General features: G+C 43.7%; 5 protein-coding genes and 1 long non-coding RNA gene across 12 annotated transcripts in view; 3 read left to right on the forward strand and 3 right to left on the reverse strand.

The window, feature by feature from the left end:
• Positions 1-49,758: 49,758 nt before the first annotated feature.
• On the reverse strand, positions 49,759-87,135 carry LOC147101755 (uncharacterized). 3 transcript variants are annotated; one of them, XM_085965656.1, is made up of 7 exons: positions 86,866-87,135; positions 80,976-81,028; positions 78,976-79,157; positions 76,469-76,611; positions 75,797-75,967; positions 72,188-72,392; positions 49,759-52,865 (listed from the first exon to the last, which is right to left on the reverse strand). In XM_085965656.1, the coding sequence occupies exons 2-7, from the start codon at positions 81,024-81,026 to the stop codon at positions 52,244-52,246; spliced, it is 1,374 nt and encodes a 457-aa protein (XP_085821782.1). In that variant the 5' UTR covers positions 81,027-81,028; positions 86,866-87,135; the 3' UTR covers positions 49,759-52,243. The 3 variants fall into 3 exon arrangements, with proteins under 3 accessions (XP_085821782.1, XP_085821781.1, XP_085821780.1); XM_085965655.1 differs by lacking the exon at positions 86,866-87,135 and adding an exon at positions 86,762-86,859; XM_085965654.1 differs by lacking the exon at positions 80,976-81,028.
• A 218,819-nt stretch (positions 87,136-305,954) lies between these two features.
• Positions 305,955-364,547, forward strand: LOC147101756 (uncharacterized). Its single transcript, XR_015073350.1, has 2 exons — positions 305,955-306,040; positions 360,377-364,547. It is a non-coding gene; the product is annotated as an uncharacterized LOC147101756 (long non-coding RNA).
• Positions 364,548-378,894: 14,347 nt separating this feature from the next.
• olfml2a (olfactomedin-like 2A) lies at positions 378,895-448,160 on the reverse strand. 2 transcript variants are annotated; one of them, XM_085965657.1, is made up of 8 exons: positions 447,722-448,160; positions 426,770-427,033; positions 423,681-423,788; positions 420,449-420,628; positions 417,643-417,916; positions 383,621-383,863; positions 382,587-382,772; positions 378,895-381,399 (listed from the first exon to the last, which is right to left on the reverse strand). In XM_085965657.1, exons 1-8 carry the CDS (start codon positions 447,803-447,805, stop codon positions 380,798-380,800), a joined length of 1,941 nt encoding a protein of 646 aa, XP_085821783.1. In that variant the 5' UTR covers positions 447,806-448,160; the 3' UTR covers positions 378,895-380,797. The 2 variants fall into 2 exon arrangements, with proteins under 2 accessions (XP_085821783.1, XP_085821784.1); XM_085965658.1 differs by lacking the exon at positions 447,722-448,160 and adding an exon at positions 447,396-447,490.
• Positions 448,161-464,549: 16,389 nt separating this feature from the next.
• On the forward strand, positions 464,550-860,158 carry LOC147101758 (nuclear receptor subfamily 6 group A member 1). Of its 4 annotated transcripts, none has more exons than XM_085965661.1 (11): positions 464,550-464,829; positions 536,291-536,335; positions 568,934-568,990; positions 753,938-754,168; positions 797,513-797,568; positions 808,365-808,522; positions 820,501-820,728; positions 824,383-824,637; positions 832,959-833,080; positions 846,830-846,982; positions 850,083-860,158. In XM_085965661.1, exons 1-11 carry the CDS (start codon positions 464,763-464,765, stop codon positions 850,142-850,144), a joined length of 1,434 nt encoding a protein of 477 aa, XP_085821787.1. In that variant the 5' UTR covers positions 464,550-464,762; the 3' UTR covers positions 850,145-860,158. The 4 variants fall into 4 exon arrangements, with proteins under 4 accessions (XP_085821787.1, XP_085821786.1, XP_085821785.1 ...); XM_085965660.1 differs by having other exon boundaries at positions 820,504-820,728; positions 849,093-860,158; XM_085965659.1 differs by having other exon boundaries at positions 464,551-464,829; positions 849,093-860,158.
• An 80,253-nt stretch (positions 860,159-940,411) lies between these two features.
• On the forward strand, positions 940,412-1,050,130 carry LOC147101759 (nuclear receptor subfamily 5 group A member 2-like). The gene is made up of 7 exons (XM_085965663.1): positions 940,412-940,619; positions 950,001-950,119; positions 950,483-950,624; positions 966,594-967,237; positions 1,024,155-1,024,274; positions 1,032,388-1,032,535; positions 1,048,919-1,050,130. Exons 1-7 carry the CDS (start codon positions 940,556-940,558, stop codon positions 1,049,164-1,049,166), a joined length of 1,485 nt encoding a protein of 494 aa, XP_085821789.1. The 5' UTR covers positions 940,412-940,555; the 3' UTR covers positions 1,049,167-1,050,130.
• Positions 1,050,131-1,057,413: 7,283 nt separating this feature from the next.
• adgrd2 (adhesion G protein-coupled receptor D2) overlaps positions 1,057,414-1,153,433 on the reverse strand; it is a 201,041-nt gene continuing 105,021 nt past the window's right edge. The window contains exons 21-26 of the mRNA XM_085965664.1: positions 1,132,634-1,132,675; positions 1,131,176-1,131,229; positions 1,107,165-1,107,315; positions 1,100,937-1,101,016; positions 1,076,359-1,076,389; positions 1,057,414-1,058,822 (exon numbers count right to left, since the gene is read on the reverse strand). Coding sequence (XP_085821790.1) covers positions 1,058,815-1,058,822; positions 1,076,359-1,076,389; positions 1,100,937-1,101,016; positions 1,107,165-1,107,315; positions 1,131,176-1,131,229; positions 1,132,634-1,132,675 — 366 coding nt within the window. The 3' untranslated portion in view covers positions 1,057,414-1,058,814. The remainder of the gene's footprint in view (positions 1,058,823-1,076,358; positions 1,076,390-1,100,936; positions 1,101,017-1,107,164; positions 1,107,316-1,131,175; positions 1,131,230-1,132,633; positions 1,132,676-1,153,433) is intronic.

The following is a 1,153,433-nucleotide window of genomic DNA, read 5'->3' on the forward strand; positions in this document are numbered from 1 at the left end:
AAGTTAGCATGCAGATACAGCAAGTTATTAGGAAGGCAAATGGAATGTTGGCCTTTATTGCAAAGGGAATGGAGTATAAAAGTAGGGAAATCCTGTTACAACTGCACAGGGCATTGGTGAAACCACACCTGGAGTACTGCGTACAGTTTTGGTCTCCTTATTTAAGGAAGGATATACTTGTATTGGAGGCAGTTCAGAGAAGGTTTGAGGTTGATTCCGGAGATGAAGGGGTTGTCTTATGAAGAAAGGTTGAGCAGGTTGATCCTATATTCATTGGAGTTTAGAAGAATGAGAGGGGATCTTATTGAAACATACAAGGTTCTGAAGGGGTTTGACAGGGTAGATGCTGAGAGGATGTTTCCCCTCGTGGGGGAATCTAGAACTAGGGGGCATAATTTCAGAATAAGTGGTCGCCCATTTAAATCAGAAATGAGGAGGAATTTCTTCTCTGAGGGTCGTGAACCTTTGGAATTCTCTTCCCCACAGAGCTGTGGAGGCTGGGTCATTGAATATATTTAAGGTGGAGATAGACAGATTTTTGAATGGTAAGGGAGTCGAGGGTTATGGGGAGCGGGCAGGGAAGTGGAGTTGAGGCCATGATCTTATTGAATGGCGGAGCAGGCTCGAGGGGCCAAATGACCTACTCCTGCTCTTATGTCTTATGTTATGTTCTTATGGTCAAAGTTGAAAGGCCTTGGAACTCTGCACAGAGTGGGATTGAATGGAGTAGACTTGAACAGTGTGTTTTATTTGGGAATTTGGAAACAGTGGGAATTTTGGAGAGGAGGGGAAGGAGTTGTTGCTTTTTGCCTACACTACTTGTGCTTTGTGTTATAGGTAGATATTTAATTTCAATCCCCATAACTTAATCTAGATCAAGGAAGTAGTCAAGAACCTACACTGCAAACTGAGTTACCGAATTACAAATTTAATTCAATTTAATTAAATTAAACAAGGCCATATAGGGATGGCAGTGCAGGTGGTGTGCCGCAACTGCAGCATGTGGGAGTTTGTGGAGAGCATTGTGATCCCGGACAACCACGTTTGCAGTAAGTGCCTGCATGCTGAGGAACTTCAGCTCAGAGTTTTTGTGCTGGAGTCTGAGCTGCAGACATTGCAGGGCATCAGGGAGGGGGTGGGTTACCTGGACACTTTGATCCAGGAGACAGTCACACCCCTTAGACAATAGACAGGGCTTTAAGCTAATGAAGGGTATATAAATGCAAGTCTTTCAAGTTTTTTTTCAAATTGAAAAGATTGGCGAAAGTAAATGCGAGTCCCTTACAGGCTGAGACAGGAGAAATTATAATGGGGAATAAGGAAATGGCAGAGAAATTAAACAAATACTTTGTGTCTGTCTTCACGGAAGAAGATGCAAAAAACTTCCTGGAAATAATGGAGAACCAAGGGTCTAATGAGAATGAGGAACTGAAAGAAATTAGTATTAGTAAAAAAATAGTAATGGAGAAATTAATGGGACTGAAAGCTGATAAATCCTCTAGACCTACATCCTAGGGTTTTTGAAACATAGACATAGAAAACATAGAAGATAGGAGCAGGAGTAGGCCATTTGGCCCCTCGAGCCTGCTCCACCATTCAATGAGATCATGGCTGATCATTCAAATTCAGTACCCTGTCCCTGCCTTCTCTCCATATCCCTTGATCCCTTTAGCCTTAAGAAATATATCTAACTCCTTCTTGAATATATTTAATGAATTGGCCTCTACTGCCTTCTGTGGTAGAGAATTCCACAGGTTCACCACTCTCTGGGTGAAGAAATTCCTCCTCATCTCTGTCCTAAATGGCTTACCCCTTATCCTTAGACTGTGACCCCTGATTCTGGACTCCCCGGCCATCGGGAACATCCTTCCTGCATCTAGTCTGTCCAGTCCTGTTAGAATTTTATAAGTTTCAATGAGATCCCCTCTAATTCTTAACTCCAGCGAGTATAAGCCCAATCGACCCAATCTCTCCTCATATGTCATTCCTGCCATCCCAGGTATCAGCCTGGTGAATCTTCGCTGCACTCCTTCCTCAGATAAGGTGACCAAAACTGCACACAATACTCAAGGTGTGGTCTCACCAAGGCCCTGTACAACTGCAGCAAGACTGTTCCTGTACTCGAACCCTCTCGCTACAAAGGCCAACATACCATTTGCCTTCTTAACAGCCTGCTGCACCTGCATGCTTACCTTCAGCGACTGGTGCACAAGGACACCCAGGTCTTGTTGCACTTCCCCTTCTCCCAATCTATTACCATTCAGGTAATAATCTGCCTTCCTGTTTTTGACACCAAAGTGGATAACCTCGCATTTATCCATGTTATATTGCACCAAAGAGGTGGCTATAGAGATAGTGGATGCATTGGTTGTCATTTTCCAAAATTCCATAGATTCTAGAATGGTTCCCACGGATTGGAAGGTAGCAAATGTAACCCCACTATTTAAAAAAGGAGGGAGAGAGAAAACTGGGAACTACAGACCAGTTAGCCTGACATAGTTGGGAAAATGCTAGAATATATTATTAAAGTCGTGTTAACAGGGCACTTAGGAAATAATAATCGGATTGGGCAGAGTCAACACGGATTTATGAAAGGGAAATTGTGTTTGACAAATCTGTTAGAGTTGTTTGAGGTTGTAACTAGCAGAATAGATAAGGAGGAACCAGTGGATGTGGTGTATTTGGATTTTCAGAAGGCATTCGATAAGGTGCCACACAAGAGGTTATTAAACAAAATTAGGGCTCCTGGGATTGGGAGTAATATACTGGCATGGATTGAGGATTGGTTAACAGACAGAAAAGAGAGTAGGAATAAATGGGTCATTTTTGGCTTGGCAGGCTGTAACTAGTGGGGTACCGCAAGGATCAGTGCTTGGGCCTCAGCTAGGCTCAGTCGTTGAGTATATTCAAGACAAAGATCGATAGATGTTTGAATATTAAGGGAATCAAGGGATGTGGAGATGAGATGAGGTAGAAGATCAGCAGGAAAGTGGAGATGAGGTAGAAGATCAGCCACGATCTTATTGAATGGCAGAGCAGGCTCAAAGGGCCAAATGGCCTACTCCTGCTTCTATTTCTTATGTTCTTAACTCAATCTTCAATCGTTGCAAAACATCCTCTTTACACATCATCTCCCCCTCTCCCACCCTGCACCATCAATACCAATGTCTCCTAATTTAAACTAGAAGTTTAAACCATTGCAGCATCTCTTGACCTGTACTTAGAAATGTATAGATGTACTTGTGTCAGCATAGAGAGACATGTTTTGTGACAGGAACTATTTCAAATGATAACATTTCAATGTTGTGTCCTTTTATTTAGACTGTAAAGATCCCAGGACTCTGGGATTTTTTTAAATGGACGCCATGGAAATATTTCTGCCAAGTTTCTTTTGTCCTTGGCTTGAGAACCTGCGGGCATTAAATATTAATGATAAATTCAAATGGTTTTCTGTTAACTGCATTCTGGAAGGGATTTCTGTTTGTGTGTGTAAGAATGTGCAGTAAAATAGAATATATATTATGTGTTTGTCAGCACTTTTCAACTCTGAATGTGTAATAAAGCTGATAAACCCCAAGGCACGGCACACGCCTGTAGTGTAGAAAGCTGGCCTCATGCTAATGTGATGTCAGATCATCTGCATGAAATTGTGTTGCCCTTGCCATGTAGTGCATGATATCAGGCGTCAGCAGCTCTTAAAAGGCTGCTGGTAACCACTAAAGCTGTCCTACTGAAGAGGGAAAGAAATGGATGCAGTAAGCACACATGGCCGAGTAGCACCATTTTAATAATGTAGCTTTGGGGAAAGTGCTAGAGGAGATGCTACGAAGAAGGGCGGTCCTTTTTGAAGCTGAGGGCCAACCTTCAGTGAAGGGCAGCCCCAGTCGCAGAAAGAGTCAATGCTGCTTTACCTGTGCATTTAACCTGGGAGCAGGTGGGGATCACATTTGCTTGGACGCAGGGAGGCTGCCAAGATAAGGTCTGTTTACATTTCTCTCAATTTTTGTAATGTTGCTCTACAAGGTGTCCACACAGTACTTTAGCAGAGTGACATTTAAATTAAGTGTCCCACATTAGTGTGGTCACCTCCTGCTGTGAGAAAATAGGACTTGACCCAAGATAATTTGACCAATTACTGACATTTTACAAAAGATGCGGCATGTAGACATTTATAAGTTACAAATGAAACTTTGGGAAAATATCAAAGATAGGGATCAAGTCAACTAGCCTTTCCCGTGAGAGAGTACATTACACACCAATATCAGGAACAAGGGAGTGAGTTACAGGCACAGATGTAATGTAGTCGGCACTGAGCAACTCCCTTTGTGAAAGCAGAAATACACTTTTTAAATACACTTTTATTGTTTTGATAATGAAAATCTCTCTTGCAGAGCCTGCTGCTATTTATTTACTGCGTCCATGTGTGTGGCTTTAGGGATGCAGGTAAAAAAAGAGATCACAGATTTAACAATCTTCTTAGGCAGTCCCTCGGAACCAAGGATGACCTGCTTCCACACTAAAAATGAGTTCTCAGGTGACTGATGAGTCCAATGCGGGACCTACAGTCACTGTCACAGGTGGGACAGACGGTGGTTGAAGGGGCGGGTGGGTGGGGTGCTTGGGCTGATGTGCGCGCCTTGCGCTGTTTGCGCTTGGCTTCCGCTTGCTCCCGGCGAAGACACTCGAGGTGTTCGGCGCCTTCCCGGATGCTTCTCCTCCACTTTTTGCGGTCTTGGGCCAGGGATTCCCAGGTGTCGGTGGGGATGTTACACTTTTTCAAGGAGGCTTTGAGGGTGTCCTTGAAGCGTTTCCTCTGCCCACCTGGGGCTCTCTTGCTGTGCCAGAGCTTGTTTTGGGAGTCTCCTATCAGGCATGCAGACGATGTGGCCCATCCATCGGAGCTGATTGAGCGTGGTCAAAGCTTCGATGCTGGGGATGTTAGCCTGAGCAAGAATACTGACGGTGCGCCTATCCTGCCAATGGATTTGCAGGATCTTGCGGAGGCAGTGTTGGTGGTACCTCTCCAGTAGCAAGGCTGTGACTTGCTGCTGCAGTGTTATAACATTTCAATTAAATGCATTAGGAATAGTTTGTTTCTTTTCTGCACATCTTGTTCTAGCTACTACTGCTGTCATTTGCAATTTGAACTTGAGTTCCTCTCCTTGCTCTGTTAAAGATACTTGCCAAAAGTCAGCGCTTCACGTTCACAGCCCATGATTTACAGCGCTGTGTGCTGAGAGCAACCCGTGCTTTACTGTTTCTGGCCGTTCTTGGTAAGAAGTTGTCCCAAAATTTGTTAGTGCTCCTGTATTCCACTCACTGTGTATTAATTCCTGATGGTACATGTAGGCCTGCTGTATTACATTTACTACATATTACCGTCTGATGATAAATTAGGGTTGTCAACCCTCCCTGGATTGTCCAGGAGTCTCCCGGAATGGATGTTTGGTCTCCCAGGCACTGCTGCAAGTAACCCGGGAGAAACAACTTAGAAATTGAGGTTTGCGCCTGTGCACTTTCATTTCTCATGGGTCAAAACGGGCCCAAACTACCGCCAGGCAACGCACAGTAGTAATGAATTCAATTAATCGATATCGAGCTCCAAACAGGATTCTCTCTGGCCCGATCTCAATACGATCCGTTCCACGATTTTGGGGCTTAATGGCAGGTGTCCCTAACCAGAATGCACTGGGTACTAGAATACGCCCTATCCATTTTAGAGGACACCTGCATGCAGCCGCAGAAAGGGACTCCTTGTTGAAGAAACATGCACCTCACCAGTGCAGCAAGTTTGTTAATTTATTGATCACACTGACAACTTCACAAAACATACAGCCAGTGTTGACTAAAATGCAACATTGGGCTGCCAACTTGTTATAATTATGGTGGACAGAGCATATTTAAGAAACATCACAGACTTCACAGGACACAAGCTTGTATGTATGGTGAAGTTAGTGAGATTTTCTTCCTTCAACAGCCATTCTGTTGACAGATGAATAAGTAGTTAGTTGAAACCTTGTATATCAAAAAATCCATTGAATGCGCTGAATATATTTATAATTTAATGTGATAGGAAAGAGAATTTCAAAATTGTAGGGAAGCATTTAAATTTACTCTTGGAGAAAGATGGTAAAGGTTTTCTTCAAGGGATTGCTCATGGTTTCAATGGGCAAATTAGCAGCTATTCGGGAAAGGTCAGTCTGTTGTTCTTCGTGCTGTGATATTTGAATGATAAAGCTGCCAGTCTATTTCCTGAACCCTCTCTGATGCCACTTTGAGAGAGGTCGGTGTGAGAGAGAAAACCTCCCCAAATCGTTGAAAGTGCCGTTCTGTCGAAATTTGATTATCAATTTACTGGAACGCTTTCCACTTTTAGAAATCGGGATGATAATCTTGCCACTTTTATTTTAATAACGAATACAAAGCAACCTTCAGTTTCTGCTGGGTGAGCTTGGTCTAGACTATAGGATGCCTTCAGCCTTACCAGCAGAAATCTGGCCAACCAGACGTCTGCTGCAATAACACTCATTTTGTACTTCTCCAGTGGTTTGCTGGCCACATAACTATTAAAGTAACGGCCAAGAATGTTAATCCTGCTCTGAGTATCAGGAAATAAATTTAGCTCAGCATTAACTGACAGCAATGGTTGTCTGCTTTTGAAATCCAATTTTATTATCTCCGATGCTAGACCCCAAGTTCTGCAAATTCTATGCATCGTTTACTTGTGTGCCACTTCTCTTCCAGAAATTCCCACCTTGAAGAAGTTCTGCTCTTCTCTCCGACGGGATTTCCGTTTGCTTCTTTTACCTTGTTCAAAACCGGTTACATCTCCGATCATTTTCCAGTTCTGACGAAAAGTTATCAACCTGAAACGTCTGTTTTTTCTCTCGCCACAGATGCTGCCTGACCTGATGAGTATTTCCAGCATTTTCTGTTTTTAGTTCAGATTTCCAGCATCTGCAGCTTTTTGCTTTTGATCTATTTGTGTGGCTTGCATTAGAAACTGTTGCGCGATAATACAATAACATTTGCAAGCCGCCGGAAGATGTTGGGTGATTGGGTGTCAGGTGACTGGATGTCACATGATCAAACTTCCAGGAATACGCCAAGCCAGAGTTGGCAACCCCATGGAAAATGCAGGTCTGTTGTGTTACACTCACAGGGGTAGATCTTGACTTTGTGCAATAATGTAAAATGGGTGATAGCGAGTGGGCAGCCCGTTTTACATCTCTCCTGAATTTATTCCAGTTGACTTCAGTGTCCAAATAAAATTCGAGTGAGATGTAAAACAGGCTGCTGACTCGCTATCGCCTATTTTACACTATCGCACAAGATCTACCTACCCCATTGTGTACTCCTTTCTGATGGTGCAAAACTGAAAAGTCAACTGTGACTTGTTACTTTAAGGTATCTGTAATCATTCCAGAATACATTATTTTTGCCTTCAAAAGATGAATTGTAGTCAACTCCAAATGTTGGAAAATGTACCAAAAAACTGTCAAAATCAAAATTTCCTGATAAACAAACCTTGGTCTGTAGTGCTTACAATCCATTTCACATCTTTCTAGATTCACCGCTACAAAAATGTACTCTTGATACTTAAGTTTTTTTCCTACAAAGTAAGTGATGGATGTATTGGGTATAACGGCAGCGTAAGTTACAACAACCCCGCTGCAGTCTCAGCATAACCACTTGTTTTTTTCACATCGTGAGCTTCGGTTTGCACAGAAAAAAGGAAGGGCCCGAGTCACAGTGAAAATCCTAATGTAATAAATGTAATTGATCGAGTCATAAAGCAGTGGCCCTGGTCAGAGACCGGAGTTCAGGACTGTTGGTGATTTATTCCTTGTTATGCATCATCAGCTTTTTTGGGGGGGCGGGGGGAGCTGTTGTCAGTTTTGTTGAAGCTGTTCATCAACTTTTATGAGTTTTCCAAGTTAGTGGATATGCGGCAAGCCTGATCCTGTCTCCACCCAATGTCCACAGCAGTCACAGGATCACGAGCAGAAACCGTGGCTGATGTTTATTCCTCTTGCTAACTAAGGGACGTTGAAGCTCGTTGTAGCACATCCTGGCTGAGACCAGATATTAAACACAGATTAGCGATTAAACCTGGGGCCTACCTGCTTTGTGTGGTTCATATTGTGATTGGGCCACTGAGCCTTTGGTGAAGCACTAAAGTGTAACTAAATGTCGTTCTAATAAAAATTAGACAAAACATCACAAAAGAACAATCGGCTAAAGAAAGAGAACTGCAGAAAAAAATTGGATCAGAGAAAAGGCCCACATGCATTCTTTGCCACATTGAGTAATTCAAAGCTTCTTGCCTGTTGCTATATTCCTTCTTTACGAATAATAGGGATTTACTGTCTTAAGTATAGTAATGCGGTTGTTAGTCAATATTACACGGTTGCCTTGGTGCACAATGCCTCTAGGAACCATCGTTGTTCATGGGGGAGGAATCTGATGCACTTCTAATCTGTGGTATGTTGGCAGCAAGAGAAAACTTTAATGCCATCAGTCTGAGTTGGATTTGAACCCTGGTCCTAGATGTGATTGCTAATCCACAACTGTTGGGTGTTTTGTTAACATGGGCCTCCAGCTAGGTGCCTGGGACTCTGTAGCATTGTGCTGCTGTAGTTATTCTGCAATACACTGAATTTGGTTCACTTGAGATGATGTGATATTAATATTAGCTCAAAGGTTTATGCTGCAGATAAAGTAGGGTTTAAACATAATGGCCCGGAATTTGTGGTCAGCGCGAAGCAAAGGCGTTCGCCGCTGGCCCCAAAGTATGCATCGCACAAAGATCTCGCGATCTCTGTGGCGAGAATTTCGGCTTTTCCGACGTGTAATTGAAATCAACGCAAGTTAATGGGGATTCCCAGCGAAGAGCTGCTGTGACGTCAACAAGCTGTCTAAGCAGCCAATCAAAACGCAGAATTCTCACAGACCGCGAACCAGGAAGTGAAGAAGCTTCTTTGATTCTAACTTTTTTTAAATGTTAGAGGGAGCAAAACCAAGATTGGGGCTCTCACGTGGGGAAAAGGCAAACCTGAAATAAAGAAAAAACAAACTTTTAAAAAAATGTAAGTTTCTTAAAAATTTTAATCTTTATTAAATTGGATAAATTTGACAGTCCACAATATTAAAATTAGTTTATCAGGGCCATAACCTTTATTTAGCAGTCAACACGCTGTTAAAACCCCAGTTACTCCTAATCCGAAAGGGCCTGACTTTTAATGGGATATTTAACAGCGGTATTACTGTGGAAAAGCCCAAGTTTGTCAGTTTCCATGATTTGACAGATTACACTGATTGCTGGCTCTGTGGGGGGCGGGACACAGTGCAGCCTGTGGAGGAGCAATGAATGACAGACCGCAACTTCAAGTTTTCCGCGTTAGGTTGCGCATGTGCTAAATCCTGAAGTTGCGGTCAGTTTCAAAGGCAAAATGACGACGACCACTGCCAGTTCGCCGTCATCAGGACCGCAAATTCCGGGCCAATAGATTTGGTGTTGAAAAAGGAGTCTGCTGCCTTGATTGGCTAAGTTAATGGCAATAAGGCTTGCATACAAGGGCCTGTTGTAACTTAGTCAGGAGGCCCAACCTAAGGAGTAAGGGTATATAAGAACATCAGAACAGAAGTTGGCCATTCAGCCCCTCGAGCCTGCTCCGCCGTTCAGTGAGATCATGGCTGATCTACGACCTAATTCCATGTACCCGCCTTTGGCCCACATCCCTTAATACCTTTGGTTAACAAAAAGCCATCAATCTCCAATTTAAAATTAACAATTGATCTAGCATCAATTGCCCTTTGCAGTTCCCCTTGTGTGTAGAAGTGTTTCCTAATTTCACCCCTGAAAGGTCTGGCTCTAATTTTTCGACTATGCCACCTAGCCCTAGAATCCCCAACCAGTGGAACTAGTTTCTCTCTATCTACCCTATCTGTTCCCCTTAATATCTTGAACTTCGATCAGATCACCCCTTAACCTTCTAAATTCTCGGGAATACAATCCTAATTTGTGTAATCTCTCCTCATAACTTAACCCTTGAAGTCCGGGTATCATTCTGGTAAACCTACGCTGCACTCCCTCCAAGGCCAATATATCCTTCCTAAAGTGTGATACCCAGAAACGCTCACAGTACTCCAGGTGTGGTCTAACCAGGGTTTTGTACAGCTGCAGCATAACTTCTACCCCCTTGTATTCTAGTCCTCTAGATATAAAGGCCAGCATCCCATTAACCTTTTTGATTATTTTCTGTAGCTTTTCATGTCATTTTAATGGCCTATGTACCTGGAACCCCAAGTCTCTTTGGACCTCCACTGTTTTTTGCCTTTCACCATTTAGAAAGTGTAGTGTATGTGCCTTTAAGAGCCCCCTGTGTACTGTAATGCCGATAATGGCCACTCGGGCTATATAAGCCTGTATATTGTGTTGTATCAGTTAGTTCCCCTCCAGACTTTGTTCAGTAAACACCTGTAAAACCAACTCCTGTCTTCAGTGTCTCTATTAACACATGGACACAACAGTGGCGACGAATTGGAAACGGACTTACCTGCAATTCGGCAGCACCTCAAGGACATCGATTCCTCTGGCGGCCAAAGTCAAGGAAAATCAAGTAAAGGAAAAAGCTGTGGTTTCACCAGCTGGCCGAGCTGGTGGCAGGTACTGCAATAATCCTTCCTGGGCATTGGGCTGGGCTCCAGCGGCTAGCTCTGCAGCTAGGCCAAGCAGCGAAGGCAGAGGCAAGCAGTAACAGATGGGGAGGGAGCACTCGGGAGACGGCCGGCGCTGCAAGCAGGTCGGCGTTCAGACCTAGCAGAGAGAGTCCAGCGGGAACGAGCCTCCACCTGTAAACAAATAAATAAAAAGAAGGGAAACCCGCGGGAAACAGCATTGTCATCGGCAGCAGTGGCGGGGAAGCGCCATATCTTTTCTGCAGCAAAGAAAGAAAAGCGCGGGAAGCGCCATTTTTTTCTAGGATGCCTAAGTCTGGCAATATTGATGCTTTTGATAACGAGATAGAGGATTGGACCACATATGTGGAAAGAGTGGAGATATATTGCACCGCAAATGGAATAGAAAATGAAAAAAAAAGCGTCAGTACTTCTAAATTTAATGTGCGCAAAGACATACGGGCTGTTACGAAACTTAATCACTCCAGCCAAACCAAAGGACAAGAATTTTATAGAAATTGTTGATACCCTACAGGAGCACTTAAGCCCAACACTGGTGCTGATAGCGGAACGATTCAAATTCTTCAAGAAAAATCAACACAAGAATGAAAATAACGCTGATTACCTCACCAAATTAAGAAAGCTATCAAAGCACTGCCAATTCGGGGCAGGACTAGCAGATTATCTTCGAGACAAATTCATCTGCGGTCTCCTAAGTGAAGGAACACAGAAAAGGCTGCTTTCTGAAAAAGATTTAACACTGGACAAGGCTTTCAGTATGGCTGTATCATATGAAGCAGCCGCAAGAGGAGCTGCAGAGATACAACAAAAGACACAGGACTTTGGCACCCATGAAATGACACAGGGTTTCGAGAGATGTTATCGCTGCGGCAGATCCACCCATGACCAGAGGGACTGCTGGTTCAAGGACAAAGCATGCAGGCAATGCGGAAAGATTGGACACATTGCACGGGTATGCCGATCTGGACAAAAAAAATCCACGGACAGGAAAAAAAAATCAATAAAGAAAAGTACAGAAAGGTACAAATGATGATGGACAGTAGCTCCGAAGACCAGAAGAGCGATAGCGACTCCGAAAACAAGAGACTAAGCTGTCTCAAATTACATAATGTAATTGCTAAAGAAGATTACCAGACCATTTGGGTTACCCTCACAATAGCAGGGTCCCCAGTTAAAATGGAGCTAGATACAGGATCAGCTCTGACCGTCATATATCGACGGGATTACGAGCGTCTATTTCCGCATATACCTTTAAAAGACACATCCATTATCTTGAAAACATATACGGGGCAGAAAGTATACCCCAAAGGAAAAATAAGGGTGCCTGTTGTATACAACGGCAAGGAAATACAAAAGTTGTATTTATACGTTCTACAAGATGGTGGTCCACCGCTGTTGGGACGTGAATGGATCAGGAAAATACGTTTAGACTGGCACTCCATTCAGGCACTGACGGTGACCAGTAAGGAAAAAAACGATGATGACGTCATACCTGAACGATTAAAAGACATCTTGGCCAACGCCAAAGAAGTGTTTCAAGAGAAACTAGGAACCTTGAAAGGCATCACCGCCTCAGTAAAAGTGGAAGGTGCGGCAATTCCCAAGTTTTTTAAGGCAAGACCGGTGCCATACGCAATTCGTCCAGCAGTCGAGGCAGAGCTGGAGAATTTGGAAAAGGCAGGCGTATTATCCAAAATAGATTGGAGCGAGTGGGCAACACCCATCGTCCCAGTCATGAAGAAAGCGTTGAATAATGATAAATCTGAAGAACAGAGAAAAATTCGCATCTGTGGAGACTTCAAGGTGACTGTAAACCCGGTCCTTCACACGGTACAGTATCCTCTTCCGAGGATAGAAGATATTTTCACCTCACTATCCGGAGGGAAACGTTTCACCAAAATTGACTTGGCACAGGCATATCTACAGATGGAGGTTGAAGAAGCCTCTAAAAAATATCTCACGATAAATACACACAAAGGTCTGTACCAGTACAATCGACTGGTTTTCGGAGTAGCATCCGCTCCAGCTATCTGGCAAAGAGCTATGGAGCAAGTCCTCCAAGGGATTCCGGGGACTCAATGCTACCTAGACGACATCCTTGTAACAGGAGAAAATGACAACGAGCACCTTGCCAATTTGGAGCAGGTGCTCACTAGGCTGAGAGAACGGGGCCTACGAGCAAATTGCCCCAAGTGCGAATTTTTCCAGAATCAAATATCATATTGTGGCCACATAATTAATAAGGAAGGGTTGCATAAGTCACCTGAAAAAATTGAAGCGGTCATAAAAGCCCCAGCACCTGAAAATGTTTCACAATTAAGGTCGTTCCTGGGATTAATAAATTACTATCATAAATTTTTACCGAACTTATCAACTCTTCTGCACCCTCTTAATGAACTGCTACAAACAGGAGTAATTTGGAAATGGAGCGAAGACTGTAAACGTGCCTTCCATAAATGCAAAGACTTAATCACGTCCAAAGAAGTTTTGGCTCATTACAACCCATCACTGCCAATCAGACTGGCGTGCGATGCATCCCCTTATGGCGTAGGAGCAGTATTATCGCATAAATTCCCTGATGGCTCGGAATGGCCTATAGCTTTTGCGTCACGCTCATTGAACTCAGCTGAGCATAACTATGCCCAAATCGACAGGGAAGCACTCAGCCTGGTATGGGGAGTGAAGAAATTCAACCATTACCTACACGGACAAAAATTTACCTTATTGACTGACCATCAACCCCTCATCTCCATATTCAACCCTAAAAAGGGTGTTCCCATTATGACAGCGCAAAGGCTACAGAGGTGGTCCCTTTTTCTAGGAGCACACCAATATAACATAGAATACAAAGGATCAAAACAGCATGGGAATGCTGATGGGTTATCGCGCCTACCGTTGCCAACGGTAGAAGAAGCACCTACCGTAGACCCAGTGGAGATTTTTCACTCTACCATAGTCGAATGTCTACCAGTAACAAATTCTGCCATTGAAAGGGAAACTAGAAATGACCCGACTCTCTCACGAGTCTATGATTTAACAGTGAAGGGATGGCCAGCACATGGCGAACCACTGTTGCCAGCATTCTCGCAAAGAAGAGAACAGCTGTCAGTGTGCCGAGGAACCTTGATGTGTGGATCCAGAGTGGTGATTCCACCCAAACTCCAGGATAAAGTGCTAAAGGAGCTTCACGAGGGGCATCTGGGTGGAGTGAAAATGAAGAACCTAGCCAGGGCGTTTGTATGGTGGCCAGGTATCGATGGAGACATCGAAGAAATGACCAAGAGCTGCCTAGGATGCCAGAAGGTCCAAAACGCTCCACCACAAGCCCCTCTACATCCATGGGAGTGGCCCTCATCTCCCTGGCAAAGGGTACACATCGACTTTGCTGGTCCATTTATGGACTCAATGTTCTTAATCGCGGTTGATGCACACTCCAAGTGGCCGGAGGTAATAAAGATGTCCTCCACCACCACGGAAAAAACCATCACAGTATTAAGGACCATATTTGCCAGGAATGGGCTGCCTGAACAGATCTGTTCTGATAATGGACCACAATTTGTGTCCGAAGAATTCAGGAAGTTCTTAAAAAACAATGGGGTTAAGCACTACACGTCCGCCCCATACCATCCCGCCATCAATGGATTGGCTGAAAGGTTTGTCCAGACCTTCAAGAAGGCCATAAAGGCCATGGGTAATGAAGGCATAAAACTTCAGCACGGTGGCATAGTGGTTAGCACTGTTGCCTCACAGCACCAGGGACCCGGGTTCGAATCCGGCCTCGGGTGACTGTCTGTGTGGAGTTTGCACATTCTCCCCGTGTTTGCGTGGGTTTCCTCCGGGTGCTCCGATTTCCTCCCACAGTCCAAAGATGTGCGGGTTAGGTTGATTGGCTATGATAAATTGACCCTTAGTGTTAGGGGGATTAAATACGTGGGGATAGGGTGGGATATGTGTTGGTGTAGGGGTTACGGGGATTGGGTGGGATATGTGTCGGTGCAGGCTTGATGGGCCGAAATGGCCTCTATCTGCACTGTGGGGTTTCTGTGATTCTGTGATTCTGTGAAGGTGGATAACTTCTTGTTTGCATACAAGGATGCAACACATATGGTTACAAACCAAACTCCCGCCATGATGTTCTTCAATAGAAGCCTAAGATGCCGGCTGGATTTGATCAAGCCAACCATCAGAAGGGACGTGGAGAACCGACAATTTCAAGGCATGAATGAAAGGCCAACTAGAACCTTCCAGATAGGTCAACAAGTTTTGGCCCGGGACTACCGTACCGAGAAATGGCAGCCTGGAACTATCTGCACACGACTAGGACCGCTGATGTATACCGTGGACATCGGAGAAAGCATAATAAGGCGCCATGCTGACCAAATCATAGAGTCATCCGAAAAGGGACAACCTACACCACAACTCTATACGCCTAATGATGAAGTAGAGATACCCATATCTACCTCCGATCCGGTGATACTGGAACCCGATGAACCCGACACTGGCATTCAAGCCGAATCAGCCTTGCCAAAAGAACCTACTACACCACCAGAAACTACTACACCACCGAGGCGTTATCCGGACCGAGTCAGGAAGCCTCCAGAGAGACTGACTTATAAGAACATAACATAAGAAATAGGAGCAGGAGTAGGCCAATCGGCCCCTCGAGCCTGCTCCGCCATTCAATAAGATCATGGCTGATCTGATCCTAACCGCCAATCTACTATCACTGAACCATCTCCTGAATCTAACAGAATTAGACACATGAAATAGGAGCAGGAGCAGGCTACATGGCCCCTGGGCCCGCTCCGCTACCCACAGGGCCATGACCGATCCGAACCTAGACTCATGTCCAAATTCCTGCCCGTTCCCCATAACCCTTTATTCCCTTTACTTCTAGGAAACTGTCTATTTCTGTTTTAAATTTATGTAATGATGTAGCTTCTACAGCTTTTTGGGGCAGCATATTCCATGGACCTACCACCCTCTGAGTGAAGTAGTTCCTCCTCATCTCAGTTTTGAAAGAGCAGCCCCTTATTCTAAAACTATGCCCCCTAGTTCTAGTTTCACCCATCATCGGGAACATCCTCCCCGCATCCACCCGATCCAACCCCTTCACAATCTTATATGTTTCAATAAGATCGCCTCTCATTCTTCTGAACTCCAATGAGTAGAGTCCCAATCTACTCAACCTCTCCTCATATGACCACCCCCTCATCCCCGGGATTAACCGAGTGAACCTTCTTTGTACTGACTCGAGAGCAAGTATGTCTTTTCTTAAGTATGGACACCAAAACTGTATGCGGTATTCCAGGTGCGGTCTCACCAATACCTTGTACAACTGAAGCAATACCTCCCTATTTTTATATTCTATCCCCCTAGCAATGAAAGCCAACATTCCATTGGCCTTCTTAATCACTTGCTGCACCTGCATACTAACCTTTTGAGTTTCGTGCACCAGGACCCCCAGATCCCTTTGTACTTCAGTACTTTCCAGTTTCTTGCCATTAAGATAATAACTTGCTCTACGATTTTTCCTGCCAAAGTGCATAACCTCACACTTTCCAGTATTGTATTCCATCTGCCAAATCTCTGCCCACTTACTTAGCCTGTCTATGTCCCCTTGCAGGTTTTTTATGTCCTCTTCACTCATTACTTTCCTTCCCATCTTAGTATCATCTGCAAACTTTGATATGTTACACTCGGTCCCCTCCTCCAAATCGTTAATATAGATTGTAAAGAGTTGGGGACCCAGCACTGACCCCTGTGGAACACCACTAGTTACTGATTGCCAGTCCGAGAATGAACCATTTATCCCAACTCTCTGCTTTCTGTTAGATAGCCAATCCTCTATCCATGCCAGAATATTACACCCAATCCCGTGATTTTTTATCTTAAGCAATAATCTTTTGTGTGGCACCTTGTCAAATGCCTTTTGGAAGTCTAAATACACTACGTCCACTGGTTCCCCTTTATCCACCCTATATGTTACTTCCTCAAAGAACTCCAGCAAATTTGTCAAACATGACTTCCCCTTCATAAAACCATGCTGACTTTGTCCTATTAAATTATGATTATCCAAATGTCCTGTTACTGTCTCCTTAATAATGGACTCCAATATTTTACCTACCACAGATGTTAGGCTAACCGGTCTATAGTTTCCAGCCTTCTGTCTACTGCCCTTTTTTAAATAAGGGCGTTACATTAGCAGTTTTCCAGTCTGCCGGGACCTTTGGTGATTCCAGGGAGTTTTGGAAAATTATTACCAATGCATCCACAATCCCTACCGCCACTTCCCTCAAGACCCTAGGATGTAAGCCATCAGGTCCAGGTGATTTATCTGCCTTGAGTCCCATTATTTTACCGAGTACCACTTCCTTAGTGATTTTGATCGTGTTTAGCTCCTCCCCCACTATAGCCGCCCCCTGTTTGTCCAGTGTTGGGATATTCTTAGTGTCTTCTACTGTAAAGACTGATACAAAATATTCATTCAGTGTTTTTGCCATCTCCATATTTCCCACCATTAATTTCCCGGTCTCATCCTCTAAGGGACCAACATTTACTTTAGCCACCCTTTTTCTTTTTATATAAGTATAAAAACTCTTACTTATAATTAATTAACTACAGCAATGTGTAGATTATTTTTCTTGTAACATGTAATTAATGATTACTTAAAATACTATGTACTGGTTGGCTAAAAGGGGAGGAATTGTAGTGTATGTGCCTTTAAGAGCCCCCTGTGTACTGTAATGCCGGTAATGGCCACTCGGGCTATATAAGCCTGTATATTGTGTTGTATCAGTTAGTTCCCCTCCAGACTTTGTTCAGTAACCACCTGTAAAACCAACTCCTGTCTTCAGTGTCTCTATTAGCACACGAACACAACAGAAAGTACCCTGTTCTATCCTTTTTAGGTCCAAAGTGGATGACCTCACATTTGCCTACATTGAAATCCATTTGCCACAGTTTTGCCCAATCACTTAATCTGTCAATATCCCTTTGAAATTTTATGCTTTCAACTAAACTGCCTAGAATCCCACCTATCTTTGTGTCATCGGCAAATTTGGATATTTGACTTTCTATGCCATCATCTAAGTCGTTAATAAATACTGTGAATAGTTGAGGCCCCAACACAGATCTCTGCGGGACACAACTAGTCACATCCTGCCAATTTGAATACCTACCCATTATCCCTACTGCCTGTCTCCTGCTGCTCAGCTAATTTCCTAACCAGGTCAATAATTTGCCCTCAATTCCGTGGGCTTCTACCTTAGTTAACAGTCTCTTATGTGGGAAGTTATGCCTTCTGGAAGTCCATATAAATAACATCCATAGACACTCCCTGTCCACTACTTTAGTCATCTCTTCAAAAAATTCAATCAGGTTTGTCAGGCATGACCTACCTTTCACAAATCCATGCTGGCTCTCTGATCAACTGAAAATTTTCGAGGTGTTCATTCACCCGATCCTTAATTATAGACTCTAGCAATTTCCTGGCAACAGATGTTAGGTTAACTGGTCTATAATTCCCTGGTTTCCCTCTCTCACCATTCTTAAATAGCGGAGTGACAAGCGCAATTTTCCAATCTAAAGGGATGGTTCCTGAATCGAGAGAACTTTGGAAGATTATAGTTAGGGCATCTGCAATGTGCTCACCTACTTCCTGGGGATTTGTCACTCTTTAGTGTCATTATTTTCTTCATTATTGTTATTTTACTTACATTAATTTTATTGAGCCCCTGTCCCTGATTCAATATTAGTTTCCTTGGGAATCCTGGCATGCTATCCTCTTCCTCTACTGTAAATACTGATGCAAAGTAATTATTCAACATGTCCGCCATTTCATTATTATCGTTACCACTTTCAGTTTTTAAAGGGCCAACATTGCTCTTGACTACCCTCTTTTTCCTAATATAATTGTAAAAAATAATTGTTGATTTTGATATCCCTTGCAAGTTTCCTTTCATACTCCCTTTTTGTAGTTCTTACTATCTGTTTTGTGACCCTTTGCTGTTCTTTGTATCTTTCCCATTTGCCAGTATCTGCGCTATTTTTTGCATTTTTGTATGCTTTTTCTTTTAGTTTGATGCTGTCCCTTACCTCTTTAGTTGTCCATGGCTTTTTTTTGGCAAGTAGATCTCTTGCCCTTCACGGGTATAAACTGGTTCTGTATCACCTTAAATTATTTTTTGTACATCTTCCACTGATCATCTGTCATTTTACCCATTAACAGATTTGCCCAGTTTACTGTGGACAGTCTCTGTCTCATCCCTTTGAAGTCGGCCTTCTCTTTTATACCTTTAAGTTGGTAAGTCCTATTGAATAGTGGTGTGATATTATCATATATATCCAGGCAGGGTCTTCATAACTAATAAGAAATTTAATTAATTATATAGAATGGAGCAGGTGATGTGTTACTGTTGCGAGATGTGGGAGCCGGTGAACCCCATTGAGGCTCACGGTGATTACATCTGCGACAAGTGTTTGCTGCTAGAGGAACTCAAGTTCCATGTTATGGAGCTTGAGACTGAGCTTCAGACACTGCGACACATCAGGGAGGGGGAGAAGTTCCTGGACTCTATGTTTCAGGAGATGGTCACACCTATGAAGTTAATTACTGCAGATGTAGTCCGTGGTCAGGGACAGCACGGTGTGACTACGAGTGAGGAAGGTACAGGGATCCAGGATGTAGTGTTGAAGGAGACGCAGCCCTTGTTCTTGTCCAGCAGGATCGAGGTTCTTACTCCCTGTGAGGACGGGAGCAGGGACTGCAGGGAGGATGAGCAACCTGGCCACAGCACCGTGGTACAGGGGGCCATTCAAGTGGAGGGAGTAAAAAGAAATGTTGTAGTGGTAGGGGATAGTATCATTAGGGGGATAGATAGGGTTCTCTGCAGTCAAGAGCGGGAGTCCCGAAGGCTGTGTTGCCTGCCTGGTGTGAGGGTTAAGGACATCTCTTCTGGGCTGGAAAGAAACTTGGAGTGGGAGGGGGAGGATCCAGTTGTCGTGGTCCATGTTGGTACAAACGACGTAGATAGGACAAGGAAGACGGTTCTGTTAAAGGAGTATGAGCAGCTAGGGGTCAAATTAAAAAACAGAACCTCAAGGGTAATAACCTCTGGGTTAATACCTGAGCCACGAGCGAATTTGGCTAGGATAAATAAAATTAAAGAGTTAAATGCGTGGCTCAAAGACTGGTGTGGGAGAAATGGGTTTTGCTTCTTGGGACACTGGCACCAGTACTGGGACAGGAGGGAGCTGTTCTGTTGGGACGGACTCCACTTGGCCAGTGCTGGGACTAGAGTCCTGGCGAATCATATAACTAGGGCTGTAGAGAGGGCTTTAAACTAATTAGTGGGGGGGAGGTTTCTAGAGAGCAAATAATAGAAATGACAACAGAGAAGGTCATAGACTTAGGTCGCAGTGGGGGAATTAAAAAACAGAATGTGTCAGAAGGTATGGAGTAGAAAGTAAAGTACTAAAAAGGGAAAAAACAGGAACTAAGTGTTACAAAACATATTTGAAAGTTCTTTATCTGAATGCACGTAGCATTCGTAACAAAATGAATGAGTTAACGGCACAAATAATGACATATGGGTATGATCTTGTGGCCATTACAGAAACATGGCTGCAGGGTGACCATGACTGGGAATTAAACATACCAGGTTATTTAACAATCAGGAAGGACAGGCAGGAAGGGAGAGGAGGTGGGGTGGCTATGTTAATAAAGGAAGGAATCACTATAATACAGAGAAACGATATTGGGTCAAAGGAGCAGGATAGTGAAACAGTTTGGGTGGAGATAAGGAATAATAAGGGGAAAAAAAACACTAGTGGGTGTAGTCTATAGGCCTCCGAACAGTTGCAACTCTGTTGGACGGAGTATTAATCAGGAAATAGTTGAGGCTTGTAATAAGGGAACAGCTATAATTATGGGGGATTTTAATTATCATATTAACTGGACAAATCAAATTGGGCAGAGCAGCCTTGAGGATGAGTTCATTGAGTGTATTAGGGATGGGTTTCTTGAGCAGTATGTAACTGAACCGACCAGGGGGCAAGCAACCTTAGATTTGGTCCTGTGTAATGAGACAGGATTAATTAAAAATGTCCTAGTAAAGGATCCCCTTGGAATGAGTGACCATAACATGGTTGAGTTCCATATTCAATTAGAGGGTGAGAAGGTTGGATCTCAAACAAGCGTGCTGAGCCTGAATAAAGGAGACTATGAAGGTATGAGAGCGGAATTAATTAGAGTGGACTGGGAAAATAGATTAAAGGGTAAGACGGTACATGATCAGTGGTGTACATTTAAGGAGTTATTTTACAACTTCCAAAAAATATATATTCCACTGAGGAAAAAAGGGTGTAAAAGAAAAGATAGACATCCGTGGCTAAGTAAAGTAATTAAGGATAGTATCCGACTAAAAACAAGGGCATATAAGGTAGCCAAATCTAGTGGGAGGATGGAAGATTGGGAAGTCTTTAAAAGACAGCAAAAAATAACTAAAAGATTGATTAAGAAAGGGAAGATAGATTATGAAAGTAAATTAGCAAAAAATATAAAAACAGATAGCAAAAGTTTCTATAGTTGTATAAAAAGAAAAAGGGTGGCTAAAGTAAATGTTGGTCCCTTAGAGGATGAGACCGGGAAATTAATGGTGGGAAACATGGAGATGGCAAAAACACTGAACAATTATTTTGTATCAGTCTTTACAGTAGAGGACACTAAGAATATCCCAACACTGGACAAACAGGGGGCTCTAGGGGGGGAGGAACTAAATACGATTAAAATCACTAAGGAAGTGGTACTTGGTAAAATAATGGGACTCAAGGCGGATAAATCCCCTGGACCTGATGGCTTGCATCCTAGGGTCTTGAGGGAAGTGGCGGTAGGGATTGTGGATGCATTGGTAATAATTTTCCAAAACTCACTGGACTCAGCAAAGGTCCCGGCAGATTGGAAAACTGCTAATGTAACACCCTTATTTAAAAAGGGTAGTAGGCAGAAGGCTGGAAACTATAGACCTGTTAGCCTAACATCTGTGGTTGGTAAAATGTTAGAGTCCATTATTAAGGAGACAGTAACGGGACATTTGGATAAACATAATTTAATAGGACAAACTCAGCATGGTTTCATGAAGGGGAAGTCATGTTTGACAAATTTGCTTGAGTTCTTTGAGGAAGTAACATACAGGGTGGATAAAGGGGAACCAGTGGACGTAGTGTATTTAGACTTCCAAAAGGCATTTGACAAGGTGCCACACAAAAGATTATTGCTCAAGATAAAAAATCACGGGATTGGGGGTAATATTCTCGCGTGGGTGGAGGATTGGCTCTCGAACAGAAAGCAGAGAGTTGGGATAAATGGTTCGTTCTCAGATTGGCAACCAGTAACTAGTGGTGTTCCGCAGGGGTCAGTGCTGGGTCCCCAACTCTTTACAATCTATATTAACGATTTGGAGGAGGGGACCGAGTGTAACATATCAAAGTTTGCAGATGATACAAAGATGGGACGGAAAGTAGTGAGTGAGGAGGTCATAAAAAACCTGCAAAGGGACATAGACAGGCTAAGTAAGTGGGCAGAGATTTGGCAGATGGAATACAATACTGGAAAGTGTGAGGTTATGCACTTTGGCAGGAAAAATCATAGAGCAAGTTATTATCTTAATGGCAAGAAACTGGAAAGTACTGTAGTACAAAGGGATCTGGGGGTCCTGGTGCACGAAACTCAAAAAGTTAGTATGCAGGTGCAGCAAGTGATTAAGAAGGCCAATGGAATGTTGGCTTTTATTGCTAGGGGGATGGAATATAAAAACAGGGAGGTATTGCTGCAGTTGTACAAGGTATTGGTGAGACCGCACCTGGAATACTGCATACAGTTTTGGTGTCCATACTTAAGAAAAGACATACTTGCTCTCGAGTCAGTACAAAGAAGGTTCACTCGGTTAATCCCGGGGATGAGGGGGTGGTCATATGAGGAGAGGTTGAGTAGATTGGCACTCTACTCATTGGAGTTCAGAAGAATGAGAGGCGATCTTATTGAAACATATAAGATTGTGAAGGGGCTTGATCGGGTGGATGCGGTGAGGATGTTCCCAATGATGGGTGAAACTAGAACTAGGGGGCATAATCTTAAAATAAGGGGCTGCTCATTCAAAACTGAGATGAGGAGAAACTTCTTCACTCAGAGGGTGGTAGGTTTGTGGAATTTGCTGCCCCAGAAAGCTGTGGAAGCTACATCATTAAATAAATTTAAAACAGAAATAGATAGTTTCCTAGAAGTAAAGGGAATTAAGGGTTACGGGGAGCGGGCAGGAAATTGGACATGAGTCTAGGTTCGGATCGGTCATGGCCCTGTGGGTAGTGGAGTGGGCCCAGGGGCCGTGTAGCCTTGTTCTGCTCCTACTGTGTTCTAATTCTGTGTTAGATTTCAGGAGATGGTTTTATTCCTGTTCCTGGCTGGGGTGGAGATCGCCTTTACAGAAGGTAAGTACTGTAGAAAATATAGGGACAGAGTGATCTCCTGGAAGAATTTCGATCGCCTAGATGGGTCGGAGAGGAATTTCCCAGATTTTTTTCTCCCAAATTGGCCATTGGGTCTTTATCTGGTTTTTTGCCTCTCCCAGGAGATCACATGGGTTCAGGTGGATGCAGAGTGATAGAAGATTTGAGGTTAGGATCAGATCAGCCATGATCTTATTGAATGGTGGAGCAGGCTCGAGGGGCCGATTGGCCTACTCCTGCTCCTATTTCTTATGTTCTTATGTTACCCAAATCTAGAATCTTAGTAGCTGTTTCGAATTTCTCCATTGCATTAGAAGCTTGTGTAAGTAACATAGAAGATAGGAGGAGGAGCAGGCCATTCGGCCCCTCGAGCCTGCTCCGCCATTCAATGAGATCATGGCTGATCATCCAAATTCAGTACCCTGTCCCTGCCTTCTCCCCATATCCCTTGATCCCTTTATCCATAAGAAATATATCTAACTCCTTCTTGAATATATTTAATGAATTGGCCTCAACTGCCTTCTGTGGTAGAGAATTCCACAGGTTCACCACTCTTTGGGTGAAGAAATTCCTCCTCATCTCTGTCCTACATGGCTTACCCCTTATCTTTAGACTGTGACCCCTGGTTCTGGACTCCCCCACCATCGGGAACATCCTTCCTGTATCTAGTCTGTCCAGTCCTGTTACAATTTTATAAGTTTCAATGAGATCCCCTCTCATTGTTCTAAACTCCAGCGAGTATAAGCCCAATCGACCCAATCTCTCCTCATATGTCATTCCTGCCATCCCAGGTATCAGTCTGGTGAATCTTCGCTGCACTCCCTCCATGGCAAGAACATCCTTCCTCAGATAAGGTGACCAAAACTGCACACAATACTCAAGGTGTGGTCTCACCAAGGCCCTGTACAACTGCAGCAAGACTTCCTTGTTCCTGTACTCAAACCCTCTCGCTACGCATGCTTACCTTCAGCGACTGGTACACAAGGACACCCAGGTCTCATTGCACTTTCCCTTCTCCTAATCTATTGCTATTCAAATAATAATCTGCCTTCCTGTTTTTGCCACCAAAGTGGATAACCTCGCATTTATCCACATTGGGCAGATGCATGGCAGATGCAGTATAATCACCCAACCTGTCCAAATCATACTGGAGTTTCTCGGCATCCTCCTCACAGCGCACACGCCCACCCAGCTTTATGTCGTCTGTGAACTGAAAATAATACTCATTTAAGTCCTTTTTCTCTATTTATATTAAATACTCAGCATCAAATTTACCTATTTTATGGATATGGTGATGAGGTCTGGTCTGTACATTAGTTTGTCAGTAAAAAGCAGTGGCAATAACTTCATTGAATATATCTTTCTGAGATTTAATAATTTTCTAATTTATTTTTGGTGCATAATGTCTTTCACTCTCTGCTTATTTACTGAAAAGTGACTTGTGATGGATAACTGCTGATTTATGTGGTAAGTGAAACCCCCCCTCTCATTGTTACTCAATACCTGCTATTAGTTCTCCTGTTACCTTGGTCTGAGGGTAGTAACATTTTTCCTCCCAAATGAATAATTTAGTTTGCCATTAAATAGCCAAAGGAGCTTCTCTGGATAATCTGCTAGTCATTAACTGATTGATAAACTGCCAGTTTTCTTACAAAAGTAAGTCCTAACTAGGAGGGAATGAGTCATATGTATAACAGATGAGCGCAACACGAGAAACTCCCATCAAGCAAAATAAACTCATTTGTAATCTGTGGTTACCAACCCAGCTGTATGTCCTGTGCCTAATGGGAATAATTCAAGAATCTGATCCTTTTGAGATTCTTACTTTATAGGAACATTGTGCTATATATAGGGACTATGAGTTGTAGGACTGACATCATTGCAGAATGACACTGATAAACTTTTCTCAATGTTTTGATAAAGAACAAATTGTGATTGCATTCATTTTAAAATCTAAACTAAACACTTGAGTCAATTTGTCAAAGGGGAAAAAGTTCTTTTTTTTTGTCCTTCTGAAACAGAAATGTCACACTTGCCTATTTTTTTTCAGTCATTAAATGTTTCCAGATGAGGTATAACATTGACACAAGTGTACATAGGCGTAAATTGTGCTATAATTGCTGACATCCACATTCATACAGCTAACAAAAATAATGATTTTGTTCCCTCCCTTCTTTTCTATTCATTGCCTCAAGCCCTCTGATTTCGGATTCTGCCAAGCCCCTACTCAATCTTTCTCCAGTTGTCCTTTATGGTTGCCTCAGTCTGTGTTCATGCCGATGGCTTGTTAAGTATCAATATTTATGGCCAAGGAACTTCCTGATGGCCCATGTCATTCTCTGAAGTGTGCTGAAACGGAGTTTTATTTTTACTGCACGTCCGTTGAGTAGGAAAGATTGTTATACGCTTCACACATGTATCCAAAGATTAAGCAGGATTTCTAAAAATGCCTTTTTCAATGTAATCACCTCACCGGACAGGTTTGGGTGGAACAGCAGTTTTTTTTTTAACCGCATTATTTGACCCTTGTCATTTACTTTCAGAGCTTAAAGCATGTATTCCTTGTGTAGTTGATTAAGATCCCAGCAGAGTTTGACTCTTGGCTCTGTAATATAATAGCCTTTTGAATATATGATAGTGTAGGTAGGTGGTCTGTCCATGGACTGGAGAGGATTAGTTTGTTCTTGCAGTCTGCAGACTTCAGCAAAATTTTAAGTGTTTCCTTATTCAGCCTCTGAAATCTATTTATGCCAAAGTATGTCATATTGTTGATGTTACTGCCTGCCTTTGGAGCCAGATCAACTGCACAGGACAAAAGGAGGGAAATATACTTTAAAACAAAAAAAATCAGCATTTTTGAATGGGTCAATTGGATGGACCTCTTAGGCTGTATTATAGAGTCCGGAGCCAGAAGCTGCACTTCAGTAGAAAGAACACACAAAAAAGCTATTTGCTAATAGAATTGTCCACAAAAAACAAGGACTCTTTTTATTAGGCTAAGAACTTTTGTATTAAGTTCTAAATTTTCAGGTCTTCAAAATGTTTCTTCCTTTTGTTTAAATGAAGAAGGTACTTAGCCGATGTGGAACTTGTATTTATCAACCAATGGAAAGTATCACATGGCACTACTTTAAATGTCCAATTTGTTATGTAGGAGCTACCACATAGGTTAATATACATTGGCAATTCCCACATCAACTATCCATAGTGAGGTAAAGTTACGTATTTTAAATTCAAACATATCTCCTATTTTTTTGGAATGTACGTTGGGCTGGATTTTGCTGCAGAAATAGTGGTGAGGCTAACAGCACTCACCGTTATTTAGGTGGAAATTAGACAGCAACTTCTGGTGGCTGCACTCGCGCAGTTAAATGCAGAAATATGGAAGTTTCTGTTTGAGATGCGACGTTCCTCCAAAAGCTTCCTAAAAACGGTATCTCGCCATCTGGCTCCCCATTCAAATACATTGAACGGCATGCAGTTGTTGTACTTGCCTCGTAGATATGAAGTAAACTCTCCAGAAAAAGTTAGGACTTGCCCATTCCAGTGTAAGTATCCTTTTAGCAGTGTGGTAAGTCTTAATTTAATTAGAAGGTGCTTTTCAGATAGCGTTAAACTAACGCACCTTCTCCCTGCTCAGGTGGATGTAAAATATCACATGATACTAGTTGAAGAAGAATAAGAGGTTCTTCTGGCCAACATCCTCAACAAATATCACCAAAAACAGATTAACTGGTTATTCATCTCGTTTGTTCTGGGTGCAGAATGACTACTGCAAGGCAATCCATTGGCTATGAAGTGCTTTGGGATGCTGTGAGGTTGTGACAAGGTACAGGAAACTTTTTATTCGGCACCAACGGGACCGGTGTGGTGCCGGTTTATCAAAAAGTCCGGATTACACAGAGGTGTAGTAAAAGGCAGGAGAGCCCCGTACACAACAACATATCCAGGCTTCCCTGTTGCTTAGCAACAGGTGCAGAACCCAGGCCACAAGATCGAGGCGTCCCTGTTAAAAGTGTAACTCCTGGAGACTTACCCTCCTGGAGAACCCTGCAAAAAAAAACGTAAGTTCCATGCGCACGCGCTGTCTCTCCGGGTGAAAAAGTTTTTCCTCAAATCCCCTCTAAACCTCCTGCCTCTTACCTTGAAACTATGCCCCCTCGTTATTGACCCCTCTACTAAGGGGAAAGGTTCCTTTCTATCTACCCTATCCATGCCCCTCATAATTTTGTACACCTCAATCAGGTCCCCCCTCAGCCTTCTCTGCTCTAAGGAAAACAACCCCAGCCTGTCCAGTCTCTTCATAGCTGAAGCGCTTCAGCCCAGGTAACATCCTGGTGAATCTCCTCTGCACCTCTCCAAAGCAATCACATCCTTCCTATAGTGTGGTGACCAGAACTGCACAGAGTATTCCAGCTGTGGCCTAACTAACGTTTTGTACAGATCCATCATAACCTCCCTGCTCTTATATTCAATGCCTCGGCTAATGAAGGCAAGTATCCCATATGCCTTTTTAACCACCTTATCTACCTGTCCTGCTGCCTTCAGGGATCTATGTACATGCACACCAAGGTCCCTCTGATCCTCTGTTCTTCCTAGGGTCCCACCATTCATTGAGTATTCCCTTGCCTTGTTTGTCCTCCCAAAATGCATCACCTCACACTTTTCCAGGTTAAATTCCATTTGCCACTGTTCTGCCCATCTAACCATCCCGTCTATCGTCCTGTAGCCTGAGGCTTCCCTCCTCGCTATTTACCACTTCACCAATTTTTGTGTCATCTGCGAACTTACTGATCATACCTCCTACGTTCATATCTAAATCATTAATGTACACTACAAACAGCAAAGGACCCAGCACCAATCCCTGCGGTACACCACTGGACACAGGCTTCCAGTCACAAAAACAACCTTCGACCATCACCCTCTGCCTCCTGCCACTAAGCCAATTTTGGATCCAATGTGCCAAATTGCCCTGGATCCCATGGGCTCTTACCTTCTTGACCAGTCTCCCATGTGGGACTTTGTCAAATGCCATACTGAAGTCCATGTAGACTACATCAACTGCACTACCCTCATCCACACACCTAGTCACCCCCTCGAAAAATTCAATCAAATTGGTTAGACATGATCTTCCCCTGACAAAGCCATGCTGACTATCCCTGATTAATCCCTGCTTCTCCAACTGGAGACTAATTCTGTCCCTCAGAATTTTTTCCAATAATTTCCCTACCACTGATGTTAGGCTCACTGGCCTGTAATTCCCTGGTTTATCCCTACTACCCTTCTTGAACAATGGTACTAAGTTAGCTGTCCTCCAGTCCTCTGGCACCTCCTCTGTGGCCAGAGAGGTTCTGAAAATTTGTGTCAGAGCCCCTGCAATCTCCTCCCTTGCCTCACACAGCAGCCTGGGATACCACCCCATCAGGGCCTGAGATTTATCCACTTTTAAGCCCGCTAAAACCGCTAGTACCTCCTCCCTCTCAATACTAATTTGTTCAAGTATATCACAATCCTCCTGCCTGATTTCTATGCCTACATCACCCTTCTCCATAGTGAACACAGATGCAAAATATTCATTTAAAACCTCACCTACATCTTCTGGCTCTACACACAGATTGTCACTTTGGTCCCTAATGGGCCCTACTCTTTCCCTGGTTATCCTCTGTTCTATGTAACTTGCCAATACTAAACCGATATTGTTCCTAATTGTAAGACTGTTCCACGTTAATAAGTATATGATGTTCATAGATTTTACTTTATGCCTGTGACTAAGACAGACACTGACTAAGTCCAGTAATTGCTTTGAATTTTTTGCCAGTCCAAAGTCTGTGACGATTTAAATTTAAATTTATTTATTATTCCTGGCACAGACATGATGGGCCGAAGAGCACAGAAAGTGGCCATATCATTCTATGATTCTATGATTTTAACGAACATCACACTGTTCAAACAGGGATGTGAAGTATCAGGACCACTTGCGGTGGATCCTTCCAGGTACTTTCATTGCAGTCAATTAAAAGCAGTTTTGTTAAACTTTTGTATGTCAATCCATTAAAATACCTGTACTGGCAAAAGCTCCAGAGGGGAGAGGAGGAGACTTTTTTTACACATGTGAGTTGATATGATCTAGAATGCACTGACTAAAAGGGTGGTGGAAGCAGGTTCAATAGTAACTTTCAAAAGGGAATTGGATATATTCTTGAAAAGGAAAGAAAATGCAGGTCTATGGGGGGAAAAAGCAGGGGAGCGGGACTGATTGGATAGCTCTTTCAAAAAGCCGGCACAGGCCCGATGGGCTGAATAGCCTCGTTCTGTGCTCGATGATTCTATTAACTCTAATTGAACTGGAGAACTTGGGACAATGTTCAGGTCACATCACATTATATGTAAAGATGAATGTTCCCCCCCTAAGCTGCGGGGCGCGCGGCCGCACACCGATCGGGAGGTCCTGCGCAGGCACGGGAAAAAAAATTAGAGAGAATATTGGTAAAGATTATGAGCGCTCTCATCTCGGGTGGTTTATGGAGTCCTCATGATAGAAAACTAGTTCCGAATTTGACAGATATTTAAAGCTACCTATTCCTAGCTTGGGTGGGGACATGGCCATTTCCCTCTCTTTATGGAGGATAAATTGTAATGAGCAATGGAATTTACATGCACTGAGGGCTGATGTGTAAAATGTGTATAGAATTGATTGAACACGGTTCATGGTTCTCAAGTTTTGCAAGTCAGAGCTGCCGTAACCAGCATTTTGTTGGCCTTAATTGTTTTCTTGCTCAAGTGAGAGCGTGGAAGAGGAAAAACATCTTTTAAGACTGTTTGTAGATTTAATGAAAAGTAATTGTTCATTGTCTCTCATACTTTTAGGGGTAGGCTTAAGGTTCTAAAATCCTTTCTGAACACCGTAGAAAATATATCGCTGAATAATTTCACACTACATTTTTACCACAGGAGGCAACACTTTTTCTGGCTGACATTTGTGCATCTTTCAAACCAATGTGCAGTTTATTAATACCGTGGAGCTTATCGCAGGATTCACTCAGTTTGGCCAAAGCTCAAGTATTTTCCTCTGCACGTCCAGGAATCAGCTGTTCAAGGTTCGCTTACTACATATGTATTCTATACCTTTTTATAGAACTGAAATTAAGCAGTTTTATTTCTATTAAGGTTTGTTAGCAGGTCCTCTGGGATCCTGCATATAGAAGGCAGAATACGCTGGTGGGGCCTCTGACTCGATGAATTTTGTTTACTCTGGCTGCAATAGCTGGTGTAGAGAATGCTGGTTTGAAACTAGGCCAGGAATGGTGCTTGGATGTCAAGTAGCGATAATTCTTTCTTTTTGCACTTGGACCCCAATGAAAACTTAAATCGGCTTCCAGATTTACCAGTGGATTCATTTTTATTCTTGAAACATTGGTTTATAAGCTTGTAGTGAACTCTTTATTTTTTTTCTCTCTCCCACCATTCTGTTACATAGCACGCTGAAGCAAGGATCCAGTATCTCACCTTGTTGATGAGCAACACTCCTTCCCTTACAAGTACATCTTGAAACATGGATGGATGCTTCTGCTTGGCTGTAGAGTTTAAACAGGCCCCAAGTAGGGAATAGTTCCACAAACATATACATGCCTGAGCTGGGAGCAGTGACAGCTGGGTTTACACAACATACAGTCCAAAAATTTAATCTGTCATAATTCAATTGAAGCCAGCAGTCAACAGTGGATCCGCAACAAATCACAGCATAACGCAGCAGAAAATGGCTGTGAAGCCTGAGAATGACGGAAGCCCATTGGGATATACGGTGGAGCCAGCAGAACGTAGGCATTTTACATTTTCTGTTATTAATCCATGCCACCTGGCAATCTCTGTAGGAAAATGGGAAAATTCTGCAGATGATTCAGAAGCTATGGAATTCCAAAATTCCAAAAGCTCTGGCTTTGTGCATGGCCTGTGATTCTGAGATCTCTGTACTGGCTCTTCCTCACTGAGTTTGAATATTTCATTCTGCACAAGATGGTAGGGGTGAGAAAGTGCCCTTCAGCCCAGTAGCCTGCCTTGTTTTTAATTCTCTACTACATCGGTGGCGAGCTCACATCCCTCTGTTCTGTGTTGAGCCTGGAAACACTGCTATTTCCCTCGACTTCCACCGTGACTGGCATAACCTCAACACAATTCCAGCCCTTGCTAATTAAATAATATTGGGCCATTTTAATCTAGTTAAAGCCATCCATCATCTAAAACCAAATTCAAATTTAATGCTAATTTGGGAATCTCATTAAGATGGGATTGTAACGGCCACAGGAATTTCTGTTTTTATTTGCAGCTGCCAGCTGTATCTCTGGGATGTCTGTGAGATTTCCTTTGCTCTGTGGCAAAGCAAGTATGCAGGCAGCCTACACAAATGGCTGGCAACATTGCAATTATGTTCATCAACTTACTCAGTATGACTCCCTGAGTTAAGAAATAGGAGCAGGAGTAGGCTATTTGGCCCTTTGAGCCTGCTCCGCCATTCATCAAGATCATGGCTGATCTTCTACCTCAGCTCCACCTTCCCGCACTGTCCTTATATCCCTTAATTCCCTTCGTTCCCAAAAATTTATCGACCTCTGTCTTGAATATACTCAACAGCTGAGCATCTACAGCCCTCTGAGGTAGAGAATTCCAAAGATTCACAACTCTTTGAGTGAAGAAATTTCTCCTCATCTCAGTCCTAAATGGCCAACCCCTTATTCTGTGACTGTGACCTCGTGTTCTAGATTCCCTAGCCAGGGGAAACATTTTCCCAGCATTAAATGGCTTTGAATAATTTCAACCCGTGTCTGGCTGGCTAAAATACAAGCCTTTGTCTGTTTACATGGGTTCCACCACAATGCTACTTTTGTGAATACATTTTGATAGCTAATTTCTTCTGTTATTGGGTATCGAGCGAGTTGAACTGGGGACGTGTAAAAACCAGGGATAAGCGAGAACTTTCCTGGGCCATTAGCTCACTATTTACTGTGTATGTCTTCTCAGATATTGCTTATTGTATCTTAAAGGAGATTGCTACAGCAAACAAAAGACACCCTTACAATCCAGGCACGTACTTAGGGTCTTCAGTCATTTATTCTCTAATGTGGAGGGATGAATAGGAACTCTTAAGAAATAATCATAGAAATGCCCATCAGAGACTGTTTTTAAAAACCTGTTGAAAGGAGCTTAAGAATTATGGACGATAGCAAAATACTGCGGATGCTGGAAATCCAAAGTAACAACAGAAAACGCTGGAAAAACTCAGCAGGCCAGGCAACATCCACGGATGTTGCCTGGCCTGCTGAGTTTTTCCAGCGATTTCTGTTGTTAAGAATTATGGAGTCTGCCTTTGCTTTTAAAGGTTCAACCCAGCTTGTATATAAAGTATAAATTGAACTTGAACTGTTAGTATAGAAACATAGAAGATAGGAGCAGGAGTAGGCCATTCGGCCCTTCGAGCCTGCTCCGCCATTCAACGAGATCATGGCTGATCATCCAAACCCTAGCACCCGGTCCCTACACCGACAGCCATCCCACCCAAGCCCTATCCCCGTAACCCCACGTATTTAATCCCCCCTAACACTAAGGGCCAATTTTTATCATGGCCAATCAACCTAACCCGCACATCTTTGGACTGTGGGAGGAAACCGGAGCACCCGGAGGAAACCCACGCAAACACGGGGAGAATGTGCAAACTCCACACAGACAGTCACCCGAGGCCGGATTTGAACCCGGGTCCCTGGCGCTGTGAGGCAACAGTGCTAACCACTATGCCACCGTGCTACCGAAAGTATAGTATCACTTTCTTTCTGCTCCTCCTATATTATTTCAATCTAACTAAGTAGCTTTACCTTGTATACAGTGATCTACTGGTATGGAATTTTCTGCTATCTTTGATTACTGCAGAACATGGTGTGCATCTCCATTAAGCGATTTACTTCTGAGTTAACCGCTAACCCATACATGGCAGAGAATTAAAAAAGCAAGTTTGGTTCATGAGAGTTGGTCTGCTTATAGAAACTGTAGTCCATCCATCAACACAAGAAACTGCCCAGGCTGAAATGAGGGCATTAGTGACACATAGGCCAGAATTTTCCTTACCTCGGTGGGTCCGGTGTGGCCGGTGTCCGTGGCACATCCCGACCCTGCTGCTGGCTCTAGCCCGCTGTACAGAATTAACTTACCTTAATGGGGCCTATTAAGCCTGCCCAGCGCGTTACCTGGCCCAATTAGATGGAGCGGGTCTGGTGACGTCATTCATGACGCATTTTAAGCTGGGATCCTTAAAGGGACCATGGCCACATTAAATTTTTGAGTTTAATATAACATAGTGGGTGTTGAATCTTTACTCTACAATCATATAATAAAAGTTGTATGTGAGTGACAAAGAAATATTTAAATAAAATTATTAAGTAATATGACTCCATCTACAAATACGATCAAGGACATAATTATAAAAATACATTAATTGTGAAGTTATTGGTGCTTTAGTCACAAATCTATAGACTTTTGTATCAGTAACTGGTACAAATAAAAGTGTGTGTGTGTATATAAGTAATACATAAAATTATGTATTACAATTAAGTGTAATTGCAAAGGGATGGATTTACAATCTTATGCAAGTTCGGTGGAACAGCTGCGGAATCCCTGACAAACAGTGTAAGTGGTGCTTACAATATGTTTCTGGGATTTCTGCAGCTCTTCCGTTGAAGTTAACAATGGACAAGTGAGAGAACCGCTGCAGAAATTCATCCTAAAGTCTCAGACTGAAAAATTAAATTAGTCATATTCAAGGACTGAAAGCAAACTGAACCAGTGGAATGAGTGATGAGAATAAAATGTTACGGTTGATGACTTGATTTAATGTGTAACTGGACAATCGCAGTATACTATGAGGAAAAACCTGACCAGAAACAACATAAAAATTAATTTAAATGGTATGTGTCATTTTTTTTATAGTGCACTTCAATTCACTGCAATTACTGTTCAGTTGGAAGGCAACAGCCGAGAATGGCCAGTGAAAAATTAACATTTACCAGTAACTTTTCAAGTAGTACAGAATCTGCATCAGTCTGTTAGCTAATGTAATCAACATGTTTTTATTTTGGTTTGTTTTCCATGCTGTCAAGTAATCAGCTGGAGCAATGGCCACGGAAATCACGCCTCAGGTTGACAGATGTGGTTCCCAAGCTGTCCAAGTCCCGTGGCCATGCAGGGAAATTTAACAAAAAGTAGGGGGAAAAAGGTTCTTAAGTGCCTGTAAAGTATCTCAATGATTTCAATTGGGCCCCCTGCGGCTGTAGGTCGGGTCGGCTCCACGCTGACAAATGCGCCTGTGGGAAAGACGAGTGGGAGCGTGTTGACAGTGGGTTCCTGACCCACTGTCAGAAAAAACAACTTTCCCGACCCGCCACCAATCTCGCCCGCTACCACCACGGAAAATTCAGCCCATAGTGTGGGAGGTGGAATTTCGACACTGGCGAAGATAGGCTACTTTTCTATTGGTTGATGTTGAAATATGTTGTCACGGTAACACAGGAAGAAGTCCTTTATTGCTTTTGATGTGTCAATTTGGCCTCTTCAAATGTTTCATATTGTCACTGGGTCTAAAAAGGAGAAACAGACTGATACTGGGAATTTTCTCGGGGGTCTTCCGATCAGCTAACGTAACTTTGGTAGAAACGGCATTTTTTGCAATTTATCTGGGGTTACTGCCAAAGTTACGGCTCTCTATTGCCCTCACCACAATAAGTGTATGCCAATGCAGGTGCATGCACACATCCTTGACCTGTTTCTGGCTAGGGCAGAGATCATCTCGTGCAAGAGGTAGAATCATAGAATCTAACAGCACAGAAGGAGGCCATACGGCCCATTGTGCCTGTGCCTGCTCTTTGAAAGAGCTGACCAATTTAGTCCCACATCCCAGATTTCTCCCCATAACCCTGCAAATTAGCTCTCTTCAAATACATGTCCAATTGCCTTTTGAAAGTTCCTGTGGAATCTGATTCCACCACCCTTTCAGGTAGTGTGTTCCAGATCATCATAACCCTCTGAGTAAAATCATTTCTCCTCTAATTCTTTTGCCAATTATTTTAAATCTAGGCAGGTACCCTGTAATGTAAATTAGGGTCATTGTGATCTCCTGGACTAGCTTTGATCGCCTAAAGGGGTGGGAGAGGAATTTTCCAGATATTTTCCCCATAATTGTTTATGGGTGTTTATCTGTTTTTTGCCTCACCTAGGAGATGAAATGGTTCCGAATAGGTAGGGCGTGTCTGTATCATGATGCATAAGGCAGTAATTTTTCTTGTCCTCATCCTGTTTTGAACTTTGTGCTTGTACCAAAAAATAGATCATATTCACACCATTGCCCCATTATAAAGAGAGTGAAGTAAAGTGCTGTACACTGAACTTGTGTTTTCCACTAAGTGGCTAGAAATAGTTCTCAGCAGTGCAGTGGATAGATTTCTCTAAATGATGTATATTTGAGGAATATTTTGAGCTCGTTAATGTTGAGGCAATGGAAATGTGTTCCTGGATCACATTTAGACTTTACTTGCACACTTCATATTTTCTAAACAGTATTGCTTTGACAGTTTTTACAGAGCTGTAATTTTTCTTGGGGTGCCCACAAGAGTGGAAACATGCCAAGAAAAGTATGGAAACAATTAAATTATATATTGCTAAGTAGTTAAAATAAATAACTGACACCTGTCTGACTGATGCACCTCATTAACACACAACTGCCACTCCCACAATGGGGCCTCTGCATTTAAAATTGCTGGTTTCATGTTGCCTGACTCTCCCGATGAAGGACGCACAATATACTTCCACACCTGTGATCTTCCAGTTTTTACATCAATACAATCTGTTAATGAGATGGGCACATTCTTCTATTTGGTCCCCCCCTTGCAACTTACATGACATCAGTTTATTTAGTGGCTTTCTAGGTTTGCTTATTTTTCATCCCTTTTTTTTTGGATCTGCGAAATAGAATTCCAGGATGGCATGGTGGTGCCGAATAGTTCATGCCAATGACCCCCCTTACATGGTGCTCCCTGATGGGTGGCACAAAAAATCAGGGGACGTGATCCTGATCCAGTCTGTTGCACCTCCTGTTAGGCTGTCGTAGACTGCAGAGGCAGAGGGCTTTATCATTAACCTGCTCTCTCACCAAGGATAGTGCATGGCATCGGAGTAATCTGAGGAAAATAAAATACCTCCTTTTTTTAAAAAACAAAAATCATTTGCACAGAAATGGAAATACTGACTGATGCTAAAACTTCAAGAGTGTATAGGACGTACAGAAATATAGCTTTAAATAATTTAGTGATCCATTCATTTTTGCAAGTTACATTAGGTTTTTGTTCTGCTTTTAACTAGAGGTAAAGATCCCAGCATGTGGAGTGAAATGGCCTGCAAAAATGAAGGACTAGGTAAATGAGTGTAAAAGAAAGACTTGCATTTCTATAGCACCTTTCATGACCTCAGGACGTCTCCAAGCGCTTTACAGCCAATGAAGTTCTTTTTGGAGTATACTCACTGTTGTAATGTAGGAAACGTGGCAGCCAATTTGTGCACAGCATGCTCCCAGAAACAGTAATGTGATAATGACAAGACAATTTGTTTTTAGTGATGTTGATTTGAGGGATAAATATCGGCCAGGACACCAGGGATAACTCCCCTGCTCCTCTTTGAAATAGTACCATGGGATCTTTTATGTCCACCTGAAAGAGAGCAGACAGGGCCTCAGTTTAACATCTCATCCGAAAGACTGCATCTCCAACGGTGCAGCACTCCCTCAGCCACTGCACTGGAGTGTCAGCCTAGATTTTTGTGCTCAAGTCTTTGGAGTGGGGTTTGAATTCACAACCTTTTGAGGGTGCTGAGCCACAGCTGGCCCCAACATTGAAAGTAACTCGGAATAGCCTTCCACACACTGAATGGAATGGCTGAAAAGAAATCTAAATGGACACTGTAGTTATAAGTTCCTTATTAAAAACAAAATGCATACAGATCCCTCAAGTCCAGTTTATTAAAAAATCTATTAGAATGGATTGACCTTGGTAACTAAACACACATGTCCTACTAAATCTGCTCTATTTGTAGTTTAGAAGGAGTTATATGCCATAAATGTGGTCTAAGGCATTTTTAATTAAAACAAGCACTGCAGTTCTTCCCCTTAGCAATTCTCCAGAAGCAGGAGCCATTCTTAAAGCAAGTTTATAGATCTGGAGTTTCTAAATAAAATGCTGTTTTAGCATCATGTGAATTGTATGATGGAATAGCCTAGGTGTATGGGTTGGAGATTCCAACATAGCAGCCCAGGCAAAGATAGAAATAAGAAAATATATATTTTTTAGATAGTTTCTTCTTTCTTTGACTTTTAATACTTTTAAGATAAAATGTCAATGACACTGACCCAAAAACGCTGCACAGAGTAAAAAAAAACTATATATATAACAGTCTCCTTCATGTTCTAAACTGGTTGCTAAGAGATCTGAAATGGCAGCCTGGGATGTTACTCCCTTCTGTTTTCTCTGCAGGGAACTCCGCACTGCCTGCCAGTGGCGGGACTGTGGGGTTGGAGTCGGGTGGTGGGAAAGAGAAGATAAATTATTTGCCAGCTTGTCCTCTTGATTTGACAATTTTAAAATAAGAGTTAATGATACTATAGGTCATAGAATTGAAGTTTTTATACATGTTAACATTCCAGTTTCTTTTGTGTGGTATATTTTAGCTAGCATTTTCCTGCTGTTTACTGTTATTTCAGTCTAAACTTTCCTTTGAAGTGTTCAATAGTTTATAGCAGTCACTTCTGTTCAATTTTTTTTCTTGGCAGAGCCAATGTCTGTTAAAAGCAGTGTCTATGTTAGTCCTTGTACAAGTCACATTGCACATAGTTATATTTTAATATAAAACACCAGCTTTAACAGTTCCTGGCCCACTTGTGAGATGGAGTTGTTACTCACTTAAGCAATCAGATACTGATGATGTGATACATCCCTTCTGGGTAATATATGGTGAATGCATTCCACATGTGTATGGATGCAAGCAGGTAGAGCAGATAGATTTGGGGACAGGAGGAAGAACAATTGAGAAATTAAGCAGTATTTCTGGATATGTTTGAAACCACTCTAGATTTAATGTAGTCTGTTAAATCCTCCACTTTTGTTCCTTACAATGTCCTTTATTGCTAATTGAGTGAGTCCATATTGATGATTCCAAGGTGTGCTTATAAGCTAAAAAGATTATTGCAAACCTGTTTTGTGCTTCTCAATTAATGCTAATAATTAGTATTTAGTGCTGTCAGACTCTCGTGCTTTGTGGATATGACCAGGTTTACCTTTTGCAGATTTTAAAGAATTTTGGGTGGGAGGATGTTTTTGGTGTCATTATGTTTTAAAACAGTATTTATTTTAACGAAAATAAAGCACTTGCATTTGTATAGCACCTTTCATGACCTCCGAGTGTCCCAGAGAGCTTTACAGCCAATGTAACTACTTCTGAAGTGTAGTCACTGTCGTAATGTAGGAAACATAACGTTGGAGCCAAATTGCACACAGTGAGGTTCCACAACAGCAATGAAATAAATGACCAGATCATCTGTTTTATGTTTTGGTTGAGGGATAAGAACATAAGAAATAGGAGCAGGAGTAGGCCAATCGTCCCCTCGAGCCTGCTCTGCCATTCAATAACATCATGGCTGATCTGATCCTAACCGCCAATCTACTATCACAGAACCATCTCCTGAATCGAACAGAATTAGACACACGAAATAGGATCAGGCTACACGGGCCCTGGGCCCGCTCCGCTACCCACAGGGCCATGTCCAATCCGAACCTAGACTCATGTCCAAATTCCTGCCCGCTCCCCGTAACCCTTAATTCCCTTTACTTCTAGGAAACTGTCTATTTCTGTTTTAAATTTATGTAATGATGTAGCTTCTACAGCTTTTTGGGGCAGCATATTCCATGGACCTACCACCCCCTGAGTGAAGTAGTTCCTCCTCATCTCAGTTTTGAAAGAGCAGCCCCTTATTCTAAGACTATGCCCCCTAGTTCTAGTTTCACCCATCATCGGGAACATCCTCCCCGCATCCACCCGATCCAACCCCTTCACAATCTTATATGTTTCAATAAGATCGCCTCTCATTCTTCTGAACTCCAATGAGTAGAGTCCCAATCTACTCAACCTCTCCTCATATGTCCATCCCCTCATCCCCGGGATTAACCGAGTGAACCTTCTTTGTACTGACTCGAGAACAAGTATGTCTTTTCTTAAGTATGGACACCAAAACTGTATGCAGTATTCCAGGTGCGGTCTCACCAATACCTTGTACAACTGAAGCAATACCTCTCTATTTCTATATTCTATCCCCCTAGCAATGAAAGCCAACATTCCATTGGCCTTCTTAATCACTTGCTGCACCTGCATACTAACCTTTTGAGTTTCGTGCACCAGGACCCCCAGATCCCTTTGTACTTCAGTACTTTCCAGTTTCTTGCCATTAAGATAATAACTTGCTCTACGATTTTTCCTGCCAAAGTGCATAACCTCACACTTTCCAGTATTGTATTCCATCTGCCAAATCTCTGCCCACTTACTTAGCCTGTCTATGTCCTCTTGCAGGTTTTTTATGTCCTCCTCACTCACTACTTTCCCTCCCATCTTAGTATCATCTGCAAACTTTGATATGTTACACTCGGTCCCCTCCTCCAAATCGTTAATATAGATTGTAAAGAGTTGGGGACCCAGCACTGACCCCTGCGGAACACCACTAGTTACTGATTGCCAGTCTGAGAATGAACCATTTATCCCAACTCTCTGCCTTCTGTTAGATAGCCAATCCTCTATCCATGCCAGAATATTACCCCAATCCCGTGATTTTTTATCTTAAGCAATAATCTTTTGTGTGGCACCTTGTCAAATGCCTTTTGGAAGTCTAAATACACTACATCCACTGGTTCCCCTTTATCCACCCTATGTTACTTCCTCAAAGAACTCCAGCAAATTTGCCAAACATGACTTCCCCTTCATAAAACCATGCTGACTTTGTCCTATTAAATTATGATTATCCAAATGTCCTGTTACAGTCTCCTTAATAATGGACTCCAAAATTTTACCTACCACAGATGTTAGGCTAACCGGTCTATAGTTTCCAGCCTTCTGTCTACTGCCCTTTTTAAATAAGGGTGTTACATTCGCAGTTTTCCAGTCTGCCGGGACCTTTGAGTCCAGGGATTTTTGGAAAATTATTACCAATGCATCCACAATCCCTACCGCCACTTCCCTCAAGACCCTAGGATGTAAGCCATCAGGTCCAGGTGATTTATCCGCCTTGAGTCCCATTATTTTACCGAGTACCACTTCCTTAGTGATTTTGATTGTGTTTAGCTCCTCCCCCCCTATAGCCCCTTGTTTGTCCAGTGTTGGGATATTTTTAGTGTCCTCTACTGTAAAGACTGATACAAAATATTCATTCAGTGTTTTTGCCATCTCCATATTTCCCACCATTAATTTCCCGGTCTCATCCTCTAAGGGACCAACATTTACTTTAGCCACCCTTTTTCTTTTTATATAACTATAAAAACTCTTACTATCTGTTTTTATATTTTTTGCTAATTTACTTTCATAATCTATCTTCCCTTTCTTAATCAATCTTTTTGTTATTTTTTGCTGTCTTTTAAAGTTTTCCCAATCCTCTATCCTCCCACTAGATTTGGCTACCTTATATGCCCTTGTTTTTAGTCAAATACTATCCTTAATTTCTTTACTTAGCCACAGATGGCTGTCTTTTCATTTACACCCTTTTCTTCTCAGTGGAATATATATTTTTTGGAAGTTGTAAAATAACTCCTTAAATGTACACCACTGATCATGTATCGTCTTACCCTTTAATCTATTTTCCCAATCCACTCTACTCAATTCCGCTCATACCTTCATAGTCTCCTTTATTCAAGCTTAGCACGCTTGTTTGAGATCCAACCTTCTCACCCTCTAATTGAATATGGAATTCAACCATGTTATGGTCACTCATTCCAAGGGGATCCTTTACTAGGACATTTTTAATTAATCCTGTCTCGTTACACAGGACCAGATCTAAGGTTGCTTGCCCCCTGGTCGGTTCAGTTACATACTGCTCAAGAAACCCATCCCTAATACACTCAATGAACTCATCCTCAAGGCAGCCCTGCCCAATTTGATTTGTCCAATTAATATGATAGTTAAATCCCGCATAATTATAGATGTTCCCTTATTACAAGCCTCAACTATTTCCTGATTGATACTCCGTCCAACAGAGTTGCAACTGTTCGGAGGCCTATAGACTACGCCCACTAGTGTTTTTTCCCCCTTATTATTCCTTACCTCCACCCAAACTGTTTCATTATCCTGATCTTTTGACCCAATATCATTTCTCTGTATTACAGTGATTCCTTCCTTTATTAACATAGCCACCCCACCTCCCCTTCCTTCCTGATCGTTAAATAACCTGGTATGTTTAATTCCCAGGCATTGTCACCCTGCAGCCATGTTTCTGTAATGGCCACAAAATCATACCCATATGTAGTTATTTGTGCCATTAACTCGTCTATTTTGTTACGAATGCTACGTGCATTCAGATAGAGAACTTTCAAATATGTTTTGTGACACTTAGTTCCTGCTTTTGCCCTTTTTATTACTTTACCTTTTACTCCATACCTTCTGCCCCTTCCTGACACGCTCTGGTTTTTAATTTCCCCACTGCTACCTAAGTCTATGACCTTCTCTGTTGTCATTTTTATTATTTGCTCTCTAGGAACCTCCCCCCCACTAGTTAGTTTAAAGTCCTGTACAGCCCTAGTTATATGATCCGCCAGGACTCTTGTCCCAGCACTGGCCAAGTGAAGCCCATCCCAATGGAACAGCTCCCTCCTGCCCCAGTACTGGTGCCAGTGTCCCAGGAAGCAAAACCCATTTCTCCCACACCAGTCTTTGAGCCATGCATTTAACTCTCCAGTTTTATTTGTCCTAGCCAAATTCACTCGTGGCTCAGGTAATAATCCAGAGATTATTACCCTTGAGGTTCTGTTTTTTAATTTGACCCCTAGCTGCTCATGCTCCTTTAACAGAACCGGCTTCCTAGTCCTATCTACTTCGTTTGTACCAACATGGACCACGACAACTGGATCCACCCCCTCCCACTGCAAGTTTCTTTCTAGCCCAGAGGAGATGTCCTTAACCCTGGCACCGGGTAGGCAACACAGCCTTCGGGACTCTCGCTCTCGGCTGCAGAGAACTCTATCTATCCCCCTAATAATACTATCCCCTACCACTACAACATTTCTATTTACTCCCCCCTCTTGAATGGCCCCCCATTCCACGGTGCTGTGGCCAGGTTGCTCATCCTCCCTGCAGTCCCTGCTCCTGTCCCCACAGGCAGTAAGAACCTCGAACCTGTTGGACAAGAGCAAGGGCTGCGGCTCCTCCAGCTCTACCTCCTGGATCCCCGTACCTGCCTCACTCATAGTCACACCGTCCTGTCCCTGTCCATGGGCTACATCTGAATTAATTAACTTCATAAGTGTGACCACCTCCTGATACACAGAGTCCAGGTACTTCTCCCCCTCCCTGATGTGTCGCAGTGTCTGAAGCTCAGACTCCAGCTCATCAACACGGAGCTGGAGTTCCTGTAGCAGCAGACACTTGTCACAGACGTAATCACCGTGAGCCTCAATGGGGTCCACCGGCTCCCACATCTCGCAACAGTAACACATCACCTGCTCCATTCTATGTAATTAATTAATTTTTTTATTGTTAGTTATGGACACCCTCTGCCCGATTTTAGATGTTAGTATCCCCTTTAATTAATTGGATTTAAATTAAATCAATCCCTCTAATTACACCAGTTAAATGGTTTACCAACAGTCACTCTGCACCAGAAAGGCCTTATTAACTACAACCCACAGAGTTAAAGCTTGAAAAGAGCACCTAACACCCCACTTACCCTAACTCAAACTTACCCAAACTCACAGCACTCTTTGATGACTTGCACTCAGTGCTTGCTCGCACTAGGACTGGTCTTTTTATACTGTTTGTTTGTTTACAGCCAAATGAGTCACCCCTGCTGATTGGTTAGAAAACTGGTTTCCACTGCCTGCTGTGCCAATTTACTCCTACTGCTGTGTAACCTTGTTTTACTCTTCTTAAACCAACAGAATCCCAAATATTTAACTTTTCCCCTTTACTTATACTGCTCAAGTAATCTTATCAAGAATGATTTAAAGAGAAATAACAATTTAAGAACTCTCACTCTTACCCAAACTCACAGCACTCTCTGCAGACTCGCAGGACATGTTGGTTCAGGACACCGGGAGAACTCCCCTGCCTTTCTCCAAATTGTGCCATGGGATCTTTTAAAACAACCTGAGAGGGCAGACAGGGCATCGGTTTAATGTCTCATCTGAAAGACTGCACCTCCGACAGTGCTGCACTCCCTCAGTACTGCACTGGAGTGTCAGCCTAGATTTTGTGCTCAAGTCTCTGGAGTGAGATTTGAACCCACAACCTTCTGATTCAAAGGCAAGAGTGCTACCACTGAGCCATGACTGACACCTCAAACTATTACTATGCTAATTCTGCCTAAAACATTACTATGCTAATACATAGCAGAAAAATCTGATAGGCAAACTTCATGTATGAATGCTTAACACATTCATACTACATTCCTGTGTGCGATATTTTTACACAGGTGTTAATCTGTTTAAAAATAAATGGGTTAATATGTGTAAAAATAGAAAACACTAGAAAGTTTTAATTATGATGTAGCTTTTCTACTTGTAATTTCCAAAAGACGTTATTTCAATTAATTCAACTTCAAGAATATCTCGCTGCTTCACATCCTTATATCTGGGCCTGATCATTGTAATCACACCCTTGGGGGGAAAAAAATCCAAAATATAAGCTTGCCCACATTTGTATTTTTGAAATCATCATTTTTATTCCAAAAATAATGTGAACTGAAACCATCAGTGGGCTTGTAATTGACTCTTTTATAATCACCCTAATAAAAAACTTATGAAAATCAGGTTTGCAGATGTTGCATGAATGAATTTGCATGCATAACTTGAAAGCTAGAAAGATATTTCAATTCCCGAAAGGAATTTACTCTATGCTGAATGTTTTAGTACCATAGAAGTTTACAGTACAGAAGGAGGACTTTTGGCTCATTGTAGCTGTGCTGTCTCTTTGCTAGAATAATTTTAAAACTAATCCTATGTGCTCTCTTCCCATAGCCTTCTATCTTCCTCTGTTTTGAATATTTATTAAATTAACCCCCGAAAGATCCAATGGGCTCTGCCTCAGTCACTCCTTGTCATGGTCCAACAAACCACTATATAAAGACATTTCTCCTAACCTCTCTCCCCACTCACTCTCTTAGTGATGTCTCCTCAATTGACTTAGCATCAACTGCCATTTGCAGAAGAGTTCCAAACTTCTACCACCCTTTGTGTGCAGAAGTGTTTCCTAACTTCACCCCTGAAAGGTCTGGCTCTAATTTTTAGGCAATGTCTCCTAGTCCTAGACTCCCCAACCAGTGGAAGCAGTTTCTCTCTATCTACTCTATCAGTTCCTCTTAATACAGTAAACTCTTGTTTAAACGGCACTTAATCATCCGGAATACTTTAATAACCGGCAAAGTAGATATACAGAAAACAACACCTTAATAACCGGTAATGTTGCCGAGTCCGAGTCTCCCGCGGTGGCCGAGTTGGTCAGTGGTGATGGTGAGTGGAAAAGCAGCACCGTGGGGGTAGTTTTCCAAACCGCCACTACTCGGCATCTTGGCGCTGCTGGTAGTCTCTTCCAATCCGCCATTTTTCTGTGTTTACATTGTGTCTCTCCATCGTTATCGTGGATTATCTCCCCCATCTTGCATTATGGAATTCCAAAAAGTTAGTCAAAGCAAAAGGAAGAGAGTGGTGTTAACTTTAAAACAGAAAATCGAGATATGCCAAAGACTAGAAAGGGGAGAGAAGTGTATGAACATTATTAATGAATTCAAAATCGGTTCGGCAACAATCTACGACATCAAATCGCAGAAGGATAAGCTGCTCAAGTTTTATTCAAACTCGGAGACATCTAAGAGTGTAGAGAAACGGCGTACGCTTCGTAAGTCTAAGCTTGAAGAGCTGGATACCGTGCTTTATGAGTGGTTTTCTCTTGAGCGTTCAGAGGGTGTTCCGCTTTCCGGACCCATGCTAATCGAGAAAGCGAAGGATTTCTACGCAAAGATGGAGCTCAATGACAAGTGTGCTTTCTCCGAGGGATGGCTAACGTGCTTCAAGTTACGGCATGGGATACGACGACTCGATATTTCCGGGGAGAAGAAATCAGCTGATCACGACGCTGCCAAAGAATACTGCGATTATTTCAATCGGATTGTGCAGCAACATGATTTGTCGCCAGAACAGATATACAATGCTGATGAAACTAGCTTATTTTGGAGATTTTTGCCAGAATCAACACTTGCTAGGGTTAGTGAGGCTAGTGCTTCAGGTTACAAGAAAAATAAAGATCATGTAACCGTGCTAACATGTGCGAACGCTGCTGGATCACACCAGGTTAAACTTCTTGTCATTGGGAAGTATAAAAATCCCCGTGCATTTAAAAATATGAGGCACTTACCTGTTGAGTATAAAGCTCAAAGAAATGCTTGGATGGATAAGGAAATATTTTTGTATTGGATCCATCATATTTTTGTTCCATCTGTGAGGGAACATTTCTGTAAAATAGGGAAACCTGAAGATAACAAATGCATTTTATTGCTTGATAATTGTAGAGCCCATCCGCATGAATCAGAGTTGGTTTTGGGAAATATTTTCACCATTTATTTGCCAGCAAATGTAACTTCTCTCATACAACCCATGGACCAGGGCATTATCCAAAATCTCAAGTGTCATTACAAGAAAGACTTCCTACGTAAACTGGTAAATCAAGATGACAAAATTCAAGCATTTCAGAAGAAATACAATCTTAAAGATGCCATCTTTAATGTTGCATGTTTGTGGAACTTGGTGAAAGGGCAAACTTTGAGGCAAGCTTGCCGCAAATTGTGGCCTTCTATAATGTTTGCCGAAGGTGGTTCTTCAGATGAGGAATTTAATGGGTATAATGTTCGTCCCAAGAAGAGTACAATAATGGAAATGGCTGGCATGGTGAAAAATGTAGGCCCAGCAAACCCTCTGCGTAACCTCAGTGAAAATGATATTGAGCAGTGGGTTGATGCAGATAGAGAAGTTGGCGTTGTGCATGTGCTAAGTGATGATGAAATAATTGAGACTGTTTTGAATCCAAAGAAAGAAAAGGAAAGTGAGATGGAAAGTGAAGAGGATGAGATTTATGAAGAGAAGAAGATTTCTTGGGCTAAAGCTGCAGATGGATTTGCTTTAATCCTCCAATTTGCTGAAAGGCAGCCTTGCTACTCTGCCCAAGAAGTTATGCAACTCCATATTTTGCATTCTACCTTTCTACAAAAAAGGCAAGAGTCCACTAAGCAAGCAACCATCCGGGATATGTTTAAGAAAGCTTCCAAAAGAGTTGAAGCAGTGGAAGTGCCTGATGAATCTGTTGAGGTGGAAGTGCCTGATGAAACTGCCCAGTTAAAAGTGGATGATGAATCTGTTGAGGTGGAAGTGCATGATCCTGATGACCTAGCTGGCATGGATATTCCTAATGAACCAGCTGACTTGGAATAAGTGTACAGTGAACTACAGTGTACAGTAGTTTATAAGTTTAGTGTTAAGTAATTTAAGAGTAATGGATTACCCTCAACTGGTGGTACTATACTTCATCAAGCATCTTCTACCATACATTTAATGGAACATTCTGTAGGTGAGTACCCAATTATACAGTACATTTCTTGATTTTTTTATTTTTGTTTGTGTTAAAAATTGCCTTGGTAGGTATCTCTCTGTTATCCAGAATTTTTCATCAACCGGCACCATCCTGGTCCCGTAGGTGCCAGATACGAAAGAGTTTACTGTTTCTTGAAAACTTTGATCAAATCACCCCTTAACCTTCTAAATTCCAAGGAATACAACCCCAGTTTGTGTAATCTCTCCTCTTAACATAACCCTTGGAGTCCAGGTATCATTCTGGTAAATCTACGCTGCACTCCCTCCAAGGCCACTATATTCCTCCTAAGGTGTGGTGCCCAGAACAGAAACAGTACTCCAGGTGTGGTCTAACCAGGGCTTTGTATAGCTGTAGCATAACTTCTACCCCAATGGCCCAGAAATTCATGTCGGGGGCTTCCCGCGGGTGCAAGCCCCCAACCTACACTTATATTGCGCGCCGACAGTTGAGACCTGGGCCTGCGTGGATTTCCTGTCTGTGGCCCGGTCCAGCTCCCGGCGCGCTGTGCTTGCGTGATCCAGCGGCGTACTTAGTGCGATGCGTCGGCTGGGATCACGTGAGCACTGGGCAACCAATCGGAGGAGGGAAAAGTCCATTCATGAGTTTGACATAAGACCTGTCAAACTCATGAAAACTCCGGGTGCCCAAAACAGTACATAACCTTAAAATAATTTTTTTTAAAACATCACACTATTTAAATCAACTATAAATAACATTAAATAACCATTTTAAACAATAATTTAAATTTTTGAAAAAAATAATTATATAAAAAATCGGAGCTAAAAATACACTTGCCTTACTGTAAAGTATTTAAAAGTAATAAACCTGTGGAAAAAATGTTCTAATTTTAATTAATTGACCACTTACCTTTTAAAATGAAGTCCTTACGTCTGCTTTTTTAATGTGTAAAAAATGGAGGCCTTCACGCACGGGCAATCCTGTCAAAAAAAAGGAAGTTCAACGTGCTCGCGCTGCCTCATACGTCGCACGCGTTTCACCTCTTAACCCCTGCTTTCAGGGGACCGGAAGTGTCGTTTTCCCGCGCATGCGCTGTGCATGCAAGAAACCGGCACTTCCATCGGGTCCACGCGTGAGTACCCCATGCGTACTCACGCGTCGGGACCCGAATTACTGGGCCCTTGTATTTTAATCCTCTAGATATAAAGGCCAGCGTTTAATTAGCCTTTTTGATTATTTTCTGTACCTGTCCATGACATTTAAACGATCTATGTACATGGACCCCTAAGTCTCTTAGGTTTGCCTCTAATTCTTTGAAAGTTCTTATTTTAGTAAGTAGAGCTGCATTTCTTAAATTGTAATGGAATAATTCTTAATTATATACTTTGAAGTAGGGAAGGAGGATCAGCTGCGTCAGGAAATCAATTCCCTGATTTATATAAATCCTAAATCAATTTGTATTGAAGTATCATGAAGAGGAATTAAGCTATATTAAAACTACATAAAATAAAAACAACTTCATAGGAGAAAATAAATCATATCACAGCTGTATCAGTAGTGAAGTAGTAACATTTGGGGCATTCTGTTAGAATCAGAAGCAAAGGCAGTTTCAGGAACAAGTTATCTTCAACTTATGATGAACACCCTTTTTAATTGCCTAGTAGGACTGTAGTACCTGTGAATATTGACTCCCTACAACAGCAGTTCTTTAAAAATGATTTCAAATCTATCCCTAGTGACTGCTCAGTAAGTAAATGGACTTCCATGTGGCAGAGAGCCTCAAAGACGAGGAAGGTGCCAGGTTTGAACCCTGGTCTTTGCTGAATTGACTGATCTCAGTTAGGTGGTGGTAGTAAGTGCTGGGCCTCCATGCCCTTGGGTCCAATCTATTTTGCTTATTAAAACAAAAAGTAAATTATATGTTGCTTGAAGAAGAGGACTATTAAAGGCATGTTGAGTGAGAAGGAGAGTGGATTACACTAAATGGCTCATGTGGAGAAAAACACTTGTGCAGACATGATGGGCTGAATGGTCTGTTTCAGTACTCTTAACATTCTACAATAACTTTAATAAAAAGTTGAGGTGAAAAAAATTATATTATTTGAAGTTTTACTTATTTCATTATTAATAAAAATGTATATAGCATTTTAATGAGTCAGTTTAATATGCCTTGTGGAATAGCATGCTTTTATACAGAACTTCAAAGTACGTCTCAAATAAATAGGACATCTTGACCATAGAACACAGGACTAAATCACTTGCATCACTCAAGTTTAAAAATAGTAAAATTCTGAAGGATGAAAATAAAATGCAAAATACACAGAATACAAAGAAAGGTTGACGACTAATCCCCAGACATTTTTTAACAATTCACATCTATTGATTATTTAAATTGATTTTTTGAGAAATGGGTTTAGACAAGGACTGCATATTGTACAAATGCATTTTTAACAAAAAGGAGTATGAAATGCAGAGTGACAGTTCAGTACCATTTTGGAATCTCCCTTCTGTGCTTATTATTGTACATTATTCTCATACACAGAAATATTTAGTAATGGGCTTTAAAACAACCAGATCAGAGGTTGGCAAAATATTAATATCCTTCTTTAATTCTTGTATCCTTTTGTGCAGACATCATATAAATGAGACGAGACTGTCTGGAGAATAGCTGGCTAAAATATGCTGAGAAGCTTAAGGAGCCATTGCTTTCCTGCAGGCATCTCGCATGTTTCTTTCATGCACATTTGTTCATAGTTATTTATTCTGCCTTGGTCTGCGCCTGAATAAATGCATAGAAGTTGTAGAAGATTACCCATACATTTGGAGCATGCTATATGAATAATAGGTTGTATTTCAACTCTTTATTACTATTTTACTACTTTATTCCAAATGCATCACTGTATTTACGGTTAGATGTATAAGAATAATTCCCACAAATCACAGTGATGACAAGGTCATTGTTGAGTTCACAGGACAAAGCTTTGTTGAAGAGCTGTTTCTGACCTCTATGTTGCCATTTTCCTGTTTTGAATATTACATATACAAATTGTTTTGTCTAACTTTACAGATTACAGTAATCAGAACAGGACTAACCATCAATTAATACAACCCTGTCCCCAAATAATGCAGTGAAGCAGATAAATATGTACAATGCAACATAACAAATAACAGTCACAAGTGTCACGCTTTGCTATTTTCAACTAAAACGTTGGGGTTAACTAACCTACTAATGAAATATAGTGTGTCTCTGCATTTGTTATATTCTATTTTATAATTCCATTGGGCACACTACTGAGAATATTATATTGTATTATAATTGTGAATATAATTATTATGAACTCAGTCTAAAGACTGTTCGGTTACCTAATCTGACCCCATTAATCCATAGTAACTGCATTCAGGAGAGTGTAGTACATAGCTTTGATATATAGCTGTCTATTGAATAACTGAACTTGCAATGCTGCATAGTTCACTGTCCTCATGAAAAGAAAATAGTGGACCCTATATGCAGAATAACATGGTTGTGAATGACTAAAATATGAATAATTTATAGTTAAGTCCACATGAGCTCAAAAACAAAGAGTGCAGCTCAAGCTACTTCATGGATGTCTTCTGGACTTGGGGTTAAATAATCTTGTTGTATCGTCATAGTTCTTTACTTTTAGGTTGCCTCAAAAATTGACAATTGCCTTGCAGTTAAAGGTGTTGGTCATTTTGCTAATAGGATTCATTAACGGCAGAATATGATCATATGTTTTCTTGGGAGTATAATAAGGGAATTTACAGTCCCCCCAAAGAAAAATTACCATAATTAATAGCCGGGCATATATTTTACATTAGAATTTCTACGTTAATTTTCACTCCGTTTCTTCAAATTAAACTAGATAGAAATCATTCATTCAGAATGATTTGCTTTAAATTTCTGAAACTGGCAATAGGCTGGTTGTACAATGCACTGTTCAAAGAAACAGTAGGATATATGCCTCTGATCTTCACACCAGCTGTATTAGAGCCAAGTATCGAGATCAATTCTTGGCTAAAGGGAGGTATGTCAACTTGAGCTCATTTTTCACACCTCCTAGTGGTTGATATGGGTGATATTGGCAGAGTCTCAAAGGCAGGTTTTCCACCTGCAATGGAATGGTCTATCAGCCAGGAAACCCTAAGGAGGGAGCAGAAAATAGAGCATGTGGTGAGAATTTGACGCAAACGTTTTTCAGGAGAGTCTGTTAGTAGGATCGAAAATGGAAAAACTGTTTCCCCAAAAATGCTTCAACCACCAGATTATTCATTGTTAGAAGAGTAATTTAAAGCTCATCAAAATATCCATATTTCTAATAAAAAATTGTAATTAAAAATAAATCTAGAAAAGACTAGTGCTAGTTCAATTCTGAACAAATTTTTGGATACGTGCCAATTTCATCTGTGCACCAAAGTATGATGCAGTACGAGTACCAACTATCACCTGCTAAAGATATTCATATAGTACTTTGGATCAAATCTGGGATGTTTCTTATAGCTCACTTCATAAACCACCTGATAAATGATCAAAATATTACTGTATATTTGTAAATGTTTGGATGCTTTGAAACTGATATTAATTATTCCTGTAGTGACATCAAAGACTGCAGACATCCGCAATATGTAACAAGTAATTTCCCACTTGATAAGCTGTCGAATCCATTCCATATTTGGTTCCAATAATCTTAACTTAAAAAATATCCTCACTGCATAACCATGCTAACATAGAATCATACGGCACGGGAGACCATTCGGCCCACCGTGCCTGTGCCAGCTCTTTGAAAGAACTATCCAATTACTGTAGTCCCACTCCCCTGCTCTTTCTCCAGAGCCCTGCAAATTTTTCCTTTTCAAGGACATATCAATTCCTTTTTGAAAGTTACTATCGAGTCTACTTCCAGCACCCTTGCAGGCAGGGCATTCCAGTTCATTAAAACTCGCTGCATAAAAGAATTTTTCCTGAACCCGCAACTAGTTCTTTTGTCAATTATCTTAAACCTGTATTCTCTGGTTTCTGACCCTCCTACCGGTGGAAACAGTTTCTCCTTTTTATTTACTATCAAAACCCTTCATAATTTTGAATATCCTTATTAAGTCTCCCCTTAACCGTTTATACTAGCCAATGATCAGCTTTTTAAGTTGGCAGTCACTACTGCTTGACATGTGGTGGCTTATATCGGGCCATTTGTACCCTGGAAAGGCATTGTTTTTGCTGAATGTTCTGTGGTCTGCCCAAGAAGTTAACTTGGTCATTGACATTGACAACAGAGTGTTTTGGTCTGCATGAACTGAATCCAAAGGTCTTTGTTTTTTCTTTGTCATTCTCTGTGTCAGTAACAAAAGTAGGATTCTCATTGGTATTGGACTGTGAGTTGTTGGTGTGTGCATTCTCCTGCAGTCTGTAGGCATCGTCCAGTTCAGCTTCCAAGTCATATATGGTTAAATCAGCCACTGGATGGTTGATGCAATTGTGCTTTAACGGTTGTGTTTGGCTTAGACTGTTTTGGGGATCCTCCAATGTTTCAGAATTTATTTTTTGTTCTATAAAAAAAACAGTAATAGCAGTAGCAGGAATACTTTTCTTTGCACTTGTTGCTCTTCTCTGAATCTGATCTTTGAATCCACTACCAGGCCGAGATGCCCAGGCAGAATCTTTGATCCTACTGTCTTTCTTATCTTGTTTTTTTTTAGTATTTTTATATTTCTGTTTTCTCTTTAAATCTCCATTGGATACTTCAGAGTTCTGTGAAACATCTTCTTCAGATGGTTTCCTATGAGAGAATTTAAAACAAAGATTTCTCAAATGACAATGCCAGCTTTTTCACCATTCATTCTGTTGCTAACAATTTTCATTTACACTAACAACTTTATAAACATATGCTCCTGGAAAATACACGACATTTTAACATATAATGTTCCACAGACATTTTTGAAGGGGTGATAGCTTAATGTGTTAATGAATTGTATGGTGTGGTACTCAGCCATACATATTACAAAGGCCTCGGATTTAATTTCTGGTGTGTGCTGAGTTAAGCTGATCTTCATCAGAGTGAAGATGGGAGGAGTGTGGGCATGATAATTGGCCACACACCCGTGAGCTTGAGAAGGGGCAGAATGGAGAGCCATCAATTCTGCTTCTGATTGCTATTAAATGCCCCCACCCTCTCCACTACTAAAATGCTTATGTGAATTTTAGAACAGGAACAGGCTCAGCTGTGATGGCCTATAGAGTCAAATAGCCCATCAACACTGTGTCCTAGTTCACGTGAAAAGTAGTCACTTTGGTAAAGTACTATGGCACTGCCAGTACCACTGAAACTGTTTCCCAGCATGAATCTTTCTTTCTCTTCAGATGAGATGTGACAAAAATGATGCAATTTTTGTTCAGGTTTTGTTTTGATGGCTGCCTCGTTAAAACTCGATCATCGTGTATAAGGATTTTAACAACCGGTAGTAGTGAAACTATACCCCAGTACGAGTCTTTCAGGAGAGGGGGGTAAGGGGAGAAAACTGGAGAAGGCAAAAAAAAAACTAAATTAGTAAATGTTTTACCAATCGTGCTAAATCTAATCATTTTATGATAATGGAGTTCTGTATTATGAATCTTTCTTGACTGGATTATTAAACACAAATAAAGTGTGCTTTATTTTAATTGGTTTATTGTTGTGTTTTTAAAGTGTATTTGATTATCTCTGTTAAATGTATATTTTTGTACATGAATCTGCCACATTACTCTCAGTAGATATACACAAAGCAAGAACCACTGCACTAACAAGAATGTGACATCACTCTAACATAGCGCTCCCAGCTCCCTGTTGTGCACATCTTTACAAGTATCCATGTTATGTGGTTATGCTAACTTTTTGTCTTGTAAACAACCTACTGGAGGAATGTGTTGCATTTGGACGAACACTACACTCTCAATCCAGAAGGTCAAAATCCTAGTGTTGACGATCATTTGAACTCTGGCATCTTCACCAGTTTTCATTCAGGTCACTAATGGAAACATTTCATCATGGTAACATAATCCTGTTACTCAGGAATGTGTAGGAGAAAAAGGGGAGAAATGGACATGGTCAGTCCTTCGCTTCCACCCCCACCGAGAGTGTTCAATGTTTTATTGAAGGATCAGGGAGTAATATTAATTGTGGTCATGGTTAAGCCTTCAGCTTAGACTGTTCTATGAGACTAACAAAAGGGAGGAAGCACAGTAACAGTAGAGACCTTAACAGAGAAATTTATGTTAAAAATATATATTTTAGCATGACCTATCCCATAAATGTATATATTTGGGACAGGGAGGAGCTGTACTGCTGGGACAGGCTCCACCGGAACCGGAATGGGACCAGTTTCCTAGTGAAAAGGGTAAATAGGGTTGTAGATAGGACTTTAAATTAGTAAGACAGGTTGTGGGGGGGGGATGGATTTAGTCAGACCAAGGTAAAGAATAAGGCTAACATAATCGGTCAGGGAACAGATACAGTTATAGAATACAAGTATAAAAGGACTTAAAAATGAAGTGAGGGGAACAATTAATAAAAGCAAATTAAATTGCCTGTACAGCTGGAACCAATGTTAAGTCACAATTTACATTCATGATTTGGACTCGGGAATCGGAAGTACAATTTCAAAATTTGCAGATGACACCAAATTGGGAGGTGTAGTTAATACAAAGCAAGAACGTGACAAAATACAGGAAGACATTAATAAGCTTGCAAAATGGGCGAGTAATTGGTAAATTAATTTCAAAATAGATAAGTGTGGGGTGGTGCATTTTGGTGGGAAGAATAAGGAGGTCATATACTGCTTGGATACGAAGAGTCTGAATGGGATAGAGGAGCAAACATATTGAGAGGCACAGATAGACAAATCACTAAAAGTAGTGACGAAGGTTAATAAGGACATAAAAAAAGTAAACCAAACACTTGGGTTCAATTCTAGAGGGACAGAACTGAAAAGCAGAGGAGTTATGTTAAACTTGTAGAGAACCTTGGTTAAACCATACTTGGAATACTGTACAAAGTTCTGGTCTCTATTATAACAAGGATATAGAGGCATCGGAGAAGGTGCAAAAAAGATCCAAAAGGATGATACCAGAACCGAGAAAGATATTCTTATCAGGAAAGGATGAACAGGCTGGGCTCTTTTCTCTAGAAAAGGCTGAGGCATGACCTGATAGAGGTCTCTGAGATAATGAAAGAGTTTGATAGGGTTACCACTTGTGGGGAAAACTAGAGGCCATAAATATAAGATAGTCACTAATAAATCCAAGAGGGAATTCAGGAGAAACTTCATTACCTAAAGAGTGGCACGATGTGAAACGCGCTACCATAAGGAGTAGTTGAGGCAAATGGCATAGATGCATTTAAGGGTAAGCTAGATAAGCACAAGGGAGAAAGGAATAGAAGGATATGCTGATAAGGTTAGATGAAGTAGGGTGGGAGAAGGCTCGTGTGGAGCATAAATGCCAGCATAGACCAGTTGGCTCGAATGGCCTGTTTCTGCACTGTGCACTCGATATAAAAAAGACTTGGATTTATACAGCACCTTTCACAACCACCAGATGTCCCAAAGCGTTTTACAGCCAATGAAGTACTTTTGAAGTGTAGTCAATGTTGTAATGTAGGAAACGCAGCAGCCAATTTGCACTTGGCAAGCTCCCACAAACAGCAATGTGGTAATGACCAGATGATCTGCTTTTGTTATGTTGATTGAGGGATAAATATTGGCCAGGACACCGGGGATAACTCCCCTGCTCTTCTTCAATCTTTTATGTCCACCAGAGAGAGCAGACGGGGCCTTGGTTGAACGTCTCATCCGAAAGACGGCACCTCCAACAGTGCAGCACTCCCTCAGTACTGCACTGGAGTGTCAGCCTAGATTTCTGTGCTTAAGTCTCTGGAGTGAGACTTGAACCCACAACCTTCTGACTCAGAGACAAGGGTGCTACCAACTGAACCACAGTTGACACATTTTGTGGTGTATTATCAAACTAAATACTCCTAAATCTATTGTATAAGTCTGAGTAGTGGGCATACCCTTAATTAATCCAGTTATGGTTTATAATAATCACAGAAATTAGTCTTTTTAATTAGATTGCTTAAATTGGAAATGGGATTTTAACGTGTTTATCAGAATCTATTGTGAATTTGGCTTGTTGAAAGTAAATTCCATGAATCAAAAAAATTGTCTGTTATCTGCATTTTTGGTTTCATTGATTGCATTCCTATTCGGCGATCATCATTATTTTGTGGCCACTGTTACTTTTATACTATCTTAACACATTTGTACATATCATAATATTGTCTCTATACCTGTATGTAATTATTGTTGAGTAAATTAAATGTTTTTTGTAAATAAATTACAAAAAACAGTCATGTTTAATTAAGTTGACACTGAACAATTTTGTTCATTATTGTGCAATTTATAATTGCACTTTTTCTGTCTGATCTTTGTATATGCAGTTTTAATTGACACTGCCTTCTCACACTAGTTGCTAATATGACGCATTTACATTATCTGTACTGTATTGGATTTAAAGAAATGCTAAACAAATCTCAATTCAGTTTGAAAAATAGCTAAAGGAAAACTTCAGATTCCAACTGCCTTCTCTGCAACCAGACGATTCCTATAATGTCTACTTCTGGCACCAATTCATTTTTAACATTTCAAAATGATTGTTTCCCCATTGAATGTTAAGAGCTATTTTCTGCTTTGCCGAGTTCATTTGTAGGCTTTTGTGCCCTGATACTGCTGATGAAATTGGTGGTTAAAATGAAATAGGACTTTTATTCTCTTGGAGTTTATTACGTTGAGTTTATTATGTTTTAAAAAAAGTAATAAGGGCATGTAATTTGTGGTCAACGGCGAAGCAAAGGTGTTTGCCACTGGCCCCGAAGAAAGCTGCCCACAAAGATCTCACGATCTCTGGCGAGAAGCTTGGCTTTTTCGACGTGCAATTGAGATCAGTGCAGTGTAGTGGGAATTCCATAGCGCGAGCTCCTGTGATATCAACAAGCTGTCTAATTAGCCAATCACAATGCAGAATTCTCAGACAGGGAACCAGGAAGTGAAGAAGCTCCTTTCATTCTGACTTTTAAAAAATATTATAGAGAGCAAAACAAACATTGGGGCTCTCACATGGGGAAAAGGTAAACATGAAATAAATATGAACAAACTTTTAAAAATATATAATTTTTTGAAGTTTCTTAAATTGTAATTTTTATTATAATGCAGAAATTTGACACTCCACAAAATTAAAATCAGTTTTTCAGGGCCATAACATTTGTTTAGCACTCAATATGCTGTTAAAAACCCCAGTTACACCTAATCCAACAAGGTCTAACTTCTAATGAGGTATTTAACAGCGATATTACCACGGAAAAGCCGACGTTTTCGTCAGTTTCACTGATTTCACTGATTGCTGGCTATGGGGATGGGGGGGGTCACTGCTCCCTGTAGCCAGTTTTGGAGCAGTGAATGCCTGACCGCAACTTCAGGATTTCCGTGTTAGGATGCGCAGGCGCTAAATCCTGAAGTTGCGGTCAGTTTTAAAGGGGTGATAACGGCGAACACTGTTTGTTTGCTGATACTACCCACTGCAAATTCTGAGCCATTATGATTTACGGATTGTCGATGGTTATCCTGCACTGCTGCAAATGTTTTAAATAAAGCTCACAGAAATTTATTTTTATTTTTCTGTCATATTGCTGGGTGAAACTGCATCACAATCTTTCAAGAAGTTGTTGTTGATCTCTCCAAAGCAGTAAATGGGGAATATTCACTTTGAAACAGTTTTTGCTGTTAAAGATGCATTTTAGTGCCAGGAAATGGATATTGGAGAGGATGAATAGCAAAATTGCTTGGAGCCTGGAATTTCCTTTTTAAAAAAAACACCGCAGAATTGTACATTGCACTTATGGTAATTGCATCTAGAAAACCACCAGTAACTGGTTTGCATTCAAGTCATAAATCTTCCATGGTTTGTGCCAGTAGTGAGGCATTAACCCTTTGAATAGAAAATTACATTCTCAACTTATGGCACAGCAATCTTTCTTAAATGTATGATGTGCCAACGCATGTTTTTCAGTTGAAGATAAAAGTTTGGGGTTGCAGGTTTTTGGTGTAACTGACGCTGTACAAGTAGCCCTCTGCCCTTAGACTCTCAATATTATAAGACTGTTGAGTTTTACAGGTTACATTTCTGCATTATGGGGCAATCACGATTATACACTTCAATATAATACACAAATATCATAGGACTGCATTTTATGCTCTCTTCAGCAAAATTGCAAAGCAAGGGACTAAGATTGATTTATAGGCAGATAATTTGTAGATGTTATTCTCCTTCTACCCTCCTGCTCCTACAATCACATCTGCATATTCAAAATCAGTGTTTAGGACCCCTTCACCTCTCTCTTGTTCAATGATATCACATTTTCCTGGGGAAAGAGTGCAGTAAAGTGAGGGCAGTTCAGCAGCACTTCAGGAAAATTGAAGATGATGTAAATATTGAATTGCTCCAGTATGTTTTATATATACAGACAATTCTGGAGAATTTCAAGAGAGTTTTGTGGAAAGATTGCCATTTAGAAACTGCAAAACAGTAATTTTGTAGATCAATTGTGGCAGATCAGCATTTCCTCTTTTCCACTAATGTATGTCTTTTATAGTCCTCCTCATTATTCGCCAAACCCCTTACTTTTGTGTTGTTTGCAAATTTGGATATTGTGTTCCCTTTGCCCAAGTCTAAATCATCTATATATACCGAGAACAAAAGTGAACCCAGCACTGACACCGGGATATATCACTTCCAACCTTTATCCAATCTGAGCAACACGCATTCACCCTAACCATTTGTTTTCCTTCGATCAACCAACTTTCTTTCTGTGCTGCTACATTTCCTCTTGCATCATATGCCTGAATTTTTGTAATAAGTTTCTTGTGAACCACCTTATCACACACCTTCTGAAGATCTATATAGATCACATTTACTGCATACTCTTTATCTATCCAGGCTAGGATACAATAGGGCCTGGTGACTTATCCATCTTGAGTTCTACTATTTTTTTTCAGAGCCAATTCCTTTTCTACAGTTGCATATCCTCCTCTGGTCCACCTACATATCTCACTTCCACCATCATTTGTAAAGACTGACTTAAAATATTTATTTAATATACCTCTGTCATACCTTCATCCTCTACCATTAGATTTCCCCTATTGTCCTTGAATGGACCTACCCTGTATATAACTATTTTACTTTAAAATCTTATTTAAAAAACTTATTATTTGCTTCTAATATTATCCACTAGCCTTGTTCATGTTCCTTTTTAGTCCATCTAATCTCCCCATACACCTCTCCACTTTTTATATTTACTCATAATTTTCTTTAGCATTGTCAGCCCAAGTTTTGTCATAGGCTCCCTTTTTAAATTTCAGTTTAGTTTTCATTTTTCTATTTATCTACAGACTTTATCCTTAGTTTCACCCCTTTTATCCTAATAAGAATATATCTATCCAACTAATATTTGAAGATTCTCCACTGCTGATAAATTGTCCCGATTGCTAACTTTTCTGCCAGTTAAATTGGGTCAGATCTCCTCTTATCACACCAAACGTTGCCTTTTTTATGATCTAGCACCTTTGACTATTCATTATCCTTTGCTATTTTTTACATTTAACTTACTCAATTGTGATTTTTATTTCTCAATTGGGAGATCAGATGTCTGTGCAGCAAACCAATGTTTGGCCTCCATTAAAAACACTGGAAATCTCACTACCAGAGTTGTGCCGTATCACAGCAAATGTTTTCTGTTAGCTGAAAGGTACTTTACCAACATCTAGAAAACAAAATAAAAATGCTGTTTGGTATTGTCTGGTAGTGGATTCTCTCCAATACTTTAAAATATAATTCTCTCTTTATAAATATCTGGTATTCATCTTTGTGGATAATTTCCCTTGGGTGTATCTTCACTCACTAAGTACTGTAAAGTGTGAGTGTAACAACTGTTACATTTATGTAAGCTGCCAAAAATTGCCTGACTAATCTCTAACACTCTAGACCATGATTAGGAATGCTGCATGTAACTGTTACAATGTCTCATTTGCAACTCTGTCCTTTTCTGAGCAGCCATTCTATAAACAGTTCAGTTCTGTTGAACAGAAGGGATATTGTCCATTAAATACTAATTTCTCATCATCAAGTCGCAGAGTCCAAAATATCAGATTACATGCAGAATTCATGTCTGGCTTTCACCGTTGTCAAGAGAAGACTAAAGATATTATTTTAACTATACATTTTTTTGTTTCCATTGGGTTTATAAACTTTTTAAATTCCAATTGTTAATAAAGCTTTTCACTCTGGAGAAGAGTGTTCAGTATTATTCCAGACTTTAAGGAACTTTTAAGTTGTGAAGATCTTGAGTGACAAAACGTATTGAAGAAAAGACTGAGGGCAGATATGATGCAGGTCTTTAAATTTTATGAAAGATATAGATAAGATTGAAGTAATCAACCTATATAGAGCTTAGATAATCAGCATAGGCATAGAGGACCCAAATACAAAATACACAAATTTGACTAAAGTTAGGAATTAGTAAAAACTGCTTTTTCCCACACTCTGGTGGATCTGTGGAACAGTCTTCCAGCGATTTAGAATCAATTGACAGATTTAAAAGGGCGACCTTGCTACCTCTGACAAGACCATCTCCAACCACTTCCTTGTATCACTCACCACCCACATCACTTTACAATTCCACTTCCTTCTGCATCCATCCCTGGAAAAAAAGCTTCTCCCCAAGGGAATTACAACTGCACTTTCAACTACCTAGCCTTTGCCTTCCAATCGTCACTATACTTCTGCATCTTTTGATCAGGTCAACCACTCCCTTATCTTTGGTGTCCTTGTATTATGAAAATCCTTTGCTCTCTCCCATCCAGTCATTCCCCTGGTATGGTCCCCAACTTCCTTTGAAGACCAAGGGGCACTTTCTTGAGCGTAATTGGTTTACCCAGCCATCATCTGATCTGGCTGGAGCATATCATTTCTCCACTACCAACCGTCCCCTTAAACCCCTCTCCCCTGCCCCGTACCCTCACTTCCAACAACTGCAAGGACCTCATGGACTTCATCACTAAGATTGAGACCATCCATTCAGCTGCCGCTGCTGCTTCCCACTCCCCTCCCCCCCCACCCTGCCCACCAAGTCAAACCTCTACCCTGCCCTAGCCCTGAACCCATATCTCTTTTTACTTTTTCTCCCATCCATCTCTCATGTCCTCTCCAAGCTAATACTGTCCATGCAATTCACTTTCTGTTCCCTTGACCCCATTAAACTGCTGACCACTCAACTTCCTTTCCTGGTCCCTATGCTAGCTGACAAGGCACTATCCTCAGGCACTGACCCTTCCTTTCAGAACCTCCTTCATTACCCCCCTTCCTCAAAAAAACCTTGCCTCAACCTCTCTGTCCTTGCAATCTACCACCTCATCAGACATAGGATTACATAGGATATACAGCACAGAAACAGGCCATTCAGCCCAACCAGTCCATGTCGGCATTTATGCTCCACTCAAGCCTCCTCCCGTCTTTCCTCATCTAAATCTATCAGCGTAAGCCTCTATTCCCTTCTCCCTCATATGCTTCTTCAGCCTCCCCTTAAATGCATCAATACTGTTCGCTTCAACCACTCCCTGTGGTAGCGAGTTCCACATTCTCACCACTCTTTGGGTAAAGAAGTTTCTTCTGAATTCCCTATTGGATTTCTTGGTGACTATCTTATATTGATGGCCTCTAGTTATGCTCTTCCCAACAAGTGGAAACATTCGCTCTCTATCCACTCCATTAAAACATTTCATAATTTTAAAGACCTCTAATAGGTCACCCCTCAGTCTTTTTTCAAGAGAAAAGAGACCCAGCCTGTTCATCCTTTCCTGATATGTATACCCTCGCATTTCTGTTATCATCCTTGTAAATCTTCTCTGCATCCTCTCCAGTGCCTCTATATCCTTTTTATAATATGGCGACCAGAACTGTATGCAGGGACTGTAGGTCCCGCATTGGACTCAGTCACCTGAGAACTCATTTTTAATGCGGAAGCAAGTCATCCTCGGTTCCGAGGGACTGCCTAAGAAGAAGACTCTAAGTGTGGCCTAACCAAGGTTTGATACAGGTTTAGCATAACTTCCCTACTTTTCAATTCTATCCTTCTAGAAATAAACCCTAGTGCTTGGTTTGCTTTTTTTATGGCCTTGCTAACCTGTGGCACAACTTTTAGTGATTTGCGTATTTGTACTCCGAGATCCCTTTGTTCCTCTACCCCACCTAGACTCGCAGCCTCCAAGTGATAAGTGACCTCCCTATTCTTCCTACCAAAATGTAATACCTCACATTTATTTGTGTTGAACTTCATTTGCCAATTATTTGCTCATTCTGCAAGTTTATTAATGTCCTCCTGTAATTTGTTGCAGTCACCCTCAGCATTGACTACCCCCCCAATTTGATATCATCCGCAAATTTAGAAATTGTTTTTGATTCCGAAGTCTAAATCGTTAATGTAAATTGTGAACAGCAGAGGTCCCAGCACTGATCCTTGTGGAACACCACTACCCACCTTCTGCCACTGTAAATAGCTACCCTTTACTCCTAATCTCTGCTTTCTGTCTTGAAGCCAGCTAGCAATCTGTTCTGCTACTTGTCCCCTGACTCCGCATTCTCTGACCTTATTCATTAGTCTATTATGGGGTACCATATTGAAGGCCTTTTGAAAATCTAGATAAATTACATCTACTGCATTACCATTGTCTATTCTCTGTTACCTCTTCAAAAAATTCAATAGGTTGGTCAAGCAAGATTTTACCTTTTGAAATTCATGCGAACTAGTCATTATTATACTTTTTGTTTCTAAATGTTCTTCTATTCTCTCCTTTAGTAGGGATTCCATTATTTTTCCTACCATCGATGTTAAGCTGACTGGTCTATAATTCCCTGGACATGTTCTATTCCCCTTCTTAAATATAGGTATTATATTTGCTGTCTGCCAGTCCTCTGGCACTACACCTTTTTCTAATGAATTATTAAATATGTGTAGTAATGCCTCTGTTATCTCTTCCCTAGATTCTTTTAAAATGCGTGGATGCAATCCATCCGGACCAGGGTTTTTATCCTCTTTTGAGTTTGATTAGTTTATTTAATATATCCCCTTTTTTTATTTTAAATGCACTTATCACATTACTCATATCATCCAATGTCATGTCCACCTATTCTATCTCCCTGGTAAATACCGAAACAAAATAATTTAATATTTCTGTCATCTCCCTATGGTATGTCAATACCTGTGGTATTGTCCTGTCTATCCCTTCATGGCCCTATTCCCATCCAAACCTTTTTTTTATTGATGTGCCTTTAAAATATTTTACTATTTTGTTTTATCTTCCATGATAATTTAATTTCATAGTTCCTCTTTGCCTTCCTAATTGTTTTTTTTTACTTCTCTCCTAATCCCTTCATATTCTCTCTTATCATGCACTCCTCTGCTGTGTATGTACTTCTCAATTGTTGTCTTATGTCTTTATTCATCAATGGAGTCTCATTAGTGTTTAGTTTGTTCTTTCCTTTTAGCGGAATATATTTTTCCTGCACTCTCTTCAACGCCGTTTTAAATGTTTCCCATTGTCGTTCTACATCGTTGCCCATCTTATCTTTCCAAGTTCCATTCTCAGCCCCTCAAAATCAGCTTTTCTTCAATCTATTAACCTGTTTTTTGTCATACTTATGTCCTTCTCTATTATCATCTTAAAGTGTATTATATTATGGTCACTATTGCCTATATATTCCCCTACTTTTACTTCTCTTATCTGCTCTGGCTCATTCCCCATAACTAGATCCAATAGCGAATTCTCCCTTATTGGGCTTTTTACATATTGGGTTAGAAAGGAGTCCTGTAGACATTATAGGAACTCCATTCCCTTATCCCCTTTACCTACCTCTTCTGTCCAATTAATATCAGGGTAGTTGAAATCCCCCATGATTATTATTCTATGTTTTTTACTCATTTCTCTAATTTGTTTGTACATTTCTTCCTCCACCTCCCTTCCACTATTAGGTGGGCTGTAGATTACGCCTATTATTATCTTTTATCGCTATCCATATGGATTCTATTTTTGTCTTGCTGATATCTACGTCCCTTTTTTCCACTGCCATTGTTATCCCTAATATGTACAGCTACTCCACCTCCCCCTTTCCCCCTCTATCTTTTCTAAATATGTTATACCCTGCAATGTTTAATTTTCAGTCCTGATTTTTCTGTAGCCATGTCTCAGTGATCTCTACTATGTCTGATTCCTCCCAATGCATGATTGCCTCCAGCTCCCCATTTTATTACGGACACTGTGTGCATTGCTGTACAGACAGTTTAAGTCATTTTTAATAGGATTTCCTCTTATTTTATGTTTAACCATCTTTTTAGACTTCTGTTCTATAACTTTATTTGCCCCCTTGCCATCAATGTCCTCCCTTACTTTATTCTTTCCTATGCTCACTTTTCCTGCTTTGTTTATATTTAGGCTGCTTATGTTTCTTGTAGATTCCTCCCCCACTTCTTACTAGTTTAAAGCCTTTGCCACCTCCCTATTTACCCTTTCCGCTAGGACACGAGTCCCATCCTGGTTCAGGTGGAGTCTGTCCCATGGTGCCAGTGTCCCATGAAAAGGAACCCCTCTTTCCCACACCAGCCCTTTAGCCACGTGTTAATTCTCCTGATCTGTCTGCTTCTATGCCAATTTGTTGTTTGGGCAATAATCCAGAGATTATTACCCTAGAGCTCCTGCTTTTTAAGGCGAGCAGGTAAGGGTCAGGCAAGGGGTTAATACATACGAACATAGGAGCAGGAGTAGGCCACTCGGCCCATCAAGCCTGCTCCGCCATTCAATAAGATCATGGCTGATCTGATTACTCCACATTCCTGCCTACCCCCAATAACTTTTCACCCCCTTGCTTACCAAGAATCTATCTACCTCTGCCTTAAAAATATTCAAAGACTCTACTTCCACCGCCCTCTGAGGAAGAGAGTTCCAAAGACTCTCGACCCTCTGAGAAAAAAATTCTCCTCATCTCTGTCTTAAATGGGCGACCCCTTATTTTTAAACAGTGACCCCTAGTTCTAGATTCTCTCACAAGAGGAAACATCCTCTCCACATCCACCCTGTCCAGACCCCTCAGGATCTTATATGTTTCAATCAAGTCACCTCTTACTCTTCTAAGCTCCAGCAGATACAAGCCTAGCCTGTCCAACCTTTCCTCATAAGACAACCCGCCCATTCCAGGTATTAGTCTAGTAAACCTTCTCTGAACTGCTTCCAGCGTATTTACATCCTTCCTTAAATAAGGAGACCAATACTGTACACAGTACTCCAGATGTGGTCTCACCAATGCCCTGTATAACTGAAGCATAACCTCCCTACTTTTGTATTCAATTCCCCTCGCAATAAACAATAACATTCTATTAGCTTTCCTAATTACTTGCTGTACCTGCATAGTAACCTTTTGTGATTCTTGCACTAGGACACCCAGATCCCTCTGCATCTCAGAGCTCTGCAATTTCTCACCATTTAGATAATATGCTTCTTTTTTATTCTTCCTGCCAAAATGGACAACTTCACATTTTCCCACATTATACTCCATTTGCCAGATCTTTGCCCACTCACTTAACCTATCTATATCCCTTTGTAGCCTCCTCATGTCCTCTTCACAATTTACTTTTCTATCTTTGTGTCATCAGCAAATTTAGCAACCATACCTTCAGTTCCTTCATCCAAGTCATTTATATAAATTGTAAAAAGTTGAGGCCCCAGCACTGATCCCTGTGGCACACCACTCGTTACATCTTGCCAATCAGAAAATGACCCATTTATGCCTACTCTCTGTTTCCTGTTAGCTAGCCAATCTTCTATCCATCCATGCCAATATGTTGCCCCCTACACCATGAGCTGTATAGCACCCAGCTCCACCCTGCCATATTCCCATTCGCCTATATTTTAATAACGGCATATCATCGCAGCGATGAAGCGAGAGTTTCATGAATAACATGTAAATCGGGGTCCTATGGTGCAATTAGGACCTGATATTATCTTAACTGCAGCTACACGGGAAACACGAAAGTCGGCATTATCACCCAGGGGGACCCTGGTGAGATTGGATCGGCACTGTTCAGTATGCCAGATGTAAAGCTGCAACATTCTCGGGCGCTTTTTCAGTTCATTGTGGGCTGTGACCTTGTAGTTAGTGTTGTGCTTTTGTGGAATTGAAGGACTTTTTGCTAAGAAGTCAGAAAAACTAGCAGCACTCTGTTGGAGTGAGGAGGGGGAGGAAGAAGCAGGAGCGTCAGGAGGGCCTCCTAGCAGACAGCAGCTATGGGGACATGTGCAGAGTATACAGACCAAGGATCGGATTCCTTGACCTGTCTGAGAAGCAGTGCATCAGGAGGCTGAGATTGTCAAGGCAGGTAGCCTCTGCAGCCTCCTGGAAGAAGACTTGCTGCTGCTGGACCGGGGAGCCATATCATGCCAGTGGCAGTGAAAGTAACCTCAACTTTTACACCACTGGAACCTTCCAGGTTGCCATGGGGAACCTCTCGAGGGCCATCAGTCAGCCACCCACAAGTGCATCAGGTAGGTTACAAATGCTCGATTTGCCAAGGACAGCCGAAACATTTCATTTGGAACTGATGACAGCAGTCAGACCAAGACAGCCTTGGGTTTCGCAGCTGTAGCTGGCTTTCCACAAGTGCAGGGTGCGACTGACTGCACACATGTAGTCATCAAGGCACCTTGTGACTAGCCAGGATCTTTTGTTAACCAGAAGGGCTTCCACTCAATATATGTATAGCTTGTATGTATTCACAAGAAGGGGTTCATGCAAGTATGTGCCTGCTATCCAGGAAGGTGCCATGATGCCTTCATTTTAAGGCAATCCAATATCCCCCCACAATATTCCAATCTGGGAGCAATCTTAAAGGATCTCTGCTTGGGAACAAGGGATACCCCCTTCTACCATGGCTGATGACACCCCTTCAAAACTCCACCACTCCAGAGAAAAACAGATATACAGCAGGCACATCACCACAAGGTGAGTCATTGAGCAGGCTATCAGGATGCTTCAGTTAAGGTTCAGGTGCCTTGCTAGGACTAGGGGGCTCCCTGCAATATTTGCCAGCCAGAGCATCAAGAATCATTGTGGTAGGCTGCGTCCTCCATAACAGAGCTCAACAGAGAGGACTGGTGGTGCAGGAGGAAGAAGGCCAGCATGATTTATTATCTGATGAGAGGAGGGTGAAAAGCACGTTGGAAGACACGAAGAAGAGCATGAGGAACATCTTGTGGCCCGAGATGCAAGGGATCCAATGATAGCTCATTTAGTGCTTCATTTAGACACACCTTTCTCCTCCCAGTCTTTTGTGACCAGACCCCCTTGCACTAACAGTCCTGCAACCTTCACAGCATAGTTTATGAAGACTCTATTTCATCACCTTAAAATCATTAAACCAACTGCCACATCAAGGACATAATGACAAGGCAGACACCAGAATTTGCCCTGAAAACATTATGTACAACAAAGTGATAAAAGTTTAAAAGGTTTTAATGTGCACAAGAAATTAAACACCCGTGTCAATCCTCAGTGCTCTTTTTAATAGATGGTTTCCTAGGTCTACCACTTCTATGAGGTGTAACCCCAGTGGCTTGAGCAGAGCTGGTGGAAGACTGATGTGAATCTACTTAAGATGCTCAGGGCCAAGGACCTCCGAGTGTTGGAGCCTGTGAGGGCCTGATTACAGACTGCTGCTCCTTGACACAAGGGCACAATCTGGTTCAGCTGGATTTCAGACACCATGTCGGGCACTGTTTGAGGGAGTAGCGACGGAGGAGACATGCTGACATCCTGAGAGAGGTTGACACATACTACCCCCATATCACTAACCTTCCTCCCATGGGGCTGTGCTTCATCCATCCTACTGGTTTACGGGAGAGCAGACTGGAGAAGATGTCACGCTTTGGACGCCCGATCTACTCCATCCACCAGCCTCTCTAAGGTGGAACAGCCTTTTAAGACTCTATCAAGTTTGAAAAGGCTGGTGACTCCTGTTGTGAGGGCCCAGCTGCAGTGTTCCTGGAGGTGGCCACACGCTCCAGGGTAGATTGCAGTGGAAAACCCCAGCAATAGCACCCCACACATGGTGGAAGTGGATGTCTCCATCCTCCCTGCCAGTGGAGAACGTGCCTGGCAAGGCTGCCAATACCTCACACATTTGTTGTGCCTCCAGTATTTTCCTTTTCAAGGCTGAACCCCAGAGCTCTGCACCTCTGTCCGGCTGAGCAGACCTTGGAGAGGACGGCACCCTTCTTAGCTGTCCCTGCCACCACTATCTGCTCCTGCTCACATGCTGTGAGACTGATCAGATGCCGGACCATCTACCTCACTAACAAGCCCACTCGATATGCCAGTCTCTGTGCTGGTGATTGCAATTGATGCAGCGTTTGACGGTATGTCCTCAGGAGGGATGAGTTCCTCTGAGGAGCCTTCTTCCTCTGTAGGCAACGGGTCGTGTTCTTCATGTAAAGGACCTGGAGGAGAGAAGAATGGGTGAAGAGTTAGTAATGGTAATAAAAAATGTAAATTAGCACATGAAACACTTCACCATACTGGTTGAGGTGTTGAAGTTGACTGAAGGTACAGTTGGTTGTGGGAAATGAAGGGGTTTAAGGTTAAATGAGTCATTCTGCTCAGTCGAGCTGCCAACCTCACCATCGCCAATGTTTGCCTATGTTACATAGGCCGCTTATCTCCACCGCCTCCATCTCCGCTGGGGTCACATTCGCGTGGTCCTTCACTGGTCCTGGCTCTCTCCCTACTTTGTGCACTCTCCATCTGCAAAAAGGGTAGGACAGTGTTATGAGTGGCTAGTTAGGATGTGTGCTTCTTCTGGATGTAGTGCATAAGGTGAAGAGAAAAATCAGGAAGCGGTTATGGGAGTGGGGATGTTTGCAGTAAGTGGTTACAGTGTGAATTGAGAATGTTTGCCAGGAGGGGCAGGTTGAGAAACTTAGAGGTTAGATAAGGATGGCATTAGTGGCAGCAGTGAAAAGAGGAAGCAGGAGTATTTTTTAGGTGTGAGGAAGATAGGTGGTACAGTGTGCCTTTGTGATTGTTGGTGAAGGTTAGTATGAATAGTGTCTGTGGGACAAGAGGGAGTAAAGCAGGTGTATTGCAAGAGATGGGTAAAGAAGAACCTTTACTGACCGTTCCTGACCGAGTGAGGTCATTAAATTGTTTTCGATGCTGGATCCAGGTCCTCAGCGTCAGACTCCTGCAGCTGACTTCCTGTGCCACCTCAACCCAGGCCTTCTTAGTGGCAGCACCAGGTTTCTGTTTCCCACTTGATGGGAATAACACATCTCTTCTGACCCTCACTGCAGCTAGCATCATCTCCAGGGAGGCATTGGACAATCTGGGGACCACCATACCTCTTTTAGCAGCCATATAGAGACTTTCCACCAGTGATTTACGATTCCTCAGATTTGAGCCCTGACTGTATGCAGCCTCCCTTGAAGAGGTGCACTGACGCTGGAAATAGTGGCCAGGACTCCCACTGGAAATTACGTGATGTGAGCGGGACACCCACAGATGCGTCAACTATCTTACCAACAGAAGACTTACCGGAAACCCAGAAGACTTATGGAAATGCGGCCTGGCCATTAAAATCAGCCAGATTGCCACGTCTCCCGAACTTACAGGCCCATCGCCCACTTCTGTCATTGCACGCTCTGTTCCCGTTCCCCATTTAAAATCGGGCCACATGCATCGGACAGATTAATTTATTTAGTCACACCTGATTAATCTGATAAAAGCAAGTAAATACCCAACAGAAATTGTCTGCAACTGTATACAAATAGATTTAACATACGTAACCATGCAGAATGTTTGACCAAAAACTTCAAAAATGTTATTTGCCATTTAAACTGGTCTTGAGTATCAGAACGGAAATATACTCTGTCTTCAACAACAAAACTGATCACATACATGCAATCAATTGAACATTGTCCTCAACACATACATCACTGCCTATACACTATAGAACAGTATCTTACACTCTGATTTGCATCTTGTTTTTGATCACGTTACTGGATTCAATGAATCAAAGTGTATAGGTTTTGTTTATAATTTGGAATCTAACAAAACTGGTCCGATTAACATTGTGACTGCATTTTGTCATAATTAAATGCAGCATCAAAGGTCATATTAAATCAGTCAATCTATGTATGCCATATTGGTGCTGCTGTAATTAACAAGGGATGATTCAGATATGGGACCCCCACTCACCAGCAACTATTGAACACTGAATGCCCGGGCTTAACAGGTGTCCCTTGCATCAAGTGTTTAGCTGCTGCAAATGCAGGAAATATATTGGCAGATGTATTTCCCTCATTTACATTTCTTTTACATAAGCACTCCCAGAGGCTGTAGGCACTGCTGCTGGTGGTAATTTATATGTGGTAGTTCAAAATGTAACAATTAGAATTCACAATATGTAGATCAATGAGATATGTTTGAACTTTGACACTCATTCAATTTTGTTTGAGATATTTCAATGCATTAGTAAGCATTATGCAAATATAGGGTTACTACTTCAACAGGAAGTTTGTTTTTAATCTAGGCTTTTAAGCTGGACTTTCAAAACTAAATATCTTTGTCTATACAATCTGTAAAGGTGTCTTTTCCTGTATGGGCAGCACAATTTTCCATTTGTACCAATGTGGTGTACCACCAAATGTATAAGCAGTGGATGCATATCCTCAATATATACCATAATAAAATGTAATAGAAGAGATACTTCCAGTAATAGAATATCATGTAGAAAATAAAACATTGTTATAAACGTGGAATACGCTCATCAGTGAGTTTAAAAAGTTACCCTGGTGAGCAAGGTTAAAGAAAGCTATCATCATGGCAAGTACAGTACAATATGTACCTATGTCCCATGATGAATTATTTCAGTGCAAAGTTAACAAGGCCATAAAAAAGCTAACAAAACACTGGCGTTCATTTCTAGAGGGATAGAAGTGAAAAGCAGCAAAGTTATGTTAAACTTGTATAGATGTTAGACCACACTTGGAGCACTGTGAACAGTTCTGGTATCCATATTATAAAAAAGAAAAACATGCACTGGAGAAGATGCAAAAAAGATTACTAGAATAATCCCAGAACTGAGAGGTTATACCCATCAGGAAAGATTGAACAGGCTAGGGCTCTTTTCTGTAGAAAAGATAAGACTGAAGGGTGACCTGATAGAGGTCCTTAAGATAATGAAAGGGTTTGATTGGGTAGACATAGAGATGTTTCCACTTGTGGGGGAGACCAGAACTAGGGGCCATAAATATAAGATAGTCACTAATAAATTCAATATGAAATTCAGTAGAAACTTCTTTACCCAGAGAATGGTTAGAATGTGGAACTTGCTACCAGAAAGAATAGTTAAGGCGAATAGCATAGATGCATTTATGGGGACGCTAGATAAACACATGAGAGAGAATAGAATAGAAGGATATGGTGATGGGGTTAGATGATGAAGGGTGGGATGAGGCTTGGGTGGAGCATAAGCACCAGCATCAACCTGTTGGGCCGAATGGCCTGTTTCTGTGCTGTAAATATTATGTAATGCTGAGGGAGTGCTGCACTGTCGGAGATGTCATCTTTTGAATGAGACGTTAAAGTGAGGCTTTGTCTGTCCTGTCAGATGGACATAAAAGATCCCATGGCAGTATTCGAAGAGCAGGGGAGTACGCTCAGCTTCCAGACCCACATTTCCAACCAACATTACTAAAACAGATTATCTGGTCATTTATCCTATTAAAGTTTGTGGGAACTAGCTGTTTGCAAGTTAGCTGCTGTATTACCTACATTACAACAGTGACTACACTTAAAGTACTTAATTGGCTGTGAAGCACTTTGGGACATTCTGGGGGCATGAAGGGCATGATATAAATACAAGTTCTTCTTTTATTTGCAAAAAATACTTGTCTAATATAACATAATAGGATTTACCATGCAGTTGTGAACTCCTCTTCTTGAATGTCATGGGTAGGCAGGTAAAGGTGAAGTGTTTCACGGACATTTACTTCAGTCTGCTGAAATTCTGAATCAAGGGACCCAGATGAAGCAGCTGTTTCACAGGGTGTCTCCACTACGACAACGTCTTTCCTTGAAAGATGGTCTTCAGCATCATTGTTAGTAATTATATTATCTTCGCCTATTAAAAATTGAACCAAAATATCAATTTTGGTCTACACTCATAGAACTATAGATTCTTCCTTCATGTAGGAAAAGAGGATGAAGGATTATATTAGACATCCAAGCGGGAGTTGTGCTGTAAACCATTGGCGATCAAACAGGAAGTATCTAATTCATTAGTTCTACCTATTCCGTCATAATAAATGAGGCTGATTTCTAGATCTGCATTTTCAGGACTACCCCATTCAGATTTCAAGAGTTGAGGGTCGTCAATCCTAGAGTATGTTTTTTCAATTGGTGAAAAGAGTCAATTTCCAAATGGTCATCATAGGAACAGGAGTGCATTCAGCCCCTCAAGTCTGTTCCACCATTCAAGCAGATTATGGCTGATTTGTACACACCTCCATTCACTGCCTTTGATCCATATTCCCCGACACCATTACCTAATAATCTGTCGATCTCCAGCTTGAAAATTTTAGTTCACCCAGCATCCACAGCCTTTTGGGGGTGAGAATTTCACACTTTCACTATCTTTTGTGTATCAAATTGCTTCCTGATTTCACTCCTGAATGAAGTGCTAATTTGAAGATTGTGCCCCCTTATTCTATAATGCTCCACCCAACACCTAAATTATAGCACCCCTCAACTTTCTAAACTCAAGGGAATACAAACCAAATTTATGCAACCCGACTTCATAATTTGACCCTTTAAGCCCTGCTATCATTCTGGTAAACCTGCGCACTACCCCCTCCAAGGCCAGTATATTCTCTCTAAGGTGCAGTGCCCAGAACTGAACTCAATATTCCAGATGTACCATTTTTTCCAACTTCTTAGTAGTTTATTTCCAATTTTCTCCTCTCCTGAAGGCATGTCTTGCTGTGATAGTGTTGCAGGTGCTGTCAGCTCTCTGGTATCTTGCTCTAGTGGCCATTCTTCATATGTGAGACTATATAGTGAATGTCAACAGGCTATTAAATCATGAGACGTATCAGTTAAGCCTGATTTAGTCCTCACCCAATGGCCACATGTCCACTTTCCAGCTGGGGTCACTGGATAGCAAACAGGAACAGAAACTGTGGCGTTACCACCAATATTCCCTTTAAGCCACAGAGTACCTGCGCAGCTGGCTCACTGGCTTTTAAATGGAAAAACCGCACATATGCGAAATTTTGAATGGGCTGTGCAGCCCGTTAAAGGGGCCACGGGGCCCAAAAAAAATTAAAGGGAACATTGGTTACCACTGCCACTCACTGATGGGGAGGGTGAACACTTCTCCTAGCAGAACATAGGAAAGTACTTCTAATTGGGTTGTTCTCTCACATGCGTGGAATAAATTCTACATTTCCTAATCATGAGCTAACCAGTGTATCTCGTGCTATTTGGGCAACATTTTGCCTTTTGCATTATTACTAAAACAAACCTATTGTATTAAATGTAATCTACACCTTGAAGTCAAGGAATTTATTGTTCAGATTCATCTGATCAAAACAACTTTTAAATGTGGTTAAATTAAAGTAAGTAGATAGAACTAATGAACAGATTTTCTGGAATTTGATTAAAAAAGATATCAAAACTATCCATCTCTGAACAGCAATTGTTTGATATTTAATGGCTTTATTTTTGGTCAGCTTTGATACATCTTCTGTTTGCAATGTTTGATCAAGGAACATGTCTGAGGATCTGTACACTTTCAATGATGTCACTGTATATAGGAAATCCTGTTACTACTCTTGTTATACTGTATGTTGAAATACTGGTTGAATGGTCTCTCTGGTGCAGTCAGAGTACCATCCATAGCACTAGTACCGTTTAAGATATTAGCCAAAGAAAATGGAAAAATATCATTCTGAACTGACTGGAATGGGATTGCTTACATGATATGACAGGAATAAATGTTTCTCCATAACTTATTTATCAATTTGACATTTTTAAATATTCTTAATGGGATTTTTTAGTAAGTAAAATTTATTTTTCCATAATACTATAAATACACAGATGATTATTTCTGTTACACTAGTAAACAGTGAAAGCAGTCATATTTATTCAATTATCAGATAATGGAAAATGTTTTTTTTAAATCTTTTTGGGGTGACTCATATTTTCTTTCTCCTCTGCCATTTTTTTTCTTCCTTTCTCTCGAGGAGTTCACTCCTTGCTGGGGTATAATTCTGTGGATACGCACATGGCCATTATTCAAATGAGAGCATAGACCGTGTGTACCAGCAATTATTCGGTCACAGGGGTATCACACTACAGACTGATCCTGTCCTGACATGATAGCCAGCAAGATAGCAATCATGGGTGTAACGCTTGATTGACTTTCCACTCCCTAACATGGGGTACTGGAGACAATTGTTGTACTTCAATGTTACCATAGATCTGCCAACTCGCTGAAACCTGGGATCTTCTTGGTCTGTCTGGCTCAGGTGATCACTGTGTAAATTCACTGAGTTGTCAGGAGAGCCTAGGGTGATTTTAATACTCAAGGATGAGGGATGTAAAGTGTTTCCACTACTTAGACTGAGTGTCAGCAACAAGTACTCCAAAATCAATTATATTAAAGGATTTACACCAAATATAACAAACTTTGAGGATTATAATGACAATACTGGACTAAAATATTTATGTTTTGTCAAATAGTACTGCAAAGGCTGGAGTGTTCTGTAGTTTCAAAATAAAAAGCAATGATAAAATTCAGCATTAGAAAATATACATCATATTTTGAAAGTGAAAATTGAAATGTTGAACAGAAGGGGTTGGTTGTTTTATAGCATATTGCAAAAGTAGAAGATGGTACAGAAATCATTTTTGAATGTAACTCAGTTGAGAAGGTTTTACTGACAAAAATAAGTTGCTGTAATGCACTGTTGCTAGAATATTCTAGTATTAGTAACATTCACGTTTATTTTACAACATTCGAGCCCAGCTTGTGTGAAATACCATTTAACCACACCCAGAGCTAGTGTAAATGGTATGGGATGGGGAAACGTTTAATATGAAATGACAACATGAATGATTGTGGAGACAGAAATAACGTCCAACAGGAAGTGACTATAAGCCGGTAATTTATTTGTGAGATCACTTGACCTACACCTTGAGAATGAAGCTCATGCAACTTCGAACAGTCAAAAAATCTATATAGTGTATGGTTTGAGGTGTTTTTAAATGTTTATGTGCCAACATCAGCGGCAGATGCAAAGAGCTAATAAGCACCTTGTTATTGATGATATTCACCTTAAAGCATCAATAACTGTGACATGACTACTGCAAATGCAACTGAGAAATAAGTTGCAGTTGATTACTAGGAAATCCTATGGTCACATGTTCAGGGCCATTGAATAAAATCTGTTTTGTTTTCACTCACCTTTTAAATTTAGACACAAATTAATTCACTTCAACAAATTTTTGAATGATTATACATACTCGTAAGATTCTGTTCATCAAGAATCTGCTGAATAAGTTTTTCAAGTTCATCGTCTAAACTTTCAACATTGAATCCCTTGATTTGTGATTCATTCTTTATGAATGTAGGGCTATGGCATGGAGATGCTCTGCTGCTTGTTCTCTTCACAAGGTCACACTTTGTTCCATAAGCTGCATTTGGAAGTTGGGGGAGGAAGAGAACAAAACCAAGAGAAGAAAAACTGTTAAATGTTTATTATCAGGGTAAAGCACATAGACTGGCCCACAGTGTAAATACTAATTGGAGGAAGCCACTGCTGACTGTTAGGGTACCACGTTTTTGTTCTTTTTCCTCCTAGCTCATGTGCATTATTAGAAAAAATAATTGATATTTTGTAATATGCGAGACATTCAGAATAGCAATTTTCATACACTAAACTCTTGAAATTTATGGCAGACAGCTTCACTAACCTATCATATCCATTCAAGGGACTTAAGTCTGGATTGGGCTTGAGCCTTTCTGAACAGGAACTGAGCATTGTGCTACCAGAACCACTGGGTAGGGAATTCAGCATTTAGTTCAATATATAGCTTAACAAAAATTTTAACCAAATCATAATTTCCTTTCCACTTGGTAACCAAACATTCATTTGGCATATAAATTTAAAATGAATGTTCCACTGGTAGTATTACCTGTAATGCATAGCATTCTGTTCTCATCTGATATTTTGGCTCTTGGATTTGATCTGAAAGGAGATCTTCGAATTTCTGTTGTTGTAGGCCTACTTGGCGTAGTTTGGTTCTTTAATGATGCAGGAATGGAAGTTGTATTTCCCCTTATAATTAAAATAAATAGGTAAAACTTGTTCATCAGTTTTTAAAAATCATATATTAACCTCCAATGGGGACACATTTTTCTCCCTCCTCAGTTGATTGGATAAGGTGGCTTGCTTCCATGCAGCCAACAATGCCACTCTTTACTAGGTACCAGAAGCTGCCTGACAGTAACCTGATAATTTCTCCCCTTCCGAGTTTAATTTTTCCCTGTGACAATACATCTAGGGCTAGGATTTCCCAGGGCCGTGGAGGCGTGTGGGGTGTTAAAAATCGCGAAATCGGGGGCACGAACCCATCTCGCCCCCAACCCGCCTCCATGCCCGTTTCCCAGGAGGCGGGTACCTGACTTGTGCTGGGAGCCGTCTCCCCGAGGCGGGAAGGGGATTAGTGCCAATTAACTGCCTGTTAACAGGTAGTTAACAGGCAGTCTTTAGCCTAATCCCTATTTTTATCCCTGAAGTGTGGGCTGCCCGACGGCTCCAAACCACGCCAAGTTAGCGAGGCGGACTGAAGGACTTGGAGGGTTCGAGATGTCCGGTGTTCAGGTGAGTGATGGGTGCATGAGTGCAGAGGTAAGTGTGTTTGGTGTGTGTAAAGTGTTTAAATAAGTTTTACTTACCTTTACTTACTAATGCAGGCTTCCTTCCTTCAGGTCTCGGGAGTCCCTCATCTCACCGGCACAGAAAGCAGAATGGCCGTGAGCTGTCAAAAGTTGCAGCATTCTACTTCCTGTTCTGGAGAGATTTCTAAATCAGCCTGAGAGGAAGGAATTAACTTAGTGTACAGATTGTCAGTGTTTGACAGCTTCAAAGAGCTGTCAAATGCTGATATTTCATCTGTCAAAAGCTCTTGACAGATGAAATGTCAATCTGTGACGTCACCTGTTGCTGGGTGGCCCTTAATTGGCCTGCTGAGCCCGCTCAACAAGGTCAATCAAGGGAAAATCGAGTGGGGTAACCACAACTCGATGGAGGCGGGACTACAACCCCAAAAGTGGGAGTCTCGCCTCCATTGATAAAATCCAGCCCCTAGTCTCCACTCAGTTTTTGATTTCATGCACAGAGCCTCAATCCTGGTTCACTTCGACGGCGGTTCCTCTTATCAAGATTGATGATTTTTTTTTTTACATTTCTTGATTTAGATTTGACTGCACATATTTCCATGTTTTATTCACTTCATTTAAAGTAGAAGGAAACTTGACAAGTAAGTACCATCAAAAATTAGTAGTATTAACAAATACTTGACAGAAAATAGAGCATACTGCCATGCTGGCAACTCACAGTATTGGTTCCATGAAGGTGCAGCCACCACTGTGGCAAAGCACAACCCTCCCAGCAAAAGCATGGTTAAAACACATAGGGGACTTGTACCAATTGGAGCTCAGAAAATAGCAAGCAATATGGGTCCTTTTTAGGAAGCCTACACAATGCAAGCCCTCGCCTCCTCTTCCATCTATAGCTAGACTATCACCCAGGAAAAGCAGACCAACAATGCAAACGTCAAACAAGTTAGTAGAAGTCACCCCCCGCCCTAAAGTCTAACAAAGGATAATGCGTACATGGACAAGTGCTTTTGCAGGGTCACATTTCTTTAATCTGTGTTTACTAATCATTGATATATACTTTTCCTGCATACTTAGTAATTGGGTCACTGTTAACCCCAAGTCAATCTGTTTAAGCTTTTTCCTCATTGCCCTGAAATTGTACACCTGAGTATTAGTTTGCGCTATCGGTTTACCTGAGATTATAGTAAATTTAATCATATTATCAGTGCTATCCCCTAGGGATGTCATTACTTCCATTACCAGGTCAAGCTGTGAGTTACCTCTCATGGCATCTCCAACACACTGGGTCAGAAACCAGTCATGCATTAGATTAACCAGGTCCTATTCTAGACTGCTTAGGCATTTTTCCTCCATAGGAGCGGACACATCCCACTAACCCAAGATCAGAGAGCAAAGATGCAGGTTGGCAAAGACCAGGCTTATGGACCCCCAGGCATGCATAGGGGTTCTGCTGTCGTTTTATCAGCTAATACTGCACAACTTGTCTGAGTTGCTTGTTGCTGCTTGTCCAGCTAGGGCCAATTTACACGTTAGGGCATGGCTTGTAGGGTTATCTGAAGCTATGGGAAGAATCACATTACTCAGTGATGGGTTTACTCCTCAAGGTTCCAGGAGTGAGCTAGGCTAACAGGTCGCTCATCTACAGTGCTCTGGATTACTGCGGACCTGCTGAGTTTAAGTATTCAAAATACAATATGGAAAAAATTGGAGTTACCACTCTTAGAGCCACAAAGTTACACTGTATTACACCTAACAATTTATCATACATTTAAAAAAAATGACCACATTGATGACTTACCATGCTGTTATTTTACCTAGATTTAGTGGAGAAGAATCAAGAAGTGGTTTATATGAACAATGGATAGATGGGTATCGGTCAGTTACACTAATTTCATACTTGTTCTTGATGTCAACTTTAAAGACTGTTGGCTTGATCAGTTCCAAGGCACGTACACAATTTACAGAAGAATGTAACTGATTCTATAAAAAGAAAGACAATTATTAAGTCTTGTTAATGCAAATTATATCTGTTGCGGTGGTCTGAAGCGCTGTTCCCTGACATCTCCTAACAGACGCCTTTCCATAGTAACCCAGTACACAAACCAAAATGATGGGTCTCCAAAGTGGCACAACCAATAATAAAACACAATTTCACTAACAAGGAAGGAGATCTTTACCTTATTTTTATATAGATGGTGAGGGTGGATGGGGAAACACTTTATATGAAAGATCCCTTCCCCATGACCCTCACCTTATTCTCCTCTAATCAATGGAATTTTATTGCAAAAAACCCCCAAAAATATTCAGTCTTATTCAGAAGATATTCTTGGTGAACTGTATTTTAAAAGTCAAGGACTCATACAATGAAACCAAAACGACTGAAGTGTGTTACAGATTAAAGATGACACTGTAAAATAATACTCAGCAATGTTTGTTTATAAATTTGCATCATAGGATATGAGTGCTTAGTATCTATGAAAAATATGGATTAAAAAAATTGAGTTGACTTTTAGTTCCCATGCAAACAAAGGTATAGTTACAAAGAAAATATTATTAGTAAATAGTGAGGATAGGAACAGACTTCACGAGGACATAGACAGACTGGTGAAATGGAGGACACATGGCAGATGGAATTTAATGCAGAGAAATGTGAAGTGATGCATTTTGGTAGGAAGAATGAGAAGAGGCAATATAAATGAAATGGTATAATTTTAAAGGAGGGGCAGGAACAGAGAGACCTGGGGGTGTAGGTATACAAATCATTGAAGGTGGCAGGCCAAGTTGAGAAGGCTGTTAAAAAGCATACAGGATCCTTGGCTTTATAAGCAGAGGCACAGAATACAAAAGCAAGGAAGTTATGCTAAACCTTTATAAATGACTGGTTAGGCTGCAGCTGGGGTACTGTGTCCGATTCTGGGCACCACATTTTAGGAAGGATGTCAAGGACTTGGAGAGGGTGCAGAGGAGATTTACTAGAATGGTACCAGGCATGCGGGACAACAATCACGTGGAGATACTAGAGAAGCTGGGGTTGTTCTCCTTAGAGCAAAGGTTAAGGGGAGATTTAATAAAGGTGTTCAAAATCATAAAGGGTTTTGATGAGTAAATAAAGAGAAGCTGTTTCCAGTGCCAGAAGGGTCAGTAAGCAGAGGACACAGATTTAAGATAATTGGTAAAAGAACCAGAGGTGACATGAGAAGAAATGTTTTTATGTAGTGAGTTGTTATGATCTGGAATGCACTGTTTGAAAGGGTGGTGGAAGCAGATTCAATAATAACTTTCAAAAAAGGAATTGGATAAAAGCTTGAAGGGGAAAAATGTGCAGGGCTATGGAGAAAGGGCTAGGGAATGGGACTAACGTCATATCTCTTTCAAAGAGCTGGCACAAGTACGATGGGCCGAATGGCCTCCTTCTATGCTATATCATTCTATGGGCTTCTGAAAACAATATTTGCCCTGAAGTAACAAAAGGTACAAGAGACTTGATTGAATTTTTACTTGTGCTGTTCTGCAAGTAGCAGGAATGAGAAGTTTACAAAAAAACCTAAGAATGATTAAGAATCACAAACAAATACAGAATGATTTTTTTAGAGATTTAATGCATATTAGAAGTTAAGCAAATATTTTTAGCTACCTAATATTTATGCACAGATAATAGTCTATTTGATAAACAATTGCTTTACACAATGTAATATTTATCATGCCTTCATAACAATGTGTCATTAGGGAATCTATACTTTAAAGTAAGGATAAAGATTGTTCTCAGCAATCGCTGAATTTTTAATGTATTCCATTCACCACAAATATCTCTTGGGTCCAGGAAAAGATTTGTTGCTTTATGTTCACCATCCCTTTGAAATAAAACATGAAAAGTTCATTCAAACAGCTATGCGAACAATCTTTCCAAAGTCCCTTAAATCCTAAAATAGTTAAGTTGTTGATATAATTTCATTCTACAAACAGAAACTAACATGAGGCAGCATTCTTTTGTTGAATGGTTTAAAGTTCATTTTCTCATGACCCAGCTTATCTACTGACTAAATTATCACACTGCATTTTGATGGACCATCTAATGATGAGAATTAAGACACTTTTGTTTAACTAGGTTGTGTACAGGCTTAGTGAAACAATGGCCTGGAAATTACGGTCGGAGGCTTGCCGCCCGCGTACGCCTCCGAATCGAAAGAAAACTACGTACATACCTTGTGTTTCCAGAGCTTCGGACTCTTGCAGACCTGGGCCTGCAGGCGTATGCCTGCGTAAAGGCCTACGGATCCCAGGGGCGCATGCGGTTTGCAAGCTGGGATCACATGGACCAGGCCAACCAATGACTAAGGGGGATTCCTATTATGCTTATGGGGATTCCATTTATGTACGGAATCCCCATAAGCAGAATAGAAATCACCTAATAAATACAATTTCACAGCACTTAAATAAAAATTAATGATCACAGGTGCAAAATTAATTAAAATACCCTTTAAACATTTAAAATAAAAATTTAATTTTTTGAAAAATAAATGTAAACATTTTTAAATGGGACAAAATTTACCTGAACTAATTTTAAATGTAAGTGAATGTATAAATCATTTTGAAAAACGTATTTTAACATTTATTTTAACCCTTACGCTGGTAAAAGGTCTTATGCCTGCTTCTACCAGGCGTAAGGGTTTTGTGGATATTCGCTGGGCAGCAGTTCTGCGCCAGCGAAAGTGAATTTACAGTGGATGCGGTCGATCTGTCCAAGTGAAACTTGACAGATCGCAAGTTCCGGGTTTTTGCGCATGCGGCCAATGGCTTCCTATCACTAATGACAGAACATTGCCTGGTAAGGTGACAGCAGTCCTTTAAATGTCTTAACTTTTACAAGTGGGTACATTTTTTGATTCCATAATATGGGTTGAAATTTGTCAGCACATAAAAAGGTATGGGCTAATCAGAAACAGTCAGCATGCATTTGTAAGTGGCAGGCCATACTTGACTAATTAATTTAATAGACTTTTTTGATGAAAAGTCAACATGGATTTACAAAAGGTAAATCGTGCTTGACTAATCTACTGGAATTTTTTGAGGATGTAACTGGTAAAATAGATAAGGGAGAACCAGTGGATGTGGTGTATTTGGACTTTCAGAAGGCTTTCGATAAGGTCCCGCATAAGAGATTAGCGTGTAAAGTTAAGGCACATGGGATTGGGGGCAAGGTACTGACTTGGATAGAGAACTGGTTGGCAGACGGAAAGCAAAGAGTTGGAATAAACGGGTCTTTTTCCGAGTGGCAGGCAGTGACTAGTGGGGTACCGCAGGGATCGGTCCTTGGACCCCAGCTATTCATCACAATATATATTAATGATCTAGAAAAGGGAACTAGATGTAATATCTCCAAATTTGCAGACGACACAAAGCTGGGTGGGCGTGTGTGCTGTGAGGAGGATGCCGAGAAACTCCAGGATGATTTGGATAGGTTGGGTGATTGGGCAAAAGCATGGCAGATGCAATATAACGTGGATAAATGTGAGGTTGTCCACTTTGGTGGCAAAAACAGGAAGGCAGATTATTATCTGAATGGCAAGATTGGGAGACGGGGAAGTGCAATGAGACCTGGGTGTCCTTGTTCACCAGTCGCTGAAGGTAAGCATGCAGGTGCATCAGGCGGTTAAGAAGGCAAATGGTATGTTGGCCTTCGTAGCGAGAGGGTTTGAGTACAGGAACAAGGATGTCTTGCTGCAGTTGTTCAGGGCCTTGGTGAGACCACATCTTGAGTATTGTGTGCAGTTTTGATCGCCTTATCGGAGGAAGGATGTTCTTGCCATGGAAGGAGTTCAGTGAAGATTCACCAGGCTGATACCTGGGATGGCAGGAATGACGTATGAGGAGAGATTGGGATGATTGGGCTTATACTCGCTGGAGTTTAGAAGAATGAGAGGGGATCTTATTGAAACTTATAAAATTCTGACAGGACTGGACAGACTAGATGCAGGAAGGATGTTCCCGATGGCCGGGGAGTCCAGAACCAGGGGTCACAGTCTAAGGATAAGGGGTAGGCCATTTGGGACAGAAATGAGGAGGAATTTCTTCACCCAGAGAGTGGTGAACCAGTCGAATTCTCTACCACAGAAGGTAGTAGAGGCCAATTCATTAAATATATTCAAGAAGGAGTTGGATGTATTTCTTAAGGCTAAAGGGATCAAGGGGTATGGGGAGAAAGCAGGGTCCGGGTACTGAAATTGGATGATCAGCCATGATCACATTGAATGGCGGAGCAGGCTAGAGGGGCCGAATGGCCTACTCATGCTCCTATCTTTCTATCTAAATAAAGGTAATAAAATGGATTTCAAAAAATATTTGATAAAGATACTTATTGCAAAAATTAAGGCACATGGTATTAAGGGAAATGTAAGCTCATGGACAGAGAGATTGGTATTGGTTCGAAAGCAAAGAGTAGGATTGAATGGATGTTTTTCAGATTGGTGAATGTAGGTAGTAGTGTACCCCAGGGATTGGTGCTGGGACCTCTTTTATTTTGATTTTATATAAACAATTTGGACATAGGCATGAGGAATAATATTGATGTTTGCTATTTGATACCAAGCTAGGGGCATGGGAAATTGTGAGGGAAAATGCATATTATAGGGTGACATGGACAGGTTAATGGAGTAGGCAGATAGGTGGCAAATGCAATTCAACGAAGAGAAATAAGATGCAGTATATTTTGAGAAAAAGAACAGTGAACGGCAGTATAGCCTAATTGGTAAGATTCTTAGAGGGAGAAATAGAAAGGTCTAGGATGCAGATTTGTCAATTCTTAAAGCTGGAAGTGCTGGTAGGAAAGACAAATACAATCCTGGGTTTTACACATGGGGTACTGAATACAAAAGAAAGGAAGTGATATTGAATTTGTACAAGAGATTAGTTAGGCATTATGTGCAGTTCTGGGTACTTAATAATAGAAAGGATATCAGAAAATTATTCCAGGTGTAAAAGGTTATGGTAATGAAGAAAGGCTTGTTAAACTTGGACTTTTTTCCACTGGAACAGAAAAGGTTAAGGGGAAATCTAAGAGGTTTTCAAAATTATGAAAGGTTTTGGGAGGATAAATAGTGAAAATGCTTCCACTGGTTAGCAAATTGGTACAATGGGGCACAAACTCAGGATTATCATAAGAACAACAAAGGGCCGTAATTCGCGATCCCCATGGGTGCGTATGCACCCGTAGAGGCTGTGCAAGTTCTGGGTTTAGGTACGCAAAGCGCAGGCGCCAAAACCCAGAACTTGCGATCTGTCAAGAATTCTCTTGACAGATGATCTGCATCCCCTGGAGAAGGGCCTCCGCGGGCAGAGAGATGCGCTATTTGCCCAACTTCCGCCCGCTGAATGTCCGTGAAATTCTTACGCCTGGTAAAAGCAAGTATAAGGCCTGCCTTTACCAGCATAAGAGTTTTAAAAAATAGAAAAATAAAATGTTATCGCTCATTAATACTCTAAAAACCCTGTCCAATAAGGTAAGTTTATTTTTAGCCCCGTTAAAACATATAAATTGTTTTTTCAAAAAATTAAATTTTTGTTTAAAATATTAAATGGCATTTTAATTCATTTTAAATGTAATTAAAAAAAATCATCATGTGTTCGTGTATTTTTTAAGTGATCCCTATTCATACTTATGGGGATTCAGTTTGTACGGAACTCTCAAGTATGAATGGGGATCCCCTTTTATTGGTTGGGCCGGCCCATGTGATCCTCGGGGCACTTACGAACCGCATGCACCCCTGGGATATGTGGGCCTCTGCCCACGGGTACCCGGAGAGGCCCAGGAGCACGAATCTCCATACCTCCCGGACCACCAGATAAATTCGTAGATTTTTTACAGGTCGGAGGGCTCCTACCGCAAATTTTGGGCCAAAGATTTAGAAGAAACTTTTTTTCACACAGAGGTTTTTTGCAACATGGAATGCTTTACCATAAGTAGCTATTGAGGCAGAGAATAGAATATAATTTAAAAGGGAACCTAAAAGTATGTCAAGGGCAGGAACTTAATGAATTTAATACAAGTATAAACAAAAATGGTAATGGAGAAAGTAATTGAACTTAAGATAACCAACTTTACAGGATCTGATGGTTTTCATCCCAGGACATAAAATGAAATAGGTGAGGAAATTGCAGATGCATTAGTCATAATTTTACAAAGCTTTCTAGATTCAGCAATTGTGCCTATGGATTAGAAAATTGCAACTGTTACTCCATTATTTAAGGGGGGGGGGGGGAAGGAAAGAGCGGAAGACCCGGTAACTATAAACCTGTCAGGTTAACATCAGTTGTGGAGTGGTTACTGGAATCAATCATCAAAAATGAAAGTAGATGTAATTTGGAGGTAATCTAGTGACAGAGGTTGGTAATTTGTTGGGAGGTAGGAGGCAGAGAGTATGGATATAAGGAACATTCTCCAATTGGTGGGATGTGACCAGTGGTGTTCCCCAGCGATCTGTACCGGAGCCTGACACTAAGTTAGGAGGTATAGTAAGTGGTGTAGAGGGGAGCAGGAAGTTACAAATGGACATAGACTATGTGAGATGTCCGAGGTCATTCACTTTGGACCCAAGAAAGATACATTAGAATTATGTGTTACTGGTACGAGACTAAGAGCTGTGGAGGAGCAAAGGCATTTAGGTGTCCATGTACATAAATCCCTAAAGGCTAGTGCACTGGTACAAAAAGCAATCAAAATGGCTAATGGAACTTGATTTGGGCCAAAGTCAGGATTATTAAATGAAGATGAGGCACAAACTAGATGCTGGGTAATGTTGCAATGGAAGCTTGCTTGTCTCTTCCTCCACTGCAAAAGCTGGGAATGATGTTGGGTTCCCATGTGGGGAACATCAGAGGCTGCTTATGGTCATTTTAATTTTCTGTGGTGGGAGAAAAAAATCCAAACTTTATCTTGATTCTATTTTGTCTCTTTTTGTAAAATATAAACACATATCTTGATCTACCAATACAAAATAAAAAATGTAGTCCAGCATCAAGGTTTATTGGTATTCCAACAGCTTGCTACCTAGGACTTGTAAGAACTCGGATTTATATATGATTCCCCACACAGTAAGTTCCCAAACACTGGTACTGAGAAAATTCGACAGCAAAAGCCAGGGTTTGGAGGAAAAAATTGCAAACTATCTAAAAGTTTTGTTATGTAACTCCTTATGCTGGGTGCAAAAGTTCCATTGGCCTGGGAACGAGTTAAGTACTGTCCACTCGGATACCAATGATAATCCCAGTAGACTAGCCAACCATGGGAGTTTTCTTGTTTGACCTTAAATGGTGAACAGTTTCCCACGACCCGGTATGCTCCTGCTGAGAATACATTACAAGGCCTGGAGTATAGAAAATACAAACATTAGCTCCTTTAGCAAAACAAGTTAAGCCAGGAGTATAGAAAATACAAAACTATAGTTGGCAAAGCAAGTAGAAATATTCATCCATTTCCACAATTGTTCAGAAACTATCTGATAGCAGACTTTCAGGTAGGAAAAGAGATCCTGCTGAAGATACAAAGCAACACCTGGCTTTAACGTACAAGGAGAGGAAAAAGTGCTCACAAACACGGAAGTTGTCAGTTTTCATTGACATTCAGCGACAGCAATAAAGGATGCAACTCGGTGTGGCCTGGAGGCCTCTAGAGGAGCGCTCCTCCCGCAGGTACCTTTTTATCCGGCGGCGTCGCCGGATTCCCACGAGCTCTTCCGTAGCTCAGCAAAGTCCTCCGCCGCTGGTTAAGCTCTGCGCATTTTTCCATCTGAGCTGCTGCTTCTCTTTCTCTCTCTCTCGGGGCAGCAAGCTGTTTGTCACGTATTACAGCGACCGGCGGGTCGCCGAGCTCTCTCCCCGGCCGGGCGGGTCGCCACGGGGGAGGCTCGAGCGTGGCCACTGTCGCCTTGGTAACCGGGCCCGCGCGCGCGTTAACGGCCGCCATGGCGGAATTTGCTTTAATCCGCGCGTTTTATTTTCAAATATACCCGCCGTGCATTTTGTCAAATGGGAGAGCGAAAAAAAAATCGTGCGTTTCTGTGGGCACATTATCGAAAACGTAAGTTTTCAGTGTGTAGAACTGATATAATAAAAGAAATATATTTCGATGAGCTGTCAATGGTATTAAGAGTGCGAGCTCGGTCTCTCTCTCCCTTTTACCCCTGGGGTAGGGTAGCTAAACCTGCCTGTAATATATAAGAAAGAAAGACTTGCATTTATATAGCGCTTTTCACGACCATCGGATGTCCCAAAGCGCTTTGCAGCCAATGAAGTACTTTTTGAGGTGTAGTCACTGTTGTAATGCAGGAAAAGCAGCCAATTTGTGCACAGTAAGTTCCCACAAACAGCCATGTGATAATGACCAAATAACTTGAAATAACAACAGAAAACGCTGGAAAAACTCAGCAGGCCAGGCAGCATCTGTGGAGAGAGAAACAGAGTTAACTTCAAGTCAAAGACCTTTCGTCAGAACTAGAAAAAAGCAGGAAATGAAACAGATTTTAAAGCAAGTTTAGGAGCTGGGAAATGGGGGAGGGGATGAAAGAACAAAAGGGAAGGTCTGTGATAGGATGGAAGGCAGGAGAAGAAAAGAGGCATTAAGAGATAGTCAAGGCAAGAGGAGATGGTAATGAGAAAGGAATTGCGCTGGCAATGAAAGACAGCTGCCATGTGGGAAGGAAGAAAAAAAGGCACAAACAAAAAGTGTGGATAAAAAATATAAATATGATAGGGGCCAAGGTTATGATGTGAAATTGTTGAACTCTATGTTGAGTCCAGAGGGCTGTAAAGTGCTTAATCGAAAGATGAGGTGCTGTTCCTCAAGTTTACGGTGAGCTTCCATGGAACAATGCAAGAGGCCGAGGACGGTGAGGTCTGAGTGGGAGTGGAGCAGTGAATTAAAGTGACAGGCGACCGGAAGCTCGGGGTCACCCTTACGGACTGAACGGAGGTGTTCCGCAAAGCGGTCACCCAATCTGCATTTGGTCTCCCCAATGTAGAGGAGACCACATCGTGAGCAGCGAATACAGTATACTAAATTGCAAGAAGTACAAGTAAATTGCTGTTTCACCTGGAAGGGGTGTTTGGGGCCCTGGACAGTGGGAAGTCGGAAGGTATAAGGGCATGTGTTGCATCTCCTGTGCTTGCATGGGAAGGTGCCGGGCGAAGGGGAAGGTGTGCTGGGGGTGATAGAGGAGTGGACTAGGGTGTCGCGGAGGTAGCAGTCCCTACGGAATGCTGAAAGGGGAGGTGAGGGAAAGTTGCGTTAAGTGGTGGATCACGCTGGAGGTGGCGGAAATGGCGGAGGATGATCCGTTGAATGTGGAGGCTGGTGGGGTGAAAGGTGAGGACAAGGGGAACTCTATCGTGGTTCTGGGAGGGAGGGGCAGGGGTGAGGGCAGAACTGCGGGAGATAGAACGGACATGGTTGAGGGCTGTGTCAACCCGGATCACTTGTTTTAGTGACGTTGATTGAGGGATAAATATTGGCCAGGACAGGGGGATAACTCCCCTGCTCTTCTTCGAAATGAGCCATGGGATCTTTTACATCCACCTGAGAAGGCAGACGGGGCCTCGGTTTAACGTCTCATCCGAATATCTGATATTACACATCTTTCAAAGAGATGTATGTGATCAAGTAGAATTGAAATTATATTCTTGTATAGTATTGTGGAGCACAGACCCCCTCTGGTACTGGATTTTTATTCTGAATTATGTTAATAAAACTTAACTCTAATAAAATTGCCCACCCCCAAAAATAATCCCAAATTACACTCCTGTTTAGAAAAGATCAGTCATACAGATATTTTGAATTAATCTTGGCAAACAGAATTGTGACAATCTATTTGAATGTGGGTCACAGCTTAACGAGTTTCACCCAGAGGTGAGTTGGACCACTGCCTGAATGACTTGTCTTGAACACTTCATCACTTGTTTCAGTTGAAGTTGAGTTTTGGCTTGGAGTATCTCGATGCCACTCCATTTTGATGCCTGTCTCCAGACGATAGTATCTTCAGCAGGATCTCTTTTCCTACCTGAAAGTCTGCAAGTTCTGCTATCAGATAGTTTCTGAACAATTGTGGAAATGGATGAATATTTCTACTGTCAATATGCTCCTCAAGATGATCCTATGGCAGCACTACAATGCCACCAACTTGCAATTATATAATGCCCTTAATGTAAAAAAAGCACTTCTCAAATAGAAATAAGAGAACAGGCACTGAGCTGTGGATGAAGAGACATAGGAGAGGTAACTGAAAGCTTGGTTGAAAAGATTGGTTTTGAGAAGTTTTAAAGGAAGAAGGAGATGAATAAATCCAGGGAGTAGGGCTGAGGCTGCTGAGAGATGCACAGAGAGCATTGGAGGGGCTGAGTATGGTGTGGAGATGGGCAGTGTTGTGAGATGGAAGTAAATGGTCTTGATAAAGGATAGGATGTGGGGATTAAAACTCAGCTATGGGCTCCACAAAGTTTTATATGGTCTCATTCAGCTTGAGAAAGTAGTCAAGGAGAGGATGGCAAGAGAACAGAGTTTATGATAGGGACTGTTAATGATGACTTTGGTGTTGCTTATGTTCATTTCCAGGATGTTGTGACTCATCCATGATTTGATGTTGGACAGGCTCTCTGACAACATGGGCATGGTTGTGGGGCTAACAGGTGGTGGAGAGGTGGAGTTGAGTGTCATTCATGTGGAGAAGGATAGATCCATGGGAAACTCTGGAAGTAACAGTCACAATAAGCCATTGCTGGAGATATGCTGGCTTCGCTTAGAATAGGTAGGAGTGGAACCACGCAAGGGCAACCGTATGGTGCTGGACAGCAGGGGAGAGGTGATGGAGGAAGATGGTTGAATAACAAACACTGCCAAAACATCAAGGGCAGCAAGAAGGGGTAACACACCATGATCACAATCACTAAGGGTGCCATTTGTAATTTTTGCCAGGGTTGTCTCGGTACTGTGAAAAGAGCAGAGGTCAGACTGAAAGAATTCAAATGGGGAGTTTTGTGAGAGCTGGACATGAATCTGGGAGGCAATGGCACATTAAAGTATATTGAATGGAGTTTAGAGATGAAGTTTCAACAAGGCTCACTTTACATTTAAATGCAGCGAAGATGTGAATGAATTTGTAATGTTTTCATTATTTCCTTGGAGTGCCACCAATGTCTTTGAGAAAGACCAAGTTGAGTATTTTGTGTGCCTGTATTCCATTAAATATGTAAATGTCCTGCTCAATTGATCTTTCACTGATGCATATACAGATATCTAGTGCAGAATGCAATAGTAATCAACACATCCCTCCCCCTGTCGACAAGTACTTGGTCATGTCGTATTATGGATGGTACACCATGGAAAGTACATCCATGCTATGTATCTCGTGGAAGTTTCTTTTATCAAAGATGTCCTTTTCTCTTGTTCTGCCATTCTTTTGAATTAGAGGCAGCAAGCGTCCATTCTATCATTACCACTCAAACATGTAGTAGGACTCAGATGGAGTGGAGGGTTGTTTATAACTTGAGGTCTGATGTTTTCTTTCCACGTGATGAAAATTCACTGAAAGCCTTAACACCATAAGCCATAAATATAAGTGAGGGAAAAAGGACATCTCATTTAAAAACAAAATTTTTTGATGCCAATTTAGATGTTAGAAATTTCCAGACAAACCACTCAAAAACAGTATTTTCTGATCCAAAACCAGATGGATGGCAATCCTTGTTCAAACAAAACTGAGCTTTTTCGGGCATTAGTCAAAACTTTAAGTGCTGCCGTTCATAACCATATATAAATAGGATTTTTCTTCAATGAACAGCATGTATAGCACATGGATGTTAAATTTCCTGAATGATCGTTTTCTTGCCTTTTTCTTTAAGCAGAGAATTTACTCCCAATTCTCTGGATTCTATGCCAAGAGCCACCAGCCACAGTGCATCTCAAAGAGAAGCCACAGTGCGTCTCAAAAGGAAAAGGAGAAATGAATGCATTTTGCAGTATCATAGACACTCACTTGCATCACTCAAAAATGGGATTACCAGCATTTTGGTTTAATCAGGGGGTTAATGTTGTATAGGGTGTTGGTTGTGTTCATTGGTTAGCAGGCTGGATTGTTTAGATTGCATATAATATAGATTATATTGGTATTTAGCATGTTCGAATAATAAAGCCGTTATTGCTGGTGGCCAAAACATCTTTGTCTTATAGGATTTACAGTTTTCTAATAGAATCTCACTACTGTTTACGACTTCACAGCGGTGGTAATATGAGCATGTAGAGAGTCACAGTTTATGGGTTCCATGGCCTTCTCTACCATCCCACTGTAGCCCTTTCGCCAAGTTAGTGATCGTTAGGATATGTTTTAAAAATGCTTTGAAAACCACAGCGTTGGAGTAAATGGTATTTGCACCGTCGTGCCAAAAGAGAAAATTGAGCATGCTGTTTGCATATTAATTTTATTTTTCACATTACTTTTATCATCCTAGTATAAAAGTTCAACTGTCCTAAATTACATTATGCTGAGTATGCATTTGGCTTTTACTCGTGAGTAGTTCAGAAGCAAATTCTAGAGGTATTGCTTGCATTTGTGACCCACTTACAGAATATTAAAAATTCATGTTTTAAAACTGTAGGATACTGTTGGCCTGCTTTAGATTTAGTAAAAGTTAAACAAGAGTGCAGTGTGTCGCTACAGGCACTTCAACAGAACAACTTAATAAGGAAAATCTAAATGCATGATGATGTAATTGACTGATTTGGCTAAAAAGAAACATTGTATTTTTAGTTTCATATTGTGTCACGTTGTTAAATATAGATTCCTTCTATTCAACAACATGACTGAATCCGATACACACACTGCAACCTCCCTAATAATGCCACAACTCCAGTAATTTATCCATATTCTTTATGACAAGGTATTGATTTTAAAATGTGATAGAGAAAGAAACATATGGAAAGGTAGGATATTTTTGCTGAATTTATCTAGTCTGTTGTGCATTTGTTTGTTTTAGGTCACTTGTATTTCCAAGACAGTGGGGGAGATAATGACGATCCTTTTAAAATCTGCAGGTTAGGCCTTTAACGCCTGGAAAAAGATAGACTAGCATACACCGCACCCTCTGTCCATTTCTCCATGGAAATTGCAATTGGGTTCCTACAACTGGCGTAGGAGCTCAATGTGCATATTTAAACAATCTTCCGCCCAGGTTCAGGCCTCGTATAAATGTTATGGCCGAGGAATGGGCACTCCATTGCCGCTCGCCAGTTTGGTGCCGTGGCAAATCAGCTGGTCTGCTCAGAGCCAGCCAACAGGTAGGGCCTGCTATGGGGGAGAGTGTATTCTGGAGGTAGGAGGGCAACTATGGGCCGGCAGCAAGCCATTAGATCTTTGTACGAATGTTCCTCCTAGCCACACAAAATCTTAAAAAGAAGAAAAAACGTAACTTTTCAGAGCAGCCTCCAGTGGTCCCTTTAATGACTGCTGGTTACATAGAAACATAGAAGATAGGAGCAGGAGTAGGCCATTCGGCCCTTCGAGCCCACTCCTCCATTTAATGAGATCATGGCTGATCATCCAAATTCAGTACCCTGTCCCTGCTTTCTCCCCATATCCCTTGATCCCTTTAGCCTCAAGAAATATATCCAACTCCTTCTTGAATATATTTAATGAATTGGCCTCAACTGCCCTGTGTGGCAGAGAATTCCACAGGTTCACCACTCTCTGGGTGAAGAAATTCCTCCTCATCTCTGTCCTAAATGGCTTACCCCTTATCCTTCGACTGTGACCCCTGGTTCTGGACTCCCCCGCCATCGGGAATATCCTTACTGCATCTAGTCTGTCTAGTCCCGTTAGAATTTTATAAGTTTCAATGAGATCCCCTCTCATTCTTCTAAACTCTAGCGAATATAAGCCTAATCGACCCAATCTCTCCTCATACGTCATTCCTGCCATCCCAGGTATCAGTCTGTTGAATTTTCGCTGCACTCCCTCCATGGCAAGAACATCCTTCCTCAGATAAGGCGACCAAAACTGCACACAATACTCAAGATGTGGTCTCACCAAGGCCCTGTACAACTGCAGCAAGACTTCCTTGCTCCTGTACTCAAATCCTCTCGCTATGAAGGCCAACATACCACTTGCCTTCTTAATCGCCTGCTGCACCTGCATGCTTACCTTCAGCGACTGGTGCACAAGGACACCCAGGTCTCATTGCACGTCCCCTTTTCCCAACCTATTGCCGTTCAGATAATAATCTGCCTTCCTGTTTTTGCCACCGAAGTGGATAACCTTGCATTTATCCACATTATACTGCATTTGCCATGCATCTGCCCAATCACCCAACCTGTCCAAATCATACTGGAGTTTCTCTGCATCCTCCTCACAACACCCAGCTTTGTGTCGTCTGCAAACTTGGAGATAGGCCTCTCAGCCGCTGGAAAAAGTGGGAGCAGCATGCACTTCACATGCTCCACCCATTTCTCCATGAAAATTGCAATCAATATTTAAACAGCCTCCCATCTGTTTTGGGGTTGAGTTAGGATGCTTATTTAAAGGCCTACCTGAAAATTCAATCAGGCAGGCAAATGGGTGTATGAGGTTCCACCAGATTTTCCTCTGCTGATCACCTATTTTCAGGTGCCAAACTGGCAGCCAATAGTTGAAAATCTCTCCCTCCCCCTCTCCCAAACATCCTCCAAGATCTTTAACTTTGAGTTGCAAAGGCTTCAATGTATTGGAAATTTAATCCCAACCCCCCTTTATGATAGAAAATATTTGAACACCAAGAATGTCCTTCCACCAGATGAGCAAACCTCTTCGAGGGTAATGAAACATCTTGTGTGTAAGTGTGTTTTTGTATAAGGAATTTGGGAATATAAGTATTGTATACCTCCAGCTGCTTTAATGCCTCAATTGTTCAACCCTGAGATGACAGGGGAAATGTTTTACCCATACGAATGTGCATAGGATATTTTTAATTGGTATTTTAAAAACATAGGTATTTTCTTCCTCAGTTTTGTGTCCTGCTCTTCTGAAGGACTTGATGCATACTGGGGTATGGTTTTGCAGGTACTGGCAGCCCTCAGTACTTCACCAAAATGATTGTCCGGGTTAATAAATGAAGAACAATGTGTTGGTAGGATAATGAACCATAGAAGGCAGCAGATTGAAGCTCCATCCTTTTTTAAAAATTCATTCATGGGATGTGGGAGTCACTGGCAAGGCCAGCATTTATTGCCCATCCCTAATTGCCCTTGAGAAGGTGGTGGTGAGCCACCTTCTTGACAAATGAGTGGCTTGCTAGGCCATTTCAGAGGGCAGTTAAGAGTCAACCACATTGCTGTGGGCCTGGAGTCACATATAGGCCAGACCGGGTAAGGACAGCAGATTTGCTTCCCTAAAGGACATTAGTGTACCAGATGGGTTTTTACAACAATCCAATAACTACACAAATGCATGTTTTGGTAGGGGTCTCTGGGTAGCAGTCAGGAGTGGGAACCTTGGCTGATTTTTTTTCTTCTTCTGTCTTGCGCAAGGCAGCTGAGCCTGTTTCCAGCTTTCCAAATGCTGCCTTGACTGGGGACAGCGAATGCAGTACAGATTGGAAATCAAACCTGCATCCTTGTTTGTATGGATTAATGCTACATTGTACATTTGCGCCTTCCAGGCCTTTGGGAGATTCTGATTCTTTAAAAAAAAAAAAAAAAATGACTGGCTATATAACTTCTCTACTGAAATCCTTGCAGAAAATCAATCATTTCTTGTAGAAATACAATTTATGTGGCTTCGCTATAAGATGCAAAATATATAATTGTGGTTATGTTTTTCTAATTACCTGAATTCAGGGTTCAAATGCAGTGTTTTTTTTCCTAAGGCCAAGCTTTGATACATCATGATTAGAAAGTAATTTTGGTAACAAACAATTATTTATTCTTGTAGATTATATTGAAATGGATTTTAGAGGCTTGTCTTTTAAATCTCATTGGGTAAATAACATTCACACTTTACTTACTGGATATTATTAATTAAATCATTGGAAAGAGATCTAGAGGGGAGGAGAGGAGAATTTATTTCACTCAGAATTGTTGGGATCTGGAATACTCTACCTGAAAAGGTGTGGAAGCTGATTCCATAAATAATTTTAAAAGGGAGTTGGACAGGTACTTGAGGATGAGCAACTTACAGGGTTACAGACAAAAAACAGGGATGTGGGACTTAGCACGACTGCTCTTTCAAAGAGCCAGCACAGGTACGACGGGCCAAATGGCCTCCTTCCGTGCTGTAAGATTCGATGACTCTATTCTATAAAGCCAATTGTGAAAGCTACTTCAAGCAGTGTCTAACAAATTAAAGGTAGGAAGTTGATTATTAGTTAATGATCTCTTGGGAACTTTTCTAATTACTACACTATTTAAATTTTACTTTCTTTTGTTGATTTAAATGTAAAAAGATGTATTAAAAAAAGCTAACTTGTTAATTTAGTATGTTATACATTACTTGGAGTAGATGTCAGAACTTTTTAATTGGAGCTTTACTCTTGGCTCCCAAGGGTTCTTGTTTCACTTCCATTCATGCGTGTTAAGTCAGCCAAATTAATACAACCATACACTAAGCTTAAGAACTTTGCGTTCATTAGTTATTGTTAATTCATCTCCCCAGAGAGCTGGGCTCAAGTAACAACTCCAAGCCAGTATTTTCCCACCCAAATCTTCTCTCCTGAATTGAGGACTTGCACTGTATACAATTTCATAGATGCTGCTACTTGTCTGATGCTTACTTACTCTTCATGCTTACACCTAAATGGTGTGCATTGGCAGGCTATTCTACTGTATGGGCTCTCACAGCTGCGACTAATCTACTTCCCACATGTACACTTTCCAATGGGGATCAATTAAATTTTAGTACTCCAAATTTACATCTGATAACTGATTGTAATGGTAATAGTCCTGAAGTACAGTTCCAGCATAGGTCTACTCATTTACCAGTTTATTGGCTGTTTTGATAATTTGGCATTGACTGCACAGCAGGTTGGAATGAAGCAAGGTATGAACTAGGCTGGTAATGATTGTAACTATCAGGACATTTTACCACAAACTTAACGCATCGAGAAAATGGCAATAATGACTGAAGCAGAAAATGTCCTAAAAATGCCCATAAGAAGTAAAAGCAATTAATGACAAATCTCATCGTGAAGGTTCATAATCATTGCAAATGAAGATACTTGCCAAGTAATCTGAAATGGTCCAATTCACATCACAAGATTCCATGCATTTGTGTTCTGGCTAGATTCCTCCCTGAGCCGACACCACCAAAGATTGGTTAACTGGTATCTTTCTCATTGTTGTTGGAAGCATCTTGGCAAATTGGCTGTGACTTTTTCTTATACAACGACATTGACTGCACGTCAAAGTAATTTATTTATATGTAAAGTGCTTTGAGGTGTTTCTGAGAGATGTGCCAATGCACTATATAAATGCAGTCTTTTCCCAGTTAATATAGTTTGGAGAACACCTGGTGGAAATTTGTAAAACGTAGTGGGATTGCAGTTTAAAATTGAAAAAGCTCAGTAGGTCAGTAGAACAGATTTGATTCTGGAGGATCCTAAATAGGAACATTCTTACAGTCTTTACACAATGTTAGGACTATTGATACTAGTGTTGTTTTATTAAGATCTTACATTTTAATTAAATGGAAATCAGTACACTAAATGCCACGTTACAGGGTATATAATTATTTTGGTTAGAGTTAGCATTCCCAGATGTTTTGTGGTGGAATTTGAGTAGGGCTTGAAGTAATTAAGCTATACTAAAACTAGCTGAAGTGCCCGGCGGTGCCGAGGCTTTTTCGAGAGGGCATGTTGTTGGAAGAGAGAGAGAGTGCAACTGGGGGGAAGAGAGAGAGCGACTGGGGGAAAGCGAGAGAGCGACTGGGGGGAAGAGAGAGAGAGCGACTGGGGGGGAAGAGAGGGAGGGGGGTGGAGGGAGGGGGGGAGGAGGGGAGGGGAGGGAGGGGAGAGGGGAGGGGAAAGGGGAGGGGGAGGGGGGGAGGAGGGGAGGGGGAGAGGGAGGTGGGGGGAGGAGGGGAGGGGAGAGGGGAGGGGGGGAGGAGGGGAGGGGAGAGGGGAGGGGAAAGGAGGGGAGGGGGAAAGGAGGGGAGGGGGAGAGGGGAGGGAGGGGAGAGGGGGAGGGAGGGAGGGGGGAGAGGGGAGAGGGGGGGAGGGGGGAGGAGGAGGGGGAGAGGGAGGGGGAGAGGGAGGGGGGGAGAGGAGGGGAGGGAGGGAGGGGGCGGGGGGGGGAGGGGAGAGGGGAGGGAAGGGGGGAAAGGGAGGGCGGGGGGGGGAAGGGAGGGGGGAAAAAGAGGGGGGGGAGGGCGGGGGCCCCCCCCCCGAGGGTCGCGGCCCCCCCCGGAGGGGTCGCGGCCCCCCCCCGGAGGGTCGCGCGGCCCCCCCCCCCCCCGGAGGGTCGCGGCCCCCCCCGAGAGGGTCGCGACCACCCCCCCCGGAGGGTCGCGGCCCCCCCCCCCCCCGGAGGGTCGCGGCCCCCCCCCCCCCCGGAGGGTCGCGCGCGGCCCCCCCCCGGAGGGTCGCGCGGCCCCCCCCCCCCCCCGGAGGGTCGCGGCCCCCCCCCCCCCCCCGGAGGGTCGCGGCCCCCCCCCCCCCCCGGAGGGTCGCGCCCCCCCCACCCCCGGAGGGTCGCGCCCCCCCCCCCCCCCGAGGTGAAGACCGCCGATTGCGGCGCGCAGCAGGAGCTGAGACGCGGCGTCTCTCTCTGGCTCGGCCGGCGGGGCCCCCGGTTGCCAGGGTAACCGTGACGCTGACCAAGCCCTGCCCCCCCGGCCCGAGCCAGAGAGAGAGACGCCGCGTCTCAGCTGCTCCTGCCTGCGCGCACGGCCCCCCTCCCCCCCGGAGGGTCGCGGCCCCCCCCCAAGGGTCGCGGCCCCCCCCCCGAGGGTCGCGGGGGCCCCCCCCCCCCCGAGGGTCGCGGCCCCCCCCCCCGAGGTGAAGACCGGCCGATTGCGGCTGTGCGAGACGGGCCGGCGGGGCCGGTTGCCAGGGTAACCGTCGACGCTCAAGCAAGCCCCCCGCCCCCCGGCCGAGCCAAGAGAGAGACGCCGCGTCTCAGCCCGGGTTCCTCTGCTGCGCGCGCACCCTAGCGGCGCTGGGCTGAGGCTCGGCCCTCCAGCCTTCGAGTGGGGGCCGGGAGGTGCCTAGCTCGGGCCGTGGGTGCATGAGGAGACGCCAAGGCTTCTAGGCCTACCTGGAAAAAACGGGGAAAGGTAGGAAAATTAATGAGATTAGATAAGTTAATTACTTTCTAAATCATTTTTTGTTAAAAACAATATGTGTTTTCAAAGCAACGTTTTTTTTTAAGACGCAGAAAGCAGGAAAAAGAAAGGAAAAGTTTGGAATCAAGATGGCTGCGACTCACCTCGGTTCAGAAGGATAAGGCCCGGCCACACACGCACCGATTGCCCGGCGGCACACGCCAGCAACCCGGCGTACGATTGGTCGAGCTCGAGGTCACTCTGTCGCTAATGAGCGGTAATGAGATGCTAATGAGCGGAATGTTAAGGTTTTTGGGATACCGCGGTGGCGCGGATTTTAGCACCGGCGTCGAAACGTAAATACGCTTAAAACCATCTCGGAAGCATAAGCTTTCTTTGGAAGGTAACGCTCGCGCGTAGGTGCGCCCTGTAACTTTTGAGCGCATACCCGACAGACGCACACGCGATGACAGACAGACAGAATGACAGACAGACAGAAGTACCCGATTTATATATATAGATGTTAATTATTTCCATTAGCAGATAACAACTGTTCTTGGAATGCAGGCTTTGACCGCACAAGTATAGGTTGGCTATCCTGTTAGATATTATTACTGTTTTTTTTTTCTGCATCTACTGACCACCTATATAAACTAAATAGTTGGGGGAGGATCCAGGTGAGCGGGAATTTAAAAAGTCAATGAGAAATGAGAAAGCAATAGAGCAGGATAGAGATGGGGCCAAAATAAAGAGAAATGGTAAAAAGACAAAGTTAATAGCTCTATATCTGAATGCACACAGCATTCGTAACAAGATAGATGAAGTTGACGGCACAAACAGATACAAATGGGGTATGATCTGATCGCCATTACAGAGACGTGATTGCAAGGTGACCAGGGCTGGGAACTGAATACTCCAGGGTATTTAATAATTCGGAAGGATAGACAGAACGGAAAGGGAGGTGGGGTGGCTTTGTTGGTAAAGGATGGGAGAAGTGATATTGGCTCAGAAGATCAAGATGTAGAATCGGTTTGGCTGGAGATAAAAAAATAATAAGGGGAAAAAGTCTCTGGTGGGCGTAGTCTACAGGCCCAGCTGAACAGTAGCAATGCTGTTGGACAGAGTATAAATCAACAAATAATGGAGGCCTGCAAAAAAAGGTACGGTAATTATCATGGGTGATTTTAATTTCCATATTGATTGGACAAATCAAATTGGCCATGGTAGCCTTGAGGAGGAGTTCATAGAGTGTATCTGGGATGGTTTCCTGGAACAGTATGTAATGGAACCAACCAGGGAGCAGGCTATCTTGGATCTGTTACTGTGTAATGAAATAGAATTAATAAATGATCTCATAGTAAAGGATCCTCTAGGAAAGAGTGGTTGAATTTCAAATTCAGTTGGAGGGTGAGGAATGTTGTTTCTCAAACGCAGTGTCCTGATCTTTAAACAAAGGCAATTACAATGGCATGAGGGGCAGAACTGGCTAAAGTGGACTGGAAAAATAAAATTAAAGGGTAAGGCAGTTGAAATGCAGTGGCAGACATTTAAGGAGATATTTCATAACTCTCAACAAAAATATATTCCAGTGAGAAAGAAAGATTTTAAGAGAAGGGAGCACCATCCGTAGCTAACTAAGGAAGTAAAGGATGGGTATCAAATTGAAAACAAAGGCATACAATGTTGCCAAGATTGGTTCGGAGAGACCAGAGGATTGGGAAATTTTTAAAAACCAGCAAAGGATGACTAAAAAAAAATAAAGAGAGAGAAGATGAATTATGAGAGTAAACTGGCAAGAAATATTAAAACAGATAGTAAGAGCTTCTACAGGTATATAAAAAGGGGAGAGAGTAGCTATAGTAAATGTTGGTCCCTTAGAGGATGAGACTGGGGAATTAATAATGGGGAACGGGGAACTGGCAGAGACTCTGAACAAATATTTTGTATCTGTCTTCATGGTAGAAGACACTAACAACATCCCAATAATGGATAATCAAGGGGCCACAGGGACGGGGGGAACTAAAGACAATCACTATCACTAAGGAAATAGTACTTGGTAAAATAATGGGACTAAAAGATGACAAGTCCCCTGGACCAGATGGCCTGCATCCCAGGGTCTTAAAAGAAGTAGCTGCAGAGATAGTGGATGCCATTGGTTGCAATATACCCAGAATTTCCCCTGGATTCTGGAGAGGTCCCAGCGGATTGGAAAACTGCAAATGTAACACCCCTATTTAAGAAAGGAGGGAGACAGAAAGCACGAACTATGGACCAGTTAGGCCTAACATCTGTCGTTGGGGAAAATGCTGGAGTCCTTCATTAAGGAAGAAGTAGCAGGGCATTTGGAAAATCATAATGGCCCGTATTTTCCAATCGCAGGCCTCCCGCGTGCGGAGGCCTGCGATCTGGAAAAATCTATGCCCTTACCTGAGGGCTCCCGGGACGCACACTTCCGATCCTGGGCCTCTCCAAACTCCAAGTGCACAGGGCCCACGTATCCCAGGGGCGCCAGGTAGTTCGCAGCATCCCTGGGATCACGTGGGCCATGGGGAGCCAATCAGAAGAAGGGGACTCTCCCTTCATACACTTGACAGGTAGACCTGTCAAATATATGAATGGAGATCACCCCAAAATCAAAGTAAAACTTTAAATACATTTTTTTAAAAATCACATTTTTAAAATGAGTTGAAATTACAATAAATTAAATATTTTGAAACAAAATTAAATTTTTTGAAAAAGTAATTAGTTTTTTACAGGGCTAAAAATAAACTTACCTTTTTAAAGTATTTTTAAATGATAAATCAGTGGGGAAACATTTTTTTCCTTATGTTTTCAACTCTTATCCTGGTAAAAGCAGGTCTTACATCTGCTTTTACCAGACGTAAGAATTGTAAGAGGTTTTCTGCGGGCGGAGGGTCTCCAAAAAACAGAACTATCTGCCCGCAGAGGCCCTTCTGGGGCAGGCATCCGATCCATCAGAGCATTCTTGACAGATCGGAAATGCCGGTTTTGCAGCACATGCGCTGTGCATGCCTGAAACCGGCATTTCTGATGCCCCTACAGGTGTGTACACACCCGTAGGGATCGGAATATTTGGGCCAAAATGCAGTCAAGCAGAGTCAGCATGGTTTTATGAAAGGGAAATCAGGTTTAACAAATTTGCTGGAGTTCTTTGAGGATGTAACGAGCAGGGTGGACAAAGGATAGCCAGTGGATGTGGTGTATTTGGATTTCCAGAAGGCATTCGATAAGGTGCCACATAAAAGGTTGCTGCATAAGATAAGAGCCCACGGAATTGGGGGTAATATATTAGCATGGATAGAGAATTGGCTAACTACAGAAAGCAGAGAGTCGGGATAAATGGGTCATTTTCCGGTTGGCAAATGGTAACTAGTGGGGTGCCACAGGGATCGGTGCTGGGGACCTCAACTATTTACAATCTAACATTAATGACCTTGCGATGAAGGGACCGAATGTAATGTAGCCAAGTTTGCAGATGATACAAAGATGGGTGGGAAAGCAAGTGGAGCAGAGGACTCCAAGAATCTAAGGAATATAGACAGGCTAAGTGAGTGGGCAAACATTTGGCAGATGGAGTATAATGTGGGAAAGTGCTAGGTTATCCACTTTGGCAGCAAACTATTATTTAAATGGAGAGAGATTACAAAATGCTACAGTTCAGAGAGACCTGGGGGTCCTTGTGCATGAAACACAAAAAGTTAGCATGCAAGTAATCAAAAAGGCAAATGGAATGTTGGCCTTTATTTCAAGGTGGCTGGAGTATAAAAGCAGGGAAGTCCTGCTACAGCTGTACAGGGTATTGGTGAGACCACACCTTGAGTACTGCATACAGTTTTGGTCTCCTTATTTAAGGAAGGATATACTTGCATTGGAGGCAGTTCAGAGACGATTCACTAGGTTAATTCCAGAGATGAGAGGGTTGACTTATGAGGAAAGGTTGAGCAGGCTGGGCCTATACTCATTGGAATTTAGAAGAATGAGAGGTGATCTTATCGAACCATATAAGATACTGAGGGGGCTCGACAAGGTAGATGCAGAGAGGATGTTTCACCTCGTGGGGAAATCTAGAACTCGGGGGCATAGTTTAACAATAAGCCTTTTAAAACTGAGATGAGGAGGAATTTCTTCTCTGAGGGTCGTAAATCTGTGGAATTCTCTGCCCCAGAGAGCTGCGGAGGCTGGGTCATTAACTACATTTAAGGTGGAGATAGACACATTTTTGCAAGATAAAGGATTGAAGGGTTATGGGGAGCGGGCTGGGAAGTAGCTTTGAGCCCAAGATCAGCCATGATCTTATTGAATGGCGGAGCAGGCTCGAGGGGCCAGGTGGCCTATTCCTGATCCTATTTCTTATGTTCTTATATACAGGCCGCAGTGTAATCTTCAGCAGGCTTGTGTTAGAATGGGGAAGGATAAGGTAGAAAATGAAAACTTGAGGCGGTAACTAAGTAGCTCAGATCTACTATTCCATGCTACATGTGTTATAAACTATATTAAATTCCTTAGTGCCGAGTTCCTTTAAGAGCAGACCTGACATCTACTGAAATCTCTAGCATTCTGGAGCAATTTCTCTTCCCCCTGAGCAGGTTTGACTTCAAAGCAGTGTTATGTTTTGGAGGTTTTCTCACATTTCTCTCATGTTTAGCATCAAGAACCACACCTCTAAACAAGCCCAAATTAAACTGTTAAATTAAATTTACATGCACAATAGCTGTTAATATAGTGAGCCCAAGGGTCAAACAGAAACCTTTGTATTGTCTTTAACTGGCTGGATATGTCACAGGCTATCTTGACCTCATAAACTTTGGAAGACAACAGAAAGACAAACTAACATCAAGCCACCGTTTCCAAGACTGTCACTGACCTCATCTCTGGAGATCTTCCCCCCCCCCCCCCCCCCCCCCCACGGCCGCCAACCTCATAGTTCCCCAACCTTGCACAGCCCGCTTCTGCCTCCTTCCCAAGATCCACAAACAGGACTGCCCTGGTAGACCGCCTGTTCTTGCCCCACGGAACTTATCTCTTCCAATCTCGACTCTATATTTTTTCTCCCCTTGTCCAGTCTCTTCGCACTTACATCCGCGACTCTTCCGATGCACGGTGGGCAGCACGGTGGCATAGTGGTTAGCACTGTTGCCTCACAGCGCCAGGGACCCGGGTTCAAATCCGGCCTCGGGTGACTGTCTGTGTGGAGTTTTGCACATTCTCCTCCCGTGTTTGCGTGGGTTTCCTCCGGTGCTCCGGTTTCCTCCCACAGTCCAAAGATGTGCGGGTTAGGTTGATTGGCCATGATAAAAATTGGGCCCTTAGTGTTACGGGGGGGATTAAATATGTGGGGTTACGGGGATAGGGCTTGGGTGGGATGGTTGTCGGTGTAGGGGACCGGGTGCTAGGGTTTGGATGATCAGCCATGATCTCGTTGAATGGCGGAGCAGGCTCGAAGGCCGAATGGCCTACTCCTGTTCCTAGTTTCTATGTTTCTATGCCCTCCGCCACTTTAACGTTCTAGTTTCCTGGCCCCAACCGCCTCCTTTTCACTGGACGTACAATCCCTCTACACCTCTATCCCCCACCAGGATGGCATGAGGGCGCTCCGCTTCTTCCTTGAACAGAGGCCCAACCAGTCCCCATCCACCACCACCCTCCTTCGCCTGGCTGAACTTGTTCTCACATTGAACAACTTCTCCTTTGACTCCACTCACTTCCTCCAAACCAAAGGTGTTGCTATGGAACCTGCATGGGTCCTAGCTATGCCTGCCTTTTCGTGGGATATGTGGAACATTCTTTGTTCCAGTCCTACTCAGGTCCCCTCCCTCACCTCTTCCGTACATTGGTGACTATCGGTGCTGTTTCCTGCTCTCGCCCTGGACTAGAAAATTTCATTCACTTTGCTTCCAATTTCCACCCTTCCTTCACCTTCACATGGTCCATCTCCGACTCTTCCCTTCTCTTCCTCGACTTCTCCGTCTCCATCTCTGGGGATAGGCTATTGACAAACATTCACTACAAGTCCACTGACTCCCACAGCTACCTGAACTACACTTCCTCCCACCCCGCCTCCTGTAAGGACTCTATTCCGTTCTCTCAGTTTCTCCGTCTCCACCGCATCTGCTCTGACGATGCCACCTTCCATACTAGTGCTTCCTCAACCATGGATTCCCCTCTACTGTGGTTGACACGGCCCTTGACCGTTCTGTTTTATCTCCCGCACTTCTGCCCTCACCCCTGCCCCTCCCTCTCGGAACCATGATAGGGTTCCCCTTGTCCTCACCTTTCACCCCACCAGCCTCCACATTCAACGGATCATCCTCCGCCATTTCCGCCACCTCCATAGTGATCCCAGCACCAGACACATCTTCCCCTCACCTCCCCTTTCAGCATTCCGAAGGGACCGCTCCCCCCGCGACACCCTGGTCCACTCCTCTATCACCCCTTCCCCTTCGCCCGGCACCATCCCGTGCAAGCGCAGGAGTTGTAACACATGCCCTTATACCTCCTTCCTTCCCACTGTCCAGGGCCCCAAACACCCCTTCCAGGTGAAACAGTGATTTACTTGTACTTCTTGCAATTTAGTATACTGTATTCGCTGCTCACGATGCGGTCTCCTCTACATTGGGGAGACCAAACGCAGATTGGGTGACTGCTTTGCGGAACACCTCCGTTCAGTCCGTAAGGGGGACCCCGAGCTTCCGGTTGCCTGTCACTTTAATTCTCTGCTCCACTCCCACTCAGACCTCACTGTCCTTGGCCTCTTACATTGTTCCACTGAAGCTCAACGTAAGCTCGAGGAACATCACCTCATCTTTCGATTAGGCACTTTACAGCCTTCTGGACTCAACATAGAGTTCAACAATTTCAGATCATAACCTCGGCCCCTATCATATATTTTTTTCCACACTTTTTGTTTGTGTTTTCTTTTCTTCTCCCCCCACATGGCAGCTGTCTCTCATTCTGCCAGCGCAATTTACACTTCATCTCGAGCCATCTTTTGTTTCTTAACCTGTCCCATTGCCATCTCCTTTTGCCTTGAATGTCTCTTAATGCCTCTTAACCTCTCCTGCCTTCTATCCTATCACAGACCTTCCCTTTTGTTCTTTCATCCCCTCCCCCCTTTCTCAGCTCCTACACTTGCTTAAAAATCTGTTCCATTTCCTGCTTTTTTCCAGTTCTGACGAAAGGTCATCGACCTGAAACATTAACTCTGTTTCTCTCTTCACAGATGCTGCCTGACCTGCTGAGTATCGCCAGCATTTTCTGTCTTTATTTGAGAAAGACAAAACACTTTGTCTGGCCATGTTTTGGATACAAAACCAGTACATATCCCTAAAAGGCAAAGGCTCCACCTGTGTAGTTAAGCACATAGTGAACAAATGAGGTAAGAGATAGTACCATACTAAAAGTAAATGCTTACATAAATGCAAGAAAAAGTGGAAATCTAGCAGACTGGGAGCACTATAAAAACAACTAAGGAATACAAAGAAAGTAATAAGGTGCAAAAAGGAATATAAAAAAATGTGTAAGGGATATCAAAGTTAACAGCAAAAAATATAATAAATATGTTAAGAGAAAGAGAATGGTAAAGGGCAATATGGACCCATTAAAGTCAGATGCAGGTGAGACTATATAATGGATAATAAGAAAATGGCAGACTTGTTAAATTAGTATTTTGTACCTGTTTGCATAGTGGAGGAAGAAGACAAAAGGGCAGCACGGTGGCATAATGGTTAGCACTGTTGCCTCACAGCGCCAGAGACCCGGGTTCGAATCCGGCCTCGGGCGACTGTCTGTGTGGAGTTTGCACATTCTCCCCGTGTTTGCGTGGGTTTTCTCCGGGTGCTCCGGTTTCCTCCCACAGTCCAAAGATGTGTGGGTTAGGTCAATTGGCTATGATAAATTGACCCTTAGTGTTAGGGGGATTAAATACGTGGGGTTACAGGGATAAGGTGGGATATGTGTTGGTGTAGGGGTTACGGGGATCGGGTGGGATATGTGTCGGTGCAGGCTCGATGGGCCGAAATGGCCTCTATCTGCACTGTGGGGTTTCTGTGATTCTGTGAAAATACCAGCAATTCCAGGGAACCTAAAAATAAGTCCTGGGGAGGAACGTAATGGATTTAATATAAGTGAAAATAATGGGACTTCAGATAATATCCACTTCAGGGTATTAAAAGAAATAGGTGAAGAAATTGCAAATGCCTTAGTCATAATTTTCCAAAGCTCTCAAGATTCAGGAATGATGACTTAAGATTGTAAAATTGCAAATGTCACTCCATTATTTAAGAAGGGAGGGAGATGCCAGGTAACTACAGACCTGTCGGCTTAGCATCAACTGTGGGGAAGTTACTGGAATTTATCATCAGAGACAGAATGATTGAGCACTTGGACCACTATGAACTGCTCAGAGAGTCAGCATGGATTTGTGATGGGTAGGTCATGTGTGACTAATCTAGTTGAATTTTTTGAGGAAGTCCCTAACATGGTGGATAGAGGAGTGTCTATGGATGATGTCTATAAGGACTTCCAGAAGCAATTTGGTAAGGTAGATTATTAGCAAAAATGTGAACGCATGAAATTGCAGGTAATCTTCTGACATGGGTCGGTAAATGGCTGGCAAGTAGGAAACAGAGAGTAGGGCTAAAGGGTTCATTCTCTGATTGGTGGGATATGACAAGTGGTGTTCCCCAGGGATGTGTACTGGGGCCTCAGCTTTTCACCATATATATTAATGACTTGGATGAAGGAATAGAGACTTGTATAGAGAGTGCCTTCAGCTGCCTAGGCCCTAAGCTCTGGAATTTCCTCCCTAAACCTCTCTGCATCTCTACCCTACTCTCTGCCTTTAAGACATTCCTTAAAATCTACCCACCTGCCCTAATATCTCCTTATGTGGCTCAGTGTCAAGTTTAAGAGCATAAGAATCAGGAGTAGGAGTAGGCTGTACATTAAGATCATGGCTGATCTTTAACCTCAACTCCACTTTCCTGCCCGATCCCCATATCCCTTGATTCCCCATGAGTCCAAAAATCTATCTATCTCGGCCTTGAATATACTCAATGATTGAGCATCCACAGCTCTTTGGGGCAGAGAATTCCAAAGATTCACAACCCTCTCGGTGAAGAAATTCCTCCTCATCTCAGTCTTAAAAGGCCGACCCCTAGTTCTAGCCTCTCCAGCCAAGGGACACAATCTCTCGGCATCTATCCTGTCAATCCCCCTCAGAATTTTATATGTTTCAATGAGATCACCTCTCATTCTTCTAAACTCCAGAGTGTATAAGCTCAATCTCTCAAATTTTGTTTGATAACGCTCCTGTGAAGCGCTTTGGGATATTTTACTATGTTAAATGCAAGCTGTTATTCTTGTCTATCCACTTGCAGATGACACTAAGTTAGGAGGCACAATAAGTTGTATAGATGGAAGCAGGAAGTTATGTAAACATACTAAGACAGATGGAGTTCAATGTGGAGAAGTGTGCGGTCCTCCACTTTGGATCTGAGAAAGACAAATTGGAATATTTTCTTTATGGTGAGAGACTAGGAGCTGTGGTGGAGCAAAGAGATTTAAATGCCCATGTATACAAATCACTAAAAGCTAGTGTACAGGTTCAAAAAGGCTTTGGAATGTTGGCCTTTATCTCCAGGAGATTGGAATTCACAAGTGAGGAAGTGATGCTTCAGTTGTACAGAGCCTTGGTCAGACCCCATCTGGAGTACTGCATTCAGTTTGGACACCAAACCTCAGCAAAGATATATTTGCCTTCGAAGGAGTAGACTCACCAGAAAGATACCGGAGCTTAAATGGTTAAATTGGGGACAGGTTGCATAAACTTAGCTTGTATTCCTTGAGTTTAAAAGGTTGCGGGGTGATCTGATTGAAATATTTAAAATGATAAAGGGATTTGATAGGGTAGATACAGAGAAATGATTTCTTCTGGTGGGGGAATCCAGAACATGATGGCATAATCTTAAAATTAGAGCTTTGCTTTTTGGAAGTGCAATCAGGAAGCAGTTTTTCACTAAAGGATAGTGGAAATCTGGAACTAGTTCCCTTAAAAGGCTGTGGATGTTGTGTCAATTGATATTTTCAAGACTGAGATTGATAGTTATTTCTTAGGTAAAGAAATCAATGGATATGGATCAAAGGTGGGTAAATGGAGTTGAGGTTCCGGTCAACCATGATCTAACTGAATGGCGGAATAGGCTAGAATGGCTGTACGGCCTATTCCTGGTCCTATGATCACTGCCTGATAGCCAACCAATCACAAGGTTAAAATGCAAACCCTGAAAATGGCCTACATTCAACACAGGCATAACGGGTTGAATTGGTGTGAGTGAGGTGCATTGAATAATGTTGCCTTCATTGTGGCCACACATGTACAACTTGGTGCTCTGGCTTCTTCCAAAACTTAGCGTGCTGTTGCATATGCACCAATGTGCTGTGTCAACCATTTGTCATTGAATGTTGCAATGGTACTCCTAGTTCCCGCAGATGCCAGAGCGCCTGTTGTGGATGGCCACTATAACATGATTGCCGATGTTCCAACTGTCTTACTGGTACAACCTTTCTGGCAAGAAGTCAGAATTGTATCAGTAAGTAGGTTGGTTTCAGGGGCTTGGCTTCTGGGGTGTTGCGTTGGCTTCATCTGTTAAACCAGAACTAATAAAATGTTACTGCACCACTTTAGATGGGTAGTGCTGGACTCAACACAGTTGGAACCACTTTTGATTGTTGGCTTTATAATGGGATGAAAGTCCTAGTATAACAGGGATATAAGACTTATCTTAGTGACAGAAAACAGTAAACAGTGTGTTAATATTTTATATTTCAGTCAGTTATTGTCCTAACAGTTAGAACAATATCACAATAAAGCTAAGTCTGTCTATGCTGATGATATCTTGGTGTCTGCTGTCTGCTTCCCTCACATAAGACTCTAATTTTCCATGTGATGAATTCTAAAGTAGTCTGACCTTTGCAATGCTATTCAGAGCTGGTTGTCCTTTAACACAGAACAATGACCAGCCTCTATGGTGATTTTTATCATGCATTAACAAGTCCACATTGCTAAAAGTTAATGGGATTCAGAAATACAGTTCTTGACAATAGTACTGCGGACTGTCAAAGTGTCCTGTGAAGTGAGCCTTAAATTTAGATTACAGAGTAGTGATAAGATGGCTGCATTAATTCCCTGTGAGTAACTAAAATCAAATAAAAAGCATTATGAAAATAAGTGTTTAATTTGCAAATTAATAAATGGAAACAAAAGGATAGCAATGTACATTGATATCTTTCTGTTTCCATTCACTGATTTTCCTCAAAATCATAAATTATCATATCTTTACTGAGAAAAGGTCAAGGGAGCCTATAATCCCAGTTATATCTTGTCCTATCAACTCCATGTTCTCACTTCAAAAACTAGCGGTTTTAGCACTAAGACGGGTCCTGGAATCTGGGAGTGAGGGGAAAGCCCTGGGGCGGATGATACTGGGGTCTAGCAGGAATGGGATGACTGTTTTGGATATTGGGAAGGGCAAGTGTCTTGTATTACTGGGGGTTGCTGGCAGGGTGGACTGGCTCTCCTGAAAGGGGACGGAATTCTCATGCAAAAAGGGGGTTATCGATAATACAGAAATATAGGATCATTCACAGGGGCACCTGGAAAATCTCCTGATTTTCCATATGGTCAGTCTGCCCCTGATTGCTGGGATCCAGGAGTGTTGGGGTGAGCAGGAGAATGGGACCAAAACTGCCCTTGGCCTCTTTCAAGGCATCAGACTCCCTCATTGTGGTCCTGCCCACCAACCTCCTCCCTTTACATGTCTGCAACTGCTTTTGCACCATCAGATACCTTCCCCGCTCCTCCGGCTTGCCCTATTGTTGGCCCTTCCTGTCTGTACATTTAGGTTAATTTTTCTCATCTTAAAATTAATGGTTGGAAATCCATGGGCTGGAGTGCACATTTTCCCAAGATGTGCTCATTAGTTACCCATACAGTTTTTTAATATACTAGTTAGTCTCCTATGGCAATGTACTTGGGGAGTCAGGACCAAGGGCAGTATTGATGTAAGCAGGGTTAGAGGGTGGGTGGGAGGATTATTGGATCAAGGCAGGGAAAGGGGGTGAAAGGAGTGAAGAGGGAGAGGGTAGTGAAAGGGAGGAAGGAGAAGAAAGGGAATGGGGAGAGCAGAGAAGGGGAGTGGCAAATTGGACAGAGGAGGAAAAGAGGGGAACAGGAGGGGGTGCTGTATAGTGGACTGCATCTCTGCCTGGGAAATAGTGCAGGAGGTGAGGGTAAAATTTACTGCAAAATTCAGCCAGTGGGGGTGGTCAGGAGCCAACAGCGACAGTAGGGGATTGAGGCAATGGAAATCAGCTGGGGACTGGGAGGAGTGCTGAGGAAGTTAAATTCAGGTCAGTGGGGGAGGAGGGAAAGCTGGACAGCAGGAGAGGGGGCTCTTGAGGAACAGGCATTCAGGACAATAGGGGGGGGAGGTGGGGGCGGGTTGAATGCATGGGCTAGCCAGTCAGCGCAGGGGAGGGGTTGCAGGGGTGTAACATGGGATATGTTGACTAGGAATCACTGGTGGACACCGATCACAGTGAGAAATATAAGATAGGCTGCTGAAGGTTTGGACAGGAGGATAGCTCTGGAATGGACTGATGGTCCGGAAGAGTGGAGCTGCAGCTTCTCTGAGGAGTGTGTAGAGAGACTGACCACACTGAGTGGGAGCAGAAGTAGGGCAAGTCACAGTTGCCAGAGTGTCAGGAGTCCCAGCACTCCCATTAACTTTTCTACTGGACAGTTCTTCATCATTCGTTACAAATTGAAAAGTCTCCGGAGGTGTGGGGGAAAAGAATGTGGAAAAACAAAAACTCCAGACATCATACCTCATTGCAAATCAATCAACAGATGAGTTGAGTGAAAGTTACCAAACAACAATTCCAAAATAATTTGAATCAAAAATTGGCAGTCAGCAAAGAGCTGACAGCAAGGGACAACAAGAGAATTCAATACAATTGCTCCAAATATTTTTGATAAATCATTTTGGCTACTGCGTTGCTTTTATCCATTAAACTGAGGTCTTACTAATAAAAATAAAGGCCAGATTGTTCGGCTCTTCATACACCAATATTTTGGTGGAAGTGGAGCAGCTGAGAGTGGGGATAAGGAAAGAAAAAGAAAGAACTTTCATTTATATAGCACCTTTCACAACCTCAGGACGTCTCAAAGCACGTTAAAGCCAATACTTTTGAATTGTAGTTACTGTTGTAATGTAGGAAATAGGGCAGCCAGTTTGTGCACAGTAAGGTCCCACAAACAGCAATATAATAATAGCCAGATAATCTGTTTTAGTGATGTTGGTTGAGGGATAAATATTGGCAATACACCGAGGAGAACTCACCTCTTCAAATAGAGCCATGACATCTTTTACATCCACCTGAGAGGTCAGACAGGGGCCTCAGTTTAACGACTCCTCTGAAGGACTGCACCTCCGACAGTGCAGTACTCCCTCAGATTATGTGCTCAAGTCTCAGGACTGGGGCTTGAACCCACAACCTTCTCAGAGGTGCAAGTGCTACCACTGAGCCACAGCTGACACATTGACGTTACAGAATCATGACTGGAGGGAACCATGGGCAAAACTGCCCCATTCAGTGATGAAGTCCTGGCAGCCCTGCTGCGGGAGTTGCCGCAAAGGAAGATGGTTCTTTTTGGTGCAGTAGGCCATCCTCCAGCAAAGGCAAACTGCATGTAGAAAGTGGCAGACCAGGTCAATGACATCTCCCAGGGCTGGCGGACATAGGAGCAAATAAGATTTAAAAAATGCAAGTATCTGCAGAGGTGCCAAGGTAAGTGGCATCCCCTTTCATACTTCCATGTGTCTGACGTTGTGACTTTCGTCCACAAAGTGTGAGGCCCTGCTAGTGGTGCAGAACCTTGTAAAATTTACCCTTTGGTGTGCAGCTATTAAATCTCAATTCATACTTGTAATCTGACTTTTTATCATTAACTATGAGATTATCAGTAAGTACTAATATTGCTACAAGTCACTTGTTTGTGCAACTACTGCCTAGCAGATGTGCATGATGTACCTTAGAGAGAGCAGTTTCACTTCTGAGAATCCCATCATCAGTAATGGCATCTTCACTAATTTCAAAAGTAAAGACAACTTGCACTCTTCTGTATTATATACATTTGTTATAAACCTTATGTTTGAGACCCCTTTGGCCCGCTCCCTTGATTTTTCACTTAATAATAAAGTCTGGTATATATCATTCTTTTACAGGAAGGGAGGGAATCTTGGATGGTGAGTCAACCTTGAGCTGTTTTTGAGTATTTCCTAACAGCTGATTACAGAATGGCCTTGGTGGAGGTCTGTGAACAGACTGCCTGTTCACCTTCTCAGCTGGGAAGGGTGAATAACTAGAAACAGTGGCTGTGTGGATAGATAAGATATAAATTGTATTTTAGGAAAATATTAGGGAGGGTCATTAAAGTTAATTGTCTAGATTCTTCCTATTCAGAAAAAAATATATTATACCAAAGAACTGTCGCATTATTAAATGTACCATCATTACATAGTATAGCACTTTTTGTTCTTAGATTTTTCTTTTCAACCTTTGTTCTGCAGCACAGTAGAACTGGAAAAAGTAAACTCAGATGAGTTTCTCTCTATGTCCAACTGTGTGTATGTCTCTTTGTCTTTATCTCTCTCTTTTTCTAACTGTATCTCGGTATTTCTGCCTTCTATCTGGCCTCACTCATGCAAAAAAAATTAAAAGATCTACAGACTCATGAAAAAATGTCTACATTTGAATGTGAGATTCTGTGATATTGGCATTCTCAGTCTTTCTGGATGTTATTTTAGTTCACATAGGTAAGCTGCCTATGTGGAGCAAAGGGATATGTAAAGGTGTGACATTTATGGTAGTTTTGTGATATGAAGAACATTGCTGTTTGCAATATAGAATATTGTGCTTGAATAGTTCTGAATGAACTGAGGATAATTGTGAGAAAACAAACTTTCAAAGAAGAGCTGGTTCTGGAAAATTATAACAAAAGATAACTCTGCTCAGCTGGTGTAAATGGAGTAGTGGCTGTGGTGAACTTACCGCTCTGCTCCCACTCTATCACCATATTTACAAAGTCCTTCTGCTAGGCAGCCCAGGCACCCACTTGGATCAGGTGGGAGAATCATGGTTGCATGCAAATTGGGGTGCTATAAGCTACACAGGACCCCAATACAATTTTGAGGGACTGGACTATTTTCAGAACCAGCTCTTCATTCATACCCAGTGACAATAAAGAAACTGTGATTATATGTCCAAGTCAGGATGGTGTGTGAGTTGAAGGGGAACTTGAGGTAACGGTGTTCAAATGCACCTGCTGCCCTTCTTGTTCTAGGTGGTAGAGGTCGCGGGTTTGGGAGGTACTGCTAAAGAAGCCTTAACAGGTTGCTGCAGTGCATCCTGTAGATAGTACACACTGCAGCCATTGTACACTGATGGTGGAGGGGATGGATGGTTAGGCTTGTGGATGAGCTGCCATTCAAGTGGTCTGCTTTGCCCTGGATGGTGTCAAGCTTCTTGAGTGTTGTTGCAGCTGCACCCATACATGCAGATGAAGAGTATTCCATCACACTCCTGACTTGTGCCTTGTAGGTGGTAGAGAGGTTTTGGGAAGTCAGGAGCTGAAGCACTCACTGCAGAATACCCAGCCTCTGACCTGCTCTAGTAGCCATAGTATTTATGTGGCTGGTCCCGTTGAGTTTCTGGTCAATGATTACCCTCAGAATGTTGTTGATGGAGGACTTGGTGATGGCAATGCCAATGAGGAGGTGGTTAGGCTCTCTCTTGATCTATTCCACTTGCACGGTGGCACGACCACATGACACGATGGAGAGTGTCCTCAGTGTGAAGACAGGACTTTGTCTCCACAAGACTGTTACATACCAATGCAGTATGGGATACCCTTCTGAGATTTTCATTAAGGGACATTGATTGGGGAACAGCAAATTAAGCTTTATTTGGCATCTATCGGGGAAGGATGAACAGGCTGGGTCTCTTTTCTCTTGCAAAGAGAAGGCTGAGGGGTGACCTAATAGAGGTCTTTAAAATTATGAAAGGTTTTGATAGAGTAGATACAGAGAGAGCTTCCACTTGTGGGAAAGAGCAAAACTAAAGGCCATCAATATGAGATAGTCACCAAGAAATCAAATAGGAAATTCAGAATAAATTTCTTTACCCAGAGAGTGGTGCCACGGGGACTGGAGTGCATTATCAACCCGGAAAACCAAATTTTAATTTGATTTGTTAAGTTTTAGTTGAAATTTTGTTTATTTACAGTCCAATTGTTTTTTTTTTTTTCGGGTCCAAACAAAAAGAGTACCCAGAGAGTGGTGAGACTGTGGAACTCACTACCACAGGGAGTGGTTGAAGTGAATAGTATAGATGCATTTAAGGGGCAGTGAGATAAGCATATGAGGGAGAAGGGAATAGAGGGTTATGCTGATAGAGTTAGATGAGGAAAGACGAGAGGAGGCTCAAGTCGAGCATAAATACCGGCATGGGCTGGTTGGGCCGAATGGCCTGTTTCTGTGCTGGATATCCTACTAGCAGGGGGGGCCCGGTGTTGCCAGGGCAGTTTAGAGGGCCGCGCGGTTGACGGCTGGCCGCTGCCGCTCCCCCGCTTTGTGTGTCGGGCCGCGGGGTTGACGGCCGGCCGCTGCCGGTCCCCTGCTGTGTGTCTCGGGCCGAGCGGTTGTGAGGCCCGGCCCGAGTGACCCCAACTCACCTGCCGCTCCGGCGGGCCGACGCAGCTGCCCCGCTCACTGTGGAGGAAAAGCAGGGGGAAAAAATGGCAGCGAAGCTTCGGGAGGCTGCAAGATTAGGTCCTGCCCGTGACGCACCGATTGGTCAACCATCAGGTCACTGAATTGTAGGATTGGTCAACCATCACGTCACTCAACGCTAATGAGCGGTAGGATTGGTCAACCGCTAATGAGTGGATTTTTGAAGGTTTTTTGTATACTGTCCGAACAATTTTTGTGTGACCAAAAAGTAAATACGCCTATGACACTCCCCTGATCATCAGCTTTCTTCTGATATAACATGTGTAGGTACGCTCTATAACTTTTGAGTGTATAGTGGACAGACAGACAGGCGGACAGACAGACAGGCGGACAGACATACTGCTTTATATATATAAATATATAATAATAATAGATGTAACCCTATGTAATACATGACCTGGAAATGTTTACAGAGTGTCCAAAGTGGAAAGTATTTCTTTCCTCGTTTTGATGGGCAAGGGTGAAAAAATCTATTGTCGTGAGTATAAAATATAACTGTACAATGAAAATATTGAGTGATTTAAATTCTCTTGAGAGAAAGAGCTGGGTAAAGAAGACTGGAAGGAGGTGTTGACATTAAGTAATTCAATTTCCATCTGTATTAAACTAAAAGGGATATAAATAACTCCTATGCAGTCTTCTATACACGCAAAAGATTGTGGCTTAGTTAATACCACTATGTTGAATTGATTCCAAGATTTCCATATTCAGAGGCTGCTTAAAATTTTTTTTAAAAATTATTCATTGCAGATACTAAAGGAAAACTGAGAAATGGCATCTATAAACATTATCCCATCAGACCAGGTACATGGGCTTCAGAACTCCTTTATTAGCTTCTACAAGAACCAACTCATCAGCTATTTCACCATGACAATATGCAACAATACCTTGGTGTTATCAACAGAACCACCTTAGCTATCTTCTCAGGAACTGTGATGTCAGTCGCTCCCTTAAGCACCTACTTTTTATAGAAGTTGGCCTTACATTTACTTATGTGGTAGTGGGACCCGAGTGTAACCATGAAACCTCCTTGTGATCTGGACAGGATTTCTGTCTCTTACATGTGTGTACTCCTTTAATCTCATAGTCATAGAGTCATAACGGCACAGAATGAGGCCATTTGGCCCATCGAGTCCGTGCCGGCTCTCTCTAGAGAAATCCAGTCAGTCCCATTCCCCCACTCTATCCTTGTAGCTCTGCAAGTTTATTTCCCTCAAGTGCCTATCCAGTCTCCAGTTGAAAACATTGAGTGTCTCCGCTTCCACCACCTCCGTCGGCAGCGGGTTCCAGGTCCTCGCCACTCGCTGTGTAAAGAAGTTTTTCCTCACGTCCCCACTGTATCTCTTGCCCAAAACCTTAAATCTGTGTCCCCTAGTCCTTGTACCACCAACTAGTGGGAACAGCCTTTCCCCGTCTAGCCTATCCAAACCTGTCATAATCTTGTACACCTCTTGTTTGAGGGGTGATGACATCTTACCCTTAAATGAAGCCTCCCCACCTGGCTATACCTTCCACCACTTGCCCCGCTCAGACTGCCGTGGTGGCGGTGTGGCTCTCATCACCAAATCACACCTTGGTCTGTCCTCCTATTCCTCTGGCAGTTTCTCCTCCTTTAAGCATCTCACCTTATTCCATCCCTCTCACCTCTCATTTAAAATTCTTGTTCTCTACCGCCCACCCAAGTACCATAAAAACTTTATTACTGAGATATCTTCACTGTTCTCCTCCCTCAGCCTCTGCACCGAACGACTTCTCATCCTTGGTGATCTCAACCTCCATCTCAATTCATCATGTTCTCTCTCCTGAGTTCACTAGCCTCCTATCCTCCCTTAATCTTTCCCTCTTTGTAAACTCCCCAACCCATATTCACGGCCACCCCCTCAACCTTGCCATCTCTCGTGGCCTCGCTACTCCCATCATGTCAATTGCAGATGAGGCCATCTCTGACCATTTCCTCGTATCGCCTTCCACCCACCCCTTCCCCAACACTACTTCCTTCTGTGTCCGCCCCTGGAAAAATCTCTCTCCCAACTCTCTTACAACTGCACTTATGAAATCCCAACTGTCCAGCCTCTGGCCCTCCATTCATCATGACATTTCTGCAGCTACCGATCTGCTCAACCACACCCTCATCACTATCTTTGATGCCCTAGTCCCTACTAAAACAATTAGCCTCTCTCACCATGGTCATTCCCCCTCATCTTTGCTCCCTTAAGTCCAAGGGACGCAGACTCGAACGGATATGGCGGACAACTGGTTTAGCCATTCACCGCCAGATCTGGCTGGACCACATAAAGCACTATCGGGCCCTGCTCTCGTCTGCCAAAATTGCTCACTATTCCAGAATCATTCTGGAATGCAAAGATAAACCCCGGCTCCTATTCTCTACTGCTCACCGTCTTCTTAAACCCCTCTCCCCTGTCTCCTCCACCCTCACTTCCAATAACAAGTGTAAGGAGCTCATGGACTTCTTTGTCTCTAAGATTGAGACCATCTGTTCAGCTGCCTCTGCCACTTCCCTTCCTTCCCCTAGCCCACTGGGCTAAACTTCCTCTAAGGTTCCCCCCTGCCCAGCCCTGAACTCACATCTTTCTCCAGTTTCCCTCCGATCTCCCCTCATGACCTCTCTGCGCTCATCTTGTCTATGAGACCCACCTCCTGCTCCCTCGACCCTATTCCCATCAAACTGCTGACCACCCAACTTCCTTTTCTGGCTCCCATGTTAGCTGATATTGTTGACAGTTCTCTCTCCTCAGGTACTGTCCCCTCTCCCTCAGTTTCCACATGTACGCTGACAACACCCAGCTCTACCTCACTACCTCTTCTCTCGACCCCTCCACGGTGTCTAATTTGCCAAACTGCTTGTCCGACATACAGTTCTGGGTGAGCAAAAATTTTCTCCAATTAAATATTGGGAAGACCGAAGCCATTGTTTTTGGTCCCCGCCACAAACTCCGTTCACTAGCCGCTGACTCCATCCCTCTCCCTAACATCTGTTTGAGGCTGAACTACACTGTTCACAACCTTGGTGTCATATTTGACCCTGAAATGAGCTTCCGACCACATATCCGCAGCATAACAAAGACCGCCTACTTCCACCTCTGTAACATTGCCCGTCTCCGCCCTTGCCTCAGCTCATCTGCTGCTGAAACCCTCATCCATGCATTTGTTACCTCGACTTGACTATTCCAACGCACTCCTAGCTGGCCTCCCACATTCCACCCTACGTAAACTTGAGGTCATCCAATACTCGGCTGCCCATGTCCTAACTCACACCAAGTCCCGTTCACCCATCATCCCTGTGCTCGCTGACCTATATTGGCTCCCGGTTAAGCAGCGCCTCGTTTTCAAAATTCTCATGTTTTCAAATCCCTCCATGGCCTCGCCCCTTCCTATCTCTGTAATCTCCTTCAGCCCCACAACCCCCCGAGATATCTGTACTCCTCTAATTCTGCCCTCTTGAGCATCCCTGATTATAATCGCTTAACCTTTGGTGGCCGTACCTTCTGTTGCCTAGGCCCTAAGCTCTGGAATTCCCTGCCTAAACCGCTCCGCCTCTCTACCTCTGTTTCCTCCTTTAAGACACTCATTAAAACCTACCTCTTTGACCAAGCTTTTGTTCATCTGCCCTAATTTCTCCTTATGTGGATCAGTGTCAAGTTTGTTGTCTTAAAATACTCTTGTGCAGCGCCTTGGGACATTTTACTACGTTAAAGGCGCTAAATAAATACAAGTTGTTGTTAATCGCTGTTGTACAGCTCATACAGCCATGTGATGAAAGTATTAATGTCAACTTCAGAACAGCACTAATTGGTGTTTATTTCCATGGGGATCCCCTCAGCCAACCATCCCCCAAAATTAGACCCGTTAGAATGTTTTTTTTAATACATCCTCAAATAAAGTCTAAAATCAGTTATTTCTAAACATTTAGCCTAGACGTTTTGCTTCATTTTAAACAGTAATACGCAAAGTTGCCATCAGTGCAGCTCATCACTCAATGAATCATCACAGCCCATAACTTACACCAGCCACCTGTTGTAAATTCAAAGCTATTCTGTTTAGCAGGTATTGCCAGCTGTGGTGTTTCCAGGATTAGATTATGGTTGATGATATTGAAGGGGCCTTACAGGTACTGTCCTCTAATAACAGTTAAGTTTAACCTTGTGCATTTCTTTTTTTTGCCTCAGCGTTGTGGCTGTGAACTCCATAGTCAAAAACAGAAAATTAACAATTTTATTAAAAAATAAAGTGAAACAAAATACTTCATCTAATGATAAACTTAAAATTCTGATTTTTTTTTGGGTTCAACTTATTAACGTCTGTGTTTTAATACTTGTTCTACATTGATCCCTGATGTGCAAAAAAAACATACTCATTATTTCTTATTTCTTAACTATTTTGGGAGGGAGAAGGAGGAGGAGGAGGTGGGGGAGAGATCAGGTGGCATTACTTCAGTTATATTCCTGCTGAGAAATGAGATTGGAAAAAGTATTTCTTGAGGATGGGTCTTAAACCTGAAACATCAACTGACTTCTGTTTCTCTGCAGATGTTGCTTGACCTGCTGAGTATTTCCATCTTTTTCTGTTTTTGTTTTCAGATTTCCAGCATCTGCAGTATTTTACTTTTTGTTTATAGTTAAAATGTAACATGGTAATTCTTCCATTCCACAGGGGGGTGCTGTTGTAACTGTCAACAACCAAAATTCTCAATTTCACCTCGTCTCATAGTTTCTTCAAAATTAGTGATCCATTAAAATGTGAGTTACTTTATATAATTTCTGAAAATAGATGTGTTAATTGACAAATGTTGTAACCCACACAAGTAGCACAGATTTATTATAAAATATCTATTACACATTGATCAATCCTGAGTGAATGCACTAGTTTATTTCTGTACTTCACTGAGTTAAAATTTGCTTGATCATTGTAGTGGTGTCTACATTAAGTTGACAGTTACATTTCCACAGTTGTTTAATACACACAGTCCTAAATTGCTTTACCTTTAGTCTATCATTTTCAATCTTCCTTTGTTACCATAATGCATTTGGTTCTTTTTTGCATCATAGAAATCAAATTATGCTTTTTTATCATTTTGTAACCTGTTATTCTTTGTTTAAGCTCATCAATGTGATGGGAAACTAGATTGAGATTGCCCAAACTCACTTCACTTAGGACCTCTACAAACATCAGAGAGGAGATTTTAATCTATCAGTCCAAGTGGGATTCAAACTCAGATCGAAAAGGTGAAAGGACAGTGTGCTAACTCACTGCAGCATCCAGTAGCCCAACAAAGCTTATAATTTATAATGAAAGTGCTCGATTGGGTGAGAATACGCTGACAAAAGAACGGCATGTTAAAGGCACATATCGTTATTTGTGTGTTTAAAAAAAATCCCGCAATTTGTGGCGAGGAGGAGATGCGCCAGGAGTTGCAAATCATCACAAATTGCTGGACAATTGCTCTGCTGTTAGCCTTGCAAAAATGGGATCTCAGTGTCAGTCTCCATGAGTTTCAAGAATTTGCTGGATTTGTGCTGTCAATACGAATTAAACGTGCCCCAGGAAGCTAGGGCTGGTATTTCATGCCGTAAGAACCCTTTTAATGATGAGATTTCTGTTCCTGCAATGCCAATCAACCTTTAAAGCCCAGAAAGGGAACAATTAAAACTGGAGTCTCACTCCTGCAGTTGTTCTGAGAGGGATTTAAAACATTTTTTTCTTTTTCTTTCTGTCTCTTTTCTCTCTTAATTCAATCCTTCTTTCCCTCTTTTTATTTCTTTTTCCATATCTAGTTTGGCTCTAATTCATCCTATTTCCTTCTCCGCCCTGCTTCTTTCTCTATCCTTAAATGTAATTGGTTAAGGAGATAGTCTATTGGTCCCGTCGTTCACCAAGGACCCAGATGCCCCGTTGACTGTTATAAACTCGCACGCTCAGCAATTTGCGGCAGAAAATTAATTGGAGCTGAAGGGGTGGATAAAAATCAAACCCACGGCACTCACTGTAGTGTATGTACCTTGAAGAAGACTAACGACAACAAAAAGACTACTAAGGAACAGTACAGGAAAGTACAAAAGATGACGGACAGTAGTTCCGAAGACCAGAAGAGTGATAGTGAATCCGGGAACAAGAGACTAAGCTGTCTCAAACTACACAACGTAACCGCACAGAGAAATGGCAGCCAGGAACGATCTGCACACGGCAAGGACCTCTAATGTATACCGTGGACGTTGGAGAGAGCATTGTAAGATGCCATGCTGACCAGATCCTAGAGTCACTGGAAAACATCAAATCTACACCACGATCCTATACACCTGGTGATGAAACCGAAGTACCAATTGCATCCACCTCAGAATCGGTGATATTGGAAGCAGACGAACCAAACAACGACGTTGATCCCAAATCAACTTTGCCAGAAGAACCTGATACCCCAAAGAGGCGTTATCCGGACAGAATCAGGACGCCTCCTCAAAGACTGAATTTATAATTGATTAACTTCAGCTAATGTATATAGCAACTGTAATTGTAAATATGTTATTTAATTATTAATCGAATGTTATGTACTGTTCAGCTAAAAGGGGAGGAATTGTAGTGTATGTATCTTGAAGAAGGAACCATATTCTGCAGCCCCTGTATACTGCAGTACCAGTAGTGACCACCCCTGTATATAAGCCTGTGTAGTAACTTTGTATAGTAGTTCCAGTTTTGTCTCCATTCAGTAAACACCTGTTATAGCCAACTTCTGCAGTCCGTGTCTCAATTACACACGGACATTACACTCACAGCAAATTCTGGCCCATTATCTTTTATTTATCAATTGTTTGGGAAGAAATTGAATGAGTTTAAAATAAAAAGTCTGAAATGATTGAATATCATTAAAATCACATTTTGCTTCTGGAAGTTTGTGCCGCTTGCTATCGAGGTTCAGTGATGTCATAAACTGCAAAAACAAACTTCAGCAATTTCCAACAGTCACCTGAGCAGCGAGGTTAGATTACAGCTTCCAAATCATTCTCCAATTTCAAAACTTATAAAGCATGTTATTTCAAATGTATGTGAGGGGTTTAGTGAGATTTTGCACTGGCAGCAACTGTTATTGCAGACACTAGAACATGGGTTCTCCCCGTGTGATGTTACACAGTAGGACTAAGCCTGATCACGGGGAAGTTCTAAATCAGTCAATGTTATAAATGTTTTAAAGATACCGTGGGGGAGAAATTGGGTGAGTAGCACCACCTGTTAGCGCCTAAAGAGGCAGTCAGTGGCTGTAGCGCCACTGGCTGCGTCTCCCACGATATTCAGTAGGGGTGCTAATAGTGGCGTTAGGCTTTTGCGCTGCGCCGCCACCGATGACGTCATCGGTGTGCGCAGTGCCCCATTCGTGCCCCGTTCGCGATATTTGGTAGCGAATGCCGCAATTGCGCCGCTCGCTACCCGCGCCCGGTTCACGGGGCCTTACTGTGCCGGCAGCGGCGCAAGTTAAGGTGGAGGTGCGGGGCGGCCGCTTTTTCGGCGGCCGCCTGCCAGCACCTCCGTCCCCAGCCTCCTAACCGCCCCCCCCGCGGCATTGCTGGCTGTTTCCCGAGAGCCCGGCACTTCTCCTTGGTGCCGGGCTCATTTGCCGGCACTCGCGATCGGGGATCGCGCTGTTGCAGGCACCTCCCCCTTAACAGTGGGAGGAAGGCCTGCAGTACCGCAGCGTGCCGTGCCGCAGCGTGTGGCGCTGCGGCACGTTGCGCTGCGATAATCAGTTTCAGCGCCCGTAGAGGGACGTAGAGGGACGTGGAGCGCCTTGAGCCTCGCCCCGTGTCCCTCGAGCGGCACTGAAACTGAATTTCTGGCGATCGGAATTACTCCGATCGCTGCGCTAAATCCTGCGCTCAGGCGACTTTTGCGCCACTTTGGTGCCCCAACCCAATTTCTAGGCCCGTATGTTTTAGCTTCATGAAGAGAACTCTGTGCAAACTGTGGACTATTTCCAAAGGATCTCACTTCCTTTAATGTTTCTCAGAACACTAATTTAATTTAGTGGAGGCACAACAGCAAATTACTAATGGATTTTTCAGTTTGCAGTTCAATTAGTTGTGAAGTATTTCTTGCAATGTTCATAGTCTGGTGTTTTAGGCTATTTGTATTTAGTGGGCAGCCTTGTTTTATTATTCTGATAAGTTGTCACTCACAAGACTATCATTTTCTATTTAACAGATAAAGATACTATCAAAACGGATAAAAGTATAAAACACCTCTGATGCATTTTTATTAGTTACATTTCTATTCCTCCTGCTGCTATTCTTCAAAGTGCCTTGGTGTGTTAAAGGCATTCTATATATATGTATGTATGTAATGGTAGTGTTGTTTTAGTAGCAGTAGTATAGCTAGCCATATCAGTGAGCACTGGTAGCTTCCCATATAGCCATTGCTGAACTCAGTGGCACTGTCCTGCAGGGCTATGGGATTCCAGCATAGGAGACAAATATTACAGGGAGTGAAACACACCTCTGTGGACCATGGGGATTGGGCTTTTCAGAAAGGCTTAGTCTATATTAAAGGACTTTTTTATTGGAAGGCAGTTGGACAGGAGCTTCACAATGACATAGCAAGCAGAAAGAATGTTAGAGTAGTTAAGACACAGCCTGTACTTCTCGGTGGGTTCCAGATTTTTGAATAAGTTAGTATCTATGTACAGGGAGCAGGTAATCCTGTGTTCATGATTTTTCAGGTGATGGTGGTTGGTGGATCAGACCTTCTGTACAGAATGTGTGTGGATCTGCAGGTAGTGATGAGTCTTATCAGAACTAGACAGTTTGGTAGTGATGTTGGAGATGCTTTCTAATGGGAGATTCAAGCAGTGTATACGATGAGAAAGGGCTCCAGCAATCTTGGAGCCCACTACCTTCTCAATGGTAGAAACAGTACCTTCTTCGTGATTAAAGTATGTCTGGAATACGTGGCGTAAGATCCATCTATTCCCACTGTATCTCCAGCATGAAGGAGACAAGTGTGAGTTGATGGTGTTTAGAACCAAAAGGGTGTATTAACATCAGAATAGGTAGTTTATATTTTTGAGACATGAGCATATAAACTAGGCTGACACTTCAGTACAGTATTGAGGGAGTTCTGCATTGCCAGAGGTGCCTTCCTGGCTAATATGTTAAAGTGAAGCCCTAAATGTCTCTGCAAATGAGTATTAAAGATTCCATGGCGCTATTCAAAAATATAGGGCGTTTTCCCTGTGTCACCGGCAAAAGTAGCTTTCTCCGCCAACAGCAAGCAAAACTGAAAATTGGTCATTCATTGTTTTGATGTTTCTAGGATCTTTCTATGTACAAAATGACTGTTGCCTTTGCCTACATAACAATAGCGACGGCACTTCAATGTCTGTGAAGTACTTTAAACATTTCTGAGGGAAGTGATCAGATGCTACATAAATGTAAGTCCTTTTCTGTTGCATATTGACAAGTGGGCTTTGATCCATTGCCCCTCCCCTGTGTGTGCTCTGCTGAGGGGCTGATGAATAAATGGTTTAGGGTGGAGACCAGCTTAGATCAGGAACAGTTAAATTGTGGTAAGGGAGTAGTTAAGGACCACTTGGTTGTACTTAGTAACCAGGAAGTGGTGGATTTAGGGAAAACGATAGAAATCAGTGTGTAGTAACTCATGGTTGGGTTCTATCCTGAAGGGCTTGTATATGTTTTAATCTTTTTTTCTGATGCTAAGTGAAAACTCCTACATCTTACAGACCTGGGAAAATTCAGGGCTGTGCTTTACAGAACAGAAATACATACTGCTCCATGGGATTTTAAAGGATCTCCATAGACCCTCCCTGATGCTTTGTATAAATGGACAATATTGTGCATCTTAATACTGTAATAAGGAAATACTTATAGTATGCCAGAAATGGTAGAAAGGAGATCAAAGAATCAATTGCAATTACAGTAAGATGTACACGGCTGCTCTGCTTATAATACGTCTCCAACCTCACACTTTGCGTAATTGCGTCTTTGGGGTCAATTCTCAAATAAATCTTGGTGGAGAGCTTCAAAAAGTAACATTTTTCTTGTCCACATGGAATTTCCTCAGTCTGTTTCTGATCTCTGTTCTTGGCAAGAATGGCAATTTTAATAAAAATATGATTTAGGTGTGTTCTTGAAAAATATAAATACACTTTCAAAAAGCAATTTCAGAAGTTGATATTTAATATTACAGTACAATGTTTAACATTTTATTAATTTTAAGAATTGTAGCAAGGTACAATTCAATAACTAAAATATACATCTTAGCTATAGGGCCCCACATGTGATTATGTAGTTGTGGTTAAAATCATTGAAAAAAATGTTTTCATTCAGCATTTAAATATTCCCCAAATGGGCAACAATTTTTTTTAAGAGAACATTTGTACTTTATTTTCCACTATAGTTATTCAGTCCCACCCTGCAACACCTCAGAGTAGATCTTAAACATATGACCTATACCCAGTTAAAACAGGATCATAATAAAGTTGGTTCCAATTCATTAACATGGAGTGTAATGATGTTAGGAGTGACAGGTTCAAACACAATGGAACAGAAATACAGAACCACCTGTTTAAATTCTGTTCCGGAAGCTTTTCATTTTAATCTATTTAGAAAATAAAATCTACTTAAATCATGTTTTTTTTTTGTTCTTGGATGTATTGATTCCAGCCCAAAATCTTTATAATGTAGTTAGTCTTTTGCACTTTTGTCCAGTCTCCCAATGTTCACATCCTTGTGCAGCTGAGAGATGTCACGCTCCAAGACTTCTGCCTGTCATGCACTTCAGCGCATCACTAATATCTGCATAAGAGTAGCATAGGGTGACTTTCAAATTGTTCTATAGTAGTTTATAATGCTTAGGACTTAAAAAAACACATACAAATTAGAAATAATTTAGAAAAATTATGCTGTTGAAATATGTTGGTGCCTCTCCCCATTTTGTCATTCCCTCCCAGTTCTGTCCCTTTCCATCTTATTGCTCTTCCTCCCACACTATCCTCTCTGTGTCATCACTTTCTCTCCTAGTCTGTCCCTTTTTATCACATTGCTATCTCACGGTCCATTCCTTTCTGACTCATCACTCCCCTTCCTAGTCTGTCACTCCCCATTTTGCCACCTTCTCTCTTCCCAGTCACCTGCCCCCTCCATTTCACTACTCTCCCAGACAATCAAATCCCTGAATTGTTATTCTCTTTCCTTCTCTTTACCAGCACACTTATCTACCAGAGTAAGTCTCCAATTCTCATGCTGCTACCGTCTAAATTTCCTCACCTCTCAGTGACAGAACTGAAACTGAGAGCAGTACAACAGTCTCATTAGAAGTCAGGCCTGCATTAACCTGTGGTACAACCTGTTTTTCTTTCATCACTTTTCAAATCAAAGCTGCAGGTATTCAATGAAGAATAGTTTATTCTAACATTTGCAAGCTGATAACCACACAATGTGGTATAAGTCATATGTCAAACATGTAAGTAAACCAGCATGATTTTGGACTATATAGCTCGCTCACCCTTCGAGATTGTGCGTCATGCAGTCTAACATCACTCCAATGGTGACTTTTTATTTAATTACAACATTCTTTGTTGTTTTCATCAAATTTATAATGGATTTTTTCACTCTGTGACCACCATTTTCTGCCTATAAAGGTCTTAATGATGAAGCCCTGCAGCTGTGAAACAGAGAGGGAGAGAGCCAACTTGAAGATGTACCACTGGGATAAAGGTAAACTTCCATTTATAATCTCAGTAATTACCAATACTATTAACCATAACTTTTACAATAAAGTTTGATTTTTTTTACATTACATACAGCAGAAACAATATATTCAAACATAACAGAATATTCAAAAAACGATTGAAATACGTACACAATTAGTATGCAACCCTTTTCATTGTTTTGTTACCAACATTGTACTTAGTCCTAAGGGAAGAGTTTTGTAGACTGTGTCGCAATATCATGCATTTTCTGGCAACATTATGTGTTGTTTCCATGAGTAGAGTCTGGCAGGCTTTTCTGCTGAATGTGTGGCTTGTCCTTCATGTGCTGTCTCATGGGGCACAATCTGACAACAGTTTGTTGTATTGAGACCACACCTACACAATGTAAAGGATTTGAAAGTTATATGGAGATACAAAGTTTTAACAAAACGATTGCATGATATGTGCCTCTGACTTAACCACCAGAAGCTTTTATGTTAATTTAAAATGTTTTCATTGTCCCTTTGAATGCTTTTTTCCCACTTTTTTAAAGATATTTACGTTATCAGATAGGAGCATGCAGGTGACTGATAATTCTGTTGATGTACCGTAATAAAGAAAGAACTTTCTTAATTTTGCCTGCATTTTCTATATACTGACATAGTGATAATAATGATACTTGCAATGAAATTCCTTAAAGTGTCATGATTTCCACAATCTCTGAAATTTCCTGCTGTGAAACCATAGTTTCCATGTTGACCACTAGGGAAAGTTTGTGTCGCAACAGATGTTCTATCTGTTGAGAAGAGAACTTCACTTATTTTTCTATTTTTAATCTATATTTTAATTAAAGCTAGGTTAAAAATAAGTTTATTGCAGTTCAAGATACCATCAGTCATGTGATGATGTAATTGCATCACCAATTTTGTCAGTGTGCTTTCTTTTGTTTCTGAAAGTAGTAATTTTTTTTACAAGAAAGCACTGCCCTTAAGAAAATCATCAAATTAAGTTTGCGCAATGTCCTGTTGTGATCCTAAGGACAGGTTATCTTCATCACTCGGGAACGGGTCTGGAATTCCACGGCAAAGAATCGTGGAGTTCTCCGCTCGCATTTTCCAGTACAGCTCCAGAAATCCTAGATTGTGCAGCAATGCAAAAAATCCATTGTTTTGAGGATTTTTTTTTTTGGGGCATAACAGCTCTTTTTTGAAACAAGACCAGTGATGTTTTTGGTTGGCCTTTGCTCACCAGTCTTACAGAGCCAGTGTGCAGCATATCAATACTAACTGGAGCAGCTCCATTACCACCAAAATCACACCAAAGTGCTACGTATTTGGCATCATATATAAAGTAAAATTTGGAAACAAATCCTGACAATACATTGTACATGACAACAAAATACATTAGTTTGATTCATCTGCTTAGATTTTTTGTTAGAAATGTGCTTAATAAAAGAAGATTCCAAATTGCTGGTGCACTAACTCACTGCTCTAGTTTTGGCTGGATATCCTCAGTCATTCCCAGCACATTGAGTTTCCAATTTAGATGGGCCTGTTGGAGGAAGCAGGGAAAGCAGGTTAAGTGGATGCTTTTGCACAGCATAAGTCCAGTTCACGAATGCAGATAAATCAGCTGCTGCAGCAGATCCTCCTCCTCCAATCCCTCCAATTCCACTGGCCTCCGATCCCCCTCGCCAGCCTCCGTTTTCCCCCACCCCACCGGCTTCCGATCCCACTTCCAGTTTACATTTCCCCCGTTTCTCACCTGCCCCTCACTAGCAGTGGCCCGATATTTATTTACTCTTCGGCGGCTGTCTGTTCACGCCACGCCGGTTCCATTAAAATAAGGCTTGTGGATTATATCGATGGCGCCATGGGCCTCATCATACAGGTGCAGGGATTGTACTGTGCGTACCCAAAAATGGGCACGCCCAAATTTCTACCACTTGATGTGTATGAGTTACAAGTAAATGATATTGCTTAGCAGAATGTAAACTCCCCCAAATACTTCGTGTTTCTGAAACATATTATGGTCTGAGGAACAATTTACTGTTGTGTTTGTTATTTTAACTGTATTGATGAAGTTGTCTCTTTTTCACTTTGTCTTCATACTATTTGGCCCTCTTGTTGCTTGTTTTATTTACTCAGATTTTTCACAGATTTGGTTTCCCTGTATTTTTCTCTTCTTTTCATTTTGTTTTCGTTAGTAGCTTTATGTTGCTGTTGCCTTTTACTCCGGTTGACATTTTTATGAGCCGCAGTATGTGTGCAGCTATGAGATTGGTTGTAATGAAAAGAGGAATGTTTATGCTTCATTAGAGGCACTGCTCATTAGGGTGAAATGAACAGCTCCTTTCATGGTTATCAGATCCCCTGAATTCTGCAATCAGTAGGTCCTGAAAAGTTAAGTTTGTAGGTTTTAGATATGACTGCCTTTGAACTAACCATGCAGGAAGGATACAAGATATACAAGCAACAAAGAACCTCTGCACAATTTGGTAACACAAGTGTGGATCATCCTGTAGGTGTTAGAAAATGCTGATGCATCTCTCGTCCTATTTTATTCAACTAGTTCTTCCTCTTAAATTTTCCCAGTTTTTGCATTTTCCTATCTATGGTTTTCACTTCTCTTCCTCAGTATCTGTTCCAATTGTGTGTCAACTTTTGTTATCGCTCATCCCGCCTTAATGTCGTTATTTTCTCTCTTAATTTTACATTCTTATCCTCTTTTTCTGCCTGTTTGCTTTATATTTGTTTTATGTCTTATGTTTATTGTTCTCTAATAGTACAAATAGGAACATAGGAAGAGGAGGAGGCCATTCAGCCCCTCGAGCCTGTTCCGCCATTCAATGAGATCATGGCTGATCTGCGACCTAACTCCATATACAGTACCTGACTTTGGCCCATGTCCCTTAATACCTTTGGTTAATAGAAAGCTATCAATCTCCGATTTAAAATTAACAATTGATCTAGCATCAATTACCGTTTGCGGAAGAGAGTTCCAAACTTCTACCACCCTTTGTGTGGTGTAGAAGTGTTTCCTAATTTCATTCCTGAAAGGTCTGGCTCTAATTTTTAGACTATGCCCCCCTAATCCTAGAATCCCCAACCAGTGGAAAAAGTTTCTCTCTATCTACCCTATCTGTTCCCCTTAATATCTTGAAAACTTCAATCAGATCACCCCTTAACCTTTTAAATTCTAGGGAATACAACCCTAATTTGTGTAATCTCTCCTCGTAACTTAACCCTTGAAGTCCGGGAATCATTCTGGTAAACCCACGCTGCACTCCCTCCAAGGCCAATATATCCTTCCTAAGGTGTGGTGCCCAGAACTGCTCACAAGACTCCAGGTGTGGTCTAACCAGGGTTTTGTATAGCTGCAGCATAATTTCTACCCCCTTGTATTCTAGTCCTCTAGATATAAAGGCCAGCATCCCATTAACCTTTTTGATTATTTTCAGTAGCTTTTCATGACATTTTAATGATCTATGTACAGGAAACTTTGGTTTATCCGGAGGTAGTATGTCCGGAAACCTCGATCTACCGGCAGAAATCAGGAGCCGTTTTGTTAGTTTTTTTTTCTTCTCGTGGCTTTGTTTTCAACAGTCGGGCTCTGGAAAGTCTCTCTGAAGCTGTTGCTAAGCTACAGAGACGCTTCCAAGGTACGGGCCGACTGTTTACAAGCTGTTGCTAAGCAACAGTGTTTGTTGTCAGATACGGAGATGAAAACCTCCGTATGCTTCAACATTAACTTTGTATGTCCGGCAGTTTTGATAGATCGGCAACAGCTTGGTCCCGTCGGTGCCGGATATAACAAAGTTTCCTGTACCTGGACCCCTAAGTCTCTTTGGACCATCACTGGTTTTAGCTTTTCACCATTTAGAAAGTACCATGTTCTATCCTTTTTAGGTCCAAAGTGGATGACCTAACATTTGCTTACATTGATCTCCATTTGCTACAGTTTTGGCAATTCATTTAATCTATCAATATCCCTTTGTAATTTTATGCTTTCATCTACATGGCCTACAATGCTGTCTGTCTTTGTGTCATCGGCAAATTTGGATATATGACTTTCGATGCCAACATCTAAGTCGTTAATAAATACTGTGAATGGACAGAACAGCGGGAATATTGGTGTACTGTAATAGGAATAGTTGAAATAGTCAAAGTCTGATGAAGAAAAAACAATTTTGGCGAAAATCAGGAAAGTCAGACTGAAAACAAGTAAAAGTGAGAAGAATTGAAAAATGAAGGCGGAGTCAACCAAGATCACATGTGCCTAAACTAAACACAACTAAAGATTTCACTTCATGTGTTTGCAGAGGCAGACAGAAAAAATCATTTTAGCACTGAAACTTGATTTTTCAGATAAAATTGCAATTTCTAACTTGGTACATTATTGCTTAAATTCAAAAGATACAACAATTAACCACGCATGTTCAATTTCTGCACTCAGACTTGGCAAAGACAGGGTGGAAAGCCTAAAGGCAATGGATAAAGTAACCTTTTTTGGAGCCCTTAGTGGCTCAATGGGTAAATGTATGATGCAGCACAGCAGACTCCCATAAACCAGCAAGGTCCCAGTTGTGAGGTATTCTGACAGCACCTCTCCTACCTTCAATTAAGTGAGGAGCTGTGTATTAGACAGCTCCACATCACCAAGGTGGTGGTCACAGAACTCTGCCACCTCCTCCAAACAGACCTCCAGCCTCACACCAAGATGACTTAAACCCCAGATCCCTTTTGCTCACCACATGCCCATCATACCATCCCTGTGTCATGCCATATCACAGCGTTGTCCTGGGCGCAAAGGTGAAATGAGACCGCAAAATATTGCAAACTCCATTAATAAATGCATAAACATATTACACATATCGCATTCATTCTAATAACTAATAATCCTTGTGCCTGCCATAGTTGAATAGCTGTCATTGTGTACAAGGCGTGAGATGTGGGTGTGAGTGTTGGTAGGTAGAGATTGTTGGTGGGTGAGTGCTGGGGGTGTTGTGCTTTGGGCAGTGTGTGAAGCTTGTGGTACAGATGGTGGTATGCAGCATTTGTTGAAGCATTCAATCACCCTGACCACCCGACTGAGGTGGATCTGCCATGAACACACTTACTTCAGTCCTCTGGCTCCTTCTCCTTGTGCTTCTCCTTGCTGAGGCAGCTGCACAGCCAGCAATTCTGAAAATGAGGTGCCGCAGTATCAATGAACCTCCCCTTTAAGTACTGGGAAAAGCCTGTGACAATGATGAGTTGAGATTAGACTGCACCTGGTATTGGTCCAGCCTTTAAGGCCTTTAAGACTTGATTTAGCGCCCCAATCATTTCTTGGACCAGTGAGAATTAATTTTGCATGCAGTCTAAAGCATTAATGCCTGGTGCTAATTCTCAAACTTTTCTAAAGATATCGCCCATTCCTGGCCTATAATGAATTTCCAGCCCTCTGTGCCTCTAGGCTATCAGAATTTAACCAGGGATTCCTTCTTCTGATCACCATTCAGCAATCCCCTGCGCAAACCTATGTTTGTGGTCAGACAGTATTGAAATGGGCTGTGATAGCCTCCAGGGAAAAATCACCTGCAGATACCTAGTGCCCCGGCGCACGCGAAGAATAGCCTCCCCGAGTGCTAATTTGGTGCAGCTTAACTGCTTATGAAGTTGGAGTATAAAACTTTTTCAAAATGCATCAACATTAATTTACAGAATTACAACATTCTCAGACCTAGAGGGACTTTCATACTTGGGGTAACCCAGAGTCATGTGCCCAAATATAGATGGAGAAAATGGCAAATGCAGCTAATGTGAGATTTCATACTGCTGACTGTTCCACCCTGTTTCAAAATAGGTGATAGTTTGCCTATGGTTATTCCTCCACACCTCCTGGACCACACTAGCGTGGATGAGAGCACTGATATGGTCCTGGCAGCTCTAGCTAATAGCTAGAGTGATGGGGAGTGAGAGCACAAAAGCAAGAAATAAAACTAAGATTGAGAAAAAGCAAGATGGAGGGAAGGGCAAAATGAACAACAAGGAGACAGAGGGGAAACCAGCAGCAAAATAAAAGGCGCTTCTGCAGAAAGAGAAGCTAAGTGAGAAACAGAAAGGTGATGGAACAAACTGAATATGGAATAGAAAAGACCAAGTGGATTTATTTCCTTTATTATGTGTATATATCTTGTTTTCATTGTGGTTCTTCTATGTACACACACCTTGGATCGAAATTTCTAACAGTTTACAGTAATTGTTTCCAGACTTGTCTTGGTGCACTCTCACTTATGTAAGTGTACAGGGAATAAACAAGGGAGATGCAGCAATAAAACATCAGAAAATAATTGCCTGCAAGAAAAGTCTAATAAGATATTACAGCATTTTGTTTGCCATTTAATAGAGCTGGCTTTGCCTCAGATGTTTGGTGTCACTAACATTCTTTTATCTGTTCCAGTTTTCTTTATTTTTGTCAGCATGTATATGTTTTCAAAATAATTCAGTGTGCCAATGTTTTGTTTTGGAGCAAGCTTTTGTTTTTGTTCTTTCTTTTGAAGCTGTACTATCAGAAACTTACTATAGCATCAAAGCATGTCATTCTTCATTCAAGATAAGTTAGGATATTTTGTCAGTGGACAGTTGCCTTGTCCAGATGATTGATAACATCCGCAAGAATTGGAAGGCTGCTTGCAACACCTCTAGCTTACTTTTATCTTTTGGACACATCAAGCAAACTGGAGTTGCCATGCAGAGCCAAGTCTAAACTACCAGCTGTTAAACTTTGTGTTTTTGTCTTAAGCTGGTGTTCAGTGAATGTTTTCCTCTTAGCAGGGGTCCTGAATCAGCATGGACTGAGGACTGTGGGAATTAGCATTAGCTAATTTTTACCCATACTGCAATCTTAGGACAGGAGTTTAAGCATTTCCATATGGAAACACTGCTGTGTCTTTTTTCCATGACACTTACCCATTGTCCCTATAGAAGTACAGTACGGCAAAAGGTAATCAAGATTCTTGGGGGAAGGTGACGTTAGAACATACATGCCTCAGAGACGGTGCAATGAAAGTTCACTAGATTGATCCCTGGGATGAGAGGTTTGTCCTGTGAGGAGCGATTGAGTAGATTGGGCCTATACTCTCTGGAGTTTAGAAGAATGAGAGGTGATCTCATTGAAACATATAAGATTCTGAAGGGGATTGGCAGGATAGATGCTGAGAGGTTGTTTCCCCTGGTTGGAGAATCTAAAACTAGGGGGCATAGTCTCAGGATAAGGCCATTTAAGACTGAGATGAGGAGGAATTTGTTCACTCAGGGCTGTGAATCTTTGGAATTCTCTACCCGAAAGGACTGTGGATGCTGAGTTGTTGAGTATATTCAAGGCTGAGATAGATAGATAGATTTTTGGACTCATGGGGAATCAAGGGATATGGGGATCAGGCAGGAAAGTGGAGTTGAGGTCGAAGATCAGCTATGATCTTATTGAATGGCAGAGCAGGCTTGAAGAGCCATATCGCCTACTCCTGCTCTTAATTCTTATGTTCTTATGCTATGTTTGTCTGATTTAACCTAGTACTAGTACATTCTGCAAGGCTAAAGTATATGTACCATTTTCTCAATCAATAGATCAATTTTCTAGCTCTGTTAATTTACTAAATATGAAGTGATTATTGATTGTATTTGTCTTAAAAGTCAGTTTTTTAACCTTCATCTGTTGTTTCCTCATTGATTCTTATTACTGATAAATGGATAAATTACTATTTAAATTATATTTTCAATATTTGTTTAGGTCATACAATAATTTACCTATGTCTGCAGTTGTTTTATTTGTTACATAACAATTCAATGATATAGCTTGTTCCTGTTTGATGCAGTAGTCCAATATGGGGCAATATTGAACTTTTAGGGATCAGATTATCCTGTTGCTACCTTATAGGTGTATGATGAGCACACAAGAAATCCCTGCCAGCTACCTGATGGACTGACTCACATCTGCTGGTTAAGGCACCATTTATTAAAAGCCCCAGCAGAGGGATGTCACCACAGCATCAAAGAGTGGTCAAGCCAGAGGCCCCAGACTATCAAAAAAACAAAGATCTATTAGTATAATGTGCCAAAATACTGCACTGTGCAGAGAGGCAAATGAATGATTGCTTTTTAATGGTCTTCCTATTGGCTTCATATTATTACAGATTTTAAGTTCAGCATTATAACAAACTTTAAAATGCCAACCAAAAATTTTCCTCAAAAATATTAATTGTCATTGCTGAAAAATGTTCTTACCCAAATCAGTTTTAATTTTATTACACACTTTTAGTTTTAATGTGTCAGCTGCAAGACTAATAGTCTCATCTTACAGCCCATTCTCAGTTTGACAATATAATGAACATATGCCTTTGCTATTGCTTAAATGAAGCTTGTAGCAAACCTTTCTCTGTTTTATTCATTTCGTCCTGATTGCCATTCTTTCTCCTCCACCTGCAGTAGCATCCCCTAATTGTTTTCCAGCTGGGGAAGTGAATGACTGCATGTCTTGATGCCCGTTCTACACTTGGGCAATAAGCTGCAGGGAAACAGAATACTAAATTCTCTGTAGGGCAGGAAGCCACATACTGACTGTTAAAAATTAGTGCAGTTTTTCACATGCGTTAGTTTACAAATACAAATGGCAATTCCTGTGACTGGTTGTTGAACATTGGACCCTGTTGATGTTTGAATGCATCTTGACTTTGTGAAGTAATGGTGTTAAGGGATAAAAAATATTCTCTGATTTAACCTTATTCTGTGTTAACATTTCCAGTACTTGATTCAAGTAGCCATTGTACATGCGTGAGCCTAGTCACTGAATGCTGGCAGCTATTCGACTGTGGCGGTTACATAAGAACATAAGACGTAGGAGCAGGAGTAGGTCATTTGGCCCCTTGAGCCTGCTCCACCATTCAAAGGATCATGACTAATCTGATCTTGGCCCCAACTCCACTTCCCTGCCCGCTCCCCATAACCCTTGACTCCCCTACCTTTCAAAAATCTGTCTATCTCCACCTTAAATATATTCAATGACCCAGCCTCCACAGCTCTCTGGGGAAGAAAATTCCAAAGATTCACAACCCTCTGAGAGAAGAAATTCCTCCTCATTTCCAATTTAAATGGGTGCCCCCTTATTCTGAAATTATGCCCCCAGTTCTAGATTCCCCCACGAGGGGAAACATCCTTTTTGCATCTACCCTGTCGAGCCCCTTCAGAATCTTATGTTTCGATAAAATCCCATCTCATTCTTCTAAACTCCAATGAGTATAGGCTCAACCTTTCTTCATAAGACAACCCCTTCATCTTCAGAATCAACCTCGTGAACCTTCTCTGAACTGCCTCCAATGCAAGTATATCCTTCCTTAAATAAGGAGACCAAAACTGTACGCAGTACTCCAGGTGTGGCCTCACCAACACCCTGTACAGTTGTAACAGGACTTCCCTACTTTTATACTCCATTCCCATTGCAATAAAAGCCAACACTCCATTTGCCTTCCTAATTACTTGCTGTACCTGCATGCTAACTTTTTGTGATTCATGTACAAGGACCCCCAGATCCCTCTGTACCCCAGCATTTTGTAATCTCTCCCCATTTAAATAATAATTTGCTTTTTTATTTTTCCTACCAAAGTGGATAACCTCACATTTTCCCACATTAAACTCCATCTGCCAGATTTTTGCCCACTCAGCCTATCTATATCCCTTTGGAGATTATTTGCGTCCTCCACACAATTTGCTTTCCCACCTATCTTTATATCATCAGAAAATTTGGCTACATTACATTCGGTCCCTTCATCCAAGTCATTAATATAGATTGTAAATAGTTGAGGCCCCAGCATGATCCCTGCGGCACCCCACTAGTTACAGTTTGCCAACCTGAATATTACCCATTTATCCCGACTCTTTGTTTTCTGTTAGTTAGCCAATCCTCTATCCATGTTAATATATTACCCCCACCCCGTGAACTCTTATCTTGTGTAGTAACCTTTTATGTGGCACCTTATCGAGTGCCTTCTGGAAATCCAAATACACGACATTTACTGGTTCCCCTTTATCCACCCTGCTCGTTACATCCTCAAAGAACTCCAGCAAATTTGTCAAACATGATTTCCCTTTCATAAAACCATGCTGACTCTGCTTGACTATATTATGATTTTCTAAATGTCCTGCTACCATTTCCTTAATGATGGATTCCAGCATTTTCCCAATGACAGATGTTAGGCTAATTGGTCGATAGTTGCCTGCTTTCTGTCTCCCTCCTTTCTTAAATAGGGGCGTTACATTTGCGGTTTTCCAGTCTGCTGGGACCTCTCCAGAATCCAGGGAATTTTGGTAGATTACAACCAATGCATCCACTATCTCTGCAGCCACCTCTTTTAAGACTCTAGGATGCAGGCCATCGGGTCCAGGGGACTTGTCCACCTTTAGTCCCATTAGTTTGCCTAGTACTTTCTCTCTAGTGATAGTGATTGTTTTAAGTTCCCCCCCAATAGCCCCTTGATTATTCATTATTGGGATGCTTTTAGTGTCTTCTACCGTGAAGACCGATACAAAATATTTGTTCAAAGTCTCCGCCATTTCCCTGTTTCCCATTATTAATTCCCCAGACTCATCCTCTAGGGAACCAACGTTTACTTTAGCTACATTCTTCCTTTTTATATACCTGTAAAAGCTCTTACTGTCAGTTTTTATATTTCTTGCTAGCTAACTCTCATAAGCTATCTTTTCTCACTTTATCATTTTTTTAGTCGTTCTTTGCTGGTTTAAAAAAAAATTCCCAATCCTCTGGCCTTCCACTATTTTTCGCAACATTGTATGCTTTTGTTTTCAATTTGATACCATCCTTTACGTCCTTAGTTAGCCACGGATGGTTCATCCTTCTCTTAGAGTCTTTCTTTCTCACTGGAATATATCTTTGCTGAGAGATATGAAATATCTCCTTAAATGTCTGCCACTGCTTTTCTACAGTCTTAACCTGTAATATATTTTCCCAGTCCACTTTAACCAAGTCTGCCTTCATACCTTTGTAATTACCTTTGTTTAAGTTCAAGACACTAGTTTGAGACCTAGCTTTCTCACCCTCAAACTGAATTTGAAATTCTACCATGCTATGATCACTCTTCCCAAGAGGATCTTTCACTTCGAGATCATTAATTAATCCAGCCTCGTTACACATTGGAGCCAAACCTGCTATCTACACATGCAGTTCCAGTAGTGCTCAGTGGATAGTGATCAGTAGAGGAAATCTTGACTGATTTCCCCCTCCCAAGCTTCGGGTGCTGAGGCCAGTTGTACCATCCCCACTATCACTATTAAGATCAGCTAATTCAGCTGATATCACTGTATTTGTGCTTTGTGACAGTAATATGTGGGGTTTAACTTTTTTCCTTGAATGCTAATTGTAATGAAATCTGTTTGTCTTGATCCTGTATTTCCTGTACTCATGTATATTACCCTCCCCCACACTGTGTATAGTTTCACTTCCTCTTTCCTGACTAACCTGGAAGGTTCCAGGCCTTGGCTCTTGGCTCCGTCCCTGACTTCTCTTACATAAAGATCCCCGGATCTGTATGACTCATTCCTGTGAGCCAGTCGGTGTGTTGAGATGTAGCTCTGATCTTAGTGATTAAAAGCCAACTTGTTTAAGCCTATAACTTCTAGTTTTGTGGCTATTGAAGGCACATCAATTTTAATCACTAAAGAATACTAGGATGGATCGACTCCTAAAACCAGAGCGTCTGGACTTGGATCCACATTCTGCTGAAGCATCAAATCAATTTGGACACTGGCTGAAATGCTTCGAACTCTTCACGAGGGCCTCATCCGCTAGCGAGGTAGATAAACTGAGTCTACTGACTACTCGCGTTAGTCATCGGATTTATTCGTTCATCCGGGACGCCACCTCTTACACGGAGGCCATCACTATCCTGAAGGCCCAATACCAGAGGCCGGTAAACGAAGTGTACGCCAGACATCTGCTGGCTACACGCAGGCAGCGACCTGAGGAATCAATGGACGATTTCTTACAGGGCCTAAAGGACTTGGTCTGGGACTGTAACTGCAAGGCCGTGACGGCCAACGTGTACTCTGACGAATTGGTCCGCGATTCCTTCATCACGGGCCTCAAATCGAATTATATCCGGCAGAGACTGCTGTAGAAGGAGGTCCTGGACTTTAAAAAGGCAGTGGCCACTGCGCGATCGCTGGACGTGGCCCAGAAAAACTCTGACTCTTATTCTTCCGGCCATGCGGCCCTCACCGCCTCGTGCGCGCCGAGCGGGCCGCCATCTTGGAATCAGCCATCTTCCCCATCCAGGTCTCAGACCAGCTCTACACCGCCGGAGTCCCCACACAGAAGTTCACCCAGGAGTCCTACTACAGCGGCAATGTCTCGAGGCCCGAAATGCTACTTCTGCAGCCAGGCCAAGCACCCCAGACAACGATGCCCAGCGAAGGACACTACATGCTTCAAATGTAAGAAAAAGGGGCATTTTAGCAAAGTCTGCAGGGGGAATCCGATTTCCAACTCCGTCACCGCCTCGTGCGGGCTGCCATCTTGGGATCCGCCATCTTTTCCCGACTCAACGGCCGCCCAGGGCCCAACAGTGGCTTCGATCACGGTGGATCAACCCAGGCCACACCCGTTGACAAAATCCATGATGGACATACAGGTAAACGGGAATTTAATGAAATGTTTAATTGACTGCGGGAGTACCGAGAGTTTTATCCACCCTAGCCTGGTACGGCGGCACTCATTAACGGTAACCCCTACACGGAGCAGAATTGCTATGGCTGCTAAGCCCCACACTTCGGACATTTTGGGCTACTGTGGGGTAACACTGACTGTAAAAGGCACGGACTACAAGGATTTTAAACTCCTCGTGATGCCAGAACTCTGTGTTAATGTAATCTTGGGCCTGGACTTCCAGTGCCACCACGAAAGTGTCACGCCAGCATATGGCGGGTCCCAGCCGCCACTCACAGTCTGTGGCCTATCAACCTTAAAAATCAGCCCGCCCTCTTTATTCGCGAATCTCGCTCCGAACTGTAGGCCCATAGCGACCAAAAGTAGACGGTACAGTCTGGAAGACAGACACTTTATCAAGGCGGAAGTGGACAGACTCCTGCGGGAAGGCATTGTTGAATGCAGTACCAGTCCGTGGCGTGCCCAAGTAGTCATAGTTAAAAATAGCGAAAAGAAACGGATGGTAATTGACTACAGCCAGACTGTTAATATTTATACCCAGCTGGACGCCTACCCTTTACCCCGCATATCAGAAATGGTCAACCAGATTGCGCAATACCGAGTCTTCTCGACTATCGACCTCAAATCCGCGTATCACCAGCTCCCCATTAGAACGGAGGACCGCCCATACACCGCCTTTGAGGCGAACGGACGCCTCTACCATTTTCTCAGAGTGCCCTTCGGGGTAACAAATGGGGTCTCGGTCTTCCAACGTGAGATGGACCGCATGGTTGACGAGAATAAACTACAAGCTACCTACCCCTATCTGGACAATGTCACTATCTGCGGGCACAACCAGCAAGACCACGATCTAAATCTTGCGAGATTTTTAAAAACTGCCCTAAAGCTGAATCTGACCTACAACGAAGACAAATGTGTCTTCAACACAACCCGTCTCTGTATCCTCGGCTGTGTGGTGGAAGATGGGGTAATTGGACCGGACCCTGACCGATTACGCCCCCTAAAGGAACTGCCCCTGCCACACAATCCCAAAGCTTTAAAAAGGTGCCTGGGATTTTTTTCGTATTATGCCCAATGGGTGCCCAATTACTCTGATAAGGCCTGACCCCTCATTAAATCGACGTCCTTCCCACTATCAGCTGAAGCTCGGGAGGCTTTCACCAGTATCAAACAGGACATTGAAAGGGCTGCACTGTGTGCAGTGGACGAAAGCATTCCCTTTCAAGTCGAAAGCGATGCGTCAGACTTTGCCTTAGCTGCGACCCTCAATCAGGCTGGGAGACCTGTGGCCTTCTTCTCCCGAACCCTTCAGGGACCTGAAATCAGGCACTCTTCTGTCAAGAAGGAGGCACAGGCTATAGTGGAGGCAGTGCGGCACTGGAGACACTACCTAGCCAGCAAACGTTTCACCCTGCTCACCGACCAGCGGTCGGTGGCTTTCATGTTTAATAACAAAGGGGGAAAATCAAGAATGACAAAATACTCAGGTGGAGGATCGAACTATCCACGTTCGACTATGATATTATGTACAGGCCGGGAGCCCTTAATGAACCCCCAGACGCCCTATCGCGGGGAATGTGTGCCAGCATTCATACGGACAAATTACAGGGTCTCCACAACGACCTCTGTCACCCAGGGGTCACCCGACTATACCATTTTATAAAGTCCCGCAATCTGCCCCACTCCATCGAGGAGGTCAGCGCAATGACCAGAGCCTGCCGCATCTGTGCGGAATGCAAGCCTCGTTTCTACAGGCCTGACCGTGCACACCTTATCAAAGCCACACGGCCATTCGAGCGCCTAAGTCTGGACTTCAAGGGACCCCTTCCCTCTGCCGACCGTAACGTATACTTCCTCAATATCATCGATGAATATTCTCGCTTCCCCTTCGCCATTCCCTGCCCAGACATGACCAGTGCCACGGTCATCAAGTGTCTCTGTAATCTATTCTGCATGTTTGGCATGCCGAACTACATACACAGCGATAGGGGGACGTCATTCATGAGTGACGAACTGCGACAGTTCTTGCTCTCAAAGGGGATAGCCACTAGCAGAACCACTAGCTACAACCCCCGGGGTAATGGGCAAGTGGAAAGGGAGAATGCTACTGTTTGGAAGGCTGTCATGTTAGCCTTAAAGTCAAAAGGCCTTCCGACCTCCCGCTGGCAGGAAGTCCTCCCAGACGTGCTACACTCCATAAGGTCTCTGTTATGTACAGCCACTAACGCTACCCCTCACGAAAAGATGTTCGTTTTCCCCCGGAAATCCACCTCGGACATATCTCTACCCGCGTGGCTGACGTCTCCGGGGACAGTACTATTGCGGAAGCACGTGAGAGGCCATAAAACGGACCCCCTTGTGGAAAAGGTACAGCTCCTCCATGCAAACCCTCAGTACGCCTATATCGAATACTCTGACGGGCGAGAGGACACTGTTTCCATAAAAGACCTCGCTCCCTCGGGGAGCGGAGAGAACGATGAGAGACTACCCGAGGAAGACCTACACCAAAAAGAGACAGGACGCCCAGAGGTATCAATACCCAACTTTAACCTGGAGGACACTGCAGATAACCTGGAAGACACTGCGGAGGCCCAGACAGCAGAGGAACCAGAATCCACTCCCCTGAGGCACCTCAACCGGCTTTGCGCCGATCACTGAGAACCGCAAAACCTCCTGACAGACTCACTTATACCAACTTTTAAGAAACATCACCCCGATGGACTAAATCTAAAGAAGGGGTGAATGTAATGAAATCTGTTTGTCTTGATCCTGTATTTCCTGTACTCATGTATATTACCCTCCCCCACACTGTGTATACTTTCACTTCCTCTTTCCTGACTAACCTGGAAGGTTCCAGGTCTTGGCCCTTGGCTCCGCCCCTGACTTCTCTTACATAAAAATCCCCGGATCTGTGTGACTCATTCCTGTGAGCCAGTCGGTGTGTTGAGATGTAGCTCTGATCTTAGTGATTAAAAGCCAACTTGTTTAAGCCTATAACTTCTAGTTTTGTGGTTATTGAAGGCACATCACTAATAATTTGACCAGATATTCCAATTGTTGTTGCAGGTAAGAGAAATGACCATGAAAACACCTAGAATCTACAAATAAATTTCAACACATTTAAGTCTGGTAATTCTGAGAGGGAAATGTGAAAGAACTGTGAGCAGGTAATCGTCACCGGTATTGCTGACAGAAAACTGCTGGTGCTCAATCAGTGGGAAATCCACCCTAATGAGCTTTAACCCTAGAGGTTAAAAGAACACCCTCTTCTGCATTAGCATGACATTGTTATTTTTCGCCACCTACTGACCTCTGAGTGAGAATAGCGTAATTATGGGTAGTTTTGTACTGTGTACATGCATTTGTTGGAAATTGAACTGACATTGCCTCAAATAATTGAACTTGGGTCTCTTAATCAAAAAATTGTGTTCCAGTTCATTACGCCACCCAATGCCTCCCATTTATCAGCTATGCTCTTTAATCACTTTGGGCACCTTCTCAGGTGGTTATGGGCCGCCTTCTTGAATCACTGCAGCCTTTGTGGTAGTGGTGCTTCCACAATGGTGTTGGGTAGAGAAGTCATGTTGGCACTCTTCTTTTCTTCCCCCCCCCACCCCCACCTCCAGAGTCGTATTGGCATGCTGGGCTTCCTCCTCCTTCAGTTTATGCTCACACTCCTCCCACTTCCATGCCCGTGCCTCTTGCTCATGATGGTGTTCTTCTCCCTTCCCATTATGGCAGTCTTTTCTCCCTCCTGGTCCTGCTCCCTGCTCCAACCTCCTGCTGCTGATCATGGGGAGTGAATACCATTGCACACAATGAACAGGGATTCTGATCCCATCAGAATTCCCATCCACAACATTTAGCAGCATTCAACTCCTTGGAGCAACAATAGCATGCAGGAACCAGGAGTAATTTTAATTTGGCAATGCAGTCAAGAAAATACTGTCCTGAAAATAGTCAACTTGTATATGCCACGGTTTTTAATCCTCCAGTGTGAACATCATTACACATATGTCACATGGTGAGCACAGACTTTTGGCATTTACCTAAGACTTGCTGTTGGCAAAGAAAAGAACTGACTCAAACCATAACAAAACTACTGCCATGAACTCTGCTGCATCTGAGTCCCATACATTTAACTGTAAATCCCTTTATTAAACAACCCATGCAGAGTTTGTATTTAATCATGACTATCCAAACAAAACCAGGTGACTTTGTTTGACTGGAAGAAATCAAAGCCTCTCCGGGAAAGCCTCCAAATTTCTTCACGGAAGCCACATTTTCTTACCCTTTATTCAGGCATTATATTTGGTATGAAATTAATTGGTTTTTTTTTTAAACTGTAGGCTGACAATAGAAAGCTGCAGAATCTCAATTCCAAAATTTTATCTGTGGCTTCTTATTAAAACTGCAATGATTCACAACTGACCTGTAATTGCAGTTTCCTGATATAAGTTAGAGCTTAAAAAGGTTACCTATTGCAATACTGTACACTGAAGTGCTTATCATATCAAGTAGCTGGTTTTTGTAGTGGAGGTGAATATCAGGAGTGAGTGGATTGTATATTTATGTTGCATGCCTCTATACTTCATCTCAAGATTCCTCTGTATCACAGAGCTGGAACCACCACTGAAAAGTGAGACAAGTAGCATGAATACACAAAGCACACACTCCTCATTTTCTTCAAGAACATCAATATCTTCATTATAGACAGGGTTAGAAAGAGTCTGTCAGTTCCAGTCATAAAATCTAGCTTTAGGGTGACTGCAATGTCTTTAATATGAATGTCATCCTGTGTAATGGCGCTAGTAGGACAACTTGTTGCACTTTTCTTACCTTTTAAGAGAATTGCACTGCTTGTCCTGTGATTTTGTAATTGTTTCTTAGAATGATGTGTTCCTTGTATTATATTTGGAAACACAAATGAATAATGTAAATATCTTGATGTAGATTCATTAAACTAAGGAACATTTTAGTGTACCAATACAATGTTTTGTTTGCCAAGTTTTGCTTCATTTTGTGGTCTATGCTGCATGGTACTAAGTGTATCATTCTGTGGCAAACTAGGACGCCAATTTGCAAATCATAGTCATCAGTCAAGTTAGGCCTCCATTTAAAAAAAAGAGCTTTGCCATACACTATCGTGTCCTATTTAGCATACGTTATGGCTCAGGACAACAGCAGAAACCTAAATTACATAGTCACATCTCAAATAAAATGTGTTTCTTCCTTTCCTTGTGCACATACATTTCATTTAATAACAGTTCATTCTGTGAACTGAATAGTACATACTTTGTTTACATAGTATGATGTGTGAGCAAAACAAGGCCAAATAAACATGACAGCATTTTGTGCTTGTACATCTGCTACCGCAGTAACCAACTAGGAGAAGCTGGCTCTAATGTAGTGACGTCATTTTTAAAAAAATGTCCCTTTGTGAAGAAGCAAACCTCCGCCTGCTGCTGCTTCCCTGTTGTGTGAGCTGTTCCCACTGTGATACTGAACACAGGAAGGATACTTCATATCATGGTGGTACTTGTTAATTTTGCACTGCTAATCTCTTGAGTTTTGCGGTAATGTGCACAAAGCAGTTTTAGCAAATCAGCAGAAGGTAACTTCTACAGTAAATGCACAATTCCAGAGCCACAGTCATGGAATACACAAGGGTAGCATGCACTGCTCTGCTCAGCATAGTTTGTGTTGGTATTTGCAACTTAAAAAAAAATGAGTCTGATGTTTAATAACATGTAAAGAAAATGTAGTTATTGAAGGGCAATCAAGATGAAACTTTATCAGATCAGCAGTGCCATGTGTGTGAATGGCATATGTAGAATATTCACTTCTTGAAAGATGGCACTTGGCCCATTGTTGTACTTCAATGACCTTGCATAGATAGAATTTACTGTGTGGGAAACCAATGTCAGTATGTTCAATATCTGTTTTAGGGTAGTGCTTTAACTGGCAGTTTCAGTCTTTGAGGTCTGAGGATGTGAGTCTGCTTTTCTATCATGAGAAACGTTACAGCCCTTTTTTCACATGGGATTTCTGTTCCAACAGTTATTTTAATCCTTTAGATTACAGTTTATTTTCAAACTAAATCTTACACTTCAAAAGCTTTATAATCTATCCAAATGAATAGATCATAACAATACAGTATACTGATACAGACTTTATGTATGTGATGAAAGCAGTGTTTGATGTGAACCTTATGGACCACTAGGAACTACTTCACCTGCTCTCAGTAGTGGAATTAATGCTTTGCAAATTACATTCAGGATGAACATTTGTTTCAAAGTTACAGTACATGAAAAATTGTCCAGCGCAGAGAATGGCACTTTACCTTGACCTTCTGACAGTCTAAACATTAACCTGCATAACTTAATAAAATATAATTAGATCTGAGTGATTTAGAAAGTAATTAAATATCTTATTATTAGTTTGTTTTTATGCTAAAATAAGTGCTTTAGAATTATTTGTAATATAGCTGTAAAAGTGCTGGTCTTGTACCTCCAAAGCCTCAGCTTGATCTTCAAGGAGATTTGGGGAATCTTTATTCTCAGAAGAGTTAGCTATGGTAAGATCACTGTCTAAGTTTAATTCCATTCTGCTGTCTATGGTCCAATGGTTTGTGTAACAGTGGGTAACATGTAGTCTGACCATTCATTCTGGACTTCAGTTCCACACTGTTGCCAGTTTACTGTATTTTCATTTTCTTATTGTGGCTAGAAATCATAGTTTTAGCAACCAGAGGTTATAAGTAAGCTTTTGTGCCACTGAGAAAATTATAATCATAGAACTGTATAGGAAGCATTTGAATTATCAAGAAATATTGATCATGAAAGCCTACTTTGGTTAACATTGAGTGTGTTAACATAGTACCCTGTTTATATGTACTTTGCAAACTCACTGTAGTCTCCTAGAATTTGCTTGATTGCTTTCAAGGGGGGATTCGGAGAGGAATTTCTCTCATTTTTTCCTAAATTAGCCTACGGTTTATTTTGCCTCTCCCAGGAGATTGCGTGTCTCCCTGGGGAGGTGGAATGGTTATACCATGGCTGGAATGTGACAGGCTCAATAGTCTAGCTGGTCATTTCCTGTCCTTTTCATATGTTCATTACTTACTGGTGTATTTCAGTAGAGTTTTTGAGAAAAATGATATTCCTCCTTTAAAATAATTTATTTTTGTTGACATTGGCTTCTATGATTATTTTACCTGTTTTTTTAAGAATATCACAATGAATTAAGTTTGTGTTGAGGCTCATTTTCCGCATATTCACACAAGATTTCCCTAGCTATCATTGATAATAAGCTAGGAAAGGACACACTTAATGGTCAGGATATCACTCAAAGTAATTTTGGTTCTAGATCTCTGCGCATCTTGAAAATGCAGATTGACCTTTGCTGAAGATATATTTATTTGCATTAAGTTAATACTGGTCTGAGGAGACTGTAAATGCAACTCTTGCGCAAAAGCCATTCAATATTATTACAGATAGAGTTTCACTCAGCAGGGCCATTGGCCTTTTTGGATCACTAGATTGGCTGACATCACTGACAATTGCTTAATCTTTTATTCCTTCAGGAAGAGAAGGTGAGATGGATAATTTTTTGTGGAGATGCCAGATGTGTTGTTCTATTAACTTAAGAATGTGTAATGGAATACAAATGTTGGCAACTCAGCAACGCAATTTGACTTTGACTGATGTCTCTGTGAGCCTCATAAGCTCTATAGTCAAAGAATATTTTCCTAAAATATGTTTCCTTTGTGTGTTAAAGCAAATGGCTTTGCTTGATTTTCAGAAATGTTCACAACTGAATTGCATCACTGATCATTGCAGGCTATTGGGAACATAGGAACATTTCGCCCCTTGAGCCAGTTCTGCCATTCAACGAGTTCATGGCTGATCTGTGACCTAACTCCATATGCCCGCCTTTGCCCCATATCCCTTAATACCTTTGGTTAACAAAAATCTATCAATCTCCAATTTAAAGTTAACAGTTGACCTAGCATCTACCACCCTTTGCGTGTAGAAGTGTTTGCTAACTTCACTCCTGAAAGATCCGGCTGTAATTTCTAGGCACTGTCCACTAGTCCTAGACTCTCCAACCAGCAGAAATAGTTTCTCTCTCTCTCTATCTACCCTAGCAGTTCCCCTTAATATCTTGAAAACTTTGACTAACTCACCCCTTAAACTTGTAAATTCCAAGGAATACAACCCTAGTCTGTAATCTCTCCTTGTAATTTAACTCTTGGGGTCCAGGTATCATTCTGGTAAATCTATGCTGCACTCCCTCCAAGGCCAATTCATTCTTCACTGCCTATTTTTGAATATATTAGAAATTTGTGCATCTAAAGAACATTCCATTGGTGAGAGGATTCAAGAAATGTGTCTTCCTTTTACCTTTTGCTGTGGAATAGTTGCAGGAAAACAATATGATTGCAAATTACATAGAATATAAAAAAGAAAGACTTGCATTTATATAGCGCCTTTCACGACCACCGGACATCTCAAAGCGTTTTACAGCCAATGAAGTACTTTTTGACGTGGAGCCACTGTTGTAATGTGGGAAACGCGGCAGCCAATTTGCTCACAGCAAGGTCCCACAAACAGCAATGTGATAATGACCAGATAATCTGTTTTTGTTATGTTGGTTGAGGGATAAATATTGGCCAGGACACCGGGGATAACTCCCCTGCTCTTCTTCGAAATAGTGTGGTGGGATCTTTTACGTCCACCTGAGAGAGCAGACGGGGCCCTTGGTTTAACGTCTCATCCGAAAGACGGCACCTCCGACAGTGCAGCATTCCACTGGAGTGTCAACCTAGCTCAAATCCCTGGAGTGGGAATTGAACCCACAACTTTCTGACTCGGGCGAGTGTGCTACCAACTGAACCACAGCTGACACAGGCCATTTGGCCCAACCAATCTATGCTAGTGTTTATGCTCCACTTGATCCTCCTCCCGACTTTATTTACCTAACTCTATCAGCATAACCCTCTATTCCCTTCTCCCTCATACGCTTATCTAGTCTCCCCTTAAATGCATTTATACTATTCGCCTCAACCACTCCCTGTGGTAGCGAGCTCCACATTCTCACCACTCTCTGGGTAAAGAATTTCTTCTGAATTCCCTATTTGATGCCTTGCTGACTATCTCATATTGATGGCTTCTAGTTTTGCTCTTCCCCACAAGTGGAAACACTCTCTCCGTGTCTGCTCTATCAAAACCTTTCATATTGGATTTATTGTCTTTGGTCCCTGCCACAAACTCCGTTCCCTAGCCACCGACTCCATTCCTCTCCCTAGCAACTGTCTGAGGCTGAACCAGACTGTTTGCAAGCTTGGTGTCGTATTTGACCCCGTGATGAGTTTCTGACCACATATCTGCACCATCACTAAGACCTCCGTAACATCACCCGACTCCGCCCCTGCCTCAGTTTATCCGCTGCTGAAACTCTCATCCATGCCTTTGTTACCTCTAGACTTGACTATTCCAATGCACTCCTGGCCGGCCTCCCATCTTCCACCTTCCATAAACTTAAAGTCATCCAAAGCTCTACTGTCCGTATCCTAACTCGCACCAAATCCAATTCACCCATCACCCCGTGTGCTCGCTGACCTACATTGGCTCCCGGTTAAGCGACGCCTCGATTTTAAAATTCTCATCTTTGTTTTCAAATCCCTCCATGGCCTCACCCCTCCCTAACTCTCTAAACTCCTTACAATCCTACAACCCTCCAAGATCTCTGCCTCTTGCGCATCCCCAATTTTAATCGCTCCACAATTGGCAGCTATGCTTTGAGCTGGCTAGGCCTTAAGCTCTGGGATTCCCTCCCTAAATCTTTTCGCCTTTCTACGTCGCTTTGCCCCTTTAAAACACTCCTTAAAACTTACCTCTTTGACCTATCTGCCCTAATATCTCCTCCTGTGGCTCGGTGTCAAATTTTGTTTGATAACGCTCCTGTAAAGCGCCTTGGGACGTTTTACTACGTTAAAGGTGCTATATAATTGCAAGTTGTTGTTTTCAAAATATTTTTACTATTGTTTAGCTGGATATGATGGATGATTTGGAAAGATCAGGGAAGTATGTCTACTTCAATCAAGCCCCAGGAGAGATTTCAAACATAATGAAAGAAATTTTGCACTTTCCATTCACCGCCCCCCAATTTATACAATTACCATATGGACCAGTAATTGATTAGAGAGGGATACTCGTGAAGTTTTACCCCACCTGGCACAGCACAGGATTTTAACTACGCCCACCAAAATAAGACATGAAATTGATATAGTGAGTTTGGAAATTTCTGATGTTAGATGCTAAAGCAACATTTTATAGGAGATGGCAGTAACCTTCCCCTGTAAAGTCAGTTTTCATAACAGAAAATGAATAGTGGTAAGTAGTGCAATTTCTGCCAACATAAAGTTCAAAACATATCTACTTCCTGATTTGTGGTTGGGACATTGAAATAAATTGCCATATCCTTAATATGATTAATTTTTGAATGAAGATTTCCTGTTTACTGTAGATGTTTAATATTTGCTAGGAAATCAGCTGGCTTGACTCTTCCTTTTAGGTTCATGAACATCAACTGCAGTTCTAATTTCTGCTTTGAAAAATCCTAGTTTACTACGACACCAGTTTATATAGTTTGAATGATATCTAGAAAATAAGGTATTGTGCATGTGTGAAAAATTCAAGTTATTTTTACTACTTGATGGGCAAGAGTGGTAGTTGATCTGTCAGTCCTGGTCTGTTTCTTTCACTGTGCCAAAATAACAGCAGTGAAAATGATCAACAGTTCTTCTGATCCTGAATTGTATTGGCAAGCCTTCTTTTTGAAGCTTGGTTTAGTCCGAGGGTTTTGTAGCTACAAGAGACAGGATTTGTTAAGAAAAGAGATCTGTTCAAATGGTTCCTTCTTTACGTTACTTTTGCCCCCTGTAAGGACTCAAGGCAGTAGTACCTATCTTCTTAATGGCTTCAGCATAGTATATACTTACAAACTAGAGCGATAAGAGCAGAAACAGCTTGCCTTTCCTGGCATGAATAGCTAGATAACACCTGCAATGGAGTGTTTTTTTTATTCATTCACGGGGATGTGGACGTTGCTGGCAAGGCCAGCATTTATTGCCCATCCCTAATTGCCCTTGAGAAGGTGCTGGTCAGCCGCCGCCTTGAACCACTGCAGTCCATGTGGTGAAGGTACTCCCACAGTCCTGTTAGGGAGGGAGTTCCAGGATTTTGACCTAGCGATTATGAATGGCAATATATTTCCAAGTCAAAATGGTGTGTGACTTGGAGTGGAACTTGCAGGTGGTGGTTTTCCCATGTGCCTGCTGCCCTTGTCCTTCTAGGCAGAAGAGGTCGCAGGTTTGGGAGGTGCTGCCGAAGAAGCCTTGGCGAGTTGCTGCAGCGCATCTTGTAGATGGTACACACTGCAGCCATGGTGCGCCAGTGGTGGAGGGAGTGAATGTTTAAGGTGGTGGTTGGGGTGCCAATTAAGCGGGCTGCTTTGTCCTGGATGGTGTAGAGCTTCTTGAGTGTTGTTGGAGCTGCACATATCCAGGCAAGCAGAGAATATTCCATCACACTCCTGACTTGTACCTTGCAGATGGTAGAAAGGCTTTGGGGAGTCAGGAAGTGAGTCACCTGCTGCAGCCTCTGACCTGCTCTTGTTGCCACAGTATTTACGTGGCTAGTCCAGTTGAGTTTCTGGTCAATGGTGACCCCCAGGATGTTGTTGGTGGGTGATTTGGCAATGGTAATACCATTGAATGCCAAGGGGCGGTGGCTAGACTCTCTCTTGTTGGAGATGGTTAATTTCTGGCACTTGTGCGGCGTGAATGTTACTTGCCACTTATCAGCCCAAGCCTGAATGTGGTCCAGGTCTTGCTGCATGTGGGCACAGACTGCTTCATTATCTGAGGAGTTGCGAATGGAACTGAACACTGCAATCATCAGCAAACATCCCAAATTCTGACTCTGATGGAGGGAAGGTCATTGATGAAGCAGCTGAAGATGGTTGGGCCTAGGACAGTGCCCCGAGAAACTCCTGCAGCGATGTCCTGGGGCTGAGATGATTGGTCTCCAACAACCACAACCATCTTCCTTTGTGCTAGGTATGACTTCAGTCAGTGGAGAGTTAACCCCCTGATTCCCATTGATTTCAATTTTACTAGGGCTCCTTGATGCCACACTCTGTCAAATGCTGTCTTGACATCAAGGGCAGTCACTCTCACCTCACCTCTGGAATTCAGCTCTTTTGTCCATGTTTGGACCAAGGCTGTAATGAGGTCTGGAGCCGAGTTTGACCATGGACTTTTGTGTCTTGGTAGGCATTATGGTTAAGTTCAAAGAGAAAAGAACTTAGTCAAAATCAAATGATTCCAGTTATACCTCTTACCTTTCTCTCTCCATTAAATAAGATCAAGTTTCAAGAATTGGAGTCTTAGCCTGTGGATGAGGAGGTTGAATAAGTTAGTGGGACCTATTTTAGTGTCTGTTAAAGCCTGACACAAGAACAGACAGGATGTAATGAATCAGGAAATTGAACAGGGATCAGTTCTGCCTGATCTTTGCCCATTTTGGAAGGCGTCTGATTTCACCCAAAATAGTGGGAGCTTCATTATTATATTTAGTTTAGGTGGAGGAGATACCCTTTGTGCAGTTTCTGCGGGGTGACTCCCAGCTCTTTATGACGCTCTCAAACCTCAGGCAGTGGCTGTGTGAAGGCAGTCAATTCAAGGACCATGCAGCTCTCAGCAAGTACTTGTGAAACGTCTGTTACCTTCCTAGCCCAGTGCACTATGGATGACCTTCTGGGCATCCCACTTAATTCAGCATACTCTGATGAAGAGGAGGGGGAAACAGAAATGTTATGCATGGTGCATGACTTTGGAGGAGGACAGCTCATGCCCACCATTACCCTTATCCTCCAACTCAGCATATAGGCCATTTCTGCAATTAATGGAAGAGAAATGCATGCAGATGCTACACTTCACCAGGGACGCAGTGACAGATGTGTCATATTATAAGATGACCTGAGCCAACCTCAAAGGCAAACATGGGAAACATCACTGCAGCCTGAACTTTTTTGCTCCTGGCTTATTCCATGCTTCCACAGGGGACCACAATAACAACAGCCAATCTGCAGTTATGACAAACATGTTGTTTGTAGAGCAGAGCAAACAACTTCATAATTTTCCCCATGGACAATCTGATGCATCAGGAGACTGCCCTAGGTTTTTCTGAGATTGCAAAATTTCCAAAAGTCCAGGGCTTCATAGATTGCACACATTGCTCTCCATGCTCCTACCTACAATAGTACAGCTTCATAAATTAGTTGGGGTTCCATTCTATCAATATGCAGCTAGTCTGCAACCCAACTGCAGGTAAGTTCCCACTTTCCCAGCTGCTGCAATGATGCCTCTATCTCACACTGATCCTCCATTCTACCATTGTTTGGCCCTGGACAAAAAAAGTGCAATTTTGGCTCCTTGAAGGCCAAGACCAAGGTTCAAAGAGAATATTGAGATGACTGATGCCCCCTCCATGTGAACTCCCAGCCTTTCTAAGGCAAGAGAGATAGTAGAGCCCAGAGCCTGCGTGAGCCTTGCTGAGAGATATAATGACTATCATTACAGACGCTATCATGGTGGGGTGGTGGTGGGGGCTGGGGGGGTGCGGGTGGAGGTGGTAGGCAGCGAGAATGAGTTCCAGATGGTCTGGAAGTGAACACTGGGAGCCCATGGTGGACTGCAGAGTTTCATGTGCTTCAGGACCCCACACATGTGGGTTGTGACATCCTCAACACTAGCTGCCACGTGCTAACAGTGTCCAGGCATACATTTGAATGTCACCAACAATCTATCATCTTTAGAAAGCATTCATCCCCTTTTTAGCTGCTGTAGGCCTTTAATACCTGCAGCAGCATGCAATTTTTTGCCCCTAATTGGAAAGCTGCCAATCTCAGGTTTTACATCTGAAACTTTCCCATCTTGTGTCAATAATACTGAACCAAGCGATTTATAGTATTGGGTCAGTACTATCCCCACTGTACTCTCCTCCTGCAATTCTAGGACCAGAGACCAAAATTGGCCCCCACGATTCTGGCAGAACTCTTTGTTGATGTTTTAAAATATTAGCACAGTTATTTAAATAGTCATCTTCCCCGAGATGTACAAAGTAACTTCCATGCTTACAATTCTCCCTATACTTAACCAATAGTGGCTAAAAAAATTGCATTCTGTATAGGTGATTATTTTAACAGGTGTGGATTTATGCTTTTCTTTTTTTGTTTGCGTTTATTCATGGATAAGTATTTGATTTGGAAAGGAAGAATATAAAAGGATACAGGAGAATAGCATTACAACAGGTAGCTCCAGTTGTAGAGCTTGCCCCAGCAGAGGATGATGTGATGAATGGCCTCTCTGTGCTGTCATTTCTATGAATTTATGCTTGTGGCTATCTTTCACTTTTATTTATTAAAACATATTAGGGGCAGCTAGCTTTAGTGGACTTTCACACAGGTGCAAATGAGACTTGTGCTATTTTGTGTCACATACATGTGAGCCCAAAGCAGGACATTGTGTAAGGTGCTTTTAAAAAGAATGTAGGATTAATTCTGCACTTTGTAGCTGACCTCCGCTCCTTTCAGCCATAGTGGAATGGGAAAAGCAGATGAACAGTTGGTAGTTTTATTTGAGGGCCATAGTGGAGATCTTGTGGGTGTTTTAGAAAGCTAATATCCTTCTGCCATTAGTGAATAAATTGCTCTATTCTACTGCAAGATCAGTGGGATCATTGTACAGAGCCAGAAATGAATTCTTGTTTGAGTGAGGTTAGGTAAACCAACAGGGTCCTTTCAATGGTCTCATCACTCCATGTGACCAATATCTTGATCTTTATAACATTGGCAAGATTTCCAATTTCTAAAGTATGCAAATATGATGCAAGTATTCCTTTGAAGTTTGGCATTGGCTCATCCTGCTACCACTTAATGACTTAATGGAAAAAGCAGCCCCAATAAGCCATTTAATGTAAGGGAACAAAAAGGCTGTTTAAACACAAGGTAGTTAGATTCATTTCTGAGTCTGTGCTGCATTAGCTGTTCTCGGTCAGGTCACCATTTGAATGCTACAACTAGCTTCAGTGCCCTTGGGCAAGAACGAGGAAAAAATGAGCCAGGTTTCCCAGTGCAAATCGGTATTTAGTAATTCCTACTGAAAAATACACTTGATAACCTGCCAACACTCACTGTCTATGCATAGATGAAGCATAGCTGCTTGAGTAGATACCAAAGGGGTGTTTGTAGTGGAACTGTACTCCACCAAAAATGAATGCCTTCAGGAGAGGAGAAATTTTGGGGGGGAAACTTAGGTGACACGTACTATCAAACTGCTTTGTTTTTGAAAATTGTAATAAAGTTCTCCGGTACAGTGACAAAATACCAATTTAAAAAAAGGCAGAAGTGTCTTGGCATATCCAGCTGAGAACTGAATGCATCATGATTAATGTGTGACAAATTAGTGCTAGGTTTAACTCCTCTTCTTAGGCAGTCCCTCAGAACCGAGGATGACTTGCTTCCACATTAAAAATGAGTTCTCAGGTGACAAATGAGTCCAATGCGGGACCTACAGTCTCTGTCACAGGTGGGGCAGACGGTGGTTGAAGGGGCGGGTGGGTGGGGTGCTTGGGTTGATGTGCGCTCCTTGCACTGCTTGCGCTTGGCTTCTGCTTGCTCCCGGCGAAGAGACTCGAGGTGTTCGGCGCCTTCCTGGATGCTTCTCCTTCACTTTGTGCGGTCTTGGGTCAGGGATTCCCAGGTGTTGGTGGGGATGTTGCAACTTTTCAAGGAGGCTTTGAGGGTGTCCTTGAAGCGTTTCCTCTACCCACCTGGGGCTCTCTTGCCATGTTTTTAACTCTGGCTAATAATGAGAGCCATGTTGGAGAATCACTAAGAAACCCTTACATTCCAGAAAATCACCTGTGGGTAAATAAAACCTCATGGCAAACACTGATGAGAAACAAGAGCATAACAATCTTTGCAAAGAAATGCATCATGGAATATTACTGTAAGGAATTAGCTTTGCTGCAAATTGTTTTGAGTAATTACATTATTTAGCATCAAATCACTATAATTTTACTTTGAATCCTTATAAGAAGCTGTTAAGGAACAACAGTGTTGTGGCGAAATACTGTGGGGGAAATTAGAGATTTTTTAGCAAGTTTTCTGTAAAAGTTAGATCCTTATAAGCATGGAAACTAATCCTTGCAAGATATTACTACAAATTTACAATAAATCCCTGTGAGAAATGAAGGATGCTTGACAAATTATTGGGAGAGTTGATGATAGGAAAGCAAGTCCCTGCATGGAACAATAGGGAGGAGGCAAATTATTGCAAGGAAAATGTGTTATTTGCGAAAAAAAAGGCAAAGATGCTATGGATAGGCTGCAGTCCAACCAAAATTCTTGTAGGAAAATTATTGAGATATTTTTAAAATGCATTTATGTTGCAAATTTCCTTTTGTATTTCCACAGATGAGACGGAACTTACAGGTAGCATGGGAACTATATAGAGCCCAGATGTGCTCATAATTCTTTTGCTAACCTCGTCTGTCTACAACTGAGTCACCGTCAAATTCAACATCATATAAGGCTATTTTCTGTGAAGACTCTCACAGCTGTGCTTTGACATCTCCATGGAAACACTCAGTTCTGCTTCTTTATGAGCCCACCAAGCACACTGATTGGTGCAAGAAGATGACCTTTTTGCAACATATGCTTTGGTTTATAGCAAGCTCATGTTCTAGGGTAAGCCTGAATGCACATAGCACTTTAGACTAGGATAGGAATCAAAATCTCCTAATCAAGATTCCAGTACTACCTATCCACTGTTTCCAACAACTTCCACATTGTTGGAACTCTTTGTAATGTTGATGTATGTATACTTTTCTTGCTAGCCACTTCAATTTTTTCCCTTTTACCTTTGTCTAGGTCTCCACCTGTAACACACTATTTCCCAGCTGCGAGGGCAGGAAGGCACCCTCTTGCCAGTTTCTTCCACTGCCACTCTTTAACTGCCTGTTAGTTATGCAGAGATAACCGACTGTCTACATTTATTTCCCTCCCTGCGAAGTGACCTCACTCTTTTTTGTGGCAGCATGTTTGAAGAACTCACTTTGTGGTAGATGACAGGTGTAAATCCACACCCTGGTTCTCTGAGGCACAGTGTGTTGGAGTTCCAGTACACTAAATCACTGCACAATCCGTATTATAGGGTTCTTTGCTTACAAGTAAAACAACTAAAAATATAAAATAAAAACAGAAAATGCTGGAAATACTCAGCAGGTCAGGCAGCATCTGTGGAGAGAGAAACAGAGTTAATGGTTCAGGTCAATGATCTTGCATCAGAAATTTTGAAAAATAAACTAGATTATACCTTTGTGCGGCACAAAATGTTGCTTCTGAGATTTAGTAAAAGTAATTTTACCACTTAATCTGCTGACCTGATGAAACTGAAGATCGCCACAATGGAACTTTATTTAAATTAAAATTTTCTTTATTAATTATTACCTTGTATATGTAGATTACAAGTAAACAAAATAGTATAGTAGGCAGTGGCCCTTCTAGGAAATGTCTCATTGTAATATGTGGTATGTTTAAAGTTCACCATCCCTTATGTAACACTTACAGATTTAGGTTTTGAGTTATAAAGTAAATTCTGAGCAACTGTGCAAATAAGGCTTTTATTGTAATATCTACTACTGGATTGTCAGGGAACTAAAGAAATATCAGACAATTTTATACACACAAAGGTGAACATGTAACCATGCATCAGATTTAGCCTCTGACTTTTATCCATAACCTCGTCCAAAGTCTTCAGCAGCTGTTCCTTTGTTGCTTCTCTCAGCAGACTTCATGGCCTAGAAATTCAGTTGCTTGCACCAGCCGGTAGCGCCTTAGGAGGAGGAGATGTTGGGCGCTAGGCGGCTAGCGGCCGGGCGCAGCGCGATCTGCGCCTCTCCCCAACTTCACTAGAGATTTAGCGTCGGCGCAAAGTCTTTGCGCGCGCTCAGCTGCGCGCGCAGATCCTGACGTCATTTCATCGTGCAACGCCCTTTGTGCACCCCAAACCGGAACTGCAGTGGCGCCGCCCTTCTTTGCGCCTGGCGCCCCCAGCGACTGGTAGAGGGGAACAGTTCCCAGTCACTGCGGGGTGCGGGGGGCGCTATTTAAAGGGGACTCCTCCTGCATTATAAGTGACAGCCATTTTGTGCCAATCCTTCTGTGTGAGAGACAAAGGCAGAGAGCTTTCTGCTTTGACTCAGCGCTCGCACAGGTACTTCTGGCTTCAGGCCAGAGCTTTGCACTTGGATTTCACTTTCAGTGCCATAGCCTTGAGTCGCCACATATACTGTAATGGGGGCTACAATGGGTGGAAACGTTGGCTTTCAGCATTGCATTCAAATGGATCAGAGACGCCATGAGAGAGTGCCAGTCATGGCCAGACGGAGAAGGGCCAACAGGTGTCGGCGCAGGAGGCCTTACCCACCCAGGGTATACCGCCAGCAGTTCTGATATCTGAACATGTCTGAGGAGCAGTGTGTTCGGAGGCTGCGATTCAGAAGGGAGGTGGTCACTGAGATCTGCCACCTGCTTCGCAGAGACCTGCAGCCACAGCTGAGAAGCAGGACGTCTCTGTCAGTGGCAGTGAAGGTGACGGTGGCTCTCAACTTCTATGCCACCGGCTCCTTCCAATCCGCTACTGGGGACATTGCCAACATCTCCCAGTTCGCGGTACATTGCTGCATCCGACAGGTGAACAATGCCCTTTTCAGAAGGAGACGTCAGTACATCTCCTTCCCCATGACCCTGGACAAGCAGCAAGAGCGTACAATGGGATTTGGAAGAATAGCGGGCTTCACCATGGTCCAGGGCATAGAACTGATGAACCAGCATTGGTCAGGCCTTGCTGCAGTGCGCAGGGCATGGCAGCCAGACAAGTCCACCCTCCCCCTTTAAGAGCTGACCGGCGCCAGAGTGTGCCGTCAATCAGCAACTCGCTGCACCTGCACTGCGCCCGCCCTCGGGGGTATCGCCCCGGACCGCCGGCTTAGCGCCTAATGATAGTCGTGCATCGCCTGTTTTAGTGCAGCAGCAACCTCTTGGGGCGATGCGACTGAATATCGGCGAAGGTGGCGCGAACTTTAGCGGCCGCCCGACTGTAGCGCCCCGAACGTGGCTATACTGAATTTCTAGGCCCATGTCTTCAGAAATAGAGTGGGCAATGTCAGTGTCCAAGAACAATCTGAGGCGGACTTGCTGTCAGTTTCCATGCTGCATTTAAACATGGCCATTGCATTGCTTTTAAGCACTATTATTCCTGGTAATGGGAGAGGTGCTAGCTCCAAATGGGTAGCATTTTATCTTGGAACTAGAGCCAGATCTTTGTGAAAATGACAAAAATAGGGTTGAGGTAGCCCATGGCACAGGTTCACCTATGCAGCTACGAAGGCAGGAACTACTGAGTGGCTCCCCTAAGTTGAATAGGTTGCCGATGCACAAAAGGTTTGCCTAGAGACCTTTAAGACCTGTAGCATATTTGGCTAGGGAATCTCAAATCTGGCAAAACAGTAGCTCTTAAAGAGCTTCAGCTCACTATTAAAGGGAAGTTGTAGGGGTAGAAAAGTGGCCTGATTGTTCACAATAACATTCATAACCATGTAGAAAACACTGCTCCCTTTGATGCTGTAGAGTTGGTGGTTCTTCTGCAGAAGGTGCACCGAAAAGGGTGGCCCTATTTGCACTGAAATTCACCTTCCAGTAATGGAAAAAGTGCAAGCTGTAAAGAGAGAGCTCACCACCTGATCGTTGCACTCATCCAGCTCCATGTATCTGGCTGCAAATGAGGAAGAAGTTTGCTGATATCTGGAGGAGGGAAAAGCCAAGTGTGCTTCTCAATTTTCCATGTGTGACAGGAGAGAGGCAGCTGAATTTTGACCAAGTTACAGTTTATGGAGGGTAGAAGATGGGAGATCAGCAAGGAGAGCATTGGAATAATAAAGTGGGGTGAATGGATTCGGCAGCGGATGGGCTGAGGCAGGGGCAGGGGCGAGTGATGTTGTAGAGGTGGTAATAGGTGTTCTTGATGATGGCTAAGATGTGGGGTTTGAAGCTCAGCTCTGGGTTAAGCAGGATGCTAAGATTATATGCTACCTTGGTTAGTTTGAACATGTGACTAAGGAGGGTGTGGAGTCAGTAGCAAGAGAGTGGGGTTGATGATGAGGGCTGAAAACAATAGCTTCAGTCTTCCTAATGTTCAGTTGAAGGAAGTTGTGACTTATCCATGACATCTTCATACCCCCTGAATTAGACTGTACAAAATGTATTCTACCCAACTATCGGACTATATGCAAGGTAATGAATCCCTTTATTAGATTATATAGGGTGCTGTACATAACTCCTGGGTTATACTGTACACCAGGTACACTGCCCCCAGATTAAACTATATTATGAGGTAAAGTATCCCATGTTTTACAATGGAGAGTAGAGATTAAGGGGCATGGATAAAGTGTAAGTTATTTAACTTCAACTCTGCGTGCAGAATTAGAGGACAGGGGATGATATTGATATAAATATTATATGGGTAAAACATTAACAAGCATTGAGTAAAGCTTGAGATTTAAAAGACTCACTAATGTTCCGATATGTGGGATAGACTCTCAGCAGAAAACTGGGATCCAAGGCAGAATCTAACCTAATACTGGATGCTGAATTAAGTCTTTTGTAAAGACATATCACATTATAAAAAACTACTCCTGATAGAGGAAACATCCCCTTTGTTAATACAATAACCTTCGGTTTGATGAAAGTAAGTTAAAAATAAGTTGATCCTTGCTGGAGAACATAACCTATTTTATTTCAACAGTTGATCATAGCATAATGACAAATATCAAATGGTTTGTTACTGGTCAGAATCACAGTTTAGTTCTATTTGTCTTTTAGCCAGAATTTAATTAGGCCAAAGTTAATTTTTAGACCATAAGCCTGTACCAGGAAAAGATGGATGTTTTCAAATTACTTCCACTCCTTTGTTTGAATAAACCACCTTAAATGTAAAACTAAATAACTAAACAATAACTTGACCCAATACAAGAAAGGTTTAGTAGCTGTCCTTTCACCCGTGGGAACTTGGTTTGAATCCAGCACAGACTAATGGGATTAAAATTTATTTTTGCGAGTTGTAATAAGTTTGGGGAATGGATTAAGTGGATGCTGGCCCACAGCATATAACTATCTGCTAATTGACAATCTTATTCAAAGAACTTATGAAATTAGCAGCTGTGGGAACTGGTGAAAGTGTTACTGGTACATTCAAGAGTGCTATTTGAGGTTAGTGTTAAGGCACTTTGGGGCAGCTTTACTTTGCATCTGGCTGAGTTATACCTGATCTGAGGTACTTGATGCAAGGCCCTGAGTCCCAAAATTCAAACGTGTTTTAAGCCCAAATACTGGCATCTTTACCATGTGCACACAAAATAAGTTTAATAACCCAAATCCATTCAGTTATACAGGTGCTTACAATAGTGTAGTGTAAAGATGTTAATATATCTAATGGTTTTCTTTAGTGATGTAATAAAATGTTAGGAAACTTCCTGAATACATTTTCTAATTGGAAACACACTAAAAATGAATATCTTTCTTGCATTGGTTTTTCACAATTTCAGATGAATTTTACTGTAATTAGCATTGTATACATTTTATTGCACTAATATTAAACAGACCAAGCATTATAATATTCATGCTGACCAAATTCTTTCTACATTGTACTAAAACTGTGTAAGTAAACATAGTTTGTTGTGGCATATTATCAGTACACAGTGCATACATCAAATCATAGATCTGTACTTATTAAATTTGGTTTGTGTCGAGCATTGAGGTTTAAAATTAATTTGTCTAATCTATAATTTCTATAAAATGTAATTGCACCAGTACTCAGTAACATAGAACTTTGTAAATTAAAAATATTCAAAGCATTTTGTGCATTTATTGGGTTCATTCCTATGTTAATGAGATGTCATAAAATAGTTGGTTAAAGATATAGATACATTCATAGAATCATAGAATGATACACCAGAGAAGGAGACCATTCGGCCCATCGTGCCTGTGTCAGCTCTTTGAAAGAGCTATCCAATTAGTCCCACTCCCCTGCTCTTTCCCCATAGCCCAGCAATTTTTTCCTTTGCAAGTATTTATCCGATTCCCCTTTAAAATTTATTATTGAATCTGAAATACCAAGGGGCAGAAAACGTTAGTGGGAGTGGTATATAGACCTCCAAACAGTAATGCGGAGGTAGGGGATGACATTAAACGGGAAATTAGAGAAGCGTGCAATAAGGGCACAGCAGTTATCATGGGTGACTTTAATCAACATATAGATTGGGCTAACCAAATTAGTAACAATACTGTGGAGGAGGAATTCCTGGAGTGTATACGGGATGGTTTCCTAGACCAATATGTCGAGGAACCAACTAGAGATCAGGTCATCTTAGACTGGGTATTATGTAATGAGAAAGGATTAATTAGCAATCTTGTTGTGCGAGGCCCCTTGGGTCAGAGCAATCATAATATGATAGAATTCTTCATTAAGATGGAGAGTGAAATAGTTGACTCAGAGACTAGGGTCCTGAATTTAAATAAAGGGGACTACGATGGTATGAGGTGCGAGTTGAGTAGGATTGTTTGGGGAATGACACTCAAAGGGTTGACGGTGGATGGGCAATGGCAAACATTCAAAGATCGCATGGATGAACTACAGAATTTGTTCATCCCAATTTGGCATAAAAATAAAACAAAAAAGGTGACTCAACCGTGACTAACAAGGGAAATTAGGGATAGCATAAGATCCAAGGAGAGGACATATAAATTGGCCAGGGAAAGCAGTAAACCTGAGGATTGGGAGCAGTTTAGCATTCAACAAAGGAGGACAAAGGGATTAATTAAGAGGGTGAAAATAGAGTATGAGAGTAAGCTTGCAGGGAACATAAAAACTGATTGTAAAAGCTTTTATAGATATGTGAAGAGAAAAAGATTGGTGAAGTCAAGCGTAGATCCCTTGCAGTCAGGATCAGGGGAATTTATAATGGGGAACAAAGAAATGGCAGACCAATTAAATACATACTTTGGTTCTGTCTTCACAAAGGAGGACACAAATAACCTCCCAAAGATGTCGGGGAACATAGGGTCTAATGACAGGGAGGAACTGATAGAAATCAGTATTTGTAGGGAAATGGTGTTAGGGAAATTGATGGGATTGAGGGCCGATAAATCCCCAGGGCCTGATAATCTACATCCTAGGGTACTTAAGGAAGTGGCCCTAGAAATAGTAGATGCATTGCTGGTCATCTTCCAAAATCCGATAGACTCTGGAACAGTACCCATGGATTGGCGGGTAGCTAATGTTACCCCACTGTTCAAAAAGGGTGGTGGAGAGAAAACGGGGAATTACAGACCGGTAAGCCTGACATCGGTAGTGGGGAAAATGCTAGAGTCCATTATAAAGGATGTAATAGCAGAGCACTTGGAAAAATGTGACCGGATCGGACAAAGTCAACATGGATTTACAAAAGGTAAATCGTGCTTGACTAATCTACTGGAATTTTTTGAGGATGTAACTGGTAAAATAGATAAGGGAGAACCAGTGGATGTGGTGTATTTGCATTTTCAAAAGGCTTCGATCAGGTCCCGCATAAGAGATTAGCGTCTAAAATTAAAGCACATGGGATTGGGGGCAATTTATTGACTTGGATAGAGAACTGGTTGGCAGACAGAAAGCAAAGAGTTGGAATAAACGGCTCTTTTTCCGAGTGGCAAGCAGTGACTAGTGGGGTACCGCAGGGATCGGTCCTTGGACCCCAGCTATTCACAATATATATTAATGATCTGGATGAGGGAACTAGATGTAATATCTCCAAGTTTGCAGACGACACAAAGCTGGGTGGGCGTGTGTGCTGTGAGGAGGATACCAAGAAACTCCAGTATGATTTGAACAGGTTGGGTGATTGGGCAGAAGCATGGCAGATGCAATATAACGTGGATAAATGCGAGGTTATCCACTTTGGTGTCAAAAACAGGAAGGCAGATTATTATCTGAATGGCAATAGATTGGGAAAAGGGGAAGTGCAAGGAGACCTGGGCGTCCTTGTGCACCAGTCGCTGAAAGTAAGCATGCAGGTGCAGCAGGCGGTTAAGAAGGCAAATGGTATGTTGGCCTTCGTAGCGAGAGGGTTTGAGTACAGGAATAAGGATGTCTTGCTGCAGTTGTACAGGGCCTTGGTGAGACCACATCTGGAGTATTGTGTGCAGTTTTGGTCGCCTTATCTGAGGAAGGGTGTTCTTGCCATGGAGGGAGTGCAGCGAAGATTCACCAGGGTGATACCTGGGATGGCGGGAATGACGTATGAGGAGAGATTGAGTCGATTGGGCTTGTACTCGCTGGAGTTTAGAAGAATGAAAGGGGATCTCATCGAAACTTATAAAATTCTAACAGGACTAGACAGACTAGATGCTGGAAGGATGTTCCCGATGGGGAGTCCAGAACCAGGGGTCACAGTCTAAGGATAAGGGGTAAGCCATTTAGGATAGAGATGAGGAGGAATTTCTTCACCCAGAGAGTGGTGAACCTGTGGAATTCTCTACCAAAGAAGGCAGTAGAGGCCAATTCATTAAATATATTCAAGAAGGAGTTGGATATATTTCTTAAGGCTAAAGGGATCAAGGGATATGGAGAGAAGGCAGGAACAGGGTGATATACCTATCAATTCATCCAATGAAAAGCGACGAGTTAAGATAGTAACTATAGGCTTTTATTGGCTAAATAACAGAGCCCACCCTCGTGGGTGATCGGGTCCAACAAGGAGGAATACCAGCCAGTCGACCACCTTTATACCTGGGCAAGCAGGCGGAGCCATGGGTGGAGTCAGCTGTGGTCAGCCCAGGTATAACAGCGTGACAAGAGGTGACCTTGTGTAGTGATACAACAGTGTAAACAGTGATAACCATAGTGTAACGATAGTGAACGATAAAAGTGGTTTACCACATTCACCCCTTGTTTAGATTTGAGTCCGGCGGGGTGAAGTGTACTACCAGTTCGGGTATGTCAGTCTGTCCGGAGCCTCGTAAGTCTTTCTGATCGGCGCAGCAGCGGCGGCGGTGGTGCAGTATCCGATGTTAATGCTGGTGTCTGCGTGGTCGGCGAAGGCTCGTGGGGTTCCGGCATGCCGTCTACCTGGGCTGGATTTGGGGGAGTGGTGGGGGGTAACGGTGGTGTCTCGGGTGCCCGAGGGTGCAAGGTCTCGTAAGGAGACTGTGTCCTCCCGCCCGTCTGGGTATGCCACATAGGCGTACTGGGGGTTGGCGTGCAGGAGGTCCACCCTCTCGACCAGGGGGTCCGTTTTATGGGCCCTCACGTGCTTTCCCAGCAAGACTGGCCCCGGAGAAGTCAGCCATGTTGGTAGCGAGGTTCCCGTAGTCGACTTCCTGGGGAAAACAAACATTCGTTCATGGGGGGTGGCGTTAATGGCCGTGCAAAGCAGTGACCGGATGGAATGCAGCGCTGCCGGGAGGACTTCCTGCCAGCGAGAGGTTGGGAGGCCCTTAGACTTTAAGGCTAAGAGAACGGCCTTCCAGACAGTCGCGTTCTCTCTTTCCACCTGGCCGTTCCCTCGGGGGTTGTAGCTGGTGGTCCTGCTTGCAGCAATACCTCTCGCTAGTAGGAACTGGCGAAGTTCCTCGCTCATGAAGGATGAGCCCCGGTCGCTATGTATATAGTTCGGGAACCCGAACAAGGCGAAGAGGTCGTTCAGGCATTTGATAACCGTGGTACTGGTCATGTCTGGGCAGGGGAAGGCAAAGGGGAAACGGGAGTACTCATCAATGATGTTGAGGAAGTACACATTACGGTCAGAGGACGGGAGGGGCCCCTTAAAATCGATGCTCAAGCGCTCGAAGGGGCGGGTGGCCTTGATCAGGCTTGCTCTGTCCGGCCTAAAGAAATGCGGTTTGCATTCGGCACAGGTTTGGCAGTTCCTGGTCATGGTCCTGACCTCCTCGATGGAGTAGGGCAGGTTGCGGGCCTTAATGAAGTGGTAAAGTCTGGTGACCCCGGGGTGGCAGAGGTCGTTGTGGAGGGTCTGCAGTCTATCAATTTGCGTGTTGGCGCATGTACTTCGTGATAGAGCATCTGGGGGTTCGTTCAGTTTACCAGGCCGGTACAAGATATCATAATCATAGGTGGAGAGCTCGATTCTCCACCTCACGATCTTGTCGTTCTTGATTTTGCCCCTCAGCTTGTTATTAAACATAAAAGCGACCGAACGCTGGTCGGTGAGGAGGGTAAATCGTTTGCCTGCCAGGTAATGCCTCCAGCGTCGTACTGCCTCCACGATCGCCTGGGCCTCCTCCTCGACCGAAGAGTGTCGGATCTCAGGGCCCTGGAGGGTCCTTGAGAAGAAGGCCACAGGTCTCCCCGCCTGGTTAAGGGTTGCAGCTAGGGCGAAGTCGGATGCATCGCTCTGCACTTGGAAAGGGATAGACTCATCCACCGCGTGCATTGTGGCCTTAGCAATGTCTCCCTTTATGAGGGAGAAAGCTGCGCACGCTTCTGCCGTCAGGGGGAAGGAGGTGGACTTCATGAGGGGTCTGGCTTTGTCAGCATAATTCGGCACCCATTGGGCATAGTAGGCGAAGAGCCCCAGGGTTCTCTTCAGCGCCTTTGGACAGTGGGGGAGGGGAAGCTCCATAAGGGGGCGCATTCTTTCGGGGTCGGGGCCGATGACTCCGTTCTTTACTACGCAGCCGAGGATGGCAAGACGCGGGGTGTTAAACACACATTTCTCCTTATTGTAAGTGAGGTTCAGCCGTTCGGCCGTACGGAGGAATTTCTCCAGATTAACATCGTGGTCCTGCTGGTTGCGGCCGCAGATGGTGACGTTATCTAGATAAGGGAACATGGCCTGCAGCCCGTTCTGGTCAACCATCCGGTCCATCTCCCTTTGGAAGACCGAAACCCCGTTGGTGACGCCGAAGGGAACCCTAAGGAAGTGGTAGAGGCGGCCATTCGCCTCGAAGGCGGTATACTGGCGGTCCTCAGGGTGGATAGGGAGTTGGTGATAGGCCGACTTAAGGTCGATGGTAGAGAATACCCGGTACTGTGCAATCTGATTGACCATATCAGATATGCGGGGAAGGGGGTATGCGTCCAGCTGGGTGTACCGGTTTATGGTTTGGCTGTAGTCGATGACCAGGCGGTTTTTATTGCCGGTCTTAACGACTACGACCTGGGCACGCCAGGGGCTGTTGCTCCTCTCGATGATGCCTTCCTTCAGGAGACGCTGCACCTCAGAGCTAATAAAAGCTCTGTCCCCGGCGCTGTACCGCCTGCTCTTGGTGGCGACGGGTTTACAGTCGCGGGTGAGGTTAGCGAACAGGGAGGGGGGCGGGACCTTGAGGGTGGATAGGCTGCAGGTGGTACGCAGTGGGCAGTTTAAAGGCTGCTGGTTGTCGACTGTGAGTGGGGGGAGGGGTCCACCGTATGCCAAAGTGACACTTTGAAGGTGGGATTGGAAGTCCAGCCCTAGTAGGACGGCAGCGCAGAGCTGGGGCAGGACGAGGAGTTTAAAATTTTTATACTCCGTGCCCCTAACCGACAGGGTCACAACACAGTAGCCGCTGATGTCTGTAGAATGGGACCTCGACGCCATCGAGATCCGGTTACGCGTTGGCCGGACAGTGAGGGAGTAGTGGCTCACCGTGTCTGGATGGATGAAACTCTCCGTGCTTCCGCTGTCGAACAGGCAGGTCGTGGCGTGGCCGTTTACTTTGATGTCCATCATGGACTTGGACAGGTGATGCGGGCGAGCTTGGTCCAGTGTGACGGAGGCTAGTGTATGGCTGAGCGAGCTGCTGTAGTCTGCGGGTGAGGCGGTGGTCGGGTCTGGAGACAAGGTGGCGGTCGAGTGTGGTGGACAAAATGGCGGCGCCCACGACGTTGAATAAAATGGCGGAGAAGATGGCCGCCCCCACAACTCACATGAGGCACTGCTGGCGTCGGTGGCCTTGATCAAAGATGGCCGCCCCCACGACTCACACGAGGGGATACTGGCACCTGTGGCCTTGATGAAAGATGGCCGCCCCCACAACTCGCATGAGGCACTGCTGGCGTCTGTGGCTCTCCCCCTGCAGGCCTTCGCGAAGTGGCCTTTCTTGTGGCAGTCTGAGCAAGTCGCGTTTCTTGCAGGGCAGCGCGTCCTCGGGTGTTTCGCCTGGCCACAGAAGAAGCAGCCGGCGGCCCGATCGCGGGGCTCCGATGTCGCAGCCGGTACCGGGGGTGGCGGTCCCGATCGGTTCTGGGATGCCGACGCTGAGGTAGGTCCCAGAGGCGGCGGTGCGAGGGGTATTGCGGCCGGGGTCAGGCCCGAGTCCCAGGGTCGCGCAGCACAGTACCTGGAGTACGCCTCGAGGTCCCGATGGGCCACTTCCAGAGAGCGAGCGAGGGCTGCAGTTGTATTCAGGTCGAGGTCCTTTGATTCGAGCAGTCTTTGCCGTGAGTAGTCGGACCGAAGGCCTTTCACGAAGGCATCGCGGATATTCCCTTCAGTATTTTCTGCAGCCGTTACAGCTTTAAAGTCACAGTCCCTGCCGAGTGTTTGTAGCGCCCGCAAAAATTCATCTACAGACTCTCCTGGCTGCTGCGAGCGGGATCTTAGGAGATGTCTGGCATACATAGAATTTACCGGGCTCCGGTACTGCTCTTTCAGCAGGTTGAGGGCGTCCTCGTATGTAGCAAGGTCCCGGATGAATGCAAATACTTTAGGGCTCACCTGGGCGGTCAGAACTCTTAGTTTGGATCCCGGAGGCACGCCGGATTCTCCCAGGTAGGATTTGAAACAGCTCAGCCAGTGTTCGAAGTCGAGGGCTGAGTTCGCTGCCTGAGGGTTTAGATCCAGGTACGGCGGTCGGAGGGCTCGCAGCCAGGCCGGCTGCTGTGGCTGGTTGTAGCTGGCCGTTTGGCTGGTCGTTTGGCTGCTCCGATCCACTCATTTCAAAATTTAGCCAATTAAATTGATATACCTATCAATTCATCCAATGAAAAGCGACGAGTTAAGATAGTAACTATAGGTTTTTATTGGCTAAATAACAGAGCCCACCCTCGTGGGTGATCGGGTCCAACAAGGAGGAATACCAGCCAGTCGACCACCTTTATACCTGGGCAAGCAGGCGGAGCCATGGGCGGAGTCAGCTGTGGTCAGCCCAGGTATAACAGCATGACAAGAGGTGACCTTGTGTAGTGATACAACAGTGTAAACAGTGATAACCATAGTGTAACGATATAAACAGTGATAACCATAGTGTAACGATAGTGAACGATAAAAGTGGTTTACCACACAGGGTACTGAATTTGGACGATCAGCCATCATCTCGTTGAGTGGCGGAGCAGGCTCAAGGGGCCGAATGGCCTACTCCTATCTTCTATGTTTCTGATTCTGACATCTTTTCAGGCAGTGCATTCCAGATCACAACAACTCGCTACATAAAAAAATCTTTCTTAATGTCGCCTCTGGTTCTTTTGCCAATTACCTTAAATCTGTGTCCTCTGCTTACTGACCCTTCTGCCACTGGAAACAGTTTATCTTTATTTACTCTATCAAAATCCTTCAAGATTTTGAACATCTCTACCGAATCTCCCTTTAACCTTCTCTAGTCTCTCTACATAACTGAACTCTTTCATCCCTAGTATCATTCCAGTAAATCTCCTACGCACCCTCTCTCAGGCCTTGACATCCTTCCTAATGTGTGGTGCCCAGAATTGGCCACAATACTCCAGCTGGGGCCTAACCAGTGATTTATAAAAGTTTAGCATAACTTTTGCTTTTGTACTATGCCTCTTATTATAAAGCTAAGGATGATGTATTCCTTTTTAACAACCTTCTCAATGTGACTTGCCACCTTCAAAGACTTGTGCACGTACATCCACAAGTCTCTCTGGTCTTGCACCCCCTTTAAAATAGTACTATTTAGTTTATATCCTACCAAAATTAATCACTTCACACTTCTCTGCTTTAAATTTCATCTGCTATGTATCTGTCCATTTCACCAGTCTGTGTCGTCCTGGAGTCTGTTACTATCATCCTCACTGTTTACTACACTTCCGAGTTTCGTGCCATCTGCAAACTTTGAAATTATGCCCTGTATACCCAAGACCAGGTCATTAATATATATCAAGAAGAGCAGTGGTCCCAACACCAAGCCCTGGGGGGGACACAAATACACACTTCCCTCCAGTCTGAAAAACAACCGTTCACCACTATTATCAAAGTGAAATGCTGGAAATCTGAAATAAAAACAGAAAATGCTGGACCTACTCAGCAGGTCAAGCAGCATCTGTGGAGCGAGAAACAGAGTTAACGTTTCAGGTTAATGTTTTGATGAAAGGTCATCGACCTGAAACGTAACGGCCAGAATCTTTACCTTAGAGTTGGGTTGCAGGCGGGTCAGGAACCCAAAGATTTGAACAGCGCATTCTGCACTATGCATTTAACTCAATGGCCCCAATTAAAACAGCCATGTGTATTTCCCGACCCAATTAAATGGAGCGGGTCTGATGATGTTATCGATGACTCATTTTCAGCATGGATATTTAATACAGCCTTGCACACATCTCATTTGAAAGTTGATGTAGGAGTGTCATTGGTGGTTTCCAGAGGTCTCAATAACGCAATAAAACTGACAAAACTGTGGGTCATGGAGACAAGACAGAGGGTAGCATCAAGATTCACCGCCGTTGCCCTGGAAGTTCTGGTGCAGGCCATAAGAGCACGCAGGGAGGTCCTCTTCCCTGGCGATTGAGGAAAACGACCACCCAAAGACACAAAAAGGGCATAACTGGAGAACATAGAGGAGCTCAGTAGCAGGGATGTCTTGAGGAGGATGTGGATCTAGTGCCGGAAAAGTTTCAATGATCTCATGAGGTCAGGAAAGGTGAGTGCAATACCACACTCACCTACATCCTGATGTGCCTGGCACCCCAACCCCAGCACTCTGTACATCATTCCTCACACCAACCTAACTTGCAGGTCTGCTCATCCCTCTCTGTCTATGTACCTACTCACATCCCCATCTGACTAATCACCACTGATACTCATCCTCATCCTAATGCAATCATAGCAAGTAATACCACAGAAGGAGGCCATTTGGCAATGTCACACCACTCACTCATAGTCACCCTCTACAGATGTAGCCCATCCATTCCTTATACTCATTCCATCACTCTCACTCAAAGTTCTCTTTCCCTCCTTGCAGGAGAAGCGAGCACATAACAATAGGTGGCAGTGTCAGTTGTGAAGAGGATGTGAAGAGGCTTCAAGGGGATCTCAACAGGCTCAGTGAGTGGGCGAGAACATGGCAGATGGAATATAATGCGGATAAATGTGAAGTTATCCACTTTGGTAGAAAAAACAAAGGCAGAGTATTTCCTAAATGGTGAAAGATTGGGGAATGCAGATGTTCAAAGGGACATGGGTGTCCTTGTACATGAGTCACTGAAAGTGAATGTGCAGGTGCAGCAAGCCATTAGGAAGGCAAATGGTATGCTGGCCTTCATTACAAGAGGATTTGAGTACAGGAGTAAAGAAGTCTTACTCCAATTATATAGGGCCTTGGTGAGACCACACCTAGAGTACTGAGTACAATTTTGGTGGTCTTACCTAAGGAAGGATATACTTGCCATAGAGGGAGTGCAACGAAGGTTCACTAGATTGATTCCTGGGATGGCGGGACCGTCGTATGAGAAGAGATTGAGTAAACTAGGCCTGTATTCTCTTGAATTCAGAAGAATAAGAGGGGATCTAATTGAAGCATACAATGTTATTACAGGGCTTGATAGGCTGGATGCTGGGAGAATGTTTCCCTTGGCTGGGGAGTCTAGAGCCAGGGGCCACAGCCTCAGGGTAAAGGGTAAGCCATTCAGGACTGAGATGAGAAGAAATTTCTTCACACAGAGGGTGGTGAATCTTTGGAATTCTCTACCCCAGAGGGCTGTGGAGGCTCAGTCATTGGGTATATTCAGAACAGAAGTCGATAGATTTCTGACTAGTAAGGGCATCAAGGGATAGGGTGATAGGGCCGGTGAATGGAGTTGAGGCAGAAGATCAGCCATGATCTCATTGAATGGCGGAGCTGGCTCGAAGGGCCGAATGGCCTACTCCTGCTCCTATTTCTTATGTTCTTAGGGAGAGGCAGAGAACCGGAAGCTGATCCTCTGCCTGTGTTCGGGGTACCTCCTCTGGCGTGGTGCAGCCCTGTGCTGACCCCCTCTCTCCTGTGAAGCATCAGGTCGTTGAGGAGAAGGCTGTTGTAGTGGTTGCTGCTGCTGCTGGTGTTGATGCTGCTGGTGTGGCTAGTGTTGTTGGTGCTGGGGCTCATCTTAGTCCAATTCTGAGGTCCAAGGTGAGACAGCATAAGCGGTACCCATGCTGATGTAATAGATGGCAGGTAAAGTGGAGATCAGAGGCCCAATCCCTCAATGTTCTGCTAGTGACTAGCAATGTGGTGAGAGTGGCTTCCGAGGTTGCAGAAATGACCTGCAAACTCCTGACAGCTAAATCGCTACACAAAATGGAGTCAGCAAGAGCCTTTCCATTAGGCAAGGAAGCAGATGTAATGTGGGAGCATTTGTGTTTTTCCCAGCTGTTAATTAATGGACTCGCACAATGGCCACTGAACTTCCACCTCCCCTTCACGGGCGAGATTCCTGATGTATGTGAATCCCATGTTAATGCCAAAACTAGATGTTAAAAAGCTTCTCGAGGGTCTCTCAACAAGCATTTAAGTACTTCAATGAGGTCACCTGCCTCTCCTGAGCGGGTCTGTGGCGCACTGGGAAACGCCCCCGAGTTAAATGCGAGAGTCGGCAGGATGATGGCGGGTTCCTGACGCGCTGGCAATTTCTGCAATTTTTACTGCTGACCTGCCCCCAAACCCACATGCTCAGGACTGGGAATATTCCGGCCATTAACTCTGTTTCTCTCTCCACAGCTGCTGCCTGACCTGCTGGGTATTTGCCACCATTCTCTATATTTACATTCACCACTACTCTCTGCTTTCTGTCCCATAACCAATTTTGTAGCCATGCAGCCACTGCCCCTTCAATCCTGTGAGCTTCAATCTTGCTAACAAGTCTATTATGTGGTACTTTATCAAACACCTTGCATTCTTGTGGCTGGTTCAGTTTCAAAATGATGCCTAACTAAACTCAGTGGCCTAGAAATTGGGTATAGCCCCGCTTCGGGCGTTAGAATTGGCGCTGCGCAAATTTTATAGCCAGACGCAACTTATCGCCACCTCGCGCGATATTGGGTTGCAGCGCCCCTAAAGGTGATTGAGGCGCGAGTTCAGGCATTACACGGGGCTCCTAAGGCGCTAACATGCTGGCGCAACCCAATATCGGGGCGGGCGGGCGCAGCGCAGGTGCTCTCAATTACCGATGACCACGAGACTTCCAGGCGCCGGCCAGCTCTTAAAGGGGTGGGTCAGGCAGCTCCAGCATCCACACACTGCGCCTTGTAGGCCTGAAAATCGGAGCAGGCCCTTCTCTGGCGCAAAAAACTTGGAGCAGATGGAGAGGGTGAGGCAGAGAGCAGAGCGCTTCACCAATGAGGCTCTGGAGGAATTGGTGGCCGCAGTGGAGCGCCGGCGAGATGTACTCTACCCCGACAATGGCAGGAGGCCTAATCATAAGGACTACCGACGAGCTTGGAGGGAAGTTTCTCAGAGGGTCAACTCCAGCAGCATGGCGACCAGGAGCCCTGTGCAGTGCAGGAAGAAATTCAACGACCTCACTCGGGTCGTGAGGGTGAGTGGTGTTTATGCAAACTTCTGCATCCCTCCATTTGCACCTGACTTTATGGCTACAGGGTGCGCTATGCCCCAATGGCCATCTGTCAGCAAGCACCCATGGCCCTTTCTGGGCACACACATGCACATTTGACTCAGGGCATCATGTAAGGGCTTTTCCACCATGGGGGGCATGAGATGATAACTCAGGGCATCATGTAAGGGCTCTTCCACCATGGGGGGCATGAGATGATAACTCAGGGCATCATGTAAGGGCTCTTCCACCATGGGGGGCATGAGATGATAACTCAGGGCATCATGTAACATCACTTCCCGTCCTTTCCCCTGCAGGCCAAGCTGGTGACGAACCGCAAGGACCAGCTTCGCACCGGAGGAGGTCGTCCTCAACTGCAGACTCTGACGGATCTCGAGGAGAGAGTCCACCAGATTGTTGGAGGACGTCTGAGTGGTCCTGTCACCACTGCAGCTGCCGACCCCATTGCCCACAGCGATGGTAAGGTTCTCACCTTTTACAGCTGTCTCCTTCCACTTGTTTCCCCCGCCAGCATGCTTTCTCACTGTGGACCCATGTCATAGCATTGCCGCACTCTTGCATCCCTTGCTGCCAAGCTGTCCTTTTGCTAAAGCCACTCTTCAACCTCCCTGCTTTCAGATGCTGCATCACCAGCTCGGGAGCCGGCCCCTCAAGCTGCCAGTGCCAGTGCCTCCGGAGGCGACGATCAGGAGGAAGCTGGACCATCTGTGCCAGCCTCAGGGGAGCCAACGCATCTGGAGACTGGGGATAGTAGTTCCCTGGAGGGGAGGGGGGGGGCTCTGATGAGGAGCCAGTTGCAGGAACCAGCGGCCTGCAGCAACACGAGGGGGGTAGGGAAGCTCGGGGGCCGTCTCCCCGGAGGGCGAGGCAGGCCATGATGACTGCTGCACAGAGTGCAGAGGAGGTGCTTAGCCATGCCGATATGAACGCCCAGGCCTGGCTCAGGCACACTGAGCTTATGGCTGCAGTGGGAAGGATGCCTGAGTCGATCAACACACTGGCAAAGCGTGTGCTGGACTTTGGGGCAGCAATGGAAAGGACTGTCCAGGGCTTCGGGGCAGCAATGGAAAGGTCTGTCCAGGGCTTGTCTGAGGCAGTGGAAAGGACTGTTCCAGCCTTGTCCGAAGCAGTGGAAAGGACTGTCCAGGGCTTCTCCGAAGCACTGGCACCTGCCACGCAGGTCCTCACTGCTGCCACGCAGTCACTTGCTGGCCTCGTCCACACGCAAATTGAGGCCACGCGGACACTCACTGCTGCCACCTTAGCTGCATCAGGCAGGATCACCCCAGGCCCTTGCAGCACCACAGCAGGCCATGAATCTGTGGAGCAGTCGCTTGTGGCGGATGATCCGGTGCGGTCCCATCAGAGTGCCAGTGTGTCAGCCGACCACGGTGCAGGTGTCCTCTCTCGGCATGTGAGCATTCCTGATGCCACCGCTGGAACGTCAGCAGTGCAGCTGCCACCACCTGCACGGCAGACTGCTTCCAGCCATGCCCAGTTGGAGCAGCCAGCTTGCGGGCCCTCCAAGCCCAGAGGTCGTCCAGGCCGTCCCTCAGGGGCTTCAGCGCTTCCAGACACTCAGCAGGCGTCCCCCAGCCTTGACGCAGCCACTGGGGTCCAATTACGGAGGAGCTGCAGGGAGGGAAGGTGCCGACCTCGTAAGAGAAGTCGGTCTCCATCAAGGGGTCGACAGTAGAGGGAGGTGCTAAGACGTCTCTTTTTTCGAATTCAAGGCTGTCCACCCCTCCTGTGTTTGTTTGTTATGTTTTGGTTAGTCTCGCCGGTTTGCCAGACAGTTATCTGTTAGTTTGTTAGTTATGCTTTCTGTTGCCATTATGTTGTCATGCTGGAAGGAAGCACTTTTTTGAAAATAAAGAAAATGTTTTATTTACAATGTAAATAGTCTACAGCTCCAATCATGGTGGCCTTCATAGGCTTACTGCGAACCGAAGGGCGCTGTTCCAATCACAGCCAGCATTCCGTCAGAGGGGCCTAGAACCGAGTCCTTATGAACCTCTGACGAACGGCCCTTCCAGTTTCTGGAGCCCTCCCATCTTCCTCCTCCTCCTCCTCCTCCTGCTCCTGCTCCTCCGCATGCTCCTCCTCCTCCTCGTCCGCCTGCTCTGCTGGACCTTGAGGGTCAGCTGGCATTGGCTGGGTGTGTCGAATGGCCAGGTTGTGGAGCATGCAGCAGACAACGACGATACGCGCCACATTCTCCAGCAAGTACTGTAGGGCGCCCCCCGAATGGTCGAGACAACGGAAACGCTGCTTCAGCACACCAATTGTGTGCTCCACAATGTTCCTGGTCGCCTGATGGCTGTTGTTGTAATGCTCTTCTGCCGGGGTGCTGGGCAAACGGAGCGGGGTCATGAGCCATGGGCAGAGAGGATAGCCCTTGTCGCCAAGAAGCCAGCCTCGTGGGTGAGCCGGGGCCTCAAAAAGGTCAGCCACCGAGGTCTGCCGCAGGATGAACGCGTCGTGGCTGCTGCCAGGGAATTGTGCGTTGACCGCCATGATCATCTGCCGGTGATCACAGACCAGCTGCACATTGAGGGAGTGGAACCCCTTGCGGTTGCGGAACTACTCAGGATTCTGTAATGGCGCCCGCAAAGCCACGTGTGTGCAATCAATGACCCCCTGCACCATGGGGAAGTCCGCAATAGCCGCGAAGCACTGCGCGCGCTCCCCCTGCTTCTCCAGGGTCACAGGGAAGGTGATTAATTTGCGCCTCCTTCTATAGAGGGCAGCTGTCACTTGCCGGATGCAGCAATGCACCGCAAATTGTGAAATATTTGCTATGTCCCCAGTTGCTGCCTGAAACAAGCCGCTGACGAAAAAGTTGAGGGCAACAGTGACTTTGACGGCCACCGACAGTGAGGTCCTGCACCGTAGCCACGGCTGCAGATCTTCAGCAAGCAGGTGGCACAGCTCAGTCACAACATCCTTACCGAATCTGAGCCTTCGCAGACACTGCTCCTCCGACATGATAAGGTATGAGACCTGCTGCCTGAAAACCCTGGCAGCATATGGTCGGATTTGGCGACGTCCATTGCCCCTCCTCCTTCTGGCCAATCCCGGCCCTCTCTCCCTCCGTCTCTGTGCCCTTGCGAGTTGTTCAGCCAGGAGGACGTTCCCCTCCAAAGCAGCTCCCATTATTCTGTCAGACGAGTAAGACGCAGTAATCTCTCACGATCAAACTGTTCTGGACAGGGCTGAAGGTCCCAAGGCTCCGCTGGCTCAATGAGAAGAACTCTCTGCAACTGAAGGTCTGCAACTCTCTCCAGCAGCGAGCAGGATGGCCAGCCCAAATGGCTGCCGCTTTTATACTAGTGGTGTCCCCTTTAAAGAGCGACCCCCGAGTCCGAGAAGGACCTGGTAATGTTCCATCCAACTGTCACTAATAGCGCCAGGCGGAACGGAGGGGGGCGCAACTGAATTTCCGGTCTGGGGCGCCAAAAAGGCGTTGCACACTGAAATGACGTCATGACCTGCTTGCGCCCGCGAGCGGGCACAAAGAGTTAGCGCCAGCGCTAAAAGGCTACTCAATATGGCAGGAAGCGCTGGGTTCACTGCGCCCGCCTGAAAATTGGGTAACGCCCCAAATCTCGGGCTCTTTAGGCGCTAATCGCTGGCGCTAACAACCACATTTCTCCCCCAGTATGTTTTATTTTCCCACAATAGCTGCACCTGCAGTCATATAATGAGTGACATGCTTAATGACTCTTTATATTTTTACAGCTTGACTAATGTTGGCATATCCTGCACAAGAAGAATTTTCTCAGCAATACATGCATCACAAAGTAGTTTGCTGTCATTCAGAGATAGGCCACCATAAAATAACAATCTGAACACTGGGAGAGGCACACAGGTACCATTAGAACATGCCAGCAAAATGCCAGACTGACTCTAGTGGTTGATGTGTATGTAAAGTTTTTTTTTCCTGGCACTCAGAGTCCCAAAAGTATATTAAATTCTCTGAACCAGAGCTGTGATTTGACTAGTCAACATCCAACTGAAGTATTAGGATTTTTCTGCTTAACTTCAATGAAACTAAGGAAACCTTTGTGGTTTGGTAATTTTAGGGCCAGAATGTAAGTAAAGATGACTTTCTTCCATTATTTTAACATTAGAATTGTTCTAAAATATAGTACAAAGTCCCCATTGCTTGATATGAGAATTCTGAGATGAAGAACTATTTACCCCCATTTTAAAGGATGATAAGTGTAATGGGTTTGGATAGTTTCATCCCAGTTCCTCATAAATATGCACCATCAGCACAGAAGAATTTGTGGCAAATTAACAATTCTGTTTTGAAAGTCTGTAACCTGTAACCAAGTAATTGACAGAGTATTATGGGATGCTCTTTGCAGCTTGATACATTGGCCCAGAAATTCGGGTCGGGGGCTTCCCGCGGGTGCAAGCCCCCGACCTACACTTACCTATCGCGCCGACATTTGAGGTCTGGGCCTGCGTGGATTTCCGCTCTGTGACCCAGTCCAGCTCCCGGCGCGCTGTGCTTGCGTGATCCAGCGGCGTAGTTAGTTCGATGAGCCGGTTGGGATCACGTGAGCACTGGGCAACCAATCGGAGGTTGCAAAAGTTCATTCATGAGTTTGATAGTAAGAACTGTCAAACTCATGAAAACTCAGGGCGCCCAAAACAGTACTTAAACTTCAAATAAAAGTTAAAAAAACATCCCACTAAATAAATGAACAATGAATAACTGTAAAAAACTATTTTAAACAATTAATCAAATTTTTGAAAAAAATAATTTTTTAACAAATCCGGTCTAAAAATACACTTACCTTACTGTAAATTCTTTAAAAATAATAAACCTGTGGAAAAAAAATTCTAAATTTTATTAATAGACCACTTACCTTTTAAAACGAAGTACTTATGTCTGCTTTTTTCACGCGTAAAAACCGGAGGCCTTTACGCACGGGCAACTCTTTAAAAAAAAAAAAAAGGAATTTCAGCGCGCACGCGCTGCCTGAAACGTCGCACGCGTTCCGCCTCTTAACCCCTTGCTTCAGAGGACAGGAAATGCCGGTTTTCAGCGCATGCGCTGTGCATCCTGAAAACCGGCACTTCCATCGGGCCCACGCGTGAGTACCCCGTCCGTACTCACGCGTTGGGACCTGAATTTCTGGGCCATTATTGGAGAAGAGTTTTGACTTCACAGTGGTGGATGCTGACACTGGGTAGCAGAAATTGGAGATATTCAAATTCTCAGCATTGAAATCCTTCGTCTTGATGGACACAATATTCACCTCTCCTTGCCCTAAACTAGTGAATTATAGTCAAGTTGAAGAAATTAATATATTATGCTTGAGCTAATTCACAGATACAGTGTTGTATCTCCAATCTCATGAAGAAATTACATGACAAATAATTAATACATACAGTTTTTGTACTTAACAAGCTATTTGCATAAAAATAAATAAGAAACTATTCAGCCTATCAAGCTCACCCATCCTTTAGCTCCTCAAAAGAACCAATACAGACTATTTTCAACTCCTTCATGTCACGGTACCAACCCCGTTAATGAAGCACGTCAAGATAACAAAGTATCTTAAGAGGAAGGAAAGACATTTGGCATTTTAATCTCCCATAAACACTGCTTGTTGGTTTCCTAAAAAGCAGCATTGACATTGGTTGCGGACAATCGCTGGTCAGACCAATTTGACTTTCTGGCTATAGGAAGCTGAATGATGGCACACAATAGGACTGAGACTTACTGTATTTTCGGTGGTCAGTTTAATATTCGCTTTATTTGTACCATTTTACAAGTTTGTGATCAGTAACAGGATATGAATGATGTGCGAGATATGTATACCTAGAGCTAAAAATAGTAAAATCTGGAAATTCTATAAAGAGAAAAGATAGGTTATGATGTTTTGGGTGCGTAGCCTTCCATCATCTGTCTTTTTTCTTCACAGATGCTGACTGACTGGCTATATATTTCCAGTTGTTACAATATTTCAGGTTTTACACTTTATATTCACTCGGGTTCAGTAACACTGGTTCATCCCATAGAAGATCCTGTGTTCCTACGATCTGGAGTGCACCTTTCTCTGCCAAGCATTTAATTAAATGCGAGCATGACCTGAGGATCATAACATTGAACCTTTGTTCTTCATACCAGCTATTGTAATCTCAGATGTGCTGCCATGTGTACTCTTGTGACTTTACAGAAGCTGGACTAAAAAGCACTCTAGGAAGATGAAACATAATTGTAAATCATCTTCCGATTAGGCACTTTGCAGACTTCCGGACTCAATATCGAGTTCAACAATTTCAGATCATAACCTCGGCCCCCATTACATTTTTACTAATATTTTTTTCCGTCCCTTTGTTTTGGATCTTCCCTTCCCCCCCCACCTTTCCTTTTTTTTTCTCTCTTCTCTCTCCCACATGGCAACTGTTTCTCATCCTGCCAGTACACTTCACACCTAATCTCAGCCGTCTTTTGTCTCCACTGTCCTATTAGCGTCTCGTCTGGTTTTGAATACCTCTTAATGTCTCTTTTACTTCTTTTGTCCTATCGCAGCCCTGACTTTGATCTATTTTATTTCCTTTCCAGTTTTGAAAAAGGGTTTCGACCCGAAACGTCAACTCAAATTTCTCTCCACGGATGTTGCCTGACCTGCTGAGTTTTTCCAGCATTTTCTGTTGTTATTTTGGATTTCCAGCATCTGCAGTATTTTGCTATCGTATAATTGTAAATCAACAAGTTTATTTTACAAGCAATACATGAATGAACAGAATACAGTTTTTGCAGCAAAATTTGTCATTCTTACCATTCCTCGGATCTACTGATGCTCTGGCAAGTGCAAGCTTTTCCAGCATTTTCTGTTGTTATAATGTAAAACTGGTTCTTCCTTCCCTCCTTGCTTTTATGCTCCATCTCACCCTCAGTAAGCTCCCCGCTGGAGTGGAGCTAATTTACAGAACAAACGGGAAACTGTTCAACCTCCGTCGCCTCCAGTCCAGATCCAAGGTCACCCCATCCTCTGTCGTCAAATTACAGTATGCAGACGACGCTTGCGTCTGCGCACACTCTGTGGTCGAACTCCAAACCCTCGTCAACACCTTCACCTAAGCGTACGAGAGCATGAGCCTTACACTAAATTTCCGTAAGACAAAAGTCCTCTACCAACCTGCCCCCGCCACACAGTACTGGCCCTCGATTATCAAAATCCACCACAAGGCCTTGTACAACGTGGACCACTTTCCATACCTCGGGAGCCTACTGTCAACAAGGGCAGACGGCGATGATGAAGTCCAACACCGCCTTCAGTGTGCCAGTGCAGCCTTCGGTCGCCTGAGGAAAAGAGTGTTTGAAGACCAGGACCTCAAACCTAGCACCAAGCTCATGGTCTACAGAGCAGTAGTGATACCCGCCCTGTATGCCTCAGAGACATGGACCATGTACAGCAGGCACCTCAAAGCACTGGAGAGGTACCACCAACGCTGCCTCTGCAAGATCCTGCAAATTCATTGGCAGGATAGGCGCACCAACGTCAGTGTTCTCACTCAGGCCAACATCCCCAGCATTGAAGCTTTGACCATGCTCGATCAGCTCCAATGGATGGGTCACATCGTCCGCATGCCCGATACGAGACTCCCAAAACAGGCGCTCCACTCGGAGCTCCGACACGGCAAGAGAGCCCCAGATGGGCAGAGGAAACGCTTCAAGGACACTCTCAAAGCCTCCTTGAAAAAGTGCAACATCCCCACTGACACCTGGGAATCCCTGGCCCAAGACCGCACAAAGTGAAGGAGAAGCATCCGGGAAGGCGCCAAACACCTCGAGTCTCTTTGCCGGGAGCAAGCGGAAGCCAAGCGCAAGGAGCGCACGTCAACCCACGCACCCCACCCACCCGCCCCTTCAACCACCGTCTGCCCCACCTGTGACAGAGACTGTCAGTCCCACATTGGACTCATCAGTCACCTGAGAACTCATTTTTAATGTGGAAGCAAGTCACCCTCGGTTCCGAGGGACTGCCTAAGAAGAAGAGAAGTTTCTATATTTCTAGTTACCAGCTGCATGAGCTCATTTTACCAACTCCTGTGAATGAGCAAGAGGGAGTCCTCTGACCCTTCCCTTAATCCTGTGTGTTTGGGAGTTTGGCCTGTTGAGCTGTCAATCACTGAGGCTCCAAATTGAACCCACTCTTAGAAACAACGTTGTCCAATTAAGCCAGGATGGCTATCTATTAATAATAGAAAAACAGCTTATCACATTGCTGTGAAATGGTTGAGATTATACATAATGATCCCCACTGTTCCCTAATCAACTTTTCCAATTACTACGGCAAAGATCTGGATTGGATTCCATGTCAACTGGCTTTCATATAAACATGACCATGGGTTCTTAACACCTTATTAACTGAATCTAATCATTACAGCCAAATACTAGATTTACCGTCCATTAACTATGATTGGGTTTCTGTCCCTGACCCCCAACAGTTATTGATGTTGAACCACTGTGCCAAGTTTTGGGTCAGTAGAGTCATGTTAGATTTATCTCAATTAATCACTTCTTGCAAAAGTATTCTCCTAACTGGGCTTTTTAATTTGAAGGGTTTCAAAGATTCAGTCATACAGAACGTTTTTTGTTATTGATACTAATCTAATTGATACTAACCCACTAGAGAATGGAATTTTTCCCTCAGTTTTCTCCCTGATTACATAATACCCAGGATAAAAGCAAAAGACAGGAAGGAGAAAAACAAAAGTGGCAGTCAGAGAAATCAAGGGTTTAAATCAAACATGGCCACAGTAAATAATAATTCTAAAAGGTCTAAGGGCGTTAAAAAAACAAGCCTGAAGGCTTTGTGTCTTAATGCAAGGAGCATTCGTAATAAGGTGGATGAATTAGCTGCGCAAATAGAGGTAAACGAATATGATATGATTGGGCTTGGTGGCCAAGGCTGGGAACTCAACATCCAGGGGTATTCAATATTCAGGAAAGATAGGCGAAAAGGAGGTGGGGTAGCATTGCTGGTTAAAGAGGGAATTAACACAATTGTAAGGAAGGATATTAGCTCTGATGATGTGGAATCTGTATGGGTAGAACTGAGAAATACCAAGGGGCAGAAAATGTTAGTGGGAGTGGTATATAGATCCCCAAACAGTAATGCGGAGGTTGGGGATGGCATTAAAAGGGAAATTAGAGAAGCGTGCAATAAGGGCACAGCAGTTATCATGGGTGACTTCAATCTACATATAGATTGGGCTAACCAAATTAGTAACAATACTGTAGAGGAGGAATTCCTGGAGTGTATACGGGATGGTTTCCTGGACCAATATGTCGAGGAACCAACTAGAGATCAGGCCATCTTAGACTGGGTATTATGTAATGAGAAAGGATTAATTAGCAATCTTGTTGTGCGAGGCCCATTGGGGAGGAGCGATCATAATATGATAGAATGCTTCATTAAGATGGAGAGTGAAGTAGTTGACTCAGAGACTAGGGTCCTGAATTTAAATAAAGGAAACTACGATGGTATAAGGCGCGAGTTGGGTAGGATTGATTGGGGAATGTCTCTCAAAGGGTTGACGGTGGATAGGCAATGGCAAACATTCAAAGAGCGCAGAATTTGTTCATCCCAGTTTGGCATAAAAAAACCAAAAAGGTGACTCAACCGTGGCTAACAAGGGAAATTAGGGATAGCATAAGATCCAAGGAGAAGACATATAAATTGGCCAGAAAAAGCAGTAAACCTGAGGATTGGGAGCAGTTTAGGATTCAACAAAGGAGGACAAAGGGATTAATTAAGAAGGGGAAAATTGAGTATGAGAGTAAGCTCGCAGGGAACATAAAAACTGACTGTAAAAGCTTTTATAGATATGTGAAGAGAAAAAGATTGGTGAAGTCAAGCGTAGGTCACTTGCAGTCAGAATCAGGGGAATTTATAATGGGGAACAAAGAAATGGCAGACCAATTAAATACATACTTTGGTTCTGTCTTCACAAAGGAGGACACAAATAACCTCCCAGAGATGTCGGGGAACATAGGGTCTGATGAAAGGGAGGAACTGAAAGAAATCAGTATTTGTAGGGAAATGGTGTTAGGGAAATTGATGGGATTGAAGGCTGATAAATCCCCACGGCCTGATAATCTTCATCCTCGGGTACTTAAAGAAGTGGCCCTAGAAATAGTAGATGCATTGCTGGTCATCTTCCAACATTCGATAGACTCTGGAACAGTACCCATGGATTGGAGGGTAGCTAATGTTACCCCACTATTCAAAAAAGGTGGTAGAGAGAAAACGGGGAATTACAGACCGGTAAGCCTGACATCGGTAGTGGGGAAAATGCTAGAGTCCATTATAAAAGATGTAATAGCAGAGCACTTGGAAAACAGTGACAGGATCGGACAAAGTCAACATGGATTTACAAAAGGTAAATCGTGCTTGACTAATCTACTGGAATTTTTTGAGGATGTAACTGGTAAAATAGATAAGGGAGAACCAGTGGATGTGGTGTATTTGGACTTTCAAAAGGCTTTCGATAAGGTCCCGCATAAGAGATTAACATGTAAAGTTAAGGCACATGGGATTGCGGGCAATGTATTGACTTAGATAGAGAACTGGTTGGCAGACAGAAAGCCAAGAGTTGGAATAAACGGGTCTTTTTCCGAGTGGCAGGCAGTGACTAGTGGGGTACCGCAGGGATCGGTCCTTGGACCCCAGCTGTTCACAATATATATTAATGATCTAGACGAGGGAACTAGATGTAATATCTCCAAGTTTGCAGATGACACAAAGCTGGGTGGGCGTGTGTGCTGTGAGGAGGATGCCGAGAAACTCCAGTATGATTTGGACAGGTTGGGTGATTGGGCAGAAGCATGGCAGATGCAATATAACGTGGATAAATGCGAGGTTATCCACTTTGGTGTCAAAAATAGGAAGGCAGATTATTATCTGAATGGCAATAGATTGGGAAAAGGGGAAGTGCAACGAGATCTGGGCGTCCTTGTGCACCAGTCGCTGAAAGTAAGCATGCAGGTGCAGCAGGCGGTTAAGAAGGCAAATGGTATGTTGGCCTTCGTAGCGAGAGGGTTTGAGCACTGAACAAGGATGTCTTGCTGCAGTTGTACAGGGCCTTGGTGAGACCACACGTTGAGTATTGTGTGCAGTTTTGGTCGCCTTATCTGAGGAAGGATGTTCTTGCCATGGAGGGATTGCAGCGAAGATTCACCAGGCTGATACCTGGGATGGCAGGAATGACGTATGAGGAGAGATTGGGTCGATTGGGCTTATACTCACTGGAGTTTAGAAGAATGAGAGGGGATCTCATTGAAACTTATAAAATTCTAACAGGACTAGACAGACTAGATGCAGGAAGGATGTTCCCGATGGTCGGGGAGTCCAGAACCAGGGGTCACAGTCTAAGGATAAGGGGTAAGTCATTTAGGACAGAGATGAGGAGGAATTTCTTCACCCAGAGAGTGGTGAACCTGTGGAATTCTCTACCACAGAAGGCAGTAGAGGCCAATTCATTAAATATATTCAAGATGGAGTTGGATATATTTCTTAAGGCTAAAGGGATCAAGGGATATGGAGAGAAGGCAGGAACGGGGTACTGAATTTGGATGATCAGCCATGACCTCATTGAATGGCGGAGCAGGCTCAAGGGGCCGAATGGCCTACTCCTGCTCCTATCTTCTATGTTTCTATGATTGGGGTGCAGTGCTCCAGTGCCAGCAGCCCTCCAGTACCAAGTGGACATTGTTCATCTGAGCCGAGATAGTGCCAGCAGGATATCTGATCATGGTGAAGGGAGGGTGTTGTTGGAGAGTCTGATCCTTTCTTCATTTGAAATCCACACTTAATACACTTTCCAAGAGGTGTCTCCAAATTGGCAAACAGGAGCAGGAACTCTGATTTCTGTCCCCTCCCCCAGCTCACTTAGCCCAGGTTCGTGGAGGCAAAACGAGAGCTTAATTTACAAAAGTTGTTCCTGAACGTTGAAATGTGTCTCTTTGTGAAATAGGACTTATAACAGTCTTATGGTACTTTATATAGAGAAGCTTTTATTTTGGTAAACAATCAGAACACAGAGAAAGGAGTTCATTTCCATAGTAATTTAATGCTGCATTTTTGATCCTATTTTTCACTTCACTTCAATGACCGACTTCAAATAAATGCTTGTATTTTTCTACCTAGACTCAATATGTTGAAATGCAATCTTTTATGTAGCTTATTTAATGATTTATGTGATCATGCAGTAAAATACTTGCTACCCAAAGATGAAAGATTCCAAGACAAAATCTGAAGATTAATCTCTGCATTAAATTTTCTTGTATGTTGATGCACAGCAGGGTTCCATTGGTTATATTTACTTAGTGACTGATCCTGGCTGAATAACATGCAAAGCTGCAATTGTATAATAACATCAGGTCATGAGTTGTATTTTTTTGTTCAGTGGAAACTCACTGCTTTCTGTTTGTGTTTTAAAAAAATATTTCTAACTGATCAGTGATGTTTTCTTTTGAAGTTACACAGATGCTGTGTACATTGGTTTATAGCAGAGTGGTCTCCAGTTCAGTCCAGTCCAGTTGGGTAGTCACCTCAATCTGCAGTCTGGTGCTGTACAGGGAAGGCTGAGTTGATGACCTGCTTGAAGGATTTTAGGAGGGATGTGGCCCCCACTCAAACTGCAGCTTTTAAAACTATATATATTTTCTATCTCCTTTTTAAGTTCCCCTCTTGTCCCACACACCTTTCCTGGGTGAGAAGTTAGCTAAGGGACTGCTCTGAGATCTCTTGATAGTGATTTCTCTGCTAGCAGAAAGCTCTTGGAGCTCACAGAGAGTTATTAGAATATGGAATGCTATGCCACATGAATAGTTGAAGCAAAGACCATTTAATCTTTTACAGGAAAAGTAGATAAACATTTGAAGCAGTGGAAGATACATGGCTATGGGGAGAGAGCAGGGCAATTGATCACTTTTTGATTGTCTATGCCAGCTCTCTACTAGATCAATGTGGGCCGAATAGTCTGCTTCTGTGTTGCAAAATTCCATGGTCTTCAGTAACTGTTTGGTAAACGATGCACATGAGTGAGCATTATGACTTAGCTGGATTTTTCTCTCTCGTCTGTTTCAGGGGTTATTTTAACCTAATTCACTGTGCAGGAAACCCATGGGATCGGGTGGAACGCTGGTATTACACTCCATCTAATATTACTCTCCACTGACTTCAATGGACAGTAAAATTGGGCAGGGTGGAAAACCTACATTGTACCTGATCCCATCAGTTTCCCAATGAGCAGATTAAAATTGTCTCCGGGCCTCCATGTGGCACTTTCCTCTGATGATACATTGAGGTTGGAATCACAACCATGAACTGGCATCCTCTCACATCATGGCACAGTACGTTGGTGCAACAACTAATTGCAGTGTTTTATAACTGCGAGCTAAATGGCAACTGTGGATTTGGGCTGGACAGTACCTCTGTCTGTGGAGAAATCATGATTCATAATTCAGTGTGTTCATCTTGCACTACACCTGCTTATGTCTTGTGTAATGAAAGTAGTTCCAAGAAGACCCTGCATCCAATGGGAGGCTTCAAACTACAGTACAGTACAAGACTTTCTAAAGCAAACACAATGTAGCCATATTAACACATGCTATTGTAAAGCAACCTCTGTCATAACAATCATTGCATATTGTTCCTTTTCTAACAGACAAATCATTTGAGATACAAGCATAGAAATTAGTCAGTACAGTATAAAGGTTTATACTGCTGGTAATTCACTGCAACAGGATAGTAAAATCAGGGTTCGACCCGAAACGTCAACTCAAATTTCTGTCCACGGATGTTGCCTGACCTGCTGAGTTTTTCCAGCATTTTCTGTTGTTATTTAGTAAAATCAGGAATGTGCCAGAGTGCATGTTAAATAAGTAGCATCTTTGTTGTCTCTCTGACCACTCTTACTCGCTACCAGGCCGTGATAATTTGGGGTTTTATGACATTGTAGTACCAATAAACTCTTTGCCTGTCATTTTATAGAAGCTTATGAACAAAGGTGCGCTCTCTGTTCTTTGAATTGATGCCTAGAAAATCATATTGGAATCCAATTCTGATCGTCCTAAGAATGCATATTTGGAAGATACTGATAAAATAGCAAATATTAGTTGTTGGCTGCTGATGTGTAAGCAATTTCAAATACAGGGAAGAAAGTCTGTGGACTTAGACATTTTATCAAATGGCTTTTGTGGCTATAGAGTTAATTGGTTGAGGTATGACCTTTGTCACTCCATTGAGATATACATCAAAACACTAATGGCCCTAAAATTATGCTGTAGAATATTAACATGAATACTTAATGTCTTTATCAGAAATTTCTTTCTGCTACTTTATTGGAGGTGTTAACCCGTTTAAAATAAATGGATTATTTCTCCATTAAAATCGAGAAATTTCTGACACATGCATTTAGCTGTCTGTACTTTAGTGGACCACAGGGTATTTCAGGGTCTTGTTGTGGTCAAAAATTGTTATTTCCACTGAAAATGATAAAATCCTGTGTCTAGCCATGAATAATAGAACCACACAGCTCGCCTCAGGAAGATACAGTAACTGGTTGCACAGCTGTATACTGGAATGCTTTACTAGATTTGTATCATTGATGAAGGGGAAAATTACACAGGGCAACACACATGGATTTTATTACTTAGATTTTTGATTTGTAAATGCTGTTTTTACACAAGAAAGGATGAGTTACTTTAGTTGAATGAGCGGTTGCATGTTAGCTCCACTAAGAGGAATGTTTCCTTTGAGGAAAACTGAAAAATCAAACTGTTTTCAACCTACACACATTTTAATAATTCCTACTGTTATTTTATCACATTCTCCTGTTGAATGGATTATTTTACAAACTCATGGCATTTTTATTGCCACTTATTAGTGGCAAGTACATATTTTATATCAGCTATTTAACATTTTGAAAAGCATTTTTTTAAACATATAATAAAATATTTAATGTGATTTTTTTTGTTAAGTGAGTGATTGTGATAAGTTAATAGAATTTAGTGCACATCCACTTAAGGGGGAATTGACTGCTTATGCAATTTGTCACGCTGGATTTTTTTTTAGAATTTGCCATGCTGATGTTTTTATTGAGCCTATAAGCATCAAACCTAGTTCAATCCTGTCCTCATCTGATGTAGGATGAATGAAGTGGGAATATTCTATTGCCTGAGTGGGAATGCCTTTTAGAATGGTTCAGGGAAGAGAAAAGGGCCATGTGGCCATCAAAACTAATTCCTCCAGGAGAAACACGGGCAATTGTGTCACCCCAATGACTGCCTTGACTGATCAGCTGATGTAGTACATCAAGAACTAAACCGGGGACTTGTTGATGTGGGTGACAGAACTATTACTCCATTCAAAAAGCCACATTCTAATGTGCATTCCCACTCGGACAATAGAATATTCTCACTTCATTCATCCTACATCAGATGAGGACAGGATTGAACTAGGCTTGATGCTTCTCATGGTTAAATAGCTTACCACGATTCACTGTTTAGGCTTGCACATGAAAAATGGCCATTTGGTGAGGTGTTGGAATGGTGTTGCCATCTGTGTCCCAGCAAGAGTAAACAACTTCAGGGCAGGAGGGAAGACAAGAAGAGAAAATTGGAAAAAGATTATATTCTGTTGTCAAATTTGTGCTTATCTGATTGAGAGGACCCGGCAAACTTGATCTTATTAAGAATTCATACAATTTATTCAAGTAATGATCTGGTAAAATTATAGAACAATATTCCAATTACTTCAAATAAACACAGAAGATGCTGGAAGTACAGAGCAGATCAGTCAGTATCTGTAAAGAAAGACGGCAAGTTAACATTTTGGGTGTATACCCTTCATCAGGTACAACGACCCCACAGCAGAACAGAGTTACAATTAATTCCATTTGCTCCATTGTGTGCTCTTCATACTAGGGTGATTATCAACAATGAAGCACTTCAAAAAGCTAGTTTGATGGTGTTGGGATTCTCACTGGGAGGAGAGTGCAACCAGTGAAATTGTATAGATAACAAAAAGCAGCAATCACAAATTAACTTGGTATGCTTTCAAGTGTGCAACACACAGCTTTGGTTTACACTGAGAACAATTAGGTCCCTCTCATCAGTTTTGGCAACAATTCAATGTGTAAACTAGAGGAGTTTTGCTTAGAGATGGCAGAAATTGAGTTTTAGAATGGTTTAAATTAAATTGACACCTTTTGAATTGGCTGCTTTGAAATTAATTGAAGTACACAATAAATTGAACCAAGTTAGTCTCGCATCATTTATTTTGAGACAGGAAATTACTTGATTTAATGGAACAGAGTTTGCATTGTTATCTTGTAATTAATTGTGTTAGTGTGTATATGCATTTTGCTAATGCACTGTGCTGTGCAATACACTATATACAACAATGGTACAATTTAATATCATTTACAGCCCTAGGCAATGTTTCCTCTCTGTTTCACTTTTATTATCCCGTAGCACAGCATGTTTTCTAATTTATTCATATAAATCGAAATGTCCATCCTAGTTAGCAAAGAGATTTATGCAGGAAACCTATTAATCTGGGCAGTAAGCAATGGAGCTGAGAGAAAAGTGTGCATTTTGGGAGGGTCTATAAACTAGCCTTCATGCAGAGGTTGCATTAGCTTGATATGAACCAGTACTTTACTGGATTCCTTTAGGGTAGGGCACAATAAATCAGGCCAAACATGTCACATGGATTTCAACATTTGTAGGATGAAATTCCACTGCATTTCCTGTTTTTAACACTGACTTTTCTTGAAAATTAACAGAAATAATTTTAATGCCTTAATTACTTGTTATTTTGCATTAACTTTTTATTTTTTAGTGAACAACAGTGCAAAGCCAGTATCTATTCCATCACTGGATAAATATTCTGCAATATTCTATTCAGTGCTATGTTGCACTGATGCACAGGCTGCACCTTAGACTTTGCACCACTTTTATGACTTGCTTTTGTATGAAAAACATTTAGTCAAATCATCAGGTTCATGCTAGGACTTAGGCCGGAATTTTCCAGGGGGCCAGCGGCTGAGATCGGTGGCGGGTCGGGTGGGAAATTTGATTATTTTGACAGCGGGTTGGGACCCCGCCACAACACTCCGTTCCCAATGTCGGGTCGGTCAGTGCCGAGCAGACCTGACAGGCAGCTGTGGGTGACCCAATTAAACTCATTAGCATCTAGTTGACAGATCATTAGCATACTTTTTTGAACTTACCTTTTCACTTTAACTTCATGGCCACGGGAACCACACTGTTCGGGGACCACGGCTGTCAAACTGAGGTGGGCGTTCAGTGGCCATTGCTCCAGCTGATTACTTGCCAGCTTCATATGTATAGTAAAAGCTTCCACCTGACAGAGATCACTTTCCTCAGCCACAAGCTGTTTCTCAGTCCAGTTCCAGCACAGATTCTGCAGGCTTTCCACTCTCCATCCACTCTTACCTCATTGGAAGAACTCTCTCACCATTGACAGAATGCTTCTGTTATCTCTACTTCATCTACCATCTATTCCATCATCATGGGTGCCCTTTATACTGTCTCACTTTGGTCCTCAGAATCCAACCATGATCAGCCCCAACACCAGCAGCACCAACAACAACACCAACCTTCTCCCCAATCACCTGATGCTGCACAGGACAGAGGGCATCAGCACCTGAGCACATTGCTGCCTGGGAGGCCAGGGATGGCCTCACCATGGTCAGATTTACTTCACTTGACGCTGTACACCCTAGCTGCCACATGATGTGCCAGGTTGGCACCACCCCACACCAACACCATAAAGCATCCCTACAATGTTCAAGCCATTCCTTTCACACTCACTACCATTGTGGGGGGTACTGTTATGTCTCACCATCCACTGCAACTCACTAAGCCACTTCCAAAGGTGTACACAAATCTGTCCAAGACCGCAAAGTGTTGAAAATAAAGGTTTCAGTGTCTGACAGCACATTAACAGAAACTTTACATGAACATTGGATAAAACACCCAAGTGGCTACCCTTGTGTGTTGTTAGTTGTTATGATGGCCCTTAGATGAGGGTGAGTGTGAGGGGTGGCTAGTGAGATGGGGATGTGATAATGTAGATATAGAGAGAGGGATGAATGGAGGTGCAAGGTAAGTTGGTGTGAGTAAGGATGTGCAGGAGTAGGGTAGGGAAGGCAGAGTGATGGGTATTTGATGAGAGGCACAGCAGGATGAAGGTGAGTGTGGCTTTGTACTAACTTTTGTGATCTAATGAGATAATTGAAATTTTTGCGCCACTGCACCCAGGTCCCCCTGATGACATCCCTGCTTGTGCCCTCCTGTGCAATGTGCAACCAGTCTGTGTTGGTCTCCGGGAAAGGTGTCTACAACCCATCGGAAGGGAAGAGGACCTCCCTGCGTGCTCTGACTCCCTCCATAAGCATATGGAGGGAGTCATGGGAGAGGCTCGGTGCAGCCCTGCACCTCTGTGCTGTCATTGTCAGTGTTTGCAGCACTTCAATGCTGTAGAACACTGACAGCACAAATGTTAAAAGGAAGTTGGCCCTGGTCCCTTTTAAGGAAACTGGTTGATGACGCGTCATGAATGATGTCAGCAGATTCGCTTCCTCTAATTGGCCCGGGAAATGCGCTGGGTGGGCTTAACAACCCCTATCGACGGAAAATCATTTTCCAGAGTGGGATGGAGCCAGCAACGGCTTTGGGACCCGCCACCGATGTCGCCCGCCCTGGACCCACTGAGGTAAGGAAAATCTCGGCCTTAGTGTTAAAATGTCAGATTAACAGTTTTGTTAAAATCGGGGCAAACCTCTGTGCCCTATCCTACTGCTCTGGATGTCCATGGAGAATGCTCAGAAAAATGGCTTTCGAACGTCGAACAACATCCGTTTGTAACTAGCTGCTCGTTAGGGTTGCCAACTCTATTTGGATATATTCCTGGAGTCCTGCCTCCCACTGCCCCGCCCCCCACATTCCCACCATTGGGCACCCAACACATTCATGTTAAGCATCGCATCAGTCAACTGCTTAATGCAACCATGAACTACAGAATGACTGATGTTACTGATTCCCCTGTGGCCATCTGGCAATTTTTGTCGCAGTACTACCCTAAAAATGGGGCAGCAGTGAGACAAAAATCAGCCCCAGGGAGTCAAGACTGAGTACAGTCTTCAGCTGAAGCGGGTTAGGGGTGGGAGATAATGGGACTAGGTAATGCAGATGTAATTTAGCGACCATTTTGAAGTCATACATTCTGTCCTTATTTTTATATAATACCTTGATTTTATATTATTTTTTATAGTTAAATAGCAAAACATATGGCAATTTTGGAAGCAGAGATGTAGATTTGGTTTACGTATAGGAGTTGCTTTGCAGTACAGGTTGAAGAGTTGCAAAACTGAGGTGGTACCACACCATCATTGGCAGAAGAGTGTAATTATCGTGTGACAGTTTTGCATAGGCAGTTCCCATTATAAATGTTGACATTGGAGTTCATAATGGAAATCATTGACAGGAAGTACATGCAGATGTAAGATTTTTAACATATAGTACTATATAATATATATCATTATCAATGTTCAGAGCTACCTTAGATCATTATGGATTTTTGCCAGTGGGGGCATGTCACAAGGACTGTGGAACAACACGTTACATTAATACAAGAATTTCAGTATATTAACTGGATTATTCACTATCTCATAACTACTAAAAAGCTAACTCCTGATGTATATTGAATATATTGGTCTGGAAATAATGGTGTATGATGTTACTATATGAATACTTTGTGTTCATATCAATTTCCTTCTTTACATTAAGCATTTATATAACACTCAGTGATTTCCAGGCTACTTTGTATATTTTAGTGAAAAATATTGTTAACATTAGAGTTGGAAATGAACAAAAAGCTGCAGATGAAGTATAGTAACTAATATCTCAATCTCAGGTCATCATTGAATTGTCAGACGGAATATTGACTCGATAACATTTCACTGAAAGTATCAGCTGAAGGTAAAAGCTGATGTAAGCTGCTTTGTATAGAAGTATATTTATTAAAATGAAACACATTTGGGTATGGGGAAACAGATGAATTGCACAGAACAGTGGAATCTCCATTATCCATCTTCGCAATTATCCTCCAGAATGGACTTTCATTGCTCAGTTTGCTAATATAATTAACTGCTGTCCTGACATAAATCAACCTCACAACCCAAGAAAGATTCAATGTTATTGATGTTACTTACATTATAATGGTTTTAATCTCTTGGTTAGGTTATTGCTGTGCCATCTGTGTAAGACCAAGACTTGGAGACTCTCAGTTACCTGTCATTTTCTATTATCCACTCGGACAGGTCCCTTCCATTACAGCAGATAATAGAGTTTCCATTTTGTTTACATCGATATTGTGCAATGCCAAAGGCATATTTAATCATACCTGAACAGAAATTGCATGGTCTTTCTGCAAACAGGTTACAACCTAATAGCAAAATACTGCGGATGCTGGAAATCTGAAATAACAACAGAAAATGCTGGAAATACTGGAAGTACTCAGCAGGCCAGGCAGCATCCGTGCAGAGAGAAACAGAGTTAACGTTTCAGGTCTGGGACCCTTCATCAGAACTGGTAAAAGAACATAAGAACATAAGAAATAGGAGCAGGAGTAGGCCAATCGGCCCCTCGAGCCTGCTCCACCATTCAATAAGATCATGGCTGATCTGATCCTAACCTCAAATCTTCTATCACTCTGCATCCACCCGAACCCATGTGATCTCCCGGGAGAGGCGAAAAACCAGATAAAGACCCAATGGCCAATTTGGGAGAAAAAAATCTGGGAAATTCCTCTCCGACCCATCTAGGCGATCGAAATTCTTCCAGGAGATCACTCTGTCCCTATATTTTCTACAGTACTTACCTTCTGTAAAGGCGATCTCCACCCCAGCCAGGAACAGGAATAAAACCATCTCCTGAAATCTAACAGAATTAGAACACAGTAGGAGCAGAACAAGGCTACACGGCCCCTGGGCCCACTCCACTACCCACAGGGCCATGACCATTCCGAACCTAGACTCCTGTCCAATTTCCTGCCCGCTCCCCGTAACCCTTAATTCCCTTTACTTCTAGGAAACTATCTATTTCTGTTTTAAATTTATTTAATGATGTAGCCTCCACAGCTTTCTGGGACAGCAAATTCCACAAACCTACCACCCTCTGAGTGAAGAAGTTTCTCCTCATCTCAGTTTTGAATGAGCAGCCCCTTATTTTAAGATTATGCCCCCTAGTTCTAGTTTCACCCATCATTGGGAACATCCTCACCGCATCCACCCGATCAAGCCCCTTCACAATCTTATATGTTTCAATAAGATCGCCTCTCATTCTTCTGAACTCCAATGAGTAGAGTGCCAATCTACTCAACCTCTCCTCATATGACCACCCCCTCATCCCCGGGATTAACCGAGTGAACCTTCTTTGTACTGACTCGAGAGCAAGTATGTCTTTTAAGTATGGACACCAAAACTGTATGCAGTATTCCAGGTGCGGCCTCACCAATACCTTGTACAACTGCAGCAATACCTCCCTGTTTTTATATTCCAACCCCCTAGCAATAAAAGCCAACATTCCATTGGCCTTCTTAATCACTTGCTGCACCTGCATACTAACTTTTTGAGTTTCGTGCACCAGGACCCCCAGATCCCTTTGTACTACAGTACTTTCCAGTTTCTTGCCATTAAGATAATAACTTGCTCTATGATTTTTCCTGCCAAAGTGCATAACCTCACACTTTCCAGTATTGTATTCCATCTGCCAAATCTCTGCCCACTTACTTAGCCTGTCTATGTCCCTTTGCAGGTTTTTTATGTCCTCCTCACTCACTACTTTCCGTCCCATCTTTGTATCATCTGCAAACTTTGATATGTTACACTCGGTCCCCTCCTCCAAATTGTTAATATAGATTGTAAAGAGTTGGGGACCCAGCACTGACCCCTGCGGAACACCACTAGTTACTGGTTGCCAATCTGAGAACGAACCATTTATCCCAACTCTCTGCTTTCTGTTAGAGAGCCAATCCTCCACCCACGCCAGAATATTACCCCCAATCCCGTGATTTTTTATCTTGAGCAATAATCTTTTGTGTGGCACCTTGTCAAATGCCTTTTGGAAGTCTAAATACACTACGTCCACTGGTTCCCCTTTATCCACCCTGTATGTTACTTCCTCAAAAAACTCAAGCAAATTTGTTAAACATGACTTCCCCTTCATGAAACCATGCTGAGTTTGCCCTATTAAATTATGTTTATCCAAATGTCCCGTTACTGTCTCCTTAATAATGGACTCTAACATTTTACCAACCACAGATGTTAGGCTAACAGGTCTATAGTTTCCAGCCTTCTGCCTACTACCCTTTTTAAATAAGGGTGTTACATTAGCAGTTTTCCAATCTGCCGGGACCTTTGCTGAGTCCAGTGAGTTTTGGAAAATTATTACCAATGCATCCACAATCCCTACCGCTACTTCCCTCAAGACCGTAGGATGCAAGCCATCAGGTCCAGGGGATTTATCCGCTTTGAGTCCCATTATTTTACCAAGTACCACTTCCTTAGTGATTTTAATTGTATTTAGTTCCTCCCCCCCTAGAGCCCCCTGTTTGTCCAGTGTTGGGATATTCTTAGTGTCCTCTACTGTAAAGACTGATACAAAATAATTGTTCAGTGTTTTTGCCATCTCCATGTTTCCCACCATTAATTTCCCGGTCTCATCCTCTAAGGGACCAACATTTACTTTAGCCACCCTTTTTCTTTTTATATAACTATAGAAACTTTTACTGTCTGTTTTTATATTTTTTGCTAATTTACTTTCATAATCTATCTTCCCTTTCTTAATCAATCTTTTAGTTATTTTTTGCTGTCTTTTAAAGACTTCCCAATCTTCCATCCTCCCACTAGATTTGGCTACCTTATATGCCCTTGTTTTTAGTCGGATACTATCCTTAATTACTTTACTTAGCCACGGATGGCTATCTTTTCTTTTACACCCTTTTTTCCTCAGTGGAATATATTTTTTTTGGAAGTTGTAAAATAACTCCTTAAATGTACACCACTGGTCATGTACCGTCTTACCCTTTAATCTATTTTCCCAGTCCACTCTAATTAATTCCGCTCTCATACCTTCATAGTCTCCTTTATTCAAGCTCAGCACGCTTGTTTGAGATCCAACCTTCTCACCCTCTAATTGAATATGGAGATGTAAAAGATATTAAGCAGGTGCAGAGACAGGGGAGGGGGCGTGGTTAGGAGGGAGGAAGGAATTGAAGAACATCCTGTACTTTTGTAAGGCAGGAAAGATAAAATATTGCAAATGGGAGTGGCAAAAATAATACAGCATGAAAAATGGGGGCAGGGGTTATTATCTGAAATTGTTGAACTCTATGTTGAGTCCGGCTGTCAGGGCGAGGCTGGCTCTGGACCCAAGTGCAGACAGATGAGGCGAGAAGCAGGTATGTAGTCTTAAATAAAAGTACTTTACTAGAATCACACAGGTAAACAGTTACAACCATAGGAGCTCAAGACAAGCTACCACTAGGCAAACGGCTTGCCTAGACTGAGCACAGAGGGAAGAAACCACAGAACTAAAATACAAGCAAAAACAGGTGAAACCAATAAACCTGATAAAAGGCAGTTAAGTAATAAACACAGGAGAAACTAGTAACAATTAGCAAAGGGAAAAAAACAAGTGAAGGTGCCATTTAGGGGTTACTGAGGGAACTAACCGGCACCCTCACACTGGCAGGCTGTAAAGTGCCTAATCGAAAGATGAGGTGCTGTTCCTCGAGCTTACGCTGAGCTTCCGTGGAACAATGTAATAGGCCGAGGACAGAGAGATCAGAGCGGGAGTGAAGCGGTGAATTAAAGTGACAGGCGACCGGAAGCTCAGGGTCACCCTTACGGACTGAACAGAGGTGTTCCACAAAGCGGTCGCCCAATCTGCGTTTGGTCTCCCCAATGTAGAGGAGACCGCATTGTAAGCAGCGAATACAGTATATTAAATTGCAAGAAGTACAAGTAAATCGCTGTTTCACCTGGAAGGGGTGTTTGGGGCCCTGGACAGTGGGAAGGGAGGAGGTAAAAGGGCATGTGTTGCATCTCCTGCGCTTGCACGGGAAGGTGCCAGGTGAAGGAGAAGGGCTGTTGGGGGCGATTGAGGAGTGGACCAGGGTGTCTCGGAGGGAGCAGTCCCTTCGAAATGCTGAAAGGGGAGGTGAGGGGAAGATGTGTTTGGTGGTGGGATCACGTTGGAGGTGGCGGAAATGGCGGAGGATGATCTGTTGAATATGGAGGCTGGTGGGGTGAAAGGTGAGGACAAGGTGAACCCTATCGTGGTTCCGGGAGGGAGGGGCAGGGGTGAGAGCAGAAGTGCGGGAAATAGAACGGACACGGTCAAGGGCTGTGTCAATCACAGTAGAAGGGAATCCTCGGTTGAGGAAAAATGAAGACATGTCGGAAGCACTGGTATGGAAGGTGGCATCGTCAGAACAGACGCGGCGGAGACGAAGAAACTGGGAGAATGGAATAGAGTCCTTACAGGAAGCGGGGTGGGAGGAAGTGTAGTCCAGGTAGCTGTGGGAGTCGGGCTTGTAGTGGATGTTTGTCAAAAGCCGATCGCCAGAAATGGAGATGGAGAAGTCAAGGAAGGGAAGGGAAGAGTCGGAGATGGACCATGTGAAGGTGAGGGAAGGGTGGAAATTGGAAGTCATGTGAATGAACTTATCTAGTTCAGGGCGAGAGCAGGAAACGGCACCAATACAGTTATCGACATACCGGAAAAAGAGGTGAGGGAGGGGACCTGAGTAGGACTGTTCATGGGATCCACTCATTTCCTCCAAATTAAAGGTGTTGCTATGGGAACCCGCATGGGCCCTAGCTATGCCTGCCTGTTCATGGGATATGTGGAACATTCTTTGTTCCAGTCCTACTCAGGTCCCCTCCCTCACCTCTTTTTCTGGCACATCGATGACTGTATTGGTGCTGGTTCCTGCTCTCGCCCTGAACTAGATAAGTTCATTCACTTTACTTCCAATTTCCACCCTTCCCTCACCTTCACATGGTCCATCTCCGACTCTTCCCTTCCTTGACTTCTCCGTCTCCATTTCTGGCGCTTGGCTTTCGACAAACATCCACTACAAGCCCACCGACTCCCACAGCTACCTGGACTACACTTCCTCCCACCCCGCTTCCTGTAAGGACTCTATTCCATTCTCCCAGTTTCTCCGTCTCCGCCGCGTCTGTTCTGACGATGCCACCTTCCATACCAGTGCTTCCGACATGTCTTCCTTTTCCCTCAACCAAGGATTCCCCTCTACTGTGGTTGACACGGCCCGTGACCGTGTCCGTTCTATTTCCCGCACTTCTGCTCTCACCCCTTCCCCTCCCTCCCGGAACCACGATAGGGTTCCCCTTGTCCTCACCTTTCACCCCACCAGCCTCCACATTCAACGGATCATCCTCCGCCATTTCCGCCACCTCCAACGTGATCCCACCACCAAACACATCTTCCCCTCCCCTCCCCTTTTCAGCATTTCGAAGGGACCGCTCCCTCCGAGACACCCTGGTCCACTCCTCAATCGCCCCCAACAGCCCTTCTCCTTCACCTGGCACCTTCCCGTGCAAGCGCAGGAGATGCAACACATGCCCTTTTACCTCCTCCCTTCCCACTGTCCAGGGCCCCAAACACTCCTTCCAGGTGAAACAGCGATTTACTTGTACTTCTTGCAATTTAATATACTGTATTCGCTGCTTACGATGCGGTCTCCTCTACATTGGGGAGACCAAACGCAGATTGGGCGACCGCTTTGCGGAACACCTCCGTTCAATCCGTAAGGGTGACCCTGAGCTTCCGGTCGCCTGTCACTTTAATTCACCGCTTCACTCCCGCTCTGATCTCTCTGTCCTCGACCTATTACATTGTTCCACGGAAGCTCAGCGTAAGCTCGAGGAACAGCACCTCATCTTTCGATTAGGCACTTTACAGTCTGCCGGACTCAACAGTGAGTTCAACAATTTCAGATAATAACCCCTGCCCCATTTTTCATGCTGTATTATTTTTGCCACTCCCATTTGCAACATTTGATCTTTCCTGCCTTACAAATGTATAGGATGTTCTTCAATTCCTTCCTCCCCTCCTAACCGCCCGCCCCCCGTCTCTGCACCTGCTTAATATCTTTTACATCTCCAGCTTTTTCCAGTTCTGATGAAGGGTCCCAGACCTGAAACGTTAACTCTGTTTCTCTCTGCACGGATGCTGCCTGGCCTGCTGAGTATTTCCAGCATTTTCTGTTGTTATTTAATTCTACTCATTTGGCTTCCCTTCACTTCAAACATTTTTAACTGGGGGGAATACACGTTTGTAGCCTAATTTAACAAAAGTGCTCTGTCAGTACTATAATATGGGATTGAAATGTAATATCATTTGTAAAGTTCAAGGAAAACCTTCAAACTTTTTTTTATGTAACTCAGAAAATATTGGATGTCCCGTACTAAACTGTAACAAGCCCCCAATATACAGATTTTTATTCTAATAATGAGCTGAGTATTGGTGTGTAGATAGAGTTGCTCGGCAGCAGAATTTGCTGCATGATTGAGTCCAGTCGCTGTTCGTCACTCAGCATTATCAACTAGTGTTACTGTCAGTGACGAGTTAGTTGGTGATTAAGTCATGATATGGCAGGATGTTTAAGAGCACTTCATGGACATCAGTAACACGAGCACCTGTACCGACAGGAGCTCACACAGGCAAAGGAACATCTCTGAACAAGAAGTTTTTGAAACTTGCACATTCTTAATAACTATAGCCATGTATTGGTTTCCTAACTTTAATATGGCATTCTACCATCATTTGTGTAAAGAATTTCACTCCCTGTGCCTGAGTGCTTGATGTCTCCTGGAAGTCTTGCTGACACTGCAGTCAGAAATGTGAAGATTGATAATCTACACAGGATAACACATGTTGTAGCTATTATTAACATCTGATTGCTCAGACGTTAAGAGTGTACTGAATGCTTAAATTAAGCAACATATTGCACTAAGCTGTTAAGTATTCTGTGGAGTATCTAAATCATTATAATAAGAACAACAAATGGCAAACCATATCATTAAAAATATAATTATTTCTAATTAAATATCTACAAAAGTAATGTTTTCTAAACTAGAAATCACAATGCTGAATATTTTGCAAGTATGACAAAACATAATTGATTCTGACTATCATAAGAGTTTAAAAGATAGATTTCTCTAAACATCTGCTTACAATAAACTACAGTATAGAAAGTGTAAAATTGTGTAAGGTATGATGGACTGGTTCACCATTCCGTGGATTTGTTTTGAAATGTAACAATATTAAAAATTTTCTACTATAAAAATAATTGTAGCTTGATGTTGATGACAACATTTGAGAACTGATTTATTAAACAAGGCACTGAGAGACCCTTGCTGAAAATATGGGAAATCCACAAAAGACTATTTAAAAAAAAAAAACTTTTGTAATAATATTTGTGGAAACCTTTTCTGCTGGTTCAGTGGCTCACTTTTTGCTGTGGCTGCATAAACAAAGGTCCTGTTTCAGTCTGTCTATGTAATTTTAATTGATTAAAGATTGCTGTTAGCATGTGTTGGAGGAGGGATGTTTTGCTCCCTCATATAAATGTATTTGCACGACATCAGCACAGGGATTGCCGTAACCCCAGTTCACATCAAACTGCACCCTCGGTATTGTAAAAGCTTACAATATGAATGACTATTGATTTTGCTGCTGATTATTTTTTTCATTAGTATATTGGAGGACTGAGTGAATCCCAGGGCACTAGAAGGCAATAATTTAAGATTAAGTATTGAAATTCTTTCAAATGACTACTCATACACAGTAAATTTGTAGTGCAATGTTGATGGAAGTGTTTGCTGTTATCTAACTAGTTGTTCTGAAGTCTAACTGGGGAATAGTCTTTAAGTTTAATTATTTTGTGGCTGGATAAATTTGCACTTCCAGTTAGAAAGGAAGCAAAAAGGGATTTGTAATCCCAAATTGCCTGACTGCAAATCTGAATTAGTTTCCATTGAAAGGATTTCTTGCAATACTTAGAATCTGAACTTTTGGGAGTTGGCAAATTATTGTTTTCTTAGTTAAGTAGCTTGTCTTCTTTCACTTTTATCTTTCTGAGATTGTTTTCTAAATATTTTGTATAATGTGGGTTTGGCATAGTGAAGCTATGTCTGCAGTTCAGTGTTATTGGCAAATAGAATGATTCGTGGACCCCAAATTTTCCCACACCCAGCAGTGTACCCCTGAGTGCAGCGGAGGTGCCAGGACTCGGATAGGCCAGATCCTGGCCTAGACTGCCAATTTTTTGCAGGGGTCTCAGTGGGACAGAAACAGGTTTTGACCCAAACATGACCTTTGAGGTTGGTGAGGGGAGGTGGTGTGGGGTCAGAGGAGAGAATTCCCAGGCTGGAAATTTCCTTGGTCCTAGCCTTTTTAATGCCAGGAGGAAGCCGGCATATAGGCATGCTCAGCGGTGGATGTGGGCACCATTTAGTGGTCCAGGCCTTGTCACAAACAGAGTACCAGCTTCATGACTGATATTGGACCTCTTATAAAGGCAGCTGATTGGGCAACAAAAAACAATTCTTCATTGGTGCTGCCAGTAGCTGCACCAGCAGTGAGCCAACATCACATTTCCCACCCCATAGTGGCTTGGCTACTTGCTAGTACTTTTTAAATGAGGTGACCACCCCCTGACTTTGGATATTCTAGTGCCATCAGGAACAAATGTCATTGATGTCTGCGACTGTTCTGGCCCTTTATATTGACCAGACTAGGAATGATCATTAAGAATGGCAATGTGTTTATTTTTTTGCTCCAGTGGTGCTGTCAGTGTATGACCCTGGTTTCTGATTGGTAAATCACTAACTATTTGGCGTATATCAGATAGAATTTTTTGTGCCATTTAAAGAAGACCTGCAGAAGTACTGGAGAAACAGTATTGTTTCAGTTTGAATATGATATTGTTTCTGATCACAGAATCAAAGGGGGAGAAATTCGGTTGGTAGCGTCAGGGCTTAGCGCCTAAAGAGGCCGAGGAGCGGGGGGCTAAGCAGCTAGCGGCCGGGCGCCGCAAGGCGAGCGCCTCGTCCCATATTGAGTGGGCTCTTAGCGCCGGCTCGCGGGCGCAGGCTGATCATGTCGTCATTTCAGTGTGCAACGCCTTTTTGGCGCCCCGGACCAGAAATTGAGTGGCGCCCGCCTCCGTTCCGCCTGACGCTAATAGTGACAGCTCACTGGAACGTTCCCCAGGCACTCTCGGGCTAGGGGGGCGCTCTTTAAAGGGGACTGCACTGTTATCAAAGCGTCAGCCAATTTGAGAGTGCAACTTGTTGGTTGGTTTGAGAGAGTTGCAGAGCTGCAGTGGGAGAGTCTTATTGCCATTCAGCCAGCGGTGCCAGAGGACCGTTAGCCCTGTGAACATTACCTTGCTGCTGGTGAGACATTACAACCTTTACCTTGTTCGCTCTTATTATGGGGGCTGCTCTGGAGGGGAACGTCCTGCTGGTCGACCATGTTGAGAGGGCACAGAGACGGAGGGAGAGAGGGCCAGGAGTGGCCAGACGGGGGAGGGCCAACAGACGTCGCCACAGCAGACCTTACGCGGCGAGGGTTTTCAGGCAGCAGTTCTCCTACCACAACATGTCGGAGGAGCAGTGTGTCAGAAGGCTGCAATTCCACAAGGAGGTGGTGACTGAGCTGTGCCACCTGCTTCAGGACGATTTGCAGCCGAAGATACGGTGCAGGACCTCTCTGTCGGTGGCCGTAAAGGCTACTGTAGCCCTGAATTTCTTTGCCAGCGACTCGTTTCAGGCAGCAACTGGGGACATTGCTAACATTTCCCAGTTTGCGGTGCATTGCTGCATCCGCCAAGTTACAGATGCCCTATATAAGAGGAGGCGGCAATTCATCTCGTTCCCTTTGACACTGGAGAAGCAACGGGAGCGCGCACAGGGCTTCGCGGCAATAGCTGACTTCCCCATGGTGCAGGGCGCCATTGACTGTACGCACGTGGCTTTGTGCGCGCCTGTACATAATCCTGAGGAGTTCCGCAACCGCAAGGGGATCCACTCCCTCAATGTACAGCTGGTCTGTGACCACCAGCAGCTGATCCTCGCTGTCAATGCACAATACCCTGGCAGCAGCCACGACGTTTTCATCCTGCGACAGACCTCAGTGGCAGACCTTTTCGAGGCCCTGGCTCACCCACGAGGCTGGCTTCTCGGAGACAAGGGCTATCCTCTGTGCCCCTGGCTTATGACCCCGCTCCGCTCGCCCAGCACCCCGGCAGAGGAGCAGTACAACGCCAGCCATCAGGCGACGCGGAACATTGTGGAGCACACAATCGGTGTGCTCAAGCAGCGGTTCCGCTGTCTCGACCATTCGGGGGGCGCCCTGCAGTACTCGCCGGAGCGAGTCGCCCACGTCGTCGTTGTCTGCTGCATGCTCCACAACCTCGCCATCCAACGCACTCAGCCGACCTTGAAGGACCAGCAGAGGAGGAGGAGGAGGAGGACTGGAGGGTTCCAGAAACTGGAAGGGCCGTCCGTCAGAGGCTCATAAGGGGTCGGTTCTAGGCCCCTCTGACGGAATGCTTGGTGTCATTGGGAGATAACCAGCCAGATCACCCAAAGCCTATGAAGGCCAGAATGATTGCAAATAGTATAGATGGCCATTGTAAATAAAACCTTTTCTTTATTTTCAAAAATGTGCTTCCTTCCAACATGACAAAGCAATGGCAACCGAAAGCATAACTAACGAAATAACACATAACTGTCTCGCAAACCCGCCAGACTGCCCAAAACATTACTAACATTCACAGCAGGTGTATACGGCCTTGAATTCTACAAATAAGACGTCTCAGCAGCTCCCTCTACTCTTTACCCCTTGATGGTGATCTACTTCTCTTACGAGATCGGCCCCTTCCCTCCCTGCAGCTCCTCCGTAATTGGACCCCAGTGGCTGCATCAAGGCTGGGGGATGCCTGCTGAGTGTTCGAAAGCGCAGAAGCCCCTGAGGGACGGCGTGGACGACCTCTGGGCTTGGAGGGCCCGGATGCTGACTGCTCCAACTGTGCATGGGTGGAAGCAGTCTGTCCTGCAGGTGGTGGCAGCTGCAGTGGAGACGTCCCAGTGGTGGCATCAGGAATGCTGACATCCTGAGAGCGGACACCTGCTCCGTGGTCAGCCGACACACTGGCACTCTGACGGGGCAGCAGCGCAGCATGCGCCTGTGGTAAACCACTTTTGTCGTTCACTATCGTTACACTATAGTTATCACTGTTATATCGTTACTCTATGGTTATCACTGTTCACACTGTTGTATCACTATACGAGGTCGCCTCTTGTCACGCTGTTATACCTGGGCTGACCACTGCTGACTCCGCCCATGGCTCCACCTACCTGCCCAGGTATAAAGGTGGTTGGCTGGCTGGTATTCCTCCTTGTTGGATCCGATCACCCACGAGGGTGGGCTCTGTTATTTAGCCAATAAAAACCTATAGTTACTTTCTTAACTCGTCGCTTTTCATTGGATGAATTGATAGGTATATCAGCGCCCCAATTGGCTGGTCCACAGATTGACGGCCTGCTGTGGTGCTGCTAGGGCCCCGGGTAATCCTGCCTGATCCATCGAGGGCGGCAGCAGTCAGTGCTCGCGTGGCCTCAATCTGCATCTGCATGAGGCCAGCGAGTGACTGTGTGGCAGCACTCAGCACTTGCATGGCAGGTGCCAGTGCTTCGGTGAAGCCCTGGACAGTCCTTTCCAGTGCTTCACTGAAGGCCGGGACAGTCCTTTCCGCTGCTTCGGTGAAGCCCTGGACAGTCCTTTCCAGTGCTGCCCCGAAGCCGTGGACAGTCCTTTCCAGTGATGCCCCGAAGTCCTGGACAGTCCTTTCCAGTGCTGCCCCAAAGTCCTGCGCACTCCTTGCCTGTGCTGCCCCAAAGTCCTGCGCACTCCTTGCCTGTGCTGCCCCGAAGTCTTGGACACTCCTTGCCAGTGTCTCGACAGATTCAGGCATCCTTGCCACTGCAGCCATCAGCTCAGTGTGCCTGAGCCGAGCCTGGGCGCTCATTTCAGCGAGGGACCGCACCTCTTCCGCACTCTGTGCAGCAGTCATCATGGCCTGACTCGCCCTCCGGGGAGACGACCCCCGAGCTTCCCTACCCCCCTTGCGTTGCTGCAGCCTGCTGGTTCCTGGAACTGGTTCCTCATCAGAGCCACCCCCCCCCCGCTCCCCTCCAGGGAAGTACTATCCCCAGTCTCCAGATGGGCTGGCTCGCCTGAGGCTGGCAAGGATGTTCCGGCTTCCTCCTGCTGGTCGCCTCCAGAGTCAGTGGCACTGGCAGCTTGAGGGCCCGTCTCCCGAGCTGGTGATGCAGCATCTGAAAGCAGGGAGGTTGAAGAGTGGTTTTAGCGAAAGGACAGGGTGGCAGCAAGGGATGCAAGAGTGCGGCAATGCTATGACATGGGTCCAGAGTGAAAAGCATGCTGGTGGGGGGAACAAGTGGAAGGAGACAGATCAAAAAGGTAATGACCTTACCATCACTGTGCATAATGGGGTCGGCAGCTCCAGTGGTGACAGGTCCAGTCATCCGGTCTCCAACAATCTGGTGAACTCTCTCCTTGAGGTCCGTGAGGGTCTGGAGGCGAGGACGTCCTCCTCCGGTCTGAAGCTGCTCTTTGCGGTTCCTGGCCAGCTTGGCCTGCAGGAGAAAGGACGGGAAGTGATGAAACACGATGCCCTGAGCTGTCATCTCATGCCCCCCATGGTGGAATAGCCCTTACATCATGCCCTGAGTTGTCATCTCATGCCCCCCATGGTGGAATAGCCCTTACATGATGCCCTGAGTTTAATGTGCATGTGTGTTCCCAGAAAGGGCCATGGGTGCTTGCTGACAGATGGCCAATGGGGCATCGCGCACCCTCTGGCCATAAAGTCAGGTGCAGATGGAGGGATGAAGAAGATTGCCGAAACACCACTCACCCTAACGACCCGAGCGAGGTCGTTGAATTTCTTCCTGCATTGCACAGGGCTCCTGGTCACCATGCTGTTGGAGTTGACCTTTTGAGAAACTTCCCTCCAAGCTCTGCGGTATTCCTTCTGATTAGGCCTCCTGCCATTGTCGGGGTACAGCACAGCTCGCTGGCGCTCCACTGCGCCTACCAAAGCATCCAATGCCCCATTCATAAAGCGCTCCGCTCTCTGCCTCACCCTCTCCATCTTCTCAAAGTTTGCAACGCCACAGAATGCCCAGCGCCGATTTTGAGGCCTACAAGGGGCAGAGTGTGGCTGCTGGGAGGACTCGTAAAAATCAACATTTCATTGTACAGTACACAAGTCTGCTGCATATATGACAAATAAAATTGAATTGAATTGAATTGAATTGCTGATCCTTACTGACCCACCCCTTTAAGAGCTGGCCGGCGCCTGAAAGTCTCGTGGTCATCGATTATTGACAGCACCTGCGCTGCGCCCACCCGCGCTGATATTGAGTAGCGCTGCCAGGCTAGCGCCTTAGGAGTCCCGTGTAACGCCTGATTTTGCGCTGCAATCACCTTTAGGGGCGCTGCAACCCAATATCGCGCGAGTTGGCGATAAGTTGCGTCTGGCTATAAAATTTGCGCAACGCCAATTCTACCGCCCCAAGCGGGGCTATACCCAATTTCTAGGCCATAGATTTTTACAGCACAGAAGGAGGCCATTCGGCCTGTCATGTCTGTGCCGGCTCTTTGAAAGAGCTGTCCAATTTGGTCCCACACATAAGCTTTTTCTCCATAAACTTTCCAATTTCTGTTGAACATGATTCCAACACCCTTTCAAATAGTGCATTCGAGATCATAACGACCCTCTGTGAAAAATAAGTTCTCCTCATTTCCCCTCTAGTTCTTTTGCCAATTATTTTAAATCTAGGACCTCTGGTTATCGATCCACTTACATAAGAACATTAGAAATAGGAGCAGGAGTAGGCCATCCGGCCCCTCGAGCCTACTCTGCCATTCAATAAGATCATGGCTGAACGGCTACATCAACTACACTTACTTTTCCCCCCTAGCTTTGTATTGTCAGAAAACTTGGATATATTACACTCGGTCCCCTCATCTAAGTCATTGATATAGATTGTAAATAGCTGAGGTCCAAGTACTGATGCTGCCATCTTGAAAATGACCCGTTTATTCCTACTGTCTGTTTTCTGTCCATTAACCAATCCTCAATCCATGTTACCGCCAATCCCATGAGCCCTAATTGTGTGTAACAACCTCTTGTGTGGCACCTTATCGAATGCCTTTTGAAAATCCAAATATACTTCACCCACTGGTTGCTTCGGAGAATGCAACGGCCATCTGTCACCTCCAATGCGGAGGTCCGAGACTCTCCGCATACACGCCGACTGAAGCCTGCAGAAAGAAACAAAGATAAGTACACTTTTACTAACACTTTGCACTTACCTCAGATACTCACCTATCCACACACACCCATCACTTACCTTCACAGCACACTTTTGGACCCCCGCAGACCCACTACTCGCCTCGCTAACTTGGCGGGTTTCGGAGCCTTCGGGAAGCCTGCAGTTGTGGGAGCGAAAAGGGAATAATCCTATTTTCTGCCTGTTAACTACCTGTTAACAGGCAGTTAATAGTCCTTAATCCCTTCCCGCCTCCAAGGAGACGGGACCTAACGCAGGACAGCTACCCACCTCCTGGGAAGAGGGCATGGAGGTTGGGCACCCGCCCCCAAATTCTGCCATTTTCCCGGTAGTCCCACCTCCGAGGGCTGGCAAGATCGCGCCCCTAGAATGTAGGCCATCTGGTCCAGAGGATTTGTCAGCTTTTTAGTCCCATTAATTTCTCCAGTAAGCTTATAGCTGTTAAGTTGGGCTTAGGTCAATATTTCTGTAGTTTTGTCAATGATTACTTATAGTTGGCATGATCTTTTTTACTTGCTTTGTGATTGGATATAATGGCCGGTATTTTACGATCCCTATGGGTGTGTACGAGCTGTGTACACACCCGTAGGGGCAACGCAAGTGCCGGTTTCAGGCATGCGAAGCGCATGCGCTGAAAACCGACACTTCCGATCTGTCAAGAATTCTCTTGACAGATCCTCTGCCTGCCCGGGAGAAGGGCCTTTCTGCAGAACCTCCACCCGTTGAAAATCTTAAAAAATCTTACACCTGGTAAAAACAGGCGTAAGGCCTGCTTTTAGCAGCATAAGAGTTTAAAAAAGTAAAAAAAATATATTAAAAAATTATATTTTTTTCCACTCATTTATAATTTAAAATAACTTTTAAAAAAGGTACGTTTATTTTTAGCCTCGTAAAAAAACTTTAATTATTTTTTTCAAAAAATTAAATTTTTGTTTAAAATATTTAATTTAATGTAATTTTAATTAATTTTAAATACGTGATTTAAAAAATATATATTTAATGTTTTAGTGTGTTTTTTGAATGATCCCCATTCATACTTTTGGCATGTCTATGCGGAGAGACCTGTCAAAAGTATGAAGGGCGATTCCCTTCTTCCATTGGTTCCCCATGGCCCACGTGATCCCAGGGACGCTTGCATACTGCCTGCGCCCCGGGATACCTGGGCCTCTGCGTGCGCGCACCAGGAGAGGTCCAGGAGTGGAAGTGTCAGGACCTACGGAGTCAGCAGGTACAGGAAACTTTTTTTTATCCGGCACCGACGGGACCGACGTGGTGCCGGTTCATCAAAAATTCCGGATAACCGAACGCTATAGTAAAAGATACGGAGCTGAGAGCTCCGTATAAAGCAACAAACCCTGTTGCCAACAGGTTCAGAACAATGGCCACAAGTTCCAAGCATATCTGTAGCTTAGCAACAGCTGCAGCCACACCCTTGCACAGCAACAGATCAAGGAAGGCAAGTAATAAAACTTACCTGAACCTACTCCTGAATTTTGCCGGTTAACCGAGATTTCCGGTTATTTAGGTGCTGGTAAATCGAAAGTTTCCTGTATGTTTGTAGATTTTTTCCAGATCGGAGGCATCTGCACGCAGGAAGCCTCCGATCGGAAAATCCGGGCCATTATCTTCCATGAGGTATAAAATATAAATGTTCTTACAGCAAGGTAAATATTTTATTTGATGAGGGGAGCAAATATCCTGCAGTTGGCCGTGACAGTCTGGTTGTTTTTTTGACTTGTCCTGACTAGAAAATGTTTGATCGCTTAAATTTCTTGTCACAACTTCATGGAAAAAGAACTGAGAGGGTGGGTTTTGGAATGTTGGCATGGGCTGTTTTCAGGTAATTTGCCATATGTTCAACAACCTTGGGGGTGAAACTCCTCTTTTAATTAAAAAGTGGGAGAATAACATTTTTCTGTAATTAATCTCTGAACAAAACTGGGAATGCACAACTTTATAATATGATTTTATTGGCAAGCCATTAAACATGGAGAAAAACAGGCATAGGTCCCAGTTCAAATTTCATTATTGTAAAACCACTGGCAAAAGTATAATGTATTTCCCCAGATACCATCCTAAACTCAATGGAGCACTTCCAGACAGGATTACATGGGTGGCATTAGGAAGCCACGGGCAAATTTCATATTGCAAGGGTCATATTTAAGATTATCTGTCCAAATTTGTCAGCATTTATTGTTCCAACTCAGTTTTTTGTCATTGAGAAACCTAGAAGCAGGACCTTGGGGCGGGATACCACCAAGGTTAAACAGAGTAGGAAAGAAGATGGTGGGTAGTTACACACACCAACCTTGGCTTTTAACAACTTCTTGATTGTTGGAAGAAGGGAAAACGAGGAAACAAAGACATTCCACAGCGTTGATCCAGACTTTCCAGACCCTCAAACATGGCAGATGCCCTAGATGTGCCCTGAGTGGCATGTTCACTAGCCATTCCCATGCTAAACAGGGAACCTCAGCTGACTCCGGAAAGGACGCTGGGATCAGTAGTGGAGATCCCGGGTGAGTACATCCCAGTACTGGGAGGTGCCTTCCCCGCATGGATTTTCAAGACCACAGACTCAAACCACCATTGGGTATACCGAATCCACTATTTTGTCTGACTTGTTTTGACCTGCAAGGTTTTATTGTGAAACTTTTACCTTGTTTGGCACAAGGACAGATTCAACAATAAAAAATCATGCTGAGATACATTTTTCACTCCATTGGAAAGCTTCCACTTTAGTTGGACTTGTATTTTGCCACAGTTTATATTTGATGCATTGTTGGTCTTATTCTGTTATTGTCTTATTTGGTTTGTGTTGTTGTGAAATTACATTTTGCTCTTGTAACAATATATATCTGCCCTGTTAACATTGTAAAACCACTGGCAAAAGTATAATGTTGTGGCGACATTCCCTGCCACAGAGGGCTGTGAAGGCTAATTCAATAAATATTTTCAAGAGAGAATTGGATATATTTCTGAAGGCTAAGGGGATTAAGGGTTACGGAGAAAAGGCGGGGACGGGGTACTGAACTGGTAAGATCAGCCATGATCTCATTGAATGGCGGAGCAGGCTCGAAGGGCCGAATGGCCTACTCCTGTTCCTATCTCTATGTATCTATGTATATAATCCGCTCACGGCGGCACGGACAGTCTAAGCAGAAGCCCCCAGCCGGGGGCCCTTTCCTCCAGCAACTTGTTTCCCGCAGGGACAGGCTGCCGGGAGCACTTCCTGTCTGGGAAGTATTTAAGTGGATGCGCGGGCTTTTCTAGTTCCTGTTTGCCATGTGGTTAGAATAAAAGCAGTTGTGTTTTCAATAGCTCTGGTCTCGACTCCCACGTTTGCCGCGGTATCTCAACACTGGTGACCCCGATGCTCAGGACGAATCCTAAGCTAGCATGGCGGATACAAACGCAGTCACGGTTAAATTACCAGACTTTTGGGAGAACCTCGCCGAAGCCTGGTTCGTTCAAGCTGAGTCCAGATTCCGGCTGAAAGGCATTACAGTCGACGCCACGAAGTACGACTACCTCGTCGCCTCGCTCACCTACGCTACAGTCCCCAAGGTTTGGGCAGCGCTGCAGGATCCACCAACGGATGGCAAGTACGAACATCTGAAGGCTGCGCTACTTAAAAAATTTCAAACGTCCTCTTACCAGCGCCACTGCCAACTCCTGGACCTCCCCGGCCTTGGTGACGCTTCACCATCAGACCTGCTCTCCCACATGCTGTCCCTCTCAGACGACAAAAATCCCGGCGCCCTTTTTCGCACGCTTTTCATTCGGCAGCTCCCCGCCAGCATCCGCCCGCTCATTGTGGAGTCTGGCTCCACGGACCTGAATGATATAGCCGAAAAGGCCGACCGGCTGCTCTCTGCACAGGCCGCTCGCGACGTCGCGCCCGACCTCACGGCAACGACCACGCGGTCTTCCCGGCCCGTTAGGCCCGACCGCCCTACCACTCCGGGTCACTGCTACTACCACACCCGTTTTGGCGCTAGGGCTCAACGCTGCACGCCGCCGTGTACCTTCAAAACCCCCCCGCACCGGCCCCCGCGATGGCCGCGGGGCAGAAGGAGCCCCTACTGTACGTCACTGACGACAGAACCAACCGCCGGTTCCTGTGCGACACAGGGGCCCAGCACAGCATCACCCCCGCCTCCGCCCTTGAGATCCAACGCGGCACACGGGGTATCACACTGGCTGCAGCCAATGGCTCTGCCATCCGCACATATGGCACCCGCATGGTCACGCTCGACCTCGCGGGCCGCCGCTACCGCTGGGAGTTCCTCACAGCCAAGGTCCTCTGCCCACTCATCGGCGCCGACTTCCTACGCGCCCACGGCCTCCTCGTCGACATTCCGAGGCACCGCCTCGTCGACATCAACACTATGGCCCCCATCCCCGGCGCCTTTACCCCGGCCCGTTCGGCCGGCCTGACGACCTACTGCCTCACCAACGCCACGGACGACTACTCGGCACTCCTAGCTGAGTTTCCCGCCCTCACTAACCCGACCTTTTCGGCCAAAGCCGCAAAGCACGGTGTGGAACACTATATCCCCACCACCGGCCCCCCAGTTTCTGCCCACGCCCGCAGACTCAACCCGGCCAAGCTGGAAATCACGCGGGCCGAGTTCGCCACCATGGAACAACTCGGCATCATCCGCCGCTCCAGCAGCCCTTGGGCCTCGCCCCTCCACATCGCCCCCAAGCCCGGCGGAGGCTGGCGCCCTTGCGGGGACTACCGCCGCCTCAACGACGCCACCACCCCCGATCGATACCCGGTGCCACACATCCAGGACTTCTCGGCCCGACTGGCCGGACGAACCGTCTTTTCCAAAGTCGACCTGGTGCGCGGTTACCACCAAGTCCCCGTACACCCCGCGGACATCCCCAAAACGGCCGTCATCACCCCATTCGGCCTGTTCGAGTTCCTGAGGATGCCCTTCGGCCTCAAGAATGCAGCACAGGCTTTCCAGCGCCTTATGGACTCAGTCCTCCGGGACCTGAACTTCCTATTCGTCTATCTAGACGACATTCTCGTGGCCAGCTCCTCCAAACAGGAACACCTCGAACACCTTCGCATCCTGTTCGGGCGCCTAGCCCAACACGGGCTCATCCTCAGCCCGGCGAAGTGCCAATTCGGCCTCACCGAGATCGATTTTCTCGGTCACCACATCACCCCTGCTGGGGCCGTACCCCTGCCCAACAAGGTGCAGGCCGTCCAGCAATTTCCCCGCCCCACAACCATCAAGGGCCTCCAAGAGTTCCTCGGGATGGTGAACTTCTACAACAGGTTCATCCCCAGAGCTGCAGCCCTCATGAAGCCCCTATACGACTCCCTCCGAGGAAAATCCGGCAAGATGGACGTAGCCTGGACCACTGACACGGCAGCCGCCTTCGACGCCACCAAAAACGCACTCGCCGACGCCACTCTGCTCGCGCACCCGAAGGCCGATGCCCGGGTCGCGCTCACCACCGACGCCTCCGACCACGCGGTCGGGGCCGTGTTCGAGCAGTGGGTCAATGGCGCGTGGCAGCCACTTGCCTTCTACAGCCGCCAACTGCGCCCCCCGGAGGTCAAATACTCCACTTTCGACCGCGAGCTTCTCGCGCTCCACCTGTCGGTCCGCCATTTCAGGTTCCTCCTGGAAGGCCGCCACTTCACCGCGTATGTGGACCACAAGCCACTCACGTACGCGATGGCCAAGCACACCGAACCCTGGTCCGCTAGGCAGCAACGCCAGCTCGCGGCCGTGTCCGAGTTTACTACGGACATCCAGCACGTCTCCAGTAGAGACAACGTGGTCGCCGACTGCCTTTCCCGTCCCGCCGTCTGTGCGAATCACCTCGCGGTCGACTACGCACAACTAGCAGCGGCCCAGCTCACAGACCCAGACCTCCTCTCGGCGGCTACCAGCCTGCCAGGGCTACGCCTAGCCAAGGTCGCGCATGGGCCCGAAGCCACGGCAGTCACTTGCGACGTCTCACTCGGCCAACCCAGGCCGGTCGTCCCTGAGACCTGGCGCCGCCGCGTTTTCGACGCGCTCCACGGGCTCTCTCACCCGGGTTCCCGCGCATCCGTCAAACTCCTCTCCAAGCGCTTCGTCTGGCGCGGCCTCAGCAGAGATGTTCGGACTTGGGCCACCTCCTGCCTCGCCTGCCAACGGGCTAAGGTACAGCTGCACACCAAAGCACCCCTGGGAGACTTCGAGGTACCCAGCCGCCGCTTCGACCACGTACACGTCGACATCGTCGGTCCCCTGCCGCCATCGCAAGGCCAAACTTATCTCCTCACGATGGTCGACCGCTACACACGCTGGCCTGAGGCAGTGCCGCTGACCTCCACCACCACAGCCGACATCGCCAGGGCGTTCGTTAACACCTGGGTTGCGAGGTTCGGCGTACCGGCCGACATAACCTCCGACAGAGGCGCCCAGTTCACCTCCGAACTCTGGACGGCCACAGCACGCAACCTCGGGGTGACGCTCCACCGCACCACGGCGTACCACCCGCAGGCCAACGGGCTTTGTGAACGCTTCCACAGGTCACTCAAGGCCTCACTCCGCGCCGGCCTGCAGGACAGTACCTGGACTGACCGCCTACCGTGGGTGCTACTCGGCCTACGCACCGCGGTCAAGGAAGACCTCCAGTCCTCGGCAGCGGAGTTAGTCTACGGACAACCGCTGCGCGTCCCAGGCGAATTCCTCCCGGAGCCTAACAAGCCTTGGTCGGCCGAACAGCAGCGGCTCAACTCTTTCTCTTCCGCTCAGCAGTTCGCCCCACTTCCGGTCAACCGACACGGCGAACTCGCACCTCATGTCCCGCCAAATTTACAGCAGGCGCGCTTCGTCTTCGTGCGACACGACGCGCACCGCGGGCCCCTGCGACCCCCGTACGACGGACCGTACGAGGTACTACAAACCGGGGACAAGGTCTTCAAGCTGCGACTCGGCGACAGGGTCGACACAGTCTCCATCGACCGGCTGAAACCGGTCTGAGAGGGTGGGTTTTGGAATGTTGGCATGGGCTGTTTTCAGGTAATTTGCCATATGTTCAACAACCTTGGGGGTGAAACTCCTCTTTTAATTAAAAAGTGGGAGAATAACATTTTTCTGTAATTAATCTCTGAACAAAACTGGGAATGCACAACTTTATAATATGATTTTATTGGCAAGCCATTAAACATGGAGAAAAACAGGCATAGGTCCCAGTTCAAATTTCATTATTGTAAAACCACTGGCAAAAGTATAATGTATTTCCCCAGATACCATCCTAAACTCAATGGAGCACTTCCAGACAGGATTACATGGGTGGCATTAGGAAGCCACGGGCAAATTTCATATTGCAAGGGTCATATTTAAGATTATCTGTCCAAATTTGTCAGCATTTATTGTTCCAACTCAGTTTTTTGTCATTGAGAAACCTAGAAGCAGGACCTTGGGGCGGGATACCACCAAGGTTAAACAGAGTAGGAAAGAAGATGGTGGGTAGTTACACACACCAACCTTGGCTTTTAACAACTTCTTGATTGTTGGAAGAAGGGAAAACGAGGAAACAAAGACATTCCACAGCGTTGATCCAGACTTTCCAGACCCTCAAACATGGCAGATGCCCTAGATGTGCCCTGAGTGGCATGTTCACTAGCCATTCCCATGCTAAACAGGGAACCTCAGCTGACTCCGGAAAGGACGCTGGGATCAGTAGTGGAGATCCCGGGTGAGTACATCCCAGTACTGGGAGGTGCCTTCCCCGCATGGATTTTCAAGACCACAGACTCAAACCACCATTGGGTATACCGAATCCACTATTTTGTCTGACTTGTTTTGACCTGCAAGGTTTTATTGTGAAACTTTTACCTTGTTTGGCACAAGGACAGATTCAACAATAAAAAATCATGCTGAGATACATTTTTCACTCCATTGGAAAGCTTCCACTTTAGTTGGACTTGTATTTTGCCACAGTTTATATTTGATGCATTGTTGGTCTTATTCTGTTATTGTCTTATTTGGTTTGTGTTGTTGTGAAATTACATTTTGCTCTTGTAACAATATATATCTGCCCTGTTAACATTGTAAAACCACTGGCAAAAGTATAATGTTGTGGCGACATTCCCTGCCACAGAGGGCTGTGAAGGCTAATTCAATAAATATTTTCAAGAGAGAATTGGATATATTTCTGAAGGCTAAGGGGATTAAGGGTTACGGAGAAAAGGCGGGGACGGGGTACTGAACTGGTAAGATCAGCCATGATCTCATTGAATGGCGGAGCAGGCTCGAAGGGCCGAATGGCCTACTCCTGTTCCTATCTCTATGTATCTATGTATATAATCCGCTCACGGCGGCACGGACAGTCTAAGCAGAAGCCCCCAGCCGGGGGCCCTTTCCTCCAGCAACTTGTTTCCCGCAGGGACAGGCTGCCGGGAGCACTTCCTGTCTGGGAAGTATTTAAGTGGATGCGCGGGCTTTTCTAGTTCCTGTTTGCCATGTGGTTAGAATAAAAGCAGTTGTGTTTTCAATAGCTCTGGTCTCGACTCCCACGTTTGCCGCGGTATCTCAACACTGGTGACCCCGATGCTCAGGACGAATCCTAAGCTAGCATGGCGGATACAAACGCAGTCACGGTTAAATTACCAGACTTTTGGGAGAACCTCGCCGAAGCCTGGTTCGTTCAAGCTGAGTCCAGATTCCGGCTGAAAGGCATTACAGTCGACGCCACGAAGTACGACTACCTCGTCGCCTCGCTCACCTACGCTACAGTCCCCAAGGTTTGGGCAGCGCTGCAGGATCCACCAACGGATGGCAAGTACGAACATCTGAAGGCTGCGCTACTTAAAAAATTTCAAACGTCCTCTTACCAGCGCCACTGCCAACTCCTGGACCTCCCCGGCCTTGGTGACGCTTCACCATCAGACCTGCTCTCCCACATGCTGTCCCTCTCAGACGACAAAAATCCCGGCGCCCTTTTTCGCACGCTTTTCATTCGGCAGCTCCCCGCCAGCATCCGCCCGCTCATTGTGGAGTCTGGCTCCACGGACCTGAATGATATAGCCGAAAAGGCCGACCGGCTGCTCTCTGCACAGGCCGCTCGCGACGTCGCGCCCGACCTCACGGCAACGACCACGCGGTCTTCCCGGCCCGTTAGGCCCGACCGCCCTACCACTCCGGGTCACTGCTACTACCACACCCGTTTTGGCGCTAGGGCTCAACGCTGCACGCCGCCGTGTACCTTCAAAACCCCCCCGCACCGGCCCCCGCGATGGCCGCGGGGCAGAAGGAGCCCCTACTGTACGTCACTGACGACAGAACCAACCGCCGGTTCCTGTGCGACACAGGGGCCCAGCACAGCATCACCCCCGCCTCCGCCCTTGAGATCCAACGCGGCACACGGGGTATCACACTGGCTGCAGCCAATGGCTCTGCCATCCGCACATATGGCACCCGCATGGTCACGCTCGACCTCGCGGGCCGCCGCTACCGCTGGGAGTTCCTCACAGCCAAGGTCCTCTGCCCACTCATCGGCGCCGACTTCCTACGCGCCCACGGCCTCCTCGTCGACATTCCGAGGCACCGCCTCGTCGACATCAACACTATGGCCCCCATCCCCGGCGCCTTTACCCCGGCCCGTTCGGCCGGCCTGACGACCTACTGCCTCACCAACGCCACGGACGACTACTCGGCACTCCTAGCTGAGTTTCCCGCCCTCACTAACCCGACCTTTTCGGCCAAAGCCGCAAAGCACGGTGTGGAACACTATATCCCCACCACCGGCCCCCCAGTTTCTGCCCACGCCCGCAGACTCAACCCGGCCAAGCTGGAAATCGCGCGGGCCGAGTTCGCCACCATGGAACAACTCGGCATCATCCGCCGCTCCAGCAGCCCTTGGGCCTCGCCCCTCCACATCGCCCCCAAGCCCGGCGGAGGCTGGCGCCCTTGCGGGGACTACCGCCGCCTCAACGACGCCACCACCCCCGATCGATACCCGGTGCCACACATCCAGGACTTCTCGGCCCGACTGGCCGGACGAACCGTCTTTTCCAAAGTCGACCTGGTGCGCGGTTACCACCAAGTCCCCGTACACCCCGCGGACATCCCCAAAACGGCCGTCATCACCCCATTCGGCCTGTTCGAGTTCCTGAGGATGCCCTTCGGCCTCAAGAATGCAGCACAGGCTTTCCAGCGCCTTATGGACTCAGTCCTCCGGGACCTGAACTTCCTATTCGTCTATCTAGACGACATTCTCGTGGCCAGCTCCTCCAAACAGGAACACCTCGAACACCTTCGCATCCTGTTCGGGCGCCTAGCCCAACACGGGCTCATCCTCAGCCCGGCGAAGTGCCAATTCGGCCTCACCGAGATCGATTTTCTCGGTCACCACATCACCCCTGCTGGGGCCGTACCCCTGCCCAACAAGGTGCAGGCCGTCCAGCAATTTCCCCGCCCCACAACCATCAAGGGCCTCCAAGAGTTCCTCGGGATGGTGAACTTCTACAACAGGTTCATCCCCAGAGCTGCAGCCCTCATGAAGCCCCTATACGACTCCCTCCGAGGAAAATCCGGCAAGATGGACGTAGCCTGGACCACTGACACGGCAGCCGCCTTCGACGCCACCAAAAACGCACTCGCCGACGCCACTCTGCTCGCGCACCCGAAGGCCGATGCCCGGGTCGCGCTCACCACCGACGCCTCCGACCACGCGGTCGGGGCCGTGTTCGAGCAGTGGGTCAATGGCGCGTGGCAGCCACTTGCCTTCTACAGCCGCCAACTGCGCCCCCCGGAGGTCAAATACTCCACTTTCGACCGCGAGCTTCTCGCGCTCCACCTGTCGGTCCGCCATTTCAGGTTCCTCCTGGAAGGCCGCCACTTCACCGCGTATGTGGACCACAAGCCACTCACGTACGCGATGGCCAAGCACACCGAACCCTGGTCCGCTAGGCAGCAACGCCAGCTCGCGGCCGTGTCCGAGTTTACTACGGACATCCAGCACGTCTCCAGTAGAGACAACGTGGTCGCCGACTGCCTTTCCCGTCCCGCCGTCTGTGCGAATCACCTCGCGGTCGACTACGCACAACTAGCAGCGGCCCAGCTCACAGACCCAGACCTCCTCTCGGCGGCTACCAGCCTGCCAGGGCTACGCCTAGCCAAGGTCGCGCATGGGCCCGAAGCCACGGCAGTCACTTGCGACGTCTCACTCGGCCAACCCAGGCCGGTCGTCCCTGAGACCTGGCGCCGCCGCGTTTTCGACGCGCTCCACGGGCTCTCTCACCCGGGTTCCCGCGCATCCGTCAAACTCCTCTCCAAGCGCTTCGTCTGGCGCGGCCTCAGCAGAGATGTTCGGACTTGGGCCACCTCCTGCCTCGCCTGCCAACGGGCTAAGGTACAGCTGCACACCAAAGCACCCCTGGGAGACTTCGAGGTACCCAGCCGCCGCTTCGACCACGTACACGTCGACATCGTCGGTCCCCTGCCGCCATCGCAAGGCCAAACTTATCTCCTCACGATGGTCGACCGCTACACACGCTGGCCTGAGGCAGTGCCGCTGACCTCCACCACCACAGCCGACATCGCCAGGGCGTTCGTTAACACCTGGGTTGCGAGGTTCGGCGTACCGGCCGACATAACCTCCGACAGAGGCGCCCAGTTCACCTCCGAACTCTGGACGGCCACAGCACGCAACCTCGGGGTGACGCTCCACCGCACCACGGCGTACCACCCGCAGGCCAACGGGCTTTGTGAACGCTTCCACAGGTCACTCAAGGCCTCACTCCGCGCCGGCCTGCAGGACAGTACCTGGACTGACCGCCTACCGTGGGTGCTACTCGGCCTACGCACCGCGGTCAAGGAAGACCTCCAGTCCTCGGCAGCGGAGTTAGTCTACGGACAACCGCTGCGCGTCCCAGGCGAATTCCTCCCGGAGCCTAACAAGCCTTGGTCGGCCGAACAGCAGCGGCTCAACTCTTTCTCTTCCGCTCAGCAGTTCGCCCCACTTCCGGTCAACCGACACGGCGAACTCGCACCTCATGTCCCGCCAAATTTACAGCAGGCGCGCTTCGTCTTCGTGCGACACGACGCGCACCGCGGGCCCCTGCGACCCCCGTACGACGGACCGTACGAGGTACTACAAACCGGGGACAAGGTCTTCAAGCTGCGACTCGGCGACAGGGTCGACACAGTCTCCATCGACCGGCTGAAACCAGCACACACAGAACCAGGGGAACAGGTCCCCGTGGCCCAGCCTCCAACTAGAGGCCGTCCCCCCGGCAAGCCAGCACAGCCGGCGGCAAACCGCCTGACCCAACCAACTAGACCGGCGACCACTCAGAGCCGCTGCGGCAGAACCATTAGACCACCGTCACGACTCGTCCACTCCTCCTAAGCGGATTCTGGGGGGAGCTCTGTGGCGACACGCCACCACTGGACATAATCCGCTCACGGCGGCACGGACAGTCTAAGCAGAAGCCCCCAGCCGGGGGCCCTTTCCTCCAGCAACTTGTTTCCCGCAGGGACAGGCTGCCGGGAGCACTTCCTGTCTGGGAAGTATTTAAGTGGATGCGCGGGCTTTTCTAGTTCCTGTTTGCCATGTGGTTAGGATAAAAGCAGTTGTGTTTTCAATAGCTCTGGTCTCGACTCCCACGTTTGCCGCGGTATCTCAACAATGTATTGCTCCTGATACCATCTTAAACTCAATGGAGCACTTCCAGACAGGATTAACTGCTAGTTGGCTTCTCCAAACAGCCTCTAAATACTTGTTGAATGCTAGGCTAGTTTAAAATGAGAAATTAGCATCACCCACCTTCTGACTCAGATGGAGAAGACAGAATGTAACTGAGCTCTGAGGAGAAGATCCAGGATTCATATTCTGGTCTGAGCTGGTTTAATTGAGCTCAGCCACAGTAGCAGGAGGGGCTCACTGCATCCGGGCTAAAGAGGAGAACATTATCCAGGGCCTCACACCTGATTGGTGTGCCGTGTCCCCTGTTGGAAAGTGTTTTAGTGGATGCTGGGTGAAGACAGTATTGGGCTTGGGTGTGATGCCCCTTTGTAGAATTGCTTGCTAACATTTACTGTCTAGACTCACACAGGATGGCCACATGTAGGAACCAGAGGGCAACTTGTGTCCGTGGAACCGCACCACGGAAGAGGGCAAGGGGAGAAAATTGGCAAAAAAGGAGATATTGGAGCTTTAACAAAATGATTGGTGTTGACGAGGTTCCTCCATTCCAGTCAACAGAGAATTTTAAAGACCTGACAGCTTCAGAACTGAAATAACTGATGAGGTTTGTTGCAAACCAAAGTGCTATTCAATTTGAGCAGGATAATAAAACCTACTGATTGTTTTTCCAAATGGATTGCATCTGGAACACCTGAAATCATTCAGATATGGAGCTTAATGCAATGGGAGATATACTGAATAATGTTTTGAGTATTTTTCATTTTGATTACTTAGTTGCACTGTAAGGAATCTCCTAGGACCAGCTGTTTGTTGAACTGTTTTTCTTAGAATTACGCATATTCATGTGTGCCTGCCAATTTTTCACTTGGGAACATTGTTAACGGGGCGGTAAGGGCCAAAATACGGGGTCAGTAACCTTATCGCTCCATTAACCCTGATCACGGCCTGCTGTAACTTTCAGAGATCTATCGCTGGGTGGCCGAAGCGCCTACCTGAAACAGGCAGTAGGCCTCTTTCCCATGCAAATCAGGATCCCAAATGACATAGTTAGTTCCCAATTTTAACTTTAAGGGACACATGGGTGGAGCTTGTGATGCGAATGCTCTGCTCATATGTACTTGCATTAAATCTGGAAACGGCTAGAAGAATATTAAAAATTGATTGCTCCTCATGACTCCACAAAAACACTGCAGTCTGCTGCCGGCCCGGCCTCACCCCACTCGGCATTGTGTCTTCCACCCCCTTTAAAACTTTACCATTTAGTTTATACTGCCTCTCCTCATACTGCCTTCCAAATTTCACTTCACATTTCTCTGCATTAAATTTCAAGATTCCTTACAGTGCAACTAAGCAAATCAAAACTACTCCAAACATCATTCAGTATATCTCCCATTGCACTAAGCTCCATATCCGATTAAATAATTCTTCTGCAAAGACTGATGTAGCATTGGGACTGCAGCAATGGCCTTTTATTTCTGCAAAAGCAAAATACTGCAGATGCTGGAAATCTGAAATAAAAACAGAAAATGCTGGAAATACTCAGCAGGTCAGGCAGTGTCTGTGGAGAGAGAAACAGAGTTAACGTTTCAGGTCGATGACTTGTCAGAACTGGAAAAAGTTAGAGATGTAGCAGATTTTAAGCAGGGGCAGGGAAAGGGGGGAGGGGAGGAAGAACAAAAGGGAAGGTCGTTGGAAGGCAGGAGAGATTAAATGACAAAAGGTATGATGGTACAAAGTATATTGTAGACTACTAAATATAGACTGCTGAATATCTCTACTGATTTTCTTGATTACAACAGTGACTACATTTCAAAAGTACTTCATTGGCTATAAAGCGCTTTGGGACGTCCTGAGGTCATGAAAGGCACTATATAAATGCAAGTTTTTTTTCTTTTTACTAAATATTTTTCCGATTCAGTGAGTAAACAGTGAGGAGGATAGTAGCAGACTTCAGGAGGACATAGACAGACTGGTGAAATAGGAAAACACATGGCAGATGAAATTTAATGCTGAGAAGTGTGTGAAATTTGGAAGGAAATATGAGGAGAGGCAGTAAAAACTAAATTGTAAAATTTTGAAGGAGGTGCAGGAACAGAGACACCTGGGGGTTCACATAAACAAATCTTTGAAGGGGGCAGGATAAGTTGATAAAGCTGTTAAAAAAAATACAGGATCCTTGGCTTTATAAATCAAGGCATAAAATATAAAAGCAAGGAAGTTATGGTAAACCTTTTATAAATTACCAGGGTATTGTGTCCACATCTGGGTGCCACACTTTATGGATATCAGGACATAGAGAAGGTGCAGAGGAGTTTTACCAGAATGATACCACGGATGAGGGAATTCAATTATGTGGAGAGACGAGAGAAGCTGGGATTGTTCTCCTTGGAGCAAGGAAGGTTAAGGGGAGATTTAATAGAGGTGTTCAAAATTATGAGGGGTTTTGATAAAGTAGATGGGGCAAAACTGTTTTCACTGGCAGGAGGGTCGGTAACCAGAGGACACAGATTTAAGGTAGTTGCCAAAAAACTAGGGGAAGATGAGGAGAAATGTTTTTACTCAGCGAGTTGTTCTGATCTGGAATGCATTGCCTGAAAGGATGGTGGAAGCAGATTCAATAGTAACTTTCAAAAGGGATTTTGATACATACTTGAAAATAAATAATTTGCAGGGCTATGGGAAAATAACAGGGGAGTGGGAATAATTGGTAGCTCTTTCAGAGAGCTGGCACAGGCACGGTGGGCTGAATGGTCTCCGTCTGTGCTGTGTGATTCTATGATACAGTAGATTCAATCTCTGTTATTTAAGTACCTGAAGATGTATATGTGTGCATGCCACATTGTGTTGCAGATTTTTTTCTGAAGAAAAATGGCTCACTAATTTTTCCAATATGATTTCAGTTTGTTCTGAAGTGAGGATCTTACCAGAAACTACTTGCATGTTACTGCCTGTGGAAGTGAAGGAATGGAAAGTTTCCAAATGTACCCAATGAAACTCACTGCAACTCATTTGCCAGGTAGAAAAGCCTCAGCCAGATGCAATATTCCATCATTTGCTAAACTGGAAGACTGTGGAAGAGTTTGTCTTGCTTCATTAAAAGACTTTGCATAAGCTCATCATACGAATAAGATTTTACATTCACTCAGAAGAAGATATCCTATAAAGAATTAGTTACACTTCAGGTTTTGCGATCTTATGAAGATGTAAACAAAATGAATTAAATGGATTTTTGATTGACCATATATTTACCAAAAGTGACAAAATTGCTGAACTTGATGGCTATACTTCAGGATCCACCATTTCAGGCAATTGGAAAACACAATGGGCACTGGAGAAATAAGCTAGCATGCCTTCATGACAACCAACCGTCATAATATTTTTTGGTGAGCAGAGCGGGAGAAACTCTGAGGAAAATCATCCTCAATGGGTTTAACACAGTTGTATTTATATATCTATAGACATTTTTCTAATTAAAAAATATGCACAGAATGCAATATTCCATAGTTCACTCCATTTCCACAATTGTATACCCAGCATTCAGCTTTAGGAATTTGCAGGCTGTTCATTTTGCAGCTGTTATACAATATTAAATGCACAAGTATTTTGAAAATCATTGGACAGTAAATGGGCAGTCAGTATCCAACAGGATTATGATCCAACTTTTACAGATATTGATATCTATGCTATTAATGTTAGGCATATGGAAGAAAAAAGATCAAACTAGTGTGGCCTGGTAACTGTTTATATATTTCCATGGTTGCTCCAATACAAAAAGATCCAACAGGTTTTTCTTCTTTTGCAGCTTTAAAATGTGAAAATTACAAAACAATTATATTTTTAAACTGACAAACACAAGTTTAATAAAATATTTCCTGTTTCTCTGAAATCAGATTTGTAGTAGACATTAACTCATTTATCCAATCAACTGCATTGGTGGAAATAAAATTGGTTTTCACGGAGAAACATTAAGCATCCATATGTATTGAGGCACTAAAAATCTTTTACTGGTGATCCACCAAATGCTTGCAGCGTTTATGTGTATAAAAAATAAATTTGTGGTTCTCAGACCAAGATACTTCAACAGCACCTTTCTCCCCTGCAACCTCTATCACTAAAAACGACACATCAGCAATATCATGGCAGCACCATCGCCTCCAAGTTCTCTTCCAGGTCATATACCATCCTGACTTAGACATATATCATAATTTTATTATCATTACTGGGCTAATATCCTGGAATTCCCTATCTAACAGCTCTGTGAGAACACCATCACCACAAAGACTGCAGTGGTTCAAGGAGAAGACTCACCATCTTCTCAAGGTTATTAGGGATAACCAATAAAGGCAGCCTTGCCAGCATCACCCACATCCAGAGAACAAATAAAAAAAGCAGTAAGTTTAAGGTGCCGTTGTCTTTCTTTAACCGACGGGCAAATTGACCCTTTGACCTTCCATTAAGAGACAATGATAAATGCTTTCTTTATTTGTGAAAGCATAAATGTGTCGAACCCTTGTATATGCATTTAAAAAACCTGTTGAGTCTACACTGTGTAAGATTCCTGCTCCAGCCTTTCAGCTATTGTACTCAACCCTAAATGTTTTACCTGTAGTATTGAGTAGGCTCCATCTATTCTTTTGAACCAAATTATTACCAGTACTAATTCAGATTATATTGTAACACCATTGTTGCTAAAGTGGCCTTCAGGCATTGCTGCCCTGGTGGCCAAGGATGAGGTTTCTTGGCATAGTTCTCATTGACCTGTGACATCGCTGTAATTGTCAGCACTTGCCCTTTAGGAAACGAGCTGATCAAAATGACAGACAGGAACTTCCACAGCAGCTGCCAATGAAATACTTCTCACTTTCACTTTTGTGAAAGCCCAGGGATCCATGCCATTAGACTGCACGTCTCCATCTTTGTACCTATTATGATGCTTGTGGAGTCATTGAACGATGACTGTGCAAATGTTTGTGAAAATCACTCATCCCTCTTGTGCTTCCAAGGCACGCAGTGGGAAACCAGAGCTGGCAGTCTCCAGAGGCGAACATGAGACATATTAGTTTCATTGTCACTGCTTCTAAATGTGAGGATATTTGTTACTGAAGCCTGTTTCTAAATTTCCTGCTCTGATTTTGTATTATTTGCACTAATAAACAACATTTTTTCCACCAAAGTGTTTTATGCAGTACCGAAAGATTATAGTGCTACTACAGCAATCCTGTGTTGCGGTACTTCAGAATGGGCTGATTAATGCATGAAGCAGGAGAAGTTTATTCCATCAGTTTAGTTCTTGAAAAGATGTGCTCGGAATGGCTGTATTAAAACAAATATATTGATGATATAGCCCAAGTGCTACGTCACAGAATTTTTTCCTCACTGTAATAAGAAAAAACCCCTCCAGATTTCTACTGTCAAACTATATAATTTGAAGGAGCTCAAACAAAGATATATACTTGTAGAGTGTGGAAGCAGTGCCATTTTTACACAATTTATAGCTATTCCTGCTTGGAACTGTTTTAGTGAATCGTCACATTGGCATAGAAAGGGACCATAAAGGCATGAAAGTGCAACAGAAAGTTGTATAATCAATAAATCAAATATTTACATTGGACTGTACAAAATTCTATACATAGTGATGCAAAATGCCAGAGGTGCGAAGTGACCAAAACAACACCCACTTCACACAAGTATAGGAAATGTGTCTAAAATCAGGCCATGGACCTCTACTGTTACGGCTACAATGAATATTTCTGCTGGAATAAGGGATTGGAATCTACTTGTTTCAGTTTTCTCTTTGTTGCTAATTACAACATAAAACAAACTGAATTATTCACTATAATTATCTCCTTACTAAATTTTAAATTTTTTCTTAGCAGGTGGACATTAAGGCTATCATATATTAATGCTCAACTAAATGGAATGTGTACCAGCTTCAATTATCTGCCTAATAATGACCTCCTTTAATTAGTAGCTTTTTTGGTTCCTTAGTTCTTAAATTAAGGCATACAGTAAAAGTAATCAAGATTGCAATGATTCTAGAATGCATCACAGACCACTGTTGAAATTCCCTGACTTTGGCCTTAGTTTGGATTGTGTAATGCCAGTATGCAATTTCTTTGTTCTAGTTATCAGAAAGCTGAGCATATCATTACTGTAGGTGTTAGATTTTGGAATGTGAACTTTTACCAACTGTGGGTTGGAGTGGGACAGTTAGAAGAAACATCTTTAACTGTCATGTATGGGAGGAAAACCTTTTCCTGAGCTAGATTGAAATTGAGATCATACAAAAGCTGCTTCACTAATTTTTGAATGTAATGCATTGTTAAAATCATTCCGTATAATACAACATTCATACAGATAAAGTAGCCAGCTCATCTGGAAAAAATACTTTACAGCAATTATGTACGTGAATTTCCTTGGAGCTGCTCCCACACTACCACCGTAACTTCACCAGAAGTGTGGCAGAACATAGGTACAGGAGTAGGCCATTCAGGCCCTCGAGCCTGTTCAGCCATTCACTTACATCAAGGCTGGTCTGTATCTCAACCCCATTTACCCGCCTTTGCTCCAAATCTGACATCTATTACATGCATAAACGAGATTTCTGCCACACTTCTTGCGAAGTTATGGTGCCGGAGCGGGAGCAACTCTGAGGAAATTCCCAGTAGTATTCCCTTTGTGTAGTTCTGCACCTGACACCAATTGACAGAGTAGTTTGATGATCTGAGTCTATTTCACTCTTGAGCCAACTGCTAGAGGTTGTGTGACAGTGATTCAAGTTGATTTTTCAACATTTTTCCCCTCCTTGTAGGGAAACAACACAGCTCCAATTGGTGCCTTCCCTTCAATATTGCAGCACACTGTATCTGTTGGGTAGCTTTTCAGTGTTCAATAAGACAAAGTACAACTAATGAACTATATGGACCTCTCCAACCTTTTTAAAATTCTTGGGCTCCCCTCATTTAATATTAGAATCTTACTATAATAATCAAAAAGATAAGAAATTTACGTGAAGAGCAGATTATTTAAAAGCCTGGACTATGTTATTTTTTACTAGCCAAGATTATGGTTGACATGCTGAGAATGGCAATGACTCATGCTGGATTGCAGTGCCATTGGCAGAGGTAACCCTCCAGTACTTTGCCTAAGTGGTCATTTTCATGTGAGACCCTAGACAGTATCAACATAGGGGGCATCACAGCTAATCCTGATCAAGTCCTTATTTGACATCTACACTTACGCACTTTCAGCAGGGGCCACTGGATAACAATCAGCAGTGGCAATGTCACCCAAGATTATACCTCCCACCCTCGGGCCAGGGATACTGAGTGCAATTATAGTACCCGAAGAAGCACCTGCTAGTAACACCAGAATGATTATAATTTATACCATAATCATATAATGGATAGCATACCTGATGATAATACAAAACAAGCTTGAAAAGTATAAATCAAAAACATCTTTCTGTTCAGTTACTGTGGGAACATGATTCCATTTATTGTAGTATTTACCCACATCACAAAGAGATTTTATTCACATTGATACAATCAAATCTGCTTTCTGCAGGGTACGGACATGGTTTATAAAGCGGCCTTCAGTTTTGGAATTTTAGCAAGAAAAAAATGGAGACATTTGCATAAGGAGGAAGATTTCCTTTGCGCACTGTGTGACGCAATCATAAATGTTTTTAAAATGAACATGCTTATGGTTTATCTACATCTTGTGTACAGATGCAATCTATCCATGGGGTGACAATACTAATAGGTGCTTTGAATTAATGTGTTTTTGAATCATAGAAATTTACAGCACAGAAGGAATTCATTTGGTCCATCGTGTCTATGTCAGCCAAAAAAGAGCTATCCAGCCTAATCCCACTTTCCAAGTCCACACTACTAGTGCGGAGCCTTGTCCAGCAGTTATATATTAGGAAATTGTGGGCAGTGTGACATAAATCGTGCCATTCATGTAGAAAGGACTTATGAAATATACTGGGCGGCCTGCTGGTGGCACTGTCCAGGGAGAGTATAAATACTCGGGCACGGGCCCAGCTTGCTCAGGGACATTTTGTAAACAGGAACTAGTGAAGGATAACTAGACTTCCATGTTGTGAAACAGTCGATTAAAGCCTTGTTTAATACTCTGACCAAGTGCCTAGTAGTTTTCTTACGTCACAGTGCGTTCGCAATTTTCCAATATGAGCGGCTGGTAGATGAGGCTCCCCAACAGCACAGACTCAGAAAATCAGCTCCAGTGTGTTTGTCATCAAGACACTAATGGCTTTGACTTTTGTCGCGTGCTCCAGAAAGCACGTGACAAAACCATCTCTTGGCTTCATCACTCACTGGATATAATTGAATAGGGTTGTTGGCCGCCATGAGCCTGCTCTTTTCACTGTAATAAACAGGCAACATCTGGGCTGCTGTTTCTAGAATTCTGTGTTCTATCTGCAATATAATTATAATAACAACATGCTGAAATAAAGCACAAAGGTCTTAATATAGCCAGGGCTGTTTATGATGTGGAAAGCTTTGCTTGTTCTATTACGTCCTATTTTTATGGTAAATACCAGGGATTTTGCAATATTTAATGGAATGGGAAGTCTTTTTTTTTTCTCTCTCTCATACTATTAACAGCACCTTTGTGTTTGGATGTCTCTGCTTAGGAAGGAAATGACTAAATATGTTACAGACTTAGAATTTTGATGGTGACATGTGGAGTGCATTAAGCAAATAACTGATTTACCCAAATATTTTATACACTTACGAGTATGATCTGGTACGTAGTTGATTTGTAACAATATTGTTTCACTGTTTTAAATAGGTTCATGGAATCATAAAATGATACAACACAGAAGGAGGCCTTTCAGCCCATCATGCCTGTGCTGGCTCTTTGAAAGAGCGATCCAATTAGTCCCACTCCCCTGCTCTTTCCTCACAGCCTTGCAATTTTTTCCACTTCAGGTATTTATCCAATTCCTTTTTAAAAGTTATTATTGAATCTGTTTCCACCACCCTTTCAGGCAGTGTATTCCAGATCATAACAACTTGCTACATCATTTTTTTTTCTTCATGTCGCCTCTGGTTCATTTGCCAGTTACCTTAAATCTGTATTCTCTGGTTGCCGACCCTTCTGCCACTGGAAACAGTTTCTCCTTATTTACTCTATCACTCCTTCATGATTTTGAACACCTCTATCTAATCTCCCCTCAACCTTCTCTGCTGTAAGGAGAACAACCCCAATTTCTCTAGTCTCTCCACGTAACTGAAGTCTTTCATCCCTGGTACCATTCTAGTAAATCTCCTACGCACCCTTTCTAGGGCCGTGACATCCTTCCTAAAGTGTGGTGCCAGAATTGGACACAATACTCCAGCTGGGGCCTAACCAGTGTTTTATAAAGGTTTAGCATTACTTCCTAGCTTTTGTACTCTATTCCTCTAGTTATAAAGTCAACAATCCTGTATGCCTTTTTAACAGCCTTCTCAACTTGTCCTGCCACCTTCAAAGACTTGTGTACACACACCCGCAAGTCTCCCTGTTTCTGCAGCCCCTTTAAAATTGTACCATTTAGTTTATATTGCCTATCCTCATTCTTCCTACCAAAATGAAGCTTGACTTAAAAGTGATAATAATTAGACTACTTATATTTGTAATAGATAACATAGCCCCTACCCCCAGAAATCTGTGATCCTGCAGGGAAATGCTCACTGTACCTTCAGCAGATGTCCACTGAAATAGCCAAAGCTGGGCTGGGACCCAGATGTGCTCAGTTGTGCTCAGCAGTCTACTGTATTCCTTTCATTGCTTGGTTCCAGTGGCGCCAGAGAGGGTGAACACTAATTGGACTCTTGTTCTGGTATGTGGGTTCAGTGTTTAAGCTCGCTTTGCCATTTGATAATTTCATGAAAAGATTTATTGGAAACGACATCATATGTAACGTTACACACTGCACAGTATTCTCTGTTGGCTGTGATGCAGTGTTACCTTGATGTTGGCTGTCATTGCCAATTTGCTCAAAATAAAGATGATGGGGTCACTTGAGTTCTTTGAAGATATGCTGTGAGGAACCAATGCACTTCCCCTCAAGGAGAGAGGTACAAATAATCAACGAGAGAGAGAACTCGGGTGAGTTTACATATGTCCTACTGGCTGTTTAGAGAACAATGTTAAGTAAATTGGAAGAAGATAATGTCTGCACACTCCGCTTCAGAAGAATCAAGGACCTAAAGAGAAGGGGAAAAATAAGCAAAAACCACAAGTTAAAGTGGGAGGAACGAAACTTGGAAAAGAGCACATATGGTGAGAAAGGAAGAGATCGAAAAAAAATCAAGTAAAAAAGCATGTAAAATATGATTCAAAATGGCTAGTATCAATGCTTGATCAATAGAAACGTTTCTTTGTTGAAACAAGTGGTTCAATCCCCTTCCACTTGCTCTGTTATGTGAAATACTCCCATCTATTAATCCAGTCAAAATCTTGCTAATTTGTTCATTAAGGGTAGATGGAGTTAAATGTTAATTGAGACCAAGATTTCAACTTGATCCATCCAGTTACTCTACAGCACAATTAGAGTTCTGAGCAGCATTTCAGTTTGGTTCAATTAATAGTACTGCCTCTGAGTAAGCTTGCAGGGAACATAAAAACTGACTGTAAAAGCTTTTATAGATATGTGAAGAGAAAAAGATTGGTGAAGTCAAGCGTAGGTCCCTTGCAGTCAGAATCAGGGGAATTTATAATGGGGAACAAAGAAATGGCAGACCAATTAAATACATACTTTGGTTCTGTCTTCACAAAGGAGGACACAAATAACCTCCCAGAGATGTCGGGGAACATAGGGTTTGATAAGAGGGAGGAATTGAAAGAAATCAGTATTTGTAGGGAAATGGTGTTAGAGAAATTGACGGGATTGAAGGCCGATAAATCCCCAGGGCCTGATAATCTACATCCTAGGGTACTTAAGGAAGTGGCCCTAGAAATAGTAGATGCATTGCTGGTCATCTTCCAAAATTCGATAGACTCTGGAACAGTTCCCATGGATTGGAGGGTAGCTAATGTTACCCCACTATTCAAAAAAGGTGGTAGAGAGAAAATGGGGAATTATAGACCGGTAAGCCTGACATCGGTAGTGGAGAAAATGCTAGAGTCCATTATAAAAGATGTAATGGCAGAGCACTTGGAAAACAATGACAGGATCGGACAAAGTCAACATGGATTTACAAAAGGTAAATAGTGCTTGACTAATCTACTGGAATTTTTTGAGGATGTAATTGGTAGAATAGATAAGGGAGAACCAGTGGATGTGGTGTATTTGGACTTTCAGAAGGCTTTCGATAAGGTCCCACATAAGAGATTAGCATGTAAAGTTAAGGCACATGGGATTGGGGGCAAGGTACTGACTTGGATAAAGAACTGGTTGGCAGACAGGAAGCAAAGAGTTGGAATAAACGGCTCTTTTTCCGAATGGCAGGCAGTGACTAGTGGGGTACCGCAGGGATCGGTCCTTGGACCCCAGCTATTCACAATGTATATAAATGATCTAGACAAGGGAACTAGATGTAATATCTCCAGGTTTGCAGATGACACAAAGCTAGGTGGGCGTGTGTGCTGTGAGGAGGATGCCGAGAAACTCCAGTATGATTTGGACAGGTTGGGTGATTGGGCAGAAGCATGGCAGATGCAGTATAATGTGGATAAATGCGAGGTTATCCACTTTAGTGGCAAAAACAGGAAGGCAGATTATTATCTGAACGGCAATAGATTGGGAGAAGGGGAAGTGCAACGAGACCTGGGTGTCCTTGTGTACCAGTCGCTGAAGATAAGCATGCAGGTGCAGCAGGCAGTTAAGAAGGCAAATGGTATGTTGGCCTTCATAGCGAGAGGGTTCGAGTACAAGAACAAGGATGTCTTGCTGCAGTTGTACAGGGCCTTGGTGAGACCACACCTTGAGTATTGTGTGCAGTTTTGGATCTGAGGAAGGATGCTCTTGCCATGGAGGGAGTGCAGCGAAGATTCACCAGACTGATACCTGGGATGGCAGGAATGACGTATGAGGAAAGATTGGGTCGATTGAGCTTATACTCGCTGGAGTTTAGAAGAATGAGAGGGGATCTCATTGAAACTTATAAAATTCTTACTGGACTGGACAGACTCGATGCAGGAAAGATGTTCCCGATGGCCGGGGAGTCCAGAACCAGGGGTCATAGTCTAAGGATAAGGAGTAAGCCATTTAGGACAGAGATGAGGAGGAATTTCTTCACCCAGAGAGTGGTGAACCTGTGGAATTCTCTACCACAGAAGACAGTGGAGGCCAATTCATTAAATATATTCAAGAAGGAGTTGGATATATTTCTTAAGGCTAAAGGGATCAAGGGGTATGGGGAGAAGGCAGGGACAGGGTACTGAAGTTGGATGATCAGCCATGATCTTATTGAATGGCGGAGCAGGCTCGAGGGGCCGAATGGCCTAGTCCTGCTCCTATCTTCTATGTTTCTATGAGTCAGAAGATTGTCGATTTAAGCCCCACTTCAGAAATTGAGGGAGTGCTTCATTGTTGGAGGTGCCTGATTCACCCGAGGCCCTGTTCTCGTGGTGCAGGTGAATTTTAAAGATCTAATGTCGAACGAGCAGGAAGATCTTCTAGTATTCTAGACAAAATTCCTCTCTCAGCTAATGCTACCAACACCAGATTAGCGTGTCATTTATCTCAAATCTATGTGCACAACAGCTGCCATATACAAAAGCAAAATACTGCGGATGCTGGAAATCTGAAATAAAAACAAAATGCTGGAAATACTCAGCAGGTCAGGCAGTGTCTGTGGAGAGAGAAACAGAGTTAATGTTTCAGGTCGATGACCCTTCATCAGAACTGGAAAAAGCTGGAGACTGAACAGGTTTTTAAGCAAGTGCAGGGGCAGGGAAAGGGGGGAGGGGAGAAAAGAACAACAAGGAAGGTCTGTGATAGGATGGAAGGCAGGCGAGATTAAGAGACGATGGCCCAGAACTTGGTGTCGGGGGCTTGCCGCGCGTGCAAGCCCCCGATGTGCGCTCACCCTGCGCGCCGACATCTGAAACCTGGCCCGCAGTGGATTTCCTGTCAGTGGCCCGGTTCTGATGTCAGCGCGCTGTGCTAACTTGACCCAGCGGCGTAGTTAGTGCGATGTGCCGGCTGGGATCAGGTGAGCACTGTTCAGCCAATCAGGGGAGGGGAAACTTCATTCATAAGTTTGAGAGTAAGAACTGTCAAACTCATGAGAAGTACTGCACCCCAAAACACTACTTAAACTTTAAATAAAATTTAAAAAAACATCCCAATCATTAAATTAAGTATAAATAAGTTTAAAAAAATAATTTAAACAATAATTTTTTTTTTTTGAAAAAAATAAATTTTTAATAAAAAGGGTCTAAAACTAAACTTACCTTATTGTAGATTGTTTAAAATAATAAACCTGTGGAAATTTTTTTTCTAAATTACACTAAAACATCACTTACCTGTAAAAATAAATACTTACGTGTGCTTTTTACAAGTGTAAAGACCGGAGGCCTTTAGACATGCGCAAATCCTCCAAAACACAGGAAATCCAAGACGCACGCGCTGCCCCCTACAGCACACGCGCTAGCCTCTTCAACTCTCGGGTGAGAGGAGAGGAAATGCCGGTTTTCAGCGCATGCGCTGTGCATGCTGAAAACCGGCATTTCCTCCGGCCAGACGCGTGAGTACCCCTTCCGTACTCACGCGTTTGGGGAGGAATTTCTGCCCATTAAAAGATGGTGCAAGGCAAAAGGAGATGGTAATGGGACAAGTTAAGAAACAACAGATGGCTCCTGATGAAGTGTAAATGGCAGAATGAAAGACAGCTGCCATGTGGGAGAGAAAGAAAAAATAAAAATAAAATAAATGCCATACACTTACATAACAGCAGTTACAGCGTTTCAAAGCCATTCACTGAAATACTCTGAGACATTTCTTGAAAGCTGTTGTAAGTACTTTCTTTCATCTTAATGCACAAAACTTGATGTCTATTTTGGTTAACCACCCCAAACCATCCAATGACGGCATTACAAAAGCAAAACAAGTATTCTTTTAAACTTTTGTAACTTTGTGACCTGGCATATCTAACGTTCATAGATGGGAAATCATGTGTCTGTAATAAGGCACACTGACCTCGGCCTGGATTCCTGATGCATGGTTTTGCCACATGAAATGTAACCCTTAGTCTCCCAGAATACTGCAGATTTTTAAATTACAATTCTTACAATAAATAAATGAAAAAGGAAATTATGTAATTTTCCCTAAATTTTAGCATTTGAATGTAAATACAGTATGTCTCTTCATAGCTTATTCCTGCAAAATCAAACATATTAGCAAAAATAATTAATATATTCTACAAATCACATTCACGCAGTATTTGACATAAATGCCATATTTCATCCATTATATGCAGCAAAATACCGTAACACTTTGTTTGAAGTCATAATAGACTCTATATTTGTAATAATTCTTCATGGAATTTTTGGCAGCTGGCCAGATGGTGGTCATTTTAATTTGGTTAGTGCAACTGTATGCTGGGAGATATTCTTTCAGCTGTGTGTTGCTCAGTATTGGAGGGAATCCACATCACTGGCTTAATCCAAATCACTGCCTGATAAGCAGACCTGCCACTTCAAAGGATGGTCACCCCTGTCTAAAATAACAACGGAAAATGCTGGAAAAACTCAGCAGGCCAGGCAACATCCGTGGAGAGAAATTAGAGTCAACGTTTCGGGTCAAAACCCTTTATCAAGACTGAAGAGGCACAGGGAATGAAATAGATTAAGAGGCCGGGCTGAGAGAGAACAAAAGAGAAGAGACATTAAGAGGTATTCAAAATGAGACGAAATGGTGATAGGATTAGTGGAGACAAAAGACGGCTCTAGATTAGGTGTGAAATGCGCTGGCAGAATGGGAGACAGCTGCCATGTGGGAGAGAGAAAAAAAAGGAAAGGGGGTGGGGGAAAACCAAAACAAAGGTGTGGATAAAAAAATAAGTAAAAATGTAAAAGGGGCCGAGGTTATGATCTGAAATTGTTGAACTCGATATTGAGTCCGGAATGCTGTAAAGTGCCTAATCGGAAGATGAGGTGCTGTTCCTCAAGTTTACGTTGAGCTTCCGTGGAACAATGCAAGAGGCCAAGGACGGTGAGGTCCGAGTGGGAATGGGGCGGTGAATTAAAATGACAGGCGACCGGAAGCTCGGGGTCCCCCTTACGGACTGAACGGAGGTGTTCCGCAAAGCGGTCACCCAATCTGCGTTTGGTCTTCCCAATGTAGAGGAGACCACATCGTGAGCAGCAAATACAGTATACTAGATTGCAAGAAGTACAAGTAAATCTCTTCTGATTTACAAGCTGCAGATGGTGTAAGCATGTACATCTTGCTTTCCCCGTCTCCTCACAGCAATCCTACCCTTGTGCTTTTCTCCTTTCAGATAGCCAAGAACTGCAACCTGGCCAGGCAGTGGTGGAGGAGCAGGAACTACAAGAGGAAGAAGGCCGTGATGCTGAAGATGCACCGTTGCTCGATTTCACACTCGCAGCCACCAGCCCAGATACTGACACTCCACATACTTTAGAGGATAGGTTAGACTCAGGATCTGCATGTGGTGAGGCACCAGGCACGAGTAGCCTGAAGCCAGGGCAGGGGGAAAGGGTAGCACCGGTGACAGCTTCCCGGAGGGCGAGGTTGTACACAAGTTCTGCTGCACAGGACACAGATGGGGACTACAGAAGAAGGCTGATGGGTATGCACAATGAAATGCTTGGTGCATTGACAGGCCTGTCAGAAAGCCGGAGTGCAATGTCAAGGAGCATGGAGGAGTCCAGCACCAACCTTGCGCAGGGCTTTGCGCAGAGCTTGGAGCTCATCCTTTCCAGCATGGAAGTGATGGGCATTAGCACACTTGTGGATATAACCATGATGCAGCATCTGATAGCCGATGACTCAGTTTCCATTGCAGCACAAGCAGAAGCCACACAACTTCTGAGAGCTGCAGTGGAAGTTAAGACTTCTGCCATGTAAGCTCAGCTTGCTGCCATGCAAGCTCAGACTGCGGCCATCGTGACAATGGTTACCAATGTTGAAAGGGGCTTGCAGGGTGTCACAGGAGTCCAGTAATCTGTCATCCAACAGATGTAGAATTTGCAAAATTGAACATTGTCCTATAAGGGTCTATTGGCAGAAAAGGCCTTAATTTTAAAAGACTGTTTTAAAAGAAGCCCAGGAATAGGGGCACACAAAATGGCTGCCAGACCCCGTGACCAGCTTTTGGGACATTTTAAAATGGTTCCTGCAGTCCACAGACAGCTTTTGTGGATTCAGCCCACAGTAAGTTCTGGAACACAGTTTTGGAGAAAACGAAACCAGACAGTACCCCATTCATATAGATTGGATGCAGATCCGATCAGATCAGCCTGTAGATAAAGGCCATCTAAATGTTTACCCAGACAAAGGGAAACAGCTTCATATTCAAAGGAGAAACATCAAGACCCATTAAAGACAATACAAGGTCATTCCAGACCAGAGATGGCAGTTACCGGCCATCCTGAAGGTACTTTAAACACAAAGACTACCCCGCTGTGCGACAAGCCCGCCAAAAGTTAAACAAAGACTAACCTTGATATGGCAGGAGATAAGGGCCTCCATGAAAAGTATAACTGGAGTCCTGGGGTAGCGTTGAGAAAGGAAGAATTCGGATCGGAGACCATCGGGTTTCGGTAGCTATTGAGGAGCATCAGCATCGGGAGAGACCAGTGCAGATCATTTTCGAGAGATTGCTCGGGGGTCCGAAGAAGGCTTTTTTGGACTCGGAAGAAGAAGACGAGACCCGGGGTAGTTATCGGGAGATCATCGACAAAAACCCCGGGCCGTTGACGAGACGAGAAGACAGTTGACGAAGAGGAAGAAAACGAAACGCCTTACAGAGCAGGTAGCCACCAGCGTCGTGTGCAGGAGCACGGAGAAATCGAGACTGACCACCATCGTCGCATGAAGGAGCACCGAGAAGACAGCCGGTGGGCGAAACGATGGACGGCGAGTCCTGCTGAATTAAGGTGGCCAAGACGCCATTAGCTTGGGCAGCCCGCTGCGCCTACAGCCCAATGACCACGTGACGACAGCAGGCCCGAGAGAGAGCACCAAGTAAAGAACCCCAACCCAACCGCAGTTTTGGATTGGTGAGCATGTTTCTGGCCCCTCATAATCTCATCTAGCTAGGTTTAGGGGGTGGGCATTTTAGGGGATAATTAACAATGAGTTGTCCCTCAATGTTCCGTGTGTTCCCCTATTTCATGATGAACCTTGTAAAGTATAATATGCCTGTGGATATATTGGTTAGTACTGTATTATGATTTGTTTTTCCCTGCCATGTACCTTATTGGCTTACATTCAATTTTTCCTGTATGCAATAAAATTTCATTTTGTTTAATTAAACTTGGTCTATAGAGTATTCTCGGCATTGTAGTTCCTGCCTCAAAGTCCAGTGTATAGAACCTAAGGGGTGAGTGGGTCGAACCACTCGGTAAATTACTGTGCGAGAGAGAGAGGCCTCTAGAGCGAGAGAGAGAGAGACCTCGGCAATCGAAAACCCCTTACAGAAAATGGTGACCGCGGCAGGACACTGGCAGCAGGATTGCAATGTATTAGACCCAGGTTTAAATGGACGAAATGTTATGGATGAGAGGATAGCGGATTATGTTTTTGGTAAGGTAAATCTCACTAAGCAGTGGATTTCCGATCTCTTACTGGATGGGCGTCCGGTAGATGCAGCCGTCAGGTGGACAGAGGGTAAAGAACATAAAAAGTCAGTAGAGAAGGCAGTGTGGCTGATGTGCTACAAAAGACAAGTCCAGATTTTGGACAGAGTCGTTGCAGCGCAGGCAGCCAAGATCAAAACCCAGGCTTCAGAAATAGAGGAAAAGGCCATGGGTGGGGAAAAGCTGATCGCAGTGCTTCACGTGCTGAATCAGGAACGCCAAACGATAGCCAGCCAACATCAGGCTAAAGTAGAGTACCTGGAATGTCAGGTCACTGAGGCAAAGTTTCATGAAGCGAGAATACGGGAGAAAAACGCCCGCCTCGCACAGCAGCTAAGAGCGCAGGAGGAGAGAGTAGTAGAGGTTAAGGCAGCTTATAAGCTGGCCATTGAGAACGGGTTTGAGAGCGCAGACCACGGCCCCTGCCAGAAGGCGTTAGAAGACCTAAGAACGGCCCTGGCGAAGGCAAAAGGCATGGTATGCCTCGTAAACCCAAAAGCAAGTCACATAGACTTCCTTAAGGAATCCAAAAGACCGATTCCACGCGAAGTAGTTGTGGCACCAGCCACTGAACCCTCAGCCCCGCCGAGCTATAGTGAGGTTTGGCCCGAATGGGGGGTGGTAGAAGTGGAGGAAGCCGAGGTAGAACCGGAGGAAGAACAACCCCCGGTAGTAAAGCCGGAGCCGGCACCAATGTGTCCTACTCGGCACCAGAGGTACGGTCCCGTCGACGCAAATGGCGCTGACGGACCCCTCCTGAACCAGATCATGTTGCCCCACAGTGCCCAACAACTCAGAGCGATGGTGAGCCACCTTCCAAAACTCTCCGAGAAGGGAGATCCCTCGGTCCATTTCAGGGAGATAGAGCAGACAGCCGCCGTCAATGACTGTGACGGTCCAGAACAGGCTAAGATGTTGCTATTCTCCCTGGATAGCACAATCCTTCAGTGCCTCTCAGATGGGAGTAAGAGGGGGCAGAAAGGGTATGAGGAACTCCGGGACGAGGTCCTGGAGGTTATGGGAGTGGACGACGGCAACCCGTTCCTCCGTGTGGAAGGGACTGTGCAGCTAACTGGAGAACCCCCATGGGTTTTCGCAGAAATGCTATGGCCAGTGTATCGGCACAGCTGTCCGGGCATGCCTGAACGGGCTGCAATGAACAATGTCCAGCGGGTTCATTGGCTCCGCTGCCTGGTTGCCAACAGCTTACCGCAGATACAGGCCCAAGCCAAATCTTGGTTTGACCCCCAAGGTCCCGGGATCACGGAGGAGACAGTGCTCCGACAGCTCACCATTGTATATAAGAATTGCAGGAGTCAGGAGGCACCTCCCTCTAAGGGAAAAGTGCATGAGGCAAAACCCGCAACCCCAAGTAAAAAGGCGTGGCCTCAGGAGGGGAATCGCCCTCCCCAAGCCAAGCTCAATTGCTACAGGTGTGGGAAGGATGGACATTGGCGCAGGGACTGTAAAAACCCGTGGAAGAATAATAAGGGAAGATCTCCCGCAGCCCAAGCCCAAGCCCAGACCGCCGCCCCAGCATGAGTCCAGGTCCAAGCCACAGCCCCTGTCCCAGAAAAGGGAACCGGTGCAGCTATGGATCCCGCTGCGATAGAGTCAATTTTAGAGACAATGTGGTCTCTTATGATCTCGCAGGGGAGGGTAGCAGTCACCACTGGTCCTGTCTTTCCCGCAGTCCCGACCGTTTCACCCCAATGACTAGAGTCAGCGCAGTCCATTTACCTGTGTTCGCTGCGATATGATTTATGGAGACGACCCCTCGTGGAGATGGAGGTAGAGAAGGAAAAGGGGACTTATCTGTTGGATACGGGGGCATCGTGCACCGTGATCCACACAGCTAACCCTACCACCTCACCTCTGTCCACCGGGGTTCCATATATTCTGTCGGGCTTCACGGGCAAAGAACAGGCTGGCGCATTCTCCATCCCTCCATTCATTTAGGACCACTCCGCACCACGTGGAAGTGCGTACTGATGAAGTGGGAGGTGGAGGGTGGAAAAGGGATCCTTGGGTCCGATTTCTTAGTAGCACATGGGATTCTTGTGGATCTTAGAAATCACTGTCTCTGGGGAGCGAGTACGGGTGAGTAAGGAAAAAGGGGTTTCAAGGTGAAACCAAGGAAGGCACGGGTCGGCCAGCAGGAAGTAAAATTCCTGGGTCTGACCATCCACGCTGGAGAGAGAGCCATAGACAAGGCTAGACGGGAACCAGTACAAGACCCACCGGTCCCCACCACTTGTGCAGTGGAGGTGCCCCGGTGCACTAAATGGTTTCACGTAAACCAGTGCAAACTATTTAAGCCGGGTGCAAAAGAGCCAACAACCGAGGCCAGGTCTGAGGGTAAAAATCCTCAGCCTGAGGCGCGCAATAAGTCGCAGACCACACAGGCTGGAACCGCAGCCTGCTTGAGGGGAGGAGCTATCCCGCTTACCTGGGAGGTTTCCCCATTGGCCTGGGACTCGGACGGGGAGGAGCCCAAAGACCAAGGCCCTCCCCCCGGACCCGAGCACAGTTGGGGGGGGGGCCCGAACAGCTAGGCCCCGCCCCTGACACGATTCTGGAGGAGGTGGAGTCGGAGGACGGAGGTCCCGCCCTCGACTCAAGCGTAGGGGAGGTAGAACTTGGGGGCGGAGATTCTCCACCTGTAGGGACAGGTAGGGAGGAGTCGTCTGCCACAGACCCAAATCCCAAAAGGGCGGAGTCTGAGGGAAGGGAGCCGAAGCCAGCAGTCGTGGAGGAGCCACGGGCTGTGAGGGCTAAAGTCACAGGCCCTCCCCCGAGAGGTCCACTCGCAAAGGGAGCCTCGCCCGAAGTACCCCCTCGCAGGTCGCCTCGGACGCCTCAGCCAATAAAACCCTGGCCAGATTCCCCCTACTTCAGCAGACACCGACTTGGGAAATCCCTAGAAAGACGCAGTCCCCAATTGGCAGCAAAAGGCTGCGGGGGACTCAAGCTACAGGTCAGTGCGGCCCCGCCACAGGGAGCAGTGAGCTGCAGTCCGAACAGGGATTAGGCAGGCAGGCTTAAAGTTTAGTTAAGTTTAAGTTTGGTTAAGTATAAGGTGTGTAAATTTTAAGGTGATGGGTGTTATGAGAAATAGTTTTTGGAATCTGCCCAGCATGTGTGTTTGTTTTGGATCGAGGTCGAAAGACCCGATCATGCCTTCACCTAGGCCAGAATCTCTCGGGAGCCTGACTGTATCGTTTAATCTGTTGCAGGAACCAAAGGGACCATGGAAAGGATTCTCATCGTGTTCGCGGTGATCGGGGGTAGCTTGGCCTATCGGGGCTACACCAAGGACTCCATCGTGTATGGATGCTCCGGGGACACAGCCCCCATCGCGACTGATGGGACAGGTGAACAGGACGTTGAGGAAACAGCTACCTACTTCCACGAAGGGAGGTGGCCAGGATAGCTGGGGTCGAACTCTACGGAATACTCCAGCCAGTCCGGGTTTGCATACGGAAAGACTTCTCTAATGTGTCCCAGGGTGAGGATCATCGCGCCCAGAGTCAGCATCACCGTCGGAAGGAAGATTTGTTTGGTGTGCAACGGACATGTTCCTTTGGACAGATGGTGGTGGCTTCGGAAGCTGAGTAAGACCATGAAAAACTCCACGGTCGAGTGGGAGCGACTGGGTAACAATACCCATCGGACTATTACGGGGACTCATGGGGGATTGAGTGTCTGTTGGGACAAGTGGTGGGAACCAGATGAGGGGATTTACATCTGCATGTGGGGTTCAGAACTCGTCTGCCCCACAGGCGTCTCCATCTTTTTCCAAAGACAGTGGCAGGATGCTGGGAAAGGGATGAGGTGGGACGTCAGCACACGGGCGTGCGGAGTCCCATACTCTCAGATCCCGGTGAATGCCACTGAGCTCATCACCCGCCCCCGCAAGCCCCTGCCCACAATTCCGGTAGCCAAAGCCCGCAAGGAAGGGTGCCCTGCCACTACCAAGGGACCCGGGAACGGACTGGTATTGGTACCCACAGGTCAGGTGCTGTACCAAGGGGTGCACTACGCGGTAGCCTCGGTGATTTTAAACCTCACCGAGGTGCGATTGCCAGAGTGGTGCCCCAAGGAAACGGAGCAATTGTACCAGGTCCTGTTAACAAATATGTTCAGACAATTTTATGAGTTCGACTTTGCCGATGTCGAAAGTGCCGGATTGTACACCACACCACATGAGGTCTTAGACAGGGTAGGGAGACAAAGAAGGGGTACAGTCAATGATATTTTTACCGCCTTTAACACAGGGACTTCCGTCATCAACACTCTGGATGACGTGGAGCTGCAGACCCAGATCAATGGTTTAAAAGCGCGGTTAAGAAAGATACTGACGGATGAGAATAAGGTAGTGGGATCTGAGTTACATGAGGACCAGGCCATGACACTACACTTAAAAGAAATCATAGCTGAGCTGGAGAAACACGCTAAAACGGTAAATGCTCTCATCAGAGAGGATCGGAATGCGTCAGATCAGGTTGCGCAGAACGAAGTGTGCGTGCTGTACGGGGCGTGGTTACTGGGCGAGGGCCGCAGTAATCTGGAGGATTTAAAACAAGGTTTGGCTCCCCTCCTGGATCAGCAATAAGCACCTCGCAGCCCTCCACCCTTTTGAGAACGCATTAAGTCCGTGCCAGCTCAGACTAGATTCAGAGGCCTACCCAGTCCCAGTGGACTGTGGGCGGTCTAATCACACCATTATGGGTATAGTGGTAAGAATGCCGGTTATGGGAAAGATAGCTAAACCTGCCCCGGTATACAGGGTGGAGAACATTGGAGTCATTCAAGGGAGTGCACACGTTCGCTACACAGCGGTCCCACCTTACGTCATTCGATGGGAGCATGCAATGACGGGTACCTACCACTCGGGGTGCCGGAGCCGGGGAGCACACATCATCCTGTGTCCCCAGCACTTGAATGCCTATTCGAAACCACAGTGCGGGTTCAGAACTGCTGGCGCGAAGCCTATAAATTGCACCATGGAGGCAATGGCACAAGGCCATGTGCCCCCGCAGGTGGCATATATAGGAGGTGGGACATACTGTGTCACCACTGCAGCGCCCCACTACCAACATGGACAGCACGGCTGGTGTCCGGTCAGTGACAGCAGTTTCTGCTTCAAACCCAAGGCAGAAGTTCAAGTGGCCCAAGAGCGAATTGTCTCTATTCCTGAACCTTCCACCTCACTGGCAAGGAAAATTTCACCGATCTGCAACGATCCGTTGCACATTTTGGCTACGTCATTCCCCCTCTCCCTGAACACCTCACCAAGATACTAAAAGCCGTTGCTGTTTCACAGAAACATTTTTACACGCTGGAGCAGAAGACATTAGAAATAGGGGCAGACATATTGGATATGGTGACCCCACAGTGGTGGGACCTGTTCACTAATATAGAAGTCCATTCATGGATTAGGATAGCCTCCCACATCCTCGTAGTATGCCAGATTTTTATTGTGATTTATTTACTGTTTGTACATTGTAAGAGGGATAAACGTTTCCAGAAGTATGAGAACAGAGGAGAATGGAGGGAGCATTATGTGCGGGTAGACGAGGAGACACCCGTTTAAATTTTGCTGCTATGTATAGAGTTAGAGTTTCCCTCCCTCCTCTATTTTTGCTAGTATTCATGTGTGATTTTGTGTGTATTTTTCTTTCTTTATTATTTTATTGAAGTTTATTATGTGCGTTGTTATTAATAAAAGATAATATGTATGAACCAGGTGGTGTAGGGGTATTAGGCCCCCCTCCACGCCTGGAAATATGTGTGTCAGATTTTAATTCCAATGTATTGCCATCTATAGATACTTAGTGTACACTGTGGGTTCTCTGAAATGGGAAATGCATGTGTCCTGGGGTCATAGATAGGTAAATACAGGGGATGGTTTGATTATGGAGAGTCAGAAAATTTTGCTCACCCAGAATTATGATACTTCAAGCAAGTTATAGTATCATCAGGGGGGACTGTAGAATTTGCAAAATTGAACATTGTCCTATAAGGGTTTATTGGCAGAAAAGGCCTTAATTTTAAAAGACTGTTTTAAAAGAAGCCCAGGAATAGGGGCACACAAAATGGCTGCCAGACCCCGTGACCAGCCTTTGGGACATTTTAAAATGGTTCCTGCAGTCCACAGACAGCTTTTGTGGATTCAGCCCACAGTAAGTTCTGGAACACAGTTTTGGAGAAAACGAAACCAGACAGTACCCCATACATATAGATTGGATGCAGATCCGATCAGATCAGCCTGTAGATAAAGGCCATCTAAATGTTTACCCAGACAAAGGGAAACAGCTTCATATTCAAAGGAGAAACATCAAGACCCATTAAAGACAATACAAGGTCATTCCAGACCAGAGATGGCAGTTACCGGCCATCCCGAAGGTACTTTAAACACAAAGACTACCCCGCTGTGCTACAAGCCCACCAAAAGTTAAACAAAGACTAACCTTGATATGGCGGGAGATAAGGGCCTCCATGAAAAGTATAACTGGAGTCCTGGGGTAGCGTTGAGAAAGGAAGAATTCGGATCAGAGGTCATCGGGTTTCGGTAGCCATTGAGGAGCATCGGGAGAGACCAGTGCAGATCATTTTCGAGAGATTGCTCGGGGGTCCGAAGAAGGCTTTTTTGGACTTGGAAGAAGAAGACGAGACCCGGGGTAGTTATCGGGAGATCATCGACAAAAACCCCGGGCCGTTGACGAGATGAGAAGACAGTTGACGAAGAGGAAGAAAACAAAACGCCTTACAGAATGGGTAGCCACCAGCGTCGTGTGCAGGAGCACGGAGAAATCGAGACTGTGACCACCATCGTCGCATGAAGGAGCACCGAGAAGACAGCCGGTGGGCGAAACGATGGACGGCGAGTCCTGCTGAATTAAGGTGGCCGAGACACCACTAGCTTGGGCAGCCCGCTGCGCCTACAGCCCAATGACCACGTGACAACGGCAGGCCCGAGAGAGAGCACCAAGTAAAGAACCCCAACCCAACCGCAGTTTTGGATTGGTGAGCATGTTTCTGGCCCCTCATAATCTCATCTAGCTAGGTTTAGGGGGTGGGCATTTTAGGGGATAATTAACAATGAGTTGTCCCTTGATGTTCCGTGTGTTCCCCTATTTCATGATGAACCTTGTAAAGTATAATATGCCTGTGGATATATTGGTTAGTACTGTATTATGATTTGTTTTTCCCTGCCATGTACCTTATTGGCTTACATTCAATTTTTCCTTTATGCAATAAAATTTCATTTCGTTTCATTAAACTTGGTCTATAGAGTATTCTCTGCATTGTAGTTCCTGCCTCAAAGTCCAGTGTATAGAACCTAAGGGGTGCGTGGGTCGAACCACTCGGTAAATTACTGTGCAAGAGAGAGAGGCCTCTAGAGCGAGAAAGAGAGAGAGACCTCGGCGATCGAAAACCCCTTACACAGATTACCAGGATTGCTGAGGCGCCGCCCCAGGGAGGTGGCTCTGACTCCGTGGACCACGAACCTGCTGACCTCTGTCGGGATGATAGCATTTGTGCTCCCACCACTGCCACTCCACCAGTGAGCTTGCTGTTGCCTGTCAGCCAGCCAGCCCAGACTGCTGCCGCCCGGACTGCGATGGTGCAGTCCGAAGCCGGGCTTTCTAGGCCCAGAGCTGCTCAAGGTTGTCCTCCAAGGCCATCTGCAGTCTCCTCCACAGAAAGTCAGCAGCCTTGCACCAGCCTTTCTGCAGCCACTGGGGTCGCACTGCATAGGAGCACTAGGACAGGCAAGGGCACACGGAAGAAAGACACTAAGGGATTGCACAAGAGTGATTAGTTGACATTTGTTTGCAATATGGCATGCTTTGATTTATAAATTTGGCACGTTTATTTTGTGTTGGCTTTTATTTTTACATTGTGGCCAACTGGACGCTGTGATGGTCAGTAACAGAGGGGAGCTAAAAGCAGCTTATGCCGCCTCTGCTCATTCTCCCTGTCATACTGCAGGCCAAGGGGATACAAACTACTGCACCCATGTCATGGAGCAAGTGGTCTGAGCAGAAGCCTTGAAGTAACCTGCCACCAATGCTCCCTTTAAGCCTCGCAGCGCTCTGCGGCTCCCGCTAACTGGCTCACCAGCTTTTTAATAGGAAAAACCGCGCATGTGCGATATTTTGAAGGGGTTGCTCATCCCCTTAAAGGGGCCGCGCACCCGAAAAAATATTAAAGGGAACATTGCCTGCCACACCACTTCCTGGAGACTTCAGCAACTTCAAATAAGATAACAAACCACCAAACACTTCTACAAACTCACCAAGAGCCAGTAGAAATCAACTGTAAGTAGGTGATAACAACAGAAAATACTGGAAAAACTCAGCAGGCCAGGCAACATCCGTGGAGAGAGAAATAGAGTCAACGTTTCGGGTTGAAACCCTTCTACAAAACTGAGAGAAAAGGCAGGAAATGAAACAAAAGGCAGTTTGGGGGCTGGGAAATGGGGGAAGGGATGAAAGAAGAGACATTACGAGATATTCAAGGTGAGACGAGATAGTAATAGGACAGGTAAAGAAACAAACAATGGCTCTAGATGAAGTGTGAAATGCGCTGGCAGAGTGAGAGACAGCTGCCATGTGGGAGAGAGAAAAAAAGGAAAAGTCACAAACCAAAAGTGTGGATAAAAAATATTAAAATATAATAGGGGCCGAGGTTATGATCTGAAGTTGTTGAACTTGATATTGAGTCCGGAAGGCTGTAACGTGCCTAATTGGAAGATGAGGTGCTGTTCCTCGAGTTTACGGTGAACTTCCATGGAACAATGCAAGAGGCCGCAGACGGTGAGGTCTGAGTGGGAATGGAACGGTGAATTGAAATGACAGGCGACCGGAAGCTCGGGGTCACCCTTACGGACTGAATGGAGGTGTTCCGCAAAGCGGTCACCCAATCTGCGTTTGGTCTCCCCAATGTAGAGGAGACCACATCGTGAGCAGTGAATACAGTATACTGGATTGCAAGAAGTGCAAGTAAATCGCTGTTTCATTCACTTTGCCTCCAATTTCCACCCTTCCCTCACCTTCACATGGTCCATCTCCGACTCTTCCCTTCCCTTCCTCGACTTCTCCGTCTCCATCTGTGGGGATAGGTTATTGACCAACATTCACTACAAGCCCACTGACTCCCACAGCTAACCTGGACTCCACTTCCTCCCACCCCGCCTCCTGTAAGGACTCTATTCCATTCTCCCAGTTTCTCCGTCTCCGCCGCATCTGCTCCGACGATGCCACCTTCCACACCAGTGCTTCCGACATGTCTTCCTTTTTCCTCAACCGAGGATTCCTCTCTACCATGGTTGACACGGCCCTCGACCAGGTCCGTTCTATCTCCTGCACTTCAGCCCTCACCCCTGCCCCTCCCTCCCGGAACCACGATAGACCAAATGCAGATTGGGTGACTGCTTTGCGGAACACCTCCGTTCAGTCTGTAAGGGTGACCCCGAGCTTCCGGTCGCCTGTCATTTCAATTCACTGTTCCATTCCCACTCAGACCTCACCGTCTGCGGCCTCTTGCATTGTTTCACGGAAGCTCACCGTAAACTCAAGGAACAGCACCTCATCTTCTGATTAGGCACTTTACAGCCTTCCGGACTCAATATCAAGTTCAACAACTTCAAATCATAACCTCGGCCCCTATTATATTTTTATATTTTTTATCCACACTTTTGCTTTGTGACTTTTCCTTTTTCTCTCTCCCCCACACGGCAGCTGTCTCTCACCCTGCCAGCACATTTCACACTTCATTTAGAGCCATTGTCTGTTTCTTTACCTGTCCTATTACTATCTCGTCTCACCTTGAATATCTCGTAATGTCTCTTCTTTCATCCCCTCCCCCATTTCCCAGCCCCCAAACTGCCTTTTGTTTCATTTCCTGCCTTTTTTCGACCTGAAACGTTGACTCTATTTCTCTCGCCACGGATGTTGCCTGGCCTGCTGATTTTTTCCAGCATTTTCTGTTGTTATTTCGGATTTCCAGCATCCACAGTATTTTGCTATCATAAGTAGGTGATGATCCCTTTAAATAGCGCTGGTGGGGGGTCCTTCCAGCTGCTGAACGCATATTCAGCTGTGCGTGTTTAAGAGAGGGCGTTAGCTGGAGTGTTAAGGTTGAAAAAGGCTGTGCTGATGTGAAATCTGATCTGCATACTTCCAGTGCATGTTCCCAGCGCCCACACTAATGACCTACCCAAAATGGCATCTGGCACGGCCTGCACCACAAATGTGCATGCATGGCACGGACACCATTTTGGATTCAAAACCGCACCCATAGTGCCAAATAAATGGGCGCTACGGAGCCAAATTTAGCGGCCATAGTTTTTAAACCTGAGGGGGATGGTTTGTTGAACTGCTATTTGTCCAGCTATCAAACAGATCCAGAGAGTATAAGGCATCTTCTATTATGTGTAATGGACTTATCAGTAGCATAGGGATTTATTGTTCACCTCAGGCACACTACATCCCAGATTACGTAACACATAAGATCACATTTCAATTCATAAGAAGCGTGAATTTACCTGTGTAAGCGTTCCTTTGCATTCGGCACGAAAAAGTGTCTGGAGTGCACCCAAACGGTAACACCCATGACATTCAATAAAAAAGGATACAGCAGAGAAAAACAAACTGCTTTGATGTTCTAAACTGATTCCTGCTGTCAGAAGCTAATTCACTACCCACAAGTATTTTTTATAGTTATAATTATAATTGTTTATATATTTATAATTATTTACTGGTTTAACCAGTAATGATCTGGCTGGACCACATAAAGCATTATTGGGTCCTGCCAAATTTGCTCACTATTCCAGAATCATTCTGGAATGCAAAGATAAACCCCAGCTTCTATTCTCTACTGCTAACCGTCTTCTTACACCCTTCGCCCCTGTCTCCTCCACCCTCCCCTCCGATAACAAGTGAGAGGAGCTCATGGACTTCTTTGGCTGCGATTTCGCCTTCCGAGGCGGGTCCGGGGCAGCTGGGGTTGGTGGCGGTCTGGCTCCATCCCACTCTGTGAAAATTTTTTTACGCTGTTTGGGCTTGTTAAGCCCGCCCAGCGCGTTTCCCGGCCAATTGAAGGAAGCGGGTCTGACGACTTAATTCGCTGATGCTCCATCAGCCGGTTTCCTTGAAGGGACCATGCGCAAATTCTTTTTGACAGTTCTGCTGTCAGTGTTCTGCAGCATTGAGGTGCTGCAAACACTGACAAGCACTGCACAAAGGTGTATGGTTGCACCCAGGCTCTCCCATGACTCCCTCCATATGCTTAGGAGACCAACACAGACTGGTTGCACATTGCACAGGAGGGCACAAGCAAGGATGTCGTCAGGAGGACCTGGCTGCAGTGGCGCAAACCTTTCAATGATCTCAGCAGATCACGAAACGTTACTGCAAAGCCACACTCAATCTCATCCTGCTGTGCCACTCATCACATCCCCATCACTCTGCCTTCCCTACACTACTCCTGCACATCCTTACTCACACCAACTTACCTTGCACCTCCACCCATCCCCTTCTATCTACAGTATCACATCCCCATCTCACTAGCCACCCCTCACACTCACCCTCATCCTAGTCCAATCATACCAACTAACAGCACACAAGGGTGGGCACTTGGGTGTTTTAGCCAATGTTCATGTAAAGTTTCTGTTAATATACTGTCAAACATTGAAATCTTTATTTTCAACACTTTGCGGTCTTGGACAGATGTGTGTGCACCTTTGGAAGTGGCTTAGTGAGTTGCAGTGAATGGTGAGACATAACAGTAACCCCTGCAATGGTAGTGAGTGTGAAAGGAATGGCTTGGACATTGTAGGGATGCTATGTGGGGTGGTGCCAACCTGGTGCATCATGTGGCAGCCAGGGTGTACAGCGTCAAGTGAAGTAAATCTGGCTATGGTGAGGCCATCCCTGGCCTCCCGGGCAGCAATGTGGTCGGGTGCTGATGCCCTGTGTCCTGTGCAGCACCAGCTGATTGTGGAGAAGGTTGATGTTGTTGTTGGAGCTGCTGGTGTGCCTGCTGCTGCTGGTGTTGTGACTGATCGTGGTGGGATTCTGAAGACCAAGGTGAGATTTTTTTCAATGGCACCAATGCTGATGGAAGAGATGACAGGTGAGGTTGAGATGATAAGCAATTTGTTAATGGTGAGAGAGATTATTCCAATGAGGTGACACTGGATAGTGAGTTTGCTCCAAACACTTGTAAGCTGCTTAAAGCTCAATCTGTCTTCCAAATGCAGTAAGCAACAGTTTTTAACCTTGGAAAGTGAACACCTATGAAATGGGAGCTTTTATAAACCATTTGCAACTCTCAAGATATCATCCCATGCTGACACAACACCTGACCTCCTTACCTGATGTGATCCCCGAGCAGTGGGGAAGCCATTGGCGAACTCGAAAAATCTAAAGGTAAGCATCAAATACTAATTAATTGTCTCTTAACAATCTCTCTGATGATGTAAATTGCCTCCCCCGCTGTTTCGTGCCAGGTCTGTTCAGCGATGACAGACCCGACATCTGGGAGACTAGCATGGAGGCGGGTTGACAGCGGCTTCCCTACCCACTGTGAAAACATTTTTTTTCCCAGTTGACCCGCCTCCAACCAACCCCGCTGACCCCCCGAAAAATTCCAGCCTTTGTCTCTAAGATTGAGATCATCCATTCAGCTGCCTCTGCCACTTCCATTCCTTCCCTTAGCCCACCGGGCCAAACTTCCTCTAAGGTTCCCCTCTGCCCTAGCTCTGAACTCACATCTTTCTCCAGTTTCTCTCCAATCTCTCCTCGTGCCTCTCCGTGCTCATCTTGTCCATGAGACCCACTTCCTGCCCCCTCGATCGTATTCCCACCAAACTGCTGGCCGCCCAATTTCTTTTTCTGGCTCCCATGTTAGCTGACATTGTTAATGGTTCCCTCTCCTCAGGTACTGTCCCCCCCTCCCTCAAATCTGCCATCATCGCACCTCATCCAGCTGGGTGGTACTGTACTCACCTGGTTCCATTCTTATCTATCTAATCGTAACTAGAAAATCACCTGTAATAGCTTCTCTTCCCACTCCTGCGTCATTACCTCTGGTGTCCCCCAAAGATCTATCCTTGGCCCCCTTCTATTTCTCATCTACATGTTGCCCCTTGGCGACATCATCCGAAAACACAGCGTCAGTTTCCACATGTACGCTGATGACACCCAGCTCTACCTCACCACTACTTCTCTCAACCCCTCCACGGTCTCTAAATTGTCTCGTTCTGGATGAGCAGAAATTTTCTCCAATTACATATTGGGAAAACCGAAGCCATTGTTTTCGGTCCCTGCCACAAACTCTGTTCTTTAGCCATTGACTCCATCCCTCTCCCTAACATCTGTCTGAGGCTGACCCACACTGTTTGCGAGCTTGGTGTCATATTTGACCCTGAAATGAGCTTCCAACTACATATCCGCGGCATAACTAAGACCGCCTATTTCCACCTCCGTAACATTGCCCGTCTCCACCCTTGCCTCAGTTCATCCGCTGCTGAAACCCTCATCCATGCCTTTGTTACCCCTAGACATGACTATTCCAATGCACTCCTGGCTGGCCTCCCACATTCTACCCTACGTAAACTTGAGGTCATCCAGAACCCAGCTGTCCGTGTCCTAACTCGCACCAAGCCTCATTCACCCATCACCCCTGTGCTCGCTGACCTACATTGGCTCCCGATTAAGCAACGCCTCGATTTCAAAATTCTCATCCTTGTTTTCAAATCCCTCCATGGCCTCACCCCTCCCTATCTCTGTAATTTCCTTCAGCCCCACAACCCCCCAAGATATCTGCGCTCCTCTAATTCTGCCCTCTTGAGCATCCCTGATTATAATCGCTCAACCATTGGTGGCCGTGCCTTCTGTTGCTTAGGCCCCAAGCTCTGGAATTCCCTCCCTAAACCTCTCCGCCTCTCTACCTCTCTTTCCTCCTTTAAGACGCTCCTTAAAACCTACCTCTTTGACCAAGCTTTTGGTCATCTGCCCTAATTTATCCTTATGTGGCTCGGTGTCAAATTTTTTTGTCTTATAATTCTCCTGTGAAGCACCTTGAGATATGTTACTATGTTAAAGGTGCTATATAAATACAAGTTGTTGTTATATATTAAATCATCTGAAACAAAACTCTGAGAATTATTTTGAAAGACGTGATTCTTACCTGACCAGGTAACTTACATCAAACAATGTGAAAAGCTTTTAAATAGTTGCAAATGGTGCACGTGCTTGTGTACATTCACATTTTCAATTTTAACCATTCAGATATAGCTGTCCAGTTCACAGGCTAGAAGTGGAAGTTTTGTGCATGAGTTGTAACCTGGCCATTTGCCCATAGATTTGTTTGCATATATACTTGACCATGGGTGGCAATTTTCTCCCAAGTCTTTGCTAGAAACTGACTCAGGTCATCAGGATTCTTGTAGTCGATGTTTGTTGTTATAATTGTGTTTGTTATTGTACCAGTTAGCAAGGAGGGGAAAAAAGACTTGGCTGCATGTGTGTATAAGTAAATCCAGATTATATCAGTTTGCTAAACTCTACCAGGTGTGCTGTACAGGATACAAAGTTAGTGGAAGCAGTCTTTACCTGTTGGTGCCTGACTTTAGACAACAACTTGGTTGTAAGTGTCTGTGCTATCAAATCAGTCAATTATCGTTGAGGTGAGTTTGAAAAGCAGAGCACATCATCCAGTTATTTGCTGGATTGTGAAGTGGCATTCCACCTACTGTATACACACCTTTTATACGCAATGGTGTTGCTCAGTGTTGAGATTCAATTTACATCTCAGGAAGGCTGTTAGTAAAGCTCTCCATTGCAAAATCACCTGCAATGTTGTTAACCTTGAGAGGGCAAGGAAAGGGACAAGTAGCTAATACATACACCACAGGGGCTTTCCTGTTGGGTGGTAATGATATGGCCTTATTTTACAGTTGCTTATTCTCGACTCTGGTCCTCTGCTAATCCCATTTTCTACTTGCTGCCTATACTGGCAGTAATGGCAGTGTGAGCAGAAAAAAATAATTGATGGGGTGGTGTTTAGTGGCATGGTGGCATAGTGGTTAGCACTGTTGCCTCACAGCGCCAGGGACCCGGGTTCAAATCCGGCCTCGGGTGACTGTGTGGAGTTTGTACATTCTCCCCGTGTTTGCGTGGGTTTCCTCCGGGTGCTCCGGTTTCCTCCCACAGTCCAAAAATGTGCGGGTTAGGTTGATTGGCCATGATAAAAATTGACCCTTAGTGTTAGGGGGGATTAAATACGTGGGGTTATGGGGCTTGGGTGGGATGGCTGTCGGTGTAGGGACCGGGTGCTAGGGTTTGGATGATCAGCCATGATCTCGTTGAATGGCGGAGCAGGCTCGAATGGCCTACTCCTGCTCCTATCTTCTATGGTTCTATGTGTTGAGATCTGCTTCTGCCTTTTTGGCTATTTTTAATTCAGGAGCATTAAGTTTTTATTGCCCTTCCTTGTTTATTTAAAAATAAATGATCTTCCTGAACAGGGGTGGAGTCTTCAGGAGGGGCTAAAGTCATGGCTGTACAGGGCAACATTTTAATAATGGACGCAACCAACAGTGAAAATGGCTGTGGTGGTGACATTCATGAACTGTTTTCTACTGGTTGGAAGCAATTCCACTTACCGACTGGAAAAGCCATGAGGGGCGATTTTAGCTCGGCCTGCCAGGTGAGTACTGGGCAGTAACAGGCCTACAATCGGAGTGCTGTACGTACCGCCCCATTCCCACTCCAATATCGCGTGCCGCCATTTTGCCCTGGGCCTTTACAAGAGCAGCCCAGGCATCCACCTGAATCAGGTGGAAGCCTATAATTGAATTATGGAAATTGGGTCCTGTGATGTATGGAGGACCCTGATTACAATTTTGAGATACAAATGGCAGAGCGTGCAACCTTAGAAGGACCGCTGAAGGCTGCTCAGTGAATGAACCCAGGAACTAACCCATGCTTTTTTTCAATGGGGCCAAGAGGAGCAGGATGCTGCCAGCCCATTCAAGCCCCTTCGCTTTCGGCCCCAGGCTCCGATTGTTGGCTGGCTCATTGTGGGAGCTGGCTGATTTCCCATCCCCCCAGAACCAGTGAGCTGCAGTGGGCCATCCGTTTGATGCCTCCAGCTTGCTAGAGGAATGGCAATAAGGCCTTGGCATCTAAATGGCTCAAGCCTCCTGCCCTTTCTCCATCACTTGTTAAAATGGGCCCTATGGCTTTTTAACCTAGCTTGCTTTTTGAGTTCAGTAGATGGTATATAATGAATTCTGTCCCTGCCTAATATTTGTCAATGGGTGTTGTATTTTAATTTCAATTTTCAATTTCAATTTCAATTTTATTGGTCACATAACTAAATACAAGAAGTGTAATCTAGTCAGTGAAATGCTTTTTTCTTGACGAGCCGAGAGCACCAAGCAGCAAGAACACTGAGCTGCCTGGTACGCACGGAGCTCGCAAGGACGGCAGCCATCTTCATCGGCGCCATCACAAAAAAACACATACCGACATATATATGCATACATACTTTAAATATAAATAAAGCAGACATAAAATAAATAAAAGACATAAAAAGACAGCACATAAAATGAACAAGCAATAATGTAAAAAAAGTAATTTCTACAGTAATTACATTGATATTTCTACTCAGGCTTCTAGAATAATCTCTGGTTACAGGGTGGCCGCACTGGGAGAGCATCGTGAGGAACTCACAACTTATAATTAAATAAATTTAATTAATTAATTAATTGATTAATAAAATTAAATAAATAAAGTGCCCCCTCAGTCTTTCTCGATGTTTCCATCTTGGTCTCTCTCGATGTTTCCCCTCTCTCTCTCTCGATGTTTCCTCTGTCTTTCTCGATGTTTCCTCTCAGTTTTTCTCGATGTTTCCCCTCGGTTTCTTCCACACACCTGGCCTGCACATTACCCCTGGCTGTCCAACTTGGCGTCCTGGTAACCGGGTTCCGCTCCAGCTCTCATCCTTCAAACTGTCTCTCCAGCTCTCGACCTTCAAACTGTCACTCCAGCTCTTGACCTTCAAACTGTCTCTCCAGCTCTCTACCTTCAAACTGTCTCTCCAGCTCTCGACCTTCAAACTGTCTCTCCAGCTCTCGACCTTCAAACTGTCTCTCCAGCTCTCGACCTTCAAACTGTCTCTCCAGCTCTCGACCTTCAAACTGTCACTCCAGCTCTCGTCCTTCAAACTGCCGCTCCAGCTCTCGTCCTTCAAACTGTCGCTCCAGCTCTCGACCTTCAAACTGCCTCTCCAGCTCTCGACCTTCAAACTGTCACTCCAGCTCTCGACCTTAAAACTGTCACTCCAGCTCTCGACCTTCAAACTATTTTAGTGGAAGATTCTACACCAAGACCACAAAAACAAGAGAGAGTGACACTAACAACAGAGAATTCTTTACAACTTAAGTATGGGGAGTTCATCAGAATCAACCTGAAACTTTCTGTCTCAATTTGTCAATTATATAACAGCCAACAGGATTAAAAAATTATGTAAAAGCAGAGATTTCTTGAATATGTCAAATAGTTACAGATTGTAATGTTAAGACTGAACCTACGAAATTAATTACTGTACAGGAGTTGTTAAAGTGATTGTCAGTGCTATGTGATGAGGCCTCTGTGTATCCTAACAAATGAGTCCTGCCCTGTATTCACTTTATTTCTAGGTTGGACTATTAGGAAGTGCAGCTTCATATCCAATACATAAACAAGTTGTACAATGTAATGAAGACTAGATGGCCTACATAGGTCTCCTCAATAACCCTGTGCACTCTGGGAAATTCTGTTGTGTGGTAGGTCTGGCTATCTCTGGCCTCCATTGAAAAATGTATGTAGGTATTGGCTCACATGAGCCTGTGTCTGCACAGATGACTGACAGATGTTTAATATGTCACCTGTTCCAGCCTAGAATGCTGAGGCCCAAGCACTGATCCTTGCCGCACTCCACTCGTTACACCCAGCCTAGAATGCTGAGGCCAAGCACTGATCCTTGCCGCACTCCACTCGTTACACCCAGCCTAGAATGACCCTAAGGCCCAAGCACTGATCCTTGCCGCACTCCACTCGTTACACCCAGCCTAGAATGACCCTGAGGCCCAAGCACTGACCCTTGCCGCACTCCACTCGTTACACCCAGCCTAGAATGATCCTGAGGCCCAAGCACTGATCCTTGCTGCACTCCACTCGTTACACCCAACCTAGAATGACCCTGAGGCAAAGAACTTCATAGCAGTGGTGACTTTTACTGCAACAGGGAAGGCCATTCTTGCCATGGATTCTACCATATAGTCATTCTCCAGCAGGGTATAAAGTTTCCATACTACCTCCCTGGTAAAACAAAGGCTTTGAAGGCACTGCTCCTCAGTAAGATCTAAAAATGTTCTCCCAGTCCAGTGCCCTCTTCCTCATATGTTGCCTAAGCTCTCTGGTATCCAAATATTCTTTCTCCTCCTCCAAATAAGCAAGGTACAGTCGGATTCCAAGTGACACCCCCATTGAGATAGGAATGCGAGACTTTCCCAAGAAATTGTTTCAGATTTAAGATGTTACCTTCTGACCATAACAATATTTTCTTACCCACAGTTAGAAAAACTCCACAAAAGGCCTTGCCACAACTTTTAAGAATGAACCCTGTAACTTTCTCAGCCAACAGCAAGGAGTCTTGCAAATAAGGTGGATGAACTGAAGTTGTTGTTGAACACATGGGAGTACGATATTGTTGCCATCACGGAGACATGGTTGAGGGAGGGTCAGGACTGGCAGCTCAATATTCCGGGGTATAGAATCTTCAGGCGAGACAGAGGGGGGTGTAAAAGGGGAGGGGGTGTTGCAATAGTAATTAAGGAGTCAATTACTGCTGTAAGGAGGGATGATATATTAGCGGGTTCCTCTAATGAGGCCATATGGGTAGAACTTAAAAACAAAAAGGGGGCAAGCACCTTGCTGGGGGTGTACTATAGGCCCCCAAACAGTCAGGGGGAGATAGAGGAACAGATATGTAGGCAAATCTCAGAAAAGTGCGAAAATAATAGGGTAATAATAGTGGGGGATTTCAACTTCCCCAATATTAATTGGGATAGTCAGAGTGTGAAAGGCTTAGAGGGTGCAGAATTCTTAAAGTGCATCCAGGAGAGCTTTTTGAGCCAACATGTAGAAAGTCCTACAAGAGAGGGGGCGATACTGGACCTAATTCTGGGGCATGTAGCCGGGCAAGTGGTGGAAGTGTCAGTAGGAGAGCATTTTGGCGACAGTGACCATAATTCGGTGAGATTTAAGTGGTCATGGAAAAAGACAAAGACGGCCCGGAAATAAGGGTTCTAAATTGGGGGAAGGCCGATTTTAATATGATAAGGCAGGATCTGGCCAAAGTGGACTGGGAGCAGCTACTTATAGGAAAATCCACATCAAAACAGTGGGAGACTTTCAGAAGGGAAATAGAGAGAGTACAACGCCAACATGTTCCTGTAAAGGTCAAGGGGGGGACCAACAAGCAAAGGAAACCTTGGATGACAAGGGATATACAAAAATGCATTAGAAATAAAAGGGGGGCTTTTGGCAGTTACAAAAGACTAAAGACGGAAGAAGCCCTAGAGGAGTATAAAAAGTGCAGGGGCATACTAAAAAAAGAAATTAGGAGGGAGAGGAGGGGCCATGAAATAACACTGGTGAGCAAAATAAAGGAAAATCCTAAGATGTTTTATAAGTATATTAAGGGCAAGAGGATAACCAGGGAAAGGGTAGGGCCCATTAGGGACCAAAGTGGCAATCTGTGTGTAGAGCCAGATGATGTAGGCGGGGTTTTAAATGAATTTTTTGCATCTGTGTTCACTATGGAGAGAGACGATGCAGACATAGAAATCGGGCAAGGGGACTGTGACATACTTGAACATATTAGAATCGAGAGGGAGGAGGTGCTTGCGGTTTTAGCAGGCCAAAAAGTGGATAAATCCCCAGGCCCGGATGAGATGTATCCCAGGCTGCTGTGGGAGGCAAAGGAGGAGATTGCAGGGGCTCTGACACAAATTTTCAGAACCTCTCTGGCCACAGGGGATGTACCAGAGGACTGGAGAACAGCTAATGTAGTACCATTATACAAGAAGGGTAGCAGGGATAAACCAGGGAATTACAGGCCAGTGAGCCTAACATCTGTGGTAGGGAAATTATTGGAAAAAATTCTGAGGAACAAAATTAGTCTCCACTTGGAGAGGCAAGGATTAATCGGGGATAGTCAGCATGGCTTTGTCAAGGGTAAATCATGTCTGACAAATCTGATTGAATTTTTCGAGGGGGTGACTAGGGCGGTGGACGAGGGAAATGCTGTGGATGTGGTTTACATGGACTTCAGTAAAGCTTTTGACAAAGTCCCGCATAGGAGACTGGTCAAGAAGGTAAGAGCCCATGGGATCCAGGGTGCCTTGGCGCGTTGGATCCTAAACTGGCTGAGTGGCAGGAGGCAGAGGGTGATGGTCGAAGGTTGCTTTTGTGACTGGAAGCCTGTGTCCAGTGGGGTACCTCAGGGATCGGTGCTGGGTCCCTTGTTGTTTGCGATCTACATAAATGATTTGGATGAGAATGTAAAAGGTATGATCAGTAAGTTCGCAGATGACACGAAAATTGGTGGGGTGGTAAATTGCGAGGAGGAAAGCCTCAGGCTACAGGACGATATAAACGGGTTGGTCAGATGGGCGGAAAAGTGGCAAATGGAATTTAACCCTGAAAAGTGCGAGGTGATGCATTTTGGACGGACAAATAAGGCAAGGGAATACAAAATGAGTGGTAGGACCCTAGGAAGTACAGAGGGTCAGAGGGACCTTGGTGTACATGTACATAGATCCCTGAAGGCAGCGGAACAGGTAGATAAGGTGGTTAAAAAGGCATATGGGATACTTGCCTTCATTAGCCGAGGCATAGAATATAAGAGCAGGGAGGTTATGATGGAGCTGTACAAAACGCTGGTGAGGCCACAGCTGGAGTACTGTGTGCAGTTCTGGTCGCCTCACTATAGGAAGGATGTGATTGCTTTGGAGAGGGTGCAGAGAAGATTCACCAGGATGTTACCTGGGATGGAGCGCCTCAGCTATGAAGAAAGACTAAACAGGCTGGGGTTGTTTTCCTTGGAGCAAAGAAGGCTGAGGGGGGACCTGATTGAGGTGTACAAAATGATGAGGGGCATAGATAGGGTAGATAAAGAGGAACTTTTCTCCTTAGTAGGGGGGTCAATAACAAGGGGGCATAGATTCAGGGTAAGGGGTAGGAGATTTAGAGGGGATTTGAGGAGGAACTTTTTCACCCAGAGGGTGGTTGGAATCTGGAACTCACTGCCTGAAAGGGTGGTAGAGGCAGGAACCCTCACAACATTCAAGAAGCATTTGGATGAGCACTTGAAATGCCATTGCATACAAGGCTATGGACCAAATGCTGGAAAATGGGATTAGACTGGACAGGGATGGATGGGCGGCGCAGACACGATGGGCCGAAGGGCCTCTTTCTGTGCTGTAAAACTCTATGACTCTATGACTCTATGAACATGCTCCAGAAATGCTATAGTCTGATACCTTGCATCCTGTTTTTATGGGTGGGATTTTGACTACTGGAGAGGCATGAAAGCTGGACACAGGCCACAGTAAAGTCAAATGACTCCTATTTACTTCTCATTTACATGGCTGCATTTCAGACACTTCTAATCCGTTATAAACTGGAGGCAGGCTGGATAATGGATTGTAGCGGAAGCAGCTATTTCAGCGTTCCAAGCCTGGATTCGTACTTCCTGCAATTTGTGCTGAGAAAATAGGTACACTTCACTGAGACTCAGCAAAATCACCCCTTGTGTTTCTTTCAGGATTCTGATATTTGAATATGTTAAAGACATCGAAATGTTGTTGTAATACTGAAAATGTTAAAAAAAAATATGTGGAATCAATCTTACCTGAATCCACCTCAGCAGCTTCTTGTTTATGCTTTGGTTTGGGGCAGGAGAGGGTGGGGGTGATACTTTTTATTGCAAACCTAGAATATTTACACAAGTTAATTTTGTAAATGTTCACTGTATCATGTTGGTAAATTGTCGGCTTAATCGCACAAAGGACAGATGGATGGTGGTAACGATTATGTGGCAACTGTGCACTGTTGGCTTTAGCTAATACCTACTTATTCTTTAATTGAGTGCCATCTGCAATACTCATACATTAGAAGTGGTTTTATAGTTAATTTGGCAACACAATTTTACTAAGATGTTCATATTCTGGGCATATAATGGATCTGTTTATTTTTATTTTTAGATTCCTGCTAGCTCTTACTTGCAATCATTGTTTGGCCTGATGTCATAATTGTGCTACAAACTGCAAGTGCCCCAACAGTAAAGAGTTGCAAATATTTAGAAAATAAATAAGTCGGGGTAGTGTGTATAAAACAGATGGTCTGAGAAGTAACAGAAGACAGTCTCAGCCTCAGCCTGTTCAATCTTTCCTGATGGGTATAATGTCTCAGTTCTGGTACCATCAATGTACTCTGGGTGGGGGACTTCAATGTCCATCAGCAAGAGTGGCTCGGTAGCGCCCCTACTGACCGAGCTGGCCAAGTCCTGAAGGAAATAATTGCCAGTCTGGGCCTGTGACAGGTGGTGAGAGAACCAACATGAGGGAAAAACCTACTTGACCTCATCCTCACCAATTTACCTGTCGCAGATGCATCTGTCCATGACAGTATTGGTAGGAGTGACCACCGCACAGTCATTGTGGAGGCCAAGTCTTGTCTTCTCATTGAGGACACCCTCCATCGCGTTGTGTGGCACGACCACTGTGCTAAATGGGATAGATTCAGAACAGATCTAGCAGCTCAAAACTGGGCATCCATGAGGTGCTGTGGGCCATTAGCAGCAGCAGAATTATATTCCACCACAATCTGTAACCTCATGGCCCAGCATACCCCTCACTCTACCATTACCATCAATCCAGGGGACCAATCCTGGTTCAATAAGGAGTGTAGAAGAGTATGCCAGGAGCAGCACCAGGCGTACCTAAAAATGAGGTGCCAACCTGGGGAAGCTGCAACACAGGACTACATGCATGCTAAAAAGCAGAAGCAGCATTGCTATAGATGGGGCTAAGCGATCCCACAATCAACGGATCAGATCAAAGCTCTGCAGTCCTGCCACATCCAGTTGTGAATGGTGGTGGACCAATAAACAACTGACAGGAGGAGGAGGCTCCATGAATATCCCCATCCTCGATGATGGTGGAGCCCAGCACGTGAGTGCAAAAGTCAAGGCTGCAATGTTTGCAACTATCTTCAGGCAGAAGTGCCGAGTGGGTGATCCATATCAGCCTACTCCTGAGGTCCCCACCATCACAGAAGCCAGTCTTCAGCCAATTCGATTCACTCCACGTGATATCAAGAAATGGCTGAGCGCACTGGATACAGCAAAGGGCCCCAACAACACCCCGGCTATCGTGCTGAAGACTTGTGCTCCAGAACTAGCCGCGCCTCTATCCAAGAGGTGAGGTGAGAGTGACTGCCCTTGACATCAAGGCAGCATTTGACCGAGAGTGGCATCAAGGAGCCCTAGTAAAACTGAAGTCAATGGGAATCGGGGGGAAAACGCTCCACTGGCTGGAGTCATACCTAGCACAAAGGAACACGGTTGTGGTGGTTGAAGGTCAATCATCACAGCCCCAGGACATCACTGCAGTAGTTCTTCAGGACAGTGTCCTAGGCCCAACCATCTTCAGCTGCTTCATCAATGAGCTTCCCTCCAACATAAGGTCAGAAATGGGGATGTTCGCTGATGACTGCACAATGTTCAGCGTCATTCACAACTCCTCAGATAATGAAGCAGTCTATGCCCATATGCAATAAGACCCGGACGACATTCAGACTTGGGCTAATAAGTGGCAGGTAACATTCGCGCCACAGAAGTGCCAAGCAATGACTATCTCCAACAAACAAGAGTCTAACCACCTCCCCTTGACATTCAACAGCATTACCATCGCTGAATCCCCCACTGATCAACATCCTGGGGGTCACCATTGACCAGAAACTTAACTGGACCCACCACATAAATACTGTGGCGACAAGAGCAGGTCAGAGGCTGGGTATTCTGCGGCGAATGTCTCACCTCCTGACTCCCCAAAGCCTTTCCACCATCTACAAGGCACAAGTAAGGAATGTGATGGAATACTCTCCACTTGCCTGGATGAGTGCAGCTCCAACAACACTCAAGAAGCTTGATACCATCCAGGACAAAGCAGCCCACTTGATTGGCACCCCATCCACCACCTTAAACATTCATTCCCTCCACCACCGGCGTACTGTGGCTGCAGTGTGTACCATCTACAAGATGCACTGCAGCAACTCGCCAAGGCTTCTTCGGCCGCACCTCCCAAACCCGCGACCTCTTCCACCTAGAAGGACAAGGGCAGCAGGCGCATGGGAACACCACCACCTCCAAGTTCCCCTCCAAGTCACACACCATCCTGACTTAGAATTTTATCACCAATCCTTCATCGTCGCTGGGTCAAAATCCTGGAACTTACTACCTAACAGCACTGTGGGAGTACCTTCACCACATGGACTGCAGCGGTTCAAGAAGGCGGCTCACCACCACCTTCTCGGGGGCAATTAGGGATGGGCAATAAATGTTGGTCTTGCCAGGGACGCCCACATCCCATAAACGAAAAAAATCTTTTTTGCACCTTCTCCAGTGCCTCTATATCCTTTTTTTCTAATATGGAGACCAGAACTGTTCACAGTTCTCTAAGTGTGATCTAACCAAGTTTCTACATAAGTTTAACATAACTTCTCTAATTTTCAATTCTATCCCTCTAGAAATAAACCCCAGTGCTTTGTTTGCATTTTTATGGCCTTCATAACCTGCATTGCTACTTTTAGTGATTTGTGTATCTGTACCCCAAATCCTTTTGCTCCTCTACCCCACTTAGACTCTTCTTTTCCAAGGAGTATGTGGCCTCCTTATTCTTCCTATCAAAATGCACCACCAGTTAATGTGTCATATTCTATTTCATTCTTTCCCAGAATCTCCGTGCTGTGCAGCTCCTTATCTCCTTCAGTCTTTCCTTTTATCTTTCTACAATTTACAGGCTTTTCAAACCTAAGCTTGTTATTACTCAATCATAACTTCCTGATGTGCCTTGTGCTTCTTTCCACTCTACATAAAGGTGTGCCATAAAATAGAGATTACGTTAAAATGCTATGGCTAATGGAAATTTTTACCATTTGCTGCAGAGTCTTTGATGATTCAGAATGAGGCAGAAATTCTGATCCCGACGGGTGAGTGCGCGCTGTGTACCCACCCGTAGGGACATCGGAAATGCCGGTTTCAGGCATGCACTGCGCATGCGCTGGAAACCGGCATTTCTGATCTGTCAAGAAAGCTCTTGACAGATCCTCCGGCTGCACTGGAGCAGGGCCTCTGCGGGCGGAGAGTTCCGTTTTTTGGAGACCCTCCGCCCGCAGAAAACACTTACAATTCTTGCGCTGCTTTTACCAGGCTAAGAGTTGAAGAAAGTTTAAAAAAAAAAAAAAATTTCACTGATTTATCATTTTAAAATACTTTAAAGAAAGGTAAGTTTATTTTTAGCCCCGTTAAAAACTTTAATTTTTTTTTCAAAAATTTAAGTTTTTGTTTAAAATAGTTAATTTATGTGATTTATAGTCATTTTAAAAATGTGATGTTTTTAAAAAATTTATTTGAAGTTTTACTTATGTTTTGGGGGGTGAATTCCATTCATATATTTGACAGGTCTTCCTGTCAAATCTATGAATGGAGATTCCCTGCTGTGATTGGCTCCCCATGGCCCACGTGATCGCAGGGACGCTGTGAACTACCTGCGCCCCTGGGATACACAGGCCCTGCCCACCGGCAGTTTGAAGAGGCACAGCAACGGAACTCTGCACCTCCCGGGAGCCCTCCGGTTCAAGCGGAGATTTTTCCAAATCGCAGCCCTCCGCCCGCGGGAGGCCTGCGAACGGAATTTCTGGGCCATTAATATTAATTATTGCAGTGATCCTTGTACATTTCCTCGAATAATTGATTTCTCTTGCATTTTCTTTACCTGTGTCACATCGCCATTTGTCCCAATCTGCCCTTTACTTTCCCTGCACAACATTTCCCATTATAACAGTTAAACTTCAGTGATGAGATTTCACCCCTCCTGAACTGCATTTTCATTTTCACTTTGGATCACTCAAATTGTCAATTCACACAGACACCATTTTAATTGCAAATGAAAACAAAAACCCTATTGAATATTCTAATATTGTACTGATTTATTTTTAAATAAATCATAGACTATTGCAGAACTAATTATTGTCACAATAATTCTACCATGCTGTGAATTGGGTTGACAGCTGTGTGTTCTTATGTATGACAAGCAGTTGATCAACATCACCAATGTAAACAGAAGTGATTGATCACCTTTTCTGTATATACAACAGCCATTCCACTTCAAATCTCAACGGCAAAATGGAACTTTAATGCTATTTTGCCTGATAAATAGGATTGTTTGGGAGTGCTCTTGAATTATATCAGTCACTGGGTGTAATCTCCGCTTTAATTTAATAAATGTGTTTCATTCTAAGAAGGCTGACTTCCAATATGATTTTTGTAATCTTCCGCACATTTCTTAGAATCATAGAATGGTTACAGCACAGAAGAAGGCCATTCGGCCCATCGAGCCCATGCTGGCTCTCTGCAAGAGCACTTCAGCTAGTTCCACTCCCCCGCCATTTCCCCTGCATTTTTTTTTCTTCAGGTACTTATCCAACTCCCTTTTAAAAGCCATGATTGAACCTACCTCCACCACCTTTTCTAGCATTGCATTCCAGATCCTAACCACTCACTGAGTAAAAACATTTTTCCTCATGCCGCCTTTGGTTCTTCTGCCAATCACCTTAAATCTGTGTCCTCTGGTTGTCGACCCTTCTGCCAATGAGAACAGTTTCTCTATCTACTCTGTCCAGACCCCTCATGATTTTGAACACCTCTACCAAATGTTCTCTGCTCTAAGGAGAACAACCCCAGCTTTTTCAGTCTATCCACATTACAGAAGTCCCTCATTCCTGGAATCATTCTCATAAATCTTTTCTGCACCCTCTCTAAAGCCTTCACATCCTTCCTAAAGTGCAGTGCCCAGAATTGGACACAATACTTTAGTTGAGACCAAACCAGTGTTTTATACAGGTGGTTCATAATTTCCACGCTTTTGTACTCTATACCTCTACTCATGAAGCCCAGGATCCCGTAAGCTTCTTTAACTGCTTTCTCAACCTGCCCTGCTACCCTCAATGATTTGTGCACATATACCCTTAGGCCTCTCTGTTCATGCACCCACTTTAGGATTGTACCCTTTAGTTTATATTTCCTCTCTTCATTCTTTCTAACAAAATGTATCACTTTGCATTTTTCTGCGTTAAATTTCATCTGCCACATGTCCGCCCATTTCACCAGCCTGTCTATGTCCTCTTGAAGTCTATCACTATCCTCCTCACTGTTCACTATACTTCCAAGTTTTATGTCATCTGCAAATTTTGAAATTGTGCCCTGTACACCTACATCCAAGTCATTAATGTATATCAAGAAAAGCAGTGGTCCTAGTACCGACCCCTGGGGAAGACCATTGTATACCTTCCTCCAGTCCGAAAAACTACCGTTCACCACTACTCTCTGTTTCCTGTCACCTAGCCAATTTCATATCCATGCTGCCACTGTCCCTTTTAGTCCATGGGCTTAAACTATGCTGGCAAGCCTATTATGTGGCACTTTGTCGAACGCCTTTTGGAAATCCATGTACACCACATCAACCGCATTGCCCTCATCAACCCTCTCTGTTACCTCATCAAAAAACTTGATCAAGTTGGTTAAACACGATTTGCCTTTAACAAATCCATGCTGGATTTCCTTAATTAATCCACACTTCTCCAAGTGACTGTTAATTTTGTCCCTGATTATTGTTTCTAAAAGCTTCCCCACTACCGAGGTTAAACTGACTGGCCTGTAGTTGCTGGGTTTATCTTTACACCCTTTTTTGAACAATTATGGCCAGTACCTCTGCGATTTCTTCCTTCACTTCTCTCAGTGTTCTAGGATGCATCTGATCTGGTCCTGGTGACTTATCTACTTTAAGTACAGCCGGCCTTTGTAGTACCTCCTCTTTATCAATTTTTATCCCATCCAGTATCTCCTCTACCTCCTCCTTCACTATGTCTATGGCAGTACCTTCTTCCTTGGTGAAGACAGATGCAGATTACGCATTTAGCACGTCAGCCATACCCACTGCCTCCATGCGTAGGTCTCTTTTTTGGTCCCTAATCAGCCCCACCCCTCCTCTTACTACCCTTTTAATATTTATATGCCTATAGAAGACTTTTGGATTACCTTTTATGTCAGCTGCCATTCTATTCTCATAACCTCTCTTTGCCCCTCTTAGTACCTTTTTCACTTCTCCTCTGAACTTTCTATATTTAGCCTGATTCTCAGATGTATTCTCGACCTGACATCTGTCATACACGTTCTTTTTCTGGTTCATCTTACTCTATCTCTTTCGTCATCCAGGGAGCTCTGACTTTAGTTGCCCTACCTTTCCCCCAGTGGGAATGTACCTCGACTGTACCCGAACTATTTCCTCTTTAAAGGCAGCCCATTCTTCCATTACAGTTTTGCCTGTCAATCTTCAATTTACCCGGGCCAGATCCATTCTCATCCCACTGAAATTGGCCTTCCTCCAATTAAGTAGTTTTACTCTAGATTGCTCCCTGTCCATTTTTCCATAGCTGATCCAAACCTTATGATACTATTGTAATAGCAAAATACTGCGGATGCTGGAAATCTGAAATAACAACAGAAAATGCTGGAAATACTCAGCAGGCCAGGCAGCATCCATGGAGAGAGAAACAGAGTTAACGTTTCAGGTCTGGGACCCTTCATTCTGATGAAGGGTCCCAGACCTGAAACGTTAACTCTGTTTCTCTCTCCACGAATGCTGCCTGGCCTGCTGAGTATTTCCAGCATTTTCTGTTGTTACTTATGATACTATGATCACTGTTCCCTAAATGTTCACCTACTGACTTGCTTCACTTGACTTACCTCATTCCCCAGAACCAGAACCAGCAATGCCTCCTTCCTCGTTGAGCCAGAAACATACTGATCAAGAAAGTTCTCCTGAACACACTTCAGAAATTCTTCCCCCTCTCTGCCCTTTACACTAGTACTATCCCAGTCTATATTAGGATAGTGTGGGCCATCGGAGGCCCTGCAGAACTCACAGCGTCCCTCCCCTTTAACGGAAGGGGAGGGACGGTGAAACGTGTCAGCGCTATGCAGAGCGGCCGCCTAGCGCTCCAGCGCTACTGCACTTTTCACCACAGACACCGCCCCGAGAGGAAGTGGAGCACCCAAGACAGCGCTCCACTTCCTCACGGGGCGGTAAGCCGAATTTAGGGGCTGGGTCGGTACTTCCGAATTTAGTGGCTGGGTTGGCACTAGCCAGGCACTAAATCTTCGTCAATAATTTGGTTACCACCCCCAAATGGGGTGTAACCAAATTTCGCCCCCTGTGACTTTTAGTTCTTTTTGTGTCACAGTGCCTGCCATTGAATATTTTTTGGACTGAAAACTAGAGTTCAATCTCCTCCTGTTCAACACATTTCATGATGTTTACTCTAAAAAAATATTTTTTTTTCACATTTTTAGTCTGTATTTCAATGCACAGTAATTAATAACTGTGTTGAGAACAGACATTGTGTTAAAGCTGTGAAGATTTACATTGTCTAGACTACACTTGTGCACGCCATTTTTAGTAAACTGAACATTGCCCTTTTTCCAGTTTATAAACTTAGACGGGTCAACGCTGCATGAGGTCTATACTCGCAACAAGCATGCAAGGAAAAAGATCTTGGTTAGTTATTATCAAAATATTTCATCACATCTGTCATAACTGATAATGTTGGAAATCAAGTATCTATCAATATTTAAAGAACTCTATTTATTTGATCTATTAAAAATAGTACAACTTCCTGATTAAATGTACATGCTTGTTTTCCACAGTAATGTAATGTCACATTGAATGAACACTAACTTATACAGATTTCATTCCTTGGCCAAATTATTTCAATTAATAAACCAGAAATAATACTTTTGAATATTTGTGGATTACAAAGTCTCAAGTTATCTATAGAACTGGGTCTGAATGACTGAATCAATTCGTACACCACCCCATGGTTGACTGAAACTAACACAATCTTATAAACTAGACCTTACTGTTCCTATGGCATTCCTCTGTCTGCTGCTTCAACAAGGTGTTAACCCATCTTAAAATAAGCAAATTGATGTCTCCTTTAAAACAGGGGACAAAGTGACATCAGATGAACACAGTTTGTAGAGTAAACATCATGAAATATGCTGAACATGAGATGATTGAAATCTAATTTTCAGTCCAACAAATATTCGATGGAAGGCACTAAATATAATCCTTGAATCTTTCATCTAATACATAGTCTGAATAGAAATTAACTGAGGTTGTTGAATTACCCATTTAGGATTTCAATAAAGGTCTACAGTATAGTACTGTACAGTATTATCTCAAAGAAGTGCCAGTGATTCTGGATTTTTTTTACCAATGTGTTAATATAAAAAATTATGTATGTTGTGTGTCTATATTATACTGTAAAATATAAAGTGTCGAATTACTGTTTGTGATAATAGCACACACATGCTTACTGTGCTCATCTGACTGTAAACTAGATTTCAATCTCATGTTCAACATATTTCATGATATTGCCTCTAAACACTGCGTTCATCTGACGTCATTTTGGCCCCAGAAAAAATGTTGTTCACTTGACAAATACATGCCCGAATGGCACCCTGTGGCTGCTTCCAATGAGCCAGTGGCATAATCGTTGAGACAGGTAGAGCTGTCATAGGTTGGTAAATATACTGATTAGGGAAAGGCTGTTTTTATGATTACAGAGATGTAATTTACATTTCAGTTGGTCACACCTTTCATTTGAGAAAGAATTGCTAATAACATGAATTTGGGTAGAAGAGTTTATATGGAGGAAGGGCAGGAGAATAGTGAATTCAGAGGAGAGATGGCAAAGGAAGCTGAGATAGAAGTTGAAATTACCGAGGATGATGAGTCATTCAATGCAGAGGCTCACGTTGAAAAGGACAGAGAATATCTTGAAAAAGCCCGGAGTGGGGCGTGGATGGGTGGTAGAAATAAGAATTTTGAAAGAGAGGTGAAAAGGGTGGAATAGGGTGATGTGCTCGAAGGAGGAGAGGGTAGCAGAGGAGCAGGGAGAGACCAAATTTTGACGGTGCAGTGAGCCACATTGCCAGTGCGGTGGTTTGGGTGGGTGTCGTTTGTGAGTGGACATTCTAGAGGGAAAAGTGAAGAGGGGCAGTGGTTGTTGACTGGCAGAGTCTGGGGGACAGTGGTAGGTAGATTGAGTAGGTTGATGAGGTTAGCCCCAGTGGGTGCACTAAGCGATAAGGGCAGTGAGAGAGAAGGATTGGACAATTGAGTTCTGATGGATTGGTGTAGGGATTGGTAGGGGCCAAAGTACCTGAGCATGGAGAAATAAAAAGTGGCATGGCTTAGAGAAGGGCAAAACAGACCTGTGAGAGGCAACAACTAGAAAAGGAAGATATAAGTGGGTACAGAGTGCTGCCAAATTGTTCATGTGAATAGGTACAAAGGAATTCTGGATTACATAGGCATGGCAGAGATTAGGTGAATCATGTAGTGGTCATAAACAGAGGATAGGGAGGAGACAATGTGAAACAGAGCAGAGTTACATGGACAGGCGGGTGCGATAAGATAAAGTTTACTTGTTGACCGGGTGGAGTCAGCTTGGAGCAGGTATTCAAGCTTGAAGTTGGAGAAAGGGTGGATCCAAGAGTATTTTGAGGCGCAAAGTATCACCTGAGGCACTGGTGGAGGTTGTCTAATGGATTCATAGAGCCAAGGAGGAGCAGAAATTCAACCAGAAGTCAGCAGAGATTGATCCCAGTGTCCAGTAGAGGTGTTGGTCTTAGATACAGACAAAGTGCACCAGTGAATCAGCAGAGGAACAAAGAAAAGTCAGAATGGAACCCAGGAACCAAGAGCAGTGAAGATTGGAAGCCAGGCAAGGGTGAAATATAAAGCCAAAGCATCAGTGCAGATGAGGAAGATGGTCCAAGGAACAGCTGAAGGGCGGTGAGGAATATGAGATTGGGAGCTTGAGGACGTGGTCCAACTCAGTCCAGCAAAGTGTGGTGGAGGAGTTCTGAAGGCAGAATGGAGTGGAGCAGAGTCGGTGGCTGGGAGAAGCGAGCAGATGGCAGCAAAGTGGAGATCATTTAGTCACATCCCAAGCAGGCCAGGTAGTGAAATAGAAAGCAGCCAGAAGACAATACAGTTTCAGCAGGTAGAGAGTGGGTAAATTATAGTCCAGCAGAGAAGGAAGATGGCAGGTGCCCAGGAAATCAAATGAGCAGGATCCCAGCAGTTGGAAAAAGCAGCCAGGTAAAAGCACAGAATAAATAGGATCAGTAATGGTAGATTCCCCTACTGTGGCTGACCTGGTGAAGTCATTAAGCTTTTCCTGGCACTGCTTCCAGGTGTATGGTAGAGGTGGTATTCACACTAGTCTCTACCTCCTACCATTCTTATCAGCTGCTCATCTTGGAGTCTTGTAATGCTCACCATCTTTAAATGCTGCAACAGCACCTAATTTCCATTTCGCCAACAGGAGAGTTCCCATTCACAGGTGTTTTTCAAGCTGGAAACTTGCCCACATTATAATAATGAGACTAATCCCAGATATAGTCGACCAAAGATTGAGTGGGTGCTCCTCCTGCACCATTCTACTGTGCTTGCCCAGAAATTCTTATTGCAAACATTTTGATCTTTATGTTGGAAATGTGCTGGCACATATGATTGCTTTTGAAAGCGAAATTACAGAGTTCACACTTGTTAGTCTCTGGAGGCCTTATTTTAATAATCTTCGCTCATAAAGCATGTACCTTTTCATCTTTTTTCAAATGAGGAGTGATATCTGTGCACAGGAAGGTGAGAGATAACTGTTGCAAAATCAAACATTTCCCACTTATTGTCCGCGTCAATCACCCATACTCATACAAAGCACAGTTTAGGCCCCACTTTATTGCTGAAACAATATCCAGCTATCACAGCCTTACATCAGCATGACCCACACCAGCCTTCCACAAAGTCTGCCTGAATGAAATTGTCAAATTATTGAATTATAGGAGAAATTCATGCTGTGCGCTTACTTTATGCCTGCTTGGAGATGGATTCAGATTACTGAAACTCATTTGGAGCCTTACCTGCCATCGAGATCAGATGATTTAATTCCATCCGTCTCTGTTAGGTGTCAACTCCCAGAGACGAAAGGCCATTGTTCTCTGCAATCCAGTCTCTTGGCATCTTTCACCCTTTCCGACTCCTGGCTTATTGATATTTCATCAAAGTCTACAGTTAGAATATTCTGATAATTCTGTTTTTAAATATAAGCTGCAGCTGAAAAATCATGTAGCCCATACAATATTAGAAGATTAAAGGTAGTTAAAGCAATCAAGGAATTCAAATTACTTCATAAATCATAGGCAAAGCTGAAGAAGTTTATCAGAATCATTCAAATCTGAAGAACGTAGCTTAGATTTTCAAATGAGCCTGACATGTAATGCGCTGGCCAAACTCAATTTCCAGGGTCCGTCTAAATTAAATACGGACACGTTCCAGGCAGGGAGAACATCTGTCAGTGGGAGCTCGCCTATTGCGGGATTGGCAATCACGTGCTGCTGCAGAACGTAAAGAGGTAGGCATTCTTTACTTTGAAAATTGCAAACCAGTAAGCTCATTAACCTAATGCTGTGTCTGAAAGGAGTGGAGTGGGTCATAGAGCGGCCGATGGGGTTGTAGAAATTCTGTGTGCACAGAGAATGTTCATATCAAGGTTTGCCCTGTCTCATCTGGTGCCATGAATGATAGATTTAAGACTTGCGTGGAAAATGTAAGGCATTGTGGTTGAAGTTATATTTATGGAAGGCCCTGGGAAATGGGTAGACAGCACCACTGATGCAGCAGGCCAATTTGCAAGTTAAGGGAGGTGACCTTTGTGAGAGCGTCCTGAACGGTTCTCGCTGCTAACATTGAGTTCTACTTTATGTCATCATTACGCTTCTTCTGCTCCTTTTGATCATCCCTTTAATGTGCTTCTTGGGCCTTCATAGTTATACTTTTGCAGGACAAGATTGTGCAGCATATAACAACAATCCTTGAAACTGTTGTCAGGTTGTACTGTAGGATGCTCCAAGGAAATTCCTGGCCAGTGTCATTGTCTCTGAGCCATAATTCCAGACTCAATTCTGTCTATAGCTTATCTCTGCCAGACCATGATAGTGATGGTTGGCCTCAGTTCCTCTGGGCTAGCAAGGAGAAAATTCAATCAGTGGTCCTGATCCTGATCGCTACATAGAAACAGGACCAGAGCTGGGCGTAATGGCCCCCCCCATCAATGGAACAGCCTGACAGCATTCACTCTCAAGGGTCATGTGAATAATGGCCACTTGAGCAAGGTACCAGAGAGCAGTACAGTATTTTATTTATTGTTTCATCAGGATGAAATGGCAATGGATATCTAGGCCCCGATTTTAACTTGGGGTTATTTTAACTATCCACCCACCCAGTTTACCAAACACAATAGAGTCTATTGGATGATCCGTAATGTATGGTTTTTTTTATCCTCCTGGAGGCTGCTTTCAGCATCACCAAGCTTCTGTACCAGAGTGCAAGGGTCTGAGCTCCAAACCTTTCCAAAACTGTTGTTAGTACTGTACTGCTTGGTGATCAGATATTAAGATACAGATGCAGGATCTTTGTTATGTTAAGCTGTGTTGATTTTGGTAAACAATCCTGGAATCAAATGTGTCATCTATTGGCAATGATTAATGTGGTCAGGGTCATTCCAGTTGATTCTTAACTACAAGTGGATAAGATAGTTTACATGGGGCAGATTTTCCTCTGATCCCCTCAGGCAGCCCCACGTCAATGTGGTAGGTCTCTTGCTCTGCCCCACATGCGCCCCTGGGGTCAGAATTTGGTGGGCCACTGTCGCTGAGTTGCCTGCCTTGGGTGGGAAGAGTTAATGGAAATAGCTGCAATACCTGCCTCAATGTAGTGTGTTTTGTGGTTCCAGCAAAAGACCAAACTGTGGCAGAGCCACTGAGGGACTCTGAACAACTGTACATAATTCCCTTTAACGATGTGTTAGCTATAGACTAAATCTGTACCATTGTATATACTGTTTGCATGTACAGTGCGCGGTCCCTTTAAGAGTGCGGGCAAACGCAATGACGTCATGCCGCTAATCACGTGATCACCCAAACGCGGGAAAAACGTGATGACGTCATGACGCCATCCACGGGACCGCCCAGGCAGTCCTCGTGGAGCCTCCGACCTGTTAAGACCTGTATTCATAGTTCTCTTGCATCAATCTGTTTAAACTCATTAGTTTGACATTAAAAACCTTTTTGATTGATTGCCTGCATCGAACTCAATCTCTAGATAGGAATTTGACCATTCCTACAAAACAATATTTGAATATATATATATTTTTAAATCTCTGGCTTCGCCTAGTAGAAAACCCCTTCCACACAGGCATTCCTGGCACCCAGTGTGACTACGGGGGAAATTACAGGAAATACATCATATGGTGTAATACATCATATGAGGTATGCATCTCATTGTAGTACGCCAGCCCATATCTGGGCAGAGGTTTGGTATGCCTGTTGTCACTTCTGATGAGATACCACTAAAGTGGGATTGGGTGGTGGGGAAATTAAGGCGTGGACATACAGGGCCTGTGCCCAGGGACCCCAGACAAATATGGGGCCCTCAATAGGGGCCCCGTCCAAATATAGACCCCCTGGTAAAACTCATCCCATCACAGGAAAACTGCATACAACTGCTGGATCAAAATATTCTAGTATTTAAAAAATATTGTCAGAAGGGGGCAAAGCAGACACAGAAGCCTGACTGCCGATTGTTAACCATTGTGCTGGTTGGGGAAAAGTGCCTCTTTGTAACAATTGAACTTTTTCCTTCCAACCGTCTGTGTCATTCCCTCGTCCTCCTGTAGTTTTTGATAGTCAATAAATCATTATTTTTCTCTGGAAAAACCCACACTCGGGTATTCTTCAGAGCCATTACTTGTATATACCCATCCTGTGATCTGTTCATTGATACAGTAATCTACAAGGCTCTGATAACATGCTTCACTTGGCACCCATTTGGAAACCTGGCCACTGTTTAGTCAAAAGCAATGAAGGAAAAGGACACTAAGGACAGGAGTTTCCGCTAGGTTGCGCTGGTTTTGTTCAGTCCGCAATCAGCCAAACCAGCGCAAAAGATCGCGGAATTTTAAGCGCAAGTCTACATTCAGCGCAAATCAAAATTCCACGACCTTTTGTGCTAGTTTTAAAAACATCGCGTTAGAATCCAGCCCCACCCACAAAACTGGCCGCACCCCCCCCGAACGAATTAATCACAATGGCGAGTTTCCACTAATTGCGCCCGTTTGCGGGCCTTCGAGGAGGCTCTTAAAATTAAGCTTTTTTTTAGACGCAGCGACACTAATAGGCACCTTTTAAAAGCTTTTAATTTTTTTTAATTTACTAAGAAACTGAGAACTGTACACCAATGTAACTAGTAAATGGTTTTGTATAGTTTTTTTAAAGTCATTTCCAGTTATTTTAAGATCGGGTTACTCACAGGTGGTGGACTAAACCACCATGCATATTTTTTGCGATAAACCCATTTTCAGCTGTAATAAAGTTGCACCAGGTTACCACTCTTAAATATATCAAGGAATATTTTTTACTGCAAATTTTTTTTAAAAAATTGCATTCTAAAATGCTGCCCGATTGCACTGGTTCATGGTAGATTTTATGTTTGGCAATATGCAAATGAGTTTGAGCAGAAACTTGAAGAAAAATAGCATTGCTCAAAACTAGTGCTATTTCGAGCACAATTTGCGCCCGGATCGCCGATTGCATCTAAAGCAGAAACTCTTGGCCTAAGTGTCACCTTACTTCAAGAAAAACTGCAGTTTACCAGTTGAATCTCTTTGTAAGATACAGCAAGTATGTATTGAGCAGAGTGGGACAGAGGATTCAGTTGATGTAATTGGACACAATTCACCCTACTTTAAATAGAATAAGATTTCCTTCTTATATTTCAGAAGACTTATTTCATTTACATTTTTCCTAACACTTAATTCTATTTCCTGACAGCAGTTGCAAAAAGGAATATGCTTTCTTCTCTGCTTAGCAATCTTTTAATGAGTCATTGAAGAATCACACGGTCTCGTGAGGTCTTCTATAACAGAACAGATTTTGTTCTGATTTGTATATGCCCTCTTGTACGTAGAAAGATGCTAACAATGACATTGCTGTGTACTTGTTGTTCAGGCGGAGTAACTTGAGTTTTAGTGATTCCCCATCTAGGGAGTAGCTGCACATGAGCACTAACTTCTGTTGTAGATGTAAAAAGCCTGAAGACAACTTGCTGATTAGTGACACATAGCTTTTAGCCTCTTAATAATTTTTTTTAAAATGGCGACAACCTTTGATGGCCTAGAGTCTGATAAATGTGAAACCTTCTCATACTTGTCATGCTTATTGGTCAAGTAGTTGCCTCATTTTTTTGATGCAGTGTGTCACCATACAAATATTTCAGCTGTCGGCTTAGCTGGGAATACATTCCTTGGTGATCAGCAAACTCTGTGCTACATGGCTGAGTACGTGAATGGACTTGTTCATCTTTTTAATGCTTGGTGGATAAAACACTTGGCATTAGTAGTTGCGGTTTTTCAATTGTATCATATTTGACTGTTGCTCTGCTGCAGTTGAAGTTTTTCCATTTGTCATGACATGTTATGCTGGCTTTGTACTGTGGCCTCACCACTGTGTCTTCCAGAATCAAGATTTCCCTTCCATTAAATACAGGAAACTCTTTGGTATCTGGCACCGACGGGACCGGCGTGTTGCCGGTTGATTAAAAATTCCGGATGACAGAGAGGGTTATCTACCGAAGCTATTTTTAACAAATAAAAATAAAAAAATCAAGAAATGTGCAGTATACAGTAATTGGGTACTCACCTACAGGATGTTATGTTAAATGGATGGTGGAAGATGCTTGATTAAGTACAGTACTGCCAGTTGAGGGTAATCCATAACTCTATAATTACTTAACAGTAAAACAAAACTTATACAGTAAATGACTGTATACACCGCGGGAGAGTCAGACTCCTGTTAATGAGGTGTTCGGACTTCCAACAGCGCCAAGAAGCCGAGTAGTGGCAGTTTGGAGAGCTACCCCCATTGACTAACTCGGACTCGGCAATATTTCCGGTTATTGAGATGTTGTTTTCGGAGTATGAATTTTGCCGGTTAATAGAGAATTCCGGATATTTGGGTGCCGTTTAAACGAGAGTTTTCTGTAACAAATATTCAGAAATACCTGTTTTTATATATATATATATATATATTTAACAATATACTGGCATTGAGTATATGTCTGAAGGGAAATGAGTGATTAGGAGGAAGGAGAAAGAGCAGGAGAAGGATGGTACTAATCCTGAGCTTGAGGTAAGGCATGGGGAAAACTCCAATGCACTCTCTTCTGCTCCCTCTGTATTAACGGTTCCCAGAGGGGCCTCTTTCATTGCTCTGACAGACTTAACATTATAGGCCCATTTTCCCATTAGCATTACTTCTCTTCTGTTACGCGCTGCTTGTTCCTGCAAGCAGAGGAGCAAAGTTGAGGTGTTAGAAGTGCCAGGAACGCAGACAGTAACATCCAAGTAGCCATCTTAAACTCCAGTGTGGCAGTGAGTACACGTATGCATCGTGCTGCAAGATACTGTTTGAATGATTGATTTTTTTTTGGTTGAAGCCCTCATAGGATGTCAGTGTGCCAAGAGTTCCAGCTTCAGTGTATGCTCTGCTTGAGAATGGGCATGGACGGCAAGCATTCAAAGGGCTGTAAGGCTGTCAGAGTAGGAGGAACCATTTTGTGGCATGCATGCTTTGCCTATCTACTTGTCTAATATAATGGTGGGCACTCTTACCTTGGCTGATTTGGTGAGTTTGTAAGCTTTACTTTGTAGCCAGGTCCACAAGGTGGACACAGCATTTACTTAGAGTGTCAGCCACCTCTTCCTATGAACTCCAGCCTGCTCTCCTGTGGGGAGAGTGGCCTGCAGTGCCAAGCAGGCTGCACCTCCTTTGCAGCACTCCAATTAGTACAATGTTTCATGTTGAACAATATCTTCAAAATTTGGCCAACTGAAAAAGTGTTCCCCTTCAAACTGCTGCTGGGGTCTCTGCTAGATATCCCATCCCGAAACAGTGAGCATCCAAATAAGAGCGTATTACTAGACATCTGTAATTAGATTCGACTCTGGAAGTCTTGCCGGGGTTGGTTGCATGCCACTCGGCAGGTACAGAGGCCTCTGCTGCTGAAACCCTTATCCATTCATTTGACATCTGCGTACTTAACTATTCTAATCCTCTCCTGGCCAGACTCCTATCCTCCACCCTCTGTAAGTTTCAGCTCATCCAAAACTCTCCTGCCCATATCTTTTCTCGCACCAAGTCCTGCTCATCCATCACTCCTGTTCTTGCTGAGCTATATTGAATCTTGGTCTCAAATTTAAATCCCTTCATGGCCTCGCCCCTCCTCACCTTGTAACCTTCTCCAGCCCTATAACTTTGCATCCCCTCCCAAACTTTCGATGATTCTGGCCTCTTGTGAATTCCCACCTTCTTCTTCCACCTTCAGCCAGCTAGGCCCACACTCTGAATTTCCCTCCCTAAACCTCTCCCTCTCTACACCTCTCTTCTTTTAAGACCCTCTTTAAAATCCACCTCTGACCAGGTTTTGGTCATCACTCCTAATATCTCCTTTGGCTCAGCATTTATTTTTTCCTTAGTGCCTTGGGATGTCTTTGCTATGTTAAAGGTGCTATATAACTGAAAGTTGTTGTTGTTGTATGTCCATTGCCATTTTCATCTTCTACATATGTTTGGTTTAACCTTTTCAACTTCAGTATTTATCGCAAGCTGCACCTGATGGAAAACATGTTGCCAAACCAACATCTGCAAATACAAACCACCTTGCTGTAAAACATTGGTTTTCTATGATGGGCATCAACACAATCTTTAAGTACAATTTTTAATTCTGAATGACAGTGAAAGCAGGCTGTTTATGGATCGTCTTTTAGATGGCAAACCTTGATTATTACATTTAATTCTTGTGCCTTTTTGCTCTAATTTTGCATTTCATTTTCAGAGTAAATTGCTTGAGAATTCCAGTCGGAACCCTGTAAGTAATTTGCACAGTTGACATGTTTCCAAGCAGCGGGGAGGAAAAAGCTTATTTTCCTCAATGTCATTCCCTGGCACTTCAGAAGGAATGCTGTGCTTGTACTGCGTGGAGTTTGTACTGACACTAAAACAAGGCTTCTGCAGAGGTCAGAGAGTGAATGTTGGTGATCTTGTTGTATCTAGCTATGATGTCAGATGGGCTTCTTAGCAAAAGAAATTGCACCTAAATGACAATACACTCTTTCTTTTATTTAGATATAGCACAAACCTACATAAGTGTCTTTGGCTTGGCAATAATTATACAACCCTAAGCCCGCAAGCTTGTTCCACATGAGGTCACAGGCTAACATTGATCCATTAGTTTAATTCCCCCAGGTGGGCAGAGGAAACGCTTCAAGAACACCCTCAAATCCTCCTTGAAAAAGTGTAACATCCCCAGCGACACCTGGGAATCCCTGGCCCAAGACCGCACCAAGTGGAGGAGAAGCATACGGGAAGGCGCCGAACACCTCGAGTCTCTTCGCCGGAAGCAAGCGGAAGCCAAGCGCAGGCAGCGGAAGGAGCGCACGTCAACCCAAACAACCCACCCACCCGCCCCTTCAACCACCGCCTGCCCCACCTGTGACAGAGACTGTAGGTCCCGCATTGGACTCATCAGTCACCTGCGAGCTCATTTTTAATGTGGAAGCAAGTCATCCTCGGTTCCGAGGAACTGCCTAAAAAGAGTTTAATTCCAGGAATACAAATAAAAAGTGTTCGTCATGATATAAAGAAATATAATGCAACAATTTATAGCATAGTGTTGCTGAAAAATCCAACTGTCTGGGGCTCACAAGGGTGATTTTTGATGAGAGCACGAGGAACTAGGGGGTGGAGCCGAGTTCTCTGTGGAACTGAAGGACTCCCTCCTCAGAAGCACCCAGTACAGCAGGCTTGGGAACAAATCACCAACAGGGCAAGTGCAATCTCTAGACCCCAGCAGATAGGGACACGCTTCAGGAGGAAGATGGTTGATCTCAAAAAAGCAGCTAAGGTAAGGTTACAGTAGAGGCTTCAATGCCAAGTACCTGCTCCAAGTAGACATGCTACAATGTGTAACCTCATAACCTGTAAATCACTCTGCACTAAACCTTCATAACCAGTAATAGCTTATCCTGTGCACTCCTGCCATGAGAAAAAGTGGTCTTTAATGCTTACTAAGCATGGCCATAGTGCAGCAAGGGAGAAATACAGTGACCTTACCTTAGCTGCTTTTTTGAGATCAACCATCTTCCTCCTGAAGGGAGTCTGAAAATTCCCCCCAACGTGTTAAGTGGTAACACCAAGTAAGCAACCTCTTTTTATAACTTTGATCTCAAAGAGAGTCTGTCTAATCTCATTATAAAGCATCTGACTAGTTTGGTTATACGGATCAGACAGATATGGAAAGAATGTGTTTGGTGTATTAATGTCAATCTTTCTCTATGAATGTGATATGCACTAATACTTACCTGTGTTAATTCCTGTACTTTGAGGTAATTCAATCACTTTCCCCCCCTTTCTTTTTGCAGGGATATAGGTAGATGTGCATATTGTATGTGATTCAGTACATTTCATTCCCCTTTGGAAAGCTGAGACTGAGTGAAGACTGTGTGGGTGGAGCCAGCTGGTGCATGTGTCTTGGGAAAGTGCCGGGACTGCGAAAGGCCAAAGCCAGTGGGTGAGCACATTGGGTTTCCATGGGAAAAGCCAGTGGGGAGATGAAAATGGAAGTGCCAGGAGTTTGAAATGATGCCGGGTGGAGCTGAGTCACAAGAGTGCAACTTACAGTAAAAGATACTTTGAGCACCATAGCACCAAATGGGTTTTCCTGTTAATAATCAAATATATAAAATACACAAATGATTTGGAGAATTGAAATATCACCTTGAATGTGCATTATAATAATTTAAGCATGCTGTCCAAAACAAATCAAGGTACAGTTTTTTTTAACTTCATACTACAGTTAATTAAATCAGGTGAAAATCATTTGTGCCATTTAAAACAGTGACATTTCAGGCAGAAGTGTATGTGCATGAGTGTCAATTACAAACATATGTGAGGGTGATGGATTAGAAGTTGAGCTAATGGAAAATTTACTGAACATATGGTTTATGCTATGTATGGATTTCACAGCTAACAGTTATTAAACTGATTCTTCGTAGACTAAATGGAAGAATCGGGTAGTATTCTTCCAGTGAATGGGCTTTGGAACACAAATGCAGGAGGATAATTCATTTCTTTACAGTTTAGTGGAAAACGATGAATTATAGTCAGGTTTTCCGAGTAAATTCAGGAAGACACTTGTATATTTGCCCAAATATATTGTTTAACAAAATTTGCAATAAAATAGATCTATAATTGATATTATTGTGCTTTCCTTTTTCAAACAAAAGTGCCCCTCGCCCCAATAACTCCAAATGTATTCAAAAAAATTCAAGGTACTGCAGTCGCAGGACTCGACTGACTCAAAATGTTTTTTTGAATTAAAATTCTATCAATTGGGTTCAAGTCCACCACGAATGGTCTAAACTTTAAACAGAACTTGCATTTTTTTAAAATAAAAAGCACAAAATGTCCATGGGCCAGGGGATGGAGGGAGAGAAAAGAGGCCATAGATACTCCTGCAAATATGTGCACTGGTGCACAGCACAAGGGGCGGAAAGAAGAGAAGCATTTAAGGAGTGTATTCAATTGCTGCCTACATCATGGCTTTTGACATTTTCCCTTTGTTTATATTACACAATATTTCTTAGTGGTGGTGTTTCTACATACTAATCAGGACTGTGTCGAACTTGAAAGCTGGTCTGAATTGGTTGGTTTTCTGTTGTAGTTTGAATCATTCTTTTGTATACTTCAACATTTGAAAAAAGTCAAGAGTTATGTTTGTGTTGTGGTGGATAGAAAAACTTCAACAATTTCTGGCAACGTGACTTCTTGTTGTTGTGTGCACCAAAGCTCCATTGTAACAAGAGAGAGAGAGAATGTGCTCTGTGTAACTCATAGGAGAGACTTGGCAAGTGTATCAGGTCACTTAAGTTAGTCTTGTGGGCATATGTCAATATAAAAGATTAAAATATTAGGGCTGCTTTTACAAAACTCGCACTGGTGAGCAGCCTTGCCTGCCAGGAGCACATATGAGGAAATTGTGATTTTCTATCCACTAAAATTAATGGACAGAAAATCATGGGAAGTACACCCGTGATTTCCTGATGGGAATGATTCTGCAATCCCTGTGAGTCTGGCTCCTTGCTGGGAGTGTGGGATCAACCCAGATGTGGGCTTGTGGCATTTTGGCAGAGGCTTTCCACCAGGATCACCTATTTGCACAGTTCCCCCTCGTGTCCATAATAAATATATCCAGTGGGTGCACTCCAACATGCTTAAAGACCCAAGTACAGAAATAGGTCACTGTGCTCTTGGAGGAATGTACTAGTAAGATTACAATTTTCATCAGAGTTTATTTCATGCCAGAAAGATAGAATATTGCAGTATTTAAATATTGATTTTGATACATAGGGGGAGAAATTCATTATAGCCCACGAATGGGCGGTAACTTTTCAAAAGTTTGAGAATTAGCACCAGGCGCTAATGCTTCAGACTGCACGCAAAATTCAGTCTCATTGCACAAAGAAAGGATTGGAACGCTAAATCAAGCGCTAATGGCCTAGCTCAGTGGTGTTAAACTCGAAGCGCTGACCAATATCAGGTGCAGCCTAATCACAAGTCATCATTGCCACTGGCTCTTTCCAGTTCTTAAAGGGGAGGTTCATTGATGCTGCAGAACCTCATTCTCATCATTGCTGGCTATGCAGCTGCCTCAGCTAGCAGCAGCAGGTCAAGGAGATGGAGCCGGACGACTCAAACAACCGTAATGTTGGCAGATCTACGCCCAGGGAGAGAGCCCACAGATTCTGCAACTATGCTTTGGAGGCGTTGGTGTTTGCAGTAGAAAGACAGAGGGCGGTTCTCTACCCGGCAAGTGGCAGGAGGCCCTCACCGCAAGTTTTCCACACCATGTGGGGGGAGGTAGCCCAGCATGTATCGGGCAGCACTGTGGTCCCCAGGACCCACACACAGTGCAGGAAGAAATTTAACAACCTCACTCAGGTGGTCAGGGTGAGTGAATGCTTCACCAAATGCTACATACCACCGTCTGAACCACAGTCTGCACACACTGCCCAAAGCACCACACCCACAGCACTCAACCACCAACAATCTCCACCTACCAACACTCACACCCACATCAGGGGCCGTGTAGCCTGATCCTGCTCCTATTTTGTGTGTCTAATTCTGTTAGATTCAGGAGATGGTTCTGTGATAGTGGATTGGCGGTTAGGATCAGATCAGCCATGATCTTATTGAATGGCGGAGCAGGCTCGAGGGGCCGATTGGCCTACTCCTGCTCCTATTTCTTATGTTCTTATCTCACACCTTTCACACAATGACAGCTATTCAAATATGGCAGGTATATCACCCAAACACATTGCTCCACACTCACTCACACACTTTCCTATCTCTTGCAGGCCAAGGTGGCTTACAACAGGAGGGAGCAGGAGGGCACAGGCGGGGGACAAGCTGACACCCAACCACTGTCTGAGCTAGAGACTCAAGTGCTGCAGATTATTCGGCACCAGGTGGTGGGCGCTGTGGCCACCGGTGACGTTGACCCCCTTGGGGACAAAAACGGTATGTTCATCCCTACTCCTTCTTCTCACATCCCACTTCCCCCTCACCCCACAAGCCTTTCGCACTTTCCAGCTAATCATGCTGTATGCATGCATTTCTCCCTTCCTGCCCCCCTCCCCTCACCTTAGTCGGAATCTTGTGCCTTTATGCTTTCAGATAATGAGAAAGCACCTGAGCAGCCTTTCCCTGAGGTTGAGAGCGAGGCAGGAGAAGAGGAGGAGGAAGACACCGCGTCACTGCATGTCTCACCCACAGGCACCAGCTCAGATACTGGCGCTACGTGTTCTATAGAGGCTAGTATAGTAGCGGGATCTGCACAGGGTGATGCACCGGGGATGAGCGGGCAGCAGCAAGGCCAGGGGGAAAAGGTAGCTTGGGAGCCAGTTCCCCGGAGGGCAAGTTCGCGCGCGAGTTCTGCTCCACAGGACTCTGATGAGGACCTCAATGGGGAGGCCATTAAAAGAAGGGTGATGGGCATGCACACGGAGATGGTAGGTGCAATGGCAAGGGTGCCCGAGAGCCTCTCGGCAGTGGTAAGGAGCATGGAGGCGTCCGCCTCCAACATTGCACAGAGGTCTGCACGCACCATGGAGCCCATCATTTCCAGTCTGCAAAGGATGGTAGATTCCCAAAGAGATCATCGTGGCGACCCAGACCTGATGCTGTGTGTGATGGGCGATCTGGCAGCTTCCATTGCAGCACAGGTGGAAGCGATGCAACGTCTTAGTGCTGTAATGCAGTCTATGCTTGGTGGCATTCAATCTCAGACTGCTCTCATGCAGTCTCAGCCTGATGCAATGCAAGCTCTGACTACTGCCATCGTGGCTGGGTCTACCACCATCAACCGGGGCTTTCATAGTGTCACAGCAGGCCAGCAATCTGTGCTCCAACAGATTGGTAGTGATGCTGGAAGTGTTGCCCAGGGGGAGTGGCAGTGGGTCAGTGGAGCAGGAACCTGTCCTCTCTCAGGATGACAGCATTCCTGGTCGAGGGCGTCCTGCAAGGCCATCTGAAGTCTCCCGCACAGGCACTCAGCAGCCTTCCACCAGCCCTGCTGCAGCAGTGGGCCAACACTTCGTAGGAGCACTAGAGTAGGCAAAGGCACAGTAACGAGAGGCACTAAGAGATTGCACAAGGGTGAATAGCTAATATTGTTGTTGTAAATATGTGTTCACTGATTATTGATAAATGTATTAATTCAGTTTAGATTATTTTGTGGTGTCTCTCATTTCAGCTTTGCGCTGTGATATGGCCTGTGACAGGGATGGAATGACAGGGATGTGGTGAGCAACAAGAATCTGGGGTTTAATTTATTGGAACCACAGTCTGATGAGGCAGTCACGTACCAACCTTCAGGAAGGCCGATTGAGTGGCTGCCTCCTCCCTCGCTCCTGTTCCTCCTCCTCCTCCTCATCTTCCTCTTCATCTTCCTCTTTCTTCTCATCCTCCTCCTCTCCCTCCTCCTGAGGTGGTCCCAAAATCCCTGGTGACAAGGGCTGGGTCCTCATGATGGCCAATTTGTGGAGCATGCAGCAGACCACTAGGAAATGGGACACCCACTCAGCCGAGTACTAGAGGGCTCCTCCTGAACGGTCAACACTGCAGAACCGTTGCTTGAGCACCCCAATGGTCTGCTCGATGATGTTCCTGTTGGAGGCATGGCTCTCATTATATGTGTGCTGGGCAGGAGTGTTGGGGTTGCGGAGGGGAGTCATGAGCCAGGTGGAGAGCGGATAACCCTTGTCTCCGAGCAGCCAGCCGCGAGCTTGACGTGGTGCCTGGAAGAGTCTTGGCGCAGGATGAAGGCATCGTGGCTGCTGCCAGGATAGCGGGTATTCACATTGAGGATTCACTGTCTGTGGTCGGACACCAACTGCACATTAAGTGAGTGGTAGCCTTTGCCGTTACGAAGATCTCAGGATTGTTATGCGGTGCCAACAAAGCCATGTGGGTGCAGTCAATGGTGCCCTGCGCCATGGGGAAGTCCACTATCCTTGCACGGCCACATGCACGCTGTTCCTGCTTCTCTCTGATGATGGGGAAGGAAATGTAGCCCCTTCTCCTACTGTAGAGAGTCTCTGTGACCTCCCAGATGCAGCAATGGACGGCAAACTGCGAGATTTTAGCTGTATCTCCAGTTGCAGACTGGAAGGATCCGCTGGCGAAAAAATTGAGGGTAACGGTGACCTTGACTGCCACTGAGAGAGCTGTGGTCGCCCTGATCGGAGGCTCGAGGTCTGGTTGCAGGAGGTGGCAGAGTTCTGTGACCACCTCCTTGCTGAAGCAGAGCCTTCTCCAATACACTGCTCCTCGCTTAATTGGAGGTAGGAGAAGTGATGTCAGAATAGCCTCGGAGGGTAAGGCCTCCTGTTGAGACCTCTCATGGCCCTTCTCCCTCTGGCCACATGTTCCAATCTTTCTCACTGCCTCCGCTCTTTCCGCTATAGATCCTGGAGGGCGAGGTTGACTGCTAGTACAGTCCCCATTAATGTAACCAAGTGTAGCACTTTGATATGCTGTGAGAATAAATGTAACTAATTGTTAGTAGCCACAACACTTCTGATACTAAACAACCTTTAAATTACTGAATTAAACTGTTGCACAGTGTCAAACTGACATGGAAGTAGTGGAACAGCACTAACATGACAGCTGCGACTGGTCCCTTTAAGTAGCGCCCCTGGAGCTGGCATCCGCTTGCTTGACACCTCCTCTCCCTGTTGCTGTCGGGGCGAGGCGCTAAGACAGGGGGCGAACTTTGCAGATCGGGCATCCAGTGAGCGTTGCGCACTCACTTACGTCATGATCTGCCTGGTGCTGAGGCCCCTGGCAGTAACTTGTAGCGACGGCGCTACGGGGGGTTGCGGATTTGGCATGCATCGCTGGATTTGCCTCGCCCCGGCACTACTGCATCAGCACCCCGTTAGCGCCCCCGCCAGGTGCTAACCAGCTGAATTTTTCTCCCTTAGTTTAGTGATGTTCAGGTGGTTCTGGAACTCCATTTGCTTCCAGCCATTGTTTTAGCTGGTTTAATAGATATTCAGTACTGTGATTGCAACAAGATGTAGAAGCACATTACCTTTCACCTGCGCAATAAATTGGGAAACATACTTCACTTCTATCACTAAAAACGCTTGTGTGTATTAGTGACAGTTCTTTGGTTGAAGTTTGAAAGACAACAACATATTGTGCGTTCATATCCAAAGTGAATGAATCAAAATGTTTGTTACTAATATTTATCATTGTGGCCCTTCCAGATAGTTTTCATAAATTACAAAATAACTTAACCAAAGTGTAGGGTTTTGAATATATTCAATTGTTGTGGTAATTAATTTTTGCAGTATCTGGACTAACTGTGAACAGCTCTAATATATTTTTATCATTAAATTACCAAGTTTCCATCCAAAACTAATGTCAGATCAGTTTTTACATTCATTTTTGATCCTACTGCTGAAATACTTATTTCTGTAAAACTGCCTTTTAGTTACCGATGTTTTGTCACATTTTGTTGCAGTCAGTCGGTCATCACCTAACTACACTAAAGATGCTTTTAGCAATCAGTGCACCTCTGTTTGCAAATAAGATGGAAGTGTTCACTTTACATTGGGCAGCTGCCTGAAGAATCCAAGTTTAGACTGGGCGGGGTAGATTTTGACTTTGTGTGATAGTGTAAAACAGGTGATGGCAAATCGGCAGACTGTTTTACATCTCTCCTGATTTTTATTTCCATTGACTTCGGTGTTCCAGCAGTATGGAGGGTATCAACATAACAAAGACTGTAATGTAGCCAACGGGTTCAGAAAGTTTGCATAGACAACAATAGATGCCAATAGTGACTACTGGCACTGATCTCACTGAGCGGTTTAGATGACTTATATTTAGAACAATAAATACTTAGGAATAATTACATGCTACAATCTAATTGAGGGGTTAAGTTTATAGACCAAAACAGAGGAAGCAGTGAAAATAATAAAAAATAAAGAATGTCTTTAGAGCTGTTCCAAACCTCAGAGTTGTACAACAACATCCAATGGCTTTTACCATGTTCAGTGTATTAAACTGCCTGCATAGGGTATCTGCTCTGCAGCCTTTTTTAATATGGTGATGCAACACATGCAAAAGTTTTGTCGTTTTATTTAGCCTATTTGTTCTGGGTTATACATGAAACAGCTACCATGTTAAAGGAAAGATTAAGTAAACTTAACCAGCTCTGGTTTCCACAGATCACTCTGGCAGATATAGGAAAAACACAGGAAAAAAGTTTGCAGGAAATATCTGATGTGGAGCTGGGATCACAGTGGTGTCATTGGTACTAATGAGAAGAATCCACTATTCCAGTAGACACAGTCACAAGCTTTTCTTGTGAAATACATGTTTTTGTTTCACTGGGGTGACCGCCGCACTCTATGGAAAGTGTGCGTAGTGAGAGTTAATTGTATTTTCAGTCTTTTATTTCCCTGCTCAGTGCGAATATGGTGTTAACTGATGCCAATCGATTTGTTTAAAATCTGTTTGTTTTCTGTTACCGTTGAAAATTGAAGACTTGCAAATTTAAACTTCAAGGAGTCCCAGTTTTCCTTCATAGAATCTGCAGCAATAGCAGTATATTATACATTTTAGAACTCTGTAGATTAGCTCATAACTACCTTCGCTGACAGGGAAACAAACCTGAATTTATGTCCTTATGGACAGTTTTATTTAATATACCATTTCTTTCTTGTTTGAAACATCCTTAATGAAGGGTCACTTCTGAAATGACCAATCTTTCTGTTTCAGATGGTGATGGGCCTGAGAGACAGTTTCTAACTTTAGTTCAGATTTCCAGCATTCAGAATTTGTTTGACCTATTTATTCCTCTACCTCTTAATTTGCTCACTGTGAGTATGCACTGTTTGAAAAAAGATTGAACAGACCTCCAAAATGTTTAAAAGTCACCAGCCCGAGACACACTTCTGAAATACTGATATTACAGTTCAACTCTTTCCCCAACACTTACTTTTGTGTTTGTGGCTAGTCAGCAGACAAAGTCTGTAATGAACTGAAACTTTGGGCCTTGTTTGTACTATGAAGGGGTTGTATTTAACCCCAATCACAGTATATCGTTCACTGGAGAACATGTGGGATGTCCACCATGTTTCCCCAGCACTTCCGAAGGTGAAAAATAACTTCACTAGACCAATGCATTCAGGCTAAAGCTAATCTACTCCGTGCCGAACAGTGTTTCTTACAGACCTTGACGAGCAACAGGACTTTTGGGTGAAACAGCTCGGTTTATCTCTCAGAAGGCACTCAAGATGTGAAGTCCACAAAGATTGCAAAGTTAAGGGGAGCCATATGGCCCATCCTTCCATAGAAACCCATGATCTAACTGCGTTTTGAATTACTTTAGAGTTTGTGACTCCCTTACCCAGAAGACCATTCCATTATTAATCACTTTTGTGAAGAAGTGCATTCCTAATAACTTGTCTTTTACTAGTTTATACCTATGTTGCCATGTCCTACAATCAAGATTTAACTTGAAACTGTGCTTCAGATTAACCTTCTCTATTACACTTAGTAGTACCTTCTATACCCCTATAAGGTCCTCTCATGTACACCTCCTTGAAAGGGTGAGAAGTTCATGTTTTTCTAACCTTTTCTCATAGCTCACCTGAGACTAAGCATCAGCTTCATGGTCCTTCTCCACCACATTTCCAGGATTTGGATGTTTCCCTTGTGTTTTTGATGACCAGCACTGAATGCAGTATTCAAGGTGTAGCCTGACCATAGCACGATACAGCTTCAGCATGGCAGCCACAGACTTGCATCCTGCTGATTTGGCTATGTAGCTCAGCAGTCTCTTTACCTTTGTGAAGGGACCCTCAACTCAGTAAATCTGCCCAGCCAAGCATTACTCTCCTAACTAGTACCTGCTTGCTTCCTCTCTTTCAGACAATTCTTTATCCTTCTCCCAAGTTTTACCTAGGATACACACTACCTTAAGCATATGTAACGGCTGTTCATGTAGAATTTTACCAAAGGCTTCCGGGAAGTCTCAGTACACTATAGCATATGGCTTTCCAACATCCACCGGAGAATTGTGGAGCTTGGGGAGGCAGGATCTGGCCCTTCTGAAGCTGTGTTGGTTGCCACTTACTTGGTTATTTTTATATAGCTAATTGCCAAGTTTATTTTGCAAGTTACTGGTGTAAGATTGTAGTTATTTGGATTTGTTCTATTTTTCTTGAAAATAGGTAACACGTTGTTTCCAATCCATGGAATGAAGTGTTAATCTTAGAACTGCTGTTTCTTTTGTTTAGTTTCTCTAGACAAGCTCAGTATTCAGAGAGAACTAAGTAATCTATGCCGCTGTCTGTCAATCCACACCTATTATCATTTCTAATTAACCATTTCAGTTACTAAAACAAATTTGATTTACTTGTTTTCTGAACTCTGGCATTGGCAGCGTTATCATAGACACATCAGCTGTAGTCTTCCACTTTGAATTTTAGAGAAAGGGGACATTTTTTCCCCATTTAAATGCTACTTATTTAAAAAACTGTAATAACATTTTTTAAATCCCTATTTGTTACAGTAGTGTCATGGAATATTACCATTCTAAACTAGTTTGTTAATTTTGCTGGTATCTACAGCTTGACTACAGCAGATTGATAGTGGTAATGGAGATGGGGCAGATATAAATAATTCCCATTGCAACAAAGACAGGTGCTTTTGCAGTGAGCACGGGCCTGCTTCTGGGGTGTAACCCTTTTTGGGAGATGGAAAAAGGGGTCTTGATGGTATTTATCCTCACCATTTTTTTGCATATTTGGAGCCTTGTTGATCCCACATCTCTACAGCCAAGTGGCAAGTTCCCTGGTTCGAGCCCCCCACAGCTGCCTTCTTTAGCCAGTTGCTGGAAGATGTGGAATTGTGACCCAGCAGGGAAACCTCTATCAGTTTTTTTTCCTCCTTTTTGTTAGGTCCGTGTACCTTAATGTTGTGTCCTTCAATAATCAGACAACAGACTGCAGGGAACGATTCAACAGGTGTTTACTCAACGTGGTTCAAACTGCAACTGAAACAACAGATTACTACTCAGCGTTATATACAGGTGTGGTCACTGCCGGTACTACAGTATACATGAGCTGTAGAAAGTAGTTCCCCCGCTTAAAGGTACATACATTACAATTCCTCCCCTTTTAGATTAACAGTACCATAACACTCATTTAACAATTAAATATCAAACTAATTACAATTAACACTTTTAACATGCAACATTAGCTGAAAATAGTCTATTTATAAATGCAGTCTTTGGGGAGGCTTCCTGATCCTTTCTGGATAGCGCCTTTCCCGAGTGTCTTGCTCTTGGTGCGGAGGCGATTCTGGCCCCCTGTCGTCGGTTGGTTCATCAGCTTCCGATGCCACTGTTTCTGGGGTAGATGCTACCTGTACGTCGGGTTCATCACCAGGAACGTATGGGCGAGGCATGGGGTTGACTTGTTCCTGTGACTCTAGGATCTGGTCAGCATGGCATCTCACGATGCTCTCCCCAACGTCCACTGTGTACATTAGTGGGCCCTGCCGTGTGCATATCGTTCCTGGCTGCCATTTTTCTGTTCGGTAGTCGTGGGCCAAGACTGGTTGCCCTACATTGAAGCTCCTTGTTGGCTTCTCATGGATGTGCTGGAATTGCTTACTCTCAACATCTCTTCGTACGTTTGGTCTGAGCAAATCCAGGCGAGATCTTAACCTTCGGTTAAAGAACATCATGGCTGGGGCCTGGTTGGTGACTGCATGTGTCGCATTCCGGTAGGCGAACAGGAAATTGTCCACCTTGTGCTGCAGCGGAATGTTGTCATTGTACATAGCCTTTATTGCCTTCTTAAAGGTTTGTACGAACCTCTCAGCCAATCCGTTTGTGGCTGGATGATACGGGGCGGATGTGTAATTCCTTACCCCATTCTTTTTCAAGAACCTCCGGAAATCTTCGGACACAAACTGAGGTCCGTTGTCGGAGCAAATCTGTTCTGGCAAGCCATTCCTGGCAAAAATGGTCCGTAGGACTGCAATAGTTTTCTCCGTGGTGGTGGAGGACATTTTGATGACCTCAGGCCATTTCGAGTGCGCATCCACGGCTATTAAAAACATTGAGTCCATGAATGGACCAGCAAAATCAATATGCACCCGTTGCCATGGAGATGAGGGCCACTCCCATGGGTGTAGAGAGGCCTGTGGTGGTGCATTTTGGACTTTCTGGCATCCTGAGCAGCTCTTGGTCAGGTCCTCGATTTGTTTATCGATTCCCGGCCACCACACATAAGCCCTGGCTAGGCTTTTCATTTTTACCCCTCCCAGATGACCCTCATGAAGCTCATTGAGCACTCTATCCCTTAACTTGGGTGGAATTACCACTCGGGATCCACACATCAAGGTCCTCAGGCACACTGACAGCTGTTCTCTCCTTGTCGAGAATGCTGGCAACAGTGAGTCGCCATGTGCTGGCCATCCCTTCACCGTCAAATCATATACCCGAGACAGTGTCGGGTCATTTCGGGTTTCCTTTTCGATACAAGTGTTAGTTACCGGTAGGTATTCAACTATAGTCGAATGGAATATTTCGACAGGATCCACTGCTGGTGCTTCCTCCGCAGTAGGCAGTGGCAGGTGTGATAGCCCATCAGCATTTCCATGCTGTTTCGTGCCCTTATATTCAATCTCATAGTGGTGTGCCCCTAGAAAAAGTGACCATCTTTGTAGTCATTGCGCAGTCATCACCGGAACGCCCTTCTTCGGATTAAAAATGGAGACAAGAGGCTGGTGATCAGTCAGCAAGGTAAATTTCTGCCCGTGCAGATAGTGATTGAACTTTTTCACTCCCCACACTAGGCTGAGGGCCTCCCTGTCAATCTGGGCGTAGTTACGCTCGGCTGAGGTTAGTGATCGTGACGCAAAGGCTATTGGCCTCTCTGAGCTGTCCGAGAATTTGTGCGACAGCACCGCTCCAATGCCGTAAGGCAACGCATCACATGCCAACCAAATTGGTAATACTGAGTTGTAATGGGCCAATACCTCTTTCGATGTGATTAGTGTTTTGCTCTTCTGGAAAGCTCGTCTACATTCGTCACTCCACTTCCATGGCACCCCAGTTTGCAGTAGGGTGTTCAGTGGGTGTAGTATTGTAGACAAATTTGGCAAGAACTTATGGTAGTAGTTTACCAGCCCGAGGAACGACCTCAGTTGTGACACATTTTCTTGTGCTGGAGCCTTGACTACTGCCTCAATCTTCTCTGGGGACTTATGTAACCCCTCTTTATCGATAACGTGGCCACAATACGAGATCTGTTTTCTAAAAAACTCGCATTTGGGGCGGTTAGCTCGGAGCCTATATTCCTGCAATCTAGTGAGCACCTGCTCCAGGTTGGCAAGGTGATCACTGTCATTTTCGCCCGTGACCAGGATGTCATCCAAATAACACTGGGTCCCTGGGATCCCTTGCAGGACTTGTTCCATTGCCCTCTGCCAAATAGCCCGAGCTGTTGCTACCCCGAATACCAGCCGGTTGTATTGGTAGAGAACTTTATGGGTGTTGATTGTGAGGTATTTTTTTGATGCTTCTTCTACCTCCATTTGCAGATACGCCTGGGCCAGATCAATCTTAGTGAAGCGTTTCCCTCCAGATAGCGAGGCGAAAATATCTTCAATCCGCGGAAGTGGATATTGTACAGTGTGAAGGACCGGGTTCACTGTTACCTTAAAGTCCCCACAGATGCGAACCTTCCTTGGTTCCCCAGGCGTGCTGCTCAACGACTTTTTCATCAGAGGGACGATGGGTGTAGCCCACTCGCTCCAGTCTACCTTGGACAGTACACCTGAATGTTCCAGACTCTCCAGCTCTGCTTCGACGGCTGGGCGGATCGCATAAGGTACCGGTCTGCCCTTAAAAAAATTTGGGCTTGCGTTTTCTTCAATTTTAATCATCGCTGTCATGCCTTTTAGTGTTCCGAGTCCTTGCTGGAACACTTCTTTCGCGTCAGTTAGGATCTTTGACAGTCGCCCAGGTGTGACGTCGTCATCCTTTTTGTCAGCCACAGTCAGTGCCTGTATGGAATGCCAATCCAGTTGTATTTTCCGGATCCATTCACGTCCCAGTAATGGTGGTCCTCCATCTTGCAATACATACAGGTCTAGTTTTGGTGTTTCCTTACCATTATATATAACGGTCACCCTTATTTTTCCTTTGGGGTAGACTTTTTGCCCCGTGTACGTCTTCAAAATAATTTTTGTGTCTCTCAAGGGTATGTGTGAGAATAGCCGCTCATAGTCCCATCGGTTTATGACTGTTAGAGCTGATCCTGTGTCCAATTCCATCTTTACCTGGACTCCTGCTATCTTGCGAGTGACCCAAATAGTTCGGTGATCCTCCGTCGTGATCACATTATGTAGTTTCAGACAACTCAGTTCCCTGCTTTCGGAGTCGTTATCACTCTTTATCTTATGTACCTTCTTGTACTTCCCTTTGGTCGGTTTCTTATTGCTGGTTTTCTTTCCCGACCTGCAGACTCGTGCTATGTGTCCTACTTTTCCACACTGTCTGCACACTTTGTCTTTGAACCAGCAATCATTCTGGTCGTGTGTTGTTCTGCCGCAGCGATAGCACTTCTCTGTTCCATATGACATTTCGTTTGTGCCATATTCTTGTGGTCTCTGTTGTATCTCTGCAGCGCCCCGTGCTGCTGCTTCATATGATACCGCAATGCTGAAAGCCTTTTCCAGCGTAAGGTCCTTTTCAGATAAAAGCCGTTTCTGGGTTCCTTTGAAGCCCACACACAAACTTGTCCCTAAGGTATCTGCTAGTCCCGTTCCAAACTGGCAGTGTTTCGATAGCTTGCGCAGTTCCGTTAAATACTCAGCATTACTTTCATTTTTATGCTGGTTCCTTTTGTGAAACTTAAATCTTTCTGCTATCAGCAGCGGTGTGGGGTTTAAGTGGTCCTGTAGGATTGACACTATGTTTTCAAAATCCTTTTCTACTGGCTTCTCTGGGGTTACTAGGTTTCGTAGTGAGCCATATGTTTTTGCACCCATTGAATTCAACAATACCAGCGCTTTCTTGTCATCTGGCACTTCATTCACCTTGCAGTATACTTCTATGCGTTCGACATATGTCGTCCAATCTTCGACTTCATTGTCGAACGCTGTGATACTGCCAGTCTTCGGCATTTTTGGGTGTGGTTAGACTGGCTTAAAATGGCGTCTCCCGCGCTTTCCTTTCTTCCCCGCTGCGGCTTAAAATGGCGTCTCCCGCGCTGCTGCCAACGCCGCTCTCGGCAGTCCTCATGGCAAATGGCGACGCCCTGTGGGTTTCGTGCGCTGCTCCTGCGCTGCTGCCAATGCCGCTCTCTGCGGTCCTCGTGGCAATGGCAGCGCCTCATGTTTTCCTGCGCACCTCTCTCCCCCGTTGACGCTGCTCGGCCCTTGAACACCGGCTGCGCTCTGCTCTCTCTTGTCTCTCTCCCCGTTGACGCCGCTCGGTCCTGAACACCGGCTGCGCCCTGTGCGCTCTGCCCTCTCTCTCTCCCCCGTCGACGCTGCTCGGCCTTTTTCTGTGCCGCTCGGTCGGCTCTAGCCGCCGCTGTCCGGGAAGGGTCTGCGCAGTACCTGTTGCCAGCCCATTTTGCTGGACCACCGTGACTGGAAAGCCAAGCCTGGCTCTCGACAGCCTCCCCTGCGATGCTCAAATCTCCGCTGGATGACTGGGCGGTTGCCCGTGGTCGACGCCCGTGCTCCTGGACTCAACCTTCTTCCACTGTTCTCCAGGAGCGAATCCCTGGGAGGTGATGCAGAGTTGCAGGTAGGTTCGAATCTGCCTCGTCGCCAATGTTAGATCCGTGTATCTTAATGTTGTGTCCTTCAATAATCAGACAACAGACTGCAGGGAATGATTCAACAGGTGTTTACTCAACGTGGTTCAAACTGCAACTGAAACAACAGATTACTACTCAGCGTTATATACAGGTGTGGTCACTGCCGGTACTACAGTATACATAAGCTGTAGAAAGTAGTTCCCCCCCTTAAAGGTACATACATTACACTTTTCCTTTCCTCTGAACGGAGATACAGTAACCTGTCTGGTGTCTCCCCGCTAGACATGGCTCAGATTGAAAACGGAACAGAATTTGGGAATCAAACCTTCTTGTATGATACTTGCATGTGATTATGAATTTATTGCATCTACACTATCAAACCACATGGTGCGATCTTAAAACAAGCAACGTGTAGTGCCACTGCCACCCTTGGGTAGAGATTTTTTCAAATAAATTTTATTCTCATTAACCAAGCAGAACTTTTGAGTGGGCTTTTGGAGCTTACGTTATATAAAATCTTACAACTTTTCGCATGTAAGCTGAATGTAACATAGTTTGCAAAGTGATTTGCCCTAGCTCTTCTATTCTGTATGTGTATCATGTAACAGCTGTGTTTGATGGGAAGCAGATACAGTATTTAGCTGCTGGCAGTGCTCTTATTCCTGGAATAGATGACTTTCTAGTTTGCATGACTGGTAACCACAGAAGAATGAGCCTCCGGAGACTGATAAGACCATTACCAATGGTGCTGTGCCCGAAAGTCCCAGTGACAGGATTTATTGCATTAACCATGTAGAGATCCTGTAGAAAGTGACCCAGTGGAAAAAATGGTCTTTACTTGGATGAGTAATTAACTTTGAGGTGTAAAGAGGAATTTGTTGCTGTTTTTAAAAAGTGAAAGGAGCCACAAAAGCTCCCTCAATTCATCACAGCATTATCACACCACCATGACATTTTTGTGATGTAATGATGCCGAATCCTTTTTTTTGAGAAGGATAATTATTCCATTGGCATGTGGGGTGGAATGGAATCTTCATCCGCCCTAACCCCAGGCCGAAGACCCTGCCCCAAATCCCAGGGTCGGGGTTATTTGCACAGAAGGAGCGGACCACCGGACCTACCCCAGGCTGACCCAGTCAGTCTTTGTAAGGCGGAGTAAGCCCCGCTGCTTCATTTGAGGTCCTGCTGAGGCCACATTGGGTTGAAAAAAATTTTTGGGCAGATCCTACTGGAGTCATTCTGCCAATAGAGAAAGTCATTAATCCCCTTTGGGATTGATGACATATTGTAGTTAAGGTTTGGGGCTTTCAGAAAGCCTCATTGGGACTCGCCAGATCTCAAATAGTGTGAGTTCTGCTGAGGCCTTTTAAGGACCTTTATACGTGTAAACAGGGTTTCCATTGCATTTCTGGTGAAGATCCAATGATGTAGTGGCAGAAAATCTGAGGGAATTTAGGGCCTTTATCAAAAGAAATGTTTGTTTTGGAGTATGCAGAACAGTAACCAGGAATTGATGTTAAAGATGATCCAGTGATAACTTTGGCTCCTAAGTCTTTTGGACACCTGTTGGGTTGAATCTCTGAGCTGCCCGATTCTCTAATTTGCGTGGTTTACATGTGATAGTGTGCTGGTATCTGCCCAGATCACTAGGTGGAGTATACTGTGGCAGTGGAGTGTTCCACCTTGTAGATGCCTTATGGCAGCCTGTCATAGAGCAGGTACTAATGCAGTTGTGCAAAGATCTGTAGCTAGAGTCTATCTTGCAGCGAGCTGTTGAAGCTGTAAAAGGTCCTTCGCATGTTGGAAAGATTCATCCCTAGTGTCGGGGATCTGAGTTATGAGGAAAGACTGGAGAGACCCATGTCTTTTCATACTGGAAGGGAGACATCTGAGAGGTGACCTTATAGAGCTACATAAGATAGTTAAGGGAATGGATATTAATTTGAAATACTACTACTAATTAAACAGAGAGTAGCACAAGGAGACATGGGTTCAAACTGGTAAAAGGTAAATTTAGGACTGATATCAGGAATTTCTTCCTCACCCAAAGAGTGATCAACACTTGGAATGGACTTCCAGATAGTGGTGTAGGCAAAAACCCTGGAATCATTCCAGAAAGAATGATATGCTGTAATGGGGGAGTGTTTCTTGCATGAATAGATTTAAGGTGAATCAAATAGCTTTGCTCACCATAAGTAGCTTAGGACAAGAGGAGTGATAGTTTCAACACTACAGATCTTGGTCCATTGGAGCAACATCAAAATGATGTCATATCATTACATTAGTTAGATTGTGTTAACATTGAAAAAGACATGTTAGAAAAATGAGCAAATAAAGTAAATCTCCAAGTGATGCCTGAATTTCTGAACTTATTAAACTGCAAACCACAGGGGATAACTATGTAGATTGGACAATATTGATATAAGGGTTGTAGTCATTCATTTCCAATGGGGCTAAAGTGGCTAAAAGCCAATAATACCAAAATGTCAGGTCAATGTAAACAATTCATTCTTTGCTGTCGAAGTTAAATCCTTTAGTAAAGCTGTTTTTTTTAAGTTATTAAAATTGAGTTTGTTTGCTGCTTTAAGACTTCAGTTTTGAAGTTCAAAGCAAAAATATTTTTTGGTATCACTCACATCCAGAGGTGAAAATAATCTCTTGCCTTGTTCTGAAGGAATTGCTGTGCCTCTCTGGTTGGTAACTTGTTGCTTTTGATAATAATGTTACTCATGTGATGCACCAGACTGAGAGGATGGAACAGAAATGAATGTGCGTCAGTGTAAACCAAACCCACCTGTGCGTCAGTGTAAAACAAACCCACCAGCTAATCTATCAGTGAGGCTCCTGAGTAACGCAGTTTCCGGTAAATTCTGTCACTCACTAACAGTACTGCCATCGATCTTTCACTCAGTCTTCCATTCAAGGTTTTCCCTCCACACAGCTCCTGCTCTTGCTGGTGGTTCTGATAACACAATCACTGTTGAAATGTTTTTTTTTAACAACACTGAAAATCCAGAGATCAGAATAAAAATGATTAGATCAACAAAACTACGCAACAGAAATCCACCAGAATCTAACCTTTGTGCTGATGTCTATCCCTCGGCAGCATTTCAAGTCAGCCTGATTATCTGTTTAAATGCTATTCCATTAACATAGAGATGCAGATAGCTTACGGCACCTTGGGGGAAAACTTCAGTTGTTTGCGCCTCCCGTTAGCGCCTTAAGAGGGCACTAATGGGGCACAAAGCAACTCGCGCCCGGGCGCGATGATGTTTGCGCCGCTCGCGAAATTAACTAGACATTTTGCGGCGGCGCTAAACACTGCCACCACGATCTCTTGCGCCGGCAGATCGTGATGTCAGTCGAGTGCGCAACGCCCCGGTAGCGCCCCGGACCGGATATTGAGTGGCGCCCCCTGCCTTACCGCCTGCCGCTAGCAACGACAGGTTGAGGGAAGCGTTTTGCAGTCAGAAGGGGACTAGGGGAGCGCTATTTAAAGGCGACCGCTTCCTGCCTTTTTTTGTTGGTGACATTTGTGCACCACGCATTCTGAGAGAGAGACTTCTGGAGAGATTCAACACTGTGTGAAGGAGTTTTGCATACTGACCAGCACGTTGCAGGTTCATTTTGATTTGCCCTTCCTTGTATCTATTTAGAAGAGATTGTGGGGGCTGCACTCTGAGCTCTTTCCCTGGGTTTCTCCATTGTTCTTTCCAGCAGATTTGATGTACAGGTCTCTCCAGGCCGAGATTCAAGGCTGCAATGAGCAGGATGTGGATGGAGAGCAAGGTCGACCCTCCCCTTTAAGATAAAAACAGAAAATGCCGGAGAAACTCAGCAGGTCAGGCAGCATCTGTGAAGAGAGAAACAGAGTTAACGTTTCAGGTCGATGACCATTCGTCAGAACTCCCCTTTAAGAATTGGCCAGTGCCAGTGTGTCTGTGTTCCATTGCTGACTGACATCACATGAGCCGCGCCAGCGCTGTGAGGTAGCGCCTCGCTCCTTGGCCTTTGCGCCTTAAGGCAGATGTGAAGCGCCTGATTTAGCGCTTCAATCACCTCCAGGGGCGATAAAAGCCAAGTTTGCTGTCGGAGGCGATAATTAGCGCCAGGCGCTAAACTTTGCGCACGGCCGATAATGGCGCCCCAAATGGGGCGATACCGAATTTTCCCCCCTTATGTCTTACAATTGTATGTGTGTGTCCCCATTACGAAAGGCTCGTTTAATGCTGACATTCCTTTGTCTGCTATTCTTGAGGAAGCATTAATCCAGGTAAAATAAACGCGTATAAAGAGCGTTAAAATAGCAGACTGAGGAATGTCAGACAAAAATCTAATATCACTAACAGTAATTTCTAGGCTTCAGTTTTAATTTTTTCCATGCAATAGTAATTTTTACTCCAATTAATACCAGTCAACGTTTTGATAGGGATTTTATTTCCCCAGTGATTGTGAAGTCATTAGATTCAGCCAGTGGCTCGGTTGGTAACACCCGCGCCTCTGAGTCAGAAGGTTGTGGGTTCAAGTCCCACTCCAGAACTTGAGCACATAAAGCTAGGCTGACACTCTGTGCCGTGCTGAGGGAGTGCTGCACTGTCACAGGTGCCGTCTTTCCGATGCGACGTTAAAACCGAGGCCCTGGCTGCTCTCTCAGTTGGGTGTATAAGATCCCATGGCACTATTTTGAAGAAGAGCAGGGGAGTTATCCCCGGTGTCCTGGCCAATATTTATCCCTCAAACAACATCACTAAAGCAGATTATCTGGTCATTATCACATTGCTGTTTGTGGGAGCTTGCTGTGTGCAAATTGGCTGCTGCGTTTCCTACATTACAACAGTGACTACACTTCAAAAAGTACTTCATTGGCTGTAAAGCGCTTTGAGATGTCTGGTGGTCGTGAAAGGCGCTATATAAATGCAAGTCTTTCTTTCAGAATAAGAAGGATGGAAGTTTGAAGGATGCTAACTATATAATGGTAACTGGCATTGTCACTTCCATGATTTTAGTAGTTTAATGTTTCACTGAAATATTTTAAAACATTTTTGTCTGCTATGTAGTTGGTGCAGTAAAATGACATCAATAAGATATTGTGGAGTGCCTGGGAGTGACTCTAATGCTGCAATGGACACTGTAACATGCACATTTATTGTGTATTGTGGAGTATCTGTGGGTATGCTGTTTCAGTTAGTCTTTTTTAATCATTCCTATTTAAGAAAACAAGTAATTTGACTTGTCTGATTTTAACTGTGAACTTTCCTAAACTTCTAGTTATGCTTTCCCCTTGACTTTCAAACAGTACTACACTTGCTGGGGTGGGTTACTGAACAGGAAAATGTAATCAATTGCTGAAAAAGACTTAAGTAAACTGTACAAGCAAGCTTGGAGGTTCCTGTGTATCAGAGAACCTTTACAGTGTGCTTTATTTATTTCATACTTCCACTCAAATTCTCCACTTTTCTTCAATTCCTAGTCATGTGCAATGCAAAACCAGAAAGCACGATGAAGTATTTAGTGCAGAACTGTAGAGGAAATTTTAATGAATAAGCAAAGAATGAATGATGACCAGTGAGTTACAAGGATGTTACACACTTCCAGGTGTTTGGTTGAAATTATAACCCGCAAGAAAGAGGCTCAAATGAGTGCACTTTAATCAACTGAATCTCGAGAATGCATTAAGGTAAGGTTTTATGCTCAACTGTGTTAGTTGTTCAGCTGGGTGGGACTGCACGCACCTGATTTCTTTCTTATCTATCCAGTTGTAGCAGAATCACCTGCAATGGCTTCTTCCTGCTCCCACACCGTTACCTCTGGAGGCCCCCAAGAATCTACCCTTGAACATGTTGTCGCCTCCCAAATCCGTGCCCATCTTTCCTGCAATTCCATGTTTGAATTCCTCCAGTCAGGTTTCCGGCCCAGCCACAGTAATGAAACGGCCCTTATCAAAGTCACAAATGACATTCTTTGTGACTGACTGTGATAAACTACCCCTCCTCGCCCTTCTCGACCTATCTGCAGCCTTCAACACAGTTGATTGCACCATCCTCTACCAATACCTTTCCTCTGTCATCCAGCTGGGTGGAACTACCCTTGCTTGGTTCCATTCTTATCTATCAAATCGTAGCCAGTGAATCAGCTGCACTAGCTTCTCTTCCCATTCCTGCACCGTTGCCTATGGAGTCCCCCAAGAATCTATCCTTGACTCCCTTCTATTCCTCATCTACACGCTAGCCCTCAGCAATATCACAATAACACATCAGGTTCCACATGTACGTTGACAACACTCAGCTCTATCCCACCACCTCTCTGAACCCCTCCACTGTCACTGATTTGTCACACTGCTTGTCCGACTGGATGAGCAGATATTTCCTCCAACTAAATATTGGGAAGACTGAAGCCATTGCCTTTGGTCCCCGCCACAATCTCCATTCCCTGACCACCGTTTCCATCCCTGGCAACTGTCTGAAGCTGAGCCAGACCGTTTGCAACCTTGGTGTTGTGTTTGACCCCGAGATGAGCTTCTGACCACATACTCGCTCCATTACCAAGACTGCCTGCTTCCACCTCTGTAACATCGTCCGACTCCGACCCTGCCTCAGCTCACCTGCTGCTGAAACCCTCATCCATCCTTTGTTACCTCTAGACTTGATTATTCCAACACTCTCCTGGCCGGCCTCCCATTTCTACCCTCCATAAACCTGAGCTCATCTAAAACTCTGCTGCCTAACTCGCACCAAGTCCTGTTCACCCATCACCATTGTTCTCTTTAATTTTTGTTTGGGCTGCGCAGCCCATTCAAAATTCGCGGTTTTTCTATTTCAAAGCTGGTGAGCCGGCTGCGTGGGCAGTTTAAAGGAAACATTGTCCACCACCCGTGTTCGCTGACCTACATTGGCTCCTGGTTGAGTAACACCTCGATTTTAATATTCTCATCCGTGTTTTCAAATCCCTCCATGGCCTCGCCGCTCCCTATCTCTAACATCCTCCAGCGATATCTGCGCACTTCCAATTATGGCCTCTTGCCCATCCCGGATTTTAATCACTCCATCATTGGCGGCTGTGCCTTCATCTGCCACGGCCCTAAGCTCTGGAATTCCCTCTCTTTCCTCCTATAAGACGCTCCTTTTGGTCATCTGCCCTAATATCACCTAATGTGGCTCAGTGTCAAATTTTGTTTGATAACACTGCTGTGAAGCGCCTTGGGACGTTTTACTACATTAAAGGCGCTATCTGAATGCAAGTTGTTGTTGTTAGGTGCAGAATGAGTGTCACAGGATCAGAACAATGAGCAAGCAGACGTCAGGCAGTTTTGCACCCAATTGCTTTTTCCTACAATTTTACGGATGGCTCCATTTTTTGTGCTGGCATTCCTGCACATATTTCATGCCATAGACTCATGAAGGCCCCAGAATACACGCAACAACTATTTAAATGGTTACCTGCTGCAGTTTCCCAGCTCTTGCGCTAGGATGGTGCTTTTCCCAAATGGGCCCAGGGAAGATCTATATGCAGTGTGATTCTTAAAGGGGAACAGGTTTTTTCTGGGATATATTTTAGTTGCAGTGTTTATAGTATATTTTTTATTGCTGTGTTGATCTTAATGAGATTGCTTTGAATATTTCTGAAACATTTTTATATGTAGTTGGAATTCCCTTTGGGGGATAATTTTTACTTGTTCTTTATGATGAGTTTGTTTTCAAACGTTCTGAACCAAAATTGGGCATTTGTATTATTCCATTATTGCCCACTAAACCAGAACAGGAACAAAGAAAGAAAGAAAGAAAGAATGAGTGAGTGAGTGAATTTGCAGATGAAGTAAGAGAGCATGGGAAAGGGCTGTTGTTGAGCACCAGTGTTGAGATACCGCGGCAAACGTGGGAGTCGAGACCAGAGCTAGTAAAACAGAACAGCTTTTTATTTCAACCTCATGGCAAAACAGGAACTGGAGGAGCCCGCGCCTGACTTAAATACTCCCCAGACAGGAAGTGCTCCTGGCAGCCTGTCCCTGTGGGAAACAAGTTGCTGGAGGAAAGGGCCCCCGGTTGGGGGCGTCTGCTTAAACTGTCCGTACCGCCGTGAGCGGATTGTGTCCAGTGGTGGCGTGTCGCCACACTGTCTTCCACTAGCAGCTTCCACTGGAGCGCAGGCAGCCACATGGCCTCTCGCTACAAGCTGCAGAGTCCCATGACAGGTGACAAATGAAGGTAAAGTTAATGATGGCTATTGGCTTACACATTCCCTAAATCAATATTTCATTATTGAAGTGGAGCATGGTGAAAGACGGCATGTCGGGGAGATCAGCAGGCACTTGAACCACACTGGCAGCACCTGCCGTTATACCACCAACTATGTCCGCAGGCTTTGGCATATCTGTGGGACTCCTGGAATTTCAGGTCCTTCGTGTCAAAGCTCTGTTACTGTTTTAGTCTCAGAAGTTCTGATGCTGCTGCCAATTTTTCTTTATCGGTGCCATAATGACCAGCAGGTTTTTTTCCATGTGAGATGGCTGGAAGAACAGGTGGTTTGCAACACTATGAAACTAAGACAGGGTTGTTGTTAGAGGCAGCTGACAAGAACAGAGGGTTTTATTGCTCTCTGCTATAGAATTGCAAGTTTATTGACACCACTGTCAGCCAGTGAGTTGGAGGTGAGGCAGGACTAACAGCAAACAGTCTATTTTACAGCAAACAGTCTATTTACTCAGCAACAGAAAACAGAGTCTATTTAACCAGCGCACTACAGCAAACAGTCTATTTACTCAGCAAGCAGAGTCTATTTAAAAAGAGTCTCGACGAACTGCAGCAAACAGAACTCATGAGCGAAACTACAGCAACCTCTCCCAATAAAAGCAGGGTGGTTTCTCCAGCAAAATGCAGTGAGTGTGGGGGATAGTTACATAATACAAATTATGCACGTAAAAATCAATCCTAGTCACTTACAGCAGTGCGGTCTCCAGGCGTACTTGACGGGGGAATTATCCAATCATCTTCATTCTGGCTGGGAATAGAGGTGTCACTATATGCAGCTGTACTTTTGCTTTTGAAAGCTGGCTGCATTTGCTAAGTTAATGACTCTTGCTGCCTGTTATATAGCTGACATTACACAATCTGTTCCCATGTCCACTATTCTTGCTGTCATGATATTAGATCAAATTGTTTCAAAATATTCTTCATTTGATTATCAGTCATCTCATACACTTTTATATTACCATCCCAAAATCACAGGAGTCGGGGGTACTGAACAGTGCACTATTCCTTCATTTTTACCCCCTTGTCCCTCTGCTTCCCACCAAGTGATACAATAAAAAAATAAATGCAGCTGTGCTGAATGCCAGGTAACAGAAATGGCATTTTCAATGCTGCTAAAGTAATTTACACCCCGTCTCGTGTGTATCTCCGCTGTCCTGCTCAGTCCCCAGGTTTAAGCCTTCCTCTGTGCTGAGTTAACTGACCTCAGTTGGAGTGGTAGCAGGGTCAGTACAATTAGCTTCATTGCCCTTGGGATTGGGAGGGCAAAAACAAGCCTGGGATCCTACTCCTGATTGCGGGCCAGTGGCTCTGGCTGTACATGGGTATTGGGTGAGGACAGAATGGGATGTGACTGTGATGTCCCCAGAGTCGAATAACTTGCCTGCGCTCCCCACCTTGGTTCACAAATGAAGACAAGATAATGGAAGGCGGCTAAGGTGGGCACCTGTGGCGTTGGACCGCAACAAGAGCCGGTACCTGCAGGAGAGGAGGGCGAAACCTGGAAGGTGGGGGGAGAACATTTAGTGCAATTGGAAAATTTAAAGAATTCTACCCAGTACCTTGATGCATGGACAGCTTTCAGTTTGTTCGTGAGTAATGGAGTTCTTTATAAGACTTGAATGTTTGTAAATGGAAATGAACGGAAAATGTAAGTGGGTACAACATGGGCAGGATTAGTAGCATTGGATGGAGGAGCACAGGGTACTGGTGGGCAGGATATATGTAATGAAGGAGAGGAATATTTTCAGTAAAACACACCATTCATAAGACTCTATTGTCCTGTCCACTTTCTGCACAGGCAGAATTTTTCACTTTTTATCTGGTTATCATTAAGTGGGTAAGATAAATAGCTTAGGATTACCGACAGGTTCATCAGTTAATCATGAATTTGGTTTAGATAATAATGACAAGGAGAATCATTGTTTAATCAGACTAGAGAATGTGTGTTTTTTTGAATAAATGAATGTTTTGAATAAATGAATGTTATGATCTACCCCCAGGATCGTAGACACACAGGCGATCTGGCAGAAACCCTCCGCACTTTGTTGTTTATTGAAGACAAAGCATCCAAAGAATTCGTTTAAATTTCAAAGTATGTTCTTAATTTAATTTTGCAACACAACCCCAGCTGTTAAGTTTGTGGTGGAGGAAATGCTTTAACAGCCAAATCTCTTCCATTTTAAAGTAGATGTCTGCCTCACTGTGTGAGTTTGGAACTTTGAAAATATCAATTTTCCTTCATTCTCTCTCTCATTTTGGCTTCTGCATGAGCTGTCAGTTTGAATAGTGAAAAATATAGCAGTGTTCCTGGTGGTAATAATGTAAAGCCATTGGGCACTAATGCTGGAGTAATGTTGGTACAAAAAGATCAAATGGATTATTCTGTCATCGCAGTCTATTGAAGATTGTGCTGTGCAATAATTTGTAAAATACGATAACTAATTAGGTTTGGTTTATAACGTGAAGAGCTAGTGATAGATTGTCTCACTTGACCATGCCACAGGGGCTGTGTTTAGGGGATTCAGTGAAGGCTTAAGTAATACAATTTAACTCATTACTGGAGAGATAAAGAAAAAATCTTTATAGGGAAAAGGCTGCTGACTGTTTTGGTTAGAAACTTTTTATCAGAACTCTAAAGTTTCTCTTTTGAGAGTCTGATGGACTGGCTGTGTTTTTTGTATTTACTTTTATTATCAAACTCCATATTGACCATACCAACCTGCTGCAAGCATAACTATGAACAGTGGAGCACTCGGCAAAATTAGAGCTATTTGTGAAGGCTGCACTTTTTACAAAGCTAACTTCCCAAAAGAAAGATAGAGTTCCTTTGAGACAATCCCAAAAGCAAGAACAAGACCTTTGAGGTGGAAATGGGGGATCAAAAGAGTAAATGGAATGCTGAACTATATAGCCAAAACAGTAAGGAACAGGTTGGATGAAATCATGCTGAAACTGATGGTGGTCTGGTTGGAGCATACCTTGAGAATTGTTTCCAGTTCTGGTCACCGATGTACAAGGGAGATGCTCACGTTCTGGAGGTAGTTCAGTGAAAAACCACAAGACTGATCTGTGGTGTCAGAGAACTGAGTTATGAGGAAGGACTGAAGAAGCGTGAACCTTCAGCTTTGAAAGGGGACAGCTGACTGATAATTCCGTACATGGTTATTTAACAGGAATAGAAAAGGTGAGTTCAGAACACTACTTTAAACCAACCAGTGAGAGTAGGACAAGGGGACACAGGTGTAGACTAATAAAAGGAACATTTAGGGCTGTTCCTCCTCACTGAGTGATCAACATGTGGAATGGTCTTACTGGTAGGATAATGGAGGCCAAGACCCTGGGATCACTTAAGAAGCAGTTGGATACATGATGGGAAGCTGTAGGGTCTTGCTGGATGGCTGAATTACAATGGGCCAAATGGCCTTCCTCATCTTCTGATCTTGCAACAGATGGACATTATTTTGATCTTTTTTGTTCAGGTTAACCTGCCCAAAAAAAGTAATGTTTTGTGTTCAGACTAAAATATACTTTTCTGTCTTTTTATGAGGAAGCACTGAATCATAAAATGATTGTACATGGTCTATTGGAACATGCAGTACCCTGGTGTGTGTTTTGATATGGATTTGGGCCTGTCATCCCCTCATGCAGAGTTCCAGATTCCAGAGGAAGCCAGGTGCTTTTCTACATGGAGAGGAAAAACCTAGGAGAGTTCATTCTTAGGCACAGTGGCACACCGCCTGGAGCCTGATTTCAGAGCTACATTAGCAGATGTCTAGCAGCTGGTCACTTGCATGTGCTCTTGGTTGTACATAACATGTGGTGCTGGGGGCCTAGGGGAAAATATGTCTTTTTAAAAAAAACAGGGAGTCTCACTGTCAGGTTCATGAATCATAAATTTTAGACATTATTGAATCTCAGTTTTTTCAGCTTGCAAATGCCCATTGTTGTAGTTGAGTAGAAGTTTAACATAATCGAGCGTGTTAAAATAACAGGATCCACATCAAAGCAAGTGGATAACAAAAGAAATTCTAGTGCCCACAATTTGAATTTTTTTGAAAGCTCCCTTGAGGCTGTGGGGACATAAATCACTAAGTGTGACCCATCAGTATACAGCGAGCCCGAGCAGGAGCAAATATGAACAAAGTAACTTCAAACTAAGTAGTTCATAGGCCTAAAGGTTCAGAAGGTTCCAGCATCAAGAAATTGTTTATATTTGGGTAAACCACTTCTCCCAAGTTGTGGATTGCAGTTATTACACTAATTGCCATCATCACCTCTCAGGGCAATTAAGGATAGGCAATAAATGTCACCCACATCAAGAACAAATAATAAAACAATCTATTACATATAATAGGATACCAATGCACACACACATTTATGCAGAAAAACAGTGGATATAGATACAGAGCAGGAACCTACCCTTTTCCACCATCATCTGCATCATCATAAATATACAGCTGATCATTCTGCTAAATTTCTGCTATAATTGAAAGATTGAATGCTGAGGAATTGTTATAAAGTTAAAGAGGTGCTAACGGAATGATTTGCATACAGTCCTTCCAGCTTGCAGTAGGTACTGTCAGGTCAAGGGTTTTCCCCAACCCTTTGATGGATCACTCTGTTGTAGAATGTTTTGCCGAGTAACCCAACAGAGAAGCAGTGAGACTCACCTGATGAGGACAGGTGAATTTGATTATCAGTTGATTTGAGCTCATGACCTTCTGGTTGGGAATACATTGCTGGACCGTCTGCCAAATGTACCATTCTTGTACATGTGTAGAACACCTGTTTTTACACCTCATGTATTAGTAAAAGTGCACACAGAACTCAGAATTGACAAAAATAATACTGATCTGCAAAACTCCTGTTAGTTCTATAAAAATCAATTGGTCCAGCAGGTTTATGTTGAAAGGTTAGAAAAGGAGTTGCCGGTTTAACATGGTGCATTTGGTTTTCCTACAGTCTGTGGTTGGTTTTCATTTCCCTGTTTAAATTTTCCATACCTCAGATACCAACCATTAAACAGAGACTTTAGCCTGCCTTTTTTTGTTACTTTTTGGGGACTTTTGTCCTTATCAAGAAGAGGAATGTTACTGCTGAGGAATACGGCATTTTCCACCTTGTGTTATATCAAAAACTCCCATGTTAGGTAGAACACTAACATCTGCTCTGCCTTGATAAGGAATCACCTCTGTACTGGTTTGAATGTTTCACATGTCCTACACACGAGCCATTGGTTGCCTGAGCAAACAAGATTGGCAATTGAGTAAAAAATAAATGGAAATTTATGGGTTGTTTAGTGTTGTGGATATGCAGCTACTGAGGACTGGAGTGAAGTTGCCCAAACTTATTTCACTTGGAACCTGTAAAGTCAGCATAGAGAGGATTTTCAATTCAGCAATCTCGGCGAGATTCAACTTCAGGTCCCAGAGCAGCGTGCCAGTTCACCGCATCACCTGCTACACCAGGCTGGCTGTTGTGGTATATTTTAATGTCTCATTACGGGATCTACAATTACATAAGCAATGTTCAGTACAAAGACACGTGAACAGGAGGGTTTTTTTTCCTTTTTCTGAATAAGTTTAGTAATTTACACTGACGGAGTTCTGGTATTTAGTCTTTGCACACCATTTCTGAAATCAGCTTTTATGGACACCCTTGAGTTTTATTGGCATTGCTTAACATTAAAAATGATCTTTATTGGATGAGGCAACGTAGAAATCAATGCCATCAAATTACTGTGCATGTCCTAATTTAAAGTCATTTCCTCAACGCTGCTGGAAGTGCAACAAAAATGTCAGAGAGGAATGATTCCCACAGCTCAAGAAACTCTCGAAAGGTCAAATCTTTCCTGGCCTACGGGCTTTCTTTTAACAAGGTTAATGCCACCCCCACCCCATGCCAACACTGGGCCGGAGGTTTTGTTATTATATATATACAGAAGTTACTGGGGAAATGTTAATGTGACTTTGGCTCCTGCACCACGGTACCAGCCCCAAGTAAAAATCGGCCCTATAGACTTCAAAATATAGATCTACTTCTTACCTGTAGAACAGGCTACTATTTGAAATCTAGTTCAACTACAGGTAGACTATCCTTTATCCGAACTTCCGAAAACCTCTGAAAACCGAAAGTTTTTTCGTTCAGCGTAAGTCGTGCGCCCGACATGACCCGAGTGGCGCAAAACATGGCAGGAGTGGTCCTCCGGGGCCCAGAACAAGAATTCCTGCAGATTGTCGACACGCCGGCCTTCGCTCTCGATGTTAAGTGTGACTGAGGGAGCTCTGCCTTTCCCTGTGAGCAGGGCAGAGGGTCACAGAGTTCCCTCCTGGGTAGGAGATTGCAGGCCGAGCCGGCAGTGTGAAGGAGGTACCGGGAGAGTGAACCCAACAATACAGCGGCCTGTCCGATAGCTGCAGCGGCCCGTCCGATATTCTTTTCTCCCCCCCCCCCGACCTGATTTGCGGGCCAGCTTAGCGTAGGAGTCAGCCGATATCCGGCTTTCCCACAACTGGCGGCGGCAGTCGAGCCCCAGACCCCCGCTAAGTCAAGGAATTCAGAGAAGCAGGAAGGGGAATGAGACACGGAGCAGGGAGAGCTGTAAACAGACTGTGAGCAGCAGCACAGAGAAGCAGGAAGGGGAATGAGACACGGAACAGTCGCAAGAGGTAGCCTGAACTTTTAAAATTTATATTAAATACAAATACTAATTACCAAATTAATTTAATGTTCAGAGTTTCCCAGTCTGAAATAATACCTTCTGAAATCCAAAAATTTCCGAAAACTGAAACACAGCTAGTCCCAAGGTTTTCGGATAAGGGATAGTCAACCTGTATACTGCTAGCCGGCTCCAGCACTTAAATAACACCAAGTGCTTAGGCAGCAGCTGCAGAGTGCAAACACTGACCATAGACTGCTTTAGGTGTCATTCTACTCAACTTACTCCATTTGATACTTCAGTCACAGACACAAAGGCTGTGAGACGTTTCCATGATGTACACACGAAGTCTGAAATATTCCGCAATTGGAGATTCGATGCCACCAAGCTATCCATCAACGAGGACTACAGTCCATCAATGACCCTGTCACCTTCTCAAAGGGACTCAGACCCAGCTGTCAATCAAACCCGCTACACAAGCTGAGCCTAATTCTTTGATCTGTGACATTTCAACATCTTGTTAGCACAAAATCAGCCTTGAATTAACAGGAGTCCACATAGCCAGGGAACTTTGATGAGTGACCAGCTAGCCTGGCTCACTAGTGGAATTTGGAGGAGTAGATGTATTACTAGGGAATGGGATTCTTCTCTTCTCACTTGGTTCCAGATAACCCTGCAAGCCAATGCCCTAATGGGTAAAGTGCTCATAGCTGGACAAGCAGTGCAAAGCTTACCGGTGATCTGCATTTGCAAGCTATGCGATGTTAAAATTAATAACTTGTATTTATGTAGCACCTTTCTCATCCTCAGGACATCTCAAAGTGCTTCAGAGCCAGTGAATTACTTCTGAGGTATAAACACGACTGTAGGCAAATTGGGCATCTAAGTTGTGCACAGCAAGATTCCACAAACAGCAATGAGTTGAATAACCGATTGGTATTAGTTGAGGGAGGTTGTGTAGGAAAACCTCCTGCTCTTCTTTGGAAAAAGTATCATGGGATTTTTATATCAACCTGACCAGGCAGATGGGGCTTTGGTTTAATGTCTCCCGATGGTCGGGGAGTCCAGGACCAGGGGTCACAGTCTAAGGATAAGGGGTAGGCCATTTAGGACAGAAATGAGGAGGAATTTCTTCACCCAGAGAGTGGTGAACCTGTGGAATTCTCTACCACAGAAGGCAGTAGAGGCCAATTCATTAAATATATTCAAGAAGGAGTTGGATATATTTCTTAAGGCTAAAGGGATCAAGGGGAATGGGGAGAAAGCAGGGACCGGGTACTGAAATTGGATGATCAGCCATGATCGCATTGAATGGTGGAGCAGGCTTGAGGGGCCGAATGGCCTACTGCTCCTAGTTTTTATGTTTCTCATCCAAAAAAAGGTACCTACCTCAGTACTGCACCACCCTCTGTACTGAAGGGGGCAATTTTGCCAATGGGGGCACGTGGGAGGTGAGACTGCTGCTTGTCGGGTCGTTGTCTCGCCTTCATCGATATGTGGCCAACCCACGCTATTTTCCCTTGATTGACCTTGTTAAGCCTGTCCCAGCGGGCTTAGCAGGCCAATTAAGGGGAAGCCAGATACAGAGCACGTCAGCGTATGACATTTCATCTGACAAAAATTTTTGACAGATGAATTGTCATCGTTTGACAGCTCTGTGAAGCATCAAACCTCTTTCTTTAGCAGAAATTACTGTAGATGGTTGTTGCATCGGAGAATGCAGCAGCCATCTGTCATCTCTGCCGGTGAGATGTGAGACTCTCCACATCCCCAACTGTTGAAGCCTGCAGGAAGAAACAAAGGTAAGAAAACATTTTCTATCACTTTTCACTCACCTCACATACTTACCTCTCCACACTTGCACCCATCACTTACCTTCACAGCACACTTTTGCACCCCGCAGACCCACTGCTCGCCTCGGTGACCCTGGCGGGGTTTCCCGACGTCAGGAAGCCTGCGTCTCTCCTGGAAAAATGGGGATAATCCTCTTAATTGCCTGTTAACTACCTGTTAACAGGCAGTTAAGTGGCTGTAATCCTCTTCCCGCCTCCAGGAGAGGGGACCCAGCGCGGGTCGGCTACCCGCCTCCTGGCAAGGTGGCACGGAGGCAGGTTGGGGGCGAGATGGGCGCCCACCCCCAGATTCTGCCATTTTCCCGGCAGTCCTGCCTCCATACCCGCCTCCCCAGGGCTGGCAAGATTGCGACCAAAGTGTTAGCCTAGATTATATTCTCAAACCCTGGAGTGAAAATTCTGTATGTGTTGATTTCTCAAGGTAGCTTGATACAGAGACTCTTAAACACGGTGATGGGTTTCCATGCAAGCCGTACATCCACTGTTCAAAGAAAAATTACACAAACTAATAAATGTGTGGCCCGTCATAAGTAATATTCAGTGCTGTAAATACTCCACCAGAACTATGCAGGAGTCTTTTAATCCTTCAGACGTAACTCGCCGCCTATGGATCGGAAGTAAATTATTGTCAATTTAGTAGATAACACTCCCACTCATTGTAACCTGAATGTGAGAGTGTATGAGTGCAAGTGTATATTTATAGATTTATCACAAGTGCAGAAACAGTTGCTGTGCTCTGAATTACCATGGATACCAAAGTGGCAGCTGCTGTATATCTTCCTGGCACACTCTACTATCCATGAGATATAAATTGTCATTGTAGATCCATACTACATTTCAGAGGGATAACACATGCCCCAACCATTTGATATTTAACAAAGTTTTAAATTACACATAGTCTGATAAATATTCTCTACACTATCACGTTGTAATCCCAAATGTAATTATGTCTCATTTAGAAGTTTTTGATTTGTTTCAAAATGACTTTTTGCTGTTTATGATTTCTTTCCATCCTTTCTTGTCCCTCACTCTCTCCCAATAGACAAGAACCCCAGCCACTGCTTTCCCCACCCCAACCCAACTGAAAATGTCAAAATAGAAGCCCAAGTGTGAGTGTTAGTCAAGACTCGGGTTCCAAAGCTGAAACTGACATCGCGCCCTGTATTTATCCTGAGCCAACCTAGAAATGCTACTTTTGCTATCCATTTGAAATTGAGTTGTCACAGCTCTTATCTACTTTAGAGACTATTTTGGAAACGAACACTCATAGAAACTAGATTGTAGCCAATGTGACTTTTGTCTCCGTTATATCCCAAAAGTGGGTGCAGATGGGCTGCAATAGAGCACCAAATTAAGCACACATCAATTCTGCCTGTTTTTGACCCCATTTAAGTTTCTAGTCAGGTCGGGGTGGGCGCTGGAAACTCCCACCCAATTATTCATGTAACATATTAAAAAACTGGTATGGAAGTTCCCCGGATGATTTCCCAGTGAGTAGACATGCTGGATTTAAAGTCAAACATACACCCAGGAAACCTGGGGGGGATAAATTCGGTTGCTTTGCGCCTCCCAACTAGTGCCTGGGCCCATCGCCGCCAACGCCTCCCGCGAAATTCAGCGGGAGGTTAGCGGCGGCGGTAACCGTTAGCGCCCCGCGGTGCTGCGCCGCCGGCGATGACGTCATCGCCGTGTGCAGCACCCCGCTCGCACCCCGGCCGCGATCATCGGTAGCGCCCCCTGACTTACCGCCGGACGCTATGTCCGATGGGGTCAGGGGGGCCTACCTGCAGCCGGGGCGGCGCTATTTAAAGGTGAGGTGCCGGGCGGCCATTTTTGTTGCTGGCCATCTGCCTCCACAGCCATCCCTCTTGAATGCCGGGCACTTTTGCCGGCAGTCCCGATCTCCGGTGGCCCAGCTGGGCCCCGGGTCGCGCTGCGCAAGGCCCCTCCCCTTTAAGAAGGGGAGGAAGGCCTGCAATACCGCGGTACATAGCACCGCAATATTCCCTCACAGCGCCCCAAGAGGGAGGCGGGGCACTTCCAATAGCCTCTTGGGGTGCCCCACTTCCCTCTTGGGGCGCTACCACTCAATTACGGCTGCGGGGGCGCTAATTTTTCTGGGGCGCTAAAAGTACGCCCCAGCGAAGTTAGCAGCCCAAAGGGAGCGCGATTCAATTTTTCCCCCCTGGAGTGCAGGATTGCCAGGGGAAGACTTTCCAGGCAGGGGGCCATTTAAAAGTTAGTGAGTGGTACAGGTAAGTGTTTCAAACTCATTTGAGGGCTGCTTTGGTTAAGTTTTTGTTTCTTTTTCCCTTCTGACGCTTCAGATTTCATGTCCCCTAGTACCAGTTGTCCTTACTGGGGTTTTTTCCTCCCAGCAGCTTTGCTGATGCCAGTAGATTTCCCACTGAGAGTCCTCCAAGCTGCCATGATTTGAAAGAAGCAGACCTTTGATGGGAGGCCAACGATACTTGCAGCTGCCATGCAGCATTGGACTGGCACATCTGGCAAAGTAATAGTCAGCAGTGGCCTGAAACTTTGCTTCACCTACTTGCAAACACGCTGCAATACTGACCAGTGGGAATGGTACTGTAGAGTGGTACAAAGGGCAATCCTCCTTGTAGCATCTCATGCAGCATTACTTTGGCCAGCAGCCACCAATTGTCACCAGACTCGTGCCTACCTTATCTGAGGAAGGATGTTCTTGCCATGGAGGGAGTGCAGCGAAGATTCACCAGGCTGATACCTGGGATGGCAGGAATGACATATGAGGAGAGAGTGGGTCGATTGGGCTTATACTCACTGGAGTTTAGAAGAATGAGAGGGGATCTCATTGAAACTTATAAAATTCTAACAGGACTAGACAGACTAGATGCAGGAAGGATGTTCCCGATGGCGGGGGAGTCCAGAACCAGGGGTCACAGTCTAAAGATAAGGGGTAAGCCATTTAGGACAGAGATGAGGAGGAATTTCTTCACCCAGAGAGTGGTGAACCTGTGGAATTCTCTACCATAGAAGGCAGTTGAGGCCAATTCATTAAATATATTCAAGAAGGAGTTGGATATATTTCTTAAGGCTAAAGGGATCAAGGGATATGGGGAGAAGGCAGGAACAGGGTACTGAATTTGGATGATCAGCCATGATCTCATTGAATGGCGGAGCAGGCTCGAGGGGCCGAATGGCCTACTCCTGCTCCTATCCTCTATGTTTCTATATCTAGGGTTCCCTTTCCCTTCACTTTTGCCGGCCAATTCTTACTCCGCAGAACCTGCAGCCTTGACCAAAGTTGCTAATGATTTAAGTTGTCTTTTGAGGTTCTCCAAATTTTTGTCTCCCTATTGTAACACTCCCCTTTAAATGTCCCCATTCCTTTAAATTTCACTTGCATTCAATTTCCCTTTCCCTGGACCCACCTGAGTCTGCACCTGGTACTTTAAATAATTATGCAAATGAGCTTACATTAGCGATCCGAGCAAGATCTGTGCCAATTCTAAATGGTTTAGAACTGACTTAGACCTGTCGATGAAATCAGCCCCAGTATTGCGCTGTGAAAATACTAGAACTACAGATAAAATCATCATTTAACTGAGAGAAAGAAGAAAAGATTATAAAACAGCTGAGATGGGCCTAGTATTGTTCGAACTGCAGGAAGGGCTATTAGTAGCCACAATTCCTTTAAAGTGTCTTGTTGAGCTCGTAACTGCTTCATTAAAGAAATTATTACAAGAGGATGTTTTTTCCAAGAGGAGGAAAGAAGTGTTGAGAGCCAGGTAATCATGATTTCAATGTCTAGACTTAATGTGGTGGAATGTCATTACTTAATACTTGCATAATCTGTCTTCATAACCAAATATAACAGAATAATTAATCAATATTTCAAAACCCAAACACAGGTAGGTAAAAGATGTTATCCTCCAGTCTGACAAGGCAGTAAGTCGCCAAAAATGGGTCTATGGCTTGTAAAATAATTTTTAAAATTACAAAATCTATTCCAAGGCGCAAAAGTTGGAAATGCACACTATTGAGGACCATCAGCACACTGGGATTATTACTGCCTCAAATTCCGCAAGTTTCCAAATTGATTTGGGAGTTATTGAAAGCACATTAATGATTTACAACAAAACTTCCTTCTAGCACAAGGCTTGTTTATTTTATACTTACCTCTTAGTTCATAATCAAAGTTAAATAATTTCCTTAGAGTATCCATTCCCCTCGACATTTTAAAAACCTGGATAAGTTTCCTTCCAGTTTTCTTTTCTCTAACAAAACCAGTTCAGTTCTGTGAGTCTTTCTTCATATCTTAGAGAACTACTTCCCGGATCTATCCTTGTCATTTTGCTCTGGATTATCTCCAGTGCATCAATGTTGTTTTTAAAGGTGTGGTACTCCAAACTCCACATCATAATTCCAAATGTGGCCTCATGAATGACCTATATAATCTTAGAATAACCTGTTTTTTTCCCTACAGGGCAGTCCAGTACATGGTTACTACAGTGTCAGCTTGACTCATTTGATCGCACACTCGCTTCTGAATCAGCAGGCTGTGGATTCAAGCCCCACTACAGAACTTGGACATATGGGCCCAGAAATTCAGGTCGGGGGCTTCCCGCGGGTGCAAGCCCCCGACCTGCACTTACCTAGCGCGCCGGCCATTGAGCTGTGGGCCCGCGCGGGATTCCGATCCTGGGCCTCTTCCAACTGCCGGCACGCAGTGCTTGCGTATCCCAGGGGCGCAGTTAGTTCGATGCGTCCCCTGGGATCACATGGGCCATGGAGAGCCAATGGTAGCAGGGAATGCTTCATTCATAAGTTTGACAGGAGGAGCTGTCAAAACTATAAATACTACAAGCCCCAAAACATCACTAAAACCTCAAATAATTTTTTTTTTTAAATCACATTTTTAAAATAAACTATAAATTACATGAAATAACTATTTTAAACAATAATTTAAATTTTTGAAAAAATTAATTACATTTTCTAACGGGGCTAAAAATAAACTTACCTTTCTTTAAAGTATTTAAAAATAATAAACCTGTGGAAAAAATGTTTTAATTTTAATTAATTCACCACTTACCTTGTTAAAAGCAGGCCTTGCGCCTTTTTAAAAGTGTAACTCCTGGAGACTTACCCTCACGGAAAAACCTGGGAAAAAAACGTAAGTTCGATGTGCATGCGCTGCCTCTCTGGCGCACGCATTCCACCTCTCAACCCCTTCTTTCAGGGTAACAGAAGTGCCGGTTTCCCGCGCATGCGCAGTGCATGGACGAAACCGGCACTTTCGTTGGGCCCACGCGTGTGCGTACTCACGCGTTGGGACCCGAATTTCTGGGCCATGATCTAGGCTGACATTCCAGTGCAGTACTGAGGGGGTGCTGCATTATGCAACCCTTCAGACGAGATGTTAAACCGAGGCCCCATCTGCCTGTTCAGGTGGATGTTAAAGATCCCATGGCATTTTTTGAAGAAGTCCGCAGAGTTCGCCCAGTGTTCTGCCTACATTTCTCCACCACCAAAAACAAATTCTGGTCATTCATTTTATTGCTGGTTCTAGGATATTGCTGTGTGTAAACTGGTTGTCCATTTGTGTACTTAACAACAGTCGATGTACTTCAAATTAATTTATTATATCTGAAGTGCTTTGAGATGTTTCTGAGAAACGTGATGAGGCATTGTATGAATTAAGTTTTTTTTAAAGTCCTTTTTGGTAACATGTTTTATATTACAGGAAACTTCGCGATATCCGGCACCGACGGGACCGGCGTGATGCCGATCTATGAAAACTTCCGGACAGACCAGCGCTAATGTTGAAGGATACGGAGGTTTTCATCTCCGTATCTGACAACAAACACTGTTGCTTAGCAACAGCTTGTAAACAGTCGGCCCGTGCCTTGGAAGCGTCTCTGTAGCTTAGCAACAGCTTCAGAGAGGCTTTCCAGAGACTGACTGTTTAAAAAAATGCTAGGAGAAGAAAAAAAAAGAAAAAAAACCTAACAAAACGGCTGCTGATTTCTGCCGTTAGATCGAGGATCCGGCCATACAACCTCCGGATAAACCAAAGTCTCCTGTAACTAGATATAAGTGGTCAATATTCATACCCAAATGATTTTCCTTTTCCACCCTTTACTGCTGGTTCTTTTATCATTGGCCCAGATTTTGTTGTCAAAATAACAATGAGGCGACTGGCGCTCTCCATTATTTATGTGCAAAAATGTACAGCAACGTCAGGCGAGGGGCCGATGTGCGGTTAAACTCAAAAATCCAAAAGTTGCTCTCCGCTGTTAGCTTCGCGGAAATGGCACCATTGAAATGCACGGAATGGTATGGATTTGCTGTATTTGCGCGGTAGATACGAACTAACCTCGCCACAAGAAGTTCCTTGTGGCCCCCCAGAAATAAAACTACAAAGACAATTTCCTACCTTTTTGTGGGAAGCCTCCAGCGGTCCCAGTAAAGGCATCTGGTTAGGGTGAAACCCAGTACAACTGGTGGGAGCGTGTGCGGCACGTGTTCCGTCCAGTTAATGACCAATTTCGATCAGGGTCCGACAACTGCCATTAGGACCCCAATTTGCATATACCTGTTTAAAGGCGGGCGCCCTGAACACCTACAAGTTTCCGGCTTCCAATTTGTCAGCCCTTGCACTTCCAGGTAAGAGCGAGTTTGGGAGAACACGCCCTGAAATTGGTCACCCCAACCTTCATTTTATGCCCAAAAAACAAGTTTGAATTTTTCCTCCTAACAGTGGGTGACATAAATCGTGCCATTCATGTAGAAATGACTTATGAAATATACTGGGCGGCCTGCTGGTGGCGCTGTCCAGGGAGAGTATAAATACTCAGGCATGGGCCCAGCTTGCTCAGGGACATTTTGTAAACAGGAACTAGTGAAGGATAACTAGACTTCCATGTTGTGAAACAGTCGATTAAAGCCTTGTTTAATACTCTGACCAAGTGCCTAGTAGTTTTCTTATGTCAGTGGGTGCAGAAAATTGTAGATGAAATTTAAAAGCAGGCAGGCAAGGAAAGGGTAATATCAGAAGGGGGGAGGGGTTGGGGGGGTGGGGACAGAGGACAAAAATTCTGACAGCCTTAGGAAAGGCTCAGATAACATTTCAACCCACTTGGCAGCCTTTGCCAAGATTGAAGAGGGAGAGGACTTAGATTACAGGCACAAATGAAGGGAATGGAAACAGAAGATGCAGACATGAATCTGCAGGCAAGTGACTGCAGTGCAGCACCCGCCCCCCTGTCAGGTACATAGATCATTAAAATGTCATGAACAGGTACAGAAAATAATTTAAAAGGCTAATGGAATGCTGGCCTTTATATCTAGAAGACTAGAGTACAAGGGGTTAAAAGTTATGCTGCAGCTGTACAAAACCCTGGTTAGATTATACCTGGAGTACTGTGAGCCGTTCTGGGCACCACACCTTAGGAAGGATATATTGGCCTTGGAGGGAGTGCAGCGTGGGTTAACCAGAATGATACCCGGACTTCAAGGGTTAAGTTACGAGGCGAGATTACACAAATTAGGGTTGTATTCCCTAGAATTTAGAAGGTTAAAGGATGATCTGATCGAAGTTTTCAGGATATTAAAGGGAACAGATAGGGTAGATAGAGAGAAACTATTTCCGCTGGTTGGGGATTCTAGGACTAGGGGGCATAGTCGAAAAATTAGAGCCAGACCTTTCAGGAGTGAAATTAGAAAACACTTCTACACACAAAGGGTGGTAGAAGTTTGGAACTCGCTTCCGCAAATGGCAATTGATGCTAGATCAATTGTTAATTTTAAATCAGAGATTGATAGATTTTTGTTAACCAAAGATATTAAGGGATATGGGGCCAAAGCCAGGTATATGGAGTTAGATCACAGATCAGCCATGATCTCATGGAATGGCGGAACAGGCTCGAGGGGCTGAATGGCCTACTCCTGTTCCTATGTCCCTAAGGTGCCCTCACAGCAGATGGCACAACTCTGCATCTGGCTATCTGCCGATATCAGCCCTGTGAAGACAATTCCCTACGGTTATTGGCAAGGCGCTTTCTATAACTGGCAGCCAATCTGAAACGCCAGTTTTATGCCCAGGCAACAGTAGTTGAAAATCTACCCCACATTGTACAATTCAGCCCACTTGTCCTAGCTTCCTTTGGGAATAGAAGATTCCACATGTATTAATCTTCTACCCAACCAAGGTATGTGGACCTCTGTAGATGTGGGTATGAGTGCAGGTGGGCACAGAATACTTTTGGTGAAGCCTGGCACCCTTCTATTGGTCTTCCTCTTCCTACAAATAGATCAGATGGGGGATTCCCAGTAGAAAACCAGCTGGTGGCAGTAGGGGTACTGGTGGCAGCCCAATAGGCACAGCGGCTCACAAGAAGCTAACTGCCTTCAGGAAAAGAAATAAACCCAAGAAATACAGTCAATAAATGGCTGAAAAATACTTACCTCCATGTTATTGTGCCAGTTGGATTAATGCCCATATACTGACCATTATCTAGCGACCATGGACACCTATTTCACATGGTGTAATTATGAATGAGTGTCCTGTATGCATAAACATCAGGAAAACACATGTAGAACGTTGGGAGGCTAATTTATATTTATGTTTCAGGCTGGTGACTCCTTCCCTGATTCTTTATGTGCTGGAAATAGGCACATAACGTAATCTGGGTGCAAATCCAGTGTTCCAAATCTACATCCAACCTTCCGATCAGCTTCGTCCAATTTACATCTGTGTGACTTGGGCAAACCCGATTGGGAAATCTAGGTTTCTGTTTCTGTACTGGATGTAGTTCATAGAGAGGATATATTCCAAACAGTTTGAGAAAAGGTTTACACTGTGACACAACCCCAAACAAGAAGTGACCTCTACCACCCACCATAGATGTCTTGGCTTAGAGTTGGATCTTTTGAGGCCACCTCTTACGCAGTTTATTTTCCAGTTTATTGATTCTATACCACACGTTTTAGTGGAATTGATGCATGCTTCCCAGGAGAAGATCCTAAGAGAAATAAACTGCAACTTATGTGCGGTAAAAACATGACTAAAAATACCGAGTGTCGATTTTATCACAGAGCAAAGTGATCTTTGAAGTCAGATGTAAAGAAGTATCTGTTTTTATTGAATATCTGCTTGAGTCTGTAGAGTTCACATTTCCATTACATGGCAGATACAGAGCACTCCTGCGATCCACAGCTGTCCATGGAACCTGTGATGCAAATAAAGGAAAGAATTCTACACACTGTGCACTTTGGAGATCTGAAACAAGAACATTTTTCTTGTTAGTCTAGAAAATCATAAAATCTAAAATAAATGAATAAAATAGTGCTGTAATTGGTATTTGGCAGATCAGTTTGTAACTTCTAGTGCATTCTTTTAAAACAAAAACACATTGAAAGTATCTTATCTCTAGAATGGTGTTAAAAGTTCAGATACAATGGCCCGGATTTTGCAGTAAAAATAACGGTGAGACTAACAGCACTCACCTTTGTTAAAGAGTAAATCGGACAGCAACTTCTGGCGTCCGCACATGTGCAGTTAAACTCGGAAATCAGGAAGTTGCTGTCTGAGTTGCCCTGCACCTCCACAATCTTCATTATACCGGTATCTCGCTGAGAAACTCATTACATATACCCACTAAACACGCCTGAAAAAGTTAGGGCTTGTCCATTCCAGTCCGTACCCTTTTAATGATGTGAAAAGTCATAATTACTGACAAACAACCTCTCTGGCACTGAAAATTAACTTTTACAAGTGTGAAGTCTCAGTCCTTCAGATTTTAATTATGGTTGGAGATTTTTAAAAATTAAAATATTTTAATTTAATTTTTATAATACTTTCTGTCTCTTTTATCTCTCTTAATCCCATCTTTCTTTCCTCTCTTTGTTTCGCTTTCTGTACATGATTTGACATTAAATTAATTATTCTAACTGGCACTTCCTGATTCAGACTCTGCGTGCCTCAGTATGAATTCTTCAAACTGATTGGTTAAGGAGATACACAGTTGCAAAAGCAAAATACTGCAGATGCTGGAAATCTGACAAAAAACAGAAAATGCTGGAAGTACTCAACAGGTCAGGCAACATCTGTGGAGAGAAACATTTCAGGTTGATGACCTTTCCTCCGAACTGGCAAAGGTTAGAGATGTAGCAGGTTTTAAGCAATTACAGAGGCAGGGGAAGGGGGGGGAAGAACAAAAGGGAAGGTCGGTGATAGGGAGAAGGCAGGAGAGATTAAATGACAAAAGGGATGATGGTGCAAGGTGAAAGAAAATGGTACTGGGACAGGTAAAGAAACAAAATGTGAGTCTAGAGGAGGTGTAAATGGAAATATCAGAATCAGCAACAGCTGTTGGCTGAAAAAAAGGAAAGCAGAGGTTATGACCTGAAATTATTGAACTCAGTGTTGAGTCCGGAAGGCTGTAAAGTGCAAAGATCAAAGTTGCTTGCACTGTTCACACAGGTCTCAGATCAACTGTAGAGGGCGCTGCACCGCTGCACAACAAATTCCAGTGCAAAACATAGGGAACGGTAGCATAGTGGTAATGTCACTGGGCTAGTAATCCAGGGGCCTGGACTAATGATCCAGAGATTTGAGTTCAAATCCCACCATGGCAGCTGGGGAATTTAAATTCAGTTAATTAAATAAATCCAGAATAATTACTAGCAGATTTCCTTTAGGGAAGGAAATCTGCTGTCCTTTATCTGTCCTTATCTGGTCTGGCCTACATGTGACTCCAGACCCACAGCAATGTGATTGACTCTTAACTGCCCTCCGAAGGTCAATCATCACAGCAGGAGTTCCTCAGGGCAGTGTCCTAGGCCCAACCATCTTCAGCTGCTTTATCAATAACCTTCCCTCCAACATAAGGTCAGAAATGGGGATGTTTGCTGATGACTGCACAGTGTTCAGCGCCACTCACAACTCCTCAGATAATGAAGCAGTCCATGCCCGCATGCAGCAAGACCTGGACGATGTTCAGGCTTGGGCTGATAAGTGGTAAGTAACACTTGCGCCACAGAAGTGCCAGGCAATGACTATCTCCAACAAGTGAGAGTCTAACCACCTCCCCTTGACATTCAACAGCATTACTATCAGCGAATCCCCCACCATCAACTTCTGGGGGTCACCATTGACCAGAAACTTAACTGGACCAGCCACATAAATACTGTGGCAACAAGAGCAGGTCAGAGGCCAGGTATTCTGCGGCGAGTGTCTCACCTCCTGACTCCCCAAAGCCTTTCCACCATCTACAAGGCACAAGTAAGGAGTGTGATGGAATACTCCCCACTTGCCTGGATGAGTGCAGCTCCAACAACACTCAGGAAGCTCGACACCATCCAGGACAAAGCAGCCCGCTTGATTGGCACCCCATCCACCACCTTAAACATTCACTCCCTCCACCACTGACGTACCGTGGCTGCAGTGTGTACCATCTACAAGATGCACTGCAGCAACTCGCCAAGGCTTCTTCGGCAGCACCTCCCAAACCCACAACCTCTTTCACCTAGAAGGACAAAGGCAGCAAGCGCATGGGAACACCACCACCTCCAAGTTCCCCTCCAAGTCACGCACCATCCTGACTGGAAGTATATCGTCAATCCTTCATCGTCACTGGGTCAAAATCCTGGAACTCCCTACCCAACAGCACTGTGGGAGTACCTTCACCACACGGACTGCAGCGGTTCAAGAAAGCAGCTCACCCACCACCTTCTCAAGGGCAATTAGGGATGGGCAATAAATGCTGGCCTTGCCAGCGACACCCACATCCCATAACCAAATTAAAAAACACACAAAGTCTGTGGGCAAATATAAGTGTAATGAACAGCTGGCGCCATTCGTTCACCACTGATCGCAAAATCCGGGCCATTATTTAAAATGAAAAGAAACTTACTTTGGATAGTATTCCTTTTCACGTGTTGTCTTTGTGGTAATTGAAAGTGTAAACAAATTGATACTACTAATACTATTTAAAATGTCCATGCTTTTAAAAACTATTCTGTGCAGATTATTAAAACTCCTTTCTGCCGCTAGTTTGATTTTTGTATCCTGCCTAGAAATGTAAGAAAAGCATTCAGAGCCTTCCAAGATTTTAGAGCAATATTCTCGTTTGTGATATGCTTGCACTTTATAGAAATTTAAGAGTTGATGAGTGGGAAAGATGTGTTGGACATGGAAGAGGAAACCAATGCTCTTGGAGGTAGTTTTAACCACGGCGAAGGATTAGGGTTTTTTTTTGAGGCTAGCGGAGGTAATGAGTCTAAGAATGCAGATGGATGAAGAAGCAATAAGGATGGAGCCATCACAGGGAAGAGGTGTTGGTTAGGCATTTGAGAGACAGGAAGAAGCTGTTTTGAAGAACATGGATTAAGCAGCTGATGAAGAGTAAGTCTGATGTGATGAAATATGCCATTCATCAGGCACTGTATTCCCTGTGTTTAGTTTAGTTTCAGTTTCATTTCCTTACCTGTATTGTATTGTGTGTAGGGCTCCGCCCATACCTGGCCCCTACTTAAGCAAGCCCCAGCGTGTCTCACAGGCAGTACAGCAGATCTCTGGATGAGAGACACTTCTCCAATGTGTATTACTTTCTGAGTTAATAAAAGCCTTGCTTTGCTCCGTTAATATTGAGTCTCGGATTCATTGAGGCACATCAATTTTATTAACTCAATTTTCAACGCAATGGACCAACTCTTGAAACCCGAACGTTTGGATTTGGACCCGCATGCTTCGGACGCATCGGCATGATTCGGACACTGGTTTAAGTGTATGGAATTCTTCCTGGACAATTCCGCAGCCATCACAGGCACTACGGACGCTGAGAGTATGAAACTCGGAATCCTGCGGAATTGGGTAAGCCACCGGGTTTACCCCCTCATCCAAGACGCCGACACGTACCCGGCCGCCTGCGACATCCTAAAGGCGCATTACCAGCAGCCTACGAACGAGGTGTACGCTAGGCATCTGCTCGCTACTCGCACACAGCGACCTGGGGAATCGCTGGATGAGTTCCTAGTCACCCTGAAAACGCTTGGCAAAGACTGCAAGTGCCAAGATGTAAAAGCCGCAGTGTACACTGACGAGCTTGTTCGTGATGCCTTTATCGCAGGCCTCAGCTCCACTTACACCCGGCAGAGACTACTGGAAAAAATGGGATTGGACCTGAAACAGGCTGTGGACACAGCGCGATCCCTGGATGTGGCCCAGAGAAACACGGACGCCTACTCTTCGGCCCGCGCCGCCCACGCCGCCACGTGTGCACCAAGGGCGCCGCCATCTTGGAAGGCATCTTCCCCGCCCGGCAGCCCGACACCGTCGGGGCCCCGCTCTCCCCCCAGAAGCCCTACAACAGACGCGTCGGGGCCCCAACTGCTACTTCTGCGGGCAGCCGAAGCACATCAGAAACCTGTGCCCGGCGAAAGGCACCACCTGCTTTAAGTGCGGTAAGAAGGGGCACTTCGGGAAGGTGTGCAGAGGGAACCCCGCTGGAAAACCCGCCACCGCCGCGTGTGCGCCGTGGGAGCGGCCATCTTGGACGCCATCTTGCCCGACCTCGTGGGGTCCGCCATCTTGTGAGCAGACAGCGTGGATGCCATCTTGTCTCGATCAGGGCCCTACAGTGGCATCGGTCACAGTGGACCAGACCAGACCGCACCCGCTATCCAAATCAATGGTGGACATCGAGGTAAACAGGTGCGGGGTTAAATGTTTAATTGACAGTGGAAGCACGGAGAGTTTTATCCACCCTGAACTAGCACAACAACTCTCTCTAACGGTGGTCCCTGCTCGGGGCACCACCTCTATGGCTGATAAAACCCAGACATCGACCATTATGGGTTACTGCGCGGTACAATTGTCCGTTAACGGAACTGTATACGATAATTTTAAATTACTAATCATGAAGAATCTATGTGCGAGCGTGACCTTGGGCCTGGATTTCCAGTGCCACCACCAAAGCATCACGCTCAATTACGGTGGGTCCCAGCCACCCCTCACAGTGTGCGGTCTGGCTACCCTGAAGGTAAAGCCGCCTTCGCTATTCGCGAACCTTACTCCCAACTGCCGGCCAATAGCGACCAAAAGCAGGAGGTACAGCTGGGAGGACAGGCGGTTTATTGCGACCGAGGTAGACAGGCTCCTGAAGGAGCGCATTATCGAACGCAGCAACAGCCCGTGGCGCGCCCAAGTGGTGGTGGTGAGGGGTAGCGAGAAGAAGCGGATGGTGATAGATTATAGCCAGACGGTTAATCTATACACCTAGCTAGACGCCTACCCACTACCCCGCATATCCGAGATGGTGAACCAAATCGCCCAATACCGGGTGTTCTCCACCATCGACCTCAAGTCAGCGTACCACCAGCTCCCTATCAGACCAGAGGACCGCCCGTACACCGCCTTCGAGGCGAACGGACGCCTCTACCAATTCCTCAGAGTCCCCTTTGGGGTGACGAATGGGGTCTCGGTCTTCCAGAGGGAGATGGACTGCATGGTCGATGACCACCACTTGCAGGCAACCTTCCCCTACCTCGACAACGTCACCATCTGCGGTCACAACCAGCAGGATCACGACTCGAACCTCGAGAGGTTCCTGAAAACCGCACAAAAACTCAACCTCACTTACAACGAGGACAAGTGCGTTTTCAACACCACGTGCCTCTGCATACTAGGCAGCGTGGTGGAGAATGGGGAAATCGGACCAGACCCCGACCGATTGCGCCCCCTACGGGAGCTGCCCCTGCCCAACACTCCCAAAGCCCTGAAAAGGTGCCTGGGGTTATTTTCTTATTATGCTCAATGGGTCCCCAACTACTCCGACAAAGTCCGCCCCCTCTTGAAAGCATCCTCTTTTCCGCTCTCTGCTGAGGCCCACGCCGCCTTCAAAAGCATTAAGCGGGATATTGAGCGGGCCACGCTACAGGCAGTGGACGAGAACACTCCCTTTCAAGTGGAAAGTGATGCGTCTGACTTTGCCTTGGCGGCCACCCTCAACCAGGCGGGGCGGCCCGTAGCTTTCTTCTCAAGGACCCTCCAAGGGCCCGAGATCAGACACTCCACCGTGGAAAAGGAGGCCCAAGCCATCGTGGAGGCAGTGCGCCACTGGCGCCACTACCTAGCCGGCAAACGCTTCACCCTACTTACCGACCAGCGGTCGGTAGCGTTTATGTTTAATAATAAACAGAGGGGGAAGATTAAAAATGATAAGATTCTTAGGTGGCGGATCGAGCTCTCCACCTTCGAGTATGACATCATTTACCGGCCAGGGGCCCTTAACGAATCCCCCGGCGCCCTCTCACAAGGGATGTGTGCCAGCGCCACCGGGGATTGGCTACAGACCCTCCACAATGACCTCTGCCACCCAGGGGTCACACGGCTGTTCCACTTCATAAAGTCCCGCAACTTACCCTACTCGATTGAGGAAGTTCGGTCTCTGACCAGGAACTGCCGCACTTGCGCTGAGTGCAAGCCTCGGTTCTACCGCCCAGATAGAGCCCACTTAATCAAAGCTACACGGCCCCTTGAGCAGCTCAGCTTAGATTTCAAGGGCCCCCTCCCGTCAGTCGACCGCAATGTTTACTTCCTGAACATTGTGGACGAATACTCCCGTTTCCCATTCGCCTTCCCCTGCCCAGACATGACCAGCGCCACGGTCATTAAATGCCTCAACAGCCTGTTCTGCCTGTTTGGTATGCCGAGCTACATCCATACGGATAGGGGGGCGTCCTTCATGAGTGAAGAGCTACGCCAGTACATGCTGTCCAGGGGGATCGCCACGAGCCGTACCACCAGCTACAACCCCCAGGGTAACGGCCAGGTGGAGCGAGAGAACGGGACAGTATGGAAAGCAGTCACTCTAGCTCTAAGGACCAAGGGCCTCCCTATCTCCTGCTGGCAGGAAGTCCTCCCAGATGTGCTCCATTCGATACGGTCGCTATTGTGTACTGCCACTAATGCCACGCCTCATGAACGAATGTTTGTCTTTCCCCGGAAATCCACCTCAGGCGTATCCATGCCGTCATGGCTCTCCACCCCAGGTCCGGTATTTGTACGAAGGCATGTGAGGGGCCACAAGACGGACCCCCTCGTGGAGTCAGTGCACCTACTCCACGCCAACCCCCAATACGCGTATGTCCGGCACACCGACGGAAGGGAGGACACCGTGTCCATAAAAGACGTCGCCCCAGCCGGTAACGACAACAACCACGACAACAACAGCAACAACGATCACAGCAATTCTTACCCACCCACTATCCTTTCACCACCCCCGGAAGAACATCGACCAACGGTGCCCCCACCAACTACCCCTTCAACAACCTTGGCGGCGCCCCCGGCAGAGACCCAGGAGGCCACCGGGGACACCCAGCCAACACCCGCGGCACCACAACAGCTACGTCGGTCACAGAGGACTATCAAACCCCCGAACAGACTAAATCTGTAGAAGGGGTGAATGTGATGAAATATGCCATTCATCAGGCACTGTATTCCCTGTGTTTAGTTTAGTTTCAGTTTCATTTCCTTACCTGTATTGTATTGTGTGTAGGGCTCCGCCCATACCTGGCCCCTACTTAAGCAAGCCCCAGCGTGTCTCACAGCAGTACAGCAGATCTCTGGATGAGAGACACTTCTCCAATGTGTATTACTTTCTGAGTTAATAAAAGCCTTGCTTTGCTCCGTTAACGTCGAGTCTCGGATTCATTGAGGCACATCATCTGATACGTAGCATTGGATTTGGACACCTAAATATTCAAGATGGATGGCACAACACAAACTGTCCTGTGCAGGTCCTTCCATCACACTGGTAGCAATAGTATAGCTGATGAGTACACTCTGAGGCTGGTGTTCGAATGCATTACCTGGAGGCTGGACATTTGATTATCGTGCTTGTGTATCTAGGCTCAGTATTTACCACGATTGGTTTGCAAAGAGGCAAACATAGGGCGTCACAAAGAGCACAAAATTCACATCCGTAGCGCGTGTTTTTTGACTGCTACGAGTGCCCTTAGAAGTCCAAAATGGTGTCCGCGGCGCACGCGCACACTTCTGGTGAGGGTCACGCCAGATATCATATTGGTGAGGATGTTAGCGTGTGCACAGTGAGCGTCCGCTAGAAGTGTGCAGAGTAGGAAGATTGTGACGGCAATCAGCGTGTAACGCTGATTTGACACCAGCGATGCCATTTTGGAGCTCAACGCTCCAGCTAACACCCTCTCTGAAGTTTACACAGCTGAACACGCGTTCAGCAGCAGGAAGGACCCCCCACTAGCGCGATTTAAAGGGATCATCAACTACTTTCAGGTTAGTTGCTGATTCATTTCTGTTGGCTGTTGCTGCGATTGTACAAAAAAATGAAGCGCCAACCTGGTGACTACATACATGCTAAACAGTGCAAACGGCATGCTATAGAGAGAGCTAAGTGATCCCACAACCAACGGATCAGATCAAAGCTCTGCAGTCCTGCCACATCCAGTCGTGACTGGTGGTGGACAATTAAATAACTAACAGGAGGAGGAGGCTCCATAAACATCCCCATTCTCAATGATGGCGGAGCCCAGCGAGTGCAAAAGACAAGGCTGAAGCATTTGCATCAGCTTCAGCCAGAAGTGGCGAATGGATGATCCATCTCGGCCTCCTCCTGAGGTCCCCACCATCACAGAACCATTCTTCAGACAATTCGATTCACTCCACATGATATCAAGAAACGGCTGAGTGCACTGGATACAGCAAAGGCTATGGACCCCGACAACATCCTAGCTGTTCTGCTGAAGACTTGTGCTCCAGAACTAGCCACGCCTCTAGCCAAGCTGTTCCAGTATAGCTACAATACTGGCATTTAGCCGACAATGTGGAAAATTGCCCAGGTATGTCCTGTCCACAAAAAACAGGCCAAATCCAATCTGGCCAATTACTGCCCCATCAGTCTACTCTCAATCATTAACAAAGTGATGGAAGGTGTCGTCCACAGTGCTTTCAAGCCTCACCAATAACCTGCTCACCGATGCTCAGTTTGGGTTACACCAGGACCATGTGGCTCCAGACCACATTACAGCCTTGGTCCAAACATGGACAAAAGAGCTGAATTCCAGAGGTGAGGGGAGAGTGACTGCCCTTGACATCAAGGCAGCATTTGACCGAATGTGGCATCAAGGAGCCCTAGTAAAATTGAAGTCAATGGGAATTGGGGAAAATGCTTCACTGGCTGGAGTCATACCTAGCACAAAGGAAGATGGTTGGGGTTGTTGGGGACCAATCATCTCAGCCCCAGGACATCGCTGCAGGAGTTCCTCAGGGCAGTGTCCTAGGCCCAACCATCTTCAGCTGCTTCATCAATGACCTTCCCTCCATCATAAGGTCATAAGTGGGGATGTTCGCTGATGATTGAACAGTGTTCAGTTCCATTCGCAACTCCTCAGATAATGAAGCAGTCCGTGCCCACATGCAGCAAGACCTGGACAACATTCAGACTTGGGCTGATAAGTGGCAAGTAACATTCATGCCACATAAGTGCCAGGCAATGACTATCTCCAACAAGAGAGAGTCTAACCACCTCCCCTTGACGTTCAACGGCATTACCATCGCCGAATCCCCCACCATCAACATCCTGGGGGGTCACCATTGACCAGAAGCTTAACTGGACCAACCACATCAATACTGTGGCTACAAGAGCAGGTCAGAAGCTGGGTATTCTGCGGCGAGCCGTTCTGCCATCTACAAGGCACAAGTCAGAAGTGTGATGGAATACTCTCCACTTGCCTGGATAAGTGTAGCTCCAACACTGAAGAAGCTCGACACCATCCAGGACAAAGCAGCCCGCCCCATTTTTTTCAGACGGCAGCTGTTGCATGATCTCACCACCAAACACATCTTCCTCTCCCCTCCCCTTTCAGCATTCCAATGGGACCGTTCCTTCCACGACACCCTGGTCCACTACCCCCAAACCCTCCTCCCCTTCCCACGGCACCTTCCCGTGGAAGCACAGGAGATGCAACACCTGCCCTTTTATCTCTTCCCTTCCCATTGTCCAGGGCCCCAGACATTCCTTCCAGGTGAAACAGCGATTTACTTGTACTTCTTTCAATTTAGTATACTGTTTTCACTGCTCACGATGCGGCCTCCTCTACATTGGGGAGATCAAATGCAGATTGGGTGATCGCTTTGCAGAACACCTCCGTTCAGTCGGCAAGCGTGACCCTGAGCTCCTGGTCGCCTGTCACTTTAATTCACCGCTTCACTCCCATTCTGACTTCGGCCTCTTTACACTGTTCCAATGGAGCTCAACGTAAGCTCGAGGAACAGCACCTCATCTTTCGATTAGGCACTTTACAGCTTTCTGGACTCAACATTGAGTTCAACAATTTCAGATCATAACCTCTGCCCACATTTTTCAGATGGCAGCTGTTGATGATTCTGCCATTCCCGTTTACCTCTTCTAGATTCATCTTTTGTTTCTTTACTTGTCCCATTAACCATCTCCTTTTGCCTTGTACAATCAAACCTGTTATTTAATCTCTCCGACCTTCCACCCTATCACAGACCTTCCCTTTTGTTCTTTCCTCCCCTCCCCCCTTTCCCTGCCCCTACACTTGCTTAAAACCTGTTCCATCTCCAACTTTTTCCAGTTCTGACGAAAGGCCATCGACCTGAAACGTTAACTCTGTTTCTCTCTCCACAGACGCTGCCTGACCTGCTGAGTATTTCCAGTATTTTCTGGTTTTATTTCAGATTTCCAGCATCTGCAGTATTCTGCTTTTACCTTCCCTCTGTTACTGACCATCACAGTGTCCAGTCGGCTACAATGCAAAAATAAAAGCCAAAATAAACATTCCAAACCAAATTTATAAATCAAATCATGCCATATTGCATACAAATGTCAACTAATCACCCTTGTGCATTCCCTTCGTGCCTTTCTTCCATGTGCCTTTGCCTGTCCTAGTGTTCCTACACAGTGCTACCCCAGTGGCTGCAGCATGGCTGGTGCAAGGCTGCTGACTTCCAGTGGGAGAGACTGCAGATGGCCTTGGTGGATGACCTCGAGCAGCACTGGGCCTAGAAGGCCCGGCTTCGGACTGCACCATCTCAGCATAGGCGGTAGCATTCTGGGCTGGCTGGCTGACAGGCAACAGCAAGGGCACTAGTGGAGTGGCAGTGGTGGGAGGATGAATGCTGTTATCCTGAGAGAGGACAGCAGGTTCGTGCTCCACGGAGCCACTGCCGCTACCACTCCCCCGGGGCGGCACCTCAGCAATTCTAGTAATCTGTTGGAGGACAGATTGCTGGACCTTTGTGACACCCTGCAAGCCCCTTTGAACGCTGGTACCCACAGCCATGATGGCAGCAGTCTGAGCTTGCATGGCAGCAAGCTGACCTTGCACGAGAGCAGTCTGAGCTTCCACTGCAGCACCCAGACGTTGGGTGGCTTCTGCTTGTGCTGCAATGGAAGCGGAGACATTGGCCATCAGACGCTGCATCATGGTTGGGTCCACAGGTGTGCCAATGGAGTTGGCTACCACTGCCACGCTGGAAAAGATGGGCTCCAAGCTCTGTGCAAAGCCCTGTGCCAAGTTGGTGCTGGACTTCGCCATGCTCCTTGACACATTGCTTTACGTGGTGCCAGCCTCTCACAATTTTGGGGCCCCTGCTGAGGCGTGCAGCCACTCAATAGTGCGGTTAGAGTGCTTGCACGCTGCTACCATGTTAATTTGCAGGCAGCACAAAGTTGGCAAGCTACCTGCATCGGAAGCAAAGGGCGGGGGTTAATCGCGCATTGCCATCCCTACGCCCGCTTTCGGGCCCTGTCCAATTTAGCCCCCCAAAGTGTTTTACAGTCAGTGGATTACTTTTGAAGTGCAGATATTATTGTTATAGGCAAACATAATTGACACAAGTCAAGATCATACAAACAGCAATTGAATGACAAGATATCCTGTTTTTAGTGGCATTTCTTGAGAAAGGAATGTTGGCCAGGACACTGGGAGACCTCCCTACTCTTCATGCTGTGGTTAGAAGAATGAACACACAATTTCTCGATTTTATTTTTCACGAACTCACTCTTGTCCCTGAGAAATGCCTGAAGCAGTGCGTCTTACTAACCACAGGAGGTGATTCATAGGAAGTTCCCAAGCTCAGCCTTGGAGAAGAGAAATAACAATTTTAGTGTCCAAAACCATAAATGAACCACATTGAATTTCCAACTCTGACAGCTGTGTTCAGTTGGACAGTAACAGAAACGGACTGTAATGGCAAATAACCTCTCGTGTTGCCCATGATTATAAGTATGGTACAGTTGTATTTAATATATACTAAAGGAAAATGCCTATTAGAATAAATTGGACAGGCATGTAAGAAAATACTGAAGCCCTCAACACGTGCAGCATCTCACTGATAGTGTTCACCAGCTGCATAAACTATTTGAAATTAAGTTTTAGTTTTTTTTTTAAATCAGTGTGTGTTGTATGTGATGACAGCGGATTATTTTTATATCAGTACTGGAGTCCTGTTGAATATGTGTAGAGCTGTTTACTCTAACAGGAGGAAAGCAGGAATGTGCCATTATGGGTTGCTGTGTGGGACTGCATACATTCCCAGGAGTTGAGCCAGTGCTGTGCGGGTTGGTAATATTAGCTTCTCTTGTTATTTATTATTAAGGGCTAACCATGTGGTCTACAAAGCTAAAATATCAAGCAATCTCTGGATTGCTGGATAGGTTGAACTGTGTCTAGTTGTGAAATGTCCAGTTTTCCCATAGCTGTTTGGCTCCTCCCCTGACATTAACCGAGAGAACGCACTTGCGGCCACACCTCTGGCGATGCTGCTCAATGTGACTAGTTGCTAAGAGGTGTATGAGAGCAACTTGAATTGACTGTCCGTCCCTTCAACTGGGAAGGTCGTCATCTCCACCCCAGTATTTATCTTTATCTTATAAAAGTGCATTGCTTCTACTCCTCTCCACTCACTATAGACTGCCTGAGATCAGGAATTGATGTGTGGGGAACTGTGGCTGAAGTAACCATATTTAAAGGAACATAGTGTTATTAGTATAAAAGCTAGTTAAAATTATAATCATGAAAATTATCATAGAATGATACAGCAAAGAAGGAGGCCATTCGGCCCATTGTGCCTGTGCCGGCTCTTTGAAAGAGCTATCCAATTAGTCCCACTCCCCTGCTCTTTCCCCATAGCCCTGTAATTGTTTTCCCCAATATTTATCCAATTCCCTTTTGATAGTTACTATTTCACCACCCTTTCAGCCAATGCATTCCAGATTACAACAACTCACTGCGTAAAAAATAAATCCTCATGTCGCCTCTGGTTCTTTTGCCAATCACCTTAAATCTGTGTCCTCTGGTTACCAATCCTTCAGCCACTGGAAACAGTTTCTCCTTATTTACCCTATCAAAACCCTTCATGATTTTGAACTTCTCTATCAAATCTCCCCTAAACCTTCTCTGCTCTAAGGAGAAGAACCCCAGCTTCTCCAGTCTCTCCAAATAATTGAAGTCCCTCATCACTGGTACCATTCTAAGAACATAAGAATTAGGAGCAGGGGTAGGCCATACGGCCCCTCGAGCCTGCTCCACCATTCAATAAGATCATGGCTGATCTTCGACCTCAACTCCACTTTCCTGGCCGATCTCCATATCCCTAGATTCTCCAAGAGCCCAAAAATCAATCTATCTCAGCCTTGAATATACTCAATGACACAGCAGCCACAGCCCTTTGGGGTAGAGAATTCCAAAGATTCACAACCCTCTGAATGAAGAAATTCCTCCTCATCCTAAATGGCAAAATTCTAGTAAACCTCCTGCACCCTCTCTAAGGTCTTGACATCCTTCCTAAACTGTAGTGCCCAGAACTGAACACAATACACCAGCTGAAGATTGCCAGTGTTTTGTAATAGTTTAGCAATTTGATATTTTATATTACTGTCACTGTACTGTCACTTAAACCTCCTGTTGCATATGTAACAGGTGTAAGAAAATCAAATTGTTAGCGTTAATGTTAATGGATATATTACAGCCTACTATCGATTTCACGCATTTAGATAATGGATGGATTGTAAGGACATTTAAAATGAGTCCCTTTCATATCACGTTCTCCTTCTTTGACTCTGTGTCAATTTTTCTCTGATTATGCTCTTGTGAATTCTCTACCCCCAAAGGGCTGTGGATACTGAATCTTTGAGTATATTCAAGGCTGAGATAGATAGATTTTTGGACTCTAGGGGAATCGAGGGATATGGAGATCGGGTGGGTAAGTGGAGTGGAGGTCAGTGATCAGCCATGATCTTTTGAATGGCGGAGCAGGCTTGAGGGGCCATGTGGCTTACTCCTGCTCCTAATCCTTATGTTCTTGGCTGATTACCCAATAGTCATGACGTAGACAACAGACTCATTGTACCAACGTTTTACTATGTTAAATGCGCTGTATAAATGCAAGTTGTTGTTGTTGACTGTCACTCTCATTTCATACAGAATTTTCAGACAAGCTATAAGTGATGCTATGTTGAAAGGTGTCATTTTGCCAAGTTCCTGATGCATATTAAAGCATCTCTTCATTCAAAAATTCTCCCTTTGCCTTTTTTTTACCTCTTTTTCTCTCCTCTCACTTTCAAAAACTTTCCATTCAACATATTTTGAGTTATCTGCGATGTCTTTCACTGCCCATGCAGCATCACAGTCATTTCCTGTTGTTTTGTTATGACCCTTAATAACATAATCGGTCTTCAAGTAAAGGAGCTGAAAATTCATAAGCAGCAGCTACCCGAGGGCATCGGGACTTTAAAAAAAATGGTGGAAGGTGATTGAGGAAGACAATTGAAATTGGAGAATAAGGTTTTACGGAATGTGTTTGGTGCATTCTGAAAGTAGCAAAGAACCAATTTTAAAAGGAGAAAAGCACAGGGACTTAACCAGTGAGGAAGAAGAAATCTGGCTGACAGCCCAATCGTCATGACATAGACAACAGACTCATTGTACACAACAGATGACTGGCGGAAACAAAACACAGATTACTTTTCCAGAAATGTTATATCCATAAATCATGAGAATACTGTGATCTTTCCCTAATCCCGTGTATAAATGCTCAGTTTATTATTGTAAAAACGGTCCCTATTTTTTTTCCCCCACAGAGGATTTTTGTTTTTAACATAGAAGTTTTTTTGACTGTGGCCTTCTCTGATCCTGTTTTGTGTTTTGCCTCATTCTGTGTGACATTGAGCAGCAAGTGAGATTATGGTAGAGAAGTACTGGAGCTGGCAGAAAAAAAGTAACAGAAAGATAGTAGTGTCTGAGTTTAAAAGAAAAATACTTATTTACTCAAACTAAAGTTATGCACCTAAAACCTTATGCCATCTAATGTGTCTCAGAACTATCAGGACATCATTTACATTATTTTGTGAAAAGAAAGAATTAGCATTTATATAATGCTCTTCATGACCAAAGTACTTCGCAGCCAATGAAGAGTAAATGTAGTCACTGTTGTACTGTAGGAAACAGCAGCCAAATTGAACACAGCAAGGTCCCACAAACAGCAATGAGATAAATGACCAACTACAGGAAACTCTCGTTTAAACGGCACCTAAATATTCAGAATTCTCTATTAACCGGCAAAATTCTCACTCCGAAAACAACACCTCAATAACCGGCAATGTTGCCGAGTCTGAGTCTCCCGCAGTGGCCGAGTTAGTCAGTAGGGATAGTTCTCCAAACTGCCACTACTCAGCTTCTTGGCGCTGTCGGAAGTCGGAACACCTCAATGCCCCTGTAACAGGAGTCTGACTCTCCCGCGCTGCCGGTAGTCTCTTCTGATCCGCCATTTTACAGGGGTACTGTGTGTCTCCCACGCTGCTGGTAGTCATTGCATTGTATTACCCTCAACTGGCAGTACTGTACTTAATCAAGCATCTTCCACCATCCATTTAACACAACATTCTGTAGGTGAGTACCCAATTACTGTATACTGCACATTTCTTGATTTTTTTATTTTTCTTTGTTAAAAATAGCCTCGGTAGATAACCCTCTCTGTCATCCGGAATTTTGGATCAACTGGCAACACGCCAGTCCCGTCGGTGCTGGATACCAAAGAGTTTCCTGTAATTTGTTTTTGGAAGTGTTGGTTGAGGGATAAGTGTTGGCCAGAACACCGGGAGAACTTCCCTGCTCACCTTTGGAAAAAATGCCTTGGAATCATTTACCTCTACCCGAGAGGGCAGATGGGGCCTCAGACTAACATCTCACCCGAAAGTCAGGTTAAACTCTTATATCTTTGCAAATCTTTTTAGATCAAATTTTCTTTATGAAGTCGAAAGTTTTGAGTTGTTGGAGAGTTAGGTTTTGAATACTGGTGTGAATTACACAGAATGATTTAGGTTTATACTGAAGGGATTTTGAGTTTAGTCAAGTAACAATTGTAATTGACTAAAAATCTGAAGTTTTTATTGGGAGAACATATCTACCATGTTTTACAAGACACTTTTTGGCCATCCAGTGTAGAGATTGTGGAGGAAGGGCTGAGGAAAGGTATACTTCACAGTGGCTCACCATTAGTGAAATCACAGTGACACCATCTTCCCACAGCTGCGCGTATTCACTTTTTGAGGTTGCAGAAATGTAAGAATATTCACTGGCTCACCATTAGTGAAATCACAGTGACACCATCTTCCCACAGCTGCGCGTATTCACTTTTTGAGGTTGCAGAAATGTAAGAATATTCACTGAAGTTATTTGAGAGTAGTTCTCCCTTAAAACAACATTTAAATATGGAATTTGAGGACTGTTTTTTAAGTTTTTAAATCAGGACAATGGCCAGCTGTAAGATTAACTTATATGAACTTGCACATGGTAAGGTGTCGAGGACTATTGCAAATGCTGCAGACTCCTCACGGTACATAGATAGATATTCTACATAAGGAACAGGATTAATCTATATTGGCTGCTTCCTGCAATGAAGATTGCCAAAGTAAATGTTGAAAGATCTACTCACAACCAGGGGTCCCCGCTGTTAGGAAGTGCTTGCCACAAATTATGCTGGTTTACAATGATCTCACCACATGCAAGGAGTGAGCCAATATGGATGATCAGATGGTGTCTCTGTGTAATTGAACAGGAAAGTACAAAAATGGCCAGAATGTTAAATGGACTTTAAACACCCCGTGATATAAAGTTTACAGCTAGTATATTTGAAAGCAGTTGAAATCTAGGATAATCTAACCTGACCACACAAATATTATTATATACACATTTGATAGTGGATCATATTCACTGGCAACTCATAAGATGCTAACTAGAATAGGAAACCTTATGCAACAACAAATCAGAGAAAACACGGGAGATTTGTTTATTTAACCCACTCAGATACTGACAAACATGAATTGATTCCAAAGATTTGCTTACTGCGCTCCAGCTAGTAACTGTGCTCTCATGTTTATTCTTTTAAAATGGTATTTTGTTACTTAAAGGCTTAAACTCTTTTTGTCTCTGTTTAAAATAATATTCTGAATCCTGCTGCTGTGTGTATGATGAAAGGCAAATTAGTTCCAGAATGTTCATTGTGTGTTTTCTTAAACAGAAACAGATTTCTGTGTAGGGAGAAGCTATCGGGTAGTTTTATTAGACTGAGAAGAACAATACCTAGTTTGCGCTGTGGTATAAAACAATTCAGCCGATAGATAATCTACTCCTACCTAAAAGGAGGTAATAAAACATAATTGTAGATATCTTTATGACAAGCATTGCTACCACCGTGTGTCAATAAAAATCAGCAGTGTTCCATTTGAGAAGTCTTCTACAAACTTATTTTTGCAAAAAAAGTGGTTTTATAAATGCACACATACCAGATTAAATTCAGTAAACTTTTTATAGTTTGAAGCTGTACAGATGGGTCTGGTGTGCGTAGAACACTGAAAGAAAAGTAGTCCGCAGTGAGGCCTGTTGCTGAGATAATATCACAATGGGTTAGATCCTTTTGACAAACTAATGATGTCATAAAAGGTCTTACTTACAATTTGCTGTGGCTGTTAAAATATGCGGCGCAGGATCTGTTAAGTCGGTGGTATAAATTTAAAGCGTTGTACTGATTATCAAGATAAAGAGACTCCGAAATTTTAAACATGACTTGTTATCTAACATATGACCATCATTTTAACCAAGTAGCTAAGGCACGGCTTTTATTAGGGTGAGTTAGAAAGCTGTGCATAGAAAAGAATGGACAGAAGCATTGTACAAGTGCCTGCTTTCAGGCCTCGTTAACAAAGGAACGTTTGACATGCCATGATGCTTTTACTGGGGATCTCTTTGACCTTATTCATCTTTAGGTTATAGAGATTTCCATTTGATTTTTCCTGTAATTAGTCTAATGCCACTCTGGGATGATTGAGTAACTGCTTTCCTTCAAGGGTCGTGACCCTGTGGGACTGACAGTGCATCCTATGTATTGCCATGCAGCGCATTAAAGGAGCAATCAGACACTGCAACTTGTTGTAAGTAATGCTGTACTTCCTTTTTGTCCTTTACGTTCCATTCTATACCTTGCCCTTGGGATTTAGGAGTGGGGAGGAGGCTACCTATATTGTATTTTACCACTGGTGTAAGAATTGTACTTTGATTCTTTCAAAAATACAAGTTTCCTACACAATGCAATAATGTATTACAGTAGTTTCTTTCTCACAGTGAAACCTATAAGTAACCTCCTCATATTTAAGATGACAGTCCCACAATACTGACCCTTTGTCTTCAGTTGGAGACTGCTGCACCACAAAAAGCAGTTAGTTGAATTGAAGTCTTTCTTGATGAGTATGGAAGGTTAAAGAATGAAAGTGGTAGAGATTGTACGAATCATGATGTAACAATACATGTCCTTACCCTGCACTTTAGTTTGCAAGGTTTTAGAAATGTTTTACATAATTTTTGATCACCGCGGAGCATCTTCATAAATAAGAAAACGATTAAACATTTGATAATTTATATTGATCAGATCTTTTTCAGATCCTCACACATAAACTCTTACATTGAACTGCGAACCACAGTCGCGGTCACTTATTCTCGGTTCCGGCATTTTTCCATCAACTTATTTATGCAATTGCAGCCTTGTGCAAAACGTATCATCATAATGAAACCACTGAGTAATGTTGACCTCAGTGCTTTAATTCACAGGATTACAACACTAGCCCTTTGTCTACTGAGGATTTTTTTCCACCGCTAAAGTCAGTTAGTTATTTGGTGGAGAAATCTGGCAAGAAAAGAGTGGAGGAAAAAAAAGTGTTTTGTCTTTTTCTGAACACAATAGGTGAGCTTTCTGTTCAAGATTTGAAAATGGGTCCGTCTTGTCTGTGTGGAACATGATGTGATCCTGTGCTTCATTTATTTGGTGGATACTTGACAATTGGAAAAGCCAGTATTATTTTCAATGCTAGTAGCATCTAACATGCATTGCCTGGAGGACACATGTAAATGTGTAGCTCACGTGCATCACTGAGTATGATCAGATGCAATCTGATGACATTGATACTCTCGTGATGATGGAATCATTGCATTAACTGTTGCATAATTTTTATACATATTTGTTTGAGCGAAAAATCATTTAACCCCTGGAGTGTATTTTGTCAGTTTATTGCAATCTTCTTCTCTCTACTTTTTGAAGTTTGCCTATAGCTAGTGTTAAGTAAAGTGCCAAGTCAGGAAAATGAGAGGGACACTTGGTCCTTTTAAGACTTTTCACAGAGCACCTATATGAGCTCCTGCTGCATCTGTAAGACATGCCTCACTGAATCTTTGCTTTCATTTGCATTAGGACTGGGACAGTTCCCTACCCTGTAATCTTCTCCGAAGCTGCAGTCAATACGGGTGCTTAACAAAAGCTATAATTATGCTGCCACTTTTACAAACCTGTGAAAAGTTGTGTCAGCTGTGGCTCAGTGGGCAGCACACTCGCCTCTGAGTCAGAAGGCTGTGGGTTCACAGTCCCACTCCAGGGACTTGAGGACATAAAATTAGGCTGAGACTCCAATGTAGTGCTGAGGGAGTGCTGCACTGTTGGAGGTGCCGCCTTTCAGATGAGACGTTAAACTGAGGCCCTGTCTGCTCTCTCAGGTGGATGTAAAAGATCCCAAGGCACTATTTCAAAGAAGAGCAGGGGAGTTATCCCCGGAGTCCTGGCCAATATTTCTCCCTCAACCTACATAACAAAAACAGATTATCTGGTCATTATCACATTGCTGTTTGTACTTCATTGGCTGTAAAGCATTTGAGACGTCCGGTGGTCGTGAAAGGCGCTATATAAATGCAAGTCTTTCTTTTTCTTTTAAAAGTTGTGTCCAATCTCACTCCAGAACAGAGCAGCTACTATCTCAAGGAGGTGGCTTTACATTGCTTGGGCTTGATACTGCATGGAGTATAAGTCCAGTACATTGACAAGCCAGCTTTTAGAGGTGCTCAGTGGGTCAGTTGAACTTCCTGGGAACTTTATAAACTGAAGCAGATTGTTTTGAGAATGTCTGCAATCCTGCCCGTTCTCTCAAAACATTTCAGCTATACCAACTGGGAGGAAGGGCTCTGCTTATGTACGTTAGACCAATCCCAGTCTGGCAGGCCAATCCCAGTCTGGCAGGCCAATCCCAGTCTGGTAGGCCAATCTCAGTCTGGCAGGCCAATCCCAGTCTGGCAGGCCAATCCCAGTCTGGCAGGCCAATCTCAGTCTGGCAGGCCAATCCCAGTCTGGCAGGCCAATCCCAGTCTGGTAGGCCAATCCCAGTCTGGCAGACCAATCCCAGTCTGGCAGGCCAATCCCAGTCTGGCAGGCCAATCCCAGTCTGGTAGACCAATCCCAGTCTGGTAGACCAATCCCAGTCTGGTAGGCCAATCCCAGTCTGGCAGGCCAATCCCAGTCTGGCAGGCCAATCCCAGTCTGGTAGACCAATCCCAGTCTGGTAGACCAATCCCAGTCTGGTAGGCCAATCCCAGTCTGGTAGGCCAATGCCAGTCTGGTAGGCCAATGCCAGTCTGGTAGACTAATCTCAGTCTGGTAGGCCAATCTCAGTCTGCTAGGCCAATCCCATCTGGTAGGCCAATCTCAGTCTGGTAGGCCAATCCCAGTCTGGTAGACTAATCTCAGTCTGGTAGGCCAATCTCAGTCTGGTAGGCCAATCTCAGTCTGGTAGGCCAATCTCAGTCTGGTAGGCCAATCTCAGTCTGGTTGGCCAATCTCAGTCTGGTAGGCCAATCCCAGTCTGGTAGGCCAATCCCAGTCTGGTAGACCAATCCCAGTCTGGTAGGCCAATCTCAGCCTGGTAGGCCACTCTCAGTCTGGTAGGCCAATCTCAGTCTGGTAGGCCAATCTCAGTCTGGTAGGCCACTCTCAGTCTGGTAGGCCACTCTCAGTCTGGTAGGCCAATCTCAGTCTGGTAGGCCAATCTGAGTCTGGTAGGCCAATCTCAGTCTGGTAGGCCAATCTCAGTCTGGTAGGCCAATCCCAGTCTGGTAGGCCAATCTCAGTCTGGTAGGCCAATCTCAGTCTGGTAGGCCACTCTCAGTCTGGTAGACTAATCTCAGTCTGGTAGGCCAATCCCAGTCTGGTAGGCCAATCCCAGTCTGGTAGGCCAATCTCAGTCTGGTAGGCCAATCTCAGTCTGGTAGGCCAATCTCAGTCTGGTAGGCCAATCTCAGTCTGGTAGGCCACTCTCAGTCTGGTAGACTAATCTCAGTCTGGTAGGCCAATCCCAGTCTGGTAGGCCAATCCCAGTCTGGTAGGCCAATCTCAGTCTGGTAGGCCAATCTCAGTCTGGTAGGCCAATCTCAGTCTGGTAGGCCAATCCCAGTCTGGTAGGCCAATCTCAGTCTGGTAGGCCAATCTCAGTCTGGTAGGCCAATACCAGTCTGGTAGGCCAATCTCAGTCTGGCAGCGTTGTACAATCCCAAAGCTTGCAGAATCAACACATTGCAGACACCAGTAAATCTGACCATCACTGAGGGAGTGATGAATGATCCTGCCTAGAAACTTTCAATATCAATGCAGTCCAGTCCTACAAAAAAAGAGTCACTGAATGAACTCTCTAAGCCGTGTGGTACAATAGTGCCCAGTGTCTCAATGCTGAAGCAACAGATAGACAAGGTTTGCAATTACTTAAGATCCCCATCTCCCTCTCACCATATACATCTCAGAATCTCTTGGGGATCAGGGAACCATGAACAATTTGCTGCAAAATAAATAACTTGCATTTATATACAGTTTATCATATCTTCAGGACATCCCAACGTGTTTCACATTCAATGCATTACTGTTTGGGTTGTAGTCTCTGTTATTATGTAGGCAATCACAGCTGCCAATTTTTACACAGCAAGGTAGAATGAACAGCAAATGAGATGTATGAGCAGGTAATCTGTTTTTGGTTGTATTGGTTGCGGGAGGATGTTGGCCGGCACACCGGGAAAACTCCCTACTTCTCTTGGAATAGTGCCATGGGATCTTTTATGTCCACCAGAGGCAGAAGAACAGACTGTATTCAGTACCATTTGCAATTCCTCAGATAATGAAGCAGTCCAATCTCGCATACAGGATGACATTCAGGCTGGGCTGATGAGTGGCAAGTATCATTTGCACCACACAAGTCCAGGCAGTGACTATCTCCAACAAGAGAGAGTCTAACCACCGCTCCTTGACATTCAAAGGCATTACCATCGCCGAATCCCCCACCATCAACATCCTGGGAGTCACCATTGACCAGAACCTTAACTGCATCCGCCACATAAATACTGTGGCTACAAGAGATGGGCAAAAGGCTGAGTATTCAGCGGGGAGTGTCTCGCCTCCTGACTCCACAAAGCCTTTCCATCATCTACATTCCACAAGTCAGGAGTGTGATGGAATAATCTTCACCTGCCTGGATGAGTGCAGCTCCAACAACACTCAAGAAGCTCGACACCATCCAGGACAAAGCAGCCAGCTTGATTGGCACCCCATTCACCACCTTAAACATTCACTCCCTCCACCACCAGCGTATCGTGGCTGCAGTGTATACCATCTACAAGATGCACTGCAGCAACTCGCCAAGGTTTCTTCGACAGCACCTCCCGCATTTGTGACCTCTACCACCTAGAAGGACAAGGGCAGCAGATGCATGGGAACACCATCACCTCCAAGTTCCCCTCCAAGTCACACACCATCCTGACTTGGAAATATATCGCCGTTCCTTCATCGTCGCTGGGGCAAAATCCTGGAAATCCCTCCCTAACAGCACTGTGGGAGCACCTTCACCACATGGACTTCAGTGGTTCAAGAACGCAGCTCACCATCACCTTCTCGAGGGCAATTAGGGATGGGCAATAAATGCTGGCCTTGCCAGTGACGCCCACAGCCCATGAACGAATAAAAAAAAGTCAGGGTCTCGGTTTAGTGTCTCATCTGAAAAACAGAACCCCATGGGAAAGGATTTTATCTGTGGTCTCAAACTAAAGGTGAAAAAGACCATTAAGTGTGCGTGTCTGTATTTGTGTGAGGAGGCTGATAGGAGCTGGGGGTTCAAAACAATCATCTATGTCATTTTCCAGAATGAACAAGCAGCATAAGATCACCAGTGACTGCGGAAACTGTGTCCTTTTGACTTGAGGCAGGATGATAATGTTCCTCACTACTGACTTGTCAGCAGGAAAAAACTCATAGGTTTTGTAGAATGAGTTTTTAAACATATTGCATCTTTTTGTGTCATGTTTGTTGTTCTTAGAGTAGCGTTTGTTCTATATCGATAGGCTAAACATCCTCTAAATCCTTTCAGGAAGTCACTTGCTGGCCATATTTGAAAGTGCTTATAACTGCACAGGATACAGGAAGGTTATAATGCCCCTTTTCAAGAAAACAAAGGCATTTTGTGTTATGGTAGGGAACAAAGCCATTAGACAGCACTCTGTACTAATTGGCCATGAGTCAGTCAATGGAATCTGATATGCCTTCAAGAATAACAGAATATCAGATAAATTAGTACCTATTAACATTTGTCAAGTTAGACTGTAAAAATTATATGGGTTTAAGCAAAGAAAATGTCAAAAAATATTTTGTGTAAGAGGTCATTGGAAATTTGATCACTAATTAACTATTAATAAATAATCATTGAACAGAATTTTGCAACTACCAGTAGTTGGAAGTACTGTAGTAGCAGCAGCAGGTGTTCAGTTTTCTCCCTTGTTAATGTCAGCAATAGGAAGCAACACCAAAGAAAGTCAGTGCTGCCCGGTGCTGTCAGCAGAGATGAAGCCTGCGAAAGTCATGGTCACTAACCCTGGCCATGTTGTTGCAGTGGAGATTTTTCCTTACTTGAGTAAAACAGCCACCATGTGTATTGCCTCTTGTCGAGACACATTTAAATACAGCACTGTGGCAACCCAGTGAAAATACTGACTTCAAGTCATGGCAATGTTTTCACTGGTGCCATAGTCAGTACATAACCGAAAGTTCCCATCATTCCCCCTTAGGTCGGTATTTCTGTTCACTAAATACCATTACCAGTTTCTACCAAATTTCACCACATTTTCAGATTAGTGTAAAAAAATATATACACAGTTCAACCATCCATTTCACATCAGGAAACTGAGCCTTGCAGTGTTAACTTGAGCCACAACTTAGGCATCTTGTTTTTCTAAAAAAGAGACATTGATTTGATTGCTCTTATTGATGGGTCTCATTTTACTAATCAAAGCCTAAATAGGCAATGAACTCAACATAAATAAATATCATAATAGGGCAACTAACTGATACGCTTGTTTTATCACTTTATAATTGCAGTATCATCCTACCCTGACAATCTGATCTTGTTAGTATGCATTTCAAAATCTTCCTGCCATACAACTCTGACCTCAGCAAAGTGAGTGGAAATTCATGTTTCTTCATCTGCTGAGTTAATCGCTGCCCTGGTTGAGTCCAGAAGCTCGTTTTCATGCCCTGAATGAAACACAATGTACCCTGAAAGGCAGCAAAATGTCAGTAAAAAGGAAGACAATAGAATACAAACCTGAAAGAAATCATCCTGCTTTGACTGTTGCAGAAGTTTCCTATTTGAAAATCAAGTGAACAGAAAGTGATGGTCTTGGGGCAACTTGAATCCACCTCAATTTTGACCATTCACTCCCAGGACGTGGAAGGATTAGAAAATGCAGTGGTGGAGCTGTGAAATAACAGCAATTATCTCTAAATGTGATTTTTAACACCACTTTAAAATGGGAGCTGACCAAATGTCCCAGTATGATCAATCTCTCACCTCCTTTAGTTTTATTTGCTGGGATACGTCCTTTGCCCTCAGAGCACCTGTTGATTTCTGGTTGTTTGATGGAAACCTTCCTTGCGTTGTACCTAATATAATGGAGCGACTGCTTAATCACCTGCCAAGTGGTAGCCGCAGACATTTTACAGCAGTATTAACACAGCTATGGTCTGCTGTATGAATTGAATTGGGAAGTGCCGCTTTCTTTCCCAGTGGAGGCCGTTTCCTACTTTGGAAAAAAAACCATTTGGATTTGTCTTTAATCCTAAATATTCACGCGAGCTCCATGGCTCAAGTTGTAACTGGGACTGGGATCCTGTGGATTTAAAATTTAAAGGGGGACTTTTAACCCACCCCGCCCGGCAGGAATGGGACAGACGCACAGTTAAAATGGTCCCATTCCCCCTCGATTCCCACCAGCCACCATTTTAACCATGCACTTTTTTAGGCGGGCAAGGCGCCCACCAGAAGCATGTGGACACCTCATGAGTACATGCACGTTGGGGTCCTATGCTGTCATTAGGACCCCATGGCACTTTAATAGCCACTTTAGTACTCAGCCGGGAGTCCGTGGCAGGGACCAACTGAGCAAAACCTAGCGGAGGAAGAAGAGGAGCCCCTATAAGGTAAGTCAGTAAATTTCCTTAGTGCAGCCAGGAGGAGCAAGAGTGTTCCTCTGGACCCCACAAGGAAAGTCTGTGCCTCTACTAAACCAGGCTCTCCCCCCACCCCCCACCCCCCCTTCCCACCCGCAAGATGGCCCTGATCCCACTCCCGTGACATACCTTGGTGTGGTGGGGGTCCATCAGTCTCCGCGGTTTTGACTTGCAAAAGCCAGTCAGCTGCCTCTTTCTGCCCATTTCAGGTAGGCAGCTGCTGGCGGGTTGTAAATGAGGCCTGGCTATTAAATTCGGCCGAGGCCTCCCACAGAGACTCCCCGGCAGGAAGTCCATCAACTCTTCTTGGCTTCCCACCCAGGAGTTAAAGTCCACCCTTTAATCTCCATGCTGGGGATTTTGCAGATGGCAGACCGTTGCCTCCAGAGGCTATTAGGAGACAGCTCATGTGACATCATGTGGCTTACAAAGTACCTTCTGTGCTTGTAATAATCTTTAATTTTCATTACAACTCAAGTAAGTTACTAAAACTCTATGGGGATAATTTTGAGTTTGAGTAATAACATAAAATGGGTGATATCTGACCAGCCACCCATTATACATCTCCTCCGATTTTCATTGCCATTGACTTCAATGGAAAGGGAGATGTGTGCTCTGCTGAGGACGTGGAACTTTTTGCGGCATTGTTGTCCAGTTCTGGGGGGTGAGGGAGTTGGCAGTCAATGCCAATGCCACCTCCCTCTAGGTGGCACAAGTGGTAATTCTGGGTGACATGGCATCCATACAACAACAACAACTTGCATTTATGTAGCGCCTTTAACGCAGTACAATGTCCCAAGGCGCTTAACAAGAGCGATACCAACAAAATATTTTTGACACCGTGCCACAGAGGGAGATAGAAGGACAGATGACCAAAAGCTTGGTCAAAGAGGTAGATTTTAAGGAGCATCTTAAAGGAGGAGAGAGGTGGAGAGGTTTAAGGAGGAAATTCCAGAGCTTGTTTGTCCTGCCTCCAGTGCCCTTCAGGAGGGACTGGAGGTGTGAATGAGCGAGGTTGTGAGTTCTTCTTCTCTGGCTTGGTGCCATGTCCTGCTGCCCACTGGGCACAACTGGTGCTGGAGTGTAGACCATAATGCTGTCCAAGTATAACAAAAACATTGCTGAAGACATACAGTGACGTGAAAGAGCCAAATACTATTTCTCTCTTCCCTCTGTCCTTCAGTCTGCTGCTGAAGCGTGGAGACTGAACTGTTCTTTAAAAAGCTGCACAGAAGTTTCCTGGGCCAGGAAGGTCCTCAAAGCTGCTCTTGCTCAGCCGCCATAACTTCGCCTAATGTGCGGCAGAAACACCGTTGACGTGTAAATTGGGTTTCTGCCGCACTTCTGACAAAATTACAGCAGTTGAGCGGGAGCAATTCGAGGAAGCTCACTGTCCTGGTAGATCAACTACTTACACTGATTTTAAACCAATACCTGCACCAATGGGTATGCAAATGAGCAGGCCCAGGAAACTCATGTGTATCTCCCTCTAGAGGTCCCCAGCGGATACAATACCTTTTTTTAAAGGTGCAACATGTAAATGATATGAAGGAAATTCCTCTATTTCTAAAGCCAAGGATCCTGTATGCCTTTTTAACAGCCTTCTCAACTTGGCCTGCCACCTTCAATGATTTGTATACCTACACCCCCAGGTCTCTCTGTTCCTGCACCTCCTTTAAAATTGTACCATTAATTTATATTGCCTCTCCTCATTATTCCTACCAAAATGAATCACTTCACAGTTCTCTGAATTAAATTGTATCTGCCATGTGTCTGCCCAGTTCACCAGTCTGTCAACATCCTCTTGAAGTCTGTTACTATCCTCCTCACAGTTTACTACATTTCTGAGTTTCATGTCATCTGAAAACTTTGAAATTATGCTCTGTATACCCAAGTCCAGGTCATTAATATACATCAAAAAGAGCAGTGGTCCCAACACCAACCCTTGGGGGACGCACATGCACACTTCCCACCAGTCTGAAAAACAACCATTCACCAATGCTCTCCGCTTTCTGTCCCTTAGTCAATTACGTATCCACGCAGCCACTGGCCCTTTAATCCCATGGGCTTCAATTTTGATAAACAGTCTATTATGTGGTACTTTGTCAAACGCCTTTTGAAAGCCCATATACACACCATCAACCACATTACCCTCGTCAACTCTCTCCATTATTTCTTGAAATTGGTGAAGGGTTTAAAAGTAGGAGATGTAGTTTAAAAATGGGAAATTACAAGATGACTACAACAGTTTTCCAGGGGAGGCCTTTGAAGCAAATTGTACAAAACTGGTTTGAAGGACAACTCAATGCATTTCTAGAAAAACAGGGAATTGAAGCATATGGTGAGAAGAGGGGCTTCAGATAAACCAAAGGGGGGATGTTGTTGTGCCAAATGCCCCTTTCCTGGCTGGTAACATCTTAAATGACAGAAAAATGCTTTTTGTTTAGTTGCACCATCATTCACCATTGCTGATAAGTTAAGCCATCAAATGAAATTCATAGAATATAAATCCTATGTCTGCATGTACTTCCTGTCAACTTTTTCCAATATAAAATCCTATGTTCACATTTATAATGGAAACTGCCTATGTAAAATTGTCACGCTGTAATTACACCGTATTGCATTATAGATGCTGCACCTTGACCACTGGAGAGAGCATATAATTACAGCATGACAAACTTACATAGACATTTGCCATTATAAATGTGGACATAGGAATTTGTAATGGAGATATAAAAATAAGAATCTATGGGCTAGATTTTCAGTACAGACAGTTTTGGGGCGCTAACCTTAGCGCCCGCCCGAAGTTAGCGCCCGCCCCAAAGTAGCGCCCCGTTGCCGGAAATTCAGTGGCTTCGCCCTAAGAGAGTGGTGGAGCGCTAAAAGAGGCGTTGCACTCCTACCTTTAGGCGCTAAGCCGGCGGTCCAGAGGGATAGCGCCCAGGCGGGGCGCAGCACGGGTGCGGTCATTTTTGCACTGACAGCAGACCCCGTGGTGCCGACCAGCTCTTAAAGGGGGAAGGGACGAATTGGTCTGCTGCCACGCCCTGCACACTGCAGCCTTGCAAAGAGGCCTCAACACTACTGCTCAGCCCCAGGGAGTCATGGCAACGCCAGAGAAGGCCCGTCAGCGTGCCCTGCGCTTCTCAGAGGGTGATCTGGACATAATGGTCACAGCTCTGGAGGTGAGGCGCAAGATCTTGTTTCCAGAGAGTGGGAGGAATCCAACCCACCATGACTACACCAAAGCCTGGAAGCAGATCGCCCAGAGGGTGACGTTCACCGGCGAGGCCCCCAGGACCCACAAACAATGCCGTAAGAAATACAACGATCTGACCAGGATTGTGAGGGTGAGTAGCCTTTCCAGTCTCCTCCTCATTCTTGCATGTACACCTGACATGATGGGCAAAGGGACCTGAAAGTCCTATTGGCCAGCCCTCAGCCAGCAGCATTGGGACAGTCATGAGCATCAAATGGCCATTCGGCACTCTACACTTTGGCCAAGCTATTCCACCATGGGAGGCAGTGGACAGTACATCAGGGCTTCACTCTGTCCAAGCTATTCCACCATGGGAGGCAGTGGACAGTACATCAGGGCTTCACTCTGTCCAAGCTATTCCACCATGGGAGGCAGTGCACACTACATCAGGGCTTCACTCTGTCCAAGCTATTCCACCATGGGAGGCAGTGCACACTACATCAGGGCTTCACTGCGCACTTACAGCCCGTCCTTTCTCTTGCAGGCTAAAGTAGCGTTTAATCGCCAGGCCCGTGCCAGGGGTGGCCGCGCCAAGCTGCAGAAGCTCACTCGGCTGGAGGAGCGCGTGTGTGTGCTCATGGGAGCCCGTGTGATCGTCCCCACAGCGTGCGGTGTATCCGACCCTCCACTGCCCGGCAATGGTAAGGACCTCGCCTTTTGGCCCTCTCGCGTCGCACTGGCCCATCCGAGCTACCTCCTTTGCGACTGTCCCACCACTGCGCTGAATCCCACCAGTCCTAACTCCCTCGCTGACGCCGTCTCCTCACTCTGAAGCTACTCTTGTGCATTCCTGCTTTCAGCTGGTGACGACCAGGACCCTGAGGCTGCCAGTGACAGCACCTCCGACCAGGAGGAGGAGGAGGAGCAAGCCGGACCTTCGGGGGAACAGTCACGTCCCGCAGGAGAGGAGGAAAAGCTTGACACCTCCTCACTGGACGAGTGCCTGGAGGAACTCTCGCAGGGCAATGCAGCTTCTGGGACCAGTGGCGTCCAGCCACCCAGCAGCCGTGCGCGTGGCCCGCGGCCTTCCCCCCAAAGGGGGGAAGGATCAGAGGGGAGTGCTGCTGCTCGGCACACTCGCCGTCACCAACGCGGCAAGGGTCCCCTAGTTCGGCCCCCTCCTCCCCAGCGGGAGAGTCGCGACTCCAGTCCGGACACCTTCACTTCGGAGGAGGTGCGGAAGCTGGATCAGATGGCCGACGACTCGGACCGGCGCCACACGGAGCTCATGAGCGTGGTGGGGCGCATGCCTGAGGCCATCGAGTCGCTGGCGACCAGTGTGCGCGAGTTCGGGGCAGCAACTGCCGCGACTGGCCGCATGCTGACTGATGCCGTCAAGACCCTGGCGGATGTGATGCGCGCGCACACCAGGACCACAGGGCCACTCACTGCTGCCACACGCGCTGTCTCAGGCAGGCATCGCCAGGGCAGGCGCCGTGCTGGACCATCCCAGCAAGCCGCCCCTCGGCTGATTGCTGCGGATCCTGCAGTGCGGGCCCGGCCGAGTGCCACCGCGCCACAGCACCAGCCAGCGCATCCCAGACGCCAGCTGGCCCACATTGCGCCATCCGTCGCCGCCATTCCCCCTCTGGGGCGTCGACGGCAAGCGGCTGCAGCTGATGGTGGCCAGGCTCAGGTGCGCCACTCAGCCGCCGGCCCCTCGAGGCCCAAACGCCGTGTAGGCCGCCCCCCAGCGGCATCTGGCGGAAGGGCATCTGAACCTCAGGCGCCTTCCCCCAGCCTCGCAGCAGCCACTGGGCAGAGCTTGCGAAGGAGCAGCAGGCAGGGCAGGGGAGGCAAAATGCTGGCCAAGGTCTCGCCCTCGCGGGCCACTCAGTAGAGGGTGTGGCCAGCTTTCCTTTAATATGGCGGTGGCCATCTTTATTTTGCCCATGGTTGTGCTTTTGGAGGGCTTATTTTTTGCGTTAGGCCGACGTTGAGGCCCGGTTTCAATAAAGGTGGAGTGGCTCCTCCCCAGTTTGTGCGAGTGAGTCGTTTGTTGGGCTTTTTGTGGGGCCCGTTTATTGTTTTTGGGGATTCATGTGGGAAGGGCTTTTCATTTTTGTGCAATAAAAAATTATCTTTATTCATGCAGTCTCCATGGTTGTTCTTCTTAGTGTTTGTTGGCTTCGCCGGCTGAGGGCTTGCGGAGCGGCTGCATTCATCTTCCCTCATGGCCCCTGGCCATTCCCTGACAGGGGGCTTAGAAGTACCGTGTAATAAGGTGGCGTCGTGCGGCCCTTGGCCCTGGTCGCTCCCTCCTGGGAACGTACTCCTGCTCCTCCTCCTCCTCCTCATGCTCCTCCTGCTCCTCCTCCTGAGGTGCTGGTCCAACGTCAGGTGGCAGTGCCTGAGTCCTGCGGATAGCCAGGTTGTGTAGCATGCAGCAAACCACCACAAATTGGGAGACCCGGTCCGGCGAATACTGGAGAGCTCCTCCGGAGCGATCAAGGCAGCGGAACCGCTGCTTGAGGACCCCAATAGTTAGCTCGATGATGTTGCGGGTGGTTTGATGGCTCTCATTGTAGGCCTCTTCAGCAGCGGTCCTGGGCGCGCGAAGCGGGGTCATGAGCCAGGTGCACAAAGGATAGCCTTTGTCCCCGATGAGCCATCCTCTTGGGGAAGGCTGTGCCTGGAACATGTCATGCACAGTACTCTGCCGCAGGATAAAGGCATCGTGGCTGCTGCCTGGGAAGCTGGCATTGACTGCCATGATGCGCTGCTTGTGGTCACAGACCAGCTGCACATTCAGAGAATGGTAGCCCTTCCTGTTGCGATACTGCTCGCCATGCTCCAGAGGGGCCCGCAAAGCCACATGCGTACAGTCAATGGCGCCCTGCACCAAGGGGAATTCCCCGAGTCTGGCAAATCCCAATGCGCGCTGATGCTGGCTCTCGAGGGCCATGGGGAAGGAGATGAATTGGCTTCTCCTTCTGAACAGTGCTTCGGTCACGTGGCGGATGCAGCGATGCGCGCCATACTGGGAGATGTTTGCTATGTCCCCAGCAGCGTATTGGAAGGAGCCGGTGGCATAGAAGTTCAATGCCACCGTCACCTTCACTTCCACCGACAGAGACGTCCTGCACCTGAGCTTTGGCCGCAGATCTCGGCGAAGCAGGTGGCAGATCTCTGCAATCACCTCCTTTCGGAATCGGAGCCTTCTAACACATCGCGCGGCACTCATGTTTAGGTAGGAGCGCTGCTGGCGGTATAGCCTGACTGGGTAAGGCCTACGTGGCCGACGCCTGTAGCCCCCTCTGCCTCTAGCCAGGGCTGCCCCTCTCACAATGCGTCTGCGAGCCCTACGGATATGGCGCTGCAGCTGCGCGTTGGCACCCCATGCAGCCCCCATCAAATCCTGGCAAACAGTCTAATTTCCAAATGGCCACATGCAGCGCTATTGCCTGAGTCCAAAAATACCTGCCTCTTGCTGCTTGAAACCAGTTAGCTATCCTCCTTGTTGTGTCTCCAGAAATGCGTTGCACAAGACTGTTTTCTGAAAAAAGGATGGCCTTTATACTGGAGAGGACGTTCCCTTTAATTAGCGCCCCCCGGGGCCCGCGCTGGTTGTGTTGCGTTCCTTTTTCCAAACGCTCCGGCCGCCCGCCGCACAATGGGGCGGTCCGACTGAAGTTTGCAATCGGGGCGGCCAAAGGGCGTTGCACGAGGATGTGACGTCATTTTCTGCGCGCGCATCCGGGCGGGCGCTAAACTTTGCGCCGGCGCTAACGGGCAACTTAATTTGGGGCGGAGCGCAAACTGCGCTGCGCCCGGGCGCTACACGCATAGCGCCCGGAAATCACTTCTCTTAAGGCGCTAACTGCTGGCGCAAGCTACTGAAAATCTAGGCCTATGAATTTAAAATGTGTATAAAATTATATCTGCACACTCTGGTCCAATTATCTCTTGCTCTCTAACCCCACTTTACCTGAAGAATACATGAGATTTTGACTCATGGTACTTCCTGATAACAGTTTTAAATTCATTTTGACTGGTTTGAAACTTTGTCCCCATCTCGGCAACTACTGTCAACGCAGCAGCAATGAGAGAGAGAGTGACTCCAATTTTAACTGATGGTGTGTCCCATTAAGTAAATCTGTGCTGAGGTAAAAATGACATACCCATTGCTGTTCCTTAGTGCAAATAGTTCATCTGAAAGGATGATGCTTCCTCTCCCAGATTCTCTTCCTTTTGTTGTGTTCTTTATGCTACTGTAAGGAATTAGCTACCGAAATGAAGATTCCACTCATATGCAACATTGGTGCTACTTATTAAGAGGCTAAAGACGTCTGTGCGTAAACATTGTTTAACCCTACCTCACTTGTGACTTACAGCACATGCAGATATTGCCGGTTTCTGGCGCAGAAAGCTGTAGGTTGCCTTATTTTTGTCAGTTACGCAGCCTGTTAACTGATTTCATCTAATATAAGCAATGTGCGATAATACATTATGGCTGTGTTCAAATGTAGAAAATCAGAGTTTGCAGTAATTACATCAAAAATGAGGGCATCAACAAAATGATCGGGCTGCTGAACAAATGTCAACATTACCACAGCCAGAACAGTTGCAGCATGTTTTCCATGTAGTGTGAGATACTTTATAATTTTTAGGAAAACTGCACAAAACAACAAATGAGAATAATGTGGGAACATAACAAGTGCAAATCAGTAGGATTGCAAATAATAAAAAAGCAAAAACACAACCAGGTGTTCATCAGTTCAAATTTTTATGTGAAGCACCCTGAGGCAATGGCCCCTGAATTTATATTCATGGAAAAATAAGTCTTGGCAGACAAATTAAAGGGAATAGTTGCACAGCAATCCTGCATTTCCACCAGTCTACTCTTGTGATAACATGCAGAGGACACAGCATGCAGCATTTACGTGCCTCCCCGGTTACTGTTTATTAACAATCGACATTTTTTAATTGGTGCTAGTGATTTACAAAAGATTGTACAATGTTACAAAACAACATGAAAACTCATCAAGTATCTGACACTTCAACAAAAGGGAAAGTGTCCCAAAAGAGTTTTTTGTGAGTTGCTTGTTTGCAGTTTGCAATGTCCCTTTTTTTGGCTGTATGTTGAAATGTTTTCAGTGCCAATAAACAAAGAGCAGGACTAAGCTCCCAGTTTCAAACTGATATTGGATTAATTGTGACTGCTTTCAAGTACTGTTCTCACTTTATATTCAGTTTGATTTCTACTCTGTTTTACAGCTACAATGCTGCTGATATGAAAGCCACTTTTTAACCTACTTGACTGAAACTTTGGAAAGCTCTGGCAGTGCATCAGGCTGCCGTTCAACTTCTACTAATTCTCACTTGGCAGAAACTGCCAGCCGCTGGAGGCTGGTTAGCAGTGCCCTCTGTGTAACGATCAATAACATGTCATTCTATAGTGGACACTAGGTGGAGCCGTAGAGCTGTATATAGCTGTATGTATAAGACTACACTACCCAGCTGTATGATATTAAGACTACATTACCCATGAGGCACTAGGCTACCCACAAGGCAGCAGTCAAGATGGAAGCCTCCACAGATACAGTACCTAGTCCACATGTGCTCAATAAAAAGGTCTAGCAAAAGCTAGCCATGTTCATAATAAGAATGTCTATTTATTAATGAACATAACACTCTGTATCCATTTAAATAGGTGTGTTTAGAGCTCGGCCACAGGTAGAGTAGTTCGGGTACCTACCTGCTCAACCAGATTGTTCGCAAGCTTACTGTTCAATTCAACCCCAAGCTGAACTTCCGATCCCATATCATCTCCATCAAAAGGACCACCTACTTCCACCTTTGTAATATCGCCTGTCTCTGTCTCTGCCTCAGCCGTCTGCTGGTCAAAACCCTCAACCATGCCTTTGTCACATCCAGGTTCAACTTTTCTAAAAGCTGTCCTGGTTAGCTTCCCATCCTCTGTCATCCATAAACTTCAACTCATCCAAAGCTCTGCTGGCTGTATCCTATACCTCACTAAGTTCTGCTCATGCATCATCCCTGTCCTTGCTGACCAACATTGGCTACCAGCCCCCCAACACCTATAATTTAGGAATTCTCAATCCCTTCATGGCCAAGCCCCTCAGCAACTTCCTCCAGCCCTTCAACCCAATCCTGAACTCTCCGTTCGTCTGAATCTGGCCTTTTGTACATCCCCCCCCGCTCCCTTCGCCCCAGCACAGCATTGGTGGCAGTGCTTTTAGCTGCCTCAGCCCCATGCTCTAGAATTCCCTCCCTAAATCCCTCCACCTGTCCACCTCCTTCTCCTCTTTTAAGACTCTCCTTAAAACATACTTCTTTTGACCAATCTTTTGCTTCTTTGACTCGGTGTCTATTTTTTGATTACGCCTCTGTGAAGCACCTTGGGATGTTTTACTACATTAAATGTGCTACATAAATGCGATTTCTTGTTGCATTAGTACTGCACTAGTAGGTGCAGTGTAGAGGGAGTATTAGTAAATTCAAATGCTTAACTTTTGCATCATGCAGAGAATTTTATTGCTTGAGGAATACTTATGCAAAGGACTGGTGTGACCCAATGGAATACAACTTTCCCCTCTCTGCTGCTGAAATGGTCTTGATGAGAGGCGAGATGAGATTGGGTGCTCCCAATCTGGCTCCTGGTTTTCAGAAATTTACAGTAGAAAACTGGCTCGAATGCAATGCTAATTGGAATTGATGTGGCAATCAGACTTGGAGAGGACACAAGGTTTTGTGAATTGTAAAAAATCAGACTGGTGTTCAGAGGTTGCAGTTAAGGCATGTTATTCAAGCAAAATATTTGAATAGGAGAGCTATACCCTGCATCTAAAATCCAGATTGATTGCCTGAAGTACTCCTTGTTATGAATCTTATGATCCATGAAGAAAGACTCATGAAATAACACTGGACGGCCAGCTGGTGGTGCCGTCCAAGGAGTATAAATACTCGGGCGTGGGCCCACCTTCCCAGGACATTTTGTAAACAGGAACTAGTGAAAGATAACTAGACCTCCATGTTTTGAAACAAGTTGATTAAAGCCTTGCTTTATACTCGAACCAAGTGCGTAGTGAGTTTTATTACATCACTCCTTTTCCATACCTTTTCTCCCTCCTCCTTCAATCATTCTGCCCCCTTGCAGTTTATTCACACTCGCTGATATGGTTGGTGCCTCTCTGTTTTTTGCTCAAAGAACGTTTTGCATGTAAAAGCAGCAATAAACAACTGCCTCACTTTGTCTGACTGCTTTGACCCATGACTTTTGTCTTTAATTAGCAAAGGAGCAGTTTATTGCCTCACACACTCCTGGCAAATGTAAGCTATCACTGGAGTGCACCAGATCCTCCCCTAAATAGTGGGGACATTTTACATTTCTCTGAGATAGCAATAAGCACTGTGAGTAACATTTTAGTAATATGCAGTAATGCCAACCCCAGCATCTCATAAATCATGAAACAAACGCTTAAAAATTTGGTAAGAAATCGTGAGTTGCTATGGTTTTTCAAACATAAACTAATATAGATGGACAGTTCATTTATAAATCTCATTAGTGGCTTTATTTAATCTCTAACAGGTCACAGCTCTTTACATTCTGCCATTGTCATTTACACTTCATCTAGAGTCATCTTTTGTTTCTTAACTTGTCCCATTACCATCTCCTTTTGCCTCGCACCATCATCCCTTTTGTTTTTTAATCTCTCCTGCCTTCCATCCTATCACAGACCTCCCCTTTTGTTCTTTCCTCCCCTCCCCCCTTTCTCTGCCCCTACACTTGCTTAAAAACCTGTTCCATCTCCAACTTTTTCCAGTTCTGACGAAGGGTCATCGACCTGAAACATTAACTCTGTTTCTCTCTCCACAGATGCTGCCCGACCTGCTGAGTATTTCCAGCATTTCTTATTTTTAAAAAGGCTGATTACATGGCTGTGGATAATCATGTGCAAGTGATCAAAGCTTTTAATTAATATATCAATGCAGTTTAATTTACAGCAAAACAACCTTTAATTTGCACCAAGTCGACTTTACGTTCTCTCTCTGTACGGTCTTAACCTGCATGGATTCCAGTCCAGGGATGGGGGGTTGCAGGGGGCAGGTGGGGTGAAGTTGGTAATGTGCTTCATAATAGTAGACTATTTACTTCCCAAGATAAATTATTCCAGAAGAAGCTCTACCATTCAACTTGCCCAATGAACAATGCTGCAATGGTGTCGTGTGTGGCCAACAGTGTGCATGCACCTATCTGGGCTATTCAATGGAAGCGGGGGGGGGGGAGAAAAACCAATGGCAATCATGGGAGACAGCGTAGTGTGGGACAAACCAACCTGTGGACCCCCCGGTTGAGAACTCCCACGTGTCCTCAGCATTCAATCATGACGAAGTTTAATACAGAGATAAAAACTCATGAGTTTTCCAAGGTGAATCGCGAGATGACGAGCTGGGGTGAGTTTTCATAAAAAATCGCGTGTCTCATGATTAAATCGCGAGAGTTGGCTTTACTGTATACAGTCAGATAAATGCACAGTGCTGTGTCTTTTTCCTGGTCATAGATACATGCATTAGAAGTTGAAAGCTACATCTTGATAAATGCACACGTCAACAAGCTGCACAAGCAAACAACAATCAGCATGTTCAACACAGAAAAATGTCCTAAGGTGTTTCACAGAGGCCTAAGAGGGGGAGGGGATGGATACTGAACCAAACAAGGAGATATTGGGAGGGGTGACGATAGGCTTGGTGAAAGTAATGGGTTTTGAGGAGAGGGAGATGGAAGGAAGAAAGGTCCAAGGAGGGAATTCTAGAGGGTGAAGCCGAGGCGGCTGAAAGTACAGCTGCCAGTTGTTGGGTGATGGGAAAATTACATTTTTGAAGGAGAGCACAAATGCTACTATGGCTTTAGGGGGATAGAAAAAGAAGTGGCAGTTACAGTTTTTGTAGATATTAGAGATGGGAATTATGGATAAACACTACAAAGTATGAAGTGATGTCAGCCCTTAAATAATCTGCCTCTTAAACAGCATGTTGAATAATCCTATACACTTCGAGCCCCGTGTGTAATGATGTATTGGCAGTTGCGAAAATAATAGGCCTATTAATTTTGAGACTAATGAACATACCCTGGTAACAATTCCAGCTCTACTCCCAAAGTGGTACTGAAAATAAAACCACTAATTGGAACAATAATTGGGAGTGACATCGATACTCCCTTTGCTTTCTCGGTCATTTGCACAATAGATGTGTTTTGACAGTCTTAGATTAACTTATGCTGGTATAAGTCCAAATCTGTCAAAAAGTTATATCACTCAAGATCAGTGCTAGCACTAAATTCTACTTGAACCACATTAGATTTTCCAGATGAGATTCAAACTGACCATTCTGAATTGTTTTTCCTGCAGGAATTGGTTTTGAATGATTGAACTAAACTCGTCCTGATCTAACCTTGCAGTGAAGGTGGCTTGTTAGAGCTGTCTCCTGTGTTCATGAAGACAGTGATTACATTTTACGGTCTCAAGTCACATTGCAAAATAACTTCTGGCACATCAAGAAAACAGCAGCTTAAAGGCTTTGATTTGGTCCAGTGGACAGAAAAAGTTTATCCCAAGTTCACTGATGAGGACTGATTGTGCTGCTTTTATTGGCAGACAAGAAAAGCAGGATCATTGCAGTTTCATCTCGTCTGTCATTGTGGTGTCACTAACTTGTGACTTTTTGCTTCTTGTTTTCAGTAAACTTGCAGCAACTTTAATCTAATCATCGCTGCGACTAATTAACCCTTGTGTCTCCCACAGGCTGTGCTTTCAACAAGCCCGGGCTCTAAGGAAGAATACTCCAGTGAATAGCGGCTTTGTAACACCCAGCAGACCAGCATTTCACACGAGTGGAGCTACACTTCTAACATCACAGTGAAGACATAAACTGTACGGTAATATCAGTCAGAGAGAATGGAGCTCAGCACAATTTTCATTCCTGGATTCTGACTGAAACTGCTAGACGAGGGTGACCATATTTTCTAAACCGAATCCGGCGACACACAGGGCGGGAGCGCAGCAAAGTAGCCAGGACAGAAAATGTAGGTTGTGCAGCGTAGCGAGGCAAACATTTTTAGCAGCCTATATTTTAACAGTTGCACATTATACACTACAAATGCAAAACAAATGTGCATATAATTACCGCGGATGTGATGTCACACCATTGAAGCGCATTCAGACACCGTTTATAAATAATACAGTAACACTGTTCAGGAACGTCAGTTTTTCATACCCACTGTCTAAACGGCCTATTCAGAAAATCTTTCTTCACATCACTTGCCATGTCATGTATTGTTCACAGATTTATTAATAATTGCTGCGCTAGCTCCGTGTTTAAAGACAACCGGCATGATGACTTTGTTGCTTCTGCTAGTGGAATACACGTAGAGATTAACTTCCATCAACCATTACTAGCCTTTGACGGTTTGCCCATGTTCCTATCTTTAGTTTCTACACTGTTGACCTCAAATTACAATCAAGCAGCATCCAACTGTTAGTTCCAAGCCTTCTGTACATTGCCTGACACCCAGCTCTACCTCTCCACCGCCTCGCTCAACACTTCCGCAGCCAAAAATTCCTCCAGTTAAACATTGGGAACACCATAGCCATTGTTTTCAGCCCCAGCACAAACTCGGTTCCTTGGCCGTCGATTCCTTCTCCATTCCCTGTTCACTATCTCAGGTTGAACCAAATGTTTTGACACTGCAACGTCCCTCAACTGAGCTTCCAACTCCATAATCCTCTCCATCACAAAGCCCGTCCACTTCCCCCTCCGTAACATTGCCCATCTCTGCTCCTGTTTCAGCCCACCTTCCCTCTTATAGCTGTGTTTTTTTTGAAAAAAAGAAACAGCTTTCAGAATTTTACCAGTGTATGTATTATGGAAATTCCAATGTTCTCACCAACAACACGTGGAAGGAGCTCTTTTTAAATTTTATTTATTCATTCATGGGATGTGGGCATCGCTGGCAAAGCCAGCATTTATTGCCCATCCCTAATTGCCCTTGAGAAGGTGGTGGTGAGCTGCCTTCTTGAACCGCTGCAGTCCGTGTGGTGAAGGTGCTCCCACAATGCTGTTAGGGAGGGAGTTCCAGGATTTTGACCCAGTGACGATGAAGGAACGGCCGATATACTTCCAAGTCAGGATGGTGTGTGACTTGAAGGGGAACTTGCGGGTGATGGTGTTCCCATGCGCCTGTTGCCCTTGTCCTTCTAGGTGGAAGAGGTCGCTGGTTTGGGAGGTGCTGCCGAAGAAGCCTTGGCGAGTTGCTGCAGTGCATCTTGGAGATGGTACACACTGCAGTCACGGTACGCCGGTGGTGGAGGGAGTGAATGTTTAAGGCAGTGGATGGGGTGCCAATCAAGCAGACTGCTTTGTCCTGGATGGTGTCAAGCTTGAGTGTTGTTGGAGCTGCACTCATCCAGGCAAGTGGAGAGTATTCCATCACACTCCTGACTTGTGCCTTGTAGATGGTGGAAAGGCTTTGGGGAGTCAGGAGGTGAAACACTCACCACAGAATACCTAGCCTCTGACCTGCTCTTGTTGCCACAGTATTTATGTGGCTGGTCCAGTTAAGTTTCTGGTCAATGGTGACCCCCAGGATGTTGATGGTGGGGGATTCGGCGATGGTAATGCCATTGAATGTCAAGGGGCGGTGGTTAGACTGTCACTTGTTAGAGATAGTCATTGCCTGGCACTTGTGTGGCATGAATGTTACTTGCCACTTATCAGTCCAAGCCTGAATGTCATCCAGGTCTTGTTGCATGCGGGCATGGACTGCTTCATTATATTAGGAGTTGTGAATGGCACTGAACACTGTTCAATCATCAGCGAACATCCCCATTTCTGACCTTATGTTGGAGGGAAGGTCATTGATGAAGCAGCTGAAGATGGTTGGGCCTAGGACACTGCCCTGAGGAACTCCTGCAGCAATGTCCTGGGGATGTGATGATTGACCTCCAATCACCACAACCTTTGTGCTAGGTATGACTCCAGCCAGTGGAGAGTTTTCCCCCCAATTCCCATTGACTTCAGTTTTACTAGGGCTCCTTGATGCCACACTCAGTCACAGACTTGTTTGTCACAAAGATTAAGACCATCCGTTCATTTGCCTCTGCCACACTCCCCAATCCCCTTGTCCACCAAGCCAAACCTCTCTGTGGGCAGTAAAGATTGATTAGATAAGATTTTTAAAAACTACATATGCTAGAAATTTGAAACAAAAACAAACAGCTCAATCAGCATCTCTGAAAATAAATACATTTTTGAGACCAGAATTCTTCAGAACTAGGGGTTGAATAAAGCACCTCCCTTAGTAAGAACACAACATATCCAAGTACTTAAAAGATACTGGTTAAACAAACTTACTTTCTTAAATAAAAACAGAAACTGCTGGAAATACTCAGCAGGTCAGGCAGCATCTGTGGAGAGAGAAACAGAGCTAACATTTCAGGTCGATGACCCTTTGTCAGAACTGGAAAAAGTTGGAGATGGAACAGGTTTTTAAGCAAGTGTAGGGGCAGGGAAAGGGGGGATGGGAGGAAAGAACAAAAGGGAAGGTCTATGCTCAAAAAAAAACACCAGAAAAATGATTTTGTTTCTTGCTGCGCCTTAAATTCTGTGCTTAATTTTGCACCAATTTTGAACCAGTGTAATTGCAGCACGTTCGCGTGTACAGCTCTTTAGCCTGGGGGGCAGCGGCATTATAATGAGCTGAGATAGGTTCGGGCGGAGGGGTCGATAGACGATCGTAGAAATATCGAGTACATTTGTGCGTCTTATAATTACATACGTAATTCACTTAGGCCCAATTTTTGACAATCTTTTAGGCCGCGTATTTGTTTTGCACCTTGACCGCACGCGTCTCTAGGTGCAAATACGCAGGAGATTCCAGGCCTCTGCGTTCAGCAGATGATGAGAAAAAATAAACCGGAACAAACCAACCTAAATCAGTCAGAGTCTGTACAGATCAAATTGTGCATGGCCTAACTGATCTGGAGACTTGGGGACTAAATACAGCTTTGTAAGTGGACTGATTTATTACAGACAGATGCTGTTGAATCCATGTTGTGATAGTACCTCTAATCCCAATGCTCATTAGTTCCTAGTATTATGATTTCTGATAACTAACCAAACCAAGAAATTACATCCCTGTACCATAAGGACCATCACAGGCAAAGGTTATGAATGGTTTACTTTATGCAAGCATTTTTCCCAACATTCGCATAATGTTAGCTGCCTGGGAATGTTGTGTAAAGGACTGGATAAAGCCAAGAACCACTTTACAGTTGCTGGAAAGAAACACTGTATGTTCATCCAAAGCCCAATATTATTCTGACCTGAGATTGATCTGGATATATTCAGTGGAATGGAAGCGTCTCGGAAATCTCTGAATGAAGGCTGCCTCTTCACATATAAGGTTGTAAGGCTGTGGAATGGAGTTAGTGATTGAAGCAGAGATCATGCCAACATTTAAGAATAGGGCGAGATAAGTGGCTGAAAGAAAAGGAGGTAATGGGAAATGGGAACAAGGCGGGCACATGGGATTAGAAGGCTGCTCATGTGGAGGATAAAACACCAACACGGACTGGTTAGACCACATGGCTTTTTCTGTTTTGTAATTTCTACATAATCCTATGTAATATTTATAAACTTAAGTACCAAGTGATATCAAATATACCAATAATTATTACCTTGTTAGGTTAAAAAAAATCTAAATATGAAAATAAAATACCTATAAGGCCTATGCTGAGTTCACTTGCTGCTGAACAGTAATTTTAAATGTTTAAACTTTGTCACACTGTTATTACAGTAATTACGACTAATTCCAGGGATATTCACTAATCCATTATTGCTTGTACTGGATATATATTTGTTTAAATCCCTTGTGTTCCGAGCTAGTGAATTATTCCATAAAGAAAAATTACAGTTCTTGAAGCTTTAAGAATTAATAGCTTTTTACTGTTGCATAATCCTGCAATGTAACAGAAATATAAAACTACACAGTATTATTATTTACCAGGGATGAGGGACTTCAGTTACGTGGATAGACTAGAGAAGCTGGGCTTGTTCTCCTTGGAGCAGAGACGGTTGAGAGGAGATTTGATAGAGGTGTTCAAAATCATGATGGGTCTAGACAGAGTAGATAGAGAGAGACTGTTCCCACTGGCGGAAGGGTCGAGGACCAGAAGACACAGATTTAAGGCGATTGGCAAAAGAACCAAAGGCGACATGAGGAAAAGCTTTTTTACGCAGCGCGTGGTTAGGATCGGAAATGCACTGCCTGAAAGGGTGGTGGAGGCAGACTCAATCGTGGCTTTCAAAAGGGAATTGGATAAGTACCTGAAGGAAAAAATTTGCAGGGCTACGAGGAAAGAGCAGGGCAGCGGGACTAGCTGAAGTGCTCTTGCAGAGAGCCAGCAGGGGCTCGACAGGCCGAATGGCCTCCTTCTGTGCTCTAATCATTCTATGGTTGTTTCTTCAGTTGTGTGATCACAATCTTAGTTTATATGCCACATGCATTCCTAGAATTATTGAAACAAACCACATTTCTACCTGAATGAGATCATAAGCGTTCAGCTGTGGAAACTGAAATGGCTTCCTTTGAGTCCCCACAGCTAATGTTCCCCCACAGCCGCTTTCACCTGTAATTAATGTCAGTTTTAGTCACAAATGCATGTTTCAGCAGCGAATCGTGAACCTGGTATTGGCTGGTTGTGCACAGAAGTCTCATTTATATTGAGTGGGCAATAATATATTTTTAATTAAAACTGTTTAGCATTGAGTAACAGAGCTGATAAGTTGCCACGCATTTGGAGTTGAAAGGCCCTGTGAATTTAAGGCAGGATAGACGCACCAACATCAGTGTTCTCGCTCAGGCCAGCATCGAAGCTCTGACCACGCTCGATCAGCTCCGATGGACGGGTCACATCGTCCGCATGCCTGATACAAGACCCCCAAAACAAGCGCTCTACTCGGAGCTCTGACACGGCAAGAGAGCCCCAGGCGGGCAGAGGAAACGCTTCAAGGACACCCTCAAAGCCTCCTTGAAAAAGTGCAACATCCCCATCGACACCTGGGAATCCAAGACCGCACAAAGTGGAGGAGAAGCATCCGGGAAGGCGCCGAACACCTCGAGCCTCTTCGCCGGGAGCAAGCGGAAGCCAAGCGCAGGCAGCGCAAGGAACGCACGTCAACCCAAGAACCCCACCCACCCGCCCCTTCAACCACCGTCTGTCCCATCTGTGACAGAGACTGTAGGTCCCGCATTGGACTCATCAGTCACCTGAGAACTTATTTTTAATGTGGAAGCAAGTCATCCTCGGTTCCGAGGGACTGCCTAAGAAGAAGAAGAGATTTCCATTTAGGAGATTTCAGGAAGACACATAGTTTCCTCTAGAGAAAGGTAAGAAGATGATCATATAATTTTAAAAAGAAATTGTTATCTATGCTTATTGTCCTGATTAGAGTTTAAAATAATGACACTTTTCAATTGGAAGCTGTTCTGCAATGCAGTGGGACTGCTAGTACTCCCAAGTTCATCCAGTTTACGTTGTGAATGCATTCAGATACTGGTGGCAGCATCTGGAACATTGGCTGAGTCACGTTTACAGAGTTTCTGTCTGTATACTTTCCCCAGTGTTAGAGCAAGGCCTACACAGGCCAGTAAGGTGAAAAGTGCACTGCTGGGTTAGATGGGACGAGGTGGCGGCGGCGGGGGGAGTGGCGGCGGCGGGGGGAGTGGCGACGGCGGGGGGAGTGGCGACGACGGCGGTGGGGGGAGTGGCGGCAGCGGGACGAGGTGGCGGCGGCGGGGGGAGTGGCGGCGGCGGGGGGAGTGGCGACGACGGCGGTGGGGGGAGTGGCGGCGGCGGGGGGAGTGGCGGCGGCGGCAGTGGGAGGAGTAGTGGCGGGGGGAGTGGCGGCGGCGGGGGGAGTGGCGACGACGGCGGTGGGGGAGTGGCGGCGGCGGGGGGAGTGGCGGCAGCGGGGGGAGTGGCGGCGGCGGGGGGAGTGGCGGCGGCGGGGGGAGTGGCGACGACGGCGGTGGGGGGAGTGGCGGCGGCGGGGGGAGTGGCGGCAGCGGGGGGAGTGGCGGCGGCGGGGGGAGTGGTGGCGGCGGCAGTGGGAGGAGTGGTGGCGGGGGGGAGTGGCGGCGGGTGGAGTGGGGGCGGTGGGGGGAGTGGTGGCGGCGGTCGGACGAGGTGGCAGCGGCGGGGGGAGTGGTGGCGGTGGCGGGGGGAGTGGCTGCAACGGCAGTGGGGGGAGTGGGGGCGGTGGGGGGAGTGGCGGCGGTGGCGGCGGTCGGACGAGGTGGCGGTGGAAGTGGTGGCGGCGGCGGGGGGGGTTGGCTGCGGTGGGACGGAATGGCGGCGGTGAGGGCCAGGAGTGCAAGTCCAAGGATGACGCAGGGGTCGCCACACCCAACTCATGTACTTCTGATTTTCCGGTGATTCTTTTATATCCTTGAATCTATTTTTAACATAACTTATTTTCTGAAATTCTTAGAAATAAGTGACAGTTGAATACACAATGTTAATTTATGACAATATTGTTTTGTACAATTCGTTTGTGTACTTCCTGGCGTATGATGCACATATTTTTGATCCCCATTGACGAGTCAAGTCCTGGTCATTTAAGCTTCAGGGCCCATATTCAGCATTTGCACCACTATTTCAATGTGTTTGTGTTCATTGCTCCAAGAATACTAAGCAGCAGGAAATATCTCTATATTTAATTACACTTTATAACATTCATCATTGTAAATGTGGATAAATTCTTGCTTCAAATGTTGCATGAAAAATGTGTTTGTTTTGAAAAGGGTAAAGGATGTTTCTGTATTCAAGGTGATAGTACACTTTACAACTTTAAGCAGCTTTGATTTTTGGAGCGAATCGTTGTTGCAATCTTGTTCCGCCCTAGAGAATTGTAAAAGGGTAATATATCTTCCTGGAGATGACCCTTTGAGGGTGACAGTTCCCGTGCAAGTAACAATACAGTGACAACCTATTGGAAATAACTCATTTAAAGAGGCCAATTGAGATAAAAGGGAGACACAGGCACCAGCAAACGAGGGTGGTTGGATGAAAGAGCTTTTGTGTGCGCTCTTTAGAAGGTAGTAATCAGCTTTCTTGGGAAATTCGCATAACAGTTAGAAGACGACAGGATTTCTTGAGCAAATTTATGTTACAGTTTTAAAATCTAATAGGGTTACTCCAATTAAGAGCAATTTCCTGCAGCAATATGCACCTGTGGAGCAATTTTTGAATCAGATGCAGGCAACAAAAAGAACTCCTCATCACAATAGCCTTAGTACTGTATTCAGTTCTGGACACCAAGACACAAAGGTGATGTTCAAGCTCTGAAGGCTGATCCCTAGCATCAGAGGACTGAATTGTGAGAAACGATGGGAAAAACTTGGGCTATTCACCCCCAAATGGAGACGACTAAAATGGGATCTCATGGCGATATTTAAAATAACAAGCTGGATAGAAAAGATAAACCTAGAATACCACTTGCTGACAGGTTCAAACTTGTAATAGGCAAACTTAGGACTGAAATCAGGATTTTTTTTTTCTTTATAGAAAGAATAATCAACATATGGAACAGATTTCCAGGTTGGATAATGGAGGTAAACACCTTGAAATAATTTAAGAAACGGTAAAATCCTGTGTGGGGAGGACTTTCTGGATGAATGAGATTATATTTCCTACATTACAACAGTGACTAAACTTCAAAAGTGCTTCGCTGGCTGTAAAGCGCTTTGGGATGTCCTGAGGTCGTGAAAGGCGTTATATAAAAAGTTCTTTCTTTTCTTTTAGATGCAGCAAATGGCCTCTCTTGTCTTTATCAATCTTGTGCACTTCAGCGAGAGAAAGTTTTGTTCGAAAGTTCCATTTGTTGAAAACAGAAATGTACCAAATGACTACTTTTGCAAGTTAACAAAACATAAATTCATACCTTTACATAAACATTGAGACAATGCTGAAACAATGAAGACAAAATGATCTGGACGGGTTCTCAATCAAGTGACCATTTGTTACGTGAGCCTAGAAATTGAATGCTGTCGGCCTATTGGAGGCACTACAGCTGCAACAGACACTGTCCTCGCCTGGCAGCAACACACGGACACGTTTCAGCAGAGATTACTGTATAATGATCAGAAGCGTGAACCCGGGCAAGATTTCTTACATTAGCCCAGGGATGTTGAACTCATTTGTAATCCACAAATGCAAGGTGGCAACGATTTATTCATTCAACGGCTTCTAGCTTTTAAACCCAGTCTCTCTGAACCAAAAAGAAAGTATTGTTTTAATTATGTTAAAACAGTAAAGTAAGCCAGATAAAAGTAGATGGGTGGAAGCCACTAGAATTTAATAATATTTTCACTTCATAACTTTTCAACAAAACAAACTTCAAATGAAGAGCTAGGACATTCAGAGGGTGGCACTGAGTCAGAGTGTTGTGGGTTCAAGTCCCACTCCAGAAACTTGAGTACAAAATCTAGGCTGACACTTCAGTGCTGTACGGAGGGAGTGCAGCACTGTTGGGAGGTGTCATCTTTTGGATGCGACATTAAACCGAGGCCCTGTCTGCCTTCTCAGGTGGACATAAAAGATCCCATGGCACTATTTTGAAGAAGAGCAGGGGAGTTATCCCCGGTGTCCTGGGCCAATATTTATCCCTCAATCAACATCATTAAAATGGGTTATCTGGTCATTACCACATTGCTGTTTGTGGGACCTTGCTCTGCATAAATTGGCTGCTGCATCTCCTACCTTACAGCAGCGACTACCCTTCAAAAATACTTATTTGGCTGTAAAGCAATTTGGGGACATCCTGAGATTGTGAAAGGCGCTATATAAATGCAAGTCTTTCTTTTTCCACCAAAATGATTTGTTCTGTAGTTTGACGTTGTGTTATTAATTATGTATCTTGACCTTTTACCTTTGGATGAATTCATTTGTAACTGACAGACTGAGGAGGTACAGTGTAGTTCATGTTGGGGCCAGAGTAGAAGTTGACACCACATCTAAGTGTAAAAATTGTGTTGGGATTTCATCAAGAATCACCTAACATATTGCTGATATTTGTGTGAAATCTCATTATCTGATCAGTCAGATAAATCTAAACCATGCAGTCAGAATGAAGGATGCAGTGGTTTGTATGGACCTAAGTTAACTTGGGGCCAATGGTGTACACCGGCCAGAGGTTCAGTGGTCCTAGCATGGAAAATGGAGCAGGATCTGATTACCCCAATTCTCCACGGAATATTGCGCTGAGCAAGCTTCTTGCTCCCCGAGGACTGGCAATGAAGAAGGAGGCAGGATTAGTGAGATGGACTCATCGACCAGAGGTCCCGTTTCACTCAGATAATTACTCTCATTGTATTTATGCTTTCTGCATGTCTAAAATATTTTTATCAGCTGCAAAATCAGCACAAGTCTGCGCTTCCACTGCGGCAATGCCATTTAATTTTAAACAGATACATTCGCCCTTATTTTATTTAAATTATTAAATTGTTTTTGGCCATTAAAGAAAATGCAGTTCAGGTAGTGCAACTCTAATACTGCCGGTTCCTAATGAATACAAAGTAATACACATCAAATATGGATCCATTAAATGAATATACAGGAAACTCTCTTTTAAACGGCACCTAAGTATCCGGAAATCTCTCTTACCCGCAAAATTCAGGAGTAGGTTCAGGTAAGTTTTACTATATATTAGTGGCCATGTAACCGGGGTTTCTGAATCTGTGGCCGTGTAACAGGGACTCCTGGATCTATGGCCATGTAACAGGGACTCCTGCACAAGTGCCGTGTAACCGGGGCTCCTGCACCTGTGGCCGTGTACGGGGCTCTCGTACCTTGGTAAGTATACCTCTCTGTAATCCGGAATTTTTGATCAACCGGCACCACGCCGGTCCCGTCGGTGCCGGATAAAAAAGAGTTTCCTGTATATATAGTGCATAAGGCTACACTTCCGGCCCATAAACCTCACTTCCTGTTGTCACAATTTTAGTTATGCTTCTGTATCAAAATTTACCATTGTAAACTGCTATCAAGCATTTCCTATTCAATTGCGCTATATCACGCGTCAGGATGTAGCTGCAGGTTCTGACCAGTAGATGGCTCTGTGGAATGAGTTTCTGACGAGACCCAACTCTGTCCACCTTGTATGTAGAAAAAACCTATACTCATCAACTGCTGGTTGGCAACACCACAGGCAATTTACAAGTCGATATTTTACTGCTATATTTAACAATGCAAAAAGTACGAGTATTATGGGAAGTCATGTTTTAAAGATGAGGAGAAAACTCAGATGAATTATCCTTTCTATACGTGTTACAGGCTGTATCATTAAACATCGTGCACTAGTGCTTTCTGCGTGATTATTGAAATGACAGAGCTGAGGTATTTCTCCTGTTTCCATAATACAGGGATTCATTTTGTTGCTGGAACAAATACATTCAGGAACTAAAATTCACAGCAACCTGTAACCCCAGACCAAAGTATTAGCTAGGCTATTTAATGTCAATTTGAATGCCTGTTTTTAACATTGGTTTCTGTGGCTGTCTGCCGAAATCACAGTAGACGAGTGGGAGAACCTCATCGTAAATTCACCTGCTATGAATCTACGACACATGGCGACAATTTGCACACCTGAAAGTACCCTAGTACTGGAGTGTTTGAATAAATGGACTTGTATTGTCTTATGTCACTGACAGCTATCAACATGCTCTTAGAAATATCATTCCCATATTGCCTTAGGGTGACAGCAGTTCATCCTGATATCATGTGGTAATATGTAAGTACATACAACAATCCCAACAAACTTAATGGCCTGGATTTTGCGGTCAGCGGCGAAGGGACAGCCGACCTCGAAAAAAGCTGCCCACAAAGATTTAGTGGGTTCTAGAGCATTGATTTCCCCAATTCTGACGTGACTTTGAATCTGGTGCCATCTATAGGGGATCTGCGGCGTCCAGCAACAGTGAAGTCATCAAGCAGGCTGATGTGCCAATCAGATTGAAGAATTCTCACAGACAGCAAACCATGAAGTAAAAGGCACGGATTATAATTCACTTTTTAATCATTTTACAGAAATCAAAATAAAGGATGGGACATACAAATGGGATTAAGGTGGAAGCTGAAATGTCAACCAAACATTACAAAAATAAAAAAATTATTTAAAAAATTACGCAATTTTTAAATGTTATTGTGAGGGAATGGCACTCCACATTTGTAAAATTCATTTTTCTGGGCCAGAGACGTTGTTCAGCAGTATTTATGACTTAGTACACTGTTAAAATCTCAGTTACACCTCATTCAACAAGGCTTAACATTTTCAATGGTTTTTACAGGGAGAATAGAGCGTAAAAAGTTGAAGATCACGTCAAATCACTGATTCTGCGTTGATTGCATCTGCGATTACTGCAACAGGGTACCCTGTGGAGGAGTAGGGTATCACTGACAGCAACTTCTGGATTTCCGCGTTTAACTGCGCATGTGCGGATGCCAGAAGTTGCTGTCAGTTTTACACAGTAATGACGGCGAGCCCTGACAGTTTCGCCGTCATTACAACCGCAAATTCCGGGCCAATGTCTCACTATAGTATCAATAGTACCAACACTGTGTAAAGAAAATGTATAACAAATATATGAAATAATGTAAAAATTCTGTAAATCAGTTTAAAGAAGAACTATCAGAAAGCTTGCAGGATCACAATATGTGTAAAAATATAGTAACTGAACTTATCAACATTAAACTTATATTTAACATTAATATAAGAATCCCATCTTTAGCATATAAAATAACATCCTGTTTATGGCCCGAGATACACAAGTTCTTTGTTTCCATTTGTAAAACTAATTGAATAGTTGAATTGTTCAAAAGACTTCTTACTTAATGTATTCTTTGTCCTCATCACTTAATGCCAGGATTGTAATCGGCTGCACTATGGATAGAAGAAACCACATTTAAAATTTTTAAAATTAATTTCTAGTCTTTCCCTTCTGGTCCTTCTGCAACATATCCCATTTACCCACGTAGAGAATGTGACCTCCAACTAGACCTCTGCAGATACTCACATAACAGGCATAAGAGCTACATAGGAGTGGGATTCATCTCCCACTTTTCCCTCTCTACCTGTGGGATCTGGGTGGGAGGAGAGAAAATCATCTCTTCCTGACAGTATGACTGTGATCCTAGATTCATCATTTTAGAAAATGCAAGCACCAACCCAGATCCCATTGCTCCATGAAGTACATTAGCGCATCATTTTTTTTTAAATTTGTTTTTTATGGGATGTGGGTGTCGCTGGCAAGGCCAGAATTTATTGCCCATCCCTAGTTGCCCTTGAGAAGGTGGTGGTGAGCTGCCTTCTTGAACCGCTGCAGTCCGTGTGGTGAAGGTACTCCCACAGTGCTGTTAGGGAGGGAGTTCCAGGATTTTGACCCAGCGACGATGAAGGATCAGCGATATACTTCCAAGTCAGGATGGTGTGTGACTTGGAGCGGAACTTGGAGGTGGTGGTGTTCCCATGCGCCTGCTGCCCTTGTCCTTCTAGGTGGAAGAGGTCGCTGTGAGGTGCTGCCAAAGAAGCCTTGGCGAGTTGCTGCAGTGCATCTTGTAGATGGTACACACTGCAGCCATGGTACGCCGGTGGTGGAGGGAGTGAATGTTTAAGGTGGTGGATGGGGTGCCAATCAAGCGGGCTGCTATGTCCTGGATGGTGTCGAGCTTCTTGAGTGTTGTTGGAGCTGCACTCATCCAGGCAAGTTGGGAGTATTCCATCACACTCCTTACTTGTGCCTTGTAGATGGTAGAAATCATTTTGCTATGTTTAGAAAATTGACAGAGATGTCATGGAATTGATCAGAACACATGTGAATCACATTGATAGCATTGGCATGAAGTGGATGCAAGGGAATCCCTTGCTGTCTTCCTTCTGCTAACTCTTTAAATGCAGACTGTGCAGGGCTCGAGGGAGAAGGAGTGTTAAATGGGACATTTGAAATCTAAAATGTTTAAAAATAAAACAAATACCTGGACTCATCATTGCTTACTATTCACATACTTAATCTGACAGCTACTGTCCCATTAAAGTTAACTTCTTCTCTCTGCTAATATATTGTATATACAACAACTGCATTTCCCTTTTAGACACACATTTTCAAGGCCATCTGTTGTTCTGACTTAGTTACTTGACAAACAGTTCCTTTTTTTAGCCACATTTCTTTGCCTCAGATGCAGCAACCTGTTAATCAGAAGCTCGCTTTCTCAGTCCTGCAGGTCTCAGCTCTTAGAGTTTAGAATACAATCTTTTATTTTGCACAGTCTGTATACCAAATTTTACTCAATTCAAAATGCTTCCATCCCCCTAACAGCCCTGCTAAATAAAATACGAAAGCAAAATACTGCAGATGCTGGAAATCTGAAGTAAAACCAGAAAATGCTGGTCAGGAGAGAGAAACAGAGTTAACATTTCAGGTCGATAACCTTTCGTGGAAGGCAAGGGTGATTAAATAAGAAAAGGTATGATTGTACAAAGCAAAAGAAGATGGTAATGGGACAAGTAAAGAAACAAAAGATGAGTCTAAAAGAGGTTTAAATGGGAATAGCAGAATCATCAACAGCTGCCATGTGAAAAAATAAAGGCTGAGGTTATGGTCTGAAATTGTTGAACTCGATGTTGAGTCCAGAAGGCTGTAAAGTGCCTAATCGAAAGAAAGGGTGCTGTTCCTCGAGCTTACGTTGAGCTTCATTGGAACAGTGTAAGAGACCGAGGTCAGAATGGGAGTGGAGTAGAAAATTAAAGTGACATGCGACCGGAAGCTCAGTTGAGGAAAAAGGAAGACATATCGGAAGCACTAGTGTGGATCTAGTACCCCTTTTGTCATTTAATCTCTCCTGCCTTCTATCCTATCATAGACCTTCCCCTTTATTCTTTCCTCCCCTCTCCACTTTCCCTGCCCCTGCACTTGCTTAAAATCTGTTACGTCTCTAACTTTTTCCAGTTCTGACAAAAGGCCATCGACCTGAAACGTAACTCTGTTGCTCCCTCCACAGATGCTGCCTGACCTGCTGCTAAATTAAATTATGGCCCGGATTTTGCGGTCAGCGGCGAACGAACGGCAGCACAGACTTTCTGTGGGGTTTTGCACTGGAACTTGCTGTAATTTGAGAGCCATTTTGGAGCAGCACCTTCTACAGGGAATCTGAGACCTGTGTGAACAGGCCAAGCAACTGTGTAGCTCCTTAACCAATCAGATTGAAGAATTGTTACAGAGCAGCACAGAGTCCAAACCAGGAAGTATAAATTAGAATATTTAATCAATAACAAATCATGTACAGGAAGCAAAATAGAGGGAAAGAAGGATGGGATTAAAAGAGACAAAGAAAATGTAAAAACAATTTTTATTTAATTTTTATTATTTTGTAAATCTCCAAACAATAATTAAAATCTGAAGGAATGAGACTCCACATTTATAAAAGTTAATTTTCAGTGCCAGAGAGGTTGTTCGGCAGTAATTAAGACTTATCACGCCTTTATTTACACTGGAATAGACAAGTCCTAACTTTTTCTGGTGAGTTTAGTGGGTATCTATCATGTAGGTACAGCAACTTCATGCTGTTCCATGTGTTTCGATGCCGAGCGCAGTTTCTGGAGGAGCAATGTAACTTGGACAGCAACTTCCTGATTTCCGCATTTAACTGTGCCTGTCCAGCCTCCAGAAGTTGCTGTCCAGTTTACACCTTAATAACGGTAAGCGCTGACAGCCTCACCATAATTTTTACTGCAAAATCTGAGCCATAATATATATCTTTATTTTGAAATGTAGCAGTATTTATTATATTCAGTGGTGTCTGTAAATGAGTTGTCAATAGCATTTTTAGGGCTGAACCTTTCCTTAAAAGACTGGGCATAAACATCGTTCCACTATGCTAAGTTTGAAGGGTCCCACATATTTGATCAGCATCACATAATCAAACCTTCTTATAAGGGAAGGCAACACTCAACACCATCCAAGACAAAGCAGCCCGCTTGATGGCCAGCCCAACCACCACCTGAAGCATCCATTCCCTCTACCACCAGTACACCGTGGCTGCAGTGTGTACTACCTAATGGATGCACTGCAGCAACTCGCGAAGGCTTCTTCGACAGCACCTCCCAAACCTACGACCTCTGCCACCTAGAAGGACAAGGGAAGCAGGCGCATGGGAACACCATCACTTCCTGGTTTCCCTCCAACTCACACCTCATCCAGATTTGGATGTATATCGCTGTTCCTTCGTGGTCATTGGGTCAAAATCCTGGAACTCCCTACCTAATAGCATTGCGGGAGCAGCTTCACCGCACGGACTGCAGCGGTTCAAGAAGACAGCTCACCATCACCTTCTCAAGGGCAACTGGGGATGGGCAATAAATGTTAGTCTTACTAATGACATCCATATCCTGAGAATAAAAAAAAATTAAAGTAACAATGTGTATTGGCTCCACTGAATTCATGATCTTAGCTTTTTTTTTTAGACTTATCTGGCCTCCACTAAGCATCTCCCAATGGATGGCAATATATTCAGCAATTATTTCTTGTAACTATTAAGACAGGTGACTGTGAAATGCCTGAACTGTCATCCTTTCCTGAATTGTGTGTTATTATTTTAAACTTGTGTAGGTCTTGAGTATGTTAGCTTTGAATTATTTAGGTTTGCCTTGTTGCCATCACCCTCGTTGCTTTCACTGTGTGCTTGATTCAGTACTAGTACAGGGTAGACAGAGTCAGTGGCAGCTAGTGGTACTCTGCTGTGTTCTGTCCTGTGGTCGGAGCCTGTAAATTCCAGATCTCATTTGCAAGCAACATCCAGTGGAAGTGGGACACTTGCCAAAGGAAGGGAGGGAAAATCGGGGGCCAAGTCAAGCAGCATTGTTCTTGTATCCTAGCATTCAGCTACTGACAGACACCAGGTCTGCCCTCTCATTCAGGCAATGGTGCCTGCAAATAGAGACTTAGAAAATGAGTCAATAGAAAATAAACTTACTTGATTTTGAAAATTCCAACACTATATCTGATTGAGATACCATTGTAATAAAAGGTAAATAATATTTTCACAAAAGAAATGAGTTAGCAAAGCTGGCACTGTTGAAATGTTGAAAAAGTTGTAGATGACCAGTTACACAAAATAATTATTAAATAGTTGCTGCAAGAAGATGGGGGGGGGGGGGAGAGGAGGGGAGGGTGCAGGAGGCCCTACACCCTACGGCCGTTCAGGAACTGAATCTAATACCTGAACCTTATTGAGGAGCAGTGCATCAGATGCCTCTCCTTGAGAAGAGAAGTTGTCATAGAGTTGTGTCACCTGTTGCAGCACCAACTGGAGCCCCACACTAGGGCGGAGACAGCACTACCTGGGCTGTCAAAATCACTGTGGACAGGAACAGATAACATTAGTGACATAACTCAGTGTACTGCATCAGGGATGTCACCAAGAATTTCTACTCCAGGAGGAATGACTTCATCTTCCCCCTGGAGCAAGCAAAGCAGGATGAAAAAACTAGGGGCTCCGTGAGGATTGCAGGCTTCTCAAGAGTGCACGGATTAATTGCCTTGCATGCTTCGCATCAAGACCTAGGCATGCATGTGAACAGGAAGGGATTCCACTCCCTCAAGGTGCAGGTGGTGTGTGACGACAGGCAGTGCATCATGCAGGTCTGTTCCTGCCAGTAGTCATGACATCTTCGTTCTGCGCCGGTCCTCAATAGATATGGTCAGGAAAATGAGGATGATGAAGAAGAGCAGGGTTCGACCAATCTTGCCAGCTGCCAGAACTATGAGGCAGCAATTAATCAAGGCGAGGTTCCGCTAAAGAATCCCTCCCCTCCCAATACTCCCTCCTCCCATCTCACCAAGCTCCTTACACCCACTACATTAATGCCCTCAAAGTGTAAACTTTCCTGGGTTTCACAGTATCACTACTATGAAACTTAAACCAGCAGCACAATTAACGAAAGATGACAAACACCAAGGTGAATCATTCTTAATTTCATTATTCCACAAAATTAACAATAAACACGTTAAAATCACCTTGGAGCAAAGCCCTGATGCCTGACTTATGCGCTCATTTCTCAATTCTGCTGCTTCTATGAGGTGGTTTCCCAGCAGCTGGAGCTTGGGAGGTCAATGACTGCTGAACTTCCACTGAGGTCACTTGAGATGGTCGTGGAGGGCAACCTCGAAGAGCTTTGGGTGCAGAGGGCCCTGCTGCAGACTGGTGCATCTAGGCGGCAGCTGGGGCAGTCTGGTCCAGCTGACTGCTTGGCACCAACAAGGGCACTTGTTGAGTAATAAGGCTTGTGAGTAGTGGGACTACAGGTGGTGCAGAGCTAAGGAGTGAGTAATGTGAGCTTTGTTAGGAATCCTACCATAGCAACCTTGGTGAAGTCAGTAAACTTCTTGTGACATTGAAGCAAGGTTCTGGGTGCTTTGCTCCTCTGCTACCTTGGAACACCTTCCCCCCCCCCCCCCAGTGGGAACAACATCTTATTCCTCCTGTGGACCGCATCTACCAGGACCCCCAGTGCAGCATCGGGGAATCTGGGGGCCCTCGCAGCAGCTGTTTCTGGCATTTGTGAAGTCTCCACGGCATATTACATTGTGCAGCAGCCAAAGTACACCTTCCCTTTAAGAGGTGCAGGCTGCCTTTAAATAGCATCAAGCACTCATCATATTCATGCCCTCTATTAGGTGAGCTGCCAATGAACAGCATGAGTAGTGCTGGAAGCCTGCCTATTCGATGTTAATTAGACATGGGACCAATTTCCGAGCTTAACAATGGACCAATTGCTCCCCCAATGTTCTGAATCCATGGGAGAGCTAAACTCATGGCAACATTACATTGTTTTGTTTCAAACAGTTGTAAGTAACCAAAATCCACCTAATTACTGGCAGTGGTCAATAGAACTCCAGCTCCACAGGAAAACTCTGCACCTGTAGTGAACATAAATGTGAACAAAACTGCACAAACCATGGTGGTGATATTTGAGATTTTTAGGAGTTGTTTTTCGCTTCAGTATTTTAGTATTTGTAACGAAGAAAGCAGCTAACTCACAGGTCCCAATATAGCTTCAACAAATTGGACAGCAGTTATCAAGAGAATGCTCTCTTCAAAAGGCACCTCAAGTTCATTCCAGTGATATTTTAAAAGAACACTTGATTGTAGTCAAAATCTTCAAACATTCTCACCACAAAAAGGCCACTAAAATAAACTAATGACAAATATTTGGTAATGATAGTTGGCAAACATTGCGATAGTTTATTTCATATGAGGCTCACGTGATTTGGTCCACTTTAAACGGTCAATCACCATGCAAGCTATGCACCAATCACTATTCCAAGATACTCTAGCTGGCATTGACCAGTCATCTGATTTATTGTGACCTGTTCACTTGTGAACTTGTGAAAACCTACATATTCAAAACAATTTGATCCTTTAATGCTTGCAGTGGTTTGACACTGAGTTAAGGAAGTGTATATGCGAATTCATAGACATACAAACAATGCATGCAGGGGAGCTGTGAGATAAGATTTGTCTATGCTGCTGATTTATAGGTCAGGTAGGCTGACCTATAAATCAGGAGTAAAGTCACAAGTATGGTCAGCACCACAAGTGGGATAAAATCATATTCCATGATTCATCATGTATTGTGTTTACACCACACATGAAGTAAATAATTCCAATTCAAATAAAAATTAAAATGAATTTTAAATCTTCTTTGATCAAAGATACCTGTAAAATCAGTGTTCACAATCCATAGGAGACAAAAACTCATGGCAACAGGGCCATGTTTCTTTTCAAACATTTGTAAATAACCAAATGTGCAGATTGAGCTCTGGTTCCAGTGGCATCATTAATGAAATGTTTCTTTTTGTCAGTGCCGTCTGTTTCCAAATGTGATATTGTCTCCATACAACGTGAAAACATTTCACAGAGATGATGTGTGGTATAAACATAGGTATTACACAAATTACTCAATTAGTCGACAATATTTAAGACACTGACTAAAGCATAAAAGTTTTCAACTGAGTTGCAAATCTGAATTAAAGTAGCTGGTCTCAACGAATGGATTGTGAGTGAAGTTTGAGCAGTAGCTAAGGCAACACACCAGAGCTGTAGTCATTCATATCAATTGTATGATCTGATATTCTAGGCTAAGCAATATTACTTTGACCTGCAAAATGTCCTGCTTGTACTTATTCTTTTCCAGACTGGTTGTTGCAATGCTCAGGCCCGACGGAATTCTAAAAATATTGTTAAAAATTATTCTGAAATAACCTTGCTAAAAGCTACATTTATGTATTTCTTGTACTACCTTAAAATCTGTACTTTGTACTGAAACAGCTTTGTGACCTGCATAAATCCTTTATCCAAAGTCTATTTGCATAATTTACACAGGTGGTTTACACTGATACAGGATTTGTACATATTTCCTAATCAAAAGGCACTAGAGTACAGCACTTCAAGCATTTAGGTGTAGCCACTAGTTTACACATTATCCAACACAAATTGCATGACAAGATTATACAAACAGTGCAAGTTATGACACAGTATAATACTAACCTAGACTCATGGTGGGGGGGGGGGGTAAATTCAACTGGTTCTTAAACTGTTATAAACATTATTAATGTGTTGAAGAAATATGGTCACACTCTCTACAGATATAATCAAACTGTTGATCCTTAATGTGAATGTTATGGAGCCAATTTTGGAAATGCAGTCCATTGCTGGTGGTGTTTCAAGGATGCTGTGTATCCAGTCTGCTAGATCTCAAGAAATGACATTCAGATGCCAGTTTGAAATGCAGCTCGTCCTTGTTGACATCTGGTACAGTCACGCAGAGGGAGAAGCTTTGTTGATTTGTCGTTTGCCAGTAAATACTAGATGATGTTGGAATGAAATAAAAGGAAAGGGAATATGCTTGTATCTTACAGAGCACTTGTCTAGAACGATCAGTAATAAATCGTCATGCATGTTATAAAGTTATTAGTTATTCATACAGTCATATAAGACATTCCATCTATTTAACCCTCTCTACTAGCCCAAGTGCAAATTCCCATTCTTTGTAAATGATCAAAATAAGACAAATTAAAAGTGCTTTGTGATAGGTTGAGTTTCTGTATAAAGTCAGAAAGCAAAAATGATTTTGTAGGTGACTTGATGACCATTATCCCATGCATACAGAACTTTCTCTTTAGGATTGTAGTCAATCTGTGTGGTATAAGTGTATTCATTGATGAAGGGTAACTTTGGATTTACTTCAGTGTCTGTGTGAGTATCATATGCATAAGACACTTGGCCTTCTTTTTCATTGTAAGTATCTACTGCATACAAAACGCCACAAATGAGGAAGCAGTTGCCATAGGAATTGCGCTTCAGGCCTGTTTTCCAAGTCGTCTCTTTCTTCATTGAAAGATCAATAGGATCTAGTTTACTGATGACTATGATTTCATGCTGGGAGTATTCATAATATAAGGCAGGGTAAATAACCCACAGGCCACTTTCATCAACAGCAAAGTCAATGTCCGAGTGTCCTCGCCATTTCCATGGTGTTGTGTCTTCATATACCACGTCATGAAGAAGGGTCCAGGCTGCCACAAACCGCCGCTTAATGTTATACTTAATTATATTCCTGGTAAAAGCCCTATTGTAATAGAATGACCCATTGTAAACAACATGGCCTGTTCCAATCCAGTTATAAGGAAGTTTGTACAGATTGCTCCAACGCCCTATGGGAAAAGAAGATGCAAATGTTAAAATAACTGGTTAGTGAAGTCACTCAAAACCAAATTACATCTACATTTTCATACCTCGGGAGCCTACTGTCAACAAGGGCAGATGTCGATGACGAAGTCCAACACCGCCTTCAGTGTGCCAGTGCAGCCTTCGGTCACCTGAGGAAGAGAGTGTTTGAAGACCAGGACCTCAAACACCAAGCTCATGGTCTACAGGGCAGTAGTGATTCCCGCCCTCCTGTATGCTTCAGAGACATGGAACATGTACAGCAGGCACCTCAAAGAACTGGAGAGGTACCACCAACACTGCCTCCGCAAGATCCTGCAAATCCATTGGCAGGATAGGCGCACCAACGTCAATGTTCTCGCTCAGGCCAACATCCCCAGCATCAAAGCTTTGACCATGCTCGATCAGCTCCAATGGACGGGCCACATCATCCGCATACCCGATACGAGACTCCCAAAACAAGCGCTCTACTCGGAGCTCCGACACGGCAGGAGAGCCCCAGGTGGGCAAAGCCTCCTTGAAAAAGTGCTTTGACACCTGGGAATCCCTGGCCCAAGACCGCTCAAAGTGGAGGAGAAGCATCCGGGAAGACACTGAACACCTCGAGTCTCTTCGCCGGGAGCAAGCGGAAGCCAAATGCAAACAACGGAAGGAGCGCACGTCAACCCAAGCACCCCACCCACCCGCCCCTTCAATCACCATCTGCCCCACCTGTGACACAGACTGTAGGTCGCGCATTGGACTCATCAGTCACCTGAGAACTCATTTTTAGTGTGGAAGTAAGTCATCCTCAGTTCCAAGGGACTGCCTAAGAAGAAGACATCTACATTTAAAAAGCAGATCTTTCCTATAGTGTGCTAGATGGAGCCAAACGGGGAGAGATCATTGTTCCATGGACATGTGGGAGCGATGCCTGTCCGATAACTTGAACTTAGAAAGTTTAGCATACAGATGTATGGACAGAATTGATATCAAATGTGGGAAAATGTAGAAAAGAGTTGGGTGCATGACTGAATCATAATTCCACTGGAGATTTAAGATTTCCAACAACTCAGTTAAAATATCAATCTTCAGCTAATGTAACAAATACAGAAGCATTATCTTAAAATGACGTGACGCTAAACATAAGTAGAATGTTTCCACTACACCTCTTTGGTGATTTGTTATATCTCACCTTGTTTAAAGTTTTCAAGGTTCCTGAATTCTACCAGGTTGTTTCCATAGTAATAGTTTGTCACATAGATCCTCTCATCTTTTGCTGTGGGATCTTTCATCCAGGCACCCTCATTGCGGCCATAACTGTGATGTTTGTCAGGAGGTTCGATCATTGACAAAGTCCCATAACATTCACCTTCTCTGACTTTAGATAAAAAGAACAGTAGTATGAGTTCCGGCTGCTTAGTGATATAAAAGAAGTGTGGCTTTGTGCAGTTTGTTGCTGCACCCTATACATCTGTACTACACTGCTTGCAAATAGTTTATTATTTGATAAATGTGAGGGGGCAGGAATCTTTAAGTCTAGAAATGGTGACAAAATATTTGTGTACCACACTGAAGTTTCAAAATTCTGCATCATAGAGCAGTATAACATCGATTCTGCCCACAGTACTCTCCATATTGAGTTCCCAACCTCAGCCGCACTGCCATCAGCAGGGAAGGGGCGGAATTAAAGGGCAGGAAGAGGTGCTCAACAGAAGCCAGTTGCTGCTTCAAATGGAGGGAGGAAAGATAGGGGCAGAGCCAACAACATTAATCTCACCACCTCGTAACAGAAGGGGAACATTGACTTGTTGTACTTTGTCTTCCTGCCCTCTCAGCTGGGCACGGTGCGCTGTGCAGGAAGACTAAGAAAGGAAGAAACTCCAGATAATGATTTAAATGAAAATGGGTCAAGCTAGCTGTTTTTAATAATAAACAAAACTGTGAGCATTCTATAGTTAAATCTCAATATGTGAAAAACATAATAGATTCGTATGGCTCCGTGTTATTTTTTTGACTGATTATGCTCTTGTGAAGCACCTTGGGGTGTTTTACTATGTTAAAGGCACTGTATTAAGGCACTGTATAAATGCAAGTTGTTGTTGTTATTCATTGGAAGTGTATTGTTGACTGAGATGGTGCGGCCTGGGAAACAATACAAAAGATTTGTGGCCAGGTTTGACTGCATTCAGATTGGTAAAAAGTTAAAACTGTGCCATGTAAATCTACCTTTACTTGGCCCAGCTGACTGAGTGGTTGGCTCCCTGTTGATGGTGATTGTGGTAGTCTCTGTGGTAGTTGTGCTTGTAGTAGCTGTAGTGGTTGCCGTGGCGCCGCTGGTGCTCGGGGGTGGAGCAGCTGTTGTGCTCTCCGGACTCCTGGCAGCGACTTCAGGTTCACGAGAAACCTGTGTCTTTTCTACCGCTCTTGACTCCTGATCCTCAGAACGTGAAGTCCCTTTGGACGAATTATCTGAAAGTGGTTTAAAAAAAAATCAGTATGACTCCATTTCAAACTGCACAAAGAAAAAGTGTCACCAGCTGAATTATACAAATTTATTACAGAGCATTTATTTCTTACTCTTATTGTCACACTTCAGAGGCGCTGTTTGTTTTTTTAAGACAGCAAATCATTTTTCCTTAATTTATAGTCCTGAAGATACTGGCTAAGGTTTTCTGTTTCTACACTCATTAGTGCGATTTTCTGTCTATTAAAGTGAATGGGTGGAACATTGCGGGCTGGCGGACTCAGAAAATAAAACCCCAGTTAGTGTGTTCGGTGCCATTGACTTATGGTGACTTCAGTCAAATTCTATTTTTATTACTTGTGATTCTGAGAATTTTTATCTTGTTTTTTGAGGATTGAATTTCATGATTTTGTCCAATTTCCATGAAAATCATAAATCGGTGGCCTTGATTATGTTCTTTTATTTCTGAAAGTTTTTTTTTTATTCGTTCATGGGTTGTGGGTGTCGCTGGCAAGGCCAGCATTTATTGCCCATCCCTAATTGCCCTTAATTAAAATGGTGGTGAGCCGCCTTCTTGAACCGCTGTAGTCCGTGTGAAGGTATTCACATAGTGCAGTAAAACATGATCATAGTTTTTGAGTCATCCCCGTGGCAAATTTCTGGCTCTATAGAGTTTATCATTTATGTCAAGTCTCCAAGAAAGAAAATCAAAAGTTTTTAAAATGAAAAGGGCAGTACACACTGTTCTTCTGCTTTGGGGACCTGGCTTTGAATCTATCTTGTATTAATGGGACGAGTGCCTCTCTTTCTCTCTGTGAAAATCCTATGTGAAAATAGTTTGAACAGTTTCAATCCAATCCCTAGTGGGCATAAATCCACAGTAATAAATTGAGCATAATTCAGCATAAAGTGACTGGGCCATAGAAATCCACGGGCAATGACATTCCTGAACATTTCACAAAATCCTGCGAGCTTTGAGAGTCTACTGAAATTTACAGATCCTAGGCCTAGAAATTCGGTGGCGCCCTGTTTGGGGCGCCAGTCTCACCAGGGCAGCGGAAGTACTGCCCTGGAAGGAGTCGCGAGCGCCCGCTGGAAATTCAGTTTGAGCGCCCCAAACGGAAGCGCAGCGCTACTCGAGGCGCCCCGCATCCGTCTTGGGGCACTGCAACTGAAAATCGCAGCGCAACGTGCCGCAGCACCACACGCTGCGGCATGGCGCGCTGCGGTACTGCAGGCCTTCCTCCCCTTCTTAAAGGGGAGGGACCTGCTGCAGCACGCTCGAAGAGCGCGAGTGCCGGCAAAAGAGCCCGGCACCGAGGAGAAGTGCCGGGCTCTTGGGACACAGCCAGCACAACGCGGGGGGGGGGGGTGGCGCTCAGGAGGCCGGGGATGGCTGCGCGAACAGGTGCTGGCAGGCGGCCAGCAAAAAAAATGGCCGCCTCGCACCTCAGCGCCTCTACCGCCGCAGGTAGGCCCCCCTGAACCGGTCGCATTACAGCAGGGGGGGCTACCAAATTTGGCGATCGGGGCGGTAGCGGGGTGCTGTGCACACCAATGACATCATCGGTGGCGACGCAGCGCTACCGGCTAATGCCGCCATTAGCGCCCTGCTAAATTTCACGGGAGGCGTGGCCAGTGGCGCTAAACCCACTAAGTGCCCTCTTTGGGCGCTAACTGGTGGCACAGCCCACCGAATTTCTAGGCCCTAATCTTTTAAATAAAAAACATCCAGATCAAAAGCAGACTTAACATTGGTGGAGTTTTGTCAAACTTCATCTCCATTAGTTTTCACCCATAAAATTCAAAATGAGCTCTTTCCATTATAGGACAACAGTATAATGTCATGGCTAACATTATTAATAATCGAAAACTGGAACAAAGGATAAAACAAATGTGTGGAACAGTGGTAGATTCAGTTTAACGCAACATGAGATATGTTAGATCCGTGTATCTTGATGTTATGTGTCCTTCAATAACTAGACATGAGACTGCAGGGAACAAGCAACAGGTGTTTACTGGATGAGGGTTACTCTAAAACTAAACGTACAGATCCCTACTCAGGGTTTATATACAGGTGTGGTCACTGCCGGTACTACAGTATACAGGAGCTGTAAAAAGTAGTTCTCCCCTTAAAGGTACATACACTACAATTCCTCCCCTTTTAGATTAACAGTACCATAACATTCATTTAACAATTAACACTTTTAACATGCACATTAACTGAAAATAGTCCATTTATAAATTCAGTCTTTGGGGTGGCTTCCTGATCCTTTCTGGATAGCGCCTTTCCTGAGTGTCTTGCTCTTGGTGCGGAGGCCCCCTGTCGTCAGTTGGTTCATCAGCTTCCGATGCTACTGTTTCTGGGGTAGATGCTACCTGTATGTCGGGTTCATCACCAGGTGCGCGAGACATGGGGTTGACTCGTTCCTGTGACTCTAGGATCTGGTCGACATGGCGTCTCACAATGTTTTCCCCAACATCCACTGTGTACATTAGTGGCCCCTGCCGTGTGCCTATCGTTCCTGGTTGCCATTTCTCTGTTCGGTAGTCGCGGGCCAAGACTGGTTGCCCTACATTGAAGCTCCTTGTCGGCTTCTCATTGATGTGCTGGAATTGCTTATTCTCAACATCTCTTCGAACATTTGGTCTGAGCAAATCCAGACGAGATCTCAATCTTCGGTTAAAGAACATCATGGCCGGGGTCTGGTTGGTGACTGCATGTGTCGCATTTTTGTAGGCTAACAGGAAATTGTCCACCTTATGCTGCAGTGGAATGTCGTCATCGCACATGGCCCTTACTGCTTTCTTAAAGGTTTGTACGAACCTCTCAGCCAATCCATTTGTGGCTGGATGATACGGGGCGGATATGTAATGCCTTACCCCATTCCTTTTCATGAATCTTCGAAACTCTTCAGACACAAATTGTGGTCCGTTATCAGAGCAAATCTGCTCTGGCAAGCCGTTCCTGGCAAATATGGTCCGTAGGACCGCAATAGTTTTCTCCGTGGTGGTGGACGACATTTTGATCACCTCAGGCCATTTCGAGTGTGCATCCACGGCTATTAAAAACATTGAGTCCATGAATGGACCAGCAAAATCAATATGCACCCGTTGCCAAGGAGATGAGGGCCACTCCCATGGGTGTAGAGGGGCATGCGGTGGTGAATTTTGGACCTTCTGGCATCCTGAGCAGCTCTTTGCCAGGTCCTCAATTTGCTGATCGATCCCCGGCCACCACACATAAGCCCTAGCAAGGCTTTTTATTTTCACCCCTCCCAGATGGCCTTGGTGAAGCTCATTTAGCACTCTCTCCCTTAACTTGGGTGGAATTACCACTCGGGATCCACACATCAAGGTCCCCTGGCATACTGACAGCTGTTCTCTTCTGGATGAGAATGCTGGCAACAGTGAGTCGCCATGTGCTGGCCATCCCTTCACCGTCAAGTCATATACCCGAGACAGTGTCGGGTCATTTCGGGTCTCCTTCTCTATATCAGCGTTAGTTACTGGCAAGCGTTCAATTATAGTCGAATAAAATATTTCGACAGGGTCCACTGCTGGTGCTTCCTCCGCAGTAGGCAGTGGCAGCCGTGATAGCCCATCAGCGTTTCCATGCTGTTTCATGCCCTTATACTCGATTTCATATTGGTTCGCCCCTAGAAAAAGGGACCATCTTTGTAGCCGTTGCGCAGTCATCACCGGAACGCCCTTCTTTGGATTAAAGATGGAGACAAGTGGTTGGTGGTCAGTCAGCAAGGTGAACTTCTGCCCGTGCAGATAGTGGTTGAACTTTTTCACTCCCCACACTAGGCTGAGGGCCTCCCTGTCAATCTGGGCGTAGTTACGCTCGGCTGAGGTTAGTGACCGAGACACAAAGGCTACCGGCCTCTCCGAGCCGTCCGGGAACTTGTGCGACAGCACCGCTCCAATGCCATAGGGTGATGCATCACACACCAACCAAATTGGTAGTGCTGGGTTGAAATGAGCTAACACCTCTTTTGATGTGATCAATTCTTTGCACTTCTGGAAAGCTCGTTTACATTTGTCATTCCACTTCCATGGTACCCCCGTTTGCAGTAGGGTGTTCAGTGGGTGTAGAACTGTAGACAAATTCCGCAAGAACTTATGGTAGTAGTTCACCAGCCCGAGGAACGACCTCAGTTGTGACACATTTTCCGGTGCTGGAGCCTTGACTACTGCCTCAATCTTCTCTGGGGGCTTATGTAACCCCTCTTCATCAATAACGTGGCCACAATACGAGATCTGCTTCTGGAAAAACTCGCATTTGTGGCGATTTGCTCGGAGCCCATATTCCTTCAATCTAGTGAGCACCTGCTCCAGGTTGGCAAGGTGATCACTGTCATTTTCGCCCGTGACCAGGATGTCGTCCAAATAACACTGGGTCCCTGGAATCCCTTGCAGGACTCGATCCATTGCCCTTTGCCAAATAGCCGGAGCTGATGCTACCCCGAACACCAGCCGGTTGTATTGGTAGAGACCTTTATGAGTGTTGATCGTGAGGTACTGTTTCGAGGCTTCTTCTACCTCCATTTGCAGGTACGCCTGGGCCAGATCAATCTTAGTGAAGCGTTTCCCTCCAGATAGCGAGGCGAAAATATCTTCAATCCGCGGAAGCGGATATTGTACCGTGTGAAGGACTGGGTTCACTGTCACCTTAAAGTCCCCACAGATGCGAACCTTCATTGGTTCCCCAGGTGTATTACTCAACGACCTCTTCATTACAGGAACGATGGGTGTAGCCCACTCGCTCCAGTCCACTTTGGACAGTACTCCTGAACATTCCAAACCTTCCAGCTCTGCTTCGACGGCTGGGCGGATCGCATAAGGCACCGGTCTGGCCTTAAAAAACATTGGGCTTGCATTTTCCTCTATTTTGATCGTCGCTGTTATGCCTTTTAGTGTTCCAAGTCCCTCCGGGAACACTTCTTGTGCGTCAGTTAGCATTTTTGACAGTCGTCCAGGTGTGGCGTCGTCATCCTTTTTGGCATCTACAGTCAGTGCTTGTATGGAATGCCAATCTAGCTGTATCTTCCGGATCCATTCACGTCCTAGTAGTGGTGGTCCTCCATCTGGCAATACATATAGGTCCATTTTTGGTGTTTCCTTGCCGTTATATATAACGTTCACCCTTATTTTTCCTTTCGGGTAGACTTTTTTGCCCCGTGTACGTCTTCAAGACAATCTCTGTATCTCTCAAGGGTATATGTGAGATTAGCCGCTTGTAGTCCCTTCGGTTTATGACTGTTAGGGCTGATCCTGTGTCCAATTCCATTTTCACTTGGACTCCAGCTATCTTGAGCGTGACCCAGATAGTTTGGTGATCCTCTGTTTTGATCACCTTATGTAGTTTCAGACAACCCAGCTCCTTGCTTCCGGAGTCTGTGTCACTTTTCTGTTCGTCTGAACTACTCTCCGTCACCTTATGTACCTTCTTGTACTTCTCCTGTGGAGATTTCTTGCTGCTGGTTTTCTTTCCCGACCTGCAGACTCTTGCTATGTGTCCTACTTTTCCACACTGTCTGCACACTTTGTCCTTGAACCAGCAATCATTATGGTCGTGTGTTGTTCTGCCGCAGCGATAGCACTTCACTGCTCTGTATGACATTTCATTTGTGCCATATTCTTGCGGTCTCCGTTGTATCTCTGCAGCGCCCCGTGCAGCTGCTTCGTGTGATACTGCCATGCTGAAAGCCTTGTCCAGCGTAAGATCCTTTTCTGATAGAAGCCGTTTCTGGGTTCCTTCACTTTGAAGCCCACACACAAACTTGTCCCTTAAAGTATCTGCTAGTCCCGTTCCAAACTGGCAGTGTTTCGATAGCTTGCGCAGTTCCATTAAATACTCAGCATTACTTTCATCTTTATGCTGGTTCCTTTTGTGAAACTTAAATCTTTCTGCTATCAGCAGCGGTGTGGGGTTTAAGTGGTCCTGTAGGATTGACACTAGGGGCTAGAAATTCAGTGCCCTTAGCGCCGATTTTGCGACGCTAGAGGGCCTAGCGCTGCAATTGGCGCCGGTGCCGAAATTGCCTGGGGCCCTTCCGCCGCGGTAGACCGGTAGCGCTGCGCCGGCACCGATGACGTCATCGGTGTGCGCAGCGTCCCGGTTGCCATGCCGACGGGCCCCAGCGCCGAAATTCAGTTGCGGCCGCCTCGCCCGTGGCAGCCGCAACTAAGACTCTGGCAACAGAGTCTTACATGACTTTGCGCCGGCGCATTAAAGGCACCGCGGCGGCCGGCCGCTTTCCCGCCGGCCGCCTGGCCGCAGCTCCCTCCCCGGACTTCCCCCCCCCCCCCCCCCGGAACAGAAGCAAGCCCGGCACTTGTCCGAGGTGCCGGGCTCATTTTTAAAAAGATTTTCGCGGGCCGCGGCCGGGTGCAGGCAGCTCCTCCTTAAGGGAAGGAGGAGGCCTGCACTTCCCGAACCTGCCGCACCGCAGCGGGCGCCGCAGCGCCGGAATAGCGCCGATATTCAGCGCGTAGCGGCAGTTTTCAGGCGCAAACAGCTCTCAGCAGCGCCGGCAGCCGTTTGGGCGCAGAATTGGTGAATTTTGGGCCCGACCAGCGCGACTTAGCTCCGGCACTAACTTCCGGCGCTAAAGCCCTGGCTGCGCCAAAACTCAATTTCTAGGCCTATGTTTCCAAAATCCTTTTCCACTGGCTTCTCTGGGGTTACTAGGTTTCGCAGTAAGCCATACGTTTTTGCACCCATTGAATTCAACAATACCAGCGCTTTCCTCTCATCTGGCACTTCATTCGCCTTGCAGTACACTTCTATGCGTTCGACATATGTCGTCCAATCTTCGACTTCATTGTCGAACGCTGTGATACTGCCACTCTTCGGCATCCTTGGGTGTGGTTAGACTGGCTCAAAATGGCGTTTTGCCGCGCTCTCCCTTCTTCTCTGCTGCGGCTCAAAATGGCGTTTTCCCGCGCTCTCCCTTCTTCTCCGCTGTGGCTCAAAATGGCGTTTCCCGCGCTCTCCCTTCTTCTCTGCTGCGGCTGCTCGGCCCTTGAACACCGGCTGCGCTCTGCGCGTTTCCCTTTTCTTCCCCGTTGACGCTGCTCGCCCCTTGAACACCAGCTGCGCTCTGCGCGTTTTCCTTCGCGCTTCTCTCTCTTCTCCCGTCGACGCCGTTTGGTCCTGAACACCGGCTGCGCCCTGTGCGCTCTACCCTCTCTCTTCTCCCGTCGACGCCGCTCGGTCCTGAACACCGGCTGCGCCCTGTGCGCTCTACCCTCTCTCTTCTCCCGTCGACGCCGCTCGGTCCTGAACACCGGCTGCGCCCTGTGCGCTCTACCCTCTCTCTTCTCCCGTCGACGCTGCTCGGCCTTTTCTGTGCCGTTGGTCGGCTCTAGCCGCCGCTGTCCGGGAAGGGTCTGCGCCGTACCTGTTGCCAGCCCATTTCGCTGGACCACCGTGACTGGAGAACCAAGCCCAGCTCTCAACAGCCTCCCCTGCGATGCTCAAGTCTCCGCTGGATGGTCGACGCCCGTGCTTCTAGACTCGGACTTTTTTTTTTCTTTTCTCCAGGAGCGAATCTCTGGGAGGTGATGCAGAGTTGCAGGTAGGTTTGAATCTTCTCGTCGCCAATGTTAGATCCGTGTATCTTGATGTTATGTGTCCTTCAATAACTAGACACGAGACTGCAGGGAACAATCAACAGGTGTTTACTGGATGAGGGTTACTCTAAAACTAAACGTACAGGTCCCTACTCAGGGTTTATATACAGGTGTGGTCACTGCCGGTACTACAGTATACAGGAGCTGTAAAAAGTAGTTCTCCCCTTAAAGGTACATACACTACAAGATAGTGTACTTTGGTTGTAAGATTGGGAAATAGGAATATAGTCTCAATTGGAAATCACTCTGTGGGGGGTAGATGAAGAGAGTGTTTTGGTGTCTAGGTCCAAAAGTAATTAAAAGCTAGCTTGCAATGGCAAAATGCAACCAACAAGGCTCATGGGTTGCTGGGCTTCATCACAAGGTGTAGAATATAAAAGCAAGGAATACCTATTGGAGTTGTACAGATGGCAGGGCAGATCTTATTGTTTTGAGTTTTTGCCCCACCCTTAGGAAAGTTGTACTGGGGTTGGAGAAAGTCCAGCAACGATTCAGCAGGATGATGTCTGGGGCAAAGGGACTTGGCTATGATGAGAGATAGAATATTCCCTGGAGATGAACAGGTTAAGGGGTGATAAGTTTGAGGTATTGAAAATAATGTAGGGAACACAGGGTATGGCTCTTCCCTCTAGTCGAGGAATCTGGAATAAGGGCACATTATTTTAAAGCAGGTTAAAAGCAAATCCAGAGGATGGGATTTTCTGTTTTGGTGTAATTCTGCCGTATCTTCAGGGAGGCAAGGGTACTGCCCGTCTCATTGGCCTTCCCCCGATCCTGGCTTGTTTGCTGGGGTCAGGGTTATTTACATTTGGTCAGTGTGCTTCCAACAGGATTCCCACTGCTGTTGGGGAGCCCACCTTGGGGAGGAAGAAAACGGCTCAGCAGATCTCCGCTGCCTCTGAGGCAACTGAAAAGGATCTTTTCAAGTTAACAGAAACATTTCTTTTTCACAGAGCTGGCGATTGGAATAGATTTTCCTGCAACTGTTTCAACTCCCTGTAAGGGCCTTTTAATACTGAAAACTCCCCATCCACTTGCTATAGCAATGCTGGATAGTTGCAAGAAACGGGTGTTCTTGGTGCCCAGGGCTGTTAGGGTGCAAATGGTGGGAAATACATACGGTGATGTATCCCTGTTGTTTCCATGCCCTCTGGATATGTCTGCCCATATTTAGACAGGTGAAAATTCTGGAAGTGGCTGGAGGGGCATGGGGAACCAGCACAGCAGAACCCAGACCAATTTCCCACCTATGTCCACTAGAGTTACACAGAAATAACAACAGAAAATGCTGGAAATACTCAGCAGGCTAGACAGCATCCATGGAGAGAGAAACAGAGTTAACATTTCAGGTCTGGGACCCTTCATCAGAGTTACACAGAGCCCGGTGTAACTACAATGGAAAATCCTAGCCAAAGAGATGGGGAGTATGCCGAATCACTTTGGGATGTTTCAGTGGGAGATACTTACTTGGGATGTAAGGTTTTTAAGGAATATAAATAAAGGGCGGGGAATTGGAATTAAAAATAGCTGCTATCAGGGCAGTAGACTTGATGGGCTAAATGGACTATTTCTGTTCCTTTGTTCTGAAGACCTGTCCTCTCATTTTTCCTCCCTCTTCCTATTGTTCTGATTGACTGAATGAGATCGAAGACCTGCACATTGGAAACTGCAGGCGCAAACCTGTGCCCAGCCACTCAACAAAGCACTGCCATTGCGCTACACCCCACACTGTCCTAATAACCCTGCAATTTCTGGCTTCTATTAGAATAAGAAGTCAAATTTAAAAAGGGATCACAAACATTTTCCGTATAAATATTTTCTTACATTAAACTTCCAAGTTGTAAGTGAAATATTTTTGCATTCAGTGTAGGACCAACTGTGAGAGGTTAACACCAGAAGTGCGTGCTCCCTGTTTAGTTTGGAAATCACAGCAGAGGCACACTGTTTTTGATGGGTGCGTCAGTTTGTTGTTTCTGTTTTGCAAACCCCAGGCATCCAACAATCTTTCAACACACAAGAAGCAAAACATTTTTTCCCATCATTCAGTACATGTCCTTTATCAGCAAGGACTGAAATACCGAGAAAAAAATTAACAATGGGGTTTTGCAACATGACAAAAATAGAGGTGGTTTCACAATGCATATTGGAAAAAGTGAAGTCCATTTCTAGAAATCTAAAAGTCAACACATTTTGGCTGAACTTATATTTAACAAGTTTGGAAAGCTGTAAATGATCAAGAAATTTCCTAAAAGTAAACACAATGTGGGTGGTCAGTGTTTGATAATGGAAATCATCATTGCTGATTTCATTTCTTTAATATTTGTAGTTTTTTTTTTCCAAGTGTCTCTTCACCATACTCCATATATGACACAAGTTTTCAGGAGGATCCTGGAATACCTACATTGGCCTTTCAGGCGAACCCCATTACTGTACCACTCCAGACAGAGTACTGGAGTGGGGACCAGCACGGATGATTCAGGATCTTCCCATGCACATCAGGTGATTAAAGCTTCACAAGTAAGATGCAAGCCTCGCCTTTTCCCAAGCTTCTGACATGCTCTGCTGAGCAGGCGGCGAAGGCACCCGCCAGAAGTCAGCGGAGTATATGCAGACTGATGGCATCATTGGGCCCCAACTTCAATTTTAATTGGGACCTGAGTGGGGAAGCCACTGTGGAAGCTGATAAGAGGATCGGAATGTGAAAGGTAAGTTTTCTATTTTTCTTTATGAGGCCAGGAAGAGCAGGAGTGTTTCCTCCAGGTGCCACAAGGAATGTTTAGGCCTCCCCTGTGCTACACATCCTCCACTTCCCTCCAGCGAGACCCTTTCCCCACACCTACTTACCTGCATGCGGCGATTTTCCTGCAGGCGGACGGGGAAGAGGACCGCCTGCATGAGGCCTGTGGTTAAAATTGCCGTGGCCTCATGGTACTACTGGGAGGGCAGGAAATTAACTCACCAGTGCAATTTCCCGCCGGAAACCCACTGGGAGTTAAAATCCACCCCTAAATGCTGTATTTGGATGCTTCAAATCCCGCCCCCCCCCATTAATTGTAACTTGATTGGCCACTAACAGGGGCCTTGTCACTGCTTGATCAACCAAGAGTTTCTTTTTCACGCACACTCTTTTTTTCTAGCTCTTTCTGTTTTGCATTTGGTTACATTAGCAGGCAAGTTGGTTACTTTAATTTCTTATGAACATTACACACTGATAGGAGAAAATAAATCATCATTAAAAAGCATCGTGAAATTATCTTCCTAAGAGTCAACAAAAATTACTAACAACCCAATACAGAAAGATTTACTGTATAGTGGAAGATAAAATAAAGGCTAAAGATCCAGTACCCATTTAGCTTCCTAGCGGGGATGAGTAAGGTTCCATCCTAAGTAGACGGAATGTGTTGGGCTTCATTTCAAACATTTTGATATTTAAATGAAGTTAGGGAACACCACAGTAAACCAGTCTGAAAAGCTCAACAATGAAGTGCCACAGATTTATTTTTTATTTATTCATTCACGGGATGTGGGTGTCGCCGGCAAGGCCGGCATTTATTGCCCATTCCTAATTGCCCTAGAGAAGGTGGTGGTGAGCCGCCTTATACAACTGGCTTGCTCGGCCATTTCAGAGGGCACTTAAGAGTCAACCACATTGCTGTGGGTCTGGAGTCACATATAGGCCAGACCAAGTAAGGACGGCAATTGGGTTTTTATGACAATCCGGTAGTTTCATGGTCACTGACGTAAGAAAACTACTAGGCACTTGGTCAGAGTATTAAACAAGGCTTTAATCGACTGTTTCACAACATGGAAGTCTAGTTATCCTTCACTAGTTCCTGTTTACAAAAATGTCCCTGAGCAAGCTGGGCCCGTGCCCGAATATTTATACTCTCCCTGGACAGCGCCACCAGCAGGCCGCCCAGTATATTTCATAAGTCCTTTCTACATAAATGGCACGATTTATGTCAGTCACCATTACTGATACTAGCTTTTTATTCCAGATTTATTTAATTAACTGAATTTAAATTCAAATTTGAACTCATGTCTCCGGATCATTAGTCCAGGCCTCTGGATTACTAGTCCAGTGACATATCGGGTATGGTAGCATAGTGGTTAAGATATGGTATGTCAATCTGAGACAGATCTTCTGGTCTGCTCTGCTACTGTGCTCCTGGCTACAGTGATTGGAACATCCATCAGCTCAATTTTATTTCCTCCTGCTCTTCTAGGTCCCCTGATTTTTAATAGAGCAAGGGAATTAAAAATGGAACCCATCTCGTGTTCATTTTAGAGGTGATGGTAGTGCGGAAATTCTCCTGCATTCTTCAACGGATTCAATCAAAGTAAGAAAACATTGAGTTAAAAGTTGCAGTCTGATGACTTTTATAATTGGATTAGTCTTTTGTAATTAAGTAATAGCAGGCGCTTGAGCTGGGTTTAAGGTTCATCAGTTTTTTTAAAGAACTCCAGTGTTCTAAGAGGCTATATTTTTGTATTGTACACAAACCAGCTACAAGTGCCTCGGCATACTAAGCTCACTGGACCATGGGGAACAATCATACAGTTCGCTATTAATTTGCCCAACTGCTGTTAAGAAAATAGATCAGTGGTTACTGCAGTTCCAGATGAACGACTTGGAATAATCGAACATACTAAAAGAGAAAGGTAAAGGCTAACTAAGTTAAATGTAGTTATTTGTTTATAACAATGTACTTGAGCGATTAATTTGTTGAAACTGTTGACTGTGCTGTATGAACTGATCATTTAAATTATACGTTAATAAAAATAATTAATGACGTGGCAATATATTAAAAGTTAATCGAGTTCAGAGGTAGGTTCAGGAGAAATAATTGAACAAATAAAACACAGAAAAAAGGGGCATATGAACATTTTTTAACTAGTTATAATTTTAGAGGCACCTACAAGACGAGATAAATATAGGATAATAAATATACTGTTTGGCCTAGAAATTGAGTGGGCTTAGCGCCCAATTAGTGGCGCTAGAGGGCCTTGCGCCGGACTTATAGCCGTTTTGCAAATTGACTTGGGCCTTACCATCGGCGTTAGCCGGTAGCGCTGCGCCGGCACCGATGACGTCATCGGTGTGCGCAGCGTCCCGGTTGCCGTGGTAACCCGGCCCCAAGCCCAAATTCAGTTGCGCCCGCCTCGCCCGTGGCAGGCGCAACTAACGAATGTGAAAAGTGTTCTTACACGCCTTTGCGCCGGCGCATAAAGGTGGAGCGGCGGCCGGCCGCGTTCCCGGCGGCCGCCTGCCCGCACCTCCCTTCCCGGACTCCTGCATCACCCCCCCCGCGGCCCTGATGAGTGTGTGCTGCGAGCCCGGCACTTCCCCGAGGTGCCGGGCTCAGATGTCAGGGGAATCCGCCGGACAGTTGTCGGCTGCAGGCAGCTCCTCCTTAACAGAAGGAGGAGGCCTGCAGTTCCCCAGCCTGCCGCACCGCATCGGGTGCCGCAGCGGGGGATTAGCGCCGGGAAACCCAATTCAACGCCCGTTTTCAGGCGCTAAAACCCTCCTTTAGCGCCCGCCGCCGTCTGGGGCCGGCGCAACTGAATTCTCGTCGGGCACTGCCGCATTAACGCTGGCGCAAAATTTCTGGCGCTACAGCCCTGGCGAGCCCACAACCCAATTTCTAGGCCTTTATCTTTTGGGTACAGTTTTACTCTATTCTTCCCTTTTTAGATTTTGCTGGGCAGGTGTCAAAGTTTACATCAATACCCAGGAGACTCCATGTTGTTGATGTGTGATGCAGGTTTTATGATTGTAATATAATCATGACAAATGAAGAATTGATGAAACATGAATAAATATGCATTTAATCTGGAATCATTGCTTAAAGAATGTTCACACTTTTGTATCATAGTCAAACAGAATAATCACACTATTTTAGAAAGTAAATTTTACCCCAATTTAACTGAGTACCTCCTAGTGTTCATTTACGGAATAGTACACAGTGAAGGAAACATCCCATCGTCCATAAAATGCTTTTCTTGCAGCAGCTTAGAAAGATAAGACTATAAACTGCTAAAGATCAAGATCTATTTTTATATTTCCATCTCACACATTGCTACCTTAATACTAACTGTGCCACTCTAAACAGATAATCCTTGTGAAATGATGGCCCTTTTAGTTCACACATAGTGATAAGCATTAGGAACAAGTAACATCATTTAAATGGAAGAAAGCCTCAGTGAGCATAGCACCAAAATTAATCTTTGCTTATCCTTTTAATGCCTGGAATATCAAACCTGCTATAAAATTACTCAAGTTGTTCCATCTGGAGCAACTCATAGCCCAGACTCATTCAGTGAGAAGGCTTGATACAAGTCATTCTGGATGTATATTCCTTATTTTGGTGCTTGAAATTACTCTCACATTATCAGCTGTCCCATCTCAATGGTGCAGTATACAGCATCTTTTGTTAAGTGCGAGTCGGTTTCTGTAGGATAGACTCAATCACTGTTGTTTCCTAAGTTCTGCTGTGTACATTTTTGTAGCTGCTTATATCAATATCCTCAATAAGCACAAAAGAAAGTCTGAACATTGCAACTTTTTTTCAATATCAAGGATATTATTTTTTGGTCTTCCTCGGGCCTTCCCTGTTCTTGTGCTATCTTATTCACACTGGGAGGACCCTATAAAATGGAGGGGAGAACACAAGGTGCAAGTGAGGGAATGTTAGAGAGGAACTGAGAAATGTTGGCAAAGGGAGAGATCACTGAAGAGGGTTCTTGTCCCAGATGAATCAACTTGTGCCTCCTGATACCCCTCCAAGAAATAGCACAGGCAGCCTCCATTGAAAGCTTCGGAGGATGAACCATTCTAACAGCACCATTGAGTATGATGAATGTAAGGTGAGAAAATAGGGCGGGGGCGGAATCCAAGGAATGCTTGCTACAAGTTTTAGTTGTGCATGCTTAGAAATATCTCCAGAAGATTACAAAATACATGCACAAAATGTAATTGAGTGCAATCACAGGGAATAAATTCCTCTGCGACTAATAATGTCACCACATTATTGTTACAGGAAGCAATGTCTATAACTTTCTTTGACACAAAAGTTAATCAAATATTTGAACTTTTCTTTTGAAAGACATGTTTCTTTGTGGTTGTCCTTTAGTCCCATTTTAACGTCATCATATTGCATCAACTAATCAAACACTCAGGCTTGCTATGGAGTTTTGTAACAATGGGAAATCATGCATTTCCGTTTTTGAAAAACTTTAGTTGAATGTTGCTGTATGTACACAAGTGGAAATAATCAGTCCTCTCTCCTCAATGACTATCCCTTCTCTGAGGAAAGACCAAGTCTGAGCTATTGAATTAGTTTCACATGTTAAGAAAATTTAAACACACTCCAAACAATTTAATTCCAGTGGATATTGTCACTTACACCAAAACTAAAATCAAACAAATAATTAGCATGATCTGAATTCTATTTAATTGCATCTGTTGCAAAAAAGCCACAAGTATTGAATCATTCATAAGTCCAAGGATATATTTTAATAATTTCTTGAAAGAACTTTTCAGTTGATATCAATTGTGGAATTTTTGTTACCTGTTTACAGATCATGTAACTTAACAGAAGTAGCACATGGCCCTCCATTGATTTACATCACCACTTCCTCATAGGCTGGTAGCATATGTCACCCAATTACTTATAAGAAGGTTGCACAAGTTTTGGATTAAAGATTTCATTTTGTTACTGTTTAACATTTATTGCATGTAATCAATGGTTATACAGCAACGAAAATATTTACAGAATTAAATCAGTATTTGTAGGGAAATGGTGTTAGGGAAATTGACGGGATTGAAGGCCGATAAATCCCCAGGGCCTGATAATCTACATCCTAGGGTACTTAAGGAAGTGGCCCTAGAAATAGTAGATGCATTGCTGGTCATCTTCCAGAATTCTATAGATTCTGGAACAGTTCCCATGGATTGGAGGGTAGCTAATGTTACCCCACTATTCAAAAAAGGTGGTAGAGAGAAAACGGGGAATTATAGACCGGTAAGCCTGACATCGGTAGTGTGGAAAATGCTAGAGTCCATTATAAAAGATGTAATAAAAGAGCACTTGGAAAACAGTGACAGGATCGGACAAAGTCAACATGCATTTACAACAGGTAAATCGTGCTTGACTAATCTACTGGAATTTTTTGAGGATGTAACTGGTAGAATAGATAAGGGAGAACCAGTGGATGTGGTGTATTTGGACTTTCAGAAGGCTATCGATAAGGTCCCGCATAAGAGATTAGCATGTAAAGTTAAGACACATGGAATTGGGAGCAAGGTACTGACTTGGATAGAGAACTGGCTGGCAGACAGGAAGCAAAGAATTGGAATAAACGGGTCTTTTTCTGAGTGGCAGGCAGTGACTAGTGGGGTACTGCAGGGATCGGTCCTAGGGCCCCAGCTATTCACAATATATATTAATGATCTAGACGAGGGAACTAGATGTAATATCTCCAAGTTTGCAGATGACACAAAGCTAGGTGGGCGTGTGTGCTGTGAGGAGGAGGCCGAGAAACTCCAGTATGATTTGGACAGGTTGGGTGTTTGGGCAGATGCATGGCAGATGCAATATAACATGGATAAATGCGAGGTTATCCACTTTGGTGTCAAAAACAGGAAGGCAGATTATTATCTGAACGGCAATAGATTGGGAGATGGGGAAATGCAATGAGACCTGGGTGTCCTTGTGCACCAGTCGCTGAAGGTAAGCATGCAGGTGCAGCAGGCGGTTAAGAAGGCAAATGGTATGTTGGCCTTCGTAGTGAGAGGGTTCGAGTACAGGAACAAGGGTGTCTTGCTGCAGTTGTACAGGGCCTTGGTGAGACCACACCTTGAGTATTGTGTGCAGTTTTGGTCGCCTTATCTGAGGAAGGATGTTCTTGCCATGGAGGGAGTGCAGCGAAGATTCACCAGGCTGATACCTGGGATGGCAGGAATGACATATGAGGAGAGATTGGGTTGATTGGGCTTATACTCGCTGGAGTTTAGAAGAATGAGAGGGGATCTCATTGAAACTTATAAAATTCTAACAGGACTAGACAGACTAGATGCAGGAAGGATTTTCCCGATGGCGGGGGAGTCCAGAACCAGGGGTCACAGTCTAAGGATAAGAGGTAAGCCATTTAGGACAGAGATGAGGAGGAATTTCTTCACCCAGAGAGTGGTGAACCTGTGGAATTCTCTACCACAGAAGGCAGTTGAGGCCAATTCATTAAATATATTCAAAAAGGAGTTAGATATATTTCTTAAGGCTAAAGGGATCAAGGGATATGGGGAGAAGGCAGGGACAGGGTACTGAGTTTAGATGATCAGCCATGATCTCATTGAATGGCGGAGCAGGCTGGAGGGGCTGAATGGCCTACTCCTGCTCCTATCTTCTATGTTTCTATAAAACATTTAAACAGGAACTCCATCTGTGTTGTTGGTGTTATATGATATCCCTGTAAAAATCCAGGACTTTTTGATGTTGATTTATTATGAACATAAACAAGTTGATAAGGTAGGAATAAACTGTTTGAAGGATTTACTACCAAATATTACAAAGTAGAAAAATAGTATGTTTCACTCCCTTTTGGGGTTCCCATATTTTACAGGGGTATGACTCCAAATATGGAGAACATGAGAAAAATGGAATCTGCAGAAATTCAGCTCAGTTGCTTCCTTGTGCCTTCCCACCGGATCTACACCTTGTTCCTCCAACACAATTTGGAGGAATTTTCAAGGAGATGACCCACCACTACCTTCTCAGAAAAATTAGGAATGGGCAATAATTATGTCAATCACTTCCTGAGAATAAGTAAAAATAAAGAGAATTACACATGGTGGAAATTCATTCTACATATCTAGTTCCATTTAATCTCCCTCCACCCACTTTCGTAATGAGTACTCTGGAATTGGTGTTTGAGATGGCACTTATGTGACGCAAATGTTACCTGCCACTTATCAGCACAAGCTTGGATGTTGTCCGAGTCCTGTTGTAGGCTGGCATGGGCTATTTCAATATCCGAGGAGTTGTGAATGAAGCTAAACATTGTAGAATCATCAGGGAACAGCCCTACTCCTGACTTTATGATGGAGGAAAGGCCATTGATGCAGCAACTGAAGTTGGTTGGGCCAAGGATGCTTCCACAAGGAACTTCTCCAACAATGATCTGGGGCTGCAATGATTGACCTCTGGCAACCAAAGCCATCTTCCTTTGTACTATGTATTACTCCAGCTACTGGAAGATTTTCTCTTCGACCCCCATTGACTAGTTTTCTTCGTGTTCCTTGGTTCCATCCTCGGTCAAATCTGCATTGATGTCAAGGGCAGCTAAGCTTATCTCTCCAGTAACATTCAACTCTTGTATTTATTTGCAGATTAAGGCTGTGATGTGGTCTGGAGCTGAGTGGTTCTGATGGGACGTAAAATTATTGATGAATAGATGTTATTTGATTGCACTATTGACTCTTTCCATCACTTTACTGATGATTGGGAGGAGACTGATGGGCAATAATTGGCTGGGTTAGATGTATTGACCAAGATTTTCCTGCACCAAATCAGTGAAAAAGGCAGGAAGTGAACAATCTAGTTGCAGCACCACTGAGGTAGCTCTGCCTTGCAGTGGTAGGCTCCCGTTTGATTGTGGAGACCGCACGAGAAGACCGTGACCGGGGGAAATTGGTCAGGATCATTGGGGGGGTGGGGGAGGGGGTTGGAGTGGCAGGTGGAAATCTTGCGCCAAGCCCACCTCTGGTGCAAACAGGATAATTCTGTGAATGCGACATACCTGAGCAAAATTCCACAATGCTGGATGGATGGCAATGTCATCGCTGAAGTGGAACAGCTTGGGTGACAGAAGTGAAGAAGGGATCAGCAGAAATAAATAAAACAGAACAGCAGAAAAGAGTCAAAGAAGAGAACAGGAAAAAGGCACAAGCACAGAAGAAAAAGTCGAAAGAAAAAGAGTGTTTGGAATAGAGAAGCACTGAGACAAGATATAGTTAGTTATAAATATATTTGTGAATTTTAAAAGGTTGCTGAAGGAACATGAGTCAGAACACAAGTGACATATGGGGACACTTTCATTGTCACTGCAGACTTTTTTCTGGGAACATCACCACAGGGGAGGGGGGATACAGGAAATATTCAACAAAATGCATTGGAAAAGAAGCAAACCAAAATACAAGAAAAAACTGTGACAGACAAGAATAGTCTGATCAGGATATGAGAGCACTGCCAGTTGTAGTTTGAGTATATGAAGGTTTGGTGTGGGAACAGGATGCACACTGGAATACTGTTAACAGCTTGAATTGGTTGAAGCTTTTGCATTTTATTGCCTCCCCCCGCCCCACCCCACCGCCCGTTGGTGCTGTTCCTCACAAAGCTTGTTACCTCCTTAGGAACCCCTTCAGCTGAGAGTGTGGGAATACTCCAGGTCATGGACTCACCAGCTATTATCAGGAAGTACACCTCTTTGCTTCCTTTTTTGAAACGAGTCTAACCTGGCCTCATTTAGTGTCACAACATGACCTGACTATTATGGGCAGATTGGAGGAATCCGCACACATATGATTTAAGCTTGCAAAATATGCTTAGACAGTCACTGTGAGTAGTGGGTGTGGACACAGGAGGCTGAGGTTTCTCCTCAATGAGGCATATGCATCAGGAATTCTTAAGGTATTGTCTTACAGTAAACCTTAGCTTTTCAGTACAATTTCATAGTGACTTGTAGAAATATTTCAGTTTCAAATACAGCTGCAAAGAAGATTTGTTCTGTAAAGATCACAATTTTAATAGTGTTCAAAGAGAATTACTATACTGTACAAAGCAATCGCGGATGGTCCAAAAAAGACTGGAAGACAAAGCTACTTGACAATGGGGCAAAACAAAATTATCAGAGGATTATTCTAGATAAAGCTCTATAGCCTTAGTGTAAAATTTATTGTGTAAAATTTTAACCCCGTCTCGCCAAACATTTTGTGCAGCCATCCACCTAATAAATGAATATGTGAAATGACCTTGTCTGATTGGAGCTGCAACTTTTACCCTATTGGAGAAGGTTGGGGAGTATACGGCTGACATTGTGACATTCAGTGAGGAGCTTCCAGCCTTTGTGACACCCCAGCCACTGAGAGACCTTGTAGCAACTGCACTAAGACTTTCTGACACTTGCACTTATAGAAGTGCACTGACTACTATGGTACTTGCTACCCTCCAGCTATTGAGAGATGCATCAGCTGGTTGCAGAGATGCACCAACCAGGGTAGTATTCACAGCTGCTTGTATATTAAAGATTTAGTTAGCTGTGGCTTAAATTTGTTTTTAATTTGCCTGTTGAATTTGTTGCAGGGAGAAACTTTCTGCTCCCTCACAAATGGGTTCCCACTCATTGGGGTAGATTTTGACTTTGTGTGATAGTGTGAAACAGGTGACAGTGAATCGGCAGCCCGTTTTGGGTCTCTCCCGATAGATGTAAAACGGGCTGCCGATTCACTATCACCCATTTTCCACTATTGCACCAAGTCAAAATCTAACCCTCTGTGCAAACGGGAAGTTTCAGCAGAATGGTGGGAGGGCAGAATCTTCCACACATTCTGGATATACCCAAAGCCCCAGCCCCACTGGCAAAATATGCTGCACGGAATCCAAAAGGTCGCCAATAAGCCAGGCCCAATGTATTATCTTTTGGCCCTTTCCGCAGCAAATTCTCTGGACATTGTCAGGGCAAACTTCTGAGTGTCCTTCTAACCACAGCCCAGTGATGCATGCACTGAAGTGCTGGGAGATGAATCCCCCTCCCCCCAAATCTGATTGTGAGTCGAGACAAATTAATCCGTTCAGGTTGAACGTCGGGGGGGGGGGGAATTCTCTTGAATCTGATTCCAATTTCTGGTTTCCTGACAGCGCACCAACAGCCTACGCACACAGTCTGGCACCAATACACTTGACAATTAACCTTGAGAAAGCTATAGCAACACAGCCAAAAAGATCTAACAAACACTGACTGTCAACACTGCAATATCACTCACGGAACCAACTTCCTCTGTAAGGCACACTCCCAACACGCAATATTTCTGTTTCCTGTATACTGAACCGCATATACGGTACACTACACCCATGTATGAATATGTTAAACTTAAAAGTTGCAATAAAAATAGACTGAAGTGGGAAAGTAATTTTTAGTGATGCCACCAAGATGAGGTTCGCTCACAGTACATTCATTATGTTAATTTATGGAGTATTTGTTTATTTTCAAGTATTTTTAGTAGTACAGATTATTAATTATCCAATTGGATCTGAATTAATAGCAAGTGAAGTAAAATTTTATGTCCAGTCAAAACAGATCCAAAGTCACTTCTGATGGGCTGCATCACTTAAATCAGCCACAGAGTATCCTCTTATTTATTTTACTTTCTTTTAATTTAATTGCTCTAAGTACTTTAGTGTTCTCACTGTTTTAGGTCAGCTGGGTGACAACAGCACTTTTCTCCTACTGAGAACCATCGATGAATGAACAGTATTTACTATTGTCAGTTGTGCTGTTCTCTTTTAAGTATCCCACTGATGTAATAGGAACTGAATTTAACCCAAGAACAATATCATCAATTTGCACTATTTACTTCCCAATTGCTAGGAAGGAAAAAGAAATGGTGACCTAAGTATCCCAACTAAATCAGCACATAATAATCTAACCAAGGAAATAAAACAGCGGTTAAATACAATATTTACTATTATTAAGTGGAGAGAAGAACAGTAATACCATAAAAAGAGAGACTTTACCAATGGTGTTTTAGTTCTCTTTTAAATGACTAATTTTAACTCCACTTTATCATTCGGGAATGGTATGTAAATATTCTATTGATATGCTCCGCCCTGTCAAATATACATTTTGTAAACTGTAAAACCTTGCATTGTGTAACAACAATCCTTTGTGTGATGCCAAAATCCAAGAATTGCAATAACGTGCTTGTATAATGCCAGCTTGGGTATAGTGCAATCATTTTGTAGCAACTTCATGAGTGTTATTGGTGACAATTATTTGGCCATTTCTACATTTGTGCTATTAAAGTGTGCAGTGTGTGGTCAGGGAAACAACTTGCCATTTCACTGCTTCATGAGTGCAGCTGATTGTAAGAGTATGTTGTGTATGTACCTGCATCTCTATCCAGCTGGCAACTTACACATGACAGAAATATAAAGTAGACAGTGGGGGACAGAGTCCGAATCCAGCAATTCCACAGGAAGGCTCAAATGCCATAACTCATGAGAGTAGTTTATGGACAGCTCAACCTTCAATTGAATTACTGCCTATAACTCCCTCCCTGCAATTTTTGATTTGGTATAATACCATTGTATGTGTTGATGACTCAACGGCCTATAGTTTTACTTTAGGACTTGTAACCACCTGTCCACAGGGACGACCTGAAATCAAGCGCAAAGCTAGTTAAGTATAGATGTATTGCTGTAATATTCACGATCATTTCCTTGGAGCAAGAATAAAGTCACCACTGTAAGAAAGGATTTTCCTTTAAGTCTTTGATTTTCAGGAGTAAACACAAGCTCGTTTTGATAATGTTAAAAAAAGGCTTCCTATGGTGGCCCCAGAATTCTTGTCAAAAGGCTGCACCCTTATTAGCACTTAGCATCAGATCCATTTATTAAGAGGAGCAAAGACTAGAATAATTCTTTCCCATATTCATGTTATATGGGTGAACTTTAAATTCTTGTTAAATTCTGGCTAAATTGATTAAGTTACAATAAATTGGCATGAAGGTCAACAATTGAACCACTGGAGTGATCAAAAGCTTTTGAAGCCTAACATTTTTAAAAATCCATTCTCGGGATTTTTTGTATCCCTGGTAAGACCGGCATTTATTGCCCATCCCTGGTTGCCCTAAAAAGGTGGTATTGGGCCTGCTTATTGAACCACTGCAGTCGATGTGGTGAAGGGACTCACACACTGTTATTAGGTAGGGATGTTCCAGGATTTTGACCTAGTCTTCTTCTTCTTCTTCTTCTTAGGCAGTCCCTCGGAACCGAGGATGACTTGCTTCCACATTAAAAATGAGCTCGCAGGTGGCTGATGAGTCCAATGCGGGACCTACAGTCTCTGTCACAGGTGGGGCAGATGGTGGTTGAAGGGGTGGGTGGGTGGGGTGCTTGGGTTGACGCGCGCTCCTTGTGCTGCCTGCGCTTGGCTTCCGCTTGCTCCCGGCGAAGAGACTCGAGGTGTTCGGCGCCTTCCCGGATGCTTCTCCTCCACTTTGTGCGGTCTTGGGCCAGGGATTCCCAGGTGTCGGTGGGGATGTCGGTGGGGATAGTGACGATAAAGGAATGGCAATATATGTCCAAGTCATGACGGAGTGTGACTTGGAAAGGAACTTGGAGGCGATGGTGTTCCCATGCACCCTCTGCGCTTGTCCTTCTAGGTCGTGGAAGTTGCGGGTTTGGGAGGTGCTGCCAAAGAAGCTTTGGCGAGTTGCTACAGTGCATCCTGTAGATAGTACACACTGCAGCCATGGTACACTGGTGGTGGAAATTTAGGTTAGTGCATGAGGTGCCAATCAAACAGACTTCTTTGTCCTGGTTGGTGTTGAACTTCTTGAGTGTTGTTGCAGTTGCACCCATCCAGTCAAGTGGAGAATATTCCATCACACTCCTGACTGATAGGTGGTGGAGAGGCTTTGGGGAGTCAGGAGGTGAGCCACTTGCTGCAGAGTACCCAGCCTCTGTCCTGCTCTAGTAGCCATACATTTATATGGCTGGTCCAGTTGAGTTTCTGGTCAAAGGTGACCCCCCCAGGATGTTGATGGTGGGGTCTCAGCAATGGTAATGCCACTGAATATCAAGAGGAGGTGGTTCTGCTCTCTCTTGTTAGAGATGGTCATTTTCTGGGACTTGTGTGGCACGAATGTTACTTGCCATGTATCAGCTCAAGCCTGGATATTGTCCAGGTCTTACTGCATGCACGCATGAACTGCTTCAATATCTGGGGAATTGCAACTGGAGCAGATCACTGTGCAAACATCAGCCAACAGCCCCACTTCTGACTTTATGATGCAGGAAAGCTCATTGATGAAGCAGCTGAAAATAGTTGGGCCTCAGGTACTGCGCTGAGCAACTCTTGCAGCGATGTCCTGGGACTGAGACGATTTGCCTTCAACAACTGCAACCATTCTCCTTTGTGCCAAGTATGACTCCAGTCACTGGAGAGTTTTCCCCTTAATCTCATTGACTTTTGTTTTATTAGGGCTTTTATTTTAATTTTAGCAGAACTGTAACAAGTGCCAGAATATAGATACAGTACCATAATGATATAATCCACATCATGCTTAAAAGCTGATTATGGACTTAGACTTGCTGCTGAAATGTCAGTAACCCATGTACACCTGAAAATGCATTGTGAAGGGGTACATTACTCAATACTGTAGCATGAAACATTATTAAGCTAATTCCCTAATCAATAGGATAAAGGATATTTTTTGTGGCTTTGCAGACCAATTTAGGCTCTTGCAAAAATGAAAAACAGTTGTGCTCTTTCTGCCAATACAAAAGCTACCCTGGATCACCGGGGAATATGGACATATCTTCCTTACAGAACATTAGCGAAAACAGATGTACACTCAGCATTAGACCACCAGGAATCAGGAGCAAGACCTCTCTGTGACCACACAGATCACCGTTAGACCCCGAGGAAATGCTCACCACCACTAGAAGAATGAAAATTAGTAATACACAAAATAATGAATTACTTTGAAATGCAGTCACTGTTGTTATGTAGGCAAATGTGGTGGCCATTTTGTGCACGGCAAGATCCTTCAAATATAAATGAGAGAAATGACCACTGAATCTGATGTTGGTGGTGTTATTTGAGGGAGGAATGTTGTAGACCCCAGGAGAACGCCCTGTTCTACATTGAACTAGTGCCGTAGGATTTTTAAGATCCACCTGAACCGGCTGATGGGCTCTTGCCTTAACATCTCATTTGAAAGATGGTCCATCTACCAATACATCATTCCCTCAGCATTGGACTGGAATTGCAGCTTTGATTATGTGCCCAAGTGCTGATGAACGAGCATCTTGACTTTAGCCTTGTATCTTTCTGTTCAAATAATGGTAACCAATGGCAAATTCAGGTAAGTAGGACATAGTGGATTGCCATGTATAATAGAAGATGGATCCCGCATAGTATCTAACTCTCCCATTATAGAATCAAGCTTCTAGTGTATTTGCCTCTACTATCAGACCCAGCAGAATCCAAAAAAATAATCATTCTTTGAGTAAGAATATTCTTCCTGCCATCTGTTTTAAATTTACTTCTCACTAATTTCATTTTATGCCTCTGGTCTTACTTTCCTGGGCTAATTTGAAGTAATATTCTGAGTTTGTTTTATTTATATCAATTAATATTTATATGCCTTAGTGAGGTCCTCTCTTAATTGCCTCCTTTCTACATGGCGGCGCTTAAGCTTCTCTAGGCCTGATTGTCTTTACTATTGCGATCAGTTTCGTTGCTCTTCTCTGCACCCTCCAACGCTTGTATCCATTATTGTGATGTGGTGACCAGAACCAACAGAACTAAACATGGAAATCCAAGCGGAATCTGACCAGTGCCTTGTAAAAACCCAAGAGGCTTGCACTATACTGTAGAGGTGTCCAAATATTTGTATTTGTGGGCTGGATAGGTGTATACCCTGGGCCATATATAAAGTTTCAATCCATTTTCCCATTAATGTACATATATCTCAAATAGTTAATAATAACAAATCTTAGGGGGCGATCTTGCCAGCCCTGGGGAGGCGGGACTGCCGGGAAAATGGCAGAATCTGGGAGCGGGTACCCATCCCAGGAGGCAGGTATCCAACCCACGCCGGGTACCGTCTCCTTGAGGCGGGAAGGGGATTAGTGCCAATTAATTGCCTGTTAACAGGCAGTTTTTTGGCTAATCCCTATTTTGAGCCCTAAAGTGTGGGCTTCCCGATGACTCCGAACCTCGCCAGGGTCAGCGAGGCTAGCCGTGGGTCTGCGGGGATTGGAGGGGCCAAAATGTCCGGTGTGCAGGTGAGTGATGAGTGCAAGTGTGGAGAGGTAAGTGTGTGAGGTGAGTCTAAAGTGTTTTAATAAGATTACTTACCTTTGCTTCTTCCTCTAGGCTTCATCCCTTTAGGCTGCGGAGCTGCCTCATCTCACCGGCAGAGAAAGCAGAATGGCCGCTGCCTTCTTAAATGCAGCAGCCTCTGCTTTCTGCTCAGGAAAGCTTTCTATTTGAGTCTTCAGTAAAGGACTCAACTTAGAGGACAGATTGTCAGCTTCACAGAGCTGTCAAACAATGACAATTCATCTGTCAAAAAATCTTGACAGATGAAACGCCATACGCTGATGTTCTCTGTCACTGGCTTTCCCTTAATTGGCCTGCTGAGCCCGCTGGGCGGGCTTAACAAGGTCAATCAAGGGAAAATAGCATGGGTTGGCCAGACGTCAATGGAGGCGGGACTAAAACCCGACAAGCAGCAGTCCCGCCTCCATCACGTCCCCATTGGCAAAATCACCCTCTCAGTGTTATGATTAAGGATTTATCCACCAACATGGCACCAAAGCTAAAAACAGCCTTTTCCAAACATGTAGGCCTGCTAAGTTCAAACAAGGCATGGAAAAAAATTAAAAAGTGCAAATACAACTGAGTTACTTCAACCTCGAGGACGAGGTTACGAGGGATCAGGCGCAGGGTGGACCCCTCTACTCTATTATTCTGGTTATATGGGACAGGCAGGCTTGATCTACCACACCTGACATACATCAAAACATCTAAGAAATATTTCACAATGTATGACTTTTTGAAGTGCAGTAACTTGTGTAGGCAATGCTATATATCACAGCATTCTATCTGCTTTTTTAAAGTGTTTTCCTACATTGTCTAGACATTGAAAGTAATGATGCAAATACTGCCAGTTTCCCTTCTAAGTCTCCCCATATCAATTTACCCCTTATGTACATTTGCCCCCAGCTCTGTACATTTAAAAAGGTTTGCAATCTGCCTCATTCTCACACCCTGGTCTCTACAATACCTGTTTTCCTTCCAGCAATATTTTCTGACATCCAGACTAAAAGCTGACTGACTGTAAGTGGCAGGACTGGCAACAGTCACGGAGCCAGAATCCGTACTAAACCTGGCATCCTGCAGTGACTCCAGCCCATGACCATGCTGAGTGAGGCAAAAGCTGTCCAAATAGCCTGGTTGCCCAGTGGCAGTGCTCATTGACTGATTCATTCACACCGGCCAGAGCTGTTTGCAGTCCCACTCCCCAACTTCAACTGCGGCGGGGGGCTGGGCCTCTTATTACCTGCAAGCTGCGAAGGCAAGCCCCGGATTGCCATGCTTGATGCAGGTGGGACATTAGAGTTATGTCTCCTTCTTATGTTGTCCATCTTGAACACGTGCCCTACAACCTCCCCCTCCGCCACTATCACGGTGAGCGAAGGGGGTGCCTTGTGGGGCAACTTAAGTGATTGCGAAATCAGCTGTTCTTTGAGCTACCGCCTGAATGGAGGCTGGAAACACCGATGTTTACTCCAAAAGCAGACGGTTGGCAACTACGCCTACATAATTAGTCTTTTTTTTACTTTGAAAAGAAAAAGACATAGGGCTGGATTTTCATTCAGAAGTTGGGAAGGAGGCGGGACTACAACTTTCGGGTTGTAGTCCCGCCTCCATCGAGATGCAGCCAATCCACGCGATTTTAACTTGATGGACCTTGTTGAGCCCGCCCAGCGGGCTCAGCAGGCCAATTAAGGGCCACCCGGCAACAGGTGATGTCACAGACTGAAATTTCATCTGTCAAGACGTGTTGACAGATGAAATATCAGCGTTTCACAGCAGACTCAGTTAGAAATCTCACCGGCACTGAAAGCTGCAGGCTGTCACTTTTGACAGATCGCAGCCATTCTGCTTTCTGTGCCGGCTGAATGATGGACTCCTGAAACCTAGAGGAAGGAAGGCTGTAAAGGTAAGTACAGGTAATTTAAACATCTTTACACACTTTAGACACACCAAACACACTTACCTTTGCACTCATGCACCCATCACTCACCTGAACACTGACATCTCGACCCCTCCAAGTCCTTCAGCCCGACGGCACGACTCCTCTAACTTGGCGTGGTTTGGAGCCGTTGGGAATCCCACACGACAACCTTCAAAATAGGGATTAGGCTAAAAACTGCCTGTTAACTACCTGTTAACAGGCAGTTAATTGTCACTAATCCCTTCCCGCCTCGGGTCGGCGGGTCCCAGTGCGGGGTGGGTACCCGCCTTCTTTGAAACTTACATGGAGGCGGGTTTTGGGTGGAATGGTGTCGGGACCCCCGAATTCTGGAATTTAACCCCCCGCACGCCTCCAATCCCGACTCCATGGCACACTGAAAATCGACCCCATAGAATAATCTAGTCCTAATCAAAAAATTTAAGAGAGGTACTTTTGCTGGCTCAATGGGTAAATCACCAAGTGCTGTTTTACAAATCTTTAATCTGCGTTTAGATTGCACTAAAACCAATGCCGGTGGTGCCACCTTCTATCGTATGGCTTTCCACTGTTGGCTAGAAGCCAGGAAGACCCATTGATAATGAATCCTGACGAGTTTGCTTTTGTGTTGTAGCCAGTTGCACAAGACTTGCGTGTCAGGAACCAGCACCCATACAGAGGTATAAAAGCAGATATACAGACCAGGAAAGAATCCGTCTGAACGCTTAGTTTGTGCTGAATTCACTTGATCTCAGTCAGTGTAGTGGTGCGGGAAAGAGACTGACCCTTGTTGTTTTTGCATTACAGAAGGTTTTAGTCGGGACCAGACTCAGATGTGATGCTCCTATAGATAAATAGGCTGTGACATAAGAAAACTACTAGGCACGTGGTCAGAGTATTAAACAAGGCTTTAATCGACTGTTTGACAACATGGAGGTCCAGTTATCCTTCACTAGTTCCTGTTTACAAAATGTCCCCGAGTAGGCTGGGCCCGTGCCCGAGTATTTATACTCTCCCTGGACAGCGCCACCAGCAGGCCGCCCAGTATATTTCATAAGTCATTTCTACATGAATGGCACGATTTATGTCGATAGCAAAATACTGCAGATGCTGGAAATCCGAAATAACAACAGAAAATGCCGGAAAAACTCAGCAGGCCAGGCAACATCCATGGCGAGAGAAACAGAGTCAACGTTTCGGGTCGAAACCCTTTGTCAAGACTGAAAAAGCACAGGAAATGAAACAGATTAAAAGGCCGGTTTGGGGGCTGGGAGAGAACAAAAGAGAAGTGAAGAGACATTAAGAGGTATTCAAAACCAGACGAGATGGTGATAGGACTAGTGGAGACAAAAGACGGCTCTAGATTAGGTGTGAAATGCGCTGGCAGAATGGGAGACAGCTGCCATGTGGGAGAGAAAAAAAGGGGGGGGGGGAGGGCCAAAACAAAGGTGTGGATAAAAAATATAAGTAAAAATGTAAAAAGGGGGCAGAGGTTATGATCTGAAATTGTTGAACTCGATATTGAGTACGATTTATGTCAGGCTGCTTTTCTCATCTGAAGATCGGCCACTTGGGTGAGGTACTGGCGCTCTGCCATTGCTGGTGGACCCACGCCCAGCAAGAGTTACTGCCTTCAGGAGAGGAGAATTCAAACTGGTGAAAGTTATTTGAAGGATAACAAGTAGTTTTGTTTTTTACTTAAGACAGTAGTGTATAGTTAACTTTATTCTGCTTTACTGATTAACCTAGGTTCATTGAGAGAAAGCCCTAAGTTTGCACTGCTGGCATGTAAGAGCATCTGTTAACTATTTTCCATCCAGATACTGCTTCAATGAATACCACATTGTTGGGTTTGATAAATCCTCTTATTTGCTGCAAGCAAAATCTTGCTCAGCTTAAAAAATTTCTGCTTCAGAAAGTTAATGGAATGTATATTGAATTTGTTCTGCTGTTCGGATTACTTAAAGTGATTTTCTAGTCGAAGCTTTATGAAGCTTGAACACATCTATTTCATTTGTATTATGAAACAGACCCTTATTCTCTACAGCACATCTCATTTGGGGAGGGGTGGGTGCTTCATAATGGACCATGTAATGTATTACACAGAGCTTTACTAATCTTCAATTGTAGTCTGGTAGGTAAAGAAATGAAAGTCAAAAATCCCCATGGTAAGACAACTGCTTTGGTGGTTGTTCATCAGCCGACCCAAAGGACCATCAGGCACATTTGAAAGTGATAAAGAGTCAAGTTTAAACAGGACGATGAATCTTCCGTGACAGATTTTCAAGTTTAAAAAGTTGAATATGTAAACAGGAAGGTCATGCACTATAGCTGCTAGGTGCACAGATGCTTCAACAATAGCCAAAAGAAAACCCCAGCTATTTCACCAGATTTCCTGATGATTTTTGAGGTGTCAAAATTCCAATATTACAGGAAGGACGCGAGGTTTAGGCTTGGGGCTGGATGTAAGATAATGTATTAGAGAAACTTATCTACTCCTAATAATGAGATCTGCCATTCTAGTTTACCATGTTGCACGTGGAAAGTGTTTGCACACGTACAATATATAGACTCGAACACTCATACTCCCCTGTCGCTGTTTTTGCATTGCTTTCTTACCTAGTAATAAATAATACATAATGGCCTAGAAATTCAGTGGGCTGCGCCACCCGTTAGCGCCTTAAGAGGGCGCTAAGTGGGTCGGAAGCCACTGGCCACGCCTCCCGCTAAATTCAGCGGGACGTCAGCAGCAGCAGAATTGTATTCAACCACAATCTGTAACCTCATGGCCCGGCATATCCCTCACTCTACCATTACCATCAAGCCGGGAGATCAACCCTGGTTTAACGAAGAGTGCAGGAGAGCATGCCGGGAACAGCACCAGGCATACCGAAAAATGAGGTGTCAACCTGGTGAGGCTACAACACAGGACTACTTGCATGCCAAACAACGGAAGCAACATGCGATAGACAGAGCTAAGCGATCTCACAACCACCGGATCAAATCAAAGCTCTGCAGTCCTGCCACATCCAGTCGTGAGTGGTGGTGGACAATTAAACAGTTAACAGGAGGAGGAGGCTCCAAAAATATCCCCATCCTCAATGATGGTGGAGCCCAGCACGTGAGTGCAAAAGACAAGGCTGAAGCATTTGCAACTATCTTCAGCCAGAAGTGCCGAGTGGATGATCCATCTCGGCCTCCTCCTGAGGTCCCCAGCATCACAGATGCCAGTCTTCAGCCCATTCAATTCACTCCATGTGATGTCAAGAAACGGCTGAAGACACTGGATACCGCAAAGGCTATGGGCCCTGACAACATTCCAGCAATAGTACTGAAGACTTGTGCTCCAGAACTAGCTGCGCCCCTAGCCAAGCTGTTCCAGTACAGCTACAACACTGGCATCTACCCGGCAATGTGGAAAATTGCCCAAGTATGTCCTGTCTACAAAAAGCAGGACAAATCCGACCTGGCCAATTACCGTCCCATCAGTCTACTCTCAATCATCAGCAAAGTGATGGAAGGTGTCGTCGACAGTGCTGTCAAGCGGCACTTACTCAGCAATAACCTGCTAACTGATGCCCAGTTTGGGTTCCACCAGGGCCACTCAGCTCCTGACCTCATTACAGCCTTGGTCCAAACATGGACAAAAGAGCTGAACTCAAGAGGTGAGGTGAGAGTGACTGCCCTTGACATCAAGGCAGCATTTGATCGAGTGTGGCACCAAGGAGCCCTAGCAAAACTGAAGTCAATGGGAATCAAGGGGAAAACTCTCCATTGGTTGGAATCATACCTAGCACAAAGGAAGTTGGCTGTGGTTGTTGGAGGTCATTCATCTCAATCACATGACATCACTGCAGGAGTTCCTCAGGGCAGTGTCCTAGGCCCAACCATCTTCAGCTGTTTCATCAATGACCTTCCCTCCATCATAAGGTCAGAAGCGGGGATGATCGCTGATGATTGCACACTGTTCAGCACCATTCGAGACTCGTCAGATACTGACGCAGTCCGTGTCCATATGCAGCAAGACCTGGACAACATTCAGACCTGGGCTGACAAGTGGCAAGTAACATTCGCACCACACAAGTGCCAGGCAATGACCATCTCCAACAAGCGAGACTCCAACCATCTCCCCTTGACATTCAATGGCATTACCATCACTGAATCCCCCACTATCAACATCCTGGGGGTTACCATTGATCAGAAACTGAACTGGACCAGCCATATAAATACTGTGGCTACAAGAGCAGGCCAGAGGCTGGGAATTCTGCGGCGAGTGTCTCACCTCCTGACTCCCCAAAGCCTTTCCACCATCTACAAGGCACAAGTCAGGAGTGTGATGGAATACTCTCCACTTGCCTGGATGAGTGCAGCTCCAACAACACTCAAGAAGCTCGACACCATTCAGGATAAAGCAGCCCACTTGATTGGCACTCCATCCACCACCTTCAACATTCACTCCCTCCACCACCGGCGCACTGTGGCTGCAGTGTGTACCATCTACAAGATGCACTGCAGCAACTCGCCAAAGCTCCTTCAGCAGCACCTTCCAAACCCGCGACCTCGACCACTTAGAAGGACAAGGGCAGCAGACGCATGGGAACATCACCACCTACAAGTTCCCCTCCAAGCCACACACCATCCTGACTTGGACCTGTATCGCCGTTCCTTCACTGTCGCTGGGCCAAAATCCTGGAACTCCCTTCCTAACAGCATTGTGGGTGTACCTACACCATATGGACTGCAGCGGTTCAAGATGGCGGCTCACCACCATCTTCTCAAGGGCAATTAGGGATGGGCACTAAATGCAGGCCTAGCCAGCCAGCGACACACACATCCCATCAACGAACAAAATTTAAAAAAAAATTTTTTAAACGTTAATGGCGGCGCTGTTAGCGCTGCGCCGCTACCGATGACGTCATCGGTGTGCGCAGCGCCCCGCTGATGCCCCGATCGCGATATTTAGATGCGCCCCCTGCTTTAACACCGGACGCTATGTGCGACCGGTTCAGGGGGGCCTACCTGCAGCGGTAGAGGCGCTAATTAAAGGAGAGGTGCGGGAGCGGCCATTTTTGTTGCTGGCCGCCTGCCAGCACCTCTCCGCGCTGCCGTCCCCGGCCTCCTGAGCCCACCCCCCACAGAGTGCCGACAGCGTTCCAAAAGCCCGGCACTTCTCCTCGGTGCCGGGCTCTTTTGCCGGCACTCGCGATCCTCGCGGGCCCAGCTGGGCCCCAGGTCGCGCTGCACAAGGCCCCTCCCCTTTAAGAAGGGGAGGAAGGCCTGCAGTACCGCAGCGCGACGTGCCGCATCGTGTGGCGCTGCGGCACATTGCGCAGCGATATTCAGTTGCAGCGCCCCAAGAGGGATGCGGGGCGCCTCCAGTAGCGCTGCGCTTCCCTCTGGGGCGCTCCAACTGAATTTCCGGCGGGCGGCTGCGACTGCTTCCGGGGCACTACTTTTAGCGCCCTGGCAAGGCTGGCGCCCCAAACGGGGCTACAGTGAATTTCTAGGCCAATATGTTTTGTAAATACACTTGTCAATGATGTTGATGAATTGCTCTTGTACCCATTGAATGATGTAACCTAGAAATTATAGCTTACAATATTACCGTACAAATGCATAACATGTTTGTGTGACATTTGCTTGCAGTCTGAACAGAAACAATGGGGGTCATTTTAACCTAACTCGCCAGGCGGGAAGCCCACGGGATCGGGGGCGGGGTGGGGGGGATGCTGTCAATGACTTCAATGGAGAGTAAAGTCGGACGCATGTAAAACCAGCTTTGCACCTGATCCCATCAGTTTTCTGACGGATGGGTTAGGCAATAATTTCCCCGTTAACTTGTTTACCTGCCCAAAGTACTATTTATATTTTATTCCCACAAAATGCAATTCTCATTCCCTGTTATATCGGTAGAGGAGACCTGATGTAATTTGACGGCTATTTTACAAGTTTTACATCACCACGAATGCAGTATCACCTACCTGTAGGTCTTGCTGAATCAATTTCTCTATTTAATTGAATTTTCATGCATTTCATTTGGAAAATCACACAATTTCTAGACTAACATGAGTAGTATAAAAATATGAAGAATTTAGCTTTGATTAAACTTACTCTTGCCACCATTTCCTGTGTCTTCAAGTCTTCCTGCTTTGTAGTAGGTAACACTTTTTACAATACCTGGCTGATGGATACCAGGCTTGGTCTTGATGGTGGGTTGCGGTATTTTTGGTGATGCAACTTGTTTTGCTTTTGTAGTTGGCTTCTTTGGTTTAATTCCCTTTTCTTTTGGCACTTTGGAAGGAGGTTTTCGGGTTGCTGCTTTTTTCTTGTTCTCTGCTTTATTTGAATACTTCTTTGCACCCTTGGCTGTTGCTCCGGATGTGTCCTGAAAATAAATGTACATTTGGTTATAACTTAAGAACTTCACAATCCTCTCGAGCCTTTGACTTAAGCCAGGGCTTTCTTTCCTCGCCGTGCTTCTCTGTGCCTCCAACATACTCAGGGCTCAGGGTCTCTGACACTTGCCAATCTCTGACCAGCTCTCATCCCTGCATCCTGCGTTCTGCCAGGCATTCTTCCCTATTGTATCCCTGTCCCAATTCTGAACTTCTGCTTCGCAGCCTCTATCACACTCTGGTGATTCCCCCTACACTCCCTTTGTCATTACATTTCCCGTATTTCTTTACAGCCCTCGCTGGTGTTCCTTTTATTTCCAGCCCTGATTTTCAGTCGATATCCCATATTCCAAATGTACACCAGCTAGCTCCAATCTGCACAGTTGGTTCCCATGTGCCTTTTTCTTCCATTCTTCATGTGTGCCAGCTATTCCCACACTAAGAGATGCAAGCAGCTTGGAACTAGTGTTAAAATGTAAGAACTGGAATGTGTGAGACTATTCTGGCTTACTTTGACCCCTGTGCTAAATGTTAAATCGGGACTTTCCCGCCTGTCCCGGGCAATGGTTATACCTGGGAAATATCACACTGATGCAGTGGAGGTGGATCCTCTGAGAATTCCAGAATTTACAACAAATAATGAGGCCATTCATCCATCATGTCTTTGCTGATGCTAATTCTTCAACTGGCATTATCTCAAACTGAAGCCATCACATGATTGCCTTTGCTTTGTGTGGTGGGAGGCTCGTTGCTGGCCAGTGGGTCTACATGTCCACAGTTGTGGTTAAATCAGCTGCTTCAAATGTTCCATGATCCTGGGAGTTCCCAAATTAGTCACTGTGGCTCCCTGAAGCATGGGAGATTTGAATCTGCTGATTTAACTGCAAATGTGCACACAGGCTGGCAAGTTCTGTTAGCAAGCCCACCCTGAGAGAGACAAAAGCAATCTACTCCATTGCACCCCAATATTAACTAAGGCTGACCTGGGAATGCTCAATGCTGAAACTGGGTCACAAATTGGAAAAGTATTCCATTGCTTAGCACTGATAACCTATGTCATGCTATTGTTCAAAACATCCAGCAGAGAATAATAAGAACATTTAAAAATGAATGGCATTTATAGTGCACAATTTAAACAAAGAGTAACTGACAGCTGGCAACGAATAGCAATTTTACCTTGCGGGCCTGCTGGCATTCACAAAATGCTCAAACTTTAGTCTTGTAGTCAATGATATTATCAGAACCACTTGACTGAATTACTGCCTTGTAACTCACTTTAAACCGTCTATTAACATAATTACAGGAAACTCTCGTTTAAATGGCACCTAAATATCCGGAATTTTCTATTAACCGGCAAAATTCTCACTCCGAAAACAACACCTCAATAACCGGCAATGTTGCCGAGTCTGAGTCTCCCGCGGTAGCCGAGTTAGTCAGTGAGGGTAGTTCTCCAAACTGCCACAACTCGGCTTCTTGGCGCTATCGGAAGTCGAAACACCTCAAAACCCCTGTAACAGGAGTCAGACTCTCCCGCGCTGCCGGTAGTCTCTTCTGATCCGCCATTTTACAGGGGTACTGAGTGTCTCCCACGCTGCTGGTAGTCATTGCATTGCATTACCCTCAACTGGCAGCACTGTACTTAATCAAGCATCTTCATAGAAACATAGAAGATAGGAGCAGGAGTAGGCCATTCGGCCCCTCGAGCCTGCTCCACCATTCAATGCGATCATGTCTGATCATCCAAATTCAGTACCCGGTCCCTGCTTTCTCCCCATACCCCTTGATCCCTTAAGAAATATATCCAACTCCTTCTTGAATATATTTAATGAATTGGCCTCTACTGCCTTCAGTGGTAGAGAATTCCACAGGTTCACCACTCTCTGGGTGAAGAAATTCCTCCTCATTTCTGTCCTAAATGGCTTACCCCTTATCCTTAGACTGTGACCCCTGGTTCTGGACTCCCCGACCATCGGGAACATCCTTCCTGCATCTAGTCTGTCCAGTCCTGTCAGAATTTTATAAGTTTCAATGAGATGCTCTGTTTCAATGAGATCTTCCACCATCCCTTTAACACAACATTCTGTAGGTGAGTACCCAATTACTGTATACTGCACATTTCTTGATTTTTTTATTTTTCTTTGTTAAAAATAGACTTGGTAGATAACCCTCTCCGTCATCCGGAATTTTTGATCAACCGGCAACACGCCGGTCCCGTCGGTGCCGAATACCGAAGAATTTCCTGTATGAAGTTTACATTAACAGAGACTTCCCCAGCACCATATTCAAAATCAGTGCTTTTCTGTTTGTATTGTATGGGAACATCAGATATTTTACTGTCACTTTTTTGCGAAGGAAGGACACATGTACTTCAACTGATGGATTGATGATTAAAAATTACATCATTGCATGGTTAGGTAATAAAGAAAGCTTTGTGAGTTAACCATAAATAGTAACAATGGTCTTTTGAAACAATCCCTGTAAAATATTGTCTCAATTGTTTTAAGTTTTAAAAAAGGCACTACCTGTTGCTTATCTTCCACAGCTGCATCCTTCTGCAGCAGCTGTAGGCCCAGCTTCGAAATTTCCTTCTTTACACTCAGCATAATGTCGGAGTAGTTTTCATACCGTTTCATTTGGTCAGAGAGGTTTTTCACACTTTCTTTCATGAAGTCATTCTCTCTGGTCAGATTTGATTTGATGGTCTGAAACACAGAGTAGCATTGAATCTGCCTGTCACATCCAGTACCCGCAATCATGTTAATCCAGCTTCAGAGTTGCAATCACATCAGCCAGCAGCTGCTTCAGAAGAGCAGCTTTCATTACTTGTCACAAGCTTGCTGAGGAAGAATGATCTCAGATTAAACTGAGTCTCATCATTACCATTTCCCACTGGATGCCACTTTCTTGGCTTGCAAATTGAAAATGACAACATAAGACTTTATGATATTTTAAATGTGATTCATAATAATTTGTACAAATAGAAATGTTTGAATCAGATACACGTGTTTACAGCACTCTGTAAAAGTGAAATTTAATGGAAATATTGTCTGTATCACTGTCTATATTAATTAATATAAAAATAACTTGCTTCTGCATCTTACTATCGGGGCAGGGGCAGTTATTCCCCACATCAACAGATCCAGGGTTTTTGAATTGGGATCTGACTAAATTCAACAGTGACAGTTTTGAAAATGTGTTATCAAAATATATTCCAAAAATATACAACTTATTTCTTTTATTGTTCATTTTAATTAGTTACCAATAAGCAGCAGATAATTGTGATAAACTATTTCAGAATAAAATCACTCATGGTAAGTCACTTTTTGTACTGATCATCACAATAACATGGTAAAAATTGTGATTTGACTTTCCTGAGAGAGAGCCATCCATTAGAAAAACTAAAGCAAAGTATAGAAATGCCATTTTCTCAGACTCATTGAATTGCTTTGTGTTTTCTTTATATTTACTTATTTATAAGTCTTACAGATCCAGATAGATCAAATAACAATTGATATGATCACCTATGGTGTTACATTTATAAATGTTTTATATTTCAGTGTTTCCAAATAACAGGTGGCTCGGGGGAGGAAAGCACATTAATGCAATATGCCCTGGATCGAGAGAGCAGGTTTCCGTCCCAGCTCATACTTATGCTGGGAATTTCGCTTGGGCGCTACTTTGCTGATTGTCGCTGAGTAATGGGGCACAAAACCTGGGAAGGAGACAAAAAGGTATCGTCACAGCACCTCCTGGTGGCTGAACCAGCAACTGCATTAATGGCACTTGAATACTGGCCAAACTTCCAGATCAGATGCTTCATTGACTGGAGAATGGGTAACATCAAGAGTTTCCACCCTTGGATGGTTCCGAACCTCCTACCCACTGGAAACAATGCAGTATCAGCAGAGATATGGATATGTTTGTAGATACCTTTCCCTCCATAGAGTCCAGGGTTCACCACCCAGGAGATTGAAAAAGGAGAAAAACAACAGTAAAATAAGTTCTGTGTCCACTCTCTGTAACTCTGCATCTTCAACATTCTTTGTTCTTAATTATAAATTACTTGCCCACTTTTTAGCTGCCATGCTGTGATGTATGCAACAGCCATATTTAAGCAATACAGGATGTAAAACGAAAAATAAGTTTACTGTCTCACAATGCTTTTCATGAATGGATTATTCAGATATGTGGAGTCCTCACTGGTCTGAAGCTAGTATGTGTTCACTGTTATCGTGCACATACCAAGACTGCAGAAACATTTCTGAATCTACTGTGGAAGAAACTATTAATACAGCAGGTTCTGTCATATGATCCCATGCACCTTCATCGCTGTTCCAGGGAATCATTCATCACCTTCGGCCAACATCACAGTAACTACTCTCAGATGATATCTCAAAACCTTCCCATCAAAGAAAGGGGCCACTGCTATGGCAAAAAAATAACATTCAGTTTCTGGTCCAGAGCATAAGTAATAACTAAATGAATTTAAGGCAACGATCCAATCTCAGGACTCAAATGACAAACATGCACCATCTGAGTTTCATTCTTGCACTTCATAATGTGTTTTGAACCCCATGAGTAGATAGATGACCATTTTGTAATTCACTTATGACTATCCATCACAGTTGATCATTCATTTTATTGTGCAGTATGCATGTAACCGATTGACTTTTTCTTGCTAGATATTACCTTTCACTCCAAATTGATTGTGAGTTTGTTATACTATGAATTCAAAATTTGCAATGCTAATACACCATATGTTTCTCATAAGCATTGAAAAATATAATTTAGGACAATTTAAATCTTAATGGCCCGGATTTTGCGGCAGGTAATGACGGCGAACTGTCAGCGTTCGTCGTTATTACCCCTCTGAAACAGACCATAACTTCAGCATTTAGCACATGTGCAGCTAAACGCGGAAATCCTGAAGTTGCGACCAGTCATTCACTGCTCCGACACAGGCTGCCCTGTGGGCACCCCCGCCACAACTGGCATTCGGTGAAATCAGTGGAACTGACGAAAACTAAGCTTTTCTGCACTAATATCACTGTTAAACACTCCATTAAATGTTAAGCCTTATTGGAATAGGTGTAACTGGGTTTTTAACAGCGTATTGACTGTTAAACAACTGTTCTGGCCCTGAAAAACTAATTTTATATTTGTGGAATATAAATTTCTCCATTATGATCAAAATGACTAGATTAAAAAATATATATATTTTTTAAGTTTGTTCATGATATTTCAGCTTCTACCTTAACCCCATGTGTATGTTCCAAATCTGTATTTTGCTCTCTGTAACATTTTTTAAAAGTGCAGATAATCCGTGCTTTTCATTTCCTGGTTTGCTATCTGTGAAAATTCTTCAATGTGATTGGCTGCTTAGACAGTTTGATAACGCCACTGCTGCTCTACGCTAGGAATCCCCTTTTCACGGCACTACAATCAATTACACGTCGAGAAGCTAAATTTGTCACCACAGAGAATGCGAGATCTCTGCGGGCAGCTTTCTTCAAGGCTGGCCGCAAATTACGGGCCAATGTTAACTCGGAAAACTTTATATTGTATGAAACAGTCTTGGTTCTCCCATTAAATTATTTTTCGTAAATATTAAGTTCCATTTTATGTGGGAGAGACAATAAACATGAAGTTAAACATTGTCAAATTGTTAAACGAAGAATATATCTATTTCCCATGGTGTCGCTAGTACCGAGATTTCCAAGTGACTTATACTGAAGTGAATTTATGTTTCGTCACCTCTTCAAGGTTGTTCATCTGTGTTGCCACTTTTCGTATATATGAGTGAACTTTCATCATATCGATGCTATACAAGGTTCCTTCCAGCAGGTCAACCAGTGACTGCAACTAGAGTAAGATCATAAAGAGCTAGGTTAGACAATGTGGAGCATTTAGTCTCACAAAGGATCATTTTTTTAAACGTTCTTCTGCAATGGATATGTCACTTTCAGAACTTTCAATCCATAGAAATTTTGAGAGGGTTTCAACTAAAATTTGTTTTGCCAACATCCTCCCTCTACCCCCCAACCCCTGTGTCAGAAGTCATTAACTCTTTGCTGGGGCGCAGGTGTGGTGCCCAAAAGGCCATTCTTCGTGCATAAGACTAGACAGTGGTGTCAGCAGGCTGTTCTACTGTAGGAGGTTTCACAGCCAAGCCAAATCCCGTCCTCACCTGATGTCCAAGTACACAAACTTTCCAAAAGGGGCTGCTACATAATGATCAGAAATGGGAACCAGAGATAATTTTCCCTCTCTAAGCCAAGGCTGCTGAGGCTAATTGAGGCTATCCCAGATGATATCAGATAACACAACAGAGGCTGGGAATCAAACAAGAGACTTTCAGTTACTCATTGCTTTAGCAACTGAGCCATCAAGGGAGCCAGAATATTACCCTTTATTTAAACAAATGGATCTCTCCTAGAATTCCTCATGATATGTAGGATGCTATGCTGTTTAATAATGACAGGAGCGTTATACCATGTAAGACTGGCCACAAATCCAGTTATATGTTATTCTGGTGTTAAGGTGGAACTGACACTTTGGGGGAAAAATTCAGTTTCGCCCCTTTTGGGGCGCCATTATCGGCCGTGCGCAAAGTTTAGCGCCTGGCGCTAATTATCGCCTCCGACGGCAAACTTGGCTTTTATTGCCCCTGAAGGTGATTGGAGCGCTAAATCAGGCGCTTCACACCTGTCTTAAGGCGCAAAGGCCGAGGAGCGAGGCGCTACCTCAGAGCACTGGCGAAGCAAGGAAGGGCAAATCAAAATGAACCTGCAAAGTGCTGCTCAGTACTCAAAACTCCTTCACACAGCGTTGAATCTCTCCAGAAGTCTCTCTCTCTCTCTGAATGCGTGGTGCAAAAATGTCACCAACAAAAAAAGGCAGGAAGCAGCCGCCTTTAAATAGCGCTCCCCCAGTCCCTTTCTGACTGCAAAACGCTCCCCTCAACCTGTCATTGCTAGCGGTAAGGCAGGGGGTGCCACTCAATATCCGGTCCAGGACGCTACCGGGGCGTTGCGCACTCGACTGACGTCACGATCTGCCGGCGCAGGAGATTGTGGCGGTGGTGTTTAGCGCCGCCGCAAAATGTCTAGTTAATTTCGCGAGTGGCGCAAACATTGCCACGCCCGGGCGCTAGTTGCTTTGCGCCCCATTAGCGCCCTCTTAAGACGCTAATGGGAGGCGCAAACAACTGAATTTTCCCCCCTTTAAGTCCACAAGTCCTAATTGTTGAAAATATGCAGAAGCCTAAAATCAATTAGAGTTTAACTGTTGTTGTTGAGGAAAGGTTGCAGTTTGCCAGGAACTTGCAAATGTTCAACTCCAGGCTAATTTGCAAAGTTCCCTCCCAACAGCAAATATCCTGTAACCTTTCAATTGTTCATGTGGTGTTTTCATTTGATGTTACATTTGGAGTGTGACAGATGCTTTCAAAACTTTTACATTCATAGATAGGTATTACACAATCATCTATTTGCTGCAGATGTTACTAGGAATTCACAGAGAAATGTCAGTGTTTCTTTTGTATAATTTCTTAGGTAACTTTAACTGTAACAGGATTTATATTGCTGTAAATTGTAACATGGTAAATGTCATAAAAACCTATGGGGGAAAAATTGGGTATTGCCCAATTTGGAGCAAAGTGTAGCGCCCGGCGCTAATTATCACCGCCGACTGCAAAATTTGCCCCTCCCTGGAGGTGATTTGAGTGCTAAATCAGGCACTACACACCTCTCTTAAGGCGCAAACGTCAGGGAGCGAGGCGCTACCTCAGAAAGCTACCAAACTTCAGGCGATGTCAGTTACCATGGAAGACAAACAGACTGGCGCCATCCAGTTCTTAAAGGGGAGGGGCCAGCTTGCTGGCCAGCAACACCCTGCTCATTGCAGCCTTGAATCTTGGCCTGGAGAGACCTCTAAAGCAATTGTTTTGGAAGCACTAATGGATAGGCCCAGGGAAAAAGCTCGGCGCTTAGGAACCTCAAAAGTGGTGCTGAGGACCAAAACTCCTTAGGACAGCGTTAAATCTTTCCAGACAATGTAATGATCAGTAACATGTCATTCTAGAATGGTACACTAGGTGGAGCTGTATGTTTAAGAGTGGGCTACCCACAAGGCAGTAGTCAAGATGGATGCCTGTACACTAGTCCACATGGCTGAATAAATGACTAGCTCAAGCTAGCTGTTCATAATGAAAACGTCTATTTATTTATGAACATAACAGACATCTCTCTCCCTCTCGACCTGCGTGTACCAAAAATGTTGCTGACAAGAAAAGGCAGAAAACGCCCGCCTTTAAATAGCGCTCCCCAGCCCCTTCCTGACTTGAAAACGTTCCTCTCTACCTGTCGTTCCTAGCGGCAGGCGCTAAGGCAGGGTGCGCGACTCAATATCCGGTCGGGGCGTTACCAGGATGTTGCACGCTCAACTGACGTCACGATCTGCGGGCGCAGGAAATCATGGCAGTAGTGTTTAGCGCCGCCGCAAAACGACTGGTCAATTTCGCGAGCGCTGCTAAAATCACCACGCTTGGGCGCTAAGTTCCCAGCGCCCACTGGAGGCGCTAACCAACCAAATCTTTCCCCCATGACTTTTAAGGCTATGTGGCCGAGCAGCATAAGGTCACTCAGACCAGATAATAACCAATGTGAAGCTGCATCTTATGTGGCAGGTTTATAGTACATAATCTAACTCATATAGTATTCATTTAACAGACTTATCAGGGACAATAAAATTTAATTGTAATAAATCTAACAGACATCAACAGAAACTAGTTTTGGATTTTCATATTTTTCAGGTATTCACCTGACATTGTGTTACTGTGGTACCTTAAAGAATTCTGGAGCCTGCTTTCTGAGCTTTTCCATTCTCCACTCGTTTTCACACGGGTTGAGAGATGATGGGGGAGCTGTGCAGGAACACTTACAGTCTGTCCCAGAGCTGACAGTTTCAACTGTGTAGAAGTCTTCAAAACGTAAGCTCCCATTCCTGATGCGACTGCAGGCATCCTTTGTCAGAGGTCTCATGATACACTTGCAGCGGCAGTCTGAGCCCTCGGAAATCATCTGAACTTGGTCATTTTCCCCAAACAACTGTTGAAGTAAAAATAATTGGTTTAGCGAGAACATACAGGCTAAAATCAATGGCCTTCAGTGCTTTCTACAGTAAGCCTACGTCTACAGTGTACTGTAAGAACAATCTCCAGTATATTAAAGAAAGAAAGAACTTGCATTTATATAGCACCTCTCACATCTTCAGGATGTCCCAACGTGCTTCACAGCCAATGAAGTACTTTTTGAAATGTAGTTACTGTTGTAATGCAGGAACGTGGCATCCAATTTGCGCACAGCAAGCTCCCACAAACACCAATGAGATAAATGACCAGATAATCTGTTTTTGGTGATGTTGCTTGAGGGATAAGTATTAGACAGAACACCGGTAGAACTCCCTGCTCTTCTTCGAAATACTCCTCTGTCCATCTGAGAGGGCAGAGAGGGACCTCGGTTTCACGTCTCATTCGAAAGACGGCACCTCCAACAATACAGCATGCTGACAGTGCTGCACTGAGGTTTCAGCCTAGATTATTGTGCTCAAGTCTTTGAAGTGAGGCTTGAACACACGACCTTTTGACTCAGAAACTACAGTGCTACCGCTGGGCCACGGCAGACGTCTTGAGCAAACCTCAACATAACAAAAGCTGTGTAAATACAATGTTTTATTTAAATTCACAGTCCTGGGCAATCCTGCTGCCGAACAGTTTAACTTGCAAATTAATATAAGAGTATTAAAAAAATTGTCTTGCATTGTGACAAATAAGATTCTGTTTCAATTTTGACTTCGTGTAACTGTGTCACTTTCCGATCATTTACGAAGCAAATCTGGAGCCCCTGCTGTCAGGTTGCCTCAGGTGCTGAAGGAACAATGGAAGCAGGAAAGGGCCTGTTTATTTTGTAGTAAATGTGTTAAAGTAAACAAGGATATGGAAGATCTCTGGCCTTCCCTTGTAGTCTGTAGATTTGGTCTGATAAGAATGTGGCCCAAATAAACATCTTAAGAAGTTGATGGAAACCTTGAGGTATTGCATCCTCCCAGAAGAAACCTTTTACTTGTGTTTATATTCTTACTGTTTACATACACCACATCACTAGTTAGAGTGACTTGATGCCTAGGGTTGTCTACCATGGCAGGATTTTCCCGTGAATCCATAGGCCAGGACCTCAGCTGTTTGCTTGCAAGGATAAGGCCTTGCAAGCAAACGGCTGAGGTCCTGGCCTATGGATTCACGGGAAAATCCCGCCAAGGTAGACAACCCTAGGCATCAAGTCACTCTAACTAGTGATGTGGTGTATGTAAACAGTAAGAATATAAACACAAGTAAAAGGTTTCTTCTGGGAGGATGCAATACCTCAAGGTTTCCATCAACTTCTTAAGATGTTTATTTGGGCCACATTCTTATCAGACCAAATCTACAGACTACAAGGGAAGGCCAGAGATCTTCATGTTGCCATTATGAGCTCTTTAACACCAAATTAGCAGTAATTATGTTGCTTATGAAGTATAAAGAACATGTGCAGATGAAAAGAGCGCAGCTGGATGCTTGAAATGTCCTGAGCATTGTAATTAATGGAGTTTACTGCCCTCAGCCCTTTGTCCTCTAACAACAACAATTTATATAAAAGCAAAATCCAATTTATATAAGGTCTTTAACAGATAAACAGTTTTGCATCTCAGTCCTTTGTGGATACAATGATATCACAAATGGGGACTGCTAAAGTTTGAAAGTTTTCTCAAGTTTAGATTTGGCAAACTTGTGACAACAGATTAAAAGAAATATCTCATAAAGCCAAACTAGTCATCTACAAAAGTGATTATCTACTGGTTATGACAAAAAAATCAAATTGAAACAGAGCAAGACAAGTAATATATGATGACGTCTAAATAATCTAGTTTCAAAAGCACTGAGGAAATGCATATTCTTGAGATATGTACCATGACATAGCTTTAATCTGACATAAGAGGGAAATGTCAATAACATTTCAAATTGATTACCTGTAATCTCTTGGAAAGAGTCTCACTTTACAGTGCATATGGAAATGAGATGCTTGAATTATCCCACAAAAGGCAAGGAATTTATTTAAAACTGGCTAAAATTTAGGTTTTAACAAGAGGTCAAAAGATTGGGGGAAAACTTGATTTTGGCCTTGTAAACTGCAAACTTTAACATCATAAGACTATAAAATAACCTTAGGCTAAAATATCAACCTAACTCGTACAGTGGTTGTCTCCAAATTAGGGAAGACATGGCATGTTTACTAGTCTCAGCCAGGCCACGAAGTCTGTGTAGTGTCTGATGAGGAACCATACTTGAGGTTCTTGAAACAGTTTTGACCAACACGAACTAGTAATTGTCAGGCTCTCTAGTATTAAACCTGTTTTATTTATTGCACAGAGTTCATGCTGGTACCAGCAATGCTGCAAAAAGGTGTTTGTCATTTATTTTTAATCCGAAATGACGAGCACTTGCAGGCGTGAGTTGTTCGGTGCTTCATAGGAAGTGTTTCTCTGAGTAACAGAATCCTTACTAATATGTATGTGACTTCTGACCCTTTGAATATGATGCCTTTTCCACATGCAGCTGCCCATCAATAATGTCTATCATATATTTCAGTCATGGTATTAGACTTATGATTTTTATTTAAAAGTATTAAAGAAAATGGCCTTGTTCTGACTTTACCAAATTGCAGCATTGATTGCAATCTTAGAAGTAGCAAAATACTGCAGATGCTGGAACCTGAAACAAACAGGAAGTGCTGGAAACACACAACATGTCAGTCGTCATCTGTAGATTAATGTTTCGAGTGCAGAACCTACTCGTTTTCATCTGCACCCAAAACATAAACTTGTCAGCCGTGGCTCAGTGGTTGCAGCTGGGCTCCAAGTAGGTGTGAATCACTTCCTCACTTCCTGAAGGCAAGGCTGGAAACTGACAGGTGATCCTCTCACCCTGTTGTCATAAAACCCTGCACTTGGTGACACAGCAGCGTCGTGAAGATGTCTGCTGCTCCCTCAACTGAGGCTCAAAAGTGGCAAGGAAAAATCAATTTTAAAAATTGAGCCAGGAGGTAAGAATGGAATTGAAGAGCAAATAAGTAGTCTCATTCTGGTAGATAGGCTCGCCAGCACGTATCTGCCCAGTCACACTGGCGTCCTCTTTCTGGTGCATTCACACATGTTGGTTAAAATACAGAGGCTGTCAAGTATTGAAATATGCAAAAAGGCTGACTGGGCTATACAAAATATTGAATAGTATACATAGGTTAAAGCCTGAACATTACGTCAAAATAAACCAGGAAAACGGGACCAGAGGACATATATTTAAATTAATGGAAAATAGTTTTAAAACAAATACAGAAGTATTAATTTACTCAAAGAAATTTAAATGTTTGGCACAGTCTGTCAGGCAGAGTATGTTAGACAGAAACGTTAGGGGCATTAATAGGAGGCTGGGTTCTAGATTAGGTGAGTCAGTTGTACTGTAGGGATGACACTGGAAAACCAGTCTTTTCACCTGGTCTTCAGAGTGGGTGGATTTTAAAAAATAAACTGGGGTTGCCACTGGCTGTGCCAGACCTCATTGGCACCAATATAAAGGTGCGGTCTGACCAGGGCATTGTACAGCTTTAGCATAACCTCTGTAAAGTACTTCACTGTTCTGGTTATATACTACAGCACTCTAACAGGGTGTTTTTTAAATTGACTCTCACATTGTCTAAACATCGAAAGTGATGTAACTACCACTATTCCGAGGTTCCTTTCTATTTCTGGGAATATGCATCTAAAGGTATTAATTTATTCCCTGTACAAAGTGCACTCTTTACTTCATACAAATGACCAAATAAAGGAAACCTGATGCCCATGAATCCTCATTCATGTTTTTACTGTATTACTCGTCCTGTAACATGTTGAGCTTTATTTTCCCCTTGTGCTTGGGGTGAAAGTCATTAATCACTAGAACAAGCAGAAAACCGTGTCTTGACACTAGTGCTTGGAGTTGTGCGAAGGATTTGGCAGCTAAAATCATGCTGGAGCAACGCTGCCAGCAGCCAAGAAGGCAATTTTCATCTTCCTGTCAGCTACAGCAGGCAAAGCACAAAAAAACTTTGCACAAAGCAGCGGCACCAACTGCTTAAGTTATTAAACAAGTACAAAAAAAAGATGGTAAAGGACAAATCGGGCGGAACCCCAACTTCAGCAGGGGGTTGTGGATCGGCCGCCCGTTATACCCACCCCTCGCTCCCGTCCGACTCTCCCCCTCGCTCCCGTCCGACTCTCCCCCTCGCTCCCGTCTGACTCTCCATTGGTTTCACACCGAGCTTGAAAAGTGCAAAAATCAGCGTAGTCTAAAAGAAATATGAAGGCAGCAAATGGAGTTTGTGCCACAACACCGGAATCACCGGTTTGATGGCTGGTGAAGAGGTGGTTCTGCATGAGGTTGGCGCAAGGGGGGTTACCGTCTTTGGCATCCAGGGCACCCTCTCTGGGTGACAGCAGAATAGCAAGGCCCGGTTGGATGTGGTGGCCAGACTCAACCCTGTGTACATGGCCTGGGACCAGATGTGGAATTAGATGACCTTAAGGGTGCTACCAAGATAATACTACCATAACATTTGCGAGATATGTTTTTGAAAGTTGCAAAGCTCAGAAATCCAATTAGAACTCTCAAAATTGTCAGAGATTTTGTGACATTCTTGTTTTACGTTCCTGAAGATTATTGGCATTTCATCATTTCATTGCTATTTGTGGGACCTTGCAAAATTGGCTGCCGCACTGCCTACATTATAACAGTGACTACACTTCAAAGTACTCCATTGGCTGTAAAGTGCTTTGGGGCGTTCTAAGGTCGTGAAAGGCACTATGTAAATGCAATCCTTTATTTCTTACTAAAGGCAAATGTGCACACATGGTAGGCAAAGTAGTGATGTCAATGTTGCACAACTGCATCAACACAGCTGTCTGCTTTTAAACTTGTAATGAATTGGATGTAAATATGTGGAGCTGCTTAGATTTGTGAATGAGCAGACTGCTTGAAGCAATTAGAATCATACAGGACAGTAAGAGGCTATTCAGCCCATCATGTCTATGCCGGCTCTTTGAAAGAGCTATCCAATTACTCATACTCCCCTGCTCTTTGCACATAGTTCTTTTAAACTATATATCCAATTCCCTTTTGAAAGTTACTATTGAATCTGTTTCCACCACCTTTTTAAGAAATGCATTCCAGATCATAACAACACATTGCATAAATACATTTCTCCTCTTTCCCCAGCCCCCCCCCCCCCTCTCTCCCACCGCCTTGTTCTTTTGCCAACTATCTTAAATCTGTGTCCTCTGGTTACTGACCCTCCTGCCGGTGGAAACAGTTTCTACCCATCTACTCTATCAAAACCCCTCATAATTTTGAACATCCCTATCAAATACCCCCTTAACTTTCTCTGCTCTAAGGAGAACATTTGCAGTTTCTCAAGTCTCGCCACAAGATCAAGAAGAAAAAACTGCAATTGTTAGAAATCTGAAATGAAAACAGAAAATGTTGGAAGTACACAGCGGTCTGTCAAGTTCTGAAAAAAGGATAGGATAATGTTCCACCTGTAAACTCTTTGTCTACCTATCTTATCTGTACAGAATGAGACAAGGTACAGCTTACTCCGCTTAAGAGCTGCTCTTATTTACCAAGTTGAATCAGATAGCAATGATACTCAACCAAAACTTTCATAAGAGAATTATTTATATTGGGAAACACTATTTAGAATCATAGAAATTTACACCACAGAAGGAGGCCTTTCGGCCCATCATGTCTGCGGCGGGAAATATTATGATAACATCATGATTTACACCAAAGTCAGATGCCTTAAGAGAAAGTGTTTCTCCATTATGAACAGTCAGACTTTGTACATTTTTAGACTTTTTTGTCATCTTAAAATCTAAATAATCTAAATCTACACACCAATTGTTTTAAGTTCAGGATTACAGCAGCGTGACCAGGTAAGGGTTGGAAAATATCTTACAGAAACCTAAGCATGTTTGCAAAAAAAGTTAACTAACTTCTCATCTGTCACATAGAAACTCCCTTGGAGACTTCAAGGCTACCTGTATAATGGCAGTTACCTTTTTATATTCCTGGTACTGAACTCCCAACCAAAGCCTCCCTTTGTTTTCTTAATGACTCCTTTTCATTTTGTGGAATTTTTCTCTGATGGAATTATACTTTTACACAAGGAGATTGCTCAAAAGTTATTGCTTAGCAGCAACTTGGCTGCATTTATGGGGTACTACAGTAATCACGGCTAATCCAAAATTGTAAATCCAATTTCATAACTCAGAATAAAAATGATAGGAAGAATAAACCGAAAATTAAGGAACATGGTCACAGAAGGTGACTGGGCTGTCCATCATATTAAATTCTAATTGCAGGACCTGTTTATAACCGTTCCTGTTCCCATAGAGCAGCTCCCTTGTTGATAAGTAACTTAGAAAGAGTACTGCGTGCACGTAATGACAGTCATTAGTAGGGTTGATTGGCGGAGGTAGCAGGTTAGTGGGTATTCCGGCTGTATGCCAAGATACCAGCTTCTATGTGCCTACTTATTCAATCAGCAGTGCATTTGAAGTAATACCAGCCCAGAACCCCTATTTAAAGAAGTGTGTTTCTTACAAATTAGGTGTTCATGAGTGTAATAAATTTCTGATATAGTCATTGATTTGGTAATATGTAGATATATTTTGAGCAAATAGATGAACAAGAAGGTACGTTTGTCTATATAACATTAGTGCCAACATTTCAAAAAGCAGTCCACTGGCTGTAAAGTGCGTTGGTACATCCCGAGGATGTGGTAAGATGCTATATAAATGCAGGTTCTTTCTTTACTATGTGATAATGAGGGAGAAGAAAATGAAGGCAGCCTTGATGAGAGCTTGGAAAGAGCACGACCTGCTGATTACTTGTCTTTAAAACCTGATTAAGTGAATGATATCTGGATGATGCTCATTGGGCTGGATATTCCTTACCTCGGCGGGTCCAGGGCAGGCAACATCGGTGGCAGGTCCCAACCCCGCTGCTGGCTCCATCCCGCTCTGGAAAATGATTTTACGTTCATGGGGCTTGTTAAGCCCGCCCAGCGCTTTTGCCGGTCCAATTTGAGGAAGCGGGTCTGGTGACGTCATTCATGACGCGTCATCAACCGGTTTCCTTAAAGGGACCATGGCCAACTTCCTTTTAACATTTGTGCTGTCAGTGTTCTACAGCACTGAAGTGCTACAAACACTGACAATGACTGCACAGAGGTGCAGGGCTGTACCCAGGTTCTCCCATGCTTATGGAGGGAGTCAGAGCTCGCAGGGAGGCCCTCTTCCCTTCCGATGGGCGGAAGAGACCTCCCCAGGAGACCAACACAGACTGGTTGCACATTGCACAGGAGGGCACAAGCAGGGATGTCATCAGGAGGACCTGGGTGCAGTGGCGCAAACCTTTCAATGATCTCAGTAGATCACGAAACGTTAGTACAAAGCCACACTCACCTTCATCCTGTTGTGCCTCTCATCACATCCCCATCACTCTGCCTTCCCTACCCTACCCCTGTACATCCTTACTCACACCAACTTACCTTGCACCTCCCCCCCATCCCTCTCTCTCTATCTATATTATCACATACCCATCTCACTAGCCACCCCTTATCCTAGTGCAATCATACCAACTACAGTAACACACAAGGGTAGCCACTTGGGTGTTTTATCCACTGTTCATGTAAAGTTTCTGTTAATGTGCTGTCAAACATTGAAACCTTTATTTTCAACACTTTGCGGTCTTGGACAGATTTGTGTACACCTTTGGAAGTGGCTTAGTGAGTTGCAGTGAATGGTGAGACATAACGGTACCCCCCCCCCCCCTGCAATGGTAGTGAGTGTGAAAGGAATGGCTTGGACATTGTAGGGGTGCTTTATGGTGTTGGTGTGGAGTGGTGCCAGCCTGGCGCATCATGTGGCAGCCAGGGTGTACAGCATCAAGTGAAGTAAATCTGGCCATGGTGAGGCCATCCCTGGCCTCCCGGGCAGCAATGTGCTCAGGTGCTGATGCCCTCTGTCCTGTGCAGCATCAGGTGATTGCGGAGAAGGTTGGTGTTGTTGTTGGTGCTGCTGGTGTGCCTGGTGCTGGAGCTGATCGTTGTGGGATTCTGAGGACCAAGGTGAGACAGTATAAAGGGCACCCAGTTGATGAAATAGATGGCAGGTGAAGTAGAGATGACAGAAGCATTCTATCAATGATGAGAGTGTTCCAATGAGGTAAGAGTGAATGGAAAATGGAAAGTGGAAAGCCTGCAAAATCTGTGCTGGAAATGGACTGAGAAACAGCTTGTGGCTGAGGAAAGTGATGATCTGTCAGGTGGAAGCTTTTACTGTACATTTGAAGCTGGCAAGTAATCAGCTGGAGCAATGGCCACTGAACTCCTGCCTCAGGTTGATAGCCGTGGTCCCCGAACAGCGTGGTTCCTGTGGCCATGAAGATAAAGTGAAAAGGTAAGTTAAAAAAGCCTGTTAATGATCTGTCAACCAGATGGTAATGAGTTTAATTAGGTCGCCTGCCGCTGCCTGTCGGGTCTGCTCAGTGCTGATGGACCCAACAATGAGAAAGGCACGTTGAAGCAAGTTAGCAACGGGGTCCTACCCCACTGTCAAAAAAAATCAAATTTCTCACCTGACCCGCCACCAATCGCGCCCGCTGACCGCCCTGGAAAATTTTGGCCATTGTCTGTATGTGTTCTGTAAATCATGATTTATTTTGTTTTCAACTTATATTTCAGAGCCTGATACAACCCTGCACAAATTGGTCTAATTGGTATTTATTCACGAATAGTCAATTTTGGACCACTCAGGGTTAATATGTGCTTGTCTCTTTTAAAAAAAATTGTATTTCTGCTGCTACTCCACAGTATGTGTGCAGAGGAACTAATTGTCCGACTATGAATGTGTGTCATAGAAACATAGAAGATAGGAGCAGGAGTAGGTCATTCGGCCCTTCGAGCCTGCTCCGCCATTCAATGAGATCATGGCTGATCATCCAAATTCAGTACCCTGTCCCTGCCTTCTCCCCATATCCCTTGATCCCTTTAGCCTCAAGAAATATATCCAACTCTTTCTTGAATATATTTAATGAACTGGCCTCCACGGCCCTCTGTGGCAGAGAATTCCACAGGTTCACCACTCTCTGGGTGAAGAAATTCCTCCTCATTTCAGTCCTAAATGGCTTACCCCTTATCCTTAGACTATGACCCCTGGTTCTGGACTCCCCGGCCATCAGAAACATCCTTCCTGCATCTAGTCTGTCCAGACCTGACAGAATTTTATAGGTTTCGATGAGATCCCCTCTCAATCTTCTAAACTCCAGTGAGTATAAGCCCAGTCGACACAATCTCTCCTCATACGTCATTCCTGCCATCCCAGGTATCAGCCTGGTGAATCTTCGCTGCACTCCCTCCATGGCAAGAACGTCCTTCCTCAGGTAAGGTGACCAAAACTGCACACAATACTCAAGGTGCGGTCTCGCCAAGGCCCTGTACAACTGTAGCAAGACATCCTTGTTCCCGTCATTAGTTTCCCAGCATTGTGGTCGGGAATGTTCTGCAGTGCTGGCTGGAGCAGTAGCACCAAAACTGAATAGCTGTTAATTCCCTTTTGTTACATCTAGTGCTGTAATGGTGGCGGGTCAATCTCTAACAGTTTACAAGGGTGAAGCTGCCCAATTCCTGAAGGTCTTGTTGGAAAGAATTTCTCTGTATTCCCTCTCAGTCTAGTAAAGGTTTCTTTGGCTTCAGTCTGTGTAAATTCCCAATTGTGCGCCTTCTCAAACTAAAGGCCAAATAAAGCCAAAATGTTCGTCTCTGCATAACATCCAGTCTTCTTACACAGTAGGCTTTTCAGCTCAACACATTAGGGGACTTCACTCTAGAGTCCAAGCTATCAAAAATATTTGGGAGAAACATCCCTAAAACATCGTAAACATGAAACACTGTAAACATTGTATTAGTCGCAGTACTCAAGTATAGTTGATAATACAAATGCAATCTTTATATTGAGATACACCAGTTTTGGGCAACACAAGTGTGTATTGTGCCAGCGAGTGTCAGTACATGGGAGCTCCATTAGTGGGAGGCACAAGTCGAGAGCTAGGTGCTTCCTCACAATAGTAAAAAGAAACTTGGAGAATGAATGTACCCATGCATATTTGATAAGTTGACTTAATTACCCTCTTTATCTAGGAATGATGTGCAGCAAGGGGGCGTCTAAAACAAAAATAGGGAACACAATGAATAAATCGCCTGGCAGCCAACTGCAAAGTAACATGGGCATATGCCTACCACTTAGCTGGGAACTGGAGTAAGCAGAGGGTGACCTGAAGAGAGATGGCAGGGCTTTATACCAGAGTGCTTGTGAACATAGATTTTAAAGCCGTCTTACAGTATTTGTGTAACATCCCATGAATAATTCAGGAACCAAAGATTATAACCAAATTCCATTTTTTAGTATACACATGACTAACCTGCATCTCAAACATCATTTTATATTAGATACAACTTGGAGTAGAAGCATGATAACAACTTTTGCGTAACCACAAGAAGCCAGTGAAGAGGTTAGCTGGAGTTCAAAATGGCAGTGGTTAATCCTCATAGGTCCATGTGATATGGATCAAGAATTCAATCTGGTGTTCGAGTGGTCATGTGAAACACGTCTATAACATACTTTCTGTGGCACTCTTCAAAGGATTTAGTGCTTGTTCCATGAAACTGAAAAAAGTTAAAGGCCATGCAGAAACTGGATACAATTTGTGTATGAAGCTGGTTTTTATTTGGGCACTGAATGTGGTTTTCTATACAATTAAATCAACTATTGACAACAGAAATAAAGAGAAAGTGAAACATTAATATTGTGGAGCTACCTTGGCACTGTATACTGGTGCTCCAATAGACTGGGCTGTGGAGTAGCAGGACACATGGGGTTGACGCATGTAATTTCCCATATTGTGAGTTTCTGATCTTAAACGTGGCACCAGGGAAGGGCACAAAACAGGGCCAGGTTCTTCCCTACATGGATGAAAGGAATATTCAAATCGCGCTCTTGTATGGCATAGTCTCTTTCTTCATAAATATGACCTATTTGTGCTTCACTGGTAAAACCATGTACAGGGTAGCTTTCAATTTACCGGAATGAGTTTGCAATCTGTCTCACTCTCTCTTCCCGGCATACATGTTTACAGTTTATCTCACTCTCTTTTTCCTGTATAAGTTTTGCAATCTGTCTCGCTCTCTTTTTCCTCCATACAGTCTTATTGCTTTGGCTATTTGTGGGTTTGGCATCTAGTCACATTCACTTTTTTCTTGTGTATCGGCTGGCAGTCTGCATACAAGTTTGTAAGCTGTCTCATTTACTGCATGTGTGTTTGACATCTGCCTCATCCACTTTTTCCTATAAGATCTCACTCATTACATAAACATAATTTTGTTGTACAGCAAGGCGAAGCAATCTGATATAATTCTGATTGGCGTGATTGATAATCTACTGATGGCCCGGCTAGTTGAAAGTAAATACAGTGAAAATCTGCTGCTATTTCTTACTTTTTACTTTCTTCTTGAAAATCACATGTTGAGCTTGAAGTTAAGAATATGAAAGTTATATTTTTATTGAATACTTATAAGAACTAGTTGCCCTTCTGAATAAGGATTAAGAATTTTTGGACGAATACATTGTCTCATTGTGTTGCTTTTTAAACTTAAGTTAAAATAAGGAGTTTTGAGCAGGAACTGAACTGTGCCTTAAGTAATTTTATTTTCCTAACTAATGAATGAGCCGAACAAAAGTGACATGCTTGCTTTTGTTTGCGTCTTTCATGCTGGCATTCTAATTTGGGAAAATTATGACTTCATTTTTGATGAATGCTTTAGGTTGTTGGGACGCAAAGCCTCCTCATTTTGCGGTTGAAAGTTCCTCGAGCAGAACTGAACAAGCTGCAGCACTTTTCAAATGAAATCACCAAAATCTTCTGCAGGCCTTCTGAAAATCCTTCTCTTTCTTACAGAGTATAAATAGAACCTAAAACTGAGGACAAATTTCAAATATTGGGCATAACCGCTTATATTGTTTCCTCAGTCGCTGTCCGCAACCTTGGGCGTATTCTAATACTTTGTTGTTTTACAGTTGGCACAGGATGACTGTCATAGAGGCAAGCGCCTGTAAACTCTGCTGCATGTCCTGGAGGCTGTCTCACACTGCTACCACATGTGTATTGAACTAATACTGCGCTCTTCATAAACTTGACATCGGGCCAAGAGCTCTCTTGTGCACAGGTAGCTACTACTTTTTTATCAACTACATGTTTTCCCCGCATATGGAGATGCTACACCAATATCACTATGGGATGTCAATTCAGTGTGGCAGTCAGTTTGGATGTCTGCCACAACATATTTTGTCATTACAGCTAAGGGATAAAATAAGTAAAACTCTGACTTTATTTCTTTATTACTTACATTAGTAAGTAATATTGCCATATTACTTACATTAGTATTTTTTCTGCTACCCATTGCTGCAAGGTTGATTGGCTATCATAAATTGACCCTTAGTGTTAGGGGGATTAAATACGTGGGGTTACGGGGATAGGGTGGGATATGTGTTGGTGTAGGGGTTACGGGGATCGGGTGGGATATGTGTCGGTGCAGGCTCGATGGGCCGAAATGGCCTCTATCTGGGGTTTCTGTGATGCTGTGAAGTGAGGTACAGGAAATTTTCGACTTACTGGCACCTAAATAACTGGAAATCTCAGTTAACTGGCAAAATTCAGGAGTAGGTTCAGGTAACTTTTATTACTTACCTTCCTCCATTTGTTGCTGTGCAAGGGTGTGGCTGCAGCTGTTGCTAAGCTACAGAGACGCTTGCAACTTGTGGCCATTGTTCTGAACCTGTTGCTAAGCAACAGGGTTTGTTGCTTTATACGGAGCTCTCAGCTCTGTATCTTTTACTATAGCTTTCGGTTATCCGGAATTTTTGATGAACCGGCACCACGTCGGTCCCGTCCGTGCTGGATAAAAAAAAGTTTCCTGTATGACTATGCTTAACCTCAATTTCAGAAAAGAGCTCTGCTAATGCACCAGTCTGATATTTCCATTCCCTACAACAGCAGCTCTCCTCTCTGAATGAGATTACAGTTTTAGTGGTAAGTTATGGACAGTCTTTTAGCTGTGGATTTTCACTCACTGGGAACTTAGTTGAAACTCACTGGTAAACTCACATTTTCGTTATTTCTCATGCTATGTTAGATATTCTGGCTTGCTCCCTTCAGCTCTTTGCCCTGCTTGTTCTTGCACTGTATGTCCCCATGCTTCATTAATAGGCTCTCCATGCAAACAGTGATGGAGATCATCCTCCAAACTCCTCCCAATAATAATGATATCCAAAATGGAAAAGCAATATTCACAGGGCTGAAATTGGACTGGACGTAAAACGGGTGCAAAGACGTCCAATTTAGGGGGTCAACCTCCTGCGCCCGAACGGTATCAGAAACACATCCAGTTCGGGTGGTGTAAAAAAAGTGTGAAAAAACAACTACTTACCAGCTCTCTGATGGCATCCAGCGGCCCCTTTAAGGCTGCTTTAGACCCGTAAAAAATGATGGAGCCTGCTCCCAGTTTTTGCTGAATTTGGTCTAATGCCTGCTTTAGGCGGGCGCCAAAGGTATTCAGAAGTCCATTTGGCAGCTGGCGCCTTTCCAGGGAGTATCGGGTGTGTGAGACCGCTCCCAGAAATTGGTCCCCTCCCCCCATGTGAATTTTGCACCAAGAAACAGGCGCAGATTCTTTTTTTAATCTACAGATACATTTTCTTCATTTTTTTGAAAACTATTAATAAGATTGTAGAACTGCCAACTGAACACGGCAATGGCAGTTATTAATATTTTAACCTGTAAAACATATTGCTTCCAGATTTCAGATATGGGCAGCGTACACTTAAATTCTACATTAGAACTGTGGTTCATCATTGCAAAAGTGCTAATTGAGTTTGATCTGTGTAGAAAAAAAAAAAAATTCTTCCTGTTGGAAATAGTGAACTACTGCCCTTTTATTAATTCTCCATAGATAGGATCTGGGGCTCCTAATGACACCAGAGATGCAATGTGTTATTATTATAACTCCAATTGTAAGCTAATGAATAGCTGAAAATAGATCTTACGGTATTAGGTCTATGGGGCAATTTTATTCCTGTGGGAACGAGGCCAATGATCCCCCTAAGGTGCGCGGTGAGGTCCTGCGCAGGCCGCTCACCAGCTGCTGCCGCTGGAAGACACCACGCACGCATGGCCGCGCAGCAAATTTAAAGGGACCACGCACATTAAGAAAAAAAGGTGGAGGGAACATTGAACGAGGCATCCACACAGTTAAAACTCAGAAAAGTTATTGCCTTGTTCCTGCTCGATTCCCGCCTGCTGCTGCTTGAACCCCACACTTTTTTGAGGCGGCCAAAGTGTCTGCTGGAAGCAGGCGGGCGCCGCATAAAATCATGCAAATTAGGGTCCTATGATGTCAAAAGGCACCCAGCGCATTTTAACTCGAAAAATTGGAAGTCCTGCCCAGCACTCAACCTGCTAAGTAAAAGCTGGCAGGTTTGGTTTCCGAGGGTGACTGGAAGCACTAGTTAAAGGGGATGTGTGGGCTGTTGTGCTTTTTGCAATTTTGAGTTTGAATATTGCTTCGGATTTTTTGTTGTTGCTTTATTCGCCCTCAATAAGCACTTACAGCTTATCAAGGGTGCAATTCTTGCTTCACTGTTTTGGATGAAGGCAGAAGGGAAGCAGCAACAGCGGCAGCCGCAACAAGCAAGAGCAGCAGCAGGTTTGTTACAACAATAAAAACTTTGTCAGAATAATGTACCAAATAAGAGCTTGAGGAAAATCATTTTGCTGTTTTAGAGCTACAGTGAATTTCTACAATGATTCGGTGGAAAAGACGCTTCTAGCCATCATATTGGCACACCTCCAATAAATCATTTATCTGAAGTGACATCTCATATTGACAGTTTTTACAGTGTTGCTGATATGAAAGACTTGCATTTATATAGCACCTTTCACAACCACCAAACATCTCAAAGTGCTTTACAGCCAATGAAGTAGTTTTGGAGTGTAGTCACTGTTGTAAAGTGGGAAACACAGCAGCCAATTTGTGCACAGCAAGCTCCCACAAACAGCAATGTGAAAATGACCAGATAATCTGTTTTTGTTATGTTGGTTGAGGGAGAAATATTGGCCAGGACACCGGGGATAACTCCTCTACTCTTCGAAATAGTGCCGTGGGATCTTTTACATCCATCAGTTTCACGTCTCATCCGAAAGACGGCACTTCTGACAGTGCAGCACTCCCTCAGTACTAGCCCTGGGAGGGTCAGCCTAGCTTTACGTGCACAAGTCCCTAGAGTGGGACTTGAACCCACAACCTTCTGACTCCGAGGCAAGTGTGCTACCCACTGAGCCACAGCTGACACTTATATGGATTTGCTTGCACTTGTAATTCAGTCAGGTATTATGGAAGTAGCTCTCCATTCCACTAATGCTTCACTGTCAGGATTGTCACATTATTCCAACTAGATCTTCAAAATTAGAATAACACCTTCTTAAATGACCCTATGTAATTTGTACAGAACTTTCATATTGCTCTGCATTTATACAGTTTTTTTTCTAACCATTCTTTTATAAACCATAAGAAAGTATATAATTAACAGTCAACTTATTTTAATGTAATGCTCCAAACCCATATTCTGATCTTCCATCTACATTAAGATATTTGGATTTTTTTTTGTTGCATATCACACATTTATTAATGTGTTAGCCCAACCATTTTTGAATAATAGCATATTTTAAATTAACAAAGTATGTAACAAAGTAAGTATGTTTCTTTGTACGTTGAATATTCTGCATGATCATCTCGGAGCAATTTTGAATCACCAACAAGATGGTGGATCAAACTACCTTAAAGTAATTGCATTTGCACACCACCAAAAATAAGAAAAAATTTGATTATATAGCTCACATGCATATGTACACTTGGCAGAAACAAATTAAAATAATTGTCATTCAAATTATAAATCTGTTCACTTTCTAATTTGCAAACTTTTTTTGCATCAATTTTTTTCCTATTTTGTACATTAGTACTTTCCCTGTACACTCAACTCAGATGCATTAGATAGTACATTAAATAGTAACCAGATGCCTTTAAGTACTCTATAGCACAGAACAAGCCCTGCAATTATGCCAGCAGTCATCCATCTATCTTGAATTATTCACCTCTTTAAACATGCATTCTCCTAATTTGGATTAAACTACTTTGACTGTCTGTTTCCTTTAGCCTCCTTTTTCCTTGTTAAATTTAATCTTAATTAGGTTTTCATCCTGCAAATAACACTTTCTCAGAACGTCAACTTCCGTTCAAGACAATCTCACTGCTAATAATACAAGGCATTCCATAAAACTGTTATATATTCCCTTGATACCACTTTAACCCTTCCTTTAACAAAACATGAATTCCCTGAGATTATTTCAATGGAAATTGTTGTTTTAATTCACACTGACTCTGCTTCTATGCCTTAGTGGTATGGAAGAATTTGTAAAGTAAACTGTAGAGCCAGAAATAGCTTCAGTTCAAGTTTCATCAAGCAGTTGATGAAACATGAAGAACAGGTTACTGAATTAAAAATAAACAGAACATGAAGCAAAGTGACGTATTTGGTCAAAACCTGTACAGAATTTCTGCAGCCGTGAGTTTCCTACAGCAAGATACAGTGTAATGGATACATTTAATGTTAAATGTTTGAGGGGAGCCTGTGCCTGTATCCAGCCAACAGAAGATACTGGTGCATTAACTTGAAATTCAAGCTCTGAAGTCCAGAACAGCATAAATGCTGCAGGCTCCAATGAAGTACCTGACGTCAAACACAGTTCCTACATAATTCTAGCTCTTTTTAATAATCTTCTTTTCTGTTTGTTATCCATAAATGAGAGATTTACTAGTGACGAGAAAGAAAAGAAATAACTTAGTATTTATATAGTGCCTTTCACAACTTCAGGACATCCCAAAGCACTTTGTGTCCAATTATGTACTTTTATGAAGTGTAGTTACTGTCATAATGTAGGTATATGCACAGCCAATTTGTGCACAGTGAGGTCCCAAATAGAGCCAAATAATCTGTTTTAGTGATGTTGGTTTAGGGATGAATGTTGGCCAGGACACTGGGAGTACTCCACTGCTCTTCCCTGAATAGTGCCACGGGATCTTTTACCTCCACCTAAGAGGGCAGACAGGGCCTCGTCTAACATCTCATCCAAAAGACAAGTATTAACTTCAGACTAAACACAGTCCTTCTGGATCGTGCTGAGAAAGGGTGAAGGCCCCTTTGGCCTTTCTCCTGGCCTGCAGGACTGCTTCTGGATTAATGGCAAAACCAGTTTGATTTTAATTCAGCTTCCCTACAGTGCCATGATCATTAATTCTGCCAAGCCAGTTCTCCCATTACTGGGGGCTGATCTTTATTTAAAGAGCATTGATGACGAAATTCTGGGCGACATTTTCGAAGACCCTGCAGCACCAAAAGGACCTTGTACAAAGTAAATGGCTTTTCAGAAAATGGTGGCTGAACCGTCTGTAATTTTCCACTTAAATTGTTAGATGGAAAATCATGGCCAGTGTACTCAGGATTTTTTGATTTGCCACCCATTGCGGGAGGCTCCTCCTGTGGTGCAAGGTCTTAGAAAATTTCACACTCCATCTTTAAATTTTAATGATATAAATTGAGAAATACAAGATATTCAAACTGTGGAACTAACCCCTTTACAATTCTGATGATAGGTCACATTTAAAACAATTAATCTATATTTTTTCCCACCGACCTGCTGTGCTTTTCTAGTTTTTTTTTATTTTAGATTTCCAGTATTGACATTTTTTATTCCTTTAATATACTTCTGTATATATCAGTGTTACTGTGAGGCTACTGACGATTCTAAAAATGAAAGCCAAATGAGATCCCGCAAAACTCCAAACACTGCACGGCAGCATTGTTGGGTTATTTTTACCAGTTCCCAGTCAGCTGCATTTTGCACACAGAATGTCAGATAAAGTCTGCCTGTGGTGCTGATGGTTGTGAACTGTAATCATTTGGTTTTGCTACTGGAATGATTATCTGTTTGTACTACTGCCAATCTGTAGAACATATTTATTTCGAAAGCCTTACCAGATGCTAACAATCTGAAGCAGGTTAAGAAGTTCAGCCAACAGTGATACCTTCTAAGTAACAGTCTGGGTTCCCAGTAACTGTTTCAGTAATGTGTTGTGAAAGCTGCAAAATGCTAATTGTGCAATAATGCAAGGCTTTGAAGATTAAATTAGTTAGTTGATGTTTTACTACTGACAGAAAGATTAAAAATATGAATTTTTTGTTTTGCATTTAAAAGTAATTCACCAGCCTCCAATGCTTCAAACACTGCTGCTGCTTTAATAATGATATTATTAAAACACAATCTATCTTTTATATCTGTACTGATCTTCACATTTTGTGCAGCTGAAATAATAGAAGCAGACTGGATCTCTTTATGATCATTGTTTCTGCTTTATGATTGTCGTGGCTAAAAGGGTGGGCAGGTAACCTGCTCCAAACCCTATGTCAATGAGCAGCAAGAGAAGCCACAACTATTCACTCTCAGATATTCCTGGTGGCCTATGCCTGGCCTCTGCTTTACATCTCCTCCTTCAGAAATGCACTATATGAGGAATCAAAGGTACAAACCCTTCCCTAGTGCTCCATTTTCTATCGTGTTAGGAACATAGGAACAGGAGTAGGCCATTCAGCCCCTCGAGCCTGTTTCGCCATTCAATTAGATCATGGCTGATCTGTATCTTAACTCCATTTACCCTCCTTGGTTCCATATCCCTTAATACCCTTGCCTATTCAAAATATATCAATTTCAGTTTTGAAATTTCCAATTGACCCAGCCTCAACAGCTTTTTGGGGGAGACAGTTCCAGATTTCCACTACCCTTTGTGTGAAGAAGTGCTTCCTGATATATAACCCCTGTATTTTCTACCTCTAATTTTAAGGTTATGCCCCTTTGTTCTGGACTCCCCCACCAGAGGAAGTAGCCTCTCTCTAACTATCCTATCAAATCCTTTAATCATTTTAAACACCTCAATTAGATCACCTCTTAATCTTCTATACTCAAGGGAATACAAGCCTAGTCTACTTATTGGAGTATAAACATTCTGCATTATCAGATTGTTTTTAATGTTATTAAAATAATCAGTCTTCTATTTATATTTTTCAACCATCTGACATGCAACACTGGAAGAACCGACCAGAAACCAAATAATTTAGAAAGTCTCCCCTAAAGAAAAATGATTGAAACCTCATTCTAGATTAATACCAAGCAGGGGCAGATCCCAGAGAAATGTAACGGGTATGTTTGTTTCATCCCTTTTCACTACACTCTATCACCTATGCTCCCAGAACTATCATTGGCCCTGCTTTAGGCAGATGAATGAAACCAACTTACAGCAGTACTGTATTCATGAAAAGGTACTGTATTGGTGAAAACATGTAATACAGCATTTTTTTCATTTGGGGAAAGCAAACAGTTACAAAAAATGTGTGCAATTTTTATCCTGATAATGTCATGGGCAATAATGTATTGGCATGTAAATACATAAAGTTCCTGACAATTAATATGAAACTGTGGAAGCTGTCACATTTATTCAAATATTGTAGGTTTTGGAATTTGTGATCATAGCCCCCTGTTAATATGTTCAATGCAACATAGATGTCCTGATCATATTATATTATGGATAATAAACAGGTATGGCAGAAGACTGAAGTAATGTAATCGCTGCTGAAAAATCTTGTGATGAAAATCATACAACAATTAGGAGTCCTTTACTGGCGTGACTTAAACCCTTACATTAATTAGATTTATTTGAGTAAGATTGTTCTCCAAGTAAAAAAAAACCGTGAATGCTGAAAATCTGAAATAATAGAAAATGCTGGAAACGTACAACCGATTAGTCAGCATCTGAAAGAGAAAGATAGTTTTCACTCAAAATACTCTTTCAGGTGTTAATGGGCATTTCCAACATTGTCTTTTTTTAAAGATTTGTTACAATTACAATTATCTTTATTCAAATAATTTCATTGCAATAGTAGATTCAGTCATGAAAGTTTGCAAGAAACGACACCAGACGCATGCTCTGTTCGCGCTGAAGAAATAAAATGCAGCTACTTTGATTATCACAGCAATTTGGGGCACTTGATACGTTAGCTATAAGCAAAAATCCCGGAAAAGCCATGTGTCGAGAAACAGCGCTGCACACAGTTGTACTGACCCACCTACTGTGACTTTACCGAGCTGAATCCAATCCAGATGTTCAGGCGAACTCTCCAAACTTGTTTATAACAACACGAGGTTGAGTTCAGTGATTGATCAACTCATACAAAGCCTGCAACGTAAACCTGACAATCAAGTGCCCCTGTTTGTATTGAAGCCCTGTGCTGTTGGACATTGTCTTACCACTTGCAGAGAACGGCCTGTTTCAAAATAGAAGTTTGGTAAACATTGCAATTATTTAAACGTGAAGAGAATTTATTTCACAAAGTTTAATTTTAAAGCGCTTAACCTAACAGCAATTATTGAAAAGAATCACTTAAAAACGTACCTTACTGGTTGCACTAACTGCTGGTGACAGGATCAAAAGAGAAAGAATAATTTTTGGAAGTCTCCACATTTTTAATGAGTGCATAAATGCCTTTTATCTTCTCGATGTTTGGAGAAAAGAATCTGAGCAGAAATGCTGCAACTTCAGCGGGAATCCGGTGACAACACGTACAAAGCCAGTGCATCAATCCTTTAACAAGAAATGTCTTTGGTTCTCTGCACAGGCTTGCACTTTGCAGGATCTCCAAAGTCTTGCAGCCAACTCCTCCTCTGAAACTGGGACAACTGCGGCTGTGCAACTTTTTTTTTTAAAAATTACCACTGTGTATTGAATGCGAGGGAGGGACAATAATGACTGCCAACTGCAGGTCGTACCAACGCAATGTCCATCTACTGGAATAGCCGTAGACAGGGCAAACGAACAGCCGCTAATCATTGGTATCCACGTCTGCAAAACTCAAATTTACCGGGACATATATATTGCATAAAGAAGTGTCGCATTTGAATATAAAAATAACTAATGTTATTGGCTTATCCCTTCGTTTCGCTGTGTGTTACACTGAGTCACAGGGAGGTTTTTAATACGGTGAAACAGCACGTGTGTGTGCCCACTTCCTATCCCATCAACGTCGTCCAAGCTGCCCGCTGTCCCTGTATTTATTTTCTGATGTGACTGCGCCATCTGATGGCGAGCAACCCGCCTGGACATGGATCGAAGCAGGACTACATTTACGATCAGTAATTTTTACTGAATTTTGGAACTGAATTATTACTAGATTCCCTGTTTCAATTTCCAAATTTACATTTCGAGAATGTGTATTTAAAAATGCTTACATTATCAACGAGGGATAAAAAAATATATACCTTTTATTGGGTTGTTGCGGTCTGCTGAAACTGTGCAAGGTGCATGAAGACTACATTGGAAATATTGACCCAGCTGTTAAAAGAAAGTGCTTGCATTTATGTAGCTCCTCATAACATCGCATTGTGCCTCACATTACTGTTGTTATGTAGACGAACCCCACAGGGAGGTGACCAAAGGCATGGTCAAATAGATGGGTTTATAGAAGGTGTTTGAAAGTGGGAAGGAAAGAAATGCCGGTAGAGGAGTTTAGGAAGGGAATTCCAGAGATTAAGGCCAAGACAGCTGAAAGTTCTGTGACTGATGGTAAATCACAAGGAAGGGTGGGGATGCACAGCCAGAGTTGGCAGAATAAAGCAGCACAATGTCTCAATCTGAGGACAGCACCACTAATAAAAACACTCTTACAAATGGTCCAATCAAACTAAAAGAAGTGCAAAATAAAACAATATTACAATCTAATTGTCATGATCAATAACACAGTTAATGTCCAGCAGTCATGGAAGGCCTCAAGTGTACTGGGGCACATCCCATGGTCCTTCTCCGGGACCACCCGGGCATGCACAAGACTGCAAAAGAGAGGCAGGCAGTCAGAGTGACTTCCACCATGGATCCCATGCATCTTGGACCTGTAGGTGGCTGTTTTGGTGATGCTCAGGAGCAGACCCACAAGGAGGTCTCCTGACCAGCCCGCACCCCAGCACAACAGGTGCATGAAGATCCGAAGGTATCTAAGGGAAGGGTCCAGGCCATTCAATACAAACACACGTATCCAGCGGGTTTTGTTTGGACATATGTTTGATTGGCAGCTTTATTTTGAGTTCTGCCGCCGTAACTTTGCTGGAAGTGTGGCGGAAACCCCATTGGATGTGCTTGTACACCGTGACGGAACGGCACAACAAGCTAGATTATATAGTTGAGGTACCCAATTGACCACATAAGCACCGTGGCTATTACATGAATGTGCCAAAACCTTTACTTCACCCCCGAGAAACAATGTGGATATAGCTGGGTATGGAGGGTTCAAGGAGATGTGCAAGTGAATGGATAACAAATCCAGCAGATGGGAAACTATCCTGCAATGACTACATTTCAGATTTTCTTTTCAATTAATATTTTCCATTTGAGCAATCTTGATGTGTGCAGTAACTGGTCATCGTTTGTAACTTAGCGGAGAGGAAATAGAAAGTAAAGGGCGGGAAAAGAAGTAAACAAAAGGGAATCGGAGTGGAATGAATAGAAAATGAAATAAAATCAAACAGTAGCAAGGAAAATAGAAAAGACACCGAGAACATCAGGGAGAGCGATAATGAAACATTAATAAGTAAATGTTTAAACGTACATCAATATTCTTTCTACATGAACACTGATGTGAGAACGCTCCAAGAAAACAGTTTGATTGTCTTCAACTTTTCTTAGTTTTTTCATACTCAGATAAAACCAGATGGAAAACACGGTGAAATAAAACTGTGGTACACAGGTCTAACCATAATAAAGGGCCTCTTAATCAATTGTTTGGGCCTTATAATGAGTTTAGTATTTATTGATGGTATAAACTGAGTAAACAGTGGGAAAGAATATGGCACTAATTAAGTTGTTACATTAATGAGTAAGACCTTCATAACCCAGCACTGACTTTCCTACTCATCTGTTATGAGCTCTTCCTTGCACTTGGAATAAATTGTACTTTCTCTGTATATGATAGGTATTGATGTGCATCCTCTACATAAACATTAGAACTCTAAAGTGAGATATAATTAAAGGAAGAATTACTTCTAATAAACAAGTCATTTGCAAATCATAATTTGAATTAATTACTACTGCAAGGTAATTCATTGAAAGTGCTTGAATGCTGATGCTTAATAATGACTGACTTAATAATGACTGACTTAACGATGAAGGATTTGAGGTTTCAACTCAGAAGATAATTACAAACTTGTTATTTCAGTTACTCAGTGGAGGTATTTAATTTTTTTATGTGCTACACTTAATTAGTTATGTGGAATCACTTGCCAAAGTAATTAAGTGGATATTCACACACAAATCCCAAAAGACCTTGAAATGATCTTGCCTGTCTGGTTTATGGTTTATCATGTGTATTATAAATTAATATTAACCAACACTTTAATAATAGATGTACAGAAATCATTTGTATCAGCAAATGAGACAATTTATTTTATCTTCAAGTGAATGCTATAAACATGAAAATGACTCTCTAATTTTGTGCATGGTGATAAATTTTTGAACATATTAGAAATATTGACATTCTATACCCCTATTTACAGCAATTCCAAATTACTCTAATTCTGTGGCACAGTACATTCAACACAATTGTAGGACATAGATTCACAGGCACAACCCCCCCCCAGGATGGGTTCCTGATCTCGGTTGTGTCACAAGGGGGCGCCACCAAGCAGAGAACAACACTCAGCTAGAAGAAAGGATTGGAAATTCGAGGGTCGGCCTGTGCACTCCAGTGCACCACCTGGTGACCATGTGTAGTGCAGTTTTCTCGTTTTCCCTCATAATCAGTCAATGGTGCATGGCTTGGGAACACATAAAGAGAGGCAAGAATAACATACTGATTTTAAAAAACTTGTACTGAGTTTAATTTTGTCGTTCACAATCAAAAATCATACAACTAAATCATTTAAAACAGCACTAGCTCAACATCTCTCTGAGTTCCATATTGCTTTTTTTGTCTGAATTACTATCGGAAACAATATAAACAGACTGGTTTTATATTCTATGTTAATGCTTTTTAAGTATGCGTTTAGTATGTGATTAGTATGCGTTTAGTATGTGATTAGTATAAACAATAAATGTTTTCTCACACTAAATTATAGAGAGGAGATTTGCCTTCTCTGGTTGTTGCACCAACATCAAAATCTGTTTATGATTTCAATACAAATCGCTATAAAGGAAAGCTTCGTCAGATTTTAAAATTTACTTTAAGTTTATTTTTTAATTTGTTCTTGGAATGTGGGCTACATGAGCAAGGCTATCTTTATTGCCCACCCCTAGTTGCCGAGCGAAGTTAGTGGTTAGCCTTCTGTTTGAACCATTGTGTTGATGGTGCTCCCACAAAAGTGTTAGGTAAGGAATTCCAGGATTCTGACCCAGCAATGATGAAGGAACAATGATCTATGTCCAAGTCAGAACTTGGAGGTTATGTTGTTCGTACAACATTGCTGCTCTTCTTGGTGGTAGGAGCTGCAGGGAAGGGCGGTGCTGTTGAAGTAACCTTGGTGAGTTGTTGCAGTACATCCTGTAGATCGTACATACTGCAGCCATAGTGTGCCACTGGTGGAGGAGGTGGATATTGAGTCCATGGCAAGGGCACCAATCAAGTGAACTATTCTGTCCTGGATGGTATTGAGCTTCTTGAGTGTTGTTGGAGCTGCACCTATCTAGGTGAGTGGTGAGTATTCCATCACACTCCTAGCTTGAGCCTTGTAGATGGAGGAAAGGTTTGAGGGGTCAGGAGATGAGCCACTCATTACAGAGTACCCAGCCTCTGCCTGATCCTGCAGCCACAGTGTTGATATGGCTGGTCTAATTCATCTTCTGGTCAATATTCATCCCCAGGGTGTTGATGGTGGGGGACTTGCCGATTGTGGGGCTATTGAAGCTCAAGGGGCGATGGCTAGTCTTCCTCTTATATGAGATGGCCACTACCTGGCACTTATTTGGTGCAAATGCTACCTGCCACTTGTCAGCCCAATTCTGGATGTTATCCAGGTCTAGTTGTAGGCTAGCAGAGGCTCCTTCATTATCAGAGTAGTTGTGAATGGAGTTGAACACTGTATAATCTTCAGCAAGCAGTCCCATTCCTGATCTCATGAGGAAAGGAACGTGATTAATAAAGCAGCTGAAGATGGTTGGGCTGACAATGGTTTCCTGAGGAATTCCTGAATGTAATGTCCTGGGGCTGCGACACCCACCACCATCTTTCTTTGTATCAAATGTGACTTCATCCACTGGATGTTTTTCCATTTGACCCCCAATGATCAGATTTGTTAGGGCTCCTTGGTACTATATGTCATAAATCTCATCATCGAGAAACTACCTATGAAATAACACTGGACGGCCAGCTGGTGGCGCCGTCCAAGGAGTATAAATACTCGGGCGTTGGCCCCAGCTTTGCAGGGACATTTTGTAAGACAAGGAGCTAGTGGATACAACTAGACCTCCATGTTCTGAAACAAGTTGATTAAAGCCTTGCTTTATGCTCAAACCAAGTGCGTAGTGAGTTTTATTACATCACTATACTTAGTTGAATACCGCTTTGATATTTAGGGCAACTACTCTTTCTTCTTTTCTAGCATTCAGCTCTTGTGTCGATGTCTGGACAAAGGCCGTGATGAGATCTGGAGCTAAGTAATTCTGGTAGAATCCAAACTGAACATTGGTGAGCAAGTTAGTGCTAAGTAGGTGTTGCTACATGGCACTATTGATGACTGCTTCCATCACTTTACTGGTAAGAGGCAAATAGGGCAGTAATTGCCTGGATTAGGACATACCTAGGCAATTTTCCACATTGTTGGGTGGATGCCAGTGTCATAGCTGTACTGGAACAGCTTGGCTAGGAAGTAGCTACCTCTAGTTCACAGGCCATATGCACTAGTACTAGGATGTTGTCAGGCCCAGAGCCTTAGCTGTGTCCAGTGCCCACAGCCGTTTCTTAATGACACATGAAGTGAACCAAATTGGCTGGACACTGGTATACACAATGGTCGGTTCTTGGGAGGAGGTTGAGTCGGATCATTCACTTGGCACTTTTGCTTCTTAATGTCATGTGGAGTGAATTCAATCTACGATTGGCACCATGGGAGGAGAACAAGTACGATCATTCACTTGGTATTTTTGACTGAAGGTGCTTGCAAACACTTCAGCCTTGTCTCTTGCACTCGTGTGCTGGGCTCCACTATGGCTGGAGATGGGGGGTGTTGATGGAGGCTCCTCCTCATTGTGTTAGTTGCCTGGTTGGCCACCACCATTCTCGACTGGGTGTGTTAGGTCTACAGCGCTTTGAATCCTTTCCATGTAGAACGCATGCATTACATTTATTTTATAAATAAATTAGGCTATAATATCTTCCAGTAGAGGGTGCTTTTGATGATTCATTTACAATAAATGCACCTTGCAGGGTGCTATTTAAACATGGAAAACATAAATCCTTCACATATTAGATTTTATAAAAATCCCAAATCCTTCAGAGTTGCTTAGACGAATATATTACAGGAAAAAAAATCTTCAAAATAACTGATAACCTGATTTCAAATGTGGTTAGATGCCTTTAATCTGAACCAAATATGTGAGCAAGTGCATGAAATAGTTCAGTAACCAATTCAGAGTAATCTACAAATCACTCAATGCAATCAGTCAGTGTTGACATCTTAGTTATTCATTTGACTATGCTTGATGTATGTATGCGTGAGGGAGAGAAAGAGCATGTGAGGACATTGTGTACATCTGTGTGACAGAGAATATGAGGACAATGCGTGCATTACAATATATAAGGATATACTGTGCAAGAGAGAGCTGTTTATACTCAAATGCAAGATGACTCCCTGCCCCTACTTTCCACTTTCCAGCAAAAAAAAATCTATGACATGTATGTAAGACAAGGGTCAATATTACTAAAGTACCATAAACCCCACCTCTCCAGCTCTACCTTTAAACAGCAGCAGATGGTAGAACTTCAAAAAGTTGGCTAACTTCATAATGAGATCTCTAGGAGCTACATAAAAATTGCCTCTTGATGGACCAAATAATTGTTTCTTGATCCGAGGTTTCTCATGTTCCAATATGTTCTTCTTGCCTTATGCTGCTATTATAGTTGTCTCCGTAGCACTGATCTCCTGCTCACCTCTTTTTTAACCCAGTCTGCCACTCCCCTCTCTCAGCTCCTGGTTTGCTGCTTCGCTCTCTCAGGCATCCAGTCTACTGCACCCCTCTTTTAGGGCTTCCAGCCTGACACTCCCCTCTCCGTTTCCTGGTCGCCTGGTTGCCTGTTCACCTCCATCCACCTCCTGGTCTGCCACTCCCTTCTCTCAGGTTCTTGGTTTCCTGCTTTTCAATTGAATTTATGCCCAGTGTATGGAACCATCAACACAAATTAAAATCAAATTTCCTGCTATCTAGGAAATCAACCTATTAGTCATTGTAGCTTCACAGAGTACTGGAAATGATTAGACATATCCTCAATTTCATCCCCAAAACAGTGACCTAAATTTCTCATTTTATGTAAAGATATTGTGCGTGTGTGAGTGAGAGAGAAAAAGAATATGTGACACCACCTCTTCTATGTCTCTTTTCAGTGTTTCCCATTTCATCTGTGCATCTTTCCTCTTTTCTCTTTTGTACAATTTTTTCTTCTGTTTTGCTGGTTCTTTACCAATGTTTCTTTTCATTTCCAATCTCATTTCTTTTTTCTATTTCCTCTCACTTCCTCCATATCCCCTCCACCTTTACCTTTATTTATCCTTTCAAATCTTTATCTATATTCTCCATTTCTTGGTATTTCAACTTTACAACATCTTTCAATGAATTTCCACTTTCCCAGAGCTGTCTTCAATATTATTCTCCCACACTCTTGTCTCCAACTGTTTCCTCCAAGGCTCTGTTTCGAATTCAGTCTTTCCTCGGCCGATGCTTCCAATAGCGTATCTTTAACACACCTGTCCCCCAGGGCTCTGCCTCTGTTCCTCTTACCCCTGGCATCTGCCTCAGATCCCCACATCTAGAATGTTGTTTCTGATTCACGCTCTCACAGGCTGCTGCAAATAATCCTCTCTTTGAATTCTCCTGCTCATTCCCTCTTCCCAGGATGTGCACTTTCAATTAAGCTAAAGAGGATGGGAATGCACTGCCTCCTTTGACAATAGTCTAACGTGGTTTCACCTGGAGAGGGAGTGTTTTCTCTATGACTGTAAAATCAGAGACTGTGGTATCTGTATCACAAAGTATCAGTACTTAAAAAAACATTCATGTGTCAGTAAATGGATGAACACTTTTGTTAAAGTTAAAATAAAACAGAAAAAGGCAGCTTATGACAAATGTCAGGAGCAAGATTCAAGTAATAACCAGGGAGATTATAGAAAGTACAGGAGGGAATTGAAAACGTTAATATGGGAGGCAAAGAGAGGTTTTAAGAAAAGATTAGCAGGCAACATTAAATTGAACCCCAAAACATTTTTATAAACATATAAAGTTGGGAAAAAGTTGGGCCTATTCAGAACCCAGAGGACATGGCTGAAGTATTAAATGCATACTTTGCATCTGTCTTCATAAAGGAAGTGGATGATGAGAAGGTTACACTAAAAGAGGAGCAGGAAGTTATGGACAGGATAGTAATAGATAGAGAAGACATACTAAAAAGATCAGCATTCACGGACTGCAGTGGTTCAAGAAGACGGCTTGCCACCACATTCTCAAGGGCATTTAGGGATGGGCAATAAATGCTGGCCTTGCCAGTGATGCCCACATCCCGTGAATGAATAAAAAAAACCTGAAAGTTGGTAAGTCACCTGATTCAGATGGAATGTGTCCCAGGTTGCTGAAAGAAGCAAAGGTAGAAATAGCAGAGGCATTGGTCACAATCTTTCAATCCTCATTGGATACAGGAGTAGTGCCAGGGGACTGGACGATTGCTAATGTTATACCACTATTCAAGAAAGGGGAGAGGGATAAACCAAGAAACTACAGGCCGGTCAGCTTAACATGGAAGTTATTGGAAACCATTATCAGGGACAAAAAAACTTTCATTTGGAAAGGCAAGGGTTAATCAAGGAGAGCCAGCATGGATTTGTTAAAAGCAAATCATGTCTGATTAACTTGATTGAATTCTTTGATGAGGTAACAGAGAAGGTTGATCAAGGTAGTGCAGTAGATGTTGTATATATGGACTTTCGGAAGGCATTTGACAAAGTTCCACACAGGAGGCTTATTAAGAAAATGGAATTAAGGGGAAGGTGGTGGTATGGATACAAAATTGGCTTAGTGACAGGAAGCAAAGGGTAGTGGTGGATGGATGTTTTTCAGACTGGGAGGTGGTTTGCAGTGGTGTTCCCCAAGGGTCAGTTTTTCAGTCCATTACTCTTTTCAATTTTTATAAATGACTTAGACGCAGGTGTAGGGAGCAGCATTATAAAATTTGCAGATGATATGAAACTTGGCAAAGTAGTAAATAGTGATGAGGATAGTTATAGGCTTCAGGATGACATAGACAGGGTGGTGAAATGGGCAGAAGCATAATAATAATTCAACTTTATTGTCATTGTACAATGCACAAGTACATGAACAATGAAATGTGATCTTGCAAGCTCCCATGAGTCCAGTACAAATAACATTAAACGTAAATAGCACCGTCCTAGGAGAAGCAAAGCCGCTGCATCTGTGCGCGCCGCCATTCCATTTCCACCATTCCTCCTGTCTGACAATCTTCAGCCCAACGCCCGGGCCTGCTCACCAGCCGCCCCTCCCGGGGCTCCTTCTGTGACCTTCTCACCAACCGCCCCTCCTCGGGGCTCCTTCCATGACCTTCTGTACCTGGTCTTCCCTGATGGTCACCTCTCCAGGTACTTAACCAGGCCTGGCTCTGCTTAGCTTCCAAGCCTTGCCAGTGACCCTGTCCCTAGTCCCAGGAACAGGGAATGGAGTTCAATGCGGAGAAGTATGAAGTGATGCACTTTGGGAGGAATAATATGGAAAGACAGTATACTATAAATGGCACGATTTCAAAAAGTGTAGATGAGCAGAGAGACCTTGGTGTCCATATACACAAATCCTTAAAGGTAGCACAGTAAGTTGATAAGGTGGTTAAAAAAGCATACGGGTTACTAGGGTTTATACATAGAGGAATAGAATATAAAAACAAAGAGATCATGCTCGAACTTTATATCATCACTGATACAAAGGTTATAGATTTCAAATCATTGGCAAAAAATCTAGAGGGGAGATGAGGAACATGTTTTTCACTCAGAGAGTTGTTGGGATCTAGAACACTCTCCCTGAAAAGGTGGTGGAAGCTGATGCTATAAATAATTTTAAAAGGGAGTTGGACAGGTACTTGAGGATGAGCAACTTACCGGGTTACGGACAAAAAGCGGGGATGTGGGACTGAGCATAACGGCTCTTTCAAAGAGCCAGCACAGGCACAACGGGCCGAATGGCCTCCTTCTGTGCTGTGAGCTTCTATGATTCTATGATTTTTAATGAAGTGAAGTATAATCCATGTCAAAAATATTTTTCCGATCCCACATGTATAATTGTAGTTTAATAAAAGTCCCTCCATGGATGTGGAGTTAATCAGGCAGTGACTGGATGCTCTTTCAGGCTTGTAAAGGACAATCTTATAGTTGTATTTTGACATTCTTGTATTTTAGGAAACATGCACAATCTTTTTGTTTTAAAAATGCTGACATGCTGTGCTATATAAATATTTAAAGTACTTGAAACACATTCTTTTCAGGTTCACGGACAAAAGTAGTGCTTTCTAAAAATCAGTTTAGCTTATACAATGAAATATAACCACATTTAAATTAGTTATTAGCTAGTTTATTGAACAATTCACATTTTATATAGGATTGTTCGGAAACTTTGTTACATTCTTTATGAAGATTTGTTGCCTTGTATTCATGTCAATATTTGTATCAACAGACAATACAACTTGGCATGTGTAATAAAGGGGTGTTGTATAATAGGGCTGAATAATACTAGGCTTGTCATTATCACAAATTTTAACTACAATGCAAAAAAAGGTCAAACAACAGCACTAATGGATTATTGGCTTAGCAAAACATTTTTGTACACTCAGTGGAACCTCAATTATCTGTTTTCCTGATAATCCAACAGAACTTTCACAGGACTGAGCCTTGCAAGTGACATTGAAACTACATGTTCTTTTTCCCTTGTATTTCATCTCCTTTGCTTGGTGCATAAAACTGCTTTTGTATTTGTATTACACTTGTCTTCATTCTTGTGTCTTATTGATGTATTAACCATAATACCAACATTTAGAGACTCTTGATTATCTGCCAATTTTAATTATCCAGTCTTTTGAGGTGCAGATTGAGGTTCCACTGAAAATTTGAACTCTGTAAGAACAGGCAACACACATTGTACAAATGTACCCAGTAACCTTCACAAGAGATTTATTCTAAGAGATAGGGTTTGTTATAAAAACATCAATAAACTCTGCAATATATTGGAACCTTGGGCCTATCATTGTCATAAAGTTTTGCAATTCATTAACTAAAGTGTGAGATGATGATTGTTTTCATTGGGATTACAATGGCATTCACTGTGTGTCAAATATTTATTTAACTACCCTCCTCCACCCTTTTGAATGAAGTGGGGTTTAACCATTATTTAAACTCAATCTTTTCTGATTGTGCAGGTAATGAATTTTGTTACCTGGAATGTGCTTTAGCAAACTGCTGATGTCATCCCATCTCCATAAAATTCAATCAGCAATTCCTTTGCTGGTTTGCTTTGTCTTTCTGGGTTACAGTGCAAAGACGAGTTATGATGTCATGACATGTATGGTTTTATTCCGTTCCCTATTTTTAAAGGTATTTTATTTTTCCCTCTGCGATACACCATTCCTTGGCTAAGAGGGCAAGAAGGATGCCTACTCAGAAGTCTCTGCCAGTCCTGCTTTTGACGCTGCTACTAAATTGTACACGAGATTTACTCAGGTGTCTTGACCAGGGATTATAAGTGAGACGGGACACTGTTCCAGTTTTTTGTCTCACTGCTTCTAGAACTGCTTCTTGACTTTCTCACGACATTTAAAAATTTGGCTGTTGGATTTTGTGAGCTTAGAAAAAGCTATTGTGCCCCAACCTCAGTCCTGGTTCATCACACTTACTGCTATGGACCCGGAGACCAATGATTGTCCATTACTATTGGAGATAGGTTTATCCTTTTAATATTTTATTGGGTTTCTACCTGTGCTGGCTGAATATTCTCCCCTTTCTTCCAACAATCCCTCCACCTTCATGTCTCTGAACACCCTTCACCTAGTTGCTGCTCCTGCCAGCTTTGTTGCTCTCCCACTCACATTTGTTGCTGCTCCTACCTTGTGTCAATGAAGTTGCCACCGATTTGGGGAAATTCCGCCCCCCCCCCCCCGCACTTCAAATCCATTCCCGGACTAATGCTGGGATAGGTCTATAGGAAATTCAGTTTAGAGTTAGAGTTGGACTTAGGGTTATAGTAGAGTTTAACTCTGTTCCTTGACACTGATTTCTGTGGCTAGTGTCTCAGACTGAAGCAGATTGTTCTCAATCTTGGTGTCCTGTTCTATCCTGAGCTGGGTTTCAGACCCCATAGCCTTTCCATCACCGAGTGCCTACCTTCTACCACTGCCCTACTTCAGCTCTTCTGCCTTTGTCAGCTCCAGACTGACCAATTCCAATGCTTGCCTTGCTGGTCTCCCACCCGCCACTTTCCATAAATTCCAACTTATCTAAAACTCTGCAGGACACATCTCCTACACCAGCCCCACTCGTCCATCATTCTTCTCTTTGGTGACCTATGTTGGCTGCCTGTCCCCCAACACCTTAAATTTAAAATCGTCATTCATATCTTTAAGTCCTCCATGGACTTGGCCCACCTTATGTCTGCAACCTCTTCCAGCACTATGTCTCTATCTCCCCACCCCAAGCACTCTGTTCCTTTGATAAGATTTATTGTGCTTTTCCCTCCCTTCACTTCACTGTTGGTTGCAGGGCCTTCTGCTGCCTGGGTCCTATGGAATTCTTGCTTAAACCACCTCGTTACCTTTCACATCTTCAAAAACCTCCTTAAAACTCATCTCTTTGACAAAGCTTTTGGTCACCTCTCTTACTGGCTCAGAGTCTGTTTTCCATATCTTTTTATTTGTTCATGGGATGTGGGCATTGCTAGCAATGCCAGCATTTATTGCCCGTCCCTAATTGCCCTTTGATACAACTGAGTGGCTTGATAGGCCATTTCAGAGGGCAGTTAAGAGTCAACCACATTGCTGTGGGTCTGGAGTCACATATAGGCCGGACTGGGTAAGGATGGCAGATTTCCTTCCCTAAAGGACATTAGATTATTTTGTGAATTAACGTAGAATATTTTTATGTTAAAGGTACTATATAAATGGAAGTTTTTGATCTTAAGTTTAGAGTTGGATTTAAGGTTAGAGCTGGGTTTAGAGTTAGGATTAGAATTGGTTGTAGTGATGGCGTCAAATATCATCATTATGTAGATTGAAAGTTATACAGTTGGCTGCAGAGAATTGGTTTGGTCAACTGGTTGTCTGAGTGAAATCCCATCACTATATTTAAGAATCTCGAAAACAAGCTACTGAGAAATTTTATTTGTGCAATAGGGAGTACACACTCTGGGGTCGATTTTCATTGACCTGTGGAGTCGGGATTGGAGGCGTGCGGGGGGTTAAAGTCCTGAATTCGGGGGTCTCGCCCCCAACCCGCCTCCATGTAAATTTCAAAGGATTCAAAGAAAAGATGAAATTTCAGTCTGTGACGTCACCTGTTGCCGGGTGGCCCTTAATTGGCCTGCTGAGCCCGCTGGGCGGGCTCAACAAGATCAATCAAATTAAAATTGCGTGGATTGGCCGCATCTCGATGGAGGCGGGACTACAACCCCGAAAGTTGTAGTCCCGCCTCCTTCCCGACTTCTGAATGAAAATCACCCCCTCTATCTTTAAAGGGACACATCCCACTTAACCAAGTCCAGAGAGCTTAGATGCAGGGTGGCAGCGATAAGGCCAAAGGACCCCTGGTTGTGTGTATAGGTACTACTGGGGATTAACCAGCTACAACCATGCAACTTATTGCCACTACTTGTCCAGTTTGGGCCAACTTGACTTGCAGGATACTGGAACTGAGTGTGAAGATTCCAGCCCTCAGTGACAGATCTAACCCTCCAGGTTGTATTAGTAAGCCAGATTAACTGGCGAATTATCAACATTGTCCATCTTTCGAATGAGACATTAAGCAGTTGCTGCTGATGCTTCACATCTCCAACTAATGGAACCACTATTCTGTGGGATATGGTGTGTGTCCATGTTGTGACCAGGAGGATGGAGTTAATACATACGCACATTGTATGGTAAATTGTGCTTTCAGATGGACGTAAAAATCCCATGGCCATATTCAAAGAATAGCAGGGAAGTTCTCTCCAGTCTCCTGAACAGTATTTATCCCTCAATTAATATCACTAAAATAGATTATCTGATCATTATCTCATTGCTGTCTGAGGGACCTTGCTGTGCGCAAATTGACTGCTATGTTTTCAAAAGTACTTAATTGGCTGTAAAGTGCTTTGGGACTTCCTGAGGTTGTGAATTTATGCTATATAAATGCAGGTTCTTTCTTTTCTTTCATTGGAGTACTGGGGATCTTTCTGTTCAGGTACTGAAGTCTACCACAGAGGGTTGACTTTGTTTGGGAAATTGCATTGCCAGACAGATCTTCTTGGAGCCACATTGACCTCCAAGATAGCCTGCTTACCTGCCTTCCAAGGTGGATAGTCACTAGTTGGTAGTCTGACAATTGACAACTGCAGGTTTGAGCCCCTGCTAGGTGGACAACTGATATCAGGAGTCCCTAATGAGTGGCATGATGAACTGCACAACTCGCCATACAATGTGTGCATGTATTGACTCTATCCTCCTGGCCACAGCATGGACCCACACCATATCCCACAGAATAGTGGTTCCATTAGTTGGAGATGTGAAGCATCAGCAGCAACTGCTTACTTCCAGGAGCGGCATTTCCTTTGTGGGGGACCCAGGCAAAAGTTTGGTTTTGGGCTCTTACATTTTACTAGACAATGATACTAAATACTATCTACTTAATCTGGTCTCAAATCTGCACATGTACTTTTGTGAAAAGGCTTGTTTGCAATAGGTAATATAATAATAGTTGAGAAAAATGATCAGGGATCAGCTATTACCATTGCATAGATTCCTTTCACTGAATCTGCATGGGTTGAACGGTCCTAACGCTGCCCCAACAACAACAAATTGCATTTATATAGCACATTTATAATGTCGTAAAACGTTCCAAGGTGCTTCACAGGAGTGTTATCAAACAAAATTTGACACCGGGCCGCATAAGGAGATATTGAGACTGGTGATCAAAAGCTTGGTCAAAGAGGTAGGATTTAAGAAGCATCTTAAAGGAGGAGAGAGAAGTAGAGAGGTTTAGGGAGGGAATTCCAGATCTTAGGGCCTTGGCGGTTGAAGGCATGGCCGTCAATGGTGGAGCGATGAAAATCAAATTCCAATCATAATAGGCACTGAGCCCTGGATATAAATGTGTGTGTTCTCATATCTGGCTTCTGAGTCCTTGCAGAGAATTTTACCATTGTTCTTTACAAATGGTAATAACAGCCTAGTCCAGTTTGTATTTATTTTTCAGCTGCAGTGATATTTGTGCAAGTATGTAAACTATCCATGCTTAGTCTCAATGAATTGTAATTATTTTGTTTTCTCAAAGATAATTGATTACTTTTATTACACATGCCAGTTCCTCAACTTTTGTACCCATGCTTAACTTTCCATACACTTGTAATGTCTCTCATATTTTCTGTAGATAAACTCCAATTCCCACAACATTCATTTGGATCCAATGATTTACATTTGGATTTCAAAAACAGCAGAGGCTACTTCTTACTATTGGGTCAGGAAGACACAGTGGTTTGGTTTGTGTGGTCAGATTATTTGGGGAGAGATCAGGGGCCATTTCACAACGTTTTATCAGGAGAATAAGGGGATTGGGTTCATGATAGGGTCAAAAGCAGGTAGCCCTTCATTTCCATTTCACAAGAAAATATCAACCAACAGTTTACAGTTCTTTATTCCATCCCCCAGCAATAGATTCTGACGCCTCCACAGCGGCTTTGAAAGCACATGGGCTGAAAAAAGACTTTCACGACCACCAGACGTCCCAAAGCGCTTTACAGCCAATAAAGTACTTTTATGAAGTGTAGTCATTTAGTGATGTTGCTTGAGGGATAAATATTGGCAAATCAGACACCGGGGATAACTCCCCTGCTCTTCTGCGAAATAGTGCCGTGGGATGTTCTTGCCATGGAGGGAGTGCAGCGAAGATTCACCAGACTGATACCTGGAATGGCAGGAATGACGTATGAGGAGAGATTGGGTCGATTGGGCTTATAGTCGCTGGAGTTTAGAAGAATGAGAGGGGATCTCATTGAAACTTACAAAATTCTAACAGGACTAGACAGACTAGATGCAGGAAGGATGTTCCCGATGGCCGGGGAGTCCAGAACCAGGGGTCACAGTCTAAGGATAAGGGGTAAGCCATTTAGGACAGAGATGAGGAGGAATTTCTTCACCCAGAGAGTGGTGAACCTGTGGAATTCTCTACCACAGAAGGCAGTGGAGGCCAATTCATTAAATATATTCAAGAAGGAGTTGGATATATTTCTTAAGGCTAAAGGGATCAAGGGATATGGGGAGAAGGCAGGGACAGGGTACTGAATTTGGATGATCAGCCATGATCTCATTGAATGGCGAGGAGGCTCGAGGGACCGAATGGCCTACTCCTGCCCCTATCTTCTATGTTTCACATCCACCTGAGAGAGCAGACGGGGCCTCTGTTTACGTCTCATCCAAAAGAAGGCACCCCCGACAGTGCAGCACTCCCTCAGTACTAGCCCTGGGAGGGTCAGCCTGGAATTTTTTTTTTGCCCTCAAGTCCCCTGCCAGTGGCACTATGAACCCCCAACACTTCTGATTGAGGAGAAGAGGAGCGTTCCCCCACTGAGGAGCCTCCCACCTTGGCTGAGAGGAGCGAAGCTGGCGCAGACACCCATTGGTCAGGTTGGGCCGCTCCGAAGGACCAATGGAAAAGCGGGCGACGACGCGACGCGCGCTGAAGCGTGGGGGGGAGCTTGAGGTTGGCGGTTTGCGGTCCGCGCAGCCTCCATGCGAGGTGGGCGGGATTTCTCTCTCTCTGGGTGGAGGGAGGAGGGAAGCAGTGCGCTTGCGCGGGGCGCTGAGCGGTTGCCGGCGCGAGCGGCTTGCAGTCCAGCCGAGCGTGATCAATGTGCGCGAGAGCCGGGCTGACCGGCTGACAGGTAAACACCATGGGCGGCGCGTGCTGAGGTTACCGTGCGGGGCGGGGAGAAAAAGCGTCAAGAGGAGCCCGGCATGGAGATCGAAAAAAGGACGAATGGCTACGAATACGAAGAAAAAAGCGGCTTAAAACCCATAAGTAGTAAGTCGGCGAGGTTATTCAACGAAATTATATCGTAGTATTCCTGAATGGAGAATTGTCCATAACGGTGGTCGGTCATCAATTTTATTTGCATTCTTTGCAAAGTAATAAGGGTAACTATTTGGTTGCATGGTATGTTTTTTTTGCCCCCCATTCGCCCCACTGATTATTCTCGGCGTTTCTGAAATGCACTTTTGTTTCCAAGAGGTAGTGACCGGGAGAATTTCGAGGCTTTTTTTTTTCTCCTCTCCATTTTAAGCTTATTTTGAGACAAAATGCAGCTGGGGACATTTATTTGAAATGTGTTTCTCTGTAGTGATGAGTCTTTGTAAGGTCGTAAAACGTGAACTTTTGAACTTGAGAGCGCCCTGAAGCAATTAGGAGAAGGCATAATAAGGACACCGCCGAATTACAAAGGATGTATAAAAAGAATAGAAAACACCATCAATCAAAATAGCATCACATAATAAAAGATTACATCCATGTAAGCCGGTGTAGTGACTTGCAAATACAATGTGTTTAAGAGCATTTATGATTGATTAAATTAATTTCAGAATCAAAGTGAAATTAAAGCAATTCTCAAGTTTTATTTTTGAAACGTTAAGTAAGATGACCTGTTTGAATTTTTAAATAGTTCTTTTCAGTATAAGTGCGATGCGGTTTGGTGTTAATATGCTAACTTAAAAGGTTGTTTTTAAAAAGAATAAAATGTATTTTAGAGAAGGGCCACATTGATGGATATTGTGAAACTTGAACAATTTATTTCAATCAGATATTCCTTAAAGTATTTGAGCAGTTTATCCCTTTGTTAATTTTGTCCTATAGGATAAAATAGAACTAGCTAAGTTTACTGGGTGAACCTAGGTCATATAAACAGCAAAATAATGCATTTTTGCTGTGTGCAGTTTGATAAATGCTTGCTGGTTCTCCAATTTAAATGAATTGTCTTTTATTGCAGTCTTTCTAGTGTACTACTTTTCCTTTAGTTGCCTTGTTTTACTCTCAATTTACAACTAATCATTCTACTTTTAGAATGATGTAGTTTACATATTCTTGCATTCGTTATTGCAGTTTTTTTCCTGATGGTTTAAAATGTGTTTTCTTAATATGTTTAAAAATACCACTTGCATTTCTGAGGCTGTGTGGAAACAATGGTAGTATACATTTATTTATTTTGAAGTTATTGATCAATTTATTGGTTACCAACTATTGTAGATTTCTCAAATTTGCAAACAGATGAGAAATTGCATTTGCATGTTTTGTAGTTCCCCTCCCATTGTTTGTTGTGTTAAATAAAAATATTTTGTTTTAAAAATCTATTATGCTTACTGTATTTGGGCCTGAAAGTTTCATTTTTTTCTTCTAAAGGAAGCATAATTTTCCAGTTTCTTTGTTATGATGGACATAACTTATTTGTTTTTAATAAATCAATTCGTATAGATAGAATTAAAGTTTTGCTGAAAAGAAATAAACAAGATTGTACCTTCTGGAATAATATAAGGAGTGCATTTAATGAATTGTATCCCATTGTCTCAACAGCTGTTTGAAGAATATTAAGTAATAGGAAAGCAACTGGCCAGTACTTCAGCAAAGGACAGTTTTATTATAATTGCACCATGCATTGCAATGAAGTGGCTACTGCCTCATTGTGATGGTAAAGGTGGTATTTAAATAGCAGCTATGTCAGTTTGAATCACTCTTCAGACCTAAAAATGTAATGTCCAGCAACTGATGGTTGTGAGAGACAAACTGCAGTGTCCGTGTGGTCTTCCAAACGACATAGTAGAACAGGGCATGGCTGAATATTTGCCAGTAAGGGAAGAAAATATTGAAATTGAATGGAAAATCTTTGCCAAATTGGTTGTCTGCAAATTTACCAAAGTGTTTTTTGTGCATTGTGACATAATCATGCAGATATCATGACATGAGGGCATCAACTGTCTTCAGGGCCATGCAAACTTAGAAAGTAGGATCGTGTTTTGGGGGTGGGGTTGTCACACGCCTTTCCAAACCCAAGTTATGTTATTTGATTACTGACCTTTGCATGTTCTTAAAAATTAAAACATTAAAAAATTCTGGATAGATTTTATTGTGGCACTGTGATTGGGAGAAAGAAATATAATGTGTGTATTTTGTGTAAATTTAATATTCATGCTCTGATGCTCTGAATATTGTAACATCATTAGTTTAAGATTGTACAATTTCTATTTGGACACTTTGATTGCATTTTAAAACAACTGTTGTATTTTTAAAATCCTATTAGGGAGCACATTTGAATAGAAGATAAATATCTGTTAGTTTTGAAATCATAAATAATTTTTCAATATTCCAGAACCGCAAAGACAAATTTAGAATTAGGCACGATGTGAGCATTTGATCTTGAGAAATTACGTAATGTTTTTAAGTAATGACTTATTAACTGTTCGTTCTCAGTAACACACTTGGGCTATTTTGTCATTGCCTGACCTTTAACCTTTCTACATCTTGTTCAAAAGGGTGGGGGTAGAGAAGGGAAGCATGGCTTATCTGCTAATCTAATGTTAACAAGACAGTAATGCTAAAATGGAGATAGAGGCTATTCTCTCAAATAATTCTGATTCATTGCAAAATATAGTCCAGACAAAGCTATTGGCAATGAATGAAATTACATACAGTATATTTGTAACTACTGCCTGAAGTATTTTGCATAAATTAATTAGCTCTTGCTTAGTATCTAATAAGAATATTGCTGTTCTGTGATTAGATTGAATATTAATTTATAAATCAAGAAATTGTGAAATATGCACAGTTCTCAGTACATAGCCAAATGCTTAGGATTCTAGACCTAGGTGTGTGTTTTCAATTTGACGTGCTACATTTGAGAAAATGCTTTTGGCCTGTTGGAATGTTGCTATCTACATATAATCAAGAAAAATATGCGCAGAACTAAATAGCTGGAAATAAGATGGGATGAGTGAATTCTTTCAACCATGTATGGGCATATTATATTTTGGCTTGTTATTTGAAATTGTACTGTGTGTGGATCAGCGGGCCGTGAGCTAATGTAACTTTTTGGTAAGATTCTACTACATAGAACAATTAAAGAAATTAGGAATGTAATGGTTGTATCTCTAAATAGATGGGGGAACTAAGTTAGAATACAGCAAGGGCATTTGTTTCATTATTGAAACAGCCTTTTCACACTTGCTTACCGAACAGTACAAATTCTTGAAATATTTTTGAAGTGCATATAAGACAAAAGGAATCTTGTGTGATTATATACAATTCCCTGCATAAACTACCATGTGGTAACATTTTATGAGCAGACTTTACTGGTGGTCTGTTTCCATGATTCTACTGGAATTGTTTGCAAGCAGGTAACACTTTACACTCAAAGCAATTAATAAAGTGTCCTTTGCTAGAGTAAAGGTCAGTAGTGATTCATTATTTTATATTTAATACGTATGTCCTACAATAATAGATAGTTGAATTAAAATTTCTGTTATGCTGCAGAGCATTCTCTTAAAATTCGTGGACATCAGAGGTCATCATTTTGTCTTCACAGCAGTGCCTTGGAAGTACATTTGCTTCTCCTTGTTTTGGGAGTAACACACCAACAGCCAAAATTCTCTTGAATCTTTTATCTTTTAAAATAAATTGTCACGTATAAGGACTCTGTATTAGCTCTTGCCTGCTTGTCCAAGTGGAGTGATTATTTTGTGTGCACTACTTTGCCGCTTTGAAATCGAGCCATTTAGGCTAAAAGAAAATACTCTTAATTGTCATTATGTACTAATAAGTAACACTTTTGATCAGGCTATATGACAACTGTGGGCCAATCAAAAACAATAGTGTAAATTCTCATGTTCTTCCAGTGCTGCAAAATCAAAACCTCCAGAGGGGTGACATTGATAAGTGGAATCTTATGTATTTCTTTTGCTTGCCTTTTGCTGTTGTTGAAATTCTGATAATACTCATGAAAATTAGTGCCAGTTATCTGGTCTTCCATTCTCCAACATTTTTTAGTGGGATGTGATGCTTTAGTGGTTTCAAGGCATTATGTTACCTTCATGATGACCTCATTAATTTTTTGATTTATCCATACTCCAGCGTATGCATTAAGCCACCATATTGGATACTTGGCCCCAATATTTAGATTTTAAGCATATTACTTCTCTTCTTATTAAAAGTAACAAATTTATTTAAGATTGCTTCTGGCATGTCCGCTATATTCAGTCTCATCAAGTACTCTTTTTTTTATTAGAGTCCGTACTAAAATCATCATTCCCACAGTGCAACACTGCTCACAAATCAACACAAGTTGGCACTAAGTCAGCAGTTTCAGTTAGACCATAGGAATGCTAGTGAGGGATGTGGAAACATTTGCATTGTGATAAAGTATGTTCTGAGGTTAGGCTAGAAGGAACTTTATTGCCCAGCAAGTAGTGATATACCTGACCGTAGCCATGATGCTTAAACAGGAAAATGTTCGGTTTTCTAGCTGAGATCCTTGTCCTAATCCATCAATTAACCATAATTACAACAAAAATACCCTGATATTGCCAAACAGAAAGATAGTGAATTGTGTCTCCTGTGAATTAACTATCTGTCCCCTTACATTTCTAACATAGTTGGGAGTAACAAACATTTGTGGAGACTTTTCTTTGCAGATTAATATGAAACATAAAATATTGTATTTGAGCTCAAGCAATGGCTCTAGATGTAAATGATGTACTTTAACGTTAATGAAGACTGCTTAAGATAATTGTCTAAAAATGTTTGTAACACTTCCTGTGCATATAGTGAGGATCAACCAATACACAAGCAGTAAGCAGTTCAGATATCAAATCTTGTGAAATTACCTTGGTAGACCCAGTTTACACTTATTGAATTAATTTACAAGGTGCTTGAGAGAAAACCTGATATGCATGCCAGTTACTATACTTGCTTAATTTAGTCACCTAAGGCTCTTGTAAAAAATATTAAAACCCATCTAAAATAATGGAGGTAACATTGGTGAGTTCAATAGCTAAATGGACAGAAGATATAATTAATCCTTAGCAAAGCTAGGAAATTGATGTTCCGAAGTGTAAAATCTCATAATTTGATTATCTGATACAGTAGTATACGTTTCCCAATTTATAACCTTCTGACTCCAACCTGGATTAGGGAGGGCAAAAAATCAGTCTGGATTCCTGATCACTATCGAGTGACCTCTGTTGGATGTATGTGTGGGCATTTGGTGAGGGCAGGATTTCCCCTGGATGAATAGCTTGCTGACTTTCCTATCTGGCCTGTGAAGAATAGCCACTTAGGCAAGATACTTGAGGGCAAACAATGTCTATGTAACCATACCCCAACTAGGAGAGGAGCAGCAAAAAGAGTGGCATATTAAAACTTTAATACTGCTGGGCAATTTGATTCTAACAGTCTATTAACAGTACGTTAATAGATTGTATTCACTTGAAGGTAGACTTATATTAGATGATGATGCTTAATTTTCTGGGCCTCCCTCTGACCCCCTTTCCTCTCCCTCTCTTCCCTGCTCTCCTTTCTGCTTCCTCTCTTCCCCGTCCCCTTTCCACACCCTCCTATAGGGAGCTAGGAAATAAATTAAAAAGCAGGACCTCAAAGGTAGTAATCTCAGGATTACTCCCAGTGCTATGTGCTAGCAAGAGCAGAAATCGGAGAATAGACCAGATGAATGGCTGGAGAGATGGTGTAGGAGGGAGGGATTTAAATTCCTGAGGCATTGGAACTGATTCTTGGGAAGGTGGGACCTGTACAAGCTGGACGGATTACACCTTGGCAGAACTGGGACCAATATCCTCGCAGGGGGGTTTGCTAGTAGTGATGATGGAAAGGATTTAAACTAGTTTGTCAGGGGGCTGGGAACCTAAGTGTGGACCCAGAACAGAGAGAAACAAAGCTGGAAGTGCAAGTTAGAAAAGTAGTCAGCAAAACTAGTAGGGAGCAGAAACAAAGGCCAACAGTAAAGAGGGCCAAAGTGCAGAAAAATATTAAACCGGCAAAGTTGAAGGCACTTCATCATGTAAATGCACGTAGCATTCGCAACAAGGTGGATGAATTAATGGCACTAATGGAAGTAAATGGGTATGGTGTAATTGCCATTACAGAGACATGGTTGCAGGGCAACCAAAGCTGGGAACTGAATGTTCCAGGGTACTCAACATTTAGGAAGGACAGACAAAAAGGAAAAGGAGGTGGTGTAGTGCTGTTAAGGGATGAGATCGGTACGGTAGAGATAAAAGATCTTGGCTTGGCAGATCGTGATGTAGAACTGGCATCAGTTTAGGTGGAGCTAAGAAACAGCAAAGGGTGGAAAACATTGGTGTGAGTTGTGTATAGGCCACCAAGCAGTAGTGGTAATGTAGGGCACAGTATCAATCAAGAAATTAGAAGTGCATGTAACAAGGGCAATACGGTAATCATGAGGGACTTTAATCTACATATTGACTGGGCAAATCAAATTACCACTAATGGTGTGGAGGACGAATCCTTGCAATGTGAGATGGTTTCCTGGATCAGTATGTGGAGGAACCAACCAGGGAACAGGCTATTCTGGATCTGGTACTGTGTAATGAGAAAGGGCTAATCAATAATCTTGTGTAAAGGGGCCTTTAGGGACAAGTGACCATAATATGATTGAATTTTACATTAAGTTTGAGAGTGATGTAGTCCAATCTGAAACTAAGGTCTTCAATCTAAACCGAGGAAACTGCAAGGGTATGAGGGACAAGTTGGCCATGGTAGATTGGGAGACTACACTAAAAGGTATGAAGGTGGACATACAATGGCTAACATTCAAGGAAATAATGCATAATTTGCAACAAACGTATATTCCTCTAGGGCATAAAAACCCAAAAGGAAAAGTGATCCAACCATGGCTAACAAAAGAAATTAAAGCTAGTATTAAGTCAAAGAAGGAAGCTTATAAAGTTGCCAGAAAAAGCGGTCAGCCTGAGGATTGGGATCTTTTTAGAAATCAGCAAAGAGGGACCAAGAAATTGATTTTTTTTTAAAAGGGAAAATGGAATATGAGCACATACTAGCGAAAAATATAAAAACGGATTGTAAAAGCTTCTATAGGTATGTGAAAAGGAAAAGACTGGCCAAGGTAAATGTAGGTCCTTTACAGTCAGAGACAGGAGAATTTATAATGGGGAATGAGGAAATGGCAGGGGAAATTAAATAAATACTTTGTTTCTGTCTTCACGGAGGAAGACACAAAAAACCTACCAGAAATATGAGAAAACCAAGGGTGTGGCGAGAATGAGGAACTTAAAGAAATTATTAGTAAAAAAAACAGTACTAACAATTAATGGGACTAAAAGTCGATGAATCCCAAGGACCGGATGACCTACATCCTAGGGTTTTGAAAGAGGTGGCCATTGGAATAGTGGATGCATTGGTTGTTGTCCTCAAGTTCTATAGATTCTGGAACGGTTCCTGCAGATTGGAGGATAGCAAATGCAACCCTGCTATTTAAGAAAGTGGGGAGAGAAAACGGGGAACTATAGACCTGTTCGCCTCATCAGTAGTTGGGAAAATGCTGGAATCTATTATAAAGGATACAATAACTGGGCACTTAGAAACTAATAGTAAGATTGGGCAGAGTCAACATGGATTTATGAAAGGAAAATCCTGTTTAACAAACCTATTGGAGTTCTTTGAGGATGTAACTAATGGAGTAGACAAAGGGGAACTGGTAAATGTGGTGTATTTGGATTTTCAGAAGGCCTTCGATAAGGTCCCACACAAGAGGTTGGTGAACAAAGTTAGGGCATATGGAATTGGGGGTAATAAGAACATAACATAAGAAATAGGAGCAGGCGTAGGCCAATCGGCCCCTCGAGCCTGCTCCGCCATTCAATAAGATCATGGCTGATCTGATCCTAACCGCCAATCCACTATCACAGAACCATCTCCTGAATCTAACAGAATTAGACACACGAAATAGGAGCAGGATCAGGCTACACGGCCCCTGGGCCTGCTCCGCTACCCACAGGGCCATGACTGATCCGAACCTAGACTCATGTCCAAATTCCTGCCCGCTCCCCGTAACCCTTAATTCCCTTTACTTCTAGGAAACTGTCTATTTCTGTTTTAAATTTATGTAATGATGTAGCTTCTACAGCTTTTTGGGGCAGCATATTCCATGGACCTACCACCCTCTGAGTGAAGTAGTTCCTCCTCATCTCAGTTTTGAAAGAGCAGCCCCTTATTCTAAGACTATGCCCCCTAGTTCTAGTTTCACCCATCATCGGGAACATCCTCCCCGCATCCACCCAATCCAACCCCTTCACAATCTTATGTTTCAATAAGATCGCCTCTCATTCTTCTGAACTCCAATGAGTAGAGTCCCAATCTACTCAACCTCTCCTCATATGTCCATCCCCTCATCCCCAGGATTAACCGAGTGAACCTTCTTTGTACTGACTCGAGAGCAAGTATGTCCTTTCTTAAGTATGGACACCAAAACTGTACGCAGTATTCCAGGTGCGGTCTCGCCAACACCTTGTACAACTGAAGCAATACCTCCCTATTTTTATATTCTATCCCCCTAGCAATGAAAGCCAACATTCCATTGGCCGCCTTAATCACTTGCTGCACCTGCATACTAACCTTTTGAGTTTCGTGCACCAGGACCCCCAGATCCCTTTGTACTTCAGTACTTTCCAGTTTCTTGCCATTAAGATAATAACTTGCTCTATGATTTTTCCTGCCAAAGTGCATAACCTCACACTTTCCAGTATTGTATTCCATCTGCCAAATCTCTGCCCACTTACTTAGCCTGTCTATGTCCCCTTGCAGGTTTTTTATGTCCTCCTCACTCACTACTTTCCCTCCCATCTTAGTATCATCTGCAAACTTTGATATGTTACACTCGGTCCCCTCCTCCAAATCGTTAATATAGATTGTAAAGAGTTGGGGACCCAGCACTGACCCCTGCGGAACACCACTAGTTACTGATTGCCAGTCTGAGAATGAACCATTTATCCCAACACTCTGCCTTCTGTTAGATAGCCAATCCTCTATCCATGCCAGAATATTACCCCCAATCCCGTGATTTTTTTATCTTGAGCAATAATCTTTTGTGTGGCACCTTGTCAAATGCCTTTTGGAAGTCTAAATACACTACGTCCACTGGTTCCCCTTTATCCACCCTATATGTTACTTCCTCAAAGAACTCCAGCAAATTTGTCAAACATGACTTCCCCTTCATAAAACCATGCTGACTTTGTCCTATTAAATTATGATTATCCAAATGTCCTGTTACTGTCTCTTTAATAATGGACTCCAAAATTTTACCTACCACAGATGTTAGGCTAACTGGTCTATAGTTTCCAGCCTTCTGTCTGCTGCCCTTTTTAAATAAGGGTGTTACATTAGCAGTTTTCCAGTCTGCCGGGACCTTTGCCGAGTCCAGGGAGTTTTGGAAAATTATTACCAATGCATCCACAATCCCTACCGCCACTTCCCTCAAGACCCTAGGATGTAAGCCATCAGGTCCAGGTGATTTATCCGCCTTGAGTCCCATTATTTTACCAAGTACCACTTCCTTAGTGATTTTGATCGTGTTTAGCTCCTCCCCCCTCCTATAGCCCCCTGTTTGTCCAGTGTTGGGATATGTATCCAAATCCAATGTACTAGCATGGATTGAGAATTGGTTAACAGACAGAAAACAAAGAGTAGGGATAAATGGGTCTTTCAGGATGGCAGGCTGTGACTAGTGGAGTACCGCAAGGATCGGTGCTTGGGCCCCAGCTATTCACAATCTATATCAATGATTTGGATGAGGGGACTAAATGTAACATTTCCAAATTTGCTGCTGATACAAAGCTAGGTGGCAATGTCAGTTGTGAAGAGGATGTGAAGAGGCTTCAAGGAGATCTCGACCGGCTCAGTGAGTGGGCGAGAACATGGCAGGTGGAATATAATGTGGATAAATGTGAAGTTGGTAGAAAAAACAGAAAGGCAGAGTATTTCCTAAATGGTGAAAGATTGGGGAATGCAGATGCTCAAAGGGACCTGGGTGTCCTTGCACATGAGTCACTGAAAGTGAATGTGCAGGTGCAGAAAGCCATTAGGAAGGCAAATGGTATGCTGGCCTTCATTACAAGAGGATTTGAGTACAGGAGTAAAGAAGTCTTACTCCAATTGTATAGGGCCTTGGTGAGACCACACTTGGAGTACTGTGTACAATTTTGGTCTTACCTAAGGAAGGATATACTTGCCATAGAGGGAGTGCAACGAAGGTTCACGAGATTGATTCCTGTGATGGCGAGACTGTCGTATGAGAAGAGATTGCGTAAACTATGCCTGTATTCTCTTGAATTCAGAAGAATGAGTGGGGATCTCATTGAAGCATACAAAACTATTACAGGGCTTGACAGGGTGGATGCTGGGAGAATATTTCCCTTGGCTGGGGAGTCTAGAACCAGGGGCCACAGCCTCAGGATAAAGGGTAGGCCATTCAGGACTGAGATGAGAAGACATTTCTTCACACAGAGGGTGGTGAATCTTTGGAATTCTCTACCCCAGAGGGCTGTGGAGGCTCAGTCATTGGGTATATTCAAAACAGAAGTCGATAGATTTCTGACTAGTAGGGGCATCAAGAGATATGGCGATAGGGCCGGTGAATGGAGTTCAGGCAGCAGATCAGCCATGATCTCATTGAATGGCGGAGCAGGCTCGAAGGGCCGAATGGCCTACTCCTCCTATTTTCTTATGTTCCCTTTCCCCTCCCTCCCTGCCTTTCCCCTCCCTCTTTCCCCGTCGCCTCCTTGTCAAACTCCACCCCGTCGCCTCCCTCTCTCTGCCCTCCTCCTTCCCTCTTGCATGTGTACCCCGTCCCCTCCCCTGGCTCCCTTTCGCGCGCTCCCTCCCGCGCACGTGCCTCCGTCCCCTCCCGCGCACGTGCCTCCGTCCCCTCCCGCGTGCCTCCATCCCCTCTTGTGCGTGCCCCCAGATCCCCTCTGTCTTGCGCACGTCCCTTTCCCCCCTCCCTCCATCATGCCCTCCCTCTCGTGCTCACCCCTTCCCCCCCCCTATCTCCACCTCACGCGCGTGCCACCACTCCTTCCCCTCCCTCCCTCTCGTGCTCGCCCCCTTCCCCCTCCCCCTCGCGCGCGCCACCGCTCCGTTCCCTCCCTTGCACCCCTTCTCCCTCCCCCTCGTGCGCCCCGTCCTCCTCCTCGCATGCGCCTCCTCCCTTCTGTCGCACGTACGCGTTCCCTCCCCCTTGCATGCGCCCTCTTCGCGCCCCGTCACTTCCCTCCCTCCCTTGCGCGCCCCCTTCTCCTCCTTCCCTCCCTCATGCCCAACCTGTACCCTCCATCCCTTCCTCTTGCTCGCCCCCTTTCCTGACTTCCCCCCCCCCCCCTGCAGTCCTTTCACCTGCACACTCTTTCCCCCACCCCCCCTCGTGTCCCCTTGCCCTCCCCTCCCTCCCGCTCTCTCTCTCGTGCTTTCTTGTCCTCTCCCTCCCCCTCTCTGGTGCCCTTTCCCCCCTCCCCCCACTCAATTCAATTCAAATCGCTTTATTGGCATGACAAGGTACATCTTATGTTGCCAAAGCACATCCCTTTCCCTCTCTGGTGCCCTTGCCCCCCCTGCTCCCTCCCTCTCAACCAGTTTCACCTGAAGACTGCACTTCATCTTAACTCCCTCTGTGCAATGCCATACAATTATACAACTGGTATAATATTATTTGGTTTACGTTTTACTATTTTTGTTTATCTTTTAATTTTAGCTCGTTAGTTTATAGTTTTTTTTTGTTACTCTTGAGTATGTATGTGGTTATTGGTGGGGGCGGGTTGGGGTGGTTAGAGGCACTCTTGAAGGCACCAGTGGAAACATTTGCCACCTATGGTCAAAGAAACTCTAGTAGTTTGTTCATCGGGGGTGATTACTTTGTCCTTTGTGTATTTTTTCATCTCCTGAAAGATTGTCCCTAATTGCTGTATTGTTTGACAGCTTCTATCCACATGGAGCATACTGAAACAGTGTTTTAAAATTATGAAGAAAAGGATATGATGTTGCTGTATTCTATTTGGCTCAAGCCATGGAACTAATAATTTACAGCAATTAGCAGTTGTGTGTACAGACTTCAAAACAAACAACTGATTTGTTTCTATGTTTTAGTTAGATTCAGCCTGCTAGTCTCTAGGTGTTGTGTATTGGATATGATTCTCTGGTATAGTGGGTTGAATAAGGTATGGGGTGGATAATGTATAGTGTGAAAGGAAAATGTTAAATTTATTTCTGAAAATGTTAAGTTTTCTACCACTAAATCATATTACAAATAGTTGTTGTTATTTTTATAAGTGGCATACATCCAGAAAACTAGCAGCAGTAAATGAAATTAATACATGAAATATAAATGCAGACAAAAAGTATAAATAAAAGCTTAATCTATAGGGGAAATGTGAAACTTGCACTAGTTGACTTTGCATAATCAACTACCATTCCTTAATTATGTAATAAAAATTAAAACATATTAGTCAATGACAATGTAGCATTCTTTCCCTTTCTCGTTAGAAGGCAGCAATTCATGCTGGGGATATGGCCCTGTCGGTGCTGGCAGACCTCTGGTACTACCTGTGTTTATTATTCTTTTGTGAGCAGAGATAATGAGTATCAAGTTATCCCATCATGGGAGGGGGCATGAAAGCTAGTAATCCCGTCCTTGCCCAATTTCAACACACAGTTTTCAGTATGGTCAATCGAAGCAAACTGGACCAGGTATCGTCGTCGTTTTTCCTTCCTTAGTCCAGGGATTTGGAGGTTAATTGTAAAGCTCTCAACACTGCCTCTGGCAGAGATCAGTTAAATCATCATAAATAAGGGAACTATCCTGGGTTACTCCTGGTCCTTATGGCTCACAACTGTTACATATGGTACATTTAGCACTTGAGCAATGGGGTGTCTTTGATTTTCAGTGTTTATATTTTCAAAATTCTTTAAAATATTTTTTTTTGCTTGCACTTCTTTATATGTTTCACCTCCCTTCTATTAATATATCAACTAAGTTATTTAATTCACAGTTATCGTAGAAACTTTTATGGCTGTTGTAATTGAACATGCTCAGTACTAAACAACTTAAGATATTTTGCTGTTAAAGATTGATGTAACCAAACTCCAACAAATAATATGTAGCATAATTTGAGAAAAAAATGAGTCAAGTATCGTACTATTGTAAAGTGTTACATGTGTTGTAAGGGATACATATGGCTTTCTGACACATTTGAAGTTTCTTTTTAACTTGTGAAAAGTGTTTAATTATTGCAGTGACAAAGAACAGAAACCCATTTCTTATACCGTTCTTCTTGAATAAGAAGCTAAATGTTTATCCAGTCGATAAACAGGTTGCTCAAATGAGAAAGACTGCTTGTGTAATCTAGTCTAATTCACAGTAATTTACATAAGAACAGGATCAGAATCTTTTTCAGCTGGCCACTGTTTAGAGAATTCTGGTCTTCCTCAGGCTGTGTGGCATTGCTTTGATCCTTCTTCGGACCTCCAGGTCATTTTTTTTGTTATCTCAAATATTCATTGAAAAGAGTAGTAACTTTTGCTAACCATGGTAAAGTATTAACCTTTCCTTTAACCCTTAGTATGCTTCTCACAGAATATACATAGTAGATGTATAATAGTTCACATTTTCCTAAACATGGTTAAATGTTACTAAATATAAATAGTGGCCAAAGGTAGCCCAATATATGCTAGCTATACTGCTAAGTTTGTAACATAATAATGATATAACAGAATTTGCTGTGGAGCAGACCTAGTAGTGCAAAAGCCTTGTACTGTAACCTATCCCTCTGACCGAGGAGTCTGTATGGTGGCAAGGTTAACGTTGTGTCTGTCACGCATCGAGATCTGAATTCGGTGACTTGAAGTCAGTCCTGTACTGCCATTCCAGTTTACCTTTGCAACTGAAATTGAAAGGTCTCTGGAGTAGCTGGATCACTTCAGATGGTGTATGCAGTAATAGTGTTACGGTAGAGCTGTTTATGTAAACTGTTTAATCATTGGTCTAATGTGTGTGCCTCTACTTTAATGTGAGTAGGGAGTCTCTGCCTTTCCACCTCCATGTATGTTGCTAACCACAAAGATCCTTTTCCTGACAAATTGTTATATTTATAATTTAGTTCTACATTATAACTGACCCATTCTCCAGAATTTGTGATTTTTGAAACTCAGATTCTTTGTTTTAATCCAGAACTCCACAGCCTGTTTTTCCTCTGGTGCAAAGTCTCTCTATACCTTTAACACACATCTTGCACTAATTCTCTGTCCCGAACAACATTAACTTCAATATCTTTGTCTTCAAATCCCTCCCCAGTCTCGCGCCACCCTATCTGAGCAACCTCTTCCAGCCCAGCCCCTGCTCCTCTTATTATGTATTACTGTTCATTCTTCACTCTACCATCAGTGCCAACTTCTTCAATCATTAAACCCTTAATCTTTGGTGCTCGCACCGTAAACCACTTGTCTTGCTGCCCCTTTGCAAAGCTTCTTTAAAAGTCCTATCTCTTCAACTGTGCTTTTGGTCTACCCTGTCTCCCAGTCGTTTTGTCTCCTGTCTGTGTCGTGTTGTAAAGTGGAATGAGTCAGTGATATTCGCAACCAGCCCAATGGATGGAGATGGATGTTTCTTTTCCTACATAGTCCTGTGTTCCTAACAAAGTTGGGGTATATTGGAGGGTTTGCATTAGTTTTAAGTCTATTTGGTGATGCATCATGGGTGACCACGGTCTCCTGGAGCTTGCTTTATTGTATTAGGAAGTTGATAAGGAATTACCCAGTTTATCCTGAAATTGGCCAGTAGTTTATTCTTCTTTTTCCTTCCCTTAGCAGTTGGTAAAGGTGATGCACAACATTAATTTCAAGATCTTAGTCTTCATATCCCTCCACAGTCTCCTGCCACCCTATCTAGTTGTGCTGTCTAATGGAGAGGGTGAGCATTGATGAGCATGACGGTCTTTTCTTCCCTTTTGTTATTGTATGCCTGTAAATCACAGACACTTAAAAGGCACTATAAAAATGAAGGAAACTGTTGTGATTTATTTATCTTCATTTTGTAGGGGGAAAGAGTAAGCAAGAACCCTCCAATAATTGACTCTTGGAGAAAACTCATTTTAGGAAGCAAAAAATTACATATCAGCAATATTTAGGACTTGTAAGAATTCCACTTAACATCTTGAAATGTTTGGATATTTGAAGAAGTTTTAAAAACTATATTGTATATTATTTCAATTAGAAAATAATGTGGATTCATAAAAGTAGGCAATTATTGGTAGATGTTCAGTGTTTTCAGATTGTTTTAAAATTAAAATAGGATAACTTGCATCTGTTCCTATTTCAAAATGTTGTCCATTTTATGTCCATCTTCCTTGAGCAGTAAGTGTACAAAATGATTAATTCAGAATTCACCCTGTACTGACAGTATGATGCATTTTCAGCTTTTTACTGTAGTGAAAGTTTTTCGCAGACTTGAGGGTAAACTCTGATAGTATGTGCGCGTTGTTCAGTTCCATGTCGCATTCAGCAGTCCTTCCACGTTCAGCAGCCTTTCCAATGTGACAAGTACTTAACTGAAGATAGTAACGTACCCATTATTGATGAAAACACAATGTAAAATGTATTTTATAATTATATCTTCTAGTCCTACAGTTGTTATCCATTTTGAATATCATATAAGTCTACTACATCCATACTTTTTTTTTAGAGGTGTAAAAATTCCAATCCTACCTTTTCATGTGCCAGGATTTCTCCACAGTGGATAGTCCTAATTCTCTTAAATTTATCCTTGTATACAGGTGTTTAAGTTTAAGTATTATCCTTGTTGCCGTCTTCTGCACCTTTTAATATGTACACTCAAATGTGGGACCAAAACTGGACAAACCATTCCAACTGCGATGTTTGTCTGAGGCATTTCAAGAAAAAATATTGGCTAAGAACCTAAAGGAAGAGAAAAAGACAAGACTTGCAATGCATCTTCCAAACAATGCTTCAAAGCCAGGCAAGCTCATAAGCTGTTGAGCAAATATAGACCCTCCTTCTGAGTATTTATACAGGGAGTGAGTGTATGAAGAATCATAACAAATGAAAGATACTTGTTGCACTATGCTTCCAAACTTGCACTTGCATGTACCCCTTGCAGATTCACATTCAGAAAAATGAGGGTCATTTCCTCAAAGTTAGACAGCTGCTTCAGTATAGCTGGCCCACCATCTGGTCCTGTTGGTTGTGAGTAGCCTTGACCTGTAAGCAAGCATACAGAACAACTGCCCTCCCTCCCTATGCCAGGCATTTTTGCACTAGTTTGCATGGCACTTTTTCCAGCTGCTTTGTGGGACTATGTGAATTGTATTGCTGTCCTTCACTGCAGTTGTCATGCATAGAGAACCACACCTGTTGTATGAAGAAGAGTTGCAAAAAGAAAATAGTGTGTGCTTTGCAGCTTACCTCCTTGAGCGTACAGTTGAATATAGATACTGGTTGTATGCTGCACTTAAGCTTCACCATGGCACCTAGCAACCGTGTTGGGATAGGACTGGTGGTTTGCAGGGATTTTTTTCATGAATGTTTTGCATGAATGTTTTTCGATGCTTTGGCAACATAAGATGTAACTTGTCATGCCAATAAAGCGAATTGAATTGAATTGAATTGATTTGGACATGGGCTGTGTGGGTAATTTGGGGACCATCAGATCATGCAGGCATATCCAGCTGCATAATTCATGGAGGCGTGGTCAGAAACACATGAACAACTTGTCTGTTGGAGAGGGTGGGATTTTAACTAGGAGCGGGTGGAATAGTGGGGGATGGTTGGCTGTTGCAGGATAAAGGTGTCATGACAGCTGCCTGTGAAACTGGCAAAACTTGCGTGATCATTTTGCGACAATCACAAACCAGCTGCTGCCCCCTAACAGTAGACAACAGACAACTCCACTTTAAAGGCAAGCAGTAGCCCTTTGCTAACTTTACTCGCATTGAACAACTTCTCCTTTGACTCCACTCACTCCCTCCAAATTAAAGGTATTGCTATGGAAACCACATGGGCCCTAGCTATGCCTGCCTTTTCATGGGATATGTGGAACATTCTTTGTTTCAGTCCTACTCGGATCCCCTCCCTCACCTCTTTTTCTGGTACATTGATGACTGTATCGGTGCTGTTTCCTGCTCTCGCCCTGAACTAGAAAAGTGCATTCACTTTACTTCCAATTTCCACCCTTCCCTCACCTTCACATGGTCCATCTCCGATTCTTCCCTTCCCTTCCTTGATTTCTCTGTCTCGATTTCTGGCGATCGGCTATTGACAAATATCCACTAAAGCCCACTGACTCCCACAGCTACTTGGACTACACTTTCTCCCACCCCGCTTCCTGTAAGGACTCTATTCCATTCTCCCAGTTTCTCCGTCTCCGCCGCATCCGTTATGATGCCACCTTCCATACCAGTGCTTCCGACATGTCTTCCTTTTTCCTCAACCGAGGATTCCCCTCTCCTGTGGTTGACATGGCCCTTGACCGTGTCCGTTCCATTTCATGCACTTCTGCTCGCACCCCTTCCCATCACTCCCAGAACCACGATAGGGTTCCCCTTGTCCTCACCTTTCACCCCACCAGCCTCCACATTCAACAGATCACCCTCTGCCATTTCCGCCACCTCCAATGTCATCCCACCACCAAACGCATCTTCCCCTCACCTCCCCTTTCAGCATTCTGGAGGCACTGGTCCACTCCTCAATCACCCCTAACAGCCCTTCCCCCTTCGCCTGGCACCTTCCCATGCAAGCGCAGGAGATGCAACACATGCCCTTTTACCTCCTCCCTTCCCACTGTCCAGGGCCCCAAACACCCCTTCCAGGTGAAACAGCGATTTACTTGTACTTCTTGCAATTTAATATACTGTATTCGCTGCTCATGATGCGGGCTCCTCTACATTGGGGAGACCAAACGCAGATTGGGTGACCGCTTTGCGGAACACCTCCGTTCAGTCCGTAAGGGTGACCCTGAGCTTCTGGTCGCCTGTCACTTTAATTCTCCGCTTCACTCCCACTCTGATCTCTCTGCCCTCGGCCTCTTACATTGTTCCAACGAAGCTCAACGTAAGCTCGAGGAACAGCACCTCATCTTTCGATTAGGCACTTTACAGCCTTCTGGACTCAACATTGAGTTCAGCAATTTCAAACTATAACCCCTGCTCCCATTTTTCATGTTGTATGATTTTTGCCATCCCCATTTGCAACATTTTATCTTTCCTGCCTCTTACCTTAGCACAGTATGTTCCTTCAATTCCTTCCTCCCTCCCCCCCCCCCCCCCCCCCCCCCCCCAAAATCTCTGCACCTGATTAATATCCGTTACATCTCCAGCTTTTTCCAGTTCTGAGGAAGCGTCCCAGACCTGCTTCTCTCTCCACGGATGCTGCCTGGCCTGCTGAGTGTTTCCGGCATTTTCTGTTGTTGTTTCAGATTTCCAACATCTGCAGTATTTTGTTATTGTATTAGCCCTTTACTAGCTACTGACTCACTCAAATTTTTGACTTCCAGCCACCAGGTCTGAGTCCCTGTGTGCGTTTTCCACGCACTGAAAACCTGTTAATGGAGGGGCTGGAAATTCGATGAGCTGAGTCCTGACCATCACAGATGAGCATCGCCCCAATTTTGCTAGAATCCAAAAATTGGGGTTGTAATTCTTCTGTAAATATAATTATCTGTCATCACAACAGTTTACTCATGACCACACAATCCTTCTATATTTTTAAACTGTTGAACACATTTCACCATTAATTCTAAATATACAATGAAGCTTTTTATTCAAATCTGTGCTGTAAATGGAATACTCAATGGGAAAATTACAGGATGCACAACTTATCCTACTCAAGAATAAGATTTGATTTTAATTACTGTAATTTGAGGTCTTCCTCTAATTTGAGGCCTTCTATCATAATTAAACATTTATGCTCTATTTAATCATTTCTGTCCATTTTCTTGAAGGAAAATTTAATTGAGTAACAAGTAGGTATACTTTGTACAAACCCATGCAATGTTTAACAAGGATATGTATATTATGTAAAGGATATGGGTTGTGGGGGTGTATCACATTGATAGCACTAACAATTGTGCACATTTGCATTTGTATGCAACTTGTATCATTTCAATTTGCATATGATAGAAAACTTTATTACAGAAACTGAACAAGTGATGAGTGATGAAATTGTAAAGAGTTCATGAATTATTGGATCATTAAATTGTGGGATATAAATTGTATCCCATGGCATCTTATTGTATATCTGCTGTATTCTTTTGTTCCCCTTGTGTCTTCTGCTTATCTTTCAGCAGCTGTTAAAATCTTTTATATGCTTTTGTAAAAAGGGATATGTCCCCTGTACAGCTGGATTACTGCAGGCTTAACAGCAGTTTCAGGGGACTGACTTATTGATGGTAAAATGTGCATGCAATGCTAGGCTTGAGGCAGCAGGACTTTGAGTATCTGAATGTCTTGCACTTTCTTTGGAAAGATTCTAGCCAGATTATGTGCCTGTTCTTGTTCTGGAGGGGTTTACTTTAAAACTCCCCAAAACATACTTTCTTTTCATGGTAAGTGTTCCTGACATTTGAGTCTGTTTGGAAAAAGTAAAACTTCACTTCAGGCTTGAGGAGCAAAATGAACCTTTTTTGGTATTGATTACAAAGGCTGTCTTTTTCATTAAATTAATATTGGATGTTATTTGAATAATTTATTTTCTAAAATGACTGATCTAGGCGGCTTTAATTTTAAATTCGATTTCTACCTTGGCTTTCTAATTTGATGTTATAGATTTAGTATGAAATTAAATGATCAAAAGCTGTAGTAAGTATGTTCTGTTTGAAGTTTTTAAAAATAATTGTTAGATTAGCACTAGTTGAAGAATAGCTATTATAGTGAAAAATCACTGAAGAACTCCATCTGCTGCTATTGTTTTTTGGCATAGTCATTTATAATTGGTAATTGGGTACTTTTAGGCTTGTCCATTTCTTAATGTTACAGTAGTTTCCTCTTTAAAATTTATTCTTGGGATGTGGGCGATGCTGGCAAGGCCACATACTGTATATTGCCCATCAAAAGTTGCCCTGAGAAGGTGGTGCTGGGCCTTCTTGAATCATTGCTGTCCAATGGTGTTAGGTGGGGAATTCCAAGATATTGACCCAGTGCTAATGAAGAAACAGTGATGTACATTCAAATTAGAATGGTGTGAGACTTGGTTTCCTCGTGTCCTACTGCTCTTGTCCTTGGTGTTAGAGGTAACAGGAAAAGGAGGTTTTGTTGAAGTAACCTTGGTGAGCTGCTGCAGTGCATCCTAGAGATGGTACATAGAAACATAGAAGATAGGAGCAGGAGTAGGCCATTTGGCCCCTCGAGTCTGCTCCGCCATTCAATGAGATCATGGCTGATCATCCAATTTCAGTACCCTGTCCCTGCCTTCTCCCCATATCCCTTGATCCCTTTAGCCTTAAGAAATATATCTAACTCCTTCTTGAATATATTTAATGAATTGGCCTCCACTGCCTTCTATGGTAGAGAATTCCACAGGTTCACCACTCTCTGGGTGAAGAAATTCCTCCTCATCTCTGTCCTAAATGGCTTACCCCTTATCCTTAGACTGTGACCCCTGGTTCTGGACTCCCTGACCATCGGGAACACCCTTCCTGCATCCAGTCTGTCCAGTCCTGTTAGAATTTTATAAGTTTCAATGAGATCCCCTCTCATTCTTCTGAACTCCAGCAAGTATAAGCCCAATCGACCCAATCTCTCCTCATATGTCATTCCTGCCATCCCAGGTATCAGCCTGGTGAATCTTCGCTGCACTCCCTCCATGGCAAGAACATCCTTCCTCCGATAAGGCGACCAAAACTGCACACAATACTCAAGGTGTGGTCTCACCAAGGCCCTGTACAACTGCAGCAAGACATCCTTGTTCTTGTACTCGAACCCTCTCGCTATGAAGGCCAACATACCATTTGCCGCCTTAACTGCCTGCTGCATCTGCATGCTTACCTTCAGTGACTGGTGCACAAGGACACCCAGGTCTCGTTGCACTTCCTTCTCCCAATCTATTGCCGCTCAGATAATAATCTGCCTTCCTATTTTTGCCACCAAAGTGGATAACCTCGCATTTATCCACATTGGGCAGAAGCATGGCAGATGCAGTATAATCACCCAACCTGTCCAAATCATACTGGAGTTTCTCGGCATCCTCCTCACAGCACACGCGCCCACCCAGCTTTGTGTCGTCTGCAAACTTGGAGATATTACATCTAGTTCCCTCGTCTAGATCATTTATATATATATATATAAATTGTGAATAGCTGGGGTCCTAAGACCGATCCCTGCGGTACCCCACTAGTCACTGCCTGCCACTTGGGGGAAAAAGCCGTTTATTCCAACTCTTTGCTTCCTGTCTGCCAGCCAGTTCTTTATCTAAGTCAGTACCTTGCCCCCATCCCATGTGCCTTAACTTTACACGCTAATCTCTTATGCGGGACCTTATCGAAAGCCTTCCGAAAGTCCAAATACACCACATCCACTGGTTCTCCCTTATCTATTTTACCAGTTACATCCTCAAAAAATTGCAGTAGATTAGTCAAGCACGATTTACCTTTTGTAAATCCATGTTGACTTTGTCCGATCCTGTCACTGTTTTCCAAGTGCTCTGCTATTACATCTTTTATAATGGACTCTAGCATTTTCCCCACTACTGATGTCAGGCTTACCGGTCTATAATTCCCCGTTTTCTCTCTACCACCTTTTTTGAATAGTGGGGTAACATTAGCTACCCTCCAATCCATGGGAACTGTTCCAGAGTCTATCGAATTTTGGAAGATGACCAGCAGTGCATCTACTATTTCTACGGCCACTTCCTTAAGTACCCTAGGATGTAGATTATCAGGCTCTGGGGATTTATCGGCCTTCAATCCCGTCAAATACTGATTTCTTTCAGTTCCTCCCTCTCATTAGACCCTATGTTCCCCGACATCTCTGGGAGGTTATTTGTGTCCTCCTTTGTGAAGACAGAACCAAAGTATGTATTTAATTGGTCTGCCATTTCTTTGTTCCCCATTATAAATTCCCCTGATTCTGACTGCAAGGGACCTATGCATAACTTCACCAATCTTTTTCTCTTTACATATCTATAAAAGCTTTTACAGTCAGTTTTAATGTTCCCTGAAAGCTTACTCTCATATTCTATTATCCCCCTCTTAATTAATCCCTTTGTCCTCCTTTGCTGAATCCTAAACGCCCAATTCTCAGGTTTACTGCTTTTTGTGGCCAATTTATATGTCTTCTCCTTGGATCTTATGCTATCCCTAATTTCCCTTGTTAGCCACGGTTGAGTCACCTTTTTTGTTTTATTTTTATGCCAAACAGGGATGAACAAATTCTGTAGTTAATCCATGCGCTCTTTGAATGTTTGCCATTGCCTATCCACCGTCAACCCTTGGAGTAACATTCCCCAATCAATTCTACCCAACTCACGCCTCATACCATCGTAGTTTCCTTTATTTAAATTCAGGACCCTAGTCTCTGAGTCAACTACTTCACTCTCCATCTTAATGAAGAATTCTATCATATTATGATCGCTCCGACCCAAGGGGCCACGCACAACAAGATTGCTAATTAATCCTTTCTCATAACATAATACCCTCCTCCACAGTATTGTCACTAATTTGGTTAGCCCAATATATATGTAGATTAAAGTCACCTATGATAACCGCTGTGCCTTTATTGCACGCTTCTCTAATTTCCCGTTTAATGTCATCCCCAACCTCCGCATTACTGTTGGGAGGTCTGTGTACTACTCCCACTAACGTTTTCTTCCCCATGGTATTTCTCAGTTCTACCCATACAGATTCCACGTCATCAGAGCTAATATCCTTCCTTTCAATTGTGTTAATCCCCTCTTTAACCAGCAATGCTACCCCACCTCCTTTTCGCCTATCTTTCCTGAATATTGAATACCCCTGGATGTTGAGTTCCCAGCCTTGGTCACCCTGGAGCCATATTTCCATAATCCCAATCATATCATATCCGTTTACCTCTATTTGCGCAGCTAATTCATCCACCTTATTACAAATGCTCCTCGCATTAAGACACGAGGCCTTCAGGCTTGTTTTTTTTTTAACACTTACACCTTTTAGAATTATTATTTACTGTGGCCATGTTTGATTTAAAGCCTTGATTTCTCTGACTGCCACTTTTTTTCTCCTTCCTTTCTTTTGCTTCTATCCTTGTTTACCTTTCCTCTGTCTCCCTGCTCAGGTTCCCAACCCCCTGCCATTTTAATTTAAACCCTCCCCCAGAGCACTAGCAAACACTCCCCCTAGGACATCGGTCCTGGTCCTGCCCAGGTGCAAACCGTCCGTTTTGTACTGGTCCCACCTTCCCCAGAACCGGTTCCAATGTCCCAGGAATTTGAATCCCTCCCCCCTTGCACCATTCCTTTAGCCACGTATTCATCTGAAATATCCTTCTATTTCTACGTACTGCAGCCACAGTTTACTGATGGTAGAGGGTGGGATATTCAGTCCAGTGCCGGGGCACTGATCGAGCTAACTACTTTGTCCTGGATAGTGCCAATCTTGAGTGTTCTGGTTGCACCCATTTAGGTGAGTGGTGAGTATTTAAATTACACCCCTCGGGGGGGTCGGCAAGGCAGGGATGCTGGATCCAGCAGGTAAGTGGAAAGGCACTTATCTCCTGGTTCCAGCAGTCCCCGCCTCCCTTTAGCCGGCGGGTTCCCCGAGGCCGAGGAAAGCCAACCAGCCAAATTTAAATTTAAAATAGTGGATCACCTTGAGACACGCCGCCCTCATTTTAATATATAAATGGACGACCCGCGCCCTGGAAGCGGGTTGGCTGCCTGTCTCTCTCTCCTCCCCCCCCCCCCCCCCCCCCCCCGTGTCCTGCCTCAGTTAAAACCAGAAGGAGACGGGTCAGGCTTGGGATTCAGTTTTTTTCACTCTTTTTAACCTTCCACCCAACCCAGCCGTTTTTTGGGGGTTAAAATTGCCCCCCCCCCCCAATGTATCCGAGAACCCAGAGAATGCGTAAATGGTTACATCGCAATACCCGAGGGGGAAAGAAGCGTGGAAAAGGCACTAGCTGCTTGGGAGTATGGGGGAAGAAAAAGGCAACCCGACACCAGGGGTGCAGATCTCCCTGCCAGCGGTGTACTGATGGGAGATCCCCATTCCATGCACCAGCCCATAACCTCCCCCATTCCCGTAAGCGCTGGTGCATACATCCTACATAAACAGCACCTGCTGTCTGAGAGAAAATGGGTGCTGTGTTTAAGGTCTGAAGTTGTTAAAGTCAGTGTGTAAAGTATCTAGTAGAACAATGAGGTTGCTGCTCCTCAAGCTTGTGCAAGCTTTATTGGAACATGGTCCGATAGAAGTACAGTTTTGCCATGACAGGAAAATATTATGATGTACAAGTGATGAAATTTGTTGTGAAGATCTTTCTTGTGCATCCCATTGCTTTCTGGGTATTCCATTTACAGCCTAGGTTTCAGGAAAAATATAAATCAGCTTCATATGTCTGATTAATGAACTGCATTGAAAGTTTTTTTTAATAAAGAATTATGATAGGAGTAAGCTGCTGTGACAGGTAATACAGCAGTCATATGACCGGTATCCATGTAAAGCAATTATTGCATTTCATTGATGCAAAACACAGTACAATATCATTTCATTCTGTTTCTAGCACATATGAAGATGAACACTTTTAGGTTGTTTGTGCTGTTTGAGCTACATATTGGGTATAGGACAAGGGTAATCGAAGCAACTCTTACAGATGGTCGACTGAAACTCCTTTTATGAATCTAATGATGGGAATGAATTCATAGAATTGCATAGAACTTGCAACAGGGATACAGGCTGTTCAGCCCATGCAGCCTGTTTTGGTATTTATCCTCCACTTGAGCAGTAGTCCTTATCCCATGTGCCAGCCCTGTTCCCATGTCCCCATCTAACCTATTCTTAAAAGTTGACACGTTCTCTGTCTCAATCACTAACCATGTGTTCCACATCCCCTCAACCCTCCATTTAAAAAAAAAAAAAAAAAAAAAAAAAATTCTGCTGCTGTCCCAAATCAAATGTATTTAATTTTGTATCTATAGCCCCTTGCTGTAGACCTCCTCAATCACTGGAATCAATGTTTCTATCTACTGTGTCCCATCCCTTAATAATTTTAAACACCGCTACCAAATCAATCTGTAATTTCCTCTGTTCTAACAAAAACAGCCCTTGTTTTCAAGTCTTCGTATTTGTATTTCCTCACACGAGGTAGCATTCTGCCCTGTAACCTCTGTATTGCCCCAACATCCTTCCTACAGTGTGGAGCCCAAAACTGCAAGGCCGGAATTTCCCAGTCCTGAGTGGCGGGTTTGGGGGTGGGTCAACAGTAAAAATCGCGGAAAATGGCCAGCGCATCGGGATCCCACCGACTTCCGCATGTAACTTGGATGTGTTTCCCAGCGTGCCACGGACCCACTCGGGAGATGCAGGCGACCTCATTCATGTACTTAAAATGCTTGTTGAGAGACCTTTTGAAGAGAGTTTTTAACAGCAGCTTTTGGCTATAACTTCTGGAGCACTGGATTTACGCACCTCAGAACCTCGCCTGTGAAGGGGAGGCGGAAGTTCAGAGGCCATTGTGCGAGTGCGTTAATTGAGAGCTGGGAAAAACACACACACTCCCACATTACACCCAATTACTTGGCTAATGGAAAGGCTCTTGCTGACTCCATTTTGTGCAGAGTTTTAGCTGTCCGCAGTTTGCAGGTCATTTCTGCAACCTCGAACCCACTCTCACCACATTGCTAGTCACTATCACAACATTGAGGGATTGGGCCTCTGATCTCTACTTTACCTGCCATCTATTACATCAGCATGGGGGTGCCGCTTATGCTGTCTCACCATGGACCTCCGAATCGGACCAAGGTGAGTCCCAGCGCCAACAGCAGCAGCAGCCACAACAGCAGCCTTCTCAATGCCCTGATGCTCCACAGGAGAGAGGGGGTCAGCACGGGGCTGCACTGCACCAGAGGCAATAAACCTAACACATACAGGCAGAAGATGAGCTTCCTGGACAAGACTGAGCAACAGTGCTTCAGGAGACTCGGGCTATTGCGCCAGGTTGGCGCAGACATTTGTAGCTTGCTGGACAAGGCCTGCTGCCCAGAGAACCTGGTGGACATGCCTTACCAGTGGCAGTCAAAGTCACCACCGCCCTCAACTTCTTCACCTTAAACTCCTTCCAGGGATCTAGCAGACATTTGCAGGATCTCGCCCACAGGTGCATCACACAGGTGACTGATGCCATGTTTGACAAGTCAGCCAATTATGTCAACTTTGCCACTGATGAAGCCAGTATTACTGAGCGGGCGCTTGCTTTGCGGCTCTGGCTGGCTTCCTACAGGTGCAGGGCATCATCGACTGCATAGATGTGGCCATCAAGGCACCCCAACATCACCCAAGAGTGTTTGTGAACCCAAGAGGCTTCCACTCCCTCAATGTGCAGCTTGTCTGCAACCATAACCAGATCATCATGCATGTGTGCGCCAGATTCCCTGGTAGCTGTCATGACTTTCGTGCTGCGCCAGTCCACCCTCCCTCAGCTCTTTGCACCTCCAAACAGGCTTAACGGCTGGGTGCTTGGAGATGAGAGCTATCCACTGAAGACGTGGCTGATGACACCCTTGAGGCCAAGTACTGAGGAGCATTATAATGAGAGCCACATGTCCATCAGATGTGTCATAGAGCAAGCAGTAGGCATGCTGAAGATGCGCAGAGTGCACAGCATCTTGGGGGGGGGAGGAGGAGGAGGAACCTGAGGTGGGGATGACACCAGCAGTGGTGCACATTGCTGCCCGGGATAGCCACATAATGGCCAGGTAACTTACTCCAATGCACTTATATGGCTGCCACATGCTGTACTAAGTTTCACCCTCTCCTCCCCACCCACCCCCCACCAACACCATAAAGCAGCCCTACCATGACCAAGCCATTCCTCTCCTCTTTCTCCCCCCCCCCCCCCCCAAAAAAAAACCCTCCATTGCTTGAGGTTAAGTAATGTCTTGCCATTCACTCCAAGTGCCAAGGCCACTTCCCAGGTAGCAGGCAAAAATGGACAACACTGGAAAGTGGTGCTACAAGATAAATTTCTGTGCCATAAATATAACACAAACTTATCACTAACATTTGTGCGTACCCATGTGCATCTATGATTGTCTTTTTTCTTTTCCGAGTACTTCTACAAGGTGCAACCTCTGTGGCTTCCGCAGAGGTAGAGGCAGGCTGCTCACTTCCCTGCTGCGACTGCTTAGACACTTTTGACAGACGTCCTCTGGGTTTTGGAGCCTGTGAGGGCCCCACCAAAGACTGCTCCTCTTGCGACTGTGCAGGAGCAGACTCGGCCATCGGGATCCGAGGAAGCATGTGGGGCTCTGACTGAGGGGGGAGGCAAGGGGGGGAGAATTTTGAGTGCTTTGCGAAGAGCCCCCACTTCCATGTGCCCTCTCGCCATTATCCCTCTCATGGGCCACCCGCACTTCCTTGCTAGCAACGAGGTGGAGAGCACCTTGCTGCACATCAGTGGGGCAATGAACGACCAAGTCTGTGTTTATATCCCTCCTCGAGATGAGGCCTATGAGCATCTGCCATCTTTTGTCCACAGCAAGCATGTTCTTGTGTGACTGGCGCATTTGCTGCTGCATGCAGGTGGCCATCCTTTCCATGGAACAGCACATTGTTGCCATCGCCTACGACATAGTGGTGCTCACGTTAGAGATGGACTCCTCCATTCTCTGCACATTTGCAGACATTGCGGCTGCAAAATCTGCCAGAGCCTCATGCAATTGTTGCTGCCCCTCCAAGATGACTCTCTTCCTTGATCCTCGATGGTCCCCAAGGCTCAGCATCTGCATGCAGCTCAGCAGAGCTCTCCGGTGAGAAGTCTCCACTGCTGTCCTTGTCAACACCATCTGCTCTTGCTCACTTGTGATGTGAGAGACACCAGGTGACCGCACTATTCCTATCTCACCGGACCCACCGAGGTGTGCGTATCTGCGCTGGTGCTGGCTGCGCTTGGGTCTGCTGACGGTGCACCCTCGGAGACTGGCGATTCCTCTGAGGAGTCGACTTCCTCCTCTGGCTGGACAGTTGAGCGGGCACTAGATGCACCTGGTGGATGAATTAGAAGTGTTATATTAAGAATGGGTAACATTACCATTATGCACATGATGACATTTCACTGGCTGCTGACATCAGTCACCATATGAGTGACTGCTGTATGCCATGTGGCTGTTTGAGATATAATTCTGTCACCAGGTTGCTGGGATGTCCTCCCCTCTCCGTCTCCCACCACCAGCAGCTCTGCAACTCCAGAGATCTCCAGGGCCGCCGCCTCTGCTGGCGTCAATTGAGTGAAGACTGGAGGGCCACCTCCGGTTCTCTGTTACTAATATCCGCTTACAGCTTCCTTTTGATCCTCAATTATTTACTGTACCTCCTATTTAAGTATCACTTGCAAATTTGGAGGACACTCACTCTAGCCCCATATCCAAATCATTGATCTACACAGTGAACAGAGGTGATTGTAGAACAGGACCCTGCGGGACCCCGCTACCCATTTCCACCCACTGAGAAACTGCTGTTAGCTCATACTCTCTGTTTTCTCCCTTGTAAACAGTTTTTAGTTCAATTTCCTACCACCTATTTAATTCCACGCCCCTTAATCTTCTCCAGTGGTGGCTCATTGGCTCTTTCGCGATTTTTCTTGAGCAGTGAACAACATGTATAACTTCACATTGCCTGCATCCACTGCTCTGGAAAATGGTACCGATATGGTCCTAGTATCAACTGTATAACTGAGAGACATTGCAGAGAGAATAATGGATACCTAGAGTTGTCACAAGGCAGTAATCTAATCCGAGGGTTCCGATTACACCACAAGCTGCAAGAGCAAAACTTGAATTGAAGACTCACCTGAACCTTGAGATTAGATTACACTTTTAAATCACTCTTTGGCATCTGTTATTAATCTACCTCATTTCAGTTTTATGTAGGGAGATTATTCAATTTTGGTTGCTTTTTGGGGCATTGTCATTGAAGACAGGAATTGTTGGTGTGCTCCATGGTCTTGATGTGCAATGGCATTTGCACAAGATTGTCATATTACTGCACATTTGTCAGGAATTAATCTGCATTTGTTTACCAGAAAATTAATTGCCAGAATATACTATGAATTCCTTTTAATGCCTTTATATTATTACCTATGTCTGTGCTTTGGGATTTGATCAGTACCAGCAAAAGGATTTGGTGGGCTAAATTTTTCTTTTTTTTTTAACAAACTACAAAAACACTGAACAGTATACGTGTTGCCTGATATCCAACTAAACATAGATAACCTGCTGCAATTATTTTCAGGTATGACTTCTTTCTCTTCTCTTGGCTATTATCAATGTTGAAGAAAGCGCACCTTTTAAATTACAGCTACAAATAACATTTGGTGAGGTACCTGACTATTTACTACTTAGTTTAGTGATGAGGTTTCACACTTTATATTGAGCAGTTAGGCTGTAATACAATTTTGCATAGTAAAATGAACAAGTTTGAGAATTTGAAATGCATTTCATATTACTGTGTTTGTATTCAGCAAGCTTGTATGTTTTAGTAGACTGAGCTTGCATTTTAATCAAAATACACATCCTTGTTATCTCATAAATAGTAAATTAAAACTAAAAATATTCAGCTTTTCACAAATGATCAATTAGAACAATAATGTTGGTCAATGGAATATGTAATTTTACAGCAAGTGTCCCCCGAAGTGGCTCTGGTTTCTCCAGTCAGTTTGCCTGAAAGTTTTGTAAATAGATCCTGTGCATATTTACTGTAAAGAAACAACCTATTCCTCTGGTTCGACCTGTCCTTTGTGTCCCAGAGAGCTGCTCACAAGCTTCTTGTACGTCCACGCGTGAAGCATCAACTACTGCAATTCCAGGTTAAAGAAGGCAGAGGATAATCTCACCTAACAATCGGATGCCGGAAGACTGCAGTAATAAAAGTTGATTTGAGGGGAGCTGTGCAACAGCTAACACAGGTGCACAATGTCACTATTACTGGTGCATGTTTACAACATCCACAAGACATAAGAACTTGCTTTATGATTGTCTTTCTGATATGCATGACCAGTCTCAAAAATCCAGTTCTATATCTCTTGTACCCCATACTCATTTCTTTTACCAGTAATCTATCCCACTCCCCCTTGAATTGACTGACAATATCCCCCCTCCACTGTCTCCCCGAACAGTCTGTTCCAAACATTTCCCACCCTCTGTGAAGTAGTTAAATCTCTTCCCCTTTTGAGCTCGAGTCCTCACCCCTGGTTGCAGAGCTTGTGGACTCTTTTCTGCAGAATGATTTGACGGTAGCAATTGTGTTAAATAGGGTTAGAAAATTCTGTTTGGATGTTGCATGTTGTGTAATTTACTCTGGAGAGAGTGTACATGAGTTGGTATGTCAGTTCCAATGGGGGGCAGTGGCTGATGTAATCCTTGATGGGCTAGTTAACGCACAGAAAAACTTGATGACTAGTTTTAGTGTACTGATTCACACAGACGAGCTTAACACTGCGCTTTTTACATACATCACGCATGCCTCCATCCACCCCCTCGCTCAAATGGAGGAGGAAGTGGTGCAGATCTTGGGGGAAGGAAGAACCAGAAGCATTGCAGATGAAGGGGTTTACTTTTAACCCCCAAAAATGGATGGTTTGGGGTCAGGTGACTTGAGTGTGATTAAAATTTAAAAAAATCTCAAACCAGACCCTAAACCCCCATCCCGCCCACTTCTGGGTTTAACTCTCTCGTGATGACAACACATCTGCTCCCATGCCACCCACACAACCAGTGTCTGCCATGTTGCATGAAAGGCAGCTGGGCCAGTCTGCCCTGGCACCTGCGAGATGTCACAGTCTCGAGGCTGCGCGAGATTACTGACCGCGAGCATGTCGAGGATTCTCATCTGTGTATCAGCAGACTTCCACCACCCCTGCCTAAGATGTTGGGGAGAACTTTGTAGAAGCAATAGGTTTGGTAAGAAAACCCTGAAGATTGCAATAGGGTGAAACTATTCTGTTATACTAGTCTGTGAATGCATTAAAAATTACAACAGCTGAACAAGTGCATGTTTGTCTGTTCATTGGGTTATAATGAAGTATTCTGCCATCAATGGCAGGTGGCACCTGTTCAAATGGTGGTCAGAGGTTTTTTTTCTTGCAATGTGGAAGGTAAAGATAGGTTGATGTTGAAGGACTGTTAACTGCAGGGGTGGTTTTTACTGGAAGTGCTGTTCTGAGTTGCTGCCCAATAGCCCTGACTGCTTCCAGCAGCTTCTGCATCCTCCTCTTCCTAGGGCTCTTCATCAACAACAACAACAACAACAACTTGTATTTATATAGCACCTTTTAATGTAGTAAAACTTCCCAAGGCGCTGCACAGGAGTATTTTAAAACACAAAATTTGACACCGATCCACATAAAGATAAGTTAGGGCAGGCGACCAAAAGCTTGGTCAAAGAGGTAGGTTTTAAGGAGTGTCTTAAAGGAGGAAAGAGAGGTAGCGAGGCAGACAGGTTTAAGCAGGGAATTCCAGAGCTTAGGGCCTAGGCCACCAAAGGTTGAGCGATTATAATCAAGGATGCTCAAGAGGGCAGAATTAGAGGAGTGCAGATATGGCGGGGGGAAGGGGGGGGTGGTGGCGGTGCTGAAGGAGATTAGAGATAGGGAGGGGCGAGGCCATGGAGGGATTTGAAAACAAGGATGAGAATTTTGAAATCGAGGCGCTGCTTAACCGGGAGCCAATGTAGGTCAACGAGCACAGGGCTGATGGGTGAACGGGACTTGGCGTGAGTTAGGACACGGGCAGCCGAGTTTTGGATGACCTCAAGTTTACGTCGGGTGGAATATGGGAGGCCAGCCTGGAATGCATTGGAATAGGAGGGATCGTTTACCTTTGTCACAGTTACAAAGGATGTCATTTGTGACGTTGATGAGAGCTGTTTCAGTACTGTGGCAAGGGCGGAAACCAGATTTGAGGGATTCAAACATGAAATTGCGGGAAAGATGGGCATGGATTTGGGAGGCGACAACAAATTCAAGGACTTTGGAGATAGGGCGGTAGTTTGCAAGGACGGAGGGATCAAGGTTCGTTTTTGAGGAGAGGGGTGATGACTGCAGATTTGAGGGAGAAGGGGACAGTACCTGAGGAGAGAACACCGTTAACCATATCAGCTAACTTGGGAACCAGAAAAGGAAGTTCGGTGGTCAGCAGTTTGGTGGGAATAGGGCCGAGGGAGCCGGAGGTGGGTCTCATAGACAAGATGAGCGGGGAGATCGGAGAGAAACTGGAGAAAGATGTGAGTTCAGGGCTAGGGTAGGGGGGAACCTTAGAGGAAGTTTGGCCCAGTGGGCTAGGGGAAGGAAGGGAAGTGGCAGAGGCAGCTGAATGGATGGTCTCAATCTTAGACAAAGAAGTCCATGAGCTCCTCACACTTGTTATTGGAGGTGAGGGTGGAGGAGACAGGGGAGAGGGGTTTAAGAAGACGGTTAACAGTAGAGAATAGGAGCCGGGGTTTATCTTTGCATTCCAGAATGATTTTGGAATAGTGAGCAATTTTGGCAGACGAGCAGGGCCCGACGGTTCTTTGTGGTCCAGCCAGATCTGGCGGTGAATGGCTAAACTAGTTGTCTGCCATATCCGTTCTTCCTCTGATATTGATTCCTTTCCAGCTGCTGGGGCTTCTGCTCTTCCGATGTTGACTCCTCCTCAGCTACTGCTAGTTTGATGTCTTGCCCCCATTGCAAGATCAGGTTATACAGGGCGCAGTAAATGGCTATGATCCGGAAGACTCGATGGGACAATATTAAAGGAATGCCCCCAGATTTACCCAGGCACCTGAATTGCTGTTTCAGACCGCCAACTGCTTGCTCCATTACTACCCTCGTGCTGCCATGGCGATTGTTGTACCACATTTCAACTCGTGTTCATGGTTGTTGGAAGGGTAGCATTAGCCATGGCAGTGACAGGTAGGCCGTGTAACCCGAATAGGCATCCTTGAACCTGCTGATTTGGTCAAAAAGTGTGGGGATGTTGGACTGACGTAGGATGAATGCATCATGGCTGCTAGCAGGGTATCGTGCACACACCTTCATAATTCATACACAATGGTCAAGTGCCAGCTGCACATTGAGAGAGTGTTGCCCCTTCCTGTCGTAAAAGGTGCTGGCTCATGTGGTGCCTTAATTTGCCACATGAGTGCAGTCGATAGCAACCTTGACTTGTGGGAACTCAGCAATTGCTGCAAATCTCACTGCTCTGTCATAGTGACTAGCAGCGTCCATGGGGAATTTGATTTTCTAGTTTGCCTTAGCAAACAGAGCATCCACCACTTGTTTTATGTAGGCACATGCAGCTGATTGGTTAATATGTGCTATGCCCACGCTGCAGCCTGGAAGGACCCTGAAGCAAAAAAATTAAGAGCAAATATCACTGACTGTCACTGGCAGAGAGTGACCAGATGGCACAGAAGGCTGCAGGTCTGCTACTGTGCTGGGAGAACCTGAATCTCCTTACACATTGCTCCTCATTGAGCTCCGGGTTACTGATTCTGGATCCATAAACTCTATGTGGAGGGGACGGTTTGCCTGTGTGCAAGCTCTCGTCGTGCTCTGATAGCACCAGCTGCAGCTCCAGCATGCTCTCCTTGCTGTTCCTGCTGTTGACACTGCTGCTCCTCTTCTGCCCACAGTTGGTTTGCAAGAATTACTCCTATGCCTCCTCTACTCACTCACCTACCCTGAAAGCAAAGAATAAATTCTGGCAAGAATTTTCAAATAACCTGTCTGTTAACCTAATCTAAACTGTTAAAAAATGCATATGGGATCCTTGGCTTTATAAATAGACAGGCAATGACCAACTCCAACAAGAGAGAGTCTAACCACCTTACCTTGACATTCAATGGCATTACCATCATCTAATCCCCCACCATCAACATCCTGGGGGTCACCATTGACCAGAAACTTAACTGAACCAGCCACATAAATACTGTGGCTACAAGAACAGGTCAGAGGCTGAGTATCTGGATATTCTGCGGCGAGTGACTCACCTCCTGACTCCCCCAAAGTCTTTCCACCATCTACAAGGAACAACTCAGGAGTGTGATGGAATACTCTCCACTTGCCTGGATGAGTGCAGCTCCAACAACACTCAAGAAGCTTGACACCATCCAGGACAAAGCAGCCCGCTTGATTGGCACCCCATCCACCACCTTAAACATTCACTCCCTCCACCACAGGCGTACCGTGGCTGCAGTGTGTAACATCTACAAAATGCACTGCAGCAACTCGCCAGAGCTTCCTCAACAGTACCTTCCAAACCCGCCTCTACCACCTAGAAGGACAAGGGCAGCAGGCGCATGGGAACACCACCACCTCCAAGTTCCCCTCAATCACATGCCATCCTGACCTGGAAATATATGACCTGGAAATATATCGCTGTTCCTTCATCCCTGGTTCAAAATCCTGGAACTCCCGAACAGCACTGTGGGAGCACCTTCACTGCACGGACTGCAGCGGTTCAAAGGTGGCTCATCATCACCTTCTCAAGGGCAATTAGAGATGGGCAATAAATGCTGGACTTGCCAGTAATGCCCACAACCCATGAATGAATTTAAAAAAAAGCCATGTATAAAAGCAAGGAAGTTATGGTAAATCTTTATAAATCACTGGTTAGGCCTCAGTTATAGAGTATTGTGTCCAATTCTGGATGCCACATTTTGGGAAGGATGTCAAGTTCTTGGATAGGGTGCAGAGGAGATTTACCAGAATGATACCAGGGATGAGGGACTTTAATTATGTGCAGAGACTAGAGAAACTTGGATTGTTCACCTTGGAGCAGAGAAGGTTATGGGGAGATTTAATAGAGGTGTTCAAAATTATGAGGGGTTTTGATAAAGAGGAAGAAACTGTTTCCACTGCCAGGAAGGTCGGTAACCAGAGGAGACAGATTTAAGATAATTGGCAAAGCAGCCAGGGGGAAGACGAGGAATATTTTTAAGCAGCGAGTTGTTATGATCTAGAATGCATTGATTGAAAGGATGGTGGAAGCAGGTTCAGTAGTAACTTTCAAAAGTGAATTGGATATATACTTAAAAAGTAAACATTTGCAGGGCTGTGGCGAAAGAGCAGGCGAGTGGGACTAATTGGATAGCTCTTTCCCAAGAGCCAGCACAGGCACAGTGGGCCGAATGGCCTCCGTCTGTGTCGTATGATTCTGTTATATTCAGTACTGAAGTCGCAAAAGGTTCCACAGCACTCGAAGACTTTCAAAGAAAGTGCTCACAATTTTTGTCTGCAGTTGCTTGCCCCTTTAAATCAGGCTCTTAATCGCCAATTCCAGACTTTACCGCCAATAATTCCTGGGCAGGCCCTTGGCACTTATTTCATTTTCGGCAACTAAAAGAGCAAGAGATTCCTATTTGTCATAGGACTCTGATTTGAACACGTTGATGCATTTATCGTATCCGGCTGCCTAAGCTGAGGACCCCAGGATAATGATGCCGCCCGTACTAATTAGTGAATTGGGGTGGCAAGTCTTTCCCTGTAATTTTTGGGGGGATGCTGCCCCATTTCCACTAGGCAGAAGGCCTCAACATTCATAGAATTGTTTCTGGGTGGTTTTGTCATGTAAATAGAAAAAAAAAAACAGCCCTCAGTGTGCCTGGAAGAGAAATTGAGCAAATGAGGGACAATTCTACCATACGTTAATGAATGTGACTGCCCTGTAAAAAGCCTCCCAGCAGGAGAACCACTGCATCATTTAGAAATGTACATCAATCATTTCTCTGGCAGCCATTTTGTACAAAGCATTATCAATCAAATGTTAAAGAAAAACCTCCCTGGATCTTGCAGCTGTCTGTTACTCAATTTATCTCTCTCATGGTAAAATGCAGGCGATAAAGCATATTCTATTTGAGCAGGGGATTCGGTGTAGCTAATTTACACAAAACTAGTACTATAAATTCACTAACTGTCAGACAAGTTTTGACTTTTTTTTAACATGAATATAGAGACCAACAAAGAAATGAAATTGATTTTTAAAGGAATATTTGAAATAATGTAATCCTAAGATCTACCTAAATCTACAAAAATGTATTGAATACAAATTATGTTAATAGAATCTATTTCTGGAATCAATTCTTGGTTATTGATAGAAATGTGATGGCCACATTTGCTGCCCCAAGAGTTGGATTAGAATTGACTTTTCTTTCATATTGTAACAATGTTTCAAATATGTACAACACATTGTTGTGCATTAATCGTAGCTTGATGAGCTGCAAAAGACCTTAAACAAATTCCAATACTAATTCATCTGAGATTGGAAGATGAAGCTTATTAAATTATACATTTAGATATTTTAAGAGTGGTAATGTATTTTCTATTGTTTCTAGCAATATTAATGTTAGCAGTAGACTTGTAGCTCATACAATATGCCTTGGGTTAGTACATTACACCCTACTTAATGCCTATCTATATCAAATAATGAACCTAATAATTCTGTGAAATGTTCTTGCGACTCACAGCACTTTTATGAGACTTGCATTTATCATATATTGAAATGCTTAGTGTTTCACGCAAAGCCTGTTGAGCAGTTTTGCTATTTTTTCCTAAGATTAAAGTTCCCCATGACTTCATAATATCAGTTTTCTTTGAAGATCAGATACAAACTATCCTTTCAGTCAGTGAAAAGGGCAGATGTACCAAAAGAGAGAGACTCTAATTGGAGTAATGAAAAGAGCAGAAGATTTTCTTTTTTAGAATAGTCCTAAGGGTAGATTATTCTGTGAAATTTGGGTTTAATTTTCAAAATGCCTGGCTCGATTGCAAAATGGTATTCATGGAATTTTTTGATTGGAATTTTGCAGGTAAATATTGGTGATTTAGTCATAGTACAATCTAAATACATATAATTGTATTGAGTTATTGATATTGTGTATAGTTAAGGCACATTATTTGGATGGCTAGGGTATCCTTGCCAATTGTGCAAGCAGGTGATCAGTCATAGAGATTTTGTGTATGTGGGAAAGAGCGTTAGGGAACCATTTCTTTCATAAGAACATAAACAGGAGTAGGCCAATCAGCCCCTCGAGCCTGCTCCGCCAGTCAATAAGATCATGGCTGATCCAATCTTGGCCTCAACACCACTTTCCCGCTCTCTCCCCATACCCCTTGACTCCCTTGTAGTTCAAATGCCTGTCAATCTCCGCCTTGAATATATTCAATAACTCCGCCTCCACGGCTCTCTGGGGTAGAGAATTCTAAAGATTCACGACCCTCAGAAGAAATTCCGTCTTAAATGGGCAACCCCTTATTCTGAAACTATTCCCCCTAGTTCTAGATACCCCCACTAGGGGAAACATCCTCTCAGCATCCACCCTGTCAATCCCCCTCAGAATCTTATGTTTCAATAAGATCACCTCTCACTCTTCTAAACTCCAATGAGTATAGGCTCAATCTTTCGTCATACGTCAACCACTTCATCCCAGGCATCAACCTAGCGAACCTTCTCTGCACTGCTTCCAATGCAAGTACAGGAAACTTTTTTTTATCCGCCACCGACTGGACCAGCGTGGTGCCGGTTGATCAAAATGTCCGGATTACAGAGAGGTATACTTACTAAGGTACGAGAGCCCCGTACACGGCCACAGATCCAGGCGTCCCTGTTGCATGGCAACAGGTGCAGGAACCCCGGTTACACCGCCACAGATCCAGGCATCCCTGTTGCATGGCAACAGGTGCAGGAACCCCGGTTACACGGCCACTAATATGAAGTAAAACTTACCTGAACCTACTCCTGAATTTTGCCGGTTAAGAGAGATTTCTGGTTATTCAGGTGCCAGTAAAAAGAGTGTTTCCTGTATATCCTTCCTTAAATAAGGAGACCAAAACTGTACGCAGTACTCCAGGTGCGGTCTCTCCAGCGCCCTGTAAAGTTGCATCAAAACTTCCCTACTTTTATACTCCATACCCCTTGCAATAAAGGCCAACATTCCATTAGCTTTCCTAATTACTTGCTGTACCTGCATGCTAACTCTTTGTGTTTCATGTACTCGGACCCCCAGATTTCTTTGTACTGCAGCATTTTGTAGTCTCACTCCATTTAAATAATTTGCTTTTTCATTCTTCCTCCAAAGTGGATAACCTCATTTTCCCACATTATACTCCATCTGCCAAATTTTTTCCCACTCACTTAACCTATCTATATCTCTTTGCAGACTCTCTTTGTCCTCCTCATAACTTGCTAACCCACCTATCTTTGTATCATCAGCAAATTTGGCTACAGTACACTCGGTCCTTTCATCCAAGTCATTAATATAGATTGTAAATAGCTGAGGCCCCAGCACTGACCCCTGTGGCACCCCACTAGTTACTGATTTGCAACCGGAAAATGACCCATTTATCCCGACTCTGTTTTCTGTTAGTTAGCCAATCCCCTATCCACGCCAATATATTACCCCCAATCCCGTGCGCTCTTGTGCAGTCATTTTTTTATATGGCACCTTATCGAATGCCTTCTGGAAATCCAAATACACTACATCTACTGGTCCCCCTTTATCCACCCTGTTTGTTACATCCTCAAAGAACTCTAGCAAATTTGTCAAACATGAGTCATAAAACCATGTTGACTCTGCTTGATTGTCTTATCATTTTCTAAATGTCCTGCTATTACCTCCTTAATAATGGATTCCAGCATTTTCCCAATGACCGATGTTAGCTTAACTGGCCTATAGTTTTCTGCTTTGTCTCCCTCCTTTCTTGAATAGTGGTGTTACATTTGCAGTTTTCCAATCCGCTGGGACCTCGCCAGAATCCAGGTAATTTTGGTAGATTACAATCAACGCGTCCACTATCTCTGCCGGCTCTTTTAAGGCCATGCAGGCCATCTGGTCCAGGGGACTTGTCGGCCTTTAGCCCCATTAGTTTGCCTAGTACTTTTTCTCTAGTGATGGAGATTGGTGATGGTTCCTCCCTCCCTATAGCTCCTGATTATCATAATGGGCAGGGTGCGGCGGAGGGAGGTAGCCGGGGGTGGGGTTAGGCGTAAGGCGCGGTGCAAGAACTGGTAGCCAGGGTTGTAGTTTCTAAATGTCAAAATTAGCAAGTACGCTCTTTATTTTCCTGACTGGGTCCATTGGTGACCAGATCTACTGATGACTTGAATTTGCTTTGGGATGTTTATCTATGTTAAAGGTGCTGTATAAGTGCTAGTAGTAGTCATTGTAGTAGTTTCTCTACATTACAACAGTGACTTCAAAAGTACTTAATTGGCTGTAAAATGCTTTGGGATGTCCTGATATCATGAAAGACATTATATAAATGCAAGTTCTTTCTTTCGGTTGTAATTGTTGTAGCAGTAATACTTGTTATAGTAGTAATAGTTGTATACTAAAATAACATTTAAACAGCTATTAAATGAAAGTGATTTAATTTGTGAAGAAACAAAATTCACTTATCCAATTTATTTTTATAAGCTTATTTTATTTAAGATAACTGGGCACTTTGTGTTTTAATTTTTGTCGGTGCAAGAAAATGAAAAACATTGACAGCACCAAGTACTTCCAGGACAGGTTTAGCAAAACCAAATGGAGAATAGTGTCCCAGGAATGTAACTTAATCTCAGAGCCACAACTATTCCACCAGTGTGGTGATATTTTTGGTTCCCAAAACAATTTTCTTTATGGTCCTGCAGAGTGAGATTGCAGGCAGCTTTTTTTCCTGTGGTGTGATTTTGTGCCCCTAGGAAGAAGGTTGAGTTTGCTCAAACTAATTTTGTGCAGAACCTTTATAATCTGGGCTGGATTTAATCCTGGCGTTAGAAGTGAAAGGACAGCATGTTAACTCACTACATCATGAGACACTGAAGGGGCTTTTATGCTGATCTTAAATTGAATTCAGGGAACCTGGCATTTGTGTCCCAGTTCCCTTTTGCCATTTAATCTCTCCTGTCTTCCACCCTGTCACAGACCTTCCCTTTTGTTCTTTCCTCCCCTCCCCCCTTTCCCTGCCTCTGTACTTGCTTAAAACCGGTTACATCTCTAACTTTTTCCAGTTCTGATGAAAGGTAATTGACCTAAAACGTTCACTCTGTTTCTCCACAGATGCTGCCTGATCTCATGAGTATTTCCAGCACTTTTTGTTTTAATTTCCGGCATTTATACTGTTGAATGGGTTTCCATAGATTGGAGACAGACTTGTAACCCCAGTAATTGGCTTGAATGTGCTGATGGTTGTCAATTCGTCGGCAGTGTGCACCTGAATTTCTAGAATGCACTGTCGGCAGGCAAGGCTCCTTGCTGGCAACACAGACTCGTAAAATGACCCCTGTTGATTCCTTTGTTAGCTACAGTAGTTTGAATTCACTTGACAAAATAACACACATTTTTCTAGTATTTTACAGGTAACTGATGTTTTTATCAGCTCTTGATATCCCAATGTTTTGCCAATAAATCTTAAGAACCATTAGTCCTGCAATTTCCTGACATCATCCTTATACATGGAGCCAGAAAAGTAATGATTAATGATTTGTTTCCATGGCTACTTGCTACCATGTAAATGCAGCAAACATTCTTTGTTATGTATGTGTGTATATAATGCATGTGTGTATAATATAATTGCTTTCATATTTGTATTCTACTGAATTTTGACTAAATGGTAAATAAGCCACTTCCTACCATCTTTATCCATGTGTACTGGTTTTAGAATAAGAATGCTACATTGAGCTCTTGTACAGAAGTTGCAGCTCAACCCAAGGTTTACATTTGCAGCTTTGCAAATTTTATACTGATCATTCAGTGTCTGGTTTAAAATTCTTATGACTTTCCCCATGATGTAACTTGTATTTTTTTTTAATAGTTGATAAATTTGTTGTTACACATGGAATTCATTGGAGAAAAAAAATCCAAACCCCTCTTGTGTAATTCTTATTGAGTAAGTGGCTCTTATCTTGGATCCTGGAAAGCTTCCAGTACACTAACATATAGTCAAATTCATGTCTGCAAACCTGACAATTTCTTGATGTAAGCACATGTTTGCATGTATCTATTTTGTAGTTAATTTAATAAATAAATATCAGTTTTGATTATTTGTAAAATCAAGTGAAATTAACTTTTCTTCTCTGACAATACATATGCGAGGACTCCACTGTAATATATTATGAATTGTTACTCATTAATTGTTAGTACAGGAAACTCTTTGGTATCCGGGACCGGCGTGTTGCCAGTTGATTAAAAATTTCGGATGACGGAGAGGGTTATCTACTGAGGCTATTTTTAACAAACCAAGAGTCAGATTCCTGTTATTGAGTCTTCCGATAGCGCCAAGAAGCTGAGTAGTGGCAATTTGGAGAACTACCCCCACTGACTAACTTGGCCACTGCGGGGGACTCGGCAACGTTTCCGGTTATTGAGCTGTTGTTTTCGGAGTATGAATTTTGCCGGTTAATAGAGAATTCCGGATATTAAGGTGCCGTTTAAACGAGAGTTTCCTGTAATTCATTCAAGATAAATAGTAACTGGTTGCACCATTTATGAAGTATATGGAATTAAACGTATGAAGTGTTAACAGTAATGTGCCATTTTTGTACCATATACAAATATGTGTCTATGGGCCCAAGAAAATGAGGGGATCTCCATGCTTACATAGGATATACGGCACAGAAACAGGCCATTCGGCCCAACCAGTCCATGGCGGCGTTTATGCTCTACTCAAGCTGCCTCCCGTATTTCCTCATTTAAATCTATCAGCATAACCTTCTATTCCCTTCTCCCTCATATGCTTGTCTAGCCTCCCCTTAAATGTATCTATACTTTTTGTTTCAACCACTTCCTGTGGTAGCGAGTTCCACATTCTCACCATTCTTTTGGTAAAGGACTTTCTTCTGAATTCCCTATTGGATTTCTTGGTGACTATCTTATATTGATGGCCTCTAGTTATGCTCTTCCCAACAAGTGGAAACATTCTCTCTCTCTCTCTACTCAATCAAAACCTTTCATAATTATAAAGACCACTATTAGGTCACCCCTCAGCCTTTTTTCAAGAGAAAAAGAGACCTAGCCTGTTCATCTTTTCCTGATATAGGGTATCCTCCTTGTAAATCTTCTCTGCACCTTCTCCAGTACCTCTATATCCTTTTTATAATATGGCGACCAGAACTGCATGCAGCACTCTTAAGTGTGGTCTGACCAAGGTTCGATGCAGGTTTAGCACAACTTCCCTACTTTTCAATTATATCCCTCTAGAAATAAGCCCTAGTGCTTGGTTTGCCTTTTTTATGGCCTTGCTAACCTGTGTCGCAACCTTTAGTGATGTGTGTATTTGTACTCCGAGATCCCTTTGTTCCTCTACCCCTAGACTCTCGCCCTCCAAGTAATAAGTGACCTCCCTATTCTTCCTACCAAAATGTAATACCTCAGATTTATGTGTTGAACTTCATTTGCCAATTATATGCCCATTCTGCAAGTTTATTAATATCCTCCTGTAATTTGTTGCAGTCCTCCTCAGTATTGACTATCCCCCCCCCCCCCCAAAAAAAAATTTGGTGTCATCTGCAAATTTAGAAATTGTTTTTGATTCCAAAGTCTAAATCGTTAATATAAATTATGAATAGCAGTGGTCCCAGTACTGATCCTTGTGGAACACCACTACCCACCTTCTGCCACTGTGAATATCTACCTTTTACCCCTACTCTCTGCTTTCTGTCTTGAAGCCAGCTAGCAATCCATTCTGCTATTTGTCCCCTGACTCCGCATTCTCTGACCTCGTCCATCAGTCTGTTATGAGGTACCTTATCGAAGGCCTTTTGAAGATCTAGATAAATTACATCTGCAGCATTACCCTTGTCTACTCTCTGTTACCTCTTCAAAAAATTCAATGAGGTTGGTCAAGCAAGACTTTCCCTTTTGAAATCCATGCTGACTATTCATTACTATGATTTTGGTTTCTAGATGTTCTATTTTCTCCTTTCGTAGAGATTCCATTATTTTTCCTACTACCGACTGGTCTATAATTCCCTGGACATGTTCTATCCCCCTTCTTAAATATAGGTATTACGTTAGCTATCCGCCAGTCCTCTGGCACTACACTTTTTTCTAACGAATTATTAAATATGTGTAGTAATGCCTATGCTATCTCCTCCCTAAATTATTTTAAAATGCGTGGATGCAATCCATCCGGACCAGGGGTTTTATCCTCTTTGCATTTGATTAGTTTATTTAATATATCCCCTCTATTTTAAATGCACTTCTCTCATTACTAATCTCATCATTGAATGTCATGTGCACCTGTTCTATCTCCCTGGTAAATACTGAAGCAAAATAATTAATATTTCTGCCATCTATCGTTACCTGTGGTATTATCCTGTCTATCCCTTAATGGCCCTATTCCCATCCCAACCTCCTTTTTATTGATGTGCCTGTAAAATATTTTACTATTTTGTTTTATGTTCCTTGATAATTTAATTTCAAAGTTCCTCTTTGCTTTCCTAATTTTTTTTGACTTCTCCTAATCTCTTCATATTCTCCCTTATCATGCACTCACTTGCTGTCTATGTACTTAATGTATGCCTCTTTCCTTACCCTCAGTTGTTCCGTTATGGCTTTATTCATCCATGGAGTCTCATTAATGTTTAGTTTGTTCTTTCCTGTTAGCGGAATATATCGTTCCTGCACTCTGTTGAACACCGTTTTAAATGTTTCCCATTGCTGTTCTACATTGTTGTTTGCCAATATTGTTGCCCATTTTATTTTCCCAAGTTCTATTCTCAACCCCTCAATCACCTTTTCTCCAATCTATTACCCTGGTTTTCATCATACTTATGTCCTTCTCAATTATCATCTTAAAGCGTATTATATTATAGTCACTAATGCCTATATATTCCTCTACTTTTACTTTTATTTGCTCTGGTTCATTCCCCATTACTAGATCTCACAGCGAATCCTCCCTTGTTGGGCTTTTTACATATTGGGTTAGAAAGGAGTCCTGTAGACATTGTAAGAACTCTTTTCCCTTATTCCCTTTACCTATCTCTTTTGTCCAATTAATATCGGGATAGTTGAAATCCCCCATGATTATTATTCTATGTTTTTTACTCATTTCTCTCATTTGTCTGCATATTTCTTTCTCCACCTCCCTTCCACTATTAGGTGGTCTGTAGACTACACCTATTATTGTGATTGATCCTTTATTATATTTTATCTCTATCCATATGGATTCTATTTTTGCCTTGCTGATGGCTGTCACTTTTTCTACTGCCATTGTTATCCCTAATAAGTACACATCCCCTTTTTCCCTCTCTATCTTTTCTAAATATGTTATACCCTGCAATGTTTAATTCCCAGTCCTGATTTTTTCTGTAGCTATGTCTGGTTCCTCCCAACGCATGATTGCCTCCAGCTCCCCTGTTTTATTACAGACACTGTGCATTGCTGTACAGACCGTTTAACTCATTTTTAATAGGATTTCCTCTTATTTTATGTTTAACCATCTTTTTAGACTCCTATAATTCTATTTATTCCCTTGCCATCAATGTCCTCCCTTTTATTATTTCCTGTGCTCTCTCTTCCTGTTTTGTTTATAATTAGGCTGGTTACGTTTCTTGTAGATTCCGCCCCCCCCCACACATCTTACTAGTTTTAAGCCTTTGCCACCTTCCTATAATTTTGTATTGGTTGCTGTGGTGCAGGTGGAGGTTATTTGAAAGATTTAGGACAGATAATATAATAAGACTTCAGCCTTGCATAATATGTATGTATGTACTTAACCCAAGCTCAAGGATTAGAATCATACAGCACAGAAGGAAGCCATTCAGCCCTTCATGCCTTTGCCAGCTCTTTGAAAGAGCTACCCAATTATAGAGTCATAATGGCACAGAAGGAGGCCATTCGGCCCATCGAGTCCGTGCCGGCTCTCTGTAGAGCAATTCAGTCAGTCCCATTCCCCCGCTCTATCCCCGTAGCCCTGCAAGTTTATTTCCCTCAAGTGCCTATCCAGTCTCCCCTTGAAAACATCGAGTGTCTCCGCTTCCACCACTTCCGTCGGCAGCGAATTCCAGGTCATCACCATGCTGTGGAAAAAGTCCCCCCCGCCCCCCCGTATCTCTTGCCTTAAACCTGTGTCCCCTAGTCCTTGTAACATCAACTAGTGGGAACAGCCTTTCACCATCTAGCCTATCCAAACCCATCATAATCTTGTACACCTCGATCAAATCACCCCTCAACCTCCTTTGCTCCAATGAAAACAAATCCAGCATCTCCAACCTGTCCTTGTAGCTAAGATCCCCCATCCCTGGAACCATTCTGGTAAATCTCCTCTGCACCCTCTCAAGGGCCTTCACATCCTTCCTAAAGTGTGGCGACCAGAACTGGCCACAATACGCCAGTTATGGCCTAACCAGCGCTTTATAAAGGTTCAGTATAACTTCTCCCACGCCCCTGCTCTTTCCCCATAACCCTGCAATTTTTTTCCTTTTCCTGTATATATCCACTTCTCTTTTGAAAGTTACTATTGAATTTGCATCCCTTTTAGGTAGTGCATGCAAGATCATAACAACTCGCTGCATTTATAAAAAAAAATTCTCTCTTCCCCTCTGGCTCTTTTGCCTGTTGTCTTAAATCTGTTTCTTCTGGTTACCGACCCTCCTGTCAGTGGAAACAGTTTCTCCTTATTTACACCATCAAACCCCTTAATATTTTTGAACACTTATCTTTCCTTGAATAAACTTCAAATAAGGAGCAACACTTAAATAATACTTGTATTTATAGTTTTAATCTGGATGAAAGGTATGTGCACTGTCTAATTTTGGAAAAATTGCAGTTTTTCCAACTTATTGAACTCTATATATTTGAGTTGGTTTTAAAATGAGACATTTTAGATATTAATTTTTAAAGAAGCTTACTTCAGTTAATAATTGTCTAAATATAATTTTGTTTTATTGGACATCTCCAAATGAGAAGTGCTGCAAATTTTGGCTATAAAAATACAAGTTGTTAGTTCCCACAAAATTCCTGAAAGAAATATTGCTTTCCTTTAAATAATTTTAATATAAAAATAACATTTAAGTGCTTCCCACTTAAAATCTTATTTGAAGCAATTGGAGGAGATAGTGACATATTTCCTTTTTGAGTTGCTCCGCACTAGACGTGTTTTCAAGTGGTCATATCTGAACTTTTTACAGCCAGATGGAAAGAGGGGCATCTACAAAGGGAACTTCAGCAAGCCTGCTGTTGTCCAGCTTTGATATTCAGTTATGTGGCAAGCCAGATGGTGTAGCTCGATGATTACTATCCACCCTGCTTCACTGGCCAAGTCAACCAGGCACTAGCCCTGCCACTACCATCTCTTTAAACTTGTTCAGTGCAGTGGATAAAGAGTTTTTTGGTCAGTTGGGTGTCGGATATGTGCAGAAACCCATTACCATGTTTGAATCTTCAAACTGAACCATTGAAAAATTCACAGGTACATTATTTATGCGCAAATGCCACAGCAACTTCAGGCGTGGGCAGATGCGTGATTAAACATGGAAATTGAAAAATTACTGTCGGCGATGCGTTGTCCACTGTTAGCTTTGCGAAAATGGCATCTCGCTGCCAGGCTTCCCATTTCAAATGCATTGAGTGGCATCAAGTTCCTGTACTTGCACAGTAGATATGAAATAAACTCACCACAGAAAGTTAAGTCCCCTCGCCCACCCCTCCTTTCCCCTTGTGCGCGCACGCCCCCCTTCCACTTGCGCACGCACCCACGCCCCCCCCCCCCCCGCTTCCTCATCTTTGTTCAGTCACCTCCCACCCTCCAATCCTACTTTACCTCATTACCCTTGGTCTGGACTTCCCATCTCCAATACCCTGGAGATCAATATATGTGCAAAGAGAGAAAGTACAATAATGGAGAGGGGGAATGATTGTGTGGACCAATGAATGAACAGAGAGAGAGTGCGCTTGGTGACGAGAGCGCGATCAGGAAGTGGAAAAAAAGATATGGGGAACAAAGACAAACAGAGGTCAGGGTACAGACTGAGAGTGGCATAAAGTTTAGAGGTATTGGAATCGAGACCAATGCCATAGAAGATCATCTAGTTATATTAAATAAAGTTACAATACAATTCTGGAGATTAAAGTTTAAAAACAGCTTGTGCTTCCTTCTTGCTGTAATGTTATCTTAAGATGGTACTAGCCTAGGCTTTCCCATCAGCATTATTTTAACCACATTAATCAATTTAAAATAAATGAACACTGGCTTTAAAATAATGCCATTGGGGAAAATGTAAAACATTTTTTTTAAGTTAATGGTCTCTTAATAATGTACAGGAAAACTGCTTTGCAAATAACTCTTAAATATTTCTCTCTCCACGGATGTTGCCTGGCCTGCTGAGTTTTTCCAGCGTTTTCAGTTGTTTCTTAAATATTTATGCTTCGGTTTATTTAATCAATGTGAAATGCAGTTTGTGTTTAGTGTTATATTGGCATTTTATTCCAGTGCAAAGAAATATTCTGTGTACTGAGTAAAATCGTTTAGAGTAAACATTCCTTTCCTAAGGGAATGAAATTAGAGATTGTGCAAATGCAAAGAATGGATTGATGTACTTTCTGCTAAGCCCTCATTCTCATGCACTCCTATTACAGGGCAGCTGGTGATAAAACATCTCTTCACTATTTTAGTTCATATTCCCAGCCAGTTCTTCCCACTCTTTGCTGATAACTGAGTAACAGCAGAAGAAATAATTGATTTGGTTTGGTAGAAATGTACAAGACCTAGCTGCGTTTTGTGGTCAACATGTGGAAGAACCTTAGCTAAGAAGATATGACAGTGCTCAGATGTTGAGTATCTGTGCCACTTTGTTGGCCAAGCAGAACGATGACCATCTGTGACTCAAAATGATGAACACTGTAGGGGATAGTTGTAGGTGGGAAGGAGGTTCGCTTATTTAGGTCACATGTAGCTTGATTGATTTGACCCCTCCAACAACAGATGAGAGGAAGTGGCACCTGGTAGTGATCTCCGCATGAGTCACCTTCAGAGGTTTAAATTTCATTACTATAAGGTCTTAACCATGAAGAGGAGACATCAGCTACTACTGCAGGCCCTGGTGGTATGTACCTTCATTGAACTCCTATGTAAAATTTGGATGTGGGAGTGCAATTTATGTAAAAATTGGTGCAACACTGGGTGTAGCTGAAGAGAATTTTTTTTTAGAAAAAAGGAAGTAAGTATAGGGTAATGTGGAGTTTGGAGTTTTTAGTTACAAGTCTGCAGTTTCTGATTGATTTAGGATAGTATTCAGTGGTTGAATGGAGTAATAATGAGTTTTTAAAGCTGTGGATTTAAAGGAAGGGAGTTGTACTGTAGTATTAAATTCTCTTTTACATTCCAAAGATAGTTTGAGTGAGCCCAATATGGGTTTCCACTGGTGTGAAATCTATAGATAACTCCCTAATGGTGAAATAATCAGTTCATGAACACCCCCATTGACTTAATAGATAAATGTACTGATTTAATATGGTACTGAGCCATACAAGCAGGAGGTTTCGGGTTGATCTGAATGGGTAGTCAATCTGATATTGCCCATTTTGTGCCCTCACCGAAGTTGAAAGTTCCAGTGATTGAGTCTAGGCATATAAATAATGATTTCCAGACAAGGTGCTGAGAGCTTCTAACATCTACAAACCTATATTCAGCATGAAGCAATGGTAGAGGAGAGAGAATTTTTTTTGGGTTGGGGCTAGAAACCAGAGCACAACAACAGGTTTTATGCAGAGTAAAATGTGGAGCTTGAGTGAGACTTTTCATCTGCATGCCTTGCACCCAGGCAGTGCGGCTCCAGTGTGGTGATGTAAAGGTGCTTTAAAGAGCTGACAATTACGCCTCCAGTAGGACGTGTGAAACCATAATCCTAATCGTGCTCCTCCTAGGTGCTACTTGAGTGATAGGAGTGCATGAAGTGGCAGGCTACTGTGTGTCGATATTAGCTTTGAGGCTCGGGTGGCAAATGTCTGTGTCTAAATCCACAGATGGACCTGCTGTAGGCATTTTCTTGTGCTACTGGCTGGGCAACCTAATCCTGCTTCCTTTCTGCCATATATGCAGGCTCCAGATGGGGTGGGTGGGGGGAGGGCATGCATGTGCTTCAACCTGAGACTGCACTCTTGAGTGCATTCCTTTCTTGCCACTAGCACCAAGAACTGGCTATGTGTGGCCATTGATTTTGGGGAATGCAGACTTAATGGTACCAGTGAAGTCAGTGAAATCCTGTAAAATACTTTTCTGTATACCAGCTGGAAGAGACAGCTCTTTACAATCTAGCATCTCGGGCCTAAATGGCAGTTGTCTGAGCATCCATTTAGGAAGCACACACTGCCCTTTGCGACTTTTATCGTAGGGTTCTTTCCCTCCCACACTGGAGATGGCCCTGGAATTGCCACACACTTCGGCATAGACTCCTGCACTGCAAAGTTGTCCCACGGGGTACTGCAGATAATGGTAGTAGACTCCTTCATTGACCCGCTATCTGATCACGTCATCAAGCGTTTTGCAGCATTGAGTGGCCCTGTGTTGAACGATTGATTGAATTGGCACAGGCTGTCCTGGCCACCTCCTTCCACTCATCGTCTGCAATTTACAGTACTATGGACCTTTTTGCAGTTTCAGAGGTACTTGTTTCTAGGCCTGACCTGAAGCAGTACTTAATCATTGGCACCCACAAAGTGATAGGGTCTGTGCTTTCCAGCAGTCATCTGACATTTTCAGCGATTTACAATTTTTAGCTACATGCAGAATAAAGTTTTGTGTGGTGACCCACTTAAGCTGCTGCATATCTTTTAAGCCTTGCGACAGCATGCTATTTTTGTCCCCAAATAGGTAAACCCCCAGTCAGAGAGGCATTATAACACTGGAGCTTGCCCATAATATTCTAATTAAGTTGACCATAGAAAATACGCGGTCAGTGCCCTGCCGCCCTTTTGGCAGGGATTGCACTGCAATCTGTTTTGAATGTGAACTTTCAATAAATAAACTAGCTTGCTTGCTTATGTAGCAAATGAAGTTTTTTTTTCTGTCTACCTCGAATAGGCAAAATTAATTGACCTAAACGTTGCTTTAAATTGGAAGTTTAAATATTTTGAAATAATAAATACATTCTTTTCAATTTGTGTACATTTCAGAAACTAATTCTTTTAAGGAGTTCTTTCTAGGTTAAAATAAATGTGTGGCCTTGCTCAGCCTTAAAGCTTTTCACTTTTCTACCATTTACTTCATCAAAGTTAAACTGGAACCCCTGCAGATTTGTCATGTGTTTTATTCATATATAGAATGCAGCCTTAGGTTGAAACTTTTTTTTGAACTGAGAATTTTTATAATTTGCTAAGTAACTTAATTTTGCAATTTGAAAAACTGATTTGGATAATCAAATGCATGATAAATTTATCAATCGCTGTCTACAATTGTTTGTTTCTTGGGCCATTTCTAACAATGCATAATCAAGTTAATTTACAATTATGGGAATATGTTTATTCCTTTGGGTAATCCATATGTTTATTTCCCTTTCTCTCAGAAGTCTAGCGCATTGGATGAACTTTACAATGTAGGAAGTACAGTGGGTTGGTAGTGTTTGGCATGTGGCAGGTCAGAGAGCTGCAGATGTTGGGGAGGAGTTGGAGTGATTAGGTGGTGACAGTACTGAAACTCAAATAATTGATGGTCAATTTGCTGAGATTGAATACATGAGCAATTTCCAAGCAAGTCACCAAACTGTAGCGAATGCAAGGTACTGTACATAGTGCTGAATATTTTCTGCTGGTTCAAAATTGTGTGAGCATTATGAAAGAGTGAGAAATATACACTAGCATGTTTGGTAAGTAGACTTTTTCCCCTAGGTTATACTAAACTTGGTGTTTAAATGAAATGTGAAAGGTAAAAACTGTCTTCAGTAAGTGAAGTGTTGATGTCATACTTTGTATAATAGGATTGATTCACATTGTTGCTTCTGTCTCAGCTATTTTTAATAATAATGAGGTTGTTTACCTCTCAAATAGAAAGTAAATTATATAAACTGAAGGAGTGTTTCAGTATAGCAAAATAATTATTTCTTCCTCTTACCTGATGCATTTACATGTAGAAGTTTGAAAAACTTTTTGAAATATTTTTATCTTCCTAAAGTAAGCTGACTCTAGTGTTCTTGCACCTGATATTTCTAATGCAGTGAAACATTACTGTGTCACGGTTGACTAATTTAACTCAATTCTTTGAGGAAATCAGAGTGTGCTGATAAAGGATGTTGTATACATTGACTTTCAGAAAGGGTTTGATAACTTGCCACATGAGTAACTTGTAACAAAAATGAAGACGTTGAATTAAAAGAAATGTAGCTGCATGGATAGTGAGTTGACTCTAGCGGACAGAAAGCGACGAAAGGGGATAGATGGATTACAGAATGTGGATATTGTTGTGCCCCAGGGATCTGTGCTGGAACATTTTTTGTTTTTCATTTACATAAATGATTTGGATATAGGCACAAAGCAATAACTACTTTAATTTGTATACAGTGCCTTTTAATGTAAAAAACCCCCCACTGTTTTACAAATAGGCATATGGAAAATGGATGCTGAGCCAGAGAAGGATAGGTTAGGAGGGTTGACCAAAGTTTTGTGGAAGTAGGATGAAGGAAGGGAGGGTGATGCGCAAGAGGCCGTGGTCAGAGGAACAGAGATGGGAGGGGAGGGGATTGGAATATAGGGCTGGAGAAAGGGATGATATTTAACTTTGTTGATGAAAATGATTTTTTTTCAGTGGAATGGAGAACAGTACAGCAGTGTCGAATGGACCTTTCAAAATTATGAAAGACTATTAAAAGAGTAAACAGTAGAACATCGTTTCCATTGGTTGGTGAATCAGTAACAAGGGAACATTAACTAGATTATCACTAGAAGAGTGAAGGGGAAGTTAGAAGATATTTCTTCCACAGTGGGTTATTTGAACAAAGAATGCTGTACCACAAGTAACTATTGATGCAGAGTCTATAGGATTGTTTAAAATAGAATTGGATAAGTATTTGAAAAGGAAGAATATTAAAGGATACTGGATAAGAACAAGGAAATTGAATTAGAGTTAAAGTTTCAGTTAAAGAGGAAGTACTGGCATAATGGCCTCCTGTGTTGAACTTTCAATGAAGTTACAGTTTGACATGGTAAAAACATTTTCTTTATAAAGTGGTTTCTCTGAACGAAATTTGTCAGTGCAGCTCCATTGCTCACAATTTTAATTAATTTATGAACACTCCTTAAAATAACAAGTTTAAAAATGATCAATTTGGTTTCTTTTTGAAACTGACAGTTACAACAATAGTGTATTGCATTCCATTCATGGGTCAATTTAATTGTGCCTATCCTGATTGAAAGCAAGAAAGTCTGTCTTCTACAGAGGGATTCGTAGATTGAGATCTGATTGAAGAGACAGCGTTTGTGTTACAGGGTGACCCTTGCAACATGTAAACACTTGCTCTCCTTAATCACCTCTCCTGTCCATGTACCTGTTGTAAAGTTGTTTTCTTTGTGCCTGCCAAACAAATCAGTTAACTCATTGACAGAATACATCTCTTTTATTCTAAAAATACTTTGAACCTAAACAACATTGTTCTTCGGCTCACATATTACTTGAGTTATTTCTCAAGCACGATTCCCAAATTAATATTTTTCTGTGTTTTCTTGCATTTTTATTCTGTTTTATGCTCATAGTCTACCACTATACATTTTTTTAAACCCACTATGACTGCAGAAGTGGATAGATTTTTTTTTTTTTGCAGTGAACATTTAAACCATTTGAAATTATGGGTGGCATAAATTAGAAACTAGCACAAGCAATATAGAGGGAATCTCCCTGGACTGCCAATAACTTGGATGGAAAATCTCATTCTGCCCATCAGTCTACCTGGAAACTACATGTCTCCATTTCAACTAGGCCCCTAAAAGACTGAAGACATCTCTCAAAACTGCCAGAAAATTCTAATGAATTTCATACACTCTATCACTAGATTAATCTGGGCCTAAAGATGTAAATATTTATTAAAGAAGCTGACCACCTTTTGGCTACTTCCACTGAAGCCAGTCATTTCTTTCTAGCCAAAAACAAAATGCTGAAGACACTTGGCAGGTCAGGCAGCATCTGTCAAGAGAACACAAATCAACATTTTGGGTCCGGAATTTTTCCCAACTGGAATATCTTTCAGTTCTAAGGAAGGTTTCTGTGCCTGAAAAATAATGGACGGGGAAGCTGCTGCATGGTTTCAGAGTAACCTCCATGATTTACCAAGGTTTTTACAGATTCGCAGCCAATTTAGTTGAAGCCTATAGGGTAAACTTTGTGCTGGTGGGAGCACAAATGAAAGAATTGTGCATGGAAGTCAGCATGCCCAATATATAGTACTGCAGATTTGATTAATTTTAATCACTGGAGATTTGGGAGTGCTGTGAATTGGACACGGAGGTCACTGCACTCAATTTTCTGTATGCTTCTGATGACTGAGGCTCTGTGCAAAATTTACCCTTCTGGTCATTATTTTATACAACATGTTCCTAGATTGAGAGAAATGCCAAAGAAATGAGGATCTGAAAAAAATAAACAATCCTGCTATGAGATGCTGATTCTCTCAAATTGGTCAACAAAAAGTGAAACAGCAAAATGTTGGAAACACAGCAACAGATCAGTTAGATTCTTTGGAGGGAATAGATAAGTTTACGTTTTGGGTACAGACCCTTGTAAACTTGTCTTTTGCTTTTTAAAAAAAAAATTACATAAGAATTTGAAATGTGGGAAGAAAATAAGCAAGAGCTTTTTCATGGATTTGAAAAGAGAATTCACAAAGATACGTACAAATGCATGAGGCTATTTGACTCGATGAATTTATCCTAACAAATCTACAATTCCCCCCCCCCCCCCCCCCCATCCCTCCCGCCATCATATCATCCAACTTTCTGTTGAATAGTTCTGGAGTTTACCCTACCGTACCTGGAAGGCCATTCCAGTTGCAACAATGCATAAAATGTGGTAATCTTCAGCATGCAATTACATTCACTTTTATCCTTTTGGGCTAAGCTGCCTTATACATTCACTTGCAAGTCCTCTCTTTTTTAAATTTCCTTTTGAATTGCTGAACATTCCCAGGTTAGAAACATGGACATATGACCTAATTCTTCCCAGGCCTTTGCCAAATGTGCTCAATCTGAAAACATCTATTAGGAGGAAATATGTTCGTGATGATTTTTTTTTGATTCCCTCAACATTTCTGAGAACTTGCTGAAATGACTGACATGGGATTTATGTGGGAAATTGAAGGTACAAATCTGTGCTGCAATTCTTGTGATGCACCAACCCTTTGAGCCTCGGTCTGAGTTTAAAAATATATATATAAAACAAAACTGATAACATTGAACACAGGAGAAAAAAAAGTCTACGGTGAAAAAAATATGCTGCGGATATTTTAAAATAAATTAAGTTTTAATGTGCAGGTTGTATTTTTGTGACTTTATTTTACTTTTTCTCTGAACTCCCTTTTATTTTATTCCCCTTTTTCTATTATTACCCTCGCGACTTCCCATCTATCACAGTTTACCCTCTATCAGATAAGAGATTGGAAGATCTGCAGCGAAGTTCTCTGGCAGTGATTATCACTAATTCCATTATTGATGAGGTTCACTTTTCTGAAAAACAATCCTATAAATAATTGTTAAAAAAAAGGATGCAAAGTGACCTAGTATACCCAACATACTAGAATTGTTAATGCAGTCCATACTATATTAAAATTATAGCCTACCACAATGATTTATAATTGATTTATTTCCACATCTAAATGCCACAACATGGCTATCTTTCTTTATAGGAAACCAGAATAAATCCAGTATCGTCTTATCGAATATGGGTTGGCATGAAATTTTCAAATAAATTAAGGAAAGCTAAAATACACTTTAAATAATCATTATTGATTGTTAAAATATTTCCATGCATTTCAATTCATATTGAGGAAAATATACCTTTTGACCAGTACATTTTTTTCAAAAAACCTATCCTAAATACGGATGGAGTTTGTTAATGCAGCATTGCAAAAAACATGAGTAACTTACCTGCATATAAAAGGGATGCATCCTCTGTAAAGTCCTAAAGATGTATTTTATATTTGTGGGTGTACTGCTCCATTTAATGTCAGATTGGATGTTTTTAATGAGAAAATTAAAAACTTTCAAATTCCCTTTAATGCAGAAGTACTTGTTTGAACAAGCCATTGATGAAATGACCATGCATTAAGAATGTTAAATGTATGTACTGTTTGTTAAATGTATGTACTGTTTCTGTTTAAGATACTGAATTTCATAAAACATTATTTTATGTGTCAGTTAAGTAATTCTTTTGAGCTAAAATATAATGGAGGATGTGAAGCAACATAGTTTAAAAACAAAAGGACATGACACCATTTATAGATACATTAAACTAGGAGAATGACATTTGAGCAGCTGCAAGCTCAATTTACTTCTTCGAGAAGACTGGTTAGTATTACACTACAGGAGGTGATGTGATTTGCAAACATGCAAAAGTGTGAAGTAACTTAACTGAGAGGCAGATTTCCCTTGACACTGGTCAATCTATTGAACAGTTCTTACAGCAAGATTTCTTGCTGAGGCATAGCCAGTCAGCTTAACCCCGTAACAATAGGAAGCAGAGAATGTGCAACAGAAGTTATTCAAAAAAATAGTCAAGAAGTGTGCATGTAATATAGAAAAACTGCAATGCTTTTGCATGTGTATGCAGGTTTTCCATAGGGAGTCTATTGAAAGGATGTTGAGTATTCTTTTCTTCTAAGCCACTGAGAGTTTGTTCTGTTTTAGTGCTGTCAGATTAGGTATACATCCATTCAGATGCATGTCTGTAAGAAAGATAAGACTTCTGATTTATTTTTAAGGTTAAGCAAGATTCTTGTGATACAAATGTAAAGAAAGATGACATTATGGAAAGCTCTTTTGAAGAAAACATTACACAAATTAAACAAAACATATATTTTGTCGATAGAAATTTCTGTTAATCATCAGAAATCTGCTTGGTGTGAATGGTTTTGGAGAAATGTGCGTACTATTTCTATTTGAAATCCTGAACTTCAGTTTAAAAAAATCAAGCATTTCTAAAGAATCATGATTAACTTAACAGATTTCAAACAAAGATATGCAAGTAATAACAAATTGACATGAACATTAATAGATGTTATAAATTTGCAAAGAATTTGTTGTTTTTAATTTTAAAAGGTGGCCCAGATACTGAAGCTTCTTTAAACACGGAATTCATCATTTCCAGGAAATTTATTTGTCAACTTCTAGTTGAGATTTTTTTTTAATGAATACAGAATTTACCATTTTTTATGTGAAGAAACCATTTTAGAAACAGGGCTGTTATTTAAAAAAAAAAAGGTTCTATTAAAATTAATTATTCACAACAAATAATCTGTATGATGGACTTAAAAAGCACTGGGATGAATTACAAGTGGAAGTATGGTGGACTGTGATTCACATCTGCCTGATGAGAAATGGGTTGACACCACATAGGTTCTAGGGTCATCCTAATTTCAGTATGTTGGTTACTTCCGAGTAGAATGAACATTTCTGATTGGGAGCTTATCGGACTGGTTTGGATCACAGTGACACAAGCATCAAAGGAAAGCAGCAATTTCGAGAAGTGGCCAGGGCAGTCAGTGCCAATATCCATGCATGGCCATTCAGTGACTGATCAGGTCTAATAAACTTGCCAGGGCAGGCAAGATATGAGGACTTGCTAGAAGACACAGTACTAAGCATATTAGCCACTCGGTATTCTCCACTCATACTGTGTTAAAGTGTTTGAATTGCTTACCATCAATGCCCTTTGTATCTTTAGCCTTCATCCGGAAGTGTTCCTTTTTCTCTGGCTTACATTCCACGTCAGGCTTTTAATATGTAAGGCTTGGTCCAAGCACCTGTCACCCCTGTGCCTCCCTTCCATCCCCCATTGTGGACACTTGTAAGTGGGGGTGGGTGTAAATTGCATGCCTTGCAATCATAGGGTACTTTCTGTTCATATTTATGCATTAGCTTCTTCCTAGTAATTATTGAATTATCTGTGAAGCAAATTGTGATCCATAGGCAATTACAACCTTGCTCTGTAATTCATGAACCTTTCTGGGGATGATTTACTGTACTCTTAATGGAGTTAGGAAAGAGAGTAAGAAGCAGGACCTCAAAGGTAGTAATCTCTGGATTACTCCCAGTGTCATGCACGAGTGAGTATAAAAATAGGAGATAGAGCCGATGAATGCGTGGCTAGAGGAGGGAGGGCTTCAGATTCCTGGGGCATTGGGGCTGGTTCTGGGGGAGGTGGGACCTGTACAGGCCGGATGGGTTGCACCTCAACAGAGCTGCTCATGGGAGGTTTGCTGGTGCTGTTGGGGAGGGTTTAAACTACATTGGCAGGGGGATGGGCACCAGGATGTAGCATTAGAAAGGAGAAACAAAGGGCACAAAGGATTGGGAGAGATGGATAGCACGAAAGTAAGAAATAGTAGGGTATTAGGTGGGCTCAGACTAAGAGAGAATACAGGATGACCTAAGAGAGGTTTACAGTGTATGTATGTGAATGCACGAAGCATAGTAAACAAGGTTGGTGAGCTGCAGGTGCAAATAGCCACATGGGAATATGATGTCGTGGCAATAACAGAGACCTGGCTCAAGAAAGGGCCAGATTGGGTATTAAATATTCCTGGATATAAGGTGTTCAGGAAAGATTCAGGAGGAAAGATAGAAGGTGGTGTGGCAGTATTGGTTAAGGAGAATGGTACAGTGCTGGAGAGAGAGGATGCCTGGAGGGTTCAAGGACAGAATCTATATGGCTAGAGTTAAGAAATAATGGAGGTGCCATTACACAACTAGGTGTATTCTATAGACCACCAACTAGTGGGAAAAATACAGAGGAGCAACTTTGCAGAGAAATTACAGAGATGCAGAACTATAGAGCAGTGATAATGGGGGACTTCAACTATCTTAATATAGACTGGGATAGTACTGGTGTAAAGGGCAGAGGGGGGAAAGAATTTCTGAAGTATATTCAGGAGAACTTTCTTGATCAGTATGTTTCCGGCCCAACGAGGAAGGAGGCATTGCTGGATCTGGTTCTGGGGAATGAGGTAGGTCAAGTGGAGCAAGTCAGTAGGTGAACATATAGGGAACAGTGATCATAATATCAAAGTTTAGATTAGCTATGGAAAAGGACAGGGTGCAATCTACAGTAAAAATACTTAATTGGAGGAAGGCCAATTTCAGTGGGATGAGAATGGATCTGGCCTGGGTAAATTGGAATCAAAGATTGACAGGCAAAACTGTAATGGAGGAGGTAGAGGAGATACTGGCTGGGATAAAAATTGATAGTGGCTGTACTTAAAGTAGATAAGTTACCAGGACCAGATGGGATGCATCCTAGGATGCTGAGGGAAGTGAAGGAAGAAATCGTGGAGGTACTGGCCATAATCTTCCAATCCTCCTTAGAAACAGGGGTGGTGCCAGAGGACTGGAGAGTTGCAAATCTTGCACCCTTGTTCAAAAAAGGGTATAAAAGATAAACCCAGCAACTACAGGCCAGTCAGTTTAACCTTGGTAGTGTGGAAGCAATTATCAGGGACAAATTTAAAATTCACTTGGACAAGTGTGGATTAATTAAGAAAAGCCAGCATGGATTTGTTCAAGGTAAATGGTGTTTAACCAACTTGATCAAGTTTTTTGATGAGGGCAATGCGGTTGATGTGTACATGGATTTCCAAAAGGCATTTGACACACAGAAACATAGAAGATAGGAGCAGGAGTAGGCCATTCGGCCCCTCGAGTCTGCTCCGCCATTCAATGTGATCATGGCTGATCATCCAAATTCAGTACCCTGTCCCTGCTTTCTCCCCATACCCCTTGATCCCTTTAGCCTTAAGAAATATATCCAACTCCTTCTTGAATATGTTTAATGAATTGGCCTCTGCTGCCTTCTGTGGTAGAGAATTCCACAGGTTCACCACTCTCTGGGTGAAGAAATTCCTCCTCATCTCTCTCCTAAATGGCTTACCCCTTATCCTTAGACTGTGACCCCTGGTTCTGGAGTCCCCGGCCATTGGGATCATCCTTCCTGCATCTAGTCTGTCCAGTCCTGTCAGAATTTTATAAGTTTCAATGAGATCCCTCCTCATTCTTCTAAACTCCAGCGAGTATAAGCCCAATCGACCCAATCTCTCCTCATATGTCATTCCTGCCATCCCAGGTATCAGCCTGGTGAATCTTTGCTGCACTCCCTCCATGGCAAGAACATCCTTCCTCAGATAAGGTGACCAAAACTGCACACAATACTCAAGATGTGGTCTCACCAAGGCCTTGTACAACTGCAGCAAGACATCCTTGTTCCTGTACTCAAACCCTCTTGCTACAAAAGCCATCGTACCATTTGCCTTCTTAACCGCCGGCTGCACCTGCATGCTTACCTTCAGCAACTGGTGCACAAGGATACCCAGGTCTCGTTGCACTTCCCCTTCTCCCAATCTATTGCCGTTCAGATAATCTGCCTTCCTGTTTTTGACACCAAAGTGGATAACCTCGCATTTATCCACGTTATATTGCATCTGACATGCTTCTGCCCAATCACCCAACCTGTCCAAATCATACTGGAGTTTCTCTGCATCCTCCTCACAGCACACACGCCCACCCAGCTTTGTGTTGTCTGCAAACTTGGAGATATTACATCTAGTTCCCTCGTCTAGATCATTAATATATATTGTGAATAGCTGGGGTCCAAGGACCGATCCCTGCGGTACCCCACTAGTCACTGCCTGCCACTCGGAAAAAGAGCCGTTTATTCCAACTCTTTGCTTTCTGTCTGCCAACCAGTTCTCTATCCAAATCAATACCTTGCCCCCAATCCCATGTGCCTTAACTTTACACGCTAATCTCTTATGCGGGACCTTATCGAAAGCCTTCTGAAAGTCCAAATACACTACATCCACTGGTTCTCCCTTATCTATTCTACCAGTTACATCCTCAAAAAATTCCAGTAGATTAGTCAAGCACGATTTACCTTTTGTAAATCCATGTTGACTTTGTCCGATCCTGTCACTGTTTTCCAAGTGCTCTGCTATTACATCTTTTATAATGGACTCTAGCATTTTCCCCACTACTGATGTCAGGCTTACCAGTCTATAATTCCCCATTTTCTCTCTACCACCTTTTTTGAATAGTGGCACATAATAGGCTTGCCAACAAAGTTGAAGCCCATGGAATAAAATGTACAGTGACAGCATGGATACAAAATTGGCTAAGTGACAGGAAACAGTAGTGGTGAATGGTTGGTTGTTTTTCGGACTGGAGGAAGGTATACAGTGGTGTTCCCCAGGGGTCAGTTTTGGGACCACTGCTTTTCTTGATATCTATTAATGACTTGGATGTGGGTGTACAGGGCACAATTTCAAAATTTGCAGATGACACAAAACTTGGAAGTATAGTGAACAGTGAGGAGGATAGTGATAGACTTGAAGAGGACATACAGCCTGTTGGAATGGGTGGACATGTGGTAGATGAAATTTAACACACAAAAGTGCGAAAGAATGAGGAGAGGAAATCTAAACTAAAGGATACAATCCTAAAGGGGCTACATGAACAGAGAGACTTGGGGGTATAGGTGCACAAATCGTTGAAGGTGGCAGGCCAGGTTGAGAAAGCAGTTAAAAAAGCTTACGGGATCCTGGGCTTCATGAATAGAGGTATAGAGTACAAAAGCATGGAAATTATGATGAACCTGTATAAAACACTGGTTCGGTCTCAACTGGAATATTGTGTCCAGTTCTGGGCACCGCACTTTAGGAAGGATGTGACGGCCTTAAAGAGGGTGCAGAAAAGACTTACAAGAATGATTCCAGGGATGAGGGACTTCAGTTATGTGGATAGACTGGAGAAGCTGGGGCTGTTCTCCTTAGAGCAGAGAAGAGAGAGAGGAGATTTGATAGAGGTGTTCAAAATCATGAGGGGTCTGGACAGAGTAGATAGAGAGAAACTGTTCCCATTGGCAGAAGGGCCAAGAACCAGAGGACACGGATTTAAGTTGATTGGCAAAAGAACCAAAGGTGACGCAAGGAAAAACTTTTCTGCGCAGCGAGTGGTTAGACTCTGGAATGCACTGCCTGAAAGGGTGATGGAGGCAGACTCAACCATGGCTTTCAAAAGGAGTTGGATAAGTACCTGAAGGAAAAAAATTTACAGGGCTACGGGGAAGGGCGAGGGTGAGCGGGATTAGCTGAAGTGCTCTTGCAGAGAGCTGGCACGGGCTCGACAGGCCGAATGGCCGTCTTCCATGCTGTAACCATTCTATGATTCTATGTATGCTGTTGTAAATCAGAAGACCCTTGTACCATCTTTGACCAAGCTTTTGGTCACCTGTCCCAATATCTCCTTATGTGGCTCTGTCAAATTTAAAAAAAAATTCGTTTATGTGATGTGGGCATCGCTGGCATGGCCAGCATTTATTTCTCATCCCTAATTGCCCTTGAGAAGGTGGTCTTGAACCGCTGCAGTCCGTGTGGTGGAGGTACTCCCACAGTGTTGTTGGGGAGGGAGTTCCAGGATTTTGACCTGGCGACGATGAAGGATCGGCGATATATTTCTAAGTCCGGATGGTGTGTGACTTGGAGGGGAACCTGGAGGTGGTGGTGTTCCCATGCGCCTGCTGCCCTTGTCCTTCTAGTTGGAAGAAGTTGTGGGTTTGGGAGGTGCTGCCGAAGAAGCCTTGGCGAGTTGCTGCAGTGCATCTTGTAGATCGGTGTACACTGCAGCCACGCTGTGCCGGTGGTGGAGGGAGTGAATGTTTAAGGTGGTGAATGGGGTGCCAATCAAGCGGGCTGCTTTGTCCTGGATGGTGTCAAGCTTCTTGAGTGTTGATGGAGCTGCATTCATCCAAGCAATTGGAGAGTATTCCATCACACTCCTTACTTGTGCCTTGTAGATGGTGGAAAGGCTTTGGGTAGTCAGGAGGTGAGACACTCACCGCAGAATACCTAGCCTCTGACCTGCTCTTGTTGCCACAGTATTTATGTGGCTGATCCAGTTAAGTTTCTGGTCAATGGTGACCCCCCAGGATGTTGATGGTGGGGGATTCGGCGATGGTAATGACGTTGAATGTCAAGGGGAGGTGGCTAGACTCTCGTTTGTTGGAGATAGTCATTGCCCGGCACTTCTGTGGCGCGAATGTTACCTGCCACTTATCAGCCCAAGCCTGAATGTTGTTGCATGCGGGCATGGACTGCTTCATTATCTGGGGAGTTGTGAATGGCGCTGAACACTGTGTAGTCATCAGCAAACATCCCCATTTCTGACCTTATGTTGGAGGGAAGGTCATTGATGAAGCAGCTGAAGATGGTTGGGCCCAGGACACTGCCCTGAGGAACTCCTGCAGCGATGTTCTGGGCTGTGATGATTGACCTTCAACCACCACAACCATCTTCCTTTGTGCTAGGTATGACTCCAGCCAGTGGAGAGTTTCCCCCCCCCCGATTCCCATTGACTTCAGTTTTACTAGGGCTCCTTGATGCCGCACTCGGTCAAATGCTGCCTTGATGTCAAGCGCAGTCACTCACCTCACCTCTGGAATTTAGCTTCTTTGTCCATGTTTGGACCAAGGCTATACTGAGGTCAGGAGCCGAGTGGTTTTGGCGGAACCTAAACTGGGCATGAGTGAGCAGGTTATTGGTGAGTAAATGCCGCTTGATAGCACTATTGATGACCCCTTCCATCACTTTGCTGATGGTTGAGAGTAGACTGATGGGGCGGTAATTGATTTGTCCTGCTTTTTTTTTTGGACAGGACATACCTGGGCAGTTTTCCACATTGTTGGACAGATGCCAGTGTTGTAGCTGTACTGGAACAACTTGGCTAGAGGCGTGGCTAGTTCTGGAGCACAAGTCTTCAGCACGATAGCCGGGATGTTGTCGGGCCCCATAGCCTTTGCAGTATCCAGTGCGCTCAGCTATTTCTTGATATCACGTGGAGTGAATCGAATTGGCGGAAGACTGGCTTCTGTGATGGTGGGGACCTCAGGAGTCAGGAGTAGACCAATATGGATTATCCACTCTGCACTTCTGGCTGCAGATGTCTGATAACGGTCCTGTGAAGCGCCTTGGATGTTTTACAATGTTAAAATCGCTATATAAATACAAACTGTTGTTTTTGACACTTATGTTCTGCATTTTTGATCCAGGTTTTTGATAGCACTGATTAATTTTATTACTAATGGGCAAACGGAACACTGGAAATTGTGACCCTGGAAATGCGCAGGCCTGCAATTGCACAGGATTGTGCCTACTGGGATCTTCCGCCACTTACCCCGCCAGACTTTGTGGTGTTAGGGAGCTGATCCCTCATTTACAGTTTAGCAGTGGGTGCCTGCAAAGAGTTCCTCAGATAAATATAGAATGAGTGTGTCTGTATCTATGTTTGCAGGTAGGAAGAGAACAGCAGGTGGACACAATCCTCTTGTGCAATTCAGAAGGTAAATCTGGAATATTATTTAAAAATAAACTAAGCTCAACGGTATGTAGTTTCAAACTAATGAAAGATCATTTTACGACTGATATCAAAGTTCCTCATGCAAAGAATGATCAATGCATGCTATGGACTTCCAGTTAAAGTAGTGGAGGCAAAAACTCCAAAATCTTGAAGAAACATTTGCATGCTGTAATGGGGTGACTCTAGGGTTTTTCTGGGTGGGTGAAATAAGATTGGCCAGATGGCCTCACTTAGCAGTAATTAACATTGGTGATTTTGTGAAAAGGTAGTGTTAGAAATTTTTGCCTCAGTGTGAGATAAATGTGCATAGCTTAGAATGGCTTCATCTAGTTTGCCTTGCCAAACCCTGCTGAGGCACCTAGCTTACTAAAGATCCTTGCATTTGTAAGTTCATAGAATCACACATTAGTACAGCGCAGAAAGAGGCCATTCGGCCCATCGAGCTTGCGCCAGCTCTTTCGAAGAATAATCCACTTAGTCCCACTCCCCTGCACCTTCCCCATGTCCCTACAATTTTTTTCTCCTTCCCTTTTGAAGGCTACTATTGAATCTGTATCCACCACCCTGTCAGGCTGTGCATTCCAAATCCTAACCACTTGTTGCGTAAAAAAGCTTTTCCTCATGTCGCCTCTGGTTCTTAAGCCAATCACCTTAAATCTGTGCCCTCTTGTTTTCGATCCTTCAGCCATTGGAAACAGTTTCTCTATTTACTCTATCTCAACCCTTCATGATTTTAAACATCTCTATCAAATCTCCTCTTGGCCTTCTCTGCTCCAAGGAGACCAATCCCAGTTTCTCTAGTCTATCCACATAACTGTAATCCTTCATCCTTGGAACCATTCTAGTAAATCTCTTCTGTACCCTCTCCAGAGGATTCATGTCCTTCCTGAAGTGTGGTGCCCAGAATTGGACACAATATTCCAGCTGGGGCCAAACTAGTGTTTTATATAGGTTTAGCATAACTTCCTGGCTTTTGTACTGAATGCCTCTTATTTATAAGTTGAGCAGTGATTTCCTCGGATGACAGTAATGAAAATGTTCCTTCTGTGTCTTTACTGAGGATCTTGTGGATCTAAGCACACTGGCAACTTGCCATTTTTCCTCTATACTGCATCAAGTGAGCTACCAATCCATTGGTTTATTACCTGCTGATTTGCAGTTGTATTTAGAATTTAGCTCTTAGTGGAAATGGCAACTTTATGCATGCATGATGCATTGATTAAATAATGTGATGTACTCATCTGGTAGGGATCCTAATCCTTCTAACGCATCTACATACTGGTGTGCCAACATTTTATATGAGCTGCCAATAATGTTCAACACTTGCTTCATGAGCTCAAGTTTGTCATGTGCATTCAAATCTAAAATTGGTTGTACTTCCATGGGAATGATCAAAAACTCTACTTCGTATACTGCGCCTTTGTATTTCACTGTTGCCGTGTACTGATAAGTTGATTACAGAATATCCCATTGACCTGTAATTTGCCGTCAGCGACGAAGCGAAGGCGCTCTCTGCTGACCTCTAAGAACGCTGTCGAAAACTTGAGGTTTCGCGACGTGTAATTGATTGTAGCGCTGTAAATAGGGGATTCCTAGTGCAATACAGCAGTGACATCACCACGCTGTCTAAGCAGCCAATCACATTGAAGAATTCTTGTAGACCGCAAACCTGGATATAAAAAGCCACTTTTATCCTTGCTTTTTAAAAATGTTAGAGAGTGAAATAAAGATTGTGTCTTTTGCATGGGGATAAGGTAGAAGCTGAAATATCATGAACAAACTTTAATTTTTTTAAATTGTAATTTTTATCATAATGGAGAAATTTAACATTCCACAAATATAAAAATTAGTTTTTCAGGGCCACAACGGTTGTTTAGCAGTCAATATGCTGTTAAAACCCCAGTTACAGCAATTTCAACATGGTTTAATATTTAATGGGGTATTTAATGACAACAGCAACAACTTACATTTATATAGCGCCTTTAACGTAATAAAACATCCCAAGGTGCTTCACACGCGCGTTATCAAAAACAAAATTTGACACCGAGCCATATAAGGAGATGATTGAGCAGATGACCAAAAGCTTGGTCAAAGAGGTCGGTTTTAAAGACTGCCTTAAAGGAGGAAAGAGAAGTAGAGAGGCGGAGAGATTTAGGGAGGGAATTCCAGAGCTTCGGACCTACGCAGCCAATGGTGGAATGATTAAAATCGGGGATGGTCAAGAGGCCAGAATTAGCAGAGCGCAGAGATCTCTGGGGATTATAGGGCTGGAGGAGATTAGAGATTGGGAGAGGCGAGGCCATGGAGGGAATTGAAAACTAGGATGAGAATTTTGCAATCAAGGCATTGCTTAACTGGGAGCCAGTGTAGGTCAGCGAGCACAGGGGAGATGGGTGAGCGGGACTTGGTGCGAGTTAGCACGTAGGCGGCAGAGTTTTGGATGACCTCGTTTATGTAGGGTAGAACTAGGGAGGCTGACCAGGAGTGCATTGGAATAGTCAAGTCTAGAGGTAACAAAGGCATAGATGAGGGTTTCGGCCGCAGATAAGCTGAGGCGCTTGGGCGGAGATGGGCGATATTACGGCGGTGGAAATGGGCAGTCTTAGTGATGGAACAGATATGAGGTAGGAAGCTCAACTGGTGATATTTGTGTGGAAAAGCTCAAGTTTTCATCAGTTCCACTGATTGCCTGCTATTGGGTGTGGGAGGTAGTGGGTATGGGGGGGTGTCTACAGCGCAGCCTGTGTCGGAACAGTGAATGACTGACCGTAACTTCAGGAGTTCCACATTTAGCTGTGCATGCGCTAAATCCTGAAGTTGTGGTCAGTTTCAGAGGGGTAATGATGGCGAACGTTGTTAGTGCCGTCATTACACACTGCAAAATCTGGGCCACTATCTTAACTTTGGCAGGAACCAGTTTACTCATTGTAATAGACTTTAAGATCTTTTCAAGTAGGGATTTTATCTATGCTCCTGAATATAGTTTAAAGTTAACTTCAGTTATTGACATCAACATCCATGTCTGCTCACCTCCTACTCCACCTGTGATAATTTCTGCAATCAATTTCATCCGGAACTGTGATTAAAAACAGAAAATGCTGGAAATACTCAGCAGGTCAGGCAGCATCTGTAGAGAGAGAAACAGTTAACATTTCAGGTCGATGACACTTTGTCAGAACTGGAAAAAGTTAGCGATGTAACAGATTTTTAAGCAAGTGCAGAGGCAGGGAAAGGGAGGAGGGGAGGAAAGAACAAAGGGGAAGGTCTGTGATAGGATGGAAGGCAGGAGAGATTAAAAGACAAAAGGGATGATGGTGCAAGGCAAAAGGAGATGGTAATGGGACAAGTTAAGCAACAAAAGATGACTAGATGAAGTGTAAATGGCAATGGCAGAATCACCAACAGCTGTGAGAAAAAAAATATTGGGGTCGAGGTTATGATCTGAAATTGTTGAACTCGATGTTGAATCCAGAAGGCTGTAAAGTACCTAATCGGAAGATGAGGTGCTGTTCCTTGAGTTTACGTTGAACTTCGCTGGAACAGTGTAAGAGGCTGAGGACGGAAAGATCAGAGTGGGAGTGGAGCAGTGAATTAAAGTGACAGGCACCCGGAAGCACGGGGTCACGCTTACGGACTGAATGGAGGTGTTCCACAAAGGGGTCACACAGTCTGCCTTTTGTCTCCCCAGTGTAGAGGAGGCCGCATCGTGAGCTGCGAATACAGTACACTAAATTGCAAGAAGTACAAGTAAATCGCTGTTTCACCTGGAAGGAGTGTTTGGGGCCCTGGACAGTGGGAAGGGAGGAGGTAAAAGGGCAGATGTTGCATCTCCTGTGATTGCACGGGGAGGTGCCGTGGGAAGGGGAAGGGTTGTTTATCTCTCTACAGATACTGCCTGACCTGCTGAGTATTTCCAGCATTTTCTGTTTTATTTCAGATTTCCAGCATCTTCAGTATTTTGCTTTTGTATTAACATAAGAACATAAATAGGAGCAGGAGTAGGCCATTTGGCCCTTCAAGCCTGCTCCGCCATTCAATAAGATCATGGCTGATCATCTACCTCATCTGCACTTTCCTGCACAATCCCCATATCCCTTGATCTCCACAGCCCTCTGGGGTAGAGAATTCCAAAGATTCACCAAATTTCTCCTCATCTCAGTCCTAAATGGCTGACCCCTTATTCTGAGACTGTGAGCCCTGGTTCTAGACTCTCCAGCCAGGGGAAACATCCTCCCTGCATCTACCCTGTCAAGCCCTGTAAGAATTTTGTATGTCTCAATTAGATCACCTCTCATTCTTCTAAACTCTGGAGAATATAGGCCTAGTCTACTCAATCTCTAATTAGTGTCATCCTGAACTGTGTTTGCTTTCTGACTCCAGCAGCATTTGACAAAGTGACTTATTACACCTGACAAAGTCTCTTTTTTTCATTTATGACAAATGTTGCCATAAGCAGGGTATATAAACCCTAAGCTTGTGGCTTCTGTCACATTTCTTAAACTTGAACTCACCCTTTGTCTCTTTATATTCCAGCCTTCTCTGTACTGTACTTCTGGTGTGCCATCTTTTTAATGACAGCATAAATTGGCTGTACTTGATCATTTTAGTCCTATGATTTCCTTAATTTGAATTTATGTGGCTTCAGACATTTGATTCATGTCCTCCACTTTCATGTAAGGGTCTCATAACAGGTTCTTTATTAGCTATATTTTCTTTTTGTTCTGAACACTAAGCGGTCCCTAATTAGGGAGTTCTTTCATGTGCCATGCTCACATGAATCTGCCAGTGTCTTTACCACGGTTACATAACTGTCTACAGGCTTTTCTGGAGACTAATCTCTGGAATTAAATATTTAGCTCTCGTGATGTTTTTGCATGTTCTTACTGTTTTATTACCTTGTTGATCTTTTGTTTATATTTCTCAATCTTCTTCGCACTGTCCCCATGGACTCTGCTGTTGGATCAACAATCACCGGCCCCCTCCGCATTTCCCTCTAGAATGTCTGTTTGCTCATGAATAAGGCCATTGCCATCCACAAACCTACTGTGGCCAATCACTTGCCGTCCCCAAACTGCTGTCTACTGCCCCATACTGAGTTTCTCCCCGCGATATCTTCCCTCCTTTGCTCCTATAGCCTCTGCATTGAGTGACTCCTTAATATTTTCAATCTCCATCTCCGCTCCCCTTGCCTCCTCTCCTCTGAATTCACTGCTCTCCTGTTCTCCCTAAACTTCTCCCTCCATGTGAAATCTGTTATCATGGCCACCCCTTTGACTGTGCCATCTCACAGGACCTCTATGCCCCATAGTCTCGATCACTGACAAAGCCATCTCTGACAACTTCTTTGTATTCCCTCACCACCTGGCTCCCACTTCCTTCTGCATTTTCCACTGGAAAAAACTCTTGTTGCTTACAATTGTTGTTTCATACTGCCAACTCCCTAGCTTTTGGACCTTCATTTTCCATGTTACCCTGCTTCTTGCCCTTTCCACCCTCACCTCTAACAAATGTAAGGAGCTCATGGACTTCTTTGTCACTATCTATTCTCTGCCACTGCAGCTTCCCCCTTTCGCTTGCTCATCAAGCTAACCACCTCCTGTAGCCCTATACCCTAGCTCTGAACCCCTCCCGAGTTTCACTACCATCTCCTTCCATGCCCTTTACAAGCTCAACTTGTCCATGAGACCCACCTCCTAGTCCTTTGATTCTATTTGCACAAAACATTCTGACCACCTAACTTCCCCCCCCTTGCCCCTCATTCTAAATTACATTGTAAATCATTTCCCCCCTTCCTTTCAAAACTGCCATAATCACCCCTTCTCAAATCTCGCCCTTCACTCCTCTGTCCTTGCAAATACCACCCAATCTCCAACCTCCCCCAAAGTCTTTGACCATGTTGTTGCCTTCCAAATTCTGTGCCCATCTCTTGCAGCATCTGTTTGAATCTTTCCAATCAGATTTCTGCCACTTTCATACCAGAGCCCTAACCAACATTCTCTCTGACTGTGGTTAATTATCCCCTCTCGACTTCCTTAATCTCTCTGCAACCTTTGACATGGCCAATCAGACCATCCTCCTCCAGTGTCTCTTTTCCATTGCCCAGCTCAGTGGGACTGCTCTTGCTTGGTTCTACTCTTACCTATTGGATTGTAGCCAGATGATCTACCCATCCCTGCGTTGTCACCTCTGGAGTCTCTCAAGGATCCATGCTCATATTCCTCTTTGTCATCTACATGTGCTGCTTTTCAACATCTCTGCCGATTAGTCAACTTCCACATGTATGCTGATAACACCCAGCTGTGTTTCTCAATCCCTCCATTGCTTTGTTCTGTCAGACTGCTTGTCCAATATCCGATCTTGGGTGAGTCACAATTTTCTCCAGCTAAACTTTGGGAAGACTGAAGCTATCATCTTTGGCCCTTGACAGCAACTCGACCCCCCTCTCTGGTCCTGTGGCAGGCTGAACCAGACTGTTTCCAACCTGTGCATCCTATTTGATCTTGAGCTGAGCTTCTGAACCCATAATCTCTCTATCGCAAAGACTGCCTATTTTTACCTTCATAACATTACCCACTTCTGCTACTGAAACCCTTGTGTATGCCTTTGTTACCTCTAGATGTGACTATTCAGTTGATTTCCTGGCTGGCCTCCCATACTCCACCCTTCATAAACTTCAGCTTGTCCAAAACTCTGCTGGCCGATCCTATTATGTACTATGTCCTATTCACCCATCGCACCTGTCTTCACCGATCTACATTGGCTCCCAGCCCCCTAATGCCTCACTCTCAAATTCTGATCCTTGTCTTTAAATTGCTTCATGCCCCTACCTATCTATATAACCTACTCCAGGCCCTGTAGCCCCCTTTTCCGCCCCCCCCCCCCCAACGCTCCATTCCTTTGACTCCGTTCTCTTGTGCACCTCCCTCGCTGTGGCCCACCATTGGCAGCTGTGCCTTCAGCCTCCTAGGCCCCATGCTCTGGAATTCACTCTAAACCCCTCTGCCTGTCCGGTTCCCTCTCCTTTAACAACCCCTGGAAGTCGATTTCTGGTTATCCTAATCTTTGCTACTTTGCATAGTCACTTTTTTCCTTATGTACTTTATTGTAGAAAAGTATCCCAAGTGCAAGTTGTTACTGAAGGTTGTGACGAGATTCATTTTGGAGATTAAATGAAACACTAACTTGCCTTTCTCTTTTAGTTGCTGCCTGAGGTGTCTGTTTTATTTTTGCTGCTTTAAGATTCATATGGGTATTGAGTAACTATTTAAAATAAATCCAAAAAGGTAGCATACTAAAGGGCTTCTCGTTAATATATTTTGGGTCCATTTGTGTGCCTGACTCTGCATGCTGCAAGTGCTGAACAAATTGTAAAGAAACAAGAAATCTCAATGGTTTTTTATATTGTTGCTCAATAAATTTGGCTGGAGACAAGTGTTGGCAAAAATAAATTCATGAAAGTCTGACTCTGAATTGAAGTTCAATTGAAATCGCGCCGTTGAAGCTTTGAATATTCTGCTAATGTAAATGAATTGATGTGGCAATTAGTTATGCAAATTAAAAAATATTACATTTTTGAAAAAAGGGACACTTCCTTTGTATGTAAAAGTAATGTCAAGACCTAAAACAACATAAAGATCAAATTTAACCACTGATTTATGATTTATAAGTGAATTATAGACCTAAATTGCAGATCACTAATTCTTTGTTTTCTTTCAGGTTTTTACAGTGACAACCCACTAGAAAATGACCAGTCTAATACCAGTAAGTGTTTTCTGTATATTTCAACCTTGTACAAGGGTGATTCCAGTAAACGTCTATCCAGTTTGGTTGTAGAAAAGCTGGCTGATTTTAGGATTAAACTCAGTAATAACCCCCCCCCCCCCCCCTCCTGTTGTGTCTGTGTATAATAAGACACAGACTGCAGGAGAACGGTGCAACAGGTGTTTACTCAACGTGGCTCACACTGGAACTGATTTGTACAGATTACTACTCAGTGCTATATACAGGTGTGGTCACTGCCGGTACTGCAGTATACATGAGCTGTAAAAGATAGTTCCCTCCTTAAAGGTATATACATTACAATTCCTCCCCTTTTAGATTAACAGTACCATAACACTCATTTAACAATTAAATATCAAACTAATTACAATTAACACTTTTAACATGCAACATTAGCTGAAAATAGTCTATTTATATATTCAGTCTTTGGGGAGGCTTCCTAATCCTTTCTGGATAGCGCCTTTCCCGAGTGTCTTGCTCTTGGTGCGGAGGCGATTCTGGCCCCCTGTCGTCGGTTGGTTCATCAGCTTCCGATGCTACTGTTTCCGGGGTAGATGCGACCTGTACGTCTGGTTCATCACCAGGTACGTATGGGTGAGGCATGGGGTTGACTTGTTCCTGTGACTCTAGGATCTGGTCAGCATGGCGTCTCACGATGCTCTCCCCAACGTCCACTGTGTACATTAGTGGGCCCTGCCGTGTGCATATCGTTCCTGGCCGCCATTTTTCTGTTCGGTAGTCGCGGGCCAAGACTGGTTGCCCTACATTGAAGCTCCTTGTTGGCTTCTCATGGATGTGCTGGAATTGCTTACTCTCAACATCTCTTCGTAAGTTTGGTCTGAGCAAATCCAGGCGAGATCTTAACCTTCGGTTAAAGAACATCATGGCTGGGGCCTGGTTGGTGACTGCATGTGTCGCATTCCGGTAGGCGAACAGGAAATTGTCCACCTTGTGCTGCAGCGGAATGTTGTCATTGTACATAGCCTTTATTGCCTTCTTAAAGGTTTGTACAAACCTCTCAGCCAATCCATTTGTGGCTGGATGATACGGGGCGGATGTGTAATGCCGTACCCCATTCTTTTTCAAGAACCTCTGGAACTCTTTGGACACACTGTGGTCCGTTGTCGGAGCAAATCTGTTCTGGCAAGCCATTCCTGGCAAAAATGGTCCGTAGGACTGCAATAGTTTTCTCCGTGGTGGTGGAGGACATTTTGATGACCTCAGGCCATTTCGAGTGCACATCCACGGCTATTAAAAACATTGAGTCCATGAATGGACCAGCAAAATCAATATGCACCCATTGTCATGGAGATGAGGGCCACTCCCATGGGTGTAGAGGGGCCTGTGGTGGTGCATTTTAGACTTTCTGGCATCCTGAGCAGCTCTTGGTCAGGTCCTCGATTTGTTTATCGATTCCCGGCCACCACACACAAGCCCTGGCTAGGCTTTTCATTTTTACCCCTCCCAGATGACCCTCATGAAGCTCATTGAGCACTCTATCCCTTAACTTGGGTGGAATTACCACTCGGGATCCACACATCAAGGTCCCCCGGCACACTGACAGCTGTTCTCTCCTTGTCGAGAGTGCTGGCAACAGTGAGTCGCCATGTGCTGGCCATCCCTTCACCGTCAAATCATATACCCGAGACAGTGTCGGGTCATTTCGGGTTTCCTTTTCGATACAAGCGTTAGTTACCGGTAGGTATTCAACTATAGTCGAATGGAATATTTCGACAGGATCCACTGCTGGTGCTTCGTCCGCAGTAGGCAGTGGCAGGCGTGATAGCCCATCAGCATTTCCATGCTGTTTCGTGCCCTTATATTCAATCTCATAGTGGTGCGCCCCTAGAAAAAGTGACCATCTTTGTAGTCGTTGCGCAGTCATCACCGGAACGCCCTTCTTCGGATTAAAAATGGAGACAAGAGGCTGGTGATCAGTCAGCAAGGTGAATTTCTGCCCGTGCAGATAGTGATTGAACTTTTTCACTCCCCACACTAGGCTGAGGGCCTCCCTGTCAATCTGGGCGTAGTTACGCTCGGCTGAGGTTAGTGATCGTGACGCAAAGGCTATTGGCCTCTCTCAGCCGTCCGAGAATTTGTGCGACGGCACCGCTCCAATGTCGTAGGGTGACGCATCACATGCCAACCGAATTGGTAATGCCGGGTTGTAATGGGCCAATACCTCTTTCGATGTGATTAGTGTTTTGCTCTTCTGGAAAGCTCGTCTACATTCGTCACTCCACTTCCATGGCACCCCAGTTTGCAGTAGGGTGTTCAGTGGGTGTAGTATTGTAGACAAATTTGGCAAGAACTTATGGTAGTAGTTTACCAGCCCGAGGAACGACCTCAGTTGTGACACATTTTCCCGTGCTGGAGCCTTGACTACTGCCTCAATCTTCTCTGGGGACTTATGTAACCCCTCTTTATCGATAACGTGGCCACAATACGAGATCTGTTTTCTAAAAAACTAGCATTTGGGGCGGTTAGCTCGGAGCCCATATTCCTGCAATCTAGTGAGCACCTGCTCCAGGTTGGCAAGGTGATCACTGTCATTTTTGCCCGTGACCAGGATGTCGTCCAAATAACACTGGGTCCCTGGGATCCCTTGCAGGACTTGTTCCATTGCCCTCTGCCAAATAGCCGGAGCTGATGCTACCCTGAATACCAGCCGGTTGTATTGGTAGAGACCTTTATGGGTGTTGATTGGGAGGTATTTTTTTGATGCTTCTTCTACCTCCATTTGCAGATACGCCTGGGCCAGATCAATCTTAGTGAAGCGTTTCCCTCCAGATAGCGAGGCGAAAATATCTTCAATCTGCGGAAGTGGCTATTGTACGGTATGAAGGACCGGGTTCACTGTAACCTTAAAGTCCCCACAGATGTGAACCTTCCTTGGTTCCCCAGGCGTGCTGCTCAACGACTTTTTCATCACAGGGACGATGGGTGTAGCCCACTCGCTCCAGTCTACCTTGGACAGTACACCTGAACGTTCCAGACTCTCCAGCTCTGCTTCGACGGCTGGGCGGATCGCATAAGGTACCAGTCTGGCCTTAAAAAATTTTGGGCTTGCGTTTTCTTCAATTTTAATCGTCGCTGTCATGCCTTTTAGTGTTCTGAGTCCTTGCTGGAACACTTCTTTCGCATCAGTTAGGATCTTTGACAGTCGCCCAGGTGGGACGTCGTCATCCTTTTTGTCAGCCACAGTCAATGTCTGTATGGAATGCCAATCCAGTTGTATTTTACGGATCCATTCACGTCCCAGTAATGGTGGTCCTCCATCTTGCAATACATACAGGTCTAGTTTTGGTGTTTCTTTACCGTTATATATAACGGTCACCCTTATTTTTCCTTTGGGGTAGACTTTTTGCCCCGTGTACGTCTTCAAAATAATTTTTGTGTCTCTCAAGGGTATGTGTGAGAATAGCCGCTCGTAGTCCCGTCGGTTTATGACTGTTAGGGCTGATCCTGTGTCCAATTCCATCTTTACCTAGACTCCTGCTATCTTGAGAGTGACCCAAATGGTTCGGTGATCCTCCGTTGTGATCACATTATGTAGTTTCAGACAACTCAGTTCCCTGCTTTCGGAGTCGTTATCACTCTTTTGTTCATCTGAACTATTCTCCGTCATCTTATGTACCTCCTTGTACTTTTCTTTGGTAGGTTTCTTATTGCTGGTTTTCTTTCCCGACCTGCAGACTCGTGCTATGTGTCCTACTTTTCCACACTGTCTGCACACTTTGTCTTTGAACCAGCAATCATTCTGGTTGTGTGTTGTTCTGCCGCAGCGATTGCACTTCTCTGTTCTACATGACATTTCGTTTGTGCCATATTCTTGCGGTCTCTGTTGTACCTCTGCAGCGCCCCGTGCTGCTGCTTCATATGATACCGCAATGCTGAAAGCCTTTTCCAGCGTAAGGTCCTTTTCAGATAAAAGCCGTTTCTGGGTTCCTTCACTTTGGAGCCTACACACAAACTTGTCCCTTAAGGTATCTGCCAGTCCCGCTCCAAACTGGCAGTGTTTCGATAGTTTGCGCAGTTCTGTTAAATAATCAGCATTGCTTTCATCCTTATGCTGGTTCCGTTTGTGAAACTTGAATCTTTCTGCTATCAGCAGCGGTGTGGGGTTTAAATGTTCCTGTAGTATTGTTACTATGTCTTCAAAACTCTTTTCCATTGGCTTCGTTGGGGTTACTAGATTTCGTAATAAACCATACGTCTTTGCACCCATTAAATTTAACAATGCCGACGCTTTCTTGTCATCTGACACCTCATTTGCCTTGCAGTATACCTCTGTTTGTTCGACATATGTAGTCCAATCTTCGACTTCATTGTCAAACGCGGTGATACTGCCACTCTTCGGCATTTTGGGTGTGGTTTAAAATGGCGTCTCCCGCGCTTTCCTTCCTCCCCCGCTGCTGCCAACGCCGCTCCAGGCGGTTCTCGTGGCAATGGCGGCGCCCTGTAGGTTTCGCACGCTTCTCCTGCGCTGCTGCCAACGCCGCTCTCGGCGGTCCTCGTGGCAATGGCGGTGCCTCGCGGGTTTCTGCGCGTCTCTCTCTCCCTCTCTTCGACGCTGCTCGGCCCCTGAACACCGGCTGCGCCCTGTGCGCTCTGCCCTCTCTCTCCCCCGTTGACGCTGCTCGGCCCTTTGCTGTGCCGCTCGGTCGGGCTCTAGCCCGCCGCTGTCCAGGAAGGGTCTGCGCACTACCTGTTGTCAGCCCGTTTCACTGGACCACCTCGACTGGAAAGCCAAGCCTGGCTCTCGACAGCCTCCCCCGCAATTCTCGAGTCTCTGCTGGATGACTGGGCGGTTGCCTGTGGTCGACGCCCGAGTCTCTGGCCTTGACCTCCAATCCACTGATCTCCAGGAACGAATCCCCGGGAGGTGAGGCAGAGTTGTAGGTAGGTTCGAACTTGCCTCGTCGCCAATGTTGTGTCTGTGTATAATAAGACACAGACTGCAGGAGAACGGTACAACAGGTGTTTACTCAACGTGGCTCACACGGGAACTGATCTATACAGATTACTACTCAGTGCCCTATACAGGTGTGGTCACTGCCGGTACTGCAGTATACATGAGCTGTAAAAGATAGTTCCCCCCTTAAAGGTATATACATTATACCCCCCCCCCCCCCCCCCCCACAAAGATGAATTCTAAAATTGGGGTTCCACCCAATAAAGCCCAGTAATGTCAATGTTTTCAACTACAATTCTGGTAATTTAAATAAAACTGCTTTCCATATTTTGTAGGGGGAGCACTCATTTTCTCTGTGTACTAATGGGTAGCTTTGACATAGAGCTTGTCTTCAGGTGTCAGCACCATGTACAAATTACTACTGGATGAAGTTCCAAGGTGGGGTGTGTTCAAGATGCAGTTCATGATGTGTGCCAATTCCTTTTAGAATTTTACTTTGTGAAGACAGCTATATTTATTATTTAATTACTGAAGTCATTTATTTTTAATCCTGCAATTTTTTACTAATGAGTATTATATTTTTGACCCGATGCTGATATCACCTGTTGTTTTAAAATCTGAATTCAGGAAAAAAATAAAACCCTAACATTAGAAAACCTAGTTATAGATGTAGTGTCCGTGTGTAGATAAAGACACTGAAGACAGGAGTTGGTTCATAAGTATTTACTAAGCAAGTCTGGGGGGGGTTCTAAAGGATATACACAATACACAGGCTTATATAGCCCAAGTGGCAATTACCGGCATTACGCACACCTGGGGCTCTTAAAGGCACATACACCACAATTCCTCCCCTTCTAGCTAACTAGTACATCATATTTTAAGTAATTATTAATTACATGTTATATGCAAAATAATATACATTGCTGTATTAATTAATTATAAGTTAGTCTCTCAGGAGGCTTCCTGACTCGGTCCGGATAACGCCTCGGGGGTGTAGTAGTTTCTGGTGGTGTAGTAGGTTCTTCTGGCAAGGCTGATTCGGCTTGAAGGCCAGTGTCGGGTTCATCGGGTTCCAGTATCACCGGATCGGAGGTAGATATGGGTATCTCTACGTCATCGTTAGATGTATAGCGTGGTGGTGTAGGTTGTCCCTTTTCGGATGACTTGATGATTTGGTCAGCATGGCGCCTTATTATGCTTTCTCCGATGTCCACGGTATACATCAGTGGTCCTAGTCGTGTGCAGATAGTTCCAGGCTGCCATTTCTCGGTACGGTAGTCCCGGGCCAAAACCGGTTGGCCTATCTGGAAGGCCCTAGTTGGCCTTTCATTCATGCCCTGAAACTGCCGGTTCTCCACGTCCCTTCGGATGTTGGGCTTGACCAAATCCAGCCGGCATCTTAGGTTTCTATTGTAGAACATCATGGCGGGAGTTTGGTTTGTAACCATATGTGTTGCATTCCTATATGCAAATAAGAAGTTATCCACCTTGTGCTGAAGTTTTATGTCTTCATTACCCATGGCCTTGATGGCCTTCTTGAAGGTCTGGACAAACCTTTCAGCCGATCCATTGGTGGCGGGATGGTATGGGGCGGACGTGTAGTGCTTTACCCCATTGTTCTTTAAGAACTTTCTGAATTCTTCGGACACAAATTGCGGTCCATTATCAGAACATATCTGTTCCGGCAGCCCATTCCTGGCAAATATGGTCCTTAATACTGTGATGGTTTTTTCCGTGGTGGTGGAGGACATCTTTATTACCTCCGGCCACTTGGAGTGTGCATCAACTGCGATTAAGAACATTGAGTCCATAAATGGACCAGCAAAGTCGATGTGCACCCTTTGCCAGGGAGATGAGGGCCACTCCCATGGATGTAGAGGGGCCTGTGGCGGAGCATTTAGGACCTTCTGGCATCCTAGGCAGCTCTTGGTCATGTCTTCGATGTCTCCATCGATACCTGGCCACCATACAAACGCCCTAGCTAGGTTCTTCATTTTCACTCCACCCAGATGCCCCTCGTGAAGCTCCTTTAGCACTTTATCCTGGAGTTTGGGTGGAATCACCACTGGATCCACACATCAAGGTTCCTCGGCACACTGACAGCTGTTCTCTTCTTTGCGAGAATGCTGGCAACAGTGGTTCGCCATGTGCTGGCCATCCCTTCGCTGTTAAATCGTAGACCCGTGAGAGAGTAGGGTCATTTCTGGTCTCCCTTTCAATGGCAGAATTTGTCACCGGTAGACATTCCACTATGGTAGAGTGGAATATCTCTACTGGGTCTACTGTAGGTGCCTCTTCTATCGTTGGCAACGGCAGGCGCGATAAACCGTCAGCATTCCCATGCTGTTTTGACCCTTTGTATTCAATGTTGTATTGGTGTGCCCCTAGAAAAAGGGACCACCTCTGTAGTCTTTGTGCCGTCATAATGGGGACACCTTTCTTAGGGTTGAATATGGAGATGAGGGGTTGATGGTCAGTCAGCAAGGTAAATTTTTGTCCGTGTAGGTAATGGTTGAATTTCTTCACTCCCCATACCAGGCTGAGTGCTTCCCTGTCTATCTGGGAATAGTTACGCTCAGCCGAGTTCAATGAGCGTGACGCAAAAGCTATCGGCCGTTCCGAGCCATCTGGGAATCTATGGGACAATACCGCTCCTATGCCGTAAGGGGATGCATCGCACGCCAGTCTGATTGGTAGTGATGGCTTGTAATGAGCCAAAACTTACTCGGATGTGATTAAGTCTTTACATTTATGGAAGGCACGTTTACAGTCTTCGTTCCATTTCCAAATCACTCCTGTGTGTAGAAGATCAGTAAGAGGGTGTAGAATAGTTGATAAGTTCGGTAAAAATTTATGATAGTAATTTATTAATCCCAGGAATGACCTCAATTGTGAAACATTTTCAAGTGCTGGGGCTTTTATAACTGCTTCAATTTTTTCAGGTGACTTATGCAACCCTTCCTTATTAATTATGTGGCCACAATATGATATCTGATTTTGGAAAAATTCGCACTTGGGGCGATTTGCTCGTAGGCCCCGTTCTTTCAGCCTAGTGAGCACCTGCTCCAAATTGGCAAGGTGCTCGTTGTCGTTTTCTCCTGTTATAAGGATGTCGTCTAGGTAGCATTGAGTCCCTGGAATCCCTTGCAGGACTTGCTCCATAGCTCTTTGCCAGATAGCTGGAGCTGATGCTACTCCAAAAACCAGTCGATTGTACTGGTACAGGCCTTTGTGTGTGTTTATTGTGAGATACTTTAGAGGTCTCCTCAACCTCCATCTGTAGATATGCCTGTGCCAAGTCAATTTTTGTGAAACGTTTTCCTCCGGATAGTGAGGCAAAAATATCTTCTACTGTACCGTGTTTACAGTCACCTTAAAGTCCCCACAGATGCAAATTTTTCTCTGTTCCTCAGAGTTATTTTTCAATGCTTTTTTCATGACTGGAACGATGGGTGTTGCCCATTCGCTCCAATCTATTTTGGATAATACGCCTGCCTTTTCCAAATTCTCCAGCTCTGCCTCGACTGCCGGACGTATTGCGTATGGCACCGGTCTTGCCTTAAAAAATTTTGGAATTGCTGCATCTTCCACTTTTATTGAGGCGGTGATGCCTGTCAAGGTTCCTAGTTTCTCTTGAAACACTTCTTTGGCGTTGGCCAAGATGTCTTTTAATCGTTCAGGTATGATGTCATCATTGTTTTTTTCCTTACTGGTCACCGTCAGTGCCTGAATGGAGTGCCAGTCTAAACGTATCTTCCTTATCCATTCACGTCCCAACAACGGTGGACCACCATCTTGTAGAATGTATAAATACAACTTTTGTATTTCTTTGCCGTTGTATACCACAGGCACCCTTATTTTTCCTTTGGGGTAGACTTTCTGCCCCGTATATGTTTTTAAGATAATGGATGTGTCTTTGAGGTATATGTGAAAATAGCCTCTCGTAATCTTGTCGATTTATTACGGTTAGAGCTGATCCTGTATCTAGCTCCATTTTAACTGGGGACCCTGCTATTATGAGGGTAACCCAAATGGTCTGGTAATCTTCATTGGCAATTACATTATGTAATTTGAGAGAGCTTAGTCTCTTGTTCCCGGAGTCGCTATCGCTCTTCTGGTCTTTGGAGCTACTGTCCGTCATCATTTGTACCTTTTCTGTGCTTTTCCTTATTGATTCTTTTCCCGTTAGTGGATTTTTTATTTTCAGATCGGCATACACGTGGAATGTGTCCCATCTTTCCGCATCGCCTGCATGCTTTTTCTTTGAACCAGCAATCCCTCTGGTCATGGTTGGATCTGCCGCAGCGATAACATCTCTCGAAACCCCGTGTCATTTTATGGGTGCCGAAGTCCTGTGGCCTTTGCTGTATCTTTGCCGCTCCTATTGCACTGAAAGCCTTGTCCAGTGTTAAATCTTTTCCAGAAGATACCTTTTTTTGTGTTTCTACACTTAGGGGATCGCAGATGAATTTGTCTTGCAGAGAATCTACCAGTCCTGCCTCGAATTGGCAGTGTAGGGTATCAACAATCTCCTCAAAATTCTTGTCCATCGGTTCGGCTGGAGTGATTAAGTTGCGTAACAGCTTGTATGTTTCTGCGCCCATTAGATCCAGAAGCACTGAAGCTTTTTTTTCATCTTCTATTCCATTTGCGGTGCAAAACACCTCCACTCTTTCTACATATGTGGTCCAATCCTCTATCTTGTTATCAAAAACATCAATATTGCCAAAGTTAGGCTCGGTTTCGTTATCAAAAGCATTAATATTGCCAGACTTAGGCATTTCAAAAAAGATATGGTGCTTGCACGCGTGGGTTCGAATCCCATCCTCGTCACCACTGTAGTGTCCGTGTGTAAATAAAGACACTGAAGACAGGAGTTGGTTCATAGGTATTTACTAAGCAAGTCTGTGGGGGGGGGGGTGCTCTAAAGGATATACACAATACACAGGCTTATATAGCCCAAGTGGCAATTACCGGCATTACGCACACCTGGGGCTCTTAAAGACACATACACCACAATAGAGATGCAATATTTGATATTTCTCCTTTAAAATATACAGAATGAAGTAACATGTTTCATAATATTGGTTGAGAGATTCAGTAAATGAAACATTAACACAATTTGCAGCATAGAATCTCAACATTATAAGGTAGATTGTACTAATTTCATACTACCAGTGCAGAGCCATCCACCATTCATTTTTAATGGGTGGAAAATCCCGTGAGACCTGCTGACCTCTAACTGAATTCTTTTAGGATGGCAGTGCACCATGGCTGGGAAGAGGAGGCACAGGTGAATTAACTGCCTCCCAGGATGATGCTGCACCTGGCCTATCAAGCTGACCCCCTCAAGGGACTGTAGAAGTGCCAGTTTGTTGTCCGAGCAGGCAACCAGTGCAGTATTAGAAGCACTTCCAGCAGTTGCATTACCCAGCACCAACTGGTATATGGCCCCTGTGAAGATCAACAACCTACCACCACACCTATTCCTCCTACTTGGGCAGCACTTCGAAGGAGCAATATTTAGGTTTGAGAACGCACACACCATACATTGTTGCAAGGGGAAGGGCTGTGGCACAAAACATAGTGCCACATATGCAACTCACTTGTAGGGAAATTAAATGGTAACCGTTTGTTTAAATATAGCCTGAGGATCCCAGGTCAGGAATTTCTGAAACCTTCGTAGGTGCATGTCTAGGTTCTGAGACAAGAAATTGTGAATATGGCTCAAACACCCTCCGCTCCCCAAACGTGAAGCAAGGCTCAGCTTTTCCAATCTTGGGCACTATGGTTAGGCAACCCAAATTGAGGGAGTCATGAGGGACTCGACATCCAGGGGTATTCAATATTCAGGAAAGATGGGCAAAAAGGAAAGGGAGGTGGGGTAGCATTGCTGGTTAAAGAAGGGATTAACAATTGTAAGGAAGGTTATTAGCTCTGATGATGTGGAATCTGTATGGGTAGAACTGAGAAATACCAAGGGGCAGAAAACGTCAGTGGGAGTGGTATATAGATGGCATTAAAAGGGAAATTAGAGAAGCGTGCAATAAGGGCACAGCAGTCATCATGGGTGACTTTAATCTACATATAAATTGGGCTAATCAAATTAGTAACAATATTGTGGAGGAGGAATTCCTGGAGTGTTTACGGGATGGTTTCCTGGACCAATATGTTGAGGAACTAACCAGAGATCAGGCCATCTTAGACTGGGTATTATGTAACGAGAAAGGATTAATTAACAATCTTGTACGAGGCCCCTTGGATCGGAGCGATCATAATATGATAGAATTCTTCATTAAAATGGAGAGTGAAGTTGTTGACTCAGACTAGGGTCCTGAATTTAAATAAAGGAAACTACGATGGTCTGAGGCGCGCGTTGGGTAGAATTGATTGGGGAATGTCACTCAAAGGGTTGACGGTGGATAGGCAATGGCAAACATTCAAAGACCGCATGGATGAACTACAGAATTTGTTCATCCCAGTTTGGCATAAAAATAAAACAAAAAGGGTGACTCAACCGTGGCTAACAAGGGAAATGAGGGATAGCATAAGATCCAAGGAGAGGACATATAAATTGGCCAGAAAAAGCAGTAAACCTGAGGATTGGGAGCAGTTTAGGATCCAACAAAGGAGGACAAAGGGATTGATGTAAGAAAAAGGAGACTTACCATCAAGTAACTTTAAAGTAAGCTTTAAGTAACTTATAAACACACTATATACACAAGAGAGGTCTTTACCATGCCTCTGGTAGAAGCCTCTTACAATACTGAACAGACCAGTCCAACAGGAAGTGACATGACAGGAAGTGAGGTATGTACACAGTTCATAGTTCACAGGAAGTGATGACATAACTTCCCAGAAGTTATCATTTTTATCACATTCTTCCCTCCTGCAGGATTAGGAGGCTGTGGTCTACCTTTTGGTCCGCAGCCGCCGAACAAGGAAGAGCCGCACCCGTTTGGATTCCCGTCGTAGAGGGTCGCTGGTCCGCTTACATGCGGTTGGCCATTGGTCAGAGTCTGTGTGGCCTGGATTGCCCTGTGAAGGGTCGGGGAGATCATGGCTTCGAGTACGAGCCCCAATAGGTTCAAAGTCGGACTGCCTCTGTTCAGAGGGAGGTGCAGAGCTGGTCTGTGGCGGATCAGTACTTTCATGCGCGGTACTGGGAGGGTCGCAACCTTGAGCATGGGGTTCTACCGGCACCAAGCTAGTTGGTGTCCGATCAGGATCCTGGAGAGGGGTACCCGATAGGTCCCAAGAGTTTCCTGGTGAAATGCCATCACCCGATGTCCCAGTGGGCAGGGAGCCAGATCCCGTAATGATACGGTAGATTCTCGGCCGTCGGAATATCGTATGTTTGCATAGGTGGGGTTGGCATCGGTTAGTTCGGCCTCGTCTACAAGAGGGTCATTTTTAGACGTCCGAACGTATCTTCGGAGTAATACAGGTCCAGGAGTAGTTAGCCATGACGGGAGTGATGTCCCATGAGATGAGCGACGCTGGAATCCAAAGAACCGCTCATGAGGTGTAGTATTTGTGGCTGTAGAAAGCAGGGACCGTATAGAGTGCAATGCATCCGGAAGCACGGTTTCCCATTGCTGGTCTGGTAGGCCCCGAGATCTTAAAGCGAGACGTACGGAATTCCAGATGATACTGTTATACCTCTCTACCTGCCCATTTCCGATGGGATGGTATGGTGTTGTTTTGCTTGTAGCAATTCCCCGTTCTGAGGGGTAGTCCTTGAATTCCCTTGACATAAAGGATGGACCCCGATCTGAGTGAATATAAGCCGGCATGCCACAGAGAGAAAATACCTGCTCAAGGCAGCAGATTACTGTGGACGCCAGCATATTGGAGCAGGGGGAAGGCAAACGGAAAACGTGAATATTCGTCGATCATGGTGAGCAAATATGTGTTCCGAGTTGAAGAGGGCACTGGGCCCTTAAAATCGATGCTAAGTCGTTGCATCGGTTGGGTTGCATGTATGAGTATACCATCTGAGGGGCGGAAGAACTGAGGTTTTAATTCCGCACAAAGCCGGCATTCTGAGCATATTTTCTTTGCATCTCCAGTGGAAAAAGGGAGATTCCGTGATCGTACGAAATGTAGCATGCGCGTAACGCCAGGATGACACAAACCATTGTGGACATCCATGAGAGTGGAGGATGACATAGTGGAGCAGAATGCCCGTGTGAGGGTGTCCGGGGCCACATTCTCCTTGCCAGGCCGATAGAGAATGGTATAACCAAAAGAGGCCAGTTCCATCCTCCAAAGTTGTATTTTATTCTTAATTTTGGTTCGTTTTCGATTATCGAGCATGAAGGCGACTGATCGTTGGTCCGTGATCAACGTAAAGTGCTGGCGAGCTAGAAAATGGTTCCACTTCCGTACTGCCTCTATGATGGCTGTGGCTTCTTTCTCAACCGGAGGATAATGTAGCTCGGCACCTTGTAAGGTCCTGGACATAAATGCTACAGGACGACCTTCCTGATTCAGAGTAGCCGAGATCGCCACCTCCGAGGCATCACATTCAACCACGAAAGGGAGATTCTCATCAATGGAGTGAAGAGCCGCTTTCTCCAACTGTTTTTTGAGAAGGTTAAAGGCTGCAACAGCCGCTGTTCCCAGTGGAAATGATCTAGCATGCAGCAAGGGTTGGATTTTGTCCGAAAAATGAGGAATCCATTTAGCGTAGTATGCAAACAGACCGAGAGCCCGACGTAAAGAAGCCGGATTCTTAGGTGACGGGAGCTCTTGGAGCGGGCGAAGTCTTTCTGGGTCTGGCTTAATGATACCATTGCCTACGCAGTAGCCAAGGATGTTGATGGTCGGTTGCGACTCAACAGATTTGGATTCATTCAGGGTCAAATTATGGCGATGGAGGGCATCCCGAAATTTTTGGAGGTTGGAGTCGTGTTCCTGTTGATCGTGACCTGCAATGGTAATGTTATCAAGATAGGGAAAAGTGTCCCTTAGGTTTTCCTGCTTAACCAGGCCATCCATTGCCCGTTGAAAGACAGCCACTCCATTAGTAACCCCGAATGGGAGGCGACGAAATTGGTACAGCCGTCCATTAGCCTCAAAGGCTGTGTACTGCTTATCTGAGACCTTCAAGGGTAACTGATGATAGGCACTTTTTAAATCGTAAGTTGAGAACACTTTGTATTCGGCCAGTTTATTAACCATATCATCAATGCGTGGCAATGGGTAGGCGTCCAAGTCGGTATATTGATTGATGGTTTGCGAATAATCGATGCATAGTCGCTGTTTGTGAGGTTTTAGAGGGTTCTTGACAATGACGACTTGAGCCCGCCAGGGTGACGAACATGGTTCAATGATATCCTCTGCTAGAAGTCGAGAGATTTCAGCCGCAATAAAAGATTGGTCTTCCTGATTAAAGCGCCGCGATTTCGTTATTATCGGTTGGCATTGAGGCGGAATACTGGCAAATAATGAGGGTTCATCAAGTGAAGCTGCTGATAATGCACAAAATGGTAATTTAGATGGTATATTAGAAATAGTAAGTCCGGGTTTGGATCCACCAAACTCAATGGTGAGTTTCTTATGCTGTTTTTGGAAGTCCAGCCCTAAGAGGAGATCACTACATAAGTCTTTGAGCACCGAAAGTCGGGTGGAGGGATACATACGACCATGAAGTGTCATATCAACAACACAAAAGCTGGAGATTCTGGTATTAAGTGATGACTGGGCCATCGCAATTGCCTGGTCCGATGGGAAGACATGTAGTTTCAATTTCGCAACAATCTGTTCCTTAATGAAACTATCAGTACTTCCTGAGTCAATTAAGGCATCTAAGGTATGCCCTTTAATTGAAATTTTTGTGGCTGCCTGAGACAGGTTCTGTGGGCAAGCAGCTGTAATTGGTGTCGTTGCACAGAGAGTGGCTAAAACTCTCGGTGTGCTTCTTCGGGAGAGAGCTCGAGAGGAAGCTTGATAGGTCCTAGCTGGAGCATCTTGATAGGCCCTAATTGGGGCAGTTCGGTAGGCCTTAGCTGGATTGGCCCTCGTAGAGGCCCTTGATAGGCAAACTTTAGCAAAGTGTCCTTTTTTCCCGCAATAACTGCAGATTGCATTGCGAGCAGGGCAGGTTTTCCGAGGGTGAAAAGCATCTCCACAAAAGAAGCATTCCTTCCTAGATTGCCAAGAGGCTGCTAAAGTGGGGTCGTCCTCCTCTTCTTCATCAGAATTATCAGAATTAGATTCCCCCATGATAGGGTTCACCTGAGACCGCTTGAATTGTCTGGTTGCAGCTACAGCAGCAGATCGAGATCTGGGCAGCTGATAGAGGTCTGCATTTCTCTTTGCCAAATCCAGTGAACAAGCTAGGTCAAAAGCTTTTTGTAGCTCAAGTGTTTTACTTTCTAGTAGACGCTGGCGTATAAATGGAGAGGCAATCCCGCAGATGAAAGCATCACAAATCATTTCTTGGCGGTACAGCTCAGCTGAGGCTGCCTGAAAGTTATAATCTACGCTGAGCCTGCAAAGTTCTTGCAGGAATTCGTCAATTGATTCCCCTGGCCCTTGTTGGGCTGTGGCCAGTAGATGTCTAGCATAGACCTCATTTGGGGTCTTCGCATACAGTTTCTTAAGTGCCCGAATCACCTCTTCGTAATTATCCCAGTCATCAACATATTCGAACACTTTTGGGGTCACATAATTGACAAGTATCTTCAATTTAGCAGGAGCATCCGCTTTACATTCATCCAGAAAATTCTCAAAAGTACGATACCAATGCTTCCATACCCTGCCAGCTGCTGGTGTATTCGGGTCCAAGTCCAGACGAATAGGTCTAAGGATTTTCTCCATGATGGGTGGTTCCCTGGATCCTTAACTTCCGAGTTTGTCTGACGGTCTAGTATTTGTCAGTGTAAATACTAAGTTACTTAAATTGATGTAAGAAAAAGGAGACTTACCATCAAGTAACTTTAAAGTAAGCTTTAAGTAACTTATAAACACACTATATACACAAGAGAGGTCTTTACCATGCCTCTGGTAGAAGCCTCTTACAATACTGAACAGACCAGTATTTATACCAGTCCAACAGGAAGTGACAGGAAGTGAGGTATGTACACAGTTCATAGTTCATAGTTCACAGGAAGTGATGACATAACTTCCCGGAAGTTATCATTTTTATCACAGGGATTAATTAAGAAGGGGAAAAGAGAAAATGAGAGTAAGCTTGCAGGGAACATAAAAACTGACTGTAAAAGCTTTTATAGATATGTGAAGAGAAAAAGATTGGTGAAGTCAAGCGTAGGTCCCTTGTAGTCAGAATCAGGGGAATTTATAATGGGGAACAAAGAAATGGCAGACCAATTAAATACATACTTTGGTTCTGTCTTCACAAAGGAGGACACAAATAACCTCCCAGAGATGTCGGGGAACATAGGGTCTGATGAAAGGGAGGAACTGAAAGAAATCAGTATTTGTAGGGAAATGGTGTTAAGGAAATTGATGGGATTGAAGGCCGATAAATCCCCAGGGCCTGACAATCTACATCCTAGGGTACTTAAGGAAGTAGCCCTAGAAATAGTAGATGCATTGCTGATCATCTTCCAACATTCGATGGAACCTGGAACAGTACCCATGGATTGGAGGGTAGCTAATGTTACCCCACTATTCAAAAAAGGTGGTAGAGAGAAAACGGGGAATTACAGACCGGTAAGCCTGACATCGGTCGTGGGGAAAATGCTAGAGGCCATTATAAAAGATGTAATAGCAGAGCACTTGGAAAACAGTGACGGGATCGGACAAAGTCAACATGGATTTACAAAGGGTAAATCGTGCTTGACTAATCTACTGGAATTTTTTGAGGATGTAACTGGTAAAATAGATAAGGGAGAACCAGTGGATGTGGTGTATTTGGACTTTCAGAAGGCTTTCGATAAGGTCCCGCATAAGAGATTAGCATGCAAAATTAAGGCACATGGGATTGGGGGCAAGGTATTGACTTGGATGGAGAACTGGTTGGCAGACAGAAAGCAAAGAGTTGGAATAAACGGGTCTTTTTCCGAGTGGCAGGCAGTGACTAGTGGGGTACCGCAGGGATCGGTCCTTGGACCCCAGCTATTCACAATATATATTAATGATCTAGACAAGGGAACTAGATGTAATATCTCCAAATTTTAGACGACACAAAGCTGGGTGGGCGTGTGTGCTGTGAGGAGGATGCCGAGAAACTCCAGGATGATTTGGACAGGTTGGGTGATTGGGCAGAAGCATGGCAGAAGCAACATAACGTGGATAAATGTGAGGTTATCCACTTTGGTAGCAAAAACAGGAAGGCAGATTATTATCTGAATGGCAATAGAGTGGGAGAAGTGGAAGTGCAACGAGACCTGGGTGTCCTTGTGTACCAGTCGCTGAAGGTAAGCATGCAGGTGCAGCAGGCGGTTAAGAAGGCAAACGGTATGTTGGCCTTCGTAACTAGAGGGTTTGAGTACAGGAACAAGGATGTCTTGCTGCAGTTGTACAGGGCCTTGGTGAGACCACACCTTGAGTATTGTGTGCAGTTTTGGTCGCCTTATCTGAGGAAGGATGTTCTTGCCATGGAAGGAGTTCAGCGAAGATTCACCAGGCTGATACCTGGGATGGCAGGAACGACGTATGAGGAGAGATTGGATCGATTGGGCTTGTACTCGCTGGAGTTTAGAAGAATGAGAGGGGATCTCATCGAAAAATATAAAATTCTAACAGGACTAGACAGACTAGATGCTTGGAAGGATGTTCCCGATGGTCAGGGAGTCCAGAACCAGGGGTCACAGTCTAAGGATGAGGGGTAGGCCATTTAGGACAGAAATTAGGAGGAATTCCTTCACCGAGAGTGGTGAACCTGTGGAATTCTCTACCACAGAAGGCAGTAGAGGCCAAGTCATTAAATATATTCAAGAAGGAGTTGGATATATTTCTCGAGGCTAAAGGGATCAAGGGGTATGGGGAGAAAGCAGGGACTGGGTAATGAATTTGGATGATCAGCCATGATCGCGTTGAATGGCGGAGCAGGCTTGAGGGGCCGAATGGCCTACTCGTGCTCCTATCTTCTATGTTTCTATGATTTGGAATCTGGTTGACCTACACAAACCATGGGGCATGGGGACCACTGTCACTACTACACAGCTCCCTCTCTTTCCCCCCCCCCCCCCCCCCACCCCCAGATCACCAAAAAAGACCAGTGAGGTTGAGAAACACTCCATGCCAATAACATTGTCACCTGGGAAATGGTCTACATCTTCTGGGGTGTCTCTATCCTTTCCATGTTTGCAAGAGAGAACACCATTGTCAATTTTCAAGGGGAAAGAACACAGCAAATGGAGAAGGCACAGAGCTTTTATTTCCTGGCAGTCTTTCTAAGAGAGCAAGGCATTACAGATGGAACCCAAATGGCCAGCAGGGTTTGTTGTGACGATCCAAATGCATATGTCAACAGGAAGGGATATTACTCCATTATTATGGAGATGGGTTTACACCACAAAAATAGTCATCAATAGAATCACTGATTCAGCATCACAACATTATACTTCAAAGTAACTTGGGTGATTGCTGGGGGCCTCATTGTATCTGGGTTCCACTGCAGTGTGATGCTTTCTAATTGGGGGTCAGGAGCCAAGGGTCGTACTGGGACCCATGAGCCATCTCTCGGTTGCTTCACACAATTCATACAGTGCCTGTGCTGCTGGATAAAAGCATCATGGGTCCTCCCTGGAGAATGGCCAATAATGTGTAAGATGACTTTTTTGTGGTCTGATCCTACTTGCACACTAATGGATTAGTATCGCTTGCTGCTGACATCCATTTGGATCGTCATGAGGAGCCCTAATGGCCATTTGGGCTTTCATCTCTCGCATGACCCTCCCCTCCCCTTCTTTGCTTTAAATTTTAACTCCCTCTGCCTGAGGGACATGGGAAGGTGCCACTCGATTCCTGCTCCACCACCATTTTTCCCTGTCTTCCGCTGGGTGACCTATGTGCCTGCCTGAATTAGGCAAGAGCCTCCTTAACCTAAGGAAATCGGGGTCCTATGACGTACCTGGTACCCTAATGCCATTTTAACTGCCTACTAGGCTGTGGATGTTATGTTCAGTAAAACCTGGTGCTACAGCAGAAGAGGCCCAAAAAGGTACGGCTATAATTATTTTTGTGGCCTAGAAGAGCAGAAGTGGGCAGCTGCTACCCAGACGTACTCTACCCAGCTGGATCAGCTTCTGGGCTGGATATTGTGCTGGCCCGGAGCCAATCAGCTGTATTGGGATGCAGGCCACTGCATATATGTTAATGATGCCTGGCCTTCAAAGGTTGACTGACATTATTGGGCTGGTGAACTCTGTTGGTTGGCTGCCCAATAATAAAATCTACACCTTTGTATGAACCTGCAGCTGATGTACTCTGCTTTTCATCCAGCTGCATTCTCTTATTTTTTGTAATGACAAACTTGTGCAGCATGCAAACAGTTATTTATTTATGAATATTCAAGTGCTTTAATTCCTGTATCTGCGCTTGCCCTTGGTGACTGTAAGGTGCTTGATCTACTTCATAATTTTGTACTGTGCCGAAGTGGCAGGAATAACTGGTGGTCGGTTGGAGGTAAGGTGCAGTGAGCCTACCGGGATAGTCGTTGCCATGTACCTTTGGCTGCAGAAGCCCCAAATGAGCTGGAGATATGTATGGCACACAGTGTTAAACAGCACCTGTCCAGCTTTGGGCACGCTGTATTCTACGTGCTTGGTTCTTCACTGCTTCGGGGCTCCCTTGCAGATGGCTGTAAAGATACCAGTCGCTCCATGGTAGTCTACATGTGTGCCAATCTATCTCAGAGCACTGCAACAATGTTCCATTGTACATTCTCTGACAGCTGCTTAATTTACTCATAATTGACAGTAAAGATGATGCTAATATCTTGTGTTCTGAATTTCTTATTTATTCCTAATATTGGGCAATGCTGACAAAGTAGCATTTATTGTCCATCCTAGTTGTCCTGAATGCATTAAGTGTCTGTAGTCACATGTAGGCCAGATGAGGTAGGGGTGGCAGATTCCTTTCCTGAAGGACATTGGTGAACCAGTTGGATATTTACGACATTCGGACGGCTTTCATGGTCATTTTTTTCCTGGTCTTATCCCACAAATTACCAGATTTATTTACAATAGTAAAATACCGCGGATGCTGGAAATCTGAAAAAACAACAGAAAATGCTGCAAACACTCCAGCAGGCCAGACAGCATCCACGGAGAGAGAAACAGAGTTAACGTTTCAGGTCTGTGACCCATTGTCAGATTTATTTAGTTCAGTTTCACAACTTGCTATGTTGGGATATTCAAACTCATGACCTCTGAGTTGCAAGATCAGTACCATAGCCACTACGCTACAGTACTGTACCTTACAAAAGCAAAATCCTGCCGATGCTGGAAACCTGAAATAAAAACAGAAAATACTGGAAATAATCAGCAGGTCAGGCAGTATCTGTGGAGAGAGAAAAAATTAACGTTTCAGGTCGATGACCTTTCATCAGAACTTAAAAATGTTAAGAGATGTAACAGATTTTAAGCAAGTACAGAGGCAGGGGAGGAGAGGAAAGAACAAAAGGGAAGGTCTGTGATCGGGTGGTAGGCAGGAGAGACGGAATGACAGAAGGGCTGATGGTGCGAGGCAAAAGGGAATGGTAATGTGAGAAGTAAAGAAGCAAATCCTGGGTCTGGAAGAGGGTTGTATTGGGATAGCAGAATCAGCACCTGCTGTCCGAAAAAATGGGGGCAGAGGTTATGATCTGAAATAGTTGAACTCAATGTTGATCTGGAAGGCTGTAAAATGCCTAATCGAAAGATGAAGTGATGTTCCGCAAGCTTACGTTGAGCTTCATTGGAACAGTGAAGGAGGCTGAGTACAGGGAGGTGGGAGTGGAGTGTAGAATTAGTGACAGGTGACTGGAAGCTCAGGGCCAGGCTTGCGGAATGAACGTAGGTGTTCCACAAAGCAATCACCCAATCTGTGTACCTTTCTTGCATCAGTGGGCATCTGCAGGCTGGCACAAGAGGTTACTAGCTCTTTAGCCAAACTGTAGAGACATAGAATGGGCTTGCAGCTTCACCAAATATTTTTTCCAGCCTCTCCTGTCTCCATCACTTGTTCTCCTCGCTCTGGAATAGTGCATCACTCAATGCCCCTTCTTCAAACACACTAATTGGCTGCCTCCGGAGGGTGCTGCTAGCTGGGTTGGTGCAGTATTCAAAGCTGCTGTGTCGTGTATGAGACCATGGTGCCACTTCAGACCTATGACTTCCTCTTGAGATCTACAAATGGGAAAAGGACGGTATGTTACAATGCAACCTCAAGATGTTAACCTTCAAATCAGGAAAGAACATAAGTGTTTCATTGTTAAACAGAATTTCAATAACTATTGTTCCAGTGGAGGAGAATGACAGGAGAATCAGAAAATTGTTGGTTGGTGGCACCACAACTCCAAGCTCTGTATCCTAGTGCCTTCAACCCACTCACATGGAATGAAGGTGAGGGTGATCCCCCTCATGCATTGAGAAGGTTTTTGGATTGCTGGCGCCTGCCTATCCTAGTCCTCTCCCATAGGCCTTGTCTTGCAAGCAGAACATTTTAGGAACACGTTCAGCACCCCAAACAACTCCTTCCTGGGGTCAGCATTTTGCAAATAATGTAGCATGGTTTTTCAGTTACAGAACTCAGTTGGAACTGAACTTGCCCCCACTAAAGTTCCCACTGTAAATATGTCTTGCACCTCCCATTGCATGCAAAAATGCTGAGAAAAGGAGGCATCCCCTTCTCATTCTGTATGATTGAGGGAACAAAGGAGAAACCACTTACCCTGGCACTTCTGCAAATGTAGGAAAACTTCCACACTTGCTGTTTGGTCTGCTGGATCTGAAAGAAATCTTCATGTAAACAATCATTGTTTTTGATTTTTCAGTACAAGCAAAAGGTAAAGTACAGATGCTGTAATCATTACCTTCTATCTCTTTATCTGTCTCATGTCGTTATTTGAAGTTAAAATAAGCACTTAAAAATAGTTTTTCTGTGGAACATTATCTTAAAGGTTTTAAAGTTCATGCTCCAGTTTGTTTTTAAATCAATTGGAAAAATAACTCAAACGCTATTAAAAATTGAGGAAAGACACGCTTTGGGAGTTGGGAGATTGTCTATACTGTACATGCTTAGTCGGAGGCATCCTGGGAATTGCAGGCACGGGGTAGTTATTGGCTCTCTTCAGCTGAAACTGATAGCTCTGGGAAGAGTTGCAACTCGAACTCTAGGGCTTTGAACAAGGGTGAAGCCTCTGAATAAAAACATTTGTGAAGATACTCTGAGATAAAAGACTAGGTCAGTTTAATCATTTTATTGTGAAATATGTACTATTTTAGTTATTACTATTTTAGTCAAAAACCTTAGTTTTGACATTAGAAATTTCTAGTACTGAAGTAAAACGATATCTGAAAAGTTTTAAACATTTTTTAAGCAATTTAGTTCAGTTTCTGTGCTTTTTTTAAACAATGATTTTCGTCACTGCTCTTAGTTACTGATTTGTGAAAGGTTTTTGAATTTTATTTAAGTGATTTGATCTTTTTCTGTTTGTTAAAAATTCAGTAGATTTTATTCACCAGTTATAAATATGGGGCTCTGATTTGTTATTTTACAAACACAAAATTTAGTAAATAGCTGCAAGAAATTTACCCATGTGAAGTGCAACATCTGAAGTGTGATGGTCAGGAATTTGCACCATTTTTATAATGAAACTAAAGTAATAGGTTTGTACTATTAGAACTCGCATAGTATGGCTTACAATAAATGGGAGGATGCAGTTTCTATTAACTTTCTCTGTTGTGTTTGAGTGGCTTTTATCTTTGTGTCTCTCATCCTGCTGCCATGCATCTCTTTTCTCTTCTGCTTGCCTATGTGTTTCTCTTTTTTTACTTATTCAGAAAAGAAGTGAGTGGGTGGGTGGAGAAGGAGTTGCTGGGGATTGTTTCCAATGGTGGGGTTGGTGGCTTTCTTCATATGTCCTATAACTTTAGTTTGTCCCTGTTCTCGTACAAAGACTTAGCTTTTTGGATCTCTGTTGGTCTGGTGGGAAAGCAACAATTCACTCAGTTCTAAATTATTTTAATTGTGGGCCATTAAATTTGCATTAATCTGCAGTTAATGGACAGATATTCTTTTAAAATGTAGTTTTAAATTATTTTAATGCAAAACCATGAAGGATATGTGCCAAAAAATTTGTTGTCCCTCAAGTCTACTGTAACTGTCTCTGACAGTTTCACTAATAGTCTCGGATAACTTTCCATCTCCCCTCTGCTAAAAGTACAGGAATCTCTTCAGATGATCTGGCCATTTATCGCCTTGCCGTTTGTGGGAGCTTGCTGTGCACAAATTGGCTGCCGTATTTCCTACATTTCAACAGTGACTGTACTTCAAAAAGTACTTCAGTGGCTGTAAAACACTTCGGGGCGTCCTGAGGTCGTGAAAGGCGCTACAGAAATGCACGTTTTTCTTGCGAGACCGCATAAATGCCAGTTCCACCTTTTTCTTCCCTTTACCTTCTATTGGGCCTCTTTAAAAGCTACAAGAAATACGGGATTCACGTTATCTCCCATATACACTCACTTTCCAGCAGGAATCACGGGGTCATTTTTGAGCAACAGGGGAGTCGAGGGTTTTGGGGGACAAGCAGGAAAGTGGAGTTGAGGCCAAAATCGGATCAGCCATGATCTCCTTAAATGGCGGAGCAGGCTCAAGGGGCCGAATGGCCTGCTCCTGCTCCTATTTCTTATAATCATTTAACTGGCAGTAGGTAATGCTAACGAAGCTTTTTAGGATGCATTGGTGACTTTGGATTTTTTGTGTAAATATAATTTAAATTATATTGCGGAATAAGTAATTGAGCAAATACACATGGAGAATGTGAAAAACTGCAATAATGAACTTCTTGCCCCAAGTCTTGCAATAGCTTACATTTCTGTAACTACAGTGGAAAAAAGACAACATTTAGAAGGGATTTCCCCTCTTCCATTCCCCCCCCTCTCCCCCACACAGAGTAATGTCTGTGTGATAGACTTAAAGTGGTGATTCTGCCATCCTGCATTCTCAGTGGGAATCCACATTTGCATGGGAGCAGATTATAGGAAATCAAGGACGGGCAGCCTATGATTTTCCATCCATAAAAATCAATTTATGATTGCACCATCGCTTAATCAGCCCTTGTATCGCAATTGGAAACGTGAAAGAAAATTACAGATAATAATTCATAATAGCTGCTCATGGATTTGAAATAAATAAGTCTATGTTGTGATTTAAAAATGGGATAATCTACTCAGAAATTAATCCAAATGGTTCAGAATTCTGAAATTCCACAATTCACTATTTTAGATTTCAAAAGCAACTAACTTTTTAAACATATAATACGTAGATTAAATAAAACTGCAAATGTTGAAAATTGGATATAAAAAGAGTGCTGGAGATACAACAGCAAATCTGTTAGAAAAGATAAAAGATAGGTTAACATTTTGAGTAGAGACAATTAATTCATCAGATCAATTTCTGGCAAAGGGGCCCGCGATGTATTTTCAGAGCTCGTAGTATTATGGCATTGGCTGGGTTTGTAATTATTTATTATAGACATTTCCATTTCAAAAAGTTGCACTGACAACTGTTCCAGATGTTAACAGTTGTAGTTTGATGTGATTAGGTCCTTGAGATGACCAGCTTAATGATCCTGTCCAGTATCAACTCCGGCCTGTCTATAACCATCTGGTCCTCTCGCTGGACAGCTGCTGAGCATGTAGCAGCATGTATTGTGTGAGTGACCATCTGCTGATCCCATATTTAGTACTTCAGTCAGGCCAGGAAGTGGACTCATCATTAGGTATAATGAGTTTTTGAACAGGTAAAGGGTATAGTGTGAACTCGTACTCTAGAAACCTTGAAACTGTTCTTTAGAATACAGCTTATATGACATCAGATTTCCATATTTCATAGTAAAAAAGATTTTTTTGCATAGTGTTTTTCAAAACTGTACCTAACATTACAGCATGGATGTATTAGAGAGGGTGTTTCATGTGTTTTTCCTATTAACGAAGGAGCAATGAAGCCATGTATGATAGATTGTGATAAATCAGTGTGTTATTTATTACAAAGTGTTGTGCAAAAATTGTCTTGATGTTAGAAGTTACAAGGATAATTGAAGTGTTGATGTTTGCATAATTAAGGTATAATTATTGAGTTCTTTAAATGATATTAAAAATGTTGTATTTCTTCTGCAACTCATTTGGTTACAGCTTGACAGCATTCATTTTAACAAAATATATTAAAATATTAGCCTTTTGATTCTATATTTTTTCCTTTAGCAATTTACCCATGCACAATTAATTAATAATGTTGTTCAGGGTGATTGTTTTGTAAGCTGGTTTAATAGAGCAATAGAAAAGAACTTAATTTTATATAGTGCCTTATCACATGCTCAGAACAGCCCAAAGTACTTCACAGCTAACGAATTGCTTTTGAAGTGCAGTCACAATTATTATATCGGCAAATGCAGCAGCTAATTTGCATACAGCAAAGTACCGCAAACAACAAATGAAATGAATAACCAGTTGATCTGTTTTTGAGGGTGTTAATTGAGGGAGCAATGTTGACTAGGATACAGAGAGTTCCCTGCTTTTCTTAAAATAGTGCCATGGATCTTTTACTTCCATCTGAAAAGGCAGAAGGGGTCTTAGTTTATCCACCCAAAACCTGCAACATTGCTCACTCCTTCAGTAGACTGCACTGACGTGTTCTGGATTATGTGCTTGAATCCTGAGTGGAGTTTGAACCCACAACCTTCTGATTCAGAGGTGAGAGCGCTACCGTGAAGCAGTGTTGACACGAGGCTAATGTTGGATCTTAACCTTATAAGACTGTAAGTAAACTCTACAGGAGAACTATCTAAGTTTTGACCAACTGTGTACAATAATGAAATGGTTCTGAAATATTTGCTTAATACTTCTGCAAGGATATTGTTCAAAAGCAAATTGTGTCAAGTAGTTCACTGGCACATGTTAAAATCAGATCAATAAATTTGCCAGTGATTCTTTTGAATGTCTGTTTTGCTAATGTAAACAGTCATCTAGAAATTCAGAAATGTCAGCATCTGAGTTTTGTACATTCTACCATCTCTGTTGTTTCTCAGTATCATTTGACTCACTGGTGCCTCAGTTTATACCAGTTCTACCAGTTTTGCTTTGACATGATCTGCTACTTCTCTTTGCCTCTTCCACTAATCCTGAAACCTTTTATATGGTTCTCTGTTGCAGTTCCACTGACTGCTCGCCATCTCAATTCTCTTCATTTGAGCTGAGTAAAAATTAAAATAACAAATGTTCTTGTAAGCTCTTCCAATTAATTTGGCGGGTGGTGGGGAAATCTCACGCTATTTCTCTTCCAGAACTGACAACTCTGCTATGCTGCTGGGCAGGAAATTTGGCCAGCTGTGCTCTGGCCCACTTGCTGCCAACATCTCCAATGCTTCCATGTGCCAATAGAGTGCTCCCAGCTGGTGGCTGTGCTACATTTCAAGGCCTGGGTGCTCCTCTCCCTAGGCATGTAAACCCTCTCTCCCCCCCCCCCCCCCCCCCCCCCACTATCTGCCAGTACACCCAGACACATTTCCCCTGCTGTGATGCTAGTCCCCACGTAACTCCAGCCCACCCCAGTTATTTCCCGGTCCCAATCCCCCTAATGCTCCCTTCTACAGACACCATCCCCTTTGGAGAGCCCTCACCCCTCCGGTACATGCTGGCACTAACCCCTCCCCCACCCCCAATGTCGTAAGACCTCGCATCCCATCCTGTGAATACTCTCTTCTTGCCAAAGACCCTGGAAGCCACCACTCCACAAGAGTGCTCCAAGGTACCAGATCAGAACATCAGGGTTCTAAGCACCCCCCACTTCAGTACTTTCCCCCCCCCCAACCCTGCACAACCCCACCTTCTGTTATCCCCAGGTGTTGAAGCACTTTTCCATAAACCTCACCCTGTCCGCTGCTGGCACCCTCCTCTGACTCAACAAATGTTGCCTATCCTAGGGTTCAGAGAAGCGGAGTACATTAGTAAATGAAAGCATATGGGAGCCATACAGAAACATTGGGAGACGTATGGAACAGTGGGAAGTAGAGACTTGCAGAATAAATGAGCAGGAAGAGACAAATATACAGACCACAATGAGAAACAAATATAAACAAATACAAGGAGATAGAAAGAATTGAAGACAAAGACAGAGAGAAGGATACTGAAAGATTTAGAAACTGAATAAAGAAGCAGAGAAATGATTACAAGAGGATAGGGACTTTTTTTTGTTCATGAGAAACATAAGTGATCACTTAATATACATAAGAACCTTATTTACTGTGTTTTTATGTTATGTCTACAGTGCTATTTGGTAGTTCTAATTTTTTTGATTCAACAACAACAACTACTTGTGTTTGTATAGCGCCTTTAATGTGGTAAAACGTCCCACGGTGCTTCATAGGAGTGTTATAAAACAAAATTTGATGCTGAGCCACATGAGATATTGGGGCAGATGACTAAAAGCTTAGTCAAAGAGGTAGGTTTTAAGGAGCATCTTAAAAGATGAAAGAAAGGTAGAGAGGCGGCGAGGTTTAAGGAGGGAATTCCAGAGCTTAGGGCCTTGGCAGCTGAAGGCACAGCTGCCAGTGGTGGAGCGATTTAAAATTGGGGTTTATCAAGTGGCCAGAATTAGAGGAGTGCAGATATCTGAGATTTGTGGGATAGAGGAGATTAGAGAGCGGGAGTGGCGAGGCCATTGAGAGATTTGAAAGCCGGGATGGGAATTTTAAAATAGAGGTGTTGTTTGACCGGGAGCCAATGTTGGCCACTAGGTGTGCGTGTGTGTATATTTATATATTTTTTTTTAATGATTTACTTATTTTTATTTATTTACTTATTTTTATTTATGTATCTATATATAATATATTATGTATATATTTTTATATATATGATTTTCCCATTAATGTAACAGCATCCTGCAGTTCTATGCTCTGGGCACTGGGTGGCTCTATGATCAGGGTCTGGAGACCAATTCCTGGTTTCTTATACTCCTCCACCAGCCAGCTTGGTATAGTTCAGTATTAACTTCTAATAATGTTATTTGTAATTTTTTAATGCACTTTGCTGTTTTCCCGCTTGCTCTTTTAATCCATAAAATGTTCGGGCCTCCAATGCTGATGTCTCTGTTCGACCTTACCTCTCCATTTCCTGGTGTGCAACCCATTCCAGCGTCCTTCTCCTCAGCAGTGCTTTGTTCCCAGTATTTGATGGTCTTGCTGACCAGCTATTGTTATCCATCTCCACTGTGCACAGCTGTACACCCCAAGGTGAGGCTCTCTTTCTGAATCTATAACCTGCTGCTAACTTCCCCTGACTTCAAAATCGTTTCGAAGGCCGTCATGGATGATACCTGGCTTCCAAACTGCCATGACTCCTTAGGTGACTACTTCTCCATTCAGCTCCCGCTGTGTTGCTTCATATTTTCACTGCTAGTTATTTCCCATGTGGCCTATTTTTCCACTTGACAGCCACCATCTGTCCCATTGGAAGCACACCCAAATGCAGATTAAGATCATCCCAGAGCTGGGTGTGGGTAGGGAGAATGTCTCGGTTTGTATTTTCATAACACTTTAAAAACTAGAAACAGAAGCTTAACCCGAGCACCCGTTAAGGTGACCCAAGGCTAGCCTACTTCTTCTAATGTAGTCATTTCCTCTTTGTTAGCCTCATCAGTGCAAACTGAGACAAAGGATCTATTCAGTATCCCTGCCATTTCAGTTTCATGTACATACTACATTTCCTTTTATTGTAAGCCTGAATTTTTCTAATGAGCCTTTTGTGAGACACCTCATCGGATGCTTTTTGGAAAATCCATTTACACTACATCTAGTACATTCCTTTTATCTCGGCATTTGGTCACTTCTCCAAAAAAAACTCTTAAATTTGTGAAACGTAACTTACCTTTAACAAATTTGTGCTGGCTCCCCTTGATTATCTATGCAATTCTAAATGCTTGTGCTTTTAACATTAGTTTTGTAAAAAAAAAGTTAATTGGTTACCAAGCCAACAATTTTGAAAAAATTACTAGTAAATTGTCCATAGTTAGTTGTTAAACATATGGTTTAAGGTTTTTATTTTTACAAGATGGTGACAGAGTTGGGAGACTCCAAAAACTGGCTCCACAGAGCCATTAGTGGCTGGAGCCTTTGATAATCAATATAGCCAAACTTGAATGGGAAATGGGGGGCAGGTTATACCCGCATGTGGCTTGCTGTGGAAGGAGGATAAATGCTGATGCACATTATGGTGGAAATATAGCATTAACTGATTAGTGGTTCTTCATACTTACATTTTTCTGCCTCAGTATCGCTCCGATGCATGGAGGCTTCAAACTATGGTGGTCGATACAAACTGCGGTGGTAAGAATGTGAGGAAATGATGGGATCAAGCAAAGAGTTGGGTGGGGTGGGTGTGGGGAAGGGGAAACATTTTAACGTTGACCTTCAGCTTTGGCCAAATCATAGGCCCTTAATTAAAAGGCCACCAAGAGCTATCACGGGGGCATTTATGTGGTGAGATTAGATGAATGGGACAGGGAGGCTCATTACTGAGGAAATGAGAAAATGGATTTTTGTTTTGATTTTCCCCTTGTAGAGAACAGGATGAAGGCTAACAAACTATATAATTTTAGTAACATAAAATAAATTCAATTTCACTTTTTTTTAAAAGGCAAACAATAACCTAGAACTTGGAGAGAAAACTTAAGGATGACTGGTGTGGTTGTTAGGATTTTGTTATTGGTGTTAGGAGATGCTGGTCGGAGTTTCAGGTTTAAACATAATGTTTGAGCAGAGTGGAGGGAGCTTTACACTCTCTCATGTTCTGCTTTAACAGACCTGAAAGTACTTAATACAAGCAATCGAATTAAAGTTGGGAAAAAATTCTATCCCCTAATGCTGGAATTTTTATCTGATGACCATAAAAGTTCATTATATTTAAATTTGTAATTTTTTTTAAAGTGTAACTTTTAATTCTTTAACATCACTTCTTCTGAAAATTCAAATCATTAAAAGGTAGAAGAGGATGTGAAAGCAGCATAGACCAGTGCATCACAAAGTATTAGGATTATAAGTTTCTACCCACATCCAACATGGTGAATTCCTAATCTCAAATAACTCAGAAAAGCTGTCAATCATATCTGATGCTAGAACATTTTCTAACTCCATTTTAGTAAAAAATAGAAGTGAAAAGTGTTAAATCACATTGAAATAATTGTGCTACCCATATAGAATGTCATTCATACTGAATATCATGATATCTGTGGGTCAACAGGCTGCTTCACACCTAATACCGAGTTCCTCGAGAAATGGGGACTAGTTCTATTTTGTTACTCAAATGAAATATTGAAAAATCGAACTAAAGGACAATGGATGTCATCTGAGCAATTTTTGTTCAAAATACTTCCAGCCTCCTTGTATTTATTTTTTTTTAAACTCCTTGTTTCAAGGCTGCTTCATGATGTCACTGAAGAAAAACTTCCATTTATGTTTTGTTAAGTTCAAAACATTTCAAAATACTTCATATACAATTAGTTACTTTTGAAGTGGAATGACCTGTTAAGACAAACCTATCAAAAAATTGGGTTAAAGATTTACCATTCATGTCTAAGGTTGTGAGATTCCTAAAATTTACCTCACCTTTGAACTGGCATATATTACTGAATCCGAAGTATATTGACAGTTGCACAAACCAAACCAATCACTGTGGGGATGGAGTCTACTACTGATTGAGATGATTGATGACTCTGATAATTAGCAGTTAAAGACTGTGGTAGCCTAGAGGTTATGGTACTGCACTAGCAACCCAAGAGGTTATGAGTTCGCAGCAAGTTGTGAAATTTAATTCAATAAATCTGGCCGTTTGTGGGCTAGTATCAAATCAATAAAATAATCACGAAAGCTACTAGATTGTCTTCATAACCCACTGGTTCATTAACATCCTTCAGGGAAGGAAACCTACCTGGCTTCAAGACAGAAAGCAGAGAGTGGGAGTAAAGGGTAGCTATTCACAGTGGCAGGAGGTGGGGAGTGGTGTTCCACAAGGATCAGTGCTGGGACCACTGTTCACAATTTATATTAACGATTTAGACTTTGGAATCAAAAGCACAATTTCTAAATTTGTGGATGATACCAAATTGGGGGGGATAGTCAATACTGAGGAGGACTGCAACAAATTACAGGAGGACATTAATAAACTTGCAGAATGGGCAAATAATTGGCAAATGAAGTTCAACACAAATAAATGTGAGGTATTACATTTTGGTAGGAAGAATAGGGAGGTCACTTATCACTTGGAGGGTGCGAGTCTAGGTGGGGTAGAGGAACAAAGGGATCTCGGAGTACAAATACGCAAATCACAAAGTTGCGACTAAGGTTAGCAAAGCCATAAAAAAAAAAGCAAACCAAGCACTAGTATTTATTTCCAGAGAGAGAGAATTGAAAAGTAGGGAAGTTATGCTAAACTTGTATCGAACCTTGGTCAGACTACACTTTGAGTACAGTGTGCAGTTCTGGTTGCCATATTATAAAAAGGATATAACGGCACTGGAGAGGGTGCGGAGAAGATTTGCAAGGATGATACCAGAAATGCGAGGGTATACATATTGGGAAAGGATGAACAGGCTGGGTCTCTTCTCTTTTGGGAAAAAAGAAGGCTGAGTGGTGACCTAATAGAGATCTTTATAATTATGAAAGGTTTTGATAGTGGATACAGAGAGAATGTTTCCACTTGTGGAGAAGAACATAACTAGAGGCCATCACTAAGATAGTCACCAAGAAATCCAATAGGGAATTCAGAAGAAACTTCTTTACCCAAAGAGTGGTGAGAATGTGGAGTTCTCTACCACAGGGAGTGGTTGAAACGAATAGTATAGATGCATTTAAGGGGAGGCTGGATAAGTATGTGAGGGAGAAGGGAATAGAGGGTTATGCTGATAGATTTAGATGAGGAAAGATGGGAGGAGGCTCGAGTGGAGCATAAACGTAGACATGGACTGGTTGGGCCGAATGGCCTGTTTCTGTGCCGTATATGCTATGTAATCTGATCTGGCCTCTGAGTCGAGTTCCACACTGTGATTGAATCTCAGTGCCTTCAGGGTAACTAGGGATTCCAAGTACATTCCAAGAATAAATAAGGTAAAACAGACGCAGCTGCATTAACCAATACTACTTTATTAACGCAACTATGACACCACAGTTGACACCGTTGCAAGGTTACGCATTGGGAGTACACAAAGTACGTAGGTTAGATATTGTTATCTGATGAGTCTAAATTGTTGCAGGCACAAGCATGGTGTAAGTGTAGTGTCGCAGCATTGGCTCCAGCTGACAACATTGAAGCTGTTCCATTTCTCTGATAAGACCAGACATGCAACCTTGTTTAGTAGAGTGGCTATTTAACTACTTTTGGGATGTTCAGCTCCACCTGAGGCAAATTGCCATCTGGGAGAATGTCTTCTCATCATACATTACCTGTCTCTTGTTACATACTGCTATACTTGACCTCTTCAATCTGATTCTTTCACAGGTACAGACGTACAGCATTTGGAGTCCACATCAGTGCTTCAGATGAACTCACTAAACAGTGAGTAAATGTCTAGCAAAATATTGCAGCTGCAGTGATAGGGCACTTTTGCTATTATAATTTTTTGGAACATGTATTTTTGTTCTTTCCACTCTACTCTCTGCCCATAAGTGCCTTCATGCTTAGTAAGAATACATTTGCTTAGAAAAGTAATCTTCCTTGTGAAATACTGTACAGTATATGGTGTAGAGACTGTAGACATAATACCATAACATGCTACCAGCATGTAAGAGCATTGTATAGTAAAATATAAAGGTGAGCTTTATTTTAATTTTGTCAGTAAGTGTGGGGTAAACCCAAAATGCTAAATGTGATTATCTTGGAAAATCTTTAATCCCCCCTCTCCTCTGCCTCTTCCACTCTCGCCTCCAACAACAAGCGCAGGAACTTGTTTGTCACTAGGATCAAGATCATCTGTTCAGCTGCATCTGCTGCATCCCTCCTTCCTCTTGCCCACCAACCAAACCCACTGTCCTAGACCTGCACCTGCGTCTTTCTCTAGTTTCTCTCCTATCTCCCCTCATGCCTATCTGAGCTCATCTTCTCCATGAGATTCACCTCTTGCGCACAACCCTATTCCCAAGAAACTGCTGATCAACCAATTTCCCTCTCTGGCCCCCATGGTAGCTGACATTGTAAACAGTTTCCTCTCCTTGGGTACTGTACCGCTCCTTTTCAAAACCACCGTCCTCACCCTTCATCTCAATAAAAAACACCAACTGCCCCATCTCCGACCGCCTCATTCTCTCAAGTCCTCGCAAATCCATGCCTATCTTCCCTGCAACTCCATGTTTGAATGTCCATTCAGGTTTCCACCCTGTCACAGCAGTGAAACGGCCCTAATCCAAGTCACAAATGACATTCTCTGTGACTTTGACCATGGGTGCACTATGCCTCTTTGTTCTTCTCAACCTCACTGCAGTCTTTGACATGGTCGACCACGCCATCCTGCTCCAATGCCTCTCCTCCATTGTTCAGCTCAGTAGGAATATTCTTGCTTGGTTCCACTCTTGCCTATCCAATTGTAACCAGGCCATCTGCAATAATGGATTCTCTTCTCACCTCTTCACCGTTACCTCTAATTGCCCCCCAAGGATCTATCCTTGGCCTCCTCCTCTACCTCATCAACATGCTGCCTCTTGGTGACATCATCTGAAGATATGGGATCGCTCCCACATGTATGCTAACACCACCCAGCTCTACCTCAACCACTTGTCTCAATGCCTCCACTGTCCCTGTGTTGTCAGACATTCAGTCTCTGATGAGCTGCAGTTTTCTCCACTTGTATGTTAAGACCTAAGCCATCATCTTCGGCCCCCCTCCACATACTACATACCCTCGTCATCGATTCCATCCCTCCTACTTGGCAACTGTCTTGGGTTGAACCAGATTTTGTAATCTTGGCATCCTATTTGACTGCGCTTCCGACCCATATCCCCATCATCCCAATGTCTACCTACTTGCATCTCCGTAACATTGCTTCCTCTACACCTGCCTCCGCCTATGTGTTACTGAAATCATTATCCATGCCTTTGTCATCTGCAGGCTTGATTACTCCAATGCTCTTATTTGCCATGTTCTGTAGACTTCAGCTCATTCAAAACTCTGCAGCCAGTATCCTATCTTGCACCAGGTAGTCACCCATCACTCCTGTCCTAACCTACATCGGCTGCAGGTGCCCCAACACCTCCAATTTAAAATTCTCATCCTCGTGTTTAAATCTCCATGATCTCGACCCTCCCTATCTGTTACCTCCTCTGGCACTACTAGAATTCCGAGTTCCTCTGACTCTGGGGCCCCTCTCCCCCCCCCCCCCCCCCCCCCCCCCCCGGTTCCTTGCTCAACTTCCTTGGTCGTCACTACATTTGCCTTGGCCCTATGCTCTGGAATTCCCCCTCTAAATTCTCTCTGCTCCTTTAAGACACTCCTTAAATCCCACCTCTACCCTACCTAATGTCTCTTTCTTTGGCTCGGTGTCTATTTTTGTTTGACTACACTTCTGTCAAGCATCGTGGGATGTTTTTCTACATTAAAGGTGCTATATAAATGCAAGTTGTTCAACAATTGATTTTAATATATGCTTTGAGCCCAACTGCCGCACTTGTCTTTGTCTTCACCTTTGTGGGTAAGTACCTTGATTGGCACCTTGGAAGCTAAGTTATACTATGGAATGAAAGCCAAATTTACTTGCTGGTGTGGTTAAGTGGATCTCTCATTAGTTCCGTTGCTAGTTCAGTGCACCCTATCTGATCTGTGAAGAGGGGACCAAACATGCAGGTTAACCATAAATGCCCTGTGACCTAGATGAATAATTTTATGATAAACTGTGAAGATTTTCTATGTTTAGTAATAATTACTATACAGGAGTAATATATTTTAATTAAACTTAAGGAGGAATTAGAGACAATTTAAATTCTGTGGCATCTACCCAGTTCATTTAAGTTCCTGAGGATTGGTTCTGCCAAGCATACCTTTTGTAAATTGTGTAAAACTCCAGAAAATCTATTGAACCATGCATTATTCATCCATGTCCAGTTGTGTTCCTTATCATGACCAATGTTTCCAGGCCTCCAGTATCTCGGGTAGTATGTATTTCACACAGCATTTGATGATCGCTAGTCAAGCTGTGGAAGCTGCAACATTAAATAAATTTAAAACGGAGATAGACAGTTTCCTAGCAGATAAGGGAATTAGGGGTTACGGGGAGCGGGCAGGGAAGTGGACGTGAGTCTAGATTCGGATCAGCCATGGTCCTATTGAATGACGGAGCAGGCCCGAGGGGCCGTATGGCCTACTCCTCCTACTTCTTATGTTCTTATACTTATCCTTGCAGCTTTCAATCCTGTTCCTAACCAGATAATCTTACAGCTCCTATTTAAAGTGCTAAAATGTTAACTCTCTTAACTGCATTAATTACCTTAGATGGGCACCTGTTCTATATATTTGCTAACATGGAAAAAAAATCTTTTTAAGGTAAAGTCTTGATTAAAGTCTTGTTATGGTCTCATGGGCTAGATTTTTACCTGTTTATAGTCAATGGGCAGAATATCTATCTCTAGTGGATAAAATATCTTCTATGTTGCTATGTAAAATTACACGCATATATTGTGGATACTAACCATTCTGGTGTGCTGAAAGAATCTGTCCATCAGATGGCAGCAACAAAAAGCAAATATGCTAGGTCTTCACTTTGTTGAAGTGTTTGTACACATAAATGTACCAACACCATTTATTTTAATTTTGTTATTTAGAGAAAACAATGCAAACATACATTTTGTGGTCACTATAGTTTTATTGCACAGTACTTACAGGAGAATGTATTGGTGAAGTTAAGCATATCTTGGGAACTACATGCTTTTGAGGATCAGGATAGTTTTGCCAGCATCTCTGGTATAGGGAGATAATAGAGAGCTGTCTTTCATAGTTTGGTCATTGACCCCAAACGTCCCACACAGGACAATCAAATGAAGATCAGAGTCAGTTTGAGGCTGAGTTCTAAGTTGCTTACTTTAGGAAGCAGTCTGGGTTGAATGGGAGGATGTTTGGGTCATGTCGTCTTCCTGGAAAGGACTCCAGACTGTGTTATATCCAGAGTTCTCACTAGTCCATCCAGTACCCATTTTGACTGGCATATGCCCCACAGGTGTTTCACCTACATGTTTGCTGTGGGGAGGGGTGCACTTCATCACAGAGTAGGAAAGCACTTTGAATTTCCACAACTATTTCTTTCCTCATTCTCTTTGTCTCAACATGAGCACATTAGTATTTGAAAAACCTTTGGCCTCAATCTAGGCTAGTTCATCTTTTACAATATGCACCTTTTTACTTTTAATTTTAAGTCATTAATGATATTAGAATAAAATTGGAAAGCAAACAAAAAAATCCTTAATTTGTAGTACGTGCTGGAAATTTTATTTAAAATTCAGATTTTACTTTTGATGAGGCTGCTGATATACTATAATTCCTCAAAGGTTAACAATCTACTTAAAGTGCAAATATCAACATTAAGAATATTCTGTTTTAGAAATATGATTTTGGGAGAAAATGTCAGTTTATTCCTATTTTGATACATGGCTATAGTTTTCTGATGCTTTGTCTCAGTAGTTGACATTATTATCACATTGTGATCTAACATGAAGTGATTTAGTTTGTGTTCCTTTACAAAATATGTTTTTTGGAGCAATTTTTATGGCATTCCACATATTGATTGACACTGACATGTTTCATAAGTCTTCATGAATTATTATATCATGACTCTTCCAACGGCTGAGGAAATCTATCCAGTGTGTAGCTGAGTCGTACAGCTCAAGGAAGTCCAAAGTTGATCCCCAATCTGTGCTGAATTAGTAGCACAGTAGGGACAGTACAATTGGTCCTAGGAGCCTCAATCTCTATCCCACAAATCTTGCAGGAAGTGTGCATGTGTAAGTATTGAGTGAGGACAACATTGAGTTTTAAGATGCCTTTTGAGTTGAATGGCCTTCTATCATTGTCATGGTGCATATGCAAAATAGGACACTTGGGTGAAGTACCGAAAGATAAACTGCCTGTGAAACCATATCCTAGTCGAGAGTCAATGTTTTCAAGATGGGCGAAAGTTTGCAAGAGTAAAAATATTACAAGAGAAAATGCCAGTAAACCCTTGATAAATACCAACAGCCTATGCTATCAATCTATATTGCACATTCTACTACAGCTGTTTGTTTCAAGACTACGCTTGGAGTTAGCGATGTTCCTGCCAGAGTCTAAATAATAGTTCATAATGTATTACTACAAAGATCTATTATAATATATTTATAATTAATTACTAATTTTCAACTATAAAATATCCTGATATTTATAGGTGTTGACTCTAGTTTGATAATGTTTCTACTTGGCTCCTTCTCACTCTAGAATGACTTAGCTGATGTTTTGCAAGCTTTTTTAAAATTGCAGATTAATGCAATTTTTGAATTAGAGCAACAGCTAACATGCAGAGGGGAAAAAGCAAAAAATACAAACTTAAACAACATCAAATCACTTGTACAAGATATCAATATTGCAACAATAATAAGTTTGCAACAGTCAGAAAATAAATTGAAATTGTTTTCCAAAACTCACTGGGTCTCTGCTCATAATGCATATTTTGCACTATTGCATACCTGGCTGTCGGGTTTCTTTGACCTTGTTGGAGCTTTATTAAGAGATTGAAAACTCAATTCAGTTTTATTTTTTATTTATTTCTGGAATGTGGGCCACACTGACGAGGCTGTATTTGTTACCCATGCCTAGTTGCCCTTAGAAAATGGTGGTAAGCCACCTTTTTGAACTACTGCCGATATTGTGCTTCCACTATGGTGTTAGGTAGGGAATTTCAGGATTTTGATCTTAAAAACAATGAAGGAATAGGGATGTATGTCTCAGGTCAGGATAGTATGTGGTTTGGAGGGGAACTTTGAGGTGATGTTCCCATGGCATTACTGCTCTTGTCCTTCTTGGAGGGCAATGTAATGTAGCCCTTGATTTATCATATTTTCTGCGGCATTCTCACCCAGTGCCAAATTGAAGTGGGTGTTAAGGAACAGTCGTGTTCTTATTTGTTGGGAAGGGAGCTCTTAAAGATAATTGCCATTTGTTTTAACTGCCGTCTTATTGTAAGATATGGGGACTGCTCCTGCAGCCCCCCCCCCCCCCCCCCCCCCCCGTGGGCATGATTTTACACATAAAGGATGAAGGAAATCAATGAAGACATGCCAGGGAGATCAACTGGTCTCCAGAGGTGGAGTATGCAAGCCTGCCATTATGCCAGCAACTATATCTGGAGGCTCAAGCACAAATACCTGTCCATGACCAAGGGTAGCTGCCCTACCAGTTCAGGGTCAGCAAAGCACCACTTGCAGAGCAGTGCTACCTGCTCCATGGAGACCTGCATTGAAGTAACACCATAGGGACAGCATTGCCATCCAGGACAAAGCAGCCTGCTTGATCAGCATCCCATGTACCACCTTAAACATTCACTGCCTCCACCACCTGTGCAATGTGGCTGCAGTGTGTACCGTCTACAAGATGCAGTGCAGCAACTCGTCAAGGCATCTTGGACAGCACCTCCAAAACACGCAACTTCTACCACCTAGGAGGACAGGGCAGCAGGCGCATGGGAATACCATCACTTCCAAGTTCCCCTCCAAGTCACACACCATCCTGACTTGGAAATAGTAGAATCATACTAGCCCTGAGTTTGAGGAAGGCCTCTGGCTTCACCTTCACCTCCCCGGATGATGTTGTAGGCAAGGATATCCAGATTGGCCTACTCATAGGAAATCGAGCAGTTGCAATTTCTGGGTCCTCCTGTAGTTTGGACTTATTCTCTTTCATTATATACCACCTTGCCATGCAAGCAGAAACGTCTTGAGATGTGGTAAGTTTAAAGAGCACATACAGTGAGATGTGCCCATTTGTGGAGCCGGAGGAGAACTAAAATTGATTTCAAATAATACATGATCCCCACTTGTGGGGGAAACCTTTTTGAGACAGACATACCCCCCCACCCCCCATCCCACACACACTGCATTATGGCTTTCCCCAAAACATAGCTAGCCCGGACACCTGCGCTTAAGGTTATCTTAGGGTCTAGTCATGAGGGGGGGTGGGGGGAACTAATATTTCAAATAAATACTCAGCTGTATTTAGAACAGTACAGGTTTTCCAACTCACTGCAAGAATGCCCCCTCACTGTGCCAGGACCTGACCCTGCACATCCTAAACACCTGTTTCTTTCCCTGCCACCTCATTGCTCCCACTCTCCCCACACCGAATACCTATATGACTCACCACACTGTCAAAACACTCCTGAGAAAACCACTATTGCCATGCTCATTTCAACTGCATCCCACGATCATGCATCATTGTTTCCGCAACGCGCTGATTCTCCCAGATGCTCTAACCTCATAACTCTCTCTTCCAAACCCGAAGACTACTTTTCCAACAGTATGAACCCACTGTCCCCGTCTAGCCCCATTAATGTTACACACACTACCTACAACTGATCTCCCATCTATTTGAAACCTATAACGTCTTCCATACCTTCACCTTCTGTATTCTGGACTTTAAAAAAGAATAAGAGATAAACTAGTTACAATTTAAATGAACTTTTGCTGGTAATCAAGGCAACTAATTTGTAGTTTATGTACAAATATGCACATAATTATAGAATTCAAGGCTGAAAATGTCACTGCTGTTCCTATCATATATTGTGTAAAAATGCAAATCAACTCATTAAATCAGTAGTCCCGATGCTACATTGTGCGTCACATAGCATAGAACAGTGGAAGGGACTTTGAACTGCCGGCTGTCCGTTTCTTGCATGAAAAACAGGCGACAGTTATTTGAAGATCTGGTAGGGACCTTGTGCACCCAATTGCTTGCCTGGATCAACTCGCAGGCAGGCCTTTAAATGGGCACCCAGCAATGCTCCCTCTAATTTTTTTTTGTACTGAGTGGGCCACGAACTCCTTTGAGCGCAACCTTTTCGTCCGTGAGCAAATTTTAAAACAACAGCTTTTACAACAAGGACAACAGCAGCAACCACTTAAAAGCATATATACAGTAATGCCATATTGCCACCCCACTGTCTCAAATCATGAGACAATCAGACAAGGTTCTATACAAGTTTAACATAACTTCTCTGCTTTTGAATTCTATTCCTCTAGAAATGAACCCCAGTGCTTTATTAGCACTTTTTTATGGCTTTTTTAACCTGCGTTGCTACTTTTAATGATTTGTGAATCTATACTCCTTGATCCCTTTGCACCTCTATCCCATTTAGACCCTCATTTTCCAAGGAGTAGGTCGCCTCCTTATCCCTCCTACCAAAATGCACCACCTCACACTTATCTATATTGAAATTCATAAATCATTTAAATGCCCATTCTATAAGTTTGTTTATGGTAGAATTAATTAAAAGCGCTTAGTTTGCCATGTACAAACTCTATTTAATAACAAAATTACTTGTCAGAAATGACTGGGATATAAAAGAACTGCACAATAATGCATTAACACTTCAGAAACGTCACTCAGTTACACGGTTGTGCATTGACAAACAATCCTAAAGCCCAAGGTGAGCTGAAAGGCATATCTATTCATGCAATTTGTATTAATTTTAAAGTTTTTGAAGTATTAGCCCATCCCGCATGTCACTATAGCAGTGGCTGCACAAGCAGCAGCAGCAGCTTTCCTATGGCGCTGACGTGCTGTACGTCCACATAAGTAATTGGAATATTAATCACAATGCAACCAGACAACCAACAAATATAAAGTGCTGTAGTTCTTTAGTTCACAGTATTAAAAAGAATTGAACAAAAACGGGTATCCGTCTTTCCAACTTCAATCATTTCCATTAATAAACATTGTCTTCCTGGCACCCCCCCCCCCCGTGTAACATGTCAGAAATGCAGCACTTATTCACAAGTGCAGAAAACACACAATTTGCGTCACCGAATTAAAAACAAAAAGCAGGAAAAGTTATGATTGAACAGAAATAAACATCCATTTTTCTTCCTGGACAGGAGAACCAATCAGACTGACTTGGAAATGTTTACTAATATGTTGATGTAAAGATGTTAATTTACAAATTTTGCTTCTAATGTTTTCTCCCAAACCTTCTCCACAATATTAATCCCTGCTCTTATCACAGAAAGTGTTGAATTATTTTAGGTACTTCCCAATTAAATAGTGGGAAACAAACTTCATTGTACTCTCAATTTTTAATCTCCTATTTCAAGCATTATACTAAATCAAAATTGTACATTATCAGTTTAATCAAATTATTTTCTGTCTTAATAAACAAATCGTAGTTTCTTAAGTAGCTTCCTGCAATTTTTATACAACATTACATAACTCCTGTTTCTATTAACACTCCACTAAACGTTTGAGCAAATCTATATTTACATTATTTCTGGGACTTGTTAGAGCTATAGAATGACAGACAAAATAAAATGGTTTGTGTTTTCCCCTTTTTTGGTTCTCTTCATAAACATCTTTCTTTTTATTGACTTTTTAAAAAATATTAATATGTAACTCCTACAAATCCTCCCCGCCCTCCCCCTCAACAGCATGGTTGCATGTTTGTGTAAAGCTACTCACTTCAGTCGATCATTCAAAACCAAATATTGAGAAATTTCAATTTTAAAATGTTTTAAGCATTTCAGAAACTCTTTAAAAGCGTTTGAATTTCAAGACCTGGTTGAAACTTGTTTAGATGAGGGGAAAATTGATTTGTTTGTTTCTTCCAAAATCATATTCAAAACTTAGGGGTGGAAAAAGTGTTTAAACACATTTTGTAAAAATTTCATTAAAAATCTTTAAATTCCTTCAAGTTTCGTTACAGCTTTGACAGAAGTTGCTCCAAGTTTCACTTTCCCTCTTCAACGCTGTTGTTAAACATACAACAAAAAATAATAAAATAAACTCTAATTCCAAACAGAGCTCAAATAAGAAAGTGAATAAAGTGGGTAAACTTCCAAAGAAGGTTATTTATCCCCAGCCGTGGCAATGAGTTAGGGTCAGTTTTGGAGAAGATGTTTCCTCTTATTCTACTGCCGTTCCCTCTGTCTCTCACAGACTCTGAGGTACAAACAGGGGCACAAACTTTTTCCCCTCTCTCATAACATGATTTAAATAACCCTGACAGACTTTTTAAGAAAGGAGACAACACCTGGCAAAATTTAACTGGAACTTAAACGCCACTTTTCCGGCTTTAAAAAATATTCTGATTTTTTTTTTTTTAATTCTCATTTTTGTTTCACTAGGGAGTCTAAAACTTGTTTGCTTTAGCCACCTTCCATTGGCCGTTGTACACGTGCTGCAGCACCACCTGTGTTGTTCCAAAGTATGGTCGATGCTCAGTCCCCGGGAACAGACTACACGTGTCTGGACCCTCGCCCTTCTCTCTGTCCTTCCCATCCCCCCCCCTCGCTCGAGCGCGCGCTCCCCGCACGCGCCACCCGCCCCTCGCGCATGTCCCACGCAACGCCTCTCGCGCCCGCTCCCCACAAGTGCGCGCCCGCAACCGCGCGCCGTCGTTGCCCCTCGCCACGTTCCCCCCCCCCCCCCCAATTTCCCCTCCGGCACCCGCTCCTCGCCCCCCCCCCCCCCCGGTTGCTCGCGAGCGGCATCATTGACCCTCGTCACGATTCGTCTCCCCCTCCGTCACCCTCTCTCGCCCCCCCTCCGTCGCCCTCTCGCCCCCCCCTCTGTCGCTCTCTCGCCCCCCCCTCCGTCCTGACCCCAGTGTGGCCCAGCTGGATACTGTGCATGCGTGGCCCCGGTATACTGCAAGCTGGCACTGAAGGCTGAAAAGGCAAAGAATCAGGGCGTGGGGGATTCTCCCACTGTCAGGTCAAAGTTCAAGGGAGAAAACCAAATCCATCCCAGCGTTACACAGCAACCCATCAACCATCAGAACACACATTTAAAGAGCTGCAATTGCCATCGGCTCTGAGGTCGCAAGACTCGCAAATGAGTCTGTCTGGATTCCCGGGGCCATTGTGTATTGGGCCCCTCACCCACTCCAGCTACTGTCCAGTTCTCTGCGCAGCATTTCAAATCAACTGCGCGCGAGGTCGGGATCAGTGCGCACCCGCATACCTTAGAGGGGCCAGTGGCACCCAGTACTCCTGCCCAAAACAGGTGTTGGGCTATTTAAATGTGCAAATTGGGGTCCTATGCCTGTTGCAACTTTCAGGGAGAAACGGACAAAGCATGTGGATGCCAGTCACATTTTCTCTAGGAGTTGGGAATCCTTAATCCTTAAAGGAACCACTGAGTCCTATGTCAAAATCTGGCCTATCCTCTCCCCGCCCACCCCACAAACAGGCCTTGCCAGCTGAGTGCAGTAGCTGCTGAACAGACCGGTGAAGTGTTGCAGTGTGCCTGTTTGCTTCCTGTAGCTTGCTGAAAAAATGTTGAGGCCCAAACCTGAAAGTGGTTTGAACCTCCCAACTTCCACATTGCGCAAGTGCTGTGTGCATGCTGCTGATATTGAGCCCGTTTATTGCCCAACCCAAAACTCTGCCCAATGTATCCCCCATCTCTTCGTGAGCAATGCTGTGGGAGGTCTGCTAGTCTATAATTGATTTTGTTTTGTCGTGTTTACCTTCTGTACCATGCCTTTTTGTTCTATTTTACTTTTGTTCAGTTTTGTTTCACCATTTCAATCTTTTCATTCTCTTTGTCTGTTTCCTCCCTTTTTTCTCCTCAGACCATCTTCTCTCTGCTATTTTCCAGCCCGGAAAAACGCAGCACTGTAGGTGAATCTTTAGTCTCATGACCACCTCGGTGATGTGAGCATTTTAGTCTGTCAGTTAACCTCATGTGCATCCGTCTTTTAACGATGCCAAAAGCTATAGCTGTGGTGGGTTCATCAGACAAAATTCCAGCAGCAATTTGTTCATGGTTCATAAGATATTTGTTGAAGTGGGCAATATCTCCATGCAAAATGTCAGAAGATGAATTCAAATGGAGAAGATCCTTCAGCCCATTTAATTTAATCCTTACAGAATACTAACCCAAATCTTCCACAATACCGACCCACGAGAATGAGCATTCAGCTAAAGGTTTCAGGTGGAAGAGTCACAATAAACAGTCGTACTGTTAATAAAAAAATCAATTTAAAAAAAATCAATTTTCATTTTTGAAAAATAGTATGTACATTAATACTTTAGCTATCTTGGGTTTCTAAAGGAAATATTCAACTTATGTTATGAATTCTCGAGCTTTGTCCAACAGATTTTACCGAACAGATATTTGGGCTGCAGTTTGCATTCACTGATCAGTGAGTTGTTTAAAAATAAAACCCACCGACAGCAATGAATGTTTATCGCAACCTTTTGTCAAGAGGGTTGTATTTCTGATATTCTTCAGTTTTATAGTTTATTCAATCTTAATACATTTTAGGAAAAAAGATTGAGCAACAAACAGAATATCCCAAGTTTTCTTCAGGTTTTTTCTGAAAATATAAATTGTCTTGGTTAGTTGTCATTGTGTCCCCTTGAATGATTTGCTGAACCAAGTAACAAACCATTAGGATTTTCTAAGCTGTGAAATTAATGGAAGTTGGACTTTGTGACTGCAGTTGCATGTAAACTATCTTTCAGGCCAAATGCAACCCTTGTGTACTCTATACTTTTAAAAACATTTATTTATGTGTAATTGCTGTATTCTTGCTCATTCTTGACATGCTCCATGTACTACAAGTACGAAGCTCCATGGGGTAAAATCATAGATTTTGTTGATGTCATTAGACATTATGAAAAATTTTCCCATTCCCAAGAAGGCTCAATTTATTTCACTTGTGCTTAAAAAGTGCATCTGCTGCACTTTTTATACTTTGTTTTTCCATTGTTTTTTCAAAGTTGGTGGCTTTAAATTTTTTGATCACTCAACAGCTTCAAGCACTGTGTGAGTGAAGTTAAACTTTAATAATTTAGAATGGTCAGAATGAATGCCTCTGATATATTTCATTGATGTGGTATTCTTAGCCCACAGCAGACAGCGCTAACTCCAGTGACTTGTTGCCAAATTCCAGGGTTACCTTTGTTGTAAGAGTAGGCATGGTGGTTCCATGCTACTGCCAAGATAATCCTGTCTGAAGTCCCAGTTGGCACTGACACTGAGCTTGATGGCACTGATGTGATCCATTCAGGGTTATGCACTCATGGAGACTCCATTAGATGGAGTGAGACACTTATTCACTATATAGTGTAGTTCTCATCGCCTGGTTGGTACCAACAAGTCAAAGAAGAAGCGCCCCACAGCACTGGCTGGCATTAATTGCTCTGTGCTGTGCTAGAGGAGCAGCAACTTGTCCCAAATTCTACCACTTAAGTGTTTCAGCAGCTTCTGCATGCTCAGCCTTTTGTGTCTTGAGATGCTTGCCTCAATCAACGTCATAGACCCAATCTCTGGCGAGAAGTTTGCCTTTTTCGCCGTTCACTTGATTTCAGTGCTCTGCAGTGGGAATCCCCAGTGTGATACTGCTGTCATGTCTACAAGCCATCTAAGCAGCCAATCACATTGCAGAATTCTCACAGATAGGAAGCCAGGAAATGAGAAGCTGCTTTTATCCGGACTTTATATAAAAAAAAAAATTAAAAAAAAATGTTAGTGAAATAAAGATTGGGACTCTCACATGGAGATAAGGTAGAAGCTGAAATATTATGAACAAATTTTAAATGTTTTTTAAGATTTGCAGTTTTTAATCATAATGGAGAAATGTAACACTCCACAATTATAAAAATTAGTTTTTCAAGGCCAGAATGTTTGTTTACCACTGTGAAAACTCCAGTTACACCTATTCCAATAAAGCTTAACATTTAATGGGATATTTAACAGCGATACTACCATAGAAAAGCCCAAGTTTGCATCAGTTTCACTGATTGCCAGCTCCGGGGGGGGGGGGGTCCACAGTGCAGCCAGTGTCGGAGCAGTAAATGACTGACTGCAATTTCAGGATTTCCGCGTTTAGCTGCACATGCGCTAAATCATGAAGTTGAGTCAGTTTCAAAGGGGTAATGATGGTGAACGCTTATTACCCACTGCAAATTCCGGCCCATAGAATCTAGAGACTCCTCTAGTGCTAGTTGGCACCCAAACACCTTTTCAGGAGTTCCTTTTTGATGTTGAATTTCCAAGCAGCTGGGGAAGCAGGAATTCCTAACTGGAGGCCCCCTCTTTTCATTCCTTGCAACTACTGAGGGGCATGAGTGACTGAAAGTAGCAACATTTTGGGTGGTGGCATCTATCAAATCTTAACCACTTTTGATCTCACTAGGATCTCCTTATTGAAGGCTTCACTTCCTTGATATGTGAGCTCTCTGCATGCATTTGTGTCTTTCCCCACTTTAAGGGATTTATCTATTTTCTGCCTGCTGGTTGAGCTTAAATAGCCTTTAATACCATCCAAAACCCAGAATGTGGCTGGGTGATAGAATATAATATGAGGACTAGACTAATTCTGACACCTTCTTTCTAAGCCTCATGTTAATCCTTCCTTGGGGTGTTTGATAACTTCAATTCCACAGAGGTGCAGAGTTTGAAGATGACCACTTTGAGGACCCCTACACTGAGGGTGGTGCCATTGTCCAGATCACAGTAAGACTGACAGCATCAGCTTTGCAACTTTCATTATTCTCTCCACTATGCAATTTGCAACCAAGGGAGTTTGGAGACATGCATAATAAATCCACGGTTCTTGCTCAGGTAGCTAAATGTGCTTCATTTGAGTCTCGTATGCAGTTTCTGTTGTTGATTCAGCAGTAATCTATCAGGTACTCCTCAGAATTTGAATCCTGTTTTCCAGACCAGAAGTCCCAACATGTGGGGAAAGCTAGCCATACTGCAAGGGTCCTCTTAAATGAAGAAAGTCTCCCATTGGATCGATTCTGCAGGTTTTCTCATCATTAGGTATCACAGCATCAGACTGTGTTAAGGTCCTGTATTATGAACCATCCCTTCCACTTTTGAAAGGCATTCACAGATTCTCTTTTTATAGTAGCAGATCTGAAGAGGATTTCCTAAATCTAGGAGCTACATCTATCGCCCATGGGATTTTTCTCTATTGGCATTTTCAGGCTTCCCACTACTTCAGATGCTTTTAGATGGGAAATCCCTTTCAAGGAGCCAATGCAGTACTGGCTTGAGGGCTTTAATTGACATCAGCAAAGTCCTTGTTCTCTGTCAAGCACGGCACCTCAAGGTAGACCTATATATAGGCCACGCCAACCCTTTGATAATCTCCCCATGGGATGCTAAGACTCACACCCTCAATTAAGACAAAGGGGTTTGTTGAAAATTTCTTGCAGATTTTAGCTCTGCCCTGGCCATCCAGCAATGACTTCTGTTTGAGAACTAGGTGAAAGGATAACATTTTTTTTGTTAACATAGGAGGAGAGCGATTGCTTCAGGTGGGCTGTCAGCAGCGGTTATTCCTTTTACTTTCATGTCAGAAAAACCCTGCATATGGGAATAATGTAGTCTTAAGTTAACCGCGTAGAATATTCTTAAACTAATGACTTGAGAGGTAATTAAACACCAGATGGCCATCTTCAGTCACAAAGCATATTTTTGTTAATCAGTAGATCGTTCTTGTGCTATTTTGTGGTTCTCAATGCTCTGGGCTCTATGCTCTGCATGCAAATCAATTTCCTTTTGGCAAGGCTGTCTTAACAGCTGGAGTACTTCTCCTGTGGCATGTGGAGGATGTTACGAATGAATGAAGACACTTTTGATTCTGTATCATATTTCAAAATATTTCTATATTATATGGATACATTAAACTAGTTGGTATGGTACTGGGTTAGCAACCTAGAAGTTGAGTTCAAAGCCCACTGTGGCAAGTTGTGAAAATGAACGAAAAAAAAATCTGGTTATCTGTGAACTAGCACCAGAAAATGATTGAAAGCTGCTGGATTGTCACCTGGTTCACTAATGTCTGTCAGAGAAGGGAGCCTGCCCCCCCTTACCTGGTCTGGTGTGTATATGATTCCAGTTTCACACTGTGAGATTGACTTAATACGTAGGGATGAGCAATACTGCCCTCATCCCGAGAAAACATTTTTTTTCCAGCTTAGTGAACTAATGTGAGAAAAGTAGAAGAGCTGGGAAAGATGACCACACTAAAGTAAAGTTCAAGGGTTAGATATATTTCTTAAGGCTAAAGGGATATGGGGAGAAGGCAGGGACAGGGTACTGAGTTTGGATGATCAGCCATGATCTCATTGAATGGCGGAGCAGGCTCGAGGGGCCAAATGGCCTACTCCTGCTCCTATCTTCTATGCTGCTCCTATCTTTGTAGTGTATGTACTTTGCAGAAGGAACTATATTCTGCAGCCCCTGTATACTGCAGTACCAGTAGTGACCACCCATGTATATAAGCCTGTATAGTAACTTTGCATAGTAGTTCCAGTTTTGTCTCCACTCAGTAAAAACCTGTTGTAACCTACTCCTGCAGTCCGTGTCTCAATTACACACGGACATAATACTGGCGACGAGCAGATCTGAACTTACCTACAGTTCTGCACCACCTCATGGGGATCCATCCCTGAAGCGAAGTTGTTGGAGGTCGAGGCCAGAAGGAAGAAAGAAAAAAAAACAAACAGAAGAAACGGGCGTCAACCGTGGACAACCGCCTCTGATTCATCGGAGTTCAAGATTTGCAGGAGAGCGGGGCTTGGTTATCCTGTCTATGGTGTTCCAGCTAATCGGGCTGGTGGCAGGTAGTACACTGATCCTTCCTGGGCTGCGGCGGGCTAGAGCTCGATCGGGTGGCTTTTCAACGGGGCCGAGCAGCGTTGTCGGGAAGAGGGGAGAGAGAGAGGGTGGAGCACACAGGGCGCGGCCGGTGCTACGAAGCCGGGCAGCGTACAGACCCGAGAAGAGGGAGGAAAGTGTCCCGGAGGGTTTGCTCTGACGACGGGAAAATAAAAGAAATTAGAAGCGCAGAAAGCCGCGAGGAGCTGCAGTTTGCCACGGGGACCGCGGAGAGCGGCGTTAGCAGCAGCGCGGGGGGGAAGTGCGTGAAGACCATAGGGCGTCACCATCAAGGCATAAAAACGCTAGCAGCAGCGGAGAAGACAGCGCGGGAGGCGCCATCTTAATCCAGCGGGGAAGAAGGCAAAGCGCGGGAGGCGCCATTTTGTTCCATCGGGGAAGAAGGCAAAGCGCGGGAGGCGCCATCTTAGATTTCCAAGATGCCGAAGACTGGCAATATCACTGCCTTCGATAATGCAATAGAAGACTGGACCACGTATGTGGAAAGAGTTGAAGTATATTGCAAGGCAAATGAAGTAGCCGATGAGAAAAAGGCATCGGTACTACTAAACTTAATGGGCGCAAGAACGTACGGCCTATTGCGGAACCTGATCACTCCAGCCAAACCGATGGCGCAGAGTTTTAACGAAATTGTTGATATCCTACAGGAACACCTAAATCCTACACCGCTGCTGATAGCAGAAAGATTTAAATTCCACAGGAGAAATCAGCATAAAGATGAGAGCAATGCTGATTACCTTACAGAACTACGCAAGCTATCAAAGCACTGCCAGTTCGGAACAGGACTGACAGACACTCTACGGGACAAATTTGTCTGTGGACTCCTGAGTGAAGGAACCCAGAAGAGGTTACTCTGAGAGCTGACGCTGGATAAGGCTTTCAGCTTGGCAGTATCATACGAAGCAGCAGCAAGGGGAGCTGCAGAAATACAGCAAAAGCCACAGGAATACGGCACCCATGAAATGACGGGGATTTGAAAAATGTTATCGCTGCGGCAGAACAACCCATGACTAGAAGGACTGCTGGTCCAAGGACAAAATATGCAGGCAATGTGGAAAGATGGGACACATTGCACGAGTTTGCAGGTCTGGAAAGAAGACGAACGACAACGAAAAGGCTACTAAGGAACAGTACAGGAAAGTACAAAAGATGACGGACAGTAGTCCCAAAGACCAGAAGAGCGACAGTGAATCCGGGAACAAGAGACTAAGCTGTCTCAAACTTCACAACGTAATCGCAAAAGAGGATCACCGAACCATTTGGGTCACCCTCACGATAGCGGGGTCCCAAGTCAAAATGGAATTGGATGCAGGATCAGCCCTGACCGTCATGAATCGACGAGACTACGAGTGGCTATTCTCACATACCCTTGAAAGAGACATCCATTGTCTTGAAGACGTATACGGGGCAGAAAGTATACCCCAGAGGGAAAATAAGGGTGCCTGTCGAATACAACGACAAGGAAATACAGAAATTGTATCTGTACATACTGCAAGATGGTGGACCACCGTTATTGGGACGTGAATGGATCAGAAAGATAAGTTTAGACTGGCACTCCATTCAGGCACTGACGGTGGCTGGTAAAAAGGATGACGACGTCACACCTGGACGATTGTCAAAAATCTTAGCTAACGCCAAAGAGGTATTTCAACAAGAACTGGAAACTCTTAAAGGCGTAACCGCCTCGATAAAAATAGAAGAGAATGCAATCCCCAAGTTTTTCAAGGCAAGACCGGTACCGTATGCAATTCGCCCAGCCGTTGAGGCAGAGCTGGAGAATCTGGAGAATGCAGGCATGTTATCTAAAGTAGACTGGAGCGAGTGGGCGACACCCATCGTTCCTGTCATGAAGAAAACGTTAAACAATAAGTCTGAGGAGCCAAGGAAGGTTCGCATCTGTGGGGACTTCAAGGTGACGGTGAACCCAGTCCTTCACACAGTGCAGTATCCTCTCCCGAGGATAGAAGACATTTTCGCCTCACTATCTGGAGGGAAGCGTTTTACAAAAATTGACCTAGCACAAGCATATTTGCAGATGGAGGTTGAAGAATCCTCTAGGAAGTATCTCACGATAAACACTCACAAAGGTCTTTAACAGTATAATTGACTGGTATTCGGAGTAGCATCAGCTCCGGCGATATGGCAAAGAGCGATGGAACACGTCCTGCAAGGGATTCCGGGGACTCGGTGTTACTTGGACGACATCCTAGTGACAGGTGAAGATGACAGTGAACACCTTGCCAACCTAGAGCAGGTGCTCACTAGACTAAGAGAACATGGGCTACGAGCCAATCGCCCCAAGTGCGAGCTTTTTAAAGAAACAGATATCGTATTGTGGCCACGTGATTGATGAGGGGTTACGTAAGTCCCCTGACAAAATTGAAGCGGTAGTTAAGGCGCAAGCGCCTGAAAATGTGTCGCAACTGAGGTCATTCCTCGGATTGGTGAATTACTACCATAAGTTGGTTTGCCGAATTTGTCCACAATTCTGCACCCACTGAACGCCCTACTACAAACGGGAGTAGCATGGAAATGGAACGATGAATGTAAGCGGGCCTTTCAGAAGAGTAAAGACCTAATCACTTCAAGAGAAGTATTGGCTCACTCCAACCCATCACTACCGATAAGACTGGCGTGTGATGCGTCTCCCTACGGCATTGGAGCGGTACTGTCGCATAAATTCCTTGATGGTTCAGAGAGGCCAATAGCTTTTGCGTCACGCTCGTTAACTTCAGCCGAGCGTAACTACGCCCAGATTGACACAGAGGCCCTCAGCCTGGTGTGGGGGGTGAAGAAGTTCAATCACTACCTGCACGGTCAGAAATTTACTCTACTAACTGATCATCAACCTCTTGTCTCCATTTTCAACCCTCAGAAGGGCGTCCCGATAATGACAGCACAACGGCTACAGAGGTGGTCCCTTTTCCTAGGGGCACACCAATATGACATCGAGTACAAAGGAACTAAACAGCATGGGAATGCTGATGGATTGTCGCGCCTACCGTTGCCGATTGGTGGAAGAAACACCTGCAGTGGATCCTGTGGAGATATTCCACTCGACCATAGTCGAATGTCTACCTGTGACGAATGCAAACATAGAAAAGGAAACACGAAATGACCCGACACACTCCAGGGTCTATGATTTAAGGGTGAAGGGATGGCCAGCACATGGCGAACCACTGTTGCCAGCATTCTCGCCGAGAAGAGAACAGCTGTCAGTGTGCAGAGGAACCTTGATGTGTGGATCCAGAGTAGTAATTCCACCCAAATTGAAGGATAGAGTGCTCAATGAGCTTCATGAGGGTCATCTGGGAGGAGTAAAAATGAAGAACTTAGCCAGAGCGTTTGTGTGGTGGCCGGGAATCGAAGAGATGACCAAGAGCTGTACAGGATGCCAGAAGGTCCAAAACGCCCCACCACAAGCCCCTCTACATCCATGGGAGTGGCCCTCATCTCCATGGCAAAGGGTACACATTGATTTTGCTGGTCCATTTATGGACTCGATGTTTTTAATTGCGGTGGATGCACATTCAAAGTGGCTAGAGGTAATAAAAATGTCCTCAACCACCACAGAAAAAACTATCAGTCTTACGAACCATATTCGCCAGAAATGGGTTGCCTGAACAGATTTGCTCCGACAATGGACCACAGTTTGTGTCTGAAGAGTTCCGGAGGTTCTTAAAGAACAATGGTGTTAAGCATTACACATCTGCCCCATATCATCCAGCCACCAATGGATTGGCCGAGAGGTTCGTTCAAACATTCAAGAAGGCTATCAAGGCAATGTGTAATGAAGACATACCCCTACAACACAAGGTGGATAACTTCTTGTTTGCCTACCGGAATGCGACACATGCGGTTACCGACCAAACTCCAGCCATGATGTTCTTCAATCGAAGACTACGATGCCGCTTGGATTTGGTTAAGCCAAACATCAGAAGAGATGTGGAGAACAGGCAGTTTCAGAATATGAATGAAAGGCCGACCAGGAGTTTTAAGATAGGTCAACTAGTTTTGGCCCGGGACTACCGCACAGAGAAATGGCAGCCAGGAACGATCTGCACACGGCAAGGACCTCCTAATGTATACCGTGGACGTTGGAGAGAGCATTGTAAGACGCCATGCTGACCAGATTCTAGAGTCACTGGAAAACGTCAAATCCACACCACGATCCGATACACCTGGTGAGGAAACCGAAGTACCAATTGCATCTACCTCAGAATTGGTGGTATTGGAAGCAGACGAACCAAACAACGACGTTGATCCCGAATCAACTTTGCCAGAAGAACCTGATACCCCAAAGAGGTGTTATCCAGACAGAATCAGGAAGCCTCCTCAAAGACTGAACTTATAATTGCTTAACTTCAGCTAATGTATCTAGCAACTGTAATTGTAAATATGTTATTTAATTGTTAATCGAATGTTATGTACTGTTTAGCTAAAAGGGGAGGAATTGTAGTGTATGTACTTTGCAGAAGGAACTATATTCTGCAGCCCCTGTATACTGCAGTACCAGTAGTGACCACCCCTGTATATAAGCCTGTGTAGTAACTTTGCATAGTAGTTCCAGTTTTGTCTCCACTCAGTAAACACCTGTTGTAACCTACTCCTGCAGTCCGTGTCTCAATTACACATGGACATAATAATCTTCTATGCTTCTATGTAATGAAAAATCAGAGGCAGTGGTGCTGGACTGAGAAAAAGGCAATAGTCAGTGAGGTAAGAATGGATCTGAAAAGTTAGCAATCAGCAGTGAAATTATTTAAATATGAGATGAGTAGAGTATAAAATAGAAATATTTTCTCAAGGTTGAAAAGAGGGTGCATCAAAGGATAGAGTTCCGTGGATAAAAATATTAAAACTAAACTGAATCTTTAAAGGAGACATATGATAAAATTAGGGCTAAAAATTGAAGAAAATCATGAGTAATATAGAAAGTGCCATGGGAGATGAAGAAGGGAGATTAGATGGGCTAAAATAGAATACCAAAAAAGCAGACAAATAATGGATTTTATCAGCATATTAAAAGTAAAATTATTTTGAGGGAAAGCATGATCAGTGATGAAGGGTGAAATTGTGCAGGATGAAGTTATGGTGGAGGTATTACATTGTTTGCGTTAGTTTTTACAATGATGGTGAAGTGAGAATGAAGTACTGGAAAAGGATGTGGAACAATTATTAGAGCTAACTGTAGAAAAAGAATTGGTTCTGAAAAAAATTAGTGGAACTGAAAGTGAATAAATCACTGGGCCCTAATGGCATGCAACCTAGGCTTTTGAAGGAAGTCAGAGAGGAGCGAACAGATGCTGTCAACAATTTTTCAATCCTCCTTGGATATATAAATTGTAATGTGGTGCTGGCGAGTAGCCAAAATAGCACCTTTGTTCAAGGAGGAGAATAAACTGGGTAACAAGTTCATTTAATGTCCCCCCCCTTCCCACTGACCAGGGCCCCAAACACCCCTTCCGGGTGAAACAGCAATTTACTTGTACTTCTCGCAATCTAGTATACTGTATTCGCTGCTCACGATGTGGGCTCCTCTACATTGGGGAGACCAAACGCAGATTGGGTGACCGCTTTGCGGAACACCTCCGTTCAGTCCATAAGGGAGACCCCGAGCTTCCGGTTGCCTGTCATTTCAATTTACCGCTCCATTCCCACTCCGACCTCCCCGTCCTCTGCCTTTTGCATTGTTCCACGGAAGCTCAGTGTAAGCTCGAGGAACAGCACCTCATCTTCCGATTAGGCACTTCACAGTCTTCCGGACTCAATATCGAGTTCAACAATTTCAGATCATAACCCTATCATACTTTTATATATTTTTTATCCACACTTTTGGTTTGTGCCTTTTCCTTTTTTTCTCTCACATGGCAGCTGTCTTTCACTCTGCCAGCGCATTTCACACTTCATCTAGAGCCCCCCCATCCTTTGTTTCTTTACCTGCTCTATTACCATCTCGTCTCGCCTTGAATATCTCTTACTGTCTCTTCACCCCCCACAGACGTTCCCTTTTGTTCTTTCATCCCCTCCCCCACTTTCCAGCCCCCAAACTTGCTTTTTCATCTGTTTCATTTCCTACTTTTTCTCAGTTCTGATGAAGGGTCTTCGACCTGAAACGTTGACTCTGTTTCTCTCTCCACGGATGTTGCCTGGCCTGTTGAGTTTTTCCAGCGTTTTCTGTTGTTATTTCGGATTTCCAGCATCCGCAGTATTTTGCTATCATTCATTTAATGTCCATTGTGGACAAACTCTCTTAGAATCCATAATTCAACATTAAATTTGTGAACATTTAGAGATGTATGGGATATTCAAGGACAACTAGTGCAGATTTGTTAAAGGCAAGCTGTGTTTTACAAATTTAATAGTTTTAAAGTTTTTTTTGGAATAAATAAAGGAAAATAGTAGATATGGTATATTTTGACTTTCGGACATTTGATAAGGTGTCTCTCAGAAGCTTGTTACAAAAGTTTAGGTGTACTGTGTAAGAGGAAATGGATCAACCTGGATAGAAAGTTTGTTGATGGACAAATAAAAAAATAAAAAATTAAGACTAATGGGTGTTGGCAGGATTGAAGAAAGATTGAATGTAGTGTATCCCATGTATCCATGCAGCATCCATTTATGTTCTGTATATTTTGGACCACACAAAAGGAGGTGTTTTGCCAAATAGTAATGGGCACTGTTAAAGATTTGAGGAGGATGTAGGCAGGTTAGGTTTTATAACTAGGACCATACAGTATAAAAGCGAAGAGGTAATAAATTTGTACAAGCTGCAGTTAGAGTAATATGGATTATAGAAAGGATATTCAAGCTATAGAGAGAATATGGTGTAGATTCATCGCGCTGATACCAGGAATGAAAAACTAGTTTGAGACATGATATATTAAAATTATTAGGAGATTTAATAAAGGTTTTTAAGATTATGAAAGTTTCTGGTAATGAATAGTGAAAGACTACTTAGGGAGTCAGTGATGAGGGAGTAATCAATTTAAAATTGCCACCAAGAGATAGTAGAAGGGTTAGGAGAAATTTTTTTATGCAGAGTTGTTAGAATGTGGATTACTTAGTTACAGAGAGTAGTTGAGGCAGAGAGCATTGCATGTTTTCAGGGAAATATGAATAAATATTTGAAGAGTAGGATTTGTTATGGATTGCTTTAGCAAAGATCTGGCAAGAACATGATCAGCTGAATGGCCTCCTGTGTTGTAAACTTGTATGGTTGATGTGAATTTTTGGTAGGTTGATGTATTTTAATACTGCTAAATGAAGCGGAGGTACTGGTCAGCCATGATCTAATTGAATGTTGGCATATGCTCAAGAGGCTGAATGACCTACTCCTGTTCCTATGTTATTTTTGAATTGGACGAATACCATGAGTTTTGAGCTTTATGTACTGGTTATATTGTACTCTCTTTTCTAACCAGCTAGTTATCGAGCAAAGCAAGTAATTGTGAAGCATCCCTGTTCCAGGTTTTCAATACAAACCTTAGGTCTTGGATAGAAATCACTTTTCACATGAACCGTGCCAATGATGGACCTCAAGGTACAACCAACGGTCGATGGTTTAATTTGAAAAATCAAAACTCACCGACAGCGTTGAATGTTCACTGAAGCCATCAGAAAAGCAAAAGCTGATTCCAAGTACAGCTGTTTCTCTTTGCTTGACCTAGCTGTTCAGGAAGTATTACTCTGTCAGCAGAGCTGATGAGGGAAGCAAGTTTATACACCCACATTCCATGCATAAAAATATTCTTTGCACATAAAGTGGAACTATCTTGGTATCATGAGAATAGTTAGTATGATCTAAAAGACATTTTTATTATAAAATAATTGATATAAAATATTCTTCCATTAAAACATAGAATCTACAACATAGAAACAAGCCATTTAACCCAGCTGGTCAATGCTGGTTATTATACCCCTCACAAGCCCCCTCCCACATGAATGACCTCTCCCCAACCTGCCCCCATATCCCTCTAGTTCACTTGATCGGCACCCCATCCAGGAACTTAAACACCCAATCCCTCCACTGTGGCTGCAGTGTACTATTCACAGGACTAACTGCAGCAAGTCGCCAAGATTTCTTCGGCAGCACCTCCCAAACCCGTGACTTCTGTGTGCATTGATACAAAAGTAGCAGTATAACTTTGTTCTTAATCTGACTTCTGAATGCACTGAAGTCAGAATATGTGAGACTATTGCTCACTTCTTTAGCTTTGCATTTAGTTTTGCATTTGACACAGCATAAAACTAATCCACTGCAAAGCCATAGAGGACAACCTGGGCACTTTATAAAATCAGTATGGATTTTTTTAATGTTCTGAGAGAAGCAGCATTCCTGCCTACATGATCATAACATGAAAAATGACCGACACAGGGATTGCAACTTTGCATATGTATTTAAACATCTATTGCAGAGCGTGGTAAACCACTGTTATTGTTGCTCACCATTGTTGTTGTTGCACACTGTTGTATCTATGCATGCCTCAGCTGGCTCTGCCCCTGGCTCCACCCACACGCCCAGGTATAAAGGTGACTGCTCTGCAGCCCCCTGCCTGCTTGGAAACCAGTCAACCACGAGAGGCATGCTCTGTTCTTTGTTAATAAAAGCCTTTTAGTTACTCTCCTAACTCTCCGTCTTTTATGAGTAACTAATAGCGCATCAATTTTATTAACAAAAACAAAATGTCGGCACCAAACGCTGAGCAGCAGGCGCTGCAGCAAATGACGGCACCAAACGTGGAGCAGCAGGCGCTGCTGCATGCCCTCAGACCAACATGCCTGGACCTAGACCCTCAAGAGGTGGGTTCGTCTACCAAGTTCGCACAATGGCTGCGTTGCTTCGAAGCTTACCTGGAAGCCTCAGCCGTGACACTAGATGGAAACAAACTAAAAATCCTGGCCTCCAAGGTGGGCCACCAAGTCTACACGCTCATCCAGGACGCGACTACCTACGCGGCGGCTATCGATCTGCTAAAAGGACAATACACACGCCCGGTAAATACGGTTTATGCCAGACACCTCCTGAGATCCCGCAAACAGCAGTCCGGGGAATCGGTGGAGGCATTCCTACGGGCACTACAGATACTCGGCCGAGCCTGCGATTGTAAAGAGGTATCGGCCGCGACACACACGGAGGGACTTATCCAAGATGCTTTTGTTGCGGGCCTCAAGTCCGACTACTCCCGGCAGAGACTGTTGGAGAAGGGCGAAATCGACCCGAAGAAGGCAGTGTCCCTCGCGCTCTCGCTAGACGCGGCCCACCGGAATATGGACGCATTCTCCCCTAACCGCTCCGCACCGTCGACACCGCAACCTTGGGTCATGGGACCGCCACCCCCGGCACCAACTGCTGCAGCGATGTCCAAGGGCCCGAAATGTTACTTTTGTGGCCAGGCAAAACACTCCAGAGCACGCTGCCCGGCGAAAAACGCTACCTGCTCTGGCTGCGGGAAGAAAGGACACTACGTCAGCGCCTGCAAAGGTAAAACCGCTAACGCCAGCAGCGCCGCGTGTGAACCATGGGGGCAGCCATCTTGTCCGCCATCTTGGACACCTCCAGCCGCGTGGGGATCGGGATCATGGGCGCAGCCATTTTGTCCGCCATCTTGGACGCCTCCAACTCCAATCGCGGGTGACCCGGACTTGACCACTGCCTCGTCTGACGACCACAGCAACTCGCTCGACCATACGCTGGCCTCCGTGATGCTGGACCAATCTCTTCCCTCACCAACTGTCCAAGTCCATGATGGACATTACGGTAAACGGCCGCGCCACTACCTGCCTTTTCGACAGCGGGAGCACGGAGAGCTTTATCCACCCCGACACGGTGCGCAGTTACTCTCCCGGTCCTGCCAACGCGCCATCGGATCTCTATGGCTTCCAAATCCCATTCAGCAGACGTCGGTGGCTACTGTGTAGTGACCCTTTCAGTAAGGGGCACAGAATACAAAAATTTTAAACTTCTTGTCCTGCCCCATCTCTGCGCTGCCGTTCTACTGGGGTTGGATTTTCAATGCCACCTTAAAAGTGTCACATTAGCGTACGGCGGACCCCTCCCCCCACTCACAGTCCGCAGCCAGCGGCTTTTAAATCGCCCGCCGCGCACCATTTGCAGCCTCTCCACGCTTAAAGTCTCCCCCCCCCCCTTCGCTAACCTCACCCGCGACTGTAAGCCCATCGCTACCAAAAGCAGGCGGTACAGTGCCGGGGATAGGAGCTTCATTAAATCCGAAGTAGCAATACTCCTGAAGGAAGGGATTATTGAGGGTAGCACTAGCCCATGGCGAGCACAAGTGGTGGTAGTGAAGACTGGCGAAAAACAGCGCCTAGTTATTGACTACAGCCAGACGATCAATCGCTACACCCAGTTAGATGCATACCCACTCCCCCGCATATCTGACACGGTCAATCAGATAGCACAATACCGGGTGTTCTCGACGATTGATCTGAAGTCGGCATACCACCAGCTCCCCATCAGGGCTGAGGACCGCCAGTACACAGCTTTTGAAGTTGACGGTCGTCTCTACCACTTCCTCCGAATCCCCTTCGGCGTCACCAACGGGGTTTCGGTCTTCCAAAGGGAGATGGACCGAATGGTTGACCAGAACGCGCTGCAGGCCACCTTCCCCTATCTAGACAACGTCACCATCTGCGGCCACGACCAGCAGGACCATGACGTTAACCTAGAGAAGTTCCTCCGTACGGCCCAGCGGCTGAATCTAACATACAACAAGGACAAATGTATGTTTCGCAGCACGCGCCTCGCCATTCTTGGCTGCATAGTGGAGAACGGAGTCATCGGCCCCGACCCCGACAGAATGCGCCCCCTTATGGAGCTCCCCCTCCCCCACTGCCAAAAAGCACTGAAGAGATGCCTAGGGTTTTTCTCTTACTATGCTCAGTGGGTGCCCAACTATGCGGACAAAGCCAGGCCCCTCATCAAGTCCACCTCCTTCCCCCTGACAGCAGAGGCATATGCAGCCTTCACTCTCATAAAAAGAGATATTGCGAAGGCCACAATGCACGCAGTGGATGAGTCCATCCCTTTCCAAGTGGAGAGCGACGCATCCGACTTCGCCCTAGCTGCAACCCTTAACCAGGTGGGGAGACCTGTGGCCTTTTTCTCAAGGACCCTCCAGGGCCCCGAGATTCGATACTCCTCTGTTGAAAAGGAGGCCCAGGCCATTGTGGAAGCGGTGCGACATTGGAGGCATTACCTGGCCGGAAAACGATTTACCCTGCTCACTGACCAGCGTTCAGTGGCTTTTATGTTTAATAATAAGCAGAGGGGCAAAATCAAGAATGACAAGATCTTGAGGTGGAGAATTGAACTCTCCACCTACAATTACGATATCTTGTGCCGGCCCGGGAAACTCAGTGAGCCCCCAGATGCCCTATCACGTGGTACATGCGCCAACGCGCAGGTTGATAGACTGCAGACCCTCCACAATGACCTCTGCCACCCGGGGGTCACCAGGTTCTTCCATTTCATCAAATCCCGTAACCTGCCCTACTCCATCGAGGAGGTCAGGACCATGACCAGGAACTGCCAAATCTGTGCCGAGTGCAAACCGCATTTTTATAGGCCAGACAGAGCAAGCCTGATCAAGGCCACTCGCCCCTTCGAGCGCCTGAGCGTCGATTTTAAAGGGCCCCTCCCCCCCTCTGACCGCAACGTGTACTTCCTCAACATAATTGATGAGTACTCCCGTTTCCCGTTTGCCATCCCTTGCCCAGACATGACCAGTACCACGGTCATTAAATGTCTGAATGACCTTTTCGCCTTGTTCGGCTTCCCTAGCTATATCCATAGCGACCGGGGCTCATCCTTTATGAGCGACGAACTCCGTCAGTACCTGCTCACGAGAGGTATTGCTACAAGCAGAACCACCAGCTACAACCCCCGGGGGAACGGCCAGGTGGAAAGAGAGAACGTGACGGTTTGGAAGGCCGTCCCCTTAAACTTAAAATCTAAGGGCCTTCCGACCTCTCGCTGGCAGGAGGTCCTCCCTGCGGCGCTCCACTCCATTCGGTCACTGCTTTGTACGGCCACCAATGCCACCCCCCATGAAAAAATGTTCACTTTCCCCAGGAAGTCCACATTGGGGACCTCGCTACCAACATGGCTGACGTCTCCAGGACACGTCCTACTGCGGAAGCACGTGAGGTCCCATAAAACGGACCCCCTGGTCGAGAGGGTGAGCCTCCTCCACGTCAACCCCCAGTATGCTTACGTGGCGTACCCGGACGGGCGGGAGGACACAGTCTCCATACGAGACCTCGCACCTTCGGGTGCCCCTGAAACACTACCATTGCCATCCACCACTACCCACAACCCAACCCCTGTAGACGGCATGCCACAGCCCCAGGACCCGTCATTGACCACCCAACCACTCAATGAGACGCCAGATTCAACGTTGGATGCTGCACCATCACCGCCGCCACCATGACGATCAGGACGGCATACAAGGCCACCTGATGGACTTACCTACACGAACCTTTAGTACACTTCACCCCGCCGGACTCAAATTTAAACAAGGGGTGAATGTGGTAAACCACTGTTATTGTTGCTCACCGTTGTTGTTGCACACTGTTGTATCTATGCATGCCTCAGCTGGCTCCGCCCCTGGCTCCACTCACACGCCCCGGTATAAAGGTGACTGCTCTGCAGCCCCCTGCCTTCTTGGAAACCAGTCAACCACGAGAGGCATGCTCTGTTCTTTGTTAATAAAAGCCTTTTAGTTACTCTCCTAACTCTCCGTCTTTTATGAGTAATTAATAGCGCATCACAGAGCTTCTTTGTCAGAGGTCAATGCAAGGCGTAGCCAACAGTTTAACTTGGATCTGAAAGAATGGATATGCACCAATGTTGGAAAGCTTTAATATCACTTTGCATCATAGTTTTTTTTTTATTGGAAATTCTGTGATATATTACAAAATGAATAAGCAGAGTGCCTTGCATCTGCTGCCCTTAATAAAATATAGCTTGTGTATACAGGGTTTGCAATATTAAAATATATTTAGTGCCTTAAGTTGATTGGATTCACCTTTTAATGAATGGTTAGATATTTTTCCTGTGGCAATCACTTACCGCTGGGTTAAGTGGGATAAGATATGAAGAGTGATAAAGCACATTTAATATCTAAACTGAAATATTCTGTCTAACTTAATTGGGTGAAAACTAGCAGTACTCCAAATATTTGCTTTATTGTTTTTGAAATCTTTCAAATTGATCCATAGATTTAAAAGCAAAATCAAATTGGAGTTTCATGATCAGTGTTAGAAGGAAACAAATTAAAACTTTAATTACTCTAGCACCACTGGCAGGAGGATATAATTACAATGTGACTTGGACCGATTCCATTCTAAATGTGAACCTAGGAATTTCTAATGGAAATATATAAAAATAAAGACAGACTATATGGGGGAGAAATTCGGTGTCGCCCCGTTTGGGGCACAATTATCGGCCAGGCGCAAAGTTTAGCGCCTGGTGCTAATTATCGCCTCCGACTGCAAACTTGGCTTCTATCGCCTCTGGAGGTGATTGGAGCGCCATATCATGCGCTACACACCTCCCTTAAGGCGCTAATGCCGAGGAGTGAGGCGCTACCTCAGAGCGCTGGCGAAGCTCATGTGATGTCAGTCAGCAATGGAACACAGTGTGGTAAACCACTGTTATAACCTGTCTGTGTCTGTATGTGTATTCCACTAGGTACAGGTCTGGACATGCCTCGGCTGACTCCTCCCACTATTCCAGGTATATAAGTGACTACCTCCCAGTCCCTTAGTATTCTGGACGGGTCGACCACTCGAGACAAGACCTTCATTCTTTAGTTAATAAAAGTCTTTTGAGTAATTGATGGCGCATCACACAGACAAACTGGTGCCGGCCAGTTCTTAAAGGGGAGGGTCGATCTTGCTCTCCAGCCACACCCTGCTCATTGCAGCCTTGAATCTCTGCCTGGAGAGACCTGTACATCAAATCTGCTGGAAAGAACAATGGAGAGGCCCAGGGAAAGAGCTCAAGAGTGCAGCCCCCATAGTCTCTTCTAAATCAATACAAGGAAGATCAAATCAAAATGAACCTGTAAAGTGCTTCTCAGTACCCAAAACTCCTTCACACAGTGTTGAATATCTCCAGAAGTCTCAGTCTCTCTCTCTCTCTCTCTCTCTCTCTCTCTCTCTCTCTCTGAATGCATGGTGCAAAAATGTCACTGACCAAAAAAAGGCAGGAAGCGGTCACCTTTAATAGCGCTCCCCCAGTCCCTTCCCGATTGCAAAACGCTCCCCTCAACCTGTCGTTACTAGTGACAGACGGTAAGGCGGGGGCGCCACTCAATATCCGGCTTGGGGCGTTGCACGCTCGACTGATGTCACGATCTGCAGGTACAGGAGATCATGGGGGTAGTGTTTAGCGCTGCCGCAAAATGTCTGGTCAATTTCGCGAGCGGCGCAAACATCGCCGCGCCCAGGCGCTAGCTGCTTTGCGCCCCATTAGCGTGCTAGGGCGCTAACGGGAGGCGCAAAGCAACCGAATGTCTCCCCCTATGACTTTACAATGAGGATTGAATTGCATATGTGTGGCCTGGTCCAATTATCCCTCACCCTCTAACCTCAATTCCCTTGAAGATTACACTTGGTCTTCACTCCCCATGTGCAGTACTATGGGAGATCAACTAGTTAAGCAAAAAAAAAATGCTTCTGCTTAGATTTAGTATAAAAGAATTATCAATATTAAATTTTTTTTGGTGAAACTTGTTACTTCTATTATATTAAATTAGTGACATGTGAGACTTGACCTCGGTTATGGGGAAGTGTTTGAGAAAAGAAGAGATAGCATAAGAGGCCAGCTGTAGGGCAGGGTCTGATCAGAAAGAGCCAGCATGGGTTCAAAAGGAGCAGGTTATATCCAACCAAGTTACTGTATCTAGTAGATGGGGTGAGGCAGTGAAAGTTATCATCTGGATTTCAGAAAGGTATTTGGCATTGTGCCACAGAGACTGATTTAAAAGATGTGCGCGCATGGGATCGATGGCCAAGCATTCAGCTGGATTGATGCGTGGCTGAAAGGTAGACAATAAAAGATGTTGGTATGTGAAGAAGTGTCAGTGTAGAAACTGGTCACCAGTGGAGTTCCACAGGGGTCGGTATCGGGGCTGATGTTATTTCTAATTTTTATAACTAACTTGGTAGAACAGAACATTGTCCAAGTGTGTCTCGGTTTACGGGTGACACCAAATTGGATGTAGTGGCCAATGATGCTATCCAATGTGCAATAATCCAAAGGGACTAGGTCAGTAGGCAGAAAGATGACAGATGGACTTCAACACAAGTGTCATGAGACTAGGTAGAAGAATCGAGAATGTGGATTACTTATTAAATGGCTTGAAGGAATAGAGCAGGAGAGAATTCTGATGGATAGGTCGTTAAAACAGTTAATTAAAAAAAGAAGGAACATGTATTAATAAAGTAGCTTTCATGACCTCAGGATGCCCCAAAGCACTTTACAGCCAATGATGTACACTTGAAGCATAGTTGCTGTCATACTATAGAAAACAAGGCAGCCAGTTTGTGTACAGCAAGGTCCCATGAACACCAATGTGTTGATGACCAGATCATCATCTGTTTTTGGTGGTGTCGGTTCAGGAATAAATGTTGGCCAGAGCACCGGTAGAAGTCTCCTGCTCTCCTTCGAAATAATGGGATCTATTGCGTCCACCTGAGAGGGCAGACAGGGCCGTGGTTTACCGTCTAATCTGAAAGACGGCACCTCTGACAGTGCAGCACTCTCTCAGTACTGCACTGGAGTATCAGCCTAGATTTTGTGCTCCAGTCTATAGAGTGGGACTAAAACCGAAGACCTTCTGATTCTGAGGCGAGAGTGCTACCGCTGTGGCTGATGCCCAAATGTTCGCAGTTGGTGAAGAAGGCTTATAAAATGTTGGGATGTATAGCCAAGAGTGTGACCCAAGTATAAGGAGGTTATGTTGAAGTTGTATCTGGCTTTGATGAGGCTATATCTGGAATACTGTTCAATTTTGGTCTGTGTATTCCAGGAAAGATGTAGCCCCCCTCCCTCCAATAATTCTACAAGCCTAATTCTTGACCTTCGAGGGCTGAGCTATGCTTAAAGATTGTTAGCCTGAGTCTTTTGTTCCCTGAATGAGGATGGAGGTCTTGAGTATGGAGAATTTGGATCCAGGAATATTATTTTGTTAGGCACAGGCTTCGAGCACCGGGGGAAATATGTCAAACTTCAGGGTCTCAAAAGAAAATAGGAAATTTAGGCAACTTTTTAGTAAAAGAGTGATAGAATTATGGCGGTGGAATTGAAAACCATGGCAGGTTTTTAAAAAAAAAAAAAAAGGATTGGATAACTTTTTATTAGTAATGAGGATATAAGGCTATAATTCCAGAATCATAGTGAGGAAACTGATGGTGATTTGAAAGGGTCGGCTAAATTGACCAATGGTCTTCTGCCCAAAACATTCCCGAGTTGCTATATTTTTATGAAGAATATTCAATGTTGGAAACATTGGAGACTTTAGATGATTTCTGAAATTAAAGTTTAAGGGTGTACTTATTTTAGAATGTTACAGCAAATAAATAGGTGATTTAGCCCAACAAGTAATGCTGATTTTTTTCTACATGGACCATCTAGCCTCATTGCACTCTACTGCTTGCTTTTCATACCCTTTAATAGCAACTATTCTAGTTCCCTGACTATATTGACTTCACTTCAACAATGGTTTGTGAATGGAAATTTCTAATTCTAACTACCCATTGTCAAAAGAAACTTTTTCAAACCTCCCCTATTTTTTTTCTACATCAAAAAGTAATATAAATTTTACGTTTTTAATTGTGCTGATTTCAGCTTCAGATATGCTTTTTTTCCTATGTAAAGGTCAGCGGATGCTCTCGTGTTGGAAACAGAGCCTATAAATTATTGAAGAGAATTCACTCGAAGTCGATAATTGCATGTCATTTGAATGACTGAGGAAATTGTCTTCTCGAAGCAAACTCTAATTTATGTTTGGAGTTTTGTTTGATGTTTAGTGCTTATGTCTATTTCAAAACAGCAGTCTGTGACCTAAGTAATACTGGAAACTCTCTTTTAACCGGCACCTAAATATCTGGTAATCTCGGCAAAATTCAGGAGTAGGTTCAGGTAAGTTTTACTATATATTAGTGGCCGTGTAACCGGGGTTCCTGCACCTGTGGCCGTGTACAGGGCTCTCGTACTTTGGTAAGTATACCTCTCTGTAATCTGGACTTTTTGATCAGCCGGCACCATGCCGGTCATGTTGGTGCCGGATTAAAAAAGTTTCCTGGTAATACTATTTGTTCTCCAATTAAAATTGAAAATTGCAATAGAATCTCAGTACCAAAATTAAAAATGGAAGTTGTTCCAAGAACACTGAATTAAGAATTAAAATGATACAGATGAGAAATTGGAAAGGGAATGACGAGGTGAGTTTAAACAGCAGCATTATTTGTTGTTCTTCACTCAAATTGTGAATTTAATGTTCGTTTTAATTCAAAGGGTTGATATCACAGCAGCAAAGCTACTCCTGATTTGGAGTAACTTTATTATTGCATTATTTTTATAAACACAATGGCCCAGAAATTCAGGTCTCCACGGGTGAGTACGCGTGGGGTACTCACCCGTAAGCCCAATGGAAGTGTCGGTTTCGTGCATGCACGGGAAACCAGCACTTCCGTTCCCCTGAAAGAAGGGGTTAAGAGGTGGAACGCGTGTGCAGGAGAGGCAGCGCGTGCGCATCGAACTTACGTTTTTTTTGCAGGTTTTCCCGGGAAGTTAAGTCTCCAGAAGTTAGACATGTAAAAAGCAGTCGCAAGGCCTGCTTTTTACAAGGTAAGTGGTGAATTAATTAAAATTAAAACATTTTCCCACAGGTTTATTATTTTTAAATACTTTAAAGAAAGGTTAGTTTATTTTTAGCCCCGTTGGAAAATTTCAAAAAATTTCAAAAATTTAAATTATTGTTTAAAATGTTATTTCATGTAATTTAGTTTATTTTAAAAATGTGATTTAAAAAAAAAATGTATTTGAAGATATAGTGATGTTTTGGGGCTTATAATATTTATAGGTTTGACAGGTCTTCCTGAAGCATCGAACTAACTGCGCCCCTGGGATACGCAAGCACTGCGCGCCGGCAGTTGGAGGAGGCCCAGGATCGCAATTCCATGGGGGCCCACAGCTCAACGGCCGGTGCGGTAGGTAAGTGCAGGTCGGGGGCTTGCACCCATGGGAAGCCCCTGACCCGAATTTCTGGGCCATTATTTTTATAAGCAACATACTGCTGCAAAATTGTTTGGCCCCTTGAAACAGAAGTTTCCTAGACCTGATGGTAATCTAAGGTTTCAGGAGAAATATTGGCTTGATTTCAGTATGTATTTTTTAAAAACTTACTAAGTTAACTCACTAAGTAGCAGAGTTGGGTAATAAAATGCAGATATTTCATTGTAACAGGTGTGTGCTTTGCTTCTATACAATAGGTGTGACTTCATAAACATTTTGCATGATCAGATTTACATATAAAATTAGTGAACATATATGGATCAAAATTGGGGCTTTTGGTGACAATTCTTATACTTATCAGAACTTTGAATTTGTTGTGAAATCTTTGTTATTTACGAGTAATATATATATTTTTTAAATTCATTCTTGCGATAACGGCATTGCCTGCAAGGCCAGCATTTATTGCCCATCCCTGGTTGCCCTTGAGAAGGTAGTGGTGAACTGCCTTCTTAAACTGCAGCAGTCCAAGTGGTGAACTGCCTTCTTAAACTGCAGCAGTCCAAGTGGTGAACTGCCTTCTTAAACTGCAGCAGTCCAAGTGGTGAACTGCCTTCTTAAACTGCAGCAGTCCAAGTGGTGAAGGTACGCCCACAGTGCTGTTAGGTAGGGACTTCCAGGATTTTGACCAAGCGATGATGAAGGAACGGCGATATATTTCCAAGTCAGGATGGTTGTGTAACTTGGAGGTGATGGTGTTCCCATGTGCTTTGCTGCCCTTGGCCTTCTAGGTGGTAGAGGTTGCGGGTTTGGGAGGAGCTGTTGAAGAAGCCCTGGTGTGTTTCTGCAGTGCATCCTGTAGATAGTACACATTGCAACCGCAGTGGAGGGAGTGGATATTTAAGGCGGTGGCTGGGCTACCGATCAAGCGGACTGTTTTGTCCTAGATGGTGTTGAGCTTCTTGTGTTGTTGTAGCTGTACTCATTCAGGCAAGTCGAGAGTATTCCATCACACACCTGACTTGTGCCTTGTAGGTGGTGGAGTGGCTTTGGGGAGTCAGGTGGTGAGCCACTTGCTGCAGAATACCCAACCTGCTCTAGTAGTAGGTTGATTATAATGCAGGAGTTGATGGTTTCCTCTTTGTTATAGTGCATCTTACCTGTTTAAAAAGTTAACTCTTGAATGTATTAAAACCTTAAGATAGTTCTACTTATTTTTTAAACGTTTAATATACTTTTTTCCTCAATTTCTCTGCTGTGCCACATACTATCTTCCTGCTAAGTAAATGGTTGTGGTGACATCCTAGATCTTTGCCAATGCTACTCTAGAGGGAGGGTGGGACTGGCCTAGGGTATTTCACCCTTCGATTTTCTCTCCCTATCTGCCAATTTACATTGATCTGCAGATGATGTTGCTAAATCATCGTACAAATAATCATGAACAAATGTACTACCATTCTATAGCACTGTATTTGGGACAGCAAATGTAGACACAAAAACTGGTTACCTTTGTCCCATTAATGTACTTGGCATTCATATTTTATTTGAAGGATTTGATTGTAGAGGAGTGTAGATTAGTACAGCAGGGATAAAACTAAATTTAAGTGAATATGGGTAATATCAACAAACTAGTAATTAATGTAATTTTTTTGATGGAATGATGGTAACTGTAAGTAGTAGATTTTCCGTTAAACTGCATTTTTGAGGCTGGTGCTTTGGTCTGATTTTCATCATGCCAGTACCCGAAGCATAGTATAATGTTGTTGGTGATAACCTGACCGTTTATTATTCCTACCTAAGTGCCTACCTGGTTGCTCTTTGTATTAGCTGCAGCACACCCTCAACTGTCATTGTCATTTTTTAAAAAACCAACAATGACCTATTTTCTTCTGAGCGAAGAGAGTTGACTCTTAATACAGGCCTTCGATCACAAGAAAATAGCGTGGGCAGCATAAATAATAAAAGGCATAAACAATAATCTGCACATATAAGTTTACATGTGCCTCTCTGAGTTATTATCATATAACTTGGGACTACCCATTTTCACAGCCAGCCATTTATACAGCTGTTGGAATTGCATTCTTAATGCAAAATAGTTAACCTTGTAGATGACACCAAGCTGGGGAGAGCACTATGGGCTCACAGGAGGCAGCCAAGTTCTTTCCAAGAGAACTTTACAGGGATTGCGCTTGTGCTAATCAGTGGCAAATGAAGTTGTGTATGCACAAATGAAAAGTACTGTATGTATTGGAAATAAAGTGTTGACTCAACATTTACCATGTACAAACCGTATCAAGCGGCAATAAACAAAGCAAACAGAATGCTGTGTTATATTGCCAAATCAATTGCATTCAAATTTCATACGTCATGCTGAAGTTGCATTGTTCCCTGGTCAGGCTGCACTTGAAGTACTGTGTGCAGTTCTGGCCACCATGACATAACTAACTAAAAGCAGTGCTGGAATTCTGTCGCAACTTAAGACCAATTTCTGCAGCAATCTCAACCAAATACCTGTGACAAGGAAATGTAGATTCTGCGGCTGGTCTGTGCTAACTTTTCTAAACATATTTTATACTAAGAAAATGTAATGGAAATTTATATTGAAAAACACACCATAAAAATAAGCACTAACTGAAATATAATTATCAAAGATTAAGCCATTATTGCAACCCAAAATGAATAGTTTAAAAAGTGTAAATATCTCATTTGAAATTACATTTTTTAGCTACTTTTATTAAAACAGACTATTTAAGCACATTCCCCTTGCACAGGGAAAAAATACAATTTTAGATTCAATAAAGAGTTTGGTAAGTGGGAGAAAAAGTCATTTAAGTGTATTTACTGAATTTTAGTGAGTGAAAAAGTTAATTATTTGAAGTAAGTTTAATTTTTTTTAGAGTAAATTAAGCTGTTGGGGAGTTTAAACCGGAAGTAGAATCCGGGTATAAAAAGGGACGGGCTTAGTGAGGCAGCGCTGAGTGCGCTCGCATCGAGTGTAAGCAGAGTTTGGTAAGTGGGAGAGTTCGGGCAAGTGGGAGGTGAGGGGGTGTTTCTGCTCTGTTTTGCTTCCCACTCTCCTGCTAATCCAGCACTGCGGAAGCGGAGCAGCGAGACAATTCAACCGGACAGGCCCCACAGACAGCATTCAAAAGGGAGGTTGGTGATCAGCTGGTTGGTAGGTCCTCTTCCTTCTCTTCTATACCTTTAAGTTGGTAAGTCCTATTAAATAGTGGTGTAATATTATCATCTATATCGGGGCAGAGGGTCTTCAAAACTAATAATAAGAAATTTAATTAATTACATAGATATGGGTGAACAGGTGATGTGTTACTGTTGCGAAATGTGGGAGCTGGTGGACCCCATAGAGGCTCACGGTGATTACATTTGTGATAAGTGTTTGCTGCTAGAGGAACTCTGGCTCCGTCTTAAAGAGCTTGAGACTGAGCTTCAGACACTGCGACGCATCAGGGAGGGGGAGAAGTTCCTGGACTCTGTTTCAGGAGGTAGTCACACCTATGAAATTAATTAATGCAGATGTAGTCCGTGGTCAGAGACAGGACAGTTTGACTGAGTGAGGCAGGTACAGGGATCCAGGAGGTAGTGTTGAAGGAGCCGCAGCCCTTGCTCTTGTCAAGCAGGTTCGAGGTTCTTGCTCCCTGTGAGGGCGGGAGCGGGGACTGCAGGGAGGATGAGCAACCTGGCCACAGCACCGTGGAACAGGGGGCTATTCAAGTGGGGGGAGTGAAAAGAAATGTTGTAGTGGTAGGGGATAGTATCATTAGGGGGATAGATAGGGTTCTCTGCAGTCAAGAGCGGGAGTCCCGAAGGCTGTGTTGCCTGCCTGGTGCCAGGGTTAAGGACATCTCTTCTGGGCTGGGAAGAAACTTGGAGTGGGAGGGGGTGGATGCAGTTGTCGTGGTCCATGTTGGTACAAACGACGTAGATAGGACAAGGAAGAAGGTTCTGTTAAAGGAGTATGAGCAGCTAGGGGTCAAATTAAAAAACAGAACCTCAAGGGTAATAATCTCTGGGTTATTACCTGAGCCACGAGCGAATTTGGCTAGGATAAATAAAATTAAAGAGTTAAATGCGTGGCTCAAAGACTGGTGTGGGAAAAATGTGTTTTGCTTCTTGGGACACTGGCACCAGTACTGGGACAGGAGGGAGCTGTTCCGTTGGGACGGGCTTCACTTGGCCAGTGCTGGGACTAGAGTCCTGGCGAATCATATAACTAGGGCTGTAGAGAGGGCTTTAAACTAATTAGTGGGGGGGAGGTTTCTAGAGAGCAAATAATAAAAATGGCAACGGAGAAGGTCATAGACTTAGGTAGCAGTGGGGGAATTAAAAAACAGAACGTGTCAGGAAGGGACAGAAGGTATGGAGTAAAAGGTAAAGTAGTAAAAGGGGAAAAAACAGGAACTAAGTATCACAAAACATATTTGAAAGTTCTTTATCTGAATGCACGTAGCATTCGTAACAAAATGGATGCGTTAACGGCACAAATAACTACATATGGGTATGATCTTGTGGCCATTACAGAAACATGGCTGCAGGGTGACCATGACTGGGAATTAAACATACCAGGTTATTTAACATTCAGGAAGGACAGGCAGGAAGGAAGGGGAGGTGGGGTGGCTATGTTAATAAAGGAAGGAATCACTATAATACAGAGAAATGATATTGGGTCAAAGGAGCAGGATAGTGAAACAGTTTGGGTGGAGATCAGGAATAATAAGGGGAAAAAAACACTCGTGGGCGTAGTCTATAGGCCTCCGAACAGTTGCAACTCTGTTGGACGGAGTATTAATCAGGAAATAGTTGAGGCTTGTAATAAGGGAACAGCTATAATTATGGGGGATTTTAACTCTCATATTAATTGGACAAATCAAATTGGGCAGGGCAGCCTTGAGGATGAGTTCATTGAGTGTATTAGGGATGGGTTTCTTGAGCAGTTTGTAACTAAACCAACCAGGGGGCAAGCAACCTTAGATTTGGTCCTGTGTAATGAGACAGGATTAATTAAAAATGTCCTAGTAAAGGATCTCCTTGGAATGAGTGACCATAACATGGTTGCATTCCATATTCAATTAGAGGGTGAGAAGATTGGATCACAAACAAGCGTGCTGAGCTTGAATAAAGGAGACTATGAAGGTATAAGAGCGGAATTGATTTCGAGTGGATGGGAAAATAGATTAAAGGGTAAGACGGTACATGATCAGTGGTGTACATTTAAGGAGTTATTTTACAACTTCCAAAAAATATATATTCCACTGAGGAAAAAAGGGTGTAAAAGAAAAGATAGCCATCCATGGCTAAGTAAAGTAATTAAGGATAGTATCCGACTAAAAACAAGGGCATATAAGGTAGCCAAATCTAGTGGGAGGATAGAAGATTGGGAAGTCTTTAAAAGACAGCAAAAAATAACTAAAAGATTGATTAAGAAAGGGAAGATAGATTATGAAAGTAAATTAGCAAAAAATATAAAAACAGATAGCAAAAGTTTCTATAGTTATATAAAAGGAAAAAGGGTGGCTAAAGTAAATGTTGGTCCCTTAGAGGATGAGACCGGGAAATTAATGGTGGGAAACATGGAGATGGCAAAAACGCTGAACAAATATTTTGTATCAGTCTTTACGGTAGAGGACACTAAGAATATCCCAACACTGGACAAACAGGGGGCTCTAGGGGGGTAGGAACTAAATACGATTAAAATCACTAAGGAAGTTGTACTTGGTAAAATAATGGGACTCAAGGCGGATAAATCCCCTGGACCTGATGACTTACATCCTAGGGTCTTGAGGGAAGTGGCGGTAGGGATTGTGGATGCATTGGTAATAATTTTCCAAAACTCCCTGGACTCAGCAAAGGTCCCGGCAGATTGGAAAACTGCTAATGTAACACCCTTATTTAAAAAGGGTAGTAGGCAGAAGGCTGGAAACTATAGACCTGTTAGCCTAACATCTGTGGTTGGTAAAATTTTAGAGTCCATTACAGGAAACTTTGTGCTATCCGGCACCCATGGGACCGAGCTGCTGCCGTTGCCTCAAAACTGCCGTACTCTCCAGAGTTAATGTTGAGAGATAGAGATTCTTATCTCCGTATTTGACAACAAACACTGTTGCTTAGCAACAGCTTCTAAACACTCGGGTGTGGCCTGCAAGCTCTGTAGCTGAAGCTGTTGCTATAGCTACAGACCTTGCACAGCTTGACTGTTCAAACAAAGCAAAAAAAACAAACAAAAAGAATAAAAAACGGCTGATTTTTGCCGGTGGCTCCAGATTGCCGGATAGCTCACCTCCGGATAGCACAAAGTTTCCTGTATTAAGGAGACAGTAACGGGACATTTGGATAAACATAATTTAATAGGACAAAGTCAGCATGGTTTTATGAAGGGGAAGTCATGTTTGACAAATTTGCTTGAGTTCTTTGAGGAAGTAACATACAGGGTGGATAAAGGGGAACCAGTGGACGTAGTGTATTTAGACTTCCAAAAGGCATTTGACAAGGTGCCACACAAGATTATTGCTCAAGATAAAAAATCACGGGATTGGGGGTAGTATTCTGGCGTGGGTGGGGGATTGGCTCTCTAACAGAAAGCAGAGAGTTGGGATAAATGGTTCATTCTCAGACTGGCAATCAGTAACTAGTGGTGTTCCGCAGGGGTCAGTGCTGGGTCCCCAACTCTTTACAATCTATATTAACGATTTGGAGGAGGGGACCGAGTGTAACATATCAAAGTTTGCAGATGATACAAAGATGGGAGGGAAAGTAGTGGGTGAGGAGGACATAAAAAACCTGCAAGGGGACATAGACAGGCTAAGTAAGTGGGCAGAGATTTGGCAGATGGAATACAATACTGGAAAGTGTGAGGTTATGCACTTTGGCAGGAAAAATCATAGAGCAAGTTATTATCTTAATGGCAAGAAACTGGAAAGTACTGTAGTACAAAGGGATCTGGGGGTCCTGGTGCACGAAACTCAAAAAGCTAGTATGCAGGTGCAGCAAGTGATCCAGGCCAATGGAATGTTGGCTTTTATTGCTTGGGGAATAGAATATAAAAACAGGGAGGTATTGCTGCAGTTGCACAAGGTATTGGCGAGACCGCACCTGGAATACTGCATACAGTTTTGGTGTCCATACTTAAGAAAAGACATACTTGCTCTCGAGTCAGTACAAAGAAGGTTCACTCGGTTAATTCCAGGGATGAGGGGGTGGACATGTGATGAGAGGTTGCGTAGATTGGGACTCTACTCATTGGAGTTCAGAAGAATGAGAGGCGATCTTATTGAAACATATAAGATTGTGAAGGGGCTTGATCGGGTGGCTGCGGTGAGGATGTTCCCAATGATGGGTGAAACTAGAAGTAGGGGGCATAATCTTAGAATAACGGGCTGCTCTTTCAAAACTGAGATGAGGAGAAACTTCTTCACTCAGAGGGTGGTAGGTTTGTGGAATTTGCTGCCCCAGAAAGCTGTGGAAGCTACATCATTAAATAAATTTAAAACAGAAATAGACAGTTTCCTAGAAGTAAAGGGAATTAAGGGTTATGGGGAGCGGGCAGGAAATTGGACATGAGTCTAGGTTCAGAATGGTCATGGCCCTGTGGGTAGCGGAGCGGGCCCAGGGGCCGTGTAGCCTGGTTCTGCTCCTACTACTTGTGTTCTGATTCTGTGTTAGATTTCAGGAGATGGTTTTATTCCTGTTCCTGGCTGGGGTGGAGATCGCCTTTACAGAAGGTAAGTACTGTAGAAAATATAGGGACAGAGTGATCTCCTGGACGAGTTTCGATCGCCTAGATGGGTCGGAGAGGAATTTCCCAGATTTTTTCTCCCAAATTGGCCATTGTTTTTTTTTTAACTGGTTTGTCGCCTCTCCCGGGAGATCACATGGGTTCGGGTGGGATGGAGAGTGATAGTAGATTTGAGGTTTGGATCAGATCAGCCATGATCTTATTGAATGGTGGAGCAGGCTCGAGGGGCCGATTGGCCTACTCCTGCTCCTATTTCTTATGTAATATAAAATAGCATTAAACTGTTTACCAAATTAAACATCAGAAATTGCCAAAAAAACTAACCTTAAAAATAAAATTAAATGAACCTTCAACAAAGGAACATAACCTGCAAGAGCACTTGGTTGCTTTATCTATGACTGCCATTGAAGTTCTCTGAAACAAGGAACTAACTGTACCTGGAGGAGTAAGACCCTGTTCAGGGACCAGACTTTCTTGTCCTTTGCATGATTGCCATTTTGGCTGTTTAAACACATTTTTGTAAGTAAGGGAGCATCAGAGAAGGCCAATTCCACAGTAGAAGGGGACAATTCTGTGGCCATAGAAAAATAGGGATATTGGCTATAAAGTATGATTTGATAATTCTGAAAATAAAAACTTTATGGAGGTATGCAAGATATGTAATGGGATAGATTTAAGAAATGGTAGGGTAGCAGGAACAGAGAGGGTATAGGTTCAAGGTTCTGGAGTACAAATTTAGGACATTTCAGGAAATATTTCTTTATTCAGGGAATCAACAGCTGTAAAGTGTTGCTGGAAAAAGTGGTCAAGTTCAAGATACTAGATTTGTATAACAAAAAACTAGCTGCTGTAATGGGAAATGTAGTAGGCCTGGAAGAAGTAAATTAAATTCAAGCACTAGGGTTTATTTCTGGAGGGATAGAATTAAAAAGTAGAGAAGTTATGCTAAACTTGTACTGAACCTTGGTTAGCCCACACTTGGAGTACTGTGGACAGTTCTAATCACCATGTTATAAAATGGATATAGAGGCACCGGAGAGGGTGCAAAACAGATTTACAAGGATGGCACCAGAACTGCGAGGTTATACCTATCTGGAAAGTGCATTTCTTCTAACAATTTCTATAGTTATTTCATCCCTAATAAGTTGGCCTTTTCAAACTTATTCAAAAGTTATTATTTCACCATTGGTAATTCTGCTGCATAAAGTTCACCCTGCTTCAAAATTAGCACTGCATATACTTGCATATAAGGCGATCCATGTATAGAACGACACCCCAAAATTTCACCCAAACCACCTCCAAAATCCATGTTATCTATCAGGATTTCAGGAAGACATTTGACACTTTGTCACATAATAGGCTACTACGTATGATCCAAGCCCATGGTATCGATGGGAATGTATTGAAATAAATTGGCAAATGATTGGTCTTGAGGTGACAAAAGCATCGATGAAGGTTTCAGCAGCAGACGGGCTGAAGTAGGAATGGAGGTGAATGTTATGAAGATGGAAATAGGCAGTCTTTCTGATGGAGAGGAAATGGGTTTGGAAGCTCAGCTCAGGATCAAATAGGATGCTGAGGTTACGAACAGTCTGGTTTAACCTGAGACAGTGGCCGGGGAGGGGTTGGAATTAGTTGCAAGGGTATAGAGTTTGAGAGAGCCTGAAGATGATGGTTTCAGTGTTCCAAATATTTAACTAGAGGAAATTGCTGCTTCTCCAAGACTGGTAACACTACAGAGGTAATGGGGAGATCGAGAGCGGTGTTGGATAACTGGGTGTCACAGCGTACATGTATAAGCTGACCCAGATGCCTATGGTGATGTCACCAAGGAGCAGCATGTAGTTGAGGAAGAGGAGGGGCCAAGGATAGATCCTTGGGATACTCCAGTGGTAATGGGGCAGGAAGAGAAGCCATTGCTGGAGATGCTGTGGCTACGATCGGATAGGTAAGAGTGGAACCAAACAAGGGCAGTCACACTGAGATGGACAGCGAAGGAAAGGTGTTGGAGGAGGATGGTGTGCAGAGTTAGAGAGGTCGAGGAGGTATATTGCATCATGATCATTGTCACGGTGGAGATGGGACGGTAGTTTACAAGGACAGAGGGGTCGCTGTAGATTTTTGTTTTGAGATGGGTGACAAGATAGTTGTGAAAGGGTGGGGACGATACCGGAGGAGAGGAAACTATTTATCATGTCATCCAGCATGGGGACCATGAGTTTGGGCAGTCAGCAGTTTAGTGGCGATGAGGTTAAGGAAGCAGGAAGTGGCTCTCATGGAGAAGATGAGCTTAGAGAGATATTGAGAGATGTGGGGTCAGAACTAGGCAGTAGGGAGCCTGGCAGGAAATTTTGACTTGGTGGACAAGGAGGGACAGCTAAACGGTTAATCTCAATCTTAGTCCATGACCTCCTCGCACTTGTTGGAGGTGAGAGGAGAGGAAGCAGGAGAGAGGCATTTAAGAATGGTTGGTAGTGGAGAAAAGAAGCCAAGGGTTTGCTTTCCTGGATGATTCTGGAGTAGTGGGTAGTTTTAGCAAAGGAGAGTGAGGCCTGATAGTGCTTCATGTGGTCCAGCCAGATCTGGTGATTGATGGTGCCAGCTATGCCTGTCTGTACCCCTTAGACTTGAGAAAGTGTAGCTGGGGCCCTACCAGGGGAGAAATCCGGATGAGAGTGTGTATAGGTTTTTGCTGGAAACAAAGTCATCAAGGGCGTAGGGGTGAGAGAGTGGGTGAGTAAATCAACTATTATTGCAAATGGAGAGCCAAATGCTAGGAAGTTGGGAATTTGTAAGTGACTTGGGGAATGTTTTTTTTTCCAGGGGTAGATAAATGCTGGCCTTGCCAGTGACGCCCACATCTCGTGAACAAATAAAAAAAGACAGGAGGTGGGGTTGGAAGGAGGTAGGGGGATGTGGTTGGTGAGCGATACAAGGAAATAGTCTTGTCTGTGATCAAGACCACGAGAGATGGTAAGGTAAAGGGGGTGGCCGTGAATATGTAGGAGAGTTTATATGGAGGGTAATGTTTAGAAAGGACAGGAGAGCAGTGGAATTGCCAATGGTGAGGAGCCACTCGGTGCAGAAGCTGAAGGAGGATATCTTGTGCAGTAAATTCAGCTGAGCTGGACTGCTTCTGCATATCCAGATTGCTACTGTTTGCAAGAATGTTTTGGGAAAAGCACAATTTTTGTACTGGATTGCGAGCATTTTGCTGATCCATCAGGGAAGCAAATCTGTCAGGGAAGCACTGTCCTACCTAAATATTGTCATACTTATTGTACGTCATTGTACTATTAACTGCAGATCGGGAGGATCTTTTGTACTGTTGACATTCTAGTGTTTCTTGCTGTGCTAGATATAGAAGAGATTTAGGTCATGTGATTCTCTGTCTCAACTAAATTTATAATCCTCTGACAATGGCTTCAAGTCCACCTCCTGCTGGCAGATGAAAGAGATTATTCAGGATAGTTGAATGTTTGCATGGTGGAGTGTTCTATCTGCCTGGTTGGAGAAGAGGCATACAGTAAAGTAAAATGAAGTTTAATAGTAAAATACTCATAACCAGATTTCTTTAGATCCCTTTGCTGAACCAATACATTTTTTCTTGTACAGTATAATAAATAATGTTTTATTGGCAGCTTACCATCTCAAAACAAGTTAAAAATGACATTTTTAAGATCTGCATTTTTAAGATCTATATGAAATATTTCTTCAATGAAAGCAGATGTATGCTTCTGGAGTCTAGAGGGCCTATTGTTATTGATAGAACACAGCTGTCAGACTGTCTTAAGCGCTTAACACAAAAAGAAAGGATTATAGACCCAAGAATCTAGGTCAGGGCAACAGCTGACCTATGCTAGGGTCCTGGTTTTTGATGCAAATGCTTAAACCTTTGACCTTGATATTCAGTGAGCAGAAAAAGTGAGTTAAATTATCTCTCGTTTTTAAGCGAAGGAAAAGCTTAAAGATGATGTGTGGTCTACCAGAACCACTGAAATCCTATCTTAGATTTTATTGGAACTGTCCTATTAACAGAGGTAGAAAGAGTTTTGAACCAAATGGATTTTATTTACACTACCTGAACTTCAAAAGGTTGATAAATGTTGGGAAATATGAAGCAGGTATGTTGTAGATGTGCTACGATGTTCAATTTATATTACATATATATGGCACTAACGTGAACTTGAGAAACCATTTAAATGAAGTATACATGTCGGTCTGCAATGAGCTCAAGCTGTGGGAATATAATTTGAATTTGCTCGTTATTTAACCTCTGCTCCCATTTGCACAGAAAGATAATTCTAGATGTGGACAAAGTAAAGTATGTATTTAATCTTGTAGAAACAAATATAATTGTTTAATTTACTTTAGCTTATTTTTCCCCAAATTTGGCTGGGCCAAATGAAAATGATAACCAGTTCTACCCCATCACATTTCAACCAGGAGTTCTGAGACAGAAGTGGGCCAATGGGAATCCAGGGGCAGTCCCAGCGACATTTTTTGGGTGTTCCTTGCCCTGGGAACAACAGCCAGAAGTGAACTGAAGAATGATGGAATGAGGTCACATCTATATTCTGCAGGCACATGCCAAACTCCACCCCCTGCCCCAGAAAAGTCCCCAAAATCCTGGGGCAATGTTAAATGGGTAGACTGGCAATCCAGGTCTCTGCCTTTTTTCCTTTCTTGCCTGGGAAACTGGACGTTCTCCAGGGGCATGAGTCAAGAAAATGCACCCTATAATTGTCCTGGATCTGAAACTTGCAACTTTCCAGTGGGTGGTGAATGCTCAATTATTTGAATGAGGAGAACATGGAGAGAGTCCTACTCCCTTTTCTCCCTGAATAGAGTTAAAATTGGAGAATTTTATAAAACTTTGATTCAGAATACAAATGCCATTTCAGCATTGTTTTCTCAATAGTTCTGTTTACAATGATCCCATGACCTCAGCCTGTTTCTTAGAATTCAGATGTTGATAATGCTATTCAATTCTGAATTAATTTATACTAGCATTTGATGCCAAATTTGTAATGTAGCACAATCAAATCCAAATTTAGAGCAGCATGACCAACTGAGGCAGGTCTGATGTCAGAGCAGCATGGTAACAGTGCCAGCATAACAGCTGGCATAGCAATGCTCCAGCATCAGAACAACCACCTGTGTTGGTTTTGTTGCACCAATTTTGCCTGTACAGTACCCCAGAAACTGATGCCCTGATGCCATAATATGTATGGAAGATGGCCTGCCTGTTTCCTGGCATCAACAAATAAATTGTGACATGTTTGGGCATGAAGACAGTACAGACTTGGTACTCTGATTTGTTCTGTCATGTCTGTCAGCTGTGGCTCTGTGGGTAGCACATTTGCCTGAGTCAGAAAGTTGTGGGTTCAAGTCCCACTCCAGGGATTTCAGCACATAAATCTAGTCTGACACTCCACTCCAGTGCAGTGCTGAGGGAGTGCTGCACTAGTGGAGATGCTGTCTTTCGGATGAGACGTTAAACCGAGGCCCTGTCTGCTCCTTCAGATGAACGTAAAAGATCCTGTGGCACTATTTTGAAGAAGAGCAGGAGAGTTATCCTCGGTGTCCTGGCCAATATTTAACCCTCAATCAACATATCTGGTCATTAGCACATTGCCGTTTGTGGGAACTTGCTGTGCGCAAATTGGCTGCCGCGTTTCCCACATTACAACAGTGAAGTACTCCAAAAGTACTTCATTGGCTGTAAAGCACTTTGAGATGTCCGGTGGTTGTGAAAGGCACTATATAAATGCAAGTCTGTCTTTCACTTCATGTGCAGCCACCTAAATACCTATCTATATGGGTGTGTATTTCAGAGGAAATTGGAATGGCAGTGGTACCAGCAAGTGTGATGCTGTTGGCATTTTTAATGTGCATCTCTTGAGCCAGTTCATTGAAGCATCTAAAAGTATAACAGCAATATTTTACCATCACATTGAGGTAGTCCGTGTACAGATCAAGCTCAGCAGAAGCACACTAAAGCCAACAATTTGATTTTTGCATTTAGTTGTGATTGCACATATACCAAGTTGCACATTAAATTTGACATCATAAATGTAGCCTCTTAATTTTTTTCCAAAGTACTAATTTCATGTATCTATCTATTTATCTACAAATATATAATAAAAGCAGTATGCCAAGCATATATTTCTTGTCCATCACACGTATAATGTCACACTCGCATTTTTGTTTTACGCATTAAAAAATATCTAAAAGAACAAAGACAGTTATTCCCAATGTAAAGAGAAACTCTCCAGCAACAGAAAATACCAGAGCCAGAACATCTAATGCTTTTTAATTGATTTCTATATGAATTTATCTTATCCAGTGTTTACTTAAAAGAAATTAGACTTTGTTCACTCACCCACACAGTCCTACCGAACATTTCTGGACCCCAGTACTCCCACAGCTCATCTGCTATAGCTAATTCCATGTCCAACCTCTTTATCCCTCCCCACTTCCTCATAGGTTATGGGCCGTCTCACATTTTAACCAACTCCAACCCTTGCTTCCTCCTCGTTGCAACCTCCCACCCAGTCCACCGTAGCCTTAGGGAAGATATATATACAGGGTTTATAGTGAACTGTGTATTTGAATTCTGGGACTGGTCATATGTATCAAGTTGCTCATTTCTGATTCAGACATTCCTATGTTAATAAGGCACTCCACCTTACCTTCTATCTCAAATGTCCATATTGCAGTATCTTTCATTGGAAAGCCTTTCCCATCCCCACATTGAAACAAGTAAATGTTGCCTTCCATCTTCTTGTATTTCCTAGGCCTATAAAATGATGAGATAAATGTTGAGTACATAGTACAGAAACATGTATGAGAGCCACACAGCAACATTGGAGACATACAAACTGACAGCAGATAGGGGGGTTGAGAGATCTACAGAAAAACTGAAGCACAAACAAAGGAAAGAATTGGGTAGTGATATAGATACCACAATGAGAAAACAAAGGTTGCAAAACGAAAAATAATTGGCACACGAGTGAGAAAAGCAGGGAGAGGTGTATTTAAAAAAACAGACTTTTTTTTGTCATTGAGCAGTGCCGCTGGAGATCAGCTTATGTTATAGTACATTGTTACATTGTGTAACGCTTCTGTACAGTATAACTGATCTACTGACTTGCTGTGAACAATTAATGAGATCTCCTTGTTATTGATATATAAAGAGTACATCTAGCATGCATTTTGCCAGTCAGACCCTTCTCTCGTCCTATAGCCAGATTTCTGAGTTTTTACCAAATTTTTTGAAAACTGGCTGGATAATAATTTTTAATAGCTTTATTGAAGTTTCACATTCAAATCATTATTAAGTGATTCATGTTTACTTCGGAGAGAGAACCTGTGTGCCAGCATGTAGCTTGCTTGCATGTAGGTGAATTTTTTTTCTTTCCTCCTGCTAAGGGGTTTCTTTCCCTTGGCGGTGGGGTGGCGGGCGGCGGTGGAAATTGCCTTTTGTCATCGTGATATGCATTAAAATCCAAGTGTCAACATGAGCATTGAACTCTAACACCATTTGAGGGGGAAGGTCAGTGTAAGTGGCAGACATGTGTTCTGTGCATTCTTAGAAGGCATGGCTCTCCGTATAAAGTCATGAAGCTTTTTTCTGCTCTGGCTAGCCATGTGTGGGGTGGTTGAATTGCCACTGACTACTCTGCCCATTTCCTTCCATTCACTCTAGGCAGCTCTCCTTGGGGCCCTGCAGCATTCCATGTACTCCCTCTTCTATCTCACATTCTGCAATTTCTACTATTCCATCTGGAAACCTGAGCGCTTATCTACCTTCCTCCAATCCTGCCAGACATGTTTTGTCCCATCTGGAAAATTATTACAGCAGTACTGTAACATCAAGTATTATTTTCTTGCAACCTTATGTAAAATTGAATTGTATCACTCAATTTTTGAAAATATGGCAAACTTTGAAAATAGTGTGAATTAAAAATATGATGCAGAGGTTTGATAATTCAGAGTAAAAAATAAACATAGATGTGCTTTTTTAGGTAGGTTATAGTATAATTTGAAAAGAATTGCTAGTTTTCACATTTGATTAGTAAAGTAGATTGTCTGCAAAGTATTCTAACTTATTAAGCAGTAGTTTGCACCATTCTTTGTCATAATGACTCAAATTATAAACAAAAGCTGCTTTTAAATCTTGGAACAATAATGCAGCTATTACCATTTATATTTTTATTGTTTGGGAAAATTCATTATGTACTGATTATTTGATGTGCAATTATCTACCATGTCTGGTAGGCACAAGTTCTCTCATCTAAAGTATATCTAGAGTTTTTGCAAAATGGTGGGTAACCACAGAGTTGAGTAACACACTATTATGAAACCCGAACCATTGAAAATGTAACAGCATTTATTTTCTTGGGGACTGTAGAATTCCAGATAAAAATTAAATAGGTTGGAAAATGAGCATCATACTCTTGATTACTTCCACATGAGCAATAAGCTAATTGTAGAATTGTACAGCACAGAAGGAGGTCAAACGACCCATCGTGCCTGTGCCAGTTCTTTGAAAGCTATGCAATTAGTCCCACTTCCCTAATACATTGCCATTTAATAATTCTATGTTACGGAATTAGTTATTTAAAATGTCAAGTCTTGCCTTTTTGTGTTTATTCTCACACCAAGATCTTTTGTCATTTGAGTATGTATAGCCATTTGCTACTCTCAACCAGTAATTTCCAGCATTACTTCCCTGTTTATGGGATGTAAAATGAACTTGGTACAGTACATTATCACCAGCATTCGGTTCGTACAAACTCACTTTGACCACTAAGTTGAAATTACAGTGCTGCAAAAATTTCAGTGTTAAAACCGCTGATAAAAATTGGGAAAAGAAACGTGACTGTGAGGAGTCCATCTGTAGCTACTTTGAGGATATCTTCAAGCGTTCAAAGTAGGAAAGAGTTAAATTTTCATATATTTGGTAAGTCCCTGCCATATAATTAGTGATCGGGTGTTACTACAATGCTATTTTATACCTTAGTTAGATCAGTAGTGACACCTTGATTCACACAGTAAATCATAATGGAACTTGAATACAGCCATTACGTTCAGTTACTAATAAGAACACTACTACACACATACTAAAACGGTAAAGTTTGATGTGTGCTTGATTCTTTTAATTTGCCAAATTGATTAAAGCTTGTATAACTTTGATGTTTGCAATGCTTGATCTTGCTGTCATTTAAATGTTTGATGTGCAAATAGTATTTATGTCAGCATCTTTAAATTTCATGAAGAATTCACTGGAGTGTAATTTTATTGTCAGCTGCAGCTTGTAAAATTACTACTCATGTTTGTATATACAGGTAGACTATCCTTTATCCGAACTTCCGAAAACCTCTAAAAAACCGAAAGTTTTTTTGTTCAGCGTAAGTCGTGCGCACGACATGACCAGAGTGGCGCACGACTTACGCTGAGCAGGGCAGAGGGTCACAGAGTTCCCTCCTGGGTAGGAGATTGCAGGCCAAGCCGGGCAGTGTGAAGGAGGTACCGGGAGAGTGAACCCAACAATACAGCGGCCCGTCTGATATTCTTTTCTTCCCCCCGGCCCGGCCCAAACTGAACCGCGGCCCGTCCGATATTCTTTTCTCCCGACCCGAACCGTGGCCCGTCCGATATTCTTTTCTCTCTTTCCCCCCCCCCCCCCCCCCCCCCGACCTGATTTGCGGGCCAGCTTAGTAGGAGTCAGCCGATATCCGGCTTTCCAGAGAAGCAGGAAGGGGAATGAGACATGGAAAAGTCGCAAGAGGTAGCCTGAACTTTTACAATTTATATTAAATACAAATTTCCCAGTCTTATAATAATACCTTCTGAAATCCGAAAACCGAAACTCAGCTGGTCCCAAGGCTTTCGGATAAGGGATAGTGTACCTGTATAACTAAAATCGAATGTGTAAATTACACCCCTGTTTTATGTGATCTATGTTAATACTGGTGCAAAGACTACATTAGTGGAAGCTAGCTTTCCTATTTTGAAGTGACTTTTAATTTGGCATCTAATACAAATTTAAACACCATGTGTTATTGTTTTTTTAAGTTCTGGAACTGTACCTGTAGTTATCTCAAACTGATATTAAATTTATGGTGACAATGGCATGCTATAGAAAAAGAAATCTGAAGCATCTTTATGGATTCAATTCTGAGAGTTACCTTTTTAAAGAAATGATTTGAGAACTTTTACAAAAGATAGATTTGTTAATGGATGTCATTACTTGTAAATCAAAGGCTTTTAAATAATTTAAGTGCCTTTTGGAGCATAAATGGCAGATACTTCCCATCTGTCAGTGTAAGGACTTTCAATTATACATATCCTAGAAGCCACTGAAAATGAAACATCCCTGCAGCATGAACTTTGCCCAGTTGTCCTATTAAACAGTGCAGAGTGATGAAGGGGATTGCTTTAGAAAATATTTTTCTTTAAGTCAGATGCTCAAACTAGAGCATGTGGGCCAATGGGTCCCATAAACATTGAATATTCGACTTGCCAAACTCCGATGATCCATTGTCCTGCAATACCAATAAATCCTAAATTCGTCAATTATGGAGCAATGTTGAAAAAAGGTCTTTTCAAACTGCCAGTGCTCCCAATTTCAAACAGTTTATAACAGCTTTGGAATGGGATAGTCACTTTGTGTACTTAATTATCTAAAATTAATGTTTAATGTATTGAAGTGCTCTGTGGCAATACCTTTTGTAATAGCCAAAATACTGCTAAGTTAATAATGAATATCATTATGAATGTGATTTTCCATGTCCCTTGGTATGCAATCAAGTAGTCCAGTAAGGCAAGAAGCTTGGTCAGTCTTGCTTTAAATAAACAAGTGATTGTCGTATTATTTTCAGATTAGCCTCCACCATTTCAATTTTATTTTGGTTGGGCCACACAGGGAATTCTCAGGCTCCTCTATCTAAGGGTATTGGTACAGATGGGTCTGCAAAAACATGGTTATTTTACTTTTGATTCTCTTGCTGATTCTGTCCCTCCACTTCTGTTTTCCTTTCTCTCACCCCTCTTTGTTTCAGTTTCTTCCTCCTTTTTCACTTCTGTTTCTCTCAATTTTTCTTAATTTTCTTTAACCTTTCTCTCCTGTTTGTCTCTGCAGCATTGCAGGGTTCATGTTGCTGCTGGGGGACATTACAGGAGAAGAGAGGGAGAGGCCACATACCCAGAGAGCAGGAGGAGCAAGCTGCTGGATAATGAGCCCATCGAGCAGGAAAGAGCAGGCAGGTGAAACAGCACAGAGAGCAGGCCTCTGAATCAGAACAAGACTGCTAGAACTTTGGAAGAGAGGCAGAAATTGTCAGTGGAGTCTTAGAAGAAAAATGAAATTGACCCTGCACATGGCTCTGTTAAGGGAAGGAACTTGACATGATTGGTTGGAGTCCAAGTTACACGGGAGACTGGGAGAAATCCCGTGAAATTTCAGGGCTGTGAGTTAGAAGAGAAGCAAGGTAAATTTGGAATGACATCTATTTATTATTCTAGATTATTAGACAAGCAGCATGGTGTCTGCAAACTGGATCAATATGACTGAAGCCTTTGCCAATACTGTAGCTTTTGAGTAGTGTTTTGGACCACACAAATAATTAAGCTGATGGTAAGCCACAGTGAGCATTTTTCAAAAACAGTCATATACTGTATAGTTAAGTACTTTAAGCACTGATTAAGATCTTTTCATAACTAGAATAAGTTCATGTTTGGTCTGCAGATATTGTTCTGGAGATAAATGCTTGTGCTGTGGAACTGACAAAACTATGAACAAAATTGAAGTTGAATGTAATTTAAAAAAAAAATATTCTTGGGGTATGGGTGTCACTGGCAAGGCCACCATTTGTTGCCCATCCCTAGCTGCTCTTGAGAAGATGGTGGTGGGTCATCTCTTGAACTGTTGTAGTCAGTGTGGTTAAGCTGTTCCTACAATGCTGTTAGGTAAGGAGTTCCAGGATTTTGACCCAGCGACAATGAAGGGACGGTGATATATGTCCAAGTCCGGATGGTGTGTGACTGGAGGGGAACTTCGAGGTGATGGTGTTCCCATGCATTTGACTTCCTTGTCCTTCTAGTTGGTGAAAGTCATGGGTTTGGGAGGTGCTGCCCTTCTCGTCTTGACTATTTCAATGCCCTTCTGCCTGTAAATGCTTTGTAAACTTCAGCTCATTCAAAACACCACTGTCTGTATCCTATTCTGCACCAAATCCTGCTCACCAATCATTCCTGTACTTACAGATCTACTTTGGCTCCAAATTCTCCCAACGATTACAATTTAAAATTCTCAGTCTTGTGTTTAAATCCCTTCATGGACTTGCCCCTTCCTATCTTTAACCTCTTCCAGCCTGACAACAACCCCCACCCTAGAGCGCTCAGTTCCTCCAACTGGCCTCTTGTGCATTACCCCCTCTTTCGCACCCAACATTGGCGGCCCAGCTTTCAGCTGTCAGTGCCCCACGGTCTGGAATTCGCTGCCTAACCCCCTTCACCTTAGTCCTCTTTTATTAAAACCAACTTCTTTGACCAAGGTTTTTGGTCCTCCTAAAATTTCCTCCTTTGCCTCGCGCCCATTTTTGTTTGATTATGCCTCTGAAGCACCGTGGGACGTTTTTCTTTGTTTCTATATAGATGTAAGTTGTTTTATAATACCCTGCTGAAGCAAGGGACCCTGTGGGAATATGCGCTGTTTAGATTTGAAGCATGCAAGAGTTACAAGATGCATTTTCTCCTTTAATCTTCATTCTAATAACTTGAAACATTTAACAAAAAAAACGGCAGCAGCTTCTTATATTTTTATATGTTTTAAAAAGGAATTTTAATTTTCTTGCACAACACAATCTTAGCTGAGGTATTAACATACTTTCCTGAAATGTATTTTTGTATGTATTACTGCTTTCAGAAATTCTGACACAAAAGTTGAAACTTTTGACCAAAATTATCACCAGAATATGAAACGCACACAAAATCTTATAGGGATCTAGACTACTGTTGGCCAGTATACTTATCAAAAGTGAATTTGCTAGTTCTTCATTTAGTGGCTCAATGCTTGGAGACTTGTATTTTTCCTTGCCATTAGAAAAATATACACTTAGTTAGGATACATCTCAGACCACCCCAGGTTACCAGAAGCATTAATTTGTTGGGATGAGGAATGTGTAGTCATCTAACCATCATTAAGTGGAAATCTACTATTTGTTTCATTAACCAATGAATAAAACTATTATATAAAGTTGTCCACAGTTTTTAAATAACAAAAATAGGGTAGAATTTTTTTTCATCAGAACAATAAACTTTTCAGTCTTTGTATATTGCACCTTTTCAAATAGTTGTAATACTGTTTTCATATTGTAAATTAAGCAAGCATGGTTGTAAATATATTTGTATATCACAACATTATGTTCTGAATGTTTAACATGTTCAGCGATGTCTGTCTCCTATGTAGTTGCCACAGACCTTAGGAAAATTATTCATGGCTGATCTATATCTCGATTCCATTTACCCACCTTTAATCCATTTCCCCTGATACCCTTGCCTAACGAAAATCTATTGATCTCCGTCTTGAAAATGTCAATTGACCCAGCATCCATATCCTTTTGGGAGAGAGTTACAGATTTCCACTACCCTTCATGTGAAAAGGTGCTTCCTGATTTCACTCCTAACTGGCTTAGCTCTAATTTTAAGATTATGCCCCCTTGTTCTGGATTCCTCCACCAGAGTTTCCCTGTATCTACCCTATTGAATCCCTTTATTTTTTTAAACATCTTAATTAGATCATCCCTCAAACTTCTAAATTCAAGGGAATACAAGTCAAACTTGTGCAATGTCACCTCATAATTCAACCCTTTAAGCTCTGGTATCATTCTGGTGAACCTGCACTGATACCCTCAAGGCCAATATATCCTTCCTGCATTGCAGGTCCCAAAACTGAACGCAGTACTCCCGATGGGGTCTGACCCAAGCGCCTCTATAACTGAAGCATAAATTTCTCCCCTTTTGTATTCCAACCTCCTTGAGTTAAAGGCCAACATTCCTTTGTTATTTTTTGTACCTGTGCACTAGCTAATAGTGATTTGTGTATATGGGACACCCTTTGTTCCTCCACAGCCCTTAGACTCTTGCCATTAAGAAAATATTCTGAATTGTCTTTCAAAGTGGATGACCTCACACTTCTTCACCTTGAACTCTAACTGCCACAATTTATTCCACTCACCTTAATCTGTCTGCCCTTTTGTAACTTCCTGCTCCCATCTGCACAACTTGCTGATTGTACTAAGTTAGGCACAGTAAGTGTAGATATACAACTTTTTATTCCTTCATCAAAGTCATTGATATAGATGGTGAAAAGCTGAGGCTTTTGTACTGAAGAACACCACTTATCACATCCCACTAATCAGAGTACATTCCTTTTATCCCTACTTTGTTTCCTACCTCTTAACCAATTACGAACCCATGTCACAAGGTTACCTTCAATTTCATGTGCTTTTTTTTTACTCATAATCTCTTGTACAGAACTGTATCAAATGTCTCTGGAAGTCCATATAGACAACATCCTTGGACATGTTAGTGACCTCAAAAATGTAACTAGATTATTCAGTCATCACCTACCCTCCACAAACCATGCTGATTCTCTTTGATCAGCTGATACTTGTCCTTGCGCTCAGTCACTCTGTCTCATGATGGATTCCAGTAACTTCCCCACGACTGATGTTAAACTGACAGGTCTGTAGTTTCCTGGTTTCTCCTTCTCTCTCTCCCTTTTTAAATAATGGAGTGACAATCCAAAGAGACAATTCCTGAATCTGTAGAGCTTTGGGAAATTATGACTGAAGCATCTGCAATTTTCTCTCCTATTTTATTACCCTGGGATGAAAACCATCATGTCCAAGAGATTTGCCATCTTAAGTCCTCTCCAATACCATTTTTTAAATTTGTATTAAATCCACCAAGTTCCTCCCCATAACTTATTTTTGGGTTCTCTTTACCACTGGTATTTTGTCTGTCATCTACTGTGAAAACGGATATAAAGTATTCAAAGTAACAAGTCTGCCATTTCCTTATCCATCGATTTTAATCCCCCACCAACACCCCCCGGACCGGCAGGAAAGGGTTTGGTGAGGGGTTAAAATAGCGGAAACGGCAATCCTGCTGTGTTCCCGGCCGCCGCGGGGCTGACGAGTCTCCTACTATGGAGAGGCGGGAGGTCCATGAGTATATCTAAATCGGGGTCTGCAATTAGAACCCCGATTGTTATTGTAACTGGTACAGCACGGGAAACATGGAGGCTGGGAACATCGCTAGGGGAACCCTGACCGGATTGAATCGACACTGTTCAGTGCACTTGATCTAAAGGGGCCACCATGAGAATGCAGCTGCAACACTGCATTATGGGCTCTGACTTTGTAGTCAGTGATGTGTTTTTTTGGCATTAACGACTTTGTCCTTAAAAAGTCGGAAGAGGTCAGTGGCCGCACCTACTACGCGAGGAAGTTGAACACCAAACCAATATGCACAATGTCCTGGTCACCATACGCACCATGCTGGATGAGTGGCTGGGCAAGATGGGGGAGATCATCTCTTGGATGAATACTTCCAATTCAGATGAGTATCTCCATCTCTGGCATGCCTGATGTGCTAGACCAACCATGTTCACCAGACGGAATGGTACCAAAATGGCATCTGCAGTGGAAATCTTAAACCCAAGGACCAAGTAACATGGAGGAATAGCCCAGATTACTCTGGTGCTATGTCGAATGCAGGGTCCATCATCCAAGTAACTAATTGCTCAGGGCAGGACAGCCTTGAGAGTAGAATGTAGTCAGCTCTGAGGCAATACCTTTGATTCTTTTTGTGAAGACTGATGCTGGCAGCCATGAACAGATGCTTACCAGCATTGGCCTAAATAGGGGACATCGGGTATAGGATATTGCAATACAAGCCTGAAATCTCTCTTTCATATCAGGACAGTGCATGAGAACATAAGGCAATCAGTGCTACACAATGACTACCTGAAGCTCTCTTTCCTTTACTGCTACACTATCAAGGATCCCTCCAGCTGAAGATCCTAAGTTGGACAAGCTAGCTTCTGCCAGTATGGGAGAAGAGAAGGCACATCTGCAGGCCTTTCCACCAGTGATTTACAATTACTCGGATTTGAACCCTGACTGAATGCAGCCTCCCTTAAAGTAGTTCCCCGACGCTTTTAATAATGGCCGGGTACTGGTGGTTGCGTCATGCGAGTGTGCAGGGCGCCGGCAGATGCACCACTTGCTCAGGAAACCTGGAAGCCTTATGTAAATGAGGCTTGGCCATTAAAATCGGCCAGGCCTCCCCGCCTCCCAAATTTGCGGACTCGTCGTTTACTTGTCATTCCAAACTCCGTTCCCTTCCCCCACTTAAAATCGGGGCCATCGTCTAACCTGCATCTATCTTTAATGAGCGTACATTCCCCTTTCCCACTCTCGTTCTCTTGATATATTGGACTGTAATTTGCAGCCCCTACGGGTGCGTACGAGGTGCGCACGCACCCTAATGGCCGCACAAGTTCCAGGTTTAGGTATGCTCTGCGCATGCGCTAAAACCCGGAACTTGCGATCTGTGAAGAATTTTCTTGACGGATCATCTGCATCCCCAGGAAAAGGGCATCAGTGGGCGGAGAGTTGGGCTGTTTGCCCAACTTCTGCCCAGCGAATGCTAATGAAATTCTTACGCCTGGTAAGGTCTGCTTTAACCAGCGTAAGAGTTTTTTAAAAAACAGAAAAATAAAATTTTATCAATTTATACGTTTAAAAACTTAGAAAAAAGTGTTATTTTTAGCCCCTTTAAAACATGTAAATTTATTTTTCAAAAAGTTAAATTTGTTTTAAATATTTAATTAAACGCCATTTTAGTTAATTTTAAATATTATTTATTTGATGTCCAGGTGTATTTTTTGGGGTATTCCCATTCATACTAATGGGGATTCCTTACATCCCCGATAATGAATGGGGATCCCCTTCTGTCATTCGTTGGTCCGGTTCACGTTATCCCAGGGGCGCTCGCGAACTGCATGCGCCACTGAGATACGTGGGCCTCTGCCCACGGGTACCCAGAGAGGCCCGGGACCACGAGTCTCCGGACCACCAGGTAGGCGTGGATTTTATTTGCGGATTGGAGGCATTTCCCCGCAGGAAGCCTCCGACCGCAAATTCAGGGCCAATGATGCAAACTTTTGCTGTTAGCTTTGATATCTCTTGCAAGTATTTTCACATTCCCTTTTTGTATCAATACTTTCTTTGTATGCCTTTGTTGCTTTTTATAGCTCTCCCAGTCTGCTGGAATTCCACTTTTCCTTGCATTTGTTTAAGCCTTTCTTTTTAACTTGATACTGTCTCTTAATCTCATTTGTTGTCCATGGTTGCTTAACTTCACAAGTGGAGCTTTTGCCCTTTAGGGGTATGTACTGGTTTTGTATCAGAAAGGAGTCTCTAAGTGGTTCTTTTATCGAAGGCCATTTGAAAGTCAAGATAAATTGTGATATGCCTTTACCCCATCTCCTCGACCCCAAAGCAATTTAGGAAGTAACTTTCTCAAGAGTCTGAGATTTATGGCTATTTTCATATAGGTACTTTTCCATTTTGATTCTGATTGATTTTAGAGGGGTAATTTTTCAACCTGTGCCCAAAATTGGGGTAAAGTGGATGTGGCATCGCTGGTACCTGCCCAATGAAAGGCGTGAACCATTTTTGGTTTTGTCTTATTTCCATATAATGGATGAGCTGTCAGTGCTACTTGGACTGGTGTCATCTTTCAATGACACCTTAAACTGAGGCCCTGTCAGCACTCTCAGGTGGATGTAAAAGATCCCATGGCGCTATTTGAAGAGAGAGAAGTTCTCCTGGTGCATTGACCAATATTTATCCCGCAACTAACACCACTAAAACAGATTATCTGGTAATTATCTTATTGCTATTCTTGGGACCTTGCTATGTGCAAATTAGCTGCTGCATTTCTGCATGTTGTAACAGTGACTACATTTCAAAAGTACTTCATTGGCTGCAGAGCATTTTGGGACATCCTGAGGTCAAGAAAGGCGCTATATAAATGCAAGCTCGCTCTTTCCTTTCCTTATTGGCAACTCGCCGGGGGTGGGGGGGAATTCAGATTGGAATGATGCCCTTTAAATGCAGCCCCTATGTGTACCCTTGAGACTTCAAATGTGGAACATACAGATGTTGGCCCGGATTTTGCGCGCTCGATGATGGCGTACGTTCAGTGTACGCCGTTGTAAGCCATCAGAAAGGCCCCGAACGTTCCGCGTTTCCGCATGCGCACAAACCCAGAACTTGTGACATGTCAAGGTTTACCTTGACAGCTCATCCACACGACCCAAAAATCACTTTCGCTAGCGCAGAGTTGGGCTATTTGCCCAACTACTGCCCAGCAAATGCCCACAAAACCCTTACGCCTGATAAAAGGCATAGGACCTGCTTTCACCCGTGTAAGGGTTAATATAAATCTTAAATTAAATAAAAAATCACGCACAAACATTTAGCATTAGTTTATGTAAATTTTGTCCCGGATTAAAATGTTTAAAATTATTTTTCAAAAATTAATTTTTATTTTATATACTTTATTGAAGGGACTTTAAATTAAATTTGAAAATGGGAACATTAATTTTTATTCCAGTTGTATAAATTATTGAATTATTTGGGGATTCCTCATATGCTTATTCCTCAATGTATGTAACATTGTGCCAAGGACCTGGCAGTGATATCGAAAAAAGTTCAAGGATTTGACCAGAGCTGCCAAGGTAAGACTGGCACTCGCATCTCTCGCTCTCTGCTCAGACCTGCACCACCTGTAGCCCTCGCACTTTCCACAGTGTTTTGGTCATCTTGCCCTCCTTTTCTCTTCATTGCATTCTTTCCCTCATGCACTGCATGACAACCTGTTGCGCTGCCACTCATCTGTTTCTGGTAACTCTTGCCACGAACTGCAAATCCTTGTCTCTTTCTCCTCTTTGCATCACAAATTGATTAATGTTGCTGATGTCACCTGTTTCACCCTGAGGCATATAAATTCAGGGCTACAGCCATCTTCAGAACCATAGGCAATGAAGTGTGTGACCTACTGCTGAGCTGCAATTGGTGCTGCAACAGGTGACTTAGTTCTGTAACACTGGTGAGGCAGAACCGCTGGACATACTGCTCTTCACTTAACCGGAGAGGTGATGTTCTTGTTGTGGGGTAAAGCCTCCTGTGACCTGCCCTCTTCTCACTGTAGCTGCAGATATCTCCACTCTTGTTAGCTGGTGTTCCTTCGTCTGGTCCTCCAGCCGCAATGGCAGATCGAGCAGCATTCCCATATTGCCAGAGCCCCGGGCAGAAATTGTCCGATAGCTCTTAAAAAAAAGAACTTGTCACAAATTCTGCAGTCAACTATAACAGCCATTACAGCCAGAAATAAGTATAAAAGCACACTTGCAGTCTTAAACAACTAACCAGGTACTTACCTAACTGCAGTTAAGGGTCCCTTTAAATAACGCTGGTACCCATCCCTCCTGACTGTTTCCGTTCAGGATTTGTGGGCAGGTTTTAGAGTGGGCAAATCCATCGCTTTAATTTGAAAATGCTAGTAGGGTCTTGAAACAGGCACAGGACCCTCATTTACAAGTATTTATTAAGTGCTCCCCAGTTTCAGGAAGGCACCTATGACAACTAAGACGCACCCATCTCAAACTAGCATCGGGTGTGTCTGGTAGATATTGAGCGCGCCAAATTTGAAGGCCTAGTGCCCATTTTACTTGTGTTAAATGGGTGACCATGAGTTGAAAATGCTCCTCTATTATTTAACAATAATTGAGGGCAGGCTAATGGGTCTGTAGTTGCCAGATAAATAAAGAACAAACTTGCATTTATATAGTGGCTTTCACACCTCAGGATGTCCTAAAGCACAAATGTAGTCACTGTTGTAATGTAGATAAACGCAGCAGCCAATTTGCACACAGCATGGTCCCACAAATAGCAATGAGAAAAATGACCATTTAAACTATTTTAGTGGTGGTTGTTTAGGGATAAATGTTGGCCAGGACACCAGGGGGAATCCCCTGCTCTTCTTTGAAAAGTGCCAAGAGATCGTTTACAGTCACCTGACTGGGCAGACGGATCCTCTGTTTAACAACTCATCTGAAAGATGGCACCTCTGACAGTAAAGTACTCCTGCGTTACTGCACTGAGATTATGTGCTTAAATCCTGAAGGGGGCTTATGCTGACTGACTCAGAGATGAGAACACTATCACTGAGCTAAGTCTGACACCCTTGGGCCCTTTCAAATGTGGATATATATTTAGCTGTTTCCAATCTGTCAAAACCTCCTCAGTGTTAATTGATTCCCTCAAAATCACCATTGTGCTTCACAAATCTCCTCTCTTATCTGTCCAAGTATCCAAGTGTATAATTCATCTATCCTGAAAGATTTTCTGGTCTTCAGTCACTAGGCTCTCTCTCTCCCAATGTTAAAGTCCTAGTGTACACTGAAGCTGTGTTTAATATTGGATGGTATACTGTTCGTGTCCTCAATGGTTAAAATCTTCCAAATAGTCATTTATCTTGTTTGCTATATCTCCTGTCCATCCTCATTTTCGATTCTTTATTGGTCCCTTAGAGTTTCAACATCCTCCCTGATTACCCTCTTGCTGCATTGGAATAATTTTTGGGCATTTTGTTTTGCATCTGCTGCTATATCCCCTTCAAATTCTTTCTTGTCACCCTTAATATCTTTTTTGACTTGATTGTGTTTGATCTTGTATTCAGCCTATGGGCATGTTCTCGTGCAAGCTTTTAAAATCTTTTTTCTAAATCTTGATTTTTAGTTTATGTATTGATCCATTTCAGAACATTTCTGTTTTCTTTTCCTCTGCTACACTTAAGTATGCACTTGTCCTGCCTAAAGTTTTTGAAGGATATTTTATTGTCCTTGCTAGATTTATCCTTGAATGGTGTCCTCAACTCTGTTATTTAAGCTCTGCCGTCATACTTTTGAAGGTTTCCAGCCTAAGGTTTTCCGTTATGGTTGGTTACATACCTCTTTTCTCCCCCCCCCCCCCCCCCCCCAAAAGTCAGATTGAAGTTTATGTGCTGTAGTTGCTGTCTACTTGTGGTTAGTTACTTCTACTCCCTGAAGTGTCTGGGTCACTCACGAGAACCAAGTTTAGGATAAAGTTGCCTCTCATGGCTCCCTGATACACTGACTGAATTCATGTAATTATTTTTCTTCATAAACAGTGGCCTGAATTTTGCGGTCAGCGGCGAGCAAACGGCACTTGCCGTTCATCGCATTGTACTTGCCCACAGATTTTCTGTGGGCTTTTGCACTGCAACTTGGGGTTAAGAGAGAGTCAAAACAGCACGGCACCCTCTGGGGGATCTGGGACCGATGTGAACAGGACAAGCAACGCTATGTCTCCTTAACCAATCAGATTGAAGAATCCTTACTGGGACACGCAGTCTAAACCAGGAAGTGTAAGTTAGAATATTTAAATCAATGCCAAAGCATGTACAGAAAGCGAAATAAAGATGGGATTAAGAGAGAGATAAGAGACAAAGTAAAAGTGAAAAAAATGTTTTCTAAATCTCCAACAATACTTAAAATCTGAAAGAATGAGACTCTACACTTTTAAAAGTTAATTTTCAGTGCCAGAGAGTTTGTTTGGCAGCAATTAAGACCTATCACACCGTCAAAAATTTACTTAGAAACTTCAACTTTTTCTGGCGTGTTTAGTGGGTAAGTACCGCAAATTCACGCCCTTCCATGTATGTGAATGTCAAGTCTGTTGGTGAGGTACTGTTATAGCGAAGCTTCTGGAGGAGCCGGGCAATCCGGACAGCAACTTCCGCGTTTAACTGCACATGTTGCTGTCCGATTTACACCTTAATAACGGTGAGTGCTGATAGCTTCACCGTTATTTCTACTGCAAAATCTGGGTCATTATTTAAAGTTCGTTATCGAGATTGTGCAATTAAATTAACCAGAATGTTGAAAAGTAGGTGGTTGGCCAATCTAATATACTCAGCAAGTTTACACATTGCAAACATAAAAATGAATTGTAGAGAGGTCGTTCAATGGCTTAAAGAAAGAACTTGCATTTATAAATCGTGCCTTATTACGTCCTCGGAACGTCCTAAAGTGCTTCGTGATCAATTTGTTATTTTTGTAGTGCAATTACTGTTGTTATGTAGACTTTGTGGATAAATGCACTATCTGGTGTGTTACTGAAAGAAGTTTTAAGGTTCGATCCTTGATCTGCACTGGGTTAGCTGATTTTCCTCCGGGCAGCAGTGGGTGCACTACAGTGGTTTCATGTACTCAGGCTAGGGAATAGCTGCTAATTGTTATCCAAAGTCCCCTACTGGAGAGTATAGAATCTTACAGCACAGAAGGAGGCCATTTGGCCCATCGTGCATGTGCTGGTTCTCTGGAAGAGCTATCCAATTAGTCTCATTTCCCTGCAAATTTTTCCTTTTCAAGTATATATCCAATTCCTTTTTGAAAGTTACTATTGAATTTGCTTCCACCACCCTTTCAGCCAGTTCATTCTAGATCATCATAACTTGCTGTGTAAAGAAAAATCTCCTCATCTCCCCTCTAGTTCTTTTGCCAATTATCTTAAATCTATGTCGTCTGGTTACTGAAGCTCCTGTCAGTGGCAACAGTTTCTCCTTATTTGCTCTCTCAAAACCCCTCAATTTTGAGCACTTCTATTAAATCTCCTCTTAACCTTCTCTGCTCTAAGGACAACAATCCCAACTTCTCTAGTCTCTCCACATAATTGAAGTCCTCCATCCCTTAGTAAGCTTAGTTGGATGTTGGCTGAGGTTAGCATTAGGCTCAATTGTGATGACCCCACTGTCAGATATCTTGCCGACCCTCACTGTTAATGCTCGCACATGAAGAATGATTACTTTGGTGCTGGAGAGCTGCTGCCACTGTTGGAACTATACTGCAGCATGTGCCTGCGCTTCGTGTACAGAAAGAAAATTGTGGAATTGAATTGTAATTGAGTTGAATAATCACAATCTGACTGCAAAAATGTATTAACATTAAAAACCATTTTGTGGAAGAAAGAAAAGTTTTCTAACTTGGAGTGTGAAGACCACCCAGCAGAATTGGAAGCTTGATGTGGGAATAATAGTATGCTGGAGGTTTTTTTCCTATCCAGATTTCCTTAAAAGTATTTAATGGCTATGCCTGTAGGCAGTAGGGTAAATGGCCATATGGGCTCCATGATTTTATGTGCTACTTCATTAAAGTTTCTTTTAATGACATCCAAGATACTTTTTTTTTAAAGTAGCCATTCTTAACAGGGTCCGCAGAAGCAAACGTTAGTGTAGTTGTGGCTTTTTGTGACTCCAGAGCTGACACTAATGCATCAAAGGCTATCATTTCCTGTTCATTGCAGACCCCTTTGCATGTGCTTAGTAACCTGTTTCAACCTTTGTGTTCCTGTGCTTGTAATTGTGTGCTAACAAATCGCCTTTGTCCACCAAATCGAATGGTGGCTGGATCTGGCGAATTGCTGTCTGGTTTGTATTCAAATCCAGGTAAGGAGTCAGAGAAGTGGAAGGATATGGGGCAGTCCAGCAAATAAATCTGCTCATTTTTATGGCACCTTGATAGAATACCCTGCTTAACTGTTTAGAACTGGTCAGTCTAGAAAGTTTTATCTGTAATATATTTAGGCAAACAGAGTATTTATATATATATATATTCACGATCTACATCATCTTGTGTTTTTTTTAAAGTAAACATCAAATAAATGATGAGTATTTTCCCTAGTTTTCAAAAGGTATATAAGATGTAGAAAAATCACTGCATAATTTATTATTTTTAATCTGCCAAATACAGTACAGATCAAAAATCAATCTAATCAATTTACAAAGTACTTAAACATTCAGTTTTTAATGTTTACTGACACCAGAGTTTGTAAATTGGTTAGCATGCAGTGGTGTCAATTTCCAAAGCCCGCTAAGAGTGTTATCATTGATGTGATAGAAGACATGCAGCAAACTCTCCAGGACAACTTATTAACATATAAAACAGCTGCTAAAAGATAGTAACAAATTTATACAATCCCTAAAATAACTTCCCATCTACAAACGTTTCTTTTTCCTTTTAAGTGACAATAGTAACAGTTATGCATTATTTTGTCCATCTTGATCAAACAGTTACAGTGTAAGGAATTCTTATTTGTGGATATACAGCTCCAGTATATTTAAAAGTTGTATTCCCATTTTGGTTCGTCCATGCCTAACTTTTTTGAGATAATGCTTCTGCTGTTGGGTTCATAATTCTAAGTGCAAGTTGTTGGTAATTTAGTTTTTTTTAAATTAAAATAATAAAACTTGTACTTCAGTCGTGGAACAAAATGCTATTAAGTAACCCTTTAAAACTAAATATTAATTCCTTAAAGTTTGAAATATAGACACCATTACCATTTCTGCTATGAGACTTATACGTAACATTTACTGAAAGCCCTCAAAATAAGATCGCAAATACATAAGTGACCATACTATAGCACATATAAGTTAATGTGTACTTACTGGGAACCATACTAAGGAACTGTTCTGTTTTCCTGCAGTTAACCTTTTGTTTTGGGAATTTTAAGCCCATCAGAAGAGTGTACTATTGCTTTATTATGCACATATCATCATTTAATTCAATTTTGGAAGTCTTAACATTTGTAAATGAAAAGAAAATCTGCATTTGAATTTTTGTGCTTATGTTTACAGTGCATGGATGGATGATACGTGTTTTTGTACACATATAGAATAATTAGTAAGTATATGGCAGCATAGCAATCCTAAAAAAGAACTTTGGTGCAATTTTCTTTATACTTTACAATGTATACCTCAGCAGAAGCTTGACATATCTTTTATGTTCTCTTTTTGTCTCAAACTCAGACAGCTTTTGTGTGTAGCAGTGTGCGGATTAAAAGCTTTTAGACAAAAGCAGGCGCGACTTAGAGAAAAAAAGCATGGAGTATTTCCTGTCACTCAACACATTCCATTTCACTCCCCACAAAAAAATCTGAACACCATTTTCTGTATTACAGCAGTTTTATCTACATTTTCAGTTAGCATGCTTTTGCTACTTTAATATATTTTTTAAAAGCACAACCGAATGAAACTGGCAATCTTTTTTTACAAGGCAAGTCAGGCTCACGCATGAGCACCTCACACATCCATTTTTTCTGCACAGCAGCTGGCTGACCTGTCTCGTCCACTGATGGCCTATTGAGCGACCTGGACTGTCTGGTTTTGGCTCGTGCCTTTGTCCATGTCTGGCTGAGTTCCTCTCTGTCTATATTTGTTTCACTAGACCCTCAGGCAATAGTAGTGTTTAGTTACTTTAACATAGAGTTAGAAACAACACTTGGTTTATGCAATAAATTAAGTATCTACAACAAACTCTTTAAAAGTTATAATTTGAGAGCAGAAAACTTTAACACTTGCAGAGCAATAAATCATGATTCTTAATCCATTCCATATGCATATTTTTTTCAAAAAGTGGTATGAAGAGTCCTTCAGCTCAGAACAAAAGAGCACGTGCTGAAACAGGACTTCTGATCCAGCAACAGTATCCGACCAGAATAATCTTAAAACCCACTTCCTTAGTATAACCTTTAGTATCCTTTTTTTCTGGCTAGTAAGAAGAGAAATAAAAATCTTACCCAACAATAGAGAGGGAGATCACTCCTGGAACAACTTGCATTACGTCAGCCGCAAGGTTGGATCTTTGTCAAAAAATGTTGCAGCTCGTGTAGGAAGGAAGACGACTTCCCCATAATTGAAACTGTAAGTTTTTAAAAAAAAATGGAATTATTGTTGCCAGCCAGTCTGCACTGTGGCCTGAGGTGGGAGTTGAGCCATGAGTTTTGTTAGCATATATCAGCAGCTTGTGAGCCACCCAGACAAGGCATTGATCAGCTCCAGATTTCCTTACAGCCCCTGTCTGCTTCACTGAATTGAACTATATATGACCCAAATGATGGACAGGAGCAAATTTAGTCATGTGCAATGCTTGAACACAGACTATTCGCTGAGCTGTGGCAGTTTGGAGGTTGGCTTCTGATTGGGCCAGACCATGATCATTGAGACGTGAAGTCCTTACCATTCAAACCCTGTTATATAGGGGTGGCTGTTTGGGTGTCTGGCTGCCAGCAATTGTCATAGAAAGCTCTTAAGTAATTATTTTCTCTCTTGCTGGAATGTATTGCATGAATAAGGAGAAACATAGTTTTGCTGTCATTCCTTTAGACAAATGCTGTATGGATTTAATAAAATGCATATTTACAGGGGAAAAAGACACAAAGAAATCTCTTTAAAGACTAGGAATGATACTGCCGTTTGAATTTCAAGTTTGTTTTAAAGATAATAGCTGCACTTACATTTATGAAACTTTTTTTAAAAGCATACCTATTGTTGAGTGAGGTAACTTATAAGTTTGTGCAAGGTCAAGCTTGTCTTAATAGAGAAAATTGCTGTCTTTGTTTCTAAAGACAAAGACCACTTTTGTGGGATTTTTTAACTTTAATTTTACACAATTAGTTTGGTCTTTAAAAATACTTTGCAGCCAGGTTTTAGCCTTTGTACGATAAGAGTATTGTTCCATTTTTGGGATGTTTTGTCTGTCCAGTTTCCCCTAGGTAAAGCCAATCCAATTTCATACTAAGAAACACTGCAGAGTTGTCGATTGTTAAGAATCCTAAAAATTCTATCTGGGTACAATAGTTTTGTTTGCTAACTTAAAAATACTTTATACGTTGAATAGAAACTTTCTAAAAGTCTGTTTAATTTTTAGTTTCCTGTCATCCATCACATGGAGTAGACTTAATACTGAAACATTGCTGCTAATTAATTTCGATAACTACAAAATGTTTCTAAAATCATGGGAAAACCTGTACTTATAAGCCCTATAGAAAAAGGGAATATTTAATTAATAAATAATATACTTTTTTTTTCAAATATTTTAATTCAAGTTTTTTATTTTCTAGAACTGTTCAAAAATCACGTTGAAGCTTTCACTTAAAGAGCTTTTAAATTGATGTAACATGGTTTTGTATAAATACTGGTGTCCAAAATGCATACTGAAAGCTATATTTATAGTTTGAAAAACAAGCTGTTGCATTTGTTTTTAAGATAGTAAGCTAACCTGGTGAGATCTCTTGATCGAAGAACTTTAGTACTTGGCTGAAAAACGTTCCACAAATCTGTGACGGGCAGTTTATAATGCAGCTTTATTTTTTCTTTAATACTTAAGTTTATTACTAAAAGTTGAAAAGGAGTCTTCATTTTAACATTAGATCTTGAGCTAACAAAACCTTGTCCTTCAGTTTTTCCTTGGGAGTGTTTGAAACTAGAACTGTCCAATAGCTACATACCCAAAGAAGAATCAAAGGTAAGTTAATTGTATTTTCTTAAATAACTTTTTTTTTATATAAATCTCTTTATATAAGCATTCTCAGTCTCATACCAATATCTAGTCACGTACTGAACTGCCAACATGATGACTTAAAAAGCCTAGTCTCCAATGAGCTGTGACATAGCCTTTAATCATGCAAGACAGTTGGGTACTGCTCTCATCAGCTTGTCTGAACTACTGGACCTGGGGATTTATTTCTAGTCTTTTTGGGGCACCGGGAAAGTAGGTCACAGGAAAAATACTGGCAGTTATGCCATTTGAATTTATTTGAGAAGAGACGACATATGCAGCAAGTTTACTGTATATTTGTTTATTGTCCATGGGACACAAATATGAAAGAAAGGTTCAGTTCCTATTCAAACAAATAAAGATCCAGAACATGTTAAATGATTTTGATTGTGAATTTGAGCCATTAACTACTTAGCCACTGATCCCAAATATAATTATTGAGGATTTATGGAGTTCAAATATTTTGAACATAATTTCTTCTTTTGCAGGAACTGGAGCCAGATAAAATTTAATCTATTTTACTGGGCACCAAGAAAAATGTGCCAGGGTGACCTTTCTTTAAGATCACTTTTATTTCAGATTGTCACTAGGCTATGAAAACTATCTTATGCTTATTTTGTTATTTTCTTAATTGTATGAAGTGTAAGAATTTTTTTATTTTCTTTGTATTTTTGTTAGATTTTTTTTTTCCTTTATGCACACATCCGCTGCATAGAAATTGGTGTTAGCATCATCCACAGGGAAAATCATGTTTTTGCAATGGCTTCTCTTTTAATTAAATATAGGGAAGTACGAAGCCATGGTCTTTGGTCGCTGTCACAAACTCCCTTCCCTAGCCACCGACTCCATCCCTTTCCCTAGTCACTGTCTGAGGCTGAACCAGACTGCGCTCAACCTTGCCGTCTGAGACCGAGTTGATCTCCCGACCCCATAGCCTCTCCAGCAGCAAGACTGCCTACTTCCACCTTGTTAGCATCGCCTGTCTCCGCCCCTACGTCAGTTCATCTGCTGCAGAAACCCTCAACCATGCCTTTGCTACCTCTAGATTTGACTATTCCAATGCTCTCCTGGCCACCTTCCCACTTTGCACCCTCCATAAACTGGAACTCGGCCAAAACTCTACTGCCCGTATCCTAACTCGCACCAAGTCCCCATCACCCCGTGTGCTCGCTGACCTACATTGGCTCCCGGTCTGGCAATGCCACGATTTTAAAATTCTCATCTTTGTTTTCAAATCCCTCCATGGCCTCACCCCTTCCTATCTTTGTAACTTTCTCCAACACTCCGAGATGTCTGCGCTCCTCCAACTCCCAGATTTTCTTTGCTTCACCATTGTCAGCCGTGCCTCAGCTGCCTAGGCCGTAAGCTCTGGAATTCCTTCCCTAAACCTTTCTGCGTCTCTACTATTCTCTCCTCCTTTAAGATGCTCCTTAAAACCTACCTCACCTGTCCTCATGTCTGTGACTTGGTGTCAAATTTTCTTTGATAATCATTCCTGTGAAGTGCCATGAGATGTTTTACTATGTTAAAGGCGCTATATAAATACAAGTTGTTGATGTTTTTAAAAAAAAAAAAAAAAAATTGCATCTCTGCACAGCTATTTTATCTAGGTAATCTTGTGCTGTAAATTCTCCGTATCAGCCAACTGGGCTATATTTATTAGATTAGTTCTGGTCAACTGATGGTTTCTGATCAATATCGCCACCTTCTGTTTTTAAGATCTGTGACAAATGTCACAGATTCTTTCCTTTGACCGATAAGCACAGTACTTGCTTAGCTCCTCTTCTAATTTTGTAGAGCTTTCGGATGCGTGAGATCTACTGCAAGATCAGCCAAAGCACTAGTCAAATTGATTCAATGGAAGGCTATTCAGGTTGGCAGGCTGTAACTAGTGGGGTGCTGCAAGGATCAGTGCTGAGGGCTCGGCTATTTACAACCTACATTAATGACCTAGCTGAATGGACCGAGTGTAATGTATCCAAGTTTGCTGATGATGCAAAGCTAGGTGAGACAGTAAGCTGTGAGGAGAACACAGAGTCTGCAAAGGGCTATAGATAGACTAAGTGAGTGGGCAGTAAGCTGGCAGATGGAGTATAATGTATGGAAATAGAAGGTTATTCACTTTGGTAGGAACAATACAAAAACAGAATATTTTCAAAATAAGAACATAAAAAATAGGAGCAGGAGTAGGCCATTTGGCCCTTCGAGCCTGCTCCACCATTCAACAAGATCATGGCTGATCTTCTACCTCATCTCCACTTTCCTGAACTATCTCCATATCCCTTGATTCCCTTAATATTCAAAAATCTATCGATCTCTGTCTTGAATATACTCAACGACTGAGCCTCCACAGCCCCCTGGGGTAGAGAATTCCAAAGATTCACCACCTCTGAGTGAAGAAATTTCTCCTCATCTCCGTCCTAAATAGCCGACCCCTTATTCTGAGACTGACCCCTGGTTCTAGACTCCCCAGCCAGGGGAAACATCCTCCTTGCATCTACCCTATCAAGCCCTGTAAGAATTTTGTATGTTTCAATGAGATCACCTTTTATTCTTCTAAATTCTAGAGAATATAGTCCTAGTCTACTCAATCTGCCCTCCTAAGACAGTCCCCTCCATCCCAGGAACCAGTCTGGTGAATCTACATTGTACTCCCTCTATGGCAAGTATATCCTTCCTTGGGTAAGGAAACCAAAACTGTACACAATACTCCAGGTGTGGTCTCACCAGAGCCCTATATAATTGCAGTAAGACTTCTTTACTCTTGTACTCAAATCCTCTTGGTGAGAAACTTTTAAATGTTGGTGTTCAGAGAGATTTGGGTGTCAGAACAGAATCACAGAAACCCCACAGTGCAGATAGAGGCCATTTCGGCCCATCGAGCCTGCACCGACACACATCCCACCCTATCCCCATAACCCCTACACCAACACATATCCCACCCTATCCCCGTTAACCCCACGTATTTAATCCCCCTAACACTAAGGGTCAATTTATCATAGCCAATCAACCTAACCCGCACATCTTTGGACTGTGGGAGGAAACCGGAGCACCCGGAGGAAACCCACGCAAACACGGGGAGAATGTGCAAACTCCACACAGTCACCCGAGGCAGGATTCGAACCCGGGTCCCTGGCGCTGTGAGGCAACAGTGCTAACCACTATGCCACCGTGCAAGAAACACAAAGCTAGCATGCAGGTACAGCAAGCAATAAGGAAGGCAAATGGCATGTTGGCCTTTATTGCAAGGGGGTTGGAGTATAAGAGTAAGGAAGTCTTGCTACACTTATACAGGGCCTTGGTGAAACCACACCTGGATTACTGTACACAGTTTTGGTCTCCTTAGCTAAGGAAGGATATACTATACTTGCCTTGGAGGCAGTGCAACAAAGGTTCACTAGATTGATTCCTGGGGTGAGAGGGCTGTCCTATGATGAGAGATTGTGTAGAATGGGCCTATACTCTCTGGAGTTTAGAAGAATGAGAGGTGATCTCAGTGAAACATAGAAGATTCTGAAGGGGATTGACAGGGTAGATGCTGAGAGGTTGTTGCCCCTGGCTTAATTGCCTAGAGCTAGGGGCATAGTCTCACGATAAGGGGTAGGCCATTTAAGACTGAGATGAGGAATTTCTTCACTGAGGGTTGTGAATCTTTGGAATTCTCTGCCCCAGAGGGCAATGAATGCTGAGTCTTTGAGTATATTGAAGGCTGAGATAGATAGATTTTTGGACTCTAGGGGAATCAAAGGATATGGAGATCGGGCGGGAAAATGGAGTTGAGGTGGATGATCAGCCATGATCTTATTGAATGGTGGAGCAGGCTCGAGGGGTCATATGGCCTACTTCTGCTCCTATTTCTTATGTTCTTCTGCAGATGAAAAATATCAAAATATCATACTTCAAAACAGAAAAATGGCTAGTTCTTCCAAACCATTAACCTTGGCTCCAGGCCATAAAACAAACCAAATTTAGGTAGCAGAAACTCTTGGGAATATTTCAGAAAACAATAAGCAATGTTCTGAAATAGCTCATAAGACCCAGGAGAAGATTGCAAGATCTTTTATTCTCATACAACCTCATATAGCATTACACAAACCTCCTCAATGTTAGACTCCTGGCTGGCAATGGTATTAACATAGTTACTAAAGTGTCGTTGACAGAAGGCTGAGGGGGTGATCTGATAGAGGGCTTCAAGATTATGATCGGGTAGATGTAGAGAAAATGTTTCCACTTGTGGAGAGACCCAAACTAGTGGCCATAAATATAACATAGTCACTAATAAATCCAGTAAGTAATTCAGGAGAAACTTATTTACCCAGAGAGTGGCTAGAATGTGGAACTCACTACCACAAAGTTGAGGTGAATAGCATAGATGCATTTAAGGGGAAGCTAGATAAACACATGCGGAGAAAAGGATAGAAAGTTATGCTGATCGGTAGATGAAGTAGGTTGGAAGGAGGCTCATGTGGAGCATAAACGTCAACATAGACCTGTTGGGCTGAATGTCCTGTTTGTGCTGTACATTTTGTGTAATCATCCTTAATAAAGTCATCACATTTGATGCAAAGTGCTTGAGTACCAGTCAGAACCCTTCTACCAATCAATACCAACGTTGATCTGTAATTGGTAAACTTGCTCAACAGTACATCTCTTGTAAAAAGAAATTTGCATCTTTGACTTGAGTTATCCTTTCACAGATGCTGACAGTTTCTTCAATACTACATTTTTGCTACAAGGAATCTTACACGACAGTTGGTTTCAATATGTCTTTAAATTTTGGTACTGATTTATAAGACACAAGCTCTAATGGACATAGCAATATCGGCAGTCTCCAGCACTGCTTCAGTACGACCAATGTTGCTGGCTCTATTAATAGCGGCTGAATGACATGAAACCAGTAGATTCTTTTTGTAATGGCCGAGTGACAATTTCTTCTGTGGAGAATGAGAAGGAAAAGGAAGTGGTGGGGTGGGGGGGAAGCTATGTTGTTAGAGCATCAACATGAAACACAAACTGGAACCAAAAAGGATAATCTTGTGGAGGCAGGGGGCAAGGCTGAGGTACTAAATGAGTACTTTGCATCTGTCTTCACTAGAGAAGAGGATGCTGCCAATGTAGCAGTAAAGGAGGAGGCAGTCGCGATATTGGATAGGATATAAATAGATAAAAAGGAGGTACAGGAAACTTTTTATACGGGACCGACGTGGTGCCGGTTCATCAAAAATTCCGGTTAACCGAAAGCTATAGTAAAAAATACGGAGCTGAGAGCTCCGTATAAAGCAACAAACCCTGTTGCTTAGCAACAGGTTCAGAACAATGGCCACAAGTTCCAAGCGTCTCTGTAGCTTAGCAACAGCTGCAGCCACACCCTTGCACAGCAACAGATCGAGGAAGGCAAGTAATAAAACTTACCTGAACCTACTCCTGAATTTTGCCGGTTAACCGAGATTTCCGGTTATTTAGGTGCTGGTAAATCGAAAGTTTCCTGTACTTAAAAGATTGGCAGTCCTCAAAGTAGAAAAGTCATCTGGTCTGGATGGAATGCATCCTGGGTTACTGAGGGAAGTAAGGGGGGAAATTGCAGAGGCTCTGGCCTCTTTGGATATGGGGGTGGTGCCAGAGGACTGGAGGATTGCAAATTTTACACCCCTGTTTTTTTAAAAGGGGGATAAACGCAGCAACTACAGTCCAGTCAGCCTAATGTCGGCGATGAGGAAACTTTGAGACAATAATTCAGGACAAAGTGAATTGGCATTTAGAAAAGTATGCGCTAATAAATGAAAGTCAGCACAAATGTTTTAATGGCAAATCGTGTTTGACTAACTTGATTGAGTTCTTTGAAGTAACAGCAGGTTGATGAAAGTAGTGCGGTTGATGATGTGTATATGGACTTTCAAAAGACATTTGCCAAAGTACCACATAATTGACTTGTTGGCAAAATTAAAGCCCATGGGACTAAAGGGACAGTGGCAGCTTGGATACAAAATTAGCTAAGTGACAGAAGACGGAGCGTAGTGGTGAATGGTTGTTTTTCAGACTGGAGGGAAGTATACAGTGGTGTTTCCCAGGGGTCAGTATTGGGACCACTGCTCTTTTTGATATATATTAATGACCTGGACTTGAGTATACAGGGCATAATTTCAGAGTTTGCAGATGATATGAAACCGAGAAATGTAGTAAACCATGAGGTGGATAGTAACAGACTTCAGGAAAACATAGACAGACTGGTGAAATGGGCAGACACATGGCAGATGAAATTTAATGCAGAGAAGTGTGAAGTGATACATTTTTGTAGGGAGACTGTGAAATGGCAATATAAACTAAATGGCACAATTTTAAAGGAGGGGCAGGAACAGAGACACCTGGGGGTGTACGTACACAAATCTTTGAAGGTGGCAGGCCAAGTTGCGAAGGCTGTTATAAAAGCATATGGGATTCTTGGCTTTATAAATAGGGGCATAGAGTACAAAAGCAAGGAAGTTATGCTAAACCTTTATGAAGGTTAGACCTCAGCTGGAGCATTATGTTTAATTCTGGGCACCACACTTTAGGACGTCAAGGCCTTAGAGAGGGTGCAGAAGAGATTTACTAGAACAAGAGGGACTTTGGTTATGTGGAGAGACTAGAGAAGCTGGGGTCGTACTCCTAGAGCAAAGAAGGTTAAGAGGAGATTTGATAGAGGTGTTCAAAATCATGAATGGTTTTGATAGTTTCTCTTATTTACTCTGTTTCCAATGGCAGAAGGGTCAGTAACCGGAGGAAACAGATTTAAGGTGGTTGGCAAAAAAGAACCAGAGGCGATATGAGGAAACATTTTTTTTTTTTTACACGGCGAGTTGTTATGATCTGGAATGCGCTGCCTGAAAGGGTGGTGGAAGCGGATTCAAGAGTAACATTCAGAAGAGAATTGGATAAATACTTGGGGGAAAAAAAATTACATGGCTATAGGAAAAGAGCAGGGGAGTGGGATTAATTGGCTAGTTCCACCAAAAAACCAGCACAGGCACGATGGGCCAAACAGCCTCATTCTGTGCTGTATTATTCTATGATTTACTGTATATTCTATTCTTTGGTACTCCTTTTACTGAAAACCAGGGCAGTAGCAATGATTCCTGTTTAGCCCATCAAATTTCCAAGATGCAGCTTTCCTGTTGATGTAATTGTAAGAATGTACATATTCAGCAGCCCAAGGATTTAATTTTGTGAAAAAAATGTTTAGGCAATATAAATATATGCTGCCATCAGTTCTGAGAAATCTTCTCCTGACCTGATGTGCTGACACTGCATTTTAACATTGCTAGAAAATATTCTGGTGATTGTTTTATTTATAAGCAGAAAAGATGTCTTTAAAATTACATATTTTTGGTGTAGTTCCTCTAAAATGATAAACAGCTATCTATGACAAGTTATAGCATCTTACATTTATCACCTTAATAACTAAAATTGCACAATATGTGGTACAATGGTTTCTTTGAAAATTGGGCTAGTTCCTTAAGAAAATATTTGCACTGCCTTGAGTGCTGTCATTCTGATTTTCAGTATTGCCAAAATAACTTGAGATCTCTCTGGATTACTAGTCCAGCAGTATAACCACTACACTTCTGTACCCACATAAACAAACTAACTTACAACAGCATGGCTGGCTTTGAACTGCTTTCAAAAGCCAAATACTGTTTGGGGGGGGAAAAAATGGATCAAAAACACAACTTAGTTCCCATATCAGCAAGCTCACTCACCAGCCCCTTGCAGGATATAATGTAGATATGGCAATAGTTTAATTCAGCCAGCACCTGGTAGTGGCATAGAACAGATGACAGAGTTCAGGTATACAAACATACCCTTCAGGTGAGCAATTCAATTTTCAATAATAAAACTTACAAATTGAGCTCTCACCGATGCTTTTCTCAAATGTAACACAAGTTCACTCCTTTCAGGCAAGTAGTTTTGCTCCCTATGAGCCAAAAGCATGGCCTAGTGCACAAAATAATCTGGGATTGCATGCCCTGGGTGAACAGTGGACCTGTTTAGTATCTTTGGCCTCGATATTAATCTCCCCAAAATGGCGGGAGAGGGTCGGGAAGGGTTAAAAATGTAACGACGGGTAACGTATCCCCAGCCCGCCGTGAACATGCCCGTTGCCATTTTTGCGGCGGCGAGTTACGTGTCATGCGAGTGAGGTGGGGCACTTAATTAACCTATTTAAATCAGGCTCCCACAGGACAAGTGGGAGCCTGATTTAAATTTAACAGTTTCCACATGGGTTTCCCAGGGCTCGGGGAAACCCATCAGTAAATAGAAGGCAGGAGCTGCTGGCTCAGGAAGGCAAGTGCCTTTTGCAACCCTCCTTGTGGGCCGGGAGGTGCAGGAGTATTCCCCCTGGCCCATCAAGGAAGCCTTCGTCCTCCCCTCCGCCGATCTTGGCCTCTCTCCCATCACCCCTGCCGTGATAGCCGACCGCCCCCAAACCTCAATTTTTCGTTCCCTCTCTCCTGCAATGGCCTCTCTCTCCTCCCCTGCCCTCGAGCCCTGATCTCTCAGTCTCTCCATCCTGCGATGGCCTCTCTTCACCACACCGAAGCCCGATTGCTCGCTTACTCGCTCCCTCCCTCCTGCAATGGCCTCTTTCTCCCCCTCCCCCCACCACCACCATCCCCCAGCCTGATCTCTCTCTCGTTTGCTCCCTCCTGCGATGGCCCCTCTCTTCCCCTCCCCCATCTCTGATCTCTCCTTCCCTTCCTCCTGTGATGACCTCTCTTTTCTCCTCTCTCTCCTCCCTGCCCCCCACCCCCCCCCCCCCACCCCCAACCGTGTCTGGGTCCCTGGGTCACTTGATCCGTACTGGTAGGTCGACGGGGCCCATGTCGCCTTGATCGACCCGAGGGAGATTGGGGTGATCGTGACTCCGGGTGCAGGTCCCCACTGGCGCAGAGCTGGCTTCATTTTGTTTGGTAGCCGGGGATTGACTGGCATCCTGGCTTCGGGTGGCCATCCCATGGGGAGCGCTTGGCTTCCTGAGTTGATCCGGTGGAGTAGCCGGCAGATCTCTTGATGTCCCAGGTAGGGCGTCATCTTCAAAGGAGCGCAGAGTGTCAGCATCATTATCGTGGGATCCTCTATCATTTGGGTCCGTGGGACCGGTTGGACAGGGAGCCAGATCTGAGTGAAACGGTGGACTCCCGGCCATCTGGGTACCGCACGTGCGCGTAAGTGGGATTAACGTTCGTTAACTCCACCTCGTCAACGAGGGGATCGTTTTTGGCAGATCGGACGAATCTTTGGAGCAGCATGGGGCCGGGAGCTGCCAACCAGGAAGGTGGGGATATCCCATGTGTGGAGCGACGCTGGAACCTGAAGAATCGCTCGTGAGGCGTGACATTGGTGGACATGGAAAGAAGAGACCCGATGGAATGCAACAAGTCAGGGAGCACAGTTTCCCACTGCTGGTCTGGTAGGTTGCGTGTCCTCAGTGCAAGACGAACAGCATTCCAAATGATAGCGTTGTATCTCTCAACCTGTCCGTTACTGATGGGATGATACGGTGTCGTTTTACTTGTGGCGATTCCCCGTTGGGAAAGAGAACTTTTGAGTTCGCTTGACATGAAGGAGGGACCCCGATCAGAGTGGATGAAATTGGCCGTACCGCAAAGGGAAAAGACTTATCGAGGCATTTGATCACTAGAAGTAAGCATATTGGGACAGGGGAAAGCGTGAATATTCGTTCACCATAGTAAGTAAGTGTTTTGCGTTGAGGAAGGCAATGGCCCTTTAAAGTCAATGCTGAGTCGCTGCATAGCGTGTATGAGCGAGCCATCCGATGGACGGAAGAATTGCGGTTTTAATTCTGCACAAATTCTACAGGAGGAGCATGTTCTTTTCACATCTTCCGTAGAAAATGGGAGATTTTTAGATCGCCCAAAGTGCAGCATACGGGTAACGCCAGGATGGCATAAGTCAGTATGAAGATCCGCAAGAGTCGAAGTTGACATAGAAGAGCAGAATGCCCGCGTGAGGGTATCCGTGGCCACATTCTCTTTGCCGGGTCGATAATGTATGGTGTATCCGAAGGCAGCCTATTCCATCCTCCAGAGTTGTATTTTGTTATTCTTGATCTTAGTGCGTTTCCAGTTATCCAGCATAAAGGCCACGGAGCGCTGATTGGTTAGAAGTGTGAAATGGTGACGAGCGAGAAAATGACTCCATTGACGTACAGCTTCGATGATGGGCATAGCCTCCTTCTCAACAGGAGGATAATGAAGCTCGCTACCCTGCAAAGTTCTGGTCAGAAATGCAACGGGTCGACCACCTTGATTCAAGGTAGCCGAAATAGCCACCTCCGATGCATCGCACTTGACCATGAAAGGGAGATTTTCATCAATGGAGCGAAGCGTGGCTTTTTCCAGTTGTTGCTTGAGGAGGTTGAAAGCTGAAATAGCCGTTGCCTCCAACGGAAATGACTTCGCGTGAAGCAGGGGCTGGATCTTGTTGGAGAAGTGAGGTATCCACTTCGCATAATAGGCAACCATGCCGAGTGCCCGACGAAGAGAGCCGAGATGCGTAGGGGGAGGGAGCTCCTGAAGCGGACGAAGTCGTTCCGGGTCCAGTTTGATGAACCTGTTGCCCACCCAGTAGCCAAGGATGTTGACTGATGGTACTGATTTCACAGATTTGGACTCATTTAAGGTTAAGTTGCGACGACAGAACGTCAAAAAATTTCTGGAGGTTGGCATCATGCTCCTTCTGATCATGACCAGCAATGGTGATATTATCTAGATATGGAAAAGTGTCCGTTAAGTTCTCCTGTTTGACTAGGCTATCCATTGCCTTTGAAAGACGGCCACCCCATTGGTGACCCCAAATGGAAAGCGACAAAACTGGTAAAGCCGACTATTGGCCTCAAAGGCCGTATACTTTTTGTCAGAGTCCTTTAACGGTACTTGATGGTATGCGCTCTTTAAATCAAAAGTTGAAAATACCTTGTAGTTGGCAAGGTTATTGACCATGTTATCGATGCGTGGTAGTGGGTAGGCATCCAGGTCGGTATACTGGTTAATAGTTTGCGAGTAATCGATGCAAAGACGTTTCTACTGTTGCTTCAGAGGATTTTTAACAACGATGACTTGAGCCCGCCAGGGAGATGAACATGGCTCAATAATACCGTCAGCTAGAAGGCGAGAGATTTCTGCCTCGATAAAGGATCGATCATCTTGGCTGAAACGTCATGATTTAGTGGCTATGGGTTTACATCGGGGGAAAGATTGGCAAACAAGGAGGGCTCGTCGAGCGAAGCTGCCGAAAGCGCACAAAACAGTACTTTGGAAATAGTAAACTCCGGCTTTGACCCTCCAAACTCGAAAGTGAGTCTTTTGTGTTGTTTCTGGAAATCCTGTCCCACGAGCACATCACTGCATAGGTTTTTGAGCACCCCGAGCCGGGTGGAGAAATAAGTGCGACAAGACAAAAGCCGGAAGAATTGGTGGTCAGTGTCGTCTGAGCCATTGCAATTTCCCTGTCTGAGGGGTAAATACGCAGTTTTAACTTACTGACAGCCCGCTCACTAATGAAGCTGTCAGAGCTGCACGAGTTGATTAGTGCGCTCAGAATGTGTCCATTTACCGAAACCTTCATGGCTGCATGGGACAGACTTTGGGGAAAAACAACTGTGATGAGAGGAGGGGCAGTTTTACCCTTGACTGCTGTAACCTTAGTAGTGGTTCTTGGGGGAAGAGCAGTTTTATAGATAGCAGCTATAACCTTAGTAGTGGCTCTTGGGGGAGGAGCAGTTTTATAGATAGTAGCTGCAAAACTAACAGGAGCTCTCGACCGGTATACCTTAGAAAAGGGGCCTTTCTTACTAACAGAGGCTCTTGACTGGCATACCTTAGAAAAGTGACCTTTCTTGCTGCAATGATTGCAGGTTGTGTTACGAGCAGGACAAAATTTCCTATAATGGAACGCTCCTCCACAGAAGAAACACTTCCTTCCAGATTGCCAAGATGCCGCTAGGGCAGGGTCATCATCCGTGAAGGCTTCTAGGGTAGGGTTGTCATCCACTAGGTTAGAGTCATCATCAGTGAGGGCTTCCGCCCGAGACCTATCGAAGGAGTCATTAAAAATGATAGCAGCAGCCCGTGCACGAGGTAAAAGATAGGTATCTGCATTCCTCTTTGCTAAGTCCAGGGAACACGCCTGGTCATAGGCAGCCTGTAACTCGAGGGTTTTATTCTCCAACAGACGCTGGCATATGAAGGGAGATGTAATTCCATTAATAAAGGAATCGCGAATTAGCTCCTTCTGGTACTGCTCAGCTGTGACAGCTTTAAGGTTACAATCCTTGCTGAGCCTGCGAAGCTTTTGAAGGAATTCGTCAAGTGATTCTCTGGGTTGTTGTCGAGTTGTGGCCAATAAATGCCGAGCAAAAATTTCATTTGGGGCCTTAACATATAGTTGCTGTAATATTAGGGTAGCAGAGTCATAGTCTACACAGTCTTCGATATAGTCAAACACATCATGAGATACATAATTGGCAAGTATCTCTAATTTATCAGGAACATTCTCACCACACACCCTGAGGAAGTTACTGAAGGTACAATACCAGTGTTTCCATACCTTAGCAGTTGTAGATGAATTCGGGTCCAGCTCAAGACGGGTGGGTCTGAGTAGTTTGTCTATGATGGATTGATTACTACGCCAGAGTTCCCTTCTGCAGTTGAAGTCATAGCTGGCTGTTCCTGAAATCACTGAGCGTGGAGTCGATATCAAGTTGATTAAATTGACGTAATAAAACTCACTACGCACTTGGTTCGAGTATAAAGCAAGGCTTTAATCAACTTGTTTCAAAACATGGAGGTCTAGTTACCTTTCACTAGTTCCTGTTTACAAAATGTCCTGGGCAAGCTAGGCCCACGCCTGAGTATTTATACTCCTTGTACGGTGCCACCAGCTGGCCGTCCAATGTTATTTCATGAATCTTTCTTCATGGATCATAAGATTCATAACAAAACCTACCTCTTTGACCAAACTTTTGGTCACCTGCCCTAATTTATCCTTATGTGGATCGGTGTCAAATTTTTTGTCTGAAAATACACCTGTGCAGCGCCTTGGGACATTTTACTACGTTAAAGGCGCTATATAAATACAAGTTGTAGTTGTTGATATGTCACACTAGACATTTTACTGACTGCTATGTCAGCTAGATCAAAATTGCATTCAACTAGAAGATCACATGACCATAGCCCATACTTCTAGCACCCTTTAGTATACCATCTTGCCACAGAGATCTGCTGCTATATGGTTCCGTTCCTACCTGTCCCACTCCGCAGAGCCAGCATATTTCCTGCACTGGTTTCCCCTTCTATGATTGCAGAGTAATCTCCAGTGTCCCCTTATTGTTATGCTATCCCATAGCTTTCATATGTATTCTGATGATGCTCAGCTGTACCTCTTCACCCTTGCTACCATGATTTTTGCTGTGTTGTTTTGATTGTTTGTCTAACATAAAATCATAGATGAACCTGAACGTTCTGCAGCTCAACATTGGCAAGGCTAAAGCAATTCTGTCCAGCCCTGCCAGAAACTTTGCACCTTAGCCCCTACTTCCAAACCTTCCTGGACGCCTGCTCACGCTCATTCTAACAGTGTGCAACCTTGGTGGGTGAAATAACAACAGAAAATGCTGGAAAAACTCAGCAGGCCAGGCAACATCTGTGGAGAGAAATTAGAGTCAACGTTTCGGGTCAAAACCCTTTATCAAGACTAAAGAGGCACAGGGAATGAAATAGATTAAGAGGCCAGGCTGGGAGAGAACAAAAGAGAAGAAGAGACATTAAGAGGTATTCAAAATGAGACGAGACGGTGATCGGACTAGTGGAGACAAAGACAGCTCTAAATTAGGTGTGAAATGCGCTGGCAGAATGGGAGACAACTGCCATGTGGGAGAGAGAAAAAAAAGGAAAGGGGGTGGGGGGGAAAAACCAAAACAAAAGTGTGGATAAAAAAAATAAGTGAAAATGTAATAGGGGCCGAGGTTATGATCTGAAATTGTTGAACTCGATATTGAGTCTGGAAGGCTGTAAAGTGCCTTATCGGAAGAGGAGGTGCTGTTCCTCGAGTTTACGTTGAGCTTCCATGGAACCATGCAAGAGGCCAAGGACGGTGAGGTCCGAGTGGGAATGGGGCGGTGAATTAAAATGACAGGCGACCGGAAGCTCGGGGTCACCCTTACGGGCTGAACGGAGGTGTTCCGCAAAGTGGTCACCCAATCTGCGTTTGGTCTCCCCAATGTAGAGGAGACCGCAGCGAATACAGTATACTAGATTGCAAGAAGTACAAGTAAATCGCTGTTTCACCTGGAAGGGGTGTTTGGGGCCCTGGACAGTGGGATGGGGGGAGGTATAAGGGCAGGTGTTACATCTCCTGTGCTTGCACAGGAAGGTGCCAGGGGAAGGGGTGCTGGGGGTGATAGAGGAGTGGACTAGGGTGTCTCGGAGGGAGCGGTCCCTACGGAATGCTGAAAGGGGAGGGGAGGGGAAGATGCGTTTGGTGGTGGGATCACTTTGGAGGTGGCGGAAATGGCGGAGGATGATCCGTTGAATGTGGAGGCTGGTGGGGTGAAAGGTGAGGACAAGGGGAACCCTATCATGGGTCCGGGAGGGAGGGGCAGGGGTGAGGGCAGAAGTGCGGGACATAGAACGGACACGGTCGAGGGCCGTGTTGACCACGGTAGAGGGGAATCCTCGGTTGAGGAAAAAGGAAGACATGTTGGAAGCACTGGTGTGGAAGGTGGCATCGTTGGAGCAGATGCGGCGGAGACGGAGAAACTGGGAGAATGGAATGGAGTCCTTACAGGAGGCGGGGTGGGAGGAAGTGTAGTCCAGGTAGCTGTGGGAGTCGGTGGGTTTGTAGTGAATATTGGTCAATAACCTATTCCCAGAGATGGAGACGGAGAAGTCGAGGAAGGGAAGGGAAGAGTCAGAGATGGACCATGTGAAGGTGAGGGAAGGGTGGAAATTGGAGGCAAAGTGAATGAAATTGTCTAGTTCAGGGGGAGAGCAGGAAACGGCACCGATACAGTCATCAATGTATCGGAAAAAGAGGTGTGGGAGGGGACCCGAGTAGGATTGGAACAAAGAGTGTTCCACATATCTCACGAAAAGGCAGGCATAGCTAGGACCCATGCGGGTACCTATTGCAACACCTTTGATCTGGAGGAAATGACCCCAAATCCATCATCAAGACTGACCCATCACCTGTCTCCATTCTTCCCCATTGCCACTGAGGCCCTCATTCATGTATTTGTCACTTCCATACTCAACTTTTCCACTGTCTTCTTGCTGGCCTCCTGAGCTCCACACTACATAAACTTCAGCTCGTCCAGAACTCCACCACCTGCATCCTACCCTGCACAAAGTCCTCACCTAACCGTGCCAACTTTCATTGGCTCCACATTGACCCCAAAATCCTTGCCCTCACTTACAATTCCTTCCACAGCCTCACTGCAACCTCCTAAGCTTCCTTTCCAGATTTCATCCACTCAAATGTGTTTTTCTGTCTCCTTATGCCCTCCTATTGATGGCAAAGCCTTCAAGCGTCTTTCCCCGACACCCTGGAATTCTCTCTCATACCAATCTGCCTTACTCCGTCCCTCCCCACCTTCAAGAGCTTCCTTTAAAACTTGGCTGTTTAACAGTGCCTTCTATCACTCTCTCCTATTTTGGTGTGACCCCAAACTGAAACACTTTGGAATATGCTGCTACATTAAAGGCACTATATAAATACAAGTTGTTGTTGTGTTTTTACCCCAGAGCTTCCTCTTGGTAGCAGTTTGATTTTTGTCACCTAAAACCCAACTGTTGATTTTCTGTGTTCAGAAAGCATCCTGTTTTTAAATTGCAGCTCTGAGGTTGTGATCCCTGGATTTATGAAAGGGAAATCATGTTTGACAAACCTACTAGAGTTTTTTGAGGATGTAACTGGTAGAATAGATAAGGGAGAACCAGTGGATGTGGTGTATTTGGATTTTCAGAAGGCCTTTGATAAAGTCCCACATAAGAGGTTAGTGTGCAAAATTGGGAGTAATATACTGGCATGGATTGAAAATTGGTTAACAGACAGGAAACAGAGAGTAGGAATAAATGGGTCTTTTACAGGGTGGCAGGCAGTGACTAGTGGGGTACCGCAGGGATCAGTGCTTGGGCCCCAACTATTCACAATATATATCGATGATTTGGATGAGGGAAGCAAATGTAATATTTCCAAGTTTGCTGACAAGACAAAACCAGGTGGGATTGTGAGTTGTGAGGAGGATGCAAAGAGGCTTCAAAGCGATTTAGACAAGTTGAGTGAGTGGGCAAATACATGGCAGATGCAGTATAACGTGGATAAATGTGAAGTTATCCACTTTGGTAGAAAAAACAGCAAGGTAGAGCATTATTTAAATGGTGCTAGATTGGGAAATGCTGATGTACAAAGGGACCTGGGTGTCCTTGTACACCAGTCACTGAAAGCAAACATGCAGGTGCAGCAAGCAGTTAGGAAGGCAAATGGTATGTTGGCCTTCATTGCAAAAGGATTTGAGTACAGGAGCAAGGATGTCTTACTACAGTTGTACAGGGCCTTGGTGAGACTACACCTGGAGTACTGTGCACAGTTTTGGTCTCCTTACCTAAGAAAGGATATACTTGCCATAGAGGGAGTGCAGCAAAAGTTCACCAGACTGATTCCTGGGATGGCAGCACTGTCATATGAGGCGGATTGGGTCGACTAGGCCTGTATTCACAAAAGTTTAGAAGAATGAGAGAGGATCTCATTGAAACGTATAAAATTCTGACAGGGTTAGACAGACTGGATGCAGGGAGGATGTTTCCCCTGGCTGGGGGGTCTAGAACGAGGGGTCACAGTCTCAGGATACGGGGTAGGACATTTAGGACTGAGATGAGGAGAAATTTCTTCACTCAGGGTGGTGAACCTGTGGAATTCACTACCACAGAAGGCTGTGGAGGCCAAGTCACTGAATATATTTAAGAAGGCGATAGATAGATTTCCAGACACAAAAGGCATCAAGGGATATGGGGAGAGAGCGGGAATATGGTATTGAGATAGAGGATCAGCCATGATCATATTGAATGGCGGAGCAGGCTCGAAGGGCCGAATGGCCTACTCCTGCCCCTATTTTTCTACGTTTTGTATGTTCTATGTTTGATCAGCTAAGGATGGATGTGAGCTAGATCTTTGGACAGCAGATTCGTGCTCTTCCTCTGCCAATACTACCTGCTCTTGGTCAGCTGTGCTCTATGCAATCTGCCATGCACCTTTCTGTAACTCCTCATCATCTAACATTCCCAGGATAGAACAATCTGAGACGGTGCTTATACACACAGGAGTAGGTGACACTGGATGCTGCGAGTTGCTGGTGTTTCATGGCCATTGGGAACGCCAGCAAGTTCCTAGGGTCACCTGGAGAAATAGAAAAACAAATACTAGAATGCTGTCATCATTACAACCCTTCAATTGGAGCTTGAATGACAATGTGTTGCATGTTATTGAGCTTCACTGTATTCTTTGGTGCCAGGGGATGAGTGAGGAAGGGAGGGAATAAGTGAAGGAGTTGAGTGAGAAGAAAGAACATGAGAAGAGTTGTACTAACTTTGTGCTGTGGGGAGGCCTCTCATTTCTCCATGAACCACTGCATCAAAGCCTTGGTCAACAATCTCCAGATTTTTCAAAATCTCTTGCTGCACATACATTTGTGGGGCCTCCACCCACTAGTTTGTTCCTGCCTGTTACGTGTGGGCAAAGGTGGGTAAATGGAGTTCAGGTACGGTTCAGCCATAATCTAATTGAATGGTGGAACAGGCTCGAGAGGCTGAATCCTATGTTCTGCACGCAGAGAACAACATTTGAAATTTTAATTCACTGAAACACAGTGACAGCCAAGTGTTACGTTACAACCATAAATGGGTTATGATTACATGTACATACACTTTATAGCCATGTTGCGGATGAAGAACGGGTTCAGGGTGAATCACTTGAATGGTGTATACACCTACTTCGTATAAGGTAGTGATTTTTTTTTCAGCTGGCCTGATGAGTCCGCTCCTCTGGGTGTTGTATACTGCAACTGACATGCGGTGCCACTTTCTGCCAACTCACTCCTATGTGGACAGTATCCTGAAATGCCACGGAGGGCCACTTCACTTGCTGTAATAACACTTTTGCAGACGTATGAGAATTTGAGGGCACTTAGTGTTTCATCACCATGAGCAAACAAGTTAATGTGCAGTGTGCAACATTTTTTTAACTCACAAAATGACTTTCTTTTTAACCAGTCAACACAAGTCATTAATTCTGCAGCAGAATCAAAAATCTTGCCTTGTTGATTCTGGGAGTTTGCTGAGATTATTAAAAGTAGGCTGACCCTGGAAGTTGCACACGGTAGTTGCAAAATCTGGCAATCCTGCCTCTCCCATCATCTGCAGTTGAACCAGAAAATCAATGCCAGTGCCTCCCAGCCAATGGGCCTGAATTTGCAGTCGGAGGCTGCCCACAGGGAAATGCCTCCAATCCGCAAAGAAGATTCGTGCCTACCTGGGGCCTCGGGATCGATGGCAACTCGTGCTTCTGGGCCTCTCCGGGTACACGCAGGTAGAGTCCACGTATCCCAGGGCCGCATGCGGTTCGCAAGTACCCCTGGGATCACGTGGGCTGGCCCAACGAATGAAAAAAGGAGATCGCTATTCATGCATGAATGGGAATACACCAAAAAATACATGTACGCATCAAATTAAAAAAATTACATATTTAAAATTAATTAAAATGCCATTTAATTAAAGATTAAAAACAAATGTAATTTTTTGAAAAATAAATTGAAATGCTTTAAAGGGGCTAAAAATATTTTGCAAGTGTTTAATGTTTAAATGATTGAAAAAAAAATATTTTCATATTCATTTAAACTTTTATGCTGTTAAAAGCAGACCTTGCGTCTGCTTTTACCAGGCGTAAACATTTCACAGGCATTCGCTGGGCAGAAGTTTGGCAAATAGCCCAATTCTCCGCCCACAAATGCCCTTTTCACAGGGATGCGTTGGATTTGTTGAGATGATTCTTGACAGATCGTAAGTTCCGGGTCTTTGAGCGTACAAACACAGAAATTGCGCGGCCATTATGGGCGCGTATGCACCTCGCAAAATACAGGCCAATATGAGTGATGGGGCGGCCTTGAAAGGACTGGATTAGAGGAGCATTGCTGGTTTCCTAGAAAGTTTCTACTTTGAAATCTTGCATAAGACAACAAGAAATGAGAGGGCTGTTTAGCCCATTGTAAAATTGAGATTTTTACCTATTTAGCCTGGAAGAAATTTTAGTTTTAATTTATATTATAGCGTTGCTCTGAATTTAAATTCAGTTCACAAAGGGTTAACTCTCAGGCTATCTGGGATGTTGTTTAGGACAGATTTAGTTAGAATACCAGATGAATCCGCTGTCAAAGGTGTGTACTCATTCAACATCAGTCTGAGACAATGGAGAGCCACTGAACGCATTCCAGAGCTGTTTACACCTTTGATGAAAGAATAGACAGTGTTACATGAGACATAAGAATTTATTCCCATACCAAGGGAGTGGGAGGGTTGTCGTTCAAGGTGGTATGTTTAATTGGCAGCTCAGTGAGCCAGTTCTCAACAGAGAGCTGAGGGAAGGGTCAGAAACTAGCTTTTTTGCCTTGCCATCTCGCTCTGAGCAAGTCAGTCTGCAGAGAGCGTTTGGAACAGTGAGAGAGTCAGAGAAATTTCACTTTGTTTCCAGCCAGTGAGGGAGATTATAAGGCTCTGGGCATGAACAATTACTGCCTGTAAGAAAAAGCTTAGTGCTGGTTGGTTAAGGGACAGCTAACTTCTAAAGTGAGTTCAGTAGTAGTGGAGAAAAGTTGTTTATTTTGTTTTATGATGTGAGGAACAGTAGGGATTTTCACAGGCAAACCACATTCTGATTTAACTAGATGATAGGTAGTACAGATACAATCCAGATCATAAGAGACACAGTGCCCGTTTACAGGAGTAACTAGTGGCGCTGAATCTGAGAGAATATCTAGCGCACACCTGAAGTTTGTAAGGCCCATCAAGACTATTAGGGCACAAAGCAACCAGCGCCTGGGTGCGTACAGTTTTGGGGGGAAAAATTGGGTCGCGTCCCCTTTGGAGTGCTAACAGTTGGTGTCCCCCACAACTGAAATTCACCGGTAGCGCCCCAAGAGGGAGACGGGGCACTACTGGAAGCGCCCCACCTCTCTCTCGGGGCGCTGCGAGTGAATATCATGGCGCTGCAGCACGTCGCGCTGTGGTACTGCAGGCCTTCCTCCCCTTATTAAAGGGGAGCGGCCTAGCACAGCGTGACCCGGAACCCAGCTGGGCCACCAGGGATCGGAGTGCCGGCAAAAGAGCCTGGCACTCGGCTCAAAAGGCCAGGGACAGCAAAGTGGGCAGGTACTGGCAGGTGGCCAGCAACAAAAATGGCCACCCGGCACCTTCCCTTTAATTTGCACCACCCCGGCCGCAGGTAGGCCCCCCTGACCCCGTTGGACATAGCATCTGGCAGTAAGTCAGGGGGCGCTACCGAAGATCGCGGCCAGGGCGTGTTACCGCTGCCGTTAACCTCCCGCTGAATTTCACAGGCGGCATTAGTGGCGCCGGTTGATTTGCGCCTCCCGTTAGCGCTGGTTGCTTTTTGCCCCGTAACGGGAGGCGCAAATCAACTGGATTTTCCCCCCTTGGTCTCCTTACCTAAGGAAGGATATACTTGCCTTAGAGGGAGTACAACGAAGGTTCACTCGACTGATTGCTGGGATGGGGGGATTGTCCTATGAGGAGAGATTGAGTAGACTAGGACTATATTCTCTAGAGTTTAGAAGAATGAGCGGTGATCTCATTGAAACATATAAAATTCTTAAAGGGCTTGAAAGGGTAGATGCTGGGAGGATGTTTCACCTGGCTGGGGAGTCTAGAACTAGGGATCATGTCTCGGAATAAGTGGTCGGCCATTTAGGACTGAGATGAGGAGAAATTTCTTCAGAGGGTTGTGAATCTTTGGAATTCTCTACCCCAGAGAGCTGTGGATGCTCAGTCATTGAGTATATTCAAAACAGAGAGCAATAGATTTTTGAATACTAAGGAAATCGCGGGATATGGGGATAGTCCGGGAAGGTGGAGTTTGTAATATGTATATACCTTTTAAGGGGGGAACTATCTTTTACAGCTCATGTATACTGCAGTACCGGAAGTGACCACACCTGTATATAGCACTGAGTAGTAATCTGTACCGATCAGTTCCAGTGTGAGCCACGTTGAGTAAACACCTGTTGTACCGTTCTCCTGCAGTCTGTGTCTTATACACGGACACAACATTGGCGACGAGGCAAGTTCGAACCTACCTGCAACTCTGCATCACCTCCCGGGGATTCGTTCCTGGAGATCAGTGGATTGGCGGTCAAGGCCAGAGACTCGGGCGTCGACCACGGGCAACCGCCCAGTCATCCAGCAGAGACTCGAGAATTGCGGGGGAGGCTGTCAAGAGCCAGGCTTGGCTTTCCAGTCGAGGTGGTCCAGCGAAACGGGCTGGCAACAGGTAGTGCACAGACCCTTCCCGGACAGCGGCAGGCGAGAGCCCGACCGAGCGGCACAGCAAAGGGCTCAGCAGCGTCGACGGGGGGGGGGGGGGGGAGAGGAGAGACAGAGAGAGACAGAGAGAGACAGAGAGAGAGAGACAGAGACAGAGAGGCGCAGCCGGTGTTCAGGGGCCGAGCAGTGTCGAAGAGAGGTAGAGAGAGATGCGCAGAAACCCGCGAGGCGCCGCCATTGCCACGAGGACCGCCGAGAGCGGCGTTGGCAGCAGTGGGGGAGGAAGGAAAGCGCAGGAGATGCCATTTTAAGCCATTGGGAGACGCCATTTTAAACCACACCCAAAATGCCGAAGAGCGGCAGTATCACCGCGTTTGACAATGAAGTCGAAGATTGGACTACATATGTCGAACGAATAGAGGTATACTGCAAGGCAAATGAGGTGTCAGATGACAAGAAAGCATCGGTATTGTTAAATTTAATGGGTGCAAAGACGTATGGTTTATTACGAAATCTAGTAACCCCAACGAAGCCAATGGAAAAGAGTTTTGAAGACATAGTAACGATACTCCAGGAACATTTAAACCCCACACCGCTGCTGATAGCAGAAAGATTCAACTTTCACAAATGGAACCAGCATAAGGATGAAAGCAATGCTGATTATTTAACAGAACTGCGCAAACTATCGAAACACTGCCAGCTTGGAGCGGGACTGGCAGATACCTTTAAGGGACAAGTTTGTGTGTGGGCTTCAAAGTGAAGGAACCCAGAAACGGCTTTTATCTGAAAAGGACCTTACGCTGGAAAAGGCTTTCAGCATTGCGGTATCATATGAAGCAGCAGACGGGGCGCTGCAGAGATACAACAGAGACTGCAAGAATATGGCACAAACGAAATGTCATATAGAACAGAGAAGTGCTATCGCTGCGGCAGAACAACACGCGACCAGAATGATTGTTGGTTCAAAGACAAAGTGTGCACAGTGTGGAAAAGCAGGACACATAGCACGAGTCTGCAGGTCAGGAAAGAAAACCAGTAATAAGAAACCTACCAAAGAAAAGTAATGTATGTACCTTTTTAAGGGGGAGAACTACTTTTTACAGCTCCTGTATACTGTAGTACCGGCAGTGACCACACCTGTATATAAACCCTGAGTAGTGATCTGTAAAGTTAGTTCTAGAGTAACCCTCATTCAGTAAACACCTGTTGATCGTTCCCTGCAGTCTTTTGTCGGATTATTGAAGGACACAACATTAAGATACACGGACATAACAAAAAGTACAAGGTACATAAAATGATGGAGAATAGTTCAGACGAACAAAAGAGTGATAACGACTCCGAAAGCAGGGAACCGAGTTGTCTGAAACTACATAATGTAATCACAACGGAGGATCACCGAACCATTTGGGCCACTCTCAAGATAGCAGGAGTCCAGGTAAAGATGGAATTGGACACAGGATCAGCCCTAACAGTCATAAACCGACGGGACTGCGAGTGGCTATTCTCACACATACCCTTGAGAGACACAAAAATTATTTTGAAGACGTACACGGGGCAAAAAGTCTACCCCAAAGGAAAAATAAGGGTGACCGTTATATATAACGGTAAGGAAACACCAAAACTAGACCTGTATGTATTGCAAGATGGAGGACCACCATTACTGGGACGTAAATGGATCCGGAAAATACAACTGGATTGGCATTCCATACAGGCACTGACTATGGCTGACAAAAAGGATGACGACGTCACACCTGGGCGACTGTCAAAGATCCTAACTGACGCGAAAGAAGTGTTCCAGCAAGGACTCGGAACACTAAAAGGCATGACAGCGACGATTAAAATTGAAGAAAACGCAAGCCCAAAATTTTTAAGGCCAGACCGGTACCCTATGCGATCCGCCCAGCCGTCGAAGCAGAGCTGGAGAGTCTGGAACGTTCAGGTGTACTGTCCAAGGTAGACTGGAGCGAGTGGGCTACACCCATCGTTCCTGTGATGAAAAAGTCGTTGAGCAGCACGCCTGGGGAACCAAGGAAGGTTCGCATCTGTGGGGACTTCAAGGTAACAGTGAACCCGGTCCTTCACACTGTACAATATCCACTTCCGCGGATTGAAGATATTTTCGCCTCGCTATCTGGAGGGAAACGCTTCACTAAGATTGATCTGGCCCAGGCATATCTGCAAATGGAGGTAGAAGAAGCATCAAAAAAATACCTCACAATCAACACCCATAAAGGTCTCTACCAATACAACCGGCTGGTATTCGGGGTAGCATCAGCTCCGGCTATTTGGCAGAGGGCAATGGAACAAGTCCTGCAAGGGATCCCAGGGACCCAGTGTTATTTGGACGACCTCCTGGTCACGGGCGAAAATGACAGTGATCACCTTGCCAACCTGGAGCAGGTGCTCACTAGATTGCAGGAATATGGGATCCGAGCTAACCGCCCCAAATGCGAATTTTTTAGAAAACAGATCTCGTATTGTGGCCACGTTATCGATAAAGAGGGGTTACATAAGTCCCCAGAGAAGATTGAGGCAGTAGTCAAGGCTCTAGCACCGGAAAATGTGTCACAACTGAGGTCGTTCCTCGGGCTGGTAAACTACTACCATAAGTTCTTGCAAAATTTGTCTACAATACTACACCCACTGAACACCCTACTGCAAACTGGGGTGCCATGGAAGTGGAGTGACAAATGTAGACGAGCTTTCCAGAAGAGCAAAACACTAATCACATCGAAAGAGGTATTGGCCCATTACAACCCGGCATTACCAATTCGGTTGGCATGTGATGCGTCACCCTACGGCATTGGAGCGGTGCTATCGCACAAATTCTCAGATGGCTCAGAGGCCAATAGCTTTTGCATCACGATCACTAACCTCAGCCGAGCGTAACTATGCCCAGATTGACAGGGAGGCCCTCAGCCTAGTGTGGGGAGTGGAAAAAGTTCAATCACTATCTGCACGGGCAGAAATTCACCTTGCTGACTGATCACCAGCCTCTTGTCTCCATTTTTAATCCGAAGAAGGGCGTTCCGGTGATGACTGCGCAACGACGACAAAGATGGTCACTTTTTCTAGGGGCGCACCACTGTGAGATTGAATAGAAGGGCACGAAACAGCATGGAAAAGCTGATGGGCTATCACGCCTGCCACTGCCTACTGCGGAGGAAGCACCAGCAGTGGATCCTGTCGAAATATTCCATTCGACTATAGTTGAATACCTACCGGTAACTAACGCTTGTATCGAAAAGGAAACCCAAAATGACCCGACACTGTCTCGGGTATATGATTTGACGGTGAAGGGATGGCCAGCACATGGCGACTCACTGTTGCCAGCATTCTCGACAAGGAGAGAACAGCTGTCAGTGTGCCGAGGGATCTTGATGTGTGGATCCCGAGTGGTAATTCCACCCAAGTTAAGGGATAGAGTGCTCAATGAGCTTCATGAGGGTCATCTGGGAGGGGTAAAAATGAAAAGCCTAGCCAGGGCTTGTGTGGTGGCCGGGAATCGATAAACAAATCGAGGACCTGACCAAGAGTTGCTCAGAATGCCAGAACAGATTTGCTCCGACAACGGACCACAGTTTGTGTCCGAAGAGTTCCGGAGGTTCTTGAAAAGGAATGGGGTAAGGCATTACACATCCGCCCCGTATCATCCAGCCACAAATGGATTGGCTGAGAGGTTCGTACAAATCTTTAAGAAGGCAATAAAGGCTATGTATAATGACAACATTCCGCTGCAGCACAAGGTGGACAATTTCCTGTTCGCCTACCGGAATGCGACACATGCAGTCACCAACCAGGCCCCAGCCATGATGTTCTTTAACCAAATGTTAAGATCTCGCCTGGATTTGCTCAGACCAAACGTACGAAGAGATGTTGAGAGTAAGCAATTCCAGTACATCCATGAGAAGCCAACAAGGAGCTTCAATGTAGGGCAACCAGTCTTGGCCCGCGACTACCGAACAGAAAAATGGCAGCCAGGAACGATATGCACACGGCAGGGCCCACTAATGTACACAGTGGACGTTGGGGAGAGCATCGTGAGACGCCATGCTGACCAGATCCTAGAGTCACAGGAACAAGTCAACCCCATGCCTCGCCCATACGTACCTGGTGATGAACCCGACGTAGAGGTCGCATCTACCCCAGAAACAGTAGCATCGGAAGCTGATGAACCAACCGACGACAGGGGGCCAGAATCGCCTCCGCACCAAGAGCAAGACACTCGGGAAAGGCGCTATCCAGAAAGGATCAGGAAGCCTCCCCAAAGACTGAATATATAAATAGACTATTTTCAGCTAATGTTGCATGTTAAGTGTTAATTGTAATTAGTTTGATATTTAATTGTTAAATGAGTGTTATGGTACTGTTAATCTATAAGGGGAGGAATTGTAATGTATATACCTTTTTAAGGGGGGAACTATGTTTTACAGCTCATGTATACTGCAGTATCGGCAGTGACCACACCTGTATATAGCACTGAGTAGTAATCTGTACAGATCAGTTCCAGTGTGAGCCACGTTGAGTAAACACCTGTTGCACCGCTCTCCTGCAGTCTGTGTCTTATTATACACAGACACAACAGAGTTGAGGTTGAAGATCAGCTGTGATCTCATTGAATGGTAGAGCAGGGCCAAATGGCCGCGTCCTGCTCCTATTTCTAATGCTCTTACCTCCAAATAATTAGCATTCAATCTTACAGCACAGAACGACACCATTCAGCCCATCATGCCTGTACTGACTCTGTGAATGAGTATCCAATTAGTCGTACTCCGCCACACTTTCCCCATAGCCCCGCAACTTTCAGTAGATTAATTATGTATGACCTACTGCTTCTAAATTCATGCTGATTACGCCTTATGGCTTTAACATCCTGCATAACAATATCAAGTATTTTCTGTGCTATAGCTACCATGCTAATTGGTCTATAATTTACAGGCTCATTACTCTCCTTTTTTTGAATATTATTTGTTGTCCTCTGGTTCTTGGGTAGTCTGTGCTTTTGGAGCTCTTAAAGTTTTGCCTATTTTCTTTCTCATTCCCTTAATGATTCTAGAACAAATTCTATCTGGCCCCAATTTCTTGAAAATATTTAATTATTTGAGATTTCAATTTCTTTATAGAGCATAATAATGTGCAGTTATGTTACATATTCAAAATAACTGAATTTGACCCAATTTTTTGAAAACTGACGTGAATAATATATTTAGCACAAAAAGAAAATACTGCAGATGCTGGAAATCTGAAGTAAAAACAGAAAATGCTGGAAATTATGGGGGATTTTAATTATCATATTAACTGGACAAATCAAATTGGGCAGAGCAGCCTTGAGGAAGAGTTCATTGAGTGTATTAGGGATGGGTTTCTTGAGCAGTATGTAACTGAACCGACCAGGGGGCAAGCAACCTTAGATTTGGTCCTGTGTAATGAGACAGGATTAATTAAAAATGTCCTAGTAAAGGATCCCCTTGGAATGAGTGACCATAACATGGTTGAGTTCCATATTCAATTAGAGGGTGAGAAGGTTGGATCTCAAACAAGCGTGCTGAGCTTGAATAAAGGAGACTATGAAGGTATGAGAGCGGAATTAATTAGAGTGGACTGGGAAAATAGATTAAAGGGTAAGACGGTACATGACCAGTGGTGTACATTTAAGGAGTTATTTTACAACTTCCAAAAAAAATATATTCCACTGAGGAAAAAAGGGTGTAAAAGAAAAGATAGCCATCCGTGGCTAAGTAAAGTAATTAAGGATAGTATCCGACTAAAAACAAGGGCATATAAGGTAGCCAAATCTAGTGGGAGGATGGAAGATTGGGAAGTCTTTAAAAGACAGCAGAAAATAACAAAAAGATTGATTAAGAAAGGGAAGATAGATTATGAAAGTAAATTAGCAAAAAATATAAAAACAGACAGTAAAAGTTTCTATAGTTATATAAAAAGAAAAAGGGTGGCTAAAGTAAATGTTGGTCCCTTAGAGGATGAGACCGGGAAATTAATGGTGGGAAACATGGAGATGGCAAAAACACTGAACAATTATTTTGTATCAGTCTTTACAGTAGAGGACACTAAGAATATCCCAACACTGGACAAACAGGGGGCTCTAGGGGGGGAGGAACTAAATACGATTAAAATCACTAAGGAAGTGGTACTTGGTAAAATAATGGGACTCAAGGCGGATAAATCCCCTGGACCTGATGGCTTGCATCCTAGGGTCTTGAGGGAAGTAGCGGTAGGGATTGTGGATGCATTGGTAATAATTTTCCAAAACTCACTGGACTCAGCAAAGGTCCCGGCAGATTGGAAAACTGCTAATGTAACACCCTTATTTAAAAAGGGTAGTAGGCAGAAGGCTGGAAACTATAGACCTGTTAGCCTAACATCTGTGGTTGGTAAAATGTTAGAGTCCATTATTAAGGAGACAGTAACGGGACATTTGGATAAACATAATTTAATAGGGCAAACTCAGCATGGTTTCATGAAGGGGAAGTCATGTTTAACAAATTTGCTTGAGTTTTTTGAGGAAGTAACATACAGGGTGGATAAAGGGGAACCAGTGGACGTAGTGTATTTAGACTTCCAAAAGGCATTTGACAAGGTGCCACACAAAAGATTATTGCTCAAGATAAAAAATCACGGGATTGGGGGTAATATTCTGGCGTGGGTGGAGGATTGGCTCTCTAACAGAAAGCAGAGAGTTGGGATAAATGGTTCGTTCTCAGATTGGCAACCAGTAACTAGTGGTGTTCCGCAGGGGTCAGTGCTGGGTCCCCAACTCTTTACAATCTATATTAACGATTTGGAGGAGGGGACCGAGTGTAACATATCAAAGTTCGCAGATGATACAAAGATGGGAGGGAAAGTAGTGAGTGAGGAGGACATAAAAAACCTGCAAAGGGACATAGACAGGCTAAGTAAGTGGGCAGAGATTTGGCAGATGGAATACAATACTGGAAAGTGTGAGGTTATGCACTTTGGCAGGAAAAATCATAGAGCAAGTTATTATCTTAATGGCAAGAAACTGGAAAGTACTGAAGTACAAAGGGATCTGGGGGTCCTGGTGCACGAAACTCAAAAAGTTAGTATGCAGGTGCAGCAAGTGATTAAGAAGGCCAATGGAATGTTGGCTTTTATTGCTAGGGGGTTGGAATATAAAAACAGGGAGGTATTGCTGCAGTTGTACAAGGTATTGGTGAGGCCGCACCTGGAATACTGCATACAGTTTTGGTGTCCATACTTAAGAAAAGACATACTTGCTCTCGAGTCAGTACAAAGAAGGTTCACTCGGTTAATCCCGGGGATGAGGGGGTGGTCATATGAGGAGAGGTTGAGTAGATTGGGACTCTACTCATTGGAGTTCAGAAGAATGAGAGGCGATCTTATTGAAACATATAAGATTGTGAAGGGGCTTGATCGGGTGGATGCGGTGAGGATGTTCCCAATGATGGGTGAAACTAGAACTAGGGGGCATAATCTTAAAATAAGGGGCTGCTCATTCAAAACTGAGATGAGGAGAAACTTCTTCACTCAGAGGGTGGTAGGTTTGTGGAATTTGCTGCCCCAGAAAGCTGTGGAAGCTACATCATTAAATAAATTTAAAACAGAAATAGATAGTTTCCTAGAAGTAAAGGGAATAAAGGGTTACGGGGAGCGGGCAGGAAATTGGACATGAGTCTGGGTTCGGAATGGTCATGGCCCTGTGGGTAGTGGAGCGGGCCCAGGGGCCGTGTAGCCTTGTTCTGCTCCTACTGTGTTCTAATTCTGTTAGATTTCAGGAGATGGTTTTATTCCTGTTCCTGGCTGGGGTGGAGATCGCCTTTACAGAAGGTAAGTACTGTAGAAAATATAGGGACAGAGTGATCTCCTGGAAGAATTTCGATCGCCTAGATGGGTCGGAGAGGAATTTCCCAGATTTTTTTCTCCCAAATTGGCCATTGGGTCTTTATCTGGTTTTTCGCCTCTCCCGGGAGATCACATGGGTTCGGGTGGATGCAGAGTGATAGAAGATTTGAGGTTAGGATCAGATCAGCCATGATCTTATTGAATGGTGGAGCAGGCTTGAGGGGCCGATTGGCCTACTCCTGCTCCTATTTCTTATGTTCTTATGTTCTTATGAAATACTCAGCAGGTCAGGCAGCATCTGCAGAGAGAAACCGAGTTAACATTTCAGGTCGATGACCTTTTGTCAGAACTGGAAAAAAGCAGAAATATTTAGCACCTCTGCTATTTCCTGTTCCTCTCGCATCTCTTCCCAACTTATTCCTTAGCTGGGATTTTACATTTAATTTTGAGTACCTAATGCCAAAACCTGCTGCATCTGTTGATTCCTGTGAATTTAATTTATTTTATTCTAGACAGGTACTTTACTGGCCCGCAGTGGCATACCCACTTGTTTAATATGTGGGCAGGCAATTTTCAAGTCGTTTTGCCAAAGATTGTTTAATCTTCATCTGAACATGTTTTTGGCTAATACAAGTTAGTTTAAGAAATAATTACATGGTGGCAATGTGTGGATAATTGCTTAGCATTAACCCTCAGTGCTTTGAATGAATCATTTCATCCAGATATAATCAGCATGCTCACATCGCAGATGAGATGAGGCAAAATACAGACCATCACAATGTGGAAAGTATTACCTGAGCGATAGAGAAAGAGGCAAAAAATGGAAGGCAAACAAAAAGACACAAAGAAGGAAATAGAATTAATCAGTGGAAAAGAGAGAGACACAGTTACAGGAAGAGAGCAACAATTTTTTGAACTAATGTGTAATTAAAACAGTAAAATTGTAAGAGAAGGCGATGCGGAAGGAAAACAAGACGAGCAAAAATAAAAAGCTTTCAATTATTTTTATTTACGTTCATTTTTACGTGTTTATTTTGTAATATAGAATTATGTAGCCATAGAACATTACAGCACAGAAGAGGCCATTTGGCCCATTATGTCTGTGCTGGCTTTTTGCTAGAGCGAGCCAAACCATTACTGGAGCAATTTGTGTAGCTTTATTTTTATTGTAAAGGGTAAACTAACAATTTTTTAAAAGTCTGATCAAGGAGATTTGAATTTCCCTCCAAGGGTTAATCGCACCTCACCTTTAATCCCAACTAATTTAGAAATCAGTAACTAGTCTATTGCATCATATTACCTATAACAGCTAAATTTAAAGCCATAACATTGCATTTTACATCAGTGTAAGCAAAATTTAACTGATGAAAGTTGCTGGATAAAATAGAAAACTTGTGTTTTGATTTTTTTGTATTGCACACCTTTTATGATAACTATCTCATCATTGGTACTAACAGTCATGGATTTAACAAGCCTGCAATGTGTAACAGTTGAGTTTTCCCAATACATTCGTCTGTATAGATTTTGCAAGCCATAATCATTAGTTTTTATCTGGTAGTATATTCTTAAACTCTAGTGTAAATTGGTCTTCAGGCTTTGAAACAGTTTCACGATGGAAGAAGCTAATTTCACTGAGATTATTTCTACTTTTCCCTATAACTACTTCATACTGTTTATGCACCTTAAATGAGTGAGTGATCAACTACTACTCCAAACTTTGTTTCCTGATCTGATTCTTTTAATGAGCACCCCTGCATGGTATAGACTTGCTCGAGTTTCCTACTCTGCGCAAGATACTGCATTTATACACGTTTAAATGACATCTGCTATGCAAGTTCATCCAACTTGCTGATATCTGCCTGCAACCTATTTGTTTTTTTTTCTCCAATACAAACTCTGCCCATTTTTTTGTATCAGCATCAGATGGTTTTTGAAAATACTGAACAGACTACCACCTTGCTGGCCCATTCCTCAAACAACAGAATCAAGTTAGTGAGACAGGTTGCTGGCTTTCTAAAGGTGTGTTGGATATATCCTCAACAATCATACGCTCCAAGTCATGTTTTTCATCTCAAAATATTTCCAACAGTTTTCCTACTCTGTCATACTAGTGTGTCTATTATTTCCAAAGTCAAATTTCTTTCCTTTCTTAAATATGAAGCCACATTAGTCACCATCTTTGAGAAGCAACCCAGATATAAACAATCTATTGCATATAATGTTTTTATTTGTTCTGAGGATGTGAGCAACACTGCATTTATTGCCCTACTTGCTAGTCTATTTCAGACAACATTAAGATTCAATCACATAGTGTGGCCTTAGTCATGCGTAGGCCTGACTAGGTAGAGATGGTAGGTTCCCTTTCCCGGAGCTTTTATGGCAATTTCTTCCAGATTTATTTAATTTAATTTCACAAGTTGCCTTGGTGGGATTTGAACTCTAGAATTATGGGTTGCTACTCTAGTACAATAAACATTAAGCTAACGTATGACATGTTAAATGTCAACCACAAGGTTTAGGCTGAAACATTTATCGCTCTGGATATGCAGATGTGAAAGATGTGAGATGTTGTGCCTGATGCTTCCTATGCTTTGTTGCTGATGTAGGATCATGCTCGAAGCAGTGTTTGTGACATGCATACTATGGACATAAGCTTGATTTGAGGTGTCAAACCATTGGCAGCCTTTGGCATTTTCTCGCACCTGAGAATTTCTTTCTCATCTGCTCCTATGACTTACGGATGCAGTAGACAGCATTCACTCTGTCAGCCACCTTCTGTCACCCTTGGTGCACATTGTGGCACAGAGAAGAGTTTCCTTTGGCCACAAATATAGCTACTCTCCTTCCTTGCCATAACTGTTTTTAATGCAGCCAAAGTAACAAGCTATGTACAAATAGAGCAGCAACCCTTTAAAAGCTGCTGCTTTCAGGAATCCCTGTCCCCTTCTATTCATTGCATACCTTTCACTTGTGGAAAATGTACAAGAAGTCATTCAAGTTATTATAATGAGCTGGTCTCGCTGAATGCAGAGTGGTCAGCTCCCCTCTGGTTATATGAAGGATTGTGAGAGTGCAGCGATAACCGCTCCATTTTTGCTTGGACCATTAACTTGACCCTTTGACTTCGAGGTTGGCATTTTATGTATGAAATAATACTTCCTACAAAATTTTCTGGTGACTTGTAGTTTTGTTTGCTTTTTATATTAGTACCTCATAGGACCAATTCAATGCTCCCAGAGCAGAGTGGCATTCATAGCGAGCATACTACGAGAACTTGTGAGCACACAGCCTGTCCACAATCCAGGAGAGTTGTAGAATTGGCAGTCCTATCTTTTTGTTTCATTTTGACTGGTCTATGTTGGAATGAATACAACACAAAGCTTTTTAAGTAATAAACTGTGTATGCACAAATAGATAATGCTGCAATAAAATAATGAGCAAATTCAGTAATATAGCATCAGCAAAGGTACATTGAATCACCTTTTTAAAAAATAAATCAAGCAAAAAATGTCTAACTGTCGCTTTACATTAATCTATTTAATATAACATAGTCGCCATAAATTTCTGCATGTTCAGTTCGTGCTCCAGAACTAATCTGCACAAGTAATTGTAATTCTTTTTTAGAAGATCCTCTAGCTTACAAAATTGTTTTCTTTGCAGCTGGATGTTGAACACACACCTGTTCACACTTCTTTGCAGGGGCTAAACATTGTCATGATTCTTAATTCCTGCACAATTAAATATTCGTAAGACTGTGCTCAAAAAGCAAAGATCTCTGTACTATATGTATAATAAAGAAAACTTTTCTGCCTCCAGGATATACAGTAAGATGCACTGTGCATTTAAAGTGAACATTTGTCAGAACATATACTGAAAATGTGATCCTTCTTCGCTAAAACTATTCTGCATTCTGGGGAAAATCACTATCTGATCATTATTATAACATAAAACAGTTATTACTTTCAAAGATATCTTTCATGACTGACTTTCATGCTTTGAAACAATTTACCTACCATAGGGTGCTGGAAAACTTGAATTTGCCATATTTAAAATGAATGCAGAGTGAATTTAAGTTAAATATATGTATATATCAGCATTTAAATTTATTTATTTTTTAATGATTGCCTAAGGGGTTGTATAGATTTATATACATTTTTGGTTCATTACTGGTTGGGGTAGAAGGAAGTATTTCCCATGTCAGTACTTAATTGACATCCACATGTTCCTGATTTAGCTTTGTTTGCTTCATCAATTTATTCACTTGCTTTTCTTATTTCATTTAGCTGGTAGTGCTTTCCTTTATTTTCAATAAATGTGTTTCTGTCACTTAACACCTATTGCTACTTTTATGGTGGCAAATTGACAGTGCCAGTGGCTTCTTCACGCTAACAACTATCAAGATTTGCAGTTGTGATATATTAGTTCTGCACACACTTGTTACAGAGAACAATTACAGAAGCACTTTCACACAAGGATTTAGTTTGAAATTTAGCTGGCTAATACACTTTCAACTGCTTAGCTTTGGCTTCCACTAATGATATGCTGTGCATTGAATTTACCAAGATGTGTTCTCAAACAATCTGTAAAGTAGATTATCCTGTTTTGGGGAAAAAACAGGCAATCCTTTTTTTTTAGAACATCTGTCATTGACTGAAATATGAAGCAGCATCAGAAGCTAGGACGTTGCTGCTGATATTGACTGTAGTGCTGAAGGTCTAAAATTTGGCTTTACATTTTACTCAATAGTCTAATTAGCTTGGTTCTAATCTGTGCTGTAATTTTTCCTCAGTTGAGTCGATTTTCTGAATGCAAAAGTTGACTCATCAGAAATTTAGACGTATCCAGATTAAACAACTCAATTGCACCCAAAATCAAAGTACTGAAGCTCGATGCAGATCAGCAACTATACACCAGAAAGTTTAAGGAAGGAAATTGTAGGATTTGAAATACTGCTGTCACTATTATCATCCACTCTACAGCTCCATCTATGGGCCAAGCACATGGATGCATTGTGGACCTATTTTTGAGTCCTATGTTGCAGTTGTATTTGCAGCTCCAAGCCTGAGCTGTATAAATCATTCCATGCTTAATTAATTCAGTTTCTTACTATGTGGACTCCAACTGCAGCCCCATGGATTTTCCTTCCCATTACCTTGAGGTTAGAATTGTCTTGTTTCCCTTTTTTGTAAACTTATAAACTTGCAATTTATCTCTGTGGGATTTTGCTGTGTGCAACTTGGTTGCCATGTTTGCTTACTTAACAACAGGAACAACACTGCAAAAGTAATTAATTGGCTGTGAAACGCGTAGGGACATCCTCGGGATGTGATAGGCAGTGTATAGATGTACGCTTTTCCTCTATTTTTCCTTTACTTTGGCATGTTGTCAACTGCCAACACACTGTTCTCCCACCACTGATGACACTCATCATTAATATAAACAATTGATCTCTATAGAACTAACAGCAGTGCACAGATTTTCATGGGTTTGCAATCTGTGATTAGATGAACTACCTCCTTTCCTGACCCATTAAGTATGCTGGGCCAATTCAGTACATTAACATGTTCACATTCTGATGCAAAATGGCACATTAATGCAACCATAGTGGCACTTGGAAGTGGCTCAATTTAATTTGAGGCCTGTAGTGATGGGGGGGGGGGTGCATTTTCAATTTACTGCGTAAAATTGTCATTGTGGGTCAGGTGCCCATTATAGAACCTGCTTCATTTTCCTTTCCCAATATCCACTCCTGGTATGTACCAGGAGCGCACAAATGGAAAATTTATCATTTTGTGCACTATTGAGTTTACCAACTTGTATAGTCTTTAATGAACATAAATTTCCATTAAAAAAACAAATACCTCATGAAATACTTAAGTTTGTTGTTAACACAGTTTCCAAGTTTTTAAATGTTGAAAAAAAATTCCTGAGTCTCAAAAATGGTGCCAAAGAAAGAGTTTTTGAACTCAACTGAAATAAAGAGGGGAATGACTAAAAAAGAAATACACAACAAATTTGAGTTATCCATCAACAGCGAAATGTTTCTGTACGGTTTTCCCATTATTAATGTTATTGTATTCTTTAATATAAATGTTTATGTAGAGTCTCCATTGTAAGTATTGACATGAAAACATGCTGCAGGAACTAATGTTTGTAGACAGCAAGTGCTTGCTGTAGCAAAATTTTTAATATAAGATTTGTGGATCCCCGTTGTGGTGCTCACAGTAAATCAGATGATGAGGTTTTATAAGGACAAAGTTATCCTACCATGTAACATGCAATGTATTAGTCTGCTAGTACAGTGAGACTATGCCTTTGAAAGCCACAAAGTCTGATAGTTGGAGAAACAGAGCCTCAATCCATTGAGAATTTAATTGCTGTTTGGTCAGGACCTTACACTTCCATTTGCACAAGATAATTATACTGATGCATCCTGGGCCATTCTACACACTCACGCTCTCAGACTGTAGTACCTGGACATTTCAGGCACAGGTATAGTTAGTAACTTCCTTCAGCTGACAGTGATAACTTTGGGTGTAAATATCAAATGCAAGCCCTGGCTTTTATGAGAGGCTGAGGTCTTTAAGTAATAATGTCAATGAAGGTACTTGGGCATGAAAGACAAATTCTAGGTATATTTAATCATGTTATTATGGAATATGCAATTTTTTTATGCCTTTATTTTGTTAGAAACCTTATTTTTAACCCTTCTTGGACAGGCGGAGGATACAGGGGTTTGGTGGCACTGTGTGTGGTCCTATGGTCTGGCAGCACTGAGGGTGTTCCCAGAGTCCAGCATCCCTGGAAGAAGCAATGGCTACAAGGTGTAGGAACACTGGGAAAAGGCACCTGGACCAACACTAGGGAAGGGGTTCTGATAGAAATGGTGGGGTGGGGAGAGGGGGGGGGGGGGTTCTTGAATGTTGCTCTTGGATTTGGGAGCACTGGAAGAGTAGCCCGGGATCTAGTGGCACTTGGAGAGGGCAAGGTGGTCAAGGGTCCTGCCAGCACTAGGAGGAAGGTGGCGGTGAACCCTGTTCTGACACATGCCCTGACCCATTCTTAGACTCATTCATTCCTTTGTTCTACAATGTAAGCACATTTACTGCTGAAAACTAGTTTCAAGTCAGCAACAGGCCCGAGGGGCTTGGAAATGGGTGGGGAAGTGGAAAAATTGTGGATGTATGGGTCAAGGGTGGGTCTGGTGAACAAAGAATGAGTTTGAATCAGGGCTGACCAGAACAGGTCAATGTAGTAGCAGACCTGTGCAGCACTTTGAGGTGGACTATAAATTCAAATCCTAAGCATCAGAGTGTAACTCAGTAGTGAGTAGAGAGGGTACAAGCCATCTGAGAGGGGTCAAAGGGGTTTTGGGGTTGAGGAGGAATTTGTTTTCTTCACTCCCCATGCAACACTAACCTCAAGAAACCTGTATTATTTAAAATAGATACTACTAAGTATATATTTAAAATAATACAAGCTTCCCCAGATCACTGCTGGGCAAACTATTTTAGGAAATCTGTATGTATGTGATGGAGTAAGAGAGAGAAAAGATTTCTGATTACACGCCTATTGTGGCTTTAGTTTTATGTTTAAAAACTTTGGAACGTATTAAGCGGAGAGAGACAAGTCAATGAGAGAGAAGTGGAGAGCTAGAAATAGTGTGTGGCTTTCTTAATTTAATCTTGGTTTAATTTTCAAAACAAAATGGGCGAGATGAATCTTGAGGGTAACTAATCATCTGCGTTATGTTGACGGTTAGAAAAAGTAATTACTAATCACCACCTGTGATACTGAGTTTCTAATTTCTAATGCCTATGAGATGGGGCGGGGGAGAAAAAGAAAGGGAGAGTGTGAGAAAAACACAGAAAGGCAGACTTTATTTTAATTGAATTTTGAAAGCAAGCAAAGCCTCTTTGAGGGAAACAGATGGGAAGGTAGGAAGAAGCGAGAAGACGACAAACTGGTTGAGGGAGCAAGAGTAGGGGGAGTGCACGTAAGATTCAGGGTAAAGTGAGTGACTGTGGAGCAAGGAGTAGGGGAGAAAACGGGAGTTGATGGCAAATTCAGTGGGGAAGAGGGTAGTGGTAGTTCTGGGGGTAAGGAGTTTGTAGGAAGGGTAATGAAGGAGTAGGGAAAGCACAAATGATTAGTGTGGTGTATGTGCCTTTAAGAGCAATTATGGTGTATGTGCCTTTAAGAGCCCCAGGTGTGCGTAATGCCGGTAATTGCCACTTGGGCTATATAAGCCTGTGTATTGTGTATATCCTTGAGAAACCCCCCCCAGACTTGCTTAGTAAATACCTATGAACCAACTCCTGCCTTCAGTGTCTTTATCTACACACGGACACTACAGTGGCGACGAAGTGGAAACGGACTTACCTGCAATTCGGCAGCACCTCAAGGACATCGATTCCTCCAGCGTCCAGAAGACTCAAGGAAGTAAGAGAAACTGTGGTTTCACCAGCTGGTCAAGCTGGTGACAGGTACTGCACTAATCCTTCCTGGGCGTCAGGCTGGAGCTCCATAGGCGGGCTCTACAGCTGAGATAGGCAGCGAAATCGGAGGCAAGCAATAACTGTCTGGGAGGGTGCACTCGAGAGCAGGTCAGCGTTTAGACCTCCATCTGGAACGAGTCTCCAACAGTGAATAAACGGAAACCACAGTAAAACAGCGTTGTTATCGGTAGCAGCGGCGTGAAAGCGCGGGAAGCGCCATATCGTTGCTACAGAGAAAAAAAAAGCGCGGGAAGCGCCATATCTTTTCTGAAATGCCTAAATCTGGTAATATTGAGGCTTTTGATGGCGAAATAGAAGATTGGACCACATCCGTGGAAAGAGTAGAGGTTTATTGCACTGCAAATGGGATAACAGATGAAAAAAAAGCTTCAGTACTTCTGAACTTAATGGGCGCGAAGACATACGGGTTGTTACGAAATTTAATCACTCCAGCCAAACCAAAGGACAAGACTTTTAAAGAAATTGTTGATACCCTGCAGGAGCATTTAAACCCAACACCGCTGCTGATAGCGGAACGATTCAAGTTCTTCAAGAGAAATCAACACAAGAATGAAAGTAACGCTGATTACCTAACCGAATTAAGAAAGCTATCAAAGTACTGCCAATTCGGAGCAGGACTATCGGATTATCTTCGAGACAAATTTGTTTGCGGTCTCTAAAGTGAAGGAACACAAAAAAGACTGCTTTCTGAAAAAGATTTAACATTGGACAAAGCTTTCAGTATGGCTGTATCATACGAAGCAGCAGCAAAAGGAGCTGCAGAGATACAACAAGAGACACAGAACTTCGGCACCCATAAAATGACACAGGAGTTCGGAAGATGTTATCGCTGCGGCAGATCCACCCATAACCAGAGGGACTGCTGGTTCAAGGGCAAAGCATGCAGGCAATGTGGTAAGATTGGACACATTGCACGGGTATGCCAATCTGGACAAAATAAATCCACTGACAGAAAACAAAAAATCAATAAAGAAAAGTACAGGAAGGTACAAATGATGACGGACAGTAGCTCCGAAGACCAGAATAGCGATAGCGACTCCGGAAACAAGAGACTAAGCTGTCTCAAATTACATAATGTACTTGCCAAAGAGGATTACCAAACCATTTGGGTTACCCTCACAATAGCAGGGTCCCCAGTTAAAATGGAGCTAGATACAGGATCAGCTCTAACCGTAATAAATCGACGAGATTACGAGAGGCTATTTTCGCATATACCTCTAAAAGACACATCCATTATCTTAAAAACATATACGGGGCAGAAAGTCTACCCCAAAGGAAAAATAAGGGTGCCTGTGGTATACAACGGCAAAGAAATACAAAAGTTGTATTTATACATTCTACAAGATGGTAGTCCACCGTTGTTGGGACGTGAATGGATAAGGAAGATACGTTTAGACTGGCACTCCATTCAGGCACGGACGGTGACCAGTAAGGAAAAAAACAATGATGACATCATACCTGAACGATTAAAAGACATCTTGGCCAACGCCAAAGAAGTGTTTCAAGAGAAACTAGGAACCTTGAAAGGCATCACTGCCTCAATAAAAGTGGAAGATACAGCAATTCCAAAAAAATTTAAGGCAAGACCGGTGCCATACGCAATACGTCCGGCAGTCGAGGCAGAGCTGAAGAATTTGGAAAAGGCAGGCGTATTATCCAAAATAGATTGGAGCGAATGGGCAACACCCATCGTTCCAGTCATGAAAAAAACATTGAAAAATAACTCTGAGGAACAGAAAAAAATTCGCATCTGTGGGGACTTTAAGGTGACTGTAAACCCGGTCCTTCACACGGTACAGTATCCTCTTCTGAGGATAGAAGATATTTTCGCCTCACTATCCGGAGGGAAACGTTTCACAAAAATTGACTTGGCACAGGCATATCTACAGATGGAGGTTGAGGAGACCTCCTAAAAAGTATCTCACAATAAACACACACAAAGGCCTGTACCAGTACATTCGACTGGTTTTTGGAATAGCATCAGCTCCAGCTATCTGGCAAAGGGCTATGGAGCAAGTCCTGCAAGGGATTCCGGGGACTCAATGCTACCTAGACGACATCCTTATAACAGGAGAAAACGACAACGAGCACCTTGCCAATTTGGAGCAGGTGCTCACTAGGCTGAAAGAACGGGGCCTACGAGCAAATCGCCCCAAGTGCGAATTTTTCCAAAATCAGATACCATATTGTGGCCACATAATTAATAAGGAAGGGTTGCATAAGTCACCTGAAAAAATTGAAGCAGTTATAAAAGCCCCAGCACCTCTGAATGTTTCACAATTAAGGTCATTCCTGGGATTAATAAATTACTATCATAAATTTTTACCGAACTTATTAACTATTCTACACCCTCTTAATGATCTTCTACAGACAGGAGTAATTTGGAAATGGAACGAAGATTGTAAACGTGCCTTCCATAAATGTAAAGACTTAATCACATCCGAGAAAATTTTGGCTCATTACAACCCATCACTACCAATCAGACTGGCGTGCGATGCATCCCCTTACGGCATAGGAGCGGTATTGTCCCATAGATTCCCTGATGGCTCGGAACGGCCGATAGCTTTTGCGTCACGCTCATTGAACTCGGCTGAGCGTAACTATGCCCAGATAGACAGGGAAGCACTCAGCCTGGTATGGGGAGTGAAGAAATTCAACCATTACCTACACGGACAAAAATTTACCTTGCTGACTGACCATCAACCCCTCATCTCCATATTCAACCCTAAAAAAGGTGTCCCCATTATGACGGCACAAAGACTACAGAGGTGGTCCCTTTTTCTAGGGGCACACCAATACAACATTGAATACAAAGGGTCAAAACAGCATGGGAATGCTGACGGTTTATCACGCCTACCGTTGCCAACGATAGAAGAGGCACCTACAGTAGACCCAGTAGAGATATTCCACTCTACCATAGAATTTGTCACCGGTAGACATTCCACTGCCATTGAAAGGGAGACAAGAAATGACCCTACTCTCTCACGGGTCTACGATTTAACAGTGAAGGGATGGCCAGCACATGGCGAACCACTGTTGCCAGCATTCTCGCAAAGAAGAGAACAGCTGTCAGTGTGCCGAGGAACCTTGATGTGTGGATCCAGAGTGGTGATTCCACCCAAACTCCAGGATAAAGTGCTAAAGGAGCTTCACGAGGGGCATCTGGGTGGAGTGAAAATGAAGAACCTAGCTAGGGCGTTTGTATGGTGGCCAGGTATCGATGGAGACACCGAAGACATGACCAAGAGCTGCCTAGGATGCCAGAAGGTCCAAAATGCTCCGCCACAGGCCCCTCTACATCCATGGGAGTGGCCCTCATCTCCCTGGCAAAGGGTGCACATCGACTTTGCTGGTCCATTTATGGACTCAATGTTCTTAATTGCGGTTGATGCACACTCCAAGTGGCCGGAGGTAATAAAGATGTCCTCCACCACCACGGAAAAAACCATCACAGTATTAAGGACCATATTTGCCAGGAATGGGCTGCCGGAACAGATATGTTCTGATAATGGACCGCAATTTGTGTCCGAAGAATTCAGAAAGTTCTTAAAGAACAATGGGGTAAAGCACTACACGTCCGCCCCATACCATCCCGCCACCAATGGATTGGCTGAAAGGTTTGTCCAGACCTTTAAGAAGGCCATAAAGGCCATGGGTAATGAAGACATAAAACTTCAGCACAAGGTGGATAACTTCTTATTTGCATATAGGAATGCAACACATATGGTTACAAACCAAACTCCCGCCATGATGTTCTGCAATAGAAACCTAAGATGCCGGCTGGATTTGGTCAAGCCCAACATCCGAAGGGACGTGGAGAACCGGCAGTTTCAGGGCATGAATGAACGGCCAACTAGAACCTTCCAGATAGGCCAACCGGTTTTGGCCCGGGGCTACTGTACCGAGAAATGGCAGCCTGGAACTATCTGCACACGACTAGGACCACTGATGTATACCGTGGATATCGGAGAAAGCATAATAAGGCGCCATGCTGACCAAATCATCAAGTCATCCGGAAAGGGACAACCTGCACCACCACGCTATACATCTAATGATGAGGTAGAGATACCCATATCTACCTCCGATCCGGTGATACTGGAACCCGATGAACCCGACACTGGCCTTCAAGCCGAATCAGCCTTGCCAGAAGAACCTACTACACCACCAGAAACTACTACACCCCCGAGGCGTTATCCGGACCGAGTCAGGAAGCCTCCTGAGAGACTAACTTATAATTAATTAATACAGCAATGTATATTATTTTGCATATAACATGTAATTAATAATTACTTAAAATATGATGTACTAGTTAGCTAGAAGGGGAGGAATTGTGGTGTATGTGCCTTTAAGAGCCCCAGGTGTGCGTAATGCCGGTAATTGCCACTTGGGCTATATAAGCCTGTGTATTGTGTATATCCTTGAGAAACCCCCCACCCCCCCCCCCAGACTTGCTTAGTAAATACCTATGAACCAACTCCTGTCTTCAGTGTCTTTATCTACACACGGACACTACAATTAGGGGAGAGGATGAGAAGTGAGTTGCGAGGGCTGCATTTTGCCCACTGCCCCTGTCCCAAATGGAGCCTACAGCTGTTGCTGGCTCCTTTTCCCATAATGCCATACCACCTGCCACCTCCACTACAAAAGAAAAGAAGAAAACAGAAGGAGAAGCAAGAAGTGTTAAAGGGTGAGAAATAGAAGAGAAAGACAGGAAGCAGCAGAGAGACAGAGAAACAGCAGCACAAAGACATCAGAGCCAAATTAGTAAATGACCATATTCTCTTTCTTACTGTGCAATTACATAGGAGATTGACTAGTAATGTATTAAATATCTTATGTAGAGCACACACGGACAAATCTGTTAGCGTTTTTTGAGGTTGTAACTAGCAGAATAGATGAGGGGAACCAGTGGATGTGCTGTATTTGAATTTTCAGAAGGCATTCAATAAGGTGCCACGCAAGAGGCTATTAAACAAAATTAGGGCTCATGGTTGTAATGATCAATAACATGTCATTCTATAGTGGACACTAGGTGGAGCCGTAGAGCTGTTATATAGCTGTATGTATAAGACTACACTACCCAGCTGTATGTATATTAAGACTACATTACCCATGAGGCAATAGGCTACCCACAAGGCAGCAGTCAAGATGGAAGCCTCTACAGATACTGTACTAGTCCACATGTGCTCAATAAAGTAACTAGCAAAAGCTAGCTGTGTTCATAGTAAGAGTGTCTATTTATTAATGAACATAAGAATGGTATTCGGGGTAATTACTAGCGTGGATAGAGGATTGATTAACGGACAGAAAACAGAGAGTAGGAATAAATGGGTCATTTTCGGATTGGCAGACTGTAACTAGTGGGGTACCGCAAGGATCAGTGCTTGGGCCTCAGCTATTCGCAATCTATATCAATGATTTGGATGAGGGGACCAAATTTAATTATATCCAAGTTTGCTGGTGATACAAAGCTGGGTGGAAATGCAAGTTGTGAGGAGGATGCAAGGAGGTTTCAAGGGGATATAGACAGGCTAAGTGAGTGGGCAAGAACATGACAAATGGAATATAATATGGAGAAATGTGAAGTTATCCACTTTGGTAGGAAAAATAGAAAAGCAGAGTATTTTTTAAATGGTGAGAGATTGGGAAATGTTGGTGTTCAGAGGGACCTGGGTGTCCTTGTACACGAATCAATGAAAGTTAACATGCAGGTAGAGCAAGCAATTAGGAAAGCAAATGGTATGTTGGCCTTTATTACAAGAGGATTTTAGTATAAGAGTAAAGACATCTTACTGCAATTATATAGAGCCCTGGTGAGACCACACCTGGAGTATTGTGTAGTTTTGGTCTCCTTACCCAAGACTGGTTCCTGGGACGGTGGGGGATTGTCCTATGAAGAGAGATTGAGTAGACTAGGCCTATGTTCTCTAGAGTTTAGAAGAATGAGATGTGATCTCATTGAAACATACAAAATTCTTACAGGGCTTGACCGGGTAGATGCAGGTTTCCCCTGGCTGGGGAGTCTCGAACCAGGGGTCACAGTCTCAGAATAAGGGGTCAGTCATTTAGGACTGAGATGAGGAGAAATGTCTTCACTCGGAGAGTGGTGAATCTTTGGAATTCTCTACCCCAGAGGGCTGTGGAGGCTCGGTCGTTGAGTATATTCAAGACAGAGATCGATGGAGTTTTGAATATTAAGGAATATGGGGTTAGTTCAGGAAAGTGGAGATGAGGTAGAAGATCAGCCATGATGTTATTGATGGCCTACTCCTGCTCCTATTTCTTATGTTCACGCCATGAAAACCTGCTATGTAAACATTTATAATGGGAATTCCAAAATGTCAACACTTGCCTGTTACACTTACATATGATTATTACCTGTCATGTCACTGGGTGGTGTTGTATTATCTTTTCCCCACAAATCATTCAATGCTTTCTGGGGGGGAAAAAATTATATGACTTTTTTTCCTCAATAACTAACTGACATTTCTAATATCTAAAATAAGGTCTTTATTTAAAAATATAAAATTCACAAGATTACATATTTCACAATAACATGATTAAATTTACCCACGGATTTATGTTTTGCATTTCTTAATACTGTATTTTCATTAATTAAAGTTTTTGCATTAATGCCTCAGCCTGTCTCTAAAGCCTGAATTACAACTGGATATTTCTTTTACCGCAACAGTTAGCGAACATGCAATCACATCTGCGAATTCTTCGTGTGTATAGTTTGCAAAATTTCTCAGCATACAATCTATGCATCAACAGGAGTTGACAGGTAGAATGATGTCTCCCATCAAGTTGTGGGGATTTTATACTTCCTTTGCTTTTCCCAAAAGACTTTGAAAGTAATTTGAGATTGAATTCTCAAAGCTTTTATTTCAGATAAGTGATGACATTTGCATATATGTATTAACAATTGTGCTTTCCTCTTGTGTTCTCTTCACAAGTAGACAACACCTGAGAGAGTCAGTCCTGTAACTTAAATTTCAGATTAAAATTGAAAACCGATTGTTCATTGAAAATGGATTACTGTTTCTTGCTGTTGAAAATTCACTTTAAAAAGTCGCTTGTGAACCAATTTTTTATATATTTAATAAAAATCTGGAAACTGTGCAAATGATGAGCTTTGGGGTGTTTTATGGTGTAATGTTTATTTGTTTATGGAAATTTATATTTATTAAAGATGGTATAAGTTGGCAAGTTCATTAAATGCAGCAACATTTCTGCTTTAGCACTTTTGGCACACGCCAGAGTGCGTATCAGGAAATTGTGCACCCCCACATTGTGATTTTTTTCCTTCAGAAGTAGAAAATCTATGTTGAAATGCTTTAAGGTGTTATCATAAAGATAGGACTTGGCTGATAATGGGGAAAGTGATGGGTGGGGGCTACCAAAGGTGCTGTGAATGGGACAGGTGTGGGGCTGAATGGGTGAAAACATAGTTGGGTTGGGGCCTAATGATTCAAAAGGGGCCAATGGAAGTTTGGGTCTCATTTTCCAGGGCTGCCTTTTCCCCCTCCCCAATTCTGCCAGATCCCCCTCCCCAATTCTGCCAGATCCCAGCAACCTCCAATACCACCAGACTCTGAACCCCCCCCCCCCCCCCCCCCAATTCAACAAACCCCTCTCCCCATTCCTGCTAGACTGCGTGATCCCCCGGCCTAGATTTCCCACCCCTTACTCCTAGGACCCCATCTTAGTGGTCACAAATTCCTAGACAGCATTCCCAGTCCTCCCTGTATCCTGAATCTCACACAGACCCTAACACCTTCTTCCATAGTACCCTTAGATCCCCGGATCACTCTCCCTGTGATTGCAGGATCTGCCCCAGTGTTTGTAGAACCCACCTCAAATTACTGCTAGATCCTGAGACCTAATCCCAGTACTATTGAGATCCAGGCCCCCATCCCAGTGCTTTCAGATCGCAACTCCAGTAATGCTAATTTATATAAGACAATTATTAAATAAACTTCTGGTTCACCATGAGCAATGCCATGGGAGATCTGGCTATATCCATCTCTATATATTTCGTTTAAGCCGCCTCTCTGAGGAATTTTCCCATTTTGGCTTATGGTCATCCCTTTATAATAACTTGTTTCTAAATACCCAAATGTTGTGCTTCAGTGTAAAGCCACTTTACATATGCCTAAACCTTAATGCCAAATTTAACAAAAGTCCATTTTTGTATTACTGGTTGTTTACCGCCTACTCTGGTGTTTGACCTTTATGCACTTGCCAGTGTTGTTCCACTAACAATTTGAAGAGAAGTGGTCTGCTGTGGCAAGCACTTAATACAGTTAAAACTATCTTTGCCACCCACTTTTCAGTTGTGTACCCATCAGACTCAGTTGACCAAGGCACACTTGAAGTTGCACTAATTGGAACACCAACAACAACTTATTTCATTTATATAGCGCCTTTAACATAGTAAAATGTCCCAAGGAGCTTCATAGGAACATTTATCAAAGAAATTGACACCGAGCCACATAAGATGATATATTTAGGACAGGTGAGAGAGAGAGAGGTCATAAGAACATAGGAAATAAGAACATAAGAAATAGGAGCAGGGGTAGGCCATACAGCCCCTCGAGCCTGCTCCGGCATTCAATAAAATCATGGCTGATCATCTACACCAACTCCACTTCCCTGCCCTATCCCCATATCCCTTGATTCCCTTAGTGCCCAAAAATCTATTGATCTCAGTCTTGAACATACTCATCAACTGAGCATCCACAGCCTCCTGGGGTAGAGAATTCCAAAGATTCACAAGCTCTGAGCGAAGAACTTTAAGAACACAAGAAATAGGAGCAGGAGTAGGCTGTTCGGCCCTTCGCGCCTGCTCTGCTATTCAATGAGATCATGGCTGATCATCTGCCTCAACTCCATTCACCGTACCTATCGCCATATCCCTTGATGCCCTTACTAGTCAGAAATCTATCAACTTCTGTTCTGAATATACCCAATGACTGAGCCTCCACAGCCCTCTGGGGTAGAGAATTCCAAAGATTCACCACCCTCTGTGTGAAGAAATTTCTTCTCATCTCTGTCCTAAATGGCCTACCCTTTATCCTGAGGCTGTGGCTCCTAGTTCTAGATTCCCCAGCCAAGGGAAACATTCTCCCAGCATCCAGCGTATCAAGCCCTGTAATAATTTTGTATGCTTCATATGAGATCCCCTCTCATTCTTCTGAATCCAAGAGAATACAGGTCGAGTTTACTCAAAATAGCAAAATACTGCGGATGCTGGAAATCTGAAATAACAACAGAAAACGCTGGAAACACTCAGCAGGCCAGGCAGCAGGGTCCTAGACCTGAAACGTTAACTCTGTTTCTCTCTCCACGGATGCTGCCTGGCCTGCTGAGTGTTTCCAGCGTTTTCTGTTGTTATTCTAGTTTACTCCATCTCTTCTCATATGACAGTCCTGCCATCCCAGGAATCAATCTCGTGAACCTTTGTTGCACTCCCTCTATGGCAAGTATATCCTTCCTTAGGTAAGGAGACCAAAATTGTACACAGTACTCCAGGTATGGTCTCACCAAGACCCTGTATAATTGAGTAAGACTTCTTTACTCCTGTACTCAAATCCTCTTGTAATGAAGGCCAGCATACCATTTGCCTTCCTAATGGCTTGTTGCACCTGCACATTCACTTTCAGTGACTCATGTACAAGGACACCCAGGTCCCTTTTGAGCAGCTGCATTCCCCAATCTTTCACCATTTAGGAAATACTCTGCCTTTCTGTTTTTTTTCTACCAAAGTGGATAACTTCCCATTTATCCACATTATATTCCATCTGCCATGTTCTTGCCCACTCACTGAGCCTGTCGAGATCCCCTTGAAGCCTCTTCAAATCCTCTTCGCAACTGACACTGCCACCTAGCTCTGTATCATCAGCAAATTTGGAAATGTTACATTTAGTCCCCTCATCCAAATCACTGATATAGATTGTGAATAGCTGGGGCCCAAGCACCGATCCTTGCGGTACCCCACTAGTCACAGCCTGCCATCCTGAAAAAGACCCGTTTATTCCTACTCTTTGTTTTCTCCTCATCTCAGTCTTAAATGGCCGACCCCTTATCCGGAGACAATGCCCCCTAGTTTTAGAATCTCCAGCCAGGGGAAACAGCCTCTCAGCATCTACCCTGTCAAGCCCTCTCAAGAATTTTATATGTTTCAATGAGATCACCTCTTATTCTTTAAACTCCAGAGATTATAAACCCATTCTACTCAATCTCTCCTCACAGGACAGCCCTCTCTTGCCAGGAATCAATCTAGTGAACCTTTGCACCCCACGAAGGCAAGTATATCCTTCCTGAGGTAAGGAGACCAAACTGTACACAGTGCTCCAGGTGTGGTCTCAACAAAGCCCTATTTAATTGCAGCAAGACTTCCTTACTCTTAGACTTTATTGCAAGGGGGTTGCAGTCTAAAATACCATTTGCCTTCCTAATTGCTTGCTGTACCTGCATGTTAACTTTCTGTGATTTGTGGCTGAGGACACCCAAATCCCTCTGAATTCCAACATTTACTAGTCTCTCACCTTTGGCAAAATATTCTGCTTTTCCATTCTTCCTACCGAAGTGGATAATTTCACACTTCCCCACATTATACTCCATCTGCCACCACCTTGCCCACTCACTTAAACGGTCTATATCCCTTTGTAGCCTCTTTACGTCTTCCTCGCAGCTTACTTTCCCACCTAGCTTGGTATTGTCAGCAAACTTGGATATATTGCACTCTGTCCCCTCATCTGAGTCATTGATAAAGATTGTAAATAGCTGAGGCCCAAGCACTGATCCTTGCGACACTCCACTAGTTGCAGAGGACAAGCTGCTTGCAGAGGGAGGAGGAGAAAGGCTCTCAGCAGGAGGTCTTACCCACCTAAGGTCTTACGAGAGCAATTCTCTTGCCTCAGCCTGAGGCTGGAGCAGTGTGTGTGGCATCTGCACTTTTCAAAGGAGGTGCACATAGAACTCTCGCCTCTTACAATCAGACTTGCAGCCTCGCACCAGGGCAGGGATAGCGCTGTCAGTAGCTGTGAAGGTGGCCGTTGCCCTGAATTTTCTCGTGTTGGTATCCTTCCAGGCTGGAGCAAGCGACATCTGTGGCATCGCCCAGTTCACTGTCTGGTGCTGTATGAGAGAGGTGACCGATGCTCTTTATGCCAGGAGAGGGGAGTTCATTGTCTTCTCTCTGACAAGAGAGAAGCAGGTGGAGAGTGCACATGGCTTTGCAAGAATAGCAGGCTTCCCCATTGTTGTGTCTGTGTATAATAAGACACAGACTGCAGGAGAATAGTACAACAGGTGTTTACTCAACATGGCTCACACTGGAACTGATCTGTACAGATTACTACTCAGTGCTATATACAGGTGTGGTCACTGCCGGTACTGCAGTATACATGAGCTGTAAAAGATAGTTCCCCCCTTAATAAAGGTATATACATTACAATTCCTCCCCTTTTAGATTAACAGTACCATAACACTCATTTAACAATTAAATATCAAACTAATTACAATTAACACTTTTAACATGCAACATTAGCTGAAAATAGTCTATTTATATATTCAGTCTTTGGGGAGGCTTCCTGATCCTTTCTGGATAGCGCCTTTCCCGAGTGTCTTGCTCTTGGTGCGGAGGCGATTCTGGCCCCCTGTCGTCGGTTGGTTCATCAGCTTCCGATGCTACTGTTTCTGGGGTAGATGCGACCTCTACGTCGGGTTCATCACCAGGTACGTATGGGCGAGGCATGGGGGTGACTTGTTCCTGTGACTCTAGGATCTGGTCAGCATTGCGTCTCACGATGCTCTCCCCAACGTCCACTGTGTACATTAGTGGGCCCTGCCGTGTGCATCTCGTTCCTGGCTGCCATTTTTCTGTTCGGTAGTCGCGGGCCAAGACTGGTTGCCCTACATTGAAGCTCCTTGTTGGCTTCTCATGGATGTGCTGGAATTGCTTACTCTCAACATCTCTTCATACTTTTGGTCTGAGCAAATCCAGGCGAGATCTTAACCTTCGGTTAAAGAACATCATGGCTGGGGCCTGGTTGGTGACTGCATGTGTCGCATTCCGGTAGGCGAACAGGAAATTGTCCACCTTGTGCTGCAGCGGAATGTTGTCATTGTACATAGCCTTTATTGCCTTCTTAAAGGTTTGTATGAACCTCTCAGCCAATCCGTTTGTGGCTGGATGATACGGGGTGGATGTGTAATGCCTTACCCCATTCTTTTTCAAGAACCTCCGGAACTCTTCGGACACAAACTGTGGCCTGTCGTCGGAGCAAATCTGTTCTGGCAAGCCATTCCTGGCAAAAATGGTCCGTAGGACTGCAATAGTTTTCTCCGTGGTGGTGGAGGACATTTTGATGACCTCAGGCCATTTCGAGTGCACATCCATGGCTATTAAAAACATTGAGTCCATGAATGGACCAGCAAAATCAATATGCACCCGTTGCCATGGAGATGAGGGCCACTCCCATGGGTGTAGAGGGGCCTGTGGTGGTGCATTTTGGACTATCTGGCATCCTGAGCAGCTCTTGGTCAGGTCCTCGATTTGTTTATCGATTCCCGGCCACCACACAAGCCCTGGCTAGGCTTTTCATTTTTACCCCTCCCAGATGACCCTCATGAAGCTCATTGAGCACTCTATCCCTTAACTTGGGTGGAATTACCACTCGGGATCCACACATCAAGGTCCTCCGGCACACTGACAGCGGTTCTCTCCTTGTCGAGAATGCTGGCAACAGTGAGTCGCCATGTGCTGGCCATCCCTTCACCGTCAAATCATATACCCGAGACAGTGTCGGGTCATTTCGGGTTTCCTTTTCGATACAAGCGTTCGTTACCGGTAGGCATTCAACTATAGTTGAATGGAATATTTCGACAGGATCCACTGCTGGTGCTTCCTCCGCAGTAGGCAGTGGCAGGCGTGATAGCCCATCAGCATTTCCATGCTGTTTCGTGCCCTTATATTCAATCTCATAGTGGTGCACCCCTAGAAAAAGTGACCATCTTTGTAGTCGTTGCGCAGTCATCACCGGAACGCCTTTCTTCGGATTAAAAATGGAGACCAGAGGCTGGTGATCAGTCAGCAAGGTGAATTTCTGCCCGTGCAGATAGTGATTGAACTTTTTTACTCCCCACACTAGGCTGAGGGCCTCCCTGTCAATCTGGGCGTTGTTACGCTCGGCTGAGGTTAGTGATCGTGACGCAAAGGCTATTGGCCTCTGAGCCGTCTGAGAGTTTGTGCGACAGCACCGCTCCAATGCCGTAGGGTGACGCATCACATGCCAACCGAATTGGTAATGCTGGGTTGTAATGGGCCAATACCTCTTTCGATGTGATTAGTGTTTTGCTCTTCTGGAAAGCTCGTCTACATTCGTCACTCCACTTCCATGGCACCCCAGTTTGCAGTAGGGTGTTCAGTGGGTGTAGTATTGTAGACAAATTTTGCAAGAACTTATGGTAGTAGTTTACCAGCCCGAGGAACAATCTCAGTTGTGACACATTTTCCGGTGCTGGAGCCCTGACTACTGCCTCAATCTTCTCTGGTGACTTATGTAACCCCTCTTTATCGATAACGTGGCCACAATACGAGATCTGTTTTCTAAAAAAAAACTCGCATTTGGGGTGGTTAGCTCGGAGCCCATATTCCTGCAATCTAGTGAGCACCTGCTCCAGGTTGGCAAGGTGATCACTGTCATTTTAGCCCGTGACCAGGATGTCGTCCAAATAACACTGGGTCCCTGGGATCCCTTGCAGGACTTGTTCCATTGCCCTCTGCCAAATAGCTGGAGCTGATGCTACCCCGAATACCAGCCGGTTGTATTGGTAGAGACCTTTTATGGGTGTTGATTGTGAGGTATTTTTTTGATGCTTCTTCTACCTCCATTTGCAGATACGCCTGGGCCAGATCAATCTTAGTGAAGCGTTTCCCTCCAGATAGCGAGGCGAAAATATCTTCAATCTGCGGAAGTGGATATCGTACGGTGTGAAGGACCGGGTTCATTGTTACCTTAAAGTCCCCACAGATACGAACCTTCCTTGGTTCCCCAGGCGTGCTGCTCAACGACTTTTTCATCACAGGGACGATTGGTGTAGCCCACTCACTTCAGTCTACCTTGGACAGTACACCTGAACGTTCCAGACTCTCCAGCTCTGCTTCGACGGCTGGGCGGTTCTCATAAGGTACTGGTCTGGCCTTAAAAAAATTTTGGGCTTGCGTTTTCTTCAATTTTAATCGTCGCTGTCATGCCTTTTAGTGTTCCGAGTCCTTGCCGGAACACTTCTTTCGCGTCAGTTAGGATCTTTGACAGTCGCCCAGGTGTGACGTCATCATCCTTTTTGTCAGCCACAGTCAGTGCCTGTATGGAATGCCAGTCCAGTTGTATTTTCTGGGTCCATTCATGTCCCAGTAATGGTGGTCCTCCATCTTGCAATACATACAGGTCTAGTTTTGGTGTTTCCTTACCGTTATATATAACGGTCATCCTTATTTTTCCTTTGGGGTTGACTTTTTGCCCCGTGTACGTCTTCAAAATATTTTTTGTGTCTCTCAAGGGTATGTGTGAGAATAGCCGCTCGCAGTCCCGTCGGTTTATGACTGTTGGGGCTGATCCTGTGTCCAATTCCATCTTTACCTGGACTCCTGCTATCTTGAGTGACCCAAATGGTTCGGTGATCCTCCGTTGTGATCACATTATATAGTTTCAGACAACTCAGTTCCCTGATTTCGGAGTCGTTGTCACTTTTTTGTTCGTCTGAACTATTCTCCGTCATCTTATGTACCTTCTTGTACTTTTCTTTGGTAGGTTTCTTATTGCTGGTTTTCTTTCCCGACCTGCAGACTCGTGCTATGTGTCCTACTTTTCCACACTGTCTGCACACTTTGTCTTTGAACCAGCAATCATTCTGGTCGTGTGTTGTTCTGCCGCAGCGATCGCACTTCTCTGTTCTATATGACATTTCGTTTGTGCCATATTCTTGCGGTCTCTGTTGTATCTCTGCAGCGCCCCGTGCTGCTGCTTCATATGATACCGCAATGCTGAAAGCCTTTTCCAGCATAAGGTCCTTTTCAGATAAAAGCCGTTTCTGGGTTCCTTCACTTTGAAGCCCACACACAAACTTGTCCCTTAAGGTATCTGCCAGTCCCGCTCCAAACTGGCAGTGTTTCGATAGTTTGCGCAGTTCTGTTAAATATTCAGCATTGCTTTCATCCTTATGCTGGTTCCGTTTGTGAAACTTGAATCTTTCTGCTATCGGCAGCGGTGTGGGGTTTAAATGTTCCTGGAGTATCGTTACTATGTCTTCAAAACTCTTTTCCATTGGCTTCGTTGGGGTTACTAGATTTCGTAATAACCCATACGTCTTTGCACCCACTAAATTTAACAATACCGACGCGTTCTTGTCATCTGACACCTCATTTGCCTTGCGGTATACCTCTATTCGTTCGACATATGTAGTCCAATCTTCGACTTCATTGTCAAACGCGGTGATACTGCCACTCTGGCATTTTGGGTGTGGTTTAAAATGGCGTCTCCCAATGGCTTAAAATGACGTCTCCCGCGCTTTCCTTCCTCCCCTGCTGCTGCCAACGCCGCTCCCGGCGGTTCTCGTGGCAATGGCGGCGCCCTGTAGGTTTTGCGCGCTTCTCCTGCGCTGCTGCCAACGCCGCTCTTGGCGGTCCTCGTGGCAATGGCGGCACCTCGCGGGTTTCTGCGCGTCTCTCTCTCCCTCTCTTCGCTGCTCGGCCCCTGAACACCGGCTGCGCCCTGTGCGCTCTGCCCCCTCTCTCTCTCTCTCTCCCTCGTCGACGCTGCTCGGCCCTTTGCTGTGCCGCTCGGTCGGGCTCTAGCCTGCCGCTGTCCGGGAAGGGTCTGTGCACTACCTGTTGCCAGCCCGTTTCGCTGGAGCACCTCGACTGGAAAGCCAAGCCTGGCTCTCGACAGCCTCCCCCGCAATTCTCGAGTCTCTGCTGGATGACTGGGCGGTTGCCCGTGGTCGACGCCCGAGCCTCTGGCCCTGACCTCCAATCCACTGAGCTCCAGGAACGAATCCCCGGGAGGTGATGCAGAGTTGCAGGTAGGTTCAAACTTGTCTTGTCGCCAATGTTGTGTCTGTGTGTAATAAGACACAGACTGCAGGAGAACGGTACAACAGGTGTTTACTCAACGTGGCTCACACTGGAACTGATCTGTACAGATTACTACTGAGTGCTATATACAGGTGTGGTCACTGCTGGTACTGCAGTATACATGAGCTGTAAAAGATAGTTCCCCCCTTAAAGGTATATACATTACACCCATGGTTCAGGGCGCCATCGACTGGACACACATGGCTTTGCAGATGCCGCATCTAAATGCTGAGATGTACCGCAACCGCAAAGGCTTCCACTCGCTGAATGTGCAGTTAGTGTGCAACCATGCTCAGCACATCATGATGGTGAATGCCCGGTATCCTGGCAGCAGTCATGATGCTGTTATTCTGTGCCAGTCTGCTGTTCCCTTGGTCTTTGAGTCACAAAGACAAACCAGAGGGTGGCTACTGGGCAACACGAGCTATCCGCTGACCACCTGGCTCATGACTCCGCTCCGCAACCCAACCACACGTGGGCAGCATGCTTACAACGAGAGCCATGCTGCCGCACGAAATCTGATAGAGCAGACCATTGGCGTCCTTAATCAATGCTTCCGCTGCCTGGACCATTCTGGAGAAGTACTGCAGTACTCACCGGAACGTGTCTCAAGATTCGTCGTGGTCTGCTGCATGCTGCACAACCTTGCTGTCATGAGGGTACAGCCCTTGCCACCAAGCATGTGGCAACCAGCTGAGGAGGAGGAAGAAGTGGAAGGGAGGAGGCAACTCACACAGCCCCTTTCTGCCTGGGCTGTCCATGATCGACTCATCCGACAATGGTACCAGTGGCACCCGCCCGCGGGAAGCCTCCAATCGTAAGTTCAGGCCCAATATGTCCTAGAACCAACAAGGGAGCAGGCCAGACCATATTGGAACTAATAATGACTAATGAGCCAGATTTAGCTAACAGTCTAGCGGTGTGTGAACATTTATCTGATAGCGAGTTCAATGTTGTGTTTGAAAGCGGGAAACCCGAAACAGCTGCTAATGTCCTAGATTTGGCTAAGGCCAACTTCAACGGGATGAGACAGAGACTGTCCACAGTAAACTGGGCAAATCTGTTAATGGGTAAAATGACAGAAGGTCAGTGGGAGGTGTTCAAACAAGAATTTAATGTGATGCAGAACCAGTTTATACCCCTATGGGGCAAGAGCCCTACTTGCCAAAAAAAGTCATGGATGACAAAAGAGGTAAAGGCCAGCATATAACTAAAAGAACAAGCATACAAAAATGCATAAAATAGCACAGATCCTGGTGAATGGGAGAGATACAAAGGGTGACAAAACAGATCGTAAGAGCTACAAAAAGGAAGTATGAAAATAAACTTGCAGGGAATATCAAAGTCAACACAAAAAGTTCTTACAATTATATTAGGAAAAAGAGGGTGATCAAGAGCAATGTGGGCCCTTTAAAAACTGATGATGGTGATGTTATAAATGAAAATAAGGAAATGTTAAATAATTACTTTATCCATATTTATAGTAGAGGAAGAGGCTAGGACACCCTAAGGAAACTAATATTGTATCAAGGATAGGGACTCACCATAATTAATGTAAGCACATTAACAGTAATAAAGAAAATAACGGCACCAAAGAGTGACAATTCCCCAGGACCAGATGGTTTCCATCCCAGGATTTTAAAGGAAGTAGGTGAGAACATTGCAGATGTCCTAACTATAATCTTCCAAAGTTATCTCCATTCAGGAACTGTTCCTTTAGATTGGAAAATTGCACATGTCACTCTGCTATTTAAGAAAGGTGAGAGGGGGAAAGCGGGGAATTATAGACCAATTAACCTAACCTCTGTTGTCGGGGAAATTACTAGAGTCTATAATTAAGGAGAGTGACTGAACACCTTGAAAATTTTCAGCTGATCAGAGAAAGCCAGCATTGATTTGTAAAGGGTAGGTCATGTCTGACGAACCTGATTGAATTTTTTGAAGAGGTGACTAAACTAGTGGACAGGGAATGTCTGTGGATGTTATTTCTCTGGACTTTCAGAAGGCATTCGATAAAGTCCCTCATCAGAGACTCTTAGCAAAAGTTGAAGCTTATGGAATTGCGGGCAAATTATTGACCTGTTTGGGAGATTGGCTGAGTGGTGGGAGAGAGTAGCGATAATGGGCAGGTACTCCAATTGGCAGGATGTGACTAGTGGTGTCCCACAGGGATCTGTATTCAGGCCTCAACTATTCACAGTATTTATTAACGACTTAGATGACGGGATAGAGAGCCACATATCCAAGTATGCTGATGACACAAAGATAGGCAACATTGTAAGCAGTGTAGATGGAAGTAGAAAATTACAAAGATATTAATAGATTAAGTGAATGGGCAAAACTGTGGCAAATGGATTTCAGTGTCGGCAAGTGTGAGGTCATCCACTTTGGACCAAAAAGGATAAATCGGAGCACTTTCTAAATTGTGAAAAGCTAGAAGCAGTTGAGATCATAAGAGACTTGGGGGTCTATGTACATAGATCATTAAAATGTCATGGACAGGTAGAAAAAAAATAATCAAAAAGGCTAATGGAATGCTGGCCTTTATATCTAGAGGACTAGAATACAAGGGGTTAGAGCTATACAAAACCCTGGTTAGACCACACCTGGAGTACTGTGAGCAGTTCTGGGCCCCACACCTTAGGAAGGATATATTGGCCTTGGAGGGAGTGCAGCATGGGTTTACCAGAATGATACCTGGACTCCAAGGCTTATATTCAGGAGAGATTACACAAACTAGGGTTGTATTCCCTGAAATTTAGCAGATTAGGGGTAATTTTATCAAAGTTTTCAAGATACAGTATTAAGGGGAACTGGTAGAGTAGATAGAGAGAAACTATTTCCATTGGTTGGGGGATCAAGGACTAGGGGACAGAGTCTGAAATTTGAGCTGGGTCTTTTAGGTGTGAAGTTAGGAAACACTTCTACACGCAAAGGACGGTAGAAGTTTGGAACTCTTTTTCCGCAGGCAGCAGTTGATGCTAGGTTAATTGTTCATTTAAAATCTGAAATTGATAGATTTCTGTTAACCAAAGGTATAAAGGGAGATGGGATAAAGGTGAATCTGTGGAGTTAGATCACAGATCAGCCATGACCTCGTTGAATGGCAGAACAGGCTCGAAGAGCTAAATGGCCTACTCCTGTTCCTATGTTCCTATGGCTGCCTAATTTACATTATGCAGTGGGAAGGCTTGCAGCATGTGGTATGGACTGCCTACACCGCGGGCAAAAGAAAATCTAAACCTTGTTGGTTTTTGACTGACAATGAATTGGCACGTTGCCACCTCGCCCCATTTTCTTCTGTCTGCCTGCTGGCCAGAGTTTCTGCTTGCCCCTTTGGACGGGGAAAATTTGTATTGGCAGCTATATGTTATTAATATGAGCTGAAGAGTCAGTTCACTGCTCCACTGGTATGCGTTGTTTCAGCAATGGAACACAAAAACCTCAATTATGCCAGAGCAGAATTTCAGGCCCAGTTTTTTTTGTATGCTTTGAAGGTAAAAATGGGTTTTAAAAACAAGAAATCAGCATGAAGCATGCATGTTGAAACTTTTTGTGAGGTAAGTTTTGATAGGAAAAATAACATCTGTCCACTAGCCCGGCCTGTTGGATTGTTAAAGCTAGGTTTCTATATCAAAAGTTCATATCAAAGTTTTGCTGTTTGTTTTTTTTCCAAAAAGTATTGACATTTAGTTGAATTTAGGGTGCCTGGTCTGCATAAGACCAATTGTTTCACAAGACATTGCCACATTGTTTGCTGCTGCATTTAAAGTTGCAACAAACAATGTACTCACGATGAGAATTCCTTTGGGGGTATGCGAGTTTCCCTTGCCCTACATGATTTAGGTAAAGAAAGAAAATTAATGAGTGAACACCAAATGCACCACCTGATGGCTGTCCACACCAGTCAGTATCTCAGGAACCCTTTATAGATCCCAATACTCCTCCTGGGCATGTCAGCGGAGACCTGTCGTCACTTCTTCCACTTCACTAGAGAGGGTATTACTGACCTTTGTCATTTGTTCCAGGCTGATTTGGAGAACAGCTTCTACCACAGGGAGGATCTTCCCACAGCTGTGAAAGTTACAACAGCACTACACTTTTATACTTCGTAATTCTTTCAGCCCACCACAAAGGATATCTGGAAGAATTGCTAGTTTGCTATCCACGATGCACCAAACAAGGGACAGACATTATGGGGTAAAATTCAACTTCGGCATTGAAGTCAATGGAAAGGAAAATTGGGTGGGGTGTTTAACGGCCTGCCGATCCTCAAGTCCATTTTGTGCCCCCGTCGAAGGTAAATTTCAGCCACTGTGTTTGGAAAGGCCAACAACTTTATCACTTTCTCTGTGGAAATGATCCATCAACTGGATAGGACACAGAACTTTCCTTGGATGGCAGGGTTGTCCAGAGTCCAGGGCATAGTAGATGACAATAATGTGGCCATCAGGGCTGCTCACATCAACCCCATTGCCAACATGAACATAATTCAGTTAATTTTCAGGTAGCATTTTAACCATAGCATCATAATGAAAGTAAATGCTTATTATCCAGGAAGCACCCATGATGCCTTAATTATCCAGGAATATATGGTGCCTATATTATTTGAAGGTTCAGATAGACAATGGATGAGAAATCAAGGCTGTTCGCTGGAGCCATAGTTGATGATCCCACTGAGAAACCCCCTAACAGCTCCTCAATATAATGACATGAATTACGCAGCAGATCGCTATTACTTTGGACGTCTTTTCTGTGCTATAAAGGGGCAACCTGGCTGAGCAACCAGAATTACTGTGAAGACAGGAACAAGTATGGTGGCAGGTTGCTGTCATTCAGTGTTATGCAGGCCCTCAAGGGGTGCAGTGGTTGCTTAGTACGTGACTGTTAACTTCTTATTCTTCGATCCTTTGAGGGGACAATGGCATTAGACTAATGTATGATCACCCTGAGAGACAACTGCCTCATCTGTCCCTTCTCCAGCTGTACCAGATTTCTGGTTATTCCTGCAGGATGATCCACAATCCGCGTGAGAGCAAGACCATAGGGTATCAGTGAGGAGTGTGAAGCCTGTCACCATGGCTGTGTTCACTGGATAATGAGCAGGAATGGGAATCCTCAGTGATTTTTATTTTCTTGTCCAGGGATGCTGAGGCCAACAGTAGTAAAGTCCAAAGATGTGCGGGTTAGGTTGATTGGCCATGATAAAAATTGGCCCTTAGTGTTAGGGGGGATTAAATACGTGGGGTTACGGGGATAGGGCTTGGGTGGGATGGCTGTCGGTGTAGGGACCGGGTGCTAGGGTTTGGATGATCAGCCATGATCTCGTTGAATGGCGGAGCAGGCTCGAAGGGCCGAATGGCCTACTCCTGCTCCTATCTTCTATGTTACTGTCATTCTGGTGGAGCTTAGCTATCTCGGGACAAACTAGAAATCAATCTTGAGACCTTCCTGGTCTCTGTTACTCAGTTCCCTTCCTGTCTTATTAAAAAAACAATCCTGGACCTGCATCTTGCACCTATTACAGGTGCAGGTCTGGTAAAATCCTTTGCAGTACAGGAGGGGGGGTGAGACCTTAACTGACTGACCTCCGTTCCTTTCTTCTCCGCTTGGGAAACTCTGATTTGCCAAATGCAGGATAGGAGAAAATCTTTCTATTTAACTTGTATTTAAAACTAGTGGAAATGTACAAATTAGAAATGGGAAGTCTCAGTGAAGCTTGGCGTACATCCTGGGAAAACCCGCTGGAGGAAACACAACATTTTTACTAATTGTTTTCTTTAAAAAAACTTTAAATATGTTGTCCTATCTAATTTTCTGAGGTTCATGGCCTCCACTGTCTGTTTTGGTACTGGGACCCACAATGAAAAGAATTGGCCTCTGGCCATCAACTGGTTCAAAAAGCCAGTTTTTCAGCCAGTTGAATGACATAATTGTAATTGGTATGCAGCCAGGGCTATCTTTGTTGTTTTAAAACATGTTGGGGAACTGCTGCTACAAAATGAGTTAATAGTCTGATCGTGTCTGGGCACGATAACTTGAATGTGATGTTGGAAATGTTTTGACCAAAGTGCATAGACTTCTCTGAAAACGTTTATTTTTTTAGTTAAAGTCCCAAAATTTTCATAGAATCTTACAGCACAGAAAGAGGCCATTGTACCTGTGCCGGCTCTTTGAAAGTACTATCCAATTAGTCCCACTCTTGCCCCATAGACCTGCAACTCTTTCCTTTTCAAGTATATATCCAATTTCCTTTTGAAAGTTACTATTGAATCTGCTTCCACCACCTTTTCAGGCTGTGCATTCCAGATCATAACTTGCTGCGTGTAACAATTCTCCTCATCTTCCCTTTGGTTCTTTTGCCAATTATCTCAAATCTGTGTCCTCTGGTTACTGACCCACCTGCCAGTGGAAACAGTTTCTCCTTATTTACTTCATCAAAACCCCTCATAATTTTGAACACTTCTAATAAATCTTCCCTAACATCCTTTCTAAAGTGTGATGTTCAGAATTGGACACAATACTCTAGCTGAGGCCTGACCAGTGATTTATAAATGTTTAGCATAATCTCCTTGCTTTTGTACTCTATTGGGGGATTTTTAAACCCCAAAAACGGGTTGGTTTGGGTCGAGTGGGAAGATAAAATGTTAAAAATTTCAAATCCGAACCAATCAGCCTCAAATTCACCCACTTCCAATTTTAACGGATGCGGGACGAGGAGTGTGCGACTAATCCGCTCTCAGAAGGCCGGTTGGTCAGCAACATGATTTCTATCTTTTAACGACTGTTGGCCGGGTTTCCCTAGCTTTGGCAAACCCGTCAGGTAAAAGGGGGTGAGAAGCGCTGGATCCATCAAGTAACTGCCTTTACAACACTGCTTGTGGGCCAGGAAGAGCAGGAGTGTTTTCTTCAGGCCCAATAAGCTACCCTGTAAATGCACCCCCGGTGATCTCTCTGACCCTGATCTCCCCACGGCCAATGACCCCCGCGCGAGCTCACTGCTCCACTCTGTGATCTCTCTGCTCTCCGCCCCCCCCCCCCCAAGTCACAATCTCTCCACTTCCCCCCCCCCCCCCCCCAAACCCCGCGATCTCTCCACTTCCCCCCCCCCCCCCCCCAACCCCTCGATCTCTGCCCCCACCACCACCACACCTGCATGCTCTCCCGGCTGACAGGTAGCCAGCCTGTCAATCAGGCTGGTTGTCAGGCAGGAAACCTAGAGAAATAAGTTAAAACACGCCCTGTAGTTAAAACTCCATGGCGTTTAGACCATAATTCCTCCGCCCCCCCCCCCACCGAATTCACACCTCGGTAAGTATTGGAGCCTATGTCTCTATTTATAAAGCCAATAATTCCATATACTTTTATTTAAACAGCTTTATCAACTGCAAAGATTTGTGTATGTGAACCCTGTCTCTCTGTTTCTGCACACCCTTTCAAATTGTACCATTTAGTTTATATTGTCGCTCCACAATCTTCCTCCAAAAATGCATCACTTCACACTTCTCTGCATTAAACATCATCTAATTTCACCAGTCTGTCTATGCCCTCCTGAAATCTGCTACAATTCTTCTCACTGTTTACTACATATCCAAGTTTTGTGTCATCTGCAAACTTTGAAATTATGCCCCCTATACCCAAGTCCAGGTCATTAATATGATTGGCAATGTTGGTGTTGCGCCACCTGTGGTTTGGAAGCATCAACTCCAGCAGTGGCGAGGGCTGGCCTCACTGATGATAGCACAGTTAGCATCTCTGACTTATAATAGGCTCCCAGTGTCTGGATAAATGGGCACTGGGCGCTAAGCCCAGCGCTTAACAATACTGTAGGAAAGATTATTAAAGAAATTAAGAAAATATGAAAAAGTGGCAGCCTGCACCTTCAGAATAATATAATATAGGGATAAAATGCAACTAAATATCTGCTTCCATCAAAACAAACACAATTTTTCAATGTACTTTCAGAATCAAACCACAACAGACCAGGCCATAGAGTTACTATTTGCCCACTCTATACAACAACAACAATAATTTGCATTTAACCAGTGCTTCAACATAGAGAAACATCCCAGGACACTTCATTTTGTTTTTCTTGTGCCTCTCTGAATGTTGAACAAAAGGAGATGCTAGGAGGACAAAAGCAAAATACTGTGGATGCTGGAAATCTGAAATAACAGAAAATGCTGGAAATACTCAGCAAGTCAGGCAGCATCTGTGGAGAGAGAAACCGAGTTAACACTTCAGGTCGATGACCTTTCATCAGAACTAGGAGGGGTGACCTTGGTCAAACAGGTGTGTTTTTAAGGAGGGTCTTAAAGGATGAGAGGGAGGTGGTGAGCCAGAGGTATTTAGGAAGGGTATTTGAAAGTGTGGGGCCCAGGTGGCTGAAGGTATGACTGCTAATGCTGTGATGGAGAGGGGAATACACAAGTGACCAGAGTCAGAGGAACGGTGAGTTTGGGGAGAGTTGAGTTGCCAGAGGAGATTAAAGAGATAGGATGGGGTGAGGATTTAAAGGCAAGAATGAAAATTTTAACTTTAAAGCACTGGGGGACTGAGAGCTATAATATATATAGGAGTAGGCCATTCAGCCCCTCGAGCCTGCTCCGTCTTTCAATTAGATCATGGCTGATCTGTATCTTAACTCATTGTTCCACGGAAGCTCAGCGTAAGCTCGAGGAACAGCACCTCATCTTTCGATTAGGCACTCTACAGCCCTCTGGACTCAACATAGAGTTCAACAATTTCACATCATAACCTCGGCCCCTATCACATATATATATTTTCTTCTTTTTATCCATACTTTTTGTTTGGCCTTTTTTTCTTCCCTCCCACATGGCGGCTGTCCTTCATTCTGCCAGTGCAATTCACACTTCATCTAGAGCCATCCTTTGTTTCTTAACCTGTCCCATTACTACCTCCTCTTGCCTTGACTATCTCTCTTAATGTCTCTTAATCTCCTGCTTTCTATCCTATCACTGACCTTCCCTTTTGTTCTTTCATCCCCTCCCCCTTTTCCCAGCCCCTAAACTTGCTTTCCAGTTCTGACGGAAGGTCTTTGACCTGAAACATTAACTCTGTTTCTCTCTCCACGGATGCTGCCTGGCCTGCTGAGTTTTTCCAGCGTTTTCTGTTGTTATTTTGTATCTTAACTCCATTTACCCGCCTTGGTTCCACAACCCTCAATACCCTTGCCTAACAAAAATCTAACAATCTCTGTTGTGAAATTTTCAATTGACCTAACCTCAACAGCTTTTTGGGGGAAGTATTTCAGATTTCCGCTACCCTTTGTGTGAAGAAGTGCTTCCTGACATCACCCCTGAACTGCCTAGCTCCAAATTTAAGGTTATGCCCCTCTTTTTCTGGGCTCCCCTACCAGAGGAAATGGTGTAATGCAGGTCAGTGAAGCCAGGGGTAATAGACGAGCAGGACTTGCCGCAGAATAGGATACAGGCAGCACAGATTTGGATGAGCTGAGATTTGCAGAAGATGGAGGATTGTGGCTGTTTAGGAAAGCAGTGGAATAGTTGAATATGAAGGCGACAAAGGGATGGATGAGGCTTTCAGCAGCCGATAGGCTGAGGTAGGGGCAGTGGCAGCCACAGTTATGGTGGCGGAAGTAGGTGTTTTTTGTAATGGAGAGAATACGGAATAGGAAGCCAAGGTTGTGAACAGTGTGAGATGGTTGCTGGGGAGGAGATTGAAGTCGGTGCAAAGTGTACAGAGTTTGTGGTGGGGCTGAAGACAATGGCTTTGCTTGGAGGAAATTGCAGCTCATCCAAGACTGGATGTGGGATAGACAATCTGACAGCACAAAGTCAAGAGAGGTGGTGGAGAAATAGAGTTGGGTGTCATCAATGTCTAATTTGTCACGCTGCTTGTCCGACATCCAGTACTGGATGAGCAGAAATTTCCTCCAAATAAATATTTGGAAGACCGAAGCCATTATTTTCGGTCCCGGTCACAAACTTTGTTCCTAAGCCATTGACTCCATCCCTCTCCCTGGCAACTGTCTGAGGCGTAACCTTGGTGTCGTATTTGACCCCGAGATGAGCTCTGACCAGATATCAGCTACATCACCAAGACCGCCTACTTACACCTCCGTAACATGGCCCAACTCCACCCCTGCCTCAGCTCATCTGCTGCTGAAATCCTCATCCATGCCTTTGTTACCAATAGACTGGACTATTCCGACGCTCCCCTGGCCAGCTTCCCATCTTCCACTCTCCATAAACTTGAGCTCATCCAAAACTCTGCTGCCCAGATCTTTCTTTTCTAACTCGTACCAACTCCCGTTCACCCATCACCCCTGTGCTCGCTGACCTACATTGGCTCCCGGTCCGGCAACGCCTCAGTTTTAAAAATTCTCATCCTTATTTTCAAATCCCTCCATGGCCTAGCCCTTCCATATCTCTGTAATCTCCTCCAGCCCTACAACCCTTTGAGATCTTTGCACTCCTCCAATTCTGGCCTCCTGTGCATCCCCAATTTTAATTGCTCCAACATTGGCGGCCGTGCCTTCAGCTGCCTTGGCCAAGCTCTGGAATTCCCTCCCTAAATCTCTCTCTCTCTCTCTCTCTCTCTCTCCTCCTTTAAGACACTCCTTACAACCTACCTCTTTGACCAAGCTTTTGGTCATCTGACCTAATACTTCCTTATGTGGCTCGGTGTCAAATTTTGTTTGATAATGCTCCTGTGAAGCGCCTTGGGACGTTTTAGGTGCTATATAAATGCAAGTTGTTATATTGAACAGTATTTTTTGAAAGGGTTTGTCTAAGAACCAGGCTTGTTAAAGGATTCGTGTAATGCTAAGATCAGTTATGTGATTTAAAAAAAACACTTACTAAGTATGCTCAAACTCTCTACTCGCACGATACAATAATTAGCTTGATTTCATTTGTAAAAATCAGTCTACAGTGCTCACATATTCAAATTATTTAGAAAGTTTTCAGTGAGGCAGTGCTTGTTTCTTTCACCTCGATGTAGGATGGAGCAGCTGCATTTGGAAGCTTGTTTACTTCTTTGTGTTTGTAGCAATCTACTCACATCAGAGCTATTTGGAAGTGGTTGAACATAAATCTGGCCAAAAAGGTCAGCCATTGCAGGCATCTTTTTTTTAAAGCATGGAATATACAAGCTTTTATCAGAAAATGTAAGTTAAATGTTAGGCTGCTACTTTAAATTTAAATTTGTCTTTTAACATGTAAATAGACTAGGCGTTGAAATCAAAGCAGCTGACTCTATTCATCGAACAAAGGGATTGCTGCCACAGTCAGAGGCTTCATGTGTGTGAATAAGCCACATCCCGGTGCTAGTTAATTAGCAAAGGATTATTAATGATGCATTGCTGCATTTGCTAGTCTTAGCCCTATTATTGCAGTCAAATGCGTTAGTACACAAGGCAGGAATGGTCATTGTGATGCAAAGAACAGATTAGTTACATTAACATAAGAAAAGTTGAGAGGGATTTTTTGTTTTTTTGTTTATACAAAGCCATGTCCTCAAAGGAGTTGTGATTTTAACACTAAATACTTATTTCATCACTTATGCAATGTAGTTTGTATCCTCCTAATGAGTACAGTAAACATCAAACAACACACAAAAATACATAAAACATTTATTAACAAACTAATTATTTCTGTATTTGCTAAAATACATAAATTGTCATTTAATGTGAAAAGGAAGGTTGAGAAGTACATTTTTCCCCACAGTGTTTCCCCACTATCTACCTGGAAAACATTTCAGCACATATGTTTAAGCATAAATAATTTCATTTTCCAGAAACCTGCCATTTTAGGTCTCCCTCTCTTCGGAGTGGCTCCATTTCTTTTAATGGAAGCCGCAACATTGGACTGGTCAGGGAGCCAAGCTGGAGCTGCCTGACCCTGGAAAAAATGCAAAATACAAAAGTGTCAAGTGTATTCAGTTGCTAGCTTATTTAACTGCTTTTACAATGCTGTGCCTACTTTTTCTCTTGCATTTTTCTGAGTCATGTTCAAATTTCTATTTTATGATAGCTGATAACTTTGAAAAGGTTTCTTCACACCCCTGCCCCCTCCAACTTTACCTCTAACAACACATTTGAGCAGCTCATAGACAGCTTTGCTACAAAGATAGAGAGCATATATTCTGCTGCTTCCCACTGCCATTTCCCTTGCCCACCAAGCCAAACCTCCTCCCTAGTCCACCCTTAGTCCTGAACACCTATCCCTCTCCAGTTTCTTTCCCATCTCCCCCAGGCTTTCTTTGAGCTCTTGTCCAAATCCACTAAACTGCTGACCACCCAATTTTCCTTCCTAGCCTCCATGCTAGCCGGTATTATAAATGCCTCCCCTCTCCAACACCACACTCAAACCCTCCACTACCTTTGTGCTGTCAGACTGTTTGTCTGACATCCAGTCTTGGATGAGCCACAATTTCCTACAACTAAATATTAGAAAGACCAAAGTCACTGTCATCAGCCCCAACACAAACTCTGTAATTTGCCACCAACTTCATTGTAATTTGCCACCAACTTCATTCCCTTGCTCTGGCCAGTGGCTGAACCAAACTGTTTGCAGCCTCGGTGTCTTATTCAACCCTGAGCTGAGTTCCTTATTCCATATCCTCTCCATCACAAAGACCATATGCTTGTACCTCCGGCCCTACCCAGCCCATCTGCTGCTTGAACCCTCATCCATGCCTTTGTCACCTTGAGATTCGACTATTCTAATGATCTCCAGGCCAGACTTCTATCCTTTGCCCTCCATAAACTTCAGCTTATCCAAAACTCTGCTGCATGAATCCTTTCCCACACCAAGTCCTGCTCGCCCATTACCTTGTCCTCACTGGTTGCTGGCCTCACAAACTTTGGGCAGCCATGTAGGGAAGGGGTTTCTGCGGAGAGTCTCTCGGAAGGATTTGGAGGGTGGGTCTGGAGTTGGCGAGGCCTAAACTCTCCTTGTGGGGCCCGGAGGAGCACTCCAGCATTTCCTGGCCCCACAAAGGAAAGTAAAAAAACTTACCTTTTCAGGATCATTGTATCCCAATCCTGTTCTGATTTGCTTGAAGCAGGTTACCCCCACTCAGGCCTGAGTTAAAGTGCAGTCGGGGTCCAATTGATGTCATCGGATCCCAATTAGCGCATTTAAAGAAGGACCCCACCAGCTTCATGCGGGTGCCTTTGTTGCCTACACAGGCGACTTTCTGGCACATAAATCTGGGGCCTTTTAATTGCCCACCCGCCCGGTTTCTGCTGGATGAGAGTGGTTAAAGTCCCCCTGATTGCTTTAATGAGTAGATTTATCCAAATATTTATTTTTAGTTAAACAAATCTGTACAATTTAAAATTATTGTTCTGGATTGCTGCAAGATTCATATAGGATCTTTGGAAATCTTGTTTGGAATGTAACATCCAGCATGATGATGTGATCTGTTTATCTGTATTTAATACAGTACAAAGGGGCTTTCCTAGTGTTTCTTTAACATTGTATACACTAGAAGCATATAAAGATTTTAAAAATAATGATGGGAAATGTTAAGCCTGTACTGTGAAGGGTAAACTTTGGCATTGGCAGACTATGAGCAGAACAATCACAGGAGATGTGTACAACGAAAATAGTAATATTCTATATGTATGAATTAGAGAATCTTGCATCTGAAAATATACCATCTTGCTTTAGGATGTTTTTTTTTTGCAGTGGGGGTTCACATCAGTTTGTGTACTTATGGAGCTGACCTTCACTTTACATGCCTGGTTTTTGGCTTTGTGATTGTTAGTAACCAGGATCAAAGGGCAGAGGTCAGCAGCATAAATACACAAACGGTGCATTACTGCTCTTAATCCCTTCTGCAAAAAGTTAAATAACTTAGAAGATCATGTGGGGAGCAATGTATTATCACTAAGCCTTATTAGTTTTCCCTCGTAAATACAAACACATTTATTTTGGGATGCTTTTTTTCCAATATAATAATTAAGTTGTGTGTTTGGTGAATTATTTTATATGTAGTGTGTATTCTAGTTAAGTTTTTTGTTTGAGATATTGTTCTGGATTGATTACACCTAGTATGTTGACATTTGCAGCAGTAAACTGATCAGCGCAGCCATACAAATTTAAAAGGCACTCGGATGCATTTCCATGAAGAGTGAATTCATGGCCTATTTGCTATTATTGCTGGTCAGCTACAGTCCTGTCAAATATCCACTTTCCAATCACAAGGCCGGGGCCTGGTCAGGCATTTTCCTCTTTTTGTTAAATGAGGACCCTGCTGGCGAGGAGATGTAACATTTAGTATATTTATGAGGACAAGAGTATCAGAGCTCAGAGAAAATCTGCAAATCTGAAGTTATTTTTTTAACAGTGAAAGTTCTTTTCCCCAGTTGGTCCATTGAGAAACCATCAGATAACCTTTCTGCCTTTAAAACACTTACCCATTTGAATTCTTTAATTTGAATCTGAAAAGCCCCTTATCTGTGACATCACACTTCATTAGCATAAAGATCTGATTTGGCTGGCTTTCATCAACATAATGGCAGGGAGATGTGCTTCCAGGAGGACATGGCTCACTGATCAGGAAGGAGGACTAATCATGCCTTTTTAAAAGCTTCTGTCTTACTTGGAATGAAGCAAGAATCAAACTTTATGGAAGGTAAAGTACAGTACAGCATAGCTCCTTAAATTTGTAATTAAATAAAGCTGTAGAAATTCTGTTTCAAATCTATTTCTGAATGTTTTGTAATGAGCAGTAGGACTCGTTCTGTGGATACTGTTCATTTTAAGCCCTTGGTTATATATTGGCATTGATGGATCTGTGGAGGGAGGATTCTGTCTTGTAATGGATGGCCTTGCTTTGCCATTGACAACACATGTGCCCTGATTCTCTAGTGAAACCCTTGTAATTTTTTTGCAATTGTCACAAGTCCAGTACTAATTCAAAAAGATGTTCAGATTGTTTAAATTTTAGTTTGTCATCAGAGGTGGAGCAGAGCCTGAGGGTTGTATACCAGCAGTTGTAGATTAATTCATGTTTTATAATTGCTATGGTGTTGCCTAGCTACAGAGTGAATGACAAAGACACTGAAATTAAAACAATTTGGTGCTGGTGGACTGTACAATTCATACATTTGCCATTGCTCATATAGTTGTCACTTAACCTCACAATTTTAAATTAAATGCTACTGTTCTGTGTTTAAGGGTTAATCTTTGAGGTTACAATGTTAACAGAAAAATAGGGCTATCAGTTCCATTCAGATAACCTTTGGTCATCAGAGGACTCAAAGCAAAGTTGTGACCTTAGGGCTTGAACTTTACTGTCACATGACCAGCTTGTAAACTGACCTGTGGGGTTGACTGTTGCATCTAAGCTTCACAGAAACTAGCAGTGGGAAACATGAGGTGCTTTCTAACTGCTGGCGATTTGTAGCAAGTTTTTGCATGGATGGCTGCTATGCAAGTTACTGGCAAACTGGGAGAAGAATGAAATGGATACATGGGAAGGTAGTATAAATGTTAATCACGTTATTTATCTTTGATATCAGCTGCTGTGTAGTTTTGTAGAAGGTTAACAGCAAACACTGGCCTCAAGGGGAGGAGACTCAGCAACTGCCTTAATTTTTAAATGAGCAAAGTGACATTTTGTTTTGCTCTTAAGACTGTATTCTGTGAGTACTTTTTAGAAAGAAAAAGAAAATAGAAGCAAAACCTTTATCTCTCCATACTGCTGCTTAAGTAGTGACTTACACATTCTGGTTTTGATTAACAGACCATTCAACTGTGATCTGCTTTCTGCATGTAGCATTTTTATTCAGCTTAAAAAAAGCTTGTGTGTCTCATAGTACAAAGTTCTTTAAGAAGCCCTTTGTTTTAACTCTTTGAAAAGGTTTATCTTCTGCCTGTTAATTTTTGATGAAATCATGGTGACTCGTGACAACTGCTTCTGATGTGCAACCTACCACCCCCCTCCCCATCTCCCCGGGGCTGATACTGACTCACAAACGGTTTAAGGTAGATAAGCGGGTTTAGAGAATGGAATGCAAAGAGAAACAAAACAGCAGTGTCTCTTAAAAATATTTGTTTACAGAGCCTTTTATTAATTTGGAGAACAGCCTAGCCTATCTCCAGGCTTCCATTGTTTGTATGTGTGCAGCTAGAGAACTTGGGAGCATCTGATGGCCATTAAATCCTCTGTAGGCCACAGCTTGTGACTGATATCCCACAGGCCCAGTCAAACTCTAACTCTTGCTGTCTGTAATTAACTGCTATTGTTTTCAAAACAGTACAAAATCATGGTTGGGGGGGGTAAATCAAAAATAAAATAAGCATTTTGTAAGGAATACAATCTTTAAGTAAAAGCGCAGCATTTGATTTAAATAAAGGCTACATTTTTTCGGGCTCTGATTTATGCTGTGGTCATATGACAGCTTTTTGTGTGTGTATACGCACTTAGGCCTCCAACGTCTGTTTGATAGGAATGATCAGCTGGAACAGGAGGTGGGAGTGTAGTGTGTCCCCTAAATCTGTGCGTAACAGCTGAGTATGAGGATAAAGCAATTAGTGGTTTCATATAAATGAATATGGTGTCCACAGTAAACATCATTCTCTTTCAATTAATGTTTAGAATTTTGCTTTCTTCTGCTGCAGCATAGGTACCTTTTTAAGTAAATGTGTGCTTTTTGAAGATCCTGAAAGCTATCATTTGGGAAAAAATGGCTGATCAGTTTTCTAACTTCCATAGCCAATAGTTTGTGTATTGCCAAATAAGTCATGTAATTTGTATATTGTCTGATGGACTCACTGATAATGTTCATGCAATTGCTATAAACACTGTTAAAATTCAGTTGCATATTTGGGCAGAATACCGAGGAATTAACCGTTGTTTCTGATCTATTGTACATTTTGAAAGTTATTAGTGAGAGTAGGTAAATTATCAAATATTTTTCAAAGTTACAATTAAAATACCTATAAGGTGAAGGGGCAGTGCTTCTGTCATGTTTTGCAATCCCTTTTGTACTAAAAGGGACACTAAATTGTGCATAAAAATGATCATCTTTCAGGAAAGCAAAGAAAGTGCAGCTGGTCTTTTAAGAGGCCAGAGGATAGATTTATTTCTGTGCAATAAACTGTCACTAACTTTATACATTAAAAAAAAATACCCCTGCAGTGTGTTTGTATTAGTTCAAAGGTAAATTAAAAGTACAGCTTCTGTTGTATAGTCCACACATCAAATCATATATTTTGGCAAGAGCTGAACTGCCATTACCTTTTTGTGTCATTTTAGCTTGTGTATTGAGATTATAAATGAAAATGTTTCCATCTAACCATTACAATATATTGATATAATAATGCAGCTTCATTGAGAATAGCTTAAGAATTTTTGTGGGTTCTTCATTTAATAGAGTAACACCATAGTTGAACATAGTGGTTTTGTTATTTTATAAATTATCACATTGCTGTTTGTGGGACCTTGCTGTGTGCAAATTGGCTGCCGCGTTTCCCACATTACAGCAGTGACTACACTCCAAAAGTATTTCATTGACTGTAAAGCGCTTTGAGACGTCCGGTGGTCGTGAAAGGCGCTATATAAATGCAAGACTTTTAAAAATGTTTTTAGGCATTTAATTTGCAAGTGCTAAATATACATTATGTTGTATGAAGTGTCTTTTGGGGGGGGAAATGAGCAATATTGAATATATTATAATTTGTAAGACTTCGTACTTGTGTTATTGAAAGCAATTGAAAATTCATATTAAAGAGAATCTGTACAGTGCTTGCAATGGTAATTTTGGAAGAGAAAATATGTTCCCATTGTAGAGAATTCACATTTTTTTCACTAAATAAATTTTCAGCAAAGTTTTCCTTGCTTCTAGATGGCAATTGTTGCCTTTTTTTTTAAATAGCTTGTACATTGGAAGTTTATCTGCTTTAGCAAGCAGTGGGTTATTATATTGTAGAGTATATCTTTAATGAAAAGCTAACTTAATCTAGTAATGTCCACCCAGTGCTTTTGTGCACAACATAATTATAATGTGTTACAATTCTCCTGATACCCAAAGAAACTTTTGGGAATTTTCTATTAGTTTTTGTATCTAATGATGCTATTGTGCTGCTTTCAAAAAAAATTATAAAAGGGAAAACCTACTGATTACATTAAGTAACTGAGGCACGGTTACTTGATCCTTGTTATTTGGGCACAGTATTGCAGCTGGAATACAGAGGGTTAATTCTATTGAGCTTTTCACCATTGGTGCGATCTAAGGATTAGTCCAGAGCAGCACAGTCTGGTCTTTCAACATGTAATTTGCCAAGCAGGAAGTCTTATTTATTTTGCTTAGCTCCTAGGTTTGGTTGGGGTGTGTGTGTATCTATGTGTGTGTGGGGGGATGGTACAGAAGAGGAGGAGGCAGGGGAGTAGAAGATTGATGTTTGGGGGGTTGGGATTGGAAGAAAGGTGGGGGAGGGGATTAAAAGCTTAAGTGATTACTGTACCTAGGGTAAATTGCATCGGCTCTGTGTAGACCTACCCTGGTTTCGACTGACCTACGGTGATTCAAAGAAGGGTTTTTAATACCTAAGTTTGTATCTTTTGCACAGAACTCCAGTATAGAACCAGATCACTGGTCAAGTTTTTTAGAGGCCCTTTAAAGCCATTTGTTTGTTGTTCTGCATCAACAGAGATGGACTGTGGTTTTTGATGGGAAGTGGCTATCCATTTTTTTAATAGAAACTGTAGCATTTCCTCTTGATATTTTTTGTTTGTTTTAATTCTGATAGGTACAATATTTTAAATGTGATAAATTCTCTTGGTTCTGAACTTTGGGAGGGGGAATTAGCAAAACACTTGCCATCTTCTGCTTTCTCTTCTTGAGAATTGAATGACTTTAAGGGCAACTGGAGTTTCAGCTGAGCCTCGGGACATTTTATAACTGAGATTTGCAAGAATATATTGAGATTATAAAATAGTGTTCACAAATTCTGTGCGCAAGGTCATTTAAAAATAGATCGTCCACTAAAATATATATGGCTTGACCAAAACATTTGTATAAATAAATGCTCTATATTAATGTTTGCTGTTGTTAACCTTATCCACCATACCTTTCCCTTTTGCTTTGTGAAATGATTTATTTTGTACAAGGAGCAGATATATTACTCTTAAATTTAGTATCTTATTTTGTTGCTGCCCCACATATACACAGTTGTGACTGATTCTGAGAATCTTCCAGTGAATTATGTATTTTTCCAAAGTTAATTTGAAATTACAGATATAGCAAATATACTACTTGCTTTACAAAACCCTGCACCCTTCCAAAAAATGCTCAAGATTTGTTCAAATAATTGTACTTATTTAATTGTTTTTAGAGGAGCTTACAACAAAATATATTTTTTCTTCTTTATCCTATCTCCACTTTTAGCAGTTTTTTTTGTTAATTTTGTCATTTGCAGTAGATTGGGAGAGAGCTCCATTAGATCGCATTCTGAGATAGCAATTTGAATGAAGCTTCACCGTTCCAAAACGAGAAGTGAACTTCAAATTTGAGAACAAGAAACCCTTTTATACATGATTTTGAACAACTGACTGTGAAAAGTTAATCAGGGAGATTGGCTAACCACCATGTTTTAACTGATGTGAAACTTCAGCAAAGTTGCAGAATACAGTCTAGTATAGCCTGATCATTCAAATTTTTTATATGCTAATTTTATAAACATAAATACCATAGGAAATTAGAAATTTAATGCTTAAAAATGCCTACGATAACTTGAATGAAACGACTTTTAAGGAGAGTTTTTTAAAGACTTGAGTTTTACATGTGATATTCAGTGATGCAAAATTTTGCTTGCTGTATTGTCCAATTTTAACTAAATGCAAATCATGGTTCGAGTATTTTGACTTTTTTTCCCCGCATTGCTGTTTTTAAAAAAAAAAATACATTACCTTATGCAGGAATTTAGAATTTGGTTGCAGCTTTTTTGTGCCAAATTGTACACTTTTAACATGTTCTGAACTAGTTACAAACTTCTGATCGTTAAAAGTATTAACAACTTGTGAAAAGGATTGCATGTACGAAATAGATGACATGGAATTTCTCACCAAATTAATAATCAAAAATGGAATGGATGACAATCTCAAAAGCTTGGCTTTTACATTACTATATTTAGTAATAGAACTTAGTTTTCAATAACTGCAGTGTAACATACATAAACGAGTACAAAGCTGGCCAGAAGTGCAGTGCACTGATTATACACTGTGGTCAGGTCATTAGAATAATTATTCATAGCTCCACGTGCAGCTTTGATCTTGTGTAGGAAGGGGGAATCCAAAATTATACTGAAGGTAAAATTTAAAGGGATGCAGGCACTTGACAGTAAGTGGCAATCCATTTCTGATTATTAATCATTCCTAAGGCCTTTGGAAAGGCCGAAAGACCTTTCAACCCATTGGCATTCTTTGCTAAGTTTGAAGGGGGAGAGGGAAGAGAAGTGACGAGCAAAAGTAAAATGAAAGGGAAAACTAATGTTGAGGCACAAAACAGGCAATTGATGGCGTAGCCCTGTACCGAAACCTGTTTGGCTGGTGAAATGGAGGTGGTACTGCATGAGTAGTTGTGAGAAGGGTGGCTTGTCTGCCAGTTCAGGGCACCGTCCCCAAAGATCAGCACTACAGCACGCCTGAAAGGAGGTGGTGGCAGAATTGAGCCTGCAGCTGATAGTTACTTTCAGTGCCAACCCTATGGGTCATATTAACTGCAGGTGTCCTTGCAGCAGGAGCCACAGCTCTGAATTTGTCTTTCTGCTGCCTAGAACCTGGGAAGCTAGTTCTATAATCTTCTTCATGTGTTTGTGCCAGGGCCTACAGATACAGTTGTTGTCACCAAGGTGGATGCAGCCAATTGGTCTGTGCTGGCTGTTTATTATATTGGCAGCCTTCTTTCATCCAGTACCACTTGAATATAATGCCGTGATTGAAGTGCTTTGAAAGAGTCAGGCAGCATTAAGGTTAGTCAGGTTTTTACAATTTGTGCCGTCAAATCTGCTGTCATGGCCTCCCTTGCGAATTGGAGCTTCTGCATGCATTAATCTTCTGATTAAAGCGAGGTATGTGCACCTATCTGCAGTTGTGGATGTGAGAAACTAGTGAGTGGGCAGAGAAACACCTCTGAATCACCTGGTTGCTTTCCTTTTCCTCCTCCAAAACAACAACAACTTGTATTTGTATAGTGCCTTTAATGTAGTAAAACGTCCCAAGGCGTTCACAGGAGTGCTATCGAGCAAAATTTGACATCGAGCCACATGAGATATTCGGGCAGATGACCAAAAGCTTGGTCAGAGAGGTAGGTTTTAAGGAGCATCTTAAAGGAGGATAGAGAGGCAGAGAGGTTTAGGGAGAGAATTCCAGAGAAGTATAGGGAATTCCCCATGCGTAAACTTATTGTACCCCTACTATACTCGTTGGCAAAAAATGGTTGTACCTTAACAATTGTCACTGCCTCCTGACCACCTGAATTAGCACAGCAGGAAGAAAAAGTTAAAGCACATGGGATTAGGGGTAAGATACAGACTTGGATAGAGAACTGGTTGGCAGACAGGAAGCAAAGAGTTGGAATAAACGGGTCTTTTTCCGAGTGGCAGGCAATGACTAGTGGGGTACCGCAGGGATCAGTGCTAGGAACCCAGCTGTTCACAATATATATTAATGATCTAGACGAGGGAACTAGATGTAATATCTCCAAGTTTGCAGACGACACAAAGCTGGGTGGGCATGTGTGCTGTGAGGAGGATGCCGAGAAACTCCAGTATAATTTGGACAGGTTGTGTGATTGGGCAGATGCATGGCATATGCAGTATAATGTGGATAAATGCAAGGTTATCCACTTTGGTGGCAAAAACAGGAAGGCAGATTATTATCTGAACGGCAATAGATTGGGAGAAGGGGAAGTGCAACGTATTTAGAAACATAGAAGATAGGAGCAGGAGTAGGCCATTCGGCCCCTCGAGCCTGCTCCGTCATTCAATGCGATCATGGCTGATCATCCAAATTCAGTACCCTGTCCCTGCTTTCTCCCCATATCCCTTGATCCCTTTAGCCTTAAGTGACCTGGGTGTCCTTGTGCACCAGTCGCTGAAGGTACGCATGCAGGTGCAGCAGGCGGTTAAGAAGGCAAATGGTATGCTGGCCTTTGTAGCGAGAGGATTCGAGTACAGGAGCAAGAATGTCTTGCTGCAGTTGTACAGGGCCTTGGTGAGACCACACCTTGAGTATTGTGTGCAGTTTTGATCGCCTTATCTGAGGAAGGATGTTCTTGCCATGGAGGGAGTGCAGCGAAGATTCACCAGACTGATACCTGGGATGGCAGGAATGACCTTTGAGGAGAGATTGGGTCGATTGGGCGTAGACTCGCTGGAGTTTAGAAGAATGAGAGGGGATCTCATTGAAACTTATAACATTCTAACAGGACTAGACAGACTAGATGCAGGAAGGATGTTCCCGATGGCGGGGGAGTCCAGAACCAGGGGTCACAGTCTAAGGATAAGGGGTAAGCCATTTAGGACAGAGATGAGGAATTTCTTCACCCAGAGTGGTGAACCTGTGGAATTCTCTACCACAGAAGGCAGTTGAGGCCAATTCATTAAATATATTCAAAAAGGAGTTAGATATATTTCTTAAGGCTAAAGGGATCAAGGGATATGGGGAGAAAGCAGGGACAGGGTACTGAATTTGGATGATCATCCATGATTTCATTAAATGGCGGAGCAGGCTCGAGGGGCCGAATGGCCTACTCCTGCTCCTATCTTCTATGTTTCTATGTAAAAGCAAGAAAAAGTTGAAAAGTGGCCAAAAAATGCACTCAGCAATTTTCAGATAAGACTCTTGCATTTCACTTTCTTGTATATCTGTACCAACCAGCCTGGATGTGCATTTTCATTAGGCAGGTACATGATTCGGGTGTGAAAAATCACCTCCTTGCACCTGTGTAAGCTGGGACAGAAAATGCATCTGATGTGCAAAATGGGTGTAGATCTGACATTACATATCTTCACCCCCATTTTCTCAATGATAATGCCCACTTCATGCCTGACATCTGATCTTAAACTCTACCCTAATACCTCAAATATATCTCAAAAATAGGTTAATAAATCTTTTGCAGTGTGCTTTAAATATCAGGGAGAATTTTAACTCTTCCCAATCAGCAGTAAAGGAGCAGGGGAGCAGTTAAAATGGAGCGACTCCATTTCCTGCTCCGTTCCTGCCGTTTTCCCATTTTAACGCCTCTGGTTTTGGCGGCAGATGAGACTCCTACTGGACTCTGGCAGGAAACCCATTAATGAATGCAGAATAGGGTTTCGTGATGTACAGGGAACCCCGATGGAATTTTAACCCGCTGATTTGCAGAGTACCTGCTGTGGCCACCCTGCCAGGTAAAGTTGTTTCTAAGGTAAGTTAAAAGATCTTTCCTCAGTGAGGCCAGGAGAAGCAGGAGTCCTCCTCCGGGCCCCACGAGAAAATTCCGTGCCTCTGCTGCCCTGGCTTCCCACCCTTCCCCAGCCATAAGATCCTCACAGCACCCACTCTACCAGACCTAACTTGCTGCCAACAGCCTTCTCTTGGCCACCTAAGGCTGCTGATTGGCGCAATATATATGTGTCTTAAGTATACAAAAAAAAAAGAGCTGTACTCGCTCTGATTCCTGATTGGGTGTGCTGTCCACTCCTGCTGCTCTAAGTATGCTGCTGGTGCCAATAGTTGTCTGGACTATTAGATAAATCTGAAGATAATTTGTGAGTCTGTACCTTTTGAAGATTGTCCTGTACCTTTCAACACTGGTAGTCTAAACAGGAAGTTAGGGAACTGGCATAACTCATGATGTCATCACTGGTCGCATCCACTCACACTTAAAAACACTGGCAGCAAATCTGGGAAACTTTGCACCGCAATAATTTGGCTGAAATTGCTTTGTGGAAAAAAAAAAATTCCTTGTAAGCACGTGCTAATGAATCAAGTTGATTCTAGTTTTATTTAAGGATTCTTTTCACAGTTAATTTTGTAGTATTACATTGGCTTGAAAGACACCAATGGATTCGAGAACAGTTAGAACTTTGTTCAAAAACAATTCCAGTAGCAGTGAGGTTATATAGATCATGCAGGGCTTTAAAAAAGTGTTCAATAATTATTCTAATTTTCATAAGTGATGTTTATACAGAAAGTTCTTTGACTTCTGTATAACCATTACTTATGAAAATTGGAATGATGATTGAACAAAGGGCAATGGTCGACGGGTGTTTTTGTGACTGGAAGGCTGTTTGAAGTGGGGTTCCGCAGGGCTCAGTACTGGGTCCCTTGCTTTTTGTGGTATATATCAATGATTTAGACTTCAATGTAGGGGGCATCATTAAGAAGTTTGCAGATGATACAAAAATTGGCCGTGTGGTTGATAGTGAGGAAGAAAGCTGTAGACTGCAGGAAGATATCAGTGGACTGATCAGGTGGGCAGAAAAGTGGCAAATGGAATTCAATCCAGAGAAGTGGGAGGTAATGCATTTGGGGAGGGCTAACAAGGCAAGGGAATACACAATAAATGGTAGGATACTGAGAAGTATAGAGGAACAGAGAGACCTTGGAGTGCGTGTCCACAGATCCCTGAAGGTAGCAGGACAGGCAGATAAAGTGGTTAAGAAGGCATATGAGATACTTTCCTTTATTAGCTGAGGCATAGAATATAAGAGCAGGGAGGTTATGCTTGAACTGTATAATACACTAGTTAGGCCACAGCTAGAGTACTGTGTACAGTTCTGGTCACCACATTACAGGAAAGATGTGATTGCACTCGAGAGGGTACAGAGGAGATTTACGAGGATGTTGCCAGAACTGGAGAAATTTAGCTATGAGGAAAGATCGGATAGGCTGAGGCTGTTTTCTTTAGAACAGAGGAGGCTGAGGGGAGATTTAATTAATTAAAATTATGAGGGGCCTAGATAGAGTGGATAGGAAGGACCTATTTCCCTTAGCAGAGAGATCAATAACCAGGGGGCATATATTTAAAGTAATTGGAAGAAGGGTTAGAGCAGAGTTGAGAACTTTTTTAACTCAGGGTGGTAGGGGTCTGGAACTCACTGCCTGAAAGGCGGTAGAGGCAGAAACCCTTAGCACATTTAAAAAGTACTTGGATATGCACTTGGAAGTGCTGTAACCTACAAGGCTATGGACCAAGAGCTGGAAAGTGCGATTAGGCTGACTAGCTCTTTTTCAGCTTGCACAGATACGATGGGCCAAATGGCCTCCTTATGTGCCGTAAATGTCTATGATTCTGGTGTCATACCACACTTGCTTTGTACAGATCCAGCCAAGACTTTAAAGAAAATAAACAAAACTTTCAATAGTTTTCTACCAGTTAGAAGTTATTCAACCAACCAGGTACTTTTAGTTGAGGTTCCCGATTAGAATCAATGGGGGTAATTTTGAACTGTGCTGCTGGGCAGTAATGTGGTGGAGCTGATCGCCCACCCAATGTAGAATCTGCCCAATTTTGGTTCTGTTGAAAGCAGTGAAATGAAAATCTGGTGGATTCTATTAAGGGCAGGCGATCCACTCCACCATGATTCTGCCCAGGCAATGAAAATTATTCTCAATATGAGGCAATACTACACAATTTCCAGATAAAGGACAAATAATTCTACATGTAATTTGACTTGCAAGTTAAAAATTCATATTTAGTAAATCCACAGTGAAACTCTGCACTAATAATGTTGCACATTTATAATTTTCCCATATTGAATATATGTAACTATGTAAGTGCAATGCTTCTGTCATTGCTTAATAGTGACCTTAACATGCTGCAAGTCTGCTTCTTTGTCTCAAGTGACTATATGAAGGCTGGAGTGATGAGAATCCCAGATAAGATTACTGCAGTGTTGCACAAATATTCTTTACGGGATATCTTGCTTGTCTATACATACACGATGGCAGGAGTGACCAAAAGTTTTCTCTCCATGGAACGCATGTGCCACATATAAAAAGCTGTCTACTTCCCCCACTTGTTTTACATCATTTTGATGTTTTGGCATTTTTCTCCCTCTCTCTTCAACTCTCCCTGATCAGTGGGAACAGAGCAGTGGAGTAGTTCAAATGGAGCACCTCTGTTCCCAGTGATTTCCCCATTTTAACACTACTGCTTTTAGCGGTGGATGAGGGAGGCGCCTGTTGGCCTCCCACGGGAGTTTCCTTAATAAACGCTAATCGGGGCCGTATGACGTACATAGGGTCCCAGTGGCATTTTAACACCTGCCAGGTAAGGCTTCCAGGAAGCCAGCAAGGCCACTGCAGGGAAGTGGCCCCTCCCCACAAGACTTGCCTTGCTGCTGGCAGCCTTCTTGGTGCCATCAGGTGGTCTTCGTCACCAGCCAGTTGCCACTTTCTGCCCAAAACAGGAGAGTAACTGTCTGACGGCATTTAAATGAGTCCCAGCAGTTAAAACCTGCCGGGCTTCCAACGTAGACTCCCGTACGGGAATGCCACCCGCTTCTGAGTCTGAAGTACAACTGGGTTCAGTGGAGATCAAGTCGGGAGCATATGAAATGCACATTGCCTGCCTTATGTTAGGGCTATTAAGAGGATAAAAAATCGGCCCCAATCAGTTTGTGAACACTTACAAACAAAAAGCTTTATTGAACAAAAAAGATTTCATGAAGACAGTCCCCCTTTAAAATGTGAGCTTTCTATAGAAATATTTTGCTTTTAGTTAGGCATCTAGTTTTTAGACTTTATAAAGTTGTTCAGTACAAAAATAATGGACTTGAACTGTTTGTCATCCTCTTCAATAGTAGTCAGCTGTGTGCTTTCGTGGCATTAGCAAAAGCACTTAATGCAGTTTTGTGAACAGGAATTCCTGGCTCGCATTCCAAAAATTCCTGACAGCATAGGGCTTTTAAACTTTCTGTGCCACTCTTCCAAGTTTCTTTTAGTTTTCCAGAAACATCTGTTATTCTGTTAACAACATCCTCTACAACTTCCAAGGAACATCTACGCCTGCCCAGAGTGGAACCACCGTGTTGTGAATGGGCTGGGGTAAAGATTCACTTAGAAGGGTTAATAAAGCAGTGACATTTAATAAAGCTGCTATCTAGATTCCATGTGGTGGCATGGTACGTGACTATGGTAGCGGGGGAGGGGTTAAAGCATTCTCCCCTGTGGTTCTGTTTTTCATAGCCACCTTTTAGCCTTGTTCTGTTTAAGGGACAGGGAAGTGCCTCCATCAAAAGTACTCCCATTATCACCAGATATTGTTTTCCAAAAAAGAAACTTAAATCTCTGTTTTAGCACCTATTTCCTCCTCTGTGCAAAGCCACTATTTTCGTGCTCAGCTTGCACCTGGAGCCACTCCGATGGTTTACATGGGCAACCAAAGTCCAATCTACAGCAGCTCCATTCAGTGGGAGTCAGTACTTTCAACCGGTCTGGAGGCTGAGCTATATAGCATTTAATACCAGTTGAGTATTCTTTGTAAGCAGGCAGTATTGATTTTTCTTATCTTAAAGGTGCCCCAAGATCAGCCTCCAAATGGTGGAAAGCACTAACTCCCATTTAAATGAACGAAGCTGTTTAGGAATAAAATGAGCCACTCCCTTCCAAGCAAGCCACATTAATTGCTGCGTCCCGATGAGTGAATGTTTTGCAGCAATGCAGTCCACCCTGGAGTGTTTGGCAGCTTCAGTCTGATCTGCAGCAGAGGCTCCTTGGGCAATCTGAGCAGACATGAAATGGTAAACTGCATAACCAAAACATGTTTCCTAATGGGTAGGAGATGCTTTTTTCAGTTTTCTTAAATTAAATATGTGGGGGAATTACTTTTGATTGAAAGTTCTTTTCTGAGAATTAGCATTATTTTGGAGATGTAGATGATCTCCACATGCTACTCAATCTGGTTTTAAAAGTGCAGGAGTCTTGATTTGTTTTTAACAATAAAAAATAATTATTTGTACTTTTTAAGATGCTACGTTTATCAAATGTATTTAGTGTTCTATTTTAAATTGACCAATGCAAGAAAGGATAATTTGATATGACATACACGTAAAAGATGAGAGCCATTAAGAAATTGGAATTTGTGGTAAACCAACACACTCTTCTGGCCTTGAAATTACATTGTGAGATATAAGTGAACATAGAAACATAGAAGATAGGAGCAGGAGTAGGCCATTCGGCCCCTCGAGCCTGCTCCGCCATTCAATGCGATCATGGCTGATCATCCAAATTCAGTATCCTGTCCCTGCTTTCTCCCCATATCCCCTGATCCCTTTAACCTTGAGAAATATATCCAACTCCTTCTTGAATATATTTAATGAATTGGCCTCTACTGCCTTCTGTGGTAGAGAATTCCACAGGTTCACCACTCTCTGGGTGAAGAAATTCCTCCTCACCTCTGTTCTAATTGGCTTACCCCTTATCCTTAGACTGTGACCCCTGGTTCTGGACTCCCCCGCCATCGGGAACATCCTTCCTGCATCTAGTCTGTCTAGTCCTGTTAGAATTTTATAAGTTTCAATGAGATCCCCTCTCATTCTTCTAAACTCTAGCAAGTACAAGCCCAATCGACTCATTCCTGCCATCCCAGGTATCAGCCTGGTGAATCTTCGCTGAACTCCTTCCATGGCAAGAACATCCTTCCTCAGATAAGGCGACCAAAACTGCACACAATACTCCAGATGTGGTCTCACCAAGGCCCTGTACAACTGCAGCAAGACATCCTTGTTCCTGTACTACGAAGGCCAACATAGCATTTGCCTCCTTAACCGCCTGCTGCACCTGCATGCTTACCTTCAGCAACTGGAGCACAAGGACGCCCAGGTCTCGTTGCACTTCCCCTTCTCCCAATCTATTGCCATTCAGATAATCTGCCGCCTTGTTTTTGACACCAAAGTGGATAACCTCGCATTTATCCACGTTATATTGCATCTGCCATGCTTCTGCCCAATCACCCAACCTGTCCAAATCACACTGGAGTTTCTCGGCATCCTCCTCACAGCACACACGCCCACCCAGCTTTGTGTCATCTGCAAACTTGGAGATATTACATCTAGTTCAACAAACAAACCCTTAATGAGTTTATTTGAAATTCCGCTCTCTGCTATTTTAGCAGAGGTGTTTAACCCATTTATTTCAAATAGGTTAATGCACCTCCTAAAATAACCGAGGAATTTCAAATGAGTGAATACACTGGTATCAAGCAGTGTAATTTCAGGATTTTTATCTATGTCTTGTAATTTGCCAACCAGCCATCATTGCTCACTCTATACTTGAAAATTTGATGGTGCTTTATTTTAAAAGCTGTCTCCAAACTCGATTTGTGTTTTATTGTAAAGTCTGGAGTCTCCAAAATGAAGTTTCTGTCAATTATTTTGATGAGCAGTTTGGGTTATTGAGGTTAAAGAGCTTGAAAGAGCAGGCCAGTATTGATGGACTTTTGATCTGTCTGTCTGATGAGATGTTAAACCGATGCCCTGTCTTCCCTCAGTTGGATGTGAAAGATCCCATGGTGCTATTCGAAGGAGAGCAGAGGAGTTCCACCAATGTCCTGGCCAACATTCATCTCGCAATCAACACCACTAAAACAGTGCTGTTTGTGAGATCTTGCTGTGTGCAAATTGATGGAAAAATTGAGGCCATGAACTTTTTTTTGTAAGAAATTTTAAAGCCAATTTTGCATGTTGAGTATCTCATTAGAAAACCTCAGAGGTGTTCCATCTTAAATATAATAATGCCAGCTTAGTATATGTTATTTTTTCCCCTTGTACATGATATCATGAGTATCCAAATTCCAAATTGGAATAATGTTAGTTTTTGAGCTGTGGTTTTTTTGTTCGCAATTATAAGTAAAGTTGTAGTGTAAATTCTTGAACATTAATTTGCATATCATATTTGATAAATGAGTTTAAATAATGCATACGAGATTTTCCAAATGGGCATAAACCCAACTGGAAGTTAGGTGGTGTCTGAATTGCATGGTCCAACTTGATTGTGCTGACTCCACAATAATTTCCAATGTCAGCCTACGACGGGTAAGCTCCATGCTCAGAAAATGCATCCGATTGTGAGCTCACCCATTTGGGTGGGAAATTGTGTGGCTGCAGGATTTGAAGGCCTGTACAAGTTTAAAGGGACATAAATCTCAGAATTTAAAGCTGAAGCCTGGAGGAAAGTTTTGGCCCAGAAATACCTGGAAGGAGTTGATCACACTACAGAGCAACTCATTTCTCTGATGAGGATTCTAGAGTGAGTGAAACAGGAAGGGGTTCCTCTTTTTGACTGAATGCCGCAGAAACTCAAGAAAAGCTGCTCGGGGGCATGCAAAGAGGTTGCTTCTGTGTGAATGCCATCTCCACAACACCTGCACATGGAAGCAATGCAGCAAAAAACCTAATTTTTGTCTTCATGGCTTAATTTCAATTGAACTGAAAATCGGGTTGGTTTTGTAATGGGCGGGCAATCTGTTCTGCCAGTTTGCCTCCCACTCCATGAAGTTGCAAATTATCCCCAATCATCATACCAATTTAGCAATGGTATGAGAGCTCATAGTGACTTACGTTAATGCAATATATTAAGCATATATGGTAGTTATATTGACTTCATCCTCACAGAATGTTTAACGTACTTGCAAAGTTTACCATTGTGAGAAGTCACACAACACCAGGTTATAGTCCAACAGTTTCGGAGCACTGCTCCTTCGCCAGGTGAAGTGAAGAGATGCATATAGGCACAGCATATATAGTCAGAGAACACTGCCAGATGATTACAGGCAATCTTTCTAACTGCCCTTTGTCGCACCTCGGCAGAGAGATAATCATAGCAATCAAAGGTTTGGATGGTGTCCAAACAGGTCAGTCAGGAAAACATTACATCAAAGAACAATGAGGTGGGGTCACAAGGGGTCAAGTGTTGCAGATGCTGGGGTCTGTATGAAAAACAAAAAACAATTTTAAAAAAATAAAAAAAATTTTTTGCTGGAAATCACAGCAGGTCCGGCCGCATCTGTGTAGAGAGAACAAGCCAACGACAACGCGAGCCTGGATGACTCTACGTCAGGTGGGGTTACATGTAGCGTGACATGAACCCAAGATCCCGGTTGAGGCCGTCTTCATGAGTGCGGAACTTGGCTATCAGTTTCTGCTTGATGATTTTGCGTTGCCGTGTGTCTCGAAGGCCGCCTTGGAGAATGCTTACCCGAAGAAGAGAGTCAAATTGGACCCCTCCGGAGGGTCGCTGCCCTAAGCTTGACATGTATGCTCAAGCTGTCAGGAGATGCATCAACGCCAGATTCATCAGCCACACTCAAGACAGTCCAGAATGTCACCCGAGCACAACGCAACGCCATCCACGCTCTCAAGACCAACCACAACATCGTCATCAAACCAGCAGACAAAGGAGGAGCCATCGTCATACAGAACAGAATGGACTATTGCAAAGAAGCATACCGACAACTGGACAACCAGGAACACTACAGACAGTTACCTGCAGATCCGACCAAAGAACACACCCGCCAACTCAACAGACTGATCAAGACCTTCGATCCAGACCTTCAAAGCACCCTACGCGCTCTCATCCCACATACTCCCCACGTGGGAGACTTCTATTGCCTCCCAAAGATACACAAAGCCAACACACCCGGACATCCTATCGTATCAGGCAGCGGAACCCTGTGTGAGAACCTCTCTGGATACGTCGAGGGCATTCTGAAACCCATCGTACAGGGAACCCCCAGCTTCTGTCGAGACACGACAGACTTCTTACAGAAACTCAGCACCCACGGACCAGTTGAACCAGGAACACTCCTCGCCACGATGGACGTCTCGGCACTCTACACCAGTATCCCCCACGATGACGGCATCGCTGCGACAGCCTCAGTACTCAACACCAACAACAGCCAATCTCCAGACGCCATCCTACAACTCATCCGCTTCATCCTGGACCACAATGTCTTCACCTTCGACAACCAGTTCTTTACCCAAACACACGGAACAGCCATGGGGACAAAATTCGCACCCCAATACGCCAACATCTTCATGCACAAGTTCGAGCAAGACTTCTTCACTGCACAGGACCTCCATCCAATGCTATACACCAGATACATCGACAACATTTTCTTCCTATGGACCCGCGGCGAAGAATCACTGAAAAGACTACACGATAACATCAACAAGTTCCATCCCACCATCAAACTCACCATGGACTACTCCTCAGAATCGGTTTCATTCTTGGACACCCGAATCTCCATCAAAGATGGGCACCTCAGCACTTCACTCTACCGCAAGCCCACGGACAACCTCACGATGCTCCACTTCTCCAGCTTCCACCCTAACCACGTTAAAGAAGCCATCCCCTATGGACAAGCTCTGCGAATACACAGGATCTGCTCAGACGAGGAGGAACGCGATGGCACCTACAGACGCTGAAAGACGCCCTCGTAAGAACGGGATATGACGCTCGACTCATCGATCGACAGTTCCGACGGGCCACAGCGAAAACTCGCATAGAGCTCCTCCGAAGACAAACACGGGACACAACCTACAGAGTACCCTTCGTCGTCCAATACTTCCCCGGAGCGGAGAAACTACGCCATGTTCTTCGCAGCCTTCAACATGTCATCGATGACGACGAACACCTCGCTAAGGCCATCCCCACGCCTCCACTACTCGCCTTCAAACAGCCGCCTAACCTCAAACAGACCATCGTTCGCAGCAAATTACCCAGCTTTCAGGAGAACAGCGACCACGACACCACACAACCCTGCCACGGCAACCTCTGCAAGACATGCCAGATCATCAACACAGATACCATCATCACACGTGAGGACACCACCCACCAGGTACATGGTACATACTCATGTGACTCGGCCAACGTTGTCTACCTCATACGTTGCAGGAAAGGATGCCCCGGAGCATGGTACATCGGCGAGACCATGCAGACGCTGCGACAACGGATGAACGGACACCGCACAACAATCGCCAGGTAGGAGTGTTCCCTCCCAGTCAGGGAACACTTCAGCAGTCAAGGACATTCAGCCTCCGATCTTCGGGTAAGCATTCTCCAAGGCGGCCTTCGAGATACACGACAACGCAAAATCGTCGAGCAGAAACTGATAGCCAAGTTCCGCACTCATGAGGACGGCCTCAACCGGGATCTTGGGTTCATGTTACGCTACATGTAACCCCACCTGACGTAGAGTCATCCAGACTCGAGTCGTCGTTGGCTTGTTCTCTCTACACAGATGCGGCTGGACCTGCTGTGATTTCCAGCAAAAAAAATTTTTTTTTTTTAATTGACCCCTTGTGACCCCCACCTCATTGTTCTTTGATGTAATGTTTTCCTGACTGACCTGTTTGGGCACCATCCACACCTTTGATTGCTGTGATTATCTCTCTGCCGAGGTGCGACAAAGGGCAGTTAGAAAGATTACCTGTAATCATCTGGCAGTGTTCTCTGACTATATATGCTGTGCCTATATGCATCTCTTCACTTCACCTGACGAAGGAGCAGCGCTCCGAAAGCTTGTGATTTCAAATAAAGCTGTTGGACTATAACCTGGTGTTGTGCGACTTCTCACAATTGTCCACCCCAGTCCAACACCGCGGCATCTCCACATCAAAGTTTACCATGAATGCATATGAAGCAGCAGAGTGCCTTTTACACTTCTGTCTTCACCTGGAAGTGTTCCTTCACTCACCTTCTGATAAGCAGCCCCCACATATAGATTTCAGAATAATGAATGACATTTTAAAAGGCTTTAATATGTGCTATTACACAATGAGAGACTACGATGCGAAGGAAGAGCATTCACTCCAGAGTAACTCCAATCTAATGTAACTGACTGCTGCATGTACAAGCCACCTCACCCACTATGGAATGAATGGTGACACTTAGGTTTCAATTGTTATGATGTGCAGTAATACCCATCACTTATACTGTCTTTCCCTTTTTAAAAGAATATGAGACATGAGGAAAAGGCCCTTCAAGGCCTTGAAAGGGATCCTTGGAAGGTGCCAGAAATGGAAAAATAGGAGGGCGGCTGCCAGCTGAGTTTGCGATCCCTTTTCATCCTATTCTCTCATTCATTAATTGGTAGAAAAGTATATACTAAAGCCATTTACTATGTCACTTTTTCTTTTGAAAGCTATATGTGGACTGCTCAGCAGGACACCAGTGTAAACGATCTTCCTCCCACTAAATGTGGCAGATGATAACGAGCCAGGTTCTAGGACAACTGGCCGCGCCATTATTTCACAGAACACAATGGGCCGGAACTGGCGGTCGGAGGCGTACCTCCAGAGTACACCTCCGACCCCCCCAAAAATCTGAACCTACCTGCTGGCTTCGGAGACTTCGGGCCCTGGACCTGCAGGCGTATGCCAGCGTAAAGGCCCACGGATCCCAGGGACGCAGGCAGTTCGGAAGCGTCCCTTGGATCACGTGGGTCAGGCCCTCCTATCAGAAAGGAGGATTCCTCATCATACTTATGGAGATTCCATTTATGAACAGAATCCCCATTAGATATGGAGAAATCCCTAAATAATTTACACAAGTGGAAAAAATAAATGTTCCCATTTTCAAATTTAATTAAAAGTCCCTTTAATGAAGCATTTACAATAAAAATTAAATTTTTTGAAAAATAATTTTTAAACATTCTAATCCAGGCCAAAATTTACATAAACTAATTTAAAATGTTTGTGGATGATTTTTTAATTTTTAATTTAACATTTATGTTAATCTTTAGGTGAAAGCAGGCTCTATGCCTGCTTTTACCAGGCGTAAGGTTATGGTGGGCATTTGCTGGGCAGTAGTTGGGTAAATAGCAACTCTGCACCAGCGAAAGTGATTTTGGGGTGGGTTTGTATGATCTGTGAAGGCGAACCTTCACAGATCGCAAGTTGGGTTTTCGCGCATGCGGAAACCTGGAACTTGCAGGGCCTTTTACAAGGCTTATGGCGTACGCCATCATCGGATCCGCAAAATCTGTGCCACTGTCACTCTGTCTAAAGCACCAGGGATTTCAGAGAGCGAGTTGGAGGGAAGTGTATTTGAAGACACACAGCATGAGTAAGCAGGAGCAGCTGGTGGTGGGAAAGGAACAGGAGGAACTTGCCTTCCAGAAGACAATTTGTATCTCACCTCAGTTGATGAGCCTGGGGATCTGGATCTCATAAATCCTGCTTTTAAAAGAAGGATTCTGGCATTGGGGACATGCAAAACAGTGTGATGCAGATAGGAGCTCCAGTGAAGGAGTCAGCATGTGCAGTACCATGCAGGATGGATTTACAACACTGCAGTCCACCCTGGAGCATTTGGCAGTCCAGGAACATCTGCAATGGAACTCCCCATGTTAGAACCCTAAAGGCAGTTAGTATTTCTTCCATAGTGACTCAGACTGCTGCAATAGAAGCCTTTCTGTTTCAGAGTGGAATAGGCTATCTCTCTGGCTTTGACAGGCTTAGAAAGAACCCTGAAGCAGGGCTTCACTGATCTCATTGCACCATTAGGTCTGCATCAATCAATGTTATGGTGAGGCAGTGCCTCGGCAGGAGCATATCCACGGCAGGGCAAAACTCAGCTGCTGTGAAGTGAGGGCCACTTCAATCCCTATGCACCTACTGAGACACAGCAGCCATCACCTCACATGAGGTACTGCCTAGTTGAAGCACCAGATTAGGGTTTTAGAGGATTAAGTGGACAGACTTCATACACTGTTGCCAATGGTAATGATATACTTGATTATTACTCTGACGGAGACATGCACTGTCCAATGGAATCCTGGCACCTGGCTGCAGAGGATACCCTTGATCACCAATTAGCCACCTTGAGCTTTGCCTTTGTGGGTAAAATATTGCTTGGGACAGTGGACTGCCTGAAAGTCAATTCCCCGAACAGGTGTTCCCAACCTGGAGCGGTACTTGCTGGAGCAAATCGTGGGCCCACAGTGACTGATTTTCTGTCCATTTAAATCAATGGATGGCGATGAAGGCCCTCGATTTTCTGAGCACTGTTCCCTGTGAGCACCACTCTGCTCTGGGAGTGCCTGATTAGGGAATTGGTCCTAAAGTGAATGCATTGTGACAGTTGCTTGGGAAGTGAGAATTGACTTGCATAATGTGGTGCTGACGGTTACAAACGCGCATTGTAGCCTAGCAGTTGTAACCTTATGAAATTTGCTGGGCACAGAATGGGAGGTTTTTACTCTGCCAGTGTACCAACATTTATTTTCAAGAATTGTTTCACAGAAATAATAAATGGTGGATGTAAGAATCCAAGTCAGCCAAGAATCAAAGTTACAACCTGGCCATAAATTGTCCAGGATAGAAATTTTCTAATTTCTAATCCATTTGTTGAAATATATTTGAAATTAATCTTGATGCTCTTTCCCATACCATTTATAAAATCCAGATCAAATGATTCTGTTGTCATACTGTAACTCATTAGTTTCCCTCCAAGTGTGAATTTGTGGAAGTGAATACTTCATTGCTTGGTGCCTTTTCTGTTAGCTTGGGGCTACAAATATTCACTGAAGTGTTAATGTGGCTTTTGAAGAGGATGCATGTGTAACGTGCCTGACTATTGCATTATGAAGATGCAGATGTCATTATATGCCATTCATGTTAATCTGATGGTAATATGGTGCATTTTGGTTGCGGGCAGATTTTAAGCTATTCTCTTTGTATACTTGACAATTTTGACTAACCTAGTAAATGAAGCATTATTTTCCTCAGCAAATCAGAGGATATGCTGTTCTATTTTATTTTATAACATAGATGTGTTATAGCAGTGAAATATAATGCATTATATTATTGTGGATCTCTCATGGTATTGCTCGGACAAAATAAATTACCCTTCTCCACCTCCTTCCACTGCAAAAAAAATGACAGGCTGTGAACCCTGACCATGTTCCACTTGGCCCTCTGAACAAGGAGATTCATTTTGAAAAATTGTTTTCAAAAAATCGCTGGCCTGGACTCCACCAGTTGAGCCACATCTGCACACATGGAGGGTGGTAGACTTCACCTCACTGGCATACCATACTCCACAGATATGGCAGGTCCCAGCTGAGTGACTGGGCTGGTAACTCCAGTGTAGGCAGTCCTCGGACCTGGCCCTGCCACCCCACCCCCACCCCCCTCCCTTGGCATAATTTTCTTGTAAGAGGTGGAAAGAACCTCTAAGGCAAATTGGAAACTTACAGAAACAGCACAACCAGATCTCTGCCATTTTCTGGGGCAGGGTGGGGGTTGGGGGAAGGATTATTGTAGAAAACTGGGGGACCCAGTTTTGGAATTTTGGACCAGAGAGAGAGAAAATGAGAATTAACCATCCCATCACTATCCAAAAAGTACACTCTTGTGAAAATGTTAACAGGTGAAGTCACCCACTCTCTTGTTTTTTTCCTAGCCAACAAATTATCTAACGTTTACATGGAAGATCACCCCACCCTTTCTACCCCCTCCCCCTGTACTTTTAATTCTTGTGAAAATGTTTACAGTTGTAGTTGGCTGTTTAATAGAGCGATACCTGTAATATCATACTGTTAATATTTGAGACCAAAAGCAAAACTGATAATCCTAAATAACTTTGTTGTCAGATCATTTAATGCAGTTACTCATTAATCTACAGTTGTTATTGGACAACTTTTTAAAGCTATTACTACTATCTCCTAGTCAAAAGCAGCTGATAACTTGAACAAATTATCTATCAATAAGCTACTTTAAAGATAAGCCTTCTAATATCAATTGACAAATAGTGGCTCTAAGTATTATAATAGTGAAATAGACTGCAATATGTCAAAGATGACATGCAATATATATTTTTTAATTATCCTCTTAACTTTTTAAGAATCTTTCCATTGAACTCACCTTTCTGGCTTCTACCAATGGACAGTCTATAGCCAACTTTTAGAGTGCATACAAGAATGGTGCACATTCACTTACCTTCATTTTTCTTGCACTTGCTACCTCCCCATAGCATAATTGAGATTGGGATTTTCATAGAATCATAGAAATTTACAGCACAGAAGGATGCCATTCGGCCCATCGTGTCTGTGCCGGCTGAAAAAGAGCTATCCAGCCTAATCCCACTTTCCAGCTCTTGGTCCGTAGCCCTGTAGGTTACGGCACTTCAAGTGCATATGCAAGTAGTTTTTAAATGTGATGAGGGTTTCTGCCGCTACCACCCTTTCAGCCAATGAGTTCCAGACCCCCACCACCTGGGTGAAAAAAATGACTCCTCAACTCCCCTCTAATCCTTCTACCAATTTAAATCTATGCCCCCAGGTTATTGACCCCTCTGCTAAGGGAAATAGATCCTTCCTATCCACTCTATCTAGACCCCTCATATTTTATACACTTCAATTAAATCTCCCCTCAGCCTCCTCTGTTCCAAAGAAAATAACCCCAGCCTATCCAATCTTTGCTCATAGCTAAAATTCTCCAGTCCTGGAAACATCCTCCATAAATCTCCTCTGTACCCTCTCTAGTGCAATCACATCTTTCCTGTAATGTGGTGACCAGAGCTGTATGCAGTACTCTAGCTGTGGCCTAACTAGTATTTTATACAAAATAAAAACAGAAAATGCTGGAAATACTCAGCAGGTCAGGTAGAATCTGTGGAGAGAGAAACAGAGTTAATGGTTCAGGTCGATGACCCTTCGTCAGAAAGTTCTTAACCACCTTATCTACCTGTCCTGTCCTTCAGGGATCTGTGGACATGCACTCCAAGGTCTCTCTGTTCCTCTACACTTCTCAGTATCCTACCATTTATTGTATATTCCCTTGCCTTGTTAGCCCTTTCGAAATGCATTACAGTACCTCCCACTTGTCCAGATTGAATTCCATTTGTCATTTTTCTGCCCACCTGACCAGTCCATTGATATCTGCCTGTAGCCTACAGCTTTTACCCTCACTATCAACCACATGGCCAATTTTTGTCTCATCTGTAAACTTCTTAATGATGCCCCCTACATTGAAGTTTAAATCATTGATATATACCACAAAAAGCAAGGGAGCTAGTACTGAGCCCTGCGGAAGCCCACTAGAAAAAGCTTTCCCGTCACAAAAACATCCGTCGACCATTATCCTTTGCTTCCTGCCACTGAGCCAATTTTGGATCTAACTTCCCACTTTCCCTTGGATCCCATGGGCTTTTATTTTTCTGACCAGTCTGCCATGTGGGACCTTGTCAAAAGTCTTGCTTTTGATTTTGGCATGAGTCCCCCAGTAACTGGCTTTCCTTTCTTTTAAAAATTGCTTTGCATCTGTAATTCTGATTATGTGCATATTTACATAGAAACTGTAAATCAGTCTTTATTATTTAAAAAAATTGTTTAACTAAAGTTAGTTTTATCTCTTGCCTTTTTTTAAAGCCTGGGATATGGAAGAAGGCGCTAGGAAAGATGTTCTAGGTTGAAAGTATGCAGGTAGATAGGAGATTAAATTGTAGAAACTGCTTGTAGCAGTAGTGGGGAATTGGAGGGGATGCTGCGGATTGCGATGTTGGTCGTGGGGCTTAGGAATGGGAGAGGTCATGGTGTATGGGGGCATAAGTGGTGCGAATGTCTGGAAGATAGGTGTAGCTTATGTCACCACTGGGAATTCTGAGGCGTAAGAAACAGATCATCATGGAGTATAGAAGCACTAGGTGTGTGGCAGAAATGGGAGAGTGGACTTTGCGTGTTGGAACACTGGGATTGCGGTGGAGGGGTCTGGGAACATTAGGGAGGACTTTGCTGGGTTTGGAATATTGGGAGGGTATTTGCAGTGTGTCTTGGACAACAGTACAATAATAGGGGGCTTCTCCAGGGTTGGGTCAGCTGATGGGAGATTGGTACAAAGTGTTCATTATGGGGAGAGTGGAAGTGGCAAGAGGTACCAGAGAAAAGGTGAAGTGTGGTGCTGTTCAAGATTGGTGGGGGGGTGGGTTCCAGTCACAGCAGACAGGGCTTCAGTGGCGGCTGGGGGAATTTTGTAAATCTTTCCCGAACAGTGCCCTGAAAAAACTACTATTTAAACTAGAAACTGCTAACTATTTCTTTCAAATAATACAGGTTTGCTCAGGTCGCGGTAAACAATATCCCTTTCCGCAGTTCAACTGGATTACCCCTCCGTGACTGGAGCCCCCGACCTGCCACAACCAGACCCCGACACTCCAGCTCTAAGCTGGCTCAGTTGGCTGGGGGGGGCGGGAGGGGGGTGGAATTGTCCAACAATTTTGGAAACAGCATTTTTAAAACAAATACCTCTGAGCATTTATTTTAAAATTGGGTCATTGCTAGGAAAACCCTCTTCAATAACCCCCACTGCAGTCTCCTCCCCCTGTGACTGGTCTCTGAGCTGACCTCAAGATTGTGTTTTGGGCCTCAAGTTCCAGTTGCATTGGGGGAAGGTGACAGCAACAGGGGAGAAGATTTCTTAAAAGGGTTTTCTCAGCACTGACCTATAATTCAAAACAATCACTCCTCATTTCCCTAGGTCATTGCTGAGGATCCCCCTGTTATGAGTGACCCCCCCACCACAATTAGATTCTGAACCGCAACTTGACACAAGGCTGACACAAAATACAAACATGTTAGAGGGCAACAGCAGCAGAGAGCATCACATTACAGTGGGGGGACCTGGCCATGGTGACGGGGGAGGGGAATTAAAAAAAATGGTTTCCCCCAACAGTGACTCTGGAAACCATATGTTTTAAAATAGATGCTGCTGAATTTGAAATATAACACCTTAAAATGTGCAACGGATTGCTTGAATTCAGAGTAAAGTTACTGAGAATTCAAAGCCCAAGGTCAAGAGGCAGACCATGTCAATCCCACAATGAAGACTTTTTTTTGCACGAAGCAAAAAGCATGGGTCATTGGTAGCTGAAGTCCGTCTCATGATGCTGACATTCTTAAACAAGAGGCTTGCATTAATTAAGGGTGACAATTTCAAATACCAAGGGTCAAGAGTCCGTAAACTATGAGGCCATAGTGATCGCTTGGTGGGTTTCATGGAAATTTCTTCATGATTTTTAAAGTTGCACCTTTTTTGAGAAATTCTTCTGGGTATGTTGGCTGCTTTACTTGAAGTTGCTTTACTTGAAAGTAGATTACAGTTTCAATCAATTACTGACCTTAAGGAAGCATTCTTAAGGTCTCAGTGAGCAGCTGATGCTTATTGTGCCTGTGAAATAGCTGCATCATGTGGCACTGTGGCCAATTTCTCACACATTCTACAGCAGTGTGTAACTGTGGATTGATATCATTAAAGCCATGTGTAAAGGCCTAAGATTGTTTCCCCTTGGTGTTTTATGGGCCCTTGACGATGGCCTCTGCATGCCTGTTGGCATCTCTCACTAGTAGTATTCTTTCTTTGCTGAGACAATTAGAACAGAGCTCCTGCAGAACTCTGTTATTCACAGTAACCATGGTATTCCTCCATCGGTTTAGGGATTTACAGGGATAAGGGCATGGGGCAGGGTTGAGGTTGAACTGAGTATCACTGGATGGGGGGAAAAGAGAGAAGCATAAACTAGCTACTTGCCAATGTCACAGTTTATCTGATAAACTGAGATAACAATGATGCTATTCAAGGTTGTAAATTACTTTTTTCTTTATCTCTTTTTAAATATATAGAGAAATAAACTTAGCAGTTGCCTTGGTGACTTGAGTAAGAATTCTTTCAGTTAGAAAGTTAAAATAGTCTGCTGAAATGAAAACAAATGGTTGCTTTTGTGATTCTTTTTCTGCAATATCTGTTGAAAGCATTTTTCTATCTGTTAAGGATACTTTTAAAACTTTCTTAAATCGCATGTAATTTAAAATCGTTCATGTTAGAGTTACTTTGTAATATCGTGTGTGTACATAGAATTTCTTTGCAATCTTCTTTAAATATCTCTGGTAATACTGCAGCCATAATGTCACAAAGATTCCCAGTATACAATTGTAAACATCATAGTGCTGAGCCTCGGCACACCCCAACAACAGTAAGATTTTTTTTCTGTTTTTATTTTCTAGGCACCATCCCATTTTTTCACCCAAAATGAGCACCGATTTACTCGTGTATGCTGTTAGACTGCTTACAAACTTGGCATTGTCACTTTAGTGTTTCGGTTAAATTTTCACCTCAAAAGATTTATCTGGTTACATCTATAATGTGGCTGTGTGAACCTTCTAGATTTAGGATTTTTAAAATCTATAAAACAGCCTTTAAAATGAATGAAAACCCTTTTTTAAAAACAAAGTTGCCCCACCTCCGACAACAACCGGCATTTAATGTAGTAAAATGTCCCAAGGCACTTCACAGGAGCATAATCAGGCAAAAACTGACACCAGAAAAGGAGACATTAGGACAGGTGACCAAACGCTAGGTCAAAGACTAATACAATAGCAAAATACTGTGGATGCTGGAAATCTGAAATAACAACAGAAAATGCTGGAAACACTCAGCAGGTCAGGCAGCATCGAGGAGAGAGAAACAAAGTCAACGTTTCGAGTCGGGGACCCTTCATCAGAAGGGTCTTGGAGGAGGAGAGCGAGGCGAAAAGGCGAAGTGGTTTGGGTAGTGAATTTCAGAGCTTAGGCCTAGACAGCTTGAAGGCATGGACATAGGACAAGTGTAAAATAAAGAGAACAGGCACGTGGGTCTTTCTGAACTCTCTAGCACTCTAAAGGTTAAAATGTATGTTCTGTGCTGTATTTAGGTCTTCCATAGGCTGTTGACCTACTTCCAAGCCTCTGCCAATGTTTTACTCGGGTTAATTGTGAGGAGTTGTGCAAGCGGACAGCAGATGACTTGCTCTTCAGTCTCCCCTTCCTGTTGGTGAAGCCCAAGGCTCTGCACTGTGCCAGATCCTGATAGTGCAGCTATGTTTGAGAATTTGCAATGTGTGCATAATCGTGGGCGTTAACCCCTGTCTGACCACTCCATTGCATAGCATGTTGGAGGAATAACATTCATCATGTATAAAGAACCATTAAATTTATAATTTGCTGATCTCAGTTAAAATGCAGTTTACAAACTGCTTGAGAATTGCTGTTCATGCTACCATCTCATCATGTTGATTTATGAGGAAATTATTGAACGCACATTCTATCAATGATTTCAAGTTTTAAAGAGATTTTAACCAGACCAACTCTATAGTCAATGTATGGGTCCAAAGTGGAACAATATTTTATGACGCAAAGAGATAACATAGACTTAAGCAGATAGGAAGAATCCTGTATGGATCCAATTTGAATTTTGTGTATTAATATAACCGTGTTTTTCAAACCACAGCGGCATGAAACATGCAGTATTTCACAGCCATTTATTTTTGTTTTCTGCAAGCTTGAAAAAGACTTTGGTTAGTGAGAATCCTGAAAGAATTTGTTTTTCACAACTGTGTCTTCACCCAGAGAGTGGTGAACCTGTGGAATTCTCTACCACAGAAGGCAGTAGAGGCCAATTCATTAAATATATTCAAGAAGGAGTTAGATATATTTCTTAAGGCTAAAGGGATCAAGGGATATGGGGAGAAAGCAGGGACAGGGTACTGAATTTGGATGATCAGCCATGATCGCATTGAATGGTGGAGCAGGCTCGAGGGGCCGAATGGCCTACTCCTGCTCCTATCTTCTATGTTTCTATGTCACTATGTGGTGCAGTATAACTATAGCTGATAAATTTGAGGGTGTACTATATTTGCATATTCAAACCCGAGAACATACCCGCACGTGTGTGCACAATTCCTGAGCCTCTGATTTTTTTTATTTTTACCATCCCCCTCACAAAGACATGTCTATACTGTAACTCATGTCAATCCATCTATACCACTCTAAAACTGGCACTGCTATTGCATTGTAGTACAGTGGCAATATTAATATTGCATTGGATTCTTTGAATTTAAGTTCTGGGAGATTTTAGCTATTTCACAATCAATCTCACTGTGTGTTGAAGTCAAAACTCACTGCATGGTCTCCTGATCGGATTCAGTCTTACCCAGGACCCCAAAACTCCTTGGGCTAAAAATTGGATTGGACACAAAATGGGCATGGGGATCGCGATACACGATCAGCCCACACCCACTGAAAAGAATGTAAACAGCACGCGACCTTCGTCCTGCCTGCTAATTATGATTGCAAGGTTCAGCCCAGCGCTGAACGCATTGTTGAGTGGCTGAACACTCGGCAGGGACCCCAAGTTTGTGCGGGACTAGTTCCAATTAATTAGTCTCCACTTCTTAAAGGGGAGGTGATTCTGCCTGCAGCAACTGCTGGAACTGGTTGTGGAGGCTTGTGTGACTGAATAATGGCTCAACAGGCCAGAGAAAGGGCTTCAAGGTTCTCGGACACAGCACTAGAGGCTTTAGTGCAGAGTGTGGAAAGGAGGAGACAGGTCCTCTATCCGCAGGAGGCCCTCCAGGCACATACTGCAAAGGCAGTGGGAACAGATAGCCGACGCGGGCAATGTCAGCAGTGTTGCCCCGAGGACATGGATGCAGTGCCGCAAGAAGTTCAATGACCTTACACAAATGGTCACGGTCAGTGAATGCATCTTCAAAGGCTGTCTCCCACCAGCTGCACCACTGGCCTCACACACTACTCAATGCACTACACCCCCATCACTCTCCTACCAACAATCTCTATCAATCACGACTCAAACCTCACATTCATAGCTTCACCTTGCCCTCACACACTTACCATTGCTGCAAGCCTCACACCCACATCTCTCGCCTTGCACACACTGCCAGCTATTCAACCATGACGGGCACATCACCCAAACACATTGCACCACACTCACTGATGCACTTCCCTCTCTCGCTGGGCAAGGTGGCTCATAACCAGGCTCCTAACCAAGGTAGCAGCTAACTGGCGGGGGATGGGCAAGCCTGCATATCTTTACCCAGGTGGAGGAGATGGTGATCGGCATTATTGGAGGGGCCGTCACTGAGGTCATGGCGAGCAGCGAGGCTGAAACCATTGAAGATGATGGTATGCTCATGCCTACTCCTCCTTCTTACAATCCCTCATCCCACAATCTCTTCTCACTTACAAGCTGCTGATGGTGTAAGCATGCAGATCTTGCTTTCCCCCCTCCCCTCACCACAACCCTACCCTTGTGCCTTTCTCCTTTCAGATACGCAAGAACTTCAACCTGGCCACCCAGTGCAGGAAGAGCAAAAGGAGAGTGAAGCAGTAGATGAGACACTGTCACTCGATCTCATAGTTGCAGGCACCAGCTCAGATACTGGCACTGCGCATACGTTAGAGGGTAGTATAGAGTTGGGATCTGAACGTGGTGAGTCACCGGGCATGCGTGGCCTGCAGCCAGGGCAGGGGGAAACGGTAACGCAGGTGCCAGCACCCCGGAGGCTGAGGTCGCACACAAGTTCTGCTGCAGAGGACTTTGATGAGGACTTCGATAGGGCGGCCTACAAAAGGCGGCTCATGGGCATGCACACAGACATGCTTGGTGCATTGGCAGGCCTGCCAAAGAGCCGGTTGTCACCGTCAAGGAGCATGGAGGAGTCTGGCACCAACTTTACACAGGGCTTTGCGCAGAGCTTAGATTTCCAGCATGGAGGTGATGGGAAACTCCATTAGCACACTTGTGGACCCAACCATAATGCAGGGTCTGATGGCTGATGTCTCAGCAATTACAGCATGTGTGGAAGTGACCCAACATCTGAGTGCTTCAGTGGAAGCTCAGACTAAAGTCATGCAGGCTCAGACTGTCCTAATGCAGGCTCAGCTTGCTGCCACACAAGTTCAGACTGCTGCCATCGTGGCTGTGTTTACCAGTGCTGGAAGGGGCTTGCAGGGTGTCACAGCAGTCCAGCAATCTTGTCTTCCAACCAATTACTAGGATTGCTGAGGTGCTGCCCTGGAGGGAGTGGCAGTGGCTCCGTGGAGCATGAACCTGCTGTCCTCTCTCAGGATGACAGCATTCGTCTTTCCACCACTGCCACACCGCGAGTGCCCTTGTTGCCTGTCAGCCAGCCAGCCCACCCAGACTGCTACCGCCCATGTCAAGATGGTGCAGTCCGCAGCCGGGCCTTCTAGGCCCACAGATGCTCGAGGTCATCCTGGATTGATTGATTTATAAATTTGGTTTGGAATGTTTGTTTTGTGGTGGCTTTCATTTCACCATTTGGCCACGAGGACGCTGTGATGTTCCGAGGGTCGATAAGTTGGGGAAGCGTTGAGCAACGGGGATCTGGGGTTTCATTCAGGGGAACCGGAGTCTGATGGTGCACTCACGGACAGCCCGTGTGGAACATGGATGTGCAGGCCTCTTCCTCTTCTTGCTCTTCCTCCTCTTCTTCCTCCTTCCTGCTCCTTTCTTCTTCTTCCTTCCTCCTTCTCCTCCTCCTCCCTCCTTCCAGCCACCCTCAGGTTTGACATGGCGGCTGGAAGATTGCTGGCACAGTGGATTGGCGCAGGATTAACGCATCATGACTGCTGCCAGGATAGCAGGTATTCACCAGCATGATATGCTGGGCGTGGTCGCACACCAACTGCACATTAAGTGAGTGGTACCCTTTGCGGTTATGGTACATCTCACTATTAAAATGCGACGCCTGCAAAGCCACGGGTGTGCAGTCGATGGCACCCTGCACCTTGGCAAAGCTCGCTATTCTGGCAAAGCCACGCATACGCTCCTCCTGCTTCTCTCTGTTTAGAGAGAAGACAATGAAGTCCCTTCTCCTAGTGTACAGAGCCTCTGTGGCCTCCTGGATGCAGCGATGGACAGCGAACAGTGCGATGTTTGCTATGTCGCCTGTTCCAGCCTGGAAGGATCTGCTGGGGAAAAATTTCAGATCGATGGTCACCTTGAAGGCCACTGGCAGCGCCATCGTCGCCCTGCTCAGAGGCTGCCGGTCTGGTTACAAGAGATGGCACAGTTCTGTGACCACCTCCTTGTTGAAGTGGAGCCACCGAACACACTGCTCCTGGCTTAGGTGCAGGTAGGAGACGTGCTCCTTGAAGACATTAGGTGGGTATGGCCTCCTGCTGAGAGCCCCTCTCCTCCTTGTCTTCTTTGCTGCTTCTGTTCCATCTCCCTCTCATGCTGCAGCGCACAGGGGACTGCAACTATAGCCCCCATGACTGGGAGCAAGTAGTGTACTCGGAGGCCTTCCAGTAGCAGCCAATGCCTTCCCAATGTCCAGCAGCACTCCCTACACACTTTACCAACTTTTCAAATCTCTACCAGCAACCCGGTACTCCTACAAACTCTGCAAGAGCCAGTACATAGCAATAAGCAATTAACCTGCGAGTTGAATGTATTGCTTTAAGTAGCGCTGGTGGGGGCGTCCCTCGTGCAGCTGAACGCACTTTCAGCTGTGTGTGTTTAGGAGAGACTGTTGAATGGAGTGGCGATGTCGAAAATGGTAGTTGTGCGTCAAATCAGCATTACATGCTGACTGACGTCACAATCTGCATACTGCTGGTGCACACATGAACCGTCCGTGCTATTGCCCTCACCAAGATGGCAGGCTGCGGCCGAAGTGGGCGGAAGCAAGGTAGACACCATTTTTCTTCAAAACCAGCCATAACTACCGGCACTACAGAGCTGAATTTTGCAGCCCTTCTGTCTTTTCTTCCTCCCATAATCTGCAGACCCTTAAAAGCCAAACTTGGTATGATTTACCTCCTTTCACTTATTTCAACTTTAGTGGGTTTTTTTGCACACTGGGTTTTGGACCTGCTGTCCTCCGCCGAAACTCACTGCTCCAGAATCGTCCTGGAATGCAAAGATAACCCCAGCTTCACTTTTTCACTACAAACCCTCCTCTTAAACCTCTCTCCCCCTCCACCCTTGCCTCCAACAACAAATAGGAGGAGCTCCTGAACTTCTTTATCACTAAGATTGAGACCATCCATTCAGCTGTCTCTGCCACATCCCTCCCTTCCACTAGCCCACCAAGCCAAACTTTCCATCCTGAGCTAGCCTGTACTCACATGTTTCTCTAGTTTCTCTACTATCTCCCCTCATGCCCTCTCTGAGCTCATCTTGTCAGTGAGACCAACATCCTGCTCTCTCGACCCTATTCCCACTAAATTACTGACCACGTAACTTCCCTTCCAGGTTCCCCATGCTAGCTGATACTGTAAACGGTTCCCTCTCCTCTGGTACTGTCCCCCTCCATTTCAAATCTGCCTCATCACCCCACTCATCAAAAAAAAACACCGTTGATCCTTCTGTCCTTGCAAACTACCACCACACATCCAACCTACCTTTCCTCTCCAAAGTTCTTGAACGTGTTGTCGCCTCCCAAATCTGTGCCCATTGTTCTCATAACTCCATGTGCAAACCTCTCCACTCAGATTTCTACCCTTGCCACAGCAGTGAAACGGTTATTAAAGTCACAAATGACATTGTACGTGACTGTGACCATGGTAAACTATCCCTCCTCATCCTTCCTAACCTGTCTGCAGTCTTTGACATGGCTGACCACACCATCCTCTTGTGATGCCTCTCCTCCTTTGTCCAGTTGAGTGGGTTTGCCGTCACCTGGTTCCACTCTTATCTATCCAATCATAGTCCGAGAATCTCCTGCAATGGCTTCTCTTCCTGCTCTCATATCGTTACCACTAGTTCTCCAATGAACCATCCTTGGCCCCCTCCTATTTCTTATCTACATGCTGCCCCTTGGCGACATCATCCGAACCACGATGTCAGATTCCACATGTGATGATATCCAGCTCTATCTCACCACCACTTCTCTCGACCCCCCCCCCCCCCCCCAATTGCCTATAATTTGTCATGCTGCTTGTCCGGCACCCTGTATTGGATGAGCAGAAATATCCTTCAGTGAAATACTAGGAAGACCAAAACCATTGTCTTCGGCCCCTGCCACAAATGCGGTCCCTAGCCATCAATTTCATCTGCCTCACTAGCCACTGTCCTGAGGCTGAACCAGGCTGTTCAGAACCTCGGCATCCGATTTGACCATGAGCCGAGTTTCCGACCCCATATCTTCTCCATCACCAAGGCCACCTACTTCCACCACCATAATATCGTCCGTCTCCTTAGCTCCTCTGCTACTGAAACCCTCATCCATGGCTATGTTACCTCCAGACTCGACTATTCTAATGCTCTCTTGGCCGGGCTCCCATTTTTCACCCTCCGTAAACTTGAGCTCATCCAAAACTCTGCCTGTATCCTAACGCACACCGAGTCCCGTTCACCCATCACCCCTGTGCACACAGAACTACATTGGCTCCTGGTCCAGCACCACATCAAATTTAAAATTCTCATCGTTGTGTTCAAATCTCCCCATGGCCTCGCCCCTCCTTATCTTTGTAACCTCCTACAACCCTCAGAGAACTCTTGTGTTCCCCTAATTCTGGCCTGTCATGTATCCCTGATTTCCTTCGCCCTACCATTGGTGGCTGTGCCTTCAGGTGTCTCGGCCCCAAGCACTGAAATTTGCTCCCTAAACCCCTCTACCTCTCTCCTCCTTTTAAGGTGCTCCTTAAAACTTACCTATTCAATCAAGCTGTCCTAATATCCCCTTATAGGGCTTAGTGTTTAGTTTTGTCTGATGATGCTCCTGTGAAGTGCCTTGTAATGTTCTACTACATTAAAGACACTGTATAAATGCAAGTTGTTGTTTAGAGTTGTTAATTTAAAAAAAAATTAAGAATTCTGTAAAACAATGTACTGTAATTTTCATGCAACTTCCAACATCACAGACAGACAGTTGTATAAGGGTTAACAGCTTAGTAAAAAATAACATACATGGTATTTCATATAAACCTGTTATGTGTTCATACGTTAATATTTGAAGAACCTCGTTTCAAGGCACACATTTTTACAAAAGGGCAGTCACGGACATTGCAAAAACATGCACTTATAGTTGTAGGCAATTTTGTATTACAACATACTTGATTGTTTCTGTAAGGAGAACTCCATCTTGTGGTCATGGTATCCCTGATGCAATGAAGCTTTTCAATTGCCATTTCCTGCTTTTGTGTCTGGACTGTACTGGTAAATGTCAAATTAACCTGCATAGGCCTTTAAAGGCAAAAATTTTAATTTACACATTTGCTCTGTGCAAATTGGCTGCCGCGTTTTCTACATTGCAACCGTGACTACACTTCAAAAGTACTTAATTGGCTGTAAAACGCTTTGGGAAGTCCTGAGGCTGTGAAAGGCGCTATATAATTGCAAGTCTTTTTTTTCTTCGTTTCTATATAGTCTCACGCTGTCTTGTACAAAATAAAAATAAGTTAAAACTTGTTTACAGTAATTCTATAGTTATTTAAAAATATTACAAATGTAATTATTTCTAAGGAAGCACATAACTCCAAATTCATACTGCAGATTTGTAGCTGATAATAAATGAATGGTCAAATATAAACAATGCAATTCATTTTCCTGATTTATAGTTCAGATTAAAATCTCCCATCTCTTGACATGCTTTTGGGGGGGGCAGGAGTGGGGTGGGGGAGTTGACTGTGGCTGTGGAGCAGGAGATATACAAGTAGCTTATATGTAGCTAACAATATTATACCCATGTTCATAAATGTTACACCCCTATTCAACAAAGGGGTGAGGGATAAACCTGGTAACTACAGGCCAATCAGCCTAATGTCAGTGGTGGGAAAAGTACTGGCGACCATTGTCATGGACAAAATTAATTCTCACTTGGAGAAGCATGGGTTAATCAGGGACAGTCAGCACGGATTTGTTCAAGGTGAATCGTGTCTGACTAAACTTACTGAGTTCTTTGATGAAGTAACAGAGGGGGTTGATGGTAGTGCAGTTGATGTATATATGGACTTTCAAAAAACATTTGATTTAAAGTACCCCTGTACCATCAAACAGGCTTATTCGGAAAATAGAAGCACATGTTATTAAAGGGACGGAACTTGGGTGCGTAATTGGCTAAGGGATAGGAAGCAGAGAGTAGTGGTGAATGGATGTTTTCCCAGACTGATGCAGTGGGGTCCCTCAGTGGTCAGTATTATGATCATTACTTTTCTTGTATATAAATGATCTGGATTTGGGTATAAGGAGTACAGTTTCAAAGTTCGCGGTTGATACAAAACTTGGCAACGTATTATTTGTGAGCAGGATAGTAACAGACTTCAGGAGGACATAGACAGATTGGTGAAATGGGCAGACATATATGGCAGATGCAATTTAATGCGGATAAGTGTGTAGTGATGCAGGTGGGAGCGCAATGTTGAACGGTAGGAGTATAATGCTCGGGACCAAAGGAACGGCCCCCAACACTCGGGTAAGTCGCGGGGAGGGTGTTTTTGTGAGGGGATTGAGGAGAGAGGAGCCCGGAGCAGGGGAGGCCTAAACTTTGCCCGGAAGAATATTTCTGCTCCTCCTGACCCCACAAACAGATTTTTTTTTAAAGTTAAAAAGGCCTTACCCCTTTGGGCCTCTTCTGTCCCCAGGTAGGTTAACCTGGTGAGAAAGCCACAACGGTTTCCTTGGTCAAAGGTTAAAATAGCAGTCGGGCTCCAATCCATATTTGAAAAAGGAACCCACTGTTTTCAGCTGAGTGTCCTTCTCACCTGCCCAGAAGAGCTGGTTTAAAATTGAAGACGGCGGGGGGGTGGTGTGAGGGGAGAGAGTGGGATGTCAGCGAGTAAGTCCCAAGTGATTTTAACTGCTTGTCTGGTTTCCACTGGGTGGGAAGGGTTAAAATCGCCTTTTATTTTTTGAACACTTGCCTGAAATCTCTCATTTGATGAATTTCTTGTTTCAAGTCCAGTTCTATTTAGCCAAAGTCAAACTCTACAGCCATTTCCATTACTTATCAACAGTTCTGATCTCCACTGTTCATCCCTAGTTCTTGAAAAATCAGAGGTGCAGAATGGAGATCTATGCCACTTGTAAACAAATTACACAATTGCAGAATTCAGTCTCTACTGCAAAATTTAAAAGGTTCATATTTTAAACATGGTGTACGGTAAGACAGAGATTTACTCTCAAACTTTAAGAATATTCTGGAGCAATGCTACTTTAATACCACTGGGAAGATGAATTCAATCATAAGCACCAGGGTAGCATATTAAGATGATTCTGCTATGAACTGAATACCTCTCTTTAGAGATCCACTGTAACATTACAGCCAATTGCCTGCAAACTTCTATCCTTGCAATTGTTAATTTTCTTTTAAAAATTGTGCAATTATAGGGGCAAAAGTATGAAAAAGATTTAGCAGTAGGGTTGCCACCTGTCCAATTTTTCTGGCAGGACAGAAAGCTAGCTAGATAAGCACATGAGGGGAAAAGGAATAGGGTTATGCTGATAGGGTTAGATCAAGTAGGGTGGGAGGGGGCTCGTGCGACAGCGCAGACAAGTTGGGCCAAATGGCCTGTTTTTGTGCTGTAGACTCTATGTAACTCTGTAACAATGTGTTTTTACTGGGTAACTATGAGTGTGTGGCCAGATTTTAATTTGATTTTTCTGGATCACACATGATCTGAGCTGCTAATTTATCCTCAGACTTTTCAAGCAGTTTCTGGTGAGTCTTACAAATTTTCAATCTCACGTATACAGGTATTGATTTGTAGCACACCGTTTCCTGCCCAGTTATACAGTCAGCTACCACTGCTACCCAACTTGAGCATGGACCTCTGGACTTGTGTGTGCATGTGGTTGAGCTAAAATTGTTCAACTGTGTGTTACCCTGGTCACGGATGGGAGGTTTTTTATTAGTTGTCAGGATGTGGCCAACGTCAGCATGGCTGCATTTATTGCCCATCCCTAGTTGCCTTGAGAAGGTGGTGGTGCGACACCTTCCTGTGCTTCATACCAGTTGTTTCACGTCTGAGTGGCTCGTTGGGCCACTTCAGAGCGCATTAAGAGTGAGTCACATAGTTTGGGACTGAAGTCTTGTGCAGGGGTGGCAGGTTCCTTTCCCTGAAAGAGATTTGTGAACCGGTTAGGTTTTTAACAACAATCCAGCAGCTTTCATGCTCACTTTGTTCCAGCCCCTAGATTACCAACTTTATTAATAAATGATGAGTGTTTCCTAATAATAAAGTAAAAAAAATTCCATTTAATTGCCCCTTGAAATAAAAATTATATTTCGAAAGCATGAGTATTGGGAGAACAGCAGAAGCAGCAACATTAACAGTGTGACTGCAGATCGTTAATCTAGAGGGATAAAACAGCCACATCAGAGAAACAGGTTACAGTGTGGTGTGCTCTGATTTTGTTTTTAAATATAATAATTATATTTAACGAGAAAGTGGAATCCCAAGTCTTGCATTGTTTGAAATGATAGTAGTTAGGAGAGAAAAAGAAGAGAAAAAGGGAGAACTGGAAATAGAGAGAAAGAAAAGAGCAAAAGGAGAAGTGAGAAAGAGATGGAGACAAAATATTTGAGACAGAACAAAGGAAATGGAGAAAAATGAAATTATATTAAAAGGAAAATAATAAAGCACATGGGGTAAACAAAGACTGATATTAAAATGCCTTTTAAGCATTATTTTAAAGATGAGTGTGAATTTAGGTGTTTCATTAAAATAATTTTTGAAATGTCGATCTCTCAGTGGAAAGATGCATGCAAACTTTGTTGTAAAAATGGCAGAGGGGCGGGTCAGGCGTATATTGCTAATGAGCTTTCTGTCAAATCTTTGAAATGTTATGTGCAGTGTGGGTTCTCTGTGGAGCTGGCCTCCACACTCGGGGAGGGGCAGGTAACGGAAAGGAACAGAGACAGAAAGGGGAAAGTAAAAAACCAAAGGGAGAATGAAAGAGACAGACTGACTTCCATTAACCCATTAAAAAAAAAAGGAATAAAGTAGTATTCCATCCAGACCTTGGTAATAATGATGAACCAAGTAAGTGGACCTTGTTTGAATCTTAATGATAATATCTGATGTAATTTTTGCTAAAATAACCTGTTAAAAGTCAAATTAAGCAACTGCATTGTTGGCATAATTTAGATTCTCCTGAAACCACATTCTTCTCACATGCACTGCCCTTCCTTGTTCTGGTAGCAAATAGGTCATAACCTTATTTAGGAGTAATGTGCAAGAAATTAATTTCACTATGACTTATTGCTCTAAAACTCACTTGCATCCATATGAGAGCTAAATATTCCTTTTTTCTTCATTACTTATATAAAGAACTACATTAAATATTATCAGTTGGTAACTTATACTCGTGTGTTATTTTAAGGTTGCATTCTCTAAGCTTTTCCTTTTGTTTATCTATCTCAAATGAAATTTGAAAAATGGCTCCCAATGTTTTTTCACTTTCTAACTTTGTCCTTCATAGATGTATGTATTTAAAACTCCTCTTCCTAAAATTCATAAACCAGAGTTTTTAAAAACCTCTTGTGCTCAAATAATTAATTTATTGAAAATATCAGCTATGAATATAAAAACCTTTGGCTTTATTATAATGTAATAAATAATGATATAACATTGCAGTCAGCATTTGGATTTCAGAGCCATGCAACCTTCCCTAGCTTACCCTTCTGACTAGACCAATGGACTTGGATGGAAGCATTTTCCCTCCACAAGACTGCACGTCTCATTACACTTCTTGGGATTGGTAAAATATTTGCCACAATACTTGTTCTTGATGACTGTACTTGCATCAGAAGTGCAATAATCAACCTGCAGAAGGAGCACAGTCAGTGGGAGTCAAACACAGAAGCTCCACTATTAACTCAGTCTTGGGGGCGGGGGCCGAGACGGACGGTAAACTGCTCAGACCTCAGCAGCATTACGCCCAGGAGATTTTAACTCGGTCTCCTGCCCAAACATGGTGATAACTTTCTTATTGTTAGCAGCAACAGTGTTAGTAGTTCCTCAACTTGGACAGCTTCTTGCCAATCTGAACAATGTTTTCCCAATCCATTTAAACCTCTTGAATATAGTGGTTTCCCCGAGCTCTCTCCCATAACACACCACATATGAACAATGGTTAGACCAATTCAGCTCTAGCGGGATCCACCTGTGTACTGCACTCAGTGTCGCTGACTCCCTTAATTGATGGGAGGGCCAGTTCAACCCATTTGTTTCCCAAGTGATTTGTTCATCACAGCAGTCAAGCTGCTACAAACCGCTCGATCTTAAAGTAGTTTGGCAATTCCTGCAACACTATTCAAGACAGCAACAAGGCCGTTTAGTGGATTTTTGGTGAGATAACACAGTAGTTGTAAAATGCATCAATAAAGCACAGAGAAAGCAAAATAGTTTTTCAAATCTACACAAGTTCTTGATACAACACACACAAGATGATAATGAGGAATATCTACAGGTGTTTGTGTGTATGTAGCCAAAGGTTGCTGCGTTTTAGAAAATTGCAATGTACTTTACAGTGTGAGTTTAGCTATGAATACTGCCCAATATTTGATCAGGCAGTGTATGGAGAGTTTCAGTAGTTATTTGTGCGGTTGGGAACAACTTTTAGCAGTGTTTTTTGGCATTCTACCTACACAGGCCTGGACTTGCTTCTCACTACTTCTGACCGTATGATACCATTGAGAGATTTTCACTGCTCCCTCCTCCCAACTTAGTGAGGGCTTCTCAAGAGCTGGTATAGAATTCTCTATGGGCATACTTGTGCTTGCCATTATTATGGAGGAGCTTTACAGGAGGAAGCAAAGGAGTCCACCAGATACTACCCCCTGCCCCCTCGTCTCTCCCCCCCCACCCCCCCAAACCCGCAGTTTGGTCACATACTGCACTGCTGTCTCTGGTTATGAAGATGATGATCGCACTCAACTTTTAGGAACATAGAAACAGGAATAGGCCATTCTGGTGAATCTGCACTGCACCCACTCTAAGGCCAATGTATCCTTCCTGAGGTGTGGTGCCCAGAACTAAATGCAGTGCTCCAGATGGGGTCTAACCAGAGCTCTGTACAGCTGTAATGTAACTTCCATCCCTTTGTATTCCAGCCCTCTTGAGATAAAGGCCCAACATTTCAATGGCATTTTAAATTATTTTTTGTAGCTGTCCACTAGCTTTTAGTGACTTCTGTTCTTGAACTCCTAAATCTCTCTGCTCATCCACAATTCCTAACTTCTTGCCCTTTAGAAAATACACTGGTCTATCTTTCTCAAGTCCAAAGTGGATGAACTCCATCTGCCACAGTTTTGCCCACTCACTTAATCTTTCAGTGCCCCTTTGCAACTTTCTGCTCCCATCTACACTTTTATGGCACAGACTCATTTTAGGCAGCGACAGAGGATCTCGATAACGTTAGCCAGGGTGCAGTATGGGAAGGCATTCATCAGGTAATTGATGCATTTTACAGGAGGGCTGTGGAATTCACCTTTGGCCTCACACCAAGACAGCAACGAAAAAGAGCCATCCAATTTAATGGGGTTTCTGGCTTTCTATGGTCCAGGGTGCAATCGATGGCACCCACATGGTTTTGCGAGCTCCCACAGAAAACCCACCTCAGCTAGTTCAACAGGAAGGGCTTTCACTCCTTGATATATACAGATTGTAAGTAACAAATTGTCACACTGCATTCATCCTTCAAAATTCAGATGTACAGTGGCTCAAATAGCAGCAGAAGAGCGCTACAATGAGGCAAATGCCTCTACAAGAATGGTTGTTGAAAGGACAATTGGGATCTTAAAGGGACATTTTCGTTGCCTGCACAGGTCGGGAGGGGCTCTGCCGTAAGCTTCAGCTCGTGTACTCTGCATAGTTGTAGCCTGCTGTACCCTGCACAGCTTCACGATACAAAAATGTCTGAACTTGAACATTGTTGTCTCACTCTCCCCTGCCCCCTCCACTCACACCCTCAACAACAGCTGCGAGGAGCTCATGGACTTCATTATCACTGAGATCATCTGTTCATCTGCCTCTGCTGCTTCTCTTCCACCCCCTCACTTTCTCTTCCTCTTGCCCCCTGAGCCCAGCACCCATGTCTGTCTTCAGTTTCTCTCCTGTCTCCACTCATGTACCCAGCAAGCTCAACTTGTCCATGAGACCTAACTCCTGCTCCCTTGACCCCATTCACACTAAACTGCTGACCACCCAACTTTGCTGCCTGGCCCCTGTGCTGGCTTACATTGTAAATGGTTCCCTCTAGAGGTTTTAAAAATTAAAAGTTTTAATAGTGAATGGGGAGAAACTTTTTCTTTGTTTGAACAGGCAGTGACAAAAGCCACCAATTTAAAATTGTCACTAAAAGCGAAGAGAGAGTTTAAAATAAATTTGTTTATGCAAAGGGTTATTGGAGCTTGGAATGCTTTTCCACATGGAGTGGTTAAGGCAGAGAGACCATTGCATCTTTTAAAGGAAAAGTGAATAAATATTTGAAGCAGAGGAAGATAGAGCTATGGAAAGGGAGCAGGGCAGTGGGATTAGTTTCGGATTACTCTAGCAAAGAGCTGCTACAGGCATGATGGGTCAAATGGTTGTGCTGTAAACTTCTATAGTAGCCAGATTCGCTCACTTGTATTTATGCAACACATGAATAGGATTCCATAGAGAAAGTTTTAGTGCTAAAGTTCTGAAAGATTTTTTGATAACCAAGAAATAAACAGATGAAAGATAGTTCTGGACAGAGTCTGTCCAGGGTGGGAACGAACAGGACAAGACTGAGAATACTCGCTTAGGAAGCAGCGGCCCAATATCCGGTATCTAAATTTAAATATTCACAGCTGATTACTTCCGGCTCGAGAATGTCCACCAATCAGATCAATATATTTTTCAGGATATACCTAGTTCCATTTCATTTCTGTTATGTTGTTGCAGGAAAAATACATATTCTAATCAATTTAGTTAGCGTATATGATGTGTGTTAGACAATTCAGGTTTACAAGAACCAATTTCCCTAGGTTTCTGCCACCCTCACGGGCGCTAAACAGGAGCAGTGCACTTGAAATCCAACCTTGGGATCACCTGGATTTCCTGTTCTGCTGGTGATCAGAGCAGGAAAATCAGGGGTAGCTCCAAACCGCTTAGGCTTTTAGCTATCATGTGGCCATGGTGTGTAGGACCTTCTGGTCATGATTCGATCAGAGCCTGGGTGGGGGGCTAAAATTGAAACCGGGCCTAATTGCAATATACACCAGCGTGGCCCGGGGACTCCTGTGATCTCTGCACATCGTCATTCCCTGTTCTGTGGCGCCCAATAAGCGATACACCAGGGAAATGAGACGGAAGACTGGGAACATTTTTTGCAGTCAGGAAAGCCAACAAAAAACCCTGGGACAATATCAAAGGGGAGGAGTCATAGAGTTATACAGCACAGAAAGAGGCCCATCGCGTCCGCGCCGGCCATCAGGCCCTGTCTAATCTAATCCCATTTTCCAGCATTTGGTCCGTAGCCTTGTATGCTATGGCATTTCAAGTGCTCATCCAAATGCTTCTTGAATGTTGTGAGGGTTCCTGCCTCTACCACCCTTTCAGGCAGTGAGTTTCAGATTCCAACCACCCTCTGGGTGAAAAAGTTTTTCCTCAAATCCCCTCTAAACCTCCTGCCCCTTACCTTGAATCTGTGCCCCCTTGTTACTGACCCCTCTACTAAGGGAAAAAGTTCCTTTCTATCTACCCTATCTATGCCCCTCATAATTTTGTACACCTCAATCAGGTCCCCCCTCAGCCTTCTCTGCTCCAAGGAAAACAACCCCAGCCTGTCCAGTCTTTCTTCATAGCTGAAGTGCTCCAGCCCAGGTAACATCCTGGTGAATCTCCTCTGCACCCTCTCCAAAGCAATCACATCCTTCCTATAGTGTGGCGACCAGAACTGCACACAGTATTCCAGCTGTGGCCTAACCAGCGTTTTGTACAGCTCCATCATAACCTCCCTGCTCTTATATTCTATGCCTCGGCTAATGAAGGCAAGTATCCCATATGCCTTCTTAACCACCTTATCCACCTGTTCTGCCTTCAGGGATCTATGTACATGCACACCAAGGTCCCTCTGATCCTCTGTCTTTCCTAGGGTCTTACCATTCATTGTGTACTCCCTTGCCTTGTTAGTCCCTCCAGTGATCAGGATCTCCATCCCTTTATCCTGACTTATGTGCCCGAGGAACTGAGCATTCCCCAGATCAAAGGCCAGAAAAATCAGCCCTGTATTGATACTACTTTAATCAGGGCTTTGGTTCAGTTTTATTCATGGTGTTAACCTGTATATGTGGAGAGCAATTTTAGCCCTCCTGAGTTGTTAGCACTGTTGCTCAACTACGGAATTTGAGTATATAATCTGGTCGACACTACATCGCCTACATTACTGAGAGTGCTCTGCCTCAGCCCATCTGCTGCTGAAATCCTAGTCTATGCCTTTGTCATCTCCAAATTCTACTATCCCAATGCTCTTCTGGCCAGTCTCCCATTGTTCACCCTCTGTAAACTTCAACTCCTACAAAACTTAATTTGCAATACCGAGGGAGTGCTGCATTGTCAGAGGTACCATCCCTCGGATGAGACATTAAACCATTTATCTGACTGGGTGGACATTAATAATCCAAAGGCACGATGAAGAAGAGTAAAGTGTTCTATAGTTTTGACCAGCATTGTACCAAAGAAAACAAATTAACTGGTTATTCAACTCATTGCTGAGATCTTGCTTTGTGCAAATTTGTTGCAGCTTTTACCTACATAACAACATTGATTACATTTTAAAAGTAAATGAAGCTATATCACATCCCTTGCCCTCCCCATGCTTATCTCTTCCATGAGACCCACCTCCTGCTCCTTTTCCACTTAACTACCTCTCTCGGTGGGCCCATGCTAGCCAACATTGTTAATGATTGCTTTTGCTCAAAAACTGTCCCTTTCAAACTGTCATTACCTTCCCCATCTTTGACCCATCCATCCACTCCAGGTACTGCAGATGTTCTTGCAACATGTGTTACAGTCCTGTCAGAACCTCCCTGAATAATCTTAGCCCACTCAGACACTATTCCTCAAATAAGTCCAGGAAAGTTCACCTCTGCTTATGGCTCAGAAGTTGATTGCAGGAGAGCGTAGTCCTCCTCTGGTGCAATATCACTTTCTTGGTATCCCTCCGTTCCTCCTCCCTAATAATAAATGTAGCAGATTCTCTTGGGAAGCCCATTGTCATAATTTATAGGACCTAATCACCAACTTTTCACCAACTCGGAGAGCCAGCAAAATATTTCATACAAACCATGCAGAAACACTTAAAAAGCATCCTTTCATGTTTGGCCTTTATACTCCCTTATATCAAGTGTAACGCCTCTTATAGAAGCCAAACAATCATGGACCCCAGTTGTAAATGTGTTTTTATGCCTCAGTGCAGATCTAGTGTGAAGGCTGGAAGATAACTGGGACATCTGTCTGTCCCTCCCTTATAACAACATTGAAGTGAAGTTCTTTGCTGTTTCTGGCAGAAGCTTTCTCTGCTGTGTGTCACGCCCACCCGTGATGCACATTATGAGCAGAGACTGAGTGCAAGTTATCCTTACCTAAGTTTCCTTCCGGTTACACTTTCATTGCCTTGGCATGCGTATTATATCACCGAGATGCTACATTGGTATTATGAGAGCAGCCTTAAAGAGGTTACAATGCATATTATTAAAAATCAAGTCCAACTGTTCTTTCTGTTTTGAGTACTGATTTCAGGGCTATTCCTATGATGTGAATTTAGGAAATAAGGATTACTTTACACTGAATAAGTAATCTACTGTTTGCGTAAAGGCTAGAGTTTTCAAGTGAGCAATCGAGAGAAAAAGAGACCCAGCCTGTTCATCCTTTCCTGATGGGTATAACCTCGGAGTTCTGGTATCATCCTTGTAAACCTTTTTTGCACCCTCTCCAGTGCTTCTATATCCTATATATGGCGTCCAGAACTGTACACCGTACTCAAAGTGTGGCCTAACCAAGGTTCGATACAAGTTTCACATAACGCCTCTACTTTCCAATTCTATTACTCTAGAAATAAACCTTAGTGCTTGGTTTGCTTTTGTTATGGTCTTATTGACCTACATCACAACTGTTAGTGATTTGTGTATTTGTATTCCCAGATCCCTTTGCTCTTCTTCCCTATGAGGAAATATTTATTTCTAAAGTCCAATTAAATATTTTATAAAAATCTTACCTCATAGTCTCTACAAGTTTATTTAATTTGAGTTTTTCTTTCCCTTTCAGATGATCGCACTGATCAGCGAACCTGCCTTATCTGTGGAGACAGAGCTACGGGTCTGCACTATGGTATTATTTCATGTGAGGGATGCAAAGGCTTTTTCAAACGTAGTATTTGCAACAAGCGGGTTTACAGATGCAGTCGAGACAAGAATTGTGTCATGTCACGCAAGCAGCGAAACAGATGTCAATATTGCCGGCTGCTTAAGTGTCTCCAAATGGGCATGAACCGAAAAGGTACATTAGTTTTCACCATCTTTGATATCATTGACTTTATGCACTAACCAAAAAATGTTGTCTTAAACTGTCTTATTTTGATAAAAACTGACCTGAAGGTAGCTAGAGTTCAGTTGTAGGACAGTCTTCTGTCTGATACTTAAGTTCTGATACTTCTCTTTTGATTTTCTTCCCCCAAAGGTTTACATTGAAATTTGCAACACAAATAGAATATGCAAGTTTCATCTGAAGAATTATTCAAAGTAATCCTCTTGTACAGCTAGTCATGAACTTGTCATGATTTTTGGACTCTAGGGGAATCAAGGCATAAGAACATAACAAGAATTTAGAGCAGGAGTAGGCCATACAGCCCCTCGAGCCTGATCTGCCATTCAATCAGATCATGACTGGTCTTCGATCTCAAGTCCACTTTCCTGCCCTAACCCCATATCCCTTGATTCCTCGAGTCCAAAAATCTATATCTCAGCTTTGAATATACTCAACGACTGAGCATCCACAGCCCTTTGGGGCCAAAGAATTCCAAAGCTACACAACCCTCTGAATGAAGTAATTCCTCCTCATCTCAGTCTTAAAAGGCCGACCCCTTATCCTAAGACTAAGCCCCCTAGTTCTAGACTCTCCAGCCAGGGGAAACAATCTCTCAGCATCTATCCTGTCAATCCCCCTCAGAATCTTGTATGTTTCAATGAGATCACCTCATTCTTCTAAACCTCAAGAGAGTATAGGCCCAGTCTACTCAATCTTTCCTCATAGGACAACCCTCCCATCCCAGGAATCAATCTAGTGAACCTTTGTTGCACTGCCTCTAAGACAACTATATCCTTCCTTAGATAAGGAGACCAAAACTGTGCACAGTACTCCAATATTCCAGAAACACACTTTATATATATATACTTGCATCTACACGCATTTCCTCTTTCAAAATTTTACTTCGTGTTGCCATTCTTTTCATCAGTTTTGAGTGAAAATGTTCCCATTATAAGTTTGTATCCAAAATTATAATGGAAATTGCCTATATAAACCCATCACCCTGTAATTACACAATCTTTCCCAGAAATTACTGGAATGCTTACTGAAAGTTTTTTGTGTGAATGTTTTTGACTACCAATTTTTTCTGTTACTGAAACTTGTGTCCAAAATAATACACAATCATACAGCACAGAAGGAGGCCATTCAGCCCCATGTGCCTGTGCCACTTTTGAAAGAGCTATCCAATTAGTTCCACTTCTCTGCTCTTTCCCCATAGCCCTGCAAAATCTTTCCTTTTCAAGTACTGTATATATCCAATTACCTTTTGAAAGTTTCTATTGAATCTGCTTCTACCACCTTTTTAGGTCATGCATTCCAGATCATAACAACTGGCTGCATAAAAAATAGTCTCCTCGTTTCGCCGCGCCCCCCCCCCCCCCCTTTGTTCTGTGTCCTTTGGTTGGTTTACTGACCCTCCTGCCAGTGGAAAGTTTCTTCCCATCTACTCTATTAAGCACCTCATAATTTTGAACACCTCTATTAAATCACCCCTTAACCTTCTCTGCTTTAAGGAGAACAATTCCAGCTTCTCTAGTCTTTACACATAACTGAAGTCCCTCATCCCTGGTACCATTCTTGTAAATCTCCTCTGCACCCTGTCCAAGGCCTTGACATTCTTCCTTAAAGTCTGCTGCCCAGAATTGGACACAGTACTCCAGTTGAGGCCTAACCAGTGATTTATAACTTTCTTGCTTTTGTACTCTATGCTTCTATTTATAAAGCCAAGGATCCCATATGCTTTTTTTCAAAAACAGACTTATCAACTTGTCCTGCCACCTTCACAGGTTTGTGTATGTGAACCCTCGGGTCTCTGTTTCTGCACCCCTTTAAAATTGTACCATTTAGTTTATATTGCCTCTCCTTGTTCTTCCTTCCAAAAGGCATTATCAACATACATTTCATCCTTTACCTGAAAGTTCATTGCAGTGGCTATGTTGGTATATTTTTCTCTGGTTACTAATATGAGCAAATAAGTCAGTGATATAGAACCGGTTTCCCTAGAATACCAATGGCCTAAGTTATGTTGGTATTTTCAGTATATATGGATGATCACAATTTGTATTTTTAAAAATCTTGTCAGTATGTCTGAAACATAGGTCAGTGTGTTTGTAATACTTTATTGAGCCTCCAACATTTTAAGTCGTCTGTATTTTAATTGGATGAATACTGGCAGCTGTGACGGTGGGGACCTCAGGAGCAGGCTGAGAAGAATCTTTTTAATTTACAGATATTTTTAAAAACTGAATTCAAATGCTCAAGCTGCCATTGTGGGATTTGAACTCACGATGTCTGGATTATTAGGCCAGTAACATAATGACTATGCTACTGTACACCTACAGTGTGGCCCTTTTAAGGGGTATGGTAGCATAGTGGCTATTTTACTGGACTAGTAATCCAGAGGCAATACACTGCGGATGCTGGAAATCTGAAACAAAAACAGAAAATGCTGGAAAATCCTCAGCAGGTCAGGCAGCATCTGTGGAGAGAGAAACAGAGTTAACGTTTCAAGTCGATAACCCCTATTTTTTTCACATGGCAGCTGTTTATGATTCTGCCATTCCCATTTATCCCATCTTTTGTTTCTTAACTTGTCCCACTACCATCTCCTTTTGTCTTTTATTCACTCCTGCCTTCCACCCAAACGCAAACCTTCCCTTTTGTTCTTTTCTCTCCTCCCCCCTTTCCCTGCCCTGCACTTGCTTAAAATCTGTTTCATCTCTAACTTTTTCCAGTTCTGCCAAAAGGCCGTCGACTTGAAACGTTAACTCTGCTTCTCTCTCCACAGATGCTGCCTGACCTGCTGGGTATTTCCAGCATTTTCTGTTTTTATTATAGTAGTACAGAGGTCTGGACTAGTAATCTGGAAACTTGAGTTCAAATCCCACCACAGCAGCTGGGGAATTTAAATTCAATTAATTAAATAAATCTGGAATGTAATCCAGAGGCAAAACACTGCGGATGCTGGAAATCTGAAACAAAACAGAAAATGCTGGAAAATCCTCAGCAGGTTAGGCAATATCAGTAATGGTGATCATGAAACTACCGGATTGTTGTAAAAACCCATCTGGTTCACTAATGTCCTTTAGGGAAGGAAATCTGCTGTCCTTACCCGGTCTGGTCTACATATGCCTCCAGACCCACAGCAATGTGGTTGACTCTTAACTGCCCTCTGAAATGGCCTAGCAAGCCGCTCAGTTATACCAAACCGCTACGACAGAGTCACTGCGGGAGTACCTTCACCATACGGACTGCAGCGGTTCAAGAAGGCAGCTCACCATCTTCTCAAGGGCAATTAGGGATGGGCAATAAATGCTGGCCTTGTCAGTGACGCCCACATCCCGTGAATGAATTTTTAAAAAAAGTAGCACCTTGGGAACTTTTGATTGATTAGAGCTGAAGTTGCTGAGGATTGTGTTTGGTTTCACAGACTTCTCTGTAGAAATACAGGAGCAGTGAACCTCTGGTATGTCTGTTTATTCAGTAAAGTTTCATCAAGATTCAGCAACAGGACCATAAGTTTGTTTTCACACAAATACAATATTCATCAGCTGCATTTTTGAAAAATATACTCCTTTGGAAGATGCTTGTGGCCTTTAAAAATGTTTGATAATCTCAAAATGTTATAAAATGGATAATTACGCTAAAATTTCTAATGGCAGCCAATTTTTGTACTTTCCAGCTATGTTTTGATAAAAACATTTTCATTGGTGATTTTATGTGCATCATTTAAAAAATGCAATCTATTCTTAAACTTCAGAGAATATAAAATATTCTTTATTAGGAACAGAGGTGTACTATAAGTACAAATGGCCATAAAGGGCAACAAAAGATTGTTTTAAACTGCACACGTGTGAATGGAAGAGACTTGCTGCTTGTTCAAACTATTACTGCTGGAGACTTTTAAAGTGACTGCCAGCGAGTCGCATTAGTAATTGTGAGTGCTCTTGTCAGATGCTGCAAGCAGAACTAAACTTAGAGTGTAAAATGTTAAGCCAGAAATGGCCACTGCATTAAGAACAGTATGTAAGACGGTTTCATCAAGGAGCATTCTGGCATGAAACATGACAGCATTGTATTTTAGGAAGGGTCATCGCCAATGTTCTTGCCCCAGGTGATTTTGAAGCAAAACTATTATCTATTATTTCTTTGAGATGTGTTTGTTTTCTTTCAAAACAAAACTACTTAAAAGCATAGTAATTGTTCAGAACTAGTTAATTGCTGTTGACCTTTATGCACTATTTTTCTGTTTAACTCAGTAAAATAAGTTTACTTATCAAACCATTTCAGCTTAGCTTGGACAAGGGCAAATTTCATGGTATCTTTTGTTTGTTCATTTGAATTGTTCCTTTTATTTAAAGTTGTTATGCTGCACATGAGGCTAGCATTATATACTATGTGCTGCATCTGCCAGTTCCATAGTTTGCATGGCAGGTGTTGTAAAGCAAGATGAAAACAAGCTGTTTAAAAAAGAATTATCATGTTCTGTGCTTAAGAAATGACACCATCAGGGGACTGCAGAAACAAAGCAGCAGCAGTCAAGCACATTCAATTCACAGATCTAAGATAGGACACACTTAAGAATTCTTGCAACATACTGGGATTATCCTCTTACATTTCTTTCAAAAATCCATCCTTAAGCAGCCCTTTGTTGGAAGCTTGATTTGGATTCTGAAGTAATAGCTTAAGAGCATTGTGCTCTGCAAGCTGAAAAGCCTTGCATTTTTAAAATCTTTATCTCATCTTAAAGTTACCATTTCTTTGCAATGAGAAAATAAGTTGAATGTAAAATTTTGCACCACCAATCTTCCATTCAGTAAACTATTTCGCACATCGAGTACCCATCTTCGTTCAGTTTCAAAAGAACAGCTGTATGTGATATAACTATGACAAAGATTAACAAATGCAAATTAAGGTTCCTTCACAGTTTTTGAAAGAGAATAGCATATATTTTTTGCAATTAGCTAGAAACTGTACCAGGTATGGAGCAGTGAGCATAATGTTTGGCAATTTGGAACTGGACCAATCTCTTGGCTCCAAACATTCAAATAATATTGGGCCTGGTGTTGGGAGCTTCCTAAGAGAGACACAGGAAATTGCATACATAATTAACCTTTAACTGTTCCATCCAAAATTTAAAGGGATGCAATCACCTAGCAAATGGGGCCAAATTCTCCCAGCCTTTCTTAAGGCTACACATCTTTTCTGTTTACTTTTCAGCCTATCCAAAGGCTGCATGAGTCTTAAGGAATGGCTGAAAAAACCCATGCAAAGGTAAAATAAATGTGGAGGCAGGAAACAGTCTGTGGGCAAGCAATGAAGTGACTGACACCTTGTGAAATGGAGGTGCTGCTGCAGGGGGTGGGATTGGGCGGGTTGCACTGTTTGGTACTCCAGGGCACCAATACGTATTGTATTTGTGGTTATTGTACTTGTGGTGCTTTTGAAGCCAACCCTAAACCTAATTTTAACTTGATTTGCTGGAATCTTCACTCTGAAGCCTTGATGCTCCGAGTTACCAGGTATGTTTGTATTGTAAGGGATCTTTTTTCATGCCTCCTTTTTTTCCCCCAGTTGTTCTGTTAGCTAAAGTCTTGTAAATATTTCAGTTACAGTTGACTTTCCATAAAATAGCCAACAATATTTGATTCAGGAATCACAACCTTCTCAAATAGAAGAGATTGCCATGAAGCAGAGTAATAGCCTCAATTGAAGTTGAAAGACTGACTTTTTGTAAAATGAGGTACTGTATATGGTAAATGAATAATTACTGAAGGACTGTAAAAGGACTATTTGAAATAGTTTAAGTTGAAGCTTAAATTGTGTTAGGATATGTAAGGAATAGACTAGATATCAATGTGGTCTGAGGTTGTTATGTACTGCTTCACTGCTAAGTAGGTTATCTACATGCTTTGCTAAGTACAACTAATTGTAATTTTTTCTGAGGTACACTGGTGCATTTTCTGATTGCATGTTAATTGGGTGGTGCATAATTGGCACCCACCTGACCATTACTGTGCTGACACCACTTGATTTTGCAGGGACAGCTTTGCTTGCACGGTGTGGGCAAGCCCATGACCCATTTTGGGCCTATCAGTGGGAGCTTGCTTTGGAGGGGTGGTGGGGTGTGGGGAGCTGAGCGGCGGACCTGCGAGAGGCACAGAGTCAACGAGAAGAGGATAAAAAGAGCGCGGAGAGGAGGCCTGGGACCGGAGCTGAGCGGCGGACCTGCGAGAGGCACAGAGCCAACGAGAGGAGGATAAAAAGAGTGCGGAGAGGAGGCCTGGGACCGGAGCTGAGCGACAGACCTGTGAGAGGCACAGAGTCAGCGAGAGGAGGATAAAAAGAGCGCAGAGAGGAGGCCTGGGATTGGAGCTGAGCGGCGGACCTGCGAGAGGAGAGAGAGAGAAGTAAAAAGTAATCGAAGTGTGATGTCACCAGAAAGCATGTAAGTGGTTGGTGAGTATTTCTCTCTCTCTCGCTTTTTTCCAAACTTAATTTTTGTGGATTATAGTTTCTAAGGTCTCCGTTGTGTAGCGGGGAGTGCTGGTAAACAAGGGCCCTTGAGTATATCATTTAATTGTAGTGTAATTAGTGGTATTGATTTGATTTAATTTAATTTGAATTTATTAAAGGGTAAGTCATGGCAGCACAGCTCGGCCCCATGGCATGCTCCTCCTGCACTATGTGGGAAATCAGGGACACTTCCTGTGCCCCTGACGACCATGTGTGCGGAAAGTGTATCCAGCTGCAGCTACTGACAGACCGCATTGCGGCACTGGAGCTGCAAATGGATACATACTGGAGCATTCGCAATGCTGAGCACATCGTGGATAACACGTTTAGGGAGTTGGTCACACCACAGGTAAAGGCTGCACAGGCAGGAAGGGAATGGGTGACTACCAGGCAGAGTAGTAGGCGCAGGCAGGTAGTGCAGGGGTCCCCTGTGGCCATCCCCCTTTCAAACAGATATACCACTTTGGATATTGTTGAGGGGGCTAGCTTATCGGGGGAAGGCAGCAGCAGCCAACTTCCTGGCACCATGGGTGGCCCTGCTGCACAGGACGGGAGGAAAAAAGGCGGGAGAGCTATAGTGATAGGGGATTCTATTGTAAGGGGAATAGATAGGCGTTTCTGCAGCTGCAAACGAGACTCCAGGATGGTATGTTGCCTCCCTGGTGCAAGGGTCAAGGATGTCTCTGGGTGGCTGCAGGGCATTCTGGAGGGGTAGGGTGAACAGCCAATTGTCGTGGTGCATATAGGTACCAACGATATAGGTAAAAAAACGGGATGAGGTCCTAAAAGCTGAATATAGGGAGTTAGGAGGTAAATTAAAAAATAGGACCTCAAAAGTAGTAATCTCAGGATTGCTACCAGTGCCACGTGCTAGTCAGAGTAGAAATAGAAGGATATTTCAGATGAATACGTGGCGAGAAGAATGGTGCAAGGGGGAGGGATTCAAATTCCTGGGACATTGGAACCAGTTCTGGGGGAGGTGGGACCAGTACAAACCGAACGGTTTACACCTGGGTGGAACCGGAACTGATGTCCTAGGGGGAGTGTTTGTTGGTGCTGTTGGGGAGGGTTTAAACTAAAATGGCAGAGGGTTGGGAACCTGTGCAGGGAGACGGAGGAAAGGGAAGCAAGGATAGAAACAAAAGACAGGAAGGAGAAAAGCAAAAATGGAAGGCAGAGAAATCAAGGGTGTAAATCAAACAGGGCCACAGTAAATAATACTTCTAAAAGGATTAAGAGTGTTAAAAAATCAACCCTGAAGTCTTTGGGGGGAAAATTGGGTGAGTAGCGCCACCTGTTAGCGCCTAAAGAGGCAGTCAGTGGCTGTAGCGCCACTGGCTACGCCTCCCGCGATATTCAGCAGGGGTGCTAATGGTGGCGTTAGCCTTTTGCGCTGCGCCGCCGCCGATGACGTCATCGGTGTGCGCAGCGCCCCGATCGCGATATTTGGTAGCGAACGCCGCTGTAGCGCCGTTCACTACCCGCGCCCGGTTCACGGGGCCTTGCTGCGCCGGCAGAGGCGCAAGAAACAGCCTGCCAGCACCTCCGTCCCCGGCCTCCTGGTCCCTCCACCCCCCCCCCCCCCCCCCCCCCCGGCGCGGCATTGCCGGCTGTTTCCCGAGAGCCCGTCACTTCGCCTTGGTGCCGGGCTCTTTTGCCGGCACTCGTGATCGGGGCTCGCGCTGTTGCAGGCCCCTCCCCCTTAACGGTGGGAGGAAGGCCTGCAGTACCGCAGCATGCCGTGCCGCAGCGTGTGGCGCTGCGGCACGTAGTGCTGCAAAATTCACTTTCAGCGCCCTAAGAGGGACGCGGAGCGCCTCGAGCCGCGCCCCGTCTCCCTCTAGGGGCACTTCAACTGAATTTGCGGCGATCGCGGTGCAAATTCCAGTGCCCAGGCGAACTTTGCACCGCTTGGGCGCCTCAGGCCAATTTCTAGGCCTTTGTGTCTTAATGCGAGGAGCATTCGTAATAAGGTGGATGAATTAGCTGCGCAAATAGATGTAAACGGATATGATATAATTGGGATTACGGAGACATGGCTCCAGGGTGACCAAGACTGGGAATTCAACATCCAGGGGTATTCAATATTCAGCAAGCACAGGAAAAAAGGAAAAGGAGGTGGGATAGCATTGCTGGTTAAAGAGGAGATTAACACAATAGTAAGGAAGGATATTCGCTCTGATGATGTGGAATCTGTATGGGCAGAGCTGAGAAATACCAAGTGGCAGAAAACGTTAGTGGGAGTTGTATACAGACCCCCAAACATTAATGCTGAGGTTGGGGATGGCATTAAATGGGAAATTAGAGACGCGTGCAATAAGGGCACAGCAGTTATCATGGGTGACTCTAGTGTACATATAGATTGGGCTGGCCAAATTAGTAACAATACTGTGGAGGAGGAATTCCTAGAGTGTATACGGGATGGTTTCCTGGACCAATATGTCGAGGAACCAACTAGAGATCAGACCATCTTAGACTGGGTATTATGTAATGAGAAAGGATTAATTAGCAATCTTGTGCGAGGCCCCTTGGGGAGGAGCGATCATAATATGATAGAATTCTTCATTAAAATGGAGATTGAAGTAGTTGACTCAGAGACTAGGGTCCTGAATTTAAATTAAGGAAACTATGATGGTATGAGGCACAAGTTGGCTAGGATGGATTGGGAACGTTACTTAAAGGGTTGACGGTGGATAGGCAATGGCAAACATTTAAAGATCGCATGGATGAACTACAGAATTTGTTCATCCCTGTTTGGCATAAAAAATAAAACAAAAAAGGTGACTCAACCGTGGCTAACAAGGGAAATTAGGGATAGCATAAGATCCAAGGAGAGGACATATAAATTGGCCAGAAATAGCAGCAACCTGAGGATTTGGAGCAGTTAAGGATTCAGCAAAGGAGGACAAAGGGATTAATTAAGAGGGGGAAAATGGATTATGAGAGTAAGCTTGCAGGGAACATAAAAACTGACTGTAAAAGCTTCTATAGATATGTGAAGAGAAAAAGATTGGTGAAGTCAAGCATAGGTCCCTTGCAGTCAGCATTAGGGGAATTTAAAATGGGGAACAAAGAAATGGCAGACCAATTAAATACATACTTTGGTTCTGTCTTCACAAAGGAGGACACAAATACACTCCCAGAGATGTTGGGGAACATAGGGTCTAATGAGAGGGTGGAATTGAATGAAATCAGTATTTGTAGGGAAATGGTGTTAAGGAAATTGACGGGATTGAAGGCCGATAAATCCCCAGGGTCTGATAATCTACATCCTAGGGTACTTAAGGAAGTGGCCCTAGAAATAGTAGATGCATTGCTGGTCATCTTCCAAAATTCTATAGACTCTGGAACAGTTCCCATGGATTGGAGGATAGCTAATGTAACCCCACTATTTAAAAAAGGTGGTAGAGAGAAAACAGGGAATTTTCGACCGGCTTGTACTCACTGGAGTTTAGAAGATTGAGAGGGGATCTCATCGAAACATATAAAATTATGGCAGGCCTGGACAGGCTGAATTCAGAGAGAATGTTTCCAATGGCCGGGGAGCACAGAACCAGGGGCCACAGTCTAAAAATAGCGGGCAAATCATTTAAAACAGAGATGAGGAAGAATTTCTTCACTCAAAGAGTGGTGAGCCTGTGGAATTCCCTGCCACAGAGGGCTGTGAAGGCTAATTCAATAAATATTTTCAAGAGAGAATTGGATATATTTCTGAAGGCTAAGGGGATTAAGGGTTACGGAGAAAAGGCGGGGACGGGGTACTGAACTGGTAAGATCAGCTATGATCTCAGACGAAGATCAGCCATGATCTCATTGAATGGCGGAGCAGGCTCGAAGGGCCGAATGGCCTACTCCTGTTCCTATCTCTATGTAACTATGTAACTATGTAAGCCTGACATCGGTAGTGGGGAAAATGCTAGAGCCCATTATATAAGATGTAATAGCAGAGCACTTGGAAAACAGTGACAGAATCGGACAAAGTCAACATGGATTTACAAAAGGTAAATCATGCTTGACTAATCTACTGGAATTTTTTGAGGATGTAACTGGTAGAATAGATAAGGGAGAACTAGTGGATGTGGTGTATTTGGACTTTCAGAAGGCTTTCGATAAGGTCCCACATAAGAGATTAGCATGCAAAGTTAAAGCACACGGGATTGGGGGTAAGGTACTGTCTTAGATAGAGAACTGGTTGGCAGACAGGAAGCAAAGAGTTGGAATAAACGGGTCCTTTTCCGAGTGGCAGGCAGTGACTAGTGGGGTACCGCAAGGATCGGTGCTAGGACCCCAGCTATTCACAATATATATAAATGATCTAGACGAGGGAACTAGATGTAATATCTCCAAGTTTGCAGACGACACAAAGCTGGGTGGGCGCGTGTGCTGTGAGGAGGATGCAGAGAAACTCCAGTATGATTTGGACAGGTTGGGTAATTGGGCAGATGCATGGCAAATGCAGTATAATGTGGATAAATGCGAGGTTATCCACTTCGGTGGCAAAAACAGGAAGACAGATTATTATCTGAACGGCAATAGATTGGGAGAAGGGGAAGTGCAACGAGACCTGGGTGCCTGTGCACCAGTCGCTGAAGGTAAGCATGCAGGTGCAGCAGGCAGTTACGAAGGCAAATGGTATGTTGGCCTTCATAGCAAGAGGATTCGAGTACAGGAGCAAGGATGTCTTGCTGCAGTTGTACAGGCCCTTGGTGAGACCGCACCTTGAGTATTGTGTGCAGTTTTGGTCATCTTATCTGAGGAAGGATGTTCTTGCCATGGAGAGAATGCAGCGAAGATTCACCAGACTGATACCTGGGATGGCAGGAATGACGTATGAGGAGAGATTGGGTTGATTAGGCTTATATTCGCTAGAGTTTAGAAGAATGAGAGGGGATCTCATTGAAACTTATAAAATTCTAACAGGACTAGACAGACTAGATGCAGGAAGGATGTTCCCGATGGCGGGGGAGTCCAGAACCAGGGGTCACAGTCTAAGGAGAAGGGGTAATTTAGGACTGATGAGGAATTTTTTCACCCAGAGAGTGGTGAACCTGTAGAATTCTCTACCATAGAAGGCAGTTGAGGCCAATTCATTAAATATATTCAAGAAGGAGTTAGATATATTTCTTAAGGCTAAAGGGATCAAGGGATATGGGGAGAAAGCAGGGACAGGGTACTGAATTTGGATGATCAGCCATGATCTCATTAAATGGCGGAACAGGCTCGAGGGGCCGAATGGCCTACTCCTGCTCCTATCTTCTATGTATCTATGATTGGAACAGTTGCTTAGAAGGGGTAACGGGCAAATTTAGAGAAATGTGGCCACTTTCAAATAAGTAGCCACACATGGGAATAAAAATATTGCTCCTGTTTACAAAAGCTACTAATGGCCCAAATTTTCCGAACGCAGGCCTCCCGCGGGCGGAGGGCTGCGATCTGGAAAAATATCTGCGCCCTTACCTGAGGGCTCCCGGAAGACGCACAGTTCCGCTGCTGGGCCTCTCCAAACTGCTGGTGTGCAGGGACCAAGTATCCCAGAGGCGCAGGTAGTTCGCAGCGTCCCTGGGATCACGTAGGCCATGGGGAGCCAATCCGAGACGGGAATTATTAAATCCTTGTGTTAATGGAGACACGGAATGCAGGAGTTGGTTTAACAAGTCTTTACTGAATGGAGACAACCTGGAAACTGAAACTACAGAAGCCTGCCAGGGCCTTTTATACAGGGATGGTCACTGCCGGTACTGCAGTCTGAGACCAGTTATTCCCTTAAAGGGACATACACAACAATTCCTCCCCTTTTAGATAAACAGTACATAACATTCATTTAACAACTAAATAATAACTAATTACAATTACAATTACGGTTGCTAGATACATTAGTTGAAGTTAAGCAATTATAAGTTCAGTCTTTGAGGAGGCTTCCTGATTCTGTCTGGATAACGCCCCTTTGGGATATCAGGTTCTTCTGGCAAGGTTGAGTCGGGATCAATGTCGTTGTTTGGTTTGTCTGCTTCCAATATCACCGATTCTGCGGTAGATGCAATTGGTACTTCGGTTTCATCGCCAGGTGTATCAGATCGTGGTGTGGAGTTGAGGTTTTCCAGTGACTCTAGAATCTGGTCAGCATGGCGTCTTACAATGCTTTCTCCAACGTCCACGGTATACATTAGAGGTCCTTGCCGTGTACAGATCGTTCCTGGCTGCCATTTCTCTGTGCGGTAGTCCCGGGCCAAAACTGGTTGACCTATCTTAAAAACTTCTGGTCGGCCTTTCATTCATATTCTGAAACTGCCTGTTCTCCACATCTCTTCTGACGTTTGGCTTAACCAAATCCAAGCGGCATCGTAGTCTTCGATTGAAGAACATCATGGCTGGAGTTTGGTTGGTAACCGCATGTGTCGCATTCCAGTAGGCAAACAAGAAGTTATCCGCCTTGTGTTGTAGGAGTATATCTTCATTACACATTGCCTTGATAGCCTTCTTGAATGTTTGAACAAACCTCTCGGCCAATCCATTAGTGGCTGGATGATATGGGGCGGATGTGCAATGCTTAACACCATTGTTCTTTAAGAACCTCCGGAACTCTTCAGACACAAACTGTGGTCCATTGTCAGAGCAAATCTGTTCAGGCAGCCCATTCCTGGCGAATATGGTTCGTAAGACTGTGATAGTTTTTTCTGTGGTGGTTGAGGACATTTTTATTACCTCTGGCCACTTTGTGCATCCACCGCAATTAAAAACATCGAGTCCATAAAGGGACCAGCAAAATCAATGTGCACCCTTTGCCATGGAGATGAGGGCCACTCCCATGGATGTAGAGGGGCTTGTGGTGGGGCGTTTTGAATCTTCTGGCATCCTGTACAGCTCTTGGCCATCTCTTCGATTTCTCTATCGATTCCCGGCCACCACACAAACGCTCTGGCTAAGTTCTTCATTTTTACCCCTCCCAGATGACCCTCATGAAGCTCATTGAGCACTCTATCCTTCAATTTGGGTGGAATTACTACTCTGGATCCACACATCAAGGTTCCTCTGCACACTGACAGCTGTTCTCTTCTCGGCGAGAATGCTGGCAACAGTGGTTTGCCATGTGCTGGCCATCCCTTCACCGTTAAATCATAGACCCGGGAGAGTGTCGGGTCATTTCGTGTTTCCTTTTCTATGTTTGCATTCGTCACCGGGAGAAATTCGACTATAGTCGAGTGGAATAACTCCACTGGATCCACTGCCAGTTCTTCTTCCACCGTCGGCAACGGTAGGCGCGACAATCCATCAGCATTCCCATGCTGTTTAGTTCCTTTGTACTCGATGTCATATTGGTGTGCCCCTAGGAAAAGGGACCACCTCTGTAGCCGTTGTGCCGTCATTATCGGTACTCCCTTCTGAGGGTTGAAAATGGAGACGAGAGGTTGATCAGTTAGTAGAGTAAATTTCTGACCGTGCAGGTAGTGATTGAACTTCTTCACCCCCCACACCAGGCTGAGGGCCTCTCTGTCAATCTGGGCGTAGTTACGCTCGGCTGAAGTTAACGAGCGTGACGCAAAAGCTATCGGCCTCTCTGAACCATCAAGGAATTTATGTGACAGTACCGCCCCAATGCCGTAGGGAGACGCATCACACGCCAGTCTTATCGGTAGTGATGGGTTGTAGTGAGCCAATACTTCTCTTGAAGTGATTAGGTCCTTACTCTTCTGAAAGGCCCGCTTACATTCATCGCTCCATTTCCATGCTACTCCCGTTCGTAGTAGGGCGTTCAGTGTGTGCAGAATTGTGGACAAATTCGGCAAAAACTTATGGTAGTAATTCACCAATCCGAGGAATGACCTCAGTTGCGACACATTTTCAGGCTTCAATTTTGTCGGGGACTTATGCAACCCCTCTTCATCAATCACGTGGCCACAATGATATCTGTTTCTTAAAAAACTCGAACTTGGGGCGATTGGCTCGTAGCCCATGTTCACGTAGTCTAGTGAGCACCTGCTCTTGGTTGGCAAGGTGTTCACTGTCATCTTCGCCTGTCACTAGGATGTCGTCCAAGTAACACTGAGTCCCCGGAATCCCTTGCAGGACTTGTTCCATCACTCTTTGCCATATCGCCGGAGCTCATGCTACTCCGAATACCAGTCGATTATACTGGTAAAGATCTTTGTGAGTGTTTATCGTGAGATACTTCCTAGAGGATTCTTCAACCTCCATCTGCAAATATGCTTGCGCTAGGTCAATTTTTGTAAAACACTTCCCTCCGGATAGTGAGGCGAAGATATCTTCTATCCTTGGAAGAGGATATTGTACTGTGTGAAGGACTGGGTTCAACGTCACCTTGAAGTCCCCACAGATGCGAACCTTCCTTGGCTCCTCAGACTTATTGTTTAACGTTTTCTTCATGACAGGAACGATGGGTGTCGCCCACTCGCTCCAGTCTACCTTAGATAACACGCCCAGATTCTCCAGCTCTGCCTCGACGGCTGGGCGAATTGCATATGGTACCGGTCTTGCTTTGAAAAACTTGGGAATTGCATTGTCTTCTATTTTTATCGAGGCGGTTACGCCTTTAAGAGTGCCCAGTTCTTGTTGAAATACCTCTTTGGCGTCAGCTAAGATTGTTGACAATCGTCCAGGAGTGACGTCGTCATCCTTTTTACCAGCCACCGTCAGTGCCTGAATGGAGTGCCAGTCTAAACTTATCTTTCTGATCCATTCACGTCCCAATAATGGTGGTCCACCATCCTGCAGAATGTAGAGATACAATTTCCGTATTTTCTTGCCGTTGTATTCGACAGGCACCCTTATTTTTCCTCTGGGGTATACTTTTTGCCCCGTATACGTCCTCAAGACAATGGATGTCTCTCTCAAGGGTATGTGTGAGAATAGCCGCTCGTAGTCTCGTCGATTCATGACGGTTAGAGCTGATCCTGTATCCAATTCCATTTTGACTTGAGACCCTGCTATCGTGAGGGTGACCCAAATGGTTCGGTGATCCTCTTTTGCGATTACGTTGTGAAGTTTGAGACAGCTTAGTCTCTTGTTCCCGGATTCACTATTGCTCATCTGGTCTTCGGAACTACTGTCCGTCATCTTTTGTACTTTCCTGTACGGTTCCTTAGTAGCCTTTTTATTGTCGTTGGTCTTCTTCTCAGACCTGCAAACTCGTGCAATGTGTCCCATCATTCCGCATTGCCTGCATATTTTGTCCTTGGACCAGCAGTCCTTCTGGTCATGGTTTGTTCTGCCGCAGCGATAACATTTTGCAAATCCCCGTGTCATTTCGTGGGTGCCGTATTCCTGTGGCTTTTGTTGTATTTCCGCAGCTCCCCTTGCTGCTGCTTCGTACGATACTGCCACGCTGAAAGCCTTATCTAGCATCAGCTCTTTCTCTGAGAGTAACCTCTTCTGGGTTCCTTCACTCAGGAGTCCACAGACAAATTTGTCCCGTAAGGTATCTGCCAGCCCTGCTCCGAACTGGCAGTGCTTTGATAGCTTGCGTAGTTCCGTAAGGTAATCAGCATTGCTCTCATTTTTATGCTGATTTCTCCTGTGGAATTTAAATCTTTCTGCTATCAGCAGCGGTGTAGGATTTAGGTGTTCCTGTAGGATAGCAACAATTTCGTTAAAACTCTTCGCCTTCGGTTTGGCTGGAGTAATCAGGTCCCGCAATAGGCCGTACGTTCTTGCGCCCGTTAAATTTAGCAATACCGATGCCTTTTTCCCCTCGGCTATTTCGTTTGCCTCGCAATATACCTCGACTCTTTCCACATACGTGGTCCAGTCTTCTATTGCATTATCGAGGGCAGTGATATCGCCAGTCTTTTGCATCTTGGAAATCTAAGATGGAGTCTCCCGCGCTTTTCCTTCGTCCCCGATGGATCAAAATGGCGCCTCCCGCGCTTTTCCTTCTTCCCCGCCGAGTTAAGATGGTGCCTCCCGCGCTTTCCCGCCGCTGCTGTCAACGCCGCTCTCCGCGGTATTTTTATTTTTAACCGTTCCTGTCGTGGAGCGGACCCTCTGGGACACTTCCCTCCCTCTTCTTAGGTCCGAACGTTGCCCGGCTGCGAAGCACCGGCTGCGCCCTGTGTGCTCCACCCTCTCTCTCTCTCTTTGCTTCCCGACTCGCTGCCCGGCCCCGTTGCAGAGCCACCCGATCGAGCTCATGCCCGCCGCAGCCCAGGAAGGATCAGTGCACTACCTGCCACCAGCCCGATTAGCTGGGAAACCACAGACTGGGGAACCAAGCCTGGCTCTTGACAGCCTCCCCTGCAAGTTTTTAATCCGATGATTTGGAGGGCGGTTGCCCATGGTCGACGCCCGTTTCTCGAGTTTCTTTGGATTTTTTTTTTCTGGCTTCGACCTTCAATAACGTCGTCTGAGGTGCTCCGAGTTGCAGGTAAGTTCGTTTCTTACTCGTCGCCAGTATTAAATCCGTGTGTTAATGGAGACACGGAATGCAGGAGTTGGTTTAACAAGTCTGGAAATCTGGACAATCTGGAAACTGAAACTACAGAAGCCTGCCAGGGCCTTTTATACAGGGATGGTCACTGCCGGTACTGCAGTCTGAGACCAGTTATTCCCTTAAAGGGACATACACAACAGGAATCTCCCTTCATACATTTGACAGGAAGACCTGTCAAATATATGAATGGAGATCACTCCCAAAAACATAGTAAAACTTCAACAACAACAAAAAAAATTTTTAATCACGTTTTTAAAATTACTTGAAATTACATAAATTAACTATTTTAAACAAAAATTTAAATTTTTGAAATAAATAATTAAAGTTTTTAACAGGGCTAAAAATAAACTTACCTTTGAAGTATTTTTTAAATGATAAATCAGTGGAATTTTTTTTTACTTTTTTTAACTCTTATCCTGGTAAAAGCAGGCCTTACGCCTGCTTTTACCAGGCGCAAGAATTGTAAGGGTTTTCTGCGGGCGGAGGGTCTCCAAAAAGCGGAACTCTCCGCCAGCAGAGGCTCTTCTCCAGGGCAGCCAGAGGATCTGTCAAGAGCTTTCTTGACAGATCGGAAATGCCGGTTTCTAGCGCATGCCTGAAACCGGCATTTCCGATGTCCCTACGGGTGGGTACACAGCGCGTACCCACCTGTAGGGATCGGAATATCTGGGCCAATATTTCTAATCTATATTTCAACTTTTCCAAAGGTTGTTTGGATAACAAAACCTGGCAAAAGCTGGTAACAGGCATAATAAATGTGGAGGCAAGAAACCAAGTCTGTGGGGGAAGTAATAAAAGAAGAAAGAAAAGAAAACTTGCATTTATATAGCGCCTTTCATGACCACCGGACGTCTCAAAGCGCTTTACAGCCAATGAAGTACTTTTTGGAGTGTAATCACTGTTGTAATGTAGGAAACACGGCAGCCAATGTGTGCACAGCAAGCCCTCACAAACCGCAATGTGATAATGACCAGATCATCTGTTTTTGTTATGTTGATTGAGCGATAAATATTGGCCAGGACACCGGGGATAACGCCCCTACTCCTCTTCGAAATCGTGCCATGGGATCTTTTATGTCCACCTGAGAGCAGACAGGGCCTTGGTTTAACATCTCATCCGAAAGACGTAACCTCCGATAGTGCAGCACTCCCTCAGCACTGCACTGGTGTGTCAGCCTAGATTTTTGTGCTCAAGTCCCTGGAGTGATGCAATATCCCAGCCCCCTCTTTTATAGCCTTTGAACTTGAGGTGGTGCAGAATGAAGTGCTTGCCACTCTTGAACAGCAGAGTATTTTTTAAATGGTGCGAGATTGGGAAATGTTGGTGTTCAGAGGGACCTGGGTGTCCTTGTACACGAATCACTGAAAGTTAACATGCAGGTACAGCAAGCAATTAAGAAAGCAAATGGTATGTTGGCCTTTATTACAAGAGCATTTGAGTATAAGAGTAAAGACATCTTACTGCAAATATATAGGGCCCTGGTGAGACCACACCTGGAGTATTGTGTTCAGTTTTGGTCTCCTTACCTAAGGAAGGATATACTTGCCATAGAGGGAGTGCAACGAAGGTTCACCAGACTGATTCCTGGGATGGGGGGATTGTCCTATGAGGAGAGATTGAGTAGACTAGGCCTATATTCTCTAGAGTTTAGAAGAATGAGAGGTGATCTCATTGAAACACACAAAATTCTTACAGGGCTTGACAGGGTCGATGCAGGGAGGATGTTTCCCCTGGCTGGGGAGTCTAGAACCAGGGGTCACAGTCTCCGAATAAGGGGTTGGCCATTTAGGACTGAGATGAGAAATTTATCAACTCGGAGGGTGGTGAATCTTTGGAATTCTCTACCTCAGAAGGCTGTGGAGGCTCAGTCGTTGAGTATATTCAAGACAGAGATCGATAGATTTTTAGATATTAAGGGAATCAAGGGATATGGGCATAGTGCAGGAAAGTGGAGTTGAGGTAGAAGATCAGCCATGATCTTATTGAATGGCGGAGAAGGTTCGAGGGGCCGAATGGCCTACTCCTGCTCCTATTTCTTATGTTCTCATGACCACCTCCCACTTAGGACAGTATTGCATAGCATTCCTAGAAGGAGTTGGAGGAAGAGTCCATGAGGGTCCAGCTATGTTTTGCTGGCACTGGCAAGGATAGTGTGAACTACAGTTGCCTTTGCAGCAGATGGCACCGCTCTGCACCTGGCTGTCTGCTGACCTGAATCCTGTGTAGCCAGTTTAGCCTCTTTATTGCCAGGTGGAGGCGCCTCTGCCTGCAAATGTGAATGGAAGGGTGTAGTCTGTCTCTGATCTGGATGGCATTTCTCCATTGCTCCTTCTCCTCTTCCTCCAAAAACATAGGTAATGGAGTAATCCCATGGGAAAACTATAGTGTCAATGTTATGAACACACCTAAAACATTGCAGTGCCAGAACACTTGGTGCAAGATTCCCATACCAACTAATTGGAAAAAGGAAAGACATTAATAAAAAAAAAAATTAAAAAAAATGAAAAAAAGCCTCAAAATACTGCTATTAATCTTACTATAGGGCTCATTAAAAATACTTAGGTAAACCGTGCACCCAAGCATCCCTGGGTGCCCATTTTATATAGGTGGGTAGATGACCGAATGCTTTAATAGCGTAAACACCAGGAAGTTGCATGGATGACTCAGTGGTGTAATTGAGGTCAAATTTTAATATAATTAACTGCAAATGACATTTGATGCCTCATGCCTGTACAAAACCCAACCAGAAATTTGGATGGAATGCTGAATGTGCAGAAACCTGTTGTAACTGATTTCCAATTGGTTACACCTCTTTAGCCCATTAATCGGGCTAACCAATCATAAATTCTACCCTATTCTGAGTTTGTGCATTTGTAAGAAGTAGACAGAAGAAAGCTAGCAGCCACAGGCACACTGAGCTACATGGGCAGGCATATTGTAAGCAAATGTAAATGAGGGAAATACATCACCCAATGTATTTCTTATCGTTTGTGCCATAGCAACATTGGACACTAGGGTTGTCTGTTGGTCCCTGGCATCCAGTGTTGTTCTAGTGTCAGGGATTACTTTTTTTCTACTGGTGGAAAGCCTAGCCAAGAACAATCAGTAACACAGGCCAGGGAGGTGGATTTAAAAATTGTTAATTTTTCCCCCCCAAGTGTCACTGTCGTACAGAGGCTGTCGGCTTTGCTACGGTTACCATCCTGATTCTCGCTAGTACACCTGTCTGCAATATGTTAATGACTTCAAGGCTGGAAGAGGTGCCAGGTATAAGGGTACTGCTTTGAGGTAGGCAGAAGTCCCATCGTGCCAGAGATGTGCCCCAAATCTACAAAAGAGGAAAATCTAAGCCACTAAGTTTCAAAGTAAGGCCAAAAGCCAAGTTGAAGATAGAGAATTTTAGAAGGTTTTTGAAGGAAGGGAGACAGAGCAAAGCAAATAGTTATGAGAGGAAGTTTCAAAGAGCAGTAGGCAGACTGGGGGGCTTTATTTTAATCTTGTTTCAAGTGTGGAAGAATATAGACGAACAGCAGAGTGGTATGGATACTAATGTGATTGACCAGCAGGGTGTAAAAAAACAAGTTAGGAATATTGGCCCAGATATTCCGATCCCTACGGGTGGGTACGCGCTGTGTACCCACCCGTAGGGACATCGGAAATGCCAGTTTCGGGCATGCACAGCGCATGCGCTAAAAACCGGCATTTCCGATCTGTCAAGAATGATCATGACAGATCCTCTGCCTGCCCTGGAGAAGGGCATCTGCGGGCGGATAGTTCCGCTTTTTGGAAACCCTCCGCCTGCAGAAAACACTTAAAATTCTTACGCCTGGTAAAAGCAGGTGTAAGGCCTGCTTTTACCAGGATAAGTGTTGAAAAAAAAATTTTAAATAATTTTTTTCACTGATTTATCATTTAAAAATACTTTTTTTAAAAAGGTGTTTATTTTTAGCCCTGTAAAAAACTTAATTTTTTTTCTAAAAATGAATTTTTTGTTTAAAATGCTTAATTTATTGTAATTTCAAGTCATTTTAAAAATGTGATTTAAAAAAAAAATGTATTTAAAGTTTTATTATGTTTTTGGGGTGATCTCCATTCATATATTTGACAGGTCTCTGTCAAGTGTATGAAGGGAGATTCCTTTCTTTGATTGGCTTCCCATGGCCCATGTGATCCCAGGGACGCTGCAAACTGCCTGCGCCTCTGGGATACGTGGGCCCTGCGCACTTGCAGTTTGGAGAGGCCCAGGAGTGGAAGCGTGTGCGTCCTGGGAGCCCTCCGGTAAGGGTGCAGATTTTTCCAGATCGCAGGCCTCTGCACGCAGGAGGCCTGCGATCGGAACATACGGGCCATTGCTCTTATCCACTCCCACAATGGAGCATGCTTTCTGAAGTGAAGTATTCCATCTGGTGGTTTGACTTAGAAATGCTAGAGTTCATTGTTCACAAGCTGCAGTTCCAGATGTAAAACCTATCTCTCACTATCTGGTTGGGATGCAGGCACTTTACCTCGCTGTACTACTCCAATGCATAAAAAAACACTTCTTTGGTATTTGTATTTTAAATTTTTTTCAACTGGAGTTGGAACATGGACTGAATTTTACCTATGTAGATTCTTTTAAATAAAAAAAATGTTTATATAGAAAATTAAAGCATAGAAATCAGTCTGCATAGTGGTATTATTCAAAAGTCTTAATGAAATTAAAATAGAGCTTAACTCAAGCAGAGCTACTAAATTTCTTAATAATATGCTACAGGCTCAAGTGTTCTGTAGAAGGAAATTATATGATATTTGATTAATACTTTCTGCCAGATATGCTGCAAGTTAACTGTGTTGCCCGTTTATTTTCTTTAACAAACTGCTAGATACAAATAACATACAAATTTGTCTGTCAAAAATTACCGATGCAAGCAGATGAATAATTATCTTGGCATTTCAATCTAATGACCTTAATCAAGCACAAGATCGAATCATATCATTGATATTCTAGGACAGAACATAGTCTGATATTGTTACATTAGATTTTTTTTAAATACACTCACATTTTTGGATCTTTACTTGAAATATTTTTCCTAAGGTTTAACATCCCAGACCACTACCATACTTTCACTCCCTATGACCGAGTGTGTTTTTACCTGCCCAATACCGAGGTAATTTTTTAACAAGTCCAGGGATTGAACAGATAACCTCTTCACATTATCTCAACTTACTGGTTACATCTTGTTCTCATGTCCTGACTCACACCAAGTCCCATTCACCCGTCACCCCTGTGTTCACTGACCTACATTGGCTCCCAATTAAGCAACGCCTCGATTTTAAAATTCTTATAAAGAAAGATTTGCATTTATATAGCGCCTTTCATCACCTAAGGACATCCCAAGCGCTTTGCAGCGAATGAAGTACTTTTGAAATGTAGTCACTTTTGTAATGTAGGAAACGCGGCAGCCAATTTGCGCACAGCAAGCTCCTACAAACAGCAATGTGATAATGAGCAGATTATCTTTTTTTTTTGTGATGTTGATTGAGGGATAAATATTGGCCAGGACACCGGGGATAATTCCCCTGCTCCTCTTCGAAATAGTGTCATGGTATTTTTGACACCACCTGAGAGAGAGGCCTTGGTTCAATGCATCATCCTTGCTTTCCAATCTCTCCATGGCCTTGCCCCTCCCTATCTCTGTAATCTCCTCCAGCCCTACAACCCTCCGAAATCTCTGCACTCGTCCAATTTTAATTAAATCCCAGATTTAATTAATCTGGTGCCTTCAGCTGCCAAGGTCCTAAGCTCTGGCATTCCCTCCCTAAACCTCTGCCTCCCTACCTCTATTTCCTCCTTTAAGATGGTCCTTAAAGCCTCTCGTCTAATGTCGTCTTATGTGACTTGGTGTCAAATTTTGTCTGATAACGCTCCTGTGAAGCGTCTTGAGATGCTTTACTATGTTAAAGGCACTATATAAATGCAAGTTGTTGTTGTGATCAAAATATGGCGTGGTGGCTTTAGACATCTGCCTGATTTTTGAGCCTATATGAGATTAGTACAAAAGTCCTGCCTGATTCAGCTGGTACCATCTACCTCAATACAGGCATGAGCTGTCATGCCCAGCATCTGTAGCACCCACCTGACCAACACCAGATGCTTGACACTAACTGTATAAGCCTAATAAAAAGATCCAACATTGCTCCTTTTGTCACTCTACTTCTCAAGAAATTCAAGACAGGTCATAAACACTTGGCTGTTAAGGCCAACCCATGGTCAATAGTGTCAACCATACTTGATACCAAGCTGCCGATGCCACTTGATATAAGGGTCCATTGAACCAGTTCCCTTCATGTCCTTGAGTGTGCCGTCTCCAGTGACTTGACACCAACCAGATGTCAGCTTTGATGCTAGTAGACGTAAACCTTAAGCTTTGGCCACGACCTTATTGGTGTGGATTAGGACAAATTGTCTAAAGGCCTTTTGTGAACAGTTTTCATCATTCCATTCAGCAGCAATGGGTGACACACCTGTGCCAGCTGTATCCACAGCACCTCTAGCAGAAGGGAAATTGACAACAACTCAGGATGTTGGTACCATACATTTTGGGTGCACGACTCTTAGCGGCATCAGTTATCCTTTGGGATGTTTTACTGTGAGAGAGATCCCTGCAGTGGTGTAGTAGGTGATTTTGCACTTGTTTACCGTGGGTCCATTTTGATGCACAGTTTTTAAGTTATTTTGGCATTTGAAACATGAACTCATCTGTTCTCTCCACAGATACTGACTGACCTGCTAAGTGTTTCCAGCATTTTTTGTTTTTTGTTGTAGTGGTGTCTACTGGATGCCTACATGTCCGCTTATTTGTCACATAAATAAACTTTAAAAAAAATCATTTGATAGATAGATAGAGATATGAATAGATATTTAGTACGTGTCACCTAAATGTATCTAGTTATCAAGGACAGGCAGATCATTAAGAGATGAAAGAAAACTGGAAATGCAAAATAACAACTGAAGCTACATAGATCCATCATTATCTGAGAGATCTTTGTAGTTTCAGTTTTTATTATGGACTAATTATTATTTTCAGCTATTGAAAGACCTACTGGAAGCATCCAACACTTTGTTTTTATTTTAGATAAATCATTGTTGGAAATATTCAGGGCTTCCGGAATGTTCAACTTCAGCCACCAAAGCTCATTTCAATAATCTGGACTGCTTCCGTAGATGAGTAGGAAACAGACACATCCTCTACTCGCCACTACATTACCAGCTATTGGATGCTTATAAACCCCTCCTATAGCCCCTTTATTGCAAGGGGAAAAAGTACAGAATCTCCAGTTCAAACCCCTTCCCCAAACTTCTTAGATCATCAGAGTACAGTCTACTCTCGTTTTCTTGATAAAAGTTTGAATTATCCAGTAATTTGAATTCAGCAATTTAAATAAGACTGCATAGGAGGTTATGATTTCAATTCAAATTAACAGATGATTTGAATTGGGCAACTTTTGATTAAGAATAGATTGTAGATGGGTGTATATTTACTAAAGGATCATACACAGGCATGCATTGCCCTCTTAACCAGATTATTCAAGTATCACATATTTCAACATCAGCGTTTTTTTAACGCACCGCCTGTGCTGAGAGTCAACTGGCACAGACGCAGGGACACGTTGTACAAATGCAGTGGTATTTTCAAAAAGAAGCAGCAACCAATTTGAAACTAAGTAATTAAAATGTTGCCAAATTTGAACAGTAAAAAAAGTAGAATTAAGTTCAGTGTCCAAGATAAATGAGCCGCCCGGAATTTCCTTCAGTGCATGGGAAGTCTATGAGCAGTCCTGGCCACTAGGTGGTACTGCAAACAGTACAGTATCTGAGTTCCAGCAGCTTCATCTGGTGTGTGGTTTTATGTCATTGCTGCCACCATTAAAGCAATTCAATTACTGTATAGTGAACTCGAACATACTATGTGAAAATTAGTGTTCTTGCAAAAATGTTTAAATATATATAAAATCAGAATAACTGAATTAGAGTAACAGTTCCACATGCTTATAGTGAAAATCTAAACACTTAATTTTCTATTAGTTGACACTTTGAGTAAAATGTGCCTTGATCAACAGAAACTACTAGCATTGGTCATGAAGCTTGTAATCTCTGTTCTTGGACAGAATTTCTTAATTCTATACTTTTGGAATACATTCATTCCAGTTTAAGCATAGAAAAGTCTGGATCACAGTCTTTTGATGGAAGCAGAGTGTAATCTGTCTCTATGCAATAACTAAATAAACAGTTTGTTCAGTTTTATCAACTGGCAGCTTCCAATAAAGCAGCATGCCCAATATAGTATTTAATTCTAAAATAGTATCAACACAATTGTGAAGTTTAAAGGAAGTAATTTTAGTTTTAAAAAGATGAAATATGATCGCCACAGAACCGTGCTTTACATTACCATCAACAAAAATATTCACTCTTAAAAAGCCAAGCATCTCAATAAAATGTTTATTTCAACGTGTAAGAATTCTTGTTTTATATCAATGGATAAAAGGCACATTAACTATTTAACAATAAAGACACCACAGTACATTACAATATTGACGCATGGCACAGAGAGTGGTAAGACAGATTTAGTCGTCCATTCTGGTGAGTTTTTAAGCCCTTGCTACAATGCTGTAAGGAGTTGTCAGTCTGAGGTCAGAGGTATCCTTGTAGGGAGAAAAGTAAAATCAGATCACAAAATGCGGTAGAAGGATTTCTAAAAGAAACAGATCTGATTCTACTTTAAACATTAGAGGGAGGTAAACTAACACAAAATACACCAATAGATATTTCTCGTAGTCTTCCTTGCAAAATATTTGCACATTAACACCCAAGTGCCACTGATGAAATCATTTGTTTCTATGTGTCTTTCTACATAGACTGATTATCTTGTCCTCCACTTTCTACTTCCTAAAGTTAGCAAGGTTGCTAATCTGTTTCCTAGTTGTTCAAAAAAAAAATCAGCAATTTTTTCCCCAGCTAATCAACAATAACTGCATTTATATAGCGCCTTTAACGTAGGAACACATTCCAGGCCATTTCACAGTAGCGTAACCAGACAGAAATTGACATTGATCCAAAAAAAGAGATGTTAGGAGGGGTGATTAAAGCTTGGTCAAAGAGGTACGGTTTCAAGAGGATCTTGAGGAAAGAGCGAGAGGTGGAGAGACGGAGAGGTTTAAGGAGGGAATTCCAGAGCTTAGAGCCTAGATGACTGAATATGTGGCTGTCAATAGTGGGCCGAATGGGGATGCATATGAGGCATAGAAACATAGAAGATAGGAGCAGGAGTAGGCCATTCGAGCCTGCTCCGCCATTCAATGAGATCATGGCTGATCATCCAAATTCAGTACCCTGTCCCTGCCTTCTCCCCATATCTCTTGATCCCTTTAGCCTTAAGAAATATATCCAACTCTTTCTTGAATATATTTAATGAACTGGCCTCCACCGCCCTCTGTGGCAGAGAATTCCACAGGTTCACCACTCTCTGGGTGAAGAAATTCCTCCTCATTTCAGTCCTAAATGGCTTACCCCTTATCCTTAGACTGGTTCTGGACTCCCCGGCCATCAGAAACATCCTTCCTGCATCTAGTCTGTCCAGGCCTGACAGAATTTTATAGGTTTCGATGAGATCCCCTCTCAATCTTCTAAACTCCAGTGAGTATAAGCCCAATCGACACAATCTCTCCTCATACGTCATTCCTGCCATCCCAGGTATCAGCCTGGTGAATCTTCGCTGCACTCCTTCCACGGCAAGAACGTCCTTCCTCAGGTAAGGCCAGAGGGTTGTAGGGCTGGAGGAGGCTACAGAGAAGGGGAGGGGTGAGGCTATGGAGGGATTTGAACACAAGTAATTAGAGAAATTTTAAGTGAGCAGATTATGGCGTTGAAAATTGGTGGGTCATGAAGGCAAAGGAAAGCCAATTTAACAAAGACGGAATAGATGAGAGAATACAAAACCTGAGGAATAAAATGGAGAATATGACAAAACAAAGAACAAGGAAACAACAGGGAACAAAAAGGGAATCAGAACAAAAATAATGGCCCGCATTTTGCAGTCAATGATGAACGAACGGTGCTAGCCGTTCATTACATTTACACTTGCCCAGAGACTATCTGTGGACTTTTGCACTGGATCTTGCGGTGATTAAAAATCCATTTTGGTGCAGCGTCCTATACATGGGATCTGGGACCTGAGTGAACAGGGCAAACAACTGTGTATCTCCTTAATCAAATTGAAGCATCCTTACAGAGGCACCCAGAGTCTGAACCAGGGAGCGTCAGTTAGAATAGTTAATTCAATGCCAAATCATGTGCAGAAAATGAAATAGAGAAGGAAAGAAAGATGGGAAAATGTTTTCCAAAAATGTGTTTACATTTCTTAATTTAAAAAAATCTCCAACGATAATTAAAATCTGAAGGAATGTGATTCCACACTTGTAAAAGTTCATTTTTAGTGCCGTAATTAAGACTTATCACGCTGTTAAAAATTTAATTACTCTGGAATGAACAAGTATAACTTTTACTGGCATATTAAGTGGGTATCTATCACATAAGTACTGCAACTTCACGCCCTTTCATTTAATTCAATGCCGAGTCTCTCGGCGAGATACTGGTATAGCAAAGCTTCTGGAGTAGCAGGGCAACTCGGACAGCAACTTCCTGATTTCCACATTTAACTGAACATGTGCGATCGCCAGAAGTTGTTGTCGATTTGCTCTTTAATAATGGTGAGCGCTGATAGCCTCACTGTTATTTTCACTGCAAAATCTGGGCCAATAGTTTTTCAGAAAGAAAGATAGAATTTGCATTTACATAGCATCTCCGGACATTCCAAAATGTTTCACAATTGGTGAAGTACTTTTGAACTGTAGTCACTTTTGTAATGTAGGGGAATGCAGCAGCCGATATGCACACAGGAAGGTCCTACAAACAGCAAGGAGATAAACGACCACATAATCTGTTTTTGGTGGTATTGGTTGAGGGATAAATACTGGCCAGGACATCGGGTGAAACTCCCTGCTTTTCTTTGAATAGTGCCATGGGATTTTTTATGTCCACCTGAGACTGCAAAAAGGACCTACAGTGGACCTCATTTTAATGTCTAATCCAAAAGATGGCGATTCCAACTGTGCAGCACTCCCTCAGTACTACACTGAAGTGTCAGTCTAGGTCATGTGCTCAAGTCTCTATACAGGAAACTCTTTTTTTTATCCGGCACCGACAGGACCGGCGTGGTGCCGGTTTATCAAAAAGTCCGGATTACAGAGAGGCATAGTTAAAAGGTACGAGAGCTCCATACACAGCAACAAATCCAGGCTTCCCTGTTGCTTAGCAACAGGTGCAAGAAGCCCGGCCACAGACCAAGCGTCAAGTGCAGGAACCTCGATTACACAGCCACAGATCCAGGAATGGCCACTAACGTGAAGTAAAACTTACCTGAACCTACTCCTGAATTTTGCCGGTTAACAGAGATTTCCGGTTATTTAGGTGCCGGTAAATCGAGAGTTTCCTGTAATAGGGCTTGAATCATGATCTTCTGACTCAGAGGGGTAGATTTTTACCCCAAGCAGAATCCAGCTGGGGACCCATTTTGAGAGGCGGACCTAATTAGAATTTTGCTGGCTGGTTGTAAGTGGAAAACAGACGCCATGGAACAGCCAGCCGGCCTTTGGGTTAGAGTATGCTTGTGGGGGGCGGGGTTGATCTCAAGAGCTGGAGCGACCCAGGATGATTTTGTGATGTCCAGAGCAGCACTTTGCAACCCCACAAAAATAAACGCCAGCTTACCTGTCGGCACCTCTTAGAAGGGACTGCCAGCGGATACTGGGCGGAACATGCGCAGCGCACAATCTGCATCGACTGTCCTAAATTGGCAAACAAGGTCCTATGTATGGCATAGGGCCTTGATTTGCATTTTAAATGGGTCTACCGCATGACTGAGGTGGGAGCTCTGATCACCCAGCGGTAGGTCCAAGAGAACATAACATAAGAAATAGGAGCAGGAGTAGGCCATTCGGCCCTTCGAGCCTGCTCCGCCATTCATTGAGATCATGCTTGATCTTCTGCCTCAACTCCATTCACCGGCCCTATCGCCATATCCCTTGATGCCCTTACTAGTCAGAAATCTATTGACTTCTGTTTTGAATATACCCAGTGATGGAGCCTCCACAGCCCTCTGGGGTAGAGAATTCCAAAGATTCACCACCCTCTGTGTGAAGAAATTTCTTCTCATCTCAGTCCTGAATGGCCTACCCTTTTATCCTGAGGCTGTGGCCCCTGGTTCTAGACTCCCCAGCCAAGGGAAACATTCTCCCAGCATCCACCCTATCAAGCCCTGTAATAATTTTGTATGCTTTAATGAGATCCCCTCTCATTCTTCTGAATGCAAGAGAATACAGGCCTAGTTTACTCAATCTCTTCTCATACAACAGTCCCGCCATCCCAGGAATCAATCTCGTGAACCTTCGTTGCACTTCCTCAAGTATATCCTTCCTTAAGTAAGGAGACCAAAATTGTACACAGTACTCCAGGTGTGATCTCACCAAGGTCCTATATAATTGGAGTTAGACTTCTTTACTCCTCTTGTAATGAAGGTGAGCATACCATTTGCCTTCCTAATGGCTTGCTGCACCTGCACATTCACTTTCAGTGACTCATATACAAGAACACCCAGGTCCCTTTTGAGCATCTGCATTCCCCAATCTTTCACCATTTAGGAAATACTCTGCCTTTCTGTTTTTTCCACCAAAGTGGATAACTGCACATTTATCCACATTATATATTTCATCTGCCATGTTCTCGCCCACTCACTGAGCCTGTTGAGATCCCCTTGAAGCCTCTTCACATCCTCTTCGCAACTGACACTGCCACCTAGCTTTGCATCATCAGCAAATTTGGAAATGTTACATTTAGTCCCCTCGCCCAAATCATTGATATGGATTGTGAATAGCTGGGGCCCAAGCACCAATCCTTGCGGTACCCCACTAGTCACAGCCTGCCATCCTGAAAAAGACCCGTTTATCCCTACTCTTTGTTTTCTGTCTGTTAGCCAATTCTCAATCCATGCTGGTATATTACCCCCAATTCCATGTGCCCTAATTTTGTTCACCAACCTCTTGTGTGGGACCTTATCAAAGGCCTTCTGAAAATCCAGATACACCACATCTACCGGTTCCCCTTTGTCTACTCCACTAGTTACACCCTCAAAGAACTCCAATAGGTTTGTCAAACAGGATTTCCCTTTCATAAATCCATGTTGACTCTGCCCAATCTTACTATTAGTTTCTAAGTGCCCAGTTATTGTATCCTTTATAATAGATTCCAGCATTTTCCCAACTACTGATGTGAGGCTAACAGGTCTGTAGTTCCCCGTTTTCTCTCTCCCTCCTTTCTTAAATAGCGGGGTTACATTTGCTATCCTCCAATCTGCAGGAACCGTTCCAGAATCTATAGAATTTTGGAAGCTGACAACCAATGCGCCCACTATTCCAATGGCCACCTCTTTTAAAACCCTAGGATGTAGGTCATCTGGTCCTTGGGATTTATCGACTTCAAGTCCCATTAATTTTGCTAGTACTGTTTTTTTTTTACTAATAATTTCTTTAAGTTCCTCATTCTCGTCACACCCTTGGTTTTCTCGTATTTCTGGGAGGTTTTTTGTGTCTTCCTCCGTGAAGACAGAAACAAAGTATTTATTTAATTTCTCTGCCATTTCCTCATTCCCCATTATAAATTCTCCCGTCTCTGACTGTAAAGGACCTACATTTACCTTGGCCACTCTTTCCCTTTTCACATACCTATAGAAGCTTTTACAATCCGTTTTTATTTTTTTTTGCTAGTTTGTGCTTATATTCCATTTTCCCTTTCTTTATCAATTTCTTGGTCCCTCTTTGCTGATTTCTAAAAAGATCCCAATCCTCAGGCTGACCACTTTTTCTGGCAACTTTATAAGCTTCCTCCTTTGACTTAATACTAGCTTTCATTTCTTTTGTTAGCCATGGTTGGATCACTTTTCCTTTTGTGTTTTTTAATGCCCTAGAGGAATATATGTTTGTTGCAAATTATGCATTATTTCCTTGAATGTTCATACCTTTTAGTGTAGTCTCCCAATCTACCATGGCCAACTTGTCCCTCATACCCTTGTAGTTTCCTCTGTTTAGATTGAAGACCTTAGTTTCAGATTGGACTACATCACTCTCAAACTTAAATGTAAAATTCAATCATATTATTGTCACTTGTCCCTAAGGGCCCCTTTACCACAAGATTATTGATTAGCCCTTTCTCATTACACAGTACCAGATCCAGAATACAGGAAACTTTTTTTTTATCCGGCACCGACGTGGTGCCGGTTCATCAACAATTCCGGATAACCAAAAGCTATAGTAAAAGATACGGAGCTGAGAGCTCCGTATAAAGCAACAAACCCTGTTGCTTAGCAACAGGTTCAGAACAATGGCCACAAGCTCCAAGCGTCTCTGTAGCTTAGCAACAGCTGCAGCCACACCCTTGCACAGCAACAGATCGAGGAAGGCAAGTAATAAAACTTACCTGAACCTACTCCTGAATTTTGCCGGTTAACCGAGATTTCCGGTTATTTAGGTGCCGGTAAATCGAAAGTTTCCTGTAGCCTGTTCCCTGGTTGGTTCCTCCACATACTGATCCAGGAAACCATCTCGCATGCATTCCAAGAATTCGTCCTCCACACCATTGCCCAGTCAATATGTAGATTGAAGTCCCCCATGATTACCGTATTGCCCTTGTTACATGCACTTCTAATCTCTTGATTGATACTGTGCCCTACATTACCATTACTGTTTGGTGGCCTATACACAACTCCACCAATGTTTTCCACCCTTTGCTGTTTCTTAGCTCCACCCAAACTGATTCCAGTTCTACATCACGATCTGCCAAGCCAAGATCTTTTATCTCTACCGTACCGATCTCATCCCTTATTAACAGCGCTACGCCACCTCCTTTTCCTTTTTGTCTGTCCTTGCTAAATGCTGAGTACCCTGGAACATTCAGTTCCCAGCTTTGGTTACCCTGCAACCATGTACATCATATCCATTTACTTCTATTAGTGCCATTAATTCATCCACCTTGTTGCGAATGCTACATGCATTTAGATAAAGTGCCTTCAACTTTGCCTGTTTAATATTTTTCTGCACTTTGACCCTCTTTACTGTTGGCCTTTTTGTTTCTGCTCCCTACTAGTTTTGCTGACTACTTTTCTAACATGCACTTCCAGCTTTGTTTCTCTCCATTCTGGGCCCACACTTAGGTTCCCAGCCCCCTGACAAACTAGTTTAAATCCTTCCCAACAGCACTAGCAAACCCCCCTGCAAGGATGTTGGTCTTGTTTCTGCCGAGGTGTAACCCGTCCAGCTTGTGCAGGTCCCATCTTCCCCAGAATCGGTCCAATGCCTCTGGAATTTAAATCCCTCCCTCCTACACCATCTCTCCAGCCGTGCATTCATCTGGTCTATTCACCTATTTCTGCTCTTGCTAGCACGTGGCACTGGGAGTAATCCTGAGATTACTACCTTTGAGGTCCTGCTTTTTAATTTATTTCCTAGCTCCCTATATTCTGCTTACAGGACCTCGTCCCTCTTTCTACCCATGTCGTTGGTACCGATATGGACCACGATCTCTGGCTGTTCACCCTCCCCCTTCAAAATGTCCTGCAGCCGCTCAGTGACATCCTTAACCCTGGCACCAGGGAGGCAATATACCATACTGGAGTCACATCTGTGGCCACCGAAACGTCTATCTGTTCCCCTTACGATAGAATCCCCTATCACTATTGCTTTCCCACTCTTTTTCCTCCCCTCCTGTGCAGCTGAGCCACTCGTAGTGCCACGAACTTGGCTCTTGCTGCATTCCCCTAGAAACCATCTCCCGCAGCAGTATCCAAAGTGGAAAATCTGTTGGAGAGGGAGATGGACCCAGGGGACTCCTGCACTACCTTCCTAGTTCTTTTACTCTGGTGGTCACCCATTCCCTGTCTGCCTGTGCACTCTTCACCTGCGGTGTGACCACCTCGTTAAACGTGCTAGCCACGAAGATCTCAGCTTCGCGGATGCTCCACAGTGACTCCAGCTCCGAAACGCGGATTTCGAGTAGCTGCAGCTGGAGACACTTCCTGCACACGTGTTCGCCCTGGACACCGAAAGTGTTCCTGACTTCCCACATAGCACAGGAGGAGCACTCCAAGCTGCCAAGATGTCCTGCCATGTCCTACCCTTAATTTACTCCCTTTACTTCATTTAAATTAAAGAATATTAAATACACTAGGGACCTTACTTCACTTTAAACACTACTTACTCTAAACTAGAGACCTTACTTTTACTTTAACGACCGGACTGTGGAAATACTCACCAGATCCTACTTACCGATCAGCTCCTTCCCTTGTGCCGACGTCACTTTTAATCTCTGACGTCACTTTCGAATGTTGCCCATTGAGGTCCGCTCTCACTGCTGCTCCCAATAGCTTGGTCTGGGTCTCGAGCCTCGGGCTTTATTTACTCGCTGCTCCTTCGCCTGTTCCCTCACAGGTCGGTCCACTCTCGCTGCTGCTCCCAATAGCTCAGTCTGGGTCTCGAGCCTCGGGCTTTATTTACTCGCTGCTCCTTCGCCTGTTCCCTCACAGGTCGGTCCGCTCTCGCTGCTGCTCCCAATAGCTCGGTCTGGGTCTCGAGCCTCGGGCTTTATTTACTCGCTGCTCCTTCGCCTGTTCCCTCACAGGTCGGTCCGCTCGCACTGCTGCTTCCAATAGCTCGGTCAGAGAATAGAAGATTGCACCTGCCACAGGGGTGATGGGAACGGGACGGTACGTCATTCCCCACCATTTTCAGGGCACAACCGTCTCATTTCCACCAGGCGCAGATCTCAAAATATACCCCAGAGAGTCCTGTCACTGACCCAAGGCTAACACCTCTATTTAGAAGTTTTGCAAAAGTCTTGATATCACAGCACTAAAGCTACTCATTGCGCCCCAGTGGTATTATTCTTCTTAGGCAGTCACTCGGAACTGAGGATGACTTGCTTCCACATTAAAAATGAGCTCGCAGGTGGCTGTTTGTTACTCCTACTGTGTGAGCAGAATTGTTTTTGTTAAAAAAAAAAAAGCCCAGGAGATACTTGATTCCTTGGAAGTGCAGTTAGGGTTAATAGTTGCTTTTTAACTGACTTAGTTGTCAGTTTTTTCATGTGTTAACTTGTAGCTTTTAGACTATTTTCCTGATCTTTAACTGACTTTTTCAAAAATTAAATAACTAATACTTAAAACCAAATTTGTATTTTAATGCTTATGTTGGCAATAGCTCACTTTAGTATTTGTCTTATGGAAGAACCTGGCAGAATAAACAAAAAATAAATAATTTATTAATTTAATCTACATATATGTTGTCCAGTTGTGTGTGGATACAAACAATTGAATATTTTGTTTTTTAAGAACTGTTTAGAATATTGAATGAGGTATTGACTGGTGTTAGTTTCCATGTGCTTGGAAATACAGTTCACATAGTCAAAAAAAAGTCAAAGACAAAGGTAATTTTAAAACAAGTGATAACGAATCGGCAGCCCGTTACACATCTCTCCCCAGTTTTATTTCCATTGAAGTAATTGCAACAAAAAGTGATGCACTTTTGTCCATCGTGTATTAGAATTATTGGCTTCTTTCTTCTTGTTAAAGTATATGTGGGATTAAAACCATTTTCATTTAAAGAAATGACCCAATCTCCTGATGGATGCTAATCTAAGAACAGGAATAATGCAGTGTAAGAGAAGGTGCTTTTAAATGCTGTAGCCTGTTAAGTAAAAGCTGGTATTGCTTTTTTTATACAGAAAAATCCCTGATATCTTTCTGTATAGGTGTTAAGAGTCCTGAATTAGATAGGCTACTACAAATAAGTGACCATTGGGCTGTTCCAACAATTTTGAGGTGGATAGTGATCTAACCTGGGCTTTTTGATTTGGTGTGTTGACATACATTCCTGATGAGCTGTTTTGATGCAGACGATTAAATATACCTGTAGTTAGCTTCCTGAGTTGTCACCTTGGAGACAGTTTCTAGGAAGCTCAATCATTACAGAATCATAGAATGGTTACAGCACGGAAGAAGGCCATTCAGCCCATCGAGCCCGTGCTGGCTTTCTGCAAGAGCACCTCAGCTAGTCCCACTCCCCCGCCCTTTCCCCGTAGCCCTGCAAATTTTTTACTTTCAGGTACTTATCCAACTCCCTTTTGAAAGCCGTAATTGAGTCTACATCCACTACCTTTTCAGGCAGATCATTCCACATCTTAACCACTCGCTGCGTTAAAAAAGTTTTTTCTTATGCAGCCTTTGGTTATTTTGCTAATCACCTTAAATCTGTGTCCTCTGGTTCTCGACCCCTCTGCCAATGGGAACAGCTTCTCTCTCTTTACTCTGTCCAGACCCCTCGTGATTTTGAACACCTCTATCAAATCTCCCCTCAATCTTCTCTGCTCTAAGGAGAACAACCCCAGCTTCTCCAGTCTATCAGCGTAACTGAAAAGTCCCTCATCCCTGGAATCATTCTCGTAAATCTTTTCTGCACCCTCTCTAAGGCCTTCACATCCTTCCTAAAGTGCGGTGCCCAGAATTGGACATAATATTCCAGTTATCTAGGACATTCTGTGAATGCTTGGTAGCCTGATGCAATTGCAAGTGATATATAGTTGATTTTCTTTGTTCACTAGTTGCACTTCAAAGGAGATAGAAAATATGGCGGTGGTTTTCCGGTTGTGTGCTTGCCTGCATGTGATTCCTCCATATTCATTTTAATGGACAGGAAATGGTGAGCGCACAAGTGAAAAATCCTTGCCTATATTTTGAACAGGATTCCCCTAATTGAGCAGTCATTCTGGTCATTAAAAAAGAGAGATCAAGGCCTCTGGAAGATTAGCCACAAACAACCTAGGGGGCATAATTCCAAAGACCCCCCATTGCACTAGCAGGCACGTGACAGAGCGGGGCCTAAGTGTGCTGATTTCCAGGATTCCGTTTTGGAGGAGCTGGGATCATCAGGGTACGTAACTCTTGTAAGTGTGCATAAGCAGCATCCACCCCAATGAAGGCCTAGAATGTTGGAGAAGCTGCATGCTGCTCCAGGGCAGTACAAAAGGCCTGAAAAGGGCCACCCAGAAATAGGGCAGCAGAACTGTTCGATTTCCAGAGAAGTGAGCAGTCTGCCCCATCAACAATCAATCTCCAGTAGAATCCGTTATCTTTTTCTTCAGGCATTATGGGGCCTTTACTAGGCCCATAATGGAACCTGCACCTGTTCTGAGTCAGTTTTCAGATGATATTGTAAGTGGAATTTCTTGGAAATATTTAACCTCCCCCAGGCACTCCTTGACAAGTGGGTGGGTGGAGAAGGGGAGGGGGAGCGAGATAAGAGCCACCCTCTCAACTCCCATTAGAATTTACCAACCTCCTTGTCGCGGGGCAGATTTGACGGAGCTGGGTTCAACTCCATTTTACAAGCCTCCTCCAGCAGTTTCACCAGAGATGAGCCCAGGCCGAAGGTTGAATTTTGGCCCCAAGTATGGTTATGATCACCTTGCTTCAGGTCACATTTTAATGCAGGAAATGTTACTGGTTTTAAATTCTGAGGAGGAATAGTTGCCTATATGTTACTGCAAAACTACTGTTTGTCTTTGCTACTTTTGCTATCTATTTTCTGTTAATAAATCTGTTTGGTAGTTTATAGCCTAAAGCGCATTCTGATGGTGTTTATTCTACCATGTCTGAAGTCGAGGAAATCACACGAGAGCACGTGATATAGCCAGTGAGCCAGATTGAATGACGAGGGTTTCCTTTCAATTCTTGGTTTCTTATTGATATAGATATTGGTCAGATAAAGACATTCATAGCTTATGGGAGTAACCTCTGATGCTGAACACCAGTAAAGTAAATGTTCAAAGATGTAGTCGAGCTATTGTCAGCTCCATGTCTTTTTATAATATTAAGAGCTGCTGTATTTCATTTCAGCATGCTCCTTCTGATTATCTTTTTAATCTTGTCTCCAAAATTGTTTAATAATTTATTGATACAATTACTACGTGCTCTGGCAGGAAGTGCAATGATGTTCCTGAATTACCGTGAGAATTCTGCCGGGCTCCCAGTGGAACCCACCAGAAAACGGCAGGAACAAAATTGCACTTGGTCTCCTCTGTTTCTGGGATTTTCCAGCTTTCCTTGTAAGAAGTGGAACATTGGCCCATCCCTTAGAAAACAAAATTTGTTGGGGGTTGACTTGGGGTGGGGATGAGGACTCCCTACATTCCAAAACTCTGCTGCCTGTACCCTATCCCACACCAAGTCTTGTTCACTCATCACTCCTGTCCTTGCTGAGCTACACTAGCTCCTGGTCCTCCAGTGCCTCCAATTTAAAGTTCTCATCCTTGTGTTTCGATCACCTCATGGCCTCGCCCCTCCCTATCTCTGTGACTTCCTCCAGTCCTACAACCTCCCCCACCTCAAAACTCTACATTCCTTTGACTTTGCTCTCTTGTGCATCCTTCCCTCCCTTTACCTCACCATTGGCAACCGTGCCTTCAGCCGCCTAGGCCCTAAGTTCAAGAATTCAAATCCCTCCACCACTCGAACCTCCTTAAAACACACCTCTTTGACCAAGCTTTTGGTCATTCCTCCTAATAATTCCTTCTTTGGCTCGGCATCCATCTTTGTTTGGTTACGCTTATGTGAAGTGCCTTGGGATGTTTTTCTACATTAAAGGAGCTTGCATAAGTGCAAGTAGTTACAGATCCACTTTTAAGAAAAGGTAAAGTGAAGCACTTAAAACGAACATGCTCATAACTGATCAACCCTGTCTTCTACAACATGCGTTGCGTGGCTAGTAAATTTACAGCAACAAGTGTATTTTTCTATCTACATTTGTGGATGCACATGTAAGGAAGAGTTTATAGAAGGGAGCGATACATTTTCCACTATGTTTTTAATAAAAAATCAACATTAGATGGGAGAAAAATGTTGCAAGTTTTCAAAATGACCTATTCCAAAAACTTTTATCAGCAGCTCTTGTGAAGTTGTTGATGTTTATTTTTCTCCAGAATTGTGCTATCAGTATCTGATGCTTAGGAACATCTTGCAGTCTCATCCAACTCTGATCAGCTGCTTTACAACACTTGTGTGGTCTCAGAACTTTATTAATTAAAAAAAATCCTATTTCCACAAAATGTAGTCCCGGCACAGAAACATCAAGACCACTGCTCTTGGGCATTGAGCATGCCAATAGCACAGAGGGTTAACCACATGCTATAATGCAAGGTCAGCTCATTTATATATTTTCATCATGGTACGTTCAGAGCAAAGTGTATGACACACTGGAGGTGCACCTGGGTCGGGGGAGCAGGTTATTTGCTGCCAGCAGATTTTAAAGGGTGAGTGATTACCTTTAAAACTGTCCTGTTACTGAAGAGGGTATGCAATGGCTGCAGCAAGGATATGTGTGAAAACTGCACCATTTAATGAAGCAGCTTTTGAGGTCCTGCAGAAAAGGATGGCCGTTCTTGGTACGAGAGCAGCTGGATGAAGGTGGCAGAAAGAATATATGTTGTCTCACTTGTGCACCGAACCTGAAAGAGCTGAGGAAGAAATCTGCTGGTCTTGGGAAGGATGCCAAGATATGTTTTCTCCTATTTTTCTTAATTTTACAATGTTGCCTTACAATCCACGTTAACAGCACTTCGCATCAAGCTTTGTGGCACACCACAGGGGAAGAATGCACAGCATCCTACTGTACTTTCTTAATTCACAGGCATGCCCACGTTTCGCCAGGGCACTCTGCCTTAGTGCCATCACTACGTATTTGTCCTTTGGCTCATTAAATGTAGCAAGTACCAAACACCAAATGAACACAAGGTATCTGCATACTGCATATTTAACGAATTTTGACATGATTATCTGCTGACATGAGTAATTGGGTGACGCACTTCTCTCTTAATTCAACATATCATCATCATCTATCTGTTTGCAGGAGAAGGCTGCACATGATAGGTGCCAGTGCATGGGGTCTGAAGGGAGTGTGGCCACAGTATCTACGTGTTGGTTATGCCCTGTGTGCCCCAGTTCACAGGGTCCAAAAGAATGTAAAAGAGGGTCAAGATCTGTAATGCTGGGTTTCTGCCCCTTTTTTGCACATCACATTTATTTCTGGTGAGCACAGAATCATCTTCCTGAAACAGATGAAAGCTTCATAATGTTAGAATGACACAGATGTGACATCATTATGCCTTACACATCTATTTCTGCAGGTGCAGCCTGGCCTTGTCTGCTTTCTGGCACCTGTGAAGTCGTCAGAGGGCTGTGGTCTAATCTTGTAGATCTGTTGTCATTAGGAGAAAATGTAACATCATCCATTGCCATTTCATGCATGTCCCTGCTCCTGGGCTCCGTCATTGTGTTCACTGATCTGTAGACCAGTAGACCCCATGGTAGCGATAGCATTATTGTTGCCCCTATGAATGGCTTTATCCTTTCAATCATGGACAGTGTAGCACAAGGCTTTTATGGTAGCATTCATGAGAGATGAGCCCAGCAGGAGGAGTTCCACTACACATATCATCGAGTTGCCACATGCTTCAAAGTGGACTGGAGAGTTTCTATCCCGTGTATCGGTACGTCACACGTGGTTTCTGGAATTCGCCACACTAGTCACACTATAATGAAAGCTGGTAGGAACAATTCCCAGTGATTCCGACAATCTCTAATGTTCAGAATGCATCCTTTTTTTAAAAGCTGGACCACAGAGATCGGAATGTCTGTCCTTTAAAGCTGTAGTTGGATGCAATCTTCCCCCTCTGGCTAGTTGCATCCATTTTCTCCTTTGCCACCTCCATCTGATTCTGCTCCCTTGTGCTGTGTGTTTCACTCATGGCACTCTCCTCAAACTAACTTTCTAAAGCCCCTGGGGTGGATGTTTTACACTACTGTTTGTCAGAATGAGATTGAGTGACGAGATTTGCTGGGAGGTGCAGCTGATCCAAGGCTCCTGCTTCTGTTTCTTCTGCTATACCTAGGGACCGAGTAAAATTGTTACACATATCTAATAACAACTTAATGGCATCTAGTGTTAGCCTACAGTACTGGTAAGGCCCTGCTGTTCAATACATCTTTTGGTGTCAATGTGTGCATGACTCAGTAGGATGGAGTCAAAAAGACTGACTGCTACGAGCCCCTAACTGGAGCTGGGCCCAAGCCGCCTCTTCATCTGCTTCCTTTGCAAAATCCTATCCCTGTATTTGGAGGTCCTGTTTTTTTTTAAAGTAGAGAGGGTACAGGTTTGCCAGTTCTTTTACTATTCTTGTCCTCTCTCTTTATTTGCTCTTTCTACCACAAAAATAGTTGAGTAGTTGAGCATTGAGTAGTTGACGGTGTATGACAAATGCCGATACTCATGTCTTAGGATGGTATTCCTTCCCTCCCTAAACCCCTCTGCCTCTTCAGCTCCCTCCTCCTTTTAAGGCCCTCCTTAAAATGCATCTCTTTGATAAGCTTTTGGTCACCCCTCCTAATATCTCCTTTTTTGGCTTGGCATTTATTTTTTCCATTTGCCTCTGTGAAGTGCCTTGGGATGTTTTTATTCTACATTAAAGGCACTATATAAATGCAAGTTGTTGTTGCTGTTATTATTATTCATAGGTGTTAGAAGCCAGAAATGTGCATCATGCAGGTGTTGGATATGGGAGGATTTGGCAGGGGGTTGTAGGGCTAAGACTCTTACTGAAGGAAGTGGTGCCGGGAAATGTATAGTGCTGCTTAATAAGCCACCATGGCCAGCTGGCCAAATACTGTAGTGGGAAATGGTGGGAAGCTAGATAAATAGTGAAAAAATGAATGGGTAGGATGGAACCGTTCATGCCAGCAATTGTTGCTACATTACATTAATATAAGGTCACAGTGTGGTTTCCTACCTTGCCACTATTGGTGAACTTTACTTGGCATTGAATCAGGGTCCACCTGATCAGCGACTACATCCTATGTTCCCTGACTAGCCCTTTGACTGACCTGTTGGCCATAAAGGAAGGGGTAGTGGGGGGAGGGGGACAGGACATCCCCTATCATTCTTGCTCCTCCTGGCTCCACATTAAGTTAAAAAGAAAAATCTTACCATTTTGTTGGCGGTCTTTAGCAGTCACTTTAAGCCCCAGAAAAACCTGAAAAACTGTCAAATTTTTGAGCAGGTCGTAAAATTGGCATTAGGCCCCTTATTTGTATATGCAAGGTCCTTAATGCCAGTTTCAGGCAGCCTCCAGGAACGCCTCAATATCAGCCAAACCAATATGGCGTCGGATGTACTTCTGGCGCAGTTCGAGCTTAGCACTGCACAATTGGTGATTTTTGCCCCTATTTTGCACCCAAAAAATGTGTGCAACGGAGTCCAATTTTGCCCATTGGGTGTCTGTCAGGCACTTAGATCACAATATGGGCTGTGATGTCAATAACAATTATTTGGGCCCTAAAATAAGCTTAAAACACATTAGGTGTACTGGCTTTTAATGCCATAGACACTTCTGGTTTGCATTGACTCATGCTATGAGATGCTAAGCAGGCCTTGGTACCCAATACTACATCGAACTGATGGCCAATGTACTGTGGGCATCTAACATTGTATTAAAGGCCCCCAGATAATTTCCTTCAGTTTCCCAATCTTGAAATTAAATAATTTCTTAGAAATGCTTTTTATAAATGTTAATTGAAATATTGAGAAGTCTGTCATTATTTTCCCTTGATTTTTAAATACTTTATCAAACTGATGCTGAGTGGCAGACTACATTGTAATATCTTGGAAAACTCGTTCACAACTTTAAAATAACTAATGGTAATCTAGCTTAACTGGTTGTTTGGGAAATCAATTGTCATTGTTGCATCTTTTGGTTACTGAACGTTTCAGTTTTGTGACTCTTTGGCCACTTGTGAATGTATTTGCTATTGGAACAGGATTTTGGTCCAAATAAATTGAGAACTCTTGCCAAGGTTGAAACACTGCTGAACCAAAGATTGGTGTCGTAAAATGCAACATTTTTACTTCAGCAGAGTTCAGATTTTCAGGAAAGCGGCATGAAGGAAATTCCAAAGCTGTTTTATCAGCTATTATATTGAGCTACTTGTTCAACTGGAAAGGAAATTCATGTGTTTTTAAGGTATTGAAGAAATTGATTTTTGCATTAAATGCACATGTTCACACCTGCACATAGTCTATTTGTATAAAATTTTGTGGAAGCTCAGGAACCCCTATTATATAAATTACAGGAAACTCTTTGGTATCCGGCACCGACGGGACCGCCGTGTTGCCGGTTGATCAAAAATTCCGGATGACGGAGAGGGTTATCTACCGAGGCTATTTTTAACAAAGAAAAATTTACAAAATCAAGAAATGTGCAGTATACAGTAATTGGGTACTCACCTACAGAATGTTGTGTTAAATGGATGATGGAAGATGCTTGATTAAGTACAGTACTGCCAGTTGAGGGTAATGCAATGTAATGACTACCAGCAGCGTGGGAGACACACAGTACCCCTGTAAAATGGCGGATCAGAAGAGACTACCGGCAGCGCGCGAGAGTCAGACTCCTGTTACAAAGGCATTGAGGTGTTCCAACTTCCGACAGTGTCAAGAAGCTGAGTAGTGGCAGTTTGGAGAACCACCCCCACTGACTAACTCGGCCACCGCAGGAGACTCGGACTCTGCAACATTGCCGGTTATTGAGGTGTTGTTTTCGGAGTGAGAATTTGCCAGTTAATAGAGAATTCCGGATATTTAGGTGCCGTTTAAACGAGAGTTTCCTGTATATTCTTGAAGAATGTACCTTGTCATTTTTCAGAATATTTAATAGCAATAATTTAACTGTGTGGGAAAATATTTTAGTAACAGTTATTAAAATGTCATAGTTTTCTTTTATTAAAAAAAATAGGGATTTAAAATCTGGTATATATGTTGTGGCACATTGAGAGATGGAGTGCAGGTTTCTGTGATCCTACTGAAAGTTGCATCACTATTAAGAGGGGCTAAGTTGATGTCAGCTACTTTCCCACAAGGTTTGAAGGAAATTCAGCAGAAGAGCTCTCTTCGTCCAATTGTTGTGTGCATGTTAATGGTTAGCTCAGAGTAACATTGGCAGAAACCTGGGGATAGATGACCTGCCTGCTCCCCAGTTGGTGTGTGACTTGGGCTGATCAATGGAAAATATTCACAAAGCTTGCTCTCAAATGAAAATTAAAATCAGTTTTGTAAAGTGCACTAATGGTGTTGCTCAGCTCATGTTTTAAAAACCAATTGTGTTTCCTTTTCAGCAATCAGGGAGGATGGAATGCCAGGAGGTAGAAACAAAAGCATTGGTCCTGTTCAGGTATGTATTTTGTCAGTCATGGAAATTAAGCTATACATAATAAGCATGGTGATTTTTTTTTACTATTCTACTGTTCAATTGAATAAATAGCAGTCATTGTTCCAATAAAATCTTGTATTAATAGAATGTAATTTAATGTTAGCCGTAAAACAATATTGAGGGGGCAAATATAGTTTAATTTTTCTTCCTGTTTAGATTGTGATTAAACCATGCTCACCTTGATTAATCCAGTCATCTACTTACATTTATTTGAAAAAAATAATGTGTCCAGTTAAAAATTTTTGGTAGCGCAAAATTTGGGACTTCATGCATATTTTTTTTTGCCATTTTCTAGGATGAAAGGCAAGTACCTGTACTAAGCAAATACTAAATGAGCTCACCCCAGTCATTTGAAGTCTGGGGGTGAAATAGGTATAAATCCCTGCCACTCTGACCTCACTGATTCTATTTTATTGTTCCAAAAATAGATTTCTATTGTATTTTTTTATTAAACTGAATTTAGTGATGTAACTATGTCTATACCAGTAAAAAGGATGGTTTCATCTTTACAAAACAGTTTTGGTGAAAATTAGGAAAAAATAAAATCTCTTGGTACTTAATGTTGTCATAGAATCAGCTTTTTAAATTTACCTTTTGGGTAAACTTTTGTGCTTATCAAATTGAGGGGGAATTGAATAGCTTTGCAGTATGAAGATAGAACTCTCATAGCTACCACATAACACAAGCCAGATGCAGAGCAAAGCTTCCTTCACTTTGTCCAACAGTTTCTTAATCTCAGCCTTTGTTACACTAGTATAACAGTCCCATTTTAGTGTTTTAGAAGGTTAATTGACCCAGGGCAACATAGCCTGGTTCCTTGATGTGGATGCAGGTGCCAGTTCCAAAAGGGTCACTGGATATCATTCAGTTCTGTGCACCCTGCAATTCTAGTGACTCTTGCGGCCCTAACTTATCACAGATCAGGGATTGAACCAGAGACATTCCCAGTCTGTGATTCAGTTAGATTATGGTGTATTTGCCCATGGAGGAACTTGAACATTTGGGGGGGGGGGGGGGGGCGGAAATAAATACTAATTATATTACACACAAACAAATGGAGACTGCTGAATTTATTCCACTATTAACTTTGATAGAAATTAATGATGTTTGTTATCATCTTTAGAACTAGAAAGCAACATTCCAGCAACATTTATCTCTTAAACTCTGCAAGGTTTGAAATAAATGTATCCAGGTCAATAAAAGATTTGCAGGCTGTTTCCTTCAAGCCCTTAAGCCTTTTTGAGTGAACAGCTCTTAAATGTCATAATGATTTATGGGGTGACTTGTTGGCAGGTGTCTTATAAAAGCAAGGGTAATACAAGGTCCTATGGCAGAAGGTAGCGCATTTCAAATGTGTTTGTGTGGAACTGCAGAACAATAAGGCTTCTAACACTGGAAGATTACCAGCATTTCACTCATACTTATACTTATTTTTTTTAAATCTCTGAACAGAATGTTTTATTTCAATAGATTTATCTTTTAGACTTGTCTATTTACTTCATTCCAACTGAAATGTATCATGATGTTACTACACATACATATATACAATATATCAGACAAAAATTAAACCTATTCTTACTATTGTAACAAGATTTGTAGCTCATTTTAAAGTAATATAAGCATATTTTCTTTTTGAGAGAATTAAATCCAGTCCTGAAATCATTCTTTTTGTTCCATTTAATTAGTGTAGCTGTTTATCAACCTGACCTTTCAACTTCTGAACCAGACAATGTTTTGGAAATTTCAGTGCTGGCCCCAGCTTTACTGGGACCCCAAGTGAGACCCTTCACTGGTTGCCATTCAAGTTAATAACCTCACATTTTTGAAAGCTAGTGTGGTCGAGAGCTATGACTTGAAATCAAGCTGTGACCCTCTGTACCCTACTCTGCAGCCTTCCTAATAACTCCATTGTTTTTTTAAATCTACTTTCTTTACCTTAAACTCACTTTTTTAATTCTTGCTTTTTTCCGATAGTGGGACGGGATACCAGCCATGGGGTCTGGTTGGGGTTTGGAAGGCCAGGGATCGGGTGTCTGAGAATCGGGGACTGGGATTGGGAGTACGAGGATCGGGGAAGATCAGGGAATGAGGGAAGATCATGGGTCAGGTTCAGGAGATCGAGGGTTGGGTCCGGGAGCAGTGGTGATGGGCGGGGAGTGGCGGCGATTGGTTTCTACGATGTGGGGTTGGAAGGAGCACTCCTGTTTCACCCGGCTCCACATTCAAGTAAGTTACTTACCACCTTGTTTGGGCCTAGCAGGTAATCCCTAGGCCTGGTTACCTCGCGTGTAGCTGGTGAGGGCTGCCTTAGGGCAAGCCAATCTTGGAGAGGAGACCTTATTTGCATATACAATGGGCCTAATGCCTGGTTTAGGTGTAGCTAAAGGTCTCATTTGTTGTTAACCAATATGGTGGGCGGCACATTTCTGGCAGTAGTCCCAGTAGTGCCCGAGAAACAGTTTCTAGTCTCATGTTCCTTAGCAAGAGTAAAATTATTCTATCATTTTTATAGATTACCAAGCAGTTTCAATCTTGCTAGGTAGTATGGATAAAATGCACCTCAAATAGCAAGGAGATAAGTCTCCTTGAACCTATAAAGAAGTGAGTGAGAGACAGCTGATAGACAATGGCAGAGTGCTTTAAGCCTGGCAATAAGCGGAAATCACATTTATAATAATGAATCAATTAAATTTCAGGGTGCACTTCCATGTAAGGGAATGATTAGTATTTTATAAAAGGAAACCAAAATCTTCTCAGCTGGGAGCTACATTGTTAGCTATTTCTTATTTGTGTTATCATAGCACTTGGTACACACTTATTTGACAACCTGGTTTGCAATATTTCTACATAGACATGAGTTTATCGTATAACTGAGACTCTCGCAGGTTATTTACATTGTTAGACATCAATGTTTCATTCTCAAAGTGCTTCAAGTATTAGTGAGTGATCTGAAGAAACACCAATTTTAAACAATTCTGGGATAGGAAATGAATTTGTTGATGCAACAACTAACTCCTTGCAATGTACTTAATGTAAGAAATGTATCCGTTAACTGTGCATGATGTTGATGTCTATCATCGTAACCTAAAAGGGATATTTGTTTCATTTTACAGAAGTAAAGAGTGAATTTTCTTACACTGCACTAAGTTAATTTTTAAAAATTAACAAATTAGTTAAAAACATAGAATAATAATTATGGGGGATTTAAACTACCCCGATATTAATTGGACAGAAGAGGTAGGTAAAGGGGATAAGGGAATGGAGTTCCTACAATGTGTACAGGACTCCTTTCTAACCTAATATGTAAAAAGCCCAACAAGGGAGGATTCGCTATTGGATTTAGTAATGGGGAATGAACCAGAGCAGATAAGAGAAGTAAAAGTAGGTGAACATCTAGGTAATAGTGACCATAATATGATCTGCTTTAAGATAATAATTGAGAAGGACATAAGTATGACAAAGACCAGGGTAATAGATTGGAGAAAAGCTGATTTTGAGGGGCTGAGAATAGAACTTGTGAAAATAGAATGGACAACAATATTGGCAAACAGTGATGTAGAACAGCAATGGGAAACATTTAAAATGGTGTTCAACAGAGTCCAGGAAAAATATATTCCGCTAAAAAAAAACAAAATAAGCACTAATGGGACACCATGGATGAGTAAAGCCATAATTGAGGATAAGGAAAGAGGCATACAGTAAGTACATGGATAGCAGGGGAGAGCATGATGAGGGAGAATACGAAGAGATTAGGAGAGAAGTCAAAAAAACAATTAGGAAGGCAAAGAGGAACTATGAAATTAAATTATCAAGGAACATAAAACAAATCGTAAAATATTTTATAGGCACATCAATAAAAAAAGGAAGGTCGGGATGGGAATAGGGCCACTAAGGGATGGACAGGATAATACCATGGGCAACGATAGAGAGATGGCAGAAATATTAAATAATTATTACTTTGCTTCAGTATTTACCAGGGAGATAGAACAGGTGGACAGGACATTGGATCATGAGATTAGTAATGAAATAAATGCATTTAAAATAAAAAATAGGAGATATATTAAATAAACTAATCACACTCAGGTAAAAAACCCATGTCTGGACAGATTACATGCATGCATTTTAAAAGAATCTAGGGAAGAGATAGCAAAGGCATTACTACACACATTTAATAATTCATTAAAAAAAAGTGTAGAGCCAGAGGACTGGCGGATAGCTAACATAATAATACCTATATTTCAGAAGGGTGATAGAACATGCCTAGGGAGCTATAGACCAGTCAGCTTAACATCGGTGGTAGGAAAAATAATGGAATCCCTATTAAAAGAGAAAAAAGAACATCTAGAAGCCAAAAATATAATAATGAATAGACAGCATGGATTTCAAAAGGGAAAGTCTTGCTTGACCAACCTCATTGAATTTTTTGAAGAGGTAACAGAGAGTAGACAAGGGTAATGCAGTAGATGTAATTTATCTAGATTTTCTAAAGGCCTTCGATAAGGTACCACATAATAGACTAATGAATAAGGTCAGAGAATGCGGAGTCAGCAGACAAGTAGCAGATTGGATAGCTAGCTGACATCAAGACAGAAAGAGAATAGGGGTAAAGGGTAACTATTCACAGTGGCAGAAGGTGGGTAGAGGTGTTCCACAAGGATCAGTGCTAGGACTACTGTTCACAATTTAGACTTTGGAATCAAACACAATTTCTAACTTTGCGAATGACACCAAATTGGGGGGGATAGTCAATACTGAGGAGGACTGCAACAAATTACAGGAGGACATTAATAAACTTGCAAAATGGGCATATAATTGGCAAATGAAGTTCAACACAGATAAATGTGAGGTACAACATTTTGGTAGGAAGAATAGGGAGGTCACTTATTACTTGGAGGGTGAGAGTCTGGGTGGGTAGAGGAGCAAAGGGATCTTGAAGTACAAATAGACAAATCACTAAAAGTAGTGGCACAGGTTAACAAAGCCATTAAAAAAAGCAAACCAAGCACTAGGGTTTATTTCTAGTGGGATAGAGTTGAAAAGTAGTGAAGTTATGCTAAACTTGTATCGAACCTTGGTTAGACCACATTTAGAGTACTGCATACAATTCTGGTCGCCATTTTATAGAAAGGATATAGAGGCACTGGAGAGGGTGCAGATGATACCAGAAATGCGAGGGTGTACCTATCAGAAAAGGATGAACAAGCTGGGTCTCTTTTCGCTTGAAAAAAGAATGCTGAGTCGTGACCCAATAGAGGTCTTTAAAATTAAGAAAGGTTTTGATAGAGTAGATACAGAGAGTGTGTTTCCACTTGAAGAGCATAACCAGAGGCCATCAATATAAGATAATCGCCAACAAATCAAATCGGGAATTCAGAAGAAACTTTTTTACCCAGAGGGTGGTGAGAATGTGGAACGCGCTACCACGGGAAGTAGTTGAGGCAAATAGTATAGATGCATTTAATGTTGTTGCGTTGAACCCACCAGATAAGCATACGAGGGAGAAGGGAATAGAGGGTTATGCGGAAAGACGGGAGGAGGCTCGAGTAGAGCATAAACGCCGGCATGGACTAGTTGGGCCGAATAGCCTGTTTCTGTGCCATATATCCTATGTAATCCTAAAAATCAAGATTTATGAAATTCCTTATGTAAACCTTTTTATTTTGGAAGCGTATGGAGAATTCCAAAAGAGTTGAGACGTATATTTCAATAAAAGGTTTGATGTGTGAATAGAAGAAAAAAGTTAAATAATCTGAAAATAACCAGGTGTCAATTACATTGATGTACATCTTTAGATAGTTTAGCAGTTCCTGTGTAAAGTGTTTATCCATGACATCAGTTTTATAACTTAAATAAACAGAAGCATAACTAATTCTCATCAGATTTAATTAGTGGAATCTGTAGGTGTTTTGAGCGGCTTGGCCCAATGTAACTTAATGAAAAAGATTTTTTACACCGGCAGTAGTGCAAGGACAGCTCTGGTTGGTTATCACTGGCAATCAATTGACAAAACTATTTAATTTCTGTAAATTGTATTTTAGGAAGATCTTTTGCCATAGGTAATAAAATTGTGCATGATTTACTACTGTCCATTAGACAAAAGGCTAATTAGAAAATTGGTTAATTAATCAGGTCACACCAGCTTGCATCGTTCATGTATTTAAAAAAAAATGTAATGTTAAAGGAGCATTCAGCCTTGACCTTGTCCAAAGTCACAAAAGTACAGGTTAAATTTAGAAGATATATCTATTCTTGCATGTTTTAGATTCTGAAATCCCCTACTAAGTTATCAAAAATTGTATGTGCAATGATACTACGCTACTTTGTCAATGTGTGGCCTCTGTATTAACATGTGCCTCCACTTCCTTAGAATTTGGGAGTTTTGTTTAATATCTGGCCAGATGCAAACAGGTGAGTGAGTTTTTTTGGTTCTGTTCTTTTACTACAGATTTTTAAACCAGTTTGTATTATTCCTTACAAATACACAGCGCTGTAAGGCTATTTTTTGTGTTGGCCATCTGTTCAGGTATATGTTGGGTTAATACACGCACAACAATTGTTGTTGCGTTGAACCCACTTAAATTTTCAGTTTCAGCTGGATTAACATATTGGGGGTGAGCTCCAGACATGACTTGCACCTCTGATTGGTAGCTTGAGAATCGAGTGCGGCTACAGACTGTAAAAGCCTGCAGCAACCTAAATGGACATTGCTGTACTAATGGCCAATGAGAATTTAAGTGTGATTGGGAGCCAGCAGTCATGGAAGCAGCGGTGCACCACATTATTCAAATGGGACTGTAGAAATCTTATTAGATCAGGTGAGCCAGGGAAGGGAGCTGCTATTTCCATCACTCGGTTACTGCTGGCCAGAAAAGTGGATGAGGGTGTCTGACAAGAGGCATCAATGGAAATGGCATGATGTAATGGACCTGGCTGCAGTGCTATAAAACTTTAATGACCTTAATAAGTTATGTTAATTTAGGAGTCCCCCACTGCATTAATTGTATGTATGAAAAATGTGTACCATAAATAGTTCCCTCCCACCACAGTCTTGTAGTACTTTGATAGCTTCCCATGATTGTCCATTATGTACCAGAGTGTACTTTGTAGCACTTCTGCTCCTGGCAGATCCTTCCATCTGCTGTATGGTGATGCATATCCTGTCTTCAGGACCGCTGTGGGCAGCACTCTGATACATGGGTATCCATATATCCTACCAATATCAGTCAGCCCCTTCTACTGTTATTGTAGGAGAAGACTACACATAAGAAGATGACAAGTCACATAGCAGGATATCCACCAAACTCTGTTCTGTTACTGCCTTGGGGATCTGACACAGCAGAACCAGAGCAGACAACTTATGGAAATTGGATGGTGAAATTGGATGCCTCATGGTTTGTTCCAAACTTATCCTTTTTCCCTGCCTCCTATTCATGCACACCCTCACTATAACCAAAGCATACAATGAAGACCAATTCCATATCACCCATTCAGAGGAATAAAGCATCAAATCAGGTTGTCACTAAGATGTTGTTGTACACTTCTTCCACTTTCCATAGGTGTGCCAAATGAAGTTGTGTTGGTGGCCAGTAACCAGGGAGAAAGATTGCACCTCACAGAACTTTGCATCCATCAATCTAACCCTGCAAGGCAGCAGCACAGCGATATCCATTTGGGAAATCTTGATAGTTTGGTAGTCAGATTGAGAAGAGTGCACTAAGTAATACACAGAGCACCAGTGAGTAAGAACAGGTGGCGGTGACCTTGAAGGAGCAGGAACCTCTTGACAACTCATGTCCATCCTCCTCTAATGAGGACAGTGACCTGAACCTCAGGGGACCTGCTTTTAAAGGAAGGATGCTTTCCAAGAATCAAAAACGAATGGAGTTATTGGAAAGTGAGCCTAATACCTTTCAGCAAACAGAAGCTACTGTGGTGGAGTTCACAACCTGCTTGTGTGTCGTGTTGATGCACAAAGTAGAAACTTGAGCTCACCAAAGAGTGAATGGCAACTCCAGGGATGCCAGCAGCAGAGCACCAAGTGAGAGAGATGCTAAAACCAGTCTTTGTACCTCATGAATACTCAAATTGCTGCTATACAGGCCTTGGGTTCCACTATCTCCTGCTCCTTGGACAGTCTTGGAGATCATATAGAGAGACAGTGATGATGCTTGTCTAATTTCATTGCTGTCATGAGATCTGCTGTCATGCAGATCAGTGAGCATGTTGAGATGATACTGCTCTAGTAGCAATGCAAGGGCAGAATGCCCATGGATGATGATGATGATGTTGTCTCATAGGATGACAACATGTATCATCATTGTTTTCTGTGTGCTCCATAATTCCACAATAATCTGCACCTTTCGGCAATACCCTTTCAATGACTACCCTGGTGTGAGAAAGGGTCAGGCTGCCCTGCAGCTGCAGAAGTTGTGCAGCCTGCAGCTGAACCATCTCTGTCCCCTGCTCACAGAGGCCACCTCAGTCTAAAGGTCATCTCTCAGACACACTGTAGCCAGGGCGCCTCATACTTCAGGCACTGGATATTTTATTATTGGATGATAGAAATGGTGTGCTTGACGGTTCTGTAAGAGTTGGAAGAAATGCAGGTGAAGGCATATTTGTTGAGAGTGTGGTGAAGAGTTGGGGACAACAGCTCATGCAGAGGATAATTATGACGAAGTCTCCTGCTGAATGGCTCTTGTAAATGGCAAAGAATGTTCACCAGCAGCTTCCTCATTGTCCAGAAGACTTGGTGCCTACCACTTTACATGTCCCATGTTCATTCCTCATTGTACTGCAAATTCTGGAACATGCAGCAAACAATAATGCATGACACTTTGGCTGGGCTATACCACAGGATGCCCCTGATCTGTCTAGGCACTGGAATCTTTGTATGGTGTGCTTAATGATGACTCCCTTCAATTCATGTGTCTCATTAAGACCAAACTCAGCAGGTTATGTATCTGCCACAGAGTGGTCATGAGGCAGGACTGCAACAGGTATCCTTGGTCCCCAGGAGCAAACCATGCTTTTCTTTCCACATCGAATAAAGGAGGCAGTAAGGATTCTCTTAAAATAATAGCATCATGACTGCTACCTGACTTTTTCTGTGCAGATGGCCACATATGAGTTGTACATTGATGGAGTGGTAGCCCTTTTGGTTCAAGAATGCACTGCTACTGTACATGTGAGCACATAGGTCTATATGGGTGCACTCAGTGACATTGTGGACTTTGTGAATTCTTGCCATTTTGAAACAAAATGGAGCCCTCTCCTGCTGCTACTGGTTGTCCATGGGGAAAGAGATGAAGTTGCTTGCTCTGTCAAATAACATATCAGTCACCTGTTTAATATATCAGTAGACTGTAGATTGACTGATGTTGCTAATGTCCCCTGTGGCAGCCTGGAAGGAGCCTGAGGTGAAAAAGTTCAGGATTGTAGTGATCTTGATGGACAGTTGCCTGTCCTGGAGCTGGGCTGCAGGTCAGGTTCCAATATGCAACACAACTCTGCCACTGCCTGCTTGGTGACTCAAACCTTTTGCATGCATTGTTCCTTCGACAAGTCCAGGGTAAGTCCTTTGTTGTCTATACATGCGGATAATGGCAAGTAGTAACAGTCCTCGTGATGCAGTATAGCTAGCCATGCCTTTATGCATTGTTCGTCTTCCTCTTCATCTAGGTAATACAAATTCCTGAGAAACTTACTGTCCCAAGGAATAAGTTGCTTTCCAAAACCGATGCTCCAGAAACTCTCAAACAACTCCACTTCACCCACAGAGTTGAATACCAAAAGACAAACGGGTGCCCTTTTAAATTCCTAACTAATGAAATGTGCAGCTTAGCAACCCTGGACTCCCAATTAATATTGGCAAAATTATAAACATATTATGGCATAAAAGCAGGAAAGTGGTATGGATGTCTAAATAATGTCTTCTGCCACATTAGAACACTGTGAAGCTCCCATCTATTTCTGGTGGAAGCTTTCAGCAGCAGATGAAACCTGAACTGTAAATAAGCGTCAGATACAAAATGGGCATAGATCCGGCGGAACAGATTTCCATCCATTGCTATACTCCATTGTATCCGACGTGCACCTACTTATGGAGCATAACGGAGACACAAATTGGCCCCTATATTTTTATAAATGAAATGATTTGGTCACTTTGTGAGGAGTAACACTGTAAACAAATGTGCAATATTTCCTATAGTTGGTATATCTAGTAGAATCTTGGTCATGTTCACTTTGAAAGCATTTACAGTTTCACTAGAAATGTTGACCAGAGCATTTGTTTATGATTTCACTGCATTTAACATCCCCATTTATTAGGTAGCGTTTAATTTCTGTTTATTCAAAAAATACCCAGAAATAAATATATCACTAAAATCTTAATACTGCCGTTGTAGGAGTTGGGAAGAAATGGTCCTTGACCCACTTTTCTGCAATATGATTTAAAACAACTGCACCTTTTTATAGCTAATGTATGTAATTGTTTCTATTTGAGTGTAATTAATTATGAAGCAATTTGGGATGCTTGCAAGAGACGTGATGGGACTATAATGCAACACCCTCTCCCCAACGCCCCTCTCTCTTTCCTTCTCCCACCCATCTATCTACCGATCTTTCTCTTTTCACTATTATCAACATAATTCTTTTTTCAATGCAGAGGTTCATTTTCTGTTCAAATTGGACAATGTTCATTCTTATTGTTAATAAATATTGCAGTTAGTCAAAGAATATTTTACGATGTATTTCAGATATCTGAAGAAGAGATTGAAAGAATTATGTCTGGACAAGAATTTGAGGAGGAGGCTAATAATTCATGGAGCAACAATGGAGACAGTGATCATAGCTCCCCTGGCAATGGCATCTCCGAGGGCAACCAACCATCACCTGTTTCTACTCCTTCCTCGAGGTGGGAGCTTTTGAGATGAACATGGAAGTAAAATCATGAGTTAAATGTTTAGGATTTTTTAATTCCATATTTTCCAGCAACTCACTTTTAATTGTTTAATCCAGTGTTATGGCAGTATTATTCTAAGAACCATTAAGCATTAGTGCAACATTATTGACTTGGCAGAAAAATCAAAAGGTGCTGAACAAATTAATAAAATTCATATTACTCATCATAGATGGTTTAGCATTGCTTTTGGAGATAAACACTTTGGGGGAGAAATTCGGTACCTTAGCGCCTCTGGGAGGCGCTACTGGCTTTGCGACCGAGCGCGGTGACAGTACTGACGCCCGTGAAATTAATGTGGAGGTTTGCGGCGGCGGTAACCACTAGCACCACAATCTCCTGCGCCCGGAGATCGTGACATCATTGCCGTGCGCATCGCCCCGGACCCAAACTTCGGTTCCGCCCCCTGCAGCATTGCCGGGCGACAACACCGACCGCTGCAGGAGGCGTTGTTCGGGAGGCCGGGAGTTTCAGAGGTGCAAATAAAAGGGGATGTTGGCGCGGGTGTAATGATCAATAACATGTCATTCTATAGTGGACACTAGGTGGAGCCGTAGAGCTGTATATAGCTGTATGTATAAGACTACACTACCCAGCTGTATATATATTAAGACTACATTACCCATGAGGCACTAGGCTACCCAGAAGGCAACAATCAAGATGGAAGCCTCTACAGATACTGTACCTAGTCCACATGTGCTCAATAAAGTAACTAGCAAAAGCTAGCTGTGTTCATAATAAGAATGTCTATTTATTAATGAACATAAGATGGTACCAGGATGGTGAAGATCTGCTGAAAATTGTGAAAAGCGACATGGAGAATTTGAAGCCACCAGAGCGTTTGAAACTCACAGGAAACATCGACTACAATTGGCAGACTCTTAAACAACAATTCGAACTCTACATTGCAGCCATCGGATTCGGTACGAAGCCAGACGCAAGGAAGATAGCGTTGCTGCTTACGGTTGCAGGCCCACAGGCGATAGAGGTATTTAATACATTTGTATTTAATCCAGAGGAGAACAGAGAAAAATTAGAAGATGTGCTAAAAAAATTTGATGCACATTGCTCTCCCAAAAAGAATGAGACGTATGAAAGATACATCTTCCGTTCTCGGACACAGCAACAAAATGAGACTTTTGATAGCTTTATAACTGATCTGAAACTGAAAGCACAGACATGTAATTTCTCTGAGCTCAAAGCATCCATGATTCGTGACCAGATTGTGTTTGGTATTCATGATAAAAAAGTCAGGGAACGTGTGTTGAGAGAAACCGAACTAAATTTGGAAAATGCAGTGAAAATATGCCAAGCCAGCGAGCTAGCTCGAAAGCACGCGAAGACTTTCAGTGAAATCAATAATGATGCGATTGTAATGAGTGATAATGCTGCTGTCGGTGCTGTGTCCTATAAGGGGAAGAAACATGGGCAGAACAGAAATGAAAAGCAATCGGAGGATGAAATTTTTAATTGTAAACGCTGTGGTTACCAACACCAGTTAAGACAATGCCCAGCATTTGGCAAAATGTGCACAAAGTGTAATGGAAAGAATCACTTTGCCAAACAATGATTTTCAAAAGTAAAAACTAAGAAAGGGCAACGAGTTAATGTAATTGAGGACACTGATTTAAGTGAGACATTTTTTGTAGGAATGGTGTCATGTGACAATATCAGAAAGGATACAGAAAATGTGCAGCCCTCAGAAATGGACAATGCTGAACATAAAGTTAATGCAGTAAAAGAGGACAAATGGATGATCCCACTGCAGATAAATGGAGCATTAGTTACATTGAAACTGGACACTGGGGCAAAAGCAAACTTAATCAGTATGAGTGACATAAAAAATATGAAAGAAAAGCCAAAAATACAGAAAAAGTCCGTACTACTGAAGGACTATAATGGACAGAAAATAGATAGCTTAGGTGTATGCAGACTTAAAGTGACAGTCAAAGACACAGTGCATCATGTCATGTTTTCTGTTGTGGCTGAAAGACTTGATTCACTATTAGGTGACAAAGCTTGTGAAGACTTAGAACTGGTCAAGAGAGTCTACCGTATAAACTGTGCCATAAGCAGACCAGATGACTCGGTGGATTCTGTAGTGAGTAATTTCCAGGATGTGTTCAAAGGATTTGGAGTTCTACCATTCACATACAAGATCCAGCTAAAGGAGGATGCTCAGCCAGTGGTACATGCTCCACGAAGAGTTCCAGCACCCCTGCGTGACCAGCTCAAGAATGAACTGGACAGAATGACCACGCTAGGAGTCATCAGGAAAGTCGAAGAGCCAACAGACTGGGTTAACTCCATGGTATGTGTAAAGAAAAAGAACAATGATCTAAGAATATGCATGGATCCAAAGGACTTAAATGCAAACATAAAACGTGAACACGACCAGATTCCCAAGCGAGAAGAAATCACCAGTGAAATGTCAGGTGCCAGATACTTTACAAAGCTCGATGCCTCACAAGGATTTTGGCAACTAAAACTGGATGAAGAGAGCACCAAATACTGTACCTTCAACACACCATTTGGCAGGTATTGTTTCCTCAGAATGCCTTTCGGGATAATATCTGCATCTGAAATCTTTCATAGAGCGATGGAACACATAATTGAAGGTCTGGAAGGAGTTCGGGTCTATGTTGATGACATCATCATCTGGGGCTCCACACTGAAAGAACACAATGAGAGACTGACTAAAGTGCTACAGAGCATACGCCGGAATGGACTGAAGCTCAACAAAGCCAGTGTCAGTTTGACGTCCAGGAAGTCACTTTCCTAGGAGATAAGATATGGAAAAAGTGAACGCCATACTCAAAATGCCCCGACCCACTGACAAAAAAGGAGTGCTACGCATCATGGGGATGATAAACTTCACTGGAAAGTTCATTCCTAACTTGTCAGCCAAGACAGCCTGTCTGCGAGACCTGCTACATAAAACAAATGAGTTTGCATGGACAGAAAGACATGAACAAGAGTGGATAAACCTCAAAACAGTGCTGACAACCACACCTGTACTCACCTTCTTTGACCCAACAAAAAGAATCAAAGTGTCAACGGATGCATCAAAAGATGGCCTAGGTGCGGTCTTGCTACAAGCAGAGGGTGAAGATTGGAAGCCTGTTGCCTATGCCTCCAGGTCTATGACTGATACTGAGTGTCGATACGCCCAGATTGAAAAGGAATGTCTAGGCTTGGTAGTTGGACTAGAAAAGTTTCATGGCTACATATATGGACTTCCCACCTTCACAGTTGAGACAGACCACAGCCCTCTGGTTGCCATCATAAAAAAGAACCTGAATGAGATTTCTCCAAGGATTCAACGACTCATGATGAAGCTGCAAAGATATGACTTTGAACTGATCTACACACCAGGCAAATACATAGTGTTAGCAGATGCACTATCCCGAGCACCCACAATGAGTCATGTGAGCTCTACTGAAGGAGACGTGGATGTTCATGTGAGTATGGTCACTGCTGCGCTGCCCGTGTCAGACACAAAATCAAAGCAAATAGCAGAAGAAACAGTAAAAGATACAGTATTACAAACAGTAATAGAGAACATTCATCATGGTTGGCCAAAAGGTTCCTGTCCAAAATATTTTCACACAAGGTCAGAATTGAGTGTCGCAAGTGGACTATTACTAAAACAGAACAGAATAGTCATTCCACAGGCTCTACGTCAAGACATGCTCAAAAGGATTCATGAGGGACACCTCGGAATTGAAAAATGCAAAAGGAGGGCAAGAGACACTGTTTATTGGCCTGGCATAAATAAGGACATTGAGAACATGATAGGCAAATGTGAGACATGTCAGAAACACCAAAACAAACAAGCAAAGGAACCAATGATAGTAGCTGACATACCAACACCACCATGGAACAGGAAAGCTACAGTTCTTGAAGTAGGACCAAGGTCATACACTGTTAGAACTGAGGAAGGACAGATTCTCAGGAGGAACCGCCGTTCCCTCCTAAAAACACAAGAGACTATTCAAGACCAGATTGATGACAAAGCCGCAACTGCATCTTGTCATTCACCGCCAGAACAATCTCATGAAGACACATCAGACTTACCCGTGTTGAGAAGATCCACACGTGAAGTAAAAATGCCTGATAGACTTAATCTTTGAGTACAATGTAAAGCTTTGAAAATGTGTTGACTGTTTTGAAAATGTTTATGTTTATAGAGCACTAACAAAAGTGTTACTGATATTATCTTTGTTGTTTTCTTGAAAGTTGATTGATTTTGTTAAACCTCAAAGGGGGATGTAATGATCAATAACATGTCATTCTATAATGGACACTAGGTGGAGCCGTAGAGCTGTATATAGCTGTATGTATAAGACTACACTACCCAGCTGTATATATATTAGGACTACATTACCCATGAGGCACCAGGCTACCCAGAAGGCAACAGTCAAGATGGAAGCCTCTACAGATACTGTACCTAGTCCACATGTGCTCAATAAAGGAACTAGCAAAAGCTAGCTGTGTTCATAATAAGAATGTCTTTATTAATGAACATAAGAGCGGGTAGGAGAAAAATTTTAACAAAGCTTCAAGTGATTTTTTTTGTTTGCTCCTGGGCCACAATCGATCAGCCCAGCACTCTGCTGGAGTGCATGAGGCTGATCAGGCCGGATCGCGGCTGTCATCTGGGACCAGCTAACTGGTCACAATACAGAGTCCTTTAAGGGAGGGAAGGCGCCTCGGATCGTGGCAGCGCTGCACGGGACATTGTGCAGCGCTGCCACTACCACCCCGCCGGAATCCTTTAGCACTCCAGGAAGGAACTGGAATGCTTGATTTAGCGCTCCACTTCCTTCCTGGAGCGCAAATACCGAATTTTGAAAAAGCTGAGAATCATTAGCACCTGGCACTAAGTTTCCCAACTTTCAGAAGTTAGCGCCCCAAACGGGGCAATACTGAATTTCTCTCTCTCTCTCATTTGTACTGTTTGCATCATCTCACTTTTGAATATCAATCTTTGACTTTTGTTTCTGTTGAAGTAAAACAGTATGCAACAAGAAATAAAAACAGTAAATGCTGGAAATACTCAGCAGATTGGTCAATATCTGTAAATGACAGGTTATGATGTTTTGTGGGTGTACCCTCTCAGAACTGTATGTACTAAGAACTAGCATCTAACACTATGGCCTAGAAATTCGTTAACACTAATCACAAGTTTTAGGCGCAAAAAGTTTCTTTAAGCAACTACCTGAATGTGGAGCCATCAGGAGCAGAATGCTCCTCTCAGCAGTTCCAAAGACCTTTGGCGGCTTCTGATCGCTCCATCCTGATTGCCTACCTCACCTCCAGGACCTGCCTAAGGGCCGCTGCCGGTGGATTATTATCTTGGAAAATTCTGATTTTGCAAGATAAAAAATGCTACCTGTCTTGAGTGACTATGCAATGAGTTCACGCAGTATACTGCACATTATGGATAATAAAACTACAGAAAAATATTCACCTGGATAGGGGCAGGCCATTGTATGGCTTGACATGCTTGTGAATCGCAATCATCCTAAAAGTTGCACCAAAGTTGGTGTATGTTTGACTCGACTAATAAAACAGATTTTTAAATTGTGCCTGTTTTTTTAATTTCAGTTTAAGCAGCAGCTTGTTCTAGCAAAACATGTTTAATGTTTGTAAAATTACCTTTTTTATAGTTCCTCTTATTGTACTTCTGCTCAGCAGTCATGAGCCTATTTTGCGTGTGTATCTGTCAAAGTCCCAGGTGCAGCCAACGTCCGGTGGGCTGTTGCTGTTGTAGGCAGGTAGTTACAAAACTTGCTCAGTCTGCCCATATTTTATAATAACACACCTGGTGAAGTAGTGCGAGTGCAATGCTACTTTAATTCTAAATGTTTTAAAATATATATATTTATATATATATAAAACACATGATGAATTTATATAGCATCTTTAATATAGAAGAACATCATAGAGGCATAATTAAAAAATTATATAGTATTTCTAGTTGACAGGTGATTAATTACATTATCTCCCTACTCCTACCCCTCCTCTCAACTCAGACTCTCCCTAACACTCTAGCTTCTTCCCCAGTGTTCTTCCCAGCTCTCATCAAATACATCTATATGAAGCCACTATGTTCTCACTCAACCTCCTTCCAACCCAACTCCGAAACTCCAAGAAGCTTTCCTCCTTGAACCTAGGCTTACTGAATTTGTCAGCTCTCTATCCAATATTATTGTCCCCAAACTTTCTAAATTGCCATTTTCACTACCCTTCTTAAAAAATCCACCCTTGACCCCTCTATTTTCTCAAGCTATTTACCTTCATCCACAACTTTCTTGAATATGCCATGGGCACCTAACTATCTGCTCACCTATCTCGCCATTCCCTATTCACGCCCTCCAATTTGGTTTCTAACTCACCCACAGCACCCAGACTGTTCTGGTCAAAATCAAAACTGTTGTGTATGTACCTTTTAAGATAGAACTGCTTTTATACTGTAGTACCGGCAGTGACCACACCTGTATATAAAGCCGTAGCAGGCTTCTGTACTTTCAATTCCAGCATACCCTCTGTTCAGTAAACACCTGTTATTATCGTTCTCCTGCAGTCCGTGTGTTATTGATACGCGGACACTACACTGGCGACGAGCAGGTTCGAGCTCACCTGCAGTACTGCATCACCTCACGGGGATCCATCCCTGAAAAGAAGCTGCTTGGAGGTCGAAGTCAGAGCAACGGGCGTCGACCGCGGGCAACCGCCCAGTGATCCATCGGAGTTCAGAGAATCGCAGGGGAGGCTGTGGAGAGCTGGGCTTGGCTCCCCAGTCAAGGTGTTCCAGCAAATCGTGCTGGTAGCAGGTAGTGCGCTGACCCTTCTGGACTGCGGCGGGCTTGAGCTCGATCGAGCGGCTCTGCAGAGGGGCCGTGCAGCGTCGTCTGGAAGGAAAAGAGAGAGAGAGAGAGAGGGTGGAGCGCACAGGGCGCGGTCGGTGCTCAAGAGCCAGGCAGCGTTAGAGGAAATAAAACGAGGGGAAGGAAAAGAGAGACGCGCCGAAGCCGCGGGGCACCGCCATTACTCTTTAGAACGCTAGGAGCAGCATTGGCAGCAAGGGGAAGAAGAAAAAGCGCGGGAGGTGCCATTTTATTCCATTGGGGAAGAAGGAAAAGCGCGGGAGGCGCCATTTTAATCCATTGGGGAAGAAGGAAAAGCGCGGGTGGCGCCATTTTAAACCACCCAAGATGCCGAAGAGTGGCAGTGTCACTGCTTTCGACAACGAAACAGAAGACTGGACCACGTATGTGGAAAGAATTGAAGTGTACTGCAAGGCAAATGAGGTGGCCGATGGAAAGAAGGCGTCGGTATTATTAAATTTGATGGGTGCGAGAACGTACGGCCTATTGCGGAATTTAATTACCCCAACTAAACCAATGGAGAAAAGCTTTGAAGAGATTGTCAATATCTTACAGGAACATCTAAACCCTACACCGCTGCTGATAGCAGAAAGATTCAAGTTCCATAAAAGAAACCAGCACAAAGATGAGAGCAATGCTGACTATCTTACAGAACTACGCAAGTTATCGAAGCACTGCCAGTTCGGAGCAGGACTGGCAGATACCTTAAGGGATAAGTTTGTCTGCGGGCTCCAGAGTGAAGGAACCCAGAAACGACTACTTTCGGAAAAGGACCTGACGCTAGAACAGGCTTTCAGCGTGGCAGTATCCTACGAAGCAGCAGCACGGCGAGCTGCGGAAATACAACAGAAACCACAAGAATATAGCGCTAATGAAATGGCATATGGAGCAGAAAAGTGCTATCGCTGCGGCAGAACAACCCATGATCAGAAGGACTACTGGTTTAAGGACACAGTATGCAGGCAATGTGGGAAAGTGGGACACATAGCAAGAGTCTGCAGGTCGGGAAAGAAAACCAACACTAAAACTAAGGAAAAGTACAAGAAAGTAAACAAAATGACAGACAGTAGTTCAGAAGATCAGGAGAGTGATAATGACTCCGGGAGCAGGAGACTAAGTTGTCTAAAGTTACACAACTTGATCGCAAAGGAGGATCACCGAACCATTTGGGTCACCCTCATGATAGCAGGGTCCCAAGTAAAGATGGAATTGGACACAGGATCAGCCCTAACTGTCATGAATCGACGAGACTATGAGCGGCTATTCTCACACATACCCTTGAAGGACACGTCCATTGTATTGAAGACATACACGGGACAAAAAGTCTACCCCAGAGAAAATATAAGGGTGCCCGTTAAATACAACGGCAAGGAAACACAGGAACTGTATCTATATATACTACAAGATGGAGGACCACCATTATTGGGACGTGAATGGATCCGAAAAATACAATTGGATTGGCATTCCATTCAGGCGCTGACTGTGGCTGACAAAAAGGATGACGACGTCACACCTGGACGACTGTCAAAAATTCTAACTGACGCGAAAGAGGTGTTCCAACAAGGACTTGGGACTCTAAAAGGAGTAATGGCAACGATAAAGATTGAAGATAACGCAAACCCAAAATTTTTTAAGGCCAGACCGGTACCGTACGCGATCCGCCCAGCCATTGAAGCAGAGCTGGAGAGTCTGGAGCTTTTGGGTGTGCTGTCCAAGGTGGACTGGAGCGAGTGGGCCACACCCATCGTTCCTGTAATGAAGAAATCATTGAGCAGCACGCCTGGGGAGCCGAAGAAGGTGGCACGGTGGCATAGTGGTTAGCACTGTTGCCTCACTGCGCCAGGGACCCGGGTTCAAATCCGGCCTCGGGCGACTGTCTGTGTGGAGTTTGCACATTCTCCCTGTGTCTGCGTGGGTTTCCTCCGGGTGCTCCGGTTTCCTCCCACAGTCCAAAGATGTGCGGGTTAGGTTGATTTGGCTATGATAAATTGACCCTTAGTGTTAGGGGATTAAATACGTGGGGTTACGGGGATAGGGTGGGATATGTGTCGGTGCAGGCTCGATGGGCCGAAATGGCCTCTATCTGCACTGTGGGGATTCTGTGATTCTGTGAAGGTTCGCATCTGTGGGGACTTTAAGGTAACTGTGAACCCAGTCCTGCACACAGTACAATATCCACTTCCACGGATAGAAGATATTTTCGCCTCACTATCTGGAGGGAAACGCTTTACGAAGATTGATCTGGCCCAAGCGTATCTACAAATGGAGGTGGAAGAAGCATCTAGAAAATACCTCACGATAAACACTCACAAAGGTCTTTACCAGTACAACCGACTAGTATTCGGGGTAGCATCAGCCCCGGCTATTTGGCAGAGGGCGATGGAACAAGTCCTGCAAGGGATCCCGGGGACCCAGTGTTATTTGGACGACATCCTGGTTGCGGGCGAAAATGACCGTGAATACCTTGCCAACCTGGAGCAGGTGCTCACTAGATTACAAGAATATGGGCTACGAGCCAACCGCCCCAAATGCGAGTTTTTCAGGAGACAAATCTCGTATTGTGGCCACATGATTGATGAGGAGGGGATACATAAGTCCCCAGACAAGATTGAGGCAGTAGTCAAGGCTCCAGCACCGGAAAATGTGTCGCAACTGAGGTCGTTCCTCGGGTTGGTGAACTACTACCATAAGTTCTTGCCGAATTTATCTACAATTCTGCAGCCACTGAACGCCCTGCTGCAAACTGGAGTAACGTGGAAATGGAGTGATGAGTGTAAGCGTGCCTTTCAGAAATGTAAATGCCTGATCACTTCAAAAGAAGTATTGGCCCACTACAATCCAACACTACCGATTCGGTTGGCATGTGATGCGTCTCCCTACGGCATTGGAGCGGTGCTGTCACACAAATTCCTTGACGGTTCAGAGAGGCCAATAGCCTTTGCGTCGCGCTCGTTAACCTCAGCCGAGCGTAACTACGCCCAGATTGACAGGGAGGCCCTCAGCCTGGTGTGGGGGGTGAAGAAGTTCAATCACTATTCGCATGGGCAGAAATTCACCCTACTGACTGATCATCAACCTCTGGTCTCCATTTTTAACCCAAAGAAGGGCGTTCCGGTGATGACGGCGCAACGGCTGCAAAGATGGTCACTTTTTCTAGGGGCACATCAATACGACATAGAGTACAAGGGTACGAAACAGCATGGAAACGCTGATGGGCTGTCACGCCTACCGTTGCCTACGGTGGAGGAAGCACCTGCAGTGGACCCTGTTGAGATATTCCATTCGACCATAGTCAAATGTCTACCTGTTACAAACTCAAGTATAGAGAAGGAAACCCGAAATGACCCGACACACACTCAGGTCTATGATTTGACGGTGAAGGGATGGCCAGCACATGGCGACTCACTTGCCAGCATTCTCGCCAAGGAGAGAACAGCCGTCAGTGTGCCGGGGGACCTTGATGTGTGGATCCCGAGTGGTAATTCCACTTAAGTTGAGAGATAGAGTGCTCAATGAGCTTCATGAGGGTCATCTGGGAGGGGTAAAAATGAAGAGCCTAGCCAGGGCGTTTGTGTGGTGGCTGGGAATCGATAAAGAAATCGAGGATATGACCAAGAGATGCACAGGATGCCAGAAGGTCCAAAACGCGCCACCACAGGCCCCGCTACACCCATGGGAGGGGCTCTCATCTCCATGGCAACGGGTACACATTGATTTTGCTGGTCCATTTATGGACTCAATGTTTTTAATCGCCGTGGATGCACATTCGAAATGGCCAGAGGTCATCAAAATGTCCTCCACCACCACGGAGAAAACTATTGCAGTCCTACGGACCATCTTCGCCAGGAATGGCTTGCCAGAACAGATTTGCTCCGACAATGGACCACAGTTTGTGTCCGAGGATTTCCGGAGGTTTTTGAGGAATAATGGGGTAAAACATTACGCATCTGCCCCATATCATCCAGCCACAAATGGATTGGCTGAGCGGTTTGTTCAGACCTTTAAAAAAGCAATAAAGGCGATGTATAACGACAACATACCACTACAACACAAGGTGGATAATTTCTTGTTTGCTTACTGGAATGCGACACATGCAGTCACCAGCCAAGCTCCAGCCATAATGTTCTTCAACCGAAGGTTAAGATGTCGCCTGGATTTGCTCAAACCAAACATAAGACGAGATGTTGAGGATAAGCAATTCCAGCACATCAATGAGAAGCCAACCAGGAGCTTCAAGATAGGGCAACCAGTCTTGGCCCGCGACTACCGAACAGAAAAATGGCAGCCAGGAACGATATGCACACGGCAGGGACCACTAATGTACACAGTGGGCGTTGGAGAGAGCATCGTGAGACGCCATGCTGACCAGATTCTAGAGTCACAGGAACAAGTCAAACCCATACCACGAGCATGCGCACCTGGTGATGAACCCGAAGTACAGATTGCGTCTACCTCAGAATCAGTGGTATTGGAAGCTGACGAACCAACCAATGACAGAGCCAGAATCGACTCCGCCGCAAGAACAGGATACTCGAGAAAGGCGCTATCCAGCCAGGATCAGGAAGCCTCCTCAAAGACTGAATTTATAAATGATTACTTCAGTTGATGTATATAGTACAGAGGAAATTGTAATTGTAATTAGTTATTATTTAATTGTTAAATGAATGTTATGTACTGTTTATCTAAAAGGGGAGGAATTGTTGTGTATGTACCTTTAAGATAGAACTGCTTTTATACTGTAGTACCGGCAGTGACCACACCTGTATATAAAGCCGTAGCAGGCTTCTGTACTTTCAGTTCCAGCATACCCTCTGTTCAGTAAACACCTGTTATTATCGTTCTCCTGCAGTCCGTGTGTTATTGATACGCGGACACTACAAAAACAATATGCCATGCTGCTGTAACCATGGCTCATAATTCTTCTGTCTGCCTTTGACACTGTTGAACATTCAATTAGAAAGTAAGCTTAATCTGTTTGGTTTCTCCCCTGTTTGGTTAGTATAAAGAGTATAACACAAACTTTGTGTCTTTCCTCTCTAGCAGATCAATGGAGCTGAATGGGTACACTGCACTCAGGGATCAGTTCATAGGGACACCAGTCTCTGCGCACTATCAGTACCTGCCGCACCTTTTTAGCTATGCTGCTCATTCAGGTCTGTTGCCACCACAGCCCCGCAGCCTGGACCCTCAGTCACATACTCTTGTAAGCCAGTTGGTTGGTGCTGAAGACCTTGAACCTCTTGGAACACCAATGCTGATTGAAGACGGGTGAGTACAGGTTAATGCAACATTGAGACAGTAAGACCATTATCTCTTCTCGGACTGCAATAGTGTTTCTTTATTAACAATTTTTATACTAATACTCAAATACAGTGAATAGAGAAATTCTGTCATGTTCTTTGATAACTTTACAAGTCAAATGCTATAGTCTGAACTATTACACTAGTCTTGACTTGTTAAAATAGTTAATCCTCGGGGGGTGGGTTTGCTCATTCTTCAACGGGCTACTGAATGGAAGACTAGTAGGGTACAGTACTTGCATTATTTTTATATTAAAAAAACAACAGCTTATTTCAGAATAAAATGGTATTTCATTCTAATAATTCATATTTCATCTTTGGAACGGTTAATCTCACGTACACAGATGTATGTATCCATTTGTCAGCCCACATTTCCTGTCTGTCACACAACAAATGTCCCATTCAAATTAGTTACTTTAATGTACAGAGAAACTTTCCAGCAACAGAAAATACTAGAGTCAAGATATTTGACCTCTGAGCTCACACTATGTACTTAACAAGTAATGATTCTAAAGGAATACAGTGTCATCTTAGCAGCAGATTATACATTCTGTACCACATTGCACCTGTCTTTATAAAACAGCATATCATCCAACTTACTGTGAGCAATGCCACAAACATTTTGCTAAATATTAAAATAAGAATGGTACATATGTATGCATTTCCTGTCCACCATCCTTCAGGAATCGCACTCTCGGTCACCCTTAGATGAGGCCCGGCCTAAAATTGCTCCGACCTCTTTGCTGCTGGAATGGACAGGCTGCCGGTGCCTGATGGTCGGATGCCCAAAAGTTAGAATCAACCGCACTTAGTTTACTAAACAATAATTAGACTTTGTAAGTTAAACTTAGCAGTAAAATAATGGCCTGGAATTTGCAGTGCCAATGACTGCGTTCGCTCAGTGTGCGCCATCGTAAGACTTCTGAAAGGCTCCTCAAGTTCCAGGTTTCCACATGCGCGAAAACCCGGAACATGAGGTCTGTCAAGGTACACCTTGATAGATCTACCAAACCGAAAATAAAATCACTTTTGCTTGCACAGAGTTGGGCTATTTCTTCTTCTTAGGCAGTCCCTCGGAGCCGAGGATGACTTGCTTCCACATTAAAAATGAGTTCTCAGGTGACTGATGAGTCCAATGCGAGACCTACAGTCTCTGTCACAGGTGGGGCAGACGGTGGTTGAAGGGGCGGGTGGGTGGGGTGCTTGGGTTGACGTGCGCTCCTTGCACTGCCTGCGCTTGGCTTCCACTTGCTCCCGGCGAAGAGGTGTTCGGCGCCTTCCCGGATGCTTCTCCTCCACTTTGTGCAGTCTTGGGCCAGGGATTCCCAGGTGTCGGTGGGGATGTTACACTTTTTCAAGGAGGCTTTGAGGGTGTCCTTGAAGCATTGGCTATTTGCCCAACTACTGTCCAGCAAATGCCCATGAGACTCTTGTGCTGGTAAAAACAGGTGTAGGACCTGCTTTCACCAGCATAAAGGTTAATATAAAGCTAAAATTAAAAAATGATGCACAAACACTTAAAATTACTTTATGCAAATTTTGACCCAGATTAAAATCTTTAAAACTATTTTTCAAAAAATTTAATTTTTAATTGTAGTTGATGTATTGAAGGAACTTTTAATTAAATTTGAAAATTAGAACATTTATTTTTATTAGAGTTGTCCAAATTCTTTAATTATTTGGGGATTCCATTGCTTGTCATTAGGGGATTCCATTCGGAAATGACAGCAGTGGAATCTTCCTAGCCAATATTTATCGTTCAATCCACATAACAAAAACAGATTGTCTGGTCATTATCACATTGCTATTTGTGGGACCTTGCTGTGCGCAAATTGGCTGCCGTGTTTCCCACATTACAACAGTGACTACACCCCAAAAGTACTTCATTGGCTGTAGAGCGCTTTGAGACGTCCGGTGGTTGTGAAAGGCGCTATATAAATGCAAGTCTTTCTTTCATTGGAGGACTTGGCCCATGTGATCCCAGGGACGCTTCCAAACCGCCTGCTTCCCTGGAATCCGTGGGCCTTTACACAGACGTATGCCTGCAGGCCCAGGACCCAAACTCTCCGTAGCTGTGTAGCCAGGACATAAGTTGGGTAATATTTTGCGGGTCGGAGGCGTACTCCGGAGGCACGCCTCCGACTGCAAATTCAGGGACAATATGTTGTGCACTGTGTGGTAGAATACTCCTGTCATTGTAAAGCAATGTATTCCCCAACTTACAGTGAGCACTGATACGAAAGATCGTGTCAATATTTATACTTTTAGAGATGGATAGTTGCTTATAAGTATTGCTCTATACTTGTCGTTGAGTATTTGTATTTTGAGTTTAGATGATTTCTATTAATAATTTCTAGAAAGTGCATAGGAGCAGCTATGGACCTTCAGCAAACTACTTGTTCTGCTAGATACCCCTCTACTTTCTGTTTCAGTAGGTGAAACGTGGGGTGGGATACATTTCAACTGTTCAGAGGTAACTGATATTGATTCCAGTCTTTTCTCCGAGTGCTCTGACTCTAGAGATGACTCACCTGGTTGATTCTGCACTACCCCCTGGGCTTGAAAGTCTTCCTTGTATCTTGGTGACCAGACTGGACACTGTACTCCAAGTATGTTCTGGCCAGAACACTGCAGTTTAAGCTCAATTTCCTATAATTTGTGTACTACTGTTTTGGCTAGATAGTTAAGAAGTGATTAAACTTCAGTAGCTCAATTCAATTGATGACAAATCCAAAGTAGGGAGCAAAGAACCTTGACAACAATTACTGACAATTCTATAGCACACATTACGCACAGAGGCTTTTCCAAATGCTTTACAGGGTGGTTGATGGCAATTAAGACACAGTAGGAGGGAGAAAGGGAAGGGGGCAAAGAGGGGCCAAAAGCCTGGTCAAAGTTAAGGAGGCTTTTGTAGGCTGAGAGGAAGGTGGCAAAGTGGAGATAATGAGAAAGGGAGTTCCAGAAGGTGAATGCATATTGACTGGAAGAAGTATCCATTTATGGTGAAATGGAGGGAGAGGGTAGAAAAATAGTAGGTTGGTGTCCGAGGAGAGAAATATGTGTGCATAAAAATAGAAGTGGAGAAGATTGTTGATGTAAAGAGGGCAAGGAGATGGAGGGATTTGAAGATGAGGATGAAAACCTTAAAGCTGATTCTCTGGGCAATATTAATACAAGTGTAGCTAACTCCTTTGAAAAGAATCCTACACAAATATCTTGTTATGAAAGTGTCAATTTTGGGGCTAATTACAAACATAACTAGTGAATTATTCTCAAGAACATTATAGTTCTTTTCAATCATTTGGCGAATAATAGATTTTAGCACTGTAAAGATTTTTTATGGTGACCTTTTTGGAGAAGTTTTATTTGTGGTTATGTACCTCTCAGAAGCTTATATAAATCAGGGAGAATCCGTGATGGTGCACATTGTAAATGGCCTCTTAGAAAGTACAGGCTTGATTTGCTAAATGTCCTTTTTTCTTATTTCATGCTTATGTTTGGCACTGCTGCAACCAACCTCTTCAGGATTTCGCAAGATATATTTATCCAAATTCAGTTTGAAATTCTGTGCTTTTCCTAAGATTGTTGTAATTTTGGGTCTCAATGTCTGTGTTTTTAACAGGTATAAGGTAACTCAGGCTGAGCTCTTTGCTTTACTTTGCCGGCTGGCAGATGAGTTACTTTTCAGGCAAATTGGCTGGATCAAAAAATTGCCATTCTTCTGTGAATTATCAATCAAAGACTACACCTGCCTGCTAAGCTCCACCTGGCAAGAGCTCATCCTCCTATCTTCCCTCACTGTCTATGACCGACAGATTTTTGGAGATCTTGCTGATGTCACTTCAAAGTATGCACCATCTGATGACGAACTCCAAAGGTGAGACAGATGGCATAGAATGTTTACATTATACCATTTGATAACTTATTTTAAGCTGCAGGTGCACATCAGTGGCATTATAATCAGAGCCAGGTCACAATTTATTATCTCAAGCACACTGAAGCTACTTTTTCTTCATCTGTTAATATTCTTGGTCTCACCATCTCATCTTGCAAATAGAATTCCAATGTTAAAACTGCATTGAAGAACATTGGTGTTCCTTTTTGAGCTAAAGATATATTTACTCCTCAACAGCTCTTCCCTCTCTCTAAAGCACAATTCTGTTGGAAGACTTGAGTACTGCTATCATATCTCTGGAGGCTCTGTTAGAATTTCTCTTTTCACTTTTAGACAAGATACCAGAAGAAGCTTGTTGTTCGTTAGACTATTTTACTCTAGTTTCTGAGCTCTTCCTCTCTCTCTTACAGTCTTTCTTGTTCCTCTTTGTTTTATTGTTAGTTATGGTCATTGCTCTTTGATACAGTACTTTATAAAGCTTATAATAGTCACCTAACCATTGCTTAATTTAGACCGTCTCCCCTCTTCTTCAGTGCTTGTTAGTATTCTGCACTATATGTCTTGGCCCTTCATCTAGATTGAACTAGATTGCCCATTTTTGAAAAAAATATACAGGAAACTCCCGATTTACCGGCACCCAAACAACCGAAAATCTCGGTTAACTGGCAAAATTCAGGAGTAGGTTCAGTTAAGTTTTTCTTCATATTAGTGGCCATTTCTTGATTCTTGGCTGTGTAATCGGGGGTTTCTGCACTTGTTGCTAAGCAACAGGGACGCTTGGTCTGTGGCCGGGGTTCTTGCAGCTGTTGCTAAGCAACAGGGAAGCCTGGATTTGTTGCTGTGTACGGAGCTCTCGTACCTTTTAACTATAACTCTCTGTAATCCGGACTTTTTGATAAACTGGCACCACGCCGGTCCCGTCGGTGCCGGATAAAAAAGAGTTTCCTGTATAGCCATTTGTCTATGACATTAGTTATTTTTTCTGTTAACTATAGTAAATGTAATACCAACTATTCCGGAGTACTTGCATTAGTGAGATGATAAATTTGTAACATCTTAAATTTTTGTCAAAAAATTGTATAGAATATTTTAGTGAAAGCATGTTGGTATACTTATTGATGCTAAATTCACTGCTAGAATTTTTTAATACAGCATATCACAGAATCACAGAAACCCCACAGTGCAGATAGAGGCCATTTCGGCCCATCGAGCCTGCACCGACACATATCCCACCCGATCCCTGTAACCTCTACATCAACACATATCCCACCCTATCCCCGTAACCCCACGTATTTAATCCCCCTAACACTAGGTCAATTTATCATAGCCAATCAACCTAACCCGCACATCTTTGGATGTATATATAGCATATATAGGATGATAATTTCTGTTCTTGCAGTTTATTGAAGTTTAGAAGTAAATCTACCAAATAGATCCTACTTAGTTTAAAGCAAGTATGTTGCACAATATTGTGGTATTTTGTAACATATACTTCAATTAGGCCACCCTTTGGCACCTGGTATCTACAGTGTTAAACCCTTTCATTCCTGATCAGTAAAACTGATTTTGAGCTCCAGTTTTTCCCTGACAGAGAGTTTCATTTTCTTTTTTAAAGGTGGCTCAAATTAGTTTTTTTTTGGTGGGCGAAAAGTCAAGGGGTGAAGGGAGGAACTCCCGGCTGATTTTAACTGACCGCCTGTCCCATTTCCACTGGGCGGGTAGGGTTAAAATCGCCCCTTACGTTTGATTGAAGAACTTGCTGCATAATGTTTAAAATTACCTGTTCAGCTACAAAAAAATGACTTGGGTGGGGGTGGTGGGCGGGAGGTGGCGATGGAAGAGAGGTGAACATCAAACAACTGTGATTTTAAGTATACTAAAACTAGAATGAGTTACAAAAGAATACTGTATTGTTTGGATTCAGCAAATTTACTGTAAAGTTCATAAATTGTGGATGTGACATTTTATTTTATCATTATAACAAATTATTTGGTTAAATAAATGTCATAAAATATAAGTACAATTTGATCACTGTACAATTGTGAATGGACTTGTTTAAAAATATGCATTTTAAAATTAAGGACATTCTAACTTATTATTTTAAGCAGAGGCCACAATATAAAGGAGCACTATCTTTGATGGAGCATTCCACAAGATACACAAGTACAACACTTAGGTCACAACCTAGAAGTTGAAGCTCCATGACTTGCATTTCTATATTAATTAAGAGGAGTACCAGCATGCTGAAGAAAAGAAAAGGCACAAGACTGCCAGAACTTTCAACTCTGGCGGGTTGTAAAACAGGCGATATGGGATTGGCCACCCGCGAAGTCCCCTGTCTGACTTCCTTTCCATCGACTTCAATTTTACTTTTTTACTTTTTAAAAGTTCCTCCTCCTGGCCCCACATAGTCCCAAGGATACGTTGGGACTCCCCTGCCTCGGGCTTCCCCTCCCTCCCTATCACAAACTTTACTGATCCACCCACCTTTGCTCAGTTACCTTGATGATAACTGTTTCCATGGGTCCCTGGTGGCGGTCTGACCACCTTCAAATTTTTCACTCACATCCGCCGGCATTGACGTCATACCTGCCAGCTTTGGACAGGGGGAGAAGTCCGTGTCAGGGCATTCAAATGTAGCCTGGGAGTTAAAATCTTCTCGGCCTCACGCTCTGGGTTTGGGGGCAGTGGGGTTGGGGTCAGACGGCTTGTCGTCCGCCTAGGCCCTTGAAACCTGATGCCCGCCCGAGTTAAAATCGGAGCTCAAGAGTGTAACACTTTTGTAAGTTGCTTACTAAATTAAGTGAAAGCTAATACAGTACTTGGCGTTACAGTGAAGGTGCTGCTATTCTCCGTACTGCTATGTAATATATGGCAAATGACTATAGCCATATTATACCAACACTTGATGAACATTAAATTATTAATGATTATTATGTTATGCTCAGTGTTCCAGTTTTGCTAAATAAAAAATGATACAACTGTGGAAATATTGCTGTAGATAATCACATGACTGTCAAATGCCTTAGTACTGGGGTGTCCAACCAGCAGCTCTCGGGCCAATGTAACTCCCTGTTCTAACAAGAACATAAGAAATAGGAGCAGGAGTAGGCCAATCGGCCCCTCGAGCCTGCTCCGCCATTCAATAAGATCATGGCTAATCTGATCCTAACCGCCAATCTACTATCACAGAACCATCTCCTGAATCTAACAGAATTAGACACACGAAATAGGAGCAGGATCAGGCTACACGGCCCCTGGGCCCGCTCCGCTACCCACAGGGCCATGTCCGATCCGAACCTAGACTCATGTCCAAATTCCTGCCCGCTCTCCGTAACCCTTAATTCCCTTTACTTCTAGGAAACTGTCTATTTCTGTTTTAAATTTATGTAATGATGTAGCTTCTACAGCTTTTTGGGGCAGCATATTCCATGGTCCTACCACCCTCTGAGTGAAGTAGTTCCTCCTCATCTCAGTTTTCAAAGAGCAGCTCCTTATTCTAAGACTATGTCCCCTAGTTCTAGTTTCACCCATCATCGGGAACATCCTCCCCGCATCCACCCGATCCAACCCCTTCACAATCTTATATGTTTCAATAAGATCGCCTCTCATTCTTCTGAACTCCAATGAGTAGAGTCCCAATCTACTCAACCTCTCCTCATATGTCCATCCCCTCATCCCCGGGACTAACCGAGTGAACCTTCTTTGTACTGACTCGAGAGCAAGTATGTCTTTTCTTAAGTATGGACACCAAAACTGTACACAGTATTCCAGGTGCGGTCTCACCAATACCTTGTACAACTGAAGCAATACCTCCCTATTTTTATATTCTATCCCCCTAGCAATGAAAGCCAACATTCCATTGGCCTTCTTAATCACTTGCTGCACCTGCATACTAACCCTTTGAGTTTCGTGCACCAGGACCCCCAGATCCCTTTGTACTTCAGTACTTTCCAGTTTCTTGCCATTAAGATAATAACTTGCTCTATGATTTTTCCTGCCAAAGTGCATAACCTCACACTTTCCAGTATTGTATTCCATCTGCCAAATCTCTGCCCACTTACTTAGCCTGTCTATGTCCCCTTGCAGGTTTTTTATGTCCTCCTCACTCACTACTTTCCCTCCCATCTTAGTATCATCTGCAAACTTTGATATGTTACACTCGGTCCCCTCCTCCAAATCATTAATATAGATTGTAAAGAGTTGGGGACCCAGCACTGACCCCTGCGGAACACCACTAGTTACTGATTGCCAGTCTGAGAATGAACCATTTATCCCAACTCTCTGCCTTCTGTTAGATAGCCAATCCTCTATCCATGCCAGAATATTACCCCCAATCCTGTGATTTTTTATCTTAAGCAATAATCTTTTGTGTGGCACCTTGTCAAATGCCTTTTGGAAGCCTAAATACACTACGTCCACTGGTTCCCCTTTATCCACACTATATGTTACTTCCTCAAAGAACTCCAGCAAATTTGTCAAACATGACTTCCCCTTCATAAAACCATGCTGACTTTGTCCTATTAAATTATGATTATCCAAATGTCCTGTTACTGTCTCCTTAATAATGGACTCCAAAATTTTACCTACCACAGATGTTAGGCTAACCGGCCTATAGTTTCCAGCCTTCTGTCTACTGCCCTTTTTAAATAAGGGTGTTACATTAGCAGTTTTCCAGTCTGCCGGGACCTTTGCCGAGTCCAGGGAGTTTTGGAAAATTATTACTAATGCATCCACAATCCCTACCGCCACTTCCCTCAAGACCCTAGGATGTAAGCCATCCGGTCCAGGTGATTTATCCGCCTCGAGTCCCATTATTTTACCGAGTACCACTTCCTTAGTGATTTTGATCGTGTTTAGCTCCTCCGCCCCCCCCCCCCCCCCATAGCCCCCTGTTTGTCCAGTGTTGGGATATTCTTAGTGTCCTCTACTGTAAAGACTGATACAAAATATTCATTCAGTGTTTTTGCCATCTCCATATTTCCCACCATTAATTTCCCGGTCTCATCCTCTAAGGGACCAACATTTACTTTAGCCACCCTTTTTCTTTTTATATAACTATAAAAACTCTTACTATCTGTTTTTATATTTTTTGCTAATTTACTTTCATAATCTATCTTCCCTTTCTTAATCAATCTTTTTGTTATTTTTTGCTGTCTTTTAAAGTTTTCCCAATCCTCTATCCTCCCACTAGATTTGGCTACCTTATATGCCCTTGTTTTTAGTCGAATACTATCCTTAATTTCTTTACTTAGCCACGGATGGCTGTCTTTTCTTTTACACCCTTTTCTTCTCAGTGGAATATATATTTTTTGGAAGTTGTAAAATAACTCATTAAATGTACACCACTGATCATGTATCGTCTTACCCTTTAATCTATTTTCCCAATCCACTCCACTCAATTCCGCTCTCATACCTTCATAGTCTCCTTTATTCAAGCTTAGCACGCTTGTTTGAGATCCAACCTTCTCACCCTCTAATTGAATATGGAATTCAACCATGTTATGGTCACTCATTCCAAGGGGATCCTTTACTAGGACATTTTTAATTAATCCTGTCTCGTTACACAGGACCAGATCTAAGGTTGCTTGCCCCCTGGTCGGTTCAGTTACATACTGCTCAAGAAACCCTCCCTAATACACTCAATGAACTCATCCTCAAGGCAGCCCTGCCCAATTTGATTTGCCCAATTAATATGATAGTTAAAATCCCCCATAATTATAGATGTTCCCTTATTACAAGCCTCAACTATTTCCTGATTGATACTCCGTCCAACAGAGTTGCAACTGTTCGGAGGCCTATAGACTACGCCCACTAGTGTTTTTTCCCCCTTATTCCTTATCTCCACCCAAACTGTTTCATTATCCTGATCTTTTGACCCAATATCATTTCTCTGTATTACAGTGATTCCTTCCTTTATTAACATAGCCACCCCACCTCCCCTTCCTTCCTGCCTGTCCTTCCTGATCGTTAAGTAACCTGGTATGTTTAATTCCCAGGCATTGTCACCCTGCAGCCATGTTTCTGTAATGGCCACAAGATCATACCCATATGTAGTTATTTGTGCCATTAACTTGTCTATTTTGTTACGAATGCTATGTGCATTCAGATAGAGAACTTTCAAATATGTTTTGTGACACTTAGTTCCTGCTTTTGCCCTTTTTATTACTTTACCTTTTACTCCATACCTTCTGCCCCTTCCTGACACGCTCTGGTTTTTAATTTCCCCACTGCTACCTAAGTCTATGACCTTCTCTGTTGTCATTTTTATTATTTGCTCTCTAGGAACCTCCCCCCCCCCCCCCCCCCCACTAGTTAGTTTAAAGCCCTCTCTACAGCCCTAGTTATATGATCCGCCAGGACTCTAGTCCCAGCACTGGCCAAGTGAAGCCTCTGGCTCTCAAAGTCCAGACAACTTAGTCCAATTTATTCCTTATATATGTTATTTGCTGGTTTGTCCTGTTTGAAATTTGTAGGCTTTGAGGTTTGGAAGGGGCTGTTTTAGCATTATTGTCTTATTGGTGGATAATTTCTAAATCAGAACGCCAAGATCTGTAGTATTGGCAGTTTGAGGTATATGCAAATTAATAAGAATTAGTTTAATTCCAAGAAATAAGCCATAGCACAAAAGAGGATAGATATTTGAAGCTGACAAGTTGCTAACTTTCTCCAAAAAAATGTATCTTGTGAAAACTTTTTTAAATTTTAGAACATATTCTAAGCAATCATATTCAAAATTACAGTAAAGGAAACAGTATCCTATAGCTACAATTTATTGTTTCACAACCTAAAGCTTGAAGTGATTTTTTTTAAAATTTACTCCGGCATGTCAAATTCATTAAGGATTTTATCAAGGAGGAATGATTTATTTTTATGTTCTATTCAAAGTTATGTGTGTTAAGTGGAAATTTCTGCCATCTTAAATTCTGTCTGTCTTCCATCACTAACTTGAACCAGATTTATGTCTCCTGTTTTCTTAGCCATTCTCTTATCAAATTTTGAAAGTTTTTTCATTTGATTTAAGGTTAGCTGCATTATTCTGACACACAGAATGTGAATTGCTGCAGGAGTGGGGCAGTTGCACCATCCAGTGACAATCTCAGACTTGGCACTAATGAGTTCTTATTTCAGTCTTATAGCAAGTTATTTTATACATGAACTGCTTGGCATCTTTAATGTGTATTCATGTCCACCTTATTTTCCTCCTACATTGAGGCAAGAATATTTATTGCAGGTGGGCTTGACTTTCTAACTGATCTGTACCCTGTTGCCTTAGTAAACCACCTGGCCTCATATAATTGGCACCCTATCTTGCTGAATGACATCATTAAAATGTTGGCTTTGCAGTCTTGCAAATAAAATACTTACAAAAATCATATTTTTAATAGAAAACAAACATGGCTTAAGTGCTTCAGTATATTTTGCTAATGACATTGTCATAAATTCTGAATTGTTTGAAAGAGGGAAAGTCGGGAGCTGTGGAGGAGGTCACAATGCAGTAACAGCTTTGCTTAGCAAGAGAGGCATGCTTTGTGTATTGTAAGGGAGGAACATACGCAAAAAGCGAGGAAATAATAACAGTCGAGATAGGCAGGAGGTGATTCTCCATGTTAGGAATTCATAAAAGTGACAAGTGTTCAGTGAAAGCTAACAACTGCTCCAAATTCATTGTATAAAATGGCTTTGCACCTGCAGCCTCTGTGATATAGAAATAACTGAAAAGTTCATATTGGTGATCGCTTTTATGTTTATGAACATAATTTTATCACTTCTAATATTATGCCCTTTGCAAAGTCAAACATAGTGCTAAAGTCCAGCTCTGATTCAACTAGTTAATACCTTCTACAGACAGCATCACAGCACTTAAAATAAACCCACTGGATATTGTAGACCTTTTCTTGGCTAGATTTTCAAAGTATCAACAATGCACTTCAGTTTCCATCACTGACATAATGGCCTCGATATTAACCCCGCCACGATGGTGGGGGTTAAAAATTTTAAACGGGGAACATATCCCCAACCCACTGCGAAGATGCCCGTTGCCATTTCTACGATGACAGGTTTTGTGTTGTGCGAGTGCCCTGCCCTCGAGGTGCAATTCTAAGCTTTAACTCTCTCAAAATGCAGTTTTTAACAATAAAATTTGAGAGCAGAGTAACTGGGAAACACCAATAAATGTCTGGATGAATGTAAGTATGCACTTCATAACATTCAATTTCTGTGTGCTAAATGTCAAATGTACACCTTGTTGTAATGGCTAAATGTGATGTAATGCCTTAACTGGAATCTGTTTTTACTCTCAGATTCAGTGAGGAGGGAATGGAAGTTATGGAACGACTAATCTACCTCTTTAGAAAGTTTCAACAGCTGAAGGTCAGCAATGAGGAGTATGTGTGCATGAAAGCCATCAACTTTCTTAATCAAGGTATAATGAGTTTTAGATGATTTTTTAGTATTTTTGGTTAAGTTTCATTCTTCCTATTTTCTGAGCTTTTGATCTTCCCTAAACACAGTGGAGTCGATTTTAACTGTTCCCGCCAGACTTCAGTGGAAATGAAAATCAGGCAGGGTGTGAAACTAGCAGCCTGCCCGCTGCCATCTGTTTCCCACCCAGTGGGAACAGCTAAAATCAACCCCAGTAGTTCTGTCTTAAGATATTAGGGTTTTGTTGCCCAATCAAACATTTCCAGCAAGGAGCATTGGTTGGAAAATCAGGGACTGTGAGCCCGCAATTTCCCAACCAGCAGTCCCTTCAAAAAGCCAGAGACTCATTCAAATAGTATGTTTTTTTGCGTAGGACCCACAAAGCACAGCTTGGATTCTGTAAATTTTCCACTGTCAGCGAATAGACATGGCAGCAATATGTGCAGTCCTTCAACAAAAAAAAAAAACCCAGTTCTGTTTCTGTCTCCATTACCAGAGGATTTTAATACCTCTGCTATTCGGGAAGTGGCCATGACCCAGGGGGAAAAAGTATGCATGTAATTTGACTAAGTAACAACACTTCTTTTTCGATAGCAAAATACTGCGGATGCTGGAAATCTGAAATAACAACAGAAAATGCTGGAAAAACTCAGCAGGCCAGACAACATCCGTGGAGAGAGAAACAGAGTTAACGTTTCAGGTCGAAACCCTTCTGGTTCTGAAGAAGGGTTTCGACCCGAAGCGTTAACTCTGTTTCTCTCTCCATGGATATTGCCTGGCCTGCTGAGTTTTTCCATCGTTTTCTGTTGTTATTTAACACTTCTTTTTGATTGATTCAAGGGTCGTAGCTTGATGCTGCACATTTGTCAGGCATCTGGTTGAGCACAAGAAAAAGACTTGCAGCCATTTTAGAGTCCAACAATTCATCAGCAACAGAGCAATTCTTTAGTTGTCTTCAATCCTTTATCTATGGACTTGTCCAAATGCTTTTTGATGCTTTTAATACTCTAGTTTTAAAGACTTGACTACCAGTATCTGTATCCAGATTCCCGTATTCAGATGCCTGGTTATTGCATTATTCCGGGGGTCCAATGGGTCTATCTAATTCACCTTTCTCAGACAGTAGTTATAATGACTCTGTGCTTGTTTAGGTGTTCATGCACAGGAGATATCATCAGTATTTGTGATGAAGGTGCAATTATAGCTGTACCGTTGATGTTTATGTTGGAGTAGATGATGGGGGTTTTTGATTTGTGTATTCAGGTGTATCTGAAGTCGTAATGAAGTTAAAATGGTCTCACTCAGAATTTTCATACCCGTACAGATAAACATAATTGTATTGCACAGAGTTATGATAAACTTGCCAAAGTTTGTGCAGATAATTCCATCTTAATGCCCCCACATCTTGAAGAGTTTGAGGGAGATAAAGGTTGAAGGATTTTCTCCCCAGCTGTGAATGCTCCATCACTACTAATGCTTTTGTTGAATGCTACTTTTCCTTTGTACTCTTTCAATGTCTTTAAAACATTTATGTTTATCCCGCAAAGCTGTTTCAGTGATGGTTCGAGTGTTTAAATGACGAATAATTTCTTTTGTTGCCTTATTTGTCATTTGGGAGTTGTTCTATGACTCCAAAATTGGCTAACATTCTGGCCATTACTTTTTCTAGCAAAATATTCAGTTCCTTCTCAATTTTTGCTTTAATGTATACATTTTTCTGCCCAAGTTTCTGGCCAGAATTGTTGACAATTTTTGCATGTGCTTTATAGGAATAAGGATTATTTTATCTTGTTCATTCGCGATACTGAGCTGTGAGTATTGTATATTAAGATAATTAAATTCTCCCAGTAGAATTTAGTTTGTTGTAATTAGTTGATGCTGCAAAAGAAAATGCAGGATGATTCTGTTTTTGCCATCCATTAATGTCTAAAGTCCATCCAAACTGATTCTGTCTGGCATCTGGAGAACAGCCCTTGCATTATGAATCGGCATTCATAAGAAATCCCTATCCACAATACGTCCTTACTAATAGAATAACTGATGGTGAACAGTGGGATACATAATTCCAAGGTTTGAGTTGATTACTTGCGTCTTGATACTGTAATTACCTTTTTACTGCTTGCAAGTCTGCTATAATTGCACTGCCATAGAAATTAGAAGTACTGTACTTCTAAATTGCTGGTGATGATCATGACCCCTGGTGAACTGAAGTCCCTGTGACAATTGCCAGTCATAACCCAAATCTTGGTAGACCACACATGAGTTATAATCTGAATAAAAAGGTCATGGTTGAGACATTCTAATCTTCAAAACAGGTGGTTTATGCACAATTTATGGCACTGGTAATACAAAATTGAGCAATATCAGAAGCAATTTTTCTCTTCTTGCTCATGACTTTAATTTAGGGTGAATTCCCTTTTATAGGTCATATGTAATATTTTTATGGTGTGTTTTGCATCAGCGTGTGCTGAAAGCATGTGGGACTAAAGAAAATAGTGGTCTTTAATATGCTTTTGATCCAACATCAGAAATTCATCCATATCACAAGGCATTTGAAAAGGGTGTTAGTAAGTTTGTTGCATGTGGAGTTATGGTAGACATATACCAGGTGACTTCAAAAATAATTATAATTGACTCAGTGGACGATGGCACCACCTGGTGTGATATTGAGCGATACGTACAAGAAAAGCCCAAGACTTGATTATCTGGTCTGTGCTGAGAAACTAATATTACTTGGGATGGTGGCAGGGACATTAAACTTGGCCTCAGAATCCCAGGACTAAGGAGAAAAACCTGCTAGGTTCCTGCTTCTGATTCCTATCCAGTGTGCGTGAATGTGTGTCAGCTGAGGACAGAATTTGGCTTGACTGTTCTGCCTTAGAGTTAAAGAGCTTGTTCAGTACTGATTTGACAGGCTCACACAGAACAAATGCCTGCTTTGGTAAAGTATCAGGTGGTACTTGTAGAATGATACCCCAGGAAAAGTACCCTAGGAGTGAAAGGTAGAAAATTTGAGGGGGAAAAAATAATTAATAGTTTCAATTGAGGTCATCTGTATGACGAGTGAAAAGAAATGAAACTTTGTTTTTAAAGTATTCAATATGTTGAGTAGGGGAGAAAATACATTGCAGCCCATAACTGATTTTTCCTTTTAGAAGCCATTCCTCCTGGTGCATACAATCAAGGCTCGACTTTCAACAGTCTGTTGTCTGAGTTTATTCTCAGCATTAGAATACAATACGATTTTAACTCGGGGCAAGAGTGCAGCGTAGGGGGGAGTGAGGTCAGAAACAGGTTGGCAAAGCCTCACCAGCGAGGCGCTTGGGTGATTTTAACTTGCTTGCCTCATTTCATTTTTTAAATCGGGCTCCTGCCCGATCCCGGCGTGATTGATGAGATGGCCGGTAGGTAGGAGCAGGAAATCGTGCCGCAGCAGATTCCCGCCGGGGAGGCTAGGAAATGGTCTTGGCATAAGGTGAGTTATGGGGTGGGGATCCATGGCGATCATGGTCACCTGAAGGGGAAGGGTAGCCCGGGGTAAGAGGAGGTCCAAGGATTTCTTGTAGGGAAGTTGGACCAGCAACCCAGTTCTCAAGAATTCAGTATCACTCCAACCACTAAAGAAAGGTGATATACCTATCAATTCCTCCAATAAAAGGCGAAGAGTTACGAAGGTGACTAAAGGTTTTTATTGACTAAATAACAGAGCCCACTCTCGTGGGTGATCCGATCCAAGCAGGAGGAATACCAGCCAGTCGCTCACCTTTATACCTGGCCTGGTGGGTGGAGCCAAGGCGGAGTCGGCAGTGGTCATCCCAGGTATAGCAGTGTGGCAAGAGGCGACCTCGTACCGTGATACAATAGTGGTCAGTGATACAGTTATAACGAACAGTGGTGAACAGTGCTAACTACTAACAGTGATACGATAGTGAACGTGGTTTACCAAATTCACCCCTTGTTTAGAATTAAGTCCGGCGGGGTGAAGTGTACTACCAATTCTGGTAGGTCAGTCTGTCCGGAGGCTTCGTAAGCCTCTCCGATCGCCGCAGCGGTGGTGTTGCCTTATCCGGTGCTGGTGCCTTATCCGGTGTTGATGCTGGTGTTTGCGTGGTCGGCGAGGGCTCGTGGGGTTCCGGCATGCCGTCTACCTGGGCTGGGGTTGGGGGGGGTGGTGGCGGTGTTTCCGGATCGGCTGAGGGTGCGAGGTCTCGTAGGGAGACAGTGTCCTCCCGCCCGTCTGGGTACGCCACGTAGGCGTACTGGGGGTTGGCGTGCAGGAGGTTCACCCTCTCGACCAGGGGGTCCGTTTTATGGGCCCTCACGTGTTTCCGCAGCCAGACCGGCCCCGGGGTGGTCAGCCAGGTTGGTAGAGTGGTTCCCGTAGTCGACTTCCTGGGGAAAACGAACATTCGTTCATGGGGGGTGGTGTTAGTGGCCGTGCAAAGTAATGACCGGATGGAGTGCAGCGCTGTCGGGAGGACTTCTTGCCAGCGGGAGGTTGGGAGGCCCTTAGACTTTAAGGCTAAGAGGACGGCCTTCCATACCGTCGCGTTCTCTCTTTCCACCTGACCGTTACCTCTGGGGTTGTAGCTGGTGGTCCTGCTTGCTGCAATACCTCTCTCTAGGAGGAATTGCCGGAGTTCCTCGCTCATGAAGGAGGAGCCCCGGTTGCTGTGTATATAGTTCGGGAACCCGAACAAGGCGAAGAGGGCATTCAGGCACTTAATGACCGTGCTACTGGTCATGTCGGGGCAGGGGAAGGCAAAGGGGAAACGGGAGTACTCATCAACGATGTTGAGGAAGTACACATTACGGTCAGAGGACGGGAGGGGCCCCTTAAAGTCGATGCTCAGGCGCTCGAAGGGGCGGGTGGCCTTGATCAGGCTTGCTCGGTCCGGCCTATAGAAGTGCGGTTTGCACTCCGCACAGGTCTGGCAGTTCCTGGTCATGGTCCTGACCTCCTCGATGGAGTAGGTCAGGTTGCGGGCCTTAATGAAATGGTAGAGTCTGGTGACTCCGGGGTGGCAGAGCTGGTCGTGGAGGGTCTGAAGCCTATCGATATGCGCGCTGGCGCATGTCATTCGTGAAAGGGCATCGGGATTCGTTCAGCTTGCCTGGCCGGTACAAGATCTCATAATCGTAGGTGGAGAGCTCGATTCTCCATCTCAAAATCTTGTCATTCTTGATTTTGCCCTTCAGCTTGTTATTAAACATGAAAGCCACCAAACGCTGGTCGGTGAGGAGGGTAAATCGTTTGCCTGCCAGGTAGTGCCTCCAGCGCCGTACTGCCTCCACGATCGCCTGGGCCTCTTTCTCGACCGACGAATGTCGGATCTCGGGGCCCTGTAGGGTCCTTGAGAAGAAGGCCACTGGCCTCCCCTCCTGGTTTAGGGTGGCGGCTAAGGCGAAGTCGGATGCGTCGCTCTCCACCTGGAAGGGGATGGACTCGTCCACTGCGTGCATCGTGGCCTTGGCTATGTCTCCCTTAATGAGGGAGAAGGCCGCGCACGCCTCCTCCGTGAGGGGGAAGGAAGTGGCTTTCAGGAGGGGTCTGGCTTTGTCCGCGTAATTGGGTACCCATTGGGCATAGTAGGCGAAAAGCCCCAGGGTTCTCCTAAGTGCTTTAGGGCAGTGGGGGAGGGGTAGCTCCATGAGGGGGCGCATTCTTTCTGGGTCGAGGCCGATGATTCCGTTCTCCACTACGCAGCCGAGGATGGCAAGGCGCGTGGTGTTAAACACGCATTTCTCCTTATTGTAGGTGAGGTTCAGCCGTTGGGCCGTACGGAGGAATTTCTCCAGATTCGCGTCATGTTCCTGCCGGTCGCGGCCGCAGATAGTGACGTTATCTAGGTAGGGGAATGTAGCCTGCAGTTCGTTCTGGTCAACCATCTGGTCCATCTCCCTTTGGAAGACCGAGACCCCATTAGTGACACCGAAGGGGACCCTAAGGAAGTGGTATAGGCGCCCATTCGCCTCGAAGGCGGTATACTGGCGGTCCTCAGGGTGGATAGGGAGTTGGTGGTAGGCCGACTTCAGGTCGATGGTCGAGAATACTTTATACTGTGCAATCTGATTGACCATGTCAGATATGCGGGGGAGGGGGGTATGCGTCCAGCTGGGTATATCTGTTTATGGTCTGGCTGTAGTCGATGACCAGGCGGTTTTTATCGCCGGTCTTTACGACTATGACCTGGGCACGCCAGGGGCTGCTGCTCCCCTCGATAATGCCCTCTTTCAGGAGGCGCCGCACCTCAGAGCTAATGAAGGCTCTGTCCCCGGCGCTATACCGCCTGCTCTTGGTAGCGACGGGTTTGCAGTCGGGGGTAAGGTTAGCAAACAGAGAGGGTGGCGGGACCTTGAGGGTGGAGAGGCTGCAGGTGTTACGCGGTGGGCGGTTTAACGTTTGCTGGTTGTTGACTGTGAGTGGGGGGAGGGGTCCACCGTATGCTAGGGTTACGCTTTGGAGGTGGGATTGGAAGTCCAGCCCTAGTAGGACGGCAGCGCAGAGATGGGGGAGGACGAGGAGTTTAAAGTTTTTATACTCCGTGCCCTTAACCGACAGGGTCACGACACAGTAGCCGCTGATGTCCGTGGCGTGGGACCTCGATGCCATCGAGATTCGGCTGCGCGTTGGTAGGACAGAGAGGGAGTAGTGGCTCACCGTGTCTGGGTGGATGAAGCTCTCCGTGCTTCCGCTGTCGAACAGGCAGGTCGTGGCGTGGCCGTTCACTTTGATGTCCATCATTGACTTGGACAGATGGTGCGGGCGGGCTTGGTCCAGGGTGACGGAAGCTAGTGTGTAGCTGAGCGAGTCGTTGTCATCTGCGGGCGAGGCGGTCGGGCGTGGTGAGTAAAATGGCATCTCCCACAAGGTAGGGCAAAATGACGGGGAAGATGGCTGCCCCCGTAGCTCACATGAGGCACTATTGGGGTCGGTTGCCTTAATCAAAGATGGCCGCCCCCATGACTCATGTGCGGGGATGCTGGCCTCAGTTGCCCTAAACAAAGATGGCCGCCCCCATGACTCGTGTGGGGATGCTGGCCTCAGTTGCCCTAAACAAAGATGGCCGCCCCCATAGTTCGCATGCGGCACTGCTGGCCTCTGAGGATCCGCTCCTGCAGGCCTTGGAGAAGTGGCCTTTCTTCAGGCAGGTTTTGCATATGGAGTTCTTGGCTGGGCAGCGCGACCTCGGGTGCTTCTCCTGGCCACAAAAAAAACAGCCGGCGGCCCGATCGCGGATGCCCGATGCCGGTGCCGGGGGTGGCGGGGCCGGTCGGGTCCGGGACGCCGACGCAGAGGTAGGTCCCGGGGGCGGCGCTGGGAAGGGTGCTGTGGTAGGGGTCGGGCCCGAGTCCCAGGGTCGCGAGCAGTACCTGGTGAATGCTTCCTGATCTTGGTGGGCCACTTCCAGGGAGATAGCGAGGGCTTCAGCTTTTTCCATGCTGAGGTCTTTAGCTTCCAGCAGTCTTTGCCGTGAGTACTCGGACCGTAGGCCTTTCAGGAATGCGTCGCGGATATTATCTTCAGTATTTTCGGCTGCCGACACCGATTTAAAGTCACAGTTCCTGGCGAGTGCATATAGCGCCTGTGAGAATTCGGCTACTGATTCTCCTGGCTGTTGCGGCCGTGATCTTAGGAGGTGCCTAGCGTACATGTAGTTTACCGGGGTCCGGTACTTCTGTTTCAGCAGGTTGATGGCGGTCTCGTAGGTAGTCATGTCCTCGATGAGAGTGTATACTCTCGGGCTCAGTTGTGCCTGCAGGACACTTAGTTTGGATGCCTGAGGGACGCTGGATTCTCTCAAGTATGATTCGAAGCAGACCAGCCAGTGTTTAAAGTCTGCGGCTGAGTTTGCTGCTCGTGGGTTCAGGTCCAGGTACGGCGGTCTGAGGGCTCGCAGCCAAGCTGGCTGGTGTGGCTGTGCTCCTGGGAGCTGCGCTGGTGGCTCCTCCGCCGGTTGTGACTCGTTGTCGGACATCATTAAATTTAGTCAATAAAATTGATATACCTATCAATTCCTCCAATAAAAGGCGAAGAGTTACGAAGGTGACTAAAGGTTTTTATTGACTAAATAACAGAGCCCACTCTCGTGGGTGATCCGATCCAAGCAGGAGGAATACCAGCCAGTCGCTCACCTTTATACCTGGCCTGGTGGGTGGAGCCAAGGCGGAGTCGGCAGTGGTCATCCCAGGTATAGCAGTGTGGCAAGAGGCGACCTCGTACCGTGATACAATAGTGGTCAGTGATACAGTTATAACGAACAGTGGTGAACAGTGCTAACTACTAACAGTGATACGATAGTGAACGTGGTTTACCACAAAAGGAAGAACTTGTATTTATATTACACCTTTCACATCCTTGGGATGTCCCAGAGTGTTTTAAAAAAATTCAGAAATGGTTGCTGTAGACCCAGGAGGAGTCTTCCTTGTGGGCCAGGAGGCATAGGAGTGCTCCTCCGAGCCCTATAAAGAAACCTTCCTCTGCCCTGGGCTACCCTCGCCCTCCTTTGACTGCTATCATCTCCAGACCCCCCACACTCCCACCACTTACTTTATGCCGGGGACCAGTCCCATGGGTCCCCGACGGCGGCCTTCTGTAACCTGTAATCATGCTTGCTGCCTAGGTAGGTTCAGGTGGGAGTCCGACATTCCACATGGAAATGATTCTCCAAGCATCACCTGGCGCTGTCATGCAAGCTTGCCGCTTGCACCGGCCCCTGCGCTCCACACTCGGGCCCTGAGTTAAAAAATCGGGACTGTAGAGTTTGTTGCTGAATTTTGCAACAGTACCTCAGCAGAAACATCAAGGACACATGACGTCAGTTTGTACATGATATTGTCACTTGTGACGTACGTGGATGCAAGTGTAGTCAGGAAATGGAATGACACGAATGAGTAATATAGTAATTACAGATAAGATTCCAGTTTTAGTGTTGTATCATTTTATGTTGAAAAGAATGGTTTACAGTAACACCCTTTATGTAGTTGATGTATTAAAGTTCAACATGCATGCTAATACCATACCTTTAGAGATACACATTTGGTTATGTAGTTTCTGGTGAGGATATCATTAGTTTCATTTTTGGAAAGTTTAGCTGTATTAGTGTACTGGTCTGTAAATATGTAGAATATTCAAGATGTCCATGCCTTGCTATGTGAAAAGCATGGTATGGATTATATACCATTCTATGGAGAAAATTTTACGAAGAAATATTTATCTCAATTAAAAGTGATAAAGTGATGAATTTATGCTAATTAGGATCCTATTATGCAATTTTGAACCTAAAGCAATTTGTATGACCTACCGGGGGAGCGTCTGCCATGGACAACTCCACTTAATAGAAGCTGTAAAACTTCTCTCTCCATTCCTGCATATTCACCTCCAGAGTGCCCCAATTATCTATACTTGACTCCTTCCTCCTGTTCATCTACATGCCTCCCCTCCGTGACATCATTTGCAGGCATGGAGCCACCTTCCATATGTATGTTGATGACACCCAGACCTCCCTGTGTCCAACTTCCCTTAACTGCATGACACCTTCATGCTGTCAGACTCCCTAACATTAAGTCGTGGATGAGTGAAAATTTCTTTCAACTGAGCATCAGGGAAAACCGAAGCCATTGTTTTTGGCCCCCACCTTAAACTTCACTCCCTTGCAACTGATTCCAGCTTCTTTTCTAGCTACTGGCTCAATTTTTTTTATTCAGTCATGGGATGTGGGCTTTGCTGGCAACATTTATTGCACATCCCTAATTGGCTTGAGAAGGTGGTGGTGAGCCACCTTCTTGAACCGCTGCAGTCCATGTGGTGAAGGTACTCCCACAGTGCTGTTGGCGGGGGGGGGGGGGGGGAGGGGGACAGGATTTTGACCCACCAATGATGAAGTAACGGCGATATATTTCCAAGTCATGATGGTGTGTGGTTTGGAGGGAAACTTTGGAGGTGATAGTGTTCCCATGCGCCTGCTACCCTTGTCCTTCTAGGTGGTAGAGGTCGCGGGTTTGGGAGGAGCTGTCAAAGAGGCCTCGACGAGTTGCTGCAGTGCATCTTGTAGATGGTACACACTGCAGCCACGGTACGCCGGTGGTGCAGGGAGTGAATGTTTAAGGTGGTGGGTGGGGTGCCAATCAAGTGGGCTGCTTTGTCCTGGATGGTGTCGAGTTTCTTGAGTGTTGTGGCTGCACTCATCCAGGCAAGTGGAGAGTATTCCATCACACTCCTTACTTGTGCCTTGTCGATAGTGGAAAGGCTTTGGGGAGTCGGGAGCAATGTTTCCATTAATTTTTTTGGGTGCGCGGCCCATTCAAAATATCGCGCATGCGCGTTTTTTGCTATTGAAAAGCCAGCTGCGCGGGAGGTCCAGAATGCTGCGCGGCCGTGCAGCTTAAAGGGAACATTGGTCAGGAGGTGAGTCACTCGCCGCAGAATACCCAGCCTCTGACTTGCTCTTGTAGTCACAGTATTTATGTAGTTGGTCCAATTAAGTTTCTGGTCAATGGTGACCCCCCCAGGATGTTGATGGTGAGGGATTCGACAATGGTAATGCCATTGAATGTCAAGAGCAGGCCATGCAAAACCTTGGCATCGTGTTGAACCCAGAGTTGAGTTTGAAACTCTGCATCTTATCCATCACTGAGACTGCTTATTTCCACCTCCACAACATAGACTACTTCCAGCTCCTCTCACTCCCACTATTACCAAAACCTTTGTTCATGCTTTTATCACCTGTAGACTGAATTTCCCGAATGACCTCCTTGCCAACCTACAATCCTCCCTTCATAAACATTTTCAAATCCCTCCATAAACTTGGATCTGCCCTACCTTTGCAAACTTCTCCAACCTTATGTTCCCTCCTATATCTTTCAATTCTTCAAATATGACTTTTTGTGCAACCCCATCATTGATGGCAGAGCCTTCAGCTGCCTCTTCATCACTCTCTGGAACTTCTTCCCTAAACCCCTCTGCCTTTCTTCTGGTACTTCTGGAACCAAAATAATAAAGTATCTGCAATCTTAATCCTTTTCAGAAGGTTTTTGATCAGTCTCTGAAGATCTTAATGTGGGTATTTATTTGATTTCTGGAACCCTATTTTACTGTTGCAATGTGGAAGTAGACCATTGAGGCAAGGGAGCAAAAGAATAGCTGCACTTATTTTATCCACGCAGACCTTCGACACTTCAGATCAAGATCCTCTCCAGTCAGACATTTTGTTATGTCAATTTTCTATTTTCAAAGATTGTGAATTGCACTTCTCTGATTTTAATGAGTTTTATATTTGCTTTTGATAACTCGATTTGCAAATCAAATAGTTTGATCCCAAGAGCAATCCTTTGTGACTGTTACATTATCTGCAAGCTTCAGGTGCATTCCACGTGTCAATGCCAAGAGAGAACATCCCTCGAGAAGGCTGCTTGGGCTAGATAGTACTCACAGAAATGTATATATCTCTACATATTCTTTATACATATTTGTACAGGGAACGGTAGCATAATGGTTATGTTACTGGACTAGTAATCCAGAGGCCTGGCCTTATGATCTGGAGACACGAGTTCAAATCCCACCATGGCAGCTGGGGAATTTAAATTCAGTTCATAAATCTGGAATAAAAAGCTAGTATTAGTGATGGTGACCATGTAACTACTGGATTGTCTTAAAAACCCACCTGGTTCACTAATGCCCTTAATGGCCAATATGTGACCCACTCCTTAAAATTTCATATGAGAAAGAGATTTTGTAGTTCAAAGCAAGATCTGCTTCTCTCACAGAGACATTATTCCTTGTTCCAGTTTCCTCCAGCTGGAGGCTGCCTGCTACTTCATAACTACTCGCCCTTTCTGTATTATGAATCTTCTTGTGCTGATGTTGTTTCAACAGACCAGGTGCACATCATCAGCAGAAGTCTTTTTGTTTTCAAAATGGTGACAATGATCATTCATAGAATCATAGAATGGTTACAGCATGGAAGAAGGCCATTCAGCCCATCGAGCCCATGCCTAATCTGACCCTAATCCGATGTCTAATGTTGGTGCAGCCAGATTTCGTGGTACAAAGCCTCTCTGCAAGAGCACTTCAGCTGGTCCCACTTCCCAGCCCTTTCTCCGCAGCCCTGCAAATTTCTTTCCTTCAGGTACTTGTCCAACTCCCTTTTAGAAGCCATGATTGAATCTGCCTCCACCACCCGTTGAGGCAGTGCATTTCAAATCTTAACCACTTGCTGCATAAAAAGTTTTTTCTTATGTTGCCTTTGATTCTTTTGCCAATCACCTTAAATCTGTGTCCTCTGGTTCTCAATCCTTCTGCCAATGAGAACAGTTTCCCTCTATCTACTCTGTTCAGGCCCCTCGTGATTTTGAACATCTCTATCAAATCTCCTCTCAATTTTCTCTGCTCCAAGAAGAACAACCCCAGCTTCTCCAGTCTATCAACGTAACTGAAGTCACTCATTCCTGGAATCATTCTCGTAAATCTTTTCTGCACCCTCTCTAAGGCTTTCACACCCTCCATAAAGTGTGGTTACATTATTAATGAAACATGCATAATACTTGCTGAATAAACAAAAATGTTAACCTCGTTGTAAAGTTTTTGTCTTGATGCTTAAAAAGTTATTAAAAATCTCAATGAATTGATATCATTCACTTGGAGATTAGTCATTCCTTAGTAACAGCATTGCAGAAGAGCACTATTAACTGTTGTCTAATAATGCAAAACACAGATAATTTAATACTGCTTTTATTTATGATTGCTGTTTCTATTTTTATGGGTCTAATAGGAAATACAGTAAGGTTCTTTGGCATTGATGGTAATGTTTACTCTAAGTTCAGTGTCACACTGACCCTAATCTGATGTCTAATGTTGGTGCAGCCAGATTTTGTGGTACAAATTACTTGTATCTGTGATGTGTTTGGCAATTTGATAGGTTAAGAGGTGACTACTAAATTACTTATAGTTAATAACCTCCTTAAATTTGTTTACTTTTCACCTTATTTAATTCTATATCACCTTTTTAGTTGCGGATAATTTCCAAAGTGACTTGGTTTAATTTGCTAATTAATGTATGGTATTCAAAAATGCATAGCACAAATCTTCGCCAGTTATGTTAACTGCTCTGAAAGCTTTTAAGAATCTATATTTTAAAAAAAGACAAAAAGATAATGTGTTACTGAGATGCTCTGTATTTTTATACGCCTCTACAAACTCTAATATTTAAATCCAGTCTGTGCTGAGTTCGCTGCTCTCAATCAAAATAGCGGTTGGGCACTACAATTATCTTCAGTGTCCCCACATCAGGGAGTGAAAAGATAGCCAGGATTCCTGATCTTAATCACTACGCAGTAACTTCTGCTGGAAAGTACGCATGTACAGGCACTGAGTAAGGACAGGATCAGGCTTGAGTGTAATGCATCCCATGGTTGACTAGCCTGCCCATATTCTCCATCTGGACTGGCACATGAAGAATGACTACTTGGATAAAACACGAGAGGGCTGCCAGTGTCTGTAGAACCGTACCCAGCAGGAATCAGTGCTTTCAGAAGAACAAGTGAGAAAAGATTGTTTTTCAAAATAAATGCTATGGGACACCCAGGGTACTTTGCCTCAAAAAATAAGTTCTAACATAAAATTCCTGAAAGCTGCAACACAGATTATGAAAAAAATGGAGTTAACAGTACATACAGGTAACTAAGTAATTTGTATTGCAAGGTATTCCTGTCTTTCTTGCTAATCAAAGTCCCCTTTAATTTTTTTGTCCAGATATAGGGGGTCTGACCAATGTGTCTCAATTGGAGCAGTTGAACAAGCGTTACTGGTATGTGTGCCAGGATTACACTGAGTTCAAGTACCCACACCAGACCAATCGTTTCCCTGAACTTATGATGTGCCTGCCAGAGATACGCTATATTGCAGGTAATTTAAAACTTGATATTTCTAACCTAAATTGACTAGACTTGATTTATTGTTGTACTAACAAAACAGCTGCCTATCATCAATTAAATTCTTCCTGTTTTAGCAAAAATCATTGTGTACAAAATGAGAATTCCCATTTTCTACTTGTGCTGACTTTCCTGATAAAATTATCGACAGGGAGAACAGCAATAAATATTTTTAATATTTTAGGCGAAAGAGTGGTAAAGGGGCCTGTTAAAGATGTTTGCAGACAAGTATAATAGATAATAAGGAAATGGCAAACTTGTTAAATGAGTACTTTGTACTCGCTTTCATAGTGGAGGAGGAGAACAAAATACCAGTGGTACAAGGGAACTTTAAAATAAGTCAAGGTGAGGAACTTAATGGTTTAAATATAAGTAGAAATATGGTTATGAAGAAAATAATGCGACTTGCGATAGACAAATCTCCAAGACCTGATTGTTTGCACCCCAAGGTATTAAAAGAAAGTGCAAGTGCATTAGTCACAATTTTCCAAAGCTCTTTAGATTCAGGAATTGTGCCATTGGATTGGAAAATTGCAAATGTCACTCCATTATTTACCCTATGTAAACTTGAGGTCATCCAAAACTTGGCTGCCTCTGCCCTAACACTCACCAAGTCCCGTTGTGCTCACTGACCTTCATTGGCTCCCGGTTAAGCAACACCTCGATTTTAAAAATTCTCATCCTTGTTTTCAAATCCCTCCATGGCCTCGCCCCCTCCCTATCTCTGTAATCTCCATCAGTTCCACAACCCCCCCCCCCCCCCCCCCCCCGAGATATCTGAGTTCCTCTAATTCTGCCCTCTTGAGCATCCCTGATTATAATCGCTCAACCATTGGTAGCCATGCCTTCTGTTGCCTAGGCCCTAAACTCTGGAATTCCCTGCCTAAACCTCTCCGCCTCTCTACCTCTTTCCTCCTTTTAAAGACGCTCCTTAAAACCTACCTCTTTGACCAAGATTTTGGTCATCTGCCCTAATTTTTCCTTATGTGGTTCAGTGTCAAATTTTTTGTTTTATAATATTCCTGTGAAGCGCCTTGGGACGTTTTACTACATTAAAGGCGCTATATAAATACAAGTTGTTGTTGAAGGGAGGGAGACCCTAGATATCTACAGACTTTGTCAGTTTAACAGAAATTGTGGGGAAGTTACTGGAGTCTATCATCAGAGAACAAGGGAGCAATTTTAACAAACCGACGGGATTGGATGGAACACTGGATTTACATTCTGCACTCACTACAATAGAGAGTAAAATTGAGCAGGATGTAAAACCAGCTTTGCACCCAATCCCGTCAGTTTCCTGACTGGTGAGTTAGTTTAAAATAGCTCCCAGAGTGACCTGAAGACTTGACAAGTATCAGCTGATCAAATGGCATGTTATAAATTAATCTCTGCTGCTGTGACCTAAAGCTATATAGCCGATAGTAGCTGATGATAGCCGATAGTAGCTGATGACAGCCTGCTGATCAGTATGAATGAACTGGGTTCATTCTGAATCAGCATGCAGGGTGTGAAGTCCCCATGGCCTTTGGCCATTATTCTCCTGGAAGCTGACCCACACAGCCATGGCTATGTTGATGCACAGAAATTAGGGAAGGAAAACCAAAGCCACTATTTGAAGTAGTCTTTGGCTCCAAGAACCAAATTGGCCACTATGAATCTGTGCAAGCAAGGTTCTAACTCTTTAGAATGGGGCTAAAGCCACTGAGCCAGCTGGTGTCTGATGTTGAACTACTTTAAGCACCGTGGGATATTTTAGTATGTTAAAGGTGCTTTATAAATGCAAGTTGGTTTATTTTGTGAATCAAACCATTTAGTGTCAATAAAAAGTTCTCTTTCTGTTGCTGCAGTAAATTTGGATAGTGTTAGCCACAAAATGATACTAGTTAATAACCATAATGGCTTTATAGCCACTGCAGAGTTACTTTTCGAGTTAAGCATGATGCAATTGCAATTGTTTGCCCACTACAGATTGAGACAAGTGGCGTGGAGGGGTTTAATGTAATATAAACAGCCAAGGAAAAATAATTGCTCATGAGTCATAAAATACCTAAATCCATGTTCAATCATACCTTTCTTTATTACAGGTAAACTGGTCAATATTCCTTTGGAACAGCTGCCTCTGCTTTTCAAAGCAGTCCTGCACTCATGTAAAGCCAGCGCAAGTAAAGAATGAGCCATCAGCCTGTGGCCCTTGAATTTGCCATGCCTTACTTTGGTGCCTCAGGTGGAGAAGGAATTTAGAGGGGGGAAAAAGGTTGACCAAGATTCAGAGAGCAGGGAAGATCCTCAGATTGAGAGTGAAACCCTGTGACTCTGACAGCAGCTATATTTTACTTTATCTATTTATTTCACGACAGAGTTGAATGTATGATCTTCAACACAGTGCACATGCTTCTGTACAATGCAGTTAATGCATTTTCCTTGCAGTTTACGGTATGTAGGGTGTTATTGTTACAGTATTGCCATTTTAGGTCTAGTTGAATTTTTTTATTTTTGGGGGAGGGGCTGAGCAAAATTTTGTTTTATTAAGACTACCTCAATAATGAGATGACATCAGTTATGTGTCTCTCTTTCCATTTCAAATGCCTTAAGGCTGTCACTAAAGTGGTCCATTCTGGCAAGCTGCTGCCTTGTTACAACAAATCGGTACTAATTGTAATCACATCGATTGCAAAAATGATCTGCCTCTTTATTTCCAGTCTTTGCAAGAGGTTTTATTTTTAACAATTCCTATATTTGTTGTGTGGACGTCATTTTTTTACACAAACTCAGTGGGGATCCTACAGAAGGATTTAAAAGTGGATGGTGCAATAAAACACATCCAGGTGCTGTAACCGTGCTACTTCCAAACACAATGTTCCTACTGATGAGACTCTGTTACAATTGACTTCTAATTGGAAAATGTAATTAATTTTCTTTTATATAGCTAATTTTTTTAACATTACATTCGGTACTGATGCAGATGCTTTAAAGGAGCTGTGTCATCTTGGATATTCTTTACTGTAAACCAAAACGTCCTGTTAAACAATACTGGAATATTGATTATGTTGTTACATTATTAACCCACTTCTCAGAGCAGACAGGATTATCACAGACAGCAATCAACAGGAGGTACAGCTGTATGTTTCTAAAATAAGAACCAAAGATTTTGAAAACAGAAAATGGTAAATATGTTTCCCATTCACTGTACATTGTATTTTTAAAATGTCGAACAGTAGTACATCTATGTAAATCCTTCTCTAAGGATAACATTTTAAGGACCTAACATGGGAGTTTTAAAATTTTGTTCTCATATACACCATTTTTAAAATTTGTAAGATATTTGACTTTTGGAAACTTGATTTGAAATTTTAGAATGTTGAACTACAAGGCAGCATTGCTTTCCAAGGCACATGCACCTATTTATCTTCCCCGTCAACAACACTTTTTTGTGAGGGTAGTTATCTTTAAATGGCCTACCTCTTCCATGAGAAAGTTCAATTGTGTTTTAAATATGGAAATCCTATTATTGGTCGCATAGACGGCACTCTTATGGTTTTAGGATTAAATAAAACCAAGTGTGGCATATTCTGGATCCACAGGAGATGGCACTGTCTTCAGGAAAAACTGTGTGGCAAACCTTTTCATTTGTAAATAAATGATGCTGTGATGTAAATTGTATTGCATTGCATCACTTGTTTATCTATGGGCTGAAATGGTGCATGCTGTCTCATCTCATTTCCCAAAACAAAAAGTGTTTGCGAAACATTCTGTCATGAAGACAATGCCCCTTGTAACTTGGGTAACTGCAGAGATAACTTCTGCCGAATCCTTTTAGATTCTTGCACCATTATGAAATCCAGGACCACATATAGTCTCTTTCCTTCAAATAAGCCAAGTGTAACGATTTGAACAAGCTGAATACTCAATGAATATAGTATATGTTAGTGAATCAGCTGAAATTCAGTGGCTTGGCTCAATTTTATCCCAGTAACCCTGGTATTTAAACTATTACAGAAATAGACATTTAATTTCACCATTTCTGCATGTGCTCGCTCTCACGCGCTCCCTCTCTATCTTTCAGCAATTAAGTAGCTCGGTCTCCCTATTGAAAATTTTGATATACATCCTTCACTGGAGATCCCAACACTACTGCATGCCATACCTATTCTTTAATGCTAGCCCCTTGCAGGAAAGTTACTTAAATTGGATAGTGCATAGGCAACAGCCGTGCTCCGTTCCAGACCCTTTTTTTTGCAGTAACTCCCAATATCTACCTATATCTCAACTGAAGGATTCTCTGTGATGTTATGTCATTGTTTCCTGTAATCTCACAAAGCAAACAAAGAACTTTCTGAAATGTTGCTGCCTGTTCAGCAAAATCATGACATTTTGTGAGATAAGGGCCAGATCTGTGCTTTCAATGACAATGCTTGGTTGTGAACAAGTGTGAATTAATCACATTATACATAGAATTGCTTAGTGCTTTTAATATACATTTACTTGCAGTAGATGGGGATTTTAAGTGTTGGATTAAGTTCTGGATTTTATTAGTGTATGCAGTGAACTTTTTAAAATAGCCAGAAAGCTTGCTTACTGAAATCTACGCCCCTCCCACCCTCACCCCACAACACACACACGTACAATAAACACACTCCTTATGTGAAATAGATTCTGTATGACACGTCTTGCCTCAGATGTTCACAGGGAAGATTTGTAGGTGCCTTTTTTACCTCTAAATTGTTTTTTTCATTTTTTCCACTAGCTAAATTCTAAACAAGCAAGAAAACCTTTTTATGTGAGGTCTTCTTTCGGCTCCCTGTCCTTCTTTGTGATCTCATTAATTCAATCATTCCTGCAGTCAGACTCCAGATATGCTCAGTTTAAGGCAAGAGATTCTTGCATTTGGTTGATCTATGATTTATTTCAAATTTCTGGACTAATTTTTGATGGAGAATATTTAAGATTGTGTAAACTATTGACTTGTTTTGCAAACGCTTCCTACTTGTGTGATCAGTCTGTAAAAATTGCTCAAAACTGTTCATAAATTGGTATGGAAATGACGAAATCAAAAAAGAATCAAAAAAAACTAACAAAATGCTCAAATAATGGCTATAATGTTTTTAGCTTGATCTGCTGAAAATTGACATACCTGAACTCTTATATGCAGGTGTCTTCATCTTATTCGCCACCAAGTCTTTTATGACTTGTTTTAAAACAGGGTAAAGTGAATGTGTTGTGTTGCATATGAAAATTACTCAGGTATTATGATGAAAGTAGATGAACTAGTTTTAGAAGTAGAAATTTGGAACCACTAAGTATCTTTCTCTTTTTAAATTGCAATTGAGGGGAACAATTTGAAGGCTGGATTTTTTTTTTCAGGGAATTGAAAGTTTAAATTACATTATTATATATTAAAAAATTGGAAGATCCGAAACAAGTTTGTGTATTCACACTAAAAAAATAAAAAAAAAATGCAAGGAGAACCTTGATATAACATTTCCAGTTTCCCAACAATGTGGGCAACATTTGCCAAGTAAAGTCTCAAGGAATTGTTTGCTGGTACTTTCCACTCAGCAGAGAAATGGCTTTTGTACCTCAAAAGTAGACGGGCACATCAGTTTTTAGATTTTGCAATTCCCAGCTATAAAGGAAATATTTGTATGTTCAGTAGTACAACGGAGCAACTTCAGATTATGGCGATTTCCTCTGTACTGATGCACAACCTTTTCTCATAACCTATTAGCCCCATTTGAGTGTACAGCCAAGTTAGCAGTCTACTGTATTAATATAGATCAAGATCATGGGTCCAAACCAATAAGACTGATGATCTATTCCATCAAATATAAATTTGGTACAGCTAGTTAATTTTCAAATGGTCTGTAAGGTAGGGACCTCTCCTAATTGGGGAGAGGATTGTCACTTCATTTCCCCTCCCATAGGAGCACATTTACTGCGAACCAATGCAGAGAGCAACTCTGGCATACCAAGCCATAAAGAAAAATCCAAGATCTGTAATTTCAGTTGGAGAATGCTGGTGAGCTTGGGGAACAAACAGTATTTACAGACGGAATAAAAGCAGAGATGTTGGTTGGTAGCCAGATGATTCAATTTTTCGCACATTTGATTCTTAACCAGAATGTTGTAAATTTGCCAACTATCATTCAGGCTAATTTGTCTTAATTGTGTATATTTTAGCAGTTTTTCAGTTGATAATTAAGCATCATGTAGTAAGGGGAGTACCATCTCCTGGAGCGACAGAGGGAAAACCTGTATTATCTGATTTACCATCCTTAAATCACTTATTCCAATTAATCACAGAATGCGATCAGTAATGGTCATACAGCTGTTCTTTGCCAGATTTTTCTACCTTCACAGGTAAATTTGTGTCGTGGAAAGCAGCTTACAGAAGAGATAAATAAATTATGCATTTGGCACAAATATGTAACTTTTATAAATAGACATAACTGTCAATTAGTTGGGAGCACTCTCAAAACTCTACTTGGTAAATGTTAATACAATATATAGAAAAACAGACAACCAGCAAATGTGAAGAAACTGAAATAAATGCAACCAATATCAAGTATATGGAACTAAAATAATTTTGTATTACCCCTGTACTGTGCAAATGCTTCAGAATGTAAACACAGAGGCATCACAGTTAGTGGGCAGTTCTATATATTCATCAATTCCTTCAAACATGACTATTAGTCCAGACCTTCAAAGCAGAAGCCCTCTTTAAACTTGAATTTCATTTCTACCTTTGTTTTAATTATCTTTCACAAGTTTTTTGTGAATGTGGGTGAAAGTAAACCACAAATTAATTATTTACTTTTTTTGTTTTTTAATTGAGTTAAATTTTCAAGTTAGATGTTTGTGAAAATGTATCTTTCTCAGGATGATGAGCGGCAATCAGTCCTGCTATGTAGCCGAGAGCAGGAAGGGGGGGGAACGTTGGTGTATAGTGAAACTATAGAAACAAGTAGTGTTTATAGAAAATGTTTAATCATAAGTGACAGCTACGTAATACAGCAACATAAAGTTTGGGTTTTTCCAAGGGTCATCACTGCCTTGCATGCAATGCAGTTTGTAGCTCAGGGATCTATATTTAAATATGTGACCCACTGGAAAAACCAACTTTGTGCTGAAAGCTTCTTTCATGGACAAATTTAGGGCTAAGAAGTCAAATGCAAGTTATTTTTTTTAAAAAGCAGTAAATCTCATTTGGTTTGAGTCCGACTGTTACTGCTTAACATTCTTGGTAATACGGGTCTTGTATAAATCATAGCCAACCTTGGCTGCTAATGGTAGATGCACATACATTCATATCATTCTTCAGACTTGTGCCTCATATTAAATAGTCATTTACTTTACCACTCCATAAAGTGGTTTGCATTATTGCCACCAGTATTCATTGAAAGTCTGCCACTTCCACATTGCTATTAATTTTTGCCAAAACTTTTTTTCAAAATCATCTCACATGGCTCAAAATATAAATTCACACTGTCAAGATTCAGATGATTTTAAAATTTATCTTTCTCTTTCATTTATGCCAAAACTGTATTTAAAGTATCCTAGGTAATATACATGACTAGGTATACTTTACTTTTGCACAAAACGTAATTATTTTAAGTTGTTGGTTTTATCACTCTGAGACATGGAAAGATTTTTAAAAATGACTATCGAATATGATGCAAGTATCAACAGTTAACTAGATTTCTTGAGTTTTTATTTTTCAGGGACCATTGTTACAGAAGCTCATGTATTTGTTTTATTCATGCTTGTGATATGGGCATTGCTAGAAAGGCCAGCATTTATTGCCCATCTCTAGTTGCCCTTGAGAAGGTGGTGGTGAGCTGCCGCCTTGAACTAATGCGATCCATGTGGTGAAGGTATTCCCACAGTGCTGTTAGATCTGTAATTATAAATCCAGTATATTTGTAGAAACATAAATTCTGCAGCATGGCCGGAACTGCATTTTGCCAGTCCTGTTCAGTTCACTTTAAAAAAAGAAATTATGAACCTATAATGCACATGTGCTGGTACCATCAAAAATTACTGAGCAAAAGTGCATGAGTCTGAACTAGTAGGCTGGAATAGCAATCGGCCTGAGATCTTTTTCAATGTCCAGTACTGACGCATGCATTACAGGCTCGTCATAGCATGCAAAATGAAAGATTCTCAATTTATTATAATATTTGTTCAAAATAGTTCTCTGGTACTAGAGTTCTTGATAACATGCACATTATTTCTTATGTGCTTAAAGATCAATCTACTCATTGTATTTTGACTTCTTTTTAAAAAAAAACTATTCATAATAATAATAATAGATAGATTATGAACAAAACCGAGAATGGCTTAGCATGAAAATAATTAAAAATGATTGTGCTATTTAGCAAAACATTTTTGGTACCCAAAAGATAATACATAACATGTAGCAACAAACTGTGAACAAATGGATTGTGATAGAATGCTACATAAATGTTTTGATGTTTTATTGTTTATAAATAATTTTAACACTGGCGTAGAAGAATGTTCTGATATCCCAAATATGTCCATGAGAAAAGCTCAATGTCTCTGGAAAGCGCCAGTCAATGGCACAAGGTACCAGATTATCTGAGTATCAGCTTCATATTGCCTATTGTGAATTGTGTTTTCTTTGAATTGTGGAATGTGTCTTGTAATAGTTGATGCATAATTTACACAAATGACAGTGTGAAAAAACTACCTCATGTGACATCCTGTTGTTTAACGTCATAAAGGGATAATGTGAAAATGTTGAATTTTTTTGCTGTTTACATAACTTTGAACATGTTAATTAAGCACGCTAGTGTTTGAATGTATCAGCATTTTCTTTGCAATCACTAGCTACACAGAATTGTGTGTTATGTTTTTAACCTGCATAATTGTGGTGAAACTTCATTAAATCTGTATGTTTGTGTGCTCTGGCTGAAGCAGACTGTAGCTCAGTTTACAGTGTAAGTGTTGTCTTAACATTGACCATGAAAAGCAGCCACTGTCATTGGTGGAAGTATGCTTTGTGCACCTTCATCTATTGCTGGACCATATGATGGTCTTAGCCTGTTAGCTTACATGGTGCCACTTTTCGGTAAATGATAAGAGCAGATTCAAATTAATTAACTTACAATTTACAAAGTTATGGGCTGTGAAAACCAGTAGTATCCAATCATAATTTCCTGAGCAATAGTTTTCAATTCATTCATTTGGATAATGTTTTGAATCATGTGATCTTTATTTTAGATTAATAGTCGTAGATGATTATTGTGTTGAAGCAGTTGGGGTGTGTAAAATATTGTGTGTACAAACATGGCTTTATGAGGAACCGAAACAGCTAAAATAGAATAGTTATAAATACAGTAATCACTAATCATTCTGTAACTGTTTCTAGAAAAATCAGGGAACTCAACTGCTTGTTCACAGGGAGAATCCTCTGCCAAGTGTTCAGATCTGGCTAGAACTCTGTTGTAGAAAATGCCATCTGTTAATACAGACTTTTTTTTTATCACAAGACTTATAACATTTTGTCTACGTTCCGACATTGTGGCTTAGTTTTCCAGGAAATAAAGATCCCGGGTAGGATTGTTAAGAGTGTTCAACTCGAGGATTGAGCAGTTCAAATAAGTGTAATTTGGCACCATTTTAATCTGGAAATCTGTCTGTAGTTAACCCTATTTACACGAGTTTTATTGTCACCTAATTTGAATCTAATCAAAGTACGAGAATTATTACTCCTTCCAGTTTATACAAAGTTAACTTTTTTGTTGAAACTCTTTTTGCTGATACCCAGGACCATATTTACCTCTGTTTCATGAGTAAATGTTTTTTCAAAAAGAAAATGCTAACAGACTATGGGCTAAAAATTCGGTGGCGCTGCGTTTGGGGCGCCAAGCTCGCCTGGGCGCCGGAAGTCCCGCCCCGGACGGAGCCGGGAGCGCCAGCCCGATATTCAGTTTGAGCGCCCCAAGAGGGTCGCGCGGCGCTGCTCGAGGCGCCCCGCGTCCCTCTTGGGGCGCTGAAACTAAATATCGCTGCGGCACAGCGCGTTGCGGTACTGCAGGCCTTCCTCCCCTTCTTAAAGGGGCGGGGCCAGCACCAGCGCGATCACTGATCGAGTGCCGGCAAAAGAGCCTGGCACCAAGGAGAAGTGCCGGACTCTCGGGACACAGCCGGCACTGCCCGGGCAGTGGGGGAGGGGGTGTGATCAGGAGGCCGGGGAGGGCAGCGCGAGGAGGTGCTGGCAGGCGGCCACTGGAAAAAATGGCCGCCCTGTACCTCCCCTTTAATTAGCGCCACTACCACCACAGGCAGGCCCCCCTGAACCAGTCGCGATTTGCGACCGGCGCTACGGGGGGGGGGGGGGGGCGGCGACCCAATATCGCGTTCGGGGCGCTGCGCACACCGATGACGTCATCGGTGGCGGCGCAGCGCTATAGGCTAACGCCGCCATTAGCGCCCTGCTAAATTTTGCTGGAGGCGTCGCCAGTGGCGCTAAAGCCACTGAGTGCCCTCTTTTTCGGCACTAACTGGTGGCGCAGCCCACCGAATTTCTAGGCCTATTTGTCTGTGTTTAACACTGAATATTGCTATCTCATTAAAATTAGATTAACGGGCATTAGTGAAAAGTTAAGTTTTAAAAAAATGCAATTTGTGCTTAATTTATAAGGAATCGTGCAGCATTCTGCAGCTGCATAATCAAATGAAAAGGTGAATATTTTAGTGCTTTTCAGACCTGAAATTTGTGAGCTAAATGAATAGGAAGATGTGAAACTATCTGCGCAGTAGTGACAGAAGTGAATAATATATAGTAGGAAATTTGTCTGAGAGTACGTGTAAGGAAACTCTATATGAAAGCTGGCCCACTAAGATCTGCAACCTGAGATGGGGCAATGTCGTATGTCGCACCTCTGCCCTGAACCAGCTGGCCTCTTATAAATAATCACCACTCGTACCCCTTCCTCACCAGTGCTCAGTGACTTACCCTGTGCTTCCCTGTTAACAATACAAGAAACTCTTTTTTATCCGGGACCGGCGTGGTGAGAGTGGTGAACCTGTGGAATTCTCTGCCACAGAGGGCGGTGGAGGCCAGTTCATTAAGTATATTCAAGAAAGAGTTGGATATATTTCTTAAGGCTAAAGGGATCAAGGGATATGGGGAGAAGGCAGGGACAGGGTACTGAATTTGGATGATCAGCCATGATCTCATTGAATGGCGGAACAGGCTCGAAGAGCCGAATGGCCTACTCCTATCGTCTATGTTTCTATGAGTAAATAAGTGTACTTATCCATTTGGGTACTGCATTGTCATATACACTATTATGAACTTGTGCATAATTACTATGTAATATATTTTGCAAATCATAAAATATTTGTACAATATAATACATGGCATGAGTTCTGCAACATCTTCCAATCTGAAAAGGAGCTGCATCTTCCAAGCTCACCCTCTTCAACAACTTGACAAGTCTTTTGTTATAAGGAGTGAGCTGTTTTAAGTCTTAGGCTCCACCACCTTTTACGTGTTGCGACCTCCACTTTATCGGATCAACCTTTAAACAGAAGAGCAGGATGATGTGGTCGTTTGGAAATTTCTTGCTGCAGTGCATTCTCTTTGCCATTATGGTATGTGTAATGTAATTTGCATAACCCTGCTTTTTAACATGTTTCCTTAGTTACTACATCCTTGCACATACTGTTCTAAGTTAGTACAATGTTCATAGAATCTTACAACACAGAAGGAGGCCATTTGGCCCATTGTGCCTGTGCCGGCTCTTTAAAAGAGTTATCCAATTAGTCCCACATTCCTGCTCTTTCCCGAAAGCCCTGCAAAGTATACATCCAATTCCCTTTTGAAAGTTACTATTGAATCTGCTTCCACCACCCTGTTGGTAAAACACGCTTTTAGAATTTGGTGTCAACCTACTTCAAACAAAAATTGAGCACTTTGCTGAATAAACAAACTTTTTAACTTTTATACCAGTAAGTGGCTCATTAGTTACTTAAAGTTAAAGTATCATTATTGGATGTGTGTTATAATTAACTCCTTTTTTAAATTCCCAGTAATAAAGCGCATTGGCAGATATCACACTTCTCTAAACTTCTATTCCCACAGTTTTGTTATTGGGTCTTAAATATGGCTTCAAATTATAGAATTTCCTGATGCCAAGTATATCCATGAAGCCACAAAACATACAAACTAGCATCTAGCACAGTGTATATTTGATGATTAGTTTGTGATTGGTTTCCTTGATTTGTAACATCATGTAAATATGAATAGCCATTTTCTGTTGACTAACCTGAATGTCTTGTCTAGTTTACCAAATAAACTTCAAGGTTTGCAGACAGTGTTTCTGATTCTCTGCACAAGATGACAAATCACCCTCTCCAGTGATCGAGTTGTTGAGGTGCCAACAAATTTATCATTGCACAATGCATTGATGCAGGTAGAATCAATGAAGTAAGCAGAAGGAAGGCAAAATGTTATAACCCCACGTAATGGAAAAAAATTTACTGATTATTTCTCCACAGTTCACTGGGCAGAGGATTCTTTTTGTATTCAATTTATAATTTCTTTAAAAAAAATCAGGTTGCTTTTCTCCTTGATATAGTTTGCATCAGATAGAGTGCTGCTGGTTCTCACTTGTTCACTTGTGACAATATAGCCAATGAGCCTTCTTTTCTTTGTCAGAAATAGTTACGGGTAAACTGAAACTGAAGCTGATTGGCTCTTCAAAAATTATTTGTTGTAATAATCACAACATATATGGCCAATTTATACAGTTCAAAAGAAAATCTAGCTTTTCCCAAGATCCCTTGAATATATCAGGGAAACATGATGTCACTTCAGTTTAATCTTTGATAGCTAACGTTTCTCTTTCAGCTATGAAAGGATCACTCTGCTTATTTACATCCACAGAGTACAGGGCAACAGGATCAAAATTCAGGGCCATATATTGTTTAAAAAAAAGTTGTGCAACATAATGTTTTTTCATGTATTAGAAATTGTGAAATGTAATAATGGCTTCTTTCTGGATTTCTGTTTGCTCTGCTCTGTAACTTGACTACCTTTTGAGAAATATGTGACCAATAAGTGTTAAAAAGCATGTTTAGAGTGTTAGAAATTTGAAAAATAAATGTGAATCAACTTATCAAAGTGTCCAATCTGTTTTGTGGAGTATTGTGTTAAAGTGTTTATAATTTGTGGGCTACATATTACCTTACTAGGAATTAGGGCACTTTTAGGCCAACAATAGCAACTTTATATATCACCTCAACATAAAAAAAATCCCAAGGTACTTCACTGTTGTGCAAGAAAATAAAACAAAGGAGGAGAGATTAGGAGGCATGACGACAAGAACAATTTGTATTTATATAGCGCCTTTAATGTAGTAAAATGTCCCAAGGCGCTTCACTGGAGTGTTAGCAAACAAAATTTGACACCGAGCCACATAAGGAGATAGTAGGACAGATGACCAAAAGCTTAAAGGAAGAAAGAGAAAGGAAGACTAATATCTTGGTCAAAAATGTGGGTTTTATGGATAACTCTGTTACATGAAAATTGAATAATGTGATTATCACATGAGCATTTATTAGTGCTCAAAACAAATCAGTTTCAAAATTAGCCAAAAGAATTGGTACTGTATAATTTTTTCTGACCATCTGTTGTCTCAAAGTGCTTCATCCCAATGAAGTACTTTTGAAGTGTAGTCACTGTTGTAATGTCGGCAAACACAGCTGCCAATATGCACATAGCAAAATCTCACAAATAGCAATGAGACAAATGACTAGATCATTTGTTTTAATAAGGGATAAGTGTTGGCCAGCACAACTTCCCAGCTCTTCTTTGAATAGTGCCATGGAATCTTTTACATCTCCCTTGAGCAGACAGATAGAGCCTCAGTTCAACATCTCATCTGAAAGACTGCACATCTGACAGTGAAGTAGTACCTCAGTACTACACCAAAGTGTCAGCCTAGTTTATATTCATAAGAACATAAGAAATAGGAGCAGGAGTAGGCCAATCGGCCCCTCGAGCCTGCTCTGCCATTCAATAAGATCATGGCTGATCTGATCCTAACCGCCAATCTACTATCACAGAACCATCTCCTGAATCTAACAGAATTAGACACACGAAATAGGAGCAGGATCAGGCTACACGGCCCCTGGGCCTGCTCCGCTACCCACAGGGCCATGTCCGATCCGAACCTAGGGCCATGTCCGATCCGAACCTAGACTCATGTCCAAATTCCTGCCCGCTCACCGTAACCCATAATTCCCTTTACTTCTAGGAAACTGTCTATTTCTGTTTTAAATTTATGTAATGATGTAGCTTCTACAGCTTTTTGGGGCAGCATATTCCATGGACCTACCACCCTCTGAGTGAAGTAGTTCCTCCTCATCTCAGTTTTGAAAGAGCAGCCCCTTATTCTAAGACTATGCCCCCTAGTTCTAGTTTCACCCATCATCAGGAACATCCTCCCCGCATCCACCCGATCCAACCCCTTCACAATCTTATATGTTTCAATAAGATCGCCTCTCATTCTTCTGAACTCCAATGAGTAGAGTCCCAATCTACGCAACCTCTCCTCATATGTCCATCCCCTCATCCCCGGGATTAACCGAGTGAACCTTCTTTGTACTGACTCGAGAGCAAGTATGTCTTTTCTTAAGTATGGACACCAAAACTGTATGCAGTATTCCAGGTGCGGTCTCACCAATACCTTGTACAACTGAAGCAATACCGCCCTATTTTTATATTCTATCCCCCTAGCAATGAAAGCCAACATTCCATTGGCCTTCTTAATCACTTGCTGCACCTGCATACTAACCTTTTGACTTTCGTGCACCAGAACCCCCAGATCCCTTTGTACTTCAGTACTTTCCAGTTTCTTGCCATTAAGATAATAACTTGCTCTATGATTTTTCCTGCCAAAGTGCATAACCTCACACTTTCCAGTATTGTATTCCATCTGCCAAATCTCTGCCCACTTACTTAGCCTGTCTATGTCCCCTTGCAGGTTTTTTATGTCCTCCTCACTCACTACTTTCCCTCCCATCTTAGTATCATCTGCAAACTTTGATATGTTACACTCGGTCCCCTCCTCCAAATCGTTAATATAGATTGTAAAGAGTTGGGGACCCAGCACTGACCCCTGCGGAACACCACTAGTTACTGATTGCCAGTCTGAGAATGAACCATTTATCCCAACTCTCTGCCTTCTGTTAGATAGCCAATCCTCTATCCATGCCAGAATATTACCCCCAATCCCGTGATTTTTTTTATCTTAAGCAATAATCTTTTGTGTGGCACCTTGTCAAATGCCTTTTGGAAGTTTAAATACACTACGTCCACTGGTTCCCCTTTATCCACCCTATATGTTACTTCCTCAAAGAACTCCAGCAAATTTGTCAAACATGACTTCCCCTTCATAAAACCATGCTGACTTTGTCCTATTAAATTATGATTATCCAAATGTCCTGTTACTGTCTCCTTAATAATGGACTCCAAAATTTTACCTACCACAGATGTTAGGCTAACCGGTCTATAGTTTCCAGCCTTCTGTCTACTGCCCTTTTTAAATAAGGGTGTTACATTAGCAGTTTTCCAGTCTGCCGGGACCTTTGCCGAGTCCAGGGAGTTTTGGAAAATTATTACCAATGCATCCACAATCCCTACCGCCACTTCCCTCAAGACCCTAGGATGTAAGCCATCCGGTCCAGGTGATTTATCCGCCTTGAGTCCCATTATTTTACCGAGTACCACTTCCTTAGTGATTTTGATTGTGTTTAGCTCCTCCCCCCCATAGCCCCCTGTTTGTCCCGTGTTGGGATATTCTTAGTGTCCTCTACTGTAAAGACTGATACAAAATATTCATTCAGTGTTTTTGCCATCTCCATATTTCCCACCATTAATTTCCCGGTCTCATCCTCTAAGGGACCAACATTTACTTTAGCCACCCTTTTTTTTCTTTTTATATAATTATAAAAACTCTTACTATCTGTTTTTATATTTTTTGCTAATTTTCATAATCTATCTTCCCTTTCTTAATCTTTTTGTTATTTTTTGCTGTCTTTTAAAGTTTTCCCAATCCTCTATCCTCCCACTAGATTTGGCTACCTTATATGCCCTTGTTTTTAGTCGAATACTATCCTTAATTTCTTTACTTAGCCACGGATGGCTGTCTTTTCTTTTACACCCTTCTCAGTGGAATATATATTTTTTGGAAGTTGTAAAATAACTCATTAAATGTACACCACTGATCATGTATCGTCTTACCCTTTAATCTATTTTCCCAATCCACTCTACTCAATTCCGCTCTCATACCTTCATAGTCTCCTTTATTCAAGCTTAGCACGCTTGTTTGAGATCCAACCTTCTCACCCTCTAATTGAATATGGAATTCAACCATGTTATGGTCACTCATTCCAAGGGGATCCTTTACTAGGACATTTTTAATTAATCCTGTCTCGTTACACAGGACCAGATCTAAGGTTGCTTGCCCCCTGGTCGGTTCAGTTACATACTGCTCAAGAAACCCTCCCTAATACACTCAATGAACTCATCCTCAAGGCAGCCCTGCCCAATTTGATTTGTCCAATTAATATGATAGTTAAAATCCCCTATAATTATAGATGTTCCCTTATTACAAGCCTCAACTATTTCCTGATTGATACTCCGTCCAACAGAGTTGCAACTGCTCGGAGGCCTATAGACTACGCCCACTAGTGTTTTTTCCCCCCTTATTATTCCTTATCTCCACCCAAACTGTTTCATTATCCTGATCTTTTGACCCAATATCATTTCTCTGTATTACAGTGATTCCTTCCTTTATTAACATAGCCACCCCACCTCCCCTTCCTGCCTGTCCTTCCTGATCGTTAAATAACCTGGTATGTTTAATTCCCAGGCATTGTCACCCTGCAGCCATGTTTCTGTAATGGCCACAAGATCATACCCATATGTAGTTATTTGTGCCATTAACTCGTCTATTTTGTTACGAATGCTATGTGCATTCAGATAGAGAACTTTCAAATACGTTTTGTGACACTTAGTTCCTGCTTTTGCCCTTTTTATTACTTTACCTTTTACTCCATACCTTCTGCCCCTTCCTGACATGCTCTGGTTTTTAATTTCCCCACTGCTACCTAAGTCTATGACCACCTCTGTTGTCATTTTTGTTATTTGCTCTCTAGGAACCTCCCCCCCACTAGTTAGTTTAAAGCCCTCTCTACAGCCCTAGTTATATGATCCGCCAGGACTCTAGTCCCAGCACTGGCCAAGTGAAGCCCATCCCAACGGAACAGCTCCCTCCTGCCCCAGTACTAGTGCCAGTGTCCCAGGAAGCAAAACCCATTTCTTCCACACCAGTCTTTGAGCCACGCATTTAACTCTCTAATTTTATTTGTCCTAGCCAAATTCGCTCATGGCTCAGGTAGTAATCCAGAGATTATGACCCTTGAGGTTCTGTTTTTTAATTTGACCCCTAGCTGCTCATACTCCTTTAACAGAACCGGCTTCCGAGTCTCCTATACGTCGTTTGTACCAACATGGACCACGACAACTGGATCCACCCCCTCCCACTGCAAGTTTATTTCCAGCCCAGAGGAGATGTCCTTAACCCTGGCACCGGGGTAGGCAACACCGCCTTCGGGACTCTCGCTCTTGGCTGCAGAGGACTCTATCTATCCCCCTAATAATACTATCCCCTACCACTACAACATTTCTATTTACTCCCCCCTCTTGAATGGCCCCCTGTTCCATGGTGCTGTGGCCAGGTTGCTCATCCTCCCTGCAGTCCCTGCTCCTGTCCCCACAGGGAGTAAGAACCTCGAACCTGTTGGACAAGAGCAAGGGCCGCGGCTCCTCCAGCTCTACCTCCTGGATCCCCGTACCTGCCTCACTCGTAGTCACACCGTCCTGCCCCTGACCATGGGCTACATCTGAGTTAATTAACTTCATAGGTGTGACCACCTCCTGATACACAGAGTCCAGGTACTTCTCCCCCTCCCTGATGTGTCGCAGTGTCTGAAGCTCAGACTCCAGCTCATCAACACGGAGCTGGAGTTCCTGTAGCAGCAGACACTTGTCACAGACGTAATCACCGTGAGCCTCAATGGGGTTCACCGGCTCCCACATCTCGCAACAGTAACACATCACCTGCTCCATTCTATGTAATTAATTAATTTTTTTATTGTTAGTTATGGACACCCTCTGCCTGATTTTAGATGCTAGTATCCCCTTTAATTAATTGGATTTAAATTAAATCAATCCCTCTTGTTACACCAGTTAAATGGTTTACCAACAGTCACTCTGCACCAGAAAGGCCTTATTAACTACAACCCACAGAGTTAAAGTTTGAAAAGAGCACCTAACACCCCACTTACCCAAACTCACAGCACTCTTTGATCACTCGCACTAGGACTGGTCTTTTTATACTGTTTAAGAACATAAGAAATAGGAGCAGGAGTAGGCCAATCGGCCCCTCGAGCCTGCTCCACCATTCAATAAGATCATGGCTGATCTGATCCTAACCTCAAATCTTCTATCACTCTGCATCCACCCGAACCCATGTGATCTCCCGGGAGAGGCGAAAAACCAGATAAAGACCCAATGGCCAATTTGGGAGAAAAAAATCTGGGAAATTCCTCTCCGACCCATCTAGGCGATCGAAACTCTTCCAGGAGATCACTCTGTCCCTATATTTTCTACAGTACTTACCTTCTGTAAAGGCGATCTCCACCCCAGCCAGGAACAGGAATAAAACCATCTCCTGAAATCTAACAGAATTAGAACACAGTAGGAGCAGAACAAGGCTACACGGCCCCTGGGCCCACTCCACTACCCACAGGGCCATGACCATTCCGAACCCAGACTCATGTCCAATTTCCTGCCCGCTCCCCGTAACCCTTAATTCCCTTTACTTCTAGGAAACTATCTATTTCTGTTTTAAATTTATTTAATGATGTAGCTTTCTGGGGCAGCAAATTCCACAAACCTACCACCCTCTGAGTGAAGAAGTTTCTCCTCATCTCAGTTTTGAATGAGCAGCCCCTTATTTTAAGATTATGCCCCCTAGTTCTAGTTTCACCCATCATTGGGAACATCCTCACCGCATCCACCCGATCAAGCCCCTTCACAATCTTACATGTTTCAATAAGATCACCTCTCATTCTTCTGAACTCCAATGAGTAGAGTCCCAATCTACTCAACCTCTCCTCATATGACCACCCCCTCATCCCCGGGATTAACCGAGTGAACCTTCTTTGTACTGACTCGAGAGCAAGTATGTCTTTTCTTAAGTATGGACACCAAAACTGTATGCAGTATTCCAGGTGCGGCCTCACCAATACCTTGTATGTTTGTTTGTTTACAGCCAAATGAGTCACCCCTGCTGATTGGTTAGAAAACTGGTTTCTACTGCCTGCTGTGCCAATTTACTCCTACTGCAGTGTAACCTTGTTTTACTCTTCTTAAACCAACAGAATCCCAAATATTTAACTTTTCCCCTTTACTTAAACTGCTTAAGTAATCTTATCAAGAATGATTTAAAGAGAAATAACAATTAAAGAACTCTCACACTTACCCAAACATTCAGCACTCTTTGATGACTCGCACTCAGTGCTTGCTCGCACTGCCTTTGGAGTGGGGCTTGAACCCACAGTCTTGTGACCCAGAGGCAAGAATGCTACCACTGAGCCGAGACTGTCTATTGCAGTTCAGCCTGACATCGGTAGTGGGGAAAATGCTAGAGTCTATTATAAAAGATGTAATAGCAGAGCACTTGGAAAGCAGTGACAGGATCGGATGAAGTCAACATGGATTTACAAAAGGTAAATCATGCTTGACTAGTCTACTGGAATTTTTTGAGGATGTAACTGGTAAAATAGATACGGGAGAACCAGTGGATGTGGTGTATTTGGACTTTCAGAAGGCTTTCGATAAGGTCCCGCATAAGAGATTAGCGTGCAAAATTAAGGCACATGGGATTGGGGGCAAGGTATTGACTTGGATAGAGATCTGGTTGGCGGACAGAAAGCAGAGAGTTGGAATAAACGGGTCGTTTTCCGAGTGGCAGGCAGTGACTAGTGGGGTACCGCAAGGATCGGTCCTAGGACCCCAGCTGTTCACAATATATATTAATGACCTGGACGAGGGAATTGGATGTAATATCTCCAAATTTGCAGACGACACAAAGCTGGGTGGGAGGGTATGCTGTGAGGAGGATGTCGTGAAACTCCAGCACAATTTGGACAGGTTGGGTGATTGGGCAGAAACATGGCAAATGCACTATAATGTGGATAAATGTGAGGTTATCCACTTTGGTGGCAAAAACAGGAAGGCAGATTATTATTTGAATGGCAATAGATTGGGAGAAGGGGAAGTGCAAAGAGACCTGGGTGCCCTTGTGCACCAGTCGCTGAAGGTAAGCATGCAGGTGCAGCAGGCGGTTAAGAAGGCAAATGGTATGTTGGCCTTCGTAGCAAGAGGGTTCGAGTACAAGAACAAGGATGTCTTGCTGCAGCTGTACAGGGCCTTGGTGAGACCGCACCTTGAGTATTGTGTGCAGTTTTGGTCACCTTATCTGAGGAAGGACGTTCTTGCCATGGAGGGGAGTGCAGCTGATACCTGGGATGGCAGGAATGACGTACAAGGAGAGATTGTGTCGATTGGGCTTATACTCACTGGAGTTTAGAAGATTGAGAGGGGTTCTCATTGAAACCTGTAAAATTCTGTCAGGTCTGGACAGACTAGATGCAGAAAGGATGTTTCTGATGGCTGGGGAGTCCAGAACCAGGGGTCATAGTCTAAGGATAAGGGGTAAGCCATTTAGGACTGAAATGAGGAGGAATTTCTTCACCCAGAGAGTGGTGAACCTGTGGAATTCTCTGCCACAGAGGGTGGTGGAGGCCAGTTCATTAAATATATTCAAGAAAGAGTTGGATATATTTCATAAGGCGAAAGGGATCAAGGGATATGGGGAGAAAGCAGGGACAGGGTACTGAATTTGGATGATCAACCATGATTCATTGAATGGCGGAGCAGGCTCGAAGGGCCGAATGGCCCACTCCTGCTCCTATCTTCTATGTTTCAATGGTGGAAACCTGCCATAGGGCCAGAAACACATCTGGGGTCAGGGAGACCAAGTCCTGGCCTGACCTGCTGGAGTTGTCCTTCAGTCAGAAAACCTGGGCCTGTAGCTGTCTTCTCAGCATCACAGTGCTTGAGTTGAAAACTAACAAAACCAGTTAGTTGGCCCAAGAGTACGACCCATTTCTATCACTTCTTCCCTTTGAGATTATAAAGAAGAAATGACTTATGATTCATTAATGAGTATAATGCTCAAGAAGCTTGTAATCACAGTCAAATGCACTCATTAAATACAACTAATTGTTAAAAAATCAGACTGCTATTGTCCAAAATGCTATTTTCTCATTTAGTATTCTCATCAATCAACTGTTTTCTAATTATTTTGCATCACTTGTTGGTTATTACCTGGTTCAGAAAACATAGTTATTTTGGTTAAATGAAAAAAAAGTACTAAATGCCATATTTTATTTTACTGATCGTGTTTGAACAGGCATCTAAAAGACAATGCAACTTCTTCCACAAAAATGCTGTATCATGTTTTTATGATTCCTGTTGATTGTAAAATTAATTCAGTTGACAGACTAAAAGGAAATAGATTTTATTAAACTTTAACTTTTCAGTGTTGTACAGTGACTTGTGAGCAAGAATGAACTAATTTCAAAAGATCAGAGGTTACCATGAAATATTCTCTCTTGGCAAAATCAGCAGCTGCATCCTTTAGCCTGTCATTGCATTTCCTTTCTTTGCATAGCACTTTTATAATAAACTGTAATCTTTTCTGTTCCGCTAACATCTTCTGTCATCTTCCCTCCCCCTCCACTCCATATTGTTTCCTGAATTTTGGTGACATGAAACTATTTATGCTGATACTGTACAGCAATGTTGGAAGATAAATTTTAATTAAACATTAGTTAATCCTATAGATGAGCTCAGCAACATTAAATTTTTTATTTTTTTACAGGGCTCGGCAGTTTCAACAATTTTTGGATGTGAATTTCATCTTCTAGACGCTCTCATCATGGTGCAGGCAATGTAAAGCAGGGAAGTTCCTACATTAGGATCAGTGGCAGTGGTTCCCAGCGGGCCATTTTCACCACTAAGCACCAGGATGCAGCCCCACAGGGCCATAGGGGGACACTTTAACCCCCGAAAATGGGTGGGTTTGGGTCGGGTGAGATGTGAAAATTTAAAAACTCTCAAACCCGATCCTAACTCGCTTCCAACCTAGGGGGGGCAGGCAACCAACCCGCTCTGAGGAGGGTAGGTTGGTCATTTTAAATATAATGAGGCTGCATGCCTCAAATTTAACTTATCTTCCAGGTTTAACCTGGCCAGCCGGGTTTCCTGGGCCTTGGGAAACATCTAAGCAGCTAAAGGGAGACGAGGACTGTTTCGTGGAAGAGTTAAGTGTCTTTACAGCATTGCTTGTGGGCCAGGAGGAGCAGGGGTGCTTCCTCCTGGCCCACCAAGCTTCCCTGCCCACCATCGGGCCCCCCCACCACCGGGATCAGACCCCAGGGATCAGCCACCCACTCCACTCCCCCGATATCGGCCACCCACTCCACACACCCGCCAGGATCAGCCACCCCGTCCCCTCAAGATCCGGAAACCCCTATGTCACCAAAGACTATTCCAGCTAATATGTTAGTTCATGTTGCTTCCATGGAGAGCTGTATTAGTGTCGAGCATACCAATGGAGCTATCAATTCTCCAACATTTCATACTATTGAATCAACAAATGTGTGCTGACTGACCTCCATACCCACATTCTCTTCATTCACCTCTGACCTGGGATTCTTGCAATCTGAATTGGGTCTAACTTCAACCTGTAAAACCTCTGCCAACTGAATGATGTGTTGCTGCAGGTACTGATGTTTACATTGTTGTTACTTGTGATAGTAACACTACTCATGCTGTCTGGTTCTTTGTTAATGTGGGAGGGCATCTTTAAATTCCGGCAGTCCAGACTCATCTGTTGAGGGAAGAAAAATGAGCTCTGAGTCAAACCACCTTCACAACCATTACAGCATCAGATGTAAATATATATGTTGACATGAAGTTAACTGACAGGTATTTTGTTTGGTATTCATTTTATTTAAAAGTTTATATCAATATAATTTTGTATGTGTTCGCCATAGACGCATCTGCTTTACAAAGACACTGACATTAGTTGAGGTGGATTCCATCTCAATGCCTTGAACCCTCACCACTGTTTTTCAGCTGAATTGCTGTGAAATGTTTTTACACTCTCTAGGATTGAGCTACTGTCTGCCTGTGGTCTTCATCCAATTGCACGTCTTGCTTGGAAGTTGGATAGTTTTTTTAATGTCCTTAATATTTTTTTTGAATATCATTGCAAAGTCTGTAATTAAAAAAAAAAAGTTGCTATCAACTTGTTAACAATCTTTTACCAGCATCTTGATACGGCTGTATCTGCGGTAAGGGACTTAATTTTCATTCCAAAAAATAATTGAATGATTATTGGTAATGTCTCAAGATTTGATGGCTTAAATTATCACCAGCAAGAACCTTTGATCCAGCAGATCGGAAAATAATGTTTTTGGGCTTGGCAGTAACTGAGCCTTAAAGCTCAAGTCTAAAAGTCAGTTCCATAATTTTTGGAATACATGAGTTTTGAACTTGCATAGATCATAAATATTTTAAACAAGCTTTACCATTTGATACTATTTTTTTTAAGTTAAAGTACAAGGGACACAATTTTTTGACAAAAATTAAGCTGGATATAAAATTTGTTTCCGGAAGTGGTTGATATTTGTATATTCTGTGTTGGTATGACCTGGTTGTGATAAGAGGTGGAAAATTGGAACAAGACATTTGGGGGACTGTGTTGTGTCTGTGTATAATAAGACACAGATTGCAGAGAAACGGTACAACAAGTGTTTACTCAACGGGGCTCACACTGGAACTGATCTGTACAGATTACTACTCAGTGCTATATACAGGTGTGGTCACTGCTGGTACTGCAGTCTACATGAGCTGTAAAAGATAGTTCCCTCCTTAAAGGTATATACATTACAATTCCTCCCCTTTTAGATTAACAGTACCATAACACTCATTTAACAATTAAATATCAAACTAATTACAATTAACACTTTTAACATGCAACATTAGCTGAAAATAGTCTATTTATATATTCAGTCTTTGGGGAGGCTTCCTGATCCTTTCTGGATAGCGACTTTCCCGAGTGTCTTGCTCTTGGTGCGGAGGCGATTCTGGCCCCCTGTCGTCGGTTGGTTCATCAGCTTCCGCTGCTACTGTTTCTGGGGTAGATGCGACCTGTACGTCAGGTTCATCACCAGGTACGTATGGGCGAGGCATGGGGTTGACTTGTTCCTGTGACTCTAGGATCTGGTCAGCATGGCGTCTCACGATGCACTCCCCAATGTCCACTGTGTACATTAGTGGGCCCTGCCGTGTGCATATCGTTCCTGGCTGCCATTTTTCTGTTTGGTAGTCGCGGGCCAAGACTGGTTGCCCTACATTGAAGCTCCTTGTTGGCTTCTCATGGATGTGCTGGAATTGCTTACTCTCAACATCTCTTCGTACGTTTGGTCTGAGCAAATCCAGGCGAGATCTTAACCTTCGGTTAAAGAACATCATGGCTGGGGCCTGGTTGGTGACTGCATGTGTCGCATTCCGGTAGGCGAACAGGAAATTGTCCACCTTGTGCTGCAGCGGAATGTTGTCATTGTACATAGCCTTTATTGCCTTCTTAAAGGTTTGTACGAACCTCTCGGCCAATCCATTTGTGGCTGGATGATACGGGGCGGATGTGTAATGCCTTACCCCATTCTTTTTCAAGAACCTCCGGAACTCTTCGGACACAAACTGTGGTCCGTTGTCGGAGCAAATCTGTTCTGGCGAGCCATTCCTGGCAAAAATGGTCCGTAGGACTGCAATAGTTTTCTCCGTGGTGGTGGAGGACATTTTGATGACCTCAGGCCATTTCGAGTGCACATCCAGGACTATTAAAAACATTGAGTCCATGAATGGACCAGCAAAATCAATATGCACCCATTGCCATGGAGATGAGGGCCACTCCCATGGGTGTAGAGGGGCCTGTGGTGGTGCATTTTGGACTTTCTGGCATCCTGAGCAACTCTTGGTCAGGTCCTCGATTTGTTTATCGATTCCCGGCCACCACACACAAGCCCTGGCTAGGCTTTTCATTTTTACCCCTCCCAGATGACCCTCATGAAGCTCATTGAGCACTCTATCCCTTAACTTGGGTGGAATTACCACTCGGGATCCACACATCAAGGTCCCCTGGCACACTGACAGCTGTTCTCTCCTTGTCGAGAATGCTGGCAACAGTGAGTCGCCATGTGCTGGCCATCCCTTCACCGTCAAATCATATACCCGAGACAGTGTCGGGTCATTTCGGGTTTCCTTTTCGATACAAGCGTTAGTTACCGGTAGGTATTCAACTATAGTCGAATGGAATATTTCGACAGGATCCACTGCTGGTGCTTCCTCCACAGTAGGCAGTGGCAGGCGTGATAGCCCATCAGCATTTCCATGCTGTTTCGTGCCCTTATATTCAATCTCATAGTGGTGCGCCCCTAGAAAAAGTGACCATCTTTGTAGTCGTTGCGCAGTCATCACCGGAATGCCCTTCTTCGGATTAAAAATGGAGACAAGAGGCTGGTGATCAGTCAGCAAGGTGAATTTCTGCCCGTGCAGATAGTGATTGAACTTTTTCACTCCCCACACTAGGCTGAGGGCCTGCCTGTCAATCTGGGTGTAGTTACGCTCGGCTGAGGGTAGTGATCGTGACGCAAAGGCTATTGGCTTCTCTGAGCCGTCCGAGAATTTGTGCGACAGCACCGCTCCAATGCCGTAGGGTGACGCATCACATGCCAACCAAATTGGTAATGCTGGGTTGTAATGGGCCAATACCTCTTTCGATGTGATTAGTGTTTTGCTCTTCTGGAAAGCTCGTCTACATTCGTCACTCCACTTCCATGGCACCCCAGCTTGCAGTAGGGTGTTCAGTGGGTGTAGTATTGTAGACAAATTTGGCAAGAACTTATGGTAGTAGTTTACCAGCCCGAGGAACGACCTCAGTTGTGACACATTTTCCGGTGCTGGAGCCTTGACTACTGCCTCAATCTTCTCTGGGGACTTATGTAACCCCTCTTTATCGATAACGTGGCCACAATACGAGATCTGTTTTCTAAAAAACTCGCATTTGGGGCGGTTAGCTCGGAGCCCATATTCCTGCAATCTAGAGAGCACCTGCTCCAGGTTGGCAAGGTGATCACTGTCATTTTCGCCCGTGACCAGGATATCGTCCAAATAACACTGGGTCCCTGGGATCCCTTGCAGGACTTGTTCCATTGCCCTCTGCCAAATAGCCGGAGCTGATGCTACCCCGAATACCAGCCGGTTGTATTGGTAGAGACCTTTTTGGGTGTTGATTGTGAGGTATTTTTTTGATGCTTCTTCTACCTCCATTTGCAGCTACGCCTAGGCCAGATCAATCTTAGTGAAGCATTTCCCTCCAGATAGCGAGGCGAAAATATCTTCAATCCGCGGAAGTGGATATTGTACGGTGTGAAGGACCGGGTTCACTGTTACCTTAAAGTCCCCACAGATGCAAACCTTCCTTGGTTCCCCAGGCGTGCTGCTCAACGACTTTTTCATCACGGGGACGATGGGTGTCGCCCACTCGCTCCAGTCTACCTTGGACAGTACACCTGAATGTTCCAGACTCTCCAGCTCTGCTTCGACGGCTGGGCGGATCGCATAATGTACCAGTCTGGCCTTAAAAAAATTTTGGGCTTGCGTTTTCTTCAATTTTAATCGTCGCTGTCATCCCTTTTAGTGTTCCGAGTCCTTGCTGGAACACTTCTTTCGCGTCAGTTAGGATCTTTGACAGTCGCCCAGGTGTGACGTCGTCATCCTTTTTGTCAGCCACAGTCAATGTCTGTATGGAATGCCAATCCAGTTGTATTTTCCGGATCCATTCACGTCCCAGTAATGGTGGTCCTCCATCTTGCAATACATACAGGTCTAGTTTTGGTGTTTCCTTACCGTTATATATAATGGTCACCCTTATTTTTCCTTTGGGGTAGGCTTTTTACCCCGTGTACATCTTCAAAATAATTTTTGTGTCTCTCAAGGGTATGTGTGAGAATAGCCACTCGTAGTCCCGTCGGTTTATGACTGTTAGGGCTGATCCTGTGTCCAATTCCATCTTTACCTGGACTCCTGCTATCTTGAGAGTGACCCAAATGGTTCGGTGATCCTCTGTTGTGATCACATTATGTAGTTTCAGACAACTCGGTTCCCTGCTTTCGGAGTCGTTATCACTCTTTTGTTCGTCTGAACTATTCTCCGTCATCTTATGTACCTCCTTGTACTTTCCTTTGGTAGGTTTCTTATTGCTGGTTTTCTTTCCCGACCTGCAGACTCGTGCTATGTGTCCTACTTTTCCACACTGTCTGCACACTTTGTCTTTGAACCAGCAATCATTCTGGTCGTGTGTTGTTCTGCCGCAGCGATAGCACTTCTCTGTTCTATATGACATTTCGTTTGTGCCATATTCTTGCGGTCTCTGTTGTATCTCTGCAGCGCCCCATGCTGCTGCTTCATATGATACCGCAATGCTGAAAGCCTTTTCCAGCGTAAGGTTCTTTTCAGATAAAAGCCGTTTCTGGGTTCCTTCACTTTGAAGCCCACACACAAACTTGTCCCTTAAGGTATCTGCCAGTCCCGCTCCAAACTGGCAGTGTTTCGATAGTTTGCGCAGTTCTGTTAAATAATCAGCATTGCTTTCATCCTCATGCTGGTTCCGTTTGTGAAACTTGAATCTTTCTGCTATCAGCAGCGGTGTGGGGTTTAAATGTTCCTGTAGTATCGTTACTATGTCTTCAAAACTCTCTTCCATTGGCTTCGTTGGGGTTACTAGATTTCGTAATAAACCATACGTCTTTGCACCCATTAAATTTAACAATACCGACGCTTGTCATCTGACACCTCATTTGCCTTGCAGTATACCTCTATTCGTTCGACATATGTAGTCCAATCTTCGACTTCATTGTCAAACGCGGTGATACTGCCGCTCTTCGGCATTTTGGGTGTGGTTTAAAATGGCGTCTCCCAATGGCTTAAAATGGCGTCTCCTGCGCTTTCCTTCCTCCCCCACTGCTGCCAACGCCGCTCCCGGCGGTTCTCGTGGCAATGGCGGCGCCCTGTAGTTTTCGCGCGCTTCTCCTGCGCTGCTGCCAACGCCGCTCTCGGCGGTCCTCGTGGCAATGGCGGCGCCCTGTAGGTTTCGAGCGCTTCTCCTGCGCTGCTGCCAACGCCGCTCTCGGCGGTCCTCGTGGCAACGGCGGTGCCTCGCGAGTTTCTGCGCGTCTCTCTCTCCCTCTCTTCGACGCTGCTCGGCCCCTGAACACCGGCTGCACCCTGTGCGCTCTGCCCTCTCTCTCCCCCGTCGACGCTGCTCGGCCCTTTGCTGTGCCGCTCGGTCGGGCTCTAGCCCGCCGCTGTCCGGGAAGGGTCTGCACATTACCTGTTGCCAGCCCGTTTCGCTGGACCACCTCGACTGGAAAGCCAAGCCTGGCTCTCGACAGCCTCCCCCGCAATTCTCGAGTCTCTGCTGGATGACTGGGCGGTTGCCCGTGGTCGACGCCCGAGTCTCTGGCCTTGACCTCCAATCCACTGATCTCCAGGAACAAATCCCCGGGAGGTGATGCAGAGTTGCAGGTCGGTTCGAACTTGCCTTGTCGCCAATGTTGTGTCTGTGTATAATAAGACGCAGACTGCAGGAGAAACGGTACAACAGGTGTTTACTCAACGGGGCTCACACTGGAACTGATCTGTACAGATTACTACTCAGTGCTATATACAGGTGTGGTCACTGCCGGTACTGCAGTATACATGAGCTGTAAAAGATAGTTCCCTCCTTAAAGGTATATACATTACAGACTGGATAATGTAATGACTTCGAAACAGGAGTAAGCCATTGAGCCCCTCAGGCCTGCTCCGCCATTCAATTAGATCATGGCTGATCTGCACCTCAACTCCATTTTCTTGCATTTGCTCCATTTCTCTTGATACCCTTACCAAACAAAAATCCCAGTCTTTGAAAGTTCCAATTGTCCTAGCATCCACAGCCTTTTGGGAGAGTGTTTCAGATTTCTGTGAGCAAGTGTTTACTGAATAGCCTAGCTCTAATTTTAAGATTATGTCCCCTTGTTCTTGATTCTCCCACCAGAGGAAATAGTTTATCCATATCTACCCTTTTAACATTTTAAACACCCCGATTGGATCGCCCATCAATTCTTTGAGAGGCCTGGCTTGAGTGGGAGGATATATGGTCACATTGACAGGAAAACACCTCATCAGACCATTCTGCCAGTCCCCGGTTGAAGGACCAGCAATCTTCATGAGAGCTGTCTGTCAGATATCTGATGTGGGTGAAGACGGGAGTCGCTGCTCTTTCCAAGTAATCTCCCATTTATCCAATCTGAAAGTGATAGACTAGTGCAACTGGGTGCCCAAGGTTTTAATGGTGCCATTCACAGTGTCCATGAGAGATCGTTATTCTGCACTTGTTGCTTCACTGCTTTGGAGTTCCCCTGCAGATGTTCATGAAGGTGCCACTCAACATGGTACTCCACATTTCTATAAATCTATCCGGTAGCTCTGAGGTGATGTTGGGCTTGCACGACTGCACATTCTCTGTTAGCTGTTGCAGGCTGCTCATGGCAGATTTAAAAGATGTAGCAAATGCCTTGTGCTCTGTATCAACTCCTATCTGAAGACAACCCCCAATAGGATATAAATCCTTTGCCGATACCGCGGAGATACCCCTTGGGCTTGCAACTTCCACTTGCTCCTCCTCCTGCACTTGAATTGTGATTCACCCATTGCACCTTCCTCAAACTCACTCCCAAACTTCTCGATGCTAGCGCTGAAGATAGTTGAATGCTTGACTTAACGTGCTAAGATGGGCGAGAGACCATGGTGCAATTTGGCCTTGCCCTCTCATCTTGGGAAGGTGCCTTCTAAAGAGAGGCAAGATCATAAGACATCTTGTGCATCATGCAGCTGCTTGTCATGTGCAACCCCAGTAAGGAGGAAGAAGAAAATGAGTGTGGGTTCGTTCAGAATAAATGGAAGATACTTCGTTGTACCATGCCTTCATACTGGTATTCACAAATCTCCTGGGGATAATAGTGAAGGCCATTTCCTTAAACTGCATTATCTGCTTAATGATACCTGGTCCCCTACCTGTCCTGGTTCTATTCCAATGGTTTTGTGTAGCCTTGACCTGTAACCAGAACAAGGTAAAGGATTGCCCTGAAAAATCCCAAGAAGCATCCCTGTGCCTAGACCATCTCTCTCCCACAGCAAAGACTTTACAAATAAACTTGCATGGTGTTTCTGTAAGCAGTACTCTTTTTGGAGTGGTATTGGGAATTGCTATCTTCAAGGTTATACTGTGTCCCACTGCAATTGTGTCCTCCACCTGCTGTTGTATGCAAGAGCACAACAAAAAAGGAGACATGTTCTCCACAGGTCTCTCGCTAAAGGCACTGGAGAGAAATGTTCATTGGGCCATACCTTCCATGGTATGGAAGGGAGGGTATGCTTACCCTCACATTTCTGGATACCGACAAACTTCGTTCAATCCCAGACACAAATGGTCCTGGGAGAGTACATTTAGTGTCAGCCACCTCCCTCCACACTGCTTGCACTCTCGTCTTCACAGAAGGGTGGCCTTTTGCTCCAAAAAGAGACAGCCAACTTCCTTTGTTGCACCTCCTGCAGCAGGACCTTGAAGGTGGCAGTTTGGTCACATTTCTCCCTTTAGCCATATCCTTGCGTTGATTTGCAAACACAAAATTTGCCTCCCCTTTAAGGGCCAGCAGCAGCTCTCCAAGAGCTTCTTTGAGATTTCCCAAATTTTCCAATCTCGTAAATCAAGGCTTATGTTTTCATTTTCTTTTCCTATGTACAGTGAGCTATAATTATTCAGTACTTGTATTTTGGAACTTTTTTCAAATATTTTCATATATAGGTCAAGGAGAATTTTTTAAAAGAATTCATCGTAAGATAGGTTTGAATTTTAACCAGAGGCTATTTGCAATTGGACTTAGTTTTGCTTTATTTAAATAATTAGTTCAGTAGTACTGTACTTAGAAAAACTAATCTTCACTGGTAGTTATAGGGACAATTCGACAATTGTGTTGATTTGGGCTTTAAATCCACAATGAAGATTACTGTCCACTATATATAGTCCAAAGCCTGCATACTACAGTTCTAATAACAGTAATCATGACTGAATGTAATAGTCCATTTCAAGAAGAGCCCAAATCACTTTAGAATGCCTCTAACTTCTCAGGTTTATAAAAGTGACACTGGTCTACCTAGCAGAGAAGGATCTAACTTAATACTCGTGTTCCAATTTAATGTTCAAATGGAAGGCGTTAATCACCTATTGACTTTCAAAGCTATTATGGGTTTTGCTTCCTCCTGAGGCCTGTACATTATAGACATGATAGTTTCTGCCTAAGAATGTAGATGGTTTTTCCAAGGGTATAATTTTGAATGCAGGCTGTAGATGTGGGGAGAAAGATTTCTATTTGACCAATATGAAATCTCCTGTATGAGTGTTTTAGTGAAGATGGTAAGATTATAAATAGGTATTTAGAACTATACTGATATCAGCTCTGGTCTCTTTCACGTCCCACGCTCCCTTTGCTCCACCATTGCCGGCTGTGCCTTTAGCTGTCTAGGCCATAAGTGCTAGAATTCCTTCCCTAAACCTCTCTGCCTCTCCACCTCTCTCCTACTACAGTATATGACACTTCTTAAAATCTACTACTTTGACCAAGCTTTTCGTCACCCCTCCTAATATCTCCTCCTTTAGCTCAGTATCAATTTTTGTCTGCTCCTGTGAAGTGCCTTGAGCCTTTTACCTACATTAACAGCGCTACATAAATGCAAGTTGGTGTTTGAGTTTAACAGTTGCCGAGTACAATTCTCATTGTTTTCCTGAGAATTTGAACTGTAGTTGAAGTTCAGGTCAAACAGTAAACATTCATAAACCTGACAAAGGAAATTGCGTGGTTTTCGAATTGCTTTCTTGCTACATTTAGAAACTATTGGGTTTAATGTCTCTTCATAGTACATTTTCCTATTACATTGCCCTCGGTTCAATAAACTTGTATGTTTTGAAATTAAATCTACTTTGCCTATGTAAAGTACAATTACAACTTTTTTTTTGTAACAGATGATTCTTGAATATATATTGATTAAGATCTATTCCATCAGTCAATCATAATTTTCACACTGTAAACATGAGATAGTTGCATCCAATCCGAAACTCTCAAGTACATGAGAGTTTAGGTGCATTGTTTAGAAGCAGAAACGTAGACTGAGAAGTCTTTAGTTGTGGAACATTATTCAGGGAGACCTGACACTGTTGGTTGGGGATGTCTGAAGCCTTTATGGATTTGAAAGTAGTAAACTCTGTCAGAGCCTGGGTAGATAGAAATTTTTAATAAAGTTATTGGGGTCAGACATGTTTGTTTTTATTTGCCAATGAAGGTTTGTGTTATGGCCTCAGCTCTCAGGTTAGGTATCTCGGTGATTCAATTTGCTGTGGTAAAGTGTTCTTATATTTTCTGTGGGGGGGGGGGGGTGGTATAAGTAGTGTTTGTAGGGGCTGGTAATTTTTAAAAAGATAATTGTATAATTTCCCTTTTAATTTGCATTAACTACATGTTATACTATAGCATTCCCAGCTATGAATATATCTTTTGGCTGCAGCCACGTATGCTAATAAGTTGTGCCCGCTTACACACACACACAACTTGATTTTCTATTCACGAACAGCATTAAGAACAAACAGTGCTAACTTTGTGCATGTTTTATAAATAATCTTTAGCACAGACTTAGTTTAATAAAACAATTCTATCATTTCCTTCCCAGCACATTCCCAAGCCATTGTTGCCATTTTTAGGCTCAACACTGGAGGAGAAATGGCCTCCCGCTGTGTCGATAAGTTCAAAGGTCACCCACCCAGAAAATACTGATTTTTTAATACAAGAAACAAATGCACTCAAATGGCCTCAAGGACTCTTGTTCTATCAAGGACAAAAGGCATTCCTTTCTCTTTTATGTAAAATGTTGTGCAAGCTGATTTAGCTATTAATAGCTGCATGCTTAAACTATCACTACCATGGTCTACTATTTCTATATTTTGCCTCTGCTGTAACAGGATGGGGTCCATTTGTGTATAAGTACAGAGGACTACGTTATGGTGATTTTTCACAGTGCTAATAAGGGAGTGCACCAACAGCATGTATGCACGCTCAAATGCATGCATGGAACGAGATGTACACTCCCTCCTGGACTATCGTAATTTCTTATTAGAAAAGGACTGAATGGTGGTACAAGAGCCACTGTAAGCTTTAAAAAATGGTATATTAGGAGGTGGACACTGCACTGGTTTGTGTTAAACCGTGGGCGCCCAAAGAAGCACTGATACTGGGGATAGTCTCAACCCGGTCAGTACAGTGGAGCTCAGCGCAGCACCAGCAGATCTGCACTGTCATGAGGAAAATTGTTCCATGGCACTGCCCTCCCCAAGTACAGGGTAACAGGGAATTGGATGTTTTGTTGACCAGAAGATTTTACAAAGCTCTTTTCTCTTTTGAAGCAACTTTTAGGTACTTGCCTTGACATAGTCTGAGTGAAATCACTTCCTTCACATCAACATGTGGGAATCGGGAGATCCAGTGCTGTCTTAAGAATAACTATAATATTCATTTGGAAAGAAAAAAAGATGTTTTTGGTAACTAGTGTAAACTAGTTTTTATGGGCAGCAGAATCCGTTCCCGCCACTAACTCCCTCCCCTAAATTTCCACATGTTTCCTGCGATCCACCTGTCAAGTTCCCAGCCATCTAATTAGCATATATTATAATGAGGGCCAGTGGTGCTGTTGTCTGGGAATTTCCAGTATTTACACTTGCAATACAGTTGTGGTCAAAATGAGAAATATAAGGTACAGCTGTTGCCAGGACCAGCTGAGACTGATGGAAGTGAGGAGTTTTTGAGTCTGACGACTGCTGAAAGTTTGACTAGTGATTACTGCAGCTGAGAACATTTGGAGCGAGTTTAAAAAATTCAGCTGAAACATCTTTGGATTTGTGGGGGTGTTGGGCCACCGGAGGATTCTGACCCTCTTCCCCTGTAAGGCACACACCTCCCTATAGACGTACCTTTGTATGCTATTATCATGGAGACGAGCAGGACAGGATGGAGGAGGGGAAAGTGTGGCAGCATTTACAGAAGTTTCAGCCCACCAGATATCACCCCCCCCCCCCCCAAGAATATATTGGTAACACAGGACCTTAGTGAGGAAATATGTGTTAGAAGAGTACACTTAACCAAAGAGGCAATAAGGGAGTTATTCCAGGTACTACATGAAGATCTTCAGTCATGGTCATCTATCCATACTGGTCTGTCATCAGGTGTGGGAATGTTACTGGAATCTATCATCAGGGACAGAGTGATTGAGCACTTGGCCAATTATTAGCTGATCAAGGAGAGCCATGGACAAACACATTCAACTCCAGGTGAGTCTGCTGACAATGCAATATTATCTGCAAAAAGGAGTGCCACAATTCTTTCAGGGTGTTCCAAGGCCAACCTTTACAATGTCATTCAATATATCATCAATAAAGACGTCAAAAAGGATGGGGACAATCTTGCCTCACTTTTTTTTGGGCGTGATGGGAGAATCAATGAGCTTATTTACCCTTACACAGTCCTAAGAGCTGGAGTACACACTCGCAAGTAAAATCCAGAACTTGGCCACCTACTCCGATAGTTTCCAGCTTCTTCATCAGGGCTACATGCGACACTAGATCGAAAGACTTACGACAATCGCTGAAGGCAACGTGATGGATTTTGCCCTGAGGCTTACAACAGTCTGCGATCTTACAAAAAGCCACCATCTGCCCTACAAGTTCCTCACGAGAGCAAATTCCAGCATGTTCCTTATTACTCTGTTGGCTTCCAAAGTCTCTGATATGCATGCCATAAAAAGCCAAAAAAACAACGTAAGCATCATCAACATGATTCCTCCATCGTTTTGAAGCTCCCTGTATGTGGCTAGGAACTACAACTGCACTCTGAATATTAAGGGTGTGTGTACTTAAAGGAGAAAATCCTACTCCCCAGCCCCAGAAGAAGTAACTTCAAAGTGAGTCCCTCTTTTCCAAGACCATCGCCATGCCCCCCGCACACCCCTTCTTCCACAGCAGCAGTCAAACACTAGTGGTATATAAATATGTAAAAGAAAGACTTGCATTTATATAGCACATTTCACGACCACCAGACATCCCAAAGCGCTTTACAGCCAATGAAGTACTTTTTGAAGTGTACTCACTGTTGTAATATAGGAAATGCGATAGCCAATTTGCACACAGCAAGCTCCCACAAACAGCAATGTGATAATGGCAAGATATTCTGTTTCAATGATGTTGATTGAGGGATAAATATTGGCCAGGACACCGGGGATAACTCCCCTGCTCTCCTTCAAAATAGTGGCCGTGGGATCTTTTACGTCCACTTGAGAGAGCAGACGGGGCCTCAGTTTAATGTCTCATCCAAAAGACGGCACCTCCGGCATTGCAGCACTCCCTCAGCACTGGGCTGGAGTGTCAGCTTAGAATTTTGTGCTCAAGTCTCTGGAATGGGACTTGAACCCACAACGTTCTGACTCAGAGGCGAGGGTGCTACACACTGATCACGCCCCTCACTGTACATTTGACTCCACTCACTCCAGTATATTTTACATCAATCTGTGCTGCATGTATCCCCTTGATACACTTTACATCTCTTATTCTTTCAAATGCAATTCACATGATCAAGTTCTGCAGTTTACCTCCCCCTAAAGATCTGAACTACTTGAACACCACATCACCATCCAGAGTGGAAGCTCCGGTTGGGCTGATGCCCATGCACACACAATCCACAGTCACACAATCGGGTGAATTCTGCACCTGCACGGATGAAATTCCTGTAGCATTCTAAAGCACCCTTGGGGCAACAGCCAGGCGTAATGTAGGAAATGTTGCCAATCGGTGTGAAAATGTCGACGCTTGGCATATGTGTAATGTTTTAGCAGACCGCAAAACAAAAATTCCTTTGAGTTTCTTAATCCCTTTCCCAATTTAAAAATAAAAAATGTTCAAGGAGCTGTGATGAACTTTAAAATCCTACATTTCTGTTAAATTGTGAATTTGATGACTTCTGTAGAGCAAGTGGTTAGGGGGAGTTTCTGACCCTGACAGTACTTGGGCTGACCTGGATTAAATGGTCTCACAGCACAGATTGATTTGAACATTAGGTCCACAATTTGCTTTTCTTACCTGCTACCTGCTGACGAACTGCCAAACGTGACTGCTCACGTGAACACATTTTGTGCAGTCACACATGTACATACAGAAAATATTTGGGAGCATTCTGGGGCAATCTAACAATAAAGGACAAGCCATGCAGCAACTTGAAATGATGTGCTGACTTTTTGTCAGTAAAGGCTGAATGAGCCGTGAAACACCGATGGTTTGACATGTTCAGATGCACTCTGGGTGTACCTGGTCAGGCTGAATGTCTATGAGGGCTGGAGGGGGGAAAAGCCCTCTAGATTCAGCAAATCGCTAGATTCAGCAAAGAAGATCCCAGGTGTGTTACAAACTCTTAACACCATTTCTGATAATGACATTCCGTGACTCAGGTACTTGGTGGCTCGTTTAGTACATGGAAGTGTCTGCTTCCTGCTCTGAGAACTCCTGCCAGCAGCCCAGCTGAGAAGTGATGAAACTCACTTGAAATAATGATTTTCAAGGCTGAGGGTTGGGCACTGAAAAAACAAACTTTTGGCCACAGTGATGTAAAGCATGTTTATAACTGCAGGCTGGCCCACTGTTTTCCATGGTGTGAACAGAGTACAGGATAATTCTTACATTTTTCTTTGTTGTACCTTGTAACAGCTCTCTTAGGTCAGATATAGTTGCATGCAGTGCAAGTTAAGTATAATGGAGGGCTCCAAGCACTGCCCCAAAAAATACTTCAACCCAAACCTTTGTAGTGATTCCATATCCTGCAGACTATATGGGTGCAAACTTCCTGATTAAAGTTACCAAATAAATTACAATTATTCCCACATTCTGACGCTTCTGGTAGATACAAATGTAAGCTCCAAAGCTTAAACCATTGTACTACATGGTACCTTTAGGGCTGCCCCATTACTCATTATTTTTAATATGTACAAGGGACAAATGCAAGACTAGATCAATCATCAACTTGAGATAGCAAAGTGGATAGTTATTAAATCACAATGATTTGTAATGATGAATCTTTTGCAAAAGCCTGTGTTAGATAAGTGGTAGAAAACAAGGGCTGAGAGGGTTAATCTCAAGGGAGGACAATTTGGATGTTTTATAGAGTTTGTTCCAAGGAAAGCAGCTGGCTTGAACATTATTCTCAGGAAATCCTTCTGTGCTTTTTTCAACCCTTCAGATGGGCTGTAACTATTTCAGTAAGGATGAGTAATCACTAGTATTGGGGGCTTTGGCTGAAGCCCTCAGGAACTGCCCTTGTTGGCCCTCATCCTTTGTAGTAAGGATATAGTTGCATCAGTTTCCTTGAGTAAAGTGGCCTGCCAAACAGGAAATACCCTGTCGTACTCAATTAGATGGCAATTCTGAGATGAGCTGCTGCTTTTAGACAGGGAGGATTGATCAAAGTTACTTTGGTTGTGTACATGATCCTATTTGATTTGCCTGCCCAGGTAGTTTTTTAATATCTATCAGTGGCATACAGGTCAACCTAGAAAACTGGCAAAAGCTAAGCAACAACTTCAAAAAGCTGACACCTCAAAAATGGCCCTGACCTGTGAAAACAAGTAGTTACACGGGCTTTGTAATTTAAGCAGTACATATAGACATTCCTTCATTGCTTTCTGTTTCCCTTCTTGTGTTTGATCAGGTATCTACCAAAATGCACTTTCACAATCACGTCTCTTTCCTCAGCAACTGTCTCCGGCTCCAACTTATTTCACGTGGATTCCAACTGAAATTCCACCCTTCGTGTTTCAGATCCACCCATAATTACAGATATATCCCAGATATTCAGCGTTCCTTGAACCACTGCTTTCACCGCATCTTGAGATCCACGCTCAACACCATGCACGCTTTCAAGCTCTCTTCAGCAGCACTGACTCATTCTATCTTAAAACTGTCCTGGTCTGCAGTTCTATTTCATTCTTCACCACATCCGATGTCAAGGATCGCAAGCATCAACAACTCTTGGATACCAACACTCCTCCAGAAACTTCCCTTTCTTCCCTCTGACCCCATCCCTTCTTCCAATCTCACCCCTTGCCATGTTTTCACTATCCCCTCTCTGACCCCGAACGATCAGTCTTCAGCAAAGGCCTCAGCTTCATCCCCTTATGCCCCCACCTCAATGAAGTTCAAGCTTGGCACGATGCTGAGCTCTTGTTCCGTTGCCTTTGCGCCCACTTCTTTGGCCAGGAGTCTTAGCCCCACACAGCGGACCCTTTCTCCCGCCTTCAGAATTCTCATTCCACTTGGACCCCTCCCTCTGGCCTCTTGCTCTCCCTAGATCTTTTTATTGGGAACTGCCAGCGTGCCGGGGAACATAGGGTCTGATGAAAGGGTGGAACTGAAAGAAATCAGTATTTGTAGGGAAATGGTGTTAGGAAAATTGATGGGACTGAAGGCCGATGAATCCCCAGGGCCTGATAATCTACATCCCAAGGCACTTAAGGAAGTGGCCCTAGAAATAGTAGATGCATTGCTGGTCATCTTCCAGAACTCAATAGACTCTGGAACAGTACCCATGGATTGGAGGGTAGCTAATGTTACCCCACTATTCAAAAAAGGTGGCAGAGAAAAAGCGGGGAATTATAGACCGGTAAGCCTGACATCGGTAGTGGGGAAAATGCTAGAGCCCATTATAAAAGATGTAATAGCAGAGCACTTGGAAAGCAGTGACAGGATCGGACGAAGTCAACATGGATTTACAAAAGGTAAATCATGCTTGACTAATCTACTGGAATTTTTTGAGGATGTAACTGGTAAAATAGATAAGGGAGAACCAGTGGATGTGGTGTATTTGGACTTTCAGAAGGCTTTCGATAAGGTCCCGCGTAAGAGATTAGCGTGCAAAATTAAGGCACATGGGATTGGGGGCAAGGTATTGACTTGGATAGAGAACTGGTTGGCGGACAGAAAGCAAAGAGTTGGAATAAACGGGTCGTTTTCCGAGTAGCAGGCAGTGACTAGTGGGGTACCACAAGGATCGGTCCTAGGACCCCAGCTGTTCACAATATATATTAATGATCTGGACGAGGGAATTGGATGTAATATCTCCAAATTTGCAGACGACAAAGCTGGGTGGGAGGGTATGCTGTGAGGAGGATGTCGTGAAACTCCAGTACGATTTGGACAGGTTGGGTGATTGGGCAGAAACATGGCAAATGCACTATGATGTGGATAAATGTGAGGTTATCCACTTTGGTGGCAAAAACAGGAAGGCAGATTATTATTTGAATGGCAATAGATTGGGAGAAGGGGAAGTTCAAAGAGACCTGGGTGTTCTTGTGCACCAGTCGCTGAAGGTAAGCATGCAGGTGCAGCAGGCGGTTAAGAAGGCAAATGGTATGTTGGCCTTCGTAGCAAGAGGGTTCGAGTACAGGAACAAGGATGTCTTGCTACAGTTGTACAGGGCCTTGGTGAGACCGCACCTTGAGCATTGTGTGCAGTTTTGGTCACCTTATCTGAGGAAGGACGTTCTTGCCGTGGAAGGAGTGCAGCGAAGATTTACCAGGCTGATACCTGGGATGGCAGGAATGACGTATGAGGAGAGATTGTGTCGATTGGGCTTATACTCACTGGAGTTTAGAAGATTGAGAGGGGATCTCATCGAAACCTATAAAATTCTGTCAGGCCTGGACAGACTAGATGCAGGAAGGATGTTTCTGATAGCTGGGGAGTCCAGAACCAGGGGTCATAGTCTAAGGATAAGGGGTAAGCCATTTAGGACTGAAATGAGGAGGAATTTCTTCACCCAGAGAGTGGTGAACCTGTGGAATTCTCTGCCACAGAGGGCGGTGGAGGCCAGTTCATTAAATATATTCAAGAAAGAGTTGGATATATTTCTTAAGGCTAAAGGGATCAAGGGATATGGGGAGAAGGCAGGGACAGGGTATTGAATTTGGATGATCAGCCATGATCTCATTGAATGGCGGAGCAGGCTCGAAGGGCCGAATGGCCTACTCCTGCTCCTATCTTCTATGTTTCTATGACATCGGCCATCTCAATTTCTCTGCTCCCATCACTCACTCTAACCTCCCTTCCTCTGAACTTGCACCACTCCGTTCTCTCAGATCCAACCCTAACATTGTCATTAAGCCTGCTGACAAGGGTGACGCTGTTGTTGTTTGGCGAACCGACCTCTAAATTGCAGAGACTGAACGCCAACTCTCTGACACCACCTCCTACCTCCCCTTGGACCACAACCCCACCACCGAACATTAAGCCATCATTTCCAAGACTGTCACTGACCTCATCTTCCTTGGACATCTTCCCTCCACTGCCTCCAAACTCTCAGTCCCCCAACCCGGCACAGCCCGTTTCTACTTCCTTCCAAGATGCACAAACAGGACTGTCCTGGTAGACCCATCATTTCAGCCTATTCTAGCACCATGGAACTGATTTCTTCCTATCGGAACTCTTTTCTCCCCTTGTTCAGGCTCTTCCCACCTACATCCGTGACTCTTCTGACACCCTCCGCCACTAACAGTTGCCAGTTTCCTGGCCCCAACCATTTCCTTTTCACTGGACGTCCAATCCCTCTACACCGCCATCCCCCACCAGGACGGCCTGAGGGCGCGCCGCTTCTTCCTTGAACAGAAGCCCAACTAGTCCCCATACACCACCACCCTCCTCTGCCTGGCTAAACTTATTCTCACATTGAACAACTTTTCCTTTGACTCCACTCCTTCCTCCAAATAAAAGGTGTTGCTATGGGAACCTGCATGGGTCCTAGCTTTTTTGTGGGATATGTGGAACATTCTTTGTTCCAGTCCTACTCAGGTCCACTCCCTCATCTCTTTTTCCGGTATATTGATGATTATATCAGTGTCGTTTGCTGCTCTCGTCCTAAACTGGAAAATGTCATCAACTTTTCTTCCAATTTCTACCCTTCCCTTGTCTTCACATGATCCATTTCCGACTCTTCCCTTCCTTTCCTCAACTTCTCTATCTCTATTTCTGGGGATAGGCTATCGATCAATATCTACTATAAGCCCACAGCTACCTTGACTACACTTCCTGCCACACACTTCCTGCAAGGACTCTTGCATTCTCCCAGTTTTTCCATCTCTGTTACATCTGACAATGCCACATTCCATACCAGTGCTTCCAATACGTCTTTTTTTTCAAACCGAGGATTCCCCTCCACCGTGATTGACAGGGCCCCTGACTGCGTCCGCTCCATTTCCCACACTTCTGCTCTCAACCCTTCCCCTCCCTCCCAGAACCACGATAGGGTTCCCCTTGTATACACCTTACACCCCACCAGCCTCCACATTCAACGCCATTTCCGCCACCTCCAGCGGAATCCTACCACCAAACACATCTTCCCCTCCCCTCCCATTTCAGCATTTCCAAAGGGACCATTCCCTCCACGACATCCTGGTCCACTCTTGTATCACCCCCAACACCCCCTTCTCTTTCCACGGCACCTTCCCATGCATGCGCAGGAGATGCAACACCTGCCCTTTTACCTCCTCTCTTCCCACCGCCCAGGGCCCCAAATACTCCTTCCAGGTGAAACAGCAATTTACTTGTACTTCTTTTAATTCAGTTTACTGTATTCGCTGCTCACAATGTGGTCTCCATTGCATTGGGGAGACCAAATGCAGATTGGGTGATCGCTTTGCAGAACACCTCCATTCAGTTCACAGGCGTGACCCCGAGCTTCCGGTCATCTGTCATTTTAATTCTCCGCCCCACTCCCACATTGACCCCTCTGTCCTTGGCCTCCTACACTGTTCCAATGAAGCTCAAGGAACAGTGCCTCATCTTTCTATTAGGCACTTTACAGCCTTCCGGACTCAACATTGAGTTCAACAATTTCAGATCATAACTTCTGCCCCAAATTTTTCAGACAGCAGCTGTTGGTGATTACTCCCATTTACACCACCTCTAGATCCATCTTTTGTTTCTTTATTTGTCCCATTACCATCATCTTTTGCCTCGCACCATCATCCCTTTTGTCATTTAATCACTCCTGCCTTCCACCCTATCACAGACCTTCCCTTTTGTTCTTTCCTCTCCTCCCCCTTTCCCTGCCCCTCTACTTGCTTAAAACCTGTAACATCTCTAACTTTTTTTCAGTTCTGATGTAAGGTTATCGACCTGAAATGTTAACTCTTTCTCTCGCCACAGATGCTGCCTGACCTGCTGAGTATTTCCAACGTCCACAGTATTTTGTTTTTGTGCACATTCCTTCACTTGTATTGGAGGGGGGAAAAAAACCCATAAATACATGAAATCCTGAAGGGTAAATATTGAAGGGACAAAGTTAATGGTGCATTTCCCAGTGGTTCTGTGACTTGCTCCCCGGGGGAAAAAATTTAATTTTACATTAAAACTGATGCCTTCTCATTAATTCAAGATACTTTTGTACTTCATTGTTGATAGATTATTTTTTTAAAAGTGACATTTAGAATTTCAAGAGACCAACAATTTTTGAAATATACTTTCCAGCACCAATACATATTGTATTAGTGATCACAAACTCAACTGGACCAGCCGTGTAAATGCCGCGGTTACTAGAACAGGTCAGAGGCTGAATATTCTGCAGCAAATGGCTCACTTTCTAACTCCCCAAAGCTCCTCCACCACTTACAAGTAATGAGCGTGATGGAACACTCTCCACTTGCCGGGATGGGTGCAGCTGTAACAGCACTCGAGACGTTCGACACCATTCAGGACAAGCCATTCAGCACCTCATCCACCAGCCTAAATAACCACCTCCTCTGACTGCAGCGGTTCAAGAGGAAGGATCTCACCACCTTTTCATGGCAACTAGGGATGGGCAATAAATGTTGGCCTTGCCAGCGACGCCCACATCCCACAAATTAATTTTTTTAATTGTGCACATCAGTAAAAAGTGACATCACTTCTCTCTCATTCTGTATGTATGTTTACATATAAAGCTAATTATTTTTACAGTGCCTGTAAGAATACTTGGGTGTTATGAAATAGTATTTTAGAATCATAGAATCGTAAAATGGTTATAGCACAGAAGGAGGCCATTCGGCCCATCAAGCCCGTGCTGGCTCTCTGCAAGAGCACTTCAGCTAGTCCCACTCCCCCGCCCTTTCCCCGTAGCCCTGCAAAATGTTTTCCTTCAGGTACTTACCCAATTCCCTTTTGAAAGCCACGATTGAATCTGCCTCCACCACCCTTTCAGGCAGTGCATTCCAGATCATAACCACTCGCTGCCTAAAAAGCTTTTCCTCATGTCGCCTTTGGTTCTTCTGCCAATCACCTTAAATCTGTGTCCTCTGGTTCTTGACCCTTCCGCCAATGGGAACAGTTTCTATCTACTCTGTCCAGACCCCTCATGATTTTGAACACGTCTATGAAATCTCCTAGCTATGCCTCATGGGTCCTAGCTATGCCTGCCTTTTCGTGGGATATGTGGAACACTACTCCTACTCAGGTCTCCTCCCTCACCTCTTTTTCCGATACATTGATGACTGTATTGGTGCCGTTTCCTGCTCTCGCCCCGAACTAGACAATTTCATTCACTTTGCCTCCAATTTCCACCCTTCCTTCACCTTCACATGGTCCATCTCTGACTCTTCCCTTCCTCGACTTCTCTGTCTCCATCTCTGGGGATAGGTTATCGACCAATATTCACTACAAGCTCACTGACTCCCACAGCTACCTGGACTACACTTCCTCCCACCCTGCCTCCTGTAAGGACTCTATTCCATTCTCCCAGTTTCTCCGTCTCCGCCGTATCTGCTCCGACGATGCCACCTTCCACACCAGTGCTTCCGACATGTCTTCCTTTTTCCTCAACTGAGGATTCCCCTCTTCCGTGGTTGACACGGCCCTCGACCGTGTCCGTTCTATCTCCCATACTTCTGCCCTCACCCTTGCCCCTCCCTCCCGGAACCATGATAGGGTTCCCCTTGTCCTCACCCTTCACCCCACCAGCCTCCACATTCAACGGATCATCCTCCGCCATTTCCGCCACCTCCAAAGTGATCCCACCACCAAACGTATCTTCCCCTCCCCTCCCCTTTCAGCATTCCGTAGGGACCGCTCCCTCCAAGACACCCTAGTCCACTCCTCTATCACCCCCAACAGCCCTTCCCCTTCACCTGGCACCTTCCCGTGCAAGCACAGGAGATGTAACACCTGCCCCTATACCCGCCCTTCCCACTGTCCAGGGCCCCAAACACCCCTTCCAGGTGAAACAGTGATTTACTTGTACTTCTTGCAATCTAGTATACTGTATTCGCTGCTCACGATGAGGTCTCCTCTACATTGGGGAGACCAAACGCAGATTGGGTGAACGCTTTGCGGAACACCTCCGTTCAGTCCGTAAGGGTGACCCCGAGCTTCCGGTCGCCTGTCATTTTAATTCACTGCTCCATTCCCACTTGGACCTCACCGTCTTTGGCCTCTTGCATTGTTCCACGGAAGCTCAACGTAAACTCGAGGAACAGCACCTCATCTTCTGATTAGGCACTTTGCAGCCTTCCAGACTCAATATCGAGTTCAACAATTTCAGATCATAACCTCGGCCCCTATTACATTTTTACTTATAATTTTTTTTCCACCCCTTTGTTTTGGGTTTTCCCTTCCCCCCCCCCTTCCTTTTTTTTTCTCTCTCCCACATGGCAGCTGTCTCTCATCCTGCCAGAACATTTCACACCTAATCTGAGCCGTCTTTTGTCTCCACTGTCCTATTACCATCTCGTCTGGTTTTGAATACCTCTTAATGTCTCTTTACTTCTTTTGTTCTATCACAGCCCTGCCTTCGATCTATTTCATTTCCTTTCCAGTTTTGAAAAAGGGTTCACCCGAAACGTCGACTCTATAATTTCTCTCCACGGATGTTGCCTGGCCTTTGAGTTTTTCCAGCATTTTCTGTTATTATGAAATCTCCTCTCAATCTTCTCTGCTCTAAGGAGAACAACCCCAGCTTCTCCAGTCTATCCACATAACTGAAGTCCCTCAATCCTGGAACCATTCTTGTAAATCTTTTCTGCACCCTCTCTAAGGCCTTCACATCCTTCCTAAAGTGCGGTGCCCAGAATTGGACATAAGGCCGAACCAGTGTTTTATAAATGTGGTTCATAACTTCCTTGGTTCTGTACTGTCTGCCTCTATTTATAAATGTAAGAAATCACACAACACCAGGTTATAGTCCAACAGCTTTATTTGAAATCACAAGCTTTCGGAGCGCTGCTCCTTCGTCAGGTGAAGTGGAGAGATGCATAAAAACACAGCTTATGTAGTCAGAGAATAATGTCAGATGTGTCTTTATGCATCTCTCCACTTCACCTGACGAAGGAGCAGCGCTCCGAAAGCTTGTGATTTCAAATAAAGCTGTTGGACTATTACCTGGTGTTGTGTGATTTCTTACATTTGTCCACCCCAGTCCAACACCGACCATGTCTATTTATAAAGCCCAGGATCCTGTGTGCTTTTTTAACCGCTTCGGATTTTCTTCGGATTTTTCCTTTCATATTAAAGCTTGGTTTGCCCTGGAAATCTGATTACGTTTCATTATTTTAAAATATAATATTCTAATACTGCAGACCTGCCCTGCACACCAAATATCATCCTTTGACAATAAAGCTGTAATACAGAAGGGATTAAAAAAAATCAAAGTTTATTAAAAAAAAATTCTATTGATTGCAATTTACACACAATATATGCCAGGTGATTATCAAACAGTTATCTATAACATCAAATTGATTTAACGTAATAAATACTAATTAGAACCCAAGAGGTAATCACACTGCAATTACCTAGCAATAGTCTTTGTCAACACAAATAATAGATCTGCTAAGGTCAATTAGCACCTGTAACATTGTCACTGAATGACATAAACAGTGAGAATGTTACTTTTTTTAATCTAAGATAATTATTTTACTTCTACATTTATTCAGAAATTGAAGTGTATTTCTGTTCATGTGTTTATGTAACGGCATATATACAGGAAGAGTAAACTGGGTCTACCTGTAAAATTAACAATGAATGTAAGGGTATTTGTGATAGATATAATGAAAAGAGGCAATTCAGCCTTTATCCTTTTTCTTAAAAGCATTACCTTGAGTTTGTCGACTGAACTTGTATAATTTCCAAAATTAAGCTAGATTTTTTTTTTCTCCAGTTGGAATACTTTCTAGTGAACCAGGATTGATTTGACAGTGTGTGTCATGGTTTATCATCGAAGGCCAACATTCCATGATTTCTGATTGGGATTTGAACAAATAAACATTTTCAGTAACGTCACAGTTGTTAACCTGATCTTTGGTGGATCACCAGTGTCATCGTTAGATAGAACATACATTATCAGCTCCAAGGCCCTTACAAGATGTGTTTGGCAGGTTGTTCTGTTACAGCACTGGATTCCGACCTTCATACAATAAACTCCAAGGCTAAGATGGGTGTCCCTAGTATTGAAATTGTTTTCAGTCAGGAAAAGCAAGACCATTTTTTACTCTGAATGAATGACAAGCCTGTGAGCCATAAAGTGAACTTGTGTCAGCAAAACGTCTACTTAATCTGAACAACTGCTATCGAGTTCATCTCAAACGTAAATTTTTCATGTAACAGAAAATTGAAAATGTGAACTAGTTCTTTGACCTTTTATTTTATAACTTTCCATGGTTGTAAGCTAAGAGAAGAATCTGCTCAGTCTGCCTGTTTTAGAAATACATGCTGCGTAAACATCCAACTAGGAATAAAATAGTTGCATCATTTTGAAGGCCAGTTTGAATATAAGATGAAGAGAGATCTTTCAGGAAAGCATTAAAATGTGGTGTTCACTCTGTTTAAAAAAGAGTAGTGTATTTGTTCCTTATTAAATTGAAGGATGTCAATCAGGATGCAATTTTTCACACAAAGGGTAGTGGAAATCTGGAGCTCTCACCCCTACAATGGTGTAAATTATGAGTCAATTGATATTTTCAAGACTGAGATCGGTAGATTTTTATTAGGTAAGGGTATCCAAGGATGTGAAACAAATGTGGGTAAATGGAATAAAAACAGAAAATGCTGGAAATACTCAGCAGGTCAGGCAGCATCTGTGGAGTGTGTTCTGACGAAGGGTCGTCGACATGAAACGCTAACTCTGTTTCTCTCTCCACAGATGCTGCCTGACCTGCTGAGTATTTCCAGCATTTTCTGTTTTTATTTCAGATTTCCAGCATCCACAGTATTTTGCTTTTGTATTTGTGGGTAAATGGAGTTGAGATACAGATCAGCCATGATATCTAACAGAATGACAGAACAGGTTCGAGGGGCTGAATGCTCTACTCTTCTTAAACCAGTCCTGGGAAATGAAGCACATTTCCAATTTTGGCATATAAGCTTGGGAATTACATTAGCGTATAAATGCTCAATGCACTCGGGGGTCAATCTCTCCTCTCGGCTATTTTAATGGAAGTGTTTGCAAGTTTATTTTAAATACAGTAAAGCTTCCACTAAAATATCAGAAGGAGGAATTTGATACAAATGTCTTAAGCATTCATATTATAACATTACTCTCAGTAATTTCCAAGCTATGGTTTCAGCTGGAATTACTTTCAAGTTGGGTTTAGCATAGGCGTGATGGACAATAAATACCCCAAACACTTTAATCCTAGCCTCAGCCTCAAAAGTGCATTGTCTAGAAACACATTTCCAGTTTCCAAACCAGCCAACTTTGTGGTTTCTCTAATGGAGACAGCCAGTTGTGGCAATTAATACCCAATTACAGCTAGTTGTTGCTGATTTGATAGGGGGGGTGGGGGTTCTTTTACCCAGTTTAGAGAAGCGGCTGTTTGAGCTGGATTGGAACCGCCACCCACTCCCCTTCAATATAACGATCTCCCACTTCCACATGACCATGTACCCCAATGTTGCTCTGCTGAGCCAAGACTTCCACCTGTTAATCCACTCCAGTGCTGACCCCTCCATAAATTGCAGGCTCTGCTTATTTGCATACTCACTGCTGACTGACTGACTGCAATTCCCATGCAATGCAACGCAGTACTGTGCTGGGCAGGGGAAGAGGGGTTGGAAATTTAGAATGCAGCTTTTAAAAAGCCTAGAATAACTAAAGATTTCAGCAGTAGGCATGGGGAACTAGGAGGTGAGTAGGTAAGTAGTAAACAGTAACAGGTAACATTTATTAGATGGCTCTTTTGTGCGATTTTGGCCCCGATTTTAACTCTCCTCACCCGCCAAAACCAGGCTTTGGGGGGCAGGAGGCTGGTTAAAATAAAAGCAGCGACTTGCTCACTGCAATCCCGCTGCCTTTCCCCCGTGTCCTATATCAACCTGCTCTTTTGAGCAGGCGAGCAGGACGCACGCAGAAAGGCAGCGAGGTCCTTTTCTAAATATGCAGATTTGGTCAGATTATGTCATCGGGAACCGACTGCAACTTTAGTCAGAGGCCTAAGCAGGGGAATAGTGCCAGCTTCCCCATCGGGTCAAACTTACCAGGAGGTGGATTGTGGATCAGAAGAGGCTCAGGCAGGTAAGTTTAAAAAAAGATTGTTTTTCCTTGTGGGCCACATAGAATCTAGATAATTAATTAGTGGTACCCCTTTGCTAATAAGAATATTGAGAAGCTTGCAATGCTGCATGCATGCCATCTATTGCATTCTGCATTTTGGGAATCCCAACAAGGTGTTAGAAAAGGATGACTCTATCACACTGCTGCCCTACTGTCACGCCAAGCCAGATGAATTCCCCAGCTCTCTAAAAAGTATCAGTTAGCTGACATGCATACCCAGACAGCAGCCTGAGTGATGGCACAGAGATCCCGTGTTTGCTTGAAATGAGCTGGTGGTATCAATATTGAGTGCAGTTGTCGGTTTCACTGACTCAGGCAGAGTAGTCTGGGCAGATGGTCTTGGCTGCAGGTCTCCACGGAGAAGCTGGCACAGTTCTCCTTCAACCTCTTTGAAGCTCTTTGCATACAGAGCTCCTCATTGGCACCAACATGTTAGATTTGTTACAAACTGCCAAGTCTGAACTCACTGTGCAGAGATTCTCCTGAAGATTATGCTGTGGAAGACTACAGCCTCTACAGACATGTCAAACTGAGGTACCTACCACTACTTAAAGATGGGATTGGCCTCAGCCAAACAAAGTCTTGTTGAGACAATGACTAGATGCAAAAAGAAATGTAAGGATGAAGATTCTCGACACAAATTTGGATGGACGATGGTGAACTCTAGAGTTGGTCTAAATCGACCAGATGCCATTGGTGGCCTGTTCCTAAAGGGTTTCTTTCTGGCAAGCGGCAAATCTTTACTGGTCAGAAAGACAGCAAAAATGTTCAAGGAAACACTGAAAATGTGCCTGTGATTTATTACAATAAGTTCAATGAATTAATATCTAATTTAAAATGAGATGTAGGTAGTTCCAGTGTTTTACTCTTTTATTGTTTTACTCTTTTACCATCAATATTGTGCCTACAATGAAAACTGCTTCAATCCAATTTTATGTTGATTTTGTTCTTTTGTTACAAAGAATGAAAACACTGAAAAAAATCTTCGGATCTGGTGAAAACATCAAATTCTGAAAACATCAGACTTGGATCAGTTCTGAGTGATGCCAAGATGACTTAAACATGTTTGGTTCTCACCATTATTTTTTTCATCAATAGTTCCATTATAAATCGGTGAACTCATTGAACTTGGATAATATGCATTTTTCATTTTGATATTTTCTGACTAATTTTGAGGACTGGTCATCATGCATGTTGCATAAACATAAGGCTCCTATCTCCTCTACGTTGAGTCAGGTGCAGCTAACTATTGTTATGTGAAAAGAACTCAATGCGAAGTTTTCAGGGCATCAGCAGAATGAGAACCACAAGGTTATACTTGCCTAGTGCAACTGTCAACGAAGCAAGGCTACAGCACATACAATCATAGAGAGGTTTGGTAAGTCAGGGACTTCTTGCGGAACAGGAGATAAATGATGAACATACAGTAGTGAGACCACACCTGTTGTAGGCACACTTCATTAATTATGCAGTGAGTAGAATGAATAAACCCAGCCAGTATTAGATAAACTGTAGTGGAAAATGATAAGAATTCTGAAGGATATCATGCAATACGCAATATCAAGGTTACACAAAACCACTTGAGATTTGGAGTTTCTAATGAATTTAACCCTCACGGTACTTGGCTGCCTTTGTATTCAGTGTAGTGGGGGCTAAGACTTTAACATGTATACTGTGTTACAGAATCACTAACGCATTACAAATAGACGACCCTGTGATGTGATACTGGCCCGAATTTTGCAGTTAAAAATAACGGTGAGGGTAACAGTGCTCGCCATTATTAAAGATGAATCAGACAGCAACTTTCGATGGCTGCACATGCGCAGTTAAACTTGGAAATCAGGAAGTTGCTGTCCGAGTTGCCCTGCTCCTCCAGAAGCTGCGCTATACCGATATCTCACCGAGAGGCACTGCATTGAAACACACGGAACAACAACAACAACAACTTGTGTGAAGTTGCGGTACTCAAGATATATACCCACCAAACTCGCCAGAAAAAGTTACGGATGTTCATTCCAGTGCAAGTTATTTTTTAATGGCATGATAAGTCTTAATTACTGCCAAACAACCTCTCTGGCACTGAAAATTAACTTTTACGTGTGGAGTCTCATTCCTTCAGATTTAATTATTGTTAGAGATTTTTTTTAATTTAAAAAACTTAAATAAAATTTTATTTTACTTTATCTTCCTGTCTCTCTTATCTCAATCCCATCTTTCTTTCCCTCTCTATTTCACTTTCTGTAAATGATTTGGTATTGAATTAAATATTCTTAACTTGACACTTCCTAGTTCAGACTTTGCGCGCCTCAGTAACTATTCTTCAATCTGATTGGTTAAGGAGATACATACAGGTCCCAGATCCCCTGTAGAGGGCGCTGTGCCAAAATGGATTTCTAATCAGAGTTCGTTTGCTGCTGACAGCAAAATCCAACCCAATGAACCATGCTTCTAATGACGCCCTGCAAATGATGACATCAAAGTACACACTGAGCCCATCCTCACACTGATATATCCTGCTGCATTTACAAAACTCAAAATCTTACAAAATAAAAAAATGCTTGGGAGGAAATCTTGACTAACATAACCTTTAGGGTTTAATCTAACCGTTCATGCAGACTGTACGTCTTGAATTTGTAATTGAGAGGCACAACCATTGATAGGGTTGGGAAGGGGAACATGAGGTGCAATTCAATATTGGAGCAGGGTTAAGGGACTTGACCCATGCCAAAAATTGGTGGGGGGTAGGAGAGACCCCCTCCCCTCCAGTGTTTGTGACTGTTGTAACTCTTTCCAAGGTATCTTTTATTTCCTCTCTCTATACAGCACATTCTACAGTTGTTTTGGGAAAAAATACTATGGGGACTACAGAATAAATCATCCATCTACTTCCATCCACTGATAGTATCCCTTGAGTTTATGGTGTGGGCTAGATATAACGTCACATACCGCTACATCATAATAAACTGTTACCTCGGCTTCTGAAGATCACCTTTTACTGCGCTTGTATGAGATTTCCGTTCCCCATATACACTATCCTTATAGTCTTTTGTCAGTCAAAATGCTCAATGTCCTCAAATCCGCCAAATGTGGGGATATTTTTGTGTTGTGAGCTCATGGTTGAGCAGGAACTGGTAGACTGCCCAAACTTATTTCACTTAGGAGCCTGAACAGTAATCAGATAGAAGAAACCTTCATCCCATCTGTCTGGGCTGGATTTGAACCAAGGTTGCAGAGGTGAAAGACCATATTTTTAACAAACAATCTTTTTTATTTATTTATTTTTTCCCTGGAACTCCCTACCTAACAGTACCGTGGGAGTATCTTCACCACTTGGACGGCAGCGCTTCAAAAAGAAGGCTCACCACCACCTTCTCAAGGGCAACTAAGGATGAGCAATAAACGCTGGCCTGGACAGCGATGCCTACATCCTCAGCATGAATAAATAAACTAGAACTGTACTAGTTTGAGTTAATTTGGAAGATACATATTCTTGGCTATCTTAAGTCACTCGTGTTGGATATGCTAGTGCCTCAGAATGTCCTATTCTTCATTTTTATGATGGTAATTAGATGACTAATTGCTATCTTTGGTTTAAAAAGGTAGGTAATTTCTTTTTTGTTGACCCGATATAGTGGGGAGGGATTGTCTGATGCCTACAAGTTTAGTGATGGACAGTGCCTGACTTGCTAATATTGTAGTGCCGATTATTTATTTAGTCGTTGGTTTTGACTTTTGAAGTGCCTGGGGAGGAGGAACAATGAGCAATGTGTTTCTTGGATCTCCAGTTGGAGTTATGATCCTGTGTTCCCTAATCAGCATCCTATTCGACCCTGAGCTGACCTTCTGACCCCATATCGTTTCCATAACAAAGACCACCTACTTCCACCATTGTAACATTGCCCACATCTGCTCCTACTTTAGCCCAACTACCACTGAAACTCTCATCCTTGCCTCTGTCACCTCCAGACTTAACTATTCCAATATTCTCCTGTCTGGCCTCTCATCTCCTCCCTCCGTAAGCTTCAGCTCATCCAAACCTATGATGCCCGTATCCTATTCTGCACCAAGTCTCGCTCATCCATCAGTCTCGCTCATTGACTTACATTGGCTCCTGGTCCCACAACGCCTCACATTTAAAATTTGCATCCTTGTGCTTAAATCCTCCAACGCATCGCTCCTTCACATCTTTGTAACCTCCTCCAGCCCTACAATATGCCACAACCCAGAACTCTCCATTCTTCTGACTCTTGACTTCTTATGCATTCCACTCACCCTTCACCCCACCATTGTTGGCCATGCTTCCAGCCTCTTAGGCCCCATGTTCTGAAATTCTCTCTCTAAACCCCTCTGCCTCTGTAAGATCGTCTTTAAAACCGACATTTTTGACCAAGCTATTGCACACCCCTCCTAATCTCTTCTTTGGCTCAGCATTCATTCTTTTGATTATCCCTTTGTGAAGCACTTTGGGACAATTTTCTATGTTAAAGGAGCTACATAAATGCAAGTTGTTGTTGATTGAGGGAGGCTTAAACTGCTGTTATTAGGAATGAATTTACGTAACTGAATTTAAAAGGCCCAGAAGACAAAAATGCTTCCCAAGTGTTGGTTCGTCATAAATTCTTCATCAATTTATTGATAGATTCTGAGGAAAAAAGTTTGCTATTAATAGGTATACCCATCTACCTTTTATTCCCATAACATTTTCCCTGACAAGCACAGTTCATGATATCTTGGCATATCACACACAAATGGGTGACTTCACTTTTTCTGTGCTAGTTATTAGCAAATCTGTTATCAGTTTCATGTGTTGCCAAAATGGAAGATAGCAAACTGTATCATTATGCCTTAATATCCATTTCCTTTATCTTAAAATACTTTTTCTCTTCCTCTTTGGATCAATCCATGGCATGCACCATTCCCCAACCAAAGGGGGGGAGAAAAGGAACTATACCGAAGCCTGTGTCAATGCTTTTCTGCGACCATCTCTTAGAAGGGCGCAAATTGACTTACCCTCCGATTTTCCTTTCCTCCTCCTCTCTGTATGACAGGACCTCACTTCCACTTAAAACCGTAATCCTAACAGTTTTGATGAGATCAAGAATTTGCAATGTGAAGAACAGCTGCTAAGAATTCATGTCCTACCATTTTTCATGATGCAATATATTGGTACACTTCTTCATTTGACTGCTTCATGTTTCTTATGTTTAATGGTTGTTGTTTTATTGACCGCACAAAGACAAAGATTAAATGCTTGGATTATTCTTCTAGCTCTCTAGTACAACAACAACTTGCCTTTATAAAGTGCCTTTTAAAACGTCCCAAGGCGCTTCGTACCTGCATTCTATCCAATGGTTCTTGTTACCATACCCATTCAAATTTACGAAGTCAAAGAGAGGATTAATCAAGTAATTTACGTCTCTCTGTGTGCATAATAGCATTTGGAATGTGCAGTGCAGGCTTGGAGAGCTTTGATGCCAGCAGCCAGTAAGTGAATGAGAATACTTCATACATTCTATGATATTTATTTTTAACCTGTGGGATACATTTGTTTGACCTCTTTGACAGTCTAGTGGAATATTTCCCAAGTTTCCTAATTATCTAGTGACTATGCATTGCGTTATCTGTTGCTTTCGATGTGTGAGTTCACTAGTGTGTAGGCCCTCCTTGTTCACAGCTTTCTGATTTTTTCAGACATCAAATTCATACATCCCAACATCCTTTTTTCTTGGTGGGACAGGGGCAGGCTAACTCTGAATCTATACAATGATCCTATAGATGTTTGATTGAATGCACCATTCCCAATGAAGCATAGTTAATTACAGAGAAGGAATCATCTTGGTAAATTGATATGTTAGATGAATAGTAATGCCTTGGTTTTATATGAATCTTAGATAGCTTACATTCACTGAGAAACATTAGCATTTTCTCAGTTAAAGACCTTTCAATAGTTGTTAAAGATTTGTGGTCATATACAATGGAGTTATCTGTATACAAATAGACTTTAGATGGAGTGCAGACTTTTATGAGGTCATTAATATAACAAAGGACTTGTAAAGGACCTGGTAGAGAGCTCTGAGGAGCATCAATGCCAATCATATTTATGTTAGTACAGTGACCTATTACAAAGTAACTCTCTGACACCGACCCAGGAGATAAGACTGAAGTCATTCACACTATTATTTGATAAGACAATTTCTTGTAGTTTATCACAATATAAGATGTTCTTGACAATGCCAAAACCTTTTTCAGTCAAGAAACATTGCCTCATATACGTTATCTTTATCAGTGTTGTAAATTTGGTGAATAACTTCAAGTGAGCTGTACAAGTGATATATCTATTTGAAAGCCTGAATCTTGAGCATTATTAATGTTGTGCTGTATTTAGTAATGAGATAGAATAATGTTTACTATTCTCTTAATTTAGAGATGTTGATTAATATGGCATGGGTAATATTTGTTGAGCATGGGGAAACAAATTAATTTCTAATTCACAGGAAATGTAGCTTCAGAAGAACAGATAGAAAAAGGGAATACTGATGAAGCACGTGTAACTGACTCAGTTTGTTTCAATGGTGTGATATGAACTAATTAAGTCCGGTTGTCAGAAGGCCATTGTTAATTTCTAAATGGAATAAACGGTTTTCTCTTAAATTAAATAGTGAGTTGCAATAACTAAACATTTTTTTAAAACTTTGGGTACTATCTTATGCAGGGATATATATAGGCAGTCCTAATAATGAAAGAAAACAAAATGGAAGGATATAAAGAGTGAATAGAGGGGAGACAGAAGTAGACATGACGAGGAGCAAGTTAAAGATCAACTCTAGCAAAGTAACCACAATAACAAATTGTACATGACAACAGCTGTTACAGCATTCCACAAATGGAGTTTCACTCATTTCCCACTAGAGAAAGGAGAGTAGAGGTCCCACCTGCCAATAGTGGAGTTATTTTGACTTGGCGTTTGAGTCAAGAGGCTGATTGACATAATGGTGAACCTCTCTCCTAATGAAAGAATGGAAGGGGATTTTAGAAATGTGAGACCAACAACACAAAATAGCTATAAAATGTTAAACCAAAATACTCAATGGATACTTCTTGGAGAAGTGAATAAGAATTATTTGTCACTGCATTTACAAGAAAAAAATATCCATTCATAAATTTGTGGCAAAGTTCTATTTGTCGTTATACCGTACCACTATCAAAATATGTATACAAAATGAAAATACTGCAGATGCTGGAAATCTGAAATAAAAACAGAAAATGCTGGAGAAACTCAGCAGGTCAGGCTGCATCTGTGAAGAGAGAAACAGGGTTAACATTTCAGGTCGATGACCTTTCGTCAGAACTGGAACAGATTTTTAAGCAAGTGAAGAGGCTGGGAAAGGGGGGAGGGGCTGTAAGAACAAAAGGAAAGGTCTGTGATAGGATAGAAGGCAGGAGAGGTTAAGAGACATTAGGAGATATTCAAGGCAAAAGGAGATGGTAATGGGACAGGTTAAGAAACAAAGGATGGCTCTAGATGAAGTGTAAATTGCGCTGGCAGAATGGAAGACAGCTGCCATGTGGGAGAGAAGAACAGAAGGCACAAACAAAAAGTGTGGATAAAATATATGTATATATGATAGGGGCCGAGGTTATGATCTGAAATTGTTGAACTCTATGTTGAGTCCGGAAGACTGTAAAGCACTTTACAGCCTTCCGGACTCAACATAGAGTTCAACAATTTCAGATCATAACCTCGGCCCCTATCATATATATATATATTTTATCCACACTTTTTGTTTGTGCCTTCTGTTCTTCTCTCCCACAGGGCAGCTGTCTTCCATTCTGCCAGCGCAATTTACACTTCATCTAGAGCCATCCTTTGTTTCTTAACCTGTCCCATTACCATCTCCTTTTGCCTTGAATATCTCTTAATGTCTCTTAACCTCTCCTGCCTTCTATCCTATCACAGACCTTCCCTTTTGTTCTTACAGCCCCTCCCCCCTTTCCCAGCCTCTTCACTTGCTTAAAAATCTGTTCCATTTCCTGCTTTTTTCCAGTTCTGACGAAAGGTCATCGACCTGAAATGTTAACTCTGTTTCTCTCTTCACAGGTGCTGCCTGACCTGCTGGGTTTCTCCAGCATTTTCTGTTTTTATATCAAAATATGTATCCTGTTTTGATCCTGAGGATAGCTATCGATGCTCATCACCAAAATACATTATAACAAAATCAATATTTCAGCTAATTCCAAGAATATTTTGAATCTAGAATTTTTCTTTGATTATATACATTTTTCCAATTTTCCTTCATAATAGTAATCATTGAAAATTTACCATAAATAATTTTAATGTTACATTATTTTTAAGAAATGATGTACATATTTGGAAACTAATTTACTTGACTAGACCAAACATTTGGGATAGCCTACAGGAAAGACAGGAGAATGACCAGAGAGGAAGAATCAGAATGTGTCTTTAAGGGGTATTTTTGGGAAACGAGGCTGACTACTTGAAGTATGAGTAATGGGAGGGATATGCAGAGCAGGTTCAACTTAGACCAGGTTATCATGAAGATATCTGATGAAAGTAATGAAGGCCTAGGTGGAAAGAGATATAGGCCCAGATTTTCCTGTTAAAATAACGGTGAGACTAATAGTGCTCGCTGTTACTTATGCACAAATGCTACAGCAACTTCAGGCGAGGGGCAGATGCGACGTTAAACTCAAATATCCAAAAGTTGCTGTCCGAGTTGTGCCACTCTGCCGTTAGCTTTGTGAAAATGGCATTTCAATGTCTGCCTCACCATTGAAATGCATTGAATGTCGTGAAGTTGCTGTATTTGCACGATAGATACGAATTAAACTTGCCACAGAACATTAAATCTTGCCCATTCTGGTCTAAGTACCCTTTTAATGATGTGATAAGTGTTAATTACTGCCAAACAACCTCTCTGGCACTGAAAATTAACTATAACAAATATAGAATCTCATTCCTTCAGGTTTGAATTGTTTTTGGAGATTTAAAAAATGTCAAATCTAAAATATTAACTTTTTTTTACTTTTCCTTTCTGTTTCTTTTTTCTCTCTCAATCCAATCTTTTGTTCCCTCTCTCTATTTTTCTTTCTGTACCTGATTTGACATTGAATTCACCCTCTCTAATTTACACTTCCTTCTCAGTCCTTTCCTTCTCAGTCCTTGCACTGTTAATTTCACAATCCTCCAATCTGATTGGTTAAGGAGGTTAACTCAGGTCCCAGATGCCCTGTTTCCCTCGCTTGCTGACGTTATCAACTTGCACTTTCAGCAGCTCGCAATGCAAAATATTGAAAAAACGAAACATACAATGGCAAGTCTAACTAATGGCAAGCATCATTAGATGCACTGCTATAGCAAAATTTGGTCCTATATAGTCATAGTATATTACTGTTTATCTTCCTAATTTTTTGAGCAACATTTCATTTTCCTTGCTGTACCTTAAGGTAAAATGTCATATAGGTTCCACCACTAATGAGCTCCCTTTACTTTGGACAGGCAATGCATCTTTGTAACATATTGTGTAATAGTGGACTAGGAGGAACTGGATGGTACAGCTGGTTCATACTCTTCCCATTCACATATGGGATGTGGATCTGAATGTAATGCACACTGACAGTGAATGTTTCCCTTGGATATAAGAGTCCTTAATGAAATTAGTTCAGGCAGTCCTGTCACAATTCAAAACAAAACACTGATCAAAGTTTGGAACTAATTGGCATGACATTGCTAGTCTCAATTCAAGAGATGTCACGAGGATAGATAGCATAGAAAACAGAAATATCACATTGATAGCACCATGAGATCATGATTAAGAGATATTATTGAGACTATGTAGAGGAAGCTTTGATCTGTGTCTAACTCAAAACATATGTGACCTAGGAGTGCAAAAATGGATTCCCTAATTCCAGCATCTGTAACAAAATTCACTAAAAAAAAAGTTTAAAAATGCATAAAGTAAAGTAAAAATAAACCTAGCCACAATTTGCTTCAAAGTGGCTACAGATATGAAATTAAACAACTATAGCTTGCTGCTCCATAAATATTAGCGATTGAATCATACTTTCTGAAGCATCTGATTACTGGGTGCAGGTTCAAGTCTTTGGCTTGGTAAATCTGAAGACTAAACTTGAATCACTAATCTAGTGAAATCCCGATAAATTCAAACTACTTTGTCAACATATATTATGCTGAAACCAGAATTATGCTTGGATCAGGATTTCTTTAAACTGCATATAAAAGTAGCCAATCTGTTAATCTTTGTAACACAACCTCTCTTATCATCCATTCAGCAATTTAGTCTAAACAAGAACTGAAAATACCTTCAAAAATGATATATTTCACGTAAAACAATTAGCTGTTTTCAGTAATTGAAAACAGCAATGTTTTCAGCAATATATTGATTTGTGATTCTTTACAGTCAGTGTGAATGGTAAGTAGTTCTATTCATTACACTTTGATAGAAATTATGCTTGTTTATTTTTATTACAAGAGTCATAAGAACATAAGAAATAGGAGCAGGAATAGGCCACCTGGCCCCTCGAGCCTGCTCTGCCATTCAATAAGATCATGGCTGATCTTGGGGTGAAAGCCACTTCCCTGCCCGCTCCCCATAACCCTTCACTCCCTTATTTTGCAAAAATCTATCTCCACCTTAAATTAATTTAATGACCCAGCCTCCACGGCTCTCTGGGGCTGAGGATTCCACAGATTTACGACCCTCAGAGTAGAAATTCCTCCTCATCTCAGTTCTAAAAGGGCGACCCTTTATCCTGAATCTATGCCCCTGAGGTCTAGATTTCCCCACGAGGGGAAACATCCTCTTTGCATCTACCTTGTCGAGCCCCCTCAGTACCTTGTATGTTTCAATAAGATCACCTCTCACTCTTCTAAATTCCAATGAGTGTAGGCCCAGCCTGTTACTTTTTTTCTTTAGTGCTTTATGGCTTGGTAACTCTGAAGACTAAACTTGGATCATTTACCAAGGTGAAGAATATTAGTGCTTGGAAGGAGTACTTTCTTTTTTAGGCATCCAGTACCAGCATCAAGCACTATATCAGGTTTGCAGGGTAACGCTCTTTCCACTCACAAGAACACCCCCACTTGCAGCAGTGTGGCATTTTTCTATTTCCCCACATCAATCCATTGGACTCCTTAAATAAGAACATAAGAACATAAGAAATAGGAGCAGGAGTAGGCCAATCGACCCCTCGAGCCTGCTCCACCATTCAATAAGATCATGGCTGATCTGATCCTAACCTCAAATCTTCTATCACTCTGCATCCACCCGAACCCATGTGATCTCCCGGGAGAGGCGAAAAACCAGATAAAGACCCAATGGCCAATTTGGGAGAAAAAAATCTGGGAAATTCCTCTCCGACCCATCTAGGCGATCGAAATTCTTCCAGGAGATCACTCTGTCCCTATATTTTCTACAATACTTACCTTCTGTAAAGGCGATCTCCACCCCAGCCAGGAACAGGAATAAAACCATCTCCTGAAATCTAACACAGAATTAGAACACAGTAGGAGCAGAACAAGGCTACACGGCCCCTGGGCCCACTCCACTACCCACAGGGCCATGACCATTCCGAACCTAGACTCATGTCCAATTTCCTGCCCGCTCCCCGTAACCCTTAATTCCCTTTACTTCTAGGAAACTATCTATTTCTGTTTTAAATTTATTTAATGATGTAGCTTCCACAGCTTTCTGGGGTAGCAAATTCCACAAACCTACCACCCTCTGAGTGAAGCAGTTTCTCCTCATCTCAGTTTTGAATGAGCAGCCCCTTATTTTAAGATTATGCCCCCTAGTTCTAGTTTCACCCATCATTGGGAACATCCTCACCGCATCCACCCGATCAAGCACCTTCACAATCTTATATGTTTCAATAAGATTGCCTCTCATTCTTCTGAACTCCAATGAGTAGAGTCCCAATCTACTCAACCTCTCCTCATATGACCACCCCCTCATCCCCGGGATTAACCGAGTGAACCTTCTTTGTACTGACTCGAGAGCAAGTATGTCTTTTCTTAAGTATGGACACCAAAACTGTATGCAGTATTCCAGGTGCGGTCTCACCAATACCTTGTACAACTGTCATTGTCAAACCTTTCGTCCCATTAGTCTGTACTGGATTTGCACCCAGGTCCCAGAGGGGAAAGGCCAGTGATTGACCCACGGCACAACCCAGTTGTCCACAAAACTGGTCCAGGAACCAGGATGAAGGACCAAGGCCCAAAGTGTAAAACACTTGAAAACAGTAAAAGGTGAAGTAAGTCGTTAAGTACTGATTAGATGATGCCAAGCTTGGGTTTTCAAAGCCTGTAGATTGCAGGAGGGAGGAAAGACCGAGTTCTATCATTTTGAGTTCTGGGCAAAAACGAATTTGAGAAGAAAAATGTGTGGTGAGCCGACAGTGGACTGTAGGACAATATATTTAAAGCTTAGAGAGAATAAGAGAGAAAAGTTCAGAAGAATACTGACCAAAATAGTATGCTCAGGTGCAAACTTATACAATTAACACTGAAGTGGCACTGATTCCAATATCAATTATGAAATACAAGAAATTTTTCAATGGAGATTGGAGGGAAAATAGAAGTGTGAAAGCTGAGAGAGTAATTGACTATCAAATAACAAACTTTCCTTGTATCTTGTCCAGAAGTGCTAGAAAAGCATCATCAACAACAACTTGTATTTATATAGCACCTTTAACGTAGTAAAACGTCCCAAGGGGTTACACAGGAGTATTTTAAGACAAAAAGTTTGACACAGATCCACATAAGGATAAATAAGAGTAGGTGACCAAAAGCTTGGTCAAAGAGGTAGGTTTTAAGGAGCGTCTTAAGGGAGGAAAGAGAGGTAGCGAGGCGGAGAGGTTTAGGCAGGGAATTCCAGAGCTTAGGGCCTAGGCAACAGAAGGTACGGCCACCAAAGGTTCAGCGATTATAATCAGGGATCCTCAAGAGGGCATAATTAGAGGAGCGCAGATATCTCGGGTGGGGGGGGGGGGCGGGGGGTGTTGTGGGGCTGAAGGAGATTACAGAGATAGGGAGGGGTGAGGCCATGGAGGGATTTGAAAACAAGGATGAGAATTTTGAAAATGAGGCGCTGCTTAACCGGGAGCCAATGTAGGTCAGCGAGCACAGGGGAAATGGGCAAACGGGACTTGGTGCGCGTTATGACACGGGCAGCCGAGTATTGGGTGACCTCAAGTATACGTAGTGTAGAATGTGGGAGGCCAGCCAGGAGTGCATTGGAATAGTCAAGTCTAGAGGTAACAAATGCATGGATGAGGGTTTCAGCAGCAGATGAGCCGAGGCAAGGGCGGAGACGGGTGATGTTACGGAGGTGGAAGTTGGCGGTCTTTGATCCCCTGATATGAGTGGAGCATTTAAATTTTTGACTTGAGGGTTGTTTAGAAGAAGATGAAAACATCTTTACAAAAGAGGAAACAGCTTTTTGGAAGCTGCTTTAGAAATGGCGATGTGGGAATTCCATTTGAGCTCAGAAGAGATGATGAGACCAACAGACTAATAGTGTAGTCATCAAAATCAGAGGTGGCAGCTGTTGGTTGGACTTGCAGAAGAATCTGTGTCTGAAGAATAGAAAGCAGTAAGGTTTTACTGCCCATTGAAGGGCATGGAGGAGATCCAGGTCAGTGATTTAGCCATTGCACTGTACAGAGTGCATTCATCAGCTAAAGAGTGGATTGGTTGGGACCTATAATAAGATGAAATGAAACAAAATAAAATAAAATCAGATTAGCAAAGTTTTTAATAGTCTGGTTACACTTAAGCTCAACTGTCTCCAAACTGGGAGACATTGAAATGACTTGGAAGGCTTTATTGTGTTGCTCCTAGCAATAGTTGTGGAAGCTGCCAACCTCATTGTGTGGTCTGTGCACGTGTGATGTAGCCACTGTGCTCCTGCCAGTGAAGAAGAGGTCAACAGATTGGCATTCTGTGCTGCTATCAGGCTTGCATCTTTGTTTCTGTTATAAAAATCATTTGATATACACTCACCCCTCCTCCATTCCTGTTACTGTCTTTCTGATAGTCAGTATCCTTCAACTTTAGCTTTGCAGTCCAGAACAGAAGAAGCAAGCCAAGTTTTAATGCTGCCAATAAGTCCAACTTTGTTATGTTAATCAAGAATCTGAGTTCTTCGATCTAATGCAATATACCTCTTGGATCGATGGCCAATTTTTAAATAGCTGGGTTAATTGCTATTGGAATCAGTGACAGTGCCAATAGCACATGTTTGTACCCAAATACATTTTTATTTCATTTGGCGACATGCCACCATTTGAAAATGCAAACTATCATTTAACCGATGCTTATGCATCTGCACCATCAATTTTGAAGCACCGCACTAGGGAGGGATACTATCCAGTGGAATTCCCCTTCCTCTTTGCAGCATCCTTAAAACAAAGCAAAAATAAATCCCATAAATGCGGTTAAGAATTCTCTTATCAAATTAAATAAATGTCAAGTGGTTTGGTACTTTAACCTTGCCATCATCGTTAGTGCTGTCAAAGCACAGCCTGTTTGGCACTGGTTCTGCTTTTTCTTTGCAGTCATTTCACATAACATTTTAAGCAGAGTTTTAATTTGATTTAATTGGCACTAAATTGGCAAATTCACTCGTGATACAGAATGGCTAGTGTAAAAAATGGAAGCTATCGTGGTGATGCTGTAGAGAATGCTCTTCTGTGGTTGGAGCTGAGCACGTTGTTGAGACAGAGTAGAAGGATCTTACTGATCTAGATGCTAACACGGAATGCCCGACATTGTAGGAATGGTCAAATTCCTATCTAGAGATTGAGTTCGACGCAGGCAATCAATCAAAAAGGTTTTTAATGTCAAACTAACGAGTTTAAATAGATTGATGCAAGAGAACTATGAATACAGGTCTTAACAGGTCGGAGGCTCCACGAGAACTGCCTGGGCGGTCTCGTGGATGACATCATCACGTTTTTCCCGCGTTTGGGTGACCACGTGATTAGCGGCATGACGTCATTGCGTTTGCCTGCGCTCTTAAAGGGACCGCACACTGTACATGCAAACAGTATATACAATGGTACAGATTTAGTCTAGCTAACACGTCGTTAAAGGGAATTATGTACAGTTGTTCAGAGTCCCTCAGTGGCTCTGCCACATGCGCCCCCCCCCCGAATTGTCTTTAACGGAAAAAGTCAAACGGTGAGGGGGTCTGACAAGCCTGTCAGAACGACTCCTGTATTCCCGAAGCGGAAGCTGTTGGATGGCGGGCAGTCTGGCGGGTGGTTGCACTTGTTCTGGCGTGACGACGGTGGGCGGCCGACCTCGTCTCGGTGGCTGTGCTGTCTCGACGGGACGCTCAAGGTCCAGGTGTGCTGGCTTCAAACGGTCGACCGAAATGTGGTCCGGTTTACCACCGACATCCATCTTGAAGGTTTTGTCTCCTGCCTCTAACACACGGAAAGGACCAGTGTATGGAGCCTTGAGCGGATCCCGGTGAGCATCGTGGCGGATGAACACGTAGTCGGCTTGTTTCAGCTCCGCTGGAACGTGAGAGCCCTGAAACCCGTGATGCGATGTGGGAACCAGCGCGAAACATCTGGCTGCTTCCTGGTGACTGAAAAGCTGGCATGAGGCGGACCATGGCTCCATTGGTGTTGGCAAGAAATCCCCTGGCACTCGCAGCGGCTGACCATAAACGAGCTCTGCTGCGGAAGAGTGAAGATCTTCCTTGGGGGCCGTGCGAAGGCCCAACATGACCCACGGCAGCTTGTCTGCCCATCCAGCATCTTGGAGGCTGGCCCTCAGTGCAGCCTTAAGCGATCTGTGAAAACGTTCGCACAGACCGTTCGCTTGTGGGTGGTAGGCTGTGGTGCGGTGTAACTTGGCACCGAGTCGTTGAGCCACCGCATTCCAGAGTTCAGAGGAAAACTGCGGTCCCCGGTCCAAAGAGATGTCAGCAGGCACTCCAAAATGGGCGACCCATGAAGAGATGAATGCCCTGGCCATGTCCGCCGAAGTAGTAGATGACAGGGGAACCGCCTCCGGCCATCTGGTGGTGCGATCTACTATGGTCAGGATGTGTGTAAAACCATGGGAAGGTGGAAGTGGTCCTACCAGGAGCCTTGATGTGGCGCTGTACCTTGGCCTTTTGGCAGACCACGCAGGTGTTGGCCCAGTCACGTACATCTTTATACATGCCCCACCAAACGAACTTAGACGACATTAGCTTCTGAGAAGCCTTCATTCCTGGGTGTGACAACCCATCCATGGCGTCAAACACCTTGCGGCGCCAGGCGACTGGCACAATAGGGCGAGGGTCCCGAACGGAGACGTCACATAGCAATGTGGTACCAGCCGAATGGAACCGGACGTCGGCCAACTGGAGGCTAGTGGTGTTGGTGCGGTAAGCCTGCACTTCTGGGTCTGAGACTTGGTCTGCTGCCATGAGGGCGTAGTCGATGCCCAGCTGGACCGCATGCATGGTCGCGCGGGAGAGGCAATCTGCCACTAGGCTGTCTTTACCGGCCACGTGCTAAATATCTGTGGTAAATTCGGAGATGTACGTCAGCTGACGTTGTTGTCGAGATGACCACGGTTCGGCGGTCTTGGCCATGGCAAAAGTCAGTGACTTATGGTCGACGAAAGCAGTGAAAGGACGTCCTTCCAACAAGAACCGGAAATGGCGGATGGCCAGAAAAAGCGCTAGTAGCTCCCTGTCGAAAGTACTGTACGCCCGCTCATTACGCCGCAGTTGATGGCTGAAGAATGCCAACGGCTGCCACGTCCCGTTCACCCACTGCTCCTGAACGGCGCCGATTGCGTAATCTGACGCGCCGGTGGTGAGGGCGATGGTGGCTCCTGGTAGCGGGTGCGCCAGCATGGTCGCGTTGGCTAAGGCACTCTTGGTGTCGGTGAATACCCGGTCCATGTCAACCGTCCAGCCCACCGGATCCTTGCCAGACTTGCCCTTGAGGGCCTCGTACAGGGGCTGCATGAGCAGTGCTGCCTTAGGCACGAAACGGTGGTAGAAGTTCACCATGGCTAGGAATTCTTGCAGAGCCTTTATGTTCTGCGGGCGTGGAAAGGATGTCACCGCCTCTACCTTCGCCTGCAAAGGAACTGCTCCCTCTGCGGTGATGCGATGCCCTAGGAAATCGATTTGTCGCAGGCCAAACTGGCACTTAGCCAGGTTGATAATCAGGCCATGTTGGCTGAGGCGTTGAAAAAGGGTGCGTAGATGGCAAAGATGCTCCTCTTTGGTGGGGCTGGCGATCAAAATGTCATCCAGATAGATGAAGATGAAGTTGAGGACCTGCAGCACAGAACCCATCAGGCGTTGGAAAGCCTGGGCAGCATTCTTTAAGCCGAAAGGCATGCGCAGAAATTCGAAAAGGCCGAATGGGGTGATGACTGCGGTCTTCTGGACGTCCTGCAGGTGCACCGGGACCTGGTGGTAGCCCCGGACGAGGTCGACCTTAGAGAAGAAGTTGTTTCCAGCCAAATGGGCAGAGAAATCCTGAATGTGGGGGATCGGGTATCAATCAGGAGTGGTGGCGTCATTTAGGCGCCGATAATCACCGCAGGGCCGCCATCCGCCGCCAGGTTTCGGAACGATGTGAAGAGGCGAAGAGCAGGGACTATTCGACCTGCGAATAATCCCTAAGCGTTCCATTGTAGCGAACTCCGCCTTCGCGACAGCTAGCTTGCCAGGTTTGAGGCACCAGGGGCCGGTGGTGGTGATGTGGTGTTCCACACCATGCTTCGTGGCCGTGGAGGAGAACATGGGCCTGGTCAGGTCTGGAAATTCGCCTAGCAGGCGAGCGAACTCATTCGGAGTCGGAAAAGCGCAGGAGACAGTGCGCAACATGGTGTTACTACAGTGGCAAGGGATAGAGTGAAACGTGGCTGCGTTGATCAGCCGCCGGTTCCTTACATCGACCAGGAGGCCGTTGGCGCACAGGAAATCTGCACCGAGAATGGCTTGCGAAACCTTGGCCGTAACAAATTCCCAGAAAAACTGCTGGCCGCCGAAGCACACCTGGACCCGCCGTCTGCCGAAGGTCCGAATAGCTCCGCCATTAGCTGCTTCGAGGGGGAGGCCGTGCCTCCCAGCCTGTACATCAAGAGCTGACGCGGGTAGAATGCTGCACTGCGCTCCGGTGTCGCACAGGAACCGACGACCGGAGAGGGTATCTGTGATGAAGAGCAGCTTGCCTGCATTGCCGATTGCCATCGCGGCCGCGGGGCACCCGTTAGACCCGTTCTTCATTGGACGGAGTTGTTGTTGTTTTTGTTTTTGAGAGAAGCTGCAGGGAGGGCGGCAACATCTCGCCTTCGCACCAAACCGCGCATGGTAGAAGCACAGCCCCACGGGCTGAGGAGCTGGGGCGGCGTCTGCGGGGGATGGGCGCCTCGTGGCAGCGCAGTACTGTTGCGTAACTGCGAATATTTTGTCTGCCTCGGCAGCGAGCGCTGTGCAGTCTTCGACCTCGGATCTCGCCAAAGCTGCTTCCACTTGCTCCGGTAATTGGCTGAGGAATAACTCTCTGAAGAGAAAGCATTCCGGTTCAGAGCCGAGGAGTGTGAGTATTTGGCTCATCAGCTCGGAAGGTTTGGCGTCCCCGAGCCCGGTCATAGCGAGCAGCCGACGGGTGCGCTCTGATTTCGTGAGCCCGAAAACCTGTAGCAACCGTGCCTTGAGGGTCTCATACTTGCTGTCAGTTGGGGGGTTCCCGAGAAGACTGACGATCCGCGAGGTGGTAGAGCCGTCAAGTGCGGAGACCACGTATAAGTATCGGGTCTGATCCTCAACGATGCCTCTCAGGGCGAACTGGGCTTCAACTTGGATGAACCACGAGGTCACTTGTTGCTCCCAGAACTGCGGCAGCTTCAACGAAACGGCATTTGCCTCCATGCTGTGTTCCTTTTGCGAAATCCGTTCACAAAAGTCGGGGTCACCAATGTAGGAATGGTCAAATTCCTATCTAGAGATTGAGTTCGACACAGGCAATCAATCAAAAAGGTTTTTAATGTCAAACTAACGAGTTTAAACAGATTGATGCAAGAGAACTATGAATACAGGTCTTAACAGGTCGGAGGCTCCACGAGGACTGCCTGGGCGGTCCCATGGATGGCGTCATGACGTCATCACGTTTTTCCCGCATTTGGGTGACCACGTGATTAGCGGCATGACGTCATCGCGTTTGCCCGCGCTCTTAAAGGGACCGCGCACTGTACATGCAAACAGTATATACAATGGTACAGATTCAGTCTGTAGCTAACACATCGTTAAAGGGAATTATGTAGAGTTGTTCAGAGTCCCTCAGTGGCTCTGCCACAATATAGAAAAGGGATCCATTGCTCAGCACAAATATTACTAAAAAAATCATTAAATGTTCAGAATTTTAACACACGCACATCCCAGCACTATATACTTAATCACTTAGACAGTTTGCTTCACGTAGATCTTCTCACAGCAACATCATATTACATGTTAAATTAATTTTCTATACACACATATTTTGCTGCAAGATGCTCCTAACCTCAACCCTGGCAAATTTAGCCGCTATTTTTTCCAAATATTTTCAAAGGACAACCTTATCCCAATTCTACTGTTATGGTGCTATTAATAATGTTCTCCTTCTTTGGTTACTTCACATTGAAAACAAAACACTTTTATTGAAGATGATTTCCCTTTAACTCTAAAAGTTATTACATTTCTAGTCTCACAATTTCCAACATCAATTATTCGGAGCCTTCCTCCTATTCTAGTATTGCAATACAACATATTTGAAAAAGTAATAGTGGCTGGGACAGTATATAATACCTCTCCTTTTGCCTGTGTTGTATTGTCTACGTGTTTGGCTATGGAGACTCTCTGATACTGTGTTATCAGCTGCTGTTATATTTGGAAATCAATAGTTAAACTATGTAATTTCTAAACATCTTTTCTCAGTGTAAACTAGGAAACTCCCAGTGGCTAAACCCATAAATCATATTTTTGGAAAATCTCAGGTGACAATAAAGTTGGGATTTTCCTGTGTAAAAGTGAAATGCCATCAATTCTACTTAAACAAATAACTGATAAGTAAATGTTATTGTTACACAAGCTCTAAAAGAATGTTATTAGTTTACAGTTCCCTTACTATTCTTTCCTTATTTTACTTTCTCTGCATTATTTTTGATTGTTTTTGTGCATATCTTATTCTCTGAGGGTCACTAGGACTTAACGGTGCCTGTTTTGTATCTTGGGAATGCATAATGAATGCTTTGTAGCAACTTCCTATTTAGACCCAACCTAATATGGATCTAATTGAGATTTTAAACAGGACGTTTGTATCCTCAAAAACACAAAGTATTCCTCCGAATAAACATTCAAGGATAGTAATCGCAACATTGGCAAATCAACCTCGGATATATAGGGGATAATTTTGACTTTGGGCGATAGTGTACAACGGGCGATATTGGATCTGCTGCCCGTTATACATCTCTTCCGATTTGTATTTTCATTGAATGGCTGATCCGATATTGCCCGTTTTACACGATCACCCGAAGTCAAAATTACCCCCATATTATTTAACATGCATTTGAACCACTGACTCTTCCAGTATAGGGAAGTGAAAAGGCAAAGCACAGTCATATCACAAGGTAATTAAACATTGTTTCTGAGTTACAAAAGAGGATTCTTGGATTTCTTTTTCTTGTAAGAATAGCTTCAGCAATAACAATTTTGGCTTTAAGAAAATAAGAAACACAGGAGCTTAAAGTCCCGTTTTGAAACAAACCTCAAACAAGGACTAAACCTCGCACTTCCAAATCAAACCCTACTGGGTTGGAGTAGGTTGGAAAAGGTTTGAGATGGCCATCATGGAAGTTAAGAAGATGCAGGAGGTCCATTTGAGGTCCAAGGAGATAGTAAGGCCAAAAATGTTGGTTAGACTTGGAGAGACATAAATAAACTGTTTTTAAAGAATTAAAATAAAGATTATTTTTACTTTATACAAAGATATTTACCCTCCCCCAAAAAGAAATGTTTAGTAGTTCTCAAATCAAATAAATTGGGTTAAAAATTCCTGAAGTTGTTGCCTTGGTTGCATGTACTATGTAACATTGAGTCCTTTCAACCATATTTCATATCATATTTTAAGTGAGCATTGGATTAATTATTTTCCACTGTCTCTGAAAGTACACAGGCATTGAAACATATAAGATAATTTGTAGATAAGTGCAAATCTAGCCACATGTCTATTGGACAGTGGATGGTTAACATTCTAATTAGACGTCATGAAAAGGATTCAAACTATCCATATTAGATAATGAAAATAAAATTTGATGCAGTATTAATGCTCTGCCACTAGATGTCACATGCACATTTAATAAACATGAACTCGGGCCATGTTTTCAAAGTATGCTAAAGACATCTGGGGGCAAAATATCGTTACACCACCAACCTTCTCTCTGACTCCTTGCAATAGGTTGAGCAGTTGGCTTTGGAACTGTAAGTTTTTGACTTTGGCTTCAAAACTGAACTTGAGGCTTTTGTGACTTACGTATCCAAAGCTGACTTGCCCGAACCTACTAACTTTGGTTTTAGGTTTCTGAAATTGGTATTGAATCCCTGAGCATTCAGCCCTATCAAATAGTATTGTAGTTAAATGTTAACTAGCAACTTAGCTGTAGAACAAATGTATTAATATATACAATTAAGTCTGATTCCCAAGCAAGGAAATTAATTTTGTTATTCCCAATACATAGACATCCTGATCCAAGTACAAAATGTTCTTTTCAGTGTTCCCAGTCGTTCTAAGTATGTAGTCGTCCTGATTCAAGTATGAAGCATATTGTCAAATTAGTTTTGCCTTTATCAGAATTCAATTGTACAATAAGAATTCTTGTTACAAGTAACTATTCTGTGAGTATAAAAATAATCATTTGTACAAAGGCATCCAAAAAGGTCTTTTGGCAAATCCTGCATGGCTAAAATCCACAGTCCTGTATTGAACACATTGGATCCACTTAAATAATCCAGGAGATGATTGAAAAATTAGAAGCAAGATAAGTTCTGATTGCAGAGCCAAAAGATTCCAATGATGTTCCAATTTACACAACTTTGCTAAGTACCTCTGGCACCAGAACACTTCACCGGTGTCACAACACAACCGAGGTTTCCACTCAGGTAAAGATCATTGTAGCGAGGTTGTAAATTTGTACAAGGACAAAATGTTCATAGTTCAACGACAAAAAGTAACAGTTCCACGATGGAACATATTCATATTGCTAGCTCTGTTTACAAAGGGGCGATTTTAACCCTAACTGCCTGGCAGAAACCAGCAGTTAAAATCAGCCGGGTGACTTGCCCCTTCGATGTCCCTCACCGATCCCGCTATCTTATATTGTAACCTGCTCTTCTGGGCGGGCGGCAAGGAAACACGCCTGAAGCCGGCGGGGTCCTTCTTTAAATATACGGATTGGGGTCTGATGATGTAATTTGGTCCCGACTGTAATTTTAACTGGAGACCTGAGTGTGAAAGCCATTGTGGCTTTCCTGCCAGGTGGAAACAGAGGGAAGAGTGAAACAGGGCCAGAAGAGGCCCAACAGGTAAGTTTTTCTTAAACTTCTTTTTCCATTCTTGCAGAACCAGGATGAGCAGGAGAGCCCCCCACCCCAGGCCTTACAAGGAAAGTTTTGGCCTTCCCTGCCCTTGTTTCCAGGAACCATTCCTTTCGTGCTGGCTGGCTTCCTCCAGCCAGCCACAATTCCGATTCATGCCCGCTTCAGGCAGGCAGCTGACTGGGAGCATGCAGCTGAGGTCAGGCGGGTTTAGTGAAACAATCTGTGGGGTAGAACAGAGAGGGGTTCATTCTACATTGGGCCATTCCCCCCATTGCAGGCCTTGGGCAGCTCTGTTCTCCACTCTCATTGACCTAGTCATTGGCCCTCTTATGACGAGCATTGAGATTCTAATGGTCAGTGAATAAAACCCTGGCATTTCACCTCTGAGACACACGCTGGCGAGTTTCTTCCAGTTGACAGTCCTAAGTGTTATTAATTTGTGCAGCTGCAATCCAGTTCCTAGTGACCATGAGAACACAGCACACAACTGACTATAATTCATGAGCTACCTCCTTCATACTCAATTGGTTATTCAATACTCCAGCCAAGTTATTTCACACCGGGCTACGAGTAGGTGCAGAAGCAGAAAAAGGTCTGGACGTACGGCATTAAATCTTAAACAGTTATTCCACGTTACTTCAAGACTTTCATGGACCAAATATTAAAAGCATAAAGACCATTTTACTAATAAAGAATTCATCATTTATTTTGATGTCTGACGAACCTTTGGATTTCAGTGAGTCAACAACAGCACCTGAACTGTTTCCCAGACATTTTTCAGCTTGATAGGAGTTGCTCCTATTAAAGCTGCAATAGCCTTAATTTGACCTTTCAGCCTTCAGTACTGCAGTGGCACATTTGCACCAAAGTAACAGAACATTTCATGCAGCTGTTAGATTTTACCCTGAAATGATTCTAACAGGACTAGACAGACTAGATGCAGGAAGGATGTTCCCGATGGCAGGGGAGTCCAGAACCAGGGGTCACAGTCTAAGGATACGGGGTAAGCCATTTAGGACAGAGATGAGGAGGAATTTCTTCACCCAGAGAGTGGTGAACCTGTGGAATTCTCTACCACAGAAGGCAGTTGAGGCTAATTCATTAAATATATTCAAGAAGGAGTTAGATATATTTCTTAAGGCTAAAGGGATCAAGGGATATGGGGAGAAGGCAGGGACAGGGTACTGAATTTGGATGATCAGCCGTGATTGCATTGAATGGCGGAGGAGGCTCAAGGGGCCGAATGGCCTACTCCTGCTCCTATCTTCTATGTTTCTATGATTTGCATTATAATTCTCAGCAACAGAAATTTGTAATCAAAAGACATTTCAGCAAGATTGTGCCTATTTTTAAAGTTGGAAAAGTTTTTAACAGTTCAAACTATAACTATTTTCTACAGTTATCTCATTTGGTTGACACCTTATTACAAACTTATATGACAGCAAGTTTAAGAATATTATACCAACGGGAGCTGTGTCAGATCAAGTCTGACATGACTTGCCCATAAGTATTGTCTTAGGCTCATTGAGAGCAAAATTTGTGTCAGGAGTTAATCATTTGCTGTCACATTTAACAAGACCTAAAAAGATTAACTGCTGTGTTATTCCCATCTGTTCATGAATTATTATAAAACTTATAGAGTTGAATAACTTGTGTATTAAACAAAGAATTACCACAGTGTCGAGTGGGCAAAATAATACTTATTTCAATGTCTCTCGGTTAGTAAAGCAACGTGTGACTGCATCGTACAGGCTAGAAGCTTTCAGGTTCAATCTCTGGTATCGAGTGAACTCGCTGAACTCAGCCAGGACAACAGTAGAGTTGCTATAATTGGCCTCAGCACTCCTGGCAAGGGAAGGGGGCAAAGCTAGTATTCCCACTCCTGATTGTTAACCCGCGACCTCAACTGCAAGTGCATGTGTATGGCCATCGGATGAGAACAAAGTCAGTCTTGGCTATGATGCTCCCCATCATGACCCACCCCACCCCACCTCCCCTTCCCACTTTACCTTGCTGGTGGCCAGCGTGGCTGATACTGGCCAGTCTAGCGTTCCCCCCCCACCCCCCCAGCTCGCCGGCCCAATGTAGATGAGGCTGGACCACAAAATCAAGGCCACCTCTTCACTGCGGGGACAGGCGCCCGTCCAGTGCGCTCTGCCAGTTGGCACTCAAAAGTCAAAATCGACCTGTGTGTTAGATCAGTTATCTCACAGAGACAGAGAATATATTTTTGGGCTGCATAGTTCAGTTACTCAATGCTTATGTCAGTTGAGCTATTGGCTGAGTTCCTAATATCCATTTTGATCAAATATACTAAATAATTCTACCGATATAGCCATTTTGAAGCCAAAATATAAAACATCTTAAATTAGTTAACCAAAGCAGATATAAATTAAATTTGGTTTGCATATTTTATGCAACATAATTTTGTTTAAATTTGGTTGTTTTCTTCCAAGCTTTAAGTAGTTTTTTGAAATTCTCTCATACAAGGATGCTTGAGGTATGTGTGTTAAAGATGTCCATGGTACTCTTCCACCTATGTTTATTTGGCAATCAATAGGCCTAACATGACTCAAGATCTCAAGTCCTACATGCTTCTTTTAGAACTGCCATTTACAATTTTCATCTTCAATTTCTAGTACATACTCTACCGCAGAATGCTTTTATTATCGCATCATGTGTAGTCATCGTATTTATGGATGTTTTCCACTTCTTCCTTGTTTTAGTTTGTTTCAACACCTGAGTTTGTGTTTTGTTCAGCTGGCCTTTACATTGTAGCCAGTCCTAAGTATCAAGCTGCAATGCTGAACACAATATCCACTCAGCTGTGTTTTGTAGAGGTTATTCGCTGCCAAAAGGATGGTGGCTGAAAGAGGTGTACAGTCTGTACCGCGTGTTTTGTGAGAGGCACATCTATAGCAACAAAACCGGGTGCAAACAATAGGGGCAGTGGATGGGAAGCAGTTACAATCTGTAATTATAGAAGCAGTTACAATTTATAATGATCTACTATCTTAACCCCATACCCACCGCAGAAACAGCCTTGAGTCCACAAAGATTTATTTGAGCTTGGCATGGGAATCTAAACATCTGGTACTCCTGATATCTGTGCAGGATTTCAGGAAACTAGCCTTTCCAAAACCCTTACCCTTTAGTAACAGGGACAGTTCCCTTTGCAGTTCATGAATTGAGGCTTGCAATTGGATAAATCTAGATTAATCAATCAGAAATAATCAATCCTTGGACTGGCTGTTACTGAAGTGAAAGATCTTTGTTCATCTACAAAAGGGTGTTAAAGAAATGTGCTTAGTCTTTCAATTTCTGTTTTATACTATTGTGTTGTTTTATAATATTGTGTCTTAGCTCTTTTACTGAGATAAACCTACAGACAAAATGATCCCCAGCAGCAGAAACCGTTTGGAGCCTGTGCTTCTATTTTCTTTTTTGCAAAGTCAATGCAAAATGTTCTTTTAAGTTTATTTTTTCCATTATTATTCCCCCCCCCCCCCATCTTTATGTGCTCTCAAGTCATGCACTATTTTGTTGTGTCTCCCTTTGCTGCTTGGTAACTGGTTACCAGGAGATGCTTTTGAATGGCTCTGGTTACACAGGAATAGGAATACAGTTCTGGAAAAGACTGCAGTCCAGCTGGCCGGTTCCAAACACTAATACCTTTCCATCACCTACTCTCTCCAATATCTCGCCAATTCTCCCTTGTTTTTTTTTACCACACTATCTGTCTCCACTGCCTCCCTGGGTAGTCATATAAAAGCCGAGAAATTGGAGATCGCTAAAAACTTGCCGGTGCCACCACAGGCCAGAGTTAACGGCTGCCGAAATTGATGGCGCTGGCAGGACCGGTAAATTGGCACTGGTTGCTAATTAACATTAGCCCAGCGCTAAACTTGCCATGCAAGGCCATTTTCGTGGCTTTAATCCCGGCAGGAGGCCCAATGTAACGTGGCCGTAGTGTCATTGCAGCAAGAACCAGCCTTCTCTGAAAGCAAGGCTGTCAATTCAGAAAGCAATTCGGTCCCTTAAAGGGGAACTGCCTTCTAAAATGAAAATAATAAATAGCATTTAAAAATAGGCAGTTTTTAGCCCTTACAGCTCAACTGCCTTCTGAAACAAAATTAACTCTAAAAAGAATTCCCAAATGGGAGTCTTCAGCTCTTAAAGCTGAATTGCCTTCTGCACCTAAAAAAAAAGAAGGGGAAAAGTGCTTCAGTACTAACATAAATGGCTCAGCAAGCCAGGGAAGGGGCACCCAGGGTCTCGCACGCAGCACTCCAGCTTTGTGCACGGGGTCAACAATGCAAGAGAGGTCCTCTGCCCAAAGGGACCAGGAGGCCTTCCAGAAAGAAGGATGTGGGACCAGATCACCGAGGCCATCACTGCCAGCAGTGTTGCCCCCATGACCTGGCTCCAGTGCCCAAAGAAGCATCATGATATCAAACCAGTGGTCAAAATCAGTGAAGGTATCTTCAAAAGCCATCTCCTACCAACTGCACCACTAGCCTCACACACTGCTCAATGCACGACTACCCTCCCCCCCCAATCACTGACCTACCAACAATCTGTACTAAACACGAGGCACACCTCCCATTCCTAGCTTCATCTCACCCCCTTGGAGGAGATGGTGCTGGCCATTTTTGGCAGGGGCATAGCTGAGCAGGGCTGAAAGGATACAAGATGCTGGTATCCTCATACGTTATCTTCCTTCTCGCATGTACCTCTTGCTTTCCCACCCTCCCCTCACCACAACTCCACCTTCATGCCTTCACATTTCACACCCCCAAGAAATGCAGCCTGCCCAGCCAGTGGTTGACCAAGAAGAGGGAGAGGAGAATGAAGAAGAAGAAACACCATCACTCGATTTCACAGTCCCAGCCACCAGCTCTTCAAGGTCGACCTGCAAGGCCATTTGAAGTGCCACCCAGTGAAAGTCAGCAGCCTTCCACCAGCCATGCTGCAGCCACTGGGGTCATACTGTGTAACATCAGTAGGATAGGCAAAGGCACATACAAGACAGTCACTTAGGGAATGCATAACGGTGATGGGTTGATTTCTTGATGTCATATTGGATGGATAGATGTATAAAGTTGGATCGGAAAATTTGCTTTGTTTTGGCTTTTATTTCAGCATTGTGGCCAAGAGGATGCTGTGATGGTCAGTAGCAGTGCCAATATTTCCCTAACAACATTTAACATTGAATTCACTTATGTCTTTGTCACAATTCAGAGATGCAGTTCCAGCCCTCCTGCCACTAGTGGTGCTGTAGCCCTCTATCTCCCTGCTGCTGAGTCTGTGCTACACATATGGAAAACTTGTCTTAATTTGTTCCAACTCGGTATGTCCTGCTTTACAAATTGCTTGTCAGTTTAAGAATTAAACCTTAAATTGTTTTTTAATGGTTCATTTCCTTTCCTAAGCCCTACTAATTTCCAATTTTATCCAACCCCCCATTGCCCCCCAGACTTTGAAAGGTACTCTGTGTTGTGTCCGTCAGTAGTAAGACACAAGACTGCAGGAGAACGGTACAACAGGTATTTACTCAACGTGGCTCACTTGGAACTGAACTATACAGATTATTACTCAGTGCTATATACAGGTGTGGTCACTGCCGGTACTACAGTATACATGAGCTGTAAAAAGTAGTTCCCCCCTTAAAGGTATATACATTACAATTCCTCCCCTTTTAGATTAACAGTACCATTACACTCATTTAACAATTAAATATCAAACTAATTACAATTAACACTTTTAACATACAACGTTAGCTGAAAATAGTCCATTTATATATTCAGTCTTTGGGGAGGCTTCCTGATCCTTTCTGGATAGCGCCTTTCCCGAGTGTCTCGCTCTTGGTGCGGAGGCGATTCTGGCACCCTGTTGTCGGTTGGGTCATCAGCTTCCGATGCTACTGTTTCTGGGGTAGATGTGACCTGTACGTCGGGTTCCTCACCAGGTACGTATGGGCGAGGCATGGGGTTGACTTGTTCCTGTGACTCTAGGATCTGGTCAGCATGGCGTCTCACGATGTTCTCCCCAACGTCCACTGTGTACATTAGTGGGCCCTGCCGTGTGCATATCGTTCCTGGCTGCCATTTTTCTGTTCGGTAGTCGTGGGCCAAGACTGGTTGCCCTACATTGAAGCTCCTTGTTGGCTTTTCATGGATGTGCTGGAACTGCTTACTCTCAACATCTCTTCGTACGTTTGGTCTGAGCAAATCCAGGCGAGATCTTAACCTTCGGTTAAAGAACATCATGGCCGGGGCCTGGTTGGTGACTGCATGTGTCGCATTCCGGTAGGCGAACAGGAAATTGTCCACCTTATGCTGCAGCGGAATGTTGTCATTGTACATAGCCTTTATTGCCTTCTTAAAGGTTTGTACGAACCTCTCAGCCAATCCATTTGTGGCTGGGTGATACGGGGTGGATGTGTAATGCCTTACCCCATTCTTCTTCATAAATCTCCGGAACTCTTCGGACACAAACTGTGGTCCGTTATCGGAGCAAATCTGTTCTGGCAAGCCGTTCCTGGCAAAAATGGTCCGTAGGACTGTATTAGTTTTCTCCGTGGTGGTGGAGGACATTTTGATGACCTCAGGCCATTTCGAGTGCGCATCCACGGCTATTAGAAACATTGAGTCCATGAATGGACCAGCAAAATCAATATGCACCCGTTGCCATGGAAATGAGGGCCACTCCCATGGGTGTAGAGGGGCATGTGGTGGTGCATTTTGGACTTTCTGGCATCCTGAGCAGCTCTTGGTCAGGTCCTCGATTTGTTTATCGATTCCCGGCCACCACACATAAGCCCTGGCAAGGCTTTTCATTTTTACCCCTCCCAGATGACCCTCATGAAGCTCATTGAGCACTCTATCCCTTAACTTGGGTGGAATTACCACTCGGAATCCACACATCAAGGTCCCCCGGCACACTGACAGCTGTTCTCTTCTTGTCGAGAATGCTGGAACAGTGAGTCGCCATGTGCTGGCCATCCCTTCACCGTCAAATCATATACCCGAGACAGTGTCGGGTCATTTCGGGTCTCCTTTTCTATACGAGCGTTAGTTACCGGTAGGTATTCAACTATAGTCGAATGAAATATTTTGACAGGATCCACTGCTGGTGCTTCCTCCGCAGTAGGCAGTGGCAGGCGTGATAGCCCATCAGCATTTCCATGCTGTTTCGTGCCCTTATATTCAATCTCATAGTGGTGCGCCCCTAATAAGAGTGACCATCTTTGCAGTCGTTGCGCAGTCATCACCGGAACGCCCTTCTTCGGATTAAAAATGGAGACAAGAGGCTGGTGGTCAGTCAGCAAGGTGAATTTCTGCCCATGCAGATAGTGATTGAACTTTTTCACTCCCCACACTAGGCTGAGGGCCTCCCTGTCAATCTGGGCGTAGTTACGCTCGGCTGAGGTTAGTGATCGTGTCGCAAAGGCGATTGGCCTCTCTGAGCCGTCTGAGAATTTGTGCGACAGCACAGCTCCAATGCCGTAGGGTGACGCATCACACGCCAACCGAATTGGTAGTACTGGGTTGAAATGGGCCAATACCTCTTTCGATGTGATTAGTGTTTTGCTCTTCTGGAAAGTTCGTTTACATTCGTCATTCCACTTCCATGGCACTCCAGTTTGCAGTAGGGTGTTCAGTGGGTGTAGTATTGTAGACAAATTTGGCAAGAACTTATGGTAGTAGTTTACCAGCCCGAGGAACGACCTCAGTTGTGACATGTTTTCCGGTGCTGGAGCCTTGACTACTGCCTCAATCTTTTCTGGGGACTTATGTAACCCCTCTTTATCGATAACGTGGCCACAATACGAGATCTGTTTTTTTTTTAAACTCGCATTTGGGGCGGTTAGCTCGGAGCCCATATTCCTTCAGTCTAGTGAGCACCTGCTCCAGGTTGGCGAGGTGATCACTGTCATTTTCACCCGTGACCAGGATGTCGTCCAAATAATGCTGGGTCCCTTGCAGGACTTGTTCCATTGCCCTTTGCCAAATAGCCGGAGCTGATGCTACCCCGAATACCAGCCGGTTGTATTGGTAGAGACCTTTATGGGTGTTGATTGTGAGGTATTTTTTTGATGCTTCTTCTACCTCCATTTGCAGATACGCCTGGGCCAGATCAATCTTAGTGAAGCATTTCCCTCCAGATAGCGAGGCGAAAATATCTTCAATCCGCGGAAGTGGATATTGCACGGTGTGAAGGACTGGGTTCACTGTTACCTTAAAGTCCCCACAGATGCGAACCTTCCTTGGTTCCCCAGGCGTGCTGCTCAATGACTTTTTCATCACAGGGACGATGGGTGTAGCCCACTCGCTCCAGTCTACCTTGAACAGTACTCCTGAACGTTCCAAACTCTCCAGCTCTGCTTCGACGGCTGGGCGGATCGCATAAGGTACCAGTCTGGCCTTAAAAAATGTTGGGCTTGCGTTTTCTTCCATTTTAATTGTTGCTATCATGCCTTTTAGTGTTCCGAGTCCTTGCTGGAACACTTCTTGCGCGTCGGTTAGGATCTTTGACAGTCACCCAGGTGTGACGTCGTCATCCTTTTTGGCAGCCACAGTCAGTGCTTGTATGGAATGCCAATCTAGCTGTATTTTCCGGATCCATTCACGTCCCAGTAATGGTGGTCCTCCATCTTGCAATACATACAGTTCTAGTTTTGGTGTTTCCTTAATAACAACAGAAAATGCTGGAAAAACTCAGCAGGTCAGGCAACATCCGTGGAGAGAAATTTGAGTTGGCGTTTCGGGTCGAACCCTTCTTCAAAACTGGAAAGAAAAGAAACTAGATCGAAGGCAGGGCTGCGATCGGACAAAAGAATAAAAGAAACAAAAGAAGTAAAAGAGATTAGAAGCTAGACGAGATGGTAATAGGCTGAGATTAGGTGTAAAGTGTACTGGCAGGGCAAGAGATAGCTGCCAGGTGTGAGAGAGAAACAAAAGGAAAGGGGGGGGGGGGGTGAAAGGAGTGGAAAAATGACAAGAAAAAATGAAATAGGGGCCGAGCTTATGATCTGAAATTGTTGACCTTGATATTGAGTCCGGAAGGCTGCAGAGTGCCTAATCGGAAGATGAGGTGCTGTTCCTCGAGTTTACGTTGAGCTTCCGTGGAACAATACAAGATGCCAAGGACGGTGAGGTCCGAGTGGGAATGGAGCGGTGAATTAAAATGACAGGCGACCGGAAGCTCGGGGTCACCCTTATGGACTGAACGGAGGTGTTCCGCAAAGCGTTCACCCAATCTGCGTTTGGTCTCCCCAATGTAGAGGAGACCGCATCGTGAGCAGCGAATGCAGTATACTAGATTGCGAGAAGTACAAGTAAATCGCTGTTTCACCTGGAAGGGGTGTTTGGGGCCCTGGACAGTGGGAAGGGGGGAGGTATAGGGGCAGGTGTTACATCTCCTCCGCTTGCACGGGAAGGTGCCAGGCGAAGGGGAAGGGCTGTTTGGGGTGATAGAGGAGTGGACTAGGGTGTCTTGGAGGGAGCGGTCCCTGCAGAATGCTGAAAGGGGAGGGGAGGGGAAGATACGTTTGGTGGTGGGATCACTTTGGAGGTAGCGGAAATGCCGGAGGATGATCTGTTGAATGTGGAGGCTGGTGGGGTGAAAGGTGAGGACAAGGGGAACCCTATCGTGGTTCCGGGAGGGAGGGGCAGGGGTGAGGGCAGAAGTGCAGGAGATAGAACTGACACGGTCGAGGGCAGTGTCAACCACGGTAGAGGGGAATCCTCGGTTGCGGAAAAAGGAAGACATGTCTGAAGCACTGGTGTGGAAGGTGGCATCGTCGGAGCAGATACGGCGGAGACGGAGAAACTGGGAGAATGGAATAGAGTCCTTACAGGAAGCGGGGTGGGAGGAAGTGTAGTCCAGGTAGCTGTGGGAGTCAGTGGGCTTGTAGTGAATATTGGTCGATAACCTATCCCCAGAGATGGAGACGGAGAAGTCGAGGAAGGGAAGGGAAGAGTCAGAGATGGACCATGTGAAGGTGAGGGAAGGGTAGAAATTGGAGGCAAAGTGAATGAAATTGTCAAGTTCGGGGCGAGAGCAGGAAACGGCACCGATACAGTCATCAATGTATCGGAAAAAGAGGTGAGGGAGGGGACCCGAGTAGGACTGGAACAAAGATTGTTCCACATAGCCCACGAAAAGGCTATATATAATAATGTTATATATAACGGTCACCCTTATTTTTCCTTTGGGGTAGACTTTTTGCCCCGTGTACGTCTTCAAAATAATTTTTGTGTCTCTCAAGGGTATGTGTGAGAATAGCCGCTCGTAGTCCCGTTGGTATATGACTGTTAGGGCTGATCCTGTGTCCAATTCCATTTTTACCTGGACTCCTGCTATCTTGAGAGTGACCCAAATGATTCGGTGATCCTCCGTTTTGATCACATTATGTAGTTTCAGACAACTCAGCTCCCTGCTTTCGGAGTCGGTATCACTCTTTTCTTCGTCTGAACTATTCTCCGTCACCTTATGTACCTTGTACTTTTCTTTTGGAGATTTCTTATTGCTGGTTTTCTTTCCCGACCTGCAGACTCGTGCTATGTGTCCTACTTTTCCACACTGTCTGCACACTTTGTCTTTGAACCAGCAATCATTGTGGTTGTGTGTTGTTCTGCTGCAGCGATAGCACTTCTCTGTTCTGTATGACATTTCGTTTGTGCCATATTCTTGCGGTCTCTGTTGTATCTCTGCAGCGCCCCATGCTGCTGCTTCATATGATACCGCAATGCTGAAAGCCTTGTCCAGCGTAAGGTCCTTTTCAGATAAAAGCCGTTTCTGGGTTCCTTCACTTTGAAGCCCACACACAAACTTGTCCCTTAAGGTATCTGTCAGTCCCATTCCAAACTGGCAGTGTTTCAATAGTTTGCGCAGTTCTGTTAAATATTCAGCATTGCTTTCATCCTTATGCTGGTTCCGTTTGTGAAACTTGAATCTTTCTGCTATCAGCAGCGGTGTGGGGTTTAAATGTTCCTGTAGTATCGCCACTATGTCTCCAAAACTCTCTTCCACTGGCTTCGCTGGGGTTACTAGATTTCGTAATAAGCCATACATCTTTGCACCCATTAAATTTAACAATACCGGCGCTTTCTTGTCATCTGACACCTCATTTGCCTTGCAGTATACCTCTATTCGTTCGACATATGTAGTCCAATCTTCGACTTCATTGTCAAATGCGGTGATACTGCCACTCTTCGGCATTTTGGGTGTGGTTTAAAATGGCGTCTCCCGCGCTTTCCTTCCTCCCCCGCTGCTGCCAACGCCGCTCTCGGCGGTCCTTGTGGTAATGGCGGCGCCCTGTAGGTTTCGCGCGCTTCTCCTGCGCTGCTGCCAACGCCGCTCTCGGCGGTCCTCGTGGCAATGGCGGTGCCTCGCGGGTTTCTGCCCGTCTCTCTCCCTCTCCTCGATGCTGCTCAGCCCCTGAACACCGGCTGCGCCCTGTGCGCTCTGCCCTCTCTCTCTCTCTCCCGTCAACACTGCTCAGCCCTTTGCTATGCCGCTCGGTCGGGCTCTAGCCCGCCGCTGGCCGGGAAGGGTCTGCGCACTACCTGTTGCCAGCCCGTTTCGCTGGACCACCGCGACTGGTAAGCCAAGCCTGGCTCTCAACAGCCTCCCCTGCAATTCTCGAGTCTCTGCTGGATGACTGGGTGGTTGCCCATGGTCGACGCCCGTGTCTCTGGCCTTGACCTCCAATCTACTGGTCTCCAGGAACGAATCCCTGGGAGGCGATGCAGAGTTGCAGGTAGGATCGAATTTGCCTCGTCGCCAATGTTGTGTCCGTCAGTAGTAAGACACAAGACTGCAGGAGAACGGTACAACAGGTGTTTACTCAACGTGGCTCACTCTGGAACTGAACTGTACAGATTACTACTCAGTGCTATATACAGGTGTGGTCACTGCCGGTACTACAGTATACATGAGCTGTAAAAAGTAGTTCCCCCCTTAAAAGGTATATACATTACACTCTGCAGGCTCGGTTAAAGAATCAGTGTTAATGACTTCCCGTGCTATGGATATTTACGTGTAGAGTTAGTTGATCTCTGCAAGAGTAGGGGCTGTTCCAATTGGCTTTAGCAGCCATAGGGGAACATTGGTTGGGATTCCAGTTTCTGATTGCAAACCAGCACCCCCTGTTGGAGGTACATGTCTGTGAACAGGATCGGGCTTGACTGTGATGGCCTCCAGGATCAAATAGTCTGCCAACAGTCATCATCACGGTGTGTGCATGCATAATGGCCACGTGGGTGAGGTACCAAAGGGTACCCGGCTCCTGGGTCCTGGAACCATATCCCAGCAAGGAGTCAATGCCCGGTGGGGAGGCAGAATAATTGAAGAGAAAGTTGGCAAGGAAGAAATATTAAACAAAGGATTTAGCCCTAATTTATTTTTCAGTATCTTAGCAAAGCCAGTATTTTACAGTGTCTCTTGCAAAGTCAAAGGGTGTCTTTTGGGCTGCATAAGCACACGGGACCTGAGAAAACCCATTCACAGTTTTATTTATATTTTCAGAGAGACAGTCCAGTCTTTCAGCCTTAATGACTATGGTAAATAAATTAAAGCAAATAAGCTTGCAGGCAAAGCCTATATTTTCTCAAATTTATTGACTAGGAAAATATATTATTGACAAGGATAATACATTCTGACTCTATGTCTCTTGGTGTGGTTTATCAAGGCTGTCAACAGGGTATTTGTTTTCCGAGATAAACTCTGTTAAGTGGGTGCATGACATACACTGATTTAGATTTGGGCTGAGATGAGCATTTCCTCTCAGTGAGTACATTGTTACGGCAGGTTAAAGGTTACTGAACTGTGCTTGTAGGCTGTATTTTAAGACTGGTAAGGTAGTCAGTAGGTGTCAGTGGTCATGACTAGGCAATGAAAATTGCTGGAGTTAGAAATGTTTTCAGTGAGAGGTCATTGCAAAGCTCATTTTTGCCATTTTTTCCCACTCCAAATCTTGCATTTGAATAGACTAGTTTGTTTTTTGTCTGGGAAGGTTGCATTTAATTTATTGGGTAACATAGCTTGTCCAAATTAATAGATTTTCAAACAGAAAAGTATAGGAATGTCATTGCCATGTGTTCAAATTTATATTTTGGTATATGCAGTGATATTTCTGCTGTAGCTCAGTTCCTTTTAGTTTTCATATTTTTCCCTAAATTAATTATTAAAATATAATGAGATAAAGAGAAAAACCATGAATGCTACAAATCTGGAGTAAAAACAGAAATGTACACAATCACACAAGTTTTTGTCTCTAAGATGCTGACTGGTTTACTATGCACTTCCAACACTTTCCCTTTTTATTAAAATAAAATTTGCCGTTGGAACTATTAGCAGATGAATGTTTAAGGCCTTCATATGAAATTTCTCTGCTACTTTATTAGAGGCGTTAACCTGTTTATTTTAAATATGCTAAGGGCTCCATTGAATTACCAGAGTAGAAAGCCATACATACATGTTCAGGATTCATCCTCTAATATAGCCAACAGTGATTTCTAACCGATAATATTCATAACAGTATCACAAACCAGTAAGAAACTCCAGCCTAGAAATTATTCTGGGTCCGTTTTCAGTGCTGAGCGACCAGACCAGCACGTGCCCAAACCAAGAGGCCCGAGGAAATTAGTCCTCGGGCCTCACCAAAATACTCAATGTGAGCCGCCGGCACTGGTCGCACCTCCACGGGCACCAAAACATTCCCGCTCCTCCTGGCACCACAGGAAGGGATTTTAAAAATAAAACCATTACTTACCTTTCATTGGCGGCCGAGGTGGCCCGCTGAAGACTCCTGAGTGGTGCAGGCCCGACAACCTGCCCCGCTCATCGCCAACAAATTTTAGAAAGGGGTCCTTTAACAGGCATTAGTTAGGACCCTAATTTACATATTTAATGGGCCTAGCGCCTGTTTTAGGCGTCCGCCTGGGATACCCAGAAAAAGTGCCTCACAATTTTAGCCGTGGGACCAATACCTGCGCAGATGAGACGCAGGCCATCCCACTGCTAAATGAGTATGCTTTGGGTCTATTTTATGCCTGAAAAATGGACGCAATGCATAAGAGTTTCTACCCCTGCAATTTTTTGTTAGTAAACCACTTTCTTCCTTTCAGCTGATGGCTATGAATTAAGGTTCATTTTATAAATGAGCACTCCTGACGGGGAGCCTCACCTGTCGGAACCACATATCAGAAATTGTAGGTGTATTCTCCATGATTTTTCATCCATGGATATTCCTTTGATGTTCCTCTTGTAATCAGAACAGATCATAGTTTACAAGTTATGGCCTGACCGGACGATGGTGGCCTCAGACTTATATTCTACTAATACTGTACTATGGCTTATACTATCACTCTCGGGTCTTTTCAATCTCTTTCTACCAGCTAATTCAACACTACTCATTAGTAAGCAAGTGCAAGGAGCTCATGGACTTCTTTGAGAATTTGAGACCATTTGTTCAACTGCCTCCATTGCTTCCCACCTGCCCTAGCCCTGAACCCATATTCACTCCAGCATCTCCCCCATACCCCCTCTGAACTCATGGGGCAGGATTTTCACTGAGCTGTGGAGGCGAGATTGGAGGCGTGTGGGGGGTTAAAATCTTGAAATCGGGGGGCATGAACCCATTCCGCCCCAACCCGCCTCCATGCCAGTTTCAAAGGAGGCGGGTACCCGACTCGCGCTGGGACCCGCCTCCCTGAGGCTGGAAGGGGATTAGTGCCAATTAACTGCCTGTGAATAGGTAGTTAACAGGCGGTTTTTAGCCTAATCCCTATTTTCATCGGTGAAGTGTGGGATTCCTGACGGCTCCAAACCACGCCAAGTTAGCGAGGCGGGCCGTCGGGCTGAAGGGCTTGGAGGGGTCGAGATGTCCGGTGTTCAGGTGAGTGATGGGTGCATGAGTGCAGAGGTAAGTGTGTTTAAAGTGTTTAAAGAAGTTTTACTTAGCTTTACAGCCTTCCTTCCTTCAGGTCTCGGGAGTCCCTCATCTCGCCGGCACAGAAAGCAGAATGGCCGCGATCTGTCAAAAATTGCAGCATTCAGCTTTCTGTTCCAAGGAGATCTCTAAATCATCCTGAGAGGAAGGAATTAACTTAGAGTACAGATTGTCAGTGTTTGACAGCTTCAAACAGCTGTCAAACACTGATATTTCATCTGTCAAAAGGTCTTGGCAGATGAAATGTCAATCTGTGACATCACCTGTTGCCGGGTGGCCCTTAATTGGCCTGCTGAGCCCGTTGGGCAGGCTCAACAAAGTCAATCAAGTCAAAATCGCGTGGGTTGGCTACAACTCAATGGAGATGGGACTACAACCCCGAAAGTTGTAGTCCCGCCTCCTACCCGCCGCCTCAATGAAAATCCAGCCCATGTTGTATAGCAGACCCACCTTCTACTTGGTTCCCTCCTCTTCTTAAAATGCGAGGGTATACATATCGGGAAAGGATGAACAGGCTGGGTCTCTTTTCTCTTGAAAAAAGGCTGAGGGGCGACCTAATAGAGGTCTTTAAAATTATGAAAGGTTTTGATAGAGCGGATACAGAGAGAATGTTTCCACTTGTGGGGAAGAGCAAAACTAGAGGCCATCAATATAAGATAGTCACCAAGAAACCCAATAGGGAATTCAGAAGGAACTTCTTTACCCAAAGAGTGGTGAGAATGTGGAACTCGCTACCACAGGGAGTGGTTGAAGTGAAAAGTATAGATGCATTTAAGGAGAGGCTCGACAAGCACATGAGGGAGAAGGGAATAGAGGTATATGCTGATAGATTTAGATGAGGAAAGACAGGAGGAGGCTTGAGTGGAGCATAAACGCTGGCATGGACATGTTGGGCCGAATGGCCTGTTTCTGTGTCCCTTGTTAACATCATCTGCAGACATGGGGTCACTATCCACATGTATGCTGATGACAGCCATCTCTATCTCTCCACTACCTTTCTTGACCCCTCCACTGCCTCTGATTTGTCAGATTGTTTGCCTGACATCCAGTCTTGATTGAGCTGTAATTTCTTTCAGTTAAATATTGGGAAGACCAAAACCATGGTTTTCAGCCCTGCCACAAACTCGATATTCTTGCCCCTGATTCTATCCCCCTGGTCAGGCTGAACCTGACTGTTTGTAACCTTGCCATCCTATTCAACCTTGAGCTGAGCTTTCAACCCCATATCCTCTCCGTCAGAAAGACTGGCTACTCCCATCTCTGTAACATTGCCAACATCAATCTCTGTAATGTTGCCCACCTCTGCCCCTACCTCAACCCTTCTGCTGCTGAATCCCTCGTCCATGCCTTTGTCACCTCCAAACTCGACTCATCCAATGCTGTTCTGACCTGCCTCCATCCGTAAACTACAACTCATCCAAAACTCTGCTGCATGTATTCTATCCCGCATCGTCCCACTCACCCATTGACGTAAGAAAACTACTAAGCGCTTGGTTTGAGTATAAAACTAGTTACATCACTAGTTCCTGGTTACAAAAACGTCCTGAGCAAGCTGGGTCCACGCCCGAGTATTTATACTTTCCTTGGACGGCGCCACCAGCTGGCCGCCCAGTGTTATCTCATGAGTCATTTCTACATGAATGGTAAGATTCATGACGCCCATCACCCCTGTTTTTGTTGGCCTACATTGGCTCATGATCCCCCCAGCACGTCAAATTTAAAATTCTCATTCTCATGTTTAAGTCACTTCAGTCTTTGCCCTTCCCTATCTCTATAACCTCTTATAGCCCGTCATCCGCCCCCCGAACCCTCTGGCTCTGAGCTTATGTATCCTGCCCCTGTCCCTTCAGTCATCATTGGTGGCTGTGCCTTTGTTGCCTAAGTCCTTCACACTGGCATTCCTTCCCTACACTCCTCCGCCTCTCCGCCTCCCTCTCCTCCTTTAAGACCCTTGTTAAAACCCACCAGTTTGAACAAGCTTTCAGCCACCCCTCCTTGTATCTCATTCTTTGGCTCAACGTTCATTTTTGATTACGCATCTGGTTAGCACTTTGAGACATTTTTCTACTTTAAAGGTGTTATATAAATGCAAATGATTGTTCTTCTTGTAAGCATATCCCCTATTTTAGCTTCCAATGTGCTGTGGCTGTGCCTTCTGTTGCCAAGGCCCTAAGCTCTGGAATTCCCTGCCGAAACCTGTCCGCCTCTCCACCTCTCTTTCCTCCTTTAAGACGCTCTTTAAAACCTACCTCTTTGACCAAGCTTTTGGTCATCTGTCCTAATTTCTCCTTATGTGGCTCGGTGTCAAATTTTTTGTCTTATAATACTCCTGTGAAGCGCCTTGGGATGATTTACTACGATAAAGGCGCTATATAAATACAAATTGTTGTTGTTTGTTGCTGTTCTTGCATTTATATCTGTATTAAATTTCAACTACTATAATTCTGCCCACTTGCAATTTTCTTCCACATTCTTCTGTAGCTACTTGGCTACTTAATTAGTCTTGACTGCCCTTGCCCCCAGTCTGGTTATCATTTATGAATTTGATCAATTTTGTATTGTATTTCTGAATCTAGGTCATCAGAAATAGAGGAGCCCCAGCACTCATCCCCGGGGCACTCTGCTTAACGTGTCTTCCAACCTGGCGTCACTCCCCTACTGAGGACCTATTGAGAATTGGATGATATTCATAAATGATGAGATTTTTTTCAAATGCCAAACACTACGGCCGCGATATTATTAATGGAGGCAGGTTGTTTTTACTTTTGAAAAGCATTGTTTGGCAAAGTGATTCCATTACATTTTGTGCACATTTTCCCAAACGCTGGGCATTGTCTTGACTGGTGCTGGTAACCACAGCGTTTACAATTAAAAATTCCATCCTCCGATTGCTTTGCATTTCTGTTCTGCCCATGTTTCTTCCCCTTGTAGGACACAGCACCGACAGCAGCACCATCACTTACTACAGTCGCATTATTATTAATTTCACTGAAAGTCTTTGCGTGCTGTTGAGCTAGCTCACTGGCATGGCATATTTTCACAGCTTTCTCCAATGTTAGTTCAGTTTCTCTCAACAAATGTTCCCTGACCTTTTTATCATGAATACCAAACACAATCTGGTCACGAATCATGGATGATTTCAGTTCAGAGAAATTACATGTCTGTGCTTTCAGTTTCAGATCAGTCACAAAGCTATCAAAAGTCTCATTTTGCTGCTGTGTCTGTGAACGAAACACGTACCTCTCATAGGTCTCGTTCTTTTTGGGAGAACAATGTGTATCAAACTTCTTTAGCACATCATCCATTTTTTCTCTGTCCTCCTCTTGATTAAATACCTCTATCGCCTGCGGGCCTGCAACTGTGAGCAGCAACGCTATTTTCCTTGCGTCTGGCTTCGTACCGAACCCGATGGCGGCAATGTAGAGTTCGAATTGTTGTTTGAAAGTCCGCCAATTGCAGTCGACATTCCCCGTGAGTTTCAAACCCTCCAGTGGCTTCAAATTCTCCATGTCGCGTTTCACAATATTCAGCAGATATTACCAATCCTGGTACCATGTTATGTTCATAAATAAATAGATGTTTTCATTATGAACAGCTAGCTTGAGCTAGTCATTTATTCAGCCATGTGGACTAGTGTACAGGCATCCATCTTGACTACTGCCTTGTGGGTAGCCCACTACTAAACATACAGCTCCACCTAGTGTACCATTCTAGAATGACATGTTACTGATCATTACAGTTTCCGGCTTCCAGTCCCGCTCCCAGCTGCTTCCGCTCCACAGACGTGATTTTGCCTTGATTGACCTTGTTAAGCCTGCCCTGTGGGCTTGCCAGCCAATTAACAGGAAGCGGATCAGATGACGTCATTTGATGACGCGTCATCTGCTGGTTTCCTTAAAGGAACAATGCACAATTTTATTTTGACAGTTGATTTCTCAGTGTTTGACAGCATTGAGGTGCTGAAAACACTGACAATCACTGCACAAAGATGACCTCTTGCACCCAGACTCTCCAATGACTCCCTCCATAGGCTGGAATAGATGGCAGCTGCAGGTGAGGTGACAGAAGCGATCTGTCACTGGTGAGAGAGGTTCTCCCAATGAAGTGGCACTGGACATGGATTTAAAAACTTGTAAGCTAAAGAAATCTGTAAATGTATTAAAAATGCAGTAACCAACATTTTCTTTCCTCTGAGACTAACCATGTGCAACATTGGATCCTTCACACCACTTCTGCAGCTGTCATCATTCCACAAACATTACAGCAGACTCACAACACGCCACACTTACCTGGTGCGGTATCCAGATGTCAGGAAACCCAAGCCAGAAGCGGCAAAATCCAAAAATAAGCTGACAACTACTGGCAAGTACCTGTTAATAGGCAAGTAATTGCATTTAATCCGCTTCCCACCGCTAGGTGTCGGGTCCATTTGCAAATTGTGGACCCGACACTTGGGAAAGCTGTTTGGAGGCAGGTTGATGGCTGGATCGGAACCCGCCGTCAATCAAAACGAATTTAACCTCTGACCCGCCTCCAAACCTGCCCTCTGAGCGCTGGCAAAATCGCGGCCTACAAGTATGTTATAGCCTTGAACATACTGCCAAGCATCTGCTATTCTCTGTCTTTAACCAGGGAAACCCTCTGAATTGATACATCTCCTATCATTTCGGGCACTTCCACAAAAATATTGTCACTAGCGGTACAATATGTACTTTTTTCTGATTCAAACTGAACAAAATATTCAAAGCTTATACAGTATGCATATATTCAAAATTAATTTCACAACTAGCGTGGTAATAAAAAACCTAAAGCCCTGGAGCCTCCTCCACCCCATATGCAATAACCTCCTTTAAAGGATCCCAACATGAAATTTTATATTTCCGTATGGCATATGTTCTGTTATTTCTCTCCAACCGCCCCCTGCCATTTTTTTAGACAGATAAACTATTTGCTGTACTTTGGAACATGGCTATAATACAATTGTAAACATCAGTTTTAGTGTTGGGTCAATAACACTTTGCAGCACATGAGCCAGTTACAAGCAACTTTTATAACTGTCACAGTATTATCCTCTGTGATAATACTGTGACAGTGCAATAAATCTCTTAAAATGAGGACACGAGGAAACTTAAGCATAGGAAAAGGCTATCTGTCCCAGCAAGACTGCTTCATTTTAGTTGAATACAACTGCACCTTCCTGCAAATATGAATTATACAGAGATGCTTTCTGCACAAATAATCTTATCAAGGTCATTGTTCAAAATAACTATGCCTTGGTCACCTTCAGGCTTGACTTTCTAGCATCTTGCTGGCTGGCCTCCTGACTTCAACACTGTATAAACACCAACTGAACCAGAAATCCACTGCTCACATACTACAGGAAACTTTCTGGTATCCGGCACGGACGGGACCGACGTGTTGCCGGTTCATCAACAATTCCGGATAACCGAACGCTATAGTAAAAGATACGGAGCTCAGAGCTCCGTATAAAGCAACAAACTCAACAGCTTCAAAACAATCGGCACAAATTGCAAGCATCTCTGTAGCTTAGCAACAGCTTCAGCTACACCCTTGCACAGCAACAAATGGAGTAAAAAAAGTAACTAAAAGTAAAAAAAGTTACCTGAACCGACTCCTGAATTTTGCCGGTGGATAGAGCGTTCCGGTTATTTAGGGGCCGGTTAATCGAAAGTTTCCTGTATCCAATACTAAGTCCTTCTCAGCTAATACCGGAGTCCTTGCTGCTTCCCACTGGTTCCCTATCCCCCAACACATTGATTTCAAAATCCTCATTCTCATTTACAAACCCTTCTCTGGCTTCGCTCCAACCTACCTTTGCAACCTTCTCCAACCCAATGTTTCAGCTCACAACCTCTGCCCTTCTGAGGCTCGAATGCTCTGTGTTTCACCCCATGAACCTCCACCCTGCCATCAGTGGAAAAGCCTTTAGCCATTATGGCCCCGCATTCTGCTATTCCCTTCCTAAACCCTCCACCTTGCTGAATCTCCCACATCTTCAAAAACTTCTTCCAAACCTATTTTCAGTCACATCTTTGGTCACGTCCCCTAACCTCTCCCAACTCCAGCTTGGTATCCAATCCATCCCCTTTGTGAAGTGCTTTAGGATGTTTCATTGTGTTAAAGGTGTAAGTGTAGGTTGTTATTGCTCTACCATTAATACCTATTGTTTGATTTGACTAATGCTGTGGTAAAGTACTGCATATGTATATAGATTCAAAATAACGTACTGGTCTCTCAGTTTATATTAGCTACGGCAAACATATTGCAAACATTATGCATTTTCAACATAACCTTATTTGGCTTTATAGTACAAGATGCAAATATCAGTTCCTAAATTAATCTGCTAATTATTTAAATATGAATTCACACCTACTGCCAATCTACACAGCTTTTCAAAGTTCAGAGTGAGTTGTGCACTGTAATTTTATAATGGGAAACCCTTTCAGCACTCATCATAGGGGAGTATGCAAAAACTGAAACTAGTTTGAAGTCATGGATCTGAGCTGAAGATAAACGATTGACCATTTAAACAAGTGAAATCAGCAAGTCCTTCCCTATACAGCCTTTCTTTTCATTTCGTGACGAAAAAATATTCCATTCATTCCCTCTCTGCTAGACTTGGTTAATTATTTCTTTTGTATTATCTGTTAAAAAAAAACCTTATCTGCCATTCTGTCAGTTTGTAACTAGGATTTCTTATCATCATCCGTGAGGTCACCTGACCAGAAGAGCCAATCAAATATCTAGACTAGACCCTTATTCCGCTGATTAGTCCCCATCATGATCTGGCCTGTGTAGTTTACGGCAGCACTGACACACATCCTGATCAGAGTTCAGTAGCAAGCATACCATCTTAGTTTTCCAACTCTTTTGATTTTTTTTAAATTGGAAGATCATTTTAACTAGGCCAGAGGTAAAGCTGTTTGGTGCGGATTCTCTTAAAGGAGTAATGTCTGGCAGTCCTTCTTTGGTAGCTCCCTGCAATTCCATCAAAGAAACTGCTCCAGATACATGTAAGTATTTTCAAACATTTGTAAAGATTTGATCTGTTACATATAAGACTTGCAACACTAGAGAGTTCTGGTTAAATAAACAAGTTCATAGTACTGCACTATGAGATTATAAAATCGTGTTTCAGTAGAATACCATCTTTGAATTACAGAGTATTTTATGTTCAAGTATGTCAAAGTTTATTGAAAGTGTAATTGAGGTTTGGAATAATAGATGAGTCTAGGACGGTGATGAACACATAGAGATTATTCATTTCTTAGCAATACTCATAATAATTATATTTTATACAGATACTCCAGAAATATGGCCAGTCTAATTGTAAACAAAAGTAAATAAAACTAAAGTCAATGATTTACTTTAATCTTACCTGGCAAGATGAATAATGGCAAAATGTAAGATATGTTGTTTCTGAATGTGAACATTAAAAAGAAATGGATCAAGAAAATGATCACTAATGGAAAGATTGAAAGAACCAGCCATGTTTCTGGGAGCGCACATTATGTTGTCAAAAAGTTAGGCTGGAGAACTGTGGCACATAACTTGTAATAGACTCACAACTTCATACAGTTCAAAGAATCTCATTTATTAGCACTGCTTTTACGAAGTAGAATTGAAGTTGTCACTATTTTACAGTTTAGTTTGACTGATGCTGTGGGACAATGGTACATGAGATCTTTGCTTTACATGTGTTTAAAAGTGCTCAGAAAACAGGTTTATTTATTATTTTTCATCTGTGTCAAATTTTAAGCTGCATCTAAACCTTAGTGCAGTCTTCATACAAATAGAGTTATTGTTAATATGCAGAAATTGACAACGCAAAGGATGTTTTAACAGGATTTTGGGCAGACATTTTAAATACATTTTTAAACAACTGCAACTTTTTAGAATGCTCAGGCACTCTGTATTAATAAGCAAATGGTACATGTTTGCCACTTGCTTGTTCTGATAACAAGGAAAATTACATTGCGATAGCAGTAGCAAAAATGAATCAATAGAAAACACATTATATTCTGGGGAAAAAAAGGTTTAACAGTGTACATTGTTAGAGAACTACATGTACTGCACCGGGAAATAACATACTTTAAACAATGTTGTCATAAAAGTGCAATGATATTGTTTAATAAGCATTTTGTTACATATAAACTTCAAAAGAATACTTAAAAATTGTAGAAAATTATAAATAGGTAAGCAGGTAATCAAATACTTTTAATTTACTGGAGATATTCAAGTAACAACTAAAAAGGGCAGAGTACAAGTGACCACCTTTTGTTTTACGTGAGCTCAGAAACAGATTAAATTGATCCTGTATTATCGTCAAATTATTTCATTGCGGAGCTCCCAGGAGTTTGTACTTGTGGAACTTTTGAGTCTATCAGAAACCTTTTTGCATTTGCTTCAAAGAAACCCTTTGCAACTTTGATTTGTGACATTCTGTCATTTGTCATACACTACCAGATAAACCAGGATTCACATGGCAAGAAAATTGTTTAAAATACATTATTGTCTTCACATATAGTTTTTTATTTGCTTACAAAGATTTCTTAAAGTAGAAATGTTTGCTGTAGTTTCATGAAGCCTCAAAAATCCAAATGTGTATTTACATTTGATATAAAGTAATTTCTTAAAGTAAATCACTAAGAAAATTACAACATTGCAAATTCTAACTCCCAAAGATATCATTTAGATTGAATTTTTTGGGGGGAAGGGGGGTTATTTGCTGTGTGTGTTCAACATGGTTATTTACATGACACATCATACATCGTAATTTGTAGTTGGGAATAATAACATTATTATGGATCAAAATGCATTTCCTTAATGTGAGCTCCAATATATTTGTGATTCACAACTAATCAGTAGAAGAGGGCAAATTTTATGTAATAAAATGCCTCACATTTGATGAAATAATTATAACCAAACTTTACATCTTTAAATACATATGTTCATTGCTGGAAAAAAAAGTCAGCATTTAATTATTCATTAAATTATAAATATTTTGAAAATATAGTTTCATTAATTTATCTCTAAGAAATGATTATAAAATGTTTATATGCGTATTCGTGCTTATTTAGAATATAATTTTGTGATATACCGATATAGGGAGGAGTGAACAGCATCTGTCTAACATATTAGAAAATTCACAGAGGATTACTGTTGTCAGAAGTGTATTAAAAGTATTAGCAGTAATCAATTGTGCAATGAAATTGTGTTCAGAGACTGGGTCTATGCAAAGTTTCTTGCATCTATATTGTGACCTTTGTTTAAAAAATGATTTCCAATATATTCAACAAATTATAACAGTCAATTTTTAAATGAATTTGGAAAGGTAACTGCATAGAACTTTCTGACAAGGCTTTAGTGTTCTCTCAGGAATGCAATTTAACTAATTTATGTTTGAATCACCATTGAGCCACACTGAAATGAAAACACTGCAGTTAATATATTGAAACAACTGACAGTTGATTAGCGTTTCAGCATTCAATGGGATGAAAGATTTTAGTGTCCCAGCTACACGTACATCAGTGTCCCTTATTTATCCTGTTTATAAAATAACTTCAAATTACATCAGTATAGGATTTTTTAATAGTTACATTTCATGAACAGTTACATTTCATGAGATTAGTAAGTTAATAGCCTTATGGTAGGCTTTTAAAATGTATACAGGTTCTAATTATAATTTTGATGTTACTTAATACAATATAATAACTACATTTTCCTACTCAGACCTGTGCACAGACTGGTTATGTAATGCATGTTGACCATGATTTTCCCTTTTTAAAAGATGTATTGTATGAAGAGCTTTGTGCTTTAACTGAAATACGACCATTTTTATTTACATTACCTTTTTCTATATATAGGCGAGCTTGAAATGTGAAATAGTCCCTGTTTACATATGTAGCCATATGTGATGATATCTTTGAAAGTTACCCTCTGTTACCAAGATGTATTAAGTGATGATTTTATGAAAAGATTTAACTGAAATTAGAAATTATTAGCAAACATTCTGATAAACCCGCTTCATCTGTTAGAAACTGTATAGCTTAGATTTGTTTTAAGGAAATTTGAAAACATTCTGTGCTAAGCTGCCCCTTCTCTAATACTGCATCCATACTCATTTCTGATCATGTGTATATTATTTTAAAAAAGGGTTTGAAATTTACCTTGGTGAAGATTATGTCAAATACAATGCTGATTTTGGCTCTTCTCAGTTCTTTTGAAAATAGCTAAAATAAATAGTAATAGTTAACATTTTTGTAAAAGATACTGCATTAGGGATGAGAACAACAACAGCTGTTGGAATGTTGCAATTTTCATGTTTCTGTGCTGGTGAGCTAACTCAAGGCCTGTAGATCTTGAAGACAGAGATGGGAGACAAAGAAAGACAGAAAAAAAAGAGGCCACTGGTACAGAACCAGGAGTGAAACAAAAACAGCATCCAGACACTTCAGGAATAAAGCCAAAAGATAGAGCAGGACAAAGCTCAGGAGATTATGGAGTCAGCAAAATAGAAAAATGTAAATAAAGACAATAGATGATTGAAAGAGAGTCAGAAATAAAGAGGAAGAAAATTAAGAGAAGGAAATACAAGTCATGGAAAGAATTGGTAAAGAATAAAAAGGGCATAGTAAGACAACAAAAGAGAATTCAAAATAGAAAGAAAAATATAAGTGATGTTTAAATAAAGTGTAAGCAAAGGGAGAAACGAGTGAATGTCAGAAAGAAAAAGAATTGATGAGGAGAAAGGAGCAAAACAAAAAAAGAGAGGGAGAGGAAACAAAAAAATTACATTAAATACTATCATCACAGAAAGGAAGACCTGGATTTGATAGCCACAGCCCTTGTTAAGGGCAGGACAGACCAGATTATTAAATATTTTAAGAATTTTAAAAGAATGTTTGCTTTACTCACTCCCCCTCTTATTAATCATAAGGCTATTTACACAGTACTTAATGAACAGTAGATAACTAACTTGAATTACAGTCCTGTTGACTTTATAATTTAAACTTTGGCAATTTTCATGAACTGTCATTGGAAGTTAGAAATCTGTGAAACTCCTTTCCAAAGAACTGCATTTATTAGGTATCTAGAAAAAATACCAAACACAATTGAAAGTATAAAATAGACATTATAATTTTACATTTAAATTGTAATGTCTACTGAGTGACAAATCTTGGGAATTAGCAGCACATTTCAGGATCAGTGATATTCTTTTATCAATATCAAAAGGCATTATTAGTACCATGTTGTAAATGTCATTACAAATCAATGGCAATGTCAGAAACAGGATTCAGAGGTTAAACAGGCCACAAAAAAATTAGCAGTTTTTCCTTAAGAAAACACTAGGGAAAAGAAGCAATTTTAAAACCTAATTTAAAAGTTCATATATGTTATCATCTGAATAATTAATTTAGAAACCAGCCTTGTTACTTATATCCATTGTTATCTATCAGCCCACGAACCTTACTTCAGTATGAAATTACTCCTACTTGCTTTTTATTTCCAGATTATTTTTGAATTCAGATGTCCAAAATAATCTGGAAATTTTAAAAAACTGGTATCGGTAAAAGTGACCATGAAGCTGTCAGATTGTCAAAAAAATCCATCTGGGTCACTAATGTCCTTTAGGGAAGGAAGCCTTCCGTCCTTACTTGGTCTGGCCGATTGTGTGATTCTAGTCCCACACCAATCTAGTTGACTCTTAACTGTCCTGTAAAGTGGCCTAGCAAGCCACTCACTTGTATCAATCTGGTCAAGAAGGCAGCCCATCACCACCTCTGTGGGGCAACTCGGGACGGGCAATAAATGCCGGCCTTGCCAGTGACGCTCACACCCCAAGAATGTATAAAACAAACACAACCCCTAGTGTGATTTTTGTTTTGTGTTGAGTGTGGGCCACTGTGGAGTGAAATGCATGTGTACTTAATCGTTGCAGAAAGTGTTAGGAACAATGACAGGAGAATAATGTCACAATGATCACCTGACTGCAAGGTACGAGACGTCAAGAAACAATGATCTTTTCAGGCCACCTTTTTTCGTTTCTCTTCGGGGGATTGACAAGGTAGATGCTGAGAGGTTGTTTCCCCTGGCTGGAGAGTCTAGAACTAGGGGGCATAGTCTCAGGATAAGTGGTCGGCCACTTAAGACTGAGATGAAGAGGAATTTGGCGGAGGCAGACACAATCGTGGCTTTCAAAAGGGAATTGGATAAGAACCTGAAGGAAAAAAAATGGCAGGGCTAAGGGGAAAGGGTGGGGGAGTGGAACTGGCTGAAGTGCTCTTGCAGAGAGCCGGCACAGGCTCGACGGGCCGAATGGCCCACTTCTGTGCTGTGACCATTCTATGATTCTAATTTCTTCACACAGAGGGTTGTGAATCTTTGGAATTCTCTGCCCCAAAGGGCTGTGGATGCTGAGTCTTTGCGCATATTCAAGACTGAGAGAGATTTTGGGACTATGGGGCTCGGGCAGGAAAGTGGAGCTGAGATCGAAGATCAGCCATGATCTTATTGAATGGCGGAGCAGGCGCGAGGGGCCATATGGCCTACTCTTAATGCTCTTATGTGCTATTAAACACCGGGAAACTGAGGCCACTGGGTTCAAAGGAATTAAGAAAGCAACCTGCGGCCCACAGCTGGATCTCCAGCCCATTGACAGCCATGAGATAACCCGCAGTTGGAAAGTGCAATGCTCAATCAGGCCCAGCTGGCAGACCGCGCGCTGGCTCCGCTCCACGCTGATTGGTCCTGAGGTGTATCAGTGCGACCCTTACCGCGCGCGGCCCCAGAGCAGCTCGGCTCCTGATTGCCTCATTCGGCTGCCAATCAAGGCCGCCGCCGGCCAATCGGGTGCCAGGGCTTGGCGAGGGCCAGCCCCCCCTACCTGTGGAGCGCGCGGGAGCCCAGCCCGGCCAGGTTGTACCGCGGATGTCCATTGAGCCTGGCCCCGAAATCAGCGCATGGTTTTACTCTCAATCACATTCATTCAGCACTGGGGAGGAGGAAGTGGTTTGTAGCCAGCCTAGAGGTTGTGGTATTCCCGAGTCCCAATGCTGCTCGGTGTTAGCGATCAGGTTGCGGAACATTTTAGGGGGAAGTTAGATCAAAGCGCGAACCTTCCTTTTAAGTTGCTGTCAAAACACGCGTGTCTTTTTAAAGTGCAGAATTAGCTCCGAACAGCAGGCACCAAACCACTCCCCCGGAAATGTTTTAGCTTCTCACTAGAGGCGTGAAGTTACTGTAGGGTACTGGGGTAGCAATGTTAGTGCGTCCTTCTGAAATAGCATAATATCATCTAAGATTAATATATTCTCTTGTGCAAAATGACCCCAAGTAGCCGACAGGTTTTCCTTATTTCCCTGTAAAAATCCAACTGAGGTTTACCGTGAATTCTGTCTTCAAACGGTGACTCTTACTTCAGAATGGACAGTTCTCCCACGTTTCATTCTTTGGAATGATCATGATACTGTTTAAAATGCAATCATTTAACCGATAGCTGATGTCAGTGCAGTGATACAGATGCCTCGCTGTGGTGACTTGCTGTTGCACGGAACATTTTTTTTTGCCAGGTTGTGAATCGACGCGATTCTCGTCTGAGATGCCATTAGGCTGTTTAATGTATTGAGAACAGAAAATTGTACATAAACTAAGATGGTTAGTGAAATGTTCTATACGGATTCATCCACTTAGTGTAGCTGATCTTGGATTATTAAAATCGTTCCTTGAATTCAGACAGATCTTTATCCACGGCCAAATGCATATGCTCAGTGCTGACTCCGGGAAGCACAGCCTCAGTGTTATGTGTGGATTTCTGAACTGATCCCTGTGACAGAGGACAGGTGTCTGTAACTGGACATTATATAAGCTTTATTTATCTGATGAAATGCCTTGGACAGAACGAGTTCGCGCGCGCAACCAGTAGGAAATTGACGAATTAAACTCTGGTAATATCCTTTTCGAAAAATATGTGTGACATGTCTGTACAATGACCTGGGATTCGCTCAGGATATTTACTAAGTTTCACATGACTCTGGATAGAGCTGTCCCGCAACTGCGAAGTACAGAGGAGGACTTTGAGTTAATTAAATGCCGTCAGATTCAATTAGAAACATGCTTCTGTCCAGCTCCTGATCTTTATTATTATTGATTATTTTACCAGTGGTAATAAGGAATGTTTCTATTCAGTGGTCTGTGCAACTGAACAGTTTGCCTTTTAGTGTCACGTCGACTTATTTTACTTTAGTTTTCTGATCCATTTTCTTCGTATGTCCGAATAAATTCCATTTGCAAGGTGTTAGTTGGCGTGGGTTTGTCTTATTTCTCCGAGTCAGTTATAATTCACTGACGCTATTGTCTGTCTCGCTTTACTCCGATCACTTTTCTTCTTACTAATAAGCTTAATAATCATTATTAATAAATTGGGCGGGCGCTCCGCTTCGTGTTAAAGCCACAGGCCACCCAGGCCGTGCAATCGGTGTGGGTGACGGGCCGTGCACTTTCACTCACGGCTGCTTGTGGCCGAACATCCCCATTATTCTCATATAGTCTTTTCATCCAGAAAAGACAGGGGCTGGGGAACTCTCACTTTTTGCTGTTCTACAGCTGTATTATTCCAACTTCGACATGTAAATTTTGAATCAATAAAATATTTGAAATAAATTCCTTTTACTTTCAGTTTGCTTGCAACTCAACCGATAAATAAGTTAATTTGACGATAGGTGACACTTGTTAAAGGTTTTAGGTTGTGGGCGAGGATTAAATTGTCCAGCTGCAGCATCCTTGCTTTTGAAAAGAAACTTTGATTCCAACAGACAGACAGTGATTGAAACTCACACATGATTTTGTTAATATCACGCCGTCTAAGACAACAAATTAAAATCTATACTTGTCCATACTTTTGTCTTGGATTTCGACGCGTTACTTAACATTGCCTGAATATGAATCGTGAAATAATTAAGTATTAATAATATGTTGGAAGGGAATTGATGTTACGATTCTTAGGATGCTGAAAGGATCAAGTAATGGGGTGCCCACGACCTTATTTTATCCGTATTATCAGTGAGTGGAGCGGTCTGATTTATTTAACGCCCATAGGATATTGTTCCACTTTTTCAGGTTTTGCCAAGTGTTAAAAGTTAAATGTTAAACGAGTACCATTCCAAAACTGAACTTATGTTATTCGTTAACATGGGGTGGTACTAGGCCAGGCTTAAAGCTGACTCTAATTTTAGTCGACAATATGAGCCGCGATACAGACTTTCAGCAATACATTTTTCAATGGGTTTATTGTGGAATCGCTACATAGAGCTTAATGCATCTTGTGTGACTCGCGGACCCATTATTAATTAAAGGAGAAACATGGCTCATTAGCTGAATATTGTCTGACACGGGCGATTACTTTTCTTGACAGTTGAGGGAAGGATAAAATTCAACTTTTTTCAGAGCGGTGGTTAGTTAGTTAGGACACATGTCCCCTCTCAGTTAAAAAAAAACTCTATTTGGAGGAGGTCCTAGCCGTCTTTGTTGCTTTCTGTTTTCTGAATTACGGACTGTTTCGTGTTGTTTGATTTTTTTTTGGTATTTGCCTCCTGATCAATCCATCGAATTCCAGTCTGTATTTTAGTGAGAGTCTGCAATGAGCCGCCAGTCTGTTTTCACCCAGTGGAATCTTTTTACTCCATTTCAGGATAAACAAACCAAATCCTCACAGGTTTTAGTATCTATTATTATTGGTTGATAAGTTGCTGGTCAGAATAGAGCTTTAATTAACGATTTTATTGAGTGGTTACAGATTTAATTAATGAGTATAACATTAAGAATGTATTAAATCTAAGTAGCCAAAGACCCAATAATTGCTTGTGGAAAACTATAGAGGGAAGGGAGATCAGGAAGAGGGGAGGACTGTTTATTATAATATTTGTTGATGTTAAAGACATTTTTTTTTAACTAACATGTTGTAGAACGCACAGACTTTTAAAAAAATCTTTTAAAGTTAAATTCAAAGAGTGTTCAATTGCTTAATAACTGAGATATTTGGATTTCAGTTTGTGTTACTGTGATATGTAATGTGAGATTGAAATACCGCACAGAACACAACAGTGGAAGTGTACACAACCCCCCAAATAATAATTTGTTATCGATTGCTTCGATAGGAGCATTTCTCAGTTACGTCTGTGGGCTGGTCAGCGTCTCCATGGCAAACTGATGTGTGATTTGTGTGGTTTCTATAAATTACTGTCTTCAGAGAGCGTCAGAAGCAAAAGACATTTCTTAATATTCAATTTCCTCTGAACTTCGGTTATATCGGGGACCACCCGGCTCGAGCCCCTTGTCTGTGTGACAATATAGCGAAAATTTCACTATTGACTTAATTTTTTATTTCTTCTGTTCAGCCCGTCCGTTCAAGGTGATGGACTACGTTTATGATGATGATCTGGATGAACTGTGTCCAGTTTGTGGAGATAAAGTATCCGGTTATCATTATGGTCTACTGACCTGTGAAAGTTGCAAGGTGAGTTTAAGCGTGTCCGCTGTTTAGATTCTGAGGGTAATTTCTATCGTCATTTTAGTTATTTCATGAAACTCAATGATCGCGTCAATTTCAGACTGAATCTAAAATTAAACGAGACTGAAAACTGATCGAGGAAGCGGCCCCGAGTAACGAGGAGACCGTAATAAATAAACTTAACATTTAAATAAAATGTAATTATAAAGGTGCAAAAAGATGCCGGTCGGCTGTTCTTGGCGTGGATTTCCTTGCGGGATTCCAATGTATGGCAAGAAATGTAGATGATCGATTTGTTTTCAGTTTTGCTTCATTATGTATCGGGATTCACTCCTGTGTGTTAAATAACTTTAAAACTTTTCCCCTCAGGGATTTTTCAAGAGAACTGTTCAGAATAGCAAACGCTACTCTTGCACTGAGAATCAGAATTGCAAAATAGATAAAACTCAGAGGAAGAGATGTCCGTATTGTCGTTTCCAGAAATGTCTGACAGTGGGGATGAGGTTAGAAGGTAAGCTGTTTATTTTTTTTTTGCAGTTTCAAGTTTTTTCATTTGAACATCGAAAAACCTGAAACCGAGTCTTCGCCAATGAATAATGTTTGAATGCGTATTTGGAATCAGGTTTAAGTTAACGTGACAGTTATATACAGATGGCATATATTGAAAGGTATATCGATAGAAACAAGTGTTTTTAAAAAAAAACTTAAACCCCCATTTTTAGTGAGATTTGATCACCTTCATATTAGCCGAAATGCTACGGGGGCGTAAATATAGTCAAAGATCTTACAGACCAGATTTCAAAACTCACTTGTCCCAGGCTGCAGTTTCCCGCGGATTCATTGATTTAATTGAGTTGGAGGTCTAATGTATATTTGTTTGTGTGTATTCTATTAGTGAGACATATTGCTAATAGAATATTGCCAATGGAAACTTCTGACCAGACCTGCTAGGCCTTTCAGCCGGAGAGTATAAATGGAAATAATCTGCTTCGTACATGGGTCGCTGATGGTGAATGTAGGCACCCAGAGATGGACGTCAGGATTTATATATTATGCTGTAAAATGGAAGTTTTATCTGATATAGAAATGCACATCATGGCTGGAGTTCTCCATTGGCCCGATTTAGGATTAATGTTTGATTCACAAGTACTTTCCAAGAGGTTCCTTTTTTAAAAACCACATATCATTAATTGTTTACACGCAGCTCACGGATATTTCTAACCGTCTTGCCTTCAGGACGAGAGAAAATATGAGACTGTGTGTAGATGGACAGTGAAAAATGAGAGTAGAACTAATTAATAATGATCTCCGGATCACCACAAAAATTAGACTGAATAAAAAGCATTTTCTGAAAAGTATTTTAAGCATTGCACCACAGAAATTTAAATGCAATGAAGTATCTCATAGAAATAACAACTGGAAGATATATATATATATACCTGATAAAGTTGGAATGCAAGTGAATGATCAAGTCTTAAAATTAAATTTAATGTGGAACAATATAATATACAAATAATACCAAGTTAAGATAGAAGATTGAATTTTGTTCATACTGTAGTAATATCCAAATTATTCAAAGCATTTTTACAAGAAATGTTACACATGAGCATATTGAACTCGTTTTATTACATTTCATCTTTAAAACAAGCAGTGTAATTTTTATAACCCCAAAATACAAAAGAATGGTTACATCATACCAAGAATCCCTACTATAAATGCAAAATAGACATACTATACATATACATTTAAAATATGGTGTTGAGTCACATGCATACTTGACTATTTTTAAAAATGATTAAAGATTTGGCTGGCTATGGAGAATCCTGAGAAGTATTTTTAAGTAGTGTTGATGTATCTGTAGTTTTATTGAAGTGATGTGTCATGGATATGTGTGAAATACTAAAATTGAATTTACATTGGCACCACCTAATGTTTAGTTTATAACAAAGTCCTTCCTGAGTGCTTTTTCTTGTTTGCTTATGGTTGGTTTGATTTTATTTTCTGTGGGTTATGAAGGTCATTATCTATATAAGCTCCAAGGACTACAGGCATGTAAAATATACAGACCACTCTAAATATAATCACTTTGGAAAACAAACTGCAGGAATTTTCCAAGTGTTCTGGAAATATTTGACTTACCAATATGTGTCCCAATATGTTTTATCTGAATTTTTCCATGCTCCCTGCAATCGCCAGGGTCAAATCTCTGAGACATTTGTACTCATTACAGCAGCTCCATCTGCACCAAGACCAGGGCAGTGAGCTTATTTAAGAAGATTCTGTAATGGGAAGCTGATAGGATTGGTCTTGTGAAAGGTTGAGATCAAATTGGTTGGAGGTCTTCATTCATCTCAACATATTTTGTAATCATATAGTTCTGGTACCTAATATACCAAAATGGTATCATAGAATGCCATCTTAATGTTGCGAAAGTCTAACCTCCATGTACAAATATTTAGTGCCCCATGTGACCATTAAAAACTCTGTTCTGCTCCTGAATTATGCTGAAGTAAACACAAATATATAGGTGATATTTGGGACCATTTTATAGCAGTGAAGTTTTAAATATTACTGTCTCAGTAAGATACTGATGGTAGTATGAAGTCTTCAGTAATGAATAAGGGGCGTGTTTAAAGATGTACCTGCTCAGGATTTTGTGGTGATACGGCTATGATTTCTTTATATTTTTATTTGGTAGAACCTGCCCCCATTTGATGTTCTATATTACATTGTAGTAAAACTATGGTGATATATCTAGATTGTTTAATTTCTGTACTTTGTTGAGTTCATATTTAGCACTGTATAGTTGTTTGGACCACACAAAAACATTACACATCCATTTTAATAATTATCAAATAAAAAAAATGGTTAATTTGTAAATGTGAGTGAGCAGAGAATTTAAAGTAATTCTATACATATTTAAATTGTCAGGCAAAGTAGCCACAGTAAGAGGCAATGAACTGAGGGGCACAGGGTTTATTACCAAAATTTTAATGAAATGAATAGCAAATGAATCAGAGATGATATTTGTTAAGGTTATTTCTTGAAATGACTTAAGATATCGCATAAATAATTACAGAAAGTTCAAACCTAAGGCATATTTTAATTATATTGAGAAAATGCAGCCCTGATAAAAACACTTGCAAAGAGTTGGCCTGATGTTGCAGGCAGTGGAGAACTTTCATCTTGAGCAGAAAATCGTGGACTTGATGCAATGTGGGGTGCAACTGAAATGGTCCACCTAGGAAACCTTAGCCCATTTTGTCTTATTGAATCGGACCTTCTGTCATCCCATTACCAAGTCGCATCGATAGTGGTTGCTGATTTGTCTGGGCCTACAGTGTCCCTTTTTGCAGGCTGGAGGAGGGAGTATGGTGATGGGAGGCCTATGAAAAGGAGAAAGTGCAGGATGATGGGGCTATAAAAAATAGTGTTAAAAAGCGATTGCCACCATGCATTGTAGATGTGGACTCACATTTAGATTTAGCCATTTTTTTGTAATCTAGAGTCTGATTTTTTTTCCCTTTTACAAACAAAAAAATGTTATTAAATGATGCATGCGTACAACACAAAAGCACAAAACATTGTCAGGCATCCATAGAAGAACATTCAATACATTCATAACATAAACTGGGTCATTTCAGTTATTGCTGGTGCCAGGAAATACTGCACAGAGCCCTTGGATTTAGTAAAAGGAAAAACATTCTCTGTTTTCAGTCGCAGATACAGAGAAGCGTCTGTGATCCAATGAGATGACACATTCTTAACTCGCTTTTGTATTTTATGGCACACTGGAAGGCATATATTTCTTTAAGCGGATATAAGTTGTTGAATTGTTAAAATTAACCTAAACAATCCTTTTAACTCTTTCAGCAACAGATTTCATTGTAATTAACAAATCAATGTATTTTGTTGAACTAATGTCACAGCATGAGAAAGAAAAAGAATTCTGTTTTAAGGCAAGTACACCCGTTCTAAATAACCAGTCATGATGGTATTGAAATTATTTCATTTTCAATCTCCCAATTCCAATACAAATAAAAATCAGAGGGATTTTCTTAATGGTACTCTCCATCTACCTGTGGAGGCCAATGGGGAAAACCTAATATTGGATGGGATGTGCGCAGTGCAGCTGTGGATGAGTTGCAGTTTAGGAGATTGGCAAAGAGAGTGTGATTAAGAGTATCAGTGTTAGTTGGGGTGAGATAGCGGCAGAGGTAGGTGGTATTTTGGAGCTGGAAATAGGTGACATTGGAGATGGACTGGTTGTGAGGTGAGAATCTCAGTTCAGGGTAGAACACGACAGCTAAAGTTATACACTGTCAGATTTAGCCTGAATGAGCAACCGAGGAACAAGATGAATCAGTGGCGATGGTGGAAAATTTCTGACAGGAACCGAACAGGATCCACGAGGCAAAAATTGTCAACAATGTCTTACTACTTAGAGAGACTCACTAAAAGGGTTCATGGGTTTGAATGCAGTAAAAAATGGAAAAACTCACAGTCGTGAGGTTGGGGGGGGGGTGCCTTTCTCAGATTAGCATTAAGGTACATTATTGGGATAGTACAGAGGGAATCTATTCACACTCTGCATTATTGGGACAGTATAGAGGGAATCTATTCACACTGCATTATTGGGACAGTATCGAGGGAATCTATTCACACTCTGCATTATTAGGACAGTATAGAGGGAATCTATTCACATTCTGCATTATTGGGACAGTATAGAGGGAATCTATTCACACTCTGCATTATTGGGTTTGTATAGAGGGAATCTATTAACACTCTGCACGCTATGGTGGTCTGCACATAGTGGGATTAAACAGAGTGGACTTGAACTGAGTGCTTTGGTTGGGAATTTGGAAAGAGTGGTAATTCGGAGAAGAGGGGGAAGGTGTTGTTGCTTTTTGCCTACACTACTTGTAGTGCTTTGTGTTACAGGTAGATATTTATTTTCAGTACCCGTAATTTAAACTAGATCAAGTAAGTAATCAGGAAACTACACTGTAAACTAAGTTACCTAATTACAAATTTAATTAAATAAATCAAGATCATATAGGGATGGCAGTGCAGGCGGTGTGCCGCAACTGAAGCATGTGGGAGTTTGTGGAGAGCATTGTGATCCCGGACAACCATGTTTGCAGTAAGTGCCTGCATCTTGAGGAACTTCAGCTCAGAGTTTTTGAGCTGGAGTCTGAGGTGCAGACATTGCGGGGCATCAGGAATGGGGAGAGTTACCTGGACACTTTGATCCAGGAGGCAATCACACCCCTTAAGTTAGGTAGTGGTACAGGTCTGCTTAGTGGTCAGGGACAGGATGTTGTGACTGCAACTCAAGCAGGTAAGGGGACCCCAGGTGCAGTGCTGGAGGAGCCTCAGCCTTTGCCCTTGTCCAACAGGTATGAGGTTCTTGCTGCCTGTGTGGATGAGGGAAAAGCCTGTAGGATGGATGAGCAAGCCTGACAATGGCATCATGGTGCAGGAGGCCATTCAGGTAGGGGGAGTGAAAAGGAATGTAGTTGTGGTAGGGGACAGTATAATCAGGGGGATAGATACTGTTCTCTGCAGCTGCGACCAAGCGTTCTGAAGGTTGTGTTGTCTGCCCGGTGCCAGGGTTAAAGACATCTCCTTGCAGCTGGAGATCAACTTGGAGTGGGAGGGGGAGGATCCAGTTGTCGTGGTCCACGTAGGAACCAACGACATAGGTAGTACTAGGAATGAGGTGCTGCTGAGGGAGTTTGAGGAGCTAGGATCCAAATTAAAAAGCAGGACCTCAAAGGTAATAATATCTGGATTGTTACTTGAGCCACGCGCAAATTGGCATAGGGACAAACAGATTAGAGGATTAAATGCGTGGCTCAAAGAGTGGTGTGGGAAGAAGGGGTTTCGGTTCATGGGGCACTAGCACCCGTACTGGGGAAAGAAGGAGCTGTTCCGTTGGGACGGGCTCCACTTAAACCAGGCTGGGACCAGTGTCCTGGTGAACCGAATAATTAGGGCAGTAGACAGGGCTTTAAACTAATGAATTGGGGGGTGGGAGGATTCAGGAAAGAGTAAATTTAAAAGCAGCGAGAGAAATGTCAAGGCTCAACAGCAGAGTAGAGTTTTGGGTAAAAGTAAGCAGAGTGGGTCAGGAAGGGACAGAGAGAGTAACAAAGGTAGTAAGTGACGAAGGCGACATCAGGGAAAAAGAGAAATAAGTCAAAGCTAAAGGCACTATATCTGAATGCGTGAAGCATTCACAACAAAATAGATGAATTAATGGTGCAGATAGAAATTAACAGGTTTAATCTAATAGCCATAACGGAGATGTGGTTGCAAAGTGACCAAGGTTGGGAACTAAATATTCCAGGATACATAACTTTTTAGAAGGGATAGGCAAAATGGAAAAGGAGGAGGGATAGCCCTGATAATAAAGGATGGGATAAAGACAGTAGAGGGAAAGGATCTTAGCTCCGAAAATCAAGAAGTGGAATCAGTGTGGGTGGAGCTAAGAAACCGCAAGTGGCAGAAATCATTGCTGGGAGTTGTAACCAGGGTAATACAGTAATCATGAGGGACTTAAATCTACATATAGACTGGGCAAACCAAACATACAGTAATAGTGTAGAGGACAAATTCATGGAATGTATGCAAGATAGTTTTCTAGATCAGTATGTTGAGGAACCAACTAGGGAACAGGTTATTTTAGTTCTAGAATTGTGCAACGAGAAAGGGTTAATTAATAACCTTGTAGTAAAGGGGCCTTTAGGGATGAGTGACCATAATATGATAGAATTTTATATTGAGTTTGAAAGTGGCTTAGTTAAATCCAAAACTAGGGTCTTAAATCTAAACAAGCAAACTACGTAGGTATGAGGGGCGAGTTGGCTAAGGTAGATTGGGAAACTACATTAAAAGGTATGACAGTGGACAAACAATGGCTAGCATTTAAATAATTAATACATAATTTACAACAAATATACATCCCTTTAAGGCACAAAAACCCCACAGGAAAAGTGGTCCCACCGTGGCTAACAAGAGAAGTTAAAGATAGTGTTAGATCAAAGGAAGAGGCTTATAATGCTGCCAAAAAGAGTAGTAAGCCTGAGGATTGGGAGGATTTTAGAATTCAGCAAAGGAGGACCAAGAAATTGATAAAGAAAGGGAAAATAGAATACGAGGGTAAACTAGCAAGAGGCAAAAAAAAAGACTGTAAAAGGTATGTAAAAAGGAAAGATTAACGAAAGTAAATGTGGGTCCCTTACAGGCTAAGACAGGAGAAATTATAATGGGGAGTAAGGAAATGGCGAGAAATTAAACAAATACTTGTGTCTGTCTTCACGGAAGAAGATGCAAAAAACTTACTGGAAATAGTGGACAACCAAAGGTCTAGCGAGAATGAGGAACCGAAAGATTAGTATTAGTAAAGAAGTAGTACTGGAGAAATTAATGGGACTGAAAGCCAATAAATCCCCTGGACCTGATGGCCTACATCCTAGGGTTTTGAAAGAGTTGGCTATAGAGATAGTGGATGCATTGGTTGTCATTTTCCAAAATTCCATAGATTCTAGAATGGTTCTTGCGGATTGGAAGGTAGCAAATATAATCCCACTATTTGAGAAAGGAGGGAGAGAGAAAACGGGGAACTACAGACCAGTTAGCCTAACATCAGTAGTAGGGAAAATGCTAGAATCTATTAGTAAGGATGTGGTAACAAGGCACTTAAAAAATAATAATAGTATTGGGCAGAGTCAACACCGATTTATGACAGGGAAATCTTGTTTGATAAATCTGTTAGAATTTTTTGAGGTTGTAACTAACAGAATAGATAAGGGGGAAACCATTGGATGTGGTGTATTTGGATTTTCAGAAGGCATTTGATAAGGTGCCACACAAGAGGTTATTAAACAAAATTAGGGCTCATGGGATTGGGGGTAATATACTAGCATGAATTGAGGATTGGTTAATGGTCAAAAACAGAGAGTAGGAATAAACAGGTCATTTTTGGGTTGGCAGGCTGTAACTAGTGGGGTACCGCAAGGATCAGTGCTTGGGCCTCAGCTATTCACAATCTACATCAATGATTTGGATGAGGGGACCAAATGTAATATATCCAAGTTTGCTGATGATACAAAGCTGGGTGGGAATGTAAGTTGTGAGGAGGATGCAAGGAGGCTTCAAGGGGATATAGACAGGCTAAATGAATGGGCAAGAACATGTCAAATGGAATATAACGTGAAAAAATGTGAAGTTATCCACTTTGGTAGGATAAATAGAAAAGCAGAGTATTTTTTAAATGGTGAGAGATTGGGAAATGTTGGTGATCAGAGGGACTTGGGTGTCCTTGTACACGAATCACTGCAAGTTAACTTACAGGTGCAGCAAGCAATTAGGAAAGCAAATGGTATGTTGGCCTTTATTACAAGAGGATTTGCGTTTAAGAGTAAAGATGTCTTACTGCAATTATATAGGGCCCTGGTGAGACCACACCTGGAGTATTGTGTACAGTTTTGGTCTCCTTACCTAAGGAAGGATATACTTGCCATAGAGGGAGTGTGACGAAGGTTCACCAGACTGGTTCCTGGGATGGGGGGATTGTCCTATGAGGAGAGATTGAGTAGACTAGGCCTATATTCTCTGGAGTTTAGAAGAATGAGAGGTGATCTCATTAAAACATACAAAATTCTTACAGGGCTTGACGGGGTAGATGCAGGGAGGATGTTTCCCCGAGCTGGGGAGTCTAGAACCAGGGGTCACAGTCTCAGAATAAGGGGTCGGCATTTAGGACTGAGATGAGGAGAAATTTCTTCACTCAGAGGGTGGTGAATCTTTGGAATTCTCTACCCCAAAGGGCTGTGGAGGCTCTGTCGTTGAGTATATTCAAGACAGAGATTGCTAGATTTTTGAATATTAAGGGAATCAAGGGATGTGGGGATAGTGCAGGAAAGTGGAGATGAGGTAGAAGATCAGCCATGAACTTACTGAATGGCAGAGCAGGCTCGAAGGGCCAAATGGTCTTCTCCTGCTCCTCTTTCTTATGTTCTATAGAGGGAATTTATTCACTCCGTGCAGCATTGGGATAGTATAGATGGAATCTATTCCCTCCATACATTATTGGGATTGTATAGAGGGAATCTATTCACTCCGTACATTATTGGGATTGTATAGAGGGAATCTATTCACTCTGTGCATTATTGGGATAGTATAGAGGGAATCTATTCACTCCGTACATTATTGGGATTGTATAGAGGGAATCTATTCACTCTGTGCATTATTGGGATAGTATAGAGGGAATCTATTCACTCCGTACATTATTGGGATTGTATAGAGGGAATCTATTCACACTGTACATTATTGGGATAGTATAAAGAAAGAAATAAAGAAAGACTTGCATTTATATAGCGCCTTTCATGACCACCAGACATCTCAAAGCGCTTTACAGCCAATGAAATATTTTTGAAGTGTAGTCACTGTTGTAATGTGGAAAACTATTCACTCAGAGGGAATTTATTCACTCCGTGCATTATTGGGATAATATAGTGGGAATCTATTCACTTTGTACATTATTGGGATAGTGTAGAGGGAATCTATTCACTACGCGCATTATTGGGATAATATAGTGGGAAGGGAATCTATTCACCCCTCATCTGCCTTGAGTTTGTTGAAACTGGAAAATGTTGCTGCAGCAGCAGTGACGTGTCACAGTGCTGAGTGCAAAAAATATCTATTACAAATAATATAAATACATGGGGTGGGAAATTTCCATAGGGCTCTTCTGTTTTTCTGGGGTTTCTGTGGCTTTTCCACCAAATTTACAGTGGACAATCAAAGTGCTGAAAGAGATTTGAAGTAATTAATGAAGGATGGTAAATGTAAAATTATATTTCAAGGGTTTAATAGCTCTTCAAAAGTTTGCAATGGCTTCACCATTGTAGTTTTATCCATGAGCCTGTTGCTAAAAGCTAAATCATGAAGAATTAAAAATGTTAAAATATTTTTTAAATGATTTGCCAGGTTTAGTAGCAGTTATACTATCTGATCAATCTGAATGCAATTATAAATCCCCAACATATAAGATGTAAATCCAAGGTTTGTTTTTGGTCAGCTAGATATCTGACATGCACAAACCATGAATGAGAGTTTCCAAATCAAACAACTGAGAATCTGCATAAGCAGAGCTTCACTTAGCCTGATATGGGGCAAATATATGTAGAGTCACAGTTACCAAAGCCTGGAGAATTTAGGCTCAGGTTGGCGAGCCTGCAGCTGAGGATTGATTTGGTTTCAATTTCTCATCACTAGGCATGACATCTTGTAATCAACTTGACTCCAAACAGTTCATGCTTACTTTCCCTCTTAAGGAGCATAGTAAGTCATTAGACAACTGGCACTTTGGGACCTCAGTGGATGGAGAGTAGGTACAAAGTGCATACCTCTCTCTGTAAAATGTGTGTAGTCACGGTTGTCATGTTCCTGACCACAGTATGGACACATACCACAGTCATTGAACAGTGTTCTAATATTTGGAGGCGGGAGCTTCAGCAGTAACTGCTTGCCTCTCTGCTGCTAAGTCAAGGTAGGCAACGGACCTTGGATATATGAATAGGTGTTTGCATAATTTTCCTTCATGCAGTGAATTCCAAAAGCTGTCGTCCCAAGCTCAGCATTTCTGCATCAGCTGTTTAGCAGACGTCTGACTTCACCATAGTTGAGGGACCTGCACAGAATAGCTTGCAATGTGCCAGTCACCTTGATATTCTAGATATCAATGTCCAATGGTGCATACCAGGCTTACTCATCACCATTAGCTTAAAGCATGGAAGAAGCTTTGACAAAGAAACATGCCACTGTGAGGCTGCCTGCACCTATAGGGTACTAAATGATTCAGCTGGAAAACAGTTGTAAAATGAAATGCTAAGTTACCAATGCATGCAATTAAAACAGTACTATAATTATAAAAAGTTGTGATTTACCAGTGAGAAATGAGAATTGTATAACTATGGAATATATAATTGTAAAATCTGCAGTATTACCTGGATCAAACATACAAAGCACTGGACCATTGTATAAATTGTGGTTTCCTATTTATACCCATAATGTACCATAGTAAACATTTTGTACAGCTGGTCAGATTCTGTTACATTGCAGAAGCGTATATAACGGGCCTGAATTTGCGATCGGAGGCTTCCCGCAGGCGGATGCCTCCGATCATCAAAAAATCTACGCATTTACCTGGTGGTCTGGGAGATACGGAGGCTTGTGATCCTGGGCCTCTCCTGGTAGAAATGCATAGAGGCCCATGTATCCCTGGGGCGCAGGCGGTTCGCAAGCGCCCCTGGGATCACGTGGGCCAGCCCAACCAATGAAAGAAGGGAATCCCCATTCATATTTATGCGAGTTCCGTATGTACGGAACTGTCATAAGTATGAATGGGGATGAGTTAAAAAATACACGAACACATGAAATAAATTTTTAAAAATTACATATATAAAATTAACATAGTATTTAATTAAATATTTTAAACAAAATTTTTGTTTTTTGAAATTTAAAAAAATGTTTTAACGGGGCTATATATAAACTTACCTTATTGGACAGGGTTTTTAATGTATAAGTGAGTGATAAAATTTTATTTTTCTATTTTTTAAAACTCTTATTACGGTAAACACAGGCGTAAGAATTCCACGGCCTTTCAGTGGGCGGAAGTTGGGCAAATAGCGCAACCCTCCGCCTGCAGAGGCCCTTTTCCTGGGGGTGCGGATCTTGACAAATCACTAGTGTCGGGTTTCAGCGCATGTGCTTCACAAGCCTAAACCTGGAACTTGTGCGGCCTCTACATGCGCGTGCGCACCCCGTACGTACCCATAGGGGTTGCAAAATACGGCCCGTTGTTACACACAAACCCAGACCACTGTTGAGTCCAACAATACATTTTAATATTAGTTTGAGTCTTGTTTCTGGACCTCAGATTTTAACATTATCTTATTACGAGCCCATCTGGGACCTCCACTGCTGACCCTGGTGTAAATTTGAAGGGGAAGCTTTCATGTTGAGTAATAATAAACTGGTACATGAATGGCAGCAAAGAATTTATGGGATTGAATTTCTTTTCCCCTTTTCTGTTTGTGTGCAAGTCGGGTGGAATATACCTGAAGTGCATTCTGGCAAATGGACCTGAACCCATCCATTTCTCTGGTCAGGCATGGTCACAATGTTCCCCTAGTGCAGGAACACCAATTGGAAAGGTATTCAGCCGATGGGGCCTGGCATAGTGGGAATAACTGCCAGCTTCAAAACTTCTGGCTGCTGTCCATAAACAGCCTGTGAAATTCTTACGCCTGGTCTCCAAGCTTTGTCAAACTAAAGCATTTGTTTTGCAATCTATAATCTGAAAAAGATTTGTTAGAAGAAAAGTCTAACTAGGTCAGAGCAATAGATTGTGAGAATCTTCAAGATTGTACCTGATGTTAAAATGCCTATTCCACTGTTCCAGATTTTTGGTAAGTTTACAGTCTAGTCTCCTCTTCCATGAAATCTCTCAGTACAGTAAAACAAAATGGAAAAGCATTGTATATAAAGATACTATATGCAGAAAGCCCAAATTATTTCAAATGTCTAATATACTGTATACAGCAGCCACAGCTGTACTACATCTGCTTTTGCCAGCCTTTTTCAAAATAGCATCTACAGCTATCTGGCTCCAGTTCCAAATCCTGTGTGATCATGTAACTAACAGTTTGTGCACTGGTCCTCTTTCTGTTTCCTCAGACGTGTCATTGTTTTCCAATTCTCCTCAATCCATTGCCACGGTCCTTAACATAAGACACTAGTGGCCTCTGAATCCTCTGATGAGGAGCAGTCATTGTATTGAAACTGTGAAAAAGTATCCCCTGGAAAGGAGAGTCCACATCCTACTGACAAATAGTGGAAAGACCCTTCACACGTCACCATGTCCGACACAGGGTTTGCTTAGAGGTACTTCAAACTTTTGGGAGGTTCTCCAGTGGCAAACATGGAAGACGCCAGCCACAGCAGGCAGATTCCAGCCTTCTTATGTCCCTCCCAATATCCCAGAAACTTGTGAAGGATGTTATGCACCCAGTGAAGCAAGTCATGGATGATGTTCATCCCAGTGTTTGATCTGGCTGTAATCAGATGCATATTGATTTGTTTCTCCTGCATCGCACTTGTATTTTGCAGTGGGCTGGGCAAGGATGATTGAACAGATGTGCTCTCTAATCAAGCTACTCACAACATATTTTCATAACCAGAAACCCTCCTCCATGTAGCTCTGGACTGTAGCCATTCAGAGCTATATTGAGACATCTGAACGCCTCTCGGGCAGGAACTGATATCCACTTCCCCTGTGTCTCAGATGACCTCCTCTTCCCTCCAGGTAACACCATGTGAAATATCATTCAATGGTGCTCCCAAATCTGAGAAACATGAAGGAGAAGCTCTATGTTAGTGTTTTCTTCAAGTGTACTTATTAGTGTTTCAGTAACATTGTTTATCTTTAATAATTTTGTGCAGAATATTTGCACAGTGGTACAGTATGTTTAAATGAGAATTATTCAAACAAACAAACTACTTCAAACTGCTGTACAGTTACATGTGTCTTATTTTCCTACAGAGTAAGATTATTTTATTTACCTGTAATATATTTCTCGTTGTCCCAGTAAAAAGTATTTGTTCTTCTGCCTTATGGCTCCAGTGTCATCTTGTGACTGCCTGACCCATGCTAATGAGAGGTCCTCTTACTGACCCCGCACACCCTGGTGGGCTCAGCTCTGCAAGGCGCCATCATGCGCAACCTCTGCGTCACCGCTGGGATTGCCACTCGAGGAATATTTGGGGCCAGGCTATCCAAAATGGCGCACAGCATTTCAAATGTGGCGTCAAACATTATCGGCATAAGGTTCTACAAGGCCAAGTTAGGTCCCTCCAGTGTCTTGTTCAAGTGATCATCATTCTTGCTTCAGCCTAGATAGTGAATGAGAGCAGCCTTTTTGCCTATTAAGGCATTATAGTTAATTTTGTCCTTGCTCAACTTCAACAGTCAAGCGTCTTCCAACAGCGGTCCCTGGGTAGTCATCAGGAGTAGGAACCTTTCCTAACTTGGGTACGTACACCAAGGTCAAGTGTGGCAACCTGCCACCAATGGCTGAGATCAGTGAACACAACACAAACCAGAGGTTGAATGTTGGATCTCCCCAGCATGGATGACTCAATCCCACAGCAGAACATCCTCTTTACCCATTGGAGGATCCAGGCTCAATAAGTAGTGTTGATTGAAATCTCATGGCCTCACGTTGCATAAGAACATAAGAACATAAGAAATAGGAGCAGGAGTAGGCCAATCGGCCCCTCGAGCCTGCTCCACCATTCAATAAGATCATGGCTGATCTGATCCTAACCTCAAATCTTCTATCACTCTGCATCCACCCGAACCCATGTGATCTCCCGGGAGAGGCGAAAAACCAGATAAAGACCCAATGGCCAATTTGGGAGAAAAAAATCTGGGAAATTCCTCTCCGACCCATCTAGGCGATCGAAATTCTTCCAGGAGATCACTCTGTCCCTATATTTTCTACAGTACTTACCTTCTGTAAAGGTGATCTCCACCCCAGCCAGGAACAGGAATAAAACCATCTCCTGAAATCTAACAGAATTAGAACACAGTAGGAGCAGAACAAGGCTACACGGCCCCTGGGCCCACTCCACTACCCACAGGGCCATGACCATTCCGAACCCAGACTCATGTCCAATTTCCTGCCCGCTCCCCGTAACCCTTTATTCCCTTTACTTCTAGGAAACTATCTATTTCTGTTTTAAATTTATTTAATGATGTAGCTTCCACAGCTTTCTGGGGCAGCAAATTCCACAAACCTACCACCCTCTGAGTGAAGAAGTTTCTCCTCATCTCAGTTTTGAATGAGCAGCCCCTTATTTTAAGATTATGCCCCCTAGTTCTAGTTTCACCCATCATTGGGAACATCCTCACCGCATCCACCCGATCAAACCCCTTCACAATCTTATATGTTTCAATAAGATCGCCTCTCATTCTTCTGAACTCCAATGAGTAGAGTCCCAATCTACTCAACCTCTCCTCATATGACCACCCCCTCATCCCCGGGATTAACCGAGTGAACCTTCTTTGTACTGACTCGAGAGCAAGTATGTCTTTTCTTAAGTATGGACACCAAAACTGTATGCAGTATTCCAGGTGCGGCCTCACCAATACCTTGTACAACTGCAGCAATACCTCCCTGTTGCATGGTTCATGATGTTGACTAGACTGGGTACATTCAGTGATTTGTCCATAATGAGACCCAGATCTTTTCCCACTTCACAGCAATATCCCTTCAAAATAGCAGTAAGAATTATTGTAGGCATCAGAATGCAGATATAGAATGTTATGTCAGTCAGATGAATGCACAATACAAAACCCATTTTATTGCATCAAAAATAGTGAAACAATTTAAAGATCTTCAGCTTCTTGATGCCAATTTATTTTGTATTACCCTTCTAAGATACTTTGTTCCTTATGCAATGTTACATACTTTTAATATTTTTAGAACCAGTGATTGAAGACATTTATATAACTCACGAGAAGTCGTCAAAAATAAGTGAAAGCTGGAAAGAGTTTTCAGATCCAAAATTGGATTATCAGATGACCTCTATGTTGCAATTAGGAAAAGGACAAAGATTCACTCACATTTGTTAGTGAATTAACGTTCATTTAATATCTAGGATTCTTACTCCTCAGCCCCCACCATTACTGAACATTAAGTAAAAGAATAGATTTCTAGAAATCAGTAGATTCAATAATCATGACCATTATAACTTATAAGTCAGGGCCTTTCTGTTGAGTACGCGATGCAACAACAAACAACTCCTGGAGACTATTACTACAGCCAGTGATCTTCAATATTTATATGGCACACAGGAGTCATTTATTGCCATGTCTGCTTGGGGGGTTCCTAATTATATCATTTAGTGATATTATACAATCTATTAACAATGTTTATCACTTAAATAACTTCTGGTCACACATTCCAGTCCCTGCTTTATTATAGGTCCATCAGCTGATCAAACAATATAACTAGAAGCAGTTGCCAGCTCAGCATTTTGTTGCGAGTCACATGTGAAAAAACTAAAAAGAAAAAGAAACAAAATAAGAAGGTTCAGAAGTTTTGCCAAAAAAAAAGTTGAAAGGTTGAAAAAATGGGTTTATCTTAGTTTTAGGGGAAAAACAGTGATATTTTCTCTTTTTGATACTAATTTTCCTTCATCCCTATTCAGAGATTAGTTGATGAATTTAGTAATAAATATTTGCATGTCAAACAACATCATAAAGGTTCATTGACTCATGAACTTATGAATCTTTGAAGATTCGTGCCTGGTATACTCCTAATATCATGTGTTTGAAATAGTGTGCTATCTTAACTCTTTCTGCCCAGGTTGACTTGATGAGTATTCTTTTTGCTTTCTTAACTAGCTGTCCGTGCAGACAGAATGAGAGGAGGAAGAAACAAATTTGGGCCAATGTACAAGCGTGACCGAGCCTTAAAACAGCAAAAGAAAGCCCTGATACGAGCAAATGGCTTTAAGCTAGAGACTGTGCCTCAAATGGTGTCATCGCTGCAGACTGACTATTCACTCTCAACTGCCATACATAATATACATTCTGTATCCAAAGGCATGCCACCTAACCCAGCCACTTTACCAGCTACAGATTATGATAGAAACCTCTATGGAGCGCCATCAATCGGCATGTCTGTGCCAAACCATGGAGCACTGCCAAACTATCAGTACACATCGTTTCATAACCGGACAATCAAGTCCGAGTACCCAGACCACTATGCAAGTTCACCAGAATCTCTGGCTGGCTACCCCTATCCAGACACCTATCAATCCAGTTCTCCTCCTACAATCCCACAGCTGATACTAGAGCTCTTACGGTGTGAGCCCGATGAACTTCAAGTCCAAGCTAAGATTTTGACGTACCTACAACAGGAACAGGCCAATAGGGGCAAACATGAAAAACTTAGCACCTTTGGTCTTATGTGCAAAATGGCTGACCAGACCCTCTTTTCCATAGTTGAATGGGCACGCAGTTGTATATTCTTCAGAGAACTTAAGGTAAGACAATCTTCAACTTGATTAATAAAAGTCGTTGCTGAGGAAAATCATGCTATTTAGTACTGAACAGTCATGCCATGACTAATTATGTTGAGTGCTGTTTCTTACATTTTATACATTTACTTATTCTCTTTACTAGTTCACATTGCACAACTAATTCCAGTTGGGAGGGCTGCATCACAGGTGTATCCATCACTATTGTCCACAATTCTCCGCAATTCACCAGCAGGAGGCATGTTTTAATCAGAGTCACACAGTGACGGTTTTGCTATCACAGATATGAAAACCTTGCCTTCCGTGCGGGCTCATTCCATCTTTACAGAAGTTAGAGTGGCAGCCACTTGGGACAAAGTTTTCAACTTGCAGCTTTCTGGTGTAAAGTCAAGTGCTGAACCACCTAAGCTGCAGGATCACCTGCAAGTGTAAAACTTTATGGTGCGTGATGATGCTTAGATATACTGCAACCGGAAGCTTTCAATGTTTCATTTGAGGTCATAATTTGACCAGTTATGAGTGTTTGCTTTTTCTTTTATTTCATTTAGGAAATGATTTTAATTGAACCCTAAATATTCTCTAAAGCTGCATTCGGCCTTTTTTTTGGGGGGGGGGGGGGTGGTACGAAAGTAATTTTGAAAGCATTAAGGTCCCAATGTTAAATATGCAAATGTGGATTTTAAAAGCAAAATTAGTTTAACATCGATATTTAAGCGATCTTGTATTAAAGTAAATACTTTATATTCTTGGAAAATATAGTACAAAATTTTAGTTATTCTGGTACCCTTTTATTGATTGAAGAGATTTTCTTCATAGAAAATGGAGAGTGGAATCTTCACTTTCATTTAATGAGCAGCCACACAAGAATTATTCAGGCCAGGCAGAATCTACTAATGATTCAATTCTTGATCATTTCTTTTACCGTCTAGATAATTATTTGAAAAAAAAATTCAGGTTACTTTTTGTGAAGGTTTGAAGTGAGTTGCCAAGCTGCCAAGGCACTGAAATGAAGACATTAGCTGATATTTCCTTACACAAGTGGAGATTCAGGTTTAGCGTTCACCATTGTGAGAGTATAATAAAAGATACAAACTGATACCTTGAAACAATTAGCTGACATTTCCAAAAAGGTAGCGTCATTATTCCAGTAAGTTCCAGTATTAAGACACTTGCGTGCAAAATGTTTCAACACACATATTTTGGCCACTTGGTGCATGCTACATAATAACTGGTAAAGTGAGAGTTGGGATCATTTTTTAGAAATTGAAACTGGAAGCTTTTATCCAGGGATGGGGTACCCAAGTGTAGTGGTTATGTTACTGGATTAATATTCCAGTGTCCGGAACTAATTATCCAGAGCTTGTGAGTTCAAATCCCACCATGGCAGTTTAGGAATTTGGAATTAGTTATAAAAATCTGCATTTAAAAAAAAAGCTGGTATCAGTAAAAGTGACGGCATGAAGCTGTCGGATTGTATTAAAAACACAAATGGTCACTAATGTACCTTAGGGAAGGAATCCTGCTGTCCTTACCCGGTAACTCCAGTCCCATGCCAAAGTGACTGGATTGCCCCCGAAAGCGGGCAAGGGAATCACGATGCAGGATTAACCCACGTCTGTTCAAAGTGACGCAGGCAGCTCACCAACTTCGTGCTGCCTGCTAATTAGAATGATTGTGGCGTGCAGCCCGGCTTTGAACGCACTGCTGAATAGCCGCACGCTCAGCAGGGGGCCCAATTTCATGCGAGGTTAGCACCAATTAAAGCTAGCCTGCACTTCTTAAAGGCAGCCTGCAGCTCTTAAAGGGGAGGTGCATTCTGGCTGCAGCAGGTGATTCAACTGGCTAGGGAGCAGAGTGTAAGCAGGAAGAAGAAGAAGTACTGATGGCACAACAGGGAAGAGAGCATGCTCCAAGGTTCTCAGATGCAGCACTAGAAGCCTTGGTGCAGGAGGTGTACAGAAGGACAGAGGTCCTCTATCCACAGTGGGCCAGAAGGCCCTCCAGGCAAAATCAGAAAAGGCAATGGGAGCAGATAGCCATCGTGGTCAATGCCAACAGTTTAGCCCCAAGGACCTGGATACAATGCCGCAAGAAGTTCAATGACCTCACACAAGTGATCAAGGTCAGTGAATTCTTCTTCAAATGCCATATACTTACAACTGAAACACTAGGCTCACACACTGCTCAATTCACCACCACCCTTCACTCACCTACTGACAATCTTGATCAATCACGACTCATACCTCACATTGATAGCTTCACATCACCCTCACACGCTTACCACTGTTGCAAGCCTCACACCCACATCTCACAGCTTGCATACACTGCCAGCTATTCAACCACAACAGGCACATCACCCAAAGAGATTGTACGACATTCACTGACACACTTCCCTCTTTCTTGCAGCAGGGGCTACCCGAAGGGACACAGGTGCGCCTGCATAACCTTACCCCAATGGAGGAGACAGTGCTGGCCATTCTTGGGAGGGTCATTGCTGAGCCCGTGGCTAGTGGCGGGGCTGAATCAATTGAATCTAACGGTAGCCTCATACCTAATCCTCCTTCTCACATCCCACTTCCCCTCTTCCCACAATCTCTTCTGATTTACAAGCTGCAGATGGTGTAAGCATGCACCTCTTGCTTTCCCCCCCATCCCCTCACCACAACCATACCCTTGTGCCTTTCTCCTTTCAGATAGCCAAGAACTGCAACCTGGCCAGGCAGTGGTGGAGGAGCAGAAACTACAAGAGGAAGAAGGCAATGATGCTGAAGATGCACCGTTGCTCGATTTCACACTCGTAGCCACCAGCTCAGATATTAGCACTCTGCGTACTTTAGAGGCTAGGTTAGATGCAGGATCTCAACATGGTAAGACACTGGGCACGAGTGGCCTGCAGCCAGGGCAGGGGGAAAGGGTAGCGCAGGTGCCAGCTCCCTGGAGGGCGAGGTCGCACATGAGTTCTGCTGCACAGGACACAGATGAGGACTTCAATGGGGCGGCCTACAGAACAAAGCTGATGGGTATGTACAACAAAATGCTTGGTCCATTGGCAGGCCTGCCAGAAAGCCTGAATGCAATCAAGGAGCACGGAGGAGTCCAGCTCCAACCTTGCACAGGGCTTTGCGCAGGAGCTCATCCTTTCCAACGTGGAAGGGGTGGGCAGATTCGTTAATGCACTTGTGGACCCAACCATGATGCAGCATCTGATGGCTGATGTCTCCGCTTCCATAGCAGCACAAGCAGAAGCTACCCAACGTCTGAGTGCTGCAGTGGAAGCTCAGACTGAAGTTGTGTAAGCTCAGCTTGCTACCACACAAGTACAGACTGCTGCCATCATGGCTGGGTTTACTAATGTTGAAAGGGGCTTGCAGGGTGTCACAGTAGTCTAGCATTCTGTCCTCCAGCAAATTACTAGGATTGCTGAGGCGCTGCCACGGGGGAGTGGCATTGGCTCCACGGAGGATGACCCTGCTGTCCTCTCTCGGGATGACAGCATTCGTCTTCACACCTCTGCCACTCCGCCAGTGCCCTTGCTGTTGGCTGTCAGTCAGCCAGCCCAGACTGCTGCCGCCCATTGAGGTGGTGCAGTCCGAAGCCAGGCCTACTAGGTCCAGAGCTTCTTGTGGTCGCCCTGCAAGGCCATATGCAGTCTCCCCCACTGAAAGTCAGCAGCCTTCCACCAGCCATGCTGCAGAATTGGGGTAGCACTGCGTAGAAGCACTAGGGCAGGCACACTGAACACAGCACTAAGGAATAATGTGATTAGTTGACTTTTGAATGAAATATTGTAATGGTTTGATTCATAAAATTGGTTTGGAATGTTTGTTTTGTGGAGGATTTTGTTGTAGCATTGTGGCCAATGACCATTGTGACTGTGATGGTCAGTAACAAAGGGAAGGTAAGGTGTGGGACTATTGGTGAATGTGGAATTGGGGTTGTGTTCACTGGTACCGAAGTCAGATGAGTCGAGCACAGACAGCCCGGGCAGAAAGGGTTGCCTCATCCGCTTCCTCCTCCTCCTCTTCCGCTTCCTCCTCCTCCTCTTCCGCTTCCTTCTCCTCTTCCTCCTCCTTATCCTCCTCAGCTGCTCGCCGTATGCCTGGTAGCAAGGGCTGTGCCCTCATGACGGCGAGGTTGTGGGGCATGCAGCAGACCACAACGAATCTTGAGATGTGCTCCGGTGAGTACTGCAGGGCTCCTCCAGAGCGGTCCAGGCAGTGGAACTTTGTTTAAGGACTCCAATGGTCTACTCTATCAGATACCATGCGGCAGCATAACTCTCGTTATATGCATGCTGCCCACGTGTGTGTGGGTTGCATAGAGGAGTCATGAGCCAGGTGGTCAGCGGATACCCCTTGTCACCCAGTAGCCAACCTCTGGTTTGTCTTGGTGGCTCAAATGCTGATGGAACAGCGGACTGCCACAGAATGAAGGCATCATGACTGGTGCCAGGATACCAAGCGTTGACCTGCATGATGTACTGAGTATGGTCACACACCAGCTGGACATTGAGGGAGTGGAAGCCCTTTTGGTCGTGGTACATCTAAGAATTGAGATACGGCACCCGCAAAGCGACGTATGCACAGTCAATGGCACCCTGCACCATCGGGAAGCCTGCTATCCTGGTGAAGCCACGTGCTCATTCCGCCTGCTTCTCTCTGGCAAGAGAGAATGAAATGTATTCAGCCCTCTTTGTATATAGAGCCTCAATCACTTTCTTTATACAGGAGTGGACGGTGAACTAGGAGATGTTTCAGATATCACCTGCTCCAGCCTGGAAGGAGCCTGACGCAAAGTAGTTGAAGGCCATGGCCACCTTTACAGCCTCTGGCCATGCTGTCCTCACCCTGGACTGAGGCTGCAGGTCTGCCTGCAGCAGGTGGCAGATTTCAGTGAGCACCTCCTTAGTAAAATGGAGACGACACATGCACTGTTCGTCGCTAAGGTTGAGGTAGCAGAATTGCCCGCTGAAGACCCTGGGTGGATATGACCTGCTGCTGAGAGCCCTTCTCTCCCTCATCCTCCTCCCTCTTCTAACAGCTTGTCCTGCTCTGTGTCGCCTCTGCTCATTCTCCCAGTCATGCTGCAGACCAAGGGGGATATAAACTACTGCACCCATGTCTAGGAACAACTAGTCTGAGCAGACCTCTTGCAAGTCAATATCAAGTCCTTGAGCATTCCTTGTAGACTTTAGGCAACTTTAAAGAAATCTAGAAATCACCAAACACTTCTACAAACTCAGCAGCAGTCAGTAGAAATCAATCAGCAATTAACCTGTAAGCAGGTGATGATCCCTATAAATAGCGCTGGGGGGCGGGGGGGGGGTCCTTCCTGCTGTTGAACGCATGTTCAGCTGTGTGAGGTTAAGAGAGGGTGTTAGCTCCAGCGTTGTGGTCAAAAATGGCAGGGCTGGTGTCAAATCAACGTTGCACACTGATTGACGTCACGACCTGCGCACTCTGCATACATAGCGCCGATGCTAACGTTCTCACCAAAATGGCGTTTGGTGCGGCCTGCACCAGAAATGTGCGCACACTGCTTGGACGCCATTTTTGAACCACAACGGCACACATAGCGGCCAAACAACAGGCGCTACACGACCAGATTTTTTGCCCGTTGACTCATAACTGCTCCCCTCAGGTGGCCTCGCAAGCCACTCAGTTGTATCAGCACCTTGCATTTATATAGCACCTTCAATGTAGTAAAATGTCCCAAGGCGCTTCACAGGAGCATTATCAAACAAAATTTGATGCCGAGCCACATAGGAGGTATTAGAACGAATGACCAAAGGCTTGGTCAAAGAGGTAGGTTTTAAGGAGCGTCTTAAAGGAGAGGCGGAGAGGTTTAGGGAAGGAATTTCAGAGCTTAGGTCCTAGGCAGCTGGAGGCATGGCCGCCAATGGTGCAGCGATTAAAATTAGGGATGCGCAAGAGGCCAGAATTGGAGGAGCGCATCTCTAATTTTAAGGGCTGGAAGTAGTTACAGAGATAGGAAAGGGCGAGGCTATGAAGAGATTTGAAAATAAGGATTCGAATTTTAAAATCGAGGCATTTCCGGACCGGGAGCCAATGTTGGTCAGCAAGCACAGGGCTGATGGGTGAACGGGGCTTGGTGCGAGTTAGGACACAGGCAGCAGAGTTTTGGATGTACTCAAGTTTATGGAGGGTGGAAGATGAGAGGCTGGCCAGGAGAGCATTGGAATAGTCAAGTCTTGAGGTAACAAAGGCATGGATGAGGGTTTTAGCAGCAGATCGGCTGAGGCAGGGGTGGAGACGGATGTTATTGAGATGGAAGTAAAGCTACTGCTGCAGTTCATGAAGAAAACCACCACTACCTTCTCAAAGCAACTAAGGATGGGCAATAAATGCTGGTGTTGTAGCGATGTCCACATCCCAAGAATAAAAAATTTACAAAGGAATGAGCTCTACTAATTCAGCAGACAAATGGGCCTTGCAATGATTCGGTTATGATTTAAACTGATTAAATAAGACTAAACTAAGCATTTTAAAACCTAAAATCAATTTTCTCAAAAGCTGTCCAACATCCCCCTCACTTCTCCTAATGTAACAAGGTCAAGGCATCTGACCTTATTTTATGTTCAAGCACCTCCCAGTAAATGTTAACTGCAATGGGTAAAACAGACAGGCTTCCTACCTTATTTCGAATATCACGTGATGACTTCCCTCCGATGGCCAGCTTTAGTGGTGATATTTTGGTCCTGGCCTCAGCCAATAATGCTCCCAATTTTCCCGTTTGGATGATCTGGTTTCCGAATCTGGCAATCATGATCTGGCACTCTATATTTAATCTAAGAATGGTGCTCTGATCTTCTCTGATGGTCACACCATGGTTTTCTGCCAACTGATATGCCGGGGTTGTCATTATTGATGCTCTCTATGTCACATGCTAAATGTTCCAAGGCTTCACTACTGGCTGCTCCAAGCTTCCCAACATTGATGCTGCTAGCCTATTGAGACTGATGAGACAATGCTTTCCACAGCAAATGCCCCAAGTGTGACTGGCAACCAACATACTTGGCTTCCCTGATGAACACACCAGGCTTCCCTGTCAGGCAATTCTACATTGCGGAGCTAATGAATTTTAAGAGACACCCACACACTTTTGTCCTGTTTTATTCCATCAGGGTTGTCACAGCAAGGTAGTAAAGGGAGATCTGATGAAATTTTATATTTCTTTAGAGAAATAATCTCAAATTTTTACTTGTAGTTTTCTTCATTGTTTGCTTTCTGGTGAAACTCTGTATTGTTATAGTTAAATGCAATTAAAAGCAGCTGGTTAGCAGTTAATGTATTGCTAGACCAAATCACTGAGATTGTTACAAACCCTAACGTGGAGGCAACAAAGCTGAAGAACAATCAAAGTGACAAAATAATCTGACCTATCTCCTTTTGGATAATGATTTAAAATACATCACTGTCAAAGGATAGGCATCGATGCAATAACTAGTGGTGTGAAGCATGGTGTCAAGTGAAAAATGTAATTGAAAGATGTCACATTGAGAAATTATAGTTGAGAAAATCCTATCTGCGGTCTTTGGGAGAAAATCAATACTGTCATATAAGGGCCACATTAGCAGTGGACAGAGCAGGCAAGGTCACCTCCATGTTTGTCAGATTCCACTCGCAGCTCAAGTTGCTGCCATCCTTCATCAAACCTCTTGATAAAGAACTATAGCTGGAAATTTAATCTTGGCAGCTGTGGAAATTCACTTTAAAATAAATAACTCCAACATAAACAACGGTGACAGGAAGTAATATTTTCACAATGGACTTTTGTAGAGATGCCCTGTTTAAAAAGCGATATGATTGTGCAAAGTTAATTTTGGTAACTAGGTAAGTGAGATAATCTAAACAATGGTGAAACTAGGTTCTCTACTCCATTTCCCTTATTCTACTTGGCTGTTGTACTGTGATAACCACATTTCTATGCCTTTGTTTCCTGTATTAAAAATGAGTACATATTCTTTCAGGGAATCGCGACTAAAATAAAATAAAATACTTAAGTATATCCTGCGCTGTTAAAGATAACTCAGCATCTTAATCTTCAAGCAAGTTGTGAAGTCCAAGGTGATCATTTGTCACCATGAGCAGAACACAAGTATACAAAAACACCGTAAACTTGCTGAATGTGGGTATTTATTAGCAACAATGAAGGAACAGCAATGTACGTCCAAGTCAGGATGATGTGTGATTTGGAGGAGAACTTGGAGGTGACAGTGTTGCCATAACATTTCTACTTTGTTAGTGGTGTGATGGGGCTGGGATATGTATTCAACACGGCTTTTAATGTTACAAAAATGCTAGTTTTTCTCTCTACATTTCAAGTTCCTTAATTATTTGTATTTGTTCTCGGGATGTGAGCAACGTTGGCAAGGCTGCATTTATTGCCCATCTCTAGTTGCCGTGAAGATGGTGGTGAGCTGCCTCCTTGAGCTGCTGCTGTCGTCCCTATGGTGATAATACTCCCACAATGATGTTAGGCAGGGAATGCCAGGAGCTTGACGTAGCAGCAATGAAGAAATGGCAATATATCTATATATATTTTTTACGCAGCGAGTGGTGATGACCTGGAACTTGCTGCCGACTGAAGTGGTGGAACCGGAGACACTCAGTGTTTTCAAGGGGAGACTGGATAGGCACTTGAGGGAAATAAATTTGCAGGGCTACGGGGATAGAGCGGGGGAATGGGGCTGACTGGATTGCTCTACAGAGAGCCGGCATGGACTCGACGGGCTGAATGGCCTCCTTCTGTGCCGTTATGACTCTATGACTGTGACTCTATCTCCAAGTCAGGATGGTGTGTGAATTGGAGGAGAAGTTGAAGGTACTTATGTTCCCATGATATTGCTGCTCTTGCCTTTCTTTGTGGTAGTTGTCATGGGGCTGGGAAGTGCTGCCAGAGTAAGCTTGGTAACATCTTTAGAAAAAAAAACTTTGACTACCTATCGTTAAATATTCTGTGTCAGTGCTTTTGAAACAAACTCAACGATTTGGTGCCGAGACTAATGAATGTTTGCAGGTGGGTTAATTCCAAAACTTTATCATCACTGTGAAGTGTTTTAGCAATGTTAAATTTACAGTATAAATCCAGAGTTAGGGCCCAACCTGCCTCTGGAGAGCAGTGTTGCGAGACTCCCAGGAAGTGGTAACCTTGGGTTTGACACTGTAAGGAGTATAAATGCAGTGCTGTTTCAATCGGTTTTAATAAGTTCTGCAGGGTTTCTTGGACATGCTTTAAATCTGCTTGCAATTAATTTAAATGTTTAGACAGTGCGCAGACACTGGTATGACACTATTAATGTAAGGTGCCCATATGGGATCTCGAGCTTTAATTTCGCTATATCTGACTACAAGTTCCAGGGATAAATCATGCCTTTAATATGGTTACAAAATATTAGCTGTGTAAGCATGAGTTCAAATAGAAGAATGGTAAAATGTCAGCTGCTGTTAGGGATGGGCATCTCAAGCTTGGTTTCTGTTAGAGCCGTGTGTCTTGATGTTGTGTGTCCTTCAATAACTAGACAGGAGACTGCAGGGGAACAATCAACAGGTGTTTACTGGATGAGGGTTACTCTAAAACTAACAGTACAGATCCCTACTCAGGGTTTATATACAGGTGTGGTCACTGCCGGTACTACAGTATACAGGAGCTGTAAAAAGTAGTTCTCCCCTTAAAGGTACATACACGACAATTCCTCCCCTTTTAGATTAACAGTACCATAACATTCATTTAACAATTAACACTTTTAACATGCAACATTAACTGAAAATAGTCCATTTATAAATTCAGTCTTTGGGGCGGCTTCCTGATCCTTTCTGGATAGCGCCTTTCCTGAGTGTCTTGCTCTTGGTGCGGAGGCAATTCTGGCCCCCTGTCGTCGGTTGGTTCATCAGCTTCCGATGCTACTGTTTCTGGGGTAGATGCTACCTGTATGTTGGGTTCATTACCAGGTACGCGAGACATGGGGTTGACTCGTTCCTGTGACCCTAGGATCTGGTCGACATGGCGTCTCACAATGTTCTCCCCAACATCCACTGTGTACATTAGTGGTCCCTGCCGTGTGCATATCGTTCCTGGTTGCCATTTCTCTGTTCGGTAGTCGCGGGCCAAAACTGGTTGCCCTACATTGAAGCTCCTTGTCGGCTTCTCATTGATGTGCTGGAATTGCTTATTCTCAACATCTCTTCGTACATTTGGTCTGAGCAAATCCAGACGAGATCTCAACCTTCGGTTAAAGAACATCATGGCCGGGGTCTGGTTGGTGACTGCATGTGTCGCATTTCTGTAGGCTAACAGGAAATTGTCCACCTTATGCTGCAGTGGAATGTCATCATTGCACATGGCCCTTACTGCCTTTTTAAAGGTTTGTACAAACCTCTCAGCCAATCCATTTGTGGCTGGATGATACGGGGCGGATGTGTAATGCCTTACCCCATTCCTTTTCATAAATTTCCGAAACTCTTCGGACACAAACTGTGGTCCGTTATCAGAGCAAATCTGCTCTGGCAAGCCATTCCTGGCAGATATGGTCCGTAGGACTGCAATCGTTTTCTCCGTGGTGGTGGAGGACATTTTGATCACCTCAGGCCATTTCGAGTGCACATCCACGGCTATTAAAAACATTGAGTCCATGAATGGACCAGCAAAATCAATATGCACCCATTGCCATGGAGAGGAGGGCCACTCCCATGGGTGTAGAGGGGCATGTGGTGGTGCATTTTGGACCTTCTGGCATCCGGAGCAGCTCTTTGTCAGGTCCTCGATTTGCTGATCGATCCCTGGCCACCACACATAAGCCCTAGCAAGGCTTTTCATTTTCACCCCTCCCGGATGGCCTTCGTGAAGTTCATTGAGCACTCTCTCCCTTAACTTGGGTGGAATTACCACTCGGGATCCACACATCAAGGTCCCCTGGCATACTGACAGCTGTTCTCTTCTGGATGAGAATGCTGGCAACAGTGAGTCGCCATGTGTTGGCCATCCCTTCACCGTCAAGTCATATACCCGAGACAGTGTCGGGTCATTTCGGGTCTCCTTCTCTATATCCGCGTTAGTTACTGGCAAGCGTTCAATTATAGCCGAATAAAATATTTCGACAGGGTCCACTGCTGGTGCTTCCTCCGCAGTAGGCAGTGGCAGGCGTGATAGCCCATCAGCGTTTCCATGCTGTTTCGTGCCCTTATACTCTATTTCATAGTGGTTCGCCCCTAGAAAAAGGGACCATCTTTGTAGCCGTTGCGCAGTCATCACCGGAACGCCCTTCTTTGGATTAAAGATGGAGACAAGTGGTTGGTGGTCAGTCAGCAAGGTGAACTTCTGCCCGTGCAGATAGTGGTTGAACTTTTTCACTCCCCACACTAGGCTGAGGGCCTCCCTGTCAATCTGGGCGTAGTTACGCTCGGCTGAGGTTAGTGACCGAGACGCAAAGGCTACTGGCCTCTCCGAGCCGTCCGGGAATTTGTGCGACAGCACCGCTCCAATACCATAGGGTGATGCATCACACGCCAACCGAATTGGTAGTGCTGGGTTGAAATGAGCCAACACCTCTTTTGATGTGATCAATTCTTTGCACTTCTGGAAAGCTCGTTTACATTTGTCATTCCACTTCCATGGTACCCCCGTTTGCAGTAGGGTGTTCAGTGGGTGTAGTACTGTAGACAAATTCGGCAAGAACTTATGGTAGTAGTTCACCAGCCCGAGGAACGACCTCAGTTGTGACACATTTTCCGGTGCTGGAGCCTTGACTACTGCCTCAATCTTTTCAGGGGACTTATGTAACCCCTCTTCATCAATAACGTGGCCACAATATGGGATCTGCTTCTGGAAAAACTCGCATTTGTGGCGATTAGCTCGGAGCCCATATTCCTTCAATCTAGTGAGCACCTGCTCCAGGTTGGCGAGGTGATCACTGTCATTTTCGCCCGTGACCAGCATGTCGTCCAAATAACACTGGGTCCCTGGAATCCCTCGCAGGACTTGATCCATTGCCCTTTGCCAAATAGCCGGAGCTGATGCTACCCCGACCGGTTGTATTGGTAGAGACCTTTATGAGTGTTGATCGTGAGGTACTGTTTCGAGGCTTCTTCTACCTCCATTTGCAGGTACGCCTGGGCCAGATCAATCTTAGTGAAGCATTTTCCTCCAGCTAGCGAGGCGAAAATATCTTCAATCCGCGGAAGCGGATATTGTACAGTGTGAAGGACTGGGTTCACTGTCACCTTAAAGTCCCCACAGATGCGAACCTTCTTTGGTTCCCCAGGCGTATTACTCAACGACCTCTTCATTACAGGAACAATGGGTGTAGCCCACTCGCTCCAGTCCACTTTGGACAGTACTCCAGAACGTTCCAAACCTTCCAGCTCTGCTTCGCCGGCTGGGCGGATCGCATAAGGCACCGGTCTGGCCTTAAAAAAGTTTGGGCTTGCATTTTCCTCTATTTTGATCGTCGCTGTTATGCCTTTTAGTGTTCTGAGTCCCTCCTGGAACACTTCTTGTGCGTCAGTTAGCATTTTTGACAATCGTCCAGGTGTGACGTCGTCATCCTTTTTGGCATCTACCGTCAGTGCTTGTATGGAATGCCAATCTAACTGTATCTTCCGGATCCATTCACGTCCTAGTAGTGGTGGTCCTCCATCTGGCAATACATATAGGTCCATTTTTGGTGTTTCCTTGCCGTTATATATAACGTTCACCCTTATTTTTCCTTTGGGGTAGACTTTTTGCCCCGTGTACGTCTTCAAGACAATCTCTGTATCTCTCAAGGGTATATGTGAGAATAGCCGCTTGTAGTCCCTTCGGTTTATGACTGTTAGGGCTGATCTTGTGTCCAATTCCATTTTTACTTGGACTCCGGCTATCTTGAGCGTGACCCAGATAGTTTGGTGATCCTCCGTTTTGATCACATTATGTAGTTTCAGACAACCCAGCTCCTTGCTTCCAGAGTCTGTATCACTTTTCTGTTCGTCTGCACTACTCTCCGTCACCTTATGTACCTTCTTGTACTTCTCCTGTGGGGATTTCTTGCTGCTGGTTTTCTTTTCCGACCTGCAGACACTTGCTATGTGTCCTACTTTTCCACATTGTCTGCACACTTTGTCCTTGAACCAGCAATCCTTATGGTCATGTGTTGTTCTGCCGCAGCGATAGCACTTCACTGTTCCGTATGACATTTCATTTGTGCCATATTCTTGCGGTCTCCGTTGTATCTCTGCCGCGCCCCGTGCTGCTGCTTCATGTGATACTGCCATGCTGAAAGCCTTGTCCAGCGTAAGATCCTTTTCTGATAGAAGCCGTTTCTGGGTTCCTTCACTTTGAAGCCCACACACAAACTTGTCCCTTAAAGTATCTGCTAGACCCGTTCCAAACTGACAGTGTTTCGATAGCTTGCGCAGTTCTGTTAAAAACTCAGCATTACTTTCATCTTTATGCTGGTTCCTTTTGTGAAACTTAAATCTTTCCGCTATCAGCAGCGGTGTGGGGTTTAAGTGGTCCTGTAGGATTGACACTATGTTTTCAAAATCCTTTTCCACTGGCTTCTCTGGGGTTACTAGGTTTCGCAGTAAGCCATACATTTTTGCACCCATTGAATTCAACAATACCAGCGCTTTCCTCTCATCTGGCACTTCATTCACCTTGCAGTACACTTCTATGCGTTCGGCATATGTCGTCCAATCTTCGACTTCATTGTTGAACGCTGTGACACTGCCACTCATTGGCATCCCTGGGTGTGGTTAGACTGGCTCAAAATGGCGTTTTCCCGCGCTCTCCCTTCTTCTCCGCTGTGGCTCAAAATGGCACCTCCCGCGCTTTCCTTTCTTCCCGCGCTCTCCCTTCTTCTCCGCTGTGGCTCAAAATGGCATCTTCCGCGCTCTCCCTTCTTCTCCGCTGCGGCTCAAAATGGCGTCTCCCGCGCTCTCCCTTCTTCTCCGCTGCGGCTCAAATGGGGTCTCCCGCGCTTTCCTTTCTTCCCCGCTGACGTTGCTCGGCCCTTGAACCCCCGGCTGCGCTCTGCGCGTTTTCCTGCACGCCTCTCTCTCTCGTTGACGCCACTCGGTCTGGAACAGCGGCTGCGCCCTGTGCGCTCTACCCTCTCTCTGCTCCCGTCGACGCTGCTCGGCCTTTTTCCTGTGCCATCGGTCGGCTCTAGCCGCCGCTGTGCGGGAAGGGCCTGCACCGTACCTGTTGCCAGCCTGTTTCGCTGGAGTCTCCGTGACTGGAGAACCAAGCCCAGCTCTCAACAGCCTCCTCTGCTATGCTCAAGTCTCCGCTGGATGGTCGACGTCCGTACTTCTGGACTCGGCCTTCTTCTTGCACTGTTCTCCAGGAGCGAATCCCTGGGAGGTGATGCAGAGTTGCAGGTAGGTTCGAATCGACTTGTCGCCAATGTTAGATCCGTGTATCTTGATGTTGTGTGTCCTTCAATAACTATACAGAGACTGCAGGGGAACAATCAACAGGTGTTTACTGGATGAGGGTTACTCTAAAACTACAGTACAGATCCCTACTCAGGGTTTATATACAGGTGTGGTCACTGCCGGTACTACAGTATACAGGAGCTGTAAAAAGTAGTTCTCCCCTTAAAGGTACATACACTACAGTTTCCGCTGCAGCTTTGAACTTAATTTGGATGTTCTGAAGCTGAATTCTGATGTGGAATGAGCACTTTCTTATTTAGTAATTCTCACTGGTGCTGAGAATTGAATCATCAGAAATCCAAGCATTCCACATCTCAAACTCACAGCCTGAAATCATTACTCTACCTATTGGAATGAATGAAGTTTTGCCCCAAATTGTATTTTCAGAGTAGATAGCTCAAACATAAATTCTACTTTGTTTGAAGAAATAAAGATGACTGGAACTGTTTATTATAATTTTATGGTGTAACATGTATCAGCTTAACAACCTTAAGTGAAATTATTGTCTGTGTGATTCTGGTATTTTTCCAATTTAAATTCCACTTCCGGTTTCGCACGGTGGCATAGTGGTTAGCACTGTTGCCTCACAGCGCCAGGGACCCAGGTTCGAATCCGGTCTCGGGTGACTGTCTGTGTGGAGTTTGCACATTCTCTCCGTGTTTGCGTGGGTTTTCTCCGGGTGCTCCGGTTTCCTCCCACAGTCCAAAGATGTGCAGGTTAGGTTGATTGGCTGTGATAAATTGACCCTTAGTGTTAGGGGGATTAAATACGTGGGGTTACGGGGATAGGGTGGGATATGTGTTGGTGTAGGGGTTACGGGGATCGGGTGGGATATGTGTCGGTGCAGGCTCGATGGGCCGAAATGGCCTCTATCTGCACTGTGGGGTTTCTGTGACTGTGACTCTGTGACAATCAACCATTAGGAATCAAATGCTTACTGTCTTGTGGAGAAATTCAATCTATAGCATTACAGCATTCTGCCACCATTGTTCACCCTTAATCCAAAGCATTCTGGGACAGATGACTTCACTGTAGCCAGCTTGCGATCTGTAACCGTATTAGGTGGTGTCATACTTCCCCGGATTGCATAGCAAGAAGGATGAGAATTGGCATCCCACTTGCAGTGAAAAAATATATTGTTGCAAACAGGGCTAATCAACACATTGTAGCACATTGCAGAGCATTTTTCTTTGAATAAAGCATTGATGCTTTAAACAAGTTGAAATAGAATGCAGGCTTCCTTTCAACAGGTCTGATACATTAGATATGATGATGAAAAACATGTTGCTCAAAACAATAAAGTGATTTAGGCAAACGTTTAAAGATTGCTCTAGTTTTTGTAATGTTTCTGCACTGTGATACTGTGGTTCTATGTCAAGGTTATACATGGACTTACACGGTGGTCTGGTATCATACTGTGTGTTATTGTGTCAAGAAAACCCACCAAAGAGAGTCCGCTGTAGGTTTGTCCATGTGATTCTCCACATGACAAATTCAAGATCTTCGAACAGGAGGAGATACTGGGTAGAAGAGAGTCACTTTATTACAGGCAAGTCAGAAAAAAATCAGAGGCCAAGTCAATTCGGGATACTCTTCCATGTGTCCTTGCAACTGGTTGCAAAACATTGTCACTGGCCTGGCCACTTAACTAGGAATGGTACATTGAGTTGAAGACATTAAAATTGAAAATCCGCTAAATATCTGAATGAAGCACTGCCTTTTAACTTATTAGACCTAAGTTCCACTTTACTCCCATGTACAGTACATGAGATGGATTATTCGCTGGTGAGCACCTCACGTCAAACTAGATGGAGAGTCTTATTCCAGGGTGCACAGCACAAAACTCTTTAATTTTTAATTTGGCACTGATTTGTCAGTCTGTCCAAGAAAGGCCATTGAGGTAGAATGTGGCAAGTGAAAATGACATTGTGATGCAATGTACTCCACAGAGATTTGGATTGTGTTATATATTAATGTAGTACAGGCTATTATGTCCGCGTATGATTGAGACACGGACAGCAGGAGTTGAACAAAACAAGTCTTTACTGAAAGGGGTCAATCGGGAAACTGAAACTACAGAGGCTTACTAGCGCCTTTTATACAGGGGTGGTCACTGCCGGTACTGCAGTCTGAGACCAGTTATTCTCTTAAAGGTACATACACAACAATTCCTCCCCTTTTAGATAAACAGTACATAACATTCATTTAACAACTAAATGAAAACTAATTACAATCACAATTACGGTTGCTAGATACATTGGTTAAGTTTAAGCAATTATAAGTTCAGTCTTTGAGGAGGCTTCCTGATTCTGTCTGGATAACGCCTCTTTGGGGTATCAGGTTCCTCTGGCAAGGTTGAGTCGGGATCAATGTCGTTGTTTGGTTCATCTGCTTCCAACATCACCGATTCTGCGGTAACTGCAATTGGTACGTCGATTTCATTGCCAGGTGTATCAGATCGTGGTGTGGAGTTGACGTTTTCCAGTGACTCTAGAATCTGGTCAGCATGGCGTCTTACAATGCTCTCTCCAACGTCAACGGTATACATAAGAGGTCCTTGCCGTGTACAAATCGTTCCTGGCTGCCATTTCTCAGTGCGGTAGTCACGGGCCAAAACTGGTTGACCTATCTTAAAACTCCTGGTCGGCCTTTCATTCATATTCTGAAACTGCCTGTTCTCCACATCTCTTCGGACGTTTGGCTTAACCAAATCCAAGTGGCATCGTAGTCTTCGATTGAAGAACATCATGGCTGGAGTTTGGTTGGTAACCGCATGTGTCGCATTCCGGTAGGCAAACAAGAAGTTGTCCACCTTGTGTTGTAGGGGTATATCTTCATTACACATTGCCTTGATAGCCTTCTTGAATGTTTGAACAAACCTCTCGGCCAATCCATTAGTGGCTGGATGATATGGGGCAGATGTGTAATGCTTAACACCATTGTTCTTTAAGAACCTCCGGAACTCTTCAGACACAAACTGTGGTCCATTGTCAGAGCAAATCTGTTCAGGCAGCCCATTCCTGGCGAATATGGTTCGTAAGACTGTGATAGTTTTTTCCGTGGTGGTTGAGGACATTTTTATTACCTCTGGCCACTTTGAATGTGCATCCACCGCAATTAAAAACATCGAGTCCATGAAGGGACCAGCAAAATCAATGTGCACCCTTTGCCATGGAGATGAGGGCCACTCCCATGGATGTAGAGGAGCTTGTGGTGGGGCGTTTTGGACCTTCTGGCATCCTGCACAGCTCTTGGTCATCTCTTCGATTTCTCTATCGATTCCCGGCCACCACACAAACGCTCTGGCTAAGTTCTTCATTTTTACCCCACCCAGATGGCCCTCATGAAGCTCATTGAGCACTCTATCCGTCAACTTAGGTGGAATTACTACTCTGGATCCACACATCAAGGTTCCTCTGCACACTGACAGCTGTTCTCTTCTCGGCGAGAATGCTGGCAGCAGTGGTTCGCCATGTGCTGGCCATCCCTTCACCGTTAAATCATAGACCCGTGATAGTGTCGGGTCATTCCGTGTTTCCTTTTCTATGTTTGCATTCGTCACAGGGAGACATTCGACTATGGTCGAGTGGAATAACTCCATTGGATCCACTGCAAGGTCTTCTTCTTCCACCGTCGGCAACAGTAGGCGCGACAATCCATCAGCATTCCCATGCTGTTTAGTTCCTTTGTACTCGATGTCATATTGGTGTGCCCCTAGGAAAAGGGACCACCTCTGCAGCCGTTGCGCTGTCATTATCGGTACGCCCTTCTGAGGGTTGAAAATGGAGACAAGAGGTTGATGATCGGTTAGTAGAGTAAATTTTTGACCGTGCAGGTAGTGATTGAACTTCTTCACCCCCCACACTAGGCTGAGGGCCTCTCTGTCAATCTGGGCATAGTTATGCTCGGCAGAAGTTAACGAGCGTGACGCAAAAGCTATCGGCCTCTCTAAACCATCAAGGGATTTATGTGACAGTACCGCCCCAATGCCGTAGGGAGACGCATCACACGCCAGTCTGATCGGCAGTGCTGGGTTGTAGTGAGCCAATACTTCTCTTGAAGTGATTAAGTCCTTACTCTTCTGAAAGGCCCGCTTACAGTCATTGCTCCATTTCCATGCTACTCCCGTTCGTAGCAGGGCGTTCAGTGGGTGCAGGATTGTCGACAAATTCGGCAAAAACTTATGGTAGTAATTCACCAATCCGAGGAATGACCTCAGTTGCGACACATTTTCAGGCGCTGGGGCCTTAACAACCGCTTCAATTTTGTCAGGGGACTTATGTAACCCCTCTTCATCAATCACGTGGCCACAATACGATATCTGTTTCTTAAAAAACTCGCACTTGGGGCGGTTGGCTCGTAGCCCATGTTCCTGTAGTCTAGTGAGCACCTGTTCTAGGTTGTTAAGGTGTTCACTGTCATCTTCACCTGTCACAAGGATGTCGTCCAAATAACACTGAGTCCCCGGAATCCCTTGCAGGACTTGTTCCATCGCTCTTTGCCATATCGCCGGAGCCGATGCTACTCCGAATACCAATCGATGATACTGGTAAAGACCTTTGTGAGTGTTTATTGTGAGATACTTCCTAGAGGATTCTTCAACCTCCATCTGCAAATATGCTTGTGCTAGGTCAATTTTTGTAAAACACTTCCCTCCAGACAGTGAGGCGAAGATGTCTTCTATCCTTGGAAGAGGATATTGTACTGTGTGAAGAACTGGGTTCACCGTCACCTTGAAGTCCCCACAGATGCGAACCTGCCTTGGCTCCTCAGACTTATTGTTTAACGTTTTCTTCATGACAGGAACGATGGGTGTCGCCCACTCGCTCCAGTCTACCTTAGATAACACGCCTGCATTCTCCAGATTCTCCAGCTCTGCCTCGACGGCTGGGCGAATTGCATATGGTACCGGTCTTGCTTTGAAAAACTTGAGAATTGCATTCTCTTCTATTTTTATCGAGGCGGTTATGCCTTTAAGAGTGCCCAGTTCTTGTTGAAATACCTCTTTGGCGTTAGCTAAGATTGTTGACAATCGTCCAGGAGTGACGTCTTCATCTTTTTTACCGTCCACCGTCATTGCATGAATGGAGTGCCAATCTAACCTTATCTTCCTGATCCATTCACGTCCCAATAATGGTGGTCCACCATTTTGCAGTATGTAGAGATACAATTTCCGTATTTTCTTGCCGTTGTATTCGACAGGCACCCTTATTTTTCCTCTGGGGTATACTTTTTGCCCCGTATACGTCGTCAAGACGATGGATGTCTCTCTCAAGGGTATGTGTGAGAATAGCCACTCGTAGTCTCGTCGATTCATGACGGTTAGCGCTGATCCTGTATCCAATTCCATTTTAACTTGGGACCCTGCTATCGTGAGGGTGACCCAAATGGTTCGGTGATCCTCTTTTGCGATTACATTGTGAAGTTTGAGACAGCTTAGTCTCCTGTTCCCGGATTCACTATCGCTCATCTGGTCTTCGGAACTACTGTCCGTCATCTTTTGTACTTTCTTGTCCGGTTCCTTAGTAGCCTTTTTGTTGTCGCTGGTCTTCTTCCCAGACCTGCAAACTCGTGCAATGTGTCCCATCTTTCCGCATTGCCTGCATATTTTGTCCTTGGACCAGCAGTCCTTCTGGTCATGGTTAGTTCTGCCGCAGCGATAACATTTTGCAAATCCCCGTGTCATTTCGTGGGTGCCGTATTCCTGTGGCTTTTGTTGAATTTCCGCAGCTCCCCTGGCTGCTGCTTCGCACGATACTGCCACGCTGAAAGCCTTATCTAGCGTCAGCTCTTTCTCTGAGAGTAACTTCTTCTGTGTTCCTTCACTCAGGAGTCCACAGACAAATTTGTCCCGTAGTGTATCTGCCAGTCCTGCTCCGAACTGGCAGTGCTTTGATAGCTTGCGTAGTTCCGTAAGGTACTCAGCATTGCTCTCATCTTTATGCTGAGTTCTCCTGTGGAATTTAAATCTTTCTGCTATCAACAGCAGTGCAGGGTTTAGGTGTTCCTGTAGGACAGCAACAATTTCGTTAAAACTCTTCGCCTTCGGTTTGGTTGGAGTAATCAGGTCCCGCAATAGGCCGTACGTTCTAGCGCCCATTAAGTTTAGCAATACCGATGCCTTTTTCTCATCGGCTATTTCGTTTGCCTCGCAATATACCTCGACTCTTTCCACATACGTGGTCCAGTCCTCTATTGTATTATCAAAGGCAGTGATACAGCCAGTCTTCGGCATCTTGAAAATCTAAAATGGCGCCTCCCGCACTTTGCCTTCTTCCCCGATTTAACAAAATGGCGCCTCCCACGCTTTGCCTTCTTCCCCGCTGATTAAGATGGCGCCTCCCGCGCTTTGCCTTCTTCCCCGCTGTTGCTAGCGCTGCTTTCCGCGGTTTCCGTTGCAACCTGCAGCTCCTCGCGGTTTCCTGCGCATTTAATATTTCTTTTTTTTAAATTATTTTCCCGTCGTGGAACAACCCTATGGGACTCTTGCCTCCCTCTTCTCGGGTCTATATGCAGCCCAGCTTCGTAGCACCGGCCGCGCCCTGTGTGCTCCACCCTCTCTCTCTCCTCTTCCCGACAACGCCACTCGGCCCCGTTGCAAGCCACCCGCTCGAGTTCGCGACCGCCGCAGCCCAGGAAGGATCAGTGTACTACCTACCACCAGCCCGATTAGCTGAAGCACCGTCGACAGGAACCAGGCCCCGCTTTCGACAGCTTCTCCAGCAATCTTCAACTCCGCTAACACAGGGGCGGATGCCCATGGTCGACGCCCATTTCTACTGCTTCTTTCTTCCTTCTGGCCTCGACCTCTGCTCACTTCGCTGCAGGAATGGATCCCAGGAGGTGGTGCAGACTGTAGGTAAGTTCGTATCTGCTCGTCGCCAGTATTATGTCCGCGTATGATTGAGACACGGACAGCAGGAGTTGAACAAAACAAGTCTTTACTGAAAGGGGTCAATCGGGAAACTGAAACTACAGAGGCTTACTAGCGCCTTTTATACAGGGGTGGTCACTGCCGGTACTGCAGTCTGAGACCAGTTATTCTCTTAAAGGTACATACACAACAGGCGAGCTTTGCATTGCATGATGTGCATGTCGTACTAATTCATGGAGAGTTTAATGCTATCACTGCCTGCAAGATGAAAAACAATGTTTGGTGCCCCAGTGCCATTACTCCTTGATGTCCTCACACACAGGAACAACATGTTAACTTACCAATGTTATATTGTAGTTTGCTGAGCTCCATGCTCATACCAAATAACTCAAGTTATTGTTGGTAGTTTTGTGCTGAAGGGCGATAGTTTTATGTGCATTCTAGTTATTATTTTCACTCTTTTGTGCATAGTGAATTGTGAGGGTAGGTATTGACTGCAGCTTGAACTGTGCATACGCCTATATTCTCTCAGCCCAGCTTGGTTGCTAGGATTCTACAGATCCGTCACATTGCAATGTGTTGAAAAGTCACAGCTCTAAACAGGTATGTGGCAGCTATTCTGGTTGGGTATTGGCTTTATATGAGGCAGCAATGCAGACAGATTCTATTTCACTTCAAACCATCCATAATAAATAAGTTGTTTCCTATGAAATCATATGTTTTATCAGTTAAGGTAATTAAGGAAAAGGTGTTGTCATAATATTGTAAACATCATAGGGCAAAAATTGGGTTGTGCCCCATTTGGGGCGCTAACTTTGCCGGGCGCTACTTTTAGCGCCCTGAAAAGGTTAGTGCCCCCGTGCCCGAAATGCAATGGTAGCGCCCCGGACAGGAGGTGGGGCGCTACTGTAAGCGCTCCCCCTCCCTCTTGGGGCACTCCAGCCCAATATCGTGACACAGAGGGGGCAGCAAGAAAAATGGCCGTGGATGCTGCCTGGCCTGCTGAGTATTTCCAGCATTTTCTGTTATTTCAGATTTCCAGCATCCGCAGTATTGTGCAATTATACCTTTCCTTTAAATATCGCTGCCCCGGCCGCACGTACGCCCCCCTGACCCCGTCGGACATAGCATCTGGCGGTATGTCAGGGTGTGCAACCGTAGTTTGTGGGCGGGTCGCTGTGCGATGATGTAATCACAGGAGGCACAGCGCCGCGGGGCACTACCAGCTACCGTCACCGCTAACCTCCCGCTGAATTTCGTGGGAGGCGTTAGCGGTGCCGCGCCCGGGCACAATTTGCTTTGCGCCCCCTTAGGGCGCTAACGGGCGGCGCAATGCAACCAAATTTTTGTTTTGCTTATGACGGAAGTTGACATAACTGGATGAAACTGAATACTGGGATTAAATATCAAATTATGTTGTTCAAGGTGGATTTTCAAACTATTCTTGGTGTCGGGTTTTATAGCAATGCTTTTACACATCATTGCTGTAATTCACTCGATTAATTACAGATCAGCAGAGACAGGGTCACTGGAAAATATTTCTTCTTCATATCAACAAGATTCCTGTTTAGATTTAAAATATTTGTTAAAAATTGAAATGTAATAGTTTTGAATCGTCAGCATGAATATGGCTCAACCTTCCATTTACAATCACTTTTGTGACCATCTAGTTTGCACTGAGATGAGAAGATGGCTTCTTGGGAGGATATCACCAGTGTGCTAGAGTAATCTGCTTTCTCTCTCATTTATATTTGTGCTGCACATTTGGTTTTGTTGGCGACAGTGTAAATGTAATAGTTCTCACTGTTGTTGCATCAGCTAGTTTGTGGAAACTCTAACCCTAAATCCTGGGGCACTGCACTTAGGTTCAGGTCAGAGCGAGCCAACCGGACACGATCTGCATCACTTGAACCTGTGAACAGTTTGTTGAGACCAGTGCCATGTGATCTCCACCATCACCTGAAGGACAAAGCTTTTAGAATCAAAAGGTAGAACATTTGAAATGCTCACGCTGAGGCTTTAACCAGCAAACTGGTTTTTTGTCTTGAGAGTATTTCTGTCTGTCTTTTTTCTTTTGGTGAGAATTAACCCATTACTTTTTTTATTCATTCCTGGGATGTGGGCGTCGCTGGCAAGGCCAGCATTTATTGCCCATCCCACTTTCTGTTTAGAAGGTGGGGGTGAGCCACCGCCTTGGACCGCTACAGTCCGTGTGGTGAAGGTGCTCCCACAGTGCTGTTGGGCAGGGAGTTCCAGGATTTTGATCTAGTGACTATGAAGGAATGGTGATATATTTCCAAGTCAGGATGGTGTGTGACTTGGAGGTGGTGGTGTTCCCATGCACCTGCTGCCCTTGTCCTTCTAGGTGGTAGAGGCCGCGGGTTTGGGAGGTGCTGCCGAAGGAGCCTTGGCGAGTTGCTGCAGTGTATCTTGTAGATGGTACACACTGCAGCCATGGTACGCTGGTGGTGGAGGGAGTGAATGTTTATGGTGGTGGATGGGGTGCCAATCAAGCGGGCTGCTTTGTCCTGGATGGGGGTATCGAGCTTCTTGAGTATTGTTGGAGCTGCACTCATCCAGGCAAGTGGAGAGTATTCCATCACACTCCTGACTTGTGTCTTTGGGGAGTCAGGAGGTGAGGCACTCACCGCAGAATACCCAGCCCCTACCTGCTCTTATTGCCACAGTATTTATGTGGCTGGTCCAGTTAAGTTTCTGGTCAATGGTGACCCCCCAGGATGTTGATGTTCGGGATTCGGTGATAGCAATGTCGTTGAATGTCAAGGGGTAGTGGTTAGGCGCTCTCTTGTTGGAGATAGTCATTGTCTGGCACTTATGTGGCGTAAATGTTTCTTGTCACTTATCAGCCCAAGCCTGAATGTCATCCAGGTCTTGCTGCATGCGGGCATAAACTGCTCCTATGTGGAGTTGCGAATGGAACTGAACACTGTGCAATCATCAGCAAACATCCCCATTTCTGACCTTATGATGGAGGGTAGGTCATTGATGAAGCAGCTGAAGGTGCTTGGGCCTAGGACGCTGTCCTGAGGAACTCCTGCAGCGATGTCCTGGGGCTGAGATGATTGGCCTCCAACAACCACAACCATCTTCCTTTGTGCTAGGTATGACTCCAGCCAGTGGAGTGTTTTTCCCCTGATTCCCATTGACTTCAATTTTACTAAGGCTCCTTGATACCACACTCGGTCAAATGCCACCTTGATGTCAAGGGCAATCACTCTCGCCTCACCTCTAGAATTCAGCTCTTTTGTCCATGTTTGGACTAAGGCTGTAATGAGGTCTGGAGCCGAGTGGTCTTGGCCGAACCCAAACTGAGCATCGGTGAGCAGGTTATCGATGAGTAAATGCCGCTTGATAGCACTGTCGACAATACCTTCCATCACTTGCTGATGATTGAGAGTAGACTGAGGGGATGGTAATTCACAGAATCACAGAAACCCCACAGTGCAGATAGAGGCCATTTCGGCCCATCAAGCCTGCACCGACACATATCCCACCCAATCCCCGTAACCCCTACACCTAACACATATCCCCATTTAATCCCCCTAACACTAAGGGTCAATTTATCATAGCCAATCAACCTAACCCGCACATTTTTGGACTGTGGGAGGAAACCGGAGCACCCGGAGGAAACCCACGCAAACACGGGGAGAATGTGCAAACTCCACACAGACAGTCGCCCGAGGCCGGATTCGAACCCGGGTCCCTGGCGCTGTGAGGCAACAGTGCTAACCACCTAATTGGACGGATTGGATTTGTCCAGCTTTTTGTGGACAGGGCATACCTGGGCAGTTTTCCACATTGTCGGGTAGATGCCGGTATTGTAGCTGTATTGGAACAGCTTGGCTAGAGGCACGGCTAGTTCTGGAGAGGCGCGGCTAGTTAAAGTGTTTGATGCCCAGCGTATATCTTGTGGGCTGAGGGTACTTTTATTTGCGTGGATTCTCTTAAAAGCTATAACTATATTTTCTGACAGGCAGTGGTAGTAAGTCCCCATTTTAAAGTGTGTTGTTTCCAGTATTGCCTGTCAATTTTTGATGGTTTCTTTCTCAACCCCGTGACCTGTGTTTAAAGATTATCAATCCTGCTTTCATCCTCTATTGACAAGTGAGTAATCAAGCCTTAGGAGCACTTGAGAGCAGTCCAGTTGAACAAATGTCCACACAAGTTAATATTTTGTTCATGGGAACTGAGTACAGCTTTACGAAGCATACAGGGGGAGAATATAATGAACTCGGTAGCAGATTGAAGCATAATTCTTGATTTAAAAAGGATGCTAAATCATTATCGAGTGAACGCTGTCTGCGGGGTTTGATGTCTCGATTGGCAGAATGTGTACTTTTTCTGACCATTCTACTTAAATATTTTAACGATGTTTAATGGGCACACAAATTCTGCACCCTGTGATCTTTATGCCACACATGAAGGTGAGGCAGATTGGAGTCTTAAATTATCCTCATGAATGAAGCAGGAAATTACAACTTAAAAAAAATAACAGCTAGGTTTTTTCATTGTAGTCTATAGATCACTGAGCTTCAGAGAGGGAATAAATTATACATTGGGTCCAATCTTGGCATGTTAATGATGCACGCTGTTATTAATGCGCATATTGTCCAGCAACTCTGAGTTGCGAATCTCCAGAACTTGCTGGTTGATTCACGCCGCTCCACCGTTTGCTTCGCACAAATACTATTTCGCCCTCAATTTCCCCGTTATTTTTAAGACCTTGCTGGATTTGCACGTTAATTGCCCATTAAACTAGCCGCAGAAAGTTAATGCTGGTAATTAATAGCGGAAGTACCTTTTTAATAATGTGGTAATTCTTAATGCAATGCCAATCAATCTCTCTGGCCCAGAAAGAGAACAATTTAAATTGTGGAGTCTCATTCCTTCAGGTGGTAAATTGTCCTTAGAGATTTTTAAAAATTTTAATTCTACATTTCTACATTTTTTTTCTTACTTTTCCTTTCTGTCTCTTTTCTCTCTCTTAATTCAATCTTTCCTTCCCTCTCTTTATTTTTCTTTCTGTACCTGATTTGACATTGAATTCACCCACTCTAATTCACCCTCCCTCTTGGTCGTTTCTCTGCTTCTTTCTCAATCCTAAAATCTCATTGGTTAAGGAGACGCACTGTTGGTCCCACCATTCACTGAGGTCCCAGATGCCCCGTTGCCTTCGCCACGCCGTCATCAGCTCGCACTTCCGGCAAGTTACAGCACAAAAACTTGATTAGCTGAAATGTACAGAAAATAGTCTAACTAACAGGGTATGCCACGAGATGCCCCATTCCAGCAAGACCTGGCCCAATATTAAAAAGATAAACCCGAGCAGTTTATCTGTTTGCCAATTTTAGGAGTTTGCCCAGTTCAGAAACTCGGCTAAAACCCAGCAATCTCTGTTCACAGATTAATTAGGATACAATAATAAACTTTAATTTTTGAAGGAATCACAGTGATGTAGAAAGACTACTGAGTGCTTGGTTTGAGTATAAAACAAGGCTTTAATCAACTGTTTCACAACCGTGGGATTCTAGTTACATCACTAGTTCCTGGTTACAGAAACATCCTGAGCAAGCTGGGCCCACGCCCGAGTATTTATACTCCTTGGATGGCGCCACCAGCTGGCCGCCCAGTGTTACTTCATGAGTCATGATAAGATTCATGACACACAGGAGATAATTTTTGGTTCCTGGGATGGGGGGGGGGGATTGTCCTATGAGGAAAGCTTGAGTAGACTAGGCCTATATTCTCTAGAGTTTAGAAGAATGAGAGGCGATCTCAGTGAAACATACAAAATTCTTACAGGGCTTGGGAGGATGTTTCCCCTGGCTGGGGAGTCTAGAACCAGGGGTCACAGTCTCAGAATAAGGAGTCTGTGGAGGCTCAGTCATTGAGTATATTCAAGACAGAGATTGATAGATTTTTGAATATTAAGGGAATCAAGGGATATGAGGATAGTGCAGGAAAGTGGAGATGAGGTAGAAGATCAGCCATGATCTTATTGAATGGTGGAACAGGCTCGAGGGGCCAAATGGCCTTCTCCTGCTCCTATTTCTTATGTTTTTATGAAAATCATGACACGATTTTGGCACCTAACCTGTGTTGTCCTGCTCGACCCAGAGCTGAGTTTCTGATCCCGTATGCTAGCCCTGATAAATACCGTCCGCTTCCATCACTGTAACATTGTCTGCCTCCCCCCCCTCCCAACCTCATTGCATCTGCCACTGGAACCGTCATCCAGGCTTCTGTCACTCCAGGCTTGACATGGCTCTCCTGGCCGTCCTCCCACCTTCCACCCTCTGGAAACGTCAGCTCACCCGAAACGCCGCTGACCACAACTTATGCTGCACTAAGTCCCACTTGCCCATCACTCCTGTCCTTGCTGATGTACATTGGCTCCTGGTCACCCAATACCTCACACCTATGGGGTAACTTTAACCTAATCCGCCCAGTGGCAAGCTGATGGGCTCGGCCGTTTTAACCCGCCTGATTTTACACTCTGACATGAATCTTGTCATTCATGTGGAAATGACTTATGAAACAATACTGGGCGGCCTGCTGGTGGCGCTGTCCAGGGAGAATATAAATACTCTGGCGTGGGCCCAGCTTGCTCAGGACATTCTTTAACAGGAACTAGTGAAGGACACAACTAGATCTCCATGTTGAAAAACAATTGATTAAAGCCTTGTTTAATACTCAGACCAAGTGCCTAGTAGTTTTCTTACGACACACTCCATCGACTTCAATGGAAAGTACTATCGGGTGGGGTGTAAAATGGGCGGCTGACCAAGTCTCGTCAGCTCCCCAATGGGTGAATAGGTTTAAACCACCGCCTTATCCTCGTGTTTAAATGCTTCCCTAGCCTCGCCCCCTCCCTGTCTCTAAAACCTTACCCTGCCCTAAATGCAAGTTGTTGTTATCCTCAGTCTGTGATTTCAAGATGCGAGGGGCAATTTTCGTCTACCTACTGCCCTTTGACGCTGAAAAACTGGGTGTAAGACAAACGTTTAAAAAAAAAAATATGTAAATCCTGCTATCGACCACAGACCACCCGACTCACAGGTCTTGAAATGGGCAGCCAATGCTTCTACCTGAGACAGATAGGAAAGAAAGACTTGCATTTATATAGCGTCTTTCATGGCCCCAGGATGTCACAAAGCGCTTTACAGCCAGTGAAGTACTTTTGAAGTGTAGTCACTGTTGTAATGCAGGAAATGCAGCTGCCAATTTGCCCACAGCAAGCTCCCACAAACAGCAATAAGATTATCTGTTTTAGTGATATTGGTTGAGGGCGTAACATTGACCGTTACCACTGAGCCATGGTTGACACCTGAAAGATTTATTGAAATATATAAACTGGGGTTGTAGGGCCCTGATGCAATTCTCAGGTACCAATGGGCAGGGCGTGCACCTTGCACACTCTGTCCTGTGCTACCAGACGTACAGCATCTAACAATCGGTCCTTAAAGGGACTGCTGTTGGCCATTCTGAAACTGGGGCAAAAAACCTCGGTGCCTCTGATTTTTTGAGAGTCAAGTGCTTGCATCTCGCTGAACAAATTCAAATGAGGCCTGACCATGAAAATGATTTGGGCCTCTTGCTGGTACCATTGGGCCTCCCACCCGATGTCTGCTACAATCGGTCTTAGCGAGAGACGAGATTGGTATTCCTGTCAGTGTTGACCTGCTTTTCCATCTGCTGCTAATCGCGGTTATTAAAAATGCAGGTGTTCAGTATTTTCTTTCATGAATATTAGTGGTAGGAACTTGGAAAGTTAAGAGCAGCAACCATAGAGACCCAGCAGTCGAGTGTTCCTTTAACCTGCTGCTCATATCTCTGCTGTGGTCGTGACTCTGATACTCAGAGAGTCTCTCGGATGCTCTATAGAGGGAGAGTCTACTCCAGGATTGCAATAGCATTTGCTAGCAGTGTTTTCCGTCAAAAAACAGAGAAGACAAAACCACTTGTCACTCCCAGAGGCTGAGTAAGAACTGCTGCAATTTGTAAAGTCCACAGTTATGTATCACCATGTTTGAGTTTTGCGTCTGCCTCCACAAGTAGAAACACAGACTTTGTTTTTCCGGAGGGCATCAGTTGCAAATTTTCTACCAATCCTGAGGCAGTAAACCTGCCACCAGCTGCCAAGGTGAAAATTGCACCTCCGTCTTCCTTTTTTGAATCCTTGCATCACAAGCTGGAGGGAATAGCATTGTACCTACTGTTTAACAGTCTCCTCTTCTTAGGCAGTCCCTCGGAACTGAGGATGACTTGCTTCCACATTAAAAATGAGCTCTCAGATGACTGATGAGTCCAATGTGGGACCGACAGTCTCTGTCACAGGTGGGGCAGACGGTGGTTGAAGGGGCGGGTGGGTGGGGTGCTTGGGTTGACGTGCGCTCCTTGCGCTGCTTGCGCTTGGCTTCTGCTTGCTCCGGCGAAGAGACTCGAGGTGTTCGGCGCCTTCCCGGATGCTTCTCCTCCACTTTGTGCGGTCTTGGGCCAGGGATTCCCAGGTGCCGGTGGGGATGTTACACTTTTTCAAGGAGGCTTTGAGGGTGTCCTTGAAGTATTTCCTCTGCCCACCTGGGGCTCTCTTGCCGTGCCAGAGCTCCGAGTAGAGCGCTTGTTTTGGGAGTCTCGTATCGGGCATGCGGACAATGTGACCCATCCATCGGAGCTGATTGAGCGTGGTCAGAGCTTTGATGCTGGGGATGTTGGCCTGAGCAAGAACACTGACGTTGGTGCGCCTATCCTGCCAATGGATTTGCAGGATCTTGCGGAGGCAGCGTTGGTGGTACCTCTCCAGTGCTTTGAGGTGCCTGTTATACATGGTCCATATCTCTGAGGCATACAGCAGGGCAGCTATCACTGCTGCCCTGTAGACCATGAGCTTAGTGCCGTGTTTGAGGTCCTGGTCTTCAAACACTCTCTTCCTCAGGTGACCGAAGGCTGCACTGGCACACTGAAGGCGGTGTTGGACTTCGTCGTCGACGTCTGCCCTTGTTGACAGTAGGCTCCCGAGATATGATATCCACACACCCCAATGGTCATTATATCAGCTCACTCTTTAGTGAGAGTAACGCTCTTCCTCCTTCAACAGAAATAAATACCACATGTTGTCCTCCATAGCTACAAGAAGCAATATTTTGCCACCATCTTCTGCAGTTCACAGCAACTAGGACCTTAGCAAATTCCTTTAGCGTGTTAATCATTTACCACAAAACCGCCAACCCTTCCCCAGCTAATTTAATGTGAATTAAAATTAGTGGCGATTCAATGTAAAAATAAACAAAATAAATTGCAACTTAGTTCATCTAAGGGCAAGAACAATGAAACAAGGCCGACAACTTCAAAACAGAAAGGCTAGAAATGGAGGTGATGTTCGCCATAATGAGAACTCTTCCCGATTGGGCTTCAAAATGAAGTCTCCTGGTCAGGAGCCCAATACTCCAGCATTAAAGTGATTGGACTGCTGCTTCCTGTGAGATCGTCAGCGGCGGTTCATTGCTCAAGAGGTCGCTGATGGCTTTTCTTGGATGATCCATCATTAAGGCCAGTAAAGATTAAATAATTGCTGCATTGCTATTTATACAGTCGAATCCTGCTAAGATCACTGCATTTTGCCAAAGGAACACAGTTGAAGTGTTAATGGAAATTTGATTTTGTGAGCGAGCGAGTGTGACTGCATTCAAATGGCAGAACTAAATATTTAAACAGTAACCGAAAGTAACAGTGAACTATTATTTTGGCATTTTAATTTAATCAGAAAAAAGGTTGGGAGTTTAGATTTTTAGAAAGAGACCAAGGAATTCTGAACTCTTTCATCTTCATAATCTGTCTTACATTCTTTCCTTTTCCCATCTCCTCTCATTCAGACATGCACCAGTGTCCAGTTTTAATTTTGTCTCTTGATCTTGAATTTCAGTTTTAGTCTGCATAAGAAAATTAGTTATAAATGTAATTTACTTGTGATGAAACACAATAGTTTAGGTATTTTCTCCTCATTTTAGTCAACTAGAACTGCACAGTATTTCACCGTGATATTCCGCCAGCACCTTACCTCAGTTACTGTCTATCTGACGATCTGCCTGATCCCGAATTAGCAGATCCATATGGGGTGGCGGTTTGAGCCCTAGAAATGACTTCAGTGTTTCTGGGCTAGAAAGAATAAAAGCCAACCAGTTGCCCTGCTGTGGAGGGCACGGGCATGAGGATGTCGGTGGAGCACAGATTGGTCTCAGAGCTATCTCTCCCAGGACTGAGTACCTGCTGGCATCCACTATTTGTGCTTGCACATTAAGAATGGCCACTTGGAAGAGAGACTGCAGGTATCCAGGGAAATACTCCAGCAGGAGTAACTAACATGGAGTGGAATTACTCCAGCAGGAGCAACTAACATGGAATGGAACTACTCCAGCAGGAGTAACTAACACGGAGTGGAACTATTCCAGCAGGAGTAACTAACATGGAGTGGAACTACTCCAGCAGGAACTACTCCAGCAGGAGTAACTGACATGGAGTGGAACTATTCCAGCAGGAGCAACTAACACGGAGTGGAACTATTCCAGCAGGAGTAACTAACATGGAGTGGAACTACTCCAGCAGGAACTACTCCAGCAGGAGTAACTGACACGGAGTGGAACTATTCCAGCAGGAGTAACTAACATGGAGTGGAACTATTCCAGCAGGAGTAACTAACACGGAGTGGAACTACTCCCAGCAGGAGTAACTAACATGAAGTGGAACTACTCCAGCAGGAACTACTCCAGCAGGAGTAACTGACACGAAGTGGAACTACTCCAGCAGGAACTACTCCAGCAGGAGTAACTGACACGAAGTGGAACTACTCCAGCAGGAACTACTCCAGCAGGAGCAACTAACACGGAGTGGAACTATTCCAGCAGGAGTAACTAACATGGAGTGGAACTACTCCAGCAGGAACTACTCCAGCAGGAGTAACTGACATGGAGTGGAACTATTCCAGCAGGAGTAACTAACCTGGAGTGGAACTATTCCAGCAGGAGTAACTAACACGGAGTGGAACTACTCCCAGCAGGAGTAACTAACATGAAGTGGAACTACTCCAGCAGGAACTACTCCAGCAGGAGTAACTGACACAAAGTGGAACTACTCCAGCAGGAACTACTCCAGCAGGAGTAACTGACACGAAGTGGAACTACTCCAGCAGGAACTACTCCAGCAGGAGTAACTGACACGAAGTGGAACTACTCCAGCAGGAACTACTCCAGCAGGAGTAACTGACACGGAGTGGAACTATTCCAGCAGGAACTACTCCAGCAGGAACTACTCCAGCAGGAGTAACTAACACAGAGTGGAACTACTCCAGCAGGAACTACTCCAGCAGGAGTAACTGACACGGAGTGGAACTATTCCAGCAGGAACTACTCCAGCAGGAACTACTCCAGCAGGAGTAACTAACACAGAGTGGAACTACTCCAGCAGGAACTACTCCAGCAGGAGTAACGGACATGGAGTGGAACTACTCCAGCAGGAGTAACTAACATGGAGTGGAACTACTCCAGCAGGAACTACTCCAGCAGGGGTAACTAACACAGAGTGGAACTACTCCAGCAGGAGTAACTGACATGGAGTGGAACTATTCCAGCAGGAGTAACTAACATGGAGTGGAACTATTCCAGCAGGAGTAACTAACACGGAGTGGAACTACTCCCAGCAGGAGTAACTAACATGAAGTGGAACTACTCCAGCAGGAACTACTCCAGCAGGAGTAACTGACACGAAGTGGAACTACTCCAGCAGGAACTACTCCAGCAGGAGTAACTGACACGAAGTGGAACTACTCCAGCAGGAACTACTCCAGCAGGAGTAACTGACACGAAGTGGAACTACTCCAGCAGGAACTACTTCAGCAGGAGTAACTGACACGGAGTGGAACTATTCCAGCAGGAGTAATTAACACAGAGTGGAACTACTCCAGCAGGAGTAACTGACATGGAGTGGAACTATTCCAGCAGGAACTACTCCAGCAGGAACTACTCCAGCAGGAGTAACTAACACAGAGTGGAACTACTCCAGCAGGAACTACTCCAGCAGGAGTAACGGACATGGAGTGGAACTACTCCAGCAGGAGTAACTAACATGGAGTGGAACTACTCCAGGTGGAACTACTCCAGCAGGAGTAACTAACACAGAGTGGAACTACTCCAGCAGGAGTAACTAACACGGAGTGGAACTCTCCAGCAGGAGTAACTAACACGGAGTGGAATGGAACTACTCCAGCAGGAACTACTCCAGCAGGAGTAACTAACACGGAGTGGAACTATTCCAGCAGGAGTAACTAACACGGAATGGAACTACTCCAGCAGGAGTAACTAACACGGAGTGGAACTACTCCAGCAGGAGTAACTAACACGGAGTGGAACTATTCCAGCAAGGTGTGACTCCCTGATATCAGCACAGGAGGAGAGAAAATTTGAATTAAATAATTGTTTTAGTTTCCTGGGATAAAATAATTGAATGTGTTTAACTGAAGTGTGCTTATTTCTTTGGTTTTGCTAACAGATTATTAAGATTGCCAGTGCTTTAAACCGACAAGGAACTGATTCTCATGTGTCTGGTGTACATAATAAAACCATCCAACTTCTCCATCCGAAAATGGCAGTAGTTCAGTGTGGTGGAACTTGACAAATATGCAGAAGCAAGTAGTTCTGTCATGAAGAACAGAGGAAGTAAGGTGTAGGTTAATGGACCTTTTGACACTAGCTCACAGCCAGTGCTGAGACCAAGACGTACAGTAACCAGATTGGAAACAGATTTAACTTCCTGAGATATATTGTTTCATTTAAGGGACAGTAATTCTGTCACTTTACAACTGACAAATGAGCAAGCAAGACTATCAGCCAACAGCCAGCACTCACCCAATGTCATGCAATTGAGAATTACTGACTGAACTGGCCTTCAACAAGGAGACTAATATGCTCTGCTGAACAACAGGAGTTTGGGCACTGCCTGCATTTACTGGATAGGCAAGGGCAAAGCTACACAAGAAAAAGGAATGGATTAGAGCAGGCACTCATAAATACAGGTGTGTCATTGTGGGGTTTGCAGTGTACACCACTCAACAAGAAATATGGAATGGCCGTCTCGTGCATGCTGCAGTTAGTTGAAAGAGTAAACCAGTTTGATATGAGACAGTGTTCTTTTATACTTTGTGTACTAAATGTCTTCACTTTTTAAACTGATTGGAGTCATCGCTGTATCACAGCTGAGAGGTAATTGTTAATGTCAACTATTGTAATGCAAAATTAAACCATTGTATCACATAGAAAGTAAGGGACAGCTACAAAATCCGACATTCAGCATTCTGAACCGGGGCCTGGAGGTTCCGCTCAGCCGTCCTGTTTTTTTTCCAGCGCAATTTGCCCAAAATCGGCCAAACCAGCGCAAAAGATCGAGAAATTTCAAGTGCAAATTACGTCCAGCGCAAATCGAACTTCCGCGATATTTTGAGCTAGTTTAAAAAAACATCACGCTAGAAGTTGGCCGCAGAACTGGCCACGCCCCCAGATCGAACTTATCACCGTTGGGAGTTTCCGCTAATTTACGGGCCTTGAAGGAGGTTCTTGAAATTAAGCTGGTTCATTAGGGCGCAAGACACTAATAATAGGCACGTTTTAAAATCTTTTGAATATAATTTTTTTTAATTTACTAAGAAACTGAATATTGTTCACCAGTATAACTAGCAAATGGATCTGTATAGATTTTAAAGTCATTTTCAGTTATTTAAAATTGGGTTGCTCACAGGTGATGGACTGAACGCTGACTAAAAATGTTTTTTTTTGTGCTAAACCCATTTTCAGTTGTGGTAATAAAGCTGCACCAAGTTACCCCTCTTAAATATATTAAGGAATTTTTTTAATGCAAAATTTAAAAAAAATACAATGATCCAAAACACTGCCCACTTGCACTGGTTCATGGTAGACTTTACATTCAGTGATATGCAAATGAGTTTGAGTGGAAACTGGAGGAAAAAAAAACATTTCTCAAAACCTGTGCGATTTTGGACGCAATCTGCGCCCGGATCACTGATTGCACTCAAAGCACAAACTCTACCCCACTCACCAGACAAGGGTGCTTCACTTCCTTTGTATGTTCTTCTTATGAGGTGTTATGAATGGTGTGATTTAAAATAATATAATGCTTAATTGGGACTATACTGGAACTGTACCACTTCTAGCAGTGGATATAGTCCTATTATAGTCCCAATAATGTAATATATGCTTAACACTGTACCCCTCGGGTGATAGGTAATGGTTATTACTGAGGTGGGAAACCTGCCTTACCAAAAACTATTTCCTTGGACTAAAAGTCAAAGTATTTGAAATAAAGGTTTAGGATTCAGTGTTTAAAAAATGTCATTAAAAATACTCACCTTGCACATATGGCTGTGGGCAAAATACAATCTATGGGCGACAGTTGTTACACTCTTTGAAAATGTAGATGGTTTAGGCTGGAATTTCCTCCATGATCCTGCCTGAAAGCAGCTGAAAACGTAGCAGAATCAGATGGTCAGAATCAGATGGCCAGGTCTATCACCCCCTCCATGCCCTGAGCTCCATTTCCCTCCCCCTGGTCCCGTACCTACTGGGATAGTCAGCGGCTGGCCCTTTCCCACCTGCTGTAAATGCTGCTGAGGGTAGGGCCCAACTTCCCAACCTGTTTGCCCCTTTTACTGCCAATTCCCTGCGCTGCCTGATGGACGGTGACGGTAGGCTTTGGATAGCAGCTATAAGGCCTCAAACCTTGCAGATGGAGGGAGAGGGCCAGCAGAGGCCTCCTCTTCCTTTCAAAGGTAATTCGACCCCAACTCTACTTCTTCACCAACATATAGGACTGAACAACCACTTCCATACTGTCAAACTGCCTGTCCGACATCTGGTCATCAACTTCCTTTAAATGAACCATGGGAAGTCCAAAGTCTTTGTTTCTGGCTCCTATAATCAGCTCCTCTCCCCGCCACTGAGGTTAATACAGGCTGTGGGAGATCTTGGCATCCTGTTCGACCAGAGGTGAGCTTCAAACCCCAAATCCTTCCATGACCTTCACCCCACCTCTGCAGACTCCTCCTGCTTTATATCACATAGAAACATAGAAGATAGGAGCAGGAGTAGGCCATTCGGCCCCTCGAGCCTGCTCCGCCATTCAATGCGATCATGGCTGATCATCCAAATTCAGTACCCGGTCCCTGCTTTCTCCCCATACCCCTTGATCCCTTTAGCCTTAAGAAATATATCCAACTCCTTCTTGAATATATTTAATGTATTGGCCTCTACTGCCTTCTGTGGTAGAGAATTCCACAGGTTCACCACTCTCTGGGTGAAGAAATTCCTCCTCATTTCTGTCCTAAATGGCCTACCCCTTATCCTTAGACTGTGACCCCTGGTTCTGGACTCCCCAACCATCGGGAACATCCTTCCTGCATCTAGTCTGTCCAGTCCTGTCAGAATTTTATAAGTTTCAATGGATCACCTCCAAAACCTTTGTTCTGTGACTCTGGATTTTGGGCATCCTCCTCCCTTTGCCTCATCATTGGTGACGGACCCTTCAGACATCTCGGACCTCCTCTGGAACTCACTTCTTAAACTATTCTCCATCTCCATGTCTCTCCCACCTTTAAAATCCTTCTCAAACACCTCTTTTTGCTCCTCATAATGCCTCCCCCTATTGCTCAGTGTTCATTTCCCTACCTATTACCATTTGTAAAGCACCTTGAGATAGGGTGACCATGTTTTCTAAACCGAATCCTGGGACACACAGGGCGGGAGCACAGCAAAGTAGCCAGGATGGAAAATGTAGGTTGCGCAGCGTAACGAGGCAAACATTTTTAGCAGCCTGTATTTTAACAGTTGCACATATACACTACAAATGCAAAACCAATGTGTATATAATTACCGCAGATGTGACATCACACTATTGAAGCGCATTCAGACACCGTTTATAAATAATACAGTAACACTGCTCAGGAACTGAGTCAGTTTCTCGTACCCACTGTCTAAACGGCCTATTCAGAAAATGTCATTTTCACTTGACACCGAATCTCAAATCTTGCATCTATTCTGTCACATGCCATTCAGTCAACGTCGTAGCTATGGCAACTGCAATAGTGCTTTACCATCTATACTCATCCCTGAATACCCTAACTTTGAATTTCTCAATTTTAAATCTGTTCCAAACAGGCTGAGATTTTCCATATAAGATGTGAAACACCCTCTGGGCTGGATTTTGATACTGGAGGCGTGTAGGAGGCGGGACTACAACTTTCGGGGTTGTAGTCCCGCCTCCATCGAGTTGTGGCCTACCCACGCGATTTTCACTTGATTGACCTTGTTGAGCCCACCCAGCGGGCTCAGCAGGCCAATTAAGGACCACCCAGCAACAGGTGACGTCACAGATTGACATTTCATCTGTCGAACTTTTGACAGATGAAATATCAGCGTTTGACAGCTCTTTGAAGCTGTCAAACACTGACAATCTGTACTCCAAGTTAATTCCTTCCTCTCAGGCTGATTTAGAGATCTCTCCAGAACAGAAAGCTGAATGCTGCAACTTTTGACAGCTCGCGGCCATTCTGCTTTCTGTGCCGGTGAGATGAGGGACTCCCAAGACCTGAAGGAAGGAAGGCTGCAAAGGTAAGTAAAGGTAATTAAACTTCTTTAAACACTTTATACACACACTAAACACACTTACCTCTGCACTCATGCACCCATCACTCACCTGAACACCGGACATCTCGAACCCTCCAAGCCCTTCAGCTCGACGGACCGCCTCGCTAACTTGGCGTGGTTTGGAGCCGTCGGGAATCACACACTTCAGGGATAAAAATAGGGATTAGGCTAAAAACTGGCTGTTAACTACCTGTTAACAGGCAGTTAATTGGCACTAATCCCCTTCCCACCTCGGGGAGGAGGGTCCCAGCACAGGCGGGTTGGGGGCGGGATGGGTTCATGCCCCCCGATTTTGAGATTTTAACCCCCCACGTGCCTCCAATCCCGCCTCCACGGCCCAGTGAAAATCCTGCCCTCTGCCTCAGAAGGTTTCAGAAACCTCTTCCTGGTAGGAGAATTTAGAGCTTATTCATTAAAAAAAACATAATTTGACCCGATCTTTGCACCGTGCTGATCTCTGAGGTAAATCACACCCTCGGCTTCCCCTCCGATTTTTTCCCCCCACTCATGTTAAAGGATCCGCCCTCCCGCCAGTCACTATTGGCTGAAACAGCTGTCTCCTTATAAGATGACACCTAACCCACGTGTCCCACCTAACGCCGCCAGCAGCAGCCAATACCAGGAGGGCATCGCCCTGACAAACGAATGCTGTGCCCTGATTGGTCCAGTAGATCTGAGGAGTGGCGAAGATTGACTTTTCAGCGGACCAACGAATATGGCTCTATCCGGGGACCAGTTGCCTGAATTGTTTGCGTGGGGACACAGTACCAAATCCGAGGACTGTCCCCAGAATACGGGGACGTGTGGTTGGCCTACCTTGGGACGTTGGTTTTCATTAAGGACATAGGTTGTTGTTATATTGGCATCTACAACAGCACATTGGCCACTGTATACACTGTGCTGGAACATGAAGTGGGTGGTGTACAGGCACAGGTCCAGTGTGAGGCGGCTGGAGCTCCAAGCTAACCATTCTAACCTCCACTTTAGTTCTAATTTTTGAAAGGTCTCTTGACATTTCTGGAAATTGGATACTGACGGGAAGTCCTGGAGCGGAATCAGGACTGTTACGATTTGTGCTGCGGGTTCATTAAGCCCCTGGAGCAGCTCCAGCCGATTGAATCTGTGCAGGTACATCGGGATGAGCTACCCTGCTTTTACTGGATGCTCCCAACGACGAGCTCCACAGCGGAATTTTAAAAGAATTTTCTTTTCTTTCCCCACGCGTCGCATCCACATGAACAATGTTCACCTCTTTGCCAATTAATTCTATGTAGTGACATCAAGTAGCAACAACACTAGGTGAGCAAGATGGAGAAAGGTAGAGCTGGGAGGAGGCACCACTAACAATCTCAGTGAGCCAGAAATGAGCCCATCAACCTCTTACAAGGCAAATGTGGACTTTCTCCACCGGCGGAGTGGCCCCGGACATTGTGTGGAGAACGGTACAAACTCTGATGATACCAAAATGTATAGAAAACAAAATGGGAGTGATGACAGAGAAAATGGTGGTCCAAACGGCATTTGGTACAAAAGTGTGCTCCCAAGTCTGAAAGATGGAAGACAGTTACCTGGTGTTGAATTGCTATATTCGCCACAAAATAAGAAACATTGTTGAAAGAAATCCAGAGTATTTAAATGACGCAGAAAGGGTAGCAAAGCTAAAAGGGGTCTTGGAAAGATGAATTTAAATTCAAACTAGTGGAAGACCACAGAACCAGGAAGCATTAACAATGGCAAAAGAGAAAGTCGACCAGTTCTTCCCTACTGAACCTCTGGAGCTAGTGACCTTGAGATGTGAATTATACTCCACACACTGTGGTAAGTTTGGCATCCTGTTTTGTACATTTGACAATGGCACTGTAGAGCTATAAATATGTTACTTTTCCAAACACAATAAATGTATCACTTAGCGTAAACTGCTACTTATTACTGGGCAATGTGCAATAGTCCTTATCTGTGAGGAAGTGAAGATTGTGAAAGTAGAGAGATGCACTTCTAATTTCATTATTTTCTCCTGTCTACAGATACTCTTGGTCCATTTGTGGATTAGCCACAAGTCAGAGATCAGCAGCAGCTTGAGCAGCATCTGCACCACCAGCAACATCTGCAACAGCACAACTCAAGCTCCATTGGCCAGCACCTTATCACTTCACCAGAAACGCTGGCTGGGTTTCCCGCACAAGGGAACAGTTTAGTGGTACACAGCAATCAGCATTACTGGTTGAGGAAGGTGAAATGGGCTGCCCCCCGACCCCCGTCATGCTGCGGGTGTTGTAAACAGCAGTCGCAAGAGCAGGAGAATGTGGATTTAGAGGTAGGTGGGCAAACTTGCGGGGTAGAACAATCAGTACGTCAACACGCTATTCACCAGGCACTTCCACAAGTCCACGTAGCAAAGAATAGAAGAGATTTCAAAATCCTTCTTTGATCAGCATGGAGTGTTTGACGCCCGAATAGATACAATGCCTAGATACAATAATTGCTACAGCACATTCCTCCATGGCCCATGTAAAACGTGGCATGGAGTCACGTCTGAGGGAAGGGCTGCTAGACCTCAGAGAGGGGTGACAGATATGGCTTATGATTTGTTATATTTTCTTCAAGTTATCTGTAAGGCCTCTGAGACCTCAAATTACACCATGCAGAATATTTGAACATTTTACTAAAAAAAAAGCTGATGGAGCAAAGGAATTATTCACATTGGACACGCTCTTTATTCACATCCCCTCAGTCCACTTCAGACAGGCATGCACAATCACATTGTTGTAAAACTATACATTTTTTAAAAAATGCTGTATATTTGGTGATTTATTTCAGATGCTCACTATTTCCATACAATGAAAATGGTGGTTATGAAAAAACAATTTGTTCCTGTATTCAGAGTACAAACTCTGTAGTATCTATCCCAAAGATGCAATGAGTTTCTGGGTGAGAGTAATAAGTCACTTCTGTTCTCAGGAGTGCTTCTTCGTTCAAAGTAGACAGACTGTAACACATTTGTCACAATGAAGATATGCAGCAGTTGTTTTTTTTTTAATCCTTAAAGTACTGCCATCTTTTGCTTGGTTTATCTGCACATTTCTATCCTGCGCCACCTGGGGCAAATGTGTTTCCGTACACTTCTAATGCTGAGCATTACAAAGCAGAATTATGTAAATTTGTAGCTTGCAAAACATAGCTTAATTCACAGATTTCTTCCAGACATTTTAACAGCGTGCCATCTTGATTTCTTTCTCAGCGTGTTAAAATGCTGCTGCAGTCCTGGGCAGTCCAGTCAAGGGCACAACAGCAGAAACATAAGAAATGCCTTTTTCTTTTCCTTTTTCTATTGAGCTCCAGTTTATATTTGTCTTTTTCTGGAACATTGTTTGAAAGCGCTGATGAAAAGGAAAAACATTTCCATTTAAGGTAGACTTATTGATGCACTCACAGGTGCAAAAACACATTGAGAAATAGAAGGAGAATTGTTGCCTGCAGCACATTCTGTCTGCTCTGTTGTAAGAGCGAATCCATTATCTACAAGTATTCTGTAAATGGAATGTATGGAGGGAAGGAGGGCAACAAAGAAAGCAAGAGAGAAACTGTTGGGAGAAAATAGAAGATAAGGGGAAGAAAATCCCAAATCATACTTGTATGAATATTACAGTCTTCAATCTTCAACTTGAATCATCCTTTATTGGTATTATTCAATTGGCAAAATTTGAAATTGATGCAGGGCAAAGGTTGTGACCATTTAAAAAACTAATTCACGGGATGTGGGCGTCGCTGGCAAGGCCAGCATTTATTACCCATCCCTAATTGCTCTTAAGAAGGTGGTGGTGAGCCACCTTCTTCAACTGCTGTGTGTGACTTGGAGGGGAACTTGGAGGTGATGGTGTTCTCATGCACCTGAAGCCCTTGTCCTTCTAGGTGGTAGAGGTCAAGGGTTTGGGAGGTGATGTCGAAGAATCCTTGGCGAGTTGCTATAGTGCATCTTGTAGATGGTACATGCTGCAGCCACGGTGCACTGTGGTGGAGGGAGTAAATGTTTAAGGTGGTGAATGAGGTGCCAATCAAATGGGTTGCTTTGTTTGGGATGGTGTCAAGCTTCTTGAGTGCCTTTGGAGCTGCACTCATCCAGGCAAGTGGAGAGTATTCCATCACATTCTTGATTTGTGCCTTGTAGGTGGTGGAAAGGCTTTGGAGAGTCAGGAGGTGAGACACTCGCTGCAGAATACCCAGCCTTTGACCTGCTCTTGTAGCCACAGTATTTGTGTGGCTGGTCTAGTTTAGTTTCAGGTGCTAAATTCTGCTGGGTCCAAGGTGCATCTCTCTGAAGTAGAAGTTCCCTCACCGCTGGCATGGCATCCAATCAAAGGAGGCAGGGAAGTCTAGGTTAGTAACTCATTCAAGACAGTTCCCCAGATTATGTCACCGACACTCGCCTTTAAACAAATCCATTCAGGGGTAAGCATAGGTGGAATAAACATAACCAAGGGACTGACTGGGTGGTGCAATAGGTTAGATGCTGGCCTTTCACCTGTGGGACCTGAGTTCAGATTCAGCCCAGACTAATTGGACAATATTAATTTGGCCCAGAAACTCGGGCCGGAGACTTCCCGCGGGTGCAGGCCCCCGACCTGCACTTACCTAGCGCGCCGGCCGTTGAGCTGTGGGCCCGTGTGGGATTCCGATCCTGGGCCTCCTCCAACTGCCGGCGTGCAGTGCTTGCGTATCCCAGGGGCGCAGTTAGTTCGATGCGTCCCCTGGGATCACGTGGGCCATGGTGGGAATGCTTCATTCATAAGTTTGACAGGAAGAGCTGTCAAACCTATAACTACTATCAGCCCCAAAACATCACTAAAACTTCAAATAATTTTTTTTTAAATCACATTTTTAAAATAACTATAAATTATATGAAATAACTATTTTAAACATTAATTTAAATTTTTGAAAAAAAAATTACATTTTCTAACAGGGCTAAAAATAAACTTACCTTTCTTTAAAGTATTTAAAAATAATAAACCTGTGGAAAAAATGTTTTAATTTTAATTAATTCACCACTTACCAGGTTAAAAGCAGGCCTTGCGCCTGCTTTTTAAAAGTGTAACTGCTGGAGCCTTACCCTCCGGGAGAAACCTGCAAAAAAAATGTAAGTTTGATGCGCACGCGCTACCTCTCCGGCGCACGCGTTCCACCTGTCAACACCTTTTTTCAGGGGAACGGAAGTGCCGGTTTCCCGCGCATGCGCAGTGCATGCACGAAACTGGCACTTTCGCTGGGCCTACGGGTGAGTACCCCGTGCGTACTCACGCGTTGGAACCCGAATTTCTGGGCCATTATAAAGTTAGTTAAGTTAGTCTCCATCCAGTCTCTAGTGTGGATAGGCCAGCGGCACAATTTAATGCTACAGTGACAGTCTCGCTCAGAGATTCCACAAGATAGGGAATGGGAAAATGTCACACTGCTGCACTGGGGAGTTCTTTTCTGACACTAGGGTTGAGGCGCATTGGTAACGCAGAATAGAAGAATTTTTACTGTGCTGTACCTGACCTAGAGGTGACTGACGTTGGGAATCTGAAATGGTAAGTGTTCTATTCCTCAGTGCAAACATGCTGACCACAGCACAAACAAAGGGAAAAGAAATCTAACTGTCTAAAATAAAATTCGAGCTATTTAATTTGTTACAGCTCACTGGTGTTGTGCCTGTGTATTATCAGAATAAAATGATTAAACAATGGCATATTTTTCCCTAACAATGCATGAACTGCCTGGGCAGCTTGTACACACAGAATCATAGGGCAGGATTCTCATTGGGCCTTGGAGGCGGGTTGGAGGCGTGTGGGGGGTTAAAAACTCGAAATCGGGGGGCACGACCCCATCCCGCCCCCAACCCGCCTCCATGCCAGTTTCAAAGGAGGCAGGTACCCGACCTGTGCTGGGAGCCGCCTCCCCGAGGCAGGAAGGGGATTATCACAGAATCACAGAAACCCCACAGTGCAGATAGAGGCCATTTCGGCCCATCGAGCCTGCACCGACACATATCCCACCCGATCCCCGTAACCCCTACACCAACACATATCCCACCCTATCCCCATAACCCCACGTATTTAATCCCCCTAACACTAAGGGTCAATTTATCATAGCCAATCAACCTAACCCGCACATCTTTGGACTGTGGGAGGAAACCGGAGCACCCGGAGGAAACCCACGCAAACACGGGGAGAATGTACAAACTCCACACAGACAGTCGCCCGAGGCCGGATTTGAACCCGGGTCCCTGGCGCTGTGAGGCAACAGTGCTAACCACTATGCCACCGTAGTGCCAATTAACTGCCTGTTAACAGGTAGTTAACAGCCAGTTTTTAGCCTAATCCCTATTTTTATTGCTGAAGTGTGGGAATCCCGATGGCTCCAAACCACGCCAAGTTAGCGAGGCGGACCGTCGGGCTGAAAGGCTTGGAGAGTTCCAGATGTCCGTTGTTCAGGTGCGTGATGGGTGCATGAGTGCAGAGGTAAGTGTGTTTGGTGTGTGTAAAGTTTTTAAAAAGTTTTACTTACCTTTTCTTACCTTTGCAGCCTTCCTTCCTTCAGGTCTCGGGAGTCCCTCATCTCACCGGCACAGAAAGCAGAATGGCCGTGAGCTGTCAAAAGTTGCAGCATTCAGCTTTCTGTTCTGGAGAGATCTCTAAATCAGCCTGAGAGGAAGGAATTAACTTGGAGTACAGATTGTCAGTGTTTGACAGCTTCAAAGAGCTGTCAAACGCTGATATTTCATCTGTCAAAAGCTCTTTACAGATGAAATGTCAATCTGTGACGTCACCTGTTGCCAGGTGGCCATTAATTGGCCTGCTGAGCCCACTGGGCGGGCTCAACAAGGTTAATCAAGGGAAAATCGTGTGGGTTGGCCACAACTCGATGGAGGCGGGACTACAACCCCGGAAGTCTCCTACACGCCTCCAGTATTAAAAACCAGCCCATAGAGCGCAGAAGGAGGCCATTCAGCCCATTGTAGCTGTGCTGGCTCTTTGAAAGAGCCATCCCCTGCTCTTTTCCCCATAGCCCTGTTAATCTATTCCCTTCAAGTATTTATCCAATTCCCTTTTGAAAGCTACTATTGAACCTGCTTCCACCACCCTTTCAGGCAGTGCATTCCAGATCACAACAACTTGCTGAGTAAAAAAATGTTTCCTCATCTCCCCCTGGCTTTTTTGCCAATTATTTTAAATCTATGTCGTCTGGTTACCGACCCCCCTGCCACTGGAAGCAGTTTCTCCTTATCCACTCTTATCAGAACCCCTCATAATTTTGAAACGTTTCCTTTGTTTGCACAGTGACATTATTGAGGTATATGAAACATGGTAATGATAGATGAATGTGTGTATGGTTTTGCGGATGGGGGAGGGGAGGGGAGTGTTTTTCTGTAATCGCACTTTTTTTTGTGAAAATTGGTGAATCAAGTGGAGTTAACCCATTCAGGTGCTTTGCTGTGTGCCATTAACAAGATTCTTTCCAAAACGTAGATTTTATAGTAAAGAGCAGAGAGAAACCTAAAGCTTAGCTTTGGTCACTACTACTTCAAGTGGACATATCTGTGAATTCATTCATATTATTATCTTTTTAATATGTTGCTCCGTAAATGATTTTTGTGTTTATTTGAGATTCATTTGAGGATTGCAACACACAGTTCCTAGCTCAGAAAATCTCAAAGGTCTTTAAGAGACCATGGGACTGAAAATCCTCAGCCCAGCTCCGCCAGCATTGGTGTCAGAGTATCAGGGGTCAGGGTGGGGTCACATCATTAGCATACAGTGGGTTGGCCCTGTGCCAACATGGGAACCTCTCCCCCCACCCCCCCCCCGTCCCGTCCCCCAGAGAAGGGGGGGAGGGGACAGGAAGAGCAGTGCTGGGAAGTTACTCGTTTGACAGCCAGCGCCACCAGTTAAGAACACCTTTTCAATTCATCCCAAAGGGGGGGGCTGATATAAATAATGGAGCTGGAATTTTTATGGGGTCCAGATCACTGTTGAAGCAGCCTGCACACTGGGAGCCTCCCGGCATCCAGCGCATTCGGCTGTAGGGAGGTCAAGGCTGAGGAAATTTCTGGCTTCAGAATTCCCTTGGCCCCGCCCCCTCTGGTTGTCAGGGACCCTGAGCAGATTGAGCGGAAGTCCTGCCTGCCCCAGGCTCCTGCACCAATCCCCCACCTCCGTTGGGCCGCCTGCACTCGACTTGCGCTGCAGGAGTGCAGTTGGGGCCTCGACCCCCCCCCCAATGTGTAAGAAAGTGGGTCAGGCAGAGCATTGGAGGAAAAACTGGAAACACCGTCTGTTAAAAACAGATTGCATTAAGTCTTGGTGCACTGTGGGCTAGTTATCTTGTCCTGATAACATGCACTGGTAGCAGGCCTCCATTCCATACAAGAAAAAGATTGCATGAAAGGTTGACACTGATAAAGGCCAACCATTTCCTCATCAGATGAAATTGGAGACACGGGGCGATTTTCTTCTCGCTCAGCAGAAACCTGGTAGGTGGGCAGTTAAAATCACCCTGGCTCTCACCTGTCCAAAAGCCGCCATGGTCGCAACATCTGCAATTTTAACCTGCTGTTCTGAGCAGGCAGCAAGGACACGCGCCCGGAGCCAACGAGGTCCTTCTTTACATATGCGTGTTGCGGCCCGATGACATCATTGAGACCCGACTGTAATATTAACTCAGGCCTGAGCAGGAAATCCACCTGGAGTTAAAATCGGGGACTTTCAGGAGCTGTATTGGTAAAAGTACAGGGACCAGCTCCTCGTCTATTCTCTTTCCTGGAGTATGGCGCAGGGCGTAGGGAGAGGGGGAGGAAAATGACTAAAACAATCCATTCAAGAGGTAATATTAAGTTAACGTCATAACAATTGAGGCACCCTCTACAAAAAAAAATTATGTTGCTAAGCCCATCCAATTAGAGGCATGTACAGAATCACAGAACATTTTGCATTTGTATTATTGTTTGAATCAAGTTTAAAAAGATAACCTTGTATTGGAGGGGGAGCTCCTACAGTGCGATCAAATAGCTACCAGAAGACCACGAGCAGAGAATTTAAAGAGTTAAGAGACAAGTACAGAAGATCTATTTTGTTCTTTGTCTTGGTATGAACCACATTGTGTTACACGCAGGTGGTATGGGGAGAAACTTGGCAAATCCCCCATGTCTGTGAAAAACCATACATGCCATTGGAATGAAAGCTGCTTTCTTCACCCTCTTTAATTGGATACTGTTGTCTTATCAATATGGCGGCTCCCCTAAAACTCAGCACACACAATTCATACATGCAGCAAACACAGTCCCACAGCATCCTTCCCAGTTATTTATCAGTAAGTGGTGGGAGGTTGATGAAAAAGTTGGAAAACCTGTGAAAGGGAATTTTTCTCAGCTGCTAAATGGAAAAAAAAGAATACTGTTTGCTTGGCTATCACTAACACAATGTATCATTCAGTCTTTGCAATGATAACTGCGCTGCTGAGAACAGAACAGTTATTAACACAAGTGATAGAGACATAAAATAAACCTCCCGATGATTAAGAGAACTGCACCATTGGCAAAGACAAATACATATATGGCAACAATGGTTATTTGATTCTTTTATTTATTTATATATATATATATGCGTAAACACATTCTATTGGACTGTGTGCTCTTAAAGTTGCATTGACACAGTGTGGAGTGAATACATTTTTTACTTGTGCTTACAAACTAGTATCTCGGTACAAGTACCTATTGGTTTAAATTTAAGTATGAAATCAATTACATAACATTTCGAAATAGGTTCTAGCGTTTATTTACAAGAGCAAGGAAGTGGCAAGTAAGGCCAACCTGCTTTGTTTAGTTGCCAGCATTATCCCTCCACTAATGGGCACCATTAGCGTTAGATCAGGCAGCAGGTGAGTCAACAGAAAAACACCGATAAACCTTTACTGAAGTCACTTTTCTTCACGAGACAGGGAAAATGCTTCAAAATAACAAGATTTTTAGAGTGCAATTATAAACAAGTGAGTACTGTTGAATGATGATATTTGAACACCTTGTGAAGTAACACAGCTTGAAATATGTGCATCCCTTGTAAAATTAGATTTTCCTTTATACTGATGCTAATAATTAAAGGTTTAAGGAGATACCTTGTGCACAGACTTAAATTAATGCAAAATTAATTTTTAATTCATAATTATGTTTTGATTGCGTATGTGCAGGTACTTGTCTCTAATGGTCCATTTAATTAATTAACTGAGTCATGAGCAGCGTGTCAGTTACCATCTTACTTTTGCTGCTAAAAGTACGGAAGCTTCAGGCCATTCTTGCCTCAATTCCTAATGCACCTGCAACTCTGGGGGTACTGAATCATCAAGAGATACCATCTCTTAGACTTGAGATTTGCAGGTGAGATCAGTTGTTATTGGTACATTAGAGAGCTTTCCAAAAGAGAGGTCTACTGTATTATGTAAGAAGAAGCACTTAGCTAAGAGCCACTCCAGCTCCTGGACCAGAAACTATGAAACATAACACTTCTAATAAGAGGGTGTTGTGCATGCTGCGAATAAACAAATCCTACTGTACACACACACTGCCATTTTCTTAAAGGGACAGGCATTTAAATCCAAATCTTCTGAACTAGGACAAAATTCCAATTTTTAAAAAGTAATCCAAATCCACACCATCCATATGGATTGATTTGGAAATTCTGGAACTAAAACCTAAACTCCTAAACTATTTTCCGCTTTTACAATAGCCCCATGCTCGCGCAGTTACTGGACCTGTCCCAGTGATTACTAACTAAGAATCAGACGCAACTGGTCGCTCTTGGAACCAATGCATAATAACTCAAATCAAATGAACATGTCCTCTTCTGTACAACTTTACCAAAGTTTTACACTGCGCCTGATTTCCATGAGACTGTTTTGTACGACTGGCGTAGACCAATTTAACCCCCTATGTTTCTGAGCAAGGTCTGATTTCATGCCGAGTTTCTTTTCCCCAGATTATTACATATCGGGAATTGTTCCAAACACTGACATACAACAAGATGGCATGTTCATAATCTGCAAAACCTGGACAAACTAGCAACCTACTTGTGGTGGTGCTTCAAATAGGGACATTGGGATGTGTACAAAACCATCTCATGGGGCCTTAGAAACAAGCCAGGACACAAATTAAACTACATGGGGATACAGCGACACACCTAAAATTAATTTGTGTGGATTTTCCGTCACTACACTTTTGCTGCTTGCTGCTGTCCTGTTCATGCAGCAAGGGACAATGTACTAGCTCAGTGATTTGCAATTTAGCTTACCTTATTAAAAATAAATGCAGACAGAAATGGACATGACTGTGGTGCCTTCCCAGTCAAATAGCTTACTGACACTGTTCAGATTCACACATTACTGGTTTCAGATTGGAGGTCTGCTGCCCATAGATACGCAATCCTACCTGATTCATGCCTCTGGGACGGAAGGGGAGGGGCAAGTATAGAAAAAATTTGGTACAGCAAAAGGAAGTAATAAAGTGGGGGTGGGGGGAGGCGCCATAGCGCAGCCTGTATTAGAGCTGCGAATGACAGACCGCAACTTCAGGATTTCTGCATGCACCAAATCCCGAAGTTGCAGTCAGTTTCAAAGGTGGATGACATTGAAGGCCTCCAGTTTGCCGTCATCTCGACCGCAAATTCCGAGCCAATATATATATAGATATTTGCAAACTCATAAGCCTAGAAATTGGACAAGGCCCGAAAACGGATGCGGGGATTATGATGCGCGACTACCGTGCGCCCATCCCTTCCGATGCAGGCAGCACATAAACTTTGTGCTGTCTGCTAATTTAAATGACAGCAGCGTGCAGCCCAGCGCTAAACGTGCTGTTGAGTGGCTGCACACCTCAGCAGGGGGCCCAAGTTCGTGCGAGGTGAGCACCAATTAAAGCTAGACTACACTTCTTAAAGCCAGCCTGCCCCTCTTAAAGGTGGTGGGGGGGTGCATTGTGGCTGCAGCAGGCACTGGAAGTCATTGTAGAGGAGTGTGTGACCTACAGGAAGAGTGAAGATGGCGCAACATGGCAGAGAGAGAGAGCTCTCAGATTTTGTGAGGCAGCACTCGAGGCCCTGGTGCAGGAGGAGGACAGGAGGAGAGGTGACCTCTATCCACAGGGGTTCAGAAGGCCTTCCTGATGCACTCTGAGAAGGGAATGGGAGCAGATACCGTTGCTGTCAATACCAGCAGTGTAGCCCCGAAGACCTGGATGCAGTGCAGGAAGAAGTTTAATGACCTCACATGAGTGGTCAAGGCCAGTGAATTCATCCCACCATCTGCACCACTAGTCCTTACTCTGCTCTAATGCACCACACCCCCATCACTCACCTACCCACAATCTCTATCAAACACAACTCGTACCTTAGGTTCATAGCTTTACCTCACCCGCGCACACTTACCACTGCTGCAAGCCTTACACCCACATCTCACAACTTGCACACACTGCCAGCTACTCAACCATGACAGGCACATTGCCCGAACATATTGCACCACACTCACTGACACACTTCCAATTCTCTTCCAGGACAAGGTTGTGCATAACTGGAGGCAGCAGGGGCTACCCGCAGGGAGACAGGGGCGCCTGCATGACCTAACCCCCATGGAGGAGATGGTGCTGGAGATAAATGGAGCAGACATCGCTGAGACCATGGCCAGCGGCAGGGCTGAAACAATCCAAGATGATGGTATCCTCATACCTAATCCTCCTCCTCACATCCCACTTCCCCCTCATCCCACAATCTCTTCTCACTTACAAGCTGTAGATGGTATAAGCATGCACCTCTTGCTTACCGCCCCCCCCCCCCCCCACCACACACACACCTCCCCTCACCACAACCCTACCCTGTGCCTTTCTCCTATCAGATAGTCAAGAACTGCAACCTGGCCAGGCAGTGGTGGAGGAGCAGGAAGTGTAACGGGAAGAAGGCCGTGATGCAGAAAAAGCACTGTTACTCGATTTCACACTCGCAGCCACCAGCTCAGATACTGACACTCCACATACTTTAAAGGATAGGTTAGACTCAGGATCTGCACGTAGTGAGACACCAGGCATGAGTGGCCTGCAGCCAGAGCAGGGGGAAAGGGTAGCACAGGTGCCAGCTCCCCGGAGGGCGAGGTTGTACACAAGTTCTGCTGCACAGGACACAGATGGGGACTACAGAAGAAGGCTGATGGGTATGCACAATGAAATGCTTGGTTCATTGGCAGGCCTCCCAGAAAGCCTGAAGCCAATGTCAAGGAGCATGGAGGAGTCCGGCACCAACCTTGCGCAGGGCTTTGCGCAGAGCTTGGAGCTCATCCTTTCCAGCATGGAAGTGATGGGCAACTCCATTAGCACACTTGTGGATTTAACCATGATGCAGCATCTGATGGCCGATGACTCAGCTTCCATTGCAGCACAAGCAGAAGCCAGACAACTTCTGAGAGCTGCAGTGGAAGTTAAGACTTCTGCCATGTAAGCTCAGTTTGCTGCCATACCAGCTCAGACTGTCCTAATGCAGGTTCAGCTTGCTGCCACGCAAGCACAGATTGCTGCCCTCATGACTGCGGTTACCAGTGTTGAAAGGGGCTGGCAGGGTGTCACAGGAGTCCAGCAATCTCATCCAACAGATTACTAGGATTGATGAGGCGCCACCCCGGGGAAGTGGCTCTGGCTCCGTGGAGCACGAACCTGCTGTCCTCTCTCAGGGTGACAGCATTCGTCCTCCCACCACAGCCACTCCACCGCTGCCCTTGCTGTTGCCTGTCAGCCAGTCAGTCCAGAATGCTGCCGCCCATGCCGACATGGTGCTGTCTATAGCCGGACCTTCTAGGCCCAGAGCTGCTCGAGGTCGCCCTGCAAGGCCATCTGCAGTCTCCCCCACTGAAAGTCAACACCCTTCCACCAGCCATACTGCAGGCACTGGGGTAGCACTGCGTAGGAGCACTAGGACAGAGAAAGGCACACGGAAGACAGGAACTAAGGGAATGCACAAGGGTGATTAGTTGACTTTGTTATTGAATATTGGATGGATTGATTTATAAGGTTGGTTTGGAATGTTTGTTTTATGGTGGTTTTATTATAGCATTGTGGCCAAGAGGATGCTGTGATGATCAATAACAGAGAGAAGGTAAGGTGTGGGACAATGGGTGAATGGGGAATTGGAGTTGCGTTCACTGGTACCGTAGTCGGATCAGTTGATCATGGGCAGCTTGGGCAGAAAGGGTCTGTGTTGGTTGCCTCCTCTTCCTCCTCCTTCTCCTCTTCCTCCTCCATCTCCTCTTCCTCCTCCACCTCTTCCTCTTCCTCCTCCTCCTCCTCAGCTCTTCGCTGTGCCCTCATGATGATGAGGTTGTGCAGTATGCAACAGACCACAACGAATCTTGAGACGCGCTCTGGCGAGTACTGCAGGGCTCCTCTAAAGCAGTCCAGGCAGCAGAAGTGTTGGTTAAGCACGCCAATGGTTTGCTCGATCAAATTCCGTGTGGCACCATGGCTTTCGTCATATGCATGCTGCTCACGTGTGGTTGGGTTGCGTACCGGAGCAATGAGCCAGGTTGAAATTGAGGGAGTGGAATCCCTTCGGTACATCTCTGAATTCACATGTGACACCTGCAAAGCAGCATGTGTGCAGTCAATGACACCCTGCACTGTGGGGAAGCCTGCTACCTTGGCGAAGCCACAGGCTCATTCCGCCTGCTTCTCTCTAGCAAGAGAGAATGAAACGTATTCACCTGTCTTTATATTCAAAGCCTCAGTGACCTCCCTTATGCAACGGTGAACGACGAATGGCGAACTGTGAGATGTTGCAAATGTTGTCTGTTCCAGCCACAAAGGAGTCCGACACATAAAAATTCATGACCACGCTCACCTTCACAGCCACTGGCAATTCTGTCCTCGCCCTGTTCTGAGGCTGCAGTTCTGTCTGCAACAGCTGGCAGATTTCAGTGAGCACCTCCTTAGTGAAGCGGAGACGTCGCATGCACTGTTCCTTGCTGAGATTAAGGCAGGAGAATTGCTCCCTGAAGACCCTGGGTGGATATGGCCTCCTGCTGAGAGCCCTTCTTCCCCCACTTCCTCCTTGCTCTTTGAGCAGCTTGTCCTGCTCTGTGTCGCCTCTGCTCATTCTCCCCGCCGTGCTGCAGGCCAAGGGGGATACAAACTACAGCACCCATGTCTTGGAGTAACTGATCTGAGCAGAAACCTGCCACACCACTCCCTGGGCTCTTCAGCAACTTCAAATAAGATAACAAACCACCAAACACTTCTACAAACTCACCAAGGGCCAGTAGAAATCAATCAGCAACTAACCTGCAAGTAGTTGATGATCTCTTTAAATAGCGCTTGTGGGGGAGGGTCTTTCCTGCTGCTGAACGCGTGTTTAAGAGAGAGCGTTAGCTGAAGTGTTGAGGTTGAAAATGGCAGCGCTGGCGTCAAATCAGCATTGCACACTGACTGACATCATGACCTGTGTACTTCAGGTGCTTGCTTCCAGTGCCCGCGCTAGCGACCTCACCAAAATGGTGTCTGGTGCAGTCTGCACCAGAAGTGTGCGCGCGCGCGTGGCCATTTTGGACACAAAATGGCACCCGTAGCAGCGCAAAACCGGGCGCTACGGAGCCGAATTTCGTGGCCCTAGAAAATAGGTTTGCATAAATATATGGAGAAAAAAACAGAAGTAGACACTTTTCACCTTAAAATTTATTTACTTAATTTGAAGACGTGAAGCTGCTATTTGTGGTGTCTGTCCACTATTGCCTGACAAGTTTCCCATGTGTTCAGTTTTCAGACACTGACCTATCAGTGGACGGGAGGATATATTGATGTTAGAAACTTATATGTGGGAGGGGGGGTAAAAATACTACCAAGGTGAGATTTTCCTGCAGGTGTTATGGGGGTACTGGGGTAGGCATGTGTGGGAAATAGGTCAGGGTCTCTGCTTTGTCTGATCTTTTGCACGCAGTGAATGTTCTGCCAGAACTGGCCTAAGTTACATGTGGCTTAAGTAATGACGGAGTGATTTGGCAATGTTGCACATTAGGAATGGTTGAATAAAACAAGCACCCAGCATTGCCGTGAGGGACGCAATGCCAAGAAAAATTAAAATGTGCTAAGTAGCATCATCAATCAGATGAGGGGCAATGTATTGACTGTTCCGCATCAATAGAACTTGCCACTTCATTGAAGCCAGCAAACTTACAAAAATCGTTGATGCTGTCTAGGCCGTTAAGCTGCTGGAGGTGCCTGTCGTCTAGACCAGTGACCATTCCCCCCTCTCCCATCCCCTGCTGTGGTAAATTCCCAAATGCCATGAAAATTTAGATGAGGCTGATCCCACAACGTTTGCTGGAGTCATTGCTGGCTAATATGGACAGACAGAGGTCCCACCTCACCACACCTGTGCTGGCAATCGTGCCGGAGCGGAAAGTCTTGGCTGCCATGATCTCTGTCAACACGTTTATCATCAACTTGGATATTCTAAAAAAGTTAGTGTGTAAGTAATGTAACAATAATTTCTAATTGAATCATTTCAAGCAATATTTTCACACTGCATAAGTAGCAGCAGCCCCCTTGTGTTTAGTAATTTTACTATTGTGATGTGACATTAATTTATAGTCCAGTGTTAGGGTTAGGGTTATTTATAATGGCAGTATTCATTCAGAGCTGAATTTTGAGCTGTTGTATGCAAACTATTAGTATGCCACACTAGAATTGTGTCCAAGAACTTCTGTGCAATAATAGAATGAGGAACTGTGGTGAAAATGATCTCCTTGTTTTGCATGCTATCCCCCTGAGGGTGGAACAGCTCAACATTTTCATTTGTGCAATGCCTTCCATGGTCAAATAGCATGTATACAAAAGTGGGCACACTTAACCTTGGCATATCACTGAACTTCTTCCACGTTTGATCCTAAGACCAGTAGAACTGGGGGACTGCAATAAGGAGGCCATCAAACTCCAGCCATGCAGCTTAGACTTGTGATCTTACAAGAAGATGGTCTTTTAATTTCAAAAAGACCCCGCTCCTTTGCTGCACCTTCTACAGCAAGACCTCCCAAAACTCCCCTGAAAAGGAGTGCGTCTTCCCCACTGCCCACATTATACTTATATCCACCTCCTCTCTGCAATGATTGTCCTTCTGAAGTCCGGCTAATTAGTCACAGCAAGCAGCTACTCTTTGTTAGCTGGTGCCATGCCGGATTTCGCAAAACCCAACCAGACCAGGGAGGAAAGAACAAAAGGCAAAGGTCTGTCGTAGGGTGGGGGGCAGGAGTCTTAAACGATGAACGGTGATGATGGCGCAAGGCAAAATTAGGTAATAAAGAAACAAGTATAGAAACAAGAGATGGGTCCAGAGGAGGTGTAAATGGTTACAGCAGAATCGCAAAGGAGGAGGGATAGGCATGGATATACTGTATGTGGGTAGAGACTGAACAAAATAAGTTTGGTCGGTCAGGAGCAAGCTGAAACAATCCATCTACCAGCACAGTCCTTGTGTATCATGTGGAGGAGATGGGGGATTGTGGAACCGTAAGGTGGGAGGCAGTAGGGTGGAAGGTTTCCAGAAGAGATGAGATCAGTTACAGCTGGTAATTGATAGTTTGGTTAAACAGTGGGCTTGTGGCCCAGAGAGAGATAGGAGGAGTGGTCAGATAGTTGGGGTTCAGCCTCAGCCAAGTAGATATTCCACCATATTCAATGTTTTCCTTCTTCACTCAGGTCAGTGTATATAGCTAAAAATGACATTTGTAACATAATAAGCAGTGAGAAGATTCACCCACAAAGGCTTACTCTTTAGTCTGGACCTTGGGGTTTGCGTTAGACAAGTCATCTGTGCCTTAGCTGCTGTGAAGAAAAGTGTGTGTCAGAGAAATGCATCATGGGAGTTTTTGTTCTTATCCTAAAGTGTGAAAGAAAAAATCTGGGGAATAGTGTTGGTGGCGCTGAGATTTCTTTGCGTCACTGAGGTAGACTGATGTTTGTGTCGAGGGTAGAGGCGAATGTTTATTAGGTGCTTTGATGCTGATCTTGGACATTACAACTGGAGCCAGCCAGACCTGGACCATGGTGAATGACCATTTGTTCAGGTGCTGATCATTGAAGATACGACACTGGGAGTAACCTCCCAGGGCAAGTACTACACCAACAAAAACTTCAGCGAGAACTATAAGATGGAGAAACAAAATACTCTCAATTTGAAGCAGCTTAATTTGAATTCGCCGCTAATTCAGATATTTTTGGAGCTTTAAATTCCCACTTTGCTGTGTTATTTACATTGCTCAGTTTGAATAAATAGATAATTAATTTTTTTAGTATAATAAATAACTTTGAATTTTCAGTGCAGACTGTACAGCAAATCCACCATGGCACATAGAGCAAAATATAAATATTTTATAATGTAAGTGCAAGCCACTCAAATTCAAAGTTGCTTAATTTGATTGATCAATTATTGTGCATTATCTGTTAACCTGAATTGAAATTATGCAAAGCAAAAGGGTATGGAGAAAAGGCGGGTAAATGAAGTAGAAGTACAGATTAGCCATGACCCAATGGAATGGTGGAGCTGGCTCGGGTGTCTGAATGACCTACTGCTGTTTCTATGTTCATATCAGAAACCACACTCCAGTTCCTGGATCACCAGTATGTAACGCCACAGGAGATGTAGCAGTTATAAAATGGAGAGTAAGTTACTGCCAGACAGAGAGAGAAATGCATAGAACTACCAACAATTATCGTGTGGCAGTAATTGAATGAAAACTCTGCTAAACTTACATTGAACCTCACTGAGTGGAGATTATACATTAAAAGGCAGCGTTTGTGTAGCAGGTGAATTTCTAACCTGACAATGTAGTATTTTGAATTTTAGGTGGATGATCAAATGAAACTCCTGCAGAACTGCTGGAGTGAGCTGCTGGTACTGGACCATATCTGCAGACAAGTGCACCATGGAAAGGAAAACAGCATCCTGCTGGTGACAGGCCAAGAGGTAATGAGCTTACCAGTGGTTCTATGGCAAAATGATCTCGGACTCATTATTCAATAAAAATGCTATATTTTAGAGGCTTGGGACTATACATAGAAACTCTCAATACTGACAAAGGATTACTTGCATAAAACATTTGGGGGGGATGAATTTTGGTTGGTTAGTGCCTCCCGTTAGTGTCTCCGGGGGGCGCTAACAGGGCTCTAGGAACTTAGCGCCCGAGCGCGGCGAGTTTAGCGCCGCTTGCGAAATTGATCAGTTGTTTTGCGACGGCGCTAAACACTACCGCCACGATCTCCTGCGCCCACAGATCATGATGTCAGTCGAGCGTGCAATGCCCCGGACCAGATATTGAGTCACACCCCCCGCCTTAGCGCCTGTCGCTAGGAACAACAGGTAGAGGGGAACGTTTTCAAGTTGGGAAGGGGCTGGGGGAGCGTTATTTAAAGCCGGGCGCTTCCTGCCTTTTCTTGTCAGCAAAATTTTTGGTACACGCAGGTTGAGAGGGAGAGAGACATCTGGAAAGATTTAACGCTGTCCTAAGGAGTTTTGGTCTTCAGCACCACTTTTGAGGTTCCTAAGCGCCGAGCTTTTTCCCTGGGCCTATCCATTCGTGCTTCCAGCACAATTGCTTTAGAGGTCTCTCCAGGCCGAGATTCAAGGCTGCAATGAGCAGGGTGTGGCTGGCCAGCAAGCTGGCCCCTCCCCTTTAAGAACTGGACGGCGCCAGTCTGTCTGGCTTCCATGGTAACTGACATTGCCTGAGCTTCGGTAGCGTTCTGAGGTAGCGCCTTGCTCCCTGACGTTTGTGCTTTAAGAGAGGTGTGTAGCGCCTTATTTAGCGCTCAAATCACCTCCAGGGGCAATAGAGGCGAATTTTGCAGTCGGAGGCGATAATTAGCGCCGGGCGCTAAACTTTGCGCCCGGACGATATTAGTGCCCCAAAATGGGCGATACCCAATTTTTCCCCCTGGGTGCTTTAAAGAAAGAAAGAACTTGCATTTACATGGCGCCTTCCAAACCTTCGGACGTCCCAAAGCGCTTTACAATCAGTGAAGTATTTTTGAAGTGTAACCACTGTTGTAATGTAGGAAATACTAAGTCACTTTTTGTCTTCAATTATAAAACTAAAACTGAAAGGTTTTCTACCCTTCCCCCATACCCTTCCCCCGCAAAGCTTTGTGTTTTGGGGGAGGGGCTTCATTTATGCATCAGCTCAGACAGCCCACCAGAAGGTATATGCGAGCAATCTCTCCCCAGAGACCTTTCCTTCCTCCTCTAGTGGTTGACTTGGCTGAGACCAGGCAAAGGTGTTCCTTAGGAATGGAATCTGATGCTGAGATTAGAACTCTGGTTTTCTGCTAAATTCAACCATTCAAACAGGTGTGATTTTATTAAGTAAACAGGAATATTGTTGCAATACATCATCCAGTTATGGTAACCATTCTAAAACCATCAGAAGCATTATTGTTTTGGTCAATTTAACGTATGGGGCAGGGGGGTGGGGTGCGCGACCTGGATGGTCCGATATTGAGCCATACAAAGAAAGTTCTGGTTTGGATCCTTGAGCTGACTACACCTGAGGTGAAAATGGTGGGTGGGGGGAGAGATGCTACACTTTGTTTCAGCATCCCCAGTCTAGGGAGGGTGAAAAAAATAGCAGCTTGGATTTTTCTGCTTGACTGAGATCCAGTGACTCCCTGATGGAAATGCACTGTAGATGACAGGCGGGAACAGGATCAGGTTTGGCCCTGTGGTCAAAGATTTGCCACGTTGTGAAGTTTTGACTATTCGGCCTTTCAGAACCCAAACAAATCATATTTTCATACTTTTATAAATAGATCAGTCATTACTTTTTAGATTAATTTTAAATGAAGTGCCAATACACTCTTTTATTCTTATTTGCTAGTTCACACGTATTACATTTATTAAAATCTCTGTCGCTGTTTTTAATGTGAATACAAACCATTGTCTTTTAGACACTTTAGCTTGTGTAAATGGTGCTGTCTTGACAAAATAAAACCTTTTTCTCAGATGCCAAATAGTCAAATAATCCCTTGCAGATGCCTTATGTGTTTGACTGTCTTTGAAATTGTTTCTATACCAGAGACAAACACTGATCTACAGATAGACAGAGTGTGTCCACAAACCACAGTCGCAAACAGCTGTGATGGTTTTCCAGCAACCCGCAGCACTCTGTAATGACTTTAAGTCCTGTTTCCCACACGAAAGTTGGGTTTGGTGCATGTTTATAGCAGGTGGTTTGAGAAATAGTCGCCATCACTCAAAGCAGACAACTAAAACTGCCGTTAACTTTAGTTGGAAATAATTAGCGCTCTGGCTTATAAAAGCGATAGTAACAAGTAATACATAAAGCCAACAAATGGCACTATCAAACTTGTGAGAATTTTGTAACTCCTCTTTTGATTTGTCAAGATTATTTAGAATTTTTAAAACTCTAAAATCTTTAGAGCATGCCATTCCCAAGATAAAATGGAGAGAGACAAACTATTCCCAGATGTCAGACACTGCTAGTCTTGAGCAAGTGGTGAACAAGGGCATCTAATGGTGTCTTCCCATCTTTTCTTTCCTTCCTTGCTTGATGAAGCACAAAATGCAACGAAAAATAAATGTGCCCTTGCGTTATATACACACTGACCTTTTTGCTAAAATTAATGAATGGAGAAAAATCGATCCTGTTAAGTCTGTGAATTATTTAGTTAATTAAGACACAGACTAATGAGTAACAATAAAAACAGGTCTTTACTGGTTGGAGGTAGGGACTATACTGAATACAAGATTACTGCACAGTGCTTATATACCGGTGTGTTCACCCCCGGTATTACATCTACAGCAGCCTGAGAAAGTAGTACATCTCTTAAGGTGGAACAGGCTTAAGCTCTCTTAAGGTGGAACAGGTTACATACACAACACTCCTCCCTTCTTAGCTTTATAGTCATCCCCCCATTTAACATAACGTAATAACATATATACATATATAACTTCATGTTTAACGTAACATATCACAGATTCAGTCTCTGCGGAAAACAGTTCACAGATTCAATCTCTGTGGTGTAGTCGGTTCACGTTACTCATTCAATAGTCCTTTCATGGATTTAACAGCTTGAACTTCCGAACTGATTTGGCTCCGTTCGGAGGGACCACGTGTGTGATCTGGTAGAGGTGATAATGGTTCAGATGGGTCATCTTCTGTTTTTACTTTTCCTTTTCTGCTTCTTGGAGACTCTCTGGGCTCCATTGTCAGCTGCCACAGCTGCCAGCTGCATGCGCAGTTCCTCCTTCTCTTCCTCCTGTTTCCGTCGTAGAGCCAGCTTCTCCCGATGTTCCGTAGACTTTTGGTGCTCCTCCATGATTTCTGCACTTTGGGAGTCGAAGTTACAAGCTGGGCAGGACAGGACATCATAATATTCGGTGTCGTCCACCAGGTCATGGTAATATTCGGTGTCGTCCTGAGCTAGACCAGTGAGAGGGTCGTCTATTTCCTCCATACCCAGCTGGACGTTAGCCAGCTCTTGTTCCAAATCCAGACATCTTTCCTGAAGAGACTTCTTCATGTGTACCTCTGCATCCAGCTTTTTCTGGGCTTTCAGCAAGTCGTTTACTAGTGACCTCATTTGTGATTTTAATACTTCAACTTCCTTTGGAGATTGATTGATCGGACTATGCAATCCCTCTACCGGAGCAGCTGTTTCAGCGGTCTGTTGTTCTACATTGACGTGAGTCAGCATACTTTTGGCATCCAATGGCTGCTCTGTTGCAGTCGTTTCAGTCTGTGTCGTCACATCAGCCATCTCAATGACTTTTGAGAGCTCCGAACCCTTTTCCTTTGAAGATCGCAGCTCGTGTTCAAGTTTTTCCCATTTCAGAGTCTTGTCCCTCAGCATATGAAGGAGTTGGCTGACCGTTAACTCTTCTGACACCAGATTATGGCACGCACCTTCAGAACCTGAATCAGCTTTGATTTGTTCGGCCTCCTCGCGCAGATGGTTGGTGTGCTCCTGCTCCATTTTCTCCCTCAGTTGCTTCTGTTGCCTTTCCAGATTCTCCCACTCTGTAACAAAGAACTTTTTTATTTCATTCATCTCTTGCTCAAAACGGCGAATCATTTGTTCTAATTGCTGTTGTAGTTTGAAATGGAGTTGAGTTCGAGCCCAGTGTCCCTCAAAAATGTGCATATCAGTAGACTTGACAGACTCAGAATTCTCTGTTAAACTATGTTGTTGTTGCTCAGTGGAATTCTGTGCTGAAACTTTGTCTTTTGCACATGGGTTGGTCTTACCATCATCAGTTCTAGAGTCTGGGCTGATTATCTGCACCGAGTTCTCACTCTTTATGGCTTTTAGCGAATGCCAGTCCATATTTATGTTTCTAAACCACTCCCGGCCTAGTAGTGGTGGACCTCCCTCCGGTAGCACATATAAGTCCATTATTTGACTTCCTTCGCCCTTGTTGGCCACTGCAACCTTTATTGTCCCGATGGGGTACACTCTCTGCCCCGTGTAGGTTGTCAATATAATCTCCGTATCCTGTAGGGGAATATGTTGGAATAACCTTCTGTAATCTTTCTTATTCATGACCGACAATGCCGATCCAGTGTCCAATTCCATTTTTACTTGGACTCCTTCTATCTGAAGAGTAACCCAAATTGTCTGGAGGTCTGCACCCTTACCAACGTTGAGTACCCTTAAGCTAGCCAGTTCAATACTGCTTAAGCCAGCCAGTTCATTACTGCTAGCGTCTGAATCGGACTCCTGTTCGGCCACCTTGTGTACCTTTGCGTATTTCCCTTGCGGTGACTTCTTGTTGCTGGTCTTCTTCCCTGACCTGCATACTCTAGCTATATGTCCAAGCCTACCACATGTTCTGCATTCTTGGTTTTTAAACCAACACTGGTTCTGATCATGCGTTGTCTTTCCACAACGATAACATTTAACAGAACTCACACCCAATTTGTGTGCACTGAGCTCCGGTGACCGTAGCTGCATTACTGCCGTGCCTCTCGCTGCGGCTTCGTGTGCTGCTGCCATAGTGACCGCCTTCTCAAGCGTCAGCTCATTCTCCTCGAGCAGTCGCTTTTGTGTATCTTGTTTAAATAAACCACACACAAATTTGTCTCGTAGTGCATCTGTCAGTCCTGTTCCAAACTGACAATATTTCGCTAATTTACGCAATTCCAGCAAATATTCAGCATTGCTTTCATTCTGTAGTTGCCTTCTGTCGTAAAATTTAAATCGTTCCGCTAGCATCAGCGGCGTGGGGTTTAGATGATCTTTCAGGACAGTAACAATCTCATCGAACGTCTTATCCGCCGGTTCATCTGGTGATAACAGGTGTTTCAATTGCCCGTATGTCTTCGCACCCATTAAATTTAATAATGTTAGTGCTTTATCTTGCTCACGAATTTTATTGGCCTTACAATAATTTTTTACTCGTTCTACATATATGGCCCAATCCTCGATGTCACTATCAAAGGTGCCAATATTCCCGTGTTTAGGCATTGTTACAATTTTGTTGGAATTTTATGTTACACAAGATGGCGGCTTCCCGCTCTTTGTCGTCGTCCTCCGCTCCCAAGATGGCGGTTTTCCCGCGTTTGGCGGTCTTCACCCGTCCCCCGACGCTGTCTGTAAGCCCGAGTGTGGCCCTTATCTTTTATGCGATCGCTGATCGCGAAGCGGCTCCCGACCGAAGCGGCTCTCGGCCCTTATCTGGAGTGCGATCGCTGGCTTGAAACGCCTCCCGCTCGAAGCGGCTCTCGCGCCCTTATCGCAGATGCGATCGATTTGAAAGCGGCCCGGCCCTTATCTGCCGATCGCTATCGCCCTGTACCTCTGTCTTCCCCAGCCCTGTCTTCTACTCCGGTTCACAAGCTGATGGAGGCTTCAGGGTCCTAATGCCTGTCGCTTCCAGTGGGGTGGTGAGGTTTGAAACCTCTCTTCAACCGCCGTGGAATAACTGCCGCAGGGTAAGAACCTGACTCGTCGCCAGTGTTAAGTCTGTGAATTATTTAGTTAATTAAGACACAGACTAATGAGTAACAATAAAAACAGGTCTTTACTGGTTGGAGGTAGGGACTATACTGAATACAAGATTACTGCACAGTGCTTATATACCGGTGTGTTCACCCCCGGTATTACGTCTACAGCAGCCTGAGAAAGTAGTACATCTCTTAAGGTGGAACAGGCTTAAGCTCTCTTAAGGTGGAACAGGTTACATACACAACAGATCCCTTAGTTGAAACTCGGTGGGGGGTCAGTCTGACTTTGTGCGATAGTGTGAAATGAGTGATAGCGAATCAGCAGCCCGTTTCACATCTCTCCCGATTTTTTATTTCCATTGAGGTCAATGTTAGTGCAGTTGTTGACGGAAACCCAGTGAGTGAACGATTGAAGCGGCAAACTTGCATCCTACCATTTTGTGCACTGCTTCACTGCACCATCGGTGATTAATTCAAACTGCTCAGGATCCCTACATTACAACAGTAACCACACTTCAAAAGTAATGCATTGGCTGTGAAGCACACTGGGACGTCCTGAGGTCATGAAAGGCGCTATATAAATGCAAGCCCTCTCTTCCTTTTCCTTCCTTCCTCCCTCCCTCCTTTTCTCGCTGCTCTAACCTACAATTCCACGTTGAAATTCCATGGGGAGATGTTTGATTTACATAGCAGAAGCTGGAGAGTCTGTTCGAGCAAATAACAGAGAATTAATGTTAAATAAAAGATTTCCGCATCTCTGTTGTCTCGAGTGAATTCATTCCAATGACAGAGACTAAGTGGTATACGTTGCCACCGCATCAAATGGACGTTTTAGTAATATTTTTAAAAAGCACAATTGAGAAGATTATAGTGTTCTGAAACATCAGGAAAACCCTGTGCTCTGCACGCTGCTTTGCAAACAAACTTGTATTGATTAAATACCCAGTGCCATTTGACAATGTCTCCTGTTACTTTTTCCATTATCTGTGTGTTTCTACCAAACTGCCATAAAATACAGCCCGATATTGCCTTTAAGAGATGGCACGTAGCAAGATATCATGATTGAATTCTGATACCAGTGAAATAATCAAATGGGCTGGTTTCAAGGTCTTCCATACATACAATATTTTGTGGCACTCACTTCTTATGCGTATTAATTTTGTTTGATTTTCACACAAGAGAAGTGGAAAGCTAAACCTAAATAAAGTACAACCTCTTGTGGAACACCTTGAAACCAAATGTTGTAAATCATTGAAACAAAAACCGAAATTGCTGGAATACTCGTGGAGAGAGAAACAGAGTTAACGTTTCAGTTCTGACGAAGGGTCATCGACCTGAAACATTAACTCTGTTTCTCTCTCCACAGATGCTGCCTGACCTGCTGAGTATTTCCAGCATTTTCTGTTTTTATTTCAGGTTTCCAGCATCCGCAGTATTTTGCTATTGTAAATCATTGCCTTGCCCTGAATCCAAAATATAAATGTGCTTGAGCATCCAGTTTAGATTCACACTCCAACCTTCTCTGATGATTTGCTAGCTGGGGTTTTTTGGGGGCGGGGGAGGGGGGGCAGGGGCAGCACTATCCCAACCCATGGAAGTATGTCTATGGCTTTTGTATTCTCGAGAAATATTAGTGTAGTAATTCACAGAGTAGTTCAAGTCCTGTTCATCCGGGCTCCTGGAGAAAGATATCTAGAGGTAAGCAGTGACCCGTGGGGTGCACAAATTGCCTATTGAATCCCCAGTTTTTCCAGTAAGGTAGTGTATTTTTCTCCTCTGCGCTAAGCATAAAGGTCCCTGCTGCCCAAAGAATCAAATCTCAGTTTTTCCTTGTATGTCATTAAATGGGGTTGAGCATTTATATAGTTCTATGTATAAAAAAAATGCCCCAAATGTTTAATCCCTGAAGAGAAATCAGCCTAACCGTGATCCTTTCTCTGAGAAAGGGAGAGCATCTCAGGTCCTGCTGCAGGAATTTTGTCATTTCAGTCTGGATAAATCTTCTACCGAGGAGTGTGTTACTTGATCTGATGTGTGAAAATGTTCGAGTCTTCAGCAGTGCAAGTCCTTACACTAATGAGTACAATAAACTGCAGCAACTTTTCTTTTCTCTTCCAGGTTGAGTTATCCACAATCGCCAACCAAGCTGGGGCAACTCTCATTAACTTGGTGCTGAGAGCTCAGGAGCTGGCAGCTAAACTGCAGTCTTTACAGGTCGATCGAAGGGATATTGTCTGCTTTAAGTTCCTCCTCTTGTTTAGTCCTGGTAAGCAACACACTGTGATCTTATTAATTAGTAGTGAAGTAGAACACCAGCAGTTCACAATTGCACGTTTATATGAAATGATATTCAGGATCGTGGGGGGTGGTAATTTTAACCTAACTCGGCCGAAAGGGGAAAGGGACCAATTCGAGACGGCTGCCCGTTTTACACCCAGCCTGATTTTCCTCTTCAGTGAAGTCAACAGAGTGTAAAATCGGACGAGGTGTAAAACCGCCGTTCCACCGATCCCGTCAGTTTCCTGCCCATTGAGTTCGGTTACAATTGCTCCGGTATATTCTCTGAAATCCTTCAGGTCCCTTTCATCTTCAACTAAATTTCGACGGTTAATATTTCCCAGCATCATCTAATAAGTAGGTTGAAGAGACCCCTGTTGCATTAGCTCAACAAAAACATTTTCTAATAGGGATTTGTTCAGAGTGAGTTTGAAGTATGTATTTAATGTGTTCATGTGGTCCCGGCCTGCCCTTTGTGGTAAATTCACACTTGAAGCAGCTATCACGATATTTACTGAATCATATGCAGCTCCTGTGAAACCAGCAGAGAAATTGTTAATTATTTAAGCAGTTTTATTTTTGAAAAATTATAAAACACAAAAAGTGTCAACGTTATATTTAGAATTTCCATATTGAATATGAAACCCTATGTCTTATAGTTTAAATCTGTTCAATTGCAAGATGGGCTTATTGCCACGACTCTTGCACTGGCGCAAGTAAATAAAAAATGAAACAGTGTTTTCTCTTTCAAAGCAGCCAAACAGACCGTTAAATACTCAGATCATGATAGCAGAACTGAGACAAAAAGTCATGTTGCGGCTTAGCACAATCAGGATGATTATGTCTGTTGTACTGTGTGTCAGTCGGGTGGCTTTTCCAAACCTGCCATGTCTTGGGGTTGCAGACTATTATTAACCGCCAGAACGTCTCTGGTGAAACCAGCTTTGTCTTTTTGCACATAACTATTTCTCTTAGACAAAACACATAAAACTGACTCAGAAGGTTTTATTCGATTGTTGAGTCAAAGTTTGGCAATCCTCGGGGTGTAAAGAGACAACAATATTAAATAAAGCATGACCAAATTAAAGTTACAAAGCAGAAAATGTTATTTATTCAGATAGGAGTAGAAAGGTAGAAATAGAACAAAGGGTCACGGGATCTTCCTTTCATCAGGTGCATTCGACAAGTATTTTGCTTTCCTCCTCGCTACCATAATTAGGCAAGCATTAACTTTTTAGTCACCCATCGGGCTGCGGTGGTGCAGGCATTACATTGTGGTGCCAGCCTTTGTCTGTTTGTCCTTTCATGTCTAACTTGTCTATTGTGGGTCTATAAATATTTGGCTTTGAACACTGATTTGTCACCAAATTTAACCCATTTTTTTTAACGAAAGGGATCAAGACTGATGCTGTTGAAATTGGGTGAAATTTGAAATGATACGGGCATCTTTTCCAAGACATTGAACTGGCATCTGAATAATTGTGTCACATTTTCAACAAATGTGATAAGTGACTTCTCTCCGCAGACTTTGGGTTCCTGTTAAAAATGACTGCCTCTGTGTGCACCCTGGCATGAAATAGAAGCCTTGATTTTAAAGAATCGGTGTGCTGGACTTTGAGTGAACCACAGGCTGCCGAATTTTGTTTACTTGGGAAAAGAGATGCAGATTACTAGAGAAAGAATGTCTAAAAGTTAAAAAAAAAAGTAATAATGAAGACGTTATCGGGCAGTCGTGAAGCTGCAATCCCCATCGGGTCCCAGATAGACAGACCACAGCAAGTGATGTAATGCTAAAGGCCCAGAATGTTCCAGTACAAGTTGTTCTTCCCAGCGTCTTAATTTAACAAGTGTTGTCCACCTTTTTTTTGTACCCTGTACAGGTACCTCTCCTGCTGGTCAATCATAAGGCTGTGCTAATGGAAACTGTGGAGAAGTTTTCAGCCCAGCACCTATATAGCATGTTAGCACCAGGGAATCTAATGAAAAAGGTCAACGTAAAATAAAGTTAAAGGCAGAGAAGCAGCCGTTTCGATTGTCTGTGATGGAGAGAGTCTCCCACTGCATCGACAGCAAAAGACATGAGTGTAGAAAATCCACCCGCCGCTCTGTCCCAACTGTTGTGTCTGTGTGTTGATAGAGACACTGAAGACAGGAGTTTGGTTCATAGGTGTTTACTAAACAAAGTCTGGAGGGGAACTAACGGATACAACACAATATACAGGCTTATATAGCCCGAGTGGCCATTACCGGCATTACAGTACACATGGGGCTCTTAAAGGCACATACACTACAATTCCTCCCCTTTTAACTAACCAGTACATAATATTTTAAGTAATTATTAATTACATGTTATAAGAAAAATAATATACACATTGCTGCAGTTAATCAATTATAAGTCAGTCTCTCTGGAGGCTTCCTGACTCGGTCCGGATAACGCCTCGGTGGTGTAGTAGTTTCTGGTGGTGTAGTAGGTTCTTTTGGCAAGGCTGATTCGGCTTGAATGCCAGTGTCGGGTTCATCGGGTTCCAGTATCACCGGATCGGAGGTAGATATGGGTATCTCTACTTCATCGTTAGGCATATAGAGTTGTGGTGTAGGTTGTCCCTTTTCGGATGACTCTATGATTTGGTCAGCATGGCGCCTTATTATGCTTTCTCCGATGTCCACGGTATACATCAACGGTCCTAGTCGTGTGCAGATAGTTCCAGGCTGCCATTTCTCGGTACGGTAGTCCCGGGCCAAAACTTGTTGACCTATCTGGAAGGTTCTAGTTGGCCTTTCATTCATGCCTTGAAATTGCCGGTTCTCCACGTCCCTTCTGATGTTGGGCTTGATCAAATCCAGCCGGCATCTTAGGCTTCTATTGAAGAACATCATGGCGGGAGTTTGGTTTGTAACCATATGTGTTGCATTCCTGTATGCGAACAAGAAGTTATCCACCTTGTGCTGAAGTTTTATGTCTTCATTACTCATGGCCTTTATGGCCTTCTTGAAGGTCTGGACAAACCTTTCAGCCAATCCATTGGTGGCGGGATGGTATGGGGCGGACGTGTAGTGCTTAACCCCATTGTTTTTTAAGAACTTCCTGAATTCTTCGGACACAAATTGCGGTCCATTATCAGAACAGATCTGTTCCGGCAGCCCATTCCTGGCAAATATGGTCCTTAATACTGTGATGGTTTTTTCCGTGGTGGTGGAGGACATCTTTATTACCTCCGGCCACTTGGAGTGTGCATCAACCGCAATTAAGAACATTGAGTCCATAAATGGACCAGCAAAGTAAATGTGTACCCTTTGCCATGGAGATGAGGGCCACTCCCATGGATGTAGAGGGGCTTGGGGTGGAGCGTTTTGGACCTTCTGGCATCCTAGGCAGCTCTTGGTCATTTCTTCTATGTCTCCATCGATACCTGGCCACCATACAAACGCACTGGCTAGGTTCTTCGTTTTCACTCCACCCAGATGCCCCTCGTGAAGCTCCTTTAGCACTTTATCCTGGAGTTTGGGTGGAATCACCACTCTGGATCCACACATCAAGGTTCCTCGGCATACTGACAGCTGTTCTCTTCTCTGCGAGAATGCTGGCAACAGTGGTTCGCCATGTGCTGGCCATCCCTTCACCGTTAAGTCGTAGACTCGTGAGAGAGTCGGGTCATTTTTCGTTTCCTTTTCAATGGCAGAATTTGTTACTGGTAGACATTCCACTATGGTTGAGTGGAACATCTCCACTGGGTCTACTGTAGGTGCCTCTTCTACCGTTGGCAACGGTAGGCGCGATAACCCGTCAGCATTCCCATGCTGTTTTGATCCTTTGTATTCTATGTTGTATTGGTGTGCCCCTAGAAAAAGGGACCACCTCTGTAGCCTTTGCGCTGTCATAATGGGAACACCCTTTTTAGGGTTGAATATGGAGATGAGGGGTTGATGGTCAGTCAACAAGGTAAATTTTTGTCCGTGTAGGTAATGGTTGAATTTCTTCACTCCCCATACCAGGCTGAGTGCTTCCCTGTCGATTTGGGCATAGTTACGCTCAGCTGAGTTCAATGAGCGTGACGCAAAAGCTATTGGCCGTTCCGAGCCATCAGGGAATTTATGCGATAATACTGCTCCTATGCCGTAAGGGGATGCATCGCACGCCAGTCTGATTGGCAGTGATGGGTTGTAATGAGCCAAAACTTCTTTGGACGTGATTAAGTCTTTGCATTTATGGAAGGCACGTTTACAGTCTTCGCTCCATTTCCAAATTACTCCTGTTTGTAGCAGTTCATTAAGAGGGTGTAGAAGAGTTGATAAGTTCGGTAAAAATTTATGATAGTAATTTAGTAATCCCAGGAACGACCTTAATTGTGAAACATTTTCAGGTGCTGGGGCTTTTATGACCGCTTCAATTTTTTCAGGTGACTTATGCAACCCTTCCTTATTAATTATGTGGCCACAATATGATATTTGATTTTGGAAAAATTCGCACTTGGGGCGATTTGCTCGTAGGCCCCGTTCTCTCAGCCTAGTGAGCACCTGCTCCAAATTGGCAAGATGCTCGTTGTCATTTTCTCCTGTTACAAGGATGTCGTCTAGGTAGCATTGAGTCCCCGGAATCCCTTGGAGGACTTGCTCCATAGCTCTTTGCCAGATAGCTGGAGCGGATGCTACTCCGAAAACCAGTCGATTGTACTGGTATAGACCTTTGTGTGTATTTATCGTGAGATTTTTTTAGAGGCCTCTTCAACCTCCATCTGTAGATATGCCTGTGCCAAGTCAATTTTGGTGAAACGTTTCCCTCCGGATAGTGAGGCGAAAATATCTTCTATCCTCGGAAGAGGATACTGTACCATGTGAAGGACCGGGTTTACAGTCACCTTGAAGTCTCCACAGATGCGAATTTTTCTCTGTTCTTCAGATTTATCATTCTTCAATGCTTTTTTCATGACTGGGACGATGGGTGTTGCCCACTCGCTCCAATCTATTTTAGATAATACGCCTGCCTTTTCCAAATTCTCCAGCTCTGCCTCGACTGCTGGACGAATTGCGTATGGCACCGGTCTTGCCTTAAAAAACTTGGGAATTGCTGCATCTTCCACTTTTATTGAGGTGGTGATGCCTTTCAAGGTTCCTAGTTTCTATTGAAACACTTCCTTGGCGTTGGCCAAGATGTCTTTTAATCGTTCAGGTATGGCGTCATCATAATTTTTTTCCTTGCTGGTCACCGTCAGTGCCTGAATGGAGTGCCAGTCTAAACGTATTTTCCTGATCCATTCCCGTCCCAACAGCGGTGGACCACCATCTTGTAGAACGTATAAATACAACTTCTGTATTTCCTTGCCGTTGTATACAACAGGCACCCTTATTTTTCCTTTGGGGTATACTTTCTGCCCCGTATATGTTTTCAAGATAATGGATGTGTCTTTTAAAGGTATATGCGGAAATAGCCGCTCGTAATCCCGTCGATTTATGACGGTCAGAGCTGATCCTGTATCTAGCTACATTTTAACTGGGGACCCTGCTATTGTGAGGGTAACCCAAATGGTCTGGTAATCTTCTTTGGCAATTACATTATGTAATTTGAGAGAGCTTAGTCTCTTGTTCCCGGAGTCGCTATCACTCTTCTGGTCTTCGGAGCTACTGTCCGTCATCATTTGTACCTTTCTGTGCTTTTCCTTATTGATTTTTTTCCTGTTAGTGGATTTTTTGTTTCCAGATCGGCATACACGTGTAATGTGTCCCATCTTTCCGCATTGCCTGCATGCTTTGTCCTTGAACCAGCAGTCCCTCTGGTCATGGGTGGATCTGCCGCAGCGATAACATCTCTCGAAACCCCGTGTCATTTCATGGGTGCCGAAGTCTTGTGGCTTTTGCTGTATCTCTGCAGCTCCTCTTGCACTGAAAGCCTTGTCCAGTGTTAAATCTTTCTCAGAAAGTAGCCTTTTTTGTGTTCCTACACTTAGGAGACCGCAGACGAATTTGTCTTGTAGAGAATCTGCCAGTCCTGCCTCGAATTGGCAGTGTAGGGTATCAACAATCTCCTTAAAATTCTTGTCCATCGGTTTGGCTGGAGTGATTAAGTTTCGTAACAGCTTGTATGTCTTTGCGCCCATTAGATTTAGAAGTACTGAAGCTTTTTTTTCATCTTCTATTCCATTTGCAGTGCAATATACCTCCACTCTTTCCACATATGTGGTCCAATCCTCTATCTCGTTATCAAAAGCATCAATATTGCCAGAATTAGGCATCTTAGAAAAGATATGGCGCTTCCCGCGCTTTTCTTTCTTTTCTGCAGAAAAGATATGACGCTTCCCGCGCTTTCCCGCCGCTGCTGCCGATGACAACGCTGTTTCCGTTCTTTTTTATTTATTTATTTATTTACAGTTGGAGACTCGTTCCCGCCGGACTCTCTCTCTAGGTCTGAATGCCGACCTGCTTGCAGCGCCGGCCGTCTCCCGAGTGCTCCCTCCCCGTCTGTTATTGCTTGCCTCCGCTTTCGCTGCTTGGCCCAGCTGTAGAGCCAGCCGCTGGAGCCCCAGCCTGACGCCCAGGAAGGATTACCGCAGTACCTGCCACCAGCTTGGCCAGCTGGTGAAACAACAGCTTCTTTCAATTCTTGATTCTTCTGGACGCCAGAGGAATCGATGTCCTTGAGGTGCTGCCGAATTGTAGGTAAGTCCGTTTCCACTTCGTCGCCACTGTTGTGTCTGTGTGTTGATAGAGACACTGAAGACAGGAGTTTGGTTCATAGGTGTTTGTTTACTAAACAAAGTCTGGAGGGGAACTAACGGATACAACACAATATACAGGCTTATATAGCCCGAGTGGCCATTACCGGCATTACAGTACACATGGGGCTCTTAAAGGCACATACACTACACCAACCACGACCGTGTCCCAAATCTCAGAGATGGGATCATTTAAATGTTAGGGTTGGGTGCCACATCAGTAGTGGCACAGTGTGGGCACCCGCCCAGTGGAACTGGTGGGATGTCAGAGGGCCCCTTGCTGCTTTATGGGAGGGGGCCACAGACCAGTCTGGCTAAAGATGGTAAAGAAGAAGCTTACCTTTTTAGCTGCTACCTCATGGTAGGTCCCAAATTCAAATGGCATTACATCAATTGCCATTTGATCCTATGCCTGCTTTCTGACCATTAAGGAAGCATATCTAGCAGGATTTCCAAGGAAGCAGGAAACACCCCCACCCCAGATAAACCCCCCAAAAGTGACATTGGGACAGATCATGTGAACGTAATGTGAACAGGTCCAGTGTAGGAATGGCAAAGGGAGAAGGAGAAAATCCACATCTGTTCTTCCAAAGGGAACATGCTCCAAATCAGGAAAGAAAACTGCTGGACTGAGTGGCAATGACAAGAGTATCAGGAATGGCAATCAGTACTGTCATAATTCAGCTGTAAACTAGACAATAGCTCGTGGAGATGAATCTCACAGATTTCAAGTACAGCCCAACCTAGATGTTCAAATTTCTGAAGAGAAACGGGCAAAGTTTATGTACGTATACAACTGTGTGTCTGAATGTCGCTAACTGACCTCAGGGGAAGGTAGACAACTTCTAAGTCTTTGTGCAAAAGGTGACAGTATCCAGAACATTGATCCACTGCAAAGCAGAACCATGGACCAGCAAGGAGAACATGTCCATATCAGCAGTAACAACTTCCCATAAATGCATCAACTTTAATGGATTACTTTCACTGTCAAGCATAACATAGAAGCTTGGACATTCTGATGATGCAGTAGGTGATAGAGATCGGCAATTGACAGAAGGTAGAAATATATCATCTCAGCGCACTCTTGGCTCCAAATTTAATGCAAGCCCACTGACTAATTTAAGTTAAAACTGTCCTGTAACCAAAAAAACACTACCTGGATGCTACTAATTACCAATATAATCCAACCTAACACACACAAACCTTTAAACATTGTTGTCATGTGGCCAACCAGCACACACTGTCTAAAATACAAAGGACATGTATTTATATATATATATAGTTATTTATATAAATGTGGACATAAGAATTTATATTGGGAAAAGTAGACACATCCGTTTGCACTTTTTGGGTCTACTTTTCCCGTTATAAAATCTTATGTCCACATTTATAATGGAAACTGTCTATGTAAACTTGGGAGGGTGTAATTTTTACACTTCATGTTTGAGCCTTTAGGCTGAACATCCTTTTCTTCAGATCTATGGTAGATATTGCTTTATTACTGAGTAGCAGCATACCCTTTACTGGGAGTGGGAGAAGAAGGGGAGTTGCAGTGGTTTAGCTTCATTTAGCAGTTTGACTTGGAGTCTGTCCAGAGCACCATTAGTGTATACTAAGCCAACAGAGGTGATTGGAAGTGAAGGCCCCTCTCTTTCTTTTCTAACTAGCAGCATCATTTGCAATTTGCTCTCTTTCCCCCATTTCAGCACCAGAAATGTGTAACAGCACAGCCACTGACTTCGTGCCCTGTTCTGTTAACCTTCCTGGCTAAGTTGCTAGCTGCTCTCTCCCTTTTTCCCTTACCCCGTATCTCTGGGTGTCCAGTGTCACTCTGGTCAATTTAGGACAGGTTGGGAGTGAAATTCAACTTTGGCAGGAGCACAAGACAGGCGATAGCAGATCGGCCGCCCATTATACATCCTGCCTGATTTTCCTTTCTATTGACTTCCATTGTAGAGTTTCCTGATTTCCACTGAATGGATCAGAGGTGTTGACTATGGTCTGTCAATGCTTGATTCAGTGGAAAGGAAAATCATGCAGGGTGTATAACGGATGACTGATCCGCTAATGCCTGTTTTGCTCCCATGCCAAATTGTCGTCTTTCACGTGTTGGTTCTTCAGTGCTGAGGGGTGGTCTTCATTGCTGTTGTCCCATCTGAATGGGGTGTATGTCTGCAGCACTGGTGCGTAGGTCTCCACTGTGCTGTGCGGTCACGTTACTTCTGGCTTGGAGATTGGTCCTTGTGCAGAATTTCTCCTCCCTCTTGTTGTCCATTCTACAAAGACCCTTGGGTGGTTCAGGTCCATAGACATATTGGGCAGTATTTTGTGGGCTCTATCTAGCATTCTGTTCTGTGATGAAGAATCTCAGGATGCCTTTGTTAAAAGGCCTGTTGTTCCTCAGGCCTTCGGGGATGCCAAAGATACATGTTATTACAGCATCCCCCATTGTTCAGATCGTCTATTTTGGTTGGGCCCCTTGGTAGATTGGTTACCCGGGCTTACAGCTTACTGCGGGCTCAATTCTCAGACATGGGTGTCTCTTAGTGTTCCATCAGAGATTTCGTTCGGAATTTATGGAGCTCCACTTGCATGTTTGGGAAGTCATCATGACACTTTTTGTTGGGTTGTCTGATTTCCACTAGATGGTCAGAGGTGCTGACTATGGTCTATCAATGCTTGAGGCCTGGATCCGCCTCAACACTTTACACTGACTCATTGGGGTTTTGGGTGACATTGAGAAAAATCTTACCTAGTAACATGACAGTGTGGCACATCTCTGTCGATGCAATAACTTGAAGTATAACACACTCATCGTACACATGTTCAAAATATGGGCATCAACTGTTAACATTAGATATTTAGATTAAAAAGTTGCCTAGTTTTTTTTTTTACATTATTTTAATTCTGCCCTTCATTCCTTTGGATTTTGTATGCCACCTAATCACCATCTTGGTTTTAGGATAGGCAGACAACTTTCTCCCAAGCTTCTGCCAGTGGCACCAGGAGGTGACTCGCCAGCCAATTTCTCCTAAAATGGACGCTCTGTAGGAAAATGAGAATTGGCAGCAATCTCATTAGATTATCCATCACACGTTATTTCATGATACCACAAACTCCACTTTATAATTGCTGCAAGTGCCACATTATAAGTCACAAAGGTTCTATCTGCTAATGCAACACATGCAAATATAAATTATATTCTTCATGTACTTCAGCCATGGCTATGAATCATTACATCCACTTGTTTTTTCTCAGAGAGGGGTGACTGTGCTCTACACATGTAAGTTACATTTCATCAGCCCAATTAGCTAATAAATGCAGAAAGTCATCAAGTCTAGAATTCAAACATTCAATTCCCATTAGTCATATTAGTTATGGGAAATGGTGAGTGTCTCTACTATGACACCACTGTTGCTACAGGGAGAGTCGAATTCCTGCTTGCAGCACCTGGCACATCCCGAGCAGTACTGGAGTGCTGAGGTAAGGAGAGCAAGAACAGGATTATTTTCCAATACCAAAAATTGTGCCCTAAAAATTATTTAACACTGCCACAAAATTTGTCAAATCACAGGTATTTTTTCTGCTTTTGAATTGCCCCCCCCCCCCGCCCCCCCAGTGACAGTCCATTCCCTGGTTAGTAAGAAGTGTGAGCTACCTGCTCCCGGGTGCCTGCCAATGACAATATGAAGATGCAAAGAGATAGCCAGTGTTATCTGCTTTCCAATCTCTCTCTCTCTCCTGCCCTGTAGAGACAGGGTTCCAAAGTCATGAAAATACAGTGAAAAATACACCACCACAGCAAGCCACCAAAGAGTGATCCTGCTGGACTGAATGAGAAAGTTGATACGCGAGGTGAACTTTTGCTCTTGTGCTCCATGGCTCGGTGTTTTGAAGCTCTGTCTCTCTGTGCTGCCTCTTTCACAGTTGTAAGCAGTGTCAGGGACACTGTTGTCAATGGAAGAATCCCAAAGTAAGAAGATAATAAAGTGAATTCATCATTTAACAGTATAAAAATGTGGTTTTCAAAATCTGGACTTTGGAAGATAACTAAGCCTCGCAAGCATCAAAACTGGCAGCTGACTCTAGTATAAAATGTGCTCGTCTATCAGAGCCATATAGTCACTTAGTTCAGTTTCCTGTGACAATCCAAATTTAAATTTTTCAATATTGTTACGAAACATCACCTCAATGCTAATTTTTAATAAAATATATTATTGAGATACAAATAGAAAAATATACTTTCAAGTGACAGATATATGGTTTTCTTCCAAACGCACACTGAAATTAAAGGGTTCACATATAAATTCTTCATTTATCACAGCAGCACTTTTTTTTATCAACAAAAAAAAATTAAAGTAGGGCATTTTTCCTCCATTCAGGGTCATTTTCACCAGACTTTACCCTTTTCTATTTGAAAACATTGTGTTGAGGTGTTTTGTATTTTCCATAGAATCAGCTGCAGAGCCAGGTTTTATGCCGCTTGTGAGACATAATTACCTTCAACAGTGCACAGTTTTTACATTCAGCCCACCACAACACACACAAAGCAAAATATTTACAAAAGAGTGTGACATTTATTGGCCATATTGATTTTTCTCCTGAGCAGGTAAAGAGTTTTAATTAAAATTAGAATTTTACAAAAAGCAATAGGTATGAAGAAGGTACATGTTAGCTTTGTTCTAAAGAAGCATTTAATAGAGCCTTAATGAATTGACCTATCATTCTATTTCCTGCCTTTCAATCATGAGGATCCTTTGCTGGGAAAAGCTTTTATAACTCACATTCCCTTAAGCGATTGCAATTTAGCAGCAGGCTCTCGTGAACAAAGACTGCTCCAAATAATGAGAACAGTTAAAGAGAGAGAAATAATCTGAAGCATGTCGACAATTGTGAGGGTGAGCTTTGTACGACAGGGGAACCATTGCAACTGCTTGCTTGTAAAGGAAGAGTTCATGTGTTTTGGAGGCTTGTGTGAATCAATGTTTATTGTGGTGCTGGGGCGAACATTTGAATTCAAAAATAGGTAATTATTATTTAAAGTTAATATTTCAACAGAATAAAGTCAACTAGCTGAGGATATCTGAATTTGACCAACCTAAGGACTCCTGAGTTGTAAGGCTTTTTGGCCTGGAAAACATCAATAGAACAAAACATGGATGTTGAAATGTATTCTGATCATTTTCTCTCGGTGTCTTTAGTATACAACGTGTTTATCTTTTAAGGTTTAATTTTGAGCTTTTCACTACTTTCAAAATATGCACCTGGTTTATATCATGAAATGTCTCAAGAAAGAAAGACTTGCATTTATATAGCGCCTTTCACAACCGTAGGATGTCCCAAAGTGCTTTACAGCCAATGAAGTACTTTTGTAGGAAACGCGGCAGCCAATTTAAGCACAGCAAGCTCCCACAAACAGCAATGTGAAAATGATCAGATAATCTGTTTTTTTTTTAGTGATGTTGATTGAGGGATAAATATTGGCCAGGACACCAGGGATAACTATGCTGCTATTCTTCAAAATAGTGCCATGGGATCCTTTACGGCCACCTGAGAGAGCAGACAGGGCCTCGGCTTAAGGTCTCATCCGAAAGACGGCATCTCTGGCAGTGCAGCACTGCCTCAGGACTGCACTGGAGTGACGGCCTAGATTTTTTTGCACTCAAGTCTCTGCAGTGGGACTTGAACCCACAACCTTCTGACTCCGAGGCGAGAGTGCTACCCACTGAGCCACAGCTGTCACTCTGAATTACAAAAGAATGACAAAACTGTGGTCAATCATACCACAATGAGTGGTAGGACCCTAGGAAGTACAGAGGGTCAGAGGGATCTTGGTGTACATGTACATAGATCCCTGAAGGCAGCGGAACAGGTAGATAAGGTGGTTAAAAAGGCTTATGGGATACTTGCCTTCATTAGCAGAGGCATAGAATATAAGAGCAGGGAGGTTATGATGGAGCTGTACAAAACGCTGGTGAGGCCACAGCTGGAGTACTGTGTGCAGTTCTGGTCGCCTCACTATAGGAAGGATGTGATTGCTTTGGAGAGGGTGCAGAGAAGATTCACCAGGATGTTACCTGGGATGGAGCGCCTCAGCTATGAAGAAAGACTAAACAGGCTGGGGTTGTTTTCCTTGGAGCAAAGAAGGCTGAGGGGGGACCTGATTGAGGTCTACAAAATGATTAGGGGCATAGATAGGGTAGATAAAGAGGAACTTTTCCCCTTAGTAGGGGGGTCAATAACAAGGGGGCACAGATTCAGGGTAAGGGGCAGGAGATTTAGGGGGGATTTGAGGAGGAACTTTTTCACCCAGAGGGTGGTTGGAAGCTGGAACTCACTGCCTGAAAGGGTGGTAGAGGCAGGAACCCTCACAACATTCAAGAAGCATTTGGATGAGCACTTGAAATGCCATTGCATACAAGGCTATGGACCAAATGCTGGAAAATGGGATTAGACTGGACAGGGAGGGATGGGCGGCGCAGACACGATGGGCCGAAGGGCCTCTTTCTGTGCTGTAAAACTCTAAACTCTATGATTAGATTAATTGGATCCCCCACCCCAAATGTAATTGTTTCTGAAATCTTAAACAGTTAATGTATTGGAAATATGTACCTACTACATGCAGTGCAATACTTGCACTGGAACATAGGATATTAATTGCACATTTATGTCAAAAGCTTTAGTAACAATGGATGGGCAACTGTACTGTACTGGGGCACTGAGAATAGGCAGATCAATTTGAATAATGAGACTGTACAGCAAGTCCTTTAGTGGATTCGCTACCCTAAATTCCCCATTATAGTACAGGCAGGGACTGTAATTACAGTGTAATCACAGGTTCTGTTACATTTTGAACAATTCCTACTTTTTCTTTGGACCTTTGCAACTTTCAAGATGTGCAGTGAGGTTTGGGTGCCTGACTCCCACACCAGGATATCATAATAGATTTTCACCAGCGACTCCTGAACCAGTGATGGCACCAGGACAAGCGTAATGCTAGCCAGATTTGTGCACATCTGCCCTTGTGCTATTTTAGAAGGTCACTTAATATAAATAAAAATCAGCCAGTTAGTAGCCTTTGTAAAGGATGTACTGGGGAAAATAAGTGTTCGGCAAAAACAAAGGGAAGGCAAACCCTAATGGCGAAACGGAATCTGTGAACAAGCGATATCCAAACCCGTTTGATGGCCATCAAAGTTGACCTGCTGCTACATGAGGTGGCAGCGAGGAGGGTTGTCCTGTTTGGCGCACTCGGGTCGCCAGGACAGCAGTGCATCATACCTGGCAGGAATTGCCAGTGAGGCTCATGCTATGTACACGTCTTTCAGGAGCTGGGAACAGATGTGGGAAATCTGGCAAAATAGAACTACCCAACAGTACCAAGTATCAGACAGGATTATAGAATCATAGAATTTTTCAGCAAAGGAGGAGGCCATTTAGCCCATTTCGCCTGAAGGAGCTATCTCATCTGTCCCATTCTCTTGCTGTTTTCTGAAGCCTTTTACATTTTTCTTTCAAAATATTTATCTGCTTCCTTTTTAAAAACGCTATTCTGAATTCTGCTTCTGCCAGTATTTCTGGTAGAGCTTGCCCTATCCAAACAACCCTCGGCATAAAAAACTCCTAACTTCTCCCTTTGTTCTTTTGGTGGTGATCTTAAATTTATGCCCTTTAGTTACTGACCAATGGAAAAAGTGTTTCTCTATTTATCAAAACCCTTCATAATTTTGAACACTTTTATTACATCTGCTCTTAACCTTCTCTGTTTTAATGAAAAGAGCTCCAGTTTCTCTCACCTCTCCTCTAACTTATGCCCATCATCCCTGGTATCATCTCAGTGAATCTCTTCTGCACCATCTACACGGCTTTGATGTCCTTCTCAAAGTATGGTGCCCAAAACTGGACACAGTGTTCTAACTGTGGCTAAAGCTGTGATTTGTAAAAGTTTACCATTGCCTATTTGTTCTTGTACTCTATTCCCCCATCTATAAAGCCTAGGATCCTATATTTTAACAGCTTGTCCTCCCACTTTTAAAGATTTGTTTATCTGAACCCCTAAGTCTCTCTGCTTCTCTTAAAGTTCTACCATTTAGTGAATATATTGTCTCTTTATTCTGCACAATAAATTTCATCTGACATCTGTGTGAATAAATACAGTACCATATTAAAAAAGATGCTGAAAAATTGGAGCAGAAATACAACGGTATTGTTACATTAGCAGCATGCCAGTCACAACCATTCATTCAGTTTATCGAGGAGGCGGGTTTGGAGGCGGGAGTGGTGGGAAAATTGCAGAATCGGGGGGCAGGAACCCATCCCACCCCCAACCCGCCTCCGTGCCAATGTCCCAGGAGGCGGGTACCCGACCTGTGCTGGGAGCCGCCTCCCCAAGGCGGGAAGGGGATTAGTGCCAATTAACTGCCTGTTAACAGGTAGTTAACAGGTAGTTTTTTGCCTAATCTCTATTTTTAGCCCTGAAGTGTGGGCTGTCCGACGGCTCCGAACCACGCCAAGTTAGCGAGGCGGACCATCGGTCTGCAGGGGTTGGAGGGGTTGAGATGTCCGTTGTGCAGATGAGTGATGGGTGCATGTGTGCAGAGGTAAGTGTGTGAGGTAAGTGTAAAGTGTTTTAATAAGTTTTACTTACCGTTACTTTCTCCTGCAGGCTTCTTCCCTTCAGTTCTCAGGAGTCCCTCAGATCACCGGCACAGAAAGCAGAATGGCTGCTGAACTGTCAAAAGCTGCAGCCTCTGCTTTCTGGTCTGGAGAGCTCTCTAACTGAGTCTGAGTACAAGGACTCAAGTTAGAAGACAGATTGTCAGTGTTTGACAGCTTCACAGAGCCGTCAAACGCTGATTTTTCATCTGTCAAAAGCTCTTGACAGATGAAATGTCAATCGCTGATGTCACCAGTAACCAGGTGTCCCTTAATTGGCCTGCTGAGCCCGCTGGGCGGGCTTAACAAGGTCAATCAAGGGAAAATAGCATGGGTTGGCCACAAGTCGATGGAGGCGGGACTACAACCCAAAAAGTGGGAGTCCCGCCTCCAAAAGCTCCCCATTGACAAAATCCAGCCCAATGCCTCTTCCCCTTTAAGAACGCCACTCCCCATGGAATCATGGCGCAATTTTCTTGAATAATTTTTCTCTGCACAGGCCTACTTTCACAGGGCGAGATACTCAAAAATGCAGCATAAAAAAATGAAAATACAACTGTCCTATGTTGCACAGTGGTTCTAAAGACAGAAGCAGCAGCCCTAGTACTAGGGGTCCAATTGAACATATGCTAGTTGGATCTAATGATGTCATCGGACTCTGGCATGAGTGGGGAAGCTGCCACTGCTTTCCTACCAGATGAAGCCCAGCATGAAGAATATTGGGAAACTGAACTTAATGTACAAGATTTACATACAGCAGATTTCATTACATTGAGCTTCACAGGGCTGGGTCCCTGGGTACTCTACAAATATGGTGAACGCTACCAAATAATAACATCACTAATATGGAGTATTTGAATTTTGTAAAAGTATAATGGATTTGGGTCATCTTGCCAATTGAGCAGCATTAGAAAATTAGGATAGCTACATTTTAAATTTTAACAAGTGTACTTCTGAGATTAAATGACCACGTTACTAAAGTTCTGTCCAATCCTTTCTTTCCGTGACAGATGTGAAGGTTTTAGAGAATCGACATCTGATTGAAAGTGTTCAAGAACAAGTGCATGCCGCCCTTTTGGACTACACCATGTGCAACTACCCACAGCATGGGGACAAATTTGGACAACTGTTGCTGAGGTTGCCTGAAATCCGTGCAATCAGTATGCAGGCAGAGGAATACCTGTACTACAAACACCTGAGTGGGGAGGTGCCATGCAACAACCTACTGATTGAGATGCTTCATGCCAAGCGAGCCTAAAGCTTACTGTAGAGCTGTGAACTATACAACAGCCACTGACTCCCAAAGGCAGGTTGTGGATTCCATTTTATATATATTATATATTCCTTTATATTATTAATAGAACAATCACTGTAATTAGATAGTAACAAATGATTTTTAAATATACAGAACCTACATAATCTTGGAATACATGCGAAACAGTATGTACAAAGTTTTTCAGATACTAATTTTTTTTCCTTTCGTAACAAGAATTTTGGCTTTATCTTAAAATGGGTTGTTCCTTATGACTGCACGCTGTCATCATTACTTAGTGTTTACTGCATCTATAAAAACTGCCAACCAGCAAAGAATGGCATTTACATTTTATAAAAAGTGTAGCTTTTTTAACTATGATGTTACATGAAGCATATCCATTGATTATCAGCTAGTATTAGGGATTGCAATTTCAACTTTTTCTCTTGAGACAACAATGCACATTATAAAACCGTACCTTTTAAATGCTTCAAATTACAGTAAAGATGAATGTAAAATAATATGCAAAATTAAAGTCAGCACAGTGATATTTTCAGAGCTCTCAGCTACTGATAGCTGTAACAGGCTAAGAGCAACTGTGTCTTACTCATTTGAGTTTGCTTTATACACTTCTACAAGAAAACTGTGCACACTTGTACTTTAATATTTGAAAGCTGAATGCACTTGTATTTTTAGAGAGTTGCAAACAGTTAAGAGTATTGTATTTGTTATTTTTATGTTTCAAGTGTGTTTTTTCTGAGAAATATAGTAAATTGTGCAAAATCAGAAAATTACAGAAAAAAACAAATGTTTTATGGAAATTAATATTTAATTAGTAAACAACTGCTAATTCTGTCATATTTAACATATTCTTTGCAGAACAACTATACTGCATTAACAGTATTCTTGTATTGTGCTGTCTTGCATGGTTCCCCCTTTTCCTTCTACTGAAATAAACTGATCAAATTTACACACCAGTGGTGTTCCTGTTTATAACTCCATCAGTGCCAAATAAAAACTTCAAGTTATCCAACCCAGTAGACAAAGGAGGTTTTGTTCCCTTCACAGTGCCATAGATGCGACTGTTCTGTGGGAGTTGACAATATCGCTGCTGTCCCATGGAATGATATTTCATACAAGTGAAAAATTAAAATTGCACACACACATGAACAGACTGGCTGTGGTGCACAGATTCTGTAGTTAATTGAAAAATTCTGCTAAGATTGTAGACACTGTTCGCTCCCACTGAATAAAATGCATTTGTACAACCGGTGTTTTAACAAACCTATCAGGTATAAAAAAAAAATCTGAATCCTTTGTGATACGAAATATTTTACTCTGTATCATAAAACAATTTTTTCCTTTCCACATATTTTGTTTAACATGGTAGCATCGCGAAAGAGTTGGTTCTATCTTTACAGTGGTTGCTGTCAGGTTGGGGACTTACTAAATGTTTTAGTCATTATAACTATTGAAGGCCTGTAGCTAAATATTTATATTCAGTCGTGATAGTAATATTTGGGCCCAGATGTATCTAAAATAATTTGATGATTTATCCCTCAAGGGAATCATAAAGGCAGCGTCTGGAAGGAGGGACAAAAAGCTTTGGCATCACAGAAGCCGTATTAAAGTGTCCCCTGTGCTTATAATCCTTCCCACTACAAGAAAACATTATTTTATTATAAATAGAATTATTTCCAGATCTGGTGTGTAAAAAGAATTGGGGGTAAAAGGGAGTGGGCGATACCCATTTTATCTCTTTCTGCCAGGAAAATCTTCTGAACCCACGGGTGATTTTATTACTTGTGAGTGATTGGAATTCCCTCACACGTGAAGCAGGCAGTGTATTATTCCTTTCCCTTTGTGTGTCCTCTGTATTTCACCAATAGCTCCAACTGCTGTCCTTTTATTGGTGCAAAAGACACAATAATTATGAGCTTTTGTCTCCCAAACTTATGAAAGAACTGTGATGTTCTCTGTGCAACTGTGAACATATGTTTTTAGTTTATTTTTTAATTACATAATTATTTAAAATGAATCAATTTTAACAATATTTTTCTAGAGGTTTTGCATGCATTTCATAGATAGATACGAAACCATAGTCATTAGACAAGAAGAAAAGTGCCAGTGGACGACTCATGGGTTCACACCTTCGTGACAGAATTTTGTTCAAGTAAAATTACCCATTGAGTGTGGTGAAAGAGGTTAGAAGTTACATAGGAGAGTGACATCATACATTTCTTGAGGAAATGCAGTAGTATATTATTACTCCTGTGCACTTCATATTGTGTATGTGGCAACTGGAACTTTAAGATTGCTAAAATTTCTTTCAGGAAAAATTATTGGCTAAATTATATGACGCAGAAAACAGTTATGGCATGTGAAAGAAAGGGACATATCAAAGTAGATATAAAGGGTTCTCACCCTGACAAAGAGAAATTCAGACCATCTGCTGATTTTTAAAAATCCTAGTATATTTATTGTGATTTATTTATATTAAGTCTTTTTACTAATGATTTAATGGTTAAGTAAATCAGATCACATCAAATCACAAATCCTCACAATGTGGATTATTTTTAGATCGTGTCTCACTAAATATGTTTAAATATCCTGATCTATTATTTTATTGTAACTTTTATTTTGATGCTTAGATGCCTGTTGTACAGTTCTGTAAGGAGTTCATTATATTTCCATTTCTGCAGAAGCTATTGTATATAACTAAATGAATACTAAATGAGTAACTCTAGAATTTTTGGTGTGCTGAAATGAATAATGGTAACAACTGTTCCAGGGTGATTTTTTTCTGGAGTTTTCATTGCTTTCTTTTGGCTGAAAATGAACTTTTACACACTTGTTATACAGCTATTGACCTCACCCTCAGGTGGAGCATAAAACTGAGACAGTCCCTGAAGTTTAACTCCTAATTGTCAAGCATTCTGTTCTGAACACATTATTCACACTTTCTCTATACCAATCAGAAATAAAGTGCCAATTTTTCAATCCTAGCATTAGCAGTCATGGTCCAATATATAAAAGTGCAGTGAAACCTCATCAGTTATTACAAACCGTTGAAACTGAATCCTTTCACTGGTCAGTACAGTAATAATTAAACACAATTAATTTCTAAGATAAACTACTTTACCAGTTCCCCCAACAGTGTATAACATTTGACCACATCTTTGAAATATGTAACATGCATTGCCACTTTCCTAAAATGCACATGTTGAATACACTATTCCGACTGTACCGAGGCTTAAAAGATTTTTTAAAGATTGTTGCACCTTGACTTGATGTTTAGAAACATAGAAAAATAGGAGCAGGAATAGGCCTTTCGGCCCTTCGAGCCTGCTCCACCATTCAATATAATTATGGCTGATCCTCTATCTCAATACCATATTCCCGCTCTCTCCCCATACCCCTTGAATCCTTTTGTGTCTAGAAATCTATCTATCTCCTCCTTAAATATATTGGGGGGAAAATTCAGCCGTGCGCAAAGTTTAGCGCCTGGCGCTAATTATCGCCTCCGATGGCAAACTTGGCTTTTATCATCCCTGGAGGTGATTGAAGCGCTAAATCAGGTGCTTCACACCTGTCTTAAGGCACAAAGTCCGAGGAGCGAGGCGCTGCCTCAGAGCGCTGGCGAAGCAAGGAAGGGCAAATCAAAATGAACTTGCAAAGTGCTGCTCAGTACCCAAAACTCCTTCACACAGCGTTGAATCTCTCCAGAAGTCTCTCCCTCTCTCAGAATGCGTGGTGCAAAAATGTCACCAACAAAAAAAGGCAGGAAGCGGTCGCCTTTAAATAGCGCTCCCCCAGTCCCTTTCTGACTGCAAAACGCTCCCCTCAACCTGTCGTTGCTAGCGACAGGCGGTAAGGCAGGGGGTGCCACTCAATACTCAGTCCGGGCGCTACCGGGGCGTTGCGCACTTGACTGACGTCACGATCTGCCGGCGCAGGAGATCGTGGCGGTAGTGTTTAGCGCTGCCGCAAAATGTCTAGTTAATTTCGCGAGCGGTGCAAACATCGCCGTGCCCGGGTGCTAGTTGCTTTGCGCCCCATTAGCGCCCTCTTAAGGCGCTAACGGGAGGTGCAAACAACTGAATTTCCCCCCCATTCTGTTCATCAGAAGTATATTTCAAATGTGCTATTCTCTTGCAATAGATACTGATGATTTTTTAAAAAATTCTTTTGAAATCAAAGTTAAATGCTTTCAGGAGAAGTAGGGGAAAGAACTTAATGTTCCTTAAAACAGGGCATCAACAGGTGGTGGTGTGGGGTGGACAGAGATCAATTGTAAAATAATCATACACATGGGCTTTGGATGGAGTGGTGCTGATGGGCTGAATGATCTTTTCTCATTTGGATTTATATTCCTATGAAATAACTTGGCTAATGCAAAAAGCGATCAATCTGAAAGACTAGTTTCTTCTATATTTATTCCTAAAATAAACCCAGATGCTGTTTAATGGTTCGCAATATATTTCAATTTCTTTGAAAGATAAAGATTTTAAATTGCTGTGTTCTTGTAAATTAACACATTATTTTGTTACAAAAATACACAAGTACATTCAGTTAAAATAAATGCATTTCAAACATCGAACTCTAATGTTGATCAATTTTGGCAGATTTAATGAAAATTAAAGCCATTTAATAACTATATAATCACCCATCATTATTTATAGCATGTTTCCTTTTTTGTTAGTACTTTGTGCCCAAGCTTTTTTTGGCCATTTTTGCAAAATTGATACAAAATGGAGAAGAAATGGCAGGATCGGATTGAGTAATGGGCATCACAAATACATTAGATATACGGGGTACTTTAATGCTCAGGTAATGTTTAACTAGTGGCTAGGTTAAGCTGATGTGTACAAGTGTTTGCTGGATCCCAGGTAATAGATGTAAGTGACATTTGAACACTGAATGCTAAAATGAAATATGACTCCTTTCTGAAATATGTTTTGGTGTTTTTTGAATAACGGGATTAAGTTTCCAGAGGATTTCCAGGATTAATTTTAGGGACACTTTTTGTTCATACTAATCAAAAAAATAAAATTGTACTCAAAAATGTTTTCCTCTGTACTTCCCTTTCCTCATCATGTATCAACATTTCTTGATGTGTTATATTTAAGAACCAATAGAACAAAACAATGTTCTGCAACTGCTATCAGTATAACTATGCCAAAAATGTGTTCTGAGCAACGTGTCTTAATGCATTGAAACATTTTTATTTTAAACGCAACAAATCCAAAAGATAATATTTCATCATGCTACTATAAGAAGCGATGACTAGTTGTAGTGTTTATTAGGATTTCATACATATATTTTGGAAAACAGTTTTTTTTAAAGATATTTAGAAATTGCAACAAAACAGAATATTTAACTGACTGCTTCTAAGAATATCTGTATTTTAATCACTGCCACAAGTGACTGTGTTGTGTGACATTTTCATTAAAGATGTATTGCAATAAATTCTGCTATATTTTGCTTTTTTGTATGCTTGGAATAATGTATAAATTATGTAAATAAAAACACATCATTACAATACTGAAATATTTTACCAAAAGGCAACAATGGAGTTCAATTTCTCACTATATTATATCGTTATTTACACATATACACATTAATAATGTTTAATTACTTTACATCAGTGAGTGCTACTTCACATGTACAAATATTGTATAGGCATGGACAAGTACCAAAAGGGCTCAATACAGGAAAGGTTTGGGCTCCACTTTTCCTTTCCCCAATGTTATTGCAAAATATTCACAAATAGCCCTAACTTGTATCAATGCAAGAAAATGTTTTTGTTGCAAACAGTGTTTCAGAAAATTAGTATCGGCAAACTGCTAATGTGTATCTGCCTGGCAAACATTTTGTAAGTAGCCCAAAGTAAGAATGAATGCATTAATCCGGTCAGTCACCATTCTAGCATGTTGTGAAGCTTTATTAAAAAGAATATGGGGTGGAAATTGGCACAATGACTGTGGAGTCAGAAGAGCATTCCTGCTCCCGCCGGCTCCATAGTAATGATTTCTGATTTCTATTTAAAAATAACTTGCCTTTTGTTGGTGGCCACAGGGGCCTCTGCACAATCCCAACCTGAGCAGGCCCAGCTCCAGCTCCTGCTCCGCTCATCGCCAATCAGTTTCAGCAAGGGGACCTAAAACAGGGCATAACCCCTCATTTACAGGGACATCTGAAAAATGGCTCGACTAATTTAGCGGTGTCCCAAATGCACGTGCAGATCCTTATAAATTGGAGGGTGCCTATAGAGTATTTGAGTTATAATAATGCCATACTGAAGTACAGGGCATGTAGCATTTCACTGCTTATTGTTTAAATGTTCAATATGGCGCTTTTCCCAGTGTATTTCCTGCTTTTGAGATGTACAAGCTGTTCATTTCTCATTCAGTAATAGTAAATAATAAATCCATGTGTGTGTCCATAATGTCTGTATGTACCTTTGGAGATGTAGCAACATTGAAGTCTAACATCAGTGGTCTTTTCCATGTTGCAAAAGCCCGCCACACCCTCCTTGTGTAGGTCTCTGATATTTTGACACACACCTCGTCTCCACTTTGATGGTCTGTGGCAAGAACACCGTCAACTATCACTACCATGTTTCGGCCATAAATCAGAATTCAGAACCCAGACTTAAGGACAAATTTCGGCTCATCTGTGTGCTCTCCGCAAATGCTGAGCAACATTTATACTAATTAACAAGCTCTGTCTTGGGATGTTTTATCAAGCATTGTTACAGGTGTGTCATGATTGGCTGGTTTGCTGCCGTTGCTCCTATTGAATTTGTGTGTCACAAACTTCGACAGCAGGAACATATAGCGAGCTGATGGTCTGCCGTCTGGCCTGGGTGAGCATCCCCAGCGGAAGAGTCTGTCCTCAGTGATCCTTCCTGGCACCATGGGGGACCTGGATTGAAGGGCTTTGCATAGTGTGGTGGCTTCAAAATCATTATTTCAGCTTCTTTGCCAATGTCCTGGTCACCTGCTCGTTTTGCAGCCGGAACGAAACCACATTTCACATAGTTTAGCAATGTTCGAGGTTGCAGCCCCTTTTACACTATCTGAAGGATTTACATTTCATACCTACCATGTTAATCTTTGGTCACTTGATGCGCAGGGCAAGCAGGTCACAGGACCTACTGCTGGGTCTGCTCGAGTTTGGTGAAAGCTGCGACACACAGGTCCAAGATGTGTAATATCGCCAGGAGCAGTCTCTTTGCCTCTTTGTCCATATTCAGAGCTCTGGTACATGCAGAGGTGGGCATCGAGTATGAACATGCAGTGTTCACTGGTTAACCTAAAGCCTTCTGTAATTTTTGAGGCACTACAAGAGATTCACAGCATCATTAGATCATTCCTACAAAATACAGGTGTGAATACCCAGAAATGATTTCAGTTTAGTCGGTTAACTGAATGTAGTAGCGGCACGTTACCAAGACGAAAGTGCTTTAAGAATGATTGGTGATGTTTGGTGTAAACCAGTGTCATGCCTCCCCCCCACCCCACCCTGGCCCATCCAAAATAGCAGCAGATGCTATTTCATTACATAGAATTTACAGCACAGAAACAGGACTGGTCTATGCCGGCGTTTATGCTCCACACGAGCTTCCTCCCATCCCTCTTCATCTAACCCTATAAGCATAACGATCTGTTCCTTTCTCACTCGTGTTTATCTAGCTTCCCTTTAAATGCATCTATGCTACTCCCCTCAATTACTCCTTGTGGTAATGAGTTGCACATTCTCACCACTCTCTGGGTAAATAAGTTTTTCTTGAATTCCCCATTGGATGTATTAGTGACTATCTTCTATTTATAGCCCTTAGCTTTGGCCTCCCCCACAAGTGGAAACATCTTCTCTACGTCTACCCTATCAAACCTTTTCATAATCGTAAAGACCTCGATCAGGTCACCCCTCAGCCTTCTCTTTTCTAGAGAAATGAGCCCCAGCCTGTTCAATCTTTCCTGATAATTTGAGACAAAAATATAATATTTTCTACCTAAAGGAGCAACACATATCCTATGATCTGGAACCTCTGAATGGTACAATTCCAACAGTGCAGACATCTGTCGTCAAGCTCAGTTTCCCTGAGTCATCACTATTAAACAATTTTCTCTAAATAAATAAAGATGGAGATGAACAAAAAGATATTAAGTTGATAAATCTTTGCAATGGTTTGCTTTTTGAGGAGGAAGTGATGGTGAGACTGTTTAAGAAAAATAAAGGACAAAAGTATTGAAAGGAATCATTCGCTTCACTTGCTTTTTATTTTTGATCATTTATGATGGGCTATCTGGAACATTACAGCACAGAATTACCCATTACACATTCTTCACATATCTACTGCTTTTGAAAGCTATAGCTAAGGTCATTACTGTGAACTTCTGTTATCCGAAGAATAATACGATTCTAAAGCTTGGCTAAAATCACTTACCTCTGGTTTAACCACCACCCTACATCAGTCAATTGAACCTAAGAAACCAGAAGTCACATGACCATGGCATCATTCAGAAAGTAATAGGGGGAAAAATTCAGTATCGCCCTGTTTGGGGCACTATTATCGGCCGTGCGCAAAGTTTAGCGCCTGGCGCTAATTATCGCCTCCGACAGCAAACTTGGCTTTTATCGCCCCTGGAGGTGATTGGAGCGCTTCACACCTGTCTTAAGGCGCAAAGGCCGAGGAGCGAGGCGCTACCTCAGAGCGCTGGCGAAGCAAGGAAGGGCAAATCAAAATGAACCTGCAAAGTGTTGCTCAGTACTCAAAACTCCTTCACACAGCGTTGAATCTCTCCAGAAGTCTCTCTCTCACAGAATGCGTGATGCAAAAATGTCACCGGCAAAAAAAGGCAGGAAGCGGTCGCCTTTAAATAGCGCTCCACCAGTCCCTTTCTGACAGCAAAACACTCCCCTCAACCTGTCGTTGCTAGCGGCAGGTGGTAAGGCAGGGGGCGCCACTCAATATCCGGGCCAGGGTGCTACCGGGGCATTGCGCACTCGACTGACATCACGCTCTGCCGGCGCAGGAGATCGTGGTGGTAGTGTTTAGCGCCGTCGCAAAATGTCTAGTTAATTTCGCGAGCGGCGCAAACATCGCCGCGCCCGGGCGCTAGTTGCTTTGCGCCCCATTTGGTGCCCTCTTAAGGCGCTAACGGGAGGCGCAAACAACTGAATTTTTCCCCCATAGTCTTTTGTATTATTCCTCTCTAATGTTGTCATCTGAAAACAGTAGTTCTGTCCTCAGTGTTAGAATGCAAACAATTAAAACTTTTCCATGCTACATAACTGTATCATAACCTATCACATTTGATATTCCTAGCCCAAGGCAATAATAAGTATCACTATTTACTATATTACATGGTTTAACATTTAATATATTTACAAACCGAGAAACTAGTTAATTAAAACATAGACCTCAATGGGTCGGTGATCGCTATCTTGGTGAGCTCCATCACAAATGGAAGAGGTCTTGATTGGTTGAAGTTTAGAGTCCACTCTCCGAATGCGAAAGGGCAGTGCACAAATCCTGGTTTTATAAGCCCAACTTCAGCAAATAGTCTTTTGTCTTCTTTCACATATCAACTGCAAAGTCACTCAGTGAGACTGTACTTCCTCAATCAGAATTGTTGTGTTGATGCTTCACAATCCTGCAAGTGAACATAAAAATCTCAACACTGTGTGGTATCAAATCATGTAGCATCACTCTGAATAACCTGAGGTGCAGACTAAAAACTTCAAATATATTGTTGGGATAAATATTCAACTTCACATTATCCACTGCTGTAAGATAAGCATTTGCTTTTTCCCTTATTCCAGGAAATGATAAACTAATGGGGAAAATGTGATTAGCTGTGTTACAATGCTAAATTGTGTTAATGCTCTAGTTCACGGTATAAACCCAACTTGGTGATGAATAATCCATGCAACAACAACTTGCATTTATATATCACCTGTGACGTAGTAAACTGTTCCAAGACATTTCACAGGAGCGTTATTAAACAAAATTCGACACGAGCCACATAAGGAGATATTAGAACAGATGATTTTTAATGAGCATCTTAAAGGAGGAGAGAGAGGTAGAGAATGCCAGAGCTTAGGGCCCAGGCATCTGAAAGAAAGACTTACATTTATATAGCACCTTTCACGACCACCAGACATCTCAAAGCACTTTACAGCCAATGAAGTACTTTTGGAGTGCAGTGACTGTTGTAATGTGGGAAATGCAGCAGCCAATTTGCACACAGCAAGCTCCCACAAACAACAATGTGATAATGACCTGATAATCTGTTTTTTTTTTTAGTTATGTTGATTGAGGGAGAAATATTGGCCAGGACACCAGGGATAACACCCCTGCTTTTCTTCGAAACAGTGCCATGGGATCTTTTAGGTCTACCTGAGAGAGCAGACGGGGCCTCGGTTTAATGTCTCATCCGAAAGACAGCACCTCCAACAGTGCACCACTGCACTGGAGTGTCAGCCTAGATTTATGTACTCAAGTGCCTGGAGTGGGACTTGAACCCACAACCTTTTTGACTCAGGAGGTGGGTGTGCTACCCACTGAGCCACGGCTGACTCTCGCCCAAGGCACAGTCGCCAATGGTGGAGTGATGAAATTCGGGGATGCACAAGTGGCTAGAATTGGAGGAGCGTGTAGATCTCAGAGTTGCACTTCCATTCCTCCTTTTAGTGACACAAGGGCTTTCGTAACGTGTCTCCGTGGAACAGGAAGGAACAGTCAAAGTGTATCATGGCTGTAACATTTTATTTAGGTCTGCCACATGCAACTGAAACTACTGCAATTGAGATGGTATAGCTGTGACAATTTATCAAAATAATACCTCTCATGGCATTACTCAATCTACATCAGACGATATGCTGTTTTAGAACGACAGCAGTGTAATGTGCAATTTATTATTCTGCCAATAAGATGGTGATGTGTCCAAGATGGTGATGTGTCCAAGATGGTGATGTGTCCTTTTAGGATGACAGAGTTTAATTGTTAAATAAACAGAGTCTAAGATCATTTAATTGTTGTTTGATCAGTGAACTTTTCAAGCCAGAGAGTGTTTTGTCAGTTTCAGGCTCCAGCTCATGAGCAGACATTATTTTAAGATTATTTCCCATCAGTGACAAAGTGCAATGTTTGCAATGTGTCATCTATGAACACAAACAAACCATTTTTTAATGAGTTACGAGCAGATCTCCCACAGCATTGTTCACAATGACTCGGAAGATGTGCTGTGTTACAACAATAGGGTATTGTCAAAAACGTGTGGTAAGGAAAGTGTTGTAGGAAGTAAGTGCAAGACTAGCAGGATGCATGCACCATACGGAAGACTTTAATATATTGTAGATGTATTATATTATATTAATATATTGTGGTATTTTGAAATATTCACTTTTTAAAATGTTATTATGTGAGAAACATCGAGCCTGTAATCAAAAGGCAGCGGCAGCAAAACTGGGGGCCAAGAACATTTTCAAGCAATTTGAATGGTTTCATTTCTGGAGGCATTTCTATTGGTAGATTCTTGTCAGTCCTGATAGTTATAGTTGTGGTTTCATGCTTTAAAAAAAATTCAGCTAAATCTAAATGTGTGATGGTCGATGTGTGACACAGGAAATGTGATGTGTGGACATGCTATTATATCATTTATAAAATTTATATGTATATTTATTCACTGCAAAAGCACATTTTCTTACAACATAGTTCCTCTGCAGAAAGCCATTACTCCACTGCATCTTATTTCCAAATATTCCCTCCTTCAAGCTCTTCTTCTCTGTATCCTCATTCTGTCTCCTACTCCAATCCCACCACCCCCACCTCTCCCAGGACTTCAAAACTATGAACTCAGTGTTGAGTCAGGAAGGCTGTAAAGTGCCCAATCAGAAGGTGAGGTGCTGTTCCTCGAGCTTCCGTTGAGCTTCATAGCAAGAGGTAGAGACTAAACCCTACTCTTGAGGGAAGCTCGAGAAACAGCACCTCATCTTTCGATAAGGTACTTAAGAATTAGGAGCAGGGTTAGGCCATACGGCCCCTCAAAATTGCTCCACCAGTCAATAAGATCATGGCTGATCTTTGACCTCAACTCCACTTTCCCGCCTGATCCCCATATCCCTTGATTCCCCTAGAGTCCAAAGATCTATCTCAGCCTTGCATATACTCAACGACTCAGCATCGACAGCCTTTTGGGGTAGAGAATTCCAAAGATTCACAATCCTCTGAGTGAAGAAATTTCTCCTCATCTCAGCCTTAAAAGGCAGACCTCTTATCCTGAGACTATGCCCACTAATTCTAGACTCTCCAGCCAGGGGAAACAAGCTCTCAGCATCTACCCTGTCAATCCCCCTCAGAATCTTATATGTTTCAATGAGATCACCTCTCAGTCTTCTAAACTTCAGAGTATAGGCTCAATCTACTCAATCTCTCCTCATAGGACAACCCTGTCACCCCAGCAAATAATCTGGTGAACCTTTGTTGCACCACCTCTAAGGCAAGTATATCCTTCCTTAGATAAGGTGACCAAAACTGTGCACAGTACTCCAGGTGTGGTCTCACCAAGGCCCTGTACAATTGTAGCAAAACTCCTTACTCTTGTGTTCCAACCTCCTTGCAATAGAGGCCAACATGCCATTTGCCTTCCTAATTGCTTGCTATACCTGCATGCTGACTCTCTGTGTTTCCTGTAAGAGGACACCTAAATCTCTCTGAACACCAAATTTAATAGTTTCTCATTAATTAAAAAATATTCTGTTTTTCTATTCTTTCTACCATAGTGAATAACCTCACAGTTCCCCACATTATATTCCATCTGCCACCTTATTGCCCACTCACTTAACCTGTCTATTTCCATTTGTAGGTTCTTTGTGTCCTCCACACAGCTTACTTTCTCACCTAGCTTTGTATCGTCAGCAAACTTGCATACAATACACTCGGTTCCTTCATCGAAGTCATTAATATAGATTGTAAATAGCTGAGGCCCAAGCCCTGATCCTTGTGGCACACCACTAGTTACAGCCTGCCAGCCTGAAAATGGCCCATTTATCCCAACTCTCTGTTTTCTGTCCGTTAACCAATCCTCTATCCATGCTAATATATTACCCACAACTCCATGAGCCCGCATCATGCGTAACAACCTTTTATGTGGCACCTTATCGAATGCCTTTTGGGAATCCAAATATACTATATCCACTGGTTCCCCTTTATCTACCCTGCTAGTTCCATCCTCAAAAAACTTGAATCAATTTTTCAAACACTTTACAGCTTTCCGGACTCAACACTGAGTTGAACAATTTCAGATCATAACCACTGCTCCCATTTTTTCGGACAGCAGCTGCTGGTAATGATTCCGCTGTTGTCATTTACACCTCCTCTAGACTCATCTTTTGTTTCTTTACTTGTCCCATTACCACCCCCTTGTGCCTTACACCATCATCCCTTTTGTCATTGAATCTCTCCTGCCTTCCACCCTATCACAGACCTTCCCTTTTGTTCTTTCCTCCCCTCCCCCCATTCCCTGCATCTGTAATTGCTTAAAACCCGTTACATCTCTAGCTTTTCCCAGTTCTGATGAAAGGCCATCGACCTGAAACATTGACTCTGTTTCTCTCTCCACAGATGCTGCCTGACCTGCTGACTATTTCCAGCATTTTCTGTTTTTATTTCAGATTTCCAGTATCCGCAGTATTTTGCTTTTGTCTGTAGAACCACACCTCAGCAAGGACTTGATGCCTTCAGAAATGGAGAAAAGGAAGGGAAAAACGTTGTAGATAAATAAGGGAAAACGCTCTCCCACTACAAAACCAACTGTAATATGGGAGAGTGTCAAGGTTGTCTTGAAAGAACAAATTTTGTATATTATTTCTTAAAAGAAATATTGCTTGTTCAACAAAGAGAACTTGAATCCGAAGCATGAATGCCAGCAAAAAATACCATCCCGAGGTACAAAAGCACCACAGATTCAAGCACAGACATTCCTGGATATCCTATTAACTTTAGGAAGCAGCAAGCATACTCAAGTTCACAAAAGCCAAGTTTTATGACAAAAGGGGAAAAAAAACAGGGACTCTGCCAGCATTGATCGAAACCCAAACTTACCTGGTTGATGATCTATTTCCACAGCTCACAGATTTATTTGTCAAGAATTTTAATTATTTTTTATAGGTCATTATATTCAGCCTCTTGTTTGTATCAAACAGGACTCAAGGGAACTGAGAAGTACTAATAACAACTTCCACAAGGTCTGGTTTGAATGGCTGCAGCATTCAATAATAATTCCTGTGTGGATCTAGATAGGGACATTTGCCTGGATAACTTTGAATCACTACAAGGGTCTATTAATAACTGCTTACTGCAATCTATCAGAAACGTACAGTAGTATCAAGCTTTGTGTTTAAGCTTCTGCATATGAGGGACAGAATTCTGGATGATGACACTGGCTGGGAGAGAGTTCCACAGCCATGAGAAATGGTGTGCAAATATATGCCACTGGTATTTAAGGACAGCTTGGATTAACACAAATATTAGTGTGTCTCTGCAGCAGTTTCTGTGCTCATAAAATGGATATCAAGGTCTGCCTTAAGTACTTGCACCTTTTCTGGTCCTGAGCTACTCATGATCACATACAGGACTGATACCTTGATTACGTTTCTCTGATGTTGTGCAGGATAATCTCTGGGATGGGATAAGTCATCTTATTCTAGTCCACTGGTCTTAGTGGCATTGAAATTTACTGAGGTCAGAAGCAAAATAAGTGCTTTCTCTGCAGCTACAAACAATATTCCACCAGTAGGTTGATTCAGACACTATAGGACATTGAATTGGCAATTATGGTTATGGCAAGTAGAAGCTCGGTACTTGCTTATAAAGTTAAATCTCTAGTTCTTATGAATGGTCATCAACCTGAAATGTTAACTCTGTTTCTCTTTCCACAGATGTTGCCTGACCTGCTGAGTGTTTCCAGCATTTTCTGTTTTTATTAATAGTTTTGCTTTCTTGATTTTCATATTTCTAGCCTTCGTAGCCACCCATTTGTGTTGGAGAGTGTTATGAATTCGAGTCTACTGTAGATACCTTTTTGGGTTCAGTGGTATCAATTACTCCTGCAAGCAATCTAAGCAGCGAGAGGTACAGGAGCAGCGGCGCTATAAAGAGTGTGAGAATAGCGGCGAGAGGAGCAGTGAGAGGAGCGAGAACAGCGGTGCTATAAAGAGCATGAGAATAGCGGCGAGAGCAGAGGCGAGAGGAGCGAGAACAGCGGCGCTATAAAGAGCGGGAGAGCAGCGGTGAGAGGAGCGGTGAGAGGAGCGAGTGCAGCAGCGCTATAAAGAGCACAAGAGTAGCAGTGAGAGGAGCGGCGAGAGGAGTGAGAACAGCAGCGCTATGAGGAGCAGCGAGAGGAGCGAGAACAGCGGCGCTATAAAGAGCGCGAGAGGAGCAGCGAGAGGAGCGAGAACAGCGGCGCTATAAAGAGCGCGAGAGGAGCAGCAGAGAGGAGTGAGAACAGCGGCGCTATAAAGAGCACGAGAGGAGCGGCGAGAGGAGTGAGAACAGCGGCGCTATAAAGAGCACGAGAGGAGCGGCGAGAGGAGTGGCAGCAGCGGCGCTGTAAAGAGCGCAAGAGCAGCGGTGAGAGGAGTGAGAACAGCGGCGCTATAAAGAGTGCGAGGCCAGCGGTGAGAGGAGCAGCGAGAGGAGCGAGAACAGCGGCGCTATAAAGAGTGCGAGAACAGCGGTGAGAGGAGCAGCGAGAGGAGCGAGAACAGCGGCGCTATAAAGAGTGCGAGAGCAGCGGTGAGAGGAGCAGTAAGAGGAGCGAGAACAGCAGCGCTATAAAGAGCGTGAGAGGAAGAGGAAGCAGTGGACCTGAGCGGGAGCAGAGTGAGAGAGGTCGCAACTCAACAGAGGCAGAATCCGAAAGAGTGACTGGTCAGAGTAGAAAAAGTGACATTGGCACAAGGGAAGCAGCTAATTAGTGAGTAGCTGGTGAGTGTTTTTTAAAAAATGTTTAAGTTTATTTCTACTAAGTTAGTTCTATTAAATAGAGGCATGGCAGGGCAGCTCAGTTCTGTGGAGTGCACATCCTGTGCCATGTTGGAAGTCCTGGACGCTTCATGTAGCCTGGACGACCACATGTGCAGGAAGAGTCACCAGCTACAACAGCTCGAGATCCGTGTTTCAGAGCTTGAGCGGCAGCTGGAGTCACTGCGGTGCATCCGCGAGGCTGAGAGTTACGTAGATAGCATGTTTCTGGAGGTGGTCACCCCGCAGCTTAAGAGTATGCAGGTAGAGAAGGAATGGGTGACCGCCAGACAGAAGAGGAGGACCAGGCAGGTAGTGCAGGAGTCCCCGGAATGCATCGCGCTCTCCAACCAGTATTCTGTTTTGAGTACTGATGCGGGCGATGGTTCCTCTGGGGAGTGCAGCCAGAGACAAGTTCATGGCACCATGGGTGGCTCAGCTGCACAGGGGGCGGGGCGGGGCGGTGTTGGGGGAAGGAAAAAGAGTTGAAGAGCAATAGTGGTAGGGGATTCGATAGTTAGGGGAGCAGACAGGCATTTCTGCGGCCGCAGACGTGACTCCAGGATGGTATGTTGCCTCCCTGGTGCCAGGGTCAAGGATGTCACTGAGCGGATGCAGGACACTCTGAGGGTGGAGAATGAACAGCCAGAGGTCGTTGTCCATATCGGTACCAACGACATACGCAGAAAGAGGGATGAGTTCCTGCAGGCAGAGTTTAGGGAGCTGGGAGAGAGATTAAAAAGCAGGAACTCAAAGGTAGTAATCTCCGGATTACTCCCGGTGCCACGTGCTAGTCAGTACAGGAATGGGAGGATAGAACAGATGAATGCGTGGCTGGAGAGATGGTGCAGGAGGGAGGGCTTCAGGTTCCTGAGGCATTGGGACCGTTTCTGGGGAAGGTGGAACCTGTACAAGCCGGACGGGCTACACCTTAACAGAGCTGTGACCAATATTCTTGCAGAGAGGTTTGCTCGTGCTGTTGGGGAGAGTTTAAACTAGCTTGGCAGGGGGATGGGCACCAGCATATAGGAGTAGAAAAGAGGAATAAGGTGCATGAAGGAGGGAGAGTGTTGGATAGTACTAGAGAAGGAAGTAGTACCATATTAGATAGGAGCAGACTAAGAAAGACTACAAAAAAATCAAAAATGGGTTTAGAATGCATGTACGTAAACACACAAAGTGTGGTGAATAAGGTTGCTGAGCTACAAGCACAATTAGCCTTGAGATGGGAAGTGAAGATGAAAATAAGATTGGCAAAAAGAGAACATGAGAGTAGAATGGCGGTTAACATAAAAGGGAACCCAAAAATCTTCTACCGGCACGTAAACAATAAGCGGGTAGTAAGAGGCGGGGTGGGGCCTATTAGCAACAAAGAAGGTGATATATGCTTAGAGGCGCAGGGCAAGGCTAGGATACTCAATGAGTACTTTGTATCGGTGTTTACTAAGGAGGTGGATGCTGGAAAAGGTAGAAGCAATGAAGGGGTGAAAATTGATAGACAGGGTGTACTAGAAAGGCTGGGTATGCTTAGAGTGGATAAGTTGCCTGGTCCAGATGGCTTGTATCCCAGATTGCTAAGGGAATTGGGGGAGGAGATAGCGGAAGGGATTGCCATAATTTTCCAATCTTCCCTAGATGCGGGGGAGGTGCCTGAGGATTAGAAAATGGAAAATGTGACACCATTGTTCAAGAAAGGGTGTAAGGACAATCCTAGTAACTACAAGCCGGTCAGTTTAACATCAGTGGTGGGTAAAGTTTTAGAAACAATAAATCAGGAAAAAAAGTAACGGGCACTTGGAGAGGTTTAAGCTAATTAAGGAGAGCCAACACGGATTTGTAAAAGGCAGATCGTGTTTGACTAATCTAATTGAATTTTTTGATGAAGTAACAGGGAGGATCGATGAAGGGAATGCAATGGATGTTGTCTACATGGATTTTAGGAAGGCGTTTAACAAAGTACCACATAGAAGGCTAGTTAACAAAATTGAGGCTCATGGAATAGGTGGGTCAGTGGAACTTGGATAAGGAATTGGCTTAAGGACAGAAAACAGCGAGTTGTGGTAAATGGCTGTTTTTCAGACTGGAGGATGGTAGGCAGTGGTGTTCCCCAAGGGTCAATGCTGGGGCCACTGCTTTTTTTGATATATATAAATGATCTGGATATTGGAATACAGAGTAGAAGTTCTAAATTTGCCGATGACACCAAACTTGGGGGTGTGGCAAACAGTGAGGATGATACCAATCGACTGCAACAGGACATAGAAAGGCTAGCAGAATGGGCAGATGGAATTTAATAGAGAAATGTGAGGTGATGCATTTTGGCAGAAGGAACAGGGGAGAGGCAATATAGACTTAATGGCACAGTTTTAAAGTGTGTGCAAAGACAGCAGGACCTGGGAATTAATGTGCATAGGTCCCTGAAGGTGGCAGGACATATTGAGAGAGTGGTTAACAAAGCATATGGGATCTTGGGTTTCTTAAATAGAGGTATTGAGTACAAAAGTAGAGAAGTTACGCTGAACCTTTATAAAGCGCTGGTTAGGCCACAACTGGAGTATTGCGTCCAGTTCTGGTCACCACACTTTAGGAAGGATGTGAAGGCCCTTGAGAGGGTGCAGAGGAGATTTACCAGAATGGTTCCGGGGATGGGGGATCTTAGCTACAAGGACAGGTTGGAGAAGCTGGATTTGTTTTCATTAGAGCTAAGGAGGTTGAGGGGTGATTTGATAGAGGTGTACAAGATTATGACGGGTTTGGATAGGCTAGACGGGGAAAGGCTGTTCCCACTAGTTGATGGTACAAGGACTAGGGGACACAGATATAAGGTTTTGGCCAAGAAATACAGGGGGGGGATGTGAGGAAAAACTTTTTTACGCAGCGCGTGGTGAGGACCTGGAACTCGCTGCCGACGGAAGTGGTGGAAGCAGAGACACTCAATGTTTTCAAGGGGAGACTTGAGGGAAATAAACTTGCATGGCTACAGGGATAGAGCAGGGGAATGGGACTGACTGGGTTGCTGTACAGAGAGCCGGCACGGACTCGATGGGCTGAATGGCCGCCTTCTGTGCCGTTATGACTCTATGGGGGGAGAAATTCAGTATCACCCCATTTGGGGCGCAATTATCGGCCGGGTGCAAAGTTTAGCTCCTGGCGCTAATTATCGCCTCCGACTGCAAATTTGGCTTCTATCACCCCTGCACACCTCTTTTAAGGTGCTAATGCCGAGGAGCGAGGCGCTACCTCAGAGCACTGGCGAAGCTCAGGTGATGTCAGTCAGCAATGGAACAGTTCTTAAAGGGGAGGGTTGATCTTGATCTCCATCCACATCCTGCTCATTGCAGCCTTGAATCTCGGCCTGGAGAGACCTGTACATCAAATCTGCTGGAAAGAACAATGGAGAGGCCCAGGGAAAGAGCTCAGAGTGCAGCCCCCACAGTCTCTTCTAAATCGATGCAAGGAAAGTCAAATCAAAATGAAGTGCTGCTCAGTGCCCAAAACTCCTTCACACAGTGTTGAATCTCTCCAGAAGTCTCTCTCTCTCTTAGGACGCTAACGGGAGGCGCAAAGCAACTGAACTTTTCCCCCTATGACTCTAAGCATCTTATTTTTCTGGCAGTTTGTTCACACTGCTTTACATCCGAGTTTATAATAACAGCACCCAGGGATGTAACACTGAAACCTCCTTGTGACCTGAACCAGATATCTGTCTTTTGCACCTGTATCTCTTCAATCTTTCCGAGGTGGATCATGTTACGCGTGATGCGTTACGCAGTTAAACTACTTTATTCCACAGTAAAATCAAAGTACAGAGCAACAGTTATGATCAGATCTGTCTTAGTTCAATTGATACAATTTATCTCTGCACCATAACATAAAAATAATGAATACGCTATGCTATCCCACTCCAGCAGGTTGACTTGCTTGACTTAAAGTAACTGCTTTGCATTCTAACTTTGAGCCTACCTTTTCTGGGACATTAAACCTCAGCAGCCACTCTATCGCAAAAGCTAGACTAGGCGTTAGATATCTGTGTCTCTCTTCTTATCCCTCACGTCACAGAGAAATATCAAGGAGTTTCTCAACGCAATGGGTGAAAACGTTTTCTGATTACCCAGATGAGCTAACGCGTCATTTATTGTTTAGTCTCAGGGAATAACATGTTAACCACATTTTAACCTTTGTTTAAACTGGTGCGAATAGCAACAACTTAAATTTATAGAACGCCATGAATGTTGTAAAATGTCCCAAGGTGCTCCACAAGAGCGTAATCAGGCAAAAATTGACACTGAGCCCAAGAAGGAGACATGTGACCAAAAGCTTGGTCAAAGAGGAAGGTTATAAGGATCGTCTTAAATCATAGAAAGAACGGCACAAAAGGAGGCCATTCGGCCCATCGAGTCTGCGCAGGCTCTTTCGAAGAGCAATCCAGTTAGTCCCACTCCCCCGCTCTTTCTTCATATCCCTGCAATTTTTTCTCCTCCAATTCCCTTTTGAAGCCTACTGTTGAATCTGTGTCCACCACCCTATCAGGCTGTGCATTCCAAATCCTAACCACTCGTTGCATAAAAAAGTTTTTCCGCATGTCGCCTCTGGTTCTTTTGCCAATCACCTTCAATCTGTGCCCTCTGGTTAGCGACTCTTCAGCCATTGGACACAGTGTCTCTTTATTTACTCTATCTAAATCCTTCATGATTTTAAACACCTCTATCAAATCTCCTCTTAGCCTTCTCTGCTCCAAGGAAAACAACCCCAGCTTCTCTAGTCTATCCACATAACTGTAATCCCTCATTCCCAGAACCATTCTAGTAAATCTCTTCTGTACCCTCTCCAAAGCCTTCACGTCCTTCCTAAAGTGTAGTGCCCAGAATTGGACACAATACGCCAGCTGGGGCTGAACTAATTTTTTTAGGTTTTGCATGACTTCCTGGCTTTTGTACTCTGTGCCTCTGTTTATAAAGCTCAGGATCCCATATGCTTTATTAACAGCTTTGGTAACCTGTATGGCCACCTTCAAAGGTCTCTCTGTTCTGGCACCCCCATTAAAAATTGTACCATTTAGCATGTACTGTCTCTCCTCATTCTTCCTACCAAAATGCATGAACTCACACTTCTCTGCGTTGAATTTCATCTGCCATATGTCCGACCATTCCATGAGGAGAGGTGGTGAGGCGGTGAAGTTTGGGAAGGGAATTCCAGAGTTTAGGGCCAAGATGGCTGAAGCACGGCTATCAATGGTGGGGTGAAGGAAGTGGGGGATGTACAAGAGGCAAGCGTTGGAACTTTTTGGAGGGTTGTAGGGCTGGAGGAGGTTACAGAGATAGGGATGGGCAAGGCCATGGTGGGATTTGAACACGAGGAAGAGAATTTTAAAGTCGAGGCATTGCTGGACCGGGAGCCAATGTAGGTCAGCGAGCACAGGTGTGATGGGTGAACGGGACTCGGTGTGAGTTAGGATACGGGCAGCAGAGTTTTGGATGAGCTTAAATTTATAGAGAGTGGAAGATGGGAGGCTGGGCAGGAGAGCGTTGGAATAGTTGAGTCTGGAGGTAACAAAGGCATGAATGAGGGTTTCAGCGGCAGATAGGCTGAGGCAAGGGCGGAGAGGAGTGATATTATAGAAATGGAAGTAAGCGGTATTTGTGATGGAGAGGATATGGGGTTGTAATCTAAGCACCGGGTCAAATAGGACATCGAGGCTACGAACAGTCTGGTTCAGCCTCAGACAGTGACCAGGGAGGGAGATGGAATCAGTGGCTAGGTAACAGAGTATGCGGCAGGGACTGAAGACAATGGCTTCAGTCTTCCCAATGTTTAATCGGAGGGAATTTCGGCTCATCCAGGACTGGATGTCGGACCAGCAGTTTGATAACACAGAGGCTGTAGATGGTTCGAGAGAGATGATGGTGAGGTAGAGCTGGGTCTTGTCAGCTTACATGTGGAACCTGGCTGTGTGTTTTCAGGTGATGTTGCCGATGAGCAGCATGTAGATCAGATATAGGAGTAGGTCAAGGATAGATCTTTGGGGGACTCTAGAGGTGACGGGAAAGGAAGACATTGCAGGAGATTCTCTGGCTATGACTGGATAGATAAGAGTGGAACCATGCGAGGGCAGCCCCACTCAGATGGACAATGGAGGAGAAGCATTGGAGGAGGATGGTGTGGTCAACCATCTTATAGGCTGCAGACAGGTCGAGAAGGATTAGGAGGGATAATGCACCATGGTCACTGTCACATAGGATGTAATTTGTGACTCTGAGGAAGTTATGTGTCCAAATCAATGGGTCTAAAGGTACAATACAAGAGGTCAGCTCGGCAATGATGCTGGGCTGCTGCACTCTATCAAATACCTTGGAGAGGTTGAGGGTTACGGCTGTGACTACTTACCTTTGATAGAAATATTATTTTTCTGGACCATGAGACCTGAGCGTGCCATACACACTGAACAATTTGATCTAAAGTCACAGCAGCAGAGCAGATAGCAGGTTGTATTGCTTAAGATCTTGCTGATTTGGCATGACTAACAAGTGTATAGCTGCCACAGGCTGATTTTGATTCCTTTTTATGAAACTGCTCCATTTTTAAAAGTGATTTTATTTTGAAAGTATTTTGATTTTGTTAACGGCCGATTTAAAGTATGTGTGTGTGTGATATAAGTGAGTTGGTAGCCTAGATTTTCTGATATAGATGTAATTTATACCCATATTGTATGAAACCCTAAAAAAAAAACCCTATATGCTGTCTCGGTGGCAGGCGCACTGACCTGCTGTGTTTTTATAGCATTTTCTGCTTTTATTCAAAATTTGCTGTGGCACTCAATTTTCCAAGGTCTGTTTATTATAATGATTCTGCAAATCTCAGTTGTAATTTAGTTGAGTGCAGGGAACATACTAATCGTAAGAGCTGAAAATTGCCTGCAAATAAAATTTAAATGGATAGTCACAATCGGGTGCCAAAAATTCTGAAAGCCTTTGGAAAGGCTCAAAATACATGTCAACCCATTAGCAACCTCTGCCAAGGCTGGCAAATTTGGGGATTAAGAAGCAACAAACAAAACTGAAGGGGAAAGAAAAACAAAGTGCAGGCATGAGTCTGCAAGCAAGAAACAGGGCAACCCAGTAACCGACCCCCTTGTTTAATGGCTGCTGAAGTGCAGAAAGTGCTGCACGAGCTGATTGTGAGGTGAGTTGCTCTCTATGCCGCTCCACAGTACCATCCCCATAAGCCATGGTGGAGCCAAGTTTCAGACCACAGCTAATGATTAACGTCATTGGATGTGCTAGCCCTATGCTGCATGGTAGTTTTAGGTGCCGCAGCAGACGGCACAACTTTATATTTAGCCCTCCGATGACCAGGGCCCTGTAAAGACAGTTATTGCTAGGTAGGTGTGCCAGGGTCTGCACATATGGTTGATGCCATCTTGGCGTACACTAATTGCCTGCCAAAGCAAGATAAGTTCATCTCTGTTTGCAGAAACAGGTAAGCAGGCATAGAGCACACCTCCAGCAGTCTAATCTGACTGGCATCCCTTCATAGGTTCGCCACATCTCTCAAACACTTCAGATAGGTGTACAGTCGTTTCACATGGTTGTGATTTAGAAGGCGTCTTGGATGTCTGAACATTGGAAATGGTGTGCAGGGTGTCCTCACCCAAATTAATATTTAAATGGTGTCCCCTCCTGTTTGAGATGGGCGATTCTAATGCTGGCGTTCTCCACTCCTGTTCCTCCACAAAGGAAAGTTTTTACTTATGTTGGAGGGGGCCCTTCATCCTGCCGACAACTACCGACCTGGTTTAACCAGACCTTGGTTAAAATCCAATCGGGTTCCCATTGACCCCAATTTGCATTAATTCACGAGGTGCCGCTTGTGTCCAGCAGGCATCTCAATCGCCGCCCAACCCACGATACTCAAAATCCAAAATTGGCGGGAATGGAGCAGGAAATGGAGCCGAGTGAGGTGAGTTAAAATTCCCTCTTACGTTCTGTCCCAGTTGAAGCAATTCAATCAGACGCAAACTAGTTGTGGCACATGAATCTGACTCACCGCCCCAATCAAAGAAATTGATGTCAATGGAATGTAATTTTGGCAGATTCTATAAAGGGTTCCACTCCACCAGACTATCGCCCAGGTGGAGAAGGTGAAAATCTACCCATTGAGTATAGTTGTAATGGGCCTTACAAAATGTGGCCTGCAGCTCAGTCCAGGCTCATTCTGTTGGCAAAGTGGTATTAGTATGGTCCGTTGGCCACTGTTGGACATCTATATGTTCCCTTCTAAGACTAACATCCAATGCTGGGGTCATATAACGTAAGCTTTACTCTTCATGTAACTGGGAGTGTTTGATGCTGGCAATGGATAGTCAAATAGGAAAATGTTCACTTTCTTAGCACTGATATCCCTCACCTTGATGAGCACAAAATTCACACAAAAAAGGCCATACAAATTAAACATCAATAACTGGGCATGTGTGTGCTGACCAGATTGAGGGCAGGTCGATGACTAAATGATAAAGCCAAAGAATAAGACTGCCAAACACTTACCTCAGTCCAGAAGGAATTACATGTTATTTCTACTGAAGCACACTATTTACATTTATAGAGTTAAATTTAAAAAAAAAATAACAATCATGTCTATTACATTCCATAAATAACATTGGAAAAGATATCGGCCCTGAAAATCCATTGGACTGGGCATCACAGCATAAGTGCTGGAATGTGCCCATCCCGGACACTGCTGCCGACCCCACCAAAGGTTGCGGGGTCAAGGGGAGGTCTCATTGGCGGATGCCTACACCACTTGGGGCACATCTGGGGCCGTAAAGTCGGGCAAAGGGTTTCCGGCCAATCCGGAGTACTCCTGGTCACAGTTACGGCTAGAGTATGCCAGAACTGTGGCAGCATTTGGGGATGATTATTTGTAAGGAAATGGCAAGAGGAGTAATAAACCCTAGGAGTTCCTTGACCAACTGTTAAGCATATTGAATAACTGGCCTCATATAGACAGGGGACGTCCTGCATGTGCCTTATACAACAAACATTAGAAGAAACAAAGAATTCTAGAAAAGGGAAAGCAACGGCAGAAGGCAAAAGAAAATTAATTTAGTTTTTGTTTTAAATTTAAAAAAAATAAACTAAATTGTTTTAACATCAAAGTAATATTCTCGATTCAGGAACCGTTCCTTTAGATTGGAAAATTGCTCATGTCACTCCGCTATTTAAAAATGGTGAGAGGGAAACCAGGGAATTATAGACCAGTTAGCCTAACATCTGTTGTTGGGAATTTGCTAGAGTCTATAATTGCGGATAGGGTCACTGAATACCTGGAAAATTTTCAGTTGATCAGAGAGAGCCAGCATGGGTTTGTGAAAGGCAGGTTATGCCTGACAAACCTGATTGAATTTTTTGAAGAGGTAACTAAAGTAGTGGTCAGGGGAATGTCTGTGGATGTTATTTATATGGACTTCCAGAAGGCATTTGACAAAGTCCCACAAAAGAGACTATTAACTAAGGTAGAAGCCCATGGAATTGAGGGCAAATTATTGACTGAAATTGGCTGAGCGGCAGGAGTCAGGCAGTAGGGATAATGGGGAGGTACTCAAATTGGCAGGAGCAGACTAGTGGTGTCCCGCTGGGATCTGTGTTGGGGCCGCAACTATTCACAGTATTTATTAACGACTTAGATGATGGCATAGAAAGTCATATACAGGTAGACTATCCTTTATCCGGACTTCCGAAAACTGAAACCCTCTAAAAACCGAAGGTTTTTTCGTTCAGCGTAAGTCGTGCGTACGAACGAAAAAACCTTCGGTTTTTAGAGGGTTCCGGTTTCGGAAGTTCGGATAAAGGGTAAGTCGTGCGCACGACCCCCCGCCGACCCCGCCGGCCCCGACAACCGCCGACCCCGCCAGCCCCGACAACCGCCGACCCCCCCGCGGACCCCGCCGGCCCCGACAACCCCCCCCGCGGACCCCGCCGGCCCCGACAACCGCCGACCCCCCCGCGGACCCCGCCGGCCCCGACAACCGCCGACCCCCCCGCGGACCCCGCCGGCCCCGACAACCGCCGACCCCCCCGCGGACCCCGCCGGCCCCGACAACCGCCGACCCCCCCGCGGACCCCGCCGGCCCCGACCCCCGCCGACCCCGACTGACTTACGCTGAGCGTCAGCGTAAGTCGTGCGCGCGACCCCCCGCCGACCCCCCCCCCCGCAGACCCCCGCCGACCACCCCCCCGCGGACCCCCGCCGACCCACCTTCCGAAATCCGAAATTCTCCTTTATCCGAAACTCGGCTGGTCCCGAGGTTTTCGGATAAAGGATAGTCTACCTGTATCAAAATTTGCCAATGACACAAAGATAGGTGGAATTGTAGGCAGTGGAGATGGAAGCGTAAAATTACAAAGGGATATCGACAGATTAAGTGAATGGGCAAAACTGTGGCAAATGGATTTCAATGTAGGCAAATGTGAGGTCATCCACTTTGGACCTAAAAAGGATAGAACAGGGTACTTTCTAAATGGTGAAAGGCTAAAAACAGTGGAGGTCCAGAGACTTGGGGTTCCAGGTACATAGATAATTAAAATGTCATGAACAGGTACAGAAAATAATTTAAAAGGCTAATGGGATGCTGGCCTTTATATCTAGAGGACTAGAGTACAAGGGGGTAGAAGTTATGCTGCAGCTATACAAAACCCTGGCTAGACTACACCTGGAGTACTGTGAGCAGTTCTGGGCACCACACCTTAGGAAGGATGTACTGGCCTTGGAGGGAGTGCAGTGTAAGTCAATAAAAAAGAGTAACAGGCAACGTGTACAACGTGCTGCTGATGTGCTATCACCCATTCTGCACTACTGTCCGAGGTTAACTTCATCCCCCATTGAGGAGAACTGTGCATGCGCCAGGTTGTAATAGCAGACCTCAGCCAAAGCTGTGATTAAACCTAGTCAATTATATATCCCATGAAAAAATGTTATTTATAAAATATTCATCTAGGTACTGGTATGTGTGCCATCACCATGGAGCTTATATGCATTACTGCAACAACTGAACCGTGTACATTTCATGTTCTTGTCGGTATTAGAACTCAGGGCTCATTGTGAGGGGCCGCCAACTTTAGTCATCTCCATTATAGCAGGAAAGCATTAGTACTCGACATTGGACATACCTGATACTCTGAATGCTGTCAACTGAATCTCCTAAAAGAAAATAATTTGTACAATGAAACACAACCAAAAGTAAACTACAGTAATAGGTAATACACTCACAACATACCTTACACATTATGATTATAAAAATTGAAATTATCAATAAACAATGATAATTAAAACAAAAGAGCAATAAAAAGATATATAAACTCAGAGTAAACGTGAAGCAGTAGTTCAGTAAAGATACATCTGAATATCAATTTTCATTTGTGACTTTGAAAGTAAACATGTTTTGCATAACATTTTAAAATGACAAAGTATTACTTACAACACAGAAACAAGCCATTTGGCCCAACAGGTCCAGGCCAGAGTTTATGCACCACACAAGCCTCCTCCCACCCTTCTTCATCTAACCCCATCAACATATCCTTCTATTCCATTCTCCCTCATGCACTTAGGTGTAACCTCTCAGTTCTGGTATCAGTCTAGTAAATCTTTTTTGCACCTTCATTGCCTCTCTAACCTTTTTATAATATGGATACCAGAACTGTTCACACTACTCCAAGTGTGGTCTAACCAAGGTTTTATACAAGGTTTACATAACTTCCCTGCTTTTCAATTCTATCCCTCTAGAAATGAACGCCAGTGCTTTGTTTGCTATTTTATGGCCTTATTAACCTGCGTTGCTACTTTTAATGATTTGTGTATCTGTACCCACAGTTCCCGCTTCTTCTCTAACCCATTTAGACATGTATTTTCCAAGGAGTATGTGGCCTCCTTATTCTTCCTACCAAAATGTACTACCTCACACTTTTCTATATTGAAGTTAAAAAATATTTAATTCTATAATATCCAATATAAAGCATAACAGAGTTACAAAATTTCAGAAAGCACAGATTAATTTTTAATTAGTAATGCAGTTAGGAATAATGAACTGTTCTTATTAGTGATAGGTATTGTAGGTACTGCATGCACAACATATCAGAACTGTACTGGGAAAAGAGGGGTCTTGGAACAGGTTCAGTGTAAGAACATTTCAACTCTGATAGAAATGTTTCGCTTCCACATTTTCTTTGGCGCGTAATTCAATCACAATCACAGTTGTCTCAGGTCTTTCATATACCAATTCAACATCTACACTGGATTCTCCTCCCCACCCCAAATACATAACGGATGCTGTACTGTACCAGCGGCTATAACATTAGTGATGAGTGTTAATACTAAGTGGGTCAATTCAAATTCACCTTAAACAATCCAAAGTGGCCTAATTCAAACCAAAAAGGGATGGAAGTAGCTAAAATTGTGTGATAAAGGAAACATTTTAAAGCGAGTTTATATGATGTTGAAACTGCTCTAATCACAGTGGGTAGTTTTCAATGTTTCAGTACAACTGTACCTCTGTGGCAAAGGTCACTGGAGAAACAATTATAGTTACGCTATTACAAAAGCAAAATACTGCGGATGCTGGAAATCTGAACTAAAAACAGAAAATGCTGGAAATACTCAGCAGGCCAGGCAGCATCTGTGGAGAGAGAAACAGAGTTAACGTTTCAGGTCGATGAGCCTTTGTCAGAACTGGAAAAAAGCTGGAGATGGAACAGGTTTTTAAGCAAGTGCAGGGGCAGGGAAAGGGGAGGAAAGAACAAAAGGGAAGGTCTGTGATAGGATGGAAGGCAGGGGAGATTAAGAGAGATTAAGAGATGGTGCGAGGCAAAAGGAGATGGGAATGGGACAAGTTAAGAAACAAAAGATGGCTCTAGATGAAGTGTAAATGGTGATGGCGGAATGAAAGACAGCTGCCATGTGGGAGAGAGAATTTTTTTTTAAATAAATGGGAAAAAAAGGATGGGGCAGAGGTTATGGTCTGAAATTTTGGGTTACGCTATGTTTAGGTTGGAGTCTTCTGGTCTTACAGTCTTATATTTGTCACTCACGGTATTTTAAAAAAGTAAAACATTTTACCAAACAATGCTTTGAAATGGATTTCTTTGCCTGAATTATTTGCAATGCAATACTAATATGTATTTCACATTACAGGTAGACTACCCTTTATCCGAACTTCCGAAAACCGAAACCCTCTAAAAACCAAAGGTTTTTTCGTTCAGCGTAAGTCGTGCGCACGACATGACCAGAGTGGCGCACGACTTACGCTGAGCAGGGCAGAGGGTCACTGAGTTCCCTCCTGGGTAGGAGATTGCAGGCTGAGCCGGGCAGTGTGAAGGAGGTATACCGGGAGAGTGAACCCAACAATACAGCGGCCTGTCCGATATTCTTTTCTCCCCCCCCGACCCCCGACCCCCCGCCAACCCCCACCCTTTCGGATAAGGGGTAGTGTATCCTTTATCCGCACTTCTGAAAACCGAAATCCTCTGAAAACCGAAAGTGTTTTCGTTCAGCGTAAGTCGTGCGCACGACCCCGACCGACCCAGACGACCCCGAACCCGCCGACCCCGACCCCCGCCAAATTTCCCAGTCTTATAAAATACCTTCCGAAATCTGAAATTTTCCGAAAACCAAAACACGGCTGGTCCCGAGGTTTTCGGATAAAGGATAGTCTACCTGTATTAGAAAAGGATTTCTTCAGACAGAGTAGTTTAGTCAGGAAAGATGAGAAATATATTTTTGAGAACAACAACTTCTATTTATATAGCATCCTAAATATTTAAAAAAATGTCCCAAAGCACTTAACAAAGATACAAAAAAAATGGCCGCTGAGCCACAGAAGGAGCTATTAGGATGGATGACCAAAAGCTTGATCAAAGATGTAGCTTATAAGGAGGGTTTTAAAGGAAGACCGGAAGGCAGAGAGGTGGAGGAGTTTAGGGAGGGTATTCCAGAACATGGGGCCATAGGCAGTTGAAGGTATGGCTGCCAATGGTAGGATGATGGGAGGGGGGGATGCACAAGAGGCCAGAGTCAGAGGGATGGAGAGTTTGGGAGGGGGCGTGGAGGAGGTTACAGAGATAGGAGCGGCAAGGCCCTGAAGGGATGAGAATTTTAAATCAGCAACATTGCGGGTTCAGGTGCCAACATAGGTCAGTGAAGAAAGGCGTGAGGTGAGCAGAACCTGGTGCGGTACAGGACATGGGCAGCAGAGTTTTTAATGAGTTGATGTTTACGGAGCATGGAGAATTTGAAAACGGCCAGGAGAGCATTGGAATAGTTTGATTTGAAGGTGACAAAGGCATGGGTGAGGGATTCAGCTGCAGGTGGGCTGAGGTAGGGATGGAGGCAGATGATGCTACGGATGTTTTTGTGATGGAAAGGATATAGACTTGGAAACTCAGCTTGCTGTCGGAATAGGACGCCAAAGTTGCAAACATTCTGGTTGGCCTACCAGTGGCTAAGGAGTGGGATTGAATCATTGGAAAAGGTACACAGTTTATGGCTGGAGCCAAAGACCATGGCTTTGATCTTCCAAATGTTAGCTGGAGAAAATTGCAGTTCATTCAAGAGTAGATATCAGATAAAAGCAGTCTTACAGCACAGAGGCAGTGGAGGGGAGGTCAAGAGAGGTGCTGGAGACATAGAACTGGGTGTCATCAGAACAAATGTGGAAGCCGACCCCATATCTGCAGATACTGTTGCCAAGGTACAGCATTTAGATGAGGAAGGGGAGGAGACCAACAATAGATTCAGGGGTAACGGTGCAGGGGTGAGAAGAGAAGCCATAGATCAACTGCCTACAATCGAATACGTCAGAGTGGAACTAAGTGAGGGCAGTCCCACTGAGCTGGATAACGGAAAGAAACGCTGGAGGAGAGAGGTGTGCTTGACCACGTCAAAGGCTGTAGAGAGGTTGAGGATGGGTGATTTTTGCTCTCCAGAATGATCTTGGAGTAGTGGCTGGTTTTGGCAGAGGAATGTGAGGCTTGATAGTGGTTAATGTGCTCCAGCTAGATGTGGTGATGGATGGCTAAAGCAGTTGTGCACCAGATATACTCAAGTCTATGTTCCTTGAACTTGAGGGAGTGAAGATGGGGAATGACCAGGATGGGAAAGAGACTAGGACATCAAAGATGGAGCTGAGAAAATGGGTGTACAAGTTGACAGCTGCAGAAGCATCGTAATGAATGGAAGGCTAAAGGCTAGGCAGTTGGGAGTCTGAAAGTGCAGTTGTAAATGATTTGGGGGAAAGTTTTTCCCAAGGGAGAATGCAGAAGGACATGGGTTTGAAAGAGGTTGTGGGGGTGGGTGGGGGGTGGATCATGTGGAAGATGGGCTTTTCATTTATCGAAACAATGGGACTAGAAAGGCCACAGGAGATAACAAGGTCGAGGGACTGGTCTCTGAATTCACCTATATTTTTAAGTACTATCCTAGAAATTCAGTTGCTTGCGCCACCAGTTTGTGCCCAAAGAGGCCACTCAGAGGCTTTAGCGCCACTGGCCACAACCACCGCGATATTTAGTGGGGCGCTAATGGCGGCATTAGCCTGTAGCGCTGCGCCGCCACCGATGACGTCATCAGTGTGCGCAGTGCCCCGCTACCGCCCCGAACGCCATATTAGGTTGCGCCCGCCTCTTCCGCGCTGGCCGCAAATAGTGACCGGTACACAGGGGCCAACCTGTGGCGGTAGTGGTGCTAGTTAAGGTGGAGGTGCGGGCGGCCGCCTGCCCGCACCTCCGTCCCCGGCCTCCTACACCCCCCCCCGCGGCATTGCCGGTTGTTTCCCAAGAGCCCGGCACTTCTCCTTGGTGCCGGGCTCATTTGCCGGCACTCGCGAGCGGGGATCGCGCTGTTGCAGGCACCTCCCCTTAACAGTGGGAGGAAGGCCTGCAGTACCGCAGCATGCCATGCCGCAGCGGGTGGCGCTGCGGCACTTTGCACGCCGATATTCAGTTTCAGCGCCCCAAGTGGGGCGCGGGAAGCCTCGTTTAGTGGCCCGCTTCCATTTGGGGCATAGAAACTGAATATCCCGATGGCGCAAGTGGCTCCGCTCGCAGCGGTAATTCCGGCACCCAGGCGAGCTTGGCGCCCCAAACTGAATTTTTAGCCCTATGTCTTCAGAAAAAAAATTGAATTGACACTATCTCACAGTCACAATCTGGAAAATAGCTTATTATTTCATTCTAATTTAGGATTGTGTGGAAAAAGTAACCAGGTCAGTTTACTTTTGATATTTCTTTATAAAACTAGATATTAGGGGTCTTTAACTGGAGACAAGAATAAGCTCAGTGTATGAAGTGCCAGAACTGGTATGAAATTGGATTTGGAAAGTTCAGTTAAAAGAGGGAACAAACTCTTAAGAAATTCTATTAAAAAACGCCCACAGATACACAAATACTGCAACATATTCAGCGCTGTTTATCCAATGCAATACCATAGAAAATACAATTGTAGGATGGCACCTGCTGTCGAATGGAATGGTAGAACAGGGAGTCATCCTTGTGGTTCTAAAGATGATGAATGATCAATCTCAGCTGGGTCACTTGGGGGAGAGGCCAAGAGGAGGGGAAAAGCTCACAGAGTAAAAACTGTCAGCAAAGCTGCTTGCGCTCCTTCTGGTGGCTAGTCGTAGAGTGGGATTGGCAGACACCATGAAGCAGGTTGCCTCTTGCCCAGTGAATGGCATGGACAAGGAAATCCTCAAGGCATGACAAAAAATATCACTACAAGCTGCTGTTTAAAACAGTATAATCACAAAGAGTTTTCACAGACTATACTCCAGAAATGTACTACTCTGTTTTGCATTTCCATTAGTTTATATGGGATAAATCTGCAGTTGATTTTACCAAATGGAAAGCGCGTGGGAAACAAATAAATTCAGCAAAGTGAGCCAAGACACTTTCAACATTGCAGTACTTTGTGAGTTGTATAACATATATAACATGTTTGAAGAGGAGTAAATCTCCACTCAGGAAAAGATAAAGCAAAATGGAACAAAAATATATTTTTAAAAATTTTCCACATTTTGACAGTACAGGGTTTTGTACCTTTGAAACTTAAGGGTCTATTAGGCAAAGATACCCTAAGGGAGCTTTAGTTCTCGGATATTACCGATGGACTCTCAAAACCTAGGAGCGATTAGAACAATAAAGCACCTTACAGTCATCACCATTTGATTATGTGACCAACTGAAACTATTAACCAAAACATCTTGCTTTACTCATTCTTCTTACTTGCTTTTCTTTTATTGTGTTTCCACTGATAACTGCAGTCATTAGGCTTGCTCAAGGTACCAGCTTGAAATCTGAAGCATTTACACTATTAGTGGACATGGATTTAATGAATTATAATGCATGGAGCAAATGCAAACAAAAAATAATTCTAACTGTAACAAAAAACAACATTGGGAGGTTATTGTTGATGAATTTACTTGAAATATTTAAGAATCCCATTTGAGCCACAGGATTTGCCATGCACCGAATTTAGATGAATGATTTCAACATCAGGGACAGATCCTGCCTCAAAAACGGGAAATCCAGCAACGTAAATAAAGTATTTGCACTTTATTCAAACTTGTAATGAGGCTTTGCCTGGAACATAACACATCCTCTCCCACAACCCCCAAAAAAGTCTTCACTATAAAATGTCCTATGGCTTCACTCCTTGTGCATGGGCTGTAAGTCTGACTTTATGTCCCAAAGTTGCCCCCAACAAGACTCCCTCCTGGGAAAGAGGCCTCGCGAAATGAGCTCGTGTATTCTTATTCAAAATATGAATAGATGGCATGAGGGTGTTTGGACACAGGAGAGATCATATTTCTCTTCACTCCTGGGAGGGTGCAAGAAAAGGAATTTCTAGGAATTTGCGATATTTTGCAAAGAGCAAATTATTTTATTTGTCTACAACTTAGCCAATCATATTCAATAGAAGGACAGACACAGTTATTAAGGGACAAAAGAACAAAATGTACGAATGCAATAGTTATGTGCTTCGTACAGAGTCACGTAGTGATGTTATTCCTGATCTCAGCTGTGTCAAATTACAATTAACACAAATTGGGGTCACTGTGGGTTTTAATTAACACTCATCTAAAGAGTGCTGAAACAGATCCTCAAGTAAATGGCACATCTGGTATGGATGTCATTTGGTCTCCTTAGAGCAGTAACAAGTGAAGTTTAACACATCGCTAGTTGCAGATAGAATTAAACCCCCCAACTGTGAAGTCAATAATGAATTCACACCTGACAGTTCCAAAGCTTTGGACATTTCCAGGGTTCATAGTTTCCAAAAAGCTGCTTGAAAGATCAATAACTACAGATTTGATCAGTACCCTGGTATATACCTATTTTAGGATATTTCTCATAAGAAATACTTAGGGCGCGAAATTTGGTTACACCTCGTTTAGGGGCGGTAACCGAGTTAAGGCCGGACATTTAACGCCCGGCGCGAAAGTACCGCCCCGGTCGCTAAATTCGGCTTACCGCCCCACACAGGAAGTGGAGCGCAATCTCGGGTGCTCCACTTCCTGGTGGGTCAGTAACCGAGGCGATGTCGGGGCGCCATCCGCGGAGCGCTGCCGCTTTTCAACACCCCTCCCCTTCAGTTAAAGGGGAGGGCCGCTGTGCACTCTGCAGGGCCTCCGATGGCCCCAACTAGGCCACCAAGGCGGCGTGGCGCCATGGCCGCAATCTGGCACCGAGGCATGGTGCCAGGCTGCGTGATGGTGGCCAGGACCATGCCACGGCCCACCACGAAGGGCCGAAATGGAGGTTGGCCAAAAAAAGAAAATGGCGGCGCGGGTCGTGGCCGCACCTCCCCTTTAAATACCGCCCCGTGAACGGAGGTCAGCCCGGCTCACGACCCAAGAGGCTGGCGCTGACACCGCTTGCGGAGCACAGCCCAATTTCTGCCGCGCGGCGCTATCGGGTAGCGCCTCACCAATGCCCCGCTGAATTTCTCGGGAGGCGCTTTTTTCACCCTCCCCGGGCGATAAGCCCTTTGTGCCCCGTTAGCGCCCCCCGGAGGCGCTAATGGCGGGTGCAAAGGTGCTGAATTTCTAGCCCTAGTGTCCCACAAATGAGGCATATTTACAGTACATAAAGCCATTGTATGACTTTTTATTATGTCGCTTAAGAAATTTATCTTTGTGAACCCCTAATGATTTCAGAAGTATATACATTTTTCAAAATGTTTCCTATGCTAAGAGGTCAGTTAACATAGTAATTCACTTGATTTTCTTGTGTAGAGCGACCTTTATAGACATTTGCCTTTAGTGGCAGCGGTTTATGACTAGTAATGTGCAAGACTCATATAAAACAACCAGAATTATTTTATAAACACTGAACTAATTCTTCAATTCTTCTCACTACTGTCTCTCTGTGATCTGCCCTTGTTGCTATTCTGTCTCAATTACTGGTTTCTTCCTTTCATCTCCAGTTTCTGCACGTCTTCCCTGGCTTCTTTATGTCTGACTGATGTTTGGTCTCTCAGATTGTTCCTCATTTTCTTGCAAATCCATCTTCCTTTTAATCTGAACCTCTCAGTAAGACTTAATTGTAAGCATTCCCTGATATGAACCAAAAACTGCAAGAATTCGGATGAGCAGTTACATTTCATTGACCTTTGATGATCTGCAGCACTAATGTTTTAAGCTGCCTTGTTGTAAAAATAAAGCTACAAATCTCCATCATATTGAAGCAAATTACAGATAAAAACAGCCATGCTAGTGCTGACGTAACTCACTTGTGCCTGAACCTTCAATCCAATTGCCCAGAGACTTCTCGCTAGTGAGTCCTCAATATACTATGCTGCATCATCAGAAGTGACATAGATCAAAGAGTGGAAATCTGAGAGTGACAATGCAGGCACACAACTTGCCCTTCAGTGTGCCAGTGCAGCCTTAGGTCACCTGAAGAAGAGAGTGTTTGAAGACCAGGACTTAACTTGTCTTTTTACCAGATATTTGCACACATGCATTTCCACAAGGGGAAGAACCAGTCAATCTTTCTGTTCTTAGCCCAGGGGCACTGAAGCTGCTAGTGCTCCAGATGAGGGCCGGTAACTCCGCACAGGCAGCCAGGGGACTGGATCTGGGACGTTCTTGGTTTGTATAATTCCACTACTCAGTGGATAAAATTGCTAACTCATTGGAAGAGTAGTTATGATCATTCAAGTTTGGACAAACACAATACAAAAAAAACTCATTGGGCCAGATTTTGCTGTCAAAATAACGGTGAGTGTTTGCCGTTATTTATACGCAAATGGTACAGCAACTTCAGGTGAGGGGGTAGATGCGCAGTTAGGGTCAAATATCCAAAAGTTGCTGTCCGAGTTGCGCCACTCTGCCGTTAGCTTCGCGAAAACAGCATCTCTCTGTTTGCCTCACCACTGAAATGCATTGCATGGCGTGAAGTTGCTGTACTGGCGTGTTAGGTACAAACTAAGCTCGCCACAGAAAGTTAGGGCTGGTCTAGAGTGACTCAAAGAGCCTGTCATGGAGCCAGTTGAGGTCTGCACATATTTAATTAAGCCTGGATTCAGACAAAGGGAGCTTTTTAGCCATCAGAGATTCTTTTAACGAATTGCTCAGTGTTAATTAGTGTCAACTGTTTCTGTGCTGTATGTTCTATGTAATTCTATGTATCCACATTACTAGTGATGAATTCTACGCAGAATTACAGAAAAGTACATAACTCGGAATCCATTTTTCAATTGCATAGGTATCTACTATTTAGCATACAATGGTAAAGGATAAATTCTGTGCAGAATGACTATGACAGCTACAGCAACCTATCAGGGAGGATATTAAGCCAGCCCGCTCGGTAGAAACGAGGCGGGCAGTTGGTTAAAATTGCATCTAGAGTTCCCCGCACGCTTCTGGCACTGTTCCTGCCCCTACCACTTTAACACACATTTCTGGATCGGTGTCCGGCACACGCCACAGGCAGCGGAGTTCTAATTAAAAGGTCAAAGTTGAGCTCCAATGACGTTCTTCCCGCCCCCACTGAATTTTAACTCCAAATTGCGGATTCCCCGCCCAGTCAAGGACCCGCCAACAAAACCTAGCAGGATTGGTGTCTGAGCTCCTGAGGCAGCCTTAAAGGGGACTCTCAGCTGCAGCTCACTGGATCACAGGATCTTTTGCTGCCTGGCTTGGCATCAATGTCTCTAGCTTTCAGAGCGCTACTTCTACTCTTTTGCCTCACAACTCTTTAGTCAGCTTTTTAAAAAATTATTTATTCATAGGCTGTGGGCATCGCTGGCAAAGCCAGCATTTATTGCCCATCCCTAATTGCCCTTGAGAAGATGGTGTTGTGCCGCCTTCTTGAATCACTGCAGTCCGTGTGGTGAGGGAGGGAGTTCCAGGATTTTGACCCCGTGACGATGAAGGATCGGCGATATACTTCCAAGTCAGGATGGTGTGTGACTTGGAGGGGAACTTGCAGGTGGTGGTGTTCCCATGCGCCTGCTGCCCTTGTCCTTCTAAGTGGTAGAGGTCACGGGTTTGGCTGATGCTGTTGAAGAAGCCTTGGCGAGTTGCTGCAGTGCATCTTGTAGATGGTACACACTGCACCACGGTACGGCGGTGGTGGAGGGAGTGAATGTTTAAGGTGGTGGATGGGGTGCCAATCCAGTGGGCTGCTTTGTCTTGGTTTGTGTTGTTGGAGTTGCACTCATCCATGCAAGTGAAAAGTGTTCCACCACACTCCTGACATGTGCCTTGTAGATGGTGGAAAGGCTTTAGGGAGTCAGGAGGTGAGCCACTCACCACTGATTACCTAGCCTCTGACCTGCTCTTGCAGCCACACCATTTATGTGGCTGGTCCAGTTAAGTTCCTGGTCAATGGTGACCCCCCAGGATGTTGTGGTTGGGGAATTTGATGATGGTAATGCCATTGAATGTCAAGGGGCGGTGGTTAGACTCTCTCTTGTTGGAGATAGTCATTGCCTGGCATTTGTATGGTGCGAATGTTACATGCCACTTATCAGCCCAAGCCTGAATGTTGTTCAGGTCTTCCTGCATGGATTGGTTCATTATCTGAGGAGTTGCAAATGGAACTGAACGCTCGGCAATCATCAGCGAACATCCTCATTTCTGACCTTATGATGGAGGGAAGGTCATTGATGAAGCAGCTGAAGATAGTTGGGCCTAGGACACCGCCCTGAGGAACTCCTGCTGTGATGTCCTGGGGCTGAGATGATTGGCCTCCAACAACCACAACCATCTTCCTTTCTGCTAGTTATGACTCCAGCCAGTGGAGAGTTTTCCCCGATTTCCATTGACTTAATTTTAACTCGGGTTCCTTGATGCCACACTCGGTCAAATGCTGCCTTCATGTCAAGGGAAGTCACTCTCACCTCACCACTGGATTTCAGTTCTTTTGTCCATGTTTGGACCAAGGCTGTAATGAGGCCTGGAGTAGAGTAAACCCAAACTGAGCATCGGTGAGCAGGTTATTGGTGAGTAAGTGCTGCTTCATAGCACTGTCAACAACACCTTCCATCACTTTGCTAATGATTGAGAGTAGGCTGATGGGGTGGTAATTGGCCAGATTGGATTTGTCCTGCTTTTTGTAGACAAGACATACATGGGCCATTTTCCACTTTGTTGGGTAGATGCCAGTATTGTAGTTGTGCTGGAACAGCTTGGCTAGAGGCGCGGCTAGTTCTGGAGCACTAGTCTTCAGCACTGCAGCCGATATGTTTTCGAGGCCCATAGCCTTTGCTGTATCCAGTGCGCTCAGCTGTTTCTTGATATCACGTGGAGTTATTGGCTGAAGACTGGCTTCTGTGATGGTGGGGACCTCAAGAGTAGGCCGAGATGGATCATCCATTCGGCACTTCTGGCTGAACATGGTTGCAAACGCTTAGCCTTGTCTTTTGTACGTGCTTGGCTCTGCCATCATTGAGGATGTTGATGTTCTTGGAGCTGCCGCCTCCCGTTAGTTATATAATTGTCCACCACCATTCATGACTGGATGTGGCAGGACTACTGAGCTTTGATCTGATCAGTTGATTGTGGGATCGCTTAGCTCTGTCTATAGCATGCTGCTTCCACTTTTTAGCATGCATGTAGTCCTGTGTTGGAGCTTCCCCAGGTTACCTGGTTTACTTAATCCCCTGCAATGGTTTGGGGTTACAGCTTCAATAGTGATTTACTACAGTCTTGTTCAATAGTAACAGTGCTACCCATTTAAACCGTCAATGGGTATAGCGGGCAAATCATGTTCGCACCATTGCGCTTGCTATAAGCGATGGGGAGCGTAATACTATTCTGTAATAACAAATCTCAAACATTTCCTCTGAACAAGAGAAAAGGTCATTGTTTAGAGGGTGAATGTCAACACGGACTGTTTGGGCCAAATGGCCTGCTTTTGTGTTGTAACTTCTATGTATTTCTATGTCTATGGCCGGGAAGCTCCTCGGAGCTGTTCCCGCGTTACTTGGCCACAAGGGCAGTGGAAATGCCATTTACGTAACTTCCGACAAAGTAATGCGGCCGGAGTGAGAGGATATTGCCGGCCAATGTATTTCTATGCTGAGAACTTTACAGAGAGTTGGCTGTAGAATTCACTTCCAGGGTTAGTGGTTGAGGCAAAAACGTCAACATTCAAGATTAGATTGGATAGCTTGATGAAATAAAAGGGGTTAAAGAAATATGGGAACAAGGCGGGTAAATGTGATTAGAACTGTCTGTCCGCATGGTGGGTAAACGTGACACAGACTGGTTAGGCGGAATGATTCTGTGCTGTATTTCTATGTCCCCTATGCATATTATGTTGCTTTTTTGGAATAAGTTGACTTAGTTCAATCACTTCTCAAGATAGATTCCAACTGCCATGTGAGCTGAATTCTTTAAAATCTTATCTTGTTAGGAAAAGTATTGGGAAGTGATAGCAGGACATTTAGAAAATCATAATATAGTCATGCAGAGTCAGCATGGTTTTATGAAAGGGAAATCATTTTTGACAAATTTGCTGGAGTTCTTTGAGGATGTAACGAGCAGGGTGGATAAAGGGGAACCAGTAGATGTCGTGTATTTGGATTTCCAGAAGGCATTCGATAAGGTGCCACATAAAAGGTTACTACACAAGATAAGAGCTCACGGGGTTGGGGGTAATATATTAGCATGGATAGCGGATTGGCTAACTAACAATAAACAGAGAGTCGGGATAAATGGGTCATTTTCAGGTCGGCAAACTGTAACTAGTGGGGTGCCGCAGGGATCAGTGCTGGGGCCTCAACTATTTACAATCTATATTAATGAGTGTAATGTAGCCAAATTTGCTGATGATACAAAGATAGGTGGGAAAGCAAATTGTGTGGAGGACGCAAAGAATCTCCAAAGGGATATAGATAGGCTGAGTGAGTGGGCAAAAATCTGGCAGATGGAGTTTAATGTGGGAAAATGTGAGGTTATCCACTTTGGTAGGAAAGATAAAAAAGCAAATTATTATTTAAATGGGGAGAGATTACAAAATGCTGAGGTACAGAGGGATCTGGGGTCCTTGTACATGAATCACAAAAAGTTAGCATGCAGGTACAGCAAGTAATTAGGAAGGCAAATGGGATGCAAAGGGAATGGAGTATAAAAGTAGGGAAGTCCTGTTACAACTGTACAGGGTGTTGGTGAGGCCACACCTGGAGTACTGCGTACAGTTTTGGTCTCCTTATTTAAGGAAGGATATACTTGCATTGGAGGCAGTTCAGAGAAGGTTCACGAGGTTGATTCCAGAGATGAAGGGGTTGTCTTATGAAGAAAGGTTGAGCAGGTTGGGCCTATACTCATTGGAGTTTAGAAGAATGAGAGGGGATCTTATTGAAAAATACAAGATTCTGAAGGGGCTTGACAGGGTAGATGCAGAGAGGATGCTTCCCCTCGTGGGGGAATCTAGAACTAGAGGGCATAATTTCAGAATAAGGAGGCACCCTTTCAAATCGGAAATGAGGAGGAATTTCTTCTCTCAGAGGGTCATGAATCTTTGGAATTCTCTTCCCCAGAGAGCTGTGGAGGCTGGGTCATTGAATATATTTAAGGTGGAGATAGACAGATTTTTGAACGATAAGGGAGTCAAGGGTTATGGGGAGCGGGCAGGGAAGTGGAGTTGAGGCCAAGATCAGATCAGCCATGATTTTATTGAATGGCGGAGCAGGCTCGAGGGGCCAAATGACCTACTCCAGCTCCTACGTCTTATGTTCTTATGTGCTTTAATAGAAGTAAGCCAAGTGTTCAATGCCTGAAGAGTCATTACTTTTCTTCATTCAGGGACCAAATTGTAACTTTACATGTGTCCGTCGTGCATCACAACTTAAAAGTACATGCAATGCATCACACCTTTCACATCATCAGAATATCCCAAAGCATATCACAACCAATGAATTACTTTTTAAAGTAGAGAAATGCAGCAGCCAATTTGAGCACAGCAAGTTCCACAAATAGCAATGAAATTCATGACCAGATAATCTGTTTCGGTGGTTGAAAGATAATCTCCTGCTCTTTTCTGAATAGTGCTGTGGGATCTCTTACATGCACTCGAGACGGCAGATAGGACCTTTGTTTAATGCCTCATCCAAAAGATGGCACCTCCAACAATGCCGCACTGCCTCAGTATCAGGCTGAAGTGTCAGCCTAGATTATGTGCTCAAGTTTCCAGAGTGGGGCTTGAACCCATGATCTTCTAACTCAAAAGGTGGGAATGCTATCACTGAGCCAAGATTGACATTAGAAGGTAACACTCCTGAGATTCCTTCTCTGGCTGTCAATATTCCTGCTATGTTCCTGTACTCTCCACTGTTGATAATGGATCTTCACTTGCACTTCTGACTGGTTTCTGTACACTCAATGCAATATTTCCCATTCTACCAGGCCACTCAGAGAGCATGAACTGTGCCATTGCGTTTCAGGCCCTGACTACTTCTACCCTCATCGCCACAGCCCTTAAGCACCTCCAGTTCCCTCCCTTCCTTTGAGTGCTGCAATACCCGGGCCCAGTTGCTGGTGCCCAACTGCTGCCAGACACAGACCCTTGCCGCCCTGAGTGCTATCGCACCCAAGTGCCCCGAGCTGCTGCTGGATTTCATCCCCTTTCCAAGTGCTGCCTGGTCCAAACTGTCTCTGCTTCCAGTGGTCCCATCCTCCAATCGCCCCTAGTGCAAATCCCAGATCCCATCCATGAGTGCTGCCAGCTCCCAGCCCCATTCTGAATTGCCAACAGACCCTGACCTCTGAGTGCTGCCGGGTTCAAGCCCCACAACAAAACTTGCATTTAAAGTACAGTAGTGAAAACGTCCCAAGGTGCTTCACAAAGTGGGAAACCAGCTCAAACGATACAGATATTATATAAAATACATAATGTGTTAAATAATAACACTCCAGTCATTATATTCTCTGACTCGCCAATAGAATGAGAAATCCATAGGTATTAATATAAAAAATTGAGCATGGAATTAAAGATAACCCATCTTGCTATACAGATTTATATAAAGCTGTCATTAAGTACTGACATTTATAGTTATTACATTAACCTACAAGTGAATTTAAAATATTGTTTGTTTTTAATTACTGCTACTTAATCATGTTGGTACCTTTTAAGTATATTATCTGTACTATCTGTCACTAACCCAATAACAACTTTCTGTTCCTGCTCAGCAAATCTCTAATGCAGTATTGCTTAGTTACAGAAGATTAAGATATTTGTAACGAGAAACCTAGGGAGATTAAGGTACAGCTGTGCAAATGTTATACTTTATCAACAAATTCTGCTTCACTTTATTGCGAAAGTCAAAGTATTTCTCTACAACATGCTGTGTTGGTCCAATAGAAGGATATGCTGATGAAGTAGGGTGGGAGGAGGCTCGTGTGGAGCATAAACCTGTTGCACAGAATGGCCGGTTTCTGTGCTGTAAATTCTATGTAATTGTGCTTTATTCATTTTTAATTATTGGTTTCCAGTATTTCCTTTATTAGCTTTGAGTTTTTTCTGTTTCACAGGAATACTTGCAACATTTTATCTGTACATATAATAAAATGAGGCATTGGCGTAAAAGAGGGCAGATTTTCCTGTTCTTGTATCTGGGCATATTGGATCACCTGGGAGGAAACTCAGGGAGGGAAGGATGCATGCCTGTAAGGGACCCAGCCTGAATTTCCTCACAATGCTGTGCACAGGAAATCCAACATGCCCAGGTGAGGAACATCTGCCCCAAGCTGACAATATTTCAAGATCTTTCACATGGCTTTATCACAATGCAAAAACAGCATACATAGCAGAACTACACCATTTATCCACATTTTACAAATGATAGAAAATAAATCGTGCCATGGTGAACAAGAATGAATTAACTCGCATTTATATAGCACCTTTCATGACCTCAGGATGTCCCAAACTGTTTTACAGCCAGTGAAGTACTTTTGAAGTGCAATCGCTGTTGGAACGTAGGCAAATACAGCAGCCAATTTGCGCACAGCAAGGTTCCACAAACAGCAATGAAATAATGACCAGATATTCTTTTTTTTTTTTAAGCGGTTGAGGGATAAATATTGGCCAGAACACAAGGGAGAACTCGCCTACTCTTCTTTGAATAGTGCCATGGGATCTTTTACGTCTCCCTGAGAGGGGAGATTGGGCCTCGGTTTAATGTCTCATCTGAAAGACGACACTGAAGTGCCAGCCTGGATTATGTGCTCAAGTCAAAGGCCAGATTGGTCGCAGCCAACAAGATGGCACAAATTATTTCTGCAGGTTATGGCATCCCTACCTGTCAGTGTCCATGGGGATTTATTTTCCTGGGGTCTAAGCCAGCAGCAAGGTAAATACCACCATCTGCTGTAAGGACACCTGCAGTCACCATGCAGCACACAGCTGGCAGGTGCAGGGACAGTGATGGTCTACTGTAAACTGAAACTTGGCTGCACCTCATTTCAGATGTGCTGCAGTGCTGCTCAGAGTGGTACCTCCTTGCGAACACCTCATGCAGAACCTCACCAACTTCTGCAGAGTAGAATTACAATTTCCTATTTTAGAAAATCAATTTTTTTTAACCAGATCACTCTATGTTCCAGAGAACTCATCATTACTCTCTAATGTGATTTACATTGAATCTAACTTACTAATTTTAAGTAACATTTATTCTGGGCTCTCCCCTTCTGACTGTGATTTGACCCTTTCCCCTACACAGTTCCTGTGAGATACCTAAATCTGATTTTAGTTTCTTTTGGTGTTCCTCAAATGGTCATTGTCCTCATGATGTTGACTTCAGTGATTCTATCAAGCAATGGAGAAATGGCAAAGTTGCTCTTGATTTAGATTTTGCAGGTTAAGTTCATAATCATTGAACTTGGCAAACTAAATTCATTGACAACTCAGCCATTCAAACTTACTCATTAAAAATAGAACGCGTTTGTAACCACAGGACCAAAAATAAATTGCCCTAAGTCCTTATTAAAAGAAAGAATTAACAAACCTTGAATGGGCTGAGAAGATTGGTATAAAAGAGGTCAAAAGAAATAATGGCCTAGAAATTTGACGACGTTTACGGGTGTAAAATGGACACCAAAGCATCCAATATGGCGTGTGGCGTGTGCACGCACATACTGAGATGAAGTGTGCTGCCTGCAGATGTAAATAAGAGGCCAAACGCCTATTTGGTGCCCGAAATTCAAATTGTCTTCACCGGCGTGATGCCTGGGGATGCCCAGACGGTTTCTGCAGTTTGCCTATTTGATGTAAATGAGGCCCGAGGCCCAATATCGGGTGGGCCTTGGACCTACACCTGCCATAGCAGGGATTGTTCCCTGCGCCCAGCTTCTAAACCAAGCTGTCTCGTCAAGATATGTGGTGCTAGTTAGAGATATAAAACATTTCCTCCACAGAATAGTACTGTGAATGGAAAGCGTTTCTTTTTCTGCATACAATCGGTAATGTGTAATTTTTGGGCTACTTGTGTATTCTGTATATTTTGTGTTGCCCCAGAGGGTTGTGAATCTTTGGAATTCTCTACCCCAGAGAGCTGTGGAGGCTGGGTCATTGAATATATTTAAGATGGAGATAGACAGATTTTTGAACGATAAGGGAGTCAAGGGTTATGGGGAGCGGGCAGGAAAGTGGAGTTTGTACCAAGACCAGATCAGCCATGATCTTATTGAATGGCGGAGCAGGCTCAAGGGGCCAAATGGACTGCTCCTGCTCCTATTTCTTATGTAGACTTTTCATGTAAAAAAAAGTCAAGCTGAATCCTGCTCAATATAAACAAATGGGAAGGATTTTCTTATCACAAAAAGTTATCGTGCCCTAGGTTCAAAATATTCGGAACCCATTTCACTTAAATTTTCTACAAACATCATGTTGTAATTTTCAGCATTTCTCCTCTATAAACAACACAGTACATATACAATATATTGACAGAAAATCAATGTGTATGGAGGAAAATTAATTCTTTCTAATGTTGGTTCAATTTCATAAAACACACGAGTATTAACATTTCTAAAAGATACAACTAATGTTCCCCCCCCCCAATATTATGGAACAAAATCTGTCCTCGTTCGGTTTTCCTTTTATCAAAAAAAAAATATTTTCATGTAAATAATTACCCAAAGGTACTGGATCGTGTAAAAATTTACGATGCATTGAAACAATTTATTCATGTCTTTCAATCATAAATTAATTTACATACTACTGTCAGTGTTTCATTTGAACAATATATCAGGAAAGGGTTTCTGGACATCAAAAATTAATACCAAAAATTCAACTGTTCTAAATATGCATTACAACAACTTGCATTTATACCAGCGCCTTTAACAGAAAGATGTGCCAAAGCACTTTTTTTACAGAGTTGTAACTAAAAATAATAGATGGCGAGCCAAATAGACAGATTAGTAGAACTAACCAAAAGCTTGTTCAAAGAGGTGGGTTTTAAAGAGGAGATCGAGAAGTGGAAGGTTTAGAGAAGGAATTCAAGATGTGGGGCCGAGGCTGCTGAAGGCACGGCCGCCAGCGGTGGGGCAGAGTGGGCAGGGATGCACAAGAGACCAGAGTCACAGGAACAGACAGTTTTTGAAGGGACGGGTGTGGGGTGGGGGGGGGGGTGGTCGGGGTGCAACTGTAGGGCGGTAGACGATTACAGAGATATGGAGGGGTAAGACCAGGAAGCAATTTAAATTCAAGGATGAGAATTTTAAATTTGAAGCATTGGGAGAATGAAAGCCAATTTAGGTCAGCAAAGACAGGGTTGATGGGTGAGCGGGACTTGGTGCGGGATAGGATACAGGCAGCAGAGGTTTAGACGAGCTGAAGCTTCTTAGGGTGGACGATAGGAGGCCAGCCAGGACAGCATTGGATTAGTCGATTATGGAGGTGACAGCGGCATGGATGAGGGTGCCAGCAACAGATGGGCTGAGGTAGGGGTGGAGATAAGTAGGCAATCTTTCTGATGGAGAGGATTACAAGGTCAGAAGCTCTGCTCAGGGTCGAATCGGATACCAAGATTGTGAACAGTCTAGCTCAGCCTGAGACAGTAGCCGGGGGCAGGGGAAGCTGAATTGGTGGCAAGGGTATGGATGTTGTGGTGGTGATTGAAGACAATGGCTTCGGTCTTTCCAATGTTTAGCATTTGTGTACGCATGAAATGAAACTACTGCTGACAGGATATATGCTGAATTCGTGTTTGCTGTAATTTTGAGACCAAAAATAATTTCTTTTGTAAGGGTTAAAGGTATGTTAAATAAGAACTGGGCATCCATGAGGCGCTGTGGGCCATCAGCAGCAGCAGTATTGTATACAACCACAATCTGTAACCTTATGGCCTGGCATATCCCTCACTGCACCATTGCCATCAAGCCAGGGGACCAACCCTGGTTCAATGAGGAGTGTACAAAAGCATGCCAGGAGCAGCACCAGGCATTATCTAAAAAATGAGGTGCCAACCTGGTGAAGCTACAACTCAGAAATACAGGCATGCTAAACAGCGGAAGCAGCATGCTATAGACAGAGCTAAGCGATCCTAAGCGTTTGCAACCATCTTCAACCAGGAGTGCCTCCTCCTGAGGTCCCCACCATCACAGAAGCCAGTCTTCAGCCAATTCGATACACTCCACGTGATATCAAGAAACAGCTGAGTGCACTGGATACAGCAAAGGCTATTAGCCCCCAGAACATCCTGGCTGTCGTGCTGAAGACTTGTGCTCCAGAACTAGCCGCGCCTCTAACCAAGCTGTTCCAGTACAGCTACAACACTGGCATCTACCCGACAATGTGGAAAACTGCCCAGGTATGTCCTGTACACAAAAAATAGGACAAATCCAGTTCGGCCAATTACAGCCCCATCGGCCTACTCTCAATCACCAGCAAAGTGATGGAAGGTGTCGCCGACAGTGCTATTAAGCGGCACTTTCTCACCAATAACTGGCTCACCATTGCTCAATTTGGGTTCTGCCAAGACCACTCGGCTCCAGACCTCATTACAGCCTTGGTCCAAACATGGACAAAAGAGCTGAATTCTAGAGGTGAGGCAAGAGTGACTGCCCTTGACATCAAGGCAGCATTTGACCGAGTGTAGCATCAAGAAGCCCTAGTAAAATTGAAGTCAGTGGGAATCAGGGGGAAAACTCTCCACTGGCTGGAGTCATACCTATCACAAAGGAAGATGGTTGTGGCTGTTTGAGGCCAATCATCTCAGCTCCAGGACATCGCTGCAGGAGTTCCTCAGGGCAGTGTCCTAGGTCCAACCATCTTCAGCTGCTTCATCAAAGATCTTCCCTCCACCATAAGGTCAGAAGTGGGGATGTTCGCTGATGATTGCACACTGTTCAGTTCCATTCGCAACTCCTCAGATAATGAAGCAGTCCGTGCCCGCATGTAGCAAGACCCGAACAACGTTCAGGCTTGGGCTAAAAAGTGGCAAGTAACATTCGCGACACACAAGTGCCAGGCAATGAGCATCTCCAACAAGAGAGAGTCTAGCCACCTCCCCTAGACATTCAATGGGATTACCATTGCTGAATCGCCCACCATCAACATCCTGGGGGGGGCACCATTGACCAGAAACTTAACTGGACCAGCCACATAAATATTGTGGCTACAAGAGCAGGTCCGAGGCTGGGTATTCTTCGGCAAGTGACTCACCTCCTGACTCCCAAAGCCTTTCCACCACCTACAAGGCACAAGTCAGGAGTTTGATGGAAGACTCTCCACTTGCCTAAATGAGTGCAGCTTCAACAACACAAATCAAGACAAAGCAGCCCGCTTGATTGGCATCCCATCCACCACCTTAAACATTCACTTCCTCCACCACCAATGTACCGTGGCTGCAGTGTGCACCATCTACAAGATGCGCTGCAGCAACTCAACCACGCCTCTTCGACAGCACCTCCCAAGCTGGCGACCTCTTCCAACTAGAAGGACAAGGGCAGCAGACTCATGGGAACACCACCACCTCCAAGTTCCCCTCCAAGTCACACACCACCCTGACTTGGAAATATATCGCCGTTCCTTCATCATCGCTGGGCCAAAATCCTGGAACTCTCTCCTTAACAGTACTATGGGAGTACCTTCACCTCACGGACTGCAGAGGTTCAAGATGGCGGCTCACCATCACCATTTCAAGGGCAATTAGGGACGGGCAATAAATGCTGGCTTTGCCAGCAACGCCCACATTCCGTGAATGACTAAAAAAAGAGGTAGAGAGGCGGAAAGGCTTAGGAAGGCAATTCCTGAGCTTAGGGTCCAGGCAGCTGAAGGCACGGCTGCCAATGGTGGATACAGGAAACTACACCTTAATGAGGAGCAAGCTAATGTGTATACACCTGTTTCTGCCTGAAATACTTGAAGCTCTTAACATGATTTATGTGGCAACTTTTTACAGGAAACTTTGGTTTATCCGGAGGCATCCGAATGCTCGAGCCACCGGCAAAAATCAGGAGCCGTTTCGTTAGGTTTTTTTTCTTTTCGTTGTTTTTTTTTCACCAGTCAGGCTCTGCAAGGTCTCGCTGAAGCTGTTGTTAAGCTACAGAGACGCTTGCAAGGTACGGCCGACTGTTTAGAAGCTGTTGCTAAGCAACAGGGTTTGTTGCCAGATACGGAGCTCAAAATCTCCGTATGTTTCAACATTAGCGCTGGTTTGTCCGGCAGTTTTGATGGGACGGCAACAGCTCGGTCCCATCGGTGCCAGATAGCACAAAGTTTCCTGTAATTGACTACACTGGAAACGGAAAATGATTTAAACAATTGTCCAGTTTAAATGTGGGCAGTTTAAGTGGTGGGGACTGTACCAGCAGCCTTTACTGATCTTGTCTCAACCGGTCTACCTTCTTTTTGACTAAGGGCATCCTTAGGACTAAGTAATGTAAAGAAACACAAAATAAACATTTCACACAGCAGTACTACTCAGCTACTGGGTGTGTTGGAGGAGAGGAAAGAGGCATAAGCACAAAAGTAGCAATAACAACCTGGGGGAGTACTTTACATTAAATTAACTCCCCTTTAATTCCATCCACTAACAGGTCAGATTTATTGTATGAATAAAAAGAAACTGAAATACACAGGAAGAAAAACGCTGAGGTAAATCATGATTCTTTGCAACATTTTTTAAAGGTTTGCTGTTGTTTAGACACTTCAAATTACTTATAAAAAAAACAAGGTTAATAAAAATATGTGAATGGCTACTAAAAATAGCGTTAAATTACAAAAGTAACCAGCTCTGTATATCAAGTGCATTACTGTTTGGCAAACAGTCAGTTGTACTGCCAATAGCAACATCCTTAACAAAGAACACACAACAATGTGCTTAAAGGAAACGTGTAGGAGGGAACGCATTCAATGTGAAGCACTTCTCCCTCAAATCCAGTTTAGAAAAAACAAACATTTTTGCACTGCTTTATCTTGCTAGTTGTCTCCTAATGAGCTGCCATTTTTTGATCTCACAATCACAAAGGTGCTCGACTGATGTCAGCTATAATGCCGATTAGCGCGCACCTCCATGAGGTGTAGCACAGATCAATATCTTTTAATGTCTTGGGTATAAGTGAAATGTCAGCGATTGGTGCACACCAATACCAAGTGTTATTGAATTTTCTGGTCCAACCGACACCTGCCCATCACTGCCACACTATGTGAAGAGATACTGAGCAAAGTCTCACATGAAGGAAGAGAAAATCAGAAGGATAGTCCTCCCTGGACTACCCTCAGATAATTTCTAACAGCTGACTCAAAGCAACTGTCTGACAACTGGCTATTAACCCTTTCTGTGTAACCCAGAAAAAAAGGGAAACATCCAAGTATCCAGACTACTCCTCCAAATAAAATGCTACAGAAAATTACATATCTTCTGTAAATGGTGATCTTCGAAAGCCTTTCATCCAATATTAATTCAAGTATTTCTAATTGTTGTCCACATGTACACTCAGTTCTATCTCACCATCACCTCTCTTGACCCCTCCAATGTCTCTAATTTATCACACTGCTTATCCGACATCCAGTATTGGATGAGCAGAAATTTCCTCCAAATAAATATTGGGAAGACCAAAACCATTGTCTTTGGTCCCCATCACAAACTCAGTTCCCTGGCCACCGATTCCATCCCTCTCCCTGGCAGCTGTCTGAGGCTTAACCAAACTGTACGCAACCTTGGTGTTGTGTTTGACTCCAAGATGAGCGTCCGACCACATATCTGCTCCATCACCAAGACTGCCTGCTTCCACCTCCATAACATCGCCCGACTCCAACCCTGCCTCAGCTCACCTGCTGCTGAAACCCGCATCCATGCTTTTGTTGCCACAAAACTTGACGATTACAATGCTTTCCTGGCCGGCCTCCCATCTTCCAACCTACATAAACTTGTGGTCATCCTAAATTGTGCTGCCCCTATCTTAACTCGTACCAAGTCTCGTTCACCCATCGCCCCTGTGCTCGCTGACCTACACTGGCAACACCTCAACTTTAAAATTCTCATCCTTGTCTTCAAGTCCCTCCAGGGCCTCGCCCCTCCCTATCTCCGTAACCTCCTCCAGCCCTACAAGCCTTTAGGATCTCTGCACGCCTCCAATTCTGGCACCTTGTGCATCCCCGATTTTAACCGCTCAACCATTGGCAACCATGATGTCAGATGCCTTGGCCCTATGCTCTGGAATTCCCTCCTTAAACCGCTCCACCTCTCTATCCTCCTTTACGATGCTCCTTAAAACTTTTGGCTTTTGGCCATCTGTCCTGATACCTCCTTCTGTGGTTTGGTGTGAAATTTTGATTGATAACGCTCTTGTGAAGTGCCTTGGGATGTTTTGCCTCCTGAAGTGTGCAATTCCACAGGCAGTGGTACGCTAGTACTTCACCGTGTGAGCCTCAAGAATAAGTGGCAGCAGGCTACTGGACTGCAGGAGCATCGGCTGACATCCATGCATATGCACTTCCAGTAGGGGTCATTGAATAGCAATCAGGAGCAGGAAACCAGGAAGACCTTCCCCTCTCCTTGCTTAATCCAGGAGCACTGAGATCAATCGTAATGCCCATTGCCACACTGGCTACGATAAGCTAACTAAGCACAGACTGGAAATTGAAGCTGGAAACTTCCTGGTAAAATGGCTCAGCTACACATTGGATAATCTTGCAAAGCAACTGTAGCTTTTGTACCTGTACTTTATTTAATTCATGAAATGACATTATAGTGGCGAGCTTTCTATACAATGAGTCTTTTAGCTACAAGTAGACCATAGTTCACTCACTTTTTTGTCAGGAGCTATGTTCGCTAAGAAACACATCACACCTTCTGCTCCAATTTCCCCGTTGGATGTCGCAGCTTTCCCTGAAATAAAGAAAAGGAACAAAATTAGTGAAGCAATTGAAGGCTTTGAGTAACCTAAGAATAAATATTAGGATTGCTAGTTAGTTCTATCATGCATAGAACACAACTAACAAGCACTTTTCAAATATAATTTTTGACTTCATTCTCAACCCCTGTAAAACTTTGAAGGAATATTGTAGCTGTACAGTGGGTCCTTTGTGGAGTATGGACTATTTAGTACCTGGCTTTGTGCTGCTCTGTACTATGGGCCTTGGCCGCACGTCCTTACATTTATTTCTATTAGCCTCATTTTTTTGTGTGTGTTTAACACATATAAATGACAGATTTTCTGGAAGTGGTATCTTTTTATTATCTCATTTTCAAAAATACTATCACAGAAAGAGTTCTGCTGTATTAGCCCCCAAATTTGAAAATAGCCAATAAAATTAAAGGAAAATTCATACAAAAAATGTTGTTACAAATTTGAAAGGAATATACAAAGAAGGCTCAGAAATATTGGCCTCCGGTATTAATTAGGAGACGCGCTAGGAGCAGGGCGTCCAATATTGCGCAGGAAACATGGAAGTAAATTCGGTGCATCCGTCAGTGGCTTTTTAACACAGCCACTCTCATTAGTCTTTTGCTTCTGGGTTTCCCATTCCATCAGCAGCAGCAGGCGTAATGTGAACCCGCATGACACAATCGCAACTCCAGTGTTTAAAAAGACAAGGAAGAGAAGTGGAAGTGTCACAATGAAGTCCACACGCTCAAAGGCTGCGCCCTGCTTCACTAACAGCTTCCCTTGATATGTTGCTGGGGGGCTGTGAGGAGCAGGAGCAAGGTACTGTTCCCCAGCAATGGGAGGAAGAAGTCTGCCGCCAAAAAAACCAAAGAAGCTGTGGTTGGAGGTTGCAGAGGAGGTCGGCAACGGGAGCATGGTGCCACACAGTGCTCCTGGAGGCAGTGTAGGAAGCGGTTTAATGATCTAACCATGTCAGGAAAGGGTGAGTACAGTGGCCATTCCCCAACTCCTGCTGTGCACATCACCCCACCCCTCACTCTGCCTTCTCAAGCCTATTCCATCACATCACTCCTCACACCCACTTACCTTGCACGCCCACCCAACCTTCTCTTTTGAAAATGAGATAATAAAAAGATACCACTTCCAGAAAATCTGTCATTTATATGTGTTAAACACACACAAAAAACCTCCTCACATCCGCATCTATCCATCCACCACTCCCACTTAACCTTATGCAATATCATGCCTCTCCCTCATAGTCACCCTCACCAAATGCACTCCATCCATCTGCTGAACACATGCTATTACACTCACTCATAGGTCTGTTCTTTCCCTCCTTGCAGGAGAAGAGAGCACAGAACAACAGGGAGGTGGCCCTCCACATATTTCCCAATTGTCAATGGCAGAGGAGGAGACACTGGAAATCAGTGGAGTTTCGGCGTCCCTGGTTGTTGGAGATGGGGGGGATGGGGAGTTCCCAGCTACCTGGTGACACAATTAAATAAAAGCCACCCACACGTCATTCGGCACTCAGTCATGTTGACTTGGTTTCAACAGCGAGTGAAATATGATCATCTTCATAATGATAAGTGGCATCATATTCTTACTTTGCCAGGGCTAATTCATATCTTTTATCTCCGAGAGGGCCTTCACGCATGCAACAGAAGTCGGTGGAGGTGGCCGACGATAAATTCTCAGAAGAGCTGAGTCCTTCTGAGGGTGCACCATCACAGGACTCATGCAGACCATGCTACAGCTCAGATATTCGCACTTCGGTGGGACCAGTAAGACACAGTGTTGGGTTTTCACCTAGTGACTCACACGTCACAAGTGAGCAAGAGCAGATGGCAGAGACAGGGTCAGCAGTGGCGAGTCTGCGTCGGAGGTCGCAGCTCTCTCCAAGCTCTGCTCAGCTGGACACAGATGCTGTACCCCGGGGGCTGTCGATGAAAAGAAGAATCATTGAGCAGCAGCAGATAATTGGCCATATTTTGTGGCCCCTACAGGCACGTGCGAAGTGCGTACACGCCTGTAAAGGCCACCCAAGTTCCGGATTTCCGCGCGCGAAGTGCATGCGTGCAAACCCGGAACTTGCGACCTGTCAAGAATCTCCAACGCATCCCCGGGAAAAGGCCATCCCCGGGCGGAGAGTTGGGCTATTTACCCAACTTCTGCCTAGCGAATGCCCGTGAAATTCTTATGCCAGGTAAAAGCAGACGTAAGGCCTTCTTTTATTAGCGTAAGTGATTAAAAAAACATTAAAATCATTTATACATGAAAAAACCTGTACAATAAGGTAAATGACATAAATCTTGTCATTCATGTGGCAATGACTTATGAAATGATACTGGGCGGCCTGCTGGTGGCGCTGTCCAGGGAGAGTATAAATACTCGGGCATTTGCCCAGCTTGTGCAGGACATTCTTTAACAGGAACTAGTGAAGGACACAACTAGATCTCCATGTTGAAAAACAGTTGATTAAAGCCTTGTTTAATACCTAGTAGTTTTCTTACGTCAGTGAGGTTATTTTTAGCCCCTTTAAAACATTAAAATTTATTTTAAAAGTTACATTTTTGTTTTAAATAACATTTTAATTAATTTTAAATATGTGGGTTTTTAAAAATTTATTTGATGTGTAGAAGTATTTTTTGGGGTATTCCCATTCATGCTTAATGGGGGGATTCCCTTCTTTCATTTGTTGGGCCGGCCCACGTGAACCGCATGCGCCCCTGGGATACGTGGGCCTCTACCCGCGGGTACCCAGAGAGGCCCAGGACCGCGAGTCTCCGTACCTCCCGGACCATCAGGTACGCGGGCATTTTATTTGCGGATCAGAGGCATTTCCCCCCGGGAAGCCTCCGACCACAAATTCAGGGCCAATATATGATGCAGAGACAGGCCTTCAAAGTAGACTCACCACAATTGCAGAGATAATGGAGGAGTCCACCTCAAGCATGAGTGGGGTGATGTCGCAGGCCATTGAGATGATGTGTTCTTCCATGGATAGAGTGGCCAGCGCCGTGGAATATCAAACGCTCCAATCAATTGAGTCTATGCACACCTTGACCACCCTCATGCACACTCTGGATGCCAACATGTCTGCCACTTAAATAGGCTGACAGATACCTTAGCCTTACAGAGCCACACTGACCTGCACCAGAGTATTCTCCAGCACAGTGGTAGTAGTGAAGTGAGGCTGGGCCATGAGAGGGATGAAGGCGAAAGGGGACATGGAAGTGAGGACTCCAGTCACAGTGCTCCCACTTCTCACCCACAGCCCACCTCAGTCTGTAGCTCACATGCTGCCTCATCTCCCGATGGCCAAGTCTGCCCCTGCACAGGTGCAGGTGGAGCAGTCTTTGGCGGGGCCCTCACAGGCTCCAAACCCCAGAGGATGTCAGCCAAGCGCATCCCAGCAGTCAGAGCAGCAATCTGAGGAGCCTGCCTCTACCTCTGCTGAAGCCACAGAGGTTGGCACCACATAGGAGTAGCATAAAAAGAGTAAAGCTTTGTAGTTGCACTAAGGTATGCAAACGTCGTGTTGAGAAGTTTCTGTTGTTTATTTAGCTCACATAAATGTTATTCTTTTTCACCACTTTCCCGAGAAGGCTGTTCGTACTGGACGCCAGTGGGTAAAACTGTCACAAGCTCTACAGCCGGCTGTCCTGCTGTCCCAGGAACCGGCATTTCCATGAGTTTGTTGATTCCAAGGACTATTCCAAACCACTTCAGATGAGTTCTTGGGTGCTGTGTGGTATGTCACCTTTTAACTTGTTTGATGAAGACTGGGAAGACATGAATTGATGGAGATCAATGAGGGGATGTCAAGGGGTGGTTGGTTGGACTGTTTAGTGTCCAGTGGCATTGTGGGGTGGGGGCGGGAAGAATGACCGTTGCATTTCATGCTGACATAGGTCCACTGGTGCAACTTAAGTTAACCTTGCATTAATAAGGGCATCCCTGGCAGCAATGTGAGCAGCTGGGGGTGCATTTCCAACATCACCCTCCTCCCCCACCCCTACCATCCGAATCGTCCGAGGAGGAACTGAGCTCTTCGCCTTGTTCCTCTTGGAGGTCCAAGCCTTGCTGCTGCTGCAATGTTGGGCAGAGCACGGCAAATCACGACCATTCTGGAGACCCTGGCTGGTGCATACTGAAGAGCGCCTCCAGATCTGTCTAGGCATCTGCAGTGCATCTTCAGCATGCCAATGGTCTGTTCAATCACAAATTTGGTGGTGATATTTCCTACATTACAATAGTGACTACACTTCAAAAGTACTTCCTTGGTGGTAAAACTCTTTGGGATGGCCTGAGGTCGTGAACAGCACTATATAAATGTAAGGGGACGAAATTCATTAGCGCCCAGGAATGGGTGCTAACTTCGGAAAAGTTTGAGATTTAGCGCCAGGCGCTAATGAATCTCACTGCACACAAAATTCAGTGTGATCGCTAAATGAGCGCTAAATCAAATGCTAATGACCTAGCTCAGTGGCGTTAGACTCAAAGCGCTAAGCAATTTCAGGTGCTGTCTAATCGCTAGTCATCATTGCCACAGGCTCTTTCCAGTTCTTAAAGGGGAGGTTCAATCATGCTGTAGAACCTCATTCTCAGCATTGCTGGTTCTGCAGCTGTCTCAGCAAGCATCAGAAGGCCAAGGAGAAGGAACTGGACCACTGAAGGAGCTGTCATTATGGCAGATCAACGACCCAGCGAGAGAGCTCGCAGTCTGCGACCAAGCATTGGGGGCACTGGTTTTCGCTGTGGAGAGACGGAGGGCAGTGCTGGACCCGGCAGGTGGCAGGAGGCCCTCGCTGCAAGTCTTCCGTGCCATGTGGAGGGAGGTAGCCCAGAAGGTCTCGGGCAGCATTGTGGTCCCTAGGACCCACACACAGTGCAGGAAGAAATTTAACGACCTCACTAGGGTGGTCAGGGTGAGTCAATGCTTCAACAAATGCTACATACCAACATCTCAACCACAGCCTGCACACACTGCCCAAAGCATCACACCCCCAGCACTCACCCACCAACAATCTCCACCTACCAACACTCACACCCACATCTCACACCTTGCACACAATGACAGCTAGTCAACTATGGCAGGCACATCTCCCAAACACACTGCTCCACACTCACTCACACACTTTCCTCTCTCTTGCAGGTTAAGGTCACGCACAACAGCAGGGAGCAGGAGGGCACAGGCGGGGGACAACCTGACACCCAACCACTTTCTGAGTTGGAGGAAAGAGTGCTGCAAATCATTGGAAGCCAGGTGGTGAGCACCGTGGCCACTGGTGACGTTGACCCCCTTGGGGACAAAAGTGTTATGTTCATCCTTACTCCTTCTTCTCACATCCCACTTCCCCTTCACTCCACAAGCCATTCCCACTTTCCAGCCAGTCATGTTGTATGCATGCCTTTCTCCCTTCCTGCCCCCCTCCCCTCACCTTAACCTGACTTTTGTGCCTTTATGCTTTCAGATAATGAGCAAGCAGCTGAGCAGCCTGTCCCTAAGGGCACCGCAGGGAGCGAGACGGGAGAAGAGGAGGAGGACGAAGAACACACCGCGTCACTGCATGTCTCACCCGCAGGCACCAGCTCAGATACTGGCGCTACGTGTTCTAGAGGCTAGTATAGTAGCGGGATCTGCACAGGGTGATGCACCGGGCTGCAGCAAGGCCAGTAGAAAAGGGTAGCTCGGGAGTCAGCTCCCCGGAGGGCGAGTTCTGCTGCACAGGACTCAGATGAGGACCTCCGTGCAAATTCCAGGTGATTATTTTCAGAAGATAGTCTAGCTACATGTTTTAGGAATTAGTACTGAAGTCAGGGAGCAGCAACTCAGCAACAGGCATTTAGCATCATTTCACACCAGTGCTGAGTACTATAGCACTTTATTATGTTGTCATCCCAATAAACGGTAGATCGAAATGTGTAGGAGATCACAGGGGTGGGGGGAGCGGCAGGGAAAGAATTTCCATAGGGTTCTCCCATTGTAACTGTGGTGGGAGATTGGGGAATCCCTGGAGAAATGGTGTAAATAACTGTTGGTAGCTGTTTGCATTGTTTCTCTGGGAGTTCTGCTGATATTCCACTGAAGTTAAGACGGGAGATTGGGAAGACGCTGCGGAAATTCCAGGCGCACATGTTTACCTTCACTGAAAGCTGATTTCTTGGTTGAACTTCTTTGTGCTGGTTTCAAAATACTCTTATCAGGTGCAGAAATACAACATTTTCCAACATCCAGTGAGGTGGTCATCTTTGGACTAGCAAGACAACTTGATGGCCTTGAGCTTGTGCAGTTCTGTAGTAAAAAAAAAAGGCAGTGCATTAAAATACATCCATAAATTAGGTTTTCCACCTTTTCCCAAGCCCCAAAACTAAACAGGAAAGTGTTGGATGATGGCTTGACTTCTGATATTTGCTTGCTGTTGATGAAATTTATTGACAATTACATCATAAGATGCAGAAATAAGTGGGAAAAATAAGACTTCTGTTTTTAAAATCATGTCACAATTTGGATATTTTTGGATAGCCCCATCAAAAACTGTACTGCCAAAACAGGATATAGGCAGGATCTCTCCCATTGGCAGTGAGAATGTTTCTAGTACTTTATCAGAATTTTCTAGTACATAAGCAATGACCTGGAAACTCCTTTTAGCAGATGGTAATATGTCGCTACTGTTGGTGAATCTTCTACCTACTGCTGAACATATATTGCACAATTTTTCAGCAGTGTCTAGACCAGTTTTTGAGGCCATTGTTGCATGTAAGGTGGAAATGGGAGAATAAGAAATATGCAGAAAGATACTGTAGTTTTATCTAAAAATGATGCCTCCAAAATGTAGTAGTCCCTCAGTACTGCAATTAGGATCAACCTTTCTTTTAATTAGAACAAAATGGCATACTATGTACAATAAATATAACCAGTTTTCAGTCTAACGGTTATATTGCTTGATTTTTCCATTGATGCCTGTTTATTGCCAGGAAATACCATTCAATATTATATAAGTAATGGCACAGATGCTGGAGGATAATAGTGATTAGCTGTGAAATGGAAGGATAAATAAATGGGCAGAATGAGTTCAGCAGTAACACGCTATAATGATTTATCTCTTTTAGTTACTAATCTAAATAAAGAGTAGTTTTAAAAATTACAGAAATGAAATTCTGATGCTGTGAAGATACAGTGCATGTAGCCTGAATAATAATCTTACTATTACATAAGTTACTTGTAAAGAGTTCTCTTTTTGCAGGGTAGATTGTGGTCTTTTTGACAGAACATACGAAGATCCAGAAATTGTCCAGGAATTGTCCCTTTAGGTTGGAAAATTGCAAATGTATCTCCATTATTTCAGAAAGGTGAAAAAGAGAAACTGGGAAATTATAGTCCTGCTGGTCTAACATTTGTTGTGGGGAAGTTATTGGAATCTATAATTAAGGACAGAGAGTCTGAGCGTTTAGAGAAATTTGAACTGGTTAGAGAGAGCCAACTTGGATTTGTAAAGGGTAGGTCATGTCAAACAAACCTAAGTGAATTTTTTGAGGAAGTATCTAAAGTAGTTATAAGATAACCTATTTTTATATACATACATACGTAGGATGAGGATTTGGTTTAATCTCATATGATTAAGGTTTTTGTTTTCTTTTTACTTATAAATAGCTTGTAGATTTGTACTGTAGCTAGAAATAATGAAATAGTTAAAGCTATTCATTCCCAAGATACTCTGCACCTGTGGGAAGCCAGCCAGAGCCGCGCGGCCGCTCAGTAACACTGGCTTCATCAGTGGCAAAGTTTACGTAATTGGCTGACTTGTGAAACATGGCATCGGTCACCTGGGTGATGCATCTGTGGGCGGCCAACTACGAGATCCCCCAAATATCTGCTGCAGATCCTGGAAGGAGCCTGAGGTGAAGAAGTTGAGGGTGGTGGTGACTTTGACAGCCACTGGTAAGGCATGTCCACAAGGTCCTCCAGGCAGCAGGTCTTGTTCCAGCAAGCTACAAATGTCTGCGACGACCTGGCGCGATATCTCAGCCTCCTGAAGCACTGCTACTCAGTCATGTCCAGGAAGCTCATCCTCTGCCTATATACCCGTGTTAGGAGTATCGCCTCTGGCATGGTGCAGCCCTGTGTTGACCCGCTCTCTCCTGTGCAGCATCAGGTCGTTAAGGAGAAGGCTGCTGTTGTGGTTGCTGCTGCTGCTGCTGCCGGTGTGGCTGGTGTTGTTGGTGCTGGGGTTCATCTTGGTCCAATTCTGCGGTCCATGGTGAGACAACAAAAGCGGCACCCATGCTGATCTAATAGATGGCAGATAAAGTGGAGCTCAGAGGTCCAATCCCTCAATGTTCTGCTAGTGACTAGCAATGTGGTGAGAGTGGCTTCCGAGGTTGCAGAAATGATTTGAAAACTCCTGACAGCTAAATTGCTGCACAAAATGGAGTCAGTGTGGCGGTACCACCGGTTGTCCCTTACATTGAGATACATAATTCCCTTTAACTTACCTTTAAATGTATCTGTTACTGCATTCAGGCTTCATTCCTGTACTCTGCGTGATGACGTCATGACGTCAGAGCTCGGAACCTTCCAACAGTTGAGCTCGGAACCTTCCAACAGTTGAGCTCGGAACCTGCTGGCAGTTGAGCTGGGAAACTTCTAGTTAGTCCTCGTGGAGTCCCCGCTGGGACAAGACCTACACCACGGTGCTCCTACAGTCAGCCATCTTACCTGCTATCTTACCTGCTGTAATTAGCCTGTTCCTGTAAATAAACAACTTATTTATAGTTCGTCGAAGTCAAACTCTCTTATTTAGTGGCGATCTACACGAACCGCTACATCAGCAAGAGCCTTTCAATTAGGCAAGGAAGCAGGTGTAATGTGGGAATATTTGTGTTTTTTCCAGCTGTCACTTAATGGACTCGCACAATGGCCACTGAGCTTCCGCCTCCCCATCACAGGCGAGGTTCCCGAGGTGCGTGAATCCCGAGCGCAACAAGTTAAATTAAGAAATAGGAAAGGATCTAAAACTGTAGTGGGAGTTGTGTATAGGCCTCCTGGTAGTAGCTCTGAAGTGCTAGATTGTATAAATGCAGAGATTAGACAAGCGTGCAGTAAAGGCAGAGTGGTTTTAATGGGGGATTTTAACTTTCATATTGATTGGGAAACGCAGACTAGCACCTGTCAGAAAGGTAGTGAATTTCTTGAGTGTGTCCGGAACAATATGTCCTAGAGGCAACAAGGGGGCAAGCCATATTAGAGTTAGTAATGAGTAATGAGCCAGATTTAGTTAACAGCCTAGCTGTGCGTGATCAATTATCCAATAGTGATCATAACACGATTGAGTTCAAAGTAGCGTTTGAAAGGGAGAAACGCGAAACAGCTACTAATATTCTAGATTCAGGTAAGGCTGACTTCAATGGGATGAGGCAGAGACTGTCCAAAGTAAACTAGGCAAATCTGTTAATGGGTAAAATGACAGAAGATCAGTGGGAGATGTTTAAAAAAGAATTTAAGGTGATACAGAACCAGCTTATACTCCTGAGGGGCAAGAGCTCCACTTGCCAAAAAAAGCCATGGCCAACTAAAGAGGTAAGGGACAGCATAAAACTAAAGGAAAGGGCATACAAAATTGCAAGAGATAGCACAGATCCTGACAAATGAGAATACAAAGAACAGCAAAGGGTCACAAAACAGATAGTAAGAGCTACAAAAAGGGAGTATGAAAGGAAACTTGCAAGGGATATCAAAATTAATACAACAATTTTTTATAGTTACATTAGGAAAAAGAGGGTGGTCAGGAGCAATGTTGGCCCCTTAAAAACTGAAAGTAGTGATATTGTCAATGACAATGGGGACATGGCGAACATGTTGAATAATTACTTTGCATCAGTATTTACAGTAGAAGAAGAGGATAGCATGCCGGAAATCCTAAAGAAACTAATATTGAATCGGGGATATAGACACAACAAAATTAATGTAGGTAAAATAAAAGTTATAAAGAACATAATGGCACTAAAGAGTGACAAATCTCCAGGGCCAGATGGTTTTCATCCCAGGGTTTTAAAGGAAGTAAGTGAGCACATTGCTGATGCCCTAACTATAATCTTCCAAAGTTCACTAGATTCAGGAACTGTCCCTTTAGATTGGAAAAATGCGCATGTCACTCCGCTATTTAAGAATGGTGAGAGAGGGAAACCAGGGAATTATAGACCAGTTGGCCGAACATCTGTTGTGGGGAAATTGCTAGAGTCTATAATTAAGGATCGGGTGACTGAACACCTCGAAAATTTTCAGTTGATCAGAGAGCCAGCATGGATTTGTGAAAGGTAGGTCATGCCTGACAAACCTGATTGAGCTTTTTGAAGAGGTGACTAAAGTAGTGGACAGGGGAAAGGCTAAGAAATGTTACTTATTCCAGAAGGCATTTGATAAAGTCCCACATAAGAGACTGTTATCTAAGGTAGAAGCCCACAGAGTCGAGAGCAAATTATTGACCTGGTTAGGAGATTGGCTGAGCGGCAGGAGACAGAGAGTAGGGATAATGGGTAGGTACTCAAATTGGCAGGAGCTGACTAGTGGTGTCCCACAGGGATCTGTGTTGGGGCCTCAACTATTCACAATATTTATTAACAACTTAGATGATGGCATAGAAAGTCATATATCCAAATTTGCCGATGACCCAAAGATAGGCGGCATTGTAGGCAGTGGAGATGAAAGCATAATCTATCAATATCGCTTTGTAATTTTAAGTGAATGGGCAAAACTGTGGCAAATGGATTTCAATGTAAGAAAATGTGAGGTCATCCACTTTGGACCTAAAAAGGATAGAACAGGGTACTTTCTAAATGGTAAAAAGCTAAAAACAGGGGATGTCCAAAGAGACTTGGGGGTCCAGGTACATAGATCATTAAAATGTCATGAACAGGTACAGAAAATAATCAAAAAGGCTGATGGAATGCTGGCCTTTATATCTAGAGGACTAGAATACAAGGAGGTAGAGGTTATGCTACAGCTGTACAAAACCCTGGTTAGACCACACCTGGAGTACTGTGAGCAGTTCTGGGTATCACACTTTAGGAAGGATATATTGGCCTTGGAGGGAGTGCAGCGTAGGTTTACCAGAATGATACCTGGACTTCAAGGGTTAAGTTACGAGGAGAGATTACACAAATTAGGGTCATATTCCCTAGAATTTAGAAGGTTAAGGGGTGATCTTATCGAAGTTTTCAGGATATTAAGGGGAACATATAGGGTAGATAGAGAGAAACTATTTCTGCTGGTTGGGGATTCTAGGACTAGGGGGCACAGTCTAAAAATTAGAGCCAGACCTTTCAGGAGTGAAATTAGGAAACACTTCTACACACAAAGGGTGGTAGAAGTTTGGAACTCTCTTCCACAAACGGCAATTGATGCTGGATCAATTGTTAATTTTAAATCGGATATTGATAGCTTTTTGTTAACGAAAGGTATTAAGGGATGTGGGCCAAAGGCAGGTATATGTAGTTAGATCACAGATCAGCCATGATCTCATGGAATCGGCTCGAGGGGCTGAATGGCCTACTCCTGTTCCGATGTTCCTAAAACCTGATATTAAAAAGGCAGTTAAGAGTCTGTCAACGAGCAGTGAAGTAACTCAACGAGGTCGCCCGCCACTCCCAAGCGGGTCGGTGGCGCGCCTCGAAATGCGCCCAAAGTTAAAGTAGGAAGTCGGCAGGTTCCCGATGCGCTGACAATTTCCATGCCTTTAAACTGCCAAACAACCCCCAAACCCGCATGCTCGACAAATGAAAATTCCGGCCACTGTGTGTATCAAAGACTTGGTTGATCACAATAAAAGGATTAAGTTGCAAACCGTATGGTTGTCAAATTCAAATTGTCTTACATTGTAAAGAGGGATCTATGGATGTAGTTTATATGGACTTCCAGAAGGCATTCAATAAGGTTTCACATAGAGGCTGTCAGCTAAAATTAAAACTCACGGGGGGAGAAATTCAGTATCGCCCCGTTTGGGGCGCCATTATCGGCTGTGCGCAAAGTTTAGCGCCTGGCGCTAATTATCGCCTCCGACCGCAAACTTGGCTTTTATCACCCCTGGAGGTGATTGGAGCGCTAAATCAGGTGCTTCACACCTGTCTTAAGGTGAAAGGCCGAGGAGCAAGGCGCTACCTCAGAGTGCTGGTGAAGCTCATGTGATGTCAGTCAGCAATGGAACACAGACACACTGGCGCCGGCCAGTTCTTAAAGGGGGAGTTCTGACGAAAGGTCATCGACCTGAAACGTTAACTCTGTTTCTCTCTTCACAGATGCTGCTTGACCTGCTGAGTTTCTCCGGCATTTTCTGTTTTTATCTTAAAGGGAAGGGTTGATTTTGCTCTCCATCCACATCCTGCTCATTGCAGCCTTGAATCTCGGCCAGGAGAGACCTGTACATAAGATCTGCTGGAAAGAACAATGGAGAGACCCAGGGAAAGAGCGCAGAGTGCAGCCCCCACAGTCTCTTCTAAATCGATGCAAGGAAGGGCAAATCAAAATCAACCTGCAAAGTGCTGCTCAGTACCCAAAACTCCTTCACACAGCGTTGAATCTCTCCAGAAGTCTCTCTCTCTCTCTCTCAGAATGCATGGTGCAAAAATATCACCAACAAAAAAAGGCAGGAAGCGGTCTCCTTTCAATAGCACTCCCCTAGTCCCTTTCTGACAGCATAACGCTCCCCTCAACCTGTCGTTGCTAGCGGCAGGCGGTAAGGCAGGGGGCACCACTCAATATCCGGTTCGGGGCGTTACCGGGGCATTGAACACTCGACTGACGTCACGATCTGCCAGCGCAGGAGATCGTGGCGGTAGTGTTTAGCGCCACCGCAAAATGTCTAGTTAATTTCACGAGCGGCGCAAACAGTTACGCCCGGGCGCTAGTTACTTTGCGCCCCATTAGTGCCCTCTTAAGGCGCTAACGGGAGGCGCAAACAACTGAATTTTCCCCCCATGGAATTGAAGGCAAATGATTGACCTTGTTCGGAGATTGGTTAGGCGGTACAAGACAGAGAGTAGGGCTAATGGCTATGTACTCAAATTGGAAGGAAATGACTAGTGGTGTCCTACAAGGATCTGTAGGGTCTCAACAATTCACTATATTTATTAATGACTTAGATAATCCAAGTTTGTCGATGATGCAAAGATTGGTGACATACTAAGTAATGTAGACGGGAGCATAAAATTATAATGAGACATTGATAGCTTAAGTGAGTGGGCAAAATTGTGGCAGATGGATTTCAACGTAGCTAAGTGTGAGATCATCCATTTTGGACCAAAAAAGGATAGATCCGAGTATTATTTAAATAGTGAAAGAGTTCAAAGAGTTGTAGGGGTCCATGCAACATTCCCTCTAAGCTGTGAATGGGTCACGCAGCTCTCTGCCGGTCCCGCACAGCTTGGGACCGGCTTTCTCAATGCTAAGCTTCGCGGAAACTGTGAATGGGCCGCGCAGACCCTTAAAGGGCCCGCACACCCCAAAAAAATTAGGGAGAACATTGGGTCCATGCAAACAGATCACTAAAATGTAGTCGTCAGGTACAAAAAATAATCAAAAGGGCTAATGGAATGTTAGTCTTTATAGCTCGAGGGCTAGCATATAAAGGGGAGGATGTTTTGCTGCAGCTGTACAAAGCTATGGTTAGACCACATCTGGGCACCGCACCTTAGAAAGGATATATTAGCCTTGGAAGGAGTGCAGCGCAAATTCATCAGAATGTTACCAGGGCTCCAAGAGTTAGAATATGAGGAGCGATTACATAAACTAGGCTTGTATTCCCTGGAATATAGACGGTTAAGGGATGATTTGTTTAAGGATTTTAGGATTTTGAAAGGAATTGATAGGGTTGATAAAGTGAAACTTTTTCCGCTGGTGAACGAGTTTAGGACAAAGGAAAATAACCTTAAAATCAGAGCCAGGCTATTCAGGAGAGAAGTTAGGGAACACTTCTTCACGCAAAGGGTGGTGGAAGTGTGGATCTCTCTCCCACAAAAAGCAGTAGATGGTCGTTCAATTAATCATTTTAAACCTGAGATCGATAGATGGGCAATAAATGTTGGCTTGCCAGCGACGCCCACATCCCGTGAATGAATTTTTAAAAACTTTTGATCTGCAATGTTCAGTCTTGGTAACTCTCTCTAAGTCATGAATTGAAGTTTCTTACTTGATGCATCTGTATCCTTCCTCCCTCTTTCTGAAGCTGGACAGATTGAAGTTTACTAGAAGTGCTGGTTAGTTGGTTGTATCTGTCTGACATAAACAATTCTGCAGAGCTCTACCCATTTGCCAGTTGGATATTATGGTATATCAGGAAAACTAAATATGGCTCTTTCGACTACCTGTGCAAACTCCTCATAATCTATCCTGTGAGCCGTTACTTTGTGTATATCTAGGGATGGTTGCAAGATGAACCAGTCCATGTTGCTTTGCAAATGTATCAATGTCCAAGTCCATGTTGTTTTTCCATGAAAAGCTTATACTGATTTCAGATGCTCCATATCTCTGACATCCAGTAATTCAAGATGTGCTACCTGTACGTGATGTACAAGGTAAACTACAGTCAAAAGTGCTACTTTTCCAGTGGAATAGATCTATCCCAACTATCTGCCAGGTGCCTTAGGCAGACTAAATGGTAGCATAGCCTCAACCAGAATTGTCTTTTCCCCAAAAATTCTGAACAACTTTTGAGTTGTCTAGTTAAGTCAGTGCACTATATAAGAACATAAGAAATAGGAACAGGAGTAGGCCATGATCAATAAGACCTTCTTCCTCAACTCCACTTTACCGCCCTATCTCCATATTTCTCGATTCCCTTAGTACCCAAAATACTACCGATCTCCGTCTTGAATATACTCAATGAATGAGCATCCATAGCCCTCTGGGGCAGAGAATTCCAAAGATTCACAACACTCCGAGTGAAGAAATTCCTCCTCATCTCAGTCCTAAATATCCGACCCCTTATCTTGAGACTATGACCATAGTTCTAGACTCTCTGGCCAGGGGAAACAGCCTCTCAGCATCTACCCTGTCAATCCCTCTAAGAATTTTATATATTTCAATGAGATCACCTCTCATTATTCTAAACTCCAGAGAATATAGGCCCATTCTACTCAATCTCTCCTCATAAAACAACCCTCTCATCCCAGGAATCAAGCTAATGAACCTTCGTTGCACCCCCTCCAAGGCAAGTATATAAGGAGACCAAAACTCCAGGTGAGGTCTCACCAAGGCCCTATATAATTGCAGCAGACTTGGACACTCTTGCAATAAAGGCTAGCATACCATTTGCCTTCCTAATTGCTTGCTGTACCTGCATGTTCACTTTCTAGGATTCATGTACAAAGACACACAAATTTACTAGTTTCTTAACTTTTAAAAAATATTCTGCTTTTCCATTCTTCGTACCAAAGTGGATAATTTCGCACTTCCTCACATTATACACCATCTGGCACCTTCTTGCATAATCACTTAATCAGTCTATATCCCCTTGCAGCCTCTTTACATCCTCCTCACAGCTTACTTTCCCACCTAGCTTTGTATCTAGATGTTCATTGTTGGAGCCATGTAAGTGCCATGTAAGGGACAGGCAGGAAGGGAGGGGAGGTGGGGTGGCTATGTTAATAAAGGAAGGAATCACTATAATAGAGAAATGATATTGGGTCAAAGGAGCAGGATAGTGAAACAGTTTGGGTGGAGATAAGGAATAATAAGGGGAAAAAAACACTAGTGGGCGTAGTCTATAGGCCTCCGAACAGTTGCAACTCTGTTGGACGGAGTATTAATCAGGAAATAGTTGAGGCTTGTAATAAGGGAACAGCTATAATTATGGGGGATTTTAATTATCATATTAACTGGACAAATCAAATTGGGCAGAGCAGCTTTGAGGATGAGTTCATTGAATGTATTAGGGATGGGTTTCTTGAGCAGTATGTAAATGAACCGACCAGGGGGCAAGCAACTTTAGATTTGGTCCTGTGTAATGAGACAGGATTAATTAAAAATGTCCTAGTAAAGGATCCCCTTGGAATGAGTGACCATAACATGGTTGAATTCCATATTCAATTAGAGGGGGAGAAGGTTGGATCTCAAACAAGCGTGCTGAGCTTGAATAAAGGAGACTATGAAGGTATGAGAGTGGAATTGATTAGAGTGGACTGGGAAAATAGATTAAAGGGTAAGACGGTACATGATCAGTGGTGTATATTTAAGGAGTTATTTTACAACTTCCAAAAAATATATATTCCACTGAGGAAAAAAGGGTGTAAAAGAAAAGATAGCCATCTGTGGCTAAGTAAAGTAATTAAGGAAAGTATCCGACTAAAAACAAGAGCATATAAGGTAGCCAAATCTAGTGGGAGGATAGAAGACTGGGAAGTCTTTAAAGGACAGCAAAAAATAACTAAAAGATTGATTAAGAAAGGGAAGATAGATTATGAAAGTAAATTAGCAAAAAATATAAAAACAGACAGCAAAAGTTTCTATAGTTATATAAAAAGAAAAAGGGGGGCTAAAGTAAATGTTGGGCCCTTAGAGGATGAGACCGGGAAATTGATGGTGGGAAACATGGAGATGGCAAAAACCCTGAAAAAATATTTTGTATCAGTCTTTATGGTAGAGGACACTAAGAATATCCCAACACTGGACAAACAGGGGGCTCTAGGGGGAGAGGAGCAAAATGTGATTAAAATCACTAAGGAAGTGGTACTTGGTAAAATAATGGGACTCAAGGCGGATAAATCCCCTGGACCTGATGGCTTACATCCTAGGGTCTTGAGGGAAGTGGCGTTAGGGATTGTGGATGCATTGGTAATAATTTTCCAAAACTCCCTGGACTCAGCAAAGGTCCCGGCAGATTGGAAAACTGCTAATGTAACACCCTTATTTAAAAAGGGTAGTAGGCAGAAGGCTGGAAACTATAGACCTGTTAGCCTAACATCTGTGGTTGGTAAAATGTTAGAGTCCATTATTAAGGAGACAGTAACAGGACATTTGGATAAACATAATTTAATTGGACAAACTCAGCATGGTTTCATGAAGGGGAAGTCATGTTTGACAAATTTGCTTGAGTTCTTTGAGGAAGTAACATACAGGGTGGACAAAGGGGATCCAGTGGACGTAGTGTATTTAGACTTCCAAAAGGCATTTGACAAGGTGCCACACAAAAGATTATTGCTCAAGATAAAAAGTCACGGGATTGGGGGTAATATTCTGGCGTGGGTGGAAGATTGGCTCTCTAACAGAAAGCAGAGAGTTGGGATAAATGGTTCATTCTCAGACTGGCAATCAGTAACTAGTGGTGTTCCGCAGGGGTCAGTGCTGGGTCCCCAACTCTTTACAATCTATATTAACGATTTGGAGGAGGGGACCGAGTGTAACATATCAAAGTTTGCAGATGATACTAAGATGGGACGGAAAGTAGTGAGTGAGGAGGACATAAAAAACCTTCAAAGGGACATAGACAGGCTAAGTAAGTGGGCAGAGATTTGGCAGATGGAATACAATACTGGAAAGTGTGAGGTTATGCACTTTGGCAGGAAAAATCATAGAGCAAGTTATTATCTTAATGGCAAGAAACTGGAAAGTACTGTAGTACAAAGGGATCGGGGGGGTCCTGCTGCACAAAACTCAAAAAGTTAGTATGCAGGTGCAGCAAGTGATCAAGAAGGCCAATGGAATGTTGGCTTTTATTGCTAGGGGGATAGAATATAAAAACAGGGAGGTATTGCTGCAGTTGTACAAGGTATTGGTGAGACCGCACCTGGAATACTGCATACAGTTTTGGTGTCCATACTTAAGAAAAGACATACTTGCCCTCGAGTCAGTACAAAGAAGGTTCACTCGGTTAATCCCAGGGATGAGGGGGTGGTCATATGAGGAGAGGTCGAGTAGATTGGGACTCTACTCATTGGAGTTCAGAAGAATGAGAGGCGATCTTATTGAAACATACAAGATTGTGAAGGGGCTTGATCGGGTGGATGAGGTGAGGATGTTCCCGATGATGGGTGAAACTAGAACTAGGGGGCATAATCTTAGAATAAGGGGCTGCTCTTTCAAAACTGAGATGAGGAGAAACTTCTTCACTCAGAGGGTGGTAGGTTTGTGGAATTTGCTGCCCCAGAAAGCTGTGGAAGCTACATCATTAAATAAATTTAAAACAGAAATAGATAGTTTCTTAGAAGTAAAGGGAATTAAGGGTTACGGGGAGCGGGCAGGAAATTGGACATGAGTCTAGGTTCGGAATGGTCATGGCCCTGTGGGTAGTGGAGTGGGCCCAGGGGCCGTGTAGCCTGGTTCTGCTCCTACTTCTTGTGTTCTAATTCTGTGTTAGATTTCAGGAGATGGTTTTATTCCTGTTCCTGGCTGGGTGGAGATCGCCTTTACAGAAGGTAAGTACTGTAGAAAATATAGGGACAGAGTGATCTCCTGGACGAGTTTCAATCGCCTGGATGGGCCGGAGAGGAATTTCCCAGATTTTTCCTCCCAAATTGGCCATTGGGTTTTTTATCTGTTTTTTCGCCTCTCCCGGGAGATCACATGGGATCGGGTGGATGGAGAGGGGTAGAAGATTTGAGGTTAGGATCAGATTAGCCATGATCTTATTGAATGGTGGAGCAGGCTCAAGGGGCCGATTGGCCTACTCCTGCTCCTATTTCTTATGTTCTTATGATTTTACCTTCTCAGGATCTGTCTCAACTCTTGACGGGTCTATAACATGTCTGAACAAAATACATTGATCTTTAAGAATTGACTCGTCATCCCAAATCATTGTAATTTTCCTTCTTGAGATTCCCAAGAACTGCCTTTTTGGGTCACCCCACACAACAGGATATCATCTATTTGGCATACAACACCTTCCAATTCCTCATGAACGGTGACACACACCTCTGAAAATATTAATGCACTCAGTAAATCCAAAACATAGTCCATGAACACAGAATGCTGTCAGCATGGCTGACTTTTTCAAAAGTGGTATTTGCTAAAATCGCTATCTAGTTTGGAGATGACTTTTGTTTTTCCCAGTGGGGCTAAACTCTGGCCTATCAATTATAGTGTAGGAATGGTCAAATTCCTATTTAAAGATTGAGTTCGACACAGGCAATCAATCAAAAAGTTTTTAATGTCAAACTAACGAGTTTAAACAGGTTGATGCAAGAGAAATATGAATACAGGTCTTAACAGGTCGGAGGCTCCACGAGGACTGCTCGGCGATCCCGTGGATGGCGTCATGACGTCATCACGTTTTTCCCGCGTTTGGGTGATCACGTGATTAGCGGCATGACGTCATCGCGTTTGCCCGCGCTCTTAAAGGGACCGCGCACTGTACATGCAAACAGTATATACAATGCTACAGATTTAGTCTGTAGCTAACACATCATTAAAAGGAATTATGTACAGTTGTTCAGAGTCCCTCAGTGGCTCTGCCACATGCGCCCCCCCAGAATTGTCTTTAACGGAAAAAGTCAAACGGTGAGGGGGTCTGACAAGCCTGTCAGAACGACTCCTGTATTCCCGAAGCGGAAGCTGTTGGATGGCGGGCAGTCTGGCGGGTGGTTGCACTTGTTCTGGCGTGACGACGGTGGGCGGCCGACCTCGTCTCGGTGGCTGTGCGGTCTCAACGGGACGGTCAAGGTCCAGGTGTGCTGGCTTCAAACGGTCGACCGAAATGTGGTCCGGTTTACCACCGACATCCACCTTGAAGGTTTTGTCTCCTGCCTCTAACACGTGGAAAGGACCAGTGTATGGAGCCTTGAGCGGATCCCGGTGAGCATCGTGGCGGATGAACACGTAGTCGGCTTGTTTCAGCTCCGCTGGAACGTGAGAGCCCTGAAACCTGTGATGCGATGTGGGAACTGGCGCAAACCATCTGGCTGCTTCCTGGTGACTGATAAGCTGGCGTGAGGCGGACCATGGCTCTGTTGGTGTTGGCAGGAAATCCCCTGGCACTCACAGCGGCTGACCATAAACGAGCTCTGCCGTGGAAGAGTGAAGATCTTCCTTGGGGGCCGTGCAAAGGCCCAACATGACCCACGGCAGCTTGTCTGCCCATCCAGCATCTTGGAGGCTGGCCCTCAGTGCGGCCTTAAGCGATCTGTGAAAACGTTCGTACAGACCGTTCGCTTGTGGGTGGTAGGCTGTGGTGCGGTGTAACTTGACACTGAGTCGTTGAGCCACCGCATTCCAGAGTTCGGAGGAAAACTGCGGTCACCGGTCCTAAGAGATGTCAGCAGACACTCCAAAACGGGCGACCCATGAAGAGATGAACGCCCTGGCCACGTCCGCCGAAGTAGTAGATGACAGGGGAACCGCCTCCGGCCATCTGGTGGTGCGATCTACTATGGTCAGGATGTGTGTAAAACCATGGGAAGGTGGAAGTGGTCCTACGAGGTCCACATTAACGTGGTCAAACCGTCGCTCAGGAACTGCAAAGGTGGCCAATGGAGCCTTGATGTGGCGCTGTACCTTGGCCTTTTGGCAGACCACGCAGGTGTTGGCCCAGTCGTGGACATCTTTATGCATGCCCCACCAAACGAACTTAGATGACATTAGCTTCTGAGAAGCCTTCATTCCTGGGTGTGACAACCCATGTGTGGCATCAAACACCTTGCGGCGCCAGGCGACCGGCACAATAGGGCGAGGGTCCCGAACGGAGATGTCACACAGCAACGTGGTACCAGCCGAATGGAACCTGACGTCGGCCAACTGGAGGCTAGTGGTGTTGGTGCGGTAAGCCTGCACTTCTGGGTCTGAGACTTGGTCTGCTGCCATGAGGGCGTAGTCAATGCCCAGCTGGACTGCATGCACGGTTGCGCAGGAGAGGCAATCTGCCACCAGGTTGTATTTACCGGCCACGTGCTGAATATCTGTGGTAAATTCGGAGATATATGTCAGCTGACGTTGTTGGCGAGATGACCACGGTTCGGCGGTCTTGGCCATGGCAAAAGTCAGTGGCTAATGGTCGACGAAAGCGGTGAAAGGACAGCCTTCCAACAAGAACCGGAAATGGCGGATGGCCAGAAAAAGGGCTAGTAACTCCCTGTCGAAAGTACTGTACGCCCGCTCGTTACGCCGCAGTTGACGGCTGAAGAATGCCAACGGCTGCCACGTCCCATTCACCCACTGCTCCTGGACGACGCCGATTGCATAATCTGATGCGTCGGTGGTGAGGGCAATGGTGGCTCCTGGTAGCGGGTGCGCCAGCATGGTCGCGTTGGCTAAGGCGCTCTTGGTGTCGGTGAATGCCCGGTCCATGCCAACCGTCCAGCCCACCGGATCCTTGCCAAACTTGCCCTTGAGGGCCTCGTACAGGGGCTGCATGAGCAGTGCTGCCTTAGGCACGAAACGGTGGTAAAAGTTTACCATCCCGAGGAACTCCTGCAGGGCCTTTATGTTCTGCGGGCGTGGAAAGGATGTCACCGCCTCTACCTTCGCTTGCAAAGGAACCGCTCCCTCTGAGGTAATACGATGTCCCAGGAAATCAATTTGGTGCAGACCAAACTGACACTTGGCTGGGTTGATAATCAGGCCGTGTTGGCTGAGGCGTCAAAAGAGGGTGCGGAGGTGAGAGATGTGTTCCTCCTTATTAGGACTGGCAATGAGGATATCGTCTAAGTAGACGAAAAGTAACTGGAGGTCCCGCAGCACGGAGTCCATGAGGCGCTGGAAAGCATGGGCGGCGTTCTTCAACCCAAACGGCATCCTTAAAAATTCGAAGAGACCGAAAGGGGTGATGACTGCGGTCTTCTGGACGTATTGCGGGTGCACCGGGACCTGGTGGTAGCCTCGGACAAGGTCAACCTTGGAAAAAACGGTGTTTCCTGCCAAATGGGCAGAGAAATCCTGGATGTGGGGGATCGGGTATCGATCAGGAGTGGTGGCGTCGTTTAGGTGCTGATAGTCGCCGCAGGGCCACCATCCGCCGCCAGGTTTCGGTACGATGTGAAGAGGCGAAGACCAGGGACTATTCGACCTGCGAATAATCCCTAAGCATTCCATTGTTGCGAACTCCGCCTTCGCGACCGCTAGCTTGCCAGGTTCGAGGTGCCGGGCCCGCGCGTGGACCGGGGGGCCGGTGGTGGTGATGTGGTGTTCCACACCATGCTTCGTGGCCGTGGAGGAGAACGTGGGCCTGGTCAGGTCTGGAAATTCGCCTAGCAGGCGAGCGAACTCATTCGGAGTCGGGAAAGCACAGGAGACGGTGCGCGACATGGTGTTACTACAGTGGCAAGGGATAGAGTGAAACGTGGCCGCGTTGATCAGCTGCCGGTTCCTTACATCGACCAGGAGGCCGTTGGCGCACAGGAAATCGGCACCGAGAATGGCTTGCGAAACCTTGGCCGTAACGAATTCCCAGAAAAACCGCTGGCCGCCGAAGCACACCTGGACCTGCTGTCTGCCGAAGGTCCGAATAGCTCTGCCGTTAGCCGCTTCGAGGGGGAGGCCGTGCCTCCCAGCCTGTACATCAAGAGCTGACGCGGGTAGAATGCTGCACTGCGCTCCGGTGTCGCGCAGGAACCGACGACTGGAGAGGGTATCTGTGATGAAGAGCAGCTGGCCTGCATTGCCGATTGCCATCGCGGCTGCGGGGCACCCGTTGGACCCGTTCTTCATTGGACGGAGTTGTTTTTGTTTTTTTTGAGAGAAGCTGCAGGGAGGGCGGCAACATCTCGCCTTCGCACCAAACCGCGCATGGTAGAAGCACAGCCCGCGGGCTGAGGAGCTGGGGTGGCGTCTGTGGGGGATGGGCGCCTCGTGGCAGCGCAGTATTGTTGCGTAACTGCAAATATTTTGTCTGCCTCGGCAGCGAGCGCTGCGCAGTCTTCGACCTCGGATCTCGCCAAGGCCGCTTGCACTTGCTCCAGTAATTGGCTGAGGAATAACTCTCTGAAGAGAAAGCATTCCGGTTCGGAGCTGAGGAGTGTGAGCATTTGGCTCATCAGCTTGGAAGGTTTGGAGTCCCCGATCCCGGGCATAGCGAGCAGCTAACGGGCGCGCTCTGACTTCGTGAGCCCGAAAACCTGCAGCAACCGCGCCTTGAGGGTCTTATACTTGCGGTCAGTTGGGGGGGTTCTCGAGAAGACTGACGATCCGCGAGGCAGTAGAGCCGTCGAGTGCGGAGACCACGTATAAGTATCGGGTCTGATCCTCAACGATGCCTCTCAGGGCGAACTGGGCTTTAACTTGGATGCTTGTTGCTCCCAGAACTGCGGCAGCTTCAACGAAACGGCATTTGCCTCCATGCTGTGTTCCTTTTGCGAAATCCGTTCACAAAAGTCGGGGTCACCAATGTAGGAATGGTCAAATTCCTATCTAGAGATTGAGTTTGACGCAGGCAATCAATCAAAAAGGTTTTTAATGTCAAACTAACGAGTTTAAACAGATTGATGCAAGAGAACTATGAATACAGGTCTTAACAGGTCGGAGGCTCCACGAGGACTGCTCGGCGGTCCCGTAGATGGAGTCATGACGTCATCACGTTTTTCCCGCGTTTGGGTGATCACGTGATTAGCGGCATGACGTCATCGCGTTTGCCCGCACTCTTAAAGGGACCACGCACTGTACATGCAAACAGTATATACAATGGTACAGATTTAGTCTGTAGCTAACACATCGTTAAAGGGAATTATGTACAGTTGTTCAGAGTCCCTCAGTGGCTCTGCCACAATAGTACATTTCTCTTGGCATACACATTCATTTACTTAATCATATACACATGTTCGTACTTTGCCATTTGGCTTTGGAACTACAAGGATGTTGGCGCACCAATTTGAGGCCTATTTTACCAGCGGTGTTACATCTTGGCATTCCACGCTGACAATGACCTCTTTCAACTTTTGTAGCCTTGGAATGGATACATGCCTCAGAACAGAGATAAAGGCCCTGATATATATGGGGCTGCGCATTCGGAGTTGGGGGAAGGAGTTGTGGACGGGACACCCTGTAGTACGGCTTTCCCACAGTACATCTTTTAAACGTTTTTCTCCAGGTTTCCCGCCTGACAGCCAGCCGAGCCCGGGAAACCTGGCCAGCATGGGTTAAAAATAAAAACACTAATAAAATGAAGGCACGTAGACTCCTTAAAAGGTTTCAACGACCGATCCACCTCCTGAGAACGGATTGGTTGCCCGCCGCTCCCGACCTGCCTCCGTTAAAATCTTTCTATTGCATCTACTCTGGACATTAATCTGAGTCAGCAGCCCAATACTGTTGTACATGCCAGAGATCTCACATAACCCCCGTGTTTGCGTGGGTTTCCTCCGGGTGCTCCGGTTTCCTCCCACAGTCCAAAGATGTGTGGGTTAGGTTGATGGCCATGACAAAAAAAAAATTGGCCCTTAGTGTTAGGGGGGGATTAAATACGTGGGGTTACGGGGATAGGGCTTGGGTGGGATGGCTGTCGGTGTAGGGACCGGGTGCTAGGGTTTGGATGATCAGCCATGATCTCGTTGAATGGCGGAGCAGGCTCGAAGGGCCGAATGGCCTACTCCTGCTCCTATCTTCTATGTTTCTAACACTGATTTCTTCTCCTCGCCCCTTAACATAATCTCTTAGATGTACATGGCAGATATCCCTGAACCTGCCATGTACATCTAGGAGATGTCTGTTGTATCCGTGTGTTAATGGAGACACGGAATGCAGGAGTTGGTTTAACAGGTGTTTACTGAACAAAGTCTGGAGGTGAACTAAAAGATACAAGACACTATACAGGCTTATATAGCCCGAGTGGCCACTACCGGCATTACAGTACACAGGGGCTCTTAAAGGCACATACACCACAATTCCTCCCCTTTTAGACAACCAGTACATAACATTTTAAGTAATCATTAATTAACATGTTTACAAGAACAATAATCTACACATTTGCTGCAGTTAATCAATTATAAGTCAGTCTCTCTGGAGGTTTCCTGACTCGGTCCGGATAACGCCTCGGTGGTGTAGTAGTTTTCGGTGGTGTAGTAGGTTCTTTTGGCAAGGTCGATTCGGCTTGAATGCCAGTGTCGGGTTCATCTGGTTCCAGTATCACCGGATCGGAGGTAGATACTATGGGTATCTCTACTTCATCATTAGGCGTATAGAGTTGTGGTGTAGGTTGTCCCTTTTCGGATGACTCTATGATCTGGTCAGCATGGCGCCTTATTATGCTTTCTCCAATGTCCACGGTATACATCAGCGGTCCTAGTCGTGTGCAAATAGTTCCAGGCTGCCATTTCTCGGTACGGTAGTCCCGGGCCAAAACTTGTTGACCTATCTGGAAGGTTCTAGTTGGCCTTTCATTCATGCCTTGAAATTGCCGGTTCTCTACGTCCCTTCTGATGTTTGGCTTGATCAAATCCAGCCGGCATCTTAGCCTTCTATTGAAAAACATCACGGCGGGAGTTTAGTTTGTAGCCATATGTGTTGCATTCCTGTATGCAAACAAGAAGTTATCTACCTTATGCTGTAGATTTATGTCTTCATTACCCATGGCCTTTATGGCCTTCTTGAAGGTCTGGACAAACCTTTCAGCCAATCCATTGGTGGCGGGATGGTATGGGGCGGACGTGTAGTGCTTAACCCCATTGTTTTTTTAAGAACTTCCTGAATTCTTCGGACACAAATTGCAGCCCATTATCAGAACAGATCTGTTCAGGCAGCCCATTCCTGGCAAATATGGTCCTTAATACTGTGATGGTTTTTTCCGTGGTGGTGGAGGACATCTTTATTACCTCCGGCCACTTGGAGTGTGCATCAACCGCGATTAAGAACATTGAGTCCATAAATGGACCAGCAAAGTCGATGTGTACCCTTTGCCATGGAGATGAGGGCCACTCCCATGGATGTAGAGGGGCTTGTGGTGGGGCGTTTTGGACCTTTTGGCATCCTAGACAGCCCTTGGTCATTTCTTCGATGTCTCCATCACATCCTGGCCACCACACAAACACTCTGGCTAGGTTCTTCATTTTCACTCCACCCAGATGGCCCTCGTGAAGCTCCTTTAGCACTTTATCCTGGAGTTTGGGTGAAATCACCACTCTGGATCCACACATCAAGGTTCCTCGGCACACTGACAGCTGTTCTCTTCTTTGCGAGAATGCTGGCAACAGTGGTTCGCCATGTGCTGGCCATCCCTTCACCGTTAAATCGTAGACTCGTGAGAGAGTCGGGTCATTTCTCATTTCCTTTTCAATGGTAGAATTTGTTACTGGTAGACATTCCACTATGGTTGAGTGGAACATCTCCACGGGGTCCACTGTAGGTGCCTCTTCTACCGTTGGCAACGGTAGACGCGATAAACCGTCAGCATTTCCATGCTGTTTTGATCCTTTGTATTCTATGTCATATTGGTGTGCCCCTAGGAAAAGGGACCACCTCTATAGCCTTTGCGCTGTCATAATGGGAACGCCCTTTTTAGGGTTGAATATGGAGACGAGGGGTTAATGGTCAGTCAACAAGGTAAATATTTGTCCGTGTAGGTAATGGTTGAATTTCTTCACTCCCCATACCAGGCGGAGTGCTTCCCTGTCGATCTGGGCATAGTTACGCTCAGCTGAGTTCAATGAGCGTGATGCAAAAGCTATCGGCCGCTCCGAGCCATCAGGGAATCTATGCGATAATACCGCTCCTACGCCGTAAGGGGATGCATCGCACGCCAGTCTGATTGGCAGTGATGGGTTGTAATGAGCCAAAACTTCCTTGGACGTGATTAAGCCTTTGCATTTATGGAAGGCACGTTTACAGTCTTCGCTCCATTTCCAAATTACTCCCGTTTGTAGCAGTGCGTTAAGAGGGTGTAGAACAGTTGACAAGTTCGGTAAAAATTTATGATAGTAATTTATCAATCCCAGGAATGACCTTAATTGTGAGACATTTTCAGGTGCTGGGGCTTTTATGACCGCTTCAATTTTTTCAGGTGACTTATGCAACCCTTCTTCGTTAATTATGTGGCCACAATGTGATATTTGTTTCTGGAAAAATTCGCACTTGGGGCGATTTGCTCGTAGGCCCCGTTCTCTCAGCCTAGTGAGCACCTGCTCCAAATTGGCAAGGTGCTCGTTGTCATTTTCTCCTGTTACAAGGATGTTGTCTAGGTAGCATTGAGTCCTCGGAATCCCTTGCAGGACTTGCTCCATAGCTCTTTGCCAGATAGCTGGAGCTGATGCTACTCCAAAAACCAGTCGATTGTACTGGTACAGGCCTTTGTGTGTGTTTATCGTGAGATACTTTTTAGAGGCCTCCTCAACCTCCATCTGTAGATATGCCTGTGCCAAGTCAATTTTGGTGAAATGTTTCCCTCCGGATAGTGAGGCAAAAATATCTTCTATCCTCGGAAGAGGATACTGTACCGTGTGAAGGACCGGGTTTACAGTCACCTTGAAGTCCCCACAGATGCGAATTTTTCTCTGTTTTTCAGATTTATCATTATTCAACGTTTTCTTCATGAATGGGACGATGGGTGTTGCCCACTCGCTCCAATCTATCTTGGATAACACGCCTGCCTTTTCCAAATTCTCCAGCTCTGCCTCGACTGCTGGACGAATTGCGTATGGCACCGCCCTTGCCTTAAAAAACTTGGGAATTGCCGCATCTTCCACTTTTATTGAGGCGGTGACACCTTTCAAGGTTCCTAGTTCCTGTTGAAACACTTCTTTGGCGTTGGCCAAGATGTCTTTTAATCGTTCAGGTATGACGTCATCATAATTTTTTTTCTTACTGGTCACCGTCAGTGCCTGAATGGAGTGCCAGTCTAAACGTATCTTCCTGATCCATTCACGTCCCAACAGCGGTGGACCACCATCTTGCAGAACGTATAAATACAACTTCTGTATTTCCTTGCCGTTGTATACAACAGGCACCCTTATTTTCCCTCTGGGGTATACTTTCTGCCCCGTATATGTTTTCAAGATAATGGATGTGTCTTTCAAAGGTATATGCGGAAATAGCCGCTCGTAATCCCGTCGATTTATGACGGTCAGAGCTGATCCTGTATCTAGCTCCATTTTATCTGGGGACGCCGCTATTGTGAGGGTAACCCAAATGGTCTGGTAATCTTCTTTGGCAATTACATTATGTAATTTGAGACAGCTTAGTCTCTTGTTTCCGGAGTCGCTATCGCTCTTCTGGTCTTCGGAGCTACTGTTCGTCATCATTTGTACCTTTCTGTACTTTTCCTTATTGATTTATTTTCTGTCAGTGGATTTTTTGTTTCCAGATCGGCATACACGTGCAATATGTCCCATCTTTCCGCATTGCCTGCATGCTTTGTCCTTGAACCAGCAGTCCCTCTGGTCATGGGTGGATCTGCCGCAGCGATAACATCTCTCGAAACCCTGTGTCATTTCATGGTTGCCGAAGTCCTGTGGCTTTTGCTGTATCTCTGCAGCTCCTCTTGCTGCTGCTTCGTATGATACAGCCACACTGAAAGCCTTGTCCAGTGTTAAATCTTTCTCAGAAAGTAGCCTTTTCTGTGTTCTTTCACTTAGGAGACCACAGACGAATTTGTCTCGAAGAGAATCTGCCAGTCCTGCCCCGAATTGGCAGTGCTTTGACCGCTTTCTTAATTCGGTGAGGTAATCAGCGTTACTTTCATTCTTGTGCTGATTCCTCCTGAAGAATTTGAATTGTTCCGCTATCAGCAGCGGTGTTGGGTTTAAGTGCTCCTGTAGGGTATCAACAATCTCCTTAAAATTCTTGTCCATCGGTTTGGCTGGAGTGATTAAGTTTCATAACAGCCCGTATGTCCTTGCGCCCATTAGATTTAGAAGTACCGATGCCTTTTTATCATCCTCTATTTCATTCGCTGTGCAATATACCTCCACTCTTTCCACATAAGTGGTCCACTCCTCCACATCACTATCGAAAGCAGTAATATTGCCAGTCTTAGGCATCCTGAAAAAAAAAATGGCGCCTCCCGCACTTTCCTTTCTTCCCTGCCGAGAAAAAATGGCGCCTCCCGCGCTTTCCCGCCGCTGCCGCTGCTGACAACGCTGTTCTCCGTGGTTTTTATTTATACAGATATTTTTAATAGTTGGAGACTCTTTCACGCCGGACTCTGGGACTTTTCCCTCCCTCTGCTTGGTCCGAATGCCGACTTGCTTTGCAGCGCTGGCCGTCTCCCGAGTGCTCCACCCTCCGTCTCTGTTTGCCTCCGCCTTTGCTGCTCGGCCCCACTGCAGAGCCAGCCGATCGAGCCCCAGCCCGCCGCCCAGGAAGGATTATTGCAGTACCTGCCACCAGCCCGGCTAGCTGGTGAAACCACAGTTTTTTTTTTTCAACCTTCGTCTGAGGAATCGATCTCCTTGAGGTGCTGCCGAATTGCAGGTAAGTCCGTTTCCAATTCGTCGCCACTGTTGTATCCGTGTGTTAATGGAGACACGGAATGCAGGAGTTGGTTTAACAGGTGTTTACTGAACAAAGTCTGGAGGTGAACTAAAAGATACAAGACACTATACAGGCTTATATAGCCCGAGTGGCCACTACCGGCATTACAGTACACAGGGGCTCTTAAAGGCACATACACCACAATGTCCTTAGCCATACAAGATTATCCCACACAGATGAAAGCAGAAGCACTGCTGCACACCGACTCTGGGGTACTGTGTAGTTTTGCTGCCCTCTCATGTTGTTGTTACTTTGGATGGAACAAGTGCCCTGCGTGGGTTAGTTTAGAAATACAGCCTGTTTTAGGTCAATAGAGAAGAAACACTTCTCTCTTTCACTTGCTAATGCATTTTAGTCAGATTTGAATTTTTTTTTTATCCATAGCACCCTCCAGCAAACTATTTAAATCCAATAAGGTACTGCAGTAGTGTACTCTTAAAGGTATCCATTTTATATCAGAATCTACTCGCTGATTTGGTACCAAAAACAAAGAAACCTAATTTAAAAACACAGAGAACATTAAATAATTTCTAATTCTGACGGGTTTAATGCATCTGAAAGAGGGAGTATAAAGTTCTATGTAAGCCACAAGCCATGCCCTCAAGTGAGTTCAGCAGGTATTGTTATAATAAGACATTTAACATACAATCCTGTGAACAATTGCATTAATATTCATCCTTACAAGTTTTCTTAAAGGTTTTTCCAGGTCAGCAACTTGTTTCTGCAGAATACATGGAGAAAAAGATTCAAACAGGTCTATTCTCAAACAAACTGCACTTACTGTGAAAGACAAAGCTTTTTTCTTCTCTTTCATTCTTTTAATGGCATTTCTCACCTGTAGAAAAGAAATCAATCAAACGTATGGTATGCAATAGGTGAGGATGGGTGAAAAGTATGCGATTATATCTGTATCAGAAATCTGCTTATACTTTCTTGCAATTGGAGCGGACTGTGGTTGTTTTTATAAATATAGAAAAATTAAATACAATGATCACAGGAAGAGCACAACATTGTGGAAAATATCAAAAAGCTGCGGTTTTGTTTTGTGTCAGATTACACCTTACTGTACAAAAATTAAACCCAGAAATAATCTCACGCATGCAAATAATATGGTGTAAAAGCTAAAAAGCAATGCACTCACAATATCACAAAATTAGATAATGTTACACGCAGCCTTTTTAACCTCCTCTCTCCTATAACACAGTTGGCCAAATTTTGCACTGTAACATATAAGCCTCAATTTTCTGCTTGAGCAAAAAAAAACACCTTTAAAACGGAGGCACACAATTCACACCCCTCATAAGTGAAGTGGGCTGACCCTGCCACATGTTCGGCCTCATTTTATTATTACGGGTCAACTCCTGGCCGTAATTGTACCTCCAATTAGGAACGTACCTTTTTTTTGGGGGGGTGGGGGGGGGGGGGGGTGCAGGAAATTGTGTGCCACTGTAGGATATTAAAGGCCCGCAGCAGCTTAAAGGGACTATTCCACCATTTATTTTGACAACCCAATTTTAACTTACTTACCTCAGGAACATTTGTACAGTCTGCAAGAGGGCTAAGAGCTCCCTGGTTCAGCAAGGAAGCAGTGGACATGCTTCTTCACAAAATTAAACAGAGGACAATCATACTGTTTGCATCAGACGGCTGATGGTTCCAAAGGAGAACAGCACAACCGCAGTGGCTGGTGGTGGCCAGGACAGTGAGCGCCAATAACACAATACCATCCACGACAATGACTTTACCAAGGCAGAAGAGGAGTCATTGCAAAAATGCACTCTACAAAGCAGGCCACCACTTGCAGTGACCTCCCCTCATTCTTTGTTAAAGTGAGTGAATAGCTGACCATCAATGCCAGGAGGCAGCATGGTGTCCTTTACACCCACAGCTTTCACGTGGAAATATTATTTCCCTCACACCCTTAAATGAAATCACCCCACTCAAAGCCTCACATGGACTCTAATTGTCATTGTGCCAGGAGTGAGAATTCATATGGTTTACCCCAAATAGTAAAAAGATGAAAATCACATTACAGTGCTCATGTACTGAAGCATTCAAATTGAGGTACTCTTTAAATTTTTGTGTGAGTTAATTTTTTTTTTTTTTTTTTTTTAAATGAATTATATATACTTACTCTTCCAAGAATTTATATACACCAGCTCATTTGCTAATACTTAGAGCATCAGGAGATTTGTGATTGTGTCTAAAATATATCAACATAAAAATAAATGTCTCATACCTCACTGTTGTATACAGCATACACCAAGAATATATATAGGCCCTAAAACAAAACAAAAATAAACATATTTATACACACACGAGTTATATGCTTTGGCCTTACTGATGCTTACTTGCATGCAGTGAAAAATGATTATCATCAGACTATTTTAAAAGAAAACTGGAGGATCTCCAATTGTTGTTTCGTATCTTCACAGTCTTCCCTTGGAGAATAATGTGAAGTAGTAGAAGGATCCGCAGACTGATTAACAGCTTGACAGGCCATGATATGAATACTCCTTCCATGGCCGTAATCATCTTTATACCAGTTGATAAGGTGCTTAGTCCTGTACAGCGGGAAGGTTTTATGGGTTCCCACAACCCACCACAGTTAGAGCACGGAGTCTCCTCCCATTCCATCTACATCATCTCATCCCTTCAGCATATCTTTCTATTCCGCCTTTTCTCTCATGCACGCGTCTAGTTTCCTTTTGAAAGCATCTAAGCTATTTGCCTCAACCACTTCCTGTGGTAGTGAGTTCCACATTCTAACCAATCTCCATACAATAAAAAGGACATAGAAGCACTGGAGAAAGTGCAAAAAAGATTTACAAGGAGAGATTACAGCTATCGGGAAAGATTGAATAGATTGGGGCTTTTTTCTTCAGAAGAGAGAAGACTTAGAGGTGACCTGATAGAGGTCTTTAAAATTATGAATGGGTTGGACGGGGTAGATGTGGAATGTTTCCACTTGTGGGAGAATCCAAAACTAGGGACCATAAATACAAGATAGTTACAAATAAATTCAATAGGAAAATAAGGAAAAATGTCTTTACTGAAAGAGATTGGTTAGAATGTGGAACTCACTACCACAGGAAGTGGTTGAGGCAAATAGCTTAGATGCTTTCAAAAGGAAACTAGATGCGTACATGAGAGAAAAGGCAGAATAGAAAGATATGCTGAAGGGATGAGATGATGTAGATGGAATGGGAGGAGACTCGTGTGGAGTATAAACACCAGCACAGACCAGTTGGGCCAAATGGTATATTCCGTGTAATTCTATGTAACCCATACGGTGAGTGGGTGGGGGACACACAAATATCCCTGCTGGATGTCAATCCAGAATTTAGAGCTAGAGCTCCAGCCCACACTCAGCAGGACGGTCTGGAGCAGAGTTTCAACCCTGCACCTTCTGACTCAGATGCAGGAAAGTTACTACTAAGCCACTCTTTTAAGTACACTCATTGGGAAATATGCTGGTGCACCAAAGGAATTCTCAATCACTCAGCACGTATCTAGAAGAAACTGCCAGCAGAAACAAGTGATCAGTCAGGAATACAAGTAAAGAAACAGACAGAAAGTATTGCTGGCTGTCTCAGCAGGAGAACACATTGACTGCCAGCAGTACAGCGGTGCAAGTAGAGTCAGGATCTGCAATCTAGACAAAATACGCACGGTTTACTCCTTTGGTCAGGCAACACTTTTTTTTCCCACTCATTCTTAAAAATGTGAAGCATTTAGTTAGTTAGTTAGAAATTCAGATGACTTGAAAGGCCTTCTATCACTGTTCAGTCACATCTTCTGATTCAAAATTCAGAGTGGACCCTCCTAAAATAAATGTCCTTTGTGTCCCTCACAGGTGTTGAACGCTTACAGAAAGAATTATCTGGTGAGCGACTCCAGAGGATCCATCTGATTCACTCCAGATCCCTCCTCCCGAGTTGTGCCTGTCATTAATTTATCTCACGCTCACTTTGTGCATGCCAGGTGTGCAACACTGTCCTTTCCTGGCCTCTGGTCACAACCCTCCCCTACCCCGCAAGATAATTTTCTGGTACTTGCTTCACCCCTGTGGCCCCCACGCCCCGGAAATTTTCTTGCCCTTACTCACAATTCCCACTCCCTGAAGTAGTTTTCTGGCCTTTCCCCTGTCCCACTGCAACCTTTCTTCCTCCCATCACCAACACCAAGCCCCCCGCCCCCCCCCGCACCTCTGTTCCCTAACCTGACTTGGTCTTGATGTGCTGTAAGCAACGCCATGGTAGATCAAATTATTATTGATTAAGAACCAATGCCCCAATTCATTAACTCTACCAGCTAATGCCAGTGCTATAAGTATGATTCCCTTTCACATCAGAGTCACAGATTTAACTAGAAATTCTTTGACTTAGGTAAGACTCACACCCACCTTTCACAAGCCTAGAAATCAGGGGCTTCTCTTCACTATTATAGTGTTCACTCCAAACAGACTGACATTGTAAAAATAATATACAGCTCAAAGTTTTCACTTATTAATATGCCAGTTGAGTTTTCTATTTCATTTTGACTGAATTACTGAATGGATAATTAAGTGGGCTCACACTACAAAGGTTTGCAGAATTAGCTAGTTCTATTGCTATTTATAGAGATCCTGATCAAAGCAAAAGTCTGATCCAAATATAGCATTTCTTGGCAAACTAGTTGTGTGTTTATCAGAATTCAATTGTACCATACTTCCTCCTTCAACCAGGAGGGTGGGACAGACAGGGTTGCAGACTTCTTTAGGGCCACTCTCAATACCCAGTCCATCACAGATGTCCTTTGATGGGCTGGCACTGGTCCCGACAGTCCCCCTTCCCTCCTGAGATGGAAAGCTCACTCCCACACAAAATCCCATCCTGCGGTGCAGCTGAAACTGGCTAAACCTATCCAAGGAAGGTAAATGAGTTCAACTGACAGATATGGTTGCAATTCAAACTTTTAACCTGTTGATCTACTGCCCAACATTCCACCACTAGAACTAGCAGGCCCAATAATATTCTTTAAAAAAATTGACATTTGATTTGTATGCTGGATGTTATATTGTAATATCTGTATAATAGTTCTTAATGACTAGATAGCTGAAATAGTCACTCCTAGAGTTTGTGTAACAGTTATGCCATAAAGTAAAGTTAAAAAATTCATGTGAATTATTAAACATTATTAACGTATAACAGTGACATTTTAGAATTTAATGGTAGATGTTGATTATCACAAAACATATTAAGAAATCAAAACTCCAAGAAGAAGAAATCACAACTGATTAATTTTTGCCACATTTTTCTTCTTGCCAATACTATTCTTTTCAGCATGCTAACTTATGTAATACATGAGAAAAGTGTAAATCATGATGACTGCTGATTCATTAGAACTTTTGAATTGAGGTACACATTTGAAAGCTTGACAGCTCTTAAATCAGAAAATCCTGGTGAACATTTCCAAAGTGGGGTCTGTTCGAGGTAGTGAAACATCAAAACAGGCCTGTAACATTATTTAAAGTTAAAGTTTGTTTTCCCCCAAATACTGTAGCTTACAGGCCTCTGAACCTTCTGCTTTCTTCCATTTGGAACTTCTCGTTCTTTAGTTCCTCCCTCTGCCCCAAGGGTATATCTCCAGTTATAGAGCAGATATAATCATTTCTTTTCTGCACAAACCTCGCCATACTGGACTTTTGAATTTCCCTTGATGCACAAGCACAAACACACGCAGAGCTAGCATTGCAGTTCCAGCTGCAAAACTCTGGATTCATTGTCAAGGTAGAGGATTACATGAACATAAGATATGAAGCGAGGAAAGTCTACCTGGACCATTATGTCTATTCCTTCCATAGATATTGTACAAGCTTCCTTATAGACTTCACCTTGCTTATTTAGTTTCCTGTAGCAAAGGTCAGAATAATTTCTTCCCTTCCTCCAAACACAATCAAACAAAACTTCAGCATTTCTATCAATCCTCACGCTTTCATTATTCAACTCAGTTTGTTACTCTCCACAGATATTCTCAGTCCCGACAGCAAGGAAACCTGAGGGGATATTTTTCTGCTCTGATGTGACAGTGGTATATTTGCGAGCAGGGTGTGAGTGGATAATGTGTGGCTCAGTTGAAGCGCTGAGTATGCTTTGGGATTACTCTATCCAATACCTCCCACTGGCCAGTGGTGGAGACACAGGAGGATTATGCTGTTTGAGTGCATGAGCCGCTTCAATGGTCCAAAAACTATGTAAATTAAGACAGAGCTTCCATCCTTATATTTCCCAATAAATGCACCCAAAACACATTGCTGTGAACTTGTATTTCCAAATTGACTTTCTGGTCTTTAGAACTTAGGATTTTCATGTACAGCTTCTGGTTTTGCAAGTAACAGTGAAGATCCAATTTTTGATCATTTTAGTTTGGTTTTGCGGTTTTTCATTAGGTCAATTTTTCTTTTGGCCATTCACCAGACGGATACCTGGGATGGCAGGAATGACATATGAAGAGAGATTGGGTCGATTAGGCTTATATTCGCTAGAGTTTAGAAGACTGAGAGGGGATCTCATTGAAACTTATAAAATTCTAACAGGACTAGACAGACTAGATGCAGGAAGGCTGTTCCCGACGGCGGGGGAGTCCAGAACCAGGGGTCACCGTCTAAGGATAAGGGGTAAGCCATTTAGGACAGAGATGAGGAGGAATTTCTTCACCCAGAGAGTGGTGAACCTGTGGAATTCTCTACCACAGAAGACAGTTGAGGCCAATTCATTAAATATATTCAAGAAGGAGTTAGATATATTTCTTAAGGCTAAGGGGATCAAGGGATAGGGGGGGGAAAAGCAGGGACAGGGTACTGAATTTGGATGATCAGCCATGATCTCATTAAATGGCAGAGCAGGCTCGAGGGGCCGAATGGCCTACTCCTGCTCCTATCTTCTATGTTTCTATGTTATGGCTTAGCTTTGAAAGTGCATGTTGCTGCCAAGCCATACCATAGCACTGGAAATAGGTAAATTCAGTAGACACCTACCTTGGCAAACTTCTTGGGTGTTGTTAAGCTTCTTCTGCATTTGAACTGAAGACCTCCTCACTGCAGAAACTGCATTGACCTGCTCTGCCACCTCTTCCCAGACAGCTGCTTTCTGAGAAGGGCGCCCCTCCAAACCAAAGACAGCATTTCTCCTTCGCTTTACCTCTTGCAAGTTGATCTCCAGGGTACGGTTTGAAAAGGAAGCAGATCCCTCCTCCCGTGCGCTCATCTCCATCATTTTAATAAAGTAACAAACAATTTGAAAACACTGCACTTGCAGAGAACAGAAAGCACTGGTGCTCATTTAATCTCCAAGTATTTTTTTTTAAAGAGTGTTGAATTGTTCAGTCTTTAATCCATAATTATTTCACGATGAATTATCTGCCTCAGATGTGTATACGTGCATGTAAGAAGGTCGATTATGATACAGCACTTACAATGTTATATACATCTTCACCAAACTGTTTACAATATTTTGAGTGTTGACATTGTGATCCAATATTATATGTCAATCAAATGTCCTGCGAGTCACGGCAGACGCTAGTTGTTGCTAAGATGCAAGTATCAGTGACCTCAGTATCTCAACATTGCTTAGCAATGGCTTAAAGCTCATAGCACATATAATGTTTCAGGGTAACTGCACCGTTCCTAATTTCACGAGTTCATTGATTTATGCCACAATCTACACATATGCCCCTGCATAAATCCACTTCCATTTACCGAATTACAGGAATGCACACGAAAATATGTTTTATTTAGTTGCCCAAGGAAAATTATTTGTTTTTAAAACATTTTAGATGTTTTTAATATTTATTTGGACACGCAGATTTTCCCTGCAGTTATATTGGTTCCATAGTGTAACTGCCAGCAATCATTTTCCTCCTTCCCTCCCTGCATGAGGTGGGTGACACAGCGGCAGCAGAAGCACCGCCAGGAGCCTGGCAAAATAATGAGCCTCTCCCTGGGGCGTTGGCAAGGGTCAGGGGTGCAGCAACGGAGCAGGGAAAAGCCCCACCCTGTTGATGTTGTGCTTTTGCAGAGATTAAGAGGGAATTCTGTCATATAAACACCAGCATAGACCAGTTGGGCTGAATGGCCTGTTTCTGTGCTGTAAATTCTGCGTTAAAAAACTGTGTCCTACAGAGGTTGAGCATCATGAGTTATGTGTGACTTGACAGGTGGAGGGGGAGGGAAGAAAGCAGATGGGAAGGGAAGGGGAGGGACAGGGAAAGGGGGATGGTGCTGGGGAGGTGGATGGGGAGAGGGTGGAGGAAAGAGAGCAAGAGGACAATTATGGGATGTGTGGCAATGGGCGAGGACAGATTTCTTCTTAGTGGTTCACGATTGCGGCTCAGTGAGGGTGTTCTGTTACTTACTTTAGTTTGCCCTTGAGTCACTGCTCTGTCCTGCAGAAGTATATTTTCCTGCATTCAGTGCCATCTGCTCTGTAGAGGGTGTGGGGCTGTCACAATCTCTGCTTAGTTGAGGGGTGGGGGGGGCCAAAATCCCGGTTCAGTAAAGCGAAAGCCCATGATCTCTCATCGGTGGATGAGGGTGTACCACAATTTCTGTTCAGTGGATGGGGTTGCTAAGTTCCCAACTCAATGGGGTGGTCAGTGCAGTTGGAGAGGGGTGATCTTTACTCAGTGGGGGAGGGTTTGCCATGATGGATCCATGGGGTTGGGGAGGTGGTGTGATCTTTGATGAGTGGGTCGGTGGTTTGGAAGACATAATGAGCCATGTCTGTGTATTAAGGTTCCTTCGTCAACACTTCTGTTTGGGTCCCTTGACTCTTCTTTTAAGTTGATTCTTAGGTAATCAGGTTTTCTTTGTTGATGTGATTACTCATGTTTTCACCACTATTCCTTGCCAAATTCACCATTCCTCAGCTCCTTGACCATCTTCAGTATGTCCGTCAGAGAGGCCATAAAGTGCGGGAGAAGCGGCGGGGAGCAGAGGCCATAAAGCGCAGGAGAAGCGGCTGAGAGGAGCGGTCTCTCTGTAATGCAGGGAAGAATCTGAAAAAAAATTCTAAATCTGAAAAAGTAACGTCAGAGGAGTGGTGGAGCCCGAGGAACTACAGCTAAGTGATGAATTTATTTTATAAATAAATATCAGGTGTATAATTAATTAATCAGATCTAGGGGGATAAAATTAACTAAATAGAGGATACTAACATTAAAGGGTTCTGAATTTTCATTGAATTAAAATCTGACATACAGTATATAAATAATAAATAAAAGTTAAGTAAATAATAAAATAAACAAAAAAGGAGCAGAGCAGAGTAAAAGAACAGGAACCGGAGCGGATTTAAAAAGGAGCTCCTAATTTTAATTAAATAATTAAATAAATAAAACACGGTCATATAGGGATGGAGGTGCAGGTGGTGTGCCTCAACTGCAGCATGTGGGAGTTTGTGGAGGGCATCGCGATTCCAGACAACCACATTTGCAGTAAGTGTCTGAATCGCGAGGAAATACAGCTCAGAGTTGTGGAGCTGGAGTCTGAGGTGCAGACATTGCGGGGCATCAGGGAGGGGGAGAGTTACCTGGACACTTTGATCTGGGAGGCGGTCACACCCCTTAGGTTAGGAAGTGGTACAGGTCTGGTTAGTGGTCAGGGACAGGAGGGTGTGACTGTGAGTCAGGCAGGTAAGAGGACCCCAGCTGCAGTGATGGAGGAGCCTCGACCTTTGCCCTTATCCAACAGGTACGAGGTTCATGCTGCCTGTGTGGATGAGGTGTGGAGATGCCGGTGTTGGGGTGGACAAATGTAAGAAGTCACAACACCAGGTTATAGTCCAACAGTTTTATTTGAAATCACAAGCTTTCGGAGCGCTGCTCCTTCGTCAGGTGATGTGGAGAGATGCATAAAGACACAGCTTATATAGTCAGAGAATAATGCCAGATGATTACAGGTAATTTTTCTAACTGCCGAGGTGTGATAAATGGCAGTTAGAAAGATTACCTGTAATCATCTGGCATTATTCTCTGACTATATATGCTGTGTCTTTATGCATCTCTCCACTTCACCTGACGAAGGAGCAGCGCTCCGAAAGCTTGTGGTTTCAAATAAAACTGTTGGATTATAACCTGGTGTTGTGTGATTTCTTACATGTGTGGATGAGGGCAAAGTCTGCAGGGTGGATGAGCAAACTGAGCACCGTGGCACAGGAGGTCATTCAAGTGGGGGGAGTGAAAAGGAATGTGGTAGTGACAGGGGACAGTATAGTCAGGGGGATAGATACTGTTCTCTGCAGCCGCGATCAGGAGTTCCGAAGGTTGTGTTGCCTGCCCGGTGCCAGGGTTAAGGACATCTCCTCGCGGCTGGAGTAGAATTTGGAGTGGGAGGGGGAGGATCCAGTTGTCGTGGTCCACGTAGGAACCAACGACATAGGTAGAACTAGGAATGAGGTTCTGCTGGGAGAGTTTGAGGAGCTCAGGTTGAAATTAAAACACAGAACCTCACAGATAACAATCTCTGGATTGTTACCTGAGCCACGCGCAAACTGGCATAGGAACAACCAGATTAGAAGGTTAAACACGTGGCTGAAAGAGTGGTGTGGGAGGCAGGGGTTTCGCTTCATGGGGCACTGGCACCAGTACTGAGTAAAAAGGGAGCTGTTCCATTGGGATGGGCTCCACTTAAACTGGCCTGGGACCAGTGTCTTGGTGAATCGAATAACTAAGCCGGTAGATGGGGCTTTAAACTAATGAAGGGGGGAGGTGGGGTGGGAGGATTCAGGAAAGGATAAATTCAAAAGCACCTTCCTGTGCAAGCGCAGGAGGTGTAACAGCTGCCCTTTTACCTCCTCCCTTCCCACTGTCCAGGGCCCCAATCACTCCTTCCAGGTGAAACAGCGATTTACTTGTACTTCTTACAATTTAGTATACTATATTCGCTGCTCATGATGCGGTCTTCGCTACATTGGGGAAACCAAACGCAGATGTGGTGACCGCTTTGCGGAACACCTCAGTTCAGTCCGCAAGCGTGACCCCGAGCTTCCGGTTGCCTGTCACTTTAATTCTCCGCTCCACTCCCATTCTGACTCTCTGGCCAGAAATTTCTCCAGGTAGGTGGGTTGGGGGCGTGGGGGCCTCCGAGGCTGGCGGGAAACCCGGGAGATTTAACGGCAGGGCCTGATTTGTATGCGAGGCCTCGGATTCCCGCTCGCAGCAGCCAGATTAAGAGGCTGGCAGGCTGCGAGCAGGTAGGCCTGCAGATGCGGAGAGGTAGCGAGGAGTCGGTCCAGGGGGAGTGGATCGCCGGGGGGCGGGGGGGGTGATGGTCGGGGATCAGCTGTGGCTCGGTTTGGGATTGCGGGAGGAGGGGGGGGGAGGTGGAGGGGAGGTCGGGGATAGGATCGGGGATCGGCTGGGGAGGATCGGTGATTGGGGGCGGGCGGTTGGCCGAGGATCAGGGGTCTTTCTATTAGGCACTTTACATTGAGTTCAACAATATCAGATCATAACCTCTGCCCCCATTTTTTGGGATGTCGGCTGTTGCTGATGATTCTGGTATTCCCATTTCCAGCTCCTCTAGACTCATCTTTCGTTTTTTTACTTGTCCCATTACCATCTCCTTTTGCATTACACCATCATCCCTTTTGTCATTTAATCTCTCCTGCCTTCCACCTTCTCACAGACCTTCCCTTTTGTTCTTTCCTCCCCTCCCTCTTTTCCTGCCCCAGTACTTGCTTTAAACCTGTTACATCTCCAACTTTTTCCGGTTCCGACAAAAGGCCATCGACCTGAAAGGTTAACTCTGATTTTCTCTCGACAGATGCTGCCCGAGTATTTTCAGCATTTTCTGTTTTTATTTCAGATTTCCAGCATCCGCAGTATTTTGCTTTTATATTATATAAGAGAAATGTCAAGGCTGTAGAGCAGAATAACGATTTGGATAAAAATAAGCAGTGTGGGTCAGGAAGGAATCGAGAGCTTAGCAAAGGCAATAGAGCATTAGGAACTAAAGGTGACATCAGAGAAAAATAGAAAAACGTTAAAGCTAAAGGCACTATATCTGAATGCGCGAAACATTCGCAACAAAATAGATGAATTAATAGCACAAATAGAAATAAATAGGTTTGATCTAATAGGCATTGTGGAGTCGTAGTTTCACAGTGATCAAGGTTGGGAACTAAATATTCCAGGGTACTTGACTTATAGAAGAGATGGACAAAATGGAAGAGGAGTGGGTGGGGGTAGCCCTGATAATAAAGGATGGGATAGACAGTAGAGAGAAAGGATCTTAGCTCCGAAAATCAAGGTGTAGAATCAGTTTGGGTGGAGCTAAGAAACAGCAAGGGGCAGAAAACACCAGTGGGAGTAGTTTATAGACCCCTAACAATAATTGTAGGGCCGGGCAGAGTATAAACCAGAAAATTAGAGGCGCATGTAACAAGGGTAATACAGTAATTATGGATGACTTTAATCTTCATATAGACTGGGCAAATCAGGTTTGCGTAATAGTGTGGAGGACGAGTTCATGGAATGTATTCAAGATAGTTTTCTAGATCAGTATGTCGAGGAATCAACTAGAGAATAGGCTATTTTAGATCTAGTATTGTGCAATGAGAAAGGGTTCATTAATAACCTTGTAGCAAAGGAGCCTCTGGGGAAGAGTGATCGTAATATGATAGTATTTTATATTGAGTTTGAGAGTAATTTAGTTAAGCCTGAAACTAGGGTCTTAAATCTGAACAAAGCAAACTACGTAGGGGTGAGTTGGATAAGACAGATTGAGAAACTAGATTAAAAGATAATGATGGTAGATAAGAAATGGCAAACATTTAAAGAAATCATTCATTATTCACAACGAAAGTACATTCCCCTAAGGAATAAAAACCCCACGGGAATAGTGGTTCAACCATGGCTAAAAAGGTGTTAAAGATAGTATTAGATTAAAGGAAGAGACTTATAATGTTGCCAAAAAGAGTAGTAAGCCTGAGGATTGAGAGGATTTTAGAACTCAGCAAAAGATGACCAAGAAATTATTCAAGAAAGAGAAAAGAGAATAAACTAGCAAGAGATATAAAGATTGTAAAAGTTTTTATAGGTATATAAAAAGGAAGAGATTAGCAAAAGTAAACGTGGGTCCCTTAAAGGCAAAGGCAGGAGAAATTAAAATGGGGAATAAGGAAATTGCAGAGACATTAAATGAATACTTTGTATCTGTCTTCACGGTAGAAGACACAAATAACATTCTGGAAATAGTGGGGGACCAAGGGTCTAGCGAGAATGAGGAACTTAAAGAAATTAGTATTAGTAAAAAAATAGTACTGGAGAAATTAATGGGATTAAAAGTTGACAAATCCCCTGGAACTGATGGCCTGCACCCTAGGTTTTTAAAAGAGATAGCTAGATTCTTGAATGGTCCCCGTGGACTGGAAGGTAGCAAACGTAACCCCGCTATTCAAGGAAGGAGGGAGAGAGAAAACAGGGAGCTAAAGATGAGTTAACCTGACATCAGTAGTAGGGAAAATGCTAAAATCTAATATTAGGGACGTGGTAACAGGGCACTTAAAATCATAATGGCCCAGAAATTCGGGTCGGGGGCTTCCCGCGGGTGCAAGCCCCCGACCTACACTTATCTAGCGCGTCGGCAGTTGACCTCTTGGCCTGCGTGGAATTCCTCTCCGAGGCCTCTCCGAGGCCGGCGCGCTATGCTGGCGTGTCCCAGGGGCGTAGTTAGTGCGATGCGTCCCCTGGGATCACATGAGCAACAGGCAGCCAATCGGAGCAGGGAATGCTCCATTCATAAGTCTTGACAGATAGACCTGTCAAAACGTATAAATGCTGAGGCTGTAAAACTGTACTTTACCTTCAAATAAAGTTTTTTAAAAAATCACACTTTTGTAAATAAACTATAAATGACATTAAATAACTATTTTAAACAAAAATTTAAATTTTTGGAAAAAATAATTTTATGAAAAAACGGGGCTAAAAATAAACTTACCTTACTTTAAAGTATTTAAAAGTAAAAAACCTGTGGAAAAAATGTTTTAATTTTAAATAATTGACCACTTACCTTTGAAAATGAAGTCCTTACGGCTGCTTTTTACATTTCTATAATGTACAGACTTACCCGCACGTTAAAACCTGAAAAAAAAGGAAGTTCAACGCGCACACGCAGACTCCCGCGTGCACGCGTTCGACCTCTGAACCCCTTGGTTCAGAGGATCGGAAGTGCCGGTTTCCCGCGCATGCGTAGTGCATGCAAGATTCCGGCACTTCCATCGGGTCCACGCGTGAGTACTCCGTCCGTACTCGCGCGTTGGGACCCGGATTTCTGGGCCAATATGATTGTGCAGAGTCAACATGGATTTATGAAAGAGAAATCGTATTTCACAAATCTGTTAGAGTTTTGTGAGGTTGTAACTAGCAGGGTATATAAGGGGGAACCAGTGTATGTAGTGTATTTGGACTTTCAAAAGCATTCGATAAGGTGACACCCACAATCCCATGAGCCTTAATTTTGTGTAACATATTAGCATGGATGGATTGAGGATTGGTTAACAGACAGAAAACAGAGAGTAGGAATAAACAGGTCATTTTTGGGTTGGCAGTCTGTAACTAGTGGGGTACCGCAAGGATCAGTGCTGGGGCCTCAGCTATTTACCATCTATATCAATGACTTAGATGAGGGGAGTGAGTGTAATGTATCCAAGTTTGCTAACGGTACAAAGCTAGGTGGGACAGTAAGCCGTAAGGAGGACGCAAAGACACTGCAAAGGGATATAGACAGGTTAAGTGAGTGGACAAGAACATGACAGATGGAATATAATGTGGAGAAATGTGAAGTTATCCACTTTGGTAGGAAAAATAGAAAAGCAGAGTATTTTTTAAATGATGAGAGACTGGGAAATGTTGGTATTCAGAGGGACCTGGGTGTCCTTGTACACAAATCACAAAAAGTTAAAATACAGGTAAAGCAAGCAATTAGGAAAGCAAATGGTATGTTAGTATTTATTACAAAGGGATTGGAGTACAAGAGTAAGAAGTTTTACTACAATTATATAGGGCCTTAGTGAGACCACACCTGGAGTAGTGTGTACAGTTTTGGTCTCCTTACCTAAGAAAGGATATACTTGCCTTTGAAAGAGTACAACAAAGATTGACTAGACTGATTGCTGGGATGAGGGGATTGTCCTATGAGGAGAGATTGAATAGACTAGGCCTATTTTCCATAGAGTTTAGAAGAATGAGAGGTGATCTCATTGAAACATATAAAATTCTTAAGGGGCTTGACAGGGTAGATGCTGGGAGGATGTTTCCCCTGGCTGGGGAGTCTAGAACTAGGGGTCACAGTCTCAGAATAAGTGATTGGCAATTTAAGACTGAGATGAGGAGACATTTCTTTACTCAAAGCGTTGTGAATCTTTGGAATTCTTTACCCCAGAGAGCTGTGGTTGCTCAGTCATTGAGTATGTTTAAGACAGATTTTGATTGATTTTTGAATACTAAGGGAATCAAGAGATATGGGAATAGTGCAGAAGGTGGAGGTGAGGTAGAAGATCAGCCATGATCTTATTGAATGGCGGAGCAGGCTCAAAGGGCCGAATGTCGTACTCCTGCTCCTATTTCTTCTGTTCTTATGATCTTACCCAGCAAAGGACTACAATAAGCCAGTAAATTATTTTTAACAACTCCTTAATATTGGCAATGACAAGTCTTATGTATTATGATTGATCAGGTTGTATTGGACTGTGGAATATTTATTTGTCCAGTTGCTGGGAAACCATAACCCGAGAATATCTTCTGAAAGGGCTACCTGGGGAACAGTACCTTTAGGATCCTGAGGCCACTTATCATTTTTAATATACAGCAGATACAGGGATGACTTTTCATCTTCACCGCCTGAGCAGTAAGCTGGCTGTACGAATCACCCACCCACTGTAAAACCTACCCAAACAGTGGAATGAAAATTGGGCTTGTTCTACAATGGGTGGGTGATCCGATCAGTCGGATTGGTGCCCAGGTGGTGAAGATTAAAATTCATCCCAGAAGCTGTTTGTAGTCAGTTTTCCTGTGACATATATCTTTTTTTAACATTAGAAAACGATGTCAGACCAAGGCACGGTAAATACTTATTGATCGCACACACACCAAGGGTCCAATTTTGATTTTCCTGCTTGAGCTTCATGTGCAATCTGAACAAAATATTGCTGGATACAATTACAGTAGCTGCTTTATTTTTCTGGTTTGTGGCAGCATCAACTTAAGTAGGGTATCAATTCTCAACAACTATAATTCATAATCCTTAGGTAAGTGAATACCTGCTCCATTTAAGACACTTCCATGTAGGTCAACTCTTATGCATGGTTTTCAGTAGGTCAATCATGAAGATATGTAATCCTTCACTCCTAAGGAGAACACTATCATTGATAGTCATTTTATAATGACCCTGGGAATCATATTGATGGGTAGTAAGATATCATTAATTCTCCACTTGAAAGAACAGTTTTCTTTGGGTGTCACAACGGCTATATAGGAGGTACATTTCAAAATGAAATAACCAATAGACATCGAAGCGTTCAAGAACACTGGATTGAGACAGAGTGATATGGCCAAGAAATTTGGTAGCCCCCAAAAATGGACACGGGGATCGCAGTAAGAACCCACGCCCATTCGGAGGACTGCAGGCAGCACGTAAAATTTGTGATGCCTGCTACTTTGCATGGTTGTTGCATCCAGCCGAATGCTGAACATGCTGCTGAGTGGCTGAACGCTCAGCAGGTGGCCCAAAGGCCTGCGAGCCTAGCTCCAATTAAAGCTAGCCTGCACAACATAAAAGGGGAGGTGCCTTCTGCCTGCAACAGGTGGTGGAAGTGATTGTGAAGGCTGCTGTCACAAAAAGAAGAGTGAGTAATGGCAGACCGAGGCAACGCAACGGCTTAAGTGCTGCAATCGAGTCATTGGCTGGTGCCATCCAATGTCAGACTGCTCGGATGCAGTCTCAGATTGGTGTCATGCAAGCGCTGACTGCTGCCATCGTCGCTGGGTCATCCACTGTGCACTGGGGATCTGATGGTGCCGCAGCAGGCCAGCAATCTGTGCTCGAGCAGATTGCTCTGGATAGGATGACAGCATTTCTGCTCCCACCACTGCCACTCCATCATTGCACTTGTCGCAGCCTGTAACACAGCCAGCCCAGACTGCTGCCGCCCATGCAGAGTTGGCGCAGTCTGTAGCCGGGCCCTCCAGGCCCAGAGCTGGTCGAGGGCACTCTTGAAGGCTATCTGCAGTGTCTGCAGCTTTCCACCAGCCTTGCTGCAGCCACTGGGGCCACAGTACGGAGCAGTAGGGTGGGAAGTGTGCAGAGGATGGAGGGAATCCTCAACATCACATTGTGATGATGTGCTTGGGTGGTGGTGGTGGTGGTGTTGGTGGTGGTGGCGGTCCTCCCTCCTCCTCCTCACCAATTCCTGGTGACAATGGCCGGGTCCTCATAACTGTAAGGTTGTGAAGCAGGCAGCACACAACAATAAAAAGCGATACTCGCTCGGCAGCGTACTGCACGGCTCCTCCAGAGTGGTCAAGACACCGGAACCGTTGCTTCAAGATGCCGATCGTCTGCTCAATGAGGTTCCTGGTGGCGCTATAGCTCTCATTGTATGCGAGCTCAGTGTTGGGGTTATGGAGCAGTGTCATCGGCCAGGTGCAGAGTGGATAATCCTTGTCCCCGAGGAGCTAGCCATGAGGTTAACGCGATGGTCTGGAACACCAGTCTGGCGCAGGATGAAAGCATTGTAGCTGCTGCCAGGATAGCGGGCATTGACAGCGAGGATGCGCTGTCTGTGGTCGGAAATCAACTGGACGTTGAGAGAGTGGAAGCCTTTGCCGTTGCGGAAAACCTCTGCATTTTCATGAGGGACCCACAATGCCACATGCGTGCAGTCAAAGGCGCCCTGAACCATGGGGAAGCCCGCTATCCTAGCAAAGCCACATGCACGTTCACGCTGTTTGTCCAGGGTCATGGGGAAAGAGATGTACTCCCTTCTCCTTTCGTACAGAGCATTTGTGACCTCCCGGATGCAGCAATGGACAGCGAACTGGGAGATATTCGCTATGTCGCCAGTTGAAGCCTGGAAGGAGCCGCTGGCGTAGAAATTCAGAGCCACCGTCACCTTCAGTGCCACCGACAGGGACGTCCTGGTCCTGAGCTGAGGCTGCAGATCTGGTTGCAGGAGGTGGCAGAGCTCAGTGGCCACCTCCTTGCTGAAGCGCAGCCTTCGGAAACACTGCCCCTCAGACAAATGACTGTAGGAGAATTGCTCCCGGAATACCCTGGGAGGGTAAGGTCTCCTGTGCAGAGGCCTGTTGGCCCTCCTCCCTCTGGCCACAGTTGCCAATTCTCTCTGCGCCTCTGCTGCCTCCGAAAGTGAAGCTGGAGGACGATGCCCCGAGTTAGTACAGCCCCCATTTAATCTTGTAAATGTGGTAAATATAAAGCTCAGAGAAATGGGAACCTGAAAAGTGTTGATGAGGAACAAAACTCCTTGTAGAACAGCGTTAAATGTCTCCAGGCGCCTCTCTTCCCTCTCTCAACCTGCGTATGCAGAATATTTTGCCAACAGGAAAAAGCAGGAAGCGCCCACCTTTAAATAGCGCTCCCCCAGCTCCCAGCTGACTGCAAAACGTTCCCCTCTACCCGTCGTACCTAGCGGCAGGCGCTAAGGCAGGGGGCGAGAATCAATTTCCGGTCTGGGGCGCTGCGCACTTCGATGACGTCATGATCTCCGGGTGCAGATCATGGCGGTAGTGTTTAATGCCACCGCAAAGCGCCACATCAATTTCGCAGGCGACGCTAAAATTGCTGCGTTTGGGCGGTAAGTCGTTAGCACCCCCCAGAGCCACTAACGGGAGGCGCTAACCAACCCAATTCCCCCCCCCCCCCCCCGAAGATTCTCCAATGCAGCACTGGAGGCATTGGTCCAGCAGATCAAATCCAAGAGAGAGAGGTCCTCTTCCCATGGGGGCCAGGAGGCCCTCCAGGCAACAGACAAGAGTGCAGTGGGAGCAGGTAGCCAATGTGGTCAATGCCAGCAGTGTAGCCCTGAGGACCCGGATTCAGTGCAGGAAGAAGTTTAATGACCTCACACACATGGTCAAGGTCAGTGAGTTCATCTTCAAATGCCATATCCCACCATCTGTGCCACTGGCCTCACACACTGCTCTAATGCACCACACCCCCATAACTCACCTACCAACAATCTCTACCAAACATGACTCATACCTCACGTTCATAGCTTCACCTCACCCGCACACACTTTGCACTGCTGCAAGCCTCACACCCACATCTCACAGCTTGAACACACCGTCAGCTATTCAACCATGACAAGCACATCACTTAAGCACATTACTCCACACTCACTGACACACTTTTCTTTCTCTTGAAGGAAAAGGTGGGGCATAACTGTAGGCAGTAGAGCTTAACCAGCGGGGGACAGGCTCGCCTGCATCACCTCACCCCTTGGAGGCGATGGTGGTGGCAATTCTTGGCAGGAGCATGGCTGAACTCATGGCCAGCGACAGGGCTGAAGGAATTCAAGATGTCGGTATGCTCATATGTTATCCTGTTTCTTACATCCCACTTCCCCCTCATCCCACAATCTCTTCTGATTTATAATCTGCACATGGTGTAAGCATGCAGTTATTGCTTTCCCCCCTTCCCCTCACCACAACCCTACCCTTGTGATTTCAGACACCCAAGAAATGCAGCGTGCCCAGCCAACGGTCGAAGAACAAGAGGGAGAGGAGTCCAGAGGAAGAAGAAATACCGTCACACAAATTCACACTCCCAGCCATCAGCTCAGATTCTGACACTCCACGTACCTTCGATAGGTTAGATGCGGGATCTGCACCTGGTGAGACACCAGGCACGAGTGGCCTGCAGCTAAGGCAGGGGGAAAAGGTAGCGCAGGTGCCAGCTCCCCAGAGGGCGTGGTCGCACACACGAGTTCTGCTGCACAGGACTTAGATGAAGACCTCGATGGGGCAGCCTACAGAAGAACGCTGATGGGCATGCACAATGAAATGCTTGGTGCATTGGCAGGCCTGCCAGAAAACCTGAATGCAATGTCAAGGAGCACGGAGGTGTTCCAGCTCTAGCCTTGCACAGGGCATCGGGCAGAGCTTGGAGCCCATCCTTCCCAGCATGGAAGGGCTGGGCCGATCCATTAATGCATTTGTGGACCCAACCATCATGCAGCGTCTGATGGCCGAAGTCTCAGTTTCCACTGCAGCACAAGCCACCTAATGTCTGAGTGCTACAGTGGAATCTCAGACTGAGATCATGCAAGCACAGACTGCTGCCATCATGGCTGGGTTTACTAGTGTTGAAAGGGGCTTGCAGGGTGTCACAGCAGTCCAGCAGTCTTTACTGCAGCAGATCACTAGGATTGTTGAGGCACTGCCCCGGGGATTGGCAATAGATTGGTGGAGGCTGACCCTGCTATCCTTTCTCAGGATGACAGTATTCATCCTCCCACCACTGACACTCCGCCAGTGCCCTTGCTGCTGCCTTTCAGCCAGCCAGCTCAGACTGCTGTCACCCATGCCGCGGTGTAGTCCGAAGCCAGGCCTACTAGGCCTAGAGTTGCTCGATGTCATCCTCCAAGGCCATCTGCAGTCTCCTCCACTGAAAGTCAGCAGCTTTGCACTAGCCATGCTGCAGCCATTGGGGTAGCACTGGTAGGGCAGCACGGTGGCATAGTGGTTAGCACTGTTGCTTCACATCGCCAGGGACCTGGGTTCAAATCCAGCCTCGGGTGACTGTGTGGAGTTTGCACATTCTCCCCGTGTTTGCGTGGGTTTCCTCCGGGTGCTCCGGTTTCCTCCCACAGTCCAAAGATGTGCGGGTTAGGTTGATTGGCCATGATAAAAAAAAAAAAATTGGCCCTTAGAGTTAGGGGGGATTAAATACGTGGGGTTACGGGGATAGGGCTTGGGTGGGATGGTTGTCGGTGTAGGGACCGGGTGCTAGGGTTTGGATGATCAGCCATGATCTTGTTGAATGGCGGAGCAGGCTCGAAGGGCCGAATGGCCTACTCCTGCTCCTATCTTCTATGTTTCTATGTAGGAGCACTAGGATAGGCAAAGGCACATGCAAGGCAGTCACTAAGGGAATGTACAAGGGTGATCAGTTAAATCTTTGATGTAATATTGGATGGATATGTGGATAAAGATCGATTGGAAAGTTTGCTTTGTGGTGGCTTTTATTTCAGCATTGTGGCCAAGATGATGCTGTGATGGTCTGGAACAGAGGGAAGAATGTTGAATGGAGAAAAGGGGTTGCATTCAATTGTACTGCAGGCGGATGATTCGATCCCAGATATCCTGGCCAGAAAGGGGCTATCTGGGTTGCTTCCTTCCTTCCGCTTCTACCTTCTCCTCTTCCTCCTCCTGAGCTGGTGGCTGGAACCCTGGTGGCAAGGACTGTGCCCTCATGATGGCCAGGCTGTGGATATTACAGCAGACCACCATGAATCGTGACACACGCTCCGGTGAGTACTGTAGGGCTCCTCCAGAGTAGTCCAGGCGGCAGAAGTGATGTTTAAGAACGTCAATGGCCTGCTCTATGATGTTTCGTGTGGCAGCATGGTTCTCGTTGTAAGCATGCTGCCCATGTGTGGTTGGGTTGCGGAGCGGAGTCATGAGCCAGGTGGTCAAGGGATAGCTCTTGTTGCCCAGTAGACACCTTCTGGTTTGTCTTGGTGGCTCAAAGACTGAGGGAACAGCTGACTGGCACAGAATAAAAGCATCATGACTGCTGCCAGGATACTGGGCATTCACCATCATGATGTGCCGAGCATGGTCACACACCAACTGCACATTCAGCAACTGATAACCTTTGCGGTTGCGGTACAACTCAGCATTTATATACAGTGCCTGCTCCAGCCTGGAAAGATCACGATGCGAAGAAATTCATGGCCATGGTCACCGTCACAGCCACTGGCAGGACTGTCCTTGACCTGGGGAGAGGCAGAGTTCTGTGAGCACCTCCTTTGTAAACCGCAGACACCTCACATACTGTTCCTGGTTCAGGCTGAGGTAAGAGAATTGCTTTCTGAAGACCCTAGGTGGGTAAGGCCTCCTGCTGAAAGGCCTTCTCCTCCTTCTCCCTCTGCGAGCAGCTTGTCCTCTTTGCTGTCTCTGCTCCATATCCCTGCAGGCCAAGGAAGATGCCAACTAGAGCACCCATGGCTGGGAGCAAGTGGTCTGACCAGAACCCTTGAAGTCAGAAGCAAGGCCTTCTCCACTTGCAGCACCACTCCCAGTCACCTCACCAACTTTAAATGAATCTAGAAAGCTCCAAACAGTTCCACAAACTTACACACAGCCAGTAGAAATCAAAAAGCAAGTTACCTGAAAGTTGTTGATGATCCCTTTAAATATTGCTGGTGGTGGGTCCTTCCTGCTGCTGAACGCATGTTCAGTTGTGCAAGGTTAAGAGAGTGCGTTAATTCTAGCGATGACGATGAAAATGATAGCATTGGCATCAAATCAACGTGATGTCACGGTCTGCCTACTTACCATACTTCTAGCGCATGCTCCTAACGGCCGCCCTTAACAAGCTGGAGTCTGCCGCAGCCCGCACCAGAAGTGCGCGCACTGCTCGGAAGCCATTTTGGTCCCAATTCAACACCTGTAGCGCCCAAACAACGGGTGCTACGGAACCGAATTCCTAGGTCATTCTTTCTGACACCTCATTTTCTTTGTCAATATGAAGTTTTCCAAATTGCAGAATGCAAGCCTGCTATTTTCACATTTCCTAGCTTACTTGCTACATCTTGGCAAATATTTCTCTGTATGACTACATATCACAGATACAAATTTTGTTCATCTCCATACAAGTCCTGTGTTGCTACTTTACAATAATATTCTTTCTTTACCTTTATACCCTTTTTTGAGTCAAGCTATTTCTTCTGCATTTTTCTGTCAGGTCCTTACAGTATTGAGCACATCATTTATATTCTCTTGCCGCTGCTTCATGCTCTGGGTTGGTGGGGGAGATGCAG

Source organism: Somniosus microcephalus, chromosome 23 (genome assembly GCF_052327205.1).
Source record: "Somniosus microcephalus isolate GS21.2 chromosome 23, FLI_Smic_1.0, whole genome shotgun sequence".
Taxonomy (NCBI): Eukaryota; Metazoa; Chordata; class Chondrichthyes; order Squaliformes; family Somniosidae; genus Somniosus; species Somniosus microcephalus.

What these genes read in the sequence shown, in the direction of transcription:
- LOC147101755 (XM_085965654.1), bottom strand. Translation starts at nt 87,135, where the DNA reads ATGGCGGCCGTTAACGCGCGCGCGGGCCCGGTTACCAAGGCGACAGTG. An exon ending in CTAGGTAAAATAACAGCATG is followed by an intron (nt 76,612 to 78,975) that starts GTAAGTCATCAA and finishes TTTAATTATAAG; the next exon opens with GGGAAATACAACTTCCATTC. An exon ending in CAGAATGCTATGCATTACAG is followed by an intron (nt 75,968 to 76,468) that starts GTAATACTACCA and finishes TTCCAAATGCAG; the next exon opens with CTTATGGAACAAAGTGTGAC.
- olfml2a (XM_085965657.1), bottom strand. Translation starts at nt 447,805, where the DNA reads ATGCACTCATTAAAAATGTGGAGACTTCCAAAAATTATTCTTTCTCTT. An exon ending in CAGTTAGTGCAACCAGTAAG is followed by an intron (nt 427,034 to 447,721) that starts GTACGTTTTTAA and finishes TTACTTCAACAG; the next exon opens with TTGTTTGGGGAAAATGACCA. An exon ending in GTCAGCTGGGCCAAGTAAAG is followed by an intron (nt 382,773 to 383,620) that starts GTAGATTTACAT and finishes TTTTATCTAAAG; the next exon opens with TCAGAGAAGGTGAATGTTAT.
- LOC147101758 (XM_085965659.1), top strand. Translation starts at nt 464,763, where the DNA reads ATGGAGATCGAAAAAAGGACGAATGGCTACGAATACGAAGAAAAAAGC. An exon ending in CGGCTTAAAACCCATAAGTA is followed by an intron (nt 464,830 to 536,290) that starts GTAAGTCGGCGA and finishes GTTTTCTTTCAG; the next exon opens with GTTTTTACAGTGACAACCCA. An exon ending in AAATGACCAGTCTAATACCA is followed by an intron (nt 536,336 to 568,933) that starts GTAAGTGTTTTC and finishes ATTCTTTCACAG; the next exon opens with GTACAGACGTACAGCATTTG.
- LOC147101759 (XM_085965663.1), top strand. Translation starts at nt 940,556, where the DNA reads ATGTCTGGCAGTCCTTCTTTGGTAGCTCCCTGCAATTCCATCAAAGAA. An exon ending in AGTGGGGATGAGGTTAGAAG is followed by an intron (nt 950,625 to 966,593) that starts GTAAGCTGTTTA and finishes TTTCTTAACTAG; the next exon opens with CTGTCCGTGCAGACAGAATG. An exon ending in TATTCTTCAGAGAACTTAAG is followed by an intron (nt 967,238 to 1,024,154) that starts GTAAGACAATCT and finishes TTTGAATTTTAG; the next exon opens with GTGGATGATCAAATGAAACT.